Source organism: Struthio camelus, chromosome 16 (genome assembly GCF_040807025.1).
Source record: "Struthio camelus isolate bStrCam1 chromosome 16, bStrCam1.hap1, whole genome shotgun sequence".
Taxonomy (NCBI): Eukaryota; Metazoa; Chordata; class Aves; order Struthioniformes; family Struthionidae; genus Struthio; species Struthio camelus.
The window spans coordinates 14,419,088-15,459,856 of NC_090957.1; the positions used below are offsets into that span (position 1 = coordinate 14,419,088).

Below are 1,040,769 nucleotides of genomic sequence, written 5' to 3' on the forward strand. Positions count from 1 at the left end.
TTGCTGTGGGCCTGACAGGGGTCAGCCGCCCCCCCCCGTATTGCTGTGGGCCCTATGGGTCACCCCAGGCAGCCGATGCTCCTGAGCCCCCCGAATCGGGTAACAATGGTGACGTGCAGCCCGGGCACCCGTCTGGGTGTCCCGCATGGCGGGGAGACACTGCTCCTCTCCCTGGGCTCACGACTCTCCCAAACTGACTGCAAGGAAGAGTGCCCACGCCCGGCCCCCCGCTCCGGCCCCTCGACTTCTGCTCCCACCCGGCAAGGTGACCTTGGCCAAAGCCGGCCGGGTTCTCGTGCCTCGTCTTCCACCACGTGCTGCAGAAAGGGCGCTGCGGTGGCCGGTGGCCGTCGCCGAGAGCCGGGAGATCAGCGGGTCGAGCGCCCGAGCGGGGGCCGCCCGCCGTGCTGTGAACGGGTTTAAGCAGCATATTAAGAAGGGAAAAAAAAAAAAAAGAAAAGAAAAGAAACAGACCTTTCTAAATGCGCCGAGTTGGGCAGCGAGCAGCCCCCGGCGGGGCTGCGTTGATGAACGTAATACTTTAAACTACGCCCGCCACCATCTGTTCCCGGCCCCTCGTTACGGCTGCCGAGAGCAGCGGGCGCAGCCGGGGCTCCGCCGGCCCCGGCTCCTTCTCCCGCGTCCCGCCAGCAGGTCGGAGCCGGGGGGACCCCCGCTCAACCTCCCCCTGAAGCAGCATCGCTCCCGGGGACGGGGTGTCCCCGCGCCCGGAGGGCCCGGCAAGCCCTCACTGCTGCACCGAACCGCTCGGGGCTCAGCTGGGCGACACCGCCCACGGCCCCCCCCCCGGCCTCCCGCTGGCATTTTCAGCTGTTTCAGGTCAAGCTGTCAAGACAGAGCCAGAAAATCATTAACCTGCTTTATATAGGAGTGGGAGGTGCTGATGGGAGATCCTGCTTCTCGGGGGGGAGCAGAGCGCGGAGGATAAATATTTACCAAAGAAAACGCTCTGCCTCTTGGGTCCTTTCCCCGGAGAGACGGAAACGCAAACCGAACCCGTTGCAGAGGGGGCTGCGTGCCTAAAGCGTCGCTGCTCGAACGGCCGCCGAGCGCCCCGGGCAGCCCGCCCGGCCCGGCCGCGGCCCCGACCCCCAACGGGGCTCTTTGTGCGCCCGTCGAGGGCGACGGCGGCCGGCTCGGCGAGGGGCTGAGCCGCGCTTCGCTCCGGCCGCCGTCCCGCGGGGCTGCGAACCCCCCCCCAGGGGGGAGCCCGTGGCTTTTCAAGGGAGCTGGGGGGAAATTAAACAGGAGAAAAAGGTGCAGGGAAGCGCGGCCGGGAGGGAGGAGCGGGTGCGCGGCTCTCGCAGCCCCGCGCTGCTCCGGGGGCTCCTGTTTCCTCCGCTGCCCACGGTCGCCCTCGGCAGCCCAGCGGGGCAAAAGCCCGGCGGGCGGCTGGGGCAGGGGCTGGGGGGGGCCGGGAGCGCTGGCCGGCCTTGCCCCCGGGCGCGGGCATGGAAAAAAATCCCAGCCGAAAGGGCGCTCTGAAACCCGAGCCGGACGCCTCGCTCTGCGCCGGGCTCCCGCTGTGCCTCGCGGCCCCGCCGCCGGCTCTGACTCACGTCCCCGCTGGCAGGCGGCTCCGGGGGGGCCTTGACATTTGTTACCGGGAGGCGAGGGGACGCGGGCCCTGCGCGGCCGCTCTCGGGGGCCGTTGCGGGGACTGGCGGCGGGGCGAGGACGGGGCGCGCTGCCCGTCCCGCGGCTCCCCGGGCCCCCGCGGCAGCCGGCGCTCTTCCTGCAAACGGGCCCTGGCCCCGTGTCCCGTGTCCGTTAGCAGCGGGGACAAACCCCGCCAGGCTGCCCTAAGCCGCTTTAGCGGTGAAACGTGTATTTCATTTGGGGGAGTTTGCCGGAGATGGGTTTGGGAGCCTTGATTTGCTGAACGAGAAAACAGCTGCCTGCTGCAGCCGGGATTATCCCGGGGATATTCCTCTGTTAATCCTCCCCTCTCCGTAGCGCCGGCAAGGCAGAGGCACAGCAGAAACATCCCTGCGGGACCCGCGGCACCGCCAGGGCGAGCTGGCATCCTCTGGGCAGCTCCCGCACGCTCCTGCGGCCGGCCGGGGGAGTCATCGCCAGATTCCCTTTTTTTTTTCCTTTTTCTTTTTTTGGCTGAGCTTCATCGAGAGCGATTCCTGGCGCAGGGCCCCGGCATACGGCAGCTCCGGGGTCAACTCCCGGGGACTGGGATGGCAGCGCGGGAATTAGCTGCAAAAGTCACCCTGCCCACAGAGAGCCTAAAGGAGCTGTGCAAAGGCTTGGGAGATTATATTCATCTTCCCAGCTGCTAAACAAAGTGCCGGGGTGGTATTTTTGCAGCGTGATCCTTATTTCAGGCTGAAACGTGGGTAGGCAGGTTAATAACCCACCTCCGGGGAGCTGTAATGGCACCCCAGCGGAGGGGTAAGGGTGCTGTGAATATGGATAAGGTACGAATAGGGATGACGTATATATGTAATGTGGTACACCGAAGAGCTTTCCTTGCCCCTGTGCCCTTCACAAACTGCCTACAGAAAAAATACATTTTGTGTATTTATATATAATATATATCATTAGCACGGTTAGGGGGAGCCTGACATTGGGCATTTGCAGCCACGGCTGCCGGGGCAGCTCCTGCCCGGGGCTGGGACCAGCCGGCAGCCCAGGACAGCGCCCGGCAGCGGCTTACCTGGCCGAGCCCGGGCTCCCGCGGTCCCAGGTGGTGCCACCCAGGTGGTGGCAGGGCTCCCGGGAAGGGACGCTGCTCCTTCAGTCCTCCAGCACCCCGCAGGTGTGAGCTGGGGCTGCTTCCCGGCCGGAGAGGGTGAGGGGTGGCTGGATGCACCGTGCAGCTCTCACATCCCTCCCCGAAAGTTTTTGTGTGCCAACGCTGCTGGATACGGCCTGGACACGGCCCTTGGCGCTGACGTGGTGCCAGCCCCAGCACCCCTGCGGGTCCGTCTCCTGCCCGCTCCAAGCCTTGCGTGCAAAGTGTGTCTTGGGAAAGGCGTCCTCCGTCCCAGCACCCTGGGCCCCCCACCACGCAGCACCCTGCTGCGAGCAGGGCTTGTCCCTGCCGAGCTGCTCGGGGTACCCTACCCACCCATGGGAACCAGGCACCCAAAACTACCTGTGGGAACTGGGTGTTCAAACCCACCTGTGAGAACTGGGCACCCACATTTCCCCGTGGGACCCAGGCACCCAACCCCTCCTATGGGGACCAAGCACCCAAGCCCACCCATGGGAACCGAGTACCCAAGCCCACACCGCAGGAGCGGGGACGGGCTGCCGGTCCCCTCTTGCCATCTCGTGGATGGACAGGGAACATCAGCAGGGCCCGGAAAGGCTTCGCTCGTGTCTGTGTGTGGGAAACCATCCCATGTCCCAGGAAACATTCCCACATCCCAGGAAACCACCCCACCTCCCGGGAAACCATCCCACATCCCACAAAACCATCCCACCTCCCGGGAAACCATCCCACATCCCACAAAACCATCCCACCTCCCGGGAAACCATCCCACATCCCACAAAACCACCCCACCTCCCGGGAAACCATCCCACATCCCACAAAACCATCCCACCTCCCGGGAAACCATCCCACATCCCACAAAACCATCCCACCTCCCGGGAAACCATCTCCCATCCCACAAAACCACCCCACCTCCCGGGAAACCATCTCCCATCCCACAAAACCACCCCACCTCCCGGGAAACCATCCCACAACCCACAAAACCACCCCACCTCCCGGGAAACCATCCCACATCCCACAAAACCACCCCACCTCCCGGGAAACCATCTCACATCCCACAAAACCATCCCACCTCCCGGGAAACCATCCCACATCCCACAAAACCACCCCACCTCCCGGGAAATCATCCCACATCCCACAAAACCACCCCACCTCCCGGGAAACATTCCCACATCCCACAAAACCACCCCACCTCCCGGGAAACCATCCCACATCCCACAAAACCACCCCACCTCCCGGGAAACCATCCCACATCCCACAAAACCACCCCACCTCCCGGGAAACCATCCCACATCCCACAAAACCACCCCACCTCCCGGGAAACCATCTCCCATCCCACAAAACCACCCCACCTCCCGGGAAACCATCCCACATCCCACAAAACCACCCCACCTCCCGGGAAACATTCCCACATCCCACAAAACCACCCCACCTCCTGGGAAACCATCCCACAACCCACAAAACCACCCCACCTCCCGGGAAACCATCCCACATCCCACAAAACCACCCCACCTCCTGGGAAACCATCTCACCTCCCAGGAAACCATCCCACCCCCCCCAGGAAAAGGGGTGGATTTGGAGCAGAGAGAGCCTGGGGCGGCTGATCCGGTACCGCGCTGGCGGAGGGGAGATGGCTGTGCGGCAGAGATGGAGACGGGCACAAAGGCCACCCCGCACTTTCCTACCCCTTTCTAAGCGACAGCTGGGGCAGAGGGACACGTGAGGTTTTCTCAAACCTCTTTCGCCTTCATCAGTAAAGCAACGGGCTTTTTATTTTGCTTCTGGTCCGCAAGGTCTGGCTGCTGGGAAGCAGCGCGGGGCAGGGCGCGCGCCGCGCCGCTTTCCGCGGCTTTGCAGCTTCTTCCCGCGGGGCAGGCGCGCCGGGGCAGGGGAAGAGCGCCGGCGAGGCGGACGGGGCCGTCTCGGGGGCAGCGGCCCGGCGCGCGCGGGCTTTCCGCCGCCGGCTGCAGGAGGGGGAGAGGCCGCGGGCCGCCGGGTTGCCAGGCAGCCCGCGCACTTCAGGCGCAAAGCACGCGGAAACGCCCTCGGTCGCCGCTCAGCCCGCTCCCGCTCGAGGCCTCTCGGCTCCCCGCCGCCTGCCCGCGCCGGCCGCCGCCGCCGCCGCCTTTGGCCCCTCTCCTCCGGCCCCGCTTCGCTCCCGTCCCCACGCCGGGCTCGGGGCGGCCGCACCGCCGACCCTTCCTTGGAGACGCAGCCCCTCTCGCGGCACGGCGCTCCCGTGCATCCCCTCCGGGCCCCGGCGGCGGCGGCGGCGGGGGAAACCAGGGCTGTGCGGGGCGGCGAGAGCACCCGGAGGCCGGCGGGGGCAGAGAGGGCCGGGCCGGCTCCCGGCGCGGGAATGGCAGCAGCGAAGCGGGGGGCGCCGGGCAGAGCTGGCGCGGGGGGACGCGGCCGGCGGCGGCGGCAGCCGGGGCTCAGAGCCGGGCGGCCGGCTGGTCGTAGACGTGGTGGGTGTTGTAGCGCTTCACCGTCACCGCGTCGGGCTTGCTGAAGAGGCTGCTGCTGCCGCACGAGTCCGAGCTGGGAAGGGAAGGATGGATGAACCGTGCCGGGGCCAAGCCCCCGGGGACGGCCGGGCATCGCCACCCTGTTGCAGGGGGCGCAGGGGGCTCTGGCAGCGCCCTCGCCCTGCCCCGCGTGCCGGGGGGCACCTCGGGACGCGCGGCCGGTGGCACTCACCACCAGGCGGCCAGCAGGGCCACCAGGCAAGCCAGCAGCACGGCGAAGAGGATGGTGAGGATGGAGGTGAGCACGATCATGCCGGTGCTGCGCCCGCCGGCCGTCACGGGCAGGCTGTCGGCTCGCCGAGCTGGAGGAGAGACCGGAGGGAAGGAAGAGCGCCGGCAGCAAGCAAACAGCGCCGGGGGCCGGGGCGGGAGCGGGACCCCAGCCCCACTGTAGGCGTGTGCAATCACGCCGTGCAGTTGCATGTGCAATCGTGCTGGGCTCAGTCGTCCCAGCGCCGACCTGGGAGATGCCTGTGCCTCAGTTTCCCCACCATAACCGGCAGTGCCACGTGCTGCCCCGCCGTGAAACGGCGCTGGTGCAGACGAGGGCTGTCGCACGCCACCTGGCTCCCGGCCACCCCCGGGCACCACGGGACCTGCCCCGGCCCTGCGGCGGGTACCTGTTTTCAGGGTGATGGGCTTGGACCAGGACGTCTCGGCCTGGGGTCCGGACGCATCCCAGGTGACGAACTTCACCCTGGGGAGGAGGAGGAGAGGCTGAGCCGCGCTCCCGGCGGCCCTCGGCACGAGCACGGCACGCCGGGACGTGGCGGCTCCGTGCCCACTGGATTCGTCCGGCGCGGCCGATCGGAGCCACGCCGCGCGGCCGGGGGTCTGGACCCCCCGCACCCGCACAGCCCCCCCGGACCACCGCCCGGGCTCACCGGTAGGGCCCGGGCCCCGGCAAGGGGCCGTTGCAGCTGGGCCTGGCCGGGTCGCTGCGGCAGGCGGTTTCGCTCCCGACGCGCAGCACGGTGACGTCCCCGGGCCGACGGGCGCAGGGGTAGTTGGCGAGGGTGGTGTTGAGCGTGGCGTAGGCCGTGGTGTTGGGGAAGGTCTGGAAAGCCAGCTGGCCCGTGCCTGGCGCCGCGCTGGCGTTGAAGTCGGCGGCGGCTGCGGGACGGCGGGTGAGGAGGGATCGCCGGGGCCCCGCGCGCCGCCGGCCCCGGCGCTCGTCCCCCACCACCCCGTACCCGCATCGAGGGCGACCACCAGCCAGATCTCCTGGGCGCTGTGCCGATCTTCCTCGAAGACGCAGCGCGGCTGCTCCAGGACGAAGGTGGAGGCGGTGATCCTGCCGGCCAGCGCCCGCTCGGTGAGGGACGGCTCGTAATCGATGCTGGCTGAGACGAGGCACCGGCCGGTGAGGCCTCGCCGCGCCAGGAGGGCCGGCGAGCCCCCCCGGGGGCCATGGGTTTTGGCCGGGCGCGGAGCCTGCTCTGCAGCAGACCCCAGCCGCGGCACGCGCCGGGGCCGGCGGGGAGCGCGGCCGTTCCCCGGGGAAGGCTGCTGCGCGCCCGGCGGGGAGCTGCTCCGAGGGCACCCGGCTCCCTGTCACCACCCGTTTTCAGCTCAGAGATGCCAAAAGCCGTGAAAACCAGGCGGTGAGGACGGCCCGTGGCACCGCTGGTGGAGCAACACCCGTGTGAGACCCCCCGGGTGACCCCCCACGCTGCGCCTGTCCATCAGCGCACCCAGCTCGGGTGGGTGGGTGTCGTGCGGATGGGGGGTGCCAATCCGAGCAGGGGTGTCACCAGCTGCCCTGCACTCTCCGGTGTCCCCCAGGCTCTGGCGTGGGTCCCTGTGTCCACGCATGAAGGACCCCGACCCGGCATGGGTCCCCATGTGCATGCACGAGAGACCCTGACCCGGCACGGGTCCCTGTGTCCGTGCATGAGGAATGTCCCCAAGCAGGGGACGTCGGGGCCCCCCCACCCGCTTTTGGGGGGGGGGGTTGCACACGCTGCACAGCCCCTGGGGCCGGCGTGGATGCAACCCCCCCCCCCCGCGTTTCCCAACCTGCCCCCGGCCCCGCGCCCGACTCACTCAGGGCGCCCGCGCCGCGCGCCGTCGCCAGGAGCAGGAGCAGCGGGAGCATCGCGCCGGCGGCCGGGGCCCGTGTGCAGGCGGCGCGGGCAGGGGCCCCGCTCCACCTCCGCCGGGGAGCCGCCCGCCGCCTCCCCGCCGCCCACATTCCTGCCCGGCCCGGACCCGCACCCGCGCCCGCCGCAAACAGGTCGAGCTAGTTTCCCCCGGGAGCGCTGGCTACGCCCGAGCGCACCCCGGGGCGGTGTGCTGAGAACCGCCGAGCTCGTGACACGGCAGCCGGGAGGGCCCGTGCCCGGGGGGCGGACAGGGAGCCTCGCCGGGGCCGTGCCCGCTCTGGCAGCCCCCCAGCACGGCGCCCGGGAAAGGAGCGCCGGGAGGCTGGCGCAGGGCAGCGCCGAGGGCCCGGGGCGCCCGGGCGAGCGAGGGCGGCGGACGGACGAGGCAGGTGGAAGATGCAAAACGAGAGTTTACTCGGCGGGAGCCGGAGCGGGAGCGGGACGGGGAGGACGCGGAGCGGGGCGGCCCAGGGGGTCTCAGCACTGCACCCAGGCAGCGCGGCCCGAGGAGCAGGGCGCCGGCGCCGGGGGGCTGCAGCCCTGGCCGTGGGGCCGCGGCCGGGCCGGCGGGATGTGGTGGGTCCGGTAGGAGCTGCGGGAGAAGGAGCCGGCGGCCGGGTCGCGGCGCCAGGGGAGCTGCTCCGGGCGGCACCGCCGGGCGCTGCAGAGAGACAAGCAGAGGGGTCAGGCGGGGCCCCGCAGCCCCAAAAAGGCCTGGTTTTAACCGCAAAAACACGTCCTTCGTTCCACCTCTGTACCGACGGGGCCAAGAGGAGGCTGCCCGCGCCGGCCCGCCCCGCTCGCCCCACGTACCCGGCGGCGCCGAGGAGCCCCACGGCCAGCGCGGCGCCGAGGCCGGCGAGGACGGAGGCGATGACGACGGCGGCGCTGCCGCGGCGCGCGGGGCCGGGCTCCAGGCTGCTCGGGCTGCGGGCTGGAGAGGCGCGGGATGAGCCGGGCCGGGACGCGGGGCTCGGGGACCCCCCACCCCAACCCCAGCTCTGCTGCGGGTGACGGCGCCGCCGTGCACCCGCGCAGCCCGGAGGAGGAGAGCAGGGCCACCGGCCGGCGCGTCACCTTGCCGCAGGACGATGGGCTCGGACCAGCGCGTCTCGGCTTTGGGGCCGCGGGAACCCAGCGCGAGAAACTTCACCCTGCGGGAGGGGGCTGCGCCGTGACGCCCGGGGCGGGGGGCGCGGGGACGGCCCGTCGCCCCGGCCGGCGGGGGTGGGGGGGGGGGGTCTCACCTGTAGGGCCCCGGGGAGGACAGGGGCCCGTTGCAGGAGGCCGGGCCGCCCCCGGCGCCGCAGGCCGCCGCCTCGCCGCCCACCCGCAGCACGGCCGCGCTCCGCCGCGGGCAGGCGTACGAGGCCGCCGGCGTCTCCAGCGTCATGTAGGACCGGGCGGCGCAGAGCCGCTGGTAGGGCGGGATGGCGGCCGGGGACGTCGGGTTCCTGAAGGCGGCGGTGGCTGCGGGCGGAGAGGCGGAGGCCGGTCCCGGGGAAGACCCCAGCCGGGACGGGCGATGCCCGCCGCTGCGGCGGTTGGGGGCGGCAGGGCGGGGGGGAGGAAGGGGGGGCGATGGCGGCACCGCTCACCGTTGGCAAAAGCCACCACCAGCCAGACGCCGTCGGTGGCGTCGGCGTGCCCGTCGAAGACGCAGAAGGGCTTGTCCAGCGCGAAGGTGGTGGCGGTCACCTTGCCCGCCAGCGCCTGCTGGGGCACCCGGGGCACGTAGGGCAGCAGGGCTGGAGGAGCGGGGGCCGGTGAGGGGCTGCGGCGGCCCCGGGGGGCTGCACCGCTCGCTGCGCCCGCCGCCCCCAAACCTCCTCCCCGGTGGGGGGAAACCCACTCGGACCCGAGGGAAAAACGCTGCCCAGCGCCCCCGGCCCGCCGCACCGCCCCTCGGCCCCCCGCCGCCCCGCGGGGGTTCACCCAGGCCCGCGGCTGCGCCCGTCCCGGCCAGCGCCAGCAGCACCCGCGGCAGCTCCATGGCCGGCGCAGCGAGCCGGGCGTCTCGGCCTCGCTCCGCTCGCCGTCTCCCGCTGCCTGGGGGCCGGCGGCTCCGGCAAGCTGCCCCGGGAGCCCCCGGGTGCCGGGGCCCTCCCAGCCCCGCATTCCTGCGCCTGCTCGGCCGGCCCAGCCGGACCCCGCGGGCAAAGGGGGCCGGCCGGCCGCACGCCTTCCCAGCCGCCCTCCGGCCCCGACTCCCCGCTCGGCCGTGGGGCCGGGGAGGCGCCGAGGCCGGCCCGGTGAGAGGCGGCGCGGGGCGACGCTGCAGGTCACCAGCCGGCGAGGGTCGCCGAGGCCGTCTCCGAGCCAAGGCGCGGGCAGGGCTCGAAGGCTTGGCCGGGGCGCTGCGTCAGGCCCCCCCCCGTCAGCCCTGCGCCCCAGCGGGGCCGGGCGCCCTCGCAGCACCCAGAGCCGGCTCGCCGGCCTTGCCCCAGGGAGGGGAAGGGCCCGGAGAGGGCGGCGGGGCGAGCAGGGCTCGGTGACGCACCGCTGCGGCTCGGTGACGCGCGGCCCCAGCTGCCGCCACCCCCTCCTTGGACATGGGGCCAACGTACTCGCGGGGTCAGAGCTCGGCTGACAAACACCCACCTGGCCGCACGCGAGCCCTCGGCACCGCACGGGGGGCTGACGGGCCCCCCGCGCAGGTCGGTGCCTCGGGCCGCGCCGTCCTCTCGTCGCCGCCTGCACGCTGGAGCCTTGCCTGTGGCTGCCCGCCTTTCTCCGCGGGGACGGGCCGAGCTCCAAAGGAAACCAGCCTGGGGCTGTGCTGCAGGGGACGGTCCCCGAGGGCCGGCCACGGGGGAGCGTGAGGAGCCAGCCGGCGCTCAGTGCTCTGACGGGTCTCCGTTCCCACCACGGCATTGCAGCGGTGCTTTCGCCCCGCGCCGGCCCTGCTGTCCTCCACCGCGTCCGCCCTCAGCTCCTCGGGCCCCCGGCTCCAACGCTTGTCCCTGCCCAGCAGCGCCCAGCACTGCGCGTTTTTTGCCTCCCGCTGCTGTGGGCGCTAGGTTGCCCCAGGGCTTGCCACCCACTTACGCAGGGCACGGTCTTTTTTTAGGACACACCGAAGGCGAGGGCTCAGGGTCAGGAGCCGAGCCTGCCCAGCTCAAGCCACGGCTCCCGGGGCGGCCCAGGTGCAGGGAGGCTCCATCTCATTCACGCGCAGAAGAGCATCAGCCCAAGGGACGGCTCCAGCATGCCCTGAGCCACGCTCGGCAGGAAATTCTCACTCCGCGCAAGGCCAGGTGAGCCCTACCCAATTTGCTCTTCGGTTCAGTGTTTTGTTTGCTGCGGAAACGTGAAGTGGGGATGAGAAGCTGAGGCTTAAGCTAGAAACCTCTCCACTTCACAGCCAGGGTGGGAGAAGAGCAGATGCAATCATTTACTGTAGAGCTCAGCAAATCACAGGCACGTACCTGCCTTTCCCCAGGAGCTCCCATTGTTGCAGCGTTTCCAGGCTTGGCTGGATACTTGAGTGTTTTCTCCCTGAAGCCTGGCCAGAGGTTAGGTTGCTGTCTGGTGAGCAGAGGGTTAACTAGGAGGCGGATGCAAGCACAAGGTAGACACCCGGGAAAGCTACCCCAGCTCGCGGTAGCTCTGTAAAAATCTTTCATTATTCTACTGGTGACAGAAAGCAGAATTTGCCCCCCCCTTTGGTGCTATAGGACACACTAACGCTACACGGACTGACTAGCTGGCAGCCACCGCGAGCCAAGGCCAGGTCCTAGACTCACTAGGCAGGTGGTGAAGCGGCAGAAGGCACCAGGCGCTCTGTTGTGCTAAAGGAAGCTAACAGCAGATTTAATAGCAGCAGAGCTTTGGGACTTGCAGCTGGGGGGATGTAGCCACAGCAAGCAGCAGCCAGCAGCAGCTCTTATAGAGCCTTTGTCACTGAGGCGACAATGAGCCCAAGGACAACAGGACTGGAGCAATAGCCCCTTCTCTGGGCCTTGGTGCTTTGAATGACCAGACACGGACGGCTGCACAGGAGCGTGCTCCTGCCCGCAGAACATCTTTGCTAGCAGATTCGCGTTGCTGCGGCCAAAGGGACAGATCCGCTCACAGCCAAGTGCCGTAGCAGAAAAAAGGAAGCAAAGGGCCCTGTCACCGCCTGGTGGCACCAGCACTCCCTTCACCATCCCCAGCTGTCCAACCTACTGCAGCGGCACAAAGCAGTAAAAACCCCTCCTTTCTCCAGCTGCTTCATTGAACACTAACACAAAACAGCTGGACACAAAGGGCTAAGGAACAGCCCCCAAACTGCTGGGCTGTTGCCGCACTTAAAAGATGGGAAAAAGAAGACATACTTTAGGAACATGCCTTGCCACAAGGACTTCAGGGTGATGGGAGTGGCAACAGGAACCGTGGTTCAAAGCAAGAGCAGAGATTGTGATTTCCCAGACACTGCCAGGCCCTGCCAATATGCTCCTCCTTGCTGGGTCACCTCTGTAGGCACGATGGCTGCAACCCCCAAACCTCCGTGGAGCCAGATGCCAGCTGAGAATGGTCACAGTGCAGACGTTGAACGGGGGGCCCTGCCTGAACCCCTGTGCCCGGTAGAGATGCACAGCTACATGTAGAGAAGGGAATAACCGGTTAAGGTGTGCAACCATGAGGAGGTGATGGAGCAAACACACCTCTGTTTTCCAAACCACAGCACACCTCAAGGAGAGCCCCTAAGGAAAGTGGGTGAAAACACTGACAGCCTTCAACCCAAGACCCCAGGAATGGGTGTCTAGTGTCCTGCCCCTGCAGAGATTCTCGTTCCTCCAGCGGAGCTGAGCTTTCCCTCCTTTCTCCTGGCTGGATCGAGTGTCCCCAGCTCCACAGAGCAGGCTGCTCCCTCAAAGAGGGCCACAGGAGGGGAGACACCCCAAGCCATCAGGTAGTTTGAAGGCAAAGCAGAGACTCTCCATGGCAATGCAATGTTTATTATGACCAAGCAGAGAAATAGGTTATCAGCTACAGGGGCAGGAGGGAGGAGGCTTTACTCTAAGTGGTGCCTCGGAGACAAACAGCTGTGACATGCTGCAGGAGGGAGGCCTCATTTTCCTTTTGAGTAGTCTAGTGGGAGTGAGACGTTCCCTTCTCCCCCCTCCTGTCCCCAAGCATTACCAGGGCGAAGGTCCTGCCTTCGCAAGGGGATTTGTCACCTAACACAACTCTCCTAGCCAGTCCTGGCTACGTCCATCAGCCCTACCCGGAAACGCGAGCCCACTTTCTACAAAAGCAGCCTTCCCTCCAGAAAGAGAGACTGTACAGAGCACACACGGCTCCCGCGTTACAGTGTTATTGCTCAGTGTGACAGGCGGTCAGACACAGGAACTTAAGGCAACAGGAATAAGTGCACTAGATGGGCCTCCAAATTGGAGGGCCCTGGAGACGTGCACGGCACAGCCGGCCCCCCAACACAGCTCATTGTCTCAGGCAGTCCTCAGTGACACCCTGTGCAGCCAGCTCTGCCAGCACATTGTCCAGGTAGTTGGGGTCAGGGTAGCCATGGCCACTCAGGTTTGTGTCCATCTCTGTCTTGTGGTGGATTTCGTTCCACACCACCGTGTTGCTCTCACCAGTGGTGCTGGAGGTGCCCACTGTGAAAATCAGGCGTCTCTTCCAGGCCACCTTTAGGAGCTCCAGGACCTAGAGGCGGAGGGAGAAAAATCAAAGATGGTTTCCAGCAGCTAGGAGACTCGAGTTATGAAAGGAACAGATGAGCAGTCCCTTCTTTCCAGGCTGTGGGAACAGCTCCATGGCCCTTTCCAAGGGAAACATCCAGGTGAGACATGGACCCAGCTGCTTGCCAGAAGCTTAGCAACCTACATCCCTGTGGTAGCATCAAGAAACTATAAAGATATCAGCATCAGAGGGGTCCCCCTCATCTCCTAGTTACCTATGTGGTGTCCCTGATGGGAAGGACAATTCCCTCCAAACACCAGTCTTCTAGGACTTGAAAAATACTGGCACAACTTGAGACAAACACATCTACCCACAGAAAACGGGGATGGGAAGAGTCAGCAGATAGAACCGCTGAGCTTGGAAAATCCAAGAGTAAACCCTTGTAACAGCACAGCTCAAGGCAGGCCAGGAGTGTTTTCTCAAAAAATTAGGTGGGCTTTTGTTTAGCAAAGGGATGAAAGGCAACTAAACTTCCCAGCCAAAGTTGTTGAGAGAAAGTAAAATCTTCACAGCCAGAGGGGTTATAAACACACCTAAGGAACAACCACATGGACAACCAGCAAGAATAGCTGGTCAGCATCACAGGAGCAGCTCTCATAAAAACCACCCTATTCGAAAAGCCACCAATACTGAGCCAAGAGACAATCGTGGAGGAGTCATGTAATCAGTGCGTAGCCTTACCTTTCTGCCTTTCTCACTGTCTGGCAGATAGCAATAGCGAGGAAAGCCTCTAGCTGTGTAAGGCATCCCAGGGTTGGGGTGCTCAGGGCCCTGCAATAGATAAAGGACATATTCTGCATGGACACTTCCATCTTTGTATGGGTTGCACAATTCCTCAGTGGTAAGATTTAGGAGCAGCAACAGAATTTAGGATAGGACCATCTCAGGCCAGCTTTTCCATCCAAAAGGAGCAAGGTATTGCCGAACACGAGTACAAGGTATTTGACTTTTTCCTAGGGGACATGCTAACATCACAGATTCTCCATGAGGTACCTCATGGCGGGAGGCAGCCTCAAGCTACAGGTTTTGCACATGGTCTAAAGATACCCTAAAAGAAAGACCACCTGCCTCCAGCCTTTCAGCTCACTGCAACCACACAAAGCTCAGATGTGGGCTGTGAAATAAGACATTGGAATCTCTCCCACCCTGTGGGCACTGGCTGAGTCTTCTCCCTGCTTCAGGCAGATAGTTTTAACTGTAGGTGAAAGGTTGGCGAGAGGCAGATTGGCCCCAGGGTCTACAAAGTCCTTCATAGAGGAGACCAAAGTCACTGATACGTTGAAGACCATCCTGTGCAGCTAGCAGCTCCAGGCACCTTAGAAGAGGCTGCTCAAAGATGGGTTGTCTCAACAGGTAACTGTACTGGGTTCCCGGTACTGCTCTGGGAGGCTCACACAGCTTCCTCTCACCAGCCTCAGGACTGTCTGACAGCAGCCATTCCTGCAAGCACGCTGTGTACTCACCTGAATGCCTCTGCTGATGTGATATACGATCTGGATCGTCCCACAGTCCTTGTGGCCAGGGAGAGACTGGGGAAAAGTGGAGACCTCCATCTTCCCTTTGGGCTGAGTACCAGTTTTCTCTCCATAGATGGTTTTACAAGAGGGGCACTGCAAACTCCCATCCTGTGGGGAAACAGAAGCAGGCATCAGACCTCCACAGTCACCTGGACACAGGGCACGGGACCCCAGTGGGGATGGACTGTCTTGGTACCTTGTTTCCATTGCAGTACATAGCCAGCACGCAGAGCATGTGGAAGGAGTGCTGGCAGTTTGTCAGGCGACCGACCATCTCTGGCTTGATCGTGCTGCACTCGCAAGCATCCCCATAACCTGAGGGGGATGCCAGCTTCTCCATGCAGATCATACAATCCTAGACAGAAAGGACAAAGCCTCTGTGTACTGCGGGCACCAAGGCATTCATACTGGCTGACCCACCACGGAAATGATCAGGGAAACATTTTAAGAAGCTTTGCCTTTAGCTTTAATCCTTCCCTTTAAGGCTTAAGGACAGAGACAGGTTTCTTCATTCAGCTGCTACCACTCTTCACTGCCTCCTCCCGGACAGCACAGGACAAGACTGCCGTTAGAAGGAACAAGCAGGGAACTGAACATGTTTATGTCCTGCTCCTCTACAGAGTAGCTCCAGTGCAATTCAAGGTCTAGAGTCTGTGAGTTCGAGCTCTGTGAGCACTGAGAAGACACAAAAGTCAAACTCCCTCCTTCACCCCAGATCCTGCAGCCAGTTCCAAGAGGAATCAGAAAGCATTGGTAGGATTAACTATTTGACCCACACAACGCTCCCTTAGCCACAGTCCTCTGCAAGCAACAGACAGTCCAACAGCCAGAAACCATCTTCCTGCTTCTGGGTACTTCCAGGTCTTCATCCGAACCCTTACCTACAGTCCTCCTGTTTGCACTGAAAAGCAACAGGCACTTCCAGGGCACAGCTCACTCAGCCCGTTTTAGTTACCTGCCACAGGATAAACTGAATGGCACCCCAAACTCAATTCACTGGAAGGGGGATGTAAGCACCTACCTCTGAGCTAGTCACCCTACAAAGCAATTGAATCAGCTGGATCTCAGCTTGTTCCAGCTGCAGGCTGGAAGGTGATGTTTCAAGTGAGCCTTGTGTAACAGAGAGAGCCGATATCACGTTGGCTTGTGAGATCCTCTATCCGAGTCTAAAACCAGGGCAGCCCCTGCTCCTTTAGTATACGCTCTCACTCTCGCACTCCTCCTAAGGTGGGGAGGCTGGGTGACCATCCGTGGGTACCCGTGCTGGCAGGGAGGTGGTTAGGGCAGTATTTCATTAAACAAGCAGCAAGACAGAGTGAGTAGTCCAACATGCATGCCCTGCCCTCTAAGGCTGACAGTTGTTTGTTGGGATAGTTGAACCCACCAAACCTGGAGGGCACAGCGTGCACATCCAAGTATCTGGACGAGGCTGAATCCCCAGTTACTATGTGCGGGCTTCAGGCGACGCTGAGGTCTTTCCACCTAGCATCAAGGAGGCCATCACAAGCAGCAGGATCTACTACACGGGATGGCCACGGAAGAACAGTCCTCATACACCACCTCGGTTTTCACAATACCCCAATGAACAGAGCTCTAGCAAAGCCAACCTTGCTTTATTATCCTCTCTTCTCCCACCTCTTCTTCCTCCCACCCTCCCCTCTCACCTCATCAGCAGGAGCACCCTTCAGCTCTTCCAGGTACTTCCTGACCACTGCTTCCGGCTCAGTTGGTGCTGCTGCACAAGGAGAGAGATGAGAAAAAAGAGGCAAGAAGAAATTAGACACACCATCAAATATGACAGGCTGTTCAGGGTGAGGCTAAAGAGAAGGGGAGAAGAGCAAATAACCGGCCAGGATGCCAAGGAGAAAGGTTAGGGGTAGAGGGGGAGAAAAGGTCTTTGCTGAAGCAGCTACTCCAACTGATCCACACAAGCCCCGAGATGGCTAGCACTAACACTGTGAGGGACACAGGCCAGAGAACTCACCAGCCTGAACCCCCGCTTGCTCGCAGGTTCTCTCCGAAGGGGGCAGGAGCTGCTACAGAACAGCAGATCTTTGCCCTCGCAAAGGGCAAACTACTGGGGTCCACCTGTAGTTGCTGTGCTCCAGTTTTCCCCACATACCCCAAGAGATGCCAGCCAGGTCCTGGCTTGACTTTTTTTGCACACACCAGAAATCTGCTATGATCAAACTCAACCCAAGGACATTGTAGTCTCAGTGGGAAAGAGATGGGACCTTTCCACAGCTGGGATGAGACATAGCCAAACCCTGCTGTTGGCACCTGACAAGTAGAGAACCAGCAATACACTAGGCTTCAGGCCTTTTTTTTTTTTTTTTTTTTTTTTTTTAAAGTATTGCAGAACTAGTCTTGCATCCTTAACAAGAAACAGTAGTCTTTCTTATGAGCTTTTCACATACTCAAATTCAGCAAGACACAGCATGAGTCACAAGGTATAGAAAACAAACCAGTTTTATAATAGGTGTCCTATCTGCAGTACAGGACACAAATATCCTCGCATTTTCCTAAATTTAATCCCTGCTCCCCTCTCACCCTAGCACAGATACCAGTGCAGCCTGTCAGTCAGGCAGGTCTGGTTCCCCCACGCCATCACAAGCCCTCTCAAAGCTTTATGAGAAGCCTGAGATGGAGTTTTGCAGGCTGTCTGCACGCAGCAGCAGATCTCGCAGATGCGCCATCCACGCTGAAGCATTATGGGAGCCAGCATAAAGGACCAAGCAGCAAACACACAGTATCCTGAGTGAGTTCCTGGTGAGAACATCAGATATAGCCTCAACTCCCAGCCAGTCCTTTCTACTACCAGCAGAGCTACCCAGCAAGGCCTTGCCTGCAGGAACCTGTGGCTAGTCCTGTCACCCTACAGACAGTAAGGGAGCACCACTGACACTTTTGCAGGGTGTTCAGCCCTGTGCAAGAGATTATGAGCTCCTTACCAGTCATCAGGCCCATCATGGAGGCTGCCAAGTTCTTCCACCAGCCTATAAAAGGAAATGTTTACACAAGCAGGGTTATGACTCCACCTGGCAGGAGGCAAAAGAGATCTGTCCCTTGGCTAGGGGAATTCCTTGCCTGTCCTTCCTGCTTTGCCCCAAATTTACTTGTGAGAGAGAGGAGGAAGGAGAAAAGCAGTGTTGTGACAGACAGGTCGGTGAAGGTGTAGTTCTCTCTTGCCCATTCTCTTCTCCTATCCTGGCTGCCAGGGCTGTTCTGGGAGCAAGGGAAGTGCTAGCAAAGGCTGTATAGCTCAGGAGCATCGATGCCCGATACCCCAGGGCCTCATGAGAAAGTCATACACCTCCTCATAAAGAGCTCCGCTCTTGAAGAAGTTTCTAAGCCACTGTAGGGCACAGATTGTGCTTTAATACAGAAAGGTGCTTTTAATGGCTGTGCTCCCAGGTAGAGGTAGAGCACCTGTGCACCTTATGCAGCATCACCATGTGCAAGAGTTGGGTGTCAGACCTGCGGGTGTACTTGCACACCACACATCTTCAGCTCTCCCTATCAACTCTGGTGCTTTCAGGGAAGATGGAGGTTCACCAGAGTTGTCTCTGCAGTTGAATAAGCCATGCTGCGGACAAACAGACAGCCACACCAGAGCCAGCACTGCCTCCCTGAGCTGTTCTGTCACCCAAAAAAGTAGCTGCTGTCACCAGGAGGAAGGAGTGGGTGCCATGTTCTGGATAGTTACTTTTCATGGTAGAGGCCAACACGGCGAAGCAGAAGGGGAGGACAGTTCACACGTCACAGGTGACACTGTCATTCAACAGGCAGAGACCTGGATGGCTCAGGTCCTTTCCTCAGCTCCTGTACCAAGTAGGAGATTCCTGTTCCCCTGAACAGCCAGCTCTGCATGTGGTTAGCACTCCAGGGGCACCCTGGAGGACAGCAGAAGGTCTCACGACAGAGACAGTTGATGAGATGCAATCAGAGTTATATACCTTTTCATTGGGAACAAGTTAACTTCAGGGCAATACAAGCAAGGGAGGTAAAAAGCTACTGCGGGTGGAAAATCATTTAGCTAAGGAAGATTGATTAATTGGGAGTTCATTAAGATAGCGTCATTAAGAAGATATGTTTTCAGAAGGGGATACCTGGCCATCCTGAAACAGTAGGCCTCTGGCAATGGGAGGGGGAGCAAGGTATAATTCTGAGTGCAGACAGCAAGAAAATGAAGTCAGGAGATGATAAGAAAGTCTCCTCCCAGGCCCCTCGCTGGAATCCCTGCAGGAACAGGGGCTGGTGCTGGGCTGCCAGCACTGGGCAGGAGGAGCAATGTCTGACATTGCAGGCAGAGCAGGCTTCTGAGGATCACCCATCTGGCCCTCCAGAGACCCTTAGCCAGGAAGGAGGTAACAGGATAAAAGACGCATTAATAATAATAAAACAAACACAGGAACCCAGAAACAGGTGTGTTCCACCTCAACGGCATGCCAAAATCCCTTGGGAATGCATTTACATGAGCTGCTACAAGACAGTGAGGAAAATAAGCCAAGAGGCTGGGCAAGCCCCAGCCTTCCAGCTCTCAGCCTAAGAGCTCAGCAGTGCAAAGGGCTGCTTCGAGGCCTCATCACCAGGCCTCACAAGGAAAATCTCTTCCTTGCCTTGCCTTTTCCAAAGGAGGAAAGTGGATCCAGAAATCCTCTCTGCTGGGACCTTGCTCACAGGCAACACATGAAGAAGTGGTAGCCAGGAACGAGTTGCAAGGGGCAGCACTTCCACGTGCAGCAGTTGGAACCGGGCTCTGATCTGTAACTGCAAGAGTCCTTCACCATCACAGGGAAGATGGAGGCTTCAGCTCCCTCTGCTTTGCAGGCTTTGAGCACCTCGCTGAAGAACACCGTGCGAGCAGGGTTAGATGTTATCTATCCACTGTACCTCCACCTGCTTCCACAAAAATCTGATCACAGCGACCACAATGTTCCCATTCCTGAGGATCCCACGCTGCCTGTCAAACTGACCAGCAAGTCCTTCTCCTTCTGACTGTTTTTTCCAGGTGTCTCTTTTTGAACTGACCTTCTTTTTTGTCTCCTCTGGCTAAGGGCTGGAGAAGGCAATGCCAGAAACATACGCGGATGAGGCGGCTGAAGACAGCGAGGAAAGCCAGCAGACACGGTGTGTTACACCAGCACACAGACACCAGCCCACTGCTTGGCAGAACACCCCAGCTCACCTGTTCCCATCAGCACAACAAATTTGAGCGGCTTTAAAGAAATTCACCTTGATCAAGACAGTGGAGGACTTTCTTTCTCTGCAGCCCCTGCTGTGCAGAACTCTCACCGTTGTCTTTCTTTCCTCTGTAGCAGCCCAGAGAAACAAAGAGATGTCTTGCCCAAGAACTGGCCATGCTCATTCAACTGACATCAAAAAGAGGCGACACAAATCCCGGCGCAGAGTTGGGTAAGAGTGAGGACAACGTTCTTGCAGAGTTTGCCAGAGGGCAGAATAGGTGTTCTGGGCAAAGCAGATGATGCTACGCCATCTCACTAGCTGGGATTAGCATGGAGCTGGGGGCAACCAGATGGGCAGAAGAGGGGGATGTACCCTTTGGTCTACCCCAGGAAACCTGTACCTGATGGGCTTCCATGGTGGAATTTCTGATTTGGGCATAGGAAATGCCCTGTTCCTATCACTTTGCTGTGATAATGCTCTGAGGCATCTAGTTCCACCAAAGCTGTTTAGAGAAAGAGCTGGGGAGCCCAGACACTATTACAAATTCTGTCCTCAGCTGCAAGTGCTTGAATGTCCAGTTCCAAGAAAGGCTTTTGATGCTGAGGACTTGGTTTCAGCATGGGTGGCTGAGCCCACATAGCCATACCTCTGAGAGTGACTCTCCCCTAGGCAGACCAGCACACCTGGCAGTCAACTGCCAGTGATACATTGGGAGCCAGAACCAGGCCTACACAGTCACAGCAGCTTGGAGAATATAAGCCACGCCTTGTTCAGCACATGAATCTCTTCCTTATTGGACCATTTGCTCTATAAAAGTATTTGCTTCCAAATTTGCTTTGTTTTATCAGTCTCTCAGGATCATCAAAGCCTGTTCAGTCCCTATAGCTACCAGGATTCAATAGTGGATTGAAAATGCAATAGCAGAATCAAACAATGTTGTTTATCACCAGCTGGCCTAATGTTGTGCTATTGATTTATCTGGGATGTAAAGGAATGTTTACCATTCTTTCATTTACAAAGAGAGGAATAATGATTTTTCTTAATGCTTCCCCTTCCTCCCTGTAGATAATAAACTGCTTGCTGAAGCAAGGGCTTACCATGGGTAACATTTAACAGATGTGTTTTGACTCCTTGTTCAGCAACCAAATGCTTGCAGCAGCAACATACCTCCTTCTGTATCCCAAAGTGATCCATATGGTTAACAGTTAGACTCTTCTTTTGATAGGCTACATAGGCCAGACACAGGTTGCTTCCAGTTAATGTCATAGACAGTCACCTAACTCTCATCATCTCCGCCCTCAGTTCCCTAGACTCGGCAGGGCTCGACCTACTGGTATCAATTCCCAAAAGGGCTGCCCAAAGACCAGGAGGGTGAGGGGAGGCTTAGCATTAGGAACAAGTTTCTTCATGTGTAGCAGTTCAGCAGGATAACCAAGCAACCAGGCTGCTCTGCTTGTGACACAGAGCTCCCCTGTTTCTACAGCCTGTCTCCTTTAGCAGAGGTCATCCCACACTGGAATAGTGAGCTTCCCTATTCCCCAATGGACTCCCCAGTCCCACCCTTCCTGCAGGCACTGGCACGGTCTGCAGACAGCCAAAGCAGCACCAGCCGCAGATGGATCCAGGACTGCACAGGGAACAATCTGAGAGAGTCAGCTGGGATTACTCCCCCGCCTGGTCAGATCCTGGCGTGCCTGGCAGGAAAGGACACGTGTGCTCATTTCCTCTCCCTTTGTGAGCGCTCTGCTCTACACGCGACCATCCTCCCCAGAGAGGAACTGCAGAGAAACCTCCACGCCAGGGCAATAGTGCACGGTGATCCCATCAGTCAAAAGGGTAATGAGAGGCACACTGGCCCCTCCAAAAAGACACATTCTCCCCTCACACCTCCTGAAGTCCCCTGGGAAAGCAGGGAAGCTCTGCTGCTGCAGTCTCCACTTCTTCGCAGCACTGTTAGGAGAGAGCTGGACAACCCACTCGCCTTCAGGAAACCTAACGCGGTCTCAGCCTGCACTGACTGCACAGCACAGCCCAAGTGTTGGCTTGGAGCAGCGACTGCAGCAGCCTGAGGAAGCGCAGAGCCCTGCCGAGCAGCGGGAACGCAGCGCTCATTGATCATGAGGGCAGACTCGCTGCCGGGCCACGCGCCAACACCGGCGGCGCGCTGCCTGCTTAGAGACCGTGGGTTCCCCGAGACAGCACTGCAGCATCTACAGGACAGGATTCATCTGCACCAGACACATCACTGCCAGAACACAACATTAACGAATCCTGACTAATTAGCACCTTTGTTTAACATAACGCAGCTATTCACATAACTGGCTGCAGTTCCATCAGCTCTGCCTCAACCACCATGCAGACGGACTGGCATGCAGGCACAGGTTCATCCTTAAAATATTCCATGTACTCAAAACATATGGTGCTATAGGAATTGCCCATGGGGACTGCCACAGGGCTACACCACAGACCTGTCCGCGCTGGCCCTGCTGGACTCCGCTGCAGCAGGGCTGCCTGCTGGGCTTGGCGGGGTGCCGCAGCGAGGGCAGGACAGAAAGGTGCCAACTGGGGCAAACAGGCCCATGCTGCTGTCTGCTCCTGCTACAGCCCGTATCTGCTGGGAAGGGCTGCGGTTTGCAGCCACAGGAGGGAACCCCAGGGGAGCAAGAAGGGGCATGGCAAGGGCACACTGCACCCACCACCACCTACTGCAGCACCAGCTTGCACTGCACACGGATGCGCTTGCACCTGGATGCACCATTCTTGCTCGAGTGCTTGATGGAAAAATCTGGAGGGCTGTGACAGAGGAAAGAGAAGGGCATATGATTCAGAAAGTTAGAGCGTGAAGCAGGCCCATCTCTGCCCCTTATAGCTAGAGGGTCTGTAAAGGGAAAAAGAACAGTCTGATCAAAAGCCAGGCTCGTACTTTCACTGCAGAACAGCGTTTCTAAGCCAGGAGGGGTGTTGCACAAACAGAGCTTGTTTCTAGGAGGTACTAAGCACCCTCTTCATCTAGGGAGCTGTACTCTGCAGGAGTGGCAATCTCACTTTCTGAAATAAGTGGGTGGATTTTAACAAATTTTAAACAAAGAAAGGCACTCCCTCCTCATAGGTCAGCACTGGAAACAGCAGAGCCAGCAACGCACCTCCACTAGAGCATATCCTGACCAGGATGGCTGGGGCAAATCCTGCATTGCCAGATGGGAGAAGCAGCTGTTTGGTGCCCCTGTCACAGACATTCATCCCTCCTCTGGTGTCCCCTCTGTGCTCCTCAGGCCTGAGTCTTTCTCACCCCAGTAGATGGCATTGGTGAGCCGCAGCAGAGAGCTAGCAGCCATGCAGGGCCCAGCTCTCCAGACTGGCACAGCAGGCCCTGGCACAGCGCTGGGGCTAAGCCAGCTCCCACGCTGCCCAGACGCCCCCGCCGCGACATGCGGGCTGCGACTCCCCCGCGGCTGGCGCGGACGCGGGGCCACAGGAAGGCAGTGCTCAGCAGCGCCTGCCTGAGCAAAGCCAGCCTTTGGCTGGGGTTCGGCTACACAGCCCACGCGGGCAACAAGCGTGTGTTCCCAGGTGCTGCGCCAAGCACTGAAGAACCGGCATCTTGCGGAGGAGACGGTGTCCTGGGCTGGCAGACTGCATATGTGATGTCCCTCATGAGTATAACGACCCCTCTGCTCCCCCGAACCCACTCGTTCAGCAGACACCCGGATCAGGTCACGCTCTCTCACGTACACACCCACTGCCCCATCCGTTTCACCCACCAGCCATCTCCGTTCACTCATCTCGTGCTCTGTGCGGGCTGCTCTCCCCATCCTGTTCGACAGTCCCAAGATACATTCTCCTAATAACATCATACTCTTGCAAACAACCCAATTGCTTACACTCTAAGGGCTTAACCCCCAGCCCAGGTAGGGCTGGAGGCTTTGAGCAGTGCAGAGCCCTTCTGTGCTCGGTGCTGTACCAAGACAGCCAACCACACTGCAGGGCAGGAGAGACTTCAGGAGACCAAGACTGTATGGTTATGGCCACACCTTGCAGTAAACGGGGCTACATTCATTAAATAAATGAGAGAGCTCTGCTCTCTGCCTTTCCATTGCTCAGCCTCACTGCACGTGGCACCTACGAGGCCAGACTGCCCCCATCCCCTGTGAGTCCATGGCCAGGCTCTACTCCCTGGTAGGAGACTGCAGGCAACCACCTCCGCTGCGAGCTGCTGGAGCTGCGCTAACAGCAACAGACGTGTTTAAGTGCCTCTGTGGGAGGCCCTGGGTGCTTTGCAACTCTGTTTCTGCACTGTGAGTTTACAGGGCACTTCTGCTGCACAGCCCCGTCCCTCTTACGCGGCCAGGAACACCCTGAAGCAGGAGCTGTCTGTCACTGCAGAGGGCTGTATCGATACCGCCTGCACTGAGAGAGTTAAATACCAGGAACAGGTTTTAGCCGCCACCTTGCCAGCTGGCTCTGTGCAGCGAGTTCCTCATTCAGCCCCCCCCTCTGCCACCCACCTCCACTTGGTTTTTCTCCTTCACCTCACATTTTGCTTTGCTCCTCCTGTTCTTTGCTGCTTCTCCTGCCGCCCCCTGCTTTCTTCCTCCTCCTCCTGTCACACATCCTACTCCACACTTGTGCGCTCTTTCTCATTCTTGTGGTCCTCATCTCCATAAAGCATTCACCAAGATACTTCCCTCCGCATATACTTTCTATTTTCCTTCCTGCCTCCTTCAAACAGGTTCCGACCCCACTTCCCCATCAAGCCTCGACCCACACTGCTCCTCGCTGCATGCACAGATTGAAGAAGAGAGATATTGGCACCAACATACTCCCTGAGACAGCAGATGCCTCTTGCCCTCCGCTTCATGCCTCTTCCCTCTTTCTCTTAAATACAAGCATCTCCATGCTAAACGCCTCGCTCAGGTAGAAATCTGGAGCCAGTAGCTCCCCTTCTCTTATGCGACAAAGAAGCATCTTGGGTTTGGTGGCAGAAGTTGACCGTCCCAGGACACCTGCACCTGGGCTGACAAGCAACACGTACAGTGACACCAGGTGGGATTCACATACACCCCAGCAGAGTCTCAAGGCAGGGCTGACACACATGAACAGGACCCAGGCTCTAAATCGGGAACCCTCAGCCTCCACAAGGCTGAGGGTGCAGAACGCCAGCGACACAAGAAGAGGAATGAAGGTCCTGCCCTAGAGATGGCTCAGCTTGGCAGGAGGGCTGGGGTAGCGCAGCCCTTCCCAGCCCTCCTGCCACAGCATGTCTACCAGAGACGGCTCCACTTCACTGCCTTCCACCCGAGACAGAGCAAATAAACCCAGTATAATTTGACCTTGAAAGCCCTAAATGACTCAGGGGCCTGCTCATCTGAAAGATCTTTCTCATCCCATGGCTCAGTCATGACAAGCATGGCTCACAAGCAGACCTTCTCTTGAACAAACATATGGATTAACATTCTCCATGAGGGTCCCTCAGCTCCCAGACTTGCCCCACAAATGAGTCAGAGAAGGTCCTGGTACACGGATCTCCAGGGCTCCCCAACAGGGCGTGGAGGGACCATGGGGGAGACTGCAGAGGCCTCCGACATGCATAGAGACCTACTACTGGGTTGCTCCAGCTTTAATGACTGATGAAAACGAGCAGAGCTTCCACAGGGCAGGGTCTATTTTATCATCTTATTTTACAGCCTCTCAGAGACCACACAGGCCAGAAGCGTCCTACTTCTCCTCCTGATGGGATGAACATCAGTCAAATTAGAAGAGCCAAGAGGGTGAGGGGAGAGACAAGAGGAAAGGAGGGAGGAAGAACAAGTGCAGAGAGATAAAGAGAAGGAGATGGAAACAAATATCAGAGTTTCAGCAGGAACTACCTTTCTTGGACACTTTCCTCCCCTCCTTAACTGAGCTGTGTTTTTTAGTGGCTTTATGGGTGCTGGCAGCTTGCGGCACACAGGTGAGGTGCACGGGGAGTCCAGCGGCTGACATCAGAATAGCCGTCATGCCTACAGCGGATACGAGATCAACATGCAGGAAGGAAACAACGGGGAAACACATTCATTAAAAAAAAAATAAATAAAAATTAATCTTTCAAAGAAAATTAAAAAGATAAAATAAAACAAAATCCAAGCCCTTGATTCAGAGAATATAAAACATCCGAGAGGCAATCGGGTTGGAATCAGCACACAGACAGGATCCAGAGGCCTCTAGAGGGAAGAGCTCAGACAGCAAATTAAAGCAGGGAAATATGGGCACAAGTCTCACCCACGACCCTCTGAGCTGGTGTTTGACCCTTCTCTTTGCCTTGGCTTCATGGCTCCTCGGGCATTTTAGGTCTGTTATAGTGCAAATCCCTCCAGTTTACAGGAGTCCTGCAAGCAGCACGGACCCTCGGGGCCTGGAAGATTGGGTGCATTGACTGTAACATCTAGAGGCTCTGCTCAGCTACTCCCCCTTAAAGCTAAGTGTTTCAAAGGTGTCGCACTGAATTAATCCCCATGCTAGCGCTGGACGTGGCTTTACTGTCTTTGAATTCTCCTATGGTCCTGGGCTGATCGTGGACTGGAGCTGCTCCATTTAAACCCCTGCCAAACAAAGCCCGTTTGATCTATGATGGCAGTTCCCGTCTCTCCTCGCACAATCTCTTCCTTGGCACTCACTTTTTTCCTAGCACCCCCAGTTGCAATTTAAGTCTGACTTCTTACCCTCCCCCAGCCCAGCCAACAAGAGCAGCTGCATTCACTGGATGTGCTTTGTTAAAACTAATGAATCATTAAAAAGGACAGCCATTCCCTGAAGGTAAAATTGGCACACAGAGCGCTACAGGACTGATCATGCCGATCTAATATGATGTTTGCCCATGAAACCCAGGCCAGTTACAAGCTATAACACTTCTAAGGTAACATACTGCTTCATTCAGGAAGACACCTGCCCTAGCGTTCCCAAGAAGCAAATTCCTGCCTGTCACAGCTACCACCAGAACTAAAAAATGCTCATGAATGCAGACTGACAGCAGATGATCTAAAAGCAAGCGTTTCCTCAAAAGCTTCTTCTTACAGTAGCCCATGGAAAACCACATCCTAATACTAAGGAAAATTTTGACAGCATCCTGAGATTCCTGTACAGAAATCCATGACCAAAGCTGAGGTTTTTAAAGATTCCCCCCCCACCCCCAAACCCATATTCAGCTGGGTTGGGAAAGGAAGATATAAAAGCAAACATGCTCTTTCAGGACAAAATGAGGTACCTTGCCCATGCAAGGCAAAAATGACTGCAAAATCAAATTCTGATGGGAAACATCAGCCAGTTTTGTGTGCAAGCGGCAAGACTATTTTCTGCCCGAAATACACAACTAGCCAAGAACCCAAGTGTTGTAACACTGTTGTAACAGTGTTGTCCCTTGTGCAAAGTCTGTGTAAAATGCCCCGAAGTCAGAACTATTCCTATACCATCCTGACTGCATTTTGCACCTGTTTCCCAAAGGCTCAAATACAAGCATGCCAGTAGCTGTTCGAGTCCTTTCTTTATCCACAGTCAGAAGCTTTTACTAAAGCTTTCTCATCTAAGGACATGAAAAGGCTTACAGACAGACACAGAGCCTGGGAGAAAGGATTTCACCGGATGGGGAAAGGGGCACAGATAGATGAAGCAATTTGTCCAAGGTTACCCAAGAACCTCTGGCAGAGCTAGTTCTGCCAGCAGATCAGACTGCCCGATGCATCATTTAACAACTAAACATGCACCTCCTCTTTGGAAAATAACGCCAGGCAGCAAAAAGCTAAGCTAGCCCTTTCCAGCACTCTAAACAGCTGTTTTGACTTACACCAAGGCAATGGGCACCACGGAAATATGGTCAAAACGTAGTTGTGTCAAAAATGATGAAAAAAGAAAAAAAGGATGAGGGTAGGAAGGTTACTTCAGCAGATGAGTTAAAGAGGTACAGAAAATAGGTGCAATGTGTGAGCACCAGCACATAGCTGTCTAAGCTATTCCCACTCTTGCCCACTGATTCTCAGGTCTGCAGTTCAGGATGAAGAAAATCTCTGCTCTGCAGCTCCTGCCAAATCTGGCACCAGAAGCTCACGTTCCTGGCCTTGGAAGAGCTTCTACATGTGACACCATGAACTTCCAAGCAGGAATAGGCAACACCAAATCAGGAAGGCTCAGATCATCCCCATGAGGTACCACCTTTGCTGATCTGGATCTAATGTGCAGCCCCTTTCCTCTCTCCCCAGGAGCTGAAGGGAAAGAAGAGGATCTGTAAAGCAGGCAAACATTAAGTTAGCAACCCTCAGCCTACCAATGGCACAGCAATAGGTTCTCAGCAGGCAGAGCCAAGTAGAGCCTCCGAAGTTGTTGGCATAAGCCAGCACGCCTCTAACTGAAAATGAGATCCAGAAATTTCACAATCAAAATAACTTCCTTTAAGTCTTGAACTACAGACCACAAGCCTAGTGTGTGTTCTCTATCCCAATCCAAACCAAAAGTCCTTCACTACTTCTGCAAAGCCTTAAGCAACAGCTCAAATGTTTCCGTAACAAGATCTACTTGCTTTCTAAGGGAATGAATAAAGCAGAACATTTGAAGCTCAGCTACAGCACCAAAGCTATCACCTGCGTGCACACCAGACACTTATTTTCCACTTTTAGCTGGTTACGGGACAAATAAAGGTATTACCAGAGCAGCGGCTGATTCAAGAACCCTAAAAAACAATGTTCTTGAAAAGCAGGCAAGATGCTGGACCTTCTCACAGGAAGGAGAGAATAGCTCAGGCCATTAGAGTCAGACCCAACAAAGATTTCAAAATGCAATTCTTCAGCTGGGGTGCAGAAAAGGAAGTGGTAAAATCATCTCCAAAACGTCTGCTTCTAAGCAATGTGATGACATCGATTGCAAAGACTGCCATTTGAAGAGAAAGTCCAAAGGCTAACAGAGATTATCACCACCTACCGCACATCTGACTGATCGGCAAATGCAAAATTAATGTTCTCTGTTGATGAGATCAATACAATCTTGCTAAGGTAGCATGCAGAGCCCATTAAAAAAAAAAACATCAACAGAAGCAGAAGCTGAACAACTGAATTCACAGATTCTTAAAGTCAGAAAATAAAAATGTTTCCTCCAAAATTAGACCAAGTGAAAACACGAGCCACAGAACCTCAACTTAGTTCAGTCAGCCTTTAATATAGCCCTACCGATACCTTGAATAACATATCCAAAATTACTTGCTAATATCTTAAGTAAACGCAAAGAAAATAAACATTTATTCCAGGAACTTTCTCTCTTTCATTTCATGAGCTGCAAACATATCTATGCTTCCATAGAGACATAAAACACAGGTCATACGTGGGATCAGGAGGATTATCCGACCCCAGGTGTTCTCCCAGTGACAATCTCACGCTGGCCAGGAAAAGGTCATTTTCCACTTCTGCCTTTGGGGAGACACACAATGAATGGAGTGAATTCAGCCCTGGACTTGGGTAATTGCCGCTTGAAGACACCAGGCCCAGCTGCAACAAGATAAAAGCTTGTGCAGATCAAGACTGCTTTGGATGCCCTTGCATTCCTGAAAGTTACTGCTGCTCACTAGCCCACCTCTAGGAGTTTGAAAAACATTACTGAACTTTCCATTGACTGCTGGGTTTCTTCCCTTTAAGGACTGAAGGGGGAAAAGGACAGAAAGGCTCTCAAAGCATGCTTTGGCATCAGATATATTTCTATGAATGTGTGCAATAAAACACACACACAAAAACTGCCTCTTTTCTCTTGCTCAAAGCATCTACCTGGCCAGAAGTAAAACGTCACCAACTCCTTGGGGCTAAAATTATTTTCGCTGCAGCTATGACAACATTTACCAGCTTTTCTCAGCCTGCCATGTAAATAAGGCACTTTCGCAATATCCTGCAACTTGCGGGAGTTGAGCATGGGGAAAACGCACTTACATAATGTAATTAGCATCAGTCAGTCACTTTCTCATGCATCCAGTCTAACACACTCCTCCAGTCACTGGTTCTGGCTGCTGATTTATCCTTGCACAGACTTTTGGTATATTTGCACAGGTTGGTCCGGGTTTGGTTCCAGTCTTGGACTTAAGCAGGTAGAGGGGAAATGACAGAACTTGGGGAAACGGCAGAACTTTGTCTTGGAGACACAGTGGAGCGCTGCTAATTTGTACGATTATATACATTAGCAAAATCATTAAGTTTGGCATGTTTCAAAGTGCCCCCAGCTCGAGGAATCACATGAACAAGAAACACTTGCCTTCATTAAAAAACAAACAAAAAAAACCCCAAAACACACCTAATTTCCAGCCCTTATCTTAAAAAAATATATTCGAAGGGACTTCATACGAGTGAAGTATGAAGTCCTAGTCCACCGCCCAGCCCCCAGGCACACCGGATAAACTACATTACTCCCAAAAGATGTTAGACCAGCTGATCCTTAAACACCAAAACTGTCATTCAACTGTCTACTTCGGCCTCTATGCTGGCATTTCACCATGCTAACCAAATTTTGAAAGAAAAAAAAGACTTAAAAGACAAGTTTCCCCATGAACCATGCACCTTGAAGTGTTAATATAGCAAAAGGTAAGGAAAAAGAACTAACTTTGTTGCATAAACCGGCGTTTTAGAGTCCGCTTCATGATTTCTGGGATGCCGAGCTGTTTTTTTAGAACACATGGGGTTCACAACGTTAAGAATTCCTCACTCAAAGAGATCCTCAGACCCTCCCCGCACAAACAAAACCCATCTCTTCATTCAGACCAGCAGGATTACCTGTTTATCCATCAAAAAAGTTCCTTTTGTTTCCAATAGAGGCATCTGTAGCCTTTCCAGAGACAACTTCCAGGATTCAGGGGTTTCATTTTTCCTGCTTCAAACTGGAATAAAAGCTGCTGAGAAGCACCTCAAGATGGAGACCAAAGGCTGTGACACTTTTGGACACAGCTTCCAAGAAAAAGAAAATTTTTTTTGTGGATCAACAAAGCGAGGCAGAATCCTGCAGAGTTCCAGTTTGGTAGCAAGGCTGGAGGTCACCTAGCTCAACTTCAGGGACTGCACTCCCTCTACGGCTGAGAAAGCGTTCCTGATAGTCAGCAGAAGCACCTGTGGCCTGTGGGTTGACATTGCTCTACTGCTTGAAGAGGCCAATTTCTCTTTACTGACTGGGGAGGCAGCATACATGACCACTAAGCTAGACACCTAGCTTTTAGCTAGCCAAAGATAGTTAAAGATAGGTAAGACAAGGTAAGGCATTTTAACCATCCCAAAAGGGCCGGATGCCAGCCAAGACAAGATATCAGAGCAAGGCATGTTGTGAGACAGACCCTGCAAAACCACAGTTAATGCTGGGGACCACAGAAACACCCCTCTCCCCAACGGTTATCGCAGAGGCCTTCGGGTCCCCAGCCTTTCCCCCATCTCCACTGACACACTGAAGAAAACGGTCATGCCGTGGGGACTGAGAAACAGAAGAGGCCCAGGCTGTGTGTTATGGAATGATCTGAAGAATAAGTAAATCAGAGACCATCTGCAGGATTTTAAATATGAACAAAATAACACTTCCCAGAAGAGGTCCTAGAAACAGAGCAGAGCAAGAGGGGGAGGAGATGTCCCTAAAGGCCCGGCCAATTAAAGTTTCAATAAAATTTGGCCTTGTTACCAGAACTCCACGGCTTGCTTTTTACCAGAAACGTTCCCAGACATTTATTTTCCTCTCACTTGCTAATTAACTTGTCCAGATCTTTCCTCTGCTTCTACTTTATTTTAACAGACAGACTCACATTCAGACTTTTCTCCTCCCTTGCACCTCTGAGGTCTGTCACATTTGGCAGAAAGCAGCGCAGCACTCATCAAAGCTATATCCTGGGAAGATTCAGAACTGAAGGAGACACTAGCCTTGGGGGGTGCCTGTGCACTGACCACGCTCATCCTAGCGCACGCAGCTCTGAACTCCACTGCAGCTCAGCATGCGTCTCACCAGCTGCCTCATAGAGAGCTACAGATTATTAAAATGAATAATTATTCTCTCTCTGCTGCACCCCCAGCCTCCAACAAGAGAAAAAAATGACTGCAAACATAACTTTTGCATGTTATTTTATTAAATGGTGGTAAATGTCTAATTTTACTGAGGGCTCCTGCAGCCTTTTACATCCAGATGTAACATGCAAGCAAAAACCAGACCATGCATATTTGCCTTTTCCAATGACTTATACACATAGAACATGATCACAGTTAACAACATTCTTACAGGCTGGATTGATTGAGCAGGGCTCTTCGGTTCTTGGCTGTTATTTATCTCTATGTGATTAACTAATTAATCATACAGTTCCTGCTATTAGCCAGGGGACCAAATTCAAAGCATTACAGCTGAGGTCTAAGCCTGACTTGACATCTCATTTCCACAAAGTCTTTTAGACTGAATTGCTAACCAGGCAATCAGACCATCTGGATCTGTTAGAGGACATCCAGTATTAGCCTTTATGTAGTGCCCAGTCTGCTTTAGAGGCATGCAAGGCACGATTTTCAAGATGGTGCTAACATTGGACAACTAGATCATCAACACTAGTGGATCACTCTTAGGAAGGATAAATCTCTACGCTCAGGAGAGAGAACACAATCAACTTTCCTGGAATAAGGTGGTAAATATTTTTTCAAAGAGTAAGAAAGAGCCTCTGTAAGCTCAGAAGTGAAGTCCACAGTGTTCAAGGAGCTAACAATCTCATAGACCATGCACAGACAAGAGAGAAAGGAGATGACCGATAGATATTCTTTGGTGTCCAAAGTCGGCATAGAAAACCACAGAAAATATTGTATGCCAGGTCTTTTTCATGCATCTACCACTGAGGTATTGCGTCACGATATGATTTCAAGTGCACGATCAGTCTGGGTATGAAGACGACACTTGCTATTAGCAGAACATGTGGTTCCTAAGGCACTACCAGACCAGAGTTCCCTTGGTTTGGAGCTAGCTGAATCGAAACAGATAAAATATACCGACAGTTTTTGGCACTTAAAGTAGAAATGCTTTCACTGAAAGCTGCAAGTGCGAGCTGTCATTTTCAAGGCAATGCCATTTCATGTTTAACAGGCAAATCTACTCTGAAAATTCACATTGAAAACTGGCACTTTCATCTTTCCTAGACCCACTCCTCAGCCATATTTAGGATCATATTCACAGGTTTTGATGATAACAAGAAACTTGTATTTCTGCTGCTACAGGAAAGAATGTCTGGTTCAACTTCTGGCTCTTCTTTTTCCTAAGACAACGTGCCACAACCGTTTTCCAGTCTAAAGGACTGAAAAACAGGACCACCTCAGCTTGTGAAATAAAATCACGTTAAAAAATTCCACACACTGTCTTGCAACGCAGCCTTCCTCCTTGACGAAACAAAAGCAGCAAGTCAACAGCTAATGTTTAGCCTGATCCACGTGCTCCCCTGTGCTACTTGCTCACCCACACATACAGGAGAAGATGAATACTCAAACCCAAAATAAACCCACTCACTTCAGAGCCAACTTCTGATGTCTTGTGACCCAGCTCTAAACCACAGACCGCAGGTTCAGAAATGTGCTCAGCAGATCCATCAGCAAGCTCCATCCACTTATCTCTCCTATTAAGAGACACTGACTACACATCAGATCATGTCCTGTTCTCCTAGTGCTTGCATTAGAAAGGTATTGGCCTTCAACCTCAGATACTGACCAGCATTCAAACCTGCATCCAAAATGGGACAGGAACATAAAGCCTCAAGACTAGCACAGCTGAAAAAAACAGTTGCTAAGGTCTGACCTTCCCATTCTCTCCCAAATATGCCCCTCTTGGCCTTTAAGAACAGTCTTTGGGCCTAAAACCTCTCTATCCTCAGAGACATTTCAGACTCTTCCTGAAAACTAAAAATAGAAAGTAAGTATCACAGAGAAGGAAAACATTTAATTGCATAACTCTAGGGACAAAGCAGATAAAGCAGAGAGGAATCATTACCTGCCAAGGCCTGGTTCACTTTGCTGGGTTTTGGCATCTTGACCGGCAGGTTTGGGGTGCTAGAGAGGAAAAAAAAAAAAAGGGAGGGGACAAGTTCAATAGCACAGATCAATCATTAGACAAAAGACAGACAATTCACGCGATATTCCCTCCACAGTGTCAGGGCCCTGAGTATAGTAATAAGCTTTAATTGCCCAAAGCAGCCTCACCTAGGATCTGGGATCCCCCACTCATGCATCCTTAGCCCACTGGTCCAGCAGCTATATTTAAGGAGCCCAGTCCTTGCCTAAGCTGTGTTGTTGGTGCATCTGTCTCCAGTCCTGTCTCGGGTGGACCTCAGACCTACGCTCCAAATAACTTGTCTCCAGGCCTGTCTCCTGCTGCTCCTGACTGGACTCCTTGCATGGAGCTGAGACCTGACTCCTCACCTCCCCTTGTCTAGGCCTGTCAATGGACCCTGTTATCAACCCCCTGCTCTGGCTGCTCTGACACAGAGCCTCCTGAGAGCACCAACTCACGCTATGTACAGACTGCTATGTCAGCAGACCCACAGCACGAGTATATTTGCCAGGGACTGCCAGGATGCGGCCGGCAGACAGAGCTCTTAAACCTTCCAGGTGACTTGGCCTACACAAGCTGTTAGCAATAGCAAAGGAAAAGCTGCTCACCAAAGAACAAACCCCACCTTATATAAGATGTTAGAGCTGTACGGGTCAAAGGAGGCAAGCATCCCCCCCGCCACCTTCAGATGGGGAAATTAAGGCACAGAAAAGTCATGCAAATTGCTGGAGCACATGCAACTGCAGCCCTGGGTTAAACAGAACCAAGTCTGGACTCCCACCGCGCATCCACTGGGTTATTGCAAGATGCGGGAATAGGAGAAGAAAGGCTGAAGGAGTCTTAACAGTTTGGCATCCACTTTCCCTCGGAAATCAAGAGGATTTGTACATCGAACATTCCCTTTCAGGCTCCCAATCTACTTCCTTTGGGAGCGCTTCCCAGGGCTGGCAACCACACCTCAAGGTAGCTGGGGATACATGGAAAGCCAGGGATATGTTTGGCTGACAGAAGGAATTAGGAAGGAAAAGTGTAAGCAGCAGCGTTAAAGTCACTAAAGGAGAAAGAAAGCTGGATCCACATGAGCAGAGCAGAAGCTTTTAAAATCTAACACGCTGGCCCAGAGAAGCCATCCACAGACTCTCTCTTAGGTGGTGCATACACCTGTAGCAATGCAGGCTCATGCACGCCAGCTACAACAATTACACAGTGCATTCAGACAGCAGGACTCAAAGGACTCCCAAAGACATCCAAAATTACATCAAACCTGGCCAACTTCCTGGGAATTTACAGAGGAGACTAAGATAGTCTAGTGCCCCAAACGTCATTCCCCTCCAAGGGGAAGCTAGTTCTCACTCGATGGGATGCAAAAGCAGCCACTGTGCCCAAAATAGCATCACCAACAGAGGTCTCGCTCTTCAGCCTTGCCTGAATCTTTGTCTGCTTTTCCACAACAACGAGCAGAGCTGAAGAGATGGGGGAGCAACACACATGTCCTCCAACCTCCCAACAGGGAAGCGTCCGCACCCTCTTCTCCTACCTGCCACAGTTTGACAGAGGTTCCCACACAATCGTTGAGCTCCCTGAAGATATCCCTAGGCAGGACCCAGGGCTCGGTACCGTGTTGACAACCCAGACAAGTGAGAAGAGCTCTTCCAGACCCTTAAAAAGTTCTCCAGATTGCAGAGGTCTCCCTTCCGTCTGTTTCAAAGACTGTGTTTTCCCCTCCGCTGTACCAAATTTTGCAATGTTTGCAAATGATGCAATGAATTGTTTCCGCTACAGCTCAATTCAAATCTCACTGAATACAGTGGAAATTCTCCCCTCAGTTTCAAAGGGCTTTGAATCAGGTGGTGTGACTCTTCTTTATGACGTCCTTTCTTAATTTACCCTCTTCATCACAGCTCTTTCTTAGGTATTGCTTCATCACAGCTCTTTCTTAGGTATTGCTATCCTCCTTCCCTATTACTATCTTTCCCTTTGCTTCATTCTGTTCCTGCCTAGGAACATTCTCTTTGGATGACGGCTAATAGCAGGACTGCATCCTCTCCAGCTGCAGATAAGGAGGGAATCTGAGGATCAGCAAGTGGAAAGGAACTTGGAGAGCTGCTCCCAAAACATCAGTGAGGTGATGAACCCCCGCCCCCCCCGCCAAAAAGCTCCACCCTGTATTTCTCCCCATTTTCTCCCACAAGACAGCAGCACAGGAGAGAATGGGAGGCCTGGGATCCCCCTCCAATCCTCCGTCCCCCAGCTGTCACCCCTGCGTGGGATTGATGCTGAAGAACTTGTGCTCCACCATCACACCATGAAGAGCAGCAGCCACCTGGGTACTCTCATTTCCCCCTCCTTGTGGAAAGTAAAAACCCGACAGAACACAAAGCTGAACTTTCAGCTCTATGAGGAGAGTAGATGGGCAAGAGGAGGTTCTTCCAACTCGTATTTTTGGAGAAAGGGAGAAGTAGGGCAGAGACCTGTAGAAATGAAGCTCCAGACATCACTCAGTCCACCTCCTTGCATTGAGACAGACACAAATGCACACAGACTGTCACCAGCAGCTCTTTGTCTCATCTGTTCTTGAAAACTTCTAACACAAGAAGCATCACAATTTCCCTAGTTAGTTTCTGGCAATATTTCAGTCCTAATACTCAGTGTTTCTCCTGCATCTATCCTAAATCTTCCTGGCTTGACCAAGCAGGACTGATCACCTCTGTCTTTGCAATCACCTGCTGCATCGTCACAGCCTGGAACAGCCTCTTTCACCTTCTCTTTTGTGAAGGTTTCACGTGTTCCACCTTCTCCAGCAAGGCGGACACGGAGCACCGCTCTTCAGGTCCTCGTACAGCTGAGGCAGCTGTATTTGAACTGTTAAGGGCCCTGTTCTCCCACCTGCAAAGCAGCAGCAAAACCTCACTAGTGAGAACTATCACTCAGAAATTTCCTTTAAATGTAAAGATGAAGAGAAGGGTTGGAGCTCTGGGCACTCTACACTAGAGGCTGAAGAAGGCAAACCCACAGCTGCTCTGCGAAGAGGATCACAAATAACAATGCTTTGAGAAGACAGGCTGAGAAATACTTCATTACTCTTTCCTTCATTGCAAGGTTCAAGTTTGAACCATTCAGCAGCTAGAGCTTTTACAAAATGAGAAGAACCCTTGAGATTTACAGATGGAAATGAATAAGCAATTGATGCATTTGCAAGCAATCAAGTTTTGGAAGCTGCAAGTGCACTGCAGATAAATCACCATGCATCAGCCAGGAAACAGCCACTGATCAGATGCATTCCTGGTGTGTGGTAAATGCAAAGTGTGTCAGCTTTGACTGCTGGGAGGCTTTAAGCCAACTGATTTGACAATGGCAGAACCAATACTTTTTATTTCACATTTGGCGTGGGCTACAAACGCATACGCATTCAGTTAACAGCATCTCAGCTAACAACATCGTAGGATGTGCTAACCTATCCGCTTGATACTGTGTGAATGAATTCTCAAGGCTTGCCACACACGTTCTTTTACCGCTGTAGAAATCCCAGACATAAGGCTGATGAAATCAAGGGAGATTCACGTTGCTTTGAGGTACCCTTGCCACAACACTGCTGGGGTAGATTTGAAGCCACCACGTGTGGGAGGAAGTACTGCCATGCCAAGAAAAGGCGTGGAAATGCTACGCAGAACTTACCCTAGCTCTGCAAGGTTTGAGGGGGAAGGTGGAGGAGGTGATGAGAAAGGATATTGCTATTACAGCGTAAGACTTGATGTGACTTGACTCTGAGCAGGTTAGCCAGCAGCACAAACAGCCTGTATGTAGTCCGTCAGCCTAGACTCATGGTTTCCAACAGGAGGCAGGACAACTCAAGCCACTCGAGTACTCTTCCAAGAAGCCAGTGCTGATGTGAGAGAGCAAGTAGAAAGCAGGGTTGGTCCTAGAGCCAAAGAGGGCTGAGGTGCTGTTGATTTACTCAACGGAGGCTCAGTTATGAGAAAACTTGATCCAGGCAGGACAGTGAGGAGTCAGGTGAGGGGAAGCCTGGAGAACAGCAATAGAAGAGCAAGCGCTGCAGTGCAGAGAGATGAGAGGATCCACTGAAGCACCCGCTCCCACTGCTTTTGCTGCCCATCTGTTCCCCCCTGCTGAAGGGGATTTCAACTTTATCCCTCACAAACAAGCTTTCTATCTAGTCAGTGCCTTTAACTCTTAACCAAATATTCAGGCTGTCCTTGCAACACCTGAAAGTCATTGCCTTAAATTCCTGAGTGTTTGCCTGGTACCAATCCCTCCCCAGTCCCATTCAGCCCTGCCATTCACTGCAGTTCCTACTCTCCCCATCACACCGAGGGAGAGTGCAATAGAGCAAATCAGGTTGAGAAGGGACACAAAATAAGACACTTTCCTCAAAGATCCAGCAAGAAAATCCTGATAACGTTTGCCCTCCCTAGTGCCTATAATCTGTGGCAATCTGCTACAGTCGGCAGACGCAGAACACTGATATTTCAGCATGACAAAAGCATTTGTTTCTCCAGAATTTCAAGATACTAAAATAACGGTGAGACAGCAAAGTACAAGACCAGAGGGGAAGCGAGGCACCTGCTGCTGTTTTAAACATCAGGTGGCCAGATCCAAGCTGAACATCACCTGAGCTGCAGGAGAGCGCATGTATCCTAACAGAGCAGAAACAGAGAAGTCTGCGGTAACTCACACCCTCCACCCGATATAGCCCTTACAGGCTCCTTGCAGCTACTAGCTGCTGCACTGGTGCGGGGCGGGGGGCAAACGCAGAGGAAGTCAGCGACACCTCCAAGGCCGCGCGGGAAGCGTGTGGCACGCCAAGGAATTCAGTCCTGGTCTCTTGAGCACTACGCTAATCAACGCCCCTTCGCCTGCGGCAGGCACAGACCTCCTGGGGAGGACGACAGGGGGACTCTTCCTTGCTCTCTCCCTGGGCACAGGCCAGCAAGTGGCACGTTCCTGTATCACAGGGTATTTGCAGCCCTCTGGGCAAGCAGCCAGCACTTTTCCTCCCAGCTCAGGGCTCTGTCCAGCCCTGCCTCATGAGAGCACCAAGCGTTACCACAATGCCCAGGGAAAGCCGAGTGTGGGATGATAATCCAGCCCCTTTCCGCCCATCAATTTTTTGGGGACTGCATTAGGCTTCCTTGGCAGCCCTGCACACTGATCCATCAGCATTAACGCAGCTACAGCTGACCTGCTTTTGAACTCGCACATCCTCATTACAAAACAAAAAAGCTCAGCCGCCAGCCCTACAGCTGGGAAAACAGACTTACTGGTCCATACGGTCTCTCAAAACCTCAAACACAGCAGTTTTTCTTTCCTCTTCCTTTCCTCTAAAGGAGATACCAAAACCTAGACTAAATCTCTCTCAGAGGGACCTCTTGGAGCACTGCAGGCAGCCACACGGATCCTTTGGTTCCGCTCCCGGTGCCAAGAGGGGCAGAGTCACCTGCTCCCGCTCAGGAACGGTGGCACAGGGACGGAGTGCACAGGGGAACTGTCCGGCTGCACCGCACGGAGCCATGCCAGGTTAACTAGTTACAAGTGAAGGGTTGAAAGACATATCATGGTAGCTTCCCATGGCCTTGGCAAGGATCAGCATCACGTTGAGCCAGGGACTGTATAGGCCCCCTCGATGGTTATCCGAGGAGCTGCTTGTTGTGGCTATGGGCAAAAAAGCTGAAAGATGCAAAAGAAAAGGAGGAGAGAGAAGGCAAACTGTCCTGTCCATCACACCACAAAGGCGAACTATCCTGTCCATCACACCACCTACAAAGTGCTGAGCAGGCATCATTCCCACTGGGAGATGTGGGGTCCCAGTACCAGACCCATTCCTCGGGAACAGCACCACACCATAAGCTTCCTTACAGCCCCAGGACCCCATACACTCTCTTAAAGAAAATCTCCCCCGAGCTGTAAGCCTTACTTGCAGGCACGCCCTGGACAGGCCCCTAAGGGTTACACAAGCTCAGAGGGGCCAACGGAGAGACAACAGGGATTTGGTGGCTGAGGCACGAATTAATATCTCCCCCAAAAGGCAGCTTCCCACAGCTTTGCTCCTTCTTATTACAGGCAGGGCACTCCCCACCGAGGCTCAGCGGCGCCTTTCTCCCTCTAATTAACGAGGGAGAGAGGCAGCTCTTGCCCTTGGGAGCAGACACTTTCCCACCCGGCATGCTGAGGATCCCACCAGGAGATGGCTGGGAGCCCGGGGAACTCCACACAGGAAGGTGCTGATTTTTGTTTTACAAATGCACTCAACAGCGCTGGTAAGAAGGACACAATGCCTGCTGTGGCACGCTCCATCTGCGGGTTTCAGTGCAGTCTGTGAAGGAGGCCAGATTCATTAACTGTGTTTAGTACACGGGAGGAAACTAAAGGCACCAAGAAGTGAAATAGCTTGCCCACGTTAATTTAGTAAGTTAGTGGCAGGAGCAAGAATATTAATGTCTATTTAAGCCTTGGCTTGCTCCCTGTACTGAACCGCGCAACGCTCTTCTCTGGGCTTTCCATCGACTTTGACCCTCTTGAGGGCACAGGGAAATTAAACATGCAATTTGAAGCGTTTGCACTGCACCCCCTCGCGCACCCGGAGCCTGCCCTCCATCCCCACAGCAAGCAGGAGATGCGTTTCATTGCTGCCAGTGCCACAAAAGCTTGGATGTCTGTGCTACCAACAGCCTCTACTGAGGGCTATTAGAAATAACTTAACTGTCACAACCACACAGCGAGCTGGGCAACTTTGCAGGATGAAATACACTCTCTTCTCTTTTCTTCAGCGCTGCCATTTAACTGTGCTGTCCTTAAGTCCCTCTGTAACAGCTTCTGAGCCCCTCTGCCAATTACAGCTCAGCTTCAGAGAGGGAGAAGGCCCAGAGCTAGGACATCCCTGAAAGCTTTGTGCAGATAAGCAGTCTTGTAAGAGCAAGTAATCCACCACGCGCACTTTGGAGCTAAACGCTGCTGGGTCAGCACAACGTAACCCTTACTAGCGACCAGAGAAACCACAGGGGCCCGCTGCTCCCTTCCCTTCAGCACACGCAGAGCTCTGCTGCTCCCCGAGCAGCTCGTTCCTTGATTAACCACTGCGCTACCACGGTGCCCCCGAGCCGTGGTCACAGCCAAGGAGGGAAAAGAGCAGCCGAGCAGGGTCACTCGAAGCTCCCTCCCGAGCCTGCCGGCAGCCTCACCGCCACTCGCAGCCAGACATCTTTCCAAACTGTGTGATTTATCCATCTTTTATCCTTCCTCCTCCCTTTCAAAACAGGAAGCCCATTAGCTGGCCTGTTAGCAGCAGCTGGAGGTGCTGGGAGGGAGACGGCTGCTTCCAGACCCATCCTGTGCACGCTGGAGGTCACAGAACAGCCTCATGTTCGCTACGCGGGCCTGGATGGTTTTGCTGCAATGGTGCAGCAGAGCTGCCCTTGCAACACCTGGGCCTCCGAGCACAGGCCAAGAACCAGGGCCACAGACCGGCACAGGATTGCACGTCACAGCTAAGAAGAATCTGCAAAGCTGCATGCTGGACATAAACCCTTCGCAGGATAATTAGTTCCTTGTCTCCGCAGCCACAAAGGCCTCGCTCCTCACTGAGCGATGAGGGAGACCTGCAGCGACTGCAGCAGAAGGGGAGCTAACTGCTCCGAGAAGCAAAGCTGAGCCAAGGGGGAACGAGGGGAACCTGGTGGATAAAGTAATCCAGGAATGTTCTGGGCTTAGGAATTAAATGAAGCACATTGTCAGAGCTCGGTACTCAGATTACCTCTAATTCGCAGCAATGAGAGTATTTGCTGCTGGAATATGGATTTCACAAGCCTGAGAATGTAACCCCAGATGAGCAATTACAGCAGCTCAGCGGCATTTCTGACTCAACTCTAGCACATGGGAAGAAAGAGGAAAAGCCATCTTGAGCTGTCGGCTGGTGTTGAAAAAGTCCCTTTCACATACTGCGCTGCACTGGAAGTCAGAGATTGCTGCCATCCCACCGGTGTGGATTTGTCTGCCTGTGAGGCAGGGAGGAGGCAGAGAACCCCTAGGAAAAATAACCCCAAAGGATTCTCTTCTCCAGAGTCAGTTGGAGTTAGTTCCCCAGCTGCTGCCTACCTCCTCAGGGCTGGCTCACCCTCCAGGATTGGTGCAAGACCTCAGCCTGGACCTGGAATCCACGTACATCTGTGTGGGAGTACATGGAACACAGTTTTCCACAGATACGTCTGGTGGAAACAGTCAGCATTAAAGACTAGAAAGAGAGTTATAGAGATAAACACGGCAGCTACTAACATCCTGCCTGGAAAACTGCCTCTCAGACAAACTCAGTAGAGAGGTGTGCATCCAACGAAGGAAACTAGCAGTGTTCTCCCTGTCTGGACCAGGCCTGGGTCCTATTAAGGGTTCATCTCACACTCACCACAGCAGCCACCAGTAACACACCCTGCTCAGGGCACCCTCGCATTGCGGCGGTGACAGATGACCAACAGCCAGGAGAGCCCAGCTAAGGCACTCCGACCATAACTCAGGGTGCAGAGTTTGCACAGAGGGTGTCTACTCTCTCGTAACCTGACAGGACTCTCCCACTCCCCTCCAAGGACCCAAAGAGCCCCAGCCACCTTCCCTGTGTTGCATATTCTGCTGACCCCAGCAAAGATTTCACTGTACAATCCCTCCATGCCCCCTGGAAGGGCTGACTTAGCCAGGGTTTACTGCAAAGATGCCACCCGCCACCTTACCCAGACCACTTCAAAAACAGCTGAGCTGCAGAAAAGATTACAACAGTCAGACTTCAACTGGCCACAGCATTGCTTGTCCATGTCCAACATAGCTGGCAGCAAAGCAGCAGCCCCAGGGCTCCAGGAGGGCATGATCCAAGGGCTCTGCTCTTTGCTGCTATCCTCAGGCTGGCAGCTGTGGAGGGGAAGAGATGCTCCTGCCACAGAAGCCACCTTCAGCACTCGGAGACAAGGCTCAACTGGAGCAGCTGAGGGGGAAGCAAAGGTTCCCTTCTGCCAGCAGCACTCTGAGGGCAGATATACCCTAGCCCAGGAACTGGGGTCAGTGGCTGAGAGTTGTCACATTGACCCACCACAACATCTGCCAGCACTCACCTGTCGGAGCCCTTCTGTGCAGAATGTAACCAGGCCTGCCGAGCTGCCCATTGCCCCACAGGACAATTCAATGCCTGACAGAGCACTGCAGTGATGGGCGCCAAGACCATCTCCTCCCCAGCCGCTCTGGCTGGGCTAATAAGATATTACGCCTACAGATCTCCTTGTAACTGTCCCTCTCCTCCAACTAGCACCATCCAGGCCACGGGCACTCTGGGCTGCGAGAAGGTGCGACTGTGCCACCCGTTTTTGAATGTTGCTCTCCCATCCTCCCACCTTTCACAACAGCTCTTTCCCCATTAGCTCCAGACAAAGTTGGTTTGTTATAGGGAACAAAGCCGAGGCCAGAAGAACCTACTGACGTTGTCCTACTGGAAACTTGATGTGCAGTGGAGGAGTTGGGAAAGTTTGTCATTGAGTGCTGGTAGCATACAACATACCCAGCCCCTTATCGGTTCCAGACAGAGGCTTGCAGGGCAACTGCTGCAGCATTTTGCTCTTTATTATCTCTTCCTACCCCAAAAGGCACTTCATAAATTACACTAACATAGATCAACTACAGACTGAGACACAACCCTCACACGCTGGAGAGGAAAGCTGGCTCCAGGCAGGCCGATGGCACAACGCACTGACCAGCGATTCCTGGGAGAAGGAGAATTTGTTGCTTTTTTCAGATCACAGTAAGAGGCTTACTCAGGGCATTTGGAGGTAAAGAGCTCTGGTTTTCAGCCCCATTTGAAGATGAAAGCAGATGACTGGAACACAGAAATGTTGCAGATGCTCAAGGTGTCATGAAAAATCACTGGGCGATTTTTACCAGGTAACAGAAAGAGGCCATAGGAAAGAGGAAGAAGATGCAGGAAGTCTTTTCATGCAGATGAAACTGAAAAGGGAAAACTCTGATATGACATGGAAAAATATCTCAAGATTCACAGTCTTGCTGAAGATACAAATGAGGTTCAAAACAAACCTCAAAGCTTCAGCCTCTGTGCCCTACGTAATTAGCAGAATGTACCTTGAACACCCCTCTCAATTCCTTATCCACGTCTTCATTGTTTGCACTTGAGTTAGCTTGGACAATTAAACCAGTCCTGGCCGGTCTGCCTCTTGTTTCTCAGATGCTCACACAATTGTCCAGTGGCTGTTTTATTTAGAAAATGTTTATGCTGCTCTATGCATTTATAGTAATTTACAGAGGAAGCAGCATTTACCTGGTCCTCAGTACAATCCAACTGTATCTGGGGTAACGTATTGGTGCAATTATCTTTCAACCCTCAAAAAAAAACACCACAGGCTACAAAGACTTTCGTGTGTGTTGCTGGAGAAGGCTTGTGTGCAGAATGGGAGAGTTAAGCCCATCGATCTGCAGATGTCTTGCTTAGTTTGGGTTACCAAAGCCTCATAGAGGCCACTCTACAAGAATGTAGAAGGAAATCCCTCACTTTGCAAGGCAGGTGCTGCCCTCCTCCAGCACCAAGCTCCCAGCTGGAGCACGGTGCCTCTGACTCACTCCAGGCCACAGGCAATAACCAACTGCAACTTGGTCAAGCACCCCATGTGTGGGAGAGAAGCAGAGGAGCTGTGAGCGCATGAGACACTGCTTTTCATTTAGCTTGCAACACCTGAAAGGCCTGAAAAGAACTGAAACAATTCCTCTGACATTTGCAAGGTGCTGACACAGCCCTCCTTCAGATCCAGTCACTCAAAGACAGAGGCTAAAATCCTTCTACGCTGCCAGAAGGACATGTGTTTTGGTCGCAGAGAACTACAGCAAAAATAGATCAGCAGGTAGCACAGGCTGAGCCACAGCGGTACAAGCTGGAGAACCAAGGAAAACTAAACTCCAACTAGTAACAAAACTGACTGCCAGGCCCTCCTTCAAAATAACCAGCTTCCTCCAAGCTGAACCTACCCTAAATACTCAGCCATCTAAAGAAAGGCAAAGAGAAAGCAAACTGTGAACAACCTTCACCACGTGAGACTCTAGCTAGATTTTTAAAGTCACATACAGTTCTGCTTTCAGTCCTTTAACATTGCTACAGTGACGCCCCACAGCAGCTCCATACATGTGGAAAAATACTTTTCCTTGATTATCCAGTGATATCTCTGCTCTGCATTAGCATTTAGCCTGATGAATAGCCTAGAAACGCACTCAAATTGCTAGTATCACCCCATTGATTTCAGGTAAGGCGGGGATCAATATGGCTCAAGAAGCCTTCCAAAGGAGGGAGAGCAAAGCAAAGGGAAAGTAAAATACTGACTTGGTACTTCGGTTTTCTAAACATCTTCACGATAGATTTAAAAATCCTTGAGCAAATTTACAGCTTTGGTTTGTTTCTGCTTGTTTACCTTAGAAACATCAAACATGGACTTTCTAATTTTGCCAGAGAACTCCCAGGGTCTCAGTTACACGCAGAGTTCTGCAGTCCCTCCTTGAAGGGGAAGAGCTCTGAAAACAGAACAGTTTCCCACTCCATGTTTGCTGCAGACTTTGAATTAAGTAGAGGTATTCACACATCCCTTTTTCATTCCTCCAGTCCCCCCCTCCCAAGCTGTTTTTTAAAAGTAAACAGGAATGCCTCCATTAATCAACACCTTTAGTTTCCTCAAACCTGCAGTACTAACTCAACCACTTTCTCCAGTGATTCCTGTAGACTTGCAGAGCAGAGAGGGGCTAGATTTCAAGTGGGAGAAAAGGAGTAGAAAGCAGAGAAGGCAGACAAACTTTTGAGCCTTCCTATCCACTGTACAGGACACAAAGGCACAAACACCTCCTTCTCCTTTTAGGGGAAAAGATCACTGTGAAGTCCTCTGGGACTGAAAGGCTCCTAGATAACAAAGATCAGAGCATACCAGGTCACTCCAACACATACACTGTATTCTAAGGTGAATTAGGTTTTGTACCTGACTCCATTAGATGCAGACAGTCCTGTGCTGGGGCCCCCCTGGGCTTGAGGCAAAGCCCAGGTGCTCTGTGCATTGAGTCTTGGTGTTGACCTTGCTCCAGACAAAGTTGGTTTGTTATAGGGAACAAAGCCGAGGCCAGAAGAACCTACTGACGTTGTCCTACTGGAAACTTGATGTGCAGAGGAGGAGTTGGGAAAGTTTGTCATTGAGTGCCGGTAGCGTGTGGTGATAGGGCCAGTCCCACTATTAAACCAACACTGTTGACAAGAACAAACCATTCCTGCGTGAACAGGCCCTGCAGCGGCCGTCACCGGATAAGGAACGTCCAAGCGCCTCTGAACACTTCGACGGAACTTCGTGGTCTTGTTGGTCTGGACTTGAGCCATAAAGTCAACTTCATAGTTGTAGCCTAAGGGTCCAAGATCTACTCGTTGATGGTTTGTGGCATGGGCTTGCTCCAGGAACACACACACGTTCATCTCATAGGGCGACCACCCACCTTCATCGTTCTGCCACTCCCACACGATGCCCTGCCCAGCAGCAGAGTCCTGAGGGAAGAGGTGCCTGCGGACGGCTCGCATTGTCCCTGGATGGGGGAAAAAAACATCCGTCATTTTGTGAGCAGGGTGGGCGGGAGACCTGGTTTCAGTGACCCATTAGTGCACAGATTTGCTGGTGTCTAAATAGGGGCGATCTCCCTCACCTCCCCCTCAGCAGGGGCACTAATAGCATTTCTCTCCCCAAGATGGCTGTACCTGCTCACAAAACTTAAGAGATATGCAATACCTCTGAGGCCTCTGTCCCTCTGCCAAATCTGACTGAGGGCTGGCAACAGGTTCAAAAGCTGCTGGGAGGAAGGGTGGGAAGGCAGGGAAAGAGAGAGGATACAGAGATAGACACACCCAAGCACAAAGACACAGTGATCACATATGCCTCACTGCTGTTGAAAATCAGGCTGGGGAACAGATCTGGTAAAAAGCCTTGACAACAGAGTAACTATAGAGACGTGACACCACTGGGAAGTGCTTTGCAGAAGCGCTTATGGGGCTAGACACCTACTTCCCTCTGACTATACAAGGGTCTGGACAACTTCCCTTCCAGGGGAGCTGGTAAAGTCCTACAAGGGCAGGACGAGAACTGCTCCTGAGAGGGGACCAACAGAGCCAACTTCTCCAGGCCCCTGACTGCCTGGTGATGTAGCAAAACTAGAGAGGAAAAGCCAGCAAAGTAGTTTGGAAACTGCAAAGAACAGCTGCTCACACAAAAGAGGAGCAATGAAAGCAGACATGCTGCTTTTCCAAGGCCACTCTGCAGCAACAGCTGGAGCTCAACACCTACTGAAAACCTGGCTCTCCAGGGTGACTTCCCTCTCGGTTGCTTTTTTCCTTTTTTAAAGAAAAAGCCTAATGAGAAGGAAGTAAGCCACCTAACAGAACAGAGGTCTAACCTCTGCAAAAACGGCTTCCTGTGGCAGGGTCAAAACAGCTCCTGCTGGGAAAATCCTCAGCAGCCCTCCACACTGGGAAAGAGGGGCAGGAAGTGCCACAGGGCAAGCATGTCTGGGGATGCAGGCAGAAGGGTGGTGAACAGGAATGCAGTGAGAGAGTCGTTATGATAAAGGAGGAGTTCAGACAAGAAAAGCACCAAGAGAAAGAAAAAGACACCTCTAGAGAGGTCATGGGAGTTATGACCCTAAGTTCCAGAAGCCAAGGTGAAAAGGGGCACATTTACAAGTTCCTGCATCTCAGGTCTACGGAGAACTGCCCGAGAATTTTGCCCACATTTCTGTGTGAGGCAGGCAATCCAAGCAAGCTTATCACCCAACAAGCACACCCCAAGGAAGGAAGAATAGCCCACACTGAACTCCACACTGCCAAAACCTGTTTGCTACCTGTGTAGCTCTGGCTGGTTTAAGTATCTGGCTCAAGTATCTCTACTTCACATTGCTGTCATTTCTATCCCATACTCTTGGGAGACTGAAAACTGCTATGACTTAAATTATAAGGGCACTTAAATGCCTCCTATATCCCTGCTAAAAGTTGTAGTTGACTGCGTGGAGGTCATATCTTTTCCTCCTATTGCACTCCCAGGCTTCTCTGTAAACGACGCTTGTGTTTTCTGCACTGTGCTATGGTAGTCTAACCATAACGAGACCCTGGGCTGTGGTGCAGAGATGTCCTAATGTGTCATTCCAGCAACTAAATCAGGAAAGAAAAATCTGAGCTCCAGAGCTGAAATAAAGGCTGATAATTTCTCAAAAGCAGAATGTGCCAGAGCAAGGAACAACAGGACTCGCTTTTCTGCTAGGGAATTGAAGGCACCGAGAATTGAAACAACTTGCCTATGTCCATGCAGAAGATGAGCACCGAGGGAAGGTCCTAACCTGCTGCTTCAGCTGTCAAGCAGCACCAAGCGTTCCCTGCTTACTGCAGGGCAGGACTCTTCAGTGCCACTGTCCAACAGAAAACATCTAATCAAAACAACTAGAAAACCTACCAGCAGCCAGTGAAATACAGTAACCTCCCCTGTATGAGATTCAACTATAGGTTGAACTCTAATAGCTCAACTACCAAGCCCAGAGATCGTTCTGGGACAAGACTTTCACCTTGCAGAAATCTAGGCAGAAGACAACCACAGAACCAAGCTGCTCTTCCCCAGCCAAGAACTGACTTCTTATATGGGAAATTAGAGCAAATAGCCAAGAGCGAATTCTAGCAATAACTGCTCCTATTCAGCAAACAAGTCCTGCCAAGCTTTATTTCAAGGCATGTGCAAATCTATGGTCTCATCAGGCAGGCTACATCAGGGAAGAACTCTTTAGGGGAGGGAAGGTTAGGGATGGGATTGTACTGGACTTGAGACAGAGAGAAATGCACTATACTTAGAGATGAGTAAGGGAACCTGCTCCCAGCAGAGAGGAGACTTCCACAGGTAAAGCAAGGCGTCAGAAAGCCCAGCAGGACACATGTATAAGAGGGGATGCACAAGGCTGTCCCTGCTGCGCTGGCAGGACAGAAGCAGCACAGGAAGGACTTTAGGAGTTGGTAAGTGACCTGTATCTTTATGATCCCAAAACAGTAGCAGAGAGAGGAGCTTTCAGGAGTCAACAAGACTGAAAGCAAGTGCTTCTTGGAAAATATCCCCTTTCCCCCAAGCTGGCAGGGAAACTGGCATTCCACTCCAGGGTGGGCAAACAGCTGTAGCGAGAGGACAGCTCCTGCTGCTCCCTTACATTCACTTCCAGCTAATCTGCGTAGACCAGCAGCTGAAGCTTGTAGCTAATCCTGCACACAAGATCCCCCTCCACAGCTGTCACTCCTGTTGGTGGGGATGCTTGTCCAGTTAACACTGGCTTCCTGTTATTCTCCCTGGCTTCCTTTGAAGAGCCTACTTGTCTGTAACAGCTAATGAGCAGAATACAACAGCTTATTTTTTGCTCCGTTTAAAGATTTTTTCATGGGGATGTTTCCTGCAGAGATTCTTTTCTCCAATACATGATAAAGGTCAGCTGGCTGCTTGTTCAGAAAGGTTCATGTTTAAGGCAGGGAGCCCTGCAGAGGAAGAGAGCTTTGCTTAGAATTGGGCCATAAAAAGGGGATATGAGAGCACTTTCAAGGCTCACACTGAAGACTATATGACACAGTTACTTGTGAAGGGAAACTCACAGGCCTGGCCACTCTGATCAGCGTCCCTCCAAATCGATGGGAAACACTGTGGGAGAGCTATGAAGTGGAATCAGCCATTTTGTTATTAAAGATTCTATCACAGATATCACCTGAGAAATGATGAGACCAGGTCAGCCAACACGGTTTCCAAAATTTTATAGTCTTTCCAGGCCCAGTCCCCAGAGATGACTAAATTTAACTCTTCTGCAATGGGCATTTGCAAGGTGTTTTGAGATCTTTCACAGGGACTAAAGAGATGCAAGACATCTACAGAGACATCACTCCACTTCTGAAGAAGGATGTCTCATTTACCCTGGGACGTATTGTTCATGGCCCCACAGATAATCCACTCCTGCAGGCCGGGATCTCAAGCACACCAAACTGATGGCAAAAGCCTTTCTGATCACTGTGCCAATCCAACAATCAAACAGACCATTTTCTGAAAATGGATGGTACCCTAGAGAGAAGGGCCGTTGCCTGTGCTTTGGGAGACTGGCTGAAAAGGCAAGAAGCCCCAAGGTTCCCTTCACAAGTTTGGCACTAAGAAAGCAAGAAAGAAACAGCCACAAATGCCAGCTCTGGTGGTCTATACTGTATTGCTCAAAGCCATAGCCTCCGTGGAGCTTGCAGGTGCTCAAACAGGCCATGCTGAGCCAGACCTGCTAACGCGTCCAGCTAAGAAAATTCTTCACCCAGGAAGCCCTTGGGCAAAACTAATCTCAAGGCTACTGGTGAGTGCTACAAAGTTAGAATATGAACACGGATGCAGCTGTAACGACCATTCATTTTGCTCCAGCTGCTTCCCCTTCCTGTAGGAGTTGCCTGATCATTTGATTCAAAATATTGCTCACTTATTGCTTCAACTGGCAAGAAACCAGTACACTGCCCATCTCCTGCATCTCCTACCAGGGTGACAGGAGGGGTGTTGGCAGAGGGGAAACTGATGCATGGAGAATTTTCCAAAGCACATATTCGGTTGGGGTATGTAATTTGGGATCCCCCCGAATTTTCTGGTGATGAAGAGCACATTCCACTCTCATTCCCTTTCTAAGCTACAGCTGCTCAGCACATCTGGAGCAAAAGAGGGTTAGAGTCATCTCAGCAAATTCTGAGCTGCTAGCCTCAGTGACTCCAAAGATGACAAGATGAGAATGAAAGTTAGGTCTCAGTCCTGCTGCTAAGACCAGCCCACCCTTCCTGCCTAGGAAAAAGCAAGCAAGCCTCATATAGCAGGAGAAGCGGGGGACATTCTGCTGCAGCACTACAGCACTGTGCGGGGGCTGCAGGCTCCTGCAAAGCAGCTTGCGCAGGGCGGCATGCCAAGGTAAAGCAGCTGGCACTCCAGTCGCAGAGGGAACAAGGGATTCAAATGGGAGGGTTTGAATTGTAAAAAGGCCTTTTTGTGTGAGTGGTCTTGAATGAACACAGGCAGGGGGCAGGAAGAAAGTTTCCAGCTCTGTGGGCTCTAGCTTACAAGCTCTGAGCTCCAGAGTTCCCATGATAAGGCTCCTTAAGAAGTCACCTGCTGCCTGAAGTCACTGCCCTGGGAAGGAGCTGGGCCTGCTTGAGCCTAGCCACACAGCCCTGCCTATTCACATTGGCCAAGAGCGATTTGCACACGTGCCAGTAAGCTGGGTGGCAGACAGTATCAGCAGAGGAGCAGACACACCACTCGTCAGAGACCCTCCAAAAAACTGTCTGACAGTGGCAGCAGACAGCACTGCTTTGCAGAACTCTCCCGCCAGAACCAGGCTCCACGTAACTCCAAGCACACAAGCAGTCTCACCAAAATCCCAACACGGGCTGGGAAGCTTCCTTACCTGTATCCTGTCGGAACTGCGTCAAGCTTGGGATGTCGATGACATAGGGGGCCAAGACAGCATCAGCATGTCCCAAGGGAATGCTGTTGACAGGTCCTGGCCCCAAACGCCGGCCCTTCTGCTGAGAAGCTTGGAAAACCTGTTCAATGTAGCTGCACACGTTCCCTCGGTAGGGCCTCCACCTCCCGAATTCGTCCTGCCATTCCCACACTGCCACCACTGGGGAGTTGCTGTGCCCTGGGGCAGTGCTGGGGAGCCCAGATGGCCCAGCTGAACTGCTTCCTGCCCCCTGGGCTGCTGCCATTTTCCACCCTGAGGTCTGGGACACAAAGCGACTGGAAGCGGCAGCTGCGCTGGCTGGCTTTACACCATCTTCTTCTGAGGGACCTGCGAAGAAACAAAGAGAGCACAGAGAGCTGAGAAGGATGCCCCAAATCCACAGTGCACAAGCCATTTAAGGGAAAGAAACAAGCTCAGCCTTTCACAGAAGACGCTCACTGATGCGTTCAGGAGATTACAGAGAAGTGCATCAGCCTCAAAATCCTCTGGTCAAGGGCAGATCACATACCACCCCCACAGTCCTTATTTCCCTGCCAATGCTAGCAACTTTTCTTGCTAGAGCATAAGCTCTTTCGAAAAAACTCTGCTTCCTACAGCCTGCAGAACCAGATACTACCAGAGCTGCTACAGACCTGTGCAAAACCACCCCAAAGAAGCTGAGGATAATCCACATTCGGCACATCTGTAAGCCCGGACCAGAGTTCAGAGGCTCGCCAGGCAGCAGTGTGCCATATAGCAGGCAGCCATCCTGCACCCCGCCCTTCCCTACGTTCAGACCTGGTCCTGGCAGTGTTTAGCTCTCAAACTACCCCAACACAAGTTGCCAGCTTGTGAGTAGGAGCTCTCTGAGCACTTGTGAACACAAACGACTTGGTTATACAAGTGTTTCATAAACTCTTCTTGCTGTCATCCGAACTTCGGGGCTGCAATGCCAGTTCTGCTCAGACTTCTGGTTATTCAGTTTTGATCCAGAATCAGTCCCTTGAGTCCCTCTGTGTAGCATTATACATTCACACAAAACCAGAAGGTAATCCTTTATGCCCAACCCAAGAGTCTGCAAATCACACTATGACAAAGCAATGTTAAGATCGATCTGAATGAAGAATGGATGGAAATGTGTGAGTATGGAGGCATCAGATGTATTAAAGGGCATATGAAACTGCATTTACTGATGGCACTTAGATTAAGATCCCACCACACCTACCTGCAGCTTCTCAGGTTGGAAAACAAGGGACATCCTGAAACAAGGGATGTCACAAGATTCAAGCCATTAAGAGATGATCTTGAGAAGAATAGAGAATAGGAGCCTTAAGACACCCAGATAAAAAGACAAAGGCTAGTGAGTAAATCCTGATGACTCACAGAAGAGTGACAGGATGCAGAGACAAAAGATCACAGTTACCGTTAGCTCCCAAAGTATATAAAAAGGCAGACACAAAGCCAGCACATGACAGTCAAACTAAGAGTCCAAGAGACATCTGGAGGACTTAATAGCTGGCATCCCTTGTCTGCTGTGTCACTGCAAGGAATCCTGTCCAGACCACCTGGACACGTGCATCTTGGTGCCTGAATGCTGCACAGACCCCTTGGAGAAACCCACATTGGTGCTTGTGTGCAGGTGGATATGACAGCATGAGCGTGAATGAGCAAAGCCAATTTTATTCTAAAATAAAATCACTTTCTCCCTCCTAAGGTCTCACGATGCCGAGTGCTCACTTTACTACCAGCCAACAGGGAGCTATGAGCCTCCTTTTTGTCAAATAGAAAGGTTTAGGTCCCCAAGATGCAGATAACTAGTGGGTGGTATCCACTGGAGGATGCCATCTGCATGGAGAATTACACTCCTACCGGATGGGGGAAGATCCCAAGCTGCTTGGAGCGTCCCATCCATCACTCTTGCATGGTTCACTAGCTTAAAAAAGGAAAAAAAAAGGAGCAAAGACACACCCACGTGTCTGCATTTATAAGAAGAAACCAACACTTTCTCCAGGAATTCAATGAAAATTAGTTATGAGCTGCTCTATGAGATTTTTACAGAACATCCCCAGCTTGACTGCTGTTGGCAACAAACCGCTTTAGATTACCAACAGCAGAAGGCTCTGGTCACAAAAATCATTTTTTGCTGTAACTCATTCTCCACCTAATGTACCAGGGATGGTTATTTTCCTGTTCAAAACAGTAAATTACTTCACACAAACCTCTGGTATCAAACTTGACACCTACCTCTGCTGCTTCTTTTCATGGCAGGTTTCACGCCAACACTATTACTCCTCAGAGACCGTCAGCATTTCCACGCTCTGCTTGAACAAGTATGAGTTTCTGTCCTCCCCAGTATGGGGCTGTACACACTCATTAGATGCTCTGAACCCCAATTAGAGAACAGACACCTTTTTTTCCCCAAAGTCTTCTTTAACAAACACTGATCTGCAGATCTTCAGCCACCAGCAGAGCAGGCGACCAGTAGGAGGATTTTTGAAGGGAGTCAGCAGTTTGTTTTCCTTCCTTTTTAAAATATAGTGGCAGGAAATGGAAAAAAGAAGGAATCACAGCAGAAAAACACCGAGCGCCACCTCGTTTACATACCACCTTGCACTCACTGCAACACTGGCCAAGACTGGCTGAGACCAGAGAGGTAACAAAGGTCTATTATTCACTTCCTCGGAAGGCAGCGACGCTTTGAATTCTGGACCACACGCACCAACCCGCTCCCACACACAAGCAAAGGTACCCGACTGGCTGCATGCGAGCATGGTGTGCTCTGACATTCACTCCCCATCAGTAAGGAGAGCTATTTCCTGCACTGGGAATGCAGGTCCCAAGGAGTAAGGAGTGTATTTCAGCCTCTTCTTGTCACTGAATAGTGCTCTAGCTGGCAGCTGTTTGCAAGGATTGGGAAGCAAGGAACGCACACCATCAGTCACAGGAGAGAACTTCAGTATGCCAAAATTACAAGAGTATCCGAGTTAAGGCACAGAAGGGGGGAAAAAGACACAAGTTGCAGTTCCTTCCCCCTTTCATGAATTCAGTGACACACAAACATTAAAAGCTGAGAAATTCAATATGAAAGCTGCTCGTCTACCCCCTTGGGCTGCTGTGCACATTACACAGGCATACAGAGAGGTTTGGGGTGGGTTGCTAACACAGCTTTATGGATATGGCTGTGGCTTTGGATGCGTTATATATCCTACACCCACTTTGCTGGCATAGTGTTTGGGATGCTAGCAGCAGCAATTCAGCATTACCATCTACAGCATGCCAACGCAGCTCTCTCCTGACCCTGCTTGCCTGCTGCACCAGCTCCTTTACGCTGGCTCTGTTCTGGGGAGATTTGCAACCACTGAGAGAGTAGCTACATGTCTTTGTTAAAATCCCTCAGACTAACCCTTCACCTTTAATTTTAAAAAGAACCTGAAAGTCAAACCTACCCCAAAGAGCTATGTTTATTCAGCAAATAATCCTGGCTCCAATTAGAAATCCTAGTGGGCCACCTTGCCCCAAATGAAAACAAACCCCCTGCTACTTGAAGTGGATACTTAAAACAGTCCAGCCAACTGTCCTCCACTTTGGAGGTGATTTTTAACTTCGGCTCACATCCTGAATTTGGATTTGTTTGGTTTGATCTCTATGCCCCAGCACACCTGTCGTAATATCTGCCCACAAGGCTTTATTTAACTGGGGACTTGGACAAGTTAAAGAATTTGGTGCATTTCAGTTGTGTTTCCCAGCAGATTCGCCTCCTGCTCCTCGAGCTCCAGCAAAACATGGGGAGAAAGCTGGGGAGGGACAGGCAGGAACGAGGGGAATTAAAACATTTGAAAGACATTTAATTCTCAGACCTGTTCTACTTACCATAAAATTGAATTTTCTTTTCCTTTGAAAGTAAGGTCTTAAAAGTCAAAAATGGTTTCTAAAAACCCCACATCCCTTTTTAAGTTTCTGACCTGAAATTGCCAGTGCTAACAAGAAGTTACATGGTGAGCTAGTTTGTACCACAAGTGCAAGAGAGAAGGCCTCAGGAGTCCTTGGGCTTGGCTGGGGTTGCAGGCTCTGTTCAAAAATCACCAGAATGAGAGTCTTCAGAACACGGAGATGTTTCGGCACGTTGTTCAGACACAAGGGTGCCCAGGAGAGACTTGTTAGTGCCACTAACAGCATACGAGAGGTGGCACTGGAAGAGTTACAGACAAGCCCTTATAGATAACTGCTGGAAAAAGATTATACACTGATTAAAAGCGTATGTAAAATAGAAGAAAGCAGTGAGACTGTAATAAGGCAGGGACCCTCGGCAGAGGGGGTGCCTCACTGGAACAGTATTTGATATGCCCTGTGCCACTGCAATGCCAAATGGAAGAGCAGCTAGCCCCCTTGCAGCACCCCGTGACATCTAATCCCCCCCCCCCGGTCTGGACCCAGCGCAACAGGAGCTGCAAATATACTCATGCAACAGGTCCTCTGCAGGCTCTCTGCAAGGGATGAAGCTCCTGCTGGATAACTGAGGGGAACATACTGCAAATGAAAACGGGGCCTCAACTCACAAATCCCAAACCCTTCATTGCTCCTGGGCCATCTGGGCCCAATGGGACACAGCCTGACTCCACCCACAGAGCAAGACTGCCCAGCTAAGCTCACTGCTGCTCAGAGACTTTGCTCTCCAGCCATCTGTGGTCTGATTGCTGGCAAAAGAGGCTGTAATTGCTGCTTCAAGCCCCCAGTTTCCACCTGCGCTGGGGAATATTTTGCAAAAAGACACTCTGTCCTGACCAGGAACTCAGGAAGATGAGCAGGTGACACCATCAGGCCACAACGGTGTCCACAGGGAGAAATGGGAACCGTTTAACCAAGCAAAGATCAGGAGAGGCCAGTCCTTTCCCCAGCTCTGCCATCTTGGGGAAGCCATTTAATTGTTTCCAGTCACCTGACTTCTGTCGCTTTGGCTATCCTAAGCACTCCTTTCCGTACACACATGTCCAGCGCCGAGTAGCACAACAGCTAGCAGCGACCCAGAAGATGGGGAAGGATAGAGCAAAATGGTAGAGGGGAGGTCGCAGTCGGGGTCAGACCTAGACACAGTCCTGCTTTCTTGTAGCCTTCGCTGGTAATCACAGCACAAGGTGGCTGGGTTGGCAGCCAAAAGAACAGAAGAAATAAAACCTGTCCACCCAAAACCTGGATTCCCTCCATTCAAAACAAATTTCAAGAAAATTCCCTTTGGAGGAGGAAATAAAGAGTGTAACTGGAGCAGAACAAAGCATTTGCCTATCAACTAGGCAGAGCACTTATTTCAGGCACAAATGAATAGGAATGCTGAGGCAAAGGGAACAGGGTAGGTACACTTGAATATAAGAACAGTTGCCTGGCATCAAACCAAACCCAGCATCCTGCTCACTTGCTCCAGGGTCCTTCCAGGGCACTGAAATAGAAGATTATCGACTTGGAGGGAGATTATTTACTCATGGGAGTGCAAACCTGGCAAAATCTGGAGGGCTTCTCCATTTTCGCCAAAGCTTCAGCTAGTAACAAGAAAGCTTTTATTTATTTATTTTCTTTTTGCAGGTAGAAAGAAAATCTCCTACCCAGTCTCAGGAAGCCAATTCTCTCAACAGACCAGCACCCATGTCATTTAGAGAAGTTCCCTACTGGACCATGCAGCTGGATTCCAAAATACTATATGAGAAGTCAAAAGTCAAGTCCCTGCCAATGGGAGCTGGTGATTCATTCAATTCACAGCCAGTCCTGCCACTTTGCCACATAACACACCCATTAGAAGTTAAAGATGACCTTAGAAGATTTAAATAAAACACCACACGGCACAAACAGATTTACATCAACAAACTCTTACCACTTCCTTGCTTAAATATACTATCTCCTTGTTTAAACACCAGAAAGCACTTACAGTTACCCACAGACAATTTGCTATTTCCAAGATCCTTTTGCAGACCTACCCTCAGCTTCGGAGGTAAATCAGGAGTTGTCCAGGCAGTAACGAACACCCACACAAACATGAGAGACCATGGGCTGGAAGCAAAGAAGGAACTTAGAGTTTGATGCAAGGAGAACTATGTCCTTGCTCTCTAGGCCGTATAACCATAGCACAATTCATTAAGCACAATAAAGCTAAGGCAGCAGACTTTCAAGAGCACTATGGGATGATTCCTCGAGACAGAGAGGAGCTGCCCTGAGAGCCCAGAGCTTCCAAAAGACGGAGACCCCACTCCCAGCTGCCTGCTCCTGCTATGCACTTTGTATGAGCTCTGCTGCCTGTCAGATCCCTCTGCAGGAATAATCAAATCACTAACCCAGCAGAAAACGAAACCAGGGGAAAACGCAGATAGCTTTCTGTTGGGATAGCAAGTTGAAACGGCTCTGCAGGACTGGCAGGAGGACTTTGCCCACCCAGCAGTGGAGAACGCCTTGCAGAACCAGAGGTGCAGAGGAGTTTGGCAGCACTACATCTCATCAACGTTCGCTTCTGCTGTTTAGGTTTGTAATTCACCCCAGACCCTCACTGTCCAAGGCTGGTACTCAAACCCAGCTCTCCAGCAAAAAGGCTGTCGTCTACTGTCCAGGTAGACAAAAGGAAGCCTGTTTAAAGTAATCCAAACCTTCTGCTTGTTAGGCAACTGAGTCACGGAGCAACTACATGATTAAGCCAGGGTTTAAAAGCAGTCCTAGCACAGTCAAGACTCGGTCACGGGAGGCTGAAGTCTGCGGCAAGCCCCTTTCTTTCCCTTCCTTTCCCAATGTGATAAGGACAGGTCTGCAGAGGTTTCTCCGAGCCCTCTCAGAGCCAGGAGCAGAAGAGCTGGTTTCGCAGCAGCGCGCTCTTCCTCCCAAAGGGCCCCCGCGCCGAGGGCAGCCCCAGCGCAGCCACCGCACGCCGCGAAAAGCAAACCGGCGTCTCGGCCGCAGCGCGGCCGGGCCCGCACCCGGCCGGGCCGCCCGGCGGCGAACGGCGCCGGTTCGAGGCCCCGCTGGGGCGCCGCGGCCGACAGACCTGGAGCGGCTCCCCCGCCACGGGCGCCGGCCCGGCCCGCGGCGGCTCGGCCAGGAGCAGGGGTGGCCCGGGGGCTGCGGCCCGGCCGGCACCCAAACGCCTTAACGACCCGCCGCCCCCGGCCGTGCCCGGGCTCGCTCCGGCACTGCCGCCGCGCCAGGCCCCGGCCCCGACCGCCCCGGCACCGACCCCGGAGCCGGCAAGGCGCCGGACCCCACCGCCGCCCCGGCCCGGCCGAGCGGAGCGGAGCGGAGCGGAGCGGAGCGGAGCTGGGCTGATCCCCGGCGCGCAGCCGCCCCCGCCCCCGCCCCCCCCGCAGGCCCGGGCCGGCCGAGCCCCTCACCGTGACTCCCGGCGGCGGCGGCGGCGGTTGCTCGCGGGGCAGCCACTTCCCGGCCGACAGCGGCGGGGCGGCAGCGCGCATGCGCCGCGCGCGGCCGCCTGGGAGATGTAGTGCGGGGGGAGGGGCGCGGGTGGGGGGTGTGTGTTTGTGTGTGGTCGGTGTGTGCATGCATGTGTGTGCGTGTGCATCCGTGTGTGTGTGTGCATGTGTGTGCGTGTGTGCACGTCTGTGTGTGTGTGTGTGCACGTCTGTGTGTGTGTGTGTGTGTGTGTGTGTGCACATATGCGCGTGTATGTGTGGGTGGGTGTGCGTGCGGGTGGGTGTGCATGCGTGTGAGTGTGTGTGCACGTCTGTGTGCACGTCTGTGTGTGTGCATGCGTGTGTGTGCACATGTGTGCGTGCATGTGTGTGTGTGTGTATGCACGTCTGTGTGTGCGTGCATGCATGTGTGTGCATATGTGTGCACGTCTGTGTGCACGTGTGTGCATGCATGTGTGCATGTGCATGCGTGTGTGTGCACATGGGTGTGAGCATGTGTGTGCACATGTGTGAGCGTGCATGTGTGCACGTGTGTGTGTGTGTGTGTGTGTGTGCGCGCACATGCCTGCGTGTGCGTGCGTGCACGCAGAGGGCTGGAGGGCCGGAGACAAGCGCGGGGTGCGAGCGAGGCGGCTGGGGACGAGGCAGGCGCGGGGGCGCGGCAGCAGGCCCGGCAGTGGCGTGCGCCGCTGCCCTGCTGCCCCGGTGCGTGGCCGGAAGGCGGCCGACCGCCACGGAGCCCAGCGCCCTGCCGGCGACGCAGCCCCCTCGGGCCCGCGGGGCCAGGGCCCTCTCCGCCGGCGGCAGGCTACGTGGCCCGCGGCGGCCTGTCGTGGCCTGTGGAGGCCCATGATGGCCTGCTGTGGCGGCCCATGGCAGCCTGTGGCGGCCTGTGGAGGCCCGTGGCGGCCTGTTGTGGCCTGTGGAGGCTCATGACAGCCTGTCGCAGCCTGTGGAGGCCCATGGTGGCCCGTGGCAGCCTGTCGTGGCCCATGGCGGCCTGTCACGGCCCGTGGTGGCCCGTGGCAGCCTATTGTGGCCTGTGGAGGCCCATGGTGGCCCGTGGCGGCCTGTTACGGCCCATGGTGGCCTGTCGTGGCCCATGGTGGCCCGTGGTGGCCTGTGGAGGCCCATGGCGGCCTGTCGCGGCCTGTCGCGGCCCGTGGGGGTGGCCCGAGGTCTCCTTGTGCAGCGCCGGCCGCCCAGCTGGCCCTGGTGTCACTCCTGTTCCCCTCTGCTCGAGGAGGACGCCTCCGCTCCTCCGCCTCGGTCCTTAGCCCAAGAGCCTCCAGCTCTGCCTCTCCTCCCGCCCGCGAGAGCCGCCCGCCTCTCGCCCTCAGCCCCGGGCGGGTTTTCTTTGTGTCTCTCCCCTTGCTTACACCTCCTAAAGAGGGAGGATCGGAGGCAGGCCTTGTACTGTGTTTGCAGAGAGCGTCTGGAGAAAAGCGCCTTTACCCCGTAAAACGGCGTGGGCGATGCGATACCGCTAAAGCGGGGTGACCGCAACAGCCTGCCTTCCTGGTTGCCTCTGCGTAACCAGGCCAGCGCTGGCGGTCTGGTGCGTCCGTGCGGGAGACGGCAGGAGTTCTCCCAAACTAGAAAGTGTTCTTTGGCTGTCAATAATTTAGGGTCCCTACGAAGATTTATATATACAGATTAATCCTGAATGTGTGTGAAATTTTCCGCATCGCTTCGTTGGGTGACGCTCTGAATATGAGACAGGCCTCATGGGACTGAACGAGAAGCTTCACAACCGGCATCCAGGCAGCGCTAATCATTGCGCTTGTGCCTGCAGGTGGTGCAGGCAGGATTATGAAAGCAACAGAAAAAGGGAGAAGCACCTGCTGGATTAAAGGGCCTTTTTGTGTTTCAGTGTAAAGGTGAGCAGCAAAGAGAGAACGAGATTTGTGCCCTTCAAAGACCTGGAAACGGGGAGAGAAGCCCAGGGAGGTTGTCAGTGCTCTCCGCTGAGTGTTCTGGGCCGAGCTAAATCAAGGCCTTTTGCAGGGACAATCCAGGATTAGTAAGAAAGAGCAGGAGATAAAGTGACCTCACTCTTCCTTACTCTTGAGACCTTGAAGATTTTTGTTTTGATGCCTTTTGTTGAAATCTTTTTGTCATATAGAACAAGAGCGAGATTGGTGCTGTTGCTTAGCAATTGATACGTAGCTCTAGCTCTCTTCTGTGCCTTGGAGCAGCTTTGCTTTCTCTGTTCTCCCGCCCCTTTGGATTTAGCGAGGGTCAGGTTTTGATCTCAGTGATGGGAAAGGTGTACAGGGCTGGGAAAGGTTTGAAATGCTTTGTGGATTTGCCAAGTATTGAACGCACACCTGCAGGATTGCAAAACAATTGGAGAAGTTTGGGAGGCTGTCAAAACTTTCAACTTCCGCTCAGATCTCATGGAGGAGCATATAAATCTGAAGCTGAGTAGCCTGGCAGCTGCTTTCTTCTGTTTCTTGTATCTCTTATCTGCTGGTTGGGTTTCTGCAAAGCAAATCGCACTAGAAAGATGGGGTAGCATGCGTCGCTGCTCATGGCTGGAGATGAATGGCTTTCAGTGGTCCTGGATCTCCATGGACCATGTTGGATTGGGGTCTCCTCCTGCCTCAGATTCTAGGCTGACTTGGGTCCTGGGATAAAGAATTTGTTGTTTTTAGAGAAATGGCAGATATACTAATGTTCGCAGTACTGTTAACTTCATGCTCACAGCTGAGTAGAATACACAGATATGCTGTATATATGTATACTTATATGAATACATGTGATGTCTGTGCCTCTTTAGAGGTAAAGCCAGGAACTCTGCTTAGTGCTGCTAGATGTAAACTTTGGGCACTGCTTTCTGGGCACTAACTCGTTTTGTTGGAGGTGGCTCATGATTCTTAGGGAGGCTATAACTACCTAGAACCAAATTCAGCTGAGGGACTGATCAGCTGCTCAGCCATGTCCTTGAGGAGAGGTTATTTTTTGTTTCATTTACAGTTGTGTAAATCAGAAATAACTCCCTGGAGATGACTGACATGTTGGTTGTTTAAGCACAGAATGAGAATCATTAAATACAACACATCTGCAGAGCAGGTATCTCACAACTGAGCACTGTTTAGTTCTATCAGAGAGCTGCCTGTCTAATCTTCATTAGACCCCTTGCAAGGTCTAAATATGCATTTATTTAGAACACACGTTAACTGTTAGTTCTGAAACACCTTGCTGGAAGGTAGATTACTTCCAAATGTGGCATTACAGGTAGGATCAATGAGACATTTCAAAATCAGAAAGCGTTCACCAATCCTTATCAAACCTTTCTAGGCTTTTCTAGACTTTACACCTGGTAGTACTGATTCATCCGAACTGGGGTACGGTGTATCTTGACGTACCTCCTCCAAAGGTCTCCCTGGTTATGTATTTTTCAGGTACATAACTCGATGTCATTTGCCCTCCAGTCATTTTGTCACTTTGAACAAATTTTATTCAATTGCTCCAGTTCACTTTTACCACCAGTCTTTCAGGAGCATGGGCTAATTAAGATTTGTGAGCACTGTCTGACAGAATAATATTTCTCATAATTACACACTTTTCATTTCAATAATGTCTTGAAAAGATTCCCTATTGGCCTGTACCAGTACTGCCACTATTACCCTGTAGGAACGCTATCTCCATTATGAGCACATTCATGCTCAAATAAAAAGCTTATACAATACATTCTGTTTGGAGTCAATAACTATAGCAAAAGTCCTATATAGATCTACTTTGCACCATGGACATGGAGCACTACTGTAAACTTCTGCTTCCTGGGTTAGATACCTGGGACCCATCTTTCCAGTGCTGATATTGGGTCTGTTTTCTGGTTACAGGTCTTGTGTGCGTAGTGCTGAGCACGTAAACATTGCTACTTAAGTAAATATTCTTCTGAGCTGTAGCTCCCTGCGGTTTAGCCTTGTATGCAAATATGCATAGATTCATGTGTTCCAGGATAGATGAGAATGTCACATACTTGAGTTCAAAATACTCACAAAGTACTAATAATTGCCAAATGTGATCGATAGTGGGCTTGTCATGTGTCTGTTTAAGCAATAAGTTTCACATTTACAACGTAGATGCTTAGAATTCATGTCTCCTGCAGCTATAATAAGGGACCAGAAGAGCAATATCCAGGTTTTTTCCTTTATGCCTAGAAACACATGGGCCTGAAAAAAGAATAGATATACTTTATAAAGCCATGCAGTGAACAGACTCGTATTCGTATGGTTGCACAGGTGGACAGGCATTAAATATCCTCTAATCCTAAACAGGAGAAAGTTTTCAGGGGAGAATCAAGAAGGGTAAGAACATATTGTATTTAGCCTGCGGGCCGATGGCAGAGCTCCACATCCAGGATGGTGGGGCATGACTGGAATATGAAGAGATGTTGCAGATAAGGACTGAGGGGTGTTGGCTGAACTGGGTGGAGCTGGACGCAGGCTTTGGACCCCCAGGGTCTGACGGATGTTACAGATGAGGTCTGCAGGGCATTGGTGGGATTGTGAAAGAGCAGAACGGAGGTGCATTGGGTGGGGTTGTTGGCAAAAGGGCATCGTCTATACGTCCGGAATAAACTAGAGAGGTGTTGGGCGAGCCGTGGGAGCAAGCTGAAAGTGCGCTGGCTGAGCTACTGGAAGAGGGCAGAGATTCATTAGCTGATCTAGTAGGACATCCTGCAGCAGAGTACCTGGAAGGCGCTGTGATGCACGCTGAACTGCTCAGGTGTTGAACGCCTCGGCAATATGAGCACTTTGCTGGACCTCAGTCATCCTTTTCTCACAGCATTTCTTCACTTAAACAAGCTCAACTTTTATACCATGGCAGTCCAAATACTCTGGAAGGGGTTAGCAGAGCCCAGGCATCATATATAATATGAATTCTGGGTCTGACAAACTGTTTGTGAACTTCAGATCCCACTGGGCAAATTCCTTCAACTATTTTGTGAGAGCGTCCGCAAAGAAGCTACATGCTCCTTGAGCTTGAAACGTGCCCCGCAGTGTCCAGTTCTCTTTGTGGACTCTGCTTACTGTTCACATGGATGCAGACTTCATTGTCCTCACTGCTCCAAAAATCTTCGATGTTTTTTACCCTAACAATCCACAGAGTTTAGCACAGTCCCTTATGCATTTTTTCAGCTGGCTGCCTTATTTCCTGTGCACATGCACTCGAATGACCTTCTCTGCATGCTCCCCAAATCAGTATGCAAAGCAGTAAGTCCTCCAACATGGGATCATCTTCTATCTGAGCAATCTGGACACTGGGGTAACTATCAAAATATTTGTCTTTTCTCCATTTCTTTTCTTGCAGCAAGGCTGCAAGCTTGTTGAATTAATTTTGCCATGGCTGCTCCATCTCACTTGTTTTTGACTCAAAGTCCTATACTAATGTATATAAAACTTCATGCTTCAGGCTCAGTTAAATTGCTAGGGTTAGCCTTGTGCTTTGGGGAATAACCAACCACTTAGAAAACGGTCTGACCAAGCTATTCTGAGATTGCTGTGGCACTCTAAATTCACAGCCGACTTGATTTCAGATTAATTTCCCTGAGCAGACAAACCCAAAGTGACAGGAATTAGGAAGAAATTCCTCTGCAGGCAGAGTATAATGGGTGAAATTTCTTTCTATTTCTCTCTGCAGCAGCTGGTGCTGGTTTCTGTCAGGGGCTGATTAGAGAAACCACAGATTTGATCTGTTATGGAAATTCCTCTTTTACTGCGTGACCTTGCTTTCTGACACATGGGAAACAGCAATTGCTTTGGCTGCTGAAGAGGACATGTCCTCTGCTCGTCACTGTGATGGGAGATGCCCGGGGTGCCCTGCAGCGCAGGGGACGTGGCATGGTGCCAGCCTGCAGTCCAAGGATCTGGCGTTCTCTCCTTGGCTATGCTTGATGAACATGATGTTCGAGCTGCTTAGGTGAAACGTTTTAGTACTGGCTACTGCTCAGGGTGCTGAACGTGGGATATCGTGGAAGGTCCAAACATTCACAGCTCCAGCTGAAGTCGATGCAGATCCGTAGGAAAGCCTTGTAAGTTCGACAAGACACTTTTCCAAACGGAGACTTCCCAGTGGAGACAGAATTTGGTGGCCATGGTGTCCGACTTGCCTGAGGTTGCATGTGAAGCCAGTGGGAGGGTAGGAGGAGAATCAACATCTGTTAACCTTTCTGTGCCTCAAAGTCTTAATTCCTTCTCTAGAGAAATTTGTACCTACCTTTAGAGAGTTAGGGAAACGCAGCCAAGGATCTGCCGGTGCTGAGCGCTCGAGGTTCTCCAGTCGGGTTCTCGTCTCTCCTGTGCTAGCTGTCCTGACCTCGACATTAGCTCCAGAGTGCTCATGATGGAGAGCGCTTCCCGCTCTCTGTTTCTCAGAGGCTTTCCCCACCTCTGCTGTTTTCTTTGGCTTTTTCTTGTTTGTTTGTTGCTTTGTGGCTGACTAGCAGCAAACAGACCCGATTTTGGATTGGGCTTGTTTGCTAATTGCTTTAATTACCCAGTCTGTTGTGTCAATCTTCTCTGACCTGTGGACCGGGAACAGTTAAGGGTGGGTCTTTTCCCCAGCTCAATCCTGCTGGAGCTGCATCAAGTGTTTCTTCCTGAAAATGTGTGCCACCTAGTGTATACCGAACTGTGCGGCAGCTGAAAAAGCAAAACCTCCCTCTGCTTCCTGAAAGTGGCTAGTTAAAACAGGACTCAACCCCAGGAGCCGGAAGGAAGGGCAAGGGATTATAATAAAATGCTGGTAAAACTCAGCTAATTTGGGGGAGATTGTGCAACTTTTTTTTTTTTTTTTTAGTTTTGTTTGGAAAGAATGTGAATTTGGAGTCCTCGAGGTCCTCTCCGAAACAAGTGGTTGCTTTTCTAGATCTATGTGGACGATCAGAACCAACTTTGTATGTACAGGCTGGCTCAGACATGGCATCTCTGCCCCATGCAATTTCTTACACCGTGGAAAGCAGCAAGGTCCACCACTGCCTACCTTCTCAGACTGTACATTCCCATACAGGTCCGCGCTTCCGAAATCGTAACCCTCAGCAAGGTTTGGGCTATATGGTTTTTATTAAAAATCTCTTACGCTGTGACTTAAGCAGTCCTGTTTAAAGTAAGTAATGCTTCAGCAAAAGCAGGTGCGACATTCGCCGGCGCCTGCAGACCTGGGTGGAAAAGGGCCCCGCGTGCTAGTCCCCATGGACACGTCATCTGTAAGTGGTTGTTGTGCCGTGGGATTCTGTTGCCTGGAGCCGTGTGGGAGAGCGAGATTTTGCCCCAGGAGAAATCATGACGGGAGAGGCGATGCAGAGAGATGGAGGAGTCAGCGGCACCCCCCAGCAGGAACGGTTTACAGTCGGGCAACCCAAGCACAGGCTCTAGCTAGCAGCAGGGCAGTAGTTTAGTCTCCAGGCTGCTCCTGGGCACCATCTTAGGACTCAGCCCTGCCCATGGCTGTGCAAGGAAAAGAACCTGAAACTCTCTCCTGTCAGCAGTGAAAGTGTTTTCAGCGGTCAGGCGCTCACCTCCCACAGATAAATACTTAAGTAAATAGTTGCCTAGCTTAGGCACACTCAGCAAACAGCTGAAATTCTCCAGGGGTGTTAATTGTGCCGTGTCTCTGCGTGCCTTAAGGTGCTTTTAGGAGCATGTTCTTCCGTGTTTCCCAGCTCATCTCCAGCGCCTTGGCGGGGACCAGCTGCTGGCTGGGTGCTCAGGAGGGATGCAGCTACCGCCAGGGTCCCGTCTCCTCTTTCCCCCTAAGGAGGGGGGCCGCTGCGCGGCCGCTCGGGGTCCCAGCAGGGCAGCCCAGATCCGCCGGCCGCCCTGAGAGCCTCCTTTCAGTGCGGCGTCCTTGGGCTGCTCTTTCTCACCTGGCTGCAGCGGTTTCTGCAGCACGTTTCTGTCAGGAAACAGATTACTGGATCAAACAAAGGTGATTTTGTTTAGGGAGGGGACGGGCACCTTCCACGGAGCTCCATCTTGCTGCAGCCGTGTGCAAACGCCATGCCTTCCTGGAGGCTGCAGCGGCTGTTTCCTCTGCCTTTTCCTTCCTTCTGCCTGTACTGGTGCAGAGAGCTGTCAGAGTATGTGTTAAAAATAGAAATTAATTATCAAATAGGACAAAGGCTAACCAGTAAGATGCTCTGGGCCACACGTCCAGCTACCTCAAAGCAGAATTTACACACCTGGACAGGAGGTGAAACATATGTGGTTGTATGCTATGATTAAGGCTTTCCCTTTCTCCTAAGGCTGTGGAAGCCTTAGGGCCCACGCTGAGATTCACATGCGTGAGGAGGACAGGTTCCTGGTCCTGAGACGCGATGGGAGCATCCTGGGACATGGGAAAGGGGGGATTTTGTGGTCCTAAGCTGTCAGTAGGGAACGTTGCCTTTTAGCATCAGCACTGCTGCTTCCTCTCCCTGGGATCCCATGCTGCAGGCAGTCGCACCAGCTATCTGGGGTCTTGGAGCGGCGGAAAGAGCAGAGCAATCCCCTCTAAGAGAAGGACATTGTGGGATGGGCAAGGATGAGTCTCCTACCCCATGTGAGAGGTTTGCCTGGCTCAAACTCACAAGTTGAGAAGAGAATCAGGCATAATGTTTCCCAGGAAGAACATATGGACAAAAATACCTGCAAAGGGTTAGAAAGAGACTAGAAAGCCAGTCCAAAAAAGAGTGCATCCGAGAATGTGTCAGCCCTTATTCCCTGTGGCAGCAGACCACCCGCGGGGCTGAACAGCGCTGCCGAATCACAGTTCAGATGTGGCACGTGGACCAGTCCTGCTGCCTTTCCACTGTGTTTGCTGTTGGCTGAGCATTGCCCAAGTACCCACAGGCTGCTGCAAGGACAGTAGAAATGGAAGAAGCTGATATTTAATTTCTCTAGGAGGCTATCCCTCCTTGGGCTTAATGGTTTGGGCTGGTTCTTGGTTTGCATGTATGAGCTGAGCTCCGTGGGGAGCTGTGGCTATTTCCTGTTCTCTGGCGCTGTCAGGTCTTACAGTGGCATTGCCATCAGCCGTGGAGATTTGTGTTTTGTTTGTGGGTTTAGCCTGAGCCCCCTCCACTCCCTGTCCCTGGAACGAGGTTGCAGCCTGGCCTCTAAGGACACAGGTCAGTGGGCTGGTGCGGCGCAGAGCTCTGCTCCTGCACCATGTAAACCGGCAGTCGGGTGGTACCAGGGAGCAGCATTTGGTTCGCACAGCCGCAGCCCTGCTCCACACCGACTACCAGCCGCAGCTTTTCCTTCCCTTCCCAATCCTGCTGCAGGCAAAGCATCCTTTGTGCTGAGCTGTTCTGTTCTCTCCGAAATGCAGACGCCAGCTAGAAAGCAACTCATAAATGCCTGGTGCTTTAGCTCCACAAACAACAGGGGAAACCTGTAGTTCATTATAATCCAGTTAATGGCTCACAACAGCAACTGGTGCCCTGAGAAACAGATCAGGCCCCGACGTTTTCTCCTGTCAGCAAAAAGATGCCTATTTTTCAGCTTATAGCTTTTTTATATTGCACCAGACCCTTTTTATAAATCACCAACACGTTTCCTAGCAATGGTGTATTACATACAAATTAGTTTCTCCTCTCTGTACTTCCCAGATAGTTGAAAAGAGAAGCTCCCCCCCCCCTTTCTTCCCCCCCCCCCGGAGACTCTGTGTTTTCTGCAGATTTGTGGGCTGCTTGTTTTCCCTGGCTTCCACCCCTGCCATAAAAGAGAGATTTGGCGCAGCTGCTTGGGGCGCTCTCCACCCGGCTGCTGCAGGTAGCTGTAGCAGATGCTGTTTGTTGTATGTACATCGGATGTTGACTGTCCATGGGAATGGCCTTGGTGGGCCCCGACCCATCCCGGGACCAGACTTTCCGTGTGCACAGTGAATATCACCAGTGCCCACGAGTGACTAGACAGCGGGACCATCGTGAAGGTAAACAAGAGCTTTTTTGTCCTAGCAAATAAGAGAACAGAAGTGCTCTCCTGTGGAATGTTATAATTAGCCTTTCTTATGTTATGGCTGTTTCCTTGGATAAAGCTGGCTGTGTTTTCTGTTCCTCGAATCAGCATAAGCGCATAGCCTGATGCTGCCAAACCAATCAAAACACACGCAGTAGCAACGTAGACGTTGAAAATAAGCCGTTTTAGATTCTACCCAAATGGCCAGAGAAATCACATCCGTGAGCAGAGCAGAGAGCTTCTTCAGGATGCTGGCTTTATGCTTGTGCATTTGCATCTAGGGAGGCTTAGTTCGTGGTGTTCAAAGTCTGGATTTGGATCTTACTTCAGTTTTAAAGATGATTATTTATAGCCCACAGGCCCTGGCAGATAGCCAGGATGGCTGAGAGTTTTTCAAAGTTTAGGCAAAACAGGCTGAAAAGGCACCTTTGAAACTCTTACATTTGTGAGCAGACTAATTATAACTTTGCTGCTACTGGGAAATAAAAGGTAAATGCCTAATTGCTAATTACTGAATCCATAGAAGAAAGTAATAGCAGATGGGTAACAGTGCAGTCAGTGACAGTTGTAGCGGGAGCCTGCTTTGTGTTGAGTTAAAACGCAAAGCCCAGACACTAAAGGGAATGAGCAATCCAGTAGGAAGAACAAGGAAGCAACTGCTGTCTCCACTGAAAGCAAGGGCAAAAATCCTCCTGATCATAGGCTCAACTTGTTCACAACCAAAAGCACACCAGACTCCTCAGCTTGTTGGGTGAGCTTCAGAATTCACAAGACGAGGAAACCCAGTGTTTTGGGGGTTCTTTTTGGGTTGCTTTCAAGACTGCTGAGACCTATCTTACACTGTCAGGTGTTTGCTTGCAATGGTAATGGTTAAACACACACTTCCTTTTAAAATAAGAGAGTAAGAAGCCCATATAGCCATGGGACTCCAGAAGCTGGGGCTCTAAGAGGTCACCCCCAGCCTGTGGGACTTGCAGGTTCCCAGCTGTGAATTTAGTCCCAGCTGGGAGCTCAAGGAGACAACATGTCCATGCAGAATAGGAGGTGATGAAGGTAGATGAGAAAAGTTTATCATGAATGGGAGGCTGGGCAACAACAACCCAAATCTTCTGATCTTTTGATTTTGGAGAATATTTGGAAAATATTTCCTGGACTTCATCCTCAGAAAAGAGGAGCCCAGCTGCCACCAATGTCTTGCACAGTGACTGTAGGCTGACCTGTTGAAGCAGCAAGAGGCCTGTTGGGCATGTATCTGGGTATCCTTCACTGCTGGCTAGGGAGAACAGGCTTGAATCCCTTGAAAGAACATGGCAAGCCTCTGTATGTCTTCAGCCAAATAGAGTGGCCACTTTTGATGGCTGTTGCAGGAAAGAGCCTGCAAAAAAGACCTCAGAAGGGAACTCCCTGGCATGTCTGCCCAGGAACATGTGGGGAGGACAGTGGGTTTGGTGCCCTTATCCTGCCCCAACCACCCGTGGAAATGAGTCCAATCTAGGCAATGAGGATTTCGCAAGAGGAATGGAGCCCCCGAGGAAGAAGCCTCTGAGTCCCCTGGGAAGGGCAACCGGTGTCTAGACTCTCCCCTTCTGCTGGATCCTGGCTGCTCTCGAGGGGATGGACAAAAATATTTGCAGCAAAACGATCTAGCTGACTTCCCCCAAAGTGGGTATTTAGTCGTGACAGAGGAGGGTGGAGGGAGGCAGGAAGGTAGAGGGAGCTAAAAAGCCCAAATCCTCTCAAACAGCTTCAGGAGACGCTGTCTCCCTTTCCGAAGATGTAAACCAGGCTCCGCTTTCCCTCAGCAGCGCTGAGCCAGAGCCCAATTTAAGCATGTATCCTTGTCTGCCTTCCTGAAACCTGAGCCATTCCCCACCCCACTATGTCTCTTTAAAGGTGTTCCTTCTCTTCCTTTCTCTTTCTCTCTCTCCCTCTTTTCCTGTTTCTCTCTTTCTTCTTCTTCTTCCTCTTCTTTCCCTCCCTCCTCCTCCTCCTCCCTTTCTTTGTCATTTTATTTTGAGATGATCTGCCCCAGGATGGCACACAGTGAATACAGGGCTGCCTTCCTACCTGCAACAGAGCTTTAAGCCAACTTGCCTCTGACAGCAGCAACATCCAGTCCCCAAAGGTGAAAAGAGATGACAGATTGGAGCTGTTCGGTTGATGGATGAGATTCTTTTTCTCTTCCTTCTTGGTTTTTTTTCTTAATTTACTAAACAAAATCTCACCTTCCCCCACGCCTAAGGGAAAAATTCCTGCCTTTCCCCCATCACCTTTTGTGGGAAAAGAGGGAATATTCATTTCATCTTTTTTTTTTTTAATTTTTAACTAACTAGCCAGCTCTTTTCTTTACTTCAAAAGAGAATATTTGTGTTGGGGATTTAATATATCCATCCTTATACTGGAAAGAAAATATCAAACAGGTATGTGGATTTATAACGCTTTTTTTGGTTAGTGTGGTAATTACAAATACATAATGATCCGGCAGGGTGATGGAGACTGAAAAGAATGTAGTTTCTAAGGAGATTGTCTGAATAGTTGAAAAGCAGAAAGAAATCACAGCCAGAAAGCAGAAAGGATAGGTCCAGTTCCGGGAGTGTGAAACGCTGGCTCAGTTCTGGACCAAATATGTTTCATCTTCAATCAGAAGGAAGGATTTTTCAATGAGTGAACAGAGCTCTTTTGTCATAATTTGTTTGCTGTGATATAGATTATTTTGGGTAAAAATAGACAGGACTGTCAGTGCCCTTTGTTAGATCCAAGTTCCTTTTGTGTACGTGTTGCTGCAGATACGGTGGTCAGTACTTAGGAAGTACTCGGGCTGTTCGTGGTACATGTTACTTGCTGGGTAGGATGCACGGTTGATTTGTTTCAGACATTCGAGACACCTAACGGCTTGAGCGACATGAGTTTGAAGGCGCTTTCAGAAACCACCTGCGTTCAGAAACCTTTCGAAACTGATGCTGTGCTTTTCTGCAGTGCCACAATGGCTCCTAACGGCTTAAAGTCGGTCTTTAAATATATAAGAATGCTTAAAGTGTCGTGACCCCACTGAATTGAGGCAGATCGGGTCAGTCTGCCGCGTAACCCTGAGCGCAGGGAAACTACCTGCAGGTGGAGAAGTGCAGGAGCGCAGGGTGAGGACAGCCGTGCTGTAGCCGTGGGGACGGCTGTCCTCGCGGCTGGTGCCTTGATGGTTAATGCCGGCTGCTGCCCCTGCCAGGGGCACAGGAACGCGCTCTGGCTCCTTCACAAAAGTCGCCTGTGATGATAACTGGTGCCAGCAGCAGGGACGTGCGGGCAGGTTCCCACCGCCGGCCCCGCGCCGCGGTCCGGCTGCGCTCGGGAGGGAGGGAAGGCCCCGGGGCTGGGGGCAGGCGGCTGCGTGGGTTTGGTGGAAACGCGGCGGCACGCGTCCCTCGGCGAGGCAGAGGTGCGCGCTGGCCCGCGACAGCCTCGTCTGCCATCAGTCACCCTCCACGAGCGAGCGGGGAGGGCCTGGCGGGACAAAAGGCGACATTATTCAGAGTGGAGCCTCGCTGCGTTATGGATGAATGGAGTATTGAAAAAACACAACGTTAGGGACTAGATTGATTTTCATCCCTCATAACTGAGCCATTTGTCTGCTGGCGGGTCTCCTCCGAGGGCTTGCTTAGCAGGATTCGCGCAGCGAGAGCGGGAGAGAGAGGCAATGCTGAACAGGGTCATACCCGTCCGGGACAGCTCTGTCCCGCACCAGCGTGCCGAGGGCTTGCCCAGCTGTCTCCAGGGCTGTGTCACGGTGACCTTTAGCTGGTGCAGGCAAAAAACCCAAAGGTTTGGTTTGGAAGTTTGGGTGCTCACTGGAAATTCCTTGGTGCTGTCTCATCCCACCCAACCTACGGTCTTGAAAGACCTTAGTAAATCTTTCTGACTTACCAAGAAGGTTCAGAAGTGGAACCTTTGTCTAAAATGCCTGGGACCTGCTTCAGGAACAGAGCCTACCTGAACTGCATGCCAGTCCATCAGAGTACTGAATTTGTACAATTACACACACGCCCAACGAGCAGCAGGAATCTGCCGGCTGGGGAGCAGGGAGCTGGCCACCAGGCCCTTGGCCTTTGGTGACCTAACAGAGACGGGCTTTGAAAATGAACTGAATCAGGCAGGAAAGTTGCTGTAACTCCTTCCGTGGGCCAGCCAGACCCTGAAAGAGATGGCACCACTGGTCTGAAGGGAGCCTGGGTCTGCAGACGGGCTGTGGGGCAGTGACTAGTTGGAAAGGGAGGAGATGCACAGTGTCTCCTGGCATAGCCAACCTGAGGCCCAAGTCTCCAAAGACAGACTTTGGTCCTCAGTGTCTAGACAGAGGGGAACCTAGGCCTGATATTCAGTTTCTGACCATCAGTAAATGCCTCAAGCTGTAACAGTAATGTCCATCGCTTCAGGAAATCTTGTGCCTCGTGTAGACTTAAGGGTCTAACATCATACCTCCAGTTATCTGAAAATTATAGCTTGGCTTTACAGCCAGCATGTGATAGCATCCATATGATGGGACTCCTCAACCAGGTCATGATGCTATCCCAGTCACTGTGGTATCAGTCGGACTACAGTGGAGTTGCTCTGGATTTATAAAGGTGTAGTGCAGAGAAGAATCTAGCCCCCAGCCAGACCTCTCTCCAGGTCCCCTTGAGAGTGTAAATTAAACAGAGCTAGAAATTCACCACTTTGACAGTAATTTATGAAGAGAGCAGTAAATGAAGGGGAAATTGCATCTTATTATTTTTAATCTCTTCCTCATTTTCTCTCTGACGTTCTCCTGTTTGCTTTTGAGCTTGTCCCAAGGGAGTTTGCATCTCCTCCCTTCCCCCCACCAAATGAATGACATTGTCATATCCGATCTGTGTTCCCACAGTAAAAATGCCTTTGCCTCCTTCTTCCCAAAGGGGAAAGAGGGGAGATAATAGGGCCTTACAAGTAAAGCACCTGGGTTCCCGTGAACTTGCTAGCCAAGGGAGGGAGGTGTTGTGCCCAGTGGTTAGCACAGGAATGGGTTGGGAGCCCAGACTCTTGGTTTCTAGGAGTTCTCAGAGACCATCTGGGTCTAGTGATCAGAGCTGTGCAGGAGAGAGTGCTTGAGTGCGTTAATCCATCATAGGTGACTGTAAGATGCTCAGTGACAGAGCCTTGAAGAAAGATGGATGTATTAGGATGCACTGAATGGAGTAACTCAAGTGCAGTACATGAGCATGCACTAGCTGGGAGGGCCTCACAGGGAATTGCGTGCAGCTTGGAAAAGAGTGCTGAGAAGGTACCTGGGAGTTTGTGCAATAGGGAGGCAGTTTCTTAAGGGGAAGAGATCACCTCTTCACCTCAGCAAAACGCACATGAAGAAGAGATAGGCATGGTCCCTAGAAGAGTACCAGGAGGTGAACACCAGAGAGATGAGTTGCTTAAGGCAAAGCACAAGGTCGGCCACAGATCTAGCCACGCTGGGAACGTGGTGAATGTCTCCCATCAACAGAGCGGTGAGAGCCTGGAGCAGCCTTGCAGGAGGGACAATAGGGGCTGGAAGCCTAACTGGACATGAGGTGGAACACCATCGCTTTCTAAACAGGGTTTGCCTGATGTGACTTCCTGGGGTAGCAAGGCCACTCAATGGCTTAGGAAGTGCCTTTCAGGCTGGTGTGGCTGGGGACTTCATTCCAAGTTCTTACAGGACATTGAATCATTTAATGTGTGCCTCAGTTGGCCCATTGTGGCCGTGTGTCACATCTATATGTCATATATGGCACAGAGTGCTGGGAAGGCACTTGCCTGCAAGCCATGCATGGCCCTCAGCAGGGCCAAGCGCTTGTCTTCCTCCTTGCTGCTGTGACTGCTAATGCTGGTGTCTGCCTGTTTCAGGGGCAACTTCTTATCCACTTCTCTGAGAGAGCTTGACGACCATCTGTGGGACAAACGAAGAGCAGAAATGAGCACTGGTCGCTGTCCAGTGACCAGGCACAGAGCGTGGAGGCCAGGCCTTTGGGTGCTGCGCGTGCCCCTGATGCCAGCTGCACTGCTTCTCCTCCTTGGCCCGTCTGGTGAGCTATCTCTTTGTCTGGTAGGAGGGGGGATGAATTTTAGGCACTGGAGGTCTTCCATCTGGCCTTGCCATTGGCCTTCTGAGTAACATTTTCTCGATGTAGAGGCATATGCAGGGATGCCATGTTGTCTCCAGTGGCATTAAGTGTGAGCAGTGAAAGAGGGAGCAAGTTCAGCTCTTATCTCCCACCATGAATGATGTGTGGTGGCAAGGACCACATTCAGGGCTGGCTGGTAACTGGTGCAGGCAGCTACTGGTGATGGAAGTGGTGCAGATGTGGGCCTCGGAGCAGGCAGTCCCCCTGGGCCGTTTGTGCTCCCAGTTCACAAGAAGGCACGTACAGCCAAGGGACAGGAGCTGCTGAAACCCGTTTATGCAGAGGCGATGGGCAGGATGAGTACATGTCTCCTGAGAAAACGAGCTAGGCTTGGTATCCTAAATTGTTCCTGGTGGGTGCTCTCAGACAAGAGTACTGGTGACTTTCAGTCTTGTTTATGCTGATTGGAAAGCTTTTAAGTTAAACTGGAAAAAGCTATTCCTATTCTAGACTGAAAGGGTCCATACGAGAGCTGTGTTAGTGTAATTATGCTGGTTTGACTTTATCAGTGTAATTATAGTGATGCAGTTGGTAAAACCTTTCCGCCTCAACAAAGCTACGACAAGACAAAGCAAGCTCGAAGCCAGGCAATTAAGGTGTAGTTAGACACTATAATTGGATTAAATCAGTTTAAAAAGTTCCCACCCCCTCAGCTGGTGCTTCCCATCCCCGGAGCTCCTCTTCTGGTGGCAGTGCCTGCTCCCTGAGCCGAGACGCAGGGACTCCCCGCGGGAGCCCGTTTCTGCGCAGAATTAGAGCAGGTTCATCTCAGCCTCCACGAGGGGGGCGAAGGCAGCTCCTTGCAGGCTGCTTAGGCTCAGCTGCCAGAGCATCTGACCGCAGCCCTGGCAGCACTGCGCTGCCCGGAGAGGCTGCGCACGCAGCTGCCGGAGGCCTTCTGTGAACGGGCTCTCCACGAGGTCCTTTCAGCTCAGACCTGGTTCTCGCTGAAGGTTTTCAGCAGTGCGGAGCTGAGCACGGCTCCTCTCCGACATGCTGGCGGGCCGGTGCCGGACCAGCTCTGTGCCGCTGCCCTGTCACCAAGAGGCAAGGCCATCTTCTGTGCTTGCATAGAAACCCTCTGAGCCCTTTGCAAATGAGCTTTCTGCTTTGTTTCACGCCTGCAGCAGCCTCTGATCTGAAATGTGTGTGTTAAGCCTTCAGCTAAGGGTGGCGTTGATGGCAGCAAACCATGTTTCTCCTTCATGGTCTTGGGAAGGGGCCATTGTCTGTGCTTCAGCTGAGGCTGTACCTTCTCCCCCAGCGTGCTGGTGCTGCACGCAGTGAGGATAAGGCCAGCCACCTCCTCCCCACCGGAGCGTTTGCTACAGGACTTTGTAACTCTAAACCCCCCCGTAGGCAGGAACCAAGCGCTCTGGACTCTCATGTTTCTTTTCATGAATGGGCTCAGCTAAGTCGATAATGAAGGGCGATTTGTCCTCCCGTTTGGTAGGTTTATTTATAAACGCACCCTGAAAGGGACTGTGTTTACTTTGAGCTAGTTCCTTTTTTTTTTGCTTTGTGAAGATGGATCAGAGAAACCTGGGAGGCTTCATCTATTCTGTATCTATTCTGCAAAAATACCATTTTCATGTCTCCTCATTAACGTAGACATACCAGGAATGTTTCTTCTGGTCTCTCTTGACTTTGCTGGAGGATGCTCCTAAATGAGTATTTCAAAGCTTTGACTGACCGAAGAGGCACAGATATTGAATATTTAACAATGCCCTTTTCATCCACTGCTTTTTAGGCACTGGAGTGGAATAGGTGTTAAAAAACAATGCAAACAGAATCAAACATTCTTCCTAAAAACCTTCCATTCCCACATTTTTGGTGCAGTGGTGATCTGCAGCTGAATTATGACTCTCCGAGGAGTCCAGTCCATGTGGGAGCAGGTTCTCAGCATGGAAGAAGCGGCTCATACTGCCGGGTCCTTCCCCATCCTCTCGTTCAGCGAGTTGGCCCCTCCGTGCGTTTCCTTGGTTTCACCTGTTCCCCCCCTCCAACTCGTGGGAGCAGAGCGGGTGTCTCTCAGAGCTCCAGAGATTCATGCTGGGACAGTTTAAGACGACCCTCTCCCAGTTGCGTACCCTGTCTTTGAGTTAGGTGCTACCCTCTGTGGCCGAAGCAGATGTTTTGGCAGGTGTCAGTCACTGGTCACACAGCCCAGCGAGGAGTTCAGTTCTCGCTCATGTAGCAGGCTGAACGCTGCAGCAGCTGGCTGAGTCACCAGCCTGCTTGCGATTAGCTGGGGTGGCTGGAAAGATCAGCAGTGTTTGACCATAGCTGGTGCTGCTCAGCTGCTGCGGTTAATCCAGGCAGGACGGGGAGCTGTGGGAATGGATGGCATCTCAATCCTAGACCAAGCTTCTGGTTGCTTAGTGATAATTACAGTGACACAGTTGTTTTACTGTCATTTCTCATGGGGCCTCTAGGTCCTTCCTTGACAGCCCTTTTTTTGTAGCTGACTTAACGCGCTGCCAGGCCACATCCTAACAAGGCAAAAGGGACAGTGAGTTCACGTGTTTGACCTTCCCCTTCAGGTTCATGTTATGTTGCTTCTGGTGGCTGTGATATCCGCCTCCTGAGTGACAGGAACTGACCTTTACGTTGTTGCTCCAGGGAGAAAAGACAGAGCTGGAACAAGCAGGACAGGGCTGGTTCAAGCCAGGTGTAAGAAGAGAGGCCACAGAGTCAACAAGGGTATATTGATTGGCCCCAGGTTGCTATAATTAACTTGGGGGGATTTAATTTGTTTGGAACATGTAGCCTAGAGGGAAGGGCTTTGGAGTTGATGTTTGCAGCCAGAGGCTTTCCAGACGTGCCGTTAGATTTGTGCTTTCGTTCCTGCAAGCCCGGCTGCAGCGTCTGCTGACCGCTTGCTGAGAGGAGCCTGCCAGAGGAATTGGCCGTGCAGGGGACTAGGCTTGGTGGTTGCAAACTGGTGGGGCACGTGTGCAGGTGGGAGCCTCAGGCCCACCAAACGTGGGGCTGTCCACAAGGTGTGGAGGGGCCCGGGCCGACGTGCCATGTGCCAGGTCCCGCCGCCCAGGACTGTACAGAGGAAAGGCAGGGTTGTGGCAACTGAGCCATGCTCTGGGCTAGTCAGAGACCGAAACTTGGGTCCCGGTTTGTGTTTAGCCATTGATTTGCTCATGGTGGGGGTGGAAAGGGAATCCATGGTTTGCTCATGCCAGGCTGAACTTGGCAGGAGCAGGATGGCGGGGGGGGGGGGGGGTGACACCTTCTCCCAGGGGACTGCCACAAGGAGATCCTGTATTGCTGCTATCTCCTGACCATGCCTTGAAACACCCGGAGCAGAGGCTCCTCCAGCCTCATCCCATCCTCTGCCCCTTGTGCTGGCAGCTCCCCAGCGAGGGCAGAGCAGAGGGGGCCCCACTTCGCTCAGAACTGAGGCCAAGAGGGTTTTTATGTCCAAATCCTCCTTTACTGCAGAAGAGGAGGGGGAGCCGAGAGGAGCTGGGCCACCGGGTGGAGCTGTTACTCTGCTTAATCCCGACATCCCCGTTCCCCGCCAGAGGAAAGCGCCTTCCACACCCTGGGGTGCAGGGCTGCTGGGGAGGGCGCTTCTTGGAGTCCTCACTGAAAATCCAGCTGATCTTGGTGTGGATTATATTCTGCCAGTGTTCGGCTGTCTCCGGACGCTGCTTGTTCACACTGATGGGAGAATTAAACAGCCAAAATCCTACGGCAGCTCGATTTCTTTTTGTTTCACCTGCCAGTACGGAGGCTTAAGGTTGAGCACAAAAGCAGAAATCACCAGGACATCCATCTGCTTCCCCAAAGCCCTCGCTCCCATCAGCCCTCTTGGGGATGGACGCAGGCTGGCCAAGAGCAAGCAAGAGAACCCTGTGAGCCAGGTTCCCTAACGTCCCAAGGTTGGCTGAAAAACAGGAGGTTGAAAGAAACAGAATAAATGCTGGTGCTTTTCATTTCCCCTCCAATCTGTGAGTAGTGAGCAATTGTTTCTTCAGCCATGAGGGTCAGAAATTTTTGAATGAAAGTGAGACTTTCGTTATATCTCAGGACTCCAGGACAGAGGGGCTTGAAGGAAAGCCCTAGATATTGCATGATGGTGCGCTGCATGTTGCAAACCTGGTGCTATCCTTCCTGAGCCAGCTGGGAACAAGAAACTCTCATCCTGACTTTCCAGCATCCCCTGATTACACCAGCTCTGCCCTGGCTCAGCTAGAGTTGCAGGAGGGACAAGCAGCACTAGCCAATGGACGTTACAAATTACATGTGCCCTGGGGTGCTGCCTGCTCCACCAGTTACACGAAAGCAGTTTTGTTTAATTGGGAGAACAAAGGAAGAGTCCCTCCTCTCCAGCACTTGCTCTTTCTGCTCCGCAGAGCTCACTGCAGGCTGCGGCAGAATATTTCTGAGGCAGCCTCTTGTTAAAACCTTGGCAGCACATCTTGGGCTCCAGTTACCAGAAGGGATCAATTACCAGCAGATGATTCTTGGCCGAGTCTGTACTGCTTGCTCCTCTTCACTCTCTCTTCAGTTTGGTCAAGTTTTTAATGTGCCTTTTCTCATTTCCCAGGACACATCCAGGCCATCCTTGCTGTGGAGGAGGGAGAAGGGTCCTAAGGGTCTTCAGTCTTTTTTCTCTGGTTCCTTGAGGAAAACCATAGCTAGTGGGTCCCTCAGGTACTCACACCACTGTGACGGGGCTTAAGACACTGCACAAGAAAAATGCTATTTCAAGGGTATATTTGTAACTTGTAACTAGCACATTTCTTTGCTCGGGAGACAAAAGTCCCTTTGCAGTGTGTGCGAGGGTTGTGGTTGCTGGGTACTAGTTTGGGGCCTGGTTCTCCGTTGCTTTCCACCTTGGGCAGTTGACCACATGGATAGCCACCAAGTGCAAGGTACCAGCACATCCCAAAGCAGCACAGCAGGAGTGACCGGGGACGGGACGTGGACCCGCACCTGTGTCACTCCACCTCAGTCCAGTGCAGCCAGATCAGTTGGTGTTTGTGAGCTGCAGCCCTGTGAGCTGGAAGATAGATCTCACCCTGGTTTGCTCCTCAGACAGGCTGTCCCCAGGAGCAGGAGCATTAACCTGCATACTGTGGTGCAGCAGTGATTGCCTGCAGTTCTCCTGTGTTTAAGGGCTGCCTTCTTCCATCCCAGGGGTGGTTCCTTGGATGTGTTGGTAAATGCATATAAATATACAGCTTGCAAAAATTACTGACTTCATTATGAAAAAAGACTTATAGGAATGCCCAGGGTAGCATTTTCCATCAGTAGATCCCCACAGGTTTCCCGTGACAGGATCATTTCTCCTCATTCCCATCTCATCCTCCAATTTTTCAGATGGGAAAACTGAGGCCAGGGAAGAAGGAGGAGGAAATGTGCTGCCCAAGGTCTCACAGCAAGTCAGCAACAAAGCCAGGAATAGAAATGAAGTCTCCTGAGACCCAGCCCCATGTGCAATCCACTTGGGCCTGCTGCTGTCAGTCACCGTTTTCATAATACAAGCTGCTGGCAGTGAAACAATGGAAGGAGAAAAAAGGAGAGGGAGAGAGAGAGAGAGAGAGAGAAAAATAAAAGGCTCCTTCTCTCTGAAAGCTAGCAATTCTCAAGCGTGAGCCAGGAGAGCAGCTTGGTTTCATTAAGCTGTTAATAGCGACCCTTGGCACCTCTCTTTCACATTTCATCTAAGGATTTCAGGGAGCTGCACAAGCACTGGTGGACTAAGATTTAGGACAGTGGTGGAGGGGCATGTAATCTACTGGTTACAGCACATGGGCGGGAGCTAAGAGGCCTGCATTCTTCTTTTCTGTAGGACAGTCCCACTGCAGACCCAAAATAATTGACACCACATGCTGCTGCCTCAGTTTCCTCATCTGCAAAGCAGATGAAATGATATTCTGGTGCAGAGTTTTTCTTTTTTTTCCTTACAAACCTTAGATCTTTGTGGAAAAGGGAAAGCACAAGTAAGCTGAAATTTCAAGTGCTCAGAGCTTCCAAAATCAACTCCAATGAGTTGTTTTAGGCAGGAGAGATCAAAGGCAGGATCTGAGAGGCCTCAGAAGCAAACTGAATGGAGATGTTCCCACTCCAACAGATGTGCAGCACGGCAGTGTGCGATACTTGCTTCTGTGCTGTGTTCGGAGGAGCTGAGTGGTGTGTTGGCTCTGCAACAAGGCTGATTTCACTAGTTATCGAGGCAGGTCTAGCCGCCCTAGGGACGCACGCACCTTGGTTGTACACCCAGTAGTTCCCACGAGCATCCTCCTCCCCCAGTCTTTAGCGTTAGGGGGCCCAGACACAAGGGATGTTCTGCTAACATAATGCTGGCCAATCCAGGACAACAAAACTTAGCCCTGAAGTCTGGATAGTCACCCGGACTTCCGTGTGATTTGTGAAATGCAGCCAGTATGCTAAGAAGGGGCTCCCCATGAAAGGTCATCCCTTACTCTGCAACAGCTGATCATTACAAAGAGCCTGCGAGACAAATCCTGCCCTTAGAGAGCTCTTTAGCTTGAACGGAAAGAAAGCAGGCTACTTAGGAGAGTGGAAGTGCTCCTGGGATTAGAGCTGCTGACTTCTGGAGAGCGCACACGGTTGCTCTTTAGGGGCTTGCTGGCCCTCAGCAACGCCCTCCTGAATCACTGCTGCCGTCATTCTTCGAGTTACCTCCTTCCTCTGCCTGCTGCAAGGACACTGGCGAGAGCTAATCCTTTTCTTTCTCCGTTTCAGGCAACATCTCTGAGCCTGCTCTGTTGCCATTCCCAGGTGAGAGTCTCCTCTTAGAGCTGCTTTTCTCTGGAAAGTTTTGTAGTTGAAAAAACGCATTTTTGCTAAAAATGAGGGGTAGGGAATTTCAAAAAGAAAGCATGTTGGTTTTGAACAAGAAATGGCAACAAAAAGCTAAACTTCTTCAAAGAAAAGAAATGGAGATTCTTTATTATCCCTAGTCTGCTTATTACCATGAGAGGAAAAATGTGCCACCTCCTGCTAACTGCCTGTCATTGTGTCATTCATCATGCCCAAGTGAATAATTCCCTTGACGCTGCAAGCCAGGGTCGCTTACATGCATGTTCCCTACTGCCAACAGTTTGAGAAATCATTTCCATGCCACCAATTCCCACTTGGGAACAACTCTGGACACATTTGTTGAGACTAATAACAATTTGCTAATTGCATCATGTCACTTGTCACCAAAGTCACATGTCATCACATGATGTCACATGATAACTTTCCTCTTCTCCTGTTGGGTAGTTTCCCAGGCCTTTAGTAGTCAAGATGGTGGGGTGATACTTTGTCTGGTGCAAATACTTATGCAAAGATGTATCAAGTATTCACATCTGCTGTTTCCAACAGAAACCAGTACTCGCCATCAAGTGGGCAGCAGCAAGTTAACAGCTGACTTGTGCTATAGCTAATGGAGTCACTTGTTTAGTTTAATTAACAGAAACCTATGCTTTGGTGCAGAAAGTGTTCAAACCCTCCCTGTGACATCTGCTGAATGGTCTTCTGTGTTTGCCCTCTCCTAGCCACGGGGCTAGCTCGTTGCCTGCTGAGCAATCTCTCTGTGATCGTCCTTTCAGAGATACGGCTCGCCAACGGGCCGAGCCGGTGCCAGGGGCGAGTGGAGATTCTCTACAATGGTTCCTGGGGGACAGTGTGCGATGATGACTGGGACATCGTGGATGCCAATGTGGTGTGTCGCCAGCTGGGCTGTGGCCATGCCATCACCCTTCCAGCTGCCATGACCTTTGGCCAAGGGAGCGGACCCATCTTCCTGGACAATGTGGATTGCAAGGGCCGGGAGGCAGCTCTGAGCGAGTGCTGGAGCCATGGCTGGGGCATCCACAACTGTTACCACTACGAGGATGTGGCTGTCATATGCAACGGTAACAAGGCTTGGTGGGGATGGGGGGTGCTAAAAGTGTTACAAGCCTGGGTGTCTATGAACCCTCTGGGGGAGCCCAGCAGTCATGTCTCCGAGCCTTTTCCTCTGAAGCTGGACCAGCCAAACGTCCTCTCTGTCTTCTCCCTACCCCTTTTTTCAATCCAGGTCACCTCCCAGTTCAGCACTTGGCTGCTCCCTAGGGCGACCAGCCTGTTTTGTATTCCTTGTCACTCCCAGGTCAGGGACTTCTCAGCCTCTCCAGAGCGATCCACGGGGAAAGAGCGCATACCCACCTACGCTGCTGGCTCTGAGTCAGCCACTGGCCAAGTGCTTTTTTCACCTCTTGACTGCCTTTATTTGAATTGCTGAGCTTTTTGGTAGGAAATGTTCCTAAAGGTGAGAAAAGAAGTGGAAAGTCTTTGAACTTGACATGTGAAAGTGGAACAGCTCCATGTCAACCCCTACATACCATACACATTTGCGTTTTACCACGGCAATTCAGTTTGTTCCTCAGATATACAGCGCATAACAATCGTCTGCTGTGCATCAAACACTGGCAAATGTGAGGATGTGCAGACCCAGAGCTTGGCCACAGCTGCAGATGCTCAATGACTCTGTATTTCCTGCAGAAGGGGGAGGGTTGGAGAGGGGGGGCTGCTGGAGTAACTGATGGACTGATCTAGCAGTGACTGGAGAAAGGAGGTTAGGGGTTGGGCTGGCCAGGGAGAAACCCTGACTGAAGATGCAGCTGCAGAGGATACATGAAAGGACTGAAGAAGGGAGCTGGGGGAGGTGGGTCTGGGGGGAGAGGAGCAGCTTGAGTTTTCAGGTGTTTTTTGGCAAAGGGAGACCTAGGCTGTGAAGTGTGCAGTCATTAACAGGGTAGGGTTTGAGGGGGCTCTCAGGGGAGATGTAGGACTTTAATCCAGGCATTGGGCAAAGCCAATCTTTGGGAGGAGACGGTCTCTCGCCCTGCGCAGCGTGGAAGCAGGGACACCCGCCGGACGGCGGTACCCGAAAGGCGCAGACCCGAATGTGGCTGAGCTGGGACGGTGCATCCAGCTAACAGTGCCGCAGCCCCCTCGCAGAGCCCGGCGCGTATTGCTCTGTTGGACCCAGCCCTTCCGCAATATTCCCAAACTGAGCCGACAGCCAGCAAGGCACAGGCAACCTCAGCACTCGGCTACGGTCCTGTGGGAGAAGCTCTCTGGCTTTGGCCCTCATGGGGCAGCAAAATTCAGTTTTGCCTTCACTGTGGCGAGGCGTTGAGCCATCTTGGACTCCCAGAAAAGCTCTCCATGGGCAGGAAGGGGAATATCTTTGTTCCCAAATTACAGTAGGCTGAGTGCGGCAGAAAGGCTATGTGATTTGTTGAAAACCACTGCGAGAGTCACTGAGCCAGAACAAAGACACGGCCAGCCAGCTGTTGCTCAGCATTGCAAGTTCTCACCACGTTTGCTTGAGTTTTGTGATATTTTGTGGGGTTTTGTGATGTCCTGGCTCCTGGATCAGTGCCATTACATCAGCTTTGCTTTTAAAGAGCCAGTTTTCTAGCTGTTGTGGTTGCAGAGGAAAGCATGAAGTCAGGCAGCTGTTCACACGCTGTCAGCATTTCTGTGAGCAAAGGGGTTCAGACAGGGTTTCCAGCGAGGTTTCCCCTAGCCATTTTGCGTGCGTGTGGCCAGTTCTTGTATAATTTGGCTTCATTCTCCTACCCAGTTTGCCACCCCAGCCCACAGAAAGTTTTACCAGCGCAGCCGGTAAAAGGGGGGTTGATGCAGGATGGGAATTACAGTTGCTTGAAATAACATTGTTATCAGAAGAAATACACATAAAACCATCAGGAAAATTAAAAGATCACTGCTCTTTTCTATCTTAATGCCATGACTTTGGATCCAGGGCCTTGACAGGTGAGAGCCTTGACTCCTGCCTGCCCTTTCGATATTATGTAGTGCCAGTGACTGTGGGCACGTGGAGGCACAACTTCTCAGCAGCCTGCAGTGGAGCCCCTGGCCCCAAGTGCCTTTTCTTTACCATGCAACTGCAAACCCCTCTTTCTTCACCTCCTAGGGTGATTTTTTTCAGTGCAAGCCCTTCTGCTTTCGGCAGGCTGGCGGGGCACGCGTGCAGGACAGCGTGCTTGCCAGCGCGTGCCCAGTGCCGCTTGCGCCGCTGCGGGAGGAGCAGCGGAGCAGAAAGGTGTGGGTGCCTGCGCTGACAGCAGGGGCATTGCTCCCAGCTCCCCTCCGAAAGGATTTCTGCAGGCAGAAATCGAGGCCATCTCTTTGGTTCCCTTTTCAGAGCTCTCACCCACGCAAGCCAGCGAAGGACCGACGAGCAGGACTGTCACAGCCTCGGTGCAGCATGGAGAAAGTAAGCTGCTCCGCCGTCGCTCCCCTTTGCGCGGGGCCCTGCCTGCCTGAGGTCCTTCTGGGAGAGGCTAGCAGAAAGCAGTGTCCGTCCCTCTCCCATCCACCAGCCCAATATCTGCTTCCCCTCTAAACCACCATCAACCAGCCCAAGCCCTCTGGCTGAGAGGGGAAAACCTCTGGGGACTCCACTTTGTGCCTGCCATGGTCAAATCCTATTACAGAGGGTTATCAAGGCTCCTATCAGTAACGCTGCCTGAAAACAGAGCCTCTTCCAGCCAGCCTCCAGGCTCCGGGCCAGTTTCTTTGCCATCACCGGCACAGGCAGATCCTTTGGATCATTGCGCCGTGGCATCTTCTGCCCCCAGGGTGAAAGCAAGAAACTTCTCACCGTGTGCTGTCGTCCTCTAGGTGATGGCAGCATCCGCCTGGTGAGTGGGACCGACACCTGCCAGGGCCGGGTGGAGATCTTCTACCGCGGGAACTGGGGCACTGTGTGCGATGACGACTGGGGCCTGAGTGACGCCAGCGTGGTGTGCAAGCAGGTGGGCTGCGGCCAAGCCCTGGATTACAAGAGCAATGCCTATTTCGGCTACGGCACGGGGCACATCCTCCTAGACAACGTCAACTGTGACGGCAGCGAGCCCTTCCTCTCCGCCTGCTACAGCCTTGGCTGGGGGATCCACAACTGCGGCCACCACGAGGATGCTGGAGTCATTTGCACAGGTAACGGAGCAGAGCGTTGCCGTTAGGACTACCCTACTGGGGGAGAAAAGTGGGGACCTCTCAGCCTCCGAGGGGAACCCGAGCCACGGAGAGACTCCCATGTGCCCAAGGTCACGCGGGGAACTGAACACAGGTCCTTGACTAGGCTCTTGGCCGCTGAAGCATCCTTTTTCCTTATCTGCTGTCATGCTGGCGCGCAGGAGAAGGATAAAACACAGCACTGAGAGCAGGAGAGGCTGGGACATGTCTGAGCAGCAATTTGCAAGGGAAATGACTCTGCCTGCCTGCGATTTCCCTGCTCTGTTTGGTGGAAAACAAGCTGCCTCGGTCCGGAAGTGAGCGATTGGCTGTCAGCGGATGGGCGCTCAGCCAGGCCCGGCCTGCCTTTCTCTTCCCCTCGCTAAATTATGTATTTCTGTCATTATCCACTGATTACCATTTATAATGTTAATAATCCCCTTGAATTCCCTCATTATCATGGCTAATGAGTGGAGCAGTAAGTGCCGTCACTTTCGCTTTCCCACTATTAACTAACAAAGGGGCTGATGCGGGGAGAAATGGGCAATTTTCTCAGGCTGTTCCTTTCTTCCTCAAACATCCTTTGTGTTGGGTGCGGAGGGAGTGGGAAACGCTGGCCTGGCAGCTCGCCTGGGCACAGCTGATGGGGCAGCCGCCCACCCTCCAGCCCCTTGCCACCACCCTTGCTCAGCGTGACACAGGAATAACCAGGCATGAGGTTTTTTGCTAACTGGAGAGCCCGCCGCCTGGCTCCTTGGCCTCCGCCGCTGCGCCGCTGTGCTGTTGTTGACCCTGCCTGGGTCGGGGTGATAAATCTTTCGCACGTTAAGTCTTCGAAAAAGCGAAGGTCTCCTGGCCCCGCAGGTGGGAACCCTGGCATGAGTGTGGTTTGAGCCTGAGAAACACCATCTCCAGCCCTTCAACCAGCTCAGCACCAATGCAAAACCTCACTGGTGCCTGCAGAGATGCCTGGATGAACAAGGTCTAACCTGCTGCCTCGTTACCCTGGTCTGTGTCCCGGAGTCAGAGGTAGAGTTCACTGCTCTTCAGCTTCTCCCAGTACATGTAACCTCTGCCCCTCTGTGTCACTGCAGGGCTGGACATGTCCACCGTCACATCCTTCACCACCTCGGTGGCCCTGGAGTATGAAGAGACGCTCACTGCCACGGCCACAGGTAGGCTGGCACCACCCCAGGCCGAGCAGGAGGCCTGCAGCCACCAGGCTCGCTCTTGGGTCGTAGTCAGGAGAGCCGGGCCGGGGCACTTCATTGCCCACACAAACGTGGCTTCCTGCAAGGGGGCTCTGAGCCAGATCCTGGACGTCCTCTGATTTCTGCGGCGTGGCCGCTCCTGGGGCCCCGACACGAGGCTTTGGGGGTGCTCCTGGCTGACACTTCCGCCAGTGAGGTCCCAGGGAAATGCTTGGCAAAAGGGGGCCACCTCCTCCCCGCAGGAGTTTTCGCCGGGGGGGCCACCACAGCACTTAGATACCCCCGGCGCTGTTGAGGGCGAAGCGCCCACGTCGGGCGGGCGCAGGGGGTGCGGTAGCTGTGGGTGCTGCGCCCCAACGCACGCGTGTGTCCCTGTGCTCGGCTCAGCAGCCACAGACGGCCGAGACCAGCCCTCCCAGGCGACCGAGGTGATCACAACCGCTCTCCTCACCATAGAGGAGGAAAGTAAGTGTGCGGCTGCCACCAGTCCTGCGCGGGGCCTGGCACGGACTCCCTCCCAGGCCACGCAGCCCCATCTGGACTCTGCCCCGAGCCTCGAGGGCTCTCTTTACTAGACCCCTTGCAGCCCAGTGCTGCTCAGGACCTCCTGCCCACCTCATCCCTGCATCCTGCATCATTTAGGGGCAGCAGAGGTGACAAGTCCCAGCAGGCCACTCGGTGCTGTTCCCAACGGGTGGGTGGGTGCTGGAGCACATCCTTTCCTCCGTCCTCAGCGTGCCCCCAGACGAGGGCAGCTGTAGGGCCAGCTGCAGAGCCCCAGGCTGCAGTGGGAACATGCCCCACACCCCCAGAGCTCACCCCGTGCCTCCAGGGGGTCATTCCCCAGCACCCAGAGGATCTCCCATGCTCCCAGGGGTGACCCGCATGCTCTGGGCGTTACCCCATGCTCCTAGTGTTCACCCCATGTCTCCAGGGGATCTCGCACACCCCCATGGCTTACCCCACACTCTCAGGGGTCACCCCACTCCCCAAAAGGTGCTTCCAGGGGATACCCCATGCTTCTTCTATAGGGGATCTCCTGTGTCCCCAAGGCCCACCCTGTAAACACAGGGCTCATCCCATGCCCCCATGGCTCACCCCACTCCCCCAGGGGTTACCCCACGCTGCCGGGGTGGGGGGTCACTGCCCCATCCCCGGGGGATCTCCCCCTCCCCCACAGGTTACCCCACGCTGCCGGGGGGGGGGTCACTGCCCCATCCCCGGGGGATCTCCCGCTCCCCCACAGGTTACCCCACGCTGCCGGGGGGGGGGGTCACTGCCCCATCCCCGGGGGATCTCCCGCTCCCCCACAGGTTACCCCACGCTGCCGGGGGGGGGGGGTCACTGCCCCATCCCCGGGGGATCTCCCCCTCCCCCAGGGGTTACCCCACGCTGCCGGGGGTGGGTGGTCACTGCCCCATCCCCGGGGGATCTCCCCCTCCCCCAGGGGTTACCCCATGCCCCGGGGGTGGGGGGTCACTGCCCCATCCCCGGGGGATCTCCCGCTCCCCCACGGGTTACCCCACGCTGCCGGGGGGGGGGGTCACTGCCCCATCCCCGGGGGATCTCCCCCTCCCCCAGGGGTTACCCCACGCCCCGGGGGTGGGGGGGTCACTGCCCCATCCCCGGGGGATCTCCCCCTCCCCAGGGCTTACCCCACGCCCCGGGGTGGGGGGTCACTGCCCCATCCCCGGGGGATCTCCCGCTCCCCCAGAGCTTACCCCACGCCCCAGGGGTGGGGGGTCACTGCCCCATCCCCGGGGGATCTCCCGCTCCCCCACAGGTTACCCCACGCTGCCGGGGGGGTCACTGCCCCATCCCCGGGGGATCTCCCCCTCCCCCAGGGGTTACCCCATGCCCCGGGGGTGGGGGGTCACTGCCCCATCCCCGGGGGATCTCCCGCTCCCCTAGGGCTTACCCCACGCCCCGGGGTGGGGGGTCACTGCCCCATCCCCGGGGGATCTCCCGCTCCCCGGGGGGGGTCTCCCGGGGGTCACGCGGGTGACGGCGGGCGCCGCTGGCGGCGTTGCTGTGCCGTGCCGGGACCCACCCGCAGGTGGCGGCGTGCGGCTGGCGAACGGGAACGGGAGCTGCCGCGGGCGGGTGGAGGTGCGGCACCGCGGCGCCTGGGGCACCGTCTGCGACGACGACTGGGACTTCCCCGACGCCCAGGTGGTGTGCCGGCAGCTGGGCTGCGGCGCGGCCCTCTCCGCCACCGGCCTCGGCTACTTCGGCTACGGCAGCGGGCCCGTGCTGCTGGACAACGTGGGCTGCGCCGGCACCGAGGGCCGCCTGGCCGACTGCTTCCACCTGGGCTGGGGACAGCACAACTGCGGCCACCACGAGGACGCCGGGGTGATCTGCCGAGGTGAGGGTTGGGCGGGCGGGCGGGCGGCCAGAGCCCCCCCCGGAGGAACCGCGTTCCCCAGGGAGCTTGCCGCCACGGAGGCGGTTTGCTCTTGAAACGTTGCCCTTGAGGAGCGGTACGGCCTCCAGCGAGGCAACCGGGGCTGCCAGCTTCCTTGGAGAGGTGGCGTTGGATCACATTGCCTGGGGCCTCGGGCCATGTCAGGGTCCTCCGTGGGGGTCTCCATTGAAGTCCGTCTCAGTAGCTTTGAAACGCCACGAGATAATAGGTCCAGAAAGGATTTCAGCCCCACGCAGGCTGACCAAGGGAAGCAGACTTCTGCTCACTGATTCCTCTGAAATAGTATGGTGTGATGTGGGCGCTTGAACGTGAACCTCAAGGAGAGGGCCTCCAAAGACTGGTCAGGGGTTCTTCCTTACAAGCAGAGGACAGCACTGCTTAGATGTTGTGGAGCTGATGGCTGAAGCACGGGTGCCACCTCTGCCTCTGCTTTAACAGGGTGCTCCCCTGCTGAGGCTCTAAACACAGTGACTGCCACTTCCCACATCACTCGCCTCCAGCTGCCCTGTGCCTGTCCTCTGCTGGCCCCACTTTGCATGTGCTGGGGCTCTGACCTGACCCTGGAGAGCACAGATGTCTCCTTAATTGTTTTTCTCACCCCTTCCCTTCTTTGTCAGGTGCTGATGACTCAGGAGATCATTTCGAAGAAGCTACTTTTACAACCACCACATTGGCCCCAACCCGTCCCAAGGACGGTAGGTATCTTGCGTGAGCAGGAGGGCCAGACTGCCCTTGGGAGAGGTCATGCACCGGTAGAGGGTGGAAACGGAAGTGGTTTGGGTAGAGGCCAGCAGCTCTGACAGTGACTGAAACACTGATCTGAAGCAGCCCAGTTGCGTGGGGGAGAAAAACTGTGCTCCTGGCTCTCCGAGCTGTTAAGCTGTGGGTCTCAAAGCACTATACAACTACTTGCAGTTACACTCTCCCAGTTCTCGCGGTGTTCCCGGGAGGCAGACCAGGCAGATAGCTCGGTGGTGGGGGGACGGCACGATTTACCAAGGATGCTGAGCCAGCAACAGAAATTGTCTGGTTCTTGAATCTGAACGTCCATTTCCCAGCTCCAACTGCTGTGCCATGTTGTCTTTCATCACCATAATGCTTTTGAGGTCAGTCCTAGCTTTGACATGACTTGTGGGCATCCCCCGTGCACTCTGCTTCCCTGTCTGTGAGGAGGAGGTGCCAGAGCTGTGAGGAGCAGCAAACATCTGCCCTGCTTTGGAGGTGCTGCCTAGAAGAAGCAAGAGAGGTCTGGTCTCTTCTTGCTCCTGCTGTGGCCTGCTTGGATAGAGCTCCTTTCTCCACTGGCTATGGGAAATCAGTCCAGTTGGCTGTTAGTATTAATAAGGAAGGACTGAAGGAGCAGCAGCTCTGCTCTCCCCCTGTCCTAGGGCAGCAAGGCTGAGATCCTGCAGCTGCAGGAAGTACTGGAGAGCAGAGGTGGATCTGGCATTGGGGTCCTGGAGGACCCTGGCCGAGGTTGCCCCAGGGCTGTCTCACCGCCCGGCACCGTTTCGCCCCTGCAGGGTTCCTGCGCCTGGTGAACGGCAGCCACCGGTGTGAGGGGCGCGTGGAGATGTTCTACCTGTCCCAGTGGGGGACGGTGTGCGATGATGCCTGGGACTTGAGGGACGCCAAGGTGGTGTGTCGGCAGCTGGGCTGCGGGCACGCCGTGGCGGCCTGGGGGGAGGCGCGCTATGGCCAGGGCGCTGGCTACATCTTCCTCGACAACCTCAAGTGCAAAGGCAACGAGGCCTCGCTGCTGCGCTGCTCCCACATCCGCTGGGACGTCCACAACTGCGACCACTCGGAAGACGCCGGCGCTCTCTGCAGCCTCCTATGACCGCCCCGGCCTGCCCGCAGGGACCCTCGCGCAGGTACAGTGGGGCACTGCCCGGCACGCGGGGCGCCGCTCCGCAGCCAGGCTCCCCTGGCCGCCTGAAGGGCAGCACCCATCCCGGAGCTCCTCTTGTCCTCTCCTCTGTGAGCCCCCCGGGTGCCTGGGTTTTCTCCCCCGCTGCTCAAGTTGGACAGTGGCAGGCCTGGGAGGGCGAGTCCTGGGACGGGCAAGGTGGGAGCCGGGCGGCGGAGGGGATGGAGAGTGTGGAAGGGCACCCGGAAGCAAAGCGAGGAGTTGCCTTGGGAGCTGGTGGTTGGACCTAGCGGAGAGGGTCTGAGCCCCAGGTGCTGCAGCATCTCTGGAGGAAGATGGAGAGGTGACACAGTGCAGGAGCACCTGCTGGTGAGAAGTCAGCGGACTCAAAAGGGCTTTTTAATCTAGCTGGAGAAAAGTGAGAATGTAAATCAGATGGACAGGAGCCAATGCCAAGCGCGTTCAAACGAGACTTGAGGTGTGTTTCTGGCCCAGTTTCCCGGGGAAATGAGGCTCAGGCAATCGCGCTGGCTGCGCGTGGAAGTGTGTCTCTCTATTTCATGAATCTGTCGGCTGACTTCCCCCAAATTGCACAGAAGGGTAGAGGTTCCCGTTAATGTCTTTAAAATAGGCAGCTGGGGGAGGGAGAGGCTTTACTGAGGGAAAACCTAATGGGCTCAACGCTTTATGAGACGCCAGAGAATCTGCACTGGCAGGCAGTGGTGGGAAGCAGGCGTCACCAGCTCCGGTGGGAGCCACCCACCGTAGCAGAACCAGGCCCAGGCTCTTGGGCCACTGGGAGGCCTGGGGCATCTCGGCTCTCTGCCTCGGTTTCCCCGCTAGTGACACTGTGGACGTTTGGAGCTTGGCAGATGGGAAGGGCTGGGTGAAGGCCAGGTCTTCTCCAGAACTGCCCGTAAAATATTGGCTGGAACTTGCCCGCTAAACCGCCTTTGGAAAACCGAAACAGTTTTTGGTGTGAAATGTGGTCGGTTTCACCCATTTCATTTAAAAGAAGAGGAGAGAAAGATGGATTTTCTGCTGTGAAATTGACTGGAGATTATACTTGGGAAATGTAAAACGGGGCTGAAATAAAAACCAGACTATTCCAGCTGCTCTGAAGTGAGTTGCTGGCGTTTTTCAGTTTGCTTTGCAAAACCCCCAGGAATCAAAATAGGAGGTTTTTCCTCCCACTTTGCCTGGAGGAGTAATAACAAGTAGTCCCAAACTTCCTCGCAGCAGAAACGCCGGGTTTGGATGTCACGTTGCAGTCCCGTCCCCATCGTTGCCCGATTTCTGTTCCCCGGGGGCTTCTGCCTGAAGCCGTAGGGGGAGATGGGGGGGGAGGATTTGAGGTGCTTTCCCCATGGCCGCGGGCTCCGGCGGACGTGGGATCAGGCCTCGCGCCTGTGCCCGCGCTGCCAGACGTCCCAGGACGCGGCCGAGCCGGGAGGGGGCCCCTTCCCGCCCCGGCTCCGTGCGGGGGGCTGCCCCCCTTCCACTGCCCCGGGGGCCGTCCGGTGCCTGCTCCCTTTCGCCCCAGCTGCGGTACTGGGCTGCTCCTCTCCCGGAGCTCGTTAGCGATCAGTGACGAGCGGTGCGTGAGGCAGGCGGGGGCTAATTAGCAAAGAAAAACCAGAGGAAAGAGGGAACCAGTGCGCGGCAGAAGGGAGGCAGAGGGGCGTCCCGGGGCACCGCGGCAGCCTCGGCGCAGGTCTTGGGGGGCCGGGCAGCGGCTGGCCCTGCTGGGGGGGCTTTGTTAACCCGCGGGGGGGTCTTCCTTGACGTGCCGCGCGGCGGGGTTGGTGCCTGCGTGCTCCTTGCGCCTCCCCAGGCTGGTGGCTTTGGCAGTAAAGCCCCGTTTCCGTTCTCAGATGGCGTGGAAGGACCTGGCCTGCCCCCTTTGCAGCACGAGCCTCGACGTCTGCGATGAAGCAGAGTTTGCGACTTCTGGGAAAGCGCTGAAACGGTCTTTTTATTTGTTGTTTAATGGGTGTGAGGGAGGGGAAGGACACGGAGCGGGTCCCGGCTGCTCGCTCGTCCACGCTTGCGCCGGCGTTTGTACAATTCTTTTGTTAATAATAGCTTGTGCATATTCTAGGTTTTCCACTTTTCTTACACGTTTTGGGGGTTGTTTTGTGAATAAATAAAAGCCCGTTTAAAGTGTGCTGAGAACTGGCGCGCTTGTTTCTCTATAAACGCCTCGAAGGCGCCGCAAAGGCAAACAGATGAGGAACGGGTGGAGCCCCAAGCCGAGAGAGGGGGGCTCAGTTATGGCTGGGTGCTGTCGGCGCAAAGCCCTCGCGCGTCCCCGTCTCCCGGCCGGGAGCAGAGCTCGGACCCCGGTTCCAGGCCTGGTCTCCTCCGAGCTCGGGGGAGCGGGTTTGGCTCTGGCTCCTGTTTCGTTCCCGGCTCGCTCTGGCAGCCCTGGAGGCTGCAGGGGAGCTGCTGAAGCGGGTGTATCGCTGTTGTGCAGCCGTAGCGGCTCTGCAGTGCTGACGGCCGTAAATTTGGTGCTGCTTGCTAACGGCGGAGGAGCAGATGGGAAGAACAGGCATCCTGGGAGCTTCTGGGGCTGCAGACCCTGCTGGCGCGTGCCGCGTGCCCGCAGCCTGCTGCAGGGACAGGCTGCTGCTGCAGGGCAGCTGCAAAGGGCTGCGCAAGGGGAAGAGGGCTGTCAGAGCTGCCCGCAGCCTGATTCGGGAAGGCTTTTCCGCCGGCAGATCCCCAGCCTGCTCGGAAGGGCTCCGGCTGTGTCCTGTGGTGGTGGTTTGAGCAGTGACGTGCTGCGATGTGACACATGTCAGCCGCTGGACCTCTGCTAGCATCAGGGAAATGTCCAAACGGGGGACGGTGTCGCTCCGAGGATGCTCCAGATCCCCCTTGGGAGGATCAGCAGGCTGACGGCTGCTGGCTGCCCACCGCTCGCCGCAGCAGGCGTCCAGGCACCTTGCTCTCAGCCCAGACTTCCACCCGTGGGGAAACTGAGGCACAGAAGCATTTTTGCAGGCAGTCCCCCGCAACACAATTAGATGTAGGCCTTGCTCTAACCTCGTTTTCCTTGATGCCACACTGCAGGGGGGGTGCGTGGGTGAATAAACAGATGGGATTTTCCCCCCTTTTCCCAGGCTCCTGCCTGCTTGGCTGACCAGCCTGCTCCCTGCTCTCTCCTCCCATCTCTCTCCCCCGCTGTCACCGTCGCCTCCTGCTTCCAGGACAGCTGGGTGACGCCTGGGTCCTGCTGGGAGCAGGAGGGAGACAGCGCTGAGCTCTCCAGAAGCACCTGGGGCCCTCCGCAGGCGGCACCAGCTGGGCAGCGGTCGGGAGGGCGCTGTGAGCGCCCCCCTGCCGGGGGCTGGCGAGGCCAGGACCTGCCCTGGGGACCGGGGCCGCTGGGAGCGGAGGCGTGGGAAAGCGCGGCTGCGTTCGCCCCCTCGGTGGGGGGGGGGGGGTTCGGGGCGGGTTTGTGGCCACGCGTGCCCCGGCGGCGGGCTGCAATCCGGCGAGCAAAGGGTCTGCGGCCGGCCGAGACGCGGCGGCGGCGGCGGCCTCCTCCCACGTCTCCCAGCCTTTTCTCCTGCAGGCAGCGCTGGCTTTCGCGGCCGGCGGGGATGCTGCGCGTTTCCTCAACCCCCCCCCCCCCTTGCCGTGGCTAAGGCGGGTGCTGGAGCCGTAGGAGCCGGCAGTCGCGTCCCCCGGCTGATGCCAGGCAGGGGACCGGCCCCCGGTAAAACCGTGCGGGGGGGTGCGGGCGGCAGAGATGCCCACAGCACCCGCCGGCTCCTTCCTTCTTGCCGACATCAGCTGTTCCTGCCTCCCGGCCTCCCTTCTCCCTCCCTGCCGCCCGGAGCGGCTGCGATTCGGCGCCGATCGATGCCATCGACTAGTTGCCTTCTCCGGGGCCGGAGAGGAGATGGAGCCGGGGGGAGGCAGAGGGCAGGGGGAGGCCGGGGAGAGAGAGAGAATGAATATTTCACAAGGCCCGGGCAAGAGCCGGGGTTATTTTAGGGCTTGGATTTATGGCCTATTAGGAATAAGGAATGAGTCTGTGCTGGGGAGAGGAGACCCATTAATCCAGGCTGGAGGAGCACGAACGAGCAAGGGGAAACGGAGGAGTTTCTAATTATTTCACCGCGTTCCAGAACAATATCTCGGTCCTTCCTTCGGCAGGACGTCAGCGAGCGGCTCGGGAGCTCGTCTGCCCGCGAAGTGGGGCACGGGGAGGCGAGGGACCCGCCGGAGCCCTCCGGCTCCGGCCGGCGGAAGAGGGCCGGTTGGCAGGAGCAGGGGGCGACCCGCGGGGCGAGACCCGGGTCCCGCTCCTCCCCGCGGGCCCGGCCCTCGCCGACGGCCCGGCAGGGGCTCGCGCAGCCGGGAGTCGCTCGCCGTTAAAACCCGGGGCGAGCCGGTGGCCGGGGCGGCCTTGCGGGCCGTGCCAGCCCCGCCGGCCGGCGTGTCCCTTTAAGGCAATCCTGCGCGCGCCTGTAACCGGAGGAGCTGGGCACCGGCGCCGGCCGTGAGTCACTGCCGCCGGCAGCTCCGGCCCGGAGAGCATCCCCGCTGCCCGGCTGCCGGCGCCCCAGCACCGCCTGGGTGACCTTGGGCTGCGCCCGCCGGCCCGGCTCGTCGCGTAGGCCTGGCCTTCTGCTCCGCCGGCGAGCTGGCCCGCGTGCCTCGGTTTCCCCAAGCCCCCATTTTTGGGAGGGGGGGGCAGGCGGTGCCGCACAGAACTGGCGTCCAAGTCGCGGGCGAGCTGTCGGGGAGCAGGGGGGCGAGCGGAGTCACCCCGCTCTGCCCGGCCCCCACTGCTGCGGGGGTGCCGTGGCCTCAGGGGACGCCCCCCCCCCCCCGCCCCGGCCCCAGGTTGCCCCAAGCAGGCCGGGTCGGGGGGCAGGGGGCAGGTGTCACCCCCCCCCTCCACCGCCCGCCCCGGCTCCCCGGCCGCCCGCGCCGCGTCCTCCTTCCCCGCTGCTGCCCGGCCGGCTGCCGCGTCTCGCGGTGACGTCAGCCCGCCGGAGCCAGCAGCTATTTTGGGAACTGCAAAGTCACTGGTGCAATTAGTGCGCTGGCAAAGGGAGAGCGGCGCTGGGGGGGGGGGACAGGGGGGGCCACGGGGCCGGCTGCTCCCCGGGGCGAGCGGGAGGCTGCGCGGCCCTGGCGCCCGCTCGCGCCCACCCTTGCGCCTGCGGGCCCAAGGACTCCCTGCGAGGGGGGAGACGGCCACGTTTGCAAATCTGCCCATCTGTCACCTCCTTCCTCCCTCCTCTCTCTCCCCCTTTTTTCCCTTTGCTCCCCCGGCAGGAGCCTTCCCACGCGGGCTGCCGAGCGCCGGCGAAACCCGGGTCGCGGCCGGCGCTGTAGCCGCCCTTCCTTGGGAGGGAGGCGCGAAGGCAACGCCCGGCGCTGCTGCGCCGCATCGGGTCGCGCCGCAGCCTGGCCGCCCTTGTCCTTGTCCCCCGGTGGCCCTGTCCCCTTCTGCGCCCTTCCTTAGGGACCCCAGCACGGCTGCCTGGGGCGGGGGACCGGCGCCATCGGGGTCATGGCCAAGCGCCTCCCTCCACCTCGGGCCTGGCCCCGGGGAGGGGGCCGGCGGCTCGGGCCCTGCCAGCGGCTCGGCGGCGGGGCGGGAGGACGGAGGGTGCTGGCGACGGTGGCGGGACGGCGCCGGCGTTCACTGCGGCCTCCCCGGGGCAGCGCCGCGAGGCAGCCGGCAACCACCCCCCCCCCCAAAAAAAAAAACGGGGGCTCGAACATCGCCCGAGCGCTTGAAAAATCCCGAGATTTTCCCCACGTGACCCTGGAGCCTCTTTCAAGTCCCCTCCCCCCCCCCCCCACTGCCTTGAGGGGAGGGGGGGGGATGGGAGATTAAAAAAAGAAACCCATTTTTGCCCAAAGGCTGGAAAGCGGCTGCTAAAGCGGTAGGAGCTGGGTTGCGGCCGGCAGCCCGGCCTGGCCGAGCGGGGGCCGCCGGGGCGCGGGGCGGGCGGCGGGCCGCGGCCTGGCGGCGGCGGCCCCGGCTGTGCTGACTCACGCTGCGGAGCCGCGCGTGCGGCCAGCCTGCCGCAAGCGGCTCCGCCGCCGCCGGGCGCGGGTGCGACAGCCCAGCCGGCGATGCTCCGGCTGGGGGACGGCGGGGGGGGCTAGGTTGTCCCCATCCTCGCTGCAAAGGGACCCCCGCGGCCAGGGCGGACAGCGGAGCCTCCCCCCCCCTCCACTTCCGGCCCCGCTGGCTCCTGCTGCCGGGCACCGGGGGGGCCAGAGGGCCGGGGCAGGTCCCTTGGCGGAGGGAAACTGAGGCACCGTGCCGTCTGCCCCGCGGGGGTGCTCCGAGACGATGCCCCAGCATCGAGGGGCATCCCGCGCCGCCCCCCCCCCACACTGACCCCGCTGCCCGGGGCGGCCCCTTGCCCTCCCTCCCCGGCCCCGCGGGGCTCGGCACCCGCTTTTGGAGGGCCGGGGTGGCGGGGAGGGGGCCGGGGGTTTTTTTTAGGCGCTCCATAAGGGCTGTCTGGGCGGTATTTATATCGGCTCCTTAAATAAGAGCTGACACGCCAGCCCGGACTCGCCTGCTTAATTATTAACGCCGGGCGGGGAGGCGGCGGGCCGGGCCTCCCTCGCCGCCCGGCGCGGCCGGGTCCCCGGGGCCGCCGTCGCCCCGCCGCCCACCTGCGCCCCAGCGTCTTCCCCGAGGCGCCGAGAAAGGGTCCCGGGGGGGATTTTTCCCGGAGGAGAGGTGCTGTCGGAGCTGGCCGTGCCCCGTCCTGCTCGTGCTGGCAGCGGGGAGGAGGAGAGGGGTGAGGCACCGCGGGCTGCTGGCCCCAGCTCCCCCGCCGTCGCCCCCCGCCACCGGTCAGCCGGCAGGGCCCCGGCCCCGGCCCCGGCCCCGGCCCAGCGGGGAGGGGGGAGCCAGGGCCCCGGTTAGAGCTGGCTTTGGCCCCCGGAGGCGAGTGCCGGGGAGCCCCGCTTTGCTCCCCAGCCAACACCCCCTGCCGGGCTTTGCCAGGTTTCGCTTGGGAAACCGCCCCGGACTCTCTCTCGGCGCCAGGCCGGGGTCCCTCCTGGGGGCTGCTGAGACCCCCCCCACCCCCCCAACTTCGGTGCACGCCGGGGCCTTTCCATGCACCCGTCAGCCCCTGCAGCGGCCGGCACCCTCCGGCGTGCACGAGCCCGCTGCCGAGACTGTCCCCCGCAGCCGCCCGGGCTCGCAGAGGCGCTTTCGCCCGTCGGGCCAAGGCTGCAGATGGGGGAAACGCCCCGTGGCCTGTGCTGGGCTGCGTCGGAGGGGGCCGCGAGCCCACGGCCGTGTCGTGTCCCGGGAGGTCGGACGTGAAAAGGAAGCGTTCCCCAGGGAGGTGCTGCAACGCCGCAGCGCGGAGGGTGCTGTACGTCCTCGGGCAGGCGGGTAGCGGCGGGGGGCTCGGCGCAGGGCTCCCCAGCCGAGCGGGGGCGAGGAGGTGGGAGCGCTGGGTGCCCGGGCGGGACGGACGGCGGACGCGGAGAATCCTGTGGGATAGGGGTAGGGGGGGGTTGGAGAGGGGACACGGCACGGGGGCGAAAAGGTGGGGGACAGGGGAAGGGGGCTTTCGTGGCGTCGCTTGGCAGCCGGAGTTCGTCGCTCGCCCTGTCCCTGCGGCGAGGCGGGGACGCCGGGGCCGTGCAGGCGCAGGACGGCCGGGCAGCGGGGAAACGGGGGAAGGCGATGAGCCCGTGGAGGAGCGCCGTCCGGCGTAACGCGGCGAGCCGAGCGGCCAGGGCTTCCCTGCGTCGGGGAGAAGCAGGCAAGGAGCAGAGCCGGGAACCACCCCCGGAGCTGCTCCACGAGGAGGCTTCGCAAGCGCCGCCGACTGCGGGGGGATGCTGCTTTTTGTCTGCCCTTCCCTCCATGCCTGGTTACTGCTCCAGCCCCCACTGCCAGCCGGCGGGGTCCTGTGCCAGCCGGCGAGCCCAGACGCGGCAGAGGACCCCGCCGGCACCCGCTCCGCACGCTGCGGGGACGCTGGAGCAGTCCATCGCCCCTTGGGGCAGCCGGGCTCGCGGGAATGGAGAAGGTCCCTTTCGAAAGCACCGAGGTGCCTCCAAACCCCTCTCCGCAGGTCTGAGAAATGAGCTCACCGAGAGACAACTGCTCACGCTGGGACGGGAGCTGCGCCTTCCCGCAAGGAGACGGACGGCGAGCCCCACCGCAGCACCCCCCCCCCAGCCCTCTTCGGTGAGGCCCTGCAAGGAAACCCGCGTACGGGAGCAGGCGTGCTGGGACAGCGGGTAAGAAACCCTCGCTACGGTGCTGCGCTGCTGGGAGGCTTCCGGCTGAGCGGGGACGGCCCCGGGGGTGCGTGCCCGCGGCCCCGGCGGGGGCCCGGCCCTGCGTCGCGCTGCCCCAGCAAGCCGGGCTGCACCACTGCGAGCCGTACGGTGCGCGCGAAGCATTTCCAAAGCGGGAGCCAGTTCCCTTAGCCAGCAGGAAGAGAACAGCTCTTCAGTTTGCTTCTTCGCCGCCTGTTTTCCGCTGGGTTTGGGAGAGGCGATCCCTCGGCAGCCCGAACACGACGGCGCAGCTCGCAGCGCGGGGCCGGGCGCGCGGCGGCGGTGACGTGCAGCCCCGTCGCGCCGAGCGAGCCAGCGCGGAGGAAAGGGGGGGCGCGAACGTCACGCTCGCCTTCCCGCAGCAAGCGAGGAGCGAGGATTTCTGGACAAATTTTCAGAGTAGGAAGCAGGCAAAGGAAACGAGCCTCCGAGTCAAAGAGAATTTACCATCTTCCAACATTTACAACAGCTGACAGGGAAGGCAAGAAAACGCGAAGGGAAGGCCTCGTCTTCTCGGCCACAGGAATTAACAGAGTGGCACATCTGAGCACTCCAGGGTTATTTTAATACTGTGGGTGGAATAAGGGTTATTAGGTTTTTCAGGGACATCTGCCAAACAGACCCACATCCTTCGGGTCTTTGTGACTCCCCAAACGAGCAGCCCTCCGGGCTCTTGCCGAGGTGTGGACATGCAACAGGCAGACCTGGCAGAAGGACGTTTATTGATGAGCGTCCAGATTTCGCGGCAGTGAAAACCTGCGCCCCGCAGGTGCGTGCCCTGCTCACCAGGAGCCGTTCACCACGCAACCTCCACCAAACCGCTTTCCCAGTTTGTAAAATAGAATAATAAAGTGGTGTGATGAGGACTGATTAACGTATCAGAGCCCAAAAAGGGGGCTGGATACAGTGCAAATAAAAATTACAGCAAGAGCGCTATTCTGAAGAATTTACAGCATTATGAATATTACATTCTGACCTGTGATGGGGAAGGAAATTGTCTGCGTTGTGCTATTTATTTATTGCTGTGGTGCTTCGACAGGTATAAATCAGTATTTGTTCAGTCTGGGGCAAATACACAGACACCATAAATAGGCCGAGCTGCAATAATTTGGACTAGCTGAGAATCTGCCATATTTACGTAAATTACCAGATAAGTGTCATAAGGTTTGTATGGAGAGGCATTATTTTTTATTAGGCCAGTTGATATATTTGGAAAAAATACACAAGCTTCCAGGCATACAAGCTCTTCTTCAGGTCTAGACTTGTGTTAAATATTATCTGTGAGAATCCAGTAGTTGTACCCAAGAATTATTTTTCGCACGTTAGAGGAACGACATATTCACCCCAAAGACGGAAGCATCATTCAAAAGAGCCTTAAAGCCTCGGCCTCCAGGAACAGCGCCCAACCCCACCCGGCCCCCACGCACAGACAGTCCTGTTTGCTCGCAAGGTAGAGGACACGTGTCCTCATCAGGGGCTCTCTCGCTGCCAGCTTTCTCTTTTATCTGGAAATCCATCTGCTTGAGTTGCCATTTTTTCTTAGGTTAGAGCGTGGGTCTTTGGGCAAAGGTTTTCTCTTATAAGCTTTGTACAGCACTATGCGCAAAGGGGATCAGATGCCTTATGGCATTTCTAAGTAGCTCCAGACTTGATAAGAAAGAGTAGTCATAGCTGAAACACTAGCGTTAATTCCGGGACCCACAAAGTATTTTAATGTTCTCTTGCGTTCTGCACTTTTTGGCTCAAATTTTATCCCCCAAGCTGGCATCATCAGGAGCATAGTAAAAACAACACACAAACTGTTACTGAGCTCTCCAGAGATTGCGAACCTTGTCAGAAGAATGAATGCACCATTATCGTAAAAGAGGAATAAACTGCTGTTGTCTACAGGGCACTATCCTTAGGGTAGCTGTCATGGTAAACAAAAGCACGGGACAATGGGTGTTTTCACATCTGAGAATCACATGTGCAGCGGGGTGTGAGGCCAGATACCCGGGGTGGCCAGGAAGGAGCCGAGTCCGAGGCGCAGGAACACTTCAGTGCTTTTAGAGGCATATTTACGGCAATTGACTCAGGAGTCCTGATGTGCGCTTGGGCCCAACCAGGCTGTCGCAACAGGACAACTTGCACTTTCTCTTTAAAAGGTCATGATCAGTCCCAAATTGGCCAAGCTGAGACTGGGAAGAGCTGTGTGCCATCCACTGGGGAGGCCAGGTGTCAGACTACCCATATGGGCAAAAGGAAACGGCTTGCGAAAATACTGAGCTACGTGCTGAGGAGGTCAGCGAGAGAAAATACCTCTGTGAAGGTGTGTGAGAGGGGAAAAGGCATACCACAACATATCTCCGCAGCCCTGGCAAGATGGCTCACGTGGCAGGCCTTGTTACAAATGTCTAGAACTGGACCTTTCAAACGTGCTCATGCCTTACACAGCGTATGGGAAAAAGCCATAGGGTGAAGCTGAAGGTTTAATATTCACTTTGTTAGAAACCTATGTGAGCTCGCCCAAGTCTTACAACATGAATTGGGCAGTCGAGCAAGAACGTGCACGAAGGAAGGAGGGTGGAAAAGAAGGAACATGTTAGACAGTGTTTTATTTTACACAGGGAATAGATATGATCTGGACATATTTCTAGTTTTCAGGAACTATTTATGAGAAGGCCTGATAGCTTCTAGTCTCAAAGGCTATAAACAAATAAGTATTTTGTTTAAGGAAAACCAGTCCATTCATTACCGTTATTTGTTACCTGTAAAGCAATGTAAGAGTGCTAAAAGCACAATAAAGAGGGAGATCTTATTCAAAAATTGTGTTGCCTGCTCTCATAAAGTATTCTCATCATTTCCAAACTCAATTTGTCTCCACCCATTTGGTTGACACCTTCTCCACAGATTTTAAATAGCCACAATAGGCTGGGGCCGTGATACTGCCCCTGTGAAAGCCAGCACCATATATACACCCGGTGTCAGGAAGGGTTCCTACGAAGGTTCAAAAGCAATTCACAGAACAAGGGGCTCAGCAAGCCTGACAGCAAGAGTCAGCAGGCCGGACCACCGTTCCTGCTTCAACCTAAATTGCAGATACATCTCCCAAACCATCCACACGCCAGCAGGCGTACCAGAAAGGCCGAGGGATGGGCAGAGCATGCCCTGGGAGCACACCCACCATGTTCGAGGCAGGACGGCACTCACCAATGGAGAAGAGGTACATTAGCACGGTCTGGCCTCCATCTGATTAGGGATAAAGCACTTCCATTTTGAGCAGCACATCACCTTTCATTAGACTCGTTTCCTTTTCCACGATGCTGGAGCATCCTCTAAATATTGCTTTATGTATAGGCTTTTTAGGAAAAAAGCATCTCTATGGTTTCTAATGGAATTCCTAATGTGCAGTAGAAGCTCTTCTAGGTGGCAAGTGAACATGCATTTTTATTTCATTAGTTATTGATGAGTTAGCGTAACACACTTGTGAGCTGGCCGCTCATAAATTTTACAGCGTCATTCCTAAGTAAGGTTGCTCTCCTCTGCAGTCTGTTTGGAAAGACCCCTGCCCTGTGGCCAGATAAAAGCTGAGTGTTAGTTGTTTGTCCCTGACTGTATCACAACAGGGTGACTCAGCACTGTCATGACAACATGTACTAATGCACATGGCATCGCCTTCTGGGGCTAGCCTCCAAACTGGAATAGTTCTTCACGGTTTGATAACGTGGTGCTCTTCCAAGCAGATATTTGCAGATGCTAATGGAGACTCTCGGCTCCTTTTCAAAGATGGCACTGGACAGCATTGCACACTCCTCAGACTCAGAAATCATGAGTCAGGCAGCAAAAATACTGAAGTTGGCTTGAAGGTCATGACATTAAAGTCCAAGCCTCTTTGGCTTGCCTTAAGATTTTAGACTCCTGAGAGGTCTGGTTTTATGTTTTTGGCTCTAGAGCCAAATGGGCTAGAAACAAACAATCTCTGAACTCAGGCTGAGGCTCTGTCAAAATTCTTCATGGAAACAGAGAGTAACTTAGAGCCCCAAAGACAAGGTGTCTCACGGTAACACCCCGAGCATCAGGGAAGCCCCAAAGCTGCTAAGTGACCCACTGAAGGTTACGCGGGCAGCCAGGCCCGACCCTTGGCAAGGGCCCGCTCCCTGCGCGAGGGGCCCGGCGCCCTCTGCAGTCGCTGCAGGCGGAGGGACGCCGCGGCTGAGGCGAGGGGACGCACGCTCTGGGCGCAGCCGTGGGGCTACCCCCTTCCGCCGCCCCCGCCAGCGAGTGGGGCTGCTGGGGCCCGGGCAGCCCGGCTGCTGCCATCTCCTCGCCCGCGGGGCGGCGGCGCGGCGAGAAGGCGGCCAGCGCCTGCGGAGCCCGTGTGATGGCAGCCGCCACGCAAGGCCCGGGCCGGGCGGGGGCAGGCTCGGGGCCCCCGCCTCCCCCAGCGGGGCGCACCGCCCGGTGAATCAGCACCGGGGAGCCGGCGGCAGCCGTGCTTCCCCCGCCGCGGGGGCGGGGAGCCCACCGACGGGCACGGTGACCGCCCCTTCACCAGGGAAGGGGGAGCCATTTTGTCGGCGGGGCGGGGGGGGGGGGCGAGGAGGGCGATGCGGGGCAGGCGCGCGGCGCGCCGGGAAATGGAGTCTCTGGGCGGGGCGGGGGGCGCGGGGGCGGGGGGCTGGCGGACTACAACTCCCGGCGCGCCCCGCGCGCACGCGCGCGCGCGCGCGCGCGGCCGGCGGCGGCGGCGGGGGGCAGCTGGGCGGCGGCGGTTGGCGGGCGGCGGTTGGCGGGGGCGGGGCGCGGGTGACGCGGCGCGCGGGGCGGGGCGGGGCCGCAGGGGGGTTGTGGTGGCCCGCGGCGCGCGCACAGCAGCCGGGTGCAGCCGCCGCCGCCGCCGCCGCAGCAGCGTCAGCGCCAGGAGCCGCCGCCGCCGCCCAACCGCCACCGCCGCCGCCCAACCGCCGCCGCCCGCAGCCTCCGCGCCCTTCCCCCGGCCCCGCGAAGATGGTGGACCGCGAGCAGCTGGTGCAGAAGGCCCGGCTGGCCGAGCAAGCCGAGCGCTACGACGACATGGCGGCCGCCATGAAGAACGTGAGTGTCCCGTCCTCCCCCCCCCCCCGCCGGGAGCTGGGCGAGGGCAGGGGGTGCGCGCCGCCCGCCCGCCTGCCTCCTCCCGGCCCTTCCCGCCCCCCTCCCCGAGGGTCCCGCAGTGTGAGGCAGCGGGACCCCCCCCCACGGCCGTATGGGGCTGGCGCGCCGTGGGGGGGCCGATGTGGGTGCGGGACGCCCCGCTCCGGGCCTCGTTGCGCTGCCGCCGCCCCGGCCCCGGGCACCTGCCGCCCTGCCCCTGCGTCCGCTGCCCTGTCCCGTCCCGGGGCCTCTACCCCGTCCTCGGACCCCCCAGGCTGCCCGGCCTCCGCTGCGCCCCGTCCCTAAGCCTCTCCTTTGCCCCACGGCCCCCGTGCATCCTTTGCCGTGCCCCCCTCCTCTGGCCTCTCCTTTGCCCCACGGCCCCCGTGCATCCTCTGCCGTGCCCCTCCTCCTCTGGCCTCTCCTTTGCCCCACGGCCCCCGTGCATCCTCTGCCGTGCCCCCCCTCCTCTGGCCTCTCCTTTGCCCCACGGCCCCCGTGCATCCTCTGCCGTGCCCCTCCTTGTTCGTCCTCTCCTTTGCCCCACGGCCCCCGTGCATCCTCTGCCGTGCCCCTCCTTGTTCGTCCTCTCCTTTGCCCCACGGCCCCCGTGCATCCTCTGCCGTGCCCCTTCCTCTGTCCTCTCCTTTGCCCCACGGCCCCCGTGCATCCTCTGCCGTGTCCCCCCCTGCTCGTCCTCTCCTTTGCCCCATGCATCCTTCTGCCGTGCCCCTTCCTCTGTCCTCTCCTTTGCCCCACGGCTCCCATGCATCCTCTGCCGTGCCCTGTCCCTGATCCTCTCCTTTGCCCCACAGCCCTGCTGCATCCTTTGCTGTACCCCATCCCTTGCCCTCTCCTCTGTGCTACAGCCCTGACCCTGCCTGTCCTTTGCTGTGCCTCATCCTTTTCCGCCTCACAGCCCCACTGCATCCTTTGTGATACCTCATCCCTGATCCTCTCCCTTGCCCTGCGGCCCCCATGCCCCCCCTTGCCCTGCCCTGTGTCTTGTCTTCTCCTTTGCCCTATGGTCCCCGTGCATCCTTTGCTGTGCCCCTATCCCTTGTCCTCTTCCCTACTCTAAGGCCCACCTGCCCTGCCCCCTCTGTTCTCTGTCGTGCTACCATCCTTTCCCCTGCCTTAAGGCCCCCCACCCTGCCCCATGCATCCTCTGCCCTGCCCCTTGTTTTCTTCCCTGCCCTAAGGCCCCCTACGGGCATCCTCCACTGTGCCTCTGTCCCTTGTCCTTGCTCCTGCCCCAGGGGTCCCCCCGCCCTGTCCCTGCTCAGAGGGCAGAGGAGCCGCCCTTGAGGCACGGTGCTTCCTGCTGCGCTCCCTGCAGGGTCACACCAAACCTGCTTAGGGGCTTTCAGCCCCTTGGGGTGAGCCTGCAGGAAACCCTGTGGAAGGATTTGCGAGCACGTCTCTCCCCGCAGCCGCTGCTGAAATGCCACCCCGTCGCTCCCATACATCCCTTCCCGTGCGCGGGTCTGCGAGGCTTGTATGCTTGTGACCCCAAAGATCTGAGCCTTTAGCTGCCAAAGCTCTTATTTTTACTGCACTTGTTCCGAGATTTATGAATTGAGTCATGTTGTATTCATTTCACGCTCTTAAAATAAAGACTCTGCATATAGCAGGCTGATCTGATTTGTGACACTGAACGTTCCTCTTCAATACTGACATTTTGACAATATAAGAAGTAAAAAAACATATCTCTGATCTGATCTTGCAAACAAAGCAATCGTGGGAGGCAGGATCAAGTCATTCCAGAAGATTCTGCATTTGTCATATTGCAGAGAGGCTAGACTGGGTGGAGGGAGGGAGGGGGTGCTTTAAAGGGGAAAACTGTTCTTTATGTTTGTCTTCTTAGTCAGGTCTGAACCTTTAAGAGGAGCTGGGGTGTCCTCCCTTGCTGATGAAAAGTGAATGCTGATCTAGGAATGTCGCAGTCTGTCTTGGATGCAGCTCCGTTTGCCTATATTGCACCATTTTATCAATAACCTTGCATTTATCAAACAGACAAAACTGTCACAGCCTGAGAACGGGGAGGGAGGAGATGTCTTATCAAGGAATGAAATATGGATAATTGGAACAAGATAATATCATATTAAAACAATTGGGCTACTCCTCTGCTGCACTATGGATTTTATACTGTTTGCTGATAACAGAACAGCATCCATTCATTTTAAAGTAAGGCTTGCAATGTGTGCAGATGCCACATGTTATTTCATATGGAGAATATAGCCGTTATGACAAAGCCGACAGTGATATGCCTGAGGACTTAACACACAGTCTCGTTGCAATATTTCTGTTATGTGAATTTCCATAGCCTACTTACGGTGGATCTGTATTTAAACCAAAGTTGTCGTTAGACTGTATATACTCTTTTTTTTTCTTTTTTGTCCTTACTGCTCCTAGTGAAAGAGTAACCTAGGCTAATGCTGCTTATCAGTTTTCATGTAGTTTAGCCATAAGAAAATGATTCACAGTGGGAGTGCTAGTGCCTCTTGCTACAGCAAACAAAAGGCAGAGCTTTGTTCTTAATTTCTGCAGAATGCCACTCAAACTCTGGCTCAGTCCCACGGTAATGGGCATGTCACACTTAGTTATTCCTGATACTGTCCTCTGTACTGCCCATCCCCCAATTCCAGTTGTGCAGGAGGCTTGTGACCTCGCACTCATTTCCGTAGCAACGCTAGTGATGTCATATGCACTGGTACAAGCTGCAATGCACCCAGGTGGTAGCAGAGAGCATGCAGACTGCATCTTGCTAAGGTAATGCAGAAGGGTTCCTGTGGCTCGTCTGACTGGATGGATGCCTTTTCCCAGAAAGTACAGACATCATGGTTTCATCTCCTGTCATCTGAGCCTACCTATTTGCCTGCTCCATTCTCTTTCTGGACACAATGTTGAGAAATGCTATTTTTTTTTCCTCCTCTCGTCCTTAAAGGTCTAGAGTGGTAGCTAATGCACAAAAGAGCCTAATCCTTCTGCAGCTTGGTCTCGCTATTACATTTTAATGGTAACTTAATGGGTTGTGACACAGCATCCAGTCGCATCATTCAGCAAGCCTCACCTCTATATACTTAGGAGCCTTTTGCTAAATGTCTGTTTGTAATGGCTCAGATTGGAAGAGCCATACTGTTTCCATTTTAACAGCCCCTGAATCACTGAATGCTTCTTGTTACAGTGATGCATTGAATCAAATAGTTTCTTCTAAGTGATTATATATGTGATACGTACTAGTTTCTTCCTTGCTGCATTAGCCACTAGTGTCCTTAATTGGTACATGCAAACAGGGTAATTGCTGCTGCAGAAGTGGACTTATTACTTCGGTCATTGAATTTGACAGTTACTGAGATGTCTCAGTAAAGCACAGCATACGGTCTCCTGTGTTTGCTAGAGAGAACAAAAGGTGAAACTGTGTGCCTGTGAAGGATGATGGGGCTGGTTTCTCTGCAGGTGGGACTGGGCCTGTCTTTCTGGCTCCACTAGTATGCATCTGCATGACCTTGGTCATGTCTGTTGGCTGCCTTGTCACCTCAGCCCTATCTGCATGGGGATAAAACCAGCCCTATAAAGTGCTCGAGTCACTCCGAGAAGAAGAGCTATCGTATGGCCCAGAAACCCTCCCACTGGTCTCTAGAGTGGTCGCCGTGCCTGCTGGTTGTTCACCGCACGTGCGGGCAGGCATTGGGTTTGCCTTTGCAGCCTGCGTGATGCCCCAGCACTGCCGGGCTTTTCTTCCTAGCTCATGACCCACGCTGGTTCTGTGCTGCCCTTAATACCTCTGGCTGAAGTGAGCTGCCTTTTTGGCTTTACCTCCGCTAAAAAGTTTTGTTTGAGCCAGCTGCTCACGCCACGGCTCTAGATCAATATCCATTAGCTGTGGAGCAATGATGGAGGCTTTTTGGAGGTGGAGTCCTGCCAAGCTCCTGGGCTCTGTGCTGCCTGGGGAGCTGTTTCCTCCCTTGAGCATAGGATTATGCATTGCTGTCTTGGCTCAGGTTCTGCTCTGCCTCTTCTGCAGAAAGCAGGTGCTGCTTGCGCCTGAAAGGCTCTGACTTGGACCTGTTTGCAATCAATAGTAATGGCCTGCAAAAATCAGGATCTCTAGAGATGCCTCTTATTGTTCTTGTATCCCTATTAAAGCACTTTCTGGGCGCTGTCCATCCATCGGGCTGTGAAGCAGGGAGCAGTCTTACTTGCTCTGTAAGAGAACCTGTATGCCTTTAGCTTTTGGGGCCTTTAGGGTGGGGGTGTGTAGATGAACAAGAAAGGTATGGGAATGACATTTGCAGGAAATAAGTTGCCTAGGAAGGATTATTAAATTGCACCTACATATTCTGCAGGAATGGAACCATGTGGCAGACTCTTTGGGCTTACCTAAAGGCCCCTTTAGCGAGGAACACTCGGCTACTTAACTATGGGAAACCAACCTCAACATACAGGGTGGTGTCAGTCCCATATGCAAGGATTAATAGCTGGAGTGGAGGGGCAAATATTAGGGGTGCCAAAAATCAGACTGCTATTGCCTGTGCTTTAGATACATGTTTTGGATGTGGTGAGTGACCATCGTGTGTGGAGGAGGAGACCAGGTAGGAAGAACTGTAGGCTTTCGGTGACATGGGTTGTGCACGTTTCTGCCACATCTGTTAACCAGCCTGCTCAGACTGGCAAGGCATCATCCTTCAAGTACTCTATCCACTGTAATGCAGATAGCAGACTTGTCCCTGGAAAGGGTAGAAGTAATGCAAGTACAAATCCCCCAGATATCTGAGGAACAACAGGGGAAGAGAATAGGGTTGATTAGCTGCTTTCCGCTTCTCAGTGTAGAATGGAGACAAAAAGGTGAGAGGGAAAGGCTTCCCTTGGAGGAGTGCTGTGCAGGCCATCTGTGATGGTAGAAAAGCCAAGGCTGTAGAGCAAGGATTGTAAGCTGTTGTAGTAGCACTTCCCGGGGGAGCTAGGGAAGGCCTTGGAGGAACAATTTCTAGTACCAAGGTGGAGATGATTTGTTGGCATCTAATGTGTGTGTTGCTGTTCTTGCACAAGGGGCAGCAGCAAGTGCTTTGAATGCCCCTCAGCCTTGTGGTGTCTCCTGGAGCACTGAAGCACAGCACTGTGCGGCTATCGGTTATGCCACCAGACGCACCCTTATGTGCAGATGAGCAGCCCTCTCCAGCCCTTTTGCAGCACAGGTGTGTTCAGGCCTGAGTGAGGGTGATGCGTGCCAAGGCCTGCTTGGCTCTGGCACAAGGTGACCTGCTAGTAGGTGAGGGCTGCTGCATGGCCCCCACCAGCCTCAGTAGATGGCAGCTAGAAAGCTTGCTTGGGGCTCTGGGCCCAGGAAAGCATCCCAGGCAGATGCTTTTCTTCCCTCTGTGCTCAGGTGTGTGTGATGGCTTTCTGTGGCTTGGGCCCTGGAGCTTTGGGCAGTGGCAGAGACCCTTTCAGTGCAGGCAGAAAAATGGGCCCACAGACTTCTGGGAGGTGCTCTCAGGCCTGCTTGAACATTGTCAGCAACTGAGTCGAGGCATAACTGTCCTTGAAATGTTGAACGTGCCTTTCTAGCTGTTTCTGGGGAATTCCAGGTTGTGCTGCAGAGCTGAGATCCAGTAGTCAGTACTGTGGTGCTGAGAGGAAGGCGTGCCCTACTTGTCACCTTGCTGTTCCTGACTTTGGATGCTTGCAGCACCAAGAGACAAGGACATTCAAAGCCCTGTGCGGGTGGAAGGGTAACTGGTGAAGGGGCAGGGCACCCTGTTCTGTGTTCTGAGCTGAACACAGGATTATAGGGAGACAGCTTCACTGTAACCTTGCAAGTGAAGAACCGATGTGTAGGCCTTGGCTTAAGCTGTACAAAGTATCTGAAAACTGTGGGTAGTGCCATTGCTCATCTGAGTTGCTTCTTGCATCACACAGTTGCTGTTTTGTTGTGTGTGTGTGGTGAGAACGTGGGTCTGTCTTGGCTGGCTGAGAGCGTGACTCATGAACAGTGAACAGGGCTTCCTTTGCAAGATCTGTAGGGTCAGGACGGAATGGCTATTGTCGCAAACTGCTGTTCTCCTGTACTTCTGACCTTGTAACAACTCACAGCGTGGACTGTCTTGGTGTTGCCTCTGCTAAAAACTTCAGGACGTTCTAGCAGAAGGCTGAGTTGCACATCTGTGGACGGGTACCAAGATGCCCTGTAAATAAATACAGTGGGGCATTACATACATTTGCTAGATTAACTGGCTAGTCTTCAGCAGCTCAAGCTTTTAGACTTTCCCTTTAAGCTCTTAATAAGCCTTTATGTACAGGCTTTAGGAAAAGCCACTGACTTGTAAGACCATGATGGGTTTCCCTCAGTTGGCCAAGTGTAGCACCTAGGTATGGATTTGATTAGAAATAGCTCTTAAACTAAATGAAAATGAGCTTGAGGTCGTAATGGAGCATATAGCTCTTGGATCCTCCTCTGAGACCTCTGATGGCTGGGGTACATGGAAACAATAAAGCTCCTTTCTGTTGGCTTGTTTTTTCTAGTTTTGGGTTTGGGTGTGTTGTGGGTTTTTTGTGTCGTGTTGTTGGTTGCTTTTTTTCTTGGAGGGGATTGGTTTTGCTTTAGCTGTTTGTGCTAGTGGTTAAAGATGGCTGGCTCACTCACAGGAGACTCGTCTTATTGTAACGGCATGCAATAAACTCCATAATGTGCATGGATAGCCCTGTCTCCCCAAACCTTGTTCACCAGTTTATCTCAAAGTTGCTACCTGGAATAGATTCTTAAGGCACTCCGGTGATGTGAACTCAGACTTGCCAAAAATTACAGGAACAGCAATTTAAGGGTAACCACAGAAACAGAATTTCAACTCTGAAATGTTTTCTGACTCAAAAACTCTTATTATGGACCACTGGAACATATACACTGCGTTCCTGGCTTGTCTCCTTTGAACTGGACAATGTTATTTGGCGTCGTGTTACCAGTTCTCATTAACCTGCTGGATGATGCTTGTGAGAGAAGTAAGGGCTATACAGATAATAGTGTATCCTATTGTCTACTCTTGCTTCTTGTGGTAAGGCGATGCCTAGGACTACTCATGGATGTTCTTTGGCATTTGGACTGTGATCAGGAGAGCTGGGGAAATTGCTTCTTCCTTGCTCTCTATTGCTGGTAGCAGGAAACTTTTCCTTAATTTGAGGATCCCTCTTTTTTTTTTCCCCCCCCCTCTTCTCTCTGCACCATCTCTTCATCACTATCTGTTACTGGCTTACCTCACTTAAAGCTGTTTTCACTGCTGTGTCTGAGTTGGTCTAGCTGCTGTTATGCACAGTGTTAGAATTGGTCAGGAGCACGGTCAGCATAACTTCCTGGGTAGGAATAAGATGACTCAGCCTCGCAGAGTTTTGAGCTGGAGAGGTGGAGTAAGTGACCTGATGGTTTCCTGCAGCCTGTGGAGAATCTCTGGCTTGACCAGTATTCTTTTCCCAGGCTGGTGGGTGACAGCAAGCCCCTTAACACAGGCACAGGGACTTTCACAGCCTAATATTTCACTGTGCCACTCCATACCAGGGCATCTTTTGCTTCAAAGTAGTACAGTTAACCCTGAGATGAAGAAAGATGTCAGTGTTTGCAGGCTGGTGTCTAAGCTGAGGGCTTTAGCTGCACCAGCAAGCTGCTCCGCTCAAAGAGATTGAGCGTATCCCTGAAAAACTGTGCTGGGATGGTTCATGCCATGCAGGGCATGGATTTAGGTAGTGTTGATGAAAGGGCTCTGCAAGTATGAAATGCACATGGTGGGAGCTTTGTCAGCACATCCCTTTTGATCAAGGAGCTTCTTGTATGGTTGTACCAGTTAGCAGTGACTTAGCCTTGGAAATAACCCTGTGCACCAGTACAGGCTGGGGGCTGACCTGCTGGAAAGCAGCTCTGCAGAGAAGGACCTGGGAGTCCTGGTGGACAAGAAGCTGACCATGAGTCAGCAATGTACCCTTGTGGCCAAGAAGGCCAACGGTATCCTGGGTTGCATTAGGCAAAGCATCGCCAGCAGGTCAAAGGAGGTAATAATCCTACCCCCTCTACTCAGCCCTGGGGAGGCCACCCCTGGAGAACCGTGTCCAGTGCTGGGCTCCCCAATACAAGAGAGACATGGAGCTCCTGGAACGAGTCCAGCGGAGGGCTACTAAGATGAGTAAGGGACTGGCGCCCCTCTCCTCTGAGGAAAAGCTGAGGGAGCCTCCTGAGCCTGGAGAAGATAAGGCTGAGGAGGGGGATCTTATCAATATGTATAAGTATCCGAAGGGAGAGTTGCAGGAGGATGGGGCCAGGCTTTTCTCAGTGGCGCCCAGCGATAGGACGAGAGGCAACAGGCACAAACTGAAACGCAGGAAGTTCTGTCTGAACATAAGGAAAAACTTATTTACTGTGAGGGTGCCTGAGCACTGGAGCAGGTCGCCCAGAGAGGTGGTGGAGTCTCCCTCCTTGGAGATATTCAAAAGCTTTCTGGATGTGGTCCTGGGCAATGTGCTCTAGGTGACCCTGCTTGAGCAGGGGGGTTGGACTAGATGACCTCCAGAGGTTCCTTCCAACCTCAACCATCCTGTGAGTCTGTGAAACGTAGCCTTCTGTCTTAAATCTCGGAATACTTGGTGCTCCCTCAGATCTGGTAAATGCTCTGAGAGAACATGTGTGAGCATATGCCAGCTAGCCTATCTGGGTTTGTAGAATTGCACAGATTTGGGTAGGATGAAGCAGTAAGTATTCAGATCTTCACATCAAGAAATGTCACAGAAGTGAGGTGTGCTTATCACATTTACCTTTTTGATTGGATGATAGACGCTTGCAGTTTCATCTTAGGTTTAGGAATTGATCCCCTACTTGCTGAGACCCTTGAGGATAAAGGAAGAAAGATGTCTTGGGGCTCAGCTGGTAGAGTAGGGGCTGCGTCGACTACTGTGACTGAGAGAAGATTGTGGTAGTATTGACTTCGTATCTGGAAGAAACCTCCATGAACAGTGACCAATCTGGCTATAGCCAGCATAGCAAGGTATAACACAAACTCTGACTGGTATTCTTCAGCCTTCCATTTTAAGCACCTTCGTGCTAAGTAAACCATGTGCAAATGAACGCATAGTAAGTTGTGGGAAATAGTACATATTTAGAGGAAAAAAGAGCTTTCATTTTTCCAATTGCCAGTGCTTGAGTAACCAGCTACTTCTGGGGAGGTGTCTTGGAGCTTCTCGGACCTGTCCTTGGAAGTTGAGTGCTGCTTGACTTGTTCGTGCTGCCTCTTTCCCTTGACAGAGGATGTGTAGTATGGTGGGAGCTCAGTACCAGTCTGTTGAGGAAGAGCATAAAAGTGTCAGACTAATTCAGACCAGAGCTAGCTCCTTGGTATATGTTAATCAGACACCAGATTGTTCTGTGGCAGGTACAGAGGAAGTATTGTTTGAAAAATGCCTACAGTTGGACTTGAGGGAGCCTTTCCGTGGGTAGGGTTGGTATCTGGGGCATTTAGGACCCTGCAGATTTGAAGGTACTTTCTGCTTTTCTGCCCGCTTCCACCTCCTGACCTGTGACCCGATGGTGAAACATTAACATTAACTGCAGCACAAAGCAAGGTAAAACAGGATTTACCTGGCTTCCCAAGTGCTTCTGAGTCTTGATAGGATACAGACATCATCTTCCACTTCACTGTAGCAGAGCTGTGATTTAGAGCTCTAGTCATCTCTGGATAGCTAATGTACCCTTGATACTTCCAGGCATTCTTCTACACTTCAGTGCTCTCTAACTCAAAGGTATGTTGGTGGGTTTTGTTGCTGCTGCTGCTGGTGCTTTTCCCCCTCTCCCCCCACACCTTCTCCTTCTTTGTGAAGCTAATGCTGTTCTGAATATTTTCATGCTAACTGCTCTGGAGCCAGCTTAGACCCTCTTTGCCTTGCTTTCTAGACCTTCTTTATTCCCTTCTGGAAGGTTGCAGCTCTTAACCAACTTCTGTTCTTTATTGGAAAGATAAGTAATAAAGCGTGTCCTTGGCTGAAATCTCCCTCCCTCCTATTACGTTCATGTGACTGTAGACAAATTGAAGTCTTATGTCTGGAAAGCAAAAATTCCGTGAAAACAGTAGCAAATATTTACTTGATTGGTTTCTACAAGCGGTGGTCATTTTGCTGAAAGGTGATAGCTTGGAAACCTACTTTAGTACCCACTAAAAGGAAGTGGAAGTAGCTGTGAATTTGTTGCCATACTGATGAAAATAAGGTGTTCTTGTCTTCCGACCTCGGAAGCCTTCTTCTTGACTTCAAGATGTTGTTCAGATAAATAGCCACAGACCAGTTTCCTGCTGGCAGTAGTTAGATAAAATGTTCTGCCGTTATTGTTGCTTGCTGGGCTTTGTTTGTCCTCCTGCCTCTGAAAAGCTTTCCATCTTTCTGGATGTGGGGAACTCTTATTCCCTTGTGCAGACAAAATGGCTTTTCAGAAACAGCTCATAGTTTGTACTGCACTGTTTGAAAACACCGTGCATTTGCAAATTGGTGGTAAAGGTCTGTTCAAGTTGTGAAAGTGAGATTGCAAGAGATCTTGGCTCTGGACTCCTGTGTGGACTTCAAGCTGTGCACCAACATTACTGAAGTCCAGGACAGTCCCCTCCTGGTACCTGTTCTAACCTTCTCCTCCTGCCACCTCTTCCTAACTTCTTTGAAGTGGAGAGAGTTGAGCTCTTGAGTGGTGCATAGGTGACTTCATAAATCTGCACTTGGCCTTGAACAAGTAGGAAAGGTGAAGGATGTAAACCTGCAACCAGCTGGCTGCTGAGGTTATGTAACTCAGTGTTGTGTAGTCTTGGACGGTCAAAGCCAGTGCACTTATATTCAGCCTTCTCTTGTCCTCTCCCTGGCTGCTTAATGTAATGAACAGAGCTTAATTTTAAGGAAAATGATGACAAAAGGACTTTCGCTCTAGTCTCTACATTGCTTTAAGTAAAAGGCTTGACTCCTGTTTCCAGAATCCAGATGTCAAGACTCTGGATTCCTACCCTACAGCACTGTGCATTGCTGCTATACCAGCACTGAGCCAGTGTTGTGACAGGATAGCTCGAGTGGAAAGCCTGCCTTGGGGAGGAGTTCAGGAGCAACTTGGCTTTGTCCAGCTTGTCTGAGTACGCAGTGACAGGAAGTTTAAGCTGTTCCGCCTCTCCAGCCCTGTGTAATGCATGTTGCTGCCTTTGGCAGGCTAGAGCTGGGGAAGCTGTTCTCTTACTGGTTGGGGTTGATGGAGTGCAGGACTTGATATATCTACATAAGCATCTCACTGTGGTTGCAAGATCTTTCAGTCGTATTTTCTACCGTGCTGAGGATTGCTTGGTGGAGTCTGGAAACACTCACATGGTATATTCTGGAAACAGAAGGGAAAAGAAATGTGAGGCAGCAACTCTAGGGATGCAGGAAATACTGACAAGACAGGCTCTTGAAAGTAACACTTTCATGGACTTGATGAAACAAAAGCCTGTCTACCCATTTTAGCACAAACCTTCCCTGAATCTCAATTTTTTCAGTGTTTTAAGCAGAGAATGAAATGTTTGTCCTGCCCACCCATGCTATTTAGACATGCGGTTAATTTATGCTGGCTCTGTCCTAGGTAAGCTGGAACCTGCTTTGCAAATAGGCATGGGAGTGCTCTGGGGCTGAAAACATGGTGAGATCGATCACATAGCTGACAATGTAGCAATGACAGTGTAGCTGCAAAAAAAAATCTCCTGAGCAGGTGATATGAAGCAGTTGCAGAATATAAAGAAGATAATAGAAGTTAGTAGGGAGAGAGGAGGTGGTAGTTTGTTCTGTATTAAACAGGCTTAGTCACATCTTGGGAATGATCCAGCACATGCCCAGTTAGGTATTAAACAAACCTGACAGTGGTCCAAAAGCTGATCTAGTGACTAAAGGCAGAGTATTAGTTAATAGCGGTAGGAGAGTAACCAGAGAACATGTCACTGGTGGCATGGGATTCACTTAAGAGGATCCACAGATTAGGAATTAAAATGTTTTCCTTGTATAAAGGAGATGTTGGTTAGAACTGAGTCAGTCTATGGGTGTTTGCGACTCTTGCACTTGAACATGACAAGTCTGCGAGAACTCAAAGTACAAAACACTCCTTAATTGTTTGCAACTTCCCTCTGACCTGAGTCAGTCTTGTTAACTTGCTTGCTTGGTACATATCTTTGCTTATGTATCAGACACAGCGACTTGCCGTGTCAGTATGCTTCTGATTTCGCTTTAAGGTGCCTTCAGCAAGGCTCTAGACAAACACCAGTGAGAAGTCTCCGCTTCAGAGTTAATTCAGTTGCTGATGGACATGTTGCTGTTTGGAGAGTTGTGGATCTCTACAGCAGAAAGTTTATTAATAGTAGCTGGAAAAGCAGTTGTTGTGCTGTATGCTAACAGATACCCATGAAAACTGCTGCAAGAGATCTATGCTTGTGAAAGACTAATGCTTAGTATTCAGCAGCGAATGAGAACTTGAGGGAAGATTAACAGCCTTTGGTTTACACCCAGCTAAGGAAGTCATTGGAGCTTTGCCTTTTCATGCTCTTGGGCTTTGTTACATGGGATGAATTTTTCATTATGTTGGGAGTTTGGCTGCTTGCATTTGGTGGTGTCAAGATGTCAGTGCCAGAAGGGCTCTGTTGCTTGTGATGAACTGAGATCAAATCTGCAGTAGTAGTCTCTTGCACTAAAACGAAATGAGGGCTGGGAAGAGACGGCTGGAACCAGGCAAGGGTAGTTAAATCTGCACTCAGATCTAGAATAGTAAATGGACTCTTCTTGTAGCCATAGCAACTTAAAATTGGCTCCAGCATGTTGCCAGTACAAAAACTTAAATTTCTGTTCTGTGAGTTCATTTAAGAAACTAAATAAAATAAATGTCTTCGCTAGAGATGTGTAAGGTCAAGCCTAAAGTTCCTGAAGCAGTGGGAGGATTAAAAAGTACATCTGGGAGGGGTTCTCACCTTGGTCGCTGATGTGGAAGTTAAACCTATTGTGGAGTTGCCGTGCTGGAGTCCACCTGGTTGCTTGGGCATTGTGGAAAGCCTTTCAATCTAGTAAAGCACCTTTCAGCTTCTGAAAGGAACTGGCTCTGCAGGCTAAAAGACCTAGAGCCAAAAACCTTTGTTTTTACACTTCCAGAGCCTTACCTTGATGTGCAGTGAGCAAACTTTCCCAAAGCATTTGAGGTAATGGAATGAAGCAGTTAAAAGCTTAATCAGTAGCTGCAGGGAGCTGTTTGCATGGTGGCAACTTCTCCCATTTCATTCTGCTGTAGCAGTCACTTGCCGACTGCAGCAGTACAATGGCTTTTTCTCACATCACCTGTTCCTGCTAGAAGACAAGAATTGCCTGTTTTGCCCTGCTCCGGCAGACCTGGCAGCAGGCTCAAGTGGAGGATCTGGATGCATGCAGCCTGACAGGTGCTGCCAGCCCAGGGGAGCAGGGGAAGAGGTATGGAGACCGTAACTTCCAGCAGCCAGAAGTTACTCTCAGCCTTACCTGGGGCATCCTGCCTGTGGCACATCTGCTGTCCTCTCTCTACTTGGTGGTACGTGTGAATAGCTGTTCATGGATACAGCATCATGCTGTCACTTTTTTTGAGCCCCAATTAAGGACAAACTTTTCACGTTGGCCTGGTTGCTTGAAGCTCCAGGAAGGATTTAACGTCCGGGCGATAGGATACTTGCCGAGTAGTGGGGTTGGAGATGAGTAGGGAAGCAGTAATATCAGTGCCAGATTTGTACTTTTAGAAGCTGTAAGGTAAACCTTTAAGCAGCTAATGCTCCCAGCAGCACTAAACATCCTTCCCCATGGAACTTGGCTCATTCATCTGAATTGTCCTTGCTTACATGACTGGAGTAGCGGAAGTCTGTCTTACTTGGTTTTATTGCTTTACCTTGAATTGGAAAAATCGGTGAGTCTTCCCCTGTGCTGATAAGACTTAGGACTCTATAAGTGGCCAGTGGTGGGTTCTGTGCATGGTAAAAAGTCTGTTAAGCCTTAAAAGCCTGTAAATGGATGAAATTTCTGAAGAAGAATAATGTTTGAATGGAAAATAAGTGAAGTCTCCAAACCTGTGTTGAAATGCTGTGGAGGAAAGCTGCAGTCATTTTTGAAGAGCTTTTAAACTGACACCTTGAAGATTCTTCATGCAGCTCAAAAAACCCTCTAGAAGCCACTTTCTTGGGATTTGCATTTGAAAAGGATGCTGCGTTCTGAGCTCTTAAAACTTCAGTTGTGCTCCAGGACCATATCTGAGTGCCCATGGCAGCAAAATGCTGTGGTATACCCCCCCTGCTTTGCAGAAAGCTTGTAGCAAAGGCATGTTAGCAGGGAACAGGCTGAATAATCTTCAGGCAGAAGAGCTCACCAAGCTGTTGAGTGATGGAGTAGCGTGGTGATCTTGGGCTGCTGTTAAGGTGCTTGCAGAAATGCAAAAGTGGGCAGATGTTGCTTGCAAGCCTGCTATATCTTGGGGAAAGAGTAACTTGGCATCCCTTCTGTTCCTCTATAGTTAGCAGGCAAAGGTGCTGGTATCCCATCTGCTGGAGACACTGAGTGACAGACCTCTTAAATGCTAGCACTGATGTAGCTCAACTTGCTGCTTTCTCCATCTGGTGGCAGGAAGGCACTAGACCGACAGAGATTGCCTTGCCCCATAAAAAAAACTCTTGGGAAAAATAAGCAGCTAGTGGCAGCAAGACAGTGAAACAATTTGTCCTACGAACCATTTTTCACCTTGTTTAATAGGCTGACTTTGGGTAAGGCTGACAAGAATCAGGATATTAATAAGGAATCCAGACCACGAGAAGAACTCGGGCTTAAATTTCTTAATGACTCCAAAAAACGGATACTAGCTCTAGAAGCAGCTCATTGCTACAGACTGGAATGCCAATTCATAAATAGTTTATACCTTTACACAGATGCACTTGAAATGTGTTCCTGTGACGCATGCTAGGAAGCTTGGGTTACTCCTTTCAGCTGGTTATTGTGATGTCTGGGTTGCCCTCTTTCAAGTCAGTGGCCATGTCAGATTGCAAGGTCTAGTAACATACCTGGAAGCTACCTCTGGAAGGCAGAGGAATGCTCCCTTATATTCGCCTTATCTCAAAAGCTGCAGAAGGAGCCAGTGAGGCAGATCTGTGGGGTCCAGGTGTTCTGTTGCAAGAAGAACTTGAACAGTTAGACCAAATGCTGGGACTGCAGCTCAGTAGATAAGGAATGGGACATGAAGTACTATTCAGCGCGGAACAGGAGCAGCTCAGAGCTCTACTTGTGTCGCTAGCTTTCTCTCCTCAGGTCCCTGATGACTTTCCCCATGCAGAACGTGACAGACTTGAGGCAAGAATGACTCTAAGTAGTTGACGCTGCTTTTTCTCTGCTTCAATCCACCAGAGCAAGACTGAAACTGAAGTAAATCTCCAAGCTCCAAAAAGTGATCAAACCTGAATGAAATATGAAGAAATTCACATTGGCTTAAGTAGTTAATAAGCTATGGAGGCCAGTGAAATAAATGAGCTCTTGGTTTTCACGTCTTTTTTAATTTGAAGACTTTGTCTCAGGTGATTCAAAATTGCCTTAAATAATAAAGGCTGCAGGATGTGATGAAAGCTTGCTGTTGGCTGTAGGAGCATGCAGAAATCCTAATCAGTGTCTGGAGTGCCTAAGTAGCCTCTAAGATCCAGTTATGCTACAAGTAATAAACAGTCTTGCTTCCCAGACACTAGTCCTTGATTTGCTCTGAGCAATTTGAAGCTTAATGGCAAAACCGTCTATTACTACATGTGCCTTCAGCTTTTTCTGGCTACTGGTTATTGTCTTGTGATGAAAGCAGACTCTATTCTATTTCCCATTTTTAAGTTCATACTGTTATTCATACTGAAACAGTCAAACGAGAAAGCAATGGGGAACTAACTTCTGGCCACAGTCTTCACGTGCTTTTCTGGCTGTGTCCGAGATGAGAGGAAGGCCTGATCTGTAGCCTAAAATTCCTCTGGCCTCACTCAGATAAAACATGAGCACGGGGGAGAGAGGTGGTTGGCAAGAAGAGAAATAGTTACAGTACCCCTTTCATTTTATAAATATAATGCTAGGAAAAGGAGGAAAATAAAGGTGAAAAAGAACAGAGCCCGTGAAGCCTGAGAAGGTGGTTTTGGGTTTTTTTTTTTTTTTTTTTTTAATCTAGTTCAATACACCTACTTTGTGTCAAGGCAGGACACCCCTTTAGAAAGGCATCTTTCCTAATGCTGTGATAGTTTCATAAGACGGCATGTTCTTGAGCGTAGAAGGAGAGGTTGTTCTTGACTGACTGAACAGAGTTGTGCAGCATTTAGTCGTGACTATAATCAAGCCACCAGGTAATGGTGACAATTTAATAAGTTTGAAGAAAGCAGTTTCTTCAGAAACTACGTGTAGAGTGATATGGGAACGGAAAAATCAGTGTAATGTAGAAATCTAAAATTGGCTTCTCTGACCTGTCACTTCCAAGTGACAGCGTTCGTATCTTGCTTTTCTGCATAGGGTGCTGACTGCTGAACGTGATCTGATGCTTGGAAAGGGGTGTAACAGAGGTCCACCACGAGACAAAAAAGTGCAGCTGAGAAACTGAGAAATGGGGGATGAGGGAGAGATCACATGGCTTCAGGTAATCCTGAACATTTGCAAGCTGCTTGAACCTGGTCTGGCTGCTTGTGTGTTGGCTAGTTGCTCACATTGCTAGTGGCTTCAGACTAAGACTTTGAGTAGCAGGACCTCTGCGTTGTTCTAAAAGTACATGTGCCTTTTTAAAAATGAAATAGAAAAGGCCAGACCTTAGTGGGACTAGCAAACTGCGTATGAGGGAAAGCAAGGCAATTGCTAGGGTTTCTGTTGAAAGATAGCAGAATTATGTGAAGTAAACCATAGATAGAACAGTGAAGACTCAAATGCTGAAGGAGAAATGGTTGTTGCTTCTCCTGATGGATGATGAGCTCCGGTTATGTTCAGAAGTTGTCCTAGGGAATGTTCCTACTGCTTAGCCTGAAACAGGCGAGCAACAGAAGGCTGGACTCGCAAGTGGCAGGCTCTTCTGGACTAAGAGTGAAAGTGTTTAGCCTATGAAGCAAACGAACAGATGATGGATGTATGCTGATCTCATTCATTGTATGTAATATCAGATCGTAAATTAGCCTCCTGTAGGATCACAGTAATCGGTGACTGAACTGTCCACGACATGCCTATACGTTTCACAGAGCAAAGTGCTCACGGTTGTATTTCTCTTCATGAGAGGCTGGCTCTTTTTAGATATCTAAATAGCATCTTCAGGAATTAAAGATCTCTTCTCTTGGATAATCTAAAAAGCAAAAATGTTGAGGCTTATAAATTGGATTGAACTGTCATATGTTGATGGTATTGCCAGGGAAAGAATCTCTGGGTGTGTTTAGCTGCTCTGCTGTGTGCTTTCGGGTAAGGCATCAAAGCTAGGCAACGGCCATAAATGGGTGGACAGGAGCACTTTGTTACAAAGGCTCAGTGAAAATCCCTGTGTGTGGGGATAAATGGGTAGAACTAAATCTTGTGATGGATCTTCATTGCAGCTACTCTGTAGCTGAAAAGTCAATGTTCACTTAAAAATGATTACTTCAGCCTTGCACTGATGCAAGGCAAGAAGTGCAGGGTAAAGAGTCCTGGAATAAGCCTCATAAGCGAACAAGCCTGTCGGTGGCTAGGAGTGAACTTCCCCTGCAGATCCCAAAGAAGCCTGTTAATTAGGACATTTCTGGAAAGAAGATGGAGGAGAACCCACCCTTGGGCTTTTGGAGAGAGTGGGCCTTGACATAAGGTGTGGGCAGAAGCTTTGCCTGCTCCCTGACTTTTCAATGTGAGGCTGAACCTTCCCCTGGCTGCAATGTGATATTTGAGCATGCTGGGAGCTTGCCAGGTTTTGGACATAGTGCTGAGTCAGAGCTCACAGTTGTAATATAGAAATCAGGAGAACCTTCTCTGTGGTTTTACTGTCTCTGAAGTAAGAGGGGTGTTTTTAACAAATCAGAGGGCTTTAAAGGCATACAAGTCTCTGGACTCTAGAGCAGTAGAAACCCTAAACCTCCAGGAGTTTTTGTCTAATGGAAACTATTGGACTACTTCTGTTGCTTTAGAGCGCTTGAGTCTGGTGGTTCAGATGCTGCACCCTCAAAAGCTGCGGAAACTGGTGAGACTGGAACTTGGCAGTGTCCTTGAACTTGGTAATGGAGTGTGCCTCCAAGCACAAGCCCGTCAGCATAAACTGAGCCGCTCCAAGCCCTGCGTAGAGCTGCATTCCCTGACAAGGTGTCTTCCCCCTCCACACCCGCTCTTACAGAGGGCTTCTGGTTGCTGAGCACAGGGCTGCCTTCATTGTGCAAAGAGGATGGCTACTGGCATGCATATTACACGTTGCAAGAGAGCATGGGTGAAGCTCTTGGAAGTGAGACCTGTATCTGCAGGCTTGCATGGAAATTAAAGGCACCGCAGCGGAGGTCTACTGCTGTTCTGCATAAATAAAGAGCTAATCTTGTGGCTGGTCTTGCAGGCTGGGCTTGCTTTTTGGGAAGTAGAAAGGAAGGTGAAAAGGGCCTTTTTTCCAGAATGGCTGGAAGATTTGCATTTATCAAGTTTCCAGCTGCAGGAGAGCGTGAACCAGCTCTTTGCACTTGGCTTTTTATGCTATGTGCAAGACTTGACTCCGTTTCCAAAGTACGTATCTCCTGCCTCCCTACCTTGTCGATCTGCAGGGAGACGGGGGGGGGGGGGGGGGGGGAAGGAGGCTTGAAGGTTACTGAGATCTGCAGTGCAAGTTCTGCTTTTCAGAGTGAGGCCTGTCAATCAGGGAAGTAGAATTCTGAAATGACTGAGCTTCCTCGAGAGTGGGTAGACTTTCAGGCAGAAGCTAAAGGCTTTGTATTCCTGCCAGCCCTTTGAATGTCAGATTGTGATTTCTTGGATATTCTGATATTCTAAGTCTCTAACTGCATGTAACGACACTATTTGCTGTTAGGCTAACAGTATCTCTGTGGCCCAAGAAGCTTGGGTAAGCACTGATATTTACTCCTCTACCTTTCCTAAGCCCTTCCTGGGTGAGAACCTCCCTTTACTCAGCAAGACTTGGGTTTCCTTCAACTACATAAAGGTGTTACAGCAAATAGGTTGATCTTATCATGCGATGCAAAAATGAGGAACAAAATAACCATGACAGTCCTGTGTAAAGACCTGGCTATGAGTCTTAAATGGGAGGTTAATTCTGGCAGAGCAGCGTATTGCTCAGGGCTGACTTATGGCAATGGCTCTGGCTCTACACATTACTGTTCTGTTACAGACCTGCAAGCCTGCCCAAAGTCATTCCTGCACCTTGGCCTTCCAGTGGGGCTTGTCACAACAGAGCGTTGACGTTTTTCCTCTTGTCTTTTAAATGGGCAACCCTGATTGATGTTGCTATGACTGTGAGGATGTAGCAGGCTTTTATTTTAAGACTTGGTTTGGGAATGGCATCAGACAGCCTGTTGCTTGTAGAGTTGGTCTCCCCCGTGAGTGTGTTGCCCTTCTTGGGGAAGGTTAGAGCTACCTCCAGGATCTGGGTTGAGAAGCTGAGAGATCTGGCAGTATTAATGCTGATACTGGAAACGGTAGCAAAAATTCTCTGAAAGGGCTTGGAATGTGACCTCTGCAATCTGATCCAGGCTTGATGCAGGATATTGCCTTACCGATGTTGCATCAGAGGCCTTCAGCTCATCCAGTGCTATAAATTAAGTATATTGGAGCCTGCTGTTTAGCCTCTGATGGGATTGAAACTCGGCTTGTCTTGATATCCTGCTGCACGGGGAAAAACAGCATTTGATTGACCAGCAGAGTTACAGTGAAGGTGCAGACCCTCCTTCACCTGAGAAATTGCTTCAGCGATTTCTGGGGTGGTCTTCTGCTGGAGATGTTGACCCGTACAGTGCTATTGGCAAAAGCAGCGTGGCGGTGTCGTGGAAAGCCCCCCGCATTGAAGTGTCAAGTGTTTCGTGGCAGCTCAGGCTAAGGTGCCAGACTTGCCTCACCTAACTGCCACCAGCATGCCTTCCCTTCTGGTGACCGTATGCAGTGCAGCCTTCACTGCACCAGGGCAGATGAGCAGGCAGGAATATCTTAGCTGTAGCATGGAGATGTGGCAGGCAAGCTCTGAGCAGACCAAGAGGCTGTGGTGATGGCAGTTCTCAAAGGCAGGTTAATCTTGGGAGACTTGTTTTCCCCTTTCCAGTGTTTCTCTAATTAGGGTAGCTAAACATACTCTTGTTATCTAGTGTCCTGCTGATCTTATGTTTTCTCTTAGCTTCCTGCTGGGAATGCAGGTGCTGGATGGCTTTCCTTTCTTTCTTTCTTGGTTTAATTATAAACTGAAATAGGGATGGGGTTGTAGGCTCTTCCCTCCCCACTCCTGGTGCTGAGGGACACTGTTGCCGTCTCCAGTTGTGATACGCGTTTGCGTTTCTCTTCTGTGTATCACTGCAGTGCTCTATCTTACTGAGAGCCTGGGTACTGCTAGAAAGGAGTTATGGGATTAACTAGGTATCCTTTGTGCTTGGTAAGTTCCCAGCAAGCTCCCTGGAGGAATCAGTGCTTCTCCACAGGTGTATGTTCCATCTGTCAGTGAGTTTGTTGAAAGGATTTTGACAGGCAACTTTTTTTCCATAATCCTTAATAGCTTCCACTTTAAAACGTTTATGACAAGGTAATCCTACTAATCTCCCTGTAGTTTGAATAAATTTGTCCTCCTGCAAGACTCCTCTGATGAAAGGAAGTAATTCTACTTCTAAGAGATGCTTTCTGCCGTGATAAATATCTGCAAATTTGATTGTGGGGTAGCTTTAAAGCGTACCTGCCTGGTCTGTGATAGCAAGAGTGTCTTGCTAAAAGCAAGACTTCATTTGGCTATGAACCTTCATAATTAGCGTCAAGACCAAAAACTGTTGGAATCGGTGACTCCCTCACTGCTGTTGCAGTGTTAACTGTCCATGTGGCTTCTGCCAGACACTTGAATTTGAGCCAGGAGGTAAGAGAACACTTCAGGTTCAGGTTGGAAAAGGGTTTCTGGAGGTCTCTAGTCCGACCCTTCTACTCAAAGCAGGGCTACCTAGCTCAAGTTGCTCAGGGTCTTGGGCAGCCAAATTTTGAGCATCTCCAAGGGTGGACAACTCATAACCCCTAGGGCAGGGGGAAACCTTACTGTGCTCCAGTATCTTTCGAAGATGGCTTCAAGCCACGGTATCTTTAATCTGTTTGTGCAGATGTCATTCAACTAGAGGGAAGAATGGGCGGAATCATTTCAAAGTGAAGTCCTATAAAAACGGACAACTAGAGTCCTCCAAACTGACAGTGCAAGGCAGTGTGAAAGAATATAAATAGCTTGCTACAGTAGTATACTGAGAGCAATACACAATTTGCTGGTTGGATAGAAAATTCTGCCCAGTATTGAGGGTAGGGCAGGGGGTTTGGATCCCTGAAATTAAAGGCAAGGAGGTCTGTCCTAGGGGATTTCTCTGATGCTCAGGGTTGCTGTGAACTACTGCAGAACCTTCAGCCTTTGCCACCTATTACTTCAGGTTAAATTGGAGGGTGGCTTAGCCTGTTGCTGTCTTGCTGTGTGCAGGGCTAAGCTGCTGCCACATGCCCCTCCGCAGGAAGTAGCGGATCACACGAAACCAAGGGCTGTGTGGCTAAACAGCTGCTGCTAGCCTGACTAGGAGGGGTGGGATGCAGATTAGTCTCTTGGCATTGAGAGCTGTCAGTTGGCCTGGGTGTTGCATGCCCTCCTTGCCTTGGAGCGTGAAAGCTTGGGCCTGTCTTGGCACACTGTCCCCTGCACTTTGTCCTATATCATTGGTGACTGTTTATCGATAGTCACAGAAGACTCTGCCCTTTTTAACATAACACCCTTTCTCTGGTCCCTCAGCCATCTTTTACTCTTGATACAGAAGACAATTGTGCCCAGCTTGCACGCTGAGATCCTCTTCCGTATGGAAATAATCTATTTTGCTGGTTCCCCTGCCAGGGCTTAGAGTGCCCTGTGAGAGCAGTACAAGTCTGTCTCACATGCTAAGACAGGAGGGCACCCTGCAGTCTGCCACAATAGTGGGAAGGGTCAGTGGAGGCTTTTTTTTTTTTTTTTTTAAACTGCCTCTGTCTTGAGGAAGAGAAGTAGAGGGAGTCCAGACTGGAGCACTGGGGTACCCTGCATGCTTCTGGAAACTAATGCTTAGCTATAGCTTGTTTTTAGGACAATGCATTAGCCAGGCTGTAGCGGTAGGGGCTGAGCAGCTGCAAGGGAGAGGTGAAGGCGTGAATAGATCTTACTACAATAAACAGTCCAGTATGGTACAAGCTATTATGCATCATTCACATCAGTCAAATGAGACTCTGGGCTGAACTATCCTAAACTTTCCAGCACAAGCCCTTGGCTTCCTGGACACCGTCATGAATGTGATGTCAAGGCCCAAAGAAAACCATGTCCTTGCAATGCTCGTGAAAAGGACTATTTGCAGGAGCCTTTCTGGTCCGAACCATTATCAAATCCTCATGGAAAGTGACTGTACAGTGAAGAATTACAGGACCCTTCCAAACGTGCTCTGTTTGCCTGTCTCGGATACAGAGTACCCAGCGAAAGAAGCCGGGAGGGTGTGTGCGCATGAGCAGTGTGGGTATGCCCTTCAGGGAGGGGGACAGCAGCTCCCCTGTGGGCTACTAATGATACCCAGGCTCAAAGTAACATTTGTTGAGGAATGGTTGGAACCGTCTTTAGTCAGTTGGTGCAGATATAACTACAAGAATGGAGCGATTGTATGGAGCAAGCTGGCTGCTGCAGTGTCTTGCGCAGTTGTACTACCGCAGGAGGCTGTGGAAAGAGCTGCTCTAAAGGTGTGGAGGCGTGCGTGCAGTGCGCAGCATGGAGTCAACGGGACATGAGCCCTTCACCGAGCTGTCTGCTGCCTGTAAGGCAGGGTAGCTGGTGCAGCAGTTGGCTGGCTGCCTCGCCATTGTCAGAGTACTGCCCCGGGTGGCTCCAGCCAGCGATGGATTTGTGGGAACTGGAATGGAACCACAATATCAAGCGCGTTGCTTCCCCGTAATTGAATCAGCCAAGACAGCGTTTGGCAGCCTACTTGTGAAATGGCTCTATACTCTGTCGTCTCCTTAATCATTCTGTTGCTGTGTGCTATAATGACTAAATTGCCACGTTGGGTGAGGCAGGTAGAAGTGATACTGTGCGTTAACGCTCTAATCTTCAATGAAGAAAATCCTGTGTGGGAAGAGCATACTCTTACCACGTGAGCTTTTAAATCCTTATCTCCATAGATGCCTTAAGGCAGCTATAATTTTAACATCTAACGTATTCTCTAGGCATCTCAAAAGCACGTACCGTGCTCATGGGAAACGGAGAAGATGAACACCCTGTAGCTGAATTTTCCATATTGTTAATCCATTCAGCTAGTTTGTAACTGTAGAACACCTCTACCTTCTTGCTTTGACTCTGTTCTTCCCTTCTGCTTCTTCTGATGCTAGTCTGATGCTATTTCTGCAGGTGAAATTCATCCTGTTCCCAAAGGATTTTTCTGATCTGGAAAATCCTGAGCTTCTAAGAGTTGGAGAATACCTTGAATAAAACTGAACCTACCCCTTTTGCTGGGGGACTGGACCACAGCATGGCTTCCCAGCCAGCTCCCTCTGGGAGGAGAGTGGATGTCTGATGATAAATTGGGATTTCACGAGCTGGCTGTGTTCTTCTGCGCCTCTCGAGACGTGTGGGAGTGCCTGAATGCTAAGTAATGACGGGAACGGCAAGGGACTACAGCTTAACCCAAGTCTTTCTCTTCCTTCTTCCTCTCTCAATACAGGTGACAGAACTAAATGAGCCTCTGTCCAATGAAGAGAGGAATCTGTTGTCCGTAGCCTATAAAAACGTAGTGGGGGCACGGCGCTCTTCTTGGCGAGTGATTAGCAGCATTGAGCAGAAGACATCTGCTGATGGTAACGAGAAGAAGATAGAAATGGTACGAGCCTACCGTGAGAAAATAGAGAAGGAATTGGAAGCTGTGTGCCAGGATGTGCTGAGCCTGCTAGACAACTACCTGATCAAGAACTGCAGTGAGACGCAGTACGAGAGCAAAGTCTTTTACCTGAAGATGAAAGGGGACTATTACCGCTACCTGGCTGAAGTGGCCACTGGTGAGAAGAGGGCGACCGTGGTGGAGTCTTCGGAGAAAGCCTATAGCGAAGCTCATGAGATCAGCAAGGAGCACATGCAGCCGACCCATCCCATCAGGCTCGGCCTGGCACTTAACTACTCAGTTTTCTACTACGAGATCCAGAACGCTCCGGAGCAGGCCTGCCACCTGGCCAAGACGGCGTTCGACGATGCGATTGCCGAGCTGGACACCCTCAACGAGGACTCCTACAAGGACTCAACGCTGATCATGCAGCTCCTTCGCGACAACCTAACACTCTGGACAAGCGATCAGCAAGATGACGACGGTGGAGAAGGCAACAATTAGACCCCCAGATGGACTGGCAGCCGCACGCTGATGCTAACTACTGCAGTCTTTATTTTTTTCCCACGAGTGGGGGGGGGGGGTCAGGGGTGGGGGAGGGAAAGGGAGGGGACACCTTCCCAGGGAGGCCCCCCACAACCTGTCTTTGATTGCCTCTTTGACATTTTTGCCAAAACACCACTAGTGGAAGTCAGGCTGGCTGTGCTGGTATGGAATAGCAGCCTCACTGGCATATGGACTGTTCTGTAGATTATTAATACAAGTGGAGCTGTCTTTAATTTAACTTTATTGCTAGAAATAAAAGGGTTTTAAGATGAAATAACTTGAATGGAATGGCCCTCGTTTTTAAGAAAAGCAACACAAAAAGGAAGTTCTGTGGTTCCAGTAAGGCTTATGTGCGTTTGTTTCTTCAGTTCAAGTGCCGTGTGTTTGTTACCACGCAGCAGGGTGTCTCTCCGGAGCACCCTGCCTGTCAGGGCATAGCTTAAAATCCCCAAGTTGAAAAGGAATATTAAAAAAATAAAAGAATTTGGGACTTGTAAAGCCCCAGGACTTAGGCCATTTAACCTTTTTGTTAAGATATTTATTAGGGTAGCTTACAGTATTAACACTAAATTGCAGTTTACAGTATTTCTACATTACAGCCATATGACATCAAGCCTTTGACTGTCTGTTTTCTTTTGCTAGTTCTTTTGGCTTGCCTTCCTAATCAGTCCTCGCCTGTGGACTGGCTTAGCTATTCTGTGTCGCCAAGGCAAGAAGACTGCCCGCCCAAGGAACATCAAAGCTGCTCTAGTTTTCGGTCAACAGCTTAACAGGTGCTAGGCTAGCGGCTGTTTAAACTATTTTAGTCCACAGCAAAAGGTTTAAGAACTTAATTAGAAAAGGGGGAAGTGTTTAAACTAAAATGCCACTAAATAAAGAGAATTCAGGTCTGTATGTCATGTACTGTGTCTGGTATTTCAAAGACCATCCTGATTTAAGGTGCCACAGCTGCTTCCTCAGGGATTGCACTGCCATTTCACTCTGCCTGACTTTCTCCCACTGTACCATGAGGTTTGTCAGCAGATCTCTGGCACCCAGGCTCCCTTGTTTGTCATCAGGGAAGCTGGGTGCGTTTTCTTTCTCCTGGGGAAGCTTGTGGTGTAATGAGTGAACTTCAGGAGCTTAGAAACTAATTTGGTAGAGAAATCCACACGGGAAGAGCTACAATCATAGACATTTCTATCAAACATCGGGAGCCCAGGAACTTAGTTCTCTTCTTAACAAAATCTTTTCCAAGTCTGTCCTATTTGACTGGGGGTGGGAGACGGGGCACCTGAACTGCCTAGCAGGTAATATTTACCCCATTTTGAGTAAATTTTTTTACATAACTGTTGGAAGTTCACTGCTGTTCTCTTCGGCTTGCGGAGTGCTGTACCACGTAGCTTTTTAACTAAAGCTACGCAGTAGGGGAAAATTGCACTCATGCATTTTTAAAACAGGCTTTCATTGTCCCTTTTGAGAGTCGGTCTGTAAACAGCATCGTGGTGTTGCACGCACGGTACAGTCAGTTCTGTTGTTCGGTTGCGCGGGGAGTCTGGCGCTGCCGGACTTGGCTCTGGCCCCTCAGTAGCAGTCAAATGAAGTTATTTACCCCCCTCCCCTCCCTTTTTCAGGGAGCGAGCAGAGATGAGTATGTAGCTGAGGTTCGGAATGAGATTGCCCCAATGATACTAGAAAAAACTTTTTGAGTTGGACCCCTTAACGCGGAAAGGCGCAGAGCCTTGCTCGCAGCAGCAAGCGCAGGCGTTAGGTGAGTGCACTGTGCGCAACACCCCGTCGCTCGCAGGAGCGACGCCGGCCGGCCGGCCGCCACCTCTGCAGCTTAGGTAGCTGACAGAAACCTACAGAAAATGCCATGGACTGGAAGATTTATTTAGGCTTCTTAACTTTTATTTGATTTACCTTCATGTCCAGTGAGCAGTGTTGTCCCAGCTGTATAATTTGGAAGTGATTTACTGGAATTACAAAACCTGTTTTTATTTTCAGCTTTTGCTCTGGCTGCTTTAGAGAAATTATGTAGGAAAGATCGCACAAGAGGGCTAAAAATGGAGTGGGGTGGGGGACTTGATTTTTAAGCAGCTTGAATGGTTTCTTTCATTTTTTAAGAAATGCACTTGCCTATGATACTGTCTCTCCAGTGAAATGATTACTGCTCCATTACTCTATTGATACAATATTGTGCATGCTAGTGTCGTATTTCTATACAGTAGCTTGAAATTTATTAACTTATACTGTAGATGTTATGTATTCCTATGACAAAATAGTCTTCAAAAAATTTTTTAAAGTTTTTTAATTTATTTTTCTTTTGGGGGTAAAGTTTGCTCTACCAAATAGTGATCGTAACAAACTGATCTGTTATGGATGTTGCTATAGTGACATGCAATTATATATGATTTTGTTTTTAAAAAGGAAAAAAGCAAAAGAAAACACCAGTGTTAGCTTAATCTTAATGTCTGGTGTTCGTCATGGTGAAATTATAACTATTACAGTGTAGGAGAACAATGACTGTGTTCTTTGAATGAGCCTTTGTTTGTGCTTTTTGTCATGTTATGCAGTGAACTATTTTTAAGGTCTAATCAGTGATTATTTTTCCAACTCCGTGTTTCTGTAAGGAATTATTTCACACACGGACCATTCTTAGCAGTTTTCCTCAGTGATGGAATATCATGAATGTGAGTCATTATGTAGCCGTCGTACATTGAGCAAATAAACTTACAGATCTGATGTCAGTGCTGCTGAATTGTATTGCATGTGTCGAGTTCCTTCGCGGCTCTGCTGGGAGGAGGGCGAGCCTGGGGGGCCACCGGGAGCTGCCCGGCCCCCAGCGCCTCCCTCGGGGCTCCCCCTCGCCTCCCAAGCCGCTGCCCCCTTGGAAGGAGACTCGGGAAAGTCTTAGGGGGAGCAAAAACGTGGGAGCGGGGCAGGGGAGGCCTGGGCCGGGGCGCAGCGGCTGCCGCTGCCCGACGCGCAGCTGCGGCCGCCCTCCGGCCAGCCGCCCGCCAGCGGGCTCGGCCGAGGCTCTTCGCTGCCCAAAACGCTGGTGGCCGTCCCCGCCACGTCCCCAAGCAGGTGACGGAGCCCCTCCTGCGCTGGCGGGGGGCAGCGGGAGGCTGCAGCCCCCCGGCCCGGCGGCCGCTCTCGGGCAGAGCCCGAGGGCCGCAGCTGCCCGCCAGCCTTCGCCTCGCGCTCGGCCGGTGGCAGGTAGCCGAGGCTGCTGCCCGCCCCGTGTGAGCACACGCTTTATCGCGGCCCCCGGCTCGCTTATCGCAGGCCGGGCAGCTGGAGCGGCCTCTGACAGTCAAACAACCTTGGGCCGGGTCCCCCCGGGGAGCGGGGGAAAGCGAGGATGGCCGCGCTCTGCCTCCAGCGTTCAACCCGGCACCTCCCCAGCGGCTGGGCCTTCGCGCCGGGGCCCTGGCCGCTGCGGCCGCTTAATGGTTGACTAGTCGTCCCTCGGCTCCCTCCTGGCGCCCGTTGGACCTTCGGATCCCGGGCGAGCGGCGGCGGCGGCGCGGGCTGCGCTCGGGGAGCGCGGCGGAGAGGGTTTCCGGGCGGGCAGCGCCCGGCACGGCGCGCGGGCGCCCGCGGCCTCCCTCCCCGCGGCTTTTTCCGCTCAAAGTTGCGTGCTGTGACTCACGCTGTAAAAATAATCCCCTCCCTCCGAAGCTGTAAACCTCCAGCGCCCGTTGACTCACGCGCCCGGCGCGGGCTGCCACCCTGCCTTGCCCGCTGCGCGCGGACCCCCGCGGCAGGGCTGGGGAGGGGGCTGCCGCGGGGGGCTCACCCCCGGGAAGGGGGTGCCCGGGGCTCCCAGACGGGGCAAGGCACCCAAATTAGGGCTCCCTCGTGGCCACCTTAGCTTTCCTCTGGCTCTCCCCCCAAAGCCCCGTGCCGCGGCGGGCAAAGCCCTGGCCGCCGGCGGGAGGATGCTCCAGCCGCGGCGCGGGGGGCTCCCGGCCGGGTGGGAGACCCCGGGGGAGCACCCCGGCGAGCAGGCCGCGCCGCCCCGCAAGCCGATCGCGCCGGCACCGCCGCGCGCCAATGGCCTGCCTGTTGCTAAGGCTGCAAAGGCTTTTCGGGAGGCGAGAGCGCAGGCAGCGCTTCCCGGCCTTCCTGCCTGCCGCCCGCGGCCCTACGTAACGGCGGCCGGCCGCCCCGCGCGGCGCAGGAGGCAGACGCCCCGCTCCCCAGCGCCGGCTCTCGCGCCGCGGGGCTCAGCCCCCCCGTGCGCCCCTTCCTGGCCGCTGCCTGCCCCCGGAGGAACGCAGGCCGGGAGAACCCCCGAATTAAATCCCCCCCCCCCCCGTGATTAACAGGGTGCTTCTGGCTCATCGGGAGCGAGGGAGCGGGCTCGGGGGCAGGAATGCCACCGCGGGGTTGCTTCCCTCCGTGACGTGCTCGTGGGTGCCAAACCGGGCTGTCCCGGGGCGGCTGCAGGAGACGTGCCGTCTCCGGCTCTCCCCCTCAGCAGCCAAGGCAGAGCAGCCTTCCCGCGCCTTCGCGTTTGCTGTACGCTTTATGGTGATTTGTATTTATTTCCCATCCCTGCATCCCTCCCACACTTCATCCCACCCTGCATCCCTGCATCCCTCCCTGCCTCCCACCTTCCATCCCTGCCTCTCTCTATCCCTGCATCCCTCCATCCCTGCATCCCTCCCCACATCCCACCTTCCGTCCCTGCATCTCCATCCCTGCATCCCTCCCCACATCCCACCTTCCGTCCCTGCATCTCCATCCCTGCATCCCTCCCCACATCCCACCTTCCGTCCCTGCATCTCCATCCCTGCATCCCTCCCCACATCCCACCTTCCATCCCTGCATCCCTCCATCCCTGCTTCCCTCCCCACATCCCACCTTCCGTCCCTGCATCTCCATCCCTGCATCCCTCCCCACATCCCACCTTCCATCCCTGCCTCTCTCTATCCCTGCATCCCTCCATCCCTGCATCCCTCCCCACATCCCACCTTCCGTCCCTGCATCTCCATCCCTGCATCCCTCCCCACATCCCACCTTCCGTCCCTGCATCTCCATCCCTGCTTCCCTCCCCACATCCCACCTTCCATCCCTGCATCCCTCCATCCCTGCTTCCCTCCCTGCCTCCCACCTTCTGTCCCTGCCTCTCTCCATCCCTGCATCCCTCCCCACATCCCACCTTCTGTCCCTGCATCCCTCCATCCCTGCATCCCTCCATGCACCCCTCACTCCCTATCTCTGTCCCTCCTTCCCTTTTGCTCGGGCTCTGCCTGCGTCCCAGCGGCGAGGCCCCCCCTGGTCCCCACGGCTCTTTGCCAGGAGAGGGGACCCAGGGGCCTCTTCCCGTTGCGGGGAAGGCTCAGCCCCGGGGCGGCCCTGTGCAGCCAGGCTGACCGGGGAAATTGGGGCCGGGGGGAGCCTTGCCAGCGAATTAGCCCCCGAAGCCCTGATTAGCCCTGCGTTGCCTCCATCCCGTCCCTCCGCCCTCGCCGGGGGACGCCTCCGTTTCCCAAGGTGGGAGTCCCCTGCGTGTCTTGGCCTGAGCCGCTGCGCTCTTTGCCCGGCGCGGGGGCTGCAGGCGGCGGGACGGGGCGCAGGGCTCGCCCGACGGCTCTGCGGGGCCTCGGGCAGCGGCAGCAGCAGCGTCCGCCTCCCCGCACCGGCCTGTGCGAGCGGGCGGCAGTGGCGCTCAGCCAGGCACAGCCAGTGTCCGGGGGGCTCTTTTCCAGTCTCTAGCTGAGGATGGGGAAGTTCATCACACCCAAGAGCACCAGCCAGCTCAGATCTTGCTGCAAGGGAAAGCAAAGTCCTGGCACCTGCAAACCTTCCCGCTCCGGTGCTCTCCAGCACTTGTCTCGCCACCCCGGCAGTCGTGCCTGCCTGAGGCCTGCTGAACTCATTGCACCAAGCTCCGCGGGCTCGGCGCCGGCAGGCTGGGGCCGGCGCTGGCCCAACTCCCTGGTTTTGCAGTTTCTCCTCCCGGCGGGCTGGCTGGTGCCTCCGCAGCGGGCGGGTTGCCAGAGGGCTGCTGCTCGCTATGGCAACCGTCTCCATCGCTCCGGTTGCCGTGGCCACCCGTCCCCAAACCCATGGAGGGCTGGAGCCGGCAGGAGGGGGGTGGGAAGAGTTGGGGGGGGGCACACGTCTCCAGCTCCGGGATGCAGGGCCAGAGCGGGGAGGCGATGGAGCACACGGGTGTCCCCACGCAGGAGCACGTCAGCTCGCCCGCCGCCGCCTGCCCCCGGCCCCGCTGGCAGCCCAGGGAGTCGTGTCTGTCTGAGGCCTGCCAAACTCATTGCACCAAGCACGAGTGTGCTGGAGCAGAGGGGTTTGGCAGCCGGGGAAAGGGGGCTGCCAAGCGCTCGGGAAGGGGGCTGGCGGTGGCGGGATTCCTCGCAGGTCAGCGGTGCCCAGAGAGGCTTTTTGCCTCCGGGATGACTCAGGGGGGAGATTAGTGGGGATTTGTCCGAGCGGGAATACAGCCGCAGCGGCCCTCGTCCGTCCGGGCGCTGGCTCGGCGCCCTCACGGCGGCAGACCCCTGCTGGGCGGCGCGGCCCCGGCGCGGCTGCTCCTGCCCAAAGGCAGGACGGGGGACGGAGCCGGTGTCCGACAGACGTGGGGGGCTGCGGTCCATCCCGTTGTCACGGCTTTGCCCATCTCTGCGGCCTGGAGGGGGTTGCTTGGATTTTGGCTCCTGGGGCATGTTTGGTGCCTGGGGCAGCAGTGGAAGGAGGGGATACAGCAGGGTGGGTGACTGGGGGCTGAGATCCTCCTGGAGCCACCTACCCAGGATTTTGGAGACTTGGGATGCTGGAGACCTGGGATGTTGAGACCAGGGATATTGGAGATGTGGGATGATGCGACCTAGGATGTTGAAAACCCAGGATATCGGACATGTGGGAAGTTAAGGCCTGGGATATCAGGGGCCCAGGATGTCAGAGACCTGGGATATTGGGGACCTGGGATGTTGAGACCAAGGATCTTGGAGACCCAAGATAATGGAGATTTTTGGATATTGAGACCTGGGATATCAGGGGCCCAGGATGTCAGAGACCTGGGATATTGGGGACCTGGGATGTTGAGACCAAGGATCTTGGAGACCTAAGATAATGGAGATGTTGGATACTGAGACCTGGGATATCAGGGGCCCAGGATGTCAGAGACTTCCTGGGATGTTGAGACCAAGGATCTTGGAGACCCAGGATAATGGAGACATGGGATATTGGCTATGTGGGATATTGGAGACCTGGGATATTGGAGACCCGGGATATCAGAGGATGGGGAAGGCGTGAGTGCAGGCAGGGTCTGTGCCCCATCCAAAAGCTGTGCTGGACCCCGGCAACACCCACACGTGCCCCGTCATGGCCAGCACCACCAGCTCAGTCAGCCGTGCCGGAGGGGAGCCCAGGCGCCCACGGCACGGGTCCCAGCCCGGTGCCCCCGCGGCACGGGTCCCAGCCCACCAGGCCTGCTGCCCACGGGACGCAGGGCACCAGGCGGCTTTATTTCATGGCTGTTTATTCCGATTGATTCTACTTTTTTCTTCTCCTTTATTTGAGACACGCAGTGATGGGGTGAGTACAAAATACAGAGTAAAAAGGGGGATGAAAGCGGGGGGTGGCGTGAGGAGCTATTTTGTGCAGGGCAGCGGCGCAGGCAGCGGCTTCTCTCCCTCCTTCTCCTCGGTTCCGGCTACTTCTTGGCTGGCTCCTCTGCTTTCTTGCCTTGGCTCTCGACGGTGACGGGGATGGTGATTTCAGCGGACTGGATGGCCGGCTTGGGCAGGGGCGCTTCCACAGTGAGCATGCCGTCCGGGGAGAGGGAGGAGCGCACGGCCGTGGCGTCGACGCCGGGCGGGAGGCTGCGGGCAGGAGAGCGGGGGTCAGCACCGTGAGGCCCCGGCCCCGGGGCTTTTCACAGCCCCAATTTTTTTTGGCTACGGTCCTCCCCGTTTGGGCTAGCAACAACCCCAGCTCGCCCAGAGGAGGCACCAGAGGGGATGGGGCAGGACCTGGTGGATGGGAGAGGTGCCCAAAGGGGTCAGGGGCTGCCAGGGTCCTGTCTCACTCTGGCACTTACGTGTATTTTCGGGTGAAGCAGCGGGAGATGAAGCCGTGTTCATCCTGCTTCTCCTCGTGTTTCCCTGGAAGAAAAAGAAAAGCCAGGACAGGGTGAAGCCTGCTGGCGGGGCACCGCGGCGGGAAAGGCCTCTGCATTCAAGGGTCCACCATGCCCAGGGCAGCACCCTGGTGCGGTGCCTCGGGGAGGCGGGGGGCCAGGTGGCCCCCCCTGGCCAGGCAGGAGTGGGACGGGTGCTGCGGGGGGGACGGCACGGGGGATTCACCTTTGCTCCCCACCGAGCCAGGGACGGGCACAAGGCGACAGGCAGTGGGTTTCTCTGCCTTGACAGCAGGCCGGAGCGGCGCTGTGCAATGGCAGCGGGGGGTTTCCTGGGCTGCCCTCCCCTTCCTGCATCCCCAGCACGGGGGACTGGGCCTCCACGGGGACGTCCCCGAATCCCAGGGCCGCGAGCTGCTCCTGGCAGCGGGGACCAAACCCGGCTGCAGGGGTGGCAGCCCAGCTCTGCACCCCAGCTGGCCCCAAGGCCTCGAGCGGGGCGCCCAAATCCCACCGGCTGGGGGACCGCAGCCCGGACCCCGCCGGCGCTGCGGGGTGGGGGGTAAACGCACGGGGCCGGCCACGGCCGCCAGCCCCCAGCTGCCCACACCGTCGCCCCGCCGCTTCCCTCCGCTCGCTCGGCCAGCGAAACCGGCCGCTGCCGCGCGGCGAGGACTCACCGGTGATCTCCACGATGTTGTCCTTGGTCTTGACCACCAGCTCTTCGGGGGCGAAGTGGTTGACGTCCAGGGTGACCTTCCAGCTGTCGGCGGTGTGGCGGATCTCGGAGATGCCGCTGCTGAGCTGCCGGGTGAGCGCCCGGCCGTAGGCCGAGCCCGCCGCGGGCACCAGCGGGCTCTCGCTGGGCAGCAGCCGGTAGTAGCCCGGCCAGGCGCTGCCGCTCGGCCACTTGTACCAGTCCTCGGGGATGTGGGGCATCCCGAAGGACTGGTCGAAGAGGCGGCTGCCGTGGTACCAGTCCCGGAAGGGGTCCCAGCTGGGGCTGCGCAGGAAGGTGAAGGGCACGCGGCGCTCGGCCATGTTGCACGGTGCGGAGGGCTGCCGGGGCTGCGGCTCCTGCCGGGGCGGCGCCGGGGGCCTTATGAAGAGGGCGGGCGGTTATTTTTAGCCAGGCATCTCAGCTGGCTATTAATGGAAATTGCAGCAGGGGCCGGGAAGGGCCGAGAAGCGGCCGGAGGAGGGCCGAGGAGGCGGGGGGGGAGGAGGAGGAGGAGGAGGAGGAAGCCGGCGCTGCCAACTTTCCCAGGCCGGAGCGGCCGCGCACAGCCGCCAGTGCCCCGGCACCCCGCGGCCTCCCCGCGCCCCGGCAGGCCGCTGCTCCCGGCCTCTCCCGTTAAAAAAACCTGGCAGGGCGGCGGGAGGCAGCGCGGCGCGCCGGGGCCTCAGCCAGCAGCCGCCCCCCCCTCCCCCCCGGCGCTGCCGCTGCCAGAAGCTTCTGGAGCGTCGGAGGCCGGCGGCGGCCCGGCCGGCAGCCGTGCTGCTGCCCTCCCGGCCGCGGCACGGCGCCCCTAAAGCCAGCCGGCTCTGTCCGAGGCGGCCGGGGGGGGGACAGTCCCGGCCCCAGGAGGGGCTGCCGGGGGCTGCCGGCGGTTGACGGGGGGGGTGACAGGGGCTGGTGACAGCTCATGGGGCCAGTAGGGGCTGGTGGGGCTGATGGGGGTTAACCGGGGCCGGTGGAGGCTGATGGGCGCCAGAAGGGGTTGGTGGGGCTGATGGGGCCCAGTGAGGGGTCAGTGCAGGTAGATGAGGCGCCATGAGGGCCGATGGGGCTTGACGGGGGCCAAAGGAGACTAACGGGGGCTGCCGGGGGCTCGGAAGGCCCAACGGGGGCACTTGCGGCCAGTGGGGCTGATGGAGAGCGATGGGGGCTGAGGGGGGTGGTGGCCGCTCCGGGACAAGGGGAGGACGGCTCCCTCCCGGAGCCCTTTGCCCTCACGTTCACCCTCCAGCCAGGGAGGCCTGCCTGCCGCCTGGAGAGCGATGCCGAGACCCCCCCCCCCCCATCCCCTTCCCAAATCCAGCGGGACCTTCCAGGCCCCCCCCCCCCCGGCAGCCCCCCGCCGGGGAGGTGCCTCCCCAGGGCTGAGCTTGGACTTCAACCTCAGGCCACCTTTTCATTCCTCCCCCCACCCCCAACTCCCCTCCCAGCTCGCTGCAGCCTCAGCCCTTTGCTTTTGAGGCCCAGCGCTAAAATTTCGCCTCTTCGTCCCATATTTTGACCCATATTCTGCCTATGAATCAGTTCATGGCAGCCCCAGAAAACCAGGTCCCGGGGCCCGACGAGGGGTGAGGCCAGGGCGGCGGGAAGGAGGCTCTCGCCCAGCGGCCTGTCCCCGGCCGACACCAGGGGAAGGGGTGTAGCTGAGACCTGATGCACTCACTGCAGGGATGCACGAACACAGAGATCCCCTCCCAGCAGGACGCAGGGCACTGATGGGGCCGTGGTGATGACCGGAGAGGGGGGGATGCCCTGGCAGGGGTGCAGATTTTGGGGAAGGGGAAGGAGGGGGGGGTCCCCCCATGACCACCGCAGTGGGGTGCCAGCACCCACCTCCACATGCTGCAGCCGCTGGCAAACCCTTTTGTTTGGGGAAGGGGAGCTGCTGGGAGAGCCGGCGTGTTGCCATGGAAACCACGCAGAATTGGTGGGGGGGGGGAATGGATAAAAGCAGCCGAATCGGGTAGAGCTGGATGCGGAGGGCCGCATCCTGCCGGGGAGCTGGCAGGGAGCCCCGTGGGGACGGGGGGAGGCGGTAGGCGCCGGAGGGGCCGCGCGGATGGGAGGGAGGCGAGGAGGGAGCGCGACGGGGCGGCGGGGTGGGGGGGGACGCGGAGGCCGAGCAGGGAGGCAGAGGACAGAGCGCCGGAGCCCGGGAAGGGCTGCGGCGAGACAGCGGGGTTAACGCCGTGCCAGCCCCCGCGCCGCGGCCTCGCTGACAACAACCTGCTCCGGGCCCGGCAGAGTCATTTACAATATATACTGTATGTTTTATTATAACTGAACCAGCTCACCGAATCTACAGCTGTACTCACAATCCGGAAAAAAAAAAAAAAAAAAAACCCAAGAGAGAGCGCGCGCGCGCGAGGAAAACACTGAAGTATTCCTGCGGAGTATTTGTTCCAGTTAGCTCCCTCCGCGGGCAGGAGACAGGGACTGTAAAAGAGGAAGACTGGAAATTTTCCCTGATGTGCTGTCTTTGTCGGTGCTGGCGCTGCAGCCGGGTTGCTGTCGCAGAGCAGGACTCGGGCTGGCGGGGGGGCTCGGGGACACCACCGCCGGGGACAGGCGCTGGGGTTGGGGGGGCGTGCAGGCGGCAGAGCCCCCCACCCCGCTCCCCGGCCGCTGCCTCTGCTCAGGAGGGGGGTGAAGAGGGAGAAGAGGCCAAAATTGCAGCGTTTTGGGGCGCACGGGGTTGCTGGCACAGTGTGTGTCCAACCTAGGCGCCTTGTCGGGGGCTGGCAACGGCCCTCCTCAGGCTGGTGTAAAAATGCCACAAAATAAACCCTCTCCAGTGGTTCAAACTCTGATTTTTTTTTTTTTGTCTCGATCAGGCATTTTGGGGCTCCCACAGGCAGTCTGAGACCGGTGCAAGGCGGCAGCAGGAGCCCACAGCTGAGGCTGCCCCTGCTCCAGCGCAGCGGGCGAGCGGGTGCAAAACGCCCCCGCAACCTGTCCAGGAGATGCTGGCGGGGCTGGGGGGGCTGCAAGGAGGAGACGAGCCACGGTGCCAGCAGGGCACCGCGCAGGAAACCCACAGGGACCGGGGAGGGCAAGGCACGGCCCGACCGTGCTGTGCTGCCCGGGGCTGCCACGCTGTGGCTTGCAGAAACATCATCCCTACGAGCCCTTGCGGCTCACCCTTGTCTCTGCATCGCCCAGGCCCACTGCACCCCCTTCTCCAGCTTTGCAACGGGGCATCTCGGGACATCGGGCAGGCCAGGCCCACAGACAGCTGGGGCAAGCTGGTCCGCAGCCGCCACGGTCGCCAGCGCCCCGGGAACGCCCCGTCCCAGCCAGGGAGCCCTGCGCAGGGAAGCGAGGGGTTATGCCACGGCACTCCTGCCACCTGCGCCCGGCCGGACCGTGTGCCCCAGCACGCTGCCGGGGTGCTGCCCTGCCCGGGGCTTTCAGGTTAATATGCTGGAACAAGCCAAGCAATTGAGAAACACAATCGTTTCTCCTTCTTACCTGTTAAATCCATTTCTAATTGCTTTTCTTTTCTGGGCAATTGGTTCAGCTCCTTTCCAGATCAGGCGCACCAGCCTGGAATCGCAATGAGGCCCCGTCTCTCCCTGGTCCCTGCCCAACCTTCAGCACCTCTGGGAGGTATCTGTGAGGCTTTGTCACGTCCTCGCACAAAGGAACATTTGCCAGGAAGCAAATTTTGCTGCAGACAGCAGCCACCTCCAGCGGGGGAAGAGGGTCTGCTAGCTGAGCAAGTGCAGCAGGACTGGCTGCATGGAGAGACAGGCTGTGAAACCACGGAGCTTGGCTCAGGAGATGATCCAAGCCTTGGAGATAGTTCTCCAAGGTCTGGTGAATTGTCCTGGCCTCAGCACAAACATTAGTCACTGCCTGCCTAGAAGGAGCCAGTTTCTCAAAGCAGCCTGTGCTGGGCTTGGAAGATGAACCTGAGGCTCTTGTCTCCGTACCAAACAGCTGTGCCCAGACCCTCCCCCTTTCATCCCACCCTGCTTGGCCCCAGGTGCCCTGGAGCACCTCCATCACCCAACCCCAAATGCAGGCCCCTCTCTATCCTCCCAGCCTGACTCCTCTGTTTCTCAATTTGGCTCCGTTTCTCCAGTGGCAGTTTTGGAAAGGGGAGTACAAGGGACTCTGCTGGCTGGGCAAACCGTGACCACCCCCGCCCTGCACAGCAGCGGCCGGCCCCAGATGCAATCCTGGCTTAACTCATATTCCTGCCTCCTGAGACCTTCAATTCATCATGCAGTAGCCATGGACTAACAAAGCCTTTGCATTATAGGCTGAGCAGGATTCAAAAAGGATGACCTGGTCCTACCAATCCCCTCGAGCCAGCCAGGCAGGCTGGAAACTAATGTCAAGAGAGATTGACAAAGCCCAGCTTTCAATCTGGGGGCAATGGGTTAATCCGGGCAGCTGCTCTCTCCACCAAAGGAGGCTCATCTGTATCGTCTTTCTCCAGTGAGGCAGAAAATGCGTGGCCCATGCAGATTAAATGCAAACAGCCCCAGGGTGCTGTCATGCAGGAGCAAGCCCTCCTGCCGTCCTCAGCTCCTGGGCAGCTGAGAAGAGCTTTTTGGAAAATCAACAGAAGGAAAGCTCTGCAAAACCAGGGCTACCAGCTAGCATCCCAGCTCTGCCGCTTCTCAGCAAAGTCCCATACTCACGGGACCCTCCTCCCTCTCTTTTTGGAACCTAAGCTGACATCCAAGCTGTGTCCTGCTGCTGCTCAAGGAGCTTCAGCAACTGCCTGGCCTAGGCTGAGAGAGGGGAGGCAACGGGACCGGGAGCCAAAAGTGGCCATAGTGGCTGGGGCAGATCCTGCCTGCTCTGCACTGCTGTGTCCTGCTCACCTGTGTCCTTCACCACCCTGAATTGCAGCTACCCCACATATGCCAACGAAGGGCAACCAGTGGCAGCATCATCCAGAAAGGGAGTCGAAGCCTTCAGTGAGGGCTGTACTTCCTGGGGAGAGGGCTGTACTGTGAATTGGGGGGGGGAAACCGCACCCGAGGAACAAGCCACACAACTGGAAGGTGGGTCAGGAGCCCCGGCTGTGAGATAGAAGTGGCATCGAGACCAGATCTGGGCCAGGTAGTGGGTCATGAACTTAGATAAGGAGGTTGGGGGGGGGGAGGGGGACTGCAGACCCAACACAGGGAAAGAAGTGGGCTTGTGCTGCTGAAGCTGGGGGCCTGCTGGACTAGATTCATTTCTCCCCACGTGGGCAGCATCTCAAGCCCTTGTCCTTTGGCACCACCTCACCCCACTCCAGTGTCCCTACATGCAGCTACAGTCCCTGAGCAGGGAAGAGGCCATGACACTGCACGGCCGCTTGGGGAATGGACCCCGAGGAGTTTATTCTGCTCCAGGGGATGCTCTGAGAAGGTGTCTTCATGCAACGGATCTTCCTAGTGTGGCTCCATGCATGAACCTGGGTATCTTAAAGAAAAAAGTATGCGAGAAAGGGAAGGGCATGAGGACAACTGCCCGGTCCTCTAGGGCTTCCCGGTTTTGCAGGGAGGGGAGTGAGGCCTGTTGGGAGACACACCGCAGGAGCAGCTCAGCTCTGGGCTCGCATGCCGTCTCACATGGCTCCCGGTGCTACTATGTGCCCACACAAAAGCAAAGGAGAAGGGGGGGCTGGACGCCAATGGCCTAGGGACGAGAACAGGGTGCTGAGGCTTTTGGGACCTGGGCTTTTTTTCCAGCTCTGCCCTAGAGGGACAAGGGACAGGCAGCCCAGGCACTGGCCCCAGCACAGGGGCTTGCGCCTACTACTGCTGGAGGACTATGGGCAGTGCAGGGGACATTGTTTCCTCTTTGTTTTCTTCTCCATCAGAAAATATAGAGATACTGGGTCAGACAGGGACTGTGTTGCCAAATCTTCTGCAAGAGATGTCAGGATCACCAAAAGCAAGGGAAAAGCAGCCTGTCCCCCTATGAGCTGGGCACCCACGTGAGAACACCTTGCTCTCCCAAGTCCTGCGGCCTGAGTCCCACATCCACCTCCAGACTTGCACCTTCTCCCCTCTGGCCTCCCAACCCAGCTGCAGTCTTCCGTGTGCTCTTCCTCTTGGGGAAAGCTGCCTGCTAACATTTCATGGCCCTAAACTCCTGCTTTCCAGCCAGTCTCCCTCTTAGCTTGGCCTCAAGGAGCCAGCGCACAGCTCCCCTCCACGCAGCGTCTCCCAGGGCTAAGGAAGGGGAGACCCCAGGGACCCCAGCCACAGCGGGGTAGATGGTCCTGGGGATTTTGTTCTGCAAGGAGATGCAGGATGAAAAGAAACCCACGGGAAAAGCAGCCCCGAAGATGGAAGACCCCTCCTCAGTCCTCTGCCTGCTATGGGCATGCTGGAGAGCACCAGCACGGTACCCTCGCTGTCCCCCACCAGTGTGATGCCACAGACCACTGCCATGCCGAGCCCCATCTGCCCCGGGGGACAGGAGAGGCCGTGGCATTGCACCAAGGGTGGTGCACAGCAGAAGAGCCCCGGAGCTTTCAGCTGACCTGCCAGGGCAAGATGGACTGGGCCCACAAGCCCCGGGCCAGCACTTTGGGTAGCCGTGCCGGACCGGCAGGGCCAGGTCCTGAGCTGAGAAGAGCAGCATGAACCCATGTGGGGTGGCCCGGCAGACCTCCCCATCTGGGAACAGACTGCTGAGGCTGAAGGCAACGTCGGGCTCCTCTTCGCACCTGGCTTTGGAGACGGGCAGAAGTCTCGGTGCTGGAGCGGGGCACGCTGGCAGCAGCGGTGGCGATCTTTGTTCATTGGTGGCTCTCAGTGTGCTTGGGCCTGGCAGGGCCCCCAAAACAGTTCACGTTGCCTCTGCCTCCAAGAGTACAAGCCCGGGAGGCCCGCGGGAGCATGGGTAAGTCAGCAATGCCATGTGGAAGCAGCACTTCCTCTTCTTTGCCAGTGCCGGCGGTGGAAAGGCTGGGCTCTCCTCTGGACTGCATCACTCCCTTCAATTAAGCATTGGCTCCAGAAACCCCTTCCTCATCCTTTTCCCCTCCCCAACCTCCCCAAGGATACACTTGTGCTAAAAGAAATCAAACAGATCAAAGAAAGCATGAGGGCCTCTCGCTGGCTGGAGCAAGCGAAATAGGGACCCAGGGCACATGGGGCCAGCGAGCTCCTTGCTCCCGCAGGCTCCCCAGCTGCCACGCGCCAGCTCAGTCCAAGGTCTTTGCTAAGCAATTTGTTCCCTCGCTCTGTGCTTGCCCACCCCGTCCCTCCCCACCCTCGTGTTTGCAGAAATCAAGAGATACTCCCCCCTCCCTTTCCCACCCCCAAAATATCCTGGAGGTTTGGAGTCCACCCTGTCCCAGCCAGAGGGGCTGCACAACCCAGTCACCGCAGGCCATGCAAGGATGTGCGTGGATCTGGCCGACTTTTCCATCAGGTCTCTGCTTTCCCCAGCCATGAGGTCCATCTCATAGCAGCTCCCAGGTTTTTTCCGCCTTCCTGGTGGTGCTGGTTCGGGGGCTCCCCCAGGATGGGGCAGAGGGGGACCCTCGGGGCGAGTCGGCTCCGTCCCTGCTCAGGGTGACGGGGAAGACGTGGCGTGCGGCAGCGGGGTGGGCACGATGAGGCTGGTGTTGGCTGCCCCACGGGAGCTGGGGCTTGGGGGTGCCGGCGAGGAAGGCTGGGGGGGCTGCATCCAGCGGCGCCGTGCCCCGCGGCTCAGAAGCCCGCGCTCTCCGAGCTGCTGCGGCTGTTGTAGCTGGGGCTGCGGCTGGGGCTCCGCGAGCGGCTCAAAGGGCTGCGAGTCCGGCTGCGGCTGCGGCTGGTGCTGTAGCTGTCGTAGCTGTGGCTCCGGCTCCGGCTGTACGAGTAGCTGCTCAGGGAGCTGGAGGACGAAGGGCTGGGGCGGTAGTAGGGAATGGGTCGCTTGCGAGCGCTGCAAATGGAAAAGGGAAACTGAGTCAGGCCCTGGGAGCAGCTCGGGGAGGGGGAGTGCGGGCCCATAGCCGCGGGGCTCGGACCAGCTGCGGGGTGACCTGCGGGTCCGCAGCTGCCCGGTGTCACCCCCTGCCTGCGCCCACCCGGCCCCGGCGGCCTCCCCGAGTCCCGTCTGCCCCCGCCACCACCCCGGGGTGTTAGTCCTGGATTAGGCAGCGACGAGGACAGAAAGTGAGCGAGTTAATGTGGCTTTTGTGTTTCCCAGACACCAAAGATTTAAAGCTGCTGAAAAAGAGAAGTCAGGGATTAGTGGGAGGCAGGATGCGGCGGCCGCCGGGAGAGCCGGGCTGCTGCAGGGGGCTGAGCCTGCCCTGGGGTCAGGCCCTCCCCACTGGCTCCTGAGGAAGAGGAGGGATGTGGGGAGGCCAGGGGAAAGGGGCAAAGGGAGATACAAGGGCGGAGACCCAGAGAGAGGGCAGGCGGGAGGGCAGGGGCTCTGGCGACCCTCTCACAGCACCCGCCTCAGCCCCTGCTGAGGGTCCTAGGGACGGCTGCCAGGCACTCCCGGCCTCCACGCCACCCTCCCGCCATGTGTGGCATCCTCACCATGGCCCCACAGCCTCTGCCTGCTGCCAGGGCCTCCATGCCTCCACCTGGGACGTGGGTGCTGCCTCCCTGTCTCCCTCTGGACTCCTGGGTCCCGGGGAGCACCACACCCTCTCCTTGGCCCTTTCGGCTGCACCTCATAACCCTCCAGGCAGCTCTGGGCACCTTCCAGGGTGGTTTCTGCCTGCCTTTCTCCCCTTCTCCCCAATTTCCTGGTAACCCTGCTGAGCCCTTCTCCCCCACAGGACTCGGCAAGGTGGGCACCAGTGAGAGCACCCGCATCCCCCAGGAGGATGCCAGCCCCAGAAAGCCACCCTGGTCGGGATGTCTTCCGGCCCCAGAGGCAGCTACGGGGGCCAAAAAGTGGCAGCAGACTGCCAGTGCGGAGCAGACCCTCGTCCCCTTCTCCCGGCCCTGCTCGGCACGGGGCGCGCCGGGGTGAGCAGTGTTAGTGGGACTGACAGAGAGAGACACACACGGCATGGACACGGCTTAGCACCGAAGGCCGCGTACAGCAAGTTCGAGGAGACACAGTGGGGTCCGGGGGGAAGAGGAGGAGGAAGAGTTGGGGAGGTTACCCTGCTAACCCGGCCTGCGGCGACGCTCTCCGAGAGGAACCTTGAGATGAAATGGAGAAGGAGATGTTGGTGTCATTGACGGAGGAGACAGGACTGCGCGGTGCTAGCCCACCCAGGGCTGGAGGGGAGAGCAGGTGGGCACTGAGGACAGGGTGGGAGGGAAAGGAAAAGTGTCCAGGGGCTCCTCATCAGGCTGCAGGGCTTGCCCAGATGTGGACAAGAAGGGCTGTGGCTTGCCCCCGCTGCTACCCTCTCCCTGGACTATCCTTCACCTTTATCTGGGCCTGAGACCCCAGGCTCGAAACGCTCTTTCCTTTCTGTGACTGAAAAAAAGGAAATGATACTTCTCCTTGTGACCCCCAGGCCCTGGGAGCCTGGGAGGTGAGGCTTTAAGGAAACCACCAAGCCTTGGAGAAGGCATGAAATGCCTTCCAGGAGCCCTGGATTGCTCTGTCCTGAGCCCCCTTAGCAAAGGTGGGACCAGTGTCTCTGGCCTCCCTCCAGCCCAAGAGCTGGGGCCAGTCCCTGCAGGGACCAAGGGCTGTCCCCTCAAACAGGGCCATGTGGCCCTTTCCTCCCACCTTTCTCAAGGTGTTTTGAAGCTGGGGCTAGAGTGAGCCCTGCCCTTCTCCTGCTGAGGTCTGCAGAGCTATAGCGGTGGAGGAGGATGAGGTGGGCCACATCTCCGCAGCAGCCCCATCTCCAGCAGCCTGGCAGCATGGTGCGTTGCCTTGCTCCTTATCTCAAGCCTCCAGGACTAATCCGCCAGACCTGTTGCCGTGCATCCCGGCCAACCAGCCCCAAAGAAACAGCAACTGGTGGCAGCTTCTAACGCCCCTGGAAAGCCTGGGCTTGTTACCAGCACCACAACAGAGACATGATGAGGAGGGGTCAAGAGAGGTGGCGAGGATGCAGAGCGAGACCCATATGTCCTGCTGGGGCAGCCTGGGACAAGAGTGTCTCGCTGTGGCCAAGCTCTGCAGGGGACAGCGGAGGGAGGACCAGGCTGCCCACTGCTACTGTGCCTTAGCCCTGCTGGCCTGGCACTGTGGGTCAGGATGCCATGAGCACAGCCCCAGCAGCAGCGCCACGTGGGTTCAGCACTATGTGCCCGGCCGTGCTTGGCTCTTGCAGCACCCTGATCCTCACGCAGCTACGCATGAGGAGGGGATGGGCACGGCCTGGTGAGCATATGTGCACACACATGGCTGCAGAGGTGTGTGAGTATGCATAGGTAGGTGCTTATGTGCGTTTGCATGTGTGCATGGTTAGGGATGGGCATTACGTGTTAAATGTATGACTGAGACTGTGTATGCGTGCTGCTTATCTACATGGCTTTGTGAATGAAAGCATGCATGCGTAGGTTGACATATGTTTGCCCCAACAGGGATTTTGTCCTGGGAGAGGAAGGGCCGCATCACCCTGGAGCAGCAAAGCCACTGTGTGGTACAGGGGCTGAGAAACCTTTATTTTGTGCTGTGAGGAGCTTTCCTGGCCCATATACTTTACAGGGAATCTATTAGTGGAAGCCTGCAAAGAGCTTTACAACAATATATGAGCAGTTATTTCTCCTATCTTCTCTCCTCAAAACTTCAGTCCAGCCAAGGCAAAAAAAATCCTCCCATACTGAGCTGATTTCTAAAAATCCAGCCACCTTCACATTACAGTCCCAGAGCTCGCAGCTGATAACAGCTCATGACAAATAGGTCAGAAAAGAGGTAATCTCAGCTCCACACTGGTAATGTCACCAGCGTTGAATGCTAACGAGATACTATATATGCATACCGTGTTTTGTCTGGCACTAAATATTGCCTGTCTTAGAGCCCAGGACCCTGAATCAATAGGATCTCAAGGAGGAGAAAACTGCATTTGGAGGGCAAGAGAGAAACACATTTGAGATAGTACCTTTTGCTGGAATATACATACACGATTTCAAAAACATTCATACTTTCTGTTTCTAAATGGGAAGATATCAGAAGTTTGTAATATTGGAGGCAGTCTGTCTGGTTAGCCATTTGTCTAGCTAGCCTGATGCACCCATCCATTCATTCTCAGGCTCTGTCTATTCATCCATCCATCCATCCACCCAGTGCAATGCCTTGGGCTCCCTGGCAGCAGAGCTCTGCCCCAGGGCTACGCTAGAGGTAGGGGTGGGGGATTTGGCATGTGCCAAGATCTACCTCGTAATCCTTCTGGGCTCCATGAAACTGGGAGAGTCACGTCTCCTCTTCCTGATGGGAGAATAGCTTCTGGAGCGACGTCTGGCCCGGGCAGGATCAGGGTCGCTGTGGCGTGTTCGGGGCTCGTTGTCCTTCTCTCTAAACCAAAAGTCACAACAAGCATTAGGGACCATGGGGGAGCAAATAGCTATGCTTGGCTGGAGAGCCGCACAGCAATTGGGTAAGCAGAGTTGAAGCTTGGGTACATGAATGCTGGGGGGGACACCACGCATGGTGACCATCCGCAGGGAGGGAGACCGGTGCCCAAAACCAGTGCTGGGAATGGTACTGGGGATGGATCTATGTAGACCGGGTACCAGGCCCTTGAGACCTCGGGCCTTTCTTCCGCACAGGATGGACACTACAAGGGAAAGACTGCCAGGGTCTAGAAAGGGCTTTTTGGTCTCCTCTTAATTCTGGTCTCTCCTGGGGAAGTACTTGTGCAGGCAGTGAGTGTGTTGGGACTTGTGTCCTAAGGACTCAGGCTGCACAGCGCAAGCACCTCTTTCCAGGAAAGCACAGGTGTCGGGCAACCCCACAGAGTATCTCGCACCATCCCTGGGGGCTGACCTGCTCGCGGTTTTTTTCTGCGATGGAGACCGGGTCCTGCTCCGCGCTGCTCGTTTCTCCCGGGAGCGGGAGCGGGACTTGGACAGGGAGCCGCTGGAGCTCCAGGAGCTGCTCCTGTGCCCCGTGCTGTGGGACAGGCTCTTCTTCCGCTCAGACATGTGCCGTGAGTGCTTGGCTGACGACTCTGAGCTGCTGTTCGGCCTGCCCCGATGATGTCTCTCCTTCACCCTGCAATGGGCAGAGCGAGGGCAGTCCCTAGGCTGTCCCCAGGCTGTCCCCATGGCCACAGCCCCCTCCAAAGCTTTCCCTCCACAGCTTTTGCTGTGTTTCCGAGAGTCGAGAAACACAGCAAAGCCCCTGGGTACCCAAGAGTGAGCACCAGAAGTGGTCCTACAGGGTTGTGATTTTCAGACGAGTTGAGCACCTTGATGACAACATGTGGGGCACTCGCCTGGGGTGAAACCAGGCTGTAAAGGCTGGGAGCCCAGCATCACGGGGTACCAGCAGCACGCAGCAGCCGGCACAGTGCTGGCAGGGTGCCTGGCTCCTTGTGGTGCTGATGCGAGCTCTCTGCAGCTACCCAAACTGCCCTGACTTTCTGTGTTCCCACACGGGCATCCAGGCCCCGCTAGGATTATCCTTCCCAGGCTCTTCCCCGCTGGGCTCATCTCCCCAGCCAGGAGCTGGTACCCAGCCCGGGGGCCTCCCACTCCCCTCACCAGCCACTGCAGCTCTGCCCTGGCCCCATCACTTGAACACCCCCAAGCCTCGCCGTCCCCCCAGCTTAGCTCCATCACCACGCCGCAGTGCAGGGCCGGAGCTTGCCCCGGGGAGAAACAGGGTGCCAAGAAATGAAAGCATCTGGGAACACAGGTGTCCATGTCAGAGCATGCGGATGCACCCTGAATACTGGAGACCAACCGCCCAGTGTCCCTGCAAAGGGCTGAATTGCACCCGCTTGCCTGCAAGCCCCTTCTTACTTCTTGGCATGAGCACCATGGTTCTTCTCAGGACCGGGCGGCAGGTGGTAGGGGTGCGAGCACGCTGAGCCCTCCGAGTCGCTGCTGTAGCCCGTGGGGCTGAGTGCCGGTGGCGATGTCTCCCGGGGGGCTGCGGCCCTGGCCTTGCTCTGGCCCCGGTGCCGGGGCGGCGAGGCAGTGCGGGAGCGGTGCCGGTGGCCGTGCTTCTCAGCCCCACCACATCGGGCCGCCTTCTCCGGCGAGGGCGAGCGGGGGCTCCTGGCGCCGTGTCTGCCGCCCCGGGCGCGGGGCGACGGCGGGTCGCTCCTGCCATGGGCCCGGGGAGAAGGGGACGCCGAGGCTGGCCTCTGGCAGGGGAGAGAGACAGACAGAGAGAGGGGGAGAGGCGGAGGGGAGGAAAGAAGAGAAGAAAGAAGGAGAGAACAGTCTTTAACGGGGCGCACCGGGCCGGAGGCTCAAGTCACAACGTCAACGCACATCGCATAAGGCAGGCTACACAGACGCTACTCTGCACCTTCCTCTCGCCTCAGCCTCTCGCCCTCAACAACGTGGGTCATGCAAATCTCCGCATGCAAAACGCAAAAAACAAAGGGGGAGGGGGGTAGAAAATAAAAAAAGCCAAGAAACCCAAAAATCGTCGGGGAGGGAGAGCTCAAAGGGAAAGAAACAACCCCCCGAACATCTGGAACGGAGATAAAGCAAACCCCTGGTCCCCTCCCGGCCCAAACAAGAAAGGTGAAAGGAAAAGGGGTGTAAAACCCAAATGAACTGAGGAAAATGAGAAAAAAAGAAAAGTTGAGAGGAAGGAAGGTGGTGGGGGAGAAGGGAGGGATGGGGGAGAGAATAAATTAGACTGAACTGCGGGACCAAACCAAATGGGACCAGAGGTAACGGGACCGGGTGGGTGGGAAAGGGCTGGAAGCTCTGTGCACACAGATGCATGCACATATATATAGAGAGAGATAGATATGTATATATGTGTTTATATATGCATAGTTTTCACGTATAGTACAGATTTTGGCTTAAAACAAACCAAGAAATGAGGAAGACGGCACAGAGCAACGATGGAGGGCAAGGCAGGGAGCCACAGGGGATGGGGAGAGAAGGTTGAAAGAAACCAAAAGAAAGAAGAAAACATAAAGAAAAAAAATCAAATAAAAACCAAACCAAAACTCCACAAATGTCATCGCTACTGAGATAAACGAATGTCTCTGAACTCTTCCTGGGATACTCATTGATTTTTTAGCTGTGACTCTGCAGGGAACTGCTAAGTTCTCATCAGCACTCAACATAGACTCTGCTTTCTGCTTCCTTTTTTTCTGTTATATGCTTTTTTTTTTTTTTTTTTTTAAGTCCCTCTTGGTTAACATCCACTTACCAAAAAAGTGGCATTTCCTCCTTTAGTAGGTAAGGTATGAAGAGAAGGGAAAAGCGGGGCAATATAAGTGCATCATTAGATTCACAAAAATGCAAGAGAGAAAGAAAGAGAGAGAGTGAGAGAAAGCGAGAGACAGCGAGAGACGAGAGAGAGGAGGAGAAGAGAAATAAAACAAAACAGCTCGCTTCGCCTAGGCTCAGGCCCTAGCTAGGCTCGCGCGGAGGCGGCGCTGCCGCCCCGGCCGGGCGCTGCGGGCAGCTGCCCGAGCAGGAAGGTGGCGGCGGCAGCACAGAGGAGAGCTTGCTCCTGAGCCGGCCTGGGGGCACGTCAGCAGAGGGGGGACCCTTGCCACACGGGGCCTGTCCTCGTGTCGCCTTCGGGGACACCAGGCAGCACCCTGGGGCTCAGCCCTCGCTTTCAGGGGCACACGGCTGCCCCTAACGCCAGCGGCACCAGCCACCGCCAGCAGCGATCCACCTAAAAACTTTCACTTCTGGCAGCCCCAAGATCTTTTTTTTTTTTTCCTCCTCTCCCCTTGTATCTTCCTAGGAAATATCCCATTTGTGAGCGCCCTGGGCCCCACGCAAAGCCCGCTGGTGCCCAGCGCCCTCGGGGCAGCCATTTTGTGAGGAAACTAAAGGCACTGCTGAGCCGCAGGTGGGGCAAGATGGCGGCAGCAGCTCACCTGGGGCCTGGGGCTGGTTTCTGAGCAACAGAAACGGGCAGCTCCAGGCACTGCCGGCTCTGGCCCTCACCGCAGGGCAGCTCGAGGGGTTTCCCTCTGCCACCCACAGTGTCCTCGCGGCCCCCGAGCGCCCGTTGAGGGCTCAGCGCTGCGGGGAGGGCAGCCACAGCACCAAGCTGGCCGCGAAGCCTCACAGGGACCGAGGCAGCAGCGCCGTGCCCGGGGGTCACCGACGCCCCCGATGAGCTCGTTTCCCCGCTGTCCCTTCACCTCAGACACGCTGGGGTAAGTGGACGGGAAGAGGCTCCCGCTGCCCTCCCTCCTCTCTTGGCTCCAAAAAGCCACCTTCTCCCCCAAAAAAGAGGGAGGAGGTCAGAGCCCAAGGGGTGATGGCGGCCACAGCAGAGACGCTGCCGTGGGGGACGCGTCCCCGTGCCACGACGGGGAGCAGTCAGGTACGACCAGGGCCATAGGACACCTCTGACCCGCCATTGCTCCCACCGTCCTCCAGAGCCAAAACAGAGCACAGGGGTTTCCTCCTTTTTTAAAAAACAGTTTCTTTTACAAGCTGTTGTTTTTCCAGTTGCTTTAGGGAGGTGGGGAAAAGCTGCTAGCTAGCACGGCGATCACTAACCCTAGAAACAGCAAGACAACCCCAGAAACGCCTCGCTCCAGGGTGCAGGGGTGCCATGGCCACGAAGCACGGTTGGGAGCGAGCCCCAAGCTGGCACCACCCTGCTGCTGGCCAGCCAGGAAGGGAAAAATAAAAGCAACCAAAAAAAAAAAAAACCCTAAAAAGAGAGAGGTAGAGATTCAGAGAGAGATTTCCTCTAAAAACGCAGCACTTCCACATTCAGCGTTTTCTGTTGCCGCGCTTTCGCTACCCCAGCGGCAGCCCCACCGCCATCCCAGCTAGCGCTGCCAGTCCTTTCACACGCTCGGGTTTTGTCCCTGCTCTTTGTCTCTGTTTGCTGTTAGTTTTGTTCACTTTGTTACCCAGCCCCTAAAAAGCCACAGAGGAAATCAAATCGACTAGACATAATTGTACTGTTTATGGAAACGAACACAAAAATCGAAGGGCTAAAACACACAGAAATGCATTCTACCAACAGAACGAGTAAACGAGGAAGAGAAAAGGGAGGAAAGAAAAAAAATTACATGGACAGAAAAAAAACCATAAAAGAGCATGGCTTTGTAGCTAATTGGGGGGAAAAAAATACAAAATAAAAAATTATATAGAGCCACCAAAAAGAGACAAAATGAAAGAGACAGAGAAAGAGAGACGGAGAGAAAGAAAGAAAGAAAGAAAATAACATTAAATCAAGCTACGGTGCTTTTCAACAGGCTCATCTGCAGAAGTGAACGTGCAGAGGTGGACGAAATACCTACCTTCTGAATTGTCAGTGACAGGAATGCAATAATAAAAAAAGAAAACAATAATCTCCACATTTGGAGTGCAGAATGGGAAAAAGACAATGACTCTTTAGTAATGTGATTTAGACCCCTTTGCTAATAAAGCTTGCTTCGCTTAGATTTTCAATTTTTTTGGTCTCATTTGAATTTTTTTTTTTTTTTTTAAAGTTGAAAGTCTCTGGCAGGCAGCCAGACGCGGCGGGTTTGCTCGCTTGCGTGCGTCACCCGGCCTCTACACAGCAGCACCGCGTTTCTGTCTCAAAAAGGCGCTACGCAACATTACAAAGTCCCAAACCACATGCAAGTAAAGCAACGGATGGAGGCAGACCATGTCAAGGTTCGTCGGGTCGTTTTGGCACCGGCAGCAGCTCGGAGCGGCCCAAAGAAAAAAAACAACAGAAAGAAGTGCTGGAGAGAGTGCGTGTGGGAGAGAGAGAGCGCGAGAGAGAGGAGGAAGAGAGAGGAGAGGGGAGGAAGAACGAGAGAGCGCGAGGATGGAGGGGAGCCAGCCGGCGGGGGGACGCATGGAGACGGGGACTGTGCATTTAAAAGGGAAGTTGAGTCTTCAGGGCGAAAGCGACTCTTTGGGGCGTCCCCCCGGCACAGCGGGGAGGGCGATGGGGCTCAGCCCCACTTTGACCCGTGCCTGCGAAAGGCGCTCGGCGCCGGCCGCCAGCCTCGCCTGGCGAGAGCGGCGATCAGGGACTAAATATAAGGAGGCAAATGGCAATTTGCTTCTCAGTTTTGCAGAGCCCGATGGCCTTTTGCTTTAGATCGGTACAGTTACCTTCCCTTTTAAATCCCTTGGTCAAAATATAGAAATGGAAATACAATGTTCAACGGTTGTAAGTATTAAGAAAACACATCTGCTTTTTTTCGTTTGTTTGTTTTTTTCTTCTCCACATTAACACACACAAAAGCAAAAAATTCTAGAACAACACAACGACGACAGGAAAAAAAAAGAAATATCGTTTGCATTTCTGTACATCACGAAGGAAAAAAAAGTCATAATAAAGGAAACTAAACAAGGAGGAAAAAAGAAAAAGCATGTTTCATTTCCCTTCCCTCCCCCTCTTCCCTGCTTCTGCTGAGCAAGAAATGGAATTGTATATTACCGTTTGGGTTTTTTTCAAATGGGAGGCTAAAGAAAAACACAGATGGGATTAAAAAAAGAAAAAAAAAAGAGAGAAAGAGAGAGAGAGAAAGAGAGAAAGTTGTTGGAGAAAAGTACCACTAGCGCCCGGGAGCAGGAGGAGCTCGGGGGCCTGGGCGATGCTCTCCTGCGCAGGGGAGCACCGCGGGGGACCTCGGCACCCCAGGCGATGGTGAGGCAGCCGGAGGGCCGACGGCAGCCCACGATGGGGACGGGAGGTGTCCCAGGATGGCTCTAGGGCACCACCAGGTGCCTTGGCTCAGCCCTGCCTCCATCGCCCATCCTGCCCTGCCCCAGTAGCTGAACGGGGCTCGTCTCCACCCCGGCAGTAATTAAGCTGGGCGGCTCTTTTGCCATGCTGGCTATGCCTTAACGTGAGCACTTTTATTATGGAAATAAACCCTCGAAGCAGCAGGGGCTTCGCCGGGCCCCGGGGAATGAGGCACAGCCAGGGACAGGCAACCCTGGGACAAGCTTCCACGGACACCCTGAACTCCTAAAAGCTGAGTGCCCAGCGCCAAACCAGCCTGTCCTGGCCTAAACCCTGTCCCCAGACTCGGGGGCAGGCCAGGCTCCGCGGTCCAGAGCCCTGGGGTCAACACCTTTGCCTTGGTGGTGGCAGGGAAATAATTTTTCCAGCTTTACCCATTTCTTGACTGACTGGGCTCAAAGCAGAGGTGCCGAGCCCGGTGGTGGCCCTGGCAGGCAATGCCAGCCCGCGAGCGATTGGGTGCCGCTCGCCGGGGCGGGATTTGGCACCCAGAGAAACACTGGTGAGCGTCATGGCCGGCGTGTCCCTGTCTGGGCGCCAGCTCACGCCTGCGAAGCCGGCGGGGACCAGGAAGGGGCAGTCGGATCGCGGCGGGGCTTTGCCCAACAGGGCCGGTGCCAAGACCCCAGCGAGCCTCCTGGTCCGGCCGGCCGGGCGTCGTGAGCTCGGAGCGAAGTGACCGGAGGAGGGAAGGGAGATGAGACGGGAGAGGAGAGCCAGGGGGTCCTGGTGAGGCAGGAAGGAAGGGAAGCGGTCGGGGAAGCGAACCGTGATCCAAGAAAAGCGTACGTACATCCTGCGGCTTCTCGAGTGAGGCGCTGCGGCTGCGGCGGCCGTTCTGGGCGCTGCCCTTGTGCCCGTTCTGGCGCAGCGTTGCCGAGCGGCAGGGCGAGGAGGACGGGCTGCGGCTGGAGCGGGCGCTGCTGCCCTTGGGGCCGTCCTCGCGGTGCTTGGGGCTCAGCCTGCGGGGACAACAAGGGGACGGGGTGACCATGGGGAGAAGCAGTGCAAACAAGGGGACCAACTCGCCTCCTATCCCCAGCACGGCATTGCCCTTCGCTGCACTCCCGTGGGACTGCCGGTCACAAGCCACAACCAGAGATGAGGGTCAGGCCTCACCAAAGTAGGAAATGGGCTGAAAATACGTGGTTTTGGCTTTTGCCCTTTCAAACTCTGCCAGCTGGTTTGAAACCCTGGCCAGGCACCACATTTCCAAACAAAATTCCACAACCAAGGGGCTGAGTCATCTTTTTTGATTGGCTTTGGAAACACAACTAAGGATGCTCAGGTATTCATGGGACTCCAGGAGCTGATGATTTAAGGGGCTTACAAAAAAACAAAAAACAAAAAACACCCACCAACAACAAAACTCCAGCCCAGCAAGACTGCGCTAAGACTGTGAGGGCCTGCCATGGCTCATGTCCCCACGTGGGAGAAACCAAGTTTATCATGCACCTCCCAGAGCCTCACCAGGGACTGCGGTCCCCATCTTGGCGTCCCCAGACGTCTCGACACCTGCATCCAGAGTCCCCCTGCCCTCCTCGTCACCTCTCTGCCATCCCAAAAGGGAGGTTTTGGGGCTGTTTCTGCTGTGGCAGTTGAGGCAGGGGTCCTCCTACCTGCTGGGGGATTTGGAGTTGCTGTAATCAGAGGAGAGCGAAGCACTGTGGGAGCTGCAGCTACTGCGTCTGTGCGACCGCCAGGCTGGGGATTCACTGTGGGACCTGCGGAGAAGACAGGGATGGGGAGGAAGGGTGGCTGAATCACCGGATGGGGACAGGGGAAGGGGCAGTGTGGTGGTGCTGGAAGTGGGATGCCCCTGGGTCCCCACAGGGTGCCGGGACCCTCCATGCTGGTTCCTCCCCTTGCACCATCCCCAGCAGCCACTCATTTTGGGGGCTCCTGCCACCTGGGTTAGTTTGGTCACCAGCCCAGAGCCCCTCCCTGCCTGGCCAAGGGCGAGACCCCCACAGGCAGGAACAGCCCCACACCCCCTCCCAGCATGGCACAGGCTCTAGGAGCCTCGACCTGCCACCTCAGTGGGGCTGGCTACAGCAGGGGCTGGCCACCAGCATCTCACCTCTTGCGCTCTTTGTTTTTCTCTTTCCTTTTGTTCTTGGGGCTCCTGGACCTACAGAAACAGCAGAAAGTTGAAAATGCAGACATGGGAGCATGGGCAGCCCCCATATCTGCAGCGGGCACCCCTGCGCTGCTGACACCCCTGTGGGGGTGACGCTGCTCCCTGCCCCACGACAGCAGGCACCTGGCACTCAACCCGGGGGCCAGCTTGGGGTTCAGCCCTTGGTGCCTAGCCTTCTTTGTCTGCACTGGCCATCCCCCCACTTTGTGGCATGACAGCAGATGCTGGAGCCCAGCTGCAGGCTCAGCTCCACCTGGAGACAATCTGACCCAGAGCCAAGGGCCAACCGAGGAAGAAACCTGTTGGGGCTTCCAACAGGCCTATCGTGACTCCAAATACTGCAAACCCCAAGATCTGAGGGGGATTTGCTTGGGGCTAGGCCAGCCCTGTGGTGAGACCTTGCAGACAAGGGTGGCTCCTCTCTCCACTGTGACCAAGCTCCGATCAAGTCATTCAATGACAGGACAGGCTAGCAGCAAGGAGAAGGGGGCTGTTTCTGCCCTGGCTCAGCAGGTTTTAGGACAGTTATCACTTCTCTGCTTGCCTTCCCCTGCTTCACCTACCTCCAGAGCTGCTCTGCGCACAATGGCCCCTTTGCCTATTTTTTCCTCATGCCTCCCTAAAGAGTGGTGCCAGCAGAGGGCATGTGCAGAACAAGGCATGGCCAGGGCTTGCCATGGTGAAGCCTTCCTAGATCCATCCCTTCCTCCCCAGGGAGGAGATCAGGGGCTCGCTAGCCCCAAGAGTGGGGCCCTTCAAGCCATGGTGGAGAAAGCCTGGAGGTCAGGCACATCTCAGCATTGCCTGCATTGGGTATGTGCTGGTTCTGCAGATACCCCCAGGGCTGTGAGTTTGCCCCCAGCAGAAGTAGACTTACTTGCAGACTGGTGGCAGGAGAAGGCAGTCCTCTGGGCAGCCCTTGGGAGGTAGCTGGGTGCTAGTTAACTGGTCCAGGGCTTTGTTTCACTGTTTGGCAGAGTAACAGTCCCTCACTGGGTCAGACCTGTGTACTACAGTCCTACAGCCTCCAAAATGTCTGGCCACAGGGAGCAGGATGAGCAGTGATGGGTGGGGTTGTTGACTCCAGGCCTGCTAGGACTCAGAACATGGCTAGCTACTCAAGAGGCTGGTGAGACCTCAACAGGGTGGCCCCTTGCCACCTCGAAGGTGGGTGGATAACCAGTGATGCCCAGCCTCGGGGTTGAGGGGGATGCCCCGACTTCAAGGCACATTCCTGTCCCACAGCCAGCCCCACAGTCCCAAGGTGAACAACGTCTGTTGGGTGCTTGTGAAGGAAAACGCGTGTCAGCCTCACTTGTATCACCGAGAGGGCCAGCCATCATAAAGCTAGTATCTCCCATTGCAGATAGAACTTGGCACCTGCCTAGAAATTGCCACACTCCCCACCTCACTCCCGTGGCTCTGATGGGGCAGTCACTTACAGGATCCATAACTCCTCAGGGTGCTGCTCCCCCTGCCCCAAATGCTCCATGGCAGGGAGGGCCCATCACCACAGGGTGGAGGTGGCAGGGGCAGCAGGAGGGAAGAGGGCCAGCAGCTCTCGCAGTGGGAGGAGAAGCTGGAACCTAGAGCAGGTCCCAGTGGGATGGCTTCCTGCAGCCTTTGCTCTCACCTGTGTCTTCTCTTCTTCCGGGATCCAGACTCAGACCTAAAGGACAAAGAGGAGACAGAGATGAAGGAGACATGTTGAGCCAGCTAACGAGGAGGAAAGGCTGGGCAGCCCCTGGGGGACAGAGACCAAGTGGGATGAGGGCAGGTGGGTGGGAAGGGAGGAGGCAGCCCACCACTGGGATGGGCTGGTGAATGGGAGAGGCAGTCAGCAAGGGAGCTGGGAGCACAGCAGCCACTGCTTGAACAGCCCCAGCCCCTTGAGCAATGCCATCCTCAAGCCACGGGGACACACCAGGTCCCTGGCACATCCTTGGCAGGCATCAGGGAAACAACTCTCTGGCACCCTCTTACCTCCTCCTGCCTGCCAAAGTGCCTCCCTCCAGATTTACTATAGCACACCCCATTGTGGCTGTGGGAGGCCCTGTCACCAAGGACCCTTCCCAAGGTGTCCAGCATCTGGGGCCACCTCAAGCTGGCCACGTGCAGTGGCTCAGCTGCCCTCAGGCCTGGGCTTGGTGGAGGTCAGGGATGTAGGGCAGGCTGCACTGCCAAGACAGTACCCAGGGCAGGGAGACAGCGATGGGGGCTCATGGGTGCCAGGGTGCTGCCATGCACCCGCAGGGCTCTGGGCAGCCCCGTGGCTGGATTTGCACTGGGAGTGGGGCAGAGCAGGAGGGTTCATGTCCTGTCCCCACACATTAGTCTCTGTCGAGCTCACCCCTAACCAGCCCTGCTCAGCACCCATCCCTCCCTGCAACCCCCAGATGGAGGGGGCGAGGGAGAAGAAACGTAGGCTGACACGCTGCCCTTCTTACCTGTCACGTCTGTGTTTCTTTCCAGCCTTCTTTTTCTTCTCCTTGCGGAGTGGCGAAGAGCTGTCGCAGCTGGAATAAAAAGAAGTGGCAGCCCTTGAGCCGGTGGTGAGGGCCTCTCCAGCCCTGGCTAGGGTGCAGCAGGGACCCAGAGTCCTGTCCCTGTGGCCCATGGGAGTCCACCCCCACCATGCACCAGCACCCCGCTTCCCTGGGGTGGCCAACAGGGCTTAGACACATGAACATTGCACAGAAACCATTTCCTTAGGGGATCTGTGATGGAGCTAGAAAGTGACTTTGGAGCACAGACTGTGTGTAACTTTGGCCCCAGACCACACACATCCCGCTGTGTCCCATTGCCACCTTGTGGGCTCTGCAGTCTCCAGCAGGAAATGCAGCTGGAGGAGCCCATTCCTGCTCCCATTTCCCAACTGGACAGCAAGCAGCAAAGGCCACCTTGCACAGGTTACCCATGCACACTAGTGCACACCTCCATCCAGCCCAGCCCTCCCAAACCACCGGCACGCATCCCACTCCACCACCCTCACCATACCACAGCAGGGCTCGGGGCCATGGGCACCCACGGGGCTCTGCAGGGCACCACGCTCAGTTCAGCCCTATGCCACAGCAGGGAGGGAGGCAGCAGGTGACAGCACCATGCAAGGTGACGCACACCACTGAGCCCACCACCACAGCACAGAGCCCCACACTGTGGCCAGGGCACTCACCTGCGCTCCGAGCCAGGTTTCCTCTTTTTGCTGCCACAGGGAAGGCAAAGAAAGGCACATTAAGGAGAGCAGCTCCTAGCCCCAGCGTGGGCTGTACAGGGCAGGAGCAGGCCCCAGGCACTAACTGGGGAGGGGACCGGCAGAAGAACAGAGCCAGACCCCCCCCCCCCCCCAAAAGGCACCAGATCCTGCCCGGTGCTGTGTCCTATGCCAGCCAGGTCCTTCCTCCCTAAGACCTCTATCAGCATTTCCAGCTGGGTGGGCTGAAGGGTGATGGTGCATCTCTTAATGGCTGAAATTACCCACACCAACTAGCCCTTGTGCTAATTGCCTCGTTAAGTCAGATCCCCACAAAGCAGCTGACTGTGGCTGTGTGGTTGGGTCCCCCATGGCAGGCTAAATGGCAGTGCCAAAGTGGGGCTCACCGGCCTGTGGGAGCTCCTTGCAGAGGGGCTGGGCTGGGTGTGCATGCATGCTGCAGCTCCTGTCCTTGTAGATGTGTTGTGCTGGGGGGTGTATCTGGCTGCCTTGCCTCCCTGGGCAGGGTGCACATATTGCATTTGGGGTTGGTATATGGTGCATACATGTACGTATTGACTGGGGCAACACAGGTCCGTGCTGTGTGCTCAGGCTGGGTGAGGTTCGGGGCCCTGCAGCGCCGCGGAGAGGCAGCCGGGCAGGTCGGGGTTCAGACGGGAGATGGGCCTGGACCTCGCCCCCAGCACCAGCTCCCTGCGGCCCACAGCCCGGACCCCAGAGCTGAGCAAGGGCTGAGCTAATGACCCAGGGTCATTAAATCCTCCTATTTGAGGGGGATTTGAGCCTGAGCAGAGGCTAGGGAAGGAGCAGTGGGGAGAGCCAGGTGCAGAGCCTGGTCCCATCCTGCCTTCCTGGAGCAGCCAGGGACTCACCGGCTCCGGCGGTGACCCGATTTCTTTTTCTTTTTCTTCTTGGGCGGGGGAGAGGTGGAGCTGCTTGACCGTCTTTTCAGCCTGCGGGAAAAAGCAGACACGGTCGGGACCGTACCGGCCACCTTCCTCCTGCCGCGGGCTGCGATGCGGCAGGCTGGCCGGGGCGCAGGGGAGCAGTATGTCCCGGAAGCCCCCGGCCCGCCGGCGCACCTGTACTCGCGGTGGCTGCTGTCGTCGCGGTAGCACTCGGCCGAGCAGTCGCACTGCAGCAGGCAGCCCTCGCCGTACTCGGGGTACTCGGCGGCGTACTCCTCCCCGTCCACCATGTGGTGGTTTTCTATCACTCTGGTGAAAGAGAAGTAGGGTTATTCTGGGACTCTCTGTTTCCCATGCCAGGGCTTGGCGGAGGGTGCTGGGGTCTCCCCGGAGGGGTCAGCCCAGGCAGGCAGCAGGGGCTGGATTAGAGCGAGAGGAGACGGCAGGAGGATCGGGGCATCCGGGGGGGATTATCTGGCCGTCGGGCCGGAGCCACCCGAGATTATCCAGGCTTTGCACCAGGCGCGGGAACGTGCCATGGGCTCAGCCCAGGCCACCCGAGGACGCGTGCGGGTGGTGGGCTGACGTCGCAGGGCGATGGGGGCCCCACCAGGCTGTGCTGCCCAGGCCAGCCGAGATAGGCAGGGGCTGGGCATCAGGCCCGAAACCCCTGGGGTCTCCTCTGCCTCCCGAGTTCGTCAGCATTAATTCTCCCGCTGCCATGGAAACGGTGGGCAGGTTGCCACTGACGACAGCGGCCGCCGCAGGGTGGGATGCGCCGCCGCCGGCGTGCCTCCCAGCCTCTCGCTCGCCTAGCCTCTTCATCAGCCGAGTGCCGCGGTCAGCGCAGGAGCAGCCGGAGGGACGCCTGTGCCCAGGGACACGGTCACCTCCCAGCTCCGCCGCCGAGTTCAGCCCCTGTACACGGCCATAGCACCCGGCCCACTCCTCACGTCCCCTGGGCTCCTTCACCTTCCCCTCCCGCTCCTAGCTCCCCCTTTTTCCAAAAACCCAGCCGGGGCCCCTCCGTGCACAAAGCAAGGGCAGATGCATCCATCTCTCCTCTGGAGGAGGCGATCTTGGGGGTGTTTTGCTGGTGATGTGGGCCCTGAGCAGAGGAAGAGTTCCTGGGCCAAAAAGGTGGCCGGGGTGTTGAGACTTTGTGACAGCAGCTGAGAAGAGGTGGGGGTAGAGCACAGAAAAACATGTCAAAGAGTCCTGACGAAGCGTTTTCTGGCAATGTATCTGCTTGGAGATGACAACCAGAGGGCTGTCTCCAATGCCAGCTCCAGGAGCTCAGGACAGAGCAAACTTCCCATGGCCTCCACCTCAGCCCCTTGCCCAGCTCCCTGGAGCTGGAGCCAGACTCACTGGAGGATCCACAGGAGAGGGCACAAGCTGGTTTTTTTTTTCCATTCTTTCCTTGCTCCCAGCTTTCAGGCTGTTTAAACCCCTTGGCAGCAGAAGGACGTCTGGGTGGGATCTGCCTTTCTAGCACGTACATCTGGCATACCCTGCCATCACACCAGTCGCACCCTCCCTGTGGGGATGTCAGAAGTTAACCCCCACAGAGGAGAAGTCATCCCAGACCTTGGAAGCCTCATGGTACCAGGAACAGGGCTCAAAGCCCCAGTATGGGCTGAAGTCCTTGGGTGACCAACCGCAAGTCACTCAGCATCCAGCTGCCTGGCCAGGGGTGCCTGGGCAAGCCCCACCAAAAAGAATGGGAGATGCTGAGGAACCTGAAAACTGAGCCTGTAATCACTGTGCCTCAGTGTCCTCTCCCACTGGGAAGGACAGCTTTCTCTCCCTTCTTCCATGCTCTGCCTGGTCCATGTTTAGGTTGTCTTCTCCAGCATGGGGCAGCATCCCTCCTGGAAGGAGCAGCTTGGTGCTGCTCCCAAGTGACACTCCACTGTTACCTGCAAGCTGATCAAGGTAAGCTCCCAGGAGTGCTGAGGGCACTGGCACTTGGGGAGGTGAGAGGGGCAAAGCCCAAAGTTCTTGATAACAGCAATGCGTAAGCCCAAAAGCTCAGAAACAACAGCCCAGTTACAGCAGGGTTAACAGAAACAGTGTCCTGGTGAGGCACAGGGACATCCCAGTTCTCCATCACATCCATATCAGCAACCCCATCCCTACTGGAGGAGAAGTGTTCTGATGAAGGACATCTCATCCAGGGAGGACAGGAAGGAGACTCAAGGAGACTCCAGGTGCCCTGGCTGAAACTATAGCAGATGGTGCCACGTCTGGAGGGTGCCCCACATCAAACAAGCCCAATCTTTCACCTACCAAGGGCAGATTTGGCCTTGGAAGTTGGACTCTCTAGCTAATGTCCCAAAGGTGGGTCCCTCCAGACTTTCCAGACTGGAAGTCTTTGGCAGGAAAAGCCACATGGTCCCTTGGCACCAAGCCGCTTGCCAGCCCTGCCAAGGCCTCCAGCCAATGAAGGGGCATTTCTACCTAGACATGGCAAATCTGAGAATGGCATGTGTTGGCTTCGCTGGCTACAGACAGGCCCTGGGGAGTTTAACCCAATTAAAAGTGTTTTGCACTGAAAATACAAGCAAGACATCCTCTCTTCGCTGCAAATGATTGCTCAGCTGAGTAGGCCATGCCACTGGCAGAGGGGCCGAGACGGTGCAGGTTTCAGGCTGCCGTTCCCCTGGCTTGCTTTGGAGCAACTACCTTTTGGGTCCTTTCCAACCGCCTCTTGGCTTGGCCGTGTCCCAAGGGTAGCATATGCCTTTCAAATAATAATAAAAATATGGAAAGGGGGAAGAAAAGAGGAAGCGAGAGGAGCAAAAAGAAGTCATTACTTGTTGGATTTTCGCTCTGCTCCGTGAGTGGCTGATGAAATTCAGCACCACGAGCGGATCACCAACCACGTGCTCCGAGCTGGAGCCTGCTGGCAGCTTTTCTTCCATTAGCTGTGCTCAGCGGTTCAAGACAGGGTTGTGCTGCTTCAGATATATCTCCCCTCCTGACACATGCTATTGGTTTTTTTCAGATGCACCAGCCTGCTCATCAAGCAGTTACTCCTTTGAGAGCTGGGCTGTACCACTGGGCTACGTGTGTGTAGACGGAGAAGAGAGCTGGAACTGTGCAGAGAGCTGGTTAGGGGCTCAGGTGGTCATGTCTCAGCTCTGTTGCCTCAGTTTTCCTTGGGGATTTTGCAGATGATGCTGATCTTTCATATCAGCTTGGAAATAAGAACAGCTGCCCAGGTTCAGATAAATAGTCCGTCCAGCCCAATATCTGATCTATAAAAGTAGATGTCCAGAGAAGCATCAGATCAGGATCAGCATATGTAATATTTCTACTGAGTGTTCTCCCAGCCTCCATACCTTTTCAAGGACAGGAGCGTGTGTTTATTTAATAACTCCAGTGCATCTCCTCTGTCCAGCCTCTTCTGGAACCAGTGCAGACCTTTTACACCCAGGACATCCTTTGGAAAGGCCTTTGCATGTTGCATGAAGAACCACTTCTTTTGGACTTGGCTCCAAGTAGCTCCATCATAGGACCTCTTGGCATTGCATTGGGAGGGACAGTCAGTGCCAAGGCACCCTCCCGAGGCCACTCGGGTTATTGTAGATCTCTCTTTCTACCCTTCATCATCTCTTTTCCAGGCTGCAATGTTGTCAGTTACTCCGTTGCAGCTTGTACGGAGGCAGTGCCACTCCTGCGATCAGTCTTGGCACCCTCCTCTGAGCAGTCTTGCGCTTTGAGACTGGTCCTTCCAGATCAGCACTATTATTTATAGCCCATAGACTAATCTTCAACGATTACCCTTCACAGTGCAAAAGCAAGCCTGCAAGTGGGGAAGGGGCACAGCGGTGGCTGTTCAGGTAACCTTACCCTCCCTTCTGTTTCCCTATCTGCTCATCATGGTGCCAGCTTCAACGGGAGAGCCGGCCCAGGCTCCCACCAGCAACCGCGGTGCCACTGCAGCACAGAGAGCTTTCCAGCCTGCCCGGGACGGTGCTTATGCCCCAACGCGTAACGGGTGCTGGTTAACCCGGTAAGCCGACGGGCTTGGCTCTGGGACATCGGAGTGGTGCCAGGCACATTGGTAGGGCCACGGGAAGCCAGTCAGGCTTTCTGGCCCAGGTGGGCCACCTGCAAGCCCAGGGCAGCAGCAAAGCCAGGGCTGCTCTCTTCCCTTTCACTGCCTCAACGGAGGAACAGTCCTCACTCCTCTCTGTCCCTCCAGGTCCCTTCTCACTGCCAGAATGCTGCCTCTGTCACCCAGGGTGTTAGGAGATGGTGATGCTGGAGGCTGGAAGGGTTTAGGAGCTGCCTTGCAAGAGACTGGGTCTCTTGCGCCCTCCTTGTGCAACCAGTTGGCTGCAGAAGACCGGGAGCCCTTATGGTGAAAGGCAGCACTGAGACCACAACCTTCTGAGGTACCAGAGGACCCGCCAAGGAGTCTGCTCCCTTTTTCTCTTCCTCCTCACCTCCCGGTGCCTTGGATTTTCTGAGGAGCAAATTAGCCCTGCCTGAGTACTTCACCGCCTTGGGAACGGGATGTGCCTGACTGCTGGGGCCACAAGCCCCAGCCAGGCACGGCCATGGCGAGCCCAGACCCTCCCCGCTCCTCGTGTGGCAGAGCTGTGGGAGGAAGGCTCTCCGTGCCGCCACGGGTTCCCTGCCTCCCCCTCTCGCCCTGATTTCCTGACCCTAATGAAGCATTAATATTCAGTGAACCTGCAGGAGCTATTCCTGTCCCAAGTGACCTGGTTTCCAGGCTGATAGATGGAGCATGCCAGGCCAGCCATGCTGCCTGGGCCATTAAGCTTTTCACAGATAAATTATGATCAATCCAGGGCGGACCCTCGCGAGGACAGGGATGCTCCTGCGCTGGGAGGGCAGGAGGGGAAGCAACCGGCTGGGAGCAGTGGGTGGCCAGTTTCCAGCGAGAGCTGTGCCTTTTTGCACGACTAACCTCAGCTTCAAGACCCCAAGGCAGAAGCAGCCACTGGGGAAGGGGCAGAGCAAGGAGCTCTTAGAAGACGGAGTTGCGGGGCAGGAGCTACTTGGAGCAGCTTCCTCGGTGGGGCTATGCAGGATTTACACCAGCATGATAACCAGGCACTGAGGGGATGGCTCTGGATCTGCTCTGGGGAAAAACAATGAAGGCTCCGGCCCTGCTGATCCACCCTGTGCCCCTTATGGCACAACTCATCATTACGGTCATACATTTTCCTTGCCTGGAGAGAGGCAGGAGCTGCAGTTGCAGCCCCAAGGAGGGCAGGAGAGGTGACCCAACGCACAGGGAACGGGCAGAGGTGAGACAGCCCAAACCCTCTTGCATCCCCCAAAACAGAGCTGGTGCATCACTTTGCTCTACTGCCATTGGTCCAGTTTGTGTTTAAGGAGAGAGCCGCAGGACCCAGGCCAGATTTGCAACAGCTGCCGAGCGACTGCACCGAGCCAAACCTCACAGTGCAGGAGAAGACAGATCTACCTGTGGACTCCCAATCCCGCCTTGGCCTAACACACCAAACCTGCAGCTCAAAAGACCTGCAAGGTCTCTGCCACTGTCCGGCAGGGCAAACCTGGCATGGAGACTCTCTGTGCTTTGCTGCCAGCATCCGTGACATGGGCATTGCAATACCATCCTCGTGGCACAGCGCGCCGAGGTCTCCGCAGGACCAGTGCTGGATAACCTCGCTAGAGCTAGGATCCTGCCTTAGATCCCTGCGTGTTAGAGGGAATCTGGCGGTGAGATTTCCTAGAAGGGCTGGGATCTCTCAGAGCCACTCTTCCAGCCCTGAGCATCCGGAGCAAGTTTGGAGACCGGGTTTTATGTATTCCTGTTCCACCTGGTTCACAGAAAAGGCCGTGGCTGCAGCCGCGGGAGGCGCAGAGGGGCGCCCCGCAGCCGTGCCCGCTCTCACTTACATTTGGCGCCCGTGCTGGTCCTCCCGGGTGAGCACTCCTTCCTTCTCCATCAGCATTTGCCGGAAGGTCCCCACTTTCTGCCGGATCTCCTCTTCGGAGTACCTGCAGGGCGGAAGACACAGTCAGGGTGGCCGTGGCTGGAGCACGGGCGCCGCGGGGCCGGACGGCTGCCGGGGGACCGCAGGGCTGCGATTTGCCCCCGCAGCACGAGAGGCTGGCGCGTGTCCCCACGCTCCCAGCCCTTCCCGGCCCCCGGGATCCTGCCATCCGCCCGCCCAGAGCGAGGAGCCTCTCCCACGCTGCGGCCCTGCCTGCGGCCGGCTCGGGCCGAGAGCCGACCAAAGCTGCGCCGTGATTTAGTGCCACAATTTTATTTTTTTCTTTCCCTTCCATATGTTTTCCTGCAGAATAAAGTTCTGGAAACAAATGAGCTGCAAAGAAATTCTTGTCAGGCACAGAAGTATTTCTTGTGGCTAAATGCAACCCCTTGCTCTGATCACAGGGGTTCACTGGTTATTTATCTATTTGTATAAGCTTTTTTTTTCTGTAGATATTAGGAAAGCAAAGAGATTCACAACACACTTGCCCTGTCCTCACACTCCATCCCGGGAATCCGCTGGTGGCTACCGGCACAGACAGGACACTGGCCAAGCGGGACTGCGCGTCCGAGCCGGTTCACATGGTATGTTAAGGGCAGAAAAAGAAAGATGCTGCACAGCAAATATCCAAAGGGAGTGACCCAGCGCTGCTCTCAGGAGGAGCATTTTTTGCTCCCCAGAAAACCTGGGAAAGATCCCCTTAGCACCCAAAACACTCAGGGTGCCCACTGTCCCCCCGCGCGGGTGCAGCGGGCACTGTTCCCCCGGGAAAGGGCACCGAGCTCGAGGCACCGTCCCCAGGAACGGGGCAGGACGAGGAGTGGGGGGGGCACGACGTGCCCGGGGCCGCGGCACCCATACGGAGGGGTGCAGAGCCCTCGCGGAGGGAGACCAGCGTGAGCGCCCGCGGTGCTTCGGGAAATCAGGGAATCAACCATTCCCATGCGTCTCGCCTGAGAAGCGGCGCGGCGCTGGGAAGCCGGGGCGCGACGGCTGCCGTCTCCCGCGGGTCCCGGCCGGTGGCAAGGAGCGATGCCGGCCACCGGAGACGCCGCCGGGGAGGAGCCGAAACCGGGAGGAGGAGGCCAGCGTCAGCGGGAGGAAAGCGTCCGTGTCCTCGGTCCCAGGCGCTGCCGGCCGGCGCGCTGTCCTCGGATGCACCACCTAGCAGGGGCTGCGCAGCCGCGGCCTCCGCACGCATCCCAGCAGCTTTTCCTCTAATGACCCCAGAAAGCTGCCGGGAGTCGCGGCAGGACGAAACGCCGCGATTCGGGCGGGCAGGCACCTCGTGAGGCTGCACTCGGGCGCGCGGGGCCCCGCTCGGCTCCCCGTCCTCGCGGGCCCCACGTCACCCCCTGCGCTGGCCCCGGGCGCAGAGGGGCACCCGCCGCACCGCCACCTCCTCCCGCGCCCAGCACGTCCCAGCCACCCGGGCAGCTTTTTCCTTGCCTCACTATGGGGAAACGTGCAGCAAAGGGGAACAGACGCGGCCGCGTTTGCCCAGCCGTAACCCGTCACGGCTGCAGCCCGGCCTGCAGAGAACCGATGCTACGAGCGCTGCCTCCCGCACCCCCCCAACCTCCGGCGAGCAGCGGGCACGGGTTTAATCTCCCCAAACCCTCTTCGAAAAGGTGCCGCGAACAGCGTGACAGTGACGAGGGCGATTAATATTAATGAGCCGATTTGCAGCAAAGCAGCCTCATTAATACTGCAGCCGGCGAGCAGGTGGAGGGCGGCTGAGCGGCTCTGCCCGCCCGGCCCGGAGGCAGCCCCGGCCGCGTGCCCCTCTGCTCAGCGCCTGGCCATCCCGCGGGCCGGCCGCCGCCTTCGGCGAGCAGGGACATGTCCGCCCAGGAAGACAAATACTTGCTGCAGCGGATTATTAACGGGGGCCGCTGCTCTCGGCGCGGCGACGTCGAGCCGAACGGGAAGCAACAGGCGGGCCATCGCGGCCGCGGCTTGGCGAAGGGCGGCTGGAAAGGGGGGGAGAAGCTGCCGGCGGGGACGCCAGCCCGCCGCCCGCTCCCCGGCCCAGCAAGGCACTGCGTTTCCCGTGCTCTCTCCTCGGCACGCGCGGCGCCGAGGGCGCGCTCGCAGCCCCAGCGCTCGCAGCCAAACCCGGCCGCAACGCACAGGGTTTCGTAGGTCTGCGCAACCCCACGACGGCCACGTGGCGCCGGCAGCCGGCCGCGGGGAGCGGAGGAGCTGCCCGGGGCTCGGCACCCGCCGGCCACCCCGGCCGCGGGGGGTGCCCGCTTCCTCCCGAGCTGGGGCCCGAAGCGGTGTCCCCTGAAGCCGGGTGCCTTGGGAACAATCCCAGATTAAGGGCTTTACCCCTAGGTGTGTCCTACCACGGAGGTATTTAGATGCTGCAGCCAAGGCGGGGGACTTGCCCTTCTCCCTGGCGGGCTTCTCCTCCCAGCGGGGGTTGAGAAAACGCCTGGGGAACGGGTGACAAAACGGGCCCGGAGCAGGCCGCGGAGGGGACGCGTAGCAGGTCTGCAGGGCAGCAAAGGAAAGACCCCTCCAGGCACCCCTGGGTCCTGCTGGGACCCAGCGATCCGGTGGCAGGAGGCTCCCGGAGCTGGAAACACCTCAACCTGCCCCAGCCCGATCCGGCGCCTTCCCGCCTGCGCATCCCACCTCCGCTTTTAACCTCGTTAGAGGGAATTTTTTTTTTTTTTGCATTTAACACATTTAGCGGGTTTGGGAAAGAAGCAAGAAATGCTGACGTCTCTTTTCCAGAAAAGAAATCCCATCACCATCCGCTAAATAACCAGGCCGGCAGCCTGGGAGCGAGAAGCACAGCCGGATGCCGAGCAAGCAGGAGGAGCCGTCGGCTTTCAAGGAGGCCACCGAGGGCTTAAATCCCCACACAACCTCCTCTGCTACGAAGCCATTTAATCCCAGGGGCCCTGCCCTTTGGAGACAAATCTCCACAAGGCGCAGGGGACACGGCCGCTACGTGGCCACCAGGACAGGCAGAAACCTCCCAGGTCCAAAGCGCTTCCCATGCAAACCCCCGGGAGAGCCCCTGTGCACCGGGGACGAGCAGGCAGGGAGATTAAACAAGCTGACCAAGATTATTACTGTAATTATATTATCATTTCGGTGCATCGCCATCGTCGTCGTTAGCAATAGTATTAATAACAGCAAAGACAATTATAGCAATACCAACAATACAGATTGCGATATCACTATTACCCACCGCAGTAATAATAATATTAATAGTAAGAGTCCTAGCAGGGCACGGGAACCTGAAAGGAGGAGCTGGGCTCCCCAAGGCGCCAGGTCAGCCTTATTTATTTCCATAACAACAAATTAGGCACAATCATTATTCTAGTCTGTGTGAGACAATTTAATTCTAGGTCACGCTCGTGCTCTTAATGAAAGCCTTGGCGAAGTCGTCTCTCAATCCATTTTCCTTCTCCCCAGCTAATATAAGTCCCCGTCTACCCGCGTGCTGAAGAATTTGGTCTATCAATCAGGTTTTACCGAGCTGTCAGGGGTATCGGGGGCTCCTGCCAGCCCTGCGCTTCACCTGCGCAGACACCGAAGGCCGGCGAGCAGCTCGCGGCGCCCAGCCGGGCGCATGGGAGGAGGTCTGGGGACAGAAGGGATCTTCTCACCCCAGCCAGCTCCCAAAACTGCAGGGAGAGGAGCGAGACCCCCACCAGCCTCCGCCCAGGCTCCAGCACGAAGAGAGGGCTCGAGCCACGGCACCGGGCAGGAACGTGACCCTGGCTCCCCCGGCACGTCCCTTCCCGCTGCACGGGGGCCCCCTTCGCGGCACGGCACGCTCCACACCAGCCCACCCCTATCAACAGGGCTGAAAGCCCCAGAGACCACAGGAGCCATCCCGCACAGCCCCAGGGGACATGCCAGCTGGATGCTGCTCGTCGGGCTGCAGACAGGTCCTCCAGTGCCACCTAAACCCAGCCATAGCTTCAGTTCCCCAACGCACGGAGGCAAGACCGACTGCCTTCTTGCCTGCTCCTCCACCAGTGTCGCCCGCTGCTCTGCCTCCACCACCACCAGGGCTGCCGGTGGCCTCTCGCTGCCCAAAGAGACCTTGCAAAGGCGCTGCAGAGATGAGCAGGGCACGCGGCAGGCAGCGCCAAGGGCTAACCCTTCCTCTGACACTGACTTCTTGCATGGCCTTGGCAACTCACTTGTCCTTGTCTCAGCTTTCCCAGCTATCATGGTGGAGAGCTGGGAGCTGAGCTTTCCAAGCAGGGGTGCCTACAGGGAGTCTCCAAAAGCCAAGCGCTGCTGGGTTTGGATTTTCAGCAGCGATTTAGCATCACAGGTTCAACCCCTCAACCCATCCCCAAGTTGTCTGATACACCGGCCCAAGGTACCCAAACACAGACAAAGCAGATTTACTTCCAAGTGGGGATATTTACCGCTTCAGGGTGTTTTAGATAGGAAAGGGGGCACGTCTGCAGTCCACCACTCACCCTTGCTCTTCCATCATCTCCTGCAGCTCCATGCACTTGAGCTCCACCCGCCGCTTGCGCTCGTGGTCCAGGATTTCCCGGTGAGCCTTCTTCACCAGGCTGGGCTCCACCAGCCGCACCTCCTCCTCGCCCTTGTGCCACGTGCCCGAGGCGCCGGGCTGGGAGAAGCCGTTGGAGGCCTCCTGGGGCGAAGGCATGTTGGCCCCGTTGTTGTAGAGAGCCATGGCGGCGTGGGCGGCCTCGCGTCCAACAGCGCCTGGGAGAAGAGAAACGGAGCCCAGGCTCAGTCCCCATCCCGGCTCCCCTCTTCTCCCCGCAGCGGCGACCGGCCCCGCCACCATCCTGCCTCGCAGGCAGCCGCTCGCTGCAACGCACAGCGACAGCTTGGCTTTTAGAGGCGCCTCCAGCGCGGCGCCCGGTCAGTGCTAATCGGAGAAGGGTTCCCCGAGACGCGGCGCAAGGCGGCGAGGGAAGGGCAGAGGCGGCAGACGGTGCAACGCGGCGGCGGGACGGGCGGTGGCAGAGAGGCTGCCGGGCTGAGCTTCGCCGGCCCAGCGCTGCCGGCGGACGGCCCCCGTGACCACGACAGGTGACCCCCAAGGTTAGCTACAACCCAAGGAACGGGCTCGCCAGGCGAGCCGCGGGGTGAGGTGCGGACGGGGCCGGCGCGGGAGCCCCGCGCGCCTCGGCCTCCTGAGCGAGAAGAACCTCTCCCGCCAGCTTAAGCCAAGCGTAGGGGCGAAGGCAGGCTGAGCCAGGCTGGGGAGGCAACGGCACCCCCCTGCACGGCCAACGCTCCCTGCGGCGCACCGGGGAGGCCGTCCAGGGCCACAGAGGGAAACCAGGCAGGGCAGAGCGGCTTTCCCCCCTTCGCCCCTGCTCTTCCACCCGCGCCTCTGCCTGTCGCCTTCCGTCACGATCACATTTGGTTCTTTCTCACTCAGCTCCAAAAATAACGGCTTGGAAGAGGACGGCTGTTCTGGAGCGGTAGTGAAATGCCGATGCTTCAGCTACCGCTCCGCGAGCTCCGGGGAGGAGAGACACGCACGTGCTGGCCTCCCGGACGCCCTGAGTCGGTCAGGATGCGGCGAGCGTCGCGCCGGCGTCCGCGCCGGTCGCCACGTCCCCGGTCCGCAGCGGCTCGAGGCTCTCGGGGCGTTTGAGCCCTCCGAGGCTGCCCATCCGCTGAAGGACCGCGGATGGGAAAAGAGAGCCCCAAGGCCTCGGCAGCGCCCCGGCGGCGCCGGCGGGCGCGCGGAGGGCAAGACGCTCCGAGCAGGCGCTTGCAGGCGGTTTCTACGTCGCTGTAAACCCTTCGACGAGCTCTCCTGCAAACGGCAGAGTTGCCATCACGCTGCCGAGACACAGCCGGGGCCGGGTGGACGGACGGACGGACGGAGGGACGCCCGGCGAGCGAGCGCCTGGCTGCTGCGCGGCGCCCGGAGCCGAGTTCGAGAGACCGCCGCTGCGGCAGCGCGGCTGCGGTGGGCCATCAGACGCTTCAAAGCTTTTATCTCAGGGGACCAAAGCAAATCCCGTGCGCTTAAGGGTACCTCCGAGAGCCCGATTCTGTGGGGCAAACGCAAACGACTGGCGCTGGGATCAATGCCACCGCACGGGGAAAAAGCAACGCAGGGAAAAATGGGAGCGAGGCCCCATTAAATAGCCGGAGCCGCTAAATACATCGCTCACATGAGTTCGGAGGGGACGGGCAAGGCTGGGCCAGCTCTGCTGCGCGACAGGGCCACGAGCCGACGCCGGGCCATTTTGGGAGGGGGCTCAGGGCCGCATCAGCCCGAGCAAACCCCACGCGCTGCGGGGTCCAGCCCCGCCAGGGCCCGACCTGCTCCAGCCCGCTCTCACCTGCCCCCGGGATGGGGACAAACCTCCAGGCTCGCCGCCCTGCGGGGAGTCACCTCTACGTCCGCGTGTCCCCCCCCCCCCACGCCAGAGCGGGGCCGGACCCTGCCCGCACGGCACCCAGCGCACGCTGCGGCTGAGCGGGTGACCACCGCGCCGGCCCGGAGCCAAAGCCCGTCTCGCCGCCTGCCTCGTCTCCGGCGCCGGCCGCAGGATGCTCGGGGAAGAGCGGGAGCCACGGAGCGAGGACGAAGCGATCTGCCTGCTGCCACGCTCTCCCCGCTCCCGGCCGGGGATTACATGCAGAGCCTCGTGTTCGGCAGCCCAGCCCTCGCCTCCCGCGCCGGTTCGGCTCGCTCCGGAGCGAGCTCCGCGTTGGGGCCTCGCAGGCGCGCCACGAGAGGCGGCCTTCGCCCCGCCGCGGGGACACGGCGCGGACCCCCGGCAGCCGCCGCGGGGAGCCTTTCGCACCGCGCTCCGGGCCGCGGTGACACCTCCAGCCAGCCCGCGATCTTCCTGCGCTATTAAAGCCTATCGATTCTCATGGCTGAAACGCACGGAAATCGGCACGGTTACAGCAGGATTTGGTACGGAAATGTCACCTCCCGGCTGATACGTGTTTATTCAGGCATGCACACGGCCGGGCGCTCGCCCGCGCCCCAGCCCGGGCCCTCTGCGGACGCACCGGGGCGGGCAGGGCTGCAGGACGCCGGCCCGGGAGCGCGGGTCGCCTGGGCGAGGGTTAGAGGACCTTGCGCTGCTATTTCAGGAGAGAAAAAGCCTCAGGGCGGTGGCAGAGAGAGAGGGACGGGGGTTGAGGGGAGCGTGGCGCGACGGGGACCCCGACCTTGGCGAGCAAAGGGTCTCCCGCCCCGCGGGAACGCCAGCCGGCCCCGGCCGGGAGAGCCGCCGCGGCCCCCGCGGGACGTCCCTGGGTTTCCCGCTGCCACCGGCCGCCCCACGCGCTCATCCGTCTCCCGACAGCTCTGGCTGCCGAGCACGAGGACGGCGGCTGATTGCTTAATTACAAAGCTCATCTTTTTATTTTTCCCCCAGCCGCCGGCGGGACGGGCTGCCCCGCCGCGGGAGGGAGGACGCGATTCGGCTACAGCAGAAGAGCCCCAACGCAGGCTGCCGCCGCAGCCCAGCTGAGAAACCGCCGAAAGCCCTGAATCCCCGGCCTCGCTCCCGCGCAGCGAAGGGGGATTTCTTCTGCCCGACTCTCTCCGTTTCTAGCTCTGTCCCCTCCGAGACGCGCGGTGCCGGGCTAGCGCCGGCCAAGCCCGGGCATCCTCCCCGGGGGCCTTCCCGAGCCGAGGCGTTTCCTGAGGGCATCCGCTCCGCCGGCACCACCGGGGGCTGCCAGGACACAGAACTCCAGCTGAAGCCCCGCGTTTTTGCCCCTTCGCCCAGCCCCAGCATTCGTCTCCGGAGGGTCGGTCCCCCAATGCCTTCCCGGCGCCCGGAGACGCCCCGGGGCCCCGCGGTCCGGGTGGCAGGAGCAGCGGGGCAAGAGGGAGGAAAGGCCGGAGGAGCAAGGGCTTCGGCTGCAGGCGTGCGGCGGCGGCGGACCCCAAAGCGGGCAAGGGGCCGGGGGCGCTGGGAAGTACTCAGCCGCGAGCGATAGCCCCAAAAACAGCTAACAACTGCCATCCTGTCTCTGCAATCCCCGTCCCCCAAAAAGGAGACCCCCCCCCCACCATCGCCGCCAGGGACACCCTGCAGCAGGGTCCTGGGTGAAAACAGCCCGGCCAGCCCCGGGCTCGGGGTCCAGCCCTTCACTTCGGGGTCCGTCCCACACCTCGCTCCCGCCGCTGCCGCCGCCGCTGCGGCCGCGGCCCCGAAACCCTGGCGGGACGCCAGCCCCGGCGAGCAAAGCCAGCCAGCCCCCTTCCCCGAACGCCGCCGCCTCACCCAGCACAGCCACAGCGACGCTTAAATATTTCATTAGCTGCAGTAATTAAGCCACAGAGCAGCAAGCGCTGCCAACCGGCGGCCTCGGGCAGAGGCGCAGGCAGTCGGAGCAAATGGGCCGGGGAGCAGGAGGGTGAAAGGGTGTCTCATCCCACTGGCAGCGGTGGGCTCACCGAAACCTTGGGGGTCCCCGTCCTCGACCTCGCGCGCCGGCTCAGTTAATTCCCGGTGCAGCGGTGCTGCTGCCGGCAGCACCCCCGGCACCTCCGCCTGCTCGCCGGCTCCAAGCTCGCCCACGGCGAGCAGGGCAGAGGCCGTGTCTGCACCCACTCGTGCAACGAGTGTGCCAGGGCTCCGCTTGCAGCCCCCAGGAGCAGAGCGCGCACCGGGCACCCGCCGAGGCCGCCTTGTCCCCTGCCCTCCAGGCCCGGCGACCGGCACCGCGCACCGAAGGGCAGCAGCAACGAGCATCGCTCCCCGAGGAGCGGACAGGCTGCTCGTCGCCCGTTTGGCGAAGGCGGCTGGGAGACGGCAGCCGCCTGCACAGCGCGCCGCGCACAACGCCGGGAAAGGCCTCACAACGTGGAAAACCTAGCCGGAAAATCGATAAGGGCGAGAAGTCCCAGGTCGCTGCTTTTAATCGGCCCAACCAGCTCAGGAGCTGCGTTTCACCGCCGAAAACCTTGAGCCAGACATTCGGGGCAGCAGGACAGGGGTAAAACAGGCTTGAAAAGAGTAGCCGCTTTGGGGCTCATTACATCCCTCTCCTAGCTCCGAGTGGGCAGGAATCAGGTGCACGGGCTTTGCAAAAGGAGCAGCCAAAAGGGACCCGCTCGCCCTCCCGGCGGCCTCTCCGCGCCGGCCCCGGCGAAACTGAGGCCGCCGGCGCCCGCAGACCTGCCACGGACGTTGGCTTGCACAGATTTTTTTTTCAGCCCTTGCTCTAAGCGCTGGACCAAAATACAAATCTGAAAGTTCTCCAATGTAAGGCACGTAAAGAAGATGCGTTTGCACCAACGGAGCACAGCGAGCCCTGCCAGCAGCCCCATGGCACTGCCGGGACCGGCCCAAGCCTGCGTCCGGCCGCCCGGGGATGGAGACGGGGCCGTTCCCACGTCTCGGCCTGTCGCGGCACCCAGCGAGGAGGGGGAGGCACCCAGGGCTCCGGCCTTGCCCCGCCGTTCGTGGCATCCCGGGCGAGCCGCGGGCACCGCGGCCCCGCTGCGCCCCCCCCCCGGGTGCTGCCCATGTCACAGCCCAGCAGCGAGCTGGCTCCGTTTCGGTGCTAGAAGTTGAGGTTTGAGGTCCTTGGCAGAGCCCCAACCTACCAAGCAGCACCCGGACGCCCTGGGGTGCAGGCTGAGGCAGCGAGGGCAGAGCTGAGTGAGGAAACAGGGGTCCAAAGAGGAGCAAAACATAAAAAAAAACAAAAAAAATCATAAGCTAGCCCAAAATTATTTGGGAGCATCTTGTTAGAGCTAATGACGTGGTGCACAGCAGGACACCTGCCCAGGGGCCAGCGCTTGCCATGAGGGCTCACAAACTGGGACACACTGCAGCTTGTGTCTATGTAGCTATATTAGATATTTTTATATATATATAAAAATATATATATATATTCTTTTTAATAGATCCGGAGGCTGGTACAGAAGCTAAACAGTTGCTAAGCAACTGGGCTCCTTCGCGGCTCGGTGCTTTACGGATGGCTGAGCGCAGGGCGAGGGGCCCGGGCAGGAAGGGGACCGTTTCCTCCGGCCGGGTGCTCCCCCCACTCCGGCAGCCCGGGAGGGGACCCAGGCGTCCGGGGCCACCTCCGGCCCGACCCGGGGGCGAGGGGAGCCCTCCCTGCGGCTCCAGACCGAGGACCCCTTGGGGTCTGCGCCCTCCCGACAAGATGTGCCGCAGGGCCGTATTACGCGGCTCCCCAGGACCCGTCCGGCCCCGCGGAGCGCAGGCAGCCCAGGGCCTCGGCGCGCCCCTCTGCGTGCCAGCCGGCGTGGGGGGCCCCAGCTGCCATCCCAAACCCTAAGGCTCCCAGGGCAGAGCTGGGGGACAGCATCGCCCAGCGGCCTCGCGGCCAATGCGGGTCGGAGCCGCAGAGAGGGCGGGAGGGACACCAAGTCTCCGGGTAAAGAACCAAGTCTGTAGCAGCAAAAGTCTCCAACACGTCTTGCATCAAGCCAAGAAACCAACTGTGCTTGGAGAGGGGGAAATGCCAAAATGGGTTGTCTTCCCCTTCCTTCGACATTTTGCTGCTCTGGGCAGGAGTAAAAAGCACGCACATGCACCGCGCAGCCCCCCGCATCAGCCTTTTTTATCCCAGTGCCAAAAGCCCCAGGCAGTCCCGACGGGCACCGCCGCCTGCTCCCGTCCCCGCACGCCGTCGGGGTGCGGGCTCCCGCGGGCGAGGGCACCCTCTCCCCGCTGCGCGCGCGGGGCACCCCGCGGGCATGGCCGAGCCCCCAGCTGAGGAGCCCCTAAGGGGGCTCGGCCAGACCGAGCAAGTTCCTCTAACAACCCCCAGCAGCCCAAGTCGGGAGGAGTGGGGGGGTGGGAAGAATAACAAATTGAAGAGGACAGGAAGGAGCTGGGGATCTGTCAGAGCATCCCCGCTCGCGCAGGGTCACCTTCCGGCTCTCCCGACAGTGACATAATTCCTCGGAGCAACCCGCGCGGCTCAGCGCTCCCATCTGCAGGGGTCACGTCCCGGCACGCGGAGCGAGGAGCCGGCCCCAGAGCCCCCCCCCGCGCCGGCGCTTGCGTAACGGGAGGAGCTATTCCTGGGCTGAGCGGATTATATAAGTTACAGCCACCTGTCGAGACGGAAGAGCAAGGGGGCGGCCGAAAACGCAAGCTCAGAGATGGGAAGGAAGAGGAAGGGCTTTGCGGGACCCCGCGTAGCTCGGCGTGGCCCCGGCCCCACGGCTCACGCCAGCAAACCCCACCGGAGCCGGCCACGCCGGAGCCCGCAGGATGCTCCTTGGCTCGGCAGTGCGGCGGCTCTCGTGGGGCGCGCGCTGCCCTGGCTCTGCTCATCTCTGGCTCCTTGGGTCGGTTGTACCAACGTGTGATGCATCCAGCCAAGCCCGTTTGCTGCTGAATGCGCCCGTCCACATCCTGACCCAGAGGGTCTCCACCGAGACCCCCAGCAGCCCCCCAGCATCAGGCTCTCCGCACGGGGCAGAGCCCAGGGCTCCGCATCCAGCCCCTTCCTACCAATGATGGCCAGAGCTTTACCTACTCAAGGCTTTGGAGAGAAACCAGACCCTAGGATGCCCCAAGTCACCCCAGATCCATCCGTCAGCTGCCCCACGGCTCATCCGGACAGTCCCTGGCCCGGCTGCAGGGTCCTGGGAGCCGCCTCGTGCCAAGGCATTGGTGCCAAGGCTGGCGTTATAGGCAGGGAGGGCAGCAGTGCCCTGCGCTGGTCTAACACTGCTCAGGGGGGTTTCCACCCAGAAACCTTCTCCCTGCCTGCTCCGAGGCCAAGCAGAGCCTCCCGCCACCCAGCCTGCTCCTACCCAGAGCCCAAGAGCAGCTCCTGCCTGGAGAAGCAGTGAGGAGAGACCCGGCTTCACCCCTCTCTGTCGGCCTGTCCTGGGACCCCTGTCCCCTGCCGCGCGCCCGCGGGCAGCCGGAGCTGGCCCCTGCATGCAGGAAGGCGATGGGGACACGCTGGCCAGCCGAGGACATGCAAGCCACAAGGCTCGGCCAGAGCTAGCACAGGAAGGGGCAGCTGGGGATCGCTATTTCCTACAGGGAGGGGACCTGGGAATGGGAAAAGCCCATGTCATGTCCCGGTTCCTAGCGCAGAGTTACTGCATCCCTCTTTGCACCATCCCAAGAACACAGGAGACACAGTCAAAAGCAAGTTTAGAAGTGCCTGATGTCCAGCCGAACACGTGGGACTCCCAGAAAACAAAATAAGCCACCCACAACCAGCCATGCTGGGGTCGGGCAGCGCTTCATTGAGAGTCCCTCGGTGCCGGGGACAGGCAGGGACAAAACCAACCTCCTGCTCCTGGTAGTTCAAGGCAGGGGTCTGGTCGGGGAAGGCAGGACGGGGCTGGGGGAAGGCTGGCACCGAGCGAGCTCGGCCCCTCACCCCAGGAAGCGGGAAGCAAGGCTGGGCCGGAGGGAGCCCCGCGGGACGCAGAGCCGAGCTGGGCACACACTGCCCACGGCTGTCGACAGCAAAGCCGACGCAGCTCAGCGCCCCGGGGGAAAAGCAGCCTGTTCGTTGGCAAAAGCCTCTGCTCGGCACTTCCCAAACAGCCAGCGAGAGCTGAGTGCTCCCCTAAAAGCTGACAAACTTCTGCCTACAAAAGCTCCCGCCTCCCCCCGCCATCTCCCTGCACTATAGTAAATAAACCCTGCCTTGAACCAACCCATTCTCCTTGCAGAGCCGCCACCACCGGGGGAAACCTGGCTGCCTCACGAAGGACCGCGTTGGCGCTGGCGGGCAAGGCGCAGCCCTCCCAGCGGGGCAGCCACCCTCCCAGGGCAGCCACCACGGTCTGCTCTCCCTGGCAGGGGAGGCGAAGCTGCTCCCGGCCTCGAGGCGGAGAAGCAGCATCTCACCGGCCGGTGTCTGCAGCCCGCTTGGGAGCTCCCCCAGGAAGCGTCTCGCATGGCCGAGCTGCCAGGAGGAGCAGGGAGGCGCTCAACGCCAGTACTGCCGCGGGGAGAGGAAAGACGGGGGCAAGGGGGGGCTGGAGGTTCGCACAGGCGTGCACATGTTGGGTTTTGAGGAGGAAAGACAAATGCACGCAAGACGAGCAAGAGCAGCAACACCCCAGCTTTGCTTTGAGCTAGGAAACCTTGGCGGAAAGGAAGGGCAGAGCCGAGCAGGAGCGAGGGGTGCTGTGTGTTTGTACACACAGTGCTAGCAACACCCTCCGCTGTCTGCCACTCGCTCCCCGGGGAGCGGCACATGCAGCGCCTCGGTTCCTCTATTGTTGCTCCTGCCCATAATGAATCCACAGCCCGCGCGGGTCCATGGACCGGCGCAGAGGGATTAGCCGGTATGCGGCCAACTGCTCCCCACTGCTGAAAGTCTTCTGCATTCTCCACCATTAAATTCCAACTCCGGAGAGCCTCAAACACTAATCACCCCCTGCACAGCCCCAAAACAAATCCTCTGCATCAGCAAGAGCATAGACAAGCAAAGCAACCTCCAAGCCAGAGCCAGCCTGCAATTTCCACAGCAAGTGCCTCTCTGCTCCAGAGAGGATGAGCGAAGCAAAGACCACGAACCCCCAAAATCTGCTGTCCCCCTCCCCAGCCTTTGCCCGACCCCTCACCACCAGTTCTCCAAGCCCAGCACGCTGCATGGTGACAAACCTCCCCAACCCGAGGCCGGCCGTGCAAACTGCTCCTGAGGAGTCGAGAAACGGCTGCGCGCCCCCTTCCTCGCCGAGCCCGGCCCCTCTCCTCCGTCCCCCACATAAACCCGTGGCTTGGAAGTCTCACCAGTCAGAGCGGCACGGTTTCCTTCCCGGCGACGGCTGGGGGTTACAACAGCAAGTCAAGCGCCTGGGGCAGCCTTTGCACGGCTTTCCCGGCCACCTCTGCCCTGCGGGGACATGTGCCCCGCACCCCACGCCGCCTCCGCGCCTGCCCGCCGGCAGCCCCCCCGGTCGATGTCTTATTGTCACTCAGCCCTTCCCATCCCCACAGCCTGCAGTGGGAGCTGGAAACCTGCCGTCGCTGGGGACTCCCTCGCTACCCCCTTCCCGGCCCTCGTCTCCCAGCGCCGGCGGCTCTGCCCGAATCCAGGGAGCCGGATGCGGCCGCTCCCGAGCCATCGCCCGGCACCCGGGGGGGAGGGGGGGGATCGCACCCCGGGGCGCCCCGCGCACCCCGAGGAGCCCCCGGCCCTCGCCCATCCGCACCCACCCGGCCAGCCGCGCCTCGCTGCCCTCCCCCGGGGCTGGGACACCGCCGGCCCGGGATACCCCGGCCCCGGACACCCCGGCCCCGGACACCCCCCTCCCCAGGACCCCCCCTCCCCGGGACACCACCGGCACGGGACCCCCCCGCCCCGGGACACCCCCCGCCCCGGGACACCCCCCGCCCCAGTACACCCCCCGCCCCGGTACAACCCCCCGCCCGAGCCCAGGCCGCCCCCGCCGGTGCCGCCCGTGAGCCAGGCCCGGGCCCGGCCGCGCCTCACCTGGCGCCGCCGCTCCCGCTGCCGCCTCGGCCCCGGCCCCGGCCCCGTTCCCGGTCCCGCCCGGCCCCGCTCCCGCTCCCGGTCCCGGCGCGGCGGCGGCGGCGGCGGCTCCGGCCCGGCGCGGCCCCGGCCCCGGCCCCGGCCCCGGCGCGGCCCCTCCCGGCGCGGCCCCTCCTGAAGTGCTGGACAGCTCCGCGCCACCGAGCCGCCCCGGCCGCGCCAGCGCGCCGCCGCCGCGCTCCCAGCGCCGCCTGCCGGGCGGAGGGCGCCGCGCCGGGGCTCCGCCGCGCCCCCCCCCGACCCCAAGGACCCCCCACCCCTCCATCCCCACAGGCTCCGCCAGAGCCCCCTGCCCCCCCAGCACCCCAAAGCCCTCCTGAGCCCCTTTCCTCCACGTCCTCTCGCCCGAGCCCCCCCCCCCAATCCCACCACCCCTCGTACCCCCCCCAGCCCATCCTCAGTACCCTACCACCCCCGTCCCACCCCCCCATCCCAGTCCCGGGTACCCCCCATCCCTACCCCCTGAGAGCCCCCCCAACACAGCACACACACCTCTGCTTCCCCATCCAACCCCAGCACCCCAGGGCTCCCCCGTCCCGTGGTCCCCCCCCACGGGTCCCTCTGCCCCCCTCCTCCCCCCATCCCCCGTACCCCACATCGCCCCCCCGCCGGAGCCCCCATCCCGCAGGGCCCCCCAACCCCCCCACCCTCTGCACCCAGAAGCCCCCACGGCGGCTGACCCGCACAGCCGGGACTCAGGGAAACCAAGGCACAGCCACCTCCAACGCCCCCCCAGGGCTTGGTCCCTCCGGGGCCAAAACCTCTGAGCTTCAACCCAAAACCCGGCCCCACTGCCGCAACCGGGGCTCAAAACGGCCCGGGGACGAGGGCGGGAGAGGGGCTGCCGCAGGCTCCCTGGGGACACGCGGGGCCCCGGCGACCCCCGGGCAGGGGGACGGGACCCCCAGGCCCCACAGCGGGGAGCCAGCCCCGCGGGCGGCCCACGAACCAGCGCCAACGGCCCCCGCCGGCCCCGGCCGCACCGCACGAGACCCCGGAGCAACCACCGGCGCTGGGCGGCGGGGATCCTCGGGGGTCTCGCAGGGTGCCAACGCCGAGGGCGCAGCCTGGCCCCCCGCGGAGATGGGGCGACGCGCTGGCCCAGCCCCAGCTCGCACAGGACCGGAGCTGCTTGCCGGGGCAACGGCACCGCTCCGCTGAGACCTGGCAAACTCATGTCGCTCGGGCATGAGCCCCCCGCCCCACCAAGGTCCCGCCTCGCCACCCGTCCGCCGCCAGCCGCAGATGGAGGGGCTCAAAAAAATGGATGGCAGCTCAGGCGGCACCCGTGGGTGTCGGGAAACGGGGCGGCGTGCAGCCCGGGACATCCCGCGTCCCACCCTTGCCCCCGCCTCGGGGTCAGCTGCTCCCGGCCGCCCCGCGCAGCTCCCCCGGCCCAGCCCGCGCCCCCTCGGGCACCTGCAGCCCCCCGGAAACTATTGCACCTCCAGGCAGAGGCGGGATGAAACCAGCCCGTCGCATCCGCCGCTAGGAAAGGGATTTTGGGGGGGCTTTGTTTTTTTTTTTTAAATTCCCGCCAGGCTGGGAGGAAGCGCTGCTGTCGCGCCGTCCCCGCCGCGGCCCGGGCGCAGCGAAGCCCTCCGGCACCTACCTGCTGGCCTTGAGGCCCCGTCCTGCCCAAACCCTCCCCTCCGCCCCTCGGAGCGCCCCCCACACCTGCACCGAGCGTGACAGGCCTCAGCAGGGAGGTTTCTCCCCTCCGCGGGAGCCGCGGTCCAGGCAGATCCACTGAAAAGCCAACGAAACAGCCCAAAACGGAGAAAGCCCCCCAGGAAAGCACCCGCAAGAGCCTCCTTCCTGGCAGACCAGCCGGCCAGGCGCCAGCTCTGCCAGGAGAAACCCTGCCGGCCCCCAGGTGTCCGGGGCTGCGGCCGCCGGGCTCAGCCAAGCGGGCCGGGGGCGCAGCGGGCTCCGGCCCCAGCACGGCCCCCCGGGCTGGCCTCGCCCCTCCCTGCCACCGGCGGGGGGTCAAAACACCCCTGGCAGCCCCAGCGCCCCCGCCGCCCCCCCAGCAGCCCCAGCAGCCCCAGCAGCCCCAGCAGCCCGTTACCGTGCGGCGAGTTGCGCCAGGTCTCAGCCGCGAGCAGGGGAGCGGGAGGCGCCGGGCGGACAGCGGGCGCAGAGCCCCGCGGACCTTTCGACCCGGCCATCGAAGCGCCAGCAGCCGGCCCGATTTCAGGCTGAGGGGAAGAACAATAAACGAGCGCGGCGAGAGCGCTTCATCCGGCACGCCGCGCAGCGTTTCCGTGAACAAATTCGCTCTCTTTTCTTTTCGGTCTTTTAAGGGCAAAGGAGAGATCCCTCCTCGTCCTCCTCCAGCAGTGCCGCCGGCTCGGTCGGCCGCCCCGAGCGGCCTCGCAGCCCGTCAGAGCCGGCGGCTGCCCCGGCCCGGGGAAACCAGTCCTCCGACCTGTGCCTCAGTTTCCCCCTCTGCAGAAGGGGGCTTGGCCGGCAGGGCTGGGACACCAGGGGCCGCGCGCGGCCGGTCGAGGCTGCCGTCTCCGCCAGTGCACGAGGGCCGGCAGCACCCCCCCCCGCCAAGCCCCCTCCAGGGCCGGGGCAGCATCGGTCCCTTTGCAGCCCAAAATACCGCCGACTCCACCAAAAAACAAGGCACCTGCCCCCCTTTAGCCCCATGCTCAGCTCAGGCCGGAGGAGAGGAAGGAGGCGGCTCCTCCGGCCAGGCGTACAGCGCCGTGCGCAGCGCGCTCCGAGCCGGGAGCTGGCCGGGACGTCTCCGCCTGCTGCCCCCCGCCCCGACTCCGTGCCTCAGTTTCCCCAGGCAGCACCCACCGCAGGAAGCCTGGCGGCATCCCCCAGGGCCAGGGGCCACGGGCACCGTCCTCGCGCCGCGGCTCCCTCCTCCACGCGGCTCCTCGTTTCCCAGCGGCCACTTAACGAAGGTGACGGGATCGCCGCCTGCCGCAGCGCCGCCGGGGCAGGGCAGGATCTCTCTCGCAAGGGGCTGCGGCACGGCGGTGGGGCCGCAGCCAGCCCTGCCGCGTCCTTAATGAACGGGAGCTAAAAATAAAATAAGAGAGGAGCCGGCTCCAAGGGTGTCGCTCGGCGGCGGGTGCTGCCTGGGGAAGAGCTGGTGTCTCCCCGCCGCGGGGGAAGATTAGGGGAGGGAAGCAGGGGCTGGGGCTGCCAGCGGGGCTGGGGGGACGCGGCGGGTCGGGGACCCCTCTGCCAGGATGGTGACACGCTTGGGTCAGTTTTCTAAAGGGTGCTCTGCAAAACCAGCCCGCCAGTGCTGGGGGTTTTACGATTCCTCAGCCCCTTGTGCAGTCACATTTGGCTGCAAGGGCCAAATTAAAATTTGCCGCCCACCCCCCACAGAAGGGCTGACATGAAGTGGGCAGCGTGGACACGGCATAGCATGGGGCCGCCACAACCCTGTGTGTACATGCACGCACACGCACATGCATGCACACGCACATGCACGCACACGCACACACATGCACACGTACATGCATGCACACACATGCACACACATGCACACAGACACACGCGTGCACACGCACACGCATGCACACGCACGCACACGCGTGCACACGCACATGCACCCACACACACGCATGCACCCACACGCGTGCACACGCACACACACGCACACGCACACGCGTGCAGCTCCCGTGTCTTCCCGGGGCGCCTCCCTCTGGGAGCGGCGGGGGCCGGGGCCGGCCGGCCGCGCTCGGCGGCGAGAGGGAGCTCGGCGGGGCCGCTGCCGCCTCGGGGAGACGGCGGGTTGGGGCTGCTCAGGCCGCGGCCGGCGGCTGCAAACCTCGAAGCGGCTGCGCCGGGCCGCCGGGCCATCGCTCCGGCGCCGCCATCCGTGGAAAGGGCGAGGGAGGCCGCGGCGCCCGAGGGGGCAGCCCCGCCGGGACGACCCGCTCCGCGCGGGGTGCCCAAGGCGGCTCCGGGAGGCGGGAGCCGGCCGTGCGGAGCCGAGGCTCGGGGCCAGGCCGCGGGGCGGCCGGCCGGCGCTTCTCCACCAGCCCCAGCAGAACAATAGACCGGAACAATAGGCTGGAATAACAGGCTGGAACAATAGGCGCCGGCCGGCCCTGGCACCCCACGGCCCGGCGTCGGGGCCGGGCTCAGGCTCCCCGGGCCGGCGGCGCCTGTGCAGAGCCGTCGGCGAGCCGGAGCACCGCCGCGTCCCCTGCCAGCCGGCCCGCGGCACCGCTGCGCGCACCGGCCGGACGGCCGAAGGCCTCTTCTTCCATCCGCACCACGTTTCCCGGCGGGAGAAGGAAGCAGCAACCCAAAATCAGGGCAGCCGTCTCCGGCAGCTCCGTCCCGGCTCTCGGCGGCCCGGACGCCCCGTCCCGCGCGGGCTCCCGCGGGCGCCGCAGCCCCGTCCCAGGCAGCGAGACGCCTGCAGACGGACGCCCGTCGGAGAGGGAACCCGAGGCAGCAGCTGACAGGGGAAGGGGCCAGCGCCGGACGCCGGCAAAAGCCCCAAGGGGGGGATGATGGAGGAAGGAAACGGCCGTCGGGGTGAGGAAAAGGAAGAAAACGGCCAGAAAAACGCGCCAGGCAGGCGGAGAGCTGGAGGGGGAGCTGGGCTGGGAGCGCGACGCGAAGGGAAAGATCACGCAGAGAACAAAAGGTGGAGAGAGGCGAAAGGGCCGGGGAGAAGGAGCATTCATTGCAAGAAAACAGACAGACTGAGCGCGCCGCAGCCGGGCCGGGGGGGGGGGGGGGAGCGGAAGGAAATAATCACTTGAAAGAGACTGAGGGTTCGGGAAGGAAAAAAAAAATGCAATAAATAATTAAAGGAGATCAAACAAGGCAGGCGTCAGAGCCGGCCTAATTGCAGAGATTCACACTGAGGTTCACAATCTCCACGAGGTGCCGTGCGAGGAAGGGCGGCTGGAAGCCGGCACCGCCGCAACGCGAGGAGCGTGCTGTTAGCGAGGCAGAAGCAATACGCTGTTGATCAAAGCCCAGCTCTGGCTTTCGTGACGCTCAGCAGCCTCCCGTTAGCCAGGATGGGTTGTAAGGAGAAAGGAAAAGGCAGCAAACGAGGCAAGAGCAAAGGGGAGCGGGGCCGGGGGCTGCAGGCGCTGCCGGCTCCCCCGTGGGAAGGGGAAGGGAGCAGTCGTCCCCCATTCCCGGTCCCGCGGGCTGTTGTCCCTGTCCAGCCTGAAAAAGACCTGCTCCGAGTCCTGCACCGCTGGAAGCCACCCTGGACCTTCACCGAACCCCCCGCGCGTGTTTTCCCTGCTGGGCTCGCGCTGCCTGGGCCGTGACGCGGGTGGATCGGTCCTGGGGCCGCCGAGGCTCCCGGCTGCCCCGAGACCCCCCGCCGGCAGACGCCGGGGAAGGCAAGAGCCGCGGCCAGGCTCGGCCACCGTGCGCTAGCCTCTCCTGGCAGGCAATGCGATCTCGGCCCCTGCAGGAGTCCCTGCATATGAATTGCACGGCGTTATCCAGCCATCTGCTCCGGCAGCCCGGAAAAGAGCAGTCCCTTCGGTGTCCTTTATTAACAGGTTTCCCTGCAAACACAAACAAATCCTCCCGCCTCGCTGCCGCGCTCCAAATCTGCTCGGAGGCGCCCGGCGGAGGGGGAAGGCGAGAGCTCGCAGGCAGTTTGGTAAATCAAGATGAGCGAACGCAAAGGTAGCGGCTTAACGCTGCCCGCGGCCAAGCAGGAGCGAGAGAGGGGAGGGAGAGAAGAGGCCTCCGCGCAGCAGAAACCGCGGACGAGCTGGTTTCCCACCCTCCTGGGGGAGCGCGCGGGGGCCGCCCCGGGAGCGCGCGCTGCCGCAGCGGGGAGCTGCCCGCTCTCCCCTTCCCGCTGGGCCGCTTCCCCCGCGACGGCCGGGGGCCGAGGATGCTCTGCCTAGAGCCGAGCACCCAGCCCACGCTCCTCGGCAGCAGGGTCGTTCTCACGCTCCTGCAGCTAACGAGCCCTTTGCACCCGGGCTACCTCCCTCCTTAAGCCGTGCCCGGTGCCGGCGCGCTCAGCCCGCCGCGTCCCACGGGGAGAGGCGCTGCAAGGCCAAGCGCACGCGGACGCCGGGTCTGGCTGGGTGAACCCAAGAGGTGTTGCCCAAGCCCCGGGAACAAAGCATGAAGCAGCCGAAAGGGGATCAGCGGCAGGAAGGCCGCCGCGGCTCACAAGCGGCAGTACATCGCAGGGAGCAGGGCAGCGGCGCCGCGCAGCCTCCGCCAGCCGCCAAGCAGGCGGTTGCACGCCTGCGTGGGCAGCCGGGAAGCCAGCCAGCTCTGGCAAGGCAGAGGCTGCACCCAAATGTCGCCCTGTAATTGTTTCCCCTTCTCCTAAATATCACCGAAATACCAGCGGTTGTCCCCAGGCTCAGCCAGGCCAGCTGCCTGGGTAAAGCCCTGCCCAACGGCAAGCTGCTGCTGCCATCTCCCGGCTCCCGCAGCCCTGAGCCTGCCGGGAGGAAACAGGCCGGGGTTGGGGTGGGGGGTCACCTCGACAGTAGCAGATGTCCAGACCCGGCCTGGGTTTTGCTGAAGGGTTACGTCTCCTTACAGACTTGGATATTGCACGAGCAGTTATTCCCACGGGGTTGCCCTGAAAGCCCTCCTGCTGCGCGGGCCACCACGGTCTAGGGCTCTGTCGGAGGCCGCGGGCACGATTCTGGCAGGCTTCACACAGGGACGGATGCTGGTACCCCCCCCCCCCGAAGTATAGGACAATTAAACAAACGAGCATGCTGGTGCTCCAGGAAGGGAAAACAGGTTTCCCAGAAATAAGCGTGGAGTTGGAACACCACGCTGCCAGGCCGCACTCAGCTCCTGCGGTCGTTCAGCTTGAAGCGACCCTGGGGTCGAGGCTGATCGCTGCGGAACAGCCTAGCCAGAAGGTTTGCCGTTTGCTTTTCTTCTCTTTTGATCCTCTCTTGTTCTTCATCACGTTGCCTCAGCAGCACGGAAGTGGCAGGTGGGATCAAGTGACCTGACATCTGGCCATCTGGCATATCTTTATTTATTACTCTTAATATGCATCTCCTATGAATCTTAACATCTGCGCTCCAGGCGGAGCTCAGCTGCCTGAAAAGGAGACATCTTCATTTACATAAAAGACGGTGCAGTGGAAAGTGTCAGATGGTTAAAGACCATCTCTAGACAAAAGCCTGCTTAGTAGAAATGGGTGCAAGACACGGCCTTTATTGCTTTCTAAATCTATATGGCTGGAGTGACTGAACCACACAGCAACTAGGGGTGAACTTACCCTCACCGTTCTGAGAGGCCCGGAAAGTTTCTCTGCCTCCATTTCCCTCCTCTCAATCGAGGACATGGGGTCACAGAATACTTTAAGGGTTTTCATTGAAAACAGCTTCTCAGGCAAACTTGGACCTCCTACCCCACTGTAAACGTGGATAAAGCACCTTCTTTCTACGAAAAAAACCCTACATTCTTCCCCCACATCCAGAAGCATTGCGTATGGATGTTCACATTTTCCTCTGGGAGCCAGGCTCTGCAACAGACCGAGGGAAAGGAGGTGATACGCAGCTTTATAAGAAGGGACACCGCCAGTAAGATAAGTCCAATTTCCCCAAATGTCAACTCCCACAAGGCAGCATGCTTTTTGAGGGGAGGGTATCTCGGTTCACATCAGAATTAGTCTACTCTCCAGTGCCTGGAGTGTTATACCAGGTCCTGACATTCCTTAAATCAGGAGATGGAGCAGACCAGAGAAAAGCAGGATGGAAGCAGATCTGAGCTGCGCAGCTTTTTGCCTCCTTTCAGCCCTGTACTGGTCCCAGCGGCCACGTACTCACCTCTGCAGGTGGTCAGAAGCAACGGCTGCCGGCATTAGAGCCGGTGCCGTGACTCAGCAAGGAGGCTATGCCGCAGTACTTCACAGGACATAGGATGAAGGTCATGCGTCTTGTTAGAGACAACACCAGGAAATAACTTCCAGGGCACAGTGTCAGCTTAATTAGGTACACTCAATTAATTCTTGTTTCTCCTATCAGTGAGGAGGGCTGCCACTAGATTCCTTTCTTTCTCTAGGGAATCTGTTTCTCAAGGGAGCAACAGCTAAGTGCAAATTCCCCGTGCAGGACTCACTTGCTCTCTGGGATAAAGACCAGGCTGGTCAGGGACACAAATCCCATACCTCCCAGTGACGATGAGAGCAAGCAGAGGAAGAGACTGGAGTTCAGAAGGGACTGGAGTTCAGAAGGGAGAGAAGGGGTAGGATGATCCCGCACTTACCTATACAAACTGTCTTCAGTCCTCATAGCAATCAAGTTATCTGCTGCAGCGATGTTAGGCCAGGCGGACGGCGTGTTCAGCCAAGCAGAGGACATCTGCACAAGTTAATTTCTCACCTTCAGCCAACATCCTGCTCTTGGCCTCTTTCTCTGCTGCAGGAAGCCTTAAGAGTGTCTCATTTCAGCAAAAGGAGAGCTGACTTCCAGCCAGAGGGAACGGCTGCAACCCTGTTCCAAGCATGAGGCATGGGATTTGGACACAAAACAGGGAAATGCACAGTATCGTATCATAAAGGGGATTTGAAGGAGACCCTGAAGAATCTGCTAGTCAGCAGGTCCTGGGGAGTAATCCTCTTCCCTCCCACCTCAGCTCCACATACTCACACTGTCCCCGGGTCCCTGCTGTAATAAGCAAAGCAGCTTTCTGCTTGTTCCTGCAATTCCCCCACATTCTGCTGGATTTGGACTGCTGACACAAGAAAAAGATGGAATAACCTAAGCCACATCATGAACCTCAAAAAAACAAATAACACCTCAGAAACCTGCTCTGTTTAAAATAGCAAGACTAGAACAAGTGTGTATTATTTCCCTCCTGCTTATGAGGAAAGGCTTTTCAAGCAGCCCAGGGGTTGTCAGAAAGCTGTGTCAGCAGTTTCCTTTAGACCAGCTGCATACCAGGGGACGCATGCTGAGGAGGCTGCCCTCACTGCAGACCACTGGCTCCAGCAGGTGGATAATCATCCTGTTTTAATAATACATGTTGCCTATTTCTGGATACAAAACTGCTCCTGCAAGGACCCCTACATCCAGCAACCTGCTTTTTCATGGAGTCTGCCATGCGCTTTCCCTTTATCCTTCTTTTGAACACAACATTCACCTTGCACTTACTAGGTCTGGACGGACATGCCTTCTCTGGAAGTCCTTCAGCTGCTGTATATTCCCCCCCCCCCCCCCCCAACAATCCTCAATCCATTTTTCCTTGATTATTAATACCATTTAACATCTACTTTGTTCCAAGCCTGCTGAGTAATATGCTGACGCTTCCATTTCATTACTATTTCTATAAAGAAATAAAGCTTTGGTGCACTGAATTTCTGCAGATACACGAGTGACAAGAACTGCTTGCTGGCATCTCTCTCCCCTGCACTTCTAGAGGGCAGAGAAAGAGCCAAGCATTTTATTCTCAGTGCATATTCAACAGCATGACAATCATGCGATCAGAGCAGTTTGGAACGATAAGCTAGATCAACAAGCTATATTTGAACTGTAAACTCCTTCAAAAACTCATAAAAGTTACAATACTAATAAAAAAAAGGGCAAGAGACCAATCAGTACCTATTATCTCTAGGTCTCTTCCTTAGAAGAAGCTTCTACACCAGGTTCTCTTGCTCAAACTAATGCTCCCCTTAATTCAACCAGAGATGCTGGGCTTTGGCATTTCCCTCACCTAATCAAAATACAGTCTGTATTAGAATTCAGCTTAGAATTCAACCTAGGTGGATTAGAGCAATTCAAAGCAATAGGGTAAGTAGCCCACAGAGCACAGATGAAGAGCGAATTAATAGCTTCCTTCATTAAAGCTTACCTTGAAAGAAATCAGTAAACTGAGCTTGTCATCACCATTTTCTTGCAGACATTTATTTTTATATTCACAGAGGATGAACGTAACCAAAGTCTATCTAGAGAATAAGTCAAGGCTTTTGTTCATAACTAGAAAGAAGTCACTCTTACCGTTTTATTGGTACCTTACAGCGGGACTGACATTTCAACTGTTGTGCCCTTTTACTAATTCTTTCAAGTGAAATTATATAAGAGATTAAGGCAAAACAACATAAACAGGCAATGCCATCCCTTGAAAAACCACTTCTTGGATCACCTGACTGGAAGGGTTTTTCCTCTCACAAGCCTCTTCACCCTGCCTTGAACCTATTTGATCACATCCGATTTCTTGGCTGCCGTGCTAAACAAGTAGCCCAAGCGAAAACAAAAAGCAGCACAGCTGAGCGTGCAAAAGAACTGCGGAGTAACTGAGCACCCAGGTGGGCAAGGCCATGCAGATACTGCCCATTTCACATGACAGACTGGATGGGCAACAGCAGTTACTATGGCAACGTACTGCTGGTATTGCTTGCTTTCACTCCTGAGTTAGCTTTCTGGAGAGAAGCTGCTTAAAGAGGTACGAAATGTCAACCTTTACTTAGAAGGCAGTTTATTTTGCAACTTTCACAAACCCGTGGAAAAAAGAAAGGAGGTCTGGAATCAGCACAAGGACTGATCCGAGTGAATTTCTTAGGCTGGAGGAGCCCCTCTTGCTCCACTAGCTCTGTTCAAAGAAAAGTACGTATCTTTTAAGATCTCATGATTTCAGGAGGAAATGCATGACTGTTTTAAACACTGAATATGACTTCAGGCTTTCTTAGTCCTGAAATGCCCATCATTGTCAGTCTGTACTATTACATTCCCTTCTGCAAAGGAATGACCTGGGATAACTCTTATTTACAAGATGTAATAAGTCGGTCACCCATTTTAAGAGGCTGATATCATTACTGTTGGAACCAATAACCTTTCAGATACTTGCAGCTTCCACCTTCAAAGACAAGCACATTAGGACAATTCCAGTTGGTATGCTGAAAAAAATGAGGCTGTTTTATTGATGATTAGAATCTGCATTGGCGACAATCGTTTAACTAACACAAACTTCAGCCAAAGCATGAGCTTTGAATCAGAAGTCGTAAAGTGACATGATGCCTTAATAAATTAAGGAAGTTGCAATTCCTCTCCATCATCAACTCTTCACTTGAAGTTCTTTGCAAATTCCTCTCCCTTCTTAATAGAAGCCTTCAGCTCAGACATGGCCTCAGCAATCATCTTCTCTTCAAAGGGGGAGATCTTGCCAATACCTAGGTTCTTCTCAATTCCATTTTTCTGAGGGGAAAAATGATTTAAGAATTAACCATTCACTTAATTACCTAGAGAATTTAACAGCTCTGATTACTCGTTATCCATCTGAGATGGAGACCCAGCCTAGAACCTCTACTGTCTGTACAGCATGCCAGCCTCGTGCCTCCTTGCAAGGCTCTGAAGCGTCTTGCTATCTGTAGCTATTTTTACAGCCTTCATAAGCTTCTCGTTCACTGCTCACTTTGGGATATGAAACCTGCAGCTAGCCACTCACTGCTTTCAAGAGAAGACGGATATCAACTGCTCCTTTGAGCCTTATCCTGTGTTCAGTACCGCAGCTCTGCATGGGAATTCTCTCCTACTGTTTAAGCCCCTCATTTGCCACTGGCTTGCAATCTGAAACTGCTTCAGAGCTGCATTCCTAGATTTTCCAGATCTTATGCCTACATCCAAAACCCTTTCCTCTTAACATCCCTCCACTTCCATTCCTTCACCAGTTAGCACCTAAGGCAACATACACTGCGCTTTCCATCCCAGCCGACTTGCCAGGGCTGCAGATTCTTTGTTTTTCGCCCCACCCATGGGGAGGATGACAAAGGAACACTTCTTAAGAGAGTTCAGTGGAGTTCCAGAAAGTAATCTATTAATCCATGCCGTAATTTCCACACACGCCTCAATTTGTGAGGCATTTGCTTGTAGCAGATCAAGCTGAGGCAATCACATTGCCGCTTTTGGTTAATTATCTGAAAACCCTTCATAAATGGGCACCAACTTGCAGTCAACGTGACCTCTTAAGACAAGTTTGAAATGCTGGTTACTCAGTGAGCTGCAGTCTAAGATCAGATAAAAGCAGCAGCATCTCACTGAAGCAGCAGGCTTGCGCCTGCCTAAGTACAATACCAAAACATTCAAGAACTCTTAAACGTATGCTCAACTGTCAACTGTAGCAAATCTTCGCATTAGACAAAGTTAAAAGCACTAAACAGAAGTGCAGAGTTAAAAACACAAGACTAAATCAGTAACTGCTGTTTATAAGCCCCATCATTTAAAATACATACTCCGAGTAGCAGAGGTGTAGAGAAGTATGGGCTCTCTGTCTCTTCTGATCGAACAAAGGAACATTCAATAACCCCCTCCTTTCCATTCATTGCATCCACCAAAGAGAATACAAATCGAGCACCAGCATAGGCCATAGACAAGGTGGCAGATCCTGTAAGAGTTGAATCACTTTTAGAACAGATTACATTTAAATCCATTTCTTTAGTATCCAAAGGCTTCCACATTGCTAAATTTACAGAGCTACAGTGCCATTTACTTCAAGCTCACAGCCACTTTGATAAATCACTGTGAAGCAAGGTTTACTACCAGCAATTTTTCTTTCTACCTCTCTAGCCCCTCCACTTTTAAGGGTACGCATACACACAAGGATGAAGACAGTATTCGTTCATATGTGAAATCCTCCCCTTGTCATTCCTCACGCCTGCCTCATACAGGCAAGGACAATTACAGCTGTACTTCCACCGTCTGCAATTAGATGCAGTCCCTGGGCAGAGTCTGGGTACTGGCAACAGAAGACCATAAGCCTCAATCTTATCACCAAGCAGCAGATTTTGGTCAGCTACACACTGGGTAGTTGACTAGATTTAAAGGAGCCACAGCTTAATTTGATAGAGAAGAGGATTTTTAAAGCAAAACATGCTGTGGGATCAGTTAACGTTCAGTCTCACCTACATACTGAGCTGCTTCTACTACCACTGCGATATGGTAAAGCAGCTAGATTTGTAATCAGCAGTTCATAATTCTGCATCACAGTTGTAGACATGAATAAACTGAAGGGTACTGCCTCCATTTAGTTGGTCAGCAAGAAATTATTTAAAAGCCGTAGCCAAAAACCAACCTGCTCCTGCTTTAGCTTTGACAACTTCAGTGCCAGCTTCCTGAATTCTCCCCGTAAGCTTTTCCAGCTGATCCTGAGGAAAGTCCACTTTCGGTGTGCACTAAAACAGAAGAAAACGTTACTATCAAATACCAGGACCCCTCTAGATTCAGCATAAAGCCACCCACATAGAGTCTTTTGAACAGCTGCTGCTGTTCCAGGCATTCTTAACTAGGACAATCAGTTACCCCAGCTTACAGATTGTATGACAGACTGATCAGCTATGGAAGTCCATTAAAGCTTCCAGTTACTGTATGAATTATCACAGTAACCTAATCATGCCTAGTTTGCTCGAGAACAATCCGCAGCTTGACAACAAAGCCAGGCCTTATTTTCTATATTGTGGTCCTTCGCACTAGACAGTTGTCCTCCAAGCATGTAACAGGCCTTAGGAATTTCAAAAAGCCACCTACTAAATATTTGGGTCACTGTGGCATTATGGAAGTCAAGAGCCTTATGAAGGATCCAGTCTCCAAGAGGTATTTAGGAAGCTACTGAACCTTCATATACAGCTATGCAAGTATGTTAAGAGCAGCTGTCATTGTCCCCATTGGCTGTGCTAATGCAAGCACCTCCTCAGGATTCAGCTGCACCAAAGCCCTTGCTCTTATTCCCTAAGAGTATGTCCTTCTGTGAAGGATACTTCATTCCTGCTTAGAGCAAAGCTTTTCCTGTTTCCCAGCAGACTGCTCCTTAGCATCCCTTTGTGCTGTACCTATTCTAGCCACCTCCTCAGGAAGCTACAACCTGCTCTAGAACTGCATTGCATTCTTCCAAGAGCTTCTACATTAGGTGTGCATGAAGGGAACATGTATCTGACTACCAGTCATTACTGAAGCAGGCCTCTCCACACAACTTAAGCTTTGCCTCCTCATTTCAGTTCTAGGTGTTGAAGCAGTGTTTCCAGTCCTCCAAGGCAAAGGCATTTCATTTTCCCACTGAAGCAAGGCATTCATATCACACTCAACAGCCATCACAAAAAAAGCACCAAAAAACCCCCACTGTGCCAGCATATCTTGGCACCCACATTACTCATCAGTTCTTATCCCAGAACTCCTTAGGAAAGGAAGATTGGAGGTATTTAAACCACCCAGAGGAGTTCAGATTTGGCTCAAAAGCATTCAAAATCTTGCACCTCATCTCAGAGGAAAAGCACCCACAAAAAAGCAGGGATGACTGCGTATGCTGTACCTTAGCAGGCTATGTGCCACGACCAAAGCACTTCACATCAACTCTTATGTATTGAGGAGGAATATCATATAGTGTAATACCACACGCAGCAGTTACTATGACCCACCTGAGAGATCAGAGGGATGATAGTCTTCCCTGCATGGCCACCAATCACCGGAACACTTATTCGAGCTGGATCTAAACCCTAAAGAGAACATGACACTTAAGCTTCTGAAGCGTATGGATAAGAAAAAGCCACCATGCTTCATTCTTTGCCCATTTGGACGCATGTATAACTCCGTGCTACGCAGAGCAGAAGTTTCAGAGGCAGTTACGCTCTGGGGACAAAGCTGAAGCTGCACAGTTGAACTCCACGTTACTCTGATGACTTTACACAATTATAGAATAGCATTAATGCAAGTTCAGATAAATAGCAGCAGAACTACAAGCTCCACCAGGGCTTTTAAGAGCAGTCAAGCTATTACACCTCCCAGTACCGTGCAGAATATTCTGTAACAGACAGCAGACACTTTGCTTGCAAAGACGCACTACAGTTCAACCTTCTCTGGTTGCACCAGCAGAGTCAAAAATGCCAAGAGAATTAAGGCAAACATGCGGCTCACTCACAGAGGACAGCTACGAAAAGGAAAGGTCAAAATCTCTTGATGTGCGTTTTGCAAGACAGAAACCCTATCCCCAGGCTCATCTAGAGAACAGAAGCGTTGCCTTCACCTCTAGTTCTGGAGACATCTGAGCCACTTCAGCTCTGTCCAGTGATTTAAAAAGCATTTTCGACAGATTTGATGAAAGAAGCACGCAGCATCCCTCCTCCCTCATCTGTTATTATGACCTACCTTTAGCTCAGCCACAAAAGTATTTGCTCTGACAATGTCCAGTGTTGTAACACCAAAGATTCTGTTGGGATTATACACACCATGCTTCTTGAAGATTTCTGAAGTTATTGGGATGGTTGAATTCACCTACAAGCAAGGGTAAGTAACCACACGTTAAAAACAGTACAACAACAAAGCCAACGCATAAACTGCACAGGCTAGTAAACAACCCAAAGTAAACTTCGGGCTTGAAGTCTTCTCTAACCAATTATTTCAATCCCTAAATTAAAGAGTAGTTTAGAGCCAGTCTGGAAAAAGTCTTCCATCTTAAATAAACATCAAGACAATAACTCGCTCATTCATGTTATAAAGGCTCCTCCCTTAACAAGCTAAAGCTTCTATTCCAGCTAATATACCAGTACATATTATAGCCACAGGCACCTAGATGCGAGTTATTAAGCATTTTTATACCCAAGTTTAATCCAACTTCAATATGGCCCAAGGCAAAATGGTAATTAGAACCAGGCTTTTAGGATTTTTTTCTGCAAATATTCTACAGATCTTGAAGACGATAGCTGAGAAAATACTACTGAATGTCACGACAGGAACTCACAGGTTACTCTAGCACTCCCAGCCTGGGTTTTCTTCTCTGCATAGTCAAGGTCTCCAGAATATGCTTACCGGGTTAGAAATAATACAGATCATGGCTTCTGGACAGTGCTTTGCACAGGCAGATGTCAAATTAGCAACAATGCTAGCATTGGTGTTGAACAGGTCATCACGGGTCATACCTAAAACATATTCAGTTCAGTATTTTATTAAGCTACTCATGGCTCATTCATTAGTGGGCAAGCGACTCAACCAAAAACCAATACTCTACTGCGGATAGGGGTACAACCACTTTGGCTTCTGGTTTACTATATCCAGAAAACTCTCTAGCTGCAATAACGGGCTAGCTCTTCTAGCTAATAAAAGATTATTGCCCTTTCAGATAGGTCAGCCCTTTGCCGGGGCAACCAGCTCAGGCACCAATTGTCAGAACCTACTTCATCTAGGCAGCTTGAAGTACATCCTCACCGTACTGACCTGTATCAGTATCATTGATGTTCACAGCAGTGTAACTCCTCCTAGGATGCATCCCTCCCCTGCTTTGAAGTCATCTCTACCACTGCAGTCTTAACACTAACTGCCTTGTGCTAGGTACTAATAGCTGTAAATTATGTTGCGTTTATGCAACATTTATGTTGCAGCAACTACTTTATCCATGAAAAACTGAGAATTAGGAAGAGCTGGGAATAAAAACCAAACTTCCTTTACATTCCCACTAGGACACTGAAAAACAGAGCAAAAATGGAACAGATCAGAGATGCTAGGAAGGCTTAAAAACACCCAAAGATCCTCCGAAAGGGTTTCATACAATTAATGCGAAACAAATGGTTTATTTTTATTCCGCTGAAAAATGAAACAAAGCACAAGTTTTTGAACGTAGCACTGTTTTATGCAAGAAAGACTAGAGAGGTTTCAGGATCAGTTACAGACACAGCATCTCACCCTTACACAGAAACTCCAGAAATCAAAGCTGATCTCCATTTTAAAAGTGATCACTTGAAACAGAAGTTAACCGTGGTGCCTGATACCACACAAGTTCTAGGTCACTATCAGACCACTCATATCTAAGCCAACATCAAGAACGTCTCTGTCCATAAGGCACTAGACACAGCCCTATTTAAACAACACGGCTGCAGGGATACAGGTCACTGAAGCACTGGAGCTTTTAACAAGGAGAACGTACCTGGTTTCCTAGGGACTCCTGCAGGAATAACTACAACGTTACAGCCCTTCAAACATTCTGGCAACTGCTCAGGTCCCAGGAAGCCTAGAATGGAAGACATTTAGGCATTATGATTTTGTCAGTTATTAAATACCTAACAGTTGAAAAAACAAAATTACACTTAAAGGCACCCAAGTCCTTTTTTAGTTTAGCCTTCAATTCAGACTTATGCTCAAAAGCAAAGCAACAAGATTAGAGATGGACCCTAACTTATGTTTTATCATTATTTGTTTCAAAACTTGCAGAATAAACGTGAGGCTCCCTCCACGCTCATCTTTTTTGAAAATACTTGATACCTCCATTTACGTTACTTTCTTAAGACTCTGGCTTGGCACTTTATGTTCAGTACTGCGAAAGAAACAGACAGGCTGACACATTCAAATAAAATTTCTCCTTTAAGTAATCGTCAAATAGAACGAAGATCAGAAGATTAAGTTTTCTTTGATTTCATCAGAACTCATTAACAAACCTAGAGAACGCAGGATTCACGCAGGCAAACTCTTCCCCCCCACAGAGGGTGCTAAGTCTATCTGTAGTCACATTTTTAAATTTAAAATTCAAGTTATGAACTTCCCTTCAATGGTGCAACCGCATCTCCATGCTTGTTATCTATCAACTAAGCCTTAGTCAGTCATACACTACTCGACAAAAGCTACTTAAATTAACAGTAGGTTTCAGAATCATGTGAGGATTCCCCTTCACATTAAGCACAGCAACAGGCATCTCCAAGCATCATATCTACTGACAGAATCACTCCAGTCAAGACCACTACGAACATAAATCATTTACAGCAGCTCGCAGTACCTTTAACGTTTGCTCTTGTCTCAATATGGCTGAGGTCAGCTGCAACACCTGGAGTGTGAGCAATATCATAGAGGCTGAGCCTGCTCACCAGCGGGCTATTCTTCAGAAGAAGGGAAAGAGGCTGGCCAATCCCTCCAGAGGCCCCAAGCACTGCTACCTTAGCATTGTTCTGAGGAAAAATAAGACAAAACATATCGAAGAGATGTTTTGAGAGTCGCTACTGAAGTGACCTTGGGGATTTCAACATGCTTTCTTTACTTTTAGTTTTATTTCTCAATTTCTTTATCAAGCAGTATGCAAACTAGATTGCCATTTAAGCAGTATAAAGCTATCCCCATGACTGCCTCACAAAGATCTTTGGCAAGATTTACTGGCAAGACAAGTCAGAGAGAAATGTTTTTTTTGCCATCTGAGCCTCAAAAAGGAAGCAAAGCAAGACTCAAAGTACTCAAAAGGATCATCATCTTCAGATGGGAATTGCTGCTTCAGGCTAGCACCTGCCACCCCGTGGACCTAGGTCTGATTTAGGGCAACGTGTATTTTGAGTTTTTTCTAGTTTTAGTTGCAGCATTAAAAAGTATGTCATCCCATTTGGACGATTTTCCCCTTTGGACAATTTATAGACTACAGAAAAATATAATAAACGTTGTACAGATTTGAAGAAAACGTGCCTGAAAAAAATTCAAAATAGTACCTGCAGCTGCCTCAAGATTGAGCCTTGAAAACATTAAGTGACTATAATTTCCAGTTTTGATCAAGTGTGGCTGAGAAGCAAGTAAAACTGTTGTGCTCTAACGGCTAGCCAATTTTACTCTAACGTGCTCTCTGGAAGAAAGTTACATCTCTTGAAAACCTCTATGCTCACGCTTGGTGAAGAAGTCCTGCCACATGAGAGGAAAATTACATTAAAAGACTAGAACAGCCTTAAAATGTGATGCCCTGGCAAAACCATGAAAAATCAGACACTGCTGTAGAGATGCGTTGTAGTAATACAATTACCACTGATAAGGGCATTTTTAATCACCCTGTCTTACCAGATAAAGCTATGTTCGCTCCAACCCTCTGCATGAGCAGCTTAATTATCACGTTGTAAAAGGAAATAGAATAATTCGCCCAGAAGACAGATCAACTTAACCTTAGTTCAGTTCTCTCGCTACTGTAACAAGTGTAATTTAGCATAAATACTCTCCAAGGGAGAGCAATGTCTATCACTGGTCATTGCTGTGCCCCACTAAGAATAGCTAACAGGCTTAATAACCAACTCACTGTATTTATGACTGAGCTGATACCAAGAGCTCAACATCTCATTGCAAATAAATAAAATTCCAATCAAAATAACCACATGATCCTGGCTCGTAAAGCTTATCTTTACAGCTACGACAATTATTCTGTCAACTGCCATTAACAAACTATTTACTTTAGAAGATAAAGAGGCCAAGAGTAGCAGTCTTTCTCCTGTATCATAAGGCCAGTGCTCACACGTAATGGATTTCAGCATATTAAGGATTACTGTTAAACCCGCAAACCTCCCACCCTAATTCTCCACACAGCTTGAAAGCAGCGGCCTGCTTGCAGGAGAGGCGTGAAGCAGCACGCCACTCGGATCTCACGCAGGCCCTGCCACCGCTTCCCCGGGAGCCGCCGCGGGGTGCCCGACGGCCCGGTTACAGCATGGGGCAGAGCCGCGAGGCCACCCCGGCGCCTGAAGGCCTGACAGACCGGGCAGCTCCGCCCTCGCTTCACGGGGCCCGGCGGCGGGGCCCACGGTCACCTCACGGTGGGGGCCGCCGGCAGCCGCTGCCCCAGCTCCGCACGGCGGGCAGCCGGCCCCGCGGGGAAGGGGCGCGGAGGCGGTCGAGCCCGGCGCCTACCTGGGCGGTGGTGGCGAGGCCCCGGCCGAAGGCGGCGGCGGCGGCAGCGGGACGAGCGAGGCGGGAGAACATGGCGCTGCGGCGGCTCCGGTGACTCCAACGACCTCGGGGCAACAGCGCCTGCGCGGGCCCCGCCGCGCCCCTCTCGCGAGACCCGAGCCCGCCCAGGAGTTCTCGCGAGACTCGCGCCGGGTGGCGCTCCCTAGCAACGGGGCGGCGCGCGGGCGCCCCGCGCTGCCATGGCGACGGGCGGCGGGCGCAGGCCGCGACCGGGCCGGACCGGGCCCTGCGCCGCAGCGGGGAGCGCCGGCAGGAGAACCGGCCACCGCGCCTCAGCCACCCGCCGTCGGGGCCCGGCCCACCGCCGCGCATGGCGGGGCTGCAGCTCTGCGAGCCCACGGAGCTCTACAACATCCTCAACCAGCACGCCAGGCTCTGCCGCCTCAGCGAGCCCAACTACCTCTGCTTGCTGGGTGAGGCAGCCCGAGCGGCCGGGCCCGGCGCCCCCTTGTCGGGCGGGAGCCGGCCTGCGCGCCCGCGGCCTTCCTGCCGGCCGCGGACAGCCGCTGCCCTTCCGCCGTCCTCTGCGCAGCACGGAGCAGCCGCACTGAATGTTCGCAGTCGCCAGCATCTCATGGCGGTTATCCCGACGGCGGGAGCGGCACGCTGCGGCCCTGGCTAAACGCGAATAAGGAAGTTTACTCTGCCTGTTGCCATTTTTGCTGCGCCAACTGAATTTGGCATTCAGCTCTTCCTTCTCCGTTGTCACTCCTAGAGGTGACTGTTTTGGAGATGGACAAGATTTCCTGCCCGTTTCGTAGTGATTGGTGACAAGCATTTGCGTCTTTCATAATGCCAACAGGGAAACAAAAAAAAAAAAAAAGAGTGCCAGATATTGTGATGTTATTAAACGTTTTGATCGGGGAGTCAGCTGGTTTTGGAGTTGGGGCCAGTGTGTCTCTAATGCCTCTCTTCCCAGCCAGGCTGATCTCTGGGGAAGGCACAGAGATGGGGGTACTGGAAGGCAAAACAGAGCACAGCAGAAAGGATCACAAGACTTGCTCTGTGAACACGGCAGTACAACAGTTGTGTTGGGCCTAAAGATGCTGGTATTACTTGGTGTTAGACGTATTTGGAATCACCTCAGGACTGTGGTTCATTGGATCCATTTCATAAAGTCCCAGTTTCTAAGAAAGAGAATCTGTCCGTCTTTCCTTGGCATTGGTGCCTGACTTCCCATTCACTGAATTAGGAAGAGGACTCCACCTTAAAAGTACCAAATAAGCCAGTTGTTCTGTCTTGGTTATTTTTTCAGATGCCCGTACTCAGCGTGAGTACGATGAGAGCCATATTATTACTGCACGCAAGATTGAACAGGTGAGGCGAGTTTACCATTTGTTTAAACCACCCCTGGACTTTAGCAGTAAACGAAAACTGGCTTAAAAATAATTATTCTAGTCTCCCCCCTGCCTGTGTCAAACATGTTTCATTTCTGCCACTGGGGGGATGTGTTTTAACACAAGAAGGAAAGGGTAGGTGGCTTCAAAAGCCCAAAGGACTGGGACGTAGAAGCTGATTATCAGGAAAAAATATTGCACAAAACCTGACATACTGTAGCGTTGTCCCACAAAGAACAGTGCTGGCATCTTTACCACTGAAGCCAATGAAGCAATCCAGGGTAGTTTACATAACTTCTGATTTGTGCCTGGGTCTTTCAGAATAAAGTGCAGATGCAGCCCCAAACCCATCCCGTAGTCAGAGAGTAGTAACTTGCAAGATGTTTGTAGGGTTGATGCCACAAGAAAAATGTGGACATGTTCTCCTGATAGAATTCTTGTGTGATTTTGCTAGAGTCCTACAGGGGAGTATCTGGTACCGGATTCAGAGGAGTTGGAGTGTGTCAGATACTGTGTTGTGTATGATTGCGAGACCAGCTCCCTGGATCTCTGTGATTATGAGAAAGAGAAGAGTGAAAAAGGTACGTCAGCTGGCTTGAAAGGCAGGCTCTCCTACTGCTTGTGACTCATGGCAGTCAAGATCTCACTGCAGGATAGCTACTCTTCACATTCCTCGTTTACTCTTATGAACTTATTTGGAAGAGATCCAAATTATGCTCAGTTTTATTTGGGAAAAGGAACACCTGTGATATACCTCTGTTTTCTTACTGACTGTATCGCATGTGTTCTTAGGCTTCATAAACACAGATCTTATTTCAGATCTTTGAAATGATCCCTCCAAAGTTCTTCGCTGCGTGTGAGGAAAAGATTCTTTTTTCACACTTCACTGAGATGTGGCTTGTCTAACTATTGCCTTTTAGGGGCCCATGCTTCTTCAGAGATCGAAAATGCTGAGTCGAGTTCCTTATGCTCATTGAGTGAGTACTTCCTCCTAAGGTTATAAAGACCTGTCATGTTATCACATTAAAAAAAAAAAAGACTTAGCTTTAATGGGAGTGGTGATTTGATGGAGTTCACTGAGAAGGGTGAGGAGCTGGAAACTCTTTTCCATGTACTTGCCCAGTTTTCCTTGAACCACGTACATGTTTAGCTTTCAAACGTTCTTTGGCAAGGGGTTCTGCTGTATGAAAAACCACTTCTTTTTGTTTGTTTGTTCTGAACCTGGCTCCTATTAGCTTTATAAGAACTGCTATAGTTTTAGCAAAGATTTACATCTAGGCCACGCCCTGATTTCTGAGGGGAAAACCTGGGAGTATAAGGTGAACAAATGAACTGTGTTCAAAAATGCTCCATGATGAGACATTACCAAGGCAAGGTATGAAGAATCAGAAGCCGGTTTCCATTGTGCTAATCTGTTTCTAAAGCAGACATAGTTAGAAGCACCCTGGGTGGCTCTCGTGGGAGAAGGAGGGGGAGCAACCACCTCTCACATAATTTGCATCACCCAGGGTAATATTTTAAAAGTTGTGAAAAATTTGTTCATGACACCTCCTTCTTTCCCCTTTGCTTAAAGCAGACTAAAGTGGTAAAGAACTTAGCATCCGTAAAAATAAGATGATTAAATTTAAACTAATAATACTGCCCTATTGTAGGAACCTACTACAAGCGTTTCCCAAAGAATAATGGGGAGAAAAAAAATTTATCTGGATCTACAAAAAAAACTAGGGGAGGAATAAAAGATCAAGACAAGAGGTGAACAACAGCGTGCCTTATTCTGCAGCAATGATTAAAGAATAAGTCTAGCTTTTAACAGGGCTTTCTACAGACCGTTAGATGAAATCTTAAGCCCAGTGAAATCAAAAGAAGTTTGCTGTCAGTGCCCGTGGCCCAGATTTAACGCCAGATGCTGATGCAGACACTCTAAAGCTGTCCTGGCAAATAGCTTTTTGATCTCATTAGATGCTGAAGAAGGAACTGCTGTCCGATATGGCAGAGACTTAGAACAGTTCACCCGCCATCCCGTGCTCATCCTGAGGGGAGGATACAAGCGTTTTTCAGCCTGCTATCATTTTCTGAGGACTCAGAAGTTATTCTGGATGCCTCAGGTGAGATTAAACATTAATTTCCAAGAAGAAAACATTAGCATTCATATTCAACAGGTGATAGCTAATGCATTCAAGTTAAATGATGTTGTGAACTCGATACCAGAGTACTTTCAAACAGAGGAATTAAATGTAATTTGAGTTACTGTGCCTGCCCTGAGTCACACCACTAATTCTTTTACAACTACATTTTGTGGTTTTTCCTCTTTTATTGCATGGAAGAAAAAGTTCATGAAAACAACCTGGGAAGCTTTCTCTGATAACATCAAAACTGGCCTATTGGAGAGTACTGATAACTAAACAAACAGTAGTGGATGATAAAAAAGCAGATTCCTCTCTAATCTCTTTTACATGTGGTTATCCGAGACATTACAGAAGTAAATGTTTTCAGACAGAAGTACAATTTCTCTTAAGCAATGCGTCCCGTGTCTATAACGCTGCTCATCTGGAAGGATCACAAAGCACATGTTGGTGCATTGTTTCCATAGGCCCAGAAAGAAAACAGCCATCCACTGAAACTTTGGCATCCTAATAATTTGGTTTCACCTGCAAACATTGATGTATTTAGCTTTTTAAAAGCAATTACCTTCATTCTACATCTAGGACAGTATTACAAAAAAGGGCACGTTTGAAGGGCATTGTGCAGCAGAGGACATGTCATTGCAGCATGTCTTTCATATCTGTTATTCCTATTACTTCGCATCTGATTCAAATGAAAAAGCCCATGACATGGTGCTATTCTGCGGGATGTTACAATGCAGAAGAAAATCAGTTCACTTTGTGCTTCTTTTTGAGGGATAGCAAACTGCTCAACTTCCCCATCAGATTTAGTTGGATACTTCCTTGCCGCTCAGTTTAAGCTGCTGTTCTTTGCCTTAAACTGTTGAGCTGCTATTTGTTCTGCTGTAGCATTAGCTGAGTTTCAGTTATGGCTGTAGAGGCATAGTCAGCTACTGAGCGTTCTTTACTTCTCTTGGCACACTTATATACTTTTATTCTCAGCCTTCATGCTGCATAAATCAAAAGTAGCTGTGCCACCACCTCGCACCTGCAGCTCTGTCAGATGGCAGATGATTTCAATGAGCCTTGCAGACAATAACCAGAAAATGACTATGTTATACCACTGTCCTTCCATACCTTATAAAAATATATATATTCTGCCTCCTGTTTAGCAGCTATTTTAAGCAATGCCATAACAGCAGCGATTCTGTTAATTGTTCTCTATGAATCTAGCAAAGACACCAGTATTTCAGAATGTTCAGATGATGAAATGAATCATTATACAAGAATGTGTCATGGGCTGCTGATTAAGCTCTGTGTTCATTTCTTCACATTACTTCAGTTTAAGAACTTACGAAGCTAATAGGAACAAATACGTTTTCTAAACTGAGCCTATGGTTTCTCTCCTGTAGGAACTAGACAACTTGCAGCCATACCCTGTAGAGATACTGCCTGCAAAGTTATATATGGGCAATTTCAAGCAGGCCTGTAACCGACAAATTCTGAAGGACTTGAAGATCAAAGCGCAAGTCAACATCTCTGAGCAGCCTGCAGCACTGTAAGTTAAACAGTCCAGGTTTATTCTCATCAATGTCTGTGCATGTGGAAAAAGTGAGGTGGCACAGCATCAGAGCCCATTCACAAAGGACTGGCTGTAAGCTTTCCAGGAATCCTCTGCATTTTCAGTCAGCGAGATTCACATGCTATTTCATGCTCATTTTCCTGATCTCTGCTCCAGAGTTTGCTTGGCAGCAATGCATTTCTGCAGCTGTCTACCATGACATGGATGGACTGGGTGAGAGAATGACCAGGAGGCCCTTGGCAGAGGGAGTCCATCACATACCACCATCCTTCAGAAAGAACCTATGTCCTTGACTATGTTTCAGGACAGAGTCTTACAAACCAATGTAAAGCTAAGTCACTCATGTTTCACCTTGTTGTTGTTCCTTCCTTTCCTACATCTGTCCATTACCATTCAGCTCAGTCAGCAGGCCATGGCATTTCTCAAAGTGGTGACCAAAACAGAAGAAGCAATAAATCCAGCTGTCTACCTCAGGACGTGTATACTAGCAGACATTTCTCATGCCTTTGGCTCCAGAGAAAAACATCAAAAGTCCCTGAGCCCTAGGTAATCTCCCTGTGCCCTTTGTATGACATGCTTTCGCATCTCAAATTCCTCACCAATATTTTGCTCTTTTAGCTCTCTGAATTGAGTTCTCTCGAGTTTTTTGAAGGAAGAGGAGGATGTCATAGAAAATCATATGAAGTGAAGGGAACTATGTTCACAGAACTGCCAACATGCATGTTGTGAAACGCTGTCCTGCCTTCACTTCATCTGTTTTCATTTAGTGCTCAGATAAAGCAAGCAGTAGGGTGCAGTTAAGACATCAATGCTGATACCTTGCGGAATGGAAAATCAGTAACCAAACCGTTTGGTTCTGTATCATAAGCACCTTGGTGTCTTACCATAACAAATACCTTATCGTAATGTTAATGATGATGGTGACAAACTCACATATGTAATAGCAAACATAACATTTATCAGCTTGCCTCAAACACATTTTTGCAAAGCTGCTTCACTGATCCATGTAATGCTGCGTTCTCTTTCTCTAGGTTTGCAGAAGACAAGCTCCTCCATATAGCTGTTCCAGATTCTCCCGGTGCAGATCTTTTCTCTTCCTTTTCCACCATTTGTCATTTCATAGGTGAGTTGTTCTTGATCTGAAATTCCTGAGATCTTGTTTACTCTCAGATATTAAATGGGAGTGACTGCAATTCGCTCAGACAGGAGGATCAAGATCAGCATACTCCCAGGCAAGCCTACACCCTAATGGATATCAGAGCTGCTTTAATAACCATCCTGATGGAGGGAGGGGAGATTTTAAAGACCATCTGATACTCATTTTAAGCAATACCTCACTCTGTGATAGCAGTGAGCTTTTCACTAGATCTGTGAAGGCTTTTCTTTTGGGATGTCTACCAGGGCGTCACAGGATTCTGTCCTTTTCCTTTGTTCTTAAATACAACCCTTTGACCCTTACCAGCCCAAATCTCCAACCACCAGAGCTTCATTTGAACAGGAGTGTGACACACATTGGAGAACTTACCACAGGAAGCTGCTAATCCTTGTGATTTGCAGCGCAGACCCAACGTAGCAGCTAGGGAGACTTTCAGGTGGGACAGCGTGCATATGCTGACAAACCTGCCTTTAGCTCATTACACCAGAGAAGGCAAGGAAAAACATACCTACTAGCTGAGTGCCTGCAGCAGCACAACAGGCGTAGTTCCTGCAAGTCCATCCTGTGATCCTGTGCGACTACAGCATTAGCTTTCATCACACTTATGAAATAGCACCTGCCACAGACAAAGGCCCTGCTGTGTTGCATGTTGTATAGATCTAGAGCGAAAAGACCACCCTGTCCCCAAAGACCTTATAATCCAAGTGTAAAATAAGAACTGACAACTGGATACAAACAAGGAAACAATATTTGAGGAGGTATTTTTCTAGTCCTAAATCTAATTTAATGACTTGCATGCATTTAAACCCAAATGTAGATATCCACTTTCTTGTCTTTCAAATTTCCCCAGTTCTATTCCCAGCAGTATTTCAGAAGAAAGTCTCTTTCTCGCATCGGTATGTGGAAGTTTCCAAAATAGACTATGAGAGCTTATTAGCTGTAGCCCTTGTGCAGATGTATACGGTTTACTTGATACTCTGTTTACGTGACAGTCTATAGTAGATATTTCAACTGGAACAATTACGGATGAACACTAGACTAAAGCTCACCACATATCCTCAGAGGAGAGGAGATGAGCTCATGTCAGGTATGTGTTGGAATGAGGCCATTTCCACCCACAGAACTTAGAACAGAACTGGTATCTTGTTATAGAAATAACTCAGAAAATTCTATTTTAGCTTTTTTAAAAAAACATCCTCTCAACAGCAGTAAAAGAAGAGGCTTTGCCTTACACGATCTAGAGCACACTTGTTAGTATTCCAAGACACATCATGCTGTCTGCTTGGAGAGGGAGGGGAAAAGTTCAAAGGATTATTAATAAAACATAGAACCTCTCAGGCACAGGTGGCAGAGGTGATGTGGTCAGGAGCGAGTGACAACATTCTCTTAAAGCCAAGTAGAAAGCCATGTGTAGAAAATGAGTTTGTTGATCTTAGCAATTTTCACTAGAAAATATCCACAACATAATAAAAACAACACCCTAGCTGGCAGGTATATCTTTTCTGCTGGTGATCCCCACAGAGGGATAAGGTACATGACATCCGAGTTCCTCCCAGCTTGAGAGCTGATTCCTCCAGTTTGAGTGGAGAGCGCACTGATAAGACATTTCTGATGTATTCATCAGAAATTTTGTTATCTTTAAACCTGTCTGGGAAGAGGGTGAGTGGCTGATGTGATGCTGACCACAGCTGATCGGTCATCGTAGGCCACTTTCATCACAGGTATCTGACATAAAGGTGAAACTGATCTGTCTTGAAGCATTGACTGGTCGTTATCGTTTGACTCTGGTCTTCACAGCCACATTTTAACTCAGTGGGTTTCTAACAAAGACAGTTGCTTACAAAACCATGAACTGGCAGTGCCCATCTGTTCCTGTCAGGGCTCATGAGGGCTCCTGTCTTTCAGGCTAGTAATCTGTCAGCTTTCACTGAATCTTGACTTTACAATTGGAAGCTTGATTTCTCGTATCACTAATTTGTGACTGGCATTTCTTTATTCAGATGCTCAGCTGGATTATGGAGCAGTGCTGGTGTTCTCTAGCCTGGGGATAAGTCGGAGCAGCACAGTAACCATGGCCTATCTTATGCATTCCTCACAGTTTTCCCTGAAGGTACATCGCTTTCATACTTCCCACAGATGCTGGCTGGGTCTGCAGTGTATTCCTGTTCCTGAAGTCTTCCTCACGAGGAATAAATTGTCTGTGCTTTCACACAAACTGTCTACTTGGTAATGTAATAGATTCTATTAGATCAGATTGCTTGAGTGTGATTTTGGATCCGTGAGTCCTTACTCTGGCATCTGCGATATTCTTGTATTTCCCTTGCTTAGCTACAGGGCTACAAAAATAACGCAGTTGTTAACAGATTTTAGAGGTTCTGCTCTCCTGGATCTGCAAAAGAGACTATTTGGAAGCTACGTGAGTTAATCTTATCTCTTATTACCATGGGGTTACAGGAAGGTTCAGACTCCAGTGCTTTCAAAGCTCTGACTTAACCATTGGGCTTATCAGTACTGACTTCTTCGGAAAACCTAGTTTATTTCCCCAGAAGCAATCCCCTTTCACACATATTACTGCAGGGGAACCTGGAATGGGATAGTTTTAGCCCAGGAGGGATCTACAGGTTAAAGGGCCAGTACATTCCATTCCATAGCTCAGAATTACAGGAGAAAAATAATGAAGGTTGAGAATTACCCAGCTGTGTGCTAGAGTGCCTGCCTTTACCAGATCCCAGGCCCATTTTCACTTTGCCCACAATATACAGCATTGTGCTATTACAGGCGATATCTTGTGGTGCTTGCTTAGCACAGACCAGGCTAGTGTTATCTGATCAACGGGAATTGAAATAAATCTTCTTAAAAATCTCGGCCTTGTTTGGAAAGTATTTTCTCCTGCAGGATCTCAAAAGCTTTCAATGAAGCTGGGCATGTACCTGATCACTGAATAGATTTTGTGCAAACATTTGCAACATAAGAGGAAATTGCCTACTATCAGTATGTGCCAAAGGGTAATTTCAGGTTGAGTGTGCCAGCAGGGCGCTAGATATTATCTGGCCTCTGCTGCTTATGTTGGGTGTGATTGCTCCTGGAGACTGATAACCATTCCCTTGCTGTTTGCCCCTGCATGCTAAATTATTGGAGGTGCTTCCAGCTGCAGTGCAAAAGTCAAAAGCTGATCCTTGCAATTTCTTTCAGTCGGGATCAACAGCTTGGTCTTGGTATCTTGCCAAGTGGGAAAAAAAAGGGGGGGGGGAGAAGAAGAAGAAAGGGGCAACACCATAGCAGCGTCCTGCAGCTGGCCCGGGTAGTGCTTATGCTGTTGGCTAGGAAAAGCTTTCCTGGAGGATTACCCTGGCAGACACATTTGTTTGTTGCAGACTGAAGCAGTGCAACAGATTCCTGTGTGATCCTTCACCCAGTCTAGGCAAAGATTTCTGAAAGTTTTTAGTATGGCTCCAGGACTCCCAAAGACATGAATATTGCAAAAGAAAGGCACATGTGGGGTGTGCGGCCCCTTATTCAATTAGTAATTGATGTGTGAGTAAATCTATTGAAATCCCTATCATGGGCGCAGAGGAGTAAACACTGGACGATCAGCCTCAGAGCCCGCAGAATCACTGAGATTAGAAAAACAAACTAATGGAGCTGGAGCGCAATCTCTTAACCTTTGGTCTCATTACGCTTAAGCAATCCTCTGCAGGGGGAACTCTGTTTTGTAAGTCAGAAGATGAGCACTACTCGGTAAACCCGAGGATGTGGCTGAGGTAAAGCGGAGTGCTGCCAGTGGACCTGCTGTGTTCCTAGCTGATTACATGAAGCTAATAAATAATGAAGATGGCTGTAGTTAACACAGTGGGATAACTGAGCGGCTTTACAGCTGCTCTGCCACATCAGGTCACACCAGTCCAGAAACATGATAACCTTTGTTGCTTAGCTGTAGATAGCTGATACTTCAGTGCTTTGTTTATCATCCATGGAAGAAATAGCATTTTAGTGTAGCCTGTGGTGGAAATCTAGGAGTGCATCACTCCGTTAGTGTAAAATAATGCAAGACACATGGCAGATGGAGAGAGAAGCCTGAGCTGTCCTCCTATCCAGGAGAGCAGGTTATAAAGATGAAAGGCTCCTCTGAAGTTTTCATCTGGATCCAGACCGTCCCTACTTTGGTAGCCCATGTCCTTATCTACAGGTTCCTGCTATCCGACACGTAATACCAAGGAAGTCAGTACAAAGCTGCGTAGCTCACAAGTGTAGCTGCTTAGTATAAATACATGGAGTTGGTTTTCAGTTCAAATTTCTAACACTTCTTTTCTTCCTTTTTGTTTACAGGAAGCTTGGGAATACGTTCAGAAATGCAAAACAAACACGAGACCAAACCGGGGCTTTGTGAAACAGCTTTCAGACTGGGAGACCCAAATCTATGGGACCACCATCACAGATATCTCCGAACCAAATTATTGACAGAAGCAAAGAGAACACCCAGCAGGGAAAGGCACTTTCCTGTCCGTGCCAACATCTGGCCTCTCGGTAGAAGGTGACTTGAACTGTGTTTGAAAAACACCTTAACATTATGGAAGAGCTTTCATCTTTAGCAGGTAACATTTTGGGTCGAGTTGTGGAGACATTAGGGAAACTTACTTCTGCTGTTGAAGGTGGTAGTTTGGGGAAAGCAAGGCCAGAAGGGTGTGGCCCCTTACGCAGTACTCATCTCTTTCATAATCGAAGGTGATTACAACCACATTATCAGCCATGCTCATTACCCCAGCTATAGGGAAATCATGAGGACTCTCTGAAAAAGTTTATTGATCCGTAGCGAGGGATGGTTATTTGAGAGTTTGACAGCATCCAGTTCCAGCCCGGAGAGATAAGGACAGAATTTCCTCATTTCAGAAGCTCCTCCATTCTGAATGTATCTTCTCAGATACTGGCAGACACCAGGACCCAGAAACAGCCTCTCACAGACTCGCTGATTTGGTTGCGTTGGGGCAGCCCCGTCTAGCAAGACTTCATATGTGCCTTCCACTTACCTCCTCCTAATACAATAACCTAACTTCTTTGCATGGCAGAGAATTTTGAAGCACTTATCCTGTTAAATAAAATCTAAATTCAATACTATCCTGTCTTTTAGCACTGGAAATTCTTTGTATTGACACCTCAAAATAAAACATTACAGAAAATTCTCTAGGGCTTTCATTGCACTGTGCTAAGAATGTCACTTTCATTTGAGATCTTTCCCTGAGGTTTGAAAGTCAAATATGTCCAGTTAGGAACAGAATTCCTCAATCCTTACCATTTTGTTAATGAATTTTGATCACCAGCCATTCCAGACTGCTGAAAAGTGCAAGCTTTGGGAGAGCTTTTACCATCCTGTAAACTTCAGCAAAGCCTTTAGTTGCTGTGCACCGTACTGCAGCGTGATCTGTGAAAAGCTGTATTACTTTGGTCCTTCCCTGTCCCAGGGGCGTTATTTTAAGGAAAGGGGGTGGCTTTTGCCAGGCGACAACAGAGAGCCACGAGCGGCGCGGGCCGGGCGGCAGCAGGCTGCTGGCACCCCTCCCGCGCCCCGCCTGACCGCCCGCCCTCCGCCCGCGGCGGGCAGGGCTGCCCAGCGGCCGCCGGCGGCGCGCCGCAGCGAGCGCCCGGGAACGCCGAGGCGCAGCAGCGCCGCAGCGGGGCCGCACCCGCCGCGCCCCCACCCCCTCCGCGTGACGTGCCGTGACGTGGCGCGGCGGGGCGGGCCCGGAAGCGGCGCGCGGGGGGGCGGCGGCCGCGCAGCGCAGCGCAGCGCAGCGCAGCGCCCTGCCGGCGCCCGGGGCCGCTCGACCCTCCGCTCGCCCCTCCGCCGCCGCCGCCATGGCCTGCGGCGCCTCGGCCGCCGACTGCCTGCGCGAGTGGCAGGAGCTGCAGGGCGGCTACCAGCGCATCCAGGTACGGCCGGGCGCGGGCAGCGGGCAGCGGCCCCGAGCCGCCGGCATCACCGCGGGAGGGGGGGGTGTTCACCCGCTGTCGCGACTCGGCCCCTCTGTCGCGACAGCGGCCTGGCGGGTCGTCGCTTCCCGGCGCGGCCCCTTGGCAGCGGCGCGAGCGACGGCGGCTGCCGGCGGTTCCGCCTCTGCGCCTGGCTGCCCGCCGCGGGACGGCGGCGGCCGGGCAAGTCACGTCCCCGCGGTGGGGGGGGGGGGGCTGCTGCCGCCCCCCCGCCGCCCTCTCTGAACCTGGAGCCGGCAACGCGGGGGACCCGCGGAGCGGAGCGGAGCCGGCCAGGAACGCGGGTCACAGTGCAGCGGGGTGGCCTGTCCCCGTGACGTGTCCCCTCGGGCTGGTCACCCTCCTGCCGGGGCCCCGGGGGCAGGAGGCTCTCAGGCGCTGAGCTGCCCGAGGGGGACGTGGCCGGGCTGCCGCGGCTCTCGCTGCCCGCTGGGAAGGTGACGGCGCGCCGCCGCCGCCTTGGCACCCGCTGCCGGTACTCCCGGTGCGCCGGCCGCCTGGAGAGCCGTCCGTTCGGCTCGGACGCGGGTCACCCCGGGGCAGGGACCCGCGAACTGTTCCCTCCGTTCCTACGTCGTCTGGCGTCGCAATCGGTTGCTTCAGCGCCCGTTTCCTCTCCTCTCCCCTCCGCGGCAGGAGCCGGGCGAAGCGGATGCTGTTGCCGACACGCGCTGCAGCTGCGCCCCGATTTGGGGCGACGGAGGCTTTGAGAAACCTGCTCTTGCTCCATAGGCGTTGCGCGGCTGTACCAGACCGCCCGCTTTGAACCCGGCGTGCAGAGCACAGCGCGGGCGCTGGGGACGTGACAGCTCTTCCTTCGGAAAGGGCAGCCTGGTCTGAGACACCCGCTCCCCGTTTGGCTCTTGCTCCGGACTGCGTCAGGCCGCGGGGCGCACCGGAGCGGGTGCGGAGCAGCGGGGCCCAGGCCGGCGCCTCTGAAAGAGCCGCGGAGAGAGCAACTGTCCCAAACACTGCTTGCTCTTAGCTCCAGGGCTGAGAGCAACAGAAGCAGGTGACTTCAGATGGGAGCAAGACAGCTTGACTGTCAAGCAGGGGACACCCTGCCACGGATCGGGGACATCAATCACTGCCGAGGGAGCTGGGCGTATCTGGGATCTGTTCCCACTCTGTTGCTGCTGTGCTGCCTGTCACGGGAGGGGGAACAACTTGTTTCCCTGCTCTGTGCCTCCGTTTCACCTTTCTCTTTGGGAATGGCTTTGAGATCTGCTGATAAAGTGCTCGATAAGAACTGGAGAGGCAAAAACTGTGCAAACCTCAAGGTCTAGTCCAAGGGTTGTTGTGAGCAGCATTTAATTCTCTGGTAGAGGTGGTATCCAGGCTGCCTGTGGTCAAAGCAAGGTTGTTTTCAGCTGACTTTCACAAGAAGGAGCGTTGACACAGCGTGGTCTCGCCTTTCCTTTCTAAATATAGAGGAAGAATGGCATCTAGGGTTACACAGGTGCGGTTGGGTTACCATGGCACACGGAGCTGGGCAGTTGGCCTTAACTCTGCCCTAAGTCCCTTTAGTGTTTCTTATTGACTGGCTCCTGCCAGCATCCCACTCAGCTCCTAGCTGGGTGCTCCGGATGGATCCTTAGAGGCACCGAGTCAGGGAAAACAGCATAAGGCCTGGGCAAACCTCGTGGCCTCCAGACAGAGAAAGGAAGAGTCACTTCCCATCCCATGCCTGGCAGCAGCAGCCAAAGCCACCCCTCTCCAGGTCAACTTGGCCTTGGTTATAACCCAGGCCCCAGCTCACCTCATGGCTGCGGGAGCATTTCTGAATCTTTCACTTCCCCTTTGCTGCAGCTGGTGGTTTCCCAACCACGGGAGCGTCCCCAGGGCAAGACTGTGCTGTCAGCCAGGCTTTTTGCAGCCTGGAGCTTGAGGGTGGCTGAGTGCTCGGGCCTGCAGGCGCAGGGCAGTGTGGCCAGACCCAAGGCTTGCTGCTCGCCGGCTGCATGTGAGGGAGGCACGGGGTTGCTGTGTGTCCGCTCTGGTAGATAACTTGCTTAGAACTGGGGATGGACTTCCCTGACTGCTTCTTCTGTCCCCACTGAGGCAGGGACAGCTGCAAGGTGCCCAACTGCATGCCCAGTTGTGCCAGGCCTTCTGCCTACGGTTTCTAACCACCCCTTCTATTGCCCAATCTGTTGTACAGCTGAATTACGGGATATTTCTCACAGATGCATTGTTTTTATATATCACGTTCATGGTTTTCTACCAAGGATGTTTCTGAGCAGCAACAGAGCGGCCGATCTGCCATGAGCAGGTCTTACCAGGCCTGTAACACTGAGGTCCCAGAGAGGACAGGGGTTGGAGAAGACAAAGCCTTGCGTCTCTGGGGCCTTTCAGGAGTGCGAGATGGGAGGGTGCCAGGCGCTCTGCAGAGGGCCCCAGGATGGTGACTGCTGGGCATCTAGCTCGGCCTCACGCAAAGGCAGACGGCTGTAACGCGTGCCGGTCTCTTGTTCCCAGGCTAACCACAAGTTGTACAAGCAGAAACTCGAGGAGCTGACCAAGCTCCAGGATGGCATCTCCAGCTCCATCGCACGGCAGAAGAAGAGGCTGAAGGAGCTGTCTCTGTCCCTAAAAAAGTAAGCTGGTGCCCTGTGACAGCCCCTAGAGCCCCCTAGGCAGGGGTAGATCAGGAGAGGGGAGCAGCAAGGACAGAGCTTGTCTAACAGCCCTTGCTCCAGTACACCTTACTGCAGCCTCACTGATAGCAAGGTCCTCTTAAGGTCTGGACTTAACCCAGGCAGATCTTCCTTGGGCTTTCCTTTCCTTTGCCCTGATTTGTGCCTTGCTTCCTGCTCACGGCTTGCAAGGCCTCTGCAGGTTGCTTGAATCAAATCCTCTCCTGCCCAAAGCTCTCTTCATCCCTGCTCCAGGGTGAGAGGACCTGGTTGTCTCCCTTCACTTTCATTCCTGCTTCCTCTCCTTGGAGCAACATCCCAGACTGACAAATAGGAGCTAGTCCTGCAGATGGAGTTGCAGACTTGTCCCCAGCTCGTCTTTCCTGACCTTGTGTTGTCCTTGTCTGAGACATGGTCGCATACCAAGTGCCAGCATGTGTTGCTGTCGCTGTCCTGCCACCGGTGCCTATGTTTCCTCCCCAGATGCAAGGCCCACGTGAGTCCTGAACAGGAGGAGTCCATCCAAGAGACCCAGAGCCTGATAAAAGAGAGGCAGAATGTCTTCTTTGAGATGGAGGCCTACCTGCCGAAGAAGAATGGGTAAGAGGTGCCTCGTGTCTGGGTGGTGATGGCCTCTTTGCCAGAGGGAGTAGGACTGCTAGAGTCCTGTGATGCCAAGGTGCCCCCATGGCTGGCCCTGTCAGAGTAGCTCCTGGGGAAACGGACAGCTGGAAGTTAGCTGCAGGCCTTGAGAGTCTTCCGCAGGGCCAGATCCCTCCCCTCACCATTGGAGAAAGCTTTCTCTTAGGAAGGTGAAAGCTTTGGTGATGTGAAGGACAAAGTCCCTGGGAGAAGGTGGCTGCTGAAACACCAGTCCCTCCTTCCACATGCCTGCAGCTGCGATGCTGCAAGGCACAAACCTGCTTGTGATCCTGCTCTCAGCTGGTGTCACAGCTGCGTTGTGCTCAGCACAGGCTCCCTGGGAGGGTGCCTGGGTAGGGACCAGGCTGATCCTATGCAGAGCTGCTTTCGTCTCCCCCTCTTTCGTACCTGCCTGCAGTCATGCCTGGCACTCTCAGCCTTCAGCCACCCTTGAACCGTGGCCGTGCTCAGAGGGAGCCCCAGTGAACGCTCCCATGCCTGCAGGAGGTGGGGACTGTGCCCTTCCTGCATGCCCTTGGGACAAAATGCCAGGACATTTGTGCCAGTCACACTGCCTGGCAGCTCCGAGTGGAAAACAGCTGGGTGCTCATTCCCCCGGTGTCACTGCAGAGCATCAACAGTGCCGGGCTCGCCATCACCAGCGCATGAGCTGTGGGAAATATGTGACAGCTCAGTCTTGCCTTCACAGCAGACTGCCAGGCACCCAGCCAGCTCCTGGGGAGATGCCTGTCCTAATGCCTCTGCTCTCTCTCCAGGTTGTACTTGAGTCTGGTGCTTGGGAACGTGAACGTCACACTACTCAGCAAGCAAGCTAAGTACGGCCCTCTCGTCACTGCTGTCATGTGCTCTGAGGTGGTTTGGGATCCCCTTGTCACCAAGAAACAGTAACTCTTCCCAGGCTGAGCTGCAACGCATGATTACAGCATGCACGGATGTGTGGCTGCTTGATGTACCTTGTGCAGATCCCTTTCCAGAGCTGTCCAGTTCTTCCTGGAATCAACCCAGTCCTCAATTCCCTCTTATATTCCTGTGACCTGGCTGGGATCGTTAGCTCTAACAAGTCAAAGAGGATCCTCCAGCAAAGTCATGGCCTTCCTGTGAAAAGTTGAGCAGATGCCCTCTCTGTCCTTTCAGCCACCCACCAAGGTGGCATGGCTGTGGGGTTACTTGAAGGTGTCTCACCTGCAGAAAAGCAGAGTAGTTTGCTCTCCTCTCAGAGTGGAGTGCCCAGGGGATGAGGGTTTTCCTGAGCTTGTCCCAGAGCCAGGACTCTGCAGACCTCTGTCCGGCCTGGTGGGATGGGAGGATGTAGACCTCCAGCCTTGCGCCCAGCCTGTCCTTGTGCTTCCCTGCAGGTTTGCATATAAAGATGAGTATGAGAAGTTCAAGCTCTACCTCACCATTATCCTGCTCATTGTGTCCTTCTCCTGTCGGTTCCTCCTCAACTCCAGGTGAGTCTGGCTCGAGCTGGCTTGGATGCTCTCCCAAAGTGCCAGGCAGAGATCTCCTCCCAGGGCCTCCATGTTCTCATCTCCGGTCCTGGACTGCCCACAACAACGCTAGTGCTTCAAAGCCAGAGCTGGATGGGAGATCCTGACAAAGTAACTGGCTAATCAGGTCTCGCCAGCTCGGCCATTGCCCCTGGGGGTGCAGAGGGCTTTGTGGCTACTGTGGTCTAAGCGGGGTGGTGGTAGATGGTGTGAGAAGCAGCTCTGCATGCGCAGGACTGTTCAGGGTACCCCACTGGGTGGGTGAGTGTCCTCAAGCAATTGCTGACTTGGAGCTTGTGCCCAGCAACCCTATGAGCCAAGGCTCCGCTGCCTCCTTTTCACCCTCGCTTTGCTTCACACCAGGGTGACAGATGCTGTCTTTAACTTCCTCCTGGTGTGGTACTACTGCACCCTTACCATTCGGGAAAGCATCTTGATCAACAACGGATCCAAGTGAGTCCTTCAGGTGCTCAGGGAGGGGGTGCGTGCAGTGCGTTAGTCCTTCTCTGCAAGGCTGGGGGAGTTCAAACGCACTGCGTAGACCTGTGCTTACCAAGGGAGCGGCTGCAAGAACCTCCTACTCAGGGTGTGTAGGAAACCCTGGTTAATTAGCTGTACAGTTTGGCCTGGCCCTTATGAGGTGACTGCTGGGGCAGGAGGGCTGGATGAACTCCACACCTGGAGGTGGCTGGGAGGAGGAGCAGCAGCAGTTGAAATGGCCCCAGCCCCTGGGTACCACCAGGACCAGAGGCCTGCCCCATGCACAGCCATTTTGTAGCCACCTCTGCTCCTGCTCTAGAAGCTTGAGGGCAGCCAACAGCTTGCCTAGCTCCACTTGCTCGATGTGTGTTTGGATCTTGATTCATGACCCCTTGCCTGTGTCTGCCTTCCAGAATCAAAGGCTGGTGGGTTTTCCATCACTACGTCTCCACTTTCCTCTCAGGTGTCATGCTGACTTGGTAAGTCTCTGTGCCCTTGTCTCCTCCCCAGACATCCTTGGCAGGCCCTGCTTTTCTCACCTGCTTTGCGGTATGGAGATAGCTCTTGGTTGTAGTGACTCCAGCCTGCACAGGCTGCAGCCAGCTCAGATGAAAAGGCCTTGCTCTAGGTGCCCTAATCCATAGCCATATTCCTGCTCTCTCACCCTTCTGGTGTAACAGTCTACTCCATGTGTTCCTCATAGGCCCAAGCACCCCAAACAAAAGCAGCCATCAACACCTTTGTAAGGCAGGCAGCACATTTGGGGCTCTTGGTCAGGGAATACAGTCCCCTGTACTGACGTGCCTGTCCAAGGACTACTGTGATGTTTTCCTGACCACTATGCTGGAAGGCCCCTGATTTTTGGCTTCCTAAACCATGCCCCAGATTGGACATTGTCCCTCTGACTTGCTGCAAGTACCTCTTGAGGAGGTGCTCCGTAACCACAGTGAATCGGATGAATTGCAATGTGGTGCTTGACTCCAGGGAGTCCCTCTGTTTTGGTGGGAGTTGGGGTGGGGCAGCGGTGCTACCACCCCAGCTGTGGGGCAGACAGGGCTGGCTGCACCTCTTGACTCATCCTCACATCCCTCAACCAGCATCATTTCTCCTCAGGCCAGACGGGCTCATGTACCAGATGTTCAGGAACCAGTTCCTCTCCTTCTCCATGTATCAGAGTAAGTGCTGTCAGGTGTGCTGGGACAGTGGGGTGGGAGCTGTCCACAGCCAGCCTTTAGTGCCAGGCTTGCCTGCCTGGCTCTGGCGTCACGTGAAGAACTGGCTGTAATTGCTCACAGCTCTCTGCTCGTTTGGGTTTTCCCTTAGCCTTTTTCCTGCTCTCCACGGGGCTAGGACCATATTTGTGCCCAGTCACCCCAGAGCTGGGCTGATGTTGGGGCTGAGAGCTGTGGGCCTGCGTCTTGGCTCCTCCTGAGCTCAGCTGCTCTCTCCCTGCAGGTTTTGTGCAGTTCCTCCAGTACTACTATCAGAGCGGGTGCTTGTATCGGCTTCGAGCGCTGGGTGAGAGGCACAATATGGATCTCACTGTAGGTAAGCTGGGATCTTCCTTTACTAGTTGTCCCAGTCCAAACTAGACCTGCCTTCACCTCTGCTTCAGGGCCTATGGCTACTGATGGCCTGCCTCCCAGCACCAGACATGGCATAAAGTTAAATGGGAGCTGTGTCTTGGTGATGGAGGTTCATGGCCATCCTCTTCCCTCTCCCCTGGGGCTGCAGGCGCATGGCTGGCTACCTCAGGACTCAAGGTACCAGGAGGTGTCCTGCTGACATCTGAGCTTCCCCCAGGGAGCTGCTTTACAGATAGGAAAACTCCCTCTGATGCCCCAGATGCTTTCTGTGGGCTGTCGCCCTTCCTCCCCGCCCCCCCCCCCCCCCCGGCCCCAGCAACACTGAGCGTTGGGGCTGAGCCTGCAGGGGACACCAGCCTCTGCAGCCCACTGGGCACACAGGGAGTCCAGCTCTGGCTGAGAACAGCTTTACTAGAGCAGCTTCCTCTGGAGGGGCCCATGCCAGACCACAGAGCTAGGAATGCCAGCCAGAGTCCTTCCCACGTTCTCTACAAGCACAAATGTCCATGGAGCAGCTGCAGTAGCCTTGTGGTACCTTCTCAGCCAGGTGCAGGCTGGCCACTAAACCTCCCTGCCTGTTACCTTAAGAGCTTGGCTCTGGCTGGTCCTCAGGCTAGCCTGGTTTCAGGTCCCCATTCAAACCTCTCCTTTGCAGAGGGCTTCCAGTCCTGGATGTGGAGAGGCCTCACGTTCCTGCTTCCCTTCCTCTTCTTTGGACAGGTAAGTGTGTACCGATCCTTGCATGTCCCTGCTAGGAAGACCAGAGCCTTGGGCGGGGACTGAGCTGTGCCGTGTTCCCTGCTGCCTGGACATCAAACGGGTCTCTGTAGGTTGCTGCCACAGGCTTGTGATACAGATGCCCCGGAGGCAGGGGAAATGCTTTGAAAAGGGTAATCTTCACATGCGCCTCTTCTTCTAGAGCGCCCACCTCCACAAAACTTGCCTAGTAAGATGGGGGAGGACCTGGGTGCCCTGGTAGGATAGTTCTGCTGTTGCTGTTAGCTAAAGTGATGTGTGAAACACAGCAAAAGGACTGACTGCAAGATCATATCCCAAACCCCTCTGAACTTGGGCTCTTAAGCTACTGCTAAAAGTTCAACTCCTCCCTAGTCAGATCATTTAGGCTAATGGCCAAAAGCAGTAGGTTGGTCTGAGGCTTTCTCCAGGCTGTTGGGCTACAGAAGGTAGCAAGAAATGGGGACATGTCTCTGCCAGGATCTTCTGACCCCTGGATGGGGTTTCACTGCATGCAGGGGCAAGTTGGCCTCATGGGAGAGCTGTATGGGGTTTGTGCCTGGAGAAAGCAGCTAGCTGAGCATCAGCATTGGGTTAGCTGAGGCCTAGCAGCTTTGAGCCTTTGGAGACAGAAACTCTCCTGTCTCCTGCAGTTTTGGCAGCTCTACAATGCCATCACCCTCTTCCGTCTGATGCAGCACCCAGACTGCAAGGAGTGGCAGGTAAGGGGGAGGCTCAAATGCAGCTGCCCCAGTTTGCCAGCCTGGGGCTCCTGGGGAAGGTCTGAAGGTCCCTCCTGCTTACTTGCAGCTCTGTGGCTCCTGCAGGTCCTCATGTGTGGCCTCCCGTTCTTCATCCTCTTTCTGGGGAACTTCTACACCACCCTCCGTGTCGTCCACCAGAAGTTTCAGAATCAGAACAAAGACACAAAGCAAAAGTGAAGGAGGGGGGGCCAGCATGGAGGCCAAGATGGTTTCTCTCCGCTGTCTCCATCTCCCAACTCCTCTTCTTGCCTCGATGCCGTCCAGACTGATGTGTCTTGCCCCATTCCTTTGAAGCAGGCCTGCCCAGACACGGGACAGAGCTCAGGGCCTGCTACCAAACAGACTGTGTTCACCGTAGTGCTGGAGCTGCGTGCCCAAGCCACTAACCTGGAGGCAGAAACACTGGGCAGCTCCTGTCCTGTCTGCCTTCCTCCTCCAGGAGGAGCAGGGTGTCTGGGACAGCTGCTTCCCTTCTCTTTGCCCTGAAGGCATTTTTGGGATGGTTCCCTGGGGTCAAGCCCAGCTCTGCCAGCACTCTGCTGCAGGCAGGAAAGCAGTCCAAGGTGCCTGGCTTGCACTAATACCTGTGGTGCAAGGCCCCGTCCAGGGCTGCTGGTCGCCTCCTTCACTCATCACCTCCCAGGGTAGATGCTCTTCCTCTTCTTTCCCCAGACCTGCAGCCAGGGCAGCCCCCCTGGGTGATAACAGAGGTAGACAAGGCCTCTCCTTGTCTCATCAGTTGTGAGCAACTGCTTCCCTGGCTGTCCTAGCAGCCTCCTTTGCTTTCTGGGGCAGCTGGAGGCCACGCGTGTGCTGGCTTCCAGGATGAAAGTGGGAGCATTGTACCACAGTTCCTCCCCTCCCTTCAAGAGACAGGAGAGAGGGGGCCGAGGTGGAGGAGCTGTTCTTGGCAAGCGCTTGGTTTTCAGGGTGCTGGGTTGGGTCCTGGCTGCTCATCAGCTGTGTGGCGCTCCTCAGAGCTGTGCTGCTCCATCTGCAGCACGAGGGGTGGGTGGGAGCAGCACGAGTCCAAACCAGGCTTCACTCTGGAGCTGTGCAAACAGCACCCTCGTCTTGCATCTCTGGAGGATGCACATGCAAAAATAAAGGGAAGGTGCTTCCTTGGTTTGCTGGAGTCTCAGAACAAGTTGCACAACCCTGCTCTGCGGTTATGGCCTATCTGGCAGCACACCCAGGCCTCTGAATCCAAAATGCTGAGTGGAGAGAGACAACCAGCTCCAAGTGCCCCCACAGCAGCCCCAGGGATGGAGTGCTCCTCAGCAGGGTGCAATGGGACAAGGGTTGAATGAAGCCATACCATGAGCTGCCAGGCTCCCTCCCGTGCTCCAGCCCCCAGCCTGCACAGCCCAGTGGCACTGGCTGTGGCCCCAGCTTTGCATGCAGAAGAAAGCTGTTCAGGGGTAGAGCAGGACTTCAGTCCCTCTAGAAACTAGAGGGAAGAGAAGCCCTAGACTTCAGGGAAACTCCTGAAAAGTTGGGAACAAAATAACATTTCAATCCAGAGCTGTCTGACCTGCCACAAGTTTGTGCCTACACTGCTAGACCTGCCCACCTAGTACACTGCTGCCATCTTCACCTCCCTGGCAGGGCTCAGCACCTCAGGGTAGCAGCTGTCCCCAGCAGACAGCTCCAGGTCAGGCTAAACCCACACTTGCAGCCTGGTTCCTTCCCCCAGGTTAGGGCAGGTCGTGGAGGTTTTCCCTGTGTGAGGAGGGCTGCTGGGTGGCAGCAGTTGCTTCCCCTGCTGCCCTCTCCCCTCCAGCCAAGCAGTGGAAGGACAGGAGGGCAGGAAGCAAACTACAGAAACAGTGTTTTTATTCCAAGGGCAAAGTATATTTAAATAATTTACAGTCATTGGATAGCCTGAAAGTTTTTCCATGATAAATCACAAAGATGTTAAAATAAAAACAGTATTTAAAAAATGACCATATGCACCATGATGGAGGGGCTGGGCACAGGGGAGCTGCCAGCTGCAGGACCTGTGGGGAGTAAGCAGGGCCCCTGCAGGCTGTGAGCCCCTAGACCAGATCTCTTCTGGAGGGGACAGGAGCCATCTCCCCCCTGCATGCTAGAGATGTGGAAGGCAGCAAGGGGAAAGGAGGAGGGGTGCCTGAAGGGTCCTGGCTGACCCTGGCTCAAGGCCAGACTGGGAACTAGCTCTGCCTTTTCCTTGGAGCAGTGATTGCTGGGAACGCAGATATTTAGGTATTGTGTGGGACAACTCTGTGCACGTTTAACGGATGCCCCCAGCACAGCTGGATCAGGACTCTCCTCCAGCAGGACCAGAGTGGGGGACACAGCTCCTTCCAAGCAGGGAGAGCCATTTGCCCTCCAGGAGCAGAGAGCTCAGGGGCTGCAGTGCTGGAGGGAGCTAGCTGGCAGCCCCACATCCCTTGCCTCAGAGACTGCCGAACGCTCAGACTGAAGGAGGTGAGCACAGCTCGCTGCCCTGCACCAAGCCCTTACGCTAAGCCAGTGTGCACAGGGCTGCCTGGCTCCTACAACCCCTCTGCCACTCCCAGCCTGCGCTGCACAGGGAGGCCCGGCTTGCCTCTGGCCCCAAAACCAGCATCTCCTGTCCCCTCCCTGATGAAGCAACCCCCCATGTTCACAAAAGGAGGCCAGGGCTCCTCCAGTGCTGTTTGTTCCTCCTGCCCCCTTCCCTGCCCAACATCAGCTGCGTCACTGACCTCAAAGAAAAGGCTGGGGCCATGAGGTGTTCTCTTGGGTGCCAAGGGCTACCACAGCTCCCAGACAGTAGCCTTAGCCACCTTGTGCCCCTCTCAACCCCTTCTGCCTCCCAGGGATATGCACACAGGGGACAGATGCCAGCTGGTCCATCCCCAGCCTGCCCCGGGGGGCTGCTGTAGCTGTTGAGCCCAGAGCAGAGGGGTTGAGGGTGACACTGGGGTAACTGTGGGTTGGGGATGATGTGGTCACCCACAGGTGGGGTGGGGAGGCAGGCACCTTTCACCTCCCATGGGCCTGCACCCAAGGATCTGTTCTCTCCCTGGCCCTGCCAGCCCTGCTCTTAGCTCCAGACATCCAAAGAGTACCGGCCCTTGGTCATCAGTTTCTTTACATAGTCCACGGCCTGGGGCTGACTAAGGCTCCCAAACTCTGCCACAATCTCATAGAAGGTGTTCTGCACATCCCGGGCCATGTTGCGAGCATCACTAGAAACAGAGAGAACTGTGAGTGAGGACAGAGCAGTACCCAGCCTCTTGCCCCTGACCTGGCAAAGTCCTAACCCCTGGCAGCAGCCCAGATCACTGCCCTGGGGCTGCTGCCAGACAGAGCTGCCATCTCTCCCCTGGAGCTGCAGGTGGGCCCCAGAGAAAGTGAGCCTGCTCCTCATCCAGCAGGGAGGGAGCCACAGAGCTCAGACCCCACAGGGCAGCACAAGCAGACCTCAAAGCCAAAGGATCTGTCTTCACAGGAACCAAGCTGGGTGTGACAGCTGGGGCTGATAGCACTGGAGAAGCCACAGAGGTCTGGGCATCCAGGCCTACACGCCCAGCCGGCCCATGCCTCTCCAGGCCCTGCTGCAGGGAAAGCAGCTCAGGATGCCTCAGGCACTCTCTTTCAGCAGCCACCTCCTCCTAGGTGGCTCCCACCCTCCTGAGTGTTTCTCAGTCAGCCCAAATTACTCAGAAGTGCCACTTTATATTGGAGCCTCTGCCCTCCCACTGCTGTCATTCCACCCTAGCACAGCCAGGCCAGGCTGGGTTTGCCTCTGCCAAGGCACAGAGGTGATGTCGGGTGCCAGGGCCTGTTCAAGGACAGCCCCTGCCTTAAGACAACCAGCATACCCCCAGAGGCAGAGATGAGCATGGGGCTGCTTCCCCTCACTCAGCAGAGAGGGTGGAGACATGCCTGGGAGTAGTTACCACAGAGCAGCTGAGCTGTGGCACCACAGAGTGACAAAGCTCTGGTCGTCTCTGAACATCCACACATGGATGGTTCATTCTGCCCAGCCCCATCTGCCTGGCTGCTCTCCACTCCCTGGCCCGCAGACAGCATAACCCTCCCTGGGCTAGTAACATACAATGCGAAAACAAGTGGGTTAACTGAGTCACACTCATTTTCCTTAGAGAAGAGAAGTGGTTTTCAAGTCCCTTCCCTGTTGCCGGACTTACCCACAGACATAGATATGAGCATTTCCCTCATTAACCAGCTTCCAGACGTTTTCCTTGTTCTTCCTCAGTAAGTGTTGAACATAAACCTGGCAGAAAATAAGGTGGGTGAGGTGAGAGGAGCAGCACCACCAAGTACATCATAAACTGAGGCAAGGGAGAGGAAGCCAAAGCCACACTCACAGCTCGCCCTCCCCCCACAGCTCCACAAGGCAGCGGATGAGCTGGGCTCTCCCAGGACTGTGTGGGCTTTCCCAAACAGTGAGGCCCCAGGCTGGGAGTCTCCAGCTCTCCAGGCCTTTTATTCCCCCCCCCCCCGTGCCACGACTGGGAGTGCTGCTTGGCAGCATAAACAACAGAATGGGGGACTTGAGTGGTACCTTCTCAGCCTGGTCCCTGGAGAAGGCAACATTGAGCTGGGTGAGGACTCCCTCTTGATGGAAGCGAGCAAGCTCCTCGCGGTACAGGTAGTCCTCATTCTCATGGCGACAGCCATAGTAAAGCACTGTCTCACCCACTTCTTTGCCTGCAGAGTCACACAGCACCCATTAGCTAGACCCCACAACTCCTGCCCTGCCCTCTCCACCTCCCCCTTTCCTGCTCACTCCAAAGAGGCAGAGCTGGGCCTCTGCTTGTGTTTACCAAGGGAAGTTTGGAGAGGTAATGACAGAGGTCAGAACTGGCTCAGGCCTATCCGCTCCCCCAGATATCCACCGCAGCCAGCGGAGGAAGGCAAAGCATCCCCTCACTGGGCAGAGGCATTCAGCTGCTGCTCACCCAGCTCCATGGCGTCTGCTTCACTAGACGCATTTCCCTTAACCCATTAGTGGTGTGACCAGCACCAACTGCACCTGCCCATGAACAGAGGCACCAAATAGCACTCCAGAACATCTGTCCTGCAGCAGCTCTGGTCCCCAGGGTAGTTTGTGCACTTACCTTGCTGCTTCAGCCAGACTCGCTCCTGTATGAAGCCAATGAAGGGGGCTATGCCAGTCCCTGGCCCAATCATGATGACAGGCGTGCTGGGTTTGAAGGGCAGGCGAAACTGCGACTTCCTTACATACATGGGCACCAGGGACTTACTCCTGTTCTCATCAGGCACCTTGTTCTTGAGCCAGTTGGTAGCTACCCCTTTGTTCAAGCGTCCTGTCTTGGTTTCATACTCCACTGTCACGGCACAGATGTGGATGGCATTGGGGTGAACCTACCAGGAAGTGATGTTAGCGCAGGGCAGAGAGCGAACCCCAGCTGAGGTACCTGGCACCCCCCACAGCTCAGTCCCTTGTGTTCAGCGATGGGGAGAAATTTAACCTAACATTAATGCTGGGATAGCTATTCATCCCCTTGCAGATCAAACCTCCAAGTGTGCCCAACACAGGGCTCCTGTCTTCTCCCTGACTTGCCACAGCACCACTGAGCTTCCCTCAGTATGGCCAGAGCTTCAGGCCACAACATAAAGGACAAATCCTGACCAGCCACTAAAACATCACCTTGCTTCTAAGTCCTGAAAACAAGGCATATGGCAGAAAGGAGCCATGCTGCAGGAAGGGTGATATCAGGGCACAGTCAGTTGTGACGTGTGACACACCGTTCCCCTCTGCAGACCCTACAGAAGTTGGGATAGCCTCCTTCTCATGCATAGGAGCAAGCAGAACTGCCCCTCTCACAGAAAAGGGTTTCTAGGGGAAATTCCCCATGTCCTGTCCCCAGCTGAGAAGGGATCCTGTGACACTGTGGAGCTAAAGATGAAACGGTTTCTCATCAGCCCCGGTCTCCCCCTGGAAGTGGGGCCTTTCCATGGGCCTGATGCCCCACTGGAGCTCGACTGCAGCGCACTGACCTTGGAAGAGGAGGCGATGGAGTAGTAGCGAGCCTGCAGGCGGGGCAGGAGTTCACACAAGTGGTCGATGGGGGGCCGCAGCGAGGGCATGTCCTGCAGGATGGCCAGGATATTCCTCCGGGCCTCCACCACCCAGCTGAGGTAGAGAGCCTGCAGGCAAGGAGGGCACACATGTCATGACTTTCCAATATGGCTAGAAAACATTCTCTTCAGCTCTTTGAGTGTGGAGCTCAACAACCCTGGATTCCCTTTGGGAATCCTGTGGCACCCGGACCCATCACCCAGTTAACCCAACAACTTTGCCAGGAAGGCCACAGCTCCCACCTTCCCCTCGGCAGCAGATGATGCCATTTTGCGGAGGTGCTCCTGCTCAGTGGTGTCTGTGGCATACTGGGCCAGCTCGTACAAGACATTGGTGCGAGGCGGGTTGGTGATGTCCAAGTAGTATGTAAGGGCTGTACGGTAGGACGTGGGACAGGGGAAGGGATGTTTCTTATTGGATTCCTCTGGAGGAGAGAAGAGAGAAAGTCAGCAACTGCATGCTGTTATGTTAGAGATTTCATGCCAGCAGCTACATGCAGGAGAGCCTGTGATAGACAGAGCAGGGGAACTGGCTTCAGGGAGGAGAGGAGTAGCCCTAGGGATGAACTGGCCTAATGGCGAAAGCCCTGACCACTCAGCAATCCCATACAGAAGCAGCACCAGGGCAGCTCCCTCTCCAGGGAGCTGTGTGTCCCAATAGCCATTTCCTTTCTGTTTTACGCATGCGCCTGACAGCTTATCAGCAAAAAAAAAAAAAAAAAAAAGCCATGCTCCTTGAGATAGGCATGCATGCTGCAGAGGGTGAGGGCTTGTTTATCATCCCCTATTTTACAAGGGTGGCAACAGTCACTGAGAGCAGGGCAGTGATGCTGCAGCTGATCTGACAACACAGGCGTTAAGAGCAGAACGGTCTGCACATCACACTCTTTCCACTGACATGTCTTGCTCCAAGGCTGTCACTTCCATGCACTGCAATGCTCTATCTTTTCCTCCCTGGCTTCCAGGGAAAGTCACACTGCACAGAGACACTTTGGAAAGGTGATCCAGAAGGCAGGGTATCCCCGAAGCCTAGAAGATAGCATAGCTTGAACCCTGGAGCTCAGGGAGAGGCAGGGAGCGAGCTTCCAGGGAGAACTCTTGGCACAGAGGCATCCAGCAAACTCCCAGGCCAAGCAAGGAGATGGCTTTGGATGGCTGGTTTGGCCTCTTCAAATCTGAATGCTTTCTTCAGATCTGGCCTCAAGTGCCCTTTCCCTCCTTTAGCCATTGACGTTTGTGCTCACAGCCCCCTTGGGGAGGATAAGTGCCAGCAATTAAAACTCAAACCATTCAGTTTAGCATCATGAGGAACAGGAATGACTGTGCAAAGCCAGACAGCTCGGGACACCACACAGGAGTCTGCAGGCTCCAACAGTGCATTAAAGCTAAGGAGTTCCTCTCCAGAAACCAGAACGGAGCTTTTGAGGTACCAAGCTGACCCCTCTGGTGTCTCAGATTGGGCTTTGCTGTTCCCATACAGGAGTAGGGGTAAGATGGGTGGCAGCTGCCATATCCCTCCTGCCAGCTACACTGGGAATATCATCCAAGAAAGGCTCTTTGTATCAGCACTGAAAAGCTCTCTATCCTGACAGTTCAACGCAGCAGCAGGTTGAACAACAACAAGCCAGTGGCTGGTCCAGGAACTGAATAATAGCATCCATGAAAGGAAGGCCCCTACTAAGCTTGAGATTGCTGTGGCAGAGGGGAGTGGTGGTGGGCTGGTGCTCTGCAATTAGGAGTGCTAATAAGTACATAATCTGCTGTTGATTACATACACCAACTAAGTTTCACAACTGACCCACTTCAGCTGGCTCTCAGCAAGCAGGCTCTGTGCCAGTGCTGCTAAAGTGGCACCAAATTCTGAGTGGTGCTGGGAAGTCTGTTTGCCTGGAGATGCCCTATGTGGGACCTGAAGGTGACCTGACCCTTTCTCTGGTGGGAAGGGCAGAGGCCATGGCCGAAGGAGAACCGCGGATGCTCACGGGTGATCCATCCTACTCACCATCCAAATTATTTAGGGACATGATTGTATCCAGATCCGTGTGCAGGATCTCACCAATCTGGTTCACCAGCGAGGAGTCATTGGCTGGGTACACAGCCACATGGTCCCCAGACTCATACCTGGCACAAGAACAAGAAGAGAGGAATAAAATACCAGCACCGCTTCTCATCAAGCCCAAGTCGTCCAGGTAGAAGACAAACGGGCTGTGCAATGGACAGCAGGACAACAGCCGAGATCTGCTGCTACACAGCACCTGCAGGACCGGGAACCCCAAAGAGCAGGCAGCCATAGCACTAAAGGATTGCCATGGAATAATGGTTTCAAGAGCCAGGTCATTTACAGGGGAGCTCTAAGGTAAAGTCAGTTTTGCCAGGGACTTCAGCGAGGCCACACATCTAACAGGAATAGACCAGCTTCCCAGCCAACAAGGGGCAAAGCTGCCCAAAATCTCTGCAGTATTTCCCTGTATCAACCCACCTGGGCTTATGGCTTTCTCACAATCACATGGAATTTACGCCAGCAAAAGGCTTTAAGAACACAACTCTATTCCCCCGTGCCTGTACAGCCAGGCCAAGCAAATCCAGTCATGAGTCATTCTCAACTCACCCCTCTCCCATAGCACATCTACCCTGCTTGTTCTTTGGAGAGCTCCTGGAGAATTCCTGCTGCTGGGACCACTCAGGTATAACAGATGGGTGACATTGCCACACACAGCCCAGGAGCTGGGAGAAAGCCCTGATATGTAGTACTGGAGCCTAGAGCGGCAGTGTCAGGGAACTACGAGAACTAGGTCCCCTTCAGAAGGGCTCAATGAGGCCAGTGCCACATCCCTGCTCTTTGTTTCTGGCACAGAGCCTGCTCCTACTGGAGAAAAAGGCCAGTCTTCTGTAGGAAACTACCTGATTTTGGAATTGGAGATATCCAGCTCCAGGTGCATGAGGTGTCGCTCTCCACCCTTGTTCAGCTTGCGGTTCGTTATAACTGGGGCAAGGAAAGGATTCTTGGCATCAAATGGGCTGGAGGGAAAGACAAGGACCCTCTGGGTTACTCTCCTGCAGGCTCATAGAGCACTGCCCTTTTTTTAAAGGCACATTCCCTCTTCCTCCAGAGCAGGCCCACACAAATCGGGCAATGTCCTCAGGCTCATGTTTCAAAGTCCACCAAAGCAGGATCTGAATCCTGAGCCTCCTGCTACCCACACTAGCAGAAAAACAGATCATTTTGCTTCTAAGCACAGCCCAGTCAACAGCTTCTGTCTCATTAAGAAGAAGTCAATTAGAGGGAGTATCACATCTCAAAGCAGTATTTCAGGTCGGAATTTATTTACATAATCAATATCCCCACTGCCATACCACAAGCGGTCATCACATTAGCCACCCCTAAGGGAAAAGGCTGTGACTGACCTTAAGACACAGACCTTGTAACCTAAAAACTTACCAGTCAAAAAGGGAGATAGAATGAGGCCACTGAGGCACTGAAAGGGAGAGGCAACCATTCCCCCTCCCACCAGTAACGATGTGAAGGGATTAAAATAAATCTGCTAAACATACCCCTGCAAAACAGCACATGTGAACACAGCTGTCTTCCCAACACTAACGATTCATTAACTAGGGAACCCCTGAGAGGCCTTGAGAGGATGTGAACCCCTTCCCTTGGGCAGACATCGGCCAGATGGCCGCTTTACAGAAACGACACTGGCTGCACAACAGTGTCGTTAGAAGCATCAAGGACTCCATCGCCCAAAGCCTGGCCCACATACACCCTGCCCAGGGTGGTTTGGTACATACGGCTTCTGGTTCTCATAGCTCTTGAGACGGCCCATCTCACCAGTGTAGACTTTGTTCATGTTCACGTCTGTATGCACCACCAGCTCATACTGGCGGATGCTGCAGGAGGTAGAGGGAAAGGAGAGAGAAAAAGTCAAACTGGAAATCACAAGTAGGGATCCCCAACAGGGATCATCACGTGCTCTGCTGGATTTGCTGCAGTTCAACCAAATGCCACTACCACCCCTCACCCCTCTCAAGGTATTAGGGAACAGGTTAAACTAGAGCGCGCAGAGCCAATAAAGTCCAAACCACGCGAGGAACCACCAGCTTTGCTGGCAGCGCTGTTACCCAACAGAGCTATCCACAAAGGAACCAAACACAACGCATCGCCCATTCAGAACAGGAATCCAGAGCTGGATTCAAACTCGCACCAGGACAGGCTCAGCCCAAACAGCCCTGCTCACTGACCTACTTCATGTGTGCCCTCTCAAGTCTGGAATGGGAAGCAGCACAAAGGAAAGAGGAGAGCAGTTCAGGGCTGATGGACAGCTGCTAGTCAAGGGCGGCTGACCTCTGGTCCCTGGGAGAACCCGCTCCCATACCCACCTGGACTCTTCTCCTGTAGCCTCCACCCCAAAGTGCTCACACACTGCTGGCCAGAACTGCTCTCGCCAGGTGATGAAGTCTTCTTCCAAGCTAGTCAGGGCAAAAGAGAGATTCAATAACCTTGCCCAAGGAGGAGAAAAGGGGCATTCCCAGAGGAACAGTATGAGATTCCTAGGGACTTCCTCCTTTACTGTGGGAAAAGGTATTCGCCCTTGGATCCAGGTAGTTTTGGTACCTCCATATGCCCATGGATCATCAGGAGAGCATCTTCAGAGCACTAAGTGGGCAGGTAGGAACGGCTGCTACAGCAGCCACCCCTCGCTCCACCAGGTCTGCCAAGTAAGGCTTTGTTATTAAGGCTTGGTCTTCACCCAACTCAGCTCCCCCTTGTCCACCACTGGCATTCTGTCTGCTGCCACCTCCCTAAAAGGCAGATTCAGCCTGGCAAAGCTTATTTTCCTGGGCTTGGAGCCTCCCACACAACCATACTCCTCTAAATCAGATCTTGCAGCCCTTAGAGGCAAAGCCACAGGCTGATGTAATTTCTGAGGTTAAGCTGGTGCCAATGGCATGTTCAAGGGGAACATACAGATATCCAGAAAATCAGTCTCAGAACTGGAAAACTGCATCCTGCCACAGAACAAACAGTTCATGAGGAGATGGAGTCTGTCTCCTCCACAGGGACAGATGAGCTCACCCATGTGGAATGGGTTAGCAATGGAGCTGCAGCAGGGCAAAGGCAGAGCAGGCTGTGAAGCCTCACTTACTACACAGCTACAGTCATTTAAAGCTAATTGGGATTTCATCAGATTCAGGATCTCCTATCATGCTCTAAATACATAGGGATCTGATTTGTCTCTGTGGGAGAAAGCAAGCAGACACATGCTCAGAGACACGTTGGTACCCTAGGGAGTTTGCATCTGCCTTATTTCAAGTAGCAGAGCCAACTCCCTGCAAAGGGCCCTTCCACAACACGTCAGCCAGCTCAGACCACCCCTTGAAGCTACTCACTTGCCATCATCATCTCCCAGTCCAAGTTCAAAGATGCGCTGGGCTCCTAGCTCCTCCAGTCTCTTGTCCACATACTTCCCCATGGCATTGAAGTGTTCATAAGTCTTGTTCCCCAGCCCAAAGACCTGGAAGAGAACGTTGATCAGTGTGGAGAAGCAGGGACTGAACTTACCCCACCCAGCCAGCACCTCCTATCCAGCAGCACCCAGCAAAGGATACTGAAGAGCAAGTATGCAAGAGACTGATTAAAATTCCCCAGTTCCCCATCAGTGATTTGGGGAGCTTCTTGGCAAGAACCTACAACTGACTTTGCACAGGAGTCCCGAGACAGCGTCTCGTCAGTAGGCACCTCTACCTCCAATGAGGCAGGACTCAGGCATATCAACAGGATGCACATACAAGAGCTGCCTGCACTGTCTCTCCTAGAGACCAGTAAGCACCTGGACTGCCTGGAGATGAGTTGCTGTCCCTTCCCTCCCGCAAACCACTCAACAAACGTTGAGTGCTGACCGCATTATACAGAGCGGCTTAGCATCTCCAGCAGTGGATTTTCTCATTTGCAATTGTGATGCTGCCTAAGGAATTTGGCTGGGATTTAGGTGAGATGGCTGTATCTCAGCCAATTATTCAGCTCAGCATAGGAAAAGAGCCGCACACTCCAAGTGATTTAATTTGCAGAAGAAGATCTGTCCGAGGGCTGCTCGATTAGCTTGTGAACGGCAGCAGCAGCCTGTAACTCATTTACAGACCTCATATTCAATGCCTGCGGCTGTCCGTGGCAAGACTTCACCAGCATACCCTTTTGATTTAGGGAGTGGAGAGAACACTCCAACAGCTGTATTTAAAGCTCCCAGATATATGTTTGCAAACGTCCATGCAGCTTGGAGAGGAAGACAATAGGGACTTTATTCAACACAGGCATACAAGACAGACGCACCATGTTGTGCCTTTACCCAGGTCACATTCAAGCACAGCGGAAAGCTTTGGTTTTCCTGTCCAAATGCAGCATAAACCCAAATTGAGTAACTTACTGCAAATCTGAGACCTGACAAGTCACCATCAGTCTCCTGCAGCCAGTCATAGAAGTCTTGGGCGTTGTCCGTAGGATCACCCTCACCGTAAGTGGCCATGCAGAACACAGCTAAGGATTTGTCAATCTCAGATAGGCGACTCAGGTCAGACTGGAATCAAAGAAAAGAATAAACCCTCAGGCATCCCGAAACATGGTTATCGAGCAAGCCTATCCTACAGCGCAGCTACTGCTGGTGTGTGGAACAGCACCACATAACATCAAATAGTTGATTATAAAAGGCAGTGGGAAAGGCCAAATCCACCTGAAACGGCAGGAGAAACAAAGCTAACCACCCTCACTAGACTGCAAGTCAGTATTTCTACCATATGAGAAAAGCAATGGGATTTTCCATACAGGCTTTAAGGGACTAGGGTCAGCGCTCACTCCAGAAAATAACATGACAGAGACTGTCAGTGCCTCTCTGTAAGGTGACTGCAGTAGTCTGGGACCAGTGCTAACTAGAAGGAATATGGAACAAGCAGCATGCTGCCAATGAACGACACGTGACTCCCAAACACTCGAGACTACCTTCCTCCTCCTTTTAGTTGCATTGCAAGGTTCACCCCCAAATCCATAACCTGGCAAGGACCAAGTTCATCTCTGCAGGTCTCAACCTGATCCAATTCCTTCTCCTCCAGAGTGCCACTACCAGAAGGGTAACTAACTGTCCCTTGGCCAGGCTCCTTTTGTTTTTTAGGGGACACTAAAAGGATATTACCTATTCCAAGGATGCATTCTCAGCTAATTTACCAAGTCATACTCCTCTGGATCAGCTGCCATGCCCCGGAGGCCATAGCGATGAGCATCTTTGGAGAGGCGATTAGCAAACTCCTCCGCTGTACCCGTCTGGGAACCATAGAAAACTATGATGTTTCGCCCCTGGAGAAAAGAAGAAGTCTCTGTTAAATGGCGATTATTCATTTGGTAGAATACCTGGAAGAAGCACATCTTGTCAAAGATAAAGGCAACACCTGGGATCAGGAGGCCTGGACTGCAGCTTAAAGGCAACTAGGAGCCTACATTTGTATGGAACTTCACACTGGGTTTGCAGCAGAAAACTCAAGGCTGAGCTGTTACCAAGAACACATTGCAGAGTGACTCCTGGAAATAGAGGACTTCCTGGATGAGAACTAAGACTTGCCGAGGCTTTGGGAAGAGCCTAGCACAGCAGCTTCCGCTCTGCAGAGAGCCAGCTATTTCAAAGCAAAATGGAAAATATACCCAGCCCTTGCTTCTTCCTCTGCTTCATCTTGCATCCAGTTCAGCATAGATTCAAAAGCTGCCAGTTCTGTGTACAACACAATTCCCATTCCAGAGTAAGTGTTTGATTCCCAAACACTTAAGAGCTGCCAGCCGATGTCTTTAAAGTCTCTGTCATTTCCATCCTGACTTTGAGCTCAGATTACACTTTTTTTTTTTTTTTTAAAAAACATCCCCCTCCCTCAATTGTCACTTGCATTTTCCCCAAAATCAGCTTTCAGACATAGACTACCAAGTGCCACCCCTATATCCCCATGCAGCCTTCCTCCAGATGCTCTTCACAGCAGGCTCATCTCTTTGTCCAAGCAGCTCCCTTCTGCTAACAGCTAGATGGTCACCACACAAAACCAGGAAGGACAAGAGGTCCATCACCTTCCCATCCACCCCACACATCCAAAACAGGAAGCTTACCGTCTTCTTCATCTTCTCAATGAAGCTGTTCTCTCTCACCGGAGATGTTCTGAAAGATAGGAGGAATTTCCATTCAGATGAATATGTTCATTCTTAAAGGTCAGGAATAAGCACGTGGGGGGAAAAAGTGACCCCCAAAATATCAGATCTCAGGAAGGCTACCCAAAGTGGTGAGAAACCCCAAATGCTCTTATTTACCCTCTTCCAAAAGAGGCTCGGAGGCCTAAAAAACAAAACCTCCCCACAGCAGTAAACCTCTGCTCTTGACAAGGAAAAGTTTGAAGACACAGCTGTACCAATAGACCCCACCACCACTAGCCTCACAGTGAGAGGTCACAGTGCACCTTCCCACTGTGATTCTGATGCATCCAGGTTGCTGAGGGCTGCAGGGAGGAGCCAGGCCCCCAGGATAGGCACGTTGCCACAACAGCATGCTTCTCAGCAGCACAGGAGGCCCCAGGGATCCCCATTACTCAGCTGCAGGGCTTCTTCTGAACACAACTGTGTACTGAGTCATGCAGCAGGGTCTTTTGGAGCAGAAGGGAGAAGCCTACTCCCAGGCTTACCTTCTTCAGTAAACCCTCCTGCAGCCAAAGCCCTGAAACTCAGCACTACACATCAGCTGCTCCAAAGGTTTCATAGTTGGGCAAGTGATGAGGTTCTCAGAGCTACAGTGAGAGACCCGGTCTCCAGATAAACCTCAGTGGCCAAGCCACAGTGTGAGAGAAGGGAACAGAGGAAACTGCCTCCCCTCCACAGGACAGCTTTAACTCTGCTGAAGGAGACAGAGAGGGCCTCGGTCTTGAACTCCTGGGATGAGCCATGCCTCCCTGGGGCTGCTCTTCCAAGCTTGAAGGCAGACAGGGCTAAAAAAAAAAAAACACCACACACAGACAACCAGCTGCTCTGATCTCAAAAACAACTGCCCGAGACAAGAGTCCCAGAGCCGGAGCGTGCCACAGAGGAGACAGACACACAGAGACTCTGCAGTTGATCAGAGCCGCCGAGTCTCTGGCAAGATGACTGCTGCCCTCTGAGATCTTGCAGGCCTCGTTCCCACACCGGGATTTCTGTTCCAGTGTGCTTCTCTGGCACAAACTGCATTTGAATTATGGTATTGAGGAAGCTTTCTCAAGCTTGAAAGAGGGATAAACCACACCAGTGTCAAAACCCTCTAGGCACACTGTTATGCCTACCCCATTAAGTAGGAAGCCAAGAGAATTAAGAGCTTAATTACCCCAACTACACTCATGGGTTTTTAGTGTCACACTGCGAAAGCAACCCAGCCCTGGCAGCAATCAGGGACGGCACAAAACCCTCCATGAGCCCCACAGGCAGAGGTGGCTCTAGCTACAGTCAGATTAGACGCTGAGGTCTTTTCAAGGCAGGACAAGCGCCAGGAGCTCACTTGCTCTCTTCCCTGCTGGAGCTTCAGTAGCAGCAGAGAGGAGAGGAACGTGGGACCCGTTCCCATTTCTCTTTCACAATGGAAGAATGTAAAGCTAGGTCTCCTGTGGGAAGAGGGAAAGCTCCAGGCAAGAAACAAATGGTTTTGGCTCTGGCCCATGCGAGAATGTGCAGAGCTCACTAACAATTTCCTAAACTCTGCAGCCCAGAGGGAGGAATCTCTAAGGATGTGCCGAGACATTTGCAGAGCGCACAAACATAAAGCAGGAGGCATACAATAAAACATCCCTTCAAGCACTCCCTTCTACTCAGCCATAACAAGGAGCTCCATAACTAGGCCTGACAGCTGTGAGCACACATTTAGATCCTTTGAGTGCACATGAAAGCAGAGCAAAGGCTACCCCTAAAACCTACCCAAGGAGGCTGTGCTCTCAGGAGAGAGCTGCTTCATGCCCCCCTTTGCCCTCATGAGCAGTTAACAGCCCCCCCATGTTGTGATCTACCCCATACCAGGAACATTACAAGCAGCCCTTATCCTGCCCATACAACCACCAGGACATGGGCTCTGGAGCACTGACCCCCACCGTGCACCACAGCCAGCTCACAAAACCAAGCTCTCACTTAGCTTTTGGCTCCCTGGAGAACATGTTCAACTGCCCTCTACAAATTAGATCTAATTAAAATAGCTGTTGGGTCAATCCCTGGAAAAAAAAAAAAGATTTAAATGCTGGGAGGGGGGAAACAGTTTGTTAGATCGTTTCAACAAGCTCCTTTTAAAAGGGAAATCATGCACATGGAGTTAAATCTACACTTCCAAAGGAAGCAACCTAGCATTAAAATGTGGTGGCAAAGAACAGCATACGGCTCACACAGAAGAAGTAATGAGTTTGGCTTTTGGAAAAGGGGCGGGGGGGGGAAGCAAGCTACCCAACTCCCTGAAACTACTTCATCAGAATGGCTTCTTACAAGTCTAAGCCTACAGATGCTGAAGATAAGAATGACACTTGCTTTCACTGCTCAACCAGGGAAATTCGGAGCAGGAAGCGTGCTTTCAACAAGGACTGCTCTCACAGCTTAGCTTAGGGTAACGTTTGTAACAGAGTTAGAGAAAGCAACGGGGGGAGCAAAGGGGATTAACACCATTGTTGAACCTAGCCTTCAGCTTGCACAGACTGCCCACCCTTGGTGAGAGCCCACAGCGCAAAGGACTCCCATGGCTCTCTTTCACTTTGATTCTGGGGCGTGGGGGGAATACTGACAGCTAAGCGAGGATATCCAAGTCTCCGGCTCAGTGAGCACCTTCAGAACGCTCCCAAGCCTATGGCTTTCCTCCCAAAAAGCACATGTATCTCCAGAGTGAGAATGCAGTCTAGGCATTGCACAAAAACTGCTCTCGCCCGAGCACCAACACCAGGATTTCTTTAGGAGCAGCCTGCCTTGAGCAAAGCCTCTCCCCCTTCCTTCTGCTCGTGCCCCGCAGGAGACACATACCCAGCTCCGCAGAGTTCGGGGCAGCAGGAGCGACCCTCCGAGTCGGAGCGACACCGTTCACCACTCAGGCGGATTAACTCACCTCGCCACGGCCGCCTCTTCTTGTGGCGCCGAGTACGCACATCCCATGGTCGGGGTAGGAAACCGCAGACAAAGAGTCCCAGGGCAGCCGTGTCTGTCTGCAAGGGGAGGTGTGTGGCAGGGGGGAATGATCTAACTTAGCTCTGGAGTAACACGCACATAGGCCTTTCCATTCGGCTCCTCTTGGGCATCAAAGCCAAACGTCAGCCTTTTGTTAAGGAGAAGAGAGCCTGCACAAAAGGTCCCAGCACAGGTCATAGCAGGAGCGGTCCAGTCCGCTCGGATCCTTGTCGCAAGGCTTTGGAAGTTACCGAGTGGAGCTGCGCAGTCCCGAGAAACTACAACATCTGGCAGTAGTGGCAGAAAGGAATTGGGAGTCAAGAATGAAACCTCCCAAGATCCCCCGCAGCACACTTCCCTCTCCCATCCGCGTGGAAAAGGGGGGACGGGACACAAAACCCTCCCCCAGCCTTGTTACCTTGGAAACTGTTTATATCACAGCTGCTTTTATATATATTCTTTAAAAAAGAAAAAAAAAGTCAATCCTGTAGCCGAATGAAACGATTCCAGACACTGCATGAGCAACATTATGGGTAACTATGGCAGTGCCATTACGGATGCAGCTTGAAGGAGTTTGTTCTCTTCAGGATCCTATTAAATTAAATTAGAGATGGTCTCGCGCTCTCTCTCTCTCTAGCACAGATGCAGGCAGCAAAGAGAGTTAATCAGGCTAAGAAGTTGGAGCGATTCCTGCAACAGGAAGCCCTATACGCACTAGGGAATGAATTTCTCTATAGCTGCAGAATAGAGATAAGCCCATTTCTGCCCCAAACAATGTTAAAAACAGAGGGGGGGAGGAGAAGGGAGGGGTTGACACCAAACATACCAATCAGTGTCTCACCCGGGTCTCTGGAGGGGAACAGTTTGTGCAACTCCAGAGCGGGGACACAAGAACAGAAAGAAATCTGTGATTGAGAAACACAGAGGAGGCACAGTCGAAGAATAAAAATAATTAGCACGTTCCCCAGTAATGCCACCAAGAGGCAAGCACAGTCGCCCCAGCCAGGGCTGCGTGGAGATCAAGAGCCGTCCTCTAATGACGTCTGCAGAGCAGGCCGTGGGAGAATGCTCCAGTGGTTTCAATTAAGTCTGAAAACAGTCAAAATGCAAGCGATCTTCAGACGGCAGTATCCCAGCCAGTCCCACATACAGATACATTACGCCAACACAGGTACACGACACTGCGAATGCATGAGACCTTTATATATGCTGAATTCTGCCTCTGCTCTCAAGGCTTCAGGCAGGACAACAGCTCCACTTCATGGCAAGGACAAGTGATCAGCAAGTGTCTGAGCTGTAGCTAAACCCAGAGACGCATTGCTGGGGTAAAACATGACTGTTCCCAGGCTGCATGGGCTGATGGGAGCCATGCAAAACAAATCCAACCCAGACGCCATCCAGAATACAGTCCTCGACTGTGCATCATTTCTTCCGTAATCAACAGCAGTTGTAACAGCAGCATTTTCTTTAGAGACACTGCTGAGCTGACTTGGCTGGCTGGCTACATCAAGGTACTGCTCAGTAGCAGCTCCCAGCGACTCCCAGGGGAGCACCGAGGTACCAGAGTTGGTCTCGGTGTTCGGATCGGAGACCCTGCTTGCATTCCTCCACTTGTAAGCAAACCCATTAAAGGAAGTGGCTATCGTAACACATCCAAATTGCTTTTCGTAACTTTTCTCCTCCCGATCTTTCAAAGCTGAAGTTGAAATTGAGGGCTCAAGTGACACAACAGAAGCCATCACCCATCGGACAAAGCGGTTCAGGACAGTTCGGCGAGTCAAGGCAGAGCTGCAGAGAAAGCGCTGAAGAAAAGCAACATCTCTTAAGATCAAGGCTCTCTGCTTCAGGCAGAGACAGTCCCAGCCGAAGGCTCTCTGTCTTCAGAGTCCTGTGACGTCTGAGCAGCTTCCCTGCCCTGCAGATGGACCTGCCCTCGCCTCCCCAGGAAATGACTTGCTCTCCAGCCAGCCAGGGCAGTTGCTGACAGTGTAATCCTGTATCTTGCTCATTCACAGCATTTGCTTGTTTACCAGCAAGGAAACCCCACCCCATACTCAAGGACAACAGGAGGGAAGGAAATCCAGATGCTGAACAGCCTTATTTTTCCCACTCATTTCTCTCCTAGTTCCAAGCGTCATAAAACAACACTGCAAAAGCTGCAGGAAGTCGCTGTCTCCATCCTTGATAACAAACATGCCGTCAGCTGCAGCCTTGGTGTACAGGTCCACTCTGCCCTCGCACTAGCTTACTATGATGACCACAGCAGTGCTGCAGCAGGCAATGGCAGGGTCAGGTTTATTGCATGGGAAAAACCCATTTCAAGGCCTCCTTTCCCTCTTTACCTGTAGCGTGCAAAGAACCACTGTCACTTCTTCAAAACACAGCATGCCAGACACAAAGCCTGGAACAACCTCAACTTTCCCACTTGGTTATTGGTGTCACAAGGTTCTGTCCTTCCACAGCGCCTTGACAGCAGCAGTTTGGCTGTGGCCAGTGCTCTCTGACATCCAGCTCCACAGAGGTGGCCACATGGACCCCACATGGGTCTAACACACAGGGTAGCCAGGTCTCACAAAGCCCTTGAGATAGCTCAAAGCCGCATTCTCAGCTAGGAGCCCACATGCCGAGGTCCCGCAGCAAGACAAGGCAGTAACAAACACCCAGGACGCTTAGCAAAGCTCTTCTGCAACACGACTTCTCTGCAAGGTCACAACAGTCTCCAGAAGAGCTGTATGCAATGAGTGGGGGCAGCCACAAGAACCTCTCCGAGAAAACCTCTGCCTTGGGTTGCGACCCAATCTCTCTGCTATTTCTCCAGCCAACTTCACCTCTCATCACTGTACAGCATGAGCAGCAGGCACAAAAGGGGGAGTATTTGATTGACTCAACAAATCAAATTCCCCAGATAAGGCAGAGAAGAACAGATGGACAGCGAGGCTACTGTCAGCTTGGACACAGGAATTCTGCCACAGGATACTGCAGCCAGGGACATTTCTTCCTTTTAAACAGCCCCCAGCCAGAAAATGTACTTTCTGTCCTCCCGCGATACCAGTGTGCACAGCCTGCTTCACGGCAGGCTGTTTGCACTGAGCTGCGTGCTACTCTTCCCCTTATCCAGGGATTTCACAACAGACCTGGAATCCCAGTCTTGCCTTCGAACAGAGGGCTCTGTCCCGTTGTCAGAGGAGAGAGTTACGATCAGTAAGAAAGAAGATGAGACCAAATCTGCTCCTTCTCAATTATGACCTAATGACACAACATCAGAGGACGAGCCCAGATAACTGAAAGCAGCCTAACGCACTAAGGTAGATACACAAGTCTGAGAACAGGTAACAGACCCACAACAACTTGCTGTGTTTGATTTAACTTGCTTTTACACACAGGGTAACAGAAGCATTGATCCCATGCTGAAATACCTTGGCCCGTGACCAAGTATCCTCATCTGACCAGTCTACGAACATTTCCTGCCACAGCTTCTTTCCACACCGGGCTGTAACCCTTGCATTCTTGAGTAAACACTTTGAAATGAAGGGCTGAGCAGAAGTACTTCTTGACATTTCTTAGTGGGTACTGCTCTGCCACATGGAGAAAGCCACTTCATGCAGGATGCCTTGCAGGTGCAACAGAATGTAAAATCGTGAACACATTGGGAGGAGCCAGCCATCAGTTCTCCCCTTTGTTTCCCCTCTACACTTCATGGCCAAACCACCAATACCTTCAGGACAAGCAGGGATCTACAGCAAATTTGCACTCTGTGTTACAAATACAGAGGATTCACCTTGGATGCAGTTACTACTGTAAAGGCCTAATACTGTGAGCGTGAGGAGCTGGGCTAAGGCTGAAGTAGCTGTGAGTCAGGCACCAGGATGGCCTTCTATCTGAGGGAAGTTTCATCTGCACAGGGAACAGATCCCAGCATACTGGCAGGAGAGAGAACGCGCAAAGCCAGCTCCCCCTCCAGCTTAAGGGGGATTCAAACCTCAGTTTAGTGTTCTTAACAATGCAAGGCACATTGCTACAGTAGGAAATACAAGGAACGCTCCTAAAAAGCACAGCAGAAAACTGATGTGAAATTCGGTATGGGCCTGAGACAAGGAACTGAGCACACCTAAATCTCTGCCAGCGCTGCTCATTCCTGGCTCCAATTGCTTGGCAGAAGACAGGGTAGAAACACGGACCTCTCCCATCACCAAATCCAACCTCTTGCTGCTACAGAGACCTGGCAAAGTCGAGCATGTTTCACAAGAGCTGCTCATGCCCAGGAATTGCTTTCTGGCTCCCGAAGCATTATTTCTTCTCTTCATAGCTAAGTGTAGATAAGATTCCTAGACGGGAAATCTGCTTAACAGCAAATCTACCTTTGTCCAGGTTTATTAAACACGACTTTTACCAGCCAAAGCAATCCCTAAGCATTTTGAAGTACAGTCAGGGGCTTTTAGAGCCTTTGCTTGCCTTGTTTGGGGAAGGCAAATTAATAATTTGAGTCAAGGCGTGAGGTAAGGTAGAACTGCAGCCCAGCTCTTCCACAGGGATTTCTGCATTGCAAGGTAAACAAGCAGTTCAAAAGAAACACGACGGGGGAGAAATGCACTTTGGGACTAAGTCCCCCCACCCGGTAAGCAAGCACAGCACCAATACCACTGATCTTCACAGAATCGAGGCTGGATGGCACCAGTAAAGCCACATCACAGGACGCAGTCATCTAACTACGTCTGTTAATGATTTCCCTAGATTATCCTGCAGCAAGACCTCACAGTGACCTTCCCTGGCACATGGAACACCATCCAGCTAAGCCACCCCTACGTCCCAGGCCCTGCACAGCTCCCTCCCACATGGCTGATTCTCTTCCTGGAGCCTCCAAGGACCCACCAGCAGCACAAAGTCTCAGGCAGGAGGAAGTCTTTAAATTCACACCAGCACCTGCAAGTGTCATCCATCTCTTGGGAAGGGTTAAAGTAATTTCTCGAATGGCAAGGCAAGAAAACTACTAACGAGTTAAGTGCTGCATTGTGCACAGATGCAGAGTGAAAGGCCAGTTATAGAAGTACCATCTAAATACTCAGAGATGGAAACCAGCTCTCCTCCTCCCAGGAGCCTGTGATCCCAGCCCCAGGGAGGAATGAGCCAGTACCAGCACTCTAGGAAGCCTGAATAGCACAGGAAAAGCAAGAGCAACTTTGTGGTCAGATGAGCAAGACTGAAAGTCACCCTCATTCCACATTGCTTCAAAGCTGTTACTTACACTGATTGGATTTTGGGGAGCTCAGGGATTTCTTCCTTTTTCTTGCGGAAGAAGAACCAGTAAGTAAAAAGCCCAGTGATAAGTGAGATGAGAAACACGTCAGTCATGCTGAAGAGAGGGTCTTGCTGGGCAGGGCTCTCTGGAGCAGAAACAGTTGGTTGCATGCCAGCATCCCCCATGACGGTCAGAGAACCTGCAAAGAAAAGTAAGTGAATGCTAGCAGTCACAAAAAGTCACAGAAGTTCAAAAGAGCACTAAGGGACCTTCAGACCAGACCCTTTACGCTGTAAGTTTATCCTAGGAGCACAAGTGAGCCCAACAGCTCCCAGTATTTTCAAGAAGGACTTTCACCACATACTGCGAGATCCTTCCATGCCCTGAGGTGTCGCACTGTCCCACCAAGCTTCTCCCGTCCCATTGCATCCATGCTGATCCATCAGAAGTGATTTCTGCTCTGCCTAGCTCGCACCATCTGAACAGCCCCTCCTTCCAACCAGGGAGCCCGATCCACCTTCTACCCGCACCTCTGGCGAAACTCAGCAGGACTCAAAGGGAGCTTTTAGAGGGCCCTGACCCATCATGAATTCCTCAGGGCGTTAGAAGGGGCAGAGGCCATTCTTCCTGCCGCTCCTCACACAGATCAGTGGCTTTCCTTCTCCAGTCTATGAGGCGATACAGCACCCCACACTTACTGCTGTGGTCATAAGCTGCGGAGGAGGATTGTGCACCCCCCACACTGCGGCATGGTGAGTATCCCCACATTAGGCTGTCACAACAACAAACTGCAAATATATCCGATTTACTATTGCCTCCTACCCCCCACCACACCCCTTCCACACCCTTCCCTAGTTTAACCTCTGTCCCCTTGAATACCCCTTGCTGGTATACGTGCATAGTTCACTTTTAATTTAATTGGTTCACTATTGCCTCCCATTCTCCATTTCTTCCACATCATAAGAGACATGAAGATAAACTCCTGAAGAGTAGATCTCAAAATGGCAACTGTCACCTCAGAAAGCGCTTCCAGGTTGTTTCTCATTTTTTACTCACGCACACCAGCCTGGAAGGACTAAGCACTCTCACAGTCAAACAAGTTCCCTGCACAGACCCAACCAGTGATGTCGTTTGTTCAGACATACTTTCACAGCAGCCCCACAAGGCAGGGCAACACTTTAGCTGCAATTCATCAGGGGGAAACCAAGGCAGAGTTCAAATGATTTGCCCGTGGCCATACCCATCGTCTGCGATAAAGCAAAGACTCACGCCTGGCCCTCTCAAGTCATATAGTAGCCCCGTGACCCTGCCCTTCCCCTCAGGAGCCACCCATCGCTCCCTCCCTTTCAGCTCCTTTGCCAAAGCTCTGAACTCTTCTGACCACAATCCAGATTAGAAGTTTATCTTCACAACATGCAAGGACATGCTCTGTCCAAGCAAACAGATAATTAACTCAAAACTTGATTCATAAGGGCAAAGTGACTCTTTCCTTGTACTTGGGCATCCGGCCAAAGCAGGAGACCATGGACATTTGAACTCGTACACAAAAAAATGACTCAGAGCTGTGGAAGTGCTATTCTAGAAGAAGGACATACCATGTAGCAGAGCAGCAAGAGGGGAGCTAACGTGTTCAGCACACTGGTGCTGGCCAGAGAAAAGCTTCTGGACAGCTTTCCGATGGGGGCTCAAAGAAAAGCAAACTTCAAGCTATGCCTGGGCTTAGAAAAACTTCTTGAAGTTTAAGATCATGTTAATGCATTCAGGAATCTGGAAGAAAAGGGAAGGCGATGCTTACAGAGCAGAAGGGAGTGCTAACGAGAGAGACTCAGTAAGGTCTTTAAGCCCACATGGGCTGCAGGGGAAGAGCCAGCTCTCAGAAGGAGAGGGCAAACGGAGAGGAAAAACATCAGTAAAGTTACTGCCTCTGAGCTTGTGATTTTTAGTATCCAGACAAGCCAGGAACGTTAATTCCTGCAGCTGCCCTCCAGAAGCATCTCGCAGACCTCCCTCTGGCTCAGGGTTTGGAGAGAGCAGAAGGAACAGACTCTCCTTTAGGCCACACTGTTCGCAAGAGCAGAGCCCCCCATTGCCAGGCGAGCCAGGGGCTGGACCAGGACTGCAGAGCCAAACACTGAGAAGCCGATCCCAGACCGCTTAGAATACCAGGCATGCCAAAGAATTCCTAACTTGCAACATCACAACCCAGGGCAGCAGTTGCTGTGGGGCATCTTGCCCAGGTGGAATTCAAGATCAGGTAATATTCAATAGCTCTCAGCTCATGGCAGTTTGTGCAGCTGAAATCTAGGTCTTCACTACAGCTCCTCATTTTCTCCTAAATTAATTCATGCAGCAGCTGTGGTTTTATTCCTCTCTCTTGCCCAGGTTATCTGCTTGCTGCTGCTCCTACCAAGGAAAAGCTCAACTCCTGAAAACCTAAGTACTGTGCTATTGGGTTACCAACACCAGGTATAAGGTAGCCCTTCTGCAGAGCACAGGGAGAAACCCAGAGCCATCTGGCAACGGCCACAGGTGGGCTCTCGAGTATTTCTGCAGCCCAGACAGATCTCAGCCCCACAAAGTTTCATTCAGCAAAGAACTTGGCAAGCAACCGTGCTACGAAAGGCACTATGCCACCACAACAGAGCTCCTCATTTGCCGTTTCAGTTCCCAGAGACGACACTCAGTTACAATTTGGAAGACAGCGTTAGTGATATGACTAACAGTAAGGTGCCTTGCTGATAGCGCCTTGCTGTTGCTGAACACCAAGATACCCGTTTCCTTGTACAACAGTCAGGTCACCCTGTTCTCCCTTCCTTGCAGACAGGCTTTCTGCTGTTGGATCTCAGAGCCAAGCAAGAGCTGGGCATTATTTCTGCACAGCTGTAGACTAAACTGTTTGGTAAAGCCTCCACACAGCTTAATTGCCAATAACGCAAAGCCCACAGCAGAGTCCCTCTCCTCCTCCGCATTTGGTTTCAGTAAATCACTGAGGAGCTGGTCAGCAACTAACACCAAGGGAACACTCTTCTCCTCCCTCCTTGATGCCACCCCATCTCATCTGTAGGAAGACTTCAGGCACAGACCTCCAGGCAGCCCATCTTCAAGTACAGTTTTGGTTCTTGCAGTCTCGCTCACCACTTCAGTTACTCTTCGTCTTACAGCAAGCAACCCGAGTGCTGCTGACTAAAGTCTCCCCTAGGGAACCTTGGTTACTGCATAATACACAGGACAGCCCCAATTTTTTTGCAAGAGGAGGTGGAGAAAGCAGGGCCCAAACATAAGCAGCAGGCTGTCTGGATAAACATCTCCAACACTGCAAGGGGTATTTTTTCAATGCCAGCCCAAGTCTCTTCCTTTGCCCAAAATACACTAGGGTGGCCAGTTTCACTCAAACCAAGCAGTGACAAACACCAGGAAGTTTATCCTGAAGGCTGGGTTCAAGTAATAGTGCCAGTCTTGTATCAGCTCTCCTTGACGGTACCTTTCTCGTGGCACAAGCCACACTAGAATTTCTGCTCTGGGATAAGGATGTCAGCATTGCCTTTTAGCGGAGAATCCAATGGAGCAGCAAGGAGAAGGTCTTAGAGAACAGCAGATCCAAAACAGAGAGGAGAGATTGCCTTAGCAGTTTAATCTACAACCAGCCTCAAGATTCTACCCTACATAATTCAGACATGAATATTACACTCATGGTGCGGGTGACAGCACAAGGCCATGATAAGCCTTTGCTCAGAGGAAGCCTTGAACAAACAAGGCTGATAGCAACCAGCCTGAGCCGGTTTTGGACAGGAGCTGCACTCAATTCAATCCCCTTCCCACCACCTCCTCCTTCTGAGCACCAAATCCGGCACTTGCAGCAGCCGAGTCCTAGAAAAGCTTCCTTGCATAGAGCGCAACAGCACTTCCTTGTAACAAGCCGCATGTGGAGGAGAGTTTCAAGCTAGGCATCTTCACAAGCAGCTGCCAGCTGTGGGGTGGAACATGCAGGCTGCTTATGCCTGGCCTCACAGCAACTCACCTCCTAGCTCCAGATAGCTCAGCTATGGATATTAGCCAACTTCCCTTGCAAGAGAACAAGTTCATGGGCTAATCAGCAAGGCCAGGACATCTCCAGCAGCAATTCATTGCCACGTCCAAAGGAGCAGAGCTTCTGGCCTCCCACAGCAGAGGAGACAGACAGCAAACGTGAGGCGTTTTGCTTTTTCAGACCTCCCAGAGGTAGTTTGCTCTCCGAGGCAGTTGAGGAACAGAGCAGTACCTTGGCAGGAGGCATCCTCAGGAGGCAGCGTTTCAGGAATGCAGCATGGACAGACACGGGGGGGGGGGGAAGAAAGACACCCTATCTCCTGGCCTTCACCGCACTGCAACCCCCTGGCGCTTCAAGGGGAACCCTACAGCTGCTGCAACAGCTGGACCACCCGCTCGCATGCCCAACCCCATCGCCAGAGGGAAGAGCGCCATTTCTAGACGCTTATAAGTCCAGCGCTCAGACCAAAGAGCCTTGTTTTAGCAAGGGGGAATCAAAGCCTCCACTCTGCATTCACAAATCTCCACAGCATAAAGGTCACACACGGCCCTCTAACCCCAGAAGGAAACAGTCATCCTCTAGAGATGGAATCAAAGTCACAAGACTGCTTCAGTTTGGATGATCGCCTCCATCTGGTCCTGGACATTATGATTCAGTTATCAGAGTCCTATAACCTAGTTACAGGTTTTTGTTTTTTCTCTCCCTTCACTATGTCCCCTCCCTTAGAAAGGATTTGCTTACATGTAGCAAAAGAAATGCAAAGTATGTGGAATTAGATTCCACACATCAATTTTAAAAGGTTGTTATAACCCAGAAACTCCTTCTCTAACTCACTTCAGCTAGCACGGTAAGATTATTCCTCAATTCATCTCAATCTTACCTAGTTGGCTGTAACAATTACTTTCCAGACTTTCAAAGCAATTCATTTTCAACTGCATATCCTTCTCCAACTGCCAGTGAAGGGTAACCTGACTCTTATTTAGAATTTAGCTATGAAATCCTGCAGTCTCTGGAAGGACCTTTATAGAACCAGTTAGCTTGTTTTTAAAAAAGGAAAAAAAAATGTATGAGGCAGAAGTGGAAAATCCCTAACACAAGTAGTTACTTTATCCCCAGTGTTTGTTGTACCTTCAATCAAGATAAGACAAGCACTGCATTTTCCTCACTTTTTTTTTGTATCATGGTTCCAGTTCCTGATCCTTGTTTATGCACACAGTATCTGCTGAAAAAGCAATCAATCAGTTTCAGATGAAATGTGAGGCATATATGTTGCACAGAAAAGTCATAACACTATGAAAGATTGCCATCAGGCAATGCTGTACTTTTTAAGCACAGCTTCTGAGTCTTTCAATGTAGCTTCTGAGGCTGAAACTTTGCTTGACATACAGCAGCTCCTGATCATTCGAAGCATTGGGGAACCTCTCTGCACATCTTTATGCTACCAGACAGACGCATTTCTTTTTTATATTAAAAAACATATTTCTAACTCTAATGCACAGCCTTGAAGCAAACTTCAATATTTGTCAGTGCCAGGCATCCTCAATCCTAACAAATTTCCACATAGACTGAAGGCACTATCACATCACAGAGTTAATATAGAATTAAAATGTACATAAAAATGTTATTATAAACAAAAGAAGATTGAACGGGAAGTACCCTAAAACACAAGCAGTCAGCAACCCAAAGAGGTCTATTCTTCTCTCTTGCACAGAAGTCGTGGTGGCAATGGGAGATAACGCAGCAGAAGCCCCCAAAAGCCCCTTCAGCTCCAACTGGCAGGCACAGTGTCAAAGTCATAGCTTATGGCCCAGAGGTCTCCCTTTCTGCCTAATGTAAGGATGTTTCTGTAAGTCACAGATGGTTTGTAGTATCTTCTAGGGGCCAAGAAAACTCGGCTCTGTAGCCAACTTGATGATTTGTGCAGGAAGCTGGCTCTTCATGAACTTAAGGCAGCCTTTTATTTATACAGTGTTTGAGATGCATTTCAAGCATCTCGGGACAAATTGGCTTCCCAGTTACACACCAGCATTGGGGCCTGTGACCCTCGCTCCAACAGCCAGCGACCAAGCTCCAGCTTGACTCTCCTCTGAACTGTGCCGTTACGAACACGCCGTAGCCCGCTGATGACAGTTCTGCTCACGTGAGAGAGAAAAGAGAAGGAGGGCTGCTGACCAAGCACAGCCTCATGCAGCCATCCTGAGCTGTTAACCACTCTCTGATAACCGTCTCCACATATTTCAGAGATGGCCTGGCTCTTGGTTCCTGTCCAAGCACAAGGATCACACTGGCCAGCTGATTAGGGCATGCATTACCACTGAGCCCACACATTCAGCTCAACGAGGTAGAGATAGCTTCTCCAGATCCCTGCACACCCATGCTGCGATACGCACAAGTCCTGCTGCACCTCAACCTTCTGTGCACAGCCCAGTGCGGCAGAGTGGCTGCGCTCCCACCTTCCAGGCTCCTCAGCTTTTATTTGTGCAACCAGCTGAACTATTTAGAGTTTTCAAAACTGGAACTGAGCGGCAGCAGCGCCCTTTGGACACTCAGAGATGAAATAAATGCAGGAGCTGCAGGCAGAGGCTCTATTTTGCAATATGCACACATTAAAATCTGCTACTGCCGAGTTAAATGAGGAACTGAGAGTTACACAAGCGCACGTGACATCAGTAGTCACCATCCACCTGATGCTCACGCAGGGGCTCCCAGAGGCAGGCATCATTCAGACAGAGCTCAGCATGGACCGCCAGCCAAGCCTTACCTAGCCTGCAGCAAGGTCCAAATGGTCTCAGCTAATGGCTAGCAGGGACACCAGGTGGCTGGTTTAAAGCCAAACCTTGCCTCCAGGAATGAGCTCACTGCGTGCACCTCTCAGCAGTACAGTCACGCTGCCAGCACGAGCCCTGGAGTACCAACACCTTCCCTGCTAGTCAGCCCATTCAAATCCAGCGAGGACCCTTACCAAATGACTGCTTTCCAGTCTCTTGTAAATAGGAACCCAGACAAGTCACCACAGCATTTAACAGCAAAACACACTCAGAAGGCTGCCAGCTCTTTCAGACTGGCTTTCTCCATGTTAGGCTTCCAGTAAAAGCCCCACACAGCTGTGCCAGAGAGAGAAGGGAACAAACGAGCATTGCTGAGAGATGACTTGGCAGAACACTGCTCTCTCGCTCTCTGCAGCTACACGATGACCCTTGTGTTACTGACTCAGCACATTAACTGCACTAATAAGAAAAATAAAAAAAATAAAAGCAGAAACACAGCTGTCATGATTACTTACCCTGGAAGCTCTGCAAGAGCCACTTTTCTGACTGAGAAAGACCAATCTTAACTCCCTACATGCATGTAGTCACGTATCACCAGGCACCCCTTCCCCACCACACATGCTTGGCCTTCCCTGGGGAACACCCCTTCTCTCTTGTGCTGACCATTTTTCTATGGGACCATGGCATGGCACAGATCAAGGAAGCAGTCAGTCTTGAGAAGAAGCCTTCAAGCAAAAAAAAAGGCTGTTTTAAATCAGAGATCAATTCCTTGCACTGGTATCACGGCACAGCCAAAAGACAGTCTCAGGACAGAGAGGAAGAACACTGCATGGAAACGAGCAGCCAAAGCTCATGGAAACGCAAGCTGACATTCCTTCTGTTTGTACCTCACTGACCTGCAGGCTGAACTTGAGAAACAAGAGCAAAATGGTAAGGTTGTAAATAGAAGTCAACCTAAAAAAAAACAATTAAAACACCTGGGAGGAAGAAAAATAACAGCTTAGCACATATCAACAACCATCTCACAGGAGATGCATAGTCCCATGGTATCTGCAAAGTTTTCATAGAAAAAGCTTTTCAAAAGCTCACACACATGACAGCACGGGGAAGTCGCAGAAGGCCCCTGCCACCCCATACAGCAGTGGGAGAGAACTTGCTTACAAACAGGAATACAATCTTGTGACAGGAAAAGGGTTTCTTCTTTCACCTACTGATGTTACAAGATAGGTGGGTTTCTAAAGCACATCAGAAAGAGAAGCCCCCAGACACGAGCCTACCAGGAAGGAGAAGAGTCAGCAGCAAAAGAAATAGAGTAGGTTTGTGGTGGAGACGATATTTATGCTCAGACTGCTGTGCCTGATCTCTTCTGACTCCCTTTTCTCGCCCACCACAGTGAAGATTTTTTCTTCCTGCCAGCATGCAGTACTAGGCCAGGAGAGCTTCGGGGGCAAGCTTTATCTTCTCTCATACCTGTTCTCATATGAATACAACTGATTAGAAGACAAAATTTCATTTACACCAGCCTGGACTAGTTATTGGCCTCAGTGACTCTCAAAGTTGTTGCTGTCGTTTTTTTTTTTTTTTTAACCCCTTTTTATTAAAAGGGGATCTGGCAAGAAAAGCGGTCCTCTCCAAAACAAAAGCAGATCACTAACACTGGAGTTCAGATCCAGGTGACTCAACGTTGCCCTTTGACAGCCTTTGGATTAGCTATTTCTCTGCAGCTCTGCTGTCCTGAGATCACACTTCCCCTCATTAAAAGGCCTTCAATCTGGCCAAATGAGCAGCTCTGCTTGGGTTGGTCTGCACAGGCTCTCTGCGGCATTGGCTTCCCTACACTGTTTCAGGTGGGTTTGCTCTACAGGCAAAACCCTCACCTTCATCAGCTCCTACATACTGGTACTGAGGAAAGAAGGCACAGCAGGAAGCCTGCCTTGCCCCGTCAGCCTCGGTTTGAACATCTGAGTTGATACTTACTGTGAAATAGGGATACCACTCTATACTGCAAGCCAAACGCGTGTTTTCATCATTGCAACGATGTAATTGGTGGTCCAGGCCCAACTTCCACCAGCGTTTCAGATGACAGGGTTTGGTTTTCTCTGTATATGAAGGCTCGCTCACTGTTCCTAGCACTTTCGTACCACTTTTTACTCAAGTATTTTAACAATCCTAGCAAGTCCCACAATTTCCTATTAACCACAATCAGCCCAACAAAGAAGGATGTCGAGCAGCAAAGCCTTGTTTTCTTACACAACCAGGAAAGTGCTTCTCTTCCATGGGAGCCTCAGCATTTCCAGCAGCTCAGAAACACTAATCTAAACAGAGGACTTGGCTGCAGAAACACCTTGAGCAGGGGTAAGAAACAGTCACACAACGCAAAGCTGGTTTTTTTGGTGAGCCCCAAGAAATTACTCTCTCCACGCAAGGTCTCTTCTAATCAGGCCTTGACACAACAGTTCAGAGACTGGCAAAATTTCTATTTTAGGCATGAGAAAGAAGCAGAACGTCCCATCAGTCAGTCTGGAGCCAGAAACGCTGCACATTTGAGCTTTTGCTGTCACATTGGGATTTTTTTCTGGCCCACAGGCATCATTCAAGGACAGCAGAATGGCTGTAAATGCAAGGAAGGAACAACAACAAGGGGAATGGTTTTACCGAGGCAGGAGGCAACTCTACTCTGTGGGTGTGCCAAGGTAGGACTATGCAGTGAGCCCATTACGCTGAACAAAAGGATTTAAGGCATTATCCAACACAAATCAATTCAAACTTGCCAAGCTGTCTTAAGAGAAAGCAACCCAGAACTACTTAATTCCACAAGCTTCCCTTCACCAGGGAAAAGTCCTTTTCTCAACCTCTAAACAAGAGGTGAGGCACCTCACCATCTTAGATGCTTAAACACCTACCTGCACGCAGATTAGCATGAGCTAGAACAGAAAAACAAAGTGCTCAAATTTACAGAGTAAACAAAATCTGAGAATGGCAGGTAAGCTGAACTCCTCTGCTAAGTAATACTGTTCATTCGCTTTCCTTCCCAGAGAGGGACAAATTCAGAGCATCATGCTACAGGCACAGTTTGAAAGGGGAATGGGGTCACAACACTGCTAACATGTAGATGTCAAGGCTTCAGGGATTCAGATTGCCCTTTTGCCAACTACCATGGGCACCATCCAGTCAAACCAACTACTCAGAGTTATGCCGCAAAGTCTCCTGAGCAACCCTTCAACCCATGTATTTTACATGGGTCAGGTCCTGCTGGTTGAAGATGCTTTTTGGGATCAAAAGGAGACTGCTAACAAATCTCATATTCCCTTCTGAAAGTGTTTTACCCAACGCTGTCATACCTGTAGCAACAGCTCCAAGTCCTGTGAAAACTGTCCTCCTCCAAACTGGCAGTTTGTGCATCCGTGCCCATGGGAACGGGCGTGAGTACCCGCTGGTCCTGCTGCAATCACATCTCCCTTTGCTGATGATGTTCACTGCCTACTCACGCAGCCAGGAGGAAAGGAAGCTGGTCGAGGTGCCCTCACTATCAACTCTCCAGCTACAGGTCAGAAGCAGACAGGGCCGACTTTACTGCCCGACTGCAAGCTGAACTGCAGAGTCTGAAGGATCTGTGGGACTCCATTGCAGCTCAGAGGCATCACCCTACCCAAAAAGCTCATGTTCCCATGACAGAAGCACATGCCCAGCTGCTCAGCCACCTCTGTTGGATGATGGTTTATGTGACAAGCTGTGGTTTTGTCTGCGGCTACTACAGGGAGGGGAGCACTACAGAAGGGGTTGGTAGCCACAGACTTTAATCTCTTCCACCACAAAGTGTTTGGATGGCAAAACTCCTGGCACTGCTCATTTGCAAGGTTTCCTTTGAAACTAACAGCTGAATAGTGTCAGAGGGACATGGTTAAATAGATCCTGAAAAGATTTAAGAACTGTAGACACCTCTGATTGGAATAGTATGTTTGGTGGATTTTTTAATAAACCCAGGAGGCATTTGTACAGAATCAGAGCATCTTGTATTTATAAGGTAGCTTTCATTCAAGGACACGGAAGCAGTTTAGATATTACATGCTTGTCTCCCACATTGCTGTAAGGGAAGCAGATGTTACTGCACAATCCTTACGTACGATACCACGTCACTGTAAACCACGTGGTAAGTCACCAAGAGCTGTCCTCCAAGTCACAGGCCTGGGCTTTGCACCAGGCTATTCTATTAAAAGCATGCACAGTCACCCTATGAACACTCATCTGCTAAAGGTGAGGCAATCTGAGCTTTATTTTGCTTTTTTAAAAGCCTGTGAAGCCAGGGGAACTACCAAGCTCAGTCCTCCGCAATCACACACAACCACATACCAAGCAGGAAGTCCATATAGAGCCCATATCAGCTCTGCACCCTAAATAGATGTCTCTGAACCTGATACGGGATACGAGGCTCCCAGGACAACACACACAAGTCAGGTAGAGAATGAGCAGGGTCAAAAGCACATTCAGTGCTGTGGCTCCTGCAGCAGTGGAAGAGTCACCAGACAATCCCGGGAAGGGGACAAAGCTACAGGACAAGCAAGGAGGCAGCCTCAAAACACCTCCAGGGAAACGTTCCCCAAGCCCTAAACGGAGGGTATGATAACCCAGAGGATGAAAGGGAGATCGTGAGGTGCAAGAACTGCAGCTCTCCAACTCTGCACTTCCACCCTAATGAGGTCAACATAAGTAGAAGATATTTGATGCTATTTTTCTTTCCCATTATAAGATTAAGTTGCTTCTCTTACCTCAAGCAGTTATGCGTGCCGCTGTGTTGCGCCATCAGGACTTGCACAATCCTCACAGGCATTTTATCAGCCTGCTACTCCAAAGCTCAGAGTTAGCAGAGCCGAGAGATGCTAGCAACCACCCGTGAAAGCAAGTCAAGAGATGCATTTCACAAGCAACCACGCAGCAAGATCCAGTGGGCTTGCCAACGTGGCAAAGACAGATCTACCAACTCCCTAGGCTGGTTACTAAACCTTCACAGAAAACTTGCACGTGCACAGCCAGAGCCCAATTTCCCAAGGAGAAAATCTAACTCCATCTTTAACTCTGAACCCCGCAATCTCCTAGACCAAGAATGCAAAGGACAGTTAGTCCATAATTCTACTCGATTCCACTGCAAGGGGCCCCAAGAACAATTCTGAAAGATAACTGGAGGCATGAAAGTGGTTGAAAACTAATCAAGAACATTATTATAATCTGCTACCAGAGTGCAAGTTCATTTACCCTTTGGACTTGCGACCTTAGAGAAGCTGCCAGCATTACGAGCACTTCTCTTCTCCTCATTGCAGATTCTGTGACTGATCAGCAGCGCACAACTGATTGTAATGTTTACTTGGGGAGGAGCAGCAAAAGACTATGAACAGCCTGTAATTATTTGCTGTTATATGAAATTTCAGACTCCATAACAACCACCTTTGCAGAGGTACACCTGTCACTGCGCGGCTTGCGACTCACTCTTCACAATAGCGTGTATAAAAGTAATCTTACCACTTATATTAAATGATCACATTGTGAAAACAACTTTTGTAAGTTTTAAGAACGGTGTTTTTAAAGGTAAGAGAGCCTACAACAGGAAACAGAACAAAGTTCAGTGTCAGCAGAGGTAGCTGTCAGAGGGTTTTCTTTTATACAAGAAAAAAGAGATGGGGAGAAAATCAGGAGCGCTGACCTGAGCAGGGTAGCCTTTTGCCTAGCCCTTCAAGACTGAGCAAACACGTTATCTTTGCTGCCTCACAACAGCCAAAGGAGAGCACAAACATCAAATGGCTTTGAGTCGGGATGTGGTTCCACGTGCCGCTTTTGCTGTGGGGGGAACCAGGTAAGGCAGCTTTCACTGCCAAGGCCCGTCAGCTCTTCCTGCCAGGTGCCACCCACCCTCCCAAAATCCCACTTGCTGCACAGCAGCTCCTACTACCTGCAACACTCAAAAGAAACAGGCTGCCATGCACCAGCTGCTCCCAAAGTAAGCACTGAAGGGCCACCAAACTGGAGCAGAAGGGCGGCAGGCAGCACGGAAAACCTCCTCTTTACTGGCTCTGCCACCACCCAAAGGGCAGGTCAGGATTATGCTCTCACCCCCACGCACACCTGAGCAAACGCGCAACATGAAGGGTCACGCAAGACCACAAAAGGAGTTTTGACCTTACACCCCTGTGGAGCTCCCCCATTGCTCTGGAGGGGAGGGGGGAAAAAAAAGTGGCAGAAACCATGAAGTTGCTCAATCAGAAGGCACCACCCCAGATTACTGACTGAATGAGAGACAACTGAGAATGACGACAGAGCAAAAGATTTTGCTCTGTCACAACTAGAGCAGGACTAATTAAGCTAGCAGTGTGACACCAGCTCCTCCTCCCTGCCCACTCTTCAGCTTACTCTCCAAGGCTTTTACAGTGGAAGCTTAAAAGAAAGTGCTCACTTGTGTCAGGCTTTTTGTTGTAGCACTGGTTCCCTCCCAGCCTTTCCCGTTCATTATGGAAAAGGGGTTGCAAGTACAGTTCACACGCACCATCCAGCTCACGTGCAACACATGAGGTTCTCCAAACAGCTTCAAATCGAGACATTCTTTATGGAGTGCACCATTTTGCATTAAGAGCAATCAATCTGTTGTCCCAAAGAAGGGTTCTTTCACCCTTCTTTGGGACAACAAATCCAGCAAACAACATACCTGAAGGAAAACCGAGAGGCCTGTTTGGAAAAACGTTAGGTTCTGCAGAAGAAAGGCCCAGCTCGCCAGTCCTTCCCCAGCAAAACAGCGTTTTCCTCACCTGCAGCAGATTGGCCCATAAGCCTGCTTTGCCTGCGCACAAAAGCTCATCAGGATTTGTCAAAGAACAGCAGAAATAACACAACAAGGCCCATTCCGCCCTTCCTGGCAGGAGGGCTGGGTACATCTGGGCAGCCCACTGAACACAGCTCTGCCAGCTAACGAAAAGCATGCTGCTCCAGGTTGTTCCGCACGGAGCCTAAAGCACTGCGGAAGGAGAGGGGCCCGGTCAATATACGCCTTGTTTCAATTCCACAGTTTAGTAACAGAGACCTGATGCTTCTTTGTGCCTCTCAACTAGGTATGTGGGGGTTTTGTTTTGTTTTTTTAAAGCCACAAATACAACGCCGCTTCAGTGATCCAGCCCAACTCAGATTAGGCAACAAAACCAAGTGACCCCTCTTCCCTAAATGCACCCCACCAAGCATTATTATTTCTTTTAATATTCTATCAGTCAATCCGTGGCAAGGCTGCGCTAGACACCAGCAGACCAAAGCACGCCCCAAGCCACACAGGCTGCACTTACTCCTCCTGGTAAGACGAATTCCTAAGAATCAATTCCATTTTGATGACTAACTCCCAACACCGTGGTCCAGGTGTTTTCGCTCCCTCTAGCTTCAGTATTCCCAAACAGGGGATTTTCCGTTATTTCTCTTTCATAAGCATAATCCCTAAAGTCATAACTTTCCTCTCCAAAGCCTTCCAGCAAAGACTGTGGCTAACAGTCTTCCAACTCCCCAAAGTTTATAAGAAAAAAGTGATTAATCACACACCCTGCCTGTGGGAGGAACGACAGCAAACCAGCCCAGCTTGCAGAAGAACTGTAAAGTGCTGGAAGAGGAAGTTCACCGAACAAGTGACAGGCTGGGACAGTAGAGGTGTTCATGAGGCAAAAAGGAGGCGAATTTGGACAGGGCAGCCCGTCTGGGCTGCAGCGAGGCTCTCTGACGACCCAAACCTTCTGTGTTGGGAAAACGAGGCAGGGCCGACATCGCCCTGAGAGCATCTCCCTCCCGAGAGCCCTGACCTCAACACAGCTGCATGCCCAGCAGCTGCCGGAGGACAGCGATGGGGACCTGCCACCGTCACCTCTCCAAGAGCCCCCCTGGCTCAAAGACGGGGCAATGTTCCTCGCCGTGCCTCTCTGCACCACCAGCTTCCCAGCACCTGCAGGCACCGGGAGCACAAGGGAACACGGAGGTCACCTCTCCCACACCACAGTCCCTCAGCGGCACTGGCGGACACGTGGGGCTCAGGGTGGCCGGCGTGGACTGACACGCTGGGCAACAGGGCCAGGAACCGGCCTGCGAGTCGCAGCGCTCGCCTCGGGCACCACTTCCACTGCCCCATGGTGAGGGACCCAGGCGTCCAGGCCCTGGCACCCCCCACTCCACAACCCAAGCACGTTAGAGGACCCAGTTACCCCCCCCCCCCAGCAGAGCCCGGCCGTCCCAGTGCCCCTGTAAGCACAGCTGTCTCCATCCTCCATCTCAGAAAACCCAGGTGTCCCAGCCGCCCCGCCAAAAAACTCAGAAGAGACCCAGGCGTCCTCCTCCCCCCAAGCTATAAAACACCCAGGCGTCCCAGTCCCCCCCTCCAATAAATCACAAGAGACCCAAGCGCCCCTGCCCCCCCCAAACCCAAGGGACCCAATTATCCCGACACTCCCTCTTCACAAGGGGCGTCCGATACCCCCCCCACAAGGGACCCGGGCGTCCGATACCCCCCCCCACAAGGGGCCCCGGCGTCCCGGCTCCACGCTCCAGCCCGGGCGCCTCGGCCTTACCGCCCCCCCGAGAGCCAGGCGCCCCCAGGCCCCGCCGCCCCAGCCCGGCCCCGCGCCCCGCCGCCCGGCCCTCACCCCTCGGCGGCCCCCAGCAGTCCGGCCCCTCCGCCACCACCCGAGGCTCGCGGCGGCGCCCCGCAGCCCCGGCGCGGCCGGCACGTAGGGCGGCTCGCACCACGCGAGGATACGCGCGGGGGGAGAGGGGGCCGTACCCCGCCCCCGCCGCCCCGCCAAAGGGCCGCGCGTGCGCGTGCGCGCGCTGCCGGAGACTCCCCCCCCCCACGCCGCGGCGCGGTTGGTACGGCCCACGCCGAGCCTCGTCGGGGGGGGGCTCTTAAAGAGACAGGAGCAGCGGTGCTGGGTGGGGGGGGCTGGAGGAGGGGGTCAGGGCCGAGGGGTCAAAGCGGGGGTGATGGGCGCCAGGGGTCAGAGGTCAAGTTGGGGTGTCGGGGTGGGTCAGGAGCCGGGGGTCAAGGATTAGGGTCACGAGAGGATACCGGGGGTCAGGGGTCAAGGTGGTGCTGGGGGTCAGGGATTGGGGCTGGGGGCACGAGGGCACAGGCTGGGGGGGCTGGGGAAGGATGAGGCCTGGTGGTGCTCGGGGCTCCCTCCGCCGGGGTCCCGCTGCCAGGGGGCTTCGCCTCCGCCCGGGGGCCGAGCCGGGGTGCCGCGGCCGGAGCCCCGGGAGGGTGCTGGCCCCTCGCGGCCGAGTTCGCGGCCCCGCCGCCGTGGCTCTGCTGACGCCCACGCCACTGTCACCACCGTCCTTGGGGAAGGTGCGAAGTCTGCGTGGGGCAGGCGAGGGCACAAACCCGGAAAGCACCCTGGCTTGGGCAGCGATGGCCCCCACCGCCGCGGCCCGCCTCCGGGACGCCCCCGTCTTGCAACGCTAGCTGAACGGAGGACTTTGATTTCCAGGGCTGCTCGCGCATCGCTGAAGCACGTGGCGGCGGTGGCGGCTCTGGGAATCAGCAGCCATTGCAGTCAGCCCACGTCCCGAAACTGAGGAAACCGAGCCCAGCCCAGCCACCGGGACCTGCTTGGTCGGTGCGTTGCACCTGCACGCTTTTCCCCCCCGGGGCATGCGCAGGCTCGCAGCTTCACCCTGTTTCTCATCTCTTGCTAATCCCCAGCAAAGGCTGGGGCTGAGCTTCTGGCCATGGCACCTCGGTGGGGCTGGCGGACAAGCTGGGACAGCCACGGCCAGCAGCACCCTGGCCCAGGCAAAGCTGATCTGCTCTTCCGTGCCGGAAGCCAGCCGGCACCAGGAATCCCGGCCAGGCTCCTGGGCTGCATTCCCATGCGCTGGCCTCAGGGCCATCCTGCCTCTGCGGCCCCCGGGCTGTCAATGCGCAGCCCTCGGGGCAGCCATGCCACCCAGGCACTGCCACCGCTTCTTTCTTTTCCTCGTTGGCTTCTGCCAGGCCTGCCCATGGCTGGGGACAGGCAGGGAGAGGTCCCCGGATGGTCGCCCACGCTCGGCCCTAGCACCGAGGTCACGTCGCTGCACCAGACCGGCCAGCTCAGCTTCCAGCGCTCGTCCCCTAGGAGCCGGAGCGTGGCCTGGGCACCGTCTTGCCCCGGGAAGGCTGTGCGCAGCCCGCAGTGACCCTCGTCACCACGCAGGGACCAGCCGGGGCAACCGAAGGGGCTTCCTGATGTCACCTCTGCAACCTGCTCCTGGTACAGATGCAATCCTTACCTTTAGCACAGTGGCAGTTCCATGGAGAGTGCATGAAAGGACAAACCTTAAGAGACAGCATGTTCCAGAGAGGGAGTCCATCCCAGGCTGAGCTGGGATTTTATTGATTTTTTTTTTCTTTTTTAAAGAGTAACTTTTAATTCTCTGGCTCCCCTCCAAGGAAATGACTTGGTATTGCAACTTGCTATCAGTAACATGTCTGCGACCTTGGTCAAACGGCAAAGATAGTTGAGCTGATGATTGTTACCTCCCTCTTTGTGTGTTTCATTTCTTTCAGCCTTTCTGTCTTCAGGCATGTTTGCCCGTGGTCCTGTCCCAGCCCCTTCCCTCCTTTCCAGCAGCTTCCCTACCCTGCATGAGCAGGAGTTTTGGATTTGCCTCCAGTCCCAGGGAAGTGGGACTTGGTAGGAATCCACTGCTGGAGAAGCAGAGGCTCCTTGACTCATTTAAATGACAGCGTAACTCTAGTGTTGGATGAAACGGCTGCCTTTGGGAAAGGCCAGGAACAGACTTTGCTAGATGCCATATCTGTTGTTGTAAACACCTGCCTGAAGGCCACCAAACCCAGAAATGATGCATTTCACATGACAGGTGTGCACACCAGCTGTTGTGCAAGTAGGCTCAGAGCAGTGCAGGGATGTGCTGGAATTTTAGAGATCAGAGTGACCAAGCAACATGCCAGCATGACCAGGAAGCACAGGACAGAGCTGGGGTCAGAAGGCAAAGCCCTTGAGCTGTGGTTCTGTGCCGGCCCCACCAGGCCTTTATGCCACCCAGGGCTCACCTGCAAGACTGCGATGGTGGCCTTGTCCCAGTGCAGAAAGGTTCGAGGCTGGCAACTGCACCCTCGCACATGGGCATGCCCCTCTGCTGCTGGGGCCGGGGACGCTCTGTAACTCCTGTGAGGCCAGAGGTTAGCTGGTTTCCCCCTGCACCAGTCACACGTGAGGCTGTTCTTGCTGCTGGTAGCCCATGCGGTGACTCCCTCCACGTTCCCCCTTCTACCACTCAACATCTCCCATGAAACAACTTAAGGGAAAACGCGCCATCTCCTCGATGGCTCTGCAGGGATAGCGAATCTCTTAACAGAGCACTTGACAGAATCCGAAAAACAACCAGTTTCCAGGCCCACAAGCATTTTCCAATATGCAGTACCGCTCTTCCCCAGTAAGCGTCCTCCGCCACCAGCGAGACACACACCGCTAGCACTGAGCAGATGTGCACAGCCCGCCACGGCCTGGAGCCCCCACAGGACCCAGCCCAAATGCCCCAGTTCCCTACCTGCAAGCCAGCCAGGAGACAGTCGTTTATCTTTCAGATTGTATTTCAAGTTTATGATTTGAAGGTACACAACAGCCGCGACTGCTACCTGTCCTCATCACCCTGCTGTATTCTCTGCACGCTTCCGGAAACAGAAATGGTAAAATTCATTCGTTTACAGACAAGGATCTCACAAGGAGGAAGATAAAGGCACTAATCAACATTTCAATGATTATCACTAGCATTTCTTTCCTGGTATTAAAAACATCCTTTAAAGCTCCAGGCAAGCCTCTCATCCTGTTCTCACTCCATACTAAACACACAAGGCAATTGCTGTCAGCAGTTAACAAACGAAAGTCAAAGCCATGAAGCCAAGTTCATTTGCAATCCTACACACAGAGAGGTGAAGCAATCAGGGGTGAGATAAAGCTGGCCACCAATTCCAGATTGGTTTCCAGATTGCAGCATCCTCCTTCAGAAAGCCCCTCCCCAGGGGCCTCCATCTTTCCAAGCAGAGCTTCTTCCTATCATGAATCTGAGGTCCAAGTCCTCAGCCCTCACTTCAGTCTTCCCCCAAAGAAAGCCCCTGCGAGGCTGTGTTACTGCAGCTGCTGTCCCAAAAGAGCTGCTGGAGAAGCAGCTGTACAGCAACATGTGGCTTCTTCAAGCACTGAAGTAGAGAAGAGGGGAGAAAAGAGGCACATACATAATTTGGAGCATGCAGCTGCCAATGCTGACACTGCCTCCCAACCCTGGCTCTTCCTCTGGCCCCAAAGACAGCATGCAACAGCCCAGATGCTATCGCAGTCCCTGGGGTGACAGGTTAGGCACTGCAAGAACATTTCCAAAAGCAGTAATGGCACTCTATGGTTCATGAAGCACTTTTTTTTTTTTGAGCAAAACAAACCTCTAAGCAGCAGATCAATGGCAATAGTTTAGATTTTGCCTGCTTTACAGAAACAGATGGCAGATTCCTCCTAGGCATGGCATGGTGAGACAGTGACACAGCTGGAAGTAAAGCTCTGGCCCTTCAAGTCCCAGCAACTTGACAAAACTCCTCCATTACTACCACAGGCACCAAATGCTGCATCCTGTTCTCAGGCCCTCTCTGGAAACTCCCATCTCCCACCTGCTTTTGCTTTCACCAGCTCTAAAAAAAACGGATGGAGATTGTGCTGACCCTGGTGGGTGAGATACCCAAAGCAGGGTGGTGTGAACGCTGCGCCACCCCTCCTGGAATAGCTACATTCCAGTTAATTCTTCTAACCTGCATTCAAGGTCCCTTCTGACCTTCTGTACATCTGAAATAGGATTTGCTCCACAAATGCTCTAAATCCTTTACTGAAGGGTCTTCCATTACTTTGCATGTATCTGAGGTTGCTTTGAGTGCTATCAGAGATAACGAAGGCAACATGTCTGTGCATGCATAGACTGTAGCTAAGAAGAGACCATCAGCACTTAGAGATGTGCTTTGGGGAGCAGAAAATGCTGTTCTTCACCTCCCTCCCTGAGCTGTGGCTTCACAAGCCCCCATCAAGGCATACTCTTAGTGGAAAAGTCACTAGTAGAACAGAAATGTCCTACTCCACTCAAGTATCAAGTTATAAAATAAGGCTACCATGATTTCAGACTCTCTTGGGTCCTAGTTAAATCACACCCGCAAGCAAGATAGAAGGCTAAGAGCCTCAGTGTAGATAGGACATGTCCTAATCCCAAAGGCCTGGTTCAACCCCAAATTAATCCAGTGTTTTGACTATAAGCTTCCATATGTCCTCTGAGCCAGGGAACAGATGCACTGTAACTCTAGTGGCTGAGTGGAAAAAGAAGGTTACTAAATGCATGGATAAGAGACTCCAAGAGGGCAAGAAGTGTAGAGAGGTGGCACAGTCCCCCAGCAACACTAAAAAGTATCAAAATTATAAAGGGACTATAAGTAAAGTAGCCTGTGCTAGGGAGGGGGGAATGGCCTACATTGGGCCTATGAGCCAATTTAGCTAGTCACCTCAGGTACTGCAAAGACGTCAGCAATGCGCTGCCGCATGAGTATCACACACAACGGTCCTGCCATGGTACTTGAGCCCTGCTGCTTTCTGGACCATCAGAACACCTGGACTTTCGAGAGCTCAGCTGGCACCAGAGCCGCTGTGGCTGTTGGATACTGTGATGCCTGCTGAACCGCAGCCTGGTGCTCTATACCCACAGGTATCTGTGAATCAGACAGGCACAGACGCTGGTGGGGAGAAGACTCGGCTGGCCGGCAGCACTGTCCAGGCGAGGCTCCAGCATGGGTCTGGATGTAGCAGTCTCCAAAGGCACCTCCGGTTTGATAGGGCGAAGAAGTGAGGCCGTATCCTGGAGCACAGCTGGCCTGAGATCCCTCATGTGCCAGAGCAGGGCTGTATCCCAGAGCATAGCTCGGCTGAAATCCCTGGCTCTGGACGCTGGAGTGCTGCATCTGGAAAGCAGGAAGAGCCGGAGGCGAAGAGCAGAAGTAGCTTTGGGTGGGGTAGGAGCCTGGCACAGGGTTAATCCTGGAAGAAAACAAAAGGTTACATTGTATTCAGAACTAGCATTGCCTAATTAGTGCTGGAAGTGTCCTGGAGGTAGACTTCCTCCTGACCAGTACTCAGAAAGGTCAGGGCAAACTATCAGAGACAAGCGAAGCTCTTACTATAAGCAGCACTGGGGTAAAATTAAGATTACCAGTCTCCCAGGACAGATGTTCCCACTCCCACACCCACAGAATGGGTGCAGCTCCTGGACCCACCTCTCTTCACGCAAGGAACATGCAAGACAAATTGCAGTGTGCTTTAAGATTTCCATACCGATCCTTTCAGCCTTCCCCTGAACTACACATCCTTTAAGTTATTAATTGAGAGAAGCCACACCTGCCAAGCGCTATTTATCAAGAATTCAAAGGCATTTAGTGCAAGAAGGAACCCAGGGTATGGAGCAAAAAGGGAAGCCGAGAGAGCCACAAATAGAATGAATCATTCAGAAGCAAGGCCTAGAAACAGCCTTTGCCAACAGAAGGAATGACTCACCCTGCTGAAATACATCAAGAGACAATCTGCCTAAGAGCCAAAGCCTTTGGGACTTTAGGAGTACTGTTCATCCCACGCGCAACACCAAAATGAGTGCAGGGAGTCAAGACAATATTCATGAAGATCATGACTGCCAAATTCCCAGCAAGAGTAAAGCTCTGGCTCAGGCTGGAGTTTTGGGGCTTAGGGATTTTGGAATGTTTGGAGATTTGTTTGTTTATTTGTTTGTTTGTTTTTAGCATTCATGGACACAAAACATGATGTAAAAGCCTTAATCTCCAAGAAATGTTTCCTGCCTGGTGGCAACTTGGTGTCTGAAGATGTGTGAAATTAGGAGGGGGGAAAAAAAAGAAAAAAAAAAAAAAAAAGGGCTCTTAGTTGGGAATAGGCAAGAATCAAAATAATAAAATTAAGCCCCAGAAGCAAGTGTAGGACTTGGGTCTAGAACACAGAGACATGTAAATTCAGCTGCTGAATTAGAAACATCCTAGAAACACCTTCCCACGCCCTGCTTGACAGTCAAATATTTATGTAAATACATTCCAGCCCGAACAGTTTATTTACGTCATCTCCCCTAAAGAAAGCAGGTTTAGACACACAGCTGAGACATTGTGCATAGAAGTTATAAGCAGCAGCATTACACGGATCTAGACACAGGCACAGCCTGTGGTAAGACAGTCCCCCCTCCCAAAACCAGTACTAGTATGGAAAGGAAAGGGTAAAAATGCTGCTGGATTTGCCCGGCCTCCTCTGCAAGCACTTGGTGCACAGGTTTGATTGCCCCAATGGATATGTAAGGCTGCAGATCAGGCTACCAGTATGGCATTGCTAGTTATGTTTTCCTCTCAGGAGAGGGCAGATGCAAATATTTGGGAATGTTTCCTCTTTGGAGGATGCCTTACCCTGAGCTGATGGCTAAATCAATATACAGAATTTAACACTTAACAAAAATCCATCCTTCCTCTGTGAAACTGAAATGGCATCTTAGAATAGGGAAACGTTTGACCTATGTTTTGGAGCTTTTTAAAAGGCAAGTGAGTTCTCATGGCTTGTGATATATGGGTACTTAAAGCCATTCCTGAGTGTCAGCTGCAGGCCCCAAGGTTTCTTTCCAGTAAAGCAACCTTGCCTTATCACTGAAAACATGCATTGGGAGGTCTACATTAAATTTTGTAAGTGATATTTTTAATAATCACTTTTAATCACTTTTATTGCTTTGCTCCTGCACGGATTTGGATACGAGTCACTTCACAGCATTCCTGGGAGGCAAGGTGGAGCAAAGAAAGATAAAGATCAGGCCCCACGGAGCAACACAGCTAGGAACAAACAGCAGAAGTCCTAACGTCAGGGCAGGAACACTCAACTCAGCTATCGCATCAGCTGAGCTGCATATAATACACATTGTCCCTGCAGTAAATGAGAGTCCTTCACCTCAGTTTAGCGTTCAATGAAAGATGTTTAAATACAATTGAGTTATCTTGCCCCTTCCATGGATTCAGCTAACGTGCGAAACCTCTTAGGCCGCAGTAATGTTGCTAATGTAAGGCCACGAGGTGGTTATGTCCCTTGCTCCCTGCCTCCTAATGCCCAGGATATGACTGTGACAACCAGAAGAGAGCTTTTAAAGGCTGCTTAATATCACCACTTATGTCACAGAATTTCCCTATGTCATAAGAGTTTCTACTAGAACTCTTGTACTTACTTGCTGCCTTCAGAGGCTCTTCTCTCTGCTAAGGACCCTGGGATATATTTCAGCCCCGGAATTCTCCTTAGCAGACTGAAAGGGAACATCCGATCCAGCTTAGAGCCCACTGACTCTGGAAAATCCAAGCAGAAACAGTATCCAAGACCATCTGAAACCAGCAGTACATTAAGGAGAACTGCAGACAAAACGCACTCGTTTCTAACGCAGCCACACGCACACAATCCCTTTCTGGCCACAAATCAGTTTCCCTGGAGAATTCTTCCAGCACTGCCCAGTGCCACCTTCACTGATCACCACCCTCCTCAGCCTCATTGTCACTGCGCGTCCTAAAGGCACCATGACCACGGTTAAAGTGTGAGGCAAAAAAACAAATGCAGAATTCAGCGTAGCGAGGACGAGCAAAGCCGGTGAGAGCTTAATGTGGGGCAAGAGCCATGAATTCACCAGGGAAACACCATAAAGCCATGTGCATCTTGCCAACAAGACACAGTATGTTCTCCCCCCTCATAAATCAGCTATCCCACAGTCTGGTTCAGGGCTTCTCACTTGGAAAGGATACAGGCTTCCCCAGCTAAAAGCCCGCACAGGTTACTCAGGAAAGAAGAGTGGGGGATAAACCACGCCATGCAGAGCATAAACCACGGCACCAGCACCACGGGGATCCTAACCCCCAAAACCAGAGCCCTCTTCATCCGTGAGCGGGTGGTGGACACGCCCAGTGTAGCGAAAGCTACTGGCATGAATCCTTTGGCATCCTCCACCTCTGCCATCCTGGAGACAACAGCCTCAAGTAAGAGGTACAAGAGGGCTGAGAGGACAGCAAACGCAACGGTGAAGAAGCAGTGCTTCACAGTGCCCACATTCTTCTCAAAGCTGCCAGCAAAACACCAGATGATAATGGCACCACAGATTAAGGATATCAAGTCTTCATAGACAAAAATGTAGGTGACTAACCTGTGAACTGAGCAGACCAGCATATTAGAAAGGCAGAGACAGCAATGAATGTTTTAACCCATTACAATTATAAGCACGAGCTGAGGCAGCAGGAGCCTATGGGGTTAATCCACTTTTTCAGTTCTATCCCAGAGTAGAAGACAGGCAACTTCAGGCCTTTAAAACCAGGATCAAAGAACCAAATACAGTTAAAACACATGGTAACTTGGCATTGCATATATATGGACTGACTCTTGCTGCTTCCTGGGAAGGTGCCTGGCAAAGGGCAACAGTATCTATAGCAAATTTTAGTCTTACTAGAAAAGAAGGCAAGAGATGTCAAAATGACATCTTGCTCTCCTCACAACAGCTATTGCGGTCAAGAGATAAACACTTCTTAAGCTGCCATGAGAAGCATGACATGCCTCAGAAAACATCTGGAGGTTATTAGACCTCAGAAGAGCCCTCAGGTCAGCAGTTCTCCTGAGCACCCTGCAAGGACGGAGCCCAACAGCTATCCATGTCCCTCCCCTCAACCTCAGTCCTATAGCAAGGAAAATACAGGAGAGAGCAACACCCGATACAACCCGACGGCTGCCCTGGAGACATGTGAGAAGGTGGATGAATTCACCCATCAGCTCATGGCACTGGGCTATTAAAAGAAATCCCTGCATGGATGGTGAGCATGGGACATGGCAAGTAAGGATGTGATAAAAACATTGCAGAGATACCACAGAAACCGAAGACAGCAAATCCTAACGTTGTACCCCCTCCCTTTAATAGAAGCAAGGGCCAAAGATGGGGGCAGAGGTGGGAGCAGTAGGACTGCTGAGGGGTACAGGGAAGTGCTGGGAGAATGCGGTCAAGGCAGGAGCAAGGATCTTGACGTGGGGAAGAGGCCAAGAGGTGCAGGGGCTTGGCCCAGGGAGGAAGCCAAGGGGGAGCAGGTGCTCAGTGCCGGGCAGGCCCCGGGAGCCGGCCGAACGGGAGCAGACCGGCACAGGCCACGCCCGGGGAGGAAGCCAGGGCGGGGGGGGGCGGCAGGGGCTCGGCCGGGGCAGGCCCGGATGGAGGCGCGGGGCGGGGCAGGGCAGAGCAAGACAGCAGCGGGGCGGCCGCCCGCTCACCTTCCCCCGCGCGCAGGGCGGCGGGGCGCAGCGAGGCGGCCGGCGCCCCCCGCAGCAGCCCCGGCGCCGACGCGGCGAGCGAGAGCAGCAGCGTGAGAGCGACGGCAACCGGCGGGCGCGCCCCTCCCGCCACCATGCTGCCGCCCGCCCGCCCGCCCGCCGCGCCGGAAGGCCAGGCCGCGTTGCCGCGGCAACGGGAGGCGGAGCGACGCGCCGCTTCCGGCGGGCACCGGAAGGCCTGGCCGCGTTGCCGCGGCAACGGGAGGCGCGGCGGCGCCCTCCGGTTACCACGGCGACGGGTGGTGGCCATATTCCGCCCCCCACCGCAGCGAAGCCGGGTGTCGCACGGCCTCAGGCGTCGGCTGGCAGCCCAGGCCTAAAGACGGTCCCATTTAGGCGGGGCGCAGTCCGCGGGAAGGGGGCTCCCAGGCCCCCCCGGGCACGCAAAGGTGAGGAAGGGCTGGAAGCGGGTGAGGCTGCTCTCGGCTCAGGGCCACGAGCCCGGGAGGGAGGGACGGAGGGAAGAGTCCTACAGCTCTTCCCTCCTCGGCTTCAGAGGGGGTTGGTCTGGTAGCGAAGGGACTGTAGAGCAAGAGTCCTTCCCCCCCTCCCCCCCATCTGTTATAAGCAGTAGGGCACCACAGACCTGTCAGTACACAAGCACAGCCCGAAGCTTCTCTCTCGGTCTCATCAGCGCTGGTTTCCGTTTGTAAATAAACCCTCCATCCTCTGAGGAGCACAAAGGCACTGGCAGGCGCCAGGCTGAGTGAAAGATCTCCCCATCTCCTTGGCCCTGCTGCTGCCGTTGTTTGAAATCTGCCCTAATCCCCTAAACACATCCCATAGGAAGCAGTGAGGATCCTTTGTGCAAAGCTCCCAGCTTGTCACAGACGCACAAAGGCTACCAGTGCTGGAGATGACACAGGGTTTGGGTGAGATGAAGTTTTCCAAGGAGAAAGCGAGAGAGAGGCAGAAAGCTCAACCCCTTTTTAATTAGCCATTCTAGTCACTGCTTGTTTTGCAGAAACTTATTTTAGGCTGTGGCAGTGGGATTTGCCTCCTGCTGTTATGCCCCAGGGGAAAGAGACAGCCCAACTTGTTTGCAGATGTGCTCAATCCATTCAGCTAAAATCAGAGAATTCAATCGCTGTTGGGATGGAAAAAAAAAAAAAGAAGAAGAGAGGAAAGAAAGCTAAAAAAAAATCTCACAATACTCACTGTTTCCTCTGCTCCCCTTTAAATGCTGAGGCATGCACAAACTATCACTGGACAGAAAGCATGCATCTCTATTTCAGGGTAACTTTCTAAACATCCTCTCCAACCCTTGCAAGAAGCCAGTTGATCTGAAACAACAAATGTGACTTTTAGAGAACAATCAAATTAAATAATCAAAGTTGCTTTATTTTCCTGTCATTTCAGTGAATTTCTGACTAAATTTCATTTTTGAAACAATTTCTCAATTTTAATGTATTCCCCCTGGTTCCTAAGATCATCATCCTTTATCTCAGAAAGGGTTCTTCTCCAAGTCAACATTTGGCTTTTTGGAGTATCACTCTGGCAAAGATGAGTTTTCTTTAGTTTTTCTTTTTATCTTATAAAATCCCATTACCAGCCTTGAAATACACGAAAAGGTTGGTCTGAAGTCTCACGCCTGCTCCAGATCTGTGGCTGAAAGCTGGATTGACTTGTCTGTGAGGCATGTGCATCAGCAAAGTGGCACAGATACCCTTGTGCCCTTTGCTCTGTCTGCAGGCATCCGGAAGCCCTGTATCTGTTGCAGTTCCATCAGCGAGGAACGTCACTATCCCAAAGCTAAATCAAATCATAGCTATGGCCTTTTAAATGCTAACATACTCAGCTCTGGAAGAGCAGGTTGAGGGGGGCGAGGTGAGAGCAATAACGACCTTACGTTACATGCAATAATAACAGCTAATCTCGAACAGAAGATATAGACCCAGATTCTGGACATTTTCTTTAATTCAGCCTTAATCAATTTCTCATTTCCTTTCCTGGCTGCACGTAACGTGAAGCACGGTGATGATTTTCCCAGGCACTCCGAAGTCTGACAAGCTGAGTTCTCCCTGGAAATCCCATAAGCAATTCTGAAATGACTCAAGCTGAAATACCGCACCTGATGTCTAAAAGGTTTGAAAGGCATTGACTGTAGCTATAAAATCAGAGCCTAATTTTGATTTCCTCTGTTCCTTGGAATGAGAGAATGCCCCAGCATGACACAGATGCCCCTATTCGGCTCCAAGGATTTATGAGTGTAAGAGACCTGCTGCGCCTGTAACAGGTTTTGGACAGTCAGAAGAGTTGGAACAAGGTTGATACCACTGGCAGCAAAAGCCTCAGCAAAGCCTTGTCTAAACAGGACAATTTTGCACCAGAGTGACTAGCAGCACAAAGGATAGAGCAACAGAGAATCAGGTGCTGGGTTTAGAAAGCAAAACATTTGTATTTTGGGGATTTCAGATCTGGTTCTGTCCCAAATCACATATTATAGGAAAACAAAGCTGAACAACAGTCCTGCGGAACGGGTTGCCTCTGATATTCTCTCAGACAGAAGCTGTTGGCAGCTGTACTTCAGAGAAAGCACAGCAGCTCTCAGCTGCTAGTTGATGCAAATTGGAAACCCAGGCAGTTTTCCCTCACTGTTTTCTTACGTCAGCTCCTCCAAAGCAAGGACGTCTCATTTTATAAAAAAGTAGCAGCCAGTGCCCCAGCTGCAGCCCCTGAGCACGTATCCCCTGATGCCCCAGACCCATCATTCTCCACTGCTCAGCCCAGATGGGTATGTCCTGCACTGGCACCAAAGTGTGAGCTGTCCCTCCTTCCTCGAGGCGTGAGGGCTAGCAGAGGCTCCCTGTTTGCTCTGCATTTTAGCAGACCTTGTGCCACTTCAAGCCAATAAAGCCTGTTTTAATTTGATCCAGTTACCAGCCTGCCCCTGGTCCCTTTCAGCACAGCAACATGGTTTGCAAGCATGCCCTGCTTATTTATTTAGTTGAACTCACTTAATCTTCTAATTTACACATTGTGATTCTCAGCCTCTCTTCGGGCTTGGAAAACACATGTGCTAAGCCGTGTGTCTCAGCGCGAGTCAGCGCTCTGGAAGCCGTTAACGCGCCCTGAGAGAAAGGCACGAGCGAACACACGTACCTCGCGACGTGCCCTGAAGACGAGAGGGCAGCGCGCGGGTGAGGGGAGGCGATGTGCAATGATGAAGCGCCCCTTCGCAGCGCACGGCCTCTCCCCCGTCCTGAAACGTGGTGCTACTCAACTCGGGCAGCTGGGCCACCTCGGGCTCCTTGTCCCTGCAGTGTTACAACACACCGCGGGCTGAGGCCCTGGCTCGGGGTGCTGGCGCTTGGGGGGTGGCGGGGGAAGCTCGGTGCTTCACACCCTTGCCCCTGGGGCGTCGAGCGGCCGGCCCAGCCCCATGCTCCGCGGCCTGGAGCGAGGCTCCTTCCACCGGGGGCCGCGGCAGGGCCGGCGGAGCCCGCGCCCCGCACGTACAGCGCCGAGCACCCCGCCGCCCCCGCCGCAGTGGCACAGCCCCATCCCCGCGGCGCGGCGCCCCCTCCCGGCCGAGCGCCTTGGTACGGCCCCGCCCCCCCTCCGGCCGCGGCGACTTGGTACGGTTCCTACCCTGTTCTCTCCCCCCCCCCCGCCGGCGGGCGGGTGGTAGGCGCCGCGCTCGCGGATTGGCTGCCCGGCCCCGCAGTCCGCGCGAGCTGCGGGTGCCTCAGTGTGCGCGCGGCCGGCGCGGCGCTCGGTCCTGCCCCTTCAGCCCGGTGCCCGGCAGCGGAGGCCGCCGCCATGGCTTCGGGTAGGTGCTTCCGGCCCCCGCGGCCTGAGGTGGCTTTGCCTCCCGCCGCCGCGGAGCGCGGGCGATGGAGGGGGCGGGCGGGCGCGCGCGCGCGCAGGTGGGTGCCGTGTGGCGCAGGTGGAAAAGGATCCGGCCGCGGCCATGTTAGGGGGGCGGGGGGGGGCGCGGTCCCTCCTCACCTCCCCCCCCCCGCGTCGCCGCCTGGCCTCGCGCTCCCCTGCCGGCGAGGAGGGGGGAGGGGAGCCACGCCCCCTCCGGTGGCGCGGCGGGGCCACGCCCCTTGCCCGCGGGGCCACGCCCTTCTCTGCCGGGACGCGCCGACCACGCCCCTACTCGGCGGGGGGCGGGGGTTGGCCGGCCACGCCCTCTGGTGTCGTAGGGGGCGGGGCGGGGTGAAGTCCTCCCTCAGGGCCCCTCCTACGCTCAGGTGCTGCGTGGGCTGTGCCCCCCCCCCCAGCGTGGGATGCGCCCCCCCGACAAACATGGTCTGAACCTCCCCCTCCACCTCAGCGTGGTCTGAGCCCTCCCCAAAGCTTGGATGTGCCTCCCCCCCCAGCGTGGGCTGTGCCCCTGCCGCCCCCCCCTCCCCCCCCAGCATGGGGACCTGTGCTGGCCTCCCTGCGTCTGCTGCAGCAGCTGCGTGGCCATCCTTGAGCTGTGGAGCCCCTCGGCGCTCGCCAGCGTAGCGAAGTGGGCAGCTTCGCTCCCTGTGATGCCGTTCAAAACGTGCTGGCTGTGGCTCTTTTCGACGGAGGCCTTAGCTGGATATGGAGGCAGTATGTTTGCTGCCGTTTTGCAGCTCAGCTTTCCTTGGGGGCTTCCACGAGCACATTGTAATGCCCTTTTTCATCTCCTCCGAGATGTTTCAGTCTCCCGAGCAGTGGTGCCTGTGTGAGCCTGGGGGTAGGGATGGAAAGTCCAGGACTGCAGGTGCTTTGTGAAACGAGTTATGATTGAGCTATTTTAGTGTGGTCTTAGCTCATGGTATATAAATGACACAGAATATACAAATAAAAAACAAACAACCCCCCCCCCCCAGGTATGTTAAAGGGCTACTTTAAGGCAAGGAACAGTTCTTCACAATGAGAAGAAAACATTTCTAAAGGATTCTAAAATTAATTCAAACCATGGCATCTCCTACTAAATGAGTAAAGTTTGGCAGTAAACTAAAAACACTTTTTTCCAGATCTCAAGTATTTATCAGTTAACCACCTGAGAATGTGTCCTCTCTTTTTTTTCTCTTTCGTGATGCTCAAACATGAGATTCTTCTTCTGTTAAGAAAAATATCAAAGAAATATTGCAAGTTCATATAAGAACTTCCATTTTGAAACATACACAGCAGATTCTTCTGTCTTCAGACAGAAGTTCCAGAGCTGTGCAAAATGACTAGTCTGTAATGCCTCATTTTTTAGCAGGAATTTTTTCCAAGAACTTATTGCAGGTTCAAAAAAAATGACTGCATATCCTGGAATTTCCAGAATAAGCTGTCTGTTGTTCCAGAAGCACTTGCAGACTCTTGTCCATGTTGAGCCCACCAAAATAAATCCTATCGAAGTTTGTAGACTAAGCAGTCCAAGAAAGGATGCTCAGAATGTAGAAAATGTATAAAGAGAGGAAATTCCTGTGATTCCATGTATTTTTATTTTACATGCTCCTCGTTTGGCTGCTTTTGAACTTCTTCCAAAATTTTATGTTTTGGTAGAAGTTTGAAAGTGAGAAGCTAGGGAGATCAAGTGTAGTCCTTTAATTTATGGCTAATTACATCCATACTCCATAATTCTTTCTGAAACCTAGTAGTATTCTTTGCTTTAACTAATAGCATTAATGGAATATAAATTTCAGAGTGTAACAATCATTTAAAATGTCCCTACCTATTTAACAGTAATCTTTATGATCATTAAAGTTGAAACAATGTAAAAAAATTGACCCTTACCTTGCTAAAATCAATAAACGTTTGTGTTGGACTTTAATATTTTTTTTCTTGCTTTTCATTATATAGTAGTACCGTAGTGAAATATTTGTGTAGCAGTGCAAAAGAAGTGTTTCACATCTGAGTGAAACCGTTTTGTAGGACATGTGAAAGTAATAAAACCTTTCATCTGACCTTAGGTTGTGGTAAATGTTTGTCTTAAAGAATGTGAAACTTGATACTTTTTATTGCCTTGAAGAGATACTTCACAAAAGTTAAAAATACTGCTTCGTGTGTGAGTAGCCTGAGGGAGATCCTGATCTTGGAAAATACGTATGCACGTGTTTAAATGTGTGTGTAAGTACTGGAAGGAGTGGAACCATAAGTAGAATGAAGGATGTATAATTAACAGTCTTTGAGCAACGTGATAACTGTTCTGATTGGAAAAGATTTATAGTTTATGACACTTATCATGCATTGTAATTCACTATCAGTTTCAGCTTTTTAGTCAATTCTAGGGGTAGGGGTTAGATTTATGCAGAGAGTGGGGAAAAGACTGCAATCGCGGAGAAAAACAGAGAGTTGTCTTGGCAGTTTTTTAGACTGTGGTACTGCAGTGTCTGTACAAATGCTTGAAGGGATTTGAAAAGAAGGGGAAAATTGCAAGGCTGTTATCCTGAATGACAGTACTCGTGACGCTGGTAGAGAAAGAAGAGTGTTTGGTTTTTGACAAGAAGATGGGAATGTCAGCAAGAGTTGAGACTCCTGAACAGAAGAGCGAGGTTGACAGAGTCCTTGGTGTTAAGGTGTTGGTACACCATAAAGCAAATGGGAATGTATGGGCTTCTATAGCGATGCGAGCTGTTCATGAATATCTATATTCTGATGGGTCTAGAGTTGATGTGGACGTGCATATGTATTCCATATCGCTGTATCTGTTGCACACTTGGGAAACTTGCGGACTTAGGGAACTAAATCTGCAGGAATGTACGTTTTCCCCTGTAGTAAGAGCTTTTAATCCTTAAAAATTTGAGATTCTACAGAAGCCAAGTAAATCCATTTTTGTGAAATTAACAAGATAAAATAATATGTTGGGCTAAATCACTAAAGGCAAAGCACCCTATTAAGAAATAATTTCCTACTATTAAATAGTAAGGTATATTTTTCCTGATGCCAATAGCCTTTCCAATTTAGATGCGCCATGTTAAATACAAGTCAAACTTAATTTCAGTGATTTTCTTTTTTTTTTTTTTTTTAACTTGAGCTGCTGTTTTGAAATCCACATTCTTCCAATGTGCTTGTCTTTCAAGAATCATTTTCTGTGATAACTGGTATCTACATTAATTGGAAATAATAGTCGTAATTTCTGTTTGGACAACCTGTGTTGTGTGTAAATGAATTTCCAAAGCGTTCTTGCATGGTTTGAGCTACTGGTAGCGTTTCTGATTTTACAGTTATGAGCGAATATGGGAAATGTTATGGTTCCTTCTTCCCCAATTTTACATCACCAAATTCTATCTGTGTCTGTGCCCTTTTGCTAGACAGAGCTCTCTCATGGCACCCTGAAAAGGGGTTCAGTTAGGACTGACCTACTTAGCTTTGCTTGATTAATTAAGCTGCTGTGTTCTGCTCATTGATGATGGTACTGTATTCCATGTGAATACAGTCATTAGAGGTGGTTGTGCAGTCCCTGATATTTGAAGAGAAACTGTGAAAGTAGAATTCAAATACTAGAGAAAATAAAAAAGATTAAAAGTTATCCCCTGCTCTACTTGTGCTTCTGAGCTCCATTTCTCCCATACTTAGTATTTTCTTGCCTGTTAACAAAGAGGAAGTTGGCTGGTTCTACAGGGAAAGTAAACGCGTTATACAATGTATTTGAAGCCCCTCACCCCCAATTTCTTTCACTTACTGTAAGTAGAGGAATAAAATGTTAATTGACTTGCTTCTTTTTCTAGATTCTGGAAGTTACAGTCAGTCTGGAGGCCAGCAAAGGTATGTGTGGGGTTTTTGTTGTTGGCAATTAAACGTGCAAAATAAAAGGTGATTTAGGATTCCTAGCATGATATTTGAGTCTTTGGGCCTGAAATGGTGGTGATACATTTTTAGAGTTATAGGTGCAGAAAGCTTGCTGCCCTGAGCCCTTAGGAAGTCTTACAAAAGAGGAAAAAATGAATGATTCTGAATGGAAGAAAGTAAGCAGGTCTAAATCAGAATGCTGTCTTTTATAGTAAGAACTTCTGAAAAACAACTTGTGGAAAGTGTCATGAATATAGAGAAATATGTTCCATATGATTGCCTCAAGTTGTTGACTGAGCTTTTAGTCAAAGGTTATACAAGGGTCAAGTTGATGGTGAAATAGATGTAAAATTTTCTTTTTCCATAAATTGGAGGGATTTTTTTTAAAGAAAAATCTCTGATAACTATTCATAATAGTGAAATTATAAATTATAAAATAGCTGCAAGTTTGGAGGGTTTTTTTGCTTTCATCAGTAGAGCAAAAGTGTAGCTTTAACTAAATATGTTTTTATGGAAGTCTGAAAATCAGGGATAATAATGTGTTAGTGAAAGTCAAAAGGTTATATGCATATAACAATACATAATTTGAGTTTATATCTGAGTATGATGTGAGTTTCAGTACATGGCTCTTTTGTAAGTTCATGAACTATTAAAGTGGCAGAATTACAGGTAAGTACAATCTAAAGCCAGTGTGGTTTTTGATGGTGATGTTACTGTTGAGTAGTCCAACAAGCACTATTTTAACAGTAATTGATTAAAATAAAATTAACTTCTGTAAGAATATACTGAAAAACTTGAAATGCCTTGGATTCATATGACAGGGTTTTCTTTGATCTTGATGAATTCTGGCAAATTACAGCAAGCCCCAACTTTCACACATTTTAAATATACGCTTACACTTGAAACGTAGCTGAAGTTAACTTTCTCTAGCGGCTTTTGTCAGTCAGTTATGGCACCTGTTAATTTATTGGTACATTTCTAGTATGCCTACAAATATTGTAGTCAGATTAAACACCTATATTGGAAGGAAAAGAGACAAAATAACAACAACAATATATATTTTTTCCAACTCACATGGAGTACACTATAAAAGTTTACTAAATGTGTATTTCTCTTACAGCTATTCCTCATATGGCAGTCAGGGCAATCAAAGTTATGGACAGACACAGGTAAGTTGGAAAAAAACACTGTGTCTTTTGAAGCAGCTGCCCCTGGGTAAAAACTTGCTCCTGGGTGACTATGTCTGTGCTGGGAAGACGTCCATTTTCAGCTGTGCTTGGAGTTTGCAGTGGTATCATTCCAGATCTAGAGAAGGAAAACTGTAATTATCTGCAGTGGAACTTATTCTTATTTGAATATATTCTTTAAATTACAGGGATATTCTGGTTATGGGCAAAGTGGAGACAATTCCTCTTATGGACAGAATTATGGAAGCTATCATGGGAACTATGGACAAAATCAAACAGGTTTGGCTAGCTTGTTACATTTATTGGCAGTAATTAAAAGGTGAATGTTTACTGAAAAAAAATTCTTGCTTAATTTCTAGGTTATGGACAAGATTCTGAGGGATACGATGATGAATCTAGTTACGAAAATCAAAATCAGAGTTCATACAACCAGCAGTCTTATGGCAGTCAGGGGCAACAAAAAGGATCATCTAGAGGGTAAGTAAGCAGAGTTAATGATAGCTATTTAAAATACTGTCTAGCAGTTGCACCTTCTTAACTATAGCTGTGATAAGTTTCCTGGTATAGTTGCTTTAAAAAAAAGTCCCCAAACACCCAGTTCTCCTGCTCTGAGAACTCTTTAACATCTGAAAGAATAGGAAGGAGAGGGAGATTATTTCTTTATGTGAGAAGGATGGGTAGGGTTGTTTTGAAGTCAAGAATGTATTGGAAGAGAAGCTTTAGAAGGTCTTTGGATAATGACTCCAATGAAGAATGAACTTGCTATGTAGTATTTTGATTAGGAAAAAGACAAGTCGAGTAGATATCCAATCTTTAATTAAATAATATTCTGTTAAACAGTTGCCTGAAATTACAGTAGGAGAGATTGTGAGCTTTGACAATAAAACTGATAAAGAGTATTACAAGTTTATAGACTTTATTAACTTCATATATATTTTAAGCAAGGAGATTCTTAGCTGTTCTTAGATTGGTAGACTTTTTGTATGAGTTAAAAGCGTTTTTTTGGTCTAAAGAAGAGAAAGAATTGAGAAATCTCATTTGAGAAAACTGTCTTTTTTTTTTTTCCCAACTGAATAGAATTCTCAAAGCACCATGGTTTTTATCTCTGCATGAGTACCTTAAATCTGCATATGTACTGTAGTCATTGGTTAGGTACTTTACACCATCTTAAATGTATCTTACTTTTGTTATGTGATGTGGTGCTTAAATCAGTCTCAGGGAGATTAATGATACAACTTTGAAAGTATCTTGGAAAATACAGCCAGACTTCCCTTAATGGCTTATAAGGGTACTTGATGCTAGAATACATTTATTATCTAATTTACGAACTTCTACGTGTACGCACTCCAAGGTTACTTCTTGCGTTACTTCCTTAATGAGGATCATGTGAACTGTTTAAAATAAACTGTCAGGTACTTACCTCATTCGTGTATCCAAGGTCTAAATATTCTTGCTCTGTTTTGAAAGCTAATAAAATTTTAGCAGGACTTCAGCAAACCTTTACTTGGTTTCTGGTTGTGCAATTATTACTGCAAAGCATATTAATATAAACACATGATATCGTAACCTGTCAGCAGCAGGAACTAGCACTCTTAGGTATCTGTTTCACATCCCTAAACGAGGCAGATTCATGGTGAAGTTTTGTCTTGTTTGGCTTTATTTTTTGAGCATTTATTAGGGTTGTACAAAGTACAGGACTGGGCAGTAATGTAGTATTTTAACTACCTAGACAGGCAGTGGAAAACAGTGCAGTAGAGCACAGATTCTCCAAAAAGTTCTTTTTAAAGAAATTGCAGGGAAGCTGTCTTATGTATGGTTGTAACAAGGAGAAAGTGAAAAATTGAAAACGGTTGCAACTGTGGAGGGGATGACCACAAAATAGTATCGTTCACATCCTGAGGGGAGGAAGAAAAAGCAGCACATAGTCGATGCTCTCAGTGATGGTTCTTCTCATCAGTGATGTTGAAAAGGCTATAGTGGAGCTGACCTTTTTTGAAGTGAAGATACAAACAAAAATCTTAGCAATTTGTTTGTCACTGGGATTGGTTATGTTAAAGGTAAGATTTAGGTTAGAATTGGGAGAGGGCAGATTAGATGGTATTTAAATCCATTTAATGGCATTTAATCCATTAAATCCATGAAGGCTATTTTCAGATTGTGTCCGATGGACTTCATCCTAGAGTCCTCTGAGGAGGTGGCTGAAGCTTTGTTTAGGCTCTTAGAATTCTTTTTCTGAGACTTTTTGGGGAACAAGTAAGATTGCCAAAGACTGGAGAGTGGCAATTGGAGTGCCTAATCTTCTGAAAAAGGGATGGGAGAAGGGAGGATGACGAGAAGAAAAGGTGTCAGAGGCCAGCAATTAATTTTAATTCCTGAAAAAATAATGCAATTAAACTGCAACTAAGCGTCTGAGGGAGAAAACATGGGGATGAGCGACAGCCACCGTTTCCTGGGTGTGATTTGTTTTTCAAATCTATCTGATTTCCTTCTCTGACAGGGTAGCCCAACTGGAGCCTAGAGGAGCAGTAGTTCTCATATAACTAGATTTTCAGAATACTTTTGTTTCTGCCCTGCATGCTGAATTAGTAAACAGCCTAAGGAAGCATGGTCTGGATGAGATTTCTTTGTGGTTGATATAAAATTGATTGGGTAACTGGAATCGGAGAAGAGCAACTGATGACTCCTTCTCAGAATGTAAGAGATGCATTGAGTAGGGGTATCCCTGATTTAATATTTGTCAATGTTTCTGATGAAAGTTGGTAGGATAGTATATGCAGATGGCACGAAAGTAGAAAGAACTGCAAGCGTATTAGAGGCTATCATTAAAGTTAGAAACAATCTTGGCAAAATGGTAAAATGTCTGGAAAAAATAGGTTGCAATTCAGCGAATGCAAAGATTTTTTTGGAGGCTGGAATTGTCAACTGCACAATACCACGTGAGCATTGGGTGTCTTCCTTGCAGCTCTGTAGAAGAGAATTTGGAGTTTAGCAGCTTACAGGCTAAGCGACAGTCATTTGAGAGAGGGCAGAAAGTAAGCATTGTACTGGGATATGTAAAGAGGAGAACTGCTGTTAAGTAACTTGTGCAGTTGAAATTGAGGATATCTTGAAGGAGATGTGACATACAGTTTGTTGCCTTGCTTTTATCAGGAGCCAGATATATCCTGGCAGAGGATACATACAGTATTTTCATTTGGATATGCCAGTAATGTTTGGGAGGTAACTGTGACTAGGAAATTTTACCAATGTCGCGTGTTTTCAACCGTTACTTTGCTCTCTGTTCTGTGAACATTTAGCTATTAATACACACTCTGTTTATTTTAAGTGGAAGAGGCTCTTCTTATGAACAAAAGTCAAACTATGGTCAGCACCAAAGCTCTTATGACCAGCAGTCAAGCTATGGACAAAACCAAGACTCTTATGACCAGCAGTCAAGCTCATATGACCAGCAGTCAGGCTATGGCCACCAGGGCTCCTATGACCAGCAGTCGGGCTATGGCCACCAGAGCTCATATGACCAAAAGTCAGGCTATAACCAGCACCAAAGCTCGTACGGCCATTCTCAGCAATCCTACCAGTCTCAGAAGGGAGGCTATAGCCACAACAGCCAAGGTAAAGCTCACAGGATGAATTCAGTATTGGCTAGTAAAACTGAGCAGAAACAGATGATGTTTTACACCATGAAAAAGTCACGTTTCCTCCTGTGGATAGATTATGTGGCGAATAGTTAAAGCTCTTTTCCCATGTTTTTGTTTTTGGGGAATTTTTTGTTTGTTTAGACTTTCAAAACATTATGCAGAGTTGGAAAGCTATCAGGACCCCAGAGTTAATGTGGTTGCATTTGTGGGAGACAGCTTTGCAGAATCCATGTCACTGGAGTTCTGCGGTTTTTGGATGGAATTTTCTTCTAAGCTCTGTTGGACCTTCTTTCTGCATGAAGGTGGCATGTCGTGCTCAACTATGAAGAACTTTTGAACTTTACACTCCAGTTTTACGATATAGGTGAATCTTAAGATAGAAGGAAATGGGAAGTTCTAAGATCTACTCCTTTTCCTCACTGACTATATAAAAGTGGCAGGACTCATGCTGTGTATCGTTCTGTCTTCAGTGATTTCTTCTGCCAATACAAACTGGGAAGGCTATGTGGGAGCAGAATGAAAACTGTATTTCAGACAGTATGGTTTCAATATTTGGAAAATGCAGTGTAATTAAACTATGAAAGTACGTGCATTCTGAGATACATCGTGGCCCTGAAACCAGAGGAGAGAACTAGAGCAAAGCCAAACTTTGCCCCGTTACTTTCTGGAGTAGATAATGTAAGGGAGAGGCATAAGAATTGATGACTTCCAGACTGTAATAGCAAACTTACGTAACATGAGCAAGTTGATTATCTTTTTTTCCACCCCCCCCCAGATGATCGTCGTGAAAAGAGTAGGTATGGAGAAGATAATAGAGGATATGGCGGGTCACAGGGAGGAGGTAGAGGGGGATATGACATGGATGGAAGAGGTCATATGTCTGGATATAGGTAAGTAATCTCATTTCAGTGCCTGCAATTTTTTCTCTTGTATCTTCTTATTTAGCTGTTTTTAATTTGTGTTTATTTTATGCCTTTCCTAATGTAATTTAGATTTAGAGTTCAGAAAACGGAAGGTAGTTTTTTTCTAAAATTAAACTGTTCTGCACTGCATAGAAATGGATTTTACCCAGAAAAAGCTTTCACATTCAGATAGATTGAGGCCAAAGCACTTGATTGTTATGACACATAGCTGCATTTTATTTATGAGAGTTGTAATACAAAAAATGTTAGAGACCATCCCTTGAAATAAAATATTGTAAAACCTGTAAAAATTTGTTTCTAGTGAGAGAAAAAGAAACAGGGATGAAAAAGCTTAATAAAATGCATACCTAAGGTAGCTAACCTTTTGACGGGGAAGTCTTTTGAGTTTGATGACAATAATTAGCCAGCCTTGGCATACTTATCTTTCTGCTTCCTAAAGAATTCATTTTTTTTATCATAAACTTGAACTTTTGATTTGCTGTATTAACATTACTTGTTCTTCACTGTTTTTCTGTAGTTTAAAATTCCTTTAAAATGCGGTTTTTATTATTGATTTAGCTGTCAGTCTAAATCCATTTGTTTTAGGTAGATTTTAAATATTTACATTACTGTTACCCATTCTACCATTGCCTTAGGCCCTGTTCTGTTAAGATTTATGCACATGTTTAATTTTCTGCTTGCAGATGATTTTCTGCACATGCAGAGCTCTGAGGGACTGGGACCTTTGCTTTAAATTCTGTTTAAATAGGCCAAATTATGTTATTATTTCTTATAACAGTAAACTTATCACGATTGGCTATGTTTTACGTACCTCTGGGTAGCAATTAGGGTTATATAGAGTGCTCACTGATGGAAAGTAAACATTGAAGCTACCAGTGAGCACTTCAGCACTTCAGAAAGTGTCAGCATCACTCATCCTTTAATACACTGCACTGTTATAGGTTATTGCTAGAATTCCAGATGAAAAACTGGGAATATGTTGTATGTATTTATTACTTATTTCTATAAATAGATAATGGAAAATGCTTTGTGTAGGTTCTTTTTTTACTGTTACTTTGGCATAGTCCATAGTGTGATCAGTATGTTTGAAATGAGAAAGAAAATATTTCTATTTTTAAACCATATTTAAAGTTTGGCTGCTTCCAAGGTGGTCCCGAATTGTACTCATAGCTTGTTGTTTTGATGTCGTAGGTGGACTGTGTTCTCCTAATTGGCTGTGGTAGCACAGTTACCAAAAGGGTATTAATAGCTCTTTGCTGTGGTCCTTTACAATGAGCTGGATTTTATATAATATAAATGTAACTAGCTAAGTAATTTCCAAATTCGTTTTCAGTTTCAATTCGTTTTCAAATCAGAACTTTTTTTCTTTTTAATCGTATCTTTTCTGTGTCAGCAAGGGCTTTCCATACTGCTGATGAAATCTAGATTTAAAAAAAAGAATTATAGCTGGACTGTTTCTAATAAGAGGAATGAATGTAAGCTTCAGAAAACATACTGCTGGTAGACTTTGACTTTGAAACAAACTTCTGTCTTTGCAGAATAAAGTAAGATAAATTAATGTTTGGGAAAATAAAGCCTCTTGCATCTGCTTCTGTTAGGTGATACAGTCTTTAGTGCTTTTTACAGTGAGTTTTTTTTCTGAAACTACAATGTCATAAATGTTTCTTCAGTTTTCCTGCATAATTATGATTGAGGATTCTGTTTCTGAATAGTGTATTATCCCAAAGTCATGTGCTTGTTAGACAAACCTAGAAGGTTAAGTTAAATAAACTGTATGATCAAGGGAAAATAACTTCGGTAAGGTAAGAAATCGTGTTTAGTACTGTGAAGATGTGGGGTTTGGGGGGGATGGGGGGATATTTTGTGTTTGTTTGGGTATCTTTTGTTTGATTTTTTTTTCCCCCCCCCCCAAAAGCAGCTTGTGTAGGAATGTCAGGTCTCCCTCTGCAAACTAGTTATCATTTTCATTTCTTTACTTCAATCATAGTTTAATATTAGCATGAAATTGTGAAAGTTCCATTGCCATCAGGAAATACCAGTCTAAAAAGCTTGTCTACACAGTTATTTGTACTGCTGTAACAGTATAGGCTTCAATTTTTATACTGATTAGGAAGTAATATGTAGGTGAGTTCTAACAACTCAAAAGCTGTTGTCTTAAACACAGACTTCTCAAATAGACAATGTTTGGTTTTTGATTTCTCCATTTCTTGTTCCTTAACATTACAAAAAAATTAGTAGTTAATTTGAGATCAAAGCTAATGAATATGTTTTGTGTTAGTTTTTAACAAAAATGTCTTGATTGACGTTTAAAAGTAGGGAGAATTTGCTGCAGCTCATTGTCCAGCGGTAAGAATGTTATCCAGTCATTGATGTTCTTGCAGCTGCATCACCTACTCTCTTCTGTGACGCTGGGCAGCGCATCCTTTCCAAGTGCCAGGGCTGGCTTGCTGCTGTCCTGTACTAGTGATACAGTGACTTTGGCTACAGCCTCAGTTTTCTACCAAGATTGTTGCTAGTTGTGGTGGCCTGTATAAACTTGCCTTGCATGCAAGTCATCTCATAGTGCTTTGGAGGTGCTGTAAATTATCCTGGATTCTTTAGGGCAAAATCAAATTAGCATTTTTAAATTTTGAGAGTTTTCATTTCTGTGAATATTCTTTATAAAAATATTTCAAAACATAGTTGATAATGTTAAGGTGTGAATTATTATTTTGAAAACTAGAATGATTTGAATAAGTACTGTAGTGAACGCGTGCAACACTCGTTTTTCTTCTGTGCATATGCAAAGTCATGCAGCACTGTGAGAAGAAAATATCTTTTGAGAAATTACTGTTCAGATACCTTAGCTGATATTATTAAGATAAAGAATTTTCTTCACATTTTCTTATGTGTCAGGTGTTCCATTTTTAGTCTTAATAACTTCAGATTTCAAAATTATTCTTCAGTCTTTTTAGTGGGCTTGAGCTATATCTTTTGGGACTTTAGACAGCTGTAGAATTTTTGTCCACCTTTCTTTTTGAAGCTTTACAAATTGGTAGTCTCACAAATCCAATTTTGGCCAAGAACCAAAATCATTTTCTGTTATAAACCCATAATAGAGAAGGCTCATCTTTGAGATCTTATGGTTAGAAGAGCAGGTACACTCAGGTCTTGAGAGCCGAGTGTAAAACTCGGGGTAAACCTTGGTTCTTCTTGCAAGTTTCTTTGTAGAATAAGTCACTTTTTTGTTAGAGTCCTTGCTGGAAAAATAAGAAACTAACTGCTCATTGTGGTTGTGGGACTGAATTTTTTTGGTTAAGCATCTAAGTGGGAAATACAGTAGGAATACAAAATAGGGTCATTTTCTTTCAGCTTGGGGAAGCCATTCAGCCGTGTAGAGTAGCCATACCAATGCCATTGTCCTTCTGTTGGAATGTGTGGACTGAAAGGGAGAAGTTTTGCCTTTGAATTGCTCATCCATTCTGTTTTGGTAAAACTACATAGATATAGTTTAAAAAAGGATTTGCCACTGGGTTAGGATTTGTCATTGAAAACCTAACTTTGCTCTCCATAGATTTTTCTTTTGTGGACATAAGCAAAAAAATTACTTATTGCGTCTTAAGTACTACATTAGTTGTTCTGAATGGGAATTAGCCTATTGTGGTATCAAGACACTGTAGCGTAGTGAAAATGGTTTTTACAGCCGTGTGGTTTGTGTTCACAATTAATATTCAACTAGTAATGTATATGCTTGAGTTTAGCTGTGTATAGACTTTGGAAAAATATGAACAGAGGCAATAAAAAAAAAAAATAAACAGCAAAAAAAAAAAGCCACCTGGCAGAGATTTTCTTGGTGCACTAAGCACTCCTTTCTTGTTTGTAAAAATATGTTCTTGTAACACCTACACGCTTGATGAGACATAGATGCATGTTGGAGGCTAAAATTGGTTCCTGGGTTCTTAGTGCTATTCTGTCAGTATATGTTCACTTTTTTTTTTTTTTTAGTATACTTTTTGTATCTGTAGTATTGAGCTCTCCAAGTAACTCTGCCTTTAATTTAGAAAGTTATTCCCAGCTGAAGTAAGCAATGTTCAGATGAAACATCACCTACTGGAGAGTAAATGGAGTTACATGTGTGACCAAGGGTAGGATAAAAGAACATTTGATGACGTTTTTTCATGGCAGTTAAGTTTTATCGCTAAGAATCATGCCACATACACATTCTGTCTGCTTGCAGTTCAGTCCCTTTTATTTTATTATCTTTGGTAGTGGCATTGCTGAATTTTAGCTACCTGTTCACGATTGTTTCAAAAGATGTTAAAACACAAAACTCCATCTGGTCACCCCTCTATTCGGTCTATTTGCAAGACTGAAAGAGCAATAGACTGTGAAAGACACTGCAATTTATATATTTCACGTGATCTATCACAGTAGTGTGGGAAGTAATTCAGTTGCTGAGACTGAGACTTACATTTGGGGTCTCAGTGTGGGGTAAATCAGAGACTGTGGAAACAGCTGCTTGGAATCAATTTCTGTGTTTGAATTTGCTTGGTGCAGCATATCCACACATATCTCTTGCTGCGTTAAAAGTCTAAAACTAAATTTGTAGAAAGGTGCTAAGAGATGGTAAGCTCAATGATACTAAATACAAATAACCATCTGCTTCTGCTTTGAGTGCTACAGTTTCTGTACACCTTTCATATATACTGAAGAGGTGAACTTATCCTCTTTTTTTATTTATTTCTACCTCACTGTTTAAGGTTCTGGAGATCATATGTAGCTTTACCCAAGAATCTCAGGAGTATAACACTAATTTTATACATTGTCTGTGAAAGGGGACTTAAAAATGAGGGAAAACGTTCATCTGTCATAGAATGGATGTAGGTTTTAGTTAGGTTCGTCAGGTGAGACTACGTGGAAGATCACATCCTGAAGCATCTTTGAGCAAAAACATGTTCTACAGAGAGTAATTAGAAAGTGTGGATTGCACTAGCATATGCAATCCGGGGTGCAGAATTACTGTACCACAAATTCAAAACCTAGGCATTGGCCTATGACTTCCTGTAGATTATGTGTATCCAACTCCATCGCATCTCAGAATCATTGTGTACGTGTTTTACCCTAGCATCCTATCGAAATCCTCACTTTCTATACATTCTTCATCCTGGCTGTGTTGGTTTTCTGTATGTTTTAGGTTGCTGTGTTTTGGTTTTGGTTTTTTTATGTCTCTGCTGCTGTGTACTTTCAAATCAAAAAACTTACATGTGCTGGATAACGCTATCCTGATGAGTTGGGACCATAATCCAGGGTTTGAAAACTTGGATAATGTTTGCATGATGGATGTATTCACTGTTGCAGAATCTGTTATTTCTGAGTTAGTAACCCAGAGAAGCAGGCTTCCTACTGGTAATCGTTGTGTCATAATAAAGTTTTCTTTAACTGAAGTGAATTGGAGGTGGCAGAAAGATACTTACAGTAAAATTTCCTTTTTATGATCACCATTATGGTTTTATCATCAGTCTTTGAAAATAACCAGCCTTGGATAAAGACCAGCTCTAATGTAGCATTTCAAATTCATTAATTTTACCCCTTTAATGAGCAGAATGTATTTGCTTATGAGTTAATAATTCAGTCATTTAGCATTCAAATGTTTTCTACGGAATAGCAATTAAAAATCTGCAGCAAAAAATATTTCAAGAAGAGGCCCAGTAAAGGTGATATTCTGTTACAATATGTGAAAGGAGTATTACGTTTATCACGAAAGCCTGTTAGTGACCTTGCAGGGAAAATGACCATCTAAATCCGGCTTTGATAATATCTGTTGAAACCTTATTTCTCTTTTGTCCCCCATTTTGGACATTTTTTATCTCACCGATGTTAAGCAAGCCGTACCTCCCGTTGATGACTGCCTGTGCTGTAACAGGGAACAGATACACGATGTTCCAAAGAAATGACTCCCTAATTATTTTTCATTGCCTTATGCTGAGGTGCATGTGTCCCACGTTTGGATTCTGATGTGTTGGCTGGTAGACTGGACTAAAACCTGGAGTGACTCTTAGTTGTAAAGCACATTGCTGCAGTGGCTACTCATACTGTCGCATTAGTTCCAGTTCAGAATTTCTGGAGTTTGGAGATAGCCCTCTAGTTGAGGACTTCAGCTTACGCTGGATTTGTCTCAGCCGCCTAGTGTGAAAGCCATCCTGATTTAGGATGGATGAACTTGCCTGATTTTCAGGTGGCAGCTGTATTCTCCACGCAGGGAAGGGCAAGCAGGCAGTTGTACAAGGCAGTACAAGACAATCTTTCTCAGGCGTGATTATTGACTTTCTAAAAAATCCAGAAAACGTATTTTTCCTGAAGGCTTTGAATATTGATTATATTGTATTCATAACATGGATGCAATTGAAAATGCTGTTGTGAAAAAATCCTACTAGTACAAACATTTACATTTAATAGAGCGAGAGTTTATTTTCATGCACATAGGATTGGAGGCATAACATCCTGTTTAAGGTCTCCTCCTCATCTTTGAAAATCGATGTGTGTAATCTCTTAACTTGGTCTACATTTTGTGCCACAGGTTTCAGAATGAATGAATTAAAACTTCACGGCCTCTGTTTTGAAGCTCACATACACACACCTTCTCTGTAATGTCAAGTGCTAATAGTGCAGGAGGTCCCCACAGACCCTTTCTCAGAGAAAGGCTGATAGTGCTAATTTGTCCCTGGTATTTAAATGCCTAACAATGGAGATTAATTAACTTTAGCTCTTTTTCTTTCTAGGAAAGTACTAAAGTAGTAATTACTCCAAAGTAGCAATTACACCTACAATTAAAGCCCATTAACCTTCATGAAAAGAATGTTTCGGGTTTTAAAGCCCAATTCATAATAGCAGTCATTTTGGCTTATGGGATGGGAGGAAGAGTTGAAAAAAAGACATGTGTATGTGTTAGTTTAAATGACTCTTTAGGACTCTCCTTCTCCAGTGCAGCACCCTGTGAGATTACTCACTTTCTTGTAATTTAATCTTTAAACATGAATAATTAGTGAGGAGAACAGAGAGATGGTGCTTTAGCTGCTAGATAGTAACTCTCAACTTGTGATCAGTTAACTGTAGATTGAGCCTTGGGCTCAGCACATAGAGACTTAAGGAAGAAATCATTTCTTCAATTTTTCCTCTGCAGTGGTGGTGACCGTGGTGGCTTCAAAAATTACGGTGGTAAGTGCCGAGTATCCCAAAATGTTTCAGTGGAAATTCTTTATAAATCTAAAAGCCACCAATATCTTGTTACTATCTAGTTAGAAGCATTATAACATTTTGGTGAGGCTGGTGTGTTCGTGAGTTTTAATAGCCAAACTTTTAGCCATAAACGGGATTTCTACTTTGTCAAATTGCATGAAAGAATTTGTGGAGACAGTGACATTCACCGGATTTTGTTGTTGTTGTTGTTGTTGTTACAAATACTGATTAGAAAGGTACTAGAGAAAAAAAAAAAAAAGCGGTAAACTGCTTGGTGATCTGACAACCAGCATTTGCAAGATAACACCAGCATAACATCAGTGTGGCAACTGCCACATACTGCAAGTTAAAGAACATGTTAATGTCCTACACACATCTTCTATTGAACATTTTAATGTAAATATTCTCTAAATCTTTGGTTAATGTCTTAGATCTTAGATGCATTGCACACATAGTTTAAATACTTTCTTGTCTTTAAAAAAATCCCTTGAAAATGTTTTTGCTAAAAATAGTCTCTTTCTTTTTTTTTTTTTTTTAACCCATTTCATAGGTCAAAGGGATTATGGACAGAAATCAGATGCTGGTAAGAAAACAAGCAGTGGCTGTGGGGGGATAATAGCTCTTATGTCATTGCTTTTGAAAAGGAGGTCTAAAAAGATGGATGTGGCTGCAGTTCCCATGGCTCAAAAACAATTTAGTTAACGTTTGTTGTCTGTAAAAGCAATTTCTTTTATTAAAGTGCATGTGAATTTTTGGACACTTTTTCTTGCGGTAGATAAGAATTTATCTGATGAACTTCAGGTCAACTTGAGCCAAGCGGCTGCTTTTGCTTCCATAACATTTCTGGTAAATTTACGTAATTTAAAATGTATACTTCTGATGGGTTCTAGGACAAGTTGAGTGTGTGGCAGACTGCTGGTCAGCTGTTGAATGTATTCCATCTCTAATGTACTGCAACATCTGAAAGTGCTATGCATGCATTTCTGGAGTTAATGATGTTAACTTCAGGATTATGCTCCCTGCTTGTCGTTTGTTTCACGCAAGATTCCTTAGGGATTTAAGGGTTTGCTACTGACCAGCAGGGTCCTGAGCTTAAAATATTGCTTTTGTTGTTACCACAAAGATGTGTGCTAAATGTAGTTTATTTTTTCATAGATACAGAGTCTGACAACTCTGATAACAACACCATCTTTGTGCAAGGACTCGGAGAGGATGTTTCAACAGATCAAGTGGCAGACTACTTCAAACAGATAGGTATTATAAAGGTATGCAAAATGAGAAATCATTGGTACGAAGGAAAAGAACTTGTGGAGCTACTATATTGGAAATGTGCTGATATCATTCAAGATGGATGCTCGCTCTGACTCCCCAGAAGTTGTAGATAATGTTTTTATCTGGGTTCCCAGATGACAGCTCATTTGAAAGAAGCTGCTGGTGCTGCTAGCTTACTAGTGACATTTAGATTGCTTTGTGTCTCTTCCAGTTCTTTAGTCTTTATAATCCTTGACACTAACTCCCCACCTGTTCTACCATCCTGATACTTCAGCAAGTAAGTCTCTGTGTTCCTATGGCTATTTCTTCTGTTTCTGCAATTCTAAATTAGGGCTTCCTGCACTTGACCTCAATTTTTGTACAAATGGGGCCCATCGTTATTTCATGGAGAAGAGCCAGGCAGTATCCTTCAGTTAAACGCATCTATTTCTGCAGTCTAACTTAAAGAGGATCTTCTTTCTTGTGATACTTAGTTTTTACAATTTTGCGCCATGAACTGGTTTTCCTGGTATTCCTCCTATACTGAGAATATCTATTGAGAAAATAACTTTTCTTTTCAGACCAACAAAAAGACTGGCAAACCTATGATAAATCTTTATACTGATAAGGACACTGGCAAACCAAAGGGAGAAGCAACAGTATCTTTTGATGACCCTCCTTCTGCTAAAGCAGCCATTGACTGGTTTGACGGTGAGATTACTGGTTCTTTTCACTGTTCATGGATCTAACGTACAGTGGAGGAGGCAGCTCAATAGGTTGGGGTTCCTTTCTGTATCCTTTGTTTACGAAGACCTCTATTTCATGGCATTTTGTGTGTGCTGGCTTTTTCTCTTCTGGTAGACCGGTTAGTAATCCAGAACACAAATGTATATGTAATGAGACAGGGTTTGCTGCTGTGCCTCAGTCATCCCTGCATGAGGGGTGAGAGTAGTTGGTGTTCATCTCATCCAGGACAGTGTAACTTCTTTTTGAGTCCAGTAGGACTATAATCTGTGTTAGGAGCTGGAAAGATTTCCTTCAACATTAGTATTGGTGTTATTAGTGTGGTAGTAGCATCTTTAGATTTCAGCAGGGGTTAAGGCCATCTTATGCCAAATGCTTTTTATATACGCAGTGAAGAACAAGTGTTTTTATTTATGGGCTGAGTGGAGAAAGACAGCAGATTTCCAGAAATACACTAAAACTCTTCAGAATTGATGCAGTGATACTCTTCTGTAATAACAGACTTCAAAAAATATTATGCCTACTCCAGTGACCTTGTGTGACCAGAGAAATTTAGTAATCTTGGGCAGCAATGAAAGTTCATACCCTGCTTTTAGGGTGAAATACTAATGAACAAAAAATCTGACATGGCACGCTATTTGATGGCTTATATTTTGCTAATGAAATGCTAATTGATTTTAGTTTAGGAGAGTAAAGCAAACACAGCTGCATTAGATACTGGTGCAGTCCTGTTTGTTTTGTGACAAATCTTGCATTGCTGAAGCATTGAGACTTTATATTCTAAAAGTTCATGTCTTTCCCTTATTTGGGAATATTTTGTTTTTGTACTGACTGTTGAGTTGAACAAAAGCTTGTGTTAGAACTCTGCTTCTCCCTGAAGCAGCATCCAAACTACCTGTCCATGGGCATGGCAAAAAATGTATTACACTTTCTTGCCACCTCTCTAATAAATTGCAACTTGCAGATTGCATTTTAATCAAAATAAGCATGTTTTGGTTTATGGAAAAGTTAGTAAGTACCTTAGTGGTTGGGGCCAGTGCTTTCAAAAATGTGTATTGAATTGGGTGTGTGCAAATCACTTTTGTTCTTTTGAACTTGCTCTTATGTTGTTGGGAGTGATATTCATCTCTCTCTCACTTTCTGTCTTTTTACAGGAAAAGAATTCAATGGCAATGTTATCAAAGTTTCTTTTGCAACTAGAAGGCCTGAATTCATGAGAGGAGGTGGAGGTGGTGGACGTCGAGGTGGGACTAAAATCTGTAGAGTCCTCCTTTTTGCGTAGTTAAATATTTTTTTAACTATTGCTGGTTTGTTTAAAAAAAAAAAAAAAAAAACAACCCAAGATGATCTTGTAGCTGTGATTTGTAAAAGTGTATGAACCTTTGCGATTCTGGCATGAAAGGGAGTAACAAGAGTAGAACCAACTTGAGTAAAACTGAAATCTGTAATTGCTCTTTCACACAGTGTATGTAGACTTTATGCTTTCCTTATGATTTGAGCCTTCCAGTTTGAGTCTCATCGTTGCTTATAAAGAGATAGTAACACCATGACAGTTTCCACATGTGCAGGTGTGAATCTCAGTGAATGTTTGCTTTTTACAGCAAAGTCTTGAGGTACTCTAATGTTTCCAGATGGTATTAAGCGAAGTAAATTATCCAACTCCTGCTGACTTAGAGCAGCAGTTAGGTGTCTGAGTCAATTAAATAGAAATTAAACTCGATTATCTGCATGACAGAGCTTTATCAGTAGTCCACTAGACATAAATTACCATTTTACAGGAATTTACAAGAAGCATGCTTTGTACTGCAGCTGTCAACAAATTTTAGTTCTTAAGTTAGACAGTTTTGGAGGATGTTAAAAAGATTCTTCAAGAACGTCACTTGGTGTGGAAATTCCTGATTTTTTTGATGCAGAACACAGGAACTATGTTGCCCATGCATTTGTGTCAGATGCATCTTGGCGTTAATCCAGACAGGGTGTTTTTAAAGGTTTTTTTGTTTTGTGGCTAGGTCTGGCCATATGTGATTGATAAAATTCTGTAAAGATTTCATAATGCATTATATCAATGCAGTGAATTTATATTTGTCCATTGACAATTCAAGCTGATCAAGTTCCCTTTTATTTCTGAAAAAAAATTGTAGAAAATATATTTGATGGCGCAAACTTCTCTGGCCACCGTGTACTATTATTGCTTCATATTTTTCCCCATGTGCCTAAATTCTAAATCCGCTGTTAAGACCATGCCTATTTCAACTTCAGGACGTAGAACCCTGTTGAGATTTGGTGGTGGCTGAAACGTCTGTTCTTGTTTATTCACATCTTCCAGCTACCTTGTAGCTAACAGTAAATCCAGCATTAAAAAAGTAATTCTTGAATGCTGAATTTTGCAGCAGTACAATTCTTTGTCCTTGTCACTAGCAGCTTCTTCCAGAGTCCCTATGCTTCAGAGACTTGCCCAGTAAGGATTTGATTACCTTAATCGCCTACTCTTTCTTCCTCCTGGAAAGTTTCTCTGTCACATGGGTTCTGAAGCCAGTGACAGTCCTTAATAAATGTTTCTCATGTATAGGTTGTAGACACTTCCCCTCCTTTATTCTGATTATAATTCTGTCTACAGGTTCACGAGGTGGATATGGAAGAGGTGGGGGCTTCCAGGGTAGAAGTGGGGAACCCAAAAATGGTGATTGGGTTTGTCCTAACCCGTAAGTGTCATTTTAATTGGGCAGTGGTGTTTCATGTATGCTCTTTGAGTTTCTTAGCAACTAAGTCTGGTGAATCCTCTTGTCTTTTCTAGGGCATGCGGTAATATGAACTTTGCCCGCAGGAATTCCTGCAACCAGTGTGGTGAGCCCAGACCAGAAGATTCACGTCCATCAGGAGGTGTGTGTTTTTAAAAAAAAAAAAAAAAAAAAAAAAAGTGCAAAGTGTTAGAGACTTCTGCAGCTTTTTGACAAGCCTAGCTGATGTATTGATTTTACATTTTCCTCTCTAGATTTTCGTGGGAGAGGTGGCTATGGAGGAGAAAGAGGATATCGAGGACGTGGTGGCAGAGGTGGAGATCGGGGAGGTGGCTATGGTGGTAAAATGGGAGGAAGGTAAGCAGTTTCTTTTTCCTTGCCTGGTTGTGTAAAATACAGATTGTGGGAGTGATACAGACTGTGGGATAACAGTGTTGTTTATGTGTGCACACAACTGTGCTGTGAAAGCATGAATTACACATAGGAGTTGCTGGAGAAGATAAATCAATTTGCCGGGTGAATGTGTTTTGTGAGCATTGTTGGATAAAGCTATTTAAAAAAGGAAGAATACACAAAATTAGGTGTCGAGATGTCTGATTGAAAGGACTATTTAGTTTGCTTCAAGGATCCTTTATAACTTTTTCATTCCCTTTCAGAAATGACTTCAGAAATGATCAACGCAACAGACCATACTGAAGACCACTGTGAATGTTTTGTTTGTCTTCTTGATGCGTTCAATAGTGAAATTGCCAGAGTTTTGCCTGCCGCTTCACCCATGGCCTCTTTGGATAGTGGAATTGAGTGAAATTAGATTTTTATTTTGGTGGGAGGGACTGGGGCAGTTTGGGAGGATTTTTTTTTTTAAAGAAAGACATTGAAAATTAATCTTTGATTTCGACATTATCTTGTCTTCTTTTTCCCCCACATACCTCTTCAACAGGCCCCAAGAAGGGAAAAGATAAACTGTAAAATATTGCCAAAATATGAAGTGTTTTGTAATACAACAATAAATGCTGATTGTTTTATTTGTGAAATCTACTGTTTCCCAGTTACTTCAGTCGCTCATATTTCTTTCTATATTCCTTGTCTTCCTGTAGTATGACCTAAGTAATAAATAGGGTCTTGCTTGAAAGTGCACCGCTGCTTTGTCCCTAGCTCTGTGTGCTGTTTGCAAAAATCTGCACTTAAGGTGGTGGAGAGCCTCCGTGCTATCGCAGGTTTGAAGTAGGTCTTATTCCCCTGCTTATTTTTAATTTCCCTCTCAGAGACTGAAGTCCCGTGTTGCTTGCGTTTTCTGCTGCATGTGCTTTGGTGTGCCACGCAGCCCTCGTGAGGGGCAGGGAGATGGCAGTGCGTTCCCATGCTGCCAAGGAGCTCACTTTGTCCGCACAATGATAAATCAGAAAACAAGGCTTCAAGAAGTGGCTTCAAGAAAGGTAATTTGTGACATATCACTGTATGACAGCATACAGCATATCACAGCAACTTTTAGTTGCTGCTTTTGAAATGTGGGTGATGGCAAAAAGAAGTGGTAAGGGCAGCAGTTTTATCTTTGAGATAAGATGCAGGTAAGGTCCAGGCAGACACATTGTAAGTATTTGGGATTCAGCACTGAAGCCAAGGTCTGAAGAAGCAAGGGAGCGTAATTATCCTCCCTCTCTAGAGTAAGTCAGGCCACACATGGGAGAAGTGGGTTAGTGGGAGGCTGTGAGAAACCAGCACAGCCACAGTCAGCTTGTGTCCAGTGCTACCTTTCTATCACAATCGTTTGTTTTCTCAGAGAGAGAACAGCCGGTGGTGCAAGACTCCAGTGGGCAAAATATTACAATTGCAAGCTTTCAGGGTCTGCAGTCATAGTCTTGATAATTGGGCAGGCAGCTACTCAATATCCATGGCTTCTCCGCCGTGTTGTTCAAAGCCTACAAAGCAATGAACAAAAATAGCTTTTGTTAATGTTTGTAAGCTAGCTCCCTAGCTTAGGGTCATGGTCATGGTAACAGTAAGTTCAAATCGGCCATTATCCTCTGGTTGTAAATTTAATTATGGTATGCCTTTTAAGGTTTCTCCTGGAGAGCTGGGGTCCTGTCAGTTCTCTGTTAGAAAAGGCAATCATCATGAATACAGGCCAGCTTGTTCCTCTTAACAATACAGTGGAGTGTGCTGGCTTGTTGCATCTGAAAGGTGTGTGTGTGTTGTTGATGTTATAAAAAGTTAATGTATGGGTGGGGCTGTAAAAAGGCAAATTGTAGACAAATAACAAATTCAGTATTTATTGTTATTTTTATAAGTTTAAGATCTAAGGTGTGATGCTCCTAACGCAGTTCAGTCAAAATGAGCTGGGCTAGAGTTCTGATATTTGTAGTTCCTAAGCTTTAATGTTCCTAAGTTCCTAAGCTTTAATTTTGAGTGAAGCAGGCTAGAGGATGCTCTCGCATGTAGCTACTGTATTGGTGGATCTAAGAGAGTGCTAGCTGTTTGATGGGGCAAAAAGAGGAAAGCAGTGATGAGCAGCAGAAATCCTGAAGGGTTGCAGCTTGAACCCTCAGAGCTCCATAGAATGAACTAGTAAGGCCTGAGCCGAGCCAAAACGAGCTGTACCAAGGCAGGCATGGTGTTGCCTGTCTGGTCCCTCAAGCTCCCTGGTGGAGCTCTCATCTTTGCCCTTCTGGCAAAGGTAATCGTGGAAAAAGCTGGTACTTCAACTTTCATTCTAGACTGGGGGCAACACTTGTAGCTCCTTTTAAGGTCTACACAGCTTCCAAGCCTGTTTTCTCCCCCAGGCCAAGAACATTTATGCCTTTAAACGCTCACCGCCCTGGCCAAGTTACTAAGTAGACCACTACACAAGTAAACCACAGAACTGCTGGAGCTGTCGCCAACTTTACTGATCTTCTAGGCCAGCAATGTTGTTGAATGTTTGTTCCATTTATGACTGATTTTGCATTGAGGACGAAACGCGGTTTGTCGTCTTACATGTTTTTTTAAGACAGTGAAGACTTTTTTTCAGCAGCTGTTTTGGCTCATAGAAAGCTTAGAAGTCATCCATGGAAAGGATGATACTAGTTTGATGGCCCATACAGCTTTTTTGGTCGCTTTTGGTTTACACAATTAAATATGGTGGCCTGGGAAGATATGTTTTGTAAAAGATGTAAACCCAGATGGTGGTTTAATCATGCCATTGCCCTCTGCAGCATTGCAGTTTTTCCTCAGCAAATTGCCTGAAGTTCTGTAGAGTGAGGTTTAACAAGACTAAAAGGAAAGTTAAAAGTTTAAAAGGAGAAAACAATACTATATTAAGGTTTGAGTGAATATTAGCTCTTCCTGAGTTGGTAACATTCCTGTTTAACTTCTTGCTTTCCAGTTAAGCAGACTGCTCTTTCAAATTACAGGGTCTTACAGTCATGCTAGAAATCCTACTACGTTTACAGTTTAGACCAATTGAGCAGGTTGCAAATTTAATCAGCGCAGCTACCACTGGGACTAGCTGATCCTGTTTCGAGGGCTTTATTTGTAATTCCATGCAAATAAAATTCTTTAGTAAAGATTGGTACTTCTCATCAGAAGTCTTCAAAGTGGTTTTACAGATTTCAGAATTGTTGCTTTTTTTACATGTGAGGAAACTGAGGCGCACGTGTCCATAGACAAGTAACTTTTTGCTTTTAATAGGACAACAGCTGAACTGAAAATACAAAGCTGAACTGAAAACACAAGGCATATCTTGTCAGTCCTACTTGGAATTTCTCTCCAGGAGGTGCTCTGCAAGAAACTGGTAGGCCTCCACCCCAACGAAACTGCAAAGGAGAGACAGGGCCGCAGATCTGTCAGGAGAAGGGAAACAGAGGCCATGCCTGCAGAACAAATAGGTTTGGGCTTTCTGAGCTGGCAACAGCTATTCTCTACTTCCTTGATCTTTTTTCACGATCTATCCTCTAATACTTTTTTTTTTTTTTTTTAAAGCAGCAAGGTTCTAGTTTTGGAAGTCAGTGCTGTATGGAATGCTGGTGGTTTATTTATAAAAATATATCTAGCATTTGCCAAGCTCAACAATGACTTTATAGAGAAAAGCATAACAGAAGGATGCCAACGTGGGAGAGGCTTATGATCATTGCAGAGCTGAAATGCAACAAAAATAGCTAAACAATTTAAGAGACAGCCAAATAATTTCAGTGCTGTTTCTATACAGCCAAACCCACCTCGCCCTAAGAAATAATGCAACTTAATAAGTTGCTCAAATACCGCAGGCCTGGAGAGAGACGGGGTGACCTGGGAGGAAGTTCTGACCGACGCCAATAAAGCCTTTGGGCTTTTTGGGCCAGGATTCAGCCAGCGCTGTTTTGCCTAATCTAGAAATCGCACTTCCAGTTTGCAGGATAACAAAGAGCTTGTTGTGTTGCGTTGTCCCCAGTAGATGGTGCCTGCTAATGCCGATGTAAAGACAGCCTTTTGCATTGCCTTGTAAAGCCTTCCTAATGGAACACAGCTGCCAAAATGCACCCCAAGCTGCCAAGTGGCTCAAAAGAGTCCATGGTCAAACTTCTTTTTTAATATGACAAAAGTCTGCTGGTGCTCAGGTGAAACTCTGCTCAGAAGAGCTATGCATGGTTTTAACAGTCCTCTGAGCAAATCATCAGTGAAATTGCCCTCAGCCTACAAAGCACAACTTGTGCTGATGTGTTTGTAGGACAGCAGCTGAAGTTTTTGCGCATAGGAGGGTTGGTTCAGGGCAGCAATGTCAGCTGTCCAGCTCATGAGCTGGATCCAGCTTCTCTTGACCTCACAGACTTCCCGGGTACGCTACACACAAAAGGTAAAGCCAAGGAGGGTATGCATGGCTTTGGGGGTTTCCTTTTTTGTTTAAAACTTCTGCTGAGTGTCTGTTTCTGGTGCGTGGAAGACAGGATACTGGACTAGAAAGACTTTTTGTCTAATACATTAAGGATACTGGAAGTCCTTTGACTTGTGAGAGCTTGTTGTGCACAGATGAAATACCCAGGAAAACTGTCTAAACAGAAAACCGTTACACTCCCCTGGGTTGATCTGTCTGTCACAAGAGTAAAGTTGTTCTGGCTTTTTAAAGAAGTGACTCCAGCAGGTCAGAGTTGAGAGGTAGCATATCAAAGAGCAATAAGGAAATCTGATTCTGTGACTGCCTGTTCTAAACTGAAGCGATCCCAGATCTGACGACACGCCACCTTTCAGTGGCAGAATCAGCATTTTCAACGTTGCCTGACATTGGCATCCAGTGACCCATCCTACCGCTCCCCAGCTATTGCAACTGTTGAGCAGCAAACATTTCAGGAATGATTGTTCTCCAGGGGAGATATCTTGAGTGGATGAAACGGAACAACTTGAATGTGTTCTTAGTGAAAAGCATTAAAGATTTTAGCTGGCAGTTCTTGTGCATCAAATCCATCCAGGGTGGAAACTACTGCAGAGGAGTAATGTTGTTGCTATTTGCTTATCAGCTGTGGTAAACATTAAAGCTGTTCAGAGAACTTTCTTGTCAGTAAAGTGCTATTTCATAACGTTGGTTTATAAACTGTTTTGGAGCTCACCTCTGCTGGAGGCTGACAGTGATTCATTGGCTGTTCATGTGTTAGCTCAGCAATGCGGAGCTGCTCCGTAACGCTCCATATAGATGAACAAGCTTTAGTCATTCCAGACTTTCGTCTGTGGCAACATCATGTAGTTTTCCGTGATGTTTTCAGGTTAATATTAATATTAATAAGTTATCATCCCTTACACAATCTCTGTAAGGATCTCCAAATTCAAGCCTCTCAGGAAAGGATTTTGAAATCAAGGCGGCTGACTCCATTGAGACCTTTTGGGTTAAATTTGCGGGAGATGGGATTTTGTCTAGACACCCAAGAAACTGGGAATGTTTAAGCAACCGGAGCTTGTATGGATCTACGTACCATGCTCTTCTGAGATCTTTATTGGTGGAAACTCCTTGTTAGGATTTAAGCTGCTTATACCCCACTTCTGAGATTTTGTCTAAAGCTGAGTTTGAAATCTGTTCACCTTTCCACAAGAGGGTCTTTCTGTTTCTGATAATATTCTGATTAAAGCAGCTGGATAAACACTTTCATACTCGGAGCCAGAAGTCTTCTGAGAACTGTGATTTGGCATTGAGCTTTACTGAATTCTTCTCAGCCTGAAGGCCAAAACCGTAATGACTAACCCAGCAGCATCAGGAAATGCCAGGTCAGAAAGCTGCCTGATTCTGGGGGCGCAGGTGCCCTCCCAGACACTTCCCCATGTTACAATAAGTTGAGGATGGAGTTTCCTGCTTCTGTTGGGTCCAAGCCAGTCACTTTCTCATCATCCATATTCTTAAGTGGAGCAGCAGATGGATCAGTTGCTTCCTAGATACGAACCAAACACGGATGCATTTGCAGACAGAGCTGCTCTTGTTTTGAAAGGAAGCGTTGCTCTGACCTGCACCGAGGAACGTTCGGCGCTTGGATCTCTGTAGCAAGGCCAAGTATTCCCACTGCACCATCCCTGCTCGGCGCCTTCCCGCGTGCCAGCTGTCCTTCTGGCTCTCGCGGCAGTCCATCAGTCAGAGCTTACTGGCCCAGCCTCGACCTTCTTCATTTCTAGCATCTGTATTTTACTACAAGGCCCTCCATGTGCCTGAGTGACTTTCCTGTTTTGCTGTGTTATGCCGATCCCTTTCTCCCTTATTTAAATCCCACTTGCCTTCCCTAAATGCTAACCCCTGTCCAGCCGAAAGGCGGTGTGTTGCAGGATCCCTTGCAGAGCTCTTCAAGCTGCACTGAACAGATGCTCCTGTTACTTCAGATTTTTGGCACCCTTAAAAAGAGGAAGAGGCCTGTGAGCTTTAAAATAGGTGTGTGGTTGAGGCTGGCATAAAAAGAGAAGCAGAGCTAAGTCGCATCTTATTTTTTCTGAAGTGAAGCAGAATCAAAACATCCTTTTGCTTTAGTCAAATGAAAACAAAATAGTCAAAAAATACTGCAAGGAGTAAACAGAGCTGTTACCTTGTCCCTGGAAACGCCAGGATCCAACAGAGGATCCCTGCAAGATGATCAGCTGTGCACGAGTCGCAGGAGAGGCTGCAAGGCTGGCGTATGCGCCTCGCACGTGGCTGGCATGAGAAACAAACCAGCCTGGCCTCCGACTGCTCCGGGCTCCCCTGCCTGGGAGGGAAATTCAAGCATAAGCACTGCAAACAAAAAACCCTGAGCAGGATGCTACTTTGCAAAGCTCGAGACCGAGTCTGCTCTGACACCTGGGTTTGTTTTCGCCGGACCCCCTGAAGCGTGGTAACGCTGCTTGCTCAAGCTCCCGCGGTGCTGCGCGGGTGGCTAGTGCTGGCGGCTGCACGGGACCAGCGCTGGCGATGCGCGTGGGGCAGAGGAGACGCAGCGCGCAGGGGAGGCTCCGAGGAGAAGGATCCATCCTCGTCGGTGGTGGGGGGAGCTGGGTGCGGGGTGAGTTGTGCCCGGGGGTGCCGGGGCAGGGCTACAGGGCAGCTCTCCGAGCCTTCCCCTAGGTGTGGGGTGGAGACGGGGCTGCTGCGGCCCTAAGATGCCCCAGGGGGGATTTGTCCCATGTGTCCCGCTTGTCCATGGGGAGCAGCTGCCCCATTGCCATGAGCTCCGCTCTCCTTCCCTTATCGCACCAACTCGGGGTGTGTGTGTGTGTGTGTGTGTCTATGCATGTGCGCGTGTATGTGTGTGTGTATATGCATATGTGTGTGTGTCTATGCATGTGCGCGTGTATGTGTGTGTGTATATGCATATGTGTGTGTGTCTATGCATGCGCGTGTGTGCGAGCGGGGGCCGCCGGGCGGGGCTCGGCGCTGCCGCCGGGGCTGGCCCGGGCCGGGGCCGCCCCCGGGCGGGGAGAGGCGAGCCGGGAGCCGGAGCCGGGAGCCGGAGCCGGAGCCGGAGCCGGAGCCGGAGCCGGAGCCGGGAGCGGAGCCGGGCATGGGGGCGCGGGCGCTGCGGGCCGCCCTGGCGCTGGGGCTGCTGGCGGCGGTGCAGCCCGGACCGGCCGGCCGGCAGCGGCGGGAGGCGGAGGTAGGGCCGGGCCGGGGGCGGCGGGGCGGCGGGGGCCGCCGGAGGTGCGGCTGTGCCCGGCCGGGGGCGGCGGCGGCGGCGGCGGGCGCGCTCCGACCCGCTTCGCCCTCGGCAGCGGCTGCTGGTGCCACCCGAAGCCGTCGGCGCTGCGAGGCGGCAGCGATAGTGATAGCGGGTGCGGGTGCGGGTGCGGGTGTGTGCCGTCGCTGTGCCCCCGAGTGCTGGAGGGGTGTGCATGTCTCTGTGCGTGTGCGTGTGCGTGCATGCATGCCATGGGTGTGCCCCCCGAGTGCTGGAGGGGCAGAGGGATGGGTGCGTGGAGGGATGGGTGCGTGTGTGCGTGTGTGCATGCATGCATGCCATGGGTGTGCCCCCCGAGTGCTGGAGGGGTGTAAATGTGTGTGTGTGTGTGTGTGTGTGTGTGTGTGCCATCAGTGAGCCCCTGAGTGCTGGAGGAGTGTAAATGTGTGCGTGTATGTGTGTGTGTGTATGTGTGTGTGTGTGTGCCATCAGTGAGCCCCTGAGTGCTGGAGGAGTGTAAATGTGTGCGTGTATGTGTGTGTTGTGTGTGTGTGCGCCATCGGTGAGCCCGAGTGCTGGAGGGGTGTGCGTGCTGTAGGTGTGCGTTGATGGCCGAGGTGTGTGCGTGCCACAGGGCTGTGGCACCATGGGTGCGAGCCCTGAGCGCTGGAGGGCTGTGCGTGCGACAGGGGTGCGCGCTGAGTGCCCGAGGTGCGCCCACGCCATCGCTGCGCGCCCACGGATAACGCGGGTGCGCCCTGAGGGCCAGGAGCCCGTGCGTGCATGCTGGAGGTGTGTGCCCCTGCTGTAGGTTTGCGTCTGTAGCGCTGCAGGGTGTGCGTGTGTGCCCGGCGGAGGTGTGTGCCCCTGCTGTAGGTTTGCGTCTGTAGCGCTGCAGGGTGTGCGCGCGTGCCGGAGGTGTGTGCCCTTATGTACCAGGGATGTTCCCGTGCGTGCTATAGTGTGTGCACACGTGCCGGAGGTGTGTGCGTGTGCGCTGTGTGTGTGTGCGTGCTGTAGACGGAGGTGGGTGTGTGTGTGCATGGGCGACGGAGACCTGTTAACAACCTTTCCGTATCGCTTACGAAGCGACGGAGGTTTTGCAGGAGCATTTCTTCCCGTCTCCTGGCGATGTGGCTGGGACAAGCGCCAGCCTTTCCTCTCTCTTGCCTTTCGTTGCGGCCGTCCCCACCGCTCCTGTTTGTGTTGCTTCTGTTAGTCCGTGTATTGTTGTCTCGCCGCGCTGCCATCCGCTCCTGTTTGTCTTGGGAGAGAGGTACGAGATTTGGCTAGTGAACAAAGGTTGTCGTTAGGGATTTGAGCTTTTTCTTGTTTAGGCGTTGATCCAGTGTATGTTTGCACAGATGCTTGATTTGAAAACCCTAGCAAGTCCTGGTGGATTAACTGGGATTTTTCACATGCTTTAAGATGAAAAGCGAACGTAAATACTTGGGGGCTTGCTTTAGTGTGTGAGCTCCTTAGCCTGGGAGATGCTGTTTCACTCTTCTGAAGAGGTGATTTATACGTGTGCTTGTCCCAGGGCGCGTAGACCTCAGCCAGGCCTCTCACATCATCGGGAGAGGAATAAAAATGGTCTGCAAAGTATTTAATGCTCAGAAAATCAATGGTTTAGAATTAGCTCTAAAGAAAACACAGCTGATGAGGGGAGAGCGCTTTAAGAGACGCTGGTTTTTGATTCTTCGCCTGCGACTTCTGGGAACTTTTCCCTTGAAGCCCTGACGCAGGTCTGGGACCTGGGCAGATGCCAGGTGAGGACACTGGGCAAGTTACTTTCATCTCTCTTTGCCCGTTTCCCCAGTGCGGAGTGCTGCCCGTTCCAGGGACTTTGGGAAGATAAATATGCTGGAAACGTTTAGAGACTGGGATGAGACAGCTCCTCTAAATAAACTGAACAGTTAATTTTGCTTTAAAATGGCAGCTGAAATTCTTTTATAACATCAAATAGTTGTAGTTACTTGTGGCTTTGGGAAAACCGCTGCCAGTCTTCGCTTCTAAAGCTTTTTTTTATTGCTTTTAAAATAGCCAAACTTAGCAACAATGGACTGTGTAAACTTAGATGTGGAAGTCTGAGAAAATGTCTAGTTGTGCTATTTTCCTGGCTTATGCCCTTGCTTTCACTGCATTTGTAATGATCACAGCTACAAAAAAAACCCCCGTCAAGTTTGGAAATTTAATTTGAAACATTTGTGTGTTAAAGCATCTTATTATCTGCAGGCTCCAGATAGGAGAAGGGCAGATGCTCGATAGCACATAGTTTGGCAGACCTGGTTCCTGCTCTTACGCGGCGGTTGCTGGCCTGTGCCCAAGCAAGCAGCTAGGTATAGGGTAACGCCTGGCTGACACAGGAGCTCTCACCCCATGTTCATAGCGAAGCGCGTGTCCGAGTGCTTTTGGCGCTGAGGACAAAGGACAGCCAGGGCCTGTGGTGATTCGCATGAGAAGCTACAGGTTTCTTGTGCCAGAAGGAAAAATTGGTAAGTTTGAGAAAAGCAAGGAGTGGAGATGGAGCGTGAGGATCAATGACTGGGACATTCTCATTCCTGATTTGTTTTGTTATCCTGCCCTTCCTCCTTGTGTCCTGTTATGATGGCATTTGATTTCTGATGCTCTCTCTCCACCTTGGACAAGCAAGGGCTCACATGTAGTATGGTCCCTGAACTCAGTTCGCGCCTGCTAAGAAATGCCCTGGTACCTTGATGAGCTATTTTATGGAGCGGGTATTAATTTGGGATGCAAGGAGTCGCTGTGCCCAATCAATGCCATCTAGAGGGCTTCAAAGCCTGTCTGCAACATTGCAGCAGCCTCCAGCGCTCGGGTGGACGTGGTGTGGACCGTCCCGGAGGAGCGGTGGTCGTCTCTGCCCAGACCCAGTGCAATGTGCTCATGGTATGTGTGTGTTTCTCCGGTCCGAACGAGGACTTGCCGTTCCTCCTGCTTCAACACGCGCGGTGGTGGGAGAGGTTCGCGCTGGTGGGATGCAGCTGCTGCCGGTGGGTGCAGCCCCTTGCTCTCAGCCGTACGAGCTGCTCTCTGGAGGGGCTGAGCTCAGCCTGGGCTTGCCCTGGAGTGGGATGGGGGGGTTGAGGCACTATGGGGTGCGCGGAGGTGAACGGCAGGGTGAGTAGCGTCTCAAAACCTCCCGCTCAGTCCAGAAAGGGATGTCTGCCCGTGCTGGAAACAAATCCACTATTGCTGCTGAGGGTGGCTGGGGTGCGTGAGTGCAGGTCCAGAGCCTGCATTTTAACCTGCGTGGGTGGCCTTTGGGCAGGGGCTGTCCCTGCTGCGTCTCTGGTGGAGCTAGGCGTTCAGCAGGACCCCGTGCTGCTCCCGTCCTCCTGCTGGAAGGGGCAGCCCCGTGTTTCCCCTGTACCTGAAAGTAGATTTAAAAAAAAGGGAGGGGGAAATAAGGTACAAAACTCCTTCTTCCTGGAATAATTCCTGCTGTTTCAGCCTCAGCGTGTTTCTTCCTTCAGCAGTGCGAATGCAAGGAGCGGTGGAGAGGAGGAGGGAGCAGTCGGGTGCCGTCCTCGCTGGGAGGCACTGCCCTGCTCTGGGGAGCCGGCGAGAGCACGTAAAATCCGCTAGGTCCTAACTCAGCGCTCGCAGCTGATCGCGCGGCTGTGTCGAGAAGCTCCGAGGCGCCCAGCCCGTTCCTCGGTGTGGTTAACGGCCGCGCAGCGCCGCGGACAGCCCGGCTTTCTGCTCAGCTCCCGCGCGGAACAAGCCTCACTCCTTACGGCAAACGCCACCCGCCAGGCAGATTCCCCGCTCCCCGATTTCCATCGTGATGGACAGCAAAGACCAAGCATCGCTTTTCCCATCTCTACTCTTGTTCCTGTAGAAACGAAGCACAACCAGTCTGCGTGTCCAAACCGGTTTGTCAGCTACGCTGGTATTTGCAAGGGAAAACGCTGCACTTGGCCAAAACGTCTGCGTGTGCTTTGGGTCACATTCAATCACTTCTGTGCTCCCAAAGCTGCAGCTGGGCAGAGCAGCAGATCTGGTACCCCAGGATGTGAGTCAGCAGCCTGGGTGCCGCAGGGTTCGTCCCAGGGCCAGCAGCGGCCGCTGCGCGGGGCAGGACCATAAGCACGGCTGTTATTTACAGCTGCTGGGTTTTTTTTCATGTCAGCACTGACTGATAGGAGAAGTGTGCTCTGGGGGTGATGAAATCTGAGAAGAGGAGGAGGAGGGCGAGGAAGTCTGGGATAGAAGAGTCAAGCACAGGAATGAAACGCAGTCATTGCTGATGAGATACGTGCCTTTATTCAGTGCAAAATCAAGCAAAGCAATCTGACAGCACTGGAGGCAGGTAATGCATTGCTGGTGACACCAAGCCCGGTCCGTGTCAGCCGTGTCTCTTTTGTTTAAGCGATGCCCTGTTTATTATTCCTGTTCTGAAGCATCCCTCCCTTCCTGGCAGATAGAAAGGCAGTGAGCTAGCTGTGTCCAGCTCCGCATCTCACAGATCAGAGGTACTGACATCAGGAGGGCTGTTAGATCTCCTGAATTCCTGGCCTACTGTCCCTGCTACGCAGTTCAAGAAGATCAAGCGTGAGGAATGAATAAAGGAGCCTGAAAGACACTGAGCGCAGCCCTCCCCCTGCTCCAGCGTGGACGCGCACACGCTGAACAAAAGCGACACAAGGATTCTGCCTAAGGGTTTGCAAATGCGGACAAGAAGGCGGCTTGGGAGAGTGGAAAGAAATGAACGTTTTTAAAATGTTTGGACGTCTTCCTAAGCCAGCTCTTGAGAAGGCAGTTACCTGATTAGCAGGGGAGCCTGCATGCCTTCTTCCTTCCCGGTGCTTAGCCACGGCGTAGCGCTCTTCCTGCAGGCATCCCAAAACGCGCTCATCCAGAGCGGGTCCCTGAGGTTCAGACCTCGTTACGTCTGTGCTGCGGAGGGCGAGCTGAGGCCAAGAAGCCAGGGGTTATTTGAAGAGCTGCTGATAATGAGATGCTGCTGAAAAATGACATGGCAAGGTGGGATGCCAGCACCCTTCACCCAGACAGGACTGCTCCTGGACCTTGGGTTTGCATTATTTTGCAGGGTTTATTATTATTATTATATATATTTATTATTATTATTTACCCGCCAGAAGCTGTAGGGTAGATGAGGGACTGGGAATTAGGAGGTGTAGCAAACTAGACCAAGGCATCTTGCTGTCGGTGTGCCTCCCTGCCCGCTGTGGGCATCCTGCCTCCTCCTGGCGCTGCTCCTTCTGCCCTGAGCAGCTACAGCAGCAGCGGGCAGCGTTTGGGCCCGTTTGCCCCCTTTTGGTGCCCACCCTGCCATTACCCCCGTTCAGATGCAGCAGGGACCAGTGTAGCACCAGTTGGGGCCTCGCTCGCAGAGGGCTGCCGGGTGGCCGGGCTCCGGTGGTGACCCCGCAGCCTGCTGGCTTCGCCCACATCTGGCTCAGCAGCGAAACAACGCGAGTCGGGGCCCAGGGCTGCCCGGCGCCGGCCCGGCCGCGGCCCGAGCACCCACCTGGGTTGGCTCGCCGGGCTGCTGTTGTCTCGGGATAAAACAGGACTTCCTGATGGAGCGCGTGCAGCCGGCCTCCTGTCTGCAGCCGCCGCACGAGAAAAACAAAAGCTGCCGCGCGATGAAAGGGGGTTGCTTCAGTTGCCCATCTCCGAGCTCAGCTGCTGCCGGGAACGGAGGGGGAAGAGGGGTTTTGTGTCCTGGCCGAGCAAAGGGACCGTGGTCCATGTAAGCTGTCAGTCGGGCAAGGGAAGAGGCTTGTGTGAGCGTTTCTGAAAGTTAGACGATGGAAATCTGCCAGAAATCTGAGTGTCTGGAGGGAAGGGCAGGCAGGACGCGACTCTCCTGTCGCTGCGCTGTTGGTGTCCCAGTCCCTAAGGAGGAGGGAGCCTGGGCTGTAATTGCTGCTTGGCTCTCTTCCACCCGGGACGCCTGTGGTCCAGGGCAAGGTGTTTCCTCGGCTTTAGCTCTCAGCAGCGCTGTTTTGCAGAGCTGCAAGCAGCTCCCCTCCGTCTCCCGCAGAGCTGCGTGTCGGGGAAGCGGGGTCGGAGGCGCCGCAGGGCCCGGGCAGAGCGCAGGCTGGCTCTCGAGCTGCAAACTGCCTCCTCGCTGAGGGGTTTTCTCCTCTCCTTTCCAGCAGATGTGCCCTTCAGGGGTTAAAAACGCCTCGTCCTGCTGTCCCTGCTGCCAGACCCAGTGCTGCCTGCGTGCAGCGCTGGGCTTTCCCGCGGCTCTTCGCCGGGGAGCTGCTCCCCAGCAGCCGGAGCTTTCCTCTTCTCGTCTCCCTCCCTCCCTCCCGCCGTGCAGAGGGCGAGCCGGGCACATTTCATACTACTGCTCGGCTCGGTGTTTCCTGCTGTTTTTCTTTTCCCATTGTATAGAGAACAGCATTTCCCCGTTGGGAGCGTGTTCTCCGAGGGGAGCTTTCCTCGCCCGGCAAGGCCTCTAGTTGCAGCCTCTGGCTCTGCACAGGAGCTGTTGTTTCAGACACATGTACCCAGGTTGTACCGGCTTCCGCCGACCCGTATCAGCTGCCTCCTGCCTGGTCTCTGGGGCAGCGTTCAGGGCGCAGGCAGCATTGGAGCCGGTGCTGGGGGCTTGCTCGGGTCCAGGATGCTCTTCGGTTCCCCCGTCGTCCTCGAAAGTCTCTGGTCCAGGGGTTGTTATGTTCTCCGCTGGCTGATAAATGCCTTGCACTGTGGAAGATCACTACATCCCTTTCCTTAGCTCTCAGCTTGCAGCACTGATATCAGCCGGAGCGAGCGATAGCCGCGTGTCTCGAGCCTGCACGCAGCTCAGGTAACTGGGAGCCAGATGTTAGATGGAAGCAGTTCTAGAAAATGCGATAACGTTTCTCCTGCTGGTTTTGCAGCCCAAGAGCTTCTGCTGGTGCATAACAAGCTGAACATAAAACTTTTAGAAACTAAAGGGAAGCAGCCTGCTTTGGTTTGACTTTCAAAGCTAAAGGAAATCTAGATAGTGGTGATCATTTCAGTGGCTTGTGTGCCTCTTGGTGCCACTGAAGAACAGCTGCTGGGATGGTGATTGCTTTTTTATTGTGCACCCTGTCTTATCCAGATGGATTTCCAAGCATTACTGAGATCATGGTGGGGAAAAACACATTCGCTTTCTTGCTTTAAGAATGAGATTGTGTTAGATCACAGATGAAGAAATGTCTTAAAGTTGTTATGCTTTAGAGGCTGAGAAAAAGGAAGATTGTGGTAGAAAAGGTTTAAGCTGTGCTGTGCTTTCGAGACCCAGGACTTTCTGTTTGGGTGCTTTAGAGCTTGCATTTGTCTGCAGTGATGTCATCGTTTGGGATTATCACCACGCATCCATATATGTAGCTTGTGATTTTCTAATTCTGGAGGGGAACATAGTGAAAACACAGCAACAGCGAAGGAGGGCCAGGCACCTTCGCCTCGCTGGATGTTGCTGGGCTTCGAGCTTTGCCCACTACCACTGTCGTCGCAAGAGACGGTGACTTTGCCGATTAGAGCCTGATCTTTGCAGCACTGTGTTGCTGAGATCTCCGATCTGTTTCCTCATCTGGGCATATTTCCTCCAGGAGTCAGAGCTGACGTGCCGATAAGGAAAAGGGAGGGTCCGGGGGAGCGGAGCCAGTGCAGAGCAGCGCCAGGCTGTTGGCACGGCGCTGGCGCTCGTCTTGGAGCTCGTGCGGCGAGAGAAACCAGTTCTGATAGCGTGCCGCTCTCTGCGGAAGAGCCCTGCTGTGGTTGTTGCTGAGAGTAGATGTTTGCAGGGAGCAGTCCAGGAAAGCCAAGCCAGCCGCAGCTGGATGAGCTGGAGCTCTCCGAAGGAGCGTGCTGCTGTCAGGGCCCCCTGGGCTGCTGCAGCCCCCTGCCTACGCAGTTCCCCCCACCCACCCTCCCGTTCGGGGCTGAAGCAGGCAGCTTGAAGATGGTGCTCCCCACGGCGTGCCCGGCGGCTCAGCGCTCCCCAAGGGGCCGGGGCCGATGTAACTCGCCTGCCCGAGGCGTGAAGTCAAGAGTAGCGTCCGCAGGGCACCGCGGTTTCAAGCAGAAAACCCGCCGCTCCTCCGCGGCCGCTCGCCAGCCAGCTGCTGGGGGGGAGCAGGGGCCGCAGGGGTCTCCGAGGGCGCCAGGCCCCCCGGCGCCTCTCGCCGGGGGTGGCGGGGACCAGGCAGCCGCTTTCGCTGCGTGGTGTCAACTCCGGTTCTTCTGCCCTACCGGGATGCCGGGAGGCGGTTCTGGTCTCCCGAAAACATCGCCCGTAGGCTGGGGCAGATGGCGCCTGCCAGCGTTGCTAGTGGACTTCTCAGAAAGCCGGGGGCAGGCTGGGAAGAGGGAAGCCGCTCGTTTTCTTTAAAAACGCGGTTTATGAGTTGGCGCCAGTTCAGGCCAACGGTCCCCGTCCGTTTAAGCGGACGATAAGGAGAGAACGATGTGGCAGAGGGGACCGTCCGCTCTCCGGTGGCGCATCCTGCTCGGGGACGGGGAAAGGCCGCGCGTCCTACCACGGCGGGACCTCGTCCCGGCCCTCCGCGGCAGGTCGGCCGGGACCTCAACCTCCGAGCCAAGGCGCTGAGAGCCGCTGAGGGTCGGGGGGGGGGGTTGGTGACCTCTGGCTGCTTCTCCGTGGGCAGCGGTGTCATCTCCGTCGTGTCACGGCCAAAAAAACCCAAGCGCCGTTAAAAACGCCTTTAAGGACCTGAGCGAACGGGTCGGCAGCGTCCCGCGCACTGGGCTGCCCGCGGGGGCCGCCGCAGGCCTGGCCGAAGGGCGAAGGAGCCGGCCGTCCCGCCGCCGGCCTGCCCGTGTGGCGGGACTTCCAGCCGCGTCTTCTCCCCCCCCACCCCGCCACCACCGCCGCCACCGCCGCCGGCCCCGAGCAAACGCCCGTGCTCTGAGCCGTGCCTCTCTCGTTTCTCCCCTCGCAGCTCTTCCTCCAGAAGTACGGCTACTTCGGCCAGCCGGCGCCCGGCGAGCGCAGCCCCGCGGACTTCGGAGCGGCGCTGAGGTAGGTGCCGCCGCCGCCGCCGGACGAGGCGGCCCGGCTGCTGGCCTTGGGGGGCGCCAGGCCGCCTGCGGCTCCCCGCCGCTGCCTGCTGGCCTGCTCGCAGCCCGCCGCGCCGCGTTTCTTTGCCTTTTATGGCCCGGCGTTCTCGTTAACGATAACGCGCGCGGGGAGGCCGAGGTTGAGGGCGGCTGGAAGATCTCAGAGGGCTCGGGACGCCCGGCTGGCCGTCAGGGCTGGGAGCAGCGAGAGCCCGTGGTGGCGGGGGGCGGCGGGGGGCGCGCTCTGCTCTGCCGGCCAGGTCGGAGCGTGGCCCCGGCGGGGGTGGAAAGAGGGGAGAAGCGAGGCGCAGCGTGGCGGGTGGCCCGGGACCGGTGCCACCCTCTGCGGGCGCTCTCGGGGGCGGCCGCGCGGCGGGCCGGGATGCGGTTGCCTTTGGGGAAGCGAAGGCGCTCGGAGATCCCGACTGGGGAGGGCTCGCTCGCGCCCGGGCGGCTGTAGGCTGCCCTTTCCTGAGGCGCCTCCGGCTGCCGGAGCGTGCCCGGCCCGCTTCCGGGGAAAAGCCAAACGCAAAGCGGAACAGCAGGGGTTTAACATCTAGGAGAGATGTTTTTAGGCTCCCTGTCTGCCTGTACCCTGCGACGGGTGAAGGAGCACGCTTTTACCGCCGTGGCGCCCTCCCAGCAGTGAGGCAGGAAGCTGGCTTAGCTTCAAGGCCTGGTTCAGGTCAGGCCCCTCGTGCAGACGCAAGCGAAAGGCTCGAGGGGCTCCCCCCCCCCACCCCAGGTTTGGGAGCTGACCTTTCCCTTTCTCTTCCAGGGACTTCCAGTGGGTGGCTCACCTGCCGCTCAGCGGGGTGCTGGATGCCCCCACGGTGCATCAGATGGGCCTGCCGCGGTGCGGCACGGCCGACGCGGAGAGCAGGAGGGCTGCCCGGCGGCGCCGGAAGCGTTACAGCCAGCACGGTGAGCGCGCCTGCCGGGGGGCAGCCGTTTCCTCCGCGGGGTTTGGGTTTATGGGATGCTGGCAGGGAAGTTTGGGCTCTCGCCCAAACTACAGGCAGTTGAACTCTTCCTTTCTGTAATTTGAGTCTCGGAGATGCTGTCGTTCAAGAAGGGCCTGCGGAGTTAGTTACCGCCGCTGCCAGGACAGAGTCGGTCCCAGAGCCTGCCTGGGCTTTGCAGTGATTTATTTTTAAACTTACTTATATTCACTCGTTCTGTGTGGCTTGATGTCAGCAAGGATTAGGGAGATGGAGCTTCCCCCTCATTGGGAAATTCAGCTCTTCTGGATGTTTTTACTGTTGTCGAGGGAGCCAGAGTTTGAACGTTTCCCGAGGAGCCATCAGGAGCCGTCGCTGAAGCGCTTGCCTGGGCGGCCCCGGGAGCCGCCGTGCTGGACGACGGGGAGGCGGGCGCTGAGCAGCCTGCCCGGCAGCGCCTGCCATGGCTTTGGTGGTGTCAGGGAATTGTAGCCTTGTTTGTGCTCTTGCTTCATGCTTCCAGTTGGGAGCAGAGCAGGGAAGTCGTTGGCGGCAGGTTAACCCCCTCCGCTGAGAAGCCCCCGGCTCCCTTTCCTTTGGACAGCGATGCCGCGAGGTCCGCCCCAGGCTCGCTGGGCTCCGAGGGGCTCGTGCACGCTCGTCACCCCGGGATGACCACAAAACCTGCTGGGCTTGGCTCGCTGGCCACGAGGAGTCATTTTACCCCGCGCTAAGAGGTTTAACTGCTCCGAGCGTCACCTCTTGCTCCTTTTTTATCCAGGATTTGGGCCCCTCGGCTCTCATGAGCTGCTTTCTGCACTGATTCCTAGAGAGCGAGAGGGCTGCGAGCAGCTGTGCTTAGGACATGGGAAAAACGAAGGCGAGATTGAGCAAGGGCTCTGTGCCTTGTCAAGCTGAATGTGCATCTGGCAGAGCTGATGTTGGGAGGGATGCGGAGGGACCCTGGAGACAGCCCGTTCCTTCTCATCATGCCTCTGGCTTTCTTCCCCAAAAAGCTGACACACAGCATCTCTCCTGCAGCTGGGATCCTGGGCAGGGGGTCTGTAGTCCCCGGGGCCAGGAGTGGGCTGCCAGCACGTTATGTCAGCGAGAACGGGAGCTCACGCAGGGCTTTTGCAAGGCAGCGGCTCACCTAGGGCCACCCCGTAGCCCGCCGCGTCCCCTCGAGTCCCCCCTCGTCTCAGGAGGGGAAGGGCTCTGAGCGGCACCCATTAGCGCTGCAGCAGCCGCTGCACAGCCTGGGCAGGGAAGGTGCCGCGGCTCCCCCGGGGCAGCGAGCGGCGGGTACCTGGCCGGCGGGTCCGGGGTAGCGGGACGGGGGCAAAGCTGACATATCCGTGCACGCTGGGTGGAGGGGAGGGAAGGGCGAGGGATGGAGCGTCCCGCACGCTGACGGCACCGGCCAGGAAAGCCGGGGGCTTTGTGCTAAGTCTGCTGTTTATCCTACTGCAAGCAGGAAGCCGCTGTAGCTGAGCCAGCAAAGTGCTTTGTTATTCACCCTCTCGTAGTGACGACAGGACCTTCTGCCAGGCAGCAGACCTGGCTGTTACCTCCCCGTTGCAACACGTCCATCAGCCGGCTGGGTTCAGACACGCTCGCGCCCGGCAGCATCAGCAAAAGCCGACCCCGTTTGGCTTTGGCTCTGAACTGACAGACTGTGTGTGTGTGCTGCAAGGCGGGACCACAATTTAAGCTGGCGAAGATGGCTAGCATGGTTTGGGAGAGTGCATCGCTCTCTCCCGGGAGCTGCTCCGGCATGTCGGTCCCAGCCTGAACGACAGGGATTCACTCTTCCCCACGGGACAAGATCCTTCCTGCCCTTCGGAGAGCTTCGGTCTGCATCTAACTAAAACCACCCCCTTCTACAGTTTAAGACCAAGTTTTTCTGTTGCCTGCGAAGGTTTTGGAGCAGGTCCTGTTTACCTTGGGAAAGGGACTGTGTTTAGAAACAGGCACCGTGAGGGAGCTGCAGTGGAAGTCTCAGGGAGGAGGACGTAGTTTTCGCTGCCTTGCTGGGCTTTAAAAGCAGCAGGAGCTGGCAGGGAGCTTTACTGATCACCAGGTCCTTGGCCAGACAGCGTACACACCACCGAGATCCTGGATTTCCCCTCGGGGGAACTCCCTGCCTGCGATTGTCCCCGGCTCAATGGCTCCGTGCGGCTCCGAGCCCTTCTCTTCCGGAGAACCGGGCGCCTTGGCCTGGCCCAGCCCTGCCCAGCTGCCTGGTGCCCCCCGTCCTCGCCGCTCCGCCAGTGGGGAAACGTTTCGGGGGAAGGAGGAATTTCTCCCCAGTCTTTGTTTCCATACATGTTTCCACCCTTAGTGCCGTGCCGGATAGTAGGGGAGAGCTGAAGCCCAGGCCATGCCCTGCTGCAGACCTTGGCTGGTCGTTCAGTTTGCTAAAGGGAATAACCGGGCTCGGCCTGCTTTGCCCAGGGAGAAGAGCGTGGCGAAGGTGCCGCGACGCTGGGAGCGCGAGCGGTGCCGCCGCGTGTCTGCGCCAGCAGGAGATCGGATTCGATGGCTGCTTAAACCGCTACGAAAACCCATCTAGAGGGTGGCCGGGCTGTCAAACCTTGCACAAAGGCATGAAGCAGAGCAGGTGGGAGTTGTCCTGCACCATGCAGACGGCGGCCAGGGAGGGCGAGCGGGGACGGGCACGCTGCAGGGCTTGCCAAGCCGCCTGGCTCGGGCGACCAGCAGCAGCGGGAGCGTGCAGCCCGTCTGGTTCCTCTCGTTTCCCTGCACATCTGGAGCAGGGGAAAGGCAGGTGCGGAGTCGCTGGAGGTCTATCACCGGCGTGCTTCCCCCCAGGCTCCCACGCCTCTGCGCCGGCTCCGGCGCCTGCGTATTCCCAGCACAGCCCCACGGCTTCTCTGCCGGTCCGTGACGCCCCCGGGCAGATGTAAGCGCTGGGACCGTGCAGCTGCCGAGGGACGCTGGAGGAGGAGAGGGGCTGCGCTGCGCGGCGGCGGCTGCAGGGACATGCATCTCACCGTGCTTTGCACCATCGCGTGGTCTGGAGGGGGCTGGGGGGGGGTTAGGGTCATCTCCAGGCCTCGCTCCCTTGGGCACTGCCCCGGTGGCATCGGGGCTGGGTCTTCCCCGAAAGGAAACAGCTTTCAAGGAAGCCACGGCCAGCAAGGTCCCCAGGGCAGGTGAAACGGTGCTTTGGAAACGAACAGCGAGCGGGTGGGTTCTCCCCGGTGGCTAGGCTTTCCGGCAAGAACATCTGCAGGCAGAAATTGTCAAGGTGCCTTTAAAATCCGTGAAAATACACCACGAGCCGCTGGAGAGCTGGCCTTGTTTTCCTTGCCTTAGCTCAGTAGCTATTCTTTTAAATTTGCATGCACAGGAAAAAAAGGAAAAAATAAGATTCCCTAGAAAAAAACCAAGGCTGGGATTCAGGAAAGGTCTCAGCGGCGAGAGGGGACAGTCGCTCTCCTGCCTAGGGAGTGCTGAGTGCTGGTGAACCCTCGCCTCTCGTGTCCCTCCCGATTTCAGGGTCCCTGCAGCAGCAGTTGTGCTGGTCTGGGGCCAGGGGCGGATGGCGCAGAAGTACGAGCGTTGACCAAGGAGAGGTGCTTGCCCGGGTGCTGCAGCTCCTGCCGCAGGTTTAAGGCGCCTCGCGGAGCAGCGCTGTTTCGGGAGCGCCATGGGAATCCCAGCCTGCTCCGGCTTGGCGTGGTGTGAAAGCAGTGCTGCTGTGGCTGAATGACCCTGGCGCTGGTCTTAGCCGCACGCAAACCCTCCCGCCGCCCTGCGGGAGCAGACCTGCCCACAGGGTGGGCTGTCCTCTGCCCGCTGCCAGCCCCACCGCAGGGCGTTTCTGTCGCCCCACGGCAGCTCCCGGCTTGGCCTTAGCTCAGCGTCTGCTCTTTTGGCGCTCGGCACCATTCCTTCCTGGTAACGCGTTTCAAACCTGTCTGTTTTTCCCCTTGAGGAGCATCTCTTTTCTCCCTTCTCCAGCTGGTGCGCAGTTCTTAGCAAATCTTTTCTAAATGGGCTGCAGTCCTGTGTCCCCCATGACTGCAGCCCCATCCTCCTGCAAAGGGGGCTGCTAAAAGCCGGTCCCAATCCTTTTGCCTTTGGGCTATTTGTTTTTGGAGGTTTTGTTTTTCTTCGCTGAAAGGCAAAGGTAGTAAAGACCATCCTTGAGCTGCATTTTCATCTGGGGATGAAGGTGGCTTCAGGCAGGAGATCGGCAGGTCAGAGGCCCTTGTTGGGTTTGGCCCTGGAAAGCACAAGGCAAGGGAAGTTCAGACCGTGTGCCCCAGCTTCGTCCCTCCTCAAGCAGAGTTTGACCCCTCTTAGGAAGGGGTTGGTTGCAGCTGCAGCCTCAGCAGTCTCTGGGGTGGGATCCGGTGGTGGCATCTTCGGAGAGATTTATTGGGTCAGATCCTGCTGCCAGTGCAGGGGACGGAGGCTGCTGCCAGGATGCCTGGGTTTCTCTTTCAGCTATGGCTTGGAAAGTCACATTTCCCAGCACTTATGTTCCTAGATATTGAGGCTTGTGAGCAAGCTTTGCTCGGTCCAAGCGGTCTCTGGATGGAAGAGCAAAGCAAACCCTTTCCTTGCACTGAGCTCTGCTTCCTCTCGCAGGCGGGAAGTGGTACAAACGGCACTTAACCTATCGGGTCGTGAACTGGCCCTCGTACCTGCCGCAGCACGAGGTGCGCCTGGCGGTGAAAGCTGCCTTCGAGCTCTGGAGCAACGTGTCCTCGCTGGTGTTTTGGGAGGCGCGGGACGGCCCGGCCGACATCCGCCTGACCTTCTTCCATGGAGACCACAACGATGGACTCAACAACGCCTTCGATGGACCAGGTGCTGGTCGCTCCCCCTCGTAAGCTTCTCTTTTACAACGTGGTCTCTTCTAGGCAGTGAGGAGGGCTTGGGTGGCGACGGGCTGGGGGCAATGGAGGCACAGCTCTGCCCTGACAGGCCCTCTTACTGAGGACACCTCCCAGTTCGCACCCAGGGTAAGCAGAGGCAGAACTGGAGCTGACATGGCCAAGAAAGAGCATCCTTCTTGCCAGGCAGCAGCTAGCCTGGGAATTGCTCATGCCATGTCCCACGCTGAGAGACCCCCATCCTTTGGAAGCAAGGAGAGGACTTTGAGATCTCTCTTGTGTGCTTAGCGGTGAGGCTCTTTCCTTACCTGGAGCAGATGACCAGTGCCAGGTCTTGCAGAGCTCTGTGACGCGTCGCAGTGCTGCCTCCAGAGCCAGTTTGCAGTAAGACATTGGCTTATTAATTCGAGGTACCGACTCCCAGTTTGGCAGCCCCTAATGCAGGGGCTCCTGGTGAGGCATTTGGGACATTCGTTATTGCATTATGCTAATGGCCTTCAAAGAGCCCTCCCCACCCAGATCATGTCTTCAGAACCTGAGCTGATTCCTTCCAGAGAAACCTGCCTGCTCTGCTGTACCAGCAACTCCCCAAAAGATAAAATTGCAGCAAATGGTCAGAAAGGTCTGTGAAAAGAGCTGTGCCTGCCCTCAATCAGACCCGTGCCGGCAGGGGACCTCGCTGCGCGGAGCCGGCGTTAATTAAGCCTCAAACGTGGGCCACGTTAGCTGGTTTGTATCCCTTCACGAAGCCAGGCTGGTGCCCCCATGGGGCCGTTGAGAGCAAGCACTAACCCAGCTGCTCTGTGGAAAAATGTGTGTCGGGGCCCTCGGGAAAAAATGGCTTGGGAGGGATGGTGGAAAGCCGATCCGGCAGCAGCAGGGAGGGAGCAGCTGCCTTTGGGGCGCTGAGCCTCCCTCTAGGAGTGTATTTAAGCAAAACAGAGCTGCACGTGCCCCCCACAACCCCTTGGCTTAAGCCCTAGGTTCAGCCCTGCCCGCAGCCCCGGCATGGTCCCTAACTGGCTCTCATGTCCCCAGGAGGTGCCTTGGCTCATGCCTTCTTCCCCCGCCGCGGAGAGGCCCACTTCGATAACGACGAGCGCTGGTCTCTGCACAGCGGCAAGGGCCGCAACCTCTTCGTCGTGGTCGCGCACGAGGTCGGCCACACGCTGGGGCTGGAGCACTCTCCCGTCAAGAGCGCCCTGATGTCTCCGTACTACAAGAAGCTCAGCAAGGATTTTGTCCTCAGCTGGGACGACATCTTGGCTGTCCAGAACTTATACGGTGAGCGTGGCTTCCCTGCGGTTCCTCTCTCCTGGGCTCGTCCCTAGAAAGGAGAGCAGGGGGCCAAAGGCAGGGATGGCAACAGGTCCATGCAAGGGGCGAGGGCTATGTGCAAGCTGCGTGGCGGGGAAATGATGCCAGCTGCAGGGACGGGGAGCATGTAAGCCACGTCCCTTGTGGTTGGCAAGGAGGACGCTGTAGGGAGTGTGATGGGCACCAGGTGCTCCAGGGCAGAGGAAGCCTGTTTGTAAGTTGGGGAACACCGGTGCCTGGGGTTTTTGAGGTCCCAAGGGGTCTTTGCCCACCACCTTGCAGAAGGGGATAGAAATCAGACTGTGGGTCAAGAAAGTGTTTGGTGCCTTCTGACGAGTCGCCAGCCTTGTGTTCCACCAGTGCTTTGGGGAAAGCCATTTCCATGGCCCTACTCTGTGACTCACCGCTCCTTGCTGTACCCCAGGGAAGCCTTCCAAGGGCTCGGCCGTCCAGCTCCCCGGAAAGGTGTTTACTCACTTCCAGGACTGGAGCGCAGATCTTTTCAATGGGGGCCAGCAGTGGCAGAGCCTCAGTGCCTATTACTGCCACTCCTTCTTCGATGCCATAACTGCCGGTAGGTGTTTGCCAGCACAGCCCTCTCCCAGAACGCACGTTCCTGCCCCGAGCACTGCAGCAGCCTGTTTCTGCTCTATGCCTGATTGCTGAGGAGATCCAGCAGTGGAAAAGGCAGGTCCGTCTGGTCCACAGCTCTGTTGGCGCTCCCAGGGCTGGTGGCATCACTGATGCTCCTTGCTGCTGACAAAGCTAAGTGCGTCCTGAGGACACAGCCATAGCTTGGTGTGCTAGGAGTGAGAAAAACATCCTCCAGATTGGACTGTGGCAAGGCTTGCTCAGTGCCCAAGCTCAGGCATGAAGGACGAGCTTTGAGAGGGGGCTGTGATCATCTGCCATCCTCTCCAGACTGGAGGGGAGGAAATGAATCATGGTGGCCTGAAGGGGGCAGCTGGAAAGGTAGAAGCAACTTTGTCATATTGGTGGAAAAATGCCCTGTGCGTGAAATGCCGGTGGTGGGAGAGGATGGCGTTGATGCAGGGGAACAGAAGGGGTGGGTGGCCAGCTATGGGGGGACTGGGCACCTCCAGCTGGTGCCTGGCACCACTCGGATAGAAGTGGCCATGGAGGTGGTGGAGGTTTCTCACCTCTCTTCCTCTGTTTTGCACAGATGTGGATCACAACCTGTACATCTTCAAAGGCAACCACTACTGGCTGGTGTCGGTGAGCGGTAATGCCAGCGAGCCGCAGCCCCTGCACACCCGCTGGCCCGGCCTCCCCCCCGGCATCGACGCCGCTGCCTGGTCCGAGCTCAGCGGCAAGTTTTACTTCTTCAAAGGTACTGAGCTGCAGAGCAATCCTCTGGGGCTGCCTCCTGCTGTCAGTCCAGGCTGTGGGTCCTTCTGGCCGTGTCTGCCTGGAGGCCCCTTGTGCCTCCCTCTTGTCCCCTTGCAGCGCAGCGGGCCGTGCCGAGGAGCTGGCCATCGCTGGGTGCCGTGCACACGCTCCTGCAGGGCTCCCGGCTCCCGCGCCTGCCTCCGCTGCCCGGCAGCCGCACGGCCTTGGGAGCCTTCCCCTGCCCCTCCACGCCCCCGCCTGTGCCTCAGTTTCCCCATTAGCCCGCTTAGGGGAGCAGCCCCCACCTTTGTTTACAAATGGTAACAGCTACATCAAACCCTTGGAGGTCTGCGGGGGAAAGCGCGCTCTGAGGATGTGGGGTCCCCGGTGCGGTGCTGCTCGGTGCTGCGCAGAGCCCGGGACCGTGCCCGGTGCCGCGCTAACGCCGGGAGCTGAGAGGCCGTTTGCAAGCTGGCTGGGGCCGCTCCACGGCCGAGCGGATAGCGGAAGGTCAAAGCAGGCAGCTGAGCTCAGCCGTAACGTTTGATGGAAACCACTCGCCGGCCTGGCCGAATGGCGCTTTGTTGCTCGGGCTGGGCAAGAGCCAAAGGCCGCTCTCCTCCCCGGCGCTCGGCCGCGCCGTCCCCCTGCGGGGCTGCGATCGGGGGCAGCTCGCGAGCAGAAAGGAGCTTTTGTGCGCCGGCGTTGCAGGGCCACAGCCCGGCGGCAGCGGCTGAGCCCTCGGCCGGCTCAGCCTGGGGTGCGGAGGGCCGTGCGCCGGGGCGGGCTTTTCTGCGACGGTTTCGGCAGTCCCAGCCCCGGGGAACCCGGTGGGGATGTGGGTCCAACTGTGCTGTCCGGGGACAGGGACAGGGACGGCGAAGGGTTTGCCATGAAGTGAGCTGGGCTGGTGGGCAGCACGTCCCTCTCTGCGACTTTGAGCCCCTGAACACCCGTGACTCAGTTTCCCCAGTGAGTGCCAGCACATGGCCATGCCACAGTGCTGGGGACACGGCCTGCCAGCTGCAAGGCAGCCACCGAAGCCCCACGGTGGTGCCTGCTGAGCGGTGCTGTGCAGGTGTCACAGCAGAGAGGAGCCTGAAGGTCTCCCTTGGCCAAAACCCTTCGTCTCCATCCCTCCGGCGAGGCGTGAGTAGCAGCGCGGCGTGGGCAAGTTGCAGCCTGGAGAGCCGCTGTCTCGCACTGCCTGCAGTCTCGGTCGCGCACAGGCGGCTTTTGAGTCCAGGGCCTCCCAGCCTGGTCTATGGGGAAGCCCTTGGGGGACGCTCTCCCTGGTGGTGATGGTTGGGTCACCAGAGGGCTGTGACAGATGGCACAGGCACATCTCTCAGGCGGTGAGGCTGGGCCCGTAGTTGAGTCCTTCCTTCCCGCTGATGAATGACGGGGCAGGGCTGTGCAGGGAAGCGGAAGGACCGGCTGTCCTGCCGGCGCTCCTATGGGACCTCTTTGGGAGTGACCCTAACCCCTCTCTCCGCCTCTTCCCAGGTGGCCGATGCTGGTGCTACAAAGGCTCCACCTTGGAACAGGGTTTCCCCCAGAAGTGCAGCGCTGGTGGCCTCCCGCGGCACCCCGACACGGCCCTCTACTTCCAGCAGCTCCGGCACCTGGTGCTCTTCAAAGGGCCCAAGTACTTCGTGGTGAGCGAGGAGACCCTGCATGTGGAGCCCTACTATCCGCGGAGCCTGCGGGACTGGGACGGGCTGCCCCCTGGCACGACGGGCGCCCTCAGGCACCGTGATGGCTTCATCTACTTCTTCCGGGATGACCAGTACTGGCAGTTCGACCAGGCGAAGCTGCAAGTGGTGGCCACCGGCAAATGGGCTGCGGAGCTGCCGTGGATGGGCTGCTGGGATGCCAACGGCGGGCAGGTCCTCTTCTGAGCGCCTCCAAGCCCACACACCTTGTTCATTGACTCTACTTGAATTCCCATCTCCAGGCGGCTCGGCAGGGACCGGTGGGGGCAGCGAGGTGCCCCTGCCTGTGGGTGACCAGCTCCGGTCTCCCCATGGGCCGCTGGAGCCCTGGAGGAGCTGCTTTCCTGGAGACCCATATCCTGATGGAGCGCAACCTGGAGGACATGTCCTTCAGCCCAGGCTGGTTTGATAGGGCCAAGTGGGCTGGGATTTGGGGATTTTTTTTTTTTTCCTAAAAAAAAGCCATAAAGAACAGCGTAAGACTGCAGCCCTATTCACTTCTTTTAACTTTCGGACTATTTGTAATGCCTTTCTTTCAGACTGGGACTGGTTTTTATTGGCACTTTTTTGGGGTCATTGTCCCGTGATCACGCAGCGAAATGCCTCACCGTTGGTTAGCTTGGGGTGCGGGTGGTTTCTAGTCGATGAGGAGAGACTGAGAATTTGTGCCGAAAAGTGTCATTTGGAGAAAACCGTGGGTGGATGCTGAACTCGGCAGGGCCATATTGCTGCAGCTTGGTTGTCCTACGGGTTTGGGCTGGCTGGTTGGATTCTCTGCTGTCTAATACGGGCTGTGCTCACCTTGCAGCCTTTCTTGTACACAGAGAAAGTATCTGTCCTCGCTCTGGCAGCCTCCCTGCAAGAGACTCGAAGGGTCAGAGCATGTGTGAGTGCTGTGCCCCTCTGCCGCAGCGGGCTGAATTTGATTTACAGGAGGAGGAGGGAAGAGGACAGGGTGGAGAGGACAGACGGGCACGCAGGTGCATGCAGGCCCCCCAGGACACCTTGCCCACCTAGGGCTCATTCCCGCAGGAAAGCAGGCTCCCCCTCCCCGAAACGCCGTTGGGTCTCACGCAGCGCTTAACCGTCCCCCTCGGGGAAGGACCGTCGTCTCCGAAAGCTGGTGGGGGAGCGTCGGATTGCAGGGGCTCAAAGCTGGTGGGAGCAAATAGGGCAGACGGTGCTGAGCGGGCCAACGCTTCAGTTTCTTAATTGTCTTTCGATTGGAGAGATCTGGAAATCTTCACGGAGCTGGTGCCGCCAAAGGAAAGGGAAGAGGAGCGCCCGCCCTGCCGGGGCTCAACGCCGCCGCCGCCGCTGCCTCGTCTGCTGGGCGAAAGCTGGTCCCGCCGCCCCGGCAAGCCCTGCACCATCGCCAGCATCCGCAGCCCCACGGACGCCGGTTGCCCATGGCACCCTCTGCTCACCCTGCTCGCCCTGAGACCGTGCCGGCGAGGAGGGCAGAGCTGCCCTCGCCCCGGGCAGGGGGCCGGGCCCTGCCTTGCGTGAAGGCTTTCAGTGCTGCAAAACGCCGGTTGCAACTTGTTCCCGGGCAGGCCAGCTGTTCACGGCGAGTGTTTCTGTCTGTTTGCCGTGATGTTTTGGGACCGAAGCGTCGCTGCGCAGATGTGGGCAGCTCGTCTGCGCTGGGCTTAACAGCTCAGGGGATTTACCAGTGCTGCCAAAGAGATGGGGCCTCTTGATTTTCTTTGGAAATGAACAGTTAATAGTGCACCACGGGTTGCAGTGACTCCCAAAGGCTTGGACACCTGATGGCAAATTAAAAAAAAAAAAAAAAAAACCGCTCTGGATATTCAGTGTTGGGATTTCTGTTTGTTTTTGTGATGCTTTTTTTTTTTTTAAAGCCACTCTCCCGTCTCTTGGAGGGGCTGCGTTGAAGATGCGTGCATCCACCTGGGATTGCAGTGGGCACTGCTGCTTTATGCTAAGCTTCCCTGCAGAAAAGGCTGTTTTCCGGATCAAAGGGAAGAGGTAGGTCACGCTGAGAAATAGCTGTATAAAGCACATGGTGAAAAAAGCATGAAGACTCACTCCCTGCCTCCTCCCAAATTAGTGGGGCTTTCTTTGTGCCTCCTGACGTGTTAATTTTCCCCCCCCCGCAGGGCGTTTTGCATGTGCTGCCCGTGGGCTGGGATGTTTCGGCGCCGGCGGGCGAGCGGGACCCTGGGGAGGTGGGCTCGCGCCCCGAGCTGCGTGATGGGCTCTGCCGAGCGGTCTGGCCGAAAAGCCCCTTTCACAAGGGGCCTTTGCAGCCGCCGGGCTGCCTCGCAGGGCATGCCAGGCGCGGAGTCCTCCGGCGCCTGCCGCGCATTCCCCGGCCTGCGGGAATAGCTGAGATTCTTGCATTTCCTCCCCCAAAAACGACACCGGCGGCAGCTGCAGCGCACGGCAGTGAGCGCCGGCAGCTTGGCCCAGCGAGGAGGAGAGAGGATGGTGGGGAGGGCCCGGCACGAAAACCCCGCTTTGCTCCCAAGGCGTGAACGTGGCCTCGCAGGCTTGCTTTTTGCGGAAGCCGCTGGGTGCCGGGACAGCGCTGCAGGGGCGCGAGGCGGGCGCGACATCGGCGATTCCTGGGGGTGCCCACTCGCCGCCTTGCTGCTGCGCCGTTATTTTTGTGCAGTCGTTGCTCTCAAAGCCCCAGCTCCGGGAGCCGCGCCATCCGCGGAGGAGCGCCGCTTTCGCCGAAAACCTCGCGGTCTTGGCAGCGTCTGGGAGTGAGCGCAGGGCAAAGAAAACCACCACCCCCCAGGACTCTGGCCTTCTCGGGCCCCGGGGACGGCCCCCCGGCGCGGCGCGCTTCGCAGCCTGCTAGGCGAAGGGGAGCGCGTGGTTGCGTCGTGCCTTTTTCTGTATTGCCACGAGGGGAAGGGGGAACCGGCTCAGGGAAGAGGTGAACTGGGGACGGTTCGTGGCGCAAACCCAGGGCCGGAGGAGGACGCCCGGGGCATCCAGGCTGGCCATCCTTTGTCGGGATTTCCCGTGCAATTTTTGGGCTGTGTCCTTGGGCGAGGGGCCCCGTGAGGCCCTGCAGCATCGCTCCCAGCCCTGCCGTCTCCGTCTCACCAGCAGCCACGCGGAGAAGCACCCCGACGCCCGAACCTCCCCGCAGCTGGTGCGTTTGGCCGAGGAACAAACCTGTGAAGGTGGGAGAGCGTCCTTTGCCCAGCTCGGAGGCGCTGCTGGGGCGCCATTCGCGCAGCCCGCGGGAAAGCTGCCGTTTCGGGTCCCGGGTGGAGGGAGCCGTGCTCGGGGCTGGCCCATGCTGGTGCCTCTCTGCACTGCGGGGCGGTGGGACCTGCAGTGGCCCATGGTGGCATCTTGCTGGCAGTGTTTGAGCCTGTAAAACGGGTGCAAAAATGTGGTCATCTCTGGGCTATTGATTCCCTGGTACAGAGCCCGGGAGACACCTCCCTACTAGGGCGTCAGGTCGCTCCCCCGGCTGTCCGGCCTCCGGGTCACCCAGCAGCCCCGTCTCTCCTTGTGCCTCAGTTTACCCTCTCCCTGCCATGGGCGAGGAGGTCTTTGCCTCTTTGCCCTGTGGAGCTGAACGTGGGTGTAGGCAGCAGTGGAGATGGGTGAAGCCCCGTCCTTCAGGCTGGTGAGCGACCTGGGCTGCAGGAGAGCCGCTCTAGGGCTGAAACCACCCTCCCGCCACCGGAGCCGGGGAGCTCGGGCAAACCCAGCCCTGCTGCCCCGGGCCGCCGGCGGCCCGAGAAGCAGCGGGGCTCCCCGGTGTCAGCAGAGGAGGAGCAGGCGCCGAAGGGTTAATGGGGAGTGTTTGCAGCCGGTCCCTTGTCACCAAGGAGAAGGGAGCAGCACTTGGGAAGGAAACAAAACACCCACTGCCCAGGAGGGTGATTTCCTCTCCCAGCTGCTGGGTGCCAGCTCGGACCCCCGGGAAGGGGTGACGGGGGTGCCCGACCTTCCCAGAGGGCTTGAGTGGGGCCGGGGCAAGGCGCAGGGCAGGACTCGTGTTTGCGGCAGGGGGGGACCCGGGGGGCAGGTTAGGTGCTCTCGCCCTGACGCCATGGGGATGGGCCCCGGGGACAGGAGGGGGTGCCGGGCTCAGGGGTGTTGCGTGCCTGTGCGTGGGATGGCCGGGGCACCCGGCTGCTCCTAGCGGGCTTGGCTCGGAGAAGGGGCTCGGCGCGGGAAGTCGGCAGCGGGACGGGCACGTGAGAGCCAGCTCCGGAGGCAGGAACCAAGTGGCGCCGGGTAAGGCAGCACGCCGAGGGGTGGGCTCGGGAATGACCCTCGTGGAGGTCTCCAGCACCGTCTCGTCCCCTCCCAGCCCGGGGTCCTATGGCGATGTCGGGGATCCCGGGAGCCACGGTGCGCAGCATCCGCCCCTACAAGTCGAGCGAGCAGTACCTCTACGCCATGAAGGAGGACTTGGCCGAGTGGCTCAAGGAGCTGTACGCCCTGGACATCGAGGTGGGCACCTTCGTGGAGGTGCTGGAGACAGGGGCCGTGCTCTGCTCCCACGCCAACAACGTCACCCACGTGGCTGGCGAGTTCGCCCGCGCCTGCCCCGGCCTGGCCCGCCGCCTCCGCCTGCCCGCCGCCGGCGTCACCTACAACGACGCGGCCCAGCCTGGCACCTTCCAGGCCAGGGACAACGTCTCCAACTTCATCCAGTGGTGCAGGAAGGAGATGGATATTAAAGGTAAGCACCGCGGTGCGACGCTGGAGCCAGCCGCTCGCCTGTCCCAACGTTGGGTGTGCAATTCCCCTCCGCCAGCTCTGGCCATCACCCCACTTTCTTTTTATTCCCCAAAGTTTTTCCCCCCCATGCACACCCAGCTGCTTGGCCACCCCCAGCAGCCGCAGGGCTGGAGCCAGCCGTGCCGCGGCGGCTGTGTTCGCTCGGGTGCAAAAATGTGCTGTGGAAATGGAATTGGAAAGGGCGTATGTGGTCGCCCGTCCCTGACACGAGCTCGTCCTGAAGGACATCAGGGCAGGCATCCAGGCTGAGCAAAGTCCTGCTCCCCCATCCCTGCCAACGGCGGGCATCCCAGGAGGACCGTGGGCATCGCTGCAGGATGGGCATGGCGTGGTTCGTCCCAGGGTACCCACCTGCCGGTATTTTGTGGCTTTGGGATGCTGCAAAACAGCGTCTTTGCGTGTAAATACCCAAGGTGGATTGTTTTCTCCACAAATTCACCCAAACCCCTTCTGGACCCACGCACGTTGTTAGGCCCTCTGGACAGCGTGGCAAGGAGTGCCAGGGCTCCTGCTCCAGGGAGACCATCCCTGAGTTGGTTTGGCCTGAGCCAGCACGGCTCCACCAGGACCTCTGTCCCCTTCGTCCCTGTCCCTTCTGCTGGTGCCCTTGCCCACCCTGGTCTTCCTCGCTCCCCCTGCCCAGAGGTGCTGATGTTTGAGACGGAGGACCTGGTGCTGAGGAAGAACGAGAAGAATTTTGTGCTGTGCCTGCTGGAGCTGGCACGCCGGGCGTCCCGCTTCGGCATGAGCGCCCCGACCCTTGTCCAGATGGAGGAGGAGATCGAGGAGGAGCTGCGCGAGGAGCTGGACCTGCTGCTGGGGGAGGCCCCGCCACCCCGGCCCCTGCGGAGACCCCAGGACCTCCAGAACCTGGACCAGATGGTAGAGCAGCTGCTGGGGCACCGGGAAACGGGGAGGTGGGGGTGTGCGGGGGACACGGGGATCCCTGTGAGGACGTGTCCCTGTGCCTGCAGGTCCAGCGCCTGGTGAGCCGCTGCACCTGCCCCGTGCAGTTCGCAATGATCAAGGTGTCAGAGGGGAAATACCGTGTGGGAGACTCCAACACCCTCATCTTTGTCCGGGTGAGTTCACGTCGCCCCGCTGGCACATATCGGTCTGCAGATGCCCCGGGCCAGCGTGGAGTTTGCCAGGTGCCTGTGGGCACGTGTTTGCATGGACATAACTGTCCATATGTGCAGGCTAAAACCTGCCGTCCCAGAGCTCAGGTCTTACTGAGCAGCAGGAGCCCGCAGCTTGCTTAACCCCCCGGATGGGGCACACGCAAACACACGTCTGGGTCGCACGCACCTCCGCCGGCTCACGGGCGCGCGGCTCCTTGCAGATCCTGCGCAGCCACATCATGGTGCGGGTCGGCGGCGGCTGGGACACGCTGGAGCACTACCTGGACAAGCACGACCCGTGCCGCTGCACCTCGCTGTGTGAGTGCCCGCCCCGCCGCCCCAGCCCTGGCCAGCGTTTCGGGGCCCCGCGCGGCGCCTGCTCCTGGGGAAACCCTTTGGCGTTCGCCGCCCGCTGATGTCGGGGAGAGGGGGTTGCAGCTGATCTTCTTGCTTCATAGGAGTAGGGGGGGGGCTTGCTAATGCACTCGCCTCCTAACTTCTCTGGGAAGACCTCTGGGAAGCCACCTCTGCCAGGTGGCTTTGGTGGCCGCTAGAGGTCACAGCAGACTTTGGGAAGGAGATGACCAAGCTGCCTGTGCATGGCCGACCCTGCTGTTGCATGGACCACAGCGTGGCTCGAGCATCCTCCAGGAGCACAGCATGGAGCGGAGGGAAGGCGTAGGGGCTGCGGACGATGTGGGGCGGCCACGGCTCCGGGGACCTGCTCCTCGCCCCACGCAGGGCTTCCAGAGTTGCGTGTGGCCCAAATATCAGTTAGGAAAATGCAGCAGGGCCGCCAGCTCTGGAGGGAGGGTGGCTGGGGTGCTGAGCGTGGGCGGCCTGGGAGGCGAAAGAGCCAGATGCGCCGCACGGGGCGGGACGCGCACGGCATCCCAGCGGGTGCTGAGCCCCCTCCCCGATTTCTCCGCAGCTCACAAGCAGGCCTTAAAAACTGGAAGTGCCCAGTGGCAAGTGCAGCACGAGATCCGGCTTTGCCCGGCGGTGACGGCGGCCGGCTCCAGTCAGCCCCAGCCCACCCTGGTGGTCAGCCGGTCGCAGAGCCCGCTGCCCCCCGTCGCCTGGGGCACCTACGTCCCCCCCAGCCGGGCCACCGGCCGCAAGCCCTGCTCGTCCCCCTCGCCGGAGGGCTCGGGCAGGCCGCCGGGTGCGAGCCCTCGCCGGGAGCCGTCGGAGCCCCAGCGGGTCCCTCCGGGCAGGTAAGGACAGGTCTGGGGCGGCTCGGAGCTGCTTTTTTGCGAGTTTTTCATCCTGTTTCCCCCCGATTTTTGCCTCCCTCCTGGAATCGCCCATGGTGGGGACGGGGGGGGGGTGACGGGGGCTGTGTGGCAGCTCCCCTCCCCGGGCTGCCTCTCCTTGCAGGACGCGGGAGCCGCCGGCCACCCCCGCGGAGAAGCAGCTGCCGGCAGGGAGGGAGACGCGCCGGGCACCCACCCCGTCCCGGCCGGCCCCCGGCAAGCGGGAGGGCGCGGGGGGCGCCGAGGGGCCGTGCGGGAGGCGGGTGGCGGGGACGCCGGGGAAAAGCCCCCAGGAGCCCACGGCGCCCAGAGCCCTGGCGACACCGCCGCCAAAAAGCAGCCGGCAAGGAGGCAAACCGGTTCCCCGGCCGCGGGAGCGGGGGCTCAGCCCCGCCGGCGGGGTCGCGCCGACGGCCGGCCGAGCCCCCAGCCCCACGGCCGACCGGCCTCCCTCCCCGCGGCGCGACGCCCCGCGCCCCGCGCCGAGCCGGAAAAGCCCCCTGCCAGGGTGCCGGGGACGGGGGCGCTCGCCGTCGCCCCTCCAGCGTGCCGGCCGGCCGGCGAGAGCCGACGGCAGCGCTCCCCCCCCCGGCGGAGCCGGCGGCACGGCCGCCTGCCGGCCCCCGACCCCTCCGGCCCACAGCCGAGCCGGGGCTGCCCAGGGCCCCCGGCGAGGCTGCCCGGCCCCCAGCGGGACGCGGGGCGCCCAGCGAGACCCCGGGGACCCCACGCCGGCGGTGGGGGCTGGCCCCAACGGTGGGGGCCGGGCGCCCCGGGGCCGCTCGGCGCGGCCTGCGCGGGGGTCCGCGGCCCGTCCCCTGCGCCCGGCCCGGCCACGGGGGCTCTGCCGCAGCCTGGAGGAGGAGGAGGAGGAGATCCTGGCCGGCATCAGCGGGCTGGGGGCGGCCGCGGAGCAAAACCACCGTCCCCAGGGAAATCGCCGTCCGGAGGAGGACGGCGCTGCGGAGGCGCCCGCGGGAGGCGAGGTCCGGCCCGGCGGCAGCCCCCGGCCGGCGTGCCCGGCGGCGGCGGCGGCACCCGACGGGGCGGCCGTGTGGCCGCGGCGCTACGCCAGCGTGCTGGAGGAGCTCTGCCGGGGCCGGCAGCCCCTGCAGCCCGTGGAGCTGAGCAGCTGGATTGCCCAAATCCCCCCCAGGGCCGGCGGGGCCGGGGCGACCCCGGCGGCGCTGGGAGCCCGGGGCAAAGCCAGGTCCGGCGAGGCGGCGGCGGCGGCGGCAGCCCCCCCCCGGAGCCCCCGGCCGGCCCCGGCGAAGCCCCGGCGGTGCCTCAAGAAGCCCGACCGCGTGCCCTCCATCTACAAGCTGAAGCTGCGCCCCAAAGCGCGGCCCCGGCGGGACCACCGGCCCGGCAAGCGCCCCTCGCGCATCCCCAGGCCGCTGGGCCGCCCGGCCGGGGGTCGCGGGCAGCCCCGCGCCCCGGCCCCGCCGCGGCCCGCTCAGCCCGGGGGCCGCCCCGCGGCCAAGCCCCCGCCGGCCGCCAGCGCGGGCCGGCTCGCCGAGGACGACGAGGAGGCCTGGGTCTGACGGCTCCCGCGGCGCCCGGGGTGGTGGTGGTGGGGGGGGGACCGTCGCACCCCCCCTCTCCCCACGCCGGTCGCGGCGTCCGCACCGCCGGGGCGCCCCGAGGGTGCCGGTCCCCGGGAAGTCGCTCGGCTGCTGTCGGCACCTTCCCCGCTGCTCTTCGGAGTCGCGCCCCATCCTTTCCCCAAAGCCTCGGTGTTAAGTCAAACGAAACGGTCGGGAGCGACCGGACGCGGTCCCCTGCTGGGACCCACCTCCCCCGCCGCCCAAACCTTGGCAAACCGCCTTCGACGGCGCTGCTTCAGCCTGGGGGCGTCTCGCCTCCTCCCCGCGGCTTGGGCAACTCGCTTTTACCAGCCCTTCCCGGCTGCATCTTTTCCCGGTTAGAGACCCCCCAGCGCAGCCTTTGCCGAGCTCCTGCAATTCCTGAGGCTCGTTTCGGAAGCAGTACTCAGCCGAGCGCTCCCGTCTCGGCTGCTTCCCCGGGGGCCGCCCGCGAGTAATTAGGCGCCGCAAGCAACGAAGCGAGAGAGAGAGAGCCGGGGACAGAACGAGGGGGAACAGACCTGATTTTAATTCGGTTTCAAATACCAGGGTGCAGCGTGTCACAGGCTGGGCAGGCACCTCGGGAACCTCCCCCAAGAAATCCAAGGGGAAGGGAAAGGCGAGGCCGGGAGAGGCCGCGGGACGAGCCCGGCGGAGGAGCGGGAGGGAGCCCGGTGGGGGCTGCGCCCTTCCCGTGCCGGCATCGGGCGCATGGGGCCCCTCGGCCTCTCCGGGGCTCAGGAAAAGGGTTTTATCTGTTGGTTTTTTTTTTTTTTTCCACTGTGAAAGTAGAGTTGAGCGAGGAAACATGTAGCAGGGCCACGGCTGTGTTCAGAGAGCGGTAACACTTCATACTAAGGGTATTTTTCGGAGGGGGCCTCGCAGTTCGTTTGTGACTGCCGATGGCGTTACGGGATGCTCCGGCAGGGACTGATTTAATTTGGCTGCAGCCCTTCCCGCGCGCTTGGGCCGCGGCCGCGCTGCTCCTCCAGCCCCACTTCCCTCGCCTGGAAGTCACCAGCAGCACTACACCCTCCTGGGAAATACGTCTTTGGAGCCCCAGTTTTCTTGGGAAACGCTCTCTAAAGCAGCGAGTGTTATTATTACTAATATAACTTTCTCTGTCTATAAAGTACAGAAGAATATAACAATTGTATTTATAACCGTTTTGTCAAAATACTAAATAGATGCTATAAAAACCTGTAACTAATTGTGCTATAAACTGCAGGCTACCGGGTTATAACAAACAATGTATTGGCTGAGTCGTTGATATGTATCGGAGCACTTTATAAATGCTTTATTCTTAGCATTTACCAAGGAGTTTCCTTACCGAACAATTTGGGGGGGGCCAAAGCTAGCAAGAGGACAATAACGTGGACTTAACGTGGGTTGCTAAATCCAGAGGAGATGACGCTGGGACGGGCTGCAGCGAAGCACGGTACGTTTAACACTACGTGCCGGGTCCGGGACCCCGACCTGAGAAGGACCTGGGCTGCTTCCCCCCAACCCCTTTCTCCTTCCGCTTCGTTTTTTGGAGCCCGGCGGCCCATCGCGCGCCCTCGGCAGCAGAGATCCAGGGCCGGGTGGTAAAAAAGTAACGCGCTGGCGTTGGGTTTTAAGTACTCTTAATAGAAAGTGTCACCAGGAGAACAGGAACGTTTCTCCGAAATGGAAACCCGTCAGCGGGAACAAAACCCTGGGCTTTTGGCCTTCCCTTGTTTGAGTCTAGAGAGGGGACCTCAAACACTTGCCTCGCTTGGTTTTTCAGCAGAAATTGCAGCGCTGCTTTTGCTGGAGAGTGAATCGGCCTCAAACACCGACTCGCCAACCCGGGCAGCTTCTCCCCGCGGCATTTCACTGCCTTTTGCTGCGCAGGAGAGACGTTTGGTAAAAGCCTGAGCTGCGACCCCCGGCCTCCCTTGCCGCGCTGGCCGCGTCCACGAGCCCGTAAGGTACCTCGGGCCGTGCTCTGCCGCACAGGCTTCAGAAAAAGCAGCAGAGGAGCTGACGGTCTAGTGTAAGAACAAACAGATTGGGGGGAAAAAAAAAGAAAAAAGGCTCACTTTCCCATTAGGAATTAAAAACGAAAGGCAAAAACGGAGACCCAGTTTCCTACGTCCTCAGCGGCTGCCCCCAGGCCAGGCACCTTGTCCGGGGAGCGGGACTCAGGGGCGGCGGGCCAGGAGGGCTGGCCGAGGCCACCGCAGCCCCGGCGGCACCCTGACCCCGCGGCGCCGGGCTGCCAGATCCGCCGGGCGACACCGGAGCAGGGCCGTGGCGATGGCCGGAGCGCCCCGGGGTGCCTCGGCCAGGCAGGGCGCGCTGGGGAGGAGGCATTTCTCCTAGGGGGAAAAGACATTTCTAGCAGCTTCGCCCTCTTTGCTCCCTTCCACCCTCGCCAGCCGGGGGCTCCTGTCCCGCCGGGACCCCCCGGAGCGGAGGAGATGCCCGCCCGGGTCACCTGGGCGCAGGGCACGAGGGAACTGGGGCGATCTTGCTCCGCGTCGGGGCATCCGCCCGTTCCCAGCCGGCCGCGAGCAGGGAGCTCGGCCCGGGACAAGAGGTAGAAAACGGGTACTTTTCCTGGGAAACCCGCTGCGACGCCAGAGGGGTGAGAGCGGGCCGGCGGTGGCACTACTGGGAGCATCTCAAGATTATTTGGCGGGGGCAGGAAAGGGCTTCCCGGGTGAAACTGGAGCAGAAGCGGGGGGACGCAGGCACCTACCGGCTCCTGGGCGCGAACCCCCGGGAAGGGGCGGTCGTCAGCACGGGACAGGGGGTGGTCGGCTGAGATTTTGGAAAAGGGCTGAGCTCAGGGAATACGGGCGGTTTGTACGGCTCCAGGAAGGAGGAGAGGTGAGAAAGGGTGAGCGTTTCCCGGGGGGCCAAGGGACAGGACAGGGCTTCTTCCTCTCTTTCTTACTCCTTGCTTGGTTTCATCTAGAAGTTCAGGCTGGAAAGCAAACCCAGCACAGAGGAACAAGCCCGTTTAACCCAGTCCCTGACAGGCAGCTGCTCCAGCCTCGGCGGGGAGAAACTCCGGCTCTGGCCGAGGCAAACGGGGCTGCTGGCTCCTCCGGGGCGGCCGAGGAGGGCTGGTGGCTCCAGGTGCCTCCGCACAGGGTGAGCTCCCTCCTTGCATCACGCCACGGAGGCCGGGATAGTGTTTCCAGCAGGAGACGGTGCTTCAGGGCAGGTCTGGGACACGGGCTAAAGCCAAAGCAGCAGGAAGGGGAGATTTGCAGCAGGGCCCCGCGCGACGGACGTCCAGCGCAGCGGAGAGCGGGTCAGGGAGCTGCGTTGTGGACAGACCAGAGGCGGCGGGATGGGCAGCGGAGTGGTCAAGCCGGGGCACAAGGGGGGAGAAAGACGAAGCATGAGTTGGAGGAAGCCCAGGCTGGAGAAGAAGAGCTGGTGGGGGGGAAAAACCAGCCTTTTCTTGAGTGGGGGAAGCGAACGACCACGCCGCTGCGGCCAGGTGCCTGGGACCAGCCAAGAGCAGCAGGGAGCGACCGGAGGCGACCAGCTCAGGTGGGCGAGGAGCAGGGACATGGTGATGAACATCAGTGTAGGAATTTGAGGTCTACAGGACAACTTCAGTGCTGTCCCTCTTCACGAGCATCTCCTCGATGCCAAGGACCAGCCGGTGCAGCCCAAGGCCAGCCCATGGGGATGACCCGGAGGCCACCCTGTGGGCACCGTCTGAGACGTCTCCTCCACCCCACCACTGCCAAGCAGCGCTTCAGGCATAGCAAAGATACAACCCACATCTGCACAGTGCTGGTCCCAAGCATTGGGAGGCCTTGGGGTCCGCAGATTTAGCTGAGGTCCATCCTCACCCTTCACTACCTACAGCATCGCCGTCCCCTGCGCCGTGCCAGGTGCCCATCCTAGCATTTCACCCCAGTGGTGGCCTGTCCTCCGCTCCCGCTGCCCCTCAGCTCCGTGGAGGCCAGCATGGGATGGGCAGCAAAGCCCAGAGGTGCTGGGGCAGGGCCGGGGGCCCAGGAGGTCTCACATGATGGTGCATCGGTTCCTGCGCAAGGCCCCTTGGAAGCGGATGGTGGTGTGGACGTGCTTGCAGCGGGCACAGCCCACGCTCTTCAGAAGCTCGCTGAAGAGCAGGAGGATGTGCCAGTTGTACTTGGCCGAGCACTCGATGTAGCCACACTTCCATGTCTTCTTCACCAGGTTGGAGACGTTCCAGCGGGGGATCACCCGGCCCCTCTGCAGGTCCCGCTTGTTGCCCACGATGATGATGGGGGTCTCAGAAGTGCCAATGACCCTGCAAATAGAAGAGCACCGGAGGAGGGGAGAAGGGGACCAGGCACAGAGCAGAGCTAGTCCTGGCTGTCCCGCTGCTTCCTGGGCCAGTCCATGAACTCCAACCCATCCCAGCCTGGACCCTGGCAGCACCTCAGCTGCTTTTCAACAGGGAGAGGTATGTGCCAGGCAAACGTGCGGTCCCCTGACCTTTCCTCACGGCCTCCACCCATGCTCCACTCTGGCCAAAGCTGCTCTCCAGACAGTTATTGCCTTGCCCACCCTCAAAACCTTCCTGGTGGCACACGCTCTGCCCTCGCGTTGGGTTTTGCGTTAACCACTGGGCTCCCTGCTCTGCAAAGGGCTTTCTCCTGCTCCTGTAAGAGCTAATATCCAGTGCTGGGTGAGAGCAGGTGGGTGCTGGGGAGGGCTGAGCTGCCCAGCAGGGGAGATGCTCCACGTGCTCGGGACCACGCGGCGCGTACCTCGTTTCCAGGATCTGCTGTCGGATCGTTTTGATGTACTCGAAGCTGTCAAAGCAACAGATGTCATAGACCAGGATGTAGGCATGGACACTCCGGAGCCCCCTGCAACACACGTCCGCCCACTCCTGCAAGGTGCAGAGAGGCGTCAATCCTCGCTCGGGCCCGCGCGGCACCCCGGGGTGCTCCGAGCCGCTCTGGGGTCGGCCCCGGTGGAGATGCTGCGACACCAGCCTGTTCACAGAGGGGAAACCCCTTTGCAGGCTCTGGCTTCCAGCAATTCCCTGGCATCTCCCGAGATCGTTTTCCCCCTGATTAATCCAGGGGATGGATAAAGGGAGTTGTCAGTCCCATTTCCTCTCCTGAGAGAGGATTAAAGCCTGCTGAATGCGCAGCGGCCCGAAGGCATGTTAAATGGAGCCGGGCGGACGGGCTGGACGAGGCATCTGTGCAGGGAAAGCCTCGGTGTAAAAAGCATCACCCTCCAGGAGCTGCTAATTAGGTCTGTTAATTAGTGAAGTCCCCTGGGATTTGAGGCAGCGGGTGAGCAGGGCGCTGAGACTGTTCGAGCTCTAAGCTCAGCCCCAGCAGGCCAAATTGTTTGCATGGCCTGGAAGTGGAAAACTGCCCCACTTTCTCTCTCCTAAACCAGCAGCTGCTCAGCCAAGGCCGCAAGCCCGCTCAGCCAAGGCCGGCTCCCTGCAGCCGACCCCGCGACCAGCGACGCCTCGGCCCCAGGCCAAGCAGGGCAGAGGAGGCGTCTCCCCCACGGATGCCGTCCCAGGCAGGTCCGGTGTCTGGCCCAGAGCCACGGCGCCGGGGACCCTGCCGCTGTGCAAATCGCCCTCCCTGGCACGCTGCCCGTGGGTGCGTCCCCAGCTGAGTGCGGGGGGTTATATTCAAGGAAGATGCCCTCTGGGTTGTATTAAGGTCGCAGTGACGCAGGGGGGTTACAGCACGTGCCGGACGCGCGGCAAAAATCACTCTCGAGGCTCGACCGGAAAGCGGGAAAATGCACAAAGGGAAATCAGTTCTCCCTGAGCGAGCCGCTTTAACAAGACGAATCACCCTTTTTACGTTTACGGTCTTCAGGAATGAGGCAAAATGAGAAGACCTATGACTGAAGGAAACTGCAGACGGGGAACTCTCTTTGGGCTTGCTCGGGTGCCTCTGCAGCCCACGGTGGCCTGAGTGCGGTGCTGTGATTGTAGCCGGCGCAGCCCCCTCCCGCCCTCAGCTGCACGTGGAAACGGTAAGACGACGCTTTGAGCCTGGCTATCGGAGAGCTAAAGACAAATGTAGCGGCAGAGGCTTAGGTTACCACCTGTGACACATCTGGGAGATCAACGCATCGCAGCTATTACGGCGGGAGACGACGCTGGGACGCAGCTCGCTCCGACGCTGTCCTGGGCGATCTGCTTCCCGCGCCGGCCCATGGGGCGAGCGCCGGAGAGACCTCCCTGGCCGGGCGCTAGTGCTGTCTCCCCCAGCCCTTTCCCCTAATTGCTGCCGCTGTTGGTCTCCCAAAAACCTTCCTGGCAAGATGCCTGGGAAGGATGCAGCTTTCAATGATGGAGCTCTGCGTGCAGGGGCCTTTTGATCAGGTTGGGTGGCGATGCAGGTGAGGAGGAGGAGGAAGAGGGCCACGAGGAGACACCACCTGGTTTCTCCAGGCCTGTTTCCCTCCCTGCCTTCCCACCCCTTGCTCTCCTCCTCGGGGACAACTCTCCAGCCTTCCCCCCTTCCCTGGAAACCTCCATCTGTTCCCGCCGCCTGCCCTCTCCTGCGCACAGCGAGGCACAGCTTTAATTGAGTATGTGAGCGTCGTCTGCCGTGTCAATAAATTACCCTTTGCTATTTTGGGCTGTCTCTCTCGCTGACCTTTCGTTCCCGGCACACGCTGGTTAATTTTTAAACCTCCTCCTCTCCCGGGGGGCGCCCGCTCCGCCTCCTCCCCGATGGCTTTGGGGAAACGTGGAGTGCTGCGAGGCCAGATATAACCCTGTCCCCATCAGCCGTGGCCGCGGTGTCATCAGACTGATTAAAAATACAAGAGGTCCCAGCCCTGGTGGAGATGCCACCTCCGGTGGCATCACCCCGGCCACCGCGGTGGCATCGCGGCTGCCAGAGGCCGCATCCTGCCGGGTTCAGCCCCATCCTCAGCCCCATCCTCCCTGTCACGGCATGTCCTGGCCCCTCCGCTCGCTGGGATCACCCGGGCTGACGGAGAGGCGGGTGGGCCGCGCTGCCGCCTCCCCCGGCCCCGCGGCCGTCGCGCTGCTCGGCTTTACCCACGCGCCCAGCACGGAGCCGCGGCGCCAACTTCACATCCCCGCTTCCAGCCCGGCTGACAGCCAGCTTGGCGAGCGCGCCCGCCTGTGCCTCGGTTTCCCCCGCTGCGAAGCCAAGGCCGGCCCGCACCCTTGGGTGCTGGGCAGGGGCTAGCCCCGAACGCAGGCTTTCCTCGATTAAGACCCCTCCAACCCATCGGTGCCGGTGGCCACGCTTTGCAGCCCCCAGGCTGCCCTCTCGGGCTGTGTTTCGGGAGCGCCGAAGGCCTCCGGCGGGGTTTGGGAGCAGCTGCTGGACTCGGCTCTCCCGGGACAAATCCCGAGTGAGGTCGGGGTGGGAGAACGTCCCTGCTCGGGACATGAGCTCCTGCCTAGCTCAGCCAGGCTGACGCCTGCCTAAAGGGTAAGGGGAAAAGCTGGAGAAACGCATCCCCAGGCGACCACGTGCAGAGGAACCACAGCTGGACGGAGCAAAACCCGCTGCCCGCCGCAGCGGTACCCTTCAGGCGACAGGGCTTTGGCTCTGCAGAAACACGGAGCAACCCGGAGCAGAGATTTACGCAGCAAAACCCCGCGGTGGTGGGCTCCTGCGGGCGACAGCCGCGAGGACCTCCGGCCTGGCGGAGAACCAGGATTGAATCTCTCCTTCAGGAAGGAGCCGACGGCTCGGCCGGTCCGGCACTGCCGGCTCGCCTACCTGCAGGGTGTTCACCGGGAACGCCGTGATGGGCGGGAAGTCCATGATCTGCAGGTCGTGGACGTGGCCGTTCATGACCACGGCGGGCAGGTAGACGCGGCGGGCCGTGGTGGGCACGCAGACCTCGCTGAACTCGTTGTAGAGGAACTGGCGGACGATGGCGCTCTTCCCCACCCCTTGGGCTCCCAGCACGGCAATCTTGAACGTTGTCACCATGCCGGCCGGCGCCGCGCGGGGTGGCCAGCTGCTCGCGCCCGCCGTCCGCTGCCCTGCTGCTGCTGCCGCGGCGCCGAGGCTGCATATTCCCGCGGCGGGGGGGTCAGCCCCATTCAGGACGCATCTCCCCTTCGGGCTAGCCCTTCACTGCCGGAGCAAGGAGAAATGGGTCAGACCCCCCCGGTGGATGCCCTCTGCCAGACCCCTCGGTAGGGAAGGTTTCACGCGACGCTTTTCCAAGTAGGGAAGAGGACGTCTGTCCCCTGGGAGCCAGGAGCCTCATCCCATCCCCAGGATGGGGCTTGGCACTGTGAGACCCGGGGGTCTCCCTCCCAGGCTCCCACCCTTCAGAGCCAAGGAGAGCCAGGATTTGAGCCAATTTTGCCCCAAGTCTGGTGGGAAGGTCATCACCCAAGTTTCCTAAAACGTCGTCAAACGTCAAGGACCAGCACGCTCCTGTCCATCTCCCTCCCTCCCCTCTCGCTCAGCCCCCAGCACGGGCAACCTCCCGCTTCCCAGGGACCAGTGCCCCTTGGCACCTCTCCCCATCCCGGGACAGGACGGGGGCTGCAGCTAAGGGGACCTTGGCAGCGGCCAGGGCAGGCGGTCCCTTTGCCGCAAGCCCCTAAGTGATGGGAGCGTCTTGATGGGCCCGGGGCCACCTCCAGCCAGAGGTGCCTGGGACAGCCAGGGCTAAGCAACGGGGCCCAAAGGATTTGTGCTCAGCCCTTCCGGCGTCCCACAGGCAGCGGGGAGGAAGGAGAGGGCCAGGCTGCAGCGAGAGCAAGGAAACCTCCTGCGAGAGGGACCGTCCCGCAGCTCGGGGTTTGCACCGCGCCGGCGGCCCGGCCGGGGCACTCGTCAGTGCCGGTGTCCCCGGCGCTGGAGAGCCCGCGGGGACGGCCAGGGCTGCTCGCTCGGCGGTCTCGTGCCCCAGGGAGCAGGGAGAGCCGGTGCCCGGCTGGTCTGTCCCGGGGTCGCTCCCGGCACGCTTGGCAGCAGCGGAAAGGGCCGGGAGCAGCTCCGGTGCCATCCCGTGCCGGGGAATCCATCTTCCCCTCTGCTTGGACAGGCAGAATTGCGTTTGCTCGGGGCGGGGGGGAGTCCCTCTGCGCCTGCAAGTGACAGCTTTAATGTTTAATTTCAGGGTTTGAGCGGCTTGGCAATTAACTTGATGGAGGCTAATTTCCGAGGCAGCTGACGGGGTGAGTCCTGGCACCGCAGCGCCGCGGCGAGGCACGCGCTCCCGCTCCCCCCGGGGCCGGCGATCTCCGCCTGCGCTTCTCCCGTGCCTCAGTTTCCCCGTCTGCAAACAGATACCTGGTAACACGGTGTGGGAGCCCTCAGGGGCAGGTGCGAGGGAAACAGCGAGGCTGATGGGGTTGACGTTTCCTGCTTTTACTCTCCCCCATCACTAGGAACCAGCTTTTGCTTTATCCCACTGCGGAGCGGATGCTATTGTGATGGCCGCTTCCATTTTCTCCGAAAAACAACCCTAAAGCGCAGGGGTCCGTTCCCTGAGCTGCCGGACAGCGGCAGGTTCAAAACCCTCCGTCCTGCGTGCTGCGACTGGGGCCGTTCGCCCCGGGGAGAGCCTGGCCGCGGGGCTCCTGCCGCGGGGTACGGTGGTACAGCGGGCCGGGCCGGCGCAGCGCTCGAAGCCAAGGGGAAAACAGGGCTGCTGCATTGCCAGGATGCTCACTGCCCCGCTGCACCCCCGGGGACCCGCTCGGCCCCGGGGAACGGCCTCCTCCTTCCTCGCCACCGTCGCGGGAAACTGAGGCAGGGAGCGGGGGAGTCAGCTGGGGTCGCAGCATCGGCATTGCAGCGGAGCGGGGGGCTCGGGGGTGCTCGAAGCACCAGGCCGAGCTCTCTGCCGCCGGCAGGGCTGGGTCTCGCTTGGCAGGATGCTCGTGCCGCTCGGGGAAGGCTGCCCCGGCACCGTCGTGTCCCCGCCAGCTGCCAGCGTGACCTTGGCCACGCTACCGAAAACCAAACCCTCAACCCCAAAACGCTGCGAGGGGCCAAAGCGAGCACGGGGCCCGGGGCGAGCTCCGACCCGCCACCCCCCGCCAGGGCGGCTGGCCGGGGGCTCCCCCAGCCGCCCACTGCCTGGCCGAGATTTAGCCTCCGGCCCACGCGTCGGGTCCCCGGCCGCTTCCGTGGCCCTTCCGCACCCCGCGGTGACGCGCTCCCCCGCGGAGGGGCTGCACCCCCCCCCGTGCATCCTCCCCCCACATCCCCCCGTGCATCCCCCCCGCGCACGCCGCCGGGCCAGCGGGCGGCCGAAGCCCACTCGCGGGCTGCCACGCGTGTCGCACAGGCCACCGAAAGCCGCCCTGGGCGCGGGGAGGGGGGGTCGGGGGGGCGCGGGACACCCCACGCCCGGGGGCGGCCGCGCCGCTGCGGGAAGGGCGCTCCGGAGGGCGCCGGGCACCCGGCAGCGCTGCGACCCGGGCGGCTGCGGCCACCGCGCTCAACTTTACCCCCCCTCCCCGGCCCCGCGCCCCCCCCCCCGCCCCAACTTCGCCTCCCGGCCCCGGCCCGGCGCCCCCCTACCTTGCGGCCGCTGCCCGGGCCGGCCGTGCCCGGCGGCGGCGGCGGCGGCGGTGCCATGCGGCGAGCCCGGCCGCGGCGGGGCGGGCGGCCCCGCTGCAGAGCCCCGGCCCGGCCCCGGCCCCGGCCCGGCCCGGCCCCGGGCTGCCGGAGGTGCCGGGCGGCGGCGGCGGCGGCGGCGGGGGGGCGCCGGGCTGGGATTGCAGCCGCGCCGCTGGGTCGCAAAGCCCGCCGCGCTCCGGCGGCTGGGCCGGGGGGGGGCACGGCCGGGGGGGGCAGGCAGTGCCCAGGAACGGGGGGACGCGATGCTCGGGGATGCAGGCAAGGCGCCCAGGGGTGCGGGCAATGCCCGGGGGGGGTTGGGGGGGATGCAGGCACTGCCCAGGGAGGGGTGCAGGCACTGTCTGGGGGAGGGGGGGGCGGGATGCAGGCGCTGCCCGGGTGAGGGGGATGCAGGTGCTGCCCAGGCTGAGTGACAGGAAGGCAGGAGGGCCACCAGCTTCTCCTGGGTCTCTGGGGAGGTGCTGATGGGAAAAGGCCCTCCCATGTCCCCCCTGCAATGTTCTGGGTGCAACACCGTCACCCTTTCCTTCCCCTTCCCCAGCGCCCAGCTGCATCTGCATCCTCATACCCTCAGTGCTGAGCCCTCTGGGGCCTGACGGCTCCGGGGCAGGAAGGCAGGAGCCCCCGCTCTGGCACGGCCGCTCTGCACGCTCTGGGGCACATCACCTAACCCCCCTGCCGAGCAGCGCAGAGGCCCTGGGAGAGCTTCAGTCTCTGGTCCAGCTGGTGGGGCCGGGGGGGTTTCCCTGCACCTGCTGTCACGTCACAGCGATCGCCGTGGGGGGATGCTCTCAGGGACCACACTGGAGGAGGGGACCTTTGTGTGAGGACACCCAGCACTTACCTGCCTGCCAGGTGCTGAGGAAGAGGCTGACGGTGCACCTCCAGGGAGCGTGGTTCGGGGTCCTGCGAGAGCTGCTGCAGGATACCCCACGCCTGCCCGCTCCTCCAAGCAGGCTGCCAAGTCCCACTCCTGCTCACTGCAACGCCGGGAAGCACAGGGCGAGCGGCCCCTCTCTGGCGGCCCGGCTGCGTTCACGCTCTCCCGCACCCGCCAAGCGCTGGACGTGGCAGAGCCCGAACGCAGCCACGGCGCGGCCGGGCTCCCCTCAACCCTTGGCCGGGAAAATCATCATCTTGGCCAAGCTTGAGGGGCTGCGAGCCCCTCTGGGTCCCCCTGGGATGGGGAGCGATGTCGGGCTCCCGGCTGCCAGCTCGCAGCGGGGGACGCCCAGACCCCAGGCTGGGGAACCAGTGGAAATTTCCACACCTGCCTCTTCCTTCCCCGGAGAAAGGGGATGGCGAACCTGGCCCCACAAAGCGGTCTTCGCGCCACTCTGCGCCATGTCTGGGGCTGAGATCCATGGCAGGAAAAGACATGTACAGCCCCTTTTTCTTTGTCCCACATCACCTCCAGACTTTCAGAGATTTGAGGCTTATTTCCCTGCGGAGCTGCCTGACGCTCACAGCTAGAGCAGTATTTAGGTGCCCCGAGCTCACGGTGGGTTAGGACCAGTCCTAGATGCTGCCAGTCTTACATAAGCCCTTAGCACCGTTTCCCAGCATTTCCATAAAGCAACCTGCAATATTTCCGGGAAAGGGCAGGACGCTGGCTGCACGGGAACTTGTCTGCACAATTCAGGCTCCAGCCCTGCCTCGAGCTATTTTTAGCAGTTTCCTCCAAGATGCTCTTTACTCGCAGTTTTGTTAGTGAAATTTAATGTATGATGGGAGAAGGCAGGGAGGGAGCAGGGCTGGACCGTGGCGTGTCCCTGCTGCCTGCAAGGACGATCCCAGCCTCAGCGAGATGAGACAGTCACAAACATAGCATCGGCCGTGGAAGAGCTCCCGCATCCTGGCACGCAGGCAACGGCGGGGGGAAGACGGGGCTGGCGGCTGGGGCACAGCGGGAGCCGGGGAGCTGCGGTCGGCCCCTGCCTCTGCCGCAGCCTCCAAACCCTGGGGCAGGTCCCTGCCTCTCCCCTTGCTCCGCTTCTCCTTCCTGGGGAGCGAAGGACCGGACGGGACCTGCTGCATGGGGCTCAGGCACCTGCCATCCCTTCACATGCAAGAAATGCGTGTTGCCCGTTTCCAGCTGTGGAGCGCTTGCCCCCACGCGTGCCCTGGCCTGGCCTGGCCACAGACACCCAGACTTTTCCCCCTTGCCTGGTGGTGCCCTCCGGGATGCTGGGGAAAAGGAGCAGTCCCTGAGCCTTCGTTTTGGCACTCGTTTCCCCTCCTCTGCCAGAATGGGTCCTGGGTCCCCCCTGCCTCCTCAGGCTGCGGGTTGGCTCTCCCTGGGGCTGGCACAGGCGGGATGCTCCTCGCCGACCGCTCCCACGCTCACCTCGAGCTGCACCCAGCCGCAGGGAGGCAGCTGCGCCAACGGGGCTGGCTCTGGCTCGGGAGGTGAGGATCCTTCCCGGTGCACCAGGGCTCCCCGTGGGGGCTTTGGGATGAGCATCCGCCTGAGGGATGCACCCGCACTAGGACAGGCACGAGGCCGTTGGGAGCTGCACTGATTTTGGAGAGCCTGCCCAGCACCGCAGGGGCTGCCCCCTCTCCGGACGCCGCAGCAGGGAGACACCCCGGGAAGGTGCCAGCCCCGCGGCGCGGGCACGGCGGGGAGCAGGGGCTGGGGAAGGCCGCGGTGACCGCAGGGTCATTCGCATCCCCTGAGCCTGCAGCACCCAAGGCCTGACGCTAACCCAGGGAAGCAAACCCGGTTCGCAGGGTGCAGCGTGGCCCAGGGTCAGCCTGGCCCTGTTTATTGGGCACAAGCAGGCCCGCAAATCCAGAACAGCAGGAAAAAAAACCTTATTCCTCACTTGGGAGCCCCTGATGGAGGAGGGATAAATCCTTTGTCTCGCCCACAGGACACAAAGGAGACGGTGGCAACAACGCAGAGCCCAGAGCATTGCGGAGCACTTCTTCCTGCTGGGCTAAGGGGTGTCAAGCGCTGCCCAAGGCTCTCTCCCACCCAGCACCAGGCCCACAGCAGAGGAGGCCGCCGGCCGGGAAGGCAGGGTGCTGCAGCTGCCTCGGGTTCTCCTCTCGAGCAAACAACAAAACAGAAAGATACCTTCCAGCTCCGTTATTTGACGGTGACAGCGGAGAGCCCTGAGGACATCGATGCAGAGCAGGGTGCAGCAGGCTGCATGGCTGAGGCAGGGCTGTGCAGCCCCAAGTCCCCAGGCCGGGGCAAGTTGCAGCAGGGCTCGGGAGGGGGACGCCCAGGAACAGCCCAGTCATGTCAGGAATCTCTGAAAGGAGGCGACGGCAGCACGGGTGACCCCGAACCAGCCCCTCACTGTGGCCACTGACCACATACACTGCTTTCTAATGCAAAAACACTCCCTTGCAGGGCATCAAGTGCCGATACCTGCCACCCCAGGCCCCGGAGAAACAACGCGCACTGGGGTATCACCTAATGCCCAATGCAGAGCTGGCCAGGGTGAAGGAAAAGGTCACTCTGCTTAATCCTGTTTCTCGTGTTGTCCCGTTGCTGGTCACTGCAGGTTAAGGGTTGGGGCTGGCTGATGGTCCTCTGGCCCAGGACCGAGCTTTCGCAGCCCAGCCAGCCCTGCCCGAGACAGGACCAGCAGCAGCAGCAGTGAAGCCCTTTGGCAGACCCCAGCACGTTGGGATGGAGAACACTGGTGCAGAGCAATCCAAACCCATCGCACACCCAACAAATGATCTTATCGGTTCCTCTCCGGGAAAGCAGGTCACGTTACACCTTCCCCCTGGGGACCAGAACTGGCTAAATGGGCACCTCCGTCCTCCTCCCTCTCCTCCTTGGAGGCTCTCCGTGTCGAGGCGCTGGTGCCCCTGCCAGTCAGGCTCTTCTCATGCCCTCGGAGACGAGCAAGAGCGGAGCAAGCAAGAAAGGACCAAGGCCCTCTCTTCTGGGAGAAGCAGAGGACAAATAGAGAGGGATCAAGGGCTCCTGAGGAGCAAATCTTGTCCTCTTCTCACCAAACCCAGGCCTCAGCCCCCGCTCCCTCTGGCGGGCTGTGAGCAGGGAAAGCAATTCCTCTCCCCAGCCCCGACAGAGCCACACCACAGCCGCGGCTTCGTGGAAATGGGTTTATTGAGACGGATGCCAGGTAAAGCCTGAAGAGCAACACAACTACGCCGCAAACAACCAAACGAGGAGAGCAAGATGCCACCGAACGAGCCCAGGCTCTGCCCTGCAGCTCCCCTACCTGCAGCTTAGAGACACCCATGTGCCCAAAACAAGGCCAGGAAGAAGTGTGACAAAGCAAGGGGGTGCTCTGCATCCTCCCCAGGTTGAACTACATCATAGTTTAATAGAACGGGACTTAAGGGTTCATTTCCAATCCTCTGCCACCTCCTCCCTGTTTCCTGACGCAGCCTTGCACCATCCCTGTCCTCCCTCCGTGACCCTCAATGTGAACTAGCACCTCATTAATTGCTCTAATAATGAATTTTGTGGTACTCCTGGCAAGGCTTGGAGTAAACCATCTCCCAGCCCAGGCAGGCAGGGCTCAAGGGCTCCTCCGGCTCTGCCCTGCCTTTTCCCCAGCCAGAGCACAGGGATGCCTCCACTGGGACCCCATCTCCTTGGGGTCCTGCAGCTCCCAGCTCTGATGGAGCCTCCTCTCTTCTTCAGGGAGGGGAAGGGCTGAATAAACAGGGCATTTTGGCCTTTTCCCAGCCTTGGCTGCTTATCTGCAACCTTCAAGCCTTGCTATGGAGGTGCCCTTATCCTGCCCTCTCCCATCCCAACCCTCACTTGGGCTCTGTCTGTACCACCTGGGTCTCCCCTGGCCCCGAGTTGCTCAGAGCCCTGAGCAACTATCATCCTCCCCCACCGCCCTAAATAAACAAAAAGTTATTGACCTTGGATATGGCATCTAAAAAGACAACATGGGGAGTGCTATAGCTGAGAGCTTTGCTTGCTGGGAGGAAACAGTGTCAAACCAAGCACGCCGGGGGGAGCAAAGCCGTTCTGGGCAGCACAAGCAACGGCCGGAGCAGGGGCATGCACGAGGCTTTGCTTTCGCTGCTGCCGGCGCAGTGCTTAGCGGTTGCAACCTGGTGATGCCACAGCCATGGGAAGGGGAAGCAGTCCTGGCCCTACGGAGGGGCAGGGAGCGAGGGGTCGGGGTACCGCGCAGCTCAGGGCAGGGGGCTCAGAGGGGGACCCTGGCTGGCCCGCGTTTACTCGTGCCTTCGGGCCCAGGAAGCCAAGACCCAGCTCTGGGAGCTGGGAAGGGAAGAATCGCTTCCAGGGTCTGCTCGACCCTCAGCTCGCCCCAGAACCGAAGCACGCGGGGAAGCAGGGCGCAAACAGTGCCAAGCCCGGGCTGCCCCCCAGCATGCCACACAGCCTGGGTTTGGGTGGGCAAGCCAGGAACGGGGGGAGCTGGGCTGGCTCTCCCTAGCACCCTGCCAGCAGCGGCTGAGCCCCTGCCAATGCCTCCGGCCCCAACGGAGGAGCAGCATCGCCATGTTCAGATTTACCACCGTGAGCCTGGGGGATTCTTGCGGTTAGGGCAGCGCTGGCACAGCCCGAGGGACGGCTGAAAGGGCAGGTCGGCCGCAGCAGGCACAGGGAAAGAGCAGGCAGAGGGGCTCGGGGTGAGTGAGGACGCAGCGGCCGTACCTCACGCGCTGGCACGAGCCTCTCGCTCTAAGAGCGGGCTCGCTTCCCTCCTCGTTTCATCCTCCGCTGTCCCGTCTAGGTCCTCCGCTCCTCCCCCCGCACGAAAAGCCTCGCTTCTCAAATCAGCAGCTAATGAGCCAGGGAGATGGTTGGAGTAAAAACACATCATCAAAAACAAGAGTCAAGTCTGCCAGCACAAGTGTAATAAAAAACCCTCTCTTTAGGACTTTGTCCGCCTCCACGGACCAAACCGATGGCTCCGTTCCTGGTTCTTCGAGGCCGTGTTCACCCTGCTAGAGCCCAGTTTCCCTGCAGGGCTCCCAACGCTTCCCTAGGTTTGCTTTCCCTTTAAGCCAATTCCAATAAAAAAAAAAACTCAAAAATGTATAAAAATATAAAATAAAGTGCAGTATATGTTTTCGACACTTTTGCCTTGTTTTAATGAGCAGATGTGTGGCTTTCGCTTGTTTTTTTTTTCTTCCAACGAGCAGTATTTTACAAAATCTTAACTATGCCTAAAGCCATTTAGAAAACACTGAACATTGGCACAAAATGGAGAAGCCCACAAGAACGGACAACGAGTGAGAGGCGAGGGGGACGGGCAGTAGTCGAAGCAGTGGTTACAAAGTTTCCATGGACGCTAAAAATATCAAAGGGGTTTGTTCCCTATCATCGTTAGCACGTGGATACTAATTGCTACCTTGTTTAATCAGTGCGTTTGACTGAACTCCTACACATGAATACGGCTGCTTCCAGGTAGAGTGCTTTTCCCCGCGCCCGTGGCGGAGGAGGATCGGGGGACCCCTTGCTCCCTCCTCCTTCCGCAGGCTGAGGCACAGACCGAGCTCCCGTCAGTTCTTCAAGATGGCATCGTAGGCCTGGTAGATGTACTGGGACACCTCAGGAGCGCGGCATTTCAGAGACAGCTGCGGAGAGAGGGAGAGCAGAGGTCAGCACGCGCGAGGCACCAGGGAAAAGCGGCGGCTACATGCCTCTGAGACGGGAAGCCGGCTGGCTGCTTTGGGCCCGTTCACCGCAGTCTGGCAGCGCTTTATTTGCGCGCCAGCAGGTTCCCCAATTGTGGTGCTGGGCTCGGCATTGCCAAAGCAAGGGAGGGACTTCCTCGCCTCACCACAAAGACGACTGGAAATCTCTGACCTACAGCGTAGGCTGGACGCATCACGGCCGTGGCTGCTGACAAAGCCACCCAGAGGATTTCTTCTGGGTACTGGCACGCTTTCTTCGTTACTGATATCGAACTGAGCTGGTTCTGCCTTTTCAGAGCTTGCTCTAAGCAGAGGCAGGACACACAAGCAAACTCCCACTGTGGAGTTCCCAAACTCTTTAACCAGTGTAGCCACCTCCGTAGGCATGAAGGAAGGGGGCACTGCCCAGACCTGTGACGAGGGACCGGCCTGTCCTTGGGCTGTAAAAGACAGCAGGAGGTCTGGGAGCACATTTACTTCTAAAATTTTGCTGTTTGACATTGACGGATGCAAACTTGGATTTCTCCCCTCTCTAAAGCGAGGATTGGGCCCGGATGACTGAGGGGACCTAATTCCTTGAGAAAACAACATTTTAAAGCATTTTCCATCACTTGCTTTCACCATATGGGTCCCTAAACCATAAGCATCCCTTGAAACTCCTGGAATAGCCTCCAGCCGGAGAGAAATTGTTTAAGAATGGCAAGTCAGACACACAGGTCCTCAGAAGGGGAACAAAGTGAAAGGCAATAGTTATATAGGTGCATGATGTGGGACAGACAGTGCCCTCCCACCAGCTAGAGACTGATACTGGTACAAGGCCAAAGAGCCTCGGATGTCCAGACAGCCGGTCTCCATCGCAGGAGCACAGCGGGGCATAAATTTAGTCCCGTTTAATACTAGAGGGGGAAGGGCTTCCTGGCAATGCTCTCTCGCTAATGTCTCTTGGCTTTATCTCTGGGTAACCTTGGCAAATAAGTGCTTGTTGCGGAGCGGGCATTATCCCAGCTCAGTGGTAACAGCAACGTTAATTCTGTTGTTTCTCCCTTTTTCCAGTTCAGTGGGAATTCCGGTCCCCAGTCAAGTTATCAGGATCTGCCCCAGACAAGCACGTTAGGCAAAGCAGGGAGCAACCGCTTCACGCGCCAGGTCTGCCGGAAGGGGCCCAACCTGCCGCACGTGCCCTCTGCCGTCCGGCGGGTCTCACCGTGTAATTCGGGTTCCCCGGCTGAATGCGAAGCTCAGCCAAGATCCAGATGCCGTTGGTGAGTTTCAGGGACTGGTAGAGCATGTCCTGACCTTCCACGTTCCTCTTGGCAATGGTGTAGACATTGTTGTTCTGCAGTTTGCTGGAGACAGTGTCTTCAGAGAGAAGGGGGGGAAAACAAAAACACACATCTGTTAATTCAGATTCATCATATCTGGAGAAAGGAGAGCCCAGGGGAGCATTCCCAGGATACAAGCACACAAGGAAGCACTGACTTCTGTCCCAGAGTTTTCTCCGGGGACAGGAGCAGACACGATACGAAGAGAAAAATTCCAATTTGCTTCCACAGGCTCAGCCTCTCTCCTTTCAACCTGTGATCCCCCGGTAAATATTCACCCTTCTTGCAGGGCTTTCACTTACTGCTCACCGCTCCGGATCGCAGGGGATTTACTGCCTTTAATCGAGACAAGATCCTGCAGTTCAGCGGGTAACAAGACTCTGCTGTACTCTAAACCCCCCAGAACACCCAGGCAGGGTAACCTGGAGGCAGCCAAAATCAGAAGACGAAGGCAGGGAAGAACAGAGACCCCCGCCTAAGGCTTGTTTGGGTGCCAGGTTGAGGTCCCATCCCAACCAGAAGAGCCCTCTCCTGCCTCCCTCGCTCTCATGCACAGGTACTTCTAGCCCACCAACGTCCCACAGGCTAATAAGAATCCTTTTTCTGTGACCATCACCCAAAGAGGGAAGAACCCACAGCTGTCACTCTCTAGACAGTAAAGGGCTGTGATACAGTTTTAACATGCTATACAACCTCAGCACTTGCAGAGGACGTGATTTTACCTGCACAAATATATGGATGTAACCATGATATATGCTATTTCTAAGGAACCTTGCAGAGAAACAAGAATAGAAGCAAATACACAGAAAATAACAGTCAAACCCAGCATCTGGCACCAAAGCCTCTGGAAGCCGGTGGGTTTCTTAGCACAGCTTAGAGAAAGGCTAGCCTCGGCCTTGCGATGGCAGCAGGTCACGCTGCACACCTTGGGCGGAAAGCCCAGGGACAAGGTGCAAGCACTGCCACACCTGGTAAACTTCACTGTTAAAGCCTGGGCGTTCTTGATGCCCAACAGGGGAGGAAATTTAATTTTCAGGCTCCAAGTGCTTTTGCTCGGACTGCATGTGCTAGCCAACACCGAGCAGGGCAGCAGGCGATTTTGGAAGGGCCACGGCCCATCTTCTCAGCAGGAGCACCCCTGCAGGCAACGCGGGTGGGAGCTCTTCGCCCCCCTGCCTCTCTCGGGGCCCAGCGCTGGCCCCCGGGAGGGAACATCCTGTCATTTGTCAGTCCATTATCAGCGGCTTGGGTACTCTTGACAGAAACCAGGGGAGAGAAGTGGCCTTAAAACAATTTGAACAGAAAGCCAAAAGATTAGGAACATATTTGTTTTGAGGAGCGCGACAGCAGCACAGTCTGCAGCGGCGGAAGCAGCACCTAAAGCGCCTATATGCAGCTCTGATTCATGCCTGCACTTACAAATACCGAGATCTGCCAGCCTCAACGATGGACTTGAATGGACACCCGTCCGTGCTGGTGCACGGCAGGATTAGAGAGGGGACTTGGCTGTGTCTGTTCCTGCACCAGGGAACAGTAAAAGGAGGAGAGGAAGGACTCCACAGATCCATGTGCCGACACCAAGGCCTGAACCAGCTTCCTCTCCCCCGAGCGGACTCAAAAAACCAGCACCGTGGGGCAGCCTCGACCGCGTGCCACCTCCAGGCACAGCCTGGACCCCTTGGCCGGCGGCTTCCCCGACCCCCTTAGCTCCCCCAGGCTTCAGAGCAGCTGTTTGCGGGTTGTGGAGGGTTCAAACATCCAGCTACCCAGACACAGTCAGATTTAGGTTTCCTCTTCTCCTCAGTTACTATGGAAACTGGCACATATAAGTAACTAATGAGATCCTTTGCTTAAAAGCCCTCATTCCCTCCGTCTCCTCCTCCCACCCCTACTCCTATACAACAAACTCATCCAGAGCTGGGAAACGTGCAATACAGAGCGGTCGGCTGCTCGCGGGGAGCAGCGGCCTGGCAGGGACCCTCGGTGGAGGGACCTCACCGGCTAGCGAGCTGGGCAACACCAGCACCCGCTGTCCCGTGCCACCCCAGCAGCCCAGCCGGCGCCAGCAGCCTCCAGGGCTTTGCCAGAGCGCCATGTTCAACACAAGCGCCCCCTCGGAGAGCACATCCTTGCTGGCGAGGGACATCAGCCACAGCGTTAGATGTGATCCGCCGTCTGTCCAGTTTCAACGGGCTGTGGTTAAACCCCATCGCTCTAAAGCCTCTTGCAGAGCCCCCTGCAAGGGCTGGATACCTTTTCCCTCTAGCAATCTTTACTCCTGCCGGGAGCCGTTCCCCCCTCCGCTTGGGGACGCGGTCGGAGCAGAGGCATTCCCCGGGGAGCGTGGGTGCCGGGTCGGGAGCTCGGCTGCAAGAAGGAAGCTGTCATTTTGGCAGCCCTGGGGCTGCTACGCCATCACGCAGCATGACGCCGGAGGAGGGGAGCGCTCCTGACCCTCGGGGGCCCGGCAGGCGAGGCGGACGGGGCCGCAGGGCGCTTCCTGCAGCCACGCGCGGCTCCCCTGGGCTCCTCACCGCTTCGCTGGCCCCGTCACGCTGCGCGTGGGGGTACAGGGAGGGAAACGAAGCAGGGCAACTCCTGGGAAAGCCGGTTTCTGCCTCCTTGCCTGACCTCCGTTCCTCCCTCAAGAGCATGCAGGACCCCAACCAAAACACACCCTGCCTCGGGCAGCCGCCCGGAGCCACGGCGAGCAGGCGACTCGCCCAACTCCTGTCCGCGCTCTGAGCGCCCGCCGGCAGCGAGAGCCAAGGGCCAGGGCTGCCTCCTCACCGGCAGGCAGCAGCTCCCATCCCTCCCGCGCTAGCCAGCGGCGGCAGCGGCGCCAGGGGACCGGGCAGCGTTGCTAAGCGACGGTGCCAGGCTGTGCCGCGCTGCAGGCAGGACCGCTAATGCCATGTGACAGCACAGCCCTAAAATAAATAAATAAATAAATAAAATTAAAACAAAAAAAAAGATATATTTAAGATATAATTGCAGGGAGCAGAGAGCTCGGCCTTGCTCTGAACCGGGCCTTGCGCGAGAACGCGGTACCCACCGAAGCCTGCGCAACCTGCCCGGCGCAGGCAGGGCAGCTGAGCCGTGTCGCCCGGCGGCCGCAGTCTCGGGACTGCGCGAGTCCTTCTGCAAGACGGCACGGTCTACATCTGGCCTCGCTCAGCAACTTTGAGCAGGGCTTTTTTTTTTTTTTTTTTTAAAAGCTCAGTGCTTGTTCTCATGTTAATAAAGAACCCTAAGCACAACGCAAGGACACAGAAAGATTTCCCCCATCATAAGTGCCAGGAAAGCCTCCAACATCAGGTCATCTTTCAGGTGTTTTGCAGGTTTTCTTCCCCTACACTGAACAGCTGAACAAGGCCACCTTCCTAAATCACGTCTCGGACATCCACGATACCCAGTTTGCAACAAAGGCAGTTTCTCACAAAGGACATGCACAATTCACAGGATTAACGAGAGCATAACTTTCCTGAACTTGGACCTCAAGGCCATTCTGCAGTGAGCACTGGAAAGGAGGAAGTAAAACTTCACCACTTGATCTTGCCTTGTGATAGCTGAAGATATCCCTGCTCCACTTCTAGTAACACTCGAACGGTTCTGAGCATCCACCCAGGAACCGCATTCAAACACCAAACAAATCCGCAAACTGGGATCCAACAGGGAGGGACTTTGGTCATTTCTAAGGCATGTTATAAACACAGGGTTTTTAATTTATTTAACAACCCAGAGGAAGCTAATAGATTTGCAGAGATACAAAAATATACCAGGGAAATTTGCATATGATTGTTTCCCAATTTGTTCCAGCAAGGAAATCCAATTTCTCTCTCTCAGTTCTAGCATTAGCAAATTACATGGGGAAAAAAAAATCAAAATGACCACTGCATACCAATAAAGTTATGTTCAACTCAAAACAATGAAGTTGTCATTTCACACCACAGATTGAGGGCCAGTAATAAATCAGCAAAAACAAAGTTACCAGAATTGCTGAACGGCACACCAACTAAATAGCAGCCTGATTAATGGCATTCATCTCCACGTGCAAGTCAGCTTGTGCCACTGTTGTAGCTGCTCTTTCACTCAGTGGGTTTGAGTCCCAGCCCCGAGCCCTGCCTGGTTTGCCTTGCGGGTGCAGGATGAGGCTTTTCCAAGAGCACAGTCTAACAGAGGAGCATCATCTCCGTGCGTTTACCTCCTTCTGCTGTGCAGGAACAAGGGGGACAACCTGGGGAAACCCTGCCGTTTACCCAGGAGGTGCTGTAAGGTGACTTGCACAGCGACAGCCAGCCTTACACGTACTAGAAATCATAAGCTACTTCCTTGACAAATAAAAGCCAACCCTCTAAACCTCTGCTCCAAGCATGTTCTATTTTTGTTCTAAAAAAGTTACTTAAAATTTCAGCTTCCCCACGGAAGCAAATCAGCATTCCCTGCAGACCCGGACGGCAGGGCCCGAGCGTCTGCACCTAAATTCAGCCGCGCTTCTCACGAGGTGCGGGCGCAGGACGGACCGATCGCTCAGGAAAGCGAAGGCTCTTGGCAGCGCGGAGAAGAGCCGGGCATGCAGGGGTGCAGGTGACTCCTGATTAGTCCTCCGCCCCGCAGCAGCCTGCGCACGGCTCGGTATGCTCTGCTCCATCCACCCGACGCCTGCTGCAACCGCGCTGCTCTATTTGAACAGCGGCTGGTTGTGCTGCGATTAGGGCACATCAGCTGGGGAGCAGAGGTATTTTTAGCTCGCAGCTAAATCCGCGTTGTTGGGCTGGAATCAGCTAGACTGAAGCGTGAATGGTGCGGTGAGTCCCCGCGCCTGAACGGCAACTCGCCACCAAGTGGGTGGGCTCACGTTAGGCATGAATTAGCTATCCGAGAGGATGCGATAGGAGGGATATCGATTCACGCGGTGGCCTGCGCACCTCTGGGAAGCCGGCAGCTCGTAGAAGCTTTTCATCAAAGGGCTGCAAACAACTCAGCACCTTTGAATTTTAGCTAGCAGCTGTTGAAATCTGCAGATTTTGGACTGAACAGCTTTGCCAAGGTAGCAGTTGCTTACCTTAGCTTATGCCAATGGTATGAAAGCTACACAGAGGCAGCACTTCATCAGTGATCAACAGATCCCACCAACAGTACAGGCAAAAGGCTTTAGTCTGCTTAGGTGTCTCCAAAAAGAAAGTCTTTTAAACATGAACTAGGCTCTCCTCCATCAGGATCTAGTACCTAAAGATATTATACACAATACGAAGTTGCTGTTCTCCAAAACAAGGAGGTGACTTAAAATGAGGCTATTTTCACTGGATTCCAAGTAATCCAGATTGTGAATCTTGCAAGATTACTGCCCCATTGCAGCAACTGACCAGATATGCACCCTTGCTCTGGTATAAACTAGTAGCAACATGGATTAAACCTTCATAACTCACTCAGTCTGTTTTGCCTCTGTCCTGGTGCACACATACACAGAGCCACTTACCACACTGCGAGAAGTTTCCATCCCTGAGCACGTTGTAAATCTAGCCCTCCACTGAGTTTTAGGCCCAGCTGATCCTTGTATAGACAAGCTTCACACTGCTAGGATGGCCTGTACTAGAGGAGATTACTCCTAGATTAAAGGAAAGTGAGTAGCAGAACTATTGAATCAGGGTTGAAGTGGTAGCTAAAACCCAAGCGGCAAAGACAAACACACAAGATTTCCCTAGTTTTAACTCCAGCAAGCTATTGGCCTGCTTTTTGCCAAAGCCCAGGTGGTCAAGGAAAAAAACTGTGTATAAAGTTGCAAGAGGAAGGAGGTGTCAGCAACAGAGATACAAAAACAGAAGCTTCAGCTGATAGAAGTGTTTGAAATCTGTTTATCAGACATGACCCACTTTCTGCTGAACATAAGCCAAAGAGGCTGGAAGATCCAGAATACTTCGGAGCCTCCCAAGTGACTGATCACACTCAAGAGAGACACTGTTTTCAGAGCTCTTGCTAAAACACTGAAAGCAGCTTCTTCCCACCTGAGCCCTGGCAATGGCTGCAAGTAGCACTGCAGAGAAACCGTGCTGTGCTACTGCACTCTCCTTGCAATCTATGTGTTACTGCGCATCACCAGTCCACGCTGGTCTGGCCGAAATATCTGGCCTCTGGCTGACAAAACACCCCTGCTCCCCCAGCAGGGAACATTACCTGTCACTCTGCATTTTATAAGAGCTCCTTCTGAAGGCAGATGGGCACACTGACCACCGGTCTGCAGGATCGCCAGGCCACCACGCTGTAGGTACTCATCTTAGCAGCTACACAGACTTCCTCTCTCCCTCCCAGCTATGTCCCCCACTAACCAGGACCACAACACACCAGCACCAAAGAAGAGAAGTTACCAACATTTCTAATTGGAGATGCAAAGAGTTCCGGACAGTGCGGTTAGCGCATGACCACGGCAGAAGGCATGACCAACGACAGCGCTGCAGTGCGGGCGGAGAGGCCGATGCCAAGCTTGGACTGGAGCAGAGGGGCAGCTGGGGGAGGCGCAGAGGTTGTTCTCACTTGAAACCCCACAGTGAAATCAAGTCGTAAGGTCAGACAGCTACTTTTTCCCCCTCTTGCATGTCACATCTTTTATATTCCAAAATAGTAATAATTACGAGTACAAAGAGACCCATGGTTTTTGTCTACAATTGAAGCAAGAGGGTGTTCATTGTGTAATAGCAGACATGCAATAGCAGACAATAAAAAGCTTACAGGGTTTGTAATCAATAGGGACACATTTTTTCCTCTGAAACATCGCAGCTTTCGGTAGAATCACTTGGCTCCTGTCCAGACCTCTCGACTAGGAACAAAGCTGCTCTGCTGGCCACATTCCACTTTTTACACTCCCTCACCCTTCAGCAGTAATAAGGTCATAAGTACAAGTAATATGCAACTAGATGACTAAACACATAGCTGAACAGGATAGAGTATGATCAAAACACATCAATATAGCACTAATAACGGCAGACCAAAACTCTTCTCTCGCATGGCTTGTTCTCCATAGACGTCAAAACATTTCTACAACGGTACGTAAGATGATTTTCTCAAATCAGAAAGAAGAAAGCAGATGCTGAAAGGCAAAGTGAATGACCTAGAGCGAGGCAGCAGGTTAAAGTAAGGGCTGGAACACATCTCCTAGCCCTGTTCACAAGTGCTCTTTACACTGGTAATGGCAAGGCACCTTAACAAACTACCACATCATACACTAGCAGCACGATGCACACAGTAGCAAGACAGGATTGATGAACAGCCCAAATATACAGTATCCAGCTCTATTTAAGAACAGCTTTACAGGGAAGTGAAGCCTAGAAGAGAAAACACGAATACAAGACGCAGAATGAAAGGAAGAAGCAGAGAGGTGAAATCTAAGGTCTGGGATTTTAGACATGCTTTTACAGACTCTGGTCATGTTTTTGATTTCAAACAAGCCCCAGGACGCAGAGCTTACAAGCGATTCTGTTCACAAGTGCAATACTCATCTATCCGTTATCCAGACACAATGCTATTGATAAGGTGATCGTCTACCGACCATTTATTAAAGGTGCTGCTTAAGGCTCTCAGTACAGTAGAACGAAGCTACTCACCGGCATTCAGGTGGCAGTCTTTAATCTGGAACTGCAGCTCGTTTTCATTTGGAATATCTTTCCATGTTGCGAGGAAGACCTGGCGCTCTACAAATAAGAAAGATGATCAGCACTCCTGACTCCTTGCCAGACTGTAGCATTAATTAAATCAACACAGAACGATACAAGGTAGAGAAAACAAACAAACAATCTTTTGGTCCTGTTTTGCCCTATCGTGGTCAGATCCAAGATTTGCTCCTACAGTAATCTCATAGTCTTACTGTAAAAGCAGCAAAGCTTTGAAGGTTTTCAGAACCCTCATAGCAAAGAAAGTCTTTACCAAACGAACCCTTTACAAACCAAGAACAGGTGGGATTTGACAAGAAGGAAGGAGACCCACACACTCAGGATTATTTTATGGCAAAAGAAAAGAGGCTGCTTTTCCAAGCAACTTCCCAGCCAATTCAAAGAACAATTTAATAAAGGAGAACAGGAACACAAGAGTTGCAATGAAAATGCTATAGGGGCAAATCCCAGATCCATTTAAGTGAGCCACCCCTCCAACAAAACCAGAAATAAGTCTCAAAGAAAACAGATCCACCCTTTGTCTGGCAGAGAGTCAGAGCCGAGGACTTTGGTTCTGGAAGCATAACTCTATGGATGTTGCAAGACAACAGGGGTAGGCTATCCAACCGCTGTTAACCACTTGAGGCTGCTGAGATACACTGGCATGAAGACAGCGGCCAAGTACACGTGAATCTCAGCCATGGGACAACTGCACCCAGTTGGGCGCTGCTAGTACAATCTGGCGCGGGGAGGCTGACCACAGACCTAAGCAACACTCACCCATTTTGCCATCCTCTACGAAAAGCACGTTGAGAGGAATTAGGCAGCTGAAGTAAAAGACATCAATGTTGTTTTTCACAGCCACCTGTTATAGAAGAAACGGGGGGGGGGGTTAAAGCTGCTCTGTTGGCTGGAGGTTCAAAGGGATCCTAAGGCCTCGCACAGCCGTTTCCTGCGCGTGGATGCAGGAGCGCTCTCTCCAAGCAGAGGCAAACTCTCAACACAGGACTACCTGGAGAGGTGTAGCTGAGCTGCAGGGTAGCTCACAGACAAGGATCAGGCGCAGTTCACTGTACTCGCTCTGTTTTCACTAAAAGCTGCTCAGTCATCTCCTGTGAGATGCTGCTTCAGAGCCAGTCACATCGGCAGGGTCACAGCCAGCATCCGTGCCCTTTTCTACTTTTGTTCAGCCTCTCCCTCCCCCAACCTTCTTCCACCGCCTATCTATGTTCATCTATTCTGGTTGCACGCAGCTACTATCATGTCTGTCCTCCTGTTGCACATGAGCTTGTTCACCTCCCATCTCTGTCACCTCACCCTTGTAATTCCCAGCCTCTGAAACACCATGTAGCCTCTTGTTTTACCCCAGTGTCTCAGTTGTTTCTGAACATGCAGATTTCTTGGTTAACTCTATTCCAGCCTGGATGCTTTCTACAAAGCCAGAAGCCGGTCCACTTCTCCTGCACCGTTTGCATGTTCCTGTAGTCTCTCTCAAGTCTACTGCCTTTACCCTCGTGCAAGCTGGATAGAGAACATACGGTGGGTGTTTATTCTGTGCTTGGCTGGAAGAAAGTTCTGCTGTAGAGCAATCAGGGCAGGTAAAAAAATATCCCTTGACAAAAGACTTAATCCTCAGTGTCATTAAACTCTGTCAGCTGGGGAGATGCACTGGATTGCCCTTTCTCACCCATGCTTGCCACATTACTGACTAATCTCTGCTAACGTAGAGAGCAAGCTCAATTCAATTTTCCCCAGGCTGAGAGCTGATGCTACAGCAGGAGCAAACCAGAGGTCTGAGAAAGTGCACTGTCATAATATAGCACAGAAAACGTAGCTGTGGGCTTTATTTCTATGCCGCTCACGCTCTCCTCACATCCTCCAGCACTGCGATAACCTGTCACTGGAGTATAGTTCAGCAGACACCTGCCATTCCTTGAAAAGGAGGAAAGAGCCTGTAAGAGGGACCTAGAAATGAGATTGTGTGGGGAGCCCTGAATTTCAGTGGCTGTTTGAGCTCCTGCTTCCTTTGAAAAAAATCCCAGGAGTTTTCCCATTTGTCATCCTGCTGAAACACAAACCAGACGAAGCTGAATGCTGAGCCAAATATAAATTTCCTGCTGCAAAGACTTAAGCCAAGACAAACTCCTTTCATATTAATAATTACATGCATTAGTGTTTTGCTGAGAAAATCTGCTGTCCAATAGCAGCAGGTTTAGAAAGAAATCCCCAAATGTCTGTAAGAAACAGCTGTGGATAGACAAACCAGAGAACTCACACACAAGGCAGCTGGTTGGACATGCATGCGAGCCAGAGCCCAAGCGGTAGGAGACAAGGTTCCCAAACAAGTAACACCTTCAGCAATCGGGAAGGTCCCAGAAGAGCAAAGAAAACCAAAAAGGTAGAAGTGACAGTCTACGGGGTTTCTGCGCTCTCAGCCAACATCAAAAGTAGTGGCTTATATTTAATTCCCATAGTGCAAGCCAGCTTTTAAGAAGGGATTAGTTTAAAGCCTGCTAGAAACATGTAAATTATAGCGCAACCTTAAATAAATAAATAAAATCCATGTGGCCCTCTAATAGGGAGCTGTCACATGCTTTGACTGCTGGCGTCATATTTGTGAGTTTGAGTGCTGAGAGCTAGGATGGAATATTACAGCCAGCTCTTTAACATCTTACTGCTGCTAGAGACACTTAAGCCAGAGGGGCAAAAGCAGGTTGCTGGATGGACTTAAGTGATTCACGTCTGCAAACTGTGATTAAACAGAGTGGCTGAGCAGCCAAAAATGCACCTCTGAATCTCAGAGGGGAGAGTTCTGGAAAGGAAAGCAGTGTAATCATTCTAGACGCTACGCTTGGATGCAACAGCCATGGAGACAGACCAAAAGAAGAAAAATTTAGGCTAAACCTCCAAGAAAACTTGACAGTGAAAATTATTAAGCAGCACAAAATTCTCCTGAGGAAGAGAGAAGCTCCAGTATTCAAGATCAGCCTTGATAATGCTCTCAATAAGGTGCACTGTAGCAGAACAGCAAAGCATAGCAGGGACTACATTGCATGACCTAAGATCTTTTCCAGCTCTGATTTAATGATTAATTGCTCTGCCTTAGAACAACAGAGATTAGTTAGCTTTTGCAGCTAATTGTTGTTGCCATACAACAGCAGCTACTTACGAGAGGGGCTGGAGAGAAGTGCCTTCTCTCCAGTCACGGCTCTAGAGGCGCACACCAAATTGATATGCTAACCCTGTCCCTGCAGTTATAAAAATGCTATAAAAAGGTATCTGCTGACCTGCTTCTCAACTCTGCAGAAACATCCTGAGTAAGCTGCTTTGGCCGTACTCTAGGGAGCTGCGCAATTAACGTGCTCCAAAGGGCAATTTCTTCCCAATAAAGCACAGCAAGCCACCCTCCAGCCTTCCTACCAAACTGCATCACTGGCTTCGGTGATGACATCAATACCTGCATCGTTACAGTGACTTGCACGAAGTCAGCTGTTACAAAAAAATTTGCAAACAGGGAGGGGTAGAGCTCCTGTCCCCCCTTGTTACCTATAGCCCTGGGACAAGACCGGTAAGTTTTTCTGAGTAGCTTCCATCATGCAACACCACATCCTTCCCCACCCGAAACAGCCAGGCTTGCAGCTGTTAGCGCTGCAGTCTCCAAAACCTGGTCCATGCAAAGCAGCCTGCAGCTAGCTGGACAGATGTCAGACCAAGAGCGGGCTTGCAGGCCCTGCCAGCTCATAACACCTTTCCAAAATAGCGCCTCAATCTTTTCACTGCCATAGCAGGCGCACTCACTGCCATCTAACAGGCTACAAAAGCAACGTAAGAGAAATTGAGTAGCTAACAGCAGCCACTTTCCAAAAAAAATCTAGTGCTCCTTAAGTGAGAACACGGGCCTGAGACAACCAATGACACTTAAAACGATACCAGTAGCTGAGAAGTCTCTCCAGACTTGACATACTTGAAAGGAACCTCCACTTGCACTCAATAAATCCTCTAGTCCTGTGGCTTTGCAGCTTTAACCCGCCAGCCTGCACGCGGACTATTAAATCTTTAACAAAAACCTTCAGCCTCAAACATTTGAGAGTTGAGACAGAAACATTTAATATCAAAATGGCTTTCTGTCTGCAATCTCATTTGAAAGAAGAAGAAAATACTACTACCTTGTGAATTCAGTTCAGCAGACTACAAGCTTCTGAGGGATAAAAGTCAAACGTGCTGGATTTTCATGCAATGCTTCACTGCTGAGAGGGTCTGAGCCCACTGGAAACAGGCACAGAGTTCCCAGTTGCTTACATCCTGTTTGTGATTCTCTGACTAGAGGAATCAGTGCCTGGAGAAATAACCCTGGGACATATTTGTTCACCTTGCATGAGAGCCCTTCTGATACCTTTTCCTGCTGTGAAACCCTCTGATGGCCAACACACAGTATTTTGGGGAAGAAGCACCTCATGACAATAATGCCAAACTATTTTCTTCAATAGCGTAGGCTGCCGATGCTTTAGATCTCAGACTTGAGCATACGAACTAACTTTCTAAGTTAGGTCTGAGAGCACACACAGATGCTTTCCATCAGCAGTGAATACACAACATACCCACTTGGAATCCCATTAGCACCTACACTAAATTAAGGATTTACTTAAAGTTTGGTTTGGCTTTAACGTCTGGTAACAGCCAAGCTGCTAAGGCGAGAACTCTCCTCTGCAGAGTCTATTTTACCTCTGCCAGTACAAGGTCGCGGTTTGTTCTGTGGCAGTCTGCTGCTCTGGCTGTCAGATGCCTCCAGGGAGTGCTATCTACTTCACTTCATCTTATTTGACAGGTCGGGCTCTCGGGATCCTACAGGCATTTGACAGCCGCTGCTAGCCGGGTCCTCTACCTACAGGCACGAATCTCAAGCTCGGGCAGCAGAGCTGCGCGCATGCCAAGCGAGGCTGGGTGCTGCGCCCTTGGCGGCAGCTGTCACCTCCTTGCACGCCACTTGCGTCAATGGTCAGGGAACAGTAAGTCACTGGGGAAGAGCTCTGCTCTCATGTGTGTCTGGCTGTACTAGAAGTTCAAAACGCATATTTTATCAAATGTACTCTACCATGTGCCAGACCTGTCCTTAATCAGGAAGTCAACAGCTTTCCACAGTGGCGCTAGGAACCGGCTGCAGACTCCAAGCTGTGATTTGAGTGTTTCGTTCAGGGAGCCTTTCAGGGTGGGCTCTCTTTGCTGCAATAAAACCTTCTCACTAGCAGAGGCTGTTAAAAAAAAAAAAAAAAAAATCTAGGCAACAAAACCAAGCTGGACTTGCTGCTCATGGCAGCCTTGTTTTTATCAAGTTGAATGTGTGAAATCTGTTTCAAACTGCTGAGGGCTCTGCCTTTGTGACCTGAGATACATCAACACTTCTCATGAATGAGATTTCTAGCATTTCTGCATGACAAGCGAGAAGCTGAAGAAAGCAGGAGCACAGGTGATGAGCTGCAGCAGAACTGTGCGCTGAGGGATAAGTATGATCTAGTGCATTAGCAAGATCGACCTCTTCTCATTTGCCTTTGGAAAAAATAATGTTTTGCCAAACACATTGGGAGAAACAACTAAGAAACGTTCTGCAACTCAGACAGCTTTAGCGGCAGGGGAGAGGTCTGCGTTTCCAAGTGTCACTTTCCAGGAAGAAAGGCAGTTGGCAGATAAGTCCCTTCCAACGCTCTCCAGTCCAGTCCAAATCATTTTAAGAGCCTTTTGGGAAACTGAAGTCATGCTCCCTTGGGCTGCGAGCTCAGCAGCTCCCCCCAGGTAGTGCCAGGGAGTGGGAAGCACTGATTGTCGATTTTGAATGTTTATCCCATGAGAACGCTGCTGCTCCAGGTTCAGGCAGACACACTGCTGGTCTGGGGGTCTCTAGTTTGTTCTTGATTGTATCAGCTCCTGCAAGTAGTTACCATCTCACAGTAAAGACCATCAGACCTATGCCATGACAGGCCAGCCCTGATGCCTGAAATTCTCTCAGCAGGCTAGCTCCACTTCACCTGTTTCTAGGATTAGGGGAGCAATTCTCGTGAACACAAATGAACAACATTGAGTATTCTGATTCCGCAACATTTCACAGCCTTTGGAAGGTCATTTATTAGGAACAGTGGCTCTCTTTTTCCATCGGAAAGCGCTCATCCCAGGCTTTTTCTTACTCCAAATACGGCTCTAAGCCCAGAAAAAGTCTGGAAAGAAGATCCCTCACAACGCAAAATCAGAATCCATTTTCCTCTTTGAGAGCTCAAAGTCTCATATATGACGTGGCAGAGATACTGCATCTCTCCTTCCAGTGACGACCCTGCTGGGCTACCAGTCATCACATGGGTTTCACAGCTTCAACTGTGACAATGCAACAACAGGACCCAAACAAATCTGTGCAACTGCTGGAGCTATCTGCCCAGCTGGCAACCAAATAAAGGCTTCCATACGCTTCTGATGATCAACACAGCCTCTCACACACCTTTGGGCAAGAGCCTGTAATCGCTTGTAATTGCCATGCTTTGCAGAGTGAGCTCTGGGCAGATGGACTGCAGCACCCACAAGTGCCAGGTAGCCTCTGAAAGGCCGACACGTTCCCCAGCTGCCATCAGTAGCGGAAATTAGCAGTGCACAAACCACCACATCGGATTTTTCTTTAGTAATAGGTATGCTCCAAGAGCATTCTGATAGCAGCTTTTTTATCTGGGAGAAGTAAAAGAGATGAACCAGACAGCAGGGACAGGAGTCTCTTTAGCCTACAGTGCTGTGCGCATTCTCACTTTGGCTTTATCCTTTGAATAATCATTGCTTGACTGGGTATTGAACCTGGCTGAGTCTTGATCTCAAGAAGTCAAAAATATTTTCATGGCTACTTTAGGATGGGAAGGAGAAGCCTGCTATTCATTATCACACGCTGCAAGATGACTGGCAAACAGAGAAGTCTGTTCATTGGGGCACCATGGTTAAATTTCATTTAAGAAAGCCTCTGAAAATATTTCAGTCCTCCTCTCCTTTTTGTAAAAATGGCTTTTTGTTGACTTGTCAAATGTTTTAGTTTCTTTCTATTATTACAAATGTTAAGATTAAACCAGCTGTATTCGGTGAAAGATTAGAAACAGTAATCAAAATATAGCCTGAACAAGACTTGAGTTCATTACTTCTGAAATAGTTGCCTAAGGAATGTACTATTGGCCTTTGAAGTTTCTGATTAACATGCCAAAAAGTTGAAAGCTATCAGTCCGGTTGCCTCAGGACTTATTTTTCTGTTACTAAAACAAACAAAAAAAACAGACTAGAAGATGAACATAAGGTCATTTGGTTCAAACTGAATTCTACTTCAATGTTTCCAAGCTTAGAAAAATTATATTAAGCAAACTCATCTTGAATTGAGTGTTTTGGTTCTTCAGTGAGTACAGGGACGTTTGTATTCTATACTTCCATATTATGCTATAAATTGTTCCCTAAGTAGGTCACCAAAATGATTCCTGAATGTTTCAAGACAGATAATTTCAACATGAACTCACAAAACATAAAACCAGAGCCTTGGCTGTCAGGGCAATGACAGATCTCCATCAAACCCACTGCTGTCAGGAAAGTAAGGGGAGCGCTCTTTTTAACTTGGCATCTGCTATCATGATTCAACTCTTCGCAGAGAAATATACTATTACTCCATATGGCAGCTTCCCCAATTGGAAAAGGGCAGCCAACTTCTATGGCAATGAGATAACTAGCAAATTAGCAACCAAGTCTGGCACTAATGAATGCTCTGCTATCTCAATATAAGGTAGCTAGAGGTTTCCTCACATGTTTTATCTTTGCTTTGTTCTAGCAGAAGATGCTCCAAGAAAAACCGTGTTCTGATTCCTTCAGAGATTCAATAACCCAAATACTTCACTTCCTTCCTGATCAAAGGAAGCAACAACTTGAGAATGCCTCATTGAGGGAGTCTCCAGTGTTACGGAAGCAGATCAGGACTCATAGCTCCTACACTTCCAAATTTCTTTCAGAAAAGGCAGTAGACTTTACATCACTGCATTTGGGTCAGCTGTTGTAATCACATGCTTGTGACCTGGATGCAGAGGGAAATCAGCTTTTCCACAAGCCAAAAAAGCTCTCTGTGAAAGACAGCACATGTAATTCATTCACTGTCCACATGCTTCCCCAATCACATGACTGAGCTCAGAGCCGGAGTGTAGGACTGCTCGTTTGAGCGCCAGAGAAGCTATTTCGAGTTGTTTGCCCAAGACTCATCAATAAGTCATAAGTCCCAGAATGGAAGTCAAAAGACGTGGAAAAAAATAGTTGCTCAGGCAGAATAAATAGTAACTTTCATGTCATTCTTTTAACCTAAAAAGCGTATGAGCTGCTTCAAAATGAGATATATTCCCTTCTATGGGCTGCTACACTACAAGAAACCAACCTAGTTCTCATCTCCTCTAGACATGAGGCGAGCAAGACTTGCCACAGTACAAGTTAACTGCACCCTTGGGATACTGGGAAAGTCTTCATGGAGGACCCAGCTAAACAGAGCAGAGAGAGGAGTCACTTACTGAGTTGAACTCCAGAGAGTGACTGCGCAGGACACCAAAAGGGAAGAGCCTCCCCAGGTGGGAAGCGTGCCTGCCTGACGACCATGTCAGAAGAGCCTGGACGAGACCAGTGCCCTTGATGCAAGCCAGTTCTGACGTAGACGGCCTTGAGCCCAAACTGGGGGAACCACCTCCACGGATCTACCTTGCTTAAGGCCACCCAATCTGATAAAAAAAATCTCTTCTAGGGAACGCAGATTGCTCTACTGTACCCAACAGGCTCAGAACGGCTTCATTAATGAAACATTTGCTGCTTCCGTCATTTCTCCCTTGCTCTTCCTGGATCATGTCTTGTTTGCCTTAGATTAAGCTACCTGGGCAGAGAAGTACCAATGTACTTTGGTAAAGCACCCTGGAAGTTATGAGCACTAGAGAAGTATTAATCTCTGCTTCAGCAGTTACCCTCTTTCCTGTGATTCCTTTAATTCCCTCAGTTCTTGCTGACATCTCGCACTGCCTGCTCCACAACAGGCAGGTGCTTTCTCCGGTCAGACCAGCTCTAGTTCGTAAGCCTAACCAAACCTCATGCCATGTTGCTGGAGCAGAGAGAGGCCTTATCTGCAGAGATGCAGGAAGACAAGTAGTGGGCTTGAGGTGTTTGAAAAAGCACATGACAAAATTCAAGAAGCTCCTGCCTCAGTCTTCCTGGAAGATACCAGAAAAAGGAAGAGTTTTGGCCAGATTCATGGCCCACCACCGTATGATAATCTGACTCTGCATAGTTACCCTATATGCACAACTTTTTGGTACTGGTGTCTTACCACGTTGTTTTGGGCCGAACATATAGGGCTGAGCGCCCGCTGGTCCCCCCCCTCCCCCCCCCCCCACCTGGAACGAGACAATCCTTACCTGTAGGTTGTTCAGAGGCTCCATTTTCATGACTGGTCCCAGGGTGTTGAGAGGCAGGGAGACATCAATACTTTGGTTTGGCATCAGAGGTGTGTGAATGGCCAGTGGGGTGCTTGGGATGACCCCAAAGCTGGGCAAGAGAAAAACAGAGGTGATGACAGCAGCACCGCATTGCTGAAGAGCCCTGGCCTGACTCTATGGGGAAGATGCCAGAGATGCTGTCCCAACACCTCTTCTCCCTTCTTCCAAGCACAAGCTGGTTCAGCTTCTTCTTATTACTCCTGAGCTGCACCTGCTGTTACCCCACGGAGATGATCACAGTTGACAATTTGCACCACGGCAGGTACTCAAAGTAGGACAAGGCACAGGAAGCTGAATCAGGTCAGTCTCCCTGACAACGTGCACATTGTGCCCAGGGGACCAGCATCTGGGAACTCTTCCATTAAGTCCTGCATGGCACTGGTCTACTTACTGAGCAGCAGCCTGCCCAGCAAGGAACAGCACATGGACTCAGAAAAACAGGGAGAAAGACTGAGGCCTCTGGGCAGTCTCTTACAGAACTACAGAGCACTTTAAGTAGTATACCACACGTTGCATGGCTGTTACAGTGTTGGGGAGCTACAGAAGAAGGAATTGAAGTTGATACAGAACACATACATAACCAAGAAGAAATATGTAGTTTGTAACAGCAGCACTGTGGAATAAACAAGTCAACACAGCCAGCTGTCTGGTTCTGGATGCCAACAGCTGGACTTGACCCTGGTTCTGTTGCTTGGTTTGAGACTCCTTCAGCTGCGGACACACACCACCATGGCAACGTGAACGTTTACATGCCTCTCCAGCCTAGCCAAGAGACTGGATTAATCCCATAGGCAAGTCTACTTATTGCAGAGAAGAGGAAAGGTGGCTAATGCTGAACATGACAGTTGTGTCCTATGTACTGGCTTACATTCAAAAGCAGTTTGAAGTACAGAAGCATGACAGTTCGGGAATCTACCTGTACTCATGTTTCTCTTTAACAGAATTCATGTTAACTCAGAGGTAATAGAGCATTTATAAGAACACAAAGATGTATAGGCATACATTCTTATTTCATGCACCAAAAAACTGATGCTGCCTCTGCACAAAACTAGACACCTGTGTATCGGGTATGCTGCTCTTTCTGAAACCAGACGGCCCTTTCTTGGTTTTCCTTAGCTTTCAGCTCTAGGGAGCTGAAATGAGAATATTTTCAGCAAGAGCCTAGCCATGGGATTTGCTTTCTGCAGCCATCTCACCTTGTGGGACATAAAAAGTCCTACTGTGTTCCCTTAGGCTCAAGGAAAGTTGCATTTTGCTACTAAGTGGCAGTGACAATACAGCACACTAGAACTCTACGGTTTTTCTTCCCCCTTCCCCCCCCCTCCAAATACTTTATCCCAAGACCACAGTGAATGTGATTATTAGCAGCAGGAGAGGGGGAAATGCAATAGAAACTCCTGAATCACAGACTTAATATTTAAGCTCAAAGAGCTAGCATGCTGCAGCTTCTCCCAGTGCACAAGTCACAGTGGAAAGTGACGACAGGAGGATAGAATTTGAGGAGTAAACAGTAGTAGATTATATATGGAATACGTGCCAATAGGCTGGAAAAGGAGAAACTGATGTTTTACTGTACAGCATTGAAACTTCTTACTTGGGAGGCACCATGTAAGTGTGGCTAGAACAGAGCTTGATGTATGGAGAAAATCAAGAGTCAAACGCCTTTTTTTCAGGCCAATTTGCATGAAAAATTTGGCTACAGCAGCCTTGCAAAACTCTCCATAAAATATAGCCGTCCAGGGAGAACATTTACTAAGACTTACTTCGCATAATGTCTTTCGTAAGTAAATATTATTTGTCCCAAGAAATCCCAAATTTGCAAAGCTAGCAGTGATGCTAAAAAGACAGTTTCAGTGGATCTCTGGTATAGAGAACGCTTTTTCTGTGACAGGATCTTTTAAGAAATAAGGGGAATATTAAGTCACATGTCCTTTACAGTCTTGACAAGAACCAGCCTGGTCCTTGATGTACTTGTTCAAGATAATCTACAGCAAATTACACCACATGCTCTGCAGCTGAGAAGGGTATTCACGTGATGCCATTGGGGTTGCATTGCCATGGCATGTCTTTTGGCTGAGACAGGTTTCTGAGAACAATCTGTATGCTCTAGACATTAAAGTGACTGCTCCTTCTGACAAAATTATTTTGCTACCAATTGTAGAGAAAACATGCGCTATAGGCTCTTACTTTGAAAATTCTTCACTGACAAATGGCTTTATTAATAAGACCAGCGCTTCCAGGCAGTGCGAGGGGCAGCACAGCAACTAAGGCAGGAGGTATAGGCATGAGGGATTGATATTTCTGCAGCTCAAATGCTTGCCTGTTTATGCTTTCCTCAGGGCACTTGCTGGCTATAAAAACACTAACCTGCCTAACAACTCATGAGGCTACTTTAAAATTTTGCAGAGATTAAATGGGGCAGATGCTACTTTAAGCTAGGAGAAAGAGGGGACCACCTGCTGCCTGATTCCTCACTGGAGCAAGAAGGCTGCAGTATGAGCAGACAACTGAAAAAACAACACAAATTTATCAATCTGAATTTTCAGCTGTTTCACAAAACTGTGGTGTGATAGAGAGTGCAGGCTGTGTCTAGCAGCTGTTTTCATGACTGAATTACACACCTACATAAGGGCCTGCCTGGTTTATACAAGTAACTCCTTGCCAGAGCTACCCTGTTTGCTCTCCTTCCCCAGTCAAGCCTCAAACAATCTTTTATGTTCTCCTGACCAGTAAACAGTAGTCTAGCCAGAGCAGGACCAACACGCAGGATAATGCGATACAGGTAAGGAGGTTTGCTCCAGGGTCTTGCCCCACCAGTAGACCAACTTGCTCATAAAGTGCTATAGCAGCGTAGACACAGACTCCTCCCATTGGGGACACGTGATCTTTTTATCATAGCAGACTAAGTATATAGTTTTCTTACCTGTTCTTGTTAAATTGAATGGCAAAATCAGTCATGTGCTGCAAAGCCTTATTGGTAAAGTTCATCTCCATGTAGATGTGTCCTTGCCTGTGACTGAACGTGCCCGAAATCTCCAGTCCTTTAGCCTTCACTGCAGGCAACCAAACCTGAAACACAAGAGCTCTCATTCAACATAGGAAATCCGGCCTGAAGATAACAAACAAGCATAGTTTTCTAAACAACAGAAAGGGTCTTCAGTTAGGAAATCCAGCTACACTGGCACATTAAGCACACAAATGCAAAAGAAACACTACAGGGAAGATACAACATGAGGTGCTGAAAGGATCAAGCTCAGCAACAAGAAATAAGCTGGTTTCCTAATCCATATTTGTTTACTGCACTCACATAAGAACTCAAATATACTAAACATTAGTGTGCACGAGAAACAGTCAGAGTTTGTGCCCATCACACCAATGTGAGACTTACCAAGTCTGCTGATGCACAGGCTTCTCCAAGGACTTGTTGGGCTATTACAGGCAGGACAGTGCTAAAATTTGAACCAATATAAATCAAGGGCTGATACTATTAGTTGTTTGGATTCTGGATTCCCAAAGCAACTTTGTGGAAAAACTCAGATTCAGGTTTGAGAGGTTCAAAAGGAAGTCCTTCTCATCTCAAAATTACTGGATTCTTCTGTAGTTGGCTTCATTTGGTACGTGACTTGTAAACAGCTAAGCACCAAAACCTTGATGTATGTTTTGCAGTACCTTGAGATCCTATATTTCACAGGATGACTGTAGTTTATTCACCCATTGACTACTTAATAAGAGAGTAAGTTTTTTTATTCCCTTTCAGATATGAAAGGCCAAACCTGAACACTCCAACGGCTGCTCCACAGCCTGTTAATAGAACCACGTTCTAGCTAATCTATCTATCTAATGAACCCTCCAGACTAAGCATGCTTCAGTCAGTGCATCTACCACCTCCGTCACTAATAGAGCATTTATCCACATTACACTGCAGCATGCTCAACCTCGACCACACAATTTTATATTTATTCAGAGGAACGTAACACGGCAGTGAAGGAGTCTATGAAAGTTGTAGCAAATGGCATCCTGCCCTCAGATTACTGGGGAACCTTGCTAAAAGTTAGGTCTCCAGGAAAGCTGCTTCCACAAAGTTGAAATTCTCACAGCTTCTATAAGCCATTCTGTAGAATAACACTGTTACAGGCAAAATGAGGGTACTGCTGAAAAACACAAGTGTGAAACTAAGCCTGTCTCCACCAAACCATTGCTCTGCCTGAGAGAAACGTAGAGCGCACCTCTGATGGCATGGAATTGAACTAAGATGTCCTTATAGCACCAGAGAGCAACAACAAAGAGGACAGGAACTCTCCCACTCACTCCCTGTCACCTAAAGTACTGCAATGTACTGATAGATTGCTCTTTTTCTTACGTACAGACTTTGGAGCCACATATCCTCCCGGGGCCATGCCTATACCAGATGAGAGTTCAAAGAGATCGTTGAGTCCACTGCTCACCACCGCTGGGGTAGGTGAAGGGGCAAAGGTTGCTGGCACAGAAGAGGGAATGTAGGTCTGCCCCACCTGGAGGAGTGAGAAAGAACAGGCACTGATTAACATCACAAATGAAAAACACAACTTATTAAATAAAGCATGAACTCGGACAATATCCTGAATATTTTAAAGCCCTTTGCAGCTTCCCCACTGAATTATCAATAGCGCTAAATAATGCATTTGAATTCCAAAGCTCTTGGCAACTAATCCCTACACTCTGCTGTCACCTCAACCATGCAAAAGCCTTCACATTGTGATTACAGCTCCGGTTACCTATTCCCATTATGGAGAAGTCTTTCTTCTCCATCTTCCCTTTCCAAAAAGGCAATGTGCTTTAGGGTTCAATCGTGCGTAAGCCTAGGGAAAAGACAAGATGCTTCAAATATTCCTCCAAGTATGACAGTCTTTGGGAATTGGCAAGACCTGGCACACCCAGAAATAACATAGGAGTCATGACCGTATTGTGGATTCCTATCCAAGGCCAGAGCTCTATACTCTTAGTGCTATGGTCAAAAAGGTTCATTACATGAAGCAGAACTAGTTCTATTTGCCTGCCAGAGGACAATTTTTCTGCAAGAAGGGCAATCCCTTCTCCTAGGACTGAAATGATGATACCAAACATTGGTATATTAACCATTATGTGCCCAGCTCCAGGCAGGACAGTCACACTCAACTTCAGCACCCAAGTTCTCTTTACTACGAGCAGGAAGAATTACACACTTGAGCAGAGGATTCACCACAGTCAGCAGCCCAGAAACAGGCAGAATGACTAAGGCAGGCAATAGGAAACACTGATGACAGGTCTGGGTCTGAAATTTCACTGCTCTTCTGCATTTAGGAACCTACCTGAGATGTGGTGCTTTAATCAGCTCTTTGGACAACGGGGACTGGTGGTTTTTACAGAACTGGTAGGTAGTTTTAACACTTGCCTGGGAAGACAAGGACCTGCCTTTGTAGGTGGGAGCCCTGCAGAGCAAATATCTCCCACTTCTTGTGTGCGCTACCTGGGGGCTACATGCAAATTGGAACACAGGTTCTCCTCTGCCCTCAAGCTGAAGTTCGAAAGGAGCACAAGGTTCACAGGGAAAGGAGGAGCAGCCATAACAACAAGGGTCCCTGAAAGGCCCTCCTTCCAGAACTGAATATGCTTTTCCCCTTAAATTACTGGCTAAACAGTCCTAGGAAGGAGGACTGGAGCCTTCTCCAGGAGATTGCTTTCAGTAGGAGGGGGCACACTCCCTCCTGCCTGCTGTGTCTCCAAGTCATCTTGCATCCTTTTCCCACACTTCTCTAGAAGAAGGTGATATGCATTTGAAGCCACGGGTGCTTTGGAAGTATCCCATTTCCTGGGCAAGCACTCTAGGTCCTAGGGATGCCACAGAATGCAGGCACAGAAAAGGAGGCTGGTGGTGGGCAGATTTTAGTGCTGAGCACACGTAATACGAAAGCTCAGAGTATCTCTCCTGGATCCTGACTTCCAGGGAGAGTCTTACTGGCTTTTGAGAGGAGACAAGCACTGAGCCATCCAGGTCAGACAAGCCTGTGGTGACAAGGGGTTACTGTGGTAGCAGAACAGGTTTTAGGTGCAGAGAGGCATGCACTGTTGGCCTTTCAGCTGCCAAAGCAGTTATGCAAGGACTGGGATGTTGCCAGTTTGAATATGGGTGCTCAAACCTTTCTTAGCTAAGAGCTCGGAGAAAGGAGAGCCAAGCAAAGTCAATAGCTCTGGCTCTTGCGGCTCTCAGGAGCGCCCAAGTGGCAACTTCACTCAAGGCAACATAGGTTAGGACCTGTGTGTTTCAGCTGCAGTTGCCCGTGTTCAAACACTTTCAAGGATTTAAGCATCTTCAAACACATAATGCGTAAGCTCGTATTTAAAAGTCCTGAGCTTTGGGCAGCTTTTTAAATTGGGGAAAAAAATGGAATGGCACTTACTGCCGGGCTTCCTCCAATGCCCCCGCCAAGGTCACTGCCAAGCTGAAAGAGAGAAGGAGAGAGAGGAGAGAAAGACCGAGTTCATTTAAGCTAAGTGTCAGATGGCCAGAGTAGAGCTCACCTCACTGCACTGCTACAAACACGTCTCACTCGCTTGCCGTGTCCAGGACAGACAGAAATGCTATGATGGGAAAGCGCAGGGAACAGAGGGGCTTTTTTGTTGCTTTATGAATAGAACTATTTGGAGAACTGCTCCATACACCTACTGGAGAAAGGAGCGTTTCTCCAGGTTAATGAGACCAAAAACTCATCCTGTCTTGAGCCTGTCATCTGTATGATAAACCCTGCACAATTTTTCATGTTTCATGCATCAGTGCTTTTGCTTCAACCCACAATACTGGCTGCCAGTAGTCCTGAGCAGCTCCACAAAACCCAGTGGGGTAACTGAAAAGGAATGAAAATAAAACTGACAGGAAGCTCACTTCCTGAAAGCTTTAGTTTTCTAGGGAACAGCTATGAACTACGGAAAAAACACAATGCAGCTTGGCTATGTTCCTCTGATATGCAGCTCTTTTCAAAAACCTGGAAGAAAGAGAAAGGCATACGTGCTTCCAAGTTGCTATTACAAAAGCTCAGATAGATGAGCTTTGTTTCCCTCTGAAGACAGCTGCCCTTCCCGTATAGGGCACAAAACCAGCTTTGAGATCTAACGGGCCACTCCATAATAGCAAAGAGACCTTACAGTGCACCAGGGCATTTTAGTGATGATCTCTGCCAAGCTACACAGCTACAGTTTGAGATAACTGAAATAGCCAACCGTATACCACCCGTGCAACCTTCATCTCCATGCTCCGTAAACAGTATGTCCTCTCTGGACCCCTTCCTCCAGATCATCCTGCGGCCCACCTATAAGTTGTCCTACTGTGAACTCCCTTTACAAAACCTCTAGACCATTTTTTTCAGTGGTAAAGTGCTCTTTTTGAGCATCCACACGTCCTACATGCTTGAGAGAACTCAGTGCTCAGGACAGGCTCCAAAGCCTACTACGAGTGCTGTCTGCAAGCGGCACATTGCTCCTGTGAATAGTTATAAAGCACTCAATGGATGACCGATAGCCAGGAGGAAACAAGCAGAGATCTGCAGGGGTTATTCACTACAGAGACATCTCTAGGCTTATCTGTGTCCTATGCTTTTGTTCACCAGACTGGTATTTTTTGCCTGGTATACGGTTTCTTATCACATGCAGAGCACGGATTACGCCCTGGCAACGTGCACTCGGAATGAAGGACGTGCAGGGGAGGGGTAGGGGAGAGTCTCATGGGGAATGGGCTAGCAGGCCAGAACACCTCATTAAAGGCTTTGATCTTCCATTTGATCAGGTTATACGTGAGGTTTGGGGGGCTATTTGCTTTAAAAGAGCACTTAAACTGATTCTAGGTATCTTATTCAAATATGAGTGGATGTTATAAAAATATCTAAAAAACGCACAGCATGGCATAAAGCAGAAGTGGCCAGGAACACGTGTGCATAGAGACAAAAAGGCTCCCATCCTCTTCCTCTTCATAAAACACCTGGAAATTCAGCTTGGTTCTGGGCCCGCCAAACATATTTCCTGGGAGATCTCATGGCAAATGCATTTTATAGTGGTCAGAAGATACCACCAAGTTTCACACACCTCTCTCTCCAAGCGCAGGTGAAAAGGATACAGTGAGTTGAGAACAGCAAAGTTACAAGGCAGTGACTTATTAGATGATAACTAACCACTAGAAAAATCCATAAAATTTGACAAATCTCTTTGTTGTTCTGGATCCCTCTTCTGTCTCCTAGCATTTCTCTGTCCCCTACACCACACAGAAGCCAACCGATGCAATATTAGCTACCAGAGGTAGGTGTTAGAGCTCGGAGTACAAATCACATGCACGTTGCCTTTTGTTAAAAAGTCGTAAGAGCATCTTTCTATCCGTGTTTGAGGTCACAGCAGAAACGTATAGGAGGCCCCTCATCTTCTGCAACAGCCATGTTTCCATACAGATCCATCCTTTTGCAACCTCGGACAGCAGCCTCTGTCTCTCTTAGCTTATTTAAGAGATGACAGATAAGAGTGATTCCAAAGTCAAAAGAAGGATTAGTGATAAGACCAAAGAAAGCTAGCCAAAATATGCAAATCCAATTAATATTGAGTTTGTAAAAATGAAACTTATTACACTGTCAATTTTCCCCCACTGAAACAGCCTGGCACAGCAGACTTTTGTTCTACAGACTGCTCTCAAACCAAGCCGTATTTTAGATGAATACATCAGATCATTTATGCATTGTTACTGGCTCACCGAGGAGTAATAAATGCAACTATTACACCTCATCCCTATTCATAGTCTTGTAGGAGATGAACTTCACACTTTACACCGACAGGCAGTGAAGGCCAAAGGAAAAAGAAAGTAGAGAATCCAATTCATTTCCAGATATTACCGTACGCAGGGAGGATTTCTGGTACATCATTGTCTGAAGCAGGAGGAAGACTAGTTTATCAAGCAGGAAGCATTTTACAAAGGGCATTACGGAAATGACTGAATAATTCTGCATAATCAAGCCAGATGTTAACTATTCTACCCTTTCCTACTACACTCATCACAAGAAGCTGCAGGCTAGGAATCCAACCTCGAAGAAACCAATACACTGGTATCTGTACGTGTTCACTGCAAGGGAGGGAAGCAGTGACATATCGGAGTTCTTCAAGCTCTTTGCAAGTCTTCCATTTTCCCAAGCTGTCAAGCCCTGGGGAAAAAGTAGGATTTGGATTTGCTGTTTGTCTTCAGAGTTAAGAGTCCCCACCTCTAATCCCCTGCAAAGCAAGAAAAAACTCACTGGCCCAGAGAATTAATTGTGGTCCTCCTTACATTTCTAGATTGCATCCAATCATCTCTGCTTTGTGGCAAAAAGATGTCCTTGCAATGCAAGGAAACTCTGACCTACTCATCCTGAAGCCCAACTCAACTCAGCAGGAAGGGTCTGTGCACAGGAGTCTGCCGCTCTCTCGGCTCCTATGCTTGGGACCAAGCACTTCTGATGCGTGCTGCAACACAGCACAGCATGCTCCAAGGAGCAGGCAGCTTCATGAAATCTATGGGCAGAGCTGGCTCTGCCTATACAGCGAATGGAGGGGAGGAGTGACAACATATCCATTAAATAGAAATGAAAGGGAAAGTCAAAACTTAATAAGAAATTCGTTAACTAAGTTCCAAATTGGGTCTGTGGTGCACTATTCAGTGTGGCAGCACAGAAGTGTTCTCCATTTTTCCTGGCTGTCACCTTCCCATAGCACCTATACTTCTCCTGTAAGGTCCACTTTACCCAGTCCTTCCAACTTCTGCAAGATGCCCAAGACTAGTTTTACTCTGAACTCAACAAGATGGAAGAGACAGTAACCGTGATGCGTATGAATAACAGGGAAGGAGGAAGAGGGAGGGAACAGGAACCAATTACCCACTGAGTGTCCTCTCCCATCTGTAGTGCCAAGCAGAATGCAGAAGGAAAGAAGCAGATATCAGTGAAGCATGAAGTGCTGCTGAACCAGTTCCCAAGGGCTGGCAGCTCTAGTTAACCGTTTCCATTCATTCTGATAGGCAGGCAGCCACTTCTTCAAGAAGGATAACCCGAGCCTGCGCTACATGAGCGGGGAACAGCCCCGCTAGCAGATCGCTGTGAGTAGAAGAGGGCTGCGTTAACAGAGCTGCAAGCCCCATCTAGGCTGAAACCCTCACTATTAAGGTGGAGGCAACGAAGAACACCACTTGATCTAAGGATGGCTGAGGGTCTCTGGGACCATCCCTCTACCCGCTCCGTGGTAGGGAACTTGCAACACTGCAAAGCCCTACTCCTGAAGTTGGCAGGCTGCCTCTCACTAAAGAGCACAGAGCCTCTCTCCGTGACCAAGTGCTGCTGCTGTGGAGCAGGGGGTGAACAGGAGCACAGAGCCTCTCTCCGTGACCAAGTGCTGCTGCTGTGGAGCAGGGGGTGAACAAGCAGTCTCAGCCACCAAACACGCCAAGTTCTTCCTTTAATTCCGTTGCACCTACAAACACATCCTGCCACAACAGCGGTCTAGCAGCCGCATGGACTTGCGGAAGAGGCCAGGCTCTACCCTACCTGAACAGAAATAGCACCAGCGCCTCTTCAAGCCGCATCGGCATCTTTACTTCGCATTAGTTGGCTCAGGTGGCGTTGCAGCTGCTCTGCAGTTAAAGAGCGTTTGCCCTGTAATTTCAGCTCCGTGTAAGCAGTTATGCTGACTTATGCAGCAACTCCAGCGTTGCTGCACTTCATTAGGAGGGTCTATTTGCATCTGAACAGTGGTTGGTAACGAAGTGACTCTGCTGAAGTGTTCATGTGATACTGAGGGGTTACAGGCTTCTACAATCACTTCTGCAACATGACGTGAGGCATCTGGAGCTCCAAAAAATAACAGGGGAGGGTGGAGCCAGGAACAGAAGCTGCAGTGACCATTGTTCAGCAACTGGATTGTTTTGCGCCCGCAGCACAGCCAGGGCTCTCAGCGCAGCTACGCGTTTCACGGAGCCAGAATGCACAGGCTAACAGGGGGCAACTGCTGCCTCCCCCCTCAACTAAAAGTTAAGCATCAAGGAGCTAGATGAAAACGTGCACTCTCAGTAACATAACAGCAAGGAACACGGGACATTTTCTGAACAAAGATCAGGTGATATGGCTAACCGAACAGCTGAGAAAACAGTTGCTAGCAGGCCACTTAATTTGGGCTAATTCTATTACAGACATGATCTTTGCTGCATGAACTGCACCCTCTGACCTCCTGGGAGCTTACAGACATCTTGTTGCAGACTTAGCCCTGGCTCACACCCGGGCACTTTCAGCACCTTGCTTACTGCCCATTCCGCGCGTCTGGTTTCGAGCAGCCCAGGCAGCAGAAGAGAAGGGCTATTGCCCAAAGCAAGCTGTGTCGAAGACGGTGCAGGACAGCTTACACAGTTGATACCTTGCCGCCAGTTTCAGTAGCACTTACTGCTAATGCTTGGCCACACTGAATGATTTCCAACAGCAAATGAAACTAACTGTTTTGATTTTCCAAAGTGTAAAAAAGCAATTCTGCAAAGCTCTGAGTCTTATTACACTTACAGTAACAACCTGGACAGCCTTAAATCAGATATGAACAAGCAACCCACCAAAAGAGCTCCTTTACCCTATTAGCACTGTTCCAGGAACAGACATATGCCTTTTGTCAGAAATCCTAACAGATGTCCTTTGTAGCTCATCAAACCAGAACAGTCGAGATGAAACAAGGCTCACAGCTCATTGCCGGAGGCTAGAGGAGCACTCTGGGGACACGCTGGGTCCGCCGGATAAATGGACAACGTGGTCTGACCCAGCCTAGCCGTTCTTGCACTGTGGTTCCAGGGAAAGGTGAATTAACTGACTTCCCTAAGATCACACACGGCAAGTCATGTGGAGAGCCAGGAGAGGCCTTCAGCACCCAGGGCAGACTGGGTGTCCTTTTTGTGCTTCCACATTAGATCAGGCTTCTTATTCTGACAGTGCCATAATACAGACAAAACTAAAGGCACTAGAGGAATCAACTCTCCATAAGCATATGTGACTTAGTAGAAAGCTTTTGGGGGAAAACAAAAATTGGTGAGGCCCTAATCAACTGTAACTAGTCAGGGTGTTATACACTGAGGTCAGACATTGACACCCCCCCCCCCCCCACTTAAAAGTAGCCAGAGGGAGCCAGGTAATGCCAGCAGCCCCTGCACGTCAGCATTTCCAATCAGCTCCAAGGCAGGCATTCGGGACAGCGGAGCAGGCGTTTCTTCCCAGGTTAGCAAGGCTGCAGGTGCCTGGAGCCCTGGGCAGCAGAGGACCAGCCAGCGCTCAGCTCCCAGTCCTACCTCCCCGCTTCAGAGCGCGTGGAGCAGTGGGACACAGCCCTGAGTGATGCTGAAGCAACCTCTGGGGTCAACCCCCCCACTATCCAGCCTGATTACATCCAGCTCCACCTGGAACAGCCACAAACTACAAAGAGAGCCCGGGTATTACAGAGAAGTCTGTACATCTAGCGTTTATTAAGCTGCTTTACAATTCAGGACATAAATCAGCCTGACCAGCTGCCAGCCTTGAATCAATAATTTTCTTGTAGATGAGTGGCTAGAGTATTAAATAAAATCCTTACGTAACAGACAATCCAAGCCTGTCCACTGCTACAAATCTACTGCTCTGCTTCAGGGTTGGAAGCTAGCCTCTTTGGCTCGCTGCCAGCGTCCAGTCCCCAGGAAACGCACGGGCTCACGGCGAGCTGCTGGATACGCTGGGCAACATTCGGCTCCCACGCCTGCTGGATCTTCACAGCAACTGAACACACACACACACAGGTTTTAAAGACAAAAATGACCCCGGCTCATTACAGCACAGATGGGCAAAAGCTGTCCTACAGAGACCTGCATCAATAAACCTGAAGCTGGAAGGCTGCATATAGTCTGCCTGGAGTTTAGGCACTCGGAGCCAGCTTGAAGGGGACAGGGCACCAAACCCTGGCTCTCAGCACACAGAACTCTGCATCCTGGAAACTGCTCTCTAGGCAAATTCTGCTTCTCCCACATTAGTAACTGCTACCACAGTTTAACACTTTGGAAGTGGAGATTCAAACAGCTTTGTAACAGTGGGTTTGGTCACCGTTTTACAGAAAAGAACAAAGCAGAGAAGAACAAGAACTGCCCAGGGTTACAGCCAGGAGCATAACCTGGAGCAGACTCAGTCCTGGCTCTGTTAGCTAGAGAACAGCTTTCCATAAGCTGCATAGCAAGCCTGCTTTGATTATAAGCAAAGCATATCCTGTTCTTGTACTAAAGGTCTGGGGTTTTTTTTTGTTTTGTTTTAATTGTTAACACATGCTCAGCATCTGTGCATGCACAATATGCACCTGTTACATTTAATACTGACTACAGGACTCACTGTTGAAACAAAATACAAGATATTCACTGAAGAAAATTAACCTATCAAGCAGCTGGAGTCTCACTGGTTATGGGGATATAGATACATAGCAATGCTGAGGAAGGAATTCAAGTGAACAGTATTAATTTGCTATTTATCCAGTTTTACACAGTGCACTCACCATGCAAATGCCTGGAAGAAAAACCCCACAGTTTAAGAAATGGAAATACAGAATGACATTTGTTTTAGAAATTAACGCTTCGGTTGATCTTCCTGGGTTAGTGTCATTGGGACTTCCATTGCAATAGTATCCCTCCGAAGACAAACACGCTCTCCGAAGAAAAGGAGGAATTATCAAATGTACAAAAGCCACCTCAAGTATCCAAGGGGATCAACACATGACAATGAGTGAATGCGACAAAGCAGCTGATAATCTGCCAGCAACCTATTCCAGACCTTCAGCTGCCTTTGAGATGCTCACACTACTGACGCAATCTCACTATCACAGCCACTGGCTTCACGCATCAGCTCCAAACACATCCCAAACTATTCTCTTTCACTGTAACACAGAGAGGCTTATTTTTTATATCAAACAATTACTTGCAAAATGGAAGCAGGATTTAGGATTGTTCTACTCTGACAAGTCACTGGACTTTGTCTCTGCTCAAGCTGTAAGAGGACGCCAGAGGAACAAGGCACAGAACAAACTGCATTCGAACAGCTTGTGTTCCCCTGCCTTCCCCCAGGTCACCCGAGACCCAGAAGGGCTGCTAGTGATAAGCAGAAAGTAGATAGAGCTTGACTGTAGAGGCAGTAGAAACTCCATCATCAGGAGTCTTAAAAATTACACCAGACAGAACCTCTTGGGAACAAGTAAACTCAATTCTTCCTTAGATTAGACCCCCACAAAGCCTGGGTTCAGTATTCCTGCTTAGACTCCTAAGACGACAGGAGGGATGGGGAAAGGAAGCAACTAAAGCAGCATACGCAAGAGGCTGCATCAGCATCCACAACCAAACACAGTTACTTTCTCTCAGCGTAAGGGCCAAAGCAAAATAAATTCCTTCTGCTTTGGGGAGAAGAGAAAGACTGCTCATATCGCCCCAAGCTTCATGCAACAGTATGGGTGCCTCATTCAATCTTCCCAGCAAAATAAGAGAAGAAAATGAATTAGAAAAACTTTAGAGTAATAGAGAGGGAAACTTCAATAGCTTACAGAGAGAGAGGCAGCAATATAATATACAGAGAAACGTGTGGATGAGCTATCTGGAGGAGAAAGAGAAGGAGATTGATACACCAATAGCCAGAATGCATACTGATGTACTGATAGCCAGAGTACTGATAAGGATAGAGGAAGATGATTTATTTAGGATTCCAAGCCCAGTAATTGACTGCATGAGCAGCCCAAGTTGACTGTCACCCCTGGCTCCTGGCCATTTTTGACTGCTGGTAAAGGATGAAGAGCTCAGCTCTTCTTTAAGGAGGCACTCTGGGAGCCTCAGGGCCATGCTCTTAATACATCTCACCCCCTTACCACGTATACAGAGCAGGCCTATGCGTACCTGCATTTTGAACCCATGTCTTCTTTTGGCACTGCACAAACATTGCTTAATATTAGCCCAGGATTAATCCAAACGCCAATCGACTTGGCAATGTCTCTCTGCGCTGCATGGCTTGTCTAGCAATTAAGTTAATACCAGGTCGGGATAACCCAGTTTGGTACTTTTTAAACACATGCCCACAACGATAAACAACAGCACGGATCGCATTCTCTCACGCACAAACCAGGCTGATTAAGAGACAAAAAAACAGAGAAATACATAGATTTACTGGGACAAGATTCATTTATGCATGTGAGAGATAAGGGGAAGAAAGGGCATTTGATGCAACAGCATTCTAATAGAAAGCATTCTGGGGAAAATAGCCTCCGGTTTTCAGTTTCCGTTAGTGCTCCCCCCCATCTAATAACTCAGCTGAGACAGTGCTGGCCCACACAGCCTGGGGCACAGCTACCCCCCTGCCCAGACACAATCACTTTGTTAGATAACATCACACAGCCCCATGAATTTACTTAAGGCTTGAGAAAAAACATAAAGTAAAAGCCTAGTATCATGTAAACTAACAGCTCTACTGCCAAAGGGGGTCATTAAATTAAGACCATTGATGCCAGCCCTTAATCTTTTTTCCCAAAACCAAGTTTTAGTCCTTCTGCTTTGCCCATTTATTTACCTCCAACTGCTAATGACATACAAAGGGTTACAACAGATGGCCTGAGAGGACAGCATAGACAGAAATTTAACTCCTAGCCACTCTGAGCTGCCACAGATAGCACTGCTTTCTGCATTGCCTGAACACAGAAGAACCCACAATTTGTCAGTGGCAGCTCTTGCAATGCAGGACAAAGGCTGCGAAGGTCACTGCTCTGTGCTCACTGCCTGCATTCCCAGCAATTCCAGCTGAGACGACTTCCTTAATCCCATCTTCCCCTAGTGTAAACAGCAGGCTCCAGAAGTGCTGTTTAGATGGCACAGACACTAAAGCACATCTGACCTCAATGAACACCAATGCCGTTAAGGGGTAGATTGCTTCCAGTTCATTAGCTCACGAAACACTGGAGCTGGAAGTGCGCTTAATGTCTGCTTTAATAAGATTATGGCAGCTTAAAAAAAATTCTTTGGCAAATAAGGATTTGTTGCATCAGGGTTTATCCAGCTGCCTCCTGCTTCGATTACTCAGAGCTTGATTCAAAACTGAAGATGCACCTAAACTAAGCATGCAGATACCCTGAGCCAGCACACCACAAGCCAAACCTCAAACCAAAGTAAGACAAATCCATCGTGTATCTGAAAACTACCTAGCTGTGTTCACGAGGGTGGTCTTATTCAGATTACATGGTGCAAACGCAGCTAGACTGCTTCTTACCCCTGCTGGCAAGTCAGCAGGCTGCTAGCTCAGGGATCCACGCGCTGGGCTTCACCATGCGGGAACGGGTCTCAGGCTAAGGATTACATTCACCACTTCTCTTTGCCCAGCTACCAATGTGAAAACAGCACTGAGCTCTTCTCTGCACTGTAGCTGTCATCCCCTTGGTAAGCGATTCTCTCATTACAGCTTATGTCCAGCTCCCATCACAGAGCAGAACCAATGTGTATTTATTCACACTCTGGAGCCTGACCCTTTTAGTAGTAGAACACCACCTCGTGAGCTGCTGCGGCGAGGGGAGGACTATGCGTAGAGCGGCAGAGCACTTCCCTCTCTTGGCCTAACTGCAAATAAGATGTCTCCGACACTCAGCCATGACATACTCTGGAGAATACACAAGTGGGATGACGCAGCAGGGCTATGGCTTGCAGCCCTGAGAGTTTTTGCAATGAAATTCAATAGGGTTAGGAACTGGATGGAACGAATACCCTTTTGAAAAGGAGTCAGAATAATTACAAAACACTAGGACACTTGAAATCTTTGTAACAACTTTCTGGATCTCCTCTCCAGACAGAAGCAGCATGAAAGGTGTACCCACGGGCTGCAGGGATTCTGTAGCATGCATCAATATTCGTTTTATTGCAGGAAAAACCTGTTGAAAGTTGGCAAAATAGCACTGGTTCAATCTTCTTCGAGTTTTAGGACTCGGCACGGGGAGATCAGGGATTTGAGCATTACAAGAACAAGCGATCAAGGCTTTGCAGAGATGAGCACAGCTCCGATTATTTCACATCGGCTGAAGCTAAAGAGCACATGGCTTACCAAGCTGTCCAGTCCTCCTCCCAGGAGGTCCACAGCACCCATCTGCATGGAGGACACTTGGGGAACATTCACCGGGGGTCCCAGATCCAGGTTCAGAAGGTCACCCAGAAGGTCGCCCTGTGATGGAATGACCTGTGGCTGCTCCAGGTTTGTAGCGGCAGTTGTGCCCACGGGGCTATCTCCTGCGTCAGTGCTGCAGGGCGGGAAAAACAGGAATCAGAAGTGAACCATTAGTCACCTTTGGTCTCCTGCTTCAGACTTCCAGCATGGAGAAATACAACAAGAGTTGGCAGAAGTCTGTTACAGGTTTGCCCTGGCAGGTGATCTAACCATTACCACATAGGAGGCAGTGTATTATGAAAAGGGTTCTTCAACATATGCTTTGAGCACAGGGACCTTCCATGAATCAGGCATCACTTATAATTCAGAAAAGGGTATTTTCAGTTGTGAAACCCTGCCCACCTGGAGAATCACAAACCCTTCCTAAACCATGAGCTATGAATACTACATAGACAACAGCACTGAAAATAAGTCTTTCCCAACTTGGGAGAAACCTACAGAGATGATTTTGAGCCTATTGGGTCTAGAAAACTGCATGTAAATATGAAGCAAACAAACAAACCACCATCACCAAAAAAAAAAAAAAAAGCCATACACACACCAAACCCAGATTTCCTCCTCAGAAGCATACCACTAATAAAACTCCTGAACCCTTGATCTAGCAATACAAGCTCAACCCTCCCCCCACCACAGATCTGGATTAGCCATGTTCCATCAGCCAACATCAAGTTCCATAACTCTTTTCTAATTAAAACACTCAATCTTAAACTGGCACCTCCTTTCTACCAGTAATAATTTTGTCTATGTATTAGCAGGCATGCTAACTACTAGTCCTGAAAAACTCATTATATAGCTTCCAGACTTTCTCATCATAAGCAGTCTGGCTCTTTTATATTCATTTGCCACTGAATTTCACAACAAGGAGGTGAAAAGAAATGTAAGACTCACTGTAGATACTAGAGAACTTATCACAACATTTATTCTTTAAATCTATAGATTTAAATATGCTAATATTTTAGATAACTTCAAATCTATTTTGTGTCCTGTTGCTTACAGTAACTGAGAAAGTTATTTCCAGCTCATATTACTGCAGATGCAGCTAACAGGCAGTTGCATACAGATGCCATTGGAATTAGTGTCCTGACAAGGTGCTTAACACTGGGACTCTTTTGTATGGATTCCAGCTCCTGTCTGAGTAGCCACGATCCTCTTCCTTATCCTCATTCAGTTACTGAGGGAAAAGCTGTAGCAACACAGTATAAGCTGCTCCTAACTTCACTGCCAAGAGAAAAAGATGTAGCATAAGGACTGAAGAATGAATTAGTTACCAGGCAGCAACAGAAAGGGTTGAAAGCTTCTCTGCATTAAAAGATTTAGACCTCTAATAGTACTAATATTAGTTGTCCTTTCTGCTTCTGCCTTCAGCAGGGAGACAGTTCGGACTATGTTGAACAGCTAACTGAAGGATTTTTGAAGAGCAGGGGGTTACCCTGCTCCACCCCCACCCTGAGAATGGGTTTAAAGAACAGCATGTATGAGCAGAGGCACGTTACAAGGCTGTAGTGCACACACACAGTTCTTTCCCAGTATATAATCCTTTTAACACTACACCTCTTCAACACTTACTCATCCCTCTTCTGATGGAGATAAAGCAATGCTTCAAGGTCTCCTTTAACTGCGGTCGCCCCACAGTCCAACAAGAAATTAGGAAAGGACAAAACTAAAGTAGTTTGTATTATTTAAAAACAAACAAACAAAACAAAACAAACAAAATAACAAAGCGCCAAGCCTTCCATTTCCTGTACAGAATGGGTCTTTTTAAAGAGATCTGTATATTCTACTAGGTATTTTCTTTGAAAGACAAAAAAGGAATAAAGAATGAGGGTTATAAAGGGCAAAAAAAACCACTTGATATAAGTTTTCCCCTTTTTAGTACTGGGCAGTAACCCAGCAGTTGGCTTTCTCAGAGCCTTTTACTCCTGTACCTCCACACAAGTTGGCGATTTGGTCGTCCTATGTGTTTGACCTCCGGTGGTTCCCAAAAGTTGCATGTCACAAGGGATGAACAGCCTGAACCAGAATCGGAAAGTTCCTGCTGTCGCCTGGGTGGGAACGGGTGCTCCTGCCCTCCTCTAACCAGATTTCCCCCCTCCCAGGTCTGCTGCTCCCAGGAACTCTGTAAGCATCTGTCCAAATCTCCCAGCTGCATTACAGCTGAGTGGAGGTGGTGTGGGCCACCACGTGAGGAAACGCTGCCAAACGATCAGTAGGTTCCTTCCCCACCTTCAGGATTCACCTGCAACTCTCTGCGGCACTGAAAGTCATGAAAGAGGCTGGAGCCTCTCACCGCCTGTGAGCTGTTCAATAGGTCTGCCCGTCAGCCAAGAGCTGAAACAAACCATCCTACGCTACTTCGTATGGCAATGCACTTCCTAATACAACGTGGTGCAGTATATTCCAACCATAACTAATTCCTTATAGGTTTATATCCAGAAAAGCACCACTTGACTAGCTATTGCTGCCCATCTACTCAATGCAAGGCTATCTTGACCATCTTCAGGCGCATTCACTGGGGACATCTCCGCACTTGACTCCACGCTTCCACCTCTATCTTACTGTGCAATTTGAAGGGAAAAAAAGAAAAAAAGTCAGTCTCTAGTGGGTGGGTCAGCTACCAGAATGGTCATCACCACAGGGCAGATGTAATGAAGACGACTCCAAGCAGTTAGGCAAGGAGGTTTTCTTCCACTAGATCACCACTTTCTAATCTGCTTCAAGCTGGCAGATTTTCATGTGTATTTCAGGACTAGACAAACTAGTTTTAATATTCAGCAAGAACATACTGCATGCATGAACTCAGGCTCTCCACAACCCTGCCACTGAGGAGCTTCTCACTGTAAATACATTGCTTAAAGCGGCAATTTTGCACGCTGTGACATGGTGCAAGGGAGGCCCTGGCATCAGCTTGATTAATCTGTCCTTTTGCTAGCAGTAAAGCAGAAAGCCACAATAACAAGGCCTCTTTATAAGATGACCTTACATTGGAGAAAGCTGGCGTGTCACTAAATAACACCATTCATTTTTTAATTTACCAAGACAGTTGGAGCACAGCATCAGCATTCACTGTGTTCTGGTAAGCATCTTTTAGACTTTCCCTCAGCCATTCTTACCGCTGCTGATAAAGCTCTGATTGTTTAGGCTAAGGTAATGGGGAATTATGGAGCAAGAAATACCAGAGCAATGTAAAAAATTGCTACAGTCAAAAAACAGTGGAGATGAGTTGACTCTCCAGGCAGTAGCTACTAGTTTCACAGAAGCAGTATACCTAAGAAACTAATAAAAAGGTAACATTCCCTGCAACTGTTGAATTCCTTAAATTGAGTAAGCTACTCGCCTGAAATCTTAGCTTCTGTAATGACCTGACATAGCAATGTACAGAAAGCCTGGTCAGACTGGAGACCAAAGCTACATCTCTCTTCCTAGCTCGTTTTGCTATGGAGGCAAGTCTTTCAGTAGGAGAGGCAGCTGAGCAAAGCAGTCACTGCTTTTCTTGTCTGACTAGCAGACTTGTGATTGCAGGTCCTGGGTCAATGCAGCCAGACTGGATTTCATACACAGCGAGAAAACAATTCAGCTTCCCAAAGCCAGTCATACTATAGAAATAGCTTTAGTTGCTAAGAATAGCAGAGGAGTGGTGTCAGAAGATAGAAAAGGAGCAACATCACACATTGATTTATCAGTGCAAGAGCAAAAAATAGCACTGCAAATGTCACTTTGGGAATATATTAAAAGGTAAGCCTGGATACTGTTCCTCCTGCTGTAAAGCACACTTATGCTTGTAATTAATACAGTTGGCAAATTGTACTGCTTACCTGAATGACAAACCATGAGAACAGGCTGAGTAGCAACACAGCAAGAATTCAAGGCTACTGTAATGCCTGCTCTTGCAGATCTAACCCACTCCCAGCACTGTGATCATGGGAAAGTGTTAAAGCTCCAGTGTTAAAGCTCCAGATAAGAAACCAAGCCATTATTTTCACAGGTTAGATGGGACCATATTCGTGTAAGCATCTTATTTCAAGCCCCAAAAGATTTCAGTGACAGGACCTAGCAGATCATACACTTCCCTTGCTTTACCCGTATAGGTGCCAAGCAACAAGAAAGTTTTGCTAGTCCTTCCCCACCTCACAATCCCACTGCAAATGGTCTTGGTGTTTGCCAGCTACAGAAAGCAGGTGTTATTCTACGCAACTAAACTACGTTCTTGCTCAAGCAAAAGCTCTTATGGAGGCATACGCTTCTTGAATTGTGCAAGATATTCAATTTTACCACTGTCCTCCTCCTGCTGGATTAGCCTTGCACCAGTTATCCAAAGCTTCTGCTTTGCTATTTCAACTGTAATGTCAGAGGCCTTACAATCCGTGCTTTCTCAAGGGACTTTAAGGCTTCTTTCCACATGAGAACTTTATGATGCTTCCTCTGTCTTCTGATGCAGAAACTCAGAAACTACATACCCAGGATCAAATCCCACAATGAAATAACTCCTTAAATGATCTGCAAGCCTCTATACAATCAGAAAAAAAGAAAAAGTGTTGAAAAGGTCCTTGCATCTTTTGCATTGTTTGCTAGGAAGAAACAACTGATCTTCCTTGTTATCAAAATGGTTGCCTCTGCTTACCTTCCATGGTGAATTGGCAAATGTTTGCGGTGGATCCCGTGGCTTCCCTCCACAAAAGCATTGGGTGGTTTGTGGTACACAGAAGCTAGAGACCCAATATGGCAGATCAACTCATCTAACAGAGTCGGCTCAATCAGATCGGTCTCTTCAGAAATAAGAGGCTTTTCTGATAAGACCACTTCTTTGGCAGTGACCGGATCCGTGGAAAGAAGGCGCCAGTAGATGTAGCCACGATCCCGCAGGTCTGGGTTGTCAGAATCCTGAGACAAAGCAATGCAGCAGTTGTGGGTTTAAATGGGACTAACCTCTATAGTCACCCTAAATTTCCTAGCAGTGATTCTGGTGGATTTAAAGAACATCCAGTAGCCATGCAGTTACCAATTCCAGAATGGTGTTACAAACCGCTAGTTGTGACGAACGTGTCAAAATTAAAAATAAGAACGAGGGATTAACTCCTGGCTTCCTGCCCTAAATAGTTAACTCAAATGGGTCAAAGAGGAAAAGCCCAGGACTGACACACCCCACTACTGTCCCATCCCACAAAACTTATTTCCAAACTCTCCTGTCACTTAATATAACAATAAGAATCAGAAGAACTTGGAAGGGGCGCAGACAGGAGAAAAGAACGCTGAATCAAATTGACTCAGCCACACACTAAGAGTAGATATGCAATACTGCAAATTATGAAAGAATGAATCAAGATTCCTGGAAACATGAGACTTACCCAAGGGCACTCATAGGACAAAAAGATCCTGCAGAGCTAGGATGGATCTTAATAAGCTGTATTCTTCATGGCAAAAGAGATCTTATTTATCCTGCCTTTTAATTATCTAATGAAGTATGGAAAGACGCTAACAGTACATTGTTAGGACCCCTCATCAGTTCTCCAGCTGTCAATAACATCTTTGTTTTACTGCAGATGATTCTGCCTCTGCATGAAGCGCTAATTATTTCTCTCTTCTTTTCAAACAGCTCTGCCCAGAGCAGCAAAGTGGTGATAGCCTGCAGCTAGTGTTCTAGGGATAGGGAGCTGGTGTGGTTTTATGTTGTGGTGCAACATTTTAAAGCTGTCCATGGAAGAAAGGGGTGGGATTTTTAATCCCCGTGTCAGCAGAATAACAGGTTAAATGCTTCTGAGCTTTTTCTGCAAAATTTTGGCAACATATCCTACACCTCATTAGCCTTCATCATTAGCATTTCTTCTCTTGCTTGGTGAACTCATTCACACTGCTGCCGATCTACTGTAACCTGCTGCTCTGCCCTCTGTCTCAAGATATTCTCAGACAACACAGTAAAACATCTATTTCTAATGAGACTGAGAATGCTAACTCATTTTGCTTGCAGAGGCCTAGATACAACGTCTGGGTCAACTGATTTCTCCGCAGTGCTGTTTTTCAGTTTGATGGTTGAGTCGCGGGCTCTTTAGACCCTTTGCCCTTAACAATTCCTACAAGAACCTCCTCATCCTGTCCGCAGCAGGCAGTTCAAGATCAGAGAGGGCCTCTGCAAGGGCAGAGGCAAAAGACCATGCGCTCCTATCTACTTTTAGTCACATACGGATTCAAGACCGACTGTGTCTTCCCACAGCCAGACACATGGATTTGAAACTGTGGTCCATCTACCGGAATACAAGAGTCTCACATTTTTACTTTCCCACATTCTTCCTAATCCTCCACTCTCTAGGGTCTGCATGTACACTTGTAGTGCAGGCCAATGAACCCATGCTAGCTTAATTACCCATGCCAGACAGACAACAGCAATGAAGACGTAGAGAGGCTCTGTGCCATTCCCCAGGTTACAAACCTGCTAGGGATCCTGATCACTACTACACATCTCTGTCCCTCCCATCCCCAGCTGCTTCATTGCTATTTTTATCAGTGCTGGCTGGATCAGGCTTGGCTCCTGCTGCCATCACACCTGCATTCTGTTGTGCAGACTTACCCTAAGAGACATGCAAAATGTAACAGTACCTAAGCAGGGGAAAGAAACGTGTGTAATTACTCTCCCACTCAAGTGAAAAACAGTATCTCTACCTCGAAATTAGACCTTCGAGCGTAAGGCTTTTCAGTGTTTTACAGCTCCTTGTCCTACATCAATTCTCGTACAAAATACAATAAGCCAGACTGAATCAACATTTGTGACAAAGAGAAAAAACAGATGCCTATTATACTCCTAGGGTGCCATTAAGTGTTTTGTGACTCAGCAGAGTGGGTTTTAACACTTAGTACCTTTCTTCTGCTGGCTTAGACAAATGATACACCATGCCCTTGGCCCATCCCTCTCTAAAGAAGAGCTGAGAGCCTATGTAATAGCATATTTGTCTTTACAGCTATATAGGTCTTGAAGCAAGAACAGCAGGCTACAGATTTCTTGTCCATGCACCATGCGATACCCCCAACTGTGAGAAACTGTAAGTATTAGTAAGTCCACATCCATGACTTTTTGCAGCAAAAAGGACCAAAAAGGTCAGCTGAAGACTCTTTTCAAGCAGAAAATCTGAAGTCAACTGCAGCCTGTCTAAAGCAGTTGGGAGAGTATTTTCATAACTTAATACAGCAGGTCTGGAGAAGAGCTGCTCTTTTTGGGCTATGCCATTACACAGTTGTCCCAGTCACGAGAGCCAGGGAGTGCAGGAGGATAGGCTTAGGTCTTACTCACTCTTGCCAAAAGAAACACCCTTGCTTCCATCCTCCGGAAATATAGAATTCTTGTCTGCCAGATCAAGCCCAGTCCATACCTGCAGTGATCTAAGCTTACAATATCTCTAACTCAGCATCTCATGCATAACGAATCTTGGACCCTAACCCACTGTTAAAGCCTCCATCAGAGCTGCCACATTGTTTGGCAACATCCAAGTAGAAGGGGGGAAAAAAAACCCAAATCTTAGGTCTTTTGTTTTCAGAGCATTGCTTAAGCTCTGCTACTCACAGAACAAAGTCTTTGCCAGGCCCTTCCCTTCTGTCGCAGACCCAGTTGTTTTAACTGCAAGCCACCTTAAAGGAGAAAGCATTTTTGTTTCTACAGAACTCTTACCTTGTTCCTAACATTTCATTTGAGTGGAGGCGAGGGGGGAATTAGGGTAAGGCAAGAGCAAAGGAGGAGAGCGCAGATGCCAGGTGGCGTGGTAACAGGCACAGAGCAGCTCTTACATAGAGTCAAAACCGTCCTCTCAGGGAGGAAGAGCAAGCCTGAACCCCATCTACTGGCACAGTTGATTCGGCCTGTCAGATGGGACACACTAGTTTGCAGATGCCTAGCACGGCGTCTAGAGTGCTCTGGTTCAATGGATGTCTTGGCTTACCTGTGTGGCCAGGCTCAGGACCTGCTGAACCAGTTCCTGTGTCTCAGAAGGCTTTTTTAAGAACAGCTTCACTATAGCAGTCAGCAGTGTGAGCTGCACCTAAGGAACACAGCAAAGAGATTACAAGAGTTATCCATGCTTTAGTGATGCACCCCAAGTCTAATCATCCTTTACTGATAGGAAAATCAAGTCCATGCTTTATAACAGCATCACACTTTTTGCTGCCAGTAAAATCCAGCACAACTCCCTCTTGCCTGGTGCAAATAATTTCGCAAACAAGTCTCTAATCAACATGCTGAGATTTATGTAATAATTTTATGCATCTCAGCACTACTCTTCTGTATGTTCTAGTCCCCAATAGGGTTATTTTCCCCCCAAAACGACTCAAAACATGAGGTCCCTCCTGCTGTGTTATCCTCCCAGGAAGAGAAGTTTGGGAGACACAGGCAGACCACAGATAACATCTATAGACTCCCATAAGTTTTATTTTAGCCAAAAATTGAAATTTTCATTGGGAGGTATTTTCTGACAATTGCAGTAATATTTACAGTCAGTTCTGTACATACACTGCATGCCACATATACAGATAAAATGTAAAACACAATTTTACCTGGGTACTTTCATCATGGAAGCCCTCCAAAAAGCTCTCTAACAGCTCATCTGCGTTGTCAATTCTTTCTGCATATTCACCCACTATCCAGATCATGGCAGCTCTGGCATCGGGTTCATCCAGAGAATCTAGGTTCTCGCATAAAGTGGCAATGATGCTTTCATACCTGATTCGTCAGAGCACAGAGAGATTACTTGGGTGAATTCAACTTGTGTTACTCCATCCCAGCCCACATCATTCTGCAGAGAATCCTGCACTGAATTATAACGTCTTGTATTTCTATGCAACATGCAGCAAGCAGTATTTCACTCAACTACACAAGATAATTCTTATGCACTTTCCTTTTCCATGCTGAGTGCTAAGATTTCACCATGTCTTTAATCAGCAAAAGCACCCAGATGAGGAATTCAAGATGCAAAGTTGCCTCCTTTTCTTTTTGGTAAAAGGAACATTTGATCCCAACAGTTCAATCCAGCTCCCCATGAGTGAAACTTGGAGCTTTACTAGCATCTCTTCCAGACTGGAAGGTAGCTCTAAACTGGATGTTACATTTCCCCAAGGCTTTGCTATAAAACAGACACCCCACGTTAATTTAGTTTCTCCTCATTCCCATGCACGGGTATCCCTATTGTAAGCAGTCAATCTGTCTTGCAATGGACAGCGCAAATTGCCAGAGGCACCTGCAGATGTCTAATACTACTTTTTAGATGTTCATGAAGCCTCTGCTGAGAGACACTGGTGTGTTATTCTGTAGCTGAAGAGACAAATCCTTGTCGCACAAAGAGCTTAAAAGAAGCTGAAGCTTCTGTCAAAGCCAGATGGAACACATGATACAGAGCAAGCCAGCAGCATTTTGTTCAGCACAGTCTAGCTGGGATCTCAAATTGTGAAAGCCATGAGTTTCCTTTCAGGAGATTGCGTATAAGCCTTCTAGAGGAGACAAGCAAAACGAGAAGGGTGATGCTGTAAACTTGGCCAATCTCCTTTCTAATATCTCATATAGGAACTTTACTAGGTTTTGATGAAAGCTTATACTCAGCATCGGAGCAGAGGGGGAGATTTTCAATTCAAACTAGGTCTGTGTCATGCATACATCTTGTCCGGAGTTGATATTTGACTCCTACAGTGCTAGGGTCAGAAGGGACACTGCTTTTCAGAAAGATGGCCACCTTCACTTCAGTGCCCCGGAAAACTCTACTGAGCGAGTTTCATATTGCTCTACTTTGACGCTAGAGCTTCCAAAAGTCTTGTAGTACTTTCACATACTTGTTGGGGTACTTGCGGAATATGTCCCTGATGACCACAATGGCCTCCTGGACCACATAGTTGACCTTGGTCTGGATGAGATCTAGCAGCGTGCTCACACAGCGCTCTGCAGATTGCTAGAGAGAAGAGCAGAACAACGCAATTAAAACAAATTGAAGAAAAACTCCTTCTCAGCCCGCGCGCTGAGGCACCAGGGACGCGTATCAAGGAAGCACTGGGGCGAGGGGGGGAGATAAAAGCACAACAGCTACCAAATTGGTATGTGTGTCCAGAACATCCTGCAGGGTGACCAGCGTTTGTGTACTAACTAGGGAATTTATGATGCTATACAATGCAGATGCCCACTGACTGCAGCTCCTGCAATAAGGGAAGTGACTGAAGTGACTGTGTTAGTAGCTGGTTGGATCATCACACAAGATATATTAAGAACATTGCCCGCATTACTACTTCTACCACCTTCTTGCTGGCTAGCAGTCAAAACAGGCCACTGAATGAGCTCTCTTGGATTTGCCCAAGCCACGGCAACTAAGGCTGGGAGCATTTTGACAGGGAGTGCTGGAAGGAGATTGGGGAAGTAAGAAGGTGGAAGGAAGGCATGCTACCACTCATGTTGCAAGAACAGCAGCAAAAAGCAGCTCAGAACAGCAGGAGATCCAGCATATTTGGGGTGAGGTCACTACCAATGTGTGAAGATACAGCTATAAATAGAAATCTAGCTGTTGCTAATGCAGCTTTCACATTAAATAACTCAAAATTCCCAGCTACAGGCAGTGCAAGATAACAACTAAGCACTGGAACGCTCCACAAACCAGAACTGGAATTAAAGGTAGACAGTTCAGAGAGGTCAATTCCCAAACAGCACAGTGAGGCAGGATATCACCAGAGCAAACTCCAACATGAGAGAGCCTGGAATAAGGATAGTGATTTGGCTATTAACAGAGTACATACGAAGCTTCATTACACAGCTGGTGATTAATGTGAGAAGCAGACTGCTCACAACACTGCCTAGGCAATCACCACCAGAACATTCATAAAGCATTCGGTATCAAGACAAACCGTACAGGTCATAAACAATAGCAACGTAGGTGGATTTTTCAATTCAAGTGAGCTAACAGTCCCCTTCATTTCTAGAGAACTTGAAGGCTGGGTAGAGGAGGAGGAATGAAATGGCATTTAAATAAGTCATTTAAATCATTTTTTTGAGAATGGGCAAAATCTCAAGGACAAACCTCGAGACTTGTAGATCTGAATTTGGGACAAGCAGAGACTAAAACCTTCTTGTGACTTTTTGCCCGTGTGACCCTAGCAGTGATACCTTACCATGCAGCCTACAAGGCACACCAAGCAGCGGAAAGGCTAGCATGGGAATCAGGCAAAAGAGGAAACACCTTTTAAACCAGCATTTGCTCCACCTTTGCAAACTGGCACTAAAAGCCAGGTAATCTTAAAGAGCACTCAAGCTAAATCTTTCTTAAGCTAATTCAACTCTATAGAATCTATAGCATAGAATCTATGCGATTTGCAGCTCAAGCAGTGCAGTGGTGCCAAATATAACTAACAAAGCTTCAAGAGCTGAGAAACTCAAGGAAAAGAAAATTAAGGTTCACGTTTTCTCTTCTTTAGATTCTTTGAAACATGATTTTCCAGGAAGCGCACAACATTTACTTTGAAACATGCAGTACTGATTTTTAGCTCGAGAGTCTCTTGGAAAGCAAGCTACCACATGAACAGTGAAGCAGTCCTCAAGTCCCTGTAACAAAGCACATCTCAGCTCATCTCATCCCTTGTAAACATGTCGCTATTTGTAGGTGGACATCCCTGGGGACTGCAGTGCTTTGCAAATTGATACAAAAGAGTGCCCCAAGGAGAGCAACTCTCAAGCTGGAGTGAGGAAGGACAACCGGCCAATGCCAAACTTGCTTTGTTGCTCTCTAGTAACCAAATGAAAGCTTGCAAGATTACTCAAGTAATCATGCCCCACACTCTCAGTCATAACCCTCAAAGATTTCTAAGAACTAGGCTGCTAGCAGAATCTCACAGAACTGAGACAAATCCCCCTCTCATATAGCTCCTGCTGCTTCTCCTTTGCTCTGCAGGAATCACTACCAAGTGCATCCTCTTCATACACTCTTCCTCAGAGGCATAAAGGGAGTATGAGCAAAGCCTTCTCTCCAGAGAAGATATCAGATGTCTTCTTCATCTAGTGCTGACAGTGAAGCAAACCAACCCACAACTCACAGATGCCTTCACCTCACGCTGTCAAGCCTGGCTACACTACTTCAATGTAGATACCCTAAGCTAACTCTGTACCTTAGCAAGCCTATCTGCGTGAAATGATGCTCTTCTGACACCCCCCAAACCAGTATGATTACTTAAGCCTGGGCAAAATCCATTAGCCTCGCTGTTCAACATGTGCATTGCTTACCTTTCCCAAATTAGCACCACCTCTGCTGTTTGCCCTATGCTCTGTTATGCAGTGCAGGTAATGCCACCCTTGCTCTAAGGCTCAAGTCACAGCAGACAAATTTATTTACTAGGTTGCTCTTCTAAGAGAGACAATTAGATAAAAGGTAGGTTCTCTGCAAATGCTCATTTATCAGAAGCTCCTGATGGCTGTGCTCCATGTCAAAAAGCAGATTTCTAAGCCTTGGGAACTTGGACACTGAGGGCTGCGAGAATGCTGAAACTCCTTCATTAGTCATAACTCACAGTGCAAACAGCTTCTAGTAAACACAGATGCATTGGGGACAGGGATTAACCTAGCAATCAGGACAGTGTAGCGAGTTGTTCTATACCTGCCCTCTTTTAAACATGGCTCTTGTCAAGAGTAAACAGATCTAATCTTTAGCAGCAGTGTATTCAAAGAAGTGCTGCTTAAAAAAAAATAGTTAACTCAAGTTACTGCAAGATACACTATTAAATAGAGAGTCACCGCAAATTTGCTGTGACATTATTATTAGTCTTTTGCACACTGAATGCAACTCTGTCATGGTATTAGCGGTGGGGAGGAAAAGTGCTAGGGATGAGGGTGAGAAAGGGTGAGATCTTGCAAAACATCTTGATACTGTAAGATCACACCATCTTTCATCTGAAACCATCACCAACACACCTCCCCTCCCCAACACATAAGCATCCCTATAAAAGGGGCTGCCACCAGCTTTTTAACTTCTAGTAGCCTTCTTTCGTGCTTGAGAGCTTTTTCTGCTCTTTGGCTCTATCCAGACAGCCTCCTGCCTGCACGCAACACAGAGGGAACACTCTGAGGTTTTTTTGGTTTGTTTTGGGGTTTTTTTTGATTGTTTTGGGTTTGGGGGTTTTTTTTTGGAACTGCAGACATGAAAGAGGCAGTGATTACCCAATCTGTTGACCCCATTTAAAAGAAAGCCCATTGCAGCATAAGTCGAAGGAGGGACCAGACCAGCAGGCTGCATGGGAAAAAGTGTCCAGTTCTTTCGAGAGGACAGAAACTGGTGTCTTCTTTAGGCAGGCATACAGGCAAACTTGTGCACTGACACTGTACTCAGCCAGGCATGATTAGGTTTTATTTAAATCTACTGTCAGTTAACGCTCACGGGAGCGCACTTTAGCAAGAGCTCAATGAGCTCAACTGAAATTACACCACTTACATGGCATTTCACACTCATTTATCAGTTTATTGACAGGTACCAAGACCACAGCATACACACCTTCTCTTTTCACAGGTTTTCTGAGCTCCTGTCAGGCACACTAGATTTATTTACAGGGAAATTAACAGGGATACTATTTAAATATTCTCTTACAAGTATTTTGGTGGACGTTCAACTGGCAGAGGACGTTTCAAACTGTTGTCTTGGATAGCTACAAAGGTTCTTCAGAACTTGCTTGCATAAGTAGCTCGGCTAAAAGAGAACACACTCTAAACAAAGCCATAAGCTATGTAGACCCTCAAATCTAGATAAGCAGACAGTCACTCTGGCTGTCTCTGTGCAAGTTGTTCTAAAGCACCAAAAACCTCTGCAATTCCACACGTGTTCTACTCAGCTGAAGCCGGAGGCACAAAACATTTCATAATACTGAGTTCCTCTGCACAATCTTTCTTTCCCTCCCCCTTCAAAAGGTCTATAGCTAGTAAACAAGGTCCTCGAGGACAAATGGTCATTGCTCCACTGAAGCCAGTACAGTAAAATCCCATCAAGGATGCTCTTGCTGCCTTGCTCTGCCTGCAAGCTGAGGTCTGAAAGAAGCAAAACACCCTCCTGCGATGTACTCAACTGGAGCTCACAAGTCCTACTGTTCAGCTGGGGCTTTGGCCCAATCCTAATGTATCTAGGGCACTTGATGTCCAACACAGGAACAAGGAAACCTTGTGTACCACGCAGGGATGAGAAGGCGGAGCCCAACACTGTTTCTGGAGCCTGAGAATCACAGAAAACCTCTCAAGTTTCAGGTACTTGCCTCAACCTTGATGGCGCAGCGCCCAATTGCTCGGACGGCCTTGCGCACAAAGTCAACATCCACCTCAGTGGCATATTCCTTGAGTTCTGCCAGGACCTGCAGAGAAAATACACAACATGAGTCCCTGCGGTCACAGAAACGATATGGCAGAATATCCCAGTCTAACTAGCCATGCTACTTGGATACCAGAACATAAGCAGGAGGTATTCTTCCATGGCTATCAATGCACAAAGTTAACACAGTCAAACTCCACAATCTCTGTCTCTAAAACCCACTGCTGTCTGGAGGAGAAAAGGTTTGGCTTAGGCATTAAACTTGTTTCAGCATGGCTGAAGCGAAAAGATGGCTAGATGTAGATGATTCTCAACTTCTCCTGGCCAACAGCTGGAGATGAAACCAGCCCTGCCAAACAAATGCTACCACTCCTTCCTATACTAGGAGATACAGGAAAGTAGGGGTCACATATCCATGTACATAGACGTTATGAACAATTTATTGTACTTATTGCTCTACGTTCACTGTAAGCAAAACTTTATGCAACAACATTTCTGGCCTCTCCTCCTCTGTGCTGAGGTGAACCCCTGATCCTTAGAGGATCCAAAAAGAGGAGGAGATCTGAAGACACCTTGCAATACCTATACAGAGATTAATAACAGCTTGACAATTTTTTCCTCTTAAGAATAAACTTTGCCCTTTTGTCTCAGTTTGGGTTTTTTTTGATAATGGAACAGAACAAGGGTTTAAATGAGGATCTGCTGGGATTTTACAGACCACTAACTACAAGGCCATTTTATTTTAAATAAATCCTTTGGCTTGGAAAAAGTGATTTTAAAAGAAGACCCCATGTAAATTATATTACCTTAACGTCTCATTTGTTTCAGTTTCTCATGTCACACGTGACATCAGGGATTTCGCTGTGATGTCACAAATAGACTGCAAGGGAGAAGCCAGCAGCACATTGCGAGACAGTTGTTTGAAAAATCAGCACTCAGTGTCCATTGCTCAGAACAATGACAAGATAAAGAGGCCTTGAAGGGCCACACTGCAGACAAATAAATCCACAAGGAGTAGACAGGACATTTGTGTTCTGAAGTTTTATTATTTCCTTGGATGATGCACAGTACCCAGAACACCCTGGTTTAGTAACTTACGCTTTTCAAATACCACCCGAGTCTCAGCACCTCAGATACAACTAATCAGCTGCCTTGGGCTATAACAGACGTGGAAATGAAGGGTCTTGACAAGTGACGCAAGGAAAAATGGGGCAGAAGCCTGCTCTCAGTGGGTCTCGGTTTAGGGGGCATTCCTGAGGAAGCTTGGCCTGTTTTAGGAATGCCTCTTCAGCACCAGGCAAGGATTCATTAGTCTGCAGAACCCAGTCCCAAACTCAGTCCTCCATACACTGCTGCCTTTCTCCCAAACAACCTGCATTATTTAAACACTGTGCATTAAAATTGGGGTGGAGGCTGCCAAGAGTAAATAGAAAATTCTGAATACATTCTCTTGGCAACTGATTATTTAATGTCTTCCATGTCCTCAGAACAAGAGAGGCATGTATTGCTGTGTTAAATAAAGTTATGCACATACTCTGAAGGGCATAGCTTAAAAGCATCACATTAAATGAAGTTGCTCTATGACAATTGGGATAGGACAGTAATAGCATTAGCCAGAGGCATTAATCATTCTGCATTAGTTTTAGGCCTTGTGGCCAGAATGCCACTCAGGAACACTTACCCCCTTAAAGGAATCTAGATTAAGTCATATTACGGCGTAGACTCTCTCTCTGGATTCGGAAGCAAGTTGAGGAAAATGAAGGTTATTTTAGCTCTGAAGAGTGCCTGTGCAAGGATTTAACACCTTAACACACTTGAAATTTACACTTCAGGAATGTTTGACCTTCTTGAATGCCTCTGTTACAGGCACACCTCTCTCACTTGAAATAAGTCTCCCATTCTAACCTCAGCTCTAGCAGTGACTCATGTGACAGGAGACATCAGCTCTCCTCCCAGAACTGTAAGCTGTAAAACAAGATCTACTTAACGGTCACAATGCAGACACAACACGCTATCAACATTTAGAGTTACCATACTATTAACGTTTAAAGTACAGAAGAAACTCCAGCACTTCCCCACTTTGTAGCTGCAAAGAGCATGATACCAGGGATACTGCTGCTTGGTAGGCAGGAGACGACTAGAGATAGTTGCATACACCCTCTTTTGAGGGCCAGCAGAGAGTTTGCCATCCCCAGTTCACACACAGGACCCTTAAGAGTTTGATTAGCTGACCTGAGCAATGTTTGCTTGAGAAGCTAGGCGGATCATGATGTCCAGTTTCTCCAGCTTGACATAGATGGGGTCATTGTACTTCACAAAGAACACCTTTATTTCCTGCTTCAGGATTTCAGGCCTGCAGAACACGCACAAAATATTGTTTCCCTCAAAACCAGTAAAACGAACGGGCTATGATCTTAACTAGAAGTATCTTTGGTTTAGAAAACTACTCAAAACTTTCGCTGGGAAACAGAACAGTGTGATTTCATGTCCAGGACACGCAAACAAACAAGAACAACAGTTTGAAAGTCAGAAAGCTGGAGAAAAGATTTTTTTAAAAATACAAAATGCGTATCTCAAGTCTCTCTAATGGTACCTACATCTCCATCTCCTCCATTTGGACTGCTGAATCATCCACTAGCAGACAGCGGATGTGTTTTCAGGGAAACGACAGTATCCTTATCTCAAGGCAAAAATGCATCTACAAACCCATTTTATTCTTCCACTTGCAAGACACCTGTGCCAGTACACAGCAACCCTGCCCAAAGTGTAATTGCCCCTCTGCAGTAAGAGGAAACAATATTTAAGCATGCAAATGGCAGTAAACTGGAGAAGAAAAATTACAGCCCAACCCTCCGTATATCAGTATGTCACCATCCTGGTTCTTCTGTGCTGAAGAGGGAGTGGCATAAGGGACATCTCTGCTTCTACAAGTCACCATGAACTGTATAGTTATACCCTCCCTGCTGTTTCCAATCTGATTTACGGTGTGGTGGGAACACACTTCTTACTGCTCTTAAAAAAAAAAAAAAAAGGCAGTGAAGAGAAAGAGGTAGCTAAATAAATACTGTATGACAGTGGCACTGCTAATAAGCTGTAAAAACAAAATGAATTCAGGCTACCTGGATTAACACAATTAAGCAAGATTGCTTAATTCATCCCTCAGGGAGATATGAACCTGCATTAAATGCAGTTCTGTGCATGTGGAAACATCTGAAGGTATGAGATAAATAGATGTCCTTCCACATCCAGGAACAACAGCCCTCTGAGGCTTTACCTTTTCTGCACAATCAAGTTGATGTTCCTCAGGGCAACATACTGAACTTCAGGCTCTCCAGACAGCAGGGTAACCAGTGGAGGGGCAAGTTTCTTTAGTAGCATGTTGTAATAGTCAGAGTCCTTGGGTAAAAGCTCCAGGAACTTCATCAAGACTTTCACTGCTGACAGCACCACCGCCGAGTTGGCATGAGACAGCCGAGGGGTTACCCGTTCACAAATGCTAGAGACAGAGGAGTATGAAAGGGTTTGCATTTATTTCAAGTCTCAAATGTTTCAGATCTTGTCTGTATTTAAGAAATTGTATGTGGTTCATATTGAGACAAGGAGCTGAAGACAGCTTCTTCAGGCAATTCAGGCACTTCTTTGATTTGGTTTTATTTATAAAGAACAGGCAAAAATCCTGCTTTCCTGAACACAGCAGGAAGAAAACAAAAATGACTTCTCACACAGCTTCAACATTCCCTCCTGTCACACTTAGCTCAGAAACACTCCCAGCGCTCAGCATTACAGTCCCAATGCATGTTCAGTTATTAGCTTTTTTTGCCTTTGCCTCACGGTATTCTCTCCTACTTCTGGGATCTCATCTGTCACTTACGAATACAGCTTTAACACAACAGCTACCAGAAAAACACTTTAGCTCCCATATAATCATTTGGGGGTGACAGACGCTCCTGCCTTGCTCGGGGGTTGCTGCCATTTCAACCATTTGTTTCTGCAAGAAAAGGTTGCTGTTACTTTGAAGGGATAGGGAAGGAGTGACCCAAATATCCCCCCAAGTCTCAGCTTCACCACTTGCCTCAGTAGATGCTATAACCAGTAACATCCTAGACAACCCACCCCAGGCACAAAGGAAGTTCGGGTTCATATGGTCTTTATTGCAGCATCTGTCAAGTTTTTTGCCACCCCCTCCTGCATATTGCTAACCCAGAACCGTCTTATTCCCCATCTGTGCCTCCCTAAAGTTTCTTTCTCCGAAAGATTTGCTTTCAGCCACCCTGGAGGGGAAGCAGCATGGCTAAGCGAGGAGCACGTGAATCTGGAAATCAGTCTGGCTGGGATAGTCCCCAGCTGCACTGCTCAGGGTCACCTGGCAGGCCCAACAGGCTTCATCTCCCCGTGCCTCAGTTTCTCCATGCACAGAGGTAATGACACCAGCCTTCCTGTCACACTACATAAAACTAGATGCTTTCACCCTGCTCTCTTTCTGAAAAACGGCAGGCTCTTACGATCAGGGGTCTGAGAGCCAAACTCCTCACGAAGGAGCAAGAGTAGTTACTGCCCATCCAGGCTTATCCAACGCTCGTCAGAGGAATGGAATATGAGGAACTGGGACATGTTCACCGTTGTTCAAACTAGCAGTCCTGTTCTGACAAAGCTAAGATAATACAGGCCTGGCACCCTGGGGATCTCTGCAGGTTTCTAGCACTCGTTAATAGCTGCTTTCTGGCACAAGATCTTAGAGCACAAGGCATAGTGCAGGGAGAAAGAAAGGAAGGGGAAAAAAAAAAGAAAAAAAAAGAGTCACTAGCAGGTTTCTCCCCTCCCTTCTTCCCCCATCTCCTAAAAAAAAAAAAAAAAAAAAAAAAAAAAAAAAAGGGAGGGGGGGATTATCTGTTCTGTCTCCGAAAAACAACCCCCCCCCCACATCATTGAAGAAGCCCTTTGAAACAAAACAGGCCTGTCCAGATTTTTTCATGTGGGTTCATGTCCTTCCCCCTCTCATTTACTTGAAATATAGAAAGTTTGAGAACACCCCTGCTCCAAGAAATTTTCCTTGCTGGTTCCTTGTTCCCCTAGGGACATCATCCGACTTTTTGTGATTTCGGACTCAGATCATGAGGAGGCCTAAAGTGCAGGAATTAACACCCCATTACTTAAACATAAGGTCTCAGTATTTAGCTTTAGTCACTGCAGTAAAGGTATAAGCAAAAGTGTGATTTTGGAGTGATTAAAAAAAATCATTATTTTCTGTTCTATGGCATCACACACTAGCTTTTAGTTGGAAAAAATACTCTAGTCTCAGACCTAAAACATTATGTGAAGACGCCCCCATGCCTACAGGGGCTTCTTCCCTCTCAAGGTAGCAAAGCCAGATTTGAAAGCTCTGCTTTAAAACAGAAAATCCTCCAAACAATGCTTCTAGATGGGTCAGCTGTTGTTAGGGGTTTGGTCTTGAACTGATCCCTTCTTAGCAATGACAGTTACCATAAGACCTACCCTTTTAAAGGGAAAGGGTTCAAAACAAACAAACAAAGAACACACAAAAACCAGTGGGAACATACCTCTGAGCTTCACGATCATCTTTGGGATTGTAGTTGGACAGACAGTCCAGGATGAAGATCTGGCCCCACTCTGTGCACTCGTTTAAAGCCGTCAGCAGCTTGTTGATGTTTTGAGGGTTCAAATCCAGCAGGTTGCTGTTGGGATGTGATTCACTGATCTCAGACAAGGCAGCGACAGCATTCGCTACCACCTAGGAGAAGAGAAGACAAGGAGATGCATTCTTTGCCAGCACGTCATCGGTGGCGTGGCAGGCATGAACCTGGGCTTAGCATGGGTTACACAGGGGAAACATGGAAATCCTGGCTCGCTAATCAGCCACACAGCGGCAGGCACGTCAGTCATCAGAGCCTTCAGGGATCCAGTACAACCTCACAAACAACTTGGACAGCCCAAAGCTTGGCTGTAACCTTGCTATTTACTCTTTGCTGAAATAAGAGTCTCTCAGGAAGGAAGGGTAAGAATAGCAGCGCATCTGGAGATGGCAGCTGACAAACCTGGGATACATTCAAAAGCCAGCACGGGTGTGAAGAGCATTCCTCTAGAGAAATCCCAACCTGAAAAGTTTTTTTTGTCAAATATAAACAAAAGGCTCCTCTGGACAGCACTGGGTTCTGGGCCCAGGACCTTACAAGAGGCAGTAATTGCCAGAGCCATTGCCCCTGAGAAACCTGAAGATGGCATCAGAGTGTGTTCCCACGGAACAAGCAGAATATCTCACCTTCCTACAGGCTCCAGACTTCCACCTTGGCTAGCTTCAAGTAAGCCTCGTCTCCCCCAACTTCCATGAGACGATCAACCAACCGATATAGTCAAGGTCTCAAAGTTATCAGTTACCCGACTCGTTCAGGGACGGATACCTCTTGCCCATTTTCCCCTTGGCAGCCCCATGCCAGATGGCTCAACACAGCCCAAGACACAAGAAGCATCGCCTCCTTTGTACCAAAGGATGTTTAGTGCTGTTGCGATTCTGCTACGTCACCAAGTTTGAAAGTAAACATAGCTTCCTAAAACAGCTTCTCCTGCTAAATTCTTAACAAGACATGTCTCAATTCCAGATTGTCTCCACAGTATCCATTTGTCTGCTAGGTACTTTGGAGAGTCCTGTTAAAGCAAACACTGCAACACAACTCATCACCAAAAATATTCTTGCTGTATTTAAGACTATATAAGGTCTTCCCTTTTCTAAGTATGGATGACAGGAAGACATGGAGAGGAGGTCAAGAGTCCAGCTCTACAAGACTGAGAAGTGGGAGAGCAACACAAATTGCTAATTCCTACTTCCATGCTCAAATTCAACAGTTATTTTAACAGATGTCATGTAAAGATTTTTAAAATAGAGGAGTTGCAGAATATATAGACAAAAATAGAAGATTTGTAGAGTATAGAGGCAAAAACCTTTTATTGATTTATACACACATGAAGTAAAACATGGCTTCAAGCCTAAGTTTGACATGCAAAACTGATATACCCTATTAAAAGTCATTTTCAGGATATATTTTACAAGGTCTATCATTATGTGCAGCCCAACTGCCAGAACAAACCTGCTAAAATGAAGATTTCTGGTATTATTTTCTGGGAGATTAACGTAAAGAAACACCTTATCTAAAATCTTCTGATTCTTTGGATGACTAAAGAGGTTTTCAATGCAGTACACTGTAAACAAGAACAGTGCGACCAAGAAATTTTCTGCATTGTTGCCATCATTGCTTGTCATTAAGCCAATATATTCTGAAGTCACTGCTCAAGCAGAGCAATGTTGATTGTTTTGCATTTCACACCTAGAGGTCAGAGATAGGATTTTGATCCAAGATTTTATGAATTTCATTAGTTGAATGAGCCTTCTGTCACTGAAATCATTGGCAATCAGGTCTACTGTCTTCCTGTACTGTTTTAATGAGTAACTTATTATGATTTGCCGCTTATTCTTCCCATTACTTAATTTGCCTAATTCCAGAAGGGTTAACGTGACGCTCAGCATAAAATTGAAGAAAAGACCATTTTAATTTCATTAAACTTCAGAAATTTGGAAGTGAAGACAAGCTATAAAAGCATCTTAGTAGTTTGAGGTCATTATGAGAAAGCACTTATTGAAAAGAGGTCTTGGGGGAAAAAAATTTGAAACAATTTAAAAAAAAAAAAAAAAAAGGCAACAGAGTCAAAGCACCACAGAGAATGACCTGATAACTTGTCTAAGAAAAAATAGGGAGGAGCTTTGGCAAATGAACTCAAGCTGCCAGGCACTACCTTATTTGCAGTAATTAGGCCATGTGGGTACTCCAAGCCCTGGGGCAAGTACAAGTCAAAGCAGCTGCGCTTAAGTCTTGCCTTGCCGTTTGAGCCAAATCCATTACTTTCCATTACTTTGCATTTGCCACAAGTAAAGGATGCACAGATGTGCTGTTACTGTGGGTCAGGCAATACACAGCAGCTTCAACCCAGAAACCTGACTGTGAGTGAGGTCTTAGTTTTGCAGGCTCTTTTCAGGAACCAGCAAGGCAACACAGGCACAAGCATCCAAATCAAAGCTGAGGAGGGGACACCAAAGCACAACCCACTAGATCAAGCGTATGTTAAACATCCATTAAAAATATACGTAAGAAAAGAGCATGAGATGGCAAGATGCAGTTGGATTTCTCAGCGCATGGGCTGTGGTCTCCTCGGGCATTACAGCAAAAAGGGCTGGAAGGGGCTCTCATACAGGAGGTGGCAGCTCACTTCCGCCAGACTGGCTGGGAAATGTAGACTCAAAGTCCTCAACTACGGCTGGTCCTCACTTCCTATCTTAGAGGAACGGTACTGCTATCAACTTGGAGACAAGATGATAAATGAGGCAAAAGGGGATGGAGACATATCTTCAACAAAGTTTAAGCAACATCAATTTAAAAATTAAAAAAAAAGTACTTGCTGGCGATACACACTGAACATATTGATATATTATGGTATGCCAACAAAAATAATTAGCATCTTCAAGGCTTTTTACACAGCCGCAGCAGCACAGTTGAAATGAAAACAGATTTCGGGAACCAGTCCAACATAAACACTGGTTCAAGTATGCACGCTCACCTCTCTTCATTGGCACTGCCACTGGCTTCATTACAGGACAGAAACACAGAGTAACATGAAGCAGCCACTGCACGGTTTCACTCCAGCGCACAAATACTCTTGTTTTGCCGACAGCTCTCACTAAGTGACAGCTCAGGCGATACGCAAACAAAGACTGAAGGGCTGGCCACGTATTGGGATGCTAAGGGTTATCAGCCAGGTTTAAAAAGGTCCGTTCAGAACACAATTAAGAACCCAAGAACCCAACTCAAGCATTATATCACATCGTAAACCAATCGGTATACTTTGGCAGTCCCGTATATGCCATTAGCAATATTTAGAAAGAAATAATGCCATAAGAAGCAGCAACATGTTTACCAACATCCATTGGCTTCACCAAGACTTGGACAAAGAAAATCCGTGACTTCAAGGCTAAATCTTATGTCTTCAACTCAGCTGATATTTCTTCCTTAAAGAAGTCTAACTGCATTAAACAGCAAGTAAAAGGCACAAAATGATAAAACAAGTTACAAAGCAGTTTCTCTTTACCTTGACAGCGTGCAGCAACGATGATGCATTTGTCAGGGGACATGTTAAAAGTAAAACTAAAGCATCTGGTAGAGGATAAAATTAAAAAGCCAGACTAGGGAACTAAAGAAGTTTCACAGCCAAGGCCATACCTCGGCTGAGAAAAAAAAAGCCACATGTAGGAGCTTCTTTTGCAGACTGAAAGTATTCTCTGCTCTTCCAAATATTTAACAACATCAGTTTGATGAGAAACCAACTGAGAGCTGGATGACTTTTAATTCACAGATTGGAAGAGGAGACAAAAAAGAACAAGGAACTAACTTCCAGCAAGTTCTCAGAAATAATGAAAAACAGGTCAACCCACTACAGCATCAGCCTTTAAAATCTTCACCTTGCAAATTAATTCCACATTTATATTCAAATGCTTCATGACACAAACCTGAGACAAAGATTAATGGAGTAAACTGTGTAAATCACCATTTTCTTGGAGTAAACTGTGTAAATCACCATTTTCTTGAGAAAATGTAAAAAAAAAAAAAAAAGTAACTGAAAGAATACACTGTGTATTATATAATCACTTAAATGAAAATGTGTATATATGGAACTGTACACGGTGAAACGCCTCATGTAGCTTAAAGACAATACTCTTAATTGCAAGTCAATAGCTACCAACCAATGAGAATCAGCCTAAAAAACATAACTAGAAGATACAAACGCAGAACAGATTGAGGATTAAAATCATCATCATCATCATCAGAGTTCCCTGGCTTGCTAATTTAAATCAATTCACCCTAGGTACCTTTCAACATTATTCAAATGCAGTCACAGCAACATTGCTTTAGAGCCCAGTTGAGTTGAACGACAATAAACCTGCTTCTTGGCTGGAGCTTCCCCAAAAATTCAGATTCTCGGAAGTGTCACTGGGACCTGGGTAATTAAACCTCACAAGCTCTTAAAAAAAAAAAAAGTTATAACTATGTTACAAATTTAACAAAACAAACAAACAACCCCCCAACATTTTTCATTTTTAAACCCACCTACAGACAGACCCTCCGCAGCCAGAGAGCAGATCTGACCTCATGGAAAGCTGCAGAGGTAGGAACGCTGATTTGCCAGTTATTCCTTCTGGCAGCTCAAACCTTTTTTGCTCAGAGCAAACGGCATAAAATACATTAACAAGGAGGAAAGGGGGTGGGTGAAAACCTGAGTGTCTGTCTATCAACCCACACGGAAAAGCTGGGGGCGCAGGGGGGGAGCTAGGCAGATCCAGAACACCAAACGGTCAAAGCAATCGGATTATTTTGCTAGCATCCCAGGCTAATTGGAAATTAAACCAAGTGTGTAATGCAGTTAATGAAATACAACGTTCTGCTGCTTAAACCAGGAACCTTCCACTTGCCGTCCCACTAAAATGAGGGGGAAATGGAGAAAAAGAGGAAAAATTAAGAGGTGCTGAGGTAACACAGCCATCGCCACATACTAGAGGCTGCTCTGCTCGAGGGGGCCAGGCACCACGTGCCGCTTTTAAGAACGGCGAGCCGTGCTGACATTTTAGACCAGTGTGCTGAGCGTGCATGGTATGTTCGTTTCATTAAGCACAGAGCCACCCAGGCGGCACATTGGGGCATCCGCACAGATGCCCGTTTTACAGGGCCACTCATGTTCACAGCCACAGACAACGCTTGTGCTTGAAAGGTCCCTAACAAGTACCAAAAAAGACAAGCTTGCTCAGCCGAACATAAGAACCCTACTTCTTACAGATGTTGTAGGTTCTTCTATTCATATTAAATATATCCTTTCTCCACAAACACTCCTTTCACTTTGCTTTCCTAGGAACGATCTATAAAATACTAAAATGGGACAAGCAGCCGAGTCAGAGCACCTGTATAAACCTCTGATGCTGCTGATGCATGCAATGTGTGTACAGCTTTAAATTAAAACTCTGGGAGACAAACTCCTAGTCCAAGCATAGTCTTGGGAAGTAACAGTTCACCAATTTATCCTGAATTCTGACAGATTTCCAGGGCTCTGGGTAAGTCATTCATCTTCCACTACTTTCATTCCAGGAAACTGTACTTTAATGCCTAAAATTCTGGAATCAAAGTGCTGGATAAGTGATCAGTACACAACTAGGTCCTGAAAAAAAGAACTCCTGCTTGCTTTTTGCAACAGTGGAATGAATTCGTTTGGAGGAGGTGATGGCAAAATGTTATGCATCCCATGGCCTGCTTGCCCAAATTGGTTTGGGCACTCTCATGCTCCTATTAAGCGTTCCTGAAAAATGCTGCTTTGTAGCAGACCAAAATACTGGCCCTGCTCTCAGCTGCCTTGCAAAACCAGACTGCGTCCAATAGAAGACAGGAACCCACACTTCCTCCGATAGATTAACTTCTTCTGGTAGGACAGCAAGAAGGTATTCAGAGATGGTTCCAATACAAAGGGTTTCTCTTTGGTGTGACTGAGCCCCCAGTGCAGAAAACCAAGCTCTGCAGGAAGCCACTGAGGGTCCTACAACACCATCCATATGCCTCCTTCCCGAAGGCACTGCGGTCTGAGCTCATTTCATCTCAGCCTGGCTACAATCTTTTTTTCTCAGGAACAAGCACCTATCACATCTAGGAAGGTTTCTTTCCCAGGTTTCCAGTAAGGCCCTTGGCAATTTTCCTCGCAGAGGTTCTCGTTGGCACCACCCAGTGGCAAACAGGACACTCTCTCTCCTTCAGGTAGGCTATTTAGAAGCGAGGCAGCAGCTAAACAGCATCAAAAACCTTATGTAGCCTTAAAGGGAGGAGGGGGGAAAAGCAGCAAGACATCATACTCACAGCATTTTGTGACAAATGGTGCTTGTCAACAGCTAGAAGTGTCTGTTCTGATTTAAAAATTTAAAACATAACATCTAGACACACATCAACAAAATCCCACAGCACCCCGATTGATATTAGAGATCCTGGAATAATCTATTCGGCAAGACTAACGCTTTGGAAACTAGACGCATACTGGTAGCAGTGATTGGAAAGCGACAGGCCTCCAATGGATGAATCTGTCAATTAAGCCTTATAAATGAGGGGTCTGCAAGGACAGACGCTGCAGCGTCATGGGAATTCATGTATTATTGCACAAATGCATTGCATCTCTCTGCCAGACTGCTGGTATTAAATAGATAGAAGTTGTGCTTTTCCCTACGCAAACTGCTCAAGACCAACACCCCTCATCCATGGGCCTACCAAAACAATCGGGTCCCACGCACAGGCTTGAAATTCCCTCAGATCTGTTTAGGATGACAACCTGGAAAACAACTAGCTACTTGGTAAGCCAGACACACGAGCCTGTGTCTGGAGGAACACCTGGAGGAGCTCAGCCTGAAGCCTACAGGCAGAGCACATGGGGTCAGAGCATGGCTAACCAGCAGCTGTGCCATCTAGTACAGACCGCAGCTCTCCCTTCTCCACCAGTTTAAGTCTTCGCAATCTAGCTGCTGCACCACAGCCACATAAGCTAGCTTCTAAACTCCCCTGATGTTCTCCTGTGTTGCCTAAGCATCCCAATATGTACATTAACACAACCACTGCTTTGGACAGGCTCCTCTGCAAGCTATCCCTGCCCTGCCTTTCATTTCCATCTTGGTACCTCTAGGTGTCTGCTTACTTTGCAAACAGTACTGTTCTACCTCCTGAGCAGCCTCGTGTAAACAGCATGAGTGCCCTATAAAGGGTCCCCAAATGAGGCCACTACACTTCTTCAGTCATTAAGCAAAGCTCTCTCTTCCTGCAACACTGGGTAAGCACAGACTGCACCTGCTGATACCCACAAACAACAATAGGTATCTCCCAAAAGAAATTATCAGCTCCACCAGCAGCACAAGCAGATTTTTACAGGAATGCCACAGACGTACTCGTACCAGGACAGACTAGCTGGGGGGACTTCAAGACACAGCCTTCATTTTGCAGTACCTAGGCTGGAAAAGAAGAGGAACACTTCACAATCAGTGAGGCAGCCAGAGTAGCTTGGAGGCAGCCCCATCATAGACCGATGACATATTGCACCGGCACAGCCCATGACTCCCGGTAATACTGAGCTCCATACTAGGGTGTGAATTTTAAAGTCCTTACAACCTTCATGCGCAGGAAGCATGAACTCCTCTGGGGGAGGTGGTTCACTCCATGTGCTAGATAAGACATTAGCTGGGGGGGGGGGGGGGCGGTGGGCAGCTGTAAGAAGTTCAAGTTTCCCCACAAGAGACAAGTGCTTTCCTGCAGCTCTGAAGGTAACGTTCCACCCTCTGTCGTGCAGCAGAAGTCCCATATCCCAGACAATGCCTTCCAGAAAGTCTCATTGCGACTCAGTGGACCACCAACAGTTTCTCAGCACAAGCTACATTTCTCAGCTTTATTACACAGAGAAAGAAGGATAAAATTCCTGTGAAGTACACAGGGGAGGGCAGCCCAGCAGAGGAGAGCTGTTGCTGTTTCTAAATAGACTCATATTTTAGGATATGGTCTCAGATTGGCATACAGCTTCTCAGCTAGTAGGAAAGGAACAAAATGAGGACCTTCCCCCTCCATAAGGTCATTCAGCAAGACCAAACATACATCCTGAAGCTCTGACTGGCAAAAAGAATAAGGGGCTTGTAGCCACAGTAGGAGAGAGAAGAAGAAAGTACGGTGATATATAGTAGCAGGTTTGTAGCCTAGTCCATGAGCTATGGAAACTCCATACTGCTGGAGGGGACTCTAATTAAATTAGCGTGGACTTAGCCACCTCTATAGTTGCCAGAGCTCAACAGACTCTGTTCTTAGCGCAAATTATTAAATGCTAAAGAAAAAAAAACAAACAACAAAAACCCAGGCACAATGAAAGAATCCAACTACATATTCCATGCACCTGGTGTGTCTACTAATCAATCAGCTTATGTGATCTCACTTTACTCCATATTGATTCACAGTGGCATTCCTCCCAATAAACAGGGGTGTATAGATGATGCTAAACGTGACATTACCTGGACACGATATAAATGGTACATCTACACAGTCCATGAAAACACAACAGCAAAACAGCCACCCCTGTGAAAGCTTTGATCCAGGCAGCCCTCTGACAAAGCAATGGCACAGAATAGCAAATTTGCCAGGGAGGCCAAGCACAGGATCGGGTTGCTAACCTGCTTTTGTTATCTGTGTTATTGTACTCGTGGCTATTGTTATCTGAGCTAGCCAGATTTAAAGCTAAATACAGCTATGCCTCCCTGCACTGGTCTCATCACTGTTTTACAGACATACCCAGCCTGCACACTGATATCACAGGCATTTCCACAGGAAGTTCACACGGACCCCGTCTGCTGCAGAATCTCTCTACTCAAATGAGAAGTCACTGGGGAAAAAAAAAGAAGTCCTTTGGCAGAAATGGATAACATGTTATAGCTAATTTTATTTCTGAACCACGTTTCCTTATTGCTGTGAAGAAAAAGAAATAATGTAATTCCTCCTGATAGAAGCGGCCTTGTTGAAAATAAATGTCTTCAAGGAAAATAGAGATTTTGCACACACATTTATTTCTGTTGTCAGTTTACATCTGGGAGAATATAAAGGTCTGTGTGCGCGGCAAAAGGAGAAAAAAATGGGACACTGAATGCTATCCATTTGAGATGATCACATTGAACTCTTCTCACAAGCCATTTGCTTTTGGCACATGGGTGACCTATTCAAACCAGGACACTATTTGGTTAGGGATGGGAGAAGGGTGAGCAGAACCAGAGAGCCCTTATCCCAGAAAACTTATAATTCAAGCCTCCCTGTCAGATATGCATCCACGTAGCAATTGCTGCCAGTGGTTTCAATCATCTAGCCCATTCTATTTCACTGCAAGCCATGCCTGCACCCTACAAGGAGCACTTTGTTATTCACTTAAAAACAGAAAATAAACAAGCAAAACCTTGCAGGATGCTGTTGGCATTCAGAGCTGCTTTGTTTTAACAACTTGAGGAGACTCACTTTTCCTCAAGTTTTAAACTCTTGGTCTTGTGACACCAACTGAACTGAAGCCATGTGGAGAACACAGGTAGACTGACCACATAATTATTCCATAGATTAAGAATTACCCTAAAGCAGTCAAGGAGTGAAAAATCAAGATCAAGGAGAGAAAGGTTGCGCCATTCAAGTATTAAAAGACCAGGACGGCCTAACATGGGTTTACATCACTTGTGTTTTTCCACTAATATTTACATTCCTGAGGAAAACCAAGAAGTGCAGCGATAAAAGCCAGAAGAGAACGAGTTACAAAATAAGGTGCCTAACTAAACAGACTGGGTTCTGCTTTAAACTGCTGCCATCTCGTGGTCTTGCTGTTCATCACCAGGGCTTGGAGCTTGCAACATCACAGTGATGAGCAATCATTCCCTCATTAGGGACTGGGGACAAGCCCAAAACTCCCAAGAGCTTCTGGCGATCGGCAGCTGTGTAAGAGACCCATTTTCTCACTTCCCTATTACCTACCGTGAACACTGGGTGCGAAAGGTGTTCTACAGCGATGTGCCATCTTGTGAACCAGGAGTACGGAAAAATTCCTAGGATAGCATACCAAAATTGTCTTTTGTTTGAACAACATCTGGATCAGGAGGAGGACATGCTTCCCGAGTTGCACTGTCTTGAAGTCACCAGCAAGAAAAACCCCTTAGGGTTAGTCCAAAGCACAAAAAGTCTGAAGCAGCCAGGCCTGAGCTTTGCATTCACCCAAACCTGGCTCTGCAGAGCTTTGCACAAGGAAACGCAGAGCAACAGAGGAGCAGGGTCTGTCTTAAGACAGGCCTAGGAAGAAATGAGGGTTCCCATTAGAAGCAAAACTCTTTAGCAGATCCCAAGTGACAAAGGGCAGCCACAAGGACTTTGGGACCATCTGTAAAATGAGATTAAAGGCCCCATCCACAATCAAGCTTCCACAGTAACTGCCCATGGACTGAACCAAGCCCTTGTGCACGTTATTGACCCATTGCCTGTGCAAAGTAAGATATCTCAGACACTCAGCTGACACACAGTAAGCCTCTAACCCATCTGATAACGTGTCATTCTCCATTAAAAGCAATTAGAAGTTTGAATTAATTCACATGGGAGAAACTGCAAAGCTACCACAGTGATACTGCCTAACAAGCTGTTGAACTAGCAGACTCAGGTTTTGGTCCTTTAATCTTAACTAGAGCAAGCTCATCTGGAAGGACGCAATCCTACATAGGATGCAGTCCTGTTCAAAAGATCACTGAATTAGAAAGAATGACAGACTCCTGACAACCACAAGCCCAGGTAAGGGGAAACACCTTGGTTTCTGCACATACAGCACCTCCATAGCAATGCCCTGAATATCCCCAATCTCTAACTTCTGTATGATTCTATGGTAATATGCTATTAGTCAATAAATAAATAAACAAACCTCATGTTTCTAACAACATCACCCCCAACTTACTGTCGCACACCTTTACAGTGGGGGTGATTTGGGCTGGTAGAAACACGCACCCTGATCTCTGTACAATTACAAGGCAACCAGCAAGCCACAGATGGAGTTGTTATTCTACACAGCACCCAGCTTGAACAGTTAGTGCTTGCTCGCATACCAGAGGTAGCCAATTACAAAATCATAATAAACCCTTATTGAAGGTTATTTTCAACAGGAGTTTTCTAGCTCCTGCCTAAAATACTCATTTCCCAGATGAGAGATTAAGTCAGGATTTCCTATCTAAAACACATTCTGCTTCATTAAGTATCTGATGTTGCCTATTTCCACAAGTCAAGTTTATTACTTTATAATAATAAAAACATGAATGAGTTTAGACAACAGGTTGTAATAAGTTTGATGCACCATTTACAGAGGAATATGCAGTAGGGATAGATCTATCTGTACCTTTCTTTTCACTATCCTTCTTTTGGTTTAATTACTGATACATACGTTTGCTTAATAGGAGCTTCCAGGCAGAACTGCATTCCACCTCAGCACGGAGAAATAGCTTACTAAATACCAGTTCGCACAAAAACGTAAGTTATTTGGCAAACACAACTCCTGGTTATCAGCAACACTCACTTGAGTTTCCCACGGAGAAAGCAGCCGTGAGCTGGACAGTTTGACTAGGAAGATGAGTCTTTCAGCCTTAGGTCAGGGTGGACAACTCCTGCACTTTTGAGGCAATGACTGTGCCACAAAGCCACAAATTTCAAAGGAGACCGAAGCAACAAACTTAACTAGAAGGAATGTCCATATCTACTAAAGAATTGCAACCAGATTAAATTCTGTATATAGTTAGCAGCTATAAGAGCCCCAAAACTGATAAAAACTCTCCCCATCTGCCCTTAAAAAGCAAGAACATAATGCCCTGCCTACAGTAAAACCTGGGAAATCAGCATATGGAACACCTGCCACATGATTCTCTCAAAGCCTGCAGATCTGAAAACAAGCCACAGGCCTCTCCTCTTCATCACTATCACTCCTCCAAATTGCGTTCTCCCTGCTGTGACTCCTCAGCTGCAGGCAGAGCAGATAAGTATTACACGAGGCAGGTACTGCGATCCTGTCGGGTTTCAGTTGCGGTAGAGCTGCAATTGATTACAGCAGCTACAGAGGTTTTGCTGTCCCATTCCATCCTCATTACCACTAGAGAGCTCATTAGTTGTATACTGATGTCTTATTAGCAATCCCTAGGCTAGTTTTGGTGGTTTATTTAGCAAATGGGGCACACGCTGCCCTTCCGTATTTCTCCCCTTCTCTCCATCCATTTAAGTTAGCACTTAAGTTAACACTCTCTTGAAATAGATACCATTGCTCTCAGAACAGCTGATGGTTCGTTTACCAAAAGCTAGTTCTCATCGAGATCACTGAGCAGAAAGGGCAGACAAAACCTTATTAATTTCTCCTCAAATACTGCCTCTCTTCAGCCGGAGCTCAACTCACATCCACATGGCTGTAACCAGCAGAAGAAAATTAGAAAGTTGGAACCAAGCCTAGGAAAAGCACAGGTTACACTACTGCCCACGGTACACTACACTGCTGCCTGTAAGCCAGAGAAGGTCAGGGGCCAGTATTTAAGTGGAACTAAAACAGCCCAATCAAGTGTCTTACAGCCTCTGAAAATACATTCATAATCAAATTTAAAAAAGCAGGTGTTCTTCTTATGCCTCCAAATTGCCTAGATAGAGAGCGCATCTCCAAGTAGCCATCGTTATTCATGCAGAAGCCTGGCATAATAAATTCAGGGAGGCATGCAAAGAGAACAGCTTGTAAAAGAGCCCGATACCAGAGGCAATAGGTGCCTATATCTTCTGGCTGGGACCACTTCTCACAGACATGCCTCTGTGAAAGTCGCACACCTTCAGTTTTACTCTCTCTAAAAAGCCACAAGAAAAGCAATCAGCAGCCTTCACCCTCCTACTAAAGAGGGTGGTATTTTAGCACATGTACTTGATTTATTCAGAGCTGCCCCAAAGACAGTTAAAATAGGTCAGCAATTTGCTCTTTGTAGCCTGATTCATGTACCATACAAAGAGCTTAGACCTATCCTAATAATGTTAAACGATGTCTTTAAGCAGATTCAATCAGATCTGTGCTCTAAAAGAGATAAGAAAGGAGCAATCACATCCTTACACTCTGAGTTAAACTAAGGTGCAGAAATATTCCTGCTTGCTAGAATTACACTGATATCTGTATGCTCACTGGATTCTGGTAGATCACAGGAAAAACATTGACTAAAAAGATTACGCAGTGCAGCACTTCAATCCATTGTCCACCATCCTTTAATTACAAATTACTAGTGGAAGCAGCCCGGTATGGAAACAGACCCTTCATCACCCTTGATGACATGCTGATTTAGTAGGTAATTTACCCCTGTCCCTGTGAAAGTCTAGGAAGGCTCTTCATCTCCACCTCTGCTCTGACCATTCATTTAACTTTATTAAAAATATAAGCATTGATTTTCTACAGCCATTACACGCCACTGGATTTATCTGGATTACTGACTGAAGTCATCAATCCACTCATTCCAAGAAGAGCCAAAGCCTGCAGAAGACAATAGCTACAAGCTGTTACCAAGGCAGCAACATCAAAAAGAGCATTCCTCACCCTGCTCTTCTGATTCATCTGACCAGGAAGTGAAACTTTTGCTGCAGCACTCAGGACAGCATCCAAACAGGAGAAAACTCCAACAGATACAGAATAGAAGCCACTTCTCTTCAGGGAATAACTGTTCTCTAAGCAATACATTCATCATGGCGCATCAGTTGCGACTAAAAAATCTTCACGTTTCTGATTACCTGCACATTACAAACACAAGCAATGTGTTGGAAGGACGTATACATTACCATGGGATTGGAGTCTGCAATCAGGTCACGCAGAGAATCCAGAAATCCTTGGTCTTCCACCATCTGGGCATTGATGTCATGTAGCTTTGCCACACAGACAGCTGCAGTCTTCCGTACATAAGGATCTTCATCCTTCAGACATTTGCGGAGAGGCTCACACAAATACTCTGTGATCTTATCCACCCTGATGCATCCCATCGTACGGACTGCCAGAGCACGGATCAGAGGGTTTGGATCTTCACAGTCCTGCAAAGGGAAAGAAGAACATGCAGTAAACAAATACGGGCATCTAAACACCAGTATCTTCCCTATAGCCAAAATAGGGCTTTTCTGTTCCTATTCCAAACAAAAGACCTTCTCTCCGATCACACACTAAAAAAGGACGCTTATTTCTGATCAGGGACAAAAGGTGGAAATCACTGGCTCATAGAAGCATTCTATACCATCTCAAAATGTTTTCAGGCTATAATAGCTTGTAAAATAGCAAAATTGTGACATCAGTGCCCCTTGGTTGTCCCCAGGCAAAGCTTCTTTCAAAACGATCCAGCAGCTAAATCTAAAGTACAGCTAAGCTAGAGAGGTGTCTCTCACCATTCAAAGGCTAGCCACAGGCAGCTTTCAGACAGAATGAAACGCTGGTTTCTAGCCTTTCTGGTTTAAAGGAGCATTAGAATACAATGGGAAAAGTCAGCAATTAAACGTAACTCAACAGTCATCAAGGCCAATTTCGCACAGGCCAGATCTAGACACAAGCATCCCTCGCATTCACAACACACAAAACGCTAGCCAAAAGCATTTCAGTCTAGAGGTCTGAGAAAAGCAAGCAGAAGTGAATGTAACACTCTTTATCCTTGAGACCTATTTAGTTTTCCATACAACTACTTACAAAATCAAGCAGTTTTTACAGCTACGCTCTTAGCCTATCGCATCCAATCCATCTACATCTCAGCAAAACTCCTTCAAATTCAGACTAGAAAAGGATGGCGGCAGAATGGCCCACAAAAGCATAAAGCACACTTACCTTTCACTGTTTAATTTTTCTATACCTGTAGAACACCTGAATCCATCAATTTAAAAACATATGAGTGAAGTGACATATCTTACCAATGCATTCAACACCTTGAGCTGTGAACTGCATGTGAAATGCTGAGTTAGCACAGAGTAGTGCCGATACTTCCTCTTTACTAACACTTGTCCCTCATCTTGGCAGATGGGACATTAGACATTTCCTTCCAGGGAAAAGCATGGAGCTGGAAAATATCAGGTCTGTTTGTTAGCCCACTCTAACAGAATTACACTTGGAAGGTATGATAGACAAGAATATTCTTCCCAGGAACTTGCAGATGGAGGTAGGGGCATCTTCTTTACCCAGAAGAGCAGGCCACCCTCAGCCTAGGTACCCCTCACCTCTTTCAGCCTCAGACAGCACACTAAAAGCTTAAAACATGATCGTATTTCCCAGTTTCTGGGGGTTTGTCATGGCCTAGGAGGAGTCTCAAACTTTTCCTAAGCACTGGGTTTTAACTTACATAATATGAGACTGAAATAACATTTCCCAGATAAGGACAGGCAACTTGATAACAGAATTAAAGGCCATACAGCGATCAGGCTGTTATTCTCCACTGAACTGTCTTTCAGTTTCACCAGTCAGAGATAAAGGTTTTTCACAGAGAGCTCCACTGAGGCATTCAAAGGAGAAGCGGATATCCATATGACACGGATGCTACAAAGGCTGAAAGATGAAGAACATACGTTCTCTTGTCCAAGGGCAGAAGGTGGTCTTCAATGGTGGTTAGTAAAATAACAGAAGCAGCTTTTCCTGGAGCAGGCTCCCTCAGAATCACTTACAGGAGGACTGAAGTCACCTCCTCTGCAGTAACTAGCGGCAGCAAGTGAGAAACGGGACCCACATCTGTCGGATTCAGCCAGCTCCTGCGAGCCAGCTCATTTCCTGCTCCTCTACAAGCACCCCCAACCCAGAGACTCATGTACAAAAGGAGAGATTACAAACAGCTGAGAAAGGGCTAACGGACAAAGGAGACAGGTTGACAGCCACGCACCACATCAGTTTCTGATGAGCCTTGGGAGCAAGTTACCTTCACAAAGCTGTTTACAGCCATAATGGCCATATCCGGCTGACTTTTGGCATAGTTCATCAGGTACAGGTACACCAGCTTCTTCAGCTCCAAGTTGTCAGTCTGCATACAGTTCACAACATCTGGGAAGAGTGAGCTGGATAAACAAGAGTGGAGCACAAAGAGAGAAAAAGCCATGAGATTACATTGTAAGCAAAGGGATAGCATGAATATCAAGGGAGCCAGGAAACCTGGAACTCCACTATAACTATTCCACAGTCTAATAAGAGGTCACTTTCCTCCCAAAACAGCTTGCAATGGGTTTTACAATAGTTTAATCATTTAATCTCTTCTAGGGCTTTAATACAGGCCAGTGCCTGGAATAGGGGAAAACAAATGCAATTTCCTAAAACTGCTGTAATTGTGGAGTTCACTGAACAAAAAAATCCTATCATGCCAGCCTTGGAAATTAACCAACAACAAAACAAAGATGCTTAAAAAAAATGTTTTGATGATGCAGGACATCTGATTTACAATGAACCTGCCAAATTTCAGTAAATTCTAAAGTGATTAGGAGATTAAACACTGATAAATTGAGTTTCACTGAAACGTGAAGCAGCAGTCTAAACGGCAGTGCAGAAGAAAGGAGAAAGTTGCAGACGACATCTGCAGCTCTCAGGTATGCTGTAGAGATGTAAAGGTGAACGTCAAGTGCTGTCGACATTAAAAAAAAAAAAAAAAGATTATTTTTCCTCCCTCCAATTTAATCTGTTCCTTCTTCATCAAGTCATGATGCTAAATTTGCAACCTCATATGAAATTCCCTGGCAACAGACTATACTGCCATGAATCCAGGATTATTATGACTTTATGGCAGAATCCAGTAACAGGGGAAGCTGGAAGGGAGAAAGTGTTTGCTCAAGCAAGTCTCAAGACAGCAAAAAATACTGGGACAGCTCTGCAAAAGGTAAATGCCCGTGTCCTTTAGCAACTGTGATGTAATCCCAAAGGCCCAGTTTAAAAAACGTTCAGTTTAATATGTACCCTTATCTGCAATGGCATAAAATCATTTAAAACAAACACTTGGAATTACCTTCCTAAAACTAAAAACCTCAGCTAGCAAGCAGATCAGAAAACATTGTCTATGGTGACATCTAAAAATGGCTGAATTCTGGAAGGATTTTTAAATAAAAAGTGTTAACAGGCAGCCAGCTAAACTGGCACTGATAAACTTGTTTTCTTTTGCTTTCAGTAATAGAAAGGAGCTCAAAAAAGCTGTGAATCAATCACAGCATAGGCCAGGACACAGTCAGCCTCACTACCCAGCTCACTGAGATGAAGAACTTGGATTCTGAGACATAGTGTCTCCTTTCTCCCTGTTGGGGAGCCTTCCAGAGAGACGTGTGCCTCTCGTGCCTGACTGAAGAGTCCAAGGAGAATCAGAGCTACTACAGGTGAAAGAACAACACCTTTTACCTGACATCCTTCCCCACAGTCATGGCTGCAATAACCTTTTTTACAGCTTCTTTCCTCTTCTCTTTCTTTTCATTATTGAGTTCTGCCTTCAGTTCAAAAATCTCTCCTGGAAGAAGACAAAACAGACCGTGACTCTTGGAAAAAGAAGATGTGGCTTTAGGAATAACTTGGAAGTGACCCAAATTCCTGCAGATGACTTGGGAGATTACGGAATGGGCTGGGGGCGGAGGGGAGGGGAAGGAGAAGGAAGACCAACTCTTTTTCAGTAGGTAAATACATATTCTTTGGCTCACATACAAACAGACCTGAGCACAATCAGAAATGAGGAAAAAATTATCCAGCTACAAAAAGGATGAAGTGCTATATGTTCAAACTTTCTCCCCACTCTACACACACATCCCCAAACTCTTTTGCCTATGGTTACTGAAACATCCTACACTGGCTACATGATGACAGAATTATTTCCCTTGAAAAACCAGAAAGCCACCCTGCAAGATGACCAAAATCACTTTGTGGTTTGCAAGGCTTTAGGTTGAAAAACAAGGTCCTCCTCAAATAAGGAAGAAAAAGCAGTCTGCAGAGTTAATCTGCCTAACCATTTGAAAAGAAGTCCCAGTAAACTCCCAGGGATAGTTTTTTCCTTCTTCTTCTTTTTTCAGCCTGTTGCTCCCATAAAATTGGTACGCTAACATGTGGAAGCTGTCACACTTTATGGAGAACACGGTTCAAGAAGTAAAGCTGTGGCACACTGAGAATGATGTGGACTATGCCTTGCTAAATAAAAAAGAAAAAAAAATTTACAAGAACCACTCTACATGCTGCAGCTCTCCCACCTCTAAAACATTATACTATGTCACTGTAGCGTCTGTTTCTCAGCAGCAACTATTATATAACCAGGATGAAAAGATATTTGGAGATACCAGATTAGTGCCTGTAAGAAAAATTAACTCAGCTAGGAGTTTGCCTAGACTGTTGTATTTTTGCTCATCGCTGCTCAGCTCCCTGCAAGCACAATGAGGAAACGTAGAATGACAGACTGCAGCGTAACACAGATGCCATGGGACGCAGCAGCAGAAACAGGGAAGCATGAATTTAGTCCAGTGGAATAAATGTCGTCCAGGTTAGAAAGACAAAACTGCTACTAACAAAAGCTGCAAGTAACACAGCAGCTCCTGGATGCTGAGGTCACTCTGCAGTAACAGCAGCAGTCTTTTCTCTGATATTAATTCTTCCAGCTACTATTACGTGGAAAGTCAGCTCACACTGGATTACAGAAGTGGCAAAGCACATTTGCAATATAAAATAACACACATGTAAGACAGCTTATCAAGCCTGTTGCGGACAGAAAAAGTGATGTGAGAAGGATAACACTCCTAACAGGCCAGACAGCTTCCCCAGGAAGGACGGCAAACAGTATTCCCACTAGAAGCCACACACCGAGAAGGATACATTCCAAATATCAAAACATCTCCTATGAAGTACATTCCAGCGCTCAACTCTCGATTCCTACACACCAATACCATGTTTTCAGAGCAGCAATACTAACTACTGAAGAGCCTGGCATGAAAAGACCACCAGGTACTTAGAAAAGAATATAAGTTACTGTCCAAAGAACACAGTGTAGTGACCACCTGCCAGAGAAAGAGATGCAAGCGTTATTCACACCGAGATCATGCCCCAAAGCTTAGCTGAGCCAGCAGCAGCAGCTGCAGCATTCGTACCATAGCTCAGTCAGTGCAGGTTGGCCTCTTGCAGCCATCCCAGAAAAATCTGACTGCTGCTTCAGGTTTGAACTTCCAGAGACAGGAGGTCCTTAGAGAGATGTGAACTGCTTTTGCTTAATTTATGAGCTCATTCTGAAGCTTAATGAAACAAACAGATCAGCACTGCATTTGTTCCCCCCACTAGTGAGCATTCATCAGAGACATTCAGCTATTCTGAAAAGGAAGGGCAAAAGTTAATGTTTAAATTGCAGCCAATATGAGTTGGGGTAAAAGTGGGGCATTTGGGGTTTGTTTGTTTGTTTGTTTTGGGGTTTCTTTTTTTTTTTTTTAGATCAGCTTATAAAAAGACTCTGCCTGGGCAGTTTCAGTAGAACAAGTCCTGCCCTGGAATATATGAACGGGTTAAACAGCCCCAAAGATCCCTTCCAATCCTATTTTATAAACCCAAGCTATTTCAGAAGCACTTCCACTTTGAAGAGCTGTTGCAGTCTGTCCTGAAGTGACCACCACAGTTACAGTAAAGCCAAAGGAAAATCAAATGGAGCACAGAAGAAACAAAGGAATTTCACTGCAGCTTTGGAGGAAGCAGCAAGAGGAAACCCATTAGCTTTGCTACCGTTTGGCATAGATATATATACACACTTACAACAAACACTAAACTCTCTCAATCAACCTAACTCTGTGACGCCCAACTGCGACATTGACATCAGTCTTGAACTTGTTACCGCATAACTAATCCTTTGTTTCTGACCGGATCTGCATTCACATCCCAATGTTTTGTTCTCTGAACCTTGAAAAAGGAGCAATTTGGGTCATTTTGTGCATTACAAAGCTCTACAATACATCAGTTTTGTCTTCTGTCACCACGTGACCTACTTTTGAAGTTTCTCCCTGGATGATTAAGAGGAGAAACAGGGACAGAGCTAACAGAAAATTACAAATTCTTCTGCAGGCAGTTAAAAAAAGCTATGTAAAAATAGCCACCCACCACCCCCAAGAACCTTCAATCCACGGCACTCATTTAACACTAACCTTTTTTATTGGTTGTGAAGTATTTGGAGTCCGTCATGGTTCCAATTCCTTAAAACACCTGAAAGAGAGAACGCACAAACAGCATTCAGAACTGACAACACCCAGTTTGCACGCCCAGAACTCAGAGGAAGAAAGCTTGGTGAGAGCATGTAACATAAGGGAAGAAGAAAATGCTTTACATCACATGCACAAGTTTCACAGTTTTCGTTCTGTACCAAATGCTGTTATTACTTGGGAAACCCATGGCTTTAAAGGGTTCAAACGAACAGCGTTAGTGAAAATAAAAGCACCTGCTGTGGATAGACTAGAAAAGCAGAGGTGGCCACCTCAGCTTTCTGATTTTTAATCTTGAAAGGAGAAAGATCATTTTTAACTGCTTATAACGAGGAGATCTTGACACCTTCTGCAGCCGCCTCTCCCCTGGGTAAACAATTTCATTTTCCCAAAAAAGCAGTGCACATTTAATATCTCAACTGGAAGTGAGAAGTCCATGTTTCAGACAAAGGAAACCGTCAACTCCCCCTAACGATACGTTTTTATGTTGCATCTTGATGGAAAGAACAATTAGTCCTACTTGCCAAACCCACCCGGAGGCCCTTTGATTTTTCTCCCTCTTTTGTTCTTCCTAAACCCCAGGAAATGCAAAACACTTTTTGAAAAGAAAAGCCATTACTTTTTGGTTCTCTCAAGCTTGAAATTGAAATCTTTCTTTGCCAAGATCTTGCACCCCACCTCTGACAAACACACAAGCTATTAGCTCTGTACTGCACTGCTTTTTTGTGGAAAAATGCTGCTGGGCCAGCAAAGTGCTTAACGGAGCTGTGAGAAAGGTCTCACCAGCACTTTTCTTGCTCCACAGAACCAAATTATAAATACATAGATTACAGGGATTGTCCGAACATAGCAGAGAGCCATCATTTTATTTTTGCAATTGCCAGCTCTGTGACAAACATGACAAACAATTGCAAGTATTGGCTGAAAAACAAGCATCGGAGTGGGCAATCTTACCGTTTTGGATGATACAATCTGCATCCTGGCTAAAAATCTATATCCTCCAAACTATCCAAAACATGCTGCTTTGTACCTTTTCACTCCTTTACCTAACTCCCCTTCTCTTCTAGATACTGCTATTACCTTTAAATGTTACCGGTAAAGAAGTGAGTCATTTCTTCTCTAAACGCTGCTGCCTGTTTGCCTCCAATCCTCTTGGGCCTTGCTGGCTCAACAACGAAAGGACAAGCTTAGCTCTAAACTCCAAGATGCTGCCCAGCACTGCAACTAGCTCGCTGCTCCTTAACACTTTTCTTCCTCATCCCTTAACCAGCCTCAACACTACTATCATTCTTTTTTTTTCTGGCCACCTAAATCATTTTAATACCTCAGGAGTTAACTTCGCACGAGCAGCAGCCGCAGGATAATGGCAGTTTCTGTCACCTTTAGCGTGCTCTACAGGGTGGCAACGCAGAGCGGTGGTGATCCTGTCCAGCCGCCCAGAGAGCGGGAGAGAAACACAACCTGTAGTTTCGCCCAGCTCCCTGGAGCTTTTGTCTGCCCTGCGCCTGCTGGTCACCTCTCCTCATCCCAGTATTACTCAAACTGGCTTGATTTTGTCCCCTTCCTGCTCCTGCCAAGCTGGACGACGCGCCTGGGGACAGCTCTGGAAGTGCACTTTGCCTGCAAGAGAGGTTTCTCCTCCTTCTCAAACAGAGGCTGGGTTGGGAAGGCCACATGAGCCACAACATAACACAGTAGCCTTTCCAATAAAGTCACAGCACCCCCGCAGAGGGGGCTGCTGTGGGTCTTGTTTTATAATTAAAAAAGCAGCCTCGTTTCAGCAGCAGTGTTATTGCTGACACAGTCCTCCGGATTTGAGCCTAGCTCAGAAGACGACTTAAATGTTTTTGTCTACCAGAATAATTGGCACGATCCCAAAAGAGTTTCAATACAGTCTCACTGTGCTTTGGTCTCGTTGCATTATACAAGTCTTTATCTAGCTGGGTCATACCTTCCAGCTGACCTTGTCTGATACTGTTTTAACAGCGACCAATAGCAGGTTAGAGAAAATCCAGAGGAAAAACAACAACACACTTCACCCAGTTGTATAAAGCTACACAGAAGAACCCTTGCTGAATTTCACAGGTGATATGTATACTCAAAAGCAGGCTATTTCACTGTCCTTCTAACTTCAGATCACATACTTGGAAACATGGAGAATAATCATAAAACACACACTCAAACTTCAAACACGGCCAACCACAGCCCGTGTCCTCATAACCTCTGTTTTGACAGATGTAAAACAAGATTCAATTTATTTCAATAAGAAACACAACTACCATATTCCAAGTGCAACATTGGAGAAAACTCTTTTTCGCAGGTATGTGGATTTTTGTTTTGTGTAGGCCATAGCTTGCTTCATACGTTGTTAAGAGACAGCTTGGTAGCAGTACCAAGTGCAATGGACTAAGCAAACTCTGCATGGTTTACAGCAAGTCCCAGAGGAAGGCCAAAACCAAAGCAGAGCAGATTTACAAATAGCAATGTTTTAAATAACTGAAGAAAATGCCAGCTTCTTGTATACAAATCTAAATTTGAAGAGAGCAGAGAAAATTTACAACCACGCCACAAACATCCTTATGTTTTTAGAGAAAAATCTAAGATAGATTGCGCTTGCCTTCCTGTTGTTCTGTGTCCAACCAACACCTGCTAAAGCGAAAACTCATAAAAGGTGTTCAAGCTGACAGCAAAAGGGTTCTGTTCTACCCCTCACTTCCTCCTCCAAAAAACAGGAGATGAAGCAGAGGAATTCCTCCAGAAGGTCTGGCAATGGTTAATGCTTTAAGCATTAGCTTGACATTTAAATGTAGACCGAACCAAAAATATGATTTAATGAGAAGACTAAGGAACCATCACAACCAGAAGCATAAGCAGCTTCAGTCTAAAATCATAGCGAAAACTGAATCCTGCAGCTGACCAGCACTAGCTTTGCCCTGCACAGAATTCAAACAACAGCCTGGCCTGAGCTCAATACCACTGATTTCATGCAGATGTAAACAGGAACGGGGCAGGTTTAAGGTCTCAACTCGGCATTAATACAAGCAGTCTAGTATTGAAACAGTTTTGTGTTGAACCCCTAAAGCTCTAACGCAATCCCCAGTTTAACCAGACTTACATAGCAGCTGGCATCCATTTCTTATCCACACCTGCTTCATTCTGCAAAACCTCTAGAGTATGTGCATGATAGCCCAGTATGGCTCGGGGCGGCCTGGGCACCAGGAAACAAATGGAGCAGCCAAACACAGATGGCAAAAGGGAAAGCTTGCCTCAGCTTTAGAAGCCCTCAGCCCTAAGAGCATGTGCCCACAGCAGGCAGTCTGTCCCCTCCCAAGGAGCAAAGGCACCATCACCCCCAGGCCTTTGGTGCTCCCCATCCCATTCCCAAATGCTCTCTGTTTCCTATTGTCTCCTTACTCCTCAGACCCTATTGCCCAACTCCAGGACTGTCTTTGCCACCAGCCCCTCCACTCCTATTCCCCCCTGCTTCCCATCACATCCCTCCCACCCTCAGCATGCAGCTGGACTCCCAATCGCTCCACCTCAACCACCAGCACCACGTCCCACCAGTGTTCCCAGCTCCAGCAGCACACCCACCATCCCATCTCTATCTGTTCCCCCAGGGCCCCTTCCCAGGAGCCTGACTCCTGCTGCCCAACCCTCACCCACGCCCAGACCTGCCACTATCCCAGTGTTTCATTCCCCAACTCTCATCCCATCTCTCCTCCCCAGTCCCAACAACCCCCATCGCTACCCAGTTCTCCTGCTTGCCCCCAGCACCCCATCCCTGCCCAGTCTCCCACCCCAGTACCCCTACCCCTCACCCCCCCAATGCCTTGGCACTTGTCCCACTTTTGCCCCCCCATACCCTCAGCAATCACTCCCTGCACTTCTCCCTTGCCTAATTCTCCAGGATTTGCCCCCCAACCCCTGCCCATTCCCCCCAGTCCTCCCAGTTCCAGCACTCACTTTCCCAGCCTCCTCCCAGGCCCCCAGATCTCGCCCCCACCCCTGCCCAGTCCCCCCCAGCACTGACCCCCCCCACCCAGTCCCCACCCCAGCACACACCCCTCATCCTAGTCCCCCAGGGTCCCCTCCCAGTACTCACCCCTATCCCTTCCCAGTCCTCCCAGTGCTCCCCTCCAGCGGCCCAGTAGAGTCTCCACCCCAGTACCCCCCCCATCCCATCCCAGTGCCCCCTCCCAGGATCCCCTACCACCTCCCACTTCCCCCTCCCAGTACTGCCGACCCCTCCCAGTGCCCCCAGCACCTCCCAGTGCCCCGGCGCCCCCGCCCCACTCACGGCGGCGGGCGGCGACGGACACACCGGCTGTGGGGGCGGCCGCGGCGGAAGCGGAAGCGGAGCGGAGCGGAGCGGCCGGGAGGACTCGCGAGGAGCGAGAATCAACCCTCCCCCCGCCTAGAGCGGCCGCGCCCCTGCCACCATAGAGGGGCGCGAGGCGGAGACAGAGCGCCGCCGCGCCCCACTTCCGGGGGAGAGCCCCGAGGCCGCCGCGCTCCGCCGCCGCGTTGAGGGCGTGGGGGCCGCCGGCTCCCCCTGCCGGCGGGGGCGGCGCCATGGCCGAGCTCGGGGCCCACCTCACGGCCACCCCGGCCGGCGACGACCGGCCCTCCATCTTCGAGGCGGTGGCCCAGGACAGCCTGATGGCCGCCGTGAAGCCGGCCCTGCAGCACCTGGCCAAGGTAAGGGCCCGGCGCCTCCCGTTCCCTGGGCCCACTTTCCATGAAACGGCTCTTTTCTGTGAAATGGCTGTTCTCCATGAAACGGTGGGCGACGCACGCTTCACCCAGAGGACAGGAGATGTTGGCGGTGGTGGGTTTGGTGCGTGGCTGGAAGGGTTCATTACTGGGCAGCGTGCTGCTCCCGCGCGTAAGCAGACCTGTTGCCCTATTGCGGCGCATGGGTCCTGGCGTCGGAGGCGATGTGAGGGGCTGCTGGGCGCCCTCCCTGTGAGTCTACAGGAGCCTCTCTCCAAAAAAACAAGTCCCTTCGGTATTATGTTTCTCATTTCCCTTGTGCTCTTCAGAAACTGCTTACTGGAAGCTGTCTTCAGACTGCCTGGCAAGCGTTAACCGCCTTTCTCAACAGTGTTGTGTCGTGGGGAAGGTCCCTAGAGGAAACTCAGCAGAAGGGTTACATGGCCTGTCCAAGACGGTAGCTGAAGTGCAGGACAAGCAGTCTGCGCCTGCACAGAGGGTGCAGACTGATGCAAGCTCCCTCTGCCCTTGATTCAAGCAAGCCAGAATCAAGATGGAAAACAGAGTTGGCTTGTGTCCCGTTGACTCAAGAGAGCTCAACTGTATTCATACGCAGGGAGGCATGCCTTTAGCGAGGACAGGTAATGTAGACAGTGAATACTTGACAGTGAATGCTTTGAGGGGAAACTGCTGCACAGAGAGAACGTCGAGAGTTTGAACACCGCTCTCTCAGCTGAGCTTTTCATCACCAGGATTCACATTTGGCCACAGCTGTGAGCAAGCATAGCAGTTTTGACCCATTCAGCTCACTTTATGAACTGCAGGCATAGTTTACAGTTACTGTAATTTAGCATCTGTCTGCACCATCAGCTCCTTCCCCATTTTGTGTTTCTTTCAATAGGTGCTGGCTGAGTCGAATCCTGGCCGATATGGCTCCCTCTGGCGTTGGTTTGATGAGATCTACATCCTCCTGGATTTACTGCTCCAGCAGCAGTATCTGGCCAGGTGCAGTGCCTCTTTTTCTGAAAACTTCTATGGCTTAAAGAGGATAGCAATAGGAGACTGCAAACAATCGCTGGCCAGTGCTGGCCTGCCAAAGAAGCAGCACTGGAAGTCTCTCCTTTTGCTTGTTCTTGTTCCTTACCTGAAAGGAAAGCTAGAGAAACTGGTGTCCAGTCTGAGGGAAGAGGATGAGTACTCCATCCACCCTCCCTCATCGTCCTGGAAGCGCTTTTACAGAGCCTTTCTAGCTGCCTATCCATTTGTAAACATGGCCTGGGAGGGCTGGTTTCTTATCCAGCAACTGTGCTATATCCTCGGGAAAGCTCAGCATCATTCACCCATGCTGCAGCTGGCTGGCGTTCGCCTGGTGAGACTGACTGCAGATGATATCCAGGCCTTGGAGAAGAAATCTGCAGTAGCCGCCTCGAGTCGGACACACAGGTACATTAGAACTCTGCTTAGCAGCTACTTGCTAGGAGGTTCTGTGGGTGGGCTGACGTAGAGGCAACGCCCCTAGGTTAAGCTGTCTTGTTCTCCAGAAAGATGAAGTTTACATGTGGCAAAACCCTGCTCCAAAAGGGAATGTCATGATAGTAAGTGTAAATAAGGAACAAAGTAAGAGGCATTAGCTTCACAGGAGTTTGTGCTAATAAAATCAGAATGCTTTTTTGGCACTCCAGCCTCCGTTCCATTCAATCTTTAGCTGCCCTTTTCTATTAAGGGAAGCAGACTGTACCCATTTTGCTAAAAGGACTGAAACTTAGCCACAACTAGTCATGGTCACATTTAATGTCCTGTAAAATGATGGTCCATGAGTGAAATGTTCTGTGATCCAGGTCCCCTCAACCCAAACTCTTCTGATTTAGACCTCTGAATAAAACAGGACTTGACATTTTCCTAGAGATGCTATGCTCTTCTTAAAACACAAAGAATCTGAGAGCAACACCCTAGCAGATGTCTCATTACAAACATGGAACATGTTAACAAAATCATTTAGCATTAAGAAGCTGTATAGAGCAGTAACTTACCCCAAACCTTTTTAGCCTTGGTTTGCAGAGGGACAAATGTGCAGTACTGCTAATTTCTCCTTTCCTTCTCTCCCTGCCACAGCATTAAGGCACAAGTGCAGTCAGCAATGAAGAAAGCTTTGGGTGGCATTGCCTTCTCCCTGTCCACTGGGCTGTCTGTCAGCGTATTCTTCCTTCAGTTCCTGGAGTGGTGGTACTCCTCGGAAAACCAAGAGACGATCAAATCTCTGACAGCGCTCCCTACTCCTCCACCACCAGTACACCTTGACCATGGGGCGGACTCAGCTCTCTTACCTAAACTGAAGACCATGTGCCCGCTGTGCCGCAAAATTCGAGCCAATGCCACGGTCCTGTCCACGTCTGGCTATGTATTTTGCTACCGCTGCGTGTATAATTACGTGAAGACTCACCAACGATGCCCAGTCACAGGCTATGCCACAGAGCTACAGCACCTTGTCAAACTGTATTCCCCTGAGAGCTGAAAGGCCGGCTCTGTGCTTTCACAGAGATGCATCTGAGACTGAGTGGCAGGGCCACTGGGTAGCAACGAGCCTGAATTTGCCCTTTCTGATGTCCCCGAGAAGACCATCGACCAATACAACTTGCAAGTGGATCTCTAAAGCTCCTTTGAGTCCTACAGATTAGACTTTTGCTGCCTTGGTAAACTTCGATAAGGCTCGCCCTCTTGTTTTTTAGCCATTCAAACATCCCATGACAAAGCTCCAGAAGGGTAGGACAGTCACGATCTGTCAGTCAGCATAGAAACACCTTCAAAGGCAAACTGAATGGGAGGAGACATTGATTTGGATAATAAGAATGCAGATGTGAGAACCAAAGAGCACTGCTGGCAAAAATCCTGCTCGAGGGTATGGCCAGCAAATTGGAGAGCTACAAAAATTGTCCAGGCGAGCTATTCCACCCTTAGCCGCTTCACAGACTCTAGTACTGCCTGGGGCAGGTTCTGGCACTAGCGCTTCTTAAAGAGGTAGAGACAGACTTTGACCTCTTTTCTGACCATGGTATTCTTAAGTGCCTCCATGCATTTTCAGGCTACTCGCCTCTGAATTAATGATAACATTACACCTCTAATTCCCATCAACAGTTCTAAATTAAGGCTTTGACTCTTTAAAGGAACAAGAGATGATATGTATAATGTGTACAAACACAGATACAAGACTACCAGGGAGGAAGACAAACTAGATTAAAGCAGCAATTGTGAACTGTTTTTTTTTTTTTGTTAGATGTGTCCTCAAATCTGTTGTTATCTGCTTTTACAAAGCAAAATTCTTTCTTGATTTAGAACCCATTTGAACTAAATGAACTGCATTTGTTTCTTTTCTAATGTTTGAAAAAAGAAAGTTTGCTCCTCTAGGATCTTTATTTGCACAAAGGAGACTAGACTAAAGCTGCTCTTATCTTTGCAGATGATGGTCATAGATAAAAGATTAGTATTTTGCAGGCTGGAAAGCTGTAATATCTGTGTTTGAATTTAGTATTACATTGCTGTTATTCCAGTCCCAATCTAGACTGATCATGTAGCACATTGAACAGGGAATAGAAGGAAATGTGCATGATGTTATGGGTGGTCCTGGCTTCAGACCACTGACTGATCAGACACATGATTTTTATTGACAGAAGGTTGATTTTCTTGACTCATCTCGAGGGAGCAGCAGTTATCTGCTCCAGACATCACGGTGACATTGCCTATAGAATATGAAGCAGAGTTTGCTGCACAGAGTATACTGTCTTTCCAGATTAAGAGATATGCTCTAACATTTAATCCATAAAACCAATGATCTCATTTCCCCCCCCCCATTTTAGCCCTGCTTCAGAAAAAAAAAAATCAATAAAATTGTCCCTCATCTGTGAGCAAGATAACGAGTGTATTGAATAGGCTGGAAAAATACAGTAATTTGCATTCTCCCAAAGGTGCTCTGGGAAAAAACACACAAACAAACACACACCACACAACTTTTCTAACAAATGAGATAAGTCCCCAATGCTTATTATTTCTATACAACTGCCAGCCCCTTCTAACTCTGCCGCTATGGGATAACAACAAAAACTGTCACGTTTTTTCTTACCTCCAGTAGTTCTGGGATTGATAGAAAAGAGATACCTCTCTTCCTTTAGAAAGCTGTTAAGAGTACTTACACACAGCTTATTGGAAAAGAAATCACATTGAATGCAAGATTTTCTGAGATTTTAAATCACTTTTAATATAGCTGGCTTTGGGCTTCATATTAACTCACATCACTTGCTACATCAGTTTTGCTTCATACACTGAGATTATCATCTCTAATGAAAAGCCACTATCCAAGATGCTCCCCTGTTGCTACATGGTCTTAAAATAACCAGTCTGATTATACAGACATGGCACTGACTGTCCCATTGACTCCAGAGCAACCGCTCATTTAATAAGAGCTGCAGGATTTGACTGACTATTCAGTTTTAAGATAGGTTTGTTTTCCTTCGGTCCTTTCTATACCTTCCAGATTCTCTCTCTCTTGCTCAGTGAGAAACTGGGCAAGCAGGTAACGAGTGATCTCAGAGTTAATAACTATTTCCCTCTCCAGAGTGGCCACTGGATGGCCTCCTGTCCGGCTCTGGCTGCCTTCCACTCCATCTCTCTCCTCCCCCATGCTGTACAATGCTGAGTTCCTGCCAAACAGATTTGGCCGACTCCACCTGGGACCTGCTCAGAACCACCCACATCTAAGCTTCACAGTTTAGGACAGCTGTAATTATTCTTTTGAATGTTAAATTGCTCTTTAAAGCCTATCTGACTAATAGGCATTAAGTCCATAATGGTGACACACTTGGCAGTTACCGGGCAGATTTTATTAGTGTTCCTGCAGGTGGCTGCAGGATACCAGTTTGGATCTGACTGCTTTTGCTAACTGGCCTGTGCTTAGTAGCCAAATACCTGTTACATTAAGTTGGCTGCTCTAAACAAAGCTACAAAACCAATGCACATTACTCAAACATCCCCTTTTTCTACTTTGTACACTGCAATAGTACTGTTAAAGCCGTGATGGTATCAAGACATACAAAGAAAGACTTGTTAAGGAAATAAATACTCTTTTATTACACCAGCCTTCACATTTACATACAAATTGGGAGCGCTATACACTCATGTATCATATATACGCTCAGGAAGCTTTGATCTGTTGCTTAATACAATTACTTCAACATTAACAGTGGCACTGGAGTTACCTAATACCTCACTGTCATAACTTGATTTTTCCAGTGTTTTTTTTAAAAAATGTTTGAATGCGGCTTAGCTTCATTACAACTCGGTCACTGTTCAAAACATGAGTGCATTAACAATTGAGTTGCTTTCCCTACTTCCTTAACGGAAACTGCATAGCCTCTCTTGTTAAGAGATAACCACCATATCTATTCTCCTAGCTTGATAAGAACAAAACCCAACATAAAACATACACCTCCCCCATAGAAGCTTCCCTCTCCACACAAGTGAGAGGTGAATGTAAAGCTGTCATCGAGACCTAGAAGAAAATGAGAACAGGATTAGAGAATACCTCCATATCTTCTTCTGCACCTGCTTATTAGCCCAGTCTTTGTGGCTGGTGAAAGGGCTGCACCTTATCCCACACAACTCCATGTGTTTCGATTAGTCCCACCCCTCACTAAATGCAAACTATCTAAAGTCAAACATCCAGGTGATACTGATGGCTTTTGGAAAAAACAACCAGAACAAAACCCCCAAAATTAAAAATGCCCTCTGCATCAGCCCACAGAGTCTGGGTGCTTTTGTTTCTAGATACCTTTCCAGGTTAGGGAGTCACATGCCATCACAAGCAGCCATTTGAAAGCATAACACTGACTCTAATACTAAAGATATTTGGAGAGTTCATCAAGGCAAAAGAATCAAAATTCAACCTAACTCATTATACTATCTGCAAATTTTCTTTAGTGAAATTGTTCCTGTGCTTTCCGAGATACAAATCACTTCCTAGAGCTAGAGAATCCATTTTGTTTCACAGCATTTAGATTTTAGAAGTTACGGAAACATAGCTGTATATTGTACTACTCATGCACAACTAAAAATCTGAGTCTATAACACAGCTTAAAGAAAAAAACACCTTGCATACAACAGACAAATCATTGTGAAACAGCTGATGTGAATCATGCTGGGCTCTAGCTCACATATCGGGCTCTGTGTGACTCCTGCCTAGCCTGGTCCTCCTAGGGCATAAAGGGAAAGTGTTCCCAGTAACTTTCTCCCAGGAAACCCCAGTGCATAACATGTAATAAATACCCTCTCCTGTGAAGACTTTTGGGGAGTGCTTGATTACTGCATTTTTTCCAATACCCGAATTTTAACATCCTCTGCCCTACCAACAGGGAAGCAGCCACATTACGCTGCTGCTGCCAGCCCCTCCCATCTCATATCTTGACATGCAGCCTGAGAGAGAGCAGAGCACCAGAGCCAGGCCCAACAGCACAGCTCACTGCTAAAAATACTCCTGTCTCAGTGCTCGCAATCATTGGATGATAAGACAGCTGAACCAAGTGGTCATGAGGTCTCTACAGGATAACCTCCATTTTACAGAGTCCGCACTGTATTTACAAATGGATGATACAGTGGCAGACCATCTAGAGTCTGTGTGGGACATGTTTTACCATGGGAGGAAAGCCAAGAAACCCCTGTCACAGCAAGCTCAGTGATAAAACCAATGTGGCAGCAAGATACAGAAATCCAAACAAGTATTTACACAACTCACTTTTCAAATCAAGGTTGAACTTTTTTCTGCTGCTGCTGCTGCAAAAAAAATGCTAGAAAAGTAATCATATTTTTCACTACTTTTAAGAGCTGCATCACACACTTTCAAGAAACAACAGTTTCTTTTCATCTAAGTCTGAGATGAACTTAGCCTAAATAAGCTCAGAGAGAAGATTACGTGATCACGCCCTGGTCAGAGCAAAGACACAAAGTCTCAGCAATACCAGTTCAGATAATACTTCACTCATCATTGCTTTGGGCGAATCTCATTTCTGTTCAATAAGGACATTGCTCTCCAGTCAGGAACTAGAATATATTCTTAGGGAGAGGAAAAAAAAAAACACAACAAACACATAATTGGTTCTGGGTTGATTCTTTTCAGGAGCAAATGGCTTTCTACAGGACAGACTTCTCTGAAATAGAAAAAACTGATCCTTACTAGATGAGACAGGAATGGCAATTACAAGATGTAAAAATTGAACTAATTGCTATTTCTACCTTAACTGTACTCATCTCTGCTGCACAGCAGCACTGAGGAGGTGGCACTTGGCACTAAAATAAAGATGGATTCTCCACCCAGAGCTTGCATGTTCAGTCGCATGAACAACAGAGCCATGCTGGCAGAACAACACAGGTGAAAACTCACCATTTCTCCTTCCCAAACAACATTAGCTAAGCCCTAGAAAGCACTTTTTCCTCCTGACACACCTGTATTCACAGGTCCCTTCTACTTCTCCCCACAAAGCAGTAGACTTTGAATAGGCATTACTTAAAGCTCTGACTAATCTGCAAGAGTGCAGGAGATACAGGAAGTGGTTTTTATGTCCCACGCTCCCCTATGAATTCGGGGCACTTTTTTTCTCCTCATCACCTCTTAATGCTACAGATGATAAGGCGACAAAGCACATTCAGCAGGAGAGCAAGGGAAGGAAGAAGGTGGCATGTTCATTAGAGCCAAACTGGAGCTCCAGAAGAGAGATCACAAGCTGGGTGGTCAGGGAGAGCCAGAACCAGGCAAAATAGGATGGAAAAAGACCTGCCCTACAAACACTCCTGAAGTCAGGGCTTCTCCCCGAGTCTAGAGGCCTGCTTCAGTGTGACGCTTCCCTCCAGTCACTCACCCTGCTTCCCACCTCCAACCCTCCACTGCCAGACCATCTCTCCTCCATGCCAACCCCCTCCCCTATAAGTGAATCTCATGCCTTGCATCAGCTGTATCCCAAGTCCCCAGTATATCCCCTCCCAAATCCTCGCTCCCTGCACCCACCGCCCCTGCAGTCCTTCAGCCTCTCCAAATCCCCTACGCGCCCAGACTCCCCATCCCTGCACCCTTTGCATCCTCATCAGTCCCTGCCCCTCCCTGGCGCTGCCTTTGCAGATCCCACGCACCCCACAACACCCTGGTCCTCCAACCCCCAGACACCCCTGCACCCCCAGACCAACTCCGTTCCCCACAATGCCTCACCCCCAGCCCCCCCATTCCCTTCCCCCCAGACCCCCGGCACCCCGCAGCCCCTCACCCCCTTCATCCCTGCCGCCATCTCCTAGACCCCCGGCACCCCTCAACCCTCGCCCCCCGCGCACACCCCCACTCACCCGGACCCGGCCGCGCAGGGGCGGAGCTCCCCGCCTTGCCCCGCCCCCTAGCGGCCAAGGGCCAATAGCGGCGCGCTACCCTGCCGACCGACTGCGGTAGGAGGGCTGGGGAAGGCCAATAAGGCGGCGCGTGGGCGGGGCTGCGGCGGCGCGCGGTGTGGCGGGAGCGTTTCCCGCCTTGAGCGGCCTGGCGCGGTCCTGTGGTGAAGGGAGGGAGGGGGGAGGGGCGGGAGGGCGGTGGCGCACGGGGTTTCACTGGGCAGCAGCCCCAGCCGGCGCCATTTTGCCTTCTCCCTCCGCTTGGTGCCTGTGTCCTGCTGGGAACGCAGGCAGGAGCGCGCTCGAATGTGCCGTGGCAATAAGCACCCAGCTTGGGGCTGTGCTGGCAGTCAGGACGTTCCCAGTTCCCCCTGTGCCCCCCGCCGTGGCTGGCCCTGCGCTGAGCCGGCTCCCAAACCCAGCGCCCCTGCGCAGGGCCAGCAGGGGATGAGAAGTCGCTGCCTCCAGCTCCGGCCAGCCCCGGGGCCCAGTTCTCCCACCGCAGGGTTGTCTAGCGCAAAAAGGGGATGTTTAATAAGATTCAAAGTTTCAGGGAAGATGATCAAATCCCTTCCAAAAAGAGGGAAGAAAAAACAGAAAAATATTGGGGAAAATAAAAATTTTCCAAGATTTGAATGGAAGATGCTTTGGAAGGAAAGGGAGTATTACAATTTAATATACGTGTTAAAATAAAGCAGGTGCTTGCTTGTTTAAAGCTAGAAGGATAAATACCATCCTGCCATTTTAATGCCATGTCTCATTTCTGCCTGGCAGCTGTCAGCAAGGAACCCTTGCTTGACAAACACGCCTGTTTCGGAGACGTATTTCCCATAATTTGTGTGGGGTGGGTGTATCTGACTTCGCTCGGGGTTTTTCCGCGCTGGATCAAGAGGAGGATCCCATCGGAGGGGGCAGACCCGGCACAGGCAGGGAAACAGCAGGTAGCAGTTTTGCCACGGCCGTTTTCCCTTTAGAGGAGAAAACCACCTCACATTATCTTTGCCTTTTCTGGCCCAGAGAGGAGTGCTGGGTCTGGTATCATCCCGGCGCCGGACCAGGAGGACTCCCTTTTACACGGGGTGGAAGCAAAAGCTGTGGAGCATTTGTACGCTGTGTACGAAGCTGTACGTCTGCACGCAAACGGAATATGTTTCTGTTTCCTCCCTGACTGGGAGGCAAGCACCCACACTCCCTTGCATTACTTTCCTCTTTATCTACTGCTCTTCATTTCCTCCCACCTCCCCTTGAAAAAAAAAAAAAACCCCGCACACGCAGCTTTGTTGAACAGGTATCCAGCGCGCACTCGTCCGCAGCTACCCTGGGCTGCCGAAGGCTTTGCAGCCGAACCTACAACTTACCCGGTTTTCTGCCCTCTCACTATGGCCTGGCTTTGGCGCCTCTGCCCAAACGTGGCCCGAGGAGGGAGGTGACACTGCGGTAACCTGTGCCTTTAATTATTCCGGCTGAGAGTTGCATGCGGATGTTATGTCAGAATAACACCATCAGCTGTGTCAGTACGAAAAGGTAAAAATATCGAATTCGATATTGCAACCAAAGATAAGCAGAGCCTATCTTCTGCATGAGACTTTCTAGCTTGTTAGCCTCTTTTCCAGCTTCCGGGACTGGGGAGTGGTGAGAGGGTTCAGGAAGTTTGAGCTTTTCGCGCTGAGCCAACAGTGGTATTGGTAAACAAATTGGTTCGGAGATTTCTTGTAAGCATTTCATTTTCTTGTTCCCTCGCTCTGATAAGTGCTGGCAACCAGACAGGGAAGGATGTGGCTGCCCGGGAGGGCTGAGTCACCCGCAGAAACTAGTTTTGAACTTGGTCTGGAAAGAGCCAGTTAAGTCTTTGGACGCTTTGTGCTAGCTTCATCACAGCTAACGCAGAGGAGAAGAAACAAAACCAGGAAAAAGCGGTAAGTTTTGTTTCTCAGATTTTAAGGGACGGAGAGGTCAGAGGGAGGACTGCAGGCCACACACCCTAGGTGCTTTAAACTCCCCGCAGTTGCCGTGCATCACTTCAGGACTTGCTTACGGATCTAAAATTGATATTTCAAATACTGATGTTTTAGCCTGAGAAACGAGGTTGGGCAGGTCCTTTCCTCTGTCACGTTGGCAGGAATCCTGAGATGGCATCAGCTGGACAGGTTGTGGCTGGGAAAATTAGCCTGCACTAAAGTCCTTGCTGCTTTGGTGGTATCTCAACTCAAAGCTACTGGGGGCAGAGCTACATTTTTCTGCATTGCTAACTCAGAAGAAAGGCAGAAAAGGTAGGAAGCTTCTCTCCTGCATCATATCCGGAGGTGTATTTTGGTGTTAGTGCCATGCAGCACCCTGGGTTATTGCTTGCTCATAAGAAAGGTGCATCTCTGCCACTGGAAATTAACTGGGCTCCTGTTATAGGGGAGATCTCTTCCAGGCTCGTTCTCAGTTATTCCTAGGTGCTTTTGTGCCATGAAAAGTGCATTGCTGTAGGGGGGCAGGATTTCAGCTTAAGGAATTGGCTCTAATATAATGCAGATAAAGTTTCCTGCCATTTTAAGGTGTTTGTCTGCAGTGCAAAGTAGCAACCAGCCAAGATTTAACCACCTAACTTGCAAGGGTGGCCAAATAGAGCTGAAAGTAGAAGGGCTAGTTGTTATGGTTTATTAATTATTAATCAGTAAGTTTCCTGTGCCAGCAAGTCTTAAGATCCAGGTGAGTCTTAGCGTTTTTGAGTCATTATGATAGTCAGATGTTCTTCTATTAATGGGAAGATCAGTCCCCTCTGAGACATCAGGCAAATGCACTGCAAAGCATCTCTATTACAGATGGTTTCTTAAATGTGCAGATGCCCTCATAGTCTGTGGCAATGGAGGATCTTCATATAGTCCACCATAGATACGGGAGGATCTGATCAAATTAGTGCTTTCTTTTACTATCAGGAAGGTTGGAAAGCAGGGGCAGTACCCAGAGGGCTAAATTAATCTTCTGGCTTTGCTCAGGCTTTGGAGGGATTTCACTATTCTCTGTCACTCTTTGGGGACAAATTCCCAGAGAGCGGCTTTTCTGAGCTTTAAGCAAGCATTCCTTTTTGGAAGTGGAGGAAATGCTCTGTCGCTGTGCAGTAACCACTGAAGGGAGCGCTGGTGCATATATATGAGCAAGATGAGCAGGTTACTAAAGAGGCTTCACTTTACCCTTGGGAACATGAGCTACCATAAGGGAATTTGCAAGGCAAAAGCCTCCAAAGGTTTCCAAAAAAGCAGAACTTCAGGAACATGTGGGGCTGGAACAAATGACTGTAATTTATCTCATCTCCACGATTTGGTGTATTTATTATTTGAAAGATGGCCACTGTTTAGCAAATGTTTTTGGAAGCCTTTGAAAGATTGATTTCTCAACATGAATGGTAAGCAATTTTTTTACAATTGTTTCAGGCCCAGAATGGCTCTTGAAGAGGACCAACAGCAGCAGGCGTGGGTTGATTTAGCGACAAAGTATCCTGAACTAGTTGTGCAAGTAGGAAAAATATGTTTTGGTGAAAAATCAAGAAAAAAGATATCAAAAAAGTTAAGACAAGATCAAAAATACACACTTGCCTGTGCAGCATGTGCCTTGCTAAACTCTGGAGGAGGTGTGCTAAAAGCAGAGATTGAAAATGAAAACTACAACTTTGAGAGAGATGAAATTGGACTGGATATAGAAGAGACTTTTCGATCTCTTCTTCTGTCACCAGATTTGGCAAAATACCTTGACTTTCAACAGCAAGATAATTACCTTTTGATTTTTATTAAAACCTGGAGCAGTGAAAAATCTTCCTTAAACTCTAGCATTGCAAAACCACGTATCTGTAGCCTGACTTCTAGGTTGTATGCAAAATGTGGTGCTTCTCTTTCTCATATGAGCCCTACAGAGGCTTTTGGATTCCTTGAAGGAAAGCAAGTTGAAGCCAAGAGAGAAGCGAGCTCAGGACCAACTGCTAAGAAAAGGAAAATAAGGGATGCTGAAGGAATGAAGGATATCATAAACAGTACTGTTGATGAGTTTTTTAACAGGGACCAACTGCAATATGGAGAGACTTTGAATTTCACCGAGTCGGGAGATGTGGAATTTAAACACTATTCAACTGAGAAATTCTTGACTCGTGTTAAAGAGATTCTACCTCAGTATATATCTGGGTTTGCCAACACTCGTGGAGGGTATTTATGGATTGGTGTGGATGATGATAGGAGAGTACAAGGATTCATCAGCAGTGATGAGGACCTTGAAAAATTAAGCCTTGAAATCAAGTCCATTCCACGCAAATTAAAGCTCTTCCATTTCTGTGATAGTGAATATAAACACACCATAAAGTATGAACACAAAATCCTCAAAGTATACAATGAGCATGGAGAGCACTGTGGATATGTCTGTGCTGTGAAAATTGAACCATTTACTTGTGTCGCATTTTCAGAAGATCCAGATTCGTGGCTTGTGCGAGGCAGCAGTATCGACAGACTGACAGCAGTTGAGTGGGCCAAATGGATGACCTCCAATGATCCAGGTCCAAAAGACCCAGAACAATTCTTTTCCATTTCCAATATTCCCTTTTGTTTTCTTGTTCCTTGCCTGGCAGTGTTGCTTGCCTTAAGTATTCCTCCCTGCTTTTCTCTTTGGGCCTGACCAAACCAACCATTTTGACTGCTTCATTTCCTTACTAAATACCAATCTTTCTGCTACTTATCTCCCTTAATGCTTTTTTCAGGCTGCAGCAGGTCCCGGTGACTGGAAGCCTACTATATATGTTACTTCATGCTTCTGCAGCATGAGCTCTCTATGCCTTGACAAGGGCTGCTAGTGAGGTTAGGCTGCAGCGCACATGTTATTTTTTTTTACATAGTTGCCATAGCTCAGTTTTTGCTTTCAGGCTGAATCTTGAAGGACAGGAAGAATTTGTGCACCGATGCAAATAATGATCTTTTCTATACTCTCCCTCCTATTTTTTGGAGGGATTTTTCCACTGCTGCTGTCAGTCTAGTAGGGCTGAGAGCTGCGGATAGAGAGATTGCTTGCTGGACAGTTCTTGGGTGTTGAAAGGGGGATCACTAACGGTTAAAGGTCACAACAGCAACTCTAACGTGATCTGTGAGAAAACTAAGAGCAGGTCCAAGGTCCATGACTTCTGCCGCTAATCAGCTGCTGTCCACGTGAGTCCCAAAGGTTCTGTTTATGCATCAGTTTTTTTAATTTATAGAAGAGTGAAAGAACTAAAACTAACATGAGGACAGCTTGTGACCCTTGCACTAAGGGACAGCAAATGCTGATGCTGTATCACAGATTTTATCTCTTTTTTTTCTAGATCTTTCTCAGTTTTCTGACACCTTCAAGCTAGAGCTCAGTCTGACAGAGGGGCCACCGCTTGCCAAGTCAGTTTATTCACATCAGGGCCTTGACAGCATTGATGATCTTCATAAACAACTGTTTCCAGGTAGGTCTGCACAATACTTTTGCTATCTGAGAGGTTTACAACGTGAATTTTAAGGGTGCCGTCAAGGTCAAAGATTAGTTTAGAGACATTCTTCAAACAGGTGAAAGAGATGGTAAGAAATCTGCCAGCAACATCACATTCAAATGCCTGATGACCCCTTCCCCAAGGACTGATCCCCTGCCAAATTTCAATAGGTGTACGTGCCAGAGCCCAGCTAGCTGAACCTCTCTGGGGACTGAGCACAGCTATGCTAATGTCTTTTTTGCATTCAGGAAACATTAACAATCCAGTGCAAAATGGGAGAGAATGGGTCACTTGGAATCAGCCTTAAATATGTAAAAAGGCAGGGGATAGGAATAGTTGCTCTTAACTCTGGCTGGGACCAGACTGGAGAATTTGCTGCCAGTTGCATTTCAGCATTTCTCTGGCATTGCAAGATCTGCCAGCAGTCCAGGGGTTCTTTGACTGAGCCATTAATCTTTGTTTCTCTATCCATTAGGCAGGTCTCCTAAACATAGTTGGCATAAGCCGGTCCTATGCTGGCAATTTTAGCAAAGGGACTGAGAGCTGGGTCGAAAATGAGGACTGAGTCTGCTGAGGAAGTAGTCTTTGCAAAAGAATCTAGAAACACATGGAGGCAGTAAGGAAAACTTTGAAGCAGCAGCAAAGGGATTCCAGGCAGCTAGGCTGTGTATTTGTAATTTTTCACCAATACTAATTCTCACAGAATTGTTTCAGAGGACTGGATTAGCATGTCTTAAACTAACACCAACCATTCTTCTGCTCTGCGTTTTTAGTGAAATCTCACAACATAACATACACACCAGAAAAACTCAGAGAAGATCTCTTCCAAGAGTACCCAGGGTTGGCTAATTTACTGGAAGAACAATTGAAGGAGCTTTCTGCGGGAGTTCTGATATTTTCCAGAAGCTGGGCTGTTGAGGTCGGCTTGCCAGACAACCAATTTGTAATTTGTGATGTTCTCCTAATAGCCAAGGGTAGGCCACCTACCCTTTATACAGTCTGTAAATCTCCCATCACTAGGTTTTTGTTTGACTACTCCAGACTCACAGCCTGGAGGCTGAAGCAGAAATTAGTCAACACCGGGGGCTATATTCACAAGCTGTGTATAATACCGAAGCTACTGTCTTTGCTTCCAGACATTAACTGTGGAAAAGAATGGGATCTGAATATTCAAGAAATGTATCCCCAAAACTATAGCGTAATCAACAGTGACAATTTGAATGCCTTCCTGTGTGCTCTTACAGTAGCTTTGCTGAGTTTCCAGTCCTTTTTAAGTGACCATCTTGGTTCTGAGTTTTTCAACCTCTTGACTGTCAAACAATACCAGCTACTGTCAGAAAATCTTCATAAAACTAAGAAGCTGTTTGTTCATGGCCTGCCAGGAACAGGAAAAACTGTAGTGGCCCTGAAGATCATAGAGAAAATAAGAACTATGTTTCAGTGTGAAAAAGAGGAGGTTCTTTACATATGCGAGAACCAACCTCTGAGAGATTTTGTGAGGTAAGTATTTCCTTCAGCTTTTCATTGCCATAGTCTGTTGTTTGACCAGCATTTTAAAATAGCAGAATGTTGATTAGTATATTTGGTGTGCTAAGTTTCCACCACCATTGCAGTGTTTGAGGTGTGTAGTTGGAAGGTATTTTTAATAAGGCTTAAATTCTTCTTGCCATCCAGGGCATCTACTAATAAATATGACTTAAATATCATGGACATTCACTTTGTTCTGATCAAGTATAACTAGTAGTTTGCAATACACAGAAATTGCATGAATTCTTAAGTTACTTGTAATTCTTTTGTAGACAGAAAAACATTTGCCATGCTGTTACAAGAGCAACATTTTTGATGAGACCATTTGATGAGGTGAAGCACATAATAATTGATGAAGCACAGAATTTCCAAGCTGGGGATGGTGATTGGTACAACAAAGCCTTGCATCTGACTTCATCACAACATCTCTCTAAGCCTGGCTTTCTCTGGATTTTCTTGGACTACTTACAGACAAGTCACTGCTTTCGAACCGGTCTTCCATCAGTGGAATGGCATGATCCAGTAGAGTCACTAACCAAAGTGGTCCGTAATGCTAACCGTATCTATTCCTATGTAAAAGCAATGATGGAAGATATTGTAGACAATCCTACGCTAAATATTCCCATACAACATTTAGAAGAGTTATTATATAAAGCCACGTGTGCTCATGCTGTGCAAGGTCATGTTAAAGAACAAAGGAAGCTAGATAGAAATGGAATAGCAAAATATGTAGTAGAACATTGTCACAGATATCTTAAAATGGGTTATGCTGAGAAAGATATTGCTATTTTGTGCTACAGAGATGAAGAGGTAAGAGCATACGATCAAATACTAAGATCAGAACTGAAGAAATCCAAGTCAAATATGTCATTAGCAAAAATGGAGGGAGGGATGGAAACATGCACTGTTCTTGACAGCATCCGTCGTTTCTCTGGCTTAGAGAGAAACATTGTGTTTGGTATTATTCCTGTTCCTATGCCCTCCCAGGAAGAAATTTTCAGAAACATAATAGTCTGCGTAGCATCCAGAGCTAATTTACAGCTACATTTGCTATTTGAACATTGGGATCCTAGATAGTTTTCTGACCCCAAGAAGGCCCTTAGAGAGGACCATGGTTATATTTTCTGAAAGTTTTTTGGCTCTGTGTAAAGTGTAAAGATTTCTTTTGCAGGCCTTTGCAATAGCCTACTGGCCTTGGGAAGCCCTTACAGTCTGTTTTAAACCAAAGTTACAAAAAGACATGAAGAAGAGATACTTCAAATGACAGTAGAATTACATCAGTCACTGGACACTCCTTTCAAGGTCTTGCAAAGCTCTACTCTCAGCCTTTGACTGCACAGGAGTATGTTGGCAAGTGAAAGCCACTATGCTAGGTCAGGAAACTGGAAGACTTTCTGGCTTTCACCAGCTCACTCCCTTACACATAATAAGCTACCAAACAGCTTAGGCATCCAATGTTGAAAGCCATTTTTTAAAAGATAGCCTCCTTTCAGATACTCAGAAAAGAAAGAAAAAAAAAAAAGGGGGGAGGGGGCTTCTGTCCAACTTTCAGCTAGGAAACACAAATAAATGGCTTTTACAGAAGCAGCTTGCCACTCTGAACACCAGAGACAGTCAGTAGAGGTTGAAAAACTCACAGCTCCAAAGAGAAGAGTTAGTGGACAAGGGAAGCAGTCCATACATGACTTTAGATAGCAATGGCATTTTTTGTCTTTGTTTCAGACATACTGGCTAGGTAAAAATACCCATAGAGAATTAGGTGCAAATACTTTTGAAAGACAGATCCAAAATTCTTAAAACTGGGCATCCAAAATTGAGGGCCAGATGAAAACAAACCTGAACATGGACACACATTGTTTTCCTTGTAGTATAATAGCTAGAGCAGGTAGATACTGATCTGCATATGGGGAAATTACTGACATTTATTATGATGATCCCTGTTAGAACTATTTTAATGCACTTGACTTTACTTTTAGATCATTGTTGAGTAAAATTCTAGTTGCTATCTGCTGACTTTTTTCCCCTCCAGGGACTAAAGGGACTCATGATCTGTATTGTGTATAGCATATATAAAGAATCTGTGCTTGAATGTGAACATTTACACAGTAAATGCTGATGTGACAAACTGGTGGGTTCGTTTCTCATTCTGCTTTCCATAAATCAGGTATTTTCAGTATTCCCTATTGAGCCAAGCAGTGTGGCCCCTAGCATGACTTCAGCTTGTCCCATTAGTGCTCCTTCCTCATACAGCCTACTTGTGATGACTTCGCATATTCATCTGAGCAGCATTAGGTATTTTGCAAGTAGTGGAAATTCAACCTCTGCTGAATTATTGACTCTCTGAATTGCTGAACTGTTTTCTCTTCTTCCTGGCTATGATGCAAGATTGCAAGGAGGAAGCCTCCAAGATCCTTCATTTGCTTTAATGAAAGCAGAACAGCAGAGATTCCACACAGAGCAAAGTAGTGAATTTATTAAGTTCATCCACCATTCTTGCACACTGGCACTCCACTTAAAGCAAATTAAATAAATCCCATAAATGAAGAAAAAAAGCACACAACTAAACATAGTCAAACCTATTTTCTGCCTACAGCATGGGAAGCAATTGTACCCCCTCCTGCTGTCCCGCCATCCCTAGGAATTGTGGAAGTACCAGGAATTGTGCACAGTTACAGAACACAGTTCACTTGAGAGCAGATCATTTCTCAGTAGCTTTTTTCTCCCCACTCACCTTTTTTATTGCTTTTCGTTTCCTTATGCCTGAGAGAGAGGTTTGATCAGCCCATAATCCATGCACCTTGTAAGGCAATCACGTGCAACATTAATAACGTGCTGCTTCTTGGGGTCATCTCCTTGCTTGCTAATGAAGGTCAGGATCTCTAGGAGCTCTGTCTCCACCAGTTTCTTTGCCAGGTCTTTGTCAGCACTCATTAAATTGAAAGCTATGACCAGTCCACGGTGCTGCACTTCCATGTTATCGTGCAAGCAGAGCCTCTGCAGGATTTCAAGCCACTGGTTTGTCTGCAAAAGGTAGGGAAAGGAAGGGATAGAGATATCAATCTGAAAAAACCTTCAACCAGGAATGCAAGTTGGGCAAGGCATTTCTCAGCAGAGGGAAGCACATGGACTCACCTCTTCATACTCTTGTGTCAGGAACGGTTATTTGATTCTTTAAGGAAACCTGACTCCAAACTTTTGAGCCCAATGTTTACTTTTAAAAAATCAGAAATTTTAATGGCTCTTGCGCCACAGAAAACAGAATAGCTTCATGTTTAGGCTGCTGCATATTTTCTGTGCAAAGAATCTGATCAGAGTATTGACAGAGCAAAGAAAACCAGGAAAGCACCCACTCTCCTCACTGATTCCCCTAGCCTCTCCTTCTGCTAGGTTGATCCTTTCTATTCTAACAAACCCCATTGTCCAATTTTGACATGTGCAACGCAACAGGGTTCATGAGTTCTCAAGCACAAGTCTTCAGAGATATTAAGCGATTGCAGGGTCTGCACTGGGTTCTCAGGACTAGGAAGTTGAGATGTTTTTGGATCTGTAAAGTTCAACAGGTATCTATCAAGCTCTTTTCATTTCTGAGTGAAGCAAGGTTTGGATTTAAGGTCATGAAATATCAAAAGATTTAAGGGTCTATAGAATAACATTCTGTATTCCTAACTATTCTTGTTTGACAGCTAGTAGCCTGACCTTAGCTTTAGAAGCAGCTATATGAAAACGTTACAGCTCTCAGCTGAAGTCTTAGAGACTAGTATAAGAAAGCTGCTGTACTTTGTGCAGGGATGGACTAGGAGCATGCACGCGCAGGTCATGCTTGACCAGTGTAAGGTCCTCTCTAGTCAACTGGTGGACTAGCTCTTCCTTTTGAGAGGCATTTCATGACTGAGCCAGGCCCCTTGAAGCGTATTTCTACGCTGCCAGTAATTAGGCTTATGGCCTTACCACTTCAGTCATCTTAGAGCAGAGTTTCTTTTGTGCAGCCGTAAGCACGGCTAAAGCTCCTGCTGCTGCAATCTGGACTTTCTCATCATCTTCACCACACAGTAACACCACCAACTTCAAACGGTCATTGCCATCAGCCACAAACCGCTCTTGAACCTGAAAAACAACCCACAAGAGAAGAGATTTATGAAATCCTCATTGTAGTGGCTCACAAGCTGGTGCATGCAGTCAAATTCCAGACGCGCTGTGAGTTACCTCCTTGCTGACCACCAGGTTGCACATACACTCCGTGGCTGCCTGTCGAAGCTGGTCATGATTCTCAAACATGTAGTTTTCGATGTCGGGCAAGGCCCTCTCTTTGACTATCTTCATCCTGTGTTGAAGAGGAGTCAAAATACAGTCCAGGACGTGCAATAACTGACATAAAATATTAAGTGCAGACAGAGGGGAGACAAGGGAGGCCTTAAAACAAGTTGTGCCCATGGCACTGGAACTCATGGCATGTGGTTCATTCCTTGTCTAATACAGACTGAGTTCATGTATTTTCTTCTACTTGAGGAAAATGTGTCACCCTCCTCTTCCAGGCTATTTTTTGACACTTTTAGTTCTGCAGCCTTTATAAGCTCTGCCAAAGGTAGCTCAAATTGACCAGTCCTCATAGTCCTATGAGAAAATGGTTGAATCCAGTTCAGCAGAGCTGAAAGGGAAACTAATGAAGCCACCTGCCAAGGAAGGTTGTGATGTATGAGATTTGCTCTGCCAGAGTAAATACAGATACTCTGTCATTGCTGTTCTTCCAAGTAAAATGAACATGCAAAGGGTGAGAACAGAACCAGTGTGGTGAACACCCAATGAATCCAGCATGGATGGATATCTTTGGGGATTGCATGAATCAAGGGTGTAAAAATTCTATCAAGTTATAGCCACATAGCTTGAAAGGGCTGGCAAGGACATTATCCACAGGTGCTCCACCTATCCCAATGCATGGAGGACTAATCATGAAATTTCAAGATCAAATTAAGATGACTGAAGTCCAACAGCAGTGGTCCTGCCCTCCTCTTCTGTAGCACTAGCTTTGTGCAGTCCTGTGGACTTTTAGATCAATAAACTGACTTGATGGGAAAGTAACCCAAGGAAAACAAAAATCAGTATTTTGCTGGTCAGTTTTCAGGCTGGGTAACCACATGAATGTTAGTGCTGACACTGGAAGCAGAGAAATGCACAGCCAGGGCAAAGCAAGAGGGGAGAAATATAGGTTAAAAATGACCAATTTTGTAAAATTTGTATTAAACACATGATTTATAAAAATATAAAGTTGTTTTAAAAACTAATCCCACACACACACTCTGAAAAGAGGTTAAGGGTATTGGTGCGTGTAAAACGAATATTTTCATGGGGGGGAAAAAGCCTCAAATTGCTCTATAACAGACCAAGTTGCAGCAGGGCTTTTGACAGCTCTACACTGACAGCCCAGAAACAGATCCGATATATTCATTCACAGCTTTTCTAGAACACTTCAATCCTGATAAAGTATCTGGAAAAGGAAGACAGTCAAAAAGCAGTTGAACTCACCTAAGTTTATCACTTCTTCCTGAAAAGTTAGTGAGACCTAACAGAGCCTCATAATTCTGGAGGCCATCCCTCTCCGTGTTCAGCAGGCTCACAAGGGGCCTCACCACCTCGTACACCTAAGAATAGAAGTGACATCACTGCTTTTCCAGCTCCCAGCTCCTGGTGATTTCTGTTTGCTAAAGGAATTGCCGAGAAGATTGTTTTAACTTACCCTCTCCCCTGGGAACGCCATGTCTGGATTGGAGATGGCAGCAATTTTTGCCAGAGCATGAGAAGCCTTTATCTTGCCTACATCTGTGCCTTCCACAGCCAGAGGTATCAGGGCCTGGTGACCAGAGTAAAGCATGAGATACCTCCGAGAAGATATACAGGATGGCCTTGATATACTAAAACGAGTAACAAATATCCTAAAGGTTTGTGTCGGTTGGAGGAGAAACACCTCTGGACTGTAGTCCACAAAGATGTCTTGCTTTTGTTCTCAAATAGGCACCACAGCAGAGCTTGTAGCTCAAACAGCTGCTTCAAAATTGCTTCCTCTTTGGCTTGCAAAGATAAGACTGAAGTATCAGTCCTGACACAGGGGCTACTAAGACGGCTCTTGCTTTTCTGCCCCCTTTCCTCACTATAGCCACACTGCAGGCTTCCAGACACTAACTGCGCATCAGAATGGGCTACAAACATAACAGTAATCACCTTTCCACCACCTTGAGCGACAATAGTCCCACGGTCCTTGGGGTCTTCACACAAGGCAAGGAACACTCTGTAAAAGCACAGTATCACTTAGTGAAACAGCCATGCTGGAAGGCAGTGACTCACGTTCTTCACAGGAGGAGGGTAAGACCATGCAAGGAAGCTAGACCCAGCAGGTAAACTCCAGATGTTTAACCTAGTGCCCAGGGCACTCTAGCAAGAAGCATCAAATGGCAGAGTGAAAAGTTTTCAGGTCCATGAGATTGCATTTTGAATTTCTAGTCCTCCAAACACAACCTAACAAGACAGCCTTGCAAGCCAGCTGCAAGATCAGCATGCAGATTTTCATGAAGTTACTCAGGAACACCTTTTTTAAAAATCTTTCTTCTACCTCTCTTTCAACCCACCCCCATGGGCAGAATGCACCACTACAGGAACCAGCCCAGGCACGGCACCCATCTCAGAGGCACAAAGGCTGGCCAACGCTCCCAGCCCACGACAGCAACGAAGGCACCTGGCTATGAGCTCCTTGCTCTGGTCCGTCAGTATAGCGCTGTCCGCCTTCACCATGCAGGCCAAGGCAGAGACTACTCCAGCTTTCAGCAATCTCTTCACCCGTTTCACAACAAAATCCTTCTTGTCCTGAGGGGGACATTGGGAAGGGATTAGCCCCTTAGCAGCTACCATCTCACTGTCCACAGTCAAGCCTGGTTGGATAGCAAAACAATTTCAGCCTAGCAGGCTGGGAGCCAGGAGAGCTGCGGTCTGTGACAGGGTGATACACCAAAGAAAGTGCTCAGATTTGAGCATCTCCTCCCAGCTCCCTGGCTGTATTCCACCTACCTTGGGATGCTCCTCAGGCACGTGTTGCTTAGAGAATTTTGCCAGTTGCACCAGCTCTGGGACCAGTTCCTTGGTATCATAGCTGTTGGTACAGTTCACCAGCGCAGAAGCCACAGAATACAGGATAGTCTTGTCACTTGCCTGCACAGAAAAATACAGTCATAGAGGCATGAGAGGATGAAGAGGACATGGCAGGGGAACAGGTCCCCTTGTTGTGCAGACCACCATGGTGGCCGTCCTTAGCTGAAGGCTTATTCCCAGCTTTGTACCCAGGTACTATACCAGGGGCTTGGAAAACAGAAGTTTTTATGGACAAAAAGGATGTGGTTTCATCAGATGCTGTCAACATCTTGACGCTTTTGGTTTTCATGAAAGAACACCTCTTAAAGTTGTTGAAATAAAGGTAAGGGCAACCTTCCTCAGCCTGAGGAGAATACCAGGATGATATCAAGCTTGAGGTGTCTCAGTGTTACAGACAAAACTGAAGTCTTGCTAACCCAGAGGTGAGGGGTTGGGATCACAACTCCTCCTGCCTGGGGAGATGTGGTGTTGGATGCAGAGCTGGGAGAACTTGATGCTACCAGAGGAGTGAGAGAATGAGGTAAGAGGGTAGGACCTTGGCTAATTCAAACATAGCTTGCAGGGCTGGCTCATCTTCAACAAAGTCATCTTTCACATCTGCATCAAGGGTTAGATATGCCAGCCCTTCCACAGCCCACTTCCTGGTGCGAGTATCAATGCTGGTGTTGCACAGCCATCTGGAACAGAGAGACAAGAAACATCTATATTCCTGTTTCAAGAGCCAGGAGTGATTTCCTCTGGGACAAGGGGAAGGAAAAACAGAGACGCCAAGAACCGTTTCAGGCCCAAATCATTCAGATTCTACTGTGGCTCGTTAAAGACCTTAGGTGCTTCCTCTGCGACAGGACATGCACCCACAGCCCTCTTGATGGATTTAAAGGCTGCAGGGGAAAGTGGACCAGGACAGCTACTCAGTACTGCTTTGCCTTCCCCATCACAGCAAACAGGTGATACTCTGCTATCCAGTGCTAATAGTAAGTCACCCATTCAGTCACATCCTAACTTCCTGCAACCCCTTTGATAAGTCCACTGCATAAATTCACCCTTAAGAGGCACTTGTGCATATTATAGAAAGCACTTCATCAGGCTGTACTATTTTGGCAAAGAGGGAGGGATCATCTCTGGTGTCCTTCTTGGGAAGCGAGTGAGGTATAACACTCATCTGGATCTTGAGTAGCAACGAGGCAGGAAGAACGTGTGGCTGAATGAAGCATAGAAGAGCTCCAAGTCCCAGTACAACTGCTTTGTGGGCATTACCAGCTGTCAGGCAATGATACCAATGAAGGCAACGTGGGGTCAGGATCTTTCAGGAAAGAGCATATTGTATTTTGCAAAGAATGGAATAACAGAAGAAAAAAAAAAAGTGAAATCACTCACTTTCGACACTGCTTAGCTAGCTTTTCAGTGGACCCCTCAGCAAATTGCCGTAGCCCATAATCAGTGCCTCCTGCTGAGCCCAGTTTGCAGAGACCCTGAGGAGGAAGAGAACATTCTGGCTAGAAAAAGCTCATTAATCCCATAGCATGGCTGCTCAAAGACAGCCTAATCCCACATCTAAAGGTTGAAGTCAGGTCTAACCTTAAAGAGGAAGAACAACCATCCTAATACATGGTAGATTTATCAGCTTGTAGCACAGCAAAGTTCAGATTTTTGTGCTCTTATTAGATGTCTCTAATTGAAGGCAAAACAAGTTAATCTTCCAGGTTACCCATATGCCCTATTCTCTTGGTCTGCCCTCTCCCCTCTCCTTGGGGAAAGAAGCACCATAAACCATTCCCAACTAAGGGTGAGAGACCCTGACATGCTCCCAAGACCTCTTCCCTCTCCAAGTCCTGGGATAAGGTGGTGAGCACTGGCAGGCAGTAAAAAGGCAGGGAGCTGACATCCTTACCACTAGGGCTCGAATTTTGATCTTCTCATTCTTGGTCTTCTTGTAGATCTCCTTCAGAAGCGTCACCCCATTGGAGATGATGAAGGTGGCCCGACTCAGTTTGGTGGAGGCATGGATGAGGGCTTCCACAGCCACCAGCTGGTCAATCTCCCTCTCAGACCCACACAAGGCAACCATCATCTCCATGACTCCCTTCATGCCTAGCAGCTTGTTGCCCAAGTCAAAGGGCCCTTGCAGTACTCCAGACACTATCTGGATGGCATGGAGTGTCTTATCCATGTTCTGAGGGTCGATTTTGCTCCTACATAGGATAGACGGAGTCAGTAGGTGATTCACAGTGGTTGCTTACTGTTCTCATTGCCCTGTGTGGTGAAGGGGACATCCTCCGTCAGATTGGAGGCAATGTGCAAACTCAATCAGTTGCTACCACTTCCCACGGGAGAGCTGAAGCATGGGTGAAAGGTGGGATGAGGTTCAGAAGGATGTTCATTTTGCCAGAGGGATCCCCTCTGCTGAGCTCAAGCAGCAGAAGCAGGGATTTAGAGGGCAGTTTGTCTCAAGAGGATAACAGTTGTTTCTCTGCTGAACTGAACTCCACTGGTGAAAGATATTTGGGCATTTGGGACACAGCTGCAAATTCATGCAGAGGTTGCAATCCAGCAGATAGGAGTACAACATGAAGGTTTGGACATGGTTTCTATTCTCAGCTGTAGGATCCTATAGGATCATAGGCAAATCACAATCTCCCAGGGCCTCAGTTAGGCATCTAAAAGGATTGGAAGTGCCTCATCTCTTTAAGACCTCCTACTCATCCACCTCCGGGCCAGCTCAGCTGCAGTAAACTAGCCCTAACTCACTTGATGTACTCTTCGCAGATCACCCGGTAATTGTCACGCTCCGGATCACAACGCAGGTCATCATAGAGTTTATTTAGGAGGACGGACGCAGTCAGCTGGGTATTCTCTGTTAACGGCAAGCAGTCAGGCATCTCAGGAATCTGGCCCACCACCTTCAGTATCTTTTTTAAGCCTGGAAACATAATGCAGTAATAGGGCTTTTAGAGGGGTGAGGGTCTGTACAGAATTCAAGCTACTATTTGTGGTTTCTTGCAGTGAAATATCCAGCTTGGGCAATTTTCAATTGCTCTACAGCCTGGTCACATAAGCCTTAGACAAAGAGATTCTCAGATGTTTACTGGGAAGGAGCTTCTGCTTCTGAGGTTACAGGCTTGCAGCATCAAGGGCTTATTCAGCTCTCAGAACAAAATAAGGAAACCCGTGCTTTTGGCCCCCAGCTGGATCAGTCATTATTGTAATGAAGCATTACACCTACTGACCTCCAAGATTGGAAGGGAAAAGTCAATGACTTCCAAGCAATTCTGGATGTCTTAACCCTTCTTTCATTACAAGCATTATTAAATAACTTTTACCAAAATGGTAACACATGCACTGGAATTAATATAAAACACACACCCCACACAAATCCCTTGTCTCCCTCCAGTTTCGAAATGACCCGTTTAAGAAACTAGGTCTGCAGGTTTTCGTCTATCCTACCCAAACTGAACAATCCATCCAAGTCAAAGCCTCCAAACATTAGCAAGCACATTAAAATAAACCAGCTGGAGAAGCTCTTTGAAGCTAATCCATTAGACACAAAAATTCTTGTCCTTATACACAGGTTTTGTTCTCTTAATTTTAGAACCATTTCCAGCTACTATGTCTCTTTACTCCAGGCTAGCATCCACCAATGAAAAAAAAAAAAAAAAGAGGAACGGTTTTGTAGGTATTCAGGTAAGATTACATGGCTCCATGTCTCCCAAACCAGTGTAAGGATAGAGGGGAAGGACTTACCATTGTCGATGACAAAGGTGGTCCTACTGTTGTCATGGTCCTTCAGATCCTTCCTCGGTATATTCTTGTTGAGGAGGTTGAGAGCTCTGTCCCGTCCTTGCCCTGATACTTTCTTACTCACCAACATATCCAGCAAATGCATTGTGATCATCCTCAAATCTTTTTTAGTATCTACACAGAAGCGAGGCAGTAGCAGCCAGTTAGAAGTCTCCCCTGAAAGCTAGGGAACCCAGTGAAAACCATTCAAAGCCATTGCATGACTAGAACGTATGTATTTAAATTAACACAGTGAGGATGACAACTGTGTGCATGTTATGGTTGTGGACAGCTGAAAGGTGGAGCAGCTGAGGAAGGAGTTGGCACCTATGCTTGCAAGCCCATTATCTGGTTTTCAGTGCACTCCTGAGAAAATCTGTTCCTTCGCAGCTGCCTACGCAGCACTCCCAGGGCTGCAGCCTCAGTGAGTGCTGCACCATCATGGCTAGAGACTGTAGCGAATTCCTCAGAGGAGGAGGAATAGCAGAGACATGCCAGACGCAGAGCCCTGCTCTCCTCACTCTTCATCCAGCGAGACTGAGTGACTGCTCCGTCATGCACCATTACCTAGTACCATGGCCTCCTCCTTGCCGTGATGCTCCTCTTTCCCCTCTCCCAGCAAGCAATCAATGATGCTCTGCAAGAGGTTACAAACAGCCAGGGAGATTTCTTCGTTGTCTACCGACATCCACATACAAATGCTGTCAACACCCAGGTAATGGAGAATTGCAGTTGCCTGGCGCCAGAAAGGAGAAAGCAGAGCAGCCCTTAGCGAGAGGCATAAGCCGTCCCTTCCTGTACGCTTTAGAAAAGTCAAGCCTGGCTTGCACAAAGAAAGTATTTGCCCGTGCGAATCCCAAGTCTGTACAGGGCACAGTTTTGCTTATCAGCCTTATTTTCATTGATAGTAAAACAACTCCTAAAATCCAGAGCTGACAGCTATAATGCGCTATTTCAGCCAGGATGTTGAGATGAGCATGGTCAGATTTTGAAGAGGCCTTTGCCAAAGGGCTGTTAACAGCAAAAAGCCTGTTTAGAGCAAGAACCCCATCCTCCTTGCAGCAAACCCAGTGTCATCATGCAGTGCATCCCTGTGCATGGTGACACATCAGTGAGTTGGGGAGGCACGTTTGGAAATGCACTGACCTACAGGGCTTTGCAGCACAGCCTTTGGCATGTGATAACACCCAGTGCTTCAGAAAAAGAGAGAAAATGGGTCCTTACTGCACTGAATTTCTATCTGGAGGATTTGCTTATCTTTTATTTTGTCCCAGGTCTCCCCTATTTCTCCTTTGCACAGTCACACCAATATGTGTATTCATTTGCACTTCTCTATCTCCTGCTTCTAACCATATGATAGAGACGGGGCTTTCTATGAGCCGTTTTATACTACGTAAACTGTCTTAGTCTGGAGCAAGATAAAAGCTGGTCCAGGGAGCACCATGACTTGGGACCCTTTCTAGCAATCTTTGCTTTCTTCCAGATCCTCCCTGTTTTTCTTCATCTAAGGAAGGTCTTGGACAAAACTTTCCAGAGGTCTGCAGAGACTGTGTTACTTGTTGCTTCTCTGCAACCTGCGATGAGGAACTTGGGTTTGACCCAGCCTTGCTGACCACCACTCATCTGGTAGAGACTGATTATAAGCCTTGTTTCACAAGTGCACATGTAAGGCACCATAGGGAACACGTACAGCTCTGACCCTGGAGATCAAGAGCACAGTCACAGGGCCCATTTCTGTAGTTTGTTAACCCACTTGCTTATTTGCATTTTCTCTGCCCAGAATTCTAATTTCCATTTGTAGACTTTCATTGTTTCCTGCAAGAATCGGAGGAAAACAAAGAAAGCCTCGCTACACACGAACACATTGTGAACTGTTGCGATTTTCCACTCCCCTCGGTTGCATGGAAATAGTGAAATTCCTAAGAGGGCCCTGTTGCTTACCCGAGCCTTATGTCCTGTGCACATGCCAGAAAGTGTCCTCACAGCTGCCAGGATCAACTCAGCATTTTTGGTTTCTATCAGCTGCAGCAGCAAGTTGACCCCATTGTTCTGGAATATCCTCTCTGCGCCAGCTTCCTCCCGCCCAAGGACTATGAGGTTGTTTGCAGCCTAGAGGAGGAGACAGCAACCAGGGGTTAGCGGCATAGCCCTGCCAGCAGCCTCTGAAATGCATCTGAGCAGCTCTAGGAAGTGCCGGTTGCAGGAGGAGCTGTGAAAGTTCAGGACATGGTTATGAAGCATGATCATCTCCTCCTGAAACGGCTTCAGGAACACTATAGAAAATGGACAGCAGGTTAAGAACTGTTTGCAAAATATCTGCTCTCTTTTGCCTCCCCTCCATCCTTGATCACTTCTAGGAATAAATAAGAAGTGGCCCTGCCAGTCAGATATGGGGATGTCCCAGTGGGAGCTGCGGGGTGGCCATCATCTGACAACTTCAGTGGACAAGCTCTGACCCTGGCAGACAGTTTCTCCAGGAGCGTCTGGAGACTGATTTTGCTCCTCTTGGAGAGGAAATGGGGAGGGTGGCAGAGATGTGCCTGAGCAGCCCCGTTCCAGAAAGGAAACTTAGTTTGAGCCCAGTGTCTCTATTTTGGGAGGTTGGTCAGCTTCCCTCAGCACAAGGGTGATGCCTGTCTCTGAGTTCGGTTCACCCCCTTGCTCCTTGCCTCATCCTCCATCTGGGGAAGGCAGGGAAGGGAACGCAGCCTGCTACTCTACAGTTTGCCTCTGGCATCAAACAGTAATTGTGTCAAGTCTGGGGCAGTTCTCACCTTTTCACGCTTTTCTTTCTCACTGTTCTCGTCCAGCAGAATTTCAAACATCTTCTGCACCCGCATGTCCGTGGAGAACTGAATGCGCAGCTGTACCAACACAGGAGAGTGCACAGGAAATTGGAGAGGCAGAAAATCTAGGGAGAACCTTCCTTCAGGGAAACCACAGGCCTCAAAACTGCAGGCAATTGAAGCTGCCTAACAAAACAGGCTTCACCTCTGAGGAAGTAATATCATTATCCATCTCTGAGACTCAGGACCTGGCTGCCACACGTAAATGAACCATTGAATCTCATCCTCAGATATACACGCTTCGGGCTTCCAGCTAGCAGGAACTATTTATCTCCTTCCATTTTTAAAAGTTTTCAATATGACCAAAAATCTTTTGGTATATCCCAGAGCAAGGACATCCCTCAGATTTCCCACACCTGCTTTTCTGGTCTGTAAATCTGGGACTGTTTCCATAGCAATTACCTTCTCCTGGATGTCAGCTCCCAGTCGCCTCAGGGTCTCCTGGAAGTTTTTGTTGCGGGGCTCCATAGTAGCACATTTCTGAGCATCTTTGAACGCTTGGTCCAACTTCCCCAACTTTTCCAGAGCCTGGCTGCGCCGGAACAAGGCTTTGATATCCGAAGCATTGATATCAATAGCTTGGGAAGTGATCCAAAACACCAGCTATTAGAGTTTGCTTCTCAAGAGTTTCCCATGTAAATGGTTATTTGCTTCACAGCAACTATCACTCTTTGAGACATGGCTGTCAGTTTGGATTCCCGGCTTTGGGCATGTTTGATTGCCAAGACCAGAGAGTCAAACATTTGTCGCTGGGCCTGGGGCAGGCACCCCGCGCAGAGCCACCCCACGGCGCCTGTGTCCCTGGAGCCACAGCAACCCCCAGCTCGCGACACTGGGGGCTTCTCGCTTGCAACGGCCAGTATCAGCTTTAAGAGCTGCCAGCTCCAACAGGAAAAAACACACAAATGCAGAGAGGAAAGGTGCCAAAGTAGCAGCTTAAAGAGGTCATTAGCAACGTTCAAATCACTGCATCTCTCTACCATGACACTAAGAGGGAACAATATTGGGTTTACAAGCCCCCAAGCCCTCCATGTGCATCTGGCTCACTTTTCCTCCTTTTTCCTCTCGAAGTTCACTCACAGATCCACCAAAATGAGCTCAGCAAGATCTAACACTAGCAGCTTTCACTGAGACTATTTTTGTGTTGCTGTGGGTGTGTGTGAGCGGCAATGCTGCTTGCTGCTTTCCCCCCGCCCCAGCATCCTGCACCAGCCTTGTTGGGTGGAGGAGGGGAGGGATTTGAGAACAGCAACGTTTATCCTTGAATTTGGAAGGAAGCAGCTCTTTATTCAGTTCTTTGTGAATACTGTGTGATTGGGTCAGTGTTAACATTGTAAGCAAGCAAATCAGCAGCTGAATTACGTGCTAATGCCAAGCTGTAAAGACAGCGTGTGTTGCAGCTAGTGTAAGCACGTTATCCTTTGCATCTTCTCTATTAATTTCCCTGTAGCCTCAAAACCAAGCTAAGCACTTGGGCATTAGTGGATTTGAAGCAGGAAGACCACAGGGCCCCAAAAGGAGATGCGAGAGCAGGCTGGAGGGAGCATACCCACAAGCACAGCTCACTTCTTGCAAGCAGCCTCCTCCTTACCTCGAGACGCATCCGAGGCTGCCTTGACGTATTCCTCCTGTCGAGTCAGGAAGGAAGGACGATTCGTTAGCAGGGCAGTCGATTAGCAGGATATATCCACGTTACCGATGCACACCGTGACCTCTCTATTCCCACTTACTAATCAGACGCCACGAGAAACGAAAAGTAACACGCTTTTTCAGGAACACGTAAGCGATCTGAAATCCCATGGCAGGTCTTCAGGGAGCTGAGGTGGTTTTGCTACAGATTCTAATAACTTTTCTTTTTGCGCTAAGATCCATGCCTGCTTCTCTTATGCTGGAAAAGGCAAGCGGGAGAGAAGCCTCTGCACCCAAACCATGGAGTCTCCTCTGCCCCCAGCAGCATCTGAGGGGGACACATCCTGCGCAGCGTGAGCTTTGCTCCTGCTGAGACGCGACTTGGAAAAGCACCTATTTTCTCTTGCTATTCACACAGTGCCGCCACCGCCTGGAAATCTCCAGGGAGCGCCTGCACGAGGCCGGCTGGCCGTGGGGATGCCAGGCTCGCACAGCAAAGGGAGGAACAGATTTGAGCCCATGCTCCGTAAACCATTGCCTGTGCTCCAGCAACCCCCGCGACCTCCGGCTGCTGGTCCCCATCTCTCAGGGTTTTATTAACAGCACAGCTGATCGCTGCCGAGCATCCTCGGCTGCCGCCCTGCTCCTGCATCCCGGCTCTCGCTCCCCTCCTGCCCCAGGCCAGCACCACCCGGGCAAGCCGGGAGCCCCTCTCTCACCTTTTTCAGGAAACACGCCGCCCTGTTCCTGTACAGCACCGCCTGCAGCGCCTTGTCCTTGTTGAGCTTTATGGCCTGAGTGTAGCTTTGAATGGCTTTCTCATAATCGCTGGCCTGAAAATATTTATTGCCCTCCTCTTTCAGCTGGATGGGATCCTCCATCTGGAGAGGAGAGGGGGGGAAAAAAGATGCAAATTTTAGCCTGCCTGGGAATTTAAAAAAATATATATATCAGTTTGTGCCCCTTCCGTTTGCAGCCTCCCGTACGACAGGGTCGCTGGCGTACTCCCTCGGGTGAGTCTGGCCATCAAGCCAAGCTGCGCTCTGATCCCGACATTTAACTAACACGCACTTCAATAAAAGCAGGTTACTGGACTGAAGCCTTCAAAAACACCAAGGCCCAAATTGCTCCTCCAGGCTGTGGCTTCCCAAAAGTTTTTCCTGGCGTTGCAGATCCTCCAGGGTCAATTAATAAAAGAAAAAAGTTTCCGAAGTCAGCAGGCGCCGCGGACGGTCTGGACAGCTGGGAAAGAGCCCATCTCCCTCACCTCCCGCTCCAAGTTTGGGCAGGACCCGGCAGCTCCTGGGGCCCGTCAGCGTCGCCTGTCACCGCAGCCTGTCCCCACCTCTCCCCCTGCTATATAGCACCCCAGGGGGGGCTGCACGCCAGGGCACCCGCGACCGGCCCGGCTCCGGGGGCACCTGCCCGCCCCAGCGAAGCGTCTTTCCGCAGCCAGCAGGAAACCCGTCCCCGCCGCCGAACCAAACCTCAGCGCTGCCGTACCTGCGGAGCAGCGCCGGGCAGGGGGTGCAGGAAGAGGAGGGTCCTGCCAAAAAAAAAAAAAAAAAAAAAAAAAAAAAACAGCCAGGAGAGTTGACCCCCAGCCCAGTGCTCAGACCCTTTTCTATTTAAGGAAGCGGGAGACAGCTGAGCTGCCAGAGCAAATGGCCCCAGGCCGGCAGCTGCAGCAGCGCCCAGCACCTTCCAGAAGGCGCTGGGAAAGAAAGTTGATTCGCACGCAGTGCTGCCTCCTCCTCTCCGTTTCGCAGCCCTCTGGGCGCAGTCCAGCACAAAGGTCTGGCCCAGAGCGCATTGGCCCATTGCTGCAACGAGAGCCTCAGGTCTCAGTTTGAGCGACGCAGGCCAGGAGAGAGAACTGCTGAACTCCTCCAGATCAGAGCTGAGCCTTTCAAACCTACATATTTTTCAGGCCACGGAGCATCGGGAATTTTGCTTTGCAGCCTGATCTCCTCCAACACGCAGGCCACGAGCTCCTAAGTGCGACCGCCAGCGTCCCAGCTACAGAACGGATGGGGGAACTGGCAACAGGACTGGGGAAACTATTGACCGAGGGAAGCAGGGGCAGGTTGGTAACTGCTCTGTTGCTCCAATGGAGCAGAGCTGAGCTATGCCAGGGGATGTGCTCCGTTCTAGGGCCCTGCCAAGAAAAAAATTAGGTTACGTTTAGTGCTGGTGTTCTGTGTCACAGCTTATGGGTCTTACGCAGAAAGAATTGGCACAAGACTGCTTTGTCCAGCAGTCCTCGAGCTACATCAGCTCACGTCTAGCTCCTTCAACGTCTACCAACTAGCGCCACTCTGTCCCTGTTAGCTGTACCGGAGGGGGTCGCAACGAGGTTTGAAGGTCTCTGCATCACGTCCCCTTGCGGAGAAGTTTCAGGCCCTCACCTTCTGAGAGCAGAGCAGCGCAGCGATGGATCCACGGGGCCTGCAGAGACACCACCTCTTGGAGGGCGGAAGAAGCCACTTCCGCCACGCATCGAGTTGGCACCACAGCTTTTCCAGGGCCTGCTTTGACTAACACGTTGGAAGCACCTCCTCGTATTGCTTTAGGTGTGGGAGAAGGGTCAGCTTTCTTCATTCCAGTAATTCCTGTGGCATATAGCAAGTTATCCAGGATATCTTAAGTTATCCCAGATAAAGGCTTCATTTTCACCAGCAGCAATACTGGAGGTACTTCAAACACATTAAGTTACAAAATAAAGTTTTGTCTGATGCTACCTATGCTCGAGACAGAGCGGCCGCGGTCTGCAGCTCCCCAGGTTGTGCCGTTGCCGAAGCGGACGACAGCAGTTGCACAGCACCGACGTGCAGCCACAAACCCTGGGAGCCCTCTGGAGGCCTCACCCGGGAAAGCAAAAAAGCATTTTTTCCTGGGGAAATTCATCGCCGGGGGACAAGGAGGGCAGCAGCCAGCTGTGTGGAGGAGCTGTTGCTGCTCAGGCAGCAGCCTGGAGCGACCCTGCCAGGCCCATCGGCGCGCGAGCGGCTCCTGCCACGTTCCGGCCTCGGATCCCACCTCACCTCGCGGCTTCGAGCTGTGTTCTGATAGGAGGTTTTGCAGAAGAAAAGGCAGGACATTCAGTGTTTAAGTTGCCCTCCCAAAACCACCAAAATGAACTTCAGCATCTCTAGAGAAGCAGTTGGGCCACGGGAGTAGCTGTGCACCGTACCAGGCACGCCGGTATCACACTTCGGTTCAATGGGGCAGTTAACTGAAGACCAGCTCCTTGGTGCAGAGCTGCATTTGATCCTTCCTGGAGTTACCCCCAAAGCCCTAATGCAAGTTTAGGGTAGCTGAACAGGACACAGAGCACAGACCCTTCTCTGCAAGAGCCCCTGGAGGTTAAGAGCCAAAGTTTCACCCCTGTGTGCATACCTGTTCTTCCAGCAAGCACTGGGACACCACAGCAGCTCTGCTCCTGCGAGAGGCCTTCAGCCTGCCCCACCACACTCACAGCTCTTGGCACAGCACCTGACAGAGGTCCTCCCTGCCTGCTCGGGCAGACAGGAGCTCAGATCACAGCCAGAGGCAGCTCCAGAAGTGAGCTTTACTTTTAAGAGAGGAATAAGCTCTGCCCAGAAGCACAAAGCACTCTACAAGGCAAGACTACAGTAGCCTCACTTCTGCCTCCTACCTTTTAAACCAAACTCCCTTTTAAAACTAACTTTTAAACATGCTTGCCCCAATCTCTAATACACACTCCTCCAACATTACCCCCACCAGTAGCATTTACCCCCCTCCCCCAAAAACACCCAGCTCTTGTGGGGGTGGGTGGTGTAGGGCCTGGGAGCCAGGGCGTCGCTGTCACCTGTGCTAGCAGCCCTTTAGGGCCAGCTGGAGCCTCCCCTGCTGGGGCTGGTGGGGTCAGGGAGGTGGAGGTGGAGGTATTTCTGCTTTCCTTCGCTGCTCGGGTCACCCTGCTTTTCAAGCAGGAGGGGTTTTCAAGTCGGGCTCCGCGTTTTGAAGCGGGCTGGCGCCCGGCTGAGCGCAGCCGCTAGGCGGGGGTGTGAGCGGGCCGCTGCCGCGCGGCTCCGCGGGAAGCAGGAAGGGCCGCGGGGGCGGAGCGGGGCCGGAGCGGGGGCGGCCGCGGGGGCGGGGCGGAGCGGGGCCGGCCGGGGCCATGGCGCTGCTGCGGGCCGGGCTCTGCCCCGGCCTCGGCGCGGAGACGATCCGGCTCCTCGGGGCGGGCGGCGTCCGGACGGGTGAGCGGCCGCGCCGGGCGCGGCTCTTAAAAGGCGTTTGAGGGTTTTGCGTGTGTTTTTTCCCTCGTAGCTGCCAGCGCTCTGGGCCAGGCCCCGCTGCCGGTGGGCTCCAGGTGGGCTCTTTGCTGGCTCTGATAAAGGATGAAGCGCTTTATCCTTGTTAAAGGGAGCCTTGGGTCGAGAGCCTGTGAGTGCCCAAGCCACGGATGCTATAATCCTCCTCTTCCCCGTGAGAACTGCCTTTTACTATTTTTTAATGCCTAATGTACATGTTTCAATTAAGAAAGAAATCTTAAAGTGGCTCCTGGGGCAGAAATGGGCTAGTAGTTCTTCCCTAATTTCTGTGACTTTTGCCTTTCTCTGCATGTCCTGAGCTGGCACTTTGAGTCAGTCGTTAGCCCCTTGAGACAGGCTCTGCTGCACTAGCAGAACTGCCCTGTCTTGGCTGACTCTAGCTATCAAATGGTCCTGGGCAGCTCTTGAGCACAACTAGGGAGTATTTTTTATTAGCCTCTCCCTAATTCATTTTGCAATGAACTTAATGGATGGGGCTCATGTGATGCCAGTGCCACCTCAGAGGAAAAACCCCATTGTCCCACTTCGCGGGGCATCCTGCTCACCTGGTCAGAGCATCGGCCGAGGCACAGGAATGTTTTAGCTGTCAGTGCCTAAAGGTAGATTTTGTCCAAGCATGTGGTCATCCTGCAGTCTCAGGGTGATATTTCCTGCAGGAGCTGATCAGCTTTTTGGTGTTGATGGTCTGTTATGGTTTGGCCTCCAACTTCTTGTTCTTCATGTTATTTGCAGTGGTGGACTTTGTATCGTCAGACCTGGAGGACATTGCTCAGAAGTGTTCCCTGTCTTACAAGGTAAAGGGAGACTTGTAAGTCCTGTTACGTTAACCTGGGAGCTCAGAGCTGTTCAACTCAGTGCTTGGTCAGACTTGTCCACAGGGACCTTCTGATTCTCCTGTGTCATTGGTTTCTCTGTTGTGCTTGGCTCTGTGTTAGTCAGCCTTGTGCTGAGCGCTCAGTATTTTACTACTGTGCTTAAGAGCCCAAGCTGTGAATGGGGACTGTGCTATCAGCACCCTATATCGCTGGGTGGGTTGCTGGAGCGTGTGGGACCCACAGTTGCCCAGGGCAATGGAGACCGTTTGTTTTGTGTTGTCCCTGCACTGCCCTAGCCCAAGACTTCCTCAACTGCCTTTTCAGATGTCTCTCTGCCCACCAGGCTCTGGTTGCTGTGAGGCGCGTGCTCCTGGCCCAGTTCTCGGCCTTCCCTGCCAATGGAGCAGACCTCTATGAGGAGCTCAAGAGCTCCACGGCCATCTTGTCCACTGGGATTGCCAGGTGGGTACATTGCCCAGGGTGCAAACAGGTCTGGCTGTGGGAAACTCTCTGTGGAAAGACAGTCCAGCCTGGGCTTTGGGTTTCAGCCAGGTGGTGCTTCAAGCACTGTGCAGGGTGAGATGGGACGAGGGTGGAACGGACCTGGGGTGCTATGGCCAGCGCTCCTTCGTGGAGCTGCTGCAGCTCTCCTGCCTATGGTCTCAGCCTCTCCTCCACCTTGAAGCCCTCTCTGCGGTGCTAGGATGAGAACGAAGACATTTATTCTTCATATCCTGCCCAAACCATGGCTGCAAACTCAAGTCAGTCTGTGCCCCTTGAGGGAATGGCATTGCTGTTGTCCTCCTGAGAGCCTGTACCTCTCCTGGAAAGTGATTAGCATGTCTGACTTCTAGGCTAGATGACATGCTCCCTTCACCCTTTCCTTAGCGCTCTAGAGAGGAGGATTATAGACTTGTGAGGAGGGTTGAGTGATGATGGTCCAAATTATCTAGATCAGGCACAGAAATAAGTTGTGCTCTTCTTCTGTGACTTATTTCTCCCTTTCTCCAGTTGCCTCACCGAGTGGTTGCAGTGACTGTGCAGAGAAATCTGGGGTGTTCACAACTTGAGAGCTCTCAGACCACAGTTCTTCTCCTCTTCAGGACTGTCCTCTTATACATGACACTGCAGGCCTTCTGCTGCTCTCCAGAATGTGGAGAGACCCAGGGGAAGGGGGGAAGGAGCAGAGTCTGGGCCACTCATCTGCAGTTGGAAAGGGACCTCTGTAGGGATGAATAACTGGGGATTGCTGCTTCCCAATGCCCTTGCCCTTCTGCCTGAAGGTGTGTAAATAGTTCCACCCTTGTGTTCAACCCTTAGTTTGGACAAGCTGCTGGACTCTGGGCTGTACACAGGGGAAGTGACAGAGCTCATGGGAGCGCCTGGCAGTGGGAAGACACAGGTGAGCAGGACAGAGGAGGGCAGTGGACAGGTATGATGAAAATGATGCTACAGTGCATGAGGAAGGTGACTTCTCCCTGGACCCATGCTGCAATCTATATTTAAGGACACAACCTGGACTCACCCCATCCTACCTTTGGTTAATTGGATGGTTTCTAATGAGAACACAAGGAGGAGGGGGGAAAAAAGCTATTGTCAGCTTTTGGCAAAACCCATCTGTTCCCACCTTCTCCCTATGCTGGTCTCCTACATTGCAGGCTTTCAGGCACAGGAAGGAGGGACCTGATCCAAACCTGGGGTGTGAGGCTGGTGTGACCTTTTGAACAGAGGAAGTCTTTATTCTTTCCAGCTTGGTAGCTCCTGTGGTGAAGGACCCTGCTGCTGCAGGTGGCTGCCTTGGCTGTGAGGCCGTCGGAGCAATTTTGCCACTGGCAATCGTTGGCCCTTTCAGCTTGCATGGGGTGCAGATAAGAGGAAAGCACTGGGAAAACAGGCTGTGGGCAGGCACTGGCTTTGTCTCCTCCATCAGCCTTCAGCCTTTCCCAGAGCACAGGGCAGCCCTGGCAGGAGGCTTGAAACCAGACTTCTGCTGGTTCTGGCTGCTGTGGGATCACCAGGAAGGCCTCTAGCTGGGACCAGGAGGACCCTGGGGGCTCCTGATCTCCTGCAGGAAGCTGGCAGACATAGGACCAATTCCCAAGCCTTGCCTCTCCTAGGTGTGCCTCAGCATTGCAGCCAGTGTGTCTCTTGGCCTCAAGCAGCATGTCCTGTTTCTTGACTCCACGGGGGGATTCACAGCCTCCCGCCTCTACCAGATGCTTCGAGCCCGGGCAGAGGAAGAGGAAGAACAGGTAAGTTCATGGCGGGGCTGGTCCTTAACCACTAACGCTGGTCTTGCTTGGCTCTTGCTAACTTCCAGAGCCAGTTCCTCTCCTCTGTCCTCCTGGGCTCTTCTGGATCCAACCTCTTTCTCCCATGGCTGGGGGGAGCTGGGCTCAGGGTTAGGCATCACACTTTGTACTGAGCTTTCCTCAGGAAAAAAGCTGTTGTGCAAGCTCTGGCTCCTTGACCTCACCGCGTTTTGGTTCTTCCCTTGGTGAAATGGGGACAGCAGTGTTCACGGGTGGAGGCTAATGTGGAATAAGGGTCCTTGGCCCCGCACCATGGTATAAATGCAAAGAGCTGTTAGAGTCCTGCGGGGCAAGAGGAATATGACTTGCAGATCTGTCAGGAGTTGCCCATGGTGCCAGGATGCATGTGCTGTGGTGCGGGTCATGGAGGAGGGGAGGCTGTCAGTGAGGCTGCTGCTTTTTACTGCAGTTGGAGGCTCTGCAGCGGGTTCAGGTGGCTCGAGTGTTTGATGTCTATGAAATGCTGGGTGCCTTGCAGGAGCTCCGGGACAGCCTCTCCCAGCAGGTAGGACCAAGACTCTGGGTCTCTTTCTCTCCTTTTGCCTTGGCTGCCTGGAGCTGCAAGAAGGGCAGCAGGCACCAGGCTTGTGTGTGCAATGACTTACACCAGGCCCAGCATTGGTCCTCCATGCAGCTTCAGGACCTCCAAAGCTGCTGGATTTGCGTAGTGTTACCCTGCATGGCTTGTGCTGCCTTGTTCCTTCAGGTGATGAGCTCCATGGGACCTCTCAAGGTTGTGCTGATAGACTCCATTTCAGCTGTGATTTACCCACTGCTGGGAGGCAAGCAGTCAGAGGGTGAGCATGCTGCGGTAGGGGCTGGAGGGTAACAGCGAAACGCTGCTGCTGGCTGCGTGAACGTGCAGTGAGGTTACGAATCTCTCGCTCTTACTGAAGAGCATCTTCCTCCTGTGTGAGCTGGTGCTTGGAGCAAGGGGCAGGCTTGACCTGGGTGCAACTGGCCCAGGTTTTACCTTACAACCAGCCAAACAGGGAGTCTGCCTCCAGTGTTACTGCAAAAATTCAAGCTGGCTTTTGTGTTGCAGGTTCCATTCACCTGAAACCTAGTAGGGGACAGGAGGCGCTGAGCTGCATTTGCTTGCTGAGTAAAACCTCTGCTTAGTGTCCCAGATGTAAAACATGCCAGCAACAAAGATGCACAGCTCCCCCTAGGCTCTTCCTGCCAAAAAAGGTTATAAATTGGGAGTGAGGAGCTTTCTGCTGGCTGAGGCACCAAGGAGACCTTTCAAACACCTGGAGGGTCTTGCACATCTCAGTAGCAGCCAGTACTAACCCAGAAAACCTCACAGCTGTGGGCTGTAGGACAGAAGCTGTGGGCTGGAGAGATGTCTGTGACTTGTAAAGCCAAACCTGGCCAAAGCTCCTGGTACTTTTTTTTTTTTTCTTCCCTTCTCCTTTCTCCTGGGGACTTCTAAGATGTGAGAGGACAACTCAGATTGGTCTGTCCATGCCCAGGCTGCTGGCTGAGGTGCCCTGGAGGAGCTGACTTGCAGCCATGGCTCCCCACGATGCATAGGTGGAGAGGATGTGTTGGGGCTCTTGGCTCTTCCGATAGCAGAAAAGGGTTGAAGGCACCCCGTGAACACCAGCACCGGCACTAAATTTAGTGCTCATGAAATCTAAGTGTCACCTGCCTCTGAGGTGTGCGTGGGAACTTAGGGGGCTGCTCCCTCTGTCTCTGTTGACCCTATCAAACAGAAATACTCCATCCTCCTCCAGGCTTGGCCCTCATGATGCAGCTGGCCAGGGAGCTGAAGACACTGGCCAGGGAGTTCAGCCTCACGATTGTGGTGAGTGTTGCTGTGCCTTGCCCCTTGGGTGCTGGTGTGCACCATGGCGAGGAGTCCCGACATGGTTTTGGAGCACCCGGGGGATCCTGTTCACAGCTGAGACCTTCCAGAGCTCTGCTCCTGGGCCTGGTAGTCAATGTAGATCTGCTCTGCTGCTGCAGTCATAGTGAGAACAGGGCTGGTTAGCTGCCTGCTTTTATTGCTTTCTGCAGCCAGCAAGTAATTTGCTTGATTGAGCAAGGTGGAGGTAAGTATAAACAGACCAAAAGGTTTCTTGTATTTTTGCTATAGCCCCAGCTGTAGATTCGTACATCATTTAAGGGGCTGGCTAGCTGTCCAAATAGCCTCTTAGTTACGTTGGAGTTGGCTACAGGGTACTACATAGTCCAGAAAGGGCTGGGGACTGGAAAGAGCCATGCTCTTTCTCCAGCTCTTGGGTGAGCAATTACATTTGCTTTGATCCCAGACAGGTTGCTGTGACCACAGTTAATGTGTTTGAATTGGAAGGGCCGCAACAGAAAATGGATGTGCTGAACCTGGCACTGGAAGGCATCGGGCCAGCCCTGCCCTTTGCTGTTCTGACTTGCAATAAAGTGACAGGGAAGGGTGCCTGGAAGGATGCTTGGAGGTTCAGAGTTAAACTTTACAGGGGGTATCAGCACGAGAAATCACTGTGGCTTGCAGAAATCAGTGAGCTCAGCATTAACCTGTGTGCTTCCTGGCTGTGCTGAGGTCCTTTTAAGCTAATGAGCAGCACTCTCATTTTTTACACTGCTGTTCATATAGACACAGCCCAGGGCTTTTCTGCTCTAGGATGAGTGCAGAATTTGATTCCCTTGTGCTTCCCCAGGCTGTGGACCCTGTCCCTAGGCTCACAGAAGGGGAAGCTTGTCATGTACCACTTAGGTTAAACAATCAGCTAGGAAAAGTAGGTTTTGTATATATACATGTGTGGTTGTGTGAGCTATGTGTTTACAGAGGTGATGTGATCATGGGGTGCAGGAAGGGGAGGAAAAGTTGCAAAAGTAGCAGATTGTGGCTGTTATCTGGTGATCTCCTGCGCTTTGTTACTGCAAGCGGCACTGTTTTTCCTTGGGTGCTGATAGCTGTGTTTGTGCTGCAGATGACTAACCAGGTGACGAGGGACAGCAGCACTGGTCCCCTGAAGCCAGCCCTCGGTCGCTCCTGGAGCTTTGTGCCCAGCACCCGGGTGCTGCTCGAGAGCAAAGAGGCGACCTGGGAGAAGGCCAACACACAGCGCATTGCCTCCCTGGCAAAATCACCCCGGCAGGTGAGGTGCTCTGCCAGCCCCTCTGGCAGTGGGGAATAAATCGTGGGAGAGGTGACCTGAGGGAGGATGAAGGACATGGGCCCCTCCTGGGGGTAAGGCAGGATCAGGCCTCACTGGGTGACCCGTTGCAATGGGAGAGGAAGAAACGCAACCTAGTTGTATCCTGCGCGAGAGAAGAGCATCTGTTCCTAGCAGCCTGGGCTTGTATTTTTAGGCATGTGAAGTGAGTGGCACCACTTGCAATCTAGGTCACCATGTTCTTCTTGCTTGTCTTAATCTCTCCTGATTGCATATGGACAGCAAAGATCCTGTGGTGCTTGCTCCAACACCTGCATAGGTGACTTTGACTTGAATGCTGCCTGTGTATTGGGGCAGTGCTGCATAAACCAACGTCCTGGCTGATAGCCTGTTCTGCATCCTGATCCAAAGGGCTTTGGAAGTGGCTGTGTGCTGGGCAGTGAAATACATCCCGGATGTGTTAAATAATTGTGTATCTGGGGACATCTCGGCGCAAGATGTTCTTTCTCTACTAAATTGCATTCTCTATTTGTATCTCTGCGTGCTCAGCAGGCCCAGTTAAAATTAGGGCACCAGCAGAAAGAAATCCTTAGTGGGATCTAATTGGGGATTTTATCTCTGGGGCAGGCAATGGAGCAATTTACAGGTGTGCCCTTAGACTCCCAGCAGTGTGAGGTTAAATTCCTCTCCGATTCCCTTTGCAGCCAACAGGGATCCAGGTGGAGCTGGATATTGGAAATGGTGATGTGCAGGAGCTGAGCCCAACAGCACCCACAGAGGGGCTCTGAAGCAGGTGGAAAAGCAAATGTCAAGGTCCAAGGTAGTTACAAAAGAGCACGCAAATGTGCTGAAGGTCTCACAAACTGACTCTGTGGCCTGGCTGAGGTGAGGGGAAAGTGCTGCAGCCCTGGAAGTACAAGGGGAAGAAGCTCTTGTTCCCCTGCAGTGGGGAGAAAAGAAGTGTGGGGTTCCCAGATGTCCTTACCCTGGTGCATACAGCCTGTGGTGCCCAGGCTTGGTGGGCAGTGTTGCAAATGGGCCTATTGCTGCAGGTGTGTCACATCATCAGAGATGGCCTTAGGTGTTGGCATGGGACCAGCTGCTATTTTGCAAGACTCCTCATGGTGGCTTTGTTCCCTCTATAACTTGCTACTATTTGGTCTCAGAGCCCTGATCTTATTTGGGTATCCCATAGCGGTCTTGGTTAAGGGGGGGAAAAATGCTGTATGCTGTTGTAGTTGTCAAGAGCTGGGATTCAGTTAATGGTTTCTACTGTTATCTTAATTAAAATTTTCAAGGATAGTGTTTTCTTGGCCTGTTTATTCCCTAGTGGGACAGGCTGCTGATGAGAAAGGGCATAATCAGATGTTTGAGCTAACCTTCTCCCCAGGGTAATGATGGGGGCCTTGTAGGCTGGTGTCAGTATTTCTGTGACACTGCTGTGCTGCAGAAAGCATTGCTGTTAACTCATGAAAAAAGGTTATGATGGGCCAGATCAGCTGGGGTGGACAAGTGCTCATTGATACCAGTTGGCCTGTCTGCTTAAGGACCCACTTAATCTCACGTGCTAATGTTTAAAATAATCCTTCCTTGCCCTAGTGGTTTCTCCCTGCTCTTGGCAACCTCCTTGGAGTTGTGAGGTTGGGATGGAGCGTGGCCTCTCTTCTTGATCCACGAGCTGCTTCCCTGAGCTCAGCAGCTGGGCAATGGGCTGGAGCCATGAGGAATAGTAGCACCTTGTGTCCGGCCAACTTGGTTACAGGGTTGGGAGCTCCTGCCTGTGCCTGGAGGGGAAGGAGAAGTGGTGAAACAGCTGCGGCTCGTGCAGCAAAGGCAAGTCTAGACCCTCGTGCTCTGCAAGGTGCAAGAAAACTTGGCAGTGGAGCTGAGTTAGGGCTTGCACCTCTGAGGCTGCTATATGTTGTGGCAGCTGAGGCTCATCGTATTTCAGGTTTCCAGAAGGCAGCACAGAAGGTTTTTCATGTCTGTCAGAGCTGTGCTTCCTGCAAAACCCAGCTCTGTCATTTAGCAGGCTGATAGGTCCTACCTCCTCCTAACTTGGTCACCTGGTGCTTTTGTCCCTGTGCATGCGGCTGTGGGAAAGGCCATGCTCCCAGCAAGCCCTGCCAGAAGAGGGGAAAAAAATGCTGAAACAACACGAGCTGTATCATTAAACAATTTCAAGTAAAAATAAATGTATTAAGTCATCTATTTGTTGCATTTCTGGGAGTCCCAGGCCAGTATGCTGCTGGGAGTGCAGTGAGGGTGCAAGTCTGGTTTGGCCCTGGGGAATTGCAGCCTGTCTGCTGGGGAGGGGGATGAGGAAGAGGGTTTCCCTGCTTGTGGTGAGCTATGCTGGAGCTGTGGCTGGTCCCTGCAAGAAGAAAACATGGCTTGTTCTGGCTCTTGAAAAAGCTATGAATGAAGAGCCGATGCGCAAATGTTTTGGCCAATGACTGCATGCTGCAGGTTTCTCGCTCTGTCTGAGGTCCCTCTTCTGTGGGGGAAAGCAAAGTTCTCACTGTGGTATGTGGACTCGGGGGGGGGGGGGAGCCAAATGTAAACAATTTTTTTTGTTAATGTTAGTTGAGCAGAAGGGGTTCTCACTGCCTCCTTCCTGTAACTAGCAGGAGCACGCAAAGAGGAACTGGCCCCTTTGAACCCTGAGTCTCAAATTGCTCGAAATGAGCAGTGCCTGCCTGTGTCTTCCGCTTGCCCAGAGGAACAGGGTGGCCCCTGCGTAGCATGGGCTCGTGTTCCCCCACGCTACACCCCTGTGTGAATTGGGAGCGGGCCCTCGAGAGGGCTCAGGCGTGTTGGGAACAGAGGTAGCCAGGCAAGCGGGTTTGCGTGAGAAGGAGCCCTGGGCGCCGCACGGGGGGGCGAAGACGCTCGGTGGGCCGAGGAGCAGAGCATGGCGGTGGCCGGGTTGCAACAGATGAGTCCCTGGAGGTGTTTTGTAATGAGAGCCACGGAAAATCTTGCAGAGTGTTTCATTATCCTGCGGAGCTGCTCCGCTCCCGCTTTGTGCCTGTCTCTTGCCCGTGGGACAGCTGAACTGTCTCTGGGGGGAAATGGCAGAAGAAACTCCACTTTTCCTAATTAGTCACTGCGAAGCAGTCATGGGGCTGTGATTCAACAAGGCTGGGCGCTGGTCAGGCAGGAGGGAAGGCTGGAAGGGAACCTGCAGGCAAAGGCAATGGGGCGCGGGCTGCACCCCTCCTGGGCTAGCAGACCTGCAGTGCTGGGCATGGCTGTGAGCAGGGAGAGTTTCCTCTCCTTGGCAATTAGCTAATTGCAACTGCTGGAGTTTTATGCCCTTTTAGGAAGTGACTGGTAGGCAGCACGTGCACGAGATGAAGGTGACGTCCTGAATCTCTGGTTATGTGTCAGCAGGGAAGGCAGGCTGTAAGGGCAATTTATTGTTTGCTGTGGAGACACAGCAGAACGATTCGGGCCACAGGAGTCTATTACCGGATGTGGAAGAACTCCACTTCTTACTCAAGATGATTTGTTCTAAATTTGCATAGTAAAATTAGGCTGAAAAGAGTATCTGACCTAAATATCCCAGGCCAGCCTTTCTCTTCCACGGGCAGACGGGCGCTGGCTCGTCTTCTGCAGCTTACGCTGTGCAACCTGCTCCCCGCAGAACGGGGCTTCGCTGTGCCAGCAAGTGAGAGGAGATCCCCTCTCCTCTGCTCCTGTTGGTTCCTAAAACAGCATGAAAAAAGGCTCAGAGTGGGGTGATAAAACTAGTCTTGGGGGAGCTATGGCAGACACCAGGTGGCCCATTGTCCCCTAGCAGGGGGGAATGTCTTTCGGCATTGAGAAACAGCCTGCAGTGATGCTACGTATAGTGTATATATACATATGTGCGTATGTATATATGTGCGTGTGTGTCCCTGAATGTATATATAAGCCACCCATGGCAATGCACCTAGGCCCCGGTGGAGGCAGCAGGACCCGGGGGCACGGACAACCTCGGGGCCAGCCGCCCGTGCTGCCGGGAGGGGGATTCGAACTGGCGGCCTCGGGGAGCCGCTGGGACCCCGCGCGCGGCGCTGCCCTCTCGGCCTCCAGAGGGCGCCAGCGAAGCCGCCGCGCCGCGAGGGGGCCGGGCCGCCGCGGGGCTCTCTAGCTCGCCGCTCTATGGCCGCGGCCGCTCTGGACGGCTTCTTGGTGTCCGGCCGCCGGCGGGGCGGGCAGTTGCCATAGCGCCGGCGCCGCGGCGCGGAGCGCAGGGCCGGGGCGGCCCCGCAGCCGGGGCCTGGCGACGCCGCCTCCCTGCGCCGGGACGGGGCTGCCGCGGGGACAGGTGAGGGGGCGCAGCCGGGGCTCGGGGGGCCGAGGGGGGCGTGAGGCCCTGGGTCTGCGGGGGCTGGGGGGGGCGAGGTTGTGCGGGACAGGCAGGGCTTGGGGGGGATGTGGGGCCGTGGGTCTGGCAGGGTTTGGGGGGGTGAAGTTGTGTGGGGCAGGCAGGGTTTGGGGGGTTGTGGGGCCGTGGGTCTGGCAGGGCTTGGGGGGGGCGAAGTTGTGCGGGGCAGCTAGGGTTTGGGGGGTTGTGGGGCCGTGGGTCTGGCAGCGCTTGGGGGGGGCGAAGTTGTGTGGGGCAGCTAGGGTTTGGGGGGTTGTGGGGCCGTGGGTCTGGCAGGGCTTGGGGGGGGTGAAGTTGTGTGGGGCAGCTAGGGTTTGGGGGGGATGTGGGGCCGTGGGTCTGGCAGGGCTTGGGGGGGGTGAAGTTGTGTGGGGCAGGCAGGGTTTGGGGGGGGTTGTGGGGCCGTGGGTCTGGCAGGGTTTGGGGGGGATGTGGGGCCGTGGGTCTGGCAGGGCTTGGGGGGGTGAAGTTGTGTGGGGCAGGCAGGGTTTGGGGGGGGTTGTGGGGCCGTGGGTCTGGCAGGGTTTGGGGGGGGTGAAGTTGTGTGGGGCAGGCAGGGCTTGGGGGGGATATGGGGCTGTAGGGGGGAGCTGGGGGTTGGGCATGAGGCTGTGGGGGATATGGAGTTGTAGGGGGGAGCCAGGGTTTGGGGAGTATGGGATTATGGAGGGGCTGCCAGAGCTTGGAGGGCATGAGGCTGTGGGGGGGCTGCCTTGGTTTAGGGGGACAATGAGGGTTGAGGGGGCTGGGGGGGGCTGCCAGGGTTTTGGAGGCATAGGGCTGGGGGGGGGGCTGCCAAGGATTGGGGGTGGGGGTTTTGGGGAGGACAAGGGGGAGCAGTCCAGCATGGGGGCTCCAAGGCAGTGCAGTGGCCCCTGAGGCTGGAAGGGCCCTCAGATGTGGGGGGCTGCTGGGGCTTGGGGGTGCTGTCAAAGGTGGGGGGCACAGGGTGGTGGGGGGCTGCTCAGCCCTAGGGAAGGCAGTGGGGTGGGGGAGGCTGTGGGTGCCTGGGTGTGGGGAGATGGGGCGAAGGGGTGTCCTCCTGGGGGTGTCTGTGGGGTGCCCTCTGTGAGGTGGGGCAGGGCAGGGCTGGGGGAGCGCAGGTGCAGCCTCTTTTATCTCGTTTAGAGAGCAGTGTTCAGAAACGCTCTTTCTTCTTCTGAATTATGCTCCCTAAGGGACTCTGAGGTTCAGTAGGTTATTCTGCTTGAAATGCTATGAAAACTGAGGAATTCTGGATTAGTACCAACCTTTGGTATAGCGTTTTGCTTAATTGGTGTCCCTTGTTTGCCTTTTATCACATCTAAGGGAGTTGCTTGTTTGATATGATGTCAGTGTACCTGGAGTGACACTTCCGTGGTGGAAAGGACCCAAGTTATTTTCTTAATGAGTGATTTTGCCCTGCTTCTGCGTCAAAATCGGAGACATGTAACAAAGTGAAAGCTGTAATAGTGCCACAGTAGGCAAAAGGAGTCACACTGGAGTTGAGAAAATAACAGTACTCCAACTGTTCTTGAGAACAGTTTGTTCCTCTAGACTGGTCAAGGTGTTTCCTGAAGAGAAACTGTTGACATATCGTTTAATCAGCTTCTTACTAATGTTTCGGTATTTGATTGCAGGTTGATAAATGTAAACTCTCTGCATTGAGAGCATGCACACAGTCTAATCTGAGCCTATACAGATCAGGTGCTTATTTGGCAAAATACCTGAGGATGAATGCGCTCAACACTATGAGCATATGATAGATGAGCTGCTGTACTTGATAGTTCCTGTATTTCCAAATGCTGTAAGGCCAGACAAGCTTGCTTAGATACTGTAGAGATAAGTAAAATATTAAAACTTGGATAGGAATGGTTTAGTTTTATGGTGCTTAGATTAAGAAATGTTCAGGGTAATGTTTAATTTGCTGAGACACTTATGAATGGTTTGTGTATGGTGTTTGTTTGAGCTGTTTGTGTCACTTCCTCCTCCCCGACACAGACTGTATCTTCCGTGGGTAATGCAGTAAGTCTTGGACGTTCTCTTTGGAGAACTGCTTCACGGCAGTATGGGAACTCATGGCAGTTTTCTGTTCTTTCTAACCTGATTATAATATCAATAAAGAACTAGTGCTTTTTTAGTTCTCCATTTCATTAGGATGGTGAATGAAAGGTATAATGTCACTTTAGTTGGTGTTTTTGTGTGGTTAAAAGGGAATGGGTTTTATTTATTTAAATATGAGCTCCAAAATGATTAAGGCATATACATGATACTGTGAAACAAAAAAATTAGTACTTACCTCGTGTCATCGTTCCCACTACTACCTTATTTTTCCAGAACTAAGATGTAAAAAGCAAAGCAAATACTTTTAAACATTGTTTCTTGTGAATTCTAGGCTGTTCCTTCCTTCCCCATGCCCCTCTCCACCATCAGCGCTATTACCTCTTTAACACGTTTTGTGTTGATAGTGATGGGGAAGAAGAATTGTATTCATTGTTAGGGATCTTTGCTTTTGTAAACATAATTACTTTAGATAGAACAGTTGGGTCTAATGAAACAAAAAAGCTTACTTAGGCTATTGTCCTGTTCTTCATTATGGATAATTCCCTCTGCTTGTGTGGATCCTGGTGTAGAGTTGGGCCAGCTGTAGGACACTGGTTTGCATGTCCCCTCAGTTGGTAGCAATAGAACTTTAATTAAAAGCTGATTGCCTTGACATTGGTGTTTGTGGATAAATGTTTAATTGCTCAAGTTTTTGTTGAAATCAACTACTTTTAAAGCTGTTATTTAAATACCGTGTTTAGTTGTAGGATAGTAAAAGTAGGCTGACTCCCGGTGAGGGTCAGTCTTCCTGACTGGCAGGTACTTGTAACTGGGTTGTTAGGGTTCAAAATAAAATTAGAATAGAATGCAATATGATCCAGTAAGAGTGCAAAGCAATATATATATATTTATATATGTGTGTGTGTGTATGCAAATATATATATAGGATGGTCTGCTAGTTGAGCTTGTGTTTATGACTGAAGCCATTCTTACTCCAGGCCTTCAGTTGTCTCTTTATTGTGATTGTCTTAAGTATGTTAAAGCAGGGGGCGGGGGTATATAAATGTGTAACTTCTGTTATGTAACTTTGTACCATGGTTTGTTATTTATAACAAGTTACTGACATTGTAAACTCTTCAATCAGGGGAGAGCGTGATTTAAGTTGAATGTACAGTGCTATATTTAGAGGGATATTAAAACTTGTGCTTTAGACTTTGAACCAGCTTTTGCTTGGTGGAAGAGTGTAAGCAGATTTTCACGTGGTTGTATGTTGTGGTGGTGGTGTCTGCTTACCTACCTGTGCTTCACAGGGGCTGTGCTGGAGGCAGGATGTGGAGGTAGAAAGGCTGTGTTTCTGATCCAGTCCTGCAACTTTGTGTCCTCGTGTCTAGTCTGGTAAAATGCTGACCTGAGCTAGCGAGTGTTGCTTTCACCGTAATACATGTAGGAAAACTTATGTTTATTTGGGTTTAGGCTGTCTTTCCATCTCTTACAGGAGCAGTGCGTTTTCTGACACATACAGAATATTCTCAGAGCGTCTCTTTCCTAAAGCCTTTGACTAATCCTAAAGAATATAGAGCCTGATCTAAAGATGAGAAGTTAGTTGTGGAGGAGAAAGACATGTGCTGACAAATCAAGTCCATAGCGCTTAAGAATGAAATGGAAGATAGGATTTCATAAAACACTTTGCTGGAAGAAGGATAGTGTGAGACGTAAATAGTTATGTGTGAGCATGTCCCCTTTTTCGAACACAACTGTATAGGAACTGCTGTGGATCGAGGACAGAGTAGCCGCTGGCATGTATTAGTAAAAACACGAGGCACCTTAGCACTTCTCTGTGGTCTAGGCTCTGACTACAAGCCTAGCATAGCTTTAAATTACTTATCTTGAATATTGCTAGCAGTCTGGCATGGGCTGAGGACTTGTTTATAGGTCTAACTTCTCAAGGAAGCATTACGGTCAGTGCTATAGTAAGTTCTGTGCTGCTGCAGCTGGATGGCTATTGACATGTCTGCACTTCTCATTGAGTTTTTAATTGTATTCCTGTGGTGCCAGTGCTCCTCCAGCCCTCTGAGTGGCATTCCTCCACTGCAAAACCCTAGCCGCTCTCCTGCTCCCCAAAGATATTCTCATTGCTAGTCTTCCGAACACACCTATCTGTCCTTCCCCGTATCATGCTTAATTTCCTCCACTTCCCACTGAAGATCATTGCAAGAAGCCAGAAATTAGTACTTTGAAGTTATACCGGCTGGCATTCAGAGAGCGCAGAACACTTTGCAGGGATGAATAAGCATAATCTCCGTTTCACAGATGGGGAAAACCAAAGAGTGGGAGAATTGCATCACATGCTGAATTGACGTCGGAAATGGAACCAGCTGCACGTTCAGTGCGTTCTTCTAACCGCCCGGCGGTACCTCCTTCCCTCGTCAGTTATTCAGTCTTCAAAGAACTCTGCAAGGTTGTAAAAGTGCTATTTTTCTTTAAGAAACAGGGTATGATTCTGTTAGATCAATAACCCAATTTTTCTATCAGATTCTCCTTACTTTCTCAGTCAGTTTCTTCAGAACTGAGAGATGGCTCATCGTTCTAACTTCTGAAAACCCTGCTTTGCTTTCTAAATGTATTTTCACATTAGAGATTTTAAAGTCTTTAAAAAGAATTGTTGCCTTCCGAGAGACTGTTTATTCTTCATGAATGCTTCAAATTAATTGCTCTTGAGGCTTTCGCTTTACTCCAAAATATCAATTATGCTTCCTTCTGTAATAGAACTACCCTCTGGCTTCTATGCCAAATAAATCCTGAATAGGAATTCCCACATTATTTTTCAGTGTAGACTAAAATACTAATTTAATGCTATTTTTTTTTCTGCTGCTGCCTCCTGTTTTTATATTCAAAAGATTGTGGGATATGCTTAAAAGAATATTCCTAAACAGTGTCTGTTTTGAATTTTGGGGTTGTTTTTTGCCTTTGGACTTGGGTTAAGTGAGATTTTTAAAAGGACAAATTTAAAATGATCTCTCCTGGGAACAGCTTGTTATGTTGTAACCACTATTGCCGAAGGATTGCTCCTTTAGGCATTATATATATTATTAGAAGTTACACTTGCGTAATTTCAAGTTGCAATGTCATGAGCGGCACAGTTTAATCAATGCCACTTTCTGTATGAGTGAGTCTATATTGGTTTAGCTTACTCCCCAAATGAGACTAATACCATCTGAGGCTGAAACTAACGTGACGCCGCTTCTTGTTGATGTAAAGTGTCCTGCTCGAAAGGCAGTCACTGCTGGCATCAGTAAATGACTTGTACACTTCATTCACCCAGCTACGTCTGGGAATTGTCAGAATCACTCAGCGGAATAATTTCTCATGACCAGACTTACGTGGTGGGGTGTTTGAGGATGTAGTTGGCTCGGCTGCATGAGGGGTTCATCGTTTTCTTCCGTGATCCTGTTGATGCTTCTTCAGAGCTTTGCTGAGCCGCAGTCCTTTGGAAAGCGGCTGAGCAGCGGCGTTCCTGGGGCGGGAGGGCTGGGGGCAGCTGGTGAACACGCGGCTGCGTCGCCCTGTTACGGTGCAGCGATCGCAGCTGGCCCGGAGCCGTAGCCGACAGCGCTGCTAGTGTCACCGTGGTGAATCCCTCCTGTATAGGGTTGCCTCAGAATTTGGTTTATACTTTTCTTAAAGTGGAGCTTTTGTTCATCTGACAGAGCAGAGTGGGGTTTTTTTTGTTTTGTTTTTGTATTTTTTAATAGATACTTGGAATTTATAATTTACAGGACAAACAGGCCCTTGGTTTCCTGAACAGGTTTTAGAAAGAGTAAATTAATCGTTAAAGGAGGAGAAATGGTTTCTCTGTTTAGGTTAACAAAATAATTTTTCTTATCGAATCCTTGAACCGCTTCCTATATATGCCTAGTATTCTAGGCTAACAGCAGAGACGGATGAAATGTCAAGCTTGATAGATTGTTGGAGCTGTTTTTTGGTAGTTAAACAATAATGAAACTGTTAGATGTTTGCTGGGAAACACTGCTCTCTGTGTGTGGACTTTGTACTGGAGAAAGTTTCAATTGTTCCAAAGAAGGGATATTTCTAAAATGCAGCTTCTGTGGCTACTCACACAGCTGTCTAAATTACTGGCTATCTTGAGGCCATTGCACAAGCAATACAAAATAGTTTGGTAACAGTTTATTTTTTGGATTCCAAATAAAATGTAGATTTCAAAGTCCCTTTTGACTGTATAATCCAAAAACTAGAAATTGGAGCTGGTGTTTCTAAACTGACTGATTTACGTGTTTGGGGTTCAGAAGGCAGGTTTCTTCGAGTTGGAGGCTGAAGCTTGCATAAGTCAAACTGCACGTTTCTCAAATTGAACGGCTTATCAGTTATTGCAAGTCATCACTTATCTCCTTGTAAGGTTAGTCACCTTCTAGTCTGAGACGTCGCTGCGTATCTTTTTGTGCACGGGGCCCTGGTAAGATGAGTGAGATCTCCTCTTGTCAAAGAGCCTGTTTAGTACAGGGGCTTCCCTCCTGCAGGAGAGAAGGGAGAGGGAGTTGATGCAGGCATTTAACAAAAACAAAACTAAAGACCTCACCCTTCTCTTGACAAACTTCTTGTTCTTGCTTTCCTTTTCTGTTGTTACTTACATCACTTGCTTCTTGACACTTGCTTTATTTACTTGATGAGACATCACAGGCTGCAGTGGAAATAATTAAATTGATAAGGTGACTGTCATTCTGAGTGAAGTAAGAAGTTCTTGAAAAGAATTAAAATACACTTTTGGCTTGCTGCTGGAGTTTCAAAACTGAATTGGGACGCTCGCGAAACATGCACAGAGAATGTTGGAATTCAAAGCGCTAGTAAATGACTACTTGTATATAGCAAATTAATGCCTTTAAAACCAAAGTACTGGCAAAATTTCTTTTTAGCTGCCAACATCTGCTTTGAGAGACACCTTAAATGTGCAGGCAGCTTTATCTGATAGTCCTAGATGGTACTGATACCATCTCTGAACTCTTTACTGGGTGCAAACCTATTTAAAGATTTTTCAGAAGGTGTATATTTTAGAGATGGTTAAATAACGTGCTTTATACAGTCTTACCCTTTTAACGTCGGTTCAACTTTTGCTATGCTAAATGTCGTTATTTGTATCACGTTTTCAAACGTGTTCTTCAACTGCACATAATGAAACCTTTTTATACAGCAGAGTGTAGGCTGAACCCCAGCCTAGTTCATGAAAGGCTTCACTTTGTCAAAGTCAAGTAAGCTGATAGCACTTGGAACGAGCCCTGTCTATTTGTCAGTGTTTTCTAAGTGGTGTTCTGGTCAAAATAACTTGGTAAGATACTGTTATGGAAGTCTACAGTTGTTTTTTACTTATGGATGCGACTCCTAATAATAAAAGCTAAGGCTTTTACTGTCCTGCCTGGAATAACGGATGCAAGTTTGAATGTAAATTTGTAATGCCAATCCAAATTTTCTAGAAACTCCCCTAATACATCCTTTTCTTTGCATTTGGTTTTAAACTATTACTGCCTACTGTATACTTGACTGATCTGCTTTAGTCCCTAATTATGCAGGAAATAGCTTAAAAATTGTAAAATTCTCCCTTTATTTAAAGGGTCAGAAAGCTTGCTAAATATTTTTATGCTAACATTTTTCTTAAGAGATAAGATATTCCGTTAAGTAAAACCAAACCAATTTGAACAGTGTTTTATTCTGTATGTTACCATAATTTAGCTGTCATCCAGTAGAGTGGAAAAAAACCCAACATCTAACTGGATGCGTGTTGTCTTTTGCATTTATCTGATGTAAGGCCTCAAAATCATCTTGTCCTGTCCATTTTTGTTACTGTGTTTTGCTCTAACCGTAGAATTGCTAGAATGCCCTGCAAGGGCGTAAGGAGGTCAGAAGCATTCACCGTAAGCATTTATTTCCCAAAGTTTCTTATTTCCGTGCACTGTGATGTTTCTTTGAAAGTATTTAATTGCATTTATGAATGCCATACTGCTTTGCAGAGATAAAACATTGACTTGATTTCATTCCCTGATGAAGTATTATCTATATTTTTATATATGGGAAACTGAGGCACAGAGAATTGAAGTGACCCAGATGCACGCATCAAGTCAGTAACAGAGCTAGAAATGGAAACAATCCTAAAATCTTTACACAGAGTTGTTCCTTATCGTAGATCCCATTACTGTCTGAAAGACGTTATCCTGCAGAATTTGTTGAACTTCAGATCTTGCTTTTTAAAAGACAGAATAATTGGTGTGAAGTTTTTGTGTGCATAATCAAAAATGAGGTAGGTGCTATTGAACTTTTGAACTGAGAAAAGCAGAACTGAAAATGGAAGAAAGCTCATGTTAATGTTGAGAGGCTATTGGCCAAAAGATAACGTAACAGGGAGCTTAGCAGCAGAAGTCATGTCTGTTTTTTGTGGTGGAATGACAAATAACTTATTTGTTTGGGATCTGAGTACAGAAATGAAGATATTTTGAGGTTTAATTTAAAAGATAAGTGTTCTCTGTTGTTCAAGGGCTGTGTGAAAGTACAAGACAGCGCAATATCTGTCCCCAACTTCCCTGATAGTTGGTATATTTTTTTCTTAATGCCCTGACACCAGGCCTGACAAGCTAATCTGAGAATCTCGGTTGTCATTTTACAAAGCAAATTAGCCTAGAATGGGGAAAAAAAGTGTTCCTCACAGAGAAGCAAAATGAAAATTTAATGATGCCTGTATATGGCAAAGATGGGGGCGGGGGAAGGCAAATTAAAAAAACAAAAACCAAAAAACAAAACTCAGATTTATTGGTTTATAAAACCCAATGATTGCTGGAGCACTGACCCATGATATTTGAAAGCTTGGGCTTGTCAAAAGCTGTGAACTGAAATGCAAACCTAGTCTGCTTATTGGCTTGGGCCATATATGGGAAATTTCCTCTCCGTGGCATAGGTATGGAATCCATGAGATGGAGGTCTTTAGAGGCCCTTTGAAGCTTTCTTTGCCTAGTTTCCTCTCATTCTTTTTGAATATAGTTTAAACAGTTCGGATCCAACAATCACTCCACGTTTGGCAGGCCTGACTTTTTTGCTTTCATCAATATACAACATATATTCCAGTGATTTCAGGTGAGCTGTGACCAAGAACCACGCACTTGGTTGTGCCTCTCTTGGCACATTGCATAGATACGTGATACAAAATTTCTGTGTTCTGGCGTGCTATATGTGTAGAGGCCACACAAAAAGGAAAATGAATCTACTTTTTTTGTGGTGGCTTTAGTTGCAAGAGGCAGAAATGCTTCCTTGTGCGAGAGTGGTTTGCACTGATTATGTAGGTGATCTTCTCTGTGACAGAGTTACTGAAGAATTTTCTTGGGATGTTACTTTTCAACTTGGTAACCAAAAATACTGGACTGTATGGTTACTGGGTTTTTTGACTTTCCAGTTGGAATAAAGCCAAGGTATCAAGCTGCAGCATTTGTAGGCTACTTGTCCTTAATGTTCTGTGGAGACTGAGGCTGGAGGAAGAAGAGGGGTATGGCGATAGAAAAAGGGCAGTGGTAAAGTCACCAACTGAGAATCTTTCAGCTCTAGAAACAAATATATTTTACTGTAGACAGTTTGGGAAATGGACTTTTTTACAACATCCATCTTATGCATGCTAGCAAGTAGTTCCTGACAAGTTTTGGATGGTAAGGCTTGAACTTTCCCTCAGTTCTCAAGCCCTTGTCCCCACACTGCATATAAGCAAGTTTGAATTTCAAACGCTTCAGTGCTAAATGGATATTGCTTGGCCCTAAAATGCTATCTAATATTTATGCAAATGTTTTTAAGAGTATACCTTCAAAGTCTTTCTCAAACTTTCACCTGTAATAGCTTACCACAAATGAGGGTGGAGTGTTTTTCCTCTCCTACAGATGAGGTGACTAAGCCATAGATTAACTGACTTTTTAGTTCTAGTATTCTTTGCTGTCTCAGTAATAAAACTAGTATCCAGGCTTGCCTCTTTTCAATGCTGTGATTGGTATCCAGGACCCACCTTTCTCTAACTGCTGACAAACTTAGGAGTATTTCTGCAATCTGAGAGAACAGTTTTCAGGCTGTTTCAGATGTGATGTGAGAGCTGGTCTATGTATGTGCCTACTAAAGTAGATAATTTGCAGTTGCATTTTTTTCTATTTCAGCATCTAGTTTGGATTTGAATTCAGGTTATTTTGGAATAAACATAGCTAAGAAATGAGTTTGCACTGTTCGTACATGTTATAATGTGCCTAAATTATGTACCGCCGATCTTTTTTAGCCTAACCAAATAAAATGCTCTTTTTTTGGGCTGCGGATGAATGAGTTTGAGTTTGCCTACCAGTCTACACACATTTTTCTGTCATATGCAGTTTTACTGCAGTATCATGGATTTGAACATACATTTTTCTGCATATATGAATTCCTTGGGTTTTAGGTTATTTTTCTACTTACAGTTCATGAGATAAGAAAGGAGTATCCTTCTTGTGTGAGATATATTTGAAGATTTTTGAGGCTCTATTTTTTGATTGCCAAAAACAAATTTAGAAGTTTAGTGTTCAAAAAATAATTCTCAAACTTGGCATGAGAAGTAATTTAGGATGTTTCCACTGGCATTATAAGAAATTCCATGCTTTATACCTTATAAGCAAACACTCCTGATTCTGGGCGTCCAAGAGACAGTGACAGCACGGAGTCTTTAGAACATTGGTTTCAGTTGTAGTTCCGGTATCAGAGGAATTTAACGCAAGTCTGAATGTTGATATAGTGCAACCTCTGATACAAGCTCAGCTATTAGATGAATAACACTGTAAGACTTACTATTGTGCTTATAACTGTCCCTATTTTGGGAAGAGCTGCTTCAGAGAGAGTACCTCATCTCTCTGAATCCTTGTACACATGCTTGGTGTACCAGGTGAAATAAGGAGTTTCTATGCACATCACTGCAGGTTGTAGTGAAAGGTATCTTTCTTATTGTGTTCCTACTCTGCATACATAAATTCAGAATAAGATTTTTATAAGCTAGAGGACATATGGCTTGGGTAATGCTTCTGTTTCTCGCTTCAACTGCCAGTATACATTTATGTTTCATTCCAAGGATTAACTGTTGATGAATATGTGATTTATTCAGTTGAGAGAAACCTCCTGTCGTAACGGAACAAGATGTGCAGCTGTCATCATAGGCCTCTTGGGCCAAGGATTTCAACAGGAATAGCTTGATCTCTCTTTTTCTGAAATGGGAACTACGGTGATATGATGAAAATTCAACCTGAAATGCTTACCTCAAGTGAAGCTGTCCTGTTCCTCTGCCTTTCTTCTCCAGCTCCCTGCCTTCCCCCTATTTAGGATAGGAGTACCAGTAAAGCCGTCCAACAGTGATGAACATTTTACTTTTTGAAAGTTGGGGTGATGCAAAGCTGTTCCTGTGATGTAGCAGGTAAAACTGTGGAACTCCTATTGCTTGGTTATATGTACATGCAGAAGTTCTCAGCAGTCCTCTGCAGAAACTTAGTTTGAATAAGTTTCTATTGTGGGCAACATAGAATTTGCAGAAGGAGGCAAGGTATTTGTGGTGTGAGGAGGAGGACTCCCTGAGAAGACCAAGCTATGCCTTTGGAGACCGTTTCTGGCTGTCAGGTGGGCACAGCTTCAACTAGCCTCACCCAGTTATTGCCACAGAAGAGTGGGTTAGATGGGATTTGAGGTGAAGTCTGCAAAGTATGGAATGAGGACCTCTCTTGAATGGACCTGGTTTAGGGAAGCTATGCAGTTATTTAAATTTTCAGGTTGTCTTTTAGTGATTTATTGCTATATACTGCACTTATAATTTTAGCAGCTACCCACTGCTTGAAAAAATCAGCTGGCTGGCACTAAGTCCAAGTATGACTGCAATGATATGAATGAACAATGAAAATATTTCAGAGCACAAGCCAGCATCAGCTTTTTTCCCCATAATGAAATGCAGTGGTTGAAATGGCATGTAGTAATCTTGAATTCCTGGACTGTTGTTTGCTAAAATTTTGACAGAGGGCTTCCACTTTTACTGTTGGTTTTGTGTGGGGGCAAAGGAGAGACAGACATGCGTATACCCACCAAGGATGCGAGGAGGGTGGGAATGGTAACAAAAATTAAGTACTTTGGCATGCTACTTCTCCAGAGTTTTATTCTTTCTAACTTGGTTTATGCTACGTATTTCAGCTGACTCAATTTCCTCTTGGTGAGGAAGATAACATGCTAGGGAGAGAGTGCTCCAGATTTTTTGTTTTCCAGCGTAGCAGGAGAGTGCAAGGGAGATGGACTATCTGAGGTTACAACAAGTTGTTTGGGAGAGGTAAGGGACTAAGAAATTAAGATAGACTGGGTAAGATAAATGATTGTCCAAAACTAGTCACATGATTTCATTAATCACTAGGGTTTTCATGTTGCGTGTTAACTTACTGAAAGAACGCCATTGCACTGCAAAGGAAAAAGCAGATTTTGGTAGAATTTCCATTTTGGCAGATGTCTAGAGACCTAATTACAATTAATAGCAAGAGGGAACTTTTAATCTAAATATTTCTCAATAGATAAAGTGCAATTTTGGGTCAAAATAAACAGTTTATGCTGAAATAGTATACACCTCAGGTGCCCGGTTCCTTTTAAAACAAAACAGGATTTCCACGCTCCTTATGTTGAAATAAGTAAAAGCAAATGATGTTTCCCAGTGCTAAATAAGTGGAAGGAAAGTGGGTGAGCACTGAGTTTGCAATTCGGGTGCAAGGGAGTCAAATGAGAGAATTTGCTTCTGACCTTGGAATTAACTGCTTGTGCAATGTTGCGTAAGTCACACAGCTTTATAAAAACACTTTCTCAATTTTGAAATGAAAATTGCAGACCTCCAGTTTCAAAGAGGTGCTTGAAGCTTGAATCCCTTATGCTTGTCCAGCACTGGAGGGACTCACTGAGCATAGGTGCTTTCACTGAGGATCTACTGTTACATCTTCTAACTAACCGTTAGCAACAGCTCCAGAAAGTAATCAGCCTGCAGATTGCTTGTAACCTAGCATGCTGATAAACACTGAGAAAGCTGTAGAATGATCTTAGAGTACCCCTTGCATTTTTTTCCTGTTATTTTATTGATACTAAATTCTTAATTTTTTCTCTTTTAAGCAGTCTTTCTTAGGGCTTACCAAGCAGTTGGTTTACTCCATTGTAAAATAGTTACAGCAGTATAGAAGGAACTTTGCTTGATGGTTTCCTCGTTCAACGAGGGAATTACTGCGGTGTTTTTACTTCTCTTGGAATCGACAATAATTTAACGTGATAGCATGTTGCATTTCAGTTAAGTTGTGTGTGGTTGTCTCTGTTCCGAACTGTTCTGGCCTCGCTCCAGCTTTTTCCTGCGTTACTTTGCACCCTGCCCCAACTGGCCATGCTGTTTACTTTCTGCTCCGTGGTAAATGGATGTCACTTCCTTGATTAAAATGCTGGTGTGCAGCCAAGTTCTCTTCCTTTGGGCTCGCATGCTGTGAGGAGCAGTGCACCTAGTGAGCACGCACGCTCTTCAGTCCAGTCGTGTGCCACGCTCCCTTATCCAGCTTCTGGCTGGATGCGTCGTGATGTGCTGTGTCTTCTGCCGTCCGAGATGCCTGGCGCCTGCTCGTAGAGGCTTTTGAAGGAGTCGCTGAAGTGGTGAAGCACAGAGGCAGCTGCATAATGCTGCATTAAATGGGACCTGAAGATGGGTTCCCAGGAAGCCCAAGTTGAACTACCAGCCATGTGCCTTCCACATCTGACGGTGAAGGTCTAGACAGCGTATGGGCATGGGGTGCCAACGTCAGCCTGGCCTTTCCAGCAGAAGCAGCCTGTGGATGTGAGGATACAGATGTGCTGCTCGGCCACCAGCTGCTAGCCTGGCAACCTTTAGCTCTTTGCACAGAAGCCTGACCAAGACGCCACAGAAAGTACCCTGGGCACCCAGTTCTGACCAAACTTGGCAGAGATTGACCTGAATGCCCCGTCTTCCACCTTTGTAACTGGCCAGCCTCTCTCCTGAAAACTTGTAGGCTGACATCAAAGTTGCTGCTCCGACTGGTGAGCAATCGTATATTTCTGTTCATGAAAATTATTGCTATTGCATGCTTAGATGATTAGAGATGTGAAACGTCTAGGTATTTTGAAGGCATAGAACAAAATAGAAAAAAAAAAAAAGTGTCTCCTTCCTCCTAAAACAAAACTGTCTCCTCTCTTTCCCTTGAACCCTCATGTCTCTAGCTGTGAAATAGACCTGATAGGTATTTTTGTAAAATAGATGTGATGTCACCTTGGGCACATGTGAACTAGTAACCTTTGCTGATAAATATACTTTTTTTTTCCCTAGGTAAAAATCTGTGTTCAAACTAGCAACTGTATATAGTGAATGAGATCTGCACGTCTCATGACAGCTAGCCAGGGCTGGTCCCCGCTCTTCGTTTTCTTCTGCTTTATATTAGTTAAGACACCACCGCTGCAAACATGCTCAGACTGACAACCTGCTTCCTTCTCTTGTGCTTTTTGTTTTTTGGCTTGTTTGCTGACTTTTCCACCTATCTCAACGTTAGGTTCTTCCTACTCCGTTTAGCATAATTCAGGTCTGTGTGCCTGTAACACAGGCTCATAAAATAATACTTAATGCATAAATATCATTTGTGTTGTAGATCATTCTATAGCTTTGTTGCCAAGTAAATTCTGAATTTTGACCAAGCAATGAATTCAGTTCATAAGCGCTGGGTTATTAGTGGAACTAATTTTAGCAAGACACTTCTTATCAGTGTAGATGTGCTTTAAAAAAAAAAGTAAATTATAACAATGGACAGCAACATAATGGTTTTAATGAGGCACTAGGATGGTTAACTGTTTAAGTACTTTAGTCATTGCAAAACAGCATTAATGAAAATGAGATCTGATTATTTTTGCAGGGGATGCAGCATGGAATAATACATGCAAAAAGTGCTGCAGCTGGATGTGAATATTTTAAAACCACACTGTGCTCTCCTGGCTTTTTGAATAGATTTCAGTGATCTAGCTACTAGAAATGGCAGAAACTACTGCTTTTGTGAATAACGTTAGTCCCTCTCTTGTTGGGTTCTTGTGAGAATGGTGTCTTACAAATGAATATGACTTTGCTGTTGTGGAGGCCAAACAATGGGGAACAGGTTGGAGACGGCTATTGTTATATATGCTATTGTTGTATAGTGCCTATACTTGAAGCATGCAGACCTTGCTACGTTCTGCAGCTCAGCAGTTACCTGGTATGCGGCAAAGAACGAAGGGAAGTTGGGGAGAGAAGGACAGGCAGTGTTCAGTAATCTTATGGAAACCTCTGAGAAACAGGAGAAGGCAATTCAGGAGTATAGGGGGGCTCTGAAAGGTGGGGAGAACGTCATCATGAAGGTTGGCCTCTCAGTGACTAGTGAAACAACGAGCAGCTTGGTGGCTCTGGGAGCTAACAGAAGCCCAGTGTGGTGAGCAGAGTACTCCTCTAAATTAGGAGGTATGAGGGCAGCTGATGGAGATAATGAACAAACATTATTGTTGGAAAGTGTGCCCTAGCAGAGCTGCTACATATCTTGCATCTCCCTCCCTTTTTGGCACCCTTCTTCATTCGCAGTAGCCTCAAGGGTCAGCAGCCCTGGCTTTTCAGTGTCTGAGGAACTCTCGGTAGGCGTAGGAGAACTTGTTGCTTTGGCTTTTCTTCATGTGGGAGAAAAAGCAGCTGTCCGTGGAAGCTCGGTCACTTTTGATGCCTTTAATTCAAGTTTCTCCTTGGAGCTTTTGCATTGCAGCCCCCCAAATTCCTCAGCAGTCATCAAAAGGAGAGGCCAGGCGCAGTCACTGACAGCTTTATTATATTGAGCTAAAAGCTCAAAGATTCTGAGAAATGTCTTTCCCTTGCTTTGGTTCCTTATTGTTTGTACCCTTAGGAAAATAAAAGATATATATTTTTTATTTTCAAATGTAACTCAAAGTTTTCGTAGACAGCCAAAGATTATCCTTTGACAGAAATAAACAAAGCATGTGTAATAAATCCTGCATATATAGACAGTGGTCTCTGGTCATGGCATTAAAATGTTTCATCTCTAGCGAGAGCCCAAGTTCAAGCACATTTTTAAATGAAAATAGAAAGCATAAAAATCTGGGCTTGCATTATGAATATTATCTCCAACAGTGTATGAGGGAGAAAACTTAGACATCACTGATATTTCTTCCAGAATGAAATCATGCTTGCAAGTTTATACAAAACTAATGGTAACGTATAGAGCATGTTAATGAACAGCTGCTGAAGTGAAATTTGCTCTTCTGTTTAAAAATCGGTGAAAAGAGTTACAGCATTCACAGCTCCGTATTGCAAAAAATGCAATCCTGCCGAACACGTGCGCTAGTACTGCTGTACCCACAGACCATAACAAGTGACTCGGTGCCTCATCCAATATTTACTGGATATCTTCTGGCCTTTCTTTAAAGAAACTTAAAGAGAGTAAGACTAGCTCACTCTTCCTCACTCCCACCAATAACAAGCCCAATGTGAAGGTTGCCATGTGGGTAGATGTGTTTGCAGGTCCAGAATATGCTGTCTTTGATCTTCTTGCATCTCTACCCTTGGTAATGTTCCCCTTCCCTTTGCTCTTGCAGATGCTCCAAATGCAGCATGCGGTCATGATTTAGGGCAGGTAGTGTTTGGCTGCCAGAAGTTGTCTGAGTGTCTGCCATATAGCTTTCAATTTCCCAAAAATCATGCTCTACTGTCATCCTGCAGATACTTGGCTAGTTCTCAGTGGCTAGCATGAGCACTAAGTCCAAGAATAATGAAGAATGCTGATATCAGTAATGCCTGTAAGGTTAGTCACGCCAGCAAATCAACATCTGTTATTTAAGATTATGTTTGAGAATTCCTGAAAACTATGACATCATTAACTTTTCCAGACCAACATGTTAATATTGGTCAGGTAACTGACAGGATTCACCAAGTCCTGGGAGCACAACAAAGAAGTAGCTCTTTCCATTGGTAAATGCTGAGGCAGGGTGTTAATTTGCCACTTTGGTATAATTGGGGAACTCCCTGCATGCAAAACAGCTGTTTCTCTCTGGAGGATTGGCAGGCTTTACATAGGACAGTACTTCCTGGTTGTGATACTCATATTCTGCTACATCAGTAGTGATAACTTATCTTTCCAAAATACTGCTTAGCAGAAATTACCACTTTCCGGATGGTGCTAACCACATCCCTCTGAATGGATAATGAAACAAATCGGAGAATAGCTGGGCTGTGGCAAACATTATAGAGAAATCTAGGAAATTGCTGTTTGGAATTTCACCCTGAAATTCTGCTGCCAGTCCTTTCTCACCAGCAGTGCTTATTTCCTCAGGTCTTTAAAAGATGCAGTACAGAGCAAAGGAAAAATCTGCCTCATAGCAGCTGCTGAATTTTGTCCAAATTTCTTGCTCTCTTCTTAGAGCAGCAGTAGGCGGATAAAGAGAAGTTTTAACAGCATCTTTAGCCTCAGTCAAGTCTGCTTGGTAATATGGCAGCCAGTTAGCAAAGCTTCAGCCAAGCCGTGGCAGTATTTTAAGTTCCTGTGCATCAGCCTTGGCATCGTTCCAACGGTCAGCAGAATAGTTGTTTTCCATCCGTTATGGTCCACGGGGAATTTGCAAACGGCAACTGATATCTACAAAATAAGTTGGGGTGGCATTGACTCCCTGATGCGGGGCATGATGGGCACTTTATGTGCATAAGCAGAAACATTTGTGAGCGCCTCCTCTTGCGTTCAGGGCTGTTTGAATGTGACCGAGCTGCAGCTGGAGAGCTGCTGGCCACGCTGCAGGGTGGTGGCCTCGGGCTCTGTACCGCAGGCATCTCATGGCGGGCCTTGAGGAGAACCCCAGCTTGCGTAAGGGCCGGCAGTGACACAACAGGGGCGTGGGATGGCTGCTCGCGGTGCGGGATGCTGCTCGGGAGGAACCCGCCAGCCTCCCCACACCCTGACTGATGGCGAAGTAAAGGCAGCCCGTTTCTGTATGGCTGCCAAACTTCAGCACAAGGCAATTTTTTCAGTGAAGCATCTTTGTCAATGTAAATCCTGCATATGGACAAGCTCTGACTTAAACTGGTATAACTTTGAATGCAGAGGCCCTTAAACTAATTAAAACCTGGCATATATTAATACAGGCTGAAGTAACATACCCATGTCATGCGTGGTGGCCATGTTTCTGTGTACTCCTTTCTCTTAAAGATGGAAGGGTTTTTTTGGAAAAACTTTGCAGCTCAGAGGACAGCCCTAGTTATTGTTTGTTTATGGAAGTTTCCCCTCTATACTTAAATGAGCAGGATTTATGTTATTCTGAGACAGCATCTGAGCCTTTTGTCAACCTTATATTTTCCTAGCAGTGACACAAGAACAGAATTTAAGATGAATGCTGAGTTCTGTCTTTCTTTGTCCTGCTTTGTGCACTCCCTCGTGCTTTTCTTCCCAGTGTTTGACATGCTGCAATGTTTCAGAGAGAATTAGCGGGCTGTCTCTTTAGAAAAACAAGGTTTGGGGGCAGGCAGTAGCGTTTGTATATTCTGTTATCGTGGGTGGCCTTCAGTTTGCAGGAGCCCTTGGAACAGGAAGGGCTTGGTGTGCACGCAGCTCTCCCCTCCTGCGGAGGCTGTGAATGCTGTTTCACTCTGCAGAGAGGTCTTGTGTTGTTTGAGCTTGCAATTCCTAGGAACAAGTTAAACCTCCAAACAGCATAGTTTAAAATGAAATGCAATTATCTTTTGCAATAGATGTGTTAACTTCTGAGGCGGATTAATCGCTTGAGAATTAATGTGCAGAAAGAAAAAGTGTAATTGTTTGTTTTTCTGTATGAGAGCTACAATATGTGCTTTGATTGCAGGACAGAGCTAATACATCGTGAATGATGTGTTATTTCTGTGACATGAACACTGCTCCCTGTGTATTTATCAAATGGTAATTACCTCTGCCTTCACAGGGTGAGTACTGCGGCATGTGAAATTAAGTGTTAGTCTAAGACACTGCAGCTATTTCGTTAATACTCTAAGGCTTCAGGTCCCTGAGTGTCAGGAAGAGCTTGTACTGGTTTTATTGATTCTTATTTATGGTTATAAATAACAACTATGTTTAAGCTCATGATCTTATGACACCAGCTTTTGTACTCAGAGATGTAACACAAATCAAAGTTCTTAGTGGCCTAAAGGACTTTGTTGCTTTGTTACGTGGTGACTATCCTAAGCGTTTTCCATGCAGCGTGTGTATGTTCCTGCCAAGGTGGTTTGCTATGTAAAACCACTGGGGAGAAGCCCAGTAGCTTGCTCGCTGTGTCTGAGAGCAGCTCCAAAAGATGTGGGAGGACAGTGGTCAAGGCACCTACAAAATTTTGTCAGCGCTTGGTGCGTGGGCAGTAGGGGTGGAGGATGTTCTGGGATAACTTCAGCGCTGGGATTTGCAGTATCTGATGGTATCAGCACTTGACAATTTTGATATCATAGACTATCCATAATAATAGTCTTGTGCCTTGTTCTGCACTGTCTCTGCCTTTGGTCACCACATCCTTCGGTCTCCCGACTGGGGCTCCTTTTTCCCCCTTCGAGCCAATGTGCCGGAGCGTAGCAGCTGCCCGCAAGTAGTGGGGGGGACAGGCTGTTGGTTCCCTGTTACTCGAGCTCTTGTTGCTGCTCTAAGCGTCGTTTACACTGTTGCGCAGTGAACATCAGTTACACTACAGATTGTTTATCTGTCATGAATCTGTAGATACTCACTTAAACATTAAAATCTGCTGAGCCTGCAGGGTAGAGCTCATCGGTAAGCTCACCATTGTGGCTGTTGAAAAGCATGTGTCCACTGCAGTGACAGCAGGAGCTTTGACAAGCCAAATTCAGCTAGACTTTGAAAGGATTAAAGATGCCACAGATACTGGAACAGTACCAAGCTGCCAAAGCTTCCCAGTTTAAGTACATCAACCCAAAAGAGTTAACTGAACACAGCGTTTAAAAACACCCAGTATGTTGGTACGTTATGCTAAATAACCTTTAGGACTCAAACCAGTCCCTTCTCTTGGGAACCTAGATTTTACAATGGCAATACTTACTGAGGGGAAAGAAATGAAGTGCCTGTATAGCTGAGCGAGACGCTCTAATTCCAGGAGTTTAGAAAGTTAAGCAGCTGCTGAACGCTGTCAGTGATGGAGCTGACTTCTTAAGACATAAAAGAAATGTAGACCAGGAACTGCAATGTGAATGCAGAAATGCAGAGAAGGCAGTCTGTATTCTGTTTACCAGCAAGCGAGGACACATGGTGTATGCTCTAGAAACTCAGTGCCCAGATGAATTCAGATTTCTTTGTAAACTCCCGAGCGCAATTTTGTAGCACTGTGTCGTTCTGGAATATTTTTGCATGGGTGGTCTTAGGAGACTGCAAAACTGTGCCTTTCATACTAGGTCGTTAGGATTTTAAGTAAGCCTATATATCCTATTATTTGGTTTGCAAGAAAATAGACAAGTTTGGTTTTTTTCCTCATATACAGTTGTTTACCCAAAGAAGTTAGCAGAAGTTAATATTTGATTTTTTCTTAAGTTAGTAACACTTACTTGCTGTGTGGTAGTTTAGCCTTCTACTGCTGCAAATTAAGTTGAGAACTGGCATGTTAAATCAGGAGTGGCACCGCTCTCCGTGTCTTTTTTGTGTTTGTAGACTCGTAGCTTTAACTTTATAGAGCAATTTGGAATAAAATTGAAGAATACCCATCTGTGATCTTGCTGTTATTTTATCTAAGCATGATATATGAGACATAATTTGAGCTTGTTATCTTTCCTGATCCACAAAAAACCTGTGTGTTATGATTTACATGGAACAGAGACAAGGTATTACAGCAAACTTGGTCATAGTCTCATGCAGCTGACTGGAATATAAATTTAAATTTTTAAAATTTGCTGTGATCTCTTAACTCTAAGAATTCCAGTAACAGCCTTCTTGCAAGTTTGTCCTTTCTCACCAAAGGCGTGCTGTGGTGTCCTGGGTGCATGTTTTCTGTGTATGCTTGTAGGTTAGGGGAAAGATCAAAACTTACAACTGACTGTCGAAAGTGAATTGATGGTGGGAAATCTAAATATTAATTTTACGCCTTGTTCTCACTGTAGCTGGCAGGTTGTTTCCCCTGTCATTTGTAACATATCTTTTCCTCTTTCTTTCTCTCAGTTACTATGTGGGCAAGCTGTTGTAACTGGTTTTGTCTGGATGGCTCACCGGAGGAGATGCAGCCCCAGCCGCAGCAGGGAGCCCGAGCCCAAGCCTACTCCAACCCCGGTTACAGCTCCTACCCGTCTCCCACGGCGTCTGAGCAGAGCTGCAAGGCGTGTGGGGTGCACTTTGACAATCCTGCCAGGAAGGTGGGTTGTAACTCTCCGTCCTGCAGCCGCTGGCCTAGGGGAGCATTCGGTTCGGCTGCTGTGGCCTGTCTGGCTCCTATTTAATTACAGAAAGCCAATTTGAAGAGAAACACATGCCCATTAGAAGCCTCAGATTTGAGGATGTATCATATGGAAAAAGACAGCTTGTCTTTGCTTCTAGATATTTAGTTGTTCTTTTGCAATTAGCAGACATAATTTAAGATGTCTGGAAATGTGGTAGTTAACCTTCAGTAGGCTTGGCTTTCCCAGGCACTGAAAGAAGAATGCCAAGCTGCTTGTAATCGCTTAAAGGAGCATTAGTTTGAACGTTAGTTTATAATTTGTTATTATAAAAAGGCTAATGTCCTTAAAAATAAAAAAGGTAGTGGCAATAATTCAGGAGTCGGTTTGTGCCTTCAGTGAAAGATATGCGTATATTTTTTTCCCAAGCTATTGCTGTTCAGGCTAAAAAGCCATGTAAGGTTATGGGATTGGGGGTTGAATCGCTGAAGCTCTGTGCCAAAAAACCAAACAAACCCCAAAACAGCAGAAGACGACCAAACCCGTTTTGTCTTGTTTGTAAACTTCATTTGTGAGCATATAGTTGCCAAAATGATTGTTGCCATGAGGTTTTTAATTAGACAGCAAACCCTGGCTGGGAAATTATTTAGACATGGAGATTCCCATAATGCTTCCTGAATAGTGTTTTAGTGAAGAAAACTGGTTAGAGTCCAAAATCTGTTGCTTAAGTGTCTGATCCATATAGCATGTTACTAAAGTGAAGCTAATGAATGAAGAATAGAGGCATTTGATCTGCAGAAATGAATCTTTTAAAAAGCTCTGCTAGGGTATCTTTTCATGATTCTGTTTCGAAAAAGCCATAAAGCTTTCTGTAAATGTGAAAGCTTCTTAAAAATTATGGTGAGTTTTGGCTATAGCCCTTTTAGATTAGGTAGAGAAATTCATATATTGGTCTTTTTTTGTTTCGTCTCCCCTTTTTATTCACGCATGCTGGTGCATATTTTCTGAGAAAGGGTAAGTCTTGGTACAACTGTTCCTGTCGCTTCTGAGAGTAGAAAGTGATGTTTGACTTTTGCACTGAGAAATGTTATTGTTCCAGGAATCACTGCAGACTTAAACTTTGGTAATTGATTTTTGGGTTTTATCTCCCCTTAGTGGTTTGGGTGTGTAAGCATGCTGAGACTTTCCCTGATTGTAGGCAGATTCTGAGTCAACCGTGAATGGTGCATGTCACTGCACGTAACTCTGCATAATGTTGTCTTAATGCTGTCCCATTAATGTAATGTGTCTTTGCAAACACTTTGAAAAAGATTAATTCTGAAACCAGTGTTAACTGTTGAAATGAAACACATTCAGGCAGTGAAGGAGTCTGCCACTGTGTATGGGTTATACAGCATCAGTGCTAGAACTGTGGTCCCATTAGTCCCGGTGTCTTCTAAAGTACATGTTCTAATACCAACTGTCATCCAAGCAGTGCCTTGTATACCACTCATCAGTACCATTCCAGATGTGTGAAAACATAGGGACCTATGCATGCTAGGTAAAGCTCTGATACGGGCGTTGTAGTGGATCTGTGGTAGCTCTTTAAGACGTTTCTGCTGCCAGCAGGCTTCCCTGTTTTCCTGCTGGGGTTGACTGTCCCTGTAACTGGGACAGCAGAATAGAATGTGTGCTTGTGTCTCAGCTGCTTCCATTCAGTGCAGACTATCAATGAAAATGAGGTTGAGATTTATCTACTGTACTGTGAAGGGAGGTTCCTAAACCACAGGCTCATGTTCCCTTCTGCCACCATAACTACTGAGCCATTACATCTGGGACTGGGTGGCTACAGCTGGTAAAGTTTAAATAGCTGCAGCAAGGTCTGCTAGAGCCCATCCATCAGTTCTTGGTCTCCAGAACAGAATTTGAGATCAAGGATTGCCTATTTAACTTGCTCATAAAACACTGACAGATTGGAAAGCCATTTTAATTCCTCAATTTAATTCTGCTAAGGTAGAACAAGAGGCATGCGAAATCTCACTTTGCTACAATGAGAGCAGAAAAAGTCTGCATTTTATCCCAGGAGAGGCAATTCCTTTGAACTGTAGGGTCCAGTTAATATTTATACTGGAATAATTTATACTTGTATAAACTTAATAGGTAAAAATGAATTCCTTCCACGTTGGAGACCATGTGAATAACTTAGATTGCTTTAAAAAGAAGAAAGTAAAGCAGAATGATGGTTTCTTAGGTACCTGACCTTTTATCATAACTCTGTTAATTTTCATGCAACCTGGCACTTGATAAAAGGACTAGGACAGGGGGCATTTGAATGGAGCACGGGTTTATAAGCTGCTTGTAAATAACTGTTGGAGCATCTTTAAAGGATATAAAATTAGTGGTGGTAGCAAAAATAATCTGAGTGTTTTTGTTTTCTTGCTCTTAGCTAACTTTTTTGATCTTGCTTTTCTGTAGCAAACTGGATTCCACAAAATCTTTTAATTTAAAGCAAGCATTCTTCATTTTGCTCTCTGCCATTAGAAAGCTAAGCCAGGCAATTTTGGGGACATGTCAAATTGTTATTCCTTCCTCCCCCATTTCTGATTTCAGTGCCTCAAATTGGCTGACATTTTCAGGAAGATGCTTTTCTTTGCGTACTTACAGAAAAAGCTCCTGGCAAGCTAGAGTATAAGATTAAAAAAAAACAAAACAAAAAACAAAAACCCAACAACAGCAGCTGTAGGGAAGGCTTGAATGTTGGCATTTCTTCATTTTATCCTGCACGCAGAGAAGAGCCAAGTGTATCAAAGCCCAATCCTGGTATCTCTGGGAGATTAGCTGTCAGAGCAAACAACCAGGGACAGCTTACGTTCAGGACAGACTTCTGAGTTGAAGTTTTGCCCTTTTGTTTGACTACCCCGTAATTGTGCTACCGATTAGAAATAGCAAGTATCGTTGAGAAGTGGCCTAACTTTTTAGTAACAGTAATTTTAGCTTACAATAATGTTTAAAATGAATTGTTCTGGAGAGAATGTTGTCTTCAGTTGTGGCCCTTTCAGTCAGAGTTCAGCAAATACAGCAAAAGCTTTGAAGGCTGCTTAGTACTAAGATGCAGCAAACAGCTTCTGTGCATGTTTAAATAGTTGATGCTCAGATACAGGCAGGGTGTGTGTTTTTTTTTTTTTTTTCTCTGAAGATAACTCCTAGTGGTGAACTGATAAGCAAGTGACGTGCTTATTTTTATTTTGGCTTCTCAAGAGTATCATTTGATAACTAAGTTAGACTCATATGTTATGGCTGTTAATTGCTGGCAAAAAGTATGTTGAATAATGTAGTCCTTGTACGGGCATCTTCTGGGTAGAAGGTTCTTGGCCGTGCAGTGTGTTCCCTTTAGAGCCAAACTGGCAGTTCTCCGAGCATGGGAATTTTTTTTTTCTTTTTCCTCCAGAGCAAAGCTCTGTAATTTTTTCCCCCACTTCTTCTGATTGCTTTCCTGTCAGGGGGATGAGTGACTGGGAGAGGGAAAGTGTTGTCATTTTCCATTAATCTGGTGTGACCTCCTGAGTGCACCCGTGATCGTTTGGTAGGAATGCCTTTGTGGAGCACCTGCTCCTTTGCTCCACGCGCACGTCTCTGCCCTGAAAGTTTTCAGAGTTATCTGAACTGCTCCAGAAATCTTAGGGTCAAAAATAAGTCAGTCAAATACTAATGTTTTTTTATAATGACCAAGCTGAGGAAAACTTCTCAAAACTGGACAGTATGTAGAGATTGTCCTTTCTGTCGTGGTTCGTGGTTGATGAATGTCACTTTTACTTGGCAAGCCCACAAACAAACAGGAATTCTGAGATGAAGCTTCAAGTTTGCACAACGAGAGATTCTCTTTATGGTAGAAACTTTCTTATCCTAAAATGCTTCGATATAGGACTCTTTCCACTAACTCCCAGTATGAAGCTCTTACAGGTCCACAGCAGAAGTCTGTCAGTTATAAGTGTAAGGGGGTGCGTGGGGCAAGGGGGCTGCTAGGCTGTAGAGGGGTCAGAAGGAGCTCCTGTGAGCTAGGAGCATGTTTACGTGTTTCAGAACGTGAGAAACATCTGCTTTCTTTGAATTGTGAAGTTTAAAATGTTCTTTAATCACCAGAAGCAATTCATGAAACAACTTTTTCTGTCTGTTCATGCTTGTTGCTTTTCCAAGTCGTCTTATGCGTTCCTCCTCGTGTAGCTCTGAAGGGCCGGGGATGTTAAGGGTAAATTTATGGTAACTTACAAATAGAATGGAGAAAGTTATTTCTCTAGTCCAAGCAGATGTAGAAATGAAGGGTATTAACTGTAAAAAGTCCAGTCCAGAACTCTAGTGACATAAAATTGCTGTTACTAGCTGGTCTTTCTGAAATGCCTTTTTGGTCTTGCTCCAGCTCCTACTGGGACAAGCAAACATATATGCACAAATTATTTCAGACTCAAAAGAAAGATTTGTGCCTGCTGAGTCATTCCAGAGGTGACCATTTCAGGGTAAAAATAATGTGTGCTGCCTGGATAAGAAGGGGAATGAAAGTCTGTAGGTTGCTGCCTGTGCATCTCCCTGTTTCATAAAGAAATTGTCTTTCCTAAGACTGTGAATTAGCATTTTTAACAAGCAAAGAAATAATCCAGTTCTTTTCTCCCTCAGGACTTTTTTTTTAAGGGTCCGTAATGTGGCTGTTCTGCTGCTATTCCTATTGGAAAATGCAGAATTTGACTTTCCAAAGTGTTGAACAGTCAAGTTTCTACAGAAGTCAACATGAACCGTGAGTGCTTGGAACTTCTGAAAATCAAGCCCTGAGTGTTGATATCAGAACAGCATAAAATGTAGATATTAAACAACAAAACTTAATCTGAGAACTTTTAAAACATCTGGGGCCTAATATTTCCAAAACTTCCAACACTTTCTATTTAGCACCTAGCTGGCACACAGCATGCATATTATTTTTAAAATAAGCTGGTTATTTTTGTTGCATAAATACAATTTGAGTTCTTTGAAGTCAGTCTGACATTGTAGACCTTGTTATTTTCTTCTCCTCTTATGGTGAAAAATTGAGCTTCGTTTACTGATTGCAGCAAGTTGGAGGGGAAAAAAAAGGATAGGGGGAGTTACTTTTAGCAAGTATTAAACTTATTAAATAGAGAAATATTTACAAGTTGTTCCCTCCAACGCTGGAGCTTTCTTAATGCACACAACAGCTTTTCATTGCTTTATAAAGCAATGCACAACTAGCTGTGACTTACTTTTATAGAGTCTGCTGCCTCATAGATATCTCTTGATTTCATCTGGGACTTGAACTGGATGAACAGGTCCAGAATAAGCTCCAGGAAGCTCTTGTTACTTGAGGGAATTGTTTAAGAATGTAAGTAGTGCTTTTCTAAGAACTGTGAGGAATCTAGCGATCTGTTCGTGGGATGCGATCCACCTCCTCGTCTAGGAGCATGCATAAACATACTTGACACTTTTTCATTAATTAGAAGGTTTTGTTTATGCTTTAGCATGGGTTATGACTGACTTTGGCTTCCAGATATTAATGGAGCCCTACAGTCGTTGCGCACCTGCGTCTGCAGGCTTGGCATATCTGTTTGATTCTGTTCTCTTTTCTTTATCAGCACGTTTGCTTGGACTGTAGAAAGACTTTTTGTGTATCCTGCTCAAGTCAGCCTGAAAGTGGTCCCCTTCTCTGCCATCTATGTCAGCGTTTCCGAGCCACAGCTTTTCAGCGGGAAGAGTTGATAAAGATGAAGGTGAAGGATCTGCGAGATTATTTGGCACTCCGTGACATTTCCACAGAATTGTGTCGTGAAAAGGAGGACCTGGTATTTCTGATTCTGGGCCACCAGCCTGTAATTACCCAGGAAGATCAGATACAAACACCTTCTTTAAATAGTAGTGCCTCTGGACAGCAAGACTTTGTGATTCTTCCACCAACCAGCATAGCATCTTCTACCTCACGTGATGCACCTCCAGTGTCTGCAGATCCCATCTCAAGTTCGTTAGCTCAGGAACATCCACAGGTACAGTCTCTAGCCAGAAGCATCCTTTGCATACTCGTTTTTTCCTGTTGTTGGATTAACTGCTAAGATAGTCTGGGAGGTTCTTCAAGTAGGAAACGTGCCAGAAAGGTTTTACGTGCCTGCTTAAAAGTTATGGAGGGCTTCTGTGTAGAATAGCTGACAAAAAACTTTAGCTGCATTGTATACATGCTCTTTCCAGTTTATTTAAATTTTGGAGTGAGGACCTCACAACTTCTTACAGAATAATTAGGGAAGTAAGATGAGTTATTTTACACTGCCTTTTTGCCGCACTGACTCTGATGTGCCATTCCCACTTTCTGCACTAGTAGAATTTAATTTGGAGGGCAGGGCTGAATATACTGGATGCTTACTTGAGAAAAAACATCACTATTCTGAGGTCCTCTGGGATGTGATTTTTTTTTTTTTTCCCCCCCAAGTGGTCTGCTTCACACTTTCCACTGGCGGTAGACGTTTCTGTGACTAATTTGGTACTTGATACCCGTGTTGGCGCACAGATCTGTCTTGTCCATTGATGTTAACAGCTTTTTGACACGGCTTTCTGACAATTATATGTGGGTATTAGATGAGACAGTTGTTACTTTCCTTAATTCATGTGCAAGACAGCAAGCATGCTTTAAGATGATCTTGGATTTGAGACTGCTGGGAAAGAGGACTGAGGGATGAGCAAAGTGTTTGATGTCTTCTGCACCTAGATCGACTGATGTCAAAACCCAAATTTGTTGTTAGTCTTCAGTATATGCTGAACTGTATACTGTTCTGATGAACCCTGTCAGGGGCATTTGAGTTTAACTTTTTTATTGACTTTACATTGTTTGTCTTTCTCCTATTCGGTATGGGAAGTTTACTCAGTGTTCGACGTCTGCTGTCAGTTCTATTACTAAGTTAATAGGTATACTTTGTCCTCTGTAGGCCAGAGCTCTGAAAGTGTACCACCTTCTTCCTCAGCAGATATATCTAGTACAAAAAGAGCATTTTGGGGGAGGAGAGGGGAGGGACATTTTTCACACATGATTAGAAGGGCCTTTTTATTCTCTGATTTCTGGATATTGCCATCTGAATTTTTACCTGCATGTTCAGCTCTGCCATCCTCCCATACTTCCCGATGATGCCTTTCAGCTCCTTTTCTTGACTCCCGTGACATCTTGCTACAGTTCAGGCTCTTTCGTCATTATCGTTATTCTTTTGCTTTGCAAGTATTAACAAGTCATCGCTCCTTTAAGCAGTGTGGTAACATTACCCTCTTTTATCGGTAGGGAAACCACATAGGAGAACGACAGCTGCAGAGGGAGAGCTGGCTAGGATTACACTGCAGTTCTTCTCGTTCCATTAAGCGCTCAGGGCATTTGCCCCATCTCTTTCTACAGCAACTCCATCTTAAGGCAATATAGATTTGGTCTCCTCCTGATCCAGACCTTGTAAGCCTCGTAAGAGCATCATGTGGGAGCTTACTGTGCAAGTACTTTACAAGGTTTAAATAAAGTGGGGCCTTAATGGGTCAGATAGGACACTTCAGTTTCAGTTAGCGTTTACCGTGTTTAAAATTTATTTGCTTTTGCAAGTGCCGCACAGAAAACATCTCCTACCAGTCTGCCTCGCTTTTTTACCTTATGCTGCAGTTCATCATTCCAACAGGCAGTGTTTGCAGTTAGGCTGAACTATCAAGCTAATTTCTATCTGGATACACAGATATATGCTGTTGGTGAAAGCTTTATTTCCTTTTAGGCAAATGGGTATGTACTGCTAAGACAAGTTGATGTGACTGGAGTTGAGAATGCAGCAGGAGCATCAGCAGAGGAGGAGTAGACACAGGTTTGTGTGTCCTAGAGTTAGACAGATGACAAGGAATACCAGGTTTTCTAGGCTGCGTTTGCTGACCCAGAATCATTACTGCAGAGAAATGGGTGGCTAGACAGTAATTCAGACTATATCCATCTGCAGACCCAACCAGCTCCCTTCTTTAGCATTATCTTGTCCTCCACATACAAAAACAGCTAGTGTCACTTGGACGTGATAATACTAGGAATGGTTTATTTCCATTGTAGGACTTGTTTCAGGTAAATGGAGGGTTTCACACAGTAATCCATGTTATATGTACATCCAGACACAGAATCCTGTTAGTGCACATGTTGAAAGTTGATTTAAATTGCAGTGTTAGGTAGTGAGGGCAAGAATCATTCCGTCTTTGTTCCCTTTCAGTCTATTGACTCAGAAGATAACCTGGCACAGGGGCGGAGGGCTTCTCTTTCTGATCTGACAAGCATTGGAGATATCGATGCACTCACTGTGCGACAGCTGAAGGAAATTCTTGCTCGCAACTTTGTCAACTACAAAGGCTGCTGTGAGAAGTGGGAGCTGCTGGAGCGGGTGACTCGCCTTTATAAAGAGAAAGACCTTCAACATCTAGGTAAGAAACTTAGCAAGCACGTGTCTGGTTTCCAGGCTTTCCCCCTCTACTGACAGCGGCAGAAGGGACTAGAACTTCTCCATGTTTCTTCCTTGCATGTGAGAAGAATAGAATGTCTCGAGTTCTGATATATGTCCATGCACTGTTAGAGTGGAGTTGCTAGACTATATTCACCACTGTTTGTACTTGTTTAACGTGAGAGCATCGTGTTAACTCCAAAGAGTGACTTCTCTGTGGTAGCAACAAATGAGACGAACTGTGTGCCCTTCATCTGGGGATTCTGCACAGCGGTGGCAGATCTCCCTGGCTTCCGCATCACCCGCCGAGCGGCTGATGTGAGGCTACAGCCAGATGATTCCAAGCACTTGAGTGAGCTCTCATCGCTTGACTCCTGGTAACTGGCAAAGCATGCAGGAAAATGCCCTAGTGCGTTTTCACGCTTTCTGATGTCAAAGATAGGTTTATCATCATCATCATCTAAAGGAGTGCTGTTTTCTTAAACATCTCTCCAAGGTTTGTTGTCTATGAATATTAAAAGATTGAAGACAACCTCTTTAGTCTTAAATTCTTCTTTCATTGTATTTTGTGCTTTTGAAGACACTTACCACTTTTTCTTAAACACTGTTACCCCCTTGTGCGTCGCAGGTGTGATTGTGTAAAACTGAAGACAGTGGCACAAGGGGCTACTGCATGGCTTCCTCGTACTACTCTTACACTGAGTAAAATTCAGAACTGTCGTACAACATTGAGAAGTCACTTTAGGTAGTTGCTTACCTTTGAAGAATTAGCTATATATGCTCAGTAAAAGAGAAAGTCCCTTACTAGTTGAATGAACTGTCTTAATCAGAGAATCTGCTTGAACCTCTGCATGGGCATCAGCAAGAAGCAGTTTTAGTTTGTCATCTCTCTTCAAAGCTTTCATCTCCTGCTTAATAATACAGCTTGAGTAAATGTTTTTCTCTTGTTCTCACTGAATAACGCAACTTTCTCCTCTTATGTTGCAGTTTCTGACACTGATGATCAAACTGGTAAGTGATACTCTTAATGTTGCCTCATTCGTCTCATGGTTAAGAATCTCAGTGCTACTTCTGTTTTCATGATATAGAAAATATTTGTGTAAAAAATAGAGCTTTCTGCTCCTTGCCAGTTGATGGAGTGGATACACCTGCATTAGTGTAGGCTCGGGGGAATTTTTTCAAACGTTCTGTGCAAATCACAGATTGCACAATGATCAAATACCTATTCTAACACCGTGGCAGCCTTTGTTTAAGTCTGTCTCATGCAAACTGTGGTCTTTTGTTTACTCAGGTGGTGCTGGGCTCCCTGGCACGGAGGAGAACCTCTGCAAAATCTGCATGGACTCACCAATTGACTGTGTCCTGCTAGAATGTGGCCACATGGTCACTTGCACCAAGTGTGGAAAGCGGATGAGTGAGTGTCCCATATGCAGGCAGTATGTGATACGAGCTGTCCATGTCTTTAAGTCGTAAGTGTCTATAAGGAAGACTGGTGTTGCCTTAAAGCCTCATCTGTTGTTAGAGAAATGGTCAAAATCGCTACAGATAGTTAGGTCGGAGATTAGCATATGGACCTCATAGGGAGCTGAAAGTTATTAGGCAAGGTGAGGAAAGGATGAAGCTTGGAGACTTGCTCTTATTCCAGCCATGCTTGGCTATGCCCTTCCCACTATAGTGCTTTACACCACAGTGCCTAGACTTCCTGGAGCTTATTGGCAGCAGCAGAGGCAGAAATAATTAACAACGTACGTTCTAGAATAACTTGATCCCCTCGTGCTGGGGACAGATAAATGCTTGGCTTTCCAGCACAAAGATCAGATTCTGAGGCTTCTTATTTCCTCTGGATAATAAACAAGGTGGACTGGGGTCTCAATAAGTGACATTTTCTTTTGTTTTGCTGCTACTGAATTCTGATTCTGCTTCCCTCATGTTATGTTTAGGCCACACACCCACTGATAACTTGATTATCAAAGAATAAAATTTTGTTGGGCTGGCTTGTTTTGGGTTTGCTTTTTCTTTCTGTAATTTAATTTGAACTACTTATGCTTGTCGGACAGGCAGACTGCCTCTGTTTTCCATATTCAGAAGAAGTTTAATTCTAGCCTACTGGTATTTTGGAGAAATGTATCATTTTATTTGAAGACAGGCTTTGTACTATTGACAAATGGAAAGGGAGTAAGAGATTCTGTAAAACATACAGCCTTACCTTATGTGGTGGCTTTTTGTTTGTTTATACGCCAGCAAGAGTCGGATTCCTAGTTTACTGTTGTTGGTTCCTTTAACTGGATAGTATGTACCTGTAATTATGTAGAAGCTGATCTGACTTCAGGTGATTAAGGAGCTGAGAATCTAAGGCTTGAGTCTTTTAGAGGGCTTAGTGAGGAAAACGTACAGCCATAGAGTAAGAAATCTGTTGCTACAATGATATTGAAGTACAGGTGATTTTTTTAGAGTGGAGAGTCAAAGCTAGATACTTGAAAGAGAGCAGAGGCCAAACTTTCACTTCTTACTCAGCTTATTGATTCAAGGGAGCTAATGATCATCACTGCAGAGGCTTCTGTTTACTAATTAGCTTCCCTCTTATTCTCTTTGCTCAGTTTTACAGTCCTGTTACGTTAAGACTGCTTATCAAAAGCAATTTATTTTGTGCTTGTGAGGGCAGATCAGAGATTCTCTGGTCTGGTACATGACAATCGCAAACTCATACAGCTGCTCCTTGAACAGCATGTTAATTTGCAAGCCTTGCAAGAGCCAAATTATAACTAACTGACATATTTTCTCTCAGTGGCCTGCACGTATGCAGTCTGTTTGGCGGGTAACACACTGTTAAGTTTCAGAATCTTGCTGCCTTAAGTTTTCAGCCACCATGGGATTGTATACTCATCTCAAGTCCTCAGTGAAGCTGAGTAAAACTTCTGCTGCAGGTTTTTTCTTGCCTAGCTTTCCCCCTTATGGGGTCATGATCGCTTAGTGTTCAAAGTGAATCTCTGCATGTGGTATCAGGGGAGGAACAGCATAAATAGAAGTGTCCATTTCTAGCTGTTGCAGTAATGGAAGCGTAATTACAGAAATGATCACTAAAGCCATCTGCTTCTGCAATAAGTGGTAACGTAAGTTAACAGCAAATTGAGCTTTTGTAGTCTTTAATGTGCGACTCCTCAACTGGCATGAAGTAGATGATCTCTACTCTGCAAGTGGGAATAAAAAAAGCACTTGAGATGAACACATCTGTCACTCAGTACTTAGAACCTCTGCAATACTGAGGTGTCTCTGAAATCCATACAGAACGGACAACTGATGAGGTTTACTGAACTAAAAATTCTGAGTTTTACCTCTTTTCCCCAATTCAGGTTGTTCTTTAAGTTTCGGCTTAAGGTTTAACAGCTTCCAGCACGAGCAGAGTACTGATACCATTCAATGCATCATGTTAAAAAATATAATTTTGCATGTAAGCAATCACTGTCTTTACTCTTCAAGAACTTCACAGGAATCTCTTAAGAGGCACAGGAATACACTTACAAAGCTTGGAACAGCCTCATCCGTAAATTCACTGTGAGAATGCACGGCGTCATACTTTTCAATAAACTCAGGACTCGGGGTGGGGGATTATTCCCCTGTGGACAGATCTACTTGTAGAGGGTAGGCGTAGTTTCTACACCAGATAAACAAGTTGCAGATCCACGTCTGAAATTTTAGGACTAAGATGCGTACAGCTATCATGAGTCTGAAATGTGCTTTCCAGGAAGGATTTTTTTTTTTTGCTGGCTATGTATGTTTCCCTTGCAAAAATGGATTCTCTACTATGGCTATGATTAAATTATTTTTAAATTAAAAATAAAAAAAAAATCTGGAGGAAACTGATTTATAATCCAAAGGAATATACTGATCTGAACTAATAAAGTGAATGGAAATATTTGTGCTTTATGTACACTGTACATAGTTTAAATATTTTAAAAATTAATATTTTATTTGAGATGGCATGTTACTCTATTAAATCCTCTTGGTACTATGGTTAAACTTACTAGTTTTGGTACGTAAGTTTGGTTTATAATTTTATAATAAAGTTGAAACGTGATTTAGTTAACCTTGCTTTCTGACTCTGTTGCCAACAGGCTAGGAGAAAACAGAGATCTTTCAGATACTTTTGTACTTTAACCAGAAAAGGCTCAGGCTACCAGGTTCTCAAATATCATTATAAGGTGGAACAGAAGTACAGAAGAGGCTGAAGGAAAAAAAAAATTAGAACCTTAATGTTTCAACAGTACAGTCTTTGTGAAGATTACAAAGGAAGAGCTGACAAAGGTGACAGCACATTCAGTCCTCTCGAAACTAAGGAATCACAGTAAATGGGTTAACACTTTTACTTTTGAAATGCACACATGCTCTCTGAGCCTAAGCAAATGCACATCTTACAAGTGTATCTTATTTTCCTTATTTTATTAGTATTCAAGTACTTGACATGATTTAAATAGCTTCAGCGCAGCAGATTCCCCTCAACTGTCCGAAAAGATTCAGATGGTGGAGTTCCTTCCTCAGCTTCTACTCCCTGAAACATGAATAGCAGAACCACATGCGATTTCTTCCAGGAAAAAAAAAAAAAAAACACTTCAAGGGGATGCTTGGCTAATGCTCTGGCAGTTGCTGTTATGGAAGCTTACTTGGTATCCTGGTTTTAATATGAAACCTATGCAGAGGGTATAAACTGTTACTGGATGTGCTGAATGTTAAAGACAGAAGGAAAAAAAAAAAAAGAAATCAGATGAAGGGCACAACTTCGATAGCCTTTGTGAAAATTATAGCACTTACAGCAAAATTATCCTAGCAGTACAATTAATATGGTTTCAAATATTTGAGGGTCTGTTTTCTGTCCTGACAGAGAATAATCTGTGGAAAATAAGTCCTGACAGCAAAGAAGCAGCTGCTTCAGTTTTATTTCTTTATTTATAAAAATAGCCAAACTTTAAAAACCCGAGAGATGAAACCAGCACCTAGGTAAGTGCAGTGGTCTACATTATGGGCAGAAACATGGATTCAGCAGTGACATCCTTCAGAGAGTTGTTAATTCATTCCATAGGGCTGCTATGGATCTTTACAACTACCTCTGAGGTACTTGGGCATTTTATTTCTATCTGCATCACCATAGAGGAATCTCACCCTTTCTTCCCCAGCTACATAGTTCTTTGCTGTTCCCTTCAGGGAGTTCCTGAAGTATAGCAGTCTTGAGACCAGTCAGCTGCCCCACACTGTTAGCATGGGGCTACCAGTCTCCGTTTCCGGATGCATTCCCAGATCCAGTTGGGAGACACACGCTGGGCACCAGGATTCTCATCAATGTCCCCTATAACATGTGTTGCTGATGCTGTGTCAAACTCTTGTACAAGATCCCCATCATATGCTATAAAGTACCGCCGGATTTTGTTGAAGTCCTTCACAGAGGGTGACAGGTACAGCTTCACACCAGTGAATATGTCCAGCAGGGTCTGCATATGGTGGAAGAGGATGAAACAAAGGTCAGCAAAAGATTAGATTGGTTTGGAAATTACACTAAGTTCTTTGCGGCATGAACAAGTCCATTCGCAGCTCCCAAGGATATCATTTTAATCCCAAGTCTAATATCTGTAAATTGCTGTTTGGATCTCCATTAAATGATATACAAGAGCAACTCCCATAGCGTTCCTCTGAAAGCCAGATGCTGCAGATGAACAGCGCTTCCTTCACTAAGGGGATTTATTACCCCATTAGTAGCCCTGCAAGGACTGCCTTCAGTGATGCTGCTGGTGTAGTCAAGTAAATATGCTCTTAGGGCCTAGAACTTTTACAAGCTGATGCTTCTTAGTTAAATAGGAGAACATAACAGCCCTGGGTGGGGACTTGCTGTTTACATCAGAAGAGCTGCTTCAGGCTTATCAGAAAATTACAGCTCAGTGGGTCTTAATCCACTCCTACAGTCTGCTGCACAATGGGCTAGAAAGGACAGTTCTGTCCTTTTACAGCTCCTCTCTCTTCTGTATGCAGCACTGAGCAAGAGTAGCCACATGGCAATCACAATATGATGCCCTTGTAGTGCAGGACATTGTTGGTGGGTGAAGAGAGAAGTATTGGCCTTTAGCCTGACAAGCCCAGTTATGTCAACTCTGCAGCTAGGGAAGAAGGGTTGCAGACATCTGCTTCTTCTATAACGGCTTATTGCCACTAGTTATACCTTCGCATTTTGTTTTAATTTAGGGTGTAGCTACGGGAAGACTACAAAACTTTCCACATGAAAGGCAAAAGTGAACAGACAGACAATTGAAACAGCCTGACCTTCCTCCCCCACCCCAAAGTGATGGCTGCCCAGCCGTCTATACCTTCTTTCCGTTGTCATCCATCTCGGATGCTTTTCGCTTCTCCCCTCGTTTTTCCTCTGATTTCTGAGGGGATGCAATGACTGCTTTGCTGCCTAAAAACAGAACGTTGTCTCAATTGTGCTCTTTGCTAAGATTCTGGTTGTGTATTCAAGTTGAGGGAGAAGAGGGAAGGGAGTGTAAACAGGGACAAGGCTTTTTTTTCTCCCCACATTTTCTGGGAAATCAATCAGTGACTTAGAGGTTAACTAGTAAGACAGATGCACATTTTCTATTGTGAATGGCCCTGGGCCTCTTCTTGCCCTGATCTCCAGGAAGCTGCGTTGCTGTACAATTGCTTTTCTCCTTGCTATCAACACACTGCCTTTGCAAGGCTGCTTAGAGATATGCCACGAGTTAGTCCCCAGTGACAAAGTGCTGGTGAAGCAAACTTATTTCACAGCTCTGCAATATACTACCTGGAAATCCCCTCCAGGATCTCTAATACATGCATGAATTTCATCCAAATAAAATTAAATACTAGTTCACGGCCAAAAATGTCTAACCAAAGGGCACGTGATCTGCAGGAATGGGAGCAGCAGGTTTGCTGTTCAGATCAGTCTTATAAACTCTGTTAACAACCCTGATCTATTAAGATGGAAAAGAACTGGAATCTGAGAGAAGTTATGCCAAAGGAATTCTGGTACTAACTATGCCTAGCAGAGTCAGTTACCTGTTCTAGGCAGCGTAACCTCAGGGAGCCTTTATTATCTACATGAGTTGCCTAAACACCAACCTGAACAGCATTATCAATCCTGTTACCATCTTTTTTTGATTCCAGCATGCCTCAGAACTGCGGCTATTCAGTCTGTGCTGTGAATAACACAGTCCAAACCAAGAGTCTAAGCAGCTTTGCCTATGTACTAACCCTGAGGTACATCTACAAGCTCTGTGTGATCTTCCAAGCCTGACAGAAGGCAGAGATCCACAGCCAGTCTGCCCCAAACCCACAGAAGCCACCCTGAGGTTCCTCTCTCTGGAAAGCACCATCTTACCTTCTGGCTTCTTAGCTTTTGCAGGTGACTTGCTTGGGGGGGTTTTAATAGTCTTGTGTGGTGTAGAAGACCTGGAATTTCCCTCATTCTCTCCACTGCTGCCAGTTGTGGACTCCTCTTCCTCCCCAGCAACAACACTGAAATCAGCTTTTTCTTTGGAGAGTTGGTACAGCTCCTGCCCCAGCAGAAACAAAGCATTGCCCTTTAGCTGCAGTGAAGCCTCTGATACTAGACGTGAGCTGCAATGCATGTACTGCTCCCGTTTTCTTTCTGAAGTGTTTGCTCATATGTTTTTTCTGCCTGCACCTTTTGTAGCCTTTTTTCTGTCACCCCCATTTGAGCTCTCAGCATTCCACCCAGCTTTTTGATATTAAGGGAACCCATACAGGGAGGTACCAAAGCTGTATTTACACCATCTACTACAGGGCAAGTCAGACTAACTCTTCACAGCCTGGCTCCCTATACAAAAAAATGGACAATATCCATTGCTCATTCCTAGAACAGTCTGTCTGAAGAGGGCATTTACCTTTCTGTTCCCTACCTGCATAGGGAGCCAGAACAACTGCTGGACAGTAGTGGGCTGAATCACTCCTTGCTTCGATGGTGTCACAAGCACTTATATCTGCTGTCAGTATCCCCGGAGGCACTGTGCAGACAGCCCAAATGACAGTAACTAGACTGAAAACAGAGCTCATCAACAGCTGACTTACTGCTGGGGATGGCAACAAGCCAACTGGTTTCCATCAGTCAAGGAAGCACTGAAGCTGTGTGGGGTGGGTGCAGCCCCAGGGATCCTGCCAGAATGCCACTTGGCCCCTGTGCCATGGAACTGTGCCAGGCTGCCCTTAGTCACTTCCCAAATGCCTCCCCCAATCCCAGCAATTAATGGGAGACAGAACAACCATAAACACTTAAGAGAATAAAAGGTCACCTCTTTCAGGAAGGAAATTCCTCACCATGAAGGCTGTTATAAGAGCTGATACAACTAGCTACCAGCAGAGACTTTCCTGGAAGTGCACAACAGCTCAAAAGACTCAAGGAGCCCCAGTAAAGAATAAGATTCTCATCAAAATAGTCCAGCAAGCAGCCTGAGCCTAGAATAAGTGGAAAATGTAACGTGCCATCATAGATACTAGTCAGCAGGTGTCTTTACTACATACCTGCTATCAGAACGTGACTTTTTAAATATCAGCTGTTGTCAAAACTTACTCTCGAACATGCTGCAGACATAAGCATATAACAGTAAATCACCTTAAGCTGCGGGAGATTGGTGGCTGTCTTCCAGTCTTTGTCATCTCGAATGCGGGTGCAACGAGGGAAGCGAATGGAGATCCCATCTGCAGTGTGGGCTTCTGCTTTGGAGAATTCAGCCCCTGTGATCTCCCACACTGGGGCTTTCTAAACATGGTATTGAAGGAAATCATATGTCATACTCCTGTGCTCCTCATGAACAAACTTAATGCATTTGCGCCCTTCTAAGACAAATGCCTCAGTTCCACATACACAAACTGCTCTTCTGATCACCGTATTTAGAAACACTCCTGTTTTTTTCAGCAAGTCAGAGATCCCCAGCTACTACATGCTGTCAATTTCTAAATAACATTTTTACTATCAGATATATATGGCACAAAAATATACTACTCTCTTATAAAAAGAGTAGTAGTTTGCTATTATGAAGGTTGGAAAATTTAGTCATTTAGTGAAAACACTTACCTTTGGATCTGGGACAATGAAGTCGGGGTAGTAGATTTTGTTAATTTTTAGCCAGCTTGGAATTTTACTAGGATCCTAATAAATAAGAGCAAAAAATCAATTTATAACACTTATGATCATATACGAACCTATTCTTATGGAAGAGGTTACTGAAAAATTATCCTAGTAGTAGGTTAACACATATGTACTTGATCCCCTTTGTATTGATGGAACTTGCTTTAACTTGCAGTGCAAGGTGCACGGATCTGCAGCAATTTCTCTGATCTATAGAGTTACTAAAAATGTTTGCAACACAGCTCTCAATTACTGTCATTCCATATGTTAAAACAATAGCCATGTTACTCCAATTGCAATTCATATAAAATTACACATTTTAGAGTCCATCATCTTGCTACAAATGGCTTCCAGGATATCAGATACATATTAAATTTAAAACCCTTTTTTTTTTTTACAAGTCAGGCGCTGAAAAATAAAATTCCTCATCTAAGTCATTCATTCATAAAAAAGTCTTAACTCCAAGATTTCAGGTTATCTAGCTGCAATGCAAGACTGACTTTAGGATTTCTCACCCACAGCCCCATCTAGTGACTGCCTTCACCAATTACAATACGCCAAAATACTGCTCTTTTCCTAATGCAACTTTGTCTAAGCAGGAATCCGATGGTGCCTGGCTTCCCACTCAGTGCGTGGATACAAATCTCAGGCAGTGCCTCATCTTTAGGAGCTGGCTGCACCTACAGCTCAGTTCTGTCAGAGAGAACATATGCCCAATGAAACAAGGTTTTTCACAGCAGTTTATCTATCTGATTTAATAATTGAGAAACTAGTTACTCCTAGCAGGGCCCTTCACCTCTGCATTCAGCCATCAACCTAACTGTAGCTCAGCATGAGGGAACCTTTTATCAAACCGTTTGCTAAGCACTCCTTTGACCAGCCCCATGCCACAGCCCATCTCACCTTGCTGATCTTCACCATATCCAGCTCTGTTTGCAGGCGGGCCAAGGTGGCATCATCGTGGCCACCAGCACACTTGGTCACAGTGCACCACTTCTCACTCTTGGGATCATAGCAACCCATGAGGAAGATGGACATCATCCCACCTGGAAGAGAGGAGGGCAGGGTGGTTGGCATCTTCTACAGGACAAGCCACAGCTTCTCAAAAAACACAGCAACAAGCTAAAACCCTTTTCCTTCTTTGGGAGTCAAAGGACTTCAGGCTTGTGATGGCTTCACAGCATCATCTCCCATATACAAAGCTGAACGAACAGCCTCTACACTAGGTAAGAGAACAGCCCAAGACCTAATGCTTCACTAATGACCTACACAGTAAACCTAATGACCCACAGTAAACTCAGGCAGCTTGCCATGGCCTAGCATGTAGCAGACAGTCACTGTTAAAGCCAGTCTCATTCTGCTAGGAGAACAAACGCTACAGGAGTTCCGGAACAGGAAAAAGCTTGAGTTTTTTTTTTGAAGAACTGACAGATCTCTGACTTAATGCTAACTCCAGACACTCACCTTTACTGCCTTGTCCATAAAAAGCTCCCAGCACCACCAGGTCTGCTGAGTCAGCCATTGCACCCTCGTTTAGGTAGTCCTTTTTCACCTTCAGCCAGTGCCGTTTCCCTGGCTCATAATTACCCTGTGCAAAACCAAAGAAGAACCCCCAGTCAGAGAGGAGATCATTTGGTGGACAGCCGTTTCCCCAAATGGTCCTTGCTTTTATCCAGCTTTGCAGGACATGAGCACAGCAGTAGGAGGAGCATATGAGGAGCAACTTGGATTGGATGTTAGCATCTACAAGAATATAGAGATATTTCAAGGATGCTCAGCCTTACGCATTTCATCCACAGGCCTCAAAAGCACTTCACGGAAGCCACGAAGGCACTAAGCAACGCAGAGAATCATATGAGAAACTAGTGGCAGAGCTGTGATTAAAATGTAGCCCTAGTTCCCATCTCAGTGATCTGTCCACTGGACCACATAACTACAGGCACATACAAATATCCTTGTTTGCGCAAAAAGTTTCAGGGACACCCAAAAACTCAGACAAGTGGGAGTTCAGACAACAGGAAACAGGCAGGAGAAGACAGAAATACCACCAAAATGTGAATCCCAGTTACTTCTCGTCCAAAGAAAACCATTGCATGTCCCCGCCCCGCCCGCTTCCAGGCATTGCTCAGAAGCTCTCAAAGCAGATAACAGCTGAATTCAAACTCAGAATAAATAGGTCAGTATTAAATATAGAGCAGCCCTGTTACTCCCCGATGCCCAGAATATACCAGTCAAGAATGAATGGGAACATACCTTTGTATCTTTCAACACCAGTCCTTCCAGTCCCTCACGGATAACTCGGGTGATCATATCTGCCAGATCTGAAGCTTTCTGGAAAGAAAAAGAATTGTAAGCTTAAGCCTATAAAAGGGGCTGTACTTTTGGGGCTTTCCATTTGGAGCAATAGGGCACAACAAGAGAATGGCTGGTTACTTAAAAAAACAAAACAAAACAAAACAAAAAATCAACCAAAAAAACTTATCATCTCTGAGATAGACACACTAGTTTCATGCCCTAAGCACATCCCAGATGCACAAGACAAGATTTTCTCAGCCAGCAGTGTCAATTAGGACTACCTGTTTACTTCCCTATCCAACTGCCTTGGGACCTATGCTCTTTTCATCATCCCAAAACAAGTTCTCTTTCCCAAATATCCAAATGTTCCCCAACAAAAGCGAGGTGCTCCAGAAAATAGTAGTAATGGGGAAAAAGACAGGACATGGGGTTTGTGCATAACAAATCAAAGCAAAAATTGAGCATGCTGCTATCTAAAAGCAGTTTTTAGCACTCAGGATATATCTACACTACAAAAAGCAGGACTGTATATCACTCAGAGTTGCCAGTCTGGGTACTGGAAGCAGTCTAGCTCACTTCAATCTTACTTCAGTCTTCTCTGTATAACCCAGCGTGTTACCATGTATGCTATTTTATTTAACACTGAACTCACTGTGACATGCTTCATCTCTGAGAAGAGGATCCGGTTGGGGATTTCAACCATGTTGTCATGGAGAAACTTACGACGCTCACGCAGGGGCCTAGAGCAGCACACAAATAATGAAGGAGACACAACCAATTCCAACGTGAAGTACCAGTCGCGTGAACACTAAGAAAAGCTATTTAAATAAATCAAGAGTTCCAGAAAGGACAATCAATTCAGACATTACATGAAACACATACCTGTCCATCAGGCTGATGTCATTGAAATAGATGCAGTCAAACACAAACAAGCAAACGTTGGCATCTTGGAAAGCAGCTTTCTGTAAAACAATTAATATCAATGAAAAGAAAACTGCAGTAGTAACAAGCAGCAACGTAGAGGTATAGAAAAGTAACAGAAACAAAAGGATATATTTTTATCCCCATAATCTTTTAGTGATAATAAGCTTAGGCTCCTTCTAAAAGGCTCAAACCTAAAATTTAGACTGAGTGTGTCAAAGCACAAACTAAGAAAATAAAACATGTTAATTTCCTAGTGGCAGGGCAATAATACCGCAAATATTAATGACTTCAGGCAACCTAAAAATCTATCACTACTGCTGCAACAAGAAACCAGCAAGCACTTCAGAGACTTCAGATTAATGGCTTCTTTAAGTTAAAGCACTTACAATTTAATTTTCAATTTACTGTCCTCATTCTCACCACCATTTAATCTAGACATAAGCATTACATAACACTCATACGGACTAAATTCATATCTGTATCATACTCGGCTTCCTGTCTGCCAAACAGTGCTATAAGCAACTATAACCAATGACAGAATTGCAAGGTTTTCCAAGGGCTTTTTAATATTTATTTTGAGTTGAATTTTTCCTAGTATCCTGATAGTGATCAGATCAGGTTAATAACAAAGCTACTGTATTAGAACAGTGCTTTTTCATTTATATCAACCTTCACAGGGACCAGACATCTTATATTATCCTGTGATAACAGAATACATGCTAGCGTGTTTAACTCCAACAACGACAAAGGATCCTTTTTTACCTTGTGCACACCAAGAGTCCCAAAAGGAAGTGGCTTGCCAGTTTTGTTATCAATCAGGAGGACTTCTGAATCCAGGATCATACTATGCCCACCAGGGAAAGCCTGAGGGATGAAGTCCTTAAAATGGGCAACCTTGGAGGAAAAAAAGAACAACAACAAATACAAAATGTCTACTGACTGAAGGGATGGACTCACTCCAGTTCTCAGATGTTTTCTCCAGAAGCGTGTCCAAAGCATGTCTAGGCATATCGGCCCTAGCTTTATCTTCTAGTATGGCACAGATTGTTAGCGTTGGCTGTAAACAGAAAAATGAGACCTAAACAAATATAACTAAGCCACCCAACTGGTGTGAAGCCAACCCAAATGCAGTGCATAAAGAGGACTCAAAAGCAGGTTAACTGTAGTCTCAAGCCCTTTAAGGCCACCAAAGGTAATTGATTACAATTCTATTAAATGTTGCTTTTCCAGATTCATTTGAGAATCTGGACAAGTTAGGCAAAAGCCTAAAACGGAAGTTATCCTGCTGCCTACAGAAACTGATGTGAAATACAGTCATGTTTACAGAGGAGAAAGTAACAGCTGGCACAGCAGAAGAGACAGTTTATAGGTGCTTACTTTGTGAGGGAGAACAGGTTTGAGGCTTCGGCTGAAGTAGCTGAAATGATCTCCATTTTTATGGACCTGCACCCGCTCCCCATCATATTTGATCTCTGCATACATCCCATTTGGGCACTTCTTCATAGCATACTCAATTGACTTGCAGGCTTCAGCCTTAGAAAGGTGGAGAAAAAAGTTCCATAAAAGATTCAGTTGATACATTTAAAAATAAAGCTACTACCTAATTCCATGAACGAACTGCCAATTCATTCTTTTTAGATCTTTCTGTGCAGGATCTCTGATATCCAGTCCAAGTTTTCCTTTTCTTAGTTCAGTCATTTACTTAGGATCATCTGAACCTGACCAAATACTTATAGCTTTTCTCTGTTTATCTCTTCCAAAGGAGGAGTACTGTGCGAGTACTGTGCCTTTTCTAGGAGCGCACTTAGACCAGAAGTAAATATTAACTCTGATTTGTTCAAACAAAAGACAACCTTATTTTAATCTCTAATCCAACAAATATCTTAAAGGATTTCCAGAGAAAGGAACACTTCTGTGATGAGAGCATGCAGAAAAGAATAAGAAAGTCACTTCTGGACTGAAAGCAAGTTGACATTTTAGCTTCTGCAGTGTCATTAAAGCAGCAAGTAAACAGTACACTAAATACTTGCCTCTTGGTGGAAAACACTTTATAAAATGGCATTATACACAAAAATCATACTGCACAATCTATTAGCTCTTACTGCATGTGATCACTTATCTGTCTGCTGATTTGTAAAGGTCAGGCTCTCTGGCAGTGGATATGAAAACTCCAGTGCAGGTTACCCCTGCAGGGAAGCCAACGTTACCAGCATGGGCTGAACCGGCGTCATCAGAGAGGCCTGCACACTGAGGGTTCGCTTCAGACCTGGCATCTTCTCAGCCTCCTGTTGGTTCTTCAGGACTCGCTCTACCACATCCTGGAGGTTGCGCGAGGCTTTGAATGCCTCATAGGCATTTGGATCCAAAGCATCCAACCTTTAAACAAATTCAAGAGAGGAGGGAAAAACATATCAATCTCAGCTCTGCTGCACATGGATTAATAGGCTAATGCCCACTTCTGGTTTTATCTCACAATAAAAGGTGGGACTTACACATGCTTTGCACCAGCATTCATTTTCAAGTCATGCTTGATTAGCCTGATGATGCATTTCAGGTCGTTGCCTGTACACCTGAGGTGTGAGAGAGGATTCAGAGACAGACACTTATCTGAACTACTTCCCAGTTGAAAAGGAAACTGATCCAGGTCTCTCCCCTTTGGTAGGGGTTAAATTCAAATGTGAAGACGTGTTACTTGCGACATCTCAGAGGCACAAGAGAACATCCAGAAGGCTTTTAGCATCTTTACATTTGAATGCCAGTATTAATTCTACCCCTGTGCTGAGGCACCTTCCAAAATTCAGTTATTAATCCACCAACAGTAGACTATAACAACATCCTTGGCCTCAGATCAACATTAAACGGCACAAAGGCTTTTCCCAACATACCTAGGAACACCCACCTATTTAACATCTAAATACCACTAAGGCAGTTTTGTGAGCTATTTGTTTAGTACTAATTAAACAGTGTCTTGACAGGCAAGAATGAAATTGTCTCTGGCACAGACAGGAGCCATACATGTTCTCCACACTGGTCAGCAGTCAAAGAGTCTTAATACAGCCAGATAGCTGTTTACAGATGTAAAGTTCAGTCTCTTGGCTTATATTACTGCTTTTCATCTGTTCCAGCTTATGATATTTAGATAATCACTCCTAGTTTTAGAGTGCACCTCCAGATGCTGATCGCTTACCTGCGAGTGATATCTTGCAGTACGCTTTGCTGGTCATCCTCCTTTGTAAGCTTTGATAGCTGGATTAGGAACTCGTCTACCTCTTGGATGGTCAGGAGGCTTTTGGCAGCTGGAGGACAGGACTTGCTCTGTTCAAAGAAGAGGCGTATGGTCTCAGAAACATCACCCTGTCTCCAAAAAACAAATGAAGCCGTGGGTCAGAGCTATGGCTGGAGAATGAGCAAGACATACCACTGGAGATTCAGCATGCTTTCAGCAGGTAGGAGAGAGCAGAGGGGTCTGACGCTGGGATTCCATCAATGAATCGCAACCAAACATTAGGAAAAAGCTGCCATGACACGGGGTACATCTTTTCAGCTGTTTCATTTGTAAAAAGCTATGTAAGAGTATCATTGTATCTCATTGACTGTACTTTGACTGCTGTGGTATTTCCTCATGGTGAATCCAGTTCTTGTAAACTCCAAGAATTGCAAACAGTCTAGTGATGTCACTAGAAGGCAGTACACACCATGGCAATCAACAGAAGTGATGGAATTAGCTTCATTAGCTAATTAACCCATTTTCTCCATCTTGCAATGAATTAGAAATGTGCACAGTTAATTATCGACTCCTATGCACAGGAATTAAATACACACATGTGAGCACTTGCAATCATATGAGTCTAGCTTAACTGCCTGAGCCAACTTAAGCTCACAGGAACAGACCAGTTAATTGACTTACAATTTTTCATAAGTGATGCTACAAAAAGGTAATATAAATCAGTTAAATAGGGATACGCTAGACAGAGCGGTGTAGACAAATCATGGGGAAGCCAACTTTCCTAGAATCAAAATCCTCATATGCCTAATCTGTGCATTTTGATATTTTATTCTTGCTTTCTAAAGTTTTGCAGGGGATTCACATCTTGCTTTCTGTTCAAATATCATTTTCTAGAGATTCTAGATGGTAAAAGCTCTAAGACAACTACCAAAAAGAAAAGCAAGATTCACCAGCTCCCATTCTAACAACCAGCCTAACAATCCTTCAAATGGGGCAAAAAATTGTAGAATTTCCATACCAAGAAACCAAACATAAAAAATTGAGAGAACTGCTGGCTCTACTCACCTGTTCCAGGTCCCGGACCATTTCCTCTTGGCTGCAGTTAAAAATCCTACTAAACAGCTTTACAATTTGCTTATCGTTCAAGTTGTAAACAATTTTAATGACACCTGGTAACAGCAGTTTAATGGTCAGGTACACGTCACCATGAAAACCATCTGGAAAAAAGCACACGCCATTAGAAACTGTCACAATTTATTTTCATCTACAGGCTCTGGACGTTTGTGCTCATTAGCATGACTCTGGGAAGAAACAAAAACAAAAAATCCACACAGCTGGGGCTTCCACATTCTAACATGCTGTTCTAGTTTATATGAAAGGACGTTTCTCTGGAGGAACATCCATAATTGCCCTCCAAATCTATCTCAGCACTCAGTTTGGCAGCACCTAATTCTGCACAGTTCTGGCCTGAGACATTTTTATCTGAACTGGTTATCTAGGTAGCAGTCCACTTTGTGAACGGTTCCCAACGGTTCAGAAATCATCATAGCACACAACTTGGACTATATTGCAGATATAATTCACTCTTGCTTCAGATTTTAATTCACTCTTGCTTTTGAAATAATACTTTGATGTCGATTTTGAGAGGGCTTTCACATGCAGAAAAATGTCAATCATACCTCCACCAGTTCCCTTCTGCAGGAAGTCCTGGATGATCTGTGTTTTCACATTATAACTAGGCTTGTCAGCAACCATGGCGCAGACTTTCCTGAACTCTCGCAACAAGCAGTCTTTGTGCTTTGGATCACATTTTTTTGCAGATAGGCTAGACTTGTGGGAAGAGTTTGCAGAGACATCTTCCAAATTCTTTGGCTTGGCTGCATGAAAGACATAACAAGTAGCTTTTTAACAAGGATGAAACGGTGCAGACTTTGAAAATGAGGACGCCTCCATTTGGCAAGATGAAAAGAATGATCCCAGCGTGCTGGTAAAACTTTAGAACTGAATAATGATATGTGCTACACCAAAAGTTGGGACTTAATTATTGCAAAAAAGAAAGCCTAACCTCCTTTTTCATTAGTTTTGCTCTTCACAGTACACCAGAATTTTCTGGACCTTAATTCTACCAGATGAATATGGTTAAACCTTGTTGAAAAGGAATTCCTGCTGGCCATTGCTTCTGTTTTATTTCTACCGTACAGGCCTTTTCCCGTCACGTTTTCCTAATACCATTGCTAAAATGGGGGAAAAACCTGGAGAGCAACTCACTTAAGCCTTTGTTTGCATCTGTCCAATAAACCCTGAGAAACAGCTGCTCCCGCCACCAAGACAGAGCTTATCTTGACCATTTCTAAAAGGTGAGGCATCTGCCAGGACCGGTTTCAGAGGTCTGCACTGTTTCTGAATAACTGTATTCTGAAGGTCATTTAAAAACTTCTGTACCTGTTCTTTCTGTGTTTTTTTCTGCAATGCCCAGTCTCTTGAAAGTAACTCAGACAGATAGCAAAAAAGTCTAAAGAAGAAAAGTTGGGAGGGAAACCTGTTGAACAAATGGTGTTTTGTTCTCTAGCCTCTGCAATGTAGCTCTGAACATCCCAGAGTAACCATACATTGTTTTCTATGGACAAACTAATAGCTGTCATTTTCTTAGCTAGCATTTTTAGTTACCAAGGCAGAGCAGAACCATGCCCAGCATGTTATACTATCTCACAAGTCACAGAAAAAATTAGATTGGAATGTACCTCCAAAGGTCTCCAGTCCAAACTCCTGCTCAAAGAAGGGCTAACTTCAAAGTTGATGAAGATGCTCAGGGCCTTACATAGTATAGCATAACTGTGTGAGTTAACTGCATCAAAAAAGAAACCTTTACGTTTTTGGTACAGAATGATTGTTTTACTAAGTGCCACTAAGTATTTTTCTGACCTCAGGTGGGCCAGCAGCCTTTTAGCAGAAAAGAACCCATGGTATCTTTCAGCGAACCAGCAAAGCACTCAAAATAAGCAATCATAAAGCAATTAGGTCCATTAGCAGTGGAGTTAAGGCTAGTTCAGGCTAGTTCTGTACGTTAATATTCCTCATACCAGTAGCTTTTCTATGCAGCTCCTCACCATGTCCTCATCACCTCTTTTCATAACATTCTCCAATACCCCTCCATATTCTCATCTTTTTGGCTGTGTGTGTGGCAGCATGCGCTCTGGCTGGTTCAGAGCTACATGTCTGCCGACTGGCCAGTCAGTGCCCGCCTGCTGACTGGCTTGCTGCTTCTCAGGACAAGGTGCTGAGGAACAACCATTCTCCCTTCCATGAACATTTAGATATTTTTTATAAAAGTACTTCAGTTAAAACTAAACCATTTTTTATAAATTAAAAAAAAAAAGGTTAGTCAAATTAAAACACCTCTGATGCTAATATTAAAAGAGAAGCAAAGTATTTCCCAGAATCAATTTATTAACCCCTACCTGTGAAGCCAGAGAACTTCTTTGGTGATGGATTGACAGTACTTAGTGGATCTTTCTTGGGACTGGTTATTTGTCCAGTGGCAGAGAGCTTAGCTTGGACTGTTGCTTTTTTCTTCGGTGTACTTGCAGCCTTGGAAGTAGCTTCTGTAAACAGCAAAGTAAGGGTTCAAACTGGCAGTCAGAGATAATCTGCAACATCCCCCAGCATATAACATAAGCTATTTTGCAACACGCAAGTCTTAAAACAACTAGAGGTTGAGGAAGAAAAAATGAAGGAACATTTTTCGAATAGCAGAAGTTAAAAGGTTACAGAATTTGCTAAAGTTCATGGAAAAAGATGAAAATGGAAAACAGCTGCTGTTTCTTGGTGGGATTTATCTGAACTTTAAGCGTCTACATATGACTTAAATCACCGAGACCTTCTGCATAATCAGTTGCAAGAAATGAATTAAGAAGTGACTACTTCTTTGTCTTTACTATAGGGCTGAGACATAGATTTGATCACTCCCCACCTTTTTATCAAGTCATACTAATGCGTTAGTGAGGATTTCATGGGAAATGCATGATGATCAGTGGCATACCTTGTGGCCCAAAAAAAGCAGCCCACGTCCCTCCTTGTGTCTCACCTGAGATGTGCTTGTTGATTAATTCTTTCTCATCATCTTGTAGCTCTTCCCAACCTTCCAAATCTGTGATGTCTTCAATTTTCTTGGTGGTAGCCCGGGCCTTCTCTAGCTTCTCAAACATGCACTTCACATGGTACCACTCCTTCATATCCCCACCAGACTCCGTGAAAGGGTTGGGAACGATCTTCCCGATACGCACCATCCCCTTCACAATCTTCTCCTTGCACTTCTTGCAGCCTGCTGTGCCACGCTTGGCATAGTCCACGCAGTACCTCTGCTCTGCCATGTCCTCTGCAGCTGTGCAGGCCTGGCGAGGCTGAGCATGCAAAGATGGGGGCAAACGGAGACCTCCAGCACCACCACCCACGCACCAGAGAGAGCTGGTCCTTGCCAGCAGCTGGCACCAGAAGCTGGGGCTGGCTCTGGGGAGGTCAACGCAGCAAATGAGGGGTCCTGGCAAGAAGGCCCGTGCGTGTGGGAGGCAGAGAGCTGTGACCCTGCCGAGTGCCCAGGCAGCCTGTGCGAGTGTCCTAGTGCCTGTGGGCATCCAGCCTGCTCCAAGCTGGGCTGCAAGCAAGGGAAGAGACACTGAGCCACCACCCACTGGCCTACAGGCCAAAGGGGGCCTGTGCCTCGCGCCTGGCCTGCGGGATGTGGGGCTGGGGCAAGGTCTCACATAGATCCTGACACCTCCCCATCCTGGGCCTGCTCCACAGCCAACTCTCCCCTTGGGCCCTGACGCCTCCAAGGGCCCCACTATGCCAGAGCCTGCCCCACAAGTGCTCCTCCGTGGGCCCCAGCCTGCCCAGACCTATTCCACAGCCCCTTCCCCCCAGGCTCCCAACCCCTCACACCTGCCCCACAGCCCCTTCCCCCCCCCCAGGCTCCAATCCCCCCCCACACCTGCCCCACAACCCCTTCCCCCCCACAAGGCTCCAACCCCCCCACACCTGCCCCACAGCCCCTTCCCCCCGCCAGGCTCCAATCCCCCCCACACCTGCCCCACAGCACCTTCTCCCCCCCCCCCGAGCCTGCCTCAAGGCCCCGTCCCCGTCCCCGTCCCCATCCCCGTCCCCCGCCACAGGCCCAGCTCCTTCCCCGGCTGCTCCCAGGGCGACCCCGGAGGTGAAGGCCTCACCCGGCTCCTCACAGCGCCGCCATTTCGCCCTCCCTCAGGCCGGCGCCCCCCTCTCGCTCCCCTCCCCCCCCTTCTTTAGGCGAAAGCCGCCGCCACCGCGGTCCCTTTAAACTCGGCCCTCCGGGCTTCCGTAGAGCATGACGCAGGCGCCCTATTCTGCCCATGCGCTCTATTCCCGTGTGTAGCGCGCGGTGCCGGCCACAAGCCCCGCCCCCGCGGCGCTAGTCACGCCCCCAGGCGGAGCGACCCCTCCCGCTGGGCGCCCCGGCCCCGCCCCCGCGGGGCGCCCCTCCCCCCGCCGCCACGCGCACGGACAGCGGGCGAAGGCGCGGCGCGGCCTGTGGCGGCGCGAGGCGCTGCCCTGCCCCGGCCCCCGAGGCCCGCTGCGCCCCGTCTGTGCCGGCCCGCAGGCGCTGCTCTGCCCCCGGCCGCCCGAAATCCGCCCTCCGAGGGCGCCACGTCGTGTTCGCGCAGGGCCTCCTCCGGGCCCCGAAGATGGCGCTCCCAGGGCGCTGCGCCACGTCTGCGCCGGCCCCGAGGCGCTGCCCTCCTCTCGGCCGCCGAAATCCGCCCTCCGAGGGTGCTGCGCCAGCTCTGTCTCCGGCCGCCCGAAATCCGCCCTCCGAGGGCGCCATGTTGTGTTTGCGCCGCGCCTGAGGTGCTGCTCTACCCCCGGCCCCCGAAGATGGCGCCTCGCCTCGTCTCTGCCAGCCCTGAGGTGCTGCTCTACTCCCGGCCGCCAGAATCAGCCCCGGAGGGCGCTAGGCTATCTTTGTGCCAGCGCTGAGGTACTGCTGTATCCCCGGCCTCCCCAAATCAGCCCTCCAAGAGCACCATGCCATCTTTGCGTGGGGCCTGAGGCGCTGCTGTATCGCTCAGCCTCCCAAAATCAGCTCTCCAAGAGTGCTGTGCCGTGTTTGTGAAGGGCCTGAGGTACTGCCATATCACCCGGCCTTCCCAGAGCAGCCCTGTAAGTGCATTGGGCTGTGTCTGTGCAGTTCCTGAGGCGCTGCTGAATCACCCTGGCACCATGAAGATGGCCCTGCGTCCCAGCGCAGATGGGTGTTTGCCTGCAGTTAGGCTGCCAACTCTCTGGTGGTGGCAGCTGTCGCTGTTTCTCCTTATGCCGTGGTGAGAGTTCTGTCATGCTGTGCCGGGAGGCTGCTGAGGAGGCCGGTGTGGATACTGTATGCACCTCCGACTGGATACCTGCCTTCCTGCAGAAAAAGGGCACTGTGCGGGTTGTTGTGGCCTGACTTGCTTTGCCTGTAACGAAGTACGTCTGGGGCTGAGTATGACACGTAGGGTGCAGGATTTGCTTCACCAGGCACATATGCCAGTCCTTTTGCTGCCCTCCAACTAGTTGCAAAGCTGACTGCAGGCAGTCTCCCTCATTTTCTCAGCACACTAGTTGTCAGCTATAGCAATCATGCTATTTTCAGCTGTGGATGACTGAAATGACTGTGTTCTCCTTAGACAATTCAGGTCACAAAGCTAGGATGAAGTTCATGAGATAAGCATTTATCTGATCAACAGGATCTGACTGCAGAGCAGTCGGTCTTCCTCTTGTCCTCATTTAGGGTCTGTCTTCAGGGAATGGTGCAGTACTATCCTCTTGGACAGTGTATTCAATCATTGGTATTGGAATAGAAACATACCTTCCTCTCCCTCACAGTCCAGAGGTCATGAGAACCCTGAAACGAAAGAAGCAAGCTCCTACAACCAAACTGAAGTGGAGCTTTGAGCCCCAGGAAGGGAGTTGTAAAAGGATTCAGAGAATTTACTAAGGACTTCACAACAGCTGTTAGAAGATGCCCAGAATGCACTGTGCTTATGTTTGGTCACCCTAAACGAAGAGTTATGTATGCGTTCAGTACCTAGAGCATGCATTTGGCAGACTTGGAGTAAAGGTATGTGTGCAAGTTTAATCCAGTTAAATTTTTAAAATTGTAATAGATCAGGTTGCTTTACCAAAAAATGTACTTTGGGAAGTGGCTTACAGAACCAACAGCAACTGGTGCCAGTTTGCCCAGCAGTGGCCTCTTTGTAGGGGAAGGAAAAAAACAATCCAACCCAGGAAGAAATGGGGTGGGTACACTGTTCAGAGAGAGCTGGCAGGGAACGCCGGCTAGCGCACTGCATTCACAGCATCCTCTTTGGTGAGAGCTCTCATTCACTATGTTTGAGCCTAGTAAAAGAAATGGAGAGGAAAAATGGACTCAAGGGCTGACACTGAGAGTCACTCACTGCAGTGTACCGTAATCTGATTTAAATAAGGCAGCTGCTGAGCGATCTCTCACCAGTAGGATTCACTTTCCTAATTTCTAAAAGTTAGCAATGTGGTCTAAGCTAGGCTCTGTGTATAATCAATAGAGGAGCCTGCAGAGGCTTGACTTAGGGTGAGATGAATTGCCCTCTGGCTCTTCTCCGGCTGGAGGGGGTTTAGAAAGCGGTTTGGACAGGTAAGTGAATAGGTAAGTGATAGGAAAGTTTTGACTAGCGGGGGCCAGAAGGCCCTTGCGTATGGTCACTGCTCTTAAGTTTTCAACATGTGCAGTTTCTTCCCCTGAAGTTACGATGAGCATTCATTGTTCTTCTGAGTGCAAAAAATATGTTTACAAGCGGAGGAAGTAAAATTGTTTGGAGTTTTACAGTCTTATTGGAATGAAATCCTCTAACTCCCACTTTTGCCAAGATGTACCTTCAAGTAGCTATGAATAGAGCAATATATCCAGTGTGTGTCTTTCCACAAAACTGCAGGACATTGAGTTCACAGAAAGCACAGAGAAAATGAGGAAACAAATTGCTGCAGTTTCTCAAAGGATCAGTGAAGGATCACTTGCTGGTCTCTCTTGAGAGTTAATACTGGAATTGGTACTACTGGAATAGTTAATAGTGAGATGAGCCTCTTATGAACATAATGCTGTCTTTGTATGTGAGTCATCAATGACAGACTACTAGAGAGGGCCCCTGGAAAATACAACATTGTTATTACTAGTTTATTCCATTAATACAGAGAAGATAATGCTGATAAGTCAGATTTAAAGGACTGAGTCTGTTCATCCTTAAGCAAAGTGGCCGTCAGTTCTGTTTGAGTTTGAAAAATATGTGAAAGCAAAATGATGGTCTCAAGTTTTATATTTTTTCCTCGTTGTTAAGAAGAAAAAACAATTTTAGGTGCTTCATCTTAAACTGGTGTTGAAAATATTTCATAAAAAAAAGCTCACCTTCTTCAGATCTTCTGGAGATACCTTTAAACTGATGTGTTTTTGGACTGAAATTAAAGCCTTGATGCAAGACTTCTTTCGAATTTACATTCCAATGAATCCAGTCTTCTTGGTATTAAGAAAATGTCCAGAATCTCACTAACATCAAATAAAAGGAGGAAGATGTTTAGAATTTTAATAACTGCAGTGAACAAATGTGTCTCTTTGTATAGCTGCTAAAGAAGATACTGAACTTGGACGTGTGGTTTATTAAAATAAAAGAGATAAGAGAGATGGAGATTATAGAAAAAAGGCATATATACATGAAATACATTTGAAAAAAAGGGAAGTGATGTCAGATAAATAACAGATCAAGAAGCCATGTAAGGAATCTCAGTAGTACTTATTTGCATATATACTTCTTGGCAAGACTTACTTTGCTAGGGCTTTGAAAGGAAAAGCTACTATTGAGTGGTACATGGTAATTCAGTCTGAAATGGTTTGCAATGCCTTTGGTTTGAGAGGATTTCTGGATTCTAAATGTGTGAAAAGTTTCTATTTGAATGACTTTTGATTTCTTTTTATGGTCAGCTTCACATGAATGAAATTTCTCACCTACTAGTCAAGTACCTCAGTGCCTGCACAACACTTGAAGTGTAGAAGTTGGGTGTAGCTGGAGTAAAATCACTTACAAACCTCTTTGTGGTCCTCACTTGGGTGACGTGGGGGAGAATATAATCTGTTACCAACTCACAAATCAGTTTGTATTTCTTCTTCTTCTTCTTCTTCTTCTTCTTTTTTTTTTTTTTTTAAATTATGGACTCTAAAGGCATTTCCTGGAACCAGAAGTGTGACTAAATATGATCTAAGATGTAACAAAAAATATTGGCTCTAAAAAGAATAACTGTTCCCCTCTGTAGGACGTGTTATCAGGTGTATGTATAGTAGCCCACCCCTCCTTTTCCTCCATGATAGCACTGTCCAGGATGCTGCATGTGATTCAGTGCATACAACCACATGCAGCCACATAACTTCTCAGCATCCTTGTTGCCATCGCAGTGACATGCCAGCCTAGGGCTGTGACAAAAAGATGAAGAACATGGTATTATCCTGAAATTGGTATATACAGCCCTCTGCAGAGGAGACAGTTTTGGAATGTGAACTCTGTCCTTTAATCAAAACACAGCAAAAGTCTGTCTGTCCTCCTTATCACATCCCAGCTGTCTTTCTGAGGGAAAATCTTGACATTTGGTGCATGGAAATTGTGAATATCTTGAGTACAGAGAAACAAATGTGAAATTTGTCATTTCTAGTACAGGTTACCCAAAGATTCACGGAAGAGCCACAAAAAATATGTCAGAGATTTCCAAAGGTGTTTAGGAGACACTGATGCCCACTTGCTGTTAATACTAATGAGAAGTGAGTATCCAAATCACTTGGATGGGTTTTGGAAAGTCTCAGCTAGATTCATTTCTTCTTGGAGAAAATTATATTTGACAGGAAGTTTCTGATGCAGAGAGTATAAGGGCATTGGAGTGCACTCCAGTTCGTTGTATTTTAGCTCAGAAATCTGCCACATGTGCCGTAGATATAGATGCTGATAGCCATACCTGTATTCTGCTGTCAGCTAATATAATATCCTTTATTTTCCTGCTTACTGCATATGCTGTTAAATTAGATAGACGTATTTGCAAGGTGAATGACAAGTGTAATTGGCTATAAATGCTCCATTTAGAGAGATTGCAAACTATGTTTAAGTTACACCCAAGTGCACCTGTGCTTGAGATGCAAAGTCATTCGGCTCCCACAGCACCTTCATTATAACCATACTTCTTCCTCCCACGCGAATAGATTCTGAAGAAAATAATTTCTCCCCAAATGTACATCTGCTGCAAATTATACCAGCATCATTACACATGCAAGTATAGTGAACACAAATCTCTTATACTATATGTTGGCGCTAGTTGAAAGATGACACCTACTTTTGGAAAACAAAGGAAAGCCAAAATAAAAGCTTGGCAGTTCCTTTTTTTTTGGTTTGTTTCAAAGCATTTCCCAAATTCATTTGTAATTTCTGCATGCTTGGAGAAGATATTTTCCAAATTTTTATTTAAAATTTTAATGTTGAATCCTTGAGAATGAGATTGAAACCATGGCTTAAATTTTTGTTATTTGACCTTGTTGGGAAATCACTGTTGGTAAAACCCAGAGATCATTTTGGTGCCATTTTTTGAGACATCTAAAATTAATTTAAGAAAAACATGAACATTTTCAAGAAAAGCTAGAAGTTTAAACTTTTTCATCTTTTTCTATTGAAAATTCTTCAAGGCTTTTGACAAAAGGGCTGTTTTTCAATGCAAACAGCTTTTTATTGAAAGATTTCTGGCTAGCTCTCCTGCACAGTTAACACTTGTGACCAGAAAGAAAATGGTACAATTTAATCGGTGCCTACTTTTCATTGTCTCTTTCAGCTCTGTATGGTTGTGTTAAAAGCATGCGCGTGCAAAGCATTATTTATCATCTCAACCACTGTGAATCCTGCAGATTTCGAATTCCCAATTTCTCTTCTCTGTTTCTTCATCGTTATACTAAGTGGCAGTTGGATACCAATAGAGATCAGACAGGGCCAAGGTAGTTTTAACTACTTTTGCTGTCTCAGGTAATCTGTGTTCTCTGCTTAAATACAAAGTAATCCCAAGGCTGCTGCACACTTTCCTGTATTCTTTCAAGCTACATCTGTCAAATCTGTGCTCGACAGCTGCTCTGTAGGGGCATTGTACGTTCAAAGCAAAGACAGCTTAATGAAAGAAACTCCTAAACAGATTCAGTGTATAGTATGCCTTGCTTCCTGCAGCATGGGACTGAGGTATGCCTGAGCTGCCTATCTGTCTTTTTTAACCTTGCTGTGACTCCTGGCTAGCAATAATGGCAGTAGCTCCATTCTGTCCTGCCCAAGTAGGTTGTGAGGTGTCTTCACCAGTTTGAAGGATTAGCTCTTTAGCTGTTCTACAGCCAAGGCCAAGAAGTTTCAGAAGGCACGAGATGACTTTTGGAGACCTTGGCTCTTGGCCTCTGCTGCTCAGGAGGTGTAGGAGTTGTTATCTTTAGGCTTGAACAACCTCGGGCTGCCACCAGCTAAGGAGGCATGGACAAACCTCTGCTTGGGGGAAAATTCTGCTGCTTAATGTTACAGGGAACTTACTTCAGTGCCAAACTGAGCTATTTCTCTTGGAATCTTCCCCAAAGTAGTATGTAACATCACACATTACTGTGCTAAGGGCTGTATCTGTAATTAGTGACTTGTATGGCTCCCAAAAGCTACAGCCTAAACCTTAATCCATCCTATGCATTGATCACCATGCTGCATCTTTTGAAAGCCTTTATGACCTGGGGACTGCAATTCTTAGAGCCAGTTCTACACTGGAGCTGACTTTTATCTATCTTTAGGAAGGTAGGACGTTAAAAAAATAAATTTTAAAGTGATCCTCATTAGAGGCTGGAGACATAAAATTCTCCTGAGCCAGTTTGTGACTTCTGCTGCAGAGCTGTTTTATGCAGCTGTTTATGCAGAGAATACCGCACCACGGATGGGCATTTGCTGCTGCTGTTCCTCCAAAGACCCTGCACCTAGAATCCAGCGCTGGGGCTTTTGGGTTCCGGCGGGAACACACTACTCTATAATGATTGCTAATTGCCTCATTCCTCACTTTGAAGAGTGGATGGGTTATTACAATGCCTCTTATTCACTTGCAGAGCCCTGGGGCACAGGAGCAGCATAAAAGCAAAGCCAAAGCAAGTGCAAAATCTCTGGCCCATCTGCAAATGTTGCATCGGGGGTTATTCTTTTCTGTGTATCCTCAGAGTTCTGTTTATCCTCCACCATCCCCCTTGGTGGTTTATTCCTGTCTGGGATGTCTTATTGCTTTGCTTAATAATGAAATGTGACTCCTTTTTCTGTCACGAAGGTTCTGCAAGTGACTCAAAATGAATTGAGGAGCTATAGTTTGGCTTCTGTGTATCTGCAGCCAAACAATTACAATCCAGTATGGTTGAGAGAATACAGCAATGTCTTTGGGTAGAAAAGAAACCAAAAGCCTGATGAATGTGTTGTAATCCCCTCCCAAAAAGCTTCACAGTCTTACAGGTTCGTAGGCAAACTGAAATGAAACACAGATGTTTTCAGGTTTGAGAAAGTACTGATTTAACTCTGCCCTTCAGCGAGCGGAGCTGGGAAAGAGAAATATGAAATCCCAGGGTGAAATTATAAATTGGGCTCCCAAACACAGCCACACAGCAGGCTTAATGGGCTGATCATTGCTTGTTAAGGCAATGGAACACAGGAGGAACCTTGGGCTTTATCTGAAATGAATCATTCAACAATTGGCTCCCACCAGTGCTTGTGGATACAATCCACAAAGCTTTGGGACAGTGAGATCTTTTCAGCTGGCCTGATTGCAGTCTGTAGGGCTTTATTTCCAGCTTAGATTGCTCATGTGCCCTGGGCCATCAGGTCTGTGACTCTTCTCTCCTGCCTGACCATCTTGGTGGCCTTCTACTGAACTTGCTCCAGTTTGTTGATATCTCTGTTGGACTGGGGTGGCCCAAGCTGGACACAGTTCTCCAGATTTGGCCTCAAGAATGCTAAACAGAGAGGAAAATCACTTCCCATGCCCTTCTTGCTGTCTTTCTGCTAATGCAACTCAGTATGTTGTTGACCTGTGCCGTGAGGACGCTTGTGCTGACTCATGTTCGCTTTGTTACCACCAGAACCCCCTTTCCTTCTTTGCACTGCTGCTGTCTGGCCAGCCAGTCCCCAGCCTGCACTGGTGCTTGGTTCTAAGCTGTCCCAGTTACAGGGCTCTGCATTTGTCTTTGCTGAATTCATGAGGTTCCGGTTGGCCCCTTCCTCTAGCCTGCTGAGGTCCCTCAGCAGTGTCTAGGTTTGGCCTGTCCGTCTCTCTTCTCATCCTTCTCCTTCTTAGCTCTCAGTTTTCCCCCTTCATCACCCCCAGCCTGAGATCTCACTGAAATAAACACACATCAATGGAAATACTACACGTTGAAGTAAGTGCACTTAAAACAACATTAAAAAAAGCTTTTTTGACTTATCTTCTGTTGTTGGTATTTTGGAAAAAGCCAGACTGCTTGCAGTTACATTTACCTTTCCACACAAGGTCACAGTTACTGAGGAGATGCTGACAGCGTTAGAAACTCCTACCTGCTGCAGATGAAACCCAATTAGCCAGCCTCATGCTGATATAAAAATCCCAAGCAGCTGTGCTGTTGGTTCTTTGCCTGGGGAAGGAGATGTGTGGGCTGTGTTCAGATTCAGAGCTAGGAGTTTGACTCTTTCTTACATCTTTCTGAAGACTCTCCTCTTATGATAGGAGATGCAGTGCTGAATAACGTTGTTTGAGAGCTGTCTGATCGTGGAATTCTCTTTAGAGCAGGTCTAATTGCCTTACCTAGATGAGTGTCTTTTTCCCCTTAGTTTTAGGGGGATTTTTTAGACTAGTCGCTAGGTCTAGGAGATGATAGTACCCTTAAGCTCTGGGTGGCTTGGCTGACAGAGCCTAAAAGGAAGGGGTGTAGGATTTGCTTTCTAAAGAGGCTGACAGCTGTTCTTAAGGTGTTTAGATCTAATCCATACTAATGAGATGGCTTCTTAGTTAGCTAGACTGCAGCATTTCCTAGCTGCCTTCTATCTCTTTTCCAAAACCTGTGTATTAAATTACTATGAGACAATAGGTAATAAAAGGCATTCTCGCTCTCCTTAGTTTCTTCACTGAATTGAATGAATCTAGTGACGTGTCTCTTAGAAACAAATCTTTTTTAAACCTGCACTCTATTCTTCTTAACCTCTCTGCCCTTTATAAACCGTTTCTGAGACAAGATGAATACTAGCCTATGAAGATCATAGCTACGTATAGTCTCCTTAAGCATTCACTTGGCTGATAGCCTGGAATAAGTCACTTCTGAGGGTTAAACAACTTCTGGGGCTATGACTGGGACCTCATTATGCAATGTGTGAGGAGAATTATAACTGTAAGCCAGTCACTGAGGTATAGTTACTGTATTCACTACATACAAAATACAGGCACTAAGGTTACCCTGGTGTTGACACCTCCTAGCTAAAATCTGAAACAAGTTGGTTAACCTTTCTCCCATGGGAACCTTTCACACCTTGTCCTTATTTTGCTGGTTAAGGATTCTACCTTTTTGCTGCCAGTAAACCTAGGAAAAGAAGGTTTCCACTCGCCATAAGGATTATGTCCTTGCTTTGAGAAGCTCTGAAGTGCTAATGCCAGGTTAAAGTTGGCCTAGGCTAGTAGCACTGCTGAGAAGCTGACCAAGACATTGACAAAAGCTTTGAAATTGGGGGCTTTCGCTTTCAATCTCAGACGTCCCCAAAGCTCCTGAGCATTGAAACACAGTACATCTAGACATGAGATGAATGATCCTATCTTTATCGTTCAATGAGACAGATAATCAGGATGCCTGTTTCTCTAAAGTGTGTTGCTCAGAATGATTTCCTCCTCTAAATGTACTCCCTCAAATGCATTGTCCTGTTTATGTGAACCAGAATGGGGAATTTCCTCCTTTAGGAGGACTTCAAACTAGAACTTTATTCAGATTCTTCTTAATAGCCAAAACCCTGTTATGATCTGTCCACAAAGGCTTCTTTGAAAAGTGTTGGGAAATGATAGGACTCGGCAAGTGAACCGGAGTCAGTTGTTTGCTTTATAAGTTACATAATTTTACTAGCTTTTTGTACTTAGAAAAGATTACCTCTTAAAGGAGGATAGAAGGGGTTTTCTAACTAGATTTATCCCCAAAAGGGACTGGAAAAGAAACCTGGCTTGTTAGTTTGGACTTACATAGCTGGGGAATTGCTTTATTATGTTCAAAAAGCTGCAAAAATATTAAAGGTTCCAATCTTTCGTGCTGCAGCCTTAAATATCTTTTTCCTAGAAAGAATCACTAAACCAAGTAACTGCTTTTGGGGGCTATCTGAAATGCTTAAGTCTTAGGTTTTGAAATCTCAGCGAAATGCAGAAAGTCGTCTTAAGAGTTAAACTTACCTGTACAGCATGCTTAGAGTCAGGTGGCATCAATAATAACATGATTGGAATCACTTCTCCCACACAACAAATAGCACTCATATCTAACTGGTTGCAATTCAGAGTGGAATAGGATATATAACTTTGTCCCACCCTACATTTAGCTTTTTTAGTTAAGCCTTTCTGTGACTTCTAACTTGCTACAATTCTGTTTGAGCTGTGTATTACTAAATTAATGGAAGCCCTGAGTAGATCTTCAGACTCTGGCTGGGTTACTGTTTCTTGGGCTTGCTTTCAAATAACTGCATCCTTACAAGGAACCTGTGTTCTAGCTAATGTGAAGGGACAGTGCTTCCTCCTCTGCATGTGAAATGAGCACCAAAAAGTCATTGAGCAAATGCTTCCAAACGATGCCAGATTCTCTTAGGACGGACGTCACAAAGCAGTATGTTACTGCTCCACGCTTAAGGCTTTGCTCATAAACATGCTTAACCTCCTATTTAATGGAAATGGAAGGTTAATTCAGCGAATGTTTGCTCACTCTCTGCATGTAAATAGTGATCTGGATGGTGCTGACAGGCCCTTCTAAAGGGATTGTCTAATATTAGAGGTTTGTTCTGTATAAATGCTCCCCCCAACAGCCCTCCTACAAATTAAGTGGCTGCCAGTGCTTTTCTGTGTATTAAAATTGTCAAGAATTTCTTTTTTCCAACCTTCAGAATGGGATCAGACTACAAGTCCTCCTCTGCCCTGTTTCCCATTAAAAACGTTTTTGACGATCATGTCCTTAACTCTTTCAAGGCGCCGGCACAGAGGTTGCTAGTTGCTTTCTTACCTGCCCCTGGAGTTGCTGCATAACTTAAATCATCAAGTTATTCTTGCAAACAGTTCTCCCATTTCATTTTAATACTTCGAAGAATTACTGGGGCTCATAATATTGATCTATTCACTTCCTATCCTTTTATAGCTGCCTATATAACTTCAGATCTTTAAATCTGACAACTATGTCCCCAAGATGACTGTTCTTAATGTTTAAATGATTGCTACCTTCCATCAAAAGATCTAGCATTAAAATAGGAAATACAGTGCAAAAGCAATAAAATAGTATGTCTGTGGATTAATTTCAGGCTACTCTTTAAGTGTAAAACCAATGTGTGGAATATAACTTGATTTTTAGCTAAAACTGGATCAAAGTTCTCCAAGCACTAACAAGAAATCACCTTGAAATAGTATCAACTGGAAGTAAAAGTGTCCACATTTCATGTACTCTATATATACAAAACTGCATAGAAAGAGTTATTTCAGACAGAACTAGAAGTTTATGTTTGTATGTAGATAACAAAGACATAAGGTTTACTAGAATGCTTGAAACAGCAATTAACATACTAGGTCTTTTGGTAGTGCCATTTCCTCTCTGTTGAGCAATACAGTCCTTAAACTTTTTTTTTTTTTCCTTTTTAAATGGATCTGTGCTTTCCTACTAAAGGACTGTGGAAAACTTCAGGATATAACCATTTACAAATACCAAGAAGATTCCTTGCTACTCTGCTTCCTGCCCTGCAGCTCACCAAAGAAACTGTTAATGCAATTTTAATGTGTAACTCTACTTTCTCTCAAGCTCTGGGACAGAGATTCTCTGAAGTGCTTTAGATCAGACTATCTTGTCTTGCATGTATTGCGATTTTTAGAAAGCTGTAGGAAAACTCTACTCTCTAACGTAAATCCTATACTACCTAGCTCTGCAATCTAATCCAGCTTGGAAGCTGTTGATTGGAGAACTGTGCATGCAAGGGTATTTTGTGTAGATCATGCTACATATTCATAAGGCCATTAGATACTATGGAAGGCCAAGTATCCAGGTTTCCTCTGTTCCCATCTCCTCCTTTTCCCCTGGAACGGTTCCTCAAGTGATCGGAGGCTTGTCAAACAACCAATGACAAATGCCCCTGCTTATGATAATTAGCTTTGCTACTAGTACTGCATCCCACAATGAAACTGTTACAGCCTCTCTTCCACTGGATCTATTAAGAGCTGCAGTCTTGCTGAGCATGCTACCCAGAGCTCCTGACTTTTGACTTGACGTGTTTGTCCATTTCTTTGTTAGCGCACATAGCAGAGAAGCCCTTATCGAGCTTCACCTTGTTTGCTCTGTCTTCCTAGTGCCAGTGTCAAGTGACTTTGAGCCATCTATCTTTTACGGGGAAAACAGGCAAGAAAATCAAATGCAGAAGTCTTTGAATTTGGGCAGCTTTCAGAGTATGAACTTCCGAATTTCTGTGCTCTGAGGCAGTTGCTTTTTAACAGTCTCCTTGCTCACCTGGTGGTCAAATCTCCAGATAGCTAAATGATAAATACATGCCAGCCCTACATCTATCATCCAGAATATGCTTTGGTTGTTTACTGGTTGTGCAGATGGAGTGCATTAGATGCTTGCATTTGGTTGGGACCATGTTACGTAAATCTGATGCTTTTGTTCTATACAAAGGAATGATATATGAACAATCTGTATTTCCATGATGTGTTTTTTTTCTTCCTTTTCCTTTCTCTTTTCTTTCCAAGAGGCATGACCTATGTATACCCCATTATTCCCCCTGTTTTCACCCTGTGCCCCCAAAGGTGCACCACCTATCCAGGTAAATGTTCCTCTAAGGAGAGAAAATGGAAATACTGTAATGCCAGGTTTTAAGTATGTGTTTTGGTTGAATTAGACTCACCTTGTGAGTCAGCTTCCTGCAGAGAACCTGCTTTTTAGAAAACAATCTAGCATATATGCATATACGTGCTCTCTCCTAGTGAGACCAGGTGTTGTAGTAGAACAAGTATTTTTGAAACTGAAGGTACAAGTACTTTAATGACTGCTTGGGACAATGTGGGGAATTCTTGAACTGGCAGTCACAAAAAGCATGATTGTGTTACTGTGTCTGTTTTTTTTTTTAAACCTGCAACAAAAATCTCTTAAGTGCTGAAGGATTTTGAGCTCTTAAACTTATTCCCTTTCTTCTTCCTAAATTTACACAAGACTATTGTGATTAACTTGCCTCTTTCAGGCAAGACTGTGATATGTAAAGTGGAGAAAGGTGCAACAGGAGTATCTAATGTCTAGGACTGATATTCTAAAATCTGTCTTGGCAGGAAGTTCTGTTGCAGGATAACCGGAGTGTTAAGCTCATGACAGCTGCTCTAAAGCAAAGCTTTGGGAGGAGGACTGGATGGGAATTTCTCTAATACAAGAAAGAATGAATTTTAGAAGCTCTCCCTTGCAAAGAAAGGGAGTTCACTGAGATTTATCAAATGTCAGGCAAGTAACTCAACTTGGAAGAGCTGGTTCTAAAGCTGCAACTTTGAAGTTGTGAGTCAATCTCCACCACACATCTCTGCAGAGATATTTCAGTGACCTTGTGTGAAACTTTAGGTTTTGGTGGCCACCGAAGTTCTGTAGGAGGCAAACTCTGCCTGCAGAAGTGCTCTGCAGTGTGGCTCCGTCAGGTGGAGCTTAATTGCATTTTCCACTGGTGCAACTCATGGCCTTTCCTGGAAGGTTTTTCCCCTAGAGCAGTGTAACAGGACTGCGCTCACAGCATCATGTAACAGTTGACTTTTCACAGCTGCAAGTCCTTTTTATGCACCTGCTTGTGGCATCAGGATTCACTCTGTGAGGGCAGACACTGAGCCTCAGTCACCTACTTGTCTGAACTGCCGAAAGCTCCTCAGAAGTAGTTCTCATTAGGGCAGACTGGGAAAATAAAGTCCTCTTTAATCTCTGAGCTGACTTATCGAATAAAAAGTGTTGTTGGGGCTGTGCTGGTGTTGTTGGTCTTGTTTGATGCAAAGCGTGAAAAATGTGCTTTGCCTTGCCGCTGATGGGGTTGTTGGATAAAGGAGGGTGATTTAGCAACTCAGCTGCCTACCTTCCATGTGTAATCTGCCACTTGAAAAGCTGCTGGTAAGGCTAGGGTGGTGCTGAGCCGCAGTAGGTAATTTTTCTTGTGCTGTCGGTAGGAGAAGCTTTCATACAGAAACTGCCACTTTAACCTTCAATCTGCAAGAACAGAAATATATATAGGGAGGGAAGGGAATCTGCTTTTCTCGTTCGAGGGCAGAAGTCCGCACCTCCAGAAGGCTTATGTGGGCTCAGGTAAGAGGAAAATAGTTTTAAGTGCCGTACCATAGCTGTGGCCACTTGCTGTCTCTTTTCAGCTTGTTTGTCTTCTTTCCTGCTCCCTTTTTAATTTTCTCCTATCACTCTTTAACACTTTAGAAAACATTCTGATTTCTTTCTGAGTATGAGAATGGTGGGTAGAAAATAAGAGATTAATAATAGAAAGTAAAACATGGCTGTGGTCACGTCTTCTGTCAGATCAGTTCAGGTGCTAAGCAATGCTGTGGTATCAAAATACTGAGCATTGAAGCATTACAATGGTGTATCTCAGTTTGTTTCAGTCTCCTGGAACTTGGAATGAAATCTCTTACTAGTTCAGCTGTCATCCTGAAAAAAAAGCATCATACCCTTTCTTCTCTTCCGCCTCCCTCCTTCCTCCCCTGCTTCTGAAATCAGCCAGTTTTGGAAAACCAAAGGCTTCATTCCTGTGGCGTACTGACATTGTAAGAGATAAACAAGGAACAAGCAGGCCTGGGATCAGAGTCTTAAGCCCGCTCTCCTTGTGGTTGGTGTGGGTTGAATAAGGTTCCCTTTTTGAAGAGCCCCTTGGTTCCCAGGGTCAACACTAGTTCTGTACAGCAGTGAGATTTGAATGGCTGAAACGTAGGGGGAGGAGGGAGGGAAAGACAGTATTCCCAGGCTACCTAGCAGGTTTCCTACCAGTGCAGCTGTCTGAGAGCCCATGGCCTTGTTCCTCACTGTGGTCATTTCTTTCTGGACTCTATGACTTGCTTACTGACCTCAGTTTTCAACACGGCAAGATGCCCTCTTATCACAGGCAGTAAGGTCAGTACGTTCTCCATCCTGAGTCTTGTAAAGAGACCTGTCATCCTGTGACATGGCCAAGCAAAGAGAAGCAGACTCTCCTTGGTTTTTCAGGATGGCAGGTGAACAGTCTGTAGCTTGTAGTGCTCTGGGCAAGAACAAGTTGTTTTTGATTAGAGCTGCGGTATGTTGGTAAACTGGCAGCGTATGAGAGACGGCTTGAAACATTCAGATCCTCCAGGACTAGATAAGCAAAATTGCATATTTGAAATTAGCAAAACTGCAAGGATCAAAGCAATCTCCTGGATGGATGACTAGATCAAAGGAAAGACTTTAAAGGGAGAACACATAGACGTTAAGTTCTCCATCTACACACTTATAAATACAAGATGCCAGCGGTAAAGAAGATATAGGAATAAAGGGAGCTATTGCCCATTTCTCAGCAGGAAATAATTTGGTGTCTGACTAGTTTGATTTTAATTTATAATAAAATAACAGGCACAAAACTCTAGCACATACAAGATTCTCAATTTGAAAGCTGAGTGTGAGTCTGTGTTAGGATATAGGATCAAGCTCAGAACTTCTTCTATAAATTTACGCAAAGGAGCAGTATCTTTTTTCTCTGCTTAAAGAATGGATGCTACCTGACTACATAGAAAAGCGTAGCGTGTCCAAAATCTATCAAGAGACTAATGTTACTTGATCTCCCTTTAAATCACTTGCTGACATTCAGATAGAATCAAGAAGCATAGATCTCAGGCGCAGGAGGCCCAGCAAAGTGCACGGCAGACTGAAAACGGCACTGTTGACTGTTGTGCATGTGGCTATTTAAAGCATATGCTTGAGAAATAGTGAAGGTAATCTGCTCAGGCTTGCCTTATTTTTTGAAGGGATATGCTCGCTTTTAATATTGGTCAGTGTTATCTTGCACAGCCTGTGGATGTGGTTGTCTTGATTGCAAATTGACCGTGATACTTTGACCAGGGTGAAAGTGGCAGCCAGTGGAACCAAGCTGTTATTTCTGAGCAGAAGCATCTCCAGAGTCTTTGTGTTGTGGTATGAATTGCCTTGTCATATCCTCAGGGGCTGAACTCCCACGCTGACATGTGCATCCTGCTGCAAGTAACGCTAATGAACAAATACTCCTTCGGTTAAATGAGGTGATGTTTCAGAGGGTTCTAAAAGCAGCTTTCTGGGAGTCGGAAGATAAGGTGAGCAGGAGCTTACGCAAGAAGAAGATGCAAATTGGAAATACCTGCACACTCAGCCTGTTGCCCTTCCCTCTATCTGTGCTCTGTGTTTGTGGATCTGAAGGTATTTAAAGAGTTAGGCAGGCAACTCTGAGGATCACGGCGTTAGACTGGACAGGAGTTTGCCCACTGAAATGCTCTGGTGAATCTGGTCCCTATGGCCTGTCCCATAGTTTGGCAGAGAAAATATGGAAGCCTGGGAAAAATGTCAAAGTCTTAGGAAAAGGGCTGGCCTAACCTTTGCGGAGGAGCATTTGGAACGTGCACAGGGTTAATGTTAGCTCTTGCTACAACTGCCCTTTCTGCCTGAGGCTTTCCTTAATTACACTTTGGATAGGAGACAGGAAAGAGAAACATCCAAAAGAAGAGCCAGCTGCCCACTGCCTGGCTCTTCTTCTTTTCTGAGCAGATAAAGCTGAGAGAGAGAAAACATCTTTCATTATATGCTGCTATTTTCCCAAATTCTGAAATCAGTTCACTGCCAAGTGCTTTCTAATCCAACCAAATCAATTTGCAAACTTTCATTAATACTGTCAGGTAATCTGCAAGCTGTTTACCCCCTGCCGTGTTGGAAGGACCATTAATACACAGGATAATGGATACCTCAGGGATGACAGACATTAAGTTAATAATTAATGATTACAGAGGCCTTGAGGCAACCCAACACATTTACCTTGGTGAGGTTATTGAAATTGCATTACTCTAATTCCAGCTAACTCCCTGCAGTTGGTACTCAGAGCTGGATTGGAGCCCGGCTGCAGAATAGATGCTCTCACCCTGAATTGCAACGTATACGGTGTTCTTGAACTGCTGGGCTTGTCTGTGCTATGCTGTTAGCTCATACTAGCATCAGGAGGAGAGGATAAGGCTAATTCTTCCTGGCAGGCTCCTGTGGTGCTCTGCAGATGCTCGTGTCATTGGAGCTCACTGCACATGAGTTGTGGGTGTTAAATGGGGGGCCTTTGGAAATGATGTGGTGTCAAGTGCTAACGTCTGCACTGTATTCTGAGGTCACTGCAGAACAGCTATATAATCTCAAATCGGGCTCCATAGCTAGGCCTGATGCGTGGTTGATCCTGTGAAGGGCATGCAACTGAAACACCAGCCCTGGTCTTCAGCTGGCCACGGAGCTGGTTTGTGGAGCTGGTTTGCACTGAAGGATTCTTTCACAGACAAGGTAACAGAGACGCTGCACAGCCTTAATCAAAAAAAGAAAATCAGTGATGTGTGCTGCACCCATAAGCCTTAGAAACCTGGATGTTGGTTGGCAGCTCTTGGGGTGTGATATGCATGCAGTTTAGGATTTCTGCAGTTTACTACTTGCACAGTCTGTATAAAGTAACGGTGTGTGTTCATCCAAAAGTCTCAGCTTTGCTAAAGTACCTGTCTCCTAACTTTTCTTTCCGTCTTTCTGCTCCACCTACAGTTTCGTCCAGTCCCTCCTTGCTGGCCCTACCTTCAGGATTTCACTGAGCACATGCCTGTTCCGGGACAGTCACAGGGCGTTTTGGCAGAAGAACTTTAGCACAGCATCTGTGCACGTGAGGGGAGTGGAGCTGGGTGTAAAATGCCTAGATTTGGGGCGCCTTCAGTGACTTCCCCATGTTTGGATGAATTTCTGTCGAATACTAGCTTGTCTAAAATGGCACTAGATAGACCACCCTGCAGCAAAGGTCGTCCCTGATTTATGACCCTTCAGTTCTGAAGAGTCTGATTGGAAAGTGTGTTTAATTCTTAGCCTGGTTGTTTTCCACTCGCTGCTTCTTCACTTCATCTGGCCATGAGAATAGCTACTCCTAGCTCCTTGTCTTTCCTCCAGCCTCCTGAAGATAGAAGGTCTTATCTAGCTCAGAGGTGTAATTTATTTGAAGCTGTCCTTCCTTACTCATCAGTTTTGATGATGTTAATGTGGTGCGTAAGGTAGTTCTTTTATTAAGTTTCAGGGGTTTTGTGTTCTACAATCCAATTTTGCATTATTGATAAAGTCTTGAGCAGGGGATTACTTGAGACATGAGCTTCCTGGCACATTAGTCATACCCGAGTTGTATTTTTCAGAGGAGGCTCGTCTCTTATTTAGGCCAGATACCTGTCTGTCTGGCTGCTCCTGTTCCGCTGCAGCACTGGGATTACTGACAGCAGGCATAATTGCAGGTGTCAGGGAGCAGCAAGGGAGGGTGGGCAGGGAGCTGAGCGGGACAGTGGGCAGGCAGAGGGCCCCTCACTGACAGGGGGTACAGTCCTCAAGAAAAGCAGAACAGGTCCAGTGACAGTAACCAGGGTTAGCCACAGCCCGGAGATCACCAGGCAAGTCCATAGCGATGAGGCAGGTCTGAAGTCAAGAGAGCAGGGGCGTGTTGCAGAAGCCTGCAGGGCATGACCTGCCTCTGTAGGCTAGTTATGATTTCCAGCAGGGTTTAGAGGTCAGTCTTGAGCTGTGAGGGAGTCCTAAAAGTGAAGAGAGGAAAAGGTTGCAAAACCTGTGGGTACACTCAAGGCCCTGACACTTGGCTCCTAAATGATGTGGCTCTTCCTATGGATGAGTGTGCTCAGTAACCTTGGAACCACACTGATTTTCCTGTGCCACTTATTTACAAGTCTAAAAAAGTAGTAGAATAGATTCTTTTTTCCAGAGACTTCAGCAAAATGATCTTGCAGGCATTGAAACTAGTGGCAGCCTTAATTAATCTGTTAGCTCACTGATAGATATGCACCTGGGTTTCAAAAATGAGGCCCTGTGTAGCCTTCCACCTTCATAGTGAGGCGGGGTGTATCTTTCTTGAACCCTTACCACAAAGCACAGATCTGCAGTTGTGTACTTGCTCGTAAAATAGCACCAAGCAGAAAACCGCAACCCTATTAAAGCATTTGCTCTCTTTGTTGGAAAAGGAAGGAGACAGTTTTTGTTTGACAAGTTCGTATCTCGGATTGTCCATGTTTAATTTATGTATTTTTATAACCGCTGTAGAACTGTCAGAAACAAGGTATTGACAACGCCAGTGTTCAACTCAGAATAGACTTGAAACCAGTTGTACAGCAGTTCTTTCCTCTGAGGAATGGTTTTCAGCACAGTTTGCAGAGCTGTGCAGTGAAGTGTGACTTGTATGTAGTCTAGTTTTGCTTTCCTTGACTTGTGTATTACCATTTGGATGGAGCAGTGAGGGTGGAGTGATGGTACCCAAAGGACATACTCCTGGGAATGATGTTACATGCACATTTCAGGATCAGTGCCACCCCTCCCTGCTGAGGTTCCCTATAGCACGCTCCTTGCTGCAGTATCTGAGTGCCTTCCAAATGCACCATAAAGACTGGGATCTCAAAGTTCCTTCCTTTTTTTCCCCCTTTCACCCTCTCTCCTTTTATGGGGCTGGAAGGGGAAGAAGGAAATTAAAAACCCTTAAAATTGCATTTCGCTGTGCAGTGTCTTGATGGCTAGAATGAAGACACACAGCTTCCTTTTTGAAACAACAGCAAGTCTGGTGTTGGTGAGAAAGGAGAGCTTCATTCTCCAGTGGGGATCTTCTCGTCCTGAACTGATCCATGAAAACGTGTCCGGAGAGTGTGTGCTCCACATGTGGCTCTGATCCAGACAGGAAAGTGCCTTAGAGCTTAGAGGGTTGCCCAGGTCCACATCAGAGCCTGCCCCAGTTACCCAGTCTGGGTGGCTGGACACAGCCCTGTGTTCCCAGTGAACACCTCCGTGCTTGTAGTTACTGCAGTTCCCCTTAGAGCTTCCTCATACCTGGATTAGCTGAAGATTGACAGACTCACATTTCTTGTACAATTCACATGCTTAAGGCCTTTTATTCCTTTCTCCCTCTCCTCCCCTAGCCTCTTATTGTAGAGGGCTAATTTTATAAGCCCTGTTAGTCTCATCTTGCAAAGCTTTTGGGGGCTATATGGCTTGATAAAACACCATATAAATTGGAGTGGCTGTTGGTTTTTGCAACTTTCTTACGAGGCAATTGTGTTTCCAATTAGGGATTTCCTTCTCTTACATGCACAACATGTTTTTTCTTTGCTGGATGGCTTAAAATGCCTGCCGTATACTGATAAGCTCTGTGCTAGACCTTTTCTTTTCTGCTGATATGTGTGTACAGGCCAAAGAGTGCGGTGGAATAGCAGATACAACCCCAGCATCCGTTCCTAGTCGTTTAAAAGGCTGTTACCAGACTATGTTCATTCTCCCCAGCAGCTATGGTGATGCACAGAAAATTCAGTAATGAAGATGCTAGTGGAACATCGCTGGATGTGGAATGATTTGGTATATAAGCAAGCTCTTAAGGTTGAGAAGGCAGCTTAGCAGTGACAGGGGTACTGGGAAGTGCTGATATCAGCCACAAACAGGTACTGTTTGTGGGCATAGTATCTCCTTGGAAATCACAGTGCTTCCAAACTCCTCTGGAAGGCCTGACATGGGAGGAAGGATGCCCGTTTGGGGTTCTGCAGACAGAGATATTGCTTGATTTGAGGAACAGGAAGCAGGGCAAGCGAGCAGGGTCCGTTTCAGTGTTCACAGGCCGGTCTCACCCTGGTCAGAGATAAGCGAAGGATCACAGTGATATTTCTGTTAAACCTTTTTTCACTTCTGTCTGCCTATGAAAAAAAACCATTTCCATCATGAATTAGACTTGATCCACACGGAGTTGCAGAGTTCCTGCTCACCCACCTCGACCAAGATATCCACGCTTCTTAAAGGGAGGAAAATATGGTCCGTTATGTTCACATAGGTTCTGATTTGGGGGTCCAAAGTGAGCTTCTGTCTTTTAAAAGATGGGCAGCTAAAAATGCCTCTGTAGCAAGCCCTGCTGATGCATGCCTATTCTTAAGGGTGGGGGAGAGGTGGTAAGAATCTCTTGCTTTTTAAAAACAGAGTAGGAGATAAAATTTACTCTGAAGTCCGTAACATGCTCCAGTACTCTTGTCCTCTAGTAGTGGCCCATGCTAAAAGCACATAAATAAAATTGCTGATGCTGCTGTTAAGTATCAAGGTGATTACTTAGGATGGGGAGGGAGATATAACTAAAAATCTGAAATAGTAGTTAATGCCATTTCCATTAAGTTACCAGTCTTAAATACATGGCTTACTGCATCTCTAACTTTTATTGCTGTAAAATGGTACAAATTGCAGACTTAAGAGATCATTAGAATACACAATGGATTTATCTTCATGAATAAAAATGATGCAACACACACACAAAGAGCTTGCTTTTGTGGATAAGCAGATACCAATCAAGACAAGATTGACTGTAGTCCCAAAGAGTGTTTCTTAAGAACAGGGAATCTACTTGTGCTCCAAAGGTTATGCTGTAGGTGTTGGTTAAGACTATTTCTTAACCTTTTTGATGGAAATAGTTTTTAAGATAGAGGATGAAGCTCTTCCGAGAATATTTTGCCATTCCCTGGTGACAAATCAAGAACATGTTTTGTGCTGATTAAGTCACTGTCAGAAGGTCAGCAGTCTCAGGGAACTGATTTAGAAGCCTCTTAAATGCTCTCCCCCTGCCCATTACTCATTCAGCTCTGTACCTGCCCTGGAGACGCAGACAGGGCATTGTGTGCCGTAACCTTAGCTATGGCTCCCCACGCCTCTGTGGAAGCTTGCACAGCAGAAACTTCAGGTGCTCATGTCTACCAGCTCCACTGCAGACCAGCTCCTGTTGTGCCCAGTGTTCCCCTACAGAAGGAAAAAGGAACACAACATGTTCCGTTTGTGAAGGTTGTTTCGTCTGCCTTTGAGCTAGTTATGTTAATTGAGGCTATTTGAGCTTTTAGATTGGATCAGACTTTAAGATGCAGTGAAACTGTGCAGGTCCTCATTCCAGCATGGCTGAAAAAGTGCCCTAATTACCACAGAGTCTCTTGTTATCCCAAGCAAATGTAAAGACAGTGTACCTCACTTTTCTGTTTTGTTTCTGTTCTATTCAAGAAAGAATGTTTATGTTCCCCCCCTTCTACTTACCTCTGTTGTGTAGAGGACAGCTTTCAGGCTGTAATTTCATGAAGTTACTCTGGATCTGGGTGCAAATAAAGCAATTGGAGAGCCAAATGAGCAAGGTGGTACTGCTGAGATTCTGTGCTGACATGAGCCTTTAGCGTGCTGGTATTAGCTTTTGGTGTGCTGACTGGTGTCGGACTGTCTTGTAGCTTACTAGATACCGTTGCGTAGCGGGAGTTCTTGGGACAGGTATCATCTGCTGGTGCTGCCTTTTGCTTCTCAGTTGTGACTCCCTGTGACTGTGCTATTGGAGATTGGGCACATTGCTCTGGAATTGCTGAGTGGCTGCTGAGAGGCCCTGGCCCTCTTCTGGTAAGCCCTTTCTACGGCCTCCCCTCAGCATGGCATTACACAAGATCTCAGTGGTACCTGTGTGGGATGGTCTGTGCTGCAGTGCCATGGTATATCATGTCACTGTATATTCCCCGTGCAGGATTGCTGCAGTACCTGGTCTTTTTTTCCCTGGAGACTCAGGAGGTCATCAGGCACCTCCACCCAAATCTATTTTGGTTTGTGCTAGGAACTGCTGATGGTTGTGGCTCTTGGGCCTAGCTTGCTTTCCTCCTGTCCCATGTTGGGTAAATGAGGTGCTAGCAACAGAGCACCACCGCCTCGTGCCACAAGAGGGAGATTCAGAGCTTCACTCTTAAAGGGTAAGGGGCCCATGTAGTCACATAGAGTGACCCCAAAAAGCATCTGGAGGTAGGAGAGTGCAAGAAAGGACAGTTGCAAAGGCCTGTGGGATTTTAGCATGATGAGACATTAATCAAGCATAAATTCTGCTGCCATCGGTAACATTTTTTCAACAAAGCTGAACAGATCCAGGTGCTTTAGACCAGATCAGGGCTCTGCATCATCTGGCCATTACAGCTTTTGATACAGAGCCAGCTTCGTCCTCTCGTGAATCAGAGATTCGGTGAGCAAGAATCTGAAAAGCATTTACTCTGTCTTCTAAGTAAGAAGAAGTGCATCACCAGCGCTCCAGTTTCCCTTTTCTCCTATTTCCTAAAACAATAAATGTTTCTCATAGATGTACCTCGTGGTTTAAGCACAGCCTGGCAGTTCCTGAAATATTTCCTTGCTTTAATCAGAATCCTGAAGCAAACAAAGAGGGAAATAAAAAGCCAATAATATGCTTGGTTGTGTGCACAAAAGTAGAATGAAATATATGAAGCTGGTAATGGCTCTGCTGTCACATCTTAAAAACATTTGCTTTGACTTGCATAAGTGTCAATTCAGCTTGCACTTGATACATAGCACTATGGCTAGAGCTGCTGGCTTTTAAAATCAGCTCTCTTACTCAAGGAACGTAGAGATACTTTACATAGCTACTCTATATTGTTGGGTAATGGTGTATATAGCAGAGAAAGCTTTTTTTCCTTTAAAAGCTCAACATTTGGGCTGGAATTCTTTCTGCCTTGCTACTGAATCAAGGAAGGAGCCCAGAAGTTCGGCCTCAAAGCATGATGAGAGGCAGACGTCTCTTGCTAAGGGTACAGCAAGTTCAGCCTCTTGGCCATTTGCTGAGAAGCTGTGTTAAGCCAGGCCTCGTTCTGTGCCAGTGCAGCTTTCCAGTTTCTGGGCAGCCTTGTTGGGAAGAGGGCAGAGGAGCTGGGGACTCGGCATATAGCTACATGGATGTGTTGCAAGATCAGCCTCCGTTCATTAAAGCTCCTGTTCCATTAACACCCTAGTGGTGGTCCTCTGTGTCTACCCAGTGTGGCTTTGAACCCGACTGTGGGAGATCAGATTTCTCTGCTGCCCTTTCTCTCTGGGAAATGCCTCACCTCTTTCTTCTGGAGCTCACACTTGTGTCTTTTACAGTTACATCCTTTAGCTGGTCTTGGAAGGACTGACACCAAACTCGTCTAGCTCCTCAATTATTTCCAGGCAAAAACTCTTCTGTTTTAGGGTGATATACTCCCACCTTTGCCTCTTATTCTTGTTCCTGAACATACCGCCTTTAGTTCCTGTCATCAGACCTGATGAATCTTCTCTCATGTTCAGGTCACCTCACACCGCACACATCCTCATGCTTGTTTTCATCCCCGCATGTCCTCTGTTTATCATGAAAACATCTGCATTAGTGTGATAGGCCTGAGTTCCCTATCTGAAGGCAGCACTATCCCTTCTGTAGCTGTGTTGCTAATTTCCTTCATGCGTTTGCTTTATCTGCCCTCCTGTTCTAAGATCCTTTCCTAGAGCCTTGTTGTCCTGTTGCCATCACGCTCCTCCTGTGTAACAAGACTAAGTCTCTGTCCTGATGTTCTTCCTCCATTTTGAAGCTTACAGGTCTTTGTATTGCTCCTGCCCTTGACTGGAGTTCCTCCTGGAAGAACAGCTCTCCTGACATAGGCACGTCCTACCACTTAAGCATCTCCCTAGACCTTCATTGCAGCAGCTCTCCTTCTCTCAGGACTGGAGAAATCCAACAGACAGACACTTGAGTGCTCTCCTTGAGCGTCCACCTGGCAGGATAGCAGTATCCATTTTGATTTGTTCAGCTAGGTATCTTACTGGATTGCTCCTACTGAAGTGAAGGATGGCCGAAGGCTTCTTGCTCCCACGAGGATGCCTCTGCTTCAGCTCCACCATATGCATCATTTTCATCCCATGGAGTATTCTTGATAGTAGTTGGCTGGACCAAGCAAAAACTCTAGGCAGAGAGAAATGACTTACAGGGGGCTGTAAGTTGATGCACCCTGCTTTGGACAAGACAGTTTACCTTAGGACTGTTTCTCCAGACTTCACAGCCTCTTGATTTTCTTGTCAGACTGCCTTGAACTTTATTTACTCTGGAGAGAATTGAGGCGGTGGCTTTGAGTGTTCCTCTAAATACCGAACAGCAAGAGCTGGACTGGGATGTGTGAATTGCAGAGGGCCTTAAGTGACTGCTGCTGTACTTGTGACTCTAGGGTGAGGAAATTAGAAGCTATGAAACCTCTGGAAAGGCTTTCTGCCACTTTATTTACTCTGCTCAAGGTCCCTAAGGCTCACTCAGAAATGTGCTTCTGAGGATTGTTTAGTGCTCACACGTTTACAGTGCAATGGAGTTAAAAGCACTTGGGATTTGCCTTGTTGCTGGGAAAGCTGGGTAGGAAGCCAGGCTGCCTTGAAAGCTTTTTTAACAGAATTAAGGCTTTCCTGACTCTGAGGAGGGAAATGGGAAGTGCCACAGTGCCGTTTGATTGGGGCGGCAGGCTCATTCCCTAGCATTAGCTATTGTCCTGCCTGAGGGGCAGCCTCATGATGTGTGGGAGGGGAAACATGTCTGGACTTTCCCAATGCCATTTTTCTCTGCAGGCAGTTTCAGGATTTCCAAACTGAACCTTCTCAAATCTTTCCTCTGTGAGAGAGGGCAGCAATCCCGAAATGAAGAAGAGGGTGCCTAGTTCAGAGAGGCAGTCAGGATATCAGATGCTTGCTTTAAACAGGAATGTTGCCGTCATAACACCAGTCTTCCTTCCTATCCAGACTGCTCCTGCATCTTGAAACAGGGCTTCAGGCCTTCCAGATAACCTCACTCACTTGCCCTGTGGATGGATGGGAGCATTATCAAAGGCCACCACCACATCCTCTGCACCTTTGCCTAAGTATTTGTGGATCTAGTTAGCCAGATTTTTTTCTTTCAGCATTGTTTTTAGGGGAGGGTTCAGCCTTTCCTGATCTCAGCCTGAGGATCTTGACCTCTGGAGCAATAATCAGTATTAATATCAATCCTTAGTCATGTTCACTCCGCTGGTTAATGTGGTGTTCATTAGAAATACAGCTGAGCCCTTCCATAAGTCAGGAAGTGGGCGGCAGGGAGTTATGTGAGAGCAATTGAATGGTCTGTGAGACGCTACTGGAGCCCATGTATTTTAAGGAGTCAAGGCCATGAAGAGTGATTGCAAAAGCTGTGTCATATTTCTAATCCTGCACATTATCCCTCCCCCTGGATGCTGCTCACGTGTGTCTAAAAACTTAGTTTAAGCACAGTGTTTTTTCAGCTGCTATCTCTAAATGCAGGAAGGAAAACAGCCCCTTTCTTCCTAGCTGAACCGGGAGATGGCAGTCCTTACAGGCTTGGAAAATAGTTTCCTTCCCCATCAGAAACCATGGGGAGGTTCTTCAATCCCTCCATGACAAGAAAAGTCTGTGAGACGCTCAGCACCAGAGATGCTATCAGCAGTGAATCCTGCATTCAGTGCTTGTACCAAGCCCCACGGTGAGGCGTGTTCCTCGGAGAACGTGCTTATAACTAAATTCAGGGGTCAAAACCCCACAGCAGCCTTTGCAATTGCTTTTCAACAGCTGTTTTGTTCTGAGTTTTCCGAACGTCAAGGTGGTATTTCAGACTTTTTCCAAGTCAACTCTTGGGTAGCGAGCCTGACAGAACAAATCAGGCAGCTGTGAGATTTATAAGGCTAAAATCTGGAAGATCAAGTCTGATTCCCTGCCCTGCCACTGGCTCTGTGACCTTGGAAAAGTCCTGCTTGTGATGGAGGTGGCAGAGATGAGAGCTTGAGACATTTCCATCAATAAAAAAAAAAGTGCTTATGTAGGCGTAATAATCCAGGAAGTTTTGTAATTTTTTATCTACCAGTACCTGGAAGAGAAGAATACCAAGAAATGTTGGCTGGCATCCCTATTCACTTAATCCTTTTCTCCTTGACAAATGCTGTGAATTCTCTATACTGGGGCTTATTCTTCAAGAGAAGTCTGGCTGTTAGTACATTAAGAGGCAATTTAATATTGAATGCACACTGAAGAAGCATGGAGTTCTTGACTAGAAAGCAAACAGGACCAGAAAGGGAACACAAATAAATAAAGCAAGCACCAGCCTATTCCCCAGTCTCACCCCAAATCCCCTTTAAAAAAAGCTGAAGGCTGATAGCACTGCTTCCTGCTTGAGGAACTCTTGCACTGCATAAATGCAGAACAAGCCAAGCAATAAACAGTCCTTTGGTGCTCTGTTGTGTTGTGGACAGCTTTGTCCTGTCAGGTCCTTCTCTTCTGAATGAAAGCATGGTTTCTTTTCTTGTCCTGCAAAGCCAAATGCCTCAGGAAGGTGTTACCTGCAATTTTCTGCTGCTTATTTCATACAAATAGTGTGTTGATGACTGGGTGTTGTTATTTTGCTTTATAGCAGCCATTGTCTGTGAGAGGCTTTCCAAACAGATGGGGGGAGGGGGGTGGAGGGAGGGGAACGACACTCCCTTTGCAGGAAAAAGCACAGTTTGGAAGACAAATGTTAAACTTTCTCGTCCTCACTGTGTCAGCTTTGAAGATAATGGAACATCTTTGCATGTTGACATCGCTGAGCTCTGCCTGTTCCACCCTGCTCCCCTTAGTTACTTGTCATATCTGCAGGTAACAGCTGGGTAAATAAAGCTCATATGCTAATAGTAGGATTACCATCTCATTATGCTCTGCTTTCAGCAACATGAGCTGAAATTATAGCCGTTCCCTTTTCAGATCTGAAGATGCACTCAGTTCAACAGTAACTGAAAGCTGGAATTTGATCTCCCAGGATCTGAAACTTGTGGTGCAAAAAACTTTCAGGTTGGCTGGGAGAAATTCTACATGTCAGTGCTTTTTATAGTTCCTACCTCAGTTTTTACAGGTGTAGTAAAGCTGCCCACAACATATCCTCATCTCTGCAGAAGACAGGTACGGTACTCTGATGTCTGACACTGCTCTTGGTACCAGTGATTTTAAAAGTCTCATTTATCTGTTGGCCCCTGGCTGAGTTGTCTGGTTTACCCAAAGATGCACTGATTCAGTGGCAAAATGCACTTTCCTCTCCAAGCTCCTAGCCCAGGGTCTTAAGCCCAAGACTTACCTTTTCATCCTTTGCAAACATCTTTTTGCAAAATCTCTCCATATTCAGAGGCATTCAGTGCTCTTTTGAGGTCCTTTCTCACCATTTAAAGCATGCTTCCATTCAGCTGCTCCTCTGTAGAGTGCTCGCTCCCATGCAAATGGTTGGAGTCACAGCTTTGCCTGAGCAGACTGGGCTTCCTAGAGACTAGATGAAAGGTCTGCTTGGCCTGCTTTTGGTGCTTGGAGTTTCTCCTTAGTTCAGCTGTAGTCTTATTAGAAAATGTCAGCTCCCAGAGGGGCTCTGGGAAGCTGCTATCCCACCCGATAAGCCTGATATCGCTGTGCTGTGCTAGCAGGTACAGTGGATCCGTGTGCTGAGTTCCTGCCCTTGGCTGATCCTGGCTCAGACTTCTGAGGTGAGAGCAGTATTATTGGTTTTAGAAGTGAAGAATAGTTATTCCCTGTTCTGTCCTAAGGATTATGTTTTGGCACTGTGGAGTCTGAGAGGAGGAGGAGACTTTTGCTAACACAGCAGTTAACTGCATGCTGTTAGGGCTGTGTACAGGTTTTGTCTTCTCAGCCTAAGACGCCATATAACTCTCCATATCTTGCTTTCTGCAATTGCTGCTGCCTCAAGCTTCCCCATCTGTTCCCTGTCCCCCTTTTTTGTTGCTCTCTGACGAAGAAAGAATTGACAAGCTTGTGGAGACTGAATCGATCCCTGCTGACAAATAGAGAAGTGGGGCTCTCCGCCCCCTCTCCTGGGGCTGGCCAAGGCAGAATCCCTCTAGCACTAGAAAACTGCTGTAAAGACAGTGCTTTTCCTTCCCTTTTGCTGTCTGTGAGCAGATACAAATTGTCCCACCATGCTCTGTGGGTTTAACTTCATTACAAAAAGTGTCCCTGCTGCAAGCCAATGCCCTTCACAGGTGCAAAGGGAGAAAAATGTGTCTGAAATAGCCCATCTGGTACGTGCATTTTGATTACTTCCCCCATTCCGATTCACTGCCCTCATTACTAAGAAATGCCCAAACGCTGTTAACAGTCCATTCCCCTAATAATGGTGCTGCTTCATCAAATGCAGCCTTCATTAGAGGAAAAAGCAAGGAAGCTTTTTTCTTCTTTTGATTGGGAAGGGGGAAATCATGTTGGGAAATCATGTTTGGATTCGGAGGAGGGGAGCGAAGGGAACCCTAGGGCAACAGACACCAGATTGTTGCTCTTCTGTCAGGGTAACGGGCAGCACCTTTAGGGCAGGCAAAAAAGCTGAGACACGCAGCTGAATTTGAACACCCATGTGCCGTAGGCATATTGTATGTTCACTGCACAGTGGCAAGGCGGATCAGCCCACAGTTTCCTCTGCTCTTTTACAGGACTGTAAAACTCCCCAGTTGTGTCGGGTACATGCACGTGATCTCTCCCCAAGAAACATAAGGTGTAGGACTTAGAAAGATGTATGTTTGTGTGTGGAGTAGCAGAGGTTTGAAAGCCAGTTAGATGGCCAATGATTTTAAAACTAGCAGCACAGAAGATACAATCCCAGACCAAGTGTTAGAGCTGGTCCAAAGCCCTACAGAGCATTTATGCTACCAAGTCAGATGTCAGTTAAGTTGCTGCTTTCTTTGGTTGTGTTCCAAAATGTCTAGCTCTTCCAGCTCATTCCTCGTACTCTCAACATGAGCATATTGTAAACCTTTGACTTAGCAGTTAAAACAAAAAAAAAAATTTACGTCTGCTTCCCTGCAGAGAAGCATCAGGTCTGGTCTCTGTCTTGAAAAACTGAATTGCAGTGTCTGGACATCTGTGCTGAGCAATATCTCTCTGTGCAAGAAAATGTGTCTTTCAGGTTAAACAGAACTGTGGTGAGAGGGGAAAGGAAACGAAGCGTTTGCAAATAGTGGGGAGATGCTTCTGTTTGTCTTTTGCAGATTTATTCTGCTCTGAATCTTCCTGCCTGACCTTTTGGTAGTCACTGGGACAACTTAGCATGTGTCTCTGTTTCTTAGGTTACAGCTTTTGGCTGCCTTGCAAAATGGTTTTGTGTTTCCACTGCCTCCTCTGTTCCTGCTCAGCAACAGAAGAGAGCCGCTTTCAGCAGCTTTGTCCCTTCCACAGGTGAACTAGCAGGACTTTCACTAATGCTTGCATCTAAAGCAGCTGGGAGCATGAACAATAGCATGATATCATTAGTTGAAAAAGCAGCCTCAGCATTCGATTTAATGTCTTTATGGAGGAGGCAGTAGAGACAGAACTGATGTGGGACCATTGGAATCAAATTGTACTTGGCAGGAAAACATGCTCTAAATTTCTCCCCCGCTGTGCCATAATTTTTTGGTTTATTAGAACCGTTGAAAGTTGGCTCTCTCTTGCCTGGCTGGTGGAAATTCTCATTTTACCTTCCTCATGGTCCTCCTCCTCTGGTACCCACATTTTGTTAATGCTCCATAACCCCTTTTAGGACCCCCTTTAGACCCCCCGACTTTGGCTTCGGCACTGAGACATATTTTTTCAACTCCAGCTAGCAGATGTGCTGCACAAAGCTGGACTGTTGGTAATGTGCTTTCTGTGAAATCCAGTAGTTGCCTTGGACAGCCCCCTCATTTTTTGTTCCCTTTCAGCACAGGGATTTTCAGTTCAGGCCAGGCATGCCAAGTAGGGGTAGCCACCTCCCCACTTTCTCACTCAATTGCAGTGCAACAACCCCAAGGATATTGTCATTCTGTGCACCCACTCAGCAGTAATACCTCAAAGTCTAGGTACTTCTTTAGATGCCCAGACTTCTTTGCAAGCCAGCAGCCACCATCCACCACCTGATCCATTGCTGTCTCTGCTTTTTCTTTCATTGGGCCTGGTGACTCTTCCTGCAAAAAGACTTTTAAGAGCTTGCGGTTTCTCCATGCATTGCAAGGCCCAGTAAGCTACACAGGTCCTTTCTATATGAAGGATTAATGCCTGTTGAACAGTGCTGGAAGAAGAGGAATAGCCTTCTGTCTCACTAAGTGTCTAGCTGAGCGAACACAGCTGGCTTTCCCTGGAAAGGCAAGGCAGGTCCAAGGAGAGGTGTTTGCTGGTGCAGAGGAGGAAGGAGAAAATTGGAAGGGAAGACCCTGTGATACACTTAACACAAGTCCCATCATGCTCAATTCTTTACCCTTAGCAGAACAGGCAGGATGAAGGCGCAGGGCCAGGAACACCACTGGCGGGTCTCTTGATGCGTTCAGGGATATTATTATTTATGGAATGTCTTGCGTTTCTTGCAGGTGGGAAACATTTCTGGCACTCTTTTTACAGGCGTTGCTAGGCTCAGCCAGGTGCACAGATAGGCAGGAGTGGTGTGGTATCTTGGTGATGTGGTATCATTACACGGTCAGCAGGGGAATGATGTTCACAGGCAGCATCTTAGACATGCTGGGAAGGAGAGAAGAGCCAATACTGACAAATTAGTGCCCTGACACAGCTTTTCGGGGCCAGGGCTGGCTCTTACCTGGGGACAGTGGGGTCTATCCCCACCAGAGCTTTTTAAACCTCACTGAAATCTTTGTCATTTTGTCTTAATAATGATGTGCAGTAGTGGCATAATGCAACGAAAATTTAAGAAAGTGGTATTGTACAAAGCAAGAATAAGCAGAGGTTATTCATCATCAGGATGATATTGTCAAGATGAGAATAGTTGGGATGCACTGGAAAATGGAAGAAGTAGCAGTTGTCTCCTAAAGGTCCCTGTGTTCTCCCACGTGCCCCTTTCACAATCAATCAGAGGTGTTGTCCTGTAACATGTTTAAACACTAGTAAAAAAAATATATATCTATAGAAACTTTCTTACGTGTGGTAATTGCGGTTATTATAACATATAAGGAATTTCCATAGCTTTTTTTCTCTTCTCTTCTCTCTCTCTTTTTTTTTTTTTTAATGGTTTAACACCTTAACGAGGTCATGTTCATTCATGTTGCCTGCACAGTAGCCCTCAGCGGTAAGTTGGTTTGAGTATGTAAAGGGCTTTCTTTGCATGAGAAAATTACAAGATCTTTTACAAGGTAATGGCAAGTTTTTCCAATTTCCAATGTATGACAACTAAATATTCTTGTCTTGTTAGTATCTTTACAGTGAATGATTTATACTGTTCCTGCTTTGTTCTCTCAAACCTCTGTCGTTACATGCATGCATGCACACAAGTCTACTTCAAAAATTTCTGCCAAGATCCTTACAGCTAAAAGCCATTAGAGCCACCGCAGGATAGAAAACTTTCTTCTGATTCCTGCTCCACTTCCCACAACTCCTGCTGTCCTGTAGCCAACTAGTGACAAAAGCCAGGTCCTAGCCTGCCTGGTGGGCTGATGTGCACCAGCAGCAAGCCAGCTTCCAAAGTGCACATCTGAATCTGTATAGGATAAGCCTTGATGCCTTGGTCAGCCCAGAGCACTGTTTCTGACAACTCTGGGAGGTCTTGGGGGAGAAAAAGAGGAACAGAAAAAGAAGGGTAGAGGCAGAAGAGCCCCTCTGATGCTCAGCACTGTAGAGCTGACGTGAACCACATGGAAGTCTGGTTCCTCCAAGCGAGGTCCTGACGAGTCTTCCAGCTCTTCCCACCTCCCCTAACACTCCCATGTTCCCTCCTGCTCTCCACAAACACAGCTGTGGGGTTTCCCATGAGAGTGCACGCAAAACGGTCCCTGCTCCAGCCCGTCGTCTCCCAGGAAGGCAGGGGTACGGTTAATAATAGCACAACCGTATGTGGATAGAGGTAACTGCCAGCATATAACCCATCCTGCCTACTGGTGCCTTGGACCAAACAGGCCCTTGTTTTTATCCTGATGGACCTGACCAGGGATTGGAGGCTGTGGAAGATGGTGAGAGAGTAGGAGCTATTGGAATTAACCACCGGCTGGTGTGGGGGTGAAGGCATGTCCTGCTAGCTTGCTCATGAACAAGGACTAGCTGTGCAAAAGGGACTTGGGGCATGAACTCCCTGTTGTGCATATTGTCACTGGGCACAGAGCACGTCCCTTGCAACTGCAGTGAAACTGGTATCCTTGTTTCAATTCCCTGACCTTCACCAGCCAAATAATTTACTGTCATTTCCTACTCTCCCCTCTTCCCTACACTGGCAATAACTGTATGTGCACATAAAAGCTTAGTGAATGCTAATCAGGATAAATGTAATGGCGTTTCTAGCCCTGTGAACACATGCTTTATGACTATTGTGGGTTTTGTTTTTTGGTGTTTTTTGTTTTGTTAAAAAAAAGTCCCACAGGGTTTCTGTTAACATAATTGTGTTGAGCAAACTTGAAATATTTGAAAGCTTTTAAGTGCCTGTTATATATACATCCAAGGTTTGTCTTGGCACATGCTAGGTTGCAATAGACATTTTCCAATTAAGTGAAACAGCAGTGAGGATAATGGGTTTATGGAAATGGAAGAGCCATGCTGGAGGGAGATGGAAAGCCAAAAAGCATTAATCTTAATAGGATCCTTTTTTTTTTTTTGGTTTACTTTTCCTTTAAACTTTATTTTCTCTAGGCATGTTCCTGGTTCTGCAGTGTCATGTTCCATATCTGAAAAATCTGTCACTCTTTTTCCTAGTTCATTTCAAATTTGTCTCCTCTCTGTTTCTTTTTCTTCCCCTTTCCCCCCAAGAAATTGTTCATGCCATCCTTTTTACGATGATGGAGACTCATTGCACACATACTGTCATCTGTCACTTTAACTGTGGGTGCAGTGTGGGAAATAGGGAATTTGCAGCCCTCTGCTGTGGAAGGCAAAGTTATCCCCCAAGGAGCCAAACCCTCCCTCTCTCTGCCTATAGTAGAGGAAAACCACGGGGAGAGGTCTGGGCTGTGGTCCAGTTCTGCAGCTCAGTCACCTTGGGCCAGGCTTGTCCCTTCTGCATGGTGTGTAAATATCTTCTCTAGATGGCTTCCCAGTGAAATAAGCAGGATCTAGGACGGAATCAGTGCCTATGACTGACATCATTTTATTCTGCTGCGGTTTTCATGTTGTGCCTTGCTGGGTCAATGCTTGGCTAGGAAATCCCCCTGGCATGACCCAGCCGGGTGGGTGCCAAAGTCTGACATAGGTAGGTGGCAGGGGGTTCTGTTGCTGGTGGCATCACCTTTTAGTGTGATCTTTGAAGTGAAGGCAGGGATTAAAAAGGAGTTTGATGCTTTGAACCAGGAACCAGGACTCTGAGGCCCTGGCCAAATTTCTTGGGAGTAACTGGCTCTGGGGAGGAAAGTAGGGAACTTCTGGATTGCACATTAAAAATTATACACAGGAAGCACTGTGCCATCTCCCATGTGTTTAACCCACTGCTTTCCTCTGCCTGTCACCTCTCCGGTCATTTCTAAACTGATTTGCAAAGCAGTCTCAGTCCCCAGTCCAACTCCTGCTTTACCATGTTTGCATGACTACCAGCATGGATTTCTGTGAGATGCTTTATTGGGCTACATCTCTCTATAAAAGATCATCTTGAATCTGGCTTTTTTTTTTTTTTTTAGTTTCTTTCCAATCCCTAGCTGTAAAAATGGACAATGCTGCTTTAAATCCTCTCACTCCTTTACACTTGCTATTTCACAGGAAACAGGGCTTAGATCTTTAATCTGAAAACAAAAGCGCTCAGCCTCCCCAGATGTATTTATCTTTGCCCAAATCAGAAGGGTTGGAGGCTTAGACACCACAAACATCTCCCTAGAGGTAGGTGCATTTCAATAGCGGATGAAGGGATCTATATATAACATTCAGGTTAGATAGGCTTTTGCACAGGAAGGGTCCCAAAGGTACTACATAATTCCACTCTATTGAGGTCCTAATACTGCACCTGTCACTGCGGTGTCAGTGTGGTATTAGAGCAGGTCACTGGGGAGAGCATATTGATCCCATCTGTATACAGTTTACAGCATCCTCTGCATCCTTTATGTTCAACACTTCAGTCCTTGCCCAATTTTTCCCTTCCCCTAACAGCAAAATCTTTCATCCGTGAGCCAAGCAAAACAGCTTCACCAGCTCTGATGTCCTGTGGAAATGTATTGGGCTTCTGCCATGAGTATAGAGACTGCTTCCACACTCAGAAGCTTTCAAGCAGTAGGTGGGATTAAGACATGCAGCCATAGGCTTTGCTGTGACCTTTGAGTGTTTAAACGCAGTCTTGGCCTAGCTTCATGAACGCGAGTAGACTTGTCTGGTTTCCAATCCAGCGTTCTTCTTGCGCAGATCCACTTAAAATAATGGTTTAGACTATATTTTTAGATAGCTGTTTTGGAAAAATAATGGTGTCATCGATAACCAGAATTTATGACTTTATTTCCCCACAGTATTTTGTTTTCCCTCTGGTTTCAAGCCCATGCTCTAGCTGTCTCATGCACCCTCTCAGTATATTTTCCTGCATTTGTGTGTGTGCGTGTGTGTTTGATGATCTTAAAGGTTTTTTCCCAGCTGTTCTCCCACTAGAGGGTACTCCTGCTACACCAGAAATAGGCATTCAGGGTTGGTCTTGGTTCGCAATGCATCCCTCTTCCTTCGGAGCAGGCTGTTCTTTGACAGCCCAACCTGGATGTGTTCAGTATTGCTGTTTCCTCGCTTCAGCATCCTGGAGCTGCCTTGTTGCTGGGCGTGCAGGGGCCTAAAGATGCTGTGGTGCCGTTTTTGCCTCTCCTGTTTCCAGCCTGGTTGGTGCCGGTTCCGGGGACCTTACACCACAGTACCAGATTTTGTCTTGAAAACACTGTAATGTCTATGTAGTCCTGCAAAAACAGGACTGCTGCTGAGCTGTGGGGTACAGCTTGGGTGCTGCTATGTTTGGGGCATATGTTATTGGGGTCAAGAAATGAGGAGTTTTAACTGGCCGCTCTTTTTTAAGCAGGAGATGATTTAGACCAGTGCAGTCTCTTTTGGCCTTAAACTCTCTGCCTATGATGGCTAGTGATGGATGGGAGGCTCCCTTAAGAGCAGACTTATTTGGCTTTCATCTCGCCAGACTGCAAAGGTAGCTTTGGGTATGACTGGAGCACATGCTCTAGACCCCTCCTTCCTCCTCCATGCCTGAGTGCTCCTATGTGTTTATGGCAGGCAGGCTGCCTGTGGGCAGGCAGGCAGGATGCATTGTGTGCTGTGCTTTATGCCACTCTAGGGGCTGCTCTCTCATTGCAGCATGGCTTCAGCCTCTGAAGTAGCACAGCCAACAGAAGTGATTTTAGGTTTTCTGCTCTCATCCAAGGGTAAACCCCAGGTTCCTCCCTCTGTGGCCCCTCATATCAGAACTGTACCCCGAGTAACTCGCTCCCCTGCCAGCCTCTGCCCTTCACGCCTCCCCACTCTGTAAAGCCTTTGGGATTTCCACCACTGCCCGCTTCTTACTTTTTTGAGCATGCTCCTGCTTCTGTCTGTTCATGCTGATTAAATGAGTAGGCAGGAATTACAGTCAAACATCCATCACCTGGAGTCAGCATTCCCTTGACCCAGTCAAGATGAAAGAGGTCGAAATCTCTCTTTCCCAGGCTGTTCCTAGCAGTGAGATAGCTAGCTACTGTTTTCCGGCAGTACAAATCTAGAGCTATGCTGGGGAAGATTCCCTTTCTGCAAAGCAGCCCAAGTGGGCTCTGTCACCAGTTATACAAAATGACATCTTTAGAGTGATCACAGTCACAATGCAGTACTTGTGGTTGGTTGAAAAGTCTTCTGCCCTCAGGAGCACCATACATCTTCTTTTACAGAAGGGAGGGCCTATAGCCTATTTAAGTATTCTAGGCAATAAATCTCAAATGTGGACCACAAAAGGGAATGCCACTGTCCCATCAAGTCTATCTTAGGCTTCTCCTAAGTAGCTCTTATTTGCAATGTGCTTCCTTTGGTGGGTCGCTAAGCACGTTCTTCCCCCAGGATGAAGGCACTGAGGTATCAGTGGCCATGGTGGGAAGCTGAAAAAGCACTCTTTGCTCTCCAGTACTAGAAGGTAAGTTGGGGTCATGTGTAGGAAGGGAAAAGATGGAAAGCAGAGCCCACAAAGAGGGTAACTCGCCACTGTGACTAACTGTTCCTCTCAGAAAACCTAGAGGAAGTCATCTGGCAGTTCAGAATTACAGTAAATTGCAGACCTGGCTTAGTCTGTCTGCTGAGAGCTCTCAGCCTCTATTGATTTCAGAACCAGGCTATGAATTGCCGCCAGGCAATGAGATAGCTGGTGGCTGACCTTTATGTGCTCCCCTGGACCTGATTCTTCCTTCTCCCAGTTCCCATCAGCATGCCTCCCTAGCTGTTATCAGTCAGTCCAAGTGAGTGGTGAAATCTACTGTGTTTTATCCTGATGTAAATCCAGAGGAGTTTCACAGATGCTATAACAGCCCTTTCAAGCTTGCGTGAGTGTAATGGAGTCCCCCTTTTCTCTCTAGTGCATCTGATTCCTGGCCGTTATCCAATATGCTCCTCAAGGCAGCAGGATATCTTGAAGCACTATTGCAAGGAGATATCTCTGTTTCCTTCTGCCACCCCCACATGTGCACACCTTGGACATCCTGCTGCCTGTCTCCATACTGTGTGCCTGTGACTCCTTCTCATCTGAGAGTGGATCCATTGGGGAGGTGGATAAGAACTTCTCTCCCCGCCTTGCACATGCAGAACTGCCGAGGCTGCTCTGGAGAGCTGTTATGGGAACAAATGTCAATTTGTTTGTTTGTACAGCTCGTAGCAATTAGGATATGCTGCACTTTGTGTTTTTCTAAGAGGGGGCATGGTGCTCCTGAGGATGGAGGACCATTTGAAACATCACCAGCCGGGGGACATGACTCAGCTCCTTCCGGCAGGCCTCATCTGTTTGGTGCTGACAGGTCCCCGACAAGCCACTGCATCTCAGACGTGGATAGTCTATCGAGCCAGAGTTCCCTAATGGAGAGGTTGCAGGAGGGAGGATTAGACTTGCTAATCAGGAAGTGTCTGGTGCCTGGTGTTGGGACAACTTCATTCATAATGATGAATCACGCGTGCTCAGGTTAGCAGGCTTGGGGTTAGGCATAGTGTAACTAGAACGAGGACTTCCCATTAACATGGACTGCAATCTGAAAATTGAAGCAGCTCTAGAACATGAGATATTCCCAGCCTCCGGCTGCACTTTGTTCAATGAAAAATCTGATGGATTTGCTCTGCTCCCCAGCTTTCCTTCTCTTATACTCCCTTGATCTTTCCACATCCTGGCATGACCTGTAGCCCTTCCCCTCTCGGACTGTTTTATCTGTCTTTGCTTAATCTGTGGTGCCTATTTTATGGCTTGTGGGTATGATGATCTCTGAGTTGGGAGGCTGTTGCTTTGTGAATTGAAGCTGGTGGTAAAATACTGAGCATGTTACAGAGCAAAACTCACAGGGCACTTTTGTGAAAGTTGCTCTCATCAGACAGTGATGGAGGCAGGATGGTCTGTTCCCTGTGGCTCACAAAAAGTTGGAGACTGGCAGTGAGTAGCTGGGCCTTGATGGAGGTCTGGCTATGAACTATTCTGGAGGCCTGGACTGGGGAACAAGGTTGGTTAGGGAGTGGGAACAGCAAGGAAGATGGGAGGAGGGAGAGAAGCAGCAAGAAACAAGCGGCTGCTGGACTGAGGCTCACCAGTGAACTTTGGAGGGGGATATCAAAGAATGAGCCGATAGCTAGGGAAGAAATCTGGACGAGCAGAGTTTCAGGGTCTAAATCTAACACCCCGTTGTAACTGTCAGTAAGTCGCTTATGTGTTCTATGCCTCAATTTCCCCAACTGGAGAGGGGAGCTGGCTGGGGAGCTCTGTCCCAGAGGGTGCACAAGCATGTGAGCATGTTACGCAGGGCCAGTGCCAGCCGAGTGCATGGGGGAAGAGGAGGTGAAACTAATGAAGATAGATATTGTACCTGGAGGGGTGTTTGCTTTTGCTTCCATTAGATACTTAGACATATGAGAAGAGTGAATAGCCCCAAAGACCCAGAATAACCTTGAAAGCTTTATCATGGAGCCATCTTTGTGGTTCACTCGTTATGGGCTGACACAAAATGACTGATGATGGTTACCCCCAATTAACACAAACAGCTTAAAAATTGAGCACAATTCCTTTAAAAAATGGAGCTGTGTCAACTCCTCATTCCAGTGTGCCACTGTCTCATATCAGCATTACTGTATCTGCTGAGCTGCTTGTTTGTCTGATGAAGTGAGAAAAATAAGGTAATGTGAATCTGGAGACAAAACTAGGCTGAGAAAAGATTTGTTTTTTTTTTTTTTTTCTCCATTCTCAGAGTCTCAGCGTTTCTGAGTGGGTTCCACTAGGTGACAGTCTCACCTTGTGGAGCGTGGGAAAATGGAAACCCACTAGCAATTCTTCACAGAAATAAGAAAAAATATAGCACAAGAGGGGGTGGGAAGAAAAATGAAAGCCTATAGGAAAGACCTTCTCTGTTCTCTGGGATGCTCACTTCATTTCTTTTTCCCTACTCAGCAAAGTTTATCTTGAGCTCTGCAGCACAGACCAGGCTCCCCTCAACTCTTTAATTAGTGTGTAGTAAAGGAAGAAGGTGTTGGGGAGAGGAAGGGGAAATGGGATATTGTGTTTTGATGCCCCAATGGGTTGAAAAATGCATGGTTTCCAGATATGATGGTTAATGCTTAATCTGACAGATTGTCTCTTATCAACAGGCTGTATGTGACACCGCATTACATGATAATGGAATCCTATATGGAAACCACGGGAGACCCAGTTCCATTCAATTAACTTACCAAAAAGCAAACCTCTGAAAGCATCTTTGTCTTCTCTTTTTCCCACCTCTCTTTCTCTTTTTCTTTTTCTTTTTCTTTTTTTTTTTTTTACCCCGAGAAAATGAGAGTGGATATTTCTATTCTGTTTTGCAGAGGATTAGTACCAACTAATAGGATTAATATCCTAAGTTGTGTGGCAAATGGAACATTGTTAATAGGGTGATTATTAGAGAATTATATTGAGGGGCAAAAATATTAAACCAGCTGAAAGAAAAACATCCCCGTTTTGGAGAGACTGCCTTGGCTCTGCAATATCCCCGCTGCCTGGCCTGCCTGTGCTGCCTCATATTTCTTTATTTCTCAGGCCTACTTTGCCTTTGGGATTGACTTCAATATCAGTGCAGGACAGGAGGCAATTTCAATATAAGTGCTAGGTGCAAAGAGCTGGCGTCTCCTTCAGGGCTAGCTACAGGACCCTCAAAGTAAAGGGAAGTAAAAGCATTTGTAAGTACTAGACAGTCAGTGTTTCTACCTGCCATCCAGTGGATGCCTTCCAGCTATCAGTGGACTGCTGCTCATGATGAACAATTCCCTCTTTCCCTCTTTTACCCTTCTTCTCTGGTCAGTTCAGCTTTGCCCGTGGGCTCTGACCCTGGGCAGGCAGCAGGACGTGTTGCGGCATGTGAGCAGCCGTGTCCTCTGTCTGGGAAGGTTTGGTACTTGAATGCTGGCGGGCACTTGAACACTGATGGCTGTTCAGTGCATGCTGTAGAACTTCAGTCTATACGAGCTTGCAGGGCCAAACACAGCTGGCAAAAATCTTGTAGTGGGTATGTGCCATGGCTAGCAGGTGTAAAATAGGCACCTTCTGCACACTCGGAAACTGGCTTTCCAGAGAGGGTGGAAAGCCTGGAGCTCTGGTTCACACTGAGGAAAGCATATACCTTCTTTCTATTCAGGGCTTGTATAGCCTTCAGGAAAATTAAAGGACCCTTAGTTGTTTCCCAAACCCTGTATGCACGTGTGGGTCACGTTCACCTAAAAGAATGCGAGTTCCCTGGTGAGTGTGGAAGCCCTCAAGGAGGGACATTTGGGAGAGAGGTTTCAGCAGCAGCTGAGCCCTGTTAATGCATGGAGAATTTTTCTCACATCTCTCTGAGAAATTGTCCTTATACTTGGCATAAATCCTTCTGTCCAGGGCCACAGACCAAAGCTCTGCAGCCAGCAGTGGAGAGAGGGCTGGCACAATGGGCTTTGTTCCTCAAGAGTATTGTCTCAACCTCTGGATTTCCAGATCCCTAGAAGTGTTTAGGCCTGCCTAGTATTCAGATAGTTAGTATGTAGGTATTTAGGCATCTGCTGTAGGAGGCTTTGTCTGAGCAACTGATAGGAATTTGTTCCTCTGGACTGGATCCCCATTACACCATGAGTCACCACTATTTATATCAGCTGCCGATTTCTCCTGGTGGCAGCTATTTCTGGCTACCTCCCTTGTATTCAGCAGAGATTTAGTGCATTTTTTTTTTTTTTCAAAATTGGGCTTCCTTTTAATTCTTTTCTGAGGATTTTTACCTTTCTTTGTACTTCAGCAGCTGATGAGCTGTCTGAGAGTTGGGCTGCCCTTACCTGCCACTTGTTCCAAGGTGGGGTATCCAGTGCTGCTTTTTAGCACATTCAGCTTTGTCTGAAAGAGCACGTTGCCACAGAGTGTCGTGCCATCTAGAAATGAAAGGCTACAAGAAGAAACAGAGCACTTTGTATCGAGCAGACATTTTAAACACTGTAGAATTACAATCCAAAGTAGTAGGTGTGCTTTGTGTGTGACCTTTGTTACCTTAGGAGCTCTGCAAGCAAACAGTAAATACTTCTTGCAAGTAGAGAGAAAAAAAAGATTAATACTTTTTTATTGAAAAGAAAAGGGAAACTCGGGCCATGGGGAGAGCTGTGCCTCAGCCATACTGAGGAAAACGGTAGCAGAGCTAAGAGTTGATCCAAAGTCTCCTGAGCTCTGACTGGATGCTCTAGCCACAAGACCATGCTTTCTGCTGTGGTCAGGTTTCCCTCCCTTCCTCTGCACACTCAGAGTTCCCAAACTATCATATTTGGCTTGTCCCTCTCGCAAAGAGATCTGAGGAGCCATCTCCGCTAGGAAATTAAGCCAGCTGCTCTCAGGCAGGACCCATAGGAATAGCAGGAAGGTGTTTTACCTTCACCTCTCCATGAAAGGTGAAAGTCTGCTTAGTTTGAAGATGAGTTCCCTATGCCAGGCTATGAAAAGAGTCTTCAGAACTCCCCCAAGGTTTCCATTTAATTACCAGTTGCAGCTGATTTCACAGAGCAATTTCTAAGCCTCCAGCAAGGCCTTGTGGCAGTTCTTTCATCTCTCAGGCTTATTGGGAAAAGCTGTATTAAACGTCTTTTAATCCTGCCTTGGATGCACTGCCTTTGATCACCTGCAATTTTATACATCTGTGCTCAGGCTCACGTTCCTACGTATGTGCTTCCCTATCCAAAATGCTTTAAACTGTGTCCGTTGACTAGAAAATCTCTCCTGGCTGATATAAAGGCATCCTGCACACTTGACTTAAATACCTTGAAAGCTAATGATCACCCCGTCGGCCATGGGTGTTGCAACCCTCACCTCTTTGGGAGGATGATTGTGGTAACTACAAGAGATCCTGCTCGGGATCCAGCTGGACTCCTACTCTCGAGCACTGCAGCCATGTCATGGGAGCTGTGCCATTTCACACGAGGCTCTCCCTTTTGCAGGTTTTGGCAATCTCTGTGAGAGCACTCTCTTTTGGAAGGGTCCCAAAGTCTTTCAGGGAAGGAAAAGAAAAGCCAGGAAAAAAATGTATCTTGTTGAATATAAGCAAAGGTTCCACAGCATACAGACATGCTCCATGTCACAGCCTTAAAGCACTGTAGGGCAGGAGAAAATCTGAACAAAGCACAGGTAGGGTTTCCAATCTGAAAAAGGCAAACAAGCCATGCCCTAGAACTGCATGTATAAATGGGGACATCTGCCTATACCAACAGCTCTGGATAATCACGTGGAGTTAGACTTGCAGCAGTGCCATTGGAACATATTTATTTCAACTACAGCAAGAAAACTGAGTGCGGGGTCATGTTGTGGAGGCCTTGAATTTGCTTACTGGAGCAGGAACAATCTTTTTCTCAGAGTCATTATCTTGATGTTCAAAGAACAGGCAGAGAGGTTTTGGATCTAAGCATCAAATCTGAAAATAAGTAGGCTCTGTGGGAAATGCAAGGTCAGCTTCTAGACGGGTCACCTCCAACCCTATGTTCTGCCAAGACCAGTATGTTTTGTGTTCTGCAGCTTTTGCATGGGGCCTTCAGGATGTGACACTGACAGACAGAAGGCCTTTTCATGCTCTGTGTACGCTAGATTGCCAAGAGCGATCTCTTTATAAGCATGATATTTGGCTATGTATTCTTCTGTTCTTTTGTGGAGGTCTTGGGTGTTGCTGCTGTCTTTTATTTTGAAGGCTTGGATGTCTGTTTGCTCGTGTGTTTTTGGTACAAAGAGAATGCCATGGAATCCTCCATAAAATGGTCTCTCAGCAGAGCGGAGGAACTCATGATTTTGCTTATGGAGGGTGAACTAGGCTAACTTCCTTTCTCTTGCTCTATCAGAAAAAAGAGCAAATCCCAGAGGACTCTGATCCAAGAGTTTGACATGAAGATGCAACACTGGCATGCATGCCAGGTCTGATAGAACTGTGATCTGAGGTGTCAAATGCATTTTACGGTCTCAGTTATCTGACAGCTTGCTAATGACTCTGAGCTTTGGGAAGCTTTGACTAAGCCCTGTAGGAGCTGGCAGAAAAAAATGTAGGAAAACTTTTTTTTTTTGGAAAACAGTTTTGGCAAAATCAAAATATTGAATGGAAACATGCCTCTTTTGACATTATTTCCAACTGGAAAGTGTCAAAACAAATGCTTTTATTTTGATTTGAGTGAGACACTTAGAATTTTTACTTTATGTTGCAATAAGGAAACGATGCATTTACCATATTTTTATTTATATCTCTACTTTTTGGATAATTACCAGAAACAAGGGATTATATGCTCCCAAAGTGAATTCTTGGCATTTCTGTACAAAGAATTTCATCTTGTTCATGTTGAAAGCAGATATGGATGTATAACTAGAACTACCTATAGGTGGAAACTCCAGTGTCTGGACTGATTCCCACCTCTGGCTTTGGGGTATTTCCTCCAGCTGCAATCTCATGGTGCAGACTTTTGGAGGGGCAGTCCTACAGTCTGCATTAGGCTGCTCTAGGCCTTTAGCGGCAGTGCAGTTGAACCCAAAAGCCAATTCTCTTCATTATAAGTGGAGAATATTTTGTAATATTTAAGTCAGAGAGGGCAAGGAAGTTTCCTTGTGTTTCTCTGGACATCCGAATACTAAGCTGAAGGTGTAACTGATGGTCGAAATAGAAGGCGGAGGGGCATGCGTGTGCCCTCAAAGGAGAGTCAGCGAACAACTCTGGCATCTTGGTGTAGCAGATTCATCCTCTGATTCCACCTCGAGCTTGTCTCTTCCCTTGAGTGAGAAAGAAGATTTTTTCCTTCTGCTCTGTCTACCAGTCCTGCGAAGGCTCATGCTGTATTGTCACAGCCACACACAACACATTCTGCTCTGCAGAATGTAATGATGACTTTAACCACCACTAATTTAATTTCTTTCCGGCTAAATAGGGTGGCTATTGTAAAAATACTGCACAAACAAATAGATGATGTTGGACTTTGCTGTTTCTTCTGGTTTGCTAGGTGATTCTAGTCTGGTCATGTCCATGGATATGCCTCGGTTTCCTTTCCTGCCCACTGATCTGGGATCTCTGTACTGTTGTCTCTGTTAAAAAGAGGTTGCTGTCCCTACAATCTGGGAATGTAGCTCCAGCAACAGTAGTTTTGGTGCAAAAGCTTGGTGTGGGATAGGCTGTAGCAGCTGAAGGATCTTTTCTTCCTTTTTTGTGGGCAGAAGTGTGCTTATTCTGGGTTCTGAACTGGAAAAGCAGCGTGGCCTTTTGTTTGCAGTGTAAACCCAAACTGAACCGATGCTCAGGGCTATTTAGATGGGTCGGTGATGAGGAATTGGGGCAGATCCCTTGGAGAACCTCTCCTTCAGGCCTGCTCTGACGATTTTTCTCCCTGCTTCGAAGTTCCCACCTGGAGGGAAAAAAGCAGGAAAGGTGAAATGGAGTGAGAGGAAAGGAATGAAAGGAAGCTAAAATGTCTTCCCTCCACCTGCCAAACAGCTCTTTGGCAAAGGGAGCAATCAGCACAGTGCAGCCCCGTGTCATTTGGGTCCCTACTGATTGAAGCCATATTAGATGGGAACATTTATTCCCTTTTTAGGACAGGAGCCACAGAAAAGTCCCTTAGCCCCTCTGAGACAGGGCTGACACGTCTGTCTTTGTGAACATCCCTTCCTGGTAGGTGAATCAGGGAACTGGAGACATCCAGTGAGCCTGGCAGAGGAGGGAAGCCCTGCAGCTTACCAGCTTGTTTCATACAGCCTGTTCCCAGCGTTCAGTCATTGTAAGTCCTAGAATTTAAAGACAGCATGAAGAAATCATAGTCCTGTTGTGTGCCGAACTGAGCTGCCCACGAAGAGCAGAGTGGGACTGCGCGTGATCGGAAAGATCCGTTCCTCACCTGCGTGTTGAACAGCTCCACCTTGGAGGAGGCAAACATAGCTTGGGCTTCAAAGGGGAGGATGCTCTGATAGTCGCACTACCTGCTGTGTTTGAGGTGGCGTTTCTTCCCTGTCTTTCTTGCCTGCCAGCCGAAAATGGCTTGTGAGTTTTCTTTGTTAAGTGTTTGCCCCTAAGCTCACGGTGATTCTTGTTGTGTCTTATTTGCTCCTTAAAGCATGCGAAGCTCCATGTCTAGACCACGTTGTAATTAAGCTGTGTGATGTACTTATCATTTTCCCAAATACCTTTTTAATTAAACTGGAGCAGAGTGCTCCGTTCTGTATGCCAGTCTGTCTTAATGAGTGTCTTGCTTCTGCTGGGCTGCGTTATCCTGTTTATCACTGGCAAAATTTGGCATGTTCTCCCTAGACTTGGGATTTGCAAGGAGATTTTCCTCTGGTGGGGAGATGGCTGCTGATACAAAAGGTTGCTGAGTTCACGGCTGGCTGCTGTGGGTTAAAGACTTGCATCAATTGGTGGAGGGTTTGTTGTAGGGCTTAGAGAGAGAAATGTGGTGTTTGTGATACAAAGATATGAGGTTTGACACTACGCTAGGCCTTCTCTGCTGAAAAACTCTGGAGAGTCTATTCAAGACCAAAAAAAGGCATTTTTTTTCAGCGAAGATCAGGGCTTGGAATTTGATTAAAGGGGAAAACTGACCCTTTGAATTTGGGAACAGGCAGCTCTTTTGCTCTGTCACAGGCCTCTGTGATCCTTCTGCTCAGCATTGAAAATTTGTTCTTTGCAGCACCTTTTGGCTTGAAAAGCCCTTTTCAGTGATGCACCAGACATTTCAGATCTCCCTCCTTGCTCTGAGATGCAGTGGTCGAGCATCCGCACGTGCATGGCTTTGAAAACCCAAACCCAGATCGCACCATTGAAGAGATGAAGGTCAGCAGGGTGACTGTGCAGAAATGACCCTTTCTTCCTCTGAATGCACACAGCAAGCATCTGAGTCGCATTTGCTTTGCTGGAGGAAAAAGAATAGAGGCAGCTTTCACTGCCTTTACCATGTTGTCCCTGCAGAATCAACTCTGCTTTGGGAGAACATAACAGTCTTCTCTGCCATGTGAATCGACAAATTATGAACTTGTGTCCAGCTATAAGGCTGTCTACATATCCTGACTGACTTTGTATCCATACCCTGAGCTACAGCTGTGCAATTCTTTTACAGGCAAAGGGGTTGTGGAGGTGTCCAACAAAGGCAGCCTTTAGCCTGGGGAATCTTTTCATGGCCAATGATGATGCCTGAGCTAAAGAGAAAATGGTTTGATCTCCTCAAGTGAGTTTATGGGCATTTTCATTAGGCAGAGGGGCATGGGAAGTCATTTTTAACATGTGAATTGAACAGATTTATTGCTGACATTGAGAAAATGGAAATAGTACCCCACAACAAAGCTTTGGAAACACAGTTTTTAAAAACACCAGCGACGTGTGACATCTCTGAATTTTCCTCTTATGAATGAACTCCATTTGGCTGAGACAACACAGCTGTTTTCTTGTCTGGACGCATCTCATTCCTGATTGAAGTGCTTAGGTGGGGACTGAGAGTTAGTGCCAGAGAGCCTGGTGAAGAGTAAAAATGCAGGCATGAGGGTGGAATATGGAATTTCCCAAATCAAAATGCTGTGGTTAGTGTGAGAACAGTGGGCTAGGAAAGCCCCTGCTTGGCCCTCAACATGTTGGAAGGTATCTCCAGCCCTCTGGGGTCCAAGATGTGCTCCTTTCTCTTATGTGGTTCCCTGAGAGGAACTTACAGGCTCAACCTGGAGGTGTCATACCGATGTTCTGGGACTCAGCCAAAGAAAGGCTTTGGATTTTTGAGACATCTCCTTTTCTCAAAGACAGTTGGATCAGAGATGTTCAGGACTGTTGGATTTTGGATTTGATTTTTTTTTTTTGAATCACTAGAGTTTTCTTTGGAAAAATGTCATTTTGATGAAACAGAGACTGCTCCAGAAATTCTACTGATTTTGACAATCCTGCTTGGAAGGGAGCTGGGGAAAAGTATCTTGAAAGTGCTAGAGCTAACCATTATGACATTTCCTGAATGGAAAGGAATTTTTATTTATTTCTTTTTCTCTTTACAAAATGATGTCTCAGAATGCTCTGTTTCATGAGGAAAAAGTTTTTGAATAAAATGCCTGAAAAAAAAAGAAATCAAATATTTTGACTGATCCAAGGCAGTTCTTCAGCATTCCATTTTGCAGTTTCTTTGGCTTTTCGGGCAACATAGGATGCTATAAAAATTGTTGGTTGTTAGGTTCTGCTATCCATGCACTCAGATGTGCTTCTGAGTTGAACCGGTGATGTATGAACCATGCTTCTTTTTATGATGATAAATTACCTGGTTTTGTAGCCAAAAAAACCTATTTTAATCCATTAACTATACAGAACAAAATACCCCAAATCTCTTGATTCGCAGAACCATGCAAGGATCTTCCACTATATGAATTATTCAGGTGCAGTGGAGAAAATGAAGTACCCATTACATTTACAAATATTCCACAAAGAGTTCAAGGCTGAGCAGGAATAGATCAGACAGCATTTATTGTAAAGCCTTACTGAGTATTACTGTAGATGTAATTTCCTGTAGTAATTAATGCAGGATCTGCAATCCAGCTTTGAAAAGGCGATTGAACCTTTCCCTGCGAATTTAAGAATCCCCTGCCTTTTTACATGGTATAGGTGACTTGGAGCGTTGAGCCTTTGTCTAAAATTAGTCCTCAGTGTGGTGGATGATTAAAGAGGGATTGTTCCTTCGGGCTACTTGGGATTGATGTTTTCTATTAAAAAATGCATTGCTAAAGATTTGTGAAATATAGAGAGCTTCTCTGGTTGCATGTAACTTATTATGCAGATATGCTTAAGCGATCAGATAAATGATAAACGATTTCTATAAGTTGGATGGGTAGCATGACCCAAGGGTAGGTTTTTTATATTATTTTTCTTCCCCTCTAAGAATTAGAGAGAGCCGTTTGTCAAGTCAACCAAGTGAGGTGCCTAGAGATCGTATGTCAAAGAGACTGTTCTGTCGGGAGTGGGCACAGCAGGAGTTAATAATGTTGCACCTCATCAGACCTCTTCACTCCTACTAAATTTTCCCTGCCCTTTTCCTTGTTTTTGAACTGCACTTTCTACTGCCTCTGAGTGCTGCCCGCTTGGAAACCTGCCACTGCCACTGGAAATGAGCAAAAGTACTGTCTAATGGTACTCGGATGACCTTCTCTCTGCCCCCATACCATACTAATCCCTCATCTCCCATTTACCTCACGGTAGTCGATGCTTTGCTCTTGATCAGTTTATCTTGCTCATGTATCTGCTTGGCTCCTCTCCAGCCTATGGAAACAGTCGCTTAAGAGAGACTTGGTTAAATATAAAGCCTCCTGAAGACTGACAGTTGTCCCGGAGCATAGGGCCCTCCATTTCATCTGGGCGTGCAACTTGTGTTTTGACTGATTTGTGACTGCTTGGTAGAGGGGAAGCTGGAGGCATGGGACGCGCACAAGGTGGGAAGAGCAGCACCCTGTGCGAGTCTCATCTTTGTGTCGGAGATAAGCACGGAGCAGAAGATCTTTGCATTTTGCATTTCTCTCTCCACAGCTGCAGAAAGCAGAGGGCTCTTGGGCAGAATTAAGGCTGTTTGGGTTGTATTGGCTGTATCATGTTGGTTTTTAATGTTTTTGTATTAATTGTTTTAGTAAGAGAGCCCTTGACCTTGGGATGGACAAAGCTTCCCTGCTGGGCTTTTTTTGGTGGGAGGGAGAAAAATATGTGGAGTTTGTTATTGGTAATGTTCAAACACTAGCATCATGCAATCCTAAATCGGGATTTAAAAAAATAAGACTTTCTCTGATTGCTTCTGGAACATTAAATTGCTCTAGGAAATTGAGATTCTTTTGTGCCAAAGTCTGTACACAGACTATAGGAGTCATTGCTCTGAAGAATTACCTACTTAACAAAATAGAGAGGAAAAATTATTAGAACTGCTCCCAGTCTTGAAATGTGCGAAATCTTTTAAAATCAAAATTTCAATGGAAGAAAGAGTAACTCCCTTGGAAACACGGTTCTTAACTTTCAGTTGGCTTTGCCTCTTCTTATGGCCTTGGTGAAGAATTGATGAAAAGAGATAGTGACTTCTCAAGTAACCTCGAATTTCAGAAAGAGCATAATATATCCTTTCCCTCTCTTGTCTAATTAGAAACAGAGGCTTGTATTTTTCATCCAGAATCTTTTTTCTACAGAAAAAAGAGAATTCTGCAAAAATGATCACTTTCTGTAGGAATCTATTCAATTAGATGTTTTGCTGAATTCTTTCTCTTTCTTGTTGGAAAGATAATAATAATTAAATAACTTACCAACAGTTTTACTCTTTGAAAGTTATTTTTCTTTTGTAAAGTTGAACTATCCTAAACCAATTCTGCAAAAAAATTAACAGTGCTTCCACAGTAATATATAACCATATAGGAGTTACTTGGGCCCTTCCTTTTCTCTTATTGGCTAGACACCGTGAAGGACTTTAAATCATACATCTTCCAGTCAAGCTGCATTGTGCATCATAGAAGAGGGGATTTGAAGATCTAAAAAATGACTTCTCTGTTTAGCAAGGATTATCTCTTACTCTGTGTTTGTAGTGCACCTAGCACAACAGGGCTGTGCTCAAGGCTAGGGCATGCCGATATTACTTTAAAATCCCTTATTTGTGTTTTTTAAGTTGATCTTGTAATTATAGTAGAGTTTAGATTTTTTTTTTCCAAGAACATTTTATTTTCCTAAACATAACATAAATAGCTCAGGATACACTAAGAAGAGAAGGTCTGGGAATGTGAACAAATTGTGCTGGATTTGGGTAGTAGGAGATAATCTCTAGCCTGTACAAAGCACTTTTCATCCTGTGTTAGTTGTATAGGCAGCATTCACTTTGCTCTAGTCTGAATTGTATGTGACAGCATCTCTGTGCCTTGTTACCTACTCCAGCAAAGAGTGCGGTGGGCTTTTTAATTACTGTAATCAGCTGCGCGTGTACTGGTGTGTTATAGTGATGACTGAATCCAAAGGATAATGCATCTTGGGAGAGGAACGAGCAACAAGCAGAGATAAGCTCTGCAGAAGTTCAGGCACTGCCCACCCTGAACCATCGCAGACTTTAGGAACAATTCTGCCCTCTTATCTCACCTCCCTTCTAAGGGGGCTTCTTTGCTCTTTGTTCTCCAGGGACATCATCTGCTTTTCTGGGCATCAGCTGCTTCAGAGCTTCACTTGCTAATGCTGAAGGACAAGGGAGACTCTGCTGCCAGGGTGGATATAAATATGTAATAATTTGGTTTTAATTAGTATTAACAGTGCTGAGATTACAAAGTCAGATCCACTTATATCACAATATTGAGGTAATAAGAAACAAACAGTGGCATGTTGATTGAGTTCTCTCTTTCCAACAAACCCTATAGATAATTTGAATATAGATCATAAATGCAAGATCAAAGACAGCATATGCAGCATCTTTGGGAAACTCCTATTCCAACAGCTTTGTCAACAGTGTGAGCCTAATTGCATACACAAGCCTCAGAAGACTTGGAGATCGCAGCATTTCATCTGTTTATAAAGTAAACTTTGGGCTTGTGTGAAAATTTGCTTTAATTAAAAGGAAAAAAAACCTAATAACAAGAAGCAATGTATTGTTTCTTAAATCTGGCGAGTACCTATCTGAATTACACAGGTAGACTAGGTGCTGCTGTTTGTCCCTTAATGGCTTTGACTGGCTTCCAAATCAAATTAGGATGGACAGGAATGCACAAAGATGCTTTTTGGATTTGTCCTTCCTTTCCTGCTTCGGGCTCAGCAGTGAGGCATGGGCTCTGTGCTGCTGTCGGAGAGCTCTAGCTTTGCTCCTACCCACAGCTTTCCTGCATTGATTTCCAGTTCAGGGTGCAAAGTCCTTGTCAAGATCTCAGTTTGATAGGAGAGGTGCCCATCTTCTGGCTTTCATGTGTCTTTGTTTATTGTACTTAGGTACACAGATGGCACATTAATATCTTGGGAGACCCACTGAAGGTGATGAAGAGTTTTTGGTGGGACTGAGGCACAGGTTTAAGGTGGGGAGGAGAATGTATTGACTTAGTGCGTCTAATCTGAGCCCACAAAGTGGGAGAAGCTCAAGAAAAACCCCTTCCCTCAAGAAGGGGTCAAGAAAAACCCACTAAGGCAGCTATTTTTGTTGTTTCTCAGCAGAAGTGTGTGATGGGCACAGCTCTCCCTGTATGCAGGTCTTCCCCAGTCACACTCTGCAGCTGGGGCTCTGGCTGCACTCTTCAATAAATGGCAATAAATTAATAGCTTTGCCAGCCAGGGAAGGAGCTTGGGATCCAAGCGTTTGGCCCTTGAAAACCTTTCCTCAAAGCTTGGGGTTTTTTTTCTGCTAAATGAAAGTGAATCAGCTGAGGAACACTGGCCAGCAGTTCCTCCAGCAGTTCTGTGCATGTCCTGCAGCTTGCGGTGTGGCCCAGCACTGTGGCTCAGCCCAGGTTCTCTGCAGGTTTAAGGTTGCCTTGTGCAAAGCGGGGCTGGACCCACTTTCACCCAAGGAATTGCCTAGCAGCTGGAGGGGGCTAGAGCAGGGCTGCAGTCTATCCCCCCGTCTCCTCTGAGAGGTTGTACCTTCCTTATTTGGTTTTAGTACACATCTCAGGATCTACTTCTTTAAAAATTACTAGTGCTTTGGGCTCTGCAAAGGGCCATGGCCTGCTGAGCGAGGAACAGATTTCTGGTCCCTCCCTTCCCTTTTCTCTGCCTTCATTGCTCTGTTGAGCAAACTGGTCCGTCTTTTCCTGCCTTGGCAGAAAAGAGCTTTCTAGTGCTTCCTGCTCCACTGTTGGATGAGCAGGGAGAGAGAACAAGCCCTGGTGTATAGGGGCCTCACAGCTTCTGTTCTAAAAATATCCTTGTTGAAGAAATCCTGTCCTTTCACATCTGTTGCTACACTTTAAGAATTTCACGGGATCCTTTTTTCCTTCTTTTTAATGCTACATTTTGTTTGCCTTTAGCTAAGTTCTTTGATTTTTCTGTAAAGAATAGCATCTTCCTTCTTGGGACTCATCGTCTTCCCTTGGAAGAATTCCTCTTCTTCAGAAATAACCAAACAGGATTTTTTTAAAGAGCTGGGCCTGCTCTGTTTCCCAGGAGCTGTGACACTGCTATACCCTGGAAAGGGTTGGTTCCGGCTACATGGGGCTGCCTGCTCCTTAGGACCATGTATGGCCCCAGCTCTCCATCTCCCTTCCTGGGCACCAGACTGGGCTCCTCGCAAACAAGGTTGGGCTCCAGCGCTCTATCTCTTTGTTAATGCCTAGCAAGATCTCTCTGTGAGGGTTAGAAGTCTGTGCTGCGTGTTCAGACTTTAAATCCCTGCCAATAATGCAGAGTTAGAGAAGGGGATTATAATGCTACATAACAAATAACAAGACTTTAAACCTTAAGAGTGCTGTACACAAAAAAGGGGGCATTGCTTGCATGGTGAAGCCCTTGGGTATGAGGAAAGGCTTTTATTTCACATATCTATACACTTGCGATAAGATATGCTACTGCTGCTTGTGGTATGGGTTGTTATAATATAGTTATCCCTGGAGTTACCTGTTCCTCTTGCTCTAATGATCACAACATGGGTTGTGATCTCATTCTGCCTCCTTCAAAGCCTTTCAGTCCTATTCAGGGTCAACAAAAGGAGGGTGAATAGATATCAAGGGTGCAAAGGCAACGTGGACATCTGCCTTTTCTTACCTTCTTCCCATCCCTTCCTCCTCAGCTCTTTTGTCAAAGAGGGGAAACCCAAGATGAGCTCACCTCTTTTGGCTTGTGTCTGTTCCTTGCAGCATGTGTGAGCCGCTCTCCACCGAGCCCGTCCTGTCTGCATCAAGGTGGTAGACCCTGAATAACCTGGTCTTGGCAAAGCTGCCTGTACATAGGACCACACAAGCCGGTGCTCTTTGAAATGCCTGGGAGCCGTGCACGTTCTTCCTTCATGTGGGGGAAGGCCTGTCCGGTTTAAATCTCTGTATAAAACAAGACTGTCATATGGGAGACAGAAGCGAGGGTGTCAGAACATGTTAGCGCTGCTTTGAGCGCCTGCCTACCTCATAAATCCCCCCTTCCCTCTGAAATCCCACACAGACCTTGGTTTGCACAAAGGGAACTGGCAACTGCAAATGCTTGCTTGTTTTGTGTTGAACAAAGCTGCTTTTATTTCCTGAGGTTTTTTGAGTAGTTGTTACATGTGGCAAAAGAAGATGGAGAGGAGGAACCTTGTGTTTGAAATAAATAAAGAATCTTAACAAAACAAAACAAAAAACCAACAAAAACCAAGTAGATCTGAGACATGTAAGATAAGTATTTATTTAAGCCAGTTTTTTTTTTATTTAAGCATGGCTTGCTTTACGTGTTCCTTTTTTACAACACTGAAAAATCTGGATTTGTCTCATCTGCCAAGTTAGAATGGCAAGTTACCAAGCAGCAGAGGTGAAGGTGCTTTTATACAAGTTTAAAACAAACACACAGAATACCCACGTGCTATTGTTGAGTGTCATTTTTTAAGCCAGATGTAGCCATGCTGTAAACATACATTGCTGCAGCCCAGACTCTGACACCATCCATCTTCTGGTGTAAACCTGGCTTTGCTCTCCTGCGCTTTCTCTGCATCTTCTTTGGCAGAGTCTGGATTTTGCTTGCTGGCTTCAAAGAAAAGTGATTTTTTTGCCTTTCCTAGTGCTAAATTCAACTCCTGCAGGTTGATCTCTTCCTATTTTTAGATGTATTTACACAGAGGTCTAGGTCATCTCCTCTGTCATACGTTGCGTGTGTCTACTAGTTGTGCTGGAGTGCCGCATTAGTGGTACCCACCCACTGGTTAGCTATAACTGTGACACTATCCCAGAGGCGTCCAATTAGGGAAGAAAGTGGTCCAGCTGCCTGCATAGATTAGATAGAATGAAACACGATTTGCCATCCTTGTTGATCTTCTGCCGCACAATGTTCACAAAGGGCAGGGTATCAAAATGCTGCGACTTCGAATCGGAAAAGAAAAAAGCAAGAAAATGGGTCATAATGTAAAGGATAAGGGGGAGAGGGAGAGGAAATTTGAGATACTACTGGGTTCTGTGCTGCTCTGCTGATTATTGGCTTGTCTCAGGGAAATTAAGAAGTCTGTACACACTCTTAAATACCCCAAAGGGCAACTTTCTCATATAATGGTACTTCCTGAAGTGTGTTTATTTTCATTGATTGTGGAAATAATTTTTGTACCCTGCACAGAGTGACTCAGACGAAAGTTCCCAGGTAGATATGCATACAAGAGCCACTATTGTAAGCAGGATTCAAATTTACCTTCCTAATCCATAACAACCTTCTATCCCAAAGAAGCACAAAACACATCCTATACACACCATCTACAACATATGCACACAATACGGTTGAAAAGCAGCTAAATTTGTGAGAAAGACAGCACAATCCATTGTATGTTGCAGGTCTTCACTGGAGACAGAGGATGAATAAGAATTTTGAACTACAGCCCTCCTGTGGCCTCGTAGGAACCCATGTGTCGTGGTGAGAAATTCAGGGACGGGTTGACAGTGAAAGTCCAAGCTATTTTCCTGGTCAGTGGCACAGCTAGTACTGTGTTGTCTTTCCAGAGCACCAACCCTAGAAAGAATAATGTTTAAATCAATACTAGTCATAGGCAGTAACAGAGGTAAAGGTGTTGTCATTGGACAGCTTGTTTCCTCCTTTGAAAATTAGCTTTTAGACTCAGATTTACAAGAGGGGTCAGCAGGCATTTAAATACCTCTGTGAACTCCTGAGCCGTGGCAGTACCAAGCATCCAGGAGCTTTGCACGGGCTGTACGTGTGAGAGAGATCCTCTCGCTTTGCTTGTCTTTGGGCCCTAGGCTGATAACATTGCTCAGGGCATTTCTGACTGCTTGCACAGGTGGCAGCTCAGAGGGGCTGTGAACCTGTTTGGGCAACAGCTCAGTGACTAACGCACCTTGCCAGACCGTGGGTGATGCAGGTTTGAGTCCTACCTCAGTTGCCAAGGCAATTAGAACCTCCATCTCTCATGCCGGAGCCCAGTCCAGCCTGGGCAGGGCATATTACACCCTCCTGTTGAAGATGCCCTATTTTGCAAGGCTGGAAAGGGAGTGCAGTGATTGGAATGAAGGATGTCCATGACGTAATGAATATTTGTACAAAATACATTGGCAGAACAATGGTATAACCCTCCCGCTCTGGGTTGCTTTGTTGGGTGCCTTTTACTATGTGCAAAGAGATTCTGTAAGCAGGATGTACACAACCTTTAAAAACATACAGAAGTTGGCAAATACAGTATTGGCCAATACACTCAATAGATCACTAGGACTAACAAGCCACTAGGCCAAGCATTAGTAAGTTGTCTACCCCGATGAGTCTTTACCGGCTGGGCAGTTGTCAGTCAGGTAGGGAAGGGTCGGGCTCTGTTGATCCCTGGGAAGATCCTTGATGTTGCTGAGTTGCTGTCTTTTGATTCCCTGTTTTTTTCCCCCGAGGATTTTATACCTTTCCTTGCCAAAATTTTTCCTCTTGAATTTTTGAGCTGCTACCTATCTCCATCACCACAATCTCATTTCTATCTACTGTTTCACTGTTTCGCTTTTCTCATCTTGCATGGCTCTTGGCTCAGACTTAAGAGAAAGTGGCTGTTTATGTGGTTGGGCTGCATCCCATCTAAGTCTTGGATTGCAGACAGGCAAACCCATAAGAGGAGGGTTACAGTGACAAAGGCTCAGAAAGCAAGCAAGACTACATTTGTGGCACTCAGCAATGCCTTTTGGAAAAGGGGATTTTGTACCCAGGTCTCAGATATCCCAGAAGCGGAGTAAGGTACTGGGCAGAGAGGCAGAGGAGAGTAGATAGTGCTTTCTCTGCCTCTTTGGAGGTTTGGCATCACTCTGCTTTCAGGGCCTGGAAGGGTCTCCTCCTGAGAGGAGAAATCCTCCCCTAGTATGCGGCACATCTTTGCTCTCTTTTAGGAGCGGAGCAGAGTCCAGTTCTTTTCTTCCACCATCTCCTAGCAGGGAAACACCTCAAGGCTTCTAAGTGACTTAACATGTAGGCTTTCAGAAAGCCTATTCTTAGACACCTCAAGAAAGCAAGTCAAAGACAAGGTATGTCAGAATAGTTGCAGCACTCAGAGAAACCTCTGGTTATGTGAATGACGTGTTGGGCATGGGCTGGGGAGGAAAGAGGTGAAAGGGGTGAAATGTTCTGACTTCTACGAACTGCTTACTGAACAGATACAGAAAAAATGTCTTGAGCTAATGTCCCTTTGGGGGTACCTCCAGATATCTATCTAGTTGTGCTATGGTTCTACTGCCCATGGTCCTCCAGAGCAGGAAACGTGGCAGGGAAGGGCTTTTTCACAGATTGCATTATTTTGTCTGAAGTCTTCTTGCCATTTGCTCTCTATTTTCCTCCTCTTGCTTGCTAGGATGGCTAAATCAATTAAAACGCCTACTGCTTAACACTCAGGGTGTCATTTACACTCCTACATAAATCACGGCTAAACGTGGCCCAGAGACTCAAACCTAAATATTTAAAAACAGATAATTCTTTATCTCTCTGTTGTAGAAGGAAGAAGGAAGGGAAGGAGGCTGGAAAATGCCAAATGTTATGGGAATCATAAACTCAGACACACTCAGCATCAGGCATTTCCAGGGAGTCTCCAGATTGTGTGACCACTTGGCCCTGAAGATGGAAGTGCAGGAAGAACTGAACTATAATTAGTAAAGGGCATGTTGGTTACCTATCTCCTTTTTCTTTACTTTTCTGACTGTGTCTAAGTGCTGACAGGCCCCTTAAAGGCTTCAGAGTGCTGAGATGCCAACTAACCTTACCAAGTCAAGCAACTGCAGTGGTTGTTTTGTGCATTGCTGTCGAGTAGTCTGTGTGGTGATCTCTAGTAGACTGGATAGGGGAGGTGAAGAAAGACTCTCTCAGCTGTTTCTACAGCTTCTTTATTCCCAGCTTTCCTTCTTATTTAGGTTTTTTTCTGTTTTCCTAAAGCTGACCTATTTCTTGCAGAAAAGCCATTCAGCTGGCAGGAGATCTCTCCAGGCCTTTTGAGGGTTTCTCATCAGTCTGTGTTTTACCCAGGGAGATTTTGGCCTTTGTTGGCTAGATGCACAATTCAGCTCATTTTCATTTTCATCCAAAATAGGGAGCTAAATATGGAAATGCAGCTCCTCTATTAATATTCTCTGTGTTATGGTAGAACCAAGCTGCCAGGTGCTGTACTTTGTGCATAGTGAGGGAGACTATTGTTTCCATGAGCGTGAAGCAAAACTATAGAGAGAAACCAGATTACTCAGGAGAACTGAAAATTCGGCTTTGGTTTCCAAGGCCCCAACTCAATCTTTGCTCTGCCAGGCTATGCGGCCTATTGGTTTGAAATCACTCTCTTCTATGAGGGCTAAATCTGCCCCCCTGCAATATAACGTAAAGCTCTTGATGTCTGCCTCCAGACTTTTGCTGCCTCAGGCCTCTCCTGAGGGTGCTTTCTATTCTAGCAGCCCGCTATTTTTTAATTTTTTGCACACGTTTTATGCATGTCATAAGAATCCACTTGACTGTCTGCTGTCACATTCATGCTCCAAGGGCAAATATCCTAATTACTCTCTGGTGGTAGGGCTTCATGGAAGTGGCTAAATCACAGATTTATTTGCTGATTACAGGACCAATCCTCTTCCTTACCTTCATTGTCTGCCAGGCTGTATCTTGCTGGATTTGGGATGGTTTAAATTTGTTGTCATTTTTTCTTTCTATGAAAAGGCAGCTGGTAGATAGCAAGTTCTCACTTGGCATGACTCACACTGGACTTGGGCCCAGTTCATTGGAGTGGTGAAAATGGCCACAGATTTCCTGACAAATTCCCCGAAGAATCCCTTAGAGATGCACAATGGTGCCCTTAGCAATCCCTGTTGCCGTGCTCTTTTCACAAAGGACTCCTGATTTGAGGCTGCATTGTAGGGTGGACTATATAGTCTCACTGGTTGCACTTTCCTATATGAAAGACCTAATGTCCCCAAGCCACACTTGGACTCTTTATTCTGATCTTGTCAGTTCAGTCCAATACCTTGGACTGAATGGGCCTCCTCCATTAGCAGGGACTTTGATCTGTTGTTTGCAGCCTACGAAGGTGTTTGAGAGGGACTAAAGAAGGCATCACTCGGGGAAAACAGAGGCCATACCTAATCTTTTAAAGAAGGGTGAGGCTGGTATGCAGAAGGTCGTTTTAGCAAAGTCGTTTTAGGGTCGTTTTAGAAGGTCGTTTTAGGGTGATGTGGACATTACAATAGGTCCTAATAGCCTCCTATTAGCTGTACAGTTTTGGTGCCTGAAAATTTGCCTTCTCCCTTGATAAGATTAAAAACAAAACAAAACCAAAAAAAACCCCCAAAGCATTAACAATCATTATCTTTAATTCACTCTGAGAACACAGTCAGATTGGAATACACTGGGATAATACTAAAACTTTCTTTAAGTTAATAATTAATTGCATGTTTTTAATTAGAAATTGCTGTTGCATCCACATGGACTTCTAGCACATTGCATCTTATTAAAGCTGTAATTGGAATGCGTTATTTATTTGTTTCTTTTGTAAATGTTCACATTCCTGTTTCCTCAGGTCACTAGAGCTGCAAAAGAAACTCATTTAAAATGAAAGGCAGCAAACTCCCAGCAGTAAATGCTCCTGTATGACAGTAATTGTTCTTGTTCCTCCCTGTTGTGGTTTGGTACTTTATGATGCAGGAGATATTTAGGTGGTGTCCGTGCTCATGGCTGAGTATCTCAAATGGCACAGATTCAGCTGCTCATTAGGTACTCTATCAGTCCAGGTACAGCTGTGGTTACCCCTGCTTCTCTGCAGTGGAGGCCTGGGCTGGCTGTGCTCTGCTGGCTCTTAGACAGCGATGTAGACATAGGCTAGATGATGGACGATGTTTCCAGGATGGGAGTATTGACAGTATGCCTGTAAACCATTCTGATAGCTAACCTAATCTTTTGTTCCAGTTGGGAGTGCTGCTGACAGGGTCTGAGTTTAGCCCTGTCCTCACTTCCTGATGGAAGATATTTACTGCTAACTCATTCCTGTAAGCCCTGTGGGAGGATTTCCTGTGTTCATCAACTCCACAGCTACTTCTGGCCCTTCTGCATCCCCTCCTCTTACTTTCAGTTACTGGAGAGAAGCCAGAAGAGGAATAGAAACTCACTGTTGGTGAAGCTCTGCTTCACATATGGTCAAGACAATCTGGAGAGCTCTTGTGCTGCGTGCAGAGAACTGAATAGACTGGGAAGAATGGCTTGAGTGGCTCAAAGCAGCTGCTGAGGTCAGCCCTAAATATCAAGTAGATAGAGAATGAAAGCTTTGCTAAGGAACAAAGCTGTAGACCACCATAGGCTTTGTAAAACTTCATAGAAGCAAGGTAGTATAAGCACAGCCAGAGAAATCACAGCTGAGCAGAGGGTAGGAGAAAACAGAGGCAGAGATGCTTGCTAAAAATGGCACAAGTGGTCAGTACTAGAGCTGGCATTATAACCGATGCCTCCCAAGGCCACTCGGCCTTTCTAGACATCATTGAGCAGGATGCAGCTGAGAAGTGAGAAGACCTCTCATGCTTTTCAGCTACCCAGCTAGAAGCCCTGTTTTCCCTTGTGGCCTCAGGGCAATGTATCCTGGGTGCAAGTCCTCACTGCTCCGTGCTGAGCAAAGCAGATATGACAGCCCTTCCCCAGCTGAGGTGAATTCCAGCTGGCAGGGTTTTACATTTATTTCACATGGCGCCTTGGCTCAGTTGCCAAGAGCAACACGAAGTCTGAGACGACAAAGTCTCCGGCTTGTTCCCTGTCTGACTGGATTTCTTCCCTGTGGGGATTCGGTGCCCAAGCGAGACTGTCTCATTTGAGGGTGAATCTCAGTTGCCTCTGTGGTCAGCATCCAGAGAGGTCTCTGGGAAGATCTCAGTGAAGGGGAGGATGGTCCTTCAGGAAGCAATGGGCTGGAAAGTCCTGTGGGTCAGTCCAGTAAAGGTCTGTGGGAGAAATGACTGAGATCATCAGAAAGAACTAGTGCTCCTTCAATTACGGACAAAATTGCATTTTGTTCCATTTGTTTCGTTAGCTACGGAGAGAATTGACTCAGAAATCCTATGCTGTGTAAGAGATCAAATGAGATAATCTAAGGAGCCTTTGAAGCCTTCTAATCAAAAGTCTGCATGGGAGCTGACACCTAAAATCTGCCCTTATTAAGACAGCTGGGAGATTACCAGTTGCAGGCCACCTGATTAGCCTGTAAATATTCAAGAAATTGAAGTGAATTCAATGAATGTGGAAAGCTGGCATGTCAAAGCAACAGCAGAACCTTTGGCACTTGTTCAAATAATCTGTCAAACACCAGGATTTGGGCTAATTAGAAGAGAAAACCAGAGAAATTTTAGGAATTGGGATGAGGGGGAGCAAAAAGTAAATTTAGACAAGAAAAAGCAATTACCGGCTTAAAAGGAATAATAAGCATCAATTAGTCGCAAGTATCTCTGCCTACAATGAAAGCATTTTCAAGTACATACGCGGTGGAATAGAGAAAGAGGAAAGACGACTCCGTCAGTGAATTACAGCAGGGATTCCAAGATAAAGGGGAGCAAAAGCTGCAGAGATATTAAACAATTACTTAGCATCAGCTTTTTAGAAATTAAAAGGTGGAGGTTGCCCTGAGTTTAGGAGCTTTCCAAAGAGACTAGATAAGAATGTGGATGTCAGCTGATAACGCTGCGTGGCTGATTCTCTTCTGAGAGCCTCTTGTATTTGGCCAAACACCAGCTCCCGACAAAGCATTGCAGAGGCAGCATAGTGAAGGCGGGGAGCTGAAGGCAATGGGCTACACAGGAGATGGGTGATGAAGCGCCTGCTCTGCGCTACATTTCATTGCCTCCTATCAGGATGTGTGCCAGTGGCTTCTGCGGAACGGGGACAAGGGGGAGGTTTGGTTTCGTCTGTCTGCTTCTTGCCGCTTGTGGTCCTCTGTAAGTGACTGTGCTTTTTTTTTCCTGCTAGCCAGGATTTTACGCTTGCTTGTACCCGGGAGAGAACTCAGTGATGGACAGCTGTGCTGAGAAGTCCAGATTTGGCATCCATTATAAAAGGAGAGCGATGACAGGATTCAGTTGGCTTCACATCTTCTTAGCTGTGGCCACATTCCTAGAACAGGCCACTAATTGGATCACACTAGTTACTCTGTGGAGCATAGCTAATCCTTTTCTGTCTCCTTCTTTCCCTCCTGCCTCCAAGTAATGGAGACTGGGGATATGCTCAGGCCTACAGTGAGACATTTTGTGCCTGGGGTACCCAATGGTAATTTTTCTTCTAATTTTTCAGCCTTTGCTTAGAAAGACCTTGCTCAGCTCCCTTTCCTGAATAGCAGCAATTGGCAGAGATCAAACACATTGTCCTCCACTTTCATTCTTCCTTCTCTCAGCAAAGACACATCAGGAGCTATAGCATGTCCTAGAAATTATCACAGTATTCAGCAGGGATATGGGAACTACCGCTGAGTGAGTTAATTTTGGCAGCCCACCTGCATCATTCAATTCTGGTTTCAAAAAGGGTCTAGCAAAACTGGGAGAGGTTCAGAGGAGGGTGACAAAAGTGATCAAAAGTCTGGAATAGCCTCTGTGCAAGGAGTGACTAAATAGCACTGACTCCTCAGTCTGAAAGTATTGCTTGCAGGGGTGTATGAGAAAGGTCTGTAAAGTGATGAGAGGCCTGGAGAGGATGAGCAGGGTTTGACTGTGCACTACCATTTCCAGCATAAGGGCTAGAAAGCACCAAATGAAGTGGCAGGATGAGAAGAAACAAAAGGAGGCTGTTGTTTGCATGAAATGTAGTTTAGCTGAGGAACTCCTTGCTACAGGATGATTTCTGCAATTTCAAGGGGACATTAGATTGATCAATGGAAGAGAAATCCACTTGAGTGGTACTAAACGTGGAGTGGTACATTACGTGGGAGTAATGTCCAACTTTGAGTGTCCCTGAGCCACAAAGGTTGGAGTCTGGGAGGCTGTTTTGTGAAGGATTGCGTATGTTTCCTATTAAATCATATACTTTTCCTACGTATCTATTCTAGGTTGCTGTCAGAGATAGCTACACTGATGTTTGAACTGACCCAGCTGCTCTTTATGTTCTTATGGTCTTAGGGTCTGGTTGTAATGGTCTCACTGCAGCGGCAGCAGGATTATAGGACCGTTTGGAAAAACAATTCCAATTTTAGTCTGTGTGGCTTTCTCTGCTGCTGGAGCTGGGATGGTATAGGTACACATGACAAAAGCTAGCATGGGTCTCCCTCACCATCACACTGCAGTCATTTCTGTGACCTCAGTGCAGATGTAATTCTGCTAAGTATTAAATGAAGCTGAAAAATTCTGATCTTATTTTTAAACACTGGCTATTTTGAGAGCGGGAAGAATGAATGAACATCACTGATACTTCAGTTCATAAGTGGGAACTGTTACCCTTACTGCCTCCTTCACCAAGGTCCAGTGGGTCTCTGCAGTAATCCAGAATTAGGCAAAGAAAGTAGATAGCAGTCTAGATTCTTTCTGTGCTTTTCTGCAACTACCTGGAAAATTTATTAAATCTTATTCTGAGCTGACTCATTCTAAGATGAACAGTGAGCAACTCACTTGAAATTGGTAGCGTTACCCAGATTTGTGCCAGTTTGATTTGTAGCTCCTGGCATCTTGGGTTACACATGTTTCCATGAGGCATTTGCAGTCTCCCTTCAGCAAAATGGTCTCTGCAGCAACCCTCTAGGCCATGTCAGACTAGGTGTGAAACTGGGCCTCATTAGGATCTTATCAAATTCCAGGCGAGCCATCTTGACAGTGATTTCTTCCCTTTCCTCCCAGTCATCTTAAAAGCCTATGCCAGGGCAGAAGAGGCAGTGAAAATGAAAAGGCTGATACCTTTTGTTAAAATTATTCCTTTGCAAAGTGTAGGCATTTTTTTGGACCAGGAGACCTGTCTCACAGGGGCCTGATCCTGTCTGATCCTGCCGAAGTGACGATGCCTTAAAAGCATGAAGAGCTTGTCTTATTGCACGATGAAGGGATTTACTGAAATGCACTACAGTTCCCTCTGGGATGAGATCTAGAGAAGTTCGTAGCCAAAACAGAGTTCTTCTGGGAGTGATAAGTGTAAGAAAACCAGAAGCTTTCAGTGCAAAACTAAAAGCATTGTTCAGCAAGGTAGATGAGAACAATTGTCTCACAGCTTGGGCATCAGGCTGGAGGTGGAAGAGCATGGGAGGAGCAGTGGGAGCCCTTTCACTCTTTCTCCATGCCCATCCAGCTGGAACTCCATTCTAGCTGGCACAAGTCTATAACCCTTCGAGCGAGCCTTGAACCCCAATGTGTTGCTATGATCTGGGGTTTCAGTCCTGACTGGAAGTCAATCAGCAGTTGACACCAGGATGGGTCTGGATCAACCTTTCCATCCAGATGAAGACTGTGTCCCAAAACCTTGTTGTCTAAAGTGGAAACTCTAGCTATTGCATCCACGTGGAGCTGAAGGCTTATTCTTGTAATGGCAGTATGCTGAAATTACAGAAAGGTCCAGAAGGATTACTATGGGAGGAGCTCTCTGAGGGGAGAGGAAGATGGGGAAGGAATGTTTCAGTGACCTAATTCAAGGCTGTTTTTAATTAAAAAAAAATAAAGAATGAAGACAGAGTGAGATAAAATTCAAAGACAAGAAAAATCTGCTTAAGGCTGGACAGAGCTATCATGCAAATAAAGGATTTTAAGTGGAAAATTAAAGAAATGAGCAATAAAGAGAAGAGAAGCAAAAAAGCAGCCAGCATAAAAGCTAAATTGCTGCATCAGAAAGAGTTCAGAAGAGAGGGTTTTTTTTTTCCTCTAGACAGATCTTTTCCTGTAAATAATAGATGAAATAGGAACTAATAACATAAAAATACTAGGATTTGAGAACGCTGAGAGTGGCTGCCCTCATTAAAACTATATTTTAAAAGATATTTACAGATGAACACCTCCACACGCCCAGCATCTACCAGGTTCCAGAATGCTTTACAGCCACCTACAGACCATGGGTTTGTTGGCTTCTCTTTGCTTATGCAAGTTAGAGGTTATGAGGCAAATGGGAAAGGGATGAAATCAGTAGGGATGAAATCCTCATGCCCTTTGGTTGACAAAGCCTCTGTGTCGAGTGTGTTGAAGCATCATCTCATTGTGAGAGGGAATGGGAGCTGTCTGTAGCATGAATCCAAACTAAACCAGGGAACAGCTGACTAAAAAAGTGGTCTCCTGCTTGGAGTTACAAGTCTTTTTTGGCAACCAACAGCTGGGACAGCTCAAACCTCTCTGAGGCAAGGGACTGCCTGTTTGTTGTGCTTGCCCGGCTCTGAGCACATGAGGGGTCCAGCCCCTAACTGGAGCTGCTAGATGCTGTTGCAGACAAACATCATATCCTAGTGGTTCAGCTGAGAGAGCCCAGAGCTCCGTTGTGCCCCTGAGGTCAGGAAGGAGATGAGCCTTCCTACATTTCCTCAAGGTTGACTTCTTCTTTCCTAGTGGAATAGAAGTAGAGCTGTTTCGCACAGAAGCACTGTTCCTCAGTGCTTTAATTTTCAATCCAAGAGCGTATTGGCTCCAGGCTGAGGAGCAAATGAAGCAGGCTTAGGTCACGGGTCTGATGTGTCCCCTGTGTGAATTGCCCTATGAGGTACCGTGGAGAATGGTAGGGTTGTGGTCCATCGATCTATAACCTCATGCTTCTGGCTGCAGAGAACTGAAGCTGGTGTATAAAACATAGGGAAATAGCTTAACCTGATTCTACCTTTCTTCTTCCTCCTGGAAGTCTCCAGTAGCAATCCTAAAAGCTGTCAGCCCTTCACAAAGCTTCCACTGTAGAAGATAAGCAAATCCTCTGAGAGGCTGATCTGTCAGCAGCATTAATAAACAGCCGCGCCCAGCCACTAAGTAGGTGGAAGAAGCATTACAGATTCACAGTTCACTGTGCCAGCAGAAATGTCACATAAAACCACTCCACCATCTGGCCAATGCTGCCTCTTTCACACCTCCTCTCCTACCGTTGTCTCTGCCTTGTCTCCAGGTGCGATAACCAAGGTGCCAAGGATTGAACTTGTGACTTTCAGCACTAAAAACGGTATAATATTGCTTAATCCTTTTCTCAAGCCGTCTAGCAGAGGGGCTGTAACAAGTGCAAGTTCACGATTGGGTTTAAAACAATCTGAAGGCTTGCTCTGTTGTGTCTGGCTGACTGGGAGATTCTTTTCCAGTCTTTTCCGGATTCTTTTCCAGGATGATGACCCGACCTTGGTTATTGGAGTCTTCATCCCTTTTGGGCTGAGCTACAGTGAAGTGATGTTCCTGGGCATGGAGCCCTTCATCGCTTAGGAAATTCCAACTAAAGGATGCTGTAATGTGTCTCCTTAGCAACTCAGAGTTCATCTGCTCCATAGCTTTCTCTTCCCCTGCTTTCCAGGCTGGAGTTCCATGGAATTTGGATCAAGTTCAAGTTGATATCAGTCCTGATCTTTTGGCTCTTCTCTGTTCCGAGCTCACATCTAGGGTATCTAGAAGACATCTAACAGTTTGAGAAAGGCTATGACAAGTGGCTATGGTCCTTTGGCACCATGGGACTCTGTGCAATAGAGGCATGCCATCTATAGTTTATAAACCATATATCATTTGCAAAGCAGTTTTTAGCTTTTAAGAACCTTCTGATGAGACAGGCTGAAGTGCCTGCCCCTTCAGGGTCCAGATGATGCATGTGTTAAATGTTCAGCTTTTCCATTTCACACAGCACTACAGATGTCTGTTTGTCTGCTTTGCCGGTAGAGACTATGGGCTCCCATTGGTTTTCTTCAAAAATATGAGCATGTGTCACTTCTCTCTATGGCCTGCTATTTGAGGAGCCCTGTCCACAGACTGATGTCACTGCCTTCATGGAGAACATCTTCTGACTCTTAATCATCCCAAACTGGCCTTGGGTTGAGGCTGCCCAAAAGGTTTGGTTGGGCTTTGCGATGCCTTATGCTTGCTGAGGTCACTGGGAAAAAGGACAAAACATCCATTGCCAGGAAAGTGAAGGGTTACATTCCCCCTTGGAATACTAGGAATGCAGTAAGAAGGAAGAAAAGAAAAACAACTGGCAGTAAACCTGACATTTAGCTCTTAGAAGCTGATATGCAGCTCTGAATTTCATTCTGTTTTCCTAAGAGCCATCTAGGTTGAAGATTCAGCTTGGAGATGATCCACTGACCGCACAGTGCCATTGGAGAGGGTATTGTCCCTGGATGTCTATCCCTTGCTCGTGCTTGGTGGTTCCCTGGTTGTTAGTGAACACAAAAAGAGCTATTCTCAAGTCCCCCTGGATTCCTCTGCTGATTTTGGGAGCTGTGTTGTGGTGTTGCCTTGCTGTTGCTGTGAGAATCCTCTGGGAGAGAATTCTCTCAGACCCTTTCACTTCTTCTCTCTGGCAGGCCAAGTGGATTGTAGCTCTAATTACGTGATTATTAGAATGCATTGCAAGTCATGTACCAGCAAACTCTTGTTTCTTGCTCTACAGCAGTTTCAAATGTCCTTTCATTTTACTAGTTTACAAAGGCCAGGCGGGGTGTGCTAATAGGCACATTAAGGCTAAGGGTCACAATATCACATATAGTACTGGCCTTGGGGTGAAACTTCTGGCAGCTGATGTCATACACTGGTATTTAAGAGGATTTTGTCCAAGAAAGGCTTGGACCTCTCTGTTCTGCAGAAAGGATAAAGCAAACACTGATGCAAACATCTCCACCTTCCACTCTGAGTCGAGGGAGTGTCTCTTGGATTTTATGAGCTCTACCTACAAAAAAAAATCTCTATCTTAAAAGAAATGTACTGACAGCCTAATTTTACCCCTGGGAAAAGAAGCAGAGACTGAACAACCTTTGTAATGGTGGTCAGTTAGCTGGAAGGGGTTTTGTAGTTTGGGGAGCTCAAGCAAACTGTAAAGTCTCTGTCCCAAATTGAGGGCATCTGCACCTCCTGAGATTGTCTGGAGTGATGTAGGACACATGGATGAGAACAGGTTGTGTTTTGGAACATCCTTGTAGGTAGCACATGGCTACTGGGATCTTTATTGACAAAATAAGGGAGGCAAAGGAGAAATGTAGGCAGGCAGCCCCTTTGATGGTTAGAGCTGAATTCAGGACAGTTAAGTCCTGTTCCTCCATGCCTCTGTACTTGAACTGCCTGAAGTAGGTAAGGGGCAGTTCAAGTACTACCTGAGTAGTGAGGTGATTTTGCTACCTGGCTATGGAACCCGTTTGCTTGACAGGATAAAGGAAGCATGGTCCTGTATAGGAGGACAACCATCTGCATATATAAACCCGAAAAATGACTGTCATGCTGGAGTGTCCTAGAAGTGTCTCTATGTACCTGCCGTACTAAAGGTTTGTTGAGAACTAGAGCAGCCATAGTGCCTTAACCGGTGCCAGTGTTTGATTTGACATCCCTGGATGTACAACCATGTGTCATGCGCACTTTCAACGCAGTGCAATGGAATGAAAAGAAACTAGTGCCCTTACAGATTTTTTCCCTAGTACAAAATACCTTATTTTTTTTTAATGAAACAAAAATGCCACAGATTATTATTTTTTAACCATTTTCCTTCTGGGAGAAAAACCCGTTTGGAAAACAATCCATCGACTTCTGGCATGAGCCATGGAGGAGAAGCAGCCTATCTGGGACTGTTTGTCATCCCAGAGAATCTTGTTTGTGTTCAAATATCATGAATTAGCGGTGCACCATTGGGATTTGGGGAGAGTGAATCCACTGCTGAAGACATAATGAATGTAATTTTCTTCCCCCCCAATCTGCGCAGTACAGGCAACTTGCTTTAATCTTTTTTTTCCAAGCACAAATTAATCTTTTAATGAAAACAGTGGCAATGTTTGGCCTGACACGGTGAGTAGTTACTCATGCAAAGACGATGTGTCTCCCTTCTACCTTTCTTCTATCAACAGAGAGCAGGACCGAGCCCCCCCATCTCAGACCGCAGGCCAGTGTCAAGACAATGACACAAAAGAACTGACTTTGCCTTGTGCAGAGACGCTGTTGGACAAGTCTGAGACCAAAAGCTTAATTCCAGATGGCTTGGCAATTAGTAGACCGTTTTGTTGCAGCACTAACATCAGCTGCAGACTATCTGCTTTGATAAAACCCTTTGCATTAGAAAACCTTAAAGCCAAAGAAGTAAAGACGGAGGCAATAAAGCGAGAGTTAGGTACCGCTCAGTTAATGAAGTGAGCTTCAGTAAGAAGAAATGTATGTCAGGTCAGAGGCCCTGAGGGAGGAGCGGCAGGGTTCCCTGTGAAGAAGCAGGCAGCCTAAGTCGAAGACCTAAGAATTCGGTAATTGGGTGAGTTTCAGACTATCAGGGGAACTAGCCGCAAATACAGGAGTCTACCCTGGCAGCTGAGGAGGAGAAAAAAAATAGCTGAGCAAGATGTTGATTTACGTCCGAGAGAACAGAATTAGTTGTCTGGGAAGACAGAGTATTACAGGATGGTGAAAGTGGGTTCGATTAAATTCTTCCCCCGTCACTGCAGAGATTTGGGTGTAAGATTAGGCCCTTCACTATTCAGCCCTTAGCCCCTCTAATATGAAGGTAAGTGCTGCCTTACATCCTTTCCCAGGCTGACGCTCATGGCCACAATTGGAGAGCAAGATCCAGAGCTACTGGACCTGTGGGAACCATTGCTGTATTCCTCTATACTTAGGGCTTGTGTGCAGCTAAATTGAGAGCCATCAACTCCATCACTGAGAAGGACCTTGGTCTTCTAGGTCTGAGGCCAGAGAAGACCACCATGGTTGTTTTGGCGGCTCTTGGACTGTGGTCAGAGATGTTTGATTGGTACTGTTTAATGTGAGCTTAGAGCTCTTTCAGCTGGGAGTTTGGTGGGCGAGGAGAGGCTGCTTTATGAGCTCTGCCTGGTTCATGGTGCTCCGGCATCAGAAAAGCTGAGGGAGCGCTGCCCTGGTCACGCTGCACCTGGCAACACAGTGTAAAAAGTCCCCCAGTAGCTGCAGCCTTAATGCTGCCTCTCTCACAAGGGTGTCCAGCCCTGATATAAATACTGCAGGCAACAGCAAAACCAGCTCAACTGGTGTTTCCTAATGATCTTGGTTAACGTTTCTCGCAGTGACTGTGTCTCCCCTGCACCCGCTGGTTTCCTATCTCACCCTGCTTTTTTGGACTGAGCACCTTGAACCCCTCACCAGCAACCTGCTAGGCCTTGGATCCTTTGGTCTTTTCTCAGAGACAGCCACTCTTCCTACCTTCAAGGAATGCTTTTTAAAATGCTTCTGTCAGCTTCGCTGCAGTTGTGGGGCCAGATGAAGGTTTGCCAACTGTTCTGTGCTCTGATACTAACCACATTTTTTACAATGACTCTTTGGCTTGCCACCACTGTTCCAGCACCCACTAGTGGCCTTCCATCCAACTAATTTCCTGGGCATAGGATGGCCTAGCTAGGGATCAGACGTGTTCAGTCTGTAGGTCTGTCTCAAATTCACTGCCCATAAACCTGGTAAACAGCATCTCCATTGAGCCTTGGATTCAACATGGTAAAAGCTGTGATGTAGTTCCTTGTCTTTAACAAGTGGCTAGTTTTAAATTGGGGAAATCATTTAGGTAATAAACACCCATTAAAGGTTAGATTAAACTATGCTTTCCTCCTTTGCTGATCTGTCATTGTTTCTTATTTAGTAGCTGCATTTGGGAGTAGTCACACATGATTGCTTATGATGTTTTAATTGTCTCTGAGATGTTGTTTCACAGCTTAGGTTGAAACCTGGGTAAAGTGATGTGCACGGTGATCCTGAAAGGCAATGTATCTAATTGGTTTCTGGCTGCTTAACAGTAATGCAGGGTTATCTTTTTTCCTTTTTTACCATTTAATTGTTGGTAATAGTCAAACTTAGTTTTCTCCTTGCTGAGACTGGAGTCCTCGGTCTTGTTAGGAGCAATGAGAAATCAGGAAAAAGCTCTGCCGTTAATATTCCAGGAACATGGCTAACCTACTGCTATTAATCTTAATGCAAAGCAGAGTCAGACTTAAATCATATCATTCTTAATGGAATGATGCAGTTATAGCACGCATCAAGTGGCCCTAGGGCAAAGATGTTTTGGTTTCATTGAGCTTTTCTTGATCTGGCAAGAGACAAGCCTTTGGTTTGATAATTTTGAGTCCTACAGAAAGTGATGCTGCAGGCAAAAGTCGAGGAGTGGATGGGGTTGCATGTGTGCGTGGATTACAAATGGCTTCTGACCTTGGGGAAGAGAGTTAGCTGGATTTGGCACAAAACAACCCAGAACATCTGGGGAGTACTCCAGTTTCTGGATCAGAATTTCTGTTCCCTCAGGCTCTTCCCCCTTGGGCTGTCATGGAGGTTGTCACAAATGCAGCAGAAGTGACTGCTCCGTACAGTTCCTCATGTTGACTGTCACACAGATGAATTTCTAGCCTTGGCGCTCTGATGAAGGGACTCAGCTTTCACTGTTTTGCTTAGAACAGCTTGTCTGGCATTCCTAGTGCAAACAGGCCCCTTCTCCCTGCAGGAGGGTAATAACTAACCAGAGAAACAAGGGATCCCTCTGAGCAGCCCTGACTGCACTGGAGAAATAAAATCAATTTGTGAAAACCCCAGCTACAGCATGGAAGAGAGGATCTAAATTTAGCTTCAGTCTGCTTGGAGCTCCCAAGCTTTGTGACTGCTGGGGCAGTTGCTTGCAGCATTGCGTAGCTTAGAGGTTGAATCTGCATCCAGAGGCTGCAAGCAATACAGAAGAGCAACACACTCTATTCTTTTTCCAGATACCTATCCTAAGTCTTTGGGGCTCGCAGATTCATGTGGATCATTTGGTGGTTATTTTAAAAATGGCCATTCTACCTACTTGAGAAGAGAGAGAGTCTGTGCCCCACAGGGCTTGCAGTCTGCACGGAAAAATCAAACAACAGGCTGGATGAAGAAAGCACTTCTTGTCCTCCCTTCACAGCTGGGTAACTAAAGTTTGGTGAGATGAAGTGATTTGCCTGTGGTTACACAAGAAATGGGAAAGCAGGGCATGGAGCTGGGTCTCAGCAGGTCTGAGTTCAAAACCAGTTTCTTTCTGCAGCTGTAGGCAAACCAGGTGATTTTTCAGTGACCTATTGTTTTGCCCTGGGCATTCTCCAGTTAAAGAATCAGAGTGTTCGCCTCTCCACTGAAAATAGATGCAGGCCAGCGACTGCTTGTGACTAAGACATGTTGGCTCATTTTAAGAAAAAAAAATACACGCATCTTTTAGACACCGTTCATCACCTTTACTCAACGTACAATTTGTAGATTCAGCATTTTGGCCTAGAAGCAAACCAGAAACTAATGTTTGTCCCACAGCTGCAAATTAGAAAAGAATATGGTTACTATGGCTAAATAAAAGCTTACGTGGGCTCACATTTTTGAAAGCCAACAGCACCAAGAATGGAATTTCTGGTCAAGAGAAACTGGGTACTTGTGACCACAGGAAACAGGTACTGCTTGGTGAAGATGGAGCAGCTATTGCTGTATAAACGGTAACCCTAGATTTAGTGGGCTCAATGCCAAAACAGCACATTGCTCTCAGCACTGGGACCAAACTCCTGCATATTTTGTACAGTAAGCCCAGTGGGTGCATGACACAAAGCAGTCATATCTTCAGTGCTCACGGAGTGGTGGAAAGGGCTGCTAAATGAACGAGAGCCAGAAATGAAAAGTACTTTTGAGTATCTGCTTGCCTATTAAATGTTCTCTGGAAGGGGTCATTGTTAATGTTGCTGCTTCCCATCTAAACAGAAACACACAGCCTCCTTGACAGGGAATTTAGCAGAAACTGAAGCGATTACAGCATGTTACAATATCTCACTTCTAAAAAGTTAATGTATTAGTAACATATGAGTCTAGACACGTATTGCAAGACTGATTTAGGATCTTAAAGAGGATTCTGCCTTTCATTCTGGCTTTTTTTAAAAGCTTTGTAGTACATCTTTAAAGAGCTACTAAAGCCACACTGAACACATAAAGAGGAAAACAGAATAGAAGCAGAAAGGTTTTTAAAAGGATTTGTTTCCCTATTTTCTCTCTTGACCCTGCCCAGAGTTTAAGGCTACTTGGTTTTAATTTTTTTCCTAAAAATTCACCTACTCTTCCTCATTACTTTCTGCCTGTGAAAGCTACGAGCCAACGTCTGAGACTAATGTCAGAGCATGACTCTGGAGGAGCAGAATTCCTCAGAGTTCAAAGTTCATCCAAACTTTATGTGACTGCGAACTGGTAGAGATAGGAGTGAGCGTGGTTACACCCCCTTGGCATTTGGACAGGGTAACTGGTCCTCAGTAGGAGTTGGAATAGCTTCAAGGGACCTGGGAAAGAGATGATGGAGAAAGGAGCTATGTGGATTTATAGAGGGTGAGGATTTTACTATGGACTGGTATGAATAGTTTATCTACATGGACATACTGGTCCCTTTTGGACAGTTATATCCCCCAAGCCAGTGTTCCTGCAAAACCCTGGAGAACTTAGTAGTTGGCATAGGCAGATTTTGCCGAGTTCTTGCTTTGTTTCACCTCTAGTTTTGAAAAGAAAAATAGTGTGGCACATGGCTTTTGATGTACTTGAGGTCTCCTGCAGGGAACCATCCTGAACTTGCTGCGTGATGGGAAAATGGCCACTTTTCACTTCTCATTTTTTTCCTTTAGTCTCTAACTTGTCAGGTCCTTTCAGCTCATGGCCACCCAAAATACTGTAAGTAGGACTGCCCATGTTCTGGTGAGGCGGGGAGTAGCAGGGACAGATGGATTCCTTGGCAATGGAGGACTGGTTGCCTTGCGGATGTGGCCTGCTCGCGAAGAACAAGGATGCAAACGCTGCTGACAAAGGGTGTCAGAGCTGGTGTCTCAAAGTTTCCTGAAGCTCTGGTGAATCTGTAACAGGTGGCAGCCAAACAGGGCTACTTTCTAATCAGAAAGGATTTTAAAATACAGCTGAAGTCACTGAACAAAACAGAAGTTCCTAACAGCGTCTCATGGAATGCAAATGCACTCCTGTTACCAGCCGCATTATAGCCAGCCCCCCCCTCCCCCCTTAAAGGGAGGAAGAAGGCACCACAATTTGCATATAGATAAGGTCAGATTGTGTTCTTCTCTAGGCATTAAGATGGGTTTATTATCCTGTTTGTTCTTTGCAGAGTGCTCACCCCATCACCCCAGTCTGACCAGCTCCTGACAACCAGTTTGTCCTTGTCTGGGGAAAGAGTCTCCCAGAAACTTTAAATGCTGGCAACTTGCCCAGCATCCTGCTGTGCCTCTCTGCTTTGGCTCTCAAGAGAAGTGGGGAAAGAGTGCCCTGAGCTTGTGCTTTGGCTCTGGACCTCAGCCGTACCAGGGAGCAGCTCAGCTCTTAGGATGGTGAGCAGTGGTTTGCAAAGAGGGAAACTGTGGCACAGTGGGAAGGAAAAAAATGGCCCTAGAATGAACAGCGGAAGCAGGACTGGAACCCAACTTTTTGGTGCAGAGAGATTGGTTCCAACTTTCACTGTGGAAAATTTGCTTTACTGAACTGAACCCCAGCTGGAGACTGCGCAGTCACTGAGTCTGAATCATATCTTCCTTCTTCATTCATGCCTCAGAAGATCTGTACTAGCTCTGATGACTTTGAAATTACTCTGACTCCGTGTCAGCAAACTCAGGCCTAGTGGGTGGCACAGGATAAAATGCTAGTGAGTGAGGGTTTTATGTTGTTTGACCCTCCAGAGGGGGTCTAGGAGTCAGCTGGATCAGGGAGGATGAGGTCTGCTAAGAACTAGTTAAAAGACTTGAAGTGGTTTTCTGTCTTCCTTTCTCTTTGGAACAGTCACTGAGCCATATCAAAATGCCCCACCATGGTATTTCAGGGCATTTAACGTTCAAGAATTACAGGTGACTGTGCTTTGGACTCAAAAATGCAGCAGGAGTGTTCCCCCCTCACCCAGGTTATTTATAATAAAAAGTAATTTAAAACTAAACCTCAGAATTCCAAGATTTTTGATTTTTACAAAATGCTTCTGGTCGGCAGATCTTTTTAAAAACATGGACATGTCCAAAACAGGTTGGCTTGTTTTGATGGAATAGCATTTTCTGCCAGAAGGGATGTTTTAGAGAAATTTAACTATTGCGAACACAACAGAAGCACTCATAGACACAGCAGGATTAGAATAAAAATGCATAGAGTAAGAGGAAACACATTCAAGTCTCCCTGCTGATGGCTACTCAACCTTTTGAACAGACTTTGTGGCCCTCTAATTCACACTCTTAAATGGTCTGGCTGTAGCAAACGACATACCGCTACAGCATCGCTGCATACTGCTAGCGCCAGGGTATCCCTAGTGTTAGAGCGAAATAAAACTGTGCCTGCAAAGTATCTGCTCTTTTCAGTAAAATACAGGCTTTCATTGCAGAACGTGGTCTCAGCACAAAGTGCTAAGTGTTGTAAACAGTTTCCAGCAGGACATTTCAGTTGCTGAAAACTGACAGCTTTTGTAGCTGCAGTTGATAAAAAGCAAACATAAAAGAAGCCTTCCCACGAAGCCCAGTAAAGGCAATATTCTGCTTTCCATGAAGTTTTCTGCTGAACTTCCTCTGTCTGACCACAGTTAGCTATGTGACTGGAGACTTGAACTCGTGATCTGCCTATGTGCTGTAAGTTAAAAGCTGTCTTTTGAGCGTTGGGCCCTGCTGGCATGGGGTCTCTGTGCTTAGCCCACTTTGTTGGCAGTCTGAACTTTGATTAATTTCTTCCATTCACCGTGGAATAACATGAATTGTTCCGTGTTTGCCATGGTTTAGGAGCATTTCTGTAGATGATCAGTGTGGCTTGGATGACACAGGGTAACCGATTGCTTGAGTTTCCATGGCTTGCATGTCTAAACCCTCCAGTATAGCACTTCTGTATGTTTCATTTTCTGCACTTTTAAAAAGAGAAGATTCACCTCTCTTCCTTCAGAGGCAGCTGTAACGCTGTGCACTGACCCCTGTTGTTCCCTCTTTTCGCTTATTGAAACAGTACATAGTACAAAGGAGAATATGGGGACTGATCTCCTAGGACTGGCTGTTCTGGCTGAAGCAGCTACTTGCTATGCAGCTCTAGCGGCATATGATTTGGGCTGCTGGTCAGAAGCAATGACCACTGTTGCTCTTAATTTCACTGTATGGCCAGTTTCCTGAAGTGCCTTGCCTGGTGGGATGTGCTGGGGCAGGGTGAGCACTCTGTCTTGCACCTTTCACTTACGTACTGAAAGTGGGGGGACCTGGGGCAGCTGGTAAATTATTCTGCGCCACTGTAACTTTCCCTCTGCTCTTTCTAATCTCTTGTGGTGCCCTGAGATGGTAACTGGGAAGGGAGAACAGGAAGATGTTTTGAAGCTTTTTTGTTGCGTAAGGGTCTGGTTTAAGTGGAAGTGCTTTCAGAGTGCTGTGCAGCTGGATTACTTGGTCAGAAGCTTAGAAGGGTGACAGAGTTTAAGATCATGGTCACGTGAGCAGATTCACTTGTGGCAAGTCAAGCTACCCTGAGGTTTTAAAAAAACAATAGCTGAAAACGTAGGATCCGACTTCTTTAACCAAGGGACCCCCAGAACACCTGCATTGCATACATGCCTAGTTAAACTCCAGGCACGCCATCCAGTGCGTGGTCAAACTGCCGCAGTGCAGTTTTACTCCAGGTTTACTCCTTAAGTTTGCTTTACCCTTTTGTACTGCCCCCAGCCAAAGAGACAAATGCAACACAACTGTCCGAGCCTCTGCTCTGGTGACATTGACTTTCGGCTGCCACTTGCTCTGTACAGACCGGTCACGGTCTCCTGTCATTCTCATCTCCTGCATTGTGCTAGAAACAAATGGACAGAGATCTCAGTTGTGCAAGAGTGACTTGGCTCAGCTGATTTTTTGGGTTTTCTGGCAACTAGGCACAAGGCAGTGCAGAGCATGGGCTTGGAGAAGGCCGTCCCCAGGGTGGCAGAAAGGCTACTGCTAGCAGATGCTCTTCTTGTGTGTGGTGAGCAGCAGCAGGTAGCAGCCCTGAACTCTCGAAAAGCAGCTGCTCTGCTGTGACCACTGTAGGTTACCCTGGTCACCTAACCATCATGTCTTCGCCTCATGTTCTGGCTCTCTGTTTGGTGTATCCACCAAACCGACTCTTCCCTTTCAGGCTAGAAGTGCAACAGAGACTGCGATTGTCCTGTTGGACTGATGGTACCGAGGCAGCTCTAGGTACATGGGGAGGCATCAAATGTAAAGAGGCGATGGCAAGTTTAAACCAAACAAAAATAGTACCTCTTGTGCGACATGTAATTCAAGCTGTAGAACTCCTTGCCATCCGGACATTGTTGGTGCAGAAAGCTTACATGGATTGAAAGAGGGATTGCGCAAAGTCAAGGAAGAAAAATCCCTTGAGGGTTGCTAAAAAGAGATGCAAACCTTTGGATGGGAGAGTTCCTGTGCTGTAAAACGCTGGGAGCAGGGGGGAGTGTTCTGGGGAAACGTTGCTACATGTTTGTAGCCCATTCTAATACTCCTTCCTGGGTATCTGTTACTGGACATTAAATAGCTAGACCTTTGGTCTGGCTAGTTGTTATGGTCTTTCTGTGCTGTGGGACCACCAGACTCCCAGCAATCAGAATTCAGTAACATTGCCACTCCTCGCCTTTTTTATCAGCTGCTGCTGAGACTTTCCCAAAGATCCCCTTCCACTTTATGAGAACAAGAGGGAATACAGCTTACTTGTACAGGCCCTTAGAAGTCACAGGACTGAAAGGCGGCCCTAAAACAGATCCCTGGGAGACTTGCTGGGAGAGCACAGCCAGCAAGTGGGATTGGAGTAGTTAAACTGAAGTAGTTAAACAGCAGAGGGTTCTGCCAGTCAGTGGGTAAAACGTTGTTGATTCTCACCCTAGAGTTGAAGTGCTAAAACTACCCGCAAATATTTCAATAAATAGCAATCTCATAAATAACTTGCAACATTGCACTTCATAATAAACCAGTGACAAATGTTAAATCTTTCTACAACATGGATTAATGGTAATGGGGGTGGGAAGAAGGAGTGATGTCTGCGAGGTGGTATTAAAAATCACTTACATTTCACAGGTTCCCATAAAAGGAAGACTTGTGCAAAACAATTAATCATGCATTATAAATGCAGCTTTTATTAAACAAAAGCAAAAGCATAAATACAGCCAAGCCCTTAAGCACTTGTTCTTTGCAGTGGTTAGAAAGTGTTTGGAAGTATGCGTCAACACTTGGGATCCAGTTTAGCTCTGTTGTTGGTGCTGGGAGGAAAGCTGGGATGCAAAGGTGGCTTAGCTGCCTTATCCTTGTCTTTCCTGCAGTCTGGCATGGACTGCACTGGCTATCCCCCGATTTTCATATGCCTTGCTGTACGTAACATCTAGGAACAGTCTAGCTAGATCCTTCCAAGGGCTGACTTCCAAGGGAATGACTTCTGCAGAGCACTGTTATACAGCTGTCTGCGCTGACCCTGGGCTGGTTGGAGATTTCTCCAGTCATAGAAGACTGCAACCTTTGTCAAAGCCAATTGAAAATAATCCACAGAATATGCCACCCATGTAGCAGAGAGGGAGGGGTAAAGGAACCTGGTTTCCCTAAACGCAGCCGCTGGGGAGCTGTCACAGCAGTTGCCCCATTGCATTTGGATGAGTTAATAAAGATGAGTTTGTTCATTCAGGAGGTCTGATTTGCTTACTGATTAGAGTTGTAGGGCTGTTCTGCTCTCCCAAATCATGGATCTGAGCTATGGAAATTTTGGGGATCTTTATTGCTCTCCTTGGGATAGATCTTCTCTTTCAAGTTTAGCCTAAGTATTGAAAGAGGGAAGGTGGCAGAACTGGAAGGCGATGCAAGAAGAATATTAAGGGGAAGGGGGATTTTATGACAGCACAGTAAGAGAGCCGATTTATTTTGTCCTTCAAGCACTTTATTTCGAAGGCTGCTAAAGCCCATTAAAACTCCTGTCTGAAGCTATGGTGAGATTCACCCTCTGGAAAGGACAGAGGTTTTACCATGGGGAGCCAGCAGTGGTTATGGCCCTGATTTCATTAGCAGAGCAGTTATCTGAGCTAAAAGGGTTTCTGCTAAATTAGCAGGGGCCCTTGTTGCAATTAAAGTGCTGCTGTTTTGTAACCAAAGTCACTGTCATTTGTTTGATTTTTGGGAGTGAGCCAGAAAACCGTATTCAGAATCACAGAGCTGTCAAACAGCAGGTACAGAGGGATTTCAGAAGATCATCAGATCTGCCAGTCCTCCCCAGCTCCACCTGTGCTCGTCCTTTTTTTGGACTTCTCCAGTGTTCAGCACCCCAAGGTTCCTTGCCTAAGGTTCAGCACCAGACATATCAGTGTGCAAATGGTGAGGAGTTGTGTGCAGCGTCTAAACAAGACCAGTCCTGGCATATATAAAGCAGAGTGTGTTCTGTTGCTTGTGCAATGCAGCGCATCTTCATGTGTGAGTAGGAAATTACTCACAGTGCTAGCTGTTCAGCTAGCTGCTAGCTTGCAGCCTCTGGATTGTTTCTAATGGCCCTGAGCTCTCATGGCCGAGGACTTTATGGAGATAGACACAACGGAAGAATTAGTGAATCAGTCTTCAAGAACCGCCTTTGGCAGTGTGGTACCAACCCAGACAATAGTACTGTGCATTCTGGAAAAGTACAAATCCTTGAGATAAAATCTTCCTATTCTGCTAGATACATCCTTGGCTGCAAGGTCATACTTCCTCCAACCTCAGGGCCTGTGGCTCAAGTTCTTCTCTGGAGACCAGCCAAAGATGCTGCTAACTGTCACCATTGCTATGTTCCTGTGTCTGCTGCCTGCTCCAAGGTACACGGGGGCCTTCCAGGACCTTTTTGACATAGCAGCTGTCCTGAGCTGTCACACTGACTAGTAAATATTTAATTCATCCATGACTTGAGGACCAGCCATGATCAAAGGGACAAAACAGTTGCGGTTCAGTAATGTTAGTTAATCACAGCCATTCTGATGAATAGCTCTGACAGCATCTTGAGAGTATTTTTTAAAATCTCTGTTGGGATGCTTGGATTAGTCACCCTGGAAAGAGGACACCTGTCAGCTCAGAGCTGAGCCGAGCATCCTCCACTTTCTCTGCATCCCTAAAGACCGGATCTCATCTGGCCTAACAACAGGGATGCCACATATATCTTGCCTTTGGTCTGGCTACTGGAGCGGGAGCTAGACATTGAAAAATGTTTTCTTTCAATGAATTCCTCCTTTTTTGAGGGGGAATTGACAATAATTTCCTGAATTACCCAAGCCTAGAGGAACTTGTTGGTTCCCTTTTTCATTTGGAAACAACCCATGATCTGAGGAGAAAACACAACTCGTGCTCTTTGCTGTCAACTAATTTTCAAGTGCCATGAATTTTAAGCACCTTATGAAGCTGGATGTTAACTTTCTTGTTCTTACTAAACGCAGGGTTGAACCACTCTCTTATCTGTATATTTCAAACTTGTGACCTTGGGTCTGCAGTCAAACCTCAACCATCTCTTCTTTTTCTTTTCCTTAAATCTAGAGACTAGCTTCTCTCTTTATACTGGACTATCTCCAGACATGGCCCCTGACTGAAGGATGCTGGAGCTGCAGCATCAGATCCAGTTCTAATTGCTTTTTCCTGGTCTTGATCACCCTGGAACAACACAGGTCCAAGATGCCTCCCGGTCCATCTGTTCTCCCCAGGCCCTGGCTGAAGAAGCTCTCTTCTTCGTCACTGCACTGTTTGACATGTGTAAGGCTACAAGTGTCTGAATGGAAATACAAGTCACTGAAGTTACTGCATCTGGGGCACACAGGCGAAGAGCAGGGGTGGTGCAGAAGTCCCTCGTTCTCAGTCCCTCTAGGTGGTGAGAGATCTTACAACTGTCACCTCTTTTATTTCTTGCCCTAGATGATGACTAGGTTTTTCTTGCCTGTCAAGTTGCTTTGCCAACATTGTAAACACTTTCCATTACCCATTCAAACACCACTCTGCCAGCTGTTCCTTGTATCTCTCTTGCTTATAAATCCTACACTTAGTTCATATATTTATGTAGGAGAATTAGTTCTACAGCTCTGAACACTACTTCACCACTACTTCGTTGTCCTGAGTTAGCAATGCTTTTTTCTCTCCCCACCACTTCAGTCTCTTCTCCTCTCTTTTTGTTTTTCATTCCTTCTTCAAGCTCTGTTCCCCAATTTTCTCTCTGGTCTGTTTTTCTGGCACTAAATTAAGAATCCTCCTTTCTTCACACCCTCCATTTCTCATTGAAACTCTCCTCACCCCACAGCCCACCTTGAACCCCAGAGGTTAGAAAGCCTGTGTGCTCACAGCAAAGCCCAAGGGCAGCCTGTCCACTGAAAATAGAGCTATCCCCATCCAAATGGTCCCCTTTTCCTTGCAGAACATGCTGTGGGTCCCCAGACCTCCCAGCTGCCCCATCTCCAGCTTCCTTTGCGAGCTCCTTGTGCGTATAAGTTCAAAAAAGCCTTATTCCCGCAATGAGAGAAGGCTCACAGTTTGCCTGTTGTTCTTTATACGTCTGGATCAGTTCCAGGTCCTGGTGTAACACCGTTCCACAGGCTTCTAATTAAAATCTTCAAAGAGCCAGTGAGGCTGTATGGGGAGCTGAGAATAGCTGAGTGAACTCTGGACGCCTGTTCCCCGATGCCTTCTTTGTCCTTAGCTTCTGTGGGCTGGGGTATTTGCTAGATAGTCGGTTCTGATTGCAGGAAGAACATTTTATACAACCACTGCTATTAGCGATAATGAGAATAAATGATACAATAATGAAATCTTATTATACACTTTTGGATGAGGGCCTTTCATCTGAAAGATTTCCAAGTGCTTTACAGGCTACTGAACATAGAAATCATTTTACTCACCAGGGAAATTCAGCCAGTGCAGGAACAGTACATGGGGAACTGTTGAAAAACATACACTGAGCATGTGGGGCAGTTCAGCAGGGGGAGCAAACATACTGGATCCAAATGTAATTGCCGCATAAATTGAGGGGGAGAAGCAGGCTACAGTGCCTTTTCCCTGGGGCATTAGAGAGCTACCCCTTGGCTAATGCCTGTTTTTGGAAAGAGACTGATAAGAGATTTTATAGTCAAGGCTGGTATTTTCTTCAAGGACCTCAAAGGGTGCTTGCCTCGTATGTAATTTTGGTGCCTAACGCCCTTCGGTTTCTGAGAAGATGCCAGCCTGCTCAGATTGTGGATCCCATAGGAAAAAGAAGCCTTCTGCAGCTGTGATTGTTGTCTACCTGGAAGAGATTCAGTGCTGGCTCAAAGAGAAGAGCATTAGTCTCTAGAAAGCCAAGTCACAAGTATTTCTCTCCTCCCATACCGTGGATTTCGTTTTCCCTTGAGCTCTCCCATCCAAGTACTGACCAATGCTTGACCCTGCTTAGTTTATGAGAGGTCGACAAGATGAAAATCCATAGCAGAAAATTTCCTGGGCATATTTATCTTTTGTAAAGGGGAAAAAAATCAACACAAAAACCTAACCTCTAAAGACACCAGCTGCCTCCTGCTTATTAAATGGTCCTTGTTTCTGTTTATAGAAGTAGATTGAATAGGGCTGGCCCTGGTGCTCCCTGTGAACCGGAGCTGTATGCATTCCCCAGTGATATATGAGGTTAATAATATTCGCAGTACAAGCATTATGCAAAGCAGGACATCCATTCTGGTTGGCAACCAAGAAACGATGGGCAAAGGCGACAATGCAATCAATCTGCAGGCACTCTGCACTTCCTAGCCGCCTGGGCTTACGCTGGCCTCCTGAACGCTAGTGTGTGGCTGAGCACACTAACCATCTTCCTAGGCTTTGTGCTTTGTGCTAGATCTGTCACTGGGAACCCAACATCTTGAGGTCTTTGGGTTGCAAACATCTGACTTTGGTGAAAAAGATGGGCCTATTAATAATGCATGAACCGCTTGCAGAACCTGTTGCACTAAAGGGCTGAGTGAGAGGCTTTTAGTAGGAGGAAAAAAGGGAATTTCCTGCTTTTACTGCTCTGATGATCCAAAGAGGATCATAATGGTCTCTTCAGGCCACGACAAAATCCCTGAATGTCGGCGGAGAAAGTGAAGGGGGTATTTGGGGCCCGGTTCATGATGTAACGTGGTAGGCAGGGTTGGTCTGTGAGAGCTCACAGCCTGGAGGAAGTCACAGAGGGAACAGCGTTCGCAGACGGGTTTGAGTGTGACCTTTCCTGACACGCCGGAGGATTGAAAACCCCAACATGGATTGACTCATTCCCCAGGAGAAGCGCCGTTAGTCTTACAGGGCGCTGGCAGCAGTTGACAATATGACCGATGGGAATAGGTCACCGAAGGGCAATGTGGCAGCTCTGTCACTAGAGGTATTTAAGAACAGATTAGATGATAACTCTGACAGAAATGTGTGAGGTGTTAAGACTCCTGCCTTGGAGCAAGGGGAATGGAGGAGATGTCTTGCAAGTCCTTCCCAGTCCCTACTGTCTGTGATCAACATTGTAGGAGTGGGCACTTACACACCAAGCACTTGCTCACCCTTCCAGGGAGCAGGATTCATCCAGGGCAATAATTAATCCAGGGCAGTTTGTCTGTCCAGCGACAGCTGGGTGCTGTCTGAGGGTGATCCGACATCCACCAAGGGGATGTGAAGTTGCTCTCTGTGTTATTTCAGAGGCAGAGGCAGGTGAGGAGTTGTTGAACCAGCTTGCTGAATATGAGTTGTTTGAAACTGCCATCTGCTTTTGGAGAGTCAAATTTGAACCTGTGATTCAGAGCAGGGCCTGGATACACACAGAGCTCCCTCCCTTTTCTCTGCAGAGGCTGCGGTGGAGAGGTCTGCTGATACAGATAATTAACAGGAAAGGTTGGGTGAGGAGTATTTGGGTGGAATTAAACATTGCTCTGAGGAGTTCCCACACTTAAATAGCCAAAGAGAGAAGAGAAAAGAAGCCATGAGAAACTATCTTGAAAATAACATCTTGACCAAAATGCATCTAGGATCAGTGCTGGGCTATCTGAGGGAGCAGTTATTTGAATTAGGAGTCGGGAGAGTTATAAGCAGGCAAGATGAGTTTAAGAAACCTGAAGGCATCCGATGTGGATTTTGTAGCAGCTGTTCCACAAGTGGGGATCACGAGCCACCCATTTCCACCACACTTGGAGGAGCGTAATGTTTCCGAGCCCTTTATTCCTATGCTGAATCTCAGAGAAATTGGCCAAGAGATTTGAGAGGTATTAGGAGGAAATGACTAACATAGAGCAATAACAGGCTTTTTTTCCTTAGGAAATCCAGGCTAAAAAGAAGCTTGAATAAAATACATGTAGTAGATTATTTACTGTAAGCTGTTCACCTATCTTGACTTTAAACTAACTAGTTGAACGACTTGCCTGTGCTTAAAATAAATGTTTATTTTAACCTAAGCGCATTGTAGAAAGCCTCAAACCCCCAGTGCTGCTATCGGCTAAATATATTTTCTCAGTGTATATACAAGGCTCTAATTAAGGTTTTGTCAGACATTCCATTATACGTCTCTCATCTCAGTCTCTTACTATTTATCACCCATTTTCACATCACTCCAGCCTACCTCTGGGCAATCACTCAGACCTGGCATGATATTTCCCTATGAAATGGATTTAATCCACCAGTGGTGTTTTCAAACCTCCAGAGCATCAGTAAAGGTTGTTTCCAGTTTGCTTTAAAATGATATTCTGTGACTTCAGCCTCCGGCTGCCCGCAGCCTGACCCTGCCACATGCAGTTTGCTGTGGGCTGGGCTCACTTTGCAGCGTGGCCTCAGCCATGCAGGGACCGGTGGGAGTGCGTCCCACCACACCCTCGCCTGCAGCGCCTGTGCACTGGGAGCGTTTTCCTACTGCGTCTCCAGGGACGGGGCCTTTGCTGATAGAGGTTTCCTGTTGAATCTTGGCCACAGTTGGGTCCTCAGGAGCATGCCCCATTGCAGCCACAGTTGGGTCCATGCTGACTAGGGCCGGTATTAGTTTCCATCAAAGATAAATGATGTTTCAGTGATAACATTCACAGCAGGTGCTGGCTTGGATTTCCTGGGGTAAATCTGGTTGCCTGTAACTGTCGTGTCATGCCCCAGGCTGTAGTATGCCCTTCCAGACTGGTGCCAAGAGTGCAGTCTGTCTGTGGTCCTGTCTGAAGGACTCTCTCTGAGTTGTGTGTTGGTGGCTCCGCTACACAAATACATATTCACCCTTGCTGACTGTGCTCTCCCTTACCTGTGTGTTGCGGTACCAAGGGACTGGCTCATCTGGGCACTGTCTCCTGGACTTGCAAGTAGGGTGCCAGTGAGACATCACTGTCCAGGTGATAAAACCCTGTACTGGGACTCCGAAATGCTATTTCCAGTTCTGCTGCTCCTCTGCCAGCTCCCTGGGAAAGGTTGAAAAGAGGAAACAGTGATTAACATCTATCAGGGCCTGTGTTTTCGTGGCATGCTTTACAGCTCATACCCACTGGGCATTATAGGCACTCCAAACAGCAGCACAGAGACCCCAGTGCCCTGGGGACTGGTGGCAGCAAGAACTCCTCGGTCTAGCCGGGGCTGTTTAGATTTTCCTGGGAGAAGGTGGCTTAGGGCAGGAGGTGACAGGAAAGGGAGCTTCAGCCAGAGAGCAAAGAGCAGAGCAATCTGTGGGCATTGGTTTGTAAGCCTGCTGCGTTGACTATGCTAATTCATTTTGGCTGAATGAGAGACATTTATTATATGTCAGGGTGAGTGTGATGAATGGGAAGTCAGGTTTTGCCTGTATTATTTCAGTTCCCTGGTCTATGGGTGATTTATTCAGTAGCGTTTATGGTGTTACTAGTCTAAAATCAAAGGGGAAATTTATTCAGCCCTTTTCTGCCTTTATTTTTGCTTTTTTTTCTGCTTTTTTTTTTTTTTTTGGTTTACAGTCTTCTTTGCTTTTTGGACGGATGGTTTACCTTTCTGCATTCAGCAACTTATTTTTCTGCTATTTGGCTCTCCCAAGCAAGGGCAGCTTTTCCAGGGATTTCAGATGCCCAGCCTGGGTGATGGGCGCTTTCAAAAATCGGTCCCATGTGTCACCGGAGGAGCTGCTGCACACCAGGCTTTTCTGGAAGGCTGGCCCTGGTGGTGAGTGGCTGAGCTTTTAAAAATCAAACCATATGCTCTTTGGAAACAAAACAAATCCTCTAGCCTTTGTCACGTCAAATCTAAATGTGAAGCAGGTGGGACAGTTCAGGGCAATGGGGTTGCCCCTGCGTTTTATGGTTTGATCTCTTTTGACAGAAAAAACCCCTCACATCTTAGTATTTTAAAATAAAAATCACTGTTTGATCAGAAATCGGTATGGGGCAGCTGGAAGGGTTCAGGGGACTGTAGGTACTTCTCCCCTTTCTGTTCAGAGATCACTGCTTATTGCAGGACCTGCTTGTATTTGTTGAGCCCCCCCAGGCCAATCTGCAGCTAGTATAAAGCAGCATGCAAGTCAGTACCGACTTAATCCCAAATGAAGATTAGAACCTATAGCTATAGGGCTTCAAACCACGCTGACAGTCTTTGTGCCTCTCCAGCACAGCAGCCTCTGAACATGCCCACTGAATCAAATCGTCGAGTGATGCAACACCCATTTACCGCATTGATATCAATGTCTGTTTATATCTATAGAAAACCTGCTTCCTTTCATGCGTAGCCTATAGGGAAGCATCATTCATGTCTTGCAGTATATAAATTGTGCATGCTGGGTTCGATCTTCTTCTGGCATAATTGTACTTAGCTCAGCGTGGCTGCCCCAGGAGACAGTGGTGGAGGATCAGGCTTTGTTCTGGGACCAGTAAACCCCTTCCCCCCCCCCCCCCCCCATCTCTGAGGGTACTGCTGGGGTGTGTGGATAGCACTAGCTAGTCATGCTGAGATGTGGTTTTCCTGCTTTTGAGTCAAAGCACACAGGAACTTGTTGAAGGAAGTTTGCTGCTAGTAATGGGTTGGTTTTAAGTGGCACATAAACCTGCCGGCTCTTTATGGAGGCTGTCGGGCAATAAGGACATGGGGAATTATGACAGTGGAGGCATCGTACGATAGTGCTTTGCAGATGATGTCTCACAGGGGATGCGCTATTTATTTATCTAAAGGAGCAGGTTTGCAGTGCTTTTCCAGAGGAGTGGCTTTCAGGCCAAGATGTCTCCGTGCCTGCGTACACCTCTTCATATTACCTCTGACAGGCTCTAAATCTGGGACGAAGAGGGGTCAGAGGGGCAATGGGGCACCCCGGGAGAGCTCAGAAGGATGATGAGAGGAGCAATTTCTTGCTGGAGACCTGCGGTATTTCGCAAAGAAAGCTGGGCTGGTTTTGCTGAGAGCTGCAATTTTTTGTCCCTGTTGTTGTTTACAAACCGAGCCGTTCATTGAGGAATGAAATGTTTAATTGCAATGGGCTTTTCTCCGTCTTGTAGTCTTGTACCAGCTAGGGAAGGAGGGGAGGGGATGAGAGACTGCAAAAAAAGAAAAAAAATTAGTTTCTGTCTGGCTTTAACAATTGGGAAGGACTTTTACTGCCGCTGCAGCTGGAGATGGTTTCTTTCCTCACGTCTGTCCTGAGCTCGGATGTGCGTGGCTGTGCCTTGTTGAGCAGCTGCAACGGTCTCCCTCGGAGACTGCTGCATTTCAGCAGCAGTGAGCAGGTTCCTCCCCACCACGGGGGGAAGGACTGGGAGGGAAGTGAAGGTGACGCTGGCCCTGGGAACAGACAGGGCCCCTGTGCTGACCTGTAATGCTGGCATAGCTGGACACTGGCCAAAACCTCACCTGTTTTAGGGGATTTGGTTTTAATTGTAATTTTCAGTCCCCTACGATGCTTGGGAAGACGAATCTCAGTCCAAGCTGGCAGGGCTGATTCTCTTTTCCTACTGGGTAGTATGTCTGCTTCCATAGCTCTTTTGTCTTGGAAAAATTCATCCTCTTGTGCTCCTGAGTGGGAGCTGATGAAATCTATCCAATCTGCCATGCAGTGTGGGTCTGCAAAATAGCTCTGCAGTTCTACACAGCTTCCTCCTTCCATCTGAAACAGGTCTACAGATGAGTGGTGCTTGTACCAGGGAAGGGTTGTTTGTACCATTTACTGCAGGTGTTTGACATGCCAGGCTATAAAGAGGGAGATTTTTTCAGAGGATGATGCAGAGCTCCTAAATTCGTCTCCTCTGGTCAGTCTAATAAATTAAAAGTTGTCCAGGACAAATAACCACCTTTTCATGGGTGGGAAAGTTATGCAGCGTGAATACCACTCTGCACTGGCTTTTGCAGGGCAGAACTCCCTCTCCACAGCGGGGATATAAAAGCAGGGACTACAAGCAATTCCACTAACATGAGGCAGGAAAGCTCTCCTGTAACATCCTTGCAAGGCAGGGGAATTACTATTCTCCCTCCTTGATAAAGGAGGGAAATGGAGGTGCAGAGGACAGGCCTTCCCCACCTTCTCTAGTTGCTGGGATGTGCATTTCAAAGTGGGGACTGAGGAGGCAGGAAGTCTTGGGTCTATTCCCCATTCCCTGATACACCTGTAACGAATAGATCCATCGTGGGGCATAAGCCCAGTTCCTTGGCCACAGCTGAAGACAGGCATTTAGAGGCTGTTGGCACAGGTACAGAGGGTTTTGTATCTCGGCCCTTGACATTTGATTGTTTTGAATTCAAAGGAGATCAGAAACCAAGCATTTGGGTTCTCATGGGGGCAAGCACTGAACATGTGGGTCTGATGAAGCTGCCTTTAAGATCTCGGGCCTGAGGTGAGGAAACCAGGAAAACAGTTTCCCCCCAGGCTGAAGGGAGCTCTGGCTTTGCTTAAGAGTTTGTAGCTCTGACACAAACATCAGTTCCCCCAACTGTTCTTCACCAGTTTCTGAAGCAGGAGGGAAATAATTCCTCCGCCGTCACAAGGAAGATCTGTGGAAGAAAGGAGGCCATTTACCCTTGCACATGGCTAGCATTTTGCCGAGAGCAGTCTCTGTCTCTGTAGCTGCAAAGAACTGTCCTCCCCAGCTCTCTGAAGGCCCCAGCATGGCCGGAACTGGGAAGGGCTGGACTGTCACAGTGGAATTGGGAAGGGTCTGAACCTCATGGGGCCATAATGCTGGTGAACTGGGTTTGGACTAGCCTCATTGCATCCCTCCCCTGCCCGGGGCTCTCCTCCTGGAGGGAGGGAGGGGATCATCAGTCTGATCAGCCTCCCACCCTTATCTCCTTCGACTCCTGGGTGAATGCTCATCCTGCTCCCACCCGTACAGCCTCTTAACTGGCTCCTTGGCGTCTGGAGAGGCTCTTCCTGTGCGCTGTTGTCGGTGCAGGGATTTCTGTCGACGCAGCAGAGCAGACTCTGGTTGCGCAGACAGACACGAGGCAGTCTGCAGCCCTTTTCTGCTGCTGGGAGTCAGCTTTTCTCCTAGCTCTCCGTTTAGAGCTGCTGCTTTTTAATAAAGATTCAATGCAACCATTTTAAGATGGACACGAAAGAGCAGAGCCGCACTGCATAAAAGCCAAAGAAGGACAACGTAATGAGTCAGGATGTGACCAGTTCTTCAAGTAGCTCATATTATTGCTTCATCTTTCTGTGTTCCTCAAGTGAATAAACTGAGGCTGCGTTTATTAAAATCTCATTATCTTAAGGCTGCCTGTGTGGGTTGGGTCAGTTAACTCCCATGTGAGAGCTCTGTGCCACCCCTTCCCTAGCAGTGTAGGACTTCAAGCATTAGGCTGATGGTTGGCTCTAGAAATGCAGCCAAATGAGGGGAGATGAAATAGAGGGGGTGATTTCAAGAGAGCGAATTACACATATGGGGGGCAGTGAAATTTTAGCCTTTCTGAGATCAGTGGTGTGATCTGGAACAACTCCACCTGGACCAAGAGTTCAGCTGCTGCTCCTTGTGCAAATGACTTGCAGTGGAGGCCAAAGAGCCAGGGTTCCCTCATAGCTTGATCTTTGGCTTTGCTTTTATCTTTGCAGTAGGTTTAGGAGACAAATGGGTACTTCAGGGGTCAGAGAAACAGGGAAACGGCTCTGGTTGGAGCTAAGAAGGGCAAGGATTTTGAGGATTTTCTTTGGCAAAATTATTTTGTTAAGGGTTCAAACCAAAAGCATCTAATTCGAGTCAACATTGAAAACTGAAATAACTCATTACTCCCTGTAACTTTTCTTAGGCAGTTTATAAATCCAAAAATGGCTGCCTCAAAATGAAGTGCTTAATTCTTTTTCGGAACTGGTGCAGGAGAATGGTTTGTCATGTCTGAAATAAAAAGAAAATACCTTTTCTGCATTTTCGGGAGACAGAGATAGTACGCCCCAAAATCTTGTCTTTTAACATTTTCACTCTTTCTCCAAGAAATATGGTCTGTTTCTGCTTTCCACTTGCACCGGTATGATTAAGGGCCTTCCGCATCCCTCTGTCAGAGCCATGTAGCAAGACCTAATGCCCCCTCAGTACCAGACAGACCTTCAAGAAATTATGATGTATCCGCCTGTCCTCAGGCCACTAAAATGCACATGATTTCCAGCCTCAGCAGTCAAGATGCAACGAGCTGCTGATGTCCTATTGCAAATCCCCAGGCACCAGCATCTTTAGACTCCTTCCTGCTGGGTTCGTTTGGGTTTCTCCTGGTTGGTATCTGCTGGCTACACCCTCAAGGTACACGTGGATGGTACATGCAATAAACTGCTTCCCAGTATCCCCAGAGCGGGGGAATGCCAAGGAGCTTGAGGATATGAATCTGGGGAAGATGTACAATGCAGGAGCAGGTCTGCTTCAGTTACCCCTGGAGTGGGCAGGTGGTAGAGAAAGGATGTTTGGCGCACAAAGCTGGGCTGTGAGACTGTCTGGAAGGCAGGGTTTATGCCTAGGAGGGAAATTCTCTTTTCCATCCCACAGAACAGCTGAGATTTTAAAATTCCTGATCTCCTTGTGTCTGTTCCTGTGATATTTTAACAGTTTTCTTAAAAGAGAGAGCCTGGGAAAGTCTGAGGAATAGATGTTGTGGCATGGAGGAGAGGCAAGGGTCTCAAATCCCTCCTTAGCTTTTTTCTACCTGTTAGGAAGTAAGGGAATGTCTTCATTACAGGACTGTTAGCTATTCTAGAGTCTCATCTTTCTCATGCAAATAGGCAGAGGTGTGTGTGTGTGTGTGCGCGCGCGCGCGTGTGTGTGCGCGCGCGTGTGTGTGCGCATGTGTGCGTCCCCCAGCATACTCCTCCTAGGGTAACACTTGGTGTGAAAGGCGGTTGCAGAAGGCTGGCTGTGTGTCCAGCAGGTTGAGACATTCATCCCACCTCCCTGCTGCAGAGCATCTCCCCTGCAGCAGGGCTGACAAGACGAGACCAGACGTGTGTCCCCTCTGAGCTGTTGCAGGTCACCACCCAGGAAACCACGTGAGCGGAGCTGAGCAGTGCTCTGTCGCGTGCAGCTCAGGACCTCTGGTCTGAGTGGTGCTTAACGTGCTTCGCCCTGGATGGGAATTCCTAACCACACCAGGTGAAGAAGCGTTGCTTCTCTGGTGTGGGGGAGACTCAGCCTACGCCTTTACAGAGGTGTCTCACAGGTGCAAAGCACACTGAGAAATTTCCTTCTAAGTTCGTGTAGGCAAGAGTTTGAGCTCCTTGCAAGAGGTGGAAGACACATACGCTCACAGCCTCCCTCATCAGTCCCTTCCTGTGTGTAATTTACGATACATCGTGTTACATTTTTATTACTACACCATTTTTCAGGCTCTTAGCTGGCATGAATCCCAGAAGGCAATGCAGGAAGGCTTTTGTATTGAGACCTTAAACAGAAGGAGCGATTCCTCGTGAGTCTTTGTATCCACATGTGGATTTAACACACAACTCCTAAAATAAGCTTTAATAAAATGTGGTTTTGTGTGTTAATAATTTCCAAGACTTTTTTTTTTCAATGGAATTGATACCAGAAAAAAGGCTCAGAAGAAATTGTAGAGGAAATGAGAGTCACCCCAGTCATCTGCATGTAATTGCTTCCAGTATATATTGTAATTGTGTTTGAATTATAAGGCAATTAGTCTGTCAGGCTGATAAGTATTATACAGGACCCCTGGAATTTCCTTGGAAGTTCTCAGCACCTCTTAGCCTTGAAATCTAGAGAGATTTTAATGTGGAAAGACGTTGTACTGGGTTGTGCTAATACTAGGTATTGATGTACTACCCATGGTAGATGTTGCGGGACTGCTGATGAGTTAGTGACATACAAGCGTCTAGGCACCTGAAATGTGGCTCTGGGGTAGGAATTGGGGATCACAAGAAACAGTTTTCAGGAGCTGGCGCTTGCCTCTCAATAACACATGCTGTGTACACGTGCTCTCATGCTACTTCTCATTGCTTTTGGAGGTAGGATTCTCATCTCAGTGACATTCGTTCTTGAGTGCTCCCCAAAGTGTGGAAGGCATCACACTAGAATGACTAAATTAAAGAAATCTGGGAAGTTTTCATGGAAAGATATATTTAATGCCTGGCCTCATTCTGACATGAATGATAACAGAAGTGCCAAGGCAGGTTAAAAATAGGCAGCATCTCCAGCAAAGTCCAGGAGACTTGGAGCTGCAGGAAGAAAAATCTAGTGCAGAATCTGATGCTGAGGGCAGGAACTGAGTTTATTTCATCTCCAAAAATGATATTCAGCAGCTTCTAACACCTGTATCTTGAAAAGGGTTGTCTAATGAGTTAGTAGCATGGCTAGTTTTCCTGTTAAACATTTATTTTCCTGATAATGGATACGGTCCAGCCCTACTCGGGCTTGTGAGTAACCCTGTATGCATGGCTGGAGTGGGTTTATCCAGAGACTTGTTATATGCTCTGCAGTACCAAAATGACCTTTCTAGTTACCGTGGCTTCCTATCTTCTTTCCCTGTGCCCTACCTCATCCATTTTGGTTGCAAGCTCTTTAGACCTTGTATCTTTTGTACAGCTCCTAGCACAATGGAAGTTCCTTCACTTCTGCCTGGTTATTTCTAAGCTGCTGCTGCTGAAAGGCACCCATACTGCATTTGCTTCTGGAGCACCTGGCCAACTTAATATCCTGCTCTAAGTGCCAAGACCTCAAACTGATTTCTGAGTGCTAGCCACACACCCTCCAGCCTGGACAGAAATCTTGGGAGGCTTCATGTGAACCAATGTGGATTGCCAGTTCTCTCTCTCTGTCCCCCTCCCCTGCTGCACTTTGGAAGAGACCTCCCAAAAGCAAGGCAGAGAGTAATGTGTTCTCTGCCCTCAAGCTATAATCCCAATGGCAAATGGAGGAGAAGTTCACCATCCAGCCAGGGATCTCAAGAAAAGTTTGCCCAATATGCTGCTGGGCTCCCAGAGATTTGTCTCTGCATTGCTGCAAAATGCGGACATGTGGATCTTTAATAAGGGTCTTATTGCTTGTGATGCTCCCTATTCGTTATCTGCCATAGGAGTCGCAAGGTCCCAGGCTTTACACACTGACAGCTTTAGAGATAAGGGTAGGAAGGAAAGGAGAGAAAATTCGACTGCAGCCTGGAAAGCCACCAGTGATGCTGAAGTACCTCTGGATTTCTCTTTGCCTCTGTCGGCATTTCTCAGAAGGATGTTTCCTACCTTGACTCCTAGGGAGGGAGATGCAGGCTCTGAAAAAATCCAATTTAATATGAGAGACAGAAATGTTTGGTGGATAAAGTGCTGCAGTTGTTCCTTGCCTTCCTCTCTCAGCCTGGAATTGAAGCAGCTCCCTCTTCACTGCTAAAGAGTATGAGCTCTCACATTGCTCCTATATGGAGCAATGGATCTCTTGTTGGATGGATGGATCCCTTGTTTCTTCATGCAGGAGTTCATCTAAGGTAGTGACCTCTCAAATTTGCCTGGCCCACAGGCAGCAGCTCTTAAGGAACGAAAGCACCATGGGCTGTACTTCATGTTCTCATTCCTTATCAAGCTCAAAAACATGAAGAAAAGCGAAATAAGAGTCTATAAGCAACAGCAGGGAGATGCCAGGGGAGGTTGATGCTGTTAGAAGCCAGGATCTTGGGACATCTGCCGTGAATCAGTGTGGATTTGTAACATCCCCTGCTTTCCTGGGCTGGTTCTCGTAGTGTACCAGTGTGCATGCTTTCTGCAGTAGATGATGACACGCATGAAGTGTTTAGTCTGGCTCATGGTGTTCTCCTCCTGATTCCTCCCTGCTGTCCCACATAAGTAGCCTTTTCTCTACTCTCCTCACCTGGCTCCCAAACTCTCATCCAATTTGATGGCACGTATAAAGAAAACACCCCTTTTCACACAGCCTGATGCTTTGTTTGCCACAGTGTTCAATTCCAGATTGTGAATGAAAAATCTTATTGCATCTGGGGGTGTGCTTGTAGCTGGTAATTAACAGCCAGCATACTCTGCCAATGCATCTCAGAGTTGCTTTAGAGAAACCTAGAGTTGGAACAGAAGCCACCCGGAAAAACAGTGTCTGCCAGTCTACTTAAACCTTAACTAAAATCCCCAGCCAAATGACTGCAGAGTAAATCTGGTAGGGAGGCTGGCTCCAGCACTGAGCTCGGGAGGTATTTTCCAGCTACAGGGCCCAGGAGATAATGAACGTTAAGTGTTAATGGGACTTATGCAGATATATCTCCCCCTCTTGTATGCTGTGTTCCAGCTGGGAGCGGATGCTTTATGGGGAGTTAAAACAACTCCTCCAAACTTGTAGTGGAAGTGCTGACAGAGCTGAGTTTTAAGCCCTGCTAATGGAAACGTCTGCTTTCCAGATGAACTTGGGAACTGGGGTTGGGCAGTCTATACAAATGCAGAGAGTAAGCCCTGTACTAACAAATTAAGTTTGCTGCTTTCAAGTGGAGTACTAATCTGTACGTTAAATACGCCTGGCGGCCATGTGGCCTGACTTCAGTATTACAGATTGCTCTCATCCACGTGCTTTTTTCCCCATCTTTGTCATCCTTTCTGAATATGACCTTAGCAGAAAGGCTAACACCCTCTTCCGGCTGCCTCCTTAGCAAACATGCCTGAACCCTAGCCAAAGCGGCTGTCAGAGCCTGGGAGTGTAAATTCTCACTGCCCTGAACTCTCTACACCTCTTGGCATGTACAGCGGTGAGGGAAGAGGGCCTTAATGGAGCTGATATTGCTGAGAGCTGCTCTTGTCCCCAGAGGCCAGATTGCCCCTATACTTCTCTGATATGACACCACCTCCACCAAGAACCTGATCCCCAAATGTGTGGGATTTCCTGGCAGCTATAAATTAAATGCCTGTCTCCAAGAGAACTGAGCAGTTGGTTCATTAACCCCCTCTAACAGCCACCTTCCCTACTGCTAATGCATGTGGGCTGTGTGTGGGTTTTGTTTTGTTTTTCCCAGATCATGGCTGAAGAGGCTACAAGCTGATTTGCTTTCCCTCGGTCTGCTTGTACTTCAGCGTGTGACTCATTAGCTCCTGAGAAGTGTTGGCTGGGTGAGAGCACTCAGTAACCATTGTAGGTATTGAACAACCACCAGGACCATCGGTGTTTTTCTGCCCAGCTCCTGACCAGCTGGCAGGGAAGAACGGGCAAGGTCTTGTACGGCACGGGTGCAAAGTGGGAAGAGAATCAGACCCACAGTTTAGTAACCAAGATGTTCCCACTTGCAGTAAAAACCTACAAGATGACCACAGGCCTGAAACTGCCCAGGAGCTGGCTTTTATTTTTAGACTTTTGCAGCCCTTTGGTTACTTTGTCCACAGAGCTACGAAACAGCAATGTGCATGTGCATGCATACACAGAAGCATATTTATACGGACAGGTATAGTAAGAGACAGTCTGCTGCCTCAAAGAGTCTAAGGCCAGATTTGGAGAGGCGTTTGGATGCCTGAGACTGCACTGAAATAGGACAAGACCCAAGTGAGTTAGGCACATAATTGCTTAGAACAATTTTAAATACTTCTGGGCACACATGTGCATCCTGGCCCTTAAACAGCAAGCAGCAGGGAGGGACACCAGAAAGACCACAGCGCTCATTTGCCATGTGAGAATTGGGTCAAAGGAAGTTTAAGTGACTTTCCTAAGGTTAAATAAGAAGTCAGTGGTAGAGCACCCTCTGTCTTCCTTTATGCTACTCCCCCGGTGCTGACTCTCCCTCTCCTGGTAGCACCTTGGCTGGAAGATAACGAGACTCACTCAGGCAGCTACACAGCCCTCTGTTTCCTCTTCATTCCTTCTGGGTCTCTTTGTAGCCACCATAACCTCAGATCAACCCGGAGAAGCTTCTTGCGAATCTTTGAGCTCCCAGAAGGTTCAGCTGGGTTGCAGATTGCAAGTTTGCTTGTGTTCTCCAGTCTGGTCCCCTCCCTCCACCCCTCCTTCTGTCTCCTCTCTTTGTTTGTCTGCTATTTTCTTTTGATTTGCAGCTTTACTGAGCACTGAGTTTGCAGCAGTGTGTGATTACCCTGTATGGAGTCTTTCCCACTGACAGCATGATGAGCAGAGACGGTGTTCGGCGCATATACAATTTAAGCCAAGCAGGAGGCCAGTCCAACACCTCACTTGCCAATTAACTGAGTCGATATTGTGCACAGGATAATGTTTGTTGTTTGCGTCTGTTGCTAAAACACTTCCAGAACGTTTAGAGCAATATAGCAATATCCTTGCCTCCCCCCTGTAGGGATGGCCCTTCAGCTAAAGCAGGACTCCATTGCTTTGAGGGGAACTGGCAGGGAGGGGGGAGAGGGAACCAGGGACCTCTGCAGCTCTGTGGTCCATCAGGATTTGTGTGAATACAGTGGCAGCTGCTACAGGCCTCTTCAGGGTGTGGGAGGACTAGAGTTTCTTCTACAAATCAGCTGAGAAAGTATGTAGATGCAAGGAATTGAGAGGGAAATTGCATCAGTGTAGAAAGAAAGACCCTCAAGAAGATGTGATGCAGTGGACACACCATATGCAATGTAACCACATAAAAGAGTCGCAGGCAAATTAGCTCCCACCGAGTTCCTTTGCTTTATATGTCATAGTTAACCGTGCCTGGCTATCTGATTTACAAAGGCTGGTGGCTGCGCTGTTTCCACTGACAGCTCAAGGCAAAGGGAATTCAGCAAAGAAAAACTACAAATGGACACGGGCTTCTCCCGTATAGCAAGCACTTCCCTGGGAGCAAAGCCTGCTGGCAGCCCTGAGGCATGTGGGCGGTGGGGAGCACTGGTCACCTCAGAGGCGGCTGTGATTTCCAGGGGAGCTGGGATGGCAGCTCCTGCCAGTGTCACCTGCTAGCTTACTTTCCATTGCCTGAGGGTGAGCTCCCTCCTCTCTTTGGAGCCAGGTGGGATTTTGATGCCTGCCCCGGTCTCCGGTTGGACATCAGTGGGAATTGCTTGTGCCTGCAGAGGAAGCAGAGATTCAGGCTAGCCTGTCTGCTGGAGAGGTTTCTGAGAGACACCCCAGGCAAACTCCCTTTGGTTCCCTTGGGACAAGTCTCTGCTTCAAGTTTATTTCCCAAATAACACAGACAACATTTTCCTGCCTTTCTACAGATGTACAACGATGGATGTCTCTGAGGCATTAACATACCCAAGCTTCGGTGGCCACTGAAGCGTGCTGGCACACAGGGCCATTGGCATGCAGACTGCAGGAAGTGCCAGCCTTCCTTCTGTGGTGGCGGTGGGTGACAGCAGCATGAGAGAGTAGAAGGGGCCACACGCCATTTGCTTTGCCATTTGTGCCACAAGGAACAGGGGACCTTGCCAGGGCCGAGAAGGTGGTTCTTATGATGGTTATGGACAAAAAATCTGAGTTAAGCTGAGCTCTCACCACTTTCAGTGTCTCTGTCCATTCCTCTAAAAGGTCTCAGTCCTCTGTTTAGTTGTTGATCTCTCACCGTCCTTCACCATGTGCTACGTTCAACTGAAAGCACTTAGGTGACCACAAGTGTGGAATACCCCCCCCCCTTCTCTTCCTCTTTCCTAGGCTTCACCAGGAAGTATTTATTAAGTGTCAGAGTGATAAATGAAAAGTCATATTTTATTGTGAATTATTCCAGCCCTGCAGTGGAGCCCAGATCTATAGCCTGAGAGAGTTATTAACTGCTTACCGCAGAGAGCTATAAAATCCTCATCATTTTCTCCAGTCTCTGCTTTGTCAGGGCGAAGGAAAGAGAGCTGGATTCTCACTCAAGATGGCTAGAAAGCTGCTTCCACTATTCCCCTTTGACTGGAGTCCACCGTTGGCTGGAATGATTTCACCAGGCGCAGCCAATTCTCTAGAGAAACGTGTTTGGTGGGGTTGGTTCTTTTCAGCTCATTCATCCCCTTTTCAGGTTGTATTTCTCCAGCTCCTTAGGAAACAGCATTTGGGAATCCCTTTCTTGTGATGATGATTGTGTTTTTTCCCTTTGATTCTTCGTGGGTTTTATTTGGAGACACAAAAGTAAACAAACCACTTTAAGGTATAGCCAGTGTTGTCTTTTTAATTTTTCTCACGGTCTCCCTCCAAAGAAACCCCTAGGTATCAGTATTAGCATGTCCTTCACTGCTGCACTTGAGAGTTATGTCATGCCTGGCTGCCCCTTTCCTGGGCTGCCAAACAAATTCCTGGTATGCGCTCACCACGGAGCTGAACTTCTGTTGACACCAGTTGAATTAGGAATATACTCTTCACTTCTTTTACTTCATGAGAAACTTTCTTGGCTCCGCATGTCCTCTAATCATTTCAGAGCGAAGATCCTACTAGCCTTTTCCATAGCCTGACTGCTCCTGCCATTTCTCATCAGAGTTATCTGCGGTGTTTTGAGCTTTGCACTGGTTCTTGGGTGGTACAGACTGCTGAGGCTGTGTTGCTCTAATGCCTCATGAGGAACTGGATTCCCAGGTCCTGGGGAGCTCAATAGCTTGGGGAATAGATTCAAATAGTGCATCCCAGTGGATATCAGTTGTGCTATCAAAAGTGGCTCCCTGCTGTTTCCCAGGTGGTACGAGATTCATTGCTGCTCTCATCACAGTGGCAGATACGGCTCACACATCAGGAGCAGTGAGTAATTGTAGGGCTTGCTAACTACCAGCTGTAGCAGAAAGGCCAAAGATTGACTAGACCCAAAAGACTGCCAAGGCCTTTCAATAAGTCCTGCTGATGCAGGGCTGACACTTAGATGGTGCAGTGTAGAAGCAATATATGCTGACGAGGTTGGTTTATCCTTATCTTTCCCACAGCACGGATTCTTTTCGCCTTTTTCTGCTTTGGATTTTGCTTCTGTTTATAGCACTGATGTCCCAGAAAAGGTTGGCTTTGTAATCTACCAGGCCTTAGAAGGTTTGGGCTGATCACGAGGTAAAGACTGCGCTCCAACTTCCTGCAGGCATTGGAGAGCTAAAGTCATAGGTACCCTGAATCTTTTGCACAGTCTGTTTCCTGCTGGAAGATTATTGAGACAAACCTCTCTTAAAACAATGAATACAGTTAAGACTGATCCATGCATTCATATACAGGGGTCTCTTTACTGCCATATTCATTCCTGTTTGAATTAGTGATCTGGGAAGGCAATGAGAGTGCAAGCACTGAAGTGCTTGCTTGGAAAAAGGAGAGATCCCACTATGGAAGTTGTTGAAAGCCAGCAGATTAAGTTGATTGGCCGATAAGGTCTGTTGTGGCAGAGCTTTACTTCATAGCTGGAGATACAGCATCAGAAGCAAGATCATCAGAATCATCTAGGTCATCCTCAGTGCAACAGGCATTTTGTGCGCTCCAAAACAGCAGCAGCCGCAGAGGGGAGTGAGGAAGAATCATAGCCTGCAGCTTGGTGGACTCTTGGGGTGCTTGACATGTTTCTGCCTCTATTAAATGAAACTCCACTTCTAATTATATCCCATAATTATAGCCTTCAACCAATGTGATTTGTAAAGAGAGGGGTCATAGATACCAAGATCACTCTGAAATTGACTGTGCAGTGGATATCAGTAAACATCCTTGAGTGCCTACCAGAGCCTGACAGAGATGTAAAGGACTAATGCAATAAGGCACAGCACGCAGCTGGATTGATAGAAACAGTGGTGTGGCCTCTGGCCCCTAAAGATATTACGTGACAAGGCAGTGAAGGCTGCAAACACAAGGGCAAACCATCTATTCAGCATGACAGTATTAGACAGAGGTTAAGAATCTTGTGGACTGCTATCAACATCGATGACTGCTCTCCAGCAGAGATCTGCGTTAACGCGTTGAGTGCTGGGCTCCATCGTGTGCACAGCAGCTGTGTCAGACCAAACATCTCTGCGTCAGAGATGGAGCCTGTCATTGTGAGAGAGTGCCCAGGGTGGCATGGCTTCTGTGTCCCTGGAAACGGGCTGCTCATCTGAAGAGGCACGTTGGGAAGGCTGGAGAGCCAGGGGAAGATTCGGCTGCAGGTGAACTCTTTATGATCATGGGATTACAAAAAGATGTCTTTCATCATCTAGAAAACCCTGTGGTCAGACTGGCTATGCTGCTATAAATGATGTAGTTTTTGATTGAAACCCTAGGCCTAGGTCTCTGTTACTTTTCTGCTGTGTGTTCCTCTGGTGGCTTCCAAGGGCGGTTCATCTCCCCAGGTTGATACTAGTACAATAGAGACTATACACCAATAAGAACCAGCTCCAGAAGTTATTAGGTCAGAAGGAAGCTGTATGTTGCTCTGGTCTGGCCTCTTGCATCTCTCAAGGTCAGAAAAACTCAATGATTGACTTCCACATTTAGTCCAATAAGTGGTGGTTCACTCCTGTGCTCTTCTGATGTGGATTTAAAGACTCCTAAGTGATGGTGAATTAGCACCACGTTTTGGTGAGTGCCTCTAGGTGATAGTTCCTCTCCCTCTTAAGTATGTGTTTCAGGTGCCATTTAAATATTTCAGTTTCAGCCACTGGGTCCTCAGTGCATTAAGACAAGAAGATGGGGACTGGATGAAAATCAGAAACATGGATTGTCTTCTCATTTGCCTGGTGATCGCATTCCCCTTGAGACTTAATCTATACAGAAAGGAGACAGGACTGTTTAGAGGATTTAAACTCAGCTCTGGATTCAGGTTAGAGAGTTGGTTTTGCTTTGCTCCAGCCAGCTTGGTTTTGAGTCTGTTTCCCCTGGAAATGGGCTGTGCAGCAGCATGTCCTCCCAGCCACCAACTTCTGCACATCCCAGCCAGTTCCAGCCCTATTTGATAGAGGAGTAATGGTCTTAAAATGGATAATGTCCATACAAATTTCGTAGAGATACGCGTGAGGTAGAGGAAAGAGACTCCATAAGGCTCACAGTCAGAAAAGGCCCCAGCTCCAACTTCATCAGTGTGTCCCACAGGAGAAAGAGGTGCTGAATGTCTCCCCAGTTGAAAAAGCTCTCACAAAGAACTCACAAATAATTAACAGTGAGACACATAATCATTTGGAAATTTGGTTTAGCTGTCCTGATGTTTGTGAATTTCTTTTTTTTTGTTTACTTTAATAGCAATAAGGGACCCACTCAGCTAGAAATTGTGCAAACTTATAACAAGATACTGTCTGTGACCCAAACCTCCCATTGACTGAAAAGATTAGGTAGCCAATAGACATTTTACAGATGGGGAAATGAAGCAAAGAGGGATTAAGTTGTGTTCTCTGAGTCCTGCAGGGTATCTGGTTGACTGTCAGCCAGTTCTCTTTTCCCTTTTTGTCTCTAATTTGATTCTTTGATCAGAGGGTTTGGCTTTTGTTTCTACAACTCATCCAACTTTCTTCATGCTTTCTAGCAGTCTTGTTATAGATTTGAGCATGTTCTGCCAAGCTGGCATGAGCATTGTTCTTCTCTGCAGGATGGGGCGTACATCTGAGTCTTTCTTTGCATGAGTTGTCTATCTCTCGAAGAGGTTTCTCTGGTTTATGTGATACAGAATAAATCGCAGTACAGAGCTTGTTAGAGAAACAAAAAAACAAACAAACCTTCAAAATCAAAGAAAGAGGTTCAGAGAAGCAGGCAGCAAAGTCCAACATAAATAAGCTGTAGAAGTACAATTATAAACTATCGCACTGGTTTCCAGGATAGATTTAGCAAGGATCTCTGCTCCCTAGATCATCATATGCCGAAATCTGGGTTTACATTCATATTTTCACCCTCTGAACTTAATAGCAAAGGACATCCTGCCCTGCAAGGTAATATCTGCGTGGGAAGGTTCAGCTTTGTGAGATGCTTCCTACCAGTGCCTGGGGCCAGATCCTTCCTGGGTCCTCCTAACAACCAGCCGCCTTCTTCACAAGGGGAGGAAACCAATATGCAAATACTTTTCTAAGAGCCCTGCACATCCCCTGGAGCTTGCCTGCTGTATAGCGCTTAAGTCCAAAGGCCTCTCTTATATTCATGCAGTCAACGAGAGACATTTGGAAACCAGGATCTGGGCCGTGCGCTGGTGTTAAACCACCCTGACCTGAGCTACAGCTGACAGCAGGGCAGACTCCTGAAACCTGGAGCGATGAAACTCAATATTGCCATTACAGAAATTCAGGTAACCTCAGAGTTATGTTCTGGAAGGATTCCTCTGCTTCTGTTGCTTTTTGCTGCATGTCGATGCATCCGAACACCATGGGGGTTGGACAACCTGTGGCAGACCGGCAGACTTTCCATCTCTCAACACTTGAAGCGGAAAGCACTTCTTTCTGTGCCATGTGCTTTTTTATTTTTTATTTTTGATCAGCTTCCCCCCTCTCCCGCTCCTCACAATAAAGCTAAAATCTCTCTCCTCTAAAAATCAGATTTACCAAGAACGTCTTTATTGATTTACAGGGTTCACCTTTATGAACATCTCCAGTATTTCTCTTTGGACAAAATGAAGCGATATTAAACATTGTAACAATAAATCCAGGCGCCCTCCTTTCTCCAGGGTATAAGGTTATCCAAATGTATGCTCTTATATTTATCACTTACCAACAGAGCTATTTAAACTACAGTATTTGGCAGAAGTGGTTGTGTCAGGTGTGATGGAATGTGTGTTATAAAAGGACAGCAAGAGAGACTTTGCATTTGTCCTTCAAACATAAAGTCGATTTTTGCATGATTGGTACTTCAGAGATCATCTTCAGCAGAAGATTAACTAGGGACCATATTCAATGAAGTCAGATGGCTTAGACCCAGTGGCTTTCGCTCTGTGCTGCACAGTCTCCCAGAAGGCTGTGGTACTTCTGCAGGGGGCACAAAAAGCACTTAAGAAAAGGAAGTTCATTTATGCTGTACAGCAACCATCAGATGTGATATTTTTAGAGGAGTTCGCACCCCTCCTGGAAGATTTTGGGCTGTGGGCAAAAAGTTAAAATCAACCAGGCAATCATGTCTTTAACACATTCTACAGGAAAGACGAGTAAATAGGCCCAGTTCAGGCTAATTTGAAACTGCTTTTAGTCTAGGAGTGATTCTGGTAAACGTGCATGCCCTTTTCCCCCTCGGGAGCCCCTCTGGGGCTCCACACCTGAACAGCTATGTTAATGTGTTACCACATCACCCGTGATGGAGGCCAAAGAGGTCACGAGCTGACCCTTGCAGAAGGTATGATTCATAAGGGTTCCCTAGTGACCTGGAGAGAAGATGCAGGGAAACCATGAGCTCAGTGCAAAGTAGAAGGCATCAGACATGCACAGTTCACCAGCCTGTCCGTGGTGCGCGGAAGTATAACTGTTCCCCGAGCGCAGAGTGCATGGAGAATAGCCCCGGGACACAGTGCAAAGAATAAGGAAAATATGGTGTGATACTGGCTGGAGGAAGGGAAGAAGGTGGGTGGGCAATGAAAAATGTTCCTATATAAAGGCTTTTTCTGGGAACTTCTTATTTCATTAGAAGCAATGAGGAAGAATGTAAGCCCTTGGATAAACTGGTGTGTGCTTATGGATCTCCTTCTAGTTATCACAACTTGCTCCGTAGTTTGCCGTTCTGGTTCTTGTCCTGGGAGAAAGAGTCCCTGGGCAGAGAATTGAATCCTTGCTGCTGAGCTGACAGATGATGTGCTGAGCCTGGACTGGGGGGCTGTGGACTATTACTAATTACTGCTAGAGTTGCAGCTGCAGGTACTCTTTGATAGCGTTTTACCCACTGCGCTATGTGCTGTATAAACACAGAGCAAGAGGCCGTCCCTGCCATGTGGTGCTACACAGCTAAGCAGACATGGTGAAGTGATTTTCCCAAGATCATCAAGGCAACTGGTGGGAGAGACAGGAATAGACAAGGGCTTCTCTGTTATCCCACTGCACTTTCTTTGCTACAATACTGAAGAAGTTTCAGGCTATAGATGGGGTGGAAAGAAAGAGGTATTTAAAATCAAGCATGGGGAAAAATGAACAATGCATTCACCTGTTTCATTATTCCTAAGACAAATCTGAGCCCAAGTTTTTAGATCATAGCAGGAGGAAGGTGATAATTTTGCAAGCCCTTGTTTGCAGAAATGCAGGCAAGTTAGTAATAGCTGGAGCTTGTGTGTATATTCAGCTGTTGAGCTGGGATCTTAAATGACTCTCTCATAACGTATTTACCAATGCTGTGAAGTTCACCCTTTTATACTAGATTATGGTAATAATGGTATTGTGCGGTGTATGAAATTAGTTTTTCTACACAGTTTTGTTTCGTCTCAGTGGCTAAATGTGTGAAATAAAAGGTGCAACTGGCAATATTTTCATGGTCAAGCCAGTTTCCTCCCTCCCCCCCCGCCACACCCAGATGCTTCCTCCTAACCTGGGGACAAGCTGACTGCCAAGCAATGCATGAAAGGACTGTGCGGAGCAAGGGCTTTTTTAAGATTTGCATTTGCCTGGAGGATAATTGCGTAGATTTTCAGATGGGGGGGACCATTAGGAGCTTCCTACAGCACCTGGCATGGACCATAGCAACCCTTGCGCGATTCCAGTATCGTGACCATTTTCTTTTTCCATGTGCACACAACAGCAAAACAAACCCCATCTAGCTATAAAGACTCGGAGTACAAGAGACCCCATGGCATCCCTCCATCCTCTTTACATCAATGCTGGGTGGTCACAACAAGTTAGTTGTCTTGGCAGAAACGTAAGCATCCCTGCAATGCTGATGCACTCCTGGAATCTTGCCCTGGCCTGGGCTCAATATAAACCCAGCGGGCTCTCTAGGAAAGGCACAGGCAATTCTTGGGTTGTTGCAAATTCCATTCCTAGACCCTCAAGGGCTTTTTCCCCATGTCATTACTGTCATCTCTAGCAACTTGCCAGTGTGCAGGTATCCTCATCGGAGCTGGGGATGAGGCAACGTTCAAGAGAGAGCGGCGTGCTGTGCTTCCACTCTCTTAGCAGCTTCAGCGCGGGAGAAGGACACAAGCACAGCGCTGTCCTGTTCACTAATGTGCGATATTTAAACCAGGAACCGTGCAGTGCATGGATAGGAAGGAGCACCGGGACAGTCTCTAGCATCTCAGGCCCTGTTATACCCTGTTATATCACAATTGCATTATGTGGGCTATCCAGTGCACTCAGCTTTTGATTTCTGAACACAAAACCCTTTCCCCTGTGGAAAATATTTCCAGGAACTCTCTAATAAGAACACTGACCTCTCTCCTCATTCCTTTCTGAGCCTTGCGTTTGCTGTGAGAGGATGTGAAAACCCATCAACAGGGAGGACATCCCTCAGCAAAAGTTCACATTTTGTTTCCAAAACATGATTTGGAAGAAAAAAAAAACCAGCAAAGGTCCAAAATTTTGTTTCAGAAATACCAGTCTCCCCTGGTAGGTCAGATTGAGCCAACGTATCGGAGAAGATTAAGACGCCTGCCATGCTGACTTGATATACCCATGGTATATTTTGGTAACTTCTCTTTCTGAATTGCAGGAGCAGGTCAAAATTCAGGCTCTGGGTTCTTACCACACGTCCCACATTTGCCTAGACAAAATTCCAAGCTAGGACTCAGGTTAGAAATTTCCTGAGAAGATTTTGTCGTCTTCAGGTTCTGACCAGATAGCAAACTTCTGCTTGGATTTTGCATGGAGTGGTTCCAGTCCTGGCCTCCCACCTTCATCAGAGATGTCTGCAATCAGACATCATTGTCGTACTCGATACAGTTTACATCTGTGAACATTTCACTGTAAAAAGCCTTCCAAACCATACAGGGAGGAATCCCGCTCCAGCTGAAATTCAGCCTCCTCTAGGGTGCTTTGACAGCCAAGTGCTGACCGCTACTGAAGAGATGATTGCAGCCTTAGAAATAACAGGTTAGGAAGTAGTAAGTCTAAAATCTTACACACACAATCACCTTAAAAATCCCCTTCCGCCACCCTTGCAAAGAGCGCTTACAGATTTCATCAGGGCGGTTAATACAGCTATGAAGAAAATCAGGCTGGCTTCTCTGGGGCACCCGCCTTCTCCATATCTGCCTCCTGTGCCTGAAAGCTTGTTAGCTTTCTCCGTAGGTTAATAAAAGATATTACTTCTCTGACTAAGCCTTGCCTTGCTGATCTCCTTAGCCCGCCACGGGACTGAATGTGTAACGAGCCCATGCAGTCGGGGCCTTATTTTTTCTATTTCCACTGAAAAGTATCACCTCCGAGGATACGTACTCCCTAACAACATGCAGGGGAAGGATTCACTGTGGCCTGGAAGGGAAGAACGACACCCACTGCGTTGTTGGCGCAGCACAGAGAGTTGGATAAAGCACATCTAACTTGAGAGATGTGACAAGATTATTCTCAGGTGATGGTGGGGAAGGAACCAGCTGCCACGTGACAAAGAGCTCCTTTCACAGCCGTGATACCAAACACACCCCACCCTGTGTGAAGAGGATGGGGATGCTCATACTAGCACGTGTCTGACCCAGGGATGAACACGGGACACTCATCTACCTGCTGGAGCATTAAGCCATGTCTCCACCAGTGTTCAGTGCTTCTGGTGGGCTTCAGACCAGCCTTAGTGTTCAAAGAAGATGTTGTGCATGTGTGTGTGTGTGCACGTGGAAGTTTTTCTTCAATCTAGATTTTGGCAATAATCATAGGTAATTTTCATGCACTGCCTTGCATCTCAGCTTCATTCATCACCAACATGATGGCCAATTAGTCATCTCTCATTATTAAGCAGTGCTAACAGCTACTTTAAATGCAACCAGAGCGTTAATCTAGTGGTAACTCAGACGGATGGTGATACTTGTAATTAGGATATCAAACAGAGGAAGGAGGAATGTGATCTGTTTAGAGCTGAGGAAACCTTTGCATTGAACTATTTCAGCAATAATTGTGTATTATCTTTATTAACATGGCCTGAGTTAGTAAATAATGGGTCATGCTTTTGCACTTGGGGAGTTTTATAAATAAATGTATCTCTACATATATATTAGTTTTAGGCTGAATTCCAGGTTTCAGTGCTGTCTAATTTGCTGTGAGATGCTGCCTTGCCAGAACATCCATTGCAGGGGCAGGTTTCCTGGCAAAGGGGTGTCAGGGGCTTCCCCCAATCCTAGCCTGGGTGATGTATGGACTCTACGGCATGTGACGGAGTTGTGCACTTCCCTTCTGCATGCCCCCCACTCCCTTCTGGGGCATCTTCCCAATACAGCTGGATCTAACCACGCTTTGCTAACGCAGGCAGGGTGTGAGGAAGGGATCAAGAGGCTCCCCCGACTGCTGATAGCTCAGGCCAAGGGGTGTTTAGATGCTGTATGCGGAATGCACACACTCTACAAGCTAATACACCGTGGTACCATTTGCAAATGACAAGTAACAACGGCAGCACTGATTTCCCCATAAGTGTGTGTGTTTTAGTGTGTGTGAGGCACAATGCAGGGCAGCACCAATTTCCCATAAGCGTGTGTATATTTGTGTATGTATGTGAGGTACAACGCAGGGCAAAGTAGTGGCATTCATATTTTTGCAGTATGCCTCATGAGAAAAAGTTAGAAACCACGTCCCCTACAGTTTTTCCCATGCCTTACAGGATGTGTGGCTCTGTGTAGATGCTGAAGCGCTGCCGTTCAGGGGGCTGCCTGGCGTGTTCCTCCCTGGCTGGCAGCACCGATGTCAGGCTCGCTTGCCCAGCTGTGCTCCTTCACTGTGCCAAAGCGGGTGCTCTCAGTCAGGTCCAAGGCACTTTGGGCGCTGGTACCTGAAGGCTCCCTTTTGGCTCCTTTGGAGCTGATTCCTGTTACGCCTCCTTGCTGTTCTGATTTGAACCTGGGTGATGATACAGTACTTGTAATGGTGGATAAAGCTGAATAAAATTCTTTCAGAGAAAAGAGCAAAGCAATAAAGGGTGAAGAAGCCATTGCAATAAACATATATTGATATACATCATGTATATGCCTCCTCAGACATGCATTATCCTAGGTGATACGTGTGACAAAAATCAGATAAGCACCTATCAACTTTGGTGAAAAAAATTGAAATGAACATTTCCATTATGAGAGGAGCTGGGAACCTGTTTGCTCCCTTGTTTTGAGATAAAGAAAAAGGAGGCGGGGGGGAACTGAGAGGAGCTGTTTCCCTTTCTAAAGGAGAGAAAGCAGAAAATTTCTATTTAAAACAATAACAGGAAAGGGGAAAAAGGGGAAAGTTCTCTGGAGAAAGAAAGAAAAATATGGAAAAAAGTTGAGAAGAAATGTATTCTTTGGTGATAGCTCTATTTTTCTTTAGCCTTATTAAGCAGTCTGTACCTATCTCTCTTTTCAGAGGAGGTGAGGGAGAGCAGAAACCCAGTGCATGAGAATGTGAGTGTGAGGCTAGCAGACCAGTTTGCCCATATATTTACAGCATTAGTATTGCAGTTCTCTGATTGCAGCTTTAATGGACCTTCTTTTCTCCTAATGAATGAGCCACTCAGAGATATGTTTGCCTCTTGCAATGAAGTGTTAGAGTCTCCTCCTCTTTCCTCCACTGGACATCCACGTTTAAGATCTCACTGAAAGAATCCTTTACGCCCCTCAATTCTTACAACAAGTATGACATGACATGCCCAGGAGTCTTTTTGTTGGCCGTGGTTGGAAGAGCCTTGGCTGTGCCAGGAATAAGAACCCATTGGCAAATGCAGTTGAATCAGAGTGGTGGCCTCTGTGCCGGGTCCTGAAATCTCAATACGGCGTCGGCCACGCACGGCCTCCACTCTGCCCTTGAAGCTGGATCAGAGACACCAGCCTAACAGTACCGAATTTCTCCAACTCTCTTTTATACACCTACTAATTGGAGCTTGATGTGAGACTCCACATTTTCAGGGTCACCTCAACTGCCTACCTCTCCATATGGAAATTCTTCAGTGGTGTATATAACAAATCAATAATGACTTTAGTGTGGTGCTCTCTCTGTTGGAAGGCACTAATGAACCATCAGGTGGAAGGCCTGCCTGATGTTCATTAAACCCAGGAAATGCCCTGCAGCAAATTAACAATTGCACTAATAAAATAAAAATGGAAAGATAGGAGGGGGTATCCATACACTGAGTGAACTATACGCTCAGCTAGCACATTCTGGCCTATTTTCAGTAGTGTTCCCAAATCAAGGACAGGATCTGGGCTGGAGTCAGCTTGTGAAGGGTGGAGAAAACATGGGTGAACTGTTCACCTCTTCAAATCCTGGTCTAGACTCCTCTAAAGGAAATGATGGAAAGTTTTTGCAGGGCCAGTCAGCTCAATGGGAAGATAAAATAGGCAGAAGAACCTAAAGATGACCTAAGGAGAGTCATCTTAGACCAGATCCTAGTTGGAGCCAGCTCCATGGTTTCAGTCAGAAGTATGGTATGTCACCTGAGGGTCTGGTATGGGTTTGTGTCATGGAGCAGCAGCTTTTCTGTGGCAACTGAAGTCTTGTCTTCAGTCATTCCCTGAAATCCTGTACGTGCTGTGCTGAGATCCATGTTGGGTCTATGACTGTGTTGGGCTAAGGTCCATCTAACTTGCCCTCAGGTCAGATCCCATACTTCAGGGGAGGAAGGTCAGTTTATCCTGGTTGGCAGTTCAGATCATGCTGTTTCTCGGCTCAGGCCATTTCAGCTGGTAGGAGAAGGTCTGCTTGCATGAGTGGTGTTCAAGGCACTGCTTTCCAGACGTGACTGAACTCTCTTGTCATACCCAATGTCCACTGTGTAGATATTAAACAGAACAATTTCCACTCTTCCTCAACCGCAGAAGCAAGCAAAAAGCATCCAATAAATTGTAATGGGAGTTTTACAAGCATATTTCCCCAATGCACGTAAACTGCTGCTGAATTTTATTGCGTATCAGTGATCAAATGGACAAAGGCAGTTACCACTGTGAAACAAGAGTTTCAAGGACTGAGTGCGCTTAGAGTATAAGTGTGTCATCTTTACTTAAAGAAAAAGTCAAAGAATTGGAAGACAAGGTGACAGAAAGGGCAGATTTTCAAACAGGAAGTTTGCCAGGCTTGAAGCACCAGTGGAAAAACAAGCCAGATATTCAGCTTCCCATGTAAGCATTTAGATAAGAGCTAGATTTTCTGGTGTCCTCAGCAACCACTTCTGGAATGGCTGGACACCAGCCATCCTTGTGTACCCACCACAGTGATCCCTGCTGAATGGGTCTTCTGGGTCAGTCCATGGATTTGTGGGTGGTAGAGGTCATTGATTTACCGGGGAGCATTCATGAGACTGGAGGTTGTTATCAGCATCTGTACAGCGCTGCACTGGAAAGGATGACCTGAATTACTGAATCCACTCCTTCTATCCCAGCCAGCCCATCAGGCAACGCTGGATTGCTAAAACTTGGACCCCAGACTCACCATGTGTATCCTTGCCTGATGGCTGCTGATGTGGTGTTTGCTCTTTGCCCATTCGGGTGCACAAGTACCCATGATCTAGGTCAGGCTGTTCCCTCCCCATTCAGATGTTCCCAGTGACCCCTCTTCCTCTTGTGCCTATCCCTGTTCTCTTCTGCAAATATAGATCCACTCTCCTGGGCTCTTAAGACAATTATCTTGGCTATGAAGAGGAAACCTTCTCCCTTCTTACATTTGACAGAGCAGAACCACACATTTTGGATTATTGGGGTTCTGCCTTTCATCCTGATCTCATTTGCTTTTACCATTTCGGCAATTTGAATATCACATTTATCTCTCGTCTCCTCTTTTACTCCCTCTTTCTTCTGTGCCTTCTTTTATTCTATTTCTCACGTCCCTTTTTGTTTACCTGCCCCTCCCCACCTTTTTTTCTATGTATCCTGCAGGGCTGTTTTATCACAGCTTTCCAGTTTAGTGGATTAACTTTATTAGTTTCTTTTGTATGTGTCTAATTGACATGCAGTCTCCAAATCTTATTTCATTTCAGCAGAACTGACCTTTATTCTCTTGCAGGCAAAGACTTTTTTTCCTCTAACTCCAACAAATACCTTTGCTACGTTGCTGAAAAATGCAGAGAGGTGCTGCGCTGTTTCTCTCAAAGGGTAGAGAGAGTTTAGGACAGCAGCAGGAACCATGCAGCAATTGGACTGGAGAACAGAGCTGAGCTTTCTACCCCATATAATCATAAAAGAGTGAGCTTAAGGGCTTTCTTTCTTCTTTCCACTTTTATTTCTCATGAAAGCGCTTTCCTCCTCTGAGAATGTCATTGTTGCGGAAGGAGCAAAGCGGCGTACAGGGGAGCACCGGAGCCTGGGCCTAGTGGTACAAGCCGTCTGAGCCAATAGGAAGCACAAATGTGTGTCAAGGAAAAGTGCCAAACCTTCCCAAACGAGGCTTATGAGATACCCCTTGCTTCCAGTTCCTGTCAGCCAGGCCAGTGCTTCTTCTCCAGCATGAATCTTTCTCCCTTCCAAAAAATCCCAGGGTTGCTCTAGTGCCGACACGCGTCACCCGCTCTTCAAGGTCCTGGCCTCACGGGCTTTGCAGGAAGGAAATCCAAGGGGAAATTGCCCACTCATTTCTACTATCCAGCTGGTCAGAAGGAAATGATACCAAACATGATTTTAGGGCAGTGATCCCCTTTTCTGTTCCCCTTTTTAAAAGGCCCAAAATAGGCCTTTTGATGGCAAACTTTCAGTCAGCTCCCAGGAGCCTGTTAGCTCCTCCCAACACAGGTTCCTCTTCCAAGAGCACCTGGCCCGCAGATCCCGATTTTGCAGGTGCTGTCCCCACTCAGACAACGTGTTTCTCTCTCTTCCTTATTTCCTCACCCAGCAGAGCAGAAAAGGCAGTTGACAGCCTTTTTTTATAAGATGTTTTCATTGTAATTTTAATGGGCTAATTTCTTTCCCTGAATTGCCATAATTCAGATTTAATGAAACATGTCTTATAAAATTAAAAAAAATACAATAATAAGGTGGAACGCCCCATTAAACTTAAGAACAAGGAAATAACATATGTAGAGATCTGATCACGTTGACCCTGCTATCCCAGCAATGCTAGCATCCATCATGCACATGCTTTCCATCATCACGGATGACACTGTGCTTTCCACCAGAAGAAAAAAATGTAGCAAAAAAACCAATAGTAGTACATGGAATTGCAAGGGGAAGTGGTATCACCTCCCTTTGCTACCATGCTCAGATGAAGGGTTCACGTCCAGCCCTGTTTGGTTGTAATTAGTCATTGCTAGACAGCAGCCACAGTGCAGATGGTCTTTTCTGTCTGTCTTGTGTGGATCTTGCTTAGAGATCTACGTACTTGTGTGCTACCAATGACCAGTAATCTACAGAGTGAGCGGTCTGAGGGGCCATATCCTGCTGCCTGCAGGGCTCACTCCAGATGGCTGCTCTGGGTGCTGGAGCCCTAGGCCTACTCCGTGCAAATCCTTCATGAATCATTTTTTGGTGAACTTTTGTGGTCAGACCCTATTCTATTTTGAAGGAAAGGGCAAAACTCCATTATCTCCCAAGTGCCTGTGGTATAAATGGAGTCTGACGTTCAGGAAAAGGTATCCCCAAGGTGTAAGCTGACCCCCAAAAGGGATTTTGGCAGTTCTTCCTCTGTGTTTCCACTTGACTCGGTCTGCCTGCCAAGAGTGAGCTTGTCTCTTTGGCCCCTGTAAGACCCACAAAGGTAGAGAGGTGGTTTTTAAGGTAGATCTTAAACGGTCTTTGCCAATTTATTCTGAATCCCACTAATGGGAAGCTGGGCATGGCATGGGATGAGGAAGGTTGAGGTGTTCATGGGACTGCTCTGCAGCTGCTCCGGGCTCCCTCGTGCCACCCCATGGGCAGGAAGCTGAGGTGTTCAGCGCTCGCTCTGAGCTGGGAGCCAAGAGACACCTGGCCTGGCCTGTGTCCAAATTCTGCCTGATCCACAGTCCCTCCTGTGAGCCTCTGCATGTTGCAGCAGTTGGCCAAATGGCACGCGGCAAAGCTGCTTAGAAGTACCGTTCCCTGTAAAGCTAAACAGAATGATGAGAGATACAGGATTTCCAGCCTCAGTTTGTGGAAAGCTTGCTCCAGAGCCTATGGGATGTCCCTCAAACATCTCTCCCCAGCCCTAGAAAAAAACCTGCATTCGCAGGCAGGCTGCAGGTTTGGGCAACAGTACCTTAGTGCTCCCATACCAGTCCAGTGTCTTTTTTGGGACAGTTTCTCCCTGAAAATGCTGACCTGCAGCTGAGAGCAAAAGCATTCAAGTGATGAAATTTACTGTGATGGCTGAGGGAACAAGCAAGCTTAATGCTTCCCTTTCATCTCACGACCTTTATCTCTGTATTTCAAATCGGGTAGCGTGTGAAATACGGCTCCTAGCATGCTACCTGTGGGGGAAAAAAATCAAAGAAAATAACCTGTTTGCAAGTGAAGGCCTGTGCACTGGATCAACGTGGGGAGAATTATTCAGTTTTCCTCTGTCATTTGTAGTTGCATGGGTGGTCATGCCATGGTGGCTTAGAGTTGCATTCCCTAAAAAGCACAGTTCAGAGAAGAGATGTATCAGCTACTCCTGCTCTTCTCCTGCTCTTCTGCTGTTCAGTAAGGGCAAAGGGGGGGCTAAAAACCCAGTTGGAAAAGAAATAATGAAAGAGAGGAGTATTATTACCAGATTTCTAACATGCCCAGCCAAAACAGGGCCCAGAAGAAGCTGGAAGGAAACCTCCTGCTTTCTGTGCAATTAATACCTCTTGCAGCTGAATTCAGTTGATCTCAGAAGTTGAATAGTTCCAGGTCTATCCAGCAGATGAGTGGGGCATCACCTGGGCTATAGGCACAAGTTTGGGCTAACTTTCCTTTTCTTCAGCCAGTGGAAAGATTTCATTAGCTCCTATTGCCCCAGGAGCAAATGGTGCCCATTAGCCCCAGAAAGAGAGGTATCATTATTTATGAACGCTTCCATGTAGCTGATGTTGAAAGGAACCATATGTTGACCCTAAAGATTTCTGAGACATTGTGACAAATAAAATAGAAATAGTTGAGTTAGAAAATAAAGTCAAGGAGAAAAGAAATCTTTATTCTAGCTTTCACAGGGTAGTTATTGCTCTGTAATTACCCACTTGAAACTTATTTACAGGGGAGGAGGGTTGCTAACACTCAGTTTACTTATCTTGGTTAATTAGGTCCTGTTCCTTGGGGATGAGCTAATTGGACAGTGACATTCAGTGAGATAATGAAATAAATGTCATATCATATAAAGAGTTAATTAATGATAAAGAAATGTTCACCCTTCAGAAGGCATGGAGCGAAGAGTAGAACTGGAGTTGATGCAACATTTGGGATGCAGCGCTTTTCTATTGAGAAATGCTACTTGCCTAAGTGTGACTTGGCATAAATGTTTGTGGGAGCACGTCTATTTGAATGGAAATTTTGCTGGGAAGATTTATGAGGTCATAGAAAGAGGAAGAAGAATGCAGACTGTTACCTGGACTGTAGGACATGGCCTTTCAAATGCTTGTTTTAGGAGCGTTTCCACTGCAAATGTAGACCTTGAATAGTAGAGGTATTTTCTCCCCTAGTAGTTGTTGGTCCTGATGTCCGTCACAGCTGAGAAGGAGGAAATGCCATTCCTTTTGACCAGGAACAAATAGGTCGGCCATACAAGGTTAAAAGCTCAACACTGACACTGCTGACGCTTCCATTTTTTCATGAATCCCATAGAAATCTTATAAGAAACTGCTCAGAAGAAGCATTGCTGTTTAGAAGAATATCATTGCTGGACAAGTGTAGTAGGTACAAGCCCCTGGTATTGTTGCGTTTCCTTCCTCCCTGCCTTTTTCTGTCTGCCTGCTTAGACTGAGAGATCTGTGGGCTGCAAGCTGTCTCTCTGGGTTTGTACACCATGAAATTAATGACATGATTTATATCTAATTGGAAGGGGGGGTGCTTACGTACAGACATTTTGCTGGGAAATGTAGAAGGGAAATCCGTCACTGGAAAGCATATTCTCTATCCACTTGTTCCCCTTGAGAGAGGAATGCACTCTGGGAAGCCCAGTACCAGTGATGGAGAAGCTCTTCTAGTCACCTGAGAGCCACAGAGTCCATCTGGGCACAGAGTGTCACCAGAGTACAGCTGCCATCGGTGAGGAGAATGTGACATGCACCTTGTTTAGATGCACGTGGAGGGCAAATTTTGCTGAGCACATCTGCTAGCAAAGAGTTTATGGGGGACAGTTTTGGCCTTACTAGTGAAATTTAGCGAGGATGTTCCTAGTAAGCTCTTATATCCTCTGCCTGATTCCATGAGCCACTGTTTTCCGCTGGAACAGGGCTCTCTCTCATAAAGGTGTTTGCTGCATGGGGTCTGGTGCTAATTCATCAGCAGCTGAGGTTATTTTAATGGGCATATTACTGTACTTCTGGCACCATCTGCTCCTCTCTCTGATTAGTGATGCAAGGAGGGATTAAGAGAAAGTCTTTTCCCTCTTTCAGCAGGAAGGGAGTTATTAGTGCTTTAAACACACGCATTGAATCTGCTCTGCATGCCCAGCAGCATCTGGCATTTCCTCTCTGTCTTTCCCAGTACAAATTGGTGGAGAAAATCTAATTGGCGAGCGGAGATCTCTGGCTGAGAGCTGTGCTGGGCACTGAGAGTTGCTGTTTGCTTTCGTTTTCCCCAGAAGTATGTTGCATGTCCCAGACCCAGGGCCATTTCTGCAGGTTTTAACACAGGTTGGTAGGGCTGATCCTGTGTTCCTTGCCATGGAAGGCGTGGGAGCCACGCGCTGGTGGGAAGAGTGGGAGGCAATGGGGCGCTCTCTTTGAGTGCACATCCTCCCTTTTTAAGAATTAGCTTGCTTTCACGAGGGACCCCCACACCTGTATAATTGTTATTCAGTTCCACATAGGAAGGGTCAGGACCAACCATGTGAGGGAGGCTGCGTGTGAGCTTGCTCATGGGCTAAGGTGCCTGGCATACCAATGAGATGGATCGCCAGTGCAAGCAAGGAGGAGGTGTTTGCACTCGTCAGTAAAACATAATCTGCGTCAAATTAAAGGGAACAACAGCAGGTGTCTGGGGAACTTCAAAGAGGTCAAATGGGCAAACGGAGAAGCCATCTCCCCAGGGCTTATCCACAGCTTTGGTCCTCACGTGCCAGAGTTTGCTCAGGAGATTTGTGCCCACGCACCACATAGGCAGGTAGCCTTCAGCTAGCAGCCTTTGGTCCCTTTGGCAACGGAACTGGTGTCTTGTGGCACGTGGGTATTTTTGAATTGTCATCTTTCATCCCCAGGTATTGTGTTTCCCTCCTCCCTGCCTTTATCTGTCTGCCTGCTTAGATTGAGAGATCTGTGGGCTGCAAGCTGTCTCTCTGGGTTTGTACAGTGCTTTGTACCCTAAGCCCCAAGCCTCAGCCAAAGCCTGTGAGCACCGCTCTGATAGCAATGCACTGGAGTGAATGGCTGGATCAACAGACAGGGACCTCCTGGGAAAGGTCATGTTTTGATCCCCATCTCTGCTGTCCTACAAAAGTTAGCTGTCTCTGTCTCTCTCTGCTGTCTCCTCAATCTGGGGCCTCCTGCTCTTAGAAGTAGAGGAGATTGGTTATACTGGAGTTATTTCTTTTTTCCAGCCTGCTTGATTCGATGATCAAGAAATCAGTATATACGGCTGGGGAAGAAAAAGCCTCACTGGATTTTTTACCAGCCACACCAAAAATCAGTGCCAAGCCTGCTCTGAATGGGCTTGTTTCATTTGTGGATGTCAAGCCATTAGGTGGATGCAGCAAACCCACTGCAGAGGGAGCAGGCGTAGCTAGAAATGACACATGGTATAACATGATACGTGCTATAACACGCAGGTCTGCAAGAGACCTACCAATGATCTGGGGTGGACTGTCACTCTCTAATTAGGATACACCCCATTATAATGACTCAGACATGGAAGGACTTTCTAAACCTCTTAACATGCAGGGGCTGGGGAAATGTATTCTGCTTGTTGTCCAGTGGGCGATCCTTTGGAGTCCCTATAGGTCTGTATTAACCTGTTTCTCCGAAGTAATTAGGAAAAATGCAGTGAAGTTTGTGAACAGCAGCGGAAGCATTTTCCAGGAAGAAGAATGGAGTTTTGGGTCTAACTAGGTCTTGGACACAATGTGCAGTGACCTTGGACAATACAGAAGGTATCTCGAAGGGGTTTAATGTTGCTAGGGAACAGTGGCTATTCTGCAGTGTTCACCCTGTGGTGGCAGCTGGTGGCAGCTGGTGGCGGGAAACAGTTCAGAGAGTCCGCTGCATCAGGGCTGGACAACCCCCTGAAGTCCAGCATTGGAAGAGGAGTATGCAGGTCATTGCCGATGCAGGGCTGGACTCAACGTGCAGTCTGAAGGACTTTGGGGTAATAGGAAATGCAGGGCTGGCTGTGACTTGTTTAATATTCGAGAGGCTGGCTGGTATTTACCGGCATGCATATTGTCTGAAAGGTCAGTACACAATCTTATGTTTTCCTTGCACGTTTTCTTTAGGCCTGGAATGAGCAGTTGGTGTTCACTCAGCCGCAGCAGGCAGAGAAACCATTATCAGCAGTAAGTGGTTAAAGAAATATGCTGAGCTCGTGGTTGGAGGACTAAACCCAGACAGTAGAAGTGGGATCAAGGGAGCCACTTCTGGTTTTATACCCAGCTTGAAGCTGGCTTTTCCCTTGAGAGGTCAGCAGGCAATGGAGTGAAGATAACCCACCTCTCAGCACTGTGAGGATCTGTCTTTAAAGGGGTTTGGGCAGGGAAAAGAGGAGAAAGCCTGTCCCATAGTAAGGAAAGGATTGGCAGAGACTCGAGAGAGGTGAGGAGGAAGGGCGCAATACACAAAGGAGGAGTTTCACAGTGCCTTCCTCTGGGTTTCTTTTGTCCACCCTTCTTCACTCTTCATTCTTCCTACTGTCCCATCCTTTCCTTGTTTGCTGTCTTGGTAATGTAAGACCAAAGCGCATTAGACTTTTAGGACCCCCTCTGACCTGGCTGGAACTGGGCCAACCTCAACACTATCTAATCCAGGTAGGGAGGAGGCCCATGTGCATCTCTCTGGGTTGGTTACTTCCTAAAGCCAGTGCTGAGCAGGTTCCACGAGCCTTCCCTATCCCATGGTGCAAGGAGCTTCTTGTTTTGCTTACAGACCTGGCCAGCTGTTCTGAAAGAGACTTTGCACTGCTGCTGAGCTGGTCCTGGTGCCAGAAGGCCTAGGAGAGTCCCTTGTATTTCATTGAGCAATCCTGAACTCCTCCCAGAACTGCACAGGTCTTTGAAGGCTGAACTGAATAAAGCCTATTTTACACCGTAGGTGTGCCTGAACCCTGCTCTCGTGGTTTCTGAACACAGCATGCATGTGTGATAGAAGGCATTTCTGAGACTCTTGGATGGCCTCTGCTTTATGTAAGAAAAGCGAAGAAAAAAGGAACAGGGATGAGGTGCATTTCTGAGGGTGCAGGCACAGATTGCTGCATGAATTGGGGGGCGTATAGACTGAACACGAGATGGGATCTGCTGAGTCCAAAAAAAAGGCTCTGTCAGTGGCCAGCAGTGGATGCTCTGAGGAGAGTGTAGAAGGGAACAATATGCCCCAGCATGCTCTCCCAGACTCTAGGGATTTGCAGGACGTGCTGAGCTGTAGGTGGTGCCCTGGCCCATAGTAGCTCATGATGGATTTTTTTCTTCCAAGACTCTCCAGTTGCTTTTTGACAGCAGACACTGGCAGACAGAAAGCAAGAGATGGGAGTAGGTAAGGACAGAGGGTGGGATTCATCACACAACTTCGGACACTTGCAGTGTCAGCATTTTCCTCTCTAATCTGGCCACTCATCCTCCCTGTGTACTCTGGAAAGAGAAAGGGTTATTTCGAGGGTCTGATTCCTGTGCCCAGCTGCAGACATCCACTTCAGAAGAGAGCAATCACTGTGCCATCTCCATTAGCTCTGGCAAGTGCTTTTGTGACTCCCAAGGTGACTGGAGCAGGGTAAACATTTACCCTGTAGAAACCTGTGTTTAGCCTGATAGCTCCCATCCAGCTGGGGAGAAAAGATGGATGGTTGAAGAGACTGTGATAGAGAGATATCATAGACAGAAATTCTTTATCTTTATGAACTGTGTCCTCCAGCATGAATAGACAGTGTGACTATGCACCTGACAATGCGCTGTACAACAAAAAACAGGAGAGACAGAGAACCATTTAACCAACCCTGACCGGTAGCCTTTGGTAAGCAGCGGGAACCGTTTGGACAGTGTGTCCCTTGTGGTGGACAGCTTGTCCCTGGCAGAGCCAGCTCTGTGCAAGCGGCCTGCAAAAACCAGCAAGTGTTCACCCCAACAGCAGCCCTGCTTGGCAGATGTCAGCCTTTCCCTGGCTCCCGCAAGCACGGCTGCTGGGTGCGCTGCCGGCTTTCACATCATCTCTTTTGGGTGAGTTTTCTTTACTGCACGTATTTTTTTAGCAGGCAGCAATCTAGGGCCAGCTCCTTTGTTAGAATGCAAACGGGACTCAGCCTGGGAGAGCTGCACAGAGGGAATGGGGAACTTCACCTAATTAAAGCCTCCAAGTCAAACGAATGACAAGCAGGTCATTTTTGTGTGATTTGAATGAAGGGAAGTATTTCTAGGAGAGGGGAAGCGCTCAGGGGAAGGGAGGGGAATTGCAAGCATGAATGTTGGAGAAATAAGAAATCAGCCAAACGGGGTGGACTGAAACAAACAGCCGGAGGGAGAGAGTGGGAGAGAGCAGGATGCGGAGGTTGAAGGTTGACAGTTGAAGGTCCAGCCCAAGCTTTAGGTGGCCCATCAGGCTCTCGCATCAAGGCAGGACTGCATATAGCTACCGTTGTCAGAGATGGCTAAGAATGCATGAAGCCAAAAATATAAAGCCCGTTTGAAAATAACCCTCTTGGCTCCTTAGTAACTCCTACGGAGGTGAAACTAGTGAGAATGGGAACAGGGATTTGACCTGAGACAGACTTTTATGGCATGAAAAAGCAGGCAGTTTCAGGGTATCATGGTTCAGCTGGAGGAGGGTCATGGGATAAAGGACTCTTCATTGTCCTCTTCCAGGTGTAGGGACACAAGTAACCCACTCTGGGGCTTCAAAAAAAAAACCCCAAACTAGAAACACTCTTGGAAATATAATTCCTGCTGAGTTGTGTGTTGGAAGCTTGTTGGCATGGCAGGGGTGGGAGTGTTGTGTAGGTCTTGTGCGAAGCCGTCGATAGATGGATGGTCTCTGGCTGCTGCTGGATTATGTGCACTTGTGGGAGATGGGACTTGGCATCAGGGACCTGCTAACTCGATATTTCCAGCTGACTGAAGGCAGCGGTGATAGCAGGGTATACAGGGCGTGAGGCTATGACTTCAGGAGGGTTAGTGCTGGTTTAAGAGCATGTAGAAAAAACAAGTTTGGGATGGAACTGAAGCCATTAGAGAGCAGCAATTTGGAGTTTCAAGGCTAAGCCATAGCAGAAGACAGCAGTTATCTGCATCATCTCTTCTAGCTGGAAAGCAGTGTTCACAGAACCTAGAATTAAGCCAAAAGGATGTGGATCCCTGGAAGCCTTTAGGAAATTTAAAGATTAGTGTCTCATTCCGCAGAAGGCAGCTTAAAAGCAGCTCAACTGCTCCATCTGAGAGTTAAGAGAGAATTTCTTGCGATGCTGCTTCCTGCAGCATCTTAATGTCTTGGATGAACACCCAAGTCCTGATGAAGTCTAGCTGTGTCTCAGTGAACTTTGTGGCAGTGGGGCTGTAATTTATGATCTTCCTGATGTATTTTACTCTTGGAGAAAATCAAATGAGGCATTTTGAACAACTAGCGCAGGAAAAGTTTCTCTTTGGTTCCTACATTTGAGATTTGCTTAGAGGCAGCAGAGATCTCTGACCTGGCTCTGCGCTAATGTAATGTCTAAACTGCTTAGTGGAAAGAAGGTGGAGTGAGGCAACCTAAAGCCCAGCGTTCGCCCTGAGCTGTTCACCCACGCTGGCTGGCCTGAGGGCGTTTGGAGCTCCGTTTGGACCTCCTAGGTATCCCACTGAAGTGAGTCTGGACCCGGTGGAGAGCTCAGCCTACACCACCCTTACGGCCCTGGGCAGCAGGGATCGCACAAGCTCCCCAGCAGCGGGTCTGAGCAGACGATCCTTGTCAGCGAGTGGCCAGTGCTAACCAGGCTGTTGGACTGCAAAGTCTTCATCCTTTAAACGCTGCATGGCTTGACTGCGTGGTGTTTGGACAACTGCTGAACCGGCACGGGGCTGCAAATCAGTTAAGTGAGCTGTGCTTGTTAAATGATCTCTGGAGTAGCAGAGATGAGTCAGCTCAGGAGGTGATTAATTAGGAGTAACAGAACTCTCTAACCTCTAGGTGTCTGATTTGAATCAAGCAAAGCTGAACAGAGGTTGGAAATGATGCTAGAAGAGCTAGACAAGACTAGCTCTGGACAAGATGGTGGCCAAGACTGAAGCACGTGAATTATTCCTCGCAAGTAATCGTCAGCTGCGATTTTGTCTGCCCGACAAGGTGCTTGTGCCTGCTTGCGGAAGGCTGTTTCCTAAATGCCTCCCCATTCCCTGCACCCTCGGGAGACTGCAGGCAGCTCCGATCTGCATAAATTAGCACTGAAAACCACCCCTAAAGTTTGCGCTGCCCCTGGGGCTGGGCGTTGCTCTGTGGATCTGAGCTGTTCCTAATTTCTGTGGATCTTGGTCTCTATGTCTGAAATGGAGACCATAGCATTTGCTTCTCTCTCAGGCAAGGTAGCTAAGAGCTAAGTGAAATTTTCATTCAAAACTTTCTTAAAGCAAAAATTGCCTCCTCCTGCATAATGAAGAACATGAGAGGAAAAAATCCCCAGAAAGATTTTTTTCCTTGATTTCTACCTACTACCCTCTCAGTTTTTAAATTTTATCAGAATACTGAAAATTGAGAAAAGTGCCATCAGCTATATTATTTATGAGATGAGGACTTTCAGCATGGATTGCAACATTTTCTTAATACCCCAAATTATTCTTTTCAGAACAGGCTGGAAATGAAACAAATCAGAAAAAAATCAAAACATCTAGTATTTTTTAAGTGAAACGTTTCCACTCATCAGTTTAGAACAACTTCTGTCTTTAAAAGCTTGTTAAATTTCCCATTAAAAAAACATACCTGGATCTTAAAATATATTGCTGAAAAATAGTAACCAGTTTCATTCTGGGTCAAAGAAAATGTTTCAGTAAGAAAACACTGAAGCAAGATAGTTTAATTTTCTCAGAGCAAAAGACTTTGTTCAGCTGAAAGTATTTCTTCCAAAGGCTTGCTTGAAACCCAGGCTGCATTGGACTGCCTCATAATCACCTTTTTTCCCAACTTTTAAACCCAGACATGGCAACCTCTGTTACTGCTGTGCCTTCAGACAACTGGCAATGAGGTGACACGTCACTCGGTGAGACAGTGAGCCGGAATTGGCAGTTTGCTTTACAAAAATAGTTTCGAATCACTTATTCTGCTGTTCAACTAATTCTTGATTGCAATGTTACACGGCTAAGAAAGGCCTAGAATGAATTATGGGTTTAGTACATGTTCCAGGTACTCCGTTTCAGTAATCACATTGCAGGTGGCCACACATCACCTAAAAGCTAAGATCAAATAATAATGGTGGATACTAACTATCATCTTAATACCATATGGTTTAATACCATAATTGCTCTTTTTTCAGGCCCCGGAAATGCCTCTTCAGTGGGCAAACATGAGTCATCAGCCCCTGGGCACTGATAGTCTGGAATGTTTCAGTAGTACTTTTGAAGAAAAGATCAGCTTAAAAAGGATATCGTCATGTGGGAAGCAGCCAAGAAATTTCCTCTAACTGAGATTGTGCTTGACACTCGAAATGAAACAAAATTCAGATCACTGCAATAAATTTCCAAACTGTGAATCTTTCAAGAAAATGCTTAGCATTTCCCACAAGGCCCTACAAATTCAATTTGCATAAGCTCCCAAATAAGTGTATTTTCTACCTTAAACTAATACTTGGCAGCAACTTTCAATTGGCTCATTTAATTAAGTTGGTGTGCAGATCCCATTTTAATGTATTTAATGCTGCTAAAATGACAGGCAGGCTGATCAAGGGGATTGTATTTTATTATTTTTACTTTTTAAAATTTAGACTCTCAGATTCCTTTTCCTCATCACATTACTTGCTGCTGCAGGCACATGCCTCCAGTCAGTAACATAACAGAGCCCCCAAAGCCAAGCTGGGGGGATGGATGGGCAGGGCATGAAATGAGGGAATGAAATTAATGCAAGTTAATCAGAGCATTTCAAACCACAAGGATCTCCTGGCTCAGGAAGGAGTGACACATGAGTCACCTACTTAGCAGACCTTTCCTGCTGCCCAGCAAGACTTAAGAGGATTTGGTGGCCTTTTGCACTGTATTGAGAACATTGGCCTGGGAGACTAAAGCAGCCCCCCAGGGCTGGGGACAAGAAGTAGGTTTTGGTCAAAGAACAAGAGGCTTTTAAATGAACTTTGTGTGCCTTTGTGTCTGCTTGGCACACCCCATGCATGCACATTTTTAGGACCTGCTGCTCTTCAAAAAAGTTTGAGAGGGCTGAAGAACTCAAAGACAAGAAATTCCTACGTGTTTGGTGAAAACAGGCAGAAGAGGAAGACCTAAGATAGTGCCCTTTTGAAGAAAAGGCAATCTTTATAGTTCAACCATGTTATTAGACCCTGGAGAATCCGCATATGGGGAGCCACCTGAAACCAGGCTCGGTAGTTTTTCCTACCCACAACTGATTTTTCTCTGTTGCTGCCTCTGTTGCTTTTCCTTAACCCTTCCAGTTCTGGTTGCACTGAAAAGTCAGAGTGTGGTGGAGTCGAGCTGTACCAGGTGCTGAACAAAGATACAGCAAGGACCACCCAAGAGGCAACAGCTGTCCACAGGCAGACAGGCAACAGGACGCCAGACTGGGTGGTTTTACGTAGCCAGACACTGCTTAAAGCCCTGTTGCTGGGGCTATTTGGATGAATTGCCTGCTTCAACCTGCAGCCACTGGCTTGGTATTCACCAACCCCGGTGCATGAGGTTGTGAGAGTTAGAAACCATTACCTGGCTTAAAGACGTGTTTATGTCTGCAGGGCACATGTGCAAAATTGAGGAGACTATTTAATGGCTTTTTAACACTTTAATGTTATCACCATTGTATCACTCTGGGGCACTGTTTTACGAGAATGACCAAATTCACTTCCTCCAAGGGCAAAGCCCATGCTCTCATCCCTGCTCTTGTGCTGGAGCTGTTTCTTCACTGTAGGTATCTCTCACGGAGATGTCTCCATCTGAACTTATCACCTTGGATTCCCTCTATGGGGACGGGATGGGAGAGGGGTTTCCACAGCATGGTCCTGGGCTGGATGGTGAAACCAGTTGAGGTGAATCCTGTTCACACACATCCAGTAGAGCTTTGCACCCTAAGCGGTTAAAATTTGTAAAGTTGTAAGTAATTGAAAAGAGGATATAATAGGAAGCCTCCAGCTATCAGCTCTGGAGATCTAGTGGTGAAGCAGAGGCAGGTTCTCGTGGCTCCAGCAAATCTGGTACAGTCTTGAGAATGTATGTATATTTTTATAAAAATTGGTCCTGTCTAAGGGGAGAAATATGTGACTGTTGTGCTAGCAATTCTCTTTCTCTTCCTTGCTTTGTGTCAGAGCATCTTTTGATTTTACTGTGATTATTTGGAATGATTTTCTGTTATTTTCGCCTACCTGTGGTCCATTTACTTCAATCCTCTGTCCTTATAGATACTCTTTTTTTCCTTTCCTTGCTTTAAGTCTTGAAGTTAATTCCTCCCGCCCTCTCTATGAGGATTTTCTTCCTGAAGCTTTTGTGTGCGTGACTGTTTCCTCTTTTCTGAGCACCACTTTGACACCTTCTGAACCACAAAGCTATCAGCTAGCCTTGACATCCCCTTTTTCGTCTCAAATTCTGGAGGAGGTGGCAAATTACCCATAGTCCGGCAGTGTTGCAAAGACTCGGCTTTTGGCTAAAGTCATGTCTCTTCTTGACTGATACTTCCCCTAACTCCCAGAAAGTGTGATGCCCGGGGATGGGGGAAGGAATAAGAAGTCACGGTTCATATTATGCTTTCATTTGCAAATGGCTTATAAAAGATTAATAAATGATTAATAGGCTTTATAGACATGAGTGGCATAATTTAACAGGTGATTTTAAGCATGTCAGGAGAAGGTATTACGGAATATTAGAAACAACCTATTGACTGTTTGGGCTTTACAGTAATCTGTAAGCATTGATTAGTCATTCATTAAAACATCTATTAATCATTCACAAACCTTTTATCACGTATTTTGTGAATACTTGACAGAAAATACAACCAAAAATAGCACGTGTAAAAATGATGCTTTCTTCCACAGTCAGTCCAGAGAGAATTCAGAGCCAAAGCTGCCAAAATACAACCCTAATCTTGACAACACCTTTGCAGAGACGTCACTATTCTGTAGATGGTAGTAAGTTAAGTGCATGCAGAATCAGGGCCCCTGCAGACCTATCTTTTTATTCACACGAGAGATGCTGGCTCTGCAAATCAACATGGGGGCAGAGGACAGTAGGAGCTGACTCCCATCCTAGTTTGCACTTTGTAGAGCATTTTTATATTGAAAATAAATGAACAAAAAAAGACCCATTTTTCTCTAGCTCAGGCTCATAATCTCATCCAGATCTTCAGCTGTAACCTGAGCCCGTATGACCCGTGGACCCATGGAGATAGATGGAGCCATTTTCCAGAGTGCAGCTCCCTCATCTCTTTCCCATTTCATTCTAGAGCCGGTCCGCTAAAGGTGGATGATTCAAGAATTGCCTGTAGTGAAAAAGAACTTTATTTTTTTTTTTAATAATGCTTTTTAAAAGTTTGCCTTTCACCATTTTAGTTGCTTTTTCCATCTCCCGGTTTGAGTTTTCATTACTTTTCTGAATAGAGGGAAAGAAAAATGGGGACAAGTGTTTTCTTTGTTTTCCTTGGGGAAGAAATCAGAACTCTTTTGGTAAAAGAGAAACACACAGAATCTGAGCGACAGTCCCTATCTGCTGCTTTGTAATGGCCTTATGTGTTCTCCGTTTCCTTCTGGACCTCCTTTCATCCCAGCCACATTTTTGTTTGCGTTCTGTTTATGGTAGCATCCCTCCCTTGTCCACGGAGAGCTCATGTGCTGAGTCTCCCCCGTTGTGCTGTGAATTAGCCTCACTTGGAGATTTGAACCCTCCTCCTGTACCACACTTCTAATAAAAAGAGAGTCTCTATCCCAAAGAATTTACATTCTGAGATGACAGACAAGTCAACACAAAGAGCACATGGCATCACGCGTGGGAACGGTGATACCCAGGATCTGATTACTGTGATAAGCTTTGGTTGCACTGCACCAGCTGCTTAGACGCTGTAGGTGTTTTATCGGCATTGCAGTAGCAGTGATTTTTAAGGAGGGACATGGAGGAAGATAAGGGAGGCTTTGTGGATTTGTGCAGAGGATTAGCACAGGAGAAACTTTACTCTCCGAGGCTTCTTCTGGGCTGTGACTGGAGAAAACATGGCAGCCACATGCTTACCTTCCAGCATGTATTCTGAGTGCTTTTCTCTGTCAGGACTTGTTTGGGCCAATTAGTGGCTCCATCCCTGTGGAATGCTGCCCCTTTAAGTTCCTCACTTAATCGATTTTGATGAAATCTCTCTGAAAACCCTGTTTCTTTTCTTGCTCTTTTTTTTCCCTTAATGCAGCCTGCTCTAATACTTCAACAATCCTCCTTCAGATCCCTGTGTAGCCCATTAGTGTGTTTGTACTATAAGATTTCCTTCTCTTCCCATAATGCAGAGGAAGTAATTTCATGGTGTTTTTCTCCTTCTGAATATTGACATAGATGCTGCTGAAAGCGGCTCTTTCTGTTCCTGCTTGCACCCATTCTCACTTGAGCTCACACTCTTGTTGTTTAGTGCTACGGGTTCCCCCCTTCTTTGGACAAGTGATAATTGGCTAAAATTAATCAGAGAGAGCTGAAATATCCTTCACACCCGATGTTCATGCCCTCTGCACAGCTTTTCAGCCTGCTTGTTCTTCAGTTAGTTTTGTTGAACACAGTAGATGGCTTCACATCACTTCTGACCCCACCTGCAGTGTTTCAGGCTCTCACAGAGATGCTTTAGCAGCTCCCTGTCATTTTTGGTTCTTTAGTTCCCTAAATGCTTCCGTTTCTTGCTGCTCCTGGAGTAAAGTCATTTGGTCATCTTTCCATTCCTGTTCAGAGCCAGGTGAGCTGCTGCGTTTGGAGATCAACCTGCATCCTCCTGCCAGACTGCTGTTTGTGGGTCATTCCCTAACGTGAAACGCCAGTATCAGGTCTGAGCCTGATGCAAATTTGCAGCCTCTCCCTTGATTTCCTGGCTGTTTTCAAGAGGCCCCACAGATACACGGGGGATATTCAGGGGTTTTGCAAGAGATGTGATGCAGGTGTGGTTTGCATGGCTGGAAAGCCCAGGGCGCTCCATCTGCTTGGTGGCTGTCCTCATGGTGATGTTGTCTTCCAGAGATGAGCACAGCCCGCATGGTGGCACTTGGTGGGATGAAGCACGGTCGAATGCCCACATACATCTGCTGGCCAGTTGCCCTATAAGATGGGAAAAGGGCACCCCTATCCCATTCACTGCCCTGCTGACACAGGCCGGTCTACCCAAGGGAAGATCAATCAGCTGCTTTCCTCCATCTGCTCCCTTCTCTCAGCAAGATCTAAAAGCCTGTTGGATGCTGGATCTGCTACCCAGTACGTTAATGCACTTGACACTGGCCAATGGAGGAATGGTGAAGAAACACCAGCTTTCCCATGAACGTCTTGAGGGCCAACACAGTAAGAGAGCTCTCTGCAGCTCTTGGTTCTCCAAGTACAATGTGGACTGTAGGTCTTGTTGCCGCTTTGTCACCTCATAGCAGATGCTGCTTTATGCAGACCTCCCCAGGCTGCACTGTGTGCATGAGCCTCCTCTGTGGAATTATTTGTAGGTAACCCAGCCCCTTCCTGCTGTTTGGGCTTTGCATCTGAATTTCTCCATCTCTTACGGAAGGGTTATAAGCAAATAATCTGTGTGCAAAATGTGATCACAGGGAAATGTGAAATTGTCTGCGCTCTGTGGTTTGGACAGTAAAGAGCCACAACCACAAATGATTTCTTGCCTTGACCCAGATTTTTCTGGGAACTATGTGAACATCCCATAGTTTCTCAGTTCCCAACGTTAAACGGGCAGAAGAGCAGCGAGGATAAATTCATTGCCGATTATGAGGCGTTTGGAGGCCATGGTGATTAGCAAGTGTCGTGTAAGTATCAGACACACACTATATTTAGAGTGAGATCAAAGAGAAACCGCCTAGCATTTTATAAAGTACAGTTCTGCGTTGGCCTAGGCTGGCCATGTCCGCTGTGATGGGACTCTTCTGAGAGGCGGGGGAAATCTTTAGTGCCTGAATGTGACCACCCTGTGCTATTCCAGAGCTTTGAGGGAGCTCTTGATTCTCTGCACAGCACAGCTCACTTCAGGCTTAGCTGAAAGCAGATCTCATCTTTTTTCAGATGTACTGTGAGCAGTTCATCCGACAGGGAGGACCATTCCTCATGCAGATGATGGGACTGCCAGACATGCCACAAAGTGCTCCCTGTCTCATAATTCACTCTTCTTACTTGGCTGCGTTGCATCAGGAAGAGTTGCTCTCTAAGCCATGCTGCTTGGAAGCCTTTTTTTGCCTCTATTGAGCAGTCAATAATCTACTAAAATCAAAACTATCAATTTGCCTTGTTCCTATCAATATAATTCTGTGCTTTTATTGAATCTCTCTGTTGAGCTAGCTGGTGATTTGATCTTTGTCACTGTAGCATCTGACTGTCGCACAAATATATATGGAGGACGTGGTCTCCTTGGCTTGAGAGATTTATCTGTCTCTGTTGGGCTGGTCAATAGAGAAAGAAAAAAAAAGGCAGAAAGAAAAGAGACAGATGGTATGAGATAAAGAGAAACTGAGAAAGTAAACCAAAGATTGATAGGGGAAGAGAGGAAGAGGAAGAGAAGAAGGACTGAGCGAGAGAAGCAGCTGCAGAGAAAACAGACCCCAGGGCTAATGGGGTCGGAGAGGCAGAAAAGCTGATGTCACGGCAGTAACAAAATGCCCCGGTTTGGATTGGGTCTCAGTGGAGCTGGGCACTGCATGGCGCTAAGGAGGGCTCTGTCCCTACCCTGAAGAGCTCATTTGAAAGAAGAGGGAAGACAGGAATTTAAGACGCCGTCAGATGGTGTCTGAGGGGACTGCTAATGAGATCACATGGGGTAAGAGAAAGTGTGAGTGGTTTAAGGCAGCAGTTCCTTCCTAGGAAGCTGTTTAATCAAAAATATTGTATCTTGTCAGGAGTCAATGAAGCAAAGTTAAAATGGGTGCATTATTATGCAAATCCCTTTGCTGCCTGCTGGGAGAAGACTGGCCTAAGAAAACATGGGCTGGAGCTGCCGCTGTGCTAGCTGACATACACGAGAAGTCGCACTGTTATTACCCCGTTCTTCAGTGCAGCAAGTGCAAAAAGCCTTTTACAAGCTCTCACTGCTCTCAGATGATTGAGTTTCTCACAGCGCAGATCCCTAATTCTTGATCCCTGGGTGCCCTTTCTCCTTGCGGACCTTCAGCCCCTTCAAAAGCAGGCAGTGAATTGCCTTTTCTCTCCCGCAAACACAGCCATTTCCTGCATGGACGTGCAGGAGCTTGGATGGCTTTGGGAGTCCCTGGAGGAAGGCTGTCCTGCCACCCTCTGTTGTTGGTCAGTGAGAGGTTCTGTTTAGCTATCTCCTCCCATCTCAGGTTGATTTATCTTCTCATTATCTCTGGGAAATAAGACATAATCAGCATCTCTAATTTGCAGACAGGGAACTGAGGCACAGAGGAAACTTGCTCAGAGCTGTTCATGGAGGCTGTGGTTGAGCTGTGAGTCAAACTCTGAGCTTTAAGTCCCATACTAGCAGCTCAGCCTCTGGCTTATTTCGGCTTTCTTGAAGGGTTACTCATTTCTCAGCATCTTATGCTGTCGGGTTTTGCACCTCTTGGAAAGGCTGCCATTCTGAGATGATCCCCACACCCCCTTCTCCCCTGACTTTGGTGAAATCCTTAGAAACAGGCCCCCTCCCCTTTCCATATTTGCCAGGTGGGTCAGGTATTTTTAGCCTTTGGTTTCTGTTAGCCTGTCACTTATCAGGCCCTGCCACCCTATGGAAGAGCAGCATGCACGTAATTAGCAGACACATCTCTGCATTTGTCATCTGCTCCAAGTCCTCCTGCTTGGCTGAGCTGCTGAGATAAAGCATTGTCAGCTCAGGTGGCGAGATTCAGCCTCGAGGATATCATAACATAGAGCAACCGCAGTGGAGATGAGTGTCATCAAAAGGATGTAAATGATATGGAAACGCAGTCCGGTCCCAGCTTCAGTTCTCTCTATCCAGTTTTAGGCTCCACAGCTATTCTGACGGCAGAATTTCCCTACTAGTCCTAATCTCTTCACAGCTTCTGTCTGCTCTTAGCAGGAGGAGACTCCCATCCTAGTGGCCTTTATCAGGCCAGTTCAAGAGGGAGGATTCAAAATTTTCTTAGCAGATGCCAACAGCCTCCTAATAGGAAGTCACAACCAGACTTTATTCAGCTGAAGTTTGAGTCACCACCTTAGTCTAAACAGAGGTTTCGAATCAGACTTGATGTTTTTTTTGGCCTAAGCCTACTCCTGTCTAGGTCAGCGTGTGAATTGTGGGCCACGATAGGAAGGAGGAGGTAATCTAGGCAAGAATTAGAGAACAGCTGGGAAGGGACCAGGAGAAGCTATTTAGTGTAGTGCAGTTTGAGGGAGGGAAGAGGAGAGACAGACAGACAGACAGACAGACAGACAGACAGACAGACAGACGCACGCACAGAGGCTGGGGAACCTGTTTTCCAGAGGGTATAGTTTTGGAAAGTGTAAGAGATTAGGCAGGACAGCAATACAGCAACAGCATACAGAGGAGCTAAACTCAGAGGAACTTGTGTGCAAAATCTCTGCATGCCTTTCATTTTCTGTCTTTGTATGTTCCTTCTTCTGCCAATTGGGTTCTGAGCTAATAACTTGATCTGTGTGATGAGTGGTAGGCGTGAGGTAGTGGGGCACTGAGCTAGCAGCAGCAGATCTTTGTCATCTTCAGTAGAGTCTTGCAGGACTTTGGAGCCAGAAGATGACCAGAAGGGATCTGGGGGTTGTACAGGGTAAAAGATTAGATGTGCAGTGGCTGTAGAGAAAGACTGATGGTACTGATGCATAGAGGCAGCAGGTCATACTTCCCTTCTCTGCAAGACAGCTGTAATAGTGCATTCAGTTCTGCACTCCTCATTATGAGATAGATATTGACAAACTGAGGAAGTTCAAGAAAGAGCAACAACAATTATTGGGGGTAGGGGGAGTTCAAAGGGTCTGATTAGTGAGAAAAGATTAAAAAATCTAATTATGTGCAGCTTGGCAAAGCGACACCTAGGAGGGACATGGTAAGAGTCTGTGCATATTGACACAGAATAAATATCAAGGATGGATAATATTAATGTTCAGGGACTCAAGGGGAAGGCTGAAGAGGAGAAATCTCAGTGGTTATCAGGAAAATATTCTTATATCTGTTGCATTAGGCAATAAAGTAGTTTACCGTGGGGAGAGATGAAATCAGCTGGGAATTGTAGAAGGGAAGCCGTAACAGTACAAAATATAACGAGGGAGACAATGCTGGAGGGGTCAGCTGGTGAGCAGGGTGATGAGGATGTTCTCTTCCATCACTGTGACAATGTGATTCTCCTCCCATTTAAGTTCAATGTCAGTAACGTGGTATGTGTGACAAGGGAGTTTGCTTCATGTTGTGTTTCCACGGGATGTCGAACAACTCCATAGACTTATGCCGGTCAAGTATTTGTTCCTGTTCCTCCAACTTTTCTCCCTCAGATCCTCAAGTGGATCCCTTGTTAAAATCATTCTAGCGTGTTCTGAAGTCTGTTGAACCTCCCAGTTTGCTAGATGTCCAAACTTTAACATAATAACACATTTTAATGAATCTCAGTGCTTGAAATAATCTAGGATGCTCTTCAAAGTCCCTAGACTCTCAAGGGATAGAAGAGCTTTCAAAGTGGGCTTGCATTAGACTTGACCCATGGGCGCTTGGCCAAGCCATGTGTAATTACAGTTAGTTTGAGACTGTGACAAGAGCATCAGCGGCTGGTGTAATGTGAGGCCCATTAAGACTGCTAGTCCCTTTTTCTGCTGAGCTGTGAAGTGTATGATCTCTAATAGCTTCTGTTCTTCCCTTCCCTGCAAAGAAGGTTGATATTTTAGCTCCTGCTGGAGCACTTTGTGCCCTTAGCGCTGGAAGTCTCAGTCTTGGCTAAGATGGTATCTGTCACATTTATAAAGGAAAATAATACTGGGGTAATCCTATCTTGGCTTTTCTGTTCCCTTGAAGAAGGCTTGGCAGCTGGAAATGCAGGAGAAAAGCCATGTGACCAGCAAGTGCTCCACGGAGCAGAGGAGGTCTGCAGACCAGAATTTAACACCAGCTGGTATAAAGGGCTCTGAACTACAGGCTTTTGTTCTGCATCACATGGAAATTGGCAGCAGTGAATTTGGATTTCTAGCCCTCAGCCACAATGTGAGGAGTCTGTATCATGTATTAAAACTAATAGGGGGGAAAAAATCAAATCAGGGTTTTTATCAGCATAAAAGGGCTCGGAATACAAAGCAGTTAAACTCAGAGACTAAGGGGCTGACTCTAATTCATCAAATATCCCCACTGCTCACAGTCCCTAATGAAAACATGTGTAACAAGCCTGCAGGGTTAATTTTACAGAGGAAAAAATTCCAATAAAGCTCCATGAGATTTTCACGTTAAATTAATGTAACGGATGCTTAAAAGCCTTTCTAATTAGGCATTGTTATTAACAGGAATGTCAGGTGAATGAAATCAACCCTTGAGCTGACATTTTCACTCATGTGAACTTCCAAGTTGGTGTTTAATCTGTAGCACATCGCAGCTGCATTATAATGTGGTCACAGGTTCAGCACTGTAGCTGCAAAACGCGGGTGTTTTGGAGAGACTTAAGTGTTTCGTGAGTCTTTTGCTATACCATCCCTCCTGCCCTGAAGCATTCAGTGTTCTGTCAACCTGTTGGGGGAAAAATGATGTAAATAAAGCAAAATAAAAAAGGAGGGAGTGAAGCAGTAACTTTGGGAGCTGAGATGAGCAGCTGTGTGATTCTTTTTCTGGAGACATGTCCTCGAGGGACTGCCACAAGACGTCAGCTGTGCTGCCTTGTGGTAGGTGGAATTGGTCTGGCTTCAGTGAGATGTGTCTTCTAGAGGAAACAAAATTGCAGCTAAACATGAATCCGCACACTTCCCCACTGGCTGGGTCTTCTATCAGAAAAGCACTCACCCACACCAGTGTTATAGGGAAGCAGAGACAAAATCCCTGCCCTCCTGTGACATTACAGTAGATGGAACAATGAATTTGGCAGACCCAAATCTTTCAGGCATAGTAAACCCTGCTTGCTTCAGTGTGGGATCCAGAGACCTCCTGGCCCTGTGCATAGGCCAACTAAGAGACAAAGAATATATAGTGATGAGCAGGATGAAGAGTAGGGGAAGGGCCCTTCTTATTTCATTAGGAAAGGAAGCTAGGACAAACGACTTATCCCATGTCCTTCCTTCTGTTTGGCATTTGTGACAACCAGGAATTTGCTCAGGATGTGCTGATCCCCAAACTCATGTCTTAATCACAAGATTATTCGTCCTCTCAGGCCTCTCTGGTTGTGCGGTGGTGGGATAGCACTGCCTAGAGATGTCATCCTTCTGATGACATCTGCTCCGCGCATCCCCTCTTGGCTAGTTAAACACCTATAGCCAATTTTATGAACCGGTGAAAACTTCATAAGCAGATGTTTTCCTCCTTTCTCCCAAGCTCTGTACACTCCAGAGCTGCTTCACCGATCTCAGCATGTTCCTGTTGTTCAATTTCAGCTGTAATCACACTGTGCTTTGCGCGTTCCTCCATCGTCTTCCCGCACAGGTCACCAGGGGAACTGTATACCAGGAGATGTTTTGCTGAGCTCTCTTTTGTCATGGGCCTAGCCTGGCCACTGAAATCTTCAGGATTTCACTGCATTTACTACATTCAGATTTTTGTAGGCTACCCGCAGTTTTTTATTAGGTCCGCTTCTTCTCATCTTTCTTCATTACTGTTTCATCATCACCAGATTCATCTTAATACGAATTTTTTTCAGCTAGCTTGTTGTCCTTATCCTTTCATGATCATCTGCATCTCACACCTCACATTCGCCTATTTTTTTTTCTTCTCAGCAGTTCTTTGGAGCTAGACATTCTCTGAAGAGGAAAAATAACAGTTATTTCAGTGTTTGGGCCTTAATTTTTCCTCTCACCGGCTTGCTTTCAATTAATGCCTGTAGGAATTTAACCTGTCTACCTTGTTGATACCTCTGGCTATGAGCTGCTAAACGAAGTGTTCATACTCTGCTTATCTGCTCTCAGGCATGTATTTGGCTTTATTTTGGTTGATCTTCAGTTCTTTGTTTTCCTTACTCTACTTGCCTCTCATCATAGCCAGTGCATTGGAAAATTCAACAGTGTTGGTACAGGACACGTAAATTTCCTTCAACTTGAGTTATAGATAAATTATCCAAGTTATCTAAAAGCACATCCTGCTCCTGGAACCCTCTTCCCTCTTGTTCCTCTAGGGTAGCATTCCTGCTGTCCATCCACGGGTCAGATCTCACGCTGGGCTGTGATGTGACTGGAGAGTTTCTGCTAATTGTTCTGTAGAATCCTCAAGGGATATGTGCAGGCTCCTGGGATGCTCCCAACACACATCTCTGCTGCTCCCCTTCAACTCCATGCAAAAGCCAGAGATAAAGAGCAGAGCTGTGGCGGAATGATGCTATATTGTTTTGCATTTGTCGGGAGAGGAGAACTCATGGGCAGAAATTACTGTTTTGTTCCTGGATAAAGCTAGAGCGTGTTGCCAGGGAGAGAGGGAGGCACAAACGCCTAATGAATGTACTAGAGAAAGAAGGAGATAAACCTGACCTCATGGAGGAGTCTGACATGAAAACTTCATATCACTTTTTATCTCTCCGTTTCTCTCCCACGCCCATATATCCATCTTTTTTTCCCTGTGCATACTTCAACACTCTCTCTGCACCTTCTCTCAGTCCCTTCCAACCTGTTGACCCCACCATACCACTTTTATCCCCTCGCTTATCTCTGGCTCTTTTACTCCTCTGCCAGTCTCAGTTCTGCTTTTCTGCAAGTAGTTGCTGAACCAGAGAGAGGAGCGTGGAAGTCCAAGCGTTAGATGATTTGGCCTTGGCAAGAATTTTACCAGTAGCTCTACAGCTCTCCGTGGCTTTTGAACTGGAGACTCTGAATAACATCCCTGTCCTTAAGTACCTCTCCCAGCAGAGAACCAGGTATGAGCCAGGACTCCAAAGATGGTTTCGGCTTACCCCACTGGTACAGAAAGGGAGGCTCCCTGATAGGATGGGCTGCACTCTCAGCTGAGTGTAACCTGATGTTGTTCCTGCTATATCTCCAGGTACACACTGATTTATGCCAACTGATGCTGTGGCCCATGTCTTCCACATCTTCATTGAGTCATTAGCAGGGAAAAAGGCCTATGAATTTGGATGTACTTCCCTTGGGGCACAAGGGCAGAAGAATTCCCCACCTAGTCTTGTCTACTTATTTTCTCATTTCATTTTTTGATGAGGTCTGCATGAGAAAACGGTCTTCAGAGCCAGCTGGCTTGTTGCTATGCGAAAGGTATAGTGTTGCTCAGAACCCGATTGCTTTTCCTATTGAAGATGTCTGTGAGGCTGTCAGCACACACCTAATAATGTTCATTGCCATTCTTAAATACAGCTTTTGAATAAGATACTGCTCTGTACGGGGCCAAATGAAATTGAAGACAAACATTTCACAGATCATCCGCAATGAAAATCTCCCCTGACTAAGAAATAGCATTAGTTCCCCAAGTAGCCTCCTGCTCCTGACTGAACTTGGGTGGATGGTTAATCTCTTTCTGCCCAAGTTTTCCAGTTTGGGAGATGGGAAAACTTCTCCCACCTTCACAGAGATGTCAGGAAGATAAAAACTGTGAGGCGTGGATGCTTCCATGAAGGAGGCAGCAGCCCATGCATGCTTAGCTGGAGCTGTGCGGGCAGCAGCCGGGAACTCTGTCTGTACCGCTATTGATGCTGCTTGTAGCCAGTGCATCCTCTTATGTGCATATGAGAAAACTTGTAGAGAGAGGAAATGTCTTCTGTATTAGATCAGCCAAGAGATCCACGCACAGCAGATAAGATTCTGAGCATTACATGCTTATTCAGAGCTTGGAGTTAGCTGAGTCTGTTCTAGGCAGGCTGCTCCTTTTTAAATTTGTGTTAAAGAACCAGACAATGCAACAAAGAGGCAGACTGGCTTTTGTAGAGCGGAGAAAGGTGCAAGCAAGGGGAGAGGCAATAAGTGACCTCAGCCTTCATTCACCTTCGGGTCTGATGTTCCTGTTCATAATGCAAAGACCTGTGTACTCCAAAGCAGATCTAATACAAGAGACTCCCGCTCCCTTGTCTCATTTGTATCCACAGAGGCCCACAGCTGCAGCTGTGCTGCTGCTACATGATGCACACAGAAAAGTGACTCCATTAGGAGAAATACCAGCAAACAAGATTAGCAGTCAGGCTTGCATGTAACCCATTCAGCAAATCCTGACTCTGAGTTTAAGAGTCTAATTGAGCAGCTGCTTCCTGAGTCTTTGGTCCAGTTTCAGGGTCTTTGCTTTTGCTTGCAGTGCCCATAGGTTTTGGTGCTTTGGCCAAGCTGGAGGGAGACGTTTTGTTACCATGCAAGGACTTCAGTATCGACTGAGGTTTGCTGGCAGAGGAGGCAGCGTGAACACTTGTTCTGCAGCCATAGCAGTACATTTCCCTGATGCTCAGTAAATGGTTTGTGCACCTGCATGCTTTGAAGAGGCAGCCTGTGTCTCAGCTTGTGAAAAAGTCACTCACAGGGCCCACATTTTGCTTTTAGGTATTGCAGAGCAATGAGAGACAGACGTAGATCCAAGGGAAACATTCAACCTGGCAAGGTTCAAGCTGAAATTCAGGGCTCTTACTACACTCCATGTTTTCCAAGGGACTTTAGCAATCTGTCTGTTTCTCTCAAAATGATCTTGACAAATTGGAGAAATGGTCTGGAGGAAATAGGATGCAATTTAATAGAGATAAGTACTGGATTCTACATCTAGGCAAGAATAATGAACTGTTCACATGCAGGATACAGAAATACAGAGTTGACTACGCAGCGATCCTACAGAAAAGACTGGGGCTCATTTTTGAAAACGATGTGAATGAGAGTCAGAGATGTCAGGGTGCTGTGAAAAATGACAAGCAGGAGGGTCTGGATATAAGTATCACCAGTGAGACACAGGAGATAGATAGTGTTTCTGCTCTGCCCAGCACTATAGAGATCTCAGCTAGAGGACTGAGTGCAGTTTGGGCGCTGCTTATCCAGGAAGCTGCAAAGCAATAGAAGAGAGTCTGGAGCAAGGGGACTGTCTGAAGTCTAGAAGACATGATCTGCAAAGAAGGACTGAGTAAATTGGGCTTATTTAGTCCAAAGAAGAGAAACTCAGGCAAGACTGGAATAGTCCTTAAATATGGAAGACTAATGCAATAGAATGAGAATAATCAGTTCTTCATGTCCATGGGGAGCAGTGCAGCTAGTAATAGGCAATTCCAATTAGGCACTTGGAAAAGCCTTCCAAGAGTAAAGATGCAAAATGCTAGACGTAACGTCTCAGGAGGTGCAGAGCCCACATTGGTGTGAGCCTTTAAGAATGGCCTGGACAGACAATGGATAAAAAATACAAAAGTATAAATTCTGCATGGAGACAGCAGGCTGGATTAGGTGACTCCTTGAGAACCCTTCCAGCGCTATGATTCCAGGACCCTCAAAGTGTCACAGTGTAGGTTAATGTAATCTCCTTGTGCAAAGTCCACATCTGAGTTTTGCAGTGAGTGATACTGGAGTTGGCTTGCAAAGACATCTCCATCAGTCTGGAGCACTGTTGCCCTTCCCTTGACCTCCCTCTTTAGTTCACGAGCTCAGGAAGGCAGTTCTCCTGAGTGTCTACAAAGTGTCCAACGCTCAGAAGACATTGCCATAAACAGCAATAACCGTATTTTGGCTTTATTGCACCATCACTGGGTATGTGAGCCATGTTCCTGGCTTGCTGGTTTGTAGACCCCTTTGGAAATTTCATTTGGTAATCAGTTTAGTGCACTAGTAACTGAGGAGACAGCTTTTCTTCCAGTCCCTTGGGAGAACGAACCACTGGCTAACCATCAGGATGTGTTTTGCAACATGTGGTGATGATTTTTCTTGAGGAATGTGTAACGTGTTCCCTCAAGGCCTTACACTAGTGGCTTGCATTTAAATACTCCTTTTCCACACCGTATTAGCTGAAATCGAATAACCCAATGCAACCCTTGAAGAAAAAGAAACAGTGCCGCAAAAGGAAGGTGTTATTGCATCTGCTCCGAGAACAACCTTCTCTGTGTCTTCCCCTTAAATGCCTGCTTTCCCCTGTTTAACAGAACGAGTAATTAACGATGTTAATTTTAATCTCATTTGCTAATGAAGGCAGCCTAATTGCACAATAATTGGCAGCAGCTATAGCAGAAAACAGAAAATAAACCCTGCATATGTAATTCACTCTAACTTCTTTCTAATTGCCTCTCCAATGGCTCTCCATCATCAATGGTGTCTTCAGGGGATTTTGGTAATGAAGAGGAACAAGGGAGACAGAAGAAGATGATATCGCCACTAAAAGGAAGGAGCTGGCATGGCAGGCTAGTACCTGCCTCTTCCCAGCCATCTAGGCTGGCAGATGATGAATTTCTAGGTATGCCAGAGACAGAGCTATGGCTGGATTTGGTAGTTCACTGCAGTTGCCAGCTACTGTGCTGACTATGGTGCAGCCAAAAACTTGCCTAAAGGATCTTGGCCTCCTTGTCCCTCTCCCAACTATCTGTTCCCCGAGGTCCCCGATATCAACACTGCAGAGATTTGTTCTGCTTGAGTCCCTTTTGTCTGCAGATCTCAAGGTACCTGAACCCAAGCAGAAACAGACTTTGCTTTTTACAGAAAGGAAAACCGAGGCCCAAAGAGGATCAATGGCTTGTCCTGTAGTTCCAGTGCACCTGGCTGGAAAGGGCTGGCACAACCAGGGGACGGTGAGGCAGGTCTTGCTTTACTGCAAGGGTTAGGAGGTGTCTCACAAGCTGTTAGCTCACGTGTTCTTTCTTTTCCTCTCCTGGCTGTGGGTCTTTGATGGTAGCTACACATCATTAACCCACACTTCAAGCAGGGAGTCACTTTTTTAAACTCTGATGCTACGCTCTAGATTTCCCACATTGTCCGTTGTCCACTGCAGAGATCCAGGTATCTGGGGCATTAGCAGCAAATGACTCAAATGGGGCTTTTTTTCTTTCCATCCTTCTTTTTTCTTTGCCATTATTTTTAAATCAGTTCTCCCATATACTGTGGGAACCTCCCATACACACGCAAGACCCAGAAGATGTTACATTTCCCATTGCCTGCTGGCTGCATGCAGATTGTGGGGCCATTAGTGCTGGTGGCTCGTGGCCACACTGCAGCTAAGATCAGCCAGCAGCCATGCGCTCTGCTCTCCTCTTCTTCATCCCTTTCTGCTTCCATGTGTTCCCTCATGGACTGTCTCCATGTACTTGCTACTCCTTTTAAACCCCCTCCCCTCCCTTCTTTACCGTCTACCACCTCCTTTCCAAGTTCCTCCTCTGTTAATCCGCTTCCTTTTGTTTTCCTTTAATTAGCTCCTTTCCTGAGTTGTTCTTTCTGGGCCTGCAATTCAATAACAATTGAAGCAAGCATATGAAAAGAGAACAAGAGAAAGAGGTTCATTCGAGGGGAAACAGCTGTCATTTCTTCCCTCAAAGGGGCCTGCTGGAGAAGGGAGGGAATGTAGGTCTATCAGGCAAATTGGAAACGTTCCTGGCTCTTCCTGGCCAAGGTCTCATTGTGAGGAGGCAGGTGGGAAAGGAGACGTTTGCTAAAGAACTCATCAGTGGGCAGCTTGGAGAAATTACACTGGCTAGAAGTCCCGACAGATGCCTCACAAAGGTTCCCATGATCCACATCTCTTTTAGCCTGCTAGCCTTTGAATTAAAACAGTCTAATTAGTGGAGCTCATAATCAGCATCTCAGGCTGCTTGAAGATCTGGAATGGGAGCTGATTCCTGAGCTTCTTAACAAGGCTTGAATTCACTCAGCATCAGCAGGATTTCCACAGATCTCTGAGGGTGCAGCGCTTCATTGCCGTCATGATTTCACCCTGTTTGGACAATCTCCCTTGCAAAGCCTGGCTTCCTCCGGAGGGATGCTATTGATTCAGCCTGGCCTTGAACACGGAGGATGCAAAGGAAGCCATTTGGCTTTGAGTTAGGGTAAGGATCAGTTGTCCACCCATGACAGCCCTGTGCCCCGGGGAGCAGGATGGTACATGCTCTTTGCACTAACAAACACAGTAAGGCAGGGAGGGGAGGCTGTCTCTGGCTTCTGTTTCTGAAGGGTAAAGGTACAGTTTGTGCATTTGCTGCTCGCAAGGCATGTGATGCCTTCCACTCCTTCAGCCTTCTGGAAATGATTGTTTAATTGCTCATCTCCCCCCACCATCCCGCTGGATCTTTCCAAGCAGTTGCTCCAGAAAGCTAAAGAACAGGGATATGGCTTCACTGTCTCCATCAGCGGGTACCATTGCCCTTCCCTTTGCTGGAAATGATTCTTGACAGTCTGCTAAGCACAAGAAAACTCAACACTTCCTGTGCTGAACTGATTCCAACGCAGCCCATGTGGATTCATCACCTTTCTGCAGGAGGCCCGTGAACTGGGAAATCCACCACCAACAGCTTCTCTGCTGGGCTTCAGGCTTTTCAGGTCCCAGCTAACGTTGGAAGCAGCAGTCATTCCTCTGTTACCACCCACATGCTTGAGGATGAGCTGAGCTCCAAAGGGGACTGCAAGGTGTCTAGCCTTTGCTGATGCCGGATAGCATGTGAGGCAACTTCATAGTGAGCATCAACTCCCACGTAACTTAGCAGAGCACGGGGCCTGATTCAAGTGCACCTGAAGCACCAAGCCCCCTCAGAGCACTGGGATCTATTCGCTTTTTGACAGGCTTGTAACGCTCACTAACATTCATGGACTGACATGTGAGAAGGAAGGCCAGACCAGCAGGCAGTGTAGGCAGATGCAAACTGGGAGTGCCCTGTGGCTTGGGGTTTTTTTGTTCTTGGGGGATTCTTCTGACATTCCCGCTTGCAGACAGGATGGGAGGTGGGGGCACAGGCTGGGACTGTTTGTCATTCTCAGAAAGGGTCATTGCTAACGGATGTCCACAGAGCTTTTAGAGCCTGCAAAACTGCTAAATGCTAATTTTTTAAATGAAGTTGTCAACTGATCTGTGATTTGGTTGCCCAATTGCAGTGTTCAGGATAAATCATGCAGAAAATCCTCTAATTAAAATAATAAGGAGTCCAAGGCGGGAGACATTTTCCAATTGTTGCCTTAGTCACAAGAGGAGGGGAAAAGGCCCTTTTGGACAATTTCTTTTTCAAGGCAGTGATGGAGATGAGACTAATGTGCAAGTTCCCCACAACCTTTCTGCAGCCTAGGAGCCCTCTGGACCCTGTGGTATATGTAGATCCTTGCAGCAGTGCAGGCGGTGCAGAAACTTAGGGATAATGTCGGTCACCATCTCTAATCACTGGGTATCATATGGAGAAAGAACCAACAGGTGGCTCTTGTAATAATAAATATCCTGCCTTTCCACTAGCAGGATATTCCACTATCCTGCCTTTCCACTATGGTACAATAAAGGGATTTCAAAGTTATCAGAAACAAAGACCTCACTTCAGCAATGATGTGGAGTAGTTAGCAAGGGACCTTACCTTTAGTGCCCAGTGTGTGGGTGGCAAATTCCTCAGATCCTAGGTTTTAAGTAGGAGTGGAAACAAGTACAGACGACTGTCCAGGTGAGCTTGAGGGATGGTTGCTCTCTCCTTAGCACTCTGTGTTATGGCATATCCATTTTGCATCATGTAACATGTCAGACCCCAGACTGTGAAATGCATTTTATTTCAGATCCTGGCTGCATTGGCCTCTATTAGAAGCACCAAAGCCCTACAGAAGAAAAGCTGTGTTGCATAGATAGAACTAAAACAAGGCAGTAAATAGTAACAAAAAATACCCCCCTCTGCATTTCAGCCCATCTTTTATCTTGGCCATTTTCCCACTGTGTTTTCCCTGGCAAGTAGCGGAATACCTACATAGCGAGACCTCGGGTGTTGTGGAGCAACTTGGTCCGTGCGCTCAGCCTGTCCACTCTCCACTTTAGGAGAAGGCAGGAGTAGTATGTATTGATGTGCAAGGTACTGAAGCAGGATTTAGGCAGCAGCTAATTACCGCAACCCAGAAGTTGGACAGGGTGGCAGATCTAACACTTTACTCTTGTAAAAACGCAGCGGGAACTTTATTGACAACAGCTGGTTAGGACCTTGTTTTTATGTCACACATGAAAAATAGCTACACTGGAGCCCCTGGCCAGTTCTGCCCTGGCTACTCATAGTTAGTGCTAATGAAAAGAAACGCCAATGCTTTTCTCATCAGCTGACTGGCCATTCCCAGGAGGAGGTAGTAGGTTCTCAGAGCAAAACACCACATCCTGAATTACCTGCTAGTCTTCCAGCCCCAGCTGTATACACTGCTTTTTGAGTTCCTCCTGAGCAATCTAGAGAGCAGGGGTTATTCAAGGCAGCTCATACCTGCTTCATGCACAAACCTACCCTCAGAGGGACACACGTTTCCATAACTTTTGGGAGGTAAAGACACAGATATCTAGAGGACCTCACAATCTTTGGAGGTTCATCACTCTCTCATGTTTCCTCTCTCTTGAAACCGTACATACAATGGGGGGGGAGGGGGTTTGTCACTTTTGTTTTTTGTTTTTTTTTTAATTTACCAGAAAGTGCATTTTCATGGCTTTGGGATAGACAGGCCCAGTTTGGGTTCAGTTCAGCAAGAGCCACAGAGCTGGCTGAGGAGAACGCAGGTAAGGGAAAGTTAAGCAGAGAGCAGAACAGTTTGTTTTAGCGTTTTGCAAATGAGATGTTTTATTCTGAAGTAACATCTTTCTTGTAGTGCTGCTTTCAACAAACAAATAAAAGTAAAGGAGTGGGAGTCAGTAACTGTTCAGTCACCCCAAACTAAAAGGATAATGTTTTATTTTTGGCTCATATAAAGCATTTTGGGTGGCCTTTAGCACATTTCCTCTCTCTCTTTCTTTTTCTCATCTCTCTCAATTATATTTGGTTTGGTCATTGAAATGAAAAATCCATCCTTTGCACTGCTTTAAGTTGAATTCCATGTCAAAGATTTTCTCAAGTAGCAGCAGCAGCGGGGGTTGTTGGGGGGGAAGGCAGCGAGAGCAGAATTAATACCAGCTCTACGCTTCAGGCCTAAGAGAGCTGTTAGCTCACAATAACACCTTGGGGTATTATAGATTTTCAAAGTGACTGTCTTGTTTTTGACAGTGTAATTTTGTCATTCCCTGGGTCATTTTACTTTCTAATGGGAGGAAAAGTCAGAGGGTCAGACTGATTTTGATGCAGAAAGAGGGTTCCTGGTTATTTGGCTATTTTGTAGTACTGGAAAAGGGGTGAAATCATGACTGTTGGGAGGTTGGTTGAAAGTAATTCATTATTCGTTCCCCAGTTGCACCAGGCAAGCTTTGGTCTAGCCAGATCCTTCTGCTCTAAAACAGTATAAAAAGTTTCGGTGCCATCTGGAAAACATAAGCTTTCCATAAACGTCCAAAATGAACTTTATGGCAGTGGGAGGTCGGTAAGTGCTGCTTGGGAGGTGAAGGAGGTCTTTTTTCCCCACTGTCTCTTAGCTTTTCAGCTCTCCAGTGGGAAACTGAGGAAAGCAGAATGCTTTTGCAAAACTATTCCTTAGTTCTTTTCATCAAAGAAAGGGTTTGAGCCAGTTGTGTGCTGGGAGGGATTTCCCCTGGCCGTCGGAGAGAACAAGGTAAGCCAGGATCGCTTCTTTCTGCGTCTCTTTTCTCTTTGTCGATATGACCTCTGTGCTGCTCCATGTGTTTGAGCCAGCTTTACCAGCATGTGTATGAAGGGGGTGTCCAGAACAGCCCTACTCACCTGTGGACACCCAATAAATATGTGGATGTGTCGCTTGTCCTACTCCACTTTTTACTGCTCTGACATTAGGGCCTGGCATGATGAGGAGCCAGGAAGCCAGGGCCATTCCCTGCTCTCAGGAATACATCGTCTACGTGGGCAAGAAGGAGCCAGAGCCATTCTGCTGTCATCTCAATGGGGACAGGGTGATCAGCTACATGAGGGGCACGGCCCTTTTCTGGAGGAAGCCCATGATGTATTTCAGATTCACTCCACATCAGTGAGGTGGTTGCTCTCTCCAGTAAGGCCGAGGGATATAGCAGATTCACTTTGGCCTAAGTGTCTCCCCCTCCTCACTCTGGAAATGGCCTAGTACAGTCTGCTGCCACCTCTCTGTGAGCTCACTGATTTACCACCTTGCCACCTGCAACAGGCCTTTTGAATGCAGAAGTACAACTTGCCTCTCCAGCTTCCTCACTGCTTGTCAGGGTTTACAGCTCTTGGTAGCCTCCTGATTCTGCATTTATCTTGAGTTCACCCAAGCTGCATTGACAACCATTTACTGTCATTAAGCCTGTAAGAGATAGCAATAAATCACAGCCAAGTGATGTCCCCTCCTAGCCCATCACTCAGGCTTCCCTCGCCTGGAGCTTCTGGGGAATATCCTCTACCTTGTGCCTCTTCACTGCCAGCAAGGCCTGAACTGTATCTAATCTCTTGTGAAGCGAATCAGGTTTTCCTGTTACTGATGCCTCTAACTCAATGAAGATAATCATCTCAGGAGCCTCTCCAGGAGCTACTCTGGCCTAATGTAAAGAATTTAAGTACTTATTGGTCTAACTTCAAAATGCCCCTTCCCTCCTGAAAATCCCAGTAGGAGAATATGTCTTCACTTCTATTTGACCTTGGCTATTATCAGAGACAAAACTCTGGATTTAGAAGCAACAGGGTCCTTCTTAACTTAGTTTAAGCATACAGTGCCAGTTTGACCTCCAGTTTGACTTTATTTGTTGATTTAATTTACCTGTAGGCATTTTCTACTGATCATTTCAAAGTCAGGTCTCTTGGCAGATCTCTTGTGCAAATCCAGCTCACAATCTCCATTGCAGGCGCAATTTAACATTGCAGGAGCTTCTTCAGAGCTCCCCTGTTTGTACCTGTGCGTCTCTGCCTGTGCTCTGTGGGAGGATCCTTCCCATCCCTCCTGCAGTGCACCATGATTGGTCCTTTTGCTGTGCCTCATGTGCAGCTTCCAAGGATGACCACTGTATTACAGAAACCTCTGACTTACCTGCCCCGTGATCTGACCAGCTATGGCAGAATGAAGTATTCCACACAAACTCGTGATCTCATCCAGCAAGAGAAAGGTCACGAGATTACTTGGAACTTCCAGAGGGTGCTCCTGTGGATAATGGCACTTTATCGCCTTTCGGATATGTGCGATATGAGTGTGGGCCTGCTGAGCTGGGAGAGACACCATCTGCGGGCATGGGATTAGGCCCTTGTAGTGAACCTTAAACTTGCCTCTTCCAAACTAGACCTATGAGAATGGGAAGGGATGCGTCACATTTATATTGGCAATTATAATGCTGAAAGACAGCCCAGATACTGCAGATCCTGTGTAGTTGCAGCTGCAACATAAACAGGTAATAGGATGCCCCCTGTGGAGTCAACCAAGCAGAACCTCAGCCCGCATTTGCAAGTGGGAACCTCTACTCCTTCAGCTGGAGCAGGCAGCGGGACCGTGCGTGAGACCCTTGCTGGTGCCAAGGGAAGTTTTGCTGTTATGCTCTGCAGTGGCCAGAGTCTCACCCAACTCATGAAATGAGCCTATTTCTGTGGCCCAGCTCCTGAACGGGGAGAGCGGAGCCACTGCATGATGGTACAAGTTTGCCCATTTCCCTGCCAGCACCTCATGCTGGGAGGCCCCTCTTTATCATGCTCTGCAGGGCGTGAAGGTAGTTACAAGCCCCGAAAACCCTTCTGTGCCTTCTAAGTGCAACTCTTGAACAAGCTCCAGGAAGAATTGTTTAAACATATTGGTCTGAGTCATTGTCCCTTTAAAGACTTAAGCTGTAACTCTCAGTTAGCAACTGTCCTCGAGTTTCCTCGAGGTTCGGGGAAGCGGGGGGGAGAGGAATAGGTGTGGCTGGGGAGAGACCTTTGGCAGATAAGTTTCCAGTAGCTCATTAGCTGCTGGAGAGATTTCAATGCATGCGAAATATGAAGCTGCTAATTTGTATTTTAATATTCCTCCTGTGTCCCATCACCCGTATAAATTAAGTAAATTCAATCAAAGGCTATCTCTTATCTGTTGCGTGCGTGTGCCTGACTGGGGTGCTTCAGAGAGCTGGATTGGTTGCAGAGCAGGAGACGATGGGAACAGAAATCTGAGATCTCTCCCGATATATCAAAGTCAGGCAGAGGGAGAGCATCGATCGCAAGCAACTAGACAACAGCCTGTGCAATGAAAAAAAAAAAAAACACGGAAGAAGAAGCAGGCAGAACAATCTCTCTTTTCTTCCCTTTCAGCATCCTGAGCTTTGAATTACAAATGAATGAGAGCTGACTTATTCCTTTTCTGAGAGAGAAATGCACGCACAGAAGTCAGGCTAGCTAGAATTATGGCTCCCCTGGCCATCGTTGCTTGGCCCCCTTGCGTGCGTGTAGTATTTTGTATTACTGTTTATGGGCCTAACTTTAATGTCTTAATATATATGTGCGGTGTGCCAGAATTACAGCTGGAGGGGGAACCGTAACTTTGAAATTCCTGACTTTTGTGCATGTAAAATCTCAGCTGTAATGTTAATTTACTTGGGGTTTTTTGTTCGTTGTTGTTTGTTCCCCTCACAGTTTCCTTACAGATACAAGAAGGGTGAGAAAGGAAAGTGGCAATGTGCTTATTTGATGCTGCAAACTATGCATTAGCACTAGCGTTTCCCAGGGAGGCTCTGGCTGCTGGTGCTGCAAGTGAAAATTTAAAGGTTACGTTGTGGCTCAGGAGAAGGAAAGCGAGGCCCAGAGCCATAGTAGGAGCAAAAGTGTAACCGTGTGTGTGGGAGAGGGAGCACTGCAAGGATTAGGAGGAGGGTTATATGTTGCTGGCAGCACTCTCTCCTGGCTCAGTAAGCTTGAAGGATGGGGGAAGTGGCGCTGCCAGGCCAGGGCACATGTGGCCGGCCAGCAGCTTGGCCCCTTTGCAGGAACGGGAGGTCAGAGCGGGCAAGATGAGCAGAAAAGTTGCAGGTCTTGAGCTAGTCATAATATTAATGCAAGGAGAGCCTGGATTTAATGAGGCTGGTCAGCACAGTTTTGTGGCACCACGTCATATAGCTCAGCGCGCAGCAGATCCCGGCTCCAGCCGGACCCTGGGGAAACCAGCAGTACGTGTGTGCAGAAGACTTCCTCAGCCAACTCAAAGTTGGCTGTTTGTCCAGAAGTGCAAGGTTTTATTTAGTTTCCAGGTTGTACAGCTTTTTGAAGGCTTTTCACTTTCTTATCTTCTTAAAAAAAACTTAAAAAGCCATAAATTTTTAAACAAAGAAGTTGTTCCCTTGAATGATGTGTCTAGTTTCTTGCATCTTTATCCCGTGTGGGTCCTCTAAGGACTAGATCAGAGACAGTACAAGTGGATTGTCTCTCCTCTGCTCAGTTCTGTATCCTCTCTTTACTTGTTGGCACCTCTGAGTTTTAAGGCCCCTAATTTTCTGTCAAATGTACTTGAAATGAGTTCAGAAGCTTTGAGGGAGGGAGGGCAGACAAACTACAGATGGACAGATGCACTCTAGCATTATAACCTTCAGAAACCAAATTGGAAAGTAGATATAGGTAAATAGGATTTTGAAAGGACAAAAACCTATAAACACTAGTTTTGAGAAAGCTAAGATGAAAAATTGCAGCCTTCCTGAAAACACACTTTTCCCTCAGGAAAGCCCCGGAAGGGATCTCTTTTGGAGACTCCCACATGGGCGAGGATGGAGAAGGAGGCAAGGGCGGAGAGGGTGCAGGGCAGGTTGGGCTGGCTGGCTGGGGTAGCCGGGGACTGTTTCCCCTGGTGAGCAGTGCTGAGCTTTCATCACCCGCGAGGTGCAGTCCATGCTGCAGAACCAAGTGAGCGTGTCCCCTCAAAACTGGGCACTCGGGTGCTGCTATGAGGCCTTCCCATGCAGGAGCCTTAAAAAAAACGTTGTCACTTTCCCTTTCCTCCTAAAAGCACCCCCCTCCCATCGCTGTCTAAATCCCTCCCCTAAATAATTAAGAGCTCAAATGTCCTGATTCCCATCTCATATGGCAGTCCTGAAAGCAACAGACGTACCCCAGGAGACTCTTTGGCCCTGGTACAAGCAGTAATGCAGAGGAGAGGAAGAAACCCCATCAAAACCATGCAGTCTGGTGGAAGAATAACCATGCTCTCGCTGTCTCCATTCCCCTCTTAGAACTGCTTAGAAATTCTGCGTATTTGCTGGCTGCCTCCGAATCGCCCTCTGGGTAAAGCCGCAACATAATGAGACATGGAAGGAGGGAGTCACTTGCCTAAAGACACCTCTTCCTTCCTCCCCTTCTCGCTGTACAAGCAGGAGGCGGGAGCTCCAAGGTGCCTGCGCTGCCCCAGAGCCGTTCGCTTAACCAGCGTGCAGCAAACACGGCGAAACCCTCCCAAGGATTCCAGCTCATTTTCCCCAAGGCTGGTGTAGCATTAAGTTCTTATATCCGAAAGCAGCCTTTCAAATTGCTGCCTGGCGTGCTACATAAATCCTCACCAGGATCCTCAGAGACTGCAAGCAATTACGCTAGGTGCTGAGGAAGCAAGCAAGAGCTCAAAGGAAGGTTAAAAAAAAAAGAAGCAACAAGAATCCCAGTCCCTTGGAGTGGGACAGGCAGCCCACTTGTTCAAGACAAGGTTGTGTGACTTGTGCAGAAGTTGCTACCTGTTGGCCCATTCCAGCCAGCATCCAAGGGATTGCACCCATCTCTTAACCGTGCTATTACTTGGTGAAAAACTGGGAACGTTGATTTAGGCCTTAAAATGGATACCAGCTGGGACCCAGAAAGTCTGTAGATGGGTCCTAGAAGTCCATGGTCATGAGGGCATCATCTGGATGCTCTCTGGTCAGGGAAATTCCCCTCTATGTCAGTCTCTTATTTCCCTCTGTCTGTCTCCTCCACCTACTTGTCTGGACATGCACAGATGCTTTGGGAAGGATTATTTGCACTATCACACCTTACTATTCAACAACAAATGGCAAATAGCTGAAGTTCATTTCCCTACAGCCAGCTGAAGGAGTAAGAAGTTTCTCTGGAGAGCAATTTAGGGCTGGGGCTTGCCTGCACCAGCCACATGTTGGAGTCCTTACAAGGTCCTTACAAGCCCGCATCCCAAGATGAAGTGAGGAACCAAGGCCCAGATAGTGAACCACGAGTCCTGAAACGCCCCACGATAGGCGCGTAGTTTAGTGATGCTGTCTTTGGCCATGGGCTGAAGGTCCTTTGCGCAGTGCTCTGGGCAGGCTCATCAGCTCTGCCAACATAGCTACTCTGCTTTGGGTCTTGCTCAGGCAGAGCCAGTTTAGGGCTCTCCAGTGCCTTAAAATCAGCTACAAAGGTAAGCTGTTACCTTCCTTGCCTTCCCATTTCCCCTCAGGGCAATAATCTCCATTAGTGAATATCTCCAAAGTGCTTCCAGATCAGTGTATTGTGCCTGATGTCTCCTAAGCTTCCCCCGCACTTGATGCAGAAGTGCTGTTTTCCCAGAGCTGCCCTGTGCCTAATGCAGGCAGCGTGAAGTGAGCTTGCTTTCCCTGATGTTTTGTTCTCCTTTAGTCGCATAATGGTGTTATCCTTCATGATCTGACAGCTCTAGTGGCTGGCCGATAGGTAACTTTTTTTGTCGGGGGGGAGAGAGGGTTAGAGTTGAAGTGAATACATCAAGTAGATTTAACAGAACTGCCTGAATTCATGGTGCTCATAACACATGCATTTTCCTAATAGACGTAGGCATGGATTTAACTGTCAAGCAGTTGCATTAAGAAAATGGATAGCAAATCCTAGAGACATCTCAGCTCTATGCGGAGAAGGAAATTTAATCCAGGTACGCTCTTCTTGCAAACGTGTCACTGACTGGTCAGAGGATCCGATAACAACTGTCTTTCTTAGGTATCCTCCAGCAGCAAGGCAGATCCTGATAACCTGCCTTTATCGCAGGGAAAGAAAAGCACAGTCAAGCTAGAACAGTAAGTCAGCAGCAAGAAAAGAGTCCACGTGCCTACCCCCTGCTCTGCTCAGGCAGGACTACTGTACAGCAGTAGACTCTTGAGTGATCATGTGGCGTGAACACAGTTAGTCTACAGACAATTGGATTGGTAAAATGTCCAGACTCCTCCAGGAGGGATGCCCAGTGAGCCGCAAGGCAAGCGGGTGATGCACACCCATTGGTCAGTCCAAAGGACGTGGCTGCTGCTCTCTGAAGCATCCCATGGAGCAAGAGATGGTCAGCAGTGAATCAGCACTTTGCTCTCTCCGCAGGTTGAAAGTTGGTTTGACAGGGCAAAACCCTGGTCTTGGGACCTCCAAGCCACAACATAGCCTCACGTTCAAGGGCTGCGTCCCAAGGTCTGGCAGCACCTGGCTGAGAACTGTTGCTTTTTATCGTTACTGTATCTTCTTTGTTTCCCGTCAGACATCTGTCTCTTCCGGTGTCTCTTTCCTAGGGGGGTGTAGTCCAGAACTGCCTAACTCCTTGGCAGCCCTAACCGATGGAGACAGGGAGCTAAGGAGGCTGAAGAGAATCCAGGAAGAGGAGGAGGAAAAGGAAAATCTATGGGCCACGGACATCTTTCTTGGTATCTCCAAACACCTTTGAAAGACTTACCTCTTTCTCTGACAGAGCCAGCCAGCCCTTCTTCTGGGAACTGCACAGGTCTCAGACAGCTTCAGAGTAGGATGGCTGCATTCACATTCCCAGCTGCGGGGGCTTTCAGAGTCTATATTTAGGCTTTTCCATAGGACAAGGGACAGTCAGCATGGTTTCTGCTGTAGAAAACTATGTTTCTCCGACCTGCTTAAATCCTTTGGATGAGTTAAGAGGCCAATGGATAAAAGGGAATGAGAGAGTATATAGACACACGCTCCTCTTTTTGAATTTCAAAAGCCTTTTTTGATAAAGACTCTGACAGAAAGCTATCAAGGCAACGTGGTGACCAGGGGGTGCAAGTTAAAATCCCTGTGATAGATTAAGGCTGTTGGAGAGAATAGGAAGAAATGGGCAATTCTCAGCAGGAGAAATTGTGATTGTCAAGGAGTTCTTGCAGGTCAGTGTTAGATGGGAATATTATTCTGTCTATTTACTAATGGTTGTGGTCAGGGCTGACTAGAGAAGTAGCTAAATTTGCTGATGACACGTTTTTGTATTTGTTTTCAAGATTAAAAGGAGTGGGGAGGAACTTGAGCAAACCTGAGAGTCTGATGTCTTGATTGCCACATCTGACTAAAGTCGACCCAGCCATGCTGCCAAGGAGTGCCTCTGATTTGCACTCAAGGCCCTTTTGTTTGCAGGCAGCTAGGGAAGCAGACTAGAGAGGGCTTGCGGCTGAGCGAGCTGCTCATTCCCAGCTGCCGACATTTTCCAACAAGCCATGCTGCTCCGTCTGGCACATTCAGCTGCCATATGTCTCCAATCTGAGGGCTGCGGCCGTGAGTGGCCAAGTCAGGACAGCTTCCCAGTATAGGGGAGGGGTTTCTAATTAGTCTGCAACTCTGCCAGGGTGTTGTGAGAAGGAAGTTAATTAGCAGAATCCATTTGGACAGCTCACCAGGGAAGTCAGACTTGCTGCTTCACCTTTTACTCCTGATTTGTCTGTTTATTCCTCTATCTATCTATCCCCATGCACAGCTCTCTGTCATTCCCTGTACATACCCATCTGTCTATACCTATCTGTCCATCCATTTATCCATCACCATTGTCCTCCTCTTCACCTCTTGTTCTTGGATAGCTCTTACTGCTCCTCCCATGGGAGGACTATTTGGGATCACACTTTCCCCTGCTAGCTGACACCCACTTCCCAGGCTGGGCATGCTGCTGCTTCCCATCAGCCAGGCACAAGTGAGCCATGCTGTCTTCTTACAAACACAGTTAAGGCTTGCAAGATCTGCTTTTTCTTCGGGAGCCTCCACAACAGCACTTCTGCCTTTGCTTCCTTCTCCAGCCCCCGCACCCGCACTGTCTTCTCTGTTCCCCCACAGGAATTGCAGCTAAATTGAATTAGAGTAATTAACTTCTGGTCACACTTTTAATTGAGTGGTGGGAGGAAGAAAAAAGAAGGGAAGTTAATTGAGATGAAAGGAGATGGCATCAAGCAACAAGCTCTGGTTAATGTGTCTTGGAGTAGCCCAGATAAGTGGTCTGGTGTTTGTAATGGTCTCAGAAAATCTCTCCTATCTTGTTTATACGCTCTGTTCTCTGGATTGGGGACTGGAAGGGATTTTCCTCTCTGGAAGGGACTATTGAGATTGAATAATCTGGCCGTTTCTACTCCCAAAATTTTCTTTGCCCCACGTTGACTATTACAGAGTTCACATCTAAACCATGTGAAAATTGTAATTGGGCAAATTGTTCTGGCCTGATGGGCTCCAAACACTTGTCAGCAAGTGTTTCTGGGCTGGTCTGAGAAGACTTTGTGGAGATGTTCCCCATTGCCTGTAAACAAACATTAGCCTCACCTCCCATGGTAGCTTTAAGACCCTCTGACATTTCAGTCTGCTCCAAGATTTATGGGAGGAAAGATGGTGACTCATCTGTTAAATGAAGTGCCTCAAATAAGGGCTCCATTTCAGTTTATTAACATAGTTATTGTATAATAATTAAGCATCAGTTGCTGACAGAAAACATATTTATGGAGGTTTAAGAACTGCAGCCTATGAGAGAGAAATAGATGCTGTAGAAGTGACTGGGGTTGAACACATTGCAACTATCCATTAAACTTCAAGGAGAGGCAGAATTTGGTGCTTAGGACATTTCCACGACCAACAGCTGGATGAGAGCAGTTGAAAATCAAGAGGGGACTCTCTCCCAAGAGTCATGCTGGACATGAAGCTCAGACCAGCTGCAGATGCGAGTACTGCCGGGCTCAGGGTGGCTGGTCAAAATACCTGATCCTTGCCAGGATCACCTGCTGCTTCTGCCATCCCTGTGGAAGCCTGCACCTCCCTCCCAGCTGTCCAAAATTTGCCTGGACCTCTTGCATCCTGTCTCCCCCTGGTACAAGGAGTCATGGCAAGGACCCCTACTAATGGGGAGAGGAAGGAGACTGCGTTTCAAAATACCTGGTTTTCACACAGGAGATTTCAGAAGGCCTCTCAGTTTCACTCCCTCCTTGGCCTAATCCCAGTGAGCTCTGGCTGAGCTGTGTGCCTGCAGATGAGTGCTGGATCTCTCAAAATGGTCTGGCCTGATGGGCTCCAAACACTTGTCAAATTAAGATGTGTCATTGCTTATACCCCTTAGAAAATACACTCCAGCCAAGGGGATGAAGGAGAAGAACTGACTGCCTTCCATGGGCTTCTCAGGAGCTATGATGGGAGGGGCCTGAATTTGAGTCCTACTGCAGGTTCTCTGCGTGACCCTGGCAAAGACCCTTCCTTTTATTATGCAGTGAGTAACCACCAAAGACGTACGTTACGGTTCCTCCTGATCTGGAGCCAGCGTCACCAAACTGGGCTGAACGTGAACGTGCTGCAGCATGTAGGAACCCGTCCTTTCTTCACCCCGGGCCCGCCGAGCCTTTGCGGCTAGGCAAGGACTGCATGGTTGCGCTGATGTTTGTTTCTTCTGACATCCCAGCTTTGCTTCCTCTGACAGCCCAGCTTTGCCGCGGCAGCCTAAAGGGCTGGAGCTGAAGGGAGGGGGTAACCGGGAGGATGGGGAAATCAGAGAAAGCATGTGAAAGAGAAAGCTCTCTGAAGCTTGGTATTAGGCAGAGATTTGGGGAGGTTGGGAAGATATAAAAAGAACTTGAGAGACGCATTTTCTCTGGGATTAAGACCACAGAGTCCATCTCACTGTGGCTTTTAGCTGCCTTGAGACTGTGTAACGCAGAATCTTCAAAAAGGAAATCTAGAGAAATAGAAAATTAATGGTGTTTCCTCTCACCCCAGCCAGTCCTGCTGCACTCTGGAAGGGAGAGCTTTGTAGAAACTCAGGATGAGCAATTAATATTAGAGTTATGATCCTGTCTGGAGGTCACAGGCAGCTTGGATCTTGGTACATAGGATGTGCTTCAAACTGCTGCAAAGTCTGTGCTGCAGAGAACTTGCCTCTGAAGAGATGAGTCCATGTGTGAATAGGATGGGATAAATTGTCAGAAACAAATACGAATTAGGAGCACCACCTGCAGCTCTCCTGGCCCCACTGTCCTCTAAGATCTGCTTTTGGCCTGTGAAGTAGCCCCCTCAAGTTTCAGGGGGAGCCGGAAAGGGAGGAAATCAGAGATTCGTGATTCTTTTGGGATATTTTCTTCAGCTGTAAAGGACTGAACGGAAGGGGAGAGTTGTTCCTGGTCCACAGGAAACTTCTGGCTTTAGAAGAGAATTTTTTTGAAAGCAGACATCTGCAGCAGTGGGCTAGGTCCTATCTGCCGGTGCCACCTGAGATCCCTGTGTCACTGTGCTCTTTCCCTTGGCATGCCAGGGTAGCAAACTACACCTTTGAACAGCACAGCTTGATGCTAATGGGCTTTGGAGATGCGTTTTGTTATGTCCCCCGGCTCTTGTCATGACTCTTCTTACTTGCAAATCTACCCAGTTGTTTTGAAGAGTCTCTGTTAAACATAGGAGCTAATCCAATTATGCTCATAGTAAATATATTTGTACACACCTAAATACACCCCCGCGCGGGAGCACACAGTGTGTTTACACTTACATGTGTTTAGGCACACGCTCCATGTAAGTCTGTTACATGCTCAGCCAAACACACATTCACGTGCTCCCTCCCGTCCGTGCGCATCCCACATGCCTCAGCCCACGGCTGCCTGCACACATGCAAATATGTGGGCATAAAACCACATACACACAGACACACACACACGAAGCATCTTTTCTCCTTCTCCCTTTCTTGGCATATCGTTGCTGCGGTGTCTCCTTTTTTTAGAACATAGTTAAACCCAATAAAATAATCATTATTGCTGCAATTATTTCCAAACAGATTAAATATCTGCCATGCTCCCAGTTACAGTATTAAAACAGGAGGAGCCGTAAACCATCTTAGTGCGTAAAAATGGGGAGGGGAGGAGAAGGGAGGGATGACATTTCATCTGGCTTCCTCGTGGGCCTATGTAGTTACTGGGAACATTTGCATATTTTTAATGCACTGCCTCTTTAATAAATTCCTCCCTCCAGACACATTAAAAATGGTGCGCTTGCCTGAACATCACTGAAGAGTGAGGGGTGTTACCAACTCCAGACTCTTATTTTAGCTGCAGAATAAACAAGAAGGGGTATATATGTAGTATTTGGTGTTAGGGGAGGAGTGCGAGTATGGGAAAGGAAGGCAGATCACTTTTTTATTTTCTGTACACCATTACAAAATCCCATCTGTTTAATTTTTGACCTTTTTGTGGTTTGACCTCCTTTGAACTTCACCAGAATTCCCCAGGGTAATATATTTTCTTTGCATTCAGGGGCAGGATTATTTGCTATTAAATTGGAATTCAGGAAAGAAGGAGACTTAAATTCTTCTCCTGACCTGTTAATCTTCTGGGGAGTAAAAAATATTGCCTGTAATTACAGGGTTTTCTTTTTTTTTCTTTTTGGCTTCAGTTCAGGCCAGACCCCAAACTCACACTTTAAGCCTCTTATGACAAATACCTCCTTTCTGAGAACAGGCTGTTCTGTTACGCTCCCCTATCGGCTAGATATCTCAATAAAGAGGCGCTGCGACCTGTTTGACTGTCACCAGCAATGCTGCTGTCTGCTACAGGCGTGGGTCCATCACAATATGAAGGGAAGAGAGCAAACCAGCACTGGCTTTAAATTTACTCTGGCCATAGGAGCTTGACAGCAATTCCCACATAAACCCAACAAAGACTGAATAATCCAAGTGCAACTGGAAGGTATTTGAAGGATTCATCTGGTGATGATCAAGGTGATGAGCCAATGCAGCCCTGAACAAAGATTGCTCTTGGTTGTAGCTGTTGTGTTCCCTGATGTGGACTTTTCCCAGGCTCTTGGGGAGCAAAATACCTTCAAAGCCACAAGGAAAGGTGCCAGTCCGACCGCCTGGAAAGGAGATGCCTCACTGAACCCCTTATTGCAGTGACGGCCAACCTGTGGTCTCAGGGACAGGAGCAGTTTGCACCTTAATTTCATCCAACCTGCTGGCATCAAGTTTTCCCATATTATCTCTGGATAACACTGGGGCATTAAACCAAAAGATACATGAAAGGCCTCTTGGTCCACAGCAAGAAGGTTCCCACACCGGAGATGAAGCAGGAGAGGGGTATAGCCATAAAAAAGTTGTCTGAAAGGGCCCTGGAAGGTCACCAAACACAATCTCCTGCTTGAAGGGGACAATAGCCAGTGCCGGCTCAGACCATCTCCCTTTCTCAAGGCTGTCTGAGGCAGCAGAGCCCATGTGCTGAGGGCCAGTGGCGTTCTCCCAGGAGAGGGCCCCGTGCTGAGCATCAAGACCTCCCCCTCCCTAAAATGCAATCCAGAAGAAAGGACGATCCTGCACCTGCAGCACAGATTTATTAGGGATGGATATGAGCCCTTGTCCTGTCACTGGCTCCACCTTCTGTTTCAAAATGACCTCATAATCTCTTCTGTCTTCCTGATGTCACAGACACTTCTGTTCTTCTACCCTTTCCTCTCTTGTCCTCTTATCCCCGTGGGGCTGCCTGAGGAAAGGCTTGTTTCTGTATGAGGGTGGGAGGGCAGGTGTGGTCCATAGCCTCTAAGTCTGGCCAGCACAGCACGGTGCTCGACAGCAGTTCCTAAGCAATGAGGAACCATCGTTCATCTAAAACTTTTGGTGATTTTTTTTCTTAGTAAAGAGCTCTTTTCCTGAACTTTGTCATCTCTTCACCAAAAAGGTGCTTTCGGTTTTTTCCCAGAACACCTGAAAAGTGGAAGATGTCCAGTCTACAACTGCTATAATTCAGACAAAATGGAAAAATTTCCTTTTGGATTTGCAGAGACAAAGTTGGACAAGACCTGTAGTTTGGAGGCAGCCTGCCCTTCTTGTCCTCTTTGGGCCAGGGGCTCCCAGATGAACCCCATCTCCAACAACACATTGCAATTGCCATCGCTATGGAGAGACAGGGAGACGATAGCAGGAGAGTATGTCCACACTGAACTCCACCTTCCATGAAGCACTACAGCATCCTCATGAAACTTCAGTATCCTGAGACTGGCTTGAAAACCCAGTATCTGAGTGAGTTTCCTTCCCCACCCTCCTCTTGCCCCTATTTCCTGGTGAGCTGAAATGCCACTATCAAATAGATATTAATAAATCAAGAGGGCTACGTTTGAGGGTCCTTTCTGCACCATACACACACTGGCTCTAATTCTGTCTGGCAGGCTGAAGGCACCGAGAATGCATATCGAATCATAAATAAGAAGAATTGTGGTTGATGCACTCCAGCAAGTTGCTTTCCAAAGCACCTCAACTGACTATTTTATCAGCAGAACAGAGCACAAAAGAAATTGCAGATGAAACAAATACAGAAAATACATTAAGAGAGTAAGTAATGAGATCTGGGTGAAATTGCATCTTATGAAAAAGTAATCTGCAGCTTAGTGTGCAAGGAGGATGGAATAGATTTGATGGAATAGAGGGACTCTCAAGGAAGGAATGAAGGAGCACATTACAAACAGACGACGACAGCCAGGTGTGTCGTGCAGCACAAGGAAGTAGTTAAATTAGGATGTAATGGAAGAGGTTATTTTAATATTCCCCTTTATGGATATTGGTGTCAATATTATCTCAGGGAAGGAGAGAGTGAGGGAGGAGGAAGGAGGTGTGTATTTGTAAAACAGGCAAATAAATTGCATCACGTGCAAATCTGGGAGTCCTTTCATCAGGAAAGGGAAAGATGTGAATGGCAGATACTGCTGACAGTATCACGGTAATACTCAGAGGTCACAGGGTTGTCAGCACTATTGTGCTCTCTACACACAGCCACAAACACACACGTTTCCCTACACATATGTAACAGAATGACAGCTCCCACCTAGGAGGGTAGAGCCTGAGCTCCCGTACCCCAGGGTTTGGATCTGGCTGCCACAGGAGGGAGGTGAAGGGCAGGATTGTTTAGAGATGTCCCATGATATAAGAAAACTTTCTCGCTGCTTCAGGAATGTCCGTGTTTCAGTTATTTGGTGTTTTCCAGCAGCAGGGTTTCTGTGTGTTTATCCCAATGCCACAAAATCCTGCGCGAGGGAAGTGGAGGGCAGGGACTATGTGACATAGAGGCCTGTTCTTAAAAGACATTTTCCCATGTGAGGCTGCTGTGTGCAAAAGCCTAACTAGATGAGCCATCTCTTCAACCATCCAGACTTCAAATCCAAGGAAGCCCTCTGGGCTTCCTCTGCAGGCTGTAGAGAGGCAGAAGCACCTTCTCCAGAGGTTGTCACCCCTTCCATCTTGTAGAAATGTCCATTGCAGGGAAGAGTCTCTCCTTTAGTGGCAAAGGGAGCCTAGGTGCCCACGTTTTAGATGGCTCCTCTTAGGAGAGGTGGATCTGACCATAAATGACACAAAGGAAAGTCCACGTCCCAGTGGACCTCGTAGGCCAAACCACTTCCTGAGGCAGAGGCAGCTGTCGTCAAACCCCCCTGCCCGCCATCTCCTCCTCCTCCCCTCCTGCAGCCCCTTGCAGCCCCACAAGCAGCCATAACCTCTCTGGTCCTCTGATGGAGGCCACGTGTTTCTCTCCCCAGTTCTCCCTTCTCCACGCTCCCCCGGGCTGCTGACATCTCACATCCCTGGGACTTACTAGCTTCTCTGTAAGGTAGCTGTAATTATGTAGTTGCCTCATTAGACAGACAAGCCAAGGTCATGTTGACTTAGTGAGGTCAGTCAGGCATATCTGTGAACTGTACCTTTTGTTTATTCCTCCTTTTTGCTTGCAGAAAGCCAGAGAGATGCTAATAAAGAGGAGCAGAGCAGTTTAGGACATGCACCAGGTGCGAGTTGCTGGCTGTGTTTCTCGTTAATGAGACGAGGAGTTGGTCTGAAGCGTGGCGTGCCGCGGGGACAGTTTGTCATTCCTCTGTATGGGGCTTAGTCGCCTCCTCCTAAAATCTTGGAAGGGGAATAGCTCAGGCCATAGGGGATCACCAGTGCAACAAGAAGTCCCTGGTCCCACTGTAGCAGCTAGCACCCAAGGCTCACTGCATAGAACTGTTGCTGTCAGGATTTCTCCTACTCTTGGCTGACTATCAAAGGAGTCAGGACCAATTCATTTAGTCCAGAGTGGAATTTTTGCTGACTAAAGTCTTGACGAACTCATTTGCTACCTGCATTGCAACGTGGCTCTAACACCTGCGGTTCCCAAACAAGCTGGGAAATGAATTCATTTCAGACCAAGCCAGAGCGGGTAGTTTTCTTTTGTTGTTTTGAGTTTTTAGTGAATGGAGAAATCAACAATGATTTCATTTGGAGCTAAAGGAAATGCTTTGTTCAACACCAAATGAAAAGTGGGAGTGTTTTACTCTTTCAAGTATGCTTGTATATAAGGGAGTGCATTTGAAAAAAGAAAGAGCCCTGTGTGCTGAAAATTCAGAGTGCTCCTTGTGAAAAATGTCAAACGAAAATGTTTCAGACTTCCTTTTTTGGTAGGGGGAGGACAAGTATTGCTTTCCACTTTGGCTTTTGCAACTGAATAGTGGCATGCAGATAGGCCTGAGACAGGTTTATGAATTATTTTATTCAGTTTGAATCTGATTTTTTTTCAGCCCGACCTACATAAGTTCTAGTGGGGATGACGGACTTAATCACAGGCTCTTGAATCCAAATCTGAAACCCAGACAGGGCATTTGCTTTCCATCCTCACCACATTTGTAGCTTCTTCCATGATGCGGTATGAACAGAAGACTGGGAGGAGGAAAAGGAAAGGCAAGAGAAGGTTAAGAAGAAAGGGATTTGAATGGCTTCCAGGCTCTGGGCTTTTCATAAACCCTTGACCCATATTTCCAGTCTCTCTGCCTGCTATGTTCTGCAAACCTTCAACTGTGGGACAAGCCACGCTATTGAGTTTTACCGGCTTGTTCTCATATCTAGTTTTTGGACAGCTTCATCCTCTGCAGCTCCTCCTATTCCTTACCTGAAATGAACCTGATTGCATCCTCCCGACACTACTGGAAGCAAAAAGAAGATCAATTAAAAGGAAGCCTTCTAACAAAAGGCCGCTCACATGGGGCAGCTTTGTCCCTTTTTCAGTGAAAAAAAGAAAGCTATTTTCCTGGCCAGGGCTGCTGAAATGAATGTAGGTGAAATGCTACAGTGTAATTAATTAAACAGTCTCCAAGACCTTAGGAGTGTCGCCAGTGTACAGTGCCCATAATTGAGTACACAGGGTCCAAATAGGTCATTACATGCACATACATACTCACAGACTAGATGTCGCGTCCAGCCACTGAGATATGGAAGGTCAGACAGATGCTCTGGGTCTGAATTGTGTTAGTAAGTGCCCCGAGCAGGTGTGGAAGGAAAATGTTATTCCGCGACACAGGGTTGTACTGTTCTCCCTGGGATTTCCCCAAGAGAAATGTGTATACTTGGGCAACCTACCAGGCATGCAATGAATTTGATACTTCCAGAAATCACAAGATGTACTGTGCAGGGATGCTTTTCTGATATGCCAGGCTTTAGTGGACTTGCATGAAGCACCTGTGCAGCAACTCATGAAAAAATTGTCTTTGCTAGTTTTGGGGTAATTTCTCTCTGTGGGGATAGTTCTTATGTATCAAGGTAGATGGTTTTTCGTTCTTAGGGTCTTCTTTCCTTTCCTTTCTTTTTTTCTTTTCTGCACAGGACAGGGACTAATGTAGTGAGGAGAGTGAGCAAAGTCTCAGCCCGCCCACGCTCAGCTCAGTTTGGCCTGGTCTCAGGTCCTGGCTTCTCTAGAGTTTGAGCCAAAAACTATGGCCAATAAAAGATCTGTCAGCTGATTTTACTGGGCTTTAGACTGGACCATGCAGGTTCAAGACAGGTCACAAACAAACAGAGTTGTGAGGGAGGACACAACGAAAAAGAGCTGTAAACACTCAAGAAGAAGAGTGGTCAGGAAAATATTTTTTAAAGCTCACTCCATGAAAACTGTGTTAGCAATTGAACACAGCACGTGATGCGTTTCGCAGCACGAAAGATGCTCCATGAGGAAGCGAAGTGATCTACCTAGTGATTAAACCTTCCAAATGAACCTCTGCTAGAGGAGCAGACAATAACTGGAAATAAATGGGTATTGAATTTCCTTTTTCCTTCTTGCTACAGGGAAGAAAGAAAATAACTTGCCGACCGCTGCTGCGGGGGCTCTGTGGCGGGCTTGCTGCTGCAGTGTGCCGCGATGGGCAGAGCTGACAGGGAGCAGAGGCCGTGGCGATGAGCGGGAGAGACCAAAGGGCAGGCTTAGGGCCACAGCAGAGCTGGAAAAGGGGGCAAGGTCAGGAAAGCAGAGAGACTGGAGGATGATAATGAAGTGCAGCAGCGGTGTTGTTTCTGAAATCTTGCTTGGCCCTTTTCCTGGTTAGATCTCAGCTCACTCGCAGGGGAGGTCGGTGCCTGGTCCTTGTACGCCCAGGGAAACAGCGGCATAGAAAGGCCACACACTCGCCCACCCAGGTGGCTTTGCAAGGTCTGGCCTGAGACCCCAGCCCGCTGCGTGTGCAGCTTCTGCACTGGGGTCCCAGCCTGGGAGGGCAACACTGGGATAGAAGCTATCTGCAGCAGGGTCCTTGCGCATGGAGGGGAGAGGAAGGGCCAGTAACAGAGTGGGAGAGAAAGGAGGGGCAGAAGTAGTGGGTGCAGGTACGCTGAGCAGGCGCGACAGATGGGAAGGGCTGCGATCACTAGAAGTGTAATGCAGATGTGCGGCGTTAAGTTCCAGACTGCTGCCGAGAGAGAGAAAGAAATGGCAGGGCCATGCAGGGCCAAGGACGTGCACAGCAGAGGGGCAGAGGGGGCTGAGCTGGTGTCCGTCAGCTCACTCTCCCTGGATGTGGGTGAAGCGAGCGATTCTCATTGCTCCTGGCTTCCTCCCTGATACTATCAGACCCTGACATTCGTGAGAGCAAAACAGGATTTTTTTTTTAGAGCTGAAAAAGACCTTTCCATTGGTCTTTCCTCAACACGCTGAGCCCAAGCCCGAGCGCAGGGTTATCACAGCACAGCGGATCAATAGACACGCTGTGGCTCCTGAACGGGCTTTATCTCTTGGAAGGACAAAGCGGAAGGAAGGAAAGAGGCTAACGAAGGACGGAGGTGCAGACACAGCCTCTGCTTATTGGGGTCTCTCCCTGAGCAGCCTGAGCCCGCATGCCCTGCGTAAAGCTGCTCAGCCATGTGTCCAGCAGTTCATGCTCACCATGTGGACATGGTAACTCATGCTAAAGCGGCCTACACGCAGCAGAGCTGCCAACGGCTTTCAGGTCCCTGCTGCAGCCTTGCACCCACTCCCTGCAGCGTGGTTGCTTTGTAGCTCGCTTCTGGGGGGCGCTGCACGAGCCGGGCCGTGCTGATGGGTACGGAGGCAAAGCAGGGCATCGCCCCCTGCCACTTGCCGTCTCCTAAGGAAATGATTTGGCTGGAAAAGTCAGCAGGAGGACCTTACTGTGCACTGCTGTTGGAGAGTTGCTAATAACCACCAACAGCCAAGGTCTGCAAATGAATTTTTCACTGGAGAAGTGTGAATCAGGGAGTTTTTGCTTGGCAAGTGTGAGGGCAACTGTGTGTGCTTAATAAATAGGGTTGTCATGCTGCTTGGTCCCCCTATGTATGCTTCAGCCTCGGCATCCCTATCTTGAGCACAGAATCACTAATGTCATTTATAAGGTGCTTTTTGGATGTCAAAAAGCACTGCCCAAGAGACAGGCATGGTTTTAGGCAAGGCAGGAGATCGCCTCCGAGCGCCTCATTGCTGGGTAGGCTGCCGCTGCGCAGGAACGCCGCGGAGGCCGATCTCGCCCGCAGCCCCAGGCACGGGATCGCGAGGGGGTTCCCAGCGCTCGTTTTCCCCGGCTCAGTGCCTCGTCACTTGAGGTGCCGGGGCGGCGGGGCGGTATAAAGCTGGGCTTGAGGAAGGCAGGGGAATGGGAAAGTCCCATGGGGCCGTTAGCCAGCGGACCAGGCTCCAAGGCTGCAGGATGAAAAAGATCCAGCCGTTTTGAAGGCCTGATTGAGGAAACTTTCAAAGGACCTGGTTTTCAGAGACATTTCCTGAAAGCCAAGTCCCCGAGGAGCATGCCTTGATAGGGCATCTACCAGCAAGTTCTGTTTTGAAAATCTGTTTGTTCTTCCTCTCCCCCCATTCTGTGACTCCTTTCTTTCCTCCTTTCCCCAACACTGCGTTTCTGCGTCTCTCCAGCAAGTCACTTCCTTCGGCTCCTGCTCCAAGGTACTTTGTACCTGTCACAAAATCCATGAGATCTGAAGAGAGGGAGGAAGGGGGAAAAATACAACTTCATAGCACAGGCAGTAAGAACCCAGTTTATTATTTATAACGCTCAGCTGTAAGCAATAAACACAGGCACCAAATGTAAATTCTGCCACTTTCCCTACTCTCTCCATATAATTCCCTGGTAAATTCACATCATTCACTGTCTGCCTTAATGCGCTTCTATTTGTCAGAGCTACAGATTTCTCTGTGTGATTTTTTTTTCTGATGAAATAATATCTCCATGGACAGTTCTCTTCCCCTACTCTTAGTCTTGTAAATTAAATTCATTTAAAATTCAAAGGGAAAATGTTCTGATAAAATGATCCACTGTATCATTGCAGGTCAGCGTTGGACTGAAAAATAAAAGTCTGTTTATAACTTATCATTCCCAAGGCTTTCTTCCCCCAGAAACTAACAAGAGGGTGGGTAGAATCATCTGAGGAGATGGAGAAGAATGATGCCCGTTTTCTATGTAATGGAGGGAGATGTTCACATGTCCTTGGGCCTGCAGTATCCAAAGGATTATCTAAGTAGACTTTTTAAATCCAACGCACCATTGCTTGAGCTTTAATTTGGGAATAAGGAGTGACAGTTGTGGTTGGGAAGGAGAGAGGTGTAATGTGAACAGGCTGCTGGGGCATGGCATGGTGTGCCTGAGTCTGCAAGCAGCCTGAAGGAGCTGGCTCTGAGAGATGACAGCCTGGTCTGTAGCCCATTGCCTCCCAGCCTAGCAGTTTAATGGATTCCTGTCTGAGAGTGAACAGAAGAGGCTTAATGGAAATTAGCTTGAAAGACTGCTGAGTGGTCGTGATCAGAGGTTTTATTTTTTAGTGTGGTGTGTTTGGGATTTATAGGAAATCCAGCAGTGGGAATCCCATGGTTTCCTTGCTCCTAATTGCCATCACTTCAGTGCCCGTGGTCACAAGCAGAGGCAAAGCCAGGAGGAAAGAAAAAAGATCCACATCCTGTTTTCCTGCCAGAGCTTTGCTCCTCAAATTGCTAAGTTCCAATAATGTAAAAGTTGATTTTTTCGAGAAGTGAAGTGAAAAGTTATTTCAAATTTCCTCACATCTCAGAAAGAGCTCAAAATTTCTGTCAGAATTATCCACAATAATTTGCTCAGTATTTCATTTTCCTTTTACATATGGCAGAGAATCAGAATGAAGTGAAAGGAGAAGATGGCAGAGAACGACTTTGTTTAGATTTGTAATGGGCTAGAAATTTCACCACTGCCAAAGCACTGCTCCACTCCCACAAGATCTGTCCAACCAGCAATGCAAAGGATTTATTTACTGTGAATCAAGAAACACAAAAGCTACGTGTGCCTGATCTCGACTATGCCATTCTAATTGGGCAGTTTACGTAAAGCTGAGGTCAGAGAGATAGAGGTGCCACTTCATTTCAATGGGAAGATAGTGGATAAGAGACTCGATTTTGCCCCCTTCTTCTACAACTGAGCCCCCTTTTAGGGTACCACTCCAATGGTGCACATTTTTCCTGCTAAAATGCCCTTACCTCCAGTGCAGAAAATTTGAATTTGCAACCATTTAAGCCACTACAGATGCTATGTTCCCCAATGAAACAAAGACAGTACCACCTTCCCTCGCTTGGTTGTTAGCGGGAGCTTGGCTGAATGGCAACAGAACAGGTCTCATTAGTGATGCAGTGACAACTTTAAGGTTTCCTCACGGCGCACTGAAGCCCTATAATAGCTTTAGTTTAGTCACTTAATGAAGACTCCTCACTCACACTCATCATGCATCACTTTTGCAGTGGTTCCTTCGGTGTGGTTGGTGCTTCAGTGGTAGCTTCATAATTTATGAGACTCTTACTGCCTTAATTATGCCGTCAGCTCCATCTGTCACTTAACTGATATGAGAAATGATGGGATGCCATTAGGCAGCTAATAGTTGCTGTAAAGTGTATTGTTTTATGCCATTAAATAGCAAGAACATAAACAGTTTTTGCTCCCCGATATACATGCTTACTCTGGTAATGATATTTAAGAGGTTGATCTTGACATCTGTCCTTCTGCCTGAAAAAGTGCTTCAGGAGATAAAAGGAAGCTATCAGCAACAACCCTAATTAGATTTACTATCAAGACGATGATCATTTGGCTTCATTTTTTTCTGTGCTGATGGAACTTTTTATGTGAATTTTGGGGCCTTCATTGCTTCTCATCTTGATCTCTCATGATCAAGGCGAGAATGTGGTGTCTTCATTCCTGTAAGATGATAACTGGGGTTGCAAAATTTGCATCGGAGCCCCTCAGCTTCTTTTGTGCATCTGCCTCCTTTGCACCTCTGTGAAGTGTTATCCTTCCATTTATTAAACTAAGTAGATGGAGAGCTGAGGTACAAGAGACAACGAATCGGATCTGCTGGAGGACTGAGGCACGTGGTTGCCATTTTAGATGGCAGAGTTAAAACCTAAAGCTTATAAACCCCTCTCAGTCAGTGCCTAACATTGAGCTACCTAAAATTCAATTTTCAACATTAAAGTTTCCCAGTTGCCAACATTTCTGCTTCTGAGCTCACCAAAGATGGTTTCAGTCCTGGCAGGACTAAGCAGCTGGGAGCCCAGCCTGAACCCCTGCATGGCTGGCATTCACTGCGGGGTGTTTCTCTGTCAGTCTCAATGCCGTTGGGTGGTGGGCATTTATGGAGGGTGCTGCTAGCTGGAAAGGGCATAAAATGCAGGGGGAGAAAGGAGCACAGATCATCCAGCAATCAATAGTTAAGTCTTTCTTCAGCCAGAGGGGAGCTGAACCTGCAGCCTTTGCAGGTCCCCCAGCACCCTACGGCCTTTACAGGTGCCTGCAGCAGCGCACGCTAAGAGGCAGCCCCTGCTGTAAAGCATCAGGACACTATAACTGGAGGGGAACTGGAACCACAGAAGTATGTGTCCCTTTCCCAGACAGTTCTGCTAATTTATTCCCAGACAGAGCAAACAAAATCCCAGTTAGTGTTGTGCCCTGCCTCCCTTGTTCTTCATGAGGTGTTCCCTGCACACCTCACGTCCAATTTGGTTTCCACCTGCGCTGACGCCCACACTTCATTGTGCAAACATCACCCTCTCCCTGACGGACAGTATCTCTGCACTGAGACAGGAGAAATTTGCGTGGTTCAACCCTGCAGCATTTTCAGTTTTTTTTATTTGCAGATGGTGCACGTGCAGTGCCCAGTGCCAGAAGCATGACACCCAGCACCCGAAGGGTTATGTGAAACAGCTCCCTGCATGCCCAGGGATCCTCTTTGCACCTATTAGCCCCGTTCCCAAGACACATCAGGTCCTGCAAAGAGGAAAATTGCTGAGAACACGCTGTTCCAGTTCTCTTGGACGGTGCCCAGATTTCCATTAAACTGGCATGACTCCTTGACGTGACCTACATCCTCGGATGTGAGGGGTTAATTCACGTTGGCTGCTGGTCAGTCTCCTGCTCAGATAAGTAGCCATCAATCAGCAAGCGATCTGCTGTAGTCACACAGTAATAAAACTGGAGAGATTATTTGCTACTATGTCATTCATAATAAATGTATCCCAAAGTGCTTTGTAGAATTAATTAATAGCCAAAGAAGAGAGAAATTAAGAGCTGAAGACCAGGAATAGAAGCTAAGGCTTGAAATGAGTTGTGGAAGGGTCTGTTAGAATAAACGCCTGCACTGGTGCAGCAGCTTGTTCCACGGACAGGGGCTTCTTGGGGAGGCCTTACCACACCAGATGGCAAGACGAGCAGATGCAGATTTGGCCCATAAACATAGCGTCCTCCACATCACTGATGTCAGTTGATGTTACAGCTTGATATAGGAGCCAGGACTTAGGGGCAGGACAAGGGGGTCCTCCTCGCAGCCCTGCTCCCAGCCAGCTGAGCTACCTCCATGGAATTGCTGCCTTCCTCCATGCCTCATTTTCCTCCGTAACATGCAGAGACTAATGTATTTTACTGGGCATCACACAGCTCCATTCATTAATGCTTATAAAGTACATGACAGTGTCTAAGTGAAAGGTACTCCATAAATCCCGGATTTTATGGCTTATTATTATTTATGGAAGCATGTGACCGAAAGATTCCCCGTCTGTAAAAATGGTGTAAGACGGCAGGCTCAGCCGAAGAACATGGGCTGTCTTTGGTCAGGGTGAGGGGAATAGAGTCAAGAGGGGAAGGAGAGAGAAGCTTCTAATTTTCATCCTGGTTTTTTTAAGGAGCATCTGTCTGCCTGCCTGCAAGTCCAGTCTTGCACAGCATTGAGCCAGGCACAGGTCACAAAGATTTTAAGGTTCTGCACAGTTCATGGAGATAAGTGAAGGAGCGCGAGAGAGGCTGCATTAATCCTGATGCTGAGGGAAAGGCTGCAGGGCGTGCTCAACCGTTATTAGAGTCCAGGGAACCCATTTGGGAGCAAGACATTGGATTGCCCAAAGTGAGGTAAAAGGCTTGTTCAGCATCTCTGCCTCGGTAGTCACTGCCGAGCCGTGAGAGAGCAGGCAGGAGGAAAGCCACCTCCACCAGTTTTACTGCTCACCAGATGAGGTACTGTAGGATATGATGTGACTGGTCTTGGGGTAAGACACAGGTTTCAGTTAGTGGGATGGACTCAGAGCTGCCGTTCATCAGCGGAGCAGTGGTTTCAGCCCTGCCTGTGCTGCCACAAAGGCTTGAGCAGCTTCTGAGTCCATACTGGAATAATCTTCATGCCCAAGGTTGACCTTCATCCCTAGAGTCCCAGTGGACCCCAGTCTCCAGAAAAGGAGATGTTACTTGGGGCTGGGAACAGGACAAGTCCTGTGCAGCCCTGCTGAGCAGCCAGGAGAGGAAGCTTGGGTCCTCCAGCCTGCGTTTCCTTCTCATTACATTGTGATGCCATAAAACAAAATGTCAATTTTCTTTTTAAGTGTCTTTTATGGCAGATTTGATCTCACTTGACAGATTGACAGCCCTGATGACTGACGGTTCCCATTTATCCTCGCCTCGCGTGCAGCGGGCGTGCAGGCTTCCCTGGTGGAGGCAGCCTTGGCGGAGAAGGAGCACCCAGGAGAAGGGACCGGATGGAGGAGGTGGATGTGGGTGCCACCTGCATTACTGGGCTAGCTTGTGGCATCTGCTCACAATGGGGCTGAACTGTGGGAGCCAGCGTTAGATCCGTCTCTTGCAGGCTGGCTCCAAATGAACCTATGCAATTATGGCAGAGGGGAGAAGCTGGGTAGATTAACGAAGCTGTTAATGAATGCTGAAGGCAGACTGTGCCTCAAGTCGCCTTTCCCAGAGACCCCCTTGTCCCTGCACTAACCCCCGTCCTTCCATGGGTGAAAGCCTCCGTGCTCGCAGACCATCCCTGATTCTCTGGTAGAGTTGTGTCCCAATGAGACCCATTTATCTTCCCTGGTGCTCTGCCACACTGTTCTCGCTGTTGGGCTTTGGAGCAGCTAGACAGAAATGTCTCGCAGTCATGGGGCTGGAGGGTGCCTGCCAGACCTGAATGGACCTGTCGATTTTAGGAGGGTGCCCTGTTGCCCGGCAGGGTGTTGCAAAGGGTTTGTTCTATGTGCAGGGTCTGCAGGACAGCATTTCTGTGTACGTTGGGAGGATTTCAGCCCTCATTGGCCTATGTTAGCTCTTTATTGTTGACAGGCAAAATAGACCTCATACGCTGTTGGATGTTGCGTCGAGCAAGCATCCTCCCCTCGCACCGGCTCTCTGTAGGGCAAAGCTCTCCTTCCACCTCCGCCTGGGAGGGAGCTCAGCTGGCGCTGCCCTTAGGGACCCGGCAGCGCCGCAGCAGCATGTGCGCCTTCCTTTGAACTCTTCCTTTCATTTTTCCCAGCATCCGTTCAAAGGGAGAGGAAGAAAGGAGAAAACTAAAATAAAAGACAAGATATCCCCACAATCACAGGCTGAGCAGGTAGAAATGGCCCCATCTGTTCTGCTGAGTTGGTGCTTCCAGTCATGTGAGAAGGAGCCGGCGGTGGGAAGGGTGGAGAATAGCCGTTCTGTTTGTGCTGACAAGAACAATATTAGCATAACAAAGACTATATTTTTCAGCGTCCAGTAGATAAGCTAAGAGATGCAGAAACAGCAAAGGCAGCCCCGAGTAAATGGACTCTTTACTTTCTCTCCTCGTCTGTTCTTTCCTCTTTCCTTCCCTCATTTCATTTCCAGGCTTCATAGCACCTCCGGCACACTCCAGCTGCCAATAGCGTCCAATATAATCTAAGCAATAAGTTTTTCTGAGCTGCTGTGATCCCCTCCCAGCTCCCCGAGAGGATGCTAGTGAAAAGGCACAGCTCCTCGGAGCACGAGTGCCAGCTGGAGAGCACAAACCCGCCGTACGGCCCAGACGCTGCCTGCATGGGCTGGGCTGAAGGAGGGGAAGAAGACGGCCTGCAAGGGCTCGGGAGTGTGGAGGCAAAGGCTGTCGTGGGGAGGGGTCTCGGGCTGTTGGCCGAGTTGGTCAGGGGTGCCATCGCACCGCCCTGTGAGGGGGTCACTGTAGGCAAGGATCCCTGGCCCATGGAGGAGCCCTTCAGTGTAGGACTTTCTGCAGCCAGCAGCTCCTCATCCTCACTGTGGTTACCCTCTGCTGAGGTATTTTGCTCAGAGGGAGCGCCATGTACACGAGGTGAGATTCTGCTCCTTGCTGCAGAAAACACAGCCGTTTCAATTATTCATTTAACGCGTTCTTTGACTGATGTTGCTCAGATCACTGTGAAACTGGGTGAGAATGCAGAAAACAAAGGAGCTATTGTATAATTGAACTGTGTCTACTCATTAGAGCAGGCTTTCAAAATGGCACTTCTTCTGAGAAAATTTTAACAGGATCATTTTTTCTGATGGCTCAATTAAAAAAAATGAAAACCTCAACATCTTTCATTAAACACTACTTAAGGGCAAGCCCTAAAGTTTCCATTTCTTGGTTTAAAAATTTCTTTTAGTTGACTGAGTATGGTTAGCGCTTGACCCCAGACATTTCGGTTGAAATGTTCCCAGGGTTATGGATCACAAGTCAACATTTTCCAGGTGAGCAGACACTGTGTGTGAAAAGTTTGGTTTCATTTGCAGTCTCACCTTCTTACTGAGAGGCTGTTTCATTAGAAGAGTATCACCCATCCTTCCCCATTAATAACAGAGATTCTCAGTGTTAATTTTAGCAGCCTGTTAATTTAGAGTGGAAAGCAACTGAGGTGGTGTGTGGTGCCCATACCAAATGAACTCCATAGGTTTTGATCTTTCTTCTTTTCTGAAACAAAGTGTGAATACCTACCGCTACTGCCTCCTCAAAGGGGAGAAGGACCGGGTTGTCGGGTGAGCACAACTACAGAAATATTCTATTCCTTGTTGGACCTTTAATGAAGCATTTACAAGATGAAACAGGAAGAGGTGCCCTCCCACAGCCTTTTTAAAGCTGTAATTAATTGCAGAGTAACTAGCATATAATTGCTTTCCCAAGAGCACCCCAGAGAGCAGGGTGATACCTTGACAAAGGTGCAAGAGCACGCAAAAGTTAATTAGCATTAAGAATTAAGTGGCTAATTGCATTGTTCTGACAGCTCGGCTCATGCCCTCAGCGAGGTGGTGTTTGGAGAACATTTCATCCCAGCACTAACCTGGGGGGTCATTCCTGGGATGCTGCCTTCCAGGTGGGTCCAAACCCTTTGGGACATGCGCTAGCAGGACATGCTGGGAGTGTCACAGGGTCTGCAAGGACCCAAAGGGCTGGCTTGCGAATGAGGTGCTGCCTGAGGCAGGTGAGGCCTGCACTCACGTGCCCCACTGGATTTTGCTGGGTCGGCCCCATCTCCCAGCCCCATTCTGGATCCCCCCCCCACCTCTGTAGCAGAAGCAGCAGAGCAGATGCTGTGGCTGCTTCTCAGCCTCCACAGCCCAGCAGTAATGTCATGCAAAGCAATAGTGATTAAAGCAAAGAGGAGAGGACACACCAGTCACCTCCCCAAGCAATGACTCCTGCATTTCTAGAGAGCTTCCTGATTTTCTCACAAGTCTTCACCTAGTCTAGGTGAATTCAATTAGACAGAGGGATCAGGAGCTCTGAAGTATCAAAGGATTCACCTGCCTGCTTTTAACATGCTAATGGTGCTTCAGTTTCCCCATCTTTGGGTCAATGAGGACTGCATCTGTGAGGGCTGCTGATAAAACTCTTAAGATCACAGGGCTGGCAGTGTGGCAGGGAGATGGCTATCACTGCTGTACTGATATGAATTATCAGGAGGTGCTTGGAGACAGAGGCAGCCTTTGACTTCCAGAAAGCATCTGCGTGGCCTTTAGAGAAGGCGCAACTGAGCCTCTTCTTGTCAAAAGATAGCTCAGAGCGCCGAGGCCTCCCTCCAAGTGGCTGGATCGTCCTACAGGGCAGTGCAGCTTGGGGAGCCGCTGTGCAAAAGATGCAGCAGCAGAGTCCCAAGAGGGGATTGCAAGTCCAGTCCTTGGCACAAGCAGACCAGGGGTACAGAGAGCCCCATGGAGAGCCTGGCTGGGCATCACAGAGGCTGACACTGCCTGTTCTTGTTGGCTTCAGCTTTATGGAGGTGACTGTCAAAGCAACTTCTGTGCATAAACCCACTTACTCTGGCTTGTCCCTTTTGCACGTACTGAGCAAGAACACAAATGGAGGCTCACCTCTTGCAAGGACCCGTATCAGCAATCTATCCCCTTCAACCCGCCTCTTTCTGAAGGGCAATTTTAAGGGGTTGTGGAGTGCTGACTGAGTGGTAGTAGCTGTCAGAGATGTTTTACTCTTGAGACTTCCCTTCTTAAGATCACCCTGGCCAGAGCAGCACTGTATCAGCAGTGGTATTTCAGCTCTCTTGGAGATCTGCTAGATAGCTGGGTGAAGAGAAAATATTGTCTCTTCATGCTGTTATTTTTCCGCTGGGTGACACTACCTCTCCCCTCTTCTCCAGGATGTGCTTCCCCCTCCGGCCTCGCCAAGCCATGTATCTCTAGCTTAATTGGTCATGTCTATTCCACCAGACTGCGGCTGGCGCACAGGGGCCTGGGGAGCAGGTTGCAGCTCTCCGATGCAACAGGCAACAAATGAAATTGAAATTGCTTATGTCTGGGCATGAAAGCATGGGAACAGCCGTACCGCTGTGGTGCCAGCAGATGTTACTCACGCTGCCTCCCTCCAACTCCATCGCAGGCCCCATGATGGAGGTGCGAGAGGCAAATGACTTACTGGTCAGAGAGTCCTGAGATGAGTATGGTCTGGGACCGTGACTAGGATTATTATCTACAATTTTGGGGTGAGGGAGGGAAGGGCAGCTGCTGAGATCGGCTGTGAGGGAGTGTATGCTGGGAACTGTCTCCTCCCTTGTAAGTCATCAATGGGACGTGCCTCAAGCAGTCTTCCCATCTCCAAATGAGTCTGTGCCATCCTGAATTGACACCAAAAGGTCTGGAAATGGCTTTTCTGCTCCGCCCCCAGCATGGGGCCGATTCCTCCTTGGCAGAAAGATGGCAGTGAGTGATTTAGTGTGTGGTTTGTTGTTGCGGGGGAACCGGAAGTCGACCCTCTCCGGATGGATGGGGGCATGGTGCCAGGGCACATGGTGCCAGGGCCACTGTGTTCGCTGCAGGGCTTGAGCAAACGTGCTGCCTAGGTGAAACGTTTGACTTTCACTGCACTCCAGCTGAGGAACTCTTGTCTGACAGCTCCTTCCTCAGAGATGCTTTAAAAGCAAATTGAAAACCTGCATATTTGCAGAGGATTAGCGCAGCGCAGCCCTGAGCTGATGTGCTGTGGGAGCTGTGTTGGGGGTGGGGGGCGGGGAGTGCTTTGCTTTGCACAGCTTTTAGTGTAGTGCTTTACAGGAAAGGCAGTTTGGAAGTGGCAAACCCTTTGCAGAGGGGAGGGACAGGAGCTGGTTGTGGATATCTCATTGCTGATCTGGGCCGGGCTACATTCCCAAGAGACCTAGAGAGGTGCAGCGTGGGCTGGGATGAACAACGGTCTTTGGTTGACCAAAGAGGAGCGCGTGCTTCTGCTGAGGATATGTTGTCTGCTTTTTCCCCTGCCAGCCTGCCCGGCAGAACTTGCATGCAGCAAATCCATGTCTGCATTGGTGCCTCTTGTTTTTCTGGATAGAACAAAAGCTTGAGCCGAAAAACACCTGTGCGGGCGGCAAGCTCTTGGTTTGGGGATGTTGAAAAGGAAATTCCTCCTGCTGCCAAATCCAAGTAACAGCTCCATCAGCTCAGCTCTGCAGAGTACTTTTTACTGCTTGTTGGATGTGAAGAGGCACCCTGCCATTTCTTTCCAGTCTCTTTTGTTCCAGTTCATGTCCAGGTCCCTTTGGAAGCAATAATATACTAAGCCTTGACGCTTTTTATAGCTTGAGCTTGTATTCCTGCTGCTGCTGGGACCCCCATGAAGGAACGAGCACAGTTCCTCCTACGCTACGCTGACAACACTGTTATTGTACAGTGCAGCTCATGGCCCTTTCACAGCATCACAAGGTCACAAACTGTGGGGAGACACTGTGAAGACTTGGTGGCGTTATTCCCGGCTGTGAAATGCAGAGGTAGCGCTGGCCGGAGGATCCCGGCCCGGGGACACTCGCTGTGAAATGTGGAGTTTTCTCCACATAGAATGGGTGTACAGTGGCCCAGCAGGACAGTCAATGTGTGGTTCTTTGAAAGCCTTCTCCAAAATAGGTGGGGATGCCATGCTGGCTACTGGGAAACTTTAATTCAAAGCTTTGAGACTTAATAGCTCCAGATCTGTGAGCAACACCGGGTTTATTTTATTTTAGACCTTGCATACTTGACCAAGCTTATCTTGCCCTCTTGCTGTGCTCCTGCTGATCCTACTCAGGCAAGGCCCACTCAGAAGGGTATACAAGTGCCTCAGCCAGCAAAAAGGGAGTTTCCCAGTGTCATTTTCTCAAACTGTTCGGTTCTTCATCCTATCCCTTCCATTTGACCCTTCCTGCTTTCCTCCAGTGTCTTCACTGAATTTAGTTGCTCTCTGGACTTGGTAGTGTCTCCCTCAACTCAGCATGTCAGCCTGTAGTCTGGTGGGCTCCCCCCTCTCCAGCTCAGGAGTGAAATACTTTCACACTTTTCCCCAGCCTTAAAAACTAGCAAGAAATGCGGGGCAGCAGAAAGCTGTCTTGCTGCAGTGGTGATGTATCTGGCAGACCTGGCCCATGTTGCGGGTAGGTTTCTGAGCTGTTCTGAACCCTACAAAACACACTGTGAGGATCCCTACTTTCTTCTCCATAAAGCCCTAGCCTGGCTGGTGGCTGTGGGTTTGTCAGCCAGTTGCACCTTATGTTACTCCAGTCTTTAATTTCACTTACGGAGAGTAGCACAGAAATAAGACGAGGTTCACACACAGGCATGTTCCTTCACACACATGGGGGCACCCAAAAGAAGAATTTCTGCAGGGGAAGATAAAAATATAGGAAGTGGCAACGCTGAAATATTCTCCTGTGACCCTTTGGCCCAGCGTTTGTTCAAGGAACTGCTCATCAGTTCCGCTGAGGAAGAGAGCCGTTGCGTTAGCACAGCTGGGCCCATGCCATGCCAGGAGGCTGCTCCTGGCACTGGGTGCTAATGACTTAGCATGGCTAATTCATGTTCAGTGCTATTCATGTAAAAAGACAACTCAGGCCTTCAAGGACTTATGTTAACTCTCTCTCTGGTTTCATGGGATTAGACATATCCTGACGGTCAGAGCGTTAGCATCTACTAAGGCTAAGGTGGCCAGGGAAAAGAGCCCAGTTCTCCTGCCGTAGAAGTGCTTGCGCCTAACCTGTTTCATGCTTGGGTGCTGCAGCAGACAGGCTAAAGCTCAGTACCTTCCCGGGTGCTGGGAGGGGTGCTGCCATCTAAGCATAAGCCATTTTTGGTGAAGAGGGTTTATGAGCCTATTTCTTAGATAACAGCACTTGCCTTAACCTCTCCCCTGGCTCTTCTCCCTCTGTTATGTTGCTGTTAATTCTGGGGATATTTCTTCATTTCCTGACAGTCCAAATGCAGCTGCGAAGGTAATAAACAGAACATTAGCCATGCTTTGTCAGAGCGAACGAGGCTTCCCTGATAAAGAGTCGCATGGGCCCAACAAGAGGAGTTGCTCTCCTGGGCAACATCTTCATTGCGTATGGCTGCAAGTCGTCTCCTCCTGCCCAAGCACTGCACTTCGCCTCCTCAGTGCTGTGTGAGATGATGCTGGCCCTGCTCCCCCGGCTCGCCGCAGCAGGGAAGAGCAGCCTGTGACTGTGGCAGAGGCCCTATCTGGGTCTGGGAGAGGAGGTGGAGGAGGAAAAGGAAGAGAAAGGAGAAGAGGAGAAATTGAGTTTGGTCCCCAGCTAATCTGAGGGAGCCCTGAGTTGCCATAGCAATAGTTGGGATGCCCAATTTGGGCAGTTGGCCCTGGGCGTGCTGAGAGGTGATGCAAGTGGCTCCATCAGCAAAGTCACAGACTAGGTGGCAGTTTGCCAGCAGCCCTTGGCCTAAGTTACTCATCAGTGACCATCTCAGTGATGGTTCCCAAGGGGGAGGTGGCCACAGGTCTCTCCTCCATCCCTTGCAGTTCGGTCCTGGTGGGAAAAGCACTGGCAGAAGCCTGGACCATGTGGGAATGCCATGTCACAAGTCATACAGTCCTCACCAAAGAAAGGCCTCTCTCTTCCTCAGTTTCTCCCCTCTAAACTATGTACAGTGCAATGCTGCCTCCTCCCTCCATCCCCAGGCTGAGGCTGCACCCTGCTTTGGGAGCTCTGGAGGAGGAAAGCAGGTGTGCGGTGTCCAGAGATGGGTGACCGGCGTCAGTGGAAATTCAGGAGGTCATCTCCACCTTCTCCTGCCTTGCTGCGTGTTTCACCCGTGCTACCATGGGTGATCCATAGCGTTGCTCACCACGAACTATCATCGCAAGTGAAGGCAGCAGTCCTGGTTTTTCTAGAGGGGGATTCAATCCCCCTCCCTGAGTTCAGCTGCCCTCCAGATGGCTTTGAAGAGATCCCTTTGGCCCAGTCTCTGAGAGGGAGCACAGCCCTCACCTCCTTAGTGCCCTGACCCTGAAATGGGCACAAAAACCCAAACACCCCAAAAGAGCACCAAGGCTGATAGCGGGGCATGAGAGCATTAGGATTTGGCTCTCCCTTGGCAACGCAAGGAGGGCAAAATCCTGAAGCCTGTGTCCCAGCCACGCTTATCCACACGTGTAAATGCACACGCAGTGGTCTGAGCTGGGAGGTGCTGCCTTGCTCCTCCACCTGTCCTTGGAGGCAGAAAGCGGCGGGTGGGCGTCACAGAGAGCTGCCATGCGGTGCCGTTCGGCTTGTGCCATGAGAAATCAGCCACCTGCCCTCAAACCAAGACAAATTCCCAAGCTTCCCTGCCCTTCGTCTTCCTCAACATTGGCCCCAAGCCCCCCTCTGCCTCACCGGGCTGCATCTCGTCCCACCACTGGAGAGTTAATATGGAAACAAGGATAATGAAGTGTGCCGGGCGGGGAGGGGAGAGGCTCTTGCGTCCGGGCTCTCGCGTTCCTGTTTGTTTGGGCGTATGTGAAATATCCACCCAAAAGGGCCTAATGTAGCAGAACATTGGAAATGCTCACAGGCTGGTAGGTAGCTGCCCGACATGGCAATACCCCGACAGCTAATTAAGCTGGGGCCTGTCCCAAAGTGATGAGTTTGCAGGGAGGCTGCGAGGCTGGGATAGATTGATGTCGTATGGCTTATCAGTTTTCAATCTCAGAGCAAGGTATTTATCAGGCTGCCGAGAACAAACACTGGTAATATTTAAAGGGGAAACTCTAATGGAATCCATTGCAGATCACCAATTTCTGTTCCCCTGAGCTCAGTCTTTTCTTCCTCTCGTAGTTTTTTCTTTTTTAATTTTTCTTCTTTTCGTTTTAGCCTACAACAGTCAATGAGAGAACGGGGTTTTCAGTTAAATTGCTGGTTCTCTCCATCTTTCTCCACCCTCTTTCCCTTCCAAAAGGTTTATGCATTTATTTGGATAAAAGGTTTTAAACAATAAAGAACTGTCTGCAGTAATTTGTGAAGATAATAGATTATCCTGGGAGGAGGCCTGGGTTGAAAAATTTCCTACTGCAGAATTCGGTTCTTGTCATGTGGTTATTTTATTAGGAAAGAAAGAAAAAGAGAGAGGGCAAGCGAGTAGGGGAGAGAAAAATAGAATTACTGGGCTGAATTATTTGCTAGAATAAATCCTGCCATTTTTATTGAGCAGCAGCTGAAGGCCGGCTCTTTTCATACACGTGTTGCTCAGCCTCAGCTCAGGACCATGCAATCTGTACTGAGGACTGTCCGGTAATTTTACCAAAGTCACCTCTGTGGGAAAGAGTGTGATGGCTACATCTCTGGGAAGCCGACAGGGTACCGTCCTGGATGAAAAATACTCTACAGCTTTGTCCTGGGGGGCCTGGAGATGAATGTGCCTCACCTCCAGGAGACAACCCATGTCTTGGGATCCAGACAAGGTCAAGCTAAAATTTATCAATAGTTCAGATCTGGACCTGAGTTTGCCATTTAAGAACTCAGCTTTACATTACAGGTCTATCCATAAATACTCATTAGTATACCATGAAGGGGTATTGCAATAAATATGGACTAGCTAAAGCACTGATCAATAGCTATAGGGATTACTGATTCTTTTCAGCCATGGCTTACGACCGCATTTGACACCTTCCACTGATGCTTTTAATAAACACATGCTGCTCCTGTCTGGGACATGCGTCTAAGATTGACTAATCACTTATAAACAACTTGTAAATGGATGGTTGATGAGAACTGCATGAATAATTGCTTTTTCATTTTACTGCCTAACCTGAAAAAAATGCAAAATGAGATTTTGGGGGGGAGGGTAGCCCAAAATAGAAAGTTTTCCAGCTTTTTTTTCTTGCCATAAAGGAGCATGTGCACACCAGTCTTCTCCACCTTCCCACAGCCCTTGAGATGAAATGAAAGTCGGTACAACCCAGAATAAAATGGTTTCCTGTTTGACTTGGTTTGTTTTAGGTTCATTTTCCCCACTTCTAAAAGTATTTTAAAAATGAACTTGAGGCAAGTGTGATCTTAAGGCAGTGTTTTGAATGGAAAAGGTTTTATTTTCCTGTTCTGGAAATTAAAGAAAGATCTCTTTGAAACCCAGTGTGAAAATCTTCTGACACAGAGGAAAAAAGTCCTTTATATCATTTATTAAAGATGGCTGAAAGAATCTCAAATCACTGCATTCTTGAAACGCTCCTGTCATTCCTGCTGCAGCTCTGTCACTAGAAAGATGATATGATTGTAACCTGCATATGAAGACTGACCTCCAAGAATACATACGTGTAGACAATTTGACATTTCCATGGACTTTCTGGATTTATCTGGTTGGTTGCTCTCTTCTTCCACAGATAGTTCCACCTCAGGAGCTCAGAAAGTGGCATGGACTGAATTCAAATAGGACCTGGATCGAATTTGTTTAAACTGTCTCAAACCCCTGCTTTATTCTTTAACAGTTAATTTGGGTTTAGCTTGTAAAAGTGGTCCTTAGCTGAGTGAAAGAAATTCAAGAAGCTTCAAACACACTAAAACGGACTAGTCTGCTCCAGGTTATAAGCTCATCTTCCTTTCAACCGGCATTTCTCCTGCAAATGAGACCTTCACGTAATTGCTTTAGAATAGCTTATTCTGATTCCTTTGCCTCTTCAGTTCTGAAAATTTGTCTCCAGCAAAACATGCAGGACAGACAAAGCGCAAAGAAAGGCAGAGGAGTGCTCAGTAGCACAAGTCTCCAGCACTTTTCACTGGCACTAGCTTTTCCTAGCGTCTCCCAATCCCACTTTTCGCCTCTGTCAGACACATTATGGGAAGGACCCTACATAGGAAGATTTCGCCCAACCCGCTATCTTGTGTGATGACTTATGAGACCTGTGGCCTCAATTACACCGTCAGTAGTCAAGTATTTGTGCCCCAGCTCATGGACTCTCAGTGCGGGGTGTTGTGCGAGCCTGGTGGATCGATGAATGGAGTCAGGTGATTGCAACCACTGGCCTTGGTTAGGGTAACGGCAAAGGCTGATAGCAGACTGGAAGAGGACAGAAGACTGAGATAGTAGGGTGGAAAAATGAGTGCTCCCTGGTTCCAGCTGATGAAAAAACCCCGCTTTACCAACACAGCGAATTTTGCACAATCAGACAAACCCAATCTCACCTTGCATACTTGGAATGGGTTGGCACAGCTAATGCATCCCTCTTCTCTCCCAGAGCAAGGCAGGGCCGTTATCTCTCTCAGAGTCACTCCAGTCCTCGCTCTGCACTGCCAAATGCATCCTACTGTGCAGTGGAGCACAAGGTGTGAAGCCAGCCTTGCACATATGGACACATCTGGGCACAGATACACCTGGACAGACACATCCTCCTCTTGCTCTCACACCCTCCTGCAAGCCTGGTACGGGAGCGCACCCTGGACATGGCTGGGCTGGGCATTCTTGTACCATCTGCATCTGTTACCTTAAAACTATGACAACTCAGGGGGAAGTGGTCAAACACAGTAGCTGCTGGAGGTATTCCCCATTGCAAGTATAGGAAAAAGAGCAAATACTGGAGAGAGGGGAATTCCTGTGGCAAACATGACTGGTAAACATCCTTAGCAGGGATGCACTGGCAGGGTTTCCATGACCAACAAGTGAATGGTGCTTCTGAATCTGGACTTAACGACCATGGTTATGGTTACGCTTGTATGGGCGCACTGGCTCAGACACCCAGAGGATGTGGTGAGGGCAATCTGTAGTAATCTAGGGAGGCAAACCTCCTGGAGGCAGCTAAATAAATAAGCCGGTGCAGCAACATCCACCACAGTTTAGTGAGCACAGCTGGTCTCTCAGAAGGAGTTCAGAGATAATTCCACCTCTGCATTGAAGACTTTCAATGACTGTTAATGAATTTAAATGATAGGGATTTTCTTTTCATGCTTCATTGCATATGCTCCTCACATTAAGATGCTAATTAAAAATACATCAGCCCAAGCTGGGAAAAATGCGGACACTGAGCAAAGTGGAGCTGAGGTAGTGTCTTTGGGGCTACTCAGTGGGACCTTTTACCTGGAGCCTGATAAATGATTTACTTGAGCGGGTTCACCAGGTGTATGTCCCAGAGTGAGTTAAGGTTCACTGCGGCTCTCATGTCTTGATGTCCCATTTGATTCCACCCGGATATCCGAGGGCAGAGAGGGATGCTCAGCCAGCAGAGCTGTAGACGCTAAAGGCAGACATCTTTGTGAGGAGGAAAGTCTCCCTGGGACCCCTATACAACCAAGAGGAGAGGGCCTTTCTCAAGACACAGCTGGCCATGGACACAGAAGACAAATCCCTTGAGGGCTGATGGATACCAACCTGCTGTCACTGGTTCAGGAAGACCCCGAGCTGAAACTGTTGGAGGTTGTGAGATATTCTGGATAATAGCACACCATGCTCACCCTGTTCTTCCATTTTTCCCAGGCAGCTGACTTTGGAGATGGTTCCTCTGGCCCAGTATGGCTGTAATTATGTTTGTAGGTGATTCAAAGCAAAGCCCCAACTTCTCCTGCTGGCTTTCCTTTGATGAACAGGGCATGCACTTTCTTTCAGGCAGGTGTTTCCTAGCAAGCATCAGGATTGGGTCTAATATTTCTCAGAATCAGTGTCTGGTTTGTAAGGAGGGTACAGCACTAGGATTTCTTTGTGTTCTGAATGGGAAATTTCCCCCTCTTACGTACCAAAACCTACTAGGACATCTCAACAGCAAGGCTGTGATTGAGAAATTATTACTTTTAAAACCTGGACTGAGCTACAGTCTTCGATTGCTTCCTAAAGTCAAGGGGAGGGGGAGAGAGAAGAAAAGGTTTATAGATCATGAAACTTATTAATCTAATCCTAGAACAAATTTACAAATTCTAAAATGGATTTGCAGAGCCAATGGAAAAAATGGATTTTGCAAATTCTGACAATTATTCCTTCCTAAAGAGCTTCTTGCTTTCCAGAGAGGCTTTGTGTCTGGGACACTTTAGTGAGAGAGATTGTTCCAGTAGACTGCCTATGGCCTCTCATTATGAGAGGGATTGCAAATGCTAATTCTCATGCTTAAACTCTGTGCTCCATCCTGGGAAGCTCCGTCACTGTGTGAGCAGATGATTCTTTACACTTAACCGCTTAACTGCTGCTTTCTAAGTCTGCCATGGAAGAAAATGCCTATAACTGCAAATGATTTTTTTAACGATGGCGTTACTCTTAATGGCTCTAATTGGCCTCCAGGCTTCACAGCACTGAATGTATAGCCAGATTGCAGTTGCAAGAGGCAAAGAAGTGGTTTGCCTAAAATGTGTGATGTTTAGCACTTGGCTCTCAGGACTGCTAGGAAAGGGTGCTAGAAGATTGTACAGGATCTTTTACTGACCAGGTAAAGGTAGATCCTAGGTTCACAGAGCATGGTGGAGTTGGGAGACCATCCTAGGAAGCACAGTCTCCAGCCCAGCTGTGCAACGCTTATATGACCTGCTGGCCAGGACAGAAGACGTGTAGGGTCTCCTGATGGATTCAGAACAGTGAATGGGAAAGGGAATGACAGTCCCCTGATGTGGAGGGAACAAACTAGGAAATGGAGAAGCCAGGACTTGTCCAGCTGAGATCTTAGATTTGGCCTGAGCAAAACAGTCCCCCGATCCTTAGGAGATTTCCAGCAGAAAACAGCACCCTGCTCAGTTTACATCCAGGTTTTGGGTATAATTGCAATCTCACTTACACTCCTATAAAAAAGAAAGAGCTTGGTTGTGTTGCGTTCATTTAAAAGTAGTTTGTTAAAGGTTCTCACAACATGATCACCATTTTTGCGGCATCCGTCCAAAAGCTGGAACAGCAGAAATAAGGCTGGCCGGAGGACAGAAAAGCATGTTTTGCAGTGGAGACTTTTGGCTTATTAAGCTGAGCAAAACAGAAGTTGAGTGGGAACAGGATCACTCTATGTATATATATATCACGGTGAATAGCACCATGGAGGGAGAAGGATACAGAAGGATACAGAAGCTTAAATATAAAATTGTCATAGGATAAATGGGCATAAATACATGTCAGATGGAAATTAAAAAAAGATTCTGCTGTCAGGAGGAGGGAGGTGGTTGTCTCTGGCCATGACGACCCACAAGAGTGATCCAGTATCAGTGCTGGGCTCCCAAGCAACATGTGGTGCTGTACAGTGCCAGAGACAGCGAACACGGGTGGAATGAAACACACACGGTACAGCAGTATCGGCTTGTGCTGGGAAAGTTGTTTATCTCTTCGGTGATGGAAAATCGAGGGCCTAGTTGGCGGGGGGGAGCCGGAGAGATCATATGCATGCGATGGCATGCATGACAAATCGAAAGGGACACAATAAATTAGGAAAGGGAAACATTTATTTTCTAGCTTTTGAATGCATGCCGCACCCAGTTGAGAGCAAAATTAATTCATTCATTAAATCCTCTTGTGGCGTCGGATGAAGCGGCAGCGAAATATTATGGGTGGCTGCTGGCTCGTGGCAGGGTGGCTCTGTGCGTGGGACAGGGAGCAGCCGCTCGCGAGCAGGAAGGCCAAGCTCCGCCACGGGGTCGAAGTGCCTGTGCAGCTCCCCTGGGAGGTGCTCTGTGCCAAGGGGGAAATTTGCCTAAAATATAGGAAAGTGTATGCAGGGTTTTTTTCCCCTTTACTACATGACTGCATGTGGTATCTTGGATTTACGGCTCTTGTGGTATCTGTAGCCACTTCCACCTTTTCCCTTCCTCTTTTCAGTGTAAAGAGAGAGCACGTGCCATGCTGGCAGTTCACACCTGGGGTTTATTCCCCTCTTCCAGGGAGGCTCCTGTGGCTATGCAGCGAAGAGAGTTGCTTTCCCAGGGCTGTATGAACGAGGGAGGTGAGAACTGTTTGCTCTCGTCTAAGCGACTGAGTTGGTGTGCTGCGCCCTGCCAGCTTTGGCTCCAAACACGCCTTGTCCCAGGACACCCCTTCAAGAGCCCAAGATGTGCATTGTCACCAGCATGGCCCAGTTCTCATGGGTAGAAAATACCATGCTCCAGTGCACTTTCCTCACTGTATATTATGCCCTGGGCTCCGGAGCACACCTTTCCGAGCCCAAAGTACGTGATAGTCAGGACCAGTTACCACATGTCTCCCCTGCAGCCTACAGTCCTCCACCAGTGCAGACAGGCCCCATGTCCCTGTCCAAGGCCACGTCCCACTGTGCAGCTAGCACGATGTTCAGCGTGATCTCGGGATGAGCAAAGCTCAGTACGTAGGTGTTGGCAGCTTACTGGTTTTACAGCTTTCTGGAGATGAGGGACTGGGATTTACTGGGGTACAGATTGCCCTGGGGCGAGACACATATTGTGTTTATCTGGAGAGTAATGAATTGCACAGACGCCTGAAAACCAGTATCTCAAATGTTATTCAAAGGCCAGCCACAAGCTCATCTGACTGGAGCTAATATCCCAGCTCTCAGTGGCTGGATCTGGGCCAGCCCGTGAACTGAAACGGCTGGAGTGCCACTGCTGGATACTCTCTACTGTGAGTAGACGGCAGGCGTTTTTGTGCAGCCTCCTGCATCTTTCTGGATTGGGCAGGGTCGGTGGTGTCTCATCTGGGAGCGCTGGCGCCAGGCAAGGCAGTGCGAGCCCGCTATGCGGTGGCACACACCAGTCCTTGTGTTCAGGATTACATCTCCGCAGCTGGATACTTTGCTCGCACAGCTCCTTCGGGTTCAGGTCTGCAAATGGCAACTGGGTCTTAGCTGTACTTCTGGATTCCTCCCGCCTGGGAGCAGCCGCGAATGATGTTTTCTGTCATCCCCAACTGGCAAGGAGATCCTACCTCATCCTGGCAGATAAAGACCTGGCTTAAGTTATTCATGACTTCATCACCCCTTGGCCAGACTACAGCAATGCAGTCTCCCTGGGCACGGTGCCTTCAGGCAGCGTGGCGTCATGGAGCCCGTCTGGCTCCTGCCCTTCAGGTGGTCAAGTCAACACAGGACACATCCGTGCCTGGAGCTCCCAGCGCCCGGTGTCCTCGAGAGAAGACCATCTCTGCGCTGTGATGAGTCAGCCCAAGTGAAGAAATTAAAGACTCCACAGGCAGCGCAGAGATTCAGGCTGAGTCTGTGCTGGGATTTGAAGCTGACCTTGAGTTTTCCCATAACTCTAGTTCGGGACCCATGTACAGAGCCTGACACACGAGGTCTTTCTGCCTCCGCTCCGTAGCTCTAATAGGGATAGTGCCAACCTAGAGACACTGCAGACAGCCCTCCCTCCACCTTTGCCCCCCGGGGGTCTTCAGGACCTTCCTCACCTCCTGTCTCACTGCCACAGCTCATGAGTTGCATCACTTTGATACCAGCAACTCGTCAGCACCCGAAAGGCAGGCGCAGAGCTGGGAGTGGAGTGCAGGGGGCTGGAGCTCCTTCTCCCCACACCACCAGCACCATTCGCTTATTCAGTGCGTCTTCTCTCTTAGCCCACAAGCCTTTTCACCCCTGAAGCAGGCAAGTCATTCCCACAGCTTAAGCTGTGGCCTTGAAATGATCCTCAACTGCGCTGCGAAGCAGCCATCGCTCGCTGTTTCCTTCCTGCCTCTGAATGTGCACGAGGAGAGAGGGAAAGTGGCCAGTCTGAGATGAGAGCGGGCTGTGATTCTTCCGCTTCTTCTGCGCTCTCCAAGACAACGTGTAAGAGAAAACCAATTTGTGTGGAAGAAATAGGAGCAAGGAGTTTCGGCACATTTGCAGGGAACAAAACAAACTGAAGAAATCAGGCTATTGAAAAAGTATCGAGCTGAGAAGTGCAGGAAGATGGGGCAGAGTTATTTATTAATGCACACAGCTGGAGAATGCCAAAGATAGACAGAGCCAGCTGAAAGGGCAGTCCAGGATCCTAATGTTTTAATCCCTCAGGCACAAGGTGCTTGCTGGGCCGGGTTGGAGAAACGTGCATGGGATGTGGTGACAGCTGGGTAGTAGAGAAATTTCATCCTCACCACTGGGAAACAGTCCATGTGCTAAGGCATTACTGAGGATGGGAAATACATCTTTCTTCCACCCTTAAGTAATCCACCCCTCTGCCAAGGGACAGGTAGAGTCCTGCCATGAGGAAGACTGTTCTGATCAGGTCCCTACTGCTGAGACACAAGCAGTCATCACACCTGTGGGGATGAGAGGGGGAGAAACACCTCCTTACCTTCTCCATTTGGTCCACGTCTGGGAGCGAGACACCCGTGTGCATGGGTCCGTATGGAGGGGGAAGGAGGCCTCTTTGCGGAGGCTGACACCCAGGTTTGCCTTGTTGAGTAGACATTGATCCACTGTCTGTGGCCATAATAATGGCAACAGAGTTGGTGATAATCAGCCAGTTTGTTTCCAGAGCGGGATGTGCATGCGTGCGAGTGTATGCCAACAAGGCTCGTTTGGGCTGAAAAATACGGATGGAAATGATGCATTAATTCATCCAGTGCATTCACTTGCACTCCTTGGACACTGCTGAATCCTCCCCCAGATTGCAGCGCACGGAGGCTCCCCCCACCCCAGTTAGCCTAGGAGAGGAGATGCAACAAAGACCTGAAAATAGGATCTAGATATGAACTTCCAGCCTTTGCGCTCTGTCCCTATCTGTAGCCCAGTTTTGGTGCCTTATCTTTGACCAGCGTTCCCTGATCTTGTTTTAATCAGCTACCGACCGTTTCTGAAGGAATACAAGCAAATAAAATCTGTGAGCCAGCCCATGTTCTGTGGCCACAGTGATTTTCATTTATTCCTTCTGTTTCTTCTTCTCCACCTACAGTTTGATTTATATGCTTGCAGAGGAAGCATACCTTCTTTCTGTGATCTCACAGGGATGATGACCAGGCCACTATGAAAGGCTGAAATGATCTTCCTTAGGTATGTCACTGCCCTTTGCAATCTGTGTCTGCTCACATAGACCCTGGCCTAAAAAGTGGCTGCTCTCCTACCCTGCACTCAGTGCAGTGGTCTCCTGCTAACAGCAGTAGCTTCTAAATGCAATACATTTGATAAAAACAATTAAAAATGCATTTCTGTTTCAGCTGCCTGTAGGTGCTCTCCCTAGCTAAAACAAGAGCTTTCAATGTGAAGGGCCATAAGGAAATGTCTGTATTTCTCAGCAGTGAAATGCTGCTCCTGAGTCTTTTTTTAAATTCGTTCTGTGTCCATCTTAATCTGTTGCCTTTCCTCCGGTCAGAGGCTGTATCTTCTGTGGTTCAGCGCTGCAGGGTGCCAAATGCAGATAGTTTTGTTGTTATTTTTCCTCGCTTTTTGTTTGCTTGCTTTACTTTGGGGCTGAACCGATGTGCACAGCAGACTGAAAAGCCCCATTGATGCTCCGAAATGGCTCCCTGTGTAGACGGCCTTCGTCTGCAATGCAAATGGCGTTTCCTCAGTTAGTTTAATCCACTTCCAGTTTTAACCTGCTTCTTTGCCTAGAGTCAAAATGTTTGTGAGGGGAGCTATCGCAGGATAGTTTTCTGGGCAGCTTCCCCGAGCAGCTCCTTCCCAAAATCCCAGCACTTCCCCCTGCAGTGCAGTAGTCATGATCTGCAGAGGTCAGAGCTGACTATCCGGAGCTGACAGGAGGATCTGGGAAACAGCACCCAGGACATCTCAGAGGAAATTAAACCCAACCTCTTTCCTCCTCCTCCCACCCTCCAGCATTTCTGTGGCAATTTAGGGCATTTATCTGGCACATACAAGCTTGCTGAAGAGAATTATTTAGCCGTTTGCAGAGGAGGATGCAGCTGTGATGCAGGTGAGGAGGCTGCACAGCGTCTCCCCAGCCCAGGCAGACACTACAGTGCTAAAAGCGGGGCCCCAACCCTCCAGAGTGCCACTGCTTCTCCCCTTGCCACTCCAGCATCTGCATCCAATTTGCCATACCATAAAACCACGCCGTGCACAGGGCTGCCCTTGGGGTCTGCATGCCAGCTGCAAGCGCATGGTGACATAGGGGCTCCAACCCTCCCCTCTGCAGGTGAGTCCTCGAAGGCCTCTGGCTCCCCCCGAAAGGCCAGGCCCCAGCGATGGGGAGAGCATGAATGCAGCCTCTGTGCGGGTGAAGGAGCAAGTCCCCTCCTGCAAGATGCACAGAGCCACTGGGTGTCAGTAGCATCCTGCTTCCCGGCGTTCGCATCCTGCCAGGGCGGATGGTGGAGGAAGAGGAAGAGCTTCCCTCCATGGAGGGAAGAGCTCACCCCAGCCACCTGTTCAGTCACTCCACAGGGTGGCCACAGCTCCGGGAAGGTGGCTCCGTCCTGTATTCAGGGGAAGGTGGTAACAGCCAGATCCCACTCGATGTGCTGGTTGTTGGCTGGGTTTCTCCCACCCCATGGAGCCACAAGGAGGGATGCTACCGCTCTGGGAGCTGCAGCAATAAACTCCGAGATGAGCAGGATACCCTGTGCAGCCTCTGCTCCCTGTCGAGTACCATCTGGTTTGGTTGACATGGCCGGTTACTGCAGGCAGGCCCAGAGCACTGGGGTTTCTCCTTGCCACCTCTCTTCCCATTGTGTCTCCTAAAGGCTCACAGCTCTCTCCCCGGCTCTGCTCTGACCCTGTCCCTATGCTGTCTGCATCACTGCCACCACCCTGTCCCCGTCGCCCTGGCCAGAAGGAAGCCCATAGCCCCATGACATGGAGCTGACTGGGGATTTTCTAATTGCATGTGCGTGTCCCCCCAACAGTTCATTTAAAAAAACCTTTTTGCAAGGATATGTCACCTGTGAAGATGGCATTTCTAGCCCAACCCAAGAAGAACAGAAAGTCCTATAGCCCAGAACAGCCAGAAAGTCCATAATCCCAGCACTCACTCAAGTGGTAGGAGATGCAGCTGCAAGGCCACCCTAATTCGGAGTCAGACTCTGATCCATGGTCTTCCTTGTAATACCTGAAGACCTGGCTAAAGAGCTTTCTCCTGTGGTAGGTAAAGCCCTCTTGTTTTCTCCTGCTGGAGATGTTCTGGCTGGTGTTGGTAGTTCACTTGTCCGTAGGTCGAAACGAGGCTGTCCCCACAGCCTGCTGGTCCTGCCCTTCACCAGCAGTATGAGATGCTTGCTCGCGTTTTCCCTGTTGCCACGAGTAGCCCCATGAACCTCACATCTTAGCTGCATCCACCAGGGGATCTGGGGAGGAGAGCTCTCTTTTCTGTGCACGCAAAACCCTTTGAAAACCACTCAGCTCTCAAAATAGAGAGGAAAAACATCAGAGGTTTCAGAAATGTGCCTGGCATGGGACTCAGGCCTGCTCCTGGCCTCCTGGCTGGGCACATTTTCTGCAGACCGCTGGGTTCGCTGTCTTGCCTGGTCACGGGTGGTGCAATTTCCCCCAGATCGTCCACTCTCTGGGATGTTTTCTTCATCTGACCCCAATTTGCTGTAACTTGCCCGAACTCATGCAGGGGGACTGGTTTTTGCACCCGGGCTGCCTCCTCGTCGACGCAGCGCGGGAAAGACAGGGTGCACCCACCTCTCCCTCCTGTCGGCAGCTCCCCCCTGGTTTTCCCGGACCTCATGGGCGTCTCGGGGTGGAAACGTCCATTTCTGTGGCCCGCTGCTTCCAAACAATTTTTTTCTAATGCAGTTTCCAGGGCCATTATTTCTTGGCTGCCGATACCAGCCCAGGCACTCGTCTTGGGGAGTTAATGGTGTAATCGGAGCTGTGGTGTGAGGCCGTGCGGGAGACAAGCTCCATCAATCCTTTTCCGTGTACACAAGCCCTTGATTAGAGGTTACGGGGTTAACTCACTCCCGTTCGTCGTGCAGAGACAGGGAGGGAGGAAGGTGGGAGGAAGGGACCGGTTAAAAGCCCTGTTTTGAGATGACTGCTGGGCTGTAGCCACTCAGGCCCGACACGTCACTGTTATCCACCATCCTGCTAGCCCTCCACCGCCCTCTTCACCTAAGGAGAGCTGTTTGTGCCTCGCTTCGTGGGGAGGAAACGTGCTTCATGAGGAGCCAGGTTAGCGACGGCAGCGAACCGGGAGGGATGGAAGAGGCTGCGTCCCCCTGCGCTGCCCCGCAGAGCCTGCCCTCTCTGCATCCTCCCCCCATGCGCAGCAGCGTTGGATCCCATTGGCTCCCGTACATCTACTCTTGCTCCATCCTATATCACCTTTAAAGGTGAGAGCCCAGAGGCATTGCTGGTGCTCAGGCCTCTTTGCATGCCTCTGGGACAGCATTCCAGGCAGAGGGAAGTGCCTGCGTTTGTACAGCATTGCTCCTTGCCCCGACCATGAGCAAGGGGGTAGAGGGATGGAAGGGTGGGCCGGGGTCTCTGTGCAAGCATGTCCAGGGCAGGATGGAAGTAAAGGCAGAGGTGTCCCGTTCAGGAGGGGACACTGCTGAGGTCACCCAGTGCAGGACAGGGGGAAAATAATTTAGAGCATCCCCAAGGCTGCTCTAGGTGATGCTGAGCCCCAGGCAGACTGTGAGTGGTCAGAAGCTTCAGTCCTGTCCTTGTCTTCCCCCTCTTAGCTCTTGTGCAATTACATAAAAGCAAGGGCTGGGCCAGTGGTTCAAGCTCAGCATGTGCCTTTGAATCACAGGCTCAGCTCCAGCCTGCAGGACAGGACAAGCACCTTTCTCTTGCCCTGGTGACCTATTGGGCACCAGTAATCGCAGCAGATGTAAATCAGAGTTAGCATCATATCTGACATCAGCTGGACAAACGAGGCTTTCCCTGCACAGATCAGGACAGATTTGCCTCCGCTTAGTCGTGATTGATAGCTGTCTTGTGCAGTTGTCGGCAAGGAGATCTGTCATCCCCCGCCCAAGGGTCGCAGGTTTGGCAGCTGGAGGATTTGATTTTAAGATGGGCGCATTCAGCCACGGCTCAGCCCGATGCGTTGCAGCGCTGGGGCTGCAGGGTCACCGAGCCCCCGGCTCACTGATGACAGCCAAGGCCATATTTGCACCTTCCTCCCTCCATCTTGGCCTCGTCTGGAGGTGAGCAGCGTTTTCCTGATGCTCTTTCTCCAGGCCAGCAAAAGGTTGCTTTTAACCTGGCAAATGAGGCACGTCGGCCTGCTGGGAACATGCGTCCCCGTGTGCCTCTGTGTCTCTGCGTGTGGCTTTCTCTCTGCCGGGTTAGAGGAAAGAGCGGAGGGGGAAAAACCAGAAACCACAAGAGGAGTGCAGTGTCCCAGGATAAGGAAGACTTTTTGCTCTGTTGCTTCACAGACTTTGGCTTTCCTCAAGATGACGGACTTTTTGTATAGGTATTTTCAGGGTTGGGTTTTTTTGGGCAGCAGCAAAGTTGTGTAAGATTGGACAGGACCTAAATACTCGCTACTCACGGGTAAAGGCTCAGCGATCCTTTGGCCTGGAGGAAATGTGATGTGGAACATACTGAGGCCCCACAATATCAGTTCACGTACCGTGCTTGGAAATGGTACTTTGTTCAGAGAGATACAGTGTCATGGTTTGAGGCTGCCTCGTCCCACACCAACCCAGTGGAGTAAAGCATTAGGAGCAAAGTGCCACTGGAAGGAAAGCTCCCTGCGTTGCTCATCTCCTCATTTTTGTGTTCATACTTTCCTTTTCCTTCTTTGCTTTCTTTACTTGAGCAGCTTTGACAACCAGAATTGTTAACTCTTGGGGTTTTTTTCTTTTCTTCCTTCTGGCCCAGAATATTTCAGACTTTATTGTTTTTCTGGAAATAGCTATTTATTTTCCTCTGTCGTTGCTTTCTGCTTTCATCTTTCTTCTGTTCAAGTCGGTAGTCCCCCTTCTTGTGAATCTGTTTTCCCTTGAGACTGCCTTGATTTTTTTTCCCCCTTCTCCACACTGGCTCCTGTCAGCTTGATAGTTTTTCAGCCTTTCTCTCCTCATTTTCAGCCCTTTACATTTATTTTTCATTACGTCCTCTCTCTTAAGCTTCCCCCGCATCCCCACTAAGCCTTGTGCAAAGCAGTCCTCCAGCCTGGAGAAGAGCAGGGAGCATCTGATAGAGGGCAGAGCCCAGAGCAGCAGCCTTTCTTCTGCCTTTCCAAGTTTCTGATGCTCTCCCTGTGAAAGAGGAGTCCCAAAATGTATCGCAGCCAGTGCATGAGCCCCAGAGGCTCCTGTGTTCTCCAGTGAGCAAATACACAGTAAGGTCTGTAGTTGGTGCTCGGGCTGGAAATAAGTGTTGCAAAATGCAAAGCACCCAGGGTGTCTGTGTGTCACTGCGTCTCAGCCTGTCCCTGTAGGTGTGTTGCAGGTGATTTCTCCTGATATATGTAGCAACATGTTATGAGGGTGTGTAGACTCCCATGTGCTTTGGAAGATGCTCTTGAACCCCTGTTTTCAGGCTCACTGTCTCTGTAGTTTATCGAGCCTGGTTTTGAAGGTGACACTGATGCCATCCTCCATGGGCTTTTTGGATATGACTCTGGTGCGTCCGGGGATGAAGGCTACGCCAGGGGACTGGAGTTCTTCTGGTGCCTATGCTGGGATACCCAAGTCATTGTGGCAAGAGGTTTCTCCCCGGAGCATGGGAACGCACTTGCTGCCCCTTTCCCACCCGCCCTGCATGGCACAGGCTGGCATTTTAAATAGGTCACCTTATCTGGGCCCTTCTCTCTCCTGTCCCTCTCCTCACAGCCTCGGGGCTCGCTTTGTCTGTCCTTGCCTTGGTGGCTCCCTCCATGTCTCAGAGCCCATTGTGCTTTAACAGTGGTGGTCTTTTAGGCACCTAGTCAGACGTCTGGACGAGGTGCCACCCTGGCACGGGTATGGGATGGGGAATCCATGCACCCCAAGCCCACAAGGGTGGCTCAGGAGCCTCCAAAAGACAGGCGCGGCAGAGGGACAGAGTCACCCGTCCACCCGCATCTGCCCTCTGGGAGAATAGTACTACCTTCCTGAACCTCAGGGCTGTGGGTGCTGGAGCCACCCCCTTGAGCTGTTTTCTTTTCCTTTTCTTTTCCCTCCTCTGGTTTTTATTTGTGAACCTCGTTTCAGCGATTAACCTCAGGGCCAGCGTGTCTCCTAAGAAAGATGCTCTCACTTCATTAAGAGATAATGGAAGCTGTCAGAGATTTGAAGGATTGCACTCATGATGGGAGCAGGAGGGAGAAGAAATATATTCGCGGCAAAGTTACATTTTCATGTAAATTGTTTAAAGATTTAAATGGTTTCTATTAGAGAGGGTCACTGGGGCTCTCTGGAGGGCTAAATTAGTCCTTCTTTGCAGAAGCATAATATTGTCTATAAATGAAAAGGAATAAAGAAAGCTGTTAATTTTTTTTTCACTTCCTCATTTCATCTTACATTCCCTCTCTCTGCCTCTCCCCCTTCCTTTCTTTGGTCTTTCTTCTGTTCTGTTCTTATTTACAGATTATACTTTGTGAGTTTGATTTGGCCTGGCCTTGTCCAACCCTGATTTCTGGCCAGCCAGCCCTCGACTGCTGTTGATGTACTGATGTGGTCGTCCCCATAAGCCTCCATTGCAGATGCAAGTCTGCTACTTTGGGTTTCAAGGCACACAGATCCCCCGTGGGGAGGGAGGGACCTGAGTGATCAGTTAATTTGTTAATGACTATCCCAAGTGGGTTGCTGGCTTGCCTGCTGACATGTTAGGTGGAGTGACTGCTCCGTTGCTCTGCTCCAGGCTGGTTGATAATTCATCTACAAACAGATCTTCCTATAGATAATCACAGGACTGTGATTTGCTCCAGTATTCACAGATGAACATGTTTTTGCACACACCATCGCCTGCCTAAATGTGATGGCACCTGTGGGGAATAGGTCTTTCCTGCCAGTACAGATCTCAGCCCTATTCAATATCCAGCCTGCCATAGGTCGATGCTATTGAATGGAGGAAAAGGGAGTTGCTTTTCCCTACGAGTGCATACTGTGGGGGCACTGGTGAGCAAAGATGTCGTAATATTAAAACACCTTTAGCTGTTCACACCCAAATATCTGTCTGCACATGTTCACAGGTGAGGCCATCTTTGCAGGGGCATTTGGAGGTGAAAATACAGTCACACCTACATATGCAAGCCAGCAGAGATTTGCACAAGTGCCCACTTGCTGTGTTTATTCTTGAAACTTTATGGCTTTCTGCAAAGGTCCGTGGCTACAGGGGTCTTCCCTGTTCATGGCCAAGAGTCTGCGATGGTGCAGTGCTGAAATGGTTAAACTGCACTGCAAAGAGCAGTCCTGCACCGTGCACCAGTAATTCCCTGGCGTTCCCATCAGTGACAAAGGCTAGAGGAGTAAAATCGTTTTAGAGCAATCAGTTCTTTTCATTTACAAGGAGCTGGACAAACATTCCCTCTTGGAGGGTGGGAGCAGAGCACAAGGTGCAGAAACCAAGGCAGAGGCAGATCTCTGCCTGCGGTGCTACGTCAGCCTGTTAGGCTGTTCTGATCTCTGTGGCATGGTGTAACATCTCCTGAACGCCAAAGCATGTTGCTTTCAGGCAGAATTCACCCCCTGGGCTCATCCTTCACATGCAGAACGGCAGCGATCAAATTCATCTCTCAGCTGTGGAGGCTCAACTCCAGTTACTGGAGGTGAGGTTTTGATTGGTCTTTGCACACATACATAAGGCACCTGCAGGGAGCTTGGGGGTGGAAGGTGTTTGGGAGATGGTGGGGGGCAGAGGGTTTTGCATGCTTGTGAATGGAGAGGGGGAGAAAAGCAGAGGAAAAGAAGGACCTATATGATAATGAGTAGATAGCAGGGGTTGGGGAGCAGTGACTGAGAGGAAGAGAGTATCACTGGGCTGGGTTCTGGCAGGAGAAAAAGGATTTTGGTAACAAACAGATGGAGAAGGGGAGCTTTCTCTGAGTATGGGGAAAGCTTGGATTTCAGTTCCTTCATGGAGAGCAGAGAAGCAAACCCACTGCAGGCCAGGAGATTTTTCAAGGAGAGCTGGCTTGTGAGCCCAGATTCATGTGTGCACGCCCAGCAGAGAACAGCAGAAATAGCTTTATCTCTTCTTTGTCTCTCGCAGACCAGTCTGAAAATGCAAGGGCAGTGTAGTCAGGGGTACCAAGCCACATAAAGCAACATGATCTGTATTTATACCACCTAATTCTGGAGCAGAGGGGATCATCTCTCTATGCTGTTTCTTGGTGGAGAGAGATAGGCAACTCCTATTCCCTAAATCAAGCTGTAAAGTGTGAGCAGCTTTCTGTCAGTTGTTTATTTGTGCAAGGCCAGCACTTCATCCAGGAGGGAAGGCTGGACTGGCCAGCTGGTAGAGAAAGAGGTTTTTAATTTAGATTTTGAGAAAGAGTGAGTTGTCTTTGCTCTTCATGTGGCTCTTAATGAAAGATCCTAGTCACAGGCCTGCCTGTCAGGGTGAGAAAATCTAGTATATAGAGCAAATTTCAGGCCACACTCCCAAATATATCTGCAAATATGACAGATTTACCAAAAAATTGAGTCTTGCACCTGGCTATTTCAGGGGCAGGGAGACTGTGTGCTGGTCAGAATCTGCTGGTCATCAAGCCAAAATTCCTCTCAATGACGGATACTAGCTACATCCTGCCCTTCCTAAACAGATCTGGTTTCCTGTTCAGTTTCTCACCCCTTGCTCCTCTGAGTTGGTGGGTGCCCTATAGCTTTGCTCCCCTAATGGCAAAGGATCTTCTCGTTCCAGCTGAAACGTGTCCTTGGGCTCTTTATCCCCATCTCTTCTAATGCCAACCTCAAATAACTTTTCACTCTCTCCCCAAAATATTCCTCTCCTAGCTGTTTGTTCACACAGCAGCTGCATCTCCTTGCTTTGTTGTCTGCCTTTTGCTGAGCCAAATGAGCCAAGGTCTTCAGGTCCCTGATCCTCATCCCTCCCCTTCTCCCACCAGTTCTGTTTTCAATTAAGTTTTGTTGAACGTTGTGACAGAGTCTCTTTCTCTACAGAGATGTTTCTCCTGACACCTTCTACTATCATATTTGCCTTTTTTTCAGAGCCACATCACATCAGGGATTTATCATCAGCCCATGACTGGCAAGTTCATCTCTGCCTTTTTCCCCCTCATTTGTTCCCGGTGGATGAGCTTCCAGCTTAGGGCAGATGCTCCCTTTGCAGATTTTGTGCCATTGCTGTTTCTCAAGGTCACTTAGTTTCTCCCATAAGATGTTCCAGCTGTCCTCTGCACAGATTCCTGTCGGCTTTGGGACATCAGCAATCTTTGTAAATCCAGTATGTCTCTTTGTGCCAAATCCATCAATGGAAATGCCTAAAATGTCTTCCTTGGCCTGGGTTCGGTGAACTCTACTTGCACTCATTGTCAAGACCATCTCCTCTGCTGCAGAGCTTATGCTGATGCCCACATGGATTACAGGTACTAGGCTTTTCTTGTCTGAAAGAATTGATCCTCTTCTCAAAGAAAGGTACCAGTTAGTGTCAAGTCCACTGACTCGGGACTGATGTCCTTGTGGTTCAGTTCAAGGTCTGTCAGAGAATCTCGTTTTCATCACAGGAGTAGCTACCCTAAGTGATAGTCTGCCAAGGGCACTCATTCTGTGATAGCAGTTTTTGCTCCTGGGCTGTTCAATGGAGGACGCTTTGGCCGTTATTTTCAAGCCCAGTCTGATTTTTGGTATGTTGTTGGGATTCTTTCTGCAGAGTGCGGCTTTGGGTTTGGGTTGCGGCTGTGGTGCGGTCGCACAGCCAGCGTGGCATGACCTATTTTCCATTAAACGCACGTTACACTCGACCCCATTCTCCGCTCACCTCCCAGATTGACTAGAAATCCAAGCATGTTCTGTCAAGGTCAGAATAAAGGATCCGTAGCTGTCGTGATTACTTTTGCCCCGTTTCCTTAAGCGCGGGTGCTATGTTTAGTAAACTCGAGGCATATGGTTACATGCCTCTCCAGTTTGTTACATGCATTAAAATTCCTTGTTACCATGCTGGTAATTTATATGCTAATTCATTGCAGAAAACCTCAGCTACTGACCTGTTTTAATTTCTCCTTCCATTTAATTTAAATGGCATCAACTTCTGATCACTGGATCCATGTTTATTTTCTAGGTCAACCTCTTCTGTAATGTCCTCACACTTACTAAACTACAGCTAAAATAGCCTTGCCTTTTCCTGGATCAGTAACCATTTGGAGACAAAGTCTGTTTATTATCATGCTCAGAAATAAGTGGTGTCTGCAATAAGCAACATTTGCTCTGCAATCTGTGCCTCAAAAGTTAAAGCCTCTGTGATGACTCAGTCCCATTCTGACTGGAGAGATCTAAACCCGATCTCCAGCACGACCTAAGAACTCATTGTAGAATCCTTCCCGAAACAAGTTCTATTTTCATCGCTCTAACCTGTCCTATTTCTGTAGTCTGTCCTTGCTAGTCTGATTCCACTCCTTATTCTGTGGAAGTAGATACCACAATTACATGATTCTCCTCTTCTCTCTATTGGTCCCTCTTTCTTAAAGTACTCTTCTGAGATTTGCCAGCCTTAAATCTCGGCAATCTTCGGCAATACCCAAAGTTAAGCAGGGGGAATATGTTCTCCGAAAAGAATCCTCCTTCCACGAATAGCTCAACGTCCTCAAACCTCCTTCACACCCTCAGCATTTGGTAGGCCTGTTGAACTGGTTCCTCTTGGCATGCCTGGCTAACTGCAAAAAAGCTCTGACAGTCACTCAAACTTTCCTTCTTTGAATGCCTTTCAGGTTGGTGTTGGCATCTGCGATAAATTCCAGTGGGTGTCTGCCGCTGTTACTGGCCCAAGATAAAGGACCGTCAGTAGCTTTTAAGTTAAAACCCATCAAGATATTTCTTGGCTCCTTTTGCCCTTGGCAGATGCCACAGCCTTCTGTTCTCTGGTTCCAGGTTAGTGGTAGGCTCATCATTTCTTCCTACAAAGTCCCCACTCACAAGTCCCCAAACACAGCCTGTTTCCCAGGCTGTGGAGATCTCAGGATTTTTCCCCATCTGATCTTCCTCCTGTTTTCAAAATCCTGTCCTGTTTCCCCTGAAGTCCTCTGAGTAGCATCGTATTCCTCTTCGGAATTGCAATCTCCACCATCTCTTCCTCTTTTCTGCTGAGGCTGGTTTGACAGAAGGTTCCTGTAGGTCTGGAGCTGTGATGTTCAACATGTAAACACTTATCATGAGCAGATCCATGAGCGATACACATGCCAGAATGGCTGAATCTAGTTATCTTTATTACCCCTTTTTCTTTGTGAGGCAAATCATCACCATTTTCCATTCCCTAGACTTAAACATTGAAAATCTCCCAGTTTCCCTCCTGGACACTCTCCCATGAGATCTCTTGTTTGTTCTCTTCTCCCTTTCGTGATTTTTGTTTTCCAATCTAGTGTTTGAAACTTGCTCTGTCACAGCCTATATTAAATGCTTTTTTGATATTCAATATATTTTTCTACAGAGCAACAGCTGGTGAGGGGGCTCTAGGTATCAGTATAGGAGATGTTATTGCATTTTAGGATGTGGAGAAGAAGGGTTTTCTTTATCTCTAACATGCAGAGACCATTGAGTGAAAGGGATGGGGTTGGATGGCCACCCTTGTGCAATCTGCCAATCTATGTAATTTGCAGTCTGTCATATTGTATAAGGCACCCAGAAGAGAAAGATGTCACTGCATAGAAGGCATATCCCAATTAGCCAGTATCATACCTTCGCTTCCTCCCATTTTACTAACCCTCAGCTTTAAATGAATCTGAGCTGGGCCCACGTCTCCACTGATCTCCTTATGATGTAAGTACATCACAGATCCCATGGTTTATTCACAAGCTATCTCAGAGTCAGTTCATGCCATGTCGCAAGGGGAGCACACCGCTGCCTGCCTCAACCTCCAGCCTTTCTTCTCCCTCCCTCGGTGCCTTGGCATCAGACAGCTCCTTCAGCTCTTGGCTGGAGGTTTCAAGACACATGTCTCCAAGGGCCATGGCTGGCACAGCCTCCCCACACAGCTGCCGAAACACCGGCAGCCTTTTCTTGGAGACGAGAGAGTGACCCAAGCCCTTGGCTTGCTTCTCCGGGTGTGTGGGGAGGGTGTGGAAGATGGGGAGGTACTCAGGGAGGGGGAGCCAGCAATCCGCAGGCACCCTGGGGATGCGTTTCGCCTTGGGGTGGCAGGTGACGGACTCCTTGTAGACTTCGTGCGTGCCCGCACTGACTGTGGTGCGAGATGCAGTGACGTTCTGGCAGCCATCGAGGAAGACATATTTGATGGCCCTGGTCGTGTGGGAGAGGGTGCGCTCAGGAAAGGAGGAGAGGTTTCTGGCTGCACAGCGAGAGAGTGCTTGCCGGGCTCGCTGGGGAGCTGGTGCTGACATTGTGGTGGCCTTGCCTAGGGACTGGCTTCAAAATAGCGAGGTGATGAAGCTGGACAGGAATCCTCTATTAAAAAAAAAAAAAAAACAGCTTTTGCACAGAGAAACTTTGATTTTCAGAATTATCTCCTCCCCTCCCTTCCCAAAACAGACCAATTTTGACAAAATTTACCTCAAGAACAGTAATACAGCTCCAGCATAGACTTTCAGGTCAAAATGAGAAGTAGATATCCACCTAAAATTAAGCTGAGACTTTGCTCTATTTGTCATATAGAAGAGACTTGTATCTCAAGATCCACTTACAGATGAGTACACTTGCCCCAGCCTGGGAGTGGGAGTGTGTTGTCAGAGAAAGGCAAGTTGTCTCAGTCACTCTTGGAACTATTCCTCTTCATAGGAATGAAAAACCACTGAACGGGTTAGGATTTGAAACTGAATCCTCAGGGAAAGGTTGACCCTCTGCACTCTAAATCAGCCCTTTTTGTTCTTGCATCATGACCCACTGAATATTTAAGCTCCATCCCAGATTATGCACGTAGGCTATATAAAATGCAGATTCTTTGGGGAAAAAAGCTGTGAGGCCTACATTTCCTTCCCTATGCTTTGATACCTGGCAGAAACCTACAGAGTTGACAGAGAGAGAGGGCGACCAACCTGGTTCATGGATAATTCATCTCATGCATAACTCATGCCCACACATTTCATGGATAATTTAGAATAAGGGCTTATGGGATCAGGATCTCATATGGAAGTGAAGGGTCTCTCGCAAACATAGCTGATGGGAAACTCTAGCTGCAGGATGGAGAGGTTCTGAGCATGGCAACGTGCCCATGGCTGGGAGACCTGGCAATGGCGCAGTTCCCTGAATGCTGCAATCTCCCAACCTGGCTGCACTCAAAATATGTTTGGCACAATTTTCTGTCTCTGAGAATGGCTGACACTAGAGCAGTCAAAGGAGACCAAGCATCCCAATTCCACATCCTGCTCCTTTGTGGAAGCAGGAGCTCTAATGTCCGGCGGCCTAACCAGAAATCTGGAAAAAGCACCTTCCTCCAAGTCTAAATGTGCAGTTACAGTAAACAGAGAGATGAGGTTGCCAAAAGGACTAGGCCGTCTCCCAGCAGACTACAGCAGCAGCTGGATGGTTACTTAGATGCGCTCAGGAATGATGCCCAAGATGGCAATCTCTCAGTGAGATCATTGCACTCGTAGGACCCACTTACAGACCCCCATGGGCCTTCTGCTGCTACAGTGCTGCTCAGACAGGCCGGCATCCTTAACTACAACATGGTTTAATTGTGGCGAGGGGAGAGTGGACCAGGGCCCCAGTGATCCTTCCTGTGCTGGTGTTCTCATGATTGTTGCCATATTTCCATCCATTTTGTTAGGGCATGGTTTGGTATCTCCAATATGAGCTGAGTGGAATTTGGCATTTTTATCCTTACTCATCATTAGTACTTTTTCCTTTCTTTTTTCTCTTCCAAATACAAAGCAAAATGGGATGTTTGAAACTTTCTCATGGCATGAGAGCTCCAGTTTTTCATGCTGTGTGTGAAGAAATCTGTGCCCTTATTTGTGGTTGGGCTGTACCTTGATGACATGTTGAAACTACCAGCGAGGAAGGCGGATAGCACCAAACCAGCATCCAGCTCCTTAGGTTCGTAGGAGGCCTGATCTTAAAGCAAAACTTGCAGGCATCAAACATTTAAACAGACCAGTTGAAGGCTGAATTATTAAAATCACCCTCCACAAGATGCTTCTCTGCAAGAAGATGAGCGCTCTCCTTCCCTGGTTCATTGTCTCTGCGGGGTGTCAGAAATACTAAAGCTCATGCTGCCTTTCCCATCCCCCTTGAGATACTCAGAACAACTGAAGCACTCCCAGCTGCCAAGAAATGTTGAATATTTATGAATCCCCTTAATCACAGAGGCAGGGACCATTCCCGCCAGCCTCGTTTGGCAGGCTTCTGGCCTTGCCTCCTATAAAGGATCAGAAAACTTGCTCCCAAAAGGTTTTTTCATGATCCTGGAGCAGATCAACAGCCTGTTCAATACAGGTGGCAACCCCTGGCAGTGGCTTCAGGGCCAGAGATGCCTCATAGCTGCTCTTGCACCTTCTTTTGGGTAAGAAATACAGATGACATTGCCTCGGGACGTGCCTCCGCAGCTTCAAACTTAAAAGCAGAGAAATAGCAAGCCACAGTGAAAGTATCCTGAGTTCCTTACCATTTTCTCACTGTTGCTCTCCCATTCCTGCACTGAATATGGGTTTGCTTCCGCTTCCAAAAGAGATGCAAACCAAGTACATCCAGTAAGGTAAAACAAGCAGTGATTTTTTAATTTCCCTTTCTTCCGTATTTGTGCTCTCTCCAGCTTATGATAACAGAGGGAATAGGGAGAATTAATCATGAGAAAATAGGTTATTCTTTGGTCAAAATGAAATCCAACTGGGCAGAGCAGGTTTTTTTCTTCTTGTTTGTATTTTAGCATGCATAGAAAATCACTTTTGAAATTCTTCATAAGCATTTTACTATGAAAGGAGAAGTCCTTGTCTTTTTCTTTTTTCATTATTTTTTTTGTTAAACACACTTATTACCTCCTTTTAACTGGCTCTATCACATAGTACATTCAGAGACCATGGTCTGAGAAAGCTTCTGAAAGGGAATGTCTTTGACTGATCAAGGCACTTGTGTAAACTCTTTGTGGGTGCTTTCAGTCTTCACAGATAAGAGATTTGTCAGGCTAAAAGGCAAATTATTGGCCTTTTAGCCTGAGAAAGTGTGCGGCTTTTAAACAAATTTCCAGGTGGAAAGCAGGGTGGGAGGCTTACACAATTATTGGAGGCCATAAGAGAAGTTCTGGCTGACTTGTTCAACAGCTCTTTTCAACAGGAGAGGAGCACAGGGTTTCGTTGCTGCTAGGTAGGCTTGGAGGAGAGCATGTGAGGATAATGTCATGCATGTCTGTAGAATTGTTTCCAAAATTCAGTGGTATGGACCCATGCCAAGATCTTCTAAACCCAAAATGACATAAGGAAAGCTGCAGTGAGAGTGACTCTGATCAAGTAGCAACCTAAAAACTCAACAAGAAATCTCTGCAAGGAAGTTGAGATGGGTCAATGAGAGCTGATCTGAATTAGCCCCGCTCAGTACTTGGAGGTGGAGTAATTCACTCGTGAGGCCATCTGGTTGCATGGAAAATTTTCTGCATTCAGCGTTGGCCTCTCTGGAGGCCACTCATGAGTGGAAAGCTAGTCAAATATGTATAAAAAATTCTGATGTTCTTGGAAGACTCACCAAAATCCCGAGTACTTTTCTGTTTGCTCCTGCGTGACGATTAACGTCTCAAAACACTTCTGCAAGGGGCTGGCTGCAATCTCCCCCCTGACTTTGGGGGATATTAGCAGGGATGTGTGGTGCCACTGTGACATCATGTTGCTATCCTGGGCAAAATTCTGGGCTTCAGATCACAAAGGACCAAATTCTGATCTCGTGAGGCACCAGTGCAAATGCAGTGTGCCTTCATCACTGCTGAGATGTTGCGCGCAATCTTTGAACCAGGATAGGAGGGATCTGAGGATCATACAGCATGACTTCCCACCACCTGACTGGAAACGCTACCATCCTCTGATTAAAACATGGGCAGCGCATGTCACTTGGAGAGCATGTGTCGCATCAGAAATTGGAGGACACCTGCATTTTGTTCCCATGATGGATGTATCCTGCTCACATGAAAGGATGTGATAGCAGCTGTCAGCACATGTCCCAGTTCCCTCTATCACATGGCCAGACATGCAGGCATCACCTAAAGGGACACCTGTATTTTGGTGACATGAGAGAAGTGTAGCTGTTCACGTGTGGCTAAGGGACCCTTGCAAATGGGGGCAACAAAAAGCCACTTCCCAGAAGTATTCGTACAACCAGCCTTTCGCTTCCCAGATGACTGGGAGTAGGCTGGTGAAAGCCTGCATTTACTGCTTGGGAGGGATGGATCCTGGCTATGGACTGCAAGTGGTTCCCCTCTTCCAGTAGGCAGTCCAACATCTGACCAAACAACTTGGACAATATCTAATTTTAATCCCACCTCCACTACTGACTTATTGAGTGGCATCAAAGCAAGTGGGTTCTTCCTTCTGTGCCTCTACCTCTCTTGACAGTCTTTGGGATTGTTAGTTGTTTTGAGCAGAGGTTGCCTGTCCTGACGATAGCTCTCGAGTGAACGGGGATCCGTAACTTCTTCACATGTTGTAGTAAGGCTGCCAGCAGGCTGACTGAAAAAAATCTGGTACCTTGTGTTGTATCAGAGCAGCATAACTCTTCAGACTTGCTGATGGTATTGCAGAGCCTGGTACACTTCTGTAGGGCTCAGGCTTCCTGTCCTAAAACATTTCTTGCAGCTGTTAAACAGCTTGCTGCATTAAAACCCATGAATGAATTGAAGTGATTCTTGTAAAGAAATAGGTTGCAGGATTGTTAGCGCTCTGAGGTTTGGGAGCAACACTGCTTTGTAAATTAGATCTATTAAATAGTTAGTAATATCAAAATTTCATGTGGCACTTTTCTTCAAAGAAGTCTGAGGTGGCTCTGTTCACCAAGTAATTTTCCCTTAGACTGACCTGGCCTTTTAGAATCTCCTATGGGGTCATATTTGATCCCAAGTTAATTCCTAATTAGATTTCCTAGTTGCTAAGGCTTTCTACTGACTTATACAAAAAGATAGACCAGACCAGAGTCTTTTATCCCGACATTTCCCAGTTTTGAAGAAATTTCTGCAGAGCCAAGCCTTATTGCTTGCCTGCACTTTGCTAACAGGTCAGCCCCAAACTTGGAACTGAGTATCTCTCATCCTTGGGAGCAATGAACGTGGAGCTGAGGGAGATGATTCATTCTTGAAGCGAGTGATCCCCAGTGTTGCGTGTATTTTAACATAAGGGAAGACTGGGACCACGTCACTGAGTTTTGGCTTTGTGCAATGTTTGGAGGGTGGTGACTGCAGACTTCCAGCTGTGGCTTACAGGCTCTGGAATACCAAAATAACAGCATGAAATGGTAACCTTGCAATCAACACAGCATTGTAATCAGTGATGCCAATGATGCTCTGAATGCAAGCACTTCTGTTGCTGCCAGTGGTACTTGCTGATATTATCATTTCGTCTCACTGTTGCTTAGGGCTCCCTTTAACTGCAGATGTCATGCAATACAGCACATGAATCACCCTCGCCCCTCTAAAACGCATCTACTTCTGGGACAGAGCTTTAGGAAGCATTTAGCAATGCACAGTAAATTTATGGAATGGGAAGCCCAGAGGCTGGACTACTGAAGATGCAGTTTAGAAAACTCTCCAAGCTGGAGACTGGCTAGTGGAAGAGAGAAACCCTCCCACCTAGAGCTGGTATTTACTTCGCGCTCACCAAGCGTGGGTCCGCTAAAACCCATGAACTGACAGAGCCCTCTTCTTGCAGTCGCATCCTTTTGCAAGGTGCTTTATTCCTCTGCCTGTATTCGTCTTGTTTATTCCTGCTGTGCATTGATACAACAGGTCATACATTTGGAAGAGGCTGCCAAAGATAATATACATCCTGTCATAGTAACAAGATCATCAGAAGGAAAACTGAAGAGATAATAAACCAGCAGGAAAGCTGAAGAGTGAGAAACAAAAGAGGAACAGAGAAGAAGTGACAATGTTATCTTTGTTTAATGCTCCTCTGAGTCACCATTAGTTATTTAAGATATTCATCTGCTAGCTCCCAGCCCTGTCAAATTAAGAGATCCAAGGGATTTTTTTTCCCCCCCCTCTGTTGCCAAACAAGTTGCTCTGGTCCAAAGGGAGAGGAGTCTTCCATGAATGACAGATCAGTTTTATAGGAGCTCACTTTTAGGCTCGGAGGAGGCTATTTACCACTGCATGGGGCCAGATAGTAACACATGGGCTTTTTCTTTGTATGAATGGTGGTGATGCTGGTCCAGAGAGGGCAGAAGGATGGGACAGTGAGGACAAGGAGGACAGCAGTCACCTGGTAGTTAGAGTGCTGGATCTGTCCCATGGCTAGAAGCCAGATGCTGCATGGGTGAGACACCTGCCCCTTGGAGAGAGGTGCTCCTATGGGGGGAAATAGCCCCAAATCAGCTGCTGCTATTGTCCAAGGAGAACGAGCACAGGTCTGCAGTGAGGTGACCAGAGGAATCCAGGAGCGATGCTTTCCTAGTGAGCGCCGAGTCTGACCTGAGGCCTTCCCCAGCAGGAGCAGCACCTCCAGATGTCAGGACCGGGTGACATGTCTGAATTGTCCCTGCCATCTCGCTTGTGTTTCATTCCCAAAGATAGGTCTCCAGGTCAAGGGGAGAGACCCGGGAGCCGTCTCTCCTGCTGCCAGACAGGGCTGCTCTGCACGGGAGGATGTGCACGCGTGTGTTTTGTGTGTTTGGGGAAGCACCGATCTTCCCTCTGCCTTTTGCTCCTGTTAATTAACCCAGGGTCCAGGCCAGTAGCTAGAACTTTAATTTAACATATGGGCTCAAAAGAGTCAACACAACCGTTTCCTGAGGGTTTTGCAGGGAGAAAGTAGGGAAAAGAGGTGAAAAGGGAAGAAAAGAAAACACAGCTGGCTGCAGGCTGCCTGGCTTTCCTCGATTCCTCTCTCTAGAGGAGAAGAGAGGACAGGAAGGGGGATAGGAAGGGCAGAGAGTGAAGAGGGGGGGTGACTTTGCCCTTGCAGAGGACAGACAGGGGCTCTGCGGGGCCCTTTGATCAGGCCTGGGAGCAGCATCTCCCCCACCTCACCCCTCTGCAAAGCCAGAGGCCTGCAAACTGCCGAGGCGTGGGATTAAATAAATTAATGATCTGAAGCAGGCGGATAAAAATCGGCATCTTGCTGGAAAAAAAAAAAAAAAGAATTGAGGATTTGTGGCAGGGGTCAAAGGCCCGCAGTCCTGTCCGCATCCAGACTGAAATCTCTGCAGGGTCCCTCTTCCCCAGCACGTTCATAGCCAGCATGAAAGAGCAGGACAAAAATTATCGCAACAAAATAATTAGCAGCACAGCCCCAGGGAGGGCTGCCTGCACTGGTATGTTGCAAAAACATAAAAAAGCAGATTTTAGCATTGTCAGGGTTTTCCTTTTAACACCAGAAACAGCAGGGGATGATCCAGAGGGTCAGAGTGGGGACTCTTCATATAGCTGACTGGTCAGCAACTAATTTGGGCTCTACGTAAGACCTTATGCACACTAAACCCACTATAAAATCTGCTAAATGAGACCATTTTGGCGTAAACCAATCCTGACAGAAGTTTCTCTACCCTTTTCTATAAAGGTCTTGTAATGGAGGCTAAAAACCAGTTCAGTCCCTGCAGGCAGCCTGTGCCAGCATTGCTCCAAACAGTTTTCCCTGTGCCGAATGCAAATCCGTCTCACGCCCGTGAATCCGGGTAGTACCCTGAGCCGCAGCTATTCCAGGAACTAACAGAGGCACCAAGCAGCACATCCTTCCGGGGTGGAAAAAGAGATGAGAGCGCTGAAATATCCTTCCTAGAGAGCGCGTTTTATTGCTGCCAGGAGAGAACCTTGTCCCCAGATGGTTCGGCGAGGGGCTGAGCCCCGGGACGGCACGTGGCGCGGGACGGTCGTCCGCGGCCACCGGCTGCTGGGGTTGAGGGGGTCCACCCGCGTCGGTGCCGATCTGCGCCGCGGCCCCGCGGAGCTGGCCGGGCCCCCCAAGCCCGTTTCACACACGCTATCAAACATCTGCTCGGCGCTAACGACCCTCCGCCAGGGCCGATCGGGGCCCGTATTCGAACCGGTGACCTCGGGGCGGAAGGCACTGGAGCCCATCGCCAATCTGCCCGGCCAGCTGTCGGCCGCCTTAGCGAGCCGCCGCGGGCAGAGCGGCGCCGGCCAAAGCCTCGCTCCCGCCGAGGGCATCTCCCGGGGCCGTCTTTGGGAAGGGGGGGGGGGTGAGGACACCTGGATCCGCTTTTCCAGCAAAACACCCTCCTTGTGTACAGTTACAAGGACCAGACAGAAAAATTGTGATGCCCTCTGCTTTTATTTGATGTGTTTATTTTGTTTTGTGTGTGTATTTTCAAGGGGATTGCCAGTACATTTAATTTCCATGTGGTTAATCCTCGTATATATTTATTGAAGGCAATTAGCTGCATTTAATTTAAATATACACAATAGCGAGTTAAATATACAGTTTATATAGGATAATTAGATATATATACACAAATAAATAGATGCATAACTCTGCCTGCAGTGTGTACTGGTGAGGAAGGACCAGGGTAATGTGCCGTGACAATATTTATCTCATACCATATTTATACCCTGATAGCTAGAGGAATCTCCTCCTGGAGGAAAGAGTGTTGTAGCCCTCTGTCTTGGAGCCGGGTCCCCTGTCCCATGCCCTCGTCCCCGGGGAGAGGGGGCACACGAAGCAGCGGGCCAGGGCGGAGAAGCAGAGACCAGCGGCCAGCCCCGGCGTGCGCTGGCATGCGAGCAAGAGTTTATAGCGGCCGCTCGTGCGGGTGCCTTTCCCCACTTGGCTTGCTGTGTTTCTGTGCGTTTTGCTGGAGCGAGTATCTTCTAAATCCCACCCGGGAGTGATTGCGCCGGTGCAGAGCAGAGGAAAAGCTGCTGGGTGCTAAGGTGGTGCTTGGGTGTCATTTTTGCAGCTGCAAAAGCCACCAGCCCCGTGCACCGAGCGGGTGATGCCGGTTCCCCTGGGAGCCGGGGCAGGGCTGCCCGGACCCCAGCATGGGCCCAGGTGTTTGAGCAGATGTTGGAGGCAAAGCTGGTTGCTCTGCGGCGTGAACGCTGCCAGTCTTCCTTGGCGTTTTTGCCAGTAATTTTTCCTTGGGCGCAGCTCTTCCCTGCTCCAGCTGGAGTCTGGCTGTTGGGGAGCAGTGGTGGGGAACAGGCTGAATGGTTTCCCTCACCACTGAACCTCTCCCCAAAAGGCCACCAGTTACCCAGGCATGGCAAAGCCCTTGGTCCCCTGCGTGGCTTGTTCCAGTAGTTTATCTCTAACAATGATAAAAAAATAACACTCCTGGTTTCCCAGTTTAACCTGTCTGGCAGTCGTTTCCATGACTGGTGGAAACCTCAAGGCAAAGGCAGGTGATTAGGCCTGATGCTCACCATGGAGCTACGGCGAGGCGGCCGAGGATGGGAACTGCTCATTCGCGTGCCTTGAGATCCCAAATCCCTGTCTAAGCAAACAGCCTCCCCGTCCTGCCACGCGGGACCATCCCCAAGCCCTGCAAGCACGTATGGTTGAGTCAGTCCCAAGTCTGAGCCCTTGTTTCCTTTTTAAAACAGGAATCTTCACTTTTTTTTTTATGCCTTCCACCTGTTCCTATTTGGCTGGCGCCAGCCTGTTTTTAAATCACACACAGCTTTCACTCTGGATTGTGCAGGCAGCGTTAAAATCCTGCCTGCAGCTAAATGTGGTGTGAAGCTGCGTTGCTTTTGGAAGAGCCTCAAAGGCCCCAGCGTCCCTCCTTCCCTGTGGACTTCTCCAGCCTGGCCGGAAAATAAAGGAAGGGCTGAAATCCTGGGGCGCTTCTTGCCTCCCCTTGGCTCCATCCTGCTCTCCAGGGCAAGGGGAGCCAGATGACTGCGTAATTAAACCTTCTCCTCACTTAAAGTACCGTTCAGGGAATTTGATTCCCAACCGCTATTTATGGCTATTGATTTCTGCACTTCTTATTACCGCAGTAAGTGACCTGTAACCAGAGCGGCAACTGGCGGGTTTATCAATCTCTTTCAGATAATTAGTAACACAGGAAGCTGAAGAAGGAAATAAATGGTGCGGTTGAGGAAAGTTTGCTTACAGCCCGGTGAGGGTTCCCTGTTGTGGCAGAAGAGGCAATGCAGAGCCGGATTTCATCTTGAGCAGCCTGGAGGAGCTGGCCTTGGCCGCGGCGCCCGGTGCTGGTCCCGGGCTGGACTGCAGAGGGGACGATGCCTGCTCTGGTCTCCTGCACCTCCTGCCTTGCAAAGGCCTCCTTGCTGTGGTGAACCCATCATCTGGATAGCGATTTCTTCCCTTGTGCTCTAGCACAGGTTTTGGGGGATTCGGTGATGCAGCAGCATGTCCCCTCCAGTCGCAGGAGGGCTCGTGGGCAGTGCCAGGCAGGGCTTGCTCCCACGGGGTTGCCCTGGTGCGGGAGCCTCCAGGCTCTGCCTCTCGCAGGTCCCTGTCGGCCTGGGCACGGCACTGAGCCGCAAGCCCCGGGTCCCCGTGTGTATCTGCGCTCTTTGGGCAGGGGCTGGTTGAGCTCTGCTGCAGTGAGCGGCACCGAAAATGCCCTATTCCTCCTCCTCGAGGGCCAAGACCGAAACCCCGTGCGTGAGTCCAGGCCAGGGGGTGGAAGGGCATGGATGAGTGGAGCAAGCAGCATCGCCAGCTTGACTGCATCAGCGAGGCCAAATGCGATTAGGCCCTTTCCGGCAGAGCCTCTGGTTTATTCCATTTATCCCCCATGGAGACCAAACCAGCCCCATTCCCGCTGGCCTTGCGAGGCCTTGGGGGCCATGGTAAGGGGTGGTGAATACACTCAACCCTAAGGGCTAATCATCTTCTTGGCATCTTTTCTATTGAAATGTTGCCCGTGATTAACGCCTACCAAAGGAGCCGGACAGCTCCTGGCTGGTGTTGAGGCCCGGGCAGATTGCTCCCATGCTGGGACTCACGGGTTCCTTGGTGCAGGCACGGCGCTGTTGATGAGCAAGTGCCTGGGGTTGGTTCAGGCTGTTTGTGGTGAAATTGCTGCAACTAAGCTCTGCTCTATGAAGGCGATTAAATGAACCAGTTCTGCCAGAATAAACTGGCTTTTTTATTAGCAAGACAGGAGCAGCAGGTTATCTGTAGGTGTGTTTAGAGACTTTGCGACACCCCTGGGCCCTTCAGTGCTAGGCACTGCCCCTGCTCATTAGAGCTGGGGACACTGAGGCAAAGAGATTTCCAGGGTGCAGAGGGTGGCTGGAAATTGAGAATTGAAAATGAGAATTAAACCCACATCTCCTCAAGGCTAGGCCAGGGCCTTACCCCCAAATAATCGCCTTGCTGTTCCTAGCTGACCTCTTCCCCAAGTAAATAGCTTTTCGGTGGAAGGCTAATTCATTCTCACAGCTAAAAATGATCATTGCTGCGAGAAAGTGTTCTGGGCGTGAATCCTTTTTGCAGCAAATAGCAGCATTAGCAGGTTCATTTTCTCCCAGCAATGCTATCAAAATCTCTTTAAGCTGCTTCCAGAGCATACCACAGATGCACTAAACCAAACCTGCAAAATGGATGGGAGATGTGACCGTAGTCAGACCTCCCGCCTCCGCTTCAAAGCCCGACTCAGCCCCATGCCAAGCAAAACTCGTGCCTGGTGGCCCCAGACGTCTGCGTTCCCTGCTGAGATGCCCTGGGATCATGTTGTAGGGACATCTCCACTTCCAAAGGGGCTGGTGTGTGAGAGAAATTGCAAGGGAAAAATGGGCAGGCAAGTCCAGGGAAGTCAGGCTCAAAGTGCTTTGCTGGAGACAGAGTTTTTGAGAGTAATCTGCAAATGCCAGGAGAAGCTTTGGCTGAGACATTCCCCCAGCCGGGGACTGTGCTCCCAGCCTCTGGGCAAGGCAGCAGGCTTGTCTGCACAGGGACCTGCAGGAAACTGCTAGTCAGTTAAGTGGTTTCACTGCACATTAAAGCCTTGTACCTCTCCCCCCTCCAGTTGGGCTGAATTTCTGTGTTTTCTGGACATTCTGGGTTTGTCTATGTTCAGTTTCCACCTTCTGCTGATTTGTGTGGATTGTCTCACATATCCTCAAGCAGACCGGCCATGAGCTGCTCCATCTAAACCGTGCAGCCCATCTCTGTATCTCCAGGCATTAGGCATTAGCATTTATCCCCTGTAGTTTTCCCAGAAACCAAAGGAACAAGTAGTTAAAGCTCCTGAAATCATCTAGTGAATCATTGCCAAAACTGGGAAAGAAACATGATCTATTGATCCTGTGCTTTATCCACCAAGCAAAGCATGGCTCATTGCTGCAATTACAGATATCAGTGCTTTAACGCAGGCTCGCAGGTGTAGCTGCTCGAGCTCCGTGACAGATCTGTGCTTAGGAGCCATGTTACAGACTCGCCTTCAGGCAAATTCCAGGTGCTCCCTGGACTTCTAGTGCAAAGGGGCGGTTTCCCAGGGCCTCGATGACTTCTGTGCAATGCCAAGCTCTTGAGGATAGCGTATGAGAGGTTTCTTCTGGCTTCTGGAAGAAGCTGAGAGATACAGATCTGACAGGCAGGTTTTGAAGCCAGGCGCAACGGGGCTGCGCAGCGTTTCGCTCAAAGCAGCGAGAAAGCGAGGCTGTGGATTCACAAAGCCCAGGGATGTTGTGAATGCAGCAGCTGGCTCTGAGCAAACGCTATCCAAAGGTCATCAGCGATGCTCCCTTTTCAGAAAAAAACCCACACGCCTTCCCCATGACAACCTGTTACATGCTCCAAAGGAAAACAATATTGCTCTTTTTCTTCTTATTTACATTGAGGCAGAATCGCCTCTTGCATCCAGTGAGGCTTCCGCTCCTGCCACATAACTCCAAATCTTGACTTTTGGGGTGATGTGAGCCAAAACCCTCCGTGGGCTGAGCTGGCCATTTCTATTGGCCTTGCGGTGCTCTGCCGGCGTGCCCTGGGGAGAGCTGGGTGACGTGCCTTGTCACTGCAGGGGGTGACCGAAAGAGCAGGGAAAAAGGAAACACTGGGACCAGATAACCACCCTCCTCCTCCTCCTCCTCCAGTTTCATATCACAGTGGTGCAAACGTGAGCGACGTGGCAAGGAGGCAGCTCTACAGTTGGGCAGCTCTGGGGAAAAGGAGGAAAAGAAGGTGGAGATTCCCTGTGTGGAAAGGGGTCGCACTCAGAGAGGTCTTCCAGGCAGCCCTGGAAAGCTGTAGAAGTGTCTCCAGGCTGCCAAGACGGCTGAGTGCCCTGCAGGGTCCCAGGGGGCTGCGTGCCAGCCCCAAAGCCACGGAGGGGGGCAAATTGCCTGCCAGGGGCAAACACCACAGTGCTTCACTGCATTGCACAAAGGGCTGTGCAAGCCCCGCGGGCTGCAGCAGGGGTGAGGGGGCTTGCATCTCCCAGGCAATTCGGGATAATTCACGGTGACTTGAAAGGGGAACTTCACAGGGCTGTGGGTCACTCCTCGACAGGATCTGCCTGGCACAGAAAGCCACTCGGATGCCGGAGGGCTGGAGCTGAGCCGCGCGGGGAAGCGAGCGCCATGCGGCGGCCCTGGGCCTCGGCTGCGCTGGGGCGGCCAGTGCCAAACCCACAGGGCAGGGGCTTTGAGCAAACCTCCTGGCGCAGAGGGGACATTTCTTTTTGCTCCTGGTTTTATGGGAAACCTAACTTCAGAGCATGCCGGGGAAGGTGGGGAAAACAGGAGACCCAGCTCCTGTTCCTGGATCCATCACGCCCTCCCTCAGCTACCTTGGGGAAACTGCTTACGCTCCCTTAGCTGCAAAATAGCATTAACAGTGCCGTCCTACTTTTGCAGAGATGTTCTGAAGGCAAATATATGTTTCTTTAGTGAGAGGGACCAGAGAAAAACCTGTTCACCAACCAAAAACAGGATTTTGCCGCCCAGTTTGTAAACAGCATGCTGAGGCGTCTGCAACTGCTGTCTGCTGGGAGAAGCTTGCTTGCTTTTGTGCCTTTTTTCCCCCATGGAGGAAAAACTATCAAGATAAATTCATGGATATAAAATCAAAAGATCTTTGCTAACCTCTTCGACTATTAAAATAAAATAGCTATAATAATGAGCACTGCAGTTTCACTCATCTCAGAAGATAAAAAAAAAGTCAGGCCAATTTCTTCTTGCTTGCCAGCAGATAAGAGCCTGACCCAGATTGGCAGAGCTCAGCTTCCTACGCAGCTTTGATTTTCTTGGGGGAGGCTGAGTTCTGGCTGTCAAACCCTGAACCCTGAGGTTGCAAACCACAACCGGAGCTGCCCGTCGCTTGCACGGCCCGGTGCTCCCGGAGGGCGCAGGCGGCCGTGCTCTGCCGCCGTGGCCGAGCCGAGCCGAGCGTCCAGGGAAGGGTCGGAGGGCTTTGGGGTGGGTTTTGCACAGGGAGCGTTACCCTTCGCACTCACACTTTAAACGCAGCTGAATTTTCTGCTGATCTGCCCATCAGGCTCACAATGAGAGCCTGCTGCTTTCCGAACGCTCAATCTGGCCATTTATTCAGGTGACGAAATAGGAGGGAAAAAAATCTGCTCCAAGTTGTGAGTGCTGAGCCCTTGGGAAAAACAGCTCTAGGTATAGAAAAGTAGCAAATAAATACGATGGGAATTACAGTGTTCTCGCTGTCCCCCCTGCAGACACAATGCCTTTACATTATTTATATTTGGAACTAATTTCTGCCAAGCCTTACAGTTTAGTGTTTTAAAAAGTTTCTCTTGTTGCTTTCTTGCCTTCCTTTTCTTTTTGCACCACTTGGAGATGGCAAGTTAGAATAGGCTAAAATAATGTGATCTGATTGAATAATGAATAAAGATTAATGAATTTTTGCTAACGTAAATGATTACATGGTAATTACTTTAATAATATAAAATTATTTTTCACTACAAACCATGATTAATGATACCAACTGAGCATTTGAATCATGTGCCATGTTTTTTGTAATGTGATTAAAGAACTAATATCATAGTTTACTCTTAATTTTTCTATAGGCAGTGATCATCCGCTAATTGATCGGGACACAAAGGTTGAGTGGATCAACAGCTTTATATATCAAAACTCACCATTATTGCTCGACTTCTCAGCAACAAAATGAAAATGAGCAATAGCTTCTTTTCCACACCATGAATCTGCTCATTAGTTATATTTTAAGGGTAGTGGGTTATTGTCGTGGTGTGTAATGGTCCTAACAGAGATCAGGGCCTCGTGCTGGGAGCAGTGCAGCAATGTTATATGCGGGAGAGATGAGGAAGACTGAAAGGCTTCCCAGCTCAACGCCTCAGGCAAAGGGGGAAAAGAAGGAAAAACAGATTTTTTCCTATTTTGGGGGCGAAAGTCCCATTTTGCAGAGGAAGAGCGGACACGGACGAGGGCAAAGTGACTTGCCCCCATCCCACCTGGCATCCGTGCCGGTTCCCCATGCTCCTGCCCCGCAGGTCGTGCTCGCCGTGGATTTGCACCCCGCTTCTTTTGGCAATCGTTTCGGCCCCTCCAAACTATTTGTCTCCTTGGTGACAGAGATAAATAAGCCGTGGCCTCTCTTCCCCACAGCCCGCCTTGCGGGATGTTAATGAAGCATTTAATCATTTGGTGTTTTCTTGCTTTGGCTTCTTTTTATTTTAGTTTGTAGGAATCAGAGAAACATTCGAGCATGGAAGAAGGAGGGTATTGAACGTCTGTATCTGTTATTTGCCCCCGTGATGGGGAATTAATTGCCTTTTGATTAATGAGCCCTTCAGAGCAGTGCCTGAGCTGGGGACTGATGGAAAGAGAGAGAGAGAGAAAGAGGGGGCGAAAACGAACTGCTCTGCTCTAACCTTGATATCTGCTAGGATGCCAGGAAGGGGTTAAAGAGCCAAAAGACCATGGTGCCTTGAGGTAGGGATAATGGGAAAGGAAAGGGAGAAATTGTGCATGTGTCAGAGGAGAGAGAGAGAAAATTCAAAGGAGAGAGAAATTCAAGCAGCAGTTTAATTTTATGAGTGCTTTCACGCCCCTTGAATGGCGAAGGGGAAAATGATTTAATTAAAAATATATTTACTTTTAATGCAGCCATCAATATTTCCATCCGTGCTGATTGTTAAGAGGGTTTGTGTGTTTGCATGTTTAAAGACTTGCGGGCTCTGCCACTTGCTCGCTCCTTCTCCTCCATCAGCAGCCCCTGGCGTGTGCTCGCTCGGCTCCCCGGGTGTCTCCTTTTGGGGGACCAGCCCACCCAGGGGCCCTGGCACCCCCAGACTCCTTCCCCATCAGTTTGTGAGCTGCAGCGAGGCTGCCTGGGTCCGGGACCCAGGACTGACCCCTTCACGCTGCCCTTGCTGCTGTTCCCCAGCTGATGCAGCCCGTTGAAAGCAGCAGGATTCAGGGATTTGGGCAACAACGTGCTAAGAGTTGTACAGAAAAGCTCCAGCAGCCCTTCTGATCTGGATGCCTTCGCAGCATCAAAACACTTCCCGGTTATGTATTTGCCTTTCTTGTTCCTACACTGCATGGACAGATTTAAAGGATTTCTCTGCAATAGCCTTTAAGTCTCCTTGCCAGGTGCTGCCAAGCGATGGCACGGCTTAACATGGCTCTGCTGCCCGGGTCCTCCCCACTGCTCAGAGGACGGGGGCTTTGCGTGAAATATGGCTGGACAAGGGTGCACTTGGGAAACAAAGAGGTTGGGTTTTGAGTGGAACAAACTGCATTTGCCATTTTGACCTTGGCCCTCATCCCCCACACCACCGAAAATGATGATATTTGCTTGGTTATCGCCTTCCTTTCTCTCTCAAAAGAAGCCAATGTCTCCCAAGACCGGAAGCGTCATTCCTTATTTTTAGGACTTTGGGTTGTATGTTGATTTTGGCTGTTTTTTTTTTTAAACTTTGTTTTTTAGTACTTGCAAAGCTACTGGGAATGGCCCCTACTTTCCCTGAGGCTGAGTGGCCTGGCTTGGCATCTTCCAACCCCTCCTTTCCTTTCTCATGCCTGTCGCAGCCTGGACTAGGCTCTGGATGGAGTTTGCTGGGGGTAAGATCATTTTGCATCGGAGCTGTGGCGCTGGGTCCTGCGGGAACAGCGCTGTGGCACAGAGACCACAGAGCACCGCTGACCCAGAGCGCAGTGCAAAAGCTGCTCGGCGGCGAGCCAGGCAGCAAGAGCCTCTAACCTGGCACCCAACTGTGTGTCCTTTTTGCTGGGGAAGGGACTGGGGCGCAGACCTGCAGGCCCCCAGGCAGATGACCTCCACGGGCTTTGAGCTCCCATCCCCACTGGTGCCACAGAGCTGGAGGAAGAGCAGCGGCTCTGCCGCTCTTATTCATGCAGCTCACGGCTACATTTCCGCTCTCGTATTTCAAGTGGAAAATTTGGCGAAAACAAAAAATTAGCAGGACGTTCTTAGTACAGTAACAACAAGCAGTACAATCTATTAGCAACAGCCTTTTTGTGCATGCAGTTATTATGCTCTGTGTATGTTTACAGCAGAGTTGCTAAAGGATAGAGCCATCACTTAAATCTGGAGAGACTGAATTTTCCTTCTTCTCACAGCCCAGTGGAGGAGCCCCATCGTGCCACGTCTCCCCACAGGAGGCAGCTGGTTTAGGACCTCTGCCCTCCAGGGAGATGCAAACGCAATTTGCTGATTTTCTGAAAGTGGTATTGAAACGATATTAATCCCTGGCTCTACATGAAAGATCAAAAGAGCTGGGGGGAGAGTGTGTTGGGCACAGCAGGCGAATCTTGCTCCGCAGGGTGAATAGAGCGGATTGATTGGAAACTTCCTGGTGGAAATGTCCATGTATTCAAACCAAAATGAGTGGCAGCGAAGGTTGGCTTTGCTGAACCCAAAAGACTGATCAGAAAATCCGGATGGAAGGCCCCAGAGAGCATCTTTATTTCACCCCCTGTCCAAAGAAAACTCTTCCTAAGCCATTTCTAAGGCAACACTGCAGGCAGCCATTTGCCTTTTATTGCCACAGTCTGTTCCCCTTCTGATCAAATATAACCCTGGATCTTTTTCTGCCAAGCTACTGCCCAGCCCATCCTCACCCATCTGGTGTTTGTGCAAGCGATTAAGCCGTGCCTCCATGTCCAGACCTGCACCGGTCCTCCCTGAATTTCATCAGCTTTATATGATATCTCAGGCCAATTCTCCAATTTCCCATCACTAGGTCCCAAGTCCAGTCTGAAATCGGTTTTGTGTCCTCCAAAGTGCCGGTAGCCTTTTCTGGGGTGAGCCCTTTGCAGATCTAATAAACATCTCCCCTCTTCCATCATCCAGGAGGTTAATTGAAATATCGAATAGTACTAGAATCAAGAGAGACCCCTGTTAGATGCATCCTTCCTTTCTGACAGGGAACCATTGATAATCCCTCTCCAGGTACAACAAAATTGCAATATAGAGCCGTTTCTGGCGCGCTGATGAGAATGTCATGGGAGACAGTTTGAGAAGTCTTAACCGAAGTAAAGACAGATGACTTCCCCTGCATCTCCCCCAAGCGCCAGCCCTGCCACCCCGTCATAGAAGGAAATTAGATTGGTTTGACCCAATTTATTCTTTGCAAATTCATTTTGGCTGTTATTCATTTTCCCATGTTCTTCCAGGTGCTGGCACAGACTTTGTTTTCCTGCAGTGTGTTTCAGAAAATTAGAGGCAAACTAATTTGCGTCCCTTCCTTTTTTAAAAGGCAGGTGTTAGATCTGCCCTTTTCTGCATTTCTGCAGCGTCATGTTCTCAAATATCACCTCGTTGGCTCTGAGGTCGCTTTTGGTGGTTCTCTGAGCGCCCAGGGATGGACCTGGCATGGTGCAACCGATGCGAAAACATCTGCCTTAGCTCAGTACTCTCTAAACTCTTCTCTCCCTTCTTAGCCTGATGTCTTACTCCGTAGTGTTAATTGTGTAAGACACCAACTCACACTTGATCTGTTTAGTAAAGCCTCAGTGAAAGAGGCTTTAGCCTTCTCTGCGTTGTCTGTCGATAGCTTTCCCTCTTCAGCCGCTCTGACATTTTCAAATGGGATTCTTTTCTTTTTAAATTCCAAGTGACTTTTTCTGCTATTTTAAAATTTAAATCAATTTCTTCTAAAAAATAGGAGCATTTTAATAAGAAGGCCATACAGGTTGAAAATAAATGCTTTGAAATACTCAAAGCACAATGTTTCTTGCTACCTGAGCTCAGTTCTTTTTAGAGTATCTACTCATGATTTGGCCAGAAATTCTTTTTTTTATCCTCATTTAAGAAAGGGGAATGATTCCAACCCACCACCTTCTCATAATTTGGTTTCTCAGTGATCAAAATACCGTATTCACGCTACCAGGTTTTGGCTCTGTTAGCGCATTCAGTGCTGCGGCAACGATTTCCCTATAAGATTTCCTGGGCCAGCATACAAGAAAACACTGAATTCTCACGCACCTCCATCTGTATCAATAGCAATCAGCGCAGCCAGCCTGAATCTGCAGCAGGGAAAATTGGACGGATATTGAACAGAAATGTGTCTTATCCCACGCACAGCGTCTGAAAGCTAGTTTTAAAGGCAAATAGGATGGGAAAGACTAGGGGAATTCAATAGCAAATGTTTTTTTAAGCTACTGTCTATCTAGCATGGATCATTAAGTAGAGCTCTAACTGTCCAGAGACCTCTAGCATGAAACAGAAATATAAAATTAGATGTTTCTGATTCATTCAAGTTAAAGATAGCTCCATCACATGCGATTCTTCATGAATTTACTCATCTATTCCAGTTCCATCTTAAAAAGGATAATTTTTCTTATCCCCTTGATCCCACTGGAGGATCATTCCAGGAATCCACCGCTCCGGTTAAAACCATCTCCAGATTTCCAGTGTGAATTGATTTGTGGCCCAGCCACTCTTATGCAAACATTGTCCTTTAGCTTAAATGCTTCTTTTTTCTTTGCGTCTCGGTGATGGATTGAGAGGGTGCGTGTTTGCTATTTCAGCTCTCTCCCACAACAGATGCTACTTCAAGTGAGAGGAGGATTGCGGTTATCTGTATAAACAGCTTCCTCTAAAAAGCAATTGTTTCCAAAAATCAGTGACCAACTTTCTAAAATCAACACTTAAGCCCTTTTAATGTGTTGGAAATTTTAATTGAAAAACTGAGGCAAGGGATTTATTGCAAAGAAAGCAATAACACTTTTCTTCCAGAAGTCAAAATGTCCATGTCTTTCCTTTAGTTTTGGCTGAAAAGTGATCTGAACTAGAAAGAAAAAATAGTTTCATAAAAACATTTCCAGGCTGTGCTGCCTCATTGGGGTAGAAAACTAGGACTTAGGGTCCTGGGGACAATTCCTACATCTTCCACTGGACATCCTTCGGTGACCTGGAGCAAATCACTTGCCCTCTGCCTAAGTTTCCTCCTCTGTAATACAGGAATGGAGGACCTGACGCAGTGCTTTGACCTTTGGGAGTGAAAAGGGCTAAAAGAGCATTAGGTAATGTTTGAACAGCCCTCAGCAAGGCAAATCGATGGGAGGTACAGCCATGAGAAATCTAGAGCGCAGGACACGGACTAGGAGAGGGCAGAAGAGCACCAGCACCGCTAAGGGCAGGTGAGGGGGGGGTGCGGAGAGCGTTAAATGGGTAACCGGGGCGGCCCGTCCTGCGCCTTGCCACTCTTTTGCTGGACTTGCGTTTTGCCACAATGTTTTACATCAGGGTAGGTGAACGTGGACTATTGCACTGTCAAACGCAGCCGCAAAGGCTGCTCTGCTCGTGCAGAGAGGCACAGCCCCGTTTCGGTGGTAGCTCATACCCTCGTGCAACATCATGCCGATGCGCCAGCGATGGGAGAATGAGAGGGACGGATGCGCTCTGTCTCAACCACTGCGGCGTAGCCATTTCCCAAGCGCATCGATGAGCAATGGTTCTTGTGGAGGGTACTTCAATCCCTAATTAAAGCTGTTACCCTCTGGATGACACCAGCACAGCCCCTTCTGGAGGTCGGGATGGTGGAAGAGATGGGTTGTCATCTTGTTTTTCTGCCTTGGGCCTTTCCCCTTGCGTTTTTTCCATTCGTCTGTGCTGCCTGACATTCGCTCCTTTATCCTTACACGCGTCTTGCCTAACTCCTGTGGTTTAAAATTAATATCCTATTGATTGGAAGGGTTTGGAGGGATTGCAGGTCGTTTGGATTCTGACGTCCCTCTTCGTTTCTTTGCGCGAGCCCGGCTCGGTGAAGTTGGGCGGCTGCAGCTAAGGAGGGCCGGCAGGTTGCCATAGCTACCGGCGCTGCGATCTGCGCCGGGAAGCGTAGCACTTTGGAGTGGAGCCATTTTGCAGAAACTTCTGCCGGCGGAAGTCAGCGGCGGTGCCTGCACGCTCCGCTCGGCTGCCCGTCCCGTCAGCCCTCCTCTGCGCCGCGGGCGCCTCATGGCGTTGAGCATGGGGTGAGGGAGGAGGAAGGAGAAACCACAACCCACTTTCCGCTGACAACCACATGCAACATCTCCGAGAGGGAAGAAGACGTCGGTGCGTTGATTGCAAAGCCAGGGACAGGCAGCACCTCCAGCAGAATCCTGCCCATCCTGTCCCGGATCTGGCACCTGATGTGGGTGCTGCTTGGGTCCTCTTGACAGAAGCATTTTCCGTGCTGGAGAAGGATGTGGGGAAATAATTCAGGTGCCTGAACATTGGCATCCAGAGCTATTCGGCACACCCTGGGGTATCCAAGCCATCTTCATGGGGCTGGCTGATCCAACACAGGCTCTCTTGGGTGTTCGCGGAGACCAGATGGGCTGTGTAATGTCTCAGATGGCATTAGACACCCACACATGGGCAGCTGACCCCTTTTTTTGACCCTTCCTGATGGATCCTTGAGGCGAGAATGAGTTCAAACCACATTTCTTCCTCTGAGCGCTGCACAGAGCGCTGCCTGTGCCTCAAAATCTAAGATCTGATCACCTTCTGCACTCTGGGGGAATATGGCATGTGAGGAGAAAGAGACTGTGTAGGTCTTGTCTAACATGGACTCCCTTTGCTTCCAGGTTCCTCTGAATTATCTGTGATTATGTCTGGGGAAGCATACCATGATAATTGTTGATTATTAGTAGCTCCTGTGGGACTGCTTCCCTGTGAAAGCAAGAAAAGCAGACTGCATGTAGCGTTGACGAGAAATTCAGATCAGCAGCATATTTCTGGAATGGGCTCAAGCACTGAATAAATACATGAATAAATTAAATAAGTAAAAGGTGTGGAGGAATGAGCAAGATGGCCTTGCTGTGTCAAGATAACTGTACCTTGTCCCCCTGCTCTGCAAACTCTGTTGAGCAGATTTATTAGTTTTAATTAACAGGAGGAGGGAAAAAAAAGGCTGGGAAAACATCCAAATTCCAACTCACAAAATCACTGCTCCTTCCTCAAGATTGAGAGAGAAAGAGGGTGAATGACCAGAATAATAATCAGAAAAGGGATCTGGGTGCCAAGAAATCCATTTCTCTACCCAGCCTTAGCGCTGGCTCCTAGGATCAGGAGCGATGTGTACAAAGCTGAACGGGAAGTCCCGGTGGGGTTGTAATTTAGGGTTTGGGGGCTGTATGAAATTTGGAGTGAGACAGATAAACCTTCCTATCAAAACTCTTCCTTGAATAGAAAATTGGGTTTGAGCTTTAGTTTATATCTGTGTGTAAAGAACTGTTTTCCATAGAAAATGTGATTTTTCATTTCAGGTCTCCCTCCCCAGTAATGGGTAGCTCGGGGAGGGTGGAAGTGCTTTTCAGCTGGCTGCTGAAATACTCTCAGTCCAACAGGTTGCAGTAGTGGCCCTGGGGAGAAACCCTGGGGACATGCACCTGGCCCTGGAGACCAGGCTCCTTCCACAGGTGCCAGTGCCCCGAGCACTGATGGAGGGGAGACAGTCGCTACATATGGCAACTCGCTGCTGAAAGAGGAGACCACATGTGTCGTGGGAGAGGCAGCCTGACTGAGCAACCTATTGAGTGCCCTGGGCACTGGGGGTTTTTAATTTGCATGCAAAAGCAGTATTAACCCTGCTACTCGTGGTGCAGACTCACGGATACTGGGGGAAAGATGTCTAACTGGGATGTTGCTTGGTCCCAGCAGAGGAAGAGAGTTTAAAAAATAATAAAAAATCAGCTTTCAGACCAGAAGACACTGACAGTTGAAACCATCCAAAAGGAATCAGTGCTTCCTTTCACTTATTAGGTTTTTTTTTTTCCTGTTGACATCAAGTCGACATTTTCTACCAAGGATTTGATGAGGATGAAATACATTTTCTCCCTGTCAAAAGTGGCATGTGAGGGAGCCCCATTCTGTAAGCGCATCTCTCTCCCACGTGGCACAGTGCAGGGCAGAGACCCCCCCAAGCAACTGCTAGCTCTGAGACCAGCAAGAGCACAGCCTTGTTAGCCCAGCGTGGGGTATCAGCTGATTAGCCTTGATGAGTAACCAAGAGCTAAGCTGCCTCTGGGCCTGGGCTTGTCTTTGCACACAGTGATGTTGCATAACGTGGTCAGTCCTGATCTGGAGAGCTTGTCTCTTGCCTGGTGTGGGGATGATGTAGCCCCTGCACCATCAGACTGTCCCTCCTGCAGGACCGAACCTCCTCATGGGGCCCCGTGAAGGCTCTGAGATCTGGCAGGGAGCTGAAAGACAGCCACAAAGCATGGAGGCAAAACCATCTTTGCTTTTTCTCCCATATTCAGGTTTTTCCCTTTCAAGTTTTGTTTGTTTGTGCCCATTAGAAACCATCAGAAAAAGAGCTGGAAAGAATGGACTTGGACTTGGACACTGGCATCTCCACGGTTCAGAGGTACTTGGACCGCATGTTGAGGCTTGGTCCTGTCTCTGCCCTTTACAGATGTTCATTAAAGGACTTTCATGAGAAAGCATAGCATTGCTCTCCAGGAAACAGCAGCTAGAACATTTTATCTTTGACTTTAGCAACTTCAACAAGTCCCGCGGGGAACAGCACAAGCAAGTTTTATTAAAAATAAAAAACCCTCACGGAGAGAGCTCTAACACTCTGTCTTCCAGATTTAGCAGGAGCTGCCGGAGATAGCAAAGACACTTCAGAAAGGCTCTCGGGGCAGAGTGGGACATAAATAAACGGTTCTAATAAAGGCTGGAGCAATCCAGCACCATGACAGATGCACAGGGGCCTTAATGTCACAGCCAGGTTTGATGCGTCTTTTGGCCAAAATGCAGGAAACAGCAAGAGTTTCTGGGGCTATCAGAGTGTGGTGGTGCACTGCCAGGGAGTCAAGCCCCACAGTTCCACAGAAAAAAATTGTCAATGACAACCCAGCAGCAAGCTAAATTCTGGCCCTGGGTTGAAGATAGATCCCTTGCTTTTTCCTCATTTTATTGAGTTTTCTAGGCTGGCCTGATATTGGACACATTCTCAAATTAGACTCTGATGGACTTCTAGGCCAGGGAAGGTGCAAACTCCTCCTGCTGGTTTGCCCTCCAGCTGGGAAATTTTAGGGGCTGTCACCTATCTGAGACTCTTTTGTGTCTAATAAGAGCTCAGCACCTTTTCTTCAGTTAAGAGGACAAAATGTATCCGGATCTGGACTCTGATTTTCAAGAAATTTATTAGAACCCAATTATCTCCAAGACCTAGTCCCATCTGTGCTTGAAATACACGCAGGTATGCCACAGGACTGATGGTGGAAAGGCAACAAACAGATGCAGAGAAGGTGTGATTTTACAGGCCTCATTTCCCCAGGAAACCAGTCCAACAAGGGCCATTCAGGGAGGTCAGAGCTTGAGTATGATGGCATGTGTTCAGATTTCCTCATCGGGGCCTCCATCAATGTTGCTGGCAGAAAATTGGTCTTTTTTTAACTAAACTATGTTGTTTTTATTTCCCACTTGAGAAATGTTGACACTATGTCAAAAAAAACAAACAAACTGAAACCCACAGAGCTAGACCAATAACAAATGTTGAACAAGTAGAGATATTTTCACTTTGGAGCCAAAAATCAAAATAGATCTGTTAAAAACAGAAATATTTTCACACTAATAGCACCAGGCAGCCAGTTGCAACTTATGCTCACATCCGTTGCTTAATACATAGCCTCTCCACTGGCAAAATACTTGACAGGTAGCTTTGGACTGAGCCTCAAAGAATAGCTAAACCAAGGCATGTCTTGTATTGTTGCTTTTGGCGCTCTCTGCATGTGACATCCTGGTTTCACTCCTGCACCAAATGGTTGCAGGGCTACATTCAGGATTACAGCTGACTTGCTGGACACTGAGATTTACTCTTAGTTTCAGGGCAGTGGTCTACTGACCACATGAGAGGACAATCCTCAACGTCAAGAAAGTTGCACTACCAACACTGATGTCCAAGCAAATTGCTCCTCTCAGTTGCCCAGCCCTGCATGTCAGGGGGCTCCACAGCTGCTCCGTGGCCGGAGGGGATTCATAGGCTTGTTGGAATTGCTATCGCTGTCATGATATTTGCAGGCTTGGGAGGAGCACGACTCCCACTTCCAGATTTGGTGTCTGGCAAGCTTAACACCATGAGCATGTTCTCTGTTTTCTCCTTCTTGGTGCGTTTCTTGAGCCAAGTTCAGGGGTAGCAGGCAAGGAAGAGTAGTCCATGCTCTGGGAAGTATGGGGCACTGGGGTGGGGGATTGTCTGGCTGTCTCTGAAGCTGCTCTGGACCTGGTGCACCAGTTCAGCTGAGAGCACGCTGACTTGTTTACACATAAACATTCTGGCATGAAGCCACCTCCACGAGGGGAAAAGAGGAAAAAAAAAAAAGAGAAAGAACATGAAAAATTAATAGGGTTTTAGACTATTACATTTTCCAGGGTTTGCTGGATTGTGGCTTTCAATCCTCAATCAATCGCATTTCAATTGGACTGATTAATTTTCCGAAATACCTCTTGGCTGGCTTGGCTGCCTGCTCCACTCTGCTGCTCCTGCCTGTGGGGAGCAAAGCTGAGGCCAGGGCTGGAGCCCGGTGAGCTCTGCACAGAGGGGCCGAGCAAGCCGTGGTTGTCGCCCAGGCCGGCAGTGCCAGCTCCCACCCTGCGTCCTCGTGTGATGGCTTTTCACTCAGTGACAGGGACACATCCTGGGCAAGCCGATCCCATCTCCTTGTCATCTCACTTAGATCAGGAAGGAGGGAAACGGCTTGAAAGGCCCTATCGGTACCCGTGTCTACCCCATGGCTCTCCACTCACATGCGCCAGTGGTCACCACTGCCCAGCCCTACCCCGAAATGCTACTCTTTTTGGCTTGGCCCAGTTGCCCTGGTCTTCATGAGCATCCTGGGGTTAAGGAGAGCACTTTATTGTGCCTAACGAGGTGCTTTGTCGATCCAGCTACAAAGCAGCCAGCGCAGCCGCGGATTGTCTTTTGCTTTTTATTGCGCAGCGGGAGAAGCACGGGGAAGGTCTTTATGTGATTTTAGAGAAAGACAAAATGCCTTAATAGCAGCCAGCGCTGCCTATCTGGGACCCAGGGGACCCCGCAGCAGCCCATAATAATCATCGTAAATAAAAGGGGACCTATCTAGCGTGCAGCACAGGCTGTTAAAACAAGCCCCTGGGTGGAAGGGATGTCTTAAAAACAAGCTTTAGAGGATGTTTCTCTCTGTTTCTCTGCTCATTGCCCCTCTAATTCTCTTTCCCTGCATGGTGAAGCAATGGAAGGCTGGCAGCTTTCTCTTTTCTCTGAGCCTCGGCTAGCTTGACAAGTGCATTTATATTTGTATGTATATATATGTATGTATAAATCTTTATCTCCGCTCTTGCTCCCATGTAGGGAAGGGACTTCCCTGTGCTTAGGCTCGTGCCTGGTCTTTTGGCCTAGTAAAACTGAGGCAGGGGTGCGCTTAGACTTCTCAGCTGTCCTCCACTGAGGACAACCCAATATTGTCACCTCTGGCAGCTTTACGGCAAGTCTCTTCATACTGACTGAACGCCCAGCTCTGGGCATCGTGGGGCTCTGTGAGAGTCCCTGCGCTGAGCAGGAGGAGAAGTAGGTATTTCTAGCCCTGTGGTTTTGGGGAAAAGGGAGAAATCACGACAACAAATAGAAAGCAAGTGGAAAGGAATGCAGATTTTCCTAACTGGCAGGGAGGAAGAAACATCTCCTTTTGCAATGGTTTTGAAATCTCGTGACTTTAGAGGTAATCACACCACTTCTAGACTCCTGGCATGGAGCAAGCAGGATGCATTTAAGAAGAAAACTAATTTTTGAATAAACAGCTCCTGTGTTTTTAGTAGTTCTGGCAGTAGTTCTGGCAGCAGTAGTTGTGGCCTCAATAAACTGGAGTAAACTTTTTCCTGGAGAGAGACGGGGTGAGCCAGGCTTTCAGGAGCACGCAGGGAGTTTAGGATGAGTTTGGTACAGGCTGGAACCTCCTTCTTTAATGACTCACAGCTTGCTGGGGACATGGGAGGGCTCAGGAGGGAAGGGGCCTAAAAAGGTTTTACAGCATAGAGGGTGCACTAAATCCTTCTCCGTTTTTATAATATGTGCCTGTCTCTCTCTCAGGGTGCTTTTCATGGCTCTGCAAGCAACAGATCGGCAGCTAAAACTGTTTTTCTCTCTTTTCTTTAGTTTCTTTTTCCTCCTGCAAATGTTTGGCAGAACGGAGAACTTGCAATTAAAAAAAAAGAAAGAATGTTAGTTAAAAACCCTGAGCCCTAGCTGGGAAAATGTTTTGAAGCAACTGTAACTACCTTTATTTTCTAAATAATTCTTTCGTTCCGTCTCGTTCACACCCTTCACAGTTTCTGCGCGCGGCTGTCTCTAATTCTGTCGCTGCGCTATCAGCGATCGGAGGAGTGTCGCTCATCCCCGTGCGGGGAACCGCTGGGCCGTGCTCCCCTGCAAGCTCCCAAAGTCTGTTAATGACTGCGGGAGCTCTCAGGGAAGGAGCTGGCTGGGGAGAGCTGCCGGGGGGCTGCAAGGATGGGAAACGCTCTCGCATGCTCCTCTCCGTGCCGACCTTCCTGGTGGCTCAGGTCGGGGTGTTTCTGTGTCTGTTCGCAGGGCTGGTGAGGGCTGCGGAGGTGGAATCAGCTTTAGGAGGGTCTGACCCCATTTCCAGCCAGGGCAGCTTGGTTCTCCATCAAGCAACCTGCTGCCAAGGCACCAGGGCTTTTTACCTCCTGCTACCCATTTACATTCAGCTTTCTTTTCTCCCCTGAATCTAACAGGACCTCACCTTGCCCACAGCCTAATAGTTTGCTTGTGTTACCCTCCTTGGGGTTATTTCGTGCCCCTAGCCCCTGGCACAACTGCTGCTGAGACAGGGTCGAGGTACAGCACAGCGAGCAGCCCCGAGGCGCTCGGCTCCCGCATGAAGGGGCTGCCTGAATACCGACAGTATCGGGGAATTTCCAAATGCAGGCGAGAGGGCTCCTGGCGCTTCTCTGCAGCTCACTTCTCCTCCAGAGCGCAGGCTGGTGTGCGGAGACAAATATCTTTCCTCCGGGATGTGGCTGCTTTCCAGCAACGCTGTACAGCAAGAGTTCATCGAGCAATTAACATCTTTTGCAATAAAAGCACTTTAGTTCCTCCTGCCTCCTCTCCTATCAAGCCCTCTGCCTCCACCTGCAAGGAACATTTTGACTTTCAAAACATGGGCTCTTCTGCAGAGGCTTAACAAGGGCTGGAGGCTGCGGCAGAGCGGAGCCTTTGCTGACCACGCATCCCGCTAGCCAGGGGCCAAGCTGGGAAGCCGTGTCTGGCTTGGAGCGCAGACGGAACGGGCAGCGGAGGTATCCGAGGGGCTCCAACCCCGGCAGCCTCTTGGACATGGCAGCGGTGGTAGAGCTCACCACCACGGGTGGAGCAAAGTTTTTTCCTCCTGCCCTCGACTTTGTTAGCTCCCCAGGATTTAGGGTCCTGCTGTTGTGCTCCCCTCCTCCTCCTCCTCTTCCATCATGTGATTAATCTCTACCTTGCCTCTCGCTTAATAAGAGCATAACTATAAATGTAATCGTACGGTTTATGGGCTGGGTGGATCTGCCGGCCTCAGCTGATCAATAAGCCACTTAGAGCATCAGTGGCCCTCTTTCCCCTCCTGGTCCCCTTGTGTCATGAATCAGTGGAATGAGTTCTGTGTACTCAGCTACCATCAGTCATGGCAGAGCAAGATGCTGGGATGTGGGAATCACTTCCCTCCCACAAGCCCATGGCCGTGAGCTTTTGAGCACAAAACGAGTTTGCAGACAGTGCATCCCCTGGACCCCACTGGCTGGAGGGACAAGCGGGACTTTGCCATAGGTTGGGGCAAAGGCAAATTTGGCAGCAGCACGTGGGGACCTGGGGTTGAAATAGCTGGTGGGGGATGATGCTCAAGGAGGAGGTTTGTTAGCAGGGCTTGTTAGGAGCTGGGGCAAGAATGTGCAGGAGAGCAACGGGGATGGAAACGAGCTGGCAGTGGGCAGGACCGGGGAAGAGGATAAATCCCGCTGGTCTGGGAAGGCCTCATGCCCAGCGTTTTTCCTGTTTGGCATGAAGAACCTGGATTTACATGCTCTGACTCACCAGGGAAGCCAGAAGCGATGGCTTTAAAACTGGGGAATGTGGTACAGGGGCAGCGTGTGGCACGGAGGGGAGAGGTATGGAAATCATACTGTTGCCACCCTATAGCCCAGGGAAGGGCAGCCAGAAATCCCCTGGCTGCTGCCCAGAAGCCTGCTAAAGCCGCAAGCGGAGTATACTGTGCCTGTGAAATGACAGCTTTTTCCTTTTAATTTTCCTCTGCTCTTGGCCCAAAACTACTCTGCATCCCCAGACAAAATGCCTCAATGCAAAACACAGCAGCAGCTGCTCTGGCTGCCGTCGAACCCTTAAACACAACACCTGGGGGGCCAGCACCCACGACAGCATCTCCAGCCAGCTGCTTAGCGCTGCTGTATTGTCCCTGCCACAAAATATCGCAGTCTCGTGTGTCAAAGGACAGGGGAAGCTGTGTGCAAGCAAGGGGAGATGCCCAGGTTGAATGCCACCTGTTTTTTGTGACACAAAGTGCACAAACCCTGTGAGAGCCCTTGCTCTGCCCATGTAAACCAGTGACACATGACAGCTGCCGTCTTGGAGACATGACGGGGATTGAACAGGGGCCGTTGGGCGCTGAACAGAACAAGCTGCTGCCGTTGAGGCCGGGGAGCGCGAGCTGCCCCGATGCGGCTGCGGCGGCTCTACGTGGCACGCGCTGTGCCAGGCTGGGGACCGCAGCTTGCGCACAGGCTGGATTTTCCATGTCCTGCAGCATCCAGCTGTTTCCGATGTTAAAAAAAAGCTTAACAGAGTTTTCCAGTCTTGGGGCAGAACAAAAGCCTTCCCTTGTCGTTGCAAACGGGCTGCCTCTTTGCATTGATTCGCACAGTACGTTTCAATTATAAACGAAAACGCAGCGTTTCAGCTTTGGCTTAACAGCACGGCTGGGCGAAGGACTTTTCTCTAAAGCCTGAAGTTCAGCCTATGTCGCTGCAGCCTCCTTCAGCTTTGGGGGACTTTGCACCCCCTTGACGCCCGGGGAAGTGGCCGGTGCAGGGAGGGATCGAGCCTCTGGGCATGAACAGTAAAGTGCAGCTGCCCAGCAGAGAAGGGGTAGCGGGGACTGCTGCCAGGCCACGCTCTTTGCCTAATTATAATTATTGTAACTGTATTACAAGGAGGCTGTGTCGAACAGCACGGCCAGCCTTGCCTTCATTTCAAAACTGCCATGCTCCCCTCACTTCTTCCTTTGGGCCAAATTTCTCCTGTTTTGATGTGTCATGAGGAAGGAGGGAAACTCTGGGACCAGTGTCCTGCTCTGCTCCATCGGATGTGAAACGAAATGGCTGAGAGCAATCCTTCTGGACGGATTTATGGCTGTTTTGCCCCATCAGAGCAGCACGGAGCTGCCAGAAGACAGGAATGAATCTGACCCAGGATTTAAGCCTCCTGCTGTTAAAGATTTGAAAATAAAGGGACTGAGCTCTTCAGCCTGGACAGAGGTTGTATCAACAGCCTGTCTTCATGCACAGAGGCCGTCTCCTAAGACCCTGTGTTGAGGTGGCTGCAGGAAAGCCCAGATCAACCCCAAAATGTTCCCCTGACATTGCTCGTCAGACCCTGGATCTGCAAAGGGCTCGATCAGCTGCTGTTTGAAGAGAACAGTCTTTATTTTTCCAGCTGAATCAAGAGCTCTAATTCGGCGTTACCCCTGCGCCAGGGCTGCCACCCGAATCCTTCGTCGTGGTGCTGGATGTGGATAGTTCCCGCGGATCACCAGTTACGTGCCTCCCCTGATGCCACGCTCCCTTCGTCCGCCTGCATTAAGGAGCGTACTGCTTTTAAGTTATGCGTTGGTCAGGTGCACTGTTTTCTCCTGAGAGGTTTCCTGGAAATCCGCTTCACATCCTGCTGCTAAAATGAAACCATTTTAGCGCTGCTGTAGCTCACCCTCCTCCTGGCCAGCTGCTCCGGGGCACTGGGAGGGCGCGCGAGGGCAACCCTGGGGCTTCCCCGTCCTCTCCCTGCTGTGAGCGCGGCAGGGAGCCGCCTTGAACGGCGCCCAGGGAGCCCTAGTCCGGCCTCGGCTGCACTGCGGTTTTCAAAGCAATCCCTGGTTACGTATCGTTTGCTTGCAGAGATGGGAGACAGGATTTGGGGATCCGGGAGGAACTCCCAGCTCCTCTGCATTGCATCTCATGTCGTTGAGCTGTTAAAAATAAATGGAGGAGAGGGGAAAGGTGTCATGCACTTTGCATGATGTGACATGCGTGACGCGTGCATGGAAGGCACTGCGCTTTGCCCCTGCTGCATGGAGTCACACCCTGCCCTAATAATCCCTCAAAGAAAACGGAGACAAAATGAACAGGTTTCCCCGTGGCTTTTACTCCAGCTTTGTAACTTTGGCCTGCCAGGGTCCGCCACCTCTTTAAAGCACCCTCAGACTGGACTCCGGATTAAAACACACCTGTGCACTGGTTGGGGATGCCACTGCAGTGCCTTGGAGGCGTTGCAGTTTCCATACCACAGACACTAGTCTCCTGCAGGACCTATGTGTGTGTATATATGTGTGTGTATGTATATGTGTGTGTATATATACGTATTTATATATATAAGGCCAGTGGGTCATGATAGAGATGGTCTGGCCTGGGAATTTGACACACAGAAGAAAATATGGTCGCCAGGTGCAAGCAGCAGCTCCTGCGGGGCACTGCAGTGGTTCAAGATGATGCCAAGCTGAACAAAAGCTTTGCAAATCATTTCCTTTTCAGTTTGTAGCGCCGAGTCAAATATTTTGACTCAGGGAAGCGTTTTTATGGTTTTCTTTTCCTGTTAGTGTGATTTGATTTTTTCTTTATCCCTTCCATAGAAAGTTGAACATCTTTGTCAAAGGCTTGCTTTGTTAAAATCTCTACTTTTCAATTGGAAAACAACTTTTTTTTTTTTTTTGGTACATCTGGAGTTTCTAATTAGCACCCAGGAATTCACACTGGTGCTGTGAGAGCTCCTTGTGCTCAGAAAACCTCCTGGGGCTGCTGCTCTGCTCAGAGCCGTGCATGCTCAGTTCCGGGCCTGCGAGCTGGATTAGCCCCGTTTCCCTGCAGGGCTCTTGTATCCAGAGAATTTCCTGGGAGCGGTGGAAATGGTGCCGGATGGTTTTGGGGTGGAGGTCAGTGACCTGGGCAAAGGGGGAAGAAGAGGGACGCGGGGACGCAGGGAGTTGGGGATGCAGGGACCCGGCCGGCAGCAGCCTCCCCCGGGGACTCGGTTCGGCTGAGCTCATTCCTGAAACCGCTCTTGCTTGGCAGAAGCGTTCGGAGGATGCCTGCAAATTAAAAACAAACAGAGGAGAGCCAAGAACCATTTATTTAGAGAACATTTTGCCGGTTTTGTTTAGGGTCTGGTTTTAGCCTGGCACTTGTTGATTGTATTTGCACTGGAAATAAGATAAATGTGACACCTGCTCCATTTAATCTTTCTCTCCCTTTTCCTTTTCTTCACCCCTTTCTTTTAAGCATTCACCAGAAGAGTTCGAGAAAGAGAGAGAGAGATGTTAGATCATGTGCCTGATTAATGGTTCTCTGGGGGGAAAAGAAATCATTTAGCCACAATATAGAGCGCTCTTGGTTGAAAAGAACTTTAAATTCCATGTTTGAGCCAGGAGCAAAAATTGGAATTATAAACTAAATAAAGTTCATGTCCATTGAGTTTATCACCACTGGCCTAGAGGGATTTGTATTACTATTAAAACAAGCAATCAAATAAATAAATAAGCAAACAGGCTTCCAAATTCGAGAGCAGACACAGAGATGATGGAGAGCGGCTAAAAAAAGGAGGATTTGAGGGGTGAAAGAGCCCAGAGGATGGATTTAGTTTTAGCATGTGGCAACGTCTGACTTGAAGATGGCTTGGCCCCTATTTGCTTTTTTTTTTTTTCAAGCGTGGAGGAGGGAGAGGTGTTAGCAATAACTGGCTATGGCTGGGATGAGGGTACTTACGGATGAGGGCCCTGTCCCCTGCCTTCGTGGGGCCGGTGGGCTCGGGCTTGCCCCGGTTTCACCCATAACCACCTTCCCCATCAGCAGTGCAAGATGCCTCCTGCCCACCTTGGAGCAATAACCGCCAGCGCCGCTGGCACCCGGTGCCTCAAAAAATCCAGGTTCCTGGATTTTTCAGGGAAGGTAGTGCAAAGCAGGGCCCACTTCTCGGAGAGGCAAGAAAAAAATCCCCATGTTGGGAAGCCTGAGTGAGAGAAATACTTGGTTTGGGTGTTGAAACCCCCTCGCAGCCTCTCGCCCCCACAAGCTAGAGAAGGGCTTGGCCCCAGCAAAGTGCCAAGCGCAGGGATGAGCCGGGTCAGCTCGGTGGCACCTCGCTCAGGGGCCCGGAGCCTGGAGCGGACCCCAGGCTTCCCATGCAATGGCTCCCTATTCTGAGAGACTTGCTCTGTTCCTCCTCTTGCTCCTTTTGTAAAGAAAGAGTGTTAAAAACACGGCAGTACAAACCCGTAGATTATTTTTGCCCATCGCAGTGAGAAGCTCCAGCTGGTCCTTTAACGTCCGAGCAAACGAACTAGCAATTTGCAGCTTCCTCCAAATAAACGGTAAAGAATGAGAGTGAAGACAATATTGTCACAATTGTGTTAATTTTGTCAAGAGTGTTCTAATGAGCTATTTCCGTTCAGTCAATTGTTTTCTCGTAGCCCACCCTCCCTCCTCCTTACGCCCTCACGCCTTGGCTTCAAGGACTCGGCGGGTATTTGTGGGAAAGCGAATGCAGAAAGGGAATGGCTTGTTCAGAATAAGCTGTTTGCTTTCCTCTGATTGTTGCTATTAATAAAACATTACATTAAATCAGCGCTGGAAGAATATAATTGGGATCATCCATCACATTTCTAGAGGAAAAGGACTCCCGTTCATCAGCCAAGCGGGGCAGTCGCCGCTAACCCGGCGATGAGACGGGGCGGCCTCGCGCATGGGGCTTTTCCCTGGCACCACGTCCTGGCCCCCATCGTCAGCTCCCCATCGTCACCCTGCTCTTCGGCGGGGCCGCGCTGGAGACCGCCGGGATTTGGGATTCAGGCCTGGGGGACTCCCCGGCTGCGTGGCCGCTGGCGTTACGGGAGCACCTGCCGTGGCTCCTCCTCGCTCGGGGTGGGGAGGAAGGCTGTGCAGTCGCTTGCTGCCAGCAGAGCCCGAAGGAAACACCTTTTATTCACACAATAAACGCAATTGTAATAGGGAGCAGAATAGTCATAATTTCATCCACTTTTCAGGGCAGCTGAAACCATTAGATGAAGGAATTGACTCATGCAATGCAAACTGGAGGTTTTCCCCAAGCCCAGCAATTTGGGTTGGACTAATGCACCTTCGCAGTGGTACCGCGTTACATAAAGCGGGGGATAACTCATCCACGCGCTTCCAGCCAAGCGCAGCGATGTGGATAAACTCCCTGGTGCTCAATTGGAAATGAGTAAGGTCTCCATACCAGCAGTTGTCCTCAGCTGCCCTGCCTTGCCCGTGGGCTCCTGCTCCCGCTGGGCAAATACCATGCGGAGCTGAAGGACCGCAGGTGTCCTGGCACACCTCATCCCGGCTGAGACGCGCAGTTAAAACCATGTGCTGCCCGTGTCTGATTTGCAGTATCCAGACAAAATTTCCCGGAGGGTGGTTTTGTTTAGTCCCATTTCTGTGAGGCTTAAAAAGCCCTTTAATAGCTTCTCTTGGTGGAGGTTATTTGGCACTTTAACTTACACAGCTCTCGATCTCTTTGATAAATCAAACAGGTCAGGCCCCTTTGATCTGTCGCTTCATAGCGTTTTCTCTTAAGTTCGTTCCTGTAACCCTTTTCTGAATCCTCAATATCTTTCTTCAAACCTCTAAAATAGGCTGGACGTAATAATGCCCCGCTCGTCTCAGCAAGGCAATTCATTAGAAGTGTTTTTTATTAAAAAACAAAACATCCACTGATTATTTCATCACTATATTCGTGTTTTATTTTCCCGTTTGTGGTTGTGCTAAGAACAAGAAATAAATGAATGCCTTATACATACATCAGACTTACAGCAAGCTCTAATGATCCTACAGTAAAAACAAAATGATAACTAGGAAGACAGAGATTAATAAAAATAAGATAAATGCATATGACAAGCTATTTTAAAAACATATCCCTAGTATCGGAGTATCAAGACATGATCACAGCTAAAAATATCATCATCTATCAAAATCCTGTCATACGGAGAGTTTGGAACTCATTTTAGACAATGAAGAACTAAAAGAAATGCTGAGTTTCTTAAAATATTAATACATAACTAAGCAATCTAATAGGAGAATATTACATTAATGGCATAAATGAATCATAATAAAAGACCATTCTGACATGTCAGTACTTTCGCTCCGTTATATTGGAGAAATCAGGAATGGAAAAGGCCTTTAATGAGGGCTGGAGTCGGCATATCTAATTCTGACCATGCGCGGGCAGCGGCTTTCATCATGCGAGGGGGGAGCTGGTTGGGCCCATGACATGCCGGGGGTGCTGGGCAACTTACTTTAACCTGGGCCATTTCGAGAGCGGGACCTGCACCAGTGTGCTGGCCGCTGCGCTCCCTCGACAGCCGCTTTCTGCTGCCTTTTTCTGCAGCCCCACTCCAAAACACCACCTCCCCTTTGCCCGGGAGCTAGAAACTCTGTATATGGCAAACGCGTGCACCCCACGGTATGCACACACAGAGCACCCGCATGCTGGGCACAGCCACGTCAGCACCCACTACGCAATCGTACCGGCCCAGCACCGTGCCCCGCTGCACCCTTGCACCGCACCGCTGAACCCTGCTGCCTGCCACGATGCAGGGGTGGGATTAGCAGAGGAGGGAGGAGATCTGCCCTTCTTGAGCAGAAATCTGCTCTTCTGAGCAAACTTTGCTGTTTGAGTGTAGCACAAGTTAGACGTTATTGTTATTGCACACTTCACAATCAGTTTGCATTGTTTCTAGACGCCCAGTGGGCGTAACACAGATTCAGGGAGTGGAAGAGATGTTTTATTTGCAAGGCTGGAAGATTTTTAATGATGTTTTTCTTTCATTGTTTTTTTGGGCAAAAGCCTGCTCTTGCAAGTGATGGGAACATTTTTTTTTTATGAATTGGAGGTTTCAAACATTGTGAAATAGGAGTCAAGGGGAAGTAAGAAATTCTGTCATGAAGCTGTTTCTGTTGCTTCGAATGTTCTCATTGCTTGATGAAATGAGTCCAACCCTAAACTGTACCTTGAGTCTCTTTGAAAGAGAGAAAGACCATTTTGCTTTGAATTGAATGGGACTGAAGGGTTTCTTTCTACTTTTTGTTTAATTAAAAGGGGTTCTCATTTAAAGTACAGTAAAAGGAAACAGAGAAGCCAGGGGAAAGTCTCTTATGGAGAGGAAGAAAAAATAAAGGAGAATATTACCAAAATTGGAAGGAGATAGATAGAAAATGTTCATTTTGGGGAGCATTTTGACTAAGAGAATTTTATTTTTTATCTTCCAGCCAGACTTAGCAGACAGAGAGAAAAGTAAAGAGGAAGAGCAAATGCCCCAGCCACATTTTCTGGGGTGGGTAACATCCCCTGAGGCCAGGAAGAGGAGGACGCTAGCAGGGCGGACGCTGCTCTCTTCTCCTAAAATCCCCACAGCCTCCTGCCAGGGATTCACCAGGCAGCGCCCCAGCTTTGTCGTGTGGTTGTAGGGCCCCTCGCCCAAAGAATCCCTGGGTCTGCCCTCGCGTGCCAGCTCCAGCCTGTCCCCCGTTCCCCTTCCCTCTGGCCTTCCTCGTCTCGCACGGCTTCCCAAGCGTCGTCAAAGCCGATCGCCATCGCTCCCCTCAGCTGCCAGCTCCTCTAAGCTCTCCCCGCGTCCCAGGCGTTGGTATTTGGGCTTGCTGCTGTAGCTGGGCTGCTGCCAGGGCCGGGAAGGGAAAGGTGATGGCATGGGGGGTGACAGCGCTGCCACCCTCAATCTGGGCTGTGGCACTCGAGTGTGAACTGTGGCTTTTTGCCTCTGCAGGGTGGGTAGCATGGGGGGGGGGGGGGCGGGAGCCTGGCTAGCACAGCTGGAGCAGCTCGCATGGGCTGCAGAAGCCGGGCAGGTTCAGCTCGAGAACAGCCAGTTCGTCCCTTCTTGGGGTGGGTTATTAAACTGATGGAGATGAGACAGAAATGACAGATGAAAGTTAAACAAGTATTGGTTAAATCTCACCTGTCAAAAGCAATTCCCAATGGACTAGTTGATTTTGCAGTATTTATTGTTTTTCCCCTTTGGGAAAGAGCAGATTTCTGGAGAAACAGTGAATGATATTTCAAGACACTTAAAAATTTTGAGGGGGAGGAAATTCACCCCTTTCAAGGAGAGAGGAGGATTCCTGTCTCCTACCCACAGATCTGCCCAGGTTGCCTGTGAGATGCCCATCCATGTGACAAGGCACCCAGGTGCTGCCACCTCCTGAGGGCATGGAGCTGGGAAAATACAATATGGAGTAAGGCAGGAGACTGGAGAAGGTGGGATTGCTCTTGCCCTTGTTAAGTGTCCTCTTCCAAGCAATCCCACCTCCCTTCTTCAAAGAGAAAGGTTTTTCTGGCATCTGCTCATCAGATCAGTCATTTGTTTTGAAGCTCCACTGTTTGAGTAGAATTGTCAGCACAGCCTCCTCCTTTCTGCTCCCTCTCTGTCCATCTATGTCCTTCCCCACTACTGGCAGCCCCCGAAAGACTTGGCCCAAAGTCCACTTCTGCCACAGCTCTGAGGGCCCCTTCTCTACTCCTGTCTGAGCCAGGCCTCCTGGGAGGGATGAAACAGTTGAGAGGCATTGTCCAATGTCAAGACTTGCCAAATGCCACCTCTTTGGGAACCCTTTTCTTTTCCAAGCCCCATCAATGTTGGCCATCAGAGAGCTTCTCAAAGCACTGAGGAGCTCATCTCGCTGTGCTGCAAACAAGGCGGTTCAAGGGAATTTTTTTTTCCACTAACATTTAGAAGGAAAGAGGAAGCTAAGATGAGGGGCAAGGAAAGGACTGCAAGAATTTCTTTGACCCTAAACAGCCCCAGCCTTTTGTAGCCATTTCCCTGAAGTCCAGGAGGACCCTGCCACAAAACATTGACTGACTTGGGCTTGCTCGTCTGTGCAGTATTTTTGAAGACAGATGGTGTTTATATGGCAGATTCCTCAACCAACAGCAGTCTCTCTGCAGATTTGGTACAGCACCTACCTCAGCTGCCTCAAAAGTTATACTGAGTTCTGTAGGTGGTATCAGAAAACAACTCCTGCTCATAATCATCAACAGCACCTTGCAAAAGATCCTTTCAACATTTGCACCACAGCCCTCCTCTGTTTTCCAGGAAATCTGCCTGGAGCATTTCTACATCCCAATCCACTCTTCACAGTGAGTTTGTTATTAGCTCAGAGGGATGCTGCCAAATCAAGTAAAACTATAGATTAGATTCCACGTCCAGGGTGAAAATATCCTTCTTAGCTAAGGTACCTAGTATATCCAGATATCTTGTAACTTCCACCAAATTCACCCTCCCAGCACAGCCGTGATCTTTACACTACACTGTATAATGTTAAGCGGGTTCACAGGGTGACGAGGAGTATCATGAGCTGGTAAGCCCCAGAATGAAGCGATAACTTCTGATTTAAGATTTGGTTTCCCCCGAAAGCAAGGGAAGTATTACTGATGCCTGCCCTGTCCTTGTAATCATCCTCCAGGCATCTGCTCTTGGCCATGTCACAACTGGGATGCTAAGTCCAATGGATTGGTCTGACCCAAATACAGCCCCATCCTTAAGACTCTACTCACCATGGACAGTCCCCCATTTGGAGACTCCTGACCTTCCCCATGAACCACGTAAAGGGCGCAGCAGAGAATGCATGGTTCTAGATTTTATGCTTACTGACCCAAGCTCTTATACAGATTTCACTCTCTGTTTAAGAAAGGGAAACATAAATGATCTGGGCAACTTCAGGCACATTAGTCCAGCCCCCAGAGTATACCAGGCTTTAGAACAAATTTGGAGGGAAAGAGTCATTAAAAACACAGAGCTAAATAGAAAATGACATGAAATGCAGCACAGGAGATGTCAGACTCATCTCATGTTAGGTGCTGGACAGAGGAAATGCTGTAGATCTCTTCTCTCTATGCTTCAGTAAGGTGTCTGATACAGCGCCTTGTGGGAAATTATTAATGAGGACAGGGATTAATGGAAGAGTGGTACAGTGCACAGAGAACTTGCTAAAGAGGAGCTGACAGCTTCCTATGCTGAATGCAATGGTGTCTGGCGTAAAGACAATCGGTCCTGAGGACAATTTAATAACTTGGTTCCTGACCTCAGCACAAGAATTAGGAATGTGTCAGTGCGGGGAAGCACCATCAGTGTAGAGAAGGGAGGACGAGTGCCTCTGACTGAATCAGTGGTGGGATCTTATCTTCAATACTCTCTACTCTTCTGCTGAAGGAGAATTCAAATGGCAGAAGAAGACTATTACAATGCTGAAGGGAGCAGAGCACCCATTTGATGAGAGAAGACCCAAACAATGGCTTCCTTGACCTGTTAAAAAGCAGATTAAGAATACATCAAGGAAGGAGAAGAGCTCTTTAGGTTAAAAGACCATGACCATTTTGCAGAAGAACAGTTCAATAAAAACTAGGCAATAATACATTTAAACTCAAAATTGGGAGGAGTAAGGAACGTTCTGTATGAGGAATTAAAGAAGAAAGCAACCTATGCAGTTTTAAGATGGAGGCTGATACATTAATGAAAGAGATGATTGTATGACCTTGTTGCTTTCAGTAGCAGGCAACTAGATTCATTGACTCAGGACATCCTTCCAGGAGGTGGATGTAGGTGGTCTCGTCTATGGTCTCCATGCCACCCTGGTGGCAGTCACATGGAGGGGATCAAGCTAGCTTCCAAATCAGTTTTGTTGCATGATGTTTCAGTGACAGCTCTCTGGCTACTTTTCCAGCTCCCCAGTCTGCCCTCTCACCGGGAAGTGCCTTGTTATGATTAGCCAAGCAAGATGCACCTTCCAGTCATGTAGAAGAAAACATGTCCTTCCAGCATGTTTCCAGCAAGAGCCCAAGGTGGGGTCCATCCACCTCTCAGCAGCCTCACACACGTCAGGCTCAGCTGTATGAATAAAACAAATCTTCCCAAGAACCTCAGTTTTCCACTGGCTGAACCTAACCTATTGTAGCCGTCAACAGTTACCCTCTTGAACTCTCCACAAACTCCACCAGAACAGTATCGGAAACATTAGGCAGGTCAATGCTGAACACACTATTAAGAAAAGGAAACAAAACAAGAAGAGAGACAGAGAGAGAGAGGGAGAGAGAGAAAGCTCATGTCTCCAACACCATATTTCTCCTCCTCCTCTTATTTGGTTTGCACTCCCTGCTGAGGGATTTATACATGGTCTGTCTTTTTCCTAGGAAAAATAAACCTACCATATCCCAGTGGCTTCTTGGTGCTGTGCAAAAACTAAATAAATAAAGCTTTTGATGTCAAGGAAAGTCGAGGAGCTCAGCAGCTCTATTTGCACAGCTTTGAAGTGAGGCAAGGCTTTTGTTGAGGTGGGTGGGCAGAAGAGGAGAGAGGAGCTGAGCTCAGAGCTCAAATGGGAGCTGGCTGGGTTGGGAGCAGTTAAGGTGGAAGAGGGTTGCAGTGCTGCGCCTTGTCCCCCTGACACCCAGAGCTCGAGGGAGCAGGGAGAACTGGCTGAGAGGGCCTACCTGGATATCAAGGACATGGCAGAGAGCCTTGGCTCGTCCTCGGTGTGGGAAGGGATCCTCGTTCTAGCTCCTTTCCCAGAAGGCTATTTTTGAACTAAAGGAATCCTCACACGTCCAAAACCGTCGTCACCCCCCGAAACATGTTGAGCACTGCTGAGGTTGGACTGCTAGGAATGCACTGATAGCTTCATTCCTGGGAAAGCACCGGGCAAAAATAGTTAGGGAGGAATGAGAACAGCCTTTGCACACAGGTATGCTGGTAATCAGCCATGCTGAGAAAGGAAACAAAGTGCAAAGAAGGAGCCCGCGCCAGCCATTTGGCTCAGCTTCATGTTATTAAACGTGGCAGCGCCTCTTTATCATGTTTTCCAGCTTCCATGTCAGTCAGCATTTGACACCTGTGTGTATTGTGCCAGTATGTAAACCGTTGACAAGGAGTCATTTCAGGGAGGGAGTTGCAGTCTAGAACCAAGCCATTTTTACTTTTGTGTTGTCTTGGATTCTGAATCGTGTACTTGCTGAAGAAGACAGCTTCAGCTGCCTTGTAAATGTGGGTTGAACGGAGTTATTAGTTTCTACCTGGGTAGTAGCTACAAGGGGAAGTGCATATTAATCCTCATGGTGGTAGTGGTATTCCCTCTCCATCTCTCTCCATCCTACTGTCAGTTCAGCTACTTGCTAGGAAGCAGGAGATGCAGGTTCAGCTCTGGATGCTGTCTGCCTGTGAAGCCGAGCTTGCTGCTGTCTCCAGAGAGGGGAGGCAGAGTAAGCGTGGGGCTCGGGAGAGTTTGGGGAAGGGTCTCACAGCATGCAGCCATAGGTGGAGTCCCACGTTCTCCTTTGAAGCTGCTCTACTTTGTTTGAACAACTAAGTTCTCACTGGAGTTGGGATTTGAACCTAAATATAATCCTAAGCTGGGGAGCTTTTTCTCTCCTCTCCTCTTTTTGATCAGTGTTGTTTATATCTATATATATCTCCCGCAGGAATGTCTGAGGCAGGGAGAGACCGTGAGAGCCCATTAGCCTCCCCTCTTCCTCAGTTGCATAATTTCTCTCAAGAAGCCTGTCCTTTATTACTAAATGTTCTCAGCTTTCAGCATTTCCGGGAAGGTCTTGCTCACTCTGAAGCAAAGCTGAGCCAATTCATGTTGTGCCTTTGTTTTCATCCCAGAGGTTTTGGACTGATCACAGAAGTGCTTTTTTGTTTTTTGTTTTTTGCCTTTTTTTTTGGTTTGGTTCCAGGATGCTTGCTACTGTCCTGTTACATTTGGTATAGTTTTAGTAACCTTGATGTATGAGGAGATAAAAACCACTCCTAGCTCTCTCACTGGAGTGAGGACAATGCACATCCAACATGGTGGGAAGGGTGCAGCTGGAGAGCAGCAGGTGGAGAGCAGCAGGGCCAAAGGGCCGTACGTGGAGCATGTAAAAAGGGCCGGCTGCTTGTTTCCAAAAATGAGGACAGGGCAAGAAATATTTGCATGGGTGCAAATCTACATGAACAGAGCTGCACAGTCAAAACCTTTTGCTTGATGCAACATTGTAATTTTTGTCTCAGTCTTGAGTGGGCGGAGTTTTTGTCCTAGTAGAATAGACTGGAAGGACATTGCAAAAAACACAGGTCATTTTGAAGTATTTTGTTTTGCAATAAAATATTTGGATTTTGAGGGATTCCTCCCCACCACCGCCACCATGGTTTCTTTGCCATTCAATAAAAGCTGATGAAGTTCTGAAGATTTGGTTGCGTTTCAGAAGCAGGTTCAAAATAAACTTGTATGTGGCACTGCTCATGATGGTGGCAAAAGAGAGCTGCTGTTTTAGCAAAGCAGTAGGCAGGGGCCAGGGCGGGAGAGGCCACTATCCTCAAAACAGTGTCAGCGCAGTGACCACATGGTGGACCCAGATGCAGAACAGACCCTTACTGGTCTTGCTGGCAGAAGCAAAGCATCAAGTGGAGAGAAGTTCCTAGGTCCGCGCTACAAGAAAAGTGTTAATGTTTTCTGTTTTACTGGGGGATGGTTTTGTTTGTTCTTGGTAAAGCTGAAAAAAACCCAACCTTTGTATTCTGCCTCAAACTAAACCACTCCTCTCAACCCCAAAATGGAAAGGATTTTATTTCAGATTCAGATTTCTAAACAAAGTTCATCCCAAATATCTCAACTTTTTCAAACTTCTCCTGATTTTTAAACTTTTCTTTCAAGGGGGGCACCAAAATTCCTTTTTGTAAAACTGCACATTTTGGCAGGGCCTAAGTCACAGCTGTAGAGGTTGATGAGCAGGGTGGTGGTGCTGGCATGGCAGACGTGGGGGCTCTGTTTTGGTGGGTCTCATCATCTCTCATGAGTGTGGCATATAGGATAATATGTACATCGTGCACTTGAGACCCACGTTCAGGCATCATGGTCGTGGTGTGGAAACAGTGCTGTGACGGATGAGTCTGGGCTGGTGTATGGCGGACAACTGCGAGTGGAGAACACTCCACTCAGGGTTACAGGATAACCCAAAGAAACAACAAAAATGACACCGTACTAGGGATGGGTTGCCTGCCAGCTATCCCTCCTTCCGAACTTCTCCGCTTGCAGAACCCATTAGAGACAACACATTAGTCTTTTCTTCTCTGTTTTTATTTATTGCTCTGCCAGCTTGTTTTTTTTGCAATTATCCATTTATAACATGCATTTAATATGCTGCTTATCTAATCAGAGAAGGCCACATTGTGTTTTAACATAAATTAAACAGTTAAATAAATCCTCCCTGCTGTTGTTCTGTCTCTCCAAGATTTTCAGGGCTCTTTCTTCAGCCAAGACTTCCTTTCTGCAGAACGAATGTTCCTTGGAGAGGTGGGAGCAATGGTGGTTGCAGCAGGGACCGTTTTGCAAGGGGGTGGGTGGTTTCCCTCTCTTCGCACTCTTGTGTCAGACCAAAGGCCTTTTCCATCTCCTCCTGCGACTGTATTTCCATCAGGCAAAGGTGTAAATAGGTGGCAAATAGTCCGTGGGGATGTGCTCCATGGCCTGTTTGGCCTCCAGCACCACAACCAGGAGCTGCAGGAAGGCCCTAGCATAGATATAGCCATGGCACCAGGACAGAGCTCATTGGTTGTGCAAGCTGTCGATCAACCAAGCAGCCCCCTCCCCCCTCGGGCCCACCTTTCTTGCAAAGGATTCTGGGTAGGCAGGACCTCTGTAAAAGCCCTCCTGGGGGCTGAGGGCAGGTGTTGGGACTTTCTGGAAGTTATCTCTGCTTCTGGTCCTGTTTCTGTTCCTCTGCCAAATCAATTTTAAAAGGCCTTTTTTTTAATCTGTGTTCCTTCTCTGCTTTGGGCTAGGAAGGGGGTAATTTTGTTTAATTGGATTTCTCTGGGGTGACTGCTGCAGGGTTATTTGCTGCTGCACTGCTCCTGCTGCTCAGGAAAGCTGTGTGTGCTGCTGTGGGGGCTCTGCCCTGTGGGGACTGGTGAGTTGCTGTGCTTGCCCGTGCCACAGCTGCCTTATTGCAAAAAACTGTGTGAGGGTCCCTGCAGGGAGCCTGAAGCCAGATGTGATGTGTTGGGGCCCCGTTACGGGTCGGTGTTTGGCATTTGGGTGGCTTTTGAAGGGGTGACAATAGGGGTCCCTGGGAACCAGCTGGGCCTTGCAAGTTTGAGAGTGTGTCTACCCCAACCATGGCCTGGGCCTGGGTGATTCAGGTGCTGGAGTCGGGCTGGGGTGAAGGGTGGCTGTTCTGGGTGACCGTTCCTGTAGCTCTGCAGGGTACAATTTGATTGCTCAGAGCACCTGATTCAAATCTGCTGTAATGAATCACAGAGAGGTGGCAGGGAGGGAGGCCTGCTGTTTGAGTCAGAGGTTTCCTTTCCCAGGGTTTAGCTGGTTTTGCCTTGCAGAGCATGACTTTCAGCAGAGGACTCATAAAAGAGAGAGAGAAAGCTCACAGCTATAGTCCAGACTATGTCCAACAAGGTAGCCATGAAGTCACTTATGCTTTCAGTTGAGAAACTAGTGCTAAGGAGAAGTGAGTTGGCATCCAGCATCTCCTTCTGAAGTGTGAAGTCTTAAATTACTCAAGGGCAATTGCAAAGTCAGACTTATCCCCTGCAGGGGATCAAGAACTGTAGGCAACGTAGGGAAATATCTCTAGCTCTGGTGTGTATGCCCGGTGGCGTCCAAGTGACCATCAGAAGAACAGACAGCTGTTCAATTTCTTCTCTGTGGTCTTTTCATGCAATAAAAGCCTAAAGTGATTGTAGATCATAGGAGCATTATGCAGACTGCTATTTGCATAATCATTATGCAAATCGAGATGGATAACCAGCTTTAACCAGACTCAAGTTGCTTTTAAGTGCCTCTTTCTCAGCTGGCCTGTTCATGTACTTCAATCACTTAAAGGATGGAGAGAAAAAACTCCACTGAACTGCTAACTTTTTTCCTCTTGGTTAAACACTTCACTGGGGACAGTAAGAGAATGGACTGGCTGGCTGGTTGTGCAGGTGCTGTAATACCCAAGCGGCCTGGTGGGGTCACTGATGGCTTACACATCCACGTGAGGCTGTGCCATAGATCACAAGAGCCTCTTTCCTTGCTTTTTTGGAAGGAATTTGCCGACCTCCTCCACTGGCAAGTACAGCTGTAGTGCTTCAAAGGGCAGACTACCAGACGCTGGTGGGAGCCGAATGAGAAGGTCTGTCTGGTGCTCAGATCCCTCTGCTTGAGACTGGAGGAACCAAATGCATATCTGTGCTCAGGCCCAGGTTTCTTGAGGCCTTTGAAAAGCCTTGGGCCTTCCTTCCTCATCTGAAAGCATTTTTGTGGGATTGTGAGGACAGATGCATAGGAAATGGGATATTCAGGTACTCGGTTGGAAGCTAAGCTGCTCCTATTGTGTCTGAGGATTAACAAGCCTACCTCCTACTAGGAAAGATATTTAAGGTATTTGTCTAATATAGTAAATAAACACTACTGTGTGGAGGAAAGGGAGACAGATATCTCAGCTTGCAAGTAATGCACTACATGAAGAAGGATTTGTCTGGAGTCACACAGCAAAGGCACTGCACCACTCAGAAGTGACCATAATAGCCTTGCACCTTTCCTGGGATCTTCTCGCTTGTGAGTAAGTCCTGTTGCCTTCCCCTGCAGAGGCCAAGAAAGAAGAGTTGTTCAGTTGGTAGCTATGCTAGGTTCCTCACTCTGAGGCTCTCCCAGTACTGGTGTCTTAGAGAGGGCCACTGTGGCTCCCTGGGACTGTGAGGTATGTCCAGCCCTCACTCTGGCCCCAGGTTCGAGTGGGTTGCCACAGGTGCCCAGGCTCATGCTCTGCCTCCACTCCCAATATGGAGGGACCAATCCTGGAGCATCCTGTCCCTCATGCCACCCTGCTGTGGGAGACGAGGAAACAGGACCAGGATATTTTCTTCCCCCACTGGGAAGGCTGGCAGGAGCAAGCAGGCTTTGCATGTTTTGATCTCCAACAGCCTTTTTTCCCCTTCCTTCTGTCAAATGATTTCAACACAGTAACGGTTCAGCAGCTGGTGCTGACAGACCCTTCCTGGGGAGCTCGGCAATGTTAATTCAGTGCCAGCCCTTGCCACTGGAGCGCTGACACGATGTGAGCCTGTATCCATTACAGTACACTGCTAGTCAGGCTTCCCCTTCCTCTCCTGTCTGTGCTCCTCTGCTACTTTCCCTCTTTTCTCTCATCACCCTCTCCTTTCTCTCTGGTTTTGCTCTGTCTCTGGGGCTTTCCTGTTACTCTTGGTTTTCCTGTTTCTGCTTCCCATTGCAGATCCATGCCTGGGATGACTTCTGGCTGTGTGGCCGTTTTCCAGATCTCTCAGCTTCTCAAACAAGACATGAGAGCATTAACCATTAGATGCTTCTGATTTTGCTCTTCGCAAGGAAGCCCTCCGTCACAGTCCTTTTAAACTAGGTTTGCCTACCCTGCCTGCTTTGGGTTCATGCTGGGCTGAGTTAGGAGCTTGGATTGCTTTTTGGTGATAAATCTGCCCTTGCAGATGCCTGGCAGGTGGCATTGCAAAACCTGAGTTGTTCTCCCTCTTCAGACCCTGGGAGTCTTTGGGGGTGGGTTCTAACTAGGCAGCTGCTCTACCTGCTGCACGCTTAAGGGGTATCACTAAATGTCCCTAGAGAGAATAGATTAGGAGGAGCATAGGGTGACCCAGGTAAGGACTTTCATCAAGAGTAGAGGCTGTGTCAGTCCCTTGCTCTGGAAAGGAATTGATACGTTGTGGGAGGTGTAAAGATGTCATGAATAAACCTCATTACTGACGGCTGCTCACAGACTTGATGTGAACCTACCAGTGTCATTGTGGTGGATGCCAGTCCCTGCCCCCATTTCAGCATCTCCCAGCCTGGCTGACACAGTAAGTCAAGTTTCCAGGAGCCTGTGCCCACGTGTGAACTCGCTGGCCCTGTGGCAATCTCACCAGAGAAAGTGGGGGCCGAATGGGTTATTGGTGTCCCCCTGAGAGCAGCGCTGGAGCCCTGCGCAAGCTGGAACGGTGAAGGAATTGGTCTGTGGTTGCCTAGTCCCAGGGACGCATTGGGGGCTGCAGTCACTGCAATTTTCACATCAAGCGGAGCCACTAGCACAAATCCTGAAAGAAAACTCCACAAAACTGTGAACTTTGCCTCTGATCTGCTTGTAAGTGGCAAATCCTAAATCAGCATCTCCCCTCCTGGAGTCTTCCATCAGGTATAATTTACAATGGTCCTCTCTCTCCTGCTCCCTGCAAAAGACTATTGACACAACAGGGAAAAAGAATTGCCTGACTCTTCTGCGAGAGGGCTTTTGCCTTGATACTAGGTAAGGAATGCAGGAAATACATGGGGCTTGAACAATTGCTGTGGTCATTCACCTCTTCAGAGTAGTGATGGAGCGTAAACAGAGGTATAGAGTTCTTTGTGTCCTGCGCCTTATAAATCTTTCCAGCTATGCCTACTAGCTCCATCCTGCCTCTTCTCTACACAGAGGTGATTGGAGCATGCTGTTCTGATGGCCTCTGTCTTGTAGAAGAAGTATTAATCTCCTGAGTTAACTGTAGGAGGATTTTAAATTAACCAGGGCTATCAATACACAAACGCATGAGCCCTTCTCAGGGGTCTGGATTCAAACAGAAATGGGGCACAGAAGGAGAACTTTAATTTGCTTAAATATGAGGACTAACGTAGCTCTTCATATTTGGCCATGAGATGTGCTAGCCGTGGAAGTTGGCTGAATGTCTCCTGTGATTATTAGTGTTTTAAAAGGAATGACTGCAACCTACCCTGTGGCAGCAGAACAGGAGGGAAACGTGGTGGAGGGTGAGACCTTGGAGGTGGGTAGACCTGCAGGAGTTCAAAGGTCTGGAGGCTTAGGGTCTAAAAAGTTGGGGAATGGGTAAGAGGCTATTTAAATGCTATCAGATTTTGCTGGAGAACAGTATATGTCACGGAACCATCTGTTTGTGAGCTTTAGGAAGATGATTCAAGAGTTGAGGGAGAAAGAGGAGTGACTTCAGGAACGCTTCATGTTATCAAGAACAAAACAACTTGGAACTGAATTGAAATAATGGATGACTTCATAATGCGTAGGGCCTGCACCCACTACAACAGATCTCAGTAATAAACTTCTTCCTGACAGACAGAAAAACATTAATTGCTGACTGGGAAAAAAATGTGGTTGCCTGGAGCAAAAGCATAATTTGACTACAGCCTCTGCCTACCTTGTGGGATCTGCCAGGATGGCAGGACAAGGCACTAACCAATGTGATACACTCAGTGTTGTGGAACTGGGCTCTTTTATTGAATTTTCAATAGCGTGCGGGTGTAGGGAGGAAGAAGACAGACAAATGTTAGTGAATGCTAAAGAAGGGACATGTTGCCTAAAAATGCAGGTAGTTGTTGGAGGAAGTCAAAGAAACTAACAGACTGTGAATGGCCACGAGGGTCATAGGCAATAAGAAAGCACTTAAATACACTGGGGCATTTATTTCTATGTCAAAAATGGTTCTGTTGCTAGAGACAGATGGTAAAATTGTAAATAGCAGAGGGGAAAAGGTAGAAATGCTCCATAGATACTCCAAATACAGAAGAAATGAGGCAGGAGGATGTATTTACCACAGACAATGCTGTGGCTGTAATATAAAACCTGCCATTTGTAACAGAGGAGGCTGTGCGGCAGCCTGGAGAATCTCACGTTTGTCAGCTTACAGTGTAGAGTCCTAAAAGGACCAGACAAGCAGTTCACCAAGTTGCTGCTTCCTCCTCCTCCCAGATCTTCGAACAGTGGGAAATTTCCAAGGGCTGAAGTATCATCACACTGCTTTAGAAAGAAATTGGGTTATCCTGAGGCAAAGTTATGTGACAATTAATTAGGAATGTGATCTGTGAAGGAGCAGAAGCTGGGAATACCTTTGGTGCAAGTTAGCATGGTTTGGTGAAGGGCTGATCAAACAAGAGTGGGATCTTTCTAGTCTCTGGTCTTGAGACATCCTCGTGGCTAGGATGTGTTAGGATTTCTTCAAGACCTTTGGCTTTGGCCTTGTTTCCTCTAAACGTATTGTAGAGCATTAAAGGCTCCTTATTTGCTGGGTGGTTCATTGACGGCTTTCAAAATGCAGCTATTGATGGGGAATCAATGAATGCTTCTGTTTTTGTCAGGATGTCCCATGGATTCTCTTCTTGGTTCAATGTCATTTGATATCTTGATCAACCAAAAATAAAATCTCTGCTGGTGCACTGCAAGGGGTGCACAGAATCAGAGGGGTCATTCCCATAGAGGAATGAGTGATTGAATTCTCAAATACCCTTCCTGGGGAAGGGATGTATTTGCTGTTGCTTCGAGGCTCTATCAAGGTAGGAGGAGGATCAAGGTATAACACAGCCGGGTGTCTTTGAGGCTGTAAATCTTGACTTCTCCTTGACCTTTTCCTTCACAGCTCGTGAAGAGACCAAGGCAGAAACCCAAGGTGATATTAAGATGACTGTAATGGAAATATGGAAATAGAGATTTTAATTATCCACCTAGCTGCCTGCATGTGTCCCCTTTCCCAAATAACTACTAATTTAAAGAATTAATTGGCCTGGAGAAAGCAGGAAAAGGGAAGGTGTGGCCTTTTTCTCTGAAGTATTAGAACTAGACCATAATTGGCAAGGGACTGCCACAGGGAGTGGCTCGGGGGTCTGAAATGAGCCAGATATTCCCCTTTACAAATATCTACCAGGCTCTTCTTGAACATCCCCTTCTGTTCCGCCTACTTAATTTGACAGCCAGAAAGACTGACTTACCAAGTCACATTGGCAAAGATGTCAAGCTTTTTGGCCTCGTGGGGGTTAGGGGATAGGTAGGGCTCATCGAGGTGCTCTTCCCAGTCGCTTCCTCGGTGTGGCAGAGGCCTTGGAAACTTGTAACGTGCCAGTTTTTCCAGGAAAGAAAAATACAGTCTCCACATCACTGGCACTCAAAGCTGACTGTGGATTATAGTCCTGAGAACAGACTCTCTCCGTGCTCCTGCCTCAGGGAGACACCAGCAGGTGATGGCCTCAGTGGGAGGGCAACAGGAAAGTTCAGCGCCCTGGATTTGAGACTTTACATGGACTACGGGGAGGTTTCCACAATAGGCATGTCTGTTAACTGCAATAAGCATTATGTGTAATGACCATCATTATTATTGTGGTTAATAGCTCATTATCCAGTGCAGTAGCAGGTCAAGTGAATTGTTCCAGCAAGCTGCAAGGTCAGGCCTGGGAGCAACATGTGAAAAGCAAGAGATTAGAACAACAGAGACAGAGCAAAATGTCTGGCTCTCCGTTGTGCAGTGTGTGTATGTGGGACAGGGAGCTTTAAGGTCTCTATGGCTTCTGGAGAAAGGCTAGCCCAGAGGACAGGCCTTACATGGCCTCAAAAATGTGGATGCGACAGCAGCCATTCCTGTGCCCTGGGAAGCAGTCCCAGAAGCAAATGGGCTGGTCTCTCTCAGAGTCGCCTGACTTTCATCACAGCCGTAATTCAGAGGGGCTGGGCAGCGGGGGATTACATGCATTATTCTTTTTTAAGATGAAAATAAATAAATAACCCTCTGAGTCCCCTGTTCCCATACTGGAATCACAACTGGCCATGAATAATTTATTTTCAAATAATTATTCAGCTCATTTCTTCATTAGTTGAAGAACCTGAACTCAATTAGCTGCTTACCTCCACAAAAAAACTCTTTTTGTGATGCAAATAAATAAAACGTAAGCAGCTTTTCCCCAGGAACCCACTGGTGACCCTTTGGACTGGGTTCCCCGAAGACCTTTTTGAGCGCAGTATTCCTGTACTACTGCTCGCCTGAGGTGGTTAAATTAGATCAAGGCCCTTCTGTGCTGGGCAAATGCTCACTCAAAGACAGTCTCCAAAAAGCTGATTTCAGCCAGCTGGGATGGGGTCCAAAAGCCACTGGGGAATTTGGCTAACCTCTCCTAGCCAGGCATCCAGAGCTGCTTATTTGGACTATTTTCATGTGGAAGGATGGCTGCCTTTTCGACTGTCGTTAACATCTCATCATACCATGCCTGTATATCCTTATCCCACCAGCGCTTCATCAGATGGCTTTTCTGAGAGGAAAAAAACCAAACACTGTGAGCAGCTGTTGTTGTTATTTCCTTTTATTTATTTATTTTTCCAAAGAGAAGTGTTGCAAGAAGCGTTTCCCCATCTTTGTGTGTTGCAGGGAGAATGTCACCGATCAACTCTTTAGTAATCGTTTTCCAAAAAAGCGTTTTACTAAGTGTTCAGGTTTTCTAAAGGAAAAAAAAATCAGAATTCGATACCCTAAAACCTAAAGGGTTTAAAACCTAAAATGGTTTTAGCAGGGGAAAAGGAAAACTCCCCTCTTGAAACATCTGAGTGACTTTTGAAAGCCAGGGTGTGCAGGGGGGAATGTGGAAATGAGTGACTTTCTTTGGAGAGTGGCATTCTGCTGGCTGTTGTCGTGCATCTTCCCCAAGACACCCTTGCTCTCCAGACGTATTGATCGCCCCTGCTGACCCTGCCATGTCCCATACTTCAATTATATTTTTATAGACTGCTATATGGAACAGAAACCAGGAGAGAGCCAATTCACCTGGGCTTTTGCTAACAAAGCTCTTCAGGTTAACGTGCCGCTCTCTGCATAGATGGGAGCCGGAGCCCGTTCCTGTGCTTTTCAAGGAGAGCGGGGGTCTGTGCTTCTGTCTGTCTGTCTGTCTGTAGACACACACATGACATCCTCTGCAAAGGCAAGCAGAGGCCTCACCTGGGTTTTTGGATATGCCTCAGTGAAACTGGGTCCCCAGGCTAAATAATTGATTGTGTTTCGGGGTGTTCAGGCTTGCTGTTCCCAGGCCGCGTGAACAAATGATTCTCAGCATCTGATTTTGACCTGAATGCTCTCCTCGTCTTGCTTGTGTTATGCCTGATGCAGCCCATTCTGCTGGTTCGCTTCACGTGCCTGTAGCTGCTCAGGTATCGTTAAAGGGACGTTTCCTGCGAGAAGCGGCAGTGCTGGCGTTTCTGCCCTAGCAGGATCCCTGTCTTTTCCTATGCAATCACTCGGTTTTGCTTGTGGCTTGTGACCGGCAGGGCCCCACCAGGGGCTTGTGGAGTTTCACTGAATTTGCACGGTTTGTGTCTTTACCCGCCTTGGTTCATCGCTGCCCAGCTGTTAGTCTATTTAAGCGAGTCCAGTGGCCTGTAAGTAATATAGCTGCTCTGTGCTGTGTGTCTTCTGTATTGTCCGCTTGCTGGGATTAGTTCATCAGTAATGTTGCACCTGGAGAACAATGTCACAATGTGACTCATCGCAGTGCTGGCTAATGTGCACTCCGGTCGAAGTCATTTGTGGAAAAAAATGACGGTAATAATCAGCTGTTCACAGGCCATAGTTTTCTCGGTGTCTGAGCAGTTCATCTGTCTGCCATGGGCTGGCCCTCCTGGATGAATTACAAATGAGCATAGGTCCTTCACAGTTCTGCCTCTGGTGCTTCACGTTTACGCAGCTATCTCGAGCCTGCCTATTTATCCTCTCATTTTAAGGGGCACTAACCTCTCTGCCATACAATACCACACTGATAGTCCCTGCTAGAGTTTTGTGTAATTCCCAGCATTTTGAGATGCATTGTCTTTGGCCTCGCTCTTCCTTTCCTCCGTTCAATATCAATCCAGTCTCTGGGGTCAACTCTTTTTTTACCCTTTGTTCCAAAGTTTCTCATAGCCAGAGGAGCCTGTCACTTGGGTTGCGCAATTCATCCTGATTGCTTTCTCTGAAGAGGTCTCCGTGTAATTCACTGCAGAGTTAGAGTATCTTCTGCACCTGTTTTACTTTGTCCCCTCTTAAAATTGCTTCAGAGGACCCTGCTCCAAGAGTTTCTTCAGGCCTATGTTCTACTTCCATCCTGCAGCTTTTAAAATCAGCTGCAGCGTTCTTGGCAGGGAAGAAGCTGGAGATTTGTCAGGGACACTTCCCCGGGGGCGGCAATTTCTGATTTGGCCTCTGTGCGTGGAACGAAAATGAGGTCTGCCGTTGAGCAACAGCAGGCAGCCCCAGACTGCTCTGAGGTGTCAGTGGAAGAGGAGAGGGTGGGATGTGCCCTTTCCTGCCTTGCAGAAGAGAAGGAGCATTGGGGAAGGGCCAGAGCTGGACACAGAGCTGCAGAAGAAGCAAGCCTGCTGGTTGCCAGGCCAGCTCTTCCCAGTTCTTCCCAGTGGATTTGGAAATGCTCAGTGGTCTATGGGTTGCAACAGCAGCTCGTCTCTGTAGCAGCCCCCAGCTAACCCCAAGAAGTCAGCCTCTCGTGGCACGCAGCAGAGACACCCCAAATCCAGCGACGCTTGGGCTCTGTGGTTGTGACAAGCAAGTGCCCAGCTCTAGTCCTGGCTGCACAAGGTGCCACGGGTCACCCTTGACCGTAGGGCAGTATCTGAAGTCCGAACCAGCTTCTCCCCAGCCGCTCAGTCCCCATACGCTGCAGTTCTCCCCTTGAGTTGGGCTTTGCTGCTACTTGGCATGCGTGCTGCCGGGCCAGAAAATGAGATGGTTTCAGCTGACTTGCTTTTTGTGTTTGGATGATTTCTTTAGACATCCTCTGTCTCTAAAAACATTAGGAAATCTCTTATTTTCTTCCGCTCTGAGACATGTCTTTATGGATTCCCTGCCATCAGGATTTCTGTCTACTCGAGTGATTCTAAAACTTGCAGACGCAGTGTTTTGGTTGGGTTGGCATGTTTATAGCCATATCAAACGTACCATTCCCTGATCTCACCAGCATGTAACCCTGCCTTTCGTATCCTGCTGCCTGTGATGGCAGCATTTCTTTTTCCCTCCATATTCTGTTTCTGAAGTATAGTTTCACTTGAGCCCACTTTGTCAGCTCTGCATTTCTGTGTTTCTGCTGACCCCAGTAAGAGTTATGCATGCTTTATGGCATCCTTTTTTATTTATATTTTTCTTGCCTTGTACCAGAGCCAAAAAGGTCTCAGAGTCGATGTTGCTAAGTTCTCCAGCTGCATGCGCTGTACACCCTGTTCCTTTGTGCATGTTCATGCAAAATTATGTTCTCTGCCCTAGTTTGTGTGCTATCCCCAGCTCTCATCTAACTTTGCATGATGTAAAGCGCACCTATCACAAAGCCTTTGCTGGATTCTGCAGGTGGTTTTCTCTGTGTGTGTGTGTGTGTGTATCTGTTGGCTGTATCTTTGTTTCTGTCACATGCGCATATTGGCAGGTGGTAATGAATACTTTTATCTGTTCTCTTGGCAATCTTAGATAGTCTGGTTCTTCAGATGGCTTTTGCAAATGCTGACTTCCCTTACCTTAGTGATTTTGCTTTTTGCATTTCATCTGGTTGAGATTAGACTGTGTGCTGAAGGATATACATCTGACAATTGCCTTCATTATTAACTGTAACTGGGTGGCTTGCTGCTCAGTTCAGCAAGGCTCCACATTTTCTTGCAGAAAACTTTTCTGTGCACCAGGGATGGGGAGAGGGGATTGTGTGGGGGGAGGGGATTGTACTGGTGAGACCAAGGCACGCAGGCAGAGGCAGGAGGAGGTAATGGTAGCTCAAACGGCATCTGCAGATTTTTTTGTAATGTCTCAGTCCACACCACAAATTGCTAAAACGTATGAGGAAAAAAGCCAAGGTATTTGCAGGATTGAACTTCTGGGTGCTGAGGTGCCCTGGGTCCCCTACAGAATTCCTGTTCCCACTTCATCCCATTCCAAACAGCCCTTCTAGTTCAAAGTCTTTGGATCTTAATCTCTTCTGGTATTTTCCCTTACTTCTGGATGAAAGCCATGCTTCATCTGCGCTTCTGGCCCCATGGGGCATGTGGCTTTGGTTTTGGATCATTTCTCCCTACCTGCCCCCAGGGATGGTGGTGCACATAGGAGACAATGGGGTAAATGAAATGGGCTTTTTACTCCACGAGGCCTTTCAAACATGTCCTCTTTTTAGCAGCTCAGTGTACAAACAGAGCCCGAGGCATCAGCAGGGTCGCTTCCCTGGGTCTCTTTAGGGGACGATGAAACAATTATCTAACTGCACACTGATGCAATGCCCTCCACATGAAGTGCATCCTCCACTGGAGGAGCTGCTCCCAGCAAAGGGATCGAGCTGCTCTTGGGCAAACAGAGCATCCCAGGAGAGACACCTCCAGTGTGCCACTGCTGGGGCACCAGTGGAGGCTGGTCATCCCATTGTCTCCCAGTGGGGTAGGTTTACTCTCCCACAATCCTCTTTGGACCCTGAGTGGTGGAGCATTGCAGTGAGCACTGGTTGCCTTCTCCGTTTGCTGGACCTGGGGTCAGTGGCACGGTCCAGCCCGATGTTTGTGTTGCCAAGCAACCCATCTCCCACCTCCCTCTGGCCACTGCGTTTCCATAGCTACGTCTGCCCGAGCCGGAGCACTGAGGGGAGACTGAAGCCAAGCAGATGCTGCTTTTAGTGGAGCTGCTGCCGTCGTGAAAGGCGCACGCCTGCACAAAAGCTTCCTGAAGGTGTGCATGCCCGTGTGCGTGTGGGCACAGGTGTGTCATCATGGCTGGGTGTGTAAATGGCACAAGAGCTCGTTCCTCCACAGGCTCGGGAAGGGTGCAACGGTGAGCGTGAATGCACAAGGACACGCGAGAAGCAGCCAAGTAACCTTGGCAGACCTTTAGACCTGTAGTAGAGGGACTCAAGAAACCTGGCTCTGAAAGCTTCAGTGCTTAACCAAACATTATTGAGCACCTTTAAAAAGATGACTCAAGGCTTCCCCTTCGTTGCTTGATGTCCCTCCGTGTCTCATTCGTAACTGCTGGCTTGCTCGGCACACAGCATCCTCCCTGTTCTGTCCAATGCACAGAGAGCGCTAGCCTTTGCCAAGCAGATTTCCTATGAAGATTTAACATGGGTAGAAACAACCCCCCTTACCTTGATTTATTTTCCTTCCAGCTGGCCAGAAATCTCAGAGGCAGCACCCAATCTGTAGAGTACCGTGTGAGAGCCACAGACCTGCTCCTTGGCAGTCTTCACCAGTGGGTAACCCTATCCTTACTGCAGCACCCGAAGTTACTCAGCGTTTCTAGGTGCTAGGCCACTTATTGGCCGCTCCAAAGAGAGCTTTTTCACACTATGAAATGCATTTTGGTGAAAAGCTTTTAGTAGCATAGCTCCATAGGAATCAGTTGGAGCAGGCACAAGGAAATATGAGGTCCCAGACTGGCTTGCAAGGATTAGAGCAGGAGAGAAAAGAGGACGTTGTGTTCATGCCCTCTGCCAGGAGTATTCAGCCTTGTTAAAGAGCACGGTCTCAGCTCTGCCTGCTCCAGAAAATGCTGGTTTTACCCTTCTAATCCTATTAGGAAAGGCAGAGAATGGAGGGATCTCTGTGTACAGCAGCCTGCCTGCTGGATTGGGGCTGGGAGCCTGGGGCTCGTGTGCCAGAGGAAGAACGGGGCACCTTGGATGGCACCCGGCGTGCTCAGAGGCACTGAGGACCTCTGCTGCTGTGAGGAGCAGAGGAGGGAGGAGAGCATCTGTTGCCCTAACCCAGAGTGGCTGCTCACCTCGTGCTCTGCCTGCCCCCTCCTCACACCCTCCCTGCCCTCCTCGACAGCAGTGCGTGGACAGGAGCTGGCTCCTCCAGGCAGAGTCTATGCAAGCCGTACCTCAAAGCCGAATTGCTGGAACAATTAGACTCTTCCTTCTACAGTTATTCACAGCCATTTTCTGCCCATTTGTTCTCATGCCAACATTGTCTTCTGGCTTAAACAGCTTTTCTCTCTTCTGTGTATTTAGACCCTGAGGTATTTACAGTTGACAATGATACTCCCTCTTGGCTTTTGTTTTGCTAGCAAAGGCTCCCTTTCTCATGGTTTCCCTCTTTCCTGAAGGTAGGTGGCCGGATCCTGGGTTATGTGCCTCCTCAACAGGATGGCGATGGGGATAATCCTCACTGCCCTAGCTGCTCCTCTCTTTGTATCGAGACTGCATTGGTCTCATTCACAGCCGTAAGGCACAGCTGTCTCATAATCCTTCTTTGATCAACCAGGCCCTCTTTCTGAGGGACTGGCAAAAATGCAGAAGAGTATTATTAATCCAAGTACCTGGCCTTACACCTTGTACTATCATACTAGAATTTCATTCCACTTCTAGGGCACTCAAGTATTGCAGTGCAATATGCCATCTTCCAACTTTGTAACTGATCTCATCTGAATTTTTCCCCAGGGAACAAGGGCTGTATTAAAAGTGCTGAGCAGATTTGGTTTCACTGTGTGTCTTAGGCAGATTAAGAGAATTTTATTTGAATGATCAAATAAAAGAAGGCTTTCTACATGGAGTCAATAGTCCTCTGGTAGTGCCATGGTTATGGGGAGGCTCCCATCTGTAGCTATCCTGAAACCTTCTTTGAGAAGTGATATCTGATGTCAAGTCCGTGAAGTTTCTTCCCTAAATGTTTAGATGTTACTTTCTTAAAGCAAAACTTATTTTGGAAACTAAATGTTCACTCCTTCCCTTTTAAGGTTATATTCTTTCCTTGTTTACTATCCTTGTAAACATCAATTTCATATGTTCCATATTACTGCCACATGTGAAATACAGATGTCTTATCAGTATTGCTGTTTGTTTATTCCACCAAACTGAAAAACAGAAAGTTCCCTCTGACCATTAGGAAAACTTCTTTACTGTGAGGGTGACTGAGCACTGGAACAGGTTGCCCAGACAGGTAGTGGAGTCTCCTTCTTGGAGATATTCAGAAGTCGTCTGGACACAATCCTGGGCAGCCTGCTCTAGGCGACCACGCTTGAGCAGGGGGGGTTGGACCAGAAGATCTCCAGAGGTCCCTTCCAACCTCAACCGTTCTGTGATTCCACCTGTTGGGTAGGTAAGGTTTTGAATGACGTTTTATCTGTTGCTGAGAGAGCCAGTTGTGGGGGAAGGCTATTTGAACTCCCTTGCCTCTCAGAACCCTTCCGGAGATCAGTTCGTGGCTGATCTTCTCCACTGTTACTGTCTCCCTGTCTTTTGTCTATTCTAGTCCACCTAGTATTTCTTCCATGTATTCCTGTAGTCTTCATCTGCAGGTGCTTTAATTCTGTCCAGATGGATGAGAACAGTTCATCTTGCAGACAAAGGGATGGAGTAATCAACTTTGTCTGGCGTGATCTCCCGTTGGTAAACCTTTGTAATGTTATACCCTATTTACTCTTGCCTCCAATTAGTCTTGCTGTCTGAATCTGCAGTGAAATCTCATGCTCTATCATATCAGATTAATAGGCTTGTATCTTGTATTTAAATACAGCCCCCACATATGCTGTACTCCAAACCAATAATGTCTTGAGGCAATAAAATGAATTGCTAGCAGAAATGCTTTCCATTGTGCCTGTTCTTCAGCACTCCAGGGAATTGCTCGCTCCTGTCTCTCTCACTTCCCTACTCCACTTCCTCATATGTCTCTTTTACCTCTGGATGTAATTTCAAGTTCCAGACCATGCTTTCCTCATAACCATTGTATTTCTGGCTCCGTGGGCAACCTCATCCTGGTAGAAAACAGAGGCCAAGTAGTGCTGGGATGTGTCCTGAGTTATCCTTTAATCATTCCCCATTCTCCTCACATAGCAACCTTTGTTATTTCTCGCTTTAAGCCAGAAAGGTTCTGGGGCTATATAGCTAGCTATTTGTTTCGATACCTTTTTGTAAAGTCTAACTCAGCTTGACTTTGTGCAGTTTCCACTTTGTTGAAAACTTTGTGGCCTCCATAACCTCGATTGCAGGACTCCTCTCTTCCAGTCTGTGTGGGGCCTCTGCCTCTTCCTACCACCTTTTTTAAAGTGACTGCTCACCCTATGACCTTGGAAGCTTTCCTTTGCACGCTTTTATTTTTATTTTCTCTTCCTTTTGTTTGAGATTTCTTGCAGTTCTTCCACCATTTTGCTTGATGTAATTCCAGGCATCCTGAATACTTATGTCCATGACCCATGTCCAGCTGACTTCACTAACCAATTCCTTTTGTTTTTCAGTGTCTGCTCTTGGGATCAAGAGCCTCAGTTGCAGACTTATTTTCCGTTGTTCATTCACTTAATCACAAATTGATTTAGGTTAAAATATTCAATTCAAGACTCTTTTCTGCAAACAGCCCTCCATAATATCCTTCTTTTTTACCAAAGCTAAGCATTGACTCACTGATTCAAGATAAACCTGCCAGCTCTCACATCCGGGTTTGTCTGTTCCACTCCTGCAAGCAGCGTTTGTTCTCCAGACTCCCTGAACTGGGAATTATCATGTCTTCATGGAGTATAGCCATCTCTTGCATTTTTGGAGCCTTGTACAGAGGAATGATTGATGTCTGGATGCCAGGGAAGTGAAGAAAGAGGTAGCATTTATCTCTGTTGCGGCAGAAACACAAATAGGAGGAGAACACCTGCCAATCGCTCCTGGCTAATGGATGGGCCATGGGACCATGCTGTAGATCTGGTTGTCCTGAGCCCTGTCCCAAAGATCATCCTTACAGGCTGGGTAAAAATGCCTTAGCCACTGGGGTACAAAGAAAGGCAAGCAGGATGATCAGAGCTGTGAGATGGTTTCCACAAGGGGAAATGATTAAATAGACCGGGACTCTTCAGTCTGGAAAAAAGCTGGGGAGAAGGAGGAGTAGGGAAGAATCCTATAAAATCCTGAAAAATGTGAATCAGAAGCAGTCTCTTTTACTGCTAGGAGGCATCAAACAAAGCTGGAAGATGGCAGGTTCAAAACAACCAGAAGGAAGTGGTTCTTCACACATCTTGTAGGAAGCTGTGCAGCTTCTTGCTGCAGGACTCAGCGGTTGTAAAATGGTCACATGGACTCCATGTGATTAGAAAAAAATAATGGAAGAAATACTCATTGAATTAAGCACAAAGAAACTATATCCGGCTCAGAAAATCCCTAAGCTTTAAGTCATGGGAGAGTGTCTTGGGGCAATGTTACCATATGTCTAACTTGTTAGAAAACACTTCCCAGAGTATCTGCTGTTGACTGCTACAGGGGGCAGATCCCCTCTGAAAAGCCATTCTTACATCCTGAGTGAAAGTTGTTGGATATCCTTCCAGGATCATATGTGCCAACTTAAAGAATCCCTGCCGAGTTTAGCTATATTAGATATTAAATATTTAGATATTTAACTTGGCATGTGGAAGTGATGTCTTTGGGGTCTCTAGCTGATGGAGTGAGTCCCCAGGGTCCCGCTGCCTGTGCTCTAAGGGCTGAACAGCTGGTGCGAAGACCTCTTTGTCCTCGGAAAGGTGTGCCCGGATTGGCCAGGAAGGCATGGAGGGGAAGGGGGCAGGAGGCTCTCTGTCAGCTGCCTGGTGCCATCATCCCGAGAGCTGGCAGCCATTCTCACTTCAGATCTCGTCAGCTCCCTCTGGCATCACTGAGGCAGAGCAGATGATGTCTGTCCGGCAGCCCTTGGCAGCTGTGAAACTGCCTCCCTGCTGGCAGGAGAGGATGCTGCGGGGCTACTTTGGGCAGCCCATGGAGAACCCTTGGTGGCTGCCTGCCAGGAGCTCTCCTTTTAAATCAGCCTAGAAACTGCTGAGGTCGCCCAGAAGGAATTGCTGCTTCTTCTCCAGAAGAGAAGGTTTGCTCTGTGAAGATGTCATGGCTTGGTCCCTGTATTCCCAGCATTTTCTACCAGGAGAGTTACCCTATCCTGGTTGTTCAAACCACTTCTTTCATCCTCGCACCCCTTTGGGCGGTTTGCCTACTGACTAAGAGCATTTTTCCCTCCAGAGCATTTTTCTGCAAGGGATCTTTGGAGGAAGGAGACCTGCACCACTGGTGTTGCACAGCAACCTGACATTATTCCATATGAGCAAAGGACCCTGAGCTGTGCTGTGGCCCTGCAACATTGACAAGTAAAAGGGTCCTTATGACTTGTCCTGACCTCCAAGGGTTCCTCAGCTGCTCTCTGCTCTTCCCTCCATATTTCCGGTAATAGGGTTGTTACTAGGAGCAGTTAAGCTTTCCGTAGGCCCCAGCTTCTGTAGTCCAACCCCACAGGCTTCAGACTACTCTGTACTTCCTCAAGCCCAAAGGATCCAGGTTATCCATCCTTTTCTGTCCACACTGAGCTGAGCCAGGACTTGGCCAATTCCCTTCACCCCATGCCTCCCCATCTGAGCCCTGCCTGCCAACCACAGGATCCCCTTAGCCAAACCCAAGCATCTCCTTGGAAAGACAACACAAACGGCTCAATTCCCAGGGATCTCTGTCAGATCTAGCGTTAGGGAACCAGAACATGGGCAAGAGGCAAGCAAGCAGATTCCACATGGGTGACTCTAATTAGGCAGGGCTCTTTAATCCAACCGAGGTACCTACGGTTCAGCATGGGGTGGCAGAAGGTGGCCGAGTAGGACTTTGCAGATCAAGGCACCAGACTGCTGACTCTTAGGACACTTGGTTATTTTCTGACACAACCTTTTTTCCACTGGGGAAATGCTGATACAATGAAACTGAAACACATATCTCGGGGAACTCATCCAACAAGCTCTTGCTCTCACAAGGTTTGGTTGACTGGGTCAATTTGACCTTCTGGGTCAGTATGACCTGTGATAGGAATGGCCAAAAGAGCAAAATTGAGGCTAGAAAGGAAATCTTCCCATGCTCAGCTTATGGTTTCTTGTGAGATAAAGCCGACTTTTCAGCAGCTCAGGGCAAAATGTAATTTTCTGATTAGCTTTACTTACAGTCCACCTGTAAGTCCTACTTTTTTTCCCCATGCTGCTCTGTGTCCACCAAAATGCCCTCATCCCTACTCCCCACCTCCAGACTGTACCCACCATCACAGGCCCATGCGTTGGAGGGTCAGAACTGAGCCTGACAAGCTATCGCAGTCCCACTGTGGCCATGAGCGTAGCAGGGAACCAGCCCTCAGGCACCTGGGAGCTGCTTGCAGGCCTGCCCAGGGGCATGTCTCAGGACAAGGCCTGCTGGGGAGGCTGGGTGGAAAGGAGAGGTGAGGAAACCATGGCAAATAGGAGCTGACTGCCCGATAATTGTGGACAACAAGGCCTTTCAGCAGGGCCATAAATCAACGGCAGATGGAGAGGCAATGGGTGGTGGTTATTGATTTTCAACCCCCACCCCGTTTGCCATCCTGCGGAGTGGAAAGGCTTCAGAGCAGCATTGTGGGGGCTGTTCTCTCCGGCAGGTCGCTCACCTGCCTTTCCTCCCATTGCTTTGCAGGAGGGCAATGCTTATGGGTGGCAGCGTCAACAAAGTCTGTCTGCACGGTCTGCTGCTAGCCAGTCCTGCTATGCCTCAGCCCAGGTGGGCATTGCCCTTGGACAGCTTTTGAACTTGAGGGGAAATCAGGGCTGGAGACAGAGCTAAGGCTGGGCTGGGGCTAAAAAAGGGCAGACTGTAGCTCTGGCCAAAGTCATATCTCCTCCTCAGCCTCTCCAGAAAGCTGTCTCCACCCTGCCAGCACCCCTCTCTCGGCCAGTCATTTTCTCCCACCCCGCTGTTATTCCTCCCAAAGCTCTTCAAACTCTTCTAGTGACTGTATCAATCTCCGTTTCTTCTTCTATTCTCTCCCTCCACAACCACTCCCAGTTCACACGCACTGTGATTTATAGGAATTAATTAGTTCAGGCTTCACCCCGAAGAGGGACAGCTACAGCAGACGGGTAGGCAGAGGCCAGAAGCTTGCACTACGCAGGTGCTGATCACAGGAGACACTCTCCAGCCCTTACAATTCACAGCAGTGCCAGGACGAAGGACAGGGCCCAATTTCCTATGGACAAGAGGAATGCTGCTAAAGGAAATCCAGCTCAGTGAGGGGTGCCAAACCCCACAGCTTCGTGGCTGGACCAAAGTGCTTAACCTTTTCTTAAGACTTTCTCGTCACTGCCCTTGCCTCTCGGGGTGGTCAGCTCTTCGAGGGAGGTGTTGTTTTTGTGCTCTGACCATGCAGCACTGTGGGGACAGGGGGGCTCCCATGCCCTGATCTTATTGGTACTTCTAGGCGCGACAGTAACACTGAGGGTGTTGTTATCCTCCAGCTCATAAAAGCTGTGTGATCCACATGGGGGAAAAGGGATATCATTTTAGTAAGTACTTTCTTTCCAGGATGAAAAGCTCTGCCATTAGAGCTGGTCTGGACTGTATTTTTTTTCCTTCCCTTTTGTTCAGTGCTGCACAGAGCACTTTGGAATTCATAAACTGGTAATTTATTGAACAAGTCTTTGGAGAAGGGAAGTAATGAAAACTGCCATATAAATTACGGGAACATTTGGATTCTTACTGCAGGCACGAGCACGGCAGCTCCGCAGCCTCTAATGGAGCCGGCATCTATCTGGAGACGCCCACCGAGGAACGAAGAGGAGACAGGTCACCAAGTCTTGCCAGAGGCAGGTGGGAATGGGAACGGGTCTGTTGAAGCCAGAGTGGTTAACATGCCCTCTGAAGGTGGAGCCTCGCTTGCTGCAGAGCTGAGCAAGTGCCTCCTGCAGAAATGCCGCTGGCCTGTCCTGTAAGGGTGGGGATTTACTGACCTGTAGCATCAGCAGCACTGCAGGAGAAAGGGGCTGGTAGGCCTTTTTATTGAGGCAGGCTTTTTTTCCTCCTCTGCTGTCGCCATGGGCAGGTGGAGTCCCCTGCTGCTCCTGGGCCCCAGGCTTGGCGAGTCCCTCCTGGCACGTAGGTATAATCTGCTCTGACAGAGTGAGCTAGTCAAGTTACTCTCAGACAAAGGAGGAATTACAGAGCTATTATGCATGCTGGAATCAGGAGGAGCAGTGAGATGAGAGATCTTGCTCCCAGCTTGCAGCACATGGACTGGATTAAAACCTCCCCAAGGCTCCGGGTTCAGCTCCCAGTCTGATGCCATTTTGTGGAGCTCTGCCTGTGCCTGCGGAGACGCCATGGGCCATGTGTACATGCGGTGCTTGCAGGATGCCATGTCCCCATCCATCGCCAGGATGGGATCTTGCTGCTGCTCTCTGTGAGTGAGGGCTGTACCCGTGACAAAGGTGTGACAGCTGTGCACAGCATGTTTAGGCGCTCTCAGCCCGGCTGACATCAAGTACTGCGGCAGCAGTGGGCAGTGGGGCTTGCCCATACCTTGGCGGCAGGAGCAAACCTTGCAACACGCTCCGGTTGTGAGCATGCACTGCAGCCTGGGTCCCCCTAGTCTGGCTACCCAAATGAGCTAGATGAAGCAAGCACAGCACTCCCGTAACATGCCTGCTTTTTGCCATGCAGCTGTGTCCCTGCAGCCTGCCTGCTCATGTTGACCACGAGCTGCTGGGTGAAGCTCTAATTATCCCAAGCAGCCATTCCTTGATTTGAATGTAGGAGAGATCCAGGCAAAGTCGGAAAATTAGGAAACTTTTAGTAGCTTTAGGGAGCTATTCTAAGCCAGCGGTATCCTGGGGGAGAAGAAAGAGGTTAAAAAAACAGCTGTTTTGCCCTCCCTTATGGGGAAGGATAAAACCAGAGATGAATACAGCCTCTTGGCAAGAAACAAGAGAGGGAAGGCTGACTTTATGCTGGGCCAGGTGTTGCCCTGAAGAGTAAGGAGGGAAAATGATAAGCTTTATTGGTAGCACAAGAGTCCGATTTGGTTCCTGAAAGCCTGACTTGGCCAGCGTGACCCTGCTAAACCCTCTGTACACACATGTTGCAGAGAAGTAACCTTTCAGAGGCTCTTGTGAAGGAAGCTTGGATGCAGGGAGAAGTGAAACATTTGCAATTTGTCAGTGAGAGGGGCTGTGAAAAATAGAGGTCGCATGTGTGGGGAAGGGAGATGGGGTTTGCATTCAATCATGCAAGCTGGGGTGTGAGGGGCACCTAGAGGAGGTAAAATTAATGCAAGCCACAGCATTTTCTGTCTCTGTGGTTAATCAAGGTAATGGGCCATTCACCTCCAGCTCTTGGCTCCTGTTCAATACTTTGTCCTTTCAAGTCCCTCAAGGAATAGGGCTGGGAAGGGTCGGGAGGGAAACATAACCTTCAAGAGTGGGCGCCTTCCAGCATGGACTCTGGCCATAGTCAGTCCTCATGGCTTTATGGATAAGTCTTTCCTTGAGGGCAGTAAGATTTTGGTTGCTTGCTTTTAGAGTTACTGGAAAGTCCTGTCCAGCTCTTCCAGCCCTGTGTGCCCAGTGGCCATGGACACACTCTGCTGGCATGGGCTTGCTCCACATCAACAGGGAGATCCTTAGCAAGAGAGAGATCCAACAGATTAATAAGGTCACAGGGGTTTCCCCTTCTGTTGAGCAGGGGAGAAGTCTATTTCCTAGATCATTTGAAGCAAAGTGCTTTTACGAGGAGTAACAGATGCAGCATCTCTCCTGTGACTGTCAGAGGTGGTCCCTGCTGACTGCACTGTATAGGTCTTTTACCTCTGCACATGTCCTCAGGCCTGGGAAGCAGGGGAGTTTTGGTAAAGTGGTTCCAAGCCAGAGTTCCTGGAGGAGAATGTGTGATGCTGATCCAAGACATTCACAGGCAAATGTGTCCTGCACCTGCCTCCATCTCCTCGTGGAAACTAGTCTTGGGTCAGAATGACAGTTCATTAAATCCTGGGAAAGGAAAGAGTTGGGAGGCTTGTACCTGAGCAGCATAAATAAAGGAATTAATGAATGAATTAAATGTAAATTGTGGCAGCTTTAAAATGAAAGTCATAGTTTCCAAAAGTGCTTTTAACTAGTACTTATTTCTGCAGCAATATAACTGCCAGCAAGAGCTTTATTTATTATCACTAGAACAAAATGAAGACCCTGTAAATTTGAAGTCCAATTTAATTTCCCCAGAAAGAGCTTTTTTGTGTGTATTTTTCTTCCCCTTTCCTTTCCTCTGCCTCTCTTTACTTCTCTGGCCAAGGAGGAAGGAGAATTTCCATAGCTTAGAGCCACTGTGCACCTCATTCCAGCAAGATTTTCTCCGTGGCCCCACGTGGCTGCTGGGCACTTGGAGCGATGTGGTGGCAGGCAGAGCAGGTGTGCTGTAGCTGGGGCCTGTGGGTGCTCTGCGCTGTCCATCAGCCTTGTAAAAGGTGGTTGTAACTTTGGAGAGTTCAGGCGCAGGAAGGGAAGGGAAGCAGCCAAAAGCATGTTGCCCCAGTTCGTGGCAGGAGAGGGAAGAGAGCTTGAGTGCCCTAGTCGTAACCTATTGCACTACCTGTCGGCTTTCGTTATGGTCCCACATTGGTTTGCAGGGGCCTTTGGTTGCACTTTAGGCAACAGCTCTCAGCCCGGGGATCTGCTGCTGTGGGGGAGCAGCTCCCTTCCTAGAGCGCTCATGTTTCTGCTACTGGGCGCCCTGGGAGGGGAGGAGGCCTGCACTCAGTGGGCCTGGGGGGCTGTGGGTGCATTGAGGCTCACTGCTGGCATGGCGGCAGAGCGAAAGGCCATCATCTTGCTCTCCGACATCCCTGTGTCAGGTCCCGTGCGGGCAGAGGAGCCGGGGCACTAACGAGGCTGCAAGCAGGGAGCCTCTGGCTGTGCTGGCGGGTGGCATCAGATGGTCCCCATCCGTCCTGCTCATGCCAGCGTGGTCTGGGCGTGCTCCCAGCTCCAGCGCTTAATCTATCCCTCCACGGGATTCTTCCCTCCCTCCCGTTTATGAAAAAACGCTGAATTTCCCTCCCCTCCCACACCTCTCCCCATGGATTGATTTGGTCCCCTCGGAGCTTCCTCTTGTCCCTCCCAGCAGCTTCGCTGCCGAGAAGCCAGAGGGACAGCTCAGTTTTCAAAGCTCCATTAAAGAACAATGCAGGCGGTCTGTATGCATGCACATGTGTGTATACATGTGTGCGCCTGCTTTCAGGATTATAGGAAACCATTAATAGCACATTTGGGCCCTGAAATGTTAGAGAGACACAGAGCGAATGAGGGGAAGGAGGAGAAGGGGGCTGATGCAGTGGGAAGAGCTTGATTAGGCCTCTGGTCTCCATGGATTCTTTGTTTATGCTCCTCTCATTTTCCCATCTTTTCTTTTTCCGTTTTTGTTCTTTTTTTTTTTTAGGGAGTATTTTTAGCGTATAGGAAAGAGAGCAACACACTGGTTTGTTGGATGCAGGGCAGTCGGGAGCAGATGGTGTACAAGCTTCTCATGCTGTGTTCCCTGTAAAAACACCTCCGTCTTGAGTCACCTCGAGGTTATTGCAATCCTAGGCTCCCCCCTTCCTCCTCCTCTTCAGCTAATACCTTCGCTCACTCACCACCCCGGTTCTCAGCTCTTACAGCAGGTCTTGGCAGGAGGTGACTGGCAGTGTGAGGCCACAGTGGTTTATTAACCAGCACCCGTTCTTGTGCAAACAGTCAGACGCATTCAGAGGAAGCACGGAGCAGTGGATGGAGCCGTTGCATGCACATGGCAAGATGCTGGGGGCTCCTTGCTACCCATGTCCCTTTGCTGTTGCAGCTCTCCCTTCCCTCCCACACTCGATAATCCCACACAGTGTGTGCGGATGCATTTGAGCCAGGATACCTTGCCAAGGCTGGCAGGTATTCGGAGCAGTGCTTCATGTAGTCCTCACAGCATGCAGGTGACAACGGTGTCCTTCTCTATGCTGTGCCAGCGAATCTCCTCGCTCCCTCTCCAAAACCCTCATGGAGAAGGGAATCCCTCCACGTGTCTGAACTGACCAGCGGTCTCTCCTTAGTGCCTCATCTCTCTTTTCAGACCGTCCACGTTGTGCTTAATTATATGTTTTACACTCTATTCCCTGGCAAAGATTGACTTGCAGTGTGCTCCCAGAGTTGATTTAAAACACAAAATTACTGGTGCAGCTTTCATACGAAAAGAATCACTGCTCTAACCTCTGGGTAATTAACAAGATGTTGCACGGCCAGCAGCTGGAAAATAATTAGTTGCAGGAAGAGAAATGTTCTCCGTGGCGCATCGCTCGTGAAGGCACGTGATCCTTCACCACACAGCAGCCCTGGAGAGCTTCATCCCCTGCCCACTGCACGTGGCCGTGGGGACGCCGTGTTGAGGAGAGAACAGCACCTCGGGACTTGTGAGACAGCTGCGTGAGAGCTGGCAGGGTTCAGGATTTCAGCTTGGGTGAAATCATGGCGCAGGGAAGGAGTAGGAGCCTGAGGGAGTCACAGACCTGTTGCTCTCCAGGCATCTGCAGGAAGGCATGGAAAGAGGTAGTAAAGGATGAAAGCAATGGGAGCTGTTGAGGAATAATACCTACTGATCACCTTTGCTGAGGTCCCAACTCAGATATTGATGTCTCCTGTGTTTTGTCTCCAGTGTTTTGACTTTGGGGAAAAAAGTCTTGTCCTAACTTGAGCTGAAGTTTGAGAAGTAGCCGGGCAGGAGATCCTGACCTAGGAGCTGAGGAGAAAGGGAAAGTTGAGCGTAAGGAACTCTGACCTGAGAGGTCAGCTTGGAAACGTGGACTCACTTCACACGGGCACGGCCTAAACATTCCCATCCAATGCCAGCTATTCTGCCCCTTGAATCAAATATTCAGTGTAATATTTAAATATAATTAATTCATGTAATTTCAGCTTTTATACGATAGTAAAATATTCATTTTCAGATAGTATAAAGGTTGAAAATGCATCCATCAAAAATTAAGAAAAAAAGATAAAGCTTTAAATAAAAAGTTTCTTCCCCTTGGAGACATCCAGTGTCAGAGAAGTAGAACGAGAGAGTTGAAATGATTGATTGCAATTTGCTTTTAGGAAAAAAAAAATTGTTTTTAAATGATCTCTCTCCATTGGTCAGGGACCTCGAAAATTCTGGGTTCAAATCTCAGCTCTGCACAGAACCATCCAGTAACGAAGGACCCAAGCAGCAGAGCTCCTCTTGCAATGTTAGAGGAGAGCTAGGCCTCTCTGGATGGGCCTCAGTGCTCCCGGAGCCAGGAGAGGACCTTGGCTCTGGGACCTGGGTGGGGAGAGACAGCTGCTCCTGCTGAAGCATGACCATTCTGTGCACAGATGAAGTTAGGATCATCATGGCCGAGGAATGTATCTTTTACTCGCACACAAAATAAGACATAGGCCAAATAAAACCCTTTGCAAACAAGCCTAGAGGACTGGTTCCCCACTTTCCTACCCTGCAAGCTAGAACAGCCTCTGGCTGAAGAGAAAACTCTTCTTCCCTGGGATCGTTCTGCAGGAAGCTGGGGAGTAGCAGAGTTGCTCTGGTAGCAGAAGTCTCTTCCTGATGGCCCTTTTCCCCATGAGCCTGAATCCGTCTTTATCCCTTGTCCTCTGGACGAGGGTTGTGGTCTGTCCTGCCTGGCTGAACAGGCAGCACGATTGGGGATTTCAAGCCTGGGTCTTCCACCTTCCCCTCAACTGCTCAGGATACAGGAGGCCCAGGAAATATTATTCCTGTGCAGCAATTTGGCTAGAGCCTGGTGAGGGCAAAAAGCCAGAAAGAATGCCAGTAGACAAAGTGACCCTCCCAGATCCCTGCTGATTTAATTTAGGACATTTCACTGTTCCTCTTCACCACTTCTGGCCATAGCTCAGTGATTTCAGTGCTGGAGCAGTGATTTATTCTATGTGTTTGGCCTATTGATTTCCACAGTCCTGTGCAGATTTACATGAACTTGAACAGTGCGGTGTTGATTTAGCTGCAGATCTGTCCCACTGCCTTCAGCAATGCTATGTGACGCCTGCCCCCGCAGCCCATCCGGCGAGTTGGGTGCAGCAGGCCTGTTTTGATTTACACGAGCTGTAGTCCAGGCCCTCTGCTGACCACAACGGCCCTGTGCGGTGAGCTCCCACTGGAAGATTTACATGGGGGCGCAATCCTCCAGTGTGGCTCACAACTCAAAAAGCACTTGTTTGAGGGCAATGGAGAGGGAAGAGTAATGATTTCAGCCAGAAGGGCAGAATGAGCTATCTCTGGACTGAACCTGGGACAATTAATACCTCCAAGATGGGTTTAATGGATTGTTTGAGATTTGGGCCTGTGAAGTACAATCGAAAGCAAAGTGTCTGACTATTGTTATAATTGTTAACAGGCTCCTTTTGAAAGCCCTGTGCAAAGAAATGGATAGACTTCAGCCATCAATAATATCGCTGGAGGAGAAAATTGAAGGGATATCTGCCCAATTAAATAACCTACAGGGCTGGAATTGAGAATCAATGTGGCATGAACGATGAGGTATGGACTACAAACACTGAACACTAAATCCACCAGAGCCTCTGATTTAACAAAGAGAGAGGGATGGAGAGGAATATTGCAACGTGTGATTTCCGAGGCTGTGCTGGCCTTGGCTTTGCAGCCGCTCAAGGCAGGAGGTGGACTGGGAACAACTGAACATCACCTGCCTGTGGGCAGGGCCACAGCGAGGAGATGGGAGATCTTCAGAGATGTTAGCAGCTCAGCCACTCTACGGCAGATGGGTCCACGGCCGGAAGAGTGTGGGCAGAACCAGAGGGCTTGTGGTGCCAGTGGACGTGGAGAGGGCTGCGTAGCTGAGCACAGGGATACGTGCATGGGTCGGTGTCTGTGGGGAGCACAGAGGAATGACCTCAGTCTGAGGATGATAAAACAGGACCACTGGGAGCCCGTTAGGTTGTTTTCTAGATTTCTTCCTGTCAGTGTAGATCAGGCTAGGCAGCACAAGGGAGTGGAAATGGAGTTTACTGAGCCAGGTTTAGTTATTGGAAATGAAGTTCTGTTTGCAAATGAAACTGGTGGCAAGGAGGAGAGAAGAACTGGCTCAGGGTTTGTCGAGACATTGGACAAGAGGACTGTAGTTGAAAAACCTAAAACGTCCTGTTTGGAGTGGAAAGGTAGAGAGTAGGAGCAGAGCAGATGTGAGGGGTTTGGGGGATAGATTGTGGGTCATTATTTTTTCCCCTAAGAAAAACCCAGACTTGATCACTTCTATCTGTGTGTGTTTTGCTAGAGGTGTCATTTCACAGGAAACGCTAGGACAACCCTTAGCCAAACCTCAGCAGATCCACTGAGGTGGGCTCTCTGCTCTGTCTCCATGGAAGACATCTGGGCTGGTCATCTGGGTCCCTTTGGGGCCCTTTTTAAGTGACATTGAGCAACTTCTGCCATGTGTGACATATCCCTCTTCCTCCTCCTCTTCCCTTCACTGAAATGCAAGGTGAGGTGCTTCTGTCCCTCTCGGTGCCCCCACGGGCTGCATCCATGTGACTCCCAGGCCCGTTCATCTCATCCCCTCCATTCTTTCTCAGCTGCCTGCAAGGGCCATTTGTAAGCACCAACCCAACGGGGCTGCACCTGCTGCCATGCCAGCACTGACCTCCTCCATCAGCTGGACGCTTGACTGGGGGTACCGCCAAGCAGATGCTCTGCCCCTTTAATTTTTGTTAAAGGAGAAATTAATTTTGTCTTTGCCTAAGTACCTGTCACTTTAAATTAATGTCTCTGATACTGAAAATGACGAAGAAGCCAGGTCATTAGGCAAATTTTAATTAGAGGCTCAGATGTCCTTTACTAATAAGATGCTACATTTATTTTGCTGCCTTCTCACTTTCTGTCCACGGGGCGCCTTTCCCCAGCCCACATTAGCAGGACTTGTTACAAGCCCCATATTTGGATGCTTCCTTCTCCAGGCCCCTGAGGTCCTGCCTGCAGTGTCACCTCCCACTGGGCTCTTTGGCTAGCTCGGAGAGGCCAGGTCAGGATTGTCCCGTCTGTGGTTGTGGTTCCTCACTTGAGGTGGGGAGGATTCCCCAGCTCATGTCTTTGCCCATGCTATGGAGAGGGATCTGGAGAAGGATGGGGCTACAGCAGGACTGCCGCCATTGGTAGCCCCACGAATTCCCCGTGCATCTCCTCTGGGGAAGCTCAGCCTGGGAACAGCTTCCTGCAGGCACTCGCAGTCACTGGACTGGGCTGAAGGCGAGCAACAGCAACTTGTGCCATCCTGCAGCACCAGCACCAACGCCAGCTCTTGCTTTCGTCCCCAGCAGCCCTGAAAACTATGCTGCTCTGGTGTCGGCTGAGCTCACAGACAGTAAAGCTGCTTCCCCTGTATGCACTCCCTCCCTCCACCCAATTTCATTTGTTAAAGGGACAAGAAATTAATTAACGAACAAACTGTCATCACACACACACAGCCCCCCTCTCCAAGGAGCTGCAGCTGGCTCTAGAGAGAGCATCCCTGGGCTGGCTGTAAATCCAGCCACTGGCCCAGCGGAGTAAAGCTTGGAAGACTCAGTCCCATCCCTGGGTGAGGACAGACTGTCTCCTACTTTCTTATGGCACAGTCAGAGAGGAGAAAGTGTGTCCAGAAATGCAGCCAGAAAGCTTTCCCTGTGCAGCACACGGCCCTGGACACAGAGGGGAGGAAAACAGGAGCGAGGAGGAAAGAAATATACTCTTTTCTTTCATTCTTTGGTGGTGAAGGGATTGAAACTCCTCTCTTCCCTGTGTGACCAAGCCCCTGCCCTGCAGGTACACATGTTTCTGTGCTGGGTAATTTCACAAGTGAGATCTATCCATTAAGCTGCCGGTTCCAGTTACTCCACCCAGTGCAGAATAACCGACAAATGGGGCTCTGACCTACTTTTTTTTTTTCCAGTCAATGCAATGCGGGCAGAGTGGTGCAGACCCCGTGCGGGCAGCAAGGCAGAGGTGCAGAGAGACAGGTCAATAGGGAAAACCTGGGCCTGGCTTCTTGGAGCGGGAGGCGGACGGGCTCTTTCTTCCTTGCAGTGGATCCTGCACTGGCTACAAGCAGTTACAAGAGCCGCCCTGAAACTCCTGCTCCCTGAGCTCTGTTACCCCGACATGCCACCTGGGAGTGGGCTCTTTGGCTCTTCAGAGAGCCATCAAGAGGAGATCTGTCCTGCCACCACTGCGGGAAATCCCCAAACGCTCTGATAATTTGCTCTGCACAGTCCACTGGCCAGGCTTGCATTGCCCAAGAGAAATCTGGCAATGATTTTCATGCCATCCTGACACCACAGCTGTTGGCAAAGGGACCGAGTCCCTTTCTCTTTCAGGTGAAGGTTGCTGAGAGAAAGCCAGGAAAGACTGCATCAACCAGCATCCCCCAGGGCACAGGCATGCCGAATGCATAGGGCTGCCAAAAGATGTAGCAGACCAGGAACCTGCTCCAAGAAGGGAACTGATCCAGCAGAAAAGCAAGGACAGGGAAAAAAAACCCCATCCTCTTTCATAGAAGAACTTACTGTGTCCAAGCTAGAGGTGAAAAAAATCTCCTGTAGCCATTAGAGCATCGCATTTAGCCATGCACCATGAGTCGGCTCTGGTTGATGTTTCCGTACCAGGGTCTCCAGCTCCAGCAGGGCAGGATGAGTCTATGCCTTCCCAGGCCACTGTCCAGCCCAGTAATGGGGGTTCATTTCCCCACATGGCTCTGCCATGCTGGCTTCCTTGTTCGCCACACTTGACCATCCCCATAGATTCACATGCTCCTTGAAACATCCTCAGTGGGAACGATTTTATTGACAGGAATGGCTGTTCTCTCAGAATAGAAACTTCCCACTGGAAAGTGTTGCTTTCAATCAAATTTTGCTTGGGAGAGTGAAGGGAAGAGAAGAATATGTCGCGTTTGGTAACGTGAAAACATCCTTATTTCCCCATGTTTGGAAGGGAAAGCTACAATTTTTCACTTCCAAGTGATTTTCATCATGACATTTCTTTTGTTCCATGTAATCAGACGGTTCCAAATATTAGAGAGTCTCGCCATCAGAAGGAAACATTTTGACTGAGCTGAGTCCTCGCTTCCTTTCCCTCTGCCTTGCCTCTAGGGTGGGCTGGAGCATCGCTGTGCTCACCTCGCACCCCAGGGTAGCCACAAAATTGCGCTGGTTCTCAGCCACCTCCCACCCAGGTAAGAACTGTCACAGAAATTGTGTTTTGCTAAATCCAGCTCTTAGCCTTATGAAAGCACAAAACTGTCACCATTTGTGACACAGCACACCTGAGTGCTAAGAGCCTGGGAAATTCTGTAGTGGTAACCATCAAAAAGGGGAAAGAAGAAGATTTATAAAGAAGATTATGCAAAAGAACTAGTGGCCCTTTTTTTCTCCTTTCTCCTCATCTTGTGCAAATTACCCTATTATTCTGCTCCCTTAGGATGCCTGATTGTCCTTATTTCTTCTTTTGAGCTAAAGTCATCCATGCATTAAATTAGTTCTCTGCCTAGAAATAGCTTGATTACTTTCTCCAAGCTGCAGTTAATGCGAGGTTCCCGGAGAGTTTCAAAAATAAAAAATGGACAGAAAGCAAAGAGAGGAGGAAGGGAGGCAAGGGGAAGCACGCTGGCAGGATGTGGCCTTCTTGATCCGGTAGAAAATTGGTTTATCTAGAACATGAGCTCTGCAAGGTGCCCCTCCAGAGGAGCTGGGGCACTGGTTGTGCTGTGTGACCAGAATCTTCTCCTCAGCTTTGTCCCTAACACCATAGCCTGGCAATGGTGTGAGAAAGTGCAGGAAGGTCCTGGAGGGTGGTTCAGTCCCTACAATCGCTGGGGCATTTTCCCTAAAGGAAAGATTGCCTGATCTTGTAGAGTGCTAGGATGCAGGCAAAGCTGCTACTGGCTTCTCCCAGGGGCTTGGAGCTGCTCAACGCAGAGGGAGGGCGGTCAGGACCCCGATGCACACCTCTGCCACCTACCAAAGCTAAAGGAATAATTTGCAATTACTGGGAGCCCAGGCTGCCTGCCCAGCCCGGCCGGCATCCAAGCAATCAATTCCCATTCAGCATCATGGCCTCCCTTGCTGCTCTCGCAAACAATGACAAATGGAGTACCACATCGACTTGGACGGAGCAGCAAGCATTGGCAGCAGGAATAATTACCCATTTGCCAGATGAGATAGGACGTGCTTTTTCACACACCTCCTTCCCAGGAGCTGGGCAGCTCACAGCAGTGGGGAGCAGAGGCAGAGACGATCCCCACCGTGAGCAGGGGCTGAGATGTGAGGGGCCGACCCTGCTGAAGATGTGTCCACAGGCAATGCTTTCGGGGGCTCCAGGGCAGCCGCGTTCCTCCACTACAGCTGGGGAAAGGGTCTGCCACCAGCAGTGGGGACATCGTGGCATTGCTGTGGCTTCAAAGAGTGGCTCCTCATGGGATGGGAGAAAGGATGAGAGCTCCCAGAAAGCTCTCCAGATATTTAGAAGGGACCTGGCAAGCCTCCAGTCTTCCCTATGGTCTCCACGGGGAAATGCCATATCTGGAGCGGGTCTTGCACCATCCAGTCTGGCTTCTGTGTGTGAACCTGCATACATCTTTCTCCTGGAGCTATAATTTACCCTCCAGTTTACTTTGACCAAAGCACAGAAGAGCTCCTGCTGCAGAAGAGGAGGAAGGATGAGAACAAAGTTTCCAGACCACGATATACCAGCATGGTGGAGACATCTGTGGGCTGGTCCTAGCCCCTTTTCCCCACTCTCACAGCTGCCAAAGAGAAAAACTGCTCCAGTAAAATTGTGGCCATGTCAGGAGGTGGAATGATGTGTGTATATCGCTACAGCTTTCCTCTTTTTCTTCCTTTAATTAAAATGTCTCCATCCAAAGTCATTAATTACTAATGACACAATTAGAACTAGTAAAGAGGGAGAGGAAAAGCAGGAGGAAAAAAGAAAAAAACCAAAAACAAAACCCAAAAAACCCTCTGGCAATTTGAGCCATTTGAAGCTTAAGAGAAATTAGGAAATAATTGCTTGGTTTAAACTTTATTCTCATTTCTACTTTCTTTAATCTCATTTCTCACATTTCTTTATTCTCTCTCCTCATGTGTGCTGGGCCCACGTATGGTGAGCTGTGTGGATTGAAACCACATTTCCAGTGCCCCTCCCTTCCATCACAGGAGGGAGAAAAGTCTCTATCTCTGGTTTAGTCTGATTTTCCTTCTCTGCAGTCTGAGACGGTGGGGTTTGAGGAGCTGTCGGGGCTGTTTCTGCCAGTACAAGGAGCCTTTTCCTTAGTCTGCTGCATTTCAGTGTCCTGCACCCATTCTTGGTGCAGGAAGCTGGGATTTAGCCCCATAATCCCCAAAGTCACATTTTCCATGTGTGCATTGCCAGTGTCTGCTTTTCTTGCAGTCTGACCCCTACTTCTTTCTCTCCAACTATCTCACCTCGTTCAGAAATAAAATCACAACTCTCTCCTCCTGCACCGTCTCTCCCACCTGCCTGACTCTCCTGAGGCAGTGAGCAGGAGCGCAGCAGAACTGAGAGCTAGAGGGATGGAGGACGATCAGGGACAACTCTGGTGTCCAAGTTTAAAGCTCCCCAGCTTTGAAGGGAAGGCTTAAATTGCTTGATGTCTCTCCCTGAAAAATAGATTAAGGGCTTGGGAAGAGGGAAGCCCAGCTGAGCTCCTGGCTGCCTGTGCAGTGCTTATTATTTCTGTCAGCTGAGTGTTTTAACTCAGTAATCTCAGATTGAAATGGTTTTACAGGAGAGGAGGGAGCAGTGAGAGGCGAGGCGGCTGCTCCTGCGGGAGCTTGGATTAGGCAAAGAGTCCACAAGTGTCAACCTCTCGTTAGATTTTGAAAAACAGTCTTGCGGACCTGGAGAGGAGATGGGGGCCTCAGCCCGGGTTCGGCTGGGAGACGGGTGAAGCAGGTCACCCCACAGTGGGTCTCCTGTCTCCTGGCCTTGGCCTCGCTCCGGGGCGTCCCTGGTGCTCAGGGAGTGAAGGCACCCAAAACAGGGCTCCATGCCCTCTGACAGGCACGAGGATCATGGCAGCCCCCGGCCTCTGGGATGGGTGCCAGGGCTGTGGGTGCTGCTATGGGCACAGGGGACAGCGGGGTTTCTGTAGGTCCTTCACTAAATCACCTGGCAGTGGTGGTTCACACTGTATCTCGGAAGGGAGCCCTTTCTGTGTTGCTGAGGGCTCTGGCACAAGCACACCTGCATGATCTCAGCAGTGTTTATTTGTCCTGCTGGATAGACAAGAAGGGCTTACCCCACTCCTGTGTGCACAGTGAGAAACTGTGTCCTGACACCAAAGCAGTTTTTCTGTTCCAATTTCAATTAAGAGCAGTTTCTAGGCATGACGTGCTATCTCAAAATGCTCCCTGAGGAAGGATTCATGCACAGTCCCCTCGCCTACAGCCCAGGCTTGTTAGCAAGAGTAGGTCCCTGTGCAACTTCTCCTTCTGTCTATGCTGCTTTTCCCTTCAAATGGGTGGCCAGTGGAGTGACGGTGTCAGCAGCTCTGCCTACATCCATCCATCTGTCCTCTCCTCCCTGCACAGCCCTGGCTCCAGCCCTGCATCCCAGATGGGGTTTGCACCCTTCATCGGCTTGGACCATAGACACAGGGGTCTGGATAGGAGGAAAACCAAAGTAATCACCCCAGGCTCCCCAGTGTGCCCAGGGAGGGAAAGAGGGGCACGCAGAGGGGATTTGGGTCTTTGTGAGATGGATATGAGGAATTGCTCCTTGGAGCTTCCTCATTTCAGGAGAGCTGTCCAACAGAAAGCCAATGCAAGAGGAGATGACTCCCATGCACGCACTACCCCTCTGTCTCCCCATCTCTCCACCACCAAGCTTTCTCTGCCCCTTTCTCTGCAGTGGCTAGGGCGCTGCCTTGCAACGAAGGAGGAAGGTTTGATCCTTGCCCTTCTGCAGGTGACCTGGCTTGCAGGTGACCGAAAAACAGAGGGCAGTAGCGCTCCTTATCATCAGGAGACTGCAAAGATGTCTTGCTGATCCACAATCTTGCTCCAAGTTGCAGCAGTCTCAAGGCAGCACTAAACCCTTTCCTTTATGCAATGGGACCCTTTGATAGAAAACCTTAAAAATCTGGCCAGATTTCATCGCGGAGATCCTTGTGAAGATCTCTGTGCCCAGTCAACGGCCAGCTGGGCTTCACCTGGGACATGCTCTCAACCCCAGTTCTCACCAGCTTTCTTCTTCTGGGTCCATAACGGATGTGCAAAAAGTAGGGAAAGGCAGAAAATGGGAAAGGAAAACCCAAGTTCTTACTGACTGAGGCCGTAGCAGGCAGGAAAGGCAGGGGAGAAAAGCTACAAATACATGCTTTTGTCTTAAAGCGATTACGTGAAAATGAGTTAATCACAGGATCACAGAAGCCATAACCATTAATTAATCCCCAGCATGAGCCGGAAAGACAAATTTCCCGCAGTAAACAAACGTGAGTAACAGTGTGGCAAGTAATCAAGTTAGCGCCAGGTTATTACAGCAAGTGCCGGCAGCCGCGCTGCAGCTTCGTGGGCTGCCTGCTAGCGCTGCCGGACCAGAAACTGGCTGCTTGCATCTCTTCGCCAAACCCGAACTGCTCAGGATGAAGGTTTCCCTGCCAAGTGTCTGCCCTAGGGTGGCCTTGAGCGGGAGAGCAAGGGAATTTCAGCAAATACAAATATTCAGTCACTCCTGTCTATTTATCTGTTTAGTTATCTATCTAATACCAACACATTCTTACCATTTAAATGATTATCTGTTCTTGTATTTTGAACATTTTTAGAAAAATCCCGGAGGCAAACAAATCCAACAAGTCTCCTATTGAGAAGACACTAAAGCCAGCCTAAGACGCTTGTAGATTTAGGCAGCTTCTGGAAAACTGGCTGCACTGCTACCCTTCTCTTTTGGTCCTTCCTGTCATTTCCTTGCATTAGGTCATTAGTCACTGGCCCTTTTGAAAGGGGGTAGAAAGGCCTCTGAAAATTAATCCTGTAGCAGACAAGTTGCACCAATTCAATAAAAATTATGATTTGCTTTAGGCTGTGCAAGTTGGCTGCATGCACATGATTAAATTAGTTTAAACCTGACTTGTATTTATTTAACTAAATGGAATAGGAACAATGCTCAAACCAAACTGTAGCTGTGCAGATTCCTCCTGGGCTGTCAGAGCTTGTTCAGGGCAGGCAAGAAACTCAACTCACCGTGTCTCAGCTCGGCTCTGTTTTGCATTTTGTACGCTTTATTAAGCCCTCAGATCGCTCTGACGCTCTGGTCAGCTCAGCCGAGACTGACAGGCCCTTCAAGCTGCAAATATGCCCATGGACCATGCCTGCAATCCCAATAAAGCAATTTAAGGGTGTCCCTGATGGCAGCCGGGAAGTACATTCACTCCCCAAGCGCTAGCTAACATGCTAGTGTCCGTCGGGAGCTTTACCCAAATTTTTTCAGGGCTGGATGGGATGACTGTGTGTTTCAGAAGTAATCCGCTATAAACCAGGCTCCTCCATGCCACCAGAGTGGCCAGACCGGCAACCATGACCCCTCTGGCCGCATCGGGGCTGGGTCACCTGTGGACAGAGGTGCTCCGGCTCGGGATGCTTTAGCCCCACGCAGTTTATCCTGCATGACGTCCTGGCAGCATCTCGTGGCAAATGCTCCAGCTTCATTCTGTTCACGTATGTCTGTCGTCTTGTCGGGTTGCTGTAGGAATAAAGACGTGCTCAGCTGGTCTGTTTTATTTAGCTGATGTCAACCTGAAATAGCAATTTTCCGAGGTGTGGGGTGTCTGGGGAGTATCTGAAGGGAAGAACATGAAAAATGTCACTGCGGATCAGTGGGAAAGGTTTTTTTTTACCCCCCAGTAAACATCATTTTGGGGCACATTTACCCTTTTTGTCTTTAAAGTTAGACAATTTTTATTAAAAAAAACTTCCATTAAGAAGTCAAAACAATTCACTTAAAAATGATCCAAAGGGAACAGTCTGAGTGTCCTAAAGTGAAACACCATTTTAAGAGCATCTGAATGAAACAGTTCAGCTTCTCCTAGAGCATTGCTCTGCGTTTCTAGTGAAACTTGCTTGCTGAAACCCAACTCCCCTAGTTGTCACCTCTGCTGAACATTCACCAGTTAATACTATTTAATACTGGAATAAATGACTCTTGCATTGATACAAGCATTCAAACAGCCATTGGCACTGATTTAACCAATTCCGGTTAACTACAAATCATTACTATTGTTACCTCCTGAATGAACTCCATAGAGGTAAATGTTAAGGCTGTACAATATTGTGTGTATGTTGGCAAAGACCTAGGCTAAAGGAGTATGTTCTCAATTCTGCCGGCACGTTCATATTCAGAGGGCAAAAATTAACCCCAGACACTGACAGACAAAAGATAACAGAGCCCATTATGGAACCCGTCAAGCCTTTTGCTCAATCAGACGTTTCCAAGAAGCGGGGACATTTTGCTGAAATTTCTTATCTCCTCTCATTTATTTGATAACTGACCTTTTCGAAATTTGCCAAATTTCGCAAGGCCTGAGTACCACTCGGCCGTGTTTATTCTCCTTTAGCTGGCTTCCTACTCCTAATGATCAGTCTCTTCACAGTCATGCTAACCTTTGACAAGAACACTTCATGAGCCTTATTAACTGCTGGGAAGTTAGACCATGCCCCAGTAAGTAAATGAAGGGAGCAGGAGGAGAAATCTCTGCGCGTAATGGGTAGTTTTGCATGAGAGTTGGCTCTGGTGTGGAAAGTTTGCCTGGAAGAAGCAGGAGAGCATGGCCAGGCTGGTAAAAGTGGTGCTGTCAGATGGCTTTTGGTGACTCAAGCCAGATGAAATCAGATCCCCAGCCCCATCAAGGTGATTAGCACTAATTAAAGACCGAAGGCTAGCAATGTGATGGAGAACTAACAGTGAGTGCACCCTGCAGCTGGAGGCTAAGGGACAAGGATGGGGATGGGGGTGCAAAGGGGCTCCTCTTCCCAGGGCTGTGGGGTTGGCACGTGGGAACCTGGACCGCAGGGGCAGTTTGGGGGCAATGGTTGTATGCCTCGCAGTTGTACACCCTGCGTGGGGAAGCTCGCAAACGTGGATACTCCTTCACTACCCGCATGCTACTGGGACATTGGTCCACCCTGTTCATCCCCAGGGTCATGTGCACACAAAGACACACGTAGGCCTAGAGCAGCTTATTATTTCCCAAACATCACCAAGCAGCACTACTCTGGTCCCAAAATTCATGCTCAGCCTGGCCCTTCACCTTTTATTACGTCTGGGCAGCGCCTTTCCTGAGGGAGGAAAAAAAACCCCTTTCTCATCTTGACCTGAGATGTGAGCTTGTCTGGCACCCATGCGAGGTGCCCGTCTTGAATTGAGCAATAAAACCCCTGCTGAAGAAATGGTAGTGCCGGTGTCTGGGGAAAACGGTGGGATATATAAATGCTGGCGGCAGCAGAGCAGAAGGGAAGCCAGACAGTTCCCTGACTTAAAAGAGAGAGAGCGAGAGAGAAAGAGAAAGAGAGAAAATGAGCCTTTGCGATATCCTCACCCATTTACACACATAAAACTTCCTAAATGCTAAGCCAAATAAAGTCGTCTTATCGGCGTATTACCACTTAAAGCTCTTTCAGGCAGATTTAGAATGAATTAGTGCTTTTTTTAACTACAAATAGGAGCAAAGTGAAATTTGTTACTCCATCACCCTGGGTGGCTCCTGCATTAACCCTTCGAGGGGAGAGCTGCTCCCTGAACAACGCTGTCCCTTTGCTGCAGTAGGTGGGAAAGGGGTTATCTGGGGGTCTCGGTCTAGGGTGTGCAAGGGATGCCTGGCACCGAGGTCCAGTGCTGCAGCTGCTATTTCCCAGTTATCGTAGAGATGCTGGGCCAGGTTTTCTGCTAAGGTGAATTAGCTCCACGCTGTTGATTTTAACAGGTATATGTTGGCTTATGCTGGTGCAAATTGTTGGCCGCAGTCAGGACCATGCAGCTGCTATACAAATCCAGCAACTCCCTTCCCGTGCTGGGGGCCAGCTTGGCCCCTCTTGCTGCCTTCAGGGAGTATCTTCAAGACATGGAGCGGGGCCAGGACCCGCCATCCTTCTACCCCATCAAGGCTGGGGTTGGGATGTGCCGCAGACAAGTGCCGTTAGCGCTCACTGTTGCCTTGATCTATGCATGGAGAAGAGTCGTGATTAACTCAAACACTTCTCCTCTCTTGCAGTCACAGCCTTGACAAGAGGAATGACAGAGCCGGGCAAAGGCAGAGGCAGTAATTGACTGGGGAAGTGATAAGGCTGATGCATTCCCTCTCCCTCTTTCCCTCTCAGTGTGTGATATTTAACAGCTCTGTGCACAAGGGCACAGGTCACTCAGCTGGCATTTATTTATGGGTGCTTCCTCTTGCCCTCTCTGGTTGGGGCACTAAAGGGCCCAAGCTTGCAACACAGCTCTGAAAGGCCAGAGTGCATTGGTCATGCCTGATGCAGCCAGGTCTTCTGGGGATTGTCCGCCCTGCATCTGGACAGGGGACCCTCACTGACTGCTCAGACATAGCTTGAGGAAGAGCCTGTAGATCTCCCGGCCCCTGTCATGCCAGGCTGGCTCCCACGCAGCCCCAGGGCTGTCTAAATCAGGGTGTTCAGTTTTGCCTTGCAGTTGTCAGAAGTCAGCAAAGAGGAGAGGGGTGAAAAAAGAAAAATCAGTCAATTGTCTTCTGGAAATACCCACACCTCTCTCTGTGCTTAATGACCTTGTCACCACGTCCCCAGAGGCCCACACAGTCATGCTGACCTCCCTTCCTGGCTGCACGCTGGGCTGGCCACATCCTGTGTACGTCACCTGTATTCCCACTCAGCCTCTCTCCAGCCTTCCCTCCTGTGTTATCCATGCAGAAAGGAGTCTGCAACCCAGACGTTTGCTGAGTGGGTACTTGTGGGTATCCTCAGTTTGGAAAGGGTATTATGCACAACAGACACTGCCATCTCTACTCCCAGCTTGCTCTCTGAGCATCCATCCCAGAAGGGCACATCCCCTGTCTTCCCCTGCTCTGCTCAGGTGACAGTATGACGGTCACTTAGCAGGGACAGGGACCCAGCAGTGGGAGAAGGGGGCATTGGCTAACGGCCCTCATCTGCCCAGAGCAGATAGAGCAAAGGCTGCAGTGGAGGAAGGGGCTGGACAATGCTGGGGCTTGTCCAGCTGCAGCTCGGTCTGTCTCAAGCACTTCCAGCCACTAGTGTCCCGAAGGGGCAATCCTGGAGTGGTGGCCATCTCCAGAGACATGGGCAGAGGACATGAGCCAAAGGTCCTGGTGAGCTGCTGGCCTGGCTGCTGTGCAGGAATGGCTGGGCCCACAGCAGCCACTGGGAAGGCACTTGGGACTGTCACTCTGGACGTCCCTGGGGAATGGCAGAGTCAAGCATGGGCTGCGGCAGTGTAACAACACAGTACAAATGCTCTAAAATGCATAAGGTACTGTTGTGAAGATACAATGAGCCGTGGGACCTTGCTTCCCAAAAGAGAGCACCTCGTCTCCTGATTCCATTCCCTTGAGAAACAGTCCCTTGACAACCTTAGGTGATGGTCCCGCAATCTGGGCATTTCCACACCTTCTTCAATTCACCCTCCCAACCCCACCAGATGAACAACCACCTACATCCTCCTTTCACTCCCCAGGGCAGGATGCTCCTGCAGGCACCTCCCCAAGGAACAGCACACCCACGGTGCCCAACCCCATCCACAGGGAACGAGGTCCACATTTAGATCTCCAGCTTGTCAGCTAGCTGGCTTGCTGACCATGCTCCTCCTGTAGAGAGAGCCCCCGTGGCCCCATCAGAGAAACGCTATTGCTCATTAGCAATTAGCTGTTCCACTTAATTGCTCTCCAGTCCTCTGGTCTCTTTGAGACAAGGGAGAGCTGTTCTGCTGTTTCACAAATGCTAATGTTTTACAAAGGTTTTTTTGTTGTTGTTTTTCTTTTGTTTTTTTTTTTTTTTGGTGGGGGGTGGTGAGGAACAGCCATTGAAGGCTTCACGGCTAAAATTATTTATAGAGATTAATGGCTGTGGCTTTTGGTGCCTCTAGGAACAGAGTCACCATATGCTAGTGTTTCTCATGGAGACACGTTTCCCTCCCCCTCCCACACCTACGCGCTGTTCTCTCCTCCACGCTGTCTGTCTGCAGTGAGACTGCGCAGGAAGCAGGTTGATGTGGCCAGTGAGGGCCACCACAGGTGAGTGAGGGAGGACAGGGTGGGCAGGCAGCAAAGCTGCTCTAGTTGGGCCACTACCACATGGGGAAGCTGCTGGGAGGAGAGATGCTCCCTCCAGGGTGCTCTGATTGCCAGGGTTCTCAAAGGACATAGTTACTGATCTCCGTATCCTGGTCCCAACTGGTGGGACCCTGTCCTGTGATGCTGTCTTACCTCCACCCAGCTGCTGGAATTTGCCTCTATAAGGGTTAACCGAGTCCTTAGTGTTGGTCCAGCTTCCATTCCTTCATCCACTGCCCCACTGGCACTGACACCAGGCAATCCTCTAAGCCTTGGGAATGTTCTCCCAACAATCCACCAAAAATGGTGAAGTATCCCCCAAATCTCGGGCTTGTAAAACTGCCAATGCTGTAGGTACTGTACACAACATCTCTCAAGATGACAGTGGGCTTTTTCACCACTTTGTAATCTGCTTGCGCCTATCCCCAGCTGCCTGAGGATAATGTGGGATCAATAATGTGGGGCAAGATCATTACAGCATGGTTTCTCACATCTCCTTCTCTGAATGGGGGGGGCTATGGTTAGCCCATGCTGCTTGGGGTTTGCTGGGCGTGGTGCTGGTGCTCAATCTTTTCAGCTGAGATCTGAGATCGGCTGAGCACTAAGTCTTTGTGAATGGTCCTTTTGACCACTCTGTGACAGCTTCTCCCTGCTCTGTCCTGGACATGGTCAAGTTTTGCCCAGCACTTCTTTCACTTTGACCCATCACCTACACAACACATTTCCTTGGACAGGACTATGATTCCCCATCTCAGCTCTATCTGTATATCTCTGTGAGTAAAGGAAGATGTTGTACAGATATAGAAGGGTTTTGTAAAGTCTGAGGCCTGAGCCAATGACTTAGCAAAGTGAACAGTCCCAGCAATTTTTCTCCCAAGCTCTCTCCCAGGAGGGGGCAATGTAGGGATGCAGGCTGGTGGTGTGGAAAGAGGAGAAGACACCAAAATGTTACTCCTGGTTGGAGGCTAGCCTTCTTCACGCTAGCTCTGGTTTCACTGAGCTATCAGCAACCAAGATATACGAGGCTCAGGAAAGCTGGAAAATGACATAATCATTGGCCACTAAATGCCAGTCGTTCAGCACATGTTGAATGGTGCAGCCCAAACCATTGCTGCTGGCAGCAAAGGTCATTTGGGCTGTGTAAAGGTGAAGCTCCTAAGCCAAATCCACTCTTGAAAGGTTCACCTTCAAGAGGGGCATCATTGGTGCCCTTCCAGAGTCTTGCTATTAATAAGGAGTCATTAGCAGAGCAGCTGTTGGAAAGGGCCTCCTGGGACCTAGCATGCGAGAGCCATATGGTGAGGGAGAGATGGGTGGAAGAGCGATGTCACAAGCCAGTCGGCGTCTGCCAAGCCAGGGTGTTCTGGGACGCATATTCTGCCACATACCATGTGATAAATGGTGCTAGGAGCAGGGCTGACATCTCCATTTGCTCCTCTTTGTTTTGTAGCTCTTGGAAATCTTCTTTACACATTGGGTTAAGGCCATGATTCTCTTCCCTACACACATATGCATGTGCGCTGTTATCTCACGGAGCTGGAAGAAAATTTGCCATCAAGCATGCAGAAAGGAAATGTTCCTTCGGTTTTGAGTTTTTTTGGGTTGCTCTTACATGCCATGTTATCATTCCATGCTCTTGAATGGACTCCAATTTCCAGCACTGACTGAAAGGACAACCCTACTATTTTATTCTCGCTGATTCTCACTGATTCTTGAGGGCTCCTGGGCCATTCTACCAGATTTAGAAGCTGTCCAGGTCCTTTCTTTCTTTTTTTTTTTTTTCCCCTTAAGAGAACGCCTTCTTCCAAGGCAAAAACAGACTTTTCAAGTATGGCCTTTTCACGCAAGAGCAAATGGAGCTCAGTCTGAAAAATCACCAAGGCAGGAGTGAGTCCCACAGACCGTGGTCCCAGCTTTGCACTGTTACATCAAAGCAAATTAAAAAGCAATTTGCAAATCCTCATTCACAGGGGTCCAACAAAGGGAAAATACAAGCGCTGATTCTTAGATTCGATCTCCCCTTGACAGGAAAGGGGAAGTACCACACTCCTTTTGTTAGTCTCCTCAGCCTCTGTTTAAATGAACAAAGTGTAGGGCATGAGATGTTGCTAGTCAAGTTATATCAGAAATATGAAAGCGGTGGTGGCAGGGGTCTGATCAGATGCCTTTCCATGGCAGGAAAAGCCCATGGGCTCTAGACTGGGAACGGCGGAAACAGCATGTACTCGCCAGTGTGGCATCTCAGCACCATCTTCTTCGTCCTTTCCCATGGCCTCTCTCAGCATCAACCCCATCTCCACAGTTTAGAGACCATGAAACTTTCTCCCACCAAAAGCCTTAGTTCTGAGCTGAGATCTGGCTGTTAAAAACTGCCCCAAACCACCAAATGATGGACAAGTGCCATTTCATTAAACTCCTGAAGAAATTCAGAGTCAAACAAATATCCTTCTTTTCCCCTATTTGCAGCCTCAAATTCATCTTTTATTGATATGTCTGGGGAGGCTTTCTGTGGAAAAGGTGTGAATGGAGACCTTTACTTGCCTCCCACTTCCTGTTTTTCTATCTTAAAAAAAGTCTAATCTCAATTTAAGCCTCATCCTACCTAAAGACATCACACTGTTGCTAACAAGTCAACTCAGTTGTTGTCATTTTGCCCTGGGATGGCTTCGGTGGTTTAAGCAATGTTGCCGCAGGTGAGGAACAATGAGGCTCATGGGAAATGAGAGCTATGTGGAGGGTGGAGAGGAAAGTAAATTAGGCAAATCGGTCAACCCTCGTTGGTCACCTCCACAGCAGCCTGCCTCATCTGCAGGTGGCAGTGCCCCCTCACTGGTGTTTCAAGGTGGGGCTGGGACCTGTCTTCCTGCGGGCTGGCGCTCCAAGGAGATGCAGTCATCTCTGAGATATGTCATTAGGCTAATCCCCTGCATGTGCAAATGAAGGGTATAATTACCTGCATCACTAATTATTGCAGCCTAGAGAGACTCGGGCTGTGGCTGGCTGCGTCCCCCCAAAGACATTAGACGTAGCTTTGTTCACAGCCCTGAGGAGCCCAAACTCTTGAGGTCACTTCACGTTTCAGGAGTGGATCCAGCTCCCAGATCCTCCAGGTGATCTTGTCTTAATGCTACAGACTTTGTCTGGACCCAGGGTCTGCTGCGTCTTAGCTCCCAGTTCCCTTTGAGTTGGCCATAGCCTCTTGGCCGTGGCTACTAGCAAAGGTCTCAGCTGTTCTCTCCTCTCTCAGCCTCAGGCCAGCTCCCATTCCAGCCGCAGCCCCGGGGGAACATGCTCCCAAGGGACGGACAGTGACCCTTTCACCATCGATCACCATCACATTTCCTGCTCCCCCTTTCCCCCCTCCCTGGATTGGAGCCATCAGGGCAATTTCTCTGCGCTTTCTTTGCAGCCCTAGAGGGTGAACTGTTTTAAAAACCATGACTGTAGATCTGCACTTTTGTGTTTCTCACTGGTTGCTGTTTGAGGAAAAAAGGCTGGAGCTTGTAACAGCAATTAGTACATAATAGTGTCTGAACCAAGTTAACTAATATGAGCAAAAAGAGGCTCTAAGGGAGAAAATGGATCAACATCTTACTTTGTCTGACTGCTCACACAAACTCTAGAAACTAGTGTGTACCGTGGTATTGCAGGGGGTGTGACTTTACTGCCCAAATCTCTTACAGAGCTGGCTTTTCTTAGAAGAACCTACTTCTTTGCATAGCTCAGATAAAATCGGCGGATACATATCAGTATAACCCGCTGCTTTTTCCCCATCTCCAGTGTTATTGCTTCTGGAAAGCCATCTTTTTTCCACATGGTCCCCCAAGCTCTTTATACAGTGTTACAAGGTGATAATACATCCAGGGACCATTTACATCACTTCTGACAATGCTGACATCAGAGCTGTGTGTTTAGGAAGCTTTCCTTAGCTGAAAGCCTATTCTGGCTGCTGGCTGCTGTTGACAGAGACCAGTTTGTTTTCTTGGTCTCTCATGCTTGGTTGCATCTTCCAAAGCACTTCTAGGAAATGAGTTCCGAAGGCTGCTTCCCTGGATGAGGTGATGCACCTCTTTCCTGGAACAAAACCCAAGCCAAGAAATGATTGACCCACTATTTTGTCTACATGGGTGGTGTGGCTTAAACAGTAAAGACCTACCCTCCATCCTGGTGCATGGAGAGCAGACTGAGTTCATGGCGTATATTTCTGTTAAAAACCAACTGGGAAGGTTGGGAAGGCTGGATTTTGGTTCCTTACTCTGTAGTCCGTTTAGTTTTCCCCAAAAGCATCATGTTTAAGCTGCTACCAGTAATCACATGCCCAGTAGCCAGCCTGCCTTTATGTTCAACTACCCAGATTTAAGTAAAAAGCACCTTTGACTCCTTTGAACATCAGCCCTTCAGCTCAGCATCTCCGTGTCTTATGCTGAGACAGGATGCGCCACTAGACACTCAAATACTCTTCCATGCCAACCCTAATACTACCTCTTCTGGCAAGTTACTCACAGTGCCAGCGTTTTACTGTGCTGAGTGCCTCAGTTTTTGCTTTTTTGCCAATTTCCCCTGTTCTACTTGAATGTATCATTTTTTCCTCATGGAGCAATGGCGTTTGGTACTAGACACCAATCTGTGCTTGCATGGCTCACAGCCAGCAGTTTGTCTCTTCCTTGCCAAGGGCTGCATCTGCAGCCAAGGAGTCCTACCACAGGATGACAGCTCTGGATCCTCTTTGCTTCGTGTAGTCTTGAATAGCCTAGAGATCTGTGCTGGGATCCAGGTGTAAAGGAAGCTGTCATCCCAGCAGTCCTTCTGTGAGAGGTGGTGGCCTTCTTTTTCTCTCTGCATGAAGCTGCATCTGCATCTATGGACTGCCCCAGCTCAGACAACCGATGGATGGCAGCCCCATGCCAGAGCTTATGTCAAGCCTGGATGCCTGCTTCTTCCCTGGTGGTATGTTCTGCAGCAGTGTGAGAGATGGACTGAAGATGTCTGTCCAAGTCCTTCATCTGTCTCTTCCAGCCAGACCAGAGAGTTTTCCCCTCAAAGTTTTTGCATTATTAGAGCCGATACAGCTCAGTCTGTCTTTCCTGGACCACTGTTTATATCTTCTCATGATCCTAATTCTGAATCCACAAGGCTGGTTTTTGTGGCGATCCCTTACTCTCTATACACATTGCTGAGTGCCTTGGAGGCATAGCATGTAAGAGAACCACAGTTTTCTGGAAAAAAAAAATCCTGGCTCATAACTCTTTGCAGGAGTGAGACTCAAATCATCTCCCTGATGGACTGTCTGGCCAGTGCAATAGCAAAAGACCTGTCCCCTGACCCAGCAGCCTGGGCCCTTGGCAGGAGAGGCGGGGTGCTGATTCAGGAGCAGAGAGGGTTCGAACCTGGGTTCCTGCAGTTTAAATCAGAGCCCTTCTCTGCCTCTCTCCCATCTGAGCAGCTTTCAGGAGCGTGTTTGCTTTTCTCCCTATCCCACATGTGAACAGGAATAGAAGCAAGTCAAAGCCTGCAATTGCATTGCCAGCAGGAACCGCTGTCCCTCCTTTTCCTCCTGGTTGGTCTCAGCGTTGGACCAATTCATCTGGGAAAAAGGCTTGGGAGCAATGAGTCTTGTGCCCCCGTGACACCGCTCTGGAGTGCTCAGCGATGGAGGGAACACGTGCCTCTGCCTTACAGCAGGAGAGGAAGGGTAAGTACTCAGGGAGAGCTTGGAAGCCACGTTCCCTTTTCTTCCCCTAAACACCAGGCTAGGTCATCACAAGATTTGTTAGAGATCCCAGGGATCTCCCCCAGCTGGCTGGCCCCCAGCTGGGGAATAGTGGGCAGGCGGTAACTGAAGCAGCTGCTCTGCAGTCAGGGAAATTTCTGTCTCATCTTGAGGGTGGAGGGGGTGACAGGGACCACGCAACTTCAAAACTAGCAGCATTTGAAGAGGTGCAGGAGAAAGCCAGCCCTCTTTCCTCCCTGCTTCTGCCTCACTGCTGATTGCTTGGAAAGCTCTGGAGAAGCCCTTTCCTGGATTTATTGCCCTCTTTGTCACTTTTTTTCCTGCTCCTTCTCTTCCGGGGGGATATCAGAGGCTGAAGTCAGAGACCATCAGTTCTTCACTAACAGCAGGCTCCAACCAGCTGCGAGTGAGGCTTCACTTCCCAGCTCTAAAACCAAGCGGGGTTTCTCCTTCCATCTCCCGAGCTCAGTACAAAGCCAGGGCATGGCAGAATTTAAAGGAAAGACCCACACAGTCCCAGGAACAAACTCATTCAAATCACTGCATTTGCGTAGAGCAAGGGTTGTTCCAAAGAAAACTGATCCTTTAAGTGTGAGGCTGGGTTGAGCCTCACCTGGATGTGTTTAGCTGCCTCCCAGGTGAGGGACTGCAGCCAGTTCAGGGCACTCCTGGGCTGGCCCACAGCTCTCTATAAAAGGGGTTCCAGGGCTGGTGGCTGGGTTTGGGCTCTTGAGGAGAGGCAGGTTAATTTGGCACTACATGTCCTCCTTTTGGGAGCTATATTCCCAAGAATGTAATGCTTCCAAGCTGCTAAGCCAATGTGCTCACTTATCTGGGGCAGAAGAAGCAGCCACAGCATCTGTTCTGGTAACAGAGGCTTATTTTTGTCAGCCTTCTGGGGTGGGGGAAAGCTTTTTCTGGGATGCTGGTGACACTTTGGTCTTGCCGCAAACTGCATAACTCAGGGAGATGGTGATTTAAGAAAAAGTGCAGAGAAAATATGAGTGGGCCTGTTCTCCTGCTAGGGTTCATATGGTTGTTTCCTTTTGCTCAAATCTCAATGCTAAAAATGCTTCTAAAATGCTGGGGTGCTGGCACCTTGGACTTGCATGAGGCTGAGCTTTCCCCCTGCCTTGCCTTCTTGGTTGCTTTACCACTGTGCAAAGGGACTGCTAGGTGCTTCCCTCCTCTTGAACAGGGGTTTTGGCTACAGGGCTTGGGGTGGGCTTGCCCCAGCTCCCCTTGTCTGCATAGGGATACTTGCTGTCAGAGGCAGGATTTGAGGAAGGATGGACCTTTGGACTGAGTATTAAGGCAATTTTGTTTCACTGGAGCATACAGACCAAAGGCAAAGGTGAGAAGGAAGGCACTGGCATCTCTTCTCTGCGTCCTCCATGGGGAAACTGAGGCACAAGGCAGGGGAGCCCTGAGTTGTTGTGTGTGCCAGGTCCCTTGGGGCTGCAAACCATCTCCTCCTGTTCACTGTTGCTTCTCCACCCCCTGCCAGGAAATAGCCCAGGTGGCCACAGTGCAGAGCAAAACCCTCAGGGAAAATCTATGCTGCATAGCAGTTCCCCCCCCCCCCGCCTTTTCCCCCCTGCCCCCCAGCCACAGCGGCTGCTCCTCTCTAAAGCTGTCCAAAGTGCCCGATTCCTATCTGAGCCACCCTCAGAGAGTCTCTGCCCCCCTTTAATCTCCTAGGATTTAGGTGTCTGGCATCGGCACAGCCCCTGCTTTGGCCTTTCTGGTGCAGAGAGCCAGGTGCTGTTGGACGTTATCTGCAGTCACCCTCCTGGTTGCTGTTTCCCAGCTGAGCAACAAATTACCCTGAGTGATGTTTCCTTTCAAACATTCAATTTTAACTTCTTTTGTAGTTTAATTCCATCGTTCCTCCATTTCACCCCCTGGGAAGCGATATCATATCCTGAGATCCAGACAGGATTCGCCTTGCTGTCTTTAATTTGGTCCTTCTATTAAAAGGCAGAAGGCAAGGTGCCGCTCGTGTGCGCCTGACAGCCTCTCCTCTTCCCCCTCCGCACTGCTTTATCGCCTCTTCCTGGGCTGGGAGCAAACTCGAAATCTCTGCACCTTCAGAACAATTGCAGAGCCCCCAGGAGGCGAATGGGGCTGGGGCTGAGCGCCCACGGCTGGACCGTGCTGCTGGGGAGAATCGGACCGCGCGGATGCGCGCCTCTCCCCGCTCCCGTGTCGTTTCTGCGCTCCATCCCCAGCAGCGAGTTCACCCCTGGTGAAGTTAATCCCTTAATGCGCTCTCCATCGGTGACTCCCGAGACGCTCTGGCTTCCTGAATGTTTCTTCCCCCCCCCCCCCCCGAGCTATTTTTATGAGGCCTTTGTTACTTTCTAATTGTCCAAACCACTTTTCCACGTTTCCCTTGATAAAGGCAGATTTTTTAAAAAGCAGTTCAGCATCTCAGCCATTTTAAAGTCATCATCTGCTTCATCCCTTTCATTGTTTAGCAAATGGCCTACTTTCTCTCTAACATCCCCCCCAAGAGAGGGTTGATTTCCCCCCTCCCCTTTTTTACGGCTTTCTTCTGCCTCTTAAATAATTCCTCTAACATTGACTCTTTTTGCCTTTATTTAATTATTTCACTCCCCTCCATTTCTCTGCTGTGCCAACTTCCACATGCTCTGCCTGCCTTCCAGCGCCAGGACTTTGATTTGTTTGTTTTCTTCTCCTTCTGACTCTCTTCTGTTGGGTGTTTTATTCCGTTTATTTTAAAAGGTAAAGCACAAGTGGAGGCCCTGAGGATCCCGAGGCTTTGGCCATGCCTGGCTCCCCTGGCTCCATCCCGGCACCCCTTCTTTGGAGAGCACTGAGGAAGCTGGAGCGATGGAGCTGGGCAGAGAAGGGGCTTGCTTAGGGCAAAAACTGTTGAATTTGCCCCTTTCACATTTGGTTTCATCCCCTCTCTGGGCTTTTGCTAAAGAAAATGGTTATTGGGAGGAAAAAAAAACCCCAAAAACCAGCCAGGATATCTGGCCCTTCATCGCGGGATTAACCAGCATCATCTTTGCTTTGGCAGCACCACTGTGGTCCTTGCTCCGTTCCCATGCCACGATGCCTCTTGTCGGCTTGGTGGCAGCAAACTTTCCTTGTTGCAAAAATGTGCTTCTGGGGTCAGTCAAAGCTGCCCGGGGACTAGCCATCAATTTGGCAAATTATTTCATATTGACGCAAAAGAAATTGAATGAGACAAAATGTGTCAGGGCAAAAGAGAGTTTCATTTACAAATATTGAAATAAGGGGCATGGAGGGAAAGGAAAAGGAAACTTTTAATCTTGGAGGCAAACAAAACCTTTCTCTTGAGCTGATATTATGGATATTACAGGAGTGAGTTGGGAGACGGGCATACATTTTTTTTTTACTGCATTTTATTTTTTGTAACTAAGCACCAAATCCACTGTTGGCTAGCTTCTCCCCACTTCCAGGTCCAGCTCCCCATCCTCTGCCTGGCTTTGACCTCTGCTGGCCTGAGCTCTTTGGTTTGAATATCCCCATCTTAAAATGCTCTCACAGAACTCATTTGCTGGCTGTGGAGAGCTGCCACCACTTGGGGGCAAGCGGCAGAGAAGAAACCTCTCCAGGGAGGAGTTTGCAAAGCAAATGTTTGGCATCAGAGCAAATGGGAGCAAAAACACCACTACCTACTGGGTGAAAATGTTACAAAAGTACATTCCTGTTGAAAATATTGGACTAGAAAGGTGAAATAAGGGCATGGCCTCCCCCCGGGCCACCAAAAACCACCCCATCAGCTGCTGTGGGGTTGTCTCTCCCCTGTGAAGTCCTACTGGAAAGGAAGTGCCCAGACCCTGGGTCCCGAGCCCGCAGCAGAGATTTACCTACTGCTCCATCGCTTTTGCTTGATAGCAGGGAAAAAACCTCTTTAAACTCACTCAGAAACAGGAGCTCTTGCACTCTCTGCTTAAGACAAATAATTTTTTTTATAAAGAAAAAAGCCTGTGAGGCAGATAAAAGTTTAGGTTTCACATAAGCCCTTCTATTAAATCTCCTAAGGATTCAAATTGGTATTTACATCGCAGGGTTGGAGCCAAGTACCTGGCTGTAATAGGAACGTTCAGTTTGATTTTGGGTGTAAGAAGTAATATTGTAAGATTAAATGTATGTAAAACGCATCCATGTTCCTGGTCAGAACTAAATGAAAAGCGCAGAAAGTGTGTCAGCCCCCTAAGCGTGGGCACGGCGGTGTCTGTGTCGGGGAAGGGGGATGCAGAGGTGTTGCCCCCTCTGCACCCGAAGCCCCGTGGGGGCTAGGAACCGAGCTGCCTCGATGCCCACGGGGCAGCCAGAGCCTTGCAGGGGCTGCAACTTGCGTTTCAGGGTGTTTTTGCAGTATAAACAAGGCTTATTTAGGTCATTTCATTTAGGTGGAAACCTCTGGCTTGTGTGAGCGTACGTGAGCCGAAGTTGACGATCCTGCTGGTGCTTTGCAAAGCAACAAGCCCCGGAGGTAACTTTGAGACCTCTGCGTGTGGGGGGGGTTGTTTTCAGAGGTGAAAATTAAAAAGCAGGAAAATAACAGCAGGCCATTGCCTGAGTGGAAGCTCTGACAAAGCCGGCTTTCCCCTGGGCTCTTCTCTTGCAGCTGGCTGGCGGTGCGGCTGAACTGCAGCAAGGCTGCCGACTCGGCACAACCGTGTAAGAGGGACGGGAGAATCCACCTCGGAGAGCAATGATCTGAATGTCCCAGGCAGGGGAAAAGTTGCTTTTGATGAACCTGCCTTGTTAGACACCAGAGTACCCGTTTCCCTGCTGGTGTTTCCTTCCTGGTGTATTCTGAGGTGTTTAATCAGGTGTGATGCTGACTCAGGCTTTCCCCACTGGGTCCCAGGCTTAATCTTCTGTAGATTCTCTGATGCCTAGTAAGGATAACAGTTGCAAACAGCCTTTTCCTCAGCGGGGCCACTAAGTACATCTCTCACTCCTCTGCCAGGCTGCGGAGTTTCACCAAGCCCATAGGAACACAATTCTTTTCAGATTCCTATTATTACTGTCAAATTTGGTTGAAATTGGCTGATAAGCTATACAATTATGAGGGAAGAAATGACTGTCTCCAGCATGTGGAGTGTGATTGCATAAACCTCTTCTCCTCGGGAAGCAAGGCTTAAAGGAAACAAAATACACTTTTTTGTTTCTGAGGAGTTCAACAAATTAAGTCGGGAGCTGCCAAGGGACGCTAACGATGCAGCCCGCTACGGCAGCTCTCCGGAATAGAACAGCATCTAAAGACTGCTCCCTCCCGGGGATACTCGCACACGGCTCTGAGTCTCCTAACGCTGCTGAACAAACCTTCCCGCAGGAGCCCTGGGCCTTGGCACAAAATGTGACCGGTCTCCTGAGCCATGCGAGAGGCTCCTGGCCAGGCCCTGCCAGATCCCAAAGCTTTGCTCAGCTGCAAGCACGTGGTAGGTGGGAGATGCCCTCCTCATCAGGATTTCTCACTAGGGGGTAAAATGGGTTTTAACTAGAAAAACCTATCTTTTTGCTCTCAAATAGCCTCTGCAATATGCTGAGCCCAGGCAGCACCTGCATTTAGAGGGCTCTTGAGCTGTCTAATGGGATGTTTCAAAACCATCCAGTGAATGCCCTGGAGCCTCCTGGGACTGCTGCGGGGAGACCACATTTTTCAGAGGGATCAGAAGAGAAACTGCTTTATCCTGCTAACCCCATGGGAACGGTGACTGAGACAAGCGTCCAGGCCACCTGCCCACGGACCCTTCCCAGACTCTGTGGTGCCCCGTCCTTTCTCACCCTGCTGCCTTCGTCAACGAGCACTGGCAACTAGGACCAGCAGGATCGGCCGGCCGAGGCCAGAGGAGGAATTCAAAGCAGCCAGATATATGTCGACTTCGCGGCAAACGAGAATAAAAGATTAAATGTTTTCTCTCCCTTTTTAGCGGACCTTATGCCTTATTTATGACCCTCATTGAAGACGAGGAGTGAGCACAGGGACGTGGGGAGAATAATGCATGGGCAAAGGATTACGTGTGAGCATCACTTATTGCAGCCACGCTCAAAGTGCGCTGGGGAGCAGCACTGGGGGAAAGGCACTGGTTGCCAGTGAGGAACGAGGTGTTTGGGGGATGAAGGCTCAGGGTGAAGCATGGTTTAGGAAAGATCATAGAAAAGAGGAACCAGGTGGCATATGAGGCCTGTGACTTTGGTTCGTGATGGAGACAGAGCACAGAGGGCCGGATGGGACCCTTCGGATGCAACAAAGACCCCAGGACAGAGTGACCTTGAGAAGGGGGGAAAAAACACTGCCAGCTGCAAGGAAAACTCTATCCCTGAGTGCTTGGAGGCTCTACTTTTCTCAGCCCCTCATCGCTGTCCAGATTGCAAGGCAGAAATTTGGAGAATGGAAAAGGGGATGGTTGTGATAAAGGGGCTGATCTTCCCCTCGGCTGCCTGAAGATCCAGCCCTGAATCCAGTGTGCAGCTAATCTCAGCCCTAGAAAATGTTTTCAGGAAAAAAACAGAGGCATCTCTCTGCTTTCGGGCCATTTTGCAGCTTGCAGAAGTAGTGTTTGTGTTACTTCGTTCTGAGATGGAAAGGCTTGCATGCAAACATGAATCTTCACATCCTTTGGTGTAAAATAAGCCCCCTCTCCCAGCAAAATAAAGTGATACGATTAAATCATCATCCTCCACAAAATATCAGAATTCCGAAAACAGCCAAGATCTAGCTCAAAAATAGACTGTTGGGGAGTGCAACAGTTTGATGCCTCTGTCAGTGTGCGTATGTGTGTTCGTGCGTGGGGAAAGGCACAGAGTAGTAGTTTTGTGCGTGTGAGTATTTGGATGTTTCTACGAGTGCCTGTGTGCGCTGGGGTAACTGTGTGTGAATATTCAACTGACAGTAAACCCACGTTAAGGGAGCACTATTCACTTTTAACATGCCAAGAACTTGGAAAGCAGGAAATGCCAGAAACAAGGTTACCAAAGTCACATTAATGCAGCCCTCCTGGGCAAAAATCAGCCTTGCAAACCCATCTTGATGCTGTGGAGCAGATGTTACTCATCCCACTACACCAGCACTCACCTCGCTCACATAAAAATCCCCAGCTAATGAGCAGCTACTCAGTAATTTTTGCCCTCATGCTGTGAGTCATCCCAGTTCTGATTTCCTGCTCCCTGCTCGAAGTCAGCTATGATGGCAGAACCACTGATTTCCTCCCAGGTCGCTTTGCTCTGCTTTTCTCTGGAGTACCTGAGCGGTTCAAAAACATTCACAAATCACACACAGCACGCCTACAAATCAAAGGATTTTGCTACAGCCCGTGCAGAATCAGGAAACTGAGGCACAGCCATGTCTAGTAACCGATTGGGTGGTGGGTTTGAGGAAGCCTTCTAAAAGTCCTCAGCATCACCTGGATGCACAGTTAAGGCTCACTGGCAAAAAGCTAGATTAAAGCGATGTGCCTGGGAACGTAGGAGCTCGCGAGGCATGTCCTCCCCGGCCCCAGCAGGGTCTCTGTGCAGGAGCTCCTCTGAGACCCCCCCCCCAACTCATTGCATGCAGGTTACTCCTGTGCCAATAGCTGATTTTTTTCAACTGACGGACTTGGGAAGCAAACTAGCCTGACATCTCCGCTGAGCCGTATTATTAGTTTTGGCGATTAAATAGAAGCCTGTTTGCAGGTGACAATGCTGTAAAAATCAGTAGATACCAGAGCTGACATAGTGAAAATAAGGCAAGAGAACAGAGCTCTAGCAACATACATAATCCTTGGGGAAATAAGTGTGTGAATAATGAATGTGCACTGTAAAAATAAAATATGTTATTGTGGTAAAGATAAGTCTATTAAAGTCTTGCAGCAGAGTCTGTGCTGGGATGGCTGATAGATTATTGAATTCGCCACCTGCAGATTCAGTGCTCTCTTCGACTTGGCCAGGCACCAAGCTGGTGTGTGTCCACTTGATGGCCCGGCACATTCGGCACCAGCCACGCTCACGCACCTACCCAAGAACCAGCTGGAGCAGCCGTGCTTTCCCCAGCATTCCCAGTTGTCCCTTGCTGTTCATTACAAAATGAGCATCCTAATGAGTGCATGTATAGAGGGCTTGTGTCCCAATCGGTGTTTGCATCTTCCTACAGTCGGCATTTACAGAGGGAGCCGTTGCACGTAAAACACCACATTTAATAGTTGCTCGCTGGCCTGTCCTCCGTGAGTCCGTCTCACCCCTCTCTGAAGGATTTGTGCCTCTGGCCCCACTGTGTCTTCCGATGAGCACTGTGGTGTAAACCTGCACGGCACAGGGAAGGTGTCTCCTCCACTGGTTTTAAAGCCTTCCTGACAACTTCATTATGTACCCTCTAAAGGGAGATCTTTTTCCTGTCATTGATGAGTGTCAACTCCGTGCCTACTTTAAGATGGAGAAATAGATTTACAGCTGGGTGTGAAGGGGGGAGATGGATGCATACGGAGGAATGGATGGATGGATGCCTGCTCCCTCTGTGTTTTCTGGTCTCTGAACCACAGTTGCTTCTTACACATAACCCTGAAACAATTCTTGTGGCTGCTTCTTGCAGGGGATTTTAGAGTTTTTTACTGCTTTTCTTTAGATGCACTGCACTGGACAGGGTTTATAGCTGATTTCAAGGGAACTTCCCAATTGAGCAGGATACGCATGCCAACAGAGGGAGCACATGATGGACTGCACTCCTCAGCCAAGTGCCATACGACTCAGTCCCTGATCGGATTTTGGCAGAAGGTCAGCTCTGTCACCCAGTGGCTATTTAATTCCACAGCAAACTCTCCACACTCCCACGCTCTGCCTGCCAGCGTGCAAAGGGAGACGACGGGGGACCAGGTGTGCCCTGTAGTCTGCAGGAGGGGGTTGCTTTGAAGGTGAACAAAAAAAAAAAGCTCTTAGCTTGCCAAATCCAGAGTTAGCCTACTTGGCTGTGAAAGGTGATGTGACTACTAATGCTCTGACAGTGCTCCAGCAGCTTTAAGAGCACACCTCCCTCTCCTTTCTTCTCTCTGTACTGTTTGTCTTTCTCTCCCTTCTCCACCCCTAATGACATGGGCCCACAAGAGAGGACTTCGGGCCTAATCTGAAACCCTGCTAGTCTATGCAAGTCCCTCTGATGGCCTACAGGTAGCTTGGGGGATGCTCAGCCAGGTGGACGCAGCAACTTCCTGGCCACCCTTTGCTTGCTCCTGTCCCCGCTGGCTGTGCATCACCACTGGGAAGTGAGCCAAAGTCATGGTCCAGCCTCTGCTGGGAACAGTTTCACCACGCAGATGCTACCAGAGACAGACAGCAGCTTCAGAGGAGCTTCATTCCCTTCAGCACCATCCTCAGCATGTGGCTGGGGCAGGGAGCACCCTGAAGCAGATGCAAAGACCCAGGTATGCTTGTGGACCTGCACAGCCTCATGCACCCTCGTGTGTAGCCTTGGAAATGCCCAATCTAACCAAAAAATGAAGCCACCAGAGGGTTCAGCCAAGGGAGCTGGTGTCAAGAAGTGAGCTGCACACTGGAAACTCAGCTTAAAGCCTCCTCTGAGTACCTCTGCCTGGGTTTCCCCTCTTGCAGACAGACCCAAATGATGGGTTTGATATTGCAAACCCTCCTCTCCCCTTGGAGCTGGTGCAAGGGCTGGTAAAGAGGAGGTCATGTCCATCCCTGGCCAAAGACGAGCAAGTTACGTTGTTGCAGCACTTCTGGAGGATAAGTATAGTCCTCAGCTCTGCCGGCCACCATCCAAGCCCTTCTTGAGTGCCAAAAACAACTAGGCTGAGCAGAACAGATAGCAATCGCCTTTTCCACGCTTCATTGACCACAAACCAACAGCCAGAGCAAGGCAGGAGAATGCCTGCCACGAGGACGGGGTGCCATGGCACTCCAGACAGAAGTGAGCAGGCAGACCCGGACTGGCACTTTGGCGAGGGTTAGCTAGGAGGCTCCCAAAGCATCCTGGAGCTGTGCACAACCCACTCAGCTCCACCACGCCGCAAGCTGAATCGGCCTTTGCAGTCCAGCCAAGCATGGAAGGGCTGTCCTAATGAAAATGATGAAATTAATTGATTCATTTCTTTTTTGTTGTCAACTCTCTTTCTCCATGTGCTCCCTGAGAAGAGCTTGTGTTGTTTTGCACTGACCTGAAACAATTTGTCTGTGGTCAGTTCAGCCATGGAGGAGGGACGGTGTCTGCTTCCATTACGTGTTTTAGTTCTGATCTGAGGTTTATTTATGTGTTTTTTCTTTAGAAAAGCTTTTTTGTTCATTTTCCTCCTACAGCAGGAGGAAATTTCCAAAGGAACAGTCACTTTGAATCAAAATCTTTCCCTTAAAAATGGGTCCACGCGGTTTGGGGAGATTTTTCCATGTTGTTTTTGAACTTTTCCAGGGCGTGGCTTGGATGAAGTGGGGTGATTTTGCAGAGTACTTTACTGAACCGATATTTTGTGCCGCCCTTCTGTGCACCTTGATCCTCCAAGCCCTGCACTCCTGCTGCTGGGGAGGGCAGTGGTCCCGTGGGCCGGGTTGTGGCTTTGGGGGCAAAGAAGGGGATCTGAGGAATGTGTGTTGATCTGTCTTTTATATGCAGAGAGCAAGAATCACCTCTTTTCAGGCAAACACCTTCTCTAGACAATGGAGAACAGGACAATTCATCACCTCTGCTTGTCCAAATACAGGCAAGACTTGAGCACTATAGTTGATACAAGGGATGTGCAGACCTAGAGCTCCTGGACAGCTCTGATGGTCCCCACATGGGGCTGGGGAAAGGATGCCACGTGGTCCTGTCCGTTGTGGAAAGTTATTTCAGTTCTCATTTCTCACACTGATGCCCTCGTGACCTCGGTCAGACTTTAGCCCTCCATTGCCCAGCAAGAGGAGGGTGGTCAGTGCTGCAGGAGGGGTGAAGAGAGGACGAGGCTAGCCAAGATATGCCCTGATCTCCCAGACTCCCCCTAGATCACATCTAGCCTCCTCCCCATCAAGATAACAGGGGAGTGGCAAGCTAAAGTGCTTGTGTTTGAACTGGGAGCTTTTAATATATGCCAAAAGCAGCCAGTGCTGTTACCAGCACTTCTTGCTCCCGTTGGGGATAGGTGTGAGCTGTCCCAGGGCAAACATCTTTCTGTTCTGTTCCACCACCGGGAGTGGGAAGGAGGGAGGCGAGAGAGCAGAGACAGATGTAAGAGGACAAACTGCTGAATAATGATTATAGCCCATTAGCTAAAATCCTGCCTTGACAGATCAAGGGAAGTGGCTTCAGGGTCTTTTTCTCCACACTTCAGTCTGGAGCTGTGACAGCCCGGGATATTGCTGTGCATTTATCACTGCAAAGAGGGCAATCAGCGTCAGGAGGCTCTTTATGTTATCAGCCGAGGCTCAGCCCTGGGCTTTGATGGGGAAGATGGGAAGGATCACAGCTGGGATGCTGCCTCGACAGCCATGAGGAGCAGTCATGCCAGTGCTAAACGGGGTTGCTCCCATCAACGTGTGCCTGTGCGGGGAGCAGGCACCTGGGCGCCCAAGCAAGGAGCAGTTGAAAGCAGCTCAGGGAAATCTTGTCCCTGCTACCCATCTCCGTTCAGTACCTGCCTGTGCCAGTGCACAGGAGGGCTGTCAGCAGAGAGATGCTTCAGAGCACATGTCTCCTTTGATGAGAAAAAGTAGGATAGGAGAAACTTTTGCCGTCACGGGAGAAGGAAACCTTTCATGAAGCCCTGGCGTGACCTACTACCACCCAATGAGTGCTGCTAATTGCAAACACCAAGGATATTGGTCTGAAATCCTCCAAGCAAGGCTGCTTCAGCAATCACCTGCAGGCCACATCAAGGGGGCAAAACACTAGTTTTGCTGCGGAGAGAGCTCTGCTCCCTGAGGCTTGTCCTACTGACTTGTGTCCTTGGCATTGTGTTTTCCTAGCTGAGGCTCACCCAAAAAGCCAGGCAGGGGCCATGCCTGGCCATGGTACTTGCAAGTGCCCATTTGATACCCTCATTTCTGACTGAAGGCTCTCAAGGACAAGAGGTGAGCCACACCCAGATCAACAAGAGAGAACAGGAGCTTGAAATCTTGCAAGATTGCCCATGCAGGTCCTTTGTAGCAGGCAGTTTTGAGCACCATTTTTTAGCTCACCTCTGCAAGGAGCCTCAGGATCTTGTTTCAGAGGAGTTCTCATCTAATCACAGGACTCAAGGTGCAGGTGCTGTACTGGTGGGGACCCCACGGGTGAATGGGCAGCATGTCTATCCCTCACAATCTGCAAAGGGGCTGGAGCCTCTAGGTAATGCTCTCTTGAACCTCCAGCTGCCAGAGGCAGGCGATTAGGTGCAAGTGTCATGTTTTATTTAAAAAATAAGCAGTGACACAGTCTACATCTCAGGTTGCAAATGTCAGCACAAAAGGTTCCCACGTCAGAAAAGAAGAATCAGCCCCAATTCAGCAGTTGAAGAATGAGTTTGATGCACACTGTATGATTTGGGGAATTGGAGAGGGGGGTGGGGGAAACATTGGCTTGGAGCATTTGTGGGTAAAATAACATCAATAGTGAAAAGAGAGAAAAGAAGGAGATCAGGCAGGCCTGGCCATCAGCTCACTGATTTGAGATACACTGTGAAAAGCTATTCCTCTCCTGGGAAAAACATGCCTCCCCGCACCGAGAGCCAGCCCCGATGCACTTCTTGGGGAGAGGCATCGTCTTACTCCCCGGAAGAGATGCATTTGGACAGTGCAGTAAGTGATTTCAAGAGCTGCCAGTGTATTTACAATAAAACCGCGTTTTCCAGTGCTGAATCACTTGGGGAGAGGAGTTTGGCTGCAAATTCCCAGTCACGCAGTTGGATCACACCTTGACAAATTGAAGTGCTGGGCTGAAGTTTGCTCTGCGGCTTTGCGTTAAGCACACAGCGATTAGCAGCTCGCCGCGCAGGGAGCCTGGCGAAACACTCAGTGGTGCACTGTGCCGTCGCCTGTAGCAGAGCCCCTGCGGCTCCCTCCTTGGTGCTGAGGCCAGCTGTGGAGCAGGTGGCTACGAAACCCCCGTCATGCTGGCCAAGACCTCTTGCTGTCCCCTCACAGGCTCCAGCCCTCTCACCCCAATGGGGTCAGTCGCAGTCGGAGGTCTCAGCCATGGCAGGCTCCGGCTGGGATGCTGTGTGCCAGGTCTCCATGTGCCCGTGATGGGGCAGGAGTTTTGGCGTGACACTGTTTTTTGGAAGGGAAGGTGGAAAATGTAGGTTGCTCAACCCAAACTGCTCTGCAGAGGGTACCACCTCTAGTAAAATCTTCTGCAGAAATATTGCCCCATTCCCCAGAGGAAGAAACGCGCTTAAAGCAGGGGGACCCGGATGCTCCCCAGGACCACGAGGGAGCCAGGCTCAGGGACACGCTCTGATTCACGGCTCTGAATTCACATCACTCCCATCCCCATCCACCACTGCAGCCTGGGCCGAGACCAGGCAGGCCCAATTAACTCCTGTTTTCTCTTTGCAAAGTTCATCTCAGGAAGATCACTATGAAGTTAGTCCCTGACTGCTCTGAGCAGAAATGAGGAGCAAGAGGCTGTTCTTGAGTGCTAACATCAAATCAGCTATTTCCCTGCTCTGCCTTGATGTGACCTGGTAGAAATAGGCTAGTATAAGAATCCAGACACATCTCCCTGGAAAGAGCTTCAGAGACTTTCCCTCCTTAAATGTCTTTGCTAGTTATATCTTCTACTTTGCATTTTCATTTTTCAAACACCTAATCACATTAATTAATACATTCGGGTATAATTCTTTCTGGCTTTCGTCAAACTTAAATCAGCATTTATTAGCATACGACCATGGCTGTGTTGTTATTAAAGTCCGGCATAACCTTGCACTTCATTATGAACCCAGAAAGTATTTTAGAAATGAGCTTAAATGTTCAAGAGCCGTTCAGGCTGCGCTCAGGACACCTGCCTTTATTTCCTCCGTGATCATTAGGGCCCTTCTGGGTACTGCAATAGCATCTTGCTAGCACCATGCCCACGGTTAAACTCCTCCGCAGCCAGCCAACTTCATAGGCCGTATTCTCCCCCGTGCATTTCTGGAGAGCAAAAAAAAAAAAAAAAAACACCTCGGTGAGGTCAGCACAGCCTCGTGTGTCTGGCTCATCCAGGGTGGCGTTCCTGCCAGCTTTCCCTGGACCTGCTTTGCCCTGTACAAATAGCAGCTCCTTCTACCCAACCCAGCGTGAGCATGGGGCTCCTCCGTGATCCCGCTCAGCAGCCCCCAGGTGCCAGCAGCCACGGTGCAGTGTGCACCAGGCTTCCCATCCCCGGTGACTGCCGAAGAAGGCAACCCCATAACACCGCAGAGACTGGCTTGTGCTGACTTAACCCCTCGCTGCTGATCCTGCCCTTCCCGCTGCCTGCCCCTGCTCTCCTCTTGCCCACCATGCCCTTGTACCAGGGAAGGTGCGAACGAGTGGTCAGGGAGCTGATCTGGCTGAAAACTAGTCTAGGGGGAAAAAAAAAACCCAACAGAAGTTTCATTTACACATTAGGGCAGATCTAGCCGCAGACAGCTGCACAAATCTGCTGGGAGAACCGCAACCCTCGTGCCTCCCCACCGCTGGGAGAGAAAACAAGCACAGCGCTCCCAAGTGAGAGGAGCCAGAAATCTCTGGGACCACCTTTCGCTGCCTCCCAGGTGAAATCTGCAGCCTTCCCAGCCTCGCGCTGAGCAACGCCAGTTTATTTAGGCTCTGCGCTTTCCTGAGGGGACCCTCGGAGCCGGGAAGCCAGGGGTGCAGATGGGAGAGCCTGGCAGACGCTAAGGCGCTCGAGCGCTTTTTATTCCGACCTTGTCCCCAAGCCCATCTATCGGAGCTAAGTATAAAGCAGCTTTAACACCATCCAGCTCTGTCCTTGTGAAGGGCTGGAGGGAAGGAGGGTCTTGAAAAGGAGAAGGACTGCGGCAGCTCTGCTCGGGGAGGACAGGGATTTGGAGTTTGATTCAGCCAAATGCTAGATGTGATACTTCGTCCCTCTGCCTCCGGCTTGCGATCTCTCACGGGCAAAAGTAGATATTTAATCCCTTTGACATCCTGATTTCTGTGTCCAGGGAAGCTGAGAGGAAGCTGAGAAAGTTTAGAGGCCTTAAGACACAAATCGCTCAATATTTTGGCCTTTAACGCTGTATGTTTGGGTCAAAAGACCTCCTGCCCCTGCCCCTTCACCCTCCCCTGCCCCCCTGGGAAGCACAGACAAGGCGCGATGGGGCAATGTGAGGGGCTTCAGGGTCTTTTTGTCACATTTGTTTGCATCCTCTGGGAAATTCCCACTTTGGAGCAAAGCAAGCCCTCCCTCCCCTCCTCGCACATTATCTTTCCTGCTCCCGGCAAGCGAATAGCTGCAGCAGCCGTGATCGATTATCGGTGTCAGCGCCAGCCCCCAGTGCGCCGGGTGCAGGGCAGCGCTCGGTGCTGCCAGCACTGGCCTGCATGCAAGATAAAAGTCAAACAGATGACAGTCACAGCCATTAATAATAATTAGAGGGCGGGTCAGGGTAAATGTACCCAGGCTCATCTCAGCCTTCGAATCGAAGGCACACGAGGCCAAGCTTCTTCACTCCCTGGTTTCTGCTGCTCGGTGCGGGACGGGGCTGGAGGGGAAATTAGTGGGGGAAGACGGCTGCCCCTTTCCCCAGAAAGCTGTGCCTTGTGTTAGCTGGGTGGATGGACAGACAGAAGACAGTTTTTTTTATGTTAAAGATAACGCTTATATCTGATTCGTCCCCTCGGCTCCCAAAAGCAGCCCACGACCTTGCAGCACTAGCTGCTTTCTCCCTTTTCCCCTCTGTCCCAATGGGATTGGCACCACCCATTTGGGGTTTTCCTCGCGGCTGTTGCGCAGCGTCTGCCAGTGCCGTGTCTCCCAGCTCGCCGTCACCTCTGTCAGCCTGGCATCAACACCGCGAGCGCATCAGAGACGCCACGCAGATCGCCGTGCTGCAGAGATTAGCGCTGTCACTGTTTTTTCCAAGCAGCTGCTGTTCACACTGAAAATCCCAGAGACTTTTGCCTCTGGCTAATACCTTCCCCTGTCTCTGGGTGTTCACAAAACCTCCTGCAGGAGTACTGTGCTTTTCCTCATGAGCATATTCACAAAATACTCTTTGGGCTTTTTTTCAGCTGTCTGACCAGTTAGAAGGGCAAAAAATGGTCCAACTCTTCAGGCTGCTCAGTGCACAAGAGCTTTGCTGCTGCTTTAGCTATGTCAGCTAGGAAAATGTATCCTTCAATCAGTTTAAGCCCCTAGGCTTGATGTAATTTTACTGCTGCCTTCTCTCTAAGGTACTTTTATGGCCGCTATCTCTGAGTATTTATAGATGGGGAGAGCAACAAATTGAGAAGAAGAGACTTTGCTAAGCTTGTCCAGGATGTCAGTGCCAGCTTGAGGAGTTGCCCAAGGTGGGTTTTCTCAGTATTATTCAGAGGGACCCAGGCTGGGAGCAGTCCTCCTCAGAGCCACAGGCAAAAAGCTCGTTTCAGCTAGGCTAGGAACTCCAGCAAAGCCTCTGGCATCGGTAGGAAATGCAGCATTTGGTGGTCCTTTAAAGCTCTCAGCCCAGCTCTTTGGGAGGCGAACTGAATTTTGTGTGTGGACAGCACCTTGCAAGGATGGTTTCTGGTCTTTGCTAACCTCCTTTGCTCCCTCAAATCCCCTCTTTAAGGTTTGGCGTCAGGTTCCCAGAAGGGGGATGAGGGAAACCTGCAGACTCAGGTTGTGATTTTGCACGAGAAGGCACTTGTGTGCCCATGCTGAGACTTCCACATGCTGCCACCCCATGAAAACCACAGTGCTGATGGCTTCATAATGTCAGTTTATAGCTGAGTTATATTTTGTCTCAGTGTGTATTCATAAAAATTATTCTTGGACAGGTCTCCAAAGCTTAAACTGTCAGCAGACCTATACCATATTTTTAACTAAATCAGTCAATAAATCAAGTAAAGAATAAGCAACACACTTAAGCATATCACAGAATCACAGAATGGTTGAGGTTGGAAGGCACCTCTGGAGATCATCGAGTCCAACCCCCCCTGCTCTAGCACGCTCACTCAGAGCAGGCTGCCCAGGACCCTGACCAGACGCCTCTGGAATAGCTCCAAGGATGGAGACTCTTCCACCTCTCAGGGCAACCTGCTCCAGGGCTCTGTCACCCCCCCCCCCACAGTAAACAAGAATTTCCTCATGTTCAGACAAAGCTTCCTGAATTTCCATTTGTGCCTGTTGCCTCTGGTCCTATTACAGGGCACCCCTAAGAAGAGTCTGGCCCCATCCTCTTTACACCCTCCCTTCAGATACTTCTGGGCTTTGATAAAGCACCCCCTCAGCCTTATCTTCTCTAGGCTCAAGAGGCCCAGCTCTCTGAGCCTTTCCTCAGGTGAGAGGGGCACCAGTCCCTAACTCATCTTAGCAGCCCTCCGCTGGACTCGCTCCAGTAGCTCCATGTCTCTCTTGTATTGAGGAGCCCAGCGCTGGACACAGGTCTCCAGGGGTGGCCTCAGCAGGGCTGAGGAGAGGGGGAGGATCACCTCCCTCCACCTGGGGGCGCTGCTCTGCCTAACGCAACCCAGGATACCATTGGCCCTCCTGGCCACAAGGGCACATTGCTGGCTCATGGTCAACTTGTTGTCTACCAGGAGCCCCAAGTCCTTCTCTGCAGAGCTGCTCTTGAGCAGGTCAGCCCCCAGCCTATACTGGTACATGGGGTTATTCCTCCCTAGGTGCAGGAGCCTGCACTTGCCTTTGTTGAACTTCATGAGGTCCTCTCCACCCAACTCTCCAGCCTGTGGAGGGCCCTCTGAATGGCAGCACAACCCTCTGGTGTATCAGCCACTCCTCCCAGTTTTGTATCATCAGCAAACTTGCTTAATCTGCAGTCAGTGAGACAATAGGCCTTGCTTAAGGTTAAGCATGCACTTAACTGCCATTCAGGGTGGGATGAGTTTGCTAAATCTAGCTCTTGCTGAGAGCTTTTTAAATATAGCTAATTGCTCATTGTGTGTATTGGGCAAGATCTCTCCTCCTAAGTAACTAACAATTACTTATTAGGAACATTCTTTAGCAATACATAATAGATACCGATAGCATTGAATAGCAGGACCCATTCCATCTATATTTTGAAAGGTCAGTTAGCATTTTGTTCAATATAATAAGTGGCCTATTAAAGCAGAACAAGGTCTGTATTTCAGACACCTCATCTGTAGTGGGACTGATTTGTCTCCTGCTTGGACATATCGTAGCAGGACTGACACAGCAGGCAGAAAGCTGAAGGGAACTGGGAGGGTAGCGCTGATGGTCCCATGGCTATAAGCATCCTTGCTGGAGCTCTCCTGTCTCTGCCGTCTTCCCCTTACCTACATGCCCCACAGGAAAGTGGTTCACCAGCCTTGTGTCTGCTTAGATGCTACTTCTCTGTAAGTGTGCCTTGGTGGACATGGCCTTTTCTCTGGGGGAACACAGGGAGGTTCATCACCGTTTGCTTTTAACCTGGACTGCCCAAAACCCTGGTGTGAGACAGCTCATCCTAGAGCAAACATCTTGAAGTCCATCCAGCTTCTCTTCCTTAGGTGAAACTCACCCTGACGTTGCTCTGTGCTCACATGAGACTCTCTGCTCTGAGATCTCAATGCAGTCTGTCGTTCACTTTTTATCCCACTCTGCAGTGAATTGGAGCTAATTTACCCACCCAGCTCCAACTACTCAGAACTAACATAGCCTTTTCCAGACCCTGGTCCTGGGCTTTGATGTGTTGGTCCCAAGTCTCCCTCTTCTAGTCACTGAGCAACAGCCTTGCATGGAGGGAAAAGCTCCAGATTTGGGTGGCAGAGATAGGAAATGATCATGGAGAGCAACAGAAACTTCTCTTGTGATCTTTTAGGTCTCCTTTCAGCCCTGTGCTGCACCAGGCTGTGGCCTGGTACCCACAGAGCCAGACAGGCAGAGGAAGGATGGGGGTGGCACAGTCACCAAAAAGCCCATCTATCCTTCCATCCATCCCTCCATCCATCCATCCAGCATGTCCGCCACTGGCTATTGGGCCTGCACTGAGGCAAGGCCGCTTCTTGCCTTAAACATGCAGATGCAGATGTGGTTGTTAATGCAGGAAATGAGATGTCCATTTACAGACATTTTTAATGGTGCTTTTATTTGCCCACATCTTCATTTTGTCTCTCCTCGCAGATGTGCACACAGAAATGTCAAGACCAAGCCAAATTGGAAATTTGAGCACCAAAAAGAAAAGAATAACCCCCTACCTCCTTTCACATCCTCAAAACTTGGGAGGCTGCTAAGTGACAGCAGTTCTTGCACTCCACAAACACACTCCAAGAACCTAAGCTCTTAAAATGGCTATTTAAGGACATGATAACTCATATGTTCCTTGGTAGCTACCAACAAGCTGTTTGTTCTGAGTGAACGGGGTTATTTTCACCCAGAAACTAAATTCAGAGGAGAGGAGCAGCAGCTTCCATTTGAACTCAGCCTCGTCTACATCTTGTCTGCAAATACACACTGGGACAGGTACTGCCATGTGTGCCCGTGTGCAAGGACCAATGTAGCGCTGAGGCTTTAGTCCAGTTTGTGGTCATAGAGCATAAGGAGCAGAGCCCAGAGGTCCACGTAGCTGGATCAGGCACACACTGTTATCCGTGCCCCAATTTCCCTGCCTGGTGAGCCACTGCAAGGGCTGGCGCCACCAACGCCCAGGCAGTCAGGACGTTGCTGCAAACTCCACCCTGGAGCTGGAGACCATTTTCGTTTACCCAATGCTCCCAGCTCCTCCAGTGCCCATCGCTGCCCCAGACCTTCTACCAATTCCCTGCTGGCAGTGGAGAATGAATGAAATGAGCCCAGCCACTTTTCCTCTCCCTTTTGCTGATGAGCTCCATTTATTCTTTTTATTCTGCTGTTGTTAGGATTGCTATTTTGTGATCCCATTTAAAATCATTGATTTACCACAGAGTCCTCAATAAGCAATTTGGAGCAATTGAGGCTATTATCTTGCAATAGATCACATGGTCCTGGGAGTGGTGGTAAAGGCAGAAGGGAGGGAAGGAGAGGAAAAATAAAGAGAAATGGCTGGAGCTCACCTGGATCCATCACTTGTCACAACTGCAAGTGTCTAACCCCTGTGGAGGTCCAGCTGTGATTTGTGTGGTATGATCCCAGGATGGGGAAGAGTGTCTCTGTTCCCTTTGGCTGGAATTAACCCAGATTTACCAGAGTGGAGAGCAGGAGATCAGGCTAAGACTCAAGGGCTTTGCCAAGGCATGGCAGCTGCAGCTCCTGCAAGACAGGAGAAGACCTCAGGATGGGTCCCAAGGGACAGAAAGTGATTTTTCCAACACTGAATAGCAATGATTGCACATCGTGGACACACAGAGTTGTCGATCAGCTGATGGGAAATGCAGCAGAGGCACACCAGCACCAGCCATCAGGTCCTTCCTCCAGAGGTGAAACGCCCAAATGACCAACAGAGATGGTCCCCGTGGTGAGCACAGGGCCCTCGGAGGGATCCCACAGCTCAACCTCTCCCTTGACACCTCTATCTCTCTCTTGTCCAGGGTCATTTCCCGCTGCCCATGCTGGCCCCCATCCCAGGTGGCGTGGCCAGCCCCGTCAGCAGCGCTGGGTCACTCTGAGAGCCCTGCTCCCACAGCACCTCCTCTTCTCTGCCTCCACAGGGGAAGCAATGAGGTCCCTGAAGGGAAGCAGGTTCATCTTTGTCTGCCCATGGCTAATGAGGCAGAGGAGGAAGGAGGTCCAAGGTCTGGCTGAGGTCACTCTGTCAGGGTCCGCGCTTGGCAGGATACCCGCACCAGGCTGTGCTCCTGCAGATGCACGTTGGCTGTGCATGCTCCCAGAGCCTCACTGCTGGTCTCTGGCAATAACTCTCCTGCCAAAGAGCCCTGGCTGCACTGGCTGAGCCTCAGTGACCAGAAAAAGTGACACTGCGGGGAAGACTATTCTTTCTTCATGACTCCTAGTCCCCGTAGCATGCCTTGCTCCAAGTGGCTCTGAATTTCTCTTTGGGCAGTGCTGCCCTGATGGGGTGTTGCTGGGGGAGGGGGAGCCTTAAATCCTCCACAAGGAGCCCAGAGGATGTTGGGGCCCTCCCCAAGCTTGCAGGAATTGCAGCAAAGCTGCTTAGCAGCACCTTCCCCTTCTCCTCTCTCTCCTCTCAGCAGAGAGGTGGCAGCAAAATCAGCATTCCCGATGACCTAGGAGCTATCCCAAGTGGGATACCAGCCTTTGATTTTTCCTCCTCTTCTTTCTCTATAGTCTTTTTTTTGTTGCAATTACAGCTTAGGACTAAATTTTCCATCATGGCTCAAACTTTGCAGTAAAGTATTTTGCCCCCTTTTCTTCCTTTTTCCAGAGAAAGTGACTTCATTGCAGTTGAAAAAAGGAATGCTCAGATACAGTTAAGATTTTCTTCCCTGGTCAAAAAAATGTTTATTCCTTAAAATGTTGCAAAACTTTGTTGCAAGGTTTTCTTTCTCAAGTGAAAACTCACCTTTTGGTGCTACATGACATTTTACTGAGAACCTTGAAAAACCTAGCTCCTCCCAGCCCGAAGTTACAGAAGGTCGCAATCCAAACATTTAGGAACTGTGAAAGCAAAAAGTTTTGGCTGACCTGAAGCTAAATGCTTCTTTCATTTCTTTTTCACTTCTGGTTCAAAGATTTCTCCTCTTTATGCTGCCATGGTCTGAAGTGGGAGTTGGGCGGGTCAAAGCTTTGTAACCTGAAGATGCTATTTCCTCTCCTAGCTCTTTTAGTAGCTGCAAAGTCTCCCTGGATTTGTGTCTTGTGCCATAACCAAGCCTCAAGATTGGGAAAAATACCTATTTTGATATACTGAGTTTTTGGGGAAGGAAAAAGGAAATTTAACCTGTAATTGGGCTGAGATTTCTATCTCTGCATCAATGAGCTGTGAAACAAAACATTCCCCGAGGATGTTAGGAGGATGGCTAGTTGCACAGCCATAGGGAAGGATGATAAAGCATGCTGGTGCCATGTGCTCTGGGCTGTAGTGTTTAGCAGTAGGTTTCCAGTAACTTTATAAATGCCCAGAAAGGCACTCAAGTCTTCAGAGTTAGAAGTACAGCTGTCCCAAAAGCATGAACCCTTGCAATAGGAATCCACTTCTGTGGGATTAAAAAACACGGCTTTTAAGATACCGGCATCTTTTCAACCTCAGCCATTAGCTGGGAAGTCACAAGAGTTCAGGGAAGACACCCCAGACAGACTAAGCTTCCACACTAACAGTTGAAAAGATCTCTACTTATCACCTCAATTTGCATACAAGGACAAAATTAAAAGTAATGCAATACAGAGATGACATGGCAAATGCATGCTGCAGTGATTGAAAACATTTCTGACTATGTTGAGTATAGAAAGTAAATAAAACCAGCTGTAAAACAGATACCTGAAATCAACAGTAAAGATGATTTTAAAGATACACTAATAGAGGAATAATCATGTAGGGCAGAGATCTTGCTGTGCTTACTTTGAGTCAGCAATGGCTTTTCAAGAGAGTTTGGGAACTGCTATATGGAGAGCAGAGAAATGCAAGGAGGGTACTTGTCCACTTGCTATGTTCACAAAGTACAGTCTCTTAATCTAGATAAGTCAATGTAGTCAGGTGTGGTCAGATCAGCTTCTTTCAGTCTAAACAAGGGGAAAATGGTATTTTCTGGAAAAAAATGGCCTTGAAGTTGTTTCTTCTACCCCTTGAAAAGCCCTGACTTGCCCTGACAGTTTAGCCTAATTGAAACTGAGATGAACTGAAGTGCTCGTAATATTTACTCACAAATACCAAAGTAAAATGCTCTGCTATCTATATTTTTATTAGGTAACGTTACATTACTATATCCAGCATTATTTGGGCCTGCCAGGAGGGTTGGGATGACAGCTCCAGACTCCATTTGTCTTGCAAGAGCAAGGTACAAAGTGGGTGGAGTGGGGCTACAAAAGGCAAGCCAAAGGAAAAGCAGGGCTGCACCAGCATTTCTCCTAGGACAACTTTTGCCCCTGGGACAAGAATAGGGCTGGTGGGCTGTTGTTCAGGCAACTCCTGAGAAGGCAGCTAACAGAGGCAATCAACAGATGCAGCAGTTTGCACAGCAGTTTCTGGACTCTGCTTAGATTGTCTAAGAACCATGTTGGAGCCTGTGGACATTTTGGGGAACCCTCTGAGGAACTAGAGGGTGCTTGCTGCTTACAGGTAAGGAGAACTAGGTAAGGACAGCTACAGGAGGCCTTACTTTCTCCTGGGAAGCTTTAGCAAGGTGTAGCTGCTGCTAATGAGCTCTTTCTGTTGTCCTTCATCAAAGGGTGTCAGGACCTTTGTTCCAGCTGATGCTCGTTTAGGGAGGGTCAAGCACCCTTTTAGCCAGTACTAGGGAGAGGACTATATAAGAGCCAGGTCTAAGAGCACAGCTAACAGAAGCAGCCAGCAGACAAAGCTGTTTGTGCAGAAGGGATCCTTGTCTCCATTCATAGTAGTGAACACTTTCTCAGATATGTTTGTGATATGCTATTGGGCATGTTCCTCAGTAGCTGTTGGAGTTGCTGTGTCAGAGGTTTCCAGATAGACCTTCTGATGGAGGATGCAGCTTTGCAGGTCTCAGGCTGCATAGAGTGCCTGGGGCCTCTCTGTGAGGCTAGGGTTGACAATCCTCCTTCCTGCAGAAGGTGTGCTGTTGTTCATAAGTTGTGTCACCTGGTCAAGGAGTTATGGGAGGAAGTCAGCGGGCTGCATAGCATCTGAAAGGATGAGCAAGAGATAGATAGGATATTCTCAGACCCTACAGCTTCAAGAGCCCCAACCCCCAATGGCAGTGGAGATGCACATGGAGTCTGTGCCTTATCTGACTGTAAGTGGTAACTTCCAAGGAAGGTGAAGGCTGGAAGCTGGTGTCTTCTTGTATGAGGAAGGCTCCTGCTCTTCTTGAAGGCTTGCAGCTGATGAACAGGTTCGCTGTCCTCAAAGCTGAGGAGGAGCTGGGTGTGCTTTTGAGTGAAGCAGCTGGGCTAACCCTGTGCTGCACAGGACCACCCAGAAGAAGTGGTGAGTGATAGTAGTGGGTGACTCTCTGCTGCAGGGGACACAGGCACCCATCTGCTGACCTGACCTCCTGTCTGGAGAGGTTAGCTGCTTGCCAGGACTTGGATCTGGGATGTCATGGAGAGATTCTCAAAGCTTGTCTGCCCGTCTGACTGTTACCCCCTGCTTCTCTTCCATGTGGGCACCAATGATATTGCCAAGGGCAACTTGGAAAGTATCCAACATGACTAAAGAGCTCTGGGGGCAGGTGTGGGTGCCCAGGTGGTTTTCTCCTCAATTTGGCTGGTGAGGGGAAGGATGGGAGGAGGAGCAGATGGATACTGAGAGTCAACAATTGGTTGTGCAGCTTGTGTCAGCAATAGGGTTTTGGTTTCTATGTCTATAGGACTGTTTGAGGATTGGGGGATACCTCAATCATTTGCATGCAGGCAAGGAAGGGCTTACAAGACTATGGAGAAACCTCTTGCACCCCTTCTGGGAAATCAGCATGTTTGGATTCCTCTCTGAGGTGCATGTACATAAATGCAGGCAACAGGGGAATAAACAGGAGGAATTAGAGATCTGTGTGCAGTTGCAGGGGTATGCTGTCATTGCAGTTATGGAGATGTGGTGGGATAGCTCGCATGACTGGAGTGCTGCAATGCATGAATAAAGGCTCTTTAGGAAGGACAGGCCAAGAAGGCAAGGAAGAGGAGTTGCCCTGTATGTGAGAGAGCAGTTGGAATGTATAGAGCTCTGCCTAGGCATGGATGGTGGGCTGCCTGACAGCTTATGGATGAGAATTAAGGGGCAGACTAACATGGGGGATAGTGTTTACTGCAGATCACCTGATCAGGAAGAAGTAGATGAGGCCTTCTATAGAGAGCTGGAAGTAGCATCACATTCACAGGCCCTGGTCCTAATGGGGGACTTTAACCACCCTGATATCTGCTAGAGGGACAATACAGCAAGGCACAAGTAATCCAGGAGATTCCTGGAGAACCTCATTGACAACTTCCTAATACAGGTGATAGAGATGCCAGCAAGGAGAGGGGCTCTGCTGGACCTTGAACTTACAAGATGATTGGAGATGGGAAAAGTTGGGGGCAAACTTGGCTGCAGTGAGTATGAGATGCTGGAGTTAAGGATCCTGTGAGGAGGGAACAGGGTAAAAAGCAGGATCACAACCCTGGACTTCAGGAGAGTAAACTTTATTCTCTTCAGGGACCTGCTTGGAAGAATCCCATGGGGTAGGAACCTAGAAGGAAACGGGGCACAAGATAGCTGGCTGATATTCAAGGATCGCCTCTCCAAGCTCAAGAATGGTCCATCCCAATGAGCAAGAAGTCAAGCCAAGGGGGCAGGAGACCTGTGTGGATGAACAAGGAGCTCCTGGCAAAACAGAAAAAGAAGGAAGTGTACAGGAGGTCGAGGCAGGGACAGATAACCTGGAAGGAATACAGGGAAGTTGTTTGAGTACACAGGAATGAGGCTAGGAAAGCCAAGCTCAGCTTGGAGTTAAATCTGGCAACGGGTGTTAAGGACAACAGGAAGAGATTATTTAGATACAGTACTAACAAAAGAAAAACAAAGGGAAACATGAGATCACTGCTGAGGAGTGCCCTGGGGACAGAGGATACAGAACAGGCTGAGAAATTGAATGTGTTTTTTCCCTGAGTCTTTACTGATAAGACTTGCCCTTGGGAATACAACGCCCTGGAGATCAGGGAGAAAGTCTGGAATGACCAACTCCAGAATCCTGCTCTGGGTGAGCATGCTGGAGAATGGGGGTTGGCCTCTGATGGTCTCCAGAGGTGCCTGCCAACCTGCAGCGCTCGGGGCTTCTCTGGAGCCTGGCTCAGGCCCGGAGGGAGCCCCCAGCGGCAGCCTGGGCACCAGCGGGGCAGGTTGCAAGAGCAACCTGCCTCTCTGCCTGGCTAGCCAAGGGCTCGGGCCCCACCGGGGCCCTTTGCCCAGGCCGTCGCGAGGCGGTGGCCGTGTCCCAGCGCACAGCAGGGAGCTGCAGGCTGTCGTGCCCCCGTTTGGCCGGCGCGCTTGCCCCGCGGCAGCGCCTGGGTCACAGCGGTGCTCTGTGACACGGCGGCCCGAGGCAGGCTGACAAGAGCTGGGCGCCTCTGGCCGGTGCCCGCTTGGGAGGCAGCAGCTCCGAGCAACGTGCTGAGGTGAGGGCAGAGGAGGGCAGGGCCAGAGGCAGGGCCGGAGGCAGGGGCTGGCGCGGGGCTGCCCCGGGAGCCGGGGGGGCCCGTGCCGGGGGGCTCTGGGGCGCCGTGCTGGAAACTCACCCTGGTCCCGCTCCTCCCCCAGGGTCAGCAGAGGAGCGTGCGGAAGAGAAACCCCGGCGCTGCGTGGCCGGCACTCTCCGGAGCGCTCCGTCGACTGGCCCTGCGTCCGCCATGAAGCGGAAGGCTCCCGACTCGCAGGAGCAGGGTGAGGGCGCCGTGTCCATGCCCACAGCTGCCTGCAGCCCGCGGCCCAGAGCAAGGGGCGCCCAGGTTGGGCGCGGGCGCCTGCTGGCACCCTCTCCGGGCCATGCGCCCGTCCCCTGCCAACCCCAGAGCACCTTTGCAGCAGCTCCGGCGCTGCCCGGGCCCCGGCCGGGCCGGGACAGAGCAGGGCCTTGCGGGAGTCGCTCAGGGACGTGTCCCCAGGCCCTGGCCGGGTGCTCAGTGCTGCTGGCCTTTGCTCTCTCCCCTCCAGCGTGCATGCTGTGCCGCCGGGCAGACGCCAACGCCGACATCTGTGGGCCGAAGCACGAGAAAGGAGGGCTCTGCGTCCATGAGAACTGCCTGGTGAGTGTGCCTTGCGCCTCCCGGCACCTTTCCCCCAGCAACGCTGCCTGCCTCAGTGTCCTGCTGAGCTGCTGCCCTTGGGCCCGTTGCAGTTCCTGGCCAGCTGGCTCTTCCAGCGCGGGAGCAGGCAAGAAGGCATCTGCGGGTTCATGCCCATGGACATCAAGTGGAAAATAAAGAGCGCAGCGCAGAAGGTGAGGACGTGCCAGGGACGGGCAGGTTGGTGCGCAGGCAGGCTCTGGGGAGCTGAGCCTGTGGCGCGGTGAGACGTGCTGGTGTTCTGCAGCCGTTGTGGGCAGCGCTGCTGCTCCCGGGAGCTCCCCGGCGGCTGCAGCCTAGGCAGCGACGTCGTGCGCGCGGTGGCGGGGCGGGGCGGGACGGGGCGAGAGGCAGCAGGGCCCAGGTGCCTGGGCCTGTGCTGGAGGTGTGGGGCTGGCCGTGCAGGCGCGCTGCCTGGGGCTGACGGGTCTGCTGCGCTCTTTGCAGCGCTGCTTTGCTTGCGGCGAGCGCGGGGCCGCCATCGCCTGCCAGGGCAAGGGCTGCAGCCGCTGCTTCCACCTGCCCTGTGCCTCGGAGCACGGCTGCGTCACCTAGTTCTTTGCGCCCTTCCGGTAAGTGCCGCCGGCCCTGCCGCTGCAGCCTCCCGGCCTCGACGCCCTCGCGACAGCGCTGGCCGAGCAGCTGCGCAGCCTGCCCCGCAGCGATGCCTGCGGGCAGCTGCCAGAGCCCGGCCGCGGAGGCCTCCTTGGTGCCCGCTTGGCCCTCCTCTGCGGCAGCGTGGCAGGCCGTGGCCCTGCCTGACCTCGGCCCTCTCTGCCCTGCTCCCCCCAGCTCCTTCTGCTGGGAGCACCGCCCGCAGCAGGCAGTGCCGGCACGGCCCCAGGCGCAAACAACGTGCCTCATCTGCCTGGAGCCCGTGGACGACGGCCTCTCCTACACCACCATGGTGTGCCCGGCGTGCAGAGGGGCCTGGTTCCACCGCGGCTGCATCCAGGTAGGAGGCCCTTGCCCGACCCCGTGCCCGCAGACCGGGGGCCCGCCACAGCGCCCCGCTAACGCTGCCTCTGCCTCTCCTGCAGGGACAGGCTGTGCACGCCGGCTTTTCCTGCTTCCGGTGCCCAATGTGTAAAAACAGGAGAAAATTTCTCCCGGAAATGTTTAAAATGGGGATCCCAATCCCCCTCCGGTTAGTTTCCTGCTGCTGCTCCTGGGCCGGGCGCCCCAGGCACAAGGGTGCCAGCGCGGTGCCGGGCCAAGGGCTCCCCGGGCAGTGGTGGCCCGCAGGGCTGCAGCGAGCCTGGGCCCTGCTTCCCCGGGCACTTTGCAGCGCGACGGGGGGCCAGGAGAGCAGGCCCGTCCTGCGTGTGCCTGGCGCCCGGGCAGGGCAGGCTCCTGACTCGCCCTTCCTTCTCCTGCAGAGCACCAGCCTGGGAGGAAGGCGGGCGCTACCGCCATTTGTACCAGCGGCACAGCCGCTGCGATGCCACCCACTGCCTTCACCCGCGAGGCAGGGAGCAGGCAGAGCCAGCGGGGTACGTCAGCAAAGCGGCAATTGTGCAGCTGCCGGGGCGGCAGCAGACGCCCTCGTGTCGGTGTCAGCAGGGGCTGCGAGGAGGTGGAGGGCCCGACCCGCTGGTGGGGCTGGGGCAGAGGGAAAGGGGGAGCCCTTGGGCAGGGGGCCGCCCAGCTGCCAGGGCAGGAGGGCTGCCCGCTGCTAGCGCTGCCCAAGGGCTCCTGCAAGCGCTGCCGGGTGCTGCTGGGGCTCGGCGCGGGCTCGGCGCCTGCCCGGGGGCCCTGCCAGCAGGCACTTGCCACAAGAGCTGTGCTGGCCACTGCCGTCCTCCGGCCCCTTGCCCCTTGCTGGCCTTGCTGGCCTCAGGGCCAGCCCCGGCTGCCACCGCCAACAACCCCTTTGCTTCACCAGGCCCTGGGAGCTGCTGCTGTGCTCCTCCTGCGCCTCCAGAGGGGCCCATCGGCGCTGCTTGGCCTTGGCAGACGGCACCGCGAGCTGGGAATGCGACGAGTGTGCCGGCCTGGGCCCCGGTAAGAGGCAAAGGGGCCAGGGGCCAGGCAAGGCCGGGCAGTGGGTGCTCAGGCCACGGCTGCCCGTGCGTCTCTGCCCGCGGGAGGGCTGGCGGCGCCGCTCGCGGCTCTCCAGGCCCGTGCCGCGGGGCGTGGGGCCGTGCTGCTGACCTTCTGCCTCCCCTTACAGCCTCCAGTGCGCACTCACAGCTGGACCGCCCCACCACAAACAGCCAGCCACAACCGGCGTCATCCTCCAGCTCCGCGCCTCCCGACACCCGCAGCCCCACACGCCAGACGGGCCCAGAGCGAAGGCCAAGCCGCTCCAGGACGTCCCGCCGCTCCCAAAATCCTTACCGCCGGCCCTGAAGGCTCCGCCGCCCGAGCCGCGGGCCAGCCCCAAGCAATGGCAGCAGCACCCAGCGCCCAGAATAAAACTCTCAGCTGCTCTCCACCGCCCTGCCTGGTGCCCCTTGCCTTCCTTGCTCCTGCTTTGCCTTGCTGGGGGGGCTGCTGGTGGGCGTGGGAGCAGTGGGGCTGTGTTGTCTGCGCCTCTGGGCAACCCCTTGCCCAAGACCTTCCTTGCTCCGCGCAGGCCTTGGCCACGGGGCAAGCAGCTTGGCCGTGTGCGTCCGGCCCTGGTGGCCGCAGGAGGCAAAGTGGGCTGAGAAGGAGGGAAGGCCGCTGAGGAGGCAGGCAAGCTTGGTGGCTTTGCAAGGGGAAGAGCGGAGATTTCTGATGCTGAAGCCTCCCCTTTCTCTGGCCACTGTCTTGGGCCACGCAGTCCCCAAGGCACCTTTCTCCTTGGAGAGAGCAGCAAGAAAGTCTGCAGAAAGGGAGACTTTCCCTCGGTGGAGGAGGATGCCGTTAGGGATCACCTGAGCAAACTGGCCACCCGCAAGTCCATGGGCCCTGCTAGCATACAGCCGTGAGCGCTGAGGGAGCAGCCAGGTGTCATGGCAAGGCCACTCTGAAGCACCCTGCAAAGCTCCTGGCGATGACGAGAGGTGCCTGAGGCCTGGAAGAAAGCCGCTGTCGCTGTAGCCTTCCAAAAAAGCAAGCAGCAGCAGCCGGGGAACTAGGGGCTACTCAGCCTGCCCTCGAGGCCTGCGGCGGAGCTGAGGCAGCTCCTGCTGCAGCAGGAGACCATTCCCAAGCATGGGAAGGAGGTGGTGGTGATGAGGAGCAGTCAGCCAGGAGTCCCCAAGGGGAAATGAGCCTTTGCCAGTCCAATAGCCTTCTCCGCTCGAGTGTGTGGCTGCCTAGCTGAGGGCAGAGCAGTGGATGTGGTCTCCCTTGCCTTCAGCAAGGCTTCCCACACAGTCTCCCACGCCATCCTCAGAGGTAAGCTCTGCAAGCGGGGGTTAGCTGAGCGGGCAGTGAGGTGGATCGAGAGCTGGCTGAACGGCAGAGCTCCGAGGGTTGCGAGCAGTGGCACAGAGTCTAGTTGGAGGCCTGTAGCTAGCGGTGTGGCCCAGGGCTCGGTGCTGGCTCCAGTCTTGTTCCACGTGTTCTTCAGTGACCTGGATGACGGGACGGATGAAGTTTGCTGCTGACGTTAAAGTGGGAGGAGTGGCTGAGGCACCAGAAGGCTGTGCTGCCCTTCAGAGGGACGTGGACAGGCTGGAGAGTTGGGCGCAGAGCAACCTCCTCGAGTCCAACAAAGGTGAAGTGCAGGGTCCTGCCTCTAGGGAGCGATAGCTGCCCTGCCCCAGGACCCGTTGGGGGTTGACCTGCTGGAAAGCAGCTCTGCTAGAGAAGGACCTGGCTGTCCTGGTGGGCGACAAGCTCAGCATGAGCCAGCAACGTGCCCTTGTGGCCAGGAGGGCCAACGGTATCTGGCGCGGCATTAGGAAGAGGGTTGCCAGCAGGAGGAGGGAGGTGATGCTGCCCCTCTCCTCAGCCCTGCTGAGGCCACGTCTCGAGTACTGTGTCCCATTGGGGGCTCCCCACTGCACTACTAGAGAGACATGCCACTACTGCAGAGAGTGCAGCGGAGGGCTACCAAGATGGCGAGGGGACGGGAGCATCTCTCCCATGAAGAAAGGCTCACAGAGCTGGGCCTCTCGAGCCTGCAGAAGACAAGACTGACCGGGCATCTCCTCCCTGCCTACAAGTAGCTGAAGGGAGGCTGTCAAGAGGACGGCGCCAGACTCTTCTCCGTGGTGCCCAGCGACAGGACAAGAGGCAACGGACACTAACTGAAACCCACCGAGTTCCGCCAGAACCTGAGGAAAAACTTCTGTCCTGTGCGGCTGACTCAGCACTGGCACAGGTTGCCCGCAGAGGCTGCGGAGTCTCCTTCCCTGGAGATATTCAAAAGCCGCCCGGACGCGAGCCTGGGCAATGCGCTCTCGATGACCCTGCTTGAGCAGTGGCGGGGTTGGCCTCTGATGGTCTCCAGAGGTGTCTGCCAACCTGCAGCGCTCGGGGCTTCTCTGGAGCCTGGCTCAGGCCCGGAGGGAGCCCCCAGCGGCAGCCTGGGCACCAGCGGGGCAGGCTGCAAGAGCAACCTGCCTCTCTGCCTGGCTAGCCAAGGGCTCGGGCCCCACCGGGGCCCTTTGCCCGGGCCGTCGCGAGGCGGTGGCCGTGTCCCAGCGCACAGCAGGGAGCTGCAGGCTGTCGTGCCCCCGTTTGGCCGGCGCGCTTGCCCCGCGGCAGCGCCTGGGTCACAGCGGTGCTCTGTGACACGGCGGCCCGAGGCAGGCTGACAAGAGCTGGGCGCCTCTGGCCGGTGCCCGCTTGGGAGGCAGCAGCTCCGAGCAACGTGCTGAGGTGAGGGCAGAGGAGGGCAGGGCCAGAGGCAGGGCCGGAGGCAGGGGCTGGCGCGGGGCTGCCCCGGGAGCCGGGGGGGCCCGTGCCGGGGGGCTCTGGGGCGCCGTGCTGGAAACTCACCCTGGTCCCGCTCCTCCCCCAGGGTCAGCAGAGGAGCGTGCGGAAGAGAAACCCCGGCGCTGCGTGGCCGGCACTCTCCGGAGCGCTCCGTCGACTGGCCCTGCGTCCGCCATGAAGCGGAAGGCTCCCGACTCGCAGGAGCAGGGTGAGGGCGCCGTGTCCATGCCCACAGCTGCCTGCAGCCCGCGGCCCAGAGCAAGGGGCGCCCAGGTTGGGCGCGGGCGCCTGCTGGCACCCTCTCCGGGCCATGCGCCCGTCCCCTGCCAACCCCAGAGCACCTTTGCAGCAGCTCCGGCGCTGCCCGGGCCCCGGCCGGGCCGGGACAGAGCAGGGCCTTGCGGGAGTCGCTCAGGGACGTGTCCCCAGGCCCTGGCCGGGTGCTCAGTGCTGCTGGCCTTTGCTCTCTCCCCTCCAGCGTGCATGCTGTGCCGCCGGGCAGACGCCAACGCCGACATCTGTGGGCCGAAGCACGAGAAAGGAGGGCTCTGCGTCCATGAGAACTGCCTGGTGAGTGTGCCTTGCGCCTCCCGGCACCTTTCCCCCAGCAACGCTGCCTGCCTCAGTGTCCTGCTGAGCTGCTGCCCTTGGGCCCGTTGCAGTTCCTGGCCAGCTGGCTCTTCCAGCGCGGGAGCAGGCAAGAAGGCATCTGCGGGTTCATGCCCGTGGACATCAAGTGGAAAATAAAGAGCGCAGCGCAGAAGGTGAGGACGTGCCAGGGACGGGCAGGTTGGTGCGCAGGCAGGCTCTGGGGAGCTGAGCCTGTGGCGCGGTGAGACGTGCTGGTGTTCTGCAGCCGTTGTGGGCAGCGCTGCTGCTCCCGGGAGCTCCCCGGCGGCTGCAGCCTAGGCAGCGACGTCGTGCGCGCGGTGGCGGGGCGGGACGGGACGGGGCGAGAGGCAGCAGGGCCCAGGTGCCTGGGCCTGTGCTGGAGGCGTGGGGCTGGCCGTGCAGGCGCGCTGCCTGGGGCTGACGGGTCTGCTGCGCTCTTTGCAGCGCTGCTTTGCTTGCGGCGAGCGCGGGGCCGCCATCGCCTGCCAGGGCAAGGGCTGCAGCCGCTGCTTCCACCTGCCCTGTGCCTCGGAGCACGGCTGCGTCACCCAGTTCTTTGCGCCCTTCCGGTAAGTGCCGCCAGCCCTGCCGCTGCAGCCTCCCGGCCTCGACGCCCTCGCGACAGCGCTGGCCGAGCAGCTGCGCAGCCTGCCCCGCAGCGATGCCTGCGGGCAGCTGCCAGAGCCCGGCCGCGGAGGCCTCCTTGGTGCCCGCTTGGCCCTCCTCTGCGGCAGCGTGGCAGGCCGTGGCCCTGCCTGACCTCGGCCCTCTCTGCCCTGCTCCCCCCAGCTCCTTCTGCTGGGAGCACCGCCCGCAGCAGGCAGTGCCGGCACGGCCCCAGGCGCAAACAACGTGCCTCATCTGCCTGGAGCCCGTGGACGACGGCCTCTCCTACACCACCATGGTGTGCCCGGCGTGCAGAGGGGCCTGGTTCCACCGCGGCTGCATCCAGGTAGGAGGCCCTTGCCCGACCCCGTGCCCGCAGACCGGGGGCCCGCCACAGCGCCCCGCTAACGCTGCCTCTGCCTCTCCTGCAGGGACAGGCTGTGCACGCCGGCTTTTCCTGCTTCCGGTGCCCAATGTGTAAAAACAGGAGAAAATTTCTCCCGGAAATGTTTAAAATGGGGATCCCAATCCCCCTCCGGTTAGTTTCCTGCTGCTGCTCCTGGGCCGGGCGCCCCAGGCACAAGGGTGCCAGCGCGGTGCCGGGCCAAGGGCTCCCCGGGCAGTGGTGGCCCACAGGGCTGCGGCGAGCCTGGGCCCTGCTTCCCCGGGCACTTTGCAGCGCGACGGGGGGCCAGGAGAGCAGGCCCGTCCTGCGTGTGCCTGGCGCCCGGGCAGGGCAGGCTCCTGACTCGCCCTTCCTTCTCCTGCAGAGCACCAGCCTGGGAGGAAGGCGGGCGCTACCGCCATTTGTACCAGCGGCACAGCCGCTGCGATGCCACCCACTGCCTTCACCCGCGAGGCAGGGAGCAGGCAGAGCCAGCGGGGTACGTCAGCAAAGCGGCAATTGTGCAGCTGCCGGGGCGGCAGCAGACGCCCTCGTGTCGGTGTCAGCAGGGGCTGCGAGGAGGTGGAGGGCCCGACCCGCTGGTGGGGCTGGGGCAGAGGGAAAGGGGGAGCCCTTGGGCAGGGGGCCGCCCAGCTGCCAGGGCAGGAGGGCTGCCCGCTGCTAGCGCTGCCCAAGGGCTCCTGCAAGCGCTGCCGGGTGCTGCTGGGGCTCGGCGCGGGCTCGGCGCCTGCCCGGGGGCCCTGCCAGCAGGCACTTGCCACAAGAGCTGTGCTGGCCGCTGCCGTCCTCCGGCCCCTTGCCCCTTGCTGGCCTTGCTGGCCTCAGGGCCAGCCCCGGCTGCCACCGCCAACAACCCCTTTGCTTCGCCAGGCCCTGGGAGCTGCTGCTGTGCTCCTCCTGCGCCTCCAGAGGGGCCCATCGGCGCTGCTTGGCCTTGGCAGACGGCACCGCAAGCTGGGAATGCGACGAGTGTGCCGGCCTGGGCCCCGGTAAGAGGCAAAGGGGCCAGGGGCCAGGCAAGGCCGGGCAGTGGGTGCTCAGGCCACGGCTGCCCGTGCGTCTCTGCCCGCGGGAGGGCTGGCGGCGCCGCTCGCGGCTCTCCAGGCCCGTGCCGCGGGGCGTGGGGCCGTGCTGCTGACCTTCTGCCTCCCCTTACAGCCTCCAGTGCGCACTCACAGCTGGACCGCCCCACCACAAACAGCCAGCCACAACCGGCGTCATCCTCCAGCTCCGCGCCTCCCGACACCCGCAGCCCCACACGCCAGACGGGCCCAGAGCGAAGGCCAAGCCGCTCCAGGACGTCCCGCCGCTCCCAAAATCCTTACCGCCGGCCTTGAAGGCTCCGCCGCCCGAGCCGCGGGCCAGCCCCAAGCAATGGCAGCAGCACCCAGCGCCCAGAATAAAACTCTCAGCTGCTCTCCACCGCCCTGCCTGGTGCCCCTTGCCTTCCTTGCTCCTGCTTTGCCTTGCTGGGGGGGCTGCTGGTGGGCGTGGGAGCAGTGGGGCTGTGTTGTCTGCGCCTCTGGGCAACCCCTTGCCCAAGACCTTCCTTGCTCCGCGCAGGCCTTGGCCACGGGGCAAGCAGCTTGGCCGTGTGCGTCCGGCCCTGGTGGCCGCAGGAGGCAAAGTGGGCTGAGAAGGAGGGAAGGCCGCTGAGGAGGCGGGCAAGCTTGGTGGCTTTGCAAGGGGAAGAGCGGAGATTTCTGATGCTGAAGCCTCCCCTTTCTCTGGCCACTGTCTTGGGCCACGCAGTCCCCAAGGCACCTTTCTCCTTGGAGAGAGCAGCAAGAAAGTCTGCAGAAAGGGAGACTTTCCCTCGGTGGAGGAGGATGCCGTTAGGGATCACCTGAGCAAACTGGCCACCCGCAAGTCCATGGGCCCTGCTAGCATACAGCCGTGAGCGCTGAGGGAGCAGCCAGGTGTCATGGCAAGGCCACTCTGAAGCACCCTGCAAAGCTCCTGGCGATGACGAGAGGTGCCTGAGGCCTGGAAGAAAGCCGCTGTCACTGTAGCCTTCCAAAAAAGCAAGCAGCAGCAGCCGGGGAACTAGGGGCTCCTCAGCCTGCCCTCGAGGCCTGCGGCGGAGCTGAGGCAGCTCCTGCTGCAGCAGGAGACCATTCCCAAGCATGGGAAGGAGGTGGTGGTGATGAGGAGCAGTCAGCCAGGAGTCCCCAAGGGGAAATGAGCCTTCGCCAGTCCAATAGCCTTCTCCGCTCGAGTGCGTGGCTGCCTAGCTGAGGGCAGAGCAGTGGATGTGGTCTCCCTTGCCTTCAGCAAGGCTTCCCACACAGTCTCCCACGCCATCCTCAGAGGTAAGCTCTGCAAGCGGGGGTTAGCTGAGCGGGCAGTGAGGTGGATCGAGAGCTGGCTGAACGGCAGAGCTCCGAGGGTTGCGAGCAGTGGCACAGAGTCTAGTTGGAGGCCTGTAGCTAGCGGTGTGGCCCAGGGCTCGGTGCTGGCTCCAGTCTTGTTCCACGTGTTCTTCAGTGACCTGGATGACGGGACGGATGAAGTTTGCTGCTGATGTTAAAGTGGGAGGAGTGGCTGAGGCACCAGAAGGCTGTGCTGCCCTTCAGAGGGACGTGGACGGGCTGGAGAGTTGGGCGCAGAGCAACCTCCTCGAGTCCAACAAAGGTGAAGTGCAGGGTCCTGCCTCTAGGGAGCGATAGCTGCCCTGCCCCAGGACCCGTTGGGGGTTGACCTGCTGGAAAGCAGCTCTGCTAGAGAAGGACCTGGCTGTCCTGGTGGGCGACAAGCTCAGCACGAGCCAACAACGTGCCCTTGTGGCCAGGAGGGCCAACGGTATCTGGCGCGGCATTAGGAAGAGGGTTGCCAGCAGGAGGAGGGAGGTGATGCTGCCCCTCTCCTCAGCCCTGCTGAGGCCACGTCTCGAGTACTGTGTCCCATTGGGGGCTCCCCACTGCACTACTAGAGAGACATGCCACTACTGCAGAGAGTGCAGCGGAGGGCTACCAAGATGGCGAGGGGACGGGAGCATCTCTCCCATGAAGAAAGGCTCACAGAGCTGGGCCTCTTGAGCCTGCAGAAGACAAGACTGACCGGGCATCTCCTCCCTGCCTACAAGTAGCTGAAGGGAGGCTGTCAAGAGGACGGCGCCAGACTCTTCTCCGTGGTGCCCAGCGACAGGACAAGAGGCAACGGACACTAACTGAAACCCACCGAGTTCCGCCAGAACCTGAGGAAGAACTTCTGTCCTGTGCGGCTGACTCAGCACTGGCACAGGTTGCCCGCAGAGGCTGCGGAGTCTCCTTCCCTGGAGATATTCAAAAGCCGCCCGGACGCGAGCCTGGGCAATGCGCTCTCGATGACCCTGCTTGAGCAGTGGCGGGGTTGGCCTCTGATGGTCTCCAGAGGTGTCTGCCAACCTGCAGCGCTCGGGGCTTCTCTGGAGCCTGGCTCAGGCCCGGAGGGAGCCCCCAGCAGCAGCCTGGGCACCAGCGGGGCAGGCTGCAAGAGCAACCTGCCTCTCTGCCTGGCTAGCCAAGGGCTCGGGCCCCACCGGGGCCCTTTGCCCGGGCCGTCGCGAGGCGGTGGCCGTGTCCCAGCGCACAGCAGGGAGCTGCAGGCTGTCGTGCCCCCGTTTGGCCGGCGCGCTTGCCCCGCGGCAGCGCCTGGGTCACAGCGGTGCTCTGTGACACGGCGGCCCGAGGCAGGCTGACAAGAGCTGGGCGCCTCTGGCCGGTGCCCGCTTGGGAGGCAGCAGCTCCGAGCAACGTGCTGAGGTGAGGGCAGAGGAGGGCAGGGCCGGAGGCAGGGGCTGGCGCGGGGCTGCCCCGGGAGCCGGGGGGACCCGTGCCGGGGGGCTCTGGGGCGCCGTGCTGGAAACTCACCCTGGTCCCGCTCCTCCCCCAGGGTCAGCAGAGGAGCGTGCGGAAGAGAAACCTCGGCGCTGCGTGGCCGGCACTCTCCGGAGCGCTCCGTCGACTGGCCCTGCGTCCGCCATGAAGCGGAAGGCTCCCGACTCGCAGGAGCAGGGTGAGGGCGCCGTGTCCATGCCCACAGCTGCCTGCAGCCCGCGGCCCAGAGCAAGGGGCGCCCAGGTTGGGCGCGGGCACCTGCTGGCACCCTCTCCGGGCCATGCGCCCGTCCCCTGCCAACCCCAGAGCACCTTTGCAGCAGCTCCGGCGCTGCCCGGGCCCCGGCCGGGCCGGGACAGAGCAGGGCCTTGCGGGAGTCGCTCAGGGACGTGTCCCCAGGCCCTGGCCGGGTGCTCAGTGCTGCTGGCCTTTGCTCTCTCCCCTCCAGCGTGCATGCTGTGCCGCCGGGCAGACGCCAACGCCGACATCTGTGGGCCGAAGCACGAGAAAGGAGGGCTCTGCGTCCATGAGAACTGCCTGGTGAGTGTGCCTTGCGCCTCCCGGCACCTTTCCCCCAGCAACGCTGCCTGCCTCAGTGTCCTGCTGAGCTGCTGCCCTTGGGCCCGTTGCAGTTCCTGGCCAGCTGGCTCTTCCAGCGCGGGAGCAGGCAAGAAGGCATCTGCGGGTTCATGCCCGTGGACATCAAGTGGAAAATAAAGAGCGCAGCGCAGAAGGTGAGGACGTGCCAGGGACGGGCAGGTTGGTGCGCAGGCAGGCTCTGGGGAGCTGAGCCTGTGGCGCGGTGAGACGTGCTGGTGTTCTGCAGCCGTTGTGGGCAGCGCTGCTGCTCCCGGGAGCTCCCCGGCGGCTGCAGCCTAGGCAGCGACGTCGTGCGCGCGGTGGCGGGGCGGGACGGGACGGGGCGAGAGGCAGCAGGGCCCAGGTGCCTGGGCCTGTGCTGGAGGTGTGGGGCTGGCCGTGCAGGCGCGCTGCCTGGGGCTGACGGGTCTGCTGCGCTCTTTGCAGCGCTGCTTTGCTTGCGGCGAGCGCGGGGCCGCCATCGCCTGCCAGGGCAAGGGCTGCAGCCGCTGCTTCCACCTGCCCTGTGCCTCGGAGCACGGCTGCGTCACCCAGTTCTTTGCGCCCTTCCGGTAAGTGCCGCCGGCCCTGCCGCTGCAGCCTCCCGGCCTCGACGCCCTCGCGACAGCGCTGGCCGAGCAGCTGCGCAGCCTGCCCCGCAGCGATGCCTGCGGGCAGCTGCCAGAGCCCGGCCGCGGAGGCCTCCTTGGTGCCCGCTTGGCCCTCCTCTGCGGCAGCGTGGCAGGCCGTGGCCCTGCCTGACCTCGGCCCTCTCTGCCCTGCTCCCCCCAGCTCCTTCTGCTGGGAGCACCGCCCGCAGCAGGCAGTGCCGGCACGGCCCCAGGCGCAAACAACGTGCCTCATCTGCCTGGAGCCCGTGGACGACGGCCTCTCCTACACCACCATGGTGTGCCCGGCGTGCAGAGGGGCCTGGTTCCACCGCGGCTGCATCCAGGTAGGAGGCCCTTGCCCGACCCCGTGCCCGCAGACCGGGGGCCCGCCACAGCGCCCCGCTAACGCTGCCTCTGCCTCTCCTGCAGGGACAGGCTGTGCACGCCGGCTTTTCCTGCTTCCGGTGCCCAATGTGTAAAAACAGGAGAAAATTTCTCCCGGAAATGTTTAAAATGGGGATCCCAATCCCCCTCCGGTTAGTTTCCTGCTGCTGCTCCTGGGCCGGGCGCCCCAGGCACAAGGGTGCCAGCGCGGTGCCGGGCCAAGGGCTCCCCGGGCAGTGGTGGCCCGCAGGGCTGCGGCGAGCCTGGGCCCTGCTTCCCCGGGCACTTTGCAGCGCGACGGGGGGCCAGGAGAGCAGGCCCGTCCTGCGTGTGCCTGGCGCCCGGGCAGGGCAGGCTCCTGACTCGCCCTTCCTTCTCCTGCAGAGCACCAGCCTGGGAGGAAGGCGGGCGCTACCGCCATTTGTACCAGCGGCACAGCCGCTGCGATGCCACCCACTGCCTTCACCCGCGAGGCAGGGAGCAGGCAGAGCCAGCGGGGTACGTCAGCAAAGCGGCAATTGTGCAGCTGCCGGGGCGGCAGCAGACGCCCTCGTGTCGGTGTCAGCAGGGGCTGCGAGGAGGTGGAGGGCCCGACCCGCTGGTGGGGCTGGGGCAGAGGGAAAGGGGGAGCCCTTGGGCAGGGGGCCGCCCAGCTGCCAGGGCAGGAGGGCTGCCCGCTGCTAGCGCTGCCCAAGGGCTCCTGCAAGCGCTGCCGGGTGCTGCTGGGGCTCGGCGCGGGCTCGGCGCCTGCCCGGGGGCCCTGCCAGCAGGCACTTGCCACAAGAGCTGTGCTGGCCGCTGCCGTCCTCCGGCCCCTTGCCCCTTGCTGGCCTTGCTGGCCTCAGGGCCAGCCCCGGCTGCCACCGCCAACAACCCCTTTGCTTCGCCAGGCCCTGGGAGCTGCTGCTGTGCTCCTCCTGCGCCTCCAGAGGGGCCCATCGGCGCTGCTTGGCCTTGGCAGACGGCACCGCGAGCTGGGAATGCGACGAGTGTGCCGGCCTGGGCCCCGGTAAGAGGCAAAGGGGCCAGGGGCCAGGCAAGGCCGGGCAGTGGGTGCTCAGGCCACGGCTGCCCGTGCGTCTCTGCCCGCGGGAGGGCTGGCGGCGCCGCTCGCGGCTCTCCAGGCCCGTGCCGCGGGGCGTGGGGCCGTGCTGCTGACCTTCTGCCTCCCCTTACAGCCTCCAGTGCGCACTCACAGCTGGACCGCCCCACCACAAACAGCCAGCCACAACCGGCGTCATCCTCCAGCTCCGCGCCTCCCGACACCCGCAGCCCCACACGCCAGACGGGCCCAGAGCGAAGGCCAAGCCGCTCCAGGACGTCCCGCCGCTCCCAAAATCCTTACCGCCGGCCCTGAAGGCTCCGCCGCCCGAGCCGCGGGCCAGCCCCAAGCAATGGCAGCAGCACCCAGCGCCCAGAATAAAACTCTCAGCTGCTCTCCACCGCCCTGCCTGGTGCCCCTTGCCTTCCTTGCTCCTGCTTTGCCTTGCTGGGGGGGCTGCTGGTGGGCGTGGGAGCAGTGGGGCTGTGTTGTCTGCGCCTCTGGGCAACCCCTTGCCCAAGACCTTCCTTGCTCCGCGCAGGCCTTGGCCACGGGGCAAGCAGCTTGGCCGTGTGCGTCCGGCCCTGGTGGCCGCAGGAGGCAAAGTGGGCTGAGAAGGAGGGAAGGCCGCTGAGGAGGCAGGCAAGCTTGGTGGCTTTGCAAGGGGAAGAGCGGAGATTTCTGATGCTGAAGCCTCCCCTTTCTCTGGCCACTGTCTTGGGCCACGCAGTCCCCAAGGCACCTTTCTCCTTGGAGAGAGCAGCAAGAAAGTCTGCAGAAAGGGAGACTTTCCCTCGGTGGAGGAGGATGCCGTTAGGGATCACCTGAGCAAACTGGCCACCCGCAAGTCCATGGGCCCTGCTAGCATACAGCCGTGAGCGCTGAGGGAGCAGCCAGGTGTCATGGCAAGGCCACTCTGAAGCACCCTGCAAAGCTCCTGGCGATGACGAGAGGTGCCTGAGGCCTGGAAGAAAGCCGCTGTCGCTGTAGCCTTCCAAAAAAGCAAGCAGCAGCAGCCGGGGAACTAGGGGCTCCTCAGCCTGCCCTCGAGGCCTGCGGCGGAGCTGAGGCAGCTCCTGCTGCAGCAGGAGACCATTCCCAAGCATGGGAAGGAGGTGGTGGTGATGAGGAGCAGTCAGCCAGGAGTCCCCAAGGGGAAATGAGCCTTCGCCAGTCTAATAGCCTTCTCCGCTCGAGTGCGTGGCTGCCTAGCTGAGGGCAGAGCAATGGATGTGGTCTCCCTTGCCTTCAGCAAGGCTTCCCACACAGTCTCCCACGCCATCCTCAGAGGTAAGCTCTGCAAGCGGGGGTTAGCTGAGCGGGCAGTGAGGTGGATCGAGAGCTGGCTGAACGGCAGAGCTCTGAGGGTTGCGAGCAGTGGCACAGAGTCTAGTTGGAGGCCTGTAGCTAGCGGTGTGGCCCAGGGCTCGGTGCTGGCTCCAGTCTTGTTCCACGTGTTCTTCAGTGACCTGGATGACGGGACGGATGAAGTTTGCTGCTGACGTTAAAGTGGGAGGAGTGGCTGAGGCACCAGAAGGCTGTGCTGCCCTTCAGAGGGACGTGGACAGGCTGGAGAGTTGGGCGCAGAGCAACCTCCTCGAGTCCAACAAAGGTGAAGTGCAGGGTCCTGCCTCTAGGGAGCGATAGCTGCCCTGCCCCAGGACCCGTTGGGGGTTGACCTGCTGGAAAGCAGCTCTGCTAGAGAAGGACCTGGCTGTCCTGGTGGGCGACAAGCTCAGCATGAGCCAGCAACGTGCCCTTGTGGCCAGGAGGGCCAACGGTATCTGGCGCGGCATTAGGAAGAGGGTTGCCAGCAGGAGGAGGGAGGTGATGCTGCCCCTCTCCTCAGCCCTGCTGAGGCCACGTCTCGAGTACTGTGTCCCATTGGGGGCTCCCCACTGCACTACTAGAGAGACATGCCACTACTGCAGAGAGTGCAGCGGAGGGCTACCAAGATGGCGAGGGGACGGGAGCATCTCTCCCATGAAGAAAGGCTCACAGAGCTGGGCCTCTTGAGCCTGCAGAAGACAAGACTGACCGGGCATCTCCTCCCTGCCTACAAGTAGCTGAAGGGAGGCTGTCAAGAGGACGGCGCCAGACTCTTCTCCGTGGTGCCCAGCGACAGGACAAGAGGCAACGGACACTAACTGAAACCCACCGAGTTCCGCCAGAACCTGAGGAAGAACTTCTGTCCTGTGCGGCTGACTCAGCACTGGCACAGGTTGCCCGCAGAGGCTGCGGAGTCTCCTTCCCTGGAGATATTCAAAAGCCGCCCGGACGCGAGCCTGGGCAATGCGCTCTCGATGACCCTGCTTGAGCAGTGGCGGGGTTGGCCTCTGATGGTCTCCAGAGGTGTCTGCCAACCTGCAGCGCTCGGGGCTTCTCTGGAGCCTGGCTCAGGCCCGGAGGGAGCCCCCAGCAGCAGCCTGGGCACCAGCGGGGCAGGCTGCAAGAGCAACCTGCCTCTCTGCCTGGCTAGCCAAGGGCTCGGGCCCCACCGGGGCCCTTTGCCCGGGCCGTCGCGAGGCGGTGGCCGTGTCCCAGCGCACAGCAGGGAGCTGCAGGCTGTCATGCCCCCGTTTGGCCGGCGCGCTTGCCCCGCGGCAGCGCCTGGGTCACAGCGGTGCTCTGTGACACGGCGGCCCGAGGCAGGCTGACAAGAGCTGGGCGCCTCTGGCCGGTGCCCGCTTGGGAGGCAGCAGCTCCGAGCAACGTGCTGAGGTGAGGGCAGAGGAGGGCAGGGCCAGAGGCAGGGCCGGAGGCAGGGGCTGGCGCGGGGCTGCCCCGGGAGCCGGGGGGGCCCGTGCCGGGGGGCTCTGGGGCGCCGTGCTGGAAACTCACCCTGGTCCCGCTCCTCCCCCAGGGTCAGCAGAGGAGCGTGCGGAAGAGAAACCCCGGCGCTGCGTGGCCGGCACTCTCCGGAGCGCTCCGTCGACTGGCCCTGCGTCCGCCATGAAGCGGAAGGCTCCCGACTCGCAGGAGCAGGGTGAGGGCGCCGTGTCCATGCCCACAGCTGCCTGCAGCCCGCGGCCCAGAGCAAGGGGCGCCCAGGTTGGGCGCGGGCGCCTGCTGGCACCCTCTCCGGGCCATGCGCCCGTCCCCTGCCAACCCCAGAGCACCTTTGCAGCAGCTCCGGCGCTGCCCGGGCCCCGGCCGGGCCGGGACAGAGCAGGGCCTTGCGGGAGTCGCTCAGGGACGTGTCCCCAGGCCCTGGCCGGGTGCTCAGTGCTGCTGGCCTTTGCTCTCTCCCCTCCAGCGTGCATGCTGTGCCGCCGGGCAGACGCCAACGCCGACATCTGTGGGCCGAAGCACGAGAAAGGAGGGCTCTGCGTCCATGAGAACTGCCTGGTGAGTGTGCCTTGCGCCTCCCGGCACCTTTCCCCCAGCAACGCTGCCTGCCTCAGTGTCCTGCTGAGCTGCTGCCCTTGGGCCCGTTGCAGTTCCTGGCCAGCTGGCTCTTCCAGCGCGGGAGCAGGCAAGAAGGCATCTGCGGGTTCATGCCCGTGGACATCAAGTGGAAAATAAAGAGCGCAGCGCAGAAGGTGAGGACGTGCCAGGGACGGGCAGGTTGGTGCGCAGGCAGGCTCTGGGGAGCTGAGCCTGTGGCGCGGTGAGACGTGCTGGTGTTCTGCAGCCGTTGTGGGCAGCGCTGCTGCTCCCGGGAGCTCCCCGGCGGCCGCAGCCTAGGCAGCGACGTCGTGCGCGCGGTGGCGGGGCGGGACGGGACGGGGCGAGAGGCAGCAGGGCCCAGGTGCCTGGGCCTGTGCTGGAGGTGTGGGGCTGGCCGTGCAGGCGCGCTGCCTGGGGCTGACGGGTCTGCTGCGCTCTTTGCAGCGCTGCTTTGCTTGCGGCGAGCGCGGGGCCGCCATCGCCTGCCAGGGCAAGGGCTGCAGCCGCTGCTTCCACCTGCCCTGTGCCTCGGAGCACGGCTGCGTCACCCAGTTCTTTGCGCCCTTCCGGTAAGTGCCGCCGGCCCTGCCGCTGCAGCCTCCCGGCCTCGACGCCCTCGCGACAGCGCTGGCCGAGCAGCTGCGCAGCCTGCCCCGCAGCGATGCCTGCGGGCAGCTGCCAGAGCCCGGCCGCGGAGGCCTCCTTGGTGCCCGCTTGGCCCTCCTCTGCGGCAGCGTGGCAGGCCGTGGCCCTGCCTGACCTCGGCCCTCTCTGCCCTGCTCCCCCCAGCTCCTTCTGCTGGGAGCACCGCCCGCAGCAGGCAGTGCCGGCACGGCCCCAGGCGCAAACAACGTGCCTCATCTGCCTGGAGCCCGTGGACGACGGCCTCTCCTACACCACCATGGTGTGCCCGGCGTGCAGAGGGGCCTGGTTCCACCGCGGCTGCATCCAGGTAGGAGGCCCTTGCCCGACCCCGTGCCCGCAGACCGGGGGCCCGCCACAGCGCCCCGCTAACGCTGCCTCTGCCTCTCCTGCAGGGACAGGCTGTGCACGCCGGCTTTTCCTGCTTCCGGTGCCCAATGTGTAAAAACAGGAGAAAATTTCTCCCGGAAATGTTTAAAATGGGGATCCCAATCCCCCTCCGGTTAGTTTCCTGCTGCTGCTCCTGGGCCGGGCGCCCCAGGCACAAGGGTGCCAGCGCGGTGCCGGGCCAAGGGCTCCCCGGGCAGTGGTGGCCCGCAGGGCTGCGGCGAGCCTGGGCCCTGCTTCCCCGGGCACTTTGCAGCGCGACGGGGGGCCAGGAGAGCAGGCCCGTCCTGCGTGTGCCTGGCGCCCGGGCAGGGCAGGCTCCTGACTCGCCCTTCCTTCTCCTGCAGAGCACCAGCCTGGGAGGAAGGCGGGCGCTACCGCCATTTGTACCAGCGGCACAGCCGCTGCGATGCCACCCACTGCCTTCACCCGCGAGGCAGGGAGCAGGCAGAGCCAACGGGGTACGTCAGCAAAGCGGCGATTGTGCAGCTGCCGGGGCGGCAGCAGACGCCCTCGTGTCGGTGTCAGCAGGGGCTGCGAGGAGGTGGAGGGCCCGACCCGCTGGTGGGGCTGGGGCAGAGGGAAAGGGGGAGCCCTTGGGCAGGGGGCCGCCCAGCTGCCAGGGCAGGAGGGCTGCCCGCTGCTAGCGCTGCCCAAGGGCTCCTGCAAGCGCTGCCGGGTGCTGCTGGGGCTCGGCGCGGGCTCGGCGCCTGCCCGGGGGCCCTGCCAGCAGGCACTTGCCACAAGAGCTGTGCTGGCCGCTGCCGTCCTCCGGCCCCTTGCCCCTTGCTGGCCTTGCTGGCCTCAGGGCCAGCCCCGGCTGCCACCGCCAACAACCCCTTTGCTTCGCCAGGCCCTGGGAGCTGCTGCTGTGCTCCTCCTGCGCCTCCAGAGGGGCCCATCGGCGCTGCTTGGCCTTGGCAGACGGCACCGCAAGCTGGGAATGCGACGAGTGTGCCGGCCTGGGCCCCGGTAAGAGGCAAAGGGGCCAGGGGCCAGGCAAGGCCGGGCAGTGGGTGCTCAGGCCACGGCTGCCCGTGCGTCTCTGCCCGCGGGAGGGCTGGCGGCGCCGCTCGCGGCTCTCCAGGCCCGTGCCGCGGGGCGTGGGGCCGTGCTGCTGACCTTCTGCCTCCCCTTACAGCCTCCAGTGCGCACTCACAGCTGGACCGCCCCACCACAAACAGCCAGCCACAACCGGCGTCATCCTCCAGCTCCGCGCCTCCCGACACCCGCAGCCCCACACGCCAGACGGGCCCAGAGCGAAGGCCAAGCCGCTCCAGGACGTCCCGCCGCTCCCAAAATCCTTACCGCCGGCCCTGAAGGCTCCGCCGCCCGAGCCGCGGGCCAGCCCCAAGCAATGGCAGCAGCACCCAGCGCCCAGAATAAAACTCTCAGCTGCTCTCCACCGCCCTGCCTGGTGCCCCTTGCCTTCCTTGCTCCTGCTTTGCCTTGCTGGGGGGGCTGCTGGTGGGCGTGGGAGCAGTGGGGCTGTGTTGTCTGCGCCTCTGGGCAACCCCTTGCCCAAGACCTTCCTTGCTCCGCGCAGGCCTTGGCCACGGGGCAAGCAGCTTGGCCGTGTGCGTCCGGCCCTGGTGGCCGCAGGAGGCAAAGTGGGCTGAGAAGGAGGGAAGGCCGCTGAGGAGGCAGGCAAGCTTGGTGGCTTTGCAAGGGGAAGAGCGGAGATTTCTGATGCTGAAGCCTCCCCTTTCTCTGGCCACTGTCTTGGGCCACGCAGTCCCCAAGGCACCTTTCTCCTTGGAGAGAGCAGCAAGAAAGTCTGCAGAAAGGGAGACTTTCCCTCGGTGGAGGAGGATGCCGTTAGGGATCACCTGAGCAAACTGGCCACCCGCAAGTCCATGGGCCCTGCTAGCATACAGCCGTGAGCGCTGAGGGAGCAGCCAGGTGTCATGGCAAGGCCACTCTGAAGCACCCTGCAAAGCTCCTGGCGATGACGAGAGGTGCCTGAGGCCTGGAAGAAAGCCGCTGTCACTGTAGCCTTCCAAAAAAGCAAGCAGCAGCAGCCGGGGAACTAGGGGCTCCTCAGCCTGCCCTCGAGGCCTGCGGCGGAGCTGAGGCAGCTCCTGCTGCAGCAGGAGACCATTCCCAAGCATGGGAAGGAGGTGGTGGTGATGAGGAGCAGTCAGCCAGGAGTCCCCAAGGGGAAATGAGCCTTCGCCAGTCCAATAGCTTTCTCCGCTCGAGTGCGTGGCTGCCTAGCTGAGGGCAGAGCAGTGGATGTGGTCTCCCTTGCCTTCAGCAAGGCTTCCCACACAGTCTCCCACGCCATCCTCAGAGGTAAGCTCTGCAAGCGGGGGTTAGCTGAGCGGGCAGTGAGGTGGATCGAGAGCTGGCTGAACGGCAGAGCTCCGAGGGTTGCGAGCAGTGGCACAGAGTCTAGTTGGAGGCCTGTAGCTAGCGGTGTGGCCCAGGGCTCGGTGCTGGCTCCAGTCTTGTTCCACGTGTTCTTCAGTGACCTGGATGACGGGACGGATGAAGTTTGCTGCTGATGTTAAAGTGGGAGGAGTGGCTGAGGCACCAGAAGGCTGTGCTGCCCTTCAGAGGGACGTGGACAGGCTGGAGAGTTGGGCGCAGAGCAACCTCCTCGAGTCCAACAAAGGTGAAGTGCAGGGTCCTGCCTCTAGGGAGCGATAGCTGCCCTGCCCCAGGACCCGTTGGGGGTTGACCTGCTGGAAAGCAGCTCTGCTAGAGAAGGACCTGGCTGTCCTGGTGGGCGACAAGCTCAGCATGAGCCAACAACGTGCCCTTGTGGCCAGGAGGGCCAACGGTATCTGGCGCGGCATTAGGAAGAGGGTTGCCAGCAGGAGGAGGGAGGTGATGCTGCCCCTCTCCTCAGCCCTGCTGAGGCCACGTCTCGAGTACTGTGTCCCATTGGGGGCTCCCCACTGCACTACTAGAGAGACATGCCACTACTGCAGAGAGTGCAGCGGAGGGCTACCAAGATGGTGAGGGGACGGGAGCATCTCTCCCATGAAGAAAGGCTCACAGAGCCGGGCCTCTTGAGCCTGCAGAAGACAAGACTGACCGGGCATCTCCTCCCTGCCTACAAGTAGCTGAAGGGAGGCTGTCAAGAGGACGGCGCCAGACTCTTCTCCGTGGTGCCCAGCGACAGGACAAGAGGCAACGGACACTAACTGAAACCCACCGAGTTCCGCCAGAACCTGAGGAAGAACTTCTGTCCTGTGCGGCTGACTCAGCACTGGCACAGGTTGCCCGCAGAGGCTGCGGAGTCTCCTTCCCTGGAGATATTCAAAAGCCGCCCGGACGCGAGCCTGGGCAATGCGCTCTCGATGACCCTGCTTGAGCAGTGGCGGGGTTGGCCTCTGATGGTCTCCAGAGGTGCCTGCCAACCTGCAGCACTCGGGGCTTCTCTGGAGCCTGGCTCAGGCCCGGAGGGAGCCCCCAGCGGCAGCCTGGGCACCAGCGGGGCAGGCTGCAAGAGCAACCTGCCTCTCTGCCTGGCTAGCCAAGGGCTCGGGCCCCACCGGGGCCCTTTGCCCGGGCCGTCGCGAGGCGGTGGCCGTGTCCCAGCGCACAGCAGGGAGCTGCAGGCTGTCATGCCCCCGTTTGGCCGGCGCGCTTGCCCCGCGGCAGCGCCTGGGTCACAGCGGTGCTCTGTGACACGGCGGCCCGAGGCAGGCTGACAAGAGCTGGGCGCCTCTGGCCGGTGCCCGCTTGGGAGGCAGCAGCTCCGAGCAACGTGCTGAGGTGAGGGCAGAGGAGGGCAGGGCCGGAGGCAGGGGCTGGCGCGGGGCTGCCCCGGGAGCCGGGGGGGCCCGTGCCGGGGGGCTCTGGGGCGCCGTGCTGGAAACTCACCCTGGTCCCGCTCCTCCCCCAGGGTCAGCAGAGGAGCGTGCGGAAGAGAAACCCCGGCGCTGCGTGGCCGGCACTCTCCGGAGCGCTCCGTCGACTGGCCCTGCGTCCGCCATGAAGCGGAAGGCTCCCGACTCGCAGGAGCAGGGTGAGGGCGCCGTGTCCATGCCCACAGCTGCCTGCAGCCCGCGGCCCAGAGCAAGGGGCGCCCAGGTTGGGCGCGGGCGCCTGCTGGCACCCTCTCCGGGCCATGCGCCCGTCCCCTGCCAACCCCAGAGCACCTTTGCAGCAGCTCCGGCGCTGCCCGGGCCCCGGCCGGGCCGGGACAGAGCAGGGCCTTGCGGGAGTCGCTCAGGGACGTGTCCCCAGGCCCTGGCCGGGTGCTCAGTGCTGCTGGCCTTTGCTCTCTCCCCTCCAGCGTGCATGCTGTGCCGCCGGGCAGACGCCAACGCCGACATCTGTGGGCCGAAGCACGAGAAAGGAGGGCTCTGCGTCCATGAGAACTGCCTGGTGAGTGTGCCTTGCGCCTCCCGGCACCTTTCCCCCAGCAACGCTGCCTGCCTCAGTGTCCTGCTGAGCTGCTGCCCTTGGGCCCGTTGCAGTTCCTGGCCAGCTGGCTCTTCCAGCGCGGGAGCAGGCAAGAAGGCATCTGCGGGTTCATGCCCGTGGACATCAAGTGGAAAATAAAGAGCGCAGCGCAGAAGGTGAGGACGTGCCAGGGACGGGCAGGTTGGTGCGCAGGCAGGCTCTGGGGAGCTGAGCCTGTGGCGCGGTGAGACGTGCTGGTGTTCTGCAGCCATTGTGGGCAGCGCTGCTGCTCCCGGGAGCTCCCCGGCGGCTGCAGCCTAGGCAGCGACGTCGTGCGCGCGGTGGCGGGGCGGGACGGGACGGGACGAGAGGCAGCAGGGCCCAGGTGCCTGGGCCTGTGCTGGAGGTGTGGGGCTGGCCGTGCAGGCGCGCTGCCTGGGGCTGACGGGTCTGCTGCGCCCTTTGCAGCGCTGCTTTGCTTGCGGCGAGCGCGGGGCCGCCATCGCCTGCCAGGGCAAGGGCTGCAGCCGCTGCTTCCACCTGCCCTGTGCCTCGGAGCACGGCTGCGTCACCCAGTTCTTTGCGCCCTTCCGGTAAGTGCCGCCGGCCCTGCCGCTGCAGCCTCCCGGCCTCGACGCCCTCGCGACAGCGCTGGCCGAGCAGCTGCGCAGCCTGCCCCGCAGCGATGCCTGCGGGCAGCTGCCAGAGCCCGGTCGCGGAGGCCTCCTTGGTGCCCGCTTGGCCCTCCTCTGCGGCAGCGTGGCAGGCCGTGGCCCTGCCTGACCTCGGCCCTCTCTGCCCTGCTCCCCCCAGCTCCTTCTGCTGGGAGCACCGCCCGCAGCAGGCAGTGCCGGCACGGCCCCAGGCGCAAACAACGTGCCTCATCTGCCTGGAGCCCGTGGACGACGGCCTCTCCTACACCACCATGGTGTGCCCGGCGTGCAGAGGGGCCTGGTTCCACCGCGGCTGCATCCAGGTAGGAGGCCCTTGCCCGACCCCGTGCCCGCAGACCGGGGGCCCGCCACAGCGCCCCGCTAACGCTGCCTCTGCCTCTCCTGCAGGGACAGGCTGTGCACGCCGGCTTTTCCTGCTTCCGGTGCCCAATGTGTAAAAACAGGAGAAAATTTCTCCCGGAAATGTTTAAAATGGGGATCCCAATCCCCCTCCGGTTAGTTTCCTGCTGCTGCTCCTGGGCCGGGCGCCCCAGGCACAAGGGTGCCAGCGCGGTGCCGGGCCAAGGGCTCCCCGGGCAGTGGTGGCCCGCAGGGCTGCGGCGAGCCTGGGCCCTGCTTCCCCGGGCACTTTGCAGCGCGACGGGGGGCCAGGAGAGCAGGCCCGTCCTGCGTGTGCCTGGCGCCCGGGCAGGGCAGGCTCCTGACTCGCCCTTCCTTCTCCTGCAGAGCACCAGCCTGGGAGGAAGGCGGGCGCTACCGCCATTTGTACCAGCGGCACAGCCGCTGCGATGCCACCCACTGCCTTCACCCGCGAGGCAGGGAGCAGGCAGAGCCAACGGGGTACGTCAGCAAAGCGGCGATTGTGCAGCTGCCGGGGCGGCAGCAGACGCCCTCGTGTCGGTGTCAGCAGGGGCTGCGAGGAGGTGGAGGGCCCGACCCGCTGGTGGGGCTGGGGCAGAGGGAAAGGGGGAGCCCTTGGGCAGGGGGCCGCCCAGCTGCCAGGGCAGGAGGGCTGCCCGCTGCTAGCGCTGCCCAAGGGCTCCTGCAAGCGCTGCCGGGTGCTGCTGGGGCTCGGCGCGGGCTCGGCGCCTGCCCGGGGGCCCTGCCAGCAGGCACTTGCCACAAGAGCTGTGCTGGCCGCTGCCGTCCTCCGGCCCCTTGCCCCTTGCTGGCCTTGCTGGCCTCAGGGCCAGCCCCGGCTGCCACCGCCAACAACCCCTTTGCTTCGCCAGGCCCTGGGAGCTGCTGCTGTGCTCCTCCTGCGCCTCCAGAGGGGCCCATCGGCGCTGCTTGGCCTTGGCAGACGGCACCGCAAGCTGGGAATGCGACGAGTGTGCCGGCCTGGGCCCCGGTAAGAGGCAAAGGGGCCAGGGGCCAGGCAAGGCCGGGCAGTGGGTGCTCAGGCCACGGCTGCCCGTGCGTCTCTGCCCGCGGGAGGGCTGGCGGCGCCGCTCGCGGCTCTCCAGGCCCGTGCCGCGGGGCGTGGGGCCGTGCTGCTGACCTTCTGCCTCCCCTTACAGCCTCCAGTGCGCACTCACAGCTGGACCGCCCCACCACAAACAGCCAGCCACAACCGGCGTCATCCTCCAGCTCCGCGCCTCCCGACACCCGCAGCCCCACACGCCAGACGGGCCCAGAGCGAAGGCCAAGCCGCTCCAGGACGTCCCGCCGCTCCCAAAATCCTTACCGCCGGCCCTGAAGGCTCCGCCGCCCGAGCCGCGGGCCAGCCCCAAGCAATGGCAGCAGCACCCAGCGCCCAGAATAAAACTCTCAGCTGCTCTCCACCGCCCTGCCTGGTGCCCCTTGCCTTCCTTGCTCCTGCTTTGCCTTGCTGGGGGGGCTGCTGGTGGGCGTGGGAGCAGTGGGGCTGTGTTGTCTGCGCCTCTGGGCAACCCCTTGCCCAAGACCTTCCTTGCTCCGCGCAGGCCTTGGCCACGGGGCAAGCAGCTTGGCCGTGTGCGTCCGGCCCTGGTGGCCGCAGGAGGCAAAGTGGGCTGAGAAGGAGGGAAGGCCGCTGAGGAGGCAGGCAAGCTTGGTGGCTTTGCAAGGGGAAGAGCGGAGATTTCTGATGCTGAAGCCTCCCCTTTCTCTGGCCACTGTCTTGGGCCACGCAGTCCCCAAGGCACCTTTCTCCTTGGAGAGAGCAGCAAGAAAGTCTGCAGAAAGGGAGACTTTCCCTCGGTGGAGGAGGATGCCGTTAGGGATCACCTGAGCAAACTGGCCACCCGCAAGTCCATGGGCCCTGCTAGCATACAGCCGTGAGCGCTGAGGGAGCAGCCAGGTGTCATGGCAAGGCCACTCTGAAGCACCCTGCAAAGCTCCTGGCGATGACGAGAGGTGCCTGAGGCCTGGAAGAAAGCCGCTGTCGCTGTAGCCTTCCAAAAAAGCAAGCAGCAGCAGCCGGGGAACTAGAGGCTACTCAGCCTGCCCTCGAGGCCTGCGGCGGAGCTGAGGCAGCTCCTGCTGCAGCAGGAGACCATTCCCAAGCATGGGAAGGAGGTGGTGGTGATGAGGAGCAGTCAGCCAGGAGTCCCCAAGGGGAAATGAGCCTTCGCCAGTCCAATAGCTTTCTCCGCTCGAGTGCGTGGCTGCCTAGCTGAGGGCAGAGCAGTGGATGTGGTCTCCCTTGCCTTCAGCAAGGCTTCCCACACAGTCTCCCACGCCATCCTCAGAGGTAAGCTCTGCAAGCGGGGGTTAGCTGAGCGGGCAGTGAGGTGGATCGAGAGCTGGCTGAACGGCAGAGCTCCGAGGGTTGCGAGCAGTGGCACAGAGTCTAGTTGGAGGCCTGTAGCTAGCGGTGTGGCCCAGGGCTCGGTGCTGGCTCCAGTCTTGTTCCACGTGTTCTTCAGTGACCTGGATGACGGGACGGATGAAGTTTGCTGCTGACGTTAAAGTGGGAGGAGTGGCTGAGGCACCAGAAGGCTGTGCTGCCCTTCAGAGGGACGTGGACAGGCTGGAGAGTTGGGCGCAGAGCAACCTCCTCGAGTCCAACAAAGGTGAAGTGCAGGGTCCTGCCTCTAGGGAGCGATAGCTGCCCTGCCCCAGGACCCGTTGGGGGTTGACCTGCTGGAAAGCAGCTCTGCTAGAGAAGGACCTGGCTGTCCTGGTGGGCGACAAGCTCAGCATGAGCCAACAACGTGCCCTTGTGGCCAGGAGGGCCAACGGTATCTGGCGCGGCATTAGGAAGAGGGTTGCCAGCAGGAGGAGGGAGGTGATGCTGCCCCTCTCCTCAGCCCTGCTGAGGCCACGTCTCGAGTACTGTGTCCCATTGGGGGCTCCCCACTGCACTACTAGAGAGACATGCCACTACTGCAGAGAGTGCAGCGGAGGGCTACCAAGATGGCGAGGGGACGGGAGCATCTCTCCCATGAAGAAAGGCTCACAGAGCTGGGCCTCTTGAGCCTGCAGAAGACAAGACTGACCGGGCATCTCCTCCCTGCCTACAAGTAGCTGAAGGGAGGCTGTCAAGAGGACGGCGCCAGACTCTTCTCCGTGGTGCCCAGCGACAGGACAAGAGGCAACGGACACTAACTGAAACCCACCGAGTTCCGCCAGAACCTGAGGAAGAACTTCTGTCCTGTGCGGCTGACTCAGCACTGGCACAGGTTGCCCGCAGAGGCTGCGGAGTCTCCTTCCCTGGAGATATTCAAAAGCCGCCCGGACGCGAGCCTGGGCAATGCGCTCTCGATGACCCTGCTTGAGCAGTGGCGGGGTTGGCCTCTGATGGTCTCCAGAGGTGCCTGCCAACCTGCAGCACTCGGGGCTTCTCTGGAGCCTGGCTCAGGCCCGGAGGGAGCCCCCAGCGGCAGCCTGGGCACCAGCGGGGCAGGCTGCAAGAGCAACCTGCCTCTCTGCCTGGCTAGCCAAGGGCTCGGGCCCCACCGGGGCCCTTTGCCCGGGCCGTCGCGAGGCGGTGGCCGTGTCCCAGCGCACAGCAGGGAGCTGCAGGCTGTCATGCCCCCGTTTGGCCGGCGCGCTTGCCCCGCGGCAGCGCCTGGGTCACAGCGGTGCTCTGTGACACGGCGGCCCGAGGCAGGCTGACAAGAGCTGGGCGCCTCTGGCCGGTGCCCGCTTGGGAGGCAGCAGCTCCGAGCAACGTGCTGAGGTGAGGGCAGAGGAGGGCAGGGCCGGAGGCAGGGGCTGGCGCGGGGCTGCCCCGGGAGCCGGGGGGGCCCGTGCCGGGGGGCTCTGGGGCGCCGTGCTGGAAACTCACCCTGGTCCCGCTCCTCCCCCAGGGTCAGCAGAGGAGCGTGCGGAAGAGAAACCCCGGCGCTGCGTGGCCGGCACTCTCCGGAGCGCTCCGTCGACTGGCCCTGCGTCCGCCATGAAGCGGAAGGCTCCCGACTCGCAGGAGCAGGGTGAGGGCGCCGTGTCCATGCCCACAGCTGCCTGCAGCCCGCGGCCCAGAGCAAGGGGCGCCCAGGTTGGGCGCGGGCGCCTGCTGGCACCCTCTCCGGGCCATGCGCCCGTCCCCTGCCAACCCCAGAGCACCTTTGCAGCAGCTCCGGCGCTGCCCGGGCCCCGGCCGGGCCGGGACAGAGCAGGGCCTTGCGGGAGTCGCTCAGGGACGTGTCCCCAGGCCCTGGCCGGGTGCTCAGTGCTGCTGGCCTTTGCTCTCTCCCCTCCAGCGTGCATGCTGTGCCGCCGGGCAGACGCCAACGCCGACATCTGTGGGCCGAAGCACGAGAAAGGAGGGCTCTGCGTCCATGAGAACTGCCTGGTGAGTGTGCCTTGCGCCTCCCGGCACCTTTCCCCCAGCAACGCTGCCTGCCTCAGTGTCCTGCTGAGCTGCTGCCCTTGGGCCCGTTGCAGTTCCTGGCCAGCTGGCTCTTCCAGCGCGGGAGCAGGCAAGAAGGCATCTGCGGGTTCATGCCCGTGGACATCAAGTGGAAAATAAAGAGCGCAGCGCAGAAGGTGAGGACGTGCCAGGGACGGGCAGGTTGGTGCGCAGGCAGGCTCTGGGGAGCTGAGCCTGTGGCGCGGTGAGACGTGCTGGTGTTCTGCAGCCATTGTGGGCAGCGCTGCTGCTCCCGGGAGCTCCCCGGCGGCTGCAGCCTAGGCAGCGACGTCGTGCGCGCGGTGGCGGGGCGGGACGGGACGGGACGAGAGGCAGCAGGGCCCAGGTGCCTGGGCCTGTGCTGGAGGTGTGGGGCTGGCCGTGCAGGCGCGCTGCCTGGGGCTGACGGGTCTGCTGCGCCCTTTGCAGCGCTGCTTTGCTTGCGGCGAGCGCGGGGCCGCCATCGCCTGCCAGGGCAAGGGCTGCAGCCGCTGCTTCCACCTGCCCTGTGCCTCGGAGCACGGCTGCGTCAGCCAGTTCTTTGCGCCCTTCCGGTAAGTGCCGCCGGCCCTGCCGCTGCAGCCTCCCGGCCTCGACGCCCTCGCGACAGCGCTGGCCGAGCAGCTGCGCAGCCTGCCCCGCAGCGATGCCTGCGGGCAGTTGCCAGAGCCCGGTCGCGGAGGCCTCCTTGGTGCCCGCTTGGCCCTCCTCTGCGGCAGCGTGGCAGGCCGTGGCCCTGCCTGACCTCGGCCCTCTCTGCCCTGCTCCCCCCAGCTCCTTCTGCTGGGAGCACCGCCCGCAGCAGGCAGTGCCGGCACGGCCCCAGGCGCAAACAACGTGCCTCATCTGCCTGGAGCCCGTGGACGACGGCCTCTCCTACACCACCATGGTGTGCCCGGCGTGCAGAGGGGCCTGGTTCCACCGCGGCTGCATCCAGGTAGGAGGCCCTTGCCCGACCCCGTGCCCGCAGACCGGGGGCCCGCCACAGCGCCCCGCTAACGCTGCCTCTGCCTCTCCTGCAGGGACAGGCTGTGCACGCCGGCTTTTCCTGCTTCCGGTGCCCAATGTGTAAAAACAGGAGAAAATTTCTCCCGGAAATGTTTAAAATGGGGATCCCAATCCCCCTCCGGTTAGTTTCCTGCTGCTGCTCCTGGGCCGGGCGCCCCAGGCACAAGGGTGCCAGCGCGGTGCCGGGCCAAGGGCTCCCCGGGCAGTGGTGGCCCGCAGGGCTGCGGCGAGCCTGGGCCCTGCTTCCCCGGGCACTTTGCAGCGCGACGGGGGGCCAGGAGAGCAGGCCCGTCCTGCGTGTGCCTGGCGCCCGGGCAGGGCAGGCTCCTGACTCGCCCTTCCTTCTCCTGCAGAGCACCAGCCTGGGAGGAAGGCGGGCGCTACCGCCATTTGTACCAGCGGCACAGCCGCTGCGATGCCACCCACTGCCTTCACCCGCGAGGCAGGGAGCAGGCAGAGCCAACGGGGTACGTCAGCAAAGCGGCGATTGTGCAGCTGCCGGGGCGGCAGCAGACGCCCTCGTGTCGGTGTCAGCAGGGGCTGCGAGGAGGTGGAGGGCCCGACCCGCTGGTGGGGCTGGGGCAGAGGGAAAGGGGGAGCCCTTGGGCAGGGGGCCGCCCAGCTGCCAGGGCAGGAGGGCTGCCCGCTGCTAGCGCTGCCCAAGGGCTCCTGCAAGCGCTGCCGGGTGCTGCTGGGGCTCGGCGCGGGCTCGGCGCCTGCCCGGGGGCCCTGCCAGCAGGCACTTGCCACAAGAGCTGTGCTGGCCGCTGCCGTCCTCCGGCCCCTTGCCCCTTGCTGGCCTTGCTGGCCTCAGGGCCAGCCCCGGCTGCCACCGCCAACAACCCCTTTGCTTCGCCAGGCCCTGGGAGCTGCTGCTGTGCTCCTCCTGCGCCTCCAGAGGGGCCCATCGGCGCTGCTTGGCCTTGGCAGACGGCACCGCAAGCTGGGAATGCGACGAGTGTGCCGGCCTGGGCCCCGGTAAGAGGCAAAGGGGCCAGGGGCCAGGCAAGGCCGGGCAGTGGGTGCTCAGGCCACGGCTGCCCGTGCGTCTCTGCCCGCGGGAGGGCTGGCGGCGCCGCTCGCGGCTCTCCAGGCCCGTGCCGCGGGGCGTGGGGCCGTGCTGCTGACCTTCTGCCTCCCCTTACAGCCTCCAGTGCGCACTCACAGCTGGACCGCCCCACCACAAACAGCCAGCCACAACCGGCGTCATCCTCCAGCTCCGCGCCTCCCGACACCCGCAGCCCCACACGCCAGACGGGCCCAGAGCGAAGGCCAAGCCGCTCCAGGACGTCCCGCCGCTCCCAAAATCCTTACCGCCGGCCCTGAAGGCTCCGCCGCCCGAGCCGCGGGCCAGCCCCAAGCAATGGCAGCAGCACCCAGCGCCCAGAATAAAACTCTCAGCTGCTCTCCACCGCCCTGCCTGGTGCCCCTTGCCTTCCTTGCTCCTGCTTTGCCTTGCTGGGGGGGCTGCTGGTGGGCGTGGGAGCAGTGGGGCTGTGTTGTCTGCGCCTCTGGGCAACCCCTTGCCCAAGACCTTCCTTGCTCCGCGCAGGCCTTGGCCACGGGGCAAGCAGCTTGGCCGTGTGCGTCCGGCCCTGGTGGCCGCAGGAGGCAAAGTGGGCTGAGAAGGAGGGAAGGCCGCTGAGGAGGCAGGCAAGCTTGGTGGCTTTGCAAGGGGAAGAGCGGAGATTTCTGATGCTGAAGCCTCCCCTTTCTCTGGCCACTGTCTTGGGCCACGCAGTCCCCAAGGCACCTTTCTCCTTGGAGAGAGCAGCAAGAAAGTCTGCAGAAAGGGAGACTTTCCCTCGGTGGAGGAGGATGCCGTTAGGGATCACCTGAGCAAACTGGCCACCCGCAAGTCCATGGGCCCTGCTAGCATACAGCCGTGAGCGCTGAGGGAGCAGCCAGGTGTCATGGCAAGGCCACTCTGAAGCACCCTGCAAAGCTCCTGGCGATGACGAGAGGTGCCTGAGGCCTGGAAGAAAGCCGCTGTCGCTGTAGCCTTCCAAAAAAGCAAGCAGCAGCAGCCGGGGAACTAGAGGCTACTCAGCCTGCCCTCGAGGCCTGCGGCGGAGCTGAGGCAGCTCCTGCTGCAGCAGGAGACCATTCCCAAGCATGGGAAGGAGGTGGTGGTGATGAGGAGCAGTCAGCCAGGAGTCCCCAAGGGGAAATGAGCCTTCGCCAGTCCAATAGCTTTCTCCGCTCGAGTGCGTGGCTGCCTAGCTGAGGGCAGAGCAGTGGATGTGGTCTCCCTTGCCTTCAGCAAGGCTTCCCACACAGTCTCCCACGCCATCCTCAGAGGTAAGCTCTGCAAGCGGGGGTTAGCTGAGCGGGCAGTGAGGTGGATCGAGAGCTGGCTGAACGGCAGAGCTCCGAGGGTTGCGAGCAGTGGCACAGAGTCTAGTTGGAGGCCTGTAGCTAGCGGTGTGGCCCAGGGCTCGGTGCTGGCTCCAGTCTTGTTCCACGTGTTCTTCAGTGACCTGGATGACGGGACGGATGAAGTTTGCTGCTGACGTTAAAGTGGGAGGAGTGGCTGAGGCACCAGAAGGCTGTGCTGCCCTTCAGAGGGACGTGGACAGGCTGGAGAGTTGGGCGCAGAGCAACCTCCTCGAGTCCAACAAAGGTGAAGTGCAGGGTCCTGCCTCTAGGGAGCGATAGCTGCCCTGCCCCAGGACCCGTTGGGGGTTGACCTGCTGGAAAGCAGCTCTGCTAGAGAAGGACCTGGCTGTCCTGGTGGGCGACAAGCTCAGCATGAGCCAACAACGTGCCCTTGTGGCCAGGAGGGCCAACGGTATCTGGCGCGGCATTAGGAAGAGGGTTGCCAGCAGGAGGAGGGAGGTGATGCTGCCCCTCTCCTCAGCCCTGCTGAGGCCACGTCTCGAGTACTGTGTCCCATTGGGGGCTCCCCACTGCACTACTAGAGAGACATGCCACTACTGCAGAGAGTGCAGCGGAGGGCTACCAAGATGGCGAGGGGACGGGAGCATCTCTCCCATGAAGAAAGGCTCACAGAGCTGGGCCTCTTGAGCCTGCAGAAGACAAGACTGACCGGGCATCTCCTCCCTGCCTACAAGTAGCTGAAGGGAGGCTGTCAAGAGGACGGCGCCAGACTCTTCTCCGTGGTGCCCAGCGACAGGACAAGAGGCAACGGACACTAACTGAAACCCACCGAGTTCCGCCAGAACCTGAGGAAGAACTTCTGTCCTGTGCGGCTGACTCAGCACTGGCACAGGTTGCCCGCAGAGGCTGCGGAGTCTCCTTCCCTGGAGATATTCAAAAGCCGCCCGGACGCGAGCCTGGGCAATGCGCTCTCGATGACCCTGCTTGAGCAGTGGCGGGGTTGGCCTCTGATGGTCTCCAGAGGTGCCTGCCAACCTGCAGCACTCGGGGCTTCTCTGGAGCCTGGCTCAGGCCCGGAGGGAGCCCCCAGCGGCAGCCTGGGCACCAGCGGGGCAGGCTGCAAGAGCAACCTGCCTCTCTGCCTGGCTAGCCAAGGGCTCGGGCCCCACCGGGGCCCTTTGCCCGGGCCGTCGCGAGGCGGTGGCCGTGTCCCAGCGCACAGCAGGGAGCTGCAGGCTGTCATGCCCCCGTTTGGCCGGCGCGCTTGCCCCGCGGCAGCGCCTGGGTCACAGCGGTGCTCTGTGACACGGCGGCCCGAGGCAGGCTGACAAGAGCTGGGCGCCTCTGGCCGGTGCCCGCTTGGGAGGCAGCAGCTCCGAGCAACGTGCTGAGGTGAGGGCAGAGGAGGGCAGGGCCGGAGGCAGGGGCTGGCGCGGGGCTGCCCCGGGAGCCGGGGGGGCCCGTGCCGGGGGGCTCTGGGGCGCCGTGCTGGAAACTCACCCTGGTCCCGCTCCTCCCCCAGGGTCAGCAGAGGAGCGTGCGGAAGAGAAACCCCGGCGCTGCGTGGCCGGCACTCTCCGGAGCGCTCCGTCGACTGGCCCTGCGTCCGCCATGAAGCGGAAGGCTCCCGACTCGCAGGAGCAGGGTGAGGGCGCCGTGTCCATGCCCACAGCTGCCTGCAGCCCGCGGCCCAGAGCAAGGGGCGCCCAGGTTGGGCGCGGGCGCCTGCTGGCACCCTCTCCGGGCCATGCGCCCGTCCCCTGCCAACCCCAGAGCACCTTTGCAGCAGCTCCGGCGCTGCCCGGGCCCCGGCCGGGCCGGGACAGAGCAGGGCCTTGCGGGAGTCGCTCAGGGACGTGTCCCCAGGCCCTGGCCGGGTGCTCAGTGCTGCTGGCCTTTGCTCTCTCCCCTCCAGCGTGCATGCTGTGCCGCCGGGCAGACGCCAACGCCGACATCTGTGGGCCGAAGCACGAGAAAGGAGGGCTCTGCGTCCATGAGAACTGCCTGGTGAGTGTGCCTTGCGCCTCCCGGCACCTTTCCCCCAGCAACGCTGCCTGCCTCAGTGTCCTGCTGAGCTGCTGCCCTTGGGCCCGTTGCAGTTCCTGGCCAGCTGGCTCTTCCAGCGCGGGAGCAGGCAAGAAGGCATCTGCGGGTTCATGCCCGTGGACATCAAGTGGAAAATAAAGAGCGCAGCGCAGAAGGTGAGGACGTGCCAGGGACGGGCAGGTTGGTGCGCAGGCAGGCTCTGGGGAGCTGAGCCTGTGGCGCGGTGAGACGTGCTGGTGTTCTGCAGCCATTGTGGGCAGCGCTGCTGCTCCCGGGAGCTCCCCGGCGGCTGCAGCCTAGGCAGCGACGTCGTGCGCGCGGTGGCGGGGCGGGACGGGACGGGGCGAGAGGCAGCAGGGCCCAGGTGCCTGGGCCTGTGCTGGAGGTGTGGGGCTGGCCGTGCAGGCGCGCTGCCTGGGGCTGACGGGTCTGCTGCGCCCTTTGCAGCGCTGCTTTGCTTGCGGCGAGCGCGGGGCCGCCATCGCCTGCCAGGGCAAGGGCTGCAGCCGCTGCTTCCACCTGCCCTGTGCCTCGGAGCACGGCTGCGTCACCCAGTTCTTTGCGCCCTTCCGGTAAGTGCCGCCGGCCCTGCCGCTGCAGCCTCCCGGCCTCGACGCCCTCGCGACAGCGCTGGCCGAGCAGCTGCGCAGCCTGCCCCGCAGCGATGCCTGCGGGCAGCTGCCAGAGCCCGGTCGCGGAGGCCTCCTTGGTGCCCGCTTGGCCCTCCTCTGCGGCAGCGTGGCAGGCCGTGGCCCTGCCTGACCTCGGCCCTCTCTGCCCTGCTCCCCCCAGCTCCTTCTGCTGGGAGCACCGCCCGCAGCAGGCAGTGCCGGCACGGCCCCAGGCGCAAACAACGTGCCTCATCTGCCTGGAGCCCGTGGACGACGGCCTCTCCTACACCACCATGGTGTGCCCGGCGTGCAGAGGGGCCTGGTTCCACCGCGGCTGCATCCAGGTAGGAGGCCCTTGCCCGACCCCGTGCCCGCAGACCGGGGGCCCGCCACAGCGCCCCGCTAACGCTGCCTCTGCCTCTCCTGCAGGGACAGGCTGTGCACGCCGGCTTTTCCTGCTTCCGGTGCCCAATGTGTAAAAACAGGAGAAAATTTCTCCCGGAAATGTTTAAAATGGGGATCCCAATCCCCCTCCGGTTAGTTTCCTGCTGCTGCTCCTGGGCCGGGCGCCCCAGGCACAAGGGTGCCAGCGCGGTGCCGGGCCAAGGGCTCCCCGGGCAGTGGTGGCCCGCAGGGCTGCGGCGAGCCTGGGCCCTGCTTCCCCGGGCACTTTGCAGCGCGACGGGGGGCCAGGAGAGCAGGCCCGTCCTGCGTGTGCCTGGCGCCCGGGCAGGGCAGGCTCCTGACTCGCCCTTCCTTCTCCTGCAGAGCACCAGCCTGGGAGGAAGGCGGGCGCTACCGCCATTTGTACCAGCGGCACAGCCGCTGCGATGCCACCCACTGCCTTCACCCGCGAGGCAGGGAGCAGGCAGAGCCAACGGGGTACGTCAGCAAAGCGGCGATTGTGCAGCTGCCGGGGCGGCAGCAGACGCCCTCGTGTCGGTGTCAGCAGGGGCTGCGAGGAGGTGGAGGGCCCGACCCGCTGGTGGGGCTGGGGCAGAGGGAAAGGGGGAGCCCTTGGGCAGGGGGCCGCCCAGCTGCCAGGGCAGGAGGGCTGCCCGCTGCTAGCGCTGCCCAAGGGCTCCTGCAAGCGCTGCCGGGTGCTGCTGGGGCTCGGCGCGGGCTCGGCGCCTGCCCGGGGGCCCTGCCAGCAGGCACTTGCCACAAGAGCTGTGCTGGCCGCTGCCGTCCTCCGGCCCCTTGCCCCTTGCTGGCCTTGCTGGCCTCAGGGCCAGCCCCGGCTGCCACCGCCAACAACCCCTTTGCTTCGCCAGGCCCTGGGAGCTGCTGCTGTGCTCCTCCTGCGCCTCCAGAGGGGCCCATCGGCGCTGCTTGGCCTTGGCAGACGGCACCGCAAGCTGGGAATGCGACGAGTGTGCCGGCCTGGGCCCCGGTAAGAGGCAAAGGGGCCAGGGGCCAGGCAAGGCCGGGCAGTGGGTGCTCAGGCCACGGCTGCCCGTGCGTCTCTGCCCGCGGGAGGGCTGGCGGCGCCGCTCGCGGCTCTCCAGGCCCGTGCCGCGGGGCGTGGGGCCGTGCTGCTGACCTTCTGCCTCCCCTTACAGCCTCCAGTGCGCACTCACAGCTGGACCGCCCCACCACAAACAGCCAGCCACAACCGGCGTCATCCTCCAGCTCCGCGCCTCCCGACACCCGCAGCCCCACACGCCAGACGGGCCCAGAGCGAAGGCCAAGCCGCTCCAGGACGTCCCGCCGCTCCCAAAATCCTTACCGCCGGCCCTGAAGGCTCCGCCGCCCGAGCCGCGGGCCAGCCCCAAGCAATGGCAGCAGCACCCAGCGCCCAGAATAAAACTCTCAGCTGCTCTCCACCGCCCTGCCTGGTGCCCCTTGCCTTCCTTGCTCCTGCTTTTCCTTGCTGGGGGGGCTGCTGGTGGGCGTGGGAGCAGTGGGGCTGTGTTGTCTGCGCCTCTGGGCAACCCCTTGCCCAAGACCTTCCTTGCTCCGCGCAGGCCTTGGCCACGGGGCAAGCAGCTTGGCCATGTGCGTCCGGCCCTGGTGGCCGCAGGAGGCAAAGTGGGCTGAGAAGGAGGGAAGGCCGCTGAGGAGGCGGGCAAGCTTGGTGGCTTTGCAAGGGGAAGAGCGGAGATTTCTGATGCTGAAGCCTCCCCTTTCTCTGGCCACTGTCTTGGGCCACGCAGTCCCCAAGGCACCTTTCTCCTTGGAGAGAGCAGCAAGAAAGTCTGCAGAAAGGGAGACTTTCCCTCGGTGGAGGAGGATGCCGTTAGGGATCACCTGAGCAAACTGGCCACCCGCAAGTCCATGGGCCCTGCTAGCATACAGCCGTGAGCGCTGAGGGAGCAGCCAGGTGTCATGGCAAGGCCACTCTGAAGCACCCTGCAAAGCTCCTGGCGATGACGAGAGGTGCCTGAGGCCTGGAAGAAAGCCGCTGTCACTGTAGCCTTCCAAAAAAGCAAGCAGCAGCAGCCGGGGAACTAGGGGCTACTCAGCCTGCCCTCGAGGCCTGCGGCGGAGCTGAGGCAGCTCCTGCTGCAGCAGGAGACCATTCCCAAGCATGGGAAGGAGGTGGTGGTGATGAGGAGCAGTCAGCCAGGAGTCCCCAAGGGGAAATGAGCCTTCGCCAGTCCAATAGCCTTCTCCGCTCGAGTGCGTGGCTGCCTAGCTGAGGGCAGAGCAGTGGATGTGGTCTCCCTTGCCTTCAGCAAGGCTTCCCACACAGTCTCCCACGCCATCCTCAGAGGTAAGCTCTGCAAGCGGGGGTTAGCTGAGCGGGCAGTGAGGTGGATCGAGAGCTGGCTGAACGGCAGAGCTCCGAGGGTTGCGAGCAGTGGCACAGAGTCTAGTTGGAGGCCTGTAGCTAGCGGTGTGGCCCAGGGCTCGGTGCTGGCTCCAGTCTTGTTCCACGTGTTCTTCAGTGACCTGGATGACGGGACGGATGAAGTTTGCTGCTGACGTTAAAGTGGGAGGAGTGGCTGAGGCACCAGAAGGCTGTGCTGCCCTTCAGAGGGACGTGGACAGGCTGGAGAGTTGGGCGCAGAGCAACCTCCTCGAGTCCAACAAAGGTGAAGTGCAGGGTCCTGCCTCTAGGGAGCGATAGCTGCCCTGCCCCAGGACCCGTTGGGGGTTGACCTGCTGGAAAGCAGCTCTGCTAGAGAAGGACCTGGCTGTCCTGGTGGGCGACAAGCTCAGCATGAGCCAGCAACGTGCCCTTGTGGCCAGGAGGGCCAACGGTATCTGGCGCGGCATTAGGAAGAGGGTTGCCAGCAGGAGGAGGGAGGTGATGCTGCCCCTCTCCTCAGCCCTGCTGAGGCCACGTCTCGAGTACTGTGTCCCATTGGGGGCTCCCCACTGCACTACTAGAGAGACATGCCACTACTGCAGAGAGTGCAGCGGAGGGCTACCAAGATGGCGAGGGGACGGGAGCATCTCTCCCATGAAGAAAGGCTCACAGAGCCGGGCCTCTTGAGCCTGCAGAAGACAAGACTGACCGGGCATCTCCTCCCTGCCTACAAGTAGCTGAAGGGAGGCTGTCAAGAGGACGGCGCCAGACTCTTCTCCGTGGTGCCCAGCGACAGGACAAGAGGCAACGGACACTAACTGAAACCCACCGAGTTCCGCCAGAACCTGAGGAAGAACTTCTGTCCTGTGCGGCTGACTGAGCACTGGCACAGGTTGCCCGCAGAGGCTGCGGAGTCTCCTTCCCTGGAGATATTCAAAAGCCGCCCGGACGCGAGCCTGGGCAATGCGCTCTCGATGACCCTGCTTGAGCAGTGGCGGGGTTGGCCTCTGATGGTCTCCAGAGGTGCCTGCCAACCTGCAGCGCTCGGGGCTTCTCTGGAGCCTGGCTCAGGCCCGGAGGGAGCCCCCAGCGGCAGCCTGGGCACCAGCGGGGCAGGCTGCAAGAGCAACCTGCCTCTCTGCCTGGCTAGCCAAGGGCTCGGGCCCCACCGGGGCCCTTTGCCCGGGCCGTCGCGAGGCGGTGGCCGTGTCCCAGCGCACAGCAGGGAGCTGCAGGCTGTCGTGCCCCCGTTTGGCCGGCGCGCTTGCCCCGCGGCAGCGCCTGGGTCACAGCGGTGCTCTGTGACACGGCGGCCCGAGGCAGGCTGACAAGAGCTGGGCGCCTCTGGCCGGTGCCCGCTTGGGAGGCAGCAGCTCCGAGCAACGTGCTGAGGTGAGGGCAGAGGAGGGCAGGGCCGGAGGCAGGGGCTGGCGCGGGGCTGCCCCGGGAGCCGGGGGGGCCCGTGCCGGGGGGCTCTGGGGCGCCGTGCTGGAAACTCACCCTGGTCCCGCTCCTCCCCCAGGGTCAGCAGAGGAGCGTGCGGAAGAGAAACCCCGGCGCTGCGTGGCCGGCACTCTCCGGAGCGCTCCGTCGACTGGCCCTGCGTCCGCCATGAAGCGGAAGGCTCCCGACTCGCAGGAGCAGGGTGAGGGCGCCGTGTCCATGCCCACAGCTGCCTGCAGCCCGCGGCCCAGAGCAAGGGGCGCCCAGGTTGGGCGCGGGCGCCTGCTGGCACCCTCTCCGGGCCATGCGCCCGTCCCCTGCCAACCCCAGAGCACCTTTGCAGCAGCTCCGGCGCTGCCCGGGCCCCGGCCGGGCCGGGACAGAGCAGGGCCTTGCGGGAGTCGCTCAGGGACGTGTCCCCAGGCCCTGGCCGGGTGCTCAGTGCTGCTGGCCTTTGCTCTCTCCCCTCCAGCGTGCATGCTGTGCCGCCGGGCAGACGCCAACGCCGACATCTGTGGGCCGAAGCACGAGAAAGGAGGGCTCTGCGTCCATGAGAACTGCCTGGTGAGTGTGCCTTGCGCCTCCCGGCACCTTTCCCCCAGCAACGCTGCCTGCCTCAGTGTCCTGCTGAGCTGCTGCCCTTGGGCCCGTTGCAGTTCCTGGCCAGCTGGCTCTTCCAGCGCGGGAGCAGGCAAGAAGGCATCTGCGGGTTCATGCCCGTGGACATCAAGTGGAAAATAAAGAGCGCAGCGCAGAAGGTGAGGACGTGCCAGGGACGGGCAGGTTGGTGCGCAGGCAGGCTCTGGGGAGCTGAGCCTGTGGCGCGGTGAGACGTGCTGGTGTTCTGCAGCCGTTGTGGGCAGCGCTGCTGCTCCCGGGAGCTCCCCGGCGGCTGCAGCCTAGGCAGCGACGTCGTGCGCGCGGTGGCGGGGCGGGACGGGACGGGGCGAGAGGCAGCAGGGCCCAGGTGCCTGGGCCTGTGCTGGAGGTGTGGGGCTGGCCGTGCAGGCGCGCTGCCTGGGGCTGACGGGTCTGCTGCGCTCTTTGCAGCGCTGCTTTGCTTGCGGCGAGCGCGGGGCCGCCATCGCCTGCCAGGGCAAGGGCTGCAGCCGCTGCTTCCACCTGCCCTGTGCCTCGGAGCACGGCTGCGTCAGCCAGTTCTTTGCGCCCTTCCGGTAAGTGCCGCCGGCCCTGCCGCTGCAGCCTCCCGGCCTCGACGCCCTCGCGACAGCGCTGGCCGAGCAGCTGCGCAGCCTGCCCCGCAGCGATGCCTGCGGGCAGCTGCCAGAGCCCGGCCGCGGAGGCCTCCTTGGTGCGTGCCCGCTTGGCCCTCCTCTGCGGCAGCGTGGCAGGCCGTGGCCCTGCCTGACCTCGGCCCTCTCTGCCCTGCTCCCCCCAGCTCCTTCTGCTGGGAGCACCGCCCGCAGCAGGCAGTGCCGGCACGGCCCCAGGCGCAAACAACGTGCCTCATCTGCCTGGAGCCCGTGGACGACGGCCTCTCCTACACCACCATGGTGTGCCCGGCGTGCAGAGGGGCCTGGTTCCACCGCGGCTGCATCCAGGTAGGAGGCCCTTGCCCGACCCCGTGCCCGCAGACCGGGGGCCCGCCACAGCGCCCCGCTAACGCTGCCTCTGCCTCTCCTGCAGGGACAGGCTGTGCACGCCGGCTTTTCCTGCTTCCGGTGCCCAATGTGTAAAAACAGGAGAAAATTTCTCCCGGAAATGTTTAAAATGGGGATCCCAATCCCCCTCCGGTTAGTTTCCTGCTGCTGCTCCTGGGCCGGGCGCCCCAGGCACAAGGGTGCCAGCGCGGTGCCGGGCCAAGGGCTCCCCGGGCAGTGGTGGCCCGCAGGGCTGCGGCGAGCCTGGGCCCTGCTTCCCCGGGCACTTTGCAGCGCGACGGGGGGCCAGGAGAGCAGGCCCGTCCTGCGTGTGCCTGGCGCCCGGGCAGGGCAGGCTCCTGACTCGCCCTTCCTTCTCCTGCAGAGCACCAGCCTGGGAGGAAGGCGGGCGCTACCGCCATTTGTACCAGCGGCACAGCCGCTGCGATGCCACCCACTGCCTTCACCCGCGAGGCAGGGAGCAGGCAGAGCCAGCGGGGTACGTCAGCAAAGCGGCGATTGTGCAGCTGCCGGGGCGGCAGCAGACGCCCTCGTGTCGGTGTCAGCAGGGGCTGCGAGGAGGTGGAGGGCCCGACCCGCTGGTGGGGCTGGGGCAGAGGGAAAGGGGGAGCCCTTGGGCAGGGGGCCGCCCAGCTGCCAGGGCAGGAGGGCTGCCCGCTGCTAGCGCTGCCCAAGGGCTCCTGCAAGCGCTGCCGGGTGCTGCTGGGGCTCGGCGCGGGCTCGGCGCCTGCCCGGGGGCCCTGCCAGCAGGCACTTGCCACAAGAGCTGTGCTGGCCGCTGCCGTCCTCCGGCCCCTTGCCCCTTGCTGGCCTTGCTGGCCTCAGGGCCAGCCCCGGCTGCCACCGCCAACAACCCCTTTGCTTCGCCAGGCCCTGGGAGCTGCTGCTGTGCTCCTCCTGCGCCTCCAGAGGGGCCCATCGGCGCTGCTTGGCCTTGGCAGACGGCACCGCAAGCTGGGAATGCGACGAGTGTGCCGGCCTGGGCCCCGGTAAGAGGCAAAGGGGCCAGGGGCCAGGCAAGGCCGGGCAGTGGGTGCTCAGGCCACGGCTGCCCGTGCGTCTCTGCCCGCGGGAGGGCTGGCGGCGCCGCTCGCGGCTCTCCAGGCCCGTGCCGCGGGGCGTGGGGCCGTGCTGCTGACCTTCTGCCTCCCCTTACAGCCTCCAGTGCGCACTCACAGCTGGACCGCCCCACCACAAACAGCCAGCCACAACCGGCGTCATCCTCCAGCTCCGCGCCTCCCGACACCCGCAGCCCCACACGCCAGACGGGCCCAGAGCGAAGGCCAAGCCGCTCCAGGACGTCCCGCCGCTCCCAAAATCCTTACCGCCGGCCCTGAAGGCTCCGCCGCCCGAGCCGCGGGCCAGCCCCAAGCAATGGCAGCAGCACCCAGCGCCCAGAATAAAACTCTCAGCTGCTCTCCACCGCCCTGCCTGGTGCCCGATCTCTAGATCATCTCCAGAGGTGCCTTCTGACCTCTGCCATTCTGTGCTGCTTTCATTCTGTTAGGATTCGGTGAGAGACAAAGCACAGAGCCCCACGTCCGGTTGGGGTGCCAAGGGCATGGCAAAGGAAATGCCGGGCTGCCCCAAAGTTTGTACCTGCATAACTCCTGCCTCAGAGCCTTGTATGGGGCTGATGGTTTCAGATTCAGGCAACGTCTGAGACTGGCACCAAGGTTAGGAGAGAGATCCAGCCTCAAGCCCCATGTGATTGGGGGCTGTAAGGGGCATACCAAAGGAAATGTGGAGCTGCCTTGGATCATATTATTTAGAGTGTGTTTAGTCACCTAACTCCCGCTGATGTAAAAACTCTCCCAGAGGCTCTGCTGACTCTATCCTGCTCTCCGGGATAAAGGGTCCATAAATCCATGCCTGAACGTGGCACTCCGAGTCTCACCGGACTGTATCCAGCCTTTGGACTTTTGAAAACCACTGTGATCCCATTGTACAAACTCCTGATCTAGCACTGGCTCAACCCACTGGTTAAAATGCATTGCTGAGGAGCATTATCTTGGTAACGGTAGATTTTAGCAAGGTGAGGTCCCAGGTGGCCTCCCAGGGCAACGTGATGTGGGATAGGGTCTAGTTGTCCCATGCTGATGCATGCAGGGAAACCAGCACAAGCAGGTCAGACCCGTCCTGCGGAGGGATGCTGAGTATGGGTGTGAGGCCAATGCAGAACTGTACAAGTGCTTTAGATCAGCCAGGTCTTGGCTTGTCAGCCTGACAGAAGGAGGGCTGGGAAAATCCTCATATTTTGTCCTAAATGCCAGACTGGTATGGAAGAGAAACAAACGCATCTGCTTGTGCTTTTGGCAGTTACAAGTCCAAGCCAAAAACCCAGTGCAATATCCTAAGAAAACAGCTCAGCAAAAATAAGTCTGTGACTTAAAACGATCCCCCAAGGTTCATTTTTTTCCGAGGGCAGGTGCCTGGCTGCATATGCAAATTAGCTGCTTGTCAAGGACCTTTGGTGGCTCCCAAAATGCATATGACACAGGGAGACACAGTTCCTCTCCTCTTAGGAGCTGGCTTATTCTCTGGGGCTGGTGGCAGGACAGGCACACTGCACTCTGCGGGGCCCCAGCCATCGTGTTGCTGACAAGGGGAGCTGATTGGGGAGAAAAAAGATAAATCAGTGCCCATGTTATTTCTTGATGAGCTAGCAGAGAGGCAGCAATAGAGTCGCTCCCCTGCCAAAAACCCCGGGCGCCCATGTGCCAGCCTGCGGCCAGGCCCTCCATTTCCCTAAGATGTAGTTCAGCATCTGTAGCTGGTGGTACAGCTGAGCCAAGGCCAGAAACTACCTGGAGACCTCCACACGCTAAATGTCTCTTCCTCAGCTGTGCCAACAACAGATTTATTTGGGATTTTTCTTCTTCCCCATTTTGGAGCAGTTTAGGAAAAAAAAACCACTTCCCAGAGACATCATCTGTGTTTCTGCTTTGTTCCAATCAAAATCAAAAGGGCTTTGGTTTATTTCCAGCTTTTTAAGGCAAAAAGTGAATATGTGCAATCAAAGGACATGTCAAAGAGGAAGAAACTTCAGATCAAGAGATTGAAGTGCCATATTGCGAGCCATGAAAACACATCAAAGGGAAATATTTTTATTTTGAATGTGTTTTTTTTTCTGTCCTTTGTCTCCTGGAGTATCTTAGTTTTTTCAGACACAAGTGATCAAGCGAAGCAGGAATGAAGCCAAGCAGCTTGCACAAGGCTTTGCACAGGGGGCAGACTCTGGGCACCCCTAAAAGCCCATTGTCCCCTAAACAACCAGGAAGACTCTTCCTCTGGCCTGGCTCCAAGCAGCACACATTTCTCCTGCCGGCCTGTCCTACCTAGTTATCTAATGATACAATATGTGTCCTATTAAGCTGAAATTAAGTGGCTGTCTGGGAGCTGTAATGAAAAGCCTCATTGGAGCTGTTGGATATTAGTGCTTATTTAGGCAGCAAATAGGTGGGGGCGGGATGTGGGGAGCAGAGCCAGGAGCAGCCCCTGCCCAGCTCTCCTTGGCAGCTGCTGTGGGATGAGATGGGGTTGCTTTACTGGGAGGGCATCTCGCAGATAGGAGACAGGGGGGAAACTCATTTGCACAGGAAAGCCTCAGGTGAGCGTTGGTCAAATTTTCCCAGAATTGAGCCTCCACCCATGGCACCCTGCACAACTCCCATGGGGTCCCCGATGTGCTGCGACATGGGACTGGATGAAGCAGGCAGTGCCTCCCTCCTTTTCCTCCCACCAGGGAGCTTTTGCTCGGCCCTCTTTCCGCTCTGAGCACCTCTGAATCCATTTTCTGCATCACTCTACCCACTTGGAAGCATTTATCCTTTTGGATTTGAATGTCACCAACATGAACTGCATCCAGTGATTAATCGTGAGCAGAAAGGAGTCCTTCCAAAGCTGCAGAAGGACTTTTTGAGCAGCTGTGAACAAGATTCCTGTTAGGATACTCTTTTCTCCCACTGTCGCTTCTGCCTGCATTTGGGATTGGGCTTTTTTTCCCTCGTTATTTATTTGGCAATGTTTTCCAAGCCTAATCCAGTGAAGCAACTTGCATTTTTACAAGGTCTTATAGTCATTTGGGGAGGGGAGAGGTAGTTTAAGGAAATATGCAGTCTCCCAGCTGAGCTGCCTCTGTTTTCAGTAGTTTTTGAACATACTGGTCAGCTTTGGTCAGGTTGAACACAGTGGCTGAGGTCTTACTGGGGCGGGGGGGGGGGAGCACTAGCAATCTGGGGGAAAGAGGGTGGGCATGTAGGGAAGATACAAGCTCGCCCCTTGGGGAAGGCAGCAGCTGGAGCACAACCCTTACCAGCCACTAGAGAATCCACACCCAACTTTACCTTCAAGACATAGAGTTTGGGACAGCAGACATTACCATTGCTGGCTGCTTTCTTCCTGCTGCCATGCGTTCCCAGCACGAGCTGGCTTTCACTCAGCTTCTCTCACCCACGGCACTTGGCTTGGTGCAGAGGTATCCGCACTGCAACACTCACCGACTTGGCCCTGCACCGCCCAGCCTGTAGCCCATCACTCAGACTCAGGCTGGACCATTTGGGGGCATTAGTGTGAACCAGCTCCTCTTGTGGGCTTTGCAGAGGCAAGAGGCTGGCAGCGGGCGCAGGCCAGCCCTGGCCTCACAGCAGCTGCGCCCGGCACTGCTCTGGGCGCCACGCTGTAGGTCCTTCCATGTAGTCAGTAGAGCTGTCAGGGTGATTTTAGCCATCTTTTGGCTCAATCTGATGGCAGAATCTAGCCCCTGGCGACATCTGCTGAACCTCCAATATTCCCTGGAGGACTCCATAAACCAGTGATTGGATTACACTGATCTAGAAACGTTGGTTTTTTTCGTCTTCTACAATGCTGAGAATACTCATCGTTTACCAAGTAATCCCGTGATCATTTGATATCGGCTGCAAGCACAATGTGAGCAGCAATTATTCCTGATTTTGTTTAACTGTTTGTGCAAGAGACCCGGGAAAGGCAGTGCCTGTACGCACGCACACCCACACAGAAGCATAAACTGAGGCAGTGTTTATTAATCTGCTCGGTGGGGTCCTGTCAGGCCGAATGTATTTCAGTATTGAAACAGAAAGAAGTAGGCTCCCAAGAACAAGCCGGATTATTTACAGGGCATTGATCGGTGCAGAGCCTTTGCTGGCTCAGCAGTTTGAACCCTTCGTTTTCATCAGCGGAGTGCTTAACCCTTGGATAATTGGATTTGCAGTTGTTATTGTGAGCTGTGCTGCCCCCAACGAACCTGTACAGTCCCGGCAGGGTACCCGCAGCTCTCCGAGGAGATAGGGAGCTGAAATGCCCAAATTCATGCAAGGCCAAGGGGAAACAGTAGGGTCCTGGCACACAGAGACATCGGCTCCCTGGTAAACAAACCTGACGAAGCCAGGGCTAGAGCTGTGCGCAAGGAGCAGGATTTCCTTCAATGTAAGGTGGGCTGTAGTTCTAACTATCCTAAAAGGCATCTTGCAAGTGCAAGGGTCTTGCAAGAATTAGAGAGAATGACAGCCTTTGTACCCATGGGAGGGTACCAAACTCAGCAGCCTTCCACCGTAGGGTGGACAGGAGGCAGGAAGAGCACAGCTAGTGAGTGGTAGGAGGGTGGGCTGGAGGGGTCTTGTGGGAAAATCCCACTGCTGAGGCAGAAGGAAACCCCCCCCACCACAGACCTGATGGCCTTAGTCCTGAACTGTGTCATATTTAGAGGTCACGGATGCTCCAGCTGACATTTTAAGTACTTCATTAATTAATTAGCACTAAAGGGTGCACCTGAGACCACAGCCGTGAGCCTACTACTAAGGCGCAGTCTCCCAGCATCTCAGCAGAGGAAAGACATATTAGTGGCAAGGTAAACTGAGGCATGGAAAGATGGACGAAGCAGTTTCCTGGGGCCTTTGACAGGCCGGGGCTCCGAGCCCTGTGCCCTTTTTGCAGGATAGTGATGTGGTAGCAATACTGTCCAAAGGCATCAGGCCAATCGCTAGGACTTATCTGTGCTTTCAAGGGTTTGCCACTAGCGAAAGGGTCGCGGTCCTGCCCAAGGAAGACCGCCAAAGCCCTCCAAGTCCACAGATGCTGAAGATGTCTGCGTTTCCATCCCCACGGTTTGGCCCCAATTCCATCCAGTTTCAGCTGTTTTACCCTTGAAGCCAAACTGGTTTCTCCCACCAAGTGGGTCCCTGTCCGGCAGAGCAGTTCTTCCTTTGGACTTCCAGTAAAGAAAGAGTAACAACAAAAAAGCCTTAAAGCAGCTAATTTGCAAGGAATGAGGATCTGTGTCTGCTCCTGCACAGCCAAAAGGCTTCATTTTCCCTGGCCTGTCACCGAAAGACACTCAAAAGACACCTCAGGTTTCCTGCCCTCTCTCAAAAGCAAAATATTTGGTAAACGTTTTCTCCCAAGGAGGGCAGCCACCCATGGTGAAAATTAACAGAGAAAGCCACAGATTCTCCCTTGCTTCCTTGTTTTCAATCAGAGCCAGGAGAAACTCTTTAATCGGGCATAATGCAGAGGTTCAACAGACGGGTAATTGGGTGACGTTCACTGATCTGTCTCACAGGAGGCCAAACAAAATGGTCTTTCATGACCTTTAAATCCATAAACTACTGAAATTTCGCCAAGCTGTGGGGAAAGCCAGCAGCATCTGCTTGCTAATTGCACGCGGCGCTCTTGGGTCTGTGCTGTGAGCTGCGTGTGCATGTGCGTGTGGGCAAGGGCCAGTCGCACGAGCGTTTCAGGAATAGCTGTATTTAAAAAAAAAAAAAAACCTGCTGGGTGCTTACATTACTCCTCTATAGGAAAGAGTCAAACTTGCTATGGGTGAGCGCTCATCATCTGCTCCAGCGCAAAGTCAGCCCGCTCCGCCTGACTGCAGGCTTGGCTGTAGTGGCCAAGGACGGTGACGAGCAGCGACAGGAGGAAGCACCGCCGGCCACTTGTGAAGCACCTAAGAGATGTCCGAGGGGGCAGAGACTTATCTCTAACCTGGACCAAACTGTTCGCTCTGACAGCTGCTGGCTCCCCGCTGGCCTCTGTAGTCATTCTCACTGCCCAGCATGCCTGGACCTGAACACTGCCAAATTTTTTCCTGTTCTCCAGAGTTCACCCTCCGCCAAAGGTCGGCTCTGAAATCTCGGCGTTCCCCACCTGGCTCTGCCGAATGAGGCACGTCCCGCGGTTTGACTGACTGATTGGTTCGGTCGGTGTGATTTATCCACTGCTGTGCTTGAAAGGATGGAGATTGCCCTTGACATAGGTTCATTATGACTGAAAACCAATAGTACATTGCAGGGGACAGCAGGTTAAATTCTCTGGCTGTCGAGTATAGGGAAATGGGCTAAATGAGTGTTTTGAGTCAATCTACTGAAAAAAAAAATACACCTTGGTCCTAATTTATATCCCTGGGTTTTAATCCACAGCTATTCCATCAGTATCTTGTGCTTGTGTTTCCTAAGTGAATGAGCCATTGCCGGGGCCGTATGCAATATCAAATATGCAGGATGTGTTTCCTCCAGGAGCAGGATGCTTATAGCCCACGTCCGTCCAAGCTGGACTCGGGTCTGTGCTGAAGGTGACTTTTCTTGGGTGCATTGCAGCCCAAGGAGCCTGTCCCAGCAGAGATTTCCCAGGGCTCTTCCCCTTGGCTGCAGATATCCCAAAGAGTAGTCGATGCTTTGCCTCCAATGGGTAAAGCCTTTGCGCAGAGCGGGCCAGAGCAGGACTCCCAGTGAGGATGAGCTCCTCGGCTGCCCCGGCCATGCTTTGGCCCAGCTGGGCACGAGCACACTGGCATGGAGGGCAGGTGCCGCAAGTGTTAACAGAGGGGAAATTATTCCAGTGCTGATTCAGTGAAATGAAAAGGAATGTTTTATATTACGGGAAGCAATGAAGCTTATTTAAAATGCAGCAGCATTTCAAATGGATCTGCCTCTCATAAGGACATCTTGCTAATATCTTTTAAATGGTTACCAAGGCAGTTTAATGAAAGCCCAAACCTCACCTCAGGGTTTCGAGAAGCAGAAATGGCAGCTGGGCGCGTGGCTGGGGCAGGAGAGCTGCCTCCTCCAGCAGGCACTGTTTCATGGGCAGATGTTTCCTGCTCCAGAGGTGCTTTCCCAGGAAGGGTCTTGGGGGCTGCAGTAGGGACAGCGGGATGGCCCCGCACCGCAGAGCCTCGCTGCTCCCTTTCTCCCTCCTTCTGCTGTGGTCACCTTGCCCCATACCCTGCCTTGCGAGAAAGTCACAGACTTCAAAAAAAAGGCCAAGGACACATCCCAACCCCGTGCAGAAACTGTGGGCAAAACAGTGCAGGGGGAAAGGAAGTGTTATTTGGGGAGAGGGAGAAAAGCCTTAAAAATGGAAGTGCAAAATCAGCCAAATTGGTGATTAATTCTCATGAAAAATTGCAGGGTATTTGTTGCGAAATCCAGCAAAGCTGTCCTTGTCCTGAGGATGCTGGGCTGCTGTGGGTGCTGAGCAGGCCGAAGGCTCAGTCCTGGGGCGCCACTCACGTCCAGAACCCCCCAGTCTGGTTCAAAAGCCAGTTTGTGCTGGGGAAGCTGGAAGGAGGGAGGTCAGAGATGGAGATTTTTGGACTACTAAAGCTTTGAAGGAGTGTTTCAGCCATAGGGCTGCTTTTCACAGCGTAAAGCAGCTGCACTGGGTCCTCCCAGAGTCCGGTTTGCAATAAAGTCTGGGAGCAGATGGTAGGGAAAAAGCATAAAAGGTCGATATTAAGCGCACGTATAAATGCAAGTACACAGGGAGATCTGGGCCCATGTGAAGAAAAGGGAGACCTAAGAAAAAAGGGAGGATAAAGGAGCTGCTCCTGGGAAGCAGCAAAGTTGGATCACAGAGCGCAAAGGCAGTGCAGGGCACCTAGAGGGCAAAGGAGGAGAGGAGAGGGGAGCCCAAAACATGCAACGCTGGAGGCCACAGGCTGCTGGGGTGCGCGTGCCTGTGGCAGTGTTTTCAAGACATTGGAAAAACGAGCAAAGAAAAGCAGAAAAGACACTCGGCGATGATTTGCAGGCTGGAAATGATCACTGCTGGTGGAGGACAGAAGGGGCTTGCTGCTCTTTACTGCCTTGCGTGAAGCAAAAGCAGGGACCAGGGCCTCTTTCACCTCCCAGAGAAAGACACGACAAGAGCCGCTGCCTGCAACCTGAAGCCAAAGCAATTCAAATGAGAAATTAGGTGCAATTTATTAGCTGGCAGAGCGGTTTGCCGTGAGAACAGACAGACCCAAGGAGTGATGGGTTCCCTGTTTTCTGACATCTGCGAACGCAGGTCGGACAACTTTCTGAGCGAGATGCTTTGGCTGAGCACAGCTGTCCATGCTCGGCATAGGCACGGAAGGATGCTCTGCGGCCAAATTTGGGTGCCACAGGACCAGCGGGACTGGAGTACCCAGCGCTGCCCAGCCAGCTCTGTCCTCTCCTCCCCATCAGTCTCGGGTGCTGCGGCCACCACGGCTGCCCCATGGGGCAGGGGGAGATCGAAAGCCAGAGGATGCATTGGGGTTTCCCCCAGAGCTTGAGATCTCTCTACCCACAGACCAGCCTCCTTCCAGAGACAGCAGAAAATCACTCCCGCAACCCAGCAGTGGATTCACTGCTGCCCTGTAGCTTGGGAGAGATTTCCAGCTACCCAAAGGGAATGCATGACCAGAAAATGGGACCAAACCTGAAGCCAGCTTCCCAGCTGGTTTGCCAGCTCATATGCAATAGCATCCTACAAACCTCCTTGTCGATAGCCTCTGAGAAGAGCCTGGTGCCTGGCTGCCCATTAGATGTTTGGGGAAACTGAGGCACAGAGCCCCACAGGCAAACCCCAGGTAGGTCAGTGTGCAGCACCAGGAATTCAGCTATTTCCAAACTACTTCCCTTATCATGCCTGGACTGGGTTCAAAGCAAGGGGAAAATAGATCTCTGTGGCTTGCTGGGGTTTTGTTATTCCTAATGGCTACCTTTTTTTAATTAACTTCAAGTCTACCCTGGCCTTACAACTCAGTCATAGACTGAAAGGAGTCCAAGCAGAGATCAGCCCCAAGTGCAGGGAGAGCTGCATCGGGCCTGGGGACCATGGTGCCCCGGTGGGTCCCTGCACTTTGGGGACAGGGTCTATAGGTGCACTTGGCATTTTGCGGGACATCCATAAAGTTGCACGTCATCCTGGTGGGCAAACTTTTGGGGACCTTTTGTATTCCTCACTGAAGCCAGCTTAACATCAGCTGCCCGATATTAAAATCAAAACAAGGCAAATCCTCCCATTTGCATGTTGCTGCTAGGCAAGATGAAAGCTCCTGGGGAACGTTAACTGGGACAGTTTGAAAAGGGCTGGCTAATCCCGCTCCTACAGCTGGAGGCAGGGATGGGGTCTCTGTGTCCATGTGCCCACTGGCATGCAGATCTCCTTCTGCAACTATTCCCTGGAAAATCAAAACCTTTCCCCAGGTGTTAATCAAATTTTTGTGCCCCAGGTTGTCTCCCGTTAGCCTGCGGCACTGCAGTGCTCAAAGTGCCACTTAATCAGCTATTGATTTGCTGAAGTTTGTTATTCAACATTGGCAACGAAGGGTTGGAAACCAGCTCTAGATTCTGGGACTTATAGAAAGCTGCAGGAAATTCATAGAAAGCACAGGGAAATCCCAAAAGGCTCTAGATCGTGGCGTTCCTAGACAGCATCAGGGGGTTCCTGGAAAGCAGCAAAGTCCCTAGCAAGGTTCCAGATTGAGGAGTCCCTAGCAAGCCCGGGAAGTCTCTTAGAAAGCCTCCAGATCCTGCAGTCCCTAGAAAGTGCCATGAAATTCCTACAAAACATTGGAAAACTCATAGCAAGGCTCTAGACCTGGGATTCCCTCATCCCTGGGCATTTCCCCATGCTTCCTCGGTTTTCATGGATCTAAAACCTTGCTAAGAGGATTGCAAGTTTCTCACTGCTGCTGATCCTACCCGAAGCAGCACCAGGGCTTCCGTTCACAAGAAGATAGTCCCCAAACAACACAACTGGGCCTCAGCATCCCGCCTCTTTCTCCAGTGAGATATCCTCCCCCTCCTTTATCAAAATAACACTAGGCCCTGCGAGATTCAGAGCAGTTGCCTGCAGCTCTCTCGGACCCAGCTGAGCTCCGTCCCTCCTTGCTGAGCCAGGCAAAAAACGCAGGTGATGGTCCCCAGAAATAGTGGTGCAATTACTAAAAAGTGATTATCCCGGGTGCCGTGCAAATCCTGCACAGTTAATGCCAGAAATGAAGAGGCAGCAATGCACAGGTCCTGCTTTAAATAAACTTTCCCGGACAAGCAGAGCAAATAGTCAGTTGGAGAGAAGCCTCTTGCTCCCTTTTCAGGCAGATAAACTTATCCCGCGGTGGGGAGCTGTGGCAGCCCTGCTAGCCTCGCACCGTCCCCAGCAGGACGTTGGGCAGCATCATGGGGAAGCAAACGGCATCAGGGCATCCCCTCTCCACACCTCCGCCAACCCCCCAGCACAAGCTGGGTTGGAGGAGAGCCTGGAGGAGCAAAGGGCTGGGGCTGCTGGTGGGGAGGCTGGGACAGGAAGGGATGCTGGTACCAAACGCATTCCTGGGGCCAAATTTAGGCTGGGAGCATCCTAGGGAAGGCATCCTTCATTGGCCATGCGCAGAGGCCTTTCGTAACACGCCCGGCCTGGCGCAGAGCCCCTCACCCCGGCGTCAGGCCTGGCACCTCCTGCCATGAAGGAGGGCTGCAAGTGAAGCTGCCCCCTGGGGACACGCACCCAGCAGGGAGGAGAGCAGAAATTAGTGGCTCTTTCCCGAAGACAGCAGAGGTATATTTCTATTTCTTTTCCTTCCTCCCTCCCTGCTCTCACTTTTTCATATGAGGGGTTGGATGCTTTATGTTTGAGGTTTGTTTTTTTTTTTTTATTAGTGTATCAGTTTTTTAAGTAAAATATTAAGTTCATGGGAAGGTGGCAGGATTGGAGGGGAGGGTGAAGCAAGCATCTGTTTAAAAGGCAAACGCCTGAGCTGATGAACAGGGAGAAGGGAGCGTGCATCCCCGGGCACTGCCTAGTCACAGGTGTTTTGTGTAGCCTTACAACACCGCATTAAAATGCAAATTTGTCCCTGCCTGCTGGGAGCAGATAGTAAAACGCTAAACAGGAAAGAGGCAGCGTAGAATAAACAGAGGGCACAGCAAGAGGGGAGTTGAAATAGAGGCTTCTTTTTAATTATGTTTCCCCTTTCTTTTTCCTTAAGTAAGATTTGGCCATTGTAGGGATGATTTTTTTTTACCGGAGCCAAAGGAATATTGGAGGGCAAGGTGCCAGTCCTCGGGACGAGCTGGGTGCTGGGGTGCAGGGTGCTCCCCAGTGGGTCCTGGGGGAGGTGGGCACCCTGGGAGCAGGAGGCTAAGCAGGGGGCTGATGTCAGGGGGTCCAAAACAAGCACTTTAACCATGTCAGTGCAAAACTCACCTCATTTTTCTGGGTTTGTTCCCCAGAATTTTGACCGGTTCCTCTCAGAGGAAGTTAGTGGGAGTTAGGACCCCAAATAAACCTTTGGCTAGCTGCTTCGCCTCCTGTTCCTGATGCCCAGGGGTGCGTTTTAAGGATTGATATAAAGGATGTTGCTCATGGGCAAATAACTCTGTGTTTGTATGTGTATATGCATGCACATGTGCACAGATACACACAGACACACACACACGTGTGCGCATATTTATGCACTCATATATATATATGTGTGTGTGTGCGTGTGTGTGCGTGTGTGTGCGTGTGCGCACATATATTTGCATCTATGTATATGCATATACACACACACACACATTTATATATAGATAAATGGCTAGGTATATAGATATGGAGAAGCTTACGCTCTCACTTTCTAAAGTGAAGCCCCTCTCTCCGAGCCAGCCTTTCTCCCAGACACCCTTCCATGCCGTTCCCAGCATGTGCCCCCCCCCCCCCCCCCCGCTTGCCAGCCCGTTGCCCCATTCCCATGCCATGTGGCTCGAGCGGCGCTGGCAGCGCCCCTCTGATGACGGCTGCACGTCCCTGTCAGGCAAGAAGCTGGGTGTCAGCCCTTGCGAGCAGCTCAAATTCCCCGACACATCAGCACTGGTTTCCCAAGGGCTCTTGGAGCCCTGAACTTTATTTTTCAGCTGAAATGGGAACTGATGGGCTGAAAAACTGCTGCTGATGCTCAGTGTCAGATCCTGGGCCTGGCTGCAGCACCTGGAGAAGGCGGTGGGAGAGCAGCTAGCACTGCGCCAGGAGGGGACGGCTTGGTGATCTGACCCCGGAAAAATCGTAATGGGGGGGGGGGGGCAAGGAGGGCAAAATGTGGTGGAGGCTCAGCCGTGGTGTTATGGGGACTGGCGCCGTGGTGGGCTGCATGATTGATGCACCAGACCGCACCTCCCGGCAGCCCCAGGTGGCGTTCAAATGCGCCACGAGCAGAATCTGTCCCCCACTCCCCTCCGCAGCCGCAGGGACGCGCTCAGGTACCAGGAGTCGGGCGCTGGCATGTCTTATTACAATTATAAAATTTTATTATACACTCTTCTTACCTTTCCCCCTCCTTTTCTTCTTTTTTTTTTTAACAAATATTCATATATGTTAATTTAACGATGAGGTTTAGAAGTTCCAAGCAGGGAATTCAGCTGTATTAATTTTACTGCTCAGAGTTATTATTAGATCAGCGGCTCATTCAGTTGTACCTGGGTCCTTTAGATAACAGGGCACAGTAAAAATGTAACTGGTCTTTGAGCATATCTCAATTCCCCCATATATATATATATGTATATATATAGGTATAGGTATATATAAAATCAGCATAGAGCTAACCAGTAAGTTTTAAGGCCGCAGGGGGAGAAATTCTTATAGCCTGAAAATTATAAATTCTTTAAAGAGCCTTTCACGCATACTACCACAGGCTACTAACTTCCAGCAAGGGAAACTGAGGCACAGGGCCAGCATGAGAGGTGGCCATGCTATTGCCTCTTCCATGGCACCGATCTCTGCTCAGCCTCAGGTTTCCAAGAGGGAAAAGGATCTGGGGGAAGGTGGGGGTGTCCAAAATCTCCAGCCCCGGCCCCAAGGTCTCAGCCGGCGACGCTGCTGAGGCCAACGTGTGCGCTTACACGAGGGGTCAGGGCCAGTGATGCCCGCAGGGCTCAGGGCAGCGGCTGTGCCCCGAGCAGGGTCTTGGGCCAAGCCGGACCTCGGCCTCTCGGGGCAAGACCCCCAGGGACAAGCGTGGCAGACGGCGCTGGCCACCGCCAAGCCCACTTGGAGCATGCGAAGCCCGGGCATGGAGACAAAGAGATACAGCCCATCAGTGCTGCAATGCCTTTTGGTCTGGCTTTTTGTTTTGTTGTTTTTTTTTTCTTTTCTAGTCTTTTATTTAAGAAAGAAAAAAAAAATAGACACAGTGGTGGGTAACTTCCAATCCAGAAATAAGCCGCTGCCAGCCTCCGCCTCCCCCCCTCCACCTGATGACGCTGGGGGTGGGGGGGGTTTCCTATCCCCTCCGCGGTCGGTGCCCAAGCGTGTGAACGCTGCAGAAAGCCCACACAGCCTCGGGCACCCCCTTTAGCCACCTGCCCGGCGCCCAAGCTGGGGCCAGCCGCTGGCGGTACCTGCATGGTGACGCCCGAGTGAGGATGCTCCGAGCTGGGCTGGGCTCGGCGCCGGCCGTGGGACCGGCCTGGCAGCCCCGGGCTCTCGGGCGAGCGGTGTGCGGGAGACGGCGGTCGGGGAGCTGCCGCAGGAGCGAGGTGAGTGGGGAGGCAGTGGTTTATGGCAGGCAGAAGGCACCGCAGAGGCTGCGCCTGGCTCCGGGCAGCCCCACTGGGCTGGCGCTGGGTGAACTGGGATAGATCTGGTCCTGGCTGGGACCAAGGCTCGGCTCCCCAGAGAGGCAGGATGCTCCAGCACCGCCGCTCACCACCTTCCTTCCCCGCGTGGCTGAGCACCCCGAGCACCCTCCAGCAGCCGTAGGGCCGGCAGCTTGGGCTTCGCTCTCTCCAGGTAAACCCCACAGCAGGGCTGGGCTGGCTGCCCAGGGAGCGATCAGCTGCAAGGTGGGAGGCAGCTGGGGACCAGGCTCCATCCCCAGCCCCTCCGCCATGGCAGCCGAGCCAAGGAGGGCGGCGGGGCAGCAAATCCCTGAATGTATGTTGAATTCCTACTTTGTGCAATGACGTAAAGCAAAGACAGTCGTGCTTTGCCTTTGGGAGCCACGTCGCGGCAGGGGCCACCAGGACACAGTGCTGCACCGAGCCCAGGAGTCCAGGCGCACCAGGGCAGAAGTTGAGACCACGCCCCCAACGGGGAAGCCACGCCCCTAATGGAAAAGCCACTCCCCCTTAGTGTAGAAGCCACACCCCCAATGGACAGGCCACACCCCCTTGGAGAAGCCACACCCCGCGGCAGAGAAGCCATGCCCCCAGTAGGGAAATCATGCCCCCAATAAGGAAGCCACCTCCCCCTGGACCAAATCCTGACACCCATCTGGCGCGAGGACTTGCTCCTCCCAGCCCAGCCCAATCCTGTTCATCTGCTGCAGGGCTCCTGGTGGGGCTGTGACACCTCCCCTCTTCCACACCCTACTCCTCCCCACCGTGGGACCCATGGCAGCGTCCTTCTGGCCCAGGCCCAGAGCCATTCACTGCTGGACACGCACACAGGTTTCATCTGCATTAGTTTTCCACCCCCAGTTTGGCCCCCTCGCTCCCTCTGCTTCCCGCAGGCTGACCAGATTCATTAGCCATGCGTGCATTTTCCCCTTGGGAAAAATAAAACAGTAAAGGGCAAGTAAAGAAAAAAGAGCCGGGGGGTGCATTCAAACAGGGTGAAGAGGATGTGACATGTGCAAAAGAGAGAACACACGAGAGCCAAATTTGGGTCTCCGGCCCTCCCCCCAAGAAGCAGCCGGTGTGGCGTGGCGTGGCATGGCGTGGCGTGGCATGGCATGGCGGCACCCTCCCTCCCCCCGTCCCCTCTGCCCCTGCGTTAAGCGATCTCTTTGATTCTGCGGATGTAGTTGTGAAGCTCTTCAGGGTCTTGCAGCCCCATGTCCTGGCAGACCCACTCCAAGTCCTCCTCATCAGCAATGGGGATGGAGTTGTAGGCCAGCTCGTCGGAGGGCAGTGTGGCAAAAGTGGTAAACTTCACCCGCTTCCGTTTGGAGGTGGGTGAGTTGAGTGGGTCCTCGCTCTGGTCCCGCGTGGAGCCCCCCGAGGAACCGTCCCCACGACCATGGACCTGGCTCTGCACGCTGGTCTGCGAGCTCCCACTGCTGTGGTGGTCCCCGTGGCAGCAAGTCTGGACATTTTCCAAGGGGTTCCCAGGACTCTCGGGCTGGGGGGAGAGGTCATTGTGAGCCCGCAAAGGCTGCCCATTGCCCAAGAAGACCCAATGGTGGGAATGGTCCGTGTTGGTCTGACCTTCAGGTGGGATGCGTTTGTGCCGGTATTTCAGCACAAAGACAACGCAGTTGATGAGGAAGACCAAGATGGCCAGACAGAAGACACCCAGAAGGGCATACATGCCTATCTCCAGGTCCGTCAGCCCCCTGGTCACCTGGACAAAGCCGGTGGGAATGGTGGGGAAGTCCTCGGTGGGGTGAGATGCGCTAGACATCCTACTGTCCTCGCTTGGCTCTGATTTTCTCTCCACCTCTGCCCGCAGGGTGGTACTTGCTGCTGTCTCCTCCCACCCCACCAGCCCTGGCTTGCTCGGCACGTGGTCATAGTCGTAGGTCGGATCCTCCTCAGAGCCAAAGTGGACCCGCACACTGGCCAAGGCAGTGAAGAGCACGCTCTTGCGTTTGGTTTTCTGGCAGCTCTCACAGATGACCAGCTCAGCCCGGAGCAGCTCCCCCGACCCCTCGTTCTCTGCCACCACCAAGGGGAAGGCCCGGTCTTGGGTCACTGAGACCACTTTCTCATCCAGGCTGGTCACCACCAGGTTGTAATCCTTGGGGTCATAGAGGGAGAGGGGGGCTGTGGTGCCATCGCTGTAGGAAATCCACAGGCTCAGGAGTGCTTCCTGCAGGACCAACACAGGCAATGGTTGCCCAGCAGGATGCAAGTTCCCCTGAATCCATCCATCCCTCCTTTTCATCCTTCCATACATGCAATTCATCCTTTATCCCTCTCTCTTTCTTCCTCTCCATCCATCTAACTATCAATTCTCTTCTTCCTTCCAACCTTGACCCGGTTTTTCCTTTTCACCTATTTTTTCCCTCCCATTATCCTCATGCTTCCTCAGGCAAGATCATGCCTCTGAACACCTTCTCTTACCAAGAGCCTGCCCAAGATTTGGGACAGGGCATAGACAGGTTTCTTGGCTCCCTCCCTCCTGGCATCAGATGGTCCAGACCCTCAGTCCTTTCTCCACTAAATTAAATGGCAGTTTCCCGAGCTCTGCTTCCTCCCACTATCACTGCCAGGGGCTCCGTGTGGAGCAAAGGCTCAGGGATCAAAGGGAGCTTCAAGGCTCTGAAACTATGGGCAGGATTTGGAAAAGGGGTTTTGCAAATGGAACCCCCACCCTATTCAAGTGCCATGCTGGTCTCCCCCAACCACTGGCGCACACAGTGTGACCCCTCAGCCCTGGGGACAGACCTCCCACCCCTCATCTCACCTGCTTGAAGAAGCTGAGGGTCTGCTGTGTGGCTGTCTTGGCAATGATGGTGTGGCTATTGCCGGGGCTGGGGTGGAGGGAGAGGGAGAGGCTGGAGACCACCTGGGCCTTCAGGTCTGTGATGCTGACCTTCTCATCTGCCACCGTCACCAGTGTCTCGCCCAGCACTGCCTCCATGAGCGGGGACATGACCTGGAGGGGATGAGGGTGCCTGTAACTGCCTGGCCCCCCCAGCAAAGCCATCCACTGGAGCAGCACCCTCCCTGGTGCTCTCCTCGCCCCATGCCAGTGAGATGCACACAGCCACCTGGAAGGCGGTGCAGATGTACCTTGAAAAGTGTGGTGCCTGGCTCCCTCCCAGCCAGAGTGAAGCTGTCTACCATGTGGGCCACCCGCGGGTCATCCACACGCATGAAGTCACTGACCAGGTCGGTGACTTCCACCAGCCAGTCTGGCCCCAGCATGGTTACAACCTGGCCCGTGCCCTCTGCTGACGTGGTGTGGAACTGGGTGAAGACCTGCAGTGTGGCATGCTGGTACTGCAGGGCACAGCCACGGCTCTGCTTCCTCTCCTCTTCATCTTCCTCGTGGTCGCTGTCCCGCACTGACCTGCGGGACACGGGAGCAGGTGGGGAGCGTCGCCAGCCCCCTCCGCGGCTCTTTAGCCCCCAGGTGGAGGAGAGGGGTATCCGGGCAGAGAGGGGTAAGACGCTGCGGAGAAATGCAGAGTCTCCCAAAGCAGGAAAAAAAAAAACGGTTGCTCCTGGCCAAAAAGATGCCTGTTGCCTGTGAGGTCTCTGAGGGCTTTATCAGTACATGGCAAAGTAGGTAGCCTGGATCTATGCCCGCTAACCAGCAGAGAGCCATAGAATAATTCAGGTTGGGAGGAACACCTGGAGGTCTTTAGACCTCAGAGCAGGGCTAACTTCAAAGTTTGGCTGCTCCTAGCCTCATCCAGGTGAGTTTTGACTATTGCCAAGGATGGATGTTCCCCACCAGTTCCAGGGTTTGACCACCCTCGTTGTGAATTTTTTCTCCTTACATCTAAACAGCCATTTCCCTTGTTGCAACCTGTATCTGTAATCGCCAACCTTTTCACTAGGGATCTCTTAGATAAGTCTGGCTCCATCATCTTTAAAACCCCCTCACTAAGTAGCTGAACAGGACAATTAATCCCCACCGCTTTGCCTTCTCCAGGCTGAACAGACCCAGCTGGCTTAGCCTCTCCTTGTGTGTTCCCACGCACCAGCACCCTCACCATCTCCATGGTCTTCCTCTGGACTTCTTCCAGCTTGTTAGCACCTCTCTTGCCCTGGGGCACCGAACTGGAGCCGGGACCCCAACGCAGCCTTCACGCATGTGTGCCCCCGCAGCACCCACCTCCTGTCTGGCAGGATGGGCACCCTCCAGCCCTTCACTTGGCTCAGCCGGGTGTCCGAGAGCTCGATGTGCAGTGGCAGTTTGGGCACCCACACTGTCATCTCCAGTGGGGCAGAGAGGTGCTCGTAGGTAAAAGTCACCCGGGCGCTCATGGAGCCCCGTGACTCCTTCCCACTGACGAAGACATAGTCGCAGCTGCTGGAGACCTGGAGGAGAGGGGCAGAGAAAAGTGGGGAGTTGCAAAATGCCTGCAGAAACCACACAAATCCTGGAAAGAAGTTGTCTGAGAAGTTGGCTGAGAAATCCTGGAAGAACAGTACTGAACCAGGTGTGTACCCAGTTAAAGGCTGGCCCAGGAGAGGGAATGACTTCTCCTCCCCAAAGTCCTTGCTCAGAGGACTCATTAAACAAGGTCTTCAACAGATATTTCTCTCTGATCCTGCTGCTCTGCAGGCCCTGAGCCACTTCCAGCTCCTCCAGGTACCTTCATTTGGCACTTTAGCTTCTTTGACTCCTGCACATAACTGTACCCTGTTACAAAGATCAAGTTAGAAGCACCCATGGGTGCCTTTTCGGCTCAGTCTGGACCACAGGGCTTGCAAATTGCTCATCTTGGACATCAGCCCAAAAAAAACCTCCTCCACCACTGCCCAGCAAACACAGGTAATGAGCGCAGACCAGACGTTTGCCCGGGTGCCACAGAGCAGGACCACGGCCCCGTCCTCGTCACTCAGACTCATGCCAGGAAGGACTTCCAGAAGAGCCCGGCTGAGTCCCATTGTTCATTTTCTCTGTTTTTCCCTCTCTTTTTTTAATTCCCATTTATGCAAATGCTGTTAGTTAAATTTACTATAAAACAAATATGTCCTGTGGGGGCCACCTATTACCGAGCGATCCAAGCCAATTGAGGAGATAAGAGGAAGTGACTAAAGCGTTGCTTATGTTTTGTCTTAGGGCACCAGAGTCAACAGTGCCTCTTCCTTCCCAGCAAGGCTGGAAGGAAGATCAGTCCAGGGAGGCTTAATCCTCTCATCTGGAGCAGCCTCAGGCCTAACTCTGACCCTCCTCTCCACTGTGCACTGTCAGGAATTGTGTCTGAATTGTTTGTAGCTGGAAAAAAAAAAGATCAGTTTCCTCAGCCAGCAGCGCAGTCGCTCTCTTTCTCAGTTGTACAGAGCATCTCAACAGCAACGTTTCTTGTTTCCAGTGAGCTGCTCTCCCATATGGATTCTCCAACAGCTGATAAGGGGCTGAGTCCATGCCATATGCTAGCTGACAGCAAAGGCAATAGTGTCACTGTCTCTCTCAACCTCAGCCTTGGGGATCTGTATTCATTCATCTGCAGGAACTTTGTATTTTAGAGCCCCTGAGCAGGGCCTGATTTCTACAAGACCTCAGGGCTGCGGAGCCCCTCCGTGGTGCATTAGTGGTCCCTTGGAGCCAACTGCACCCACCAGCCTTCCCTGGGGTGACAGAGCTGTCAGGACCACGCAAGCAGTGAAGGACACTGAGCCTACGGACTGGAGCTCTTCAGAAAGCCTCCACTTGCTGGACGGCAGGAGGGAAGTGAAATGCAGAAGAGTTTGTTCGTTGCCTCCGTATCAGATAGATACCAGCTCAGCATGTCTGAAAAGACGATCTCGGCTCTGGCAGAGCGGCCTTTGAATAAAGATGAGCTCTTGGGCGAATCCCCCAGCAAAGGAGTACTCTGGATATTGTGCCATTTATCACAATAAATATGATGGGCTGCTGCTTGCATTACCTTAGCTAATAAATCCCCCCAGCAGCCTTGTTCTGGGGGCCACTTGCTTTTCAATTGGCTGGGGGAAAAAATACAACAACAAAAAATACCAGCACGTCAGGCCTGTCCTGATGATAAAGTGACTGCAGATTAGCTTTTAAATGAAGTGAGCGCTTGTTCAGAGATACTTCCCGGACTCACAGCAAGGCAGCAGTAGGCAAGAGGCTAAGGTCTCCCTAGGCGCTGGGCCAAGGCACCAACAGCTCCATTCCCATGGCTGGGAGCTGCTCCAAGCACCCCATCAGAATGATCTACAGCCTTAAGGGCAGTACCAAGGTGACACATCCTCCTCAAGGCCCTCAGGAGTGAGCAAGAGCCACACAGCCGGTGGGATCCCATGTTTTGCTCACCAGGGGTTCCCAGTGGTGGCCGGGGGATGATCAGGGACCCCAAGGCTCCAGCCAGGCCACTGAGCTGACGTGCTTACAGCAGGTCTTCAAACAGATGCGTGAGGGTGATGGTGGGCTCCTAAGCAAGGCCCAAATAGCAGGTGAGCTTGAGCATCTCCCCATTGAGCATTGCTAGAGGTGGAGCTGGCCATCCTCTCCCTGCATGTTCTCTGGGCATATACACGGCCCCCAAGGCCATGGTGCAGGCAGGAAAGGGGTATTATTTCTACACTACCTTGGATGAACAGCTCCTCCTCTCTGGGATGAGTCGCCATGTGCCACCATGGAAGGGGATGGGGGTCACAATTCGCATCCACGCTCTCCCTCTATCCTTCATCCATGGCCCTCGCACCCATGCTGCTCTTTATCCAGCAGGTCCAGGACATTTCCTCTCCATGTTATGCAGAGGAGCAACCACTGCATGCCTACCAAGCCACAGACGGGATGGGGAGAAGCAGCCATTTCCTGCTCCCCACCTCTCCCTAATGTTAAATTATTTACAGTAACAGATACCGGATCGACTATGTAAGCTTTGATTTATGTAACAGGTTTATAGCCCTGACACGGTAATCATACTCCCCAATCTCAGCAGGTAACTGAAAGCTCCCTCAGAAACGAATCTCCAGCACAAACACAAAATAACTCAGCAAGAAATTGCAAGGAGCTCCAAATGGAAAGCAGGAGGTGAGGGAGCCGTGGGGCTGGAGGGCTGCTCCATGTATTATTCATCCCTGCTTGTGTGCATGTGTCTGCTCCCCCCAGGTCTGGGGACAGCGTGTAAATAGATTTATGAGCAGAAAGACAGCACATTAAACAGTTTAAGTGTCTTGGAGTCCATCCTGAAGTGTATTATTGCTCCAGTGTTTTATCATGCTGTGGAGGACCAGTCTCCATAAATTAGACTCTGGCACTGTAAATCACACAGACTGGAGCTGTAGTCACAATTTGGATAAACAGCTTGTGACACCAGCTGTGCTACCCTATGGGCCCAGCACCCATGGGTCCCCCCAGCTCCCTGCAGGCTGATGTAGGGAGTGCAGAAGAGCGAACCTCCAAGTGCAAGTGTGGCTGCAGTGCTAAGCACAGGCATAGGCAGTGGGGCCATGGCTATCCGGGCTCTGCCCCCCACCCTGCAGACCTACCAGCCCCTTGCCATGGCTCAGAGAGCGCCCACGGCAGGTGCAGATGGGGAAGGGGAGAAGGGGGCTGAAGGACACAAGAGGAGCCCCAATTTCCAGTGAGTTCCCAGCTTCTGCAGCTGGCACAGCTCCTCCAACACCAAGGGGAAAGGAGAGGAGGGAAACAAAAGAGATGGATGAATATGGAAGTGAAGAGTCGGCTAATTGCCTGGATGCATATGGGAAGGGGGGAATAGGTATGGTGGGGATCAGGGAAGAACGTATGGAGATGGATGGATGGATGAATGGACAGATGGATGGATATAGTGATAAAATAATATAGCTGGATGGATATATGGATACATACGGTGAGAGAAATATATATATGGATGAATGGATGGTAGGACTGATGCTCATCACCTGGGATGAATGACTGGGCAAATGCTCCCTATGGAGATAGCTGCACCTTTGCATTCATCCAGCCAGCACCTCTCCCACGCACCCCTCCTGCTCCTCTCCCTGGCTCCTGGTCCTCTTACCCTCCTCTGGTCTCCCATCCTCCCCTCCCGAGTCATCCAGCTCGGCCCCCAACACCGCTGGCCAACCCCAGTCCCAACCCTGCGCAGCCAGCCCTGCCCCTCGCTGGCACTTCAGGGCCCTGCCGCCCAGCGCCTGCTCCCCAGGCACCCTTGGAGAGCTGCGTCGCTGGGAACGTCAGCCAGCCAGAGCGGAGCCCAGCGTCCAGTCCTAATGGGAAATAAATGACACTCAGAGGCACAAATGAAGCCGCTAACAAGAACGTGCTGTTTACTCTGCAAGGTGACAATATTTTGCCTTATCAGTAATAAATGCCTTGATAACCCATAGTTACTGCTGCTGCCTCGTGCCAGCATGCTCGGCGCTGGAGCATTCCACAGCCTCTCTAGAGACAGTAAGCGAGTGTCTTTTCTTCCTCCTTGCAGAGCCCAGGGAAAGGCAAAACTGGACTGAAACTGCAGGAGAGACCAGAGCTCAGCTCGGACCTGCTCCCGAGGCACAAAAGGAGGGGTCACCCTGGGGCAAGGGTGGTCCCCACATCAGCACCAATGGGACTATGCTTGGGAGAAGCTGGGCTTGTGGAGTGCAGAGGCGCTCATGGCAGTGTGTATAGGGATAAGCACCCTCCTTCCATCTCCTATGGTGGGGTACCCCCAGCCATACCCCATCCCCACAGTGCAGAGCTTCCCCTTGCACCCAGAGCAAGGCAGGTCCCCCTGTCCCAGCACAGACCACCCAATTCGGTCACCAGCATTGCTATTTACACTGATGGCACTGGAAAAAGCTCAGCCCCTTGCTAGGACCGAGGAGAGCCCAGCCTAGCCCCAGCCCCCTTCACACACCCACCTTGATGATGTCTTCATTGTTGGACTTGCACTCGACCATAGCTGAGACGTCCACAATGATGCCACTCAGCTCAATCGCAATGACCTTCACGGGAATGGCCACCGTCCGGCCCGTCAGAATGGCTGTGTTGATGATTTCTGTGTCCTGGGGATGGGATGCAAAGCAGAATGTCATGCTAATGGGCAGCCCACCTCCCCCAGGAGACAGGTCCCAACCAGCCCATCTCCCGCTTGAGCCCTATGGGCAGAGAAGGGTCCCATGGGTCAGTGAGGATATACAGACATAGAGACCCATTACCCAGGCAGCGGAGTTTGGCTTCCATGAACACCATGAAAAACAAAAGCAAAGCTGGCAGCCGCTTCCGCACGGGGAATGGCAAAGAGCCAGGAAGGAGTAAGTGGGATGCTAGAGGGCACACGAGGCTTGGGTGATGCATCCAGCAGGGGGACAGAGTGAGGACCCCCCACCCCACTCACCATGGCCAGGGGAACAATGGCCCGGATGTCCCTCTGGATGACTGTCAGCTCTGTCACCACCTTCTCCAGGTCAGGCGGTGGGTTGCGGCCCCGGTAGTCGATGTGCCACATGATGCGGCGCGTTACCGACTGGCTGGTGAAGTTCTCCATCTCAAAATCCAGTTGCATGATCTCAGTGGAGGAGTCCCCATCCCTGGGCAAGGGGGACAGGAAGGGGACGCTCTCAGCTGGGCACCTACTGGGGCAGGTCCCACAGGCGCCCCAGGATCAGAGCCAGCCGACCGGACGCACAGACTGTCCCATCTAGCAATGCAGAGCAGAGCATCTCCAGCAGGTCCAAGCTGCGCCGGATCACGATGCCCATCTCAGGCAGCAAGAGGAACCCGGGGCCCATGCTGCCACCACCGCTGCAATGCAAGCACGTCCTTCACACCCCAGAAACGGCACAGCCGCAAAACCCAAACCCAGGTCAGAGGGAGAGCAAATCTGCCACCGATTATTGCTTCCAAACACACCAATCCTGACCTCTCTCTCTGCCCTCCACCAGGGACCACTCCGATGGAAACCAGAAGTGGAAAAGGGGAAGAAAGACCCTATTTTTTTCATGCCCCTCCCCAGCAGAAGAAAAATTTGGCCAGCTAAAGCACGTGGTCTCCAAAAGCTGCTTGGTGATATATTAGCACCATGCGTTGGACCTGACCAATACTGTTAATTGTGCTACGGCTGCGTGGCAGCCAGCCCCAGGGGACGGGCGGCTCGGCTGCGGGAGCAAGCTGGGTGCTGCCCTCGTCTCCCGGGCAGCGTCTTCCCAGCAGCACGGCTGGATTTACCGCCACTGAGCTGCCCCTGAGGCCATGCTTCCCTAGCTGTCTCCCACAAGTCAAATGTTTCCAAATCAAGGGAGGGCAGCGCGCACAGAGCCTGGCAGCCAAAATCAGGGACCCTGTTTGGATCCTGGCTTCCCCATGCCGCATCTCCACAGCAGGGCAGAAGCTAATCCCCTGCCCCAAATAGCTCCCTGGGGCTGCTAGCAAGACGTTGCCACGCACAGTCATTGGCCAAGGCTAGCAGCACCCAAAAATCCCCGTTTCTTCGTCCAAACCCTATAGGGTTTTTCTCTGCAGCATCTACGGCCCCTCTGTCCCCCCCACAGCTCGTGGCCCCCTTCCGGCCACAGCAGCACCAGCTCCCTGGCTGTGGGAGAACCACTGCGTTACCAGCAACATGCAGGGGCAGGGATGGACGAGAAGGTGGGTGGGAGGAATGAGCCATGCAAGCAAACTCATGGCTAAACCATGACCCACACAGGAACAGGACCAGAGGCAGTTTGGGACATCATGGCGGGGAAGCACAGAGCACCACTTTTACGTGCTCTCCTTGCTACAGCAGCAACAGAGCGGTGGCTTTCCTTAAGGAAAAACGAGGGGCAGGAGGCTGCCTACAGACACCCCAGATAATGCCACAGCCCATCAGCCAACTCCAGACACGTTTCTCATAAGGAAACTCTCTGCAAGCTGTGCATTTCCCAGCCAGTCTGGGACATGCTCTCACACCCTGTCTCTTTAGTAAATCCAGATCCCTGAGGCGGAGGGGACACAAGACAGTCCATGCACATGCTAGCAAACACTCAGCCCTCCAAGGGGCAGACCCACGCCGTGGCTGAGAGCAGTAGTGGGGTTAACTCTCCACTGGCAGCTGGTCTCTGCAAGCGTGATACTCCTCTCCCCAAAAGCAGTTGTGCTCTCCCATATCTTTGTGAAAACTGCACATCTCTCGGGGCATTTAAGGATCTCCCTGCCAAGACAGACAGCCCCAGTGCCCTCCCCAAAAACAACCTCCCCAAGGAGGGGCACAAATGAAGACCAGCCCTGAGCAGAGCCATCAAAAGGCTACCTGGAGCAGGAGAAACCAGGAAAGTAAGGAAAAGACAGACACCACCGGGGCCGGGAAGGAGCTGGAGCCCTCTCTCGTCTCATCATGTAACAGCCATCGAGAAGGTCCTACTGATCCAGGGATGCTGGATACAGTCAGTTTATGTCTTATAAATATATAATGAGCAAAAGGGAGAAGAAGAAAGGAGAGCAAGAATTCGATGCCTGCTCCTGGACATGGCAAGCATTGATCACTGCTGCCCTGCGCAGAAAGGGGGACCAGGCCAGGAAGAGAAAGCTCTGCTGGAGGCAAGGGATGGGGAAGGGCAGGCAAGGATGATGGGGTGCACAGGATTGCTGCTGCTTGGCAAAGACTGAGCTCACCATGGCTGTCCTGCAGAAGAGGCAGCTAAGAGGGTACAAGGGAAACCTCCCAGCTCACGCAGTTTGGAGAAGGGACTTGGGTTGCTCTTCCAACACAAGAGCATGAAAAGCAGCCGGGAAGAGCCAGGTTGGAAGACAAAGCAGAGCTGCTGCTTCACACGTAAGGTTGTTCAGCCCTGGGACTCCATGCCTGCACAGACTCCATGGGAGTCCAGGGAAATCATGGGAGCCCTGCTACGGACACCGAAACAGCCGTCAGCGCACCATCCTCAGGCTGGGAATGGCCAGAGGCTGCAAGAATATGACGGGAGCATCGTCTCCCAACACAGACGGTGCTGCCAGAAGCCCAAAGGGCTACAGCGAAGCAAATTCCTCATGCTGCAAGGCCCGGAGGGCAACATGGGTCTGAGTTATTCATACTTTGCATTACGTTAATATTTGATTGAGTTGTTTGTCTAAAAGGTGATTGTAATCACTTTAAATTCATCTGCCGTCTCTAACCTTTCAAGGCTGATTTTAATCTGCGGCAGACGTGGAGAGGGGGAAGGGAAAGGAGAAAGGAAAGAGGCAGGTGCCTCCTCCCCCTCCCCGGGCCAGCCCTCCCTTCGTCACAGGAATATGACAGCCATAAAGCCTCTTCTAGTTGCATGCAGAGAGACGCTCTGCCGCCGGCAGCAGGGACGCCGTCTCGCCCTGCCGTGCGTGGGAGCAGCTTCGGCAGCTCCACGTCTCGGCAGGCGGAATCAACTCGCTTGAACCCAGCTCCTGGAGATGTTCGTCTTCCAAGTCCCCAAAGACATCTAGTGATGGAGATGTCACAGCCTGGGAGTAATGCCGGGTCGGCATGTCTTACAGGTGGTGCCTTGGTTTGCACTCCCCATGGGCAGCCTGATGCTCTTGACTCAACATGAATTTCAGTTTTTGTGACCGTAGGGCCCAGAGGGGATCTTGCCTGGAGACTGCTCCTGTTTCTTCCCAGAGAGAATGCCAGAAGAGGCCAGGATAGTCAGGGAAGAGCCACTGCCTCTCATGGTATTAAACATTTTTTTAAGTCAATATACTTCCATCCCAGACTGAGTGATCCTCTGCAGCTTTATGATTCACCTTCAAATCCACAGGATGTGCCTACAGGCATCTGGCATGGCCATGCAACACCAGCTCACGGACCAGGCCCACCTGCAAGGACAGCACCACCGCCTTACCCAGCGCGCTGCTCACCTCCCAGCTGGGTGCACAGAGTAGATGGCACAACGCTGCCGCGCACCGTCCAGCCTGCCCGACTGCAAACCCTACCCAGCTCCGGGCCAGAAACTCCTCTCACTGTGTGCCCTATAGCCAGCTGGAGGTGCTGGCCAAGATAAAAAGTGCATACAAAATTATGCCCCTGTCCCACGCTGCTGTGGGACCGACCCCTGGCCTTGCCCCACTCCCAGCTCAGCTGTCAGTCCACATTTGAGGCTGCACAATCTCTCCCCAGCACCTGGCCATCCCCTTCCCCCAGGAGCCCCTGTGCTCAGCTTTCAATTAAAAGGAAAATAAAATCTCCGTCCGTGGCAGCTTATCAGGAGTTCCCAGGGAGGGCGCCTGGGGCCAGGAAGTCGAACAAAGTGGGTGCCCTGGCAGAGGGGTGTATGGAGGGGGAAAGGCAGCTCCCTGCAGCCAGAAGAGGGGTTGGAGCATGATGCTTCACCCCATCCCTCCCAGGCCCTTGCTGCCCTCCTGGCAAGGGGAAATGCTCTGCTGCATCTCAAGGGGCTGAGATCCTCAATGCTGACAGGTCGGGGCTTCCCACAAGCAACACAACGCAGCCTGGGGCACCCTCTTTGGACATGTCCTGGCATCTCCCTGGAGGGCTCGACAGTATTTTGGGCTCCCAGAGCATGGTCAGGCATGCAGCAGGGTGGGCTGTGAGCTGGCCAGCCGTGGTGGTAAGAAACCACAAGCTGTGGCCTGCAGAAACCACAGCCGGGCTTGGACTACCCGGATGCAGACGTCTCCGTCCCTGCACTGCTGGCATCCGGGCAACAAGGCCCAGTGCATGGCATATCTGAGCATTCCTGCCTAAGCAGAGACCAGAAGCTGATTTCCAGCTTAAAAACATCCTCGTTAGCCAGAATGAAAAGGTGTGACCCCAAAGCTGCTGAAAACAGTATCCCCTCCTAAGACCAGGGTGAAGGAGGCCACCAGACTCTCCAAGGGTCTCAAATCCCAGCACTAAAGTGAAAGCACATTTCCTCCCAGCCACCCTCTCCCCTGGTGCCTATGGCTCTGTGAGGGCTCAGGATCACCAGCACGGGGGATGTGCACCCTCAGCAGGCCTTACCTTGGCCCGGCGCCGTCCACACGGGCCACGTCAACAGTGGCAGTGGAGTGCTTGCCACCCGTCAGCAGCTCCGAGGTCACCAGCCACTGCAGGCTCCTTGACTTGGTGGTGAGCAGGTTAACACCTTTCTTGGCCTTCACCCTACGGAGAGCAAAGGTCAGGACTGGGCCATGGCTGCTTTGTTTTTATATGTATGATTGGCAATAAGCAGCCCTGGTAGCCTGATCTGTAAGGCACAATATGCCATCCCTGTCCTCTCTCTCCCTTCCTTGCATCCCGGCAAGATACCAACCACAGGAACAAGCCAGCATGCAGCTGCCTTTGCATTGGGCCAAAGCAACCATCACCCCAAAATGCAGCTGCTCGTTGCAGCAGGACTGCAGGGCAGCAGGACCGCAGCATCTCCTAGCTGCTAGCTCCATGCCAGTGGGGCTGGGCCTTACCTGAGCGTAAAGTGCTCCACCGTGGAGTTAGCCATCAGGTAGAGGAAGATGCTCAGCACTTCCCCCGGCTTGAGGGGTTTGTCAGGCAAGCGAATGAAGATATTGCCGTCCAGACGGTGCTCCTGCATCAGCTGGGCGGCGGGCGGCTGCAGTAGGCTGATGCTGCCGATACGCAGCAAGGGGTGCTGTGTGGGGCCCTCGGTCCTGGCCACCCCGGCCCCACGGCGCGGCGATGTCTCGCCGAGGCACTCGCCAGCACCAGCGGGCGTGTGCAGAGTGTAATAAAGCTCCGCTTGCTGGCTCTCGCCCGACACATCTAGGCTCTCCGGGCTCTTCCTCCTTCCCAGCGGCATAGCTGAAGGGCCAAACCACGCATGGGGCAGCTCAGCCTGCACCAAACACGTCGCCAAGCTGCCCCGGAGGCGGCAGGAGCTCTTGATCTCACGGGCGTCACGGAAGGCATGAAGCCGCACACAGGGCAGGCGGTCGGTGACGTCAAAGTCATCCCAGTCACGGCCAGCGATGTAGAAGAGCACTTGGACCACCGGCTGGCTGGCCACCACCCGGGGCTGGATAATGAAAGCGCGCACCTTCCAGTTGACTGTGAGGCGGTCAGGGATCTCCAGGGTGCTGGAGGGTTGGAGCTGCTCCTTGGGCAGCACCAGCCCCGTGCTGAAGGGCCCCAGGGTGACATTGAGCACGGGCAACTCCTTGGTCTGGAAGACGACAAAAGGCTCGGCACGCTGCAGCAGGGCGCTGGTGTTGCCGGCCGGGCCGGCTCCCACCTCCTTCAGGAAGAAGGCCAGACGGGTGTTGGACAGGCGGTAGCTCACAGGCAGCATTGCGGCGCCGACGGGCTCGGCGGGCTCCGGGCTGGGTGCTGCTCCCTTGGTCTGGACTGCAAAGGGAATGCAGAGCATGGGTTAGCACAGGGCATCCCTGGGCCACCTCCCCAGCCCTGAACGTACTCTTGCAGCTACCTTCTAGATTGATCCCAGCCTACCCCGTAGCAGGTCTGGGGGGTTTTAACATCTTCCTGCAGCTCCTTCTCCCTGGGGGATCTGCCTGACCATGCTGGCTGCCCCCAGCTGCTTGCTGCTCCTGCTGGACCAGCAGGAAATAGGGAAGCGGGTCAAGCCTGAACGCTGCCCTCCAAATGGATGAGCTGACAGTATCAGGCCACAGATAGCTTGCAAGGATGGCAAGATCCCTCCAGGGAACCTGGCTGGGTTTGTCTGCTGCAAAAAACCCTCTCTGGGATCTCACACCGGGTAACAGGTTTGCAAAGACCAAGGCTGGGTGCTTGGAGTCAAGAGAGAGCGGTTCGAAATAGGGCATATCTGGCTAAATCACCACTTCAGCCAACCCTTTTCCAACATGTGGATGGATTTTCTGGCCAGACACTGCCCAAAACAACACGCACGTGGCGGGACACACTGAGGGCATGCTGATACCCGGGGTTGGCCGAGCCACGGGGCTGTGCGTCACGCGTCCCGCTCCAGCCCACCAAGCCCAGCACCTTGCAGCCGAGGCGAAGCCACCCGCCTTGCTGCACATTACGTTTGCGCTGGGTGTTGAGCACTGCAAACGTGGCCTCTTTTTAAGTCAGAAAGCCTGAGGAAAGGAAGGAAAAAATAACCCACAGGAACAGAAGCCCTTCAGGCTTGCCTTTTCAACCATAAAACACCAGCTTGCTTTCCCTGTCTCCGGTCCTCCCGGAGAGCAATAGCAGCCCTGCCAATCGGCTTCGCCCTCACCGAGGAAGTAAAATAAGTCCAAAAATGACTGCCCGCATTCAGTGCCGTAGACCTGTCCCCAAAGCCCTCTCCACCCCAGGTGCTACCACCCAGCTCCCAGATTCACCCGAGTGGGTTTTCCCCCAGCCGTGGCTGGGCAGAGGGTATGCGGGAACCGCTAGGAGCAGGCTCTTCAAGGCAGATGCCCAAACACCCGGCTGCATCCCCCAGCAGCTGTGAGCACCGCGCCTGGGCCAGGAGGGGCTCAGCCCACCCGCGAGCCCAGCCAGAGCGGGACGCTGGGAGGGGAAGAGGCCAAATCCCTCCGGCAGGCTGGAGCCATTCATCAGCGGCTCCATCACCAGCAATTAGCACAGGCAGATCCTGCCAGGCTGGACACCGAGTCATTTATCTTGCCTGCAAGCAGGCATGGGGAGGTAGGTCAGCAGCCCTGAAAAACCCAGTGCATACGTATTTAAAAACAACCTTTTCTTCTTTCTTTTAGTTTCCAGTTTGGGAAGAGAGTGGTGCTTCCTCAAGGGCTCAGAGATTTTCCCGGGATCTGGTCCCCTTTCAAGGGAAAGTATTTTTAACACGGGTGTCCTTTCTCCCCCCTGTTCATTAGGCCTCCAAGTCAAACAGTAAAAATCCTGATTAACATCTCTTCAGCCACTGACAGCTCGGATCCTCCTCTCGTGAGACTTGTTACCCCCCTCACAAACCTTCCTAATGAAGGCCAACAAGCAGCAACGAAGTTTCCGATACCAATATCCAGGTCGATCAATCGGCTGAGACCAGCCCTGTCCCCGCAGGTGGCCTGTAACCGCGGGTGGCGTGGCTGCTCGCCCCGGGGGTGCCAGGCCACCCCGCTCCCCACTAACTCCTCCAGCCGAAGCTGCCGATCCCCAATTTTCCAGGCATGGACACAGCCCTGTGTAAAACTGATGAGGATGATTTTGATGCAACCCCAGGAAGGTGAGCAGAGCTAAAGTCACTGAAATTTGCTGTAGGAAGGAAATCTGTAAAAGGCCGAAGCGTTATCACATACATAAAGAAAAACTTCAGCAAGGACCAGGAACACTTGGTTAGGTCCTGGCTTCCTGCCCAAAGCTCTTTGCTTCAGTTTCCCAGGCACAGAAACAGGGACAGCCCTTCCCTCTCCCCAGGAAGAGGAAAACACGGGTAGATCTTGCAGGATCCATCTCTCCATTTGAAGGGCACTTATTGTGCTTTTTTTGCATACTCTTTCCACCCCTTTCATTCCCTCCTCTGCACCCATGTCCTCTCGTTTGCACCAGCAGGCTCTTCCCTGCATCTGGCAAAGGCATTCTGCAAGGGCAAACTCCACTCACTCCAAGGCCGGAGGTGAGGTCTGGTCCCAGAGCTCTACAACAGAGACCTGCTGGTACGGCCAAAGGCTGTGGAGCAACCTAGTTGTTCCAGCACAGAGATGCCCCCAGCCACAGGGCAGACGCTGCCTTGTGCACACCCCAGCAGTGCCAAGGTCTGAAAGCCCTTCGGAAATCCAAGCCTCTCTTTTGTCCCTCATTTTGATCATTATTCCTTATTCAAAAAAGCCCACCAAGCCAGAGAGGCCAGCTCCTCTGCAGCCAGTTTGCCAGCTACGAGTTCCCAAGGGCAAGCGCTGCCCTGAAGCCTAGCTCCTCCAAGCCCTGTGTCCACACAACCTCAATAAATCCCTCCACTGCAGGGCTGGTCCCCTTTCCCAGCTCTCCCTTTCCATTGCCTCTTGCTCCGGCCCCGCTGCCCCAGCGCTCTAGTTGTAAATGCAGCAGGACGGAGTAGGACTCAACTGCAGCCATTTAGGGGAAGCAGAAATAAAGACCCATGAAAACACTTCTGCTAAAGCAGATGCTATGCACTGCGATTCATGCAGGACTGAATGATTGCACGTGTTGTGCTGGCAGCTGGGAAACACTGGTCTCTGATGCTAAGTGCTGGGTGCTGTATGACCAGAGTGAAAGGACGGACTCCAGAAGACGCATGCTGAGAGCTGCTACAACAAGCATTGTCCTACAGCAGGAACCAGTTGTTTTCCTGCAAAACAAAACAGGCTGATTCCTCAGAAACTGTAAATGCAGAAACTCTCCCTGGGGGCGGGAGCCAGCACACAACTCCTGCACCGAGGAACACGGCACCCAGAGCGACGGGGCAGCCGAGGGGCGTCAGACAGGCTGCTTCCTCCCTCTTCCCCTGCTGCACGCCTGGTGGAAATCAAAGCAACATCACTTCGGGTTTGTTATAGCATCTTTAGGGGTTGCTCCTATTTCAGGATGAGGGGAGAAAATCCAGCAGGTGAAACAGCAGGAGCCTACTCCTCGCCCAGGCCACAAGCCCGTGGCCAGCCTCACCTTGCTGCGAGAAATTCAAGCAAAGCAGCTGGAGGTTGGCAGAGGCAAAGGAGGGCAAGAAGTAGGCTCACTCTGAGCTGGGGACACCAGGAAGTGAACTGCGACATGCTAATCCCACCGCTGACACCAATCCTCCTGAGTGACCTCAAGCAAAGCAGCTGAGCCACCCGTGCCTGCGTCCCCCAGGTCTCATGGCTATTTTGGCTGGAAGCAGGTCGGAGCAGCGAGCACCCAGCTGAATCGGGCCCCAATCTAAACATCAAACTGCCATTCCAGGTGCCTGTAAGACATCTCAAGGTCTTTGCATCTGATGTGACTGCAAGCAATTCCCAGGACTCCTAGGTCCCCTCCTCCCCCCCCTCTCTGCTTCTACCTCTGAACACACAACAAGGAGCCCCTTGCGCCTTCGTTCCCCAGCACTGATTGCAGACCGGTCCCAAGCGGATTCAGCAGCTGCTTCCCAACAGGAGCCGTAGCATCCCAAATTACGCGTGTCAAGCGGCAGAGAAAGACGCTGATGTGACAGCTCAGCCCCCTGGGACCAGCTCTGCCCCCTCCCAGGTGCCTGTCTCGAAGCTTCGGCAGGGCCAGACAGATGGCAGGGAGGAGGGTGGTGAGGGCCCCTTGAGAGGATCGGGGGCTTCTCTGCCAGGACCAGAGAGGATGAGCATCCCTGAGCCTGGGACCTGCTCCGAAGCCACCATCCCGCACCCTCTCCCTCCCGCAGCACAGCACAATCCAGCTCCAAGAGCCGACGGAGAGAAACCAGCCACCAGCCTGGCCCCTCCACAGGCATAGGCTCGCTCACAGCCACGCAGGCAAAGCGTCCAGCCAGACTAGGGTGAGCTGGTCTCTCCGACCACACAGACCTGGGTGTTGAGTGTCTGCAGAGCCCGGCCTGCCCCACGGTGACGCTATACAGCAGGCGTCCAGCCAGGGAACGGAGCTGAGTGTAACTGGAGGTGCGAAAAGGACTCCAGCATCCCTGTGATGGGGTTCATCCCCTTGGACCCCCACAGGCCCCAGGGAACCTAAAATATTCCCACCCCCCTACTTTCCCCAGCAGGGCCAAGGTTCCCACAGCAGCGAGGGGCTCCAGACGCCTGAGTCCCCCCGCAGCCCTGCTGCACCAAGAAAGGTCCTCCCTCCAAAGCAAGCCTGAACGGGGTGCTCAACCCCACGGGTGTGAGGCACCGGACCGGGTCCCCTGTGCAGCCCCAGGAAGGCAATTCTATTCTCAGCAGAGACACGGTGCCCCCCCAGGGAGGAGAGCGTGGGGACTTACGGCCCCCAAGGAGAAGAGGCAACGCCACTTTCGAGACCATCCGTCCCCTCTGCCCCCGGGATTTCCCACCTAGAGAGACGGGAAAGCGCAAACAGCCAGACGGAAACTCCTTCTCTCGCATCCGCCAAGGATTTGGGGCTTAGGGATTTCCCAAGCCAGGAGAATTTGCACTTTGTAGCCCTTGGTCAGCATCCAAAGGGCTCCCGGTTACAGTGCCAGGGAAGGACACCGCTCGCAGCCGACGGGAACACGAGACCCCGTTCCACCAGGGGAACCTACTGCTGCAGGACACGGGGCGCGTAAGCAGCTTAGAAAGGCTCATATAAAAGGATTAGCAGCCGATACGAGCACGAGCAGTTATGCTGCCTGGGATAAAACTGGCGGGAGAGCCAGGCGGGTGAATTCCCTGGGGCCAGGCACCCACGGCACAGCACTGCTGGCATCCTGGCGAGGCCGCTGCTCCCGCTAGCACCCAGCACCTCCTCCACCGTGAGCACGTCCTCCAGCAGCTGCTGCCTGCCAGAAACCCTCCAAGCAAGGTGCATCTACTGGATGCTGAGCCCATCCTGTTTCTCATCTCATTTTTCCCCAGAATCAGGAGCTATGGAAGAGGCTCTGGGCATGGAAAGGCACCCATGGGTGCAGCCCCTTCCTACACAGGCTGTGCAGCTGGGACAGTCACAACAGTCTGCTGTGCAGTCCCCCCCTATAGCAATTGGAAAGGCCATTGCTGCTCTCCCCACCATGCATGCAGAGGCTTACACTGCATTATTTTTTGCTCTTTGCCTGCATGAAGCCAGCGAGGACGAAGGAAGGGGATGGCAGCAGTTGCAGCCCACTGCCTTGCCGGTGCGCAGAGCGGTTACCCTGAGACAAAGCGTCCCAAAACACAAATGCACCCCCTTTTGGCCCAAAATGGTTTGCAGAAAGTGCACCAGGAGGTGGAGACCCAAGGAAGGACTCAAACCCTGTGCAGAAACCAAGCCACAGTGGAAACATCCACCAGGAAACCACAAAACGCCAGGGCCAGAGGAGTCCTTGTCACCTAAGCCTATGGCACCTGCAGGCAGAGCAACCATGGGCAGCATCTGCGCTCTTCCCCAGGCGCGATTCCCTCCCGCTGTGACCCAATGGCCTCCTCGGGCCCCAGGATGCGTCCAGCACCATGCACTGCCAGCAAGCAGCGGCGCAGGGGCCCCCAACTCAGCTCCAAGTGGCCACGCGGCCCAAAGAGCGATTGCAGAGATAGAGATGGGTGCTTCCTCGCAGTGTGTGGACGAGGAGTCACAGGCACAGGCTGGAGCCAGAGAGGCTCCACCTGGAGATCAGGAGAAACTGCTTCCCCACAAGGATGGTCAGGCACTGGGGCAGGTTGCCCCAAGAGGTTGTGGGATCTCCATCCTTGGAGGCTTTCAAAACCCAAGCGAGAAAAGCCCTGAGCAAGCTGGTGTGACCCCACAGCTCAGAGAAGGAGGGAGAAGGAGAGACCTCCCAAGGTCTCTTCCCACCGGAACGATCCTCGGACGTCCCCCGCCCCTGTGAGCCCCACGGAGGCGACGGTCCTTAGCTCAGTACTTCCCTAGCAAGCAGGGGAAGGGCACCAGCCCACTCTGCCAAGGCCGTATATCGCCCACGGACATAAGCTGCAAGCGTATTAAAACTCTTTATGGAGAATTCCTAAAGTCTCTGGGGGACGTGCCCAAGTAGCCTGGCAGAGCGTTTTTCTTTGAAGGCTGTTAATTGAATTACAAGTGGGGAATAACAAAACGCACTCCTGCCACCAGCTGAGGAAAAGATACGGCTCACCCCGCGGTGCGAAACGGGCTCCTCCTGGGATGGGGACTGGATGCACGGGGTGCTCTGGGGAGATTTGCAGGGAGACAGGAGCAAGCATCGCCCCCGCGGCTGCCTCCACCAGCGGGTTACGTCCCCGCTGCTCCGCGGGTGCTGGATCGGAGCAAGGAGGGTAGCAGGGAGCCCCTCTTGCGCGGCGCTAGGACCCTGCCAGAGGGTCTCTCACATGGCACGATGCCCAAAACTGTCGACTTGAGATTTCAAGAATAATCGCCGGTGAGAGGTGAGAGAATCACCTCTGGCTCTCAGAGATTGCTTTCTGCCATGAAGCATGAAGGTTTAAGTCCTTCCTGAGTGCCTGGCCTGGTTTACGCAGCCGCGGCTGCTCCTGCCCTTCACAGTAATTAGAAGGGGGGGCAAGTTTTCCTAGATGTGTGTTTATTCACTGAAAAGCAGAGTTGTGAAAAGATTCACAAATTCAACTAACCGTTTGGAAAAAATCCCAGTAAGAAAGAACGATGCACAAGGAGCAAAAGAGAAGGCAAAGTTTGGCACGGAGTCATTGAAACAGCGAGATTTTTTGCCCCCAAAATCTCCTATGTTTGAGAAAGGGGAAGGATAAGATCATTTCACGAAGAAAATCCACCCAAAGTTACCCACTCCATAGGTCTCTCAGCTCCGAGAGATATTTCCCGCCTGGCTTTGCCCTGCCGTACACACGTCCCCAACTCGCACCCGCAGCCCAGCGGGGCTCGGAGTTAAAACCATCCTCGGGATGGTTTAAGACGTGCCACAGCAGGTCACAGCCCGTCCCTTTGAGCAGAGACGGGGATTTCAAGCCTCTGCGCCAGCCCTCGGTGAGCACCCGCTGCGCGCCGAGCCGTCTCCCTGGGGAGGCTCCCGCTGCTCCCTGCCGTCCCCGCGGCACCAGGCTGGAAAGGGCAAAAACGCCTGATTTTCATTCCACGATTTGCCAGCCAGGGGCCCAGCTCACCCCTGGCGAGATGAGGCGCCCCGAGCCCCCAGCAACCTGCAGCTTCCTCTTTGTCCTGTGGATTCTCTGATGGCAAGTAAGGGCTGTGCCGGGGGGAGAGGGGGAATAGCAATTCCTCTCTCCCCTCTCTGCAGCAATTTCCACAGGACACCGAGGGGTTTGAATGAGCCAGGCCTCTGCCAGCCATAGCTGTGTTTGTCCACCAAGTAGAAAAATCAGTGGAGGGGAGAAACAAGCAGATGCAAAGAGATAGCTGCACCCTCATCCACACGCAGCAGCAAGCAGTATGGGCCTCTCGCTTTTGAAAATCAAGCTAAAAAGGCACGGGAGGCAGCAGATTTCTATCTTACCGTCATTTTTCTCCTCCCCGTTCCCATTCGCCTCTGCCTTCAAGCCAGCTGAGCACAATTTTAAACCCCACCGGGGAGAAGAGGACGCGCATCACCCACGTGGCTCCGCATCTGCACGGCTGGTTGGCGCCGCCGCAGCCCGGCGCGGCCGGCAGGGCTCCGAGGCGGGCGCCAGGGACGCTGCGTGACTCAGGCAGCCGCTACACCGAGCATCAGTGCCAGCGCCGTCAGGTCCCTCCTCGTGTGGCTCGAGCCGCCGGCGGTGCCCAGACCTGCTGCCGCGGGGCGCGCTGTCCCCCCGCACAGGATGCGGCCCCGCCACCCAGCCGTAACCAGCACGGACAGGCCTGCGCCCCCGGCACGGCTGGAAAGGGAGAGAGAAGGCAGCAGGGACGAGCCAGGGCTGGAGATTAATGAGACGGTCAAGATCAGTTCAGCGCAAGCGGGATTGCCGGCACCCAGAGAGGCTATTTCCTTTCACAGACAAAATGCATTTAAATGATGGTCTAATCTGTCGCCCGGAGCGGGGAACAGGATGGGCGCCTCCGCTCCTCGGCCATAAACCACTCCTGCCAGGAGAGGGTCTAACCGAGCTGCCTGCAGCCCAACTGCCCTGCCGTGCCTGCAGCTGGGGGACAGTGGGTGCCAGGCGGACGGAGGTGCTGCCCGCATCGCAGCCCGGCTCCTTCCTCCCGGCAGCGGCTCCGGGATGGAGCCTGAGCCTCTCCGCCATGGAGGGAGGGAGGGACATGCCAGGGCTTGGGTGCACAGTTTGGGGGAGACACCTGCAAACCCCTCGCTGGCACAGGGCCATGCAAGGCCATCCCCAGCGGGGAGCATGGTGTGACTGCTACGTCCAGCTGGCGGGCAGAGGGACAGAGGGTGCGGGGGGAGAGGGGCAGAGGGAGGAAAAGAGGGAGGAAGGAGATAGATGGATGGATGCATGGATAGCTAGCTAGCAAGAAAGACAGACAGGGTGGATAAGGACAGATAAACCATCAGACAGCGCAAAGGATGGATATATAGGGGCATGGATGGATGGATGAACGCACAGATGCATGGATAGCTAGCTAATAAGAAAGAGAGACAGGGTGGATAAGGATAGATAAACCAGCAGACAGGGCAAAGGATGGGTACATAGGTACATGGATGGATGCACGGATGGGAGCATGCATGGAGGCACGGATGGTTGTAAGGATGGAGATAAGCAGTTAGATGGAAACAGCTGAGCAACATGGGGAGAGCTAGAGGCAGAGGAAGAAGAGGGGATGGATGGGGGGGGTGGATGGATAGTACAGTGGCTCGAGAGGCTGCAGGCCTGATGCATTACCACCAGCCTCTGCCCTGGTTTCCAGCAGCCCCTGGGGAGGGAGCATGGCTCTTGTCCCCCTCACATCTGGCCAGGGCTGGGGGGAGCAACGGGTTAAGTCCTGGCTGTTGGGTCTCGCCTGCATCGGCCCACGGATGCGAACGGGATTTGCAGGCACCTGACCTGCATTCCCGAGGTTTATTAGGCTGGCACAGTGAGGACCATATGGCCCGTCCACCCTCTGCAGCTCGGCGCTGGAAGAGAAAGCAGATCCTCTACGCTTGGCCTTGCTCCGGCCCCTCTGGGGGCTCTCTGTACCCACCATGGGTGAGGACCCACCTCAGCACTGAGGCAGGACGGGATTTCCACATCTCCCCATTCTGGCTAACGCCCCTCAGCTCCCTCTGCGCGTGCCCAGCAAGCAGGGAGCTGGGGCATTTCGGGGCCACGTGCAACCCGCAGGGTAAGATGGCAGCAGAGGAGGCAGAAACACACAACGGGCTGCAAGAGCCCCCCAGGCCGGCCACATCTGCCGAGCCAGATGTGACCCCGCGCCAGCTGCAGCCGCTCAGCCAGATGGGGCTGAGCCTCTCACCTCCGACCAAGCCGCTGAGCCCCGGCGCGGATGCTGGGCCAGGGGCACGGGGGACAGGGCGAGCAAGGAAGCCAGCAGGGTCGGGCAGGAGCCTTCAGCCCTTGTCTGAAAATCAAGGCTTGACCAAAAAAGACCCCATGAGGCCAAGATTACACACACGTCACAAGGCAGGGGCAGTGGTTTGGGCATCGCGTCCCCCAGACGCCTGCCTCTCTCCTAGCTGAGGACTGACAGCACTAGTGTCACTAGCGCACGGCCACATCCGCTCTGCCAAGAGCCAAGGGGGTCGCTTGGGCCTCTTTACGCCTTTTTCTTTCCATCTCTTGCTGTTTTTAGCATGAAATTTCACTATTCTGTTTCACCTCAATATTTCACTAGCACCAGAAGACTGGACGTGCCCCTAAGGCAGGAGCAACCCCTCTTCTCCGAAAACAGGGGTTACTCATTGCTTTCTCCCAGCCCCCAAGGAAGGCACCACCGTCCTGCCACGCTCCTGGCCACCTTCCCGTCTTCCCCCAAATACCCAGAAAAGACGGGACGTATCCATCCCTCTTCCCCCAGGCCAAACCGCGCCGCCACTGCCTCCTCCTCTTCCCCTTTCCCCATTATCTGGCAGCGATCATCAACCCCGAGCTCTAGCTGATCCGCAGCCCCAGCTGTTTGCCATAGGGATCACTTTAGCTGCGCTCCAGGGGGGATCTTTATCCCGGCTTATCCCATGGGATGCGGCGGGGGACTCCCGCAGTGTATATCCCCACTTACCCTGGGCTGCCATCCCAGAGATCAACTAGAAAAGTGCTGGAAAATAAGATGAGCGAGGGGAGGGCTGAGAAGGGAGGGAGTGGGGAGTCTCTGGGATGCTCCGTCGAGAGGTTCAAACCCGTGCCGAGCCGCTGCCGGCGGGGGGACCCGACGTGCCACCTGATCCCGGCGCCCCCGGAGGCAGGCGGTGGCCACCCGGCACGTTTCCCAAGGGCTTTGGCCAGCCTCCCCTCCAAGGGAGCCCCCCAGCATCCGCGTCCCTAGGGGAAACGCCGAGATATCGGCCTTCCTCCGCTCCACGGGGAAAGCGCGCCAACGGACCCAACTCCGCTCCAGGGGAGATGCCAAAACATTTCTTGGTGACCATATCTCCAAGGAAGGCACCAAGAAAGCAGCCTCTTCCAGCCTCTCTGCTGCCTCCCGGCTCTGCCCCCTCGCAGGGGAGCCTGTCCCCTCTCCTGAGCCTTATCCGAAGCGTGCAGGGACGGGACTTCTGTCGGGACGTCCGGCCCAGCAGAAGGAGCCTGAACCATGCAACGAACCAAAGCTAGGAATGGAAACCCAAGGGGAGATCGGAGCAGGAGAGGGAACAGAGCAGGAATAAGGTATGCTTTTCCTTGGCACCCTCCCAGACCTTGCCCGGGAGCGGAGGTGACACAGCCCGCTCCGTGCAAGCCCCGGCACCGTGCTGCTGCCAAGGGTTCACCTTGCCTGCCGGCCGTGCCGTCCTCAACAGGACGGTCCCCAGGAAGGCATGGGCACAGAAACACGTTGAGGTGTCTGCACGGTGAAGGTCTGGGCTCTCCCAGGCCTGGCCTTCCCCATAACACTGCTGGCGTCCCAAAAATTCAGCCTCTCTCCCTGCCCGAGCTGCCAACGTCCCTCAACCACAGCCTGGTGCCTCCTGGTTGTGCCACGGTCAATGCACGTAACCGCTCCGGCTCCCCGCAGGTGCCCCAAGCAAGAAAACCCAACGGGAAAGGAGTCCAAAGTGAGAAGGTGGTGACTCGGACAAACCAACCGCCTGCTGCTCCATGACACGTGACCATTTGCTCTGTGCCGGGGCATAAAACGGGTGCAAAAAGGAAAAAGTCGCCCCTCGCCGAAGGGCTGAACGGCAGCCAGACCAGCCGGCGCAGCACGGCGGCTTTGAACCCGCATCCCAGCCCGGGGACGAGCCGCGCTCCCCCTTCACCCGATCCCGGACCTGCGCCGGGGAGGCCCGAAGGGCTGCAAACCGGCGGACACCCCGCCGGGGCGTCCCGGTGCTGCCGGCCCCCGCAGCGGCGTCCCCGTCCCCGCCGCTGCCCCTGCACCCACTGCCCCCCGCCAGCGGGGCGGGAGCGTTTCGGCCCCGGGCAGCAGCCGTCCCGGGCAGAGCGAGCTGTCACAGTTGTCCTTAAAGCAATTCCTTGAGCTGACCCCATGATAAAAATCCTCCATAAATTCCTCCGGCGAGGCCACCGGGGAGGGAGTCGCGTTATCCGCCAGAGCCCCCCAGCAGCTGGTTTCACGCCGATTTAAAGCCTCGGTTGGGACTTTTTTTGGGGAGGGGGGTCGTTACTTTGCTGGTCGCCGGGAATTCAAGCGCCTGGCTGGGCCGCAGGACAAAAACAGGACACGGACATGGTGTCCGGCTCCGCGCCCAGCCAAGCAGGGGACCCACGGCGCCGCTGCGACCGCCGGGACGGCGAGGCCGCTCTCTCTCCCCGTCCCTCCGGCCCGGCGTTTTCCCTCGCCCCACGCTGCCGCGTCTCCTCTCCGTCGCCTTCGGCCTCACCCTCCCGGCTCCTCCGAGCTGCCCCCCTCAAGGACGCAGGGGATTTTTCGCGCCTTGCCAGGTGGCCGCGTCCAAGGCGAAGCAGGAGCCGCGGGAGGGGGATAAAGGGCGGGCGCCCGCGGCACCGCCGGGCGGCCCCGAGGGACCCAGGCGTCCGGCGCCGAGCCCAGCCCCTCGCCTCGCCACCCCGGAGCGAAACACGAGCTGAAAGCGGAGAAGAAAAGCAGGGCCCCTCGTGGAAACGTCGCCCGACGGCCGCGCGCGCGCTCGGGAATTGTTTTCAGCGACGTGAAAGACAACAAGCTCTCCGTCGCGGCGAGCGCCTCCACCTCCCGTCCTCTCTAATTGGAGCTCAATTAAGTGAATAATCGTTACAAATGTAAAATTACCTTCCACCGGCTCGTGGCGATAAGGCGCCCCGGCTGCGGCGGCCGGGAGGCTGCGGGGATCAGGCGGGACGCGGCGCCGCTCCAGGGTCCTGCCCGGGCCACCGCCGCTGGCCTTGTCCCCGCTCCCGACGGCGGGGCATCGGCTCTGCGCCGGCCCCCCGGCAAGCCCCACGGCGAGAAGGGCTGTAACGCTCACCCAGGACAGGCGACCTGGGTCGGGCGTCCCAAACCATCCCAGGGCAGGAACTGAGCTGGTGCAGGCCAGGAAAAGCGAATTAAGACGTCCTGCGCACAGAGGTGCTGGCACACAGTGGATTCTCTGGTGTCTAATATAGGGTTGTGCACTTGTCCCGCAGGCGCCGCTAGACTCTCCCTTTGTTCAGGCCCCGAGACATCCCTGCCTCCACCAGCTCCGGCGGGGGAGGCAGAGCGATGGCTGTGCCGGGGGACAGGGGACGCCAGCAGCCGCAGCGGCGGGTTGGGGCAGCGGCACAGCCGGAGGCCCCCGGGCCCCAGACAGTCGCTCCCGCGGCTGTTCCCAAAGCATCCGCAGCTGCCGCACGGCGCTGCGCGAGCGAGACAGCGTGGGGGGGGGGGGACGACACACACAACCCTCTCTGCTCCGCCGCCCGGGTGCAGCCCCTAATCGCCCCCGACAGCCCCCGGGGGGCTGCGGGACGCGCCGGCGCCACAGCCTCCGCGCGCCCGCTGGGCTCCTCGCCCCGCCAACGCCGGCCCCGCAGCGGGGCCACGGCGCCGCGTCCGCCTGCAGGCACGGGCAAAAACCCCGCGTCAGGGCCGAGCGTCGTCGAAAATCGCCTCCCAGCACCCCCGCGGGGAGAGGCCTCTTCCCAAAACCAGCTCCCCCCCCCAGCTACGGCATCGTGGCTAAGGTAACGGTGCAAGAGCCCTCGGGGACGAGGGCAGCACCCATGGGTCCTGCCCGCCTTCACGGGGACATGCAGCACAAGAAAAGGCGGCTGGACTCGGCCGCCGGGACAGCGCTCAAAGCCCGGCTCGGCAGCGGTCGGCGGAGGGCAAACGCCCCCGCGCCAGGCCGGCCGCGCCGAGGTCCGCGTTTCTCCCAGGAAATTATTAGAGGGGGGGAGGGAGAGACGATCCTAAAGGAATACATAAATAAGGCCTAAATGGGATGTGCCGTGCACAGGCGCAGCCTGCCATAAATTCCCGGAGCAGGCAAGGCTTTTACTCGGCAGCTACTTTAGAGCAATTTCCACAAATCACAGCAAGGGACAGGTCGGGGCGACGAGGAGGAAAGGGCCTTTTAGCAGGAGGAAGCCAAATGAAGAAATGAATCGAAAGGGGAGGGGGGAAAGAAAAAAAAAAGAAAGAAAGATGAGAAAGCGCCCGGCCCCGACCGCCCGCAGGTGTGTCCGGGGGTGCCGAAAGGCAGGCGGGGGGGACGCTCCCCGCCAGCCGCAGCCGCCCGCCGCAGATGGTTTCCCCAAATAAACCTGCGGCTCACTCGGAGCCGAGGGGATGCTGCTTTTGGGGGGGGGGGGGGTGACGACCCCCCCCCCGCCCCGACACATGCCCAGCTTGGGTTACCCCCCCCCTTCCGCTGCGTCCCATCAGCCCGGCCACGGCGGTCGCAGCCCGCGGCCCCCCTCCGCCCCGGTCGCGGCGAGCTCCTCGCCAGCAGCCTGGCAGCGCCCGCGCGAATCGCAGCCACGCGTCAGACCCTGGGCCCCTTCCGCGGGGCTGCCAGGCGCCCGCCGTGCCCGGGATCGGCCCCCTCCCCACGCCACCCAGGCGGCTCTGCTGCGCTCACGTCCCGCTCGGCCAAGCGCTCAGCCTGCGCTTATCCGCCCGCCGCCAGCTTGCGTTTTGCTGGAGGACGCCGAGCGGCACGTTTGCGACTTATTAGACAATGATTAACTCACCCCACTCGCGACGCGTGTCAGGCCGCCTTTGGACAGGGTGCGGGAGAGAGGCGCAGAAGCAGCGCGAGCGAGACCCCCCGGCAGGACAAACCTCAAAGGCACCGAGCCCTGCAACGAGCCAGCGGGGAGAGCAAAAGCACTGCTGTTTCCGAACCTGTCATTGCAATTTCTGCTCTAGGCCATGAACTGGGTTTTACCTTCCCACGCCGCTCGCGAGCCGAGCGCGGCCGGCCACCCCAAGCCCCCTTATACCAGCTCTGGGGACGCACGCTTAGCTGGTGACTTCTACCGGCTCAGCAGTTTGCTGCCTGTTAAAGCTGCCACGGTATCAAACATGCATGACTTGAATATATTCCCTTTCTTTTTTTGATCTAGCTGGCACCCGGAGAGAAGTATATGCAACAGCCGCAGCATAGCCGTCAGCAGAGCGTATTGCATTTTCAATCTCCTTAATTTTTAAAAAGAGTAGCTTTTTTTTTTTTTTTTTCCTCCAGGAATTATTTCCCAACTTTTGCCAGTCCTGCAAGGGACCATTGGCTCTGCTACGCTTAACAGCAGAGAGGAGTCTGAAGACCTGCAGCATCTGGGGAGCATCCCACACTGCCCCCATGCAATCCTGGCCCATTTATGGCATCCTCAGGGTGAGAAATGTCCCCGTCCCCCTCTCTCCCAGCTCAGAGACGGGCCAGGGGCAACGACCAGTAAGCCAGGGCCTCTCCCCTGCAGCTGCAGCCCCAGCAGGAGCCACGCTGCATTTCTAGAAGAGCTATTGAAAAATCAAAGATAGCAAATATTGTCCAAGCAGCGGGAAAATGCTCACCGGCAGGAGACAATAACTTCATCAAGGAAGAAAATTGAGAATTGCCTTGATTACAGTGTCTTCCCAGGGAGAACAAACCAGATAGGATAAAAAGCCCTTAACTAACAGGGTCAGGTGAAACAGGAATCAGGAGTTACAAGTTGAAACCCGGCACATTGCAGCGAGCGATAAGAGCCCAGCTGCCGGCAGCAACAAGTCAAGCAACAGCTTAATAAAATCTAGGCACCAATCGTGGGGAAAGCAACAGCACGAGGAAAGCAGCATCCATATCTCAAAAGCCAGATGCTTTTTGGGAAGATGTGATGGTCGAGAAACGCCTGGCCCAGGTTGTACCCCGCCAGCAGCAGGGATCTCCAACCCACCATCAAATTTGACCAGAACTGGCCAAGAGATCCCACCACTGTTTCGAAAGTCACCGCTGGCGCCCAGATCTCCAGCCCATCTTCCCCGCTCTCTGGGTGGTCACTCATTAGCAGAGCCATGTATTTAATAATAAAAGCCTCCTATTAGATTAGCAAGAGTGACCTTTTCCAGATGGATGGGATGTTGGTACGGCGGCAGCGACAAGCGCCGAGTGTGCAGGAGGGGAATACACCAGCCGTTAACAGATTCCTCCACCCTCCAATTTCATGCTATTTTGGTGATGCAATTACAGGAGCTGAAAATCAGGTTATGGCATGAAAACAATCTTTCCCTCACCATTTGTCTCCTTGGATTTATCAGGAATGGGCCACATCCATCCGATCTCCCCATTTAACCCTGCTTGTGATACCGGGTGCCTCGTTTCAAGGGGGATGGGAGGGAGTGGGTGCCAGGGGAGAAACCAGGTCCCCCAAGGGTGCCAGGATGCTCCCTTGCAACGTCAGCATTCTGCAGGGATCGGGCTGTTTTTATTTTTCCCTTTCCTCTTCTTTTGTAACAGCCTCCTGCAGAGAGACAGAGCGAGGAGGGAACTCAGCATTTGGTCATGGTGGGATGAATAATAATAATAATAGTATTTTAAAAGGCCCAGGTTTCCAAAAATCACTCAGCACGCCACGGGGAATTGCTGTGGTTTCCTTATAGCACCCTTCCTCCTGTCTCCCTGCCACCCTGGGCCACAGTCCTGTGGGTCTCCCCGGGGTGGCTGGTTTGAGCCCAGGTCCAAACCCTTCCAGCCACGTGGCTGCTCCCAGGCCAGCTCAGCCACTGGGAGACAGCACCGCCGGGGAAGTGGCATGGGCCAGCTCCCCCCCAGAGCACCCAAGGGTGCCCCCGGGCAGCCAGAGCAGGAAGAGGTCACCCAAGGCAAGCAGCAGTTAGGGAGGCTGCAAGAAGCTGATGGCCTGCACCCAGCTTCTGCCATACGCGCCCCAGGGACGCAAGGGGACCCCAGATCCCGCAGGACCAGGAAGGCTGGCAAGTTTGGCATCAAGTGGGATGAACCGGGTCAGGGTGGCTTCGTCTCCTGAGTCACCAGCTGCAGGGTCCACAGATGCGCCTGTGAGATGCATGGTCTTATAGCCAGCACATGGCGCTGGCAGCCACCGTGGCACCCACTGTCCCTGCCCCGTCGAGAGCTTCATTGCACGAGGGTGACAGAGCGGCACGGAGCTGCGCTTAGTTTTGGCAGAGCCAGACTCAGAGGGAAGTGCTGCAAACCCGCATGGAGGCGATGGCTGGGTTTGCTGACACTTACTGGACTCAAATGCCAAAGACGGTCTAGCAAAAAGCCCTCTTTGCTAAAAACGTGTCGAGTCTGAGGGGGAAAGCGGTGCAGGCGTGCACGAGGCTGCAAGACGGTCACCTGCTCCTTGGAGAAAGGAACCGACACACGCACAGACGTGCGCACACAACCACGTGCACGCACAGATGTGCATGCGCAAGAATGCAGCTCCTGCAGAGGGTATCAAGGCACCTAGCACATCTTTAAATATACAGGAGTAAAAACCGTGACACTAACGTTCACTTTTATCTTTAAAAGGACCAACTTGTTGCTAGGCTGCAAAAACGAACGCGACGGCAGGCAACCATTCAACCTCGAATTTAAACTTGCATTAGAAATTCAAGGCTCCCCGGACAAAAATTATTGCTTGGAGAATTTCTACCACACTGCCAATAACACCCCTCATGTATTTCTTTCTCTCCTGCAATGTTTTCCCACTGGTGACAAGGGGACCGACCTTCTCCCGCCCGATTCCTCCGCCGCAGGTGAGTGGAGGAAGGCTACGCTTTGCCAAGCATGTCCAACATCACAGGGAGGACAAATTAAATGAGAAAGGGAGAAAGAAAAAGGTGGTTCCCCAATGGCATTTCCACCATGGCATCATCACATCGCAGCCCAACCATCCAGCTAGGGGTGATGTAGGAAAGAGCTGAGGGTCACACGACGGCACCCCGGAGCCAAAAGCTGGAGGCCTCCTTTGGGGAGGACAAGGACACGCAGCTGGAGGCTGGAGCGGCGGGTGCTGCACGGGGTGACCCGCTGCTCCGCTGTCCCGTCCGTCCGCTGGACCGAGCACGGCCCCAGGTCGCATGCCAGGACACCCAGACCTGCACGGCATCGCTGCCACCAGCGTGCGGACCACACGCAGCCACGAGGTGCCAGTCCAGGGCAAGAACGAGACCGAATCCCATCCAACGTAGCAATCCGCTCCTGCCTCCTCTGGGATGGGACAGGGGATGCTGTTTCCTCCCTGCTCCACGCTGGAGCCAGCGGTGCCACGGCAGCTCCAGCAGCATCACGCCCAGGACGGCGGCTGTTAAACAAATAAACGCCCGGTGCATTTTCACCCGCAGGTTTCGGCACCCAGCTGCCAAGTTTATAGCATATCCCCACCTGCTGGCATGAAAAAAATCCCGAGCGCTGCCGTGCTCGCCCGGCAGGGACGGTCATTTCCCCCGCCACCCCGGCTGATTTTCCTCCGCATAACCTGCGATCACAGCCCCGAGCCCCGGTGCCTCGCTGCGCGCCAGGCCGGCCAGCGCGAGGGCAGCCGTGCCCGCAGACGGCCACCGTGGCCCTCCCAGCCCGGAGATGCTCCGAGCCGGAGCAGAGATGCGGGACACCTGCTGGCATCGCGCTGGGATGGAGCCACGGGCTGCCAGCATCCGGGCCTCATCCTGCACCAGCCTCTATCCCCAGCGCCACGCGTGCTCACTTTGCTCGAATTAGCACCCTTCCATGCTGCAGCCTTCCTTTCTTTTCTTCTCTGCAGTTATTTGCTTTTGAGAGGGCGAGCGAGCAGCACCGACCACAAAGGAAGTAGAGGCCTGCCTCATGCCAACGGCACGCAGGCTAAATAACGGTGTTTCCACCCCCAGGATCCCCTCCCCAACCACCGTCTCAAGGCAGGTGCTGCCTCAGGCAGAGGGGAAACTGAGGCACAGCTGCTAGGAAGAGGCTCAACAGGCGGCAGTAAGGGGACCCAGGAGTCCGGGCTCTCCAGGCTCGAGCACACGGACAGCACAAGTTATTTAGGCTGACACCACCCGCAGCGCGGGGGTAAACTCCCCCCTCCCCGGGCAGCAATGCTGCATCCCGAAAGGGCCCTTTCAGCTTCCCAGCGCAACCGCACTGAGCGTGCGGCATCCGCCAACCGCCGCCGAGCCGCGGCCCCGGACGCCGGGGTCCGTTCCCATGCGACGTCACTCCGGAAAGCCCTTGTGCAGCCCCGGGGCCAGCCCCACCTCGGGCTCCTTTTCCAGCCGGAGATGCCAAAAAGCCCCTTTCTGAAAGCAGCTGATTCGGGGAAGGCAGCCAAGCAGCTCCCGGCTCCCAGAGCCGGCAGGAAAATACAAAGGGTGCAAAGTTGTTACTAAGGATTGCTATTAAAAAAAAAAAAGAAACAGAAAAGAAAAACCACCCGACCAGGAGAGAAGGGCACTGATTAGCCGTGAGCCGACCTCAGCCGCCAGTCCGAGGAATTCGTAAGAAAGGCCGGGTAAACTAGGAGCTTTCGGTCTCATTCTCTGGCTCACCCTGAGACCTTCGTTGGTCCAGGAAAGGCCAAAGCGGCTGGCGAGGGCAGCTTTGCATCACAAAAAGAGCCTAAAACTCCTGGCAAACGCCTCTCGGCCCCCTCCGGCGCGGAGATGCTGGCCAGCTCCTGCGGCAGCCCCCGCCGAAGCAGAAGCCGCTCCTCGGTTTGGGAAGTCGCCTCCTCCCTCGCTCCGCCGGGGAGCGAGGGCAGGTTTGCTCCCTGCTGGACTGGCACAGGGGGCAACAGGCGTCCCCCCCCCGGCAGGGAGGAGGCACCGAAGGTCGAGCCTGGGCTTTGGGCCCTCCTTTTAGGCCAGCTCCGCTCCCAGCTGCGGCATCCCACCAGCAAAGCCCTCCGCTCCGGCCTTGCTGGCCCCAGCATGTCCCCTGCTAATTTGACCCAGCTGGACACGGCTCCCCAAAACCCGACGACGAGCCCTCCGCTCCCAGCTCCCTTGTCCGAGCTGGTGCCGCAGCAATGAGGACCCCCAACTCGTCACCTGCCACAGCCAGGGACCAGACCGTGCCACGGTGTAAGCCAGCGGCTGAGGCCAAGCTGCACCCATCGGCACTGGCTGCAGGAGATGGGCCGCGTGGGAACCTCCGGGAGGGGACCGAGCGCAGGGGACGCCTCCGTCCCCTCCACCCGGAGCCTCGCGGCGCAGGCAGGCAATTTCTGATTAATCGTTTGCATAAAGAGATTTCCCGTCTTCTCCAGTCTATCCGCCAGCAGAGCTGACAGACGCCTTCGGAAGCTCACCCGTGATGGGAAAGCGGCGACCCAGACGTCTGACTCTCATAAAGGCAAATACAAGAGAGCGAGAGGGGGATCCTGCTTCCCCTGTCGGCTGTCAATCACACGGGCCGGGAAGCCGGTTACCTGTTGTTCCTAGAGGTGAGTGCTGCCAAGCACAATCCTGCCGCGACAATAAAGCTGAGAAGCAACCTGTCTCCTGGATAACGGGGTGGGGGGGGCAGCACCCGCCATGCCGTAAGATGCTAAATAAAGTTGCGGCGCCCGTCAGCCCGGCTCGGCCCGAGCTTTCCCCGCCGGCGCGAGCCGTGCTGCCGGGAGCAGCACCCGCAGCCTGTTTGCTCCCGCTCCTCAGCTTGGTCCGAAGGAGTTGTTGAGAAAACCCCTGCCTGCTCCCTGCAGCGCTCTGGGTGTCAAACAAGAGACGTGTGCGTAGGGACAGAGATGCCGCTCGTCCCCCTTCCTCCCCACCGCGCTCCTGAAAGAGCCTCGCGGAGCGGGTGGTTGCGGATGCCCGAGCCCCGAAAGTGCCTGCTCCTCGTCTCGCCCCGCCGCCAGCGCGAGATGGAGCCAGGCACGGTCCACAAACCCGGGAACGGCTCCCCGGCAGCATCTCGTTTCCTCCAGAGACGGAGACCGGCAGCGGGAAGGGAGGGGGCGGAAAGAGCTGGCAGCCCAAGGGGCTGCGCCATGCGCGTGCGGCTCCCCGAAACCTGCCAGCAGCCCGGCGCTCTGCTCCGTCGAGCCAGCTCCTGGGGAACCCGCTCGGCTGGTGCGTTCCTGGGCGTTGCTTTTACGCAAAAGCCATCCGACAAAAGCGAACGCGCTCCGCGCAGCCAGCCCCGGCACGCTCCGGTTTCCCACGGCCTCAGCCCACGGGGCCCGTACGGCACGTAACACGGCCGGCACCGCTCCGGCCTCGCTCGGCCAAAACGCACCCGGCAGCCGGTGCCGTCCATCCTCTCCGGGGGCGATTGGGGATGTCACCGCCGGTCACACGCGCAGCTCCGCCGTGTTATAGGGTTAAAGCAGTGATTTGAATGCAACTCAGGGAAAGTGAGCACAGGAGAGCGGGGTCCCCCCTCCTTCCCAGACCGTGGCGGGAGCTGGGGGGCAGCAGGCAGCACCGCAAGCAAGAAACCCCCTCCCCAGAAAGCACGGGGGAATTTCGGAAAGAAACACAGCAATCAAAGAGGCTACGGTCCCCCCCGATGCACCCCAAAAAGAAGCCACATCCCCAGGTCCCCCAGCACAACTCATCGCAGGCTCCGAAAGTGCCCCTGGGTCTGGGGGATAAGCCAGTGGATAATAGCAGATAAAGACTTTGATCCTTACGCTAAATCCATCTCTGCGTTAAGAAAGCAAGAGACATGGGCAGTTTGGGTTGAGGAGGGGAGGGCTGGCAGAATTAAAGCCCTCCAACCCCAACCCCTCCCTGTCTTGCTCCCTCCTTCCCCTCTGCCTGCCCGCGGAAACAGCCCATTAGGAGCGCTCAGAAGCACAATCTGTCATTTTGTTAAGCCTGGAATAAACTCTAATCTGCACCCGTTTCGGTGGGGGGGGGGGCGGCCGCGGGGAGCCGCCGGCGGGTCGGGGGCGGCAGGGCAGAGGGCTCGCTGGGGCAGAGCCCCCCCAGACATGCAGACACCCGCACGGACACACGTACCACCCCCCCCCCCCGGCAGGGTCCCCAGCGCTTACCGAGGACGAGCAGGGAGCAGAGGCAGCAGAGCAGCGCGGCCGGTCCCGGGTGCATCCTCTCCGGCGAGGCCATTGCGGTGCGGGGCGCGGAGGGCCGGGGGGGGCCGAAACACAGGGAGGGGGACGAAGCCCGGGGCCACCCCCCGGCAGAGAGAAAAATCCAAACCGAGCACTAAAAAAAAAAAAAAAAACCGCAAAAATCCCCTAAATCCAACCACGTGCAAGCCGGGAGCAGCAGCCAAAAGCAGAATTTTTTTTTTGGGGGGGGGGGGGGGAACTGGCTCAGGTTAGGGGGCTTGGCTCTCGGCCCCCCCTCCCATCTCAGCGAGCAGGGCACCCCATCTCCGGCCCCCCCACCCCTCCCCAGCCCGCACCTCAAGCCTGCCGCAACCCCCCCAGTGCCTGCAGGACGACCTACAGCATCTGGGGTGCACCGAGGCGGCGGGAAGGGGGGGCTGGGTTCCCCCTCCTCCTCTTCTTCCTCCAGGATCCAGAGGGTAAAAGAGCACGTGTGACCACCACCCCCCCCCCAAGAAAGAAAAAAAAGGTGCTGATCAAGGATGATGCTGCAGGGCTAGCAGGTCGCCGACCCCCCCCATGCACAAAAAAAACCAAAAAAGATTTCCAAGCAGCTTCTTCCAAAAAAAAAAAAAAAAAAAAAAAAGAATGAAAGCGGTTCCCGCAATTAAAAAAAAAAAAAGAAAAGAAAAGAACAACAGAAAAAAAACACACAAAAGCAGGAGGGTAATTAATCCCAGGCAGATGCAATTAATCAGCGGCAAGAAAACCTCGGCGGAGCACAGCAGAAGAGTGGCTGCATCGGAAGGCAAAGTTTGGGGGAGCGGGGCCGGCAGAGCGCCCGGGCCGGGGGGGGGGCCGCTCACCCCCCGGCCGTGTGCGAGGGCTGCGAGCGGGCGGGGGCGGCCGCCAGCACGCAAAGAGGGGGCGCTCCCCGCCGCCTTTGGCCTTCCCCCCCCCCCCGATTAAGGAGTGGGGGTGTCCCCCCTCCCGCTTGCAAAGAAAAAGAAAGGCAGGAGGGTGCAAAAGCCCTGGGGAAAGAGGCAAGTTGGGGGGGGGGGGTTGGCCTCTTCCGCTGTCCCCCCCCGCCTGCAGCCGGGCCGGCCCTGCCCTGCCCGTCGCGGGGGGGCCCCGCCGCTGGGCGCTCCCGTGGCCGCTCGCCCGGCCGGAGCCGCATCGGGCTCCGGTGGGTGCCAGCGCGGGGAGGGCGGGAGGGGAGGCGCCTTCCTCCTCCTCCTCCTCCTCCTTCTTGGGCGAGGAGGAGGAGGAAGCAGAGCAGAGCCCTGCTCCCTGCCGGTGCAATGCAAGGCAATTAAATGCAATGCAATGCAAGCAATGCAATGCAACGCAGCCCCCCTCCCCAGCCTCCCCCTCATCCATGCCAGTCCCCAGCCGACCCCCTCCCCAGCACCCCGCGGTGCAGAGAAGGGGCTGCAAGGCCCACCGTGCCCTCCCCTCCCTGCCCCTCGCATTGCTGAGGAGCCCGGGGGCAATGCACGGCCGCCGCTGCAAATGCAAGAAGGTAATATTAATGAATGAGGTTTGGGAGGCGAGGGCAGGAGGAGATGGGTAGAGAGGTCTGGGTGCTCATGGCTTATCGCTCCCAGGATGGAGATGGCCAAGGGGGCTTGGGCACTCCCCCCGGCTACCCCCAAGGGGGTTTATGCTCAGTGTCCCTCCCCATCCTGGTTGGTGGGGTGTCCCCCTCCGTCTCTGCGTCCCCAGCCCTCTCGGCCCATGCTGCCTTGCAGATCGCGCACCCTGCAGCACCGTGCATGCAAGCAGGGCCAGGCTGCAGCCCCCTCACAGGGCCAGGGGCAGCTGGGACCCCTCAGCACCACCCCAGCATCTCCAGATGGAGAATCAGCCACCCCCTCACCCCAGTCCCTTGGGGACTGCCTTGTCTCATCTGCCTTGCAGCAGCAGGGAAGCAATTTCTGCAGGGCCAGGAGATGCTCGGCAGCATGGCTGGGCACAGCTTTATCTCGTCCCTGGCTCCCCTGCCTTGTCAGCTGTGCCGTTGCGGGGCTGTGCGCTGCACAGCCTGCTCCTTGCAGGAGACGGGGTCTGGGGGGAGCAGCGTGGCTTTTGAAGCTGCGCCTCAGAAACGCTGCCCTCACCCGCCACCAGCACCGTGGGGCGTGGGAATACCTGGGGCCCGGGGGCGAATTGCACCAGGGAGCTGTGTTCTGGCTACGCGAGAGGCTACAGAGAGCCAGAGAACAGCTCCATCCATCCCGTGAGATGCCCCTGGTCACCCAGGAACATCAGCAGGAGGCAAAGGCTGAAACTGCAGCAATGGGAAACCCTGTAGTTTCCTCCCCCTTCCCATTTCAGTGGTATTAGCACAGGGTAGGCGGGTGCTACGTGAAGCTAGAGCTGCAAAGATCAGGTTTTGCCACATCTATCCCCACCAGTGAGATCTCCGTGTTTTATGTGTCTCCTTCCCGTGTAGATGCACAATGCACAGAGGTAGCAGAAGTGCTCGGAGGGGTGGATTGCCCTGCCTTCCCCAGGAGCGCTTGCACACCCCCTCCATCCCCTCACCCTTCCTGCTGCGCTGCAATATATTTCCCCATCTCCCTTCACCAGGAAATATTGGCCAGCACGTTCATCCTGGAAGCCTCATTTACAGTGGAAGTGCATATGACATCTCCATTAATGCCAAATAATTCATGGCAATTAAAGTTATTGACCTTGAGCAGTGATGGGAACTGAAGACGCCCCCGAGAACGGCCTGCTCGCCGCAGCGCCGAGAGGAGGGGGCGCCCTGCGCTGAGCCCCTCGCGCACCCCAGCACCTGTGGGTGTCGTGGGACACAGCGCGGCTGGGAGCGCCTCACGAATGATGCTTGGGGACGGGACAGGGAGATCCCCACCAGATGCCAGAGCAAGAGAGACAAAGCGGGGGGAGATGAGGTTTGCCCTGTCCACCCACCTCGGGCTCCCCGTGGCCATCAGCAGCCTGGGAGGAGGAGGAGAAGGGCTGAAGGCAGCTCAGCAGGATTTTCCCGCGCTCTGCCTCCTTGCACAGCCTTGTGGCAGCCAGGGACAAGGCTGGAGGATGGATGTAGCACGGGACACGGCAGCTGCCCAGGGCTGTCCCCAGGGCAGCAGGGCGCAGTGAGCCCGAAACAGCACCGTCACCCTGGGACTGGCCAAGGTCTCCCCTCGGAGATGCATGCTCAACCAGCCCAACGCCACCACGCAGGCGACAGCCGCGGACAGCGCTTGTTTTCGTGAAAAATCTCATGATTTATAAACCAATCTCCTGATTGCTTTGGGGAGGGGAGGGCTGACTCACGGGCGCGAATCCCTGGGGGCGGCCGCAGGCAAAGTGACAGACAGATAAAAGCGGTGGCATTGCCGCTGATTCAGCCTTCGCCGACCTGCTCCTGCTCGCCGGGGCGCTCCGGAGGGCGAACTCGGCGTCCCAGGCACCTTGAGCGACTCCCTGCCTCAGTTTCCCAGCTGCGACAGGGAGCTGGGGCAGCCCGCGACAGCGCTGCGCTTCCCGCGGGATCCTGCCCCGTCTCGGGAACATTTCCTTCCTGATTGATGAGAGCTTTTAAAGTAGGGTGTTTGGGTGCAATCCCTCCTGCGTTTCCACAGCGTTTCTGGCAGTTTCTTGGCACCGCCACTGGGATATTTTTCGACTGTTATAGAAATAAGTATTTTTACCCCGGCTGGATTTTATTTATGGCTCTGGCTTTGGCAGGTGGAGGGGCTGGGGTGGGCTAGAGCAGGCGGCTGCAGTCTCTCTTTCCCGAGGGGGTCTGAAGCCATCGGGCAGGCACTGCCAGGTGCCCGGCCAGCTGGCATTAGGGGTTGCTGCTCGTACCACTGGGTTGGGGAGATGCTGGAGATAAATCATGGCTTTTTCAGCCAAAGACAATGCAAGCAAGGTCAGAACGAGCTGCCTCATTTGAGCATCAGCTGCAGCATCCATGCCTTGCTACAGGTGATTTATTTTAAAGGTTGCAACTTGTCAAAGTCACATCCCACCGGCAGAGGAGGAAATCAGAAACCTTCAGGAGATGGGGCAATAAAGAGAGCCGGATGGAGAGGGGGCAGAGAGCCACGGGGAGACCAGCCCAGCGGCACGCAGGAGGGTGTGCGGGGCCATCTCAGCACACAGGGATTTCGCTGGGAGCTGCAATTTTTTTTTGGGGGGGGGGAGGAAATCAAACAGGTCTGGGCTGTGTTTGAAAAGCACCCCCTGAGCAGGAGGCCGGGAATGCCACGCCGGTCACTGGGGGCTGGAGGCAGGCAGATGCCTCCAGTGCTCAACACTGTTGCACCAAAGCGGCTGGGATGAAGCAAAGAAAGCAAACCCGGGCATGGCCAGGTGCGATAACAGCCTTCCAGACCAAATTTCTCTCTTCCCCTCACCCCACCAAGCTTATTATTTTCTTCTTCAAGCCTTTGACGTAATGCAAGGGTCCTCCCTCACCCTGCACACGCACCCCCCCGCCATCAACAGGCGGTCAAACCTCCGTCCTTTCCAGCCCTGGTTCAGGTCCAGCCTCCGCCGGTACCGGCGGGGACGCACATGTTGCATTGCTCAGTGGTAGCTGGAGAAGTGAAGCCCGGGTCCCGCGGGCGCCTGGGCAGGACGCGGTCCCCCAGCAGCTGCAAGCGCCATCGCCAACCCACCGCTGCGGCGCAAGGAGTCACCAGTAACGGGTGGCCGGGGATCTCCGTTATCACGTTTGTTCAGAGAGGCTGTCGGCACGGATGTTGCAGATAAAGCCTTCCCTTTGACAAGGGTCCCCGCCGGCGCGGGGTCCCCGCAGCCATCCGTCTCCGCGGGGACCTGCCCGAACGCTGCTCCCCTTATGGGGCGCGGGGGGAAGATATCGGCTGCTCCGTGGAGGGTGCATTTCCCCAAAGAGCTACCCCAAAAAAAAGGAGATGGATGGGCAGGGACAGATGCCCAAAAGGGTTTGGCTTCACACACACACCCCTCCTACGCCTGCTGGGGGCACGGTGCGCCCCCCGTGCCCCCCCTTCCCTGGCCGGGCTGCGGGCCGTTTCCAGCTGGCCTAAGTCAGGGCGGCCCCGAGGCTGCTCCAGCCCGGCGGGGACCGGCAGCGCCTCGCTCCCCACCACCAGCTCCCCATCACCCTGGGACATCAACCAGCAGCGGCGACGTCCCCGCTGCGCGTCCCGCTCGCTCCAGCGGGCAGGAGACATTGACTTGACACCCGATGGCACCACGTCAGCTCCGACAGCGAAAGCCCCTTTAGCACCTACATGAGAAACGACTTAAGGGACTCGGCTCTCCCCAGCCCTCCCACGCCAGCCGGGGACACGGGGTCTAAATAGACCTCGCGCATCAGCCCTCGCTTCCCCGGCCCCCCTTTCCCCAAGCAGTCAGAGCAAATGCACAATCCTGTAAATATTTGGAAAGGTTCTTGTCAAACACTGAGGAAAAAAAATATATATATATATAGTCTTCGGTGCATCAACGCTGCCAGGGCGCTGGCACCGAGTGCTGGGACGCTGCCCAGGCAATGCGATCCGATTAGACGCACGGCGCGAGGCAGAGGCGGATGGATGGAGAGACAGACGGGCGGACGGCTCCGTCCGGCCTCGCTGCCCTGCGCCCACCCGAGGACCCGACGCCATCCGTCACAGCCACCCCCGCACCGGGCACCCGCGGGGAAGCCACCAGCAGCACCCGAAGCGCTCGGGACCCCGTGGTGGGGATAACAGCGGCTCGATCCCGCAGCGCGCCACTTCGGGAGCCGGGTGAAGCCGTTTCCCTGCTGCAATAAGGTCTAGCGCCCCACGAGCCCGGCCCGTGGCCCCTTTCGCAGCGCGGAGCTGCACTTCACCCCTCCTTGGCAGCTCAGCCCTTACGTGCCAGGATTTGCAGGGCCGCGGGGCAGCAGCGGTGCCCTGCGGGTGCGCGTCCAGGCAGGGCAGCTTCTCCAAGCAGGGTGCAACGTCTGTCCCAGCAAGAGCGTTTCTGCAAGGGCTGGCGCTATCCGAGGCTGAGCAGCCCCTGCCCGAGCCCAGCCTCGCCATGCTAATCCCCAGCTGGCATTGCACCTGCCTTTAATCTCGGGGCAGCGCTAATCGCCGTGATAATCGCGCTCAGGAGACGCTAATCGCCGAATCTGGGGCTGTAAGCCCTGCGAGAAACGCGCCGGAGGTGTCGCCCCGAGCCGGGGCGGCCAAGCCGGGCAGGCGGCCCCGCGCGCCCTCGGCATCCCCGCCGCCCTGGCAGAGCCAGCGCCAGCCGGCGTCGCACCGCCGCAGGGGAAAGGGGGTTTCCCTAGAAAAAAAACCTCCTCCACAAATGCTTCCTGAGAAAGTCAGGAAAGGGCAGCCCTGTCCCCCCACCATGTTTTGAGGGGCTTTCGAAGAGCTGAGGGCCGGAGCTGGGTCTCGTAGCCACGGGATGGACATCGGGGACGTTTTTCCGTGCCCGCAGGTGAAGGAAGAACAGGCACAAACTCACCTGTCACCGGGGCCGCGGAGCGCCCGGCTCTGCAGCGCGCGGGGCAAAACCAGCTCGCTGCCCCTGCGTCGGCCCCAGCCTCTTCTGCCTCCCTCCCACCCTCTCCCTCAGCCTAAGTCACCGGGAACTGCCACATTCAAACATATTACCTGTAAAACAGAAGGAAAGGAAAAAAAAAAAAAGGAAGCCTGGGGAACGCCCCAGGAAGGCGAAACCCTCAGCCAGCGGAGCCAGCTTCCCACTTATTTTTCAATAAAGATTAATGCGGGCAGCAAAGCTCCTCGCCTGGAAGAAGGGCTTTACCCCACCGGCTGCCTTGTTAGCGGCTGGAGCGCTCGCGCCCCGGCCCAGCTATCTAATTCTGTGTGGGTGTTGAATTGATGATGCTGGAACGTGATTAAAAACATATATCAACTCCCTCCCTTTCACAGCAGCGCCCAAAATACATTTATATCATCCAACTTGCCTTATATAGTTCTGAAAATGACATAAATGTAGGAATCCGGTAATTGCCATAAATTAATTTTAAGTGATTATTTCTAAAGCTAGAAAGGCCCTTATTCCAGCTACCTGCCCAGCTCGGTTCGCACAGGCGGCTCTCGGAGGGCTACGCGGTGGCCGCGCGGCGGGGGCTCGTCCCCCTCTTCCCAGACGAGCCCGGCGGCACCGGCGGCCGGCGAGCCGACCGCCTAATTGTTTTGACTTTCCGGCGTCCCAAACATTTTAGCAGCGCAGCCGTTATTAAATGTAATATTTATAATATTAAAATGAATATTTTAATAGTGCATAAACGTAACGGAAGGGCGAATCAAAGCCGTCGCGTCAAAACCATTTCGTTCTTGCGAGGGAAAAAAAGGTTCCGCTTCGATTTTACTGTTTGGATTCATCTTTGCCTCGACTTCTACATTCTATTAAAATATTAATTTTAGGCTATATTATGTGCCTTTAATATTTTATCTGATATAACCAGTCAACATTATTGAAGTTGTTGGGGCTCAGCACAGGGGAAGGGGTGAAATGAAATGGCCACATGAGTATTAAACCCTATGGATCTATTAAAGGAGTGAACGGTTTGAAAGGAAACATTTCAGTCCGCAGCAGTGATTTTTTCCCCCCCCCCGCTCCCTTCCAAAAATTTTTACCCCGTGGGGAAATTGTGACGTTCTCATTCTTTGTTTCAATCCTGAGCAAAAATATCCATACTGCAAGGCTGGCAATTGCCCTCCTAGGGGCAGGAAAGGTGGCGTAAAGCCCTTCGGAGGGGCGGCCGAGGCCGTGCCCCGGCGCCGCGCTCGCGGCCAGCCTTCCCGGGGCCCGTCCGGGGCCGTGCGCACGCAGCGCGGGAGAGCACTCATTGCACAATTAAATAACATAGTAAAAAGGATCAGGCTGGCATCCTCGCAGAAAATTCATGAACGCCACGTTTTTCTGACGCCGGGGATTCAAGGAACCTAATTACAGCTGCTATTTAGCAGGGGGTGGTTATCTTGGCATGCAGGACGGCTAGCAGTAGCATTTCTTTTCTTTCCTTTCTGCTTTCTTTTTTTTAAGACAAAACGCCGCGTAGATTCTGGGGAATATTTAGCCGCTTCGACAAGGAAGCAGGGGGAGAAAAAGCACTTCGGGCCTCAGCGACCTGCCTCTGCGGGAGGCAGCCGGCTTCGCCCCTCGCCGGCCCCGCGGCCGGCTGGCATCGAGCTGCGATCCCGCTCCTCGCCGAGACGGCGGAGCAGCCCGCGGCCCCCAGCTGGCGCGGCAGCAGGGGTCCCTTCGCTGGCGGGAGCCGGCCGCCCCGCTGGCCGTGCCTCAGTTTCCCCGGCAGGGAGCCAGGACCGGCCGGGAGGGTACGAAATCCTAGCTCCGGGTCTGGGAGAGGGAATAGAGAGTTGGGAAAGGCTGTTTCACGCGGCTCTCGCGTCCCGCTCGCGGCGGGCAGCCCGTGCCCGGCGTCGCGGGAGCCGCAGGGAGACTTCCCGCGTGGCGGAGCACGGGGAGGAGCGGCGTAACCTGCGGTTTGTGTCATTTTGGGGTCATTCTGGAGGGAAAAGGGGATGCGCATCCCCCCAGCTCAAATAAAAGCCTTTAACGAACGGGAGCCGCGGCGGTAATAAACAGACGCCGGGAAATCAAAGGCAACACATTCTGCCGTAAGCAAAAGCGAATTTTACATCCAGAGCTGCTGATTTCAGCGGCGTCTGGATCCCAATCCGCCTGGCGCCAAAGACCGTTTAATCTCTCGCTCGCCTTTCATCCCCGCGCGCCGCGGCTCCCCGCGCGACGCCGCAGCCAGCCGCCCGGTCCCGGTCCCGGTCCCGGCAGCGGCAGGACCGGCCCCGTTTGTTTTTACCCTGAGCCCAACCGGATGGCCGGGGTCTCCGCCGCCGCTAGCCGGGCCGTCCATCGCCTCCAAACTGCTCGGCAGCTGCAACCGCTCGGTTTTTGGAGCTGGAGGCTGCCGGAGGGAAGCGAACGGCGGCGAGGAGGCCGGGCGGGCGGCAGCGGCCAGCGTCCCCGGCGGCAGCGATGCCGGCGCGGGAGCGAGCCGCCCCGGCTCGCGCGGGACCATGTTTGCAGCTGGGACGCTTCGGGCATCGCGCATCCAGCCGGCCGGTTTCGTCCCCCCTCCGCCACCATCGCCGGGGTTTGCAAACCCCTCCGGTGACCCACACTTTGCAGGGAGGCAGAGGCGAGCGCGGGGCCGCGGTGCAGCCCTGCTGCCTGCACCGACGCCGCTGGCTGCCCCCTCTCCTTCCTCCCTCCCCTGCATCCCAGGCCAAGGAGGAAAGACAGACAGCGAAAAGCACTTAAGGGGAGGAGGAAAGCCCATTTGCTTTGGTTTCCCAGTAGCCCCCTGGCTTGGCTCGGCTCAGGCAGTTTAATTTTCCGGAGGCTTTTAGGCCTCTCCCGGTCCCTAATCAGATCAGGGGCGGCACAGGGGGGGACGCGGGGCTGCCTCTGGCCCGCGCAGCCCTTTACGGCGCTGCGGGGATGAGCTCAGCCCGGGGGCTCCCCGCAGGGGCTGCCCTCCGTCCCCTCCGCTCGCGAGATGGCGGCTGGAGAAATAAGGCAGCCTCACGCAGAAGCGCTTAGGGCCAAAGTCACCTCCGGTTTGGAGCCCGCCTGGGCCACCTCCGTGGCTGGGCAGCTCCTGCTGGGGTGGGAACGGCAAGCGAGGATGTCCCCCTGCAGCGTGAGTTAGGGCCGATTTCCCAATTTTCGCCTCCCAAAAGCCCTTCCCAGGCTGCCCCGATCACGTCCCGGGTAAGGCAGCAGCGTCTCGGACCGCGCCGTCGGAGCAGACATGCTCCTCGGCATGCACCGAGCTGCGGGTCCTCAGCACCGCGCAACCCCGCGGCTCCGAAACGCCGGCGTACAGCAGCCGGCTGCGCGCATCCGAGCGATCCCGCCCGGCGGACACCGTCCGCCCGAGGTCTGGCTGATGAAAGCGCCGGGCTGCGCAAAATGGGCCGGTCTGGCTCAGAGGAAAGGGCCATTAACTCAGGATCCCGTCTCCGATGCCGTCGGCCGCCAGCCAGCGTGCATATACCCAAGATACATATATATATACATATATATCTATCTCCCTGGCCACCTTCACGGATGCCCCGGTAGCCCCCGGCTCCGGGCAGCCCCTCTGCCCTGTGACACTCTGCCTGGGGTAAAAGCGGGGTTTACGGGCGACAAAACACACCCAGGTCACTTCGGGTCCCCAATGCCAAGTGCCGTCACACAGCCGCGGCCCCGGGGCCGGGAGCCCACGCCTGCAGCACCCTGCATGCCTGGCCCCGAGGGTCCCCGTGTCCCCACCGCCAGCCGGCAGTGGCAGCAACAACCCTCTGGCTCATTCTTTGGTGATTTAAGAGCAAGAAAAATGGCTAAAAAGATCCTATCTGGATTTTACACTGAGCCACTCGCCCTGCACCGGGCCGCGGGATACAACTGCTGCTGCTGCTGCAGATGCCGTCGGAAGAGGACGGTGAAGACGCGGCTTGGCTTGGGTTTCTTTGTCAACGAGTGCCTCCGCTTGCTTTTCGGACGTGCGTAAAGGCTCAGCATCCCCCGTTCCCCGCGGCAGGGGTTTCTGGAGCCGAGCTCCTTGCCGCATGGAGAGCAGCGTCCCACGCTTGCTCCAGCCTTCCAGGTTCCCGCGATGACCCGTCAGCCCTTGCACCCAGCAGAGGAGCCGGGTGCGCAGAGGCAAGAGGTGGGTGCAGGCAGGGCGACCCTGGCGCCGGCTCGGAGGTGGGCACCCATAGTAGCAGGCGCCCGGTGCCCCCAAAAGGCACCCACACATCTCGCCGGGGGGGTCTCCAGAGCGCTGGGCCCAGCCCCGCTGGTGGGAGAGGGGCTTTTTACGCTCCCTCCGCTCGGCCCCTGCAGGGATGTTGGATCGACCCCTGGAAGGGGACCCCCCTGCCCCGGCAGGGCTCCCCCCAAGGGGTGACAGCCCGCTTATTTGAGCTGCTAATTGCTAGTAATGGGCCATGAAGCACAGCCCTGGTCTCCCTGGCGGCTGCTGGAGCCGCCGAGCTCCGAGGAGCGGGTGGAAAACCTCCCCTTGGCTGCAGCCCCCCCGGGAGCACAGCAAAACCGGAGCTCCGCGTTTATCCCGGTGCCTGAGAGCCTCCCGTCGCCAGCGCCTGCCCCTGGGCTTTCGCATCCGGGCAGGATAGCGCCGAAGCAGCGAAGCAGCTGCTAACTCACCCGCCTCTGTCCCTGCTCCGCTCCAGCCTAATGGCCATCCCATTAACGAGCCGGGCAGCTTGTCCCGGGGAGCAGGGAGCCGTCCGTCCGCGGTCCCATCTGGAGCTGAGGCCGAGCAAAGCCCTTTGCTTCGTGCCATTAGCAGCTCCCACCTGGGATTTGGGCTGCTTGGGCCCCTCTGCAGCCTGTCCCTGCCCTCCCCTGGGGGAAACAACCCCCTGGAAAACAATTTAGGGCCATGCATTTTTCAGGAGCTCATTTAGCAGCTGCTGTGGCTGTTGGAGGGAAGCGTTGGGCCCCCGGGTTTTTGTGCGAAGCGGATTAACCCCTTCAGCCCCCCCAGGGAGGCAGGGGGAGGCAGCCGCGGGGCGGGAGTGGGCTGCTGTGATTTTGCAGGGGGGATGGCAGGTTTTCTGCCTCCTCCTGCCTGCAAGCAAGAGCAGGAGCGGGGAGAGCTGTCGGAGGAAGGGAGAGGGTACATCCTGGCTGCTCTCAGCCCAGCCCCGCGACATCCCGGCTCCCAGCCGGGGTAGCTCACGGCGCCCTGGGGGCGCGGGGTCCCTCCGTGCACCAGGGCGGGCATCGCCCCTCGGCCTGCTGGAGCCCGCCTCCCCCATCCGCAGGCGCCTCCAGGACGATACTAAGCCAAGCCGGCAGCCCGTGGGGCACCGCGGGCCCAGCCTGGCCACCTTCCCGGCTGCGGAGCCGGCAGAGGGAGGCAGACGGCGCTCCCGGGGGCCCCACGCGAGGGAGAAGCATCCCTGTGCAGGCAGACGCTGCGCACAGCATCGATCTCTTTTACCGCATCCTTTGCTTGGCCAGGACGCGGCCCAGCCTGGCCGGCGTTGTCTCGATGCCGTTCGGCTTCTCCAAGCCCGGAGGAGGCTCGGCCTCGGGGTCTCGGCGGCCGAACGGGATCCAGCGCCGTGCCCAGCAGCCGGCGCGAGCTCGAGCCCCAGCGGAGGGACGGAAACTTTTCCGCCGGGAAAGCTCACGGGCTGTCAGGCTCTCTGGGGACACGGAGGAAGGGTTGACCATTTCATGGCATTTAAGACTTCTGGCAATAATTTTTTTTAGAGCTCAGCGTTTTCTGAATGAAACGTTTCTGACCTTGACAGTATCTGGCCAAAGATGATTCAGTATTTGGCTAAAAGGCGTTCCCATCTCAGTTAAACTCCCGGATGCCTCCGGTGCTGCGTCTGGTGGATCCTTTACATCGACCCTGAAAACGCGGCTGAGCGCGGTGCTGTTTTCCTGATACAGGAGGCCGGAGGGCACCCCCAGTATTCAAAAATACTACTTAAAAAATAGCAGCGGACAGGCAGGAGGTGGGCACGCGACCTCGGGGAAAAGCAGGCTCCGGGGCTGATGAGGGGTCGTCTCAAGGAGAAGGCGCCGCGCGCTCCCCCCCGAGCCGGCCGAGCCTCGGGCAGGCAAAGCCCCGCGGCGACTCCGCCGGCTCGGGGCTCCCACAGCAAACTAAAGGCAAAGCCGCCCGCGGGAGCGGAGGCGAAGCCAGCCCGCGGCCCCGCCACCGTCCTCCCGCGACGTCCTCCCCACCGAGTCCCGGGCATCGCTCTCCCTTTACGGGCGCCCGTAACTGGGTTTAAGGCCACGGGCTTTGGCTGGGCTCAGCACCACCGCCGACTGCCGCAGCCGCCGGGTGCAAGCGTGCCGAGACGCGACGCCGGCAGCACCTCCGGGCGCCGACGCTGCATCCTCCCTCCGGCAGCGGGCTCGCCGGGCCTTTCCTTCTTTCACTTTCCATCTCGCTCCTCCCGGACCGTCGCTGGGAAAACGGCGTCGGGGTCAAACTGGGAAGCAGCAGGCGCCTGCAAAAACCTTGGCTCACCCCCTCGGCCGGGATGGCGATAACCCTGCCGGGCTGACGCATCCCCGGGCGCCTTTAGCTGCTGGCTGCTCTCCTCCCCGGGGCCGGCACCGCTGCCCCCCAGCCGGCCGGCCCCAGGGGCTTTCACGGCCAACCACCCCGGGAAAGGCGGCTGCGCCCCGGGGGGACTCGAGGGGAGGGAGCGGGGCGGACGGCGTTTCGGCCCCCGCCTCCCCGGGGGCATGGGCGCTGCCTGGCGCTCCGGGGAAAGAGCAAGGGGAGCCGTGCGGCAGGGAGCGAAACGGCAAACTCTCCGGAAAGGAAGAATCAGCAGGAAAATAGCAGCGTGCAAAGGCCACGCAAGGAAAGGGAGCAAGTTTCCGCTCGGCTGAGCAGGGAGCGGGTCTGCGGTGTACAAACAGTGTCTGCGCTGGGCTCGTTCTGCCAGTGACATTGGAGGGAGTTGCAAAAAAATAATCCATTTTCCTCACCCAGAAGAGAGAGAGAGAGGGAGAGGAGGGGAAAAAAAAAAAGACATTTGCAGCCTTGAAAGATTTATGCTGGCCCTGCAGAAGCTGGCAAGACAGGCTACGCAGGCTTGAGCGAAGCGCTTAGTGCCAGAGCGGGCCCCGAACGGGCTTCCCGGAGCGGGGACGCGTCTGCCCTCGCCGGAGCAGGGCGCAGCGAGGCCGCCTCGCTCGGCCGCCGGACCGGGCTCGGGGACTGAAAACCTCCTCTTGCAGGATTATTCCCCAGCAGAGAGCTGGTCTGGCAGGGCTGCGAGCACCCAGCCTTCCTCCAAACACCCTTCCTCTTCCATTAATTAATTATCTTAATCAATTATCACCCTAACGTTACTCTTTGCGCTACCCTCTTTTGGTTTTCTGCCTCTTTGCCTGAGCCCCCGGCAGTGCAGAGCAGTGATTGGAGCTCCGGACCCCACCAGATGAGCTGCTTCGGGATAAAGCGCTGCGTAAATTTTCATGGCCAGGGGAAAAAAAAAAAAAAAAAAAAAAACCTCTGCACCTACAACTTCAGCACCGCTGAGCACCGCTGCCCACAGACAGGAGCATCCCGGGGCATGCGGGCCCCGCTCAGCCGTTCGAGGGCTGCTCAGGCCACAGAGACCTGGGTGCTTTTATTCCCTAGGAACAACTACATCGCCCGGAAAAGCTGCCGCGGCTGCAGGAGCGGCTTCGAGAGAGCGTTTCTGCAGTTAACAACCATCGAGGGAACGGGAAGAAAAGGGCCGGGGAGATCCCGTCCTCTTCCGCCTCCTTGGAGCCGCTTTCTCCCCGACAGGAGGGCAAGGCCAGGGATCCCCGTCGGCACCAAACCCCGCAGCGTGCCGTTTCTTTTTCTTGGTCTTCAAGAAAGGAAATACAGAGTCTTTTGGGTTTTTTTCAAAGGGAAGCAAAAGAAGCACGTCCCTCACACAGCGGGAAACCTTTTGGTTTCTAGGGAAGACTGGTTCGGTGGGAAAACGAAGGAATTCTGAACCTGTCCTCACCCAACAACAACAAAAAAAACCTCTTTCTAAACTAAAAAAGGCTTTTACTGGTATTGCGAGAAACAGGTATAAAACCATTTCTCCCCCCACAAACCTATAGCTAGAAAAATTCCCCCACCTGGTGTATTTTAATACTTTAAAAAGCGCCCGAGGAAAAGGCAACGTTTGCGGGGCGGCTGGACGGGCTCTGGCTCGGCCGCTGCTCCCACGGAGCCGACTCTCCCCCTTTCCCTTCGCACGGGGGCCGGAAAACCGACTCTGGCGCCGGCGTTATCAGCTCAGCCCCGAGCCCCGAGCGCCAGCGCCAGCCCAGGAGTTAGCGAGCTATTTTTAATCCCGGTAAAAAGCAGACAATTTTTCACTTAAGCCTGAAGCCTCCGTTCTGGCCTTGTATTTACACAGATTGGAAATGATGGCTGGGTTATGAAAACGGCCGGGACGCGGGCCGGCGAGCTCTGCCCGCCGCCGCGCCGTGGCTGGATCCGCGGCGCCGACCGGCAGCCTCGGCGCGCGGTGGCCGGGCCGTGCGGCGGGGGCGCCGGCCCCGACCGCGGGGCTGCGAACAGGCTCGGCCGTGTCCTTTGCTGCCTCATTCCTCGTTTCTGTTCTTCTGCGTGCGGAGGTGCTCGAGCCTGGCCAGGAAAAAAACAAAAAAAAAGTGTTAAAAAGCGTTTCAAAGGGCTTTTTTATAAAGAGGGGATGTTCCCAGAAGGGAGCTTTGCTCCCAGGCAGGTTTTGACTCCCCGTATCTGGAGAAAGCAGCAGCCACCCTGGGTCTAACCCGGGCTTGGCAAGGAAAGGCCACTTTCTGCAAATCTCCGCAGGGCACTGGGCGAAGAGGTGAAACCTTTCCCGGCAGCGCCCGAGCCTGATCGCATTAGGGGGTTGCTCCAGGGATGCCCGTGGCGAGGGGGAGGCAGGGAGAGCATTAAAAGGGAAAAATATCAAGTGCATTAACAGGTCCCTGTCTGGCGCTGCGCTCCTGCTCAGCTTCCAGGCAGCGCTGATGGCCTGCGGGTTTCATAGATTTTCATAATGCAGCTTAAATACATTTACTTTTTTTTTTTTCCCCTCCCTCCACGTCAGAAAATGAAGCTTTGGAAATGGTTTCTGACCTGGTGGGTCCTGCTCTGGCCTGAGTCCTCTCACCCGGACTGCCCCAGCTCCCGTCACCGCATCCTCCTGTGCCTGCAGCCCACGGCACCCGTGGGCACTTCTCCGGCACAGAAGGACGGATACCTGCGCTTTAAAAAAAAAGAAATAAACTTCCCCCATGGGCCAGGCAGGTCCTCGTGATCCCAGGGCTCCAGGCGCTTGGGCATTCGGGTGCACCGAGGGTCCCCGGAGAGCCGGCAGCGCTCAGACCGCTCGGCGAGGACCCCTGCTACCCACCATCTCCACGGGGGAAATGGAGCGTGGAAGAAACAAGTAAATACATAAATATATATACACACACACACACATATACACATACTCATATTATATATATAAATAGAGACGCACAAGCATCCGCAGCAGCAGGCTGGAGGAGTTTACAGCACTTTCACATGTGTTTGATTCATAATTTACACCACTATAAATACATTGATACGGTTTATAATCCCAAGCCGGCGAGGCAAAGCCGACCACCCTCTTTCCGCCCTCCTCCCCGGTGGAGGAGGTTTCACAAGGTTTCACGAGCGCCTGCGACAGCGCACCGCCGGCACCGGCGCGTGGCTGCACCGGCGGCGGCATCCAGCTGCGGCCAGGGGTCGGGCGCTCCCAGCCCCGCCAGCCGGCAGGAAGGTTGATTATTTTTCTCCCCACCGATCCGCCGCCGGACGAACCCGCGCATCCCTCGCCGGGTCGGCTCCTGCCCTGGTGGGACTGGCAGCTCGGGCCGGGTGGTCTTGCTGGAGGACGGGGATTTGGCCAGGGCGGCCGCGGGTGTTCGGCAGGGTTTTGCTGGAGGGAAAGGGGCTTGTTTTCCTCCCCATGTGAGATGTTGAATCTGGAGTGGGGCAATGTGGGGAGAGCGGAGGCGACCAGCTCGTCCCGCTCGTCCCCGTCAAACGCGTGCAACTCTGCATCCGCGAGAACACTTCCAGCAGCCGGCAGCCGAACCCCTTCCTCTGCTTTGCAACCTGCTGCTAACGCCGCGGCAGAGCGGGGCAGTAGTTTCCACCCATCCCAAAGCAGATTCCTTTTTTTCCCCCTTTCTAAAGCATCCAGAAAAATCCCCTTTCCCCACTGCCCCGTCTCCAGGTGGAGGGTGCCGCCGGCCCCCCGGAGAGCTTGCCGCTTGCCCCTGCGCCTCATCCCAGCAAGGCTTTGCTGCAGCCGACGGATCATTTCGCTGATAAAACCTGTGCTTCGTGACCGGTATCTCCCAGCGGGCTGCTGGGGGGCTTTTGGCTGGCCCAGCCTGCGGCGACGCCAGCGGGAGCCCGGCGGCCGCGCTGGGATCCCTCCGCTCGCGCCTCGAGGCCGGTTGGAGCGGGGCCGGGGGGGGGGGGGGTCCTTTAAAAGGGAACATTAGAAAACGATTAAAAACTGAAAATAAAACCCTAACAAAGGGCAAATCGTGTCCGATAGCGCCGCGGCCCTTGCAGGCGGGCGACGCCGGCTCGCCGGGAGGAAGGGGACACGCCAGCGCGGAAGGGCCGGAGGTTTAGCAGAGTTTTCCGAGGGAAAGAGGTGGCTGTAAAAACCTGAGTTTGCTACTGGGAACAACAGGAGGGCGGAAGAGTGCCCGGGGCGGCGGGCGCTGGCACAGCCTGGGCGCCCTGCCGCAGCGCGGGCGGTCCAGGACGTCAGTAACGCCTCCGCGGCGTTTCGGCCTGTCTCACGGGCGGGCGCCGGGTCCCCCGCGCGCCGGGGGGGCCGCCGGCACGCCACGGCACGGCACGGCGCCGTGCACGGAGCTGGCAGGTCTCAGCTCGGCCGCCCGTGCGCTGCCGGGGCCGAGCGGGGTGTCCCCCAGAGATGCTCTGTTCCCACCCCCCGGCCGCACAGCTAAATACATGTATCATGCTGTGAGACATTTATTATTACGTTATATTACGCTATTAGAAGAGCACCCCCCCAGACCCATGGGTGCAGCTGGGAGGCTCCTGGTTTTGGGCTCCCCTTTCGCCCTGTGTTTTAAGCCAGGCTCTTGCTGTTGGATTTGAGCAAGATCCGAAATAAGATCCCCCTTGGGAAATGGATAATCAGACGCTTCGGCTCATCGGAATGGGGTTATTTTTCCTCTTTTTGGCCAATCCCACCGGCGTTCGACCTTGAATTGGTGTCCTGCTCTTGCTCTGCGAACCTGAAACCACAGGTTTTCAACGCGAAAAAAAAAGGAGCGGAGCGAGCGCCGCTCTTCCCCGAAGCCGGAGGGAGGCTGGTCTGGGAGCCCTGCACCCGTAGCACCCCCGGACACCCGGCCAGGAGGGAAAAAACAGGTAAAAATGAATCCCGGGCGCCGCAGACGACGTGCCAGGGCACGGCACACCTTGGGATCGAAGCGCGGGTGGCAGTGCACGGGGGGACCCGTCCCCGCCGCCTCGCCGGGGACCGGCCGTGCCGCCGCTGCGGGCCGCCCAGATGTGAGTCCAGCTGTGGCCGGGGAGGCTTCGGAGGCGCTGCTGCCGCATTGCCGTAACCAGAAGCTTCATCGTGTGAGCGGAGCAATCTGTTTCCCAGCTTATAAACATCATTACCCAGATACCCATCTGGGCACAGAAATCCCTGCCAGTCCCCCGCACGCGCGGCGCGCTGCCTCTGCCATCTCTGTATCTCCAGGAGATAACGCCGGCTATTAAATCTCCCCTTCCCCAAGTTTTCTGGCCTGAAAAGACAGACTCGGTGATGCCAAAAACATATACACACTTGATTTAATTTTGCTAAGTTGCTCATTAAAAAAAATAATAATAATTGGAGGAAATCTAAAGGCTTGGATATTGCATTGCCAGAAAGAAATGTTCTGCCTCAAAATCACTTTTTCTCTTTGAAGCGGCCTTCAGGGATGTTCCCCTGAGCCTGAGAAAATGCTGGAAATACTCTGAATCCCAAGCAACCCCCACCAAAGGGTTTCCTTTCCAGCCCTCCAAAAAGTTAGCATGTGATTAAATCCGAACCAAAATGCTTTTGTGGGAGCCCAATGTGACTTTTTCCTCCAGACAGAAGTATGTCTTTTCTTTTTGATTTTTAACACTCCTATTGGCCCCCAGAAAAAGGAAAAAGACGGCCGTCGGGACAGAGGGGTGCTGTGCCCTGCGGACATCCCTGCTCCCCGGTGGCTTTTCGCCGCCCCGTGCCACGGGGCGTTGCGGCCCGCCGGGGCCTGGCGCAGCAATGGGGGCGGCTTCGAACGCCCCCAGCCCCACGGGGGCCTCCGAGGACGTCGCTTGGCCGGACTGCACGAGTTATTCCCTCGCCAGGGGGGACAGAGCTGGCAGCGGCGCTTCCAGGCGCGCGCACGGGGAGGTGCAGGGCTCCCGGCCCGGCGTTGCCTGCCGGAGCTCACGTCGGGGCTGCAAGCGCCTTGCAAGCGACTCCGGCTCATAAATTTAATTCTTCCCGCTAATATCCTGCTCGGTGAAATCCTCTTCACCACATTTTACATTTTGCTAAATTTCCATTATTATTTTTTGGCCATAAAGTTTAAAAATGAGCCCCGGCTCTTCTTACGTTCATCCGTTTCCCTCCGTGCTCCATCAATTGCCTTTCGCAGGCGAAGTCGTGAGCCCCATTAGCAATCCCTGCGCGGTCTCCCCGGCCCCGGAGTGCTTTTCACACGTGTTACGCTGCCGGCGATCCAGCTGAATACCAAATTAGGATTCCAGCTCCTCGCCCAAAATAGCAAGGAAGGTGCCAACACATGCTTCACAACTTCTTCTGACCTCAGCTGCTTTTTTGTCTGATGGATATGATTTTTTTTTCCCAGCTCATTTCAAGCCTGAGTTCCCCAGGCGCTCAGCCCCAGACGCTCCTCGACGTCTGCTATTATCCCCTAGACCTGAGCCCGCTCAGACGGGGGGAGCCCGGAGGAACTCGGACGAGCTGAAACCACGGCTCTCCTGAGGCTGCACCCCGGGGAGGTGATCAATAGCTACTTTTTCATACCCTGCACCAAAGCAAACGCCGTGGCAGGGGGCAAATTCCCAGCGTGGGAACTTCGATTCCCTGGCGGTGGGACGGGCGGGCGCGCGCGCTCGGGCCGACTCCGCGGCGGCGCGTGGTGCGGGGGAGCGTGGCGGTATCCACACGCGTTTTCCACCGGTGTGTTTATACCTGGAGCTAATAACCCAGGAGCAGGCGCCACCAGCGAGACACAAATCCAGCCGGCTTTCGCAGGAACCCTCCCAGGTTTTCCCGCGGCGTTATCCAGCGGGAAGCGTTGTCTCGGGAAGGGCGGGTTAGCCGAGCAGAGGGCTTTCTGCTCATCTCAGCGCCGCAGGAGCTGTATTTTGGGGTCTGGTTGAAACAGAGTCCTTGGAGGATGGGGACAGCATCGCCCGGGCAAGGTCTGGGCGGCGCGGACAGCCCCAGGCCCGCGCGGCCGAGATGCGTTGGAAAACCCCGGAGGGACCTCCCTACCGCCCGGCTCATCCCGGAGCAGCCCCTCTCCGGGACAGAGGAGACCCCCCGACGTCGCGCTGCAACACGTGCCAGCCAACAAAAAACTCATGGTCCCAACACCACAAGCCCCACCACCTTCCCCTGCGTAATTTCAATTGTGGAAAACTCCTATCCTGGTAAAAAATAAAGGCAGCGTTTTTTTGCATATTGAGTGTGGAGTGGATGTAAACCGTGTTATCTGGATGGCTTGCTGGCGTAGCACAGCCTCCGTTTTACCATACTAATGACTTTTTACACTCCAGGTAAAATCAGAACAAGACAAGAAGGTTTTAGAAAGCTCGTTCTGACAAATTCCTCACTGTAATTACTGGAGCAGAAAGAACTCATCAGCAGTACATGCCGTTGCTCGGGGCGCTAAAAGTCTCGAGTGGTGAATGGCCCAGATATGGAAACCGCAGCCGTCGCCGCCTCGCCGCGCGGCGCGGGGGCCTAGCAGGTCTGCGCTCGGCACCGCCGCCGCGCCGGCGAGAGCCGACTGCCGATTCCCCTGCTTACGGGCTGCTCGCGGCGCGAGAAGCAATTTTATACGCCGCTGCTCTTGCATAATCCCCCTCCTCGCCGGGGATGGGGCTCGCCGCGGCCGCCAAGTCTCGCGCCCCGGCTAAGAGCTGCTCCCAGGTGCCTGCCGCGCCGCTCGCAGCCCGTCTCCCCGCCGCCGCCGCCGCCGCCTGCGGTTTCGCCGGGCCCCAGGAGCCGCCGGCTCCCCGCCGGCCCGGGGAAAGCCCAAAGCTGGGCCTACACGCCCCGCAAGGCTATAGGCGCCCCTGCGATGGCTCCCCGCCGCCGCCGCTCTGGGTCCCAGCAGGCAGGGAAAATCCGCCTTGGCTGGGCTTTTACTGCCCTCTCCAGTCCCCCTCCAGCTAAGGCAGCTCCTTGGGAGAGAAATAACCCCGAAAGAGGGGAGAGGGGGACCGGCGCCCGCCGAGCCCTGCTGGGACCCCAGGTCTCCCGGCGCCGCGGCGAGCCGCGGTCCCCGCCGGGGGCCGGGAGAGACGCGCCCGGGAACGATCCCCATCCCAAACCCTCTCCTAAAGCCCACCGCTGTCCCCGGCCCAGGACGGGCCTCCCGCGCGGGGAACGGAGGGCTGGAAGCTGCTGGGGCAGCGGCGGAGGGGCAGGGGCAGGGGAGCGGCGATGCCCCGATGGGCGCCTCGCACCTCCTGCGGCTCTCGGCTCAGGCTGCCGGCGGGCTCAGCTGGCGGTTCGTCCCCCTTACAAACGCTCGCACGGCCCGCCAGGGAGACAGCGGGTTTTTATCATTGCTTTGGGGTAGTTTCTTCTGGAAATGAGGCTTGGGGGGGGGTCACCCTCTTCAGCGCATCTCTCCTGGCTGTGCCTCCCTGCCTTTCCCCCAACCCGAGTTGCACAGGAGAAAACCCGGCTGCAGCAGAAGATTCAGCTGGTGCTCACGTCTCCTGGCTTCCTATGTACATAAATATCAGGCTTTTTATGCCCCCTTTCTGGTGCTGATGGGGTGATTTGTCTGCCCGGCCATAAGCTCCCCAAGCAGCCACCGGAGGTGGCATTTCGAGGGGTCCCTCTCAGGATCACCACTGCTGAGACCCCGTTGCCAGGGCTGGCCCTGTCCCCAGGTCCTGCCTTCGGGATAGAGGGGGGAACATCTCTGTGCAAAAAAATCAGCTCATTGCAATGAAAAAGCCTCAGATCCAAGGTGGTTTGGTGCTGTCCTCGCCAAGCCTGGGGACCTGGGGGCAGCGGAGGACTCTCCTGGCTGCGAGCGGGATCCCTGTGCATTTTCACTCTGTGCTGTTCAATAAGCCAAACTCGTTTCCTCCTGTTTTGGGAGCCTGGAGCCAGGAGCACAACGGGTCATTTTGCCCTGTGCCTGGCTTCCCCGCTGCCAGCAAACGGCACTCGCGCAGGCTACTCTCCAGCAGATTGGCGCTGGCAAGCTAAAATGATTGACACCCCCATTAGATCCCCACGCGCTACGCGCAGGGAGCCATTTATTCAAGGCATGCAGCCTCCCTCCCCCTTGCTGCCCGGCAAAATACCCACGAGCAGATTGCTGTCTTCATAAATCCTTCCTTGCTCAATGAGTTGCTTGACGGGCGCTCTGGACGGCTCCCCCCCCAGGCCGGGGCTCTCCAGCGCCTTCCCTCCAAACCCAGCTCCAGCACTGGGCCCCAGGGGTTTGTTTCCCCGTTCTTTGCATGGCCCCCAGCACCGAGCCCTGATCCTCAAGGGTTGCCCAGGGCCTGTGAGGGCCCCACCACCAGGATTTCAGCGAGGATCTCTTCCGAAGGAGAGGGATGCTGGGGCAGGGAAGGATGGGCTGGCTGGAGGGATGCGGGACATGAGCCACATCCGCAGCACTCGACTGCAAATTTGCCAGAGCCCAGGTCTCCTTCAGGACTTCCTTCGGGACATCCTCCAGGACCTCTGGGACCAGTGTCACCACCTCACCATCCCCTCGCTCGCCCAGTCCATCCTCCCAGGCCAGTTGCCTCCTCCCTGCTCCCAAAACCTCCATCAAGCTGCTGATTCAAGGGCTTCACTGCCTCTCTGATTCCCATGGAAATTGGTCATGGGGCTGTTCCTGGCTGCAGGGCAGATTAAAAGGTCCTTCAAGCTGTTTCTCCCCCTTCCTTCCACCCTTTACTCTTTCCCTTGATTTTTAGTGCAGTTTATCTCCTTTCTTTTTTGAAGCTCCTGTTTTAATCATGTGCAGGAACCTTCAAAGAGCCAAAGCTTTGGGGAGGAGGGAAGCGCCTGCTGGAGGAAGGCTCCAAGGCCCCATGTCCTCCCCAGGGCACCGCAGAGACATATCTTCCCTGGCATCAGAGGAGTATCTCCTGCCCCCCTCCATTGCTTTCAATTCCTCTGTGAAAGCCAGGGACTCAAACCAAATGCCCTTCTCGCAGATCTCTGATTGAACAGTGGTTATTATTAAATTAGAGCAGCTTAACAGACAGGCATGTGCTGCAGAGGCATCGCAGCCCTTTGCAGAGTGCTGTTTTGTGAGTCATTTGCCTTTTTTTTTTTTAAATGGAGGGATTTATTTAAAGAGCATCCCAGCTCTTCCCAGCTGCTCTCCCGGAAGCCAAGGAAAGTAAGGGCTCATCCCCTTGTGAGAGCACCAGCTCCTCCAGATGATGGGCCAAAGCCCAGCTGGGTGCTCCCCCCAGGCCCTGGGGACCTGCTCTCCCGTCCAACTTCCTCACCCCAGTCTGGCCCCAGCTCTTGCCTCTTTTCCTGCATCTCCTTACGCATACTTTGTTTCCCCATCCATTTTTCAAATCTCAGTCTCTCTCTGTCCTGGCCACGCAGGCTGTCAGCAGTCATCAGGTGAAGCCGGGAGCCGAGAAGGGGGATTCCTGTTGTGCCTGGGTATTTTCCACCCTCGGGCAAACACAAACAAGATACTGAGCCACAAAACCCAGGCGGCAGCGCCGTGCCCCCGCCGTGGGAACGAGCCCCCGCGAGCCCTGCGGTGACATGACGGAGCCATGCGCAGGGTAGAGATGGAGTGCACACTGAGTATAGATATCTTTGCTCTTAATCTCTCTCTATCTGCTAATTAAATATTGATGGTGGTTAAATATTCATAGAACATTTTGGCTCAGAGTTTTTATCTGTCTTCAAGCATACGTGAGGTCTTTGATGTGTTATTTTTCTGGTCATCCAAGGTCCCAGAAGCCTCCAGACTTGTCAACACTATTTTGAGGGGGGGTTTTTTTCTCCTTTCCACATGGGACTTTTAGAGGATTTTATTTTTGTGATTCTTTGCTTCTTTTTCTCCTTTATCCCCTTTCATTTTTGTTTCCAATGCTCAGTATCTAATCTCTTCCCCCCCCCCGATACACAGAGCCCCACATTTCATGTCTGATCCTCTCTGCGATGAAGAACACAGCTGAAGGTCACCAACTCCAAAGAGAGATGCTCTCCATCTCTTTTATGTTGATTGCCATCCAGGAATATTGAACATCAGAGAGGCCTGCCATTAGCAATCCTGGCTGCTTTGCATTCCCTTGGTGGGAAGCAAACCTAATTAGGCACGCCTGGAGCGGAGCGCTGGTACTCGACAGGCTCCCCTGGGTGGCACCGACGGCAAGAGGTGTGAAGGTCAACATCGTGATGAAGGTGCCACGGGAAGCAAGAAGTGGGTATAGAGGAGCTGGGAAATGTAGTGTCCTGGTGGTGCAATGACTTGAGCCTGTTGCCTCTGCTCTTACTCATCACGTGCGAGATGCATGTAGACCCTCGGGGGCTCCAGGATACTACTCACAGTGTAGATAACAGGGCAGCTCTGACTTGGACCTATCTTTTGTTTCCTCCCAGAAGGTGAAGAGAGTGACCAGCATGAAGGAGAAGGTGGTGAACGGACCTGCCAAGGAATTGGCTGAAGGCAACAGGCAGAGCAGAGCTGGTGGAAGCTCCTCCAGGAGTAGATGGTAGAAGCAGATGCTGTGGAGCAGATTACGTGGCCAGGAGATGATCCTCAGCCCCTCTCCCATCTTCCTGAGTGTAGTCAAAGGTCCTGAACTCTTGTCTGCATGAGTCCCAGGGTGGCTGTTGTGTCCAGTGATGGTCTCCAGAAGAGCAGGTCACCAATCACCTGTCCCCAAAGGGTGGCTCCTACACTCTACCTCCAGGCAGGACTTGTCTGCATGGTCCAGAGGAGCCCGCACAGAATATGGCCACGCACAGGAGTCCCCCAGAGTCCCCTAAGGCCGTGCGCTGCCCTCTCCGTAGGCTCCAAGCCGCATGCTTGGCACGTTCACAGGCTCTGACCCGATGTCGGCTTTCACACATCCTCCGAGGGGAGCCAAGTTTCCTGCCTCGGTGTGATCAGCTTTGGCTTCCCGAGAGGCAGCTCTCCTGCGGTCTCCCCGGCAGCTTTCCTCGGGAGCTGGTGCCCAGGCTCCCTTTCAGCGCCCGTGCACCACCCTCCTGAGATGATACATCTTCTTTCTCCTGATAAAGGGAGATGCAGGATTCGCTGGTGTCTGAAGTGCTTTAGCGCCGGCCAGGCGGGGTGCTCAGGTGCCACAGCGACATAGCCACCATCAGAGAGCTGTGACAGAGAAATAAGGAGGACGTGGGGCTGGCTGAGACCTGCTGCTCTCGGTGCACCCAAATCTCCTCTGTCCAGAGAAGTCCCCCCGGACCGTGCCTGCTGGGCTCCGCAGCCAGGCCCTGAGGGACACTCACAGGGTCTCCCAGACCCCAGGACCCTGCAAGGCGGCGGGGGGCCCTCGAGGAGGGGAGACGGGTGCACCCGGAGGGAGGAGACCCCAGGGACGGGCAGGAGAAGGAGGCCCCGAGAGCGGCCAGGCCAGGCCGGTGCGGGCGGCCGTTCCCGGGGCGGCACTGACATCTTGTGCCAAACGGAGGAAAAACATCAGGGCTTTTAATCTCCCCTGCGACACCGGCTCTGTACCCCAGCAGGGACGGGGCGGGGGGGGGAGGGGGGGGGGACCGTGTCCCCTCGCTTCGAACGCCCGCCGGCTCCCGTGAAAAGTCCTGAATCCTTCATTTTTACCCCAGCCGATATTTGGGGGGAGCACGCCCCGCTCAACGCCCACCTCTTCGCCGCCGTCGCCCGCCTCCCCGGCGCGTCGGGCCTCTCGCCCCGTCGGCAGCGCTGGGCTGTGATTGTTTTTTTGCTGAAGAAAGGTCGAGTTTGAGGTCTGCGTCCGGGACACGAGCCCCTGAGCAGCCCGCGTGCCCCAGGGCTGGTATGGGCGGCCCCCGCCAGGCTCCTCATCCTCGTTTGCTCCTTCCTAACAGCTGGCGAGGTGGGGAAAGGGTTGGGGGGGGGGGTTAGGTTTTATTTTTTTTTTTTGGCTTTGCAAGCGCTGATGAAATCATGAGAAATCACTAAAACCTGCCGGAGCAGCTCAGCAAGGGGCAGTGAGTCATTCAGCCCCTCCGAGCCCACCCGAAGTTCGTGCCGGGGGAGGCCGAAGGAAACGGCCAAAGGAAGCCAGAAGGGCTTAAGTCGCAGCTCGGCCTCGAAGGTCAGGGCTCACAGATGTCTCCGGCTGAGACACCAGTTGGGAACAGGAAAACATATGTCAACAGGCGCCACGCGACCGCCTTTCCCCTCCCCGCGTCCATTTGTTTTCCATCAGCAGAGGCTCCTTCTTGCTTTTCGCGGCTGCGGGGAAATCACGAAGCCCGTGCCAGCCGCCGGCTCGGGGCGCAGATCACGCTGGGGTTTTATTCCAGCTCGGATCTCGTGGTTTGCCCAGGCGGTCTCCCGGCCGGGGGGGCAGCGGAGCCGGGAGGAAAAGGCTCCACTTTAAAAAGTCCAGCGCTGAGCAGGGAGTTTGGTGCACGCTCAGCTCTCAGCCGGGGCCGCTCTCCCCGCTCGGCACCCACCAGGGCGCCGGGGGCCCGGCCCGGCGCGGCGGGGACTCCCCGGGCACAGCAGCGCGCAGCCAAGGACCTGCCGAAACGGGGAACGCCGGGGTGCCGCTGCCGGGGCTCCTGGCCGTCCCAGCTGCAGCCCGTCCCAGCCGCGCGTTCGACATCGTTCCCTTGCGCTCGACGTTCATTAACGCGGAGCTCGGCCGCGACGTTGTCGGGGGAGTCTCCCCGAACGCCGTGCACGCCATCTGTTCCCTGTTATTTCTGTATGTTTTCAATTTCCAGCAACATCTGGGAGCGGGAGATGGGGAAAGCCGGCTCTCTCCGGGAGGAAGCTGCTGCTCTCGCCCGAGGCGCGCCCGCGCCGGTGGACAAAAACCCCAGGCGAGCTGCAAACGCCCATCGGGAAGAGCTTTCTCCCTCCGGCGGGTGCAGCCCTGAGCTTTGCTGCCCGCGGGGAGGAGGGGTGCCCCAGTGCCACCCCGTTTCCTGCCCCCTTGCCCCCAGGCTGGGAGGGAGAGCAGCGGCTGCCCCGTGCGGGGTCCCGCCGCGGGACCTCCTCGCCCCGCTGCACCCCCTCGCTCTGCCCCGCGAGACCAGACCGCGCATCCCCACCGGGTTTTCCAGGCCTGGGGAGCGGGGGAAAAAACAAAAAAAAAAAAAAGGCCGCGCTGCTCTTTGGGGAAGGACGATGGCTGCGCGGCTGCGGGTTTCGGGACGCTCCGCGCAGGCGCCGGGGCCCCGGCGCTGGGTGACTAAGATCAGCCTGCTGCGGGGGACGAGCGAGGGTGGACCTGGCTCGCGGCAGCCTCCGGTCGCAGCTAGCCCGTATCCTCAAATAGCAGGGGAAATCCCAGGTGGGCAGGAAAGGGCAAGGATCACGCCTGCGTCTAGAAAGGAAACAGCCCGGCTAGGGCGTTCGTTAGCGCCGTTACCTCGCCGTCAGCCCGGGCAAGATCACGGAAAAGCTGATCTCAGTTCCAGCCAAGATACAGATAAAGAATTAAAAGCTAGAGGAATAAATCAAGCAAATCCTTACAGCTTTACGGAAAGCAGACCTGAGCTGGCAAAGCTCGTTTGATTACATTTAGTGTTAGTTCAGCCTGAGGTAGGCGAAGAGCCGGCCGGGGCGGCGCGGCGGGGCGAGCCGGGCTTCGAGGCGCCGGTGCGGGCAGCCAGGGCCGCGGGAGCGCGGCGGCCGCAAGGCCAGGGCGGAGGAGCCGGAGGAAACAGGCCGAGGGGCAGACAGGCAGAGCTCGGGGCGGGATGGGACCGGGCGGGCGGCGGGATGGGACCGGGCGGCCTCAGCGCCGTCCGGGTCCGAACGCCCCATCGTCGGGGGCGGTCGCTCACCTTCCTCGGCGGCCCCGGGAAAGCCCCGGAGCGGGTGATAAAAGTGGCGGGGACGGGGGTGGCCGAGGGGCCGGCGGATCTGCTCCTCGCCGCGGAGGAAACGGGGCAGGAAAGGGAGGAAATGGGTGTTTGGCGTTTCTGGGCGCCCTCCCCAGACCACCGCTGCGACCGGCAGCTGCTGCCCGGCCCGAGGCTGCACAAGGGAGGCTGCCGGCAGAGGCTGGATGTGCTCATCACAGTGATGGCTCCGCCACATCCCCTCCCGTGTCACCCACGGCGGGGAGCAATGGCGGGGTGCAGACCGGTTCCCCAGCACAGTCTCATTGCCCCCCCTCCCAGGGGCCCTGTGGCCGGAGGTCCCAAAGTCGCCTCCCGCGGGAGAGGTGTCCCGGGACGGAGGGGACCCTGCGGCGCCAGCAGCCGCTCCGGGGGGCCGCCGCGGGGCCGGGTGGCTCTCGGCTGACGCCGGACCCCTTCTGCCCAGGTCACAGCTCCCACCCCACGCGCTGCCTCCCGGAGAACGTGGTCGGCAGGCAGATCCCACCCCAATTCATCAAAAGCTGCAGCAGCACCTCCGCCCCTCATCCTTGCCTCTGGCCCTGCCGAGCCCTACGGGCGTCTCCAGCGTCACCCCTAACACACCCCACCAAACCCCGGCCCGGTCGACGTCTCCGTCGCCGCCGAGGGTTTCGGGCGGCTGCGGACGGGGAGGGTTTTGGCGAGGCGGGCGCCCGGGGGGCTGCAGCGCCCGGGGGGCTGCTCGGCTGGGGGGCCGTGCCGCGCGCCGCGCCGTGCCGCGCCGCGGCCCCTCGCCACGGGGGACGCGGCAGGGCTGGACGCAGCAGGTGCTGGTAACATCATCCCCGGATTCCCCCAGCTCGACGCATCCGTGCGCGTTTCATGGGAACCTTCAAGCAGGCTCTTTCCCAGTGCCAAAAAAAACCTCATTCTTTAGGTTGTGTGACTATTTCTTTATCTCGCTACAAGGGAAATATTCGCCGTTCCGGGGCTAAATTTTCCCCAGCTCGAAATGGTGTGTTGGAGGGCTCAGCGTGTCCTGCTGAAGCTTTTCTAGCCCCACATCTGGGGAAGGAGAGTGTGCCGCGCCGTCCAGAGGGAGAAGCCCGAACGGGTGAACCTCGGGGCAAAACTCTGCCGTCATCTTCCTCGGGGGGGGGGGAAGAAAAAAACGGGGCGCGTGGAGTCCCCGCAGCCCCAGCACGGCACGAGGCGGAGGAGGACAAGCAGTCCCCTCGGGCCACGCCGCGCTGGCGGAGACCCCGCTGCCCCTTGGGGACGCGAGCCGGCGCGACCCCGCGGCGGGCGGGCGGCAGGAGGCCAGCGGGGCAGGCAGCGGCGCGGGAGACGCGGCGGGAGCGAGGAGGCGAAGGGCTCGTGCAGCAGGCCAGGGCCAGACAGCTGCGCGTCCTGGATCCGGAGCATCCGCTTTCCTCCGCTCGCCTGGGACCAGCCCGGCCTGGGAAGGGGAGAGGCCGAGTTGGCTTTGGAGCGGCCCGGGTAAAGGGTCAGGGCTACGTTTTCCCCAGCTTGGCTCTGTCGGGAAGGGTTTCAGCAAGCCGCGCGGAAGCTTTTCTGGGGTCGCCCCTGGGGAAAGCGAGCGCGCCGTGCTGCGCGGAGGGAGAAGCAGCAGCGGGCAAAGTCGTGCCCCGCTCTTCCTCGGCAAAAGGAACGCAACCCACCGGAGCGAGCCCGCGTCCCTCTCGCCCTCTCCCCTGCTGCCTGCACCGTCCCTCTTCACCGCTCGCATCCCAGCAGCGGAGCCAGGGAGCCTTTTGCAGCCAGAGGTCGAGGCCCTTTTCTGGGAAACGCCTTCGGAGAAGAGCAAACGGAGGGACAGACAAGTGTTTGCACAACCGTGGCGGAGGCCCCGGGGTCTCACGGGGCCTCCGCCAGCCCCCTCACCCTCCTCCAGCCGACGTCAGGCGGGGGCTCCCCACTTTGGCCATCGGACGAAAGCCGGTAGGTGATGAGGAGGCCACCCTGGTGCAAAACATTTCCCAGAATATAGCCGGCAGCACAAACCGAGGCGAAGGGATCCCCGAAACCCGCTTGCCGGGACTGAGGCCGCCGAGGAGCGCTGCTGATGGGCTCGGGGAGACAGATATTTGCAACAACCGGAGGAGGAGAGGAGAGGCCGTGCCTGGACACGGCTCCCACCGGCTGCCCGGAGCTCGATCTGCCCGGCCAGCTGCGCTGGCAGGGAACCGCTGCTGCGCAAACACAGGTCCCAGCTCTGAGCTGGTTCCCACCACCCGCCAGTTGTCAGCATCTGTAACAGGCGCCGCGGGAGGCACTTGGGAACGGGGGAGAGGGGGGCTTTTCGGCCAGCTGTCGACAGACAGAATCCACTGGGAAAGCCCCAAACCGGCCTCGGCGTTTCCCAGCCCAACAGAGCCGCGAACGTGAGCTGCTGCCCGTCGCAGCGTCACGGGGAGGTAAACCAAGGCACCGGCTCCCGGCCTCTCCCAGCACCCACAGGTCCCCCCAACACACTCCAAAAACAGTGCAAAGCAGCATTTCCCCTGGAAATTCTCCTCCTGAAAAAACAACTTTTCCACCTACACAGCAGCTGTTGATCCAGGGCTTTTTAGAAGGAGGCATCACGGCCACGTTTGGCCATTTGCACCCAGCAGGGCCCGGGCAAGCCGAGCTGGGCTTTTGCTGCACCGACAGTGCACGCGACCTTGCCGGGCTGCAGAGCCGGACCTCAAGCGCGACCCGGTCGCTAGCCGGAGCCAGGAGCCCAGGGAGAGCCTGAGCCCCTCGGGAGGCCAAGAGCAATAGCTGTGAGCCAGGATTTTTCCTTCCTGGAGCTATTCCGGGAGGGGAAGAATATCCCCCACCCTCTGTGCTTTGGGACGTGGCCAGGGACCAGGTCCTCCACCTCCCAAGCGATCGCCAGCCCCCCCGCGCTCCCTGATAAAAGCGGCTCGACAGCCCCGGCAGCAGGCTCCTCTCCGACCGGCTCCGTCGCCCAGCTGCAGCCCAGCATGGCAAAGGCCGACAGGCACATCCGCACCCTCCTCCTCCTCCTCCTCTTCCTCCTGGCTGTGCTTTGCTGCCAGAGCCTGGCCCAGAGTGAGCGCGCCACCGGCCCCCTCTGCCCTGGGACGGGGAGGGGGACGTGGGGACGAGGGAGCGGGTGGCCCGCTGAGGGCAGCGGGGCTTCGCGCAGGGCGTCCAGACGGCAGTCGGGTGCCTCCAGCCCGAGCCGAGCTCTCGCCGTCCCCCTAGGAGCCCCGGCCGTGCCGGACAAGTGCTGCTTCAACTTCCAGATGAGAAGGATCAAGAAAGACAACATAGTGGATTGCTACGCCACCAGCCCCGAGTGCCCGCACCGGGCCGTGATGTGAGTACCTGCTCCCCGCCGGGGCTGGAGCCCACCCGGCCCCGGCCCCGGCCCCGCGGGGCGCCGCTAGCACTGCGGGAACGGGACGGGGGGCTTGCCTGCAAACCCCGCGCCCTTCTCTCCTCCGCCAGCTTCAAGGTGAGAAACGGCAAAGAGATCTGCGCCCAAGCCAGCAGGACCTGGGTGAAAAAGTACCAGGAGACCTTCAAAGCCAACTCCTTCTCCATCCCCAGCTAGGGGGGCCGCGGGGAGGAAGCGCGCGGGGCCGTCCGCGACGGGACCCCCTCGGGGTGGGGGGGGACGCGAGGAGCAGCCGCCAGCAGCACCGCCGTCGGGTGTCCTCGCCCCCCCCCGGCCACCCCAGCCCCGCGCTCGCCTCCCTGAAGCCCCTTGCACGCCCCCGGCACGCGCAGCTCCCGTATCCCTCGCTTCCCTCCGCCCCGGGGCCGAGGCAGGACGGCGTCTTAGCCAGGGATCAGCCAACTCCGCCGCCCCTCCGGTGGTGGCGGGGTCGGCTCGACCCCCGCGCTGCCCCCCCCAGGGGCCTCGCCAGCATGGGGCTTAGGGAGAAAGGTCCGCGCGGTTGCGCTTTGTACAGCACGGCCAGCAGAATAAAACGCGATCTCCCGCGAATCTCTGAGATGCTGCTGCCTTTCTTTGCCCGAGCGCTAGTTATCGCTGCACCCGTCCGCGCCGAGGGGCCGGCAGCAGACGAAGGCCCGACCGTTCCCGCCGCGGGGGCCAGCTCCTGCGGGCTGCGGAGGTGGGAAGAGCCTTGGGGCGGTGCCGATCCTGCAAAGGGGAGATTTTCCACTTTTCCCTGGCCGTCCCTGCCAAGCGGACGGAGACTCCCGGCCAGAATTCAATGGCAGCGTCCCCCCGGCCCGTGACGCAGCCCTCGCCGCGGGGCTGCCCGGGCGGGAGACGTAGGAGGTGGGCATGGGCGCCGCGGGGGCACTCCGCGCTGGGCCGAGCAGGACGGGCATCACCGCAGAGCTGCCGGTAGGGTGGGGTGTTTTTTGGTTTTTGGTTTTTTTTTGAAAACAGGCTTGCTTGCACTTGCTAAAGCCTCATGCAAGGATGCAAGCATCATCCTGTGTGGTTTGCCAGTGGCAACAGCTGAACCCAAAATAGACTCCAGGCTGCTGAGCATCACCACAGCGCAGAGCTGCTGGCTTGTACCTACTTTCCAGCATCCTTCTAGTCGCAGAGAGCATCGAGGGGCTGGAGAGGCACTGGCCACAAAAAAAAGTTTCCATTCATCGACTGGCATTTATTACTAACTTCAAGTGGTTCTTCCACTGGGGAGAGTCCAGAACAGTCATGGAAACCCTTGTGGGGGGCTATATAACGCCAAGGCACAGCAAGGGGCAGCAGGTAGGTCTAAGCTACCCCAAGCCAGCAAGAGCCAGGCTGCTGCTGGAGCCGACCGAGACCCAGCCTGGACATGAAGGTCTTCTCCTTGGCCCTGGCTTCTGTGCTTCTCCTTGCTCTCTGGACTGAAACCCAGGGCAAGTCCTGTAAGTACCAACTCTGAGCCTTTTCCCATACCCCATGGGCTGCCCCAGTCCTGTGCCAGCCTCCTCCAGCCTGGAGTTAGGGAAGTCAGGGAGGGGGGAACTGCCTGAATTCCTGCTTCTGGCTGCGGGCTTCAGTTGCTGAAGGGTATCCAAAGCTGCCCAGGCTGCCCTGTTCCCATTTCGGGGGGGGGGGGGGGTGAACAGGCTTGGGCATGGTTTCTGTAGGGCCAGATCCTGGCTTTTAGTTGCTCTTGGCCATAGCTGCCATCGGCAAGCAGGACGGGTAGAGAACTGACTCAGGTCGTGACTCGTTTAGGACTAGACCAACTGCTCTTGCTCCTTTTCAGTCCGCATCTCCTACACCACGTGCTGCTACCCAAAGATGTTCATCCGAAAGGCAATCCTGACCTCCTGCATCAAAAGCTACAGGGAGACATCGCCCTCCTGCACCTACAGAGCCATGCTGTGAGTATCCCCCAGAGGCTGCATCCCACCAGCCGCAGCCTTCCTCCCAGTGCCACGCTCCTCCTCGCCTGGCACCGCAGGCCCACGATGCCCCTGCTAATTATCCAGTCACGGCTAAGGCTCTGGAACAAGCTGCCCTCGAAGGCAATGTCCTGCATGCCAGGCTGCAGTGGCCCAGCTGCTGACACAGAACACCCTCCTTGCTGGTTTATGCCAAATACTCCAATAAACCCAATTTTTAAGTTGCCAGCTGGGAAAGAAGCAAAGGCTAAAGACTGTTGAAAGAGGGCTAGAGGGTGCTAAGAGTCAGCAATTCTAGGAGCTGTCAGAGGGGGTGCTGCTGGTGCAAGCTGAAGGCCCCGAGCCACCCCCAGGGCCTCACACCCTGCCAGCAAGGCCACCGCAGAAGACCCCCAGGCACATCCTGGTGCTGGCAAACAGCAGACTAACGACAACCTCCCTCTCTTCCCAGCATCGAGCTGCAGTCGGGGAAGAAATTCTGCGTGGACCCCAAAGAAGCATGGTTCCAGAAGTATCTACAGAGACAAAAACAGACATCATCTAGACTTTAAGCAGCAGCTAACATATATGCTATTTATTTACTTATCTATGGTTTGCAATGTTTGGTCTCATCTCATTAACTTATGGAGCAAGCCCTCACCATCTGCTCCCCTCATCCCCTGCAGTCACATCACATCCACTGCTCAACTCTACTGCATTGCCCTCTACCAATTTAATAAAACACTCTGCTCTGACCTGCACATCCATGTCACTGAAGTGAGAAGGTGCACATTCCTCTTGGGAAAGGAGGGCTCACATCAGGGCTTCGCTTTCCTATGGGGAGCCTAGAAATAGCCTGCAAGACCTTAGGAGGGTAGAGCCACCAGAGGAGAGAAAGAAAGACCTTGAGATGCTCTGCAAACTCAGGATGCCAGGCTCAGTGCTAAGGCTACAAGCTGACCCCCAGTCTCCTCCCACAGACAGGGCAGGGCCTGCCCTGGGCAGGGGGTTTAAGGAGGCCCTGCACAGCTGCCAGCCCTTGGGTGCTGACTGAGGCAAGGGCAGCCAGGTGCAGGTAGTTGGTGCAGGGGTTGTGGGGTTTTTTCTTATTTATACCTATGGAGGGGGGGGTTGGTTTTGGTTTTTTGTTTTTTAATCTCTCTGCTGGAGCTACTGAGGGAGAAGCACAGCTGGAAGGGGGCAGCTGCATTGCAGCCGGGCGTCCTGGAGAGGAGCAGGGCGTTAAACGCGGGCTGCTGGGGGTGGAGGTTTAGGGATACGGCTCTGCAGCGCTGCGGGCAAGGAGCAGGGCAAGGCAGCCAGGGAGCCCTGGGATCCTGCGGTGATGGCCCGGTTCCTAGCCAGCAAGGGAAATCTCTGCAAAACGCCGAAGCCCCCAGGGTGATGGCTGCTCTTCACTCCCAGGGATAAGAACAGCCCCAGAGAGCCAAGGGAGATGTTTAGGTGCAGAGATGCGGGGGGAGCTCTCGCTGCGGGTTTAGCACCGTCCTTCAGCCCGGGGCTCGCGTGGCCCCAGCTCGCTCTGAGCCTGGCGGGAGCTCTGGCCGGGTACGAGGAGAAAGGGCAGCACGTGTCCAGATGGGACCACTCCAGGCGGAAGTAACTAGGGACTTTCTCATTTCCCGTGCAGCTTACATCACGGCCTGCCTCAGGATGGCATGGCCAAAATAGCAGCTTGTTGGCAAAGACAAAGGAAATTGGATCATGGTGTTACTCATTTCAATGATTTCCCTAAAACATGGAAGTATTCGAAAATGCACGCCTTGGCTTTCTCTGCATTTCCTCCCTCAGTCGCGGCTGGGCCAGCTCCGGCGGCAGCGCCAGACTCTGGTGGGAAGCGCCGTCCCGAGCAGCGCCTCCGCTGAGGCTTTCCGAAGGTCGACCGTGGCGGTGTTGAGCCTCAGCAAAGCCGTCGGCACCTCCGTGGAGCGGGAAAGCTCTTTGCGCCGTGCAGGCATGACCCCAGTGACAGCCCAGCTGGCTGGAGCCCAGGAGCGATAACACTAATAGCAGTGACACTGCTACACCCCCGGGGTGTAGAGGTTTTTTCCAGACCTACCAATCTCTCCCCACATCCTGTACCCGAAGGTCTGTGGTGCTCTGGAAATAAATACACAGAGGGCACTGGAAAATCAGATTAATCTCTGCGCAGACTCGCAACCCGAATCCAGATCCCATCTCACAAATGTTGAATATTGAACATCGCAGGCGGAAAAAGTTTCCCACGACGCAGACCCTGCTGCTGACTCTTGCAGGCTAATTTCAGGACTCCCCATCTCTGCCGTTGCTTGTTGAAGCTCCAGCCCCAAGCTCCTGTGAGTGCGAGTCAGCCCGCGCCGCTAGTTTGACGTGACTCATACCTCCTCACAAAGCAGGACACCTATCACAAGACTGTTTCAAAGGCCATCTCATTTGGGACCCTGCTTCATGACTTCTGGAAACCCAGAAAATGCTGCCCCTGGATGAGCTGAAACCCAGGAACAACCGCAAGAGAGAAGCAGAAAGCCAAAATTTACATTTTGCCCTCAGAAACGCTGCAACCCAAAGGGTTCCCATGGGCTACGGGGTTCCCATGCACACCTGCCTCTAGGGTGTGGAGGGAGCTCAGGCCTAGCATTTCCACCCAGACTGGCCTTTCCTGCAGGATCTCTCCCTCTCCGGGCCTTGGTTGTGCTGGGGAAACCCCTGGTGAGTCACCACAGATCCACCCTATGGACATCTGGCTTCTCACCCCAAAAAATAGTCATCCAGTGCCTAACCACCATCCTTCATTTTCCACATTCCTTGTGGTCTCCAGTCACCACTGCATTTCATCAGTGTTGGCTGAGCGTGGCCTTCACACCATGGTGACCTTTCCCAAAACCTCAAGGAGCATCGCTGGCTTGCCTGAGCGTGTCAAGCCATGTGTGGGCAGGCTTTCCGGGCTGCTTAGACAAGAAATGATCAACTCTGTGGTTTTGCAGGAGGCTTTTTAATGCCTGTGCCCACGGTTTGGTGAAAAAAAGAGCTGTGTTCAGCAGGTTTCCAAGGAGCGTGGTCAAGATGGATCAACCATCCTGGGGGTGGACTTTAATAGAGGACAGCATTGAGGCGACGATACTTGTTGGCCAGTTGCCAAAAAGTAGCCTTCCGGCCAAGTGAACATCCTCCCAGTCTCTATTTCTGAACCCACAGTTAGGGGATGTTTTGCTCCTAGGCTGTGGAAAGGGATAGAAAAGTTACGGATTTGAACTGTGGCAATGCTTTTCCTGCCGGCAATAACAGTAGTGCCGGGGAGGGACCGTGCGGAGCCGGCTCCGCTGCGCTCGGCTCGGCGGCAACGCAGCGATGCTGCACGGGGCTGCGGCGAGGCAACTCCCTGCCCGGGAGGTTGGCGGCAGCGCTTTGTGGTGGCCTGCTTTGCCTTTCCACCAGGGCTCGGGATGGGAAGCTCTGCGGTCCAAGCCGGGCGTCGGCCGGCCTCGGAGGCCGGCGCGTTTCATTGCAGCGGGGGCGCAGGCAGGGCAAAGGGCCGGTGCCCGGGGCTGGCTGGGGCTCGGTCTGCTCCGGGCCGGGCACAAACGTGGAATCTGAAAGGGGCAGAGCTGGGCCGGGCGCTTCCCCTTTTGCGGCCGCCTTGCGTTTTCCAGCTCAGCAAAACGGGGCTCACGCTGACACAATTTCCTCGGCGTGATGCGCTCCTTTTCTTTCTGTGAAACCCTGTGCCCACCCAGCGGCTCGGCTATAAGAGGAGGGCAGGGGCCTGGGGCCGAGCAGCGGGCAGAGGAGAGCAGCTTGGCAGCAGCAGTCGCGCTCCTGCAAGTCCTCAGCCCCAGCAGCACCATGAAGGTCTCGGTGGCCGCCCTGGCTGCTCTGCTGCTCGCTGCCCTCTGCTCCCCGGCCGCGACCCATCTCGGTGAGTCGGCGGCGGCGCTCGCTCGCTCGCTCCCGGGGGCTGGGGCGGGCGACGGCTGCCGGGCGGTGGCGGGGCGGGCGGGAGAGCCCCTTCCCCGTCCGCGGGGAGGCCGGTGGGAGCGGGTGACGGCCGCAGGCGGTGAGGCTGGGCTGGGGCTGGGGGTCTGCCGGCCGCTCGCCGCCGGCGCGAGATGTCCCCCCCCGGGGCGGCGTGAGGGGCGGAAAGGGCCGGCGGCGACGGCCGGGGCGCCCCGGCGAGGGCTGCGGGGCCGCGGCGCCGGGGCTCACCGGGGCCGTCTCTCCCGTGCCTGCCTCGCAGACGGCGTCCCCGTGTCCTGCTGCTTCAGCTACCAGCGCAAACCCATCCCGCGAGGCCTCGTCGTCTCCGCCTACGTCACCACCAGCAGCTGCGCCCAGCCGGGGGTGATGTGAGTAGCGGGGGGCGCCGCCGCCGCGGGACCCTCGGCACGAGCGTCGCCCCCAAAGCGGGGCTGGCTGGGGGCAGCCGGGAGCGGGGAGGGAGGCAGCCGGCGGGCGCGCCGGCGCTGGGGCTGGGGCAGCCGGCGTCCTCCCTGCGAAGCCTCCTGACGGCCTTTTCCTCCCTGCAGCTTCGTCACCAAGAAGCAGCGGGAGCTCTGCGCCGACCCCCAGGCCGCCTGGGTCCAGGCGCACCTCAAACACTTCCTGCCGAAGCCAAACTGAGCCGCGGCGGGGCCCTCGCAACGGGCTCCTTGCGCGGTGCCTTTCGTGAACGGCGCCACTTATTCTATTTAAGTTATTTGGGGTTAACTTAAGCTAACTATTTTTGCTAAAAAAAGGAGAAAATGTAAAAATAAGTTCAATAATTTAAGTCATTTCACAGGTGGAACGGGCCTGTTGGCGAGGCCTCGGGCGCTTGGCTCTGATGCCTCAATAAAGCGTTTGGCCTCTGAAAGGGTGTGGGTGTCTCTCTGAAATCGCTGCTGGAGCCGCCGGCCCGGGTGACGGGGCGCGCGGGACCCCCGGGCCGGCAGCCGAGCCGCGGCCTCGCGCCCTTCCCGCAGGGCCGGCTCCGCTCCCGGGGCGCCCGGCGCCGCCTCAGTGCATCCCTGCGGAGGGGGCGGCGGCATGCTTGGGGGGTCCCGGCCCCGAATCCTCCCCGGGAGACTCGGGACAGCTCTGTCTCTTGGGGCCGCCGGCGGGGGGTTCGCGCCTGCGTGTCGTCGTGCCCCACTGTGATGCGGGAGGCCGTCACGCTGCCCAGGCGATAGGAGAGCGGGTGGCTCTGTCAGGCCGCAGGCGACAAGCCCTGCCTGGTGTAAATGGCCCCGTGAGGTGCCGCTGCCCCCCTCGCCCGCTGTCCTGCAGGGCCCCCCGGGGCTGGCCGGACCCCCCCGGCGCCGCTCCGCATCCCCTGAGATGAAGCGTCAGGCTGCGCAGGAGGGAGGTGAGCTCAGAGCATCCCGCAGCTGCCTGCGAGAGGGGATTTTGGAGGCAGGAGGGGAGGCCGGGTCCAGCTTTGCAAACACAGACCCCCCCCACGCGCCAGGGGCATCCCCTGCCACGGCCGGGGGTCCTCGCGGCCCTGCGGCTGCGCGCGGGGGCTGACGGTGCCGCCGTCCTTCCCGGCAGCGTGCGGGCTGTGCCAGCGGGCAGACTGCGACCCCGAGGTCTTTGGGCAGATGTGCCGCCGGGACGGGCTGTGCATCCACGAAAACTGCCTGGTGAGTGCCCGGGGCTCGGCACCCGGCCCGGCTCGCCGGCCGCCCCTGGGGACGCACGGCCTTTTCCCCGTCCTGCAGTACCACGCCAGCGGGCTGAGCCAGCGAGGGGCCGACGGCGAGGGCTTCTACGGCTTCCTCTTCCCTGACATCCGCCGGGAGCTGAGGCGGGCGGCCCGGAAGGTGAGGCCGGGCGGCCGCGGCCCCGCAGCCGTCCCGTAGCTCGGCTCCGGCATGCCGGCAGCCCGGCGGCTCCCCGGGACGCCCTGGCAGCAGGCAGCTGGCTGCAGCCGGATCCTCCGCCGGATCCTTGCATGGGCAAAGAGGCCAATTTCTGCACAAAGCAGGCGTTTAGAGGGGAAAACCATCAAACTGCTTCCCTTTGGCCTTATGGTTTTCAACCCAAGGTTTTACACTCAGCATCCCCGGGGCGGCAAAGGTGCTCGGCGGAGGCGGCAGCCGGGCTGCCTGGTGGCCCGTGTGGCTGACGCCGGCCGCTGCCGTGCCGTCCCTAGACCTGCTGCATCTGCCGGCGGCGGGGGGCCTCCGTGGCGTGCCGGGGCCGGAGATGCCCCCGAAACTTCCACTTCCCCTGTGGCGGCGAGCGAGGCTGCGTCTCGCAGTTTTTCGGGGAGTTCAAGTGAGTGTCGGTGGAGGAGGAGGAGGAGGAGGGCGGCTGGCGCGGGGCAGCGGGGCAGGGAGCTGAGCCGCCGCCTCCGTCCCGTCCCGTCCCGTCCCGTCCCGTCCCGTCCCGTCCCGTCCCGCAGGTCCTTCTGCTGGCAGCACCGGCCGGTGCAGCGGGCGCAGGCGCCGCAGCGGGGCCAGACCCCCTGCCTCATCTGCCAGGAGGCGGTGGCGGGGCGGCCCCGCTTCGGCACCCTGGTGTGCCCCGCGTGCCGCAGCGCCTGGTTTCACCGCGGCTGCATCCAGGTACGCGCTCCCCGCCGCCCCCGCTCCCCTGGGCCGTCCCCGGCTCCCAGCCCAGCCGGGGACGGGGGCTCCCGGCCGGCCGCCTCTCTCCGCCAGGGCCAGGCGCTGCGCTCTGCCTTGCACCATTTCCGCTGCCCGCTCTGCCAGGACGTGGAGACCTTCCAGGCGGAGATGTTTCGCCTCGGCATCAAAATCCCCGACAGGTGGGAGGCCGGCTCCCTCCCCGGGCGCGCTGCCCTCCCCGGGGTGCCCCAGGGCCACCGGCCGCTCATTTCTCGGCCCCGTCTGCCCCAGGGACGCCGCCTGGGAAGAGGAGGGGGCCTTCGACGACCATTACCGGCGGCACAGCTCCTGCGACGCCAGCCGGTGCCTGTGCCCGGCGGGCCGGCAGCAGGCGCAGGAGGAGGGGTGAGGCCGGCATGGAGGTGTCCCGGGGCGGTGGGGGGGGCCGCCGAGGCTGCAGGGCGCGGGCAGGCGGCTAGCGGGGCCGGGAGCGCGGCGGGCTCGGCGCCGGGGTCTCACCGGCCCCATCGCTCCGCCAGGCCTTGGCGCTTGCTGCTCTGCGACTCGTGCGGCTCCCGGGGCACCCACCGGCGCTGCGGCAGCGTGCCGGAGGCCGCCGGCACCTGGGAGTGCGGCGACTGCGCCGGCCCGGGCAGCGGTGAGGGGCACGGCGGGGCGACGGGGTGCGCGGGGCTGCGCCGGGGGTGGTGGCGCTCACCTCTGCGCCTCCGCAGCCCCCCGCTAGCCCCTGGCACCGCGGGGCAGGGACCCGGCTGCAGCGCCTTCTCCGCCGCGACGGCGGCTCCGGCAGAGGCGGCCGCGATGCTCCGAGGCCGCCCCGCCGCCCCGCCGGCCGGAGGAAGCCCCGCGGCTGCCCCAGCCCGCGGCACGTCCCTAATAAACGGTGAGAAATCAGGTGTGGGTCTGTGCTGACGGCGCAGGGGCCGGCAGGGTCCCGGGGAAGGTGCGCGGGGCGGCGCCGGGCGCCCCGGGAGCGGAGCCGGCCCCGCGGGAAGGGCGCGAGGCCGCGGCTCGGCTGCGGGCCCGGGGGTCCCGCGCGCCCCGTCACCCGGGCCGGCGGCTCCAGCAGCGATTTCAGAGAGACACCCACACCCTTTCAGAGGCCAAACGCTTTATTGAGGCATCAGAGCCAAGCGCCCGAGGCCTCGCCAACAGGCCCGTTCCACCTGTGAAATGACTTAAATTATTGAACTTATTTTTACATTTTCTCCTTTTTTTAGCAAAAATAGTTAGCTTAAGTTAACCCCAAATAACTTAAATAGAATAAGTGGCGCCGTTCACGAAAGGCACCGCGCAAGGAGCCCGTTGCGAGGGCCCCGCCGCGGCTCAGTTTGGCTTCGGCAGGAAGTGTTTGAGGTGCGCCTGGACCCAGGCGGCCTGGGGGTCGGCGCAGAGCTCCCGCTGCTTCTTGGTGACGAAGCTGCAGGGAGGAAAAGGCCGTCAGGAGGCTTCGCAGGGAGGACGCCGGCTGCCCCAGCCCCAGCGCCGGCGCCGGCGCGCCCGCCGGCTGCCTCCCTCCCCGCTCCCGGCTGCCCCCAGCCAGCCCCGCTTTGGGGGCGACGCTCGTGCCGAGGGTCCCGCGGCGGCGGCGGCCCCCCCGCTACTCACATCACCCCCGGCTGGGCGCAGCTGCTGGTGGTGACGTAGGCGGAGACGACGAGGCCTCGCGGGATGGGTTTGCGCTGGTAGCTGAAGCAGCAGGACACGGGGACGCCGTCTGCGAGGCAGGCACGGGAGAGACGGCCCCGGTGAGCCCCGGCGCCGCGGCCCCGCAGCCCTCGCCGGGGCGCCCCGGCCGTCGCCGCCGGCCCTTTCCGCCCCTCACGCCGCCCCGGGGGGGGACATCTCGCGCCGGCGGCGAGCGGCCGGCAGACCCCCAGCCCCAGCCCAGCCTCACCGCCTGCGGCCGTCACCCGCTCCCACCGGCCTCCCCGCGGATGGGGAGGGGGCTCTCCCGCCCGCCCCGCCACCGCCCGGCAGCCGTCGCCCGCCCCAGCCCCCGGGAGCGAGCGAGCGAGCGCCGCCGCCGACTCACCGAGATGGGTCGCGGCCGGGGAGCAGAGGGCAGCGAGCAGCAGAGCAGCCAGGGCGGCCACCGAGACCTTCATGGTGCTGCTGGGGCTGAGGACTTGCAGGAGCGCGACTGCTGCTGCCAAGCTGCTCTCCTCTGCCCGCTGCTCGGCCCCAGGCCCCTGCCCTCCTCTTATAGCCGAGCCGCTGGGTGGGCACAGGGTTTCACAGAAAGAAAAGGAGCGCATCACGCCGAGGAAATTGTGTCAGCGTGAGCCCCGTTTTGCTGAGCTGGAAAACGCAAGGCGGCCGCAAAAGGGGAAGCGCCCGGCCCAGCTCTGCCCCTTTCAGATTCCACGTTTGTGCCCGGCCCGGAGCAGACCGAGCCCCAGCCAGCCCCGGGCACCGGCCCTTTGCCCTGCCTGCGCCCCCGCTGCAATGAAACGCGCCGGCCTCCGAGGCCGGCCGACGCCCGGCTTGGACCGCAGAGCTTCCCATCCCGAGCCCTGCTGGAAAGGCAAAGCAGGCCACCACAAAGCGCTGCCGCCAACCTCCCGGGCAGGGAGTTGCCTCGCCGCAGCCCCGTGCAGCATCGCTGCGTTGCCGCCGAGCCGAGCGCAGCGGAGCCGGCTCCGCACGGTCCCTCCCCGGCACTACTGTTATTGCCGGCAGGAAAAGCATTGCCACAGTTCAAATCCGTAACTTTTCCATAGTTCAGGCACAAATACCCCTTCCTGACCCAGTGTGCCCATCAGAGCTGTGATACTAAATTATCGATAAAACATATATTGCATATACATTCATTTCCATAACAGTGATACTCTGTGGGTCTTCTACAATAAGAAAGGTAACAGAGTGACCAAGGTGGGTAGGTCCCTGGGGGGTTTCACACTTGTCCTTGGTGGATGAAAACCCTGCCATAAGGCATATTTTCATGCTGGAAATCTTGTGGAAAAGCTAAAGACCAGATGCCATGTAGGGACTGGACTCCTCTGTTGTCCTGGTGGGCTCAGGCTGCCGCCTCTCCGGCCACCCTCCTCTTCCTGGGGCTGAACAGAGAATTTCCACCTCTTTGCCTACAGATTTTTGGGGTTTTTTTTGATCTGCACCCTCTTGACAGCTAATCTGTGGCAGTTCCTGCTTGCCCACTTCTCCCCAGAGATAACTTTCTTCCAGTTTAGCTCTCTGGACTGGCTTAGCCCAAAAAAGCAAATACACTGATGCAGGGGTAGAGACAAGGCCATAAGAGTAGGAGCTGGAGGGAGGACAGGGTTTGCCCAAGCCCACTGAGATCAACTCGTTGCAGCCTTGCAGATGAAACATCAAGGCGATTACAGCATGACTGAAAAGGGGCTGCATCCGCCATCCCCAAGGGTAATTCCCAAAGGCCCCTGTTGGTGCACATCCAGTAAGAAAGAGCTGCAAAACTTGCAACTTCCTCCCTTTTTTTTTTTCCTTTCCACCCTTTCCCTGCCATTGCCCCATGTTGGCACGAAAGGTCAGTTGCCAAGCTCCAAGGCACCATGCAAACTCCCAGCCTCCCACCGCCTGCCCTCTGATTCTCCTTCAGTCATGACTAACTCTTGCCACTCCTGATTCAAGAGAAAAATTTGGCTCACGCAGCTGCTGAGCAATAGCTGTGCCAGTCCTCCTCGTCCCCATGGTGGGGCGGGGGATATGCTCCTCACTCGTGCTTCCCCATTTCACATGCAGGGATAAACCTCACACTCGCTGCAACGTCCTTTTACCTGGTGATCTTTTCCTCTGCCAAAAAATCCTCATCCAAAGGATGCACCCCTCAGAGATAGCTCGTTTGATATGAGATGTAGGGTTGTAAAAAAAAGATTGCAACTGTTTCTTCTCAGGAAGAGCAAAAGGGGACAGGTGACAATGGGTGTGAATCATCTCATTGGACACCTTCAAGAGGAGCTAAGATGGCAAAGATGGGGCCTCAGAGCGATGGTACGGAGGGAGGTGACCCCTCCAGCTCCTTTCTGCTGTCTTTGGTTCAATTATTTCTGTTTAAGCCATCTTATGCTCCTGCTAGTTAAATGCCTCTAAATAGAGAAAAGCAGAAGGAAAGGGTTCAGTTCCTCAGAAGACTGAAAATCTGCCTGAGTTTTGTTTTGTTTTTTTTTCCTTTTTTGTGTCAAAGCCTTTACAGTCACCAGTAAGTTTCTCCCAACCTCAAGCATCCTCTGCGTGCAAACAAATCTCATGTTCGGGGCATTAGCCAGCAGAAATCTCATGTGTTTTTACAAATCTCTCTGCTCATAAACCCAGTGTCTCCCACAGACACCTGTCCCAGGTGCTGGGTTGGCTGGGATCCAGCACTTCTGCCACCTCCACTGCTGCAGTGCCATCACGTCCATCAGGCACCTCTGTCCTTCGACCACCCCATTCTGGCATCTCCTCTGCCCTCACCAGAGCCAGCCTTGCCACCCTCAGCAATAGCAGGAGCTGGTCTTCAGGTTGGGTTTTGTCCCATCAAATGGGCGTGTGGAGACTCCTGACTCTGCCAAGGGTCTGGCATGGGAAGGCTCCAAGTGCTCAGGACAGGAACAAAGCCACCAGCCACCTGCAAATGGGCTTATCACCCAAAAGGCAAGTGGACAGAGTCACTAGTGTTGGTGGAAAATGCAGTCAGCACAAGCACAAAACGGGAGACGCAACAGCAGGGAAGGCTGGAGGCTGCAAGTGATGTAGCCTGAACACGAGATGACACTTGATCAGGGAGAAAAAGCAAATCTCCCTCTGGTATGTGCACAGAAGGCTGTGTAAGGCATCTGATGCTTTTGTTTCCTTAGGAACCAGTAAGGTCAGAGCTGCAATACCAGGCTTCGCTTTGGAAATGAGATCGGGAGCAGCAAGGAGGATCACAAGTTTGAAAAACTTGAAGCCCCCAGTTCAACCAGTATAGCTCAGCAGAGAGAAGTGTGAGGGAGGACACCAGTACACAATAAGCTGTTAAAATTAAGGCCACAAGCAATTGCTCTTGGGGTCCACTGCAGGAGCAAGATGCTGAGCTACCCAAACCCCAGCAAGGGATACCTCCAGGGAGAGCAGTCCCGAGCCAGGGTCAAGCTGAGCTTGGGCAAGAGCTGACAAAGAGGACACACAGCCAGGGCTGAGTAATAACAGTGAGTGATACTGGCTCCATGGCTGGCAGGGGGTCCCTTTGCCTGCCCAAGCAAAGAGAAAAGAGGATTGGGACTTCCTCAAACTGAAGCAGTTCCTTTTTTGGGAGAAAGGGGAGTATCTGACACAATGAAACTACGACTCAGATGTAGCCGTCCAAGAACTGCTATCCTGCTTGCACAACTTCCTCATCCATGGGCTTAACTCCACTCCTGCCTCACTGTCCATCTGGCAGAAATACAAGGGAGTTTTAATGCCCCCCACTACATGCCACCTTTAAAACACAAATGTCAAACTCCACCTGTGATGGGCTGTCCCTGTATCAGGGCCAGCAGAGACACAGTTTTCATCTATCCAGCCCCGAAGTGCTTTATGGAGAAGTCACTATGACCAGCATTATTCCCTGTATAGGACAACTGAGGCAGCATTACCTGCCTTGAAAAAGTAAAATCACCTTGTTGTTTATGTAGAAATGCTCATGAGGCTCTGGACTTTCCCAGGTAAACAGGAGACGTGATGCTAACCACCCAGTGAGGGATGACCAGGAGAGCAGCAACATGAAACAGCAAATGCCAGGACAGTGGTAAGGAATATCCCATACCCCAACAGATATTAGAAATTGAGGGATGCAAGATAAGCAATCATCACAGTGAAAAGTGTAATGATCTACGGGCACTGGCTTTAGCAGTAACCAAAGGAAAACTTGTCATCCAGTAGGAATCAGAAATTCTCACAGTTGCAAATATTATTTTTTGATGGAAATGTGAAAATATTTCCTCTTTGTTGCAGAAGTGGTTGGCCGAGCTTTCAGTTCTCCATTTAGAGCAGAGCCGCATTGGACATCTTACTGGATGCTGACGAAATACTTTCCATTCTAACTGGAATTGAGAAGGATATTTCAATGAATTGCAAAAAATTGCAGCTCAGCAAAAGTAGATAGTTTGTGTTCAACTATGTTTAAGGAATTAAATATAAGGAACTGACATAAAGGGAGAGTGAGGAAATGACTTATGGTTTTAATTCTCCTGTGGTAGGAGACCTCAGTAAGCAGACGACTTTAATCTAGCAGAGAAACACTGGAGGTAGTCAAAAGACAGGGTGGGAATTGCCTTTTTATGAGCAGTGCTTTCCAGTGAAGCTTTCAGTACTCCTTTAAGGAACACAGGAGACCAGGAAAAAAAGGTTTTACAACTAAGAATTTTAAAGACAAAAGAAAGTAAAAGCCTATTACTTACTGGGGAAAGTGAGCAAGTAGCCAAAGATGCAGCACCTTCGGGGCTTTTCTTTGGGGAAAAGAGAAAGAAAACAACAACCCTCCCACACACACACCTTGCGGTCAAGTACTGAACACTAAATTCAGTGCCAGAGGGTAAGCACACAGGTGAGAACAGGGGGAAAAAAAGGGGGGGGGGCCGAAGGAAGAGGTAGACAAGGCAGGTGTGGTCAAATGAGTAGGCCCTGAAGATTGCCCTAGCACCCTTCTGAAACAGCTTATGGCCGACTCTGAATCACTGATGATTAACACAAACTCACGTGGTCTGGGAGAGGTGTCAGAAAGCCAGAGATGAGCAAACATGGTACTAGCCTTGCATTATCCAAGGCTTTTGGCACTGCCCTGCATGATTCTCCTGCACAAAAAAGGAAAGCGTGGTCTGAAAAACATTACCTCCAGGGGCTGCGAACAGCTACGGCTGGCAGCTAGCAAGGCAGAGGGGCACAAGCTGAGGCACAGCAGCTTGGTGGAGATGTGTGAAGTGCTGCACTGGGAAGGCAACCAGCAACAGCAGGGACAACGCGCGGTCAGAGCAGACCCCAACCATCAGTTGGAAATACAACACTGCTGCAGGAAAGGCCCCCCTCGCTCTGGCTGCGGCTGGTGAAGAACTTGCCTCTTCAGGCCTCACGACTCAAGAAAGAGGTGATAAACTGGAGAAGAGCAAGAGAAGAGCAGCAAGGAGGTCCCAAGTCTAGATGGGGAGGACAGACTGTGTCACAGGGTGCGTTTATACTGAAAGAAAAGATGAGGGATGCCCTCAGTCATCACGAAGAGGACAGCATCGCCCCTAGTCCCTGAGCCCACTAAGGAAAGCAGAGACGCAATGGCCTCAGTCAGCAGCCAACTTTAGGAAATTCTCCCCAACTGCCAGGACTTTACCCTGAGAGCAAATTCCTGTTCACTGGCAGAAGCAGGCTGCGATTCTTACTGAGGGTCAGGGTAGAAGGATGCCATCGGCAGCTCATTCAGGAGCTGTTGCCAGACACGTGGGGCCCTGCGTTTTGCCATGCTAAAGGGATCGCAACTGCCCCTCTTCCTTCACCATGTGCCAGCATGAGACAGAAGGAAATAAAGAAATAGAGGGAGAGGAAACTGCAGGCAGAAAGAAATGGAAGAAAACCCCAGCATCACGCTCCTATGCGACTGTAGAGGAAACCACAGAGCATTGTGAAACATCCCTCTGGGAAGTAACACTCATCATTGATAAAAATTATGCAAAGAGGTTCCATTGCTGGAGGTTGCCAACAGAAAAGCAGACCAAACAAACAGTCTAGTCCCGTCATGAGCTATTACTGATCCTTGCACACATTGTTTTATCGGGCATTTCAACCTTCAGAGTAAATTCCTACACCAAAGCTCACTGATATCTTTTTAATACAAATCCCTGACTGTCCACTCACTCTCAGAGGATCCTGTGGTGTGTCCCTCAAAAAGACACACAGCCAACAGCAGGAATTTTTCTGTGGTCCTGAACCAAAGATAGGCCTGTTTTCCGCCAGCTTAAGTGACTTCTACGATAGACTGAAAGGAAAGAGAGCAGAAGGAATAAAAATAACCTCTTCCCCAGGCAGGGGACCACAGCACGCCTGCATATGCAGGCATTCATGGGCAATCACCCTTGGCAGACAACATCCCTCCCCATGTATGGAAAAACATCCAACAAAAGACTAACGTCACACTGCAGACAGATGTGTCTGACACCACTCATCCATCCAGCACAGCATTACCAAACCATGGGGAGACACAGAGCTGGTTACCTTCAGCTCTATGCCTGAGGGGCTTGGAGACCACCCCAGGGAGCACATCTCACCCAGACAGCACTGCAGCCTCAGCTTCCCCCCACACAGCCCCTGTATCCTCTTTGTAGCTGCCAAGCCTTCCACTGAGATTTTGGCCCCTAGGCTCTCCACATCAACTCCAACTTCCCAGCCTCAGGCATCCCATACTCCTTAAGACGAGCAGATGCATTACTTTAAAAAAAAGACAGGAACAAGAAACACTAAACGCAAGGAGCAAGCACTTGCATGAGAAGGACCCTGCTTCACATAGGAAATGTAACTGTACACCTCCAGCTACAACAGGGTTCAGAGCACAAGGCACAGCAAAATACCCAGCTTAGGAAGCTCACTTGCCAGCACTACCCACTCAGCCTGTGGGTACCTTCTTGCTACATTGTGAACCCCACTTTGCTGTGCCCCAGCTCCTCAATCAGCACCCACAACCTCCACCATCACATACACCCATATCCTGCTATTTCTCTCTTATGCCTCATAATTTGCACTTGCAGCCCTATCTCCACCCAGCCCTGAGGTGGAAGAAATCCCTGGGGGCTAATTCTCAGCAGGGCTTGCTTTGGCCCTGGTCTCCCCAGTGTATTGCCCTACAGCTCTTTTGCATAGTTTGGCAGAGCTAACAGGCCTCAGCTACTGCCCCTGCCAAAATCTGTGCCTGCCCACGTCAATACTTCATTAGGACTTTTTAAAAAGTCGCTTGCTTGCAGAAAGTGATTTCAGTTCTGAGTTTGCAGACACCATCGTTACCTCCTGCACCCAAACAGCAGATTGCGTAAGCCCCATTTCCATAAAGACAGGCTAAAATAAAAAAATCTAAACGCACATAGCTGGGGTTATATCATAGCCATGCAATTGCTTGTGCCTTTCTTCTCCTCCACTTTTTGCCTTTGGTGTGACCTTCTGCCAGAGTTTCACTTGTTAATTATGCCTTGTGTCAAAATATTTCTCTCTAGTAAACGGTTTCCCCCTTTAAATGGATGGATTCTATCTTTAAATCATGTGTGTGTCCCTTTGTTCTTCTCCTGCATGAAAGGGTAAATAATCAATGTTGAATGTTTATTTTTAAGCTCCCTTCATCTGATTTGCCCCACTCTTTTCAATCTTTCATCTCTAAGTCACTAAATACTTTCATCACCTGGCTCAAAGTCTTCCGTGTCAGCTCTATCCTTCTCTGAGTCAAAATGATCAGAGCTGAACGTGGCGTTTGGAGGAGATCATCCTGCTGGTTTCTACAAAAACATTATGGCATTTGGAGAATTAGTTTCTGTCCCATCCTTCATGCCCTCCAAAATTCTGCTTAATCCTTGCACTTGCAGCACCAAAGATCAGCTCTAAAAAACAAGTAGGAGATGCTAAGTCTCATTTTCCAAAGAAAATGACATTTAGGGGACTTGAATGTCACTGAAGAGGAATGGAACAGAGACTTCTAAGTCACATGGGCCAAAAACTGAGAAGCCCAGATATCTTTAAAATCTGTCCTAAACTCTATTGAAAACACTACCCCACGCCTTTTTCTCCCCCTAGTAGCTGTAGTTTGTTTGACCCTAGAAACATAAATTAGTATTTCAAATGACTCCTGAGTGCATTTGCCAACAGTGAATGTCGTCTGCTAGCGTGTTGCTCAGTCATCTCACTTGGTTAAACCCTACTTTTCTCTAATCCTGATTACTTTAAATGATCTTGTATTTTACAGACATTTGCCCCCCACTGAACCCCCCTCTCCAGACCTCAGGGCATCACACAAGATACAGTATATCCACAGTACATCATGCAGTATCGGTCCTGACGCAGACCAGCACTAAGCTAATAGCTTCCTTTTATAAGTTCACAGATATTTGCAACCAAGGAAATGCAGTAGATCTCACTTGTCTGGGCTTCAGTAAGACATTTGAAATGGTGCCACATAGTAAATTATTAGCTAAGCAGGAGAAGATGTGACTGGCATATGAAATGTAAAGTGGATGGAGAGCTGCCTGAAAGGGGCACGGTAATTGCTTCAGCTGAAAGGGAAAATGTGAGACTGAGTGGGGTCTACCAGCACAGTTCCTTGAGTTTCTGCCTCAAAAATGATTCGGCTTAACATTTGCATTAATGATCTTGGCACAAAAAGTAAGAGAATGCAAAGGAAATTTGCTGATGATGCAGAATGAGATGCTATCATCAATCCAGAAGAGACCGGAATATCACACAGAAAGATTATAATGACCTTGAGGACTGAAGTAATGGAGGACTGGAGAAGAGATTTGATCCAGTAGTGCAGACTGTACAACTGCACCATGGGGGAAAACAGAAAACAAGAAGAGCCACTGTACTGTGGGAGGCCATCAGCTGGAAATGTCTGGGGCAGAGAAAGATCTGTGCTGCAAATCACAAGGTTGCGATGAGACCCCAGTGTCATACCATGTGAGAAGAGGCAATAGCAAAGAGCTCGACTTGGGGGGGGGGGGGGTAGGAAAATAAAATGAGAGGAGCCATGACTTACTGGTGTGTATACATCACAGAGGTGAACACCAAAGGTAGAAAAGAGCTATTTTAGCTAATGGTCGCTGCTGGGAAAAGGCTATATAGCTAGGAACTGGTTGTGACTACAAATAGGTGGGAAATCAGATTTTCACACAAAAGCAGTAGGTTTCTCATTCAGGTTTCCAACCCAAGCAGGGCAGATAGAAAACATTTACTGTTAAGATGGACTTTAGTCCTACTGTCCAATCAGCATGCCTGAGAAGCTTGCCAGATTAAAGGTGTGATTTCCTTCTGAATTTGGGCTGGTTTGTTTTGATAGCAGCCTGTTCATAGAGGCATTTTAGAGTCCTGTCTTAAAAGGTGCCACTCTACATAACGTTGTTTTGGAATTAAACGTTCCACAACGCTGTATAAATGCATTTGACCTAGGCAGAAGGTGGCTACCTGCTCTGTTGTTCCCAGGGCAAATGCTAGATTCACTGGTTTCCCTCCAGGCCTGGAGATGGTTTCAGTGGTAGTGGGTTTTTGGTATGTGATTAACTCTTCCACTCTGAAATCCCTCTGGCCTGCTCAGCTCAGCTGTTCAGCTTGGAACGACTAAGAGCTTTTTCTTACAGTTTTCTTCCAGAATATCCTCTGTGCACGCTCCCCCTTTCTAACAGCTCCTCTCTTCCCTGCCCTGGAGGCTCAGGGCTGAGGCAGGGTCTCTTGCAGTGCAGACACCTCTGTCCCCTAAATTTTCGTTGACTACTTGCAGCTCCTGCTGCCCATAAGGCGGGCATTTCATTTTGTGGTTGCAGTCTTTTGCTCTTCACGTTACCTGTATTTACCCTTCCCAGTTCACCATCCTGGCTGCTAGTTTCCTGGGGCAGAGTCACCATTGCAGCAGTTCATGAGTGCATCAGATCTCCTCTGGGTCCATCAGAGGCTTCTATCCCTCTTTTTTCAGTTTCCACTGCATATCTGGCTCTGCTCGTCTCCTGCGAGTCCCTCAGAACTTCCTGGGCAGCCTCTCTGCTGAGTCGGAAGAATTTTATAACATCGCCTGAAATTTTCAGGCTTTTTCTATTGACTTCCTCTTTTTTTTCTGGAATCTCCCTTTTGACTTTACTAGCATGACATTATTGCTGGGGCAAATTTCTGTCCTTTCCTCTTGCGAAGGACTGAATCGCACTTTAGGCATGGTTATTTAATGTCCTTCCAGGGCTCTCATGTCTATCTCCTGCAGCCCATGAATCCCAGCAGCCACGGCACTCCCCTGCTCAGCTCAGCCATGAAGCCTCTCTCTTTGGACAATCTCTTGCACTTTCCAGCTGAGGGGGGCTGATTTTTTCTTCTGCGAGTCCCCAAACAGAGGTTTATGGTATAGCAAACAAGAAGCTGTCACATGTGAGATTTGCTCTTGGGGCCAAGCCTGGAGTAATGGCAACCACGGGCACTTTGTTCTAAAAAACTTCTAAAAAACAGCTCCTTCCCAGGAACCTGCCATAAGCCTGCTGGGTGTACTCCTACTGTTATAACATGGCAAGGCCCTCTCTTTCTCCAGATTCAGGGTGCTCTTTGTTGCAAAAACTACTTCCTATCCCAATCTAGATGTTTCAGTGCAGTCTCAGGGCGGGGATCCACCCACCTCTGCATGCCCAGAGCCCCTCCGTAACGGTGCCCCTGCCACTACTGAAAATGCCTTGCAGGAAAATGCAAACGAGTCAAAAGAGCCAGAAATATAAAACATATAGCTGGGGCTTGCATCTGGACCCGTCTTGTGCCCACTCCTCCGGCTTTCCATCTCTTTGTGAGTCTGGGATCAGAGAGACATCTGCAATTGCTGCCCACAGAGATGACAGCGTGGGTTCTTTTCTAGAACAGGGTTACCCCATCTTGTGCGCTCCAGCCCAGGGCCCCTGGGGAAGTGCATGTAAAGCAGACCCCAGTTTGCCAGGTCCCTCTTCCATGGGTTTTATCTCCTGAGATCACCAAGCATCCACATGAGAAGCTGGGCCACCACAATACAACACTGGTCTAAGAGCCCAGATTTCAGGCTGTCTGGGTCCCTGCTGCAGTCTTAAGTGATTTCTGCCACCAATGACATATTCCAGCTGTCCCACAGTCCCCATCAAAGTGAGCAGCAGGCTGGGAACTCACATGTCAAGGGTGTGCCTCATGCACCTTTGCCTCCTGAAGTTTGAACACAGGTGCCAGGGAAGTTCTGACACAAAAGGTTGGTGTCTGCCTCTGGTGACAAAGAATAAAAATCCTGGCCACAAGAGACAAGGATAGACACTGCTGACTCAGAGCACACAGGGCAAGGGAGAAGTGAGGTAGCAATAAAACACCAGCCACTGAAATGAGATGCCAGGATGGCAGCACATTTGCAGGGAAGAGGAGGAGGAAGCTTGCTTGAGAGCAATTCTGCAGCCACAAGCAGTGAAGGCAGGATGTGAACTCATCACACTGCTGGTGACTGGGCTCTTCAGAAACAGCAGCGCAGGGAGGAAAAGGTCAAGGGAGCAGATGACTTAGCAGTCAACCACCCGCACTGCAGCACCCACCTCCCAGGTCAGGGTTAATCCTGGATACAGGCCACGTGAACAGGGACCAGTTGATCCCCAGCAGGTAGGTCCCTGGAGCGGGGGTGCCATCTCTGAGGATGCTGAGATGCCTCTGCTTGGCAGTTTCAGGGAATCAGGCGCTGGGATGAAGGGATGCACAGAGGTGGCACCGGGTGCATGGTAATGCTTTAGCTTATCAGCCAGGAGCTGGATACAGCTCTGGTTCTCTGACACTGGGGCTGTTGGGCAAAGCCTAGCTAGGATTAAACCCCATCTGCTCGCTCCTACAGTTCAGATTAGGAGCAGCTGGCCCAGCAAGAATACGCAGTTGCCCTCTAAGGTGTTTAGGAGGGGAGGAAGAGCCCCTCTTGGTTAGAGCAAGTGTTTTTTCAGAGAGAAATAGACACCAGGACTAGGTAAGAGTCAACTTCCCCCACAGAGATCAACACTCACTGTGTCACTCCAAGGTTAGACTTCCTCCCTTTCCAGGTGATCTACCAATACTTCCTCACTGCTGCAATGTTTTATCTTCTGGTTTTTGCTGCAGCTTGAGACCAGAACATCAGGATTCATCCTGCACGGACACAGAGGATGAATTTGTCCTTTCCACTTTACAGCAGCAGTTTATGTAGTTGCAAACTGTTTTCAGGCCTCCCTTACCTTCTCTTTAGACTACACACGGCAGTCCTGTCATGCTCCGCAAGTTTAATAGGCCTATGCTTGATTCAAATGGCATTAATGAAAATATCGAATAGCACCAAACCTGTGGGGTCCCACATGCTTCTGGCAGTCACTGATGAAATCCACTCTGAGGGCTATTTTCACAGTCCAATGAGAACAGTGATGTGTCAGGACTATTACAAGCTCTCTCTGCAATACTGGGAGCAAGCTCATACCCACGGGACTAAGCTGTTTGTGTAATAATCACTTCTCAGACTATGGAGATTACACATTTTGAATCCCCATCAAAAACTGTGTCAAGTTAACCTCCAGGAAGAGAACATCAGCAGGCTGAGGCTAGTGTGGGAGCACACAAATCGGTAGAGATTCTCAAGGCATAGCCCCAGGTTTCCCAGCCAAGCCTTTCTGAGCTGCTGCAGAGCATGGCCCGAGCTGTGCAGCAAAGCTGCCATCTGCCGACTGCTGCCTGCAGGTCCACGGGCCTTCGCCACAGTCAGCCATATGTTGGGCCTCAAATGTTCAGCAAAGATGCTGAGCGCATCCTCACATAAATATCACACTCTTTAGGATGACAAATCTTACAATTATTGACTGGAATAACGTATCTGTATTCTTCTTGCTTTGGGGGAATTCAGGGCTCATGCGTCTCACGTTTTCTTCACCCGAAGCTAAGACAATATCACTTTCTCCTTAGCACAGCAGTAGTGCTGCTTTTAAGAAAAGTAGTCAATACTGCAAGTAATGGAAGAACGAGTATGAGCATCAGAAGCACTGACATACAGAATGTAATTGCTGCAAATATTTACTTAGGTATTAAGCAAGCTAGTGCCCGGGTGCACTTCTCTGCAGGCTCGCTCCCAGCAACAACCCAGTGCACCTGCAGTTCTGCAAGCATTTCTCCAGCAGATCCCACTGCCTCCTGCCTCCATGTCACCTTTCAAATGACACCCATACAGGGATGCAGGAGCATGGTCCTCTGCTGCAGGTGAGCAATGCACAGCAAGAACATCTTTGAACCAGCAAGCTAAGGCAGCTTGTGCAGCCAGGTTTCATTTTTAAGCTGGCAGCAGCATGTTTCTACAGAACAGAACCTGTCCTTGTTTTCATTGTGACATACAGGGTTTTTCCAATTGAGGCCAAGGAAATGAATTAATCTAACATGCACGTGGAGCAGTTCTCTTCCCCTCCACACTGTCCCATAACTCAGCTCAGATGTGACAGTGAGGGGAAGCCCCAGCACATGTAGCAGAACAAGGGCACAAGCTTGGTTATTTGTGGCAAGACCCATGAAGAAGGAACAGGAAGAGAACACCAAGGAAAGCCCAGCACTTCTCTGCCCTCCCTTCCTCAAAATCTGAGGATGCCAAGTTCAGGGTTCCTGTGGGGTTTTTTGGGGTTTTTTTTTGTTTTTGTTTTGTTTTGTTTGTTTGTTTTTACCTCTAGGACCATTTCTAACCACACCACTGTCCAGTTCTGGCCAGTGCCACCAGCCCAATGCTGGGCCTCTTCCTTCTTTGTCTTTTCCATTTCACACAGGAGGCTTTTCCCAGACAGATCAGAAATTATGCATGGAATAGTCAATAGTCTGCAAACGTGTCATACATCAGACAAGGAGCCACCAACAGAACTAATGCCCTCCCCTCCCTCTGCCCACCCCTCTCAAGGCTGGGACAACAGGACACTAGCAGATAGCTGCAATGTATATCTTGCCACGTAACCGTCACAACAGTTAAAAGTCTGAGGACAGAGTTGGCTACAGATGCTCTCCTCCAATGTGTTCTCACCTGCTGCAGATGTGTACCCAGGAGATTTGCATATTTGTTCTTGAAACCTGCCTTGTTAGTGTTGTTGCAATGTTGACACACCATTCAGCTCAAAGCTGCTATAGGATGTAGAAATTGAAGATTTTTATTAAACGTATTGTTTTAATCTTAGCTTTTAGGACTAGATACTTAAGAACATTAACATCCATTTTTACATTACAACTCACATGCTCAACTGTGCTAACACTTTAGCTACAGCCACGTATCATCCACTTCCCCAGAAGTCCTCAGACTGAAGACTCATTGGTGAAACAGACAATTAACACACAAAACCAGAAAACACAAGTAGGTTTCACTAATGAGGCAGACATTTTCTTGTATGCACCTCTCTATCAGAAACAAGTCAAACTTTAGCAGATACTATTAGCATCTTTTGTCTTTGTCTAATTTGGGAGCTGCGTTGCACAGAACTGGGAAACAAGTTAATGTATGCAAAGTTTGCTGGAGCGGCAAGCCACAGAAAGTGCTTGATATAGACAGAAACTGCAGAGAGAAACAGCAGCTTTGCATTCCAAACAAAGGATTCCCGCAGGAATATGAGAGGTATTTGAAGACGTCCACCTCTACGTCTGGAATTACAAGCTGAGCTTTCTCGCAGATAAATGCAAATCAATTAAGTAAACAGGAAAACGTTTGGGGAGGAAAAGGAAAATATTTGGCAGGCAAACACTAACATGTTGAGCAGCTCAGAGAGTCATGCCCCATGGACAGGACCGAAAACTGAATTAATCTATTGTGTGGATAAGCACCAGGCCCACGTATGAATTTTTTCTCATCACAAGTATCTCCCACTGGACACTAGCTGCCTAGCCTCCTTTCTACACAAGTACAGTACCGTAGTGATAGTCAGCATGTAAAAACACTTAGGGGAGGAGGGTTTAGTTAAGTACAAAGCATTTCTTCAAAAGTGCATAGAAAGTAAACACAATGCTCCTCCACGTTGGTTGGTTTGACATTATACCCAAAGACATTAGCCATTTTACCTTGGCATTTCTAGTGCTTCCAGCTTATGCTGTCTGTTTGGAAGCTCAATGGCACCCTACTAACTACAGAACCACACATTTTTTATGCCGATGCCTGTCAGCAGAGTTGTGCAAGTGTCCTTGTACAGGTGCATTTTGCAGCAGCCAAACAGATTGCCACCAGGTTCTACCAGTATGGTAAGGAAATGAGAGGCTTCAAATGTAGATCACATCCGAGTCATGCTGCTGAACCTATGTGCAAATCAAATAGGAAAAATTAGTTCCACCCTAAACTCCTATTTAGAGTAAAGGGACTCTCTTGTCCAGTCCTTCCTTCACCTCTGATTCTGCGGGTCTTTTGCAAGATGCCCTGCAATAGAGTTCGGGTTTGTTTGTTTTTTCCTCCTTCTTGAAACAACCACATTTGTCTCTCCTCTATTTGGATTAGGTTGGTCTTAAAACAGTAGATTCCGTCATCGGCAGCAGGAAGAGCTGCTTCTTCACCTGCTGTTGCACTGAACTGTGTCCCTTCTAGTTCTGAGATCACAACCCTGAAGGCTCCAACCTTGAAAGTTTCATCCTAGATTGCTCCTGAAAACCCTTGTCACACAGATAAGGAGCACAGCTCAATTCTATTCACATACAGAATAGCAGCAAATACATCAAGCTTCCGTTATACCCAACACCTTGCACAATTAGCACTGCCTAGAGAAAGCTGATTTCCTTCTATTCAAGAAGGAATCAAGAGCTGCATGCCCTTGCAAGCCTTCTCAAATACACATATGAGTCTCCATTCTAACTGGTGAAGTTTAAAAGTAGATTTTTTTTTAAAGCCCCAGTTCATTTGCTCTGTAGGATACTTTGACAGGGATCACACATTACTTAAGGGAATTGGACTGTAGGAAATCTAGGCACTTACTGTTATCTTACTTCCTGCTCCTTAAAACCAGAAGTTAGGCAAAATTTGTTTTAAGCTCTTGATACCTGACAGTACATTCTCCTTTCCAAGCCTGGTTGATACAAACAAAATTTAACACAAATCTTTCTACTGCACATGGGCATCTGTTTCATGTACTGGGGCTTACAGCTTTGCATTCCAACTTAGAGCATAAGTGCAAAAAAGAAACTAAACAGGTGGCTCAAGCTATAAACAGCCCTGACTGGGGACCCACTGCATGGTCTTCAAACTTGTATAACAGCCATGCTTTGCAAAGTGGCATTTGAGAGGCCGTGACAGAGCTGGACAAAACAGTTCCCTACGACTAGCCATTCTTTACTTTTTTGAACTCTGAACTTTTAGTCAACATTTGGGAATTTACTTATAAATCTGATTACCTTTATAATCTGTTTCCTGGTTCCTGTGCCCATACTGTTGGCAACCAAGGAATTTGCTGGAAAAGATGACTTTTCCACTGGCGCTGTGTGTTGAATTTTGTTGGTACAAGGCCAGCTGCTTGTAGTATTTAACGAGAAAGCAGGGAAAGGTCTTTGAAGATTTATATCCAATGAATCTCTAGTTTCAAAGGTTTTCATCCATGACCGAGTCTTGAAGAGAAGAGAACACACAGAAACTTAAATACTCTCACTACCTCACTCATTAAGCCAAAAAGAACATCAAATGTATAACTGGAGAATGAAGGCCATCTTCCATCATCTTTTTCCAAGCTTCCCTTCTCTGTCTCTTAAGCAGTTTACTCAGAGCCATTTTAGCTAGATGTGGAGCAGTGTGGAAAACGCAAGCCAACCCTATTCTTGCACAGACTGAGGAAGCAGCTGGAGTGTTTATACAGAATAACAAGAAACTTAAGAAAATTTCAGTTTAGTTCCTCACTGCCTGAAAAGAACAAAATTGTGGCAACAGATAAATAGCAAACACAAAGCACATGCATGAGAATACAAAGCAAATGAGGAGAAACCACATTTAAATGTGTTATTACATTATAAAAATTTAGTTTGTCCTCAGACCTTAAACCCTTACTATGTCATAATCTGCAAAACAAGATGATTATTTTTTGCTTATGGTACTCATATCCCACCCAGGAAAAGCTTCTCAGATTTGATGTGAGCTTTCATTGTCTCTGTTCACACTTCTAATATTTTACTACCAAAAGTACTAAAGAATGTGCATTGAACTGAAATATAGCAATTATCTTTAGTATACACACATTCAGAAACATTTCATGTACTCTAGCCTCTTTTATGGTTCATGCTGCAAACAGACTCCGACTTTTTGGGTTTTTTTTTTTTTTTAATACAATCAACTTGTATTTTCTGGTTTTGCTTCTCTATTTCCCTTATTATAAAACCTGTGTTAGGGTACATACGTTTCCTAAGGAGCGATCCAAGGAGCCCAGTACTTCATTCCAATGACAGTAAAGCCCAGACTGTTTTTCTTCTAATTTCAAAGCATGAATTTCAGACTTCAGTTCTTTCAATCGATCTTCAAATTTTTTGCTCTTTTCTATGTAATCTAACCTGTAGTCCATACATTGGAGACAAAAAAAACTTATTAACATGACAGAGCTCAAGAACAGGTACGTGGGGAAGGAGGACAGAAGTAATTCTTTGCTTCATTTTGCTTTTTTAATAGGCAAAATCAGATCTGGCACATGTTGGCCTGACTTCCCCTGGCCCACTGAAAAGGGGATTTGCTGCCCCATCCCTCAGCACTCACACATTTTCCAACTCTACCAAGAACTGCTTTCTAGACCAGCAAAGCAATACTATCCCTCAACACTAGAGGGAAGCTTGTATCCTCTCACATGCTGTTACTCAAGCATAGTACTTTGCCCCCTACACAACGCTCTCTAAAACAACAGGGTTCTGGGCTTGTTATGGCTTGATGCCACAAGAATGCATTTTCTCTGTGTAAACAGAATCTTACACAGATATAAACTGCACCAACTCAGTAAAAGGCCTCCAGCCATATTTACAAGTAGGAGGCCATCCTGAATTGTTAGAAGGGTGAACTACGAATCCCAGAGATTCTTTCTGTACTTTCCAGCAGTAACACGTTCTCATTTATTTACACTATGAGCATACTGATACCTCTCTCTTTCTATCTCAAAGGACAGTCTCTTGAGGTCGATGTCTTTCAAATCCAGCTTTATGGACCCTTTGTCAAAGTTGGCATCTCTGCTGTCACTTGGTGAGTATTGCGGGTACTTGACCATGTGCTAAAAGAGGCAATACAAGCACTGACAATAAGATTTGATTGCTTCTTTCTTTGGTTATTTCCCCAGCTTCTGCACGAATGGCATGCTGTGCCATTTCATAAGGTCTCCATAGATTCTGAGTTGCGCAGAGGCTACTACAGCCCTCCCCCTCTACCTGAGTGGCCCCAGATGGACTGCTGAAGTCCACAACCTACAGATCCAAGGACAGATAAATAACCTGGCTGCAATGTTCCTTCTCTACTGCAGCAGAAAATGGATGTCTATTCCCAGCAAGACTGGAGCAGAAGAGGGAGTTGGAGCGTGCAGCCTTGACACTCCCTTCTTCCTGGAGACAATTTCATCTCTTTTGCCTGAGGAGACTCACGGGCCCTTCACAGGCCAGGCCGACACAGCAGGTTCAGTACAACCCCCTCCATAAAGTATTGCCCCACTGAAACAGCCACATAGAGTCAGTACTAGCCACAAATGCTGGGAAGACAATCCCTGCCCCCTAAATCCTGGCACCAGTCCCAGTCTGCATGAGTTTGGGGTTTTTCGGTTGGTTTGTTTGTTTTTAAACTTTTCTCTTCCTCATGGTCCTGATGCACTGACATGAACAAATACAACCTCCAACCTGGCTACACTGGGCTCAAGCACCATTTGGTCTCACAGGTGTTTGTCCCACAGCTGGGGGGATTGCCACTACTCAGCCTGACTGGGGCTACAGATCTAAAATCAATAGCCAGTTATTCCCTGAGATGAAGTGATGCCCACTGGAACAGAAACTTACAGGATAATTAAGCCTGGTTATGTCTAAGAGTTTCTGCTTTGCTTTCCGTTCAGCCTCTCTGGCTTCATGCAGGTCCTGTTTTAGATGCTCTGCTTCCTTGGCTCTGTAAGACAAATATCCTGACATGGATGGTGGATTTTGAGCATAAAGTAACACACGGATGTCAGCTATGCACCCCACTAGTTTCTGGAGAGCAAGACCTATTACTCTGATTCCTTTCCCCAGTAATATTTGTGGTAGGATGGTCACATGAGGAATGAACTGGACAGACCATGACACACGCTCTCAAGGACAATCCTGCATGAACTGGCTGAATTAATGTTTTTCCTACTCCTAATTTCCACGGGCTCAGCTATGTCCTGCTGATACAGATTCCCCAGGCTGTCAGAGATCCTCCCTGAGAAGGAGAGAGGTGCAATATATCTGCTCTTTACTTTGGCAAGCTCTTTGGCAGTATCCTAAAACAAGCAAAGGCTCTCAATAGCAAGGTTAAACATCCTCTGTTGACACTGGTCTGCTCTACATCTTCAGGCAGCATGGAGTTATGGAACATGCAAGCCCCTACAACATGGTCTATACACATAGCTCATAATCCACACAAGCACACATGGTTTATACTTTTCAATGATTTGAAAAGGCTGTAAGAGAACACACCTTGGTACTAATGAAAACAGTCTCATAACTCCCAGGGTACAGAGACGGTTAAATTTAGCTAGCTAGGTAGTCAGTGCTGTTTTGCTAACGCTAAGTAGAAAATGCTTCCGCACAATATTTGTGGATCATTAATGAAAAAGATCTCTAAAGCTGTCTGATCCTCTGTAAACTCTTATTGACCTGAATCACAACCACCAGGTTCAAGGTGGAACAAACAATATGCAAGAAAACTTAGTCACTCTGAAGCATCGCTTGGGGAAAAAACCCTTCCTTCTGGGCTGAGCTCTGCAGCAACCAGCACTTTCTCCACCCAGGCATCCCAGTAGGGCCCAAATAATCCCACCCAAGTAAATCCAACCTCCGGTCGGATTCCTTCACCAGCTTCACTGCTATCAGCTCTGCCTCCCTCATCTTTTGCTCCATCAGGCGTTTCTCTTCCTTGGTTTTCAGAGCTGTGATCTCCAGCCTCTGTCGCTCTTGCTCAGCTTCTGCAGCATTCTGGGCCAGCAGTTTGGCCTCCTCTTCCGCAATCTGAGCTTTCTCAGCCAGCAACTCTGCTGCTTCCTGGGATCGGAGCTAAGAAGAAATAGTTTTTCTTAGTTACTCTGTCTAGCAGATACAAAGTCACCCATGGAGTCAGTCAAGAAGAGGACATCTTACCCCAGCAGATCAAGAAATAAAAAAGTTAATCCTTAAAATAAAAATCAAAATAAACAATTACAGGGTCTGTTCTTTCTCCTCTGCTCCAAAATTGCCTAACTTCCTTCCTGCTTCTCACCTCTATAAAGCAAGGAGAGATTCACTCAGCGTTGAATAAAGATGCCAACCAAACACTGACAGAAGTTACCCCTTTCAGTTGCCAGTGCCATATGCACCATGCCCCTTTCCCCCAACTTCAGCTCCCGGTGTTGCATGCATTCCTTCCTCTCTGCCTGTGAGCCAAATACAGGGAGAGCAGAGTGGTTCACAGCAAACGGAGACTAGGCAGATCAGACTTCTCCCAGGTAATCCAACATGCCCCCTCTCCCACTTGCCAGAAACTCCTGCCTTGCCTAAGCTGCAGCTCCTGCTGTCTCATGGGAGCCATAAGGAAAAAAAGGTTTCCAAATCAAGAGAGCCCGTCAAGCACAAGAACATTCAGACTAACGTGTTACTCACCAGGGCCTCATTGGCTTGCCTGGCTTCATCTTCCAGCTGGAAAAGACGCCTTTCCAGCTCTTCTTTGGCTCGCTCTGCTTCTTCTCGGAGCTGCTTCTCCCTGGCCAGCCTTTGATTCTCCATCTGGAAAGAGAATGAGCAATACAAACTTTGTGGGCTTGCAGCAGAATCTCATCTTGGCCTGAGGCAGCACAGCAAATGAGTCTAATGAGGAACGGACTGCTCTCCGGCTGGTAGACTGCCATCCACCAGAGATAACGCTGAAGCAACCTGCACTTGACAGCACTCAACTCCACTAACTGGTAATACTAGTTATTTCAGACTGTTAGGGAAAACACTTGGATTGGTCTGCCATGTACCCCAGATCTTTGTGGAACGGAAGAGGTGATCACAATCATCACTTACATCCTCGGATGCTGCACACACACTAAAGCTGTTCCCACACTCACTCCTGCTGCACTTTCTCACCTCCCATGCACGTATTGATGCAATGCATGGACAGCAAGGGCACCAGACGGAAAAACAATCAGTATTTTCTGCAGCAGAGGAGTAGGAGGAGTCTACCTTTTTTCTAGCTTTTTCTTCCCTGGCCTGTGCTTTCATTTGCTGGATCTCTATTGAGTCCACTTTTCTTCTCCTCATAAATAGGTCGTGGTTTCCAATGCACAACTGCAAAATCTGGATAGGAAAAGCAAAGCAAATGTGATTGTGATATACTCGTGCCCCAGCCAGGGGGCTAAGAGCCCCACAGAGGCCTCACAGGACAGAAGCTGACGCTGACTTCAGCGCAAGTGCCGGCACTTGCTCCCTTTCAGGGAAAAGCAAGGCTCAGGGCAGGCTCATACCCAAGTACATAACAGTTTAGAAAAGTTCATAAAAGGAAGAGGGATTCTTTCTGTCCTTCATCTTTCTCTGGTTCTAATTTCCTGGGAAAGGAAAGGCAACGGATCTAGGCTAGAAATACACAGGAGGTAGCTGTGAGAACGGTCACCTGTGATGGCCATTCTACAAGCTCACTGAGAAATGACCCAATCCCATTGTTGGGTTAGGAAGTAGTTAGTGATGATACAGTTCAGTCAATTAAGTCCCTTCCTTGTTGCTTCTCCTGGAAAATGGGTAGTAGTAGCTAGTTAAGAACCCACAGCAGTCAGATAGGCAGATGCTGTAGTGGTTTTGCACCTTTCCATACACTACCACCTCCCAACTTTCCAGCATATGGATTTCCCTTTGCAACTTGGGCTTTCTTTCACATCTCGCTTTCTTCTCATCATCTTCCCAACAATCATTAGAGAGGACAAGCGTTCCCTGACTTCCTGGACAGAACAATCCTCAGGAGAACATGTTGAGCATCAGTGCTCCTGGCCTCTGCATGGGCTTCACAGGCAAATAAGATTCCTCATTCAGATATCACTCAGTATTACCAGGCTCTGTTTTAAAGAAGGAAAGTGATGCACTTACCAATTTGTTTACTTTGAGTTGTGAGGAAAAGAACTTGAAGACTTCTGCTTTTTTGTCAAGAGGCTTAATAGTTAACTGCACATCCAAGAGAAAAAAAGAAAGAAGAAATGAAGCACAGTAAAAAGGAGGAAAACTAAAGCTGAAGCTATTAATACTAATGCAAACTTTAGTTCATCTCTGCAACTCTCCAGGAAAGCACACATCCATGCCACATATATGGCGAGAACGAGGCAGAAGTGCTTTGCTCAAGAGAATCAGAACCAAGGCTGTTCTCTATTACACACGTTCCTCATCTGCTCTTGTAGCAGGCCAAGTTAGAAGACAAAGCTTCCCATAGACTCTCACCTGGGACCAGTTTGGGTGGTGGTTTTCATGATATTGCCACCTGTCCATTGGAAACTATCCTGACAACACTGGAACAATCACTGGTTTTTAGGAAACCAGAATACATCACTAATCCCCCAGAAGCTGTCATATTCTTAAAGTCAGGGGGATGTCAAACACCTCTCTCAATTAAAATTTCAGGTGTAAATAAAATGCATCACAAAGGCCCAAAGTATTTCCGTCTCTTCCTATCAGATAGCCTCATGGAGTTCCTGTTTTCTCAGATTTTCAGTCCCATCTCCCAAGCTGTTTTTAGAGGACATGAAGGGTTTTCATGCTGCCAGGTCAGTACTCAGTGTTTCACTTTTTATGTTGATCTCAGTTCAGCTGCATAACAAAAAATAGCTCTATTCTTTAAGATCCTGTTTTCTGTGACTCACAGGTTAGCACTCTATCCCTATAATTCATTTGCAATGCAATGTATAATTTCAGGCCATCTGAGTCATCAAGATCATAACGTACTATAGTTCATTTCACCCTGTAGGTAACAATCAGTTCAATGTATTGCCTGGCAAGGAGCAGGGTTGTGAATATGTCATTGAAAACAGTGGAGTTTTAATACAGGGTTGCCCAACTTCCCAACAATTGGGAATTAAAGCAGTTTATTCACAGACCAGAGGGGAAGTTTAATGTTATGCAAGGAAAGAAAACTGTTTGGAGGTAGAACTCTCCTGTAGGCTGCCCTACCTGATTTAATGTATGCACATTTTTAACTCTGGACAGTAAATCTAACTCTCAAGGAAGTGGGGGTGGGGGGGGGATTGTTTTTGCTTGTTTGTTTTAAGACCCGCCGAAAGCAAGTAACAGGCTGTGCTGTCCTTTGGTTGTATCAATGTAGTTTTTCTGGTTTTGTTTTTCTGTTTATAGCCTTCCATGTAGCCACATCCCTTTCATCGGAAATGACTCCCAACTTCACCCACTCCCTTTTTACAAGTAGAAGATGGGCTTTGAAATCAGAGTGAAATTGTAATGGTGGGGCGGTGCTGAAGACTGAAATCATGCACTGAAAAACTCACAGAATTCAGGCATAAAACCAGACGTCCCTCTGCATATCTCCTGCCAGTGCACTTCAAACTTCATCTACAAGGACAGCTTCTGCAAGCAAAGCAGAAGTCCTCACGGGCCATCTGATCCCTGCTGAGATGAATGAAGCCAGCCATAGTGGCGTTTGTAATACATATCTTTCACTAAGAGATCAGAGCACTTGTTTTGCAGAGGTCAAGCAGCAGGGAAGGAACCAGAGCAGTGGATGGCACAAGTTTGGAGAGCCCAGAGCAGCCTTTGGCTCCTAGGGGAACTGAGGTTATACAGCACGTCTGAAAGGCAGGTCTGTTAGTTTTAGTTTTATAACTAACCTCCCTAAATTTTTCCCCAAAAATTGCTTAAACAGAGACAGCTATCAGCCTGTTCCAAGAATCCCATTCCACACCCATGCCCATATAAAAAGAATAATAGATCAGATTCATCATACCTCTTTCTCACTATAGGAAATGTTTCTGATAGCACTCCACTCAAATGACTTATTTGGAGAGAACCTGTTATTAATGCTGTAGATATGAATACCTTTGGCATCAACTCCAAGAAGGAGATCTGTATGGTTTTTATTTTGCTAAACAAAAAAGCACAAAATAGATGTCAATAAAGAGTATTCACGGTGACGCTTAGCCACAGAGAAGAACCACACTTATTTTAAGCTATTGATATTTATTTGTATTTTTAGAATATGAGTGTTTCTGTAGAACAGATTATGAATGTGGTCACTGCCAGCTAACAAACCCAGTCCTAAAAGTTGATTGAAATAGTGCAAACTTTTTATTCAACTTCTACCCATACCTACTATTACATACCCAGAGCTACTCAAGAGCTTTGACAGATTTTAGATTACTGTTTTATTCACCAACTCATTAGCAGGAAAGTAAACTGTGTGAGGGCAATCATTACACAGCCTGCCAGTGGCAAAGAAAAGCAGAAGCCAGGAGTCCCAGCTCTAAGCTCCCTAGAGGAATTTAAAATGACACTACCACACTCAACAGCAGTTGCAAATTGCTAAAATAAAACACTTACAGCAATGGGAAAGTAATTGACACCATACATTTCCAAATCTTGGGCAATTTTCAGGTAGTTCATCTCAGCTTCATCCCTAAAGAATAATGCTGTGATTACACCTGGAAACTCTCATCCAACCTTTCCCCTCCTAGTCGACTCTACCTTTCCCACTTAGAAAAGAACAGGCAATATGGTTCTTGGCACTTTCTTTAATTTTGCTGACTTGCTCTCAACAACATAAACAGGGTGATAAAAAACAGCATCTCTACAGAATAAAGACAGCAAACCTTTGCCTATTTGGATCTGAGTCATGTACAGTGCAATCTTATCCTTGCGGGTTAGCTTTGTCACTCCATTACCATCTCTTGAGACCTACTCCTCCATTGTCTTCTATAACATGAGGATATTTCCTTCAGGAAGGAGAGTTCATTGAGAAATAAATCCTGAACAAGCTCTAAATGGTGATTCGGGCAGAGTCCAAACGAAGGTGAGAACCTCCCACTGTTGTTCTCCCTCCAAGGCAAGACAACAACAAATCTTGAGGAAAAAATTCAGGAAAAGTAGCGCTAAGAAGCATCTAGAATAGCCAAAGACAAATTGAACTGAAGGAACAGGAAAGGCTGTCTCTGGGTGCCAACAACTCCTACTTCTTGTTTAATTGAATTTCCAGGCGTGCTGAACGTGTCAGAGGTAGCTGAACGTTCGCATGGAAAGGCACCAAAACTCATGGTCCTGGAACTACTATGCCATGTCTTTACTGTTTTGGTTACTTGCTAAGTACACTGACACCTTGCTGAGCCATGGCTTTCATCAGGTATAAAATATCAGATTCCTCCTTTGTTCTAGGGAGAGACAGGCCCGATTCTAGCCAGTTCTAGAAAGCCAGCCACTGCTTAAGGCAGACACACCAGCAACTCCAAGTACCTGATTCCCTTAAAAGACTAATCTCTCAGGGCTAACAATGTCAACACAGAGCTCAGAAACCTTCTGCAGGAATTTCTTTCTGCTGGCATACCAGGAATCTGGTGGGACAGGACTCCCTATTCTAGATATGCTAGGTCATGAACCTCAGCATGAGCTCTTAGCTTCTCTGGTCACTTCAAAGCAAGTCCAACTTAAAAGCACTTGGTGTCCTACACAAGACGACACTTGGTACCCAGAATAAAGAGGGGTTCCCTCTGACTTAGGAATAAAGTAACCTATTAGAAGCATGACTTGGAGCCCAATATCTCTTTGCTCACTTACAAAAGCCAAATTTTACTGAAGACGGCAAATAACTGGTTACTGAAATACACAGAATTCTCAAAAAAAATGAGATGATTTCAATACCTGGCAATACCCCTGTGCTCAGCATACCAAGCAGTAATCTTTTCTTCCCACATCTCTGCCGTCAACTGATATTGCCTGAGGACCTACAGAGAAGGGAAGGAGCTTGTCTTGCTTTGAACATACAAATACACGTGCTGCCTCTCCCAAGGAATGTGAATACAGCAATGCAGTTCACAGCTCAGTTATTTTGCCAAGTTCAGGGCGAACAAACAAAGCTTCTAATACTCTAGTTAGTTCCACAGCAGTATCTGTGCTGCATCAAAGAGCTGATTCAAAGATTTGGTTTTTATACACAATAAAGACTTACCCTTTTGGGTAAAAGTTCGTCATGGGCTAGAAAGCCTGGCTCATGAAAATTCGGATCGTAGTCACCATACTGTCCCAAGAAAAGAAAAGATACTTCAGCTTACTAGATGCATAATGCTGAAGAATTTCCTGGTTGCGTAGTTTTTGTTGGATGTGATTGCCTGAGACAGATTTTCAGTTCTCCCATGTACAGGGCAAAGCACAAACAGGCTCCCCTCACCTCAACTGGCCAAAGATACTTCCAGCCTTTGTGCAATGCCTCTGGCTCCAGTGTAGCCACTAAGGTGGTCTGTAGCCTTAGGCCGAGTCCTGGCCTGATTCTCTTGGTAACTACGGATATAAAGGAATTTCCCATGACATCTCATATCCTCTGAGCTATGGACTAAGTTCAAGGGTGTAAGCTCATCCACTTCTACTGCATATTGGCAGGGCTGCTGCAGAGGGCCAGCCCTGCCAAGAACTTGTTTGCCTTTTGCCATTTTACGAGCTTGGCTCTTGGTGACAAGTAGTTCACTATGTCCTGAGAGATATCTAAAACCATCATGTCCTACCATTAGGTCAGGCAACCAACTGAGCTGAAGGTATCAGCACCTGCTGTATCCAAGGACATTTTTAAGAACAATAAGAAAAAATTTTAACCAGGAAAAACCTCATATTAAAAGGTTAGGTCTCCCAAACTGTGTAAAACAGTAAACAAGCTTCTTCTCAAAATCCTTGTAATGCCTTGTAACTGCTTGTAATGCTTATTTTCCCTCCTGTACCTACACCTCCGTGAATGACCTACTTCTTTAACAACAAAGTTTAGCACTTTTGCACATTTTACTTACCACCATGTAAATGCATTCGTTAAAAAAAAAGTAATAAAGAGCACTGTTATTCCCAAACCTTGGCCTGAACAGCATAAGAAGCCAGTAAAACTGTTGCCTCTGGAGAGCAATAGATTTCTTCATCCAGTATCTGTTTCTTAACCTAAATTAAGAGAAAAATGGAGCATGTTACAGAAGGAGCTCAAAGTCAAGACTTACGCCAGGCTTGAAACGAAACTAGACAGGCCCAGACTATAACTTGGCAGCAAACATCAGAAGTTAACAGCAGCAACAATAAAACAGCATTTAGAAACACCGGAAATCTTTACTTAAGGTTACATTGAATGAAAAACCAAAACTTTGAAAGCTAAAGTGCCTTAATTCCAGGTTCACAGAAATGCCAGTCAGCTATCTCGCTGCACTTATATATGGAATCCTGAAAAAGTATGTGCTACAGAACACGAATTGTATTGTCTACACTTCACTATTTTGTCTTCCCCCCCCTGCTTTGAAATGGCCCTTCATGTCTAATTTATGATCATTAGGTTTTCCTAATGTTTGCACTGCACCTTGAATAAAGGTGTTTTATAAGAGCAAAATATTATCAGAGGTTACCTAAGAACTACCGTGAGTACTTTCCTGAAATGTCCTGCAAATGCTCCTTGCAGAGAGCAGAGGCTTCATTCAAGCTCACACAAACTGACCCGCATTTCCTGGCTTCTATGTTGCCAAAGGGTGTAAACGGACCCTTTATACTAAATTCTGACTGTAAACTATAGTTCTATAAATAAGCACGACCGCTAAGGAAATATTTGGATTTCAGTAAGACAATCCAGTGAAAATAAGGCAATCAACTGTTATATTTTCAACTGAATTATTATCAGTTTATAGTAAGAAGAACAGGTCTTTTCCATAAATCAGCAACAAATTTTTAATCTTGTGTCATTAGGATTTTTCCTTCTACTACCTTCATACTAACGGAATGAAACACCCTTTCTCATGCTGCCTTTTATTACCAACTCATATCCCAGAATGAAGCTATAGCAATTTTGCCTTCAACATTTAAAAAAGGGTAGGCGAGCTCCTCAGCTACTGCAAATCACCATAATTTCTTTGTATTCAGTGGCCCTAAATGGGCTACACCAAACAATGATCTGACCTACTACTTAGAAGGCTGCTAAAAACCTATACAACAAAACATGCAGTTTTGCTGGAAAATAGTTACCTTTACAACATGTAAAATACTGAACTTTTTAGGTCAGAAGGAACCTCTGGAGGTCATCTAGTCAAAGCAGGTCCAACTAGATCAGGTTGCTCAGGGCCCTGTCCAGCTGAGCTCTGAATATCTCCAAGGACAGAGACATTATATTGAAAATATTATTAGGATGTTTGCAAGCTTTCCAGAAAGTAAACCCTCAGTGAGAACAGACCTGCAATGCTCACAAGTCAACGTTGCAATATTGGAGAAGGAAGGAGAGCCCACAAAGGAAAACTACCTAATAGAGCACTGAAGCTATTCAAATATAGTGGTCCAAGTACAACAAAAATGTAAAGGCTTAAAAATAAAACCAGAGTGCAAACGGTAAAGTCTTTTAACATTCTTTCAATTTTAATAATCTACGGTGCTACCATGATCGGAGGTGTAATAGTTTGAGATGTCACTTGATTTTACATTTGCTGGGGTTTACCTTGAAAAACTAAGGGGGGAGGGGGGAACAAAACAATATTTGAGAGAAGCTGTGAATATAAAGAATTTAGCCGATTAACAAACACAAGATAAGAAAGATTTGCATATTGTACAGTCTTAAACACTTCCAAAATAGAAGAAAAATTACTTGAGATAATACTGAGCTATCTGTACAAATACAGTTCAAAAAGACACTATGAACTGAAATTAACCAAAGGAAGAGTTTTTCTTTTAAATTTAGCCTCTGGTGAGCACAGTATATGAACCTGAGTTATAGCGCAGGGAAAACTGAGCTGTAAAATGGAAAGAATGAAAAGATTTTTCTTCCAAATTGGAAAGCTGTGGCTTTCATACTCCATGGTACAAATCATATCTTTCAGAACTGAGACAAACTTAAGATAAATCCCATATAAATGTGTCTGAGTTTTTCAAAACCAATCTTACAAGGATGTTTTGTTATGCTCCTTTACAAAAGAGCAAATTATTTAATCTTTAAACAGATAAAATTTAGCTTCAGTCTTAAGTTTATTCACACATTTGGCAAAAAGCTGTTACGCCACATTAATATGTAAGGATCTGAATAGTCAGTAGAGCTGAAAACTGTAAGCATCCAGATGTCTGTACATGTTTTTCTTATTAGCATCCAGGTGCGATCTTAAGTTCTTATAGTCAGGAAACTTTGCAAGTTCAAATTTGTTTCTGTCTTGTTTTTCAACTTTGGAATGAGAAGAATTTGCTAATTGTATATCTGCCAGTCAAGACAGGTTCATGGAGAAAACAAAAAAGCAAAGGCAAAAAAATCAGGATTAAAAGATAGATGAGGAAGAGCTCTGCCCCTCTCATTCCTTTCCAAAATTAGCTTAAGAAACAAACGGCCAAGTGGTTAAGGGTTCTGGATGAAGTTCTAGCTCCTATATTAACCCTTGGAACAACAGCATTTCCCCATTACTTCATTAGCACCCCCCTCAAGAAAGGTGTATTCATTGTGTTTATTTACAGATGCAGACCAATTTTTCCTCCACGCATCCAGTCTCCTTGCACAGACAAGTACCAATGAAAGCTACCAGAAAGAAGCAACCCCTCAGAAAGGTGTAATTTGCAGAGGACTCTGCAGCAACTCAGGAAAGAAGCTGGACTGGCATGGATGCTGGAGCCGGCAGCTGACCAACGAGCGACCACTCAAAACTCCTTTTGGAACTTGCTAGATGAACACACCTACGTTTCAGGACAGATATCAAACTATATTACCTTTTATCCCTACAATCCATAATGCAGATCCCTGAAGGACAGGTTAGGGCGTCCTTGTTTCCTAGTGATTGTGCCTTCTACAGTCATACACAGCAAGATCTCCCAGTAACCACCCTGGCTATTTTTAGGAGCTCAGGAGTTTTAATTTCAGGGCTAGGCTGCAGTCACCAGTCCTGATCCAGCTGCAGCTGATCTGAGCAAAAAACCTATTGTCCCTAACTGCTTATCACTGTTCCTTCCCTTTTCTCCACCTTCACAACTGCCACCATAATTGCTTGTGTAGTCACTCCTTCACACAGTTCATCCATCTAATAACAAGTCTTTTCTAATCCTGCTCATTTTGACAGAACTGGGTTAGGGAATGGTTACACAAGAAGTTACACCAGCAAGTCTAAGAGGACAGTGATAAGGAGCTCGAGACCCCTCTTCATCCAACTTAGCTGAGGCCAGAGAGAGCAGGTTACCAGCTGTCCGAGGCTCAGGACAACTCTTGAGGCTGATGCAACAATGGCTTCACTTTGCACTCCTCACCACTGGATCAGTTAGGGCAGAAACCTTGAGAAATTCAGTCTCTCCCTTTCAAATTGCTTCAGAAAGATCACAGACATTTACTGCTACTCCGGTTATCAGAGAGAGGAGGACTAATAAGAGCAAATATGTAAAGTTTAGCAGAAAAGATGCAGTTGGGGTGAGTGAACCTGCTTGAGGCCAGACTGGCAACCCAGGAAGTTTGGTGTCAAAAAAAACAAACACCCACACCATGTTATGTTAACTCTAAAGTGGTATATTGATGGCCTAAATCTAACACAAAGAAAGAGGGAAATTTTCATAGACATTAAAAAATACAATACTAGTGACAAATGCAAAAAGGTAGAAGTAGCTCATAGTATTGTAATTACGTTAAGGAAAAAGCCTTCATGTCTGGGCAGCACTGGAAATAAAAGAAAAAAATAAATCAAGTCAATCTGAGATTTCTTATCCTCAGAGTGTGAAAATATCTCCCACAAATACTGCACTGTATTGTCTCACAGGACCAGTAAGGAGCGAGGCTACGGAGAAGAAACTGTTAGCTCATAGAAATACAACACAATAAGAAGTAGACGGATTTCAAGTTGTAGAGCAGTTCCAACCTATATAAAGTTTTGTCCTTAAATTCAAAACAGATTACCACCAGCCTTGCTGACTCATCTCCCTGACTCACACTCTAAACCCAATTAAAAAAATGGGAAGCTTGGTAAATTAAGGCCCCTCTGCATACCCACATGTACCCAAGAAATCTAATAATCAATTCTCCCTCCTTCAATAATTATGTGCTAAATCACTGCAGCATTCATAAAAGCTGTACTATGCTATCCCAACAAACTTTGAAAACATATTTTAAGTGCCTAGATATAACAAGTTACAGGTACAAGCAGAAGAGCATTCCATTCTCAGTCTGAAATATTAAAAATCAATAAAGCAGAGCAAAATTTGGGTTTTGTTTTTTTTTTTTACTTAAAAAAATCTTTCAGATCTAAAGGGGACCACAGAATCAATTTGCTTAACAGATCTGCTCTTTTGATCAATGTCAGGACCAGGGCATAGAATGAACATCTCAAAAAATATTCATTTTTGCTGCCTTTCTTCTTCTTCGAAATAGAAGGTTCTTCAAAAAGTGCCAGCTTTGTACGGATAATTTTTTTTTAATATAGACTATTAGGAGCAAAACAAATCTGAAATATCCAGATGTGGAATTATCATCCAAACTACTAGGTGTAAAAGTCATTTTACACGATGCTACAGGTCCTAGCAATCTAACTCCCATTCCTAGCACAAACAGTAAGCAAAGCCATCAAGAGAACAAAACCTTGCAGAAGTTCAACATTCAATTTAACATCAAATAAAGCTGCAGCATTCAGGAGAGATGTTTGTATTTTAGAAAAGAAATTAGATATTTAGAGGGACATGTCACATGGCTAAAGCAGGCAGAGTCATTCTGAGCTTAACAGCTGCCAAGATCAAAGGCAAACTGGGGTGAAAAGGGACTGGGGTGAACACAAAGAATTCACGGTTAAAAAAATATCTGTTCCTGACCTGAAGGAAGAATAAATGCTGCGTAATCTCCTGTAACAACTCCTCTTCTGCCTTCTCTGGATAGAATTTAGCCAAAAAACGAAAGCTAATGGGATCATCTTTGGGGATTTCTTGATCTAAAACCTGTTTAAATAAAAATAAAACAATATCAGCAGGAAAAACATACAGAAGTGTCTCCAAATAATATTCCAGAGAAAAATGAAAAAGCAGCTGATAATCCACTTAAAGTAGCCTCTTCATATTTTAGTAAGGAGGACAACGCTGAGCTATAATGCAATAAAAATCAGTACATATAGTGGTGATCACTGGGTGACACTCCAGGCCAAATGTTATGCAAGAGATCTGACTGCATAACATAATTAAATTCTTTAGTCTTAAAAAAGATACCATCTAGCATTACGGGTTGTCACTTAGCACACATTCCTTTAGCTCCTGAGCTAAAAAAAAAAAAAAAGTAACTCTCAGAAGTAGAAATTGCCAGGTTGCTTTTTTTCCCCCCCTCCTTCATTTTCTATACCTTTTTGTCCATCTTTAACCAGGTGCACATTCCTTTTATTGTGTACTGCAAGCCAAAGAACCAAGTCTCCCTTAAACCAAGTGCTCGGCACACCAGATCAAACAAGTCCTTTCCTTTCCACTTCATCTAGAAGAAAACAAAATTAAGCAAAAATGGATTTTTCTTCTTGAATAAATTTGCTACATTTTAGGCAAACAAAGGCGGCTACCATTTGGCTTTCTCCTATGAACTGCTTTATCTCACTTTTAGCTTTTCAATGACACATACCCACCGCTGTCTACCGCAAAGGAGCAATAGTTAGGTGTTCTACCTCCCCTTCCTCTCCTCCTCACTCTCATTCACAAAGTAGCTGTAGTCATTTAAACATAGTAGCATGCACTTCATGAGGAAAGGGAACGAGGATTGCAGGCTCCTAGGTACGTGGCAAGGCTTTATTAATGTTTGTAAAGTCTTATTCAACAGTCTATATAAATTGGAAAGAGAGGAGAGGAGGCCAGGGGAAATTAAAGGAGTGTCAGGGCACAGAGGAGTAGAAATGCCAAACAATCTCATAAAGAAAAGCCATCTTTCACATACCTCAGTTACTTCAGTGGAACTAAGCCAAGCCTTTATGCTACTTTGATTTAAATGAACAGGAGTCTGTCTTCTAGGAGCAGGATTTGGTATACAGTACAATCAGGATTTTTTTGTATCCAGAAAAAAAATAGTGATCTAATCTGATGGGGCAGATACAGAATGAGAGTAATTTACTAACCCAGCTCCATAGAGCACAGAGATTTGATGAAAGGTCCTGAATTTCATACATACGCAATGTCTCATTTTTCACCGAAGAGGCTGCACATCTGTTTCTCCTATTTGGCTACGTGCTAAAAGATGATTTTGTCTAATCGCATGGGCAGCCACTGAGAACTTAATAGCAAAAAATGAATTTCTGGGCAATATTTGGATGGAAAGTAGGAAATCATCCCAGGAGAGTAGCAACATTTGGGGAGAAGGGAAGGATTGCAAAGGAAGGAATATATCAAACTGGATTTGTTAACAAGGACCCTGAGCTCTAAACCATATTTCCAAATCCTTTATTTTCATGACTCTGCCTTCAGGTATTCTAGATCAGTAAGGCACAGAAATGCACTACCTGTAACTAGCATATTCTGTCACTGAGGGACTTAATACACGAAATACTAAATCCCCCACAAGACAGTCAAATCTCTCATTAGAACTGTCTGTCTCAGTGGACCTGTTTTCTAGCTCCCCTTCTCAAGCTAACAGTATATCTTTTTTGCTTCTGTTGAATGATTAGGATTTCATCAGCCACACAGCTCTCTCTCTTCAATAGTACAGCCCAAATCCTTTAACAATTGATCAGCTGGTATATTTGTGCTCTTCCATATTTTTCTGCAGTCATGATTTCTCTACCCAATTTACTAGATAGTCATAACTAACAGAAGATGAGCTAGCCTTTCCATTCAGATTGATCATTTTTCTCCTCTGCCTAGAGGAAATGAAAACCACAGTCATTCTAGCTAAAGAAATAAACTGGAGTTTACAAATGGTAAAATCACATTTGAAGAAAATTCCCCAGATCAACTGAGCATGGAAGCATCATTTAGTAAACTACTTTACAAGCAACATCTTCGGACGACCTCTGGTAAGATTTTCCTCATTGACAGTGTCTTAAGGAGTCATGCCACTTATAAAAAAAGAAGTCTATGTGGAAATAGGCATACTTACAAACAAGAAGCCCCGCATCACACACTGTGATGCAGTGTGACACATTGTTTAGGAAAATAATGGATCAATTTTAAGGCAATCCATGAACTGAGAATTTCCATCCCAAGATGCAGGCCTCCAATTTGTTTTTTTAATAGTGGGACCGCCTTCAAATAACTTAGGCTAACACTACCCAACCAAAGTACCAAACTACTGATTTTATAGCTAGATATGGAAGTTAGAGCACAGTGGGGAACTGTTCTCCTAATTCACTACTTGGTCTCTTCAGTGATTCCATTCCTTTATTCACAACTACTGTCCAGCACCTCAACTCCTCCTGTGGCTTTCCACAGAATTTTGAAATATCTTTTAAATATCTTTTATCTCATGCTAATACAAAGGACAGTCTCCACCTTTCTAGCATTCTGCTGAGGACTCTTACCTCACAGCTGAACTCCATTTCAGCATCCACTGTTATGATTTTGACTTTAAAAGTCTTTGGTTGTTTCTTCTTCAGGCCTCGGATGGACATATTTTTTAGCTTATGATAGCCACACCTGAAATTGAATGTGTGTTATATTTAGGGCTGGAAATTCAGTAACATTTTTTTGGCTAAGTTCCAAGTCAGGACGAGTCCAAACTTGTACAACAGAGTCATCCTTGAATATGAGCTGTTTCTATACATGTTAAGTGCCCAAAAAGATACTCAGACCATAAACAAAAGGGGAGTTAAAAGAATTTTTTATAGTTTAGCATGAGGATTTGCTCTTTAAAATCAATTGTTCCAGAAAATTAATTCCCATTTTTCCCCTCTCGGATCTCTGCAAGCACTGGAATCCTATAGTACTAGAATGAATCTCATTCAGACCTTATATTGCAAGATCCTGGGGTCTGCCTCTCACTACGGCTGAGGACATCTAGGGATCCTCCAATCCAGCCCTCCTGATCCATACAATCAACATCCATGCAATCCAGCAGTCTCTTGCACTGAAACTCTGCAGTGGATAAACAGGCACAGTTTCACATAGGTAACACTTTGATTTTGAGTCATGGCAACATAAATATAACATTCCTCATCCCTTTCCCATATCCAAGCAAAATTCCCTCTGCAGTCTCTCTGCAACAAATGCATCAGAGGAAGCTTCTGTTTGTAAAACATACAGCAGAGCGCTGCATTACATAACAAAAACATATATCAACCCCACCTCAACCCTTTTCCACCAGTTATGGATCCCTGAGCAACTAATCTGCTGCATTTATTCATGTCATAAGATCTTAACTCCCTGAAATACTACAAATGCTAGTGAAATTAAGCTGTATTTACCCTCCTCTCTCGGGCATACTAACTCACAATGATGAAATCTATTTGAAACACTGATTTTTCCAGTGGAGTTCTTGTGATGTGAAATTAAATTTTGCATAAGCCTACAGAATATTCCTTCAAAAAGCTTATATTTTAAATGCAATTGAATGCATGACTTCAAAATTAAAATGCATGAAAACATATGTTCATTCCACTGCCAGAGGGTTTTGAGGATACCAGTCAAACCACACACTGAAAGCTAGGGCTGAATGATGTGGTGTGAATTTGCACTATGCAGTCAGTGCTTATTTTTGAGCATAGGAAATCAATCTGTACAATTTTCTTGTTTTTATTTTATAAAATTAATAGTTCAGACTTGCACAGCCTAGATAATATCTGTGAGCTATAAAGGCTACGAGGAGACTATGGCATTCTTGGTTTCCTACAAAATAAGGCTATTATAATGTGGCAGTCTTCCAATCTCTCCTTAAGAAATTCCAAAATAAAGTTCTATTTTAAACTGAAAAGTTCCATTTGACTGAATCTTCCAATATTTTACAAAATACCTTGCCCTTTTCTTTTCTTCTGCTGAGTTCTAAATTGGCATGCAAGCATACTGAATATTTTCCACTTACTTTGCATTTGCCCCTCATCCAAAAGCCCCAAATAGCTAATAAGAAAAATAACGCATATGAAATTTTCCTTTTTGACTTGCAGGGAAGTTGAGGCAGAGAACAGATGAGTTAGTTACCAAATCACATGGAAATCAGCAGCAGAGTTGAGAACAAATATTTGAGACGATTCAGAGTGGGGAAGAGACATTCAGGAGGAAATTCATCTTTCTGACAGCACTCAGACCACTCAAGGCATCCTCTCCCTCCAGTTGTCTCTGGTAAAGCTTCTGCTGAAGTCTTGTGTCCAGTTTAGGGCAACGCACTTCCAGAAAGATAACGGACTATTTGGAGAGAGTCCAAAGGAGAGATTCAAGGGCTAGAAAACCCAACCTGTGCGGTAAAATGAAAGAACTGGTTAGTATACAGAAGGGACAAATGTGATGAGACATGAGGATAACGTCTGCTCTCCATAACCACAACGGTCAGGTCAAGAAATAAAGGGCTTAAACTGCAGCAAGGTTACCCAATGAGAAAAATTATCTAACAACAAGATACTATGGTGCTGGAAAAGCCTAGGATGGAGCTTCCATCTTTCTGAACAAGTTAGACAAACTTCCATCAGGAATGGTGTGAGGGCATCTGCTCCTGCACCGAGACAGGAGGGAACTATGTTTTCCCTAAAGCTCTCTTCCCAGGCAGGTCCTCCAGCTCCAGCACTCGGAGGGTGCTAGGCCTCCTGCCACCAGTGCTAGGAGAGGTCAGTTCAGGCTGCAGAGCATCAGTATGAGCCAGTAAGCTTCAGGGATCCTAGCAAAGAGCCTTCACCCAGAGTACCCCCCCCCCATCCTGGGAATATTTTTAGGGAAGTGCAGAACACAGATCTCCACACAGAGTGCCTTTCCTCTATAATTTAAACACCATTTCAGTGCACACTACTGAGCAGAGCTCAGGTCCCTTTATTTACATATAAAGATGTATTCAATTAAAGGGAAAGGCATATTTTGAAAGCATCCAAGTCACCATAGCAGTATGGTGTAATGTAACCACAGCAATATTGAGAGTCAGAGCATCATGCAAAGGTTTCCAGAACAGCAGCGTTAATTATTCCAGTAAATTTTTAGTCTCTGATCTGCAAGCTGCAGAGTTGACGACAAAATTATATTTTCACCTGTGACATTCCAAAGCTCTTTCCTGCCCAGTTTTCCTCAACATCCGCAGTGTTACTAAAAGAAAGCATGCCATTGGGTACAGCACTTAACATATTAGAAGCATGAACCACTACAAATTACTAGATACAAACTCTTCTTCTAGTAGTTCTCTTCAGGAAAAAAAAACACCAAAAGCTGAAGACAAAAGAGAAAAAAGCTTCATAGAGCATTTTTAATATGTAATCTGAACCAGCCAATTCAATTAAACAGGCACTTGGACTTAGATCGGTATAGAATGTTCTCAGAGTTTCATATGGAAAATGCTGATCAGATAAAACTGAACTGTTTCAAGAGAACGTATCCATTTTCTCAAAATATGACAAAAAACACCAAAGCCTTTCATTTCTACTTTGAAGTTCTTTTCCTTCCCTTGTATAACATAGTTGAAATGACAATATAATTTGTTCAAGATTTCCAATAGCACTTTTTTTTTTTTCCTTTCCAGAATTTTCATTCCATGGAAAAGTACATTCTGTCTCACAGTAAAGACGGTTTCAAATATTAAAATTTCCCAAGAAACGTAAACTCCATTTTACTCAGCGGTACTGGGAGAGACACAGAAGAGAAAAAAGATTCAAATTGAGTTTAAGTGAATGTCAGCTACTGATAACATAAGCAAAAACACATGATAATTACTTAGAAAAATAACTTTTCAGATAAGAGAATTCTTGCAGAATAAGGCAATCCAGGTTTGCAATCTTTGGTTTAAATGCAATGTGATATACTATCAAGATCTTTTGCTAATAATAACAGCTTTGAACTGTGAATCATGTGCAACTTGTTTCAAGACGCAGCTTCTGTCATTGAGTTCCAGTGGTTTATTTATGCAGTTGCCAGAGGGATATAAGCTCAAGATCCAGAAGCAGCAAAATGGGGTAGCTCACAGCATGTCATCATAACCTTACCAAATATATTAATCCAAAACAGGGTGGTGTGAAGAGAGATTCCTGTCCAGCCAGAACCCGAGAACTGATAGTTTAGAAGCCACGAATGTCCACGGCCTCCCTGTGAAAACTAACAGAAAGATAAGAGCTTTGCTTGATGGGCGGGAACACAAACGCAGTGATGAGGAGTATAACTTGCTGGAACTAAACAGTACTCACACTGCCTTTCTGTGTGTCCGCATTAAGATGAAAGAACTAACATTCTCCAGCTCTTACTGGATTACAATCTTCTCCTCTCTTGACAATGAGAAACCAGCACTGGAGCAAACCGTGGGGGTGCAAGGGAAACCGGGAACAGCAGGCAATAGCAAGAAGAACTGGCAAGGCGACTCTTGCAGGGACTGATGCTTATCTACACCACAGCACTAGATGGGCAGCGTTACACCACTGCTCCATACAACTTATTGAACTGGGAAACAACCCATATACTAGATACCACTTACTTCCACTGTTTTCTGAAAAGTACAGTCTAAAAGAAAATGAAACCAGCACCCCCAACAAGCTCGATAAATCCTCCAGACTTCAGCGCGTTACAGAGGCTGAGATACTGAGTTATACCTCGACTAGCAAGCCGTAATTAACCTTCCCATGAGGGAGAGTTATTCTCTTGCAGTTTAGTATTTCCAAGGTAAATGGAAATACCATTTGCAGGGCTCTCCATAGGATATAAAGGTTTTCCTCTACATGGCGCCTGCTTTCAGTGACAACTGTGCACGAGGTGTTACCATCCGATCACACTTTGGTGAGCCAAACTCAAGTGAAAAAGCATCTCTGCTCTCACTAACTCTGAAATGCACGCACAAAGCCAGCATCCCTTTTTAAGGTGAGACTTCCTTGCTCTCAGCAGTGGACAGGCTAGGAATTGATGGAAATTGAGAGCCCCTTCTCCCCAAAAAGCAGTCTGTCCTTCCAGGTTAACGTCCAGCACACGTACAGGGGCAGTCCACCCACCAGCAAAGTCCTTACCCAAGCCTGAAACATATAACCTGTGTAGGTGCAGTGTGGTTTAATGAAACAAAGTTTAGGAAGCACTTTAAGAGGCACCAATAGAAGGCGTGTGATGCATCAAGTGCAAGGTACACTAGCAGAGATATTATTACAATTTGGAAGTCTCTTTTCATCACTGCAATGTTTACTGCAACTTATTCCTAAGCTCCTCTGCCTCGTCATGTTTCTCCCATCTCCTGAGCTTCTATATTTAAGTTAAGTCAGAGGTTAATGCAAGTAAACTGAATGCAGGCAATAAAGGAAAAACGTGAGCTTTTTACAGTCATTGACTCACACTTCTGCCTGTGTTCCCTGCCCTGCCTAAGTAACAATTTAAGCAATTAAGTCATCGTTTTAAAACGGGTCCATGATACAAGTATTTTTCTTACCTCTCAAACTAAAAAGAAGTTATCTAAAGTCACCAGCTGGAATCAGACTTACTTCCCAGATCCTTTTCTGAACCAAGACAGGAAAAAAAATCCCTTTTGGTCCCCAGTTCCATATTTTTCAGCAGACATCAATGTCCAGCTTCACAAGTTCTGCTACTGAAAACAAAATTCAAGAACAAATTTTATAGTTGATCCTGCTTCCTTTGTTTCCTATGAACTGCAGCATGTTAGCGCCCTCTGAAAAATCAAAGAATCGCTTCCCCAGGTGATACTAAGAGCTCTTAACCATTTCCTGCCTGTGCCGGCAAGACTCCTCCCAACTGCTCCCCACTGCCATTCAAGCAGCAGGACACTATAATAAAAGAACTCCAGGTTTCAGAAACGAGCCCATGAGTCTTGACTTGCATATTTCTAAGAACTGATAGTGAACTTTCAAACAATCTCTTTGGCAGTATTTGATAAACTATTTCAACAGCGCGTCCAGCAACACAAAGAATAGTCTGTTCTCACCTTACTCAGCTGCCTTAAACAGTGAAGTTGCACAGTGCTGTCCTACTAAATAAACACTATTCCCTACCTGCCTTCTTCCTGTGGTGACAGACGATGGGACAATAACACCTGAAGAGAACAAGCCTGAAAAAATGGGCAGCAGCCAAAATATTTCCCAGTGAAAAAAGGTAAACAGACACAGGTTAAAAAGCTGTAGAGCTAGCCCCAGGCTGAAGTCACAAGAGCAAAGCGTGACAGCACCCGCCACGAGCTGCTAGCAGCACATTAGCTTGATCGCAGTGGCAAGGCCCTTTTTACCATTATCCAATCTGGAAGCTCCTCTAGGCATTAATTTTAGACACAGATTTAAGCTGAATTTCTACCAAAGGGTGGGTGAGGACCACAGGCCAGTTCTCTCGTTTCTGAGGTGTTAGAATTGCTGCAGATTCACATGGAAACCCAAGATTTAACCCATTTACCCATCTTTAATCTAACTGTGGGCAGAAGAGCACAAAATTAATTCCTGCGAGGGCACACCCGCGCTCACCCCGCCACAAAAAGAGAAAAGCTGCCTCTCCTCACAGCTTTACCCCCACCGGTTCCAAGGGGGAAACGGCACCTCCGCATCCTCACCTCGCCGGGGGCCCCTCGAAGGAGCCCTGCGGCGCAGCCCAGCACACGGCCGTTAGCTGCGCCGCTCGCGCCGGTGGCTGAGACCGAAAAGGGGGTGAAGGTGCCCCGCTGCCTGTGACGGAGCCCCGTGTACACGCTCGGGCCCGGCAGGCCTCCCTCGGGGATGGCGGCTCTCCCCGAGGGGCTGAGGAGGGCGGCTCAGGCCCTCGGCCTCCCGGGAGTGCCACGGCCACGGCGAAGCCCCCACGGAGCCGGAGCAGCGCCGCAGCCCTGAGGAAAGGGGTGCAGCGCCCCGCTCCTCACTGCCACCGCCTGCCCGCAGGCCCAGTCAGGACCCCTCAGCCTAGTAGAAGAAGAGCCCCCCCACGTTTCCAGCTGCCTCACGCACTTATCACCCCAAAAGAAGCCCTAAGGGCCGCCCAAAACTAGCAAGACGGCCCCAGCCCTCCTCCTTTGGGGGGGGGGGGGGGGGGCGATAGTAACAGCCTTGACTAAAAGCGGGTGCCTGCGCCTTTAAGCCCTCCCGCCATGACACCGCCCCCTTCCCCACCGCTGGCCCCGCCCCTCCGCCGCGCGGCCCTTCCGCCCTGGGCTCCGCCCCTTCCGGCTCCGCTTCTTTAAGGCCCCTGAGGCGCCGCGGCGGCGGGTGGCGGCGGTGAGAGGGGCGGCGGGAGGCGGTAGCAGCGGCCGGGCTGGGGGCGCCCTCGAGTCGGGGGCCTGAGAGCCGGGAGGGGCCTGGGGAGCGGGGTCCTCGCCTGCGGGGGGCGGTGCGGCGGGGAGGGCTCCTGCTCCTCCAGCCCCGGGGCGCTGGAGGCCGCCGGGCGAGGCGCTTCATGCCGCCTGGGTGCAGCTCTGCTTTGGGGTCGCAAAACGGATAGGTGCGATCGTGCTCGGAGTCCCGAGTCGATAGGTGTTGACCGTGCCTAGCTGCTGGGAGAGAAAAAGAGAGTGGCTGTTCATCGATACTTTAAATATTAAGCTCTTTTAACTTTCAGGTGCCTGCTTTGCCTGTGAGTCTTGCAAGGGCAATAGACAAAGCTCTCCCTTTTTAGACAAAACTAATGGGGTACTGTCGTAACCGTACTGAAAGAGCGACTCAGAAGTGGTTATGTTAACTTTAGATCAGAGGAATAGCTCTTTGATCCCTCAAGTACCTCTTGAGAATTGCATCACTTCCCTTAGGTTTCACTATCTAAACTAGTAATCAGGGGATACACACAAGCAAGTGACTTTCAAAGTGAATTTATAGGCTGCTGTATCAGTCACTTTTGCTTTGCATTTGGTTAACTCTAGTCATGTGCAGAGCTGATGAGTTACTTGGACAACACCAACTGTTGGACTATGAGTTCAATTTGTAATGGTTTCTACAGCTGCACATCTGTCTTTTGTCTGTAACAAAGTCACTGTGATATAAAGGAATCTTGTGGACCGTGTGGGATAGGATCTCATCCTTAAACATTATTTCTATTGTTATTGCCATGCTAAAGTAACTTTTCCTCATAATAGCCACATCTTCATGTCCTTTCTCATAGTACTGTTAATGCAAGTCCAAGGTAGTGCAATATAGGAAAGTCTGAACTGCTTGTATCTAGACTTTTTGCCCAAGAAACAATACAATTAAGCTGTTAGTTTGAAACCAAAATTATAACTTTGGTATTGATCAGAAACTGATTAACTTTGTTAAAATAACTTGTCTGCTTGCTTGTTGCCAGGCACTGGATGACCATAACTAAACAATGTCTGTACCACGTGGAGCTGTCCATGCAAAATGGATAGTAGGGAAAGTAATAGGAACTAAAATGCAGAAAACTGCCAAAGTGAGAGTGACAAGGCTCGTGCTAGATCCTTACTTATTAAAGGTAAAAGCTGCTTAATGGTTTGTTTTACAAGATAATGTTTGTGTTCTGTGTGGCAGAATCTTTAATTGATTTGATTCTTAAAATTTTTAATAGCTCTTTATGCTGTAAACTCTTTGACTTGCACAATGATTTGGTTGTGGGGATAACTGTAAAAGATGAAAAGCAGTGTATTATCAGGACACTTACAATAGAGATTATCTGCTAAATGTGTTTCTTTGGAGCGCTTTTTTAATGCACTGTGATCTGAGTTGGGAGGATAGGCTTTGTTTCATGCTTAGATTGATAATTTTTTTAATATTGATTTGGAGTATGCTTTATCTTGGAAGCTTGACATTACCTAGTCACTTTTCCAGTACACTCTTGTAGCTGTTTTCCAGTGTGCATAATTATAAGCCTATTTAGTATTTGAATCTATGCTGTGGTGTGCTAGAAGAGCCTTGCATTTGTAATTTCTTGTCAATGCATCTCAAGTAGGGAGGTTAAAATTAGTATTTTCCCAATTTTAGGTGGGGAAACTATGGCACAGGTAGGTGAAATAACTTGCCCTTGGTGACCAGAAGGCTAGGAATAGAATGGAGTTCTTGTAGGTCCTGGGATAACTGGACTAGGATTCACAAGACCCGTACTTTATACAGTAGAAGAACCTGATGATTCTCTCCTTAAAGGAGAGATTCTGAATCCTGCAGTATCAATAGGATTAAATATTGAACTATTACGTGAAAGAACGAATTGAGCAAAAAAACTTGAAAAAATATGACAAGCTTTAGTGCAACACCAACTCTGGGGCTGATGAGCTTTAAGAGTGCTAGAATGGGTAAGAATTGATATCTGTTTTTGAAGTATAAACTGTTCAGGAAAGTCAGATTATTCAGCTTGGAAGAGCCAAGGCAGCTAGCTGCCTTGCTGAAGCAGTGTGGAAGTGGAGCATCCTAAGGGGAGAGAAGGCTAACATGGAGAACAAGAACTAAAGAGCAGAGAAAGGCCAATGGGAAGTGGTGATGCTAGAAAAGGGCGTCTATGTTAAGTGAAGAAAAGCTTATCTTTGCCTGTATCCGTGTTTTCACTATCAGCAACTTCTTGTACCTTTGCTGTCTTTTCCTCATCTCCTTTTCCAGACTCTTGTTGGCAATAACATACTAGCAAGTCAAGAGAAGGTGGTAATACTGTGCTTGCTTTGAAAAAACAGTACTGTGCACAACTGCACTTCTCTTCACAATCCAAACTTGAGCTCATCAGAAAACCAAAGGCGAATAATTATGCAAAACTGTACTTCTCATTAGAGAAATTTAGTTCACTTTGTATTAAATATATATTTACCATTGCTTCATTTTGGAACCTAACGCCAATGCTTTTCCTTCCACAGTTCTTTAACAAGCGAAAAACTTATTTTGCCCATGATCCGTTGCAGCAGTGTGTTGTCGGAGACATTGTTCTTCTAAAAGCTTTGCCTGAGCGGAGGAGCAAGCATGTGAAACACGAACTGGCTGAAATTGTTTTCAAGGTTGGAAATGTCATAGATCCAATAACGGGAAAGCCCTGTGCAGGAACCAGGTTCCTTGAGAATCTGTCAGATTCAGAAAATCTGACAGAGGCAGATACTACCTATTTAAGTGAAAAGCTCCAGGAACTTAAAGTTTGTTCAACAGACAAATAGAAGGGAAAACGTTTATGTGGAGGGCTTTTCGGCTGATCTGTGAGGGGCGTTTGGGGCCCCATTGTCATATGTGAAATGTTTCGATGATTTTTGGAGTCACAATAAATAGCAAACGTAATTGCTTCCAAAACTGGATGTTACAGATTGAGCACCTCAAGTTTCTAAATGAAAAAATGATGAAAATGTCAGTTAAGTGTTAACACTTTGTCACCTTGCATGTAGTTTTGCCTGACCTCTTGATAGTTTCGGAAGCCAGCTATTCACTTACAATGGCTCTTCTGTATTGAGAAACAGAAGACTATAACTGTATAATGTTTAAGCTGGGAGGGGTCTGTATTTTAAGTATAAGCCTACAAACAAAGATTGTCAGAAATGCAGGACAATGATGTTAAAACTTTTGAAAGGAAGTATAGAAATCTTGAAGCCAACTACCTTATGTGTGTCCTTATTGCCTCCTAGTCACTTCAACTGTATTGCTGTATTTTACAACTTCCAGAATGTCTAAGAAACAGTCACTTGCCTTTAAATATTGTCACTTTATTGCTGTTATAAACTTTGGGTAGCTTAGCGTGGTTCCCTTTGTGGGAAGAAATCTATACAGAGTTTGCTAAGCTGCCCCAGTCAGGGGTGGGAAATTAAGAACTGTCATTAAGGTCGTTAGCTCTCATAAACTGCTGGATAAATGTTCTTATTTCAGGAGGAAAAAATGCTTCCTTTGCAACTGATTTAACTTATCCAGAGAATATATTCAGTTTGGGGAGAGAAGGAACTTTGAACTGCCAGCAGGAAATAGAAGGTGATGAGAATACAAAGCTACAAAGTGAAAGTAAACATGCTTAGATTTTAGTCTTGTTAGAAGAGCTAGTTAAAGCAACACATTGGGAGAGAGAGAGGTACTGATTTGCTAAGTGCTGTAATATAAAACAGGAAGGCCATAGAGGTTAACGATTTATCCTGCTGCAGCTCTGGGGATCATGTGTCCTGTCTTCCCAGACGTAAACTAAGAGTATGCTGTTACGGCAGCCTTGTGTAGCTGACTTTGGTTGGCTTTGTATGCAGCTCTAAAGGAAATCCATGTCAAAACAGCATTTGCAGGGATGGCATAGCATCCTCCTGTATGGAGGAGAGTGAGTATATCAAAGCTATGAGGAATCCTGTGTGAATAGGTGTGTGTTTATCTATGTTGTTGCTCTTTGCTTAAGATTAGAAGCTAAAGAAGGAATTTCTGAATAGAATTCCTCTGCTGGTGACTTAAAGTATTTTGGTTTTCTTTTTTGGAAACTGAACCACTCTACATTAGTAAGCTATCAGTTCTTTCAGTGTCCTGATGCTGTAAAGTATTTGCGCTTTTAACTTTTTGGTTTCCTTCACAGGTGCAAAATGACAGTTTCGGCTGTCCCCAAACTGCTGGCAAAGTCAGATTGAACTCAACAAATAATTTGAGCTAGGAGGAATGAGAGACTTAGCTTAGCTTCAGTGTTTCTGAACCAAAATATTACCTTTTTGAATGCTAGACTGTTTCTTTCTCACAGTCCTCAAGTCATATCTTATGTTTCAGTGAGATAACAAACTGTATCCAAGCAGTCAGTAAAGGAATTTGAACCCAGTTCTTTGGGATGCAAGTGAGTGTCCTACTAACTAAGCAATGCAAAATAAAGGAGTTTTCTCCTTGGTTAATGAGTAGCATCTACATCTAATTGTGATTTTAACATGCTTTCAGGTCAAAATGTGATTAAATGTACATGCGGTATTTTTTTTAAAATGTCAGTCCCATATTAAGTTAAAAGGGTCTTTAAAGATGCACCACAGGTTTTTCTATTTTACTGTGAGCAAACACTGGCACATGCAGTGTTGACATTTTGCAGTGTGTGCTGATGATGACTGACAATAGGTTTACCTAATGAAATTTTGTAGACCTCATTTAGATGTGCTATGCAGAAGCTCAGGCTTTATTCATAAACTTCTTTGCTGTGTTAATTGATTGGTGTTCTTTTAGTAAAGTCCTTTAAATGATAGCTTAGTTTAAAAAAGTTATTTGAAGACTTGATTATTACCACACCATCTGGTTTAGTTAAACTAAGTACTATAGCTGGAACAGATTAAGAATGAACACTTCAACTGCATGTGGGTGAAAAATTTACTTGGTGAATAAGAAACTAGGTTTTTTATATGTGATTCAGAAAATACCCTCTGGATTCTTTCTTGGTAAGTAATTTTCATGGGACATTACCCTACTACTTAGTGGCATCTTTTTAGCCTTCCAAAACTTTCTGCGAGGTCAGGAGTGAAAGATTAAACCAGTAATTCCAACGGGGTTGGATACTACAGCTAAAGGCTTTCACAGATGCGTTTCCTTGCATGCCTGCTGGGTGAGGGGAAACACAGCCGGCGGGGGGCACTTGACAGCATGTTACTTTCTTCCACCTGCAACGGTAATGAGGAATGCGATAGCCTTTAGGAACGACAGCTCGAGCTGGTGTGTTTTGCACGTTGTTCTGTTGGTTAAAAGCGCGGGGAGCGGCAGCGGAAGGTCAGCGGGTCCCTTCCCGGGCGCTGCTGAGACGAAGCCTTGCGCTGCGCTTGGCCCCGCGGCGGCGGCGGCCGGCGGCCCGGGCAGCGGCGCCCGCGCATGCGCAGCGGCGGGGGCGGGGCCGCAGGACCCTCTGGCGGCGGCGCGCCCCTAGCGGCCGGCGGCGGCGCAGTGCGCCCCCTTCCTCCTTCCCCCCCCCCCGGCCAGGCGGCGGAGGAGGGAGGCGGTCGGAGCAAGATGGCGGCGCGAGTGCTGCTGCGGCGGAGCCTGGCGGGAGCCAACGGCGGGCCGCGCCTGCCGCCCGGCGGCGGCCTGGCCCTCAGGTGAGCTCTGGGACGGGGTGGGGGGTGCGGAGGGAGGGGAGGCCGCAGCCGGCCGCGGGTCCACTCGGCCCCGCCGCGCGGCACCCCCCTCCCCGTTCCTGACTGGAAATGGCGCCCCGCTCCCCGCGGGCGGCGCTGGGCCCGGCGGCGGCGGAGGGGGCAGCGCCGTCCCTCAAGGTCACGGGCCGCCAGGCCAGCCCCCTGCCCTCGCCTCCGCCAGTCCGCCCCCGCGGGGAGCCGAGCCGAGCCGCCCGCTCCTGGCGAGGGCCGCGGCATCGCTGCGCTACCGCGACGGGCTGCAGGCCGTGCCCCCCCCCCCGCCGTGTCCCCCGGTGTCGGGGTGCAGGACAGTCCCCCCATCCCCTAGTGTCGGGGTGCAGGACATCTCCCCCCCACCCTGCGTCCCCTGGTGTCGGGGTGCAGGACAGCCCCCCCATCCCCTAGTGTCGGGGTGCAGGACATCTCCCCCCCCACCCCGTGTCCCCTGGTGTCGGGGTGCAGGACACCCCCTCCATCCCCTAGTGTCGGGGTGCAGGACATCTCCCCCCCCACCCCGCGTCCCCTGGTGTCGGGGTGCAGGACACCCCCTCCATCCCCTAGTGTCGGGGTGCAGGACATCTCCCCCCCACCCCGTGTCCCCTGGTGTTGGGGTGCAGGACACCCCCTCCATCCCCTAGTGTCGGGGTGCAGGACATCTCCCTCCCCATCCCCCAGTGTTGGGGTGTAGGATACCCCCCCCTTTATCCCCCAGTGTCAGGGTGCAGGACACCTCTCCCCATCCCCCAGTGTAAGGGTACAGGACATCTCCCCCTCCACCTTCCTGGTGTTGGGGTGCAGGACACCCCCTCCACATCCCCTAGTGTCAGGGTGCAGAGCCATCCTGCACACCTGCCCCACCAAGTAACAGGTTGTGCAGTTACCCCCCATCTATGTGTTCCCTGGATGTCAGGGTGCACAGACACACACAAGCACACACTTTCAGGGTGCACGGCCATCCCACACCCACGTATTCCCTGCTGCTGGGGTGTACAGCCATCCTGCACCCACATATCCCCCCGGTGTCAGGGTGCGCAGCCGTTCTGCATCCCTCCCCTGCTGGGCAACAGGGTGCAACCCTGCACTGCATATCCCCTGGTGTTGGGGTGCATGGCCAGGCACATGCCAACACCCCCTGGTGTCAGGGTGCACACCCACGGTGTCAGGTCACACAGCTGCCCTGCACGCCTACCCCATGGAGCAACGGGGTGCACAGCCGTCCTTTGCTTGTGTGTTCCTTGAGTCCAGGCATGTGGCTGCTCACACTGCCAACACCCATCTGGTGTCAGGGTGCACAGCTGCACACGCACCATTTGTCAAGTCACAGCACACTTACCTGTGTGTCAAGGTGTGACGTGTGTTTCTTGGGTGTTAGGGTGCAGTCCTGCACATGTGCACGCCCGTGTATGCATCCCTGGTGTTGGGTGCAGGCACTTGCATGCAGCTGCTGAGTGTCAGGGTGCACAGCCGTATATACATGCTTCCTTCAGGTGCTGGTGTGTGTGTGCACATGCACACATCCCCCAGGTCCCAGGGCACATACACAGCACACCTTTTGCCTGTTGGGTGCAGGCGTTCACACACCCACACGTGCAGTCTGTGAAGAGTCAGACACACGCACACCCCTTGGGTGGCAAAGGCACAGACACACACATCCACAACTCACAGGTGTCTGGGCATGGATATATACACATGGCCCTTGGGTATGGGGGGAGCAGACACACGTTACGTTCTTTGGGTGTCGGAAGCACAGGAGCGCCCGAGCTGGGATGGATCTACATCCGTTTTTCCTCCCTCTTTTTGAAACAGGGGAAGCTGCTGTCTCAAGCCTCAGAACGGACAGCAGCCCCTGTGCAAGGCTAAAGGGATGAGCTCTGCAAGCAGCTGTTTGAAGTGGGAAGGGGGGGAGTTGTGGAGAGTACATGTTATGAGATTTTATGTGCATGAGTATTTTTCTTTGAAATAAACTTTGACGTTTGTTTAGACCACAAATCAAAAATTGTCAATTTGTAGACAAGTTCTTTTTCTTTCTCTTCCAGGCAGACATGAGTTACTACAAAGTTTAAATATTTGACCTGATACCTCCCTCTCCATCCAATTTATATTTTGTGCTAAAGCAGAAGTTAAGTGGGATAGAACTATTTTCACCCGCATTTTTAGTCTAACATAAGCAAACTTTTCAGTGTTCCCATTTTGTATTTGCAAACCAATCCTTGTGGCATTGTGCTAGGTTCTGGGGGATGAAACTTATGAGAAATGGATCAGTCTGTCAATAGTATACAGGAATTAAAAGTAGAAAAGGATAGACTTAGGTTTTTAAAATCATGATATTCATCCTTTGGTAGCTGAAAATGTCACTGGAACATAATTAAAATACTTATAACTTTACATTGTTTTTTCTAGTAATTACATATTGACCTCTACGTTTTGAAATAACACACAGGAGCTGACAATAGCTTTTTTGAAATGTGGATTGACTTCACCCAATCATTTGCTTTTTCTCTGCACCATCCTCACAAACGTGCCATTTGAACTGCTGTATCAGGTGCAACGACAGGACCCGATTCTGAAAAAGCTCGTGTGTATAATAAAAGCTAAGTCCATAGTTAAACATTTGTAGGGTAAGAACCTCCTAGCAAAGTCAAGCAGTGTCTTAGAAGATTCTGTGAAAACTCTCTTCTGATAAGTATTGTTCCTAGAAAATAAAAAAATTGTGAAGTGTGATGTTAATTCCATGTAGTGTGTCTACATTCATTCTGTGCATATATTCATATTTACATTAGTGACATTCATATAGTTTGGATCCAATATCTGATCTGCTTGGAACATGTCTTATAATATTGTGGGGCCTAATGGTAAGAAGTTAGTTAAAAGTAAGTCCTCTGGATGATGGTACGTGCTGTTTTGTTTGTGTAAAGGTGCACAAATTTGTGGACGATGCTTACAACTGGCAGTCCGAAAATGTGGATTTAGCATTAGTAGTGTAGGATTTCTCAAAGGATATAGTGATTAAAAATAAGGCCCTAGCACCTCAGAGTGGGCACGCTGAATGTCTGTTTTAAAACACTTTATTGTGCATAATTTATGAGGTGAGCTTTACCCTCTGCCCAGTTTGACATCAGCTGGGGCGGTATGCGTTCCTACGATGTCTGACGCAGTTGTGACGACACAACTGTGCAGTCACCTGGCCTCTCTCCTCCCCCGCTTCGCATCGGAGATGCATCTACTCCAAGCAACTGCCTGCCCTCCATTCTGGCAGTAGCCTTATCACAGAATATGCTTTTAAATGCTTGTATTCAGGAAAGACTGCTTAGCTCTCAGCATAGTAACATGTCTGTAGGTTTGGCTGGGGTCAAAGAAAGTTTCATTTTCAATAAATAGACCAATAAGATATTTAGTAATTATTTCTTAACCTTGAAGGTCATCTCAGCTATGTTTGTTCTTTGGATTCTTTTCATTTCTTTGCTATCAAGTAGCTTCTCTTTCCTCCATCCTGCCTCCTCATTGTAAACCAGTTCACTATATTATTTCCAGGCTTTGGAACTAGAAGATTGACTGTTGAAACACACTGTTAATATGAACTATTTTTGTATAATGTAGACAGGCATGTTCATAAAGGTATTTTTTGCAAAGGAAGCTGAGATTTTCTTCCCTTTTTTTTTTTCCTTTGAAAGGTTGTCTCAAACTTTTCATAATCTGAAATACAGCTTTATAGCTGGAGACTGATACCTGTCTTCTGGATCTCCTAGGCAGAAATTGAGGATGAAGAGTTGACTTCTGAGGCAGCAGTAGGTTTAAACCTCCAGATCTGATGCAGTATTTTTAGAATTTCAGAGTTTCAGCAGAATCCCTGTACCAAAAAGAGGCAAACAGGAGGAAACATTTTTTATTAGGAAGAAGAAAGAACATTTGAGTTTGGGTTCCCCTATCAAGCATTATAGAGAATCAATTTAATATACTAGCTTTCTTGTCTGTCTGTCCAGCTTCTGGTAATCGAGGGAGTTTTTGCCAATTGAAAAAAGGAAGAATAATTCCTCTAACACAGAGACCACAGTTATCAATTGTAATGTTTTGGATATTTTGTGGTTTAGAGGGAAGTGGTATTACTTTCAAAGTGTACTTGCAGAAACTGCGTAAAGAATAGATTAAAAAAGTAAGTGAAATTCTGTTTCAAAGTTGGAGAAACTCTGAATATTGTACAAAGAAAGTGGATCTGTATCCCTACACAGTACGGTTGCCACAATTTGGAATTAAAATATGTGCAGGCTGCTTGTTTCCTGCCACTCATAATTTTTCCCAAATTAGGCTTTGGTTATATTTTTTTTCTCTTGAAAGATGCCTTATTTAACTTTTCCTTTCCAGAACTGCTTTCAAGTAAACACAGGAACATACGGTACTTTCCTATTTACACTGTACAAACCTTTCCTTATGCACACTGTCTTTTTGTTCTTTTTCACTCTTGGCTGTATGCGTCAAGACAGATCCGGCCTCCTTGAGCAAAAGCACCTGATTAAAAAGAAAAGAAATAGGCAGCAAAAAGCAGCCATCCGTCCATTCCCTGGCATGCTCACAGAGAATAAAAGTGGATAGTGTATGGTTAACTGTACACCTCTATCTCACATAGAAATGTTTCTGAAGGGTAAATCTCAATGGGGAAAGAACTGCCTTTACCTTGCTAGCAAGCGGGTCAATGGAAAGATTTAGTAGCAGCCCTGTATGTAACTATATGTTATGACTCTGTTTGTATTAAACTTGATCTTGCCCATCTTCCCTGCATTGTGGGCATTTTCAAGACACACTCAGTGACAGTGTAATGTACTTGTTAATGTGTAGGGGGCTGGTATCATCAGCTAGCAGACCTCGTGAAGACAGTTGGTTAAAATCGCTATTTGTTCGCAAAGTTGATCCAAGGAAAGATGCTCACTCCAACCTTCTAGCCAAAAGGGAGACCAGCAGTCTGTATAAACTACAGAGTGAGTTATCTTTTTATATTTAACATTTTCATTTCTTTATCCTGTTATTGCATTTCTCATCTAATGTTGTTGTTTCAGTTCACAATGTAAAACCAGAATGTCTAGATGCCTACAACAAGCTTTGGTAAGTGTGCATGTTATGTATTCACATTTTAGTCATGTTGAATTGATCACAAAAATTGTCTGTTTCAAAAATTGACAGATACCGTAATTGTTACGGTAGAGAGGGGTAGACAAATTCTAGAGGGGAGGTAGACGATAGAGACTATAGAGGGGAGGTAGACAAATTCTGCCTTTACTTGCAGGCTGTGATGGTAAATAATAATGTTATTGGAGAGAGATGGCAAAGATATTTTACTCAGTTCACCCTCTGTCTTCCCTTTTGGAAGTGCCATTTTCGTAAGCTGCAACTTGAGTTGATGCTTTTTGTGAACACGTAGTCGGAGTTTGCTGGAACACCTTTCTCCCCTCCCTCAGTTGTCTTTCAGTTGCTGCTCCACGTACGTAGATACTGGCGTGCTAGCGTGCCCCGCTCCGATTGACGTGTAGGGATTTGTTGGGGGTGGTGTTACTGTCTGCATAGAGGCAGGAAAGAGATAGGCCATTCATAAGTAAAACTATATGCCAGTATTAAATAAAAGTAGAACTTGGAAGAGATTTTAACAGCCCTGGATTTGACTTTCACTCAGCTCACCCAGATCTTCTTTCTACAAAGTCATGTTACTGAGATCTACTCTTAAAGAGGTATGCAAATCATTGGATAGGGTCTTTGCATTGGGGTGATACCCTCCAAAGGGAGCAGCGTTATATAGGATTTCCAAAAAAGTTACAGGTTTTTAAAATGTATAAATAGTAACATTTTAAATTTATTCATTTAAAGACCAGATTACAGAAATACTAATCCTGATTTATGTACATAATCCTTTAGAGCCAAACAACTGAATGGTTAGTTTTGGAAAGGTGTACTGAGCCTCACATGTTTCAAAACAACAGTGCTTTCTCACTGACAGTGATCATGTTGTCAGTTAAACATTCTTAGCATAATGACGCCCTACTGCAACCAATTTTTAAAGTGTTGTGTACTGACTGGAACACCAGCTGAGCTGGAGGGTGGGGAAGAAGTTCACACCTCCTAATTTATGTTCTCAGCTCTGTTATTGCTTCATTGTAGAGCCGTGAGCTGTCTAACATCTCTGTGCCTTCGTATGCTCAACTTTGAAGTGGGTATGGATAACCAAAAACTAAGTTCCTTATTATGTTCCTGAATTTAGAAAATTCACTAGAATAGTTTTCAGACCCAAGTTATTTTTAACTTTTCTGATTAAAAAAAGGGCATACACAGAGAAGTGCAATTAGTGCTCAATTGGCTTTCTGTTTAAAAGCTTAGTATAAACATGTCCAATTACACAAAACAGGGAAGGACTTGTCAGCAGTATCTTCTGAGCTACTGAAGTGTTGAGTGAGAGCAGAGGCTTTTATTTTCAAGGAAAAAGACAATAACCGAGAAAGAGACTGCTGACAGCAGTCAGCTGAAATATGTGAGATTTGATTTATTCTTTCCAAACCAAAGTATTCCGGGGAAGGAGAAAACTTAAGAATGGAGTAATGAAAAGATTGAAGCATCTCACAACTTGCCTCATTCCTCTCCCTAAATTAAACATAAGGAGGTAAACTCCTTATTTTGTATCAAGTTAGGGTAAGAATTGGCTGTCATGTATTAATAAAGAAATAATGTAGCAAAAACTATTATGAAAGTAATTAGTGAATCAATTGAGTTAAGGACTGCCTTCTAAAGAATTCGGAGCCAGTTGTTTTTAACAGGCAAAACAGTGGTGCTCATGTCTGTGAATGGTCAGGTATTCTGTTTGTTTGTTTTTTATAATTTACAGCAAATTATATTTTAGGATTATTGTAGTAAAAATTTAGCATTGCTGTTAAGGCTGCTTTTCTAGGATCTCGTTATGCTTTGCAAAAACGAACTGATGGCGACTGAAAACATCCTTGGAGAGTCATTCTATCATATTATTTCCACTGCGTAGGGAGAAATATTGAAGTACAAATTGGTAATGAGATTTGCTCAAGGTCGTCTAGAAAGTCAGTGACAGAACCAAGAGGAAAATTCATATCTTCTGACTCCCAAGCACAAGACCAGCCTACTTCCTATTATTCGATATGATGCAAAGACTCTTTGCCTATGAGCCGAAATGATCAGGAGTGGTAGTAATCGAGGGGAAAATATTAAAAGGCAAAGTTCAACCAGAGGAGCAGCCTTATTCATCAAAGTACAGCGCAGTGAAAGCTGCCTTAACCAAGTCAGCAATTGGTAAAACTTAATTTCCTAGTGTTAATGTAGGTCACCTTTAAAATTTGAAAAAATACTAGTACTATTAGAAATAGTCGTACAGAAATTTTGTGTTGGAGGTGTTTTTAGGGCAGTTTCACTGTACTCTTTAATGGATGGGCTGCTTCAAACTAGCTCTGCTTTCCTCGCTGGTAGAAAGCAGCAAGTGTGTATCCTACAAAGCACGGTCATCATTTGATCATATTCTTGTCCATCCAAATACTTACTTTTATTCATTTGGGACAACAGAATTAATGGCATTGTAAGTGGTACAAAAGACTGTCCTTTCCTATTTTTGCGTATTTTACCTCTCTTGATAAAGAAAACATTTTCCCAAAGCAAGTATAGGTAGGCTGCGCTTCTTCTAAGTGGGACATCCCAATATTTTTTTTTTTAATGTATAACATTTCTTAATGTTTTTTAATGTATATTTATTTTTTTAATGTATTTATTTTTTTAATGTATTTTTTTTAATGTACCTTTTAGGTGACATCACATAATGTATTGCATCAAAAGAATTGTGCCATGCTGTGTTTTTGTCATGCAGTCTAAGAAATGGTCAAGCTTACCTTAACTTTACATAGTGTTACAGCTATCTTTTCCCTTGTGTAGCAGATTTTTGTATTTCAGCTTTCTCTTGTGAAAAGTAGAACTTGCGAATTTTCATACCATAATGATGCACTTGTGGTGATTTGTTATACATATCAACTGTAGCCTCCCTGAAGGAAATGCAACATAGTGTCTGTATTCCTTGTTTTCAAGTCAAGAGGTGCTGCCAAAGATTCATGAAGAAAAACACTACCCATGTGCACTGGTGGGGACTTGGAACACGTGGTACGGAGAGCAAGATCAGGCTGGTAGGAGATAGAAGTACAACAGAATGTAAAACCATACAAGTGAAACGTGTGCTTGGCAGGTTTCTTCTCTTTAAATCATCTCTGTTGATAGTAAACCTTTAGCAATGTATACAGTGAGGATGTGTGTGCTTCAGTTACCAGTAATCGTTTAACATTTACAGTGTTTGCTTTTTGTCTTGTTGAGTTTGACAGCGAAGCATTAATTCCTAAAATTTGTACTATTGGTAATATACTTTCATGTCTTCCCGGTGATAAATTAACAGTTTTTGGACACCCGTGTAAAATTTGTTCCCATAATATTTTGCAGGCACAGATTGTGTTCCTGAATATTTAGGCCAAAGGCAAAGGCTTTCAAAGATAGAGTTTAACTCATATTAGCCAGTATAAAAACTTTAGTTAGACTTTCATGCTGTAATTGCCGTATGGTAATGAAATGCAAATCATTCACACCATTTGAAAAAGTGATTACACTCTAACCTTGAGATAATTAAAGCCTTTACTGGTGGAAAGTAAAGCATTTCTGTTCATTTTCATATAAGTATACTGCTTAATCACCCAAAGTGAAAATAAATTGAAAAGCTACTGCAGAGGTAACTGCAAAGTGTCTGTTGTAGACAGAAAACCTGAAATAATTCAGAAGCTGTGGGAAACTGTAGGATAGGGAAGCCACACACGTGGAGTGAACTGCTGATATTTATTCTGTAGAATAAGCTCTACTGTTAGAGCTTTGCTAATATCAAGGTTGTTGCTTCACTATTGAAGAATATACTCATGTACACATGAATTTTTACTGCGTTCATAGTATGTTGCAATATTGACACTGAAAAAACGTGAGGAAATAACAGTGGAGAAACAGAGCATTGTCTGAGAAACAGTTCTTAAAAGTTGAAAGGAAATTGGGGAGTGAAGGCAATTGAAATGAAAATATCTTAACCAAGCCTCAGTCATTGTTTTCGTAATGTATTAACACAGACTGTACCTGTAATTGCATTGATAGCCTGCCTTGCAAATGTTATAGTAACCATTGTAGCAGTGTAGTAATGCACATTAGGAGGTTTTGACTTGTTCAGTACTTGTGCCCAGGCTGGGTTAATAGTGGCTGGGTATATCCAATTTGTCCTGGGGATTAGACAACAGCGGCAGCAGCAGGCACACTGGATGAACCTGCTCTGATGATGAAGTGCCTTGCATTAGTCTCCAGTTTGCTCTCCTGGAAAAGGCACAAGACAGCATTAACTTCTTTATATGAGAGGAAATAGCCTTTGTGAGTCTTCAAGGAAAGGAAAGGAGGAGATTGAAATATTGTTGCCTTGCTATATTAAGTGCTTGTAAATCAATCTTGTTATAGAGAATGCTTTGAAAAGGCTATCAAAAATAGATTCTTATTTTGAAATTGTTTGATGGGTAAAATCCTAGCAAATATAACAATTGTAGCATGCTTAGATGTCTTCTGGTTTGCTCTTTTGAATTTAATGTTTACCTAAAAAATAACATTTGCATCATTTTTCATGTCCTACAGAAAGTATGTTATGCTCTTTTTGCTTGAGTAATTTACTGAAGTAAAAATTCTACCAGTCTTGTTCTCAGGTGAAATTGGTATAAAGCACATCTTTGGAATTAAGTCACCCTCTTCAATTGAATCTCAATTTCAATTACAGTCACGTAAAGTCATCACATCTTACTAGCATGGCAACAAAAGTTCCTTTCAGAAATATTCCTGTTAGAGTAGATTGCAAAATTTTCTGAGAATCATTTCAAAAAGCGAATGATTCCGTTATTCTTAAAATATACCAAGGTGAAGTGCTTTTTTTAATGAAAATCTATTTTTGAACCTGTTACCAGACTTCTATTTTTGTGTGATTCTGTAGTATGAGGAGCCTTTTATACTGTGATATTCCATAAGTTTTAGCACTAGTGTGCAACATTTCTGAAGAAGCTTTCTTTTCTTGTTTCAGTTCATCTCTGGAGGTATGAGGGAGGCTATCCAGCTCTCAATGAGGTTATGAGTAAACTCCGGCAAAATAAGGTAAAATGCATGGATTTTTTGACGCTTTTGTTAGAAATAGCTGATTTACTTAGAAGAGAGCATAGAACAGTCAGAGCAGGAAACTGCACTTTTGGACACCTGTTTTTACTTCTGTATCTCATCACTTGCTGTACAACCTTAGCTAGTCTGCCTGTTTGGAAAAGGGATTATTCTCACATTCAGAGTGATGTTTAATATATGAATATTTTATGAAATGCTTAGAGATTCTCAGGTGCTGTATAAACATGCCAGTTGAAATTTTCAGAGATGCTAGGGGAATACAGATGTCATTAAAATTTAAAGGATTTGGATGCCCAAAGCCCCAAGATAGCACTGGAAAATCTCAACCACTGTATAGTATAGAGTTGTTTGTTGTTGAAACATAATATAAGTTTGACAATGATCACGTTATTTTTAGGAATTCACAGAGTTCCGCAAAGAAAGAGGTAACATGCTTCTCTCTCGCAAGAACCAATTACTGTTGGAGTTTAGTTTCTGGAATGAACCTGTTCCCAGGGAGGGGCCTAACATTTATGAACTAAGATCCTATCAACTTAGAGTAAGTTTCAATTTTTATTTTTAATTTATAGGCAATATGCTGTTGTAAAATATTCAAAGCATGTTTATACAACGTAGCAGACAGGAAAGCAGACCTCATCTTAAAAATCTGGTTCTGATGGCAGAGTTGTTAATGCTCTCAAAGTGTGAGGTCGAAATATGAAGGCAGGCTCCAACAAGATACTGAATATCCCCTGTGAAGGACTGAATACCTTGTGTTTTGATTTGAGATAAACTTCAGGCGAATGACTAAGAGGTGCAGTAAATAAACAGAGTAATTACAGATGATTATAATATACTTATCATTTGAAGGAAGTGATTTTGTTAATAGCGTTTTCCATATGTAAATGTTGTGAAAACTGTCCAAATATGTTAACTTTCTTTCAGCTACAGTTCTGAGAGTCTATTTTGTTTTTGCAGCCTGGAACGATGATTGAGTGGGGAAATTACTGGTAAGTGTTGCTTTACCATTTGCGTTCCCTTATTTGAGAGATGTATGTTTATGAAGTGGAAGTGGCAGAATGATACCAAAGCATTTCAATCACCCAGTTAATGGCCTGCTGCTGTTCTTATGTAACTTGTAAAATAATTGGCCCTCAATATATCCTTTGAGGAAGGAAGGAGGAATCCTCTGTGCAAACAATACTGTGTGCTCTTTGGCTTGACTTTCCTTTACATAACCCTTTTAAGTTTGTTGTAATATAGCAGAAACCATGGTAATCTTTGTTTTCAGTAGAAAGCACTGCTCACTGAAGGGATGCAGTTAATTCCGTAAGACTATAGTGATCTTTCACCACTTCGTCACTGCTAGAAGCTGACTTACTTTTAGTTCAAATGGCCTAATCTTAGCTCTTTTAATCTTTAAAAGTCAAACTTTTTATTGGAAACTATTGAGCATCACATTTGTATTTTAATACATAGGTTAAAAGCATTTAAGATGGTCTTCTCTTCAGTATATGCTTCTGATTTTGTCTTGTTTAAAACCAGTGTAAGTTTCTTTCAATTTACCTTCACTAAATCCATGCAATCCTAATGGTTGATAGTTAAATCATTTGGAATATCTTTAATTATTTTCACAAGGGTGAGGACTTGGATTTTTAGACATGTAATTGTCATCAGTATAATTTATTTAATTACAGTAATTTGCCAGTAAATTGGTTTTATAATTTTTATTGAATAGGCATATCTATAGTGGTAGCAGTTCCAGTTTAGAAGATGCAACAGATTTATAGTTAAGAGAGAGATTTACACAACAAAACAGGAAGTGTTGCATAATACAGCTGCATAGCAAAGGTGCACGTGAATAAAAACACTGCATTCCATTACCATGAAATCTGTGGTAAATGATTATGGTAAGGACAATATGACTGAAACTGAAAGATTTAGTTTTGGAAGAACCTACTGTAAAAACGTTCTGCCACTTGATGCTGTTCCAGGGATTATCATTGGACTGACTCTAATGTTGAAGACAATAAAATATTAACATGCAGTCTAATGTAGCCGACTGACTCTAATGTTGAAGACAATAAAATATTAACATGCAGTCTAACGTAGCCATAGGCCTCCAATTAACCCGTTCTAACAAGACATACAGGTGTATTTTAAGTGCTCAGTGCAATAACAGATAACAAATCAATGTGCTGTGAGTTTTTTCACATTTTTAATTGCTGAAGTGTACTGCAAGTGCTGTTTAATATTCATACTTCTTTTCAACTCTCCTTTCCTATTAGTCATCACCTGTTTCCTACCCAGAAATCTACTGTTGCTAAGGGTTGCTTTGATCTTTTGTAGGGCTCGTGCAATTCGTTTTCGGCAGGATAGTAATGAAGCAGTTGGAGGATTTTTCTCACAGATTGGACAGCTGTATATGGTTCATCACCTTTGGGGTAAATTTGTTTGCAGGCCCTACTTTTTTCTCACTGAATCAACCCCTACCAGACTGTTGGCTTTGCCTGGGAAACAAGGTTCTTACCAAAGGCAAAGAAGTGTCTTAAGTGTTTTTTGACATCAACAGCATTACTTTTCTTTATTTTTGTGCTGGCAACTTTATTTTCCAAATTGAAGCAAACACAAGTGAACGTTTCTTGTCTTGTCTTGTTTCCATCAACAGTTTCTCACGGCCCTTTCTTATTAGAGACTACTTGTTGTTTGCTTTCAATGACATAAGCATGACAAACCGTGTCCTGCCATCTCTTTTTTCTGGCCACATTCATGCAGAAGTCAGCTTCTTACAGTTTAGCGTCAAGCATCACACATACCACACTTACAAAGGGAAAGTCAAGTATTTACTGACATTACTACATTATGCTGTTCTGGTTTTCTGTTCCTGTTAGTCTCCACCAACATGCAGCTGCTTTTTCAACTTGAAGGCGCTCGTTGTCCAATATTTATTTGGGGAAAACAAACATTCTAATCTTCGGATCTCAAGAACTCAGAATATTGGGTTCCAGCACTAAGAGTCTCATACCCCCTATATAGAACTATATTCTGTGGCATTAGCTGTCTTACCTGTTTCTAATGCACCTCCCACCAAGATGTTTAGGCTTCGTCAAGCTGCCATTTGTATCCGTTGTTACACTTAAAAACCTATAATCAGTAGGTGCATTGGTTTATCGGTATTGTGACTCTTAATAGTTTTTACCAGTTTTTGCAGAAATACTCATGGTCAGAGATGAACGCTTTACAGAGCACTGATGGCTTTTTGCCCACCACTGCCCAAACTGCTCCAGCCATGCAATACTTACATGGTGTAGCATCCGCAAAGTATGTTTTTCTCTCTTTCCCAGTTCCTTCCATTTGTGTTGGTTGGGGAGCTTTTTAAGGAGAAGAACTTCTGACTTTTTTCCTTCCCCGTGTTTGCTGTCTCCCAGTTATGTATTACAATGCTTTTAAGGACACTATTCATGTGTAGAAGGAAAAAAAGTTACTTAAAAGCTTCGTGCTTGTCATTTTCCCTCGCTAGCTTACAAAGATCTTCAAACCAGAGAAGATATAAGGAACGCTGCATGGCATAAACCTGGCTGGGATGAACTAGTCTATTACACAGGTAACAGATTAACTTAATTGGAATGGTGGAGGCAGACTTTTATGCATGCCATTATTTTTTCTTCCTCAGTATATTGCACACAGTGATAAAAAGTTTTATATCTGGTGTGTGTCTGTGTGTCAGTTTTGCTCCTGTAATGGAAAGGAGGGACATTTCACTAAGCTGTAAAGTGAACTTTGCAATTGACTGTACAGTCTTGGAGAGTTACCTAGTAGCTAAAAAAAAGTGCTACATTAACAGTAAATGTTTATAAAAACACTTGTCCTGTAAGGGAACATATTTAAGTTTGAAATATTTAAGTTTGTATCCAAAAATTTAGGCAATAAATAATGATATTTATATTAATTTTTTATCTCTAATATTTCATGAAATACTGGCACTTTGTTAAATACATTCCTTTGAAAAGGCAAATTGGACTTTGGAGCTAGGAGCCAGAAGGTCTTTGAGATCAAAGATGGCTCTCATAACAAAACTGTCACATGCTAAAAATTGTATGCTAAACATTTCAGATTGTGGTTAAATAGGGTAGATTACAAAGGAAGTATACCAGAATACTTGTAAGATAGCTTTAATTAGGGTGAGGAGGAATAGGAATATTTGTCTTCAAAAGCTGTTTTGGGTCAAAGGATCAAAGCAGATTATATTTTAAAAATCACTTGTTCTCAAAACTATTACGCTTCGGTTACAGGATTGTTGGTGGTTACTGAAGATTTGGCGTGCTCTAGCTAGGAGAGTGATTTGAAGACAATAATACCTGTTCAAATTCAGTGTACAGAATTACTTGTGATCTTTATTAGCGATATTAAACCCTATCTCAATTTTTTTCAGTGCCCCTTATTCAGGAAATGGAGTCCAGAATCATGATACCATTGAAGATTTCTCCACTTCAGTAATGTCTTTGATTTACCTGTGCCTACATAGATTAAAGTGACAAGTATTTGTCTTAAATTAATTTATGGTATACATTGTATATCATAGTCAGAAATATAAAAGTACTGTACTGAGCTTATAAAAGAGACCTCTTTTCTTCAGAATCTAATGACCTTTTGCTCTTAGAAAAGAAATATAGGACTGCAATTTAAGGGTTGCTTAACTATAAAGAAGTTCAAAGACATATACAAGTTTCCTTGTGAGACAGGCTCCTCAGTTTAAATATGGCATACAGTACTTGGTATCTTGTGATTGTAAATACCCACTGTTCAGTAAGAGCAAAGGAAGCGAACATTACGGTTGCTATAGTCTTCGTACAACGTTACAATGACTGCAGATTAAAAAAAAAAAAGAAAGGGGAGCTCTGAAAATAGAGCTCTAATGCCCTCAGGCAGCTACAATGTCTCTGTAATTCTGAAATACAAACTAGCTGTTTTAGTGGGACTGAAAGCAGTAAGTAGCTCTAAACTTACAAGTAGGCAGTTATTAACTGAGGATAATACTGCCTATCACTCAGGTGGTAGCTTGTGGGCAGAGAATAGTGCATTCCGTTTGGCAAGGACTCTGAAGCCTATTGAAACTAAGTGAACATTTGTTTAGATGTCTACATTTGGAATTAATTTTGTGAAATTATTTACAAACTTTCTGAAAGTATGACTCACAGTATTCAAAGCGATTGCCAACAAGTGGTTATCTGAACATTCTACAGGCATTTGAGTTCAGTTAAATACATTTATTGCTAAAAATAGTATGGAAGTCTAGGAAAAGGGGTTTTATTTAATAAGCAATCATGCCTTCAGACATATGCTTGGTCAGGTGTTTCACTAACTATACAGTAGGTACTTAAGAATTGATGTGTGAAACTGGCGCATGTTGAGTCAATAGGATTGGCATAAAGCAGTGTACCGTTATGTCCAGTTCTATTTTGATTTCACTTTTAGACTAGAATATATCAACACTTTTAGTGTCAGCAATGATGTGAACATGCTGTAAGTGAAAGTAATATTCTTTCTTCAAAGTGGCTACAAGAGTCTGTGTAACATACAGAATGTACAACTCAATTACTGAATGTCCAGTTTGTACATTTCAATGAGTTTTCAACAAGAACGTATCAGTCAATAAAATCCTTTTAATTTTCACATATTACTGGCACCATATGTGTGTTGCACCATCTGTATTTTCTATCATCTTGCACAGTGTTTATTATGAAAAATTTGAGTAATTGCATACAATAATCTCAGTTTAATTAGCCAATGTCACCTGCTTTGTGTCAAGCAAAGTGTTTCCCAATATTCTGCTCTGCTTTTCCAAAATGAATTTACAGTGTCTCCCTAACATTTCATTTTCCTAAGTGCTCTAGAGGTCCTAAGTGCTATAGTAATAAATATTAAATATTTTTCTTTTGATTTTTCTCCACAAATTCTGCTTAATTTTTCAGGTCTGATTTCTCCTCCTTTTCCTCCCATGTAAAATACGCTGCACTCTTAACTTCATTTGAATTTTATCCTGAACAAAGTCATCGTTTGATCTGGTTCTTGTCTGTTTTTATATTTTGCTCCTACCCGTTTATGTTGTCAACTGACAGTGGGATTTTACTGAGTAAATTTCCGTATTATAGTAGCTTAAATTTCTCAGCTCAGCTTATATAAAGGGCCAATTATATCATTCAAGCTCTTTCGTCTTTAAATCAGCCGCATGAACAGTGCTATCATTTAGGGCTATCTTTTTCCAGACTTGTTGGACTACTTTAGCTACAAAGGAAAGAAGAGACGATAGCATCAGCTTCCAGTCTTTCTCTCCTAGTATCCCCCCCATGTTTCTTGTTCTCCTGGTAACTTATCCTTTGTTGCCAGCAATCTCTGTTGGAAATGCAAGGCAAAAAACATTTTTGGAATGATAAGTTTTTGTGGGTTCTGATGCAATACAAGTTTCTTAGCTTCAGCCATGAGCCCTAGGAATTAAATCTAGTCAGGCAAAACTCTTTTATTTTAAGGTCCATGAAGTTTTGCAGGAATAAAAAATATAAAGTATAACTGGATGTTCTGTGAGGTAGCATCATCATTACGCAAGTCTCTTCAGTCTTCATATCCTACCTAAGATCTGAACTGTATAGTCCCAGTAGTGTTGTTGCAATGCATTATGAATATGTCTCATGTTATTCAGAGCTTCCAAGTTGTCCCCGGCCATCATCAAAGAGACACTGGTTCCTGTTATTTTACTTACGGATGGCTATGCAAAATCACAAGCCATGTCACAGTAGATAAATAAATAATGGCAATCTTTTTTACTTCCCTTTGCCTGAGCCCTTTTTGGAGTTTGTTTTCCCCTGCTGTGAACTCTGTGTTGATTTTTCCTCTTAATTTTATGGCCAAGTTTCCCTTCTTCCATTGGTTAGCAACGCATTATCATTTCTTAGGATAGAAATCATAGAGTTCGGAACTTAAGTCACTTTCTAGTGGTGGGAAAGCAGGGAATGATGCCTGGAAGGGTATCTGGTAATTCGTCAATTCCTGTTACAGTTCACAGCACTGTAATGACGAAATAACTAAAACTCAGGTTTGAGTTGTCCTATAGTCTTCCTATAAAGACTGCAAATTGTTCTTTTAATAAGTTCCCTCATGCAGATTGAATACATAACTTAAAGCAGTATTTCCTCACTGAGTAGATTACATTACAATAAAAAACCTTTATGTGAAGCAGTATGCCTTCTTGTGCTTTTAGCAGGAGACCCACTTGAAGACCAAGTGATTACCTGCCTGATTAGGTGTACTACTCCCCAGACTTTGCTCGGGTGTGATATGTTCACATAAACTGGTAGATTGGCTTTAAGATTGGAACTTCCCTCTCGTGCTTTATTCCTTCCTATTTTTTTCCTGTCTTCAGCACTGTAAAGACTAAAGAGTTCAGCCACTCACTAAGCTAAATACTCCTTTTGGTACCTCCTGGACAAAGGTAGGGCTTGATATTTGCCCAGTGGAAAGGGATGTTGTTTTTTCAAAGCAGTCAGACCTAAAGAGCGCTTGTGAAATCATTGGCATGATGCCATGTTTCCATAGCAGTCACACTGACAGAAGATACTGTGGTGAATGTTAACATCTCTGTGGCACAAAGCTTCATGCATAGGCTTTTCACTGTTGCGTTAGTGAAATTACATATACTGAAAGTGAAGCACGTCTCAGTTTTTGTAGGATCAGGGCCCATCGCTATAGCCAATTAGTTGGATGTTAAATTTTTTTATTGGCCTTTTAATTCAATAGAAAATTGCAGCAAACAGAAACACTTGCTCCGTTAACTGTGGAGTTTCATCTTGGAGGAGAGCAGAGGAACACACTGAATGAGAATAGAAAGAGTTTACACTTGTTCTACTTATACACTCTTGCTTAAACAAAAGCTTTATTGTACATGAGCTGCCTTGGAGCTGGCTGAGGTTTTTCTGAGGAAGAATTTGAAAGAGATCATGTTTAATACTGAAGAGTTCTGGTGAACAGCCTGCTAACTATTGCCTCTCCTGGCTTTCGTGACGTTTTTTAACCTCTATATACAGATGTTGAGTATAGCTGTTTATATGTCTGCATTTCTCTAAGAAGCCATCAAAACTTTGTGTCTGAATTTGTTTTCTTTTAACCATTCTACTTCCTTAGAATGTAAATAGTTTTATGCTGGTGTAACTTCAAGAAATTATTATTGTCTCTCTGTTTGCCAAAAACGTTAGATGGCATCCTTGAGAACTGCCATTCATCGGTATCTGTGAGGCTTTGTTAATGCTTCCATTTTACCCATATCTTCTCTGATGATTTAGCAGAATGGACAGAACCAGTATTTATTTTAGTTGTTAGTGATGCTCAAGCAGTTGGACAGGATTTCTTTCATTTCACCCCGATTTAATCTTATTAAATTAAGGAAATGTAGTACAAGTTGTGTAAACTAGTAGCGATTATCTTGTGGAGACAGTGTGAAGTTCTGGAAGATAGGCATATTGCTTGTTTCTCTACCTATCTGTAAAAAAAGTGGTGGGACAGAAGAGAAGAACCTGAGAATTAAAGCACTCAACCTAATCTTCAGTTTCCAGAAAAATACTGGAACTATTCCTAACCACCCAGAAGATAAGAG

The 1,040,769-nt window shown here is 50.9% G+C and overlaps 37 protein-coding genes and 1 non-coding gene across 122 annotated transcripts; 22 read left to right on the forward strand and 16 right to left on the reverse strand.

Annotated features, from left to right (window-relative positions):
• Window positions 1-4,492: 4,492 nt before the first annotated feature.
• On the reverse strand, window positions 4,493-7,428 carry LOC138061208 (uroplakin-3b-like protein 1). 2 transcript variants are annotated; one of them, XR_011134849.1, is made up of 7 exons: window positions 7,324-7,408; window positions 6,471-6,620; window positions 6,162-6,390; window positions 5,898-5,974; window positions 5,450-5,579; window positions 5,078-5,290; window positions 4,493-4,827 (listed from the first exon to the last, which is right to left on the reverse strand). XR_011134849.1 is itself a non-coding variant. In XM_068910041.1 (6 exons), the coding sequence occupies exons 1-6, from the start codon at window positions 7,373-7,375 to the stop codon at window positions 5,185-5,187; spliced, it is 744 nt and encodes a 247-aa protein (XP_068766142.1). In that variant the 5' UTR covers window positions 7,376-7,428; the 3' UTR covers window positions 4,503-5,184. The 2 variants fall into 2 exon arrangements, 1 of the variants encoding a protein (XP_068766142.1); XM_068910041.1 differs by having other exon boundaries at window positions 4,503-5,290; window positions 7,324-7,428.
• Window positions 7,429-7,859: 431 nt separating this feature from the next.
• UPK3B (uroplakin 3B) lies at window positions 7,860-9,375 on the reverse strand. Its single transcript, XM_068910563.1, has 6 exons — window positions 9,318-9,375; window positions 8,981-9,130; window positions 8,630-8,852; window positions 8,460-8,536; window positions 8,196-8,316; window positions 7,860-8,043 (listed from the first exon to the last, which is right to left on the reverse strand). The coding sequence occupies exons 1-6, from the start codon at window positions 9,373-9,375 to the stop codon at window positions 7,860-7,862; spliced, it is 813 nt and encodes a 270-aa protein (XP_068766664.1).
• Window positions 9,376-12,307: 2,932 nt separating this feature from the next.
• On the reverse strand, window positions 12,308-58,797 carry DTX2 (deltex E3 ubiquitin ligase 2). 12 transcript variants are annotated; one of them, XM_068909504.1, is made up of 12 exons: window positions 58,708-58,773; window positions 57,313-57,385; window positions 51,311-51,697; window positions 45,823-46,411; window positions 33,752-33,810; window positions 25,642-25,773; window positions 17,539-17,583; window positions 16,252-16,322; window positions 14,784-14,942; window positions 14,534-14,695; window positions 13,752-13,841; window positions 12,308-13,034 (listed from the first exon to the last, which is right to left on the reverse strand). In XM_068909504.1, the coding sequence occupies exons 3-12, from the start codon at window positions 51,612-51,614 to the stop codon at window positions 12,810-12,812; spliced, it is 1,836 nt and encodes a 611-aa protein (XP_068765605.1). In that variant the 5' UTR covers window positions 51,615-51,697; window positions 57,313-57,385; window positions 58,708-58,773; the 3' UTR covers window positions 12,308-12,809. The 12 variants fall into 12 exon arrangements, with proteins under 12 accessions (XP_068765605.1, XP_068765613.1, XP_068765609.1 ...); XM_068909512.1 differs by lacking the exon at window positions 25,642-25,773; XM_068909508.1 differs by lacking the exon at window positions 17,539-17,583.
• SSC4D (scavenger receptor cysteine rich family member with 4 domains) lies at window positions 57,392-93,670 on the forward strand. 4 transcript variants are annotated; one of them, XM_068909516.1, is made up of 12 exons: window positions 57,392-57,850; window positions 74,580-74,758; window positions 81,590-81,625; window positions 82,441-82,746; window positions 85,047-85,118; window positions 85,526-85,840; window positions 86,953-87,033; window positions 87,457-87,534; window positions 89,126-89,437; window positions 90,115-90,192; window positions 91,021-91,371; window positions 93,242-93,670. In XM_068909516.1, the coding sequence occupies exons 2-11, from the start codon at window positions 74,647-74,649 to the stop codon at window positions 91,335-91,337; spliced, it is 1,707 nt and encodes a 568-aa protein (XP_068765617.1). In that variant the 5' UTR covers window positions 57,392-57,850; window positions 74,580-74,646; the 3' UTR covers window positions 91,338-91,371; window positions 93,242-93,670. The 4 variants fall into 4 exon arrangements, with proteins under 4 accessions (XP_068765617.1, XP_068765618.1, XP_068765619.1 ...); XM_068909517.1 differs by having other exon boundaries at window positions 87,460-87,534; XM_068909518.1 differs by lacking the exon at window positions 57,392-57,850 and adding an exon at window positions 68,456-68,670.
• A 10,818-nt stretch (window positions 93,671-104,488) lies between these two features.
• YWHAG (tyrosine 3-monooxygenase/tryptophan 5-monooxygenase activation protein gamma) lies at window positions 104,489-132,115 on the forward strand. Its single transcript, XM_068909602.1, has 2 exons — window positions 104,489-104,744; window positions 128,693-132,115. Exons 1-2 carry the CDS (start codon window positions 104,658-104,660, stop codon window positions 129,347-129,349), a joined length of 744 nt encoding a protein of 247 aa, XP_068765703.1. The 5' UTR covers window positions 104,489-104,657; the 3' UTR covers window positions 129,350-132,115.
• A 4,776-nt stretch (window positions 132,116-136,891) lies between these two features.
• On the reverse strand, window positions 136,892-138,914 carry HSPB1 (heat shock protein family B (small) member 1). Its single transcript, XM_068909609.1, has 3 exons — window positions 138,164-138,914; window positions 137,445-137,508; window positions 136,892-137,226 (listed from the first exon to the last, which is right to left on the reverse strand). The coding sequence occupies exons 1-3, from the start codon at window positions 138,522-138,524 to the stop codon at window positions 137,058-137,060; spliced, it is 594 nt and encodes a 197-aa protein (XP_068765710.1). The 5' UTR covers window positions 138,525-138,914; the 3' UTR covers window positions 136,892-137,057.
• Window positions 138,915-145,812: 6,898 nt separating this feature from the next.
• On the reverse strand, window positions 145,813-182,668 carry SRRM3 (serine/arginine repetitive matrix 3). Of its 2 annotated transcripts, none has more exons than XM_068910278.1 (15): window positions 182,638-182,668; window positions 172,689-172,944; window positions 168,131-168,232; window positions 162,401-162,535; window positions 162,191-162,271; window positions 161,280-161,309; window positions 160,555-160,623; window positions 159,741-159,776; window positions 158,048-158,098; window positions 157,587-157,691; window positions 156,761-156,929; window positions 151,068-151,414; window positions 150,088-150,315; window positions 149,479-149,616; window positions 145,813-146,112 (listed from the first exon to the last, which is right to left on the reverse strand). In XM_068910278.1, the coding sequence occupies exons 2-15, from the start codon at window positions 172,910-172,912 to the stop codon at window positions 145,896-145,898; spliced, it is 1,932 nt and encodes a 643-aa protein (XP_068766379.1). In that variant the 5' UTR covers window positions 172,913-172,944; window positions 182,638-182,668; the 3' UTR covers window positions 145,813-145,895. The 2 variants fall into 2 exon arrangements, with proteins under 2 accessions (XP_068766379.1, XP_068766380.1); XM_068910279.1 differs by lacking the exon at window positions 182,638-182,668 and adding an exon at window positions 181,935-181,989.
• Window positions 182,669-193,542: 10,874 nt separating this feature from the next.
• MDH2 (malate dehydrogenase 2) lies at window positions 193,543-202,481 on the reverse strand. The gene is made up of 9 exons (XM_068910640.1): window positions 202,266-202,481; window positions 200,395-200,563; window positions 199,552-199,635; window positions 198,441-198,550; window positions 197,781-197,906; window positions 197,054-197,131; window positions 195,718-195,817; window positions 194,879-195,030; window positions 193,543-193,844 (listed from the first exon to the last, which is right to left on the reverse strand). The coding sequence occupies exons 1-9, from the start codon at window positions 202,335-202,337 to the stop codon at window positions 193,713-193,715; spliced, it is 1,023 nt and encodes a 340-aa protein (XP_068766741.1). The 5' UTR covers window positions 202,338-202,481; the 3' UTR covers window positions 193,543-193,712.
• Window positions 202,482-202,531: 50 nt separating this feature from the next.
• On the forward strand, window positions 202,532-213,673 carry STYXL1 (serine/threonine/tyrosine interacting like 1). 2 transcript variants are annotated; one of them, XR_011134776.1, is made up of 10 exons: window positions 202,543-202,738; window positions 203,581-203,642; window positions 204,117-204,243; window positions 204,583-204,639; window positions 205,622-205,767; window positions 207,177-207,322; window positions 208,378-208,469; window positions 210,503-210,612; window positions 212,829-213,094; window positions 213,390-213,672. XR_011134776.1 is itself a non-coding variant. In XM_068909338.1 (9 exons), the coding sequence occupies exons 1-9, from the start codon at window positions 202,636-202,638 to the stop codon at window positions 212,958-212,960; spliced, it is 975 nt and encodes a 324-aa protein (XP_068765439.1). In that variant the 5' UTR covers window positions 202,532-202,635; the 3' UTR covers window positions 212,961-213,673. The 2 variants fall into 2 exon arrangements, 1 of the variants encoding a protein (XP_068765439.1); XM_068909338.1 differs by having other exon boundaries at window positions 202,532-202,738; window positions 212,829-213,673.
• A 567-nt stretch (window positions 213,674-214,240) lies between these two features.
• TMEM120A (transmembrane protein 120A) lies at window positions 214,241-224,787 on the forward strand. Of its 2 annotated transcripts, none has more exons than XM_068909357.1 (12): window positions 214,241-214,427; window positions 216,966-217,084; window positions 217,607-217,723; window positions 218,542-218,601; window positions 219,142-219,237; window positions 219,640-219,729; window positions 220,170-220,235; window positions 220,870-220,931; window positions 221,212-221,304; window positions 221,998-222,062; window positions 222,731-222,799; window positions 222,905-224,787. In XM_068909357.1, exons 1-12 carry the CDS (start codon window positions 214,353-214,355, stop codon window positions 223,016-223,018), a joined length of 1,026 nt encoding a protein of 341 aa, XP_068765458.1. In that variant the 5' UTR covers window positions 214,241-214,352; the 3' UTR covers window positions 223,019-224,787. The 2 variants fall into 2 exon arrangements, with proteins under 2 accessions (XP_068765458.1, XP_068765457.1); XM_068909356.1 differs by having other exon boundaries at window positions 214,256-214,427; window positions 222,888-224,787.
• Window positions 224,661-262,487, reverse strand: POR (cytochrome p450 oxidoreductase). Of its 7 annotated transcripts, none has more exons than XM_068909339.1 (16): window positions 262,399-262,487; window positions 245,332-245,524; window positions 237,051-237,099; window positions 236,130-236,258; window positions 235,339-235,488; window positions 234,308-234,432; window positions 233,297-233,386; window positions 232,709-232,807; window positions 231,821-231,937; window positions 230,922-231,040; window positions 229,163-229,344; window positions 228,839-228,988; window positions 227,935-228,202; window positions 227,379-227,524; window positions 227,002-227,087; window positions 224,661-226,038 (listed from the first exon to the last, which is right to left on the reverse strand). In XM_068909339.1, the coding sequence occupies exons 1-16, from the start codon at window positions 262,457-262,459 to the stop codon at window positions 225,894-225,896; spliced, it is 2,109 nt and encodes a 702-aa protein (XP_068765440.1). In that variant the 5' UTR covers window positions 262,460-262,487; the 3' UTR covers window positions 224,661-225,893. The 7 variants fall into 7 exon arrangements, with proteins under 7 accessions (XP_068765440.1, XP_068765443.1, XP_068765446.1 ...); XM_068909342.1 differs by lacking the exon at window positions 262,399-262,487 and adding an exon at window positions 260,772-260,922; XM_068909345.1 differs by lacking the exon at window positions 262,399-262,487 and adding an exon at window positions 259,437-259,643.
• A 1,774-nt stretch (window positions 262,488-264,261) lies between these two features.
• RHBDD2 (rhomboid domain containing 2) lies at window positions 264,262-274,297 on the reverse strand. 3 transcript variants are annotated; one of them, XM_068909360.1, is made up of 5 exons: window positions 274,119-274,297; window positions 271,686-271,810; window positions 268,967-269,368; window positions 268,405-268,555; window positions 264,262-266,189 (listed from the first exon to the last, which is right to left on the reverse strand). In XM_068909360.1, exons 2-5 carry the CDS (start codon window positions 271,717-271,719, stop codon window positions 265,757-265,759), a joined length of 1,020 nt encoding a protein of 339 aa, XP_068765461.1. In that variant the 5' UTR covers window positions 271,720-271,810; window positions 274,119-274,297; the 3' UTR covers window positions 264,262-265,756. The 3 variants fall into 3 exon arrangements, with proteins under 3 accessions (XP_068765461.1, XP_068765462.1, XP_068765460.1); XM_068909361.1 differs by lacking the exon at window positions 274,119-274,297 and adding an exon at window positions 273,630-273,779; XM_068909359.1 differs by lacking the exons at window positions 271,686-271,810; window positions 274,119-274,297 and adding an exon at window positions 270,468-270,650.
• Window positions 274,152-296,958, forward strand: TAF15 (TATA-box binding protein associated factor 15). Its single transcript, XM_068909355.1, has 16 exons — window positions 274,152-274,299; window positions 278,168-278,204; window positions 279,349-279,397; window positions 279,604-279,694; window positions 279,775-279,892; window positions 282,741-283,027; window positions 283,829-283,943; window positions 291,136-291,170; window positions 291,742-291,774; window positions 292,347-292,456; window positions 293,024-293,153; window positions 294,341-294,430; window positions 295,804-295,888; window positions 295,981-296,066; window positions 296,179-296,281; window positions 296,581-296,958. The coding sequence occupies exons 1-16, from the start codon at window positions 274,290-274,292 to the stop codon at window positions 296,618-296,620; spliced, it is 1,419 nt and encodes a 472-aa protein (XP_068765456.1). The 5' UTR covers window positions 274,152-274,289; the 3' UTR covers window positions 296,621-296,958.
• A 6,151-nt stretch (window positions 296,959-303,109) lies between these two features.
• Window positions 303,110-325,680, forward strand: MMP28 (matrix metallopeptidase 28). Of its 9 annotated transcripts, none has more exons than XM_068909346.1 (9): window positions 303,342-303,360; window positions 306,229-306,900; window positions 312,927-313,006; window positions 313,823-313,968; window positions 318,609-318,830; window positions 319,895-320,140; window positions 320,598-320,747; window positions 321,357-321,524; window positions 323,030-325,678. In XM_068909346.1, the coding sequence occupies exons 2-9, from the start codon at window positions 306,745-306,747 to the stop codon at window positions 323,422-323,424; spliced, it is 1,563 nt and encodes a 520-aa protein (XP_068765447.1). In that variant the 5' UTR covers window positions 303,342-303,360; window positions 306,229-306,744; the 3' UTR covers window positions 323,425-325,678. The 9 variants fall into 9 exon arrangements, with proteins under 9 accessions (XP_068765455.1, XP_068765447.1, XP_068765449.1 ...); XM_068909347.1 differs by lacking the exon at window positions 303,342-303,360 and having other exon boundaries at window positions 304,195-306,488; window positions 306,647-306,900; XM_068909349.1 differs by lacking the exon at window positions 303,342-303,360 and adding an exon at window positions 307,488-309,049 and having other exon boundaries at window positions 306,777-306,900; window positions 323,030-325,677.
• GAS2L2 (growth arrest specific 2 like 2) lies at window positions 325,139-331,905 on the forward strand. Its single transcript, XM_068910564.1, has 9 exons — window positions 325,139-325,230; window positions 326,326-326,402; window positions 327,551-327,925; window positions 328,628-328,866; window positions 328,959-329,066; window positions 329,327-329,423; window positions 330,037-330,322; window positions 330,486-330,704; window positions 331,215-331,905. The coding sequence occupies exons 1-9, from the start codon at window positions 325,139-325,141 to the stop codon at window positions 331,903-331,905; spliced, it is 2,184 nt and encodes a 727-aa protein (XP_068766665.1).
• A 1,312-nt stretch (window positions 331,906-333,217) lies between these two features.
• RASL10B (RAS like family 10 member B) lies at window positions 333,218-342,525 on the reverse strand. The gene is made up of 4 exons (XM_068909362.1): window positions 342,456-342,525; window positions 339,681-340,043; window positions 336,696-336,820; window positions 333,218-336,232 (listed from the first exon to the last, which is right to left on the reverse strand). Exons 2-4 carry the CDS (start codon window positions 339,894-339,896, stop codon window positions 335,962-335,964), a joined length of 612 nt encoding a protein of 203 aa, XP_068765463.1. The 5' UTR covers window positions 339,897-340,043; window positions 342,456-342,525; the 3' UTR covers window positions 333,218-335,961.
• Window positions 342,526-346,590: 4,065 nt separating this feature from the next.
• Window positions 346,591-431,830, reverse strand: AP2B1 (adaptor related protein complex 2 subunit beta 1). Of its 9 annotated transcripts, none has more exons than XM_068909989.1 (23): window positions 429,214-429,268; window positions 428,062-428,154; window positions 424,893-424,950; window positions 422,137-422,242; window positions 420,683-420,818; window positions 418,587-418,832; window positions 404,691-404,881; window positions 402,407-402,628; window positions 401,365-401,485; window positions 399,080-399,175; window positions 394,646-394,761; window positions 393,380-393,545; window positions 392,770-392,868; window positions 389,469-389,728; window positions 384,731-384,923; window positions 374,033-374,074; window positions 371,981-372,127; window positions 370,540-370,685; window positions 367,536-367,665; window positions 358,879-358,963; window positions 358,054-358,140; window positions 350,338-350,492; window positions 346,591-349,073 (listed from the first exon to the last, which is right to left on the reverse strand). In XM_068909989.1, the coding sequence occupies exons 3-23, from the start codon at window positions 424,927-424,929 to the stop codon at window positions 348,999-349,001; spliced, it is 2,856 nt and encodes a 951-aa protein (XP_068766090.1). In that variant the 5' UTR covers window positions 424,930-424,950; window positions 428,062-428,154; window positions 429,214-429,268; the 3' UTR covers window positions 346,591-348,998. The 9 variants fall into 9 exon arrangements, 7 of the variants coding, with proteins under 7 accessions (XP_068766090.1, XP_068766091.1, XP_068766092.1 ...); XM_068909990.1 differs by lacking the exon at window positions 429,214-429,268 and adding an exon at window positions 429,052-429,186; XM_068909991.1 differs by lacking the exons at window positions 428,062-428,154; window positions 429,214-429,268 and adding an exon at window positions 431,693-431,830.
• Window positions 429,422-433,563, forward strand: PEX12 (peroxisomal biogenesis factor 12). Its single transcript, XM_068909997.1, has 3 exons — window positions 429,422-429,647; window positions 430,564-431,105; window positions 431,775-433,563. Exons 1-3 carry the CDS (start codon window positions 429,522-429,524, stop codon window positions 432,172-432,174), a joined length of 1,068 nt encoding a protein of 355 aa, XP_068766098.1. The 5' UTR covers window positions 429,422-429,521; the 3' UTR covers window positions 432,175-433,563.
• A 3,034-nt stretch (window positions 433,564-436,597) lies between these two features.
• Window positions 436,598-436,695, reverse strand: LOC138061343 (Z30 small nucleolar RNA). Its single transcript, XR_011134979.1, has one exon. It is a non-coding gene; the product is annotated as a Z30 small nucleolar RNA (small nucleolar RNA).
• Window positions 436,696-439,313: 2,618 nt separating this feature from the next.
• Window positions 439,314-447,203, forward strand: LOC104151213 (schlafen family member 13-like). 2 transcript variants are annotated; one of them, XM_068909996.1, is made up of 5 exons: window positions 439,314-439,598; window positions 441,494-442,599; window positions 443,395-443,523; window positions 444,321-445,047; window positions 445,347-447,203. In XM_068909996.1, the coding sequence occupies exons 1-5, from the start codon at window positions 439,549-439,551 to the stop codon at window positions 446,149-446,151; spliced, it is 2,817 nt and encodes a 938-aa protein (XP_068766097.1). In that variant the 5' UTR covers window positions 439,314-439,548; the 3' UTR covers window positions 446,152-447,203. The 2 variants fall into 2 exon arrangements, with proteins under 2 accessions (XP_068766097.1, XP_009684164.2); XM_009685869.2 differs by lacking the exon at window positions 439,314-439,598 and adding an exon at window positions 439,700-439,990.
• Window positions 443,449-464,541, reverse strand: UNC45B (unc-45 myosin chaperone B). 7 transcript variants are annotated; one of them, XM_068909985.1, is made up of 23 exons: window positions 463,202-463,264; window positions 462,869-463,072; window positions 461,964-462,006; window positions 461,180-461,341; window positions 460,423-460,459; window positions 459,234-459,409; window positions 458,760-458,849; window positions 457,927-458,094; window positions 456,553-456,721; window positions 455,950-456,120; window positions 454,957-455,128; window positions 454,100-454,400; window positions 453,586-453,680; window positions 452,744-452,885; window positions 452,128-452,268; window positions 451,799-451,926; window positions 451,288-451,354; window positions 450,806-450,919; window positions 450,595-450,710; window positions 449,278-449,395; window positions 449,023-449,178; window positions 447,806-448,095; window positions 443,449-445,643 (listed from the first exon to the last, which is right to left on the reverse strand). In XM_068909985.1, exons 2-22 carry the CDS (start codon window positions 462,958-462,960, stop codon window positions 447,829-447,831), a joined length of 2,925 nt encoding a protein of 974 aa, XP_068766086.1. In that variant the 5' UTR covers window positions 462,961-463,072; window positions 463,202-463,264; the 3' UTR covers window positions 443,449-445,643; window positions 447,806-447,828. The 7 variants fall into 7 exon arrangements, with proteins under 7 accessions (XP_068766086.1, XP_068766085.1, XP_009684159.2 ...); XM_068909984.1 differs by lacking the exons at window positions 443,449-445,643; window positions 463,202-463,264 and adding an exon at window positions 464,293-464,484 and having other exon boundaries at window positions 447,523-448,095; XM_009685864.2 differs by lacking the exons at window positions 443,449-445,643; window positions 461,964-462,006; window positions 463,202-463,264 and adding an exon at window positions 464,293-464,541 and having other exon boundaries at window positions 447,523-448,095.
• Window positions 464,542-464,567: 26 nt separating this feature from the next.
• Window positions 464,568-473,214, forward strand: RAD51D (RAD51 paralog D). 4 transcript variants are annotated; one of them, XM_068910002.1, is made up of 11 exons: window positions 464,568-464,686; window positions 465,494-465,555; window positions 465,920-466,038; window positions 466,897-466,978; window positions 467,694-467,828; window positions 468,298-468,393; window positions 468,595-468,685; window positions 469,607-469,698; window positions 470,822-470,989; window positions 471,712-471,827; window positions 472,607-473,214. In XM_068910002.1, the coding sequence occupies exons 1-10, from the start codon at window positions 464,605-464,607 to the stop codon at window positions 471,793-471,795; spliced, it is 1,011 nt and encodes a 336-aa protein (XP_068766103.1). In that variant the 5' UTR covers window positions 464,568-464,604; the 3' UTR covers window positions 471,796-471,827; window positions 472,607-473,214. The 4 variants fall into 4 exon arrangements, with proteins under 4 accessions (XP_068766103.1, XP_068766105.1, XP_068766102.1 ...); XM_068910004.1 differs by having other exon boundaries at window positions 469,628-469,698; XM_068910001.1 differs by having other exon boundaries at window positions 471,712-473,214.
• A 1,988-nt stretch (window positions 473,215-475,202) lies between these two features.
• RFFL (ring finger and FYVE like domain containing E3 ubiquitin protein ligase) lies at window positions 475,203-509,397 on the forward strand. Of its 4 annotated transcripts, XM_068910006.1 has the most exons (7): window positions 475,206-475,322; window positions 479,715-479,862; window positions 496,643-496,833; window positions 502,467-502,871; window positions 505,089-505,296; window positions 506,301-506,324; window positions 506,605-509,397. In XM_068910006.1, the coding sequence occupies exons 3-7, from the start codon at window positions 496,648-496,650 to the stop codon at window positions 506,784-506,786; spliced, it is 1,005 nt and encodes a 334-aa protein (XP_068766107.1). In that variant the 5' UTR covers window positions 475,206-475,322; window positions 479,715-479,862; window positions 496,643-496,647; the 3' UTR covers window positions 506,787-509,397. The 4 variants fall into 4 exon arrangements, with proteins under 4 accessions (XP_068766106.1, XP_068766107.1, XP_009684155.1 ...); XM_068910005.1 differs by lacking the exon at window positions 479,715-479,862 and having other exon boundaries at window positions 475,203-475,322; XM_009685860.2 differs by lacking the exons at window positions 475,206-475,322; window positions 479,715-479,862 and adding an exon at window positions 489,362-489,497.
• Window positions 509,398-509,729: 332 nt separating this feature from the next.
• Window positions 509,730-526,366, reverse strand: LIG3 (DNA ligase 3). Of its 4 annotated transcripts, XM_068909998.1 has the most exons (20): window positions 526,126-526,366; window positions 524,988-525,554; window positions 524,362-524,505; window positions 522,583-522,780; window positions 521,969-522,120; window positions 520,865-521,031; window positions 520,170-520,247; window positions 519,885-520,053; window positions 519,055-519,210; window positions 518,440-518,571; window positions 517,636-517,715; window positions 517,406-517,493; window positions 516,712-516,789; window positions 515,923-516,046; window positions 515,362-515,504; window positions 514,405-514,479; window positions 513,943-514,089; window positions 512,692-512,866; window positions 511,661-511,752; window positions 509,730-510,793 (listed from the first exon to the last, which is right to left on the reverse strand). In XM_068909998.1, the coding sequence occupies exons 2-20, from the start codon at window positions 525,532-525,534 to the stop codon at window positions 510,560-510,562; spliced, it is 2,979 nt and encodes a 992-aa protein (XP_068766099.1). In that variant the 5' UTR covers window positions 525,535-525,554; window positions 526,126-526,366; the 3' UTR covers window positions 509,730-510,559. The 4 variants fall into 4 exon arrangements, 2 of the variants coding, with proteins under 2 accessions (XP_068766099.1, XP_068766100.1); XR_011134832.1 differs by lacking the exons at window positions 509,730-510,793; window positions 511,661-511,752 and adding an exon at window positions 513,233-513,337 and having other exon boundaries at window positions 512,730-512,866; window positions 526,126-526,334; XR_011134831.1 differs by lacking the exons at window positions 509,730-510,793; window positions 511,661-511,752; window positions 512,692-512,866 and adding exons at window positions 513,232-513,337; window positions 513,623-513,785 and having other exon boundaries at window positions 526,126-526,334.
• Window positions 526,367-526,696: 330 nt separating this feature from the next.
• Window positions 526,697-843,097, forward strand: LOC138061321 (PHD finger protein 7-like). Its single transcript, XM_068910565.1, has 5 exons — window positions 526,697-528,035; window positions 842,019-842,141; window positions 842,412-842,503; window positions 842,596-842,697; window positions 842,990-843,097. Exons 1-5 carry the CDS (start codon window positions 527,990-527,992, stop codon window positions 843,095-843,097), a joined length of 471 nt encoding a protein of 156 aa, XP_068766666.1. The 5' UTR covers window positions 526,697-527,989.
• Window positions 843,098-847,471: 4,374 nt separating this feature from the next.
• Window positions 847,472-867,898, forward strand: LOC104151226 (uncharacterized). The gene is made up of 36 exons (XM_068910566.1): window positions 847,472-847,565; window positions 847,836-847,927; window positions 848,020-848,121; window positions 848,414-848,538; window positions 848,759-848,921; window positions 849,007-849,113; window positions 849,346-849,459; window positions 849,852-849,970; window positions 851,469-851,615; window positions 852,855-852,977; window positions 853,248-853,339; window positions 853,432-853,533; window positions 853,826-853,950; window positions 854,171-854,333; window positions 854,419-854,525; window positions 854,758-854,871; window positions 855,264-855,382; window positions 856,881-857,027; window positions 858,279-858,401; window positions 858,672-858,763; window positions 858,856-858,957; window positions 859,250-859,374; window positions 859,595-859,757; window positions 859,843-859,949; window positions 860,182-860,295; window positions 860,688-860,806; window positions 862,305-862,451; window positions 863,691-863,813; window positions 864,084-864,175; window positions 864,268-864,369; window positions 864,662-864,786; window positions 865,007-865,169; window positions 865,255-865,361; window positions 865,594-865,707; window positions 866,100-866,218; window positions 867,717-867,898. Exons 1-36 carry the CDS (start codon window positions 847,532-847,534, stop codon window positions 867,896-867,898), a joined length of 4,314 nt encoding a protein of 1,437 aa, XP_068766667.1. The 5' UTR covers window positions 847,472-847,531.
• A 1,233-nt stretch (window positions 867,899-869,131) lies between these two features.
• On the forward strand, window positions 869,132-872,062 carry LOC138061314 (PHD finger protein 7-like). Its single transcript, XM_068910553.1, has 9 exons — window positions 869,132-869,225; window positions 869,496-869,587; window positions 869,680-869,781; window positions 870,074-870,198; window positions 870,419-870,581; window positions 870,667-870,773; window positions 871,006-871,119; window positions 871,512-871,630; window positions 871,800-872,062. The coding sequence occupies exons 1-9, from the start codon at window positions 869,192-869,194 to the stop codon at window positions 871,976-871,978; spliced, it is 1,035 nt and encodes a 344-aa protein (XP_068766654.1). The 5' UTR covers window positions 869,132-869,191; the 3' UTR covers window positions 871,979-872,062.
• Window positions 872,063-873,136: 1,074 nt separating this feature from the next.
• Window positions 873,137-877,390, forward strand: LOC138061322 (PHD finger protein 7-like). Its single transcript, XM_068910567.1, has 10 exons — window positions 873,137-873,275; window positions 874,515-874,637; window positions 874,908-874,999; window positions 875,092-875,193; window positions 875,486-875,610; window positions 875,831-875,993; window positions 876,079-876,185; window positions 876,418-876,531; window positions 876,924-877,042; window positions 877,212-877,390. Exons 1-10 carry the CDS (start codon window positions 873,137-873,139, stop codon window positions 877,388-877,390), a joined length of 1,263 nt encoding a protein of 420 aa, XP_068766668.1.
• A 2,561-nt stretch (window positions 877,391-879,951) lies between these two features.
• On the forward strand, window positions 879,952-881,026 carry LOC138061323 (PHD finger protein 7-like). Its single transcript, XM_068910568.1, has 4 exons — window positions 879,952-880,049; window positions 880,320-880,411; window positions 880,504-880,605; window positions 880,898-881,026. Exons 1-4 carry the CDS (start codon window positions 880,016-880,018, stop codon window positions 881,024-881,026), a joined length of 357 nt encoding a protein of 118 aa, XP_068766669.1. The 5' UTR covers window positions 879,952-880,015.
• Window positions 881,027-897,286: 16,260 nt separating this feature from the next.
• TMEM132E (transmembrane protein 132E) lies at window positions 897,287-934,354 on the reverse strand. Of its 12 annotated transcripts, none has more exons than XM_068910092.1 (10): window positions 933,925-934,354; window positions 933,193-933,364; window positions 910,687-911,584; window positions 910,244-910,384; window positions 905,666-905,858; window positions 905,190-905,333; window positions 900,499-900,704; window positions 899,448-899,829; window positions 899,119-899,310; window positions 897,287-898,521 (listed from the first exon to the last, which is right to left on the reverse strand). In XM_068910092.1, the coding sequence occupies exons 2-10, from the start codon at window positions 933,263-933,265 to the stop codon at window positions 897,484-897,486; spliced, it is 3,267 nt and encodes a 1,088-aa protein (XP_068766193.1). In that variant the 5' UTR covers window positions 933,266-933,364; window positions 933,925-934,354; the 3' UTR covers window positions 897,287-897,483. The 12 variants fall into 12 exon arrangements, with proteins under 12 accessions (XP_068766193.1, XP_068766196.1, XP_068766191.1 ...); XM_068910095.1 differs by having other exon boundaries at window positions 899,448-899,727; window positions 933,611-934,354; XM_068910090.1 differs by having other exon boundaries at window positions 933,611-934,354.
• A 29,564-nt stretch (window positions 934,355-963,918) lies between these two features.
• Window positions 963,919-965,022, forward strand: LOC138061241 (C-C motif chemokine 4-like). The gene is made up of 3 exons (XM_068910232.1): window positions 963,919-964,118; window positions 964,275-964,389; window positions 964,521-965,022. Exons 1-3 carry the CDS (start codon window positions 964,031-964,033, stop codon window positions 964,624-964,626), a joined length of 309 nt encoding a protein of 102 aa, XP_068766333.1. The 5' UTR covers window positions 963,919-964,030; the 3' UTR covers window positions 964,627-965,022.
• A 93-nt stretch (window positions 965,023-965,115) lies between these two features.
• LOC104144710 (C-C motif chemokine 26) lies at window positions 965,116-967,129 on the forward strand. Its single transcript, XM_009675876.2, has 3 exons — window positions 965,116-965,909; window positions 966,257-966,374; window positions 966,847-967,129. Exons 1-3 carry the CDS (start codon window positions 965,837-965,839, stop codon window positions 966,944-966,946), a joined length of 291 nt encoding a protein of 96 aa, XP_009674171.2. The 5' UTR covers window positions 965,116-965,836; the 3' UTR covers window positions 966,947-967,129.
• A 2,903-nt stretch (window positions 967,130-970,032) lies between these two features.
• LOC138061240 (C-C motif chemokine 3-like) lies at window positions 970,033-971,223 on the forward strand. Its single transcript, XM_068910231.1, has 3 exons — window positions 970,033-970,290; window positions 970,609-970,717; window positions 970,898-971,223. Exons 1-3 carry the CDS (start codon window positions 970,068-970,070, stop codon window positions 970,989-970,991), a joined length of 426 nt encoding a protein of 141 aa, XP_068766332.1. The 5' UTR covers window positions 970,033-970,067; the 3' UTR covers window positions 970,992-971,223.
• A 247-nt stretch (window positions 971,224-971,470) lies between these two features.
• LOC138061324 (PHD finger protein 7-like) lies at window positions 971,471-974,186 on the forward strand. Its single transcript, XM_068910569.1, has 8 exons — window positions 971,471-971,715; window positions 971,901-971,992; window positions 972,071-972,172; window positions 972,505-972,629; window positions 972,757-973,122; window positions 973,214-973,327; window positions 973,462-973,580; window positions 974,164-974,186. The coding sequence occupies exons 1-8, from the start codon at window positions 971,688-971,690 to the stop codon at window positions 974,184-974,186; spliced, it is 969 nt and encodes a 322-aa protein (XP_068766670.1). The 5' UTR covers window positions 971,471-971,687.
• LOC138061194 (C-C motif chemokine 3-like) lies at window positions 974,038-975,236 on the reverse strand. Its single transcript, XM_068909869.1, has 3 exons — window positions 974,979-975,236; window positions 974,552-974,660; window positions 974,038-974,363 (listed from the first exon to the last, which is right to left on the reverse strand). The coding sequence occupies exons 1-3, from the start codon at window positions 975,199-975,201 to the stop codon at window positions 974,270-974,272; spliced, it is 426 nt and encodes a 141-aa protein (XP_068765970.1). The 5' UTR covers window positions 975,202-975,236; the 3' UTR covers window positions 974,038-974,269.
• Window positions 975,237-988,737: 13,501 nt separating this feature from the next.
• Window positions 988,738-1,016,074, reverse strand: LOC104144733 (merlin). Of its 11 annotated transcripts, XM_068909859.1 has the most exons (23): window positions 1,015,527-1,016,074; window positions 1,014,405-1,014,557; window positions 1,013,188-1,013,286; window positions 1,012,990-1,013,098; window positions 1,011,014-1,011,266; window positions 1,009,828-1,009,954; window positions 1,009,402-1,009,516; window positions 1,007,250-1,007,375; window positions 1,006,733-1,006,855; window positions 1,001,804-1,001,887; window positions 1,000,920-1,000,988; window positions 1,000,613-1,000,695; window positions 999,302-999,377; window positions 998,709-998,846; window positions 996,854-996,928; window positions 995,960-996,073; window positions 995,396-995,518; window positions 994,596-994,813; window positions 993,584-993,686; window positions 992,687-992,814; window positions 991,963-992,113; window positions 990,974-991,183; window positions 988,740-989,890 (listed from the first exon to the last, which is right to left on the reverse strand). In XM_068909859.1, the coding sequence occupies exons 6-23, from the start codon at window positions 1,009,923-1,009,925 to the stop codon at window positions 989,855-989,857; spliced, it is 2,070 nt and encodes a 689-aa protein (XP_068765960.1). In that variant the 5' UTR covers window positions 1,009,926-1,009,954; window positions 1,011,014-1,011,266; window positions 1,012,990-1,013,098; window positions 1,013,188-1,013,286; window positions 1,014,405-1,014,557; window positions 1,015,527-1,016,074; the 3' UTR covers window positions 988,740-989,854. The 11 variants fall into 11 exon arrangements, with proteins under 11 accessions (XP_068765964.1, XP_068765962.1, XP_068765963.1 ...); XM_068909863.1 differs by lacking the exon at window positions 1,013,188-1,013,286 and having other exon boundaries at window positions 988,738-989,890; XM_068909861.1 differs by lacking the exon at window positions 1,013,188-1,013,286 and having other exon boundaries at window positions 988,738-989,890; window positions 1,014,405-1,014,560; window positions 1,014,915-1,016,074.
• Window positions 1,016,075-1,016,103: 29 nt separating this feature from the next.
• MRPS17 (mitochondrial ribosomal protein S17) lies at window positions 1,016,104-1,019,467 on the forward strand. Of its 4 annotated transcripts, none has more exons than XM_068910604.1 (3): window positions 1,016,104-1,016,181; window positions 1,017,239-1,017,385; window positions 1,018,749-1,019,467. In XM_068910604.1, exons 2-3 carry the CDS (start codon window positions 1,017,263-1,017,265, stop codon window positions 1,019,037-1,019,039), a joined length of 414 nt encoding a protein of 137 aa, XP_068766705.1. In that variant the 5' UTR covers window positions 1,016,104-1,016,181; window positions 1,017,239-1,017,262; the 3' UTR covers window positions 1,019,040-1,019,467. The 4 variants fall into 4 exon arrangements, with proteins under 4 accessions (XP_068766705.1, XP_068766707.1, XP_068766708.1 ...); XM_068910606.1 differs by lacking the exon at window positions 1,016,104-1,016,181 and adding an exon at window positions 1,016,188-1,016,404; XM_068910607.1 differs by lacking the exon at window positions 1,016,104-1,016,181 and adding an exon at window positions 1,016,391-1,016,521.
• A 2,267-nt stretch (window positions 1,019,468-1,021,734) lies between these two features.
• NIPSNAP2 (nipsnap homolog 2) lies at window positions 1,021,735-1,037,802 on the forward strand. 3 transcript variants are annotated; one of them, XM_068910609.1, is made up of 10 exons: window positions 1,021,735-1,021,892; window positions 1,026,762-1,026,901; window positions 1,026,980-1,027,025; window positions 1,030,005-1,030,099; window positions 1,032,055-1,032,125; window positions 1,032,544-1,032,684; window positions 1,033,104-1,033,135; window positions 1,034,475-1,034,569; window positions 1,035,646-1,035,729; window positions 1,036,558-1,037,802. In XM_068910609.1, the coding sequence occupies exons 1-10, from the start codon at window positions 1,021,807-1,021,809 to the stop codon at window positions 1,036,620-1,036,622; spliced, it is 855 nt and encodes a 284-aa protein (XP_068766710.1). In that variant the 5' UTR covers window positions 1,021,735-1,021,806; the 3' UTR covers window positions 1,036,623-1,037,802. The 3 variants fall into 3 exon arrangements, with proteins under 3 accessions (XP_068766710.1, XP_068766712.1, XP_068766711.1); XM_068910611.1 differs by having other exon boundaries at window positions 1,021,771-1,021,892; window positions 1,023,968-1,026,901; XM_068910610.1 differs by having other exon boundaries at window positions 1,021,773-1,021,892; window positions 1,023,738-1,026,901.
• Window positions 1,037,803-1,040,769: the final 2,967 nt, after the last annotated feature.

Bases quoted from the DNA above. Each gene is read 5' to 3' on its own strand.
- LOC138061321 (XM_068910565.1), top strand. From the start codon at position 527,990: ATGCGTTCAGTACCTAGAGCATGCATTTGGCAGACTTGGAGTAAAG. The intron at 528,036-842,018 runs GTATGTGTGCAA...CTCCTCCCCCAG, and splicing joins TTGGCAGACTTGGAGTAAAG to GGTCAGCAGAGGAGCGTGCG. The intron at 842,504-842,595 runs GTGAGTGTGCCT...GGCCCGTTGCAG, and splicing joins GCGTCCATGAGAACTGCCTG to TTCCTGGCCAGCTGGCTCTT.
- PEX12 (XM_068909997.1), top strand. From the start codon at position 429,522: ATGGCCGAGCTCGGGGCCCACCTCACGGCCACCCCGGCCGGCGACGAC. The intron at 429,648-430,563 runs GTAAGGGCCCGG...TTCTTTCAATAG, and splicing joins CCCTGCAGCACCTGGCCAAG to GTGCTGGCTGAGTCGAATCC. The intron at 431,106-431,774 runs GTACATTAGAAC...TCCCTGCCACAG, and splicing joins GCCTCGAGTCGGACACACAG to CATTAAGGCACAAGTGCAGT.
- TMEM132E (XM_068910089.1), bottom strand. From the start codon at position 932,104: ATGCTGCCGGGGAGCCGTTCCCGGGTTTGTGGACCGTGCCTGGCTCCA. The intron at 910,385-910,686 runs GTAAGGCCCAGC...TGCTCTCCGTAG, and splicing joins GTGGAGCACTTTACGCTCAG to GGTGAAGGCCAAGAAAGGTG. The intron at 899,311-899,447 runs GTACATCTGCAC...CATCCCCTCCAG, and splicing joins CAGGCACCACACTTTTCAAG to GTCATGTCCCCGCTCATGGA.
- YWHAG (XM_068909602.1), top strand. From the start codon at position 104,658: ATGGTGGACCGCGAGCAGCTGGTGCAGAAGGCCCGGCTGGCCGAGCAA. The intron at 104,745-128,692 runs GTGAGTGTCCCG...CTCTCAATACAG, and splicing joins TGGCGGCCGCCATGAAGAAC to GTGACAGAACTAAATGAGCC.
- HSPB1 (XM_068909609.1), bottom strand. From the start codon at position 138,524: ATGGCCGAGCGCCGCGTGCCCTTCACCTTCCTGCGCAGCCCCAGCTGG. The intron at 137,509-138,163 runs GTGAGTCCTCGC...TTTTTCTTCCAG, and splicing joins CAACATCGTGGAGATCACCG to GGAAACACGAGGAGAAGCAG. The intron at 137,227-137,444 runs GTAAGTGCCAGA...TCCTGCCCGCAG, and splicing joins TGCTTCACCCGAAAATACAC to CCTCCCGCCCGGCGTCGACG.
- UNC45B (XM_068909985.1), bottom strand. From the start codon at position 462,960: ATGCGTGGCGGAAGTGGCTTCTTCCGCCCTCCAAGAGGTGGTGTCTCT. The intron at 460,460-461,179 runs GTGAGAGAGGGG...CTGACTCGACAG, and splicing joins CGGCGTGTTTCCTGAAAAAG to GAGGAATACGTCAAGGCAGC. The intron at 449,396-450,594 runs GTGAGTTCAACT...TCTTCAACACAG, and splicing joins GGAAGAAGTGATAAACTTAG to GATGAAGATAGTCAAAGAGA.
- LOC138061322 (XM_068910567.1), top strand. From the start codon at position 873,137: ATGACGGGACGGATGAAGTTTGCTGCTGACGTTAAAGTGGGAGGAGTG. The intron at 875,611-875,830 runs GTAAGTGCCGCC...TGCTCCCCCCAG, and splicing joins CAGTTCTTTGCGCCCTTCCG to CTCCTTCTGCTGGGAGCACC. The intron at 876,186-876,417 runs GTTAGTTTCCTG...CTTCTCCTGCAG, and splicing joins GGGATCCCAATCCCCCTCCG to AGCACCAGCCTGGGAGGAAG.
- LOC104151226 (XM_068910566.1), top strand. From the start codon at position 847,532: ATGAAGCGGAAGGCTCCCGACTCGCAGGAGCAGG. The intron at 852,978-853,247 runs GTGAGGGCGCCG...TCTCCCCTCCAG, and splicing joins TCCCGACTCGCAGGAGCAGG to CGTGCATGCTGTGCCGCCGG. The intron at 857,028-858,278 runs GTGAAGTGCAGG...CTCCTCCCCCAG, and splicing joins CCTCCTCGAGTCCAACAAAG to GGTCAGCAGAGGAGCGTGCG.
- RFFL (XM_068910005.1), top strand. From the start codon at position 496,648: ATGTGGGCAAGCTGTTGTAACTGGTTTTGTCTGGATGGCTCACCGGAG. The intron at 496,834-502,466 runs GTGGGTTGTAAC...TTTCTTTATCAG, and splicing joins TTGACAATCCTGCCAGGAAG to CACGTTTGCTTGGACTGTAG. The intron at 502,872-505,088 runs GTACAGTCTCTA...GTTCCCTTTCAG, and splicing joins TAGCTCAGGAACATCCACAG to TCTATTGACTCAGAAGATAA.
- LOC138061241 (XM_068910232.1), top strand. From the start codon at position 964,031: ATGGCAAAGGCCGACAGGCACATCCGCACCCTCCTCCTCCTCCTCCTC. The intron at 964,119-964,274 runs GTGAGCGCGCCA...CCGTCCCCCTAG, and splicing joins CTGCCAGAGCCTGGCCCAGA to GAGCCCCGGCCGTGCCGGAC. The intron at 964,390-964,520 runs GTGAGTACCTGC...CTCCTCCGCCAG, and splicing joins TGCCCGCACCGGGCCGTGAT to CTTCAAGGTGAGAAACGGCA.
- LOC138061194 (XM_068909869.1), bottom strand. From the start codon at position 975,201: ATGCGCTCCTTTTCTTTCTGTGAAACCCTGTGCCCACCCAGCGGCTCG. The intron at 974,661-974,978 runs GTGAGTCGGCGG...CCTGCCTCGCAG, and splicing joins CCCGGCCGCGACCCATCTCG to ACGGCGTCCCCGTGTCCTGC. The intron at 974,364-974,551 runs GTGAGTAGCGGG...TCCTCCCTGCAG, and splicing joins TGCGCCCAGCCGGGGGTGAT to CTTCGTCACCAAGAAGCAGC.
- GAS2L2 (XM_068910564.1), top strand. From the start codon at position 325,139: ATGCGTGCATCCACCTGGGATTGCAGTGGGCACTGCTGCTTTATGCTA. The intron at 327,926-328,627 runs GTAAGCACCGCG...CCCCCTGCCCAG, and splicing joins GAAGGAGATGGATATTAAAG to AGGTGCTGATGTTTGAGACG. The intron at 329,424-330,036 runs GTGAGTGCCCGC...ATTTCTCCGCAG, and splicing joins GTGCCGCTGCACCTCGCTGT to CTCACAAGCAGGCCTTAAAA.
- RHBDD2 (XM_068909359.1), bottom strand. From the start codon at position 270,603: ATGGTGGCGGGAGGGGCGCGCCCGCCGGTTGCCGTCGCTCTCACGCTG. The intron at 269,369-270,467 runs GTGAGCGGGCGG...TGGTCTGCTCAG, and splicing joins CGCCCTGCGCGCGGGGGAAG to TTCACAGGTTAGTCACCTAC. The intron at 266,190-268,404 runs GTAAGTACAAGA...GTTTTCTTCCAG, and splicing joins AGAGCCTCTGAAGGCAGCAA to GATTAACCCTGTGCCAGGCT.
- LIG3 (XM_068909998.1), bottom strand. From the start codon at position 525,534: ATGCCCACAGGCACTAGGACACTCGCACAGGCTGCCTGGGCACTCGGC. The intron at 521,032-521,968 runs GTGAGTAGAGCC...TTTTGGAGACAG, and splicing joins TGGTCCGGGACCTGGAACAG to GGTGATGTTTCTGAGACCAT. The intron at 517,494-517,635 runs GTATGTGTTTCA...GTGCTGCTCTAG, and splicing joins GACATCAGCCTGATGGACAG to GCCCCTGCGTGAGCGTCGTA.
- NIPSNAP2 (XM_068910609.1), top strand. From the start codon at position 1,021,807: ATGGCGGCGCGAGTGCTGCTGCGGCGGAGCCTGGCGGGAGCCAACGGC. The intron at 1,026,902-1,026,979 runs GTGAGTTATCTT...TTGTTGTTTCAG, and splicing joins CAGTCTGTATAAACTACAGA to TTCACAATGTAAAACCAGAA. The intron at 1,035,730-1,036,557 runs GTAACAGATTAA...AATTTTTTTCAG, and splicing joins TGAACTAGTCTATTACACAG to TGCCCCTTATTCAGGAAATG.
- POR (XM_068909341.1), bottom strand. From the start codon at position 245,768: ATGGATCAGCATGGATGCAATGGGACGGGAGAAGCTTGGTGGGACAGT. The intron at 229,345-230,921 runs GTGAGTAGGATG...TCTCTCCTCCAG, and splicing joins GTCCCTAAATAATTTGGATG to AGGAATCCAATAAGAAACAT. The intron at 227,525-227,934 runs GTAAGTGCACAA...GTGACTCTGCAG, and splicing joins AGTCTGGCTGAAGCAGCAAG to GCAAAGAAGTGGGTGAGACA.
- AP2B1 (XM_068909991.1), bottom strand. From the start codon at position 424,929: ATGACGGACTCCAAATACTTCACAACCAATAAAAAAG. The intron at 418,833-420,682 runs GTAACTTGCTCC...TTCCCTTTGCAG, and splicing joins CTGTAAACAGCTTTGTGAAG to GACTGTGAAGATCCAAACCC. The intron at 392,869-393,379 runs GTAAAATTGTGT...TGTGTTCCTTAG, and splicing joins TCCATGATGAAAGTACCCAG to GTGCAGCTCACACTGCTGAC.
- LOC138061240 (XM_068910231.1), top strand. From the start codon at position 970,068: ATGCGCTCCTTTTCTTTCTGTGAAACCCTGTGCCCACCCAGCGGCTCG. The intron at 970,291-970,608 runs GTGAGTCGGCGG...CCTGCCTCGCAG, and splicing joins CCCGGCCGCGACCCATCTCG to ACGGCGTCCCCGTGTCCTGC. The intron at 970,718-970,897 runs GTGAGTAGCGGG...TCCTCCCTGCAG, and splicing joins TGCGCCCAGCCGGGGGTGAT to CTTCGTCACCAAGAAGCAGC.
- LOC138061323 (XM_068910568.1), top strand. From the start codon at position 880,016: ATGAAGCGGAAGGCTCCCGACTCGCAGGAGCAGG. The intron at 880,412-880,503 runs GTGAGTGTGCCT...GGCCCGTTGCAG, and splicing joins GCGTCCATGAGAACTGCCTG to TTCCTGGCCAGCTGGCTCTT. The intron at 880,606-880,897 runs GTGAGGACGTGC...CGCTCTTTGCAG, and splicing joins TAAAGAGCGCAGCGCAGAAG to CGCTGCTTTGCTTGCGGCGA.
- STYXL1 (XM_068909338.1), top strand. From the start codon at position 202,636: ATGGCGGGGCTGCAGCTCTGCGAGCCCACGGAGCTCTACAACATCCTC. The intron at 203,643-204,116 runs GTGAGGCGAGTT...TGATTTTGCTAG, and splicing joins CTGCACGCAAGATTGAACAG to AGTCCTACAGGGGAGTATCT. The intron at 210,613-212,828 runs GTACATCGCTTT...TTTTGTTTACAG, and splicing joins CCTCACAGTTTTCCCTGAAG to GAAGCTTGGGAATACGTTCA.
- UPK3B (XM_068910563.1), bottom strand. From the start codon at position 9,375: ATGGAGCTGCCGCGGGTGCTGCTGGCGCTGGCCGGGACGGGCGCAGCC. The intron at 8,537-8,629 runs GTGAGACCCCCC...CCCCTCCCGCAG, and splicing joins TCCTCCCCGGGGCCCTACAG to GGTGAAGTTTCTCGCGCTGG. The intron at 8,044-8,195 runs GTACGTGGGGCG...GTCTCTCTGCAG, and splicing joins GGGCTCCTCGGCGCCGCCGG to CGCCCGGCGGTGCCGCCCGG.
- SSC4D (XM_068909516.1), top strand. From the start codon at position 74,647: ATGAGCACTGGTCGCTGTCCAGTGACCAGGCACAGAGCGTGGAGGCCA. The intron at 81,626-82,440 runs GTGAGAGTCTCC...TCGTCCTTTCAG, and splicing joins TGCTCTGTTGCCATTCCCAG to AGATACGGCTCGCCAACGGG. The intron at 87,535-89,125 runs GTAAGTGTGCGG...ACCCACCCGCAG, and splicing joins CCTCACCATAGAGGAGGAAA to GTGGCGGCGTGCGGCTGGCG.
- LOC104144710 (XM_009675876.2), top strand. From the start codon at position 965,837: ATGAAGGTCTTCTCCTTGGCCCTGGCTTCTGTGCTTCTCCTTGCTCTC. The intron at 965,910-966,256 runs GTAAGTACCAAC...GCTCCTTTTCAG, and splicing joins TGAAACCCAGGGCAAGTCCT to TCCGCATCTCCTACACCACG. The intron at 966,375-966,846 runs GTGAGTATCCCC...CTCTCTTCCCAG, and splicing joins TGCACCTACAGAGCCATGCT to CATCGAGCTGCAGTCGGGGA.
- LOC138061324 (XM_068910569.1), top strand. From the start codon at position 971,688: ATGAAGCGTCAGGCTGCGCAGGAGGGAG. The intron at 972,173-972,504 runs GTGAGGCCGGGC...TGCCGTCCCTAG, and splicing joins TGAGGCGGGCGGCCCGGAAG to ACCTGCTGCATCTGCCGGCG. The intron at 973,123-973,213 runs GTGGGAGGCCGG...CGTCTGCCCCAG, and splicing joins GGCATCAAAATCCCCGACAG to GGACGCCGCCTGGGAAGAGG.
- RASL10B (XM_068909362.1), bottom strand. From the start codon at position 339,896: ATGGTGACAACGTTCAAGATTGCCGTGCTGGGAGCCCAAGGGGTGGGG. The intron at 336,821-339,680 runs GTAGGCGAGCCG...TGCACCTTGCAG, and splicing joins TCCCGGTGAACACCCTGCAG to GAGTGGGCGGACGTGTGTTG. The intron at 336,233-336,695 runs GTACGCGCCGCG...TTCTATTTGCAG, and splicing joins CAGCAGATCCTGGAAACGAG to GGTCATTGGCACTTCTGAGA.
- MDH2 (XM_068910640.1), bottom strand. From the start codon at position 202,337: ATGTTCTCCCGCCTCGCTCGTCCCGCTGCCGCCGCCGCCGCCTTCGGC. The intron at 195,818-197,053 runs GTGGGTCATAGT...CTTCTGTTTTAG, and splicing joins TCATCCCTCTGATCTCTCAG to TGCACACCGAAAGTGGACTT. The intron at 193,845-194,878 runs GTATGTATTTTA...TTTTCCCCTCAG, and splicing joins CTACACCTCTGCTACTCGGA to AAAAATGGAATTGAGAAGAA.
- LOC138061314 (XM_068910553.1), top strand. From the start codon at position 869,192: ATGAAGCGGAAGGCTCCCGACTCGCAGGAGCAGG. The intron at 870,582-870,666 runs GTAGGAGGCCCT...CCTCTCCTGCAG, and splicing joins TCCACCGCGGCTGCATCCAG to GGACAGGCTGTGCACGCCGG. The intron at 870,774-871,005 runs GTTAGTTTCCTG...CTTCTCCTGCAG, and splicing joins GGGATCCCAATCCCCCTCCG to AGCACCAGCCTGGGAGGAAG.
- LOC104151213 (XM_068909996.1), top strand. From the start codon at position 439,549: ATGCGGATGTTATGTCAGAATAACACCATCAGCTGTGTCAGTACGAAA. The intron at 442,600-443,394 runs GTCCAAAAGACC...TTTTTTTTCTAG, and splicing joins GATGACCTCCAATGATCCAG to ATCTTTCTCAGTTTTCTGAC. The intron at 445,048-445,346 runs GTAAGTATTTCC...ATTCTTTTGTAG, and splicing joins CCTCTGAGAGATTTTGTGAG to ACAGAAAAACATTTGCCATG.
- MMP28 (XM_068909346.1), top strand. From the start codon at position 306,745: ATGCAAGGAGTCGCTGTGCCCAATCAATGCCATCTAGAGGGCTTCAAA. The intron at 313,007-313,822 runs GTAGGTGCCGCC...TTTCTCTTCCAG, and splicing joins GACTTCGGAGCGGCGCTGAG to GGACTTCCAGTGGGTGGCTC. The intron at 320,748-321,356 runs GTAGGTGTTTGC...TGTTTTGCACAG, and splicing joins CTTCGATGCCATAACTGCCG to ATGTGGATCACAACCTGTAC.
- DTX2 (XM_068909502.1), bottom strand. The intron at 25,774-33,751 runs GTAATGATTCCT...TATCCGCTGTAG, and splicing joins AGTGAACCAGGCCTTGGCAG to GCATGACGGCTATTCTGATG. The intron at 17,584-25,641 runs GTAGTTCCTGCT...TTCCTTTTATAG, and splicing joins GAGGAAAGTGTCCAAGAAAG to GCTGGTGGAAGAACTTGGCA.
- MRPS17 (XM_068910604.1), top strand. From the start codon at position 1,017,263: ATGTCTGTACCACGTGGAGCTGTCCATGCAAAATGGATAGTAGGGAAA. The intron at 1,017,386-1,018,748 runs GTAAAAGCTGCT...TTCCTTCCACAG, and splicing joins TAGATCCTTACTTATTAAAG to TTCTTTAACAAGCGAAAAAC.
- TAF15 (XM_068909355.1), top strand. The intron at 278,205-279,348 runs GTATGTGTGGGG...TTTCTCTTACAG, and splicing joins CAGTCTGGAGGCCAGCAAAG to CTATTCCTCATATGGCAGTC. The intron at 292,457-293,023 runs GTATGCAAAATG...TTTTCTTTTCAG, and splicing joins AACAGATAGGTATTATAAAG to ACCAACAAAAAGACTGGCAA.
- LOC104144733 (XM_068909863.1), bottom strand. From the start codon at position 1,009,925: ATGGATGTTGATTGTATGGATCAGGAGGGCTGGATTGGAGGATCCCTA. The intron at 1,001,888-1,006,732 runs GTCAGGAACAGA...CTCTTAATTTAG, and splicing joins AGCATTTATTCTTCCTTCAG to GTTAAGAAACAGATACTGGA. The intron at 993,687-994,595 runs GTTGGATTTACT...TTTGTCTTACAG, and splicing joins GTGAAGGAATCCGACCGGAG to AGCCAAGGAAGCAGAGCATC.
- RAD51D (XM_068910001.1), top strand. From the start codon at position 464,605: ATGGCGCTGCTGCGGGCCGGGCTCTGCCCCGGCCTCGGCGCGGAGACG. The intron at 468,394-468,594 runs GTAGGACCAAGA...TTGTTCCTTCAG, and splicing joins GGGACAGCCTCTCCCAGCAG to GTGATGAGCTCCATGGGACC. The intron at 469,699-470,821 runs GTGAGTGTTGCT...TTTGTGCTGCAG, and splicing joins AGTTCAGCCTCACGATTGTG to ATGACTAACCAGGTGACGAG.
- TMEM120A (XM_068909356.1), top strand. From the start codon at position 214,353: ATGGCCTGCGGCGCCTCGGCCGCCGACTGCCTGCGCGAGTGGCAGGAG. The intron at 219,730-220,169 runs GTGAGTCCTTCA...TCTGCCTTCCAG, and splicing joins TTGATCAACAACGGATCCAA to AATCAAAGGCTGGTGGGTTT. The intron at 222,063-222,730 runs GTAAGTGTGTAC...TGTCTCCTGCAG, and splicing joins CCTTCCTCTTCTTTGGACAG to TTTTGGCAGCTCTACAATGC.
- SRRM3 (XM_068910278.1), bottom strand. From the start codon at position 172,912: ATGGCTCTCTACAACAACGGGGCCAACATGCCTTCGCCCCAGGAGGCC. The intron at 156,930-157,586 runs GTAGGAGGACCC...TTGTCCCCGCAG, and splicing joins AACTCCAAATCCCCCAGCAG to GCTGAGCCCCAAGCACCGCG. The intron at 150,316-151,067 runs GTAAGAAGGGGC...TGCCCATTGCAG, and splicing joins CATGGTGCTCATGCCAAGAA to GGTGAAGGAGAGACATCATC.
- LOC138061208 (XM_068910041.1), bottom strand. From the start codon at position 7,375: ATGCTCCCGCTGCTCCTGCTCCTGGCGACGGCGCGCGGCGCGGGCGCC. The intron at 6,391-6,470 runs GTACGGGGTGGT...GCCGTCCCGCAG, and splicing joins GGTGGTCGCCCTCGATGCGG to CCGCCGCCGACTTCAACGCC. The intron at 5,580-5,897 runs GTACCCGCCGCA...TCTCTCCTCCAG, and splicing joins GCCCATCACCCTGAAAACAG to CTCGGCGAGCCGACAGCCTG.